Below are 1,153,433 nucleotides of genomic sequence, written 5' to 3'. Positions count from 1 at the left end.
TCAGCTAAGAAAACAAACAAAACCTTGGTCTGAAAAAATGATCTGTTAAAATAATGGCTACTCAGGTTAAATTATGATCGTAATAAATGATTTTGAATACATCCAAACACATATCAACACAGGTAACTCTGCACTTAAACGAAACAGAGACATCAGCAATGCAATAAGAGAAGAGATTGCCGTCGGGGAGGCTTTTTCTCAAACAAAAGCTCAACCGGCTTAGACTCTGATGCCTCTGGTTAAGATTTAAAAACCAAAGCTGAGGAGGCTGGTGGTTTTGAGGTATGTACAGTATACCAGAGAGATACACTCACACGGTTATTTTTACTTTGTTTTTATTTATTTTTTTACAGTATTTAGTTACTCGGGTGTCACAGTGGTCGTTTTATACCAGAAAAGTTGCCCTTAATGTGTGAATGTCGTATGTAACTGGGATATTTGTGGATATTTGAGTGGATTTTGCTATGTAAATGCTATGTCTTTGGAGTGTTCAAAAAACCCTTCATCAACCAATGCAACTGGTCCAAGTGGATCACACCAAAGCCATAGAACCACATTTACTTTTAATTCCAGTTCAGACATGTGGTGTGTGGGCTGTTCAGGCAATATGCTGTACATCAAATCATAACATCACCTGTGAGAAGCGTAAAACACAATATTGCAATTGTCGACAAAATGGACACCTTCCTTTCCACATATGTTGGATGACAACATGAAGAAGCCAATATGGTGCTTCCATTGGACCAAAATACAATGTTTTTTTTATCTTTTGTGAATAACATGTGCTGGATTTGTGGCTCTTAGTGAAAAAACAAAGAAATGATCAAACAGGTTAGAGCTGAAACAATGAGGCAGGAGAAGAAGCCAGGAAACAATGGATGGAGAAGCCAAGAGGAGATAATGCTTTGTCTGTCTCTGCTCTGATCCCTCCTTCACACGTCTGTTCCTAAAATACACAAGTCCAAGGTTTTACCAAAGACACACAACCACTCGGTATAGTTAGTTGTTATAGGAACAAACTAACAGCGTAAAACGGTTTTGATTCATCATGAGGCAAAATGTTAGATGAAAAGTTGAAGTTCACATCAAATCATTTTCAAATTTCCTATCAAATTTTCAGAGTTCATACTTCGCACACTGATTTGGCAGATATTTGTAAAGTTTATTTTATTTTTTTACGCAAAGGAATGTTTGATTTGGCTACTTGTTTTTCAGATCGGTTAGTCCACCTGTCAAGAAGACACAAAATACACTTCTACACTGTTGAAAAAGCATATAGTCATGAACGACCAGGCGACCTACACATTCAGGCTTAAAACCACTACAGATTTACAGTAATTTATATGATTGCTTGGGTCAAGGTTCGAGGAGTTTTTTCTCCCTTCTAAATTAATTTAAAGCAGTCCTACTTTTCCAAGATTTTAACCATCTTTTATTTTACCCTCTCAAAGTTGTTTTTAGAATGATTTGTGCATGTTTGAGCAATCTTTAATCATTTATTTTTAAGATGCCATATTGCCGTTCAATCCCTGTTTTCACCTCCTCCAGTACATGCCCACTGCTCTGTACTCACTTCATTCTCCAATTTTATTTTCTTAATTGACACTCGTAGAATTGGGTAGCACTGCGTAGCCATTTTGGTAGAAATAAAAAAAACGTGCATGTGTGATCTGCAGCTGTCCATAGGAGGGGCCAACTCTTTATTCCCGTTGGGCACTGCAGTTTTCCCACGCAAAAGTCACCAGAGTTGCCTTTTTAATTAAGTCGTTTTAGCGGAATATTGCAATTTAAAATGTGCAAATTATACCAAAATGATCCATATAGGTGTCATAGATTAGAACTATACCGCAGGCACAAACACAGGTCTGCTTTAAATGATAATAACATTTTAATTTATTATTTCAGTCCAAAAATACATGCAACATATTCTTAACTACCTTTGAACATTCCATCTTATTAATACATTTATCTGCCCATGATCCATCCACACAAATATCACAATGATGGAGCCATCTGGAGACAGCAGGCAGTTAATAAAGCAGAGGTTACACAAAAGATTGATACACATCTTTTTATAACATTTTTAACTTGGTCCAAACAGAATAAATCAATAGAGCGGAGAACACTGTACTGCCTTTTCCACACAACACCAACAGTAATAAAGGCAGCACCAGGAGACGGGCGGCAGAGAGAGGAGAGGGCAGAGGGCCAGGAAACAATGGCTTGTTAGGACATCACAGGATAAAACACTGCTAGAATATGGAGGGGATTTTCATTGCATAAAAATCCATCAAAATTTACTAAAATGTGTACTAATATCTGTATTAAAATGGTCTATTTGCAAAAGAATATCATTAAAAGTACATCAAATACGCGGGACTTACCATATGTTTTAATTATATTTTTATATCAACATGAGTATATCAGACTTTGGCCACAATATCGAGACATATAACGGAAATTTTATTATCTTTAAAAAAATAACATGACTATCCCAACATGTGCACGTGTACAGGCTGAGGTTCAAATATAAAGCAAAAAAAAAAAAAAAAGTATTTCTCAAAAGTAATATCCTCTCCTACCCTTGTTTGGAAAATTACACCGCAAGTTTCTGTTTTTAATCAGCCCATGTTAGTATCCGCAGTAACATATTAGTTTACATACAACACTTGACGTTCTAATTTCGCTCTCTTCAAAACAACAATTTCAATATTATCTTGCTCATCTCTGCACCAGGATGTATCTCATTGTTAATAATCCAATTGAACAAACACCAGCACTTTCCCCCTGCAGTGATCTGTGAGACTAGACCTGTATAGACCAGTACTGCATCAGGAGGACAGAAGAATGGGAAAATGGAAGCTCGGAAAAACAAAAACGATTGATATAAATGATCTGGCGGGCGAAAGAGGCCCCATGGCAGCGGCCGGTGCGGGCCCGATCGATACCAATTGATCGTGGGAGGCCGAGGCATTTGTCTTAATTCTGACTAATTAGAGGCGCGGCTGACGAGGAGGAGGTTACGGGGACAAGATGTTGGGGCATGTGTGGACACGGCAAAAAATAACACCTGAAATCAGGATTTTAATCTTGAATACATTTGTCTAGTTAAGTTTTTTTTTTAATTTTGTCTAATGTTTTTCAAATTGGTTTCTATATTTAAACATTTTTTTTACCTGATGCAAAACACGAATGGCAGAGGTGTATTTAAAGGTCCTGCAACAGTTTTTTTTATTTATTATTATCAGTCATTCAATCGATCAGTATAACTTTATTTAATCCGGAGGGGCAATTTAATAACACTGAGCAGATAAAACACAAGAATAAATGGAGTAACTTAAACAAAAGTCTCACCTCACTCACTCATCAAGGCCAGCAGATCCTGTGTCAGTTTGAGGTGAGTAACAACCCTCTGGACAAAAGTGTTCCTCCTCCTCCAAGCCAGGTGAACTCTGAAGACACAACAGGTAAGGCCTCTTCCAAGCCTCATTCTTACTTGTTGCTTACATTACATCATCCAGTGTAATGTAAAATCATCGGCTTGAGAGCAAAATGAGACTTCACCTTTGCTTTTTAAAGGGTGTTTTGTTGCGTGAGAACTGAAACAAAGCAACTGCCAGGGACACTGTGAAATGGGTGAGTTATTTCTCAGTCATGGTTTAATGTCAGAGTGGGAGAAAAAACTCTATGGGCGGACTTAACTGTTCAAACTAAAAAATTTTCTTCACTCATGGTTCAAAATCAGGTAGAGCCATAGCCTGCATAAAGAAGTGGACTAAGTGAGTTTGACGTCACCCATAGCGTTCAGCTCCAGTCAAATGAAGCTCATCGAGGCTAGAGCAGTTATTGGAGTGAATTTGGAGTCAAGTTCCATATTTGGAATTTCAACCATGAGTATCATAGCAACCAAAGAGCCAATCTGGAGTGTGGCTGTTGACCATTGGATTGTCAATCAAACCTGTAGCAAACACTAGCGGAAGCAGCCTCAGGGAAATAAGGTTAATGTTCATATCTTGATTTATGGACACAAAATCAAAATAATAATACCAGGATCATGTAGAGTGGGTTAATATGAACATTTTAAGACAAAGATGACAATCCTGACAGCAGCAGTTACAGAGAGAGGGGTGACTGTTTTTCAAAAGAGAGTGAATTGTGTGCAGACTATGAGTAGAGCATGTTCCAGTCTGTATAGTTGCTAACTCTCACAAAACCTTTCAACTAATCAAAGCTAACAGACTCATCTGCTGCTTTTACAATATATTATTTGAGGGAAAAACAAATGACTTGCCCCAGTTTTTTAAAGTATTCAATTCAAGATTTTCTGCCAGTTTGGAAACAAAATTATTTTAAGAGGTGAATTTGAAAAATTTGTAAAATACTACAGGCAGTCAGCATGTTTTACTGCTTGAAATGGGCTATTAAGTTTCATTGAAAGACAAAACAAACTGTCAACAGATCCAAACTGAAGTAGTTCAAATCCACATACTTCATAATGGGGTTTTGCAGTGTGGACTTCATGTGTGGCGTGGTTCTGTGGCGTGCGTCAATGGGACCTTCAAGATCACCAGATCAAGCCCTGTGTTTACAAGCGCTGGAACAAGTGGAGGATTAACTTAATCAATTCAGGAAACAACCAGTGTCACCAAATTAGCGCTGCTGCCAGAAGTATTCCTGTTTCCTTTTGAGCAGGTTTGCCTGACAGCTGAGATCTGAGCGAAATCCCTTCTCGGGTTTTATCTTGCTTGTGTGTAAAATGTGCTGATTAGCTTGTAGTCCCTCTTCTCTATAGCCAGGGGGCGACGGAGGAGACACGCTTCACCCCATTCACAGATCGACATCAAAGTCGCTGTAATTGGCAGGGAAGGAAATTGGACTTGATCATGAAACAGTTGTAGAAAGTACGATTTGTGTGGTATTGGTGAGAGACTTTGAGAAAAACTCTTGGTGCAAAAGGTAAAGGGAAGCTGGAAGTAACACAGCAGATACTACAGTAACCAGTGGTGGATGAAGTACTCACTGGAGTTTTGTTACTTAAGTACAGGTACAGAGTATCACATAAAAAAATTAAAAGTATTTCAGTGCTGTTAATGTGTAAAAGTCTTAAATGTAGTGATATTAATTCAAAACTGATCCATATTTTGGTCAATAGAAACAATATACATCAATTTGTTATTTTTTTCTTATGAATTTTGTGTTTTTATTTTTGTTTCTCAAAGCCAAAGCTTGAACTCAAAAACTGGAGTCAGGATGTTTCCACGAATATGGTAAAAATAACCCCTTAAATCATATGAAAAGTACTTTTAATTTTCAATCCTGTCCAAAAATGGAGTGGAGTAGAAAGTACAGATACTGCTCTCAAATGTAGTGAAGTAAAAGTTAAAAGTATCCACTGTAAAATGCACTTAAATAAAGTACAGATACCTAAAAATTCTACTTAAGTACAGCACTTTACTACTTTTACGTTGTTACCTCCCGACACTGACAGTAATCCTGACAACAGACAGTACAGGAGAGAAGCACTTTATACCAAGCAAGACGCAGTTACACCCAGTTTAAAGGTAGTTTAACATATTCTGGACACTTCCTTCACTAACATTGCTCAACATTTCTCAAACGTTTCTTCATACAGTGTAATCAGAAAAAACAAACTAAAGACATTTTACTTTCAGGTTAATGGAGGTTGGTAACATGAAAATAGCTCATTGTCCTGGTTTTTAAGAGTCCTTCACTCTTTTAGAAACTTAGCCTTTGTCCCTTTGTCCACTCAACTCCCTGAAGGAAATGTATTTAGAAGTAAAAAATAATAACTACATACAGAAAGACTAAACAGGATAGTACATTTACGTATTATTTTTCCATTCTTTTGCATAAATCCCACACTATTGGACGTTGAGCGTTAAACATCGTCAATACAGAAGGAAGTAAACACAAGTAGATTATGTCCACGATGTTTGCTGATTCCCCCATGATGTCACAACCCCATTACCCCCATAATGCATCTGCAAAAGCTCTTTATAATCATGCATGTCCGTATGTCCCATGAGACGAGGGTATTGATGAAGTGTATGAGAGGAAAAAGACCAAATGCTCTTTCATTGGTCACTCTGCTCCTCTTTGCTATAACCTTTAATGGTCCTACATTATGCAGAATTGACTATTGTGAGCTTTAGGCCATGTTAGAATGTTGTCATCTTTGCCAAAACACACCTGGAGTTGTGTTTTCTTTCTTTATTATTAGTTTGTCTACATCTCCAAAGCTCAAAATGCTCTGTTCCACCTTGTGATGTCATGAACCACTAGTTTTCAAGTTAACAGCTACTTTTTACTTAACAAACTTAACAATTAACAAACATACCAATATGTTTTTGATGAGTGAACATTATAACATACATGAGAAAATAGTGTAATATGGGCCCTTTAATAGCTGAATCTGTTTGAATCATCTTCCACATTGTCCGCAGCCGTATAAATCACACAGCTCTTTGTACCGTGGCCTTTTAAACTCTTTTATGGAAAAGTCTGACCTATCCAGGGTTGTGACATGCTAATCTGTGATCAAAAGAGCTACTACAGATATGACGTTTGAGGCGAGCTGCTAGCTTTGGTTTGGAGATTGCTATCTGCCTTTCCCCGGGGGATGTTAGCAGTGAGAAGTGGGCGCGATACAGCTGGGAGGTATCATGAACGGAGCCCATTCTACCTGAATGGAGATACCAATCTGACAGCACATGGCACTGCCACTGACCGCAACGACTCAACCTAGCGCTCAGGCTAAAGTGACAGAATATGAGCGAGTGGATGTGACAGACAGTGGCATATCTGGATCAGACAAGGCCCATTGTGCAGAGGAAACTGAAAAGCTCAGTTTGACCCGGGCGGCGGTGATTGACAGCTATAGCTCGGTATCATCCAGGTGCCCTTTACGCAGCAACACTCACTCTGTCTGCCTGGTTTTCTCACTCAAGAGCAAGGCACATGTGTTACAAAGATAACATAGAGCTTGTGGTTTCAAGTTTTATCTCACATCATCTGTATTTTGGTTTGTCACTATTAGATTATGAATATGGCTGTAACAAACTAACTTCATACCATTTGATATTTGTGTGTGTGTCCCATGCCCATAGTTCCAATGCATAATATGAAAGAACAGGTGAATTTGTGAATCCAAATTGGCGATAGAAACAGAATGTGAGTGATTGGTTGAATGCAGTGTGGCTATGGGGGATCAAAGCATGTGCAAAATACATTCAAGAGATGGGGTGGACTTATCAATGTTTACTTTAGGTACAACTTTTTTCAGTTTGGAGAATTGGCCTAACATTGTAGAGATAAAAGGGTAGTTTCCTATAAAGAATTGGATTAAGTTTAGTTCTAAGTTAAAGCAGGACTCACGTGGCCTTTGTGAGTGTTTGGGTTTGACTAGAGCAAGAGTTTTGGGGGCACCACTCAACAAAAGTTATGTTTTTATTTCCTTTCTTTTACTTATTTTATTTATTAATTTTGACCCAGTTACATTCTCTATATCTTCTTTTCTCACTAACAGACTACTCATACTAGCATTCTCCTCTGCTGTCCCCCCCTTACCCCCTCCAAAATCACGGAAATATCACACACACACACACACATAAACTTGTCGCATACAATTGTAAATAGGTGTTATGTCTACAAACCATGTGATGTCTCGGTATGTCTTGATATGTTTTATCACCACTATGTCTGTCTGTCTTGCATTATTTATTTATTTATTTATTTATTTATTTATTTTTATTTTTATTTTTATTTTTATTTTTATTTTTATTTTTATTTTTATTTTTATTTTTATTTTTATTTTTATTTTTATTTTTATTTTTATTTTTTATTTTTTATTTTTTATTTTTTTAAAGCTCTGAAGGTTCTTAAATACTTGTACCATATCACTGACCCATATCTGGAAATGACACCGCTGTTCATGAAGGAAATTGTAGTTTATAAAAATGTATTGACCAAGTTAAACAGATAGTATTTAAATATGAACTATACAAATAAGTGAGTGAATCTCTAGTCTGGGATCGAATGATTAAAGATCAGATAAACTGCCCACGAGTTATCTAAGGCTGTGTTGAGTCTACATTGATTAAGCCGATCTGTGATGTGTGCGCCTACAACCTGGAGCAGAATGTTTCCAGCCTGAATAGTTCCTGATGTCTCAAAGATTTTTGCCCCACTTTCATAGCATATCCAATCTTAACTAAAAATATTGTTCCAAATGAGACTCCAATAAAACAAAGCTCCCTCACTGAAGATCATAGCGCCCCCTTCGCTTCTCCAACCAAAAATGTCTGGAGCCGCCCCTAATGAGGAGAGTTCAGTGAATTTCCACTCACATGAGCTTTATGAACAATTAACCCAGTTTTACACAAATAAAGATATTCACATTAACACATTAAACTATATTGACAATATTCAGAGCATGAACAGTTTACATTGTCCCTCTTCTGTCTGTGGAGAAAGTCACGAGCTGAGATTGTTTCATCAAACAACAGTGTCTTTTATTTATGTCTTGGTCATAGCACATTTATCTGAATGAATGTTTATCTAAATTACTTCTTGTCAAGTGTTCTGTTGTAGGAGAAACTTTGTAGTTCTTTAAGTTTTTTCCAAAGTTTAATCCAACTTTCAAACAACTGTGTCTTTGCCTGTTTGAATGTGCATCCATAAATCTTATGATGGAGTTTTGGTCTGGTGTGATGAGCCTTTGGGAGGTGCCAGGATGTGTCTCCCTGTAGCCAAAGTTAAACATTTCCTACTTAGGTCTGTTACCATGGCAACTGTGAAGTGGGTGCTTCTCACAGTTTCATAGGTCAAAATAGGGACACTACAACATTATATTCTCAAGTCGATAAGTACAGGGATTAAAAAGAAATATTTCCCGAGGAGAAGCAGAATGTTTTATAGACAGCAACCGTATACATCATGAGTTTTTGCCCCTGGAATCTGCAGATATGTCTCTTCACTGTTTGCCAGAGGCGGATGAAGTACTCAGTTTTGTTACTTTAGTAAAAATACAAATACATAGGAAAAAGGTTACTCAAATAAATGTAAAAGTATCACATGAAAAATCTACTTACCTAAAAGTATTTAAGTATGAATTATGAATTTTGTGTATTTATTTTCATTTGCTCAAAGTCAAAGCTTGAACTCGAAAACTTTAGTCAGGATGTTTCCACGAACATGGTAAAAATAAACCCTCAAATCATATGAAAAAATACTTTTTACTTTTCAGTCCAGTTTAGAAATGTAGTGGAGTAGAAGGTATAGATACTGCTCTCAAATGTAGTGAAGTAAAAGTAAAAAGTACCCACTGTAAAAATGTACTTAAGTAAAGTAGAGATACCTAAAAATTCTACTTAAGTACAGCACTTTACAACTTTTACTTCACTACGTTCAACCACTGCTCTTTGCCCCATTCGTTGCTATGTTTTCTTGTCCGATACCATGACATTTGGCGGTTTGAGAAGAAGTACACACTCCAATTTGGCCAATACCTCATTTCATTTGATGAGACAGGAAATTTGTATAAAGACCTGCCTAGTTCCTTAAGTTACATAGTGATTGTGGATAAGTAATGTATACTTACCCTAAAATCAATTTACATGGATCACTTTTAACTCCTGACACCCAATAGCCCCTCTCACACTGAATCCTGTCTCTCCACTCTCATCAAATTATAATCTTGCATGTCCATGTGATCTGGGGGCCCTTTGCACAAGTGCGATGTGCTGAGGAGTGCGTGCCTGTCAATACCTCACCACAGCGGGCCTGGGGGGAACAATTAGGAGGAGAGGAGCATGTTTTCTTGATAGGAGTTGTCAGAGCTGGTATTGGTACTAATAAGATGTAATATGCTGCTGCAGACATGGTGACACTGGAGTAACCACTCTATTGGAGACAGATGGTTGAACTCCTCCAGCCTGAACAATGTGTCATCACAGCTCGGCACGGACAGAACACAAACAAAATGTCAGCGCTCGGAGTTTAGGGCACAACCGTACAGCAGCAGAATCCAGCTACCTCATCACTTTTTAAACCCACGAAGATCTACAAAAAAAAACATTTCTTTTACTTACACTATGTATGCTGTGTGTATTCTGTTTTGGTTTGAAACTTACTCATGGACAGTGAGTTGAATAGTTGGAACTAAGAAGACTATAAACATGCTGGGCCCCGGGTAAGCACAGTTTTACTATAAATGTTATAAATGCTACACTAGCCATAGATACTGCTCAGGAAATATGAAATATGAAATTATCTGTAAAATAAAACCAAAACAGTTCAAGAAGTCTATGTTGGTTTATTACGTTTGCACCAGTGAACAAATTGTCCCACTACTGACATAGTTTTTTGTGAGTTGTGTGTCCAGAGCAATGGGGTAACAATGCTCAAATAGTGTCTGAGGTCCAAGCAGGGCCGGTCCAGCCTATAAGCAGACTAAGCAGCTGCTTAGGGCTCCAAGGGCACCAGAGGGCCCCCAAGAGCCCATCCATTTGTATATAAAATAGTATAATATGTAAAGTTCTACTGGAAACAGTGCTAGAGTGTTTACTGCAGCCTAAATATCCCTCTATAAAGATTACATTTGTTTTTTTATATATATAATAGCCAAATATCTGTTGCCTATATTTGTTTTTTGAACCAGACAGAAGTGTCGGCAGCTCTGTGTTTACACCCCCGAGGTGCGCTGAAGCCTCTGAGGTACTTTTAAATCTCTGTTTTAAAAGTTACATTAAAACATTTCAGTGTTTTGGTCATATAACTAGAAACACGATTGGACAAGGTGATGAGAGCAGGGTCATAATGTGAGTCACCGATAGCTGAGCCCAAGTACAGTCACTGCCAAGGGGCCCAGAGACACATTCTGCTTAGGGCCCCCTGAAAGCTGGGGCCAGCCCTGGGTTCAAGCCCCAGGTACAATTTGCATTTATGTCAGTCTGGTTGGACATTTGGCCTTCTTAGCGCCTTTACATTAGTATTTGAGCACAGGTAAGGACAATCAAACAATAGACATGTGAAATAAAATGAATGACGTCTAAATAAAAAAAATAAAAACAACTCAAAGGTACATATTGCCTTCTGTGAGATTAAAGAATTAGACAAAGAATAGTGCGGCTTTTACAGTACACTATAGTTACTGGAAAAAAGGCGTCACCATGTATTACCCTTTTAACTGCTAGCCTCAATGAACTTAATTTAACGCTATTGTTGACGTCACACTCACTTTGTCCACTTTATACAGTCTACGCTTAGCACTTTGAACATTTTCATTGCTCACGGAAAATAAAACCACCAATTTCAACCAATCACCAATCACTGGGCCTATTTATTCGAGCTGCCTGTGAGATGCCACAACATTGGACAGTGAGTCGCCTGGATGCCGGCACATTGTCATGGCCAGGCGAGACTGTCTGTGAATTCAAATGAGACAGGAACTCAGCTGTGGAAAAATTTAAATGCTAAAACCTTTAAATGTAATTGCTAATACAGCCTTATGCTTTCCTATTGTGTCTCCAAATCCACCAAACTTGTCCCTGTGCACCCTTTATACAACCCGAGCTTCAATTTAGCCCCCCATCTGTGGCCAGCCCTAGACATTAGTGAAGAAATGAAATCCGTGCGGTTGAATACAGAGCGAGAGAGTAAGAGATGAGACATGGACAGTATCAATGGTTGAAGTGGCTGTCCTGAGTGCACCGCTAAATATTTGCCCCTCTCTTTTCTTGGCTGTCTGGTCTCCTGCTCTTAGTCCCCCATTCCCATCATGCACCTCTTTGGCACCGAAACGACGACTGGCACGCTCCACCAGGCAAAGCGCCAAAATTCATGACAGGAAGTTTCTCAGCGCTAGTGTCAAAGGTTAAAGTTCACAAAAGTTCACCAACCTGGATAGCATAGAGATAGCAATTTCAAAAAGCCACCATTTTCGGAGTCACACACAGACCAGACAAAGGGGAGGAAGTTTTAAAAAAGCCGCTGTCAAAATGGTCTTTCTGTTTTTTCATAATGATCTCTGCGGATTTCGTAGCGTTGGTTATACATATTCATCAGCCTTCATTCACATAGCAGGGTTTTAATTGCCTACGATTCACACTAAAAAGCCTGTGAACGTTTAGTGCCTCTGGAGAGTGTAATGTGGGAGGTCCACGCTGCTACCGACGGCACGTTTTACCTGTTAAACCTATAACTGCTAATAGGAGTCCTCATTACACATAACTAGATTACTCCCTCACCCATTAGCCAAACTTAATTCTTCAACCCCAGAGAGACACGGGAGGGAAAGAGATTGTATTTCAGCACTGCAGCCGCATGGCAGTTTAAAAATACAGCGGTCAGGTATATCGATATGGCTAGTGACAAGTGAATAGCGCTTTGTAGCAGATTGTGATCATGGAAAAAGTCAGACAAGGGTAATAGTTTACATACGATAAATAGGAAAGATGTTTGGGGCAGCTGTGGTAATACTGGATTTTACCTGGTTTTAAGTGGTCAGTTCATACTAATGGTTGGACGACAGTAGCTCAGTTGGTAGAGTGTTCATCCAGTGATCCAAATTGGAGATTCAAATCCCGCTTTCAACATAAAAACAAAAAAACATAATTGGTAGAATGGTCAGATCCATTGACCCACAGGTTGGCGGTGCGGTTCCAGCTCCCACAGATGAATGCTGTCGTTGTGTCCTTGGGCAAGACACTTCACCCACCTCTCCCTCAGTGTCTGCGTAGACTGTTGTGTGAATGTGTGAGTGGTTCCTTGATGTAAATCTCTTTGAGTGCCTTGAAGGTCGAAAAGCGCTATACAAAAATCTGACCATTCAAACATAATTAATGGAAAGAGAGATCTTACACAAGTATATTATGTCACCAATGAATATGCCACAGATATAAAGATATTTTCTGCTATTTAAATTTTTTGTTAATGGTATTAGTCAGGTCAAGACAAGATCTTGCAAGACAAAATTGCCATTTGATTGTGCACACATGAGAAATATGAATTAAAAGATTTTTCACTTGTGTTTACATTTTGTTGTGTGTAATATTTTAAGTGCTGGTGAGTCACATGTATTGAGAATCTGTAGGTCCAAAAAGCAGTGCTATAATGACAACTAAATATGAAAGTAAATAAAAATTGTGAGTCCAAGACTGTAAACTGTTTTGCATAATTTGTTTCTTATAAATTGTGTAAAAGTCTCGTCTGGTCTCAGTCTCATGGATCCAATCTCGTGTCTCGTCGTAACCTTAGCTATTAAAATACAGCATCACAAAAACATGTTTCTTTGCTGCTTTTCCACCTTCCAGGCACACTCTACTAATGATGTACCTTTTTTATGTCAGGAGCGGGATTCGAACCGTCAACCTTTGGATCAGTGAACAAAGACTCCAACTGCAACTTGTGCATTCTCAGTCATGATCACATTTCAAACTTTTACCTGAAATCAATTGGATACAAGCGGTCAAAAGTGTTCCATCTGCAGAGTGGTCAGGGCCTCCTTTAAATATATGGGTGAGGAGTCGGGTGACACGAGAGGAGCTCGGGTTAGAGCTCCTGCTCCTTCAAATCAAGTAGAGGAGAAGAGACGCCTGACACACTGAAAAAACTGGATCAATTATGCGTAGAAAGCAAGTCTGAGCAGACCTTTTTATAGTGCTGTCCCCGCAACTTAACTAGTGATGAGACTTTCAGCTCTTTTATGGGATCCGAATCTTTTGGATCCATTCATTTCAAAAAGCCGTTCAAAAGACTGGCTCTTTTAGTGTTTATTTATATGACAGAAGCCAATGTGAGAACTCATTTTAACAACAGACTAATCGCAGAGAGAAATGTTTTAAATGGTTCAAACTGAGAGTGGGAGTGTGTTTACCCTTTGCAATTATTCAAAATCTAAACAAAACATTACAGTACAATAATAATAATTTTAAAACTAACTTTTATTATGATGTCAAACATGTTTTTTCTGTACAAATCTCTCACTTGTGTCGCCTGCTCTGCTTCTGTGCCGATCCTTGTGTTGGTTCAGTGTTAATCAGTGTAAAAATGCAGAAAAATTAGAAAGAAAAAGTTTAGGCTCTTTGAAAAAATGTGATTCACTTTAAAGAACCGTTCAAAAGAGCCGACTCGTTCATGCACGGCACATTACTAAATCCAACCCTGGAAGATGGTTAGAGATGGATGGTATTTAAACTTTCACCTGGACCCAAAAACCTACACATTCTCCAATTTTTCCTTCTTCAACAATAAGGCAACACATTTCAGGAACTACGAAAATAAAACGCTGAATTTTTGAACATTTTAAAGATATGATTAAACATACCCTGATGCCATAACAGAGCCATGTATTCTGTATTTAAACAGTACTTTAGCCTCGGTGTGGACGCAGCGTGTTCATAATGGTCCTTCTGTTTGCACGGCCAAGCTAATTTTGTGCTAAACTGAGAAACTGCAGGAGGAGGTCTGTTACATTAGTGTCTATGTGTGGGCAGAACCAGAGCAACATACAGTCAGAGCTGGTATTATGTTTAGACCATGGTGGTTTGAGTAGGATGTAACGATTAAAACAGAAAAATCATTTATAAAACTATATATAAACACACTGTTTCATATGAGTGTGTGTGGGCTATGTAACATTGTAATTTAAGTCATTGAGATAACAATATTCATTTGTGTGGCTATATTTGTGCTCTGAGAATTCAATGTAAGTAGTTTAGTAAGACTAGAGTTAGAAAATGTTGTATTTTAGTATTTTGTTATAATGGAATATTTTAATTGGTAAAATGAACATTATTTTTACTCACATATGCAGCTAAAGCCCATTGGATGTTCATAATAATGTTTGTGTGAAAAGGTTGGCTATTCACACAGAAGATGCCAACAAAACAGTCACATTAATAGGAACCTAAACAAAGACTAAACAAACAAACAAAATAAAGAAAAAGTATGAATGAATGAATGTAGGTCAGATCTGCCGTTCAAAACATGTATTTTTATTATTCATTTTTCATTGGCAAGAAAAGTGTATTTTTGTAGCACAGTTGGTACACAGGGTAATTCAGAGTGCTTTACACAATAAGAAAGACATTAAAATCACAATGCAAACACGTCAAAACATAAATCATTATCATAAAATTATTAAAAAAAAGAAGAGTGCAGAATAAAAATCAGCTTTCAGTCATATGCACAGCTAAACAGAACCATTTTGAACCTGGATTTAAACATTGTCAGAGTAGAGGCCTGTCTCACATCTTCAGGAAGACTGTTCCAGGTTTTAACTCCATAAAACTGAAACACTGATTCCCCATGTTTAGTCCTGACTCTGGGCACCAGCAGGAGGCCAGTCCCTGAAGTCCTCAGAGTGTGAGATGGTTCATGTGGCTCTAACATGTGGGAGATGTTCTTTGGTGCTGGTCCATGGAGAGATTTGTCACAGACAGAGCTGCTTTAAAGTCTATTCTCTGAGCCACAGGAGCCAGAGACCTGAGCACAGCACACATGTGTGAAATACTTCCTGGTTCTTGTCAGGACCCGAGCAGCAGTGTTCTGGATGTACTGCAGCTGTGTTAAGGCTCGTTTGGAGAGGGTGTCAAACACATTTTTCACCGAGGGCCACATCAGAAAAATGGCTGCCTCAAAGGGCCAGATGTAAAATAAATTAAACTACTTTTTTTAACTTGTTAATTAACTGTTTCTGTATTTATTAGTTATTCAAGTTACAAATATTACATATCCATTTGCCTAGATGTAAAAATATGTCTGTGTAACTGTATCTCCTGATATAATGACATTTTAAGACCATCATACCTTTTAATTTACCCTGTCGAGGGCCACATAAAATGATGTGGAGGGCCACATTTGGCCCGTGGGCCTTGAATTTGACACATGTGCAGTAGTCTAACCTACTGGGGACAAACATGTGGATTAGTCTGTTCAAGTCTGATTTAGGCAGTATACCTTTGATTTTGGCAATGTTTTTAGATGGTAAAAAGCTGCAGATGTTATTGATTTAATGTGGCTGTTAAAGTTCACATCTGAGTCCATTATTACCCCTAGATTTCTAGCCTGATTTGAAGGTTTTAGAGAGAGAGACTGGAGGTGACTGCTGACACTTTCTCTATGTTTCTGTGGCCAAAGACTATGACTTCAGTCTTGTCTGAGTTTAGCTGGGTAAAGTTGTTTCACATCCACACACTGATCTGTTGGATGCAGTGAGTGAATCCACTGGTCCATATTCACCTGCTGCAGTGAGACATAGATCTGAGTGTCATCTGCAGAGCTGTGGTAGGACACGTTACTGCTGTGTATAAACTGGCCTGTAGGGAGCAGCATATAGAGATTAAACAAAAGTGCAGTAGATTAGTACAAAATCAAACTCTAAATCTAAATATGAATGTTTTTATTTAGAATCTTCACATACTGAGCGCTGGAGTGTGGTGCTGTTTGCTCTGCCTGCTCATCGGGCTCGTCGGGCTCGTCGGGCTTGTTGGGTGCTGGTTATATTGTGTCACATTAGTACTGAGAGAGGGGGATATGTTGACAGAGAGAGGACACTGCACATTGAGACTGCAGGGCTTTTGTGCGGCTGGTGGCAGCGGGACATAGCGACAAGTGTGTGTGTACGTGTGTATGTGTGTGTATATGAGGCAAAGGCAGCATGTGAAGCCCACCCACTCAGCACCTCCCGGCCTCTGTCAGTCTGCATCAATCCACGGGCCCTCAGTATAAATAGGGCAGGCCTCCTAAAGCTACGCACAGCTAAGAGAAGCAACAGCATTATGCATAGATGTACGGACACACGGGAGGAGGAGGAGGAGGAGGAGGAGGGACGGCTCCAGCCTGTTGGAAAGGCCTCTTCTTCCCGAATATCAGCGATGCAGATATAATATAGGGCATGTTATTGTTGTACTGATAAAGTTACACTGACTCAACGATTAATGGTCACGTTTTTATAGAGCGCTGTTCCACCTTCAAAAGTGTTTTACGTCTAGAATCCACTCACCCATTCACACACACGTTCATACATCAGTGTACGTAGACAGCGGGATTCGAACCAGCAACCTTCAGATCAGTGGATAAACTCTACCAACTGAGCCACTCTTGCAAGAAGTCAGTTTATCAAATGTGACGTTTCTAGTGAAGGATCCTCCAGCTATTTGTAACTTCATGGAGACAAGTAAGTGGCAGCACCAGGCAAATTACAGGTCAGATCCATGGAGAGGAAAGCATGTTTTTCAAAGGATTTCATTTTACTTTTATCAGATGGATAGTTTAAATGCCATACTGGGGAACATTCCAGGTAAAACAGTAGCAGAATCTCAATGGGGAATAATTGGTGTACTGTTTTATTGGCAGTTCACTTTTTGATATTTCCCAAAATCACAGCAGCAGCAGCACCTCACGGGTTTAACAAAATCATTGGTTTGCAACAGAAAGTTAGAAAATAAGACGGTTAAACAGTGAACAAACTGGCAGAGCGACCAAAATACACAAGAAACAGGCGACTGGACAAGTGTCAGTGGTGGAGTCTGTATTTGTACTTTCTACTTCACTACATTTTTGAACAGGACTGCAAAGTAAAAGTATTTTTGATTATAGTTTGAGACCTGCAGAAAAGCCTGAAGGGTTTATTTTTAACAAGTTCATAGTTTGAGCAAAAATATACAAATAAAAACAGCTAGAAAAAACAACTGATTCAATTTTTGTTTTTCTATTGAACAAAATTTAGGACAAATCTGTACCAAAATCACTACATCTGAAGCTTTAGTACATCTTAAAATCTACACAAAACACTATTTAAGCACATTTTTAAACAGTTACTTTATACTTTTACTTACGAAGATGTTTTTATGTGATACTTTTACTTTACTTGAGTGTTTTTTTTGCTCTGGTATCTGTACTTTTACTTAAATAACATAACTGAGTACTTCTTCCACCACTGACCACAGTCCCAAAGCATCCTCTGTCTTTAAACCTGGACACGGGCAGAACATGCAAACTGCACACAGAAAGACCCCATTGACGTTAACGTTTTGTCGTGACGCGAGAGCAGCAGTCGTCAACGAGCCACCAACATGAATATCTAATCGAATATGTGACACCCCACGAGTAAAACTGAACTAACCTACAATTACAAACATGAAGCACAAACCCAACTTTCCATCTTGTCAACTCAACCTGAACTGAGCTGAACTTGTTGAACGAGCGTTTGTGCGAGGGAGAAGGGGGTATTCTAAAATAGAGAGCACAGTTCCACGTGTGCCCCCCCGCAGCGTCTCTGGCTCTGGGCAACAGCGGAGCAGTGAGGAGACGGTTTGTGGAGGAGCCGATGGAAGTCTGCGTTTAAGACAGGGCTGGAGACTGGAGCACGGTGACGCCATAATGAAGTGTCCAGGTCCTATATTACACAAAACTGACTCTTGTGAGCTTTATATTTGACTGTTACCTCCTCAAAAACAGACCTGGAGTTGTGTTTTGTTTCATTCACACATGTTTGAGTCATCCTTTGTTATTAGGCTGTCTGCATCAAAAAGCTCAAAATGCTCTGTTCCACCTTGTGATGTCATGAAGTGGTAGTTTTCAATATAACAGCTACTTTTTACCTTTGGTTCAGTAAAGATTGACAGTTCCACAGGTGAAATGATGCAAATGATTCGGTTTATGATGAGGAAACAACATTATAACATAGATCAGAAAATAGCGTAATATGAGCCCATTAAATTTAAGGTGGAAGGAAGCTAAACATTAGACAAACTATACTGACCCACTAAGGATTTTATAGCCCATGAATTACGAGTTTTAATAAGAAATAGCAAATAAATGGTAATAAATCTTGAATAATTAAATAAGCAAAAATGAAAAGTGTCAGAAAAGACTGCAGATTAGTATAAATGGATATAATAAAAGTAAAATAAATATAAAATATGTACAAGAGGCATAAGGGAAAACAGAGCAAAGATTAAACCAGCTTTGACATGTGATTATCTGTAACATCTGGTACAGTAGTATGGCAAGTGAAGTAATTGGTATTTTTATGTGTGTATTCATTTATTTATTTAGCTCTTGTTAAAAATATGCAGTTCATAGAAACAAGTTTTAGGAAGCATCAATAAAAAAAATGCATATGTATGATGAACAGTAGTTATTATGTGCAATGGAGTTGTAGAAGCCAAATGGACTTTTGAAAACACCACTCCCAAAAAATAAAAAACTTTTTTCTTTTTTTTTTCAATTTTTTTTCATTTTTTTTTTTTTACAAATTGCTCCCAAAAGATAAAAACTTTTTTCATTTTTTTTCAATTTTTTTTTTCAATTTATTTATTTTATTTTAACAATTTTACTCTTTTTTTTTTCTTTTTTTGTCACTACTTTTTGCAATTTCATTTGTAATATTTTCCATGTTCAGAGCTTTACGGTTGAACTCTGATTGGACCTATCAGTGTGAGACAAAACTGACACATATCACTGATCACAGTAATTTGAAAGAACATTGAGATCCAGTTCCTAAAACAAGCAAATAAAAGTGGATTTTGAGTTTAGAAATCTCCTTCAGTGTTGTACTCTGAAACACTGACATCAGGAGATAGTCTGTGAACCCAAAGGACTCATAACCGTCTCATTTTGACAAAGGGCTCTCGAAAAGCTGCACCAGGCAAATCACAAACACAGTGTCGTTTTCAAACAGCTGTGAGTCCAATGAAACAGGAGGGACACATCTGGCAGGAGAGAGGGGTCCCGCTCTGCTAAAGACTGTTTAACCCAAGTACATCTCAACACATGCAGCTATTTACAATCACTCTAAAGAAGTTCAAACCACTGTCATGTCTCCAACCCTAAGAGAAGCTGTAGACTCTGTCCTCTATCGCCCCCCACTGGACAAGACTGAGTATGAACCTGAACATGAGTGTTGGTTAAAGGTCCCATGTTACGCTAAATTGACTCTTGTGAGATTTAAGCCTTGTTATAATGTTGTTACCTCATCAAAAACAGACCTGGAGTTGTGTTTTGGTTCACTCACACATGTTTGAGTATCTTGTATTAGTGGTCTCTCTGTACTTTTTACCTTTAGTTGCATAAAGATTAACAATTCCAGGGCTGAAATGATCCAAATGATTCTAGTGAAGGTATGTGGAGTTTTAAAACACAGTAGTAGCAGTAGTTCAGTAAAGATTGGCAATTCCAGGTCTGAAAGTATCATAATGATTGTAGTGAAGGTGTATGGAGCACTTACTGTATTACCACATGACATCACAATGTGGAACAGAGTATTTTCTGTTTGAGAGAAGAACTCAGCCAAAAATGCAGGGTTTGTGTGTTAAACATGTGTGAATGAAACAAATCACAACTCCAGGTCTGTTTGTGATGAGGAAACAACATTATAACATAGATCAGAAAACAGCGTAATATGGGCCCTTTAATTTTAACAGGCAACTATCAAAATTTGAATGTTACAAGCCAATTTTGGTAAATGCTGCTCTTAAATTATTGCACTTATTTAAAGATTTTTCCATCTAATCTGTGAATTAAGCAAAAAAAAAAAAGTGTATAGTCCACAGCTGTGTTGGGCGACCAGTTGAAAATGTCTACTTGTTATGCTTAAAAATGCAATACCTAACTTTCCTGGAGATGTTATTGCTTTCCCTGAAATGTTCCACAGTATGGCATTAAACTTTTTCTCTATTTTCTCCTGTGTTTTCATTGCTTAACAAAACACATAATACACATACACATAAATGCATACAAAAACATACAAAGAAATTAGGTTACATAGCGCACCTAATTCTTAAGTCATTCGATATAACATGTACAGATTGGGCTGCTTCATATATAATAGATCTATTGTCACTTTGAATTATGTATTAGATGTGTTGTTCCATTTGATCAATAGCTTTGAAAATAAATCCTGATTTTTTTGGAAGACAATTTTCAATTAGGCTGGAGGAGTCCTGGCATGTCCCTGGTGCCTGAGCCTACAGTGAGTGCACGAGTGGCTCTGTAAACTGTAGGAGATTCCAACTCTAATTTTCAATCACCAACTTTTGGGATTTGTGGCTCTGTCCCAGGTCGGCTGTGACTGCCAAGACAGCCTCGCACTCGCACTTTTGGCTGCAGAAGTGAAATTTAATGAGCCACGCTTCAGTCATTAAAGATTTAGCAAAGATTTTCTGCTTTTAAAGACCAATTCTTTGACATCAGACCGTTTTGTGAAATATGCTTAATTATAGTCTGTTGCATTGGAAGGGACAACTAAGAAATTACTGACTGAAAAAAATACAGAAAATAGACTGGGACACATAAATATTTTTGGACTAATATTACCGTATTGCACACACCTAGATTAATTGATTTAGTATTCCATTTGTATTTATTTCTCAGGCCTCCTATGGGATTGGATATGTTTGATGGTGCTTCTGTAGTGCAATGCCGCCCTCTTCTGGCCACGTTGCCCTACTACACGAGGCCTATTTCACAACGGTGAGATATGCGCGATTACCATTGATTTTAAACTATGTAATGAGGATCGCATAAAATCAATAAACCTGTCCATTCTGACTAAAGGCCTAGTTCCATTAAAATTACACCATATATAAGCCAATAAACGCATATATATACCACTATTTTTCTGTTTACCAAAACAATCAACGTCTGTTCAAATTTAACGGTAACGTTCCATTAGAGGGGATATATATTATTTCAAATTATTTTATAGTTAAATAATTACTTAATAAATTACATAATAAATAATTACAGCAGCTGATTTTGCAAATCAGAACAACGTCTGAAACGTCTTCACTTAACGGTTTGTCCAGCTGACAGAATTGAATTTTTCTTTACTATGGATCATACCTGGACGACTGAAAATCACAGAAATCACAACAACCATAGTCTAATAAAATCCAACTGTAACAAACTATTAGAGGGGGAAAAAATAAAGTTAAAAAAAAGAAAAGGAAAAAAAAAAAAAAAAAAAAAAAAAAAAAAAAAGAAAGAAAATTCAGGCAAATTTGAAGGGCAGCCCCACGCCTCGAAGGACCCGAACGGGCCAAGATGGCGGCGCCCTCGTCCAGCACCGGGGAGTTTGAAAGCTGGCTAAATGAGCGGCTGGAATCGCTCGAAGTGGACCGGGAGGTGTATGGAGCGTATATTTTAGGGGTCCTGCAGGAAGAGGAGAGCGACGAGGAGAAGGAGGACGCTCTGCAGGGCATTTTATCCGCTTTTCTGGTGAATATCTCCCGCGGCATGCAGCTGTTAGCCGCAGCCTGGCTCTGGGCTTCATGTGTTGCTGTCTGTCTCAGCTGACAATCCAGAGATAGAGCAGAGATCAGCTGTGTTTTTATAGAACTACTCATAAACTGGGCTTTAAGTTTAAATAACTCGTTTAGGTTTTATTTGTTTATCAATATATTATTTATTTTGGGGACGGAGGATCGTACATCAACAACAAGTATTATACTGTGGGTTAATATTACTGATAAGACATGACTTCTGATCTATTTATTTGTTCAAGGTGCTCATTAGACCAATAGCGTAGATAGTGCTGATAAGAAGATAACAAGTGTGTAATCTAAATATCTTTCTAAAAAGAGTTAGAACTTTAATTTCACACTGGAAAGTACTTGTACTGAGTCTTGTACTAGGATGTTAATGGTGAAAGGTATCAAAGTACTAGTAAAGCACTGTACTTAAGTAAAATTTTTAGATATCCCTACTTTACTTAAGTAGATTGGACAGTGGATACTTTTTACTTTTACTTAACTGCATTTGAGAGCAGGTATCTGTACTTTCTATTCCACTACATTTTTTTAACTAGACTGAAAAGTAAAAAGTAATTTTAATGTTAATTGAGGGGTTATTTTTACCATGTCCGTGGTAACATCCTGACTAAAGCGTTCAAGCTTGGCTTTGAGTAAAACAAAATAAATACACAAAATTAATTAAAAAAAATAAAGAAATGAATTTGTATTGCAACTGCTTAGCAAAATCTGTTACTTAAAAAAAAAAAAATCAATATCACTACAACACTTGTGTGAAATACTTTTACTTTTTACTCTTAAAGTGCACTTTTAAATGGGGACTTAAATACTTTTACTTTTGCCAAGGTTTTTGCTGAGCTGTATTGCAGTGTGCAGAAAAGTGCAGAGTAGAGTGCCCACCTAACATGGCACAATTTGACCTCATAATAAAAGATGAAAAAAGGACGAAATGGTCTAGTACACAAGCAGCAGAACCATCAAAACATCATGTGGATTGCCAATAGACTGATCTGCCCCTTTGTGGCATGACATGTCACTATACTAAAATGAAATATGGTATTTGCTACAGGAGGAGGACATTACGGAAGACATTTGCAAAGAGATCATAAAACAGTGGACAGACTTCTGCAGCCGAAACTCAACAAAACAAGATGGAGAAGACGGTATGTTTGCTTACTTGATTTCTTTATTCTTCCATATATCTTGTATATTGGATATGTGTTTTGAATAGACCGTATGTTTTCTGTTTTGTAGATGTGTTGTGTAATTGTGTCAAATCTATTTGTCAATGAGATGCTTGAGTCTAGGCCAGGGGTGTCAAACTCATTTTGGTCTGGGGGCCACATATGACTTAATTTGATCTCGAGGGGGCTGGACCTATGAGCGGCAGCTGGAGCAGCGGTGCAGCGGAGCAGTGCACATGCGTTGCGTGGCGTCGGGAAGAAATTCAGATTTTTATTATTATTTTAATTCTACAGTTAGCACAAATAAAAATGGGTGCAACAAAATGGTATATTTATCTACATTTTTTTTATGAACCTTAAAAATTACGATTTATTTGAAAAAAAAAAAAAATTCAATTTTTGCTGAATGTATTTTTATTACAAATCAGCTGAGGGCCGGATCAAGTGTACAGGTGGGCCGGATCCGGCCCCCGGGGTGCATGATTGACACCCCTGGTCTAGGCCTTCCACAGTACCAAATTTTGAAGCTCCATATATTGCTACAGATTTATATTGCTATAAATGATAATATTGAAAGTGCTTTATATATTATAAGGCCTGAGCTGCAACAAACAAATAGCAGAAATAGCAACTTATTCAACCCTCTACAGCACAAATCGTCTTGTATTACACCTAAAATAACTAAAATATCTCCAATTTTGCAAAGAAACTATCCACAATAAATATTGAGCCCCAAAATATATTGTAAATTAATATAGTAATTATCGTTACAGGCCTACTTTGGTCTTTTTAATTGAAAAACCTACAGGCAATTCTCTATGAGGAAAAACGTGTGGTTTCGTGCAGAGTTCTTTTGTGGAAGATAATTGACCTTTTTTTTTTTTTTTTTTTAAATCTATTTGTCAAAATGCCACAGAAAAAAAGTCTGTATTGTTTATGTTGTGGAAATTAATATCCAAAGACATTTTTATTTGTTTTTAATTAGACACAATTTAATTGAAATTTGTAAATAATCAGTATGAAAGAAAAAAATCATCATGCATATTTTTGTCATCATTCAGCTGTAATGGTATAGATTTTATTTGGCATATTATTGATCATCTGTGACCAGGTAACTTCCTTCATCACTAAAGTTTGTCTAAGTCTAAACGTATACTTTGCTTATAAACTATATCTCTGCTTCACTAAACTTGTCTACAGTGGAGGTGCAGGCCATCGCCAGCCTCATAGAAAAACAGGCTCAAATCGTGGTGAAACAAAAGGAGGTTTCTGAAGAGTCCAAAAAGAGGAAAGAAGCTCTGCTGGCCCAGTACGCCAATGTGACCGACGAAGAGGAATATCCTTTACTCAAGCTCTAAACACTAAGACACATTTGGATTTATTGTTTTAATGTCATATTTGAATTTATGTGTTTCCTTAACAAACTCCACTGAAGGGGAAGAGGAGGAGGCAGCCAGTGCAAACCCAAATCCTTGCAGTGAGAAATGTATCCTTTTGAGATTTGATTTTAGAGGCATCTTCTAAAGGTGTATTATGGAACATTTCTGGGTCTATAACCTTCTCGTCTCCATGGAGATATTATTGCTTTACCTAGAATGTTCAACAATATGGCATATGGCTTATTGAACTCCATATAGATAAGGATGCCACCTGGCCAAGGTACAGGTCACATCTGTGGAGACGTGACCCTGCTCACTATAAGAATGCATTTTGGAGCAATTACACCTGTAACTCAATAAATGCAAGATAGATATGTTTAATGCCACACGCTGGAACATTCCAAGTGATGCAGTGACATCTGGGAAACGAGCAGGTATCTGACCATCACCAGAAAAGTTACATAGTAGACCTTTAATTGAAAATAGATTATTAGATTTCAGAGTTTGAATATGCACTGTTAGCTTTTTTAGACTATATCTGATAATATTTAGACAACTGACAACTGATGGTTTTCTGAGTCAGTTCTCTCTATTGATTACATGGTGCACTATAAATATTTAAAAGGTAAATTCTGACCATTTCTATCAGTGACTGGACCCCTTGAACTTTCTATATTACAACAAAGATCTGCATTTTAAAGCAGACCTATTATGCAGAATAGACTTTTTACCCATTATAATTGTATCACCTTCTCATTTACCCTTTCAGAGTTGTTTTTGGAGTGAATGAATCTTTGATCACTTATTTTTAAGATGCCATATCTGATCAATCCCTGTTTTCACCAGCACCAATACACACCCATTGCTCTGTGCTTTGCTTTGTTAAATTTGATTTTCTTAATTAATGATAAACGTAGGATCCGGCAGCATCATGTTGTCATTTTGGTACAAATGGAAAAAAAAAAAACGAGCAGATTTTTTTCTCACTGGTGTAATGTGAAGCTATCCATAGTTTTCTAACACGAAAGTAGCCAACTTGTTTCTTTTATTAAGTCGTTTTAGATAAATGTTGCAATTTTAAATTTTAAAATAAAAATGTCTGTGCAAATATAACATAATCCACGAGTGCCATAGATTATAACTGTGTAGCAGATACAAGCACAATAGGTCCTCTTTTGTGTAGTCTGTATTAAATATTATTCGTTTATAGAATGTGTCATCTGAAATCTAGCAATATATACATATTTTTTAAATAAAATCTTTAGAAAAATCCCATATGGGCAGGATGTGTATTTTGTACATTTTCCCTTCACCAGTGGCTCCAGCCTTGTTCAGAAACACCAACGTGGAGGAGGTACTGAACCGACAGAAGCAGAAGAGAGACCAGGCTCGTGAGGACGCGCAGAAGAAGAAGGAAACGGACAAAATGCAACGAGAGAAGGACAAACTGGCCAAGCAAGACCGCAAAGAGAAGGAGAAGAAACGCACACAGAAGGGAGAACGCAAGAGATAAAGCCAACAAAATGGACACTTTCAATGTGGGAAGATTTTGTTACCAAATCTGAAAATAAAAACAAAGCTCTTTTTAAAATTTTGGCACCTTTAGTATGTCATTAGAAATACTCTGTTCTGTTCTCTACATGTTTTTCTCTGTGTCCATTTACAGTCACTGATCAAAACATTTACAAGGTCTTTTCAGAAAACTGGAAATGGTCAAGGCTCATATTAGGAAGTTATGCTTTTAAGTTAAATACTGCTCTTTTTTGTTGTTTTTTTCCCCTACAATGCATTTTTATATTATCAATTGAGCTGATCTCTTCAGAGGTGATGCTGCATTTGGGGACACTAATCACTGAGATACTTACAACCAAATGCATCAAAACAAGTGAACATGATAAAGAAATAATCCCTAGATTAGAACCTATTCAAAGGCAGAATGAGGCAGATGCCACAATTTATTTTATTTTATTTCCTCATAATACACATTTGGGGGTCAAAGTTCAAATCTGTGGTGAGGGTGTGGTTATAAATATATGGTTTCTGTGTAGACATACAAAATAGTGTTGAAATGTGAGAAAATTACATTAGAAAAATGATTTTTCTAATGAACAAATACAAATGTGTTGAGAAAATTCATCTGTCCATGCTTTACTTTCATGAGTAGTGAAAAATTATACCTCAAAAATGTATCATAATTTGTATGGTTATTATGGAAATTACATACTTTTTAAATAAAGCAGAAACAGACACTACATTTGTCTGATTTATTTAAAAATAATGCTTCAGAACAAATACAAGACATGAACATGAGGAACAAAGCAACAGAGATAACGATAATTACCAAATTGTTTTATAAATACTTTGATGTGGTGCAGGGCTGCTACTAACGTAGCTTTAAAACAATGATAGGAAAGGTAAAATACTGTAAATTGTAAACTGTAAATTAGGCAATTAAAAACATTTTTCTACCCATTAAATCAATATTCCCCAAAGCTGAGACAAATTAATATAAACAAACTCTGAAAGTAGTGACAAAGTTCACTATTAGAAAATGCAGTTGATAAAGAAGACAATGTAAATTGTGATTAATTTTAAAACATTGAACCTTTTTCAAATGGCTTCTTCAAACTTGGCACATAACTCAAGCACATTTGGGAAATAATTCTGAATTACTGTTGAGTGATTGGATTTTTTGAACAAGTTTACAATAAATAAATAAAGCAGGGAAAAGACGTTTCCCACATAAATAGTGTCCTTAAATAAAGAGGTTTGAGAGAATTTGGAATAGACACTAATTTCTGAAATGACCCTTACAATCCGCACATTTCATCCATTTTCACAACATTCAAAATCAACCACCTGGGACACACGAATGTTTCACTTTAGCTCAAATTTCCAACTCATGTTTTGTAGTGATTGCTGTTTTGCAGATAAAATGTAACTATAATAATTCTTTGTCTTCAGTACCCAGTTCAGAAGGGACATATGTAAGAGGGTCATGTGACTAGAATATAAAAGGGACTGCAGTAATGTAGCTCCTATAGCCTGTAGGAGTACCCATCAGAAGGAGCAGGGCCCCTCTCGTCCTGCTCCTCCTCGCAAATAGGGGGCTCTGGTTTTGGCACAGGCTTTGGGAGGGTCATCTGCAGCGCACACAGCACGGCTGTGCGCAGTTTGCGAGTGGCAGCAGCAAGATCCTTCAGTGCAGTCATCAACATCATGGTGTCTGAAACACAAAGTTACACAGAAGAGTCTTCATGTTGAGGGGACTGTTTTTTTTATAATGTAGCAGTCTCCCACTAATTAGAAGATTAACCACTTGACCCTTGCTTTCAGTAAGATCATTCACCACAACAGTTGAACACATTAATTACATAAAGCATTTATTCAGACTGGAGTGTGGGAGCATCGTGGTCCATTTGACCAGGAAAATTTTGATTTGTAGCAGTTAAGCTGCAGACTAGACTTGCCACCATTAGGTGGTGTGTAGGTTAATATAATCACTTTTAAAGACCTTTTGATTGACACTTTACTAATTGACGGCTATGGACCCTTCTTCTATTTCATTCGTACTGACCACCAGAGGGCAATGCTGAAAGCACTGGATGAGTTCCTTCTGCAATCACAGGGAATCTTCCTTGCTTTTAACATTGCCCTCTAGAGGTAATCCGGGATTTATTCCTCTTGTACCAAACGTATTTTTAACGTGAGTGTTGAATACCTCTGTCCTCAGTGAAATGCTCTCGTTGGCTCTGGGACATGTGGAGGATCTCCTCTTTGCGGCGGGCGCTGGTCACATAGATGGCCATGTTGTGCTTGCTCAGGGCGCTGTAGATGTTGGCGCTCAAGGAGAGTTTGGACAGATACTCCATCTTGACAAAAAGTGAAGACACCTACAACAGAGATCAGGGTTATACATATTATATATTTAAGGTTTTAGGTAAATCTATCATGTTTGCTGTTGCAAAATGTCCATACAAATGCATTAGCCAAAACTATATAAAAAGTAAACAAAAGAGTTGTAGATCAACTATTATTAAAACACATTGATTACAGTGTCTCCAGAACACTTTTGGGTGAATGCTTACACAAGTAGACAGCGTCTTAAAATTACTACTGGTCTGACAAAGGAGTAGTCAGGAATATATGTAATATAATATGGGAAATGTTGCTGAATTTCAGATGAATTCACAACATTAGGCCATTTTAGTTTCATTTTCAATTTTCCATATCTGTACAAATAAGTAAAAAAGTATAGAAATACACAACATAGTCTAGAATACTTCTTCCTTGCCACAACACTCATATTTTTTTAGATGACGTTTGACAGCAGAAACATGTCAGCCTCTCACCCGGGCTTGTTCCCTCATCTGAGCGACGATAAGATGGTCGACTCTGGTGGGGTTTGGGGGAGTTTTGGGTAGACTGGAGTTTGGGACCGCCGGGGTCCGTTTGCCAAGAAAAGTCTTTGAGAGGACAATCTCCGTCTGAAATACCAAACACAAATGACGACAGTGCAAAGGGAATGTTATACAAGTCAAGCAGAGTGGTATAAGTAAGCGGGGCACCCTAAACATAGAGGAAGAACGGAGAGCACAGGGCTATTTGTCTCTATGTGAACCTTGCAGAGAGTGACTAGTAGCTACTGAAGCAATTTCAGAAATTTAGTGCATAACAAGATTAAGTAATGGGCTATAATAGAGCTATAAATAGTACTGTTTGATAATGGTATGTAAACTTGTCACACAGGAAGAGCTCAGAGTACAGCCGCTACTCCCCCACATGTTCCACTGGACGGAGACCCAAGGGAAGACCCAGAACATGCTGGAGGGACTATGTCTCTCAGCTGACCTGGCAACACCTTGGGGTCTCACCAGAGGAGCTGAAGGAAGTGTCTGGGATGTGGGAAGTCTGGGAGTCCCTACTTAGACTGCTGCCCCAGCGGGTAGGCACCAGAAAAGCGAAAGGAAATAGATGGATAGATGTAAACTTGTACTGGCAATTTTCTGGCCTTCCTTGCATATTTACAGTAATTTGCTTGGGAAATTCCCAGATCAAAACTCAGTTCTACCTTCATTCACACATGACCCTGTTCTAGCAAAATGCAGGTAAATTCCTGGGCCGGACAGCATGTGTGAAAGGGGATGTATATTATAACCACATTAGATAAATAAATACATTTCTCCTTACCTTTTTTCTCTCCTTCTCCAAACTCTTCCATTGCTCGTAGCACTTATCCAGGTAGAAGTACAGCTGGAGAACTGGTCCCCCTTGGGTCATGGGGGTGGGGATAAGGGTGGGGGACATGCAGTGATAGGTGCCTTCTCTTCTGTCCATTACACCATTCAAACCAGGGGTGAATTGTGACATCTCATTGGTCGACATCATATCAGTCATATCCATATTTGGGACTCCTCCTCTGTACACTAGTGAACCTCTAGAACTAAAGTTGGGGTTTGGGATTTGATTAGGGCGTCTTCTTGGGTCATTTCCAGCGTACACAAGTGGCCTGAACTGTGGACCAATCATGTTGTTTTCTCCGTTGAATCTTTGAGGCTGGTCATAGAAACTGCTTTGGGATAGAGCTGGACGTTTCTCTTCTGGGAAGTTTTCAGTTGGATGTCGGATGGTGTAAGTATCGCCAAAATAATCAGCCATCCTCTTCTTCTCCTTCTGCATTTGTGGTTTGAAATTTGACAGGCTCTGTTGGACTTGATGCTTTTGATAGTCGTTCATGGCAAAAGAGTGTGTAGTATTGTCTCTTTGTAATATCTTATTGTGATTCCCCATTACAAGGTTCTGTTGTGGTGGGTACTCTGAATTTTGCAAGTTGTAAGTTGACAAATCTTGAAGTGAATCCCGCTTGAACAGTTGGTTCCTTTTTCCGTTGGTTCTCTCTATCCCAAAATCTGTAACTAGTGGTCCTTGCATGTACGCCGAACGATTAGTCTGCATACAAGTATCTGGACTCTCCCATGTGTCAGTCATGTTGTCTTCACGCACATTTGCAAACTTGGTATTGTCTTGTTCACTGGTAACAAAGGAGAGGAAACTGCTCACGAGCTGGTTGAGATCTTGAGAGGTGTACTGCTTATTGGCAGTCGCTGGTTTGTCCATGAGTTGATTGTAGTGGTCTTTATAAAACAAATCACTACCATTTGTATCATTTTGAGGTCTAAATACGTGGTTAAAATCAGAGAAGTTTCCAATATTTTCCCCATTCGCTCTGTCCTTACTGAGGGGCCCATTTTCATAATTATTTGGTTGTAGCTGCAGGTAGCTATTGGCCATAACAGGAGGGAGTTGGAGACCAGGGGGTGGTTTTTGAGAGTGTGAAAAGCTGTTCTGGATTACATTTGGTAAATTAAAAAGCATCTGTTGATTGGTGTTCAAACCGTTACATGGGGGCGCACTAATATTTTCAGTCTCTTTGTTCCCTGCCTGTCCCTGTGGTTTACTAACGGCATCAAGGGAAGTGTAGTTGCTAAGGGCAAAGTTAGAGTTGGATTGAGTTTTGGCCTCTGGTTGAAAATACTGTAGCAGTTCATCTCGTAGTATTTTTGGAGACCAGATATTGTTGCTGCACTGATCCAGGCTTCTAAAAAAAGTTATATATATTATAGAATTATTCACCAACTCTGCCAAAACATCAACTTTCTCCCCACTTTTCAGGCAGGGACACAAAAATATACGCACCCATTACTATAGAGGCTGTCCTGTGAAACAGCTTCATCTAAAATATTGGAGACCAGTCCTTGCAGCTCACTCTCTCCATCATCAGTAACATCAGAGGGTTTTCTGAAAAGGTCCAAATACACCAATTGCAGACAGATACCTCCATGGGTCTTATATAACCTGCCTCCCATGTAGATTAGACTTCCATAAACATTGATTTCTGTTCTGTATCTGCCTGTCAAATCTTCTCAGTCTTTAATGCAGTTTAAGACTATATTGAAAACCCACCTCTTCTTCCTGGCATTTAATACTAGCTAGACAGGATATCTTGGTGTTTTATTGTTCTTTTCCTATGTATCTTGTTTTTGTCGGCTTTTTATGTGAAGAACTTTGGGGCAGTTGGAGTTGTTTTTAAATGTGCTAAATTAATAAAACTGATCCTGTGTTAATCCTTACTGAAAACAACTACGGTGTATTCATTTCAGTGTAGTAATCTTCTCCCTTCAAACAGATTTATAAGGCAGTGACTTACAGAACCCTGTCAAAACTGAAGAAACTACTTGGTTGCGTGTATTGTTTACATATTCACTCTTAAAAACTTCTGCCTAGTTGACAGAATTTAATTTTCTTTTATGATGTAACCTACTTGAAAAACTGAGGAATTACACAGACATTTGGCTCTTGTATTAGTGGTTATCATTACATATTTCAGTATTCTCTCAAATGATAATCCTCCCGGACATGTTTAAAAATGTGCTCTGTGAACTCAATCTGATTTTTAAACATAACTTAAAAATAAATCATAAAATTGCAATAAGAATTTCTCCAAAATCACTCAATACTCAGTTGACCAAGAAGCTGCCATAACAAAATCAAATAATCATTGCAATGTATGGTATAAGTGCCCTGTACCTGTTTTTGAGGTGGTTTTGTGCACAGTTGATCAGTTCATAGGGGTCATCATGAGCATTGTGAGACCAGGGGACATAGGAGCCGTTCTCAGGCTCCTGCAAAGCGACGCTGGGAATGGAAATGAACGAAACACTTCCATTGCTTCCACAGCCAGCGTTCAAATTGGCCTAAAACATGAAACATTGCCAGAATTTACATTATTTCCATATATAACTTCTAAATCCATATAAAGTACATATTATAAGATTTTTATGTCTTTCTTTACAAACACAATTTCATTCTTTTGGTGCAATCTTACCTGACGTTGATATAAGGGGAAAAGTGTACTCGCCATAAGGCCCTGATCCCCTTCAAATGCCATTCGGAGTCCCGTGAACTTGATTCTTAACTTAATGAATGTTCTGAAAAAAAGTTTGAAATGAGTTTGAAACTGATATAATAATTCATTTCACAAAAGTATATAATTCTAAATAAGGTTTTGAGCTTTATAATGCTCAATTTGTATCTAACGTATTTATTCCAAGTAGCTAGCATTACCGAGCTTGTCTTGGCCAAATGTACAAATTATTCCACAGCCTTTCTTAATCTTAAATGTCGATCAACTTTCTCCGATAATTTTCAGACCTAAAAATGTAAAATAACACACGTAAGTACATACCTTTGTGAATAAATAAGTAGGTCTCTTAAAAGTGGTTCATTATCTTTACGTGGTGTCGAGCCACAGACTGTGAAAGTGGCCTCGCGAACATGTTGCTGATTGGCTGAAGTTGAGGATTAGGGATTTTAGACCAATCAGCGTCCGCAGAACAGCAGCCATAGCAACAGCCGAGCACTGATCAGGCAGAACATCCTCCAAAAAGCTAACAAGCTACAAGGCCTAAGAAAATATTCCGTGGATGTAGTACTATTAAATTGTTTTTTTTTTTGTAATATTAAATCTCATATATATATATAGATTCATGTTTGTACGTTTTTGTCTTTTCTCCCTCTATCAGCAATATTAACTTAATGTTTTTCTTCTGTGTTGCTCTTACCAGCTAAACTAATAGCAACTGAATTAGCATCTCCCAGCGAATATAAGCATTCAATCTTGAAACATAATCCAAAAATCTAGTTATAAACCCCTGGTATAGGTAGATGTTGTGTCTAATCAATGTTTTATTCATTGTGATCGAGGTATTAATAATCGTGTAGTTTTATTAGCTGCGACTCAAGAAGACCCTGTTGGTAAACGCATGCTAGATTCGTTCCTGTCAACCAAACTATTTTCTACGCCATTTTATGATTTAACAAAAACACGTCTAACCATTCAGTTGCTGTAAATATCAGTGCCATCCATGTCATCTGAAACATTACTTAGGAGAAGTTAATCAAAAGAATGGACAACATTTTTTTCAATTTTATTTACCAGCTTGGGAGAGAAAGTAACATTTCATATTAAACTGTAGTAGTTACAAAGCTTTTCTTTATGTAAAACTATTTTGAGATATTCAACATTGCACTGCAAGTCCTGTCATAGATTATACTACTATTCTTTTTCGTTTGCTTTTCCCAGTTTCCATAGCAAAATGAAATGATTGAATTCTATGGTGGAGAGTAAACCTTGGGAAAACCAAAGTCGTCTTTTCACTTGGTCATTTGACTCTTGGCTATCCTTGGTTCAAATCCAGTTGAAGTAATAGGCCAATTAAAAACCTGCTTTCTTGATAATTACAACTGGAGAACAATCATTATCTTCACGGGATAATGGCCCAGCTAGCCAGGGTCCATATGCCAAGCATTCAAGATTTAATATTTTGTATTATCTGCAAAACCAGTTGCTTTAACACATTTAACTCTAACAACACTTAAGTATTATTAGATTGTTTGCATATAAAAAATATATATTTTGCTTTCTTTGAAGAAGAGTAACTAGCTGTACATAAATAAAAGGAACATTGTTCACATTTTTTAAATGAATATGAAAGTGCATCTGATTTTCAATGGCCCCCTTATAAAACAAAGAAAAACAAAACAGCATTCATTTTAAATTAAGGCAACCAAACTAGAGCCCTATAATAATGATGATAATGATAATACTAATACTAATGCTAATAATACTAGTAGTAGTAATAATAATAATAATAATAATAATAATAATACATCTGATTTATATAGAGCTTTTTGGACACTTAAAGATGCTAAGGATTTTTATAAAGCCCATACTGAAAATTTGGATGAGATGGAAAATAAGCAAAATCGCACCTTAACCAATCTACTATAACTGTAGTGACTGTATGAATATAGAACATGCTCACCATTCAGAAACAAATACAACTGAAGTCGTATCTTATCCTCTGAGATGCATTCACCATCACAATCTCAAAGGTTAGTCTGGGTTCTTTAGGCACACTACATGACATCCAAGACCACCCAAAACACTTCCCCACTTCATAATTAACACTTAACCTGCTTCCTTTATGACTAACCATAGTTTCCACTGGTCAACTTACTTAAATACCTTATTGTAACTGACACCTACTCATTCTGAAAGCACTAACTGCTAGCAGTATAGTTTCTTACAAATGTACTGTAATTAACCACAGTCCAATCTACAAAGGCCTGTTCTACAGCTTGAAATCAACCTCAAACCCAGTGTGAGTAATAACATATTCTATATCTTTTTAATGGAAGCTCTAATGGTGGAGCTTCCAATCCAAAACTGTATTTTGGAAAATATGTTTAAATCGTTGAAATGCATCATGAGTAAAAATACTGGATAAATGTACAAATGCAGCTTTGAACAAACCTATTGAGTTTTTGTAGTTCACAACACCAAACAACAGTGAGCTTGTGTATCCCTCTGGTGGTAACATTTGGAAGAGCATTTGTAGAAGAGGATTGTTGACTCCTGCTCTCAACAAAAACATCTTTGCAGTGTCTCGAGAAGCAGACAGACTGCGGATAACACTGACGTCTGGCTCTGTTTGGATTTCATGGCAGCTACAAGTGATACCGCCGTGTTTGGAGTTCATAACATCGGCAGCTTTCAGCACAGTATGTGGGAGAAGGGGTGTCTGAGCAACTCCTCCGCACTGGGCCTCTGCTTGGCTTCCACAAAAATGTAGTGGATAAAGTCCCGAGCCTGTTCAGAGCAATGCAGGGGGAGCAGGGGCTTGGTGGGCTGAGTAGCGATCTTGAAAATGGCCGCCATGGCTTCATATTCAGCCCAGGGAGGCTTCTCTGTCAACATCTCCACCACAGTGCAGCCAAGACTCCTATAGAACACATGGAGTTCAAATATTAATTACAGTGAAAATGGGATTATATTGAGTTTATTTACACTATGTCTGCAAGTTATTACTCTGTGACTAATTGACCGCTGCGTAGGATGAACACCGTTTTACCTGAAAATGTGTGTAATCTTTGCAAATATATGTTCAGCTAAGTTCTTATTGCAAAACATCTTTAACTCCCCATATTTTGCATAAAAAACACTGAAAAGTTTTTTAAAGCTTTTTTTAATGTTTCTAAAGTAAATGTAACATATACGCTACAGTACATCCAATGAATTGGACTACAGATGTTTCTGTAGTTTCTTGAACACACACGTAAAAATGTATTTGAGGAAGCTACTCCTCAAGTAAGAGTAGTTCAAAAGAACTGTCTGGACATAACATCTGATTTATAATTTGAGGTTAATGTAATTAGAAGGACAAAATTCTATTTAAAATTCTGTCAAATTACCATGCGAGAATGAGCAGCTAAATTATTCCAAAAATCAGTTAGAGCATTTAAAAGGGGAAATATTTTGTAATGATTATGTTTTTTTTTTAAATTATGTTATAATGGCATTCTCTCTCACTATCTTACTCAAAGTTGTATTTTGTTTTCACACCTACCAACAACGCCCACTGCTCTGTACGTACTCGCAACTATTTAAAAAAAATCTGGCTCTGGGTCGTATACACAGGCTTCAAAAATGTCACGTAGCCTATTTCCAACATACCAGCCTCTGTTAAGACCTGTCTGACTGGCTGACAGCCAATCACATCATTCACTGGCTCTTTGGATTGCATAAGAGTATGTTTAGATGTAGCCTGGTCTGTGTGTGGGAGAGTGATTACATTGGGTTACATACTGCAGATGGCTTTTTAGTGATTTAGCGAAAGATTTTACCCATCAAGTCACAGCATAATTTCAGGCTAATGATAATGGGACTATTACATACAGTTCATAATACTGAGAAATATATAGAATATGGAATACATTTCAAGGACAAGCAAAATTGGATACTTTGGTGCCACAAATGCAATATAATAATCCAGTAACAAACTTTTATACACAAACCTGCACCTGTTTTTAAAATTTCAAATGGACTTATATACTTATTTGTTTTGTTTGAGGAGTCTAAGTGCTCTAATTGGGTCTCCCTGCAGAAATAAAGACAAAAAATAAATTAAATAAAACATACATGCTAAATGCTAAGAGGCTATAGTTTTTCCTCATGCTGTGGAACACAGATGGAAGGTAGGCCCAACCTCTAAAGCACATATGTCAAACTCAAGGCCCGGGGGCCAAATGCGGCCCTCCACATCATTTCATGTGGCCCTCGACAGGGTTAACTTAAAGGTATGATGGTCTTAAAATGTAATTTTTCAGGAGATACGCAGTTACACAGCAACATTTTTACATCTAGGCTAATGCATATGTAATATTTGTAACTTTAACAAGTAATAAATACAGAAACAGTTAATTAACAAGTTAAAAAAGTAGTTAGATTTATTTTAAATACGGCCCTTTGAAGGCAGCTATTTTGCTAATGTGGCCCCCGGTGAAAATATGTTTGACACCCCTGCTCTAAAGTAAAGTAAACCCCCACCCTCCTCTCAAACAGAAAATGCACATTGTGCAGCTTTAAAACCCAGTGTAAAACAATGCCTTTGCCTCACCAGACGTCTGCCTTTCTACCATAGCCCTCTCCACTGATCACTTCCGGGCTCATCCAGTAGGGAGTGCCAGTCACAGAGCGGATCCCCGTGCCTGACATACAAATGGTCTGCAGCCTCTTACTGGCTCCAAAGTCCCCTAACTTCACATTTCCCACTGAGTCCCGCAAGATATTGGCCCCTGAAAGATAAAAAAATATGAGAAATATTTATTGGTTTCTGTTACACTGTTTATGATTATGAAACACACAGTGTGAAGTTTGGTGTATAAGTTTATGACATATTTCCTTCACCACTTCAAATGTTCTGACTTCTAGTGTGTAGTGAATTACATTTGAAAGCTTAGTATAGTTTTTACACGCTCTTGTCCCTTATTTATCCAGGCATGGAGCTGACCCAAACTATACATTGACTCCTTTGGCAGAATGAAAATGAAGCACGTTTTCTTTCCTCAATCTCAAATCTGTGACATTTGACACACACACACCAAAAAAATAAAAAAGTAAAAAACTCTTTTCCGAACTCTGCTCCAAACTGTATTTTACTGACAGAGGACTGGCTATATCGTAGACATCCTTAAAAGCATTTTTTTTTCTTTTTTTAAAAATATGACATACACATATGCATATCATTAACGATTAGACATGACAGAATCTCAATCTCGATCAAATTTTGATTAACTGCCCAACCCTACTTATATATATATATATATATATATATATATATATACTATATTGTATATATGTATTGTATTTATTGTATGTATGTTTACATTATGCAAGGAATGCAGAGTTAAAAGACTGGAGAATTATACAGTTAGAGAAAAGGGAGTATATTTAGCTAAATTTTCCACCATTATGTGTTTAGTTTTCTTTCTCTAGTTTATTACTTACTAACCGACACACACACAAACACACACTGCAATATAAGAAGATAAGAAAAACAGATGCCACTCTTATTGTCTCGTCACCTCCTTCAAACCTTGATGTATGCACTCCCTTTTCCCACAAGTCGAAATGTTTAATGTCTTATTGTTTGCATTGTCTCTAATATCACCCAAAAAATTTAAAATAAATAAAAACTATACAATTAGAGACATTTTAAAACTTATACCGTATATCTCACATTACATAAGTGCTACCTTTGATGTCTCTGTGCACAATCATGTTGCTATGGAGATAGGACATGCCCTCTAGGATTTGTCTGGTGTATTTCCTCGTCACATTTTCAGTCAGAGCCCCATAAGCCTTCAGCTGGTCTTTCACTGATCCCTGCAGAGAGGAAATATACATATTTTTTTTACATTTTGACACAATCCACAGTCGTAATAAAAGACATTTGTGATCAAGAGCACTCACCCCAGGCATGTACTCCATGAAAATGGTGAGGGTCTTCTCGCAGTGGTCCCTCAGACAGCCGTAATACTGCACTATGCGATCATGATGTAGGTTTTTCAGCAACTGGATTTCACACTCCAGAGCACTGACCTCCTGCACAGAGAGTTTGCCTTTATTTTGATATGTATTTGAATATTTTACTATGAAATCACACTATTATGACCAAATAATGAAATACCTGTCCCATCCAGAAACTCTCTCTAAACCAAAATGAGATTAAAGATATTCATTCATCGCCTAACTCAATCGTTCAATGCTATGTACTGTGTGTAAAAGATAAGTAAGTTGGTAACGCATGATTCCACATTGGACAAAGGCCATTTTAAGCTGAAACACAATCTATTTTTGTGTATTTTATGTCTGTGATAGCCATGCTGCAATAAAGATTAAAATTAGAAAAAAAAAACATCTATATGAAGCCTTGATTTTTTATTTAAACATCCTATGTTATACAAAATTGACTCTTGTGAGCTTTAAGCCATGTTAAGAATGTTGTTACCTCCTCAAAAACATACCTGAAGTTGTGTTTTGTTTCATTCACACATGTTTGAGCAACCCTGCATTATTAGTGTATCTACATCTCCAACACAAAATGCTCTGTTCCACCTTATGATGTCATGAAGTGGTAGTTTTCAAGTTAACGGCTACCTTTTACCTTTTGTTCAGTAGAGATTGGCAATTCCAGGGCTGAAATTATCCAAATTTACAAGGCCAAGGGAGTAGGAAGCACTTACTGTATAAACAGTGTTTTTGTTTGAGAGAAGAGCTTAAATATGCAGGGTTTGTGTGTTAAACATATGCATATGAAATGAAAGACAATTCCAGGTATGTTTTAGATGAAGAAACAACATACGGTAATGACAGATCAGAAAATAGCATAATATAGGCCCTTTAAGACATAGGGGGAGACAGAGAGTTTTCACATTGGCAGCCAGGGGTCATGTGAAACTGGGACAGGATAAAAACACCACAGCACTTTGTCAAAATATCATAAGGCTTAAACTTTAACCCAAGTGTGTAAAAACAGGGCATCAATGAAGTAACCGATTCATTCATTAAGCCGATAACTGCATTCCTGTGTTCTGACTTCAACAGATCACAAGCAAAAAAAAAACTGTACAATGGCATTCAGGTTACCGGGCTATTCTGAACCTAGTCATTAATTCACAAATCAAGAATGCACCGCTAAGAAAGAATTTGCTGTTATAATTAAAGTAAGTTAATATTTAAGACTCCAATCACCTATTTCCACAGGTGTACACAAGGTTGTGGTGTGTAAGTGAGTGAAGTGTTGTGGTTGTAGAAGCCATTGGCACAGTTTGGTAGCTGCATCTCAAGTCAGTCAGCCTCAGGGCAGCTTTGAGTCAGAGGTGGGTAGAGTAGCCAAAACACTCAAGCAAGAACCATGAAGCATTTAATATTGTCAACATAAAGATTTTGTTACTTATAGACAGTAGTGGCATGTAATGAAGTAAAAGTAGTAAAGTATTGTACTTTAAAAAAAAAAAAAAAGGTATCTGTAGTGGATTTTAATGTGAATGCTTTTTACTTTTACTACACTACATTTGAGAGCAGATATTTGTACTTTCTATTCCACTACATTTTTGAACAGGACGGGGAAAAAAAGGAATTTTTATATGATTTGAGGGGTTATTTTTACCATGTTCGTGGTAACATCCTGACTAAAGTTTTCAAGTTCAAGCTTCGGCTTCGAGTAAAAATAAATACTGGTACACAAAATTAAGAAAAAGAAAATAAAGTTGAATCGTATTGTTACTGTTGATCAAAATATCTATCATTTTTTAATCAATATCACTACATTTAGAACTTTAACTACATTAACAACACTTGTGTGAAATAGTTTTATTTTTTACTTTTAAAGTACATTTTCAAACAGGTAATTAAATACTTTAACTTAAATTTATTTTTTTCATGTGACACTTTTACTTGAGTAACTTTTTACCTCTGTATCTGTACATTTACTTAAGTAACAAAAGTGAGTACTGTACATCATCCACCAATGGTTATAGATTTACTCAGAGTGGGAAGAGTCACCAAAACCTTTACTCAAGTAATAGTACTGTTATACTGTACCGTATTTTCCGCACTATGAGACGCATCGGAATATAAGGCGCACCTTCAATGAATGGCCTATTATTATCATTATCATTATAAGGCGCATAGAATATAAACTACTGTAGTATCTGGGGTTGTGTTATGCATCCACGAGATGCAGCTGCGCTAAAGGGAATGTCAACAAAACAGTCAGATAAGTCAGTCAAACATAATTAATAGAATAAAAAAAAACCTTCTGAAAACTTTGTTCACTCACAAAACAAGTTAATGTATTCACAATATAGTAACTCTCGAAATAGTGCAACGCAATAACAATAACTCAACGTTGTTCAAACGTTAATGTCCATATTCACAATATCTCCCAGCCTTGTTTAGTTGTAAACACGCGAAAGAAACACGTAAAGCTCACTTTTTCAGTTCATTCCTCATTCACGAATCCGTCGAATTCTTAATCTTCAGTGTCTGAGTTGAACAGTTGGTCGAGCTCATTCAAAGTGCCTGATTTCGTCTCCTCAAAATCGCCATTATCCGTGTCGCTGCTGTTTTCTGGCAGTTCAGTGACAATTCCTGCCTTCGTGAAACTCGGACCACAGTTGAGACTGATACCTCAGCCCAGGCATCCACAATCCATTGGCAGATTGTGGCGTATGTCGCCCGGTGCTGTCTTCCCGTTATCCCTATAGCGTCGGATCCTATCGTCGCAGATAGAGCGGGTTGCAGACTTTCCAGCAGCGTAACTTCGCGCCCAGTCGTGCTCTCATGTAAATTCAAACGGCGTCTCAAAGCGGAGACATGGGGCTATCTAAATATTTTACCATCATTACAGTAATCTGCCTCTGTTGTCCCTCGAAGGTGACGAATGAGAGCGCGGGGGCTGCGGGGATTTTCCCAGTCATTTATTCGATGCGTAAAAGAAAAAATACGGATGGATGTGTAAAATAGAAGTAGTTGTGTGAAAATATGCAGTAAATTCTGATACTTCGTTTAACATGATTTTCATGGCTAAAAAAGAATAAAAGTCTAGGTCTAGGTATATACTGGCCCATAATGTGCTCAGTCCTTAAAGGGTTATTACCACTATTACTTCGGCGACGCCTCCTGACTACAGGTGTCATAATTGACCAATATTGATCCATATATAAGGCACATCGGATTATAAGGCAGTGCGCCTTATAGTGCGGAAAATACACAGTACTGTAAAATATATTACTCAATTATGTGTAAAAGTATGGTGTTAGAAGTACAATTATTTTTAAAAGACACTACCCACTTCTGCTTTGAATATCCAAAATAAATAATAGCAAGACAAACTGTTGCATTCTAAGTATATCTGTAAAACTGTTGTTGTTTGTTCAGGATAAAGTTATAAATATATATCACAAACAGTACACTACACCAACACTACAATATACAACTTCCGGATAGAGTTTGTCCTGGAATGACCTGGATACACAGACACAACAATAGAACACAGTACAGGGACTAATCAGGTCGGGTTTCAGCTTCTTGCAACATTTTGAGGACTTTTTCCCATTCAAAAGATTTAGTTGAATTGTTAAACACGATGGAAACCGTCTTAATATCCCGTTATTCAAAAACCCATGAATAAACTGAGGGTTTTGTATGTACTGCAGCGTAGAAGACAATCAAAACAGCAACAATATGATCATGACATTATTAAGTCAAAGCACTCATTAGGACGCTCTTACCTTGCTTGTTTCTGGACTGTCGGGGTCAAACTGGACCTGTTTAGCAGCCAGTTCTCGTCCAGTGTCCACATCATAGCACAGATAGACCTGCCCAAACGCCCCCTGCCCCAAGAGTTTTCCCCTGCGCCAGGTCACCGGAGCACTGGGAGCTGAACAAGCAAAACACATGAAATACAGTTGTAATACAGTATGTCAGATTTGTGGAGATACAAGCTGGCTCAGACTAAGAACGGATGTTTATTCTCTGTTTTTCAGTGCAAGAAAAGGTGAGGAGGCAAGTTTATATGTATAGCACAATTCATAAATATAGTACTTCAAAGTGCTTTACAGAATAAGAAAAATGTTAAAATCACAATCCAACAAATTAAAACATAAATGATCATCATAAAATGAACATTAAAACAGAAGAGTGCAGAATAAAAACCCTTCAGTCTTATGCATAGCTAAACAAATCCGCCTGGATTTGTCAAAGTACAGGCCTGTCTCACATCTTCAGGAAGACTGTTCCAGGTTTTAGCTGCATAAAACTGAAACACTGACTCCCAATGTTTAGTCCTGACTCTGACTTGAGGAACCAGCCTCCTGCTGGTGCCCAGAGTGTGAGATGGTTCATATGGCACTAACATGTGGGAGATGGACTTTGGAGCTAGGCCACGCAGAGACTTGTTCACAAGCAGAGCTGCTTTAAAGTCTTTTCTCTGAGCCACAGGAGCCAGTGCAGAGATCTGAGCAATAAGTGCAATAAAATCATACAAAAAAACACATGCTTTTATTTTAGCCTATTTTTTGGCAAAAACATTACGTGGTTACATGGTGGGGCAGGGTTGCCAGGATTCAGAGACCCAACTCACACAAAAGCGTATGAAAAAAAAAAAAAAAAAAAACAGCCAAAACCCACGGAACGTACGGCACGGCTGTATTTTCCACTGTATTTATAAAACTAGCGCTCCTCCAGTGACACAGACCCACCCTCTCCCCTCTCTCTCACTCAAATAGAAGTTCCACACAGCACTGATGGCTTTGGATATGAAGATTTGTTACAAAAATGCAAGACTATCATTGGAATTACTCTAAAATCAACACATTTTACATGGAAGATAGCTCTAGCCAACCCAATATTTTTCACCAGCAGTAGGTGTTAAAAGCCACCCAATTCTGCAGGAAAACCACTTATCTGGCAACTCTGTGGTGAGGCTTTAATGAGATTGTCAGGTTTGTCAATTGCCCTTCAATTAGATAACCTTTAAGCCTGATTTTTAAACCAACCTTGTTATAGTAAAACAAATAATTAGCCTTTTGCTTTATAATATATTTAATATTTAAAAATATATATTAAAGAAAAAAGCAGCTGAGTAGATACTGACATTTATGGTTGACAGTGCGTTCTTGTGGGCGGAGCCTTCCCTGAGCGTCCACTAGCTGCCAGCTCCCTAAGCTCTCCTCACTCCCGTTGAGCGACCTCCGCGACGGGACAAGGGTGAAGAGGTTTCCCTGTGGACGCCGTATTCGAGGAAATGTTCGCCGACCTGGCGCAAAGCACAGAAAACAGGGATTAAGGTTTGAATGACAGAGACTTACATTAAATAGTGACCAGTTTGTACCTTCACTGTGGTCTTTATGATGAACAGAAACATGGTACCTCCGCGGATATGTGCCTCCTTTACCCACAATCCTGTCATACATGTGATTCTCCCGGTCTTGCACATGGAAAGATATCAAAAGTTAAAAGGGCCCATATTATGTTATTTTGTGATCCATGTCATAATGTTGTATCTCATGAAAAACATAACCAGAGTTGTGTTTTGTTTCATTCACAAACAAACGCTGCATATTGAGGCTGAGTTCTTGTTCTCAAACAGAAAACACTGTGTTCTGCCTTGTGATGTCATGTGTTAATACAGGAAGTGCTTGACCATGTTTTTAAACTCCATACACCTCCATTAGAATATTTTGGATAATTTCATAACTTTCCCATCTTTACTGAAGAAAAGGTAAGATGTAGCTGTTACCGTGGAAAGTACCGCTTCATGACAACACAAAGTGGAACGGAACATTTTGAGCTTTGGACATGTAGGCAGACCAATAATAAGGGTTACTCAAACATGTGTGAATGAAACAAAACAGAACTCCAGGTGTGTTTTTGGTAACAACATTTTAACATGGCTTGAAGCTTAAAGAGTCAATTCTGCATAATACAGGACTTTAAATAGTGCTGCAGTCAAGTTCTTGGTTGAATAAAGCCATTCCCTGTGCATTGATTAGTCAACAAAAAGGGCTGTGGCAAAAGCTCTCCAAACTGTTAAATATTTCTATGATCAGACCAAATATCAGACCCAAATCTCACACAATCACAAGCTCAGAAGATTTAATGTAAAAATAACTATTTACACAATTTTCTATTGTTAACTACTATGACAATCTTAATTTCTCATCATTCTGAAACCCATGGATATACAGGCTTCATGTGTATATGTAATATGTTTCCATAGGCCTGACTTATGTGAAGTCAAAACATCTGTTCCCATTATAAAATTCAGCTGGTAGAATCAAATCAAAATGCAAATGTTATGTCCTAGTCTATGGTTGATATCTCTGTAAGTATTGTGCCTATCCAAAATGGTTAACATCTTATCATAATTGTTGTCAGTTAAAAGGTTTTTAGTATCATGATTAATATGGTATATGTGTGACCAAGTCCTGACAAAAAATTATAATATGGTTCAACATTTACAGAATTTCTGTTATTTCTGTAAAAAAAAAAAATCATGACATCACATACTATAATGTCTTGAAATCAGCAACAGTCCAAAAACAACTAAATGTTAGAGGTTGTGCCTTTCCCACCTGAGCATTCCAGTCTGTTGTCGGGATAGCTCTTGGCCCGGTGCATCCTGGACTTCCTCAGTGATGGACTAACCAAAAAACACAAACATTTATTTCACCCACTGACTTCATTTCTGCAGAAATTTAAGGAGACCTAAAATAAGCAGAATTTGTATTTGTTTTTGGCCTTGGTTGCTGACCTGTCTGAATTGCTGTCCAAAGACTGACAACTTCCAGAGACGGAGTTTTCGGCACTGCTCCAAGGATCCATCACCTGTGGAACATGGGGAGGATTACTCTAATCTAAAGATACAGATGTGTGTTGACAAGTCTTACTTAAAATAAATACATTCTATCTGACTGTACAGTAGAAATGTAAATGTAGTGCAACACATTTTTATTAATGTATTAAAGCTGTGATACCTAACTTTAAAATACTTGAAATAATGATTTATTTATTTATAATTTAAAGGGCCTATATTATGCTATTTTTAGGTCTGTTATAATACTGCTTCCTCATCACAAACACACGAGGAGTTGTGTTTTGTTTCATTCACACATTTAACACACACACTCTACATATTTAGGCTGAGTTCTTCTCTCAAACTGAAAACACTCCACCACTTTGTGATGTCATGTGGTAATAAAGGAAGTGCTCCACTGTGTTTTTAAACTCCATGTTTCTGTTGAGGTAATGGCATTATAACATGGCTAAAAGTTCACAAGAGTCAGTTTTGTGTAATATAGGACCTTTAATGCAGATAGTATTTCACTTTTCTCAAAAACTGTTTTTGTGTATAAATTACATTGGTTAGTTTGGTATTCAGTTTTCAATACATGTGAAATTTAAAAGTCCACTATGTAAGTTTTCTGGTTGAAGTTGTAGGTTTATACTTGGAATATGGCACTATGGCTGTATTTATCCACATGAGACCAGTGTAGTATTTTTGCATAGGACACTCACACACTGGTCGCTGGTCTCTGGGATGAACTCTCCCTCACTGTTGATGGAGGTGTAGGAGCCCTGACGAGCAATCCTCTGCTGACGCTCAGGAACGTAGCCCGGAGGAGGAGAACTGCGGCCTGTGTTCTGGGACCCTGGCATTAGAAAAAAAGACATTATTATTATTATTTATAGTATAATTGGCTTTAATATGCTAAAGGTCCACTATGTAACTTTTCTGTGTTTTTATTGCTAGAAAAAGATAGAAAATATTCATGCTTACAGTGACGTTCTAAACCAATTAAAAACTTTTGTGTGTGTGTGTGTGTGTGGGGGGGGGGGGGGGGGCGCGCGTACGTGCGCGTGTGTGTAGCTATAGCATGTGGAAATTGAAGGGAAGCGAGGTGTAGCGGAGGTGTTTTGACCTGAACTAACTCAAATCTTGTGCTGTAAGGGTTAAACCCTCTGCAACCATGTTAATTTGGCTTCGGGGAAATAGTGTAAACCAGGCCACTCTAATAGCACTGTGTAATCTGATTGGCTATTGTCCAGTAGCCATCTTCTAGTAATGGTGAACAGGAAAAGGAAGAGGACCCATTGCTCGAAGAGGAAGCTAGGAACAAGTAACAGAGAGCTGAGGAGAGGTGACAGAGAGGGAACGAACTTTGTTACTAAAATACTATAACAGAAGGGGAGGGTGGGACAATATACAAGAATTATTGTTGTCACAAAATCACCTTACGCAATATCCTATAAGCAAGAAATTAAACACAGCAATGTCGTAATGGCAATGATGACTAAGGTATTTGCCAATTTTGCCTCTAAGGATACCAAAAAATGTGAGTAAAGGTCAGGTTTAAATCATAATCTTTAGTCCCAATGTAGCCTTTTTATTTGTCTGCTTTAGGGCTTGCTAGTAAATATATTTTAACTAATTGCTCTGTTTATATGGTATTAATATGATGCAAAAACATAGTCTGTTTATGTGATATGTCTCAACATAGTCATGTAGTACAGCTCTAGTGCAGGTGTTGCAAGGTAACTAAGGTGACCAGATGTCCTACTTTGTGAGGGACTGCACAGCATTTTCAACTCAACTCCCGTGTCACGCAAATTGGAGTCTCACATTTCTCTACCAGCAGCAAAGACTTAATTTTCATCAGTAGACTATAGAGCGCTCATCTTCAGATCTTGAGCTAGCCTTGCTCAGGATTAACTTAGGTGCAGGATTTGATCTATTGTGCATGTTTTGTGTTGGGTAATGAAAGTACCGGTTGAATGCTGGCGCCCCCTGGACTCTGGAGGCTGGTATGCGGTGCTGTCTCCAGTTGACTGTGAGGTACTGATCCTCACCTGTTTACAGGGCACTGGGTGTGAGCAGGACACAGTCTGAAGAGAAAAAGTCTGGTTATTCAACTGTTTAAATTGCCAATATGTTCCCTTTTCAGATCATATAGTAGATCTATCAGTGTAAATGGTGATAGTATATATTATATGGGCTGAATAAAAATTATGCTTAGTTAATTTTAGGTTCATTCAAAACATTAGGTTAGTTCAAAGAGGAGAATCTAACCAGCTATGTCTGTGCTGAAATAAAAGAGAATGAGGAACTACTTTTTTCAACTTGCTCAATGTTGTGAAGAAACTTCCTGCTTAAACATTACAACAGATTATTTCTGTAGCTCCACTTTTTTGTGGGAATAACAAAAAGTGCGACCCGCTATTGTTCTATTGCAGTTACACAGCCAACACAAGAGTTTTCAGTTGCTAATGATTTGTTTCTTACATTGGAGTGTTCTGGTGTCAGCAGCAGAATCCGAATGCTTTTCATGTTGGAGCTCCGGTCCAGCAGGTCTATGGCTTTGTCCAGGTCATCTTGACTTTTGAGAGGGATTGACAACTAGGGACACAGAATATATCAATTATGCAACTATAAATTGAGAATATTTGCATTATTAAGGTATGATCCTGCAGCAGCTGAGGAAACTCAAGCTGCCAGTCCAGATGATGGTGCAGTTTTACACTTCCATCATGAAGTCCATCCTCACCTCCTCCATCACTGTGTGGTTCGCTGGGGCCACTGCCAGGGACAGACAGAGACTGCAGCGCATTGTGCGCTCTGCTGAGAAGGTGATTGGCTGCAGCCTTCCATCTATACAGGACCTGTACGTCTCCAGGACTCGGGGGCGAGCAGGCCGTATAGCAGCTGACACTTCTCACCCTGGACATGGACTATTTGAGCCACTTCCCTCTGGCAGGAGGCTACGGTCCATTGGGACCAGAACCTCTCGCCATAAGAACAGTTTCTTCCCCTCTGCTGTTTGTCTCATGAACACTTTATAATATCTGCACTAAACTGGACACTTTATAATACCGGTCACTTTAATAAGCCATGTTTGCACTGTTGTTCTGATGCTGCTGTTGTATATATCTTCTCCCTTTAAGTATTTTTGTTGTTGTTTATGTTGCATTTTTTCACCGAAGCAAGTTCCTAGTTTGTGAACTATGTTCACAGACTATGGCAATAAAAGTCTTCTGATTCTGATGATTCAATATCTATGTATAAGGTATGTTAATATTGTATAGTATTGTATTATATTGAGCCCAATATTTTTTTAAAGTAGAATACTTCAGTTTATGGCATTGTTTTAATATTTATTCTGCTTAAAAATTAGCATTAGCGTTTGCATTAAGACACAGTTATCTCTCTTTCTAAATCATAGACTGTATAAAGAAGTGGATTAAGTGAGTGTGACGTCACCCATAGCATCCAGACAAATGAAGCTTGTCAAGGCTATCAGTTACAAGGGCGAATTTGAAGCCAAGTTCCATATTTGGAATTCCGACCACGAGTATCTTAGTAACCAAAGAGCCAATCCAGAGCGAGACTGATGAAGGTAATGCCCCTCTGTTAATGATGTTCATATCTTGATTTACGGACACAAAAGTAAAAAAAAGTGGTCTACAGCACTTGAGTAATAAGACCCAAGTGACAATTAGAAATGACTGAATCTCACTTACAATCAGTCCCTTGTTTGTCTGACCAAGCAGATTTCCACAAAACTTTGAAGAAACATGAAGAGAAGATGTTTTTTACCTCATTGTTCATATAATGTAGATCCAGTTGCTGACCAAACACGCTCTTGACTTTCTGCAGGACTTCCTCAAACTGCACTGGCCGCCCAAACATGAGGATTCTTCACCCCAAAAAAAAAAAAAAAACAATAAAGGAAAAAAAGAAACCCATCAGACAGATTCCTACAGAAAAAAAAAATCACCCTAAACAATAATACTGAAACTGCTTTATAACAAAGACACATTAACCCAAAAAAAATCTTGTTATCTGGACTATAGACACTCTAAAACACACATGAAAAGATATTTTTATAACAAAGGTGGCAGAATATTAAAATAATAAACATTAAACTAGTTTGGATTTTCATCAGTGATAAGTTTTATCCAACCATAATAATCCATAATTGTTGAGTATTAAACGTACTACAAACAATAACAAAAATCTTTCCAGGCAGAGAAAATTTACCCACAATAAATATTACACCCCCCAAAAAATATAGTTCCATTTCTCAAATACTGAACACTCATATTAATTATTGTGACAGGCCTAGACAACACACAGGCCCTAGTGTGTAGCCGTATTCCTCTAAATACACCTTGCATATTTGAGGTTGGAGCTGGCAGCCACAGCGTAACCACAGTCTTTTCCTTTTCCCAGTTTCAGCTCACATACCAGTCTGACTCTGAATCAAACGCACAAGGTCTTTGTGACTGATCTGACTAACCATTTAACAAGAAGAGTGTGCCTGCTGAAAGGACATTTACACAACCTCTGACCTTTTTGGGGTTCCATTAGCAAAGAGTGAAAACAGCCACGTACCTCCTCTCGCCGGAAAATTCAAACTTTATCCTCACATCATCCTGTAGGAGGAACAGAAAGTGCATCAGAGGTCATAGGGTAAATGCATTTGATTTAAAAGAAGCATTTCAAATCTTTACTGAATTTACTATTATTTTAGTTCATAATGTGTTATTATTAGGTCATTATTATATATTTGGGCTCATATCTGCTACGCATGTCCAAACAGGAAGTCAAATTCTAAATCAAAATTGTCAAACTAGTTAAAACTAAGTACCCCCAAATTACAAATAATAACATTTCATTCCCAGGCCTGGCTCCAGGGTGGGGTCCCGGTAACGCCGGTCCGGGCGACGTAGCTTGCCTTGATTTTCAACATTTCAGTGTGGTTTTCGCCCCAGTCGTGGAACACTGGACCAGCTTTACACTCTCCATCGGGTCCTCGAGGGTTCAGGGAGTATGCCCAACCAGTCCACATGTTTTTTATGGATTTGGAGAAGGTATTCCACCGTGTCCCTCGTGGTGTCCTTTGGGGGGTGCTCCGGGAGTATGGGGTCCGGGGCCCTTTGCTAAGGGCTGTCCGGTCCCTGTATGACCGGAGCAGGAGCTGTGTTCACATTGCTGGCAGTAAGTCAGACCTGTTCCCGGTGCATGTTGGACTCCGCCAGGGCTGCCCTTTGTCACCGGTTCTGTTCATTATATTTATGGACAGAATTTCTAGGTGCAGCCAGGGGCCGGAGGGGGTCTGGTTTGGGAACCACAGGATTTCATCTCTGCTGTTTGCGGATGATGTTGTCCTGATGGCTTCCTCGAGCCAGGACCTGCAGCAGGCACTGGGGCGGTTTGCGAGTGTGAAGTGGCTGAGATGAGAATCAGCTCCTCCAAATCCAAGGCCATGGTTCTCGACCGGAAAAAGGTGGTTTGCCCTCTCTGAGTGGGTGGTGAGTCTCTGCCCCAAGTGAAGGAGTTCAAGTATCTCGGGATCTTGTTCACGAGTGAGGGAAGGATGGAGCATGAGATTGACAGGCGGATCGGTGCAGCGTCTGCAGTGATGCGGTCGCTGTATCGGTCCGTTGTGGTGAAGAAGGAGCTGAGCCCAAAGGCGAAGCTCTCGATTTGCCGGTCAATCTACGTTCCTACCCTCACCTATGGTCATGAGCTCTGGGTAATGACCGAAAGGACAAGGTCGCGGATACAAGCGGCCGAAATGGGTTTCCTCCACAGAGTGGCTGGGCGCACCCTTAGGGATAGGGTGAGGAGCTCGGTCACACGGGAGGAGCTCGGAGTAGAGCCGCTGCTCCTACACGTTGAGAGGAACCAGTTGAGGTGGCTCGGGCATCTGCTCAGGATGCCTCCTGGACGCCTCCCTAGGGAGGTGTTCTGGGCATGTCCCACCGGAAGGAGGCCCCGGGGAAGACCCAGGACACGCTGGAGGGACTATGTCTCTCGGCTGGCCTGGGAACGCCTTGGGGTCCCACCGGAGGAGCTGGAGGACATGTCTGGGGTGAGGGAAGTTTGGGAGTCCCTGCTTAGACTGCTGCCCCCGCAACCCGGCTCCGGATAAGCGGAAGAAAATGGATGGATGGATGGATAACATTTCAAGTTATTGAGAACAACATTACAAAAAGACCTCGAGGGGCTGCAAAAATTAATCAACTGTTTTGATCATCGTAATCATTATCTGGATGATACAAACTCTAAAACACAAACAAAAATACCTTTTTTATTACAAAGACAGTATCTGTGTGGACCCTCAGTCGTCCAGGTCTGAACCATAGCAAACAACGAAGTTAAATCTGTCAACTGGACAAATCTTGTAGGAGTGAGGACGTTTCGCTGCTCATCCAAGCCACTTCTTCAATTCTGGTCAGAATGCTGGTGGCCACTGCCTTTAAATCTATCTGAGGGGAGGGGCTAACTACTTAGCAAAAATTGGTTCACCCTAAGGACAAAACCTCGAGCCATAAACAAAGTAATGTAGTCTACTCCATTCAGTGTAGTGAAGAGTGCAGTGAGCGTTACATTGGAGAAACTAAACAGCTGCTCCATAAGAGGATGTACCAACACTGGCGGGAGAGTTCCTCTGGACCCCAGTCCGCCGTGCATCTCCATCTTAAAGCCACTAACCACTCCTTTGAAGATAGTGAAGTTCAGATCTTAGCCAGAGAAAAGAAATGGTTTGAGAGAGGAGTTAAAGAAGCTATTTTTGTTAGGAAAGAGAATCCTTCCTTAAACAGAAATGGGGGCCTGAGACATAATCTCTCCTCCATCTACAACTTCATCCTCAGACCCAGAACAATGAGAACAATAGCAGGGTCATTCAGGGCTGAATAGGGTAGTTTCAGCTGAAACTGGAGACAATAGCTGTTTACAGTTTCAGTGTAGTTAGCCCCTCCCCTCAGATAGATTTAAAGGCAGTGGCCTCCGGCATTCTGACCAGAACTGAAGAAGCGGCTTGGATGAGCAGCAAAACGTCTTCACTTCTACAAGATTTTAACAGATTTAAGTTGACAGATTTAACTTCGTTGTTTGCTAACAAAGACAGTATCATTATTAAATCAAAATGTCAAAAAAGAATAAATAATTTCAAATTTTCATCAATAATACATTATCCGAACAATTTCATATTTAGAATCCTCCAGTCACCACATTTCAACCTTTATTTAAACATGTATTAAAAACAGAAATAATTAACTAGTCGACTAATCACAAAAATCATCACCAATGAATTTTACAAAAAATTCACAAAAATAACTACAAGAAAGGAAACGAAAGCAAAAAAAAAAAAATGTATTGCTCTAATATAAGAGGACTCATTATCATATGTGATCTTTAGTTTAGGTTTGAGTGTTAAATATATGTGAATAAAACAAAACACAACTTTATATGTTTGTGTTGAGAAAACAACATAACATTTATCAGAAAGCAGTGTAATATGGCCCCACAGTGTAAATGTAGTCACCAATCAAAACTTTTAGCATCATTTACTAAACTCTCAAAAGCCAGTTGTACTACAGCAAATATTACCTCAGAACTCTTTCACAATTGCACCTTTGTGGCATTAGTAAAACACAGAGGTGGGTGGTCTCTCACTTTTCTCCAGGAGCTAAAATATCACTAGAAGTTCACTATATCTGTGTAACACATTTAATATTATGCAGTAACAGAAAGATATTTGCGGTCGACTGCTGTGTGTAACTCATGTCCTCTTTGGCATGTCCCAGTCAAATGTGTGGGCTCAAGGAAGCGGCATTAGCAGCATGAAAGTCCCTACACAATTACATACTTCTGTGGTGGTGGTCTACAGTCAGAAACTCAGCTGATGGACCAAGAAAAACACTGCCCCTGTGTTTAAGAGCTCCCTGGATATATTCATAGGTTAAACCATTAGGCCTTATTTATTTTCTAAATCTATACGCAAGTTTGAAGCTTTCCAGATCACACACTGAGGCCGACGTGAACCCAAACATAAAGGGGGAACATAATAAAAATGTAATCCCTTATCGTTTCTTTGCTAGCTAATGTCTAACCAACTAATGCAGGAGCAGTTTAGCAACGCTTTTGGGACAGTGAGGCGCCATACTGAATATATATAGCTTGGATTTTTCATGTCCTGTCTCCGATTTATAACTGGAACAGACTGATGTTAATCAAAGAACACTAAAATAACCTAAAATGATTTAATACGGATCATTTGGGAAGTTAATGCATGTTTCTTTTGGACTTTATATTTGTTTAGCAACTAGAACCAATATGGCGGCAGATGGCAGAAAACTATTACAAGACCTTGGTAAATGGTAAATGGTCACATTTTTATATAGCGCTTTTCCACCTTCAAGGCACTAAAACATCAAGGAACCACCCACCCATTCATACACCAATGTACACAGACACTGGGGGCAAGGGGGGTTAAGAGTCCTGTCCAAGGACACAACAACAGCATTCATCTGTGGGAGCTGGAATCACACCGCTAACCTGTGAGTCAGTAGATTGGACCGATCTAATGATGTTTATGTCGAGAGCAAGAATCGAAATGCCAATCTTCAGATCAGTGGCAAATACTCTACAAACTATGCTTTTGTGGAAGAAACTGTGGTAGGTCAAAAATTGTAGCCTTTGATAAGTGCTAATCGCATCCATTCAAACTGCAATGACGATTCAGTTGCGTTTAATATATATACATTTCAGCTAAGTTCATGTGCTAGCCTCTCACCTGTCTGTTGACCGGAGCAGAGGGCTTTGGTTTTCCAACATCATAGGACAAAATGGGCTGTCGGCGAGTCATTTGTAGAGCCACTAGGTCCTTCATGATGGAGTGAAGCGCCTGCCTCTCATCTGCAGAAACAAAACTGGACGTGAGCAGCATGTTGTTGTTATTGTTCGACTGAAAACATGACAGAGAATTACAACTGTATTTATTTGAGAAAAAAGGAACTGAGAGGACAGTCAAAACTATCAGTGCCTTTAATGGTCAAATGGAAAAATAAACAAGAGAGGCCACAAACCTATACACACTTCACCATAATAGGAAGTACTGTGTTACGTGAAAATAAGAGACCATAGAGGGAGATATATTGGATAATGATCCATATGCAGTTGTTGTTTTGGTTAAAATCGATATTCAAATTTTGCATATCTCCAGAACAACAATTGCGATATTATTCATTTTTTAAAATATATATCCCACCTGTTTTTATTGCTTCAGATTTAAATTGTACTTACAAAAAATTTAAATTTACATATTACTGACAAAATATGTGGACCAATACAAAGGTTCACAAAAAATTAATATTCAAGTGTATCTGGTCCAGAAAATGTCACTGTATATTAGAATTGAACCATGATTGAAGTCAGAGCCTATGTGCAGTAAACAGTAACAATTTTATACAGCGCTTTTCCACCTTCAAGGCACTTACAGCTCTTTACATCAAGGAACCACGCACCCATTCACACACACATTCACACACTGAGCCCAAAGTGAAACCAAACATAAAGGGGAACATAAAAAAAAATGTAATCCCTTTTCATTTCTTTGCTAGCTCATGTCTAACCAACCAATGCAGGGCAGTTAGCAACGCTTTTGGGGCAGTGAGGTGCCATAGTGAATACATCAAATTGGATTTTTCATGTCCTGTCTCCAATTTATAACTGGAAGAGAAGTTAATGTTAATCAAAGAACACAGTGATGTTAATCAAAGAACACAAAAATTACCTAAAATTATTTAATATGGATCATTTGGGCAGTTAACACATGTTTCTTTTGAACTTCACATTTGTTTAGCAACTAGAACCAATATGGCTGCAGATGGCAGAAAACGATTACTACTACTGACCTAACCTGTGGGTCAGTGGATCTGATCACTTAACCAACGATTTTTATGTCGAGAGCAGTATTTGAACTGTCAACCTTTGGATAATTGGACAAAAACTCTACTGGTTGAGCTACTGTTGCCTACTGTGCCACTGTGCCCCCCACTGTTGACAGTGCTGATCATCTCATGTTTGTGCTGTATAAAATACTGCTAACCTGACAAGCCACAACCGAACACTTTGAAAAAACGAGTGGGTCTGGAATCATACCGTCTCCCAAAAGCATGACTGACAGGTAGATTAACCAATCAGAGAGACTATGAAACAGCGTGGATTTCTGCAGAATCAAGAACTGAACCATCAAATTGTTACCGGTACTTATCTCAGGTAAAATATGTTATTTATTTAATTCTGAAAAAATATCTTTGATGTTTTTGGGTTTTGCATTTGAGAGACACATGATATAAATTAGTGGTGGTTTTTCAGCCTCTATGTTTCTGAATTCAAACATAATGTAGAAGGGACTGGCTGATCAGGAAAAAATCCTGCTGCAACATTTCTGATTATTAATAATAATCTTAATATATTTATATCAATTTGTACAACATGCACTACCATCTTTAAACAATATCACTTGTGTCCAGTGCCAAGGTCTCTGCACTGGCTTCCTATGGCTCAGAGAATACACTTAAAAGCAGCTCTGCTTGTGTACAACTCTCTCCATGCCCCGCAAGTACATCTCCCACATGTTAGAGCCATATGAACCATCTCACACTCTGAGGGATTGAGGGACCGGCCTCCTGCTGGTGCGCAGAGTCAGGACTAAACATGGGGAATCAGTGTTTAGGTTTTATGCTGCTAAAACCTTGAACAGTCTTCCTGAAGATGTGAGACAGGCCTCTACTTTAACAATCCAGGTTCCAAATGCTTCTGTTTAGCTGTGCATATGACTGAAAGATTTTTATTTTGCACTTTTCTCTTTTAAGGTAAATTTTATGATGATTTATTATGTTTTATTTGTAATGTGATTTTAATGTTTTTCTTATTCTGTAAAGCACTTGTAGTAACATTGAATTACTTTGTGTACGAATTGTGCTACACAAATAAACTTGCCTTTCCTTGCCACATTAATTTACATGATCTTGGCGGTTGATCCAGGGTGTCTGCATATCATTATTCTGCATATACTTTGGTTGTTGAAGAATTACTGATTACAAAACAGCCAGCAAAATGTTTTACACAAGTTAACTGCATAAGAAAGAATAGGGCTTCTTGGTTAGGTATAATAAGATACTTGCTGAATCACTCAAGTCTCCACTGATACCGTCCTGTCAAAGAGCACTACAAGTTCAGAGTAAATATTCCCATTGTGTAGTTTGGAGGGACATCACAAGACACATTTCCACATACCCAATACTGGAAAAATACAGAATTTCAAGTTTTGGTTTTAAAATGAAAATTCATTTCAAAGTGCACATTTTAAACACCTCTAGGAGCCTTAGGATTTGACAGCAGACTGACTTATGAACTGCAAAACTTAAACACTAATACAACAAGAATTGAAATCAACCCAAAAGTCTGAATTCTGCTCCAAACCACATGCTTCTAATAACAGAGGGTTGGCTGTGCACCTCTCAAAAAGAAAAGATTGAATGACTTTGAAAATAATTAAATGTAATTCCTTATCTTGATTAAAATTTGATCAAATCAATTTAATAACTATTTTTAAAGCATGAAATTTCGCTACAGAGAAATACAGCAATAATCAATAATATTGAAACAACTTTATACCACTGACACAATAACAATAACGCAAGATAATCCCAGTAATGTACTAATAATTAGTCATAGAAGTTATTCATTCAACCCTCCACAGCTCAAGTCTTACCTCATTACATAAAAATGGCAAAAATCTCAATTGCAAAGAAATTGTACACATGATAAATATTGAGCCACAAAATATATTGTTCCATCTGTCATATATTGAACAATTAATCAATGTAGTACTGATGGTGACAGATATGTTTATATAATAGATAATTTGCAAATAACATTACAATTACAGTTTAGACTTTGATCTTATAATAGTATTTACCACTATTATGGTGTCATCACTAACTGCCATACAAAAATGTCAATACTTATACTTATACATGGTTTATTTATGTATTTATCTGCACTTATACCATGGTCAGTAAGAATTCCAATTCCAGTGTAGTGGCTAACTGCTGCTTTGCCACTACACTGGTCTCATGTGGATAAATACAACCATAGTGCCATATTCCAAGTATAAACCTACAACTTTAACCTGCACCAAAAAACTTATATAGTGGACTTCTAAATTTCACATGTATTGCAAACTGAATACAAAACTAACCAATGTAATTTATACACAAAAACATTTTTTTCAGAAAAGTGAAATACTATCTGCATTAAAAGGTCCTATATTACACAAAATGGACTCTTGCGAGCTTTAAGCTATGTTATAATCTTGTTACCTCATCAAAAACCTACCTGGAGTTGTGTTTTGTTTCATTCACACATGTTTGAGTAATATTTTGTTATTAGTTGGTCTCCATCTCCAAAGCTCAAAATGCTTCATGACATCACAAGGTGGAGGTGGTGTCATGAAATAGTTTTCAAGTTAACAGCTACATTTTAGCTTACTAGTTAAGTAGAGATTCGAGATGGCATTTCCAGGTCTGAAATCATCCAAATGATAGTAGTGAAGGTGTATGCAGTTTAAAAACACAGTGGAGCACTTCTTGTATTACCACATGACATCACGAGGTGGAAGTGTTTTCAGTTTGAGAGAAGAACTCTCCTAAGCTTAAATATTCAGGGTTTGTGCTAGCCCCCACGTTCTAAATAGGAAGTGAGCATGAGCGCACCTTCAGCTCTATCGACTGATTCCATTTCACTTTCTACTGTTGCCCCTCTCTGTAACTGCTCTTAAAATTTTGTAAATTTGTGTTTGTATTAACCTTTCGTTCTCCTCCTGAGGTCACTCCCACTAGTGTTAGCAACACTGATAGCGTGGCTAACTGCCCACTCCCTGCTAAACAAGTGGTGCAAGAAAGGGGCATTACCTTCAACAGCCTCACTTCAGATTAGGTTTGGTTGCTATGATATTCCCATTCGGAATTCCTAATATGGAACTCGGTTCCTATAACCGCTAGCCTCAACGAGCTTCATTTGACTGGAGCCGACTGCTGTGGGTGACGTCACACTCACTTAGTCTACTTCTTTATACAGTCTATGTTACTTTATATATATATATATATATATATATATATATATATATATATATATATATATATATTTGTAGAAGACAATACACTTTTGTAGAAGAAAATACATTTTTAGAAACTCATTGATATCAGTTCAATATTGCAATAGTCTAACTGAAACTAAACTACTGGTTTCGTTGATCACTACCCTGTACTCAAAACCACCCTCAGACCCTGCTAACTGCGTAGTTATTCATAGCATGTCTTGTTTTATCTGCTGAAGAGAGGGAAACGTGCCCGGTCTGTCTAGTGTCTAACATCACAGTACAAGACTTACTCATGGCGCCGCTGCTTGTGGACTTGGTGGTCTATCGTGCAGCTCTCCAAAAATGTGTCTCTGTGATGCCAGCGGCCTGGGAGAAGAAAACAGGAGAAAAGCATTTGATTTATGACTGAAAAGTTCAAAGAGGTTTAGTTAGTAGACGAGGACAGCATAGTTATGAGGGCCATTTCACATATTATAGAGCTGTATTTGAACATTTACAGCTCATGCGATATACATTACACAGGTGAATTATGAAGACATATGGAGCAAAACATAAGTCACACAATAATATCCTAAATACTGTCGATTTTCTCTTAATTTAGCTGCATCAAACTGTGAGTAGATGCATGTTTTTATACATTACATTTAATATACAATATTTGGGAGAATTTAATTAAAACATCAAATTTCTGACATACCACTGAAATAAAGTTGTTGTACATGCTACAGCCTACAACAAAGGACCATGGTGCAGACTACGTTTATGTATTTATTATACACTATGTAACTTTTCTGATGAAAGGTCGCCTGCTTGCCTCCATGAAGACGCTTTTGTGTACTGTTCCACAGTATGGACATGTATCTGCATTTTAGCAATAAAAACAGTTTAATGCCATACTAGTAATAGTAATAGAGGAAGCGATACACATTCACAAAACCAAGCAAGTATCAGATCCTTCACCAGAAAAGTGACATAATGCAGCTTTAACAAAACACTTGGGTTTTATTTAAACTAAATATGTTGAGCTTACTTGGCATGTTTTATAATGGAGAATCAGTGGTGAACTGAATAATTTCTAGCTGTTTTTATTTGTATATTTTTGTTTTCTAAAATTATGAACATGTTAAAAGTAAACCCCTCAGCCGTTTCAGCAGATCTCAAACAATAATAAAGTACAAATACCTGATCTCAAGGTAATATAGCCACTTAAAAATGTACTTAATTAAGTACAGATACATAACATTTCTACTTCAGTACAGTATTTTAGTACTTTTATTTTAGTACTTTTACTATGTTACGTTCCACCATTGTGCTTTATAATTTTAAATATGTAGGCCAAACCGAAGTCTCCAAATACTTCAGCTGAACTTTTTAGTGCATCATTACATCCCTATTGGTGACGCAACTAAACATTTTACAATGTGCGTTACAACTCAAATGATTTACAGTGACGTTAAACAGAGGGGCTGGATCGCATTTACAGGAAAACCCCTTCTTTTCGAGCCTGATTCATGGCAGCAGATTAGACCTTCATAAGCTCTCCTCTCGGACAGCCTGTTTAAATCACCCAAGTTCATGCGAGTTAGAGAAAAGACAATTAAAAAAGATCTGGATCCAGTCTGGCAACAGTTACACATCGAGAAGAATGTTTTAGTTTGTGTAATGTTAAATATCTTCAATGGTTAAACTCTTCGGATGCTCGAGCTACAATAACCACTGCCAAAGTTCTATTGTTGTTGTTCGTATCAACAGCAATATAAACTCAGGCATTTCCTTCAATGGACAAGGTTTCCCCAAATTTGAACCAATAAACTGAGGAATTGAAGTCTATTCAAGAGAGAACAAGTCCAATCTGTAAAGTTTAGGTCACTTCAATGACTTTAAACACGCAGTGGTCTGTGTTTTACTTAATGAACACAAACTGGATTTATGACTCAGCACATTTAAAGCCAAACCTTTAGAAAATAGGTCAGTTTTAAATAAATAATAAACTAAAAGGTTACTTACAGGTCAATATGGCCAGCTATTCACACTGTTTGGTAGTACTGTTATGCTGCTATGTCACCTGGGGATATGTGTTATAACACCTTATCTCACAGTGTTTCCTAATTAATATCATTCAACAGTAAAGACCACAGATCTCTGTGATCTTTGGATAAAAGTCATCTTTGGAAATCAGTTCTAATAAAATGACTGTATTAATGAACTCTCTATTCATACAATACCTTGCCTTTTAAATACTGCCCATATAAAAAACAACAAGGCCTATATAAAACTGCTGCACACTGTAAGACTTTGCTGTAACTTAACAGCCAAATTCCAACAGTATTTTACTGTTGTTATAGTAAATGGTACTATACTTAAAAATACAATGGTTTCTGGAAGAAAAAGGGGTGGGGGGTTGAAAAACTGCATTACCGTGATTATTATTGTCAGCTGCAAAGGGAAAATTAATAATACCAAGTGACAACTGTATTTTAACTGTACTACTGTAATTCGCCCATCAGAGTAAAATATTTCAAAGCAGCCATCTCTGAATTAGGACTTTTTTGCAATAGTTATTTTATTTTTGTTTTTACTTTTTGGACTTGTTAGACTACTTTTTATTTCCCACATGACAGCCTACCTGCCTTTTACACCGGACACAGCAGTTAAATGGGGAATTTTGGAGAGTTTTAGACCTGCTCCCCCTCACCACTGGACCACAGACAGCAACTTCTATGGATAAGTTACTATACATATTTTAGTTAAGGCAATATATTCATTTGTTGGTTTTGTTAAAATAGACTAGTGTCATTTTGTTGTTGAAGCCTTTTTCATTTTATTCCAGTGTGCAAACCGTATCCAGAGAACCCAGTATCCTACAGTGAAGAAACACACATGTCCAATTGTCTAATGTAGAGTGACTTGTGTGGTTTGTAGGGCTGTATTTTAATGGCATTTTGTTCATCTAGGGTCAGCACATATATGTACCTCCTCCTCTCTCTGCCGAGCTGGGGAGGAGACTCTATATAAGCCTGACACTTGGACGAAAGGAGAGCAGCAGGGCACATTTAAAGTTCTTTCACAATAAATATGAACTATCCCTCATTTAGCTTAATTTAAGGGCATTTAAAAAACTAGCACTACCTTTTATCACTTTATAGCTGTGTGATAAAGGAACACTAACTACATGTGTCCTTGTTTAAGGCTGCTTCTGCTCTGTGTCTGCCAATACGGGGGACTGGTCCACACACCATGATGGACTTTGAGATGATAAAAACATGTTTATGATTTTTTTTTAATATTATTTTTAAATGTGCACTATGAATAGTTACTGCAGTTTATCTTCAATACTGAGTTTTCTTGTAAATTTAAAATGTGTTTCCCTCTTTTAGGATGAATGAACACATCAGGGGTAGATAATCTTTAGCTGTTCAAAACCAGAAGCCCTGTGTTTCTGCTCTTACTAGGTCATCCTCAGCCTGACACAGCTCACTCCACATAGTCCAGAGCTAGGATTTTCCCCCCAAAGTGTCTGATCTTCGAATGTCAAGTAACTTACTACATGCATATTTTACTTGTTTATAAAAGTATTCAAATTATTTGACTAATTACTTGTCTTGTTCTTGTGTGTTTTAGATAAGCTGCTTCATTGTCATGAGGAGCAGAGTAAAAAGGGTAGCAGACTGACCTAAAAGAGTTCATGTGTGAGTCCCATCCTAAGACTAATTACAGTTGTTAGTTTTTAATAAATGGATTTTGGCTTGAAATATCAGGTTTGGTGCATTATTAGTTTATATGGAGCGTGATTTTGCAAATTCTGATTAAAAACGGTATTTGAACAGTAACTTTGCAATTACTTGGTGAAAATACAGTAATTTACCAAGAAAATGATGAAACAGCATCTTGAAGTAAACTTACATTATAAAAACGGTAATCTACTGTATACACAGTTACGCTCTGTAGCTGTAGGTGGTAAAATACAGTAAATACAGTTATTGTTCCTACAGAAAAACCAGTTTATTTAATTATGGTAAATTATGGGCAGCCTATTCGTAAATATGCCCTTCCCAATTTTACAGTGTAATGTTAATCTGTTATTCAGAAGGTACCCCACATGAACTCTGCTTTTATCAGTGTATTGAACTGAAGCTACAGTGGAAAACACTGACACAATAAAAGATAACTACATGGAGTGTTTGAGCAGGAGGCTGGAGAGGTGAAGTTGAAGTTTGTGTTGAACTGTCAGGGGTCAAAGGTCACCCATAAAGACCACTAAACCCGGGTGTCAGCAGCAGCTCGCCAGCTCTTGATTTCTGGGTAATAATCGCCCACAGGAATGTCGGGCATGTCCGTCTGTGCGCAGTGAAGCGTGGACACATTATGTTTCTGCTGCTCATGTTTCTGCTGCCCAACACTGTTCAAACCAGGGCTTAAAGGTAATACAGTAAAGTAGGACATTTTTATAAACACTATGTATCTCTGTAAACAACTTAAAGCTACAGTATGTACAGTATGATATGAATATTGCATTGAAAACCTAGAAAAAATGTGTCTTTACTATGGGTGGGTTTGCATCTCCCCAAACCTGAGTCTTAATGCCTCCTCCTCCTTGTTTTCATGGAAATCATGTTCCTATGGCTATAATATTTCGCAGTATGGCATAAAACTAAATTCTAATGGGAATTTTCCAAAGTAGGGTTTTAACTTTTTTCCATGGAATCATGCATGGAAAAAAAAATTCTACCTCCATAAAGTTACATACTATCACTACATTTTTATTTTTTATACAAATTGTAATGTAAAAAAAAGCTATTTGTATATGATGCAGTATACATTTTGTGTTCTGGTCACAAAAAGAGTTCAGTTGTGGTTATTATTTGACTGTTTTTTTAAACCAATAGCAGCGCGTGTTACAGATTCTACTTTTAAAGCTGCAAAAGGAGGAACTGTGTGTATTTAAATATAACTTGTTCCTAACTCTCACAAACTCTTTGGCACATTGATATCTATGAGCATGAGGTGCATACAGCTACAGAACAGATATTTTCAGACAGCAACGTGAAAAAGGGTTGAACTGCCATCGCACAGCCAATCCAAGCACTGCTTAAGGCTTTTCTGAGTTTGAGATAAAATGCTCTGTCATTAGATGTACACAGCGCACAGTGGTTTCATTTTGTCAGAAAATGCTCCTTTTACAAAATACTCTATTGGGTAAAAACTACATGTATTCATTAACACAAATACCGTTAAGGAATGACAAGTAAATACAAATATGGGAGTTTCATGAGGTGTTAGGTTCTCACTGTTAGCTTCATGTGTGGTCCCTATGAGGACAACTCTGCACAACTGAGGGCCTATTGACTAACTACATCTCTGTGTTTGTTTTTTCTGTTTTGTATTACATTTCACCTTGTCTCTTAGACGCTAACAAATTTAGATTTTTTGATGTGCGATATATTGTTTAAGTAAATATAGACGATAAGCGATAATACTGAACCTAAATTATGCCAGTGACACAGCAACCCCAGAGCAGATTTTAAACCACAAAATTATTCTAAATCTACAATATTGTTAAAAAAAAACATGACCAACAATAAACAGCACAATGAAACACTTTAATGCTTAGCTTGCATCTGTAATTAGTCATAGAAGTTATTCATTCAATCTTTTGCAGCTTAAACCTTATCATATAGCCAAAAACTTTCTCAGTAATGCAAAGAAAATGTACATTTGATAAATCCTTGCCCCCCCCAAAAAAAAGTATTGTCCCAGCTTTCATATACTGAACGAGAAGTGAATACAGTAAACATGATGATGACGACATAACTGCTAAATCTTTTTGGCGTCTGATTGTAATTACATTGTTGTTGTTTTCTTTGTATCACATTTCCAGGAGTCGCAGGATTTACCAGGATTTTCTCCCCCCGTCTCCTTTTTACTGTCTGCTCGGATGTGTTTAGTCTGAGCCTGTTTTTCCCAGCATCAGTGCCTCCTTTTGGGGAATCTGGACTCTGGCACGGCTCCTTCTTGTTTCAGGTGTGTTCACAGAGCTTAGTGTAGACAAGACGTATTTTAACAGAGTAAGGATCAAACGCGGTTATAACTGTGGCACCATTAAAAGACACTACTGTAATAACTGTATAATAGTAAACATAAATGTGTTAGATGGTGGTATTGAGGATCACCTCTTTTTGCACAGAGTTGACCTGTAACTTACTTAGTTTAATGCCAACATTTCAGACAAAGAAATATTTGTCCATGGAGAAAAGCATGTGGTGGACCATCTATCACAGAAGTTACATAATGTACCTTTACTGTCTTGGTTTGTTTAAAGTGTATAGTTCCTATGTTCCTACAGGAGGGGCTGAGAGGATGAGAGCATGTATACTGTTATAACTCTGACACATCTGTTTCTATCTCCCTTTGATCCTGTGAAAGTGCTTTGGTCATAGCAGTGTTACTCAGCAGCAGTGTAAATCAGACCTGTGTCATCCTCACAAGTTCAGCTCAAAATACGTAAACAAAAATACAACTTTAAAGGTGTTTATATTGTTAAATATTCAGTTTCCAAGCCCTTTTGGCACATATCTGATGGAGTGTAAGAATATCATACGGTAATTACACATCTCAACAACACTGATTTTCAGTACCACCCAGCCTCAAGCTCTTCCCTTTAATAATATAGAAAACCTAGGTCTATTTTGGAAACAGACAGAATCTGAATCAGTTTCTGTGATTGTTGGCTTTAGCATAATATATATATATATATATATATATATATATATATATATATATATATATATATATAAATTTTACAAACATTTTCTGTGAGGATTTAACTTGAGGCAGTTATCAGATCCACTACCGTTTGACATGTGACACTTTGAACCCCAACGTAAACAACACAGTGTAGAAAGGCCCTTCACACCTGTCACTTATCATCACTCACCTCTCACCTCGGCGTGGGTCACGTGTGTAGCTGCGCAGGTCACGCACAGTCTCACGTCCATCAGTGCAGCCTCACGCGCGTAGACACACCGGTCCGCGCGCGTGCTTCTGGTCCAATCCCCCGATCATCGAGTCTGTCTTTACCGTAAACTCGGAGTAAAAGACACTAAAAGTCACGTCCAAAGTGTAGCTAGAAGTCCCGCAGTGAAGCTACATGTCGCTGCTAAAAAAATAACATCTTTGTCCAGAGAAAACTCAAAAACTTCTCCTTAAACATGATAAAAATGGGACAAAAAGTTCAAATCAAGATTAATAACTGTACCGCTACTCCGCACATTTCCGTGATTTTTAACGGCTTCTCTTCCTGCTAACTATGCACATTTTCTTCGGTTCTGTTGACATATTTGGGTAAATTATCCTCTGCTAAATAAGCAAAACGCCACGATATCAAATTACACACATCCAACGCCGACTGCAAAGTGATTTTTACTAAATTAGGCTTATAAAAACGTTAAGTAAAAGTAGAAGCGTTTGAAAAATAGGAGCGCTCGATTTCTACTTAAACAACTATAAAACTTTGTTTAGCTGCTGTCCTGGTCTACCGTTATAACCGACAAACGGATTTAAATATAAAACACACTCGTAGCTTTAGTCTCCCGTTTGTGAGCTTTTTCTCCTGTCAAAACAATGTGAAAAGTATGCTCCGAAAAAGTCAAACTTCCTGACTGAAAAATGTCGTTCGTTTCATTGGGCAAAAACTTTTAATTTCCAAAAAAAAAACGATAAAAGGAGTAGTTCGGAGTAGAACAGATGTCATAAGATGTGTTCTGGTCCAGTTCTTCGCTTACATGTTGTGTTGTTCTTAAAGTATTTCTCTGCTAAAGTGTCCAAAACAAAAGTGAAGTTCTCGGGTGCGCGCTGTTACTCGGTGGAAGTGTGGACGGGAGCGCGCGCAGTGTTGTTAGTGGGACGGTCCCATCATGCTTTTGTGGGACGGTCCCAGCTGTGACGTGAGTGTTGGAAAATGCAGGCTAATAATACTTGGATTTTTGTGTGATAAATTCAGTGTAACCGTGCTGTGTTCTGGTTATTAGCCTATTCTGTGCTCAGAACAGAAGGTGATGATGAGTTGGAGACATACAGGCTTATCCATACAGGCCTGTTCCCTCTGTTATTTGAGCAACAGCGGATAATATATTTTGTATTGCATGGGACAGGCAAAACTACATGCTTTTACAATACTTTACAAAGATGCATAACAGAAAGAAGGAGGGGCTGCCTCACCTGGCCAGAGGTGGAAGAAGTACTCACTTTTGTTACTGAAGTAAAAGTACAGATACAGGGGCAAAACAATACTCAAGTAAAACTCAAAGTATCGCATAAAAAATCTAGTATTCTCTGTAAAGAGTACAAACTAGTTGTGGTAGATTTTGAAATCTAGTAAATCTTAAAATGTATAGATTTTGGTCTCAGACAATAATAAAAAAATACTTTTACTTTTTAGTCCAGTTCAAAATTGTAGTGCAGTAGAAATCAGATATCTGCTCTCAAATGTAATGAAGTAAAAATAAAAAGTAGCCACTTTAAAATGTACTTAAGTAAAGTACAGATTCCCAAGATTTGTACTTAAGTGCAGTATTTAGTACTTTTACTTTGTTACATTACACCACTGCAAATATTTTCAGTCATTATCCTTAAAACCCTTATTGGCAGAACTGAATATTTTGTTGGTATGCATAAACAAATTTTAAATTAAATTTAATTAACTTATGAATTGTGGAGTGTAATTCAGTATAGAACAAATTATTTACATTACTTACATTAATTACAGACAAATGCACCTATTTGATTAGAGAACAAAGGTTTCTCATTCCTAGACTATAGGCAAATTGTTTTAGTTGCTGTTGCGCCCTCTGCTGGACGAGAGAAAAAGACAATTGTGGCCATTTTAATTTGATACTGTACTATTCCTGAATTAAAATATGTGTTAACTTCACTTCAGCTATTGTCTTTGGGACCTTACCTTTTCATAATAAAAACACCTTGACATCTTAGATCAACACCAGCATTTTTATTTTAAAGCATGTAAAAAAGAAAATGGATGACAAAAAGCTCCAAATGATTGTGTGTAATGGCGTAGAAAGGGGTGTTTTTACATAATTAAAAAAGGGATTGAAGGATCAAGACTGTCAGTTAGTCTTAACGTCCTTTAGCTGTATAAGGCCACCTCAACCCACATGTCTGAAATATAAAATACATTTCCAAAAGATGCATATTCAAAACATTTCAGTGATATTAACATTTTTGAAAATTTCACATCACGTTCTGCACAAAAATAAACACAGATTACATGTTTAGTCGTTCACCTGAGCCTGCTGGCACCAGTGTTTCAATGGACCTTATTTGATATATTACAAATGACAAGGACTGGACTTGAACTTGTACCTTGGCAAACTGCGCATTGACAAACACTTAACACTTTTAAAGCATTAGGATTCAAACGAGAATCCTAAAATGAATTAGGATTCGAGCGACTGTACACTATGTGAGTATATGAGAAAAGAACAGATGCTGCTGGCTGACTTAAGCGATGTGATGTTTTTTAAAAGGCATGAGAATTTTCTTAAGAGACGTGGTTAAAATATTGTTCCATTTCTATAAGGCTTTGCTTTAAAAAGAAGCAAATATTTATCTTTTCTCTTCTGCACAGCATGCTCAAATTCACAGTTAACTCTCAATCACAAAAGTACATTGTGTCATTCAAGTGTCTGGCGTCAAGTCATATCAGTGCTTGTTTTGAAAAAGTAAGATTTTTTTTTAAAGATGCACTGCATAACTTTTTGAATGGAGGGCCTCTCACTTGCTTGTCACCGTGGAGATGTCAGAGTTAATGCTATACCATGGTACATTCCAGGCAAAGCACTATCTCCATGGAGACAAGCAGCATGGAGACGCCACTAGGTCAAGTCACAAGTGAGATTACATGTTTTTACAAGATTGTTTTTCAGCAATTAAAATACGTGTAATTGTGTGTAAATGTATATTATAAGTTTAATGCCATACAGTGAAACATTTCAAGGGAAAGCAACAATATCTCCATGGAGACAAGCAGGTGGCAGACCCAGAAGAGTGACACAGTGCAGCTTTAAATGGCTTTTAACATAATAAGTTGTAAAATGGCTAAGTTTGTCACATTTAACAGAATAATTTGAGGTTGTGGTTGAAGCCTGTTTTTCTTATTACAAAAGTATTGCAACGCTTTGCCCAGTAGGGGGAGCTCTGCCATTGAACAAAACACATTACCTTCGCCATTTACAGTACTGAGAAAAAATAGGTCCATGGTGTTTTTAGCAAACATGGCAAGAAATATAAAAGGCATTGAAAATAATAAAGGAAAAAACGTGTTGGATATGATTTAGTCCCCGTTTATAACCATGCTTAGATACACTAAGGGGATATAACAAGATGACAGTCGCTGATAACTGAAGTAAAAAATCAATTAACCTAGTTTTTCTTTAAACGTGAAATATGTGTGTAACAAAATAGTTTCCTTGTGACAACCGACATCTAGCTGTGAGTCATGTGCAATAGATACATTATGGGAATGTTTAAGTTACAAACAACATTTTCTATGTACAGACAGGATACAAAACACAATCTTTTAAAATTTTTCAATAATAAAAGCCAGAGAGTGGATTCATTTATGCCTGAACATAAATCCAAATCCAAAACAATTAAAACAATTCACAATATACACAATAGTCATGAGATAAGGCAGTTAAGAGCCAGCCACACCAACATGCACAAAACTTAAGACTTAAAACTATTGATAAAATAAAAAAGTGGCGTGAACAGCAATGAACGACAACAAGAGGTGAGTTGTTGCCAAGTATTGTGCATTTTACAGTAGTTTGTGTACCCTGTTTGTTCCTCGTATCAGACTGAAGTCATCAAACAAGGATAGCAATGTTAAGTTTGATCTATCAGGATTATACGCAGCTTTATCTATAGCAGTGACATTACCGGTTACATTATCTCCCAAATATCACTCAGGATACTTCAGTAACTATTTAAAAATACATTTCAAGGTGTAAATTATTTTATTGTTGACCTACACTAAACAGATTATTAATGTATTGCTTTAGATACAGCCAACAGTTTTGTCATTTTCGTTAGGCCTGTTACGATAATTATTCTATTCACTCATCGTTCAATAAAAATAGTTTTTTGGGGGTCAATATTTATCGTGGGTACTTTTCATTGTACTAGTGGGGAAATACGTGTTATTTTTCTGCACTATGATGATATTTGAGCTAAAAATGTTGATGAATAACATTTGATGACACATTTATTGATCCAAACGGATTACTTGGTCTGTCACAATAAATAATATATTGACTCGTTCAATACATAACAGACAGGAACTTTTTCTTTGCACTACTCGGAAAATTATGAATGGATTATGAAATTCTATGACTCAACGTAGATACACGCTAACTACTTAAGTGTTGCATAATGTTATTTATTGCAGCTCATTTTTGTACTATATTTGTACCTTGAGGGATAATTCTGCTTTATAGTTTGGTTCCAATATTATCGTTTATCATCTGTATTTCCTTCAGCAATGTATCGCACTTGAAAATTTGTTATTGTCACAGGCCTACTAACTATTAATTAATATTACTATTACTATTACTAATATTTTTGGGGGAATAATCCTGCTTTGGGGTTTTTGTGTCAGTAGAACAAATTAGTTTCAATATTATCGTTTATCGTCTGTATTTACTTCAGCAATATATCACATTTCAAAATGTCGTTATCGTGACAGGCCTAATTTTAGAGACACATTGTTAGCGTCATAACTGGCACACAGCTTTGGATGTTTTTTACTTGCCAAAAGTCACAAAAGGTTGACATTTTTATGAATAATTTTGTAACAATACGTCTACTATTAACTGTCTCTTACTGTTGTCCTACTAGCTGGACTGCCCCGATCGTTTTCAGTTTGGCTCCAATGTAAGCTTCCAGACAACAGGGACAAGCAACGCCTGAGGGAACGTCACTATGAATGAAACTCAATTTGGAGATTCACATCCCCGTCCAATACTGTACCATTTACAGTACTGTGATGTCACGTAACGCCAACTGATAACTGCATATAATCCCTTTTTATATTGCAGAATAGAGTTTACCAATTACCAAACATATTCAGTGTATATGTTGAGTTGCAATACACGCATGCCTGAGTGTACAGTTTGAATTGTGAAACTGAATGGTGCAAAATTATTCTCGCTCAAACAACACTAAAATTAAAACTTAAAATAAAATTAAACTTCCCTCACCAGAGAAGAAGACTTTTGGTAAAAAAGTAAAATACCTAAAATTAATCTCATGCATTTTTTTTTTTTTTGCTTGATTGTGTTTGACCTGTTTTTCTGATCAAATGGCATTTAGAAAGCGTGTGTGGGTTATTTCAGAGCACCCCACCAACCATGAGGCGTGTGTTGAGACCAAAGGAGGTAAGGCCTGGATGGGACCGAGGGAGGAAAGGTTTACGGAGACTTTGTTATGGTTTCTGAATCCTTGTTGGCCCAGCGCTCTTTGTACTGTTTACGCCCGAAGCCCTCATCGTAGTTTCCTTTGCTCTTGAACAGCTGCTGGTAATGAGCTTTGCAGTAAAATTTACCCTGGAGAGCAGTGTAGTTCCCGAGGCTTAAAAAAAACAAGAAACAGCAATATTATTAAACGTGTGATGTAGAGTTTGTTTGAAAAATAGCACTTTTCTAGGAGAAGATCTCATGTCACAAGATGGATTGGACAAAAAGGGGTTAACTGCTGGTGAGTTACAGCTCTTATAACTCCAAAAAAGCAGTGCTAGAATGACTATCACTAAAATGTTAAATAAAATGTATCAAAATTTGTGAGACCAAAATTGGGAATGGAATGGAACAATTTAAAATAAAAAACAACAACTCATTCTCGAGGACCCAATATCGTGTCTCGTTTTGTCTTGTTCAAATTCTGTCTCATCTCACCCCTACTTTTAATGCAAGTAGTATGGATGTAAAATCATGATAAAGAAAATACAAAATATTGTTTCTGAGGAAAGACCACTGGTAGTAGTAAGCAACCAGTAATCACAAATGCTCTGGGGCAAACTAATGAGGATATGGCAGCTAGCATTCGTGGGTTTCAGGCATAAAAAATCCTTCCTGATTTGAATAATTTGGCATAGCAACGGTCCTCCATTGTTAACAGCTTAAGGTACACTTTATTGTCCCAGTAGGGAAAGTTGTCCTCTGCATTTGACACATTCTTCGATCCTTTTTGGAGGAAGAAATTGGACTTTTTAAAATAAAAAAATTCAATTAAATTAAAATTAAATTGAAATAAATTCAATTGAAAAGATCATCAGTCAATCTAAGGAATACACTTTGCACTAACAAAAGAAAACTTAGAATATAATTTTTCTTTTGCTATGGATCATACCTGGGCGACTGAGAGATTACATAGACACTTTACAGTAACCACTAAACCTGACACTCAGGCTCTTCCAGTGTTGAAAGAAGGTCTCTATTGCTCTGTGCAGCAGTGATATTTCTGTACTCCATAGTTCTTGTGTGTCCTCTGCTCACACACTCACCTCAGTTTGGTGTTGCACTGCAGGCAGCAGAAGCATCTTGAATGGAAGATCTGGTTGTTTGCTGCCAGTCTCTCCATTGGGTAGACGGTCTTCTCACATGCCGCACACACTTCATTCGGAGTCTTGAAGCTAAAAGACTGAGAATAAAACCATATTAGCATTAGCAGGCATAAGTCAGGGTGCACACGCATTTGACATTAAGCCTTAGTTAAAGCCACAACTTTAACTTTTAAACTTTTTAGCAAATTTTGATGACATTTGGATTTCTGTTTTCACGTCAGGATTAAGTTCACAGTTCAGTTCTTTGGACATTTTAGAAATTATTCAAGAGCAGTAAGGTTTGAGAGGAGAATGTAATATGAACGTTTAGACTGAAGAAGCACCTCATGTGTTTTATAACAGGTATAAACAGGATACTATGTTTTTTTCAAAGGAGATCATAAATGAATGCAGCATTTGCTATTTGCTAAGTGCAACCATTGAAACTCCAATATTGATTATTTTTTCATGCAGCCTGAAGTTCATAAGATCCATATTAATAAGTAGAGGGCACTATAGGGGTGGGCGATGTGCCAAAAAAAAAAAAAAAACACTGTTAAACACTGTTGTCTGATTTGACTTTTTGATTTTTATTGAAGGTTTTTCTTAGTATATTTTATAGAGTTTTAAGAGGTAACTAACTAAGAGTAAGTAGCTATAACTGTATATGGATTTTAAGCCTTCACTGTGATTACTTAATCCACCTGTCACTCAGAGCATGATGGAGGCTGAAATACCAAAGTAGGAGGTGGAAAGTGTCTGTTTTTGACCATAAAGCTGTCATAAACAAAAAAAAGCAGGAAACTACAATATGGGTGGGTTCTTGCCCAAGGACACAACAACAGCATTCAAGTGTGGGAGCGGGATTCAAACTGCCAACCCTCAGCTTAGTGGACAAATACTCTACCGACTGAGCGACTGTAACCCATATTTACATTTACTCAGTTATTTAATCTCCCAGCTCTATTAAGAACCAAGAACAGCAATATGAGATAGAAAGGTAGATGGTAGAAAAACCTACCTTGGATCTCTGCACAGGCTTCTCTTCTGTGCTGCTTCTGGCATCCTGCAAAACATAAATCGGTATTTTAACACAAGCAAACACACAACACAAATCCTAACATACAAACTCAACAGAAGATCCTTATCCATCCTGCCCCATTTTTACCTTTCAGTATTGTTAATCTGATCTATGCCTTCCCCCTTGTTTCTGTTCTCTCCATCTGTCCAGAGCACCCCAGGGAGAGGATCAGGTGCCTTCTGTCCCGACATGCGAGTCCAGCTTTGGGGTTTTAGAGATAGCAACACAGTGTACCTATGCCAGGACCAACCAGGCCTCTGCGGTGTACAGGCAGGGCTTACTACTGTACAACAGACAACTGACTTAGCTATAACGATGATAGTGTGATTCAATGTTTCCCATAGATTTCTCTTTTAAGGTAGTGGTAACTGGTGGTGCTTATTTAAAAAAAAAAAAAAAAAAAAAAAATTTTATTCAATATATATTTTGAGTATGAGGGTTGGTCAGATCAGTCTTTTAAATGCTAAAAATGGGAAAAAATAGGGAATTTGGGGGGTCAGACTGCAGAATGTTATAATTAAAAACTACAGTAATTTCTACACAATTCCCTGTAAATTAAATTGCAAACGGTTTCAACAGAATTATTTATAGGTCCTATATTACACAAAACTGACTCTTGTGACATTCAAGCCATGTTAGAATATTGTTACTTCATCAAAAACATACCTGGAGCTGGGTTTTGTTCATTATTAGTCTGTCTACAACTCCAAAGCTTAAAATGCTCCATTCCACCTTGTGATGTCATGTAGTGGTAGTTTTCAAGTTAACAGCTATGAAATAATGCAAATGATTCTAGTGAAGGTGTATGGAGTTTAAACACAGTGGAGCACTTCCTGTATAACTTGAGAAAAGAGTCTAAATATGCAGGGTTTGTGTATGTATTCAAAATGTGAATAAAACAAAACACAAATCCAGGTATGTTTTCATGTAATATGGGCCCTCTAAACTTTAACGTAACAACATCACATCTGTAACAAGAAAGAAAACAAACGCAACAGTCGTGCTCATCTCCAGTGTTTCTTCCTGTTTGAAGCACTATAATCAAGCTCAAATAACAGGTCAACTCTTCTCTCACCACGGATTTAATACATGTCACTACACTAGTAATCTGTAGGGCATCCGGTTCATATCACTGCACTTACCACCTCATTGCACATACTGTATATAGCCATGGTTGAATAAATAACCACTAAACCGGCAACTACCTGGACTAGACCAAGACTAAGGCAGGACCAAACAGAGTCTACATCAGATCTTAATTGTGAACAAACAAGTGTGATTCAGATACCACAACGATAATTTAAAAAACACCCTTTATTTAGACAATAGAATTTTCAACTTTAAATAGGCTAATAGTACTTTCTTTTATATCACCAAGTGGCCTTATATCTGTGTAATCCCTCAGTCATCCAAGTTGGTTCCATAGTGGTCCATGGGTGTATACTAGTTTCTCATTTCTGTCTGTGACTTTTTAATCTGCATCGAAACTAGAAAACTAGATACTCATTTGAGCAGTACGTAGTTTCCATAGTATTTTTAGTACTGATTAGTATTTGATTTTGATACTTTTGACAACCCTATCTTACAGCAATGAAAGTATTATTAGTGATTGATGCTTTGTAGCCTTAGCATTGCACAGGGTAATTTATGCTACACAAATGCCAATGCTATTGCTAATGCTCTAGACTTAATTTGTGTTCAGGTGTTATAATAGGTGGACATTTAGCAGCTACATAAAACTTCCTATTCCTGTTTTAAAGCAATGTTTCTTTCTTCCCTTCAATAGTTCCTTTTTAAAAATGTAATATTCTTTAGCTATTGTGTTTTACGTAATATGGCAATGGAACACAGAAATGCTGTCTTCTTTCAGTTTGCATACACTTGGCTTATTCTGCACATAACACCTTTTACCCATTGTTCCCGTTTTGACACCAACACTTTGTTTTGTGTCTGGAGGACATATTTAGACAGTAACTGTTACAGCCGACTGCATGCCTGGTCTGGACTAACAGGTCGCTCAAGCACAGAGAATCATCCTTCTACGACTGAATGAGTCTTTAAAACAAACCAACCTCAATTTTCTGACATAGCAATTGTGATTAGATACAGGCCTGTCACGATAACACATTTTGAAGCACGATTTAGCGCTACAGAGAAATATTGCAATAAACGATAATATTTAAACTACCTCATGCCACTGCCACAAAGCAAGATAATCCCAACAAACACATTTTTCAATATTCTGTATCATTAAAAAGTTTTAACTGTGACAAATGAACCAGAATGAACCGATAATTAGCCATAGAAGTTATTTGTCCTACTCTCTACAGCTCAAATCTTATCATATCATATCTCCCCATTTTTGCAAAGAAAGTGTACGCACAATAAATACTGAGCCCCAAAATGTATTGTTCCAGCTTTCATATACTGAAGTCTAGCAATTATCATGACAGGCTAATTAGATATGGGTTTGAATACAAGATTTACAACATAACAAAAACTATGCATTTAAGGACATGTTTGCGAGTTAACCTAAACTACAGGTTTTATAGAGGACCCCATAGAGACAGGATTTTTGAAACAAATACATATAATAAATTTGCAGATTTACGATTAACCAATTGCAATCATTATAATGCAAGTTTTTGTGATTAAACCAATACTCACTCACTTTCAGCTATATATTTTTACTCATATGTTTCAGGGTAGTCAATCTAACTGTGTCATTATATTAAAGGTAGCAGTAGTAACATTAATTAAAAAGTTAAACTTTTGTCATTTCAATTAGTTTAAAGTACTGGCGTGCTATATTTGAGTAAAGTTTAATCAGTTCTTTCACCTCAGACTGAGCTAATGCAGAGGCCTGGCTGTGTCTGAGTCCAGGGGAATGTCCAGCAGACTAAAGCCGTGTTACATAAGAGGCGTTTGGCTCGAGGTGCAGAGGTCGCCGGGTTAAGATGGCTGTTTCAAAGAGAAGCACTTCTTTGACATGTGAGACTCAGGTCCGATGCACTTTACCTCTCCAAATTCCTCACTTTGAAGCTCGATAAACAAATCCTACGTCAACCACAGACCCATGAGAAGTGGGTTAGAATGGAGACAGTGGAAAGGAATTCACACCAATACTGTGGTTTCTCTATGTGTTACTTATGGTAGTTATTCAAAAACTAGCAGCAACTAACAGTATACAAACACAAATACACATATGCATGGTTTGAAAAGGGGATGGCTAAGCAAAGTCTATACATTTCCAATCCCCTCCCACTCATCACAGAACAACACTTCAACAATTCAGTAGACGACTAGATTATACATGACAGACAAACACACACAACAAAGCATTCACATCCAGACTATATAAAAATAAGTTTTGGGCAGTACTTAATAGGCAGCAGTCAGAGCTTGTAAGTTATTGAAAACTGTGATGAAATGTCTAACTGTATATAAAGTATTGTATATTATTTGGTTATGTTATGCAGAATAAGACCGGACATGTTCTTGTTTGTGGAAGAAATTATGGTACTTCAAAAACTGCAGCCTTTGCGATTTGCTAAATTCACCCATTCAAATTGCCCTAACGCTCAACTCATTTCGTGAGAAGGAGAAGTCTAACCTTGCAACATCCAGACTGATATAACAAAGCTACCATATGGAGAAGCTGGGGTGTTGCCTCTTTTAAACTGGCTTGAGGTGATTATCATATTACCAGTTTCCTGTAGATGCAATCTAGCTGTACTGGCAACCGCTCTGCCTGTCCTGTTGTCTCTTTATCTGAGAGTGTTTTCTAGTCTCTATTTTTTTTTTTTTCCTTTGGGCTGCAGTATTTTACTCCGGTCTAGACACTGCTGAGTGCTGACTGCATCACATGTACGAGGCATGGCCACTTCCTGCACAGCTGTCAGCTTCCCACTACAGTCGCACGCAATTTACCCCAAAACGTCAACCTCAATTACATTTAACAACTTATCTGTCTGTAATGCTTTGCCACTCAAGAAAATTAAGATTATGGACCAGGAAATAAACCCTAAAATATCACAAACAGCTTGATGCGAAATGCTTCTCCAAATGGTGCTTTCCCACTTTCTTATATGACAATTTGCTTTTTTGTTACCAGTTTACCAATGCAGTATCACCAATGTTAAGAATTTGGTTTGTAGAAATTTTGAAAGTGTTAACAAATTTGGACTGAAACTTAGCAGGACGCATGTAGCATTTAAATTTTGAACAACAGCAACTGCTAATGGAAATTTAGCTCTAATCTGGTTGGGAACATCTATTTATTATGAGCTCTGTCTCTGTACAATGTCTCTTCAAATAAAGACTAAACGAGTACCGCATTGGTAGGCCTGTCACAATAATTACTATATCGTTTAAAATATGAAAGCTGGAACAATACAATTTGGGGCGCAAAATGTATCGTGTGCGCAGTTTCTTTGCAAAAGTGGGGAGATTTGGGGTATTTTAGTCGTAAGGTGATAAGATTTGAACTGTAGAGGGTTGAAAAAGTAAACTTAGGTGGATAATTATTGCTTCATTCTGTTATATATTTCTTGCAGCTCATGTCTTTTGAATGATATTATTATTATGGTTGACTGGGATTATCTTGCATTATTGCTATTACATCAGTGGCATAAAGTAGTTTCAATATCATCGTTTGTCGCGGTATATCTCTGTAACAATAGACTGTGCTTCAAAATTTGTTACAGTGACAGGCCTACACATTGTTTTCCATATAATTTCACATGGGCTGCGTAGATAAGCTAGTGCCACCTTGTCTTGTTGCCTTATATGTACATGAGCCTACAATCAAAAGGCATGAACATGACAGGAAGTTGTTTTGACACGCGTGGCTTCCTCAGTCTTGACAGTCCCAGTGGCACAGCACAGGCCTGACATGTGTCTCAATTAGAGCTGCTAACGAGTAGTTGCTTACGCCTGTAGTAGGGAAACCCAGGCTGACCATAATGCTATACACAGTTCTTCAAGCTACATGCAAATCAGACACTTCTCTCAGATTTCACTGTCGTAGGTTACTTAATTTAAGCAAAAATATACAGCAAAGGTTTTCATCATAAGTCAGAAGGGATAAAAGTTAAAGACTCAAGATCAAATTTGCATTGTATGAGTTTTTTACATAATACAAAGGGTCTTAATAACAGTACTCAGCAGCATACAGCAAGTGTGTAGGTAGACGTCTAACCACTACTGCAAATCAGAAATTCTGAGTTTTGACAGTACTTTTTGAGCAGTAAAGGAATTTATTTTGCGGTAGACCTGCAAAAAGGCAAAACTATTGGACTGTTTTCATTATTTTGTTGTTGAGTATTTAAATTTTATGGTGTACTACAGGTGAAACCAGTTTACATACAGTATATAAAAAGACACATGCGCTTTTTCCGCACTGTCAGACAAAACGTTTCCTGTTTTACGTCAATTAAGATTACCAAAATTATTTCTACTTACTAAATGGCATAATAATGAGAGAAGGATTTTTAGACAATTTTTCACTTTACTTTCTTCAAAGGCAGAAGTTTACATACAGTAAGACTACATGCATTTAAACTATTTGAGAAAACCCAGATGATGATGGATTTTGGAAGCTTCTGATAGGTTTATTGACAACATTTGATTAATTAGAGACACCAATTAGGATTACCAAGTAATTTTGGTAATCCTTATTGACCTAAAAGAGGAAAAGTTTAGTCTGATTTCAAGTCAGACAGTAAGAAAAAAGCATGTGTCTTTTTATATAGTGTATATAAACTTCTGGATTCAACTGTATGTGACTATGTCTTGTGGTCTATGGTCCACCACCTGCTCGTCTCTATGGAGATGTTATTGCTTTGACTGGAATTGTAACTGAATCAATGCCAGATAGATACAGCCTTCAGTCTCCAGCAGAGGCCGATATTTTGTTTGGCCCAAATAAATGCCTAAATATGGATGAAGCTTTATTTGAACACTTTAGTCCAAAGAGGGCACTGCAAAAATGTGACTGCGCAGATCTCTTATCCAAATTGTAATAAAGAGAGAGATTGTGGATGAGTTTGTACTAAATTCAAATTTAATAAGTTGGGAGAAAATGACCTAAATAAGCCCAACATATCGGGCCAAAAATATCGTCAGATCCTATCGGCCATCGTTTTCTCTGGATTCTATACAATCAGCATTGGCCATCAAAAAAACCCATATCTATATTTGAATTCAACAACAGCCTTGTTACAGCCGCCTTGCCCAAAATGACAAAATGTATGGATCACTCAGACACCAAAACTTAAGCTCTCATCATCATCAAGTAAGTATTTTGAGTTGGTTTTATTTGCTCATTTTCTTGTTTTATCAGCGCAGAAGTCTCATGGGGACAGATGGGTTGTTGTCCTTAAATCACTCGTCTCGTAACAACATAGTTTCGTCTTCACACATTTGAGGCTTTGGATTCGATGTCGCCTCGGTTTTCGCCGTTGTTAATGACACAAAAAACACTTGGCAAACTGATTGTTACTTAAAAAAGCAGCATTGAAGCAACGCACTGTCTGAGGCCTGAACAAGTTTTGAAGAATTATGTAATTATGAGCACTGTAATTATGAACTGCTTTCTTTCATTAATATTCAGTTCACAATATCAAGAGAGAAATTACAGTTCTAGGAGTAACTTCCTGAATAAAAATTCCTGAATAAAAGATAGGAGTTTAGCAGTTCACATTTCAACGTTATGAAATTCAAATTCTCTGTTATTGGTGGTTTTCAGATACTAGAATGTGATGAGCTTATACTCCCAGATGGGCAAGAGACAGTTTTTCCTATTGATTACATTGTACTTTGGTGTGAAATAGCTAAAAGTTAATGCACTGATGTTAAACCTGAAGATTTCTATCTGTGACTAGACCAATTAATTTCTTGTATTACAACAAAAAAACTGTATTTCAACTAGAGATCGACTGATATGGGTTTTTTCATGGCTGATGCCAAGGCAAATTGGCTAGAATACAGAGCAACTCATGGGTGATAAGCTCCGCCAATATTTTTGCACTGATATGTAGGGCTGATTTTGATCATTTTCCTCAAATGATGCAATTTAAATTCAATACAAACTTGCCCCAAGTCCTTTTTAATCACAAACCTGCAAGAGAGGTGAGTTTTCTCATCTTGTCTCTGCTTATTAAAGTGTTAATATAAAGTTTTGTGACTATTTTTAAGGCAACAGACCAATCAAAACAAAATATTGGCCTGTAATGGAGATTTAAGGCTGATAGCTGATGGGGTAAAAAGTCAAAATATTGGCCCGATATCTATCTCTAATGTCAACAGTTATTCATTTTAGTTGCCTCAGGTGGCAACCGTGGCATAACATTCTGTAGGCCAATATTCTTTAATACCGATGATATTTAAAATGAATATTGTTGAAATGCAGATTTTTGTTGTAATACAATGAATGTTTGGATTTAATCCCTAATAGAACTGAGCAGGTTCAGCATTTGGGTATTCACTTTTTGGATTTTTCATAGCAAAGTGCAATGCAATCTCTTCCCCCCATCTGAGAGGCTGGTATCATCACATTTTACAATTTGAAAACTACCAATGCTTTAATTAAATGCTACCTTTAATTTAAAATATATTTTAAAATATGATATGACTGTATTTTTGGAAAGTAACTAGACTCATTTAAGTCGATTGCTAGAGTCAGCCTATAAATGCAGCCATTGAGATTTTCGCCCACTGCCCAATGACACTGCGTTTGATTTGATTAACTTCCCAGCACCCATTGTATTAATGCGGGTGCACAGAAAGATTTCATTGTGATGTGAATGCTCTCTTTAAAACCCAACACACTAAATGAGCTGCTGAGTAATCACGCAGCCATTTGATACCAGAGGAACACGGTGTCTTGCCCAACAAAGCACACTTTCACAGGGCCGTGGTAAAACGCTCTTACACAGGCCTTGATTCATGGCAGGGTTCCCACAGTTGGAGCCTCTGGTCGGAGGTTTAATTTCACTCGCTGCACACGACTCAGAAAGTGCACGGCTCAGATTTCCTGTGCAGACGCTGAGAGCAGATCTGACAATGCTCTTCTCCTGTTACCCTCTATGTCCAATTAGCATTTTGCAATCACTTTAAACAGGAACTGGCCATTTCTATATTTCCGATACGGCTGCAACTTACAATATTTGTTAAATCAATGAATCTGACCATTACAAATTAAGACTGGATTAACCCTTTTTTTATGTAAAGGTCCTATATTACACAAAATTGACTCTTGTGAGCTTTAAGTCATGTTATAATGTTGTTACCTCCTCAAAAATATACCTGGAGTTGTGTTTTGTTTCATTCACACATGTTTGAGTAACACTTTATTATTAGTCTGTCTACATCTCCAAAGCTCAAAATGCTCTGCTCTACCTTGTGATGTCATGAAGCAGTAATTTTCAAGTTAACAGCTCCTTTTTACCTTTTGTTGAGTGGAGATTGGCAATTCCATGGGAGCACTTCCTGTATTAACACATGACATCACAAGGTGGAACAGAGTGTTTTCTCTTTGAGAGAAAAATAGCGTAACATGAGCAAAAAAGGGAGTAAAATATCAAAACTGCAAACCCTGCCTCATTAATGGCTCCAATTAATTTTTATAGTAATGAACATGAGCTAAAATTGTCTTAAGATTTTTGATGTTATAATTTGCAATGACCACAAAAAGCCTCCTAAATCTTTGCCAAAGACTTAATGCCAGATGCCCTTCCGGACACAGCCCTATGTTTATAGTCCCTTCCATTTAATTCAACTTGTGTCTAATCATTGTATTCAATAGATGATTATTTACATTTAATAAGCTTTTTCATAAAATGTTGCAACGTCATGTGTTTCAGTTTGAAATTCTGCCAAGTAGTACGTTTTTTATGAAGTCTTTGCACTCAGCCCCATTATGTTTACATTATGGATGCAGCATTTTCATTTCCAATACAGATTTCGATACTATAGCTTTAAGTTTCAGCCAATACCTGATATCAACTCATACCAATGCAGAGACTGAACATTAATATAGAATAAAACAAATCTGATTCAAATGTGTCACGTAGCTGTTATTTATCTCTCAAATAACAACAGAACTTTGTGTAAATAAAAATTCCAACATTATGAGATTTTCTAGTATAAGTACCATCTGTAAATAGTCTTACTACATCAGTTTCTTGACCCAGCCAGGGTATTTGACGGAACATACTTTTCTGTATCGTTTATATGCCCTAAAGGAATGCTTTTTTTAATATCACATAATTACATAACGACAGCACTGGTCAAACACGTCTATAAAACCTGCACAGCATCCGCACTGAAACAAGCCCTAGAAGGCAAAGCAGGTACAGCGCAATGTCAACAAATGCCTTGTGTCTCCCAGAAGTCTCCAACTCTTACTAATCTTTATTTTTAGAAACGCGATCATTGTGAAGTCACTCGGGATGGCCAAGTGCAAAAAACTGTAAAATCCGCAGCACCTGTCAGCCAATCTGTTTCAAAACATGTCCAAATATCTGAGCCTCTCTCCTGTTGAGTCTTGCCTCATTCGGGACATAGTCGGTGATGTTTTAAGGACTAATGCTACAGGTAATAATGCAATTCCTTCTCCTAAAACAGCTGCTCCAGGGAAAGATATAATTTTCCTATGTCAGAAACCACACATCGTAAATTTTTCACATGAAGGCGAGTTATGCAAGAAGACGCCGGAGGAATGCAGACAGATGTCAACATGGAAGGAACATGGGAGTTTGAGTTAACTTGTTCAGTGGAAATTATTAAATAGTTTAATGCAATAATGTTCTACTTGTCATGCGTTCATATATAGTCTATCTTTTTGAACTTTTGGCCATAAGAGTGAGTGACTGGGCAGTTTTCACACCTGCATTTTCTAAGAACTTGTCCCTTTTTGCAACATAATCTCATGTTATTTACATTTGCTGCTTTGCTTAAAAGAGCACTATGCAGCTTTTCTGGTTTGTCGCTTTTGGACATTTTACTGCTTTGCTTGGAAGGTTCCAAGGCGTTACCCTTCTCCATGGAAACAAGTAGGTGACATCTCCAGGCAAAGTTACAAGTCAGATCTGTAGAGATGACCCCACTCACAGTAAAAAAAAATGTTTTCAAGGTATTTTTGAGCAATAAAAACACCTGCAATTTAATAAATGAGCGTTAAGTAAGTTTAATACGATATTGTGGAACATACAGAAAAAAACAATAACATCTCCATAGGTGACACCCCACTGGAAAAGTGACTTATTGAACCTTTAATAAACAAAGTAGAATAGCTGTGGCCAGATGTTTTTCATGATTTTTAAAGGGCCTGGAGTTTCATTCACACATGTTTAACACATAAACTCTGCATATTTAGGCTGAGTTCTTCTCTCAAAAAGGAAACACTCTGTTTCACACTCTGTTGTGATGTCATGTGGTAATACAGGAAGTGCTCCACTGTGTTTTTAAACTTCATGCACCTTCACTAGAATTATTTAGATCATTTCAAACCTGGAATTGCTAATCTCTACTGAACAAAATATAAAAACTAGCTGTTAATTTGAAAACTACCACTTCATGGACATCACAAGATGGAACAGAGCATTTTGAGCTTTGGAGATGTAGACAGACTAATAATAAGGTGTTACTGAAACAAAACACAACTCCAGGTCTGTTTATGAGGAGGTAACAACATTATAACATGGCTTAAAGCTCACCGGAGTCAATTTTGTGTAATATAGGACCTTTAATGATTATGAATAAGTAGAAAACCAATCAAAAGGCCTAAACATTCACATTTGTTTGTCCACCTTTGACATATAGTGAGGAACCCTGCGGCATCTGGTGTGTTTATGTGTGTTCTCCAACATTGACAGGACCAGAGCAAGTGAAGGCCTAAGTAGGAATACATTTTAAAATCTATGAAAAACTGAAGCCTACAGCAGGAGCTTTGGGCACTGGAAGGAAACAGCCTCGAGTGAAATATTAAAGTAGATAGTATCAGAACATTTCACAACCAAACTCCATGTGGGAGAAGGAATTCCACTAAAACATGTCTTATCATGGACCCCAAAGACACTGTATGTACATGTATAACACATAGCAATTAAGTTACATAGGCTTGGTTGTGTCAATTTGACTTTCTCTTGTATTTATCAGTTTATTTATTGAATGAAACTATAACTACAGTTCTGTCCATACAAATAATTCCCAAACTATACATCCTCAGTACAAGCTTGACATTTTATCTACTTTAACAACAACTGAGATAATTTTAGCAAGAGTATCATATTTTTCAATTTCACTATAAAATTTACTCAAGCAAAATAGTCTGTTAAATTAAATACTTAAGCATATAGATTATGGATGCAACGATCCAGGGTTTTTCTGTTCCAATGATGATACTTTGGCCTTAAGGATTGGCCGATACTAGATATCAAGCCAGAGACTGTGTTTAAAGGAAATAAATGATATTTTCAGACAAGATAAAGTAAAAATGTATCCAAATGTCTTTTGCATTACAAAGATGTTCTGTAGTCGTTTTGGGCCAGTAAATCGTCTTATTGCACCAATTTATAGAGCAAAATGAGATATCAGCTGAACCAATATCTGATCAATCCAAATATAGAGCACAGATTGGATGATTTATTGTTTTCCTGAACTGAAGAGCAAAATAAACACTCACTTAATAAAACTCAAACTAATAAGCTCATTAAATTAACATTAAAATTGTTGTAATTGTTTGTATTAATTAACAATATTTCTCTCATGTTTTCAATGAAAAAGATCTTAACTGGAATTCACTCACAGTTCTCTTACATAGTAAATCATTGTCAGTTTCACCATTTGGGTTTATAATTAGCATGTTTTGTTTAGTTTTTTTTGCTTTCTAAACATTTTTACTTTTTTACCCAAATATGGTCATAAAGACTTGTGCTCTTCCTGCCTCAGCTGACTGCTCTGAGACTACAGGAGGTCAGGAGCAGTTCAGTCAAATGAACGATTAGAGTCTACAGTACTGTGTTAATGTAGTATCTTCACACGGTTTTGTGACGCTTTTCTGCTACCCAGACGTCATTTATACAAAACACATGACTCTTACCTCTCTGGTACCAAAGAAGCTAAATTAGATTCAATAAACCAATCAGGCTTAAAAGTAAAAAGTATGTGCCAAGAATTTAAGTAATTTAATATAAGTCTGTACTCCCAAACCACAAACCATGTAATCTGTTGTTGTTTTTCCATTCAAATGTCAAAGTACTACAAATATATTTTATGAAACAACTGAACAATCTTAATAAACAGAAAAATTGTCAAATAAGAAAAATATGCCCCTCATTTATTTCTGAAAGCGGTCATCTTAAGTCAAGAGAAAAAATTAAAAATCAACTTGTTTACATTTTTTTGCCAAAACATGATGACTGAAGAGATAACACCAAGCATTTCCCAGTAAGGAGTTGTTGCATTTCGTTTCATAGCTTCCTTAAATAGGCAACAAGCTGAAGCTGTCTTTATTTCAACAAATTAACCCCATTAAAGTAACAATGTCACTTAATTCATCTTAGCAGTATGAGGATGATTTTAAAATTAAAACTACATTACATCACCAGAATGTGCAGAAAAAAAACACTTCTCCCTGATGGTCTCTTCTAGATCAATGTGGTTTTCACTTATAACAAAGTACAATAATATAGCAGCTAATTAAATATGGAACCTATTCATAACATTAAAATGCTAATTATTCATATCCATAACATTTTTTAAACTGTCAGCAACTTTAATCATTATCGTGTTATAATCGTTAATTGCAATTATTTTTAACATGATAATCGTGACACTAAATTTCAGTAAATATAAAAAAATAGAGACTGATATATCGTTTGACTATCGTTTGATATATCTGGCTGATATTTGCACTTTTTAGCACATCAGCTATTAGCCTTCAATCTCCAGCACAGCCGATATTTAGTTTTGGCCAACATGCTGCCTAAAAAATACACAAAAAAGCTTAATTTGAAGACTTCAGTGCAAAAAGATAACTGCACAATGCACGCCTAGACAACTCTCTTAGAGGTTTGTGGTTAAAAAAGGGGCTGCAGATGAGTTTATAATAGATTTAAATGACATAATTAAATGAAAATAATCTAAATCGGCCTTACACATATGCCCAAAAATATCGGCAGAGCTTATCGGCTATCAGTTTCTCTGTATTGTCATCTACCATGAAAAAACCCATATTGATCGATCTCTACATTAAAATGTAAATAGATTGAAAATGACTATTTGAAATTATTAAATGTAGGTTAAATAGATTCTAATTCAGCCGTAAAATGTCAGAAGCCAGTCTCCTCCTTCCAAGCTTAAAACAAGTAGTACTTAGCCAATACTTTGTCTTAAAACTACACCAAAATAATGCAAATCAATGTAACATGCAGGATCTAATATTTAAATACTAAAAAGAAAGAACATATGAACAGCCCATTAATAACAAAACCTAATAAGGTGACTATTATGTGGTGGATTAGTGGTTTGTGTACTACTCTATCGACCCATTTTCACTATTGTGCACATCTGACAGCAGGGCAACATCTCCCCTCCCCAAACATATGGTCCCTTCCAGGCTCCACTATTCAGATTCTATGTGGTTAATGGCAATTGTCAGACACATGAACATATGGTGAAATTAAATAAACGTTAAAGACCTTACAGACCAGTAAATCCATCCTTGCTTTTGTCCAAGGGAATCCTCTTACAATAAACTCTTTGCATTTCTAAAAAGAGATAAACATGTACTATATTGGATCAGAACCATAGGGGAAGTTTAATTTTGGTCATCCATTTCTGACCCCATAGAGTGATGGGATCAATTTATTGTTTGTAGAGAAAATTCAAAACAGCTGCCATTTGAAATGTGAACTTGTGCTTTCGATTTAATTGTAATTAAATCTGATACAGTAGTCTGAACTCCAAAGTCAACCAGATCTATACTGGGCGCTATGGTGTAGAAAATTAAACTGTGAGCTCATTCCTGTGATGATATGCTATTCTGGTAATATTGTGATTCACCAATTTTCTTCTGAATGCAGCTCAATGCCCAAACGACTCATCTTGGACAGCCTCAAAAATGCAAATGAGTGACAGGTGAATTTAACCAACTGCAATGAGGTGTGAACTTCAGAAGAAGCAGATATACCAAGTTTACATGAATTGTAATAAGATTAAAATTGTGATCTGACTGCTAGAAAATCACTCATTATGAAAACCAGGTTTATACACCAAAAACATTCTCAGGATTAAACAATTGTAAGCCAAGAGACACAAACACAGCACAACAAAAACAGGCAAAACGAAACTGTCAAAAACTCTGTCAGAAGAAGCTCTAACTACGAGTCCAACTCCAGGTCAAAAAGTTCACACGCAGAGTCTTGAAAACGGCTGTGACGCAAATGAGGCAGTGGTGTCAATCTTTGTGTCAACTTTGGCGGATATTACAGTGACAAGGCAGCACAGGAAATGAAAACTAGTACATTTTCTACTTAAGCCCTAGTAGACATACGCTTTGGACTTAAATGACAGACTGTGGTGAACTGTGTGGGATTTCCCAAGCCACAAGAGCAGTTTGTAAGGTCTCTGACATGCATAAACATTGGTGAGAAAAATGAGAGAATTTGAAGGAGCTGAGTGCATGTTTCTGTGTCTTTTGGGTACATACAAAAGAGGTTTTCATTTAGAACAGCTGGTCATTTACCAAATAAAGGGATGTTTAAGGGCATCACTCTGTGGGTATATGGTAGAAAATGTACCAAAATCTACATAAATAATAATAATATTAACACATTGGTTTTATATAGTGGTTTTGAAGGTAACTCAGAGATCCTTCACAATAGTGTAACACAAAACAAGGACAGGACAGACAAAACAAGTAGTGAGGAAGCAGTCATTTATGGAGGTTTAAAACATATGCGTTCCAGTGAATAACAAGTTTATTAGTTAAGGCTATTTTTGTTCTATTAGGCCATTAAAATGTTCATTGTTTAGGATGCTGTCTATGCCTAGCTTTGTTTACAAGGTGGTTTGTGGCTTTTTTAATGAAGAGCTTAAACAGATTGATTATAATGCCTATAGAAGCAAACAAGTGTTATCCAATCTAACCACAATAACAATAGCTGGCAGATTAACACCACCAAGTACATTTCTCATTTTGTCATTTCAATTATATCAAACCAAACAACCACATTGGAAATTAGAAAGCGAGAAAAAACACACAGGCTTAATCAGATGTTGATTTAACACGGATAATCCTTGTGGACTAAGGGAACCTGCTTCACAACAGGCTCTTTCATGTAAACAGCCAGAAGGAAGAAGCCAGGGGCACCTCCACCAATTAGCCTGCAAAATAATATCATAAAAACACACCTACCCAAACAATGGACTATACTAAAAATATGCCCACATGCTAGCATAATGAAAAACAAACAACAAATAAGAAATAAAAGAAAGGAGACAGCTTAATTAACGTTTAATTACAATGCACATCAGTCTTCGTTACATATGGTTGATGCTTTCGAGGTAAGAAGCAAAAAAAAACGCGATGCTAGCTTTCAGTTAAAACGCACATGCGCCTTGTGTTACTCGCATTTTAAAACCATATTTTTGTCACAACACCCCTGGTTATAACAAAGGAGCAGAGCTAAATGGCATTGTAGCTCGTAACAAACCGGTTTCCCGTACATCATCACTACAAAAACCCCGAGGAGAGGAGGGGATGGTCGGGCTGCAAAGGGGGAGGAAGAAGCGAGAGGCTGTGCGAGGTAGAGCGACCGAGCCAAGGCGAAAAAAGACACTCACCATCGGGGCTTTCTGGTCGTGACACGCCGGTGATTTACGCAGTGTCGGATCGGTGTGTGTGGTTGTAGTGGTGTATTTGCTCTCTCATTCAGTTTTGCAGATGGCTTTGTGCCGGTGCCTGGTCTGGTCTTCCCTCCTCCTCGGCTCGTTTGCTTCTCGTTTTTCTTTTTTTTTCTTTGAGTCCGTGAAGGCCCGGCTCGTGATTGGCTCAGCGCTGGTGGCGATGCGTTCAAAGGAGCTCGAACAAAACGCAAACGCAGCCGCCAGGACATCACAGTATTATCGCTTGCCATTGTTTTTGTGCTCAGTCCTCCCGAGTAAAATGTACGTTGTTTTTTAAGAGGTAACTACATTCAAATAAACTCACGATCTCAACAGTCATTATCTCTCTAGTGCAAGTAATATTTGTTTTTATAGGCTTTTTATGTAAAGCGCTTTGGGCAAATGAAGTTGTATTTAAATATGCTATATAAATTAAATTGAATTGAATTAAACTATTGGTCTAAGAGTCACAGACTTGATAAATTAAAAATATCAACTGAAAATTCTATCTTTTTTTTAAATACTCTGTAAAACCCGTAGATTGAATAATTGTGTATGCTCTAAACTCCTTGAACTAACCTTCATTCAAGACTGAACCTCATTAGATTTTAAAGGTTTTTTATAGGCTAAAGGGGTCAGTCTTGTGATTAGCTTCAATATCTGGGAAAACATGTATAATCCATGGCTCAAAGTCTATATTCACTGCAGTATAATGCTATGTTTGCAAAGAGTACAGCTGAACTTGAAATACACATCTTGTACTCACACACATCTTGAGTTACAAATCATATTGATACTTTGCAGTGACATCAAGCTGGTGGTGTTCTAGATGTATCTCTGTGGTGGAATGTTCAGCAGTTGCCATGGTGACAAATGCACACATTAGCAAAGATTGCCAAAAAGTTTTAAGATAGTCTGTGAACTCAAGAAAAAAACAAAAACAAAATAGATTTAAACAACACATTTTTAGGAACTTGTGATCACTATTATCAGGGGCGACGCCAGAGGGGGCTTGAGGGGGCACCCTCCTCCACTAGAATGGCCAATGCTCTCCCATAGCTTCTACAAAGATGTTTGCCCCTTTCATAGCACATCCAAGCTTGACTAAAAATGTTCCAAATTAGACTACAATAATAAAAGAATTCCTTACTAGCTTTTATAAATCACTACAGAGGCTAACTACATTTAAACTGGTTTAAAACAGCAAAGCAAACATGGTAGGGAATGGGGGGTACACTCCATTGTTACAAGGCTCTAAATTAACATGTTAAGTGAACACCCACATTGAAGACTTTAGCTCCTCCAACCTCCAAAAATGTCTGGCATTGCCCCTGACTATGACCACTCATGGTCCTGTAGGTGTTTCGTGTTCAACAAAAAAACGTGAGTGACAAAATGAAAAACTATTGACCAATGCTAGCTTGTGACTGTAATTCATGTGTGAGAGACTGGTTTAAGAACACAAATCATCTATCCGGTTGTAGTTTAAGTCAGCTCTTGCAGCTCAGATTGTGTTAAAGCTCAGATTAAAGTCTAATTTCAGTCACAGAGCTTCAGATTGAGTAGTACCTTCAGTTAGCATCACACCCCCAGGAAACGCTGACATCAGCTGCAAAGTATCAGTTAACCAGAAAAAAGCGTTCCCACGTTGTATAACTGGTACGGTGTTAAAAAAAAAAAAATCTCTAACTGAAATCTGTTGTTGAATGATAATGCATTTTGTGGCTATTCTAATAGAAGTGTGAAATAACTTACTACTGTTGTGGATTTCAAACCAAACAAAGAGCCAATGACAAAAGAAATATTTTATCAAAACCTCAATGTGATGATTAACACATTAAATATATTTTTTAACAAACAACAAAATCATAGACACGCTAAATAACCAACACTAAATGCCAGGAGAAGGCACTTTACTAAAACTTGAGCACGTAAAGGAAAAAGATACAGGGTTTTCTTGTTGAATGCCGTCCTTATGAAGCATCACTGAAACAGGTTAATTTGCATGTGAGAATTAACAGATGATACACACATTCAGGCCCTTAACAAAAAATACAGAATCAAAACAGACATCCTAGTAGTATTTTCAGACTTTTCTATTGCTTAATCCTATTGTTTTATGTTTCATGTTGACAATAGTTTCAATGGTGTATGTACAGCGACTGCTCTAAACTGTTTGTGTTGATCTCTTGGATAAACTTGGGATAGCCCTAAAGTGATGCGTTCAAGTCCACATGTTTATTCTGTGCCTGCTTCTGATCAGCACTCCTCCCTTGACTCAGACCTACCTGTGATTTTGCATGTCTTATTTTCTTATTTTTCTCTTCCTTGTATAGGTTGCATTCATGCTCTACAAAGTGGTATGATGTTAAAAACACAAGATGGAGGGCAGTGTTCAGTATACTATTTTTAGAAGACATAACTGAACAGAAGATCCACAAATCCAGATCCAGATGTATTTCGTTATACCATCTACTTGGCTTGGTTACTGTGTGTAAAATTGTGTTTCTTATCTACAGGCCTGGTAACTGCAGAGATTTAAACCATAATCTATGAAAATACTAGCATGGAATTCAAACCTGCCCTCCACCTCAATTAAACTATGTAATTGCAACCAATTTTTGATTCTTGTCTTTCCTCCTATTCACAGCTATACTTTCTGAATTAGCTGTCCCATCTGCTTTTTCTCTTTTTGGGTGGATCTGGAACGGCAAAACCATCATCCCTATCTCCATCTCTGTCACTTCTCCTCTCCTCCCTGTCCCTCCTGCTTCCGTCTCCATTCCGACTGTCACTATGCCGACTATCGCTATGACGGCTGCTACTAGTGCTGCTGTGGCGATCCCGGTCTCCGTGGCGGTCCCTATCCCTGTCACTGTCTCCGTGCCGATCCCTGCTCCCGTAGCGATCATCACCATGGCCTCTGTCACTGTGGCGATGGTGACTGTCGCTGTGACGTCCCCGGTCATCTCCATGGCGCCCGCGGTCGTCCCCATATCTGTCCCGGGAGCTGTCTTTGGGGGGTGGAGGTGGGTAAAGGGGCTGGGGGCTTGGCTGAATACTGGGTTGAATATTGGGGATGGAGCTAAGAGTGCCTGCACTGGTGAAGCCAGACATCTTGGGGCTGCTGGCGGCCTCTGTTGGTATAGAGCTGAGGCTGCCCGCACTGGTCCAGCCGGAGGTGCTGCTCGACTTTGTGCTGAGTTTTGGAGCGTGACCCGTAGCAGCAACAAAGTGACTTTTGTACTGAGCCTAAAAAGGGCAGAGAGGGAAGGTAAAATAATTATAAATCTAGTAGGATTAACAATTTATGGAGAAAAAAATCAAATTACAATTAGATGCAATATATGTTTCAAAAATAAGTTTCTGATCAGAGTGCACATTGTAAATATTAACAACTCCAGGAACTCATTTGAGAAATATTTACATATTAGCTAAAACAACCACTTTCAGAACATGTTTTCTACAGGTGCAGCAAGACCTTTTATTATCTGAATAAACTGCAGCCACTGCCAACTCAAATTGAAATTGTGATCTGATTGTGGTGTATTGTGCTGCCTTAAAATATAATTTTTCTGACAAAAGGACTGAATAAACTGATTTTTTGTGCATACCTGAAAGGCTTGTTTCATCGCAGCTATTCGATCTCCCATTGCTCCTGTAGTTGGTTTGGTGTAGCCTTCATAACTGCTAGAAGACATTATACTGCTGCTACTGCCCTGAAAAGCACATAAACATATTTAGACGTTTTTCTGTTTATACTCTGTTTCAGTAAGGTACTAATAATTTCATAGACTATATGTGTGTGACTTTATATACAAACTTACTGAACTGTCAGCTCCAAGGCCTGGCCTTTCCTTGTAACCAAGACCACCTCCACCAATGTTCAACTTCTTCCCTTTACCTCCCTTGAATCTGGATTTTCTGAACCAGGGATTCTAAAAAGAGGATTAAAATGGCAACCATTCAAACGTTTACAACTGTATGACACTGTCTATTTTTAAACTCTTACCTGCATGGCTAAATCCATCAACTCCTTGGAGACTGCCTGATTCGCTCCCTCCAGATTTCGTACCAGGTCACCAGCAAATGAAGTGTCCTTGCTGGTGAGGAGAGTGTAAGCCACGCCCTTCTCTCCAGCACGACCTGTTCGACCAATCCTGTGCGTGTGTGTGTCGATGTCCCGGGCCACGTCATAGTTCACCACTGTGCGAATAGATGGGATATCCAGACCACGAGCTGAACAAGAGAGAGAATGTTTAATGCAGGACAATATTATATAGACTAATCAGGAAAACCTATACTACGTCTACTGTCTACTATTAACATGGTGAAGTCAGTATAACACCATGACAATTGTAAGTAGGTAGGAGGGTTGATTCGTTTAAAAGGATACCAGATGAGGGCATGACATTGACTTGAATAGACTGATAAAAGCAATACTGAGAGATGTAAACAACATTAACATAAGAAGGCTAGGGCTACATCAGATCCAACAGCCATTTCTAATGTAAGATTTATTCTAAATTCTCAAAATGTGGTTTTTAAGGGTGGCCACTTTTTTTCTATTGTTTTTAAAGTATTTGATTTCCTGGATTTAAGCTACCAATGTATATTTTAGTTTATAACTTTATCAATCTCTGTCCTGTTGGCATTTATTGAATTTGTAATGGTAAAATGTGCTTTACCAAAAATGATGGACTGGATGTGCCTAAAACTGTGTACAAAAATACTATTCTTACATACATCTGTGTACTCACCTGCTACATCAGTGGCCACCAGAACAGGCAGATTCTTCTTTTTAAAATCTGAAATGACCTTGTTCCTTTCACTCTGGTCCATGTCTCCGTGAAGCAGGCCCAGACTGTAGCCCTCCTGGGTCAAGTTTGTGGCCAGTTCTTCAGAGTTTGCCTTCTTTGTGACAAAAATGAGGACTGAGCCTGTGGACGTGAACTCAACCAGCCTCCGTGTCAGCCAGGTCCACTTATCAGAAGGACTGAGCAGCATCTCCACCACTTGAGTAATATCCTCATTGGCCTAAAAACAGAACAAATATGGGTAAGGATATCAAAATAGGCGTCTTGAAAATGTGCAAAATAAGAAATCAGGATGTTATCTAAAAATAAAAGTGTTAAATGCTTGAACGTAAAAGAGCCGTTTAAATATATAACAGACAGACACTTGAGGGGCTAACTTCCAAATAAAGATATGAGGTGATATTTCTGCTCTTTTGCATTTGACTTTACAGTCTGCTTACTTATTGTGCCTTGAACCTCAAGCAACCCTTACTTGAGCAATTTCAAACTGTTGCAAAAATAAAACTTGATTATTGTTATCAGAGGAACTATAAAAATAATAGTCTGTTAGTAACATCTACATCTAAGGAAAACATCTACGCTAGACTTTAATTTAAAACAGAACTTGTTTTCTGAAGTCTGTTGGAGATTCAAACTGTATTATATATACCTCTCCAATGTCTCCCTGCACAACACGAATAGGATCAATCAGGATGTCTCTGGCCAGTCTCTCGATCTTCTTCCGGAAAGTAGCACTGAACAGAAGGGCTGTGAAAGACCAAACAAAAATAGTATTTAGCATCACTGCAACAAAAATAGACTTATGAGAGTGAAAAACTTACTTTGTCTGTCTGGACGCACATGGCTGGCAATAGATCTAACCTGGTATTCTAGAAAATAACAAGGCACAAATGTTTATTAATGGGCTATATATTGTAGACATTTAATTATTATTTGATTATTGAAGAATTAACTTACCAAAGCCCATATCAAACATGCGATCAGCCTCATCAAATACCAGATACGTGACTCTCTGTAGAGATGTGGCCTTCTTTTTAACATGGTCAATGAGACGACCCTATTGAGCATGATTATATAAAGTGGTTATTGTGTGACAGACAAGCTAAAACAAATTAGACCAGTGTTTTCTTACCGGAGTGCATACAACTATTTCTGCTCCTTCTTGCAGAGCCTTGGACTGCTCCCACATGCTTCCACCTCCATAAACCGCCACTGATCTCAATGAGTAGGCTTTCCCAAAACGCTTACATTCTGCATGAATCTAAGGAAAAATTTTAATTTGATTATATTTTTTACTTCATGTCTTTATGCTTTGAGGACAACAAAAATTACTCATATTTGGCCATTCTGTAATTGATGTGCCAGACTTGAGTAACTACTTCTGTATTGTATTTTGCTTTTTCCTTTATCATTGTACTCTGAAACGTGAGTGTGAGAAATTACATATACTAAGTACTAGAGTTTACATTAAGGTTAACACTACTTATCTATAGAAGGTCATGTTTTATTTAGGAAGTGGTTCTTTTAAAAAGGGTTCACTATGTTTACCATTCTATAGGCTTATTATACCAGTGACGTAAAGTGCTCTTGTATTATTATCATTGGTTTCCGACACATTTCAAAATGTGTTGTCTTGACAGGCCTACTCCCACTGTATCCATCTTACCTGCTGACAAAGCTCTCTTGTTGGGCAGACAATGACTGCAATGGGACCTTCTCCTTGCTCTAGCTCCTTCTGGTCCATAATATGAACCAGCATTGGCCAAATGAAGGCTGCAGTTTTTCCGCTGCCAGTTTTTGCGATGCCAATCATGTCACGGCCAGACAATGCAATGGGTACACCCTAGATTATAAACACAATGGAGGGAAAGAAAGCAATTGTTCAATCAATATTTTTCAAGCCACTGCAATTATTTTTTCAACAGACTTTTCTTACCTGGCACTGAATTGGCGTTGGTTGTGTGTATTCAGATTTGCGGATTTGATGCATCAGCTGTTCATCAAAGCTAAAATGGGCAAAGCTAGTGCAAGGCTTTGGAGGAGCTGCCCCAGAAACCTAAATAAACAAAAAAGGCATTATTGAAAGAAAAAAACATTACACGAATCCAACCATCTTTGAAAACTGAAATTTCTATTTACTTACCCTCAAATTCAGTTTTTGTCTGAGCTCTATAACCTGTGTTCCAGTCAGACTACTAAGCTCCTCGTGTTCTTGATAAAAGTTTTTCTCAAATGGAGGATAATCAATCTGTTTATAAAAAGATGTATTTCAATAAAACATTTTCACAAATACTGCAGTTACTCTGATCCTGTTTATTTAATTAATTTGCTTTACCTCCGTGTGGTCAATGGGTGGAAGGGGCATGATGATTTTCTTTGTGGTGGAGGGAATGGGGTTTCCATCACTGTCATAGTCAATGTTTTCCTCCTCTTCCTCCTGTGTCAGCCCTGCAGTTGGATTCTCTGCCATGTAACGGAAATAAGCTTCCTGCAGAGAGCAAAGTCAATTGTGTTAAAGGAGATTCCACCATAACACAAAAGCTGCCAAATAAACTGAAAAAAGACATCAGCTGCAAAGGCCAATCTTTAAAAAACTGACCAAAAACTGAACATGCTCTTTAAAGTTGGGGTACCCAATGTTTTCCTTGTAAAACTGCCATGTCAGCTGTATCCACTTATAAAATAAGAGTTATGTTATGTGATGCATGTGGGATTACGATGGTCATCCATGCTTTGCAGTCTGAAAAAGCACTGATGTGAATACTAGAGATGAGTCAAGAACAAGTTAGAGTGGCATGTACCTACTTTCTCTTTTCATTGTATGAAACTTGGGTACCCCAGTTTTAATACACAGAGCATATTGTCTTATGGATTATTGGATATACAATTCAGATTGATGGCAATGCAACCTGCAGAAATAACATGGAAAGAATATGTGATATGGAGACCTCCCTGGGCAGCAATAATACTTTAAGGCTATGGACTGTGGAGAGCTCACTCACTTGTTCATCCTCCTCTTCAATGTCATCACGAATACCCCTGAAAAGAAAAGCGGAGAAAAAAAAACTTCCCTGCGGCTTGTTCACACACCCACGTAAGCCCCCTTACCCCTATAAAAAGCAATTAACTTACCTGATATGATAAAATACAGACTAAATGTAAGGCACATAATCTATATAAATTTAATAAACTAATGTGCATAAAATGTCTTACTTGTCAGGGTTCTCTTTCTCCTTTTCCTCCAATTTCTTCATATCTCTTGCAGCTTGGCTCTACAGCAAACATAAATAATGTAAGTGCATGAATAAACACACATTTTAAAACAGAAAATTTAGAAAGTTCTCTCTTGTCACCTCAACTTCCGCCATAAAGGCATCCAAAGGGTCATCTTCACTGTCTGATCCCCCACCGGCCTTCATCTGTTGACGTGTAGGCGAGTTCTCTGCTGGGATGTAGGGCAGATCCACATTGTTGCTGGCTTCCTCTTCATCATCTTCAAAATAGCTTTCAAATAAAACTGTACATGAGTAACCAACTAAGATTCAGAATTCTGATACTTCAAATTAAGATGAATAAAACTGGTACTTACGCATTTTCCTCATCAAAGTTGGCTCGTTTAGTTCCTATTTTGTAGAAGGACGGCATCTGCTGGTTTTTGCCATATCCTCCACCAGATCCAGAGCCCCCAAATGATGTGTGAGAGTTCTGTGGAAGTTGAGGTTCCTCTTTTTTTCCTCCGAGGACAAAACCTCCAAACCCAAACCCTCGTTTGACACCTTGTCCGCCCTTATTCCAGTTCATTGTGCTCTAAAAGAAACAAGAAGGGGACATGTATCCTCATTTGTCACATACACAATATAAAATAAGTCAATTAAAATGGAGTAACTTTTTAGCCATATTATATCAAACATCAACTTATTGTACATTCCCGTTATTATTATATTTGGTCTCGGGCGCTGTGCGACATACATCTGCAAATATAAACATCAGCCTATACAACCCATGCGTTTCATTTTTAGAAGCAGCATAGAGCATATTTGAACAGAACATTAGTCCTTAGAAAACCTTGTAATGTAGAATAACTATTATAAACTGTTAAACACTTTTGGTAGAATTATTTGATGAGCATTATTATAGTAATACATGTAGAACATTATAGCTTTAGCATTAGCTACAAGGCCGCAAGCGAGATTCGGGTAAAGCTGTAAAATAGACATATTGCAAATAGCTAACTGCTTGGTTGGGATTGGAGTAGTGTCAGCGCTTATGCCGTTTATAAAGAACCTCTCTGAACACCTGATTAAAGTTAATATTGAACAAAAACCTTTTTCTGGAAGCGATGGTTTCTGTATTTTCAGAGACGACGGTCGGCTACGTCATCAAAACGCGCTGACAATGTCTGGGCGTGTCGTTGATTTTCCGCGACGCAAATGGTACCGTGTTTTTTTCTTAACCAAGAGGAGTGATGTCAACAAAACACTCCACTGAGAAAGATGTTTTCCTGAAGTAAATCTCATGAATATGCGATTCTGGTTGGCCTGCTTTTATAATCGCAAAAGAGAAAAGGTAGGGGACTGCACCGTGAATCACTACGATCTTTATTATCATCATAGGACTTGGCTAACGGCATTGCACGTTAGCGAAGCGAACCATTAGCGAAGGCTTAGCAACAGCTAAATGTGAGTAATTCAATTAAATCTGCATTTGTCTGCAGTTCTTGCGTCGGTGTAAATTTACCAAATGTATGTGAATGTGGGAGTGGGTTGATTTCATTTAGGAAGATTTAGGAACCACAATCAACCTAATATCAGTGACCTTATTCATGGCATAGGAATGATTTTTATAATGTTGTTTCTTTTTCATGAATATAGTCATCTCGTGGGTTTCAACGTTATAAAGTTTCAAATACAAGAGGACTCAATGTCGTTTCTTGTAAGTGAATTTCACCGAGTTTTGTGTGCACTTTTTGTTCTGTTGCTTATGCCCTCATCTTCTCGTCCTTTTCTCCTCCTTTTTTCCTCCTTTTTTCCTTCATTCCTCTCTGATTGGTCTTTTTCTGTCAGCGCTGGGTTACTGAGAAATTGAGTGTGGAGAGCCTGTGGGATTTGGAGTTTTTTGGAGGTGAGAACACAAAACACAAATCAGGCTGTAATAAAAAAAAAAAAAAAAAAATCACCTATTAAAGCTATTTATAGTGTTTTCATCAATGCTTTACTTTGCTTTCATTAAAGCATCAAATCTATTTTCAGGTTGGACAAGGTTCATGCTTTTGCCACAGTGACATGCTTCTGCTATGAGCTTTTATGGGCTTGTTTTGAAAATATTTATGTGATTTTTTATTTTATTATTTATTTATTTATATTTTTATTTATTTTATTTATTTATTTTTTGGGGGGGGGGGGGGGGGTGTAGTATAAAGTACAAATAGATGTTTCTTGTTGCAGCATTTTTTTGAAAAACAAGCACATTTTTATCCCTGAAATTACAATTATATTTTTTTCTAAAGCCACTCTGGTTACAAGTTACAAGTACATTTTTATTAAACATTTCCCCATATTTTAAATGGCTGTTCACAATCCTGCATGCTTGCTTTTTTGCATTTCATCCATATCTGAAGACCCTCCAGCAGCTCTGAGCCAGATTTTTCTTGCTTTTTATTAAGCTTTTTTTATTATTTTAGCCATGGTTGGAGTTCAGTATAACAGATTATATTATTATTATTTATCATTTATTGTTGGCCCATTCAGGCCTGTGGCGGCCATCCCTTGAGCTGCTGCAAACACAGACCCTCTTCTCTTTTGTTCATGTCTTTATGTCATTGACATCGTTTCTCTGCCCCAGAGCAAGCTCAGGGACTCTCTCACAGGAAAGTAAGTGTGGTACTCCTGTCACTGCATCTCCATGTCCAACCTGCCTTTGTGTGTGTGTGCGAGCATGTGTGTGCGCACAGACCAGTGTCACTAAAGGCTCTGCACTAAATGCATGCATGAGCAATCATTCCATGACACTGACCCGTTTAGAAAACCACCCCACCTCACTCCCAGCACCGGGACAGGGTACAGTCAATACACTGAATAAATTATAGACACTGAGTGATTGTAATCTTTGTTTGTTGTAACAGCTTAAAAGATCAAAACTATTATTCACTCTTGTACACTTTGTAGCTTGCTTTACCAGTTGTGCAGTTAAAATCTTGTTTGTTTTAACAGGGTTTGATGTTGTTCTTCCACTGAACCTAGTTCTCTCAGACGTTTGGTGTTGTTTTATGTGGGTTTGGTGACAGCTGCTGTTCAGTCGACAGTATGACTGGTCTCCTGTGTTTCTGTGAATCTCTGCAGGCTGATGGATGTAGATAGATAAACTGCCATGTGTCAGCTTTAGCCATGCATGGCCATCTTTTTCTGTATCTGATCAAAATGGCAGCCCACAAGCCATTTGATCGGATCTAAGAAATTATAACTGCCAGAGCATGAATAAACGTAATGTTACATTTTGCCCAGTTTGTGCAAAAAATGTAAACTTGATCTGACTGATGTCATTTGAGGCTTTTGCTCTCATTCACTTCCTGCCCACAGTCACCATGGAAACAGATCAGATAGACATGCGACATGCTTTATTTTGTGTTCACTGCCAATTATTTGTCATTTCCATCAATTAGACTCAGGAGTCCCCACTATAAACAATATTAATGAAAGCATATTATTATGAAATATCTAAACATGCTGTTCAGGTGATACGTTTACAAAGAGCACAGTAGTGTTCTGATTTGATCACAAAAACAGATTTATTGCCTTGAGGATAATCAATTCAACAATGGAAATAATAGTAAAAGTACCAGTAAATGAAGCATTAAATTCTAGTATTGCTCCAGTAATTCTCCAATCCATTCACGCTGCTTGTGTGTGTCTGCCCTAGGCCCATGAGGACAGTGCGGAGAGTTTGACCTCCCTGCCGCGCCGGGACACCATGGGCAGCTTCCTCCCCGACCTCAGCGCCTACGAGCCCCTCACTATTATCGGTAACACTCCCACCTGCATAGGACTGTCAGTGGAATGGCCAACTGCACGCTTAATATCCCTGCACATAAGGGAGGAACATTATGCTGTTTTATGTTCATAATTGATGTTTATTCCTAATAATCCTAATAGTATCTATATATAGTGTTTATAGTCAGGAATATAATAAAAGAAAATGAATGCCATTCTCTAAAGCATTTAAGTAAAAAGGAAAATGGTAAGAGCTGTGTGCAGCAAATGTTAAGCAAACACATACTATGTAGCCTACTGGTACAAGTACTTGAAGTATTTTGCGCATATTTTGAGGTCTTATAAGGCTTCAAATGTGATTTTGCTCAAGATTTATGTTGAATTTTGTTCAATAGAAACAGTTGAATCAATTGTTTTTTCTAGCTGTTTTTGCATATTTTTGTTTGCTCAAATTATAAAAGTGTTAAAAGTCCATATTCCTTTTTAGAAGGTCTCAAACAATAATAAAAAATACTTCTTACTTTTCAGTTCTGTTAAAAACTGTAGCGGAGTAGAACGTACAGATATCCGCTCACAAATGTAGTGAAGTAAAAGTAGAAAAATATCCACTTTAAAATTTTCTTAAGTGCAGATACCTAAAATGTATACTTTAGTACAGTACCGTATTTAACTAGTTTTACTTTGTTACTTTCCACCACTGCGTTAATCATAATCTCTATATTCATGAAACAACTCATGTTCAGAAACATGTTCAGAAACTAATAAACCATCACCTACTGCCACCAGACATCAAAACATCACAACCAATTTAATTGTAATTCAAATTCCAAAAACATAATTGTAAGTGTTTAAAGCACTGGTTGAATAAAAGTTTTGGGTTAAAGGCCGGGGTCTGGATCAGCTGATGACAGTAAACCTCGCTCAGTACAGACCTACAGGGGAACATGTGGCCATACGACGCATTGACCTGGAGTCCTGCACCAACGACATGGTCACATACTTGCAGGTTTGTATGGACTCAGTTTCTCAACAAAGAGATCAAGTTCCGAACATTGCTTTGTGGGAAGTTTAAAAATATGCTTTTTCTCTACAACAGGGTGAACTGCATGTGTCCAAGTTGTTCCACCATCCCAGTATTCTTCCTTACAAGAGTATTTTTATTGCTGAAAATGAGCTGTGGGTTATCACTCCCTTCATGGCTTATGGTAAAAAACCTATACATAACTGCTCTAATATTTTGCACTACATTTTGATTTTAACTTGTTTAAATTACTTTCAGGCTCAGCGAGAGACCTCATCTGCTCCCACTTCACTGATGGTATGGGGGAGTTGACTATTGCATATATTTTATTGGGGATGCTCAAAGCCCTAGAATACATCCACCACATGGGATATGTCCACAGGTGAGCAGAGACAATCCCTTCTGTTATCAACAACAGGCTGTATTACTCTATAGTTACTACGAAATCGAAATCTGTTTAAAACTTGCTATTTCTTGCAGCTTAGAAAATTGTCTACTGGAATTATAAGGCTTTGGCTTTTGTTTGTCATGAAGTAGTTTTCAATAGACCAGCCATGATAAATACTGTATTTACTTAATATATAATAGCTGGAACAATATTTTTTGCGTCAGTATTTATTATGTATATATATATATATATGTGTACTTTTCACTCCTGGGAGATTTTTGTTTATTTTTTGGCTATAAGATGAGATTTAAGCTCTGAAAGGTTGAATTAATAATATCTATGATTCACTCTAGATGCAAACAAATTACTAAAGTGTTTCATTTTGCTGCGTATTTATTGCAGCTCATAGTTTTGTTTTATAATAGTTTTTGTGGATTAAATCTGCTCTTGAGTTTTTGTATCAGTGGCATAAATTAGTTTCAGTACTGTTGTTTATTGATATTTAGTTTAGCAATATATATATATCGAACTTCAAATTTTGTTATCATGACTTCCCTAGTCTGCAATATTATCATTTATTATTATTTATTGTAATATTTTTTCTCTAGCTATATATCATAGTTCAAAATGTGTTATAGTTGCTCATGTTTTGGCAGTTATTAATTCAAACTGTTGCTTGTGTAGGAGTGTGAAGGCCAGCCATGTACTGATCTCAGCAGATGGCCAAGTCTGCATGTCCGGTCTGCGCAGTATTTTCAGTCTGATACGTCACGGACAAAGGGTCAGGGTGGTCCACGACTTCCCCCAGTACAGCATCAAGGTCCTGCCCTGGCTCAGCCCTGAAGTCTTACAGCAGGTATTGTTTACATACAGTGTTTATTCTTATAGACCATATCCACAAGCGTCTAGAATAAATATAACACTTTCTATGGGTGAGTCACCATTTTTGAAAGAAATAATTCAACAGCAAAATCTGCATATTTTGAACTGAATCATTATTCATCAAGGATTGGGTCCAAAAACCTGGCATATTAATATTATTGTTTGGTGTCCTTTTTAACTGACGACCACTCTACTGTGACTGAAAAATGCCCCCACCAAATATTTAATCTTAGTTCATTTGTTTTTCTGCACTAGTTTCACACTATTCATATTGGATGCAATTCAAAATATTGTTCATTCTGTTTAAATGTCTGCACTCTATGGGTCCTCTTTATTTGAGGGAGTTACTGTAGCCCTATACTCCAACCAGAGCCCTGAGGTCAGACCAGCTAAGACTGTAAACCCACCTCTTCTCCCTGGCATTTAATATTAGCTAGACAGGATGTCTTGGTGTTTTACAGTTTTGTTTTTTTTTCCCTATGTATTGTATTATCTGTATATTTGTTTTGCTTGAAGCAGCTGAAGTTGTTTTAAAATACTATATAAACAAACTTGAATTTTATTACAGAACCTTGAGGGCTATGACTCCCGCTCAGATATTTACAGCCTGGGTATCACAGCATGTGAACTAGCCAATGGACATGTTCCCTTTAAAGACATGCCTCCCACACAGGTAAGAAATACTGCAACTACAAAGCTCTGAGGTTAAAAGTGCTCTGTGTTAGAAGAATGCATGTTTTTAGGTATTTTAGCCATAGAAACACTTATATATATAATATAATATAGAAGTTTCATTCCACACTGACCACTCCAGGCAAATCAATAACATCTCCATGAATCCCTCACCAGAAAAGTTACGTAGTGCACTTTTCATTATATATGTTGTCTATAGTATTTACTTTATTTACTTTTTGTTATGATCTTTAGATGTTATTAGAAAAGCTGAATGGCACAGTACCATGTTTGTTGGACACCACCACGATCCCGCCTGAGGAGCTGTCCATGAAGCCATCACGCTCGGGGGCCGACTCTGGGATCTGTGAGGGTCCTGGAGCCGGAGGGGTGAGGCACTCAAATGGAGACCACGCCTCCACCTCAGGGGGGCACCCTTACAACCGCACCTTCTCCCCTCACTTCCACTCTTTTGTGGAGATGTGTTTACAGCGTGACCCTGAGAAAAGGTTAGACACTGAGGTCACTTACACAGGAGACAAAGAAAGATATCATTCTAACAATGTTTAATTGCTCCTTCCAGGCCATCTGCCACAACTCTGTTAGGACATCCTTTCTTTAAACAGGTGGGTGCAAAGCTGTGTCTGTCTGGGATCATAAGTACTGGTGCTCTGATATCAACACAAAATCCAAAATTCAGAAGTTAAAAAATGTGCACATTTGGATTACTTAATTATCACGGTAACTTACACAAGGTTAAACCATGGTGACTCAGTAGTATACAATTTCATGCCAAAATATGCAAGAGATTTCCCCAAATTATTATCAAAATTTTCACTTGACATAAATAATAACATTCATAGAGCTGTTTCTTCAAGCACAGTAAAAAGTATATATACAGTGTGATTTAGAAGAATTAAAAGAAATTATTTACTTGATAATCATGTTTTTGTTTTATGGCCACATTTTCACACAACCTCTAAATAAACATACCTTAAATGTTTAAATTCTGTTTCTTTCCCCTCAGATTAAGCGGCGTCCCTCGGAGGCACTCCCGGAGCTCTTGCGGCCCGTGACCCCCATCACCAGTTTTGAGCTCCAGGCGCAGGACTCCCCCTCGGCTCTGGCCAGTCTGGAGTCCGGCCTCAGTCACCTGGATGTGGACGATTGGGATTTCTGACAAAGGACATTATACTGGGACCGCACCCATAGGTTACTTATGAACACTTGAAAACCTGAGAATTTTTTTTTAACAGTTTTGATGTAAATAGTACAAATGTAAAGGAGTTGCTGTTTGACGAGTTAAAGCCAGCAGCCAGATGCCTCTTGTCTCTTGCACGGCGCTTTCGCTCTATATGCACAGGACTTGCACTGATGGCCTCTGCCCTGTCCCCTGGCATATCCCTGTTCAGATTGTATTCACTTGAGCCCGCGTAACCAAAAACAGCAGGATCAATCCAGGTTTCTATCCCAAACTGACCAGTGGGATGCTGCTACTGCAAACTGTTACCTCTTGTCTAGACGGTCAGATCACAAAGGGTTTACACTGGCCCCTGCTGCAGAGGACACGGGTAACTTTTGGCTTTTCTGCAGCTTGTCCAGAAGGAAAATAACTTCAAAAACATGTAGACATCTTTCTCAGACCATGTTACAGAAACTATACCGTTGGCTTTTTTACTCACTATTGTAGCTCGGTTAAGTTGTTTAGCAAATAACTGGTTCTCAAACTCTTCACTCACACCTCTACACTAAATGGACCTCAATAAGACAAACTCTACTGTCTCTATCAAGATATGTAGTGACTTGTATAAATAGTGACAAAATGATGTATAAACAGGCGATAAACCAGAAGGAAGCTACAACAACTAGAGCTTAAAGGTGCACTATGTAACTTTTCTGATAATGGTTCTGCCACCTGCTGGTCTTGGTGGAGATTTTACTTACTGCTTTGCTTGGAGTGTACACAGTATGGCATTGAACTGATGTATTTATTCAATTACAGGAGTCATGTTGTTCATGTGAGTGGGGGACACCTCCACAGATCTGACTTGTAATTTGACATGGTAACCTGGTAGTCACCTTCATGTCTCTATAGAGGTAGGCAAGTTTAATGCCAAATTGTGAAACATTTCAGTCAAAGGAAACAAGTAGGAGGCCTCCTCTAGAAACAGTTTTTAAGTAAAGATTTTAACTAGAACAAAGTAATCTGGATTTGACTAAGCTCTAAATTCAGACAGAACTTCATATAACACAGTATCTATTTTAAAGTCATTATCAGTACACCAGTTCACCAGTGGTAGCCGGACCACAGTTTGAGGACCACAGTGGATAGCTTTTCCTTGGACATGAATCTGGGCTTGATGTTCTTTTATCGTGAATGTTCTATTGGTGCTTGTTTTGTCTGGCTGCATGTAACTGAAAGTGAGAGCAAAGTAGTGTGTGGCAAATGTTACGTTTATGTAATAAATATTGTTAACTTGAAAGTGTGAGACAAACATGGTTCACTATCTAAAAAAATGTTTATTCAAAGTTTACACAGACACAGAAACAAAGAGCAGGGGGCGTGTTTAATCTTCCTCTTCTGATGGAGGTTGGTCGGCTAAAGCTGCATTGTGTTTTTCCATCTTGGCCATCAACTCTGAAATAAAGGGAAAACTGATCTGAGTTTTAAGTGATTTTTATAAAATGTTACTGTACTGTACTTTTACTGTATTATTTTTTAAACCTTTTGCCGGGTTGAAGACTCCATTGGTCTGAGTATTACACACGTAGCAGCGTTTAGACTTGCGGTAATGTTGAAGAGCACAAGCTTCACAAAAATAGTGCTTGCATCTGGAAAAAATCATTAATAAATAAAACATCAACACAACACAATGTAGAATACAAAACATGAGTAATATAAAAAAATAAACATTTACTTTGTGACGATGGGTTTCTTGAAAGACTCTCTACAGATGAAGCATTTAAATGGCATATCTTCTTCATCACTGCTCACCTCATAATTTTCCTCCTCTGCAATTTAAAGAACATAGGCTATAAAGAACTTTTGTAAATATTAGCACTATTCATGTTAGTAAAACACTTTACACAACTCACCATTAGCTCCGTATCTGCCCTCCTCCAATTCCCTCTCAATTTGCCATCCATGTTTGTAGTCCGACCGGTCGTGAAGGAATTTACAGCTGTCTGATAGTGCAAACAAAAAGACAACATAATAATAATTACTACTTTATTTATTATTAAAGTTTGTTCTATGTACATACCTCCAAAACCACAGAAGCCAGTCTCTTTGTAGTCTTTGCAGATGTCTGGCTGGTAGTCCCACCTAACTGTCGCCCTTAGATGTTCAGGAGCACGAATTGGCCCTTTTCTGTAATAATAATTTTTTTATATAGCAAAGTAACTCATTCTGTAAAGCACTTTAAAGTTTAAGAGGGGTATGTTAAAATGACATACACACTCCATTTACTAAAATAAACTCGTTGACTGAGCTCACCTGACCATTCCAGAGGATGCATTGCCCATGGTTGTGTCCTTTGGTTTAATGAATTTTTGATAATTGTTTATTCCACGGTAAATTTTATCATCTTCTTTGCCAGATATCTCCTGTTAAGGGTAAAGTACTTGCTTACTTGAAAGAAAAAATACTGTCCAGTTCTCTGCATGCATAATTTAGGCTTTAGAGAATCTTAAAACATTCAACTTCATGTTAATGACTGGGAAAGTTTTCTTCTTCTCACCTCTTGAATTTTCTGGCTCCTCTCAAAAATGGCTTGTGCATCATTATCTCTCTCTGTGTCCAGTTGATATGTGGCTGTAGCTCCCATGTCCTCTGGTCCTTCTGGTTTCTAAAAAGTACAAGATTGAATAAATACAAGACAACACAAAGCAATACTGCTAACATTTTAACAGGGGGTTAAGTAGATATTTTAGAGTTGCACAGTGTAACTTTTCTGAAGGAGCGTACACTGCCTGTTTATCTCTATGGAGAGGTTCAAAATAATGCCATACTGTGGAAGATGCTAGGCAAAGCAATATCTTCTTCCAAGGACAAGCAGGTTGCTAGAAAGGTTACATAATGTACCTTTAATAATATAGTAACAGTAAATAGTCAAAACTCACTGCTGATCGGGTGGATTTATAGGCAACTGTGACTTTCCCCTCTTTCTCCTCATCACTGTCACTGGACACAGCAGTTTTCTTCTCAATTTTTTTAGTCTGGACAAAATGAAATCCCAGTTAAATAAATACAATACATATTTGAATTATTAAGAACATTTTTTACAGCTTACCTTTTGAATCATGGGGTTGGCCTTGCCCTCCTTTCGGTCTCTTCTGACCACTGCACTCTCCTCTTCATCGCTACTACCATCTAAGCACACACAATATACGTGACTTCAGTGAGACTTGATAGTGACACTAGTTTGTATTGTGTTAATGCTGAAAAGACTGTTACAAATAACTCAGACTGGCATTGAACTCATACTAACTTGAAAATAGAGTGGCTATATTCACATGCACACCAAAATCTAATTATTATCTGATTTCAGGACCTTTAGGATTAAATAACAAGCAAACCGCAAATTCTGGTATGCTGTGAGTTATGAGAGGTACCAAGATATAAAAGAAATCAGATGATTTAGCGGTTTCCACTTTAAAAATCTTATAACTCAAAAAATCCGATAATTATCCGATTTTTTTCCGATTCAGCCACTGACCACAACATCACCATATCTTTACAATTATTAGACTTAGATCTTCACATCACATAACTAAAATGCTGAAAATATGATTAATATCAACAAGAATATATATTACAGAGGAGAGATACATGTAGACTTATTGGGACAATTAAAAATAGTCGGGGAACAAGAGTGCTCATTGCAGGATAAATGATGAGCGCTAGATTTCAGCAAAAGCTGTACTGCGTTAGGAGCCGGGCTAAAAACTACAGGTAAAAGGTACACTGCTGTTCTACCTTCTTTTTCACTGTCGCTCGCTTTTCTCTTTCGGCCGGAGAACTTCTTGGTGGATTTTTTGAACAGAAAAGTGCATGATCCTGCTTTAGGCTCCTCCGAATCCGCCATCTTTGTTTTAGTATAAACACAATCGAGAAAGCAACAGCGCCCTCTAGTGTTTGGGAGCTGAGTCTGATTGTGTGTGTCTGCGACTGCGTTGTTTATTGCGGTTTATTGTTAATAAATAGAAAATATATGTAATATAATATCCCATCTATTTGCATGCAGCCTATTTCAATTTAGTGTCAGTTGATCAAATTGTTGATCAAGTCAAAATGTACCGATAATTTAAACTTTATATAATCTTTGTAATATGAGTGATATGTTGCATCAGTATAAAATAATAATGTATAATGAATACAATATAAATGCTTTAAATATAAACAGAACATATGCGCCGTTTGTGCATGTATTGTGAAAGGGTGAACCGGATTTCTCTCCTCCATTGCTGCGGTCTGGTCCTTCAAGAAGGATCAAGCTGCAGACCTGCATCCAGAGGACCCTCATGTGTTTTACCTCCACCCACCTCCCTAAAAGTAAACAAAAGACCACAAGAGTCGACTGTTTTTCACAAAAGCTGACATTGTTTTACACTAAAGACAAACCCAAACGCTTTTTCGTTCACCGTTACAGATTTGTGCCTAATCTTAAATAGACAGAGGTTCCTATGGCAACGCATTCACGGACAAACTGCTATCTAATATGCCAACGCTTTTTACGCCCTTACGTAGGCCTATGTTGTGGCAACATTTTTTTTAAATTGCTAATTAGCCTACGCAGGCAAAGTAGAGCAGAGACGACTACAAATTTAATTATTGGTGATTAAGTGTTTGAAGAGCTTCGCGCTAAACGTTTTGAAATGACCTTTGTGACCTTATAACCTTTGATGACCTTTAATAGACGCCGAACTAAAGCAACAAACGACGCGTGTCATTAACTCTTTTTATTATGTTTTTGAACTATTGAACAAACAAAAGAAGATAATAAATAAAGAAAAAACATTATTATTATTTTTATTATTATTATTAATAATAATAATAATAATAATAATAATAATAATAATAATAATAATAATAATAATAATAATAACAGAACTAAATACCTGCAAAGTTGTTAAAAAAAATAGTAATCATGTACTATATCTACATATATGCATACTTATATACGTACACGTACAAATCCATACACATTTATATTTATTTACATATGAGGACTGTCTCAATATTTACCTATTATTAAAATAATCATCAATAAAAGGCTGCCAGATGGTATAAAAAGCTCTTGTTTGTTTCTCGGTGAGAATTTTATTTTTATTTTTATTTATTATTATTATTATTATTATTATTATTATTATTATTATTATTATTATTATTATTATTATTATTATTATTATTATTATTATTATTATTATTTATTTATTTATTTATTTATTTATTTATTTTTATTGTAAGTATTGCATTATGTCTCTCAGAAGATTTTTGTGAGCTGGGGGCGTTATGCATTTCCAGTTCAATAGCATTAAGTCGTTTTTAAAGTAAACTAATGAAAAATGGTGAGGGGCATGTGAGTGGTGGTGCACTTTCGTGGAGGTCTGCGGGTAGGGTCCTCTGGGGGGCGCTCTGCAGCCACAGACTCTTTGCCAAGAAGCCGCAGCTCCATCGTCAGCATCCGCGGAGGACAGCGGGTGTTTGGAGGACACCGAGCCGCGGAGGGAGGGGTCCTAGCCGGGCACCGATCCCCCACAAGACCCCGGGGCCGCTGGTGCTGCTCATATATGGATGGAGTCGTGCGGCATTCACACAGCAATGGCTATGGGTTTGACATCCAAAAAGGCGTCTGCTCGGAGCGTCTGCGTGGAGCGGAAAAACCTCATCACGGTGTGCAGGTAGAGACATCACGACACGGACTACATCTACATGCTCATTCACCACATTTCATTTTACCTACACTTTAGACTAGGACTATTTCATGCACAGATATAGCATTTTGCATTGTATTTTGTAGCATGCTGGTCAAGACCTGAGCCGAACACACTGGTAGCCTAAAACCCCAAAGAATGAATGAAACAGGACAAAATTGCCAATGCTATTTTGCTATGCCTTGTCATTCAGATTATTTTAATATGTACAAATTTCCAGTTAAAATTTAAACATTGCCACGTGATCAGAAAATGAATGGTGTCTAAAGATTTGTTGATACTTGAGTTATAGTAGCCTACCCAACAATATACCAGGCAGGTTTTCCTCTCCATCTCATTGTGGGACAAGGGCGTTCAGTGCAGCTCAAGGACTCCCAGCCCCTCCAGTGTCCCCTCAGTCTGGACAGATCAGATCAGATGATGGACAGGGAAGAAGTACGCTCTTTCCTTTCACTCCACTGATCAGAGGTCACATGATGTATTATGGCTTTCCATGATTTGAAGACCCCTCTAACTGTACATAGCCTCACAATTGATACTCACGTAATTACTGCATCTTGAGTGAACAAGATAAACAAGATGATTTCTACTTTCCCTTGAGCTGATGATTACTTCTAGGTTATAAGGTTTTTGATGAGGTTATTTCAATGGTGGAAGGGTAACATGTACTTAAGTAGAATTTTAGGTATCTGCATTTTACTTTGTACATTTTACAGTGGGTACTTTTTACTTTTACTTCACTACATTTGAGAGTAATGTCTGTCCTGTACATTTTTAACTGGACTGAAAAGTAAAAAGTAGTTTTCATATGACTTAAGGGATTATTTTTACCATGTTCCTGGTAACATCCAGACTAAAGTTTTCGAGTTCAAGCTTCGGCTTTGAGCAAATAAAAATAAATGCACAAAATTCATGAGAAAAAATTAAGAGATGCAATTGTATTTCTACTGTTGACCAAAATACGTGGCATTTTTAATTAATATCACTACATTTAACACTTTAACAAATGAACAACACTTATGTGAAATACTTCTACATTTTTTTCTTAAACTGAATTTTTAAACAGGTACATCATATGATACTTTTATTTTTAATTGAGTAACTTTTTTACCTCTGTATTTGTACTTTTACTTAAGTAACAAACTTGAGTACTTCATCCACCACTGGGGCATTTATTTTGGTCAAATCAGCAGGTTTCTTGAGGAGGTTTTGTGTAATGGTTTGTGTGAGGACATTGTTTTGAGAGGATGCACTTATACTGAGATCACACTAGTGAAGAATTATAGCATTACATTGATAGTTTAACTGTGTCCTCCTGGGATTTATTACAGCATTACAGAGGAATTGCAAATTGACGCAAGTCATAAACCGCTTTGCCGTCCGGCTATTGGATAACTTGGTGATGTAAAGCCCTTAATGGCAGACGGGTTTAATTCTTGTATGTTATTTACATTAGAAAAGAAAGAAAAACACAACCAAGCAGGATTTTTATTCACATGCATATCAAACACACAATGGCATGCAGAAAAAGAAATAAAAATCTGACAGTGGACTTTGACATAAAAACGATTATAACACTCACAAAATGACCCTCCTTCACTTTAGCCTGACCAATTGGATAAGACTGTTTTAATATTTTAAGCTTTTTATTGACCCACATAAATGACAAAGACAAAACTAAAATTTCAAACTGCTTACTTACTTACTTACATTTTTCCCCCACTTCCCCTACCCTCTTATATGAACAAACCACATAAATTACTAGAAGGAAAGCTTGATGCCAGTGGTCCATCTCCTCTTGTTGTTGATTTGACTTTTCAATTCATCTATCTGTTTTTTTTTAATATATATATTTTGAATGACTTGGAGACACAGTTTTTTCCTGTCTGGCTAAGCTGACATTAGTGGTTCATTAGTGGATCAGACCAAGCCTGTTTAAATTCCCTTATGCATGCATACAATATATCGACATAATAACACACACTTAAGTCTTAATAAACATTTTCAGGTATTTTTTACAAAGGCAATCTGTTTCTGGGTTTTTGAAAGTTCACATCTTGTTGCCAGGTAAACTGTAACAATCTGGCAACAAGCAGGTGTCTAGCTTAGATGTGTTGTTGTGCTGTATTGGAGATTTATCATGGTTTTGTGCATGAAAGTTTGTGTTAGATGAATATAGATGCACAAAAAAGTCACATCACATGTAATTTTATTCGTGTGGATCTAGTTTATCAATGGCCTACTGTTACTAAACTAAACTTGCTATAACTTGCCTAGTTAACATAGTTCTATAACATCAAATATGTCTTTTGGTGGGGACAGGTACAGCAAGATAAACTGGTCAATAATAATAATCATAATAATAAAACAATAGCACCATCACAGGGAATAGTCACATTAAGCAGATTACAGGAACTCAAATGGACAAAATTATGAAAAGCATTGAACCATAATCTGAACATAAATCACTCAATAGTTGGTTCTGGAGGCTGTCATCTGCTGCACAGTTGCCACTAGCAACAGGTTTTGTGGCAACGTGGAAGAACTGAAGCTTGTCTCAATTTGTTGATTTGATGTTTATTAGTACGGCTAGACAAGACATTTGGGCAAATTGCTGTTCTGTGTTTACATTTTTTAGCTTTTTCCAGATGTTGCAGTGGTGTAGCCATGGGGAACCTAAAAAGAAATAAATAGGTTATAATACGTCTGTCTGGTAAGTTATTGCTCAGTGTTACAGTAAGAAAAAAGAGGATGTTGTTGGATATTGTTCCTGTTTTGGAAAGTAAAGTAACCACAGCTTATCAGTCCGGATGTGAATTTGCCTCACTACTTTTATTATCTGTTCTTTTGGATTGCAAACTTCACTTTTTGCATGTACGTTTAGTTTACCATAGAAACCTGTTTTGAGTTGAGTTGTATGAGTAGTTTCAAGATGACGTCTGTTCGAATAACGTTTATACGAAGCATTTTAGTTGCAGTGGCAGTGGCACATATAATATATTTTTTATTAGTTTAATACACCTGTCAATCTAAGCCAATGTATATGCCATTTTTCCCATTGTAACGCCTCTCCATCCAGTCGTTATTCTTTCAGTTTCAGTCCACAGTTCTCTGCACCTCCTCAGACCATTATACACTTTCCTTGACATTTTACACAAGCAGGTAGCACAATGATTAATAATAGAAACGAATTCCACCAGCACTGCAGTCTTTTGAACCCAACTGTGATCCTGATGTTATTTCGACACAAGGGCAAAGCCAATATAGCACAGGACAGAAGATAGCACACAAAATTGCAAGGAAGGAAGTTAATTAAGGAAGTCTGTGTCCATATGAGTGTCATCTGATCCTGGTGGTTATGTTGGTTCTGGTGACAAATTGGAAAAAATGATATCGACTCGTAAGAGGCAGGTTCCTTTATCCTACATGGCGATCAAAAACTTGGGAGTGTACAGTAGTAGCTGGGTGTCAAAGGAGAACAAAGGATGTTAAACAAAACTTGAAGTGGGCTTGGCATCGGTCCAGGATGAGAGTGAGGGGGCACAAAAGAAAGCTTGTCCCGAAGAGCCTTGCAGTTGTTTTTCAGTGTCATATCGTACCATGGGCATGTTTTCGTATTTCAATCCATACATTTGCATGAGAGGCACGCTAGCGATTTTTCCCCAGACATCAAAGGAGCTCAGTTCATTTAGCTGCAGCTGTGCTCCTTGAGATAAGATTTCAACCGGTTTGTCGGGTCAAAAGAAGCCTTGAGATCACTCTTATAATTTGAAGTGCTATCACATGAAGAAGATGCTGTGAAGAGAATAATGAGTGGTATGGTAATGGTACCCTGGGGAACACCATATTTGGCAAAGAGCTGGGCAGTCCTAAAAGTTCTGCAATTTCAAATATGTTTGAAAGTGGATGCAATTTTTGTAACTTGTGGGAACAATTTAGTGGAGTTTCTATCTGCCATGCTTGCTTAGTGTTATCCAAATAAAAATAACTAGCATGCCAAGTAAAGAATTCACTGCTTTGGTAACCACATCATCAGCCAAGAAAAACCACATGCTACTGACCTGTTCACTTGATAAATCCAACCTTGCCCAAAAAGTCAAAGTTCCCAGAATAAAGTTAATCCAGTATTTGTTGCAGATTCCCTGTAATGGTGTTGTTTTCTTGAGACATTGCGCGCCCACACCCTGAGATGAGGTCCATTCTCATCTAGAGCGTCTTGCGTTTGGGGAAGAAGGCTTTCCGAAAAGATGTGGTGGTTGTCCCTCGGCTGAAGGATGCACTCCCCAGGGAGATCTTGGTCTTGCCACTGGTGATGGTGGAGGAGCCCAGCGATGTCAGCTTCTTTCCTCGGGAGATGGAGGAGTTGCCCATGTTGAGTTTGGTCTTGCCCCTCTTGATGGTTGTGTTGCCCAGGGTTAAGGCCGTCTTCCCCTCGGTGAAGCTGGTGTTGCCCATTAGGGAGCAGAGCGTCTACCTGACCCAGATTTGTTAGTGGGGATTGGGGCTCACTCGAAGCGAAGCATCGCACACGCATGCAGCACGCCCTGCTCTGGAAGCCTCCCTGGGTAATAGTAACCCAGCGTACAGTCCAGACCCGACCAGAATGCTAAGGGTGGATAGCGCGACCCCCGTGGTGCATAATGCCCTCGTTGAGCTGGCCGACGTGGGCTCTGGAAGGCCACATACCACCTCTGTGTGCTGTGAATGGACAGAGGCAGCCGTAGGTGGCCACAGCCTCTCTGGGCGGACCGGGACAGTGGTGCGATTGTCCCATCTCCACGACGACACCGGACGGTGAAGGACACATTGTTGGGAAAGAAGGCTATGTGGTGACATCACTTTCATCTCAGCCATTGTTCTCTACTGCCGCTGATTGTTAGACCTTTTCTGGCTGTATTACACTCAGATTTGATCAAAAAGTAATGCATGTTTTATATGTGTTATATGTCTATATGTCATTCTATGTCTATGCACATAGAATGGATTGAAGGTACTTTGGTTTGTGCGAGTTATTTCTACCAGGTGTGGCTCCTGGTGTCTATATATTTGCTTTTTATGAATTGTCTCCTAATATTTGTAATGCATTGTATCATATAGACCAATCAAAACCAGAAAGTTTTAGACAGGTTACTTTTATGACTTTTATTTCACAGTCATGTTGTTGTTGAACATTGGTTATGATTTATCCCCGGATATTATTTGCTTGCATAAATCATATATATTCTGTATCAAAAAGGCTTGAATGCTGTGCCTGTACATAAATGAGAGGACTCGTGTTTCCTGCACAGTTGGTTCTGGTTCCCCCTCCCAGCCAAGTCGACATAAACCATTCTCTCACCACTGTCACATTTGCATATCTCTCTGCATGGCTGTATAAGGCTCATTCTTGTTCCAAAGCCATTACTTTCACAATCTCGCTTAGCACTTGCAACTCTCACACACAGCATTTTTAACCATAGCAGCTGATTTCCTGTGCGTCTTGTGCTACTAACCTGCTATATTGAACAGATTAAGAGGTCCTTGGCTTTTGACCCTGTGCTAAATTCAAGTGTGAACGTTCCAGTAGATGTTGCTGTGTTTTTCGGTGCCCCTGATGAAAGTAGTTTTGTACACAGAAACAGACTTGGTCCCGTAGGAGAGGGTCAGGGTGGTGAGGGAGGTGGTGTTCTCTCCTCGCGTGATGGAGGCACTGGTCACCGACAAACTACAGATGCCCAAAGTTACGGTGGTGCGGCTCCAGAAGATTGAGTATTGGCCCCAGGAGAAGACGTATTTTGTCCTCAAAATCAAAAACCTGCCTTTGGTGAAGGAGGTTTTACTTGTCGAGAATGTGGTTTGCCACTCATTGCTAGTCTTTGAGTCTTTTTTGGACTGCTTGGAAGCTTTAGGTGTCCCGGGGCTGCTGTCCATTTAGGTGTTCCTGCGTCTCCCTGTCAGAGCTTTGCGGAACGAGGTGGTGGTAGTTCCCCGGCTGAAGCTAGCCCGTCCCAGAGCCACAGTGGTCTTTTGCCTCTGGATGGTGGAATCTCCCATGGAGGTTGTGGTCACTCCCCTGAAGATGGAGGAGTTACCCAGAGACACAGCCGTCTTTCCCCTGGAGATGGACGTGCTGCCCACAGCCAGGGCAGTCTTGCCCTCGGTGATACTGGTGTTGCCCATTGTAGCAGAGGCAGTCAGCCCGTGCCTGGATCCCGGCTCCTAACATGCACACTGCATAGCCCCCTCTGCAGCACTGACAGCTCGGGGGTCAAAAGCCAAACTGAATGTGAGGCAGGGTCAGCCCTAAATAGATCACACCACAATGTATAGATGAGTGAGGACACTGAACCATCATTCTTTGAAGCTGCGGTCCCTCAAAGAGACGAGACCCAAAGGGACCTGGAAACTGGCTGTGCACAAAGGCACTTGTATTGTCTCCATGATAGCACTGCACTGGCCTGAAGAGACACATTGTGCACCACACAGGACAATTGGGGTGACCTCAGTGTGATAAGATGGCGTGGTTCCCAAAAAGCACAGCACTCTGCCTGCCATTGTACTAAAGTGTTCAAATACAGAAGTACATTTGTGTACTTTTAAATAGGACAAACCAGATTCCTCAAATCTACAAAGCTCAAAATGTTGCATAGTAAATTTAGAAATGTCTTTTATTTTTTATTTCAGATTCTCGGTAAAGACTCTTCTGGAGAAGTACACAGCAGAGCCTATAGATGATTCATCCGAGGAGTTCATTAACTTTGCTGCTATTTTAGAGCACATCTTGAGCCACCGCTTCAAAGGTAACACAACAGGTAACATACAGTGCTGACAGTCAGACCTACAGATCATATATCTGTGTGTCTGTGGACCATATAATATAATATATCAGCCAAATGTGTCCATCCTCACTACATGAAAAACAAAAAATCTTATTTAGTTTTTATAATATGACTTCTTATAAAACCAGAGTGTAACTTGAGTTTCCGAGTGTGATGTGGGCTGCTGTCGGGGCAGAAATGTATCTTGTTTTTCTTCTTGGACCAGGCTCAGGAAGCTGGTTCAGCTCAGATGGACAGCGCAGCTTCTGGGAGTACATTCGGCTGGCGTGCAATAAAGTGCAAAACAACTGTATCTCCAGCATCGAAAATATTGAGAATATCAGCACGTCACGAGCAAAGGCAAGTTTTGTGTTGAAGTTATCAATGAAGGAGAATATTTCTAATTATGATTATGTATCTATTGATGACAAATTATTTTAGAGTTGGTCAGCTCAAAAAACATCAATCAATCAATATTTCAACACAAGGCAAGGCAAGTTTATTTGTGTAACACAATTCATACACAAAGTAAGTCAAAGTGCTTTGCAGAATAAGGAAGACATTAAAATCACAATACAAGTCAAAACATAAATAATCACAAATAATCATCATGAAATTAACATTAGAAGAGAAGAGTAAATTGTAAATTGTCTTTTGAAATTGTGCAAACCTTCTTGCCACCTTCTTGTTCCAAAGGGTCGAGCATGGATCCGAGTAGCTCTGATGGAGAAGCGTCTGTCTGAATATGTATCCACTGCTCTGAAGGACACCAGAACTACCAGGTATTCGTTTAAATCACTGTATTTCAAGCTGATAAAACTGTAAACTGCCAATAGAGTGTCTTCATGTGATGACAAGTCCATAGTTTAAAGCATGGGTTCAGGGCCGCCCAGAATTCTATGATCGTATATTACTTTTAACTGTCAAAATGCAAGTTTTCTTTTTACCTAGTTGTTAATATAATGTAATTACTTGATCTATTCACATGAAACAAAAACTGTCACAAAGTTCAATGTCTTTAACTGGAAAGACAAGCCATAAGAATCAATATGGCAAATTTATGAACCCAATTCTACATATAAAAGGTTCAAATGTGTGAACCTATTCTGAAAAATACATTTTTAACCATTTTATAGTTGTTTCCTCTCATTATTTACTCACAGCTCAAGTTGTATTGATCTGTGCTTGTTTGAGGAATCTTTTATTGTTATTTTCAAGACGCCATATCAATCCCCGTTTTCACCAGCAGCTACACGGCTCTTTGTTGTGGTGATGTTTACCCTGACGTCGGGTCCCATTGGGCACCGCAGTTGTCTTTAACATCAGATAACTTGTTTCTTTTATTAAGTCATTTTAGATCAATATTGTGATTTAAAATGTACAAATTATATTCCATAATGTTCTGTGGATGTCATAGATTATAAATATAGAGCAGACACAACCGCAATAGGTCTGCTTTAAATTATTTCAAATTCTAAACATGAATGAAGCCGAGTATTTGAGTTTGTGTGATACTGTACATAAAAGAGATGAGACTTGATAATGGGCTTTCCACTCACAGGAGGTTTTATGACGATGGAGCCATAATGCTGAGAGAGGAGTCCACAGTCCTGACGGGGATGCTCATCGGACTAAGTGCTATTGACTTCAGGTGAAGAGGGCTCATTTTTCTTTCCTTTAAGATTTTCCATATTAAACATCCTCATATTTATGTATATTCTTCATTTTGGTTTGAGGTTTGCAAATTGTCGTACTCTTAACGTTCAGATACTGACGTAGGTTAAGTGTGGCGTACTTTTTACTAAAGATGCATTCCTGACTCAAGTTTCTCTGTTATTTAAAATATGTGGATAAAATGTGTTAAAATGACCACATGCAACAATTCAAATAGATACTGTTTACTTTCATGGCCAGAGAACAAAAAAACAGCTCTTTAATAAAGCTTATTCTTAACATGGTGACTATCTTCTGGCTGACCTAAGACCTATTTTTGTGTGTGGTAACTAACTGCATTTGTACTTTTCTTTTTCAGTTTCTGTTTAAAAGGGGAGGCTCTGGATGGAAAATCCCCAGCTGTGATTGATTACACTCCCTACTTGAAGTTCACTCAGAGGTACGCCATACTTTGTTTAAAGGGCCCATATTAGGCTATTTTCTAATCTATGTTTAATGTTGTTTCCTCATCACAAACACACCTGGAGTTGTGCTTTGTTTCATTCACACATGTTTAACACACTAACCCTGCATATTTAGGCTGAGTTCTTTTCTCAAACAGAAAATACCCAGCTCCACCTTGTGATGTCATGTGGTAATACAGGAAGTGCCCCACTGTGTTTTTAAACTCCATACACGTTCACTAGAATCATTTGGATAATTTCAGCCCCTGGTCCAATCTCTACTTAACAAAAGGTAAAAAGTAGCTGTTAATTTGAAAACTACCACTTCATGATATCGCAAAGTGGAACAGAGCATTTTGAGCTTTGGAGATGTAGACAGACGAATAATCTGGATTACTCAAACATGTGCGAATAAAACAAAAACATAACTCGAGGTATGTTTTTGATGAAGTAACAGCATTATAACATGGCTAAAGCATTACAAGAGTCAATGTTTCATAATATAAGACTAGACGTGTAGTCTATCAGAATACTGCAGGGAGATATAAAGAAAGCCAATGAGCCAATTTACATTACAAGAATATCTGCTATCAACCATAAAGCTCCAGGCTAATGTTTTATTAAAGTAAATATTTCAATCTTTATTTTAACACTCTTGTGCAGTGATAGCTTTAGTCCATCACAAGGAGGCACAGCAGCAGTGTGTCCATACTGGTCTCTCGAAGGTTTGAAGGAAACATGCTGTAGTGCTCTAGTGGAGCCCTGAACGTCGATAATATCCATTGGGGGTATATTTTTTTATATACTGTACCTTTCCTATTGCTGACCACAACAGTGCACTGTATTTACTTTAAGGTCAATTTTAATTTCATATAAAGTCATCTCTACTTCAGAGCATAGTAAATGGTCACATTTTTCTATAGCGCTTTTCCACCTTCAAGGCACTCAAAGCACTTTACATCAAGGAACCACTCAGCCATTCACACAGACATTCATACACCAGTGTACACAGACACTAGGGGTGAGATGGTTAAGTGTCTTGCCCAAGGACACAACAACAGTATTCATTCGTGGGAACTGGAATTGCACTGCTAACCTGTGAGTCAGGGGATCTGATTGCTCTAACAATGATGTTTATGTTGAGAGTGGGATTCGAACAGTCAACCTTTTGATCAGTGGACTCTCTACCAACTGAACTACTACTGGCCATAAACAAGCCTATTACTGTCCACCTCTAGTATTGTGGTGATTGGCAGTAATGATGTGGCAGACCTACTCACTTATGTAACTTTAACTCTATTCTTGTTCTTCTGGTGTTTTTAGTTATGAGTACCTGAGTGATGAGGAGGACCGGCGTAGTGTGGACAGCAGTAACAGTGAGGAGAGCGTCCCCGAGCACCCGTACATTCCCTTGGTAACGGACGAGGAGAGCTGGAGTAACAAGTGCCGCAAGATGGAGCAAAGGTTTAAGATCGTCTACGCCCAGAAGGTCTGTCTAATTTATGAATCTGATTTATGTCTGTGGTATAAGAGTGTATCAAGCCTTGATCACAATTTCAGTTTTATGTACTACGATTTATGTAGAATTATTATCTTATCTTTATATTGTGTCAAAAAAGGCCTTTGCATAACTCCTGTTATACACTGAAAGCCTTAAAAGTCATATATAATGGAAAACTGACTCCTGTGAGTTTTAAGCCATGTTATAATGTTGTTACCTCATCAGAAACATACCTGGAGTTGTGTTTTGTTTCATTCACGCTTGTTTTGAGTACTCCTGCATTTTTAGTCTGTGCACATCTCCAAAGCACAAAATGCGCTGTTCCACCTCGTGATGTCATTTAGCGGTAGTTTTTATGTTAGACGCTATCTTTTACCTTTAGTTCAGTAGAGATTTGCAATTCCAGGTTTGAAATTATGCAAATGATTCTAGTGAAGGTGCATGGAGTTTAAAAACACATTGGTGCAGTTCCTGTATTACCACATGACATCACAAGGTGGAACAGAGTGGTTTCGGTTTGAGAACTCAGCCTAAATATGCAGGTGTATGTTAAACATGTGTGAATGAAGCAAAACACAACTCCAGGTCTGTTTCTTTATTCCTCATATCCTCTCAGTCTTTAATGCAGTTTAAGACTAGAATGAAAACTAACCTCTTCTCCCTGGCATTTAATACTAGCTACACAGGATATATTAGTGTTTTATTGATGTTTTCCTATCTTTTGTATGATCTGTATATTTGTTTTTTGTTGACTTTTATGTGAAGCACTTTGGGAAGCTTTTTAAGTGTGCTATATAAATAAATTTTAACTGAATTTGATGTTTTGAAAATTGGGTACTTCATCGTTAATAGAATGGGATGGAAATTTATGGAGATATTGTGTGTTCTAACAATATCTCCATAAATTATTTTCAAAGATCACAGTTTGGGTTTTTTTATTCCTCAGTTCTACATGACACTCATATTCTATGTTAGATTTCATTTCCTCACCTTTGTAATGTATTTGTTTCAGGGTTACCTGGAGGAGCTGGTGAGACTCAGAGAATCCCAGTTAAAAAACACAGAGGCTGAGAACAAGCGCCTGCGAGCGAAGGTGGACGAGCTGACGCTGCAGAGCCAAACAGAGAAGAAAGAGCTGGAGGCCATCATCCTGGAGCTACAGGCACAGCTGTGAGGACATGTCTATACTCTTAAACAATACCAATTAATATATCTACTATAAATGAATCAAACAAAGCAAAATGGGGCAAAGTTAGTAGTTAAACACTCTGTTCCATCTTGTGATGTCATGTGGTGATACAGGAAGTGCTCTACTGTGTTTTTAAACTCCACACTCCTTCACTAGAATCATTTAGATGATTTCAGCCCTGGAAATTCCAATCTCTACTGAAATAAAAGTAAAAGGGGCTGTTAACTTAACTTCTTTAGATGTTATTGCTTTGCTTTTGTCCTACAATATGGCATTTAACTTAAACTGTGCATTTATTACATTACATGTGTTTAAGTAAATCTTACCTTAAAAAATATGCATTCTTACTGTGAGTGTGGTCACCTGTCCACAGACCTGGGCTGTAACTTGGCCTGGTGACATCATCTGTATCTGTTTCCATGAAGATATACAAGTTTAATGGCATACTTCGGAACATTCTAGGAAAAGAAATAGCATCTGTATTGAGACAAGCATGTGGCAGACCCACCACCAGAAAAGTTGCAGTGCACCTCATACATAGGTGCAGGTATAGTTTAAAAATATAAGGAGATTATAACGTGAAAGATCTGAAAGATGATATAATGCAATAAATCCTTTTCATAATTTAAAATCCTAATATGTAAAACCATATTATATGTATGTTTTTTAAATATTGTAGTTAATAACACATGTTCTTTATCCTGTTACAATTGTTATCATAATAAAAGTAAATTCAATTATTTTACTATTAAGTAAATTTTTCTTGTACTATGGATCATACCTGGACGACTGGTTGATAACACAGACATTGGCATAATAGTATTTTTTGGAGAGAAAACAATGTATTATGAATTAATGAATTGTTAATTTTAATAATGATACTAAATGTATTAAAGCAAGACATGTGTTTAAAGTGTATATGGGCACATATATTACCTTGAAAATACCAAAACTTAACAAACAAGTGTATTTTCCTCAGATCCTCGTTGATGCCCTGTGACTCGGCTCAGCTCAGTAAAGACTTGACCATCCCTTTGGTCAACCAGTGGTCTACGGTCGCAAACAACCAGGGCGACGTCAAGCTATTCCGCAGGTAAACTCCACACCCAAAAATTGTAATTCACTTTTAAAATATGAGTTATAACATTTTCATTTTGGTGTTTAGGAGGAGTTTTCACAGTTTGGACCAACTTTCAACCGATATGAGTTTAGATTCTCAGAAAACTGAAGGGAGACAGAACGGAGACAACGGATGGACTACAGCAGGTAATAAATGTTTTAATGTACTGCCTATAGACGAGTAGTATTGAGTGAGTTTGATCTAATCATATTATGCAACTGCCCTTTAACGTGAGTGGGAGAAACTACTATGTTTGACAAAAGCTGGAGGTGTGTGTTGAGTAGTGACTCACAAAGAATACTTTACTTTACATCAGAGTGGATTGGGATTTTAGCGTAGTTTACAATGGAAATGTATGTTTATCTACTGTTAGACAGGTAAAGCAGTCCGATCCACTGACCCACAGGTTGGTGGTGCGATTCCAGCGCCAACAGAATAATGTTGTTGTATCCTTAGACAAGACACTTGCCCCCAGTGTCTCCATACACTGCTGTGTGAATGTGAATGGGTGAGTGGTTCCTTGATGTATAGCGCTTTGAGTGCCTTGAAGGTGGAAAAACACTATATAAAAATGTGATGCTTTCCATGCTCTGATGATAGTTTTGGGCAATAAGTAGACATTATATGAAATTACAATTGACTATAAAGTAAATACAGTGCACTGTTCTCTGTTCTCTGTTCTATGAAATATTAAGAGTACAGTATATTTAAAAAAAAATCAGTGCCTTGAAGTTGGAAAAGCACAATATAAAAATCCATTTGAAATTAAAAAATCATCTTTGAAATAACTCATAGCAGCCAATTTCTAATCTGCCTTCAAATTATATTTGTAATGATTTTCTAATGTAATGAGTCTACTTTTTTACGTTTTAGCCTGCAAAGACATGACATTTATGAAAAAAAAAAAAAAAAAATATATATATATATATATATATATATATATATATATATATATATATATATATATATATATATATTGTAGTCAACAAAATTGACACTGCTTTGTACTTGACAGCATTCCTTGTTCAACCTCATCCAATTATCCAGGTTTGGGACTAGCACAATCTGGACTCTGCCTGTTAACTCACTGTCAAAACACAGTACTTGCATGAGCAGAGCTGCCCTCCTCTCTCCTCTGGGACATAATGGCTCTATGGATTCTGCCTCCCATGCACATGTTCATATGTTCATATTCAAACAAAGGGAGCTTGTCTGTTTATGATATCTGCAGTGGGCAGATGAAAACTATGCATGTACTGTATTAATTGTGCATTTTGTTTGTAGGAAAAGACGACACCCCCTCCATGTTAGGCCTATGCGGGTCTTTGGCTTCATTACCGAGCTCCAAGTCCCTGGCTAGCCTCAAGTCCAGTGAATGTCTGGTTAATATCAGCACCGAGCCTAGTCCAGCCCTGTCTCCCAGCTAGGGGGCGCTCAAAACAAGGTCTATCTACCCCCCTGTCCTGTTCGCCTGGTGATGCTGCGTCAACCAACCACCTGACCAAAACCCTGCCTTCACCCCATCTCCATGACAACGGGAGAGCTATGGCACCGCCTCTTTTTTACACAAGACAGATGTCAGAATTGGGCTAAAAATATATTTGACTTTTTATTATTTACAGATATCTACAAGGATTTCTTCCAGTCAACAGTTTGTTTTAGATCGTGCCATGCTTAAGACAAATGCCCTCCCATTTTCCTAAGCATCTTTTGATTATAAGCTTTGATTTCAAAACGTCTTAGTGAAAACCAGTGTTACTCAGCCAACAGTTAAGCTTGATTTCTATTATTTATCAGTTGTAACCAAACCTGCAATTAAAGCTGCACTATGTAATTTTTCTGCTTGTCTCCATGAAGATATTACTGATTTGCCTGGAATGTTTCACAGTATGGCATTAAACCTAAATCTGTCTTGCATTTATTCAATTACAGGTACCTTTATTGCTTGAAAATACCTTAAAATATGCATTCAGTTTCTTACTATGGCCGTGCTTGCCTCTCCACAGATCTGACTTGCTGGCATCACCTGCTTGTCTCCAGTTTAATGCCATATGGTGGAACACGCTTACCAGGATGTTCCTAGAGACTAAAAGGTGGTTAATGTGAACCTCCTCCAGAAAAGTTACAAAGTCGATCTTTAAATATTGCTCATGTTAATTTATTTTATTTATTTACAGTAGTAATCTTGGAGTCTTGGTTGGTTTTGTGTTGCAATAAACTGCCTTTTCCATTATAAGAGTCTACATTATGTGTGTGACAGTTTCAGGTGGGACTAAGTACAGGCTTTGGCTCCATCTGATGGTTTGAAGTGGTAACATCAAGCGTAAAACTTATAGATAAATACAGAACGTACCAGAAATACTCATGCAGTTTTGCCTGTATCATGCAGTGTTTCGAAATGCAGAGACCCACCATAGTCTATAAACATGTTCAAATACAAAACGGTTAATACAGATGTCAGAGCTACTTCATTTTTTTGGATAAATAAATTTCATATTTGCAATTAGGTCCATTAGCTTTTGTGACATGGCTTTTGTGGTTCAGTAAATTAGACTGCAGTGAGTTTGAGTTTAGGTTTTGGCAGTTTACAGTGTTAACGGATCGTTCAAATATGAAACCAAAACATGTTGAACAAAAATGAAAGGGAACAAAGTGCAAGTAGTAAAGTCCTGTACTTAGGTAGAATTTTTAGGTATCTGTATTTTACTTAAGTAGATTTTACAGTGGACACGTTTTACTTTTACTTCACTACATTTAAGAGCAGTATCTGTACTTCCTACTCCACTACATTTTTTTTAACTAGACTGAAAAGTAAGAAGTACTTTTCCTGTGATTTGAGGAGTTATTTTTACCATGTTCTTGGTAACATCCTGACTAAAGGTTTCAAGTTCAAACAAGTTCAAGACAAAATTCAAAAGAAAAATGAAGAAACTGGTTTGTATTGTTACTGTTCACCAAAATATGTATCATTTTGAATCAATATCACTACATTTAACACTTTAACAAATTAACCACTACTTTTTACTCTCAAAGTACAATTTTAAATGGGTACTTAAATGCTTTCACTTAAATAATTTTTTTCATGTGATACTTTTACTTGAGTAACTTTTTACTTCTGTATCTGTACTTTTACTTAAGTAACAAAATACAAGTACTTCTACCACTGAATAACATAAACATACGTGATATTTTTTACTGAAACTGATCAAATAAAGATTACCTGGGCCATTGTAGTTTGTGTAGAAGGAGAATACTGAACATTTAAGGAGGAAGCTGGAAAGTAACATATTTTCTAAGTAGGGTTCACACGGAAAATCTTTGAATACAAATAACACAAAGTTTCAGTTTCAACCTTTTAATGAGTTATACATGGGCTCACCAACAGTTGTAATATTACAGTACTTATATATAGCCCAGTCAGTAGTGGCAATAGGTTGTTTTAAGTTGATTTGCTCTTCTATGTAAACTAATCTTTGGGGTATGGACTGTACTAGGCTGGTGGTGTTAGTCATTTGGTATACTATTAGGCATATATATATTTTAGTGGTGGATGAAGTACTCAATTGTGTCACTCAAGTAAGAGTACTGATATAGAGGCAAAAAGTTACTCAAGTAAAAGTAAAAATATCACATGAAAAATCAACTTAAGAAAAAGTATTTAAGTACCTGTTTAAAAGTACAAAGTATTTCACTCTAATGTTTAAAGTGTTAAATGCAGTGATATTGATTAAAAAAGTGACACGTATTTTGGTGAACAGTAGTAATACAAATTCATTTCTTAATTTTTTGTGTATTTATTTTTGTTTGCTCAAAGCTGAAGCTTGAACTCGGACACTTTAATCAGGATGTTACCACGAACATGGTAAAAATAAAAGTACTTTTTACTTTCAGTCCTTCAAATATGTAGTGGAGTAGAAAGTACAGATACTGCTCTCAAATGTAGTGAAGTAAAAGTAAAAAGTGTCCACTGTAAAATGTACTTAAGTAAAGTTCATATACCTAAAAATTCAACTTAAGTCCAGTACTTTACTACTTGTACTTCTTTAGCTTCCACCACTGCCTCTAAGTTTGATCAATATAACTCTAAATACATTCAACATGACTAATGTGCATGTTCTCTCTGTGGTAACACGTTTAAAGGTGGTGAAACAAGGTCCTGCAGAGCGACACTGGGATGCCCCTGTTCTTCTGCATAATAGAGAAATATGGGACCAAAGTGGGTGGGAACTACAACTTTTGTGGGGCTTACCCTTAAAGACAGATGGCTCCTTCACCCAATACGTGCGCAGTTGTAGCCTGGAGTAACCAATAAGGAGTTTTTGGGTCTTTAACACGACCCAAGTCTAGTTTTTTTCATTAGTTTTTCATAGTCTGCAAGAGAGTTGCAGGTTGAGGCTGTTGTGTTGACAATTTGGCCACAAGAGAAGCAAGTGCACATGGTTGGGTAGGTTTTAAAGTTTCTAAATCTTGCAGGCTATTCTATTTGGTGCATAGTTTTGTCACTTGCAAACTACGAGAAGTTATGCTGTAGTAATTATCAATATTCAGCCGACAAACGATATTAACAGGCCTGCGTAAACTATGGAAAGGATGGGCTGAATGTGGTTGTATGCGTTCAATTGCCTGCTCCACCAAAACCACGCGGACTGGGAGAAGGAAAGAAGCGTGGATCGTGTTTGTCTAAGCCCAGCAGAGAGAGGGGATGTCGGGCAGAAGCTGTGGAGTGGCTCGGGGGTACAGCAGCAGCAGCAGCAGCAGCAGCAGCAGTGGGAGCTCCAGCAGCATGCAGCCCCTGAAAGCCACGGTCCCATATCAGCTACAGAGAGGATCAGCTCTTCTACTGGGGAGGAACGAAGTCAAAACTGGTAAATGCATTGTTGAATTACATCTTTGAGGCCAAATAACGTGTTGAAGATGAGAAATAATGATGCAAATGTCTACTTTTGTCTTGAATAACTTGGGAAAAGTGGTCAAATGAAGTTGAACAAAAAGCATAGGCCAAAATAACAGGCTGCCTACATTACAAAAGAATACACCATGCACGTGCAGCCTATTTTCTTCATATTGATACTCTTTAAACTTGCCAGTATGCGTCTTATGCTGGAATAGGCCTATCTATGTATGTATTTAATTGTGTGGGGTGTTAATGTAATGATATCCCATTGTGTATGCAAAACAGTTTTAATAGAAATGTAACATGCAATTAATAATTTTTAAAGGCCCCATACTAAGCTGTTTTCTGATCTATGTTATAATGTCGTTTTCTCATCAAAACATGCCTGTTTTATTCACACATTTAACACACAAACCCTGCATATTTACGTTGAGTTTTTCTTGCATATAGAAAACACTGTATTCCACCTTGTGATGTCATGAGGTAATACAGGAAGTGCTTCAGTGTGTTTTTAAACTTCACACGCCTTCACTATAGAACCATTTGGGTAATTTCAACTCTGGAATTGCGAATCGCTACTAAACAAATCTAAAGGTAACTGTTAACTTGAAAACTAGCACTTCATGACATCACAAGGTGGAACAGAGCATTTTGAGCTTTGAAGATGTAGACATACTGATAATGCAGGGTTACTCAAACATGTGTGAATGAAACAAAACATAACTCCAGGTGTGTTTTTGAGGAGGTAACAGCATTAGAACATGACTTAAAGCTCACACAAGAGTCCATTGTTGTGTATTATAGGACTTTTAAGTAGTACCTACAAGCTGCAAAGAAAATTGATTAACACGTAATAACAATATGACTCTTGGTGAAAATATTTTATGATTGAAGATTATAACCAAACTCTTGGGCAACTTCTTTAACAAGCAGTTTGTTAGTCTTTTCTTGGCAGTAATTTTAGCCCTTGCTTAATCACACAAACCTGAACTGGCCAAGGCTCCGCAGTATCAGGAGAAAGTAGTTTGTCAGAAGTTGATTACATGTTTACGAGACATTTATGAATACCCAGATAAATACATTTTTGGTGCAAAGCAAAGAAACAAGGCATTATGATAATTATAATGAAAAATCTCCCTACAATTTACCTCAAATATACACTGGACCCACTCGTCACTTGTAACTGAAGATGACATACTTAAGATTTGAATGGTTGTATGAAGTTGCATGTCTAAATGTGCTGTTTAAACTATTTCACAGGCTGTCACAAGTATATTATTACAAGATAAAAGACTGTTCTACAAAAACAAAATCCGGGTTGGTAGCTCAAGCATTCGGATTCACAATCTTGACCTGACTGGGGAGCGTCCTGCCTTCAATGTGGTTAGAAAGTGTTAAATCAACAGTAAAGTTGCTATGTCTGAAACACAACACTGTTATCATAATGTTATTGGGACGCCCAGTCGCCCCTCTGCTCTCTGACCCGTGGGATATGGGCTGCATGCTTCAGTCCTGGTCCAGCTCTAGTATCGTCTCACTGTTGTTCTGTAAATGATGTTGTTATAAAGTATAAAATGTGCAGTAAGTGTATTTAATATAGCGCTACTGGGCCTTATTGTGCCATAGACAATGCAAGCTTCAGTTTGCAGCAATCAAAAAGTGTAAACACATGTGTAAGTGAAGAAGAACTTAAGAATGGAGAACTTGACCAGGATGTAAATTTGAATGATTAGAAAAGTCTAAACCAGGTCTAAATCAAGACTGAACCTGGACTAAACTAGAGCTAAAACCAAGGTAAACCAATACCGTCTGCCTAGGACCAAACTAGGACTAAACAAGGACTGAACCAGGACTGGATTGGGATAAAACCAGGGTTAAACCAAGACTAGCTACCTAGGTCCAAACCAGTGCTAAACTAGGACTGAAACAGGGCTAGACTAGGGCTAAAACCAGGGTTAAACCAAGACTATCTGACTAGGCCCAAACCAGGATTAAACTAGGACTGAACCAGGACTAAACTAGGATCAAAACCAGGGCTAAACCAAGACTATTTAAGTCCAAACTAGGACTAAACTAGGAATGAAAAAGGACTAAACTAGAGCTAAAGTCATGGCTAAACCAAGACTATCTACCTAGTGACTAAACGTGTGATATAGCGTCCTGCCCTATGAGGCTCCCATGTGCTGCTGTGCTGTATATTTTTACATCCATCCTGATGACAACATGCTGTTTTCCTTATATATTATTAGCAGCTGGGGTCAACTGCTTGAACTGTAGTTTGGACATGCATTTTAAGCTTAGACAACTGCCTATCCCAGTGTACTTCAAAGGTGCACGATACTGTTCTATTGAAGGGTCTGACGCCTGCTTGTTTCCATGGAGATCTTATCACTTTGTATATATATTTTTTACAGTATGGCATTAAACACTTTGACCATGGGTTGCTTAGTCTCCAATGATCTGACCTGTAACTTGGCCTGGCAGTGTTACCCGCTTGTCTCCATAGGGATAGGCAAAGAAACAACATCTCCATGGAGACAAGGAGGTGATGGTCTGGACAGTCCACCAGAAAAGTTACATAGTAAAGCTTTAAATGTAGTCCTAGATCTGACCTGCCATAGACCAATATTCTCTCTGTGTGCATCAAGTTGTGGCCATTTTACTCATTGAAATTCATTTAAAATGCAGTTAGTGAAGAATTAACTGAACATATTAACACATGCACATCAATCTAATTATTTAACTTGTATGTAAACCATAACATCTGAAGTGAGCAATGTAATTTCTTTCCGATCATTGGGAAAATACAACAAAGTCATAACAAACTAACTCATTTAGCAAAGTCAGAGATTAAACACAAATAGTAAAAGATTTCAATTGTTAATATCGAGGAAACTACTTAAATTAATTGGATTCTGTGTACATGTAAATACGCACAGTTTTTTTAGTTTAGTGGTTTTGCTGCAGGTCATAAACAAACAGACCACACCTGCCAGAGATTACAAAGTGGTGCCAAAACGAACACTGCTGCGTACGAGGTCTGGGAGCAATTTGGCCAACTATTGCTGCCCGCTGCTTAACTTCTCCTCTTAAAATCACTATGAGCACAATAAAACTCCACTGGTCTAATCTAATTACAACATCCACATCTTCAAATTAATTATTTTTATGTTGTTGTTTTTTCCACAAAGCTGACAGGACCGCCGCTCGCCCACCAAAGCCCACCATTCGCCGGACGCTATCGCTGGACACCATTGTGGGACCCTACCTGCAAGGACACTGGCCCAAAGAAGCAGACAGCATGACTATTACCTGTGTCAACGATAAGGCCACACAGGTAAGTTCTTAAGTGAATTTGGAACAGTTAACCATCAGCAAATCTTATCGAGAGTGGGATTTTGCATGTTATTAATTTGGTTTTAAGTCAGATGCTCTTCCAGATGTACATTTCACTATACATGCACCTGTATTCCTCTGGGTTACAATCTGTGTACTAGAGCTTGCAGTTAATGGGATATAATCTTGAGTATGGTTACTGCTTCAATCAAAAGCCAAATTGTGTAATCTGAGAAAAATAATCAATTAGAGTCGGTTGCTTCTTCTGCCCTGAAAACCCTGAAAACACAAAAAATTAATCTCAAAACATTAGTAATACATGTTAAGAAGTCTCTGTTTTTGAAATCTGACAGTTCATAAGTAATTATTTCCAGTAACCATGGTTTCAATTATAAACCTGAGAATTGCAGTTAGTATCTTTTTGTATTTATTTCTTTCTTTATTCTTTTATCTATTCTCTTATCTTTATTTATTTATTCATTTTATACTTTCTTTATTCTTTATTTATACAGGGGAATCTAATGAGAGCACTTGGGCGTCCTGTTTAAAATACAATACACGCAGAAAAAAACAAACAAACAAATGTAAGTCCATATTAAACATTAAAAACAGGTGCAGGTGTGTGTATAAAAGTTTGTTACTAGATTATTAAATTGCAATTGTGTCACCAAAGTATCCAGTTATTCTTTTCCTTGAGTGTATTCCATTTTTGTAAAGCAAAACAGCTAAAAGTCTCTTTCCCCTCTCAGTTTTGGTGCGGTTAGTCCTTAGCCTTAGTCATGTGATCTTGTATTAAATGTTGCGGTATCAATGATTAATGAGTAGGTGAGGTATTCTGGTAGTTTTGGAAGTAGTCCCTTATAGATATAGATACAGTGATGGGTTTTAAGTCCATAATAAACAAAGGGTGAAATAGTGGACCCAACGGTTTGTCCAATAATGTGCATTTTTAAATGTCTTCATACACCACATTACAGGGCTTATTTATAGGAGGCAACCGTTTTGATATTCTAAGCTAGCCAATATACTACACACCCCCAGTAATCCTCCCAGATAAAGAACCAACTTCTTCAACTCCACCCAAAATTAAAGCCCTACACCCACACATTCTCATTATAATCCTTAGGTTATGTTCAAATCATTGCTCTGTTGTCATCTATTCAATGGGTGAAAGGCCTGGAGCTAAACCTTTTGATAACTGAAAGGACCATAAGCTGAAAAGGTGTAATTAAAATATGAAATTGAATTATGTGGGATCAGTGGGACATGTACAGGCAGTCGTGTAGTGTTATCCAAAACCTCAACCGTTCAGTGTCTGTCTCACAAATAGGGCTGGGACAATGATAAAAAGTGTAGACAATCATCGTTTGTGGGACTCTTTATATAATCGTGAAAATCGCCAACAAAGATAATCCCCATTACATCACCAGAATGTGCAGAAAAAACATACTTATCCATAATTGTCTCCACTCAGCAGCTTTAATCATCATCATCATGATATTATCGTTAATCGCAATTATAATTGTGACACCAAATTTCAATATTGTTCCATGCTTACTCACAAACAGTAACTCTAACTAAGATTTATGTGGCAGAATAATCTTTCCTGGGTCAAATGAAGGCAGTTCTATCCCTTTTATCCCTTATAAGTAGTACCTTTTGTTTGTGAAAATGACATCCCAACACTAAGTAAAGATCAGGCTGTAGTCTCAAGTGTTCGATAGTGTCAGACTCGTCCAAAACATTAATTACCCAAGTATTTTTTTAAATTAAGATGATATTTTTTCATTTATTTGTTTTTATTTCATCCATAAAACACAAAAACACATCAACAGTGCCAGTTAATCTTACAAGAAATCAATGAAAAGGAGCAAAAAGATGAGTAATCTTATATTATCCGCCCCCTTTTCCAGACTAGTACTTTAACACCTATCGTAACCTAAAAACATTTCAATATATTTCATTTAAAACTTTACTTATCTTTACATTACTCCATTGCGAACACACACCTGCACATTTATCCGGGACAGCTTAGTTTATTTTCCATGCTGACTTAATGAGCTGGTTTTATGTATTTCTTAAATCCCATTATTAGTCTCAACGCTTTGATTTCTTTGTCCAGATTATTCCATAAATGAACTCCTTTCACTGCAATGCTTCATTCCATATCCTTGGTTCTGGATCTGGCTGTATGGCTTTATATATTAAGAAGCTTTATATGTTTACAACTGCAGAAAATACAAATGGTTATCTGGAGTTTTAGGAGCGAGTGGATAGTTTAATCTGCCTTTTCACTTATGTAGATGCTTAGATATACTGCAGTCTTCACATATTCTCTTGCATCTCATTGTTGCACTGAAAGAAGCCTAGATATCAAGAAGTAGGCCTTGCAGGTGTCTGGTGGTTCCACTTCACTGAACTAGAAATGGTTGTTTTTTTGTTCTTGGTAAACTTTTGTTGGGCCCCCCCACCACTGTATATGCCCCAAACTAGTGCAACAAAGCCACCCTCACCCAGCTCCACCAAGCTTCCTCGTCTTCTCCTCCTGACACAGTTTGAACCCCCTTGGCATCCATTGTGTGTAGACCCTTCATGACCTCATTATACGGGAGGTCCCATCCCCCTACAACCACGTGCACACACCCCTCCACCCCCTGCCATACTTTTGCATTATTTTGCAATTTACGACTTCATTCTTATCGGGGGGATACCATGGAACTTTCTCAAGCCCACTTCAAGTCCAGAAAAGATTTATAAAGATTGTTGTCAAAGTTTGGTAACAAGGCAAATGATTAGTTTCTTCCTTCCTGACAAACCCCTTTCCACTTAACACAAGGGTCATTGATCAGTATTATGTAAATCGACACAGCCTTTAGCCTGGCTCCGAATATAACTTTCTGAATGATGTGAGTGCCAAACCAAACTTGGCCTAAAAACATTTACTGAATAGAGGAATGAAGGAATGGGTGATATTAATAAAAAAAATCTTGTTATCGTTTTTGGGGTTTTTTTTTCCAATATTTTTTGCAAGCCTTCAGATATGTCTTAAATATGCTTGTAAATGTCTTGAGTGGGGTTCAAGTATCACACAGAAAGTGAGTTGACTGCAAAAATGCTGCTCAGTTTCCTTTATCGACAATATACTTGATATTGTATTCTACTGTGATATTTGAAACACTGGCCAGTTCTTTAGTAAAGCATGTGCATTATTAAAAAGTATGCTGATATAACTTATTATATTCAAAATTCTGCTCCCAAGACATAAAAATAATGTTCCATATATTAGCTACTTTTACATCATACGTCACAGCCAGTGGTGGAAGAAGTTGTCAGTTTTGTTACTGAAGTAAAAGTACAGATACAGAGCAAAAACAAAAAATCACAGTAAAAGTAAAGTAAAAATATCATATGAAACAATGTACTTAAGTGAAAGTATTAAAGTACCTGTTTAAAAATGTACCTAAAGAGAAAAAAGTAGAAAAAAGTAAAAGTAATTTGTGCCGGTTTTGAGATGTTATAAGGCTTCAAATGGAGTGATTTTAATAAATGTTTGTGCTAGAATTTTTTTTCTTTGCTTTTTTCTTTGTATATTTTGTTTACTCAAATTACAAACGTGTTAAAAACAAACCCTTCAGCTTTTTCAGCAGGTCTCAAACAATAATAAAAAGTACCTTTACTTTTCAGTCAGCTCAAAAATGTAGTGCAGTAAAAGTAAACAGTACTTCATTAGATTCCACCACTGCTCACAGCACTGTAATTATTAACAGCTGCTTCCAAATACACAACAAAAACTAAACCATGGTTTCTTACCATACCTTTAAACCACAAAAATTTCACAAAAATGTATACAGGGTGTCCATAGGCAGTGGTTATAAAAGTTTTTAATCACATTGCATCATGAGTGTCTCAATCAAACATTTCCAGACTGTTGGATCAGAAGGGCTGGACCAATGCTGTGGCCACCATGGTCACCAGATATCACACCTCTGGATTTCTTTCTATGGGGCTATGTTAAAGATATCATGTATCGAACAAGGATACAGGACGTTACTGAACTAAAGCAAAGATACAGATGCAATTGCAACCACTGATGAGGCTCTGCTACAGTGAACATGGCAAGAAATCCAGCACCGTCTTGATGTGCTTCATGTGACTAATGGAGCCCATGTAGAGGTGGATTACATGAGGTAAAAACTTTGGAAACCACTGAGTACAAGAGAACAAGTCTGATTAAGTTATCTTAAACATTGCCTTTGTATTATTTATTTTTTATTATAAGGACACTTTATGGGCACTCTGTACATATAAATTAATGTGCTACTTTCATCTTGTTTATCTATCTAATGCGGCTTGGGCACTGCAGTGACTACATGTTGTCCAAGATTTGTATTTCATTCTGGCATAAGGCATGTTTTGGTCCACCTTAATAAACACACTCAAATATCTTTCATTCATTTATGTCATATCATTATAACTTTATATAAACAGTGGTTTTCCTATTCACAGTCATTACTTGGCTCATAAATTTCCATTGACAGCCTATTGGTTTACTTTAACTCCTTGCTGACACTATTATGTCCCTTTACCAGACAGGAACGTTAATAGGACAGGGTGCCAGTCTGAAACACTAGCCAAACTCTCCGCTACCGTTGATGCTTTTTATAGTTGTGTGTCTCATTCCCCCGTTCAGATTTTGGGAGGGTACAAGACAGTGGGGGGTTGCCATCGGTAACTCTACACCCCTGTCACTTTATAACTTATGCCACGTACAGACGTATCCTGCCCAGCAATAGACAGACTGGGCACTACATTTGGACTATAATGTTAGAAAGAAGTAGGGGAAATAGTGTTTATTTTAATGTGTAATGTCACTTAGCAATGATTTCCGTTTGCTAGTAGAAAGCATTGATTGATAATGTTGTGTGCTTGGTCACTAAAGACGATCTGACTTTGTATAAAACTGCTGGAACCAAAGAAGGACCACTATTTTGCATTGGATTGGACTGAACTGGTGTCAGTGATGAATCCTCAAAATTTTGCTTCGAAACAGCCTTCAGAAGCAGCTGACCACGCTCCGACTCCTAGAAGATCAAGAGTCAATGTCAAGAAATCGGTATGCTGTGTTGTGAATGAATGATGCACACGTTTGAACTGTTTTTGGAACGGGCCATGTCACTATCGATATCACTGTATTTTCAGACTTGTGTTTAGTGAATCCAAACACATAAGTTGAAATGTATAGGTTTATTTTTTAAATATAGGGCAGTTAAATTTTTATCTTTTTTTTTTTTTTTTTTTTGCGGCAGGATGTGAGTTTTGTGAATTATGTTTGTTTCCTTGTATGGGCAATGAGGTGTTATGTTTTTTATTATGTGGTTTGGATATTTTTATATATGTTTGTACTGTGTGAGACTGTTAGCGGGTTGCTGCACAGCTGTTGTGAGGCAGGTGTCAACAGACAGCTGTGGGTTCATTTGTATTTACTCCTGTCAAGAGGAACAGAGCTATTTGTTTGAGCAGTCTGAACGTTACATTCACACAATATACATTTTAATGAGGGCTAGACATATCTTTTGGCAATACACTAACATCTAGATAATATTAAAGGGCCCATATTACGCTATTTTCTGATCTATGTTATAATGTTTCCTTGTCACAGACAAACCTGGTGTTTTGTTTTGTTTCATTCACACATGTTTAACAGACAAACTCTGCATGTTTAGGCCAAGTTCTTCTCTTAATGTTCTGTACCATCTTGTGATGTCATGTGGTAATACAGGAAGTGCTCCACTGTGTTTTCAAACTCGATCTTCCACACCTTTATTAGAATTATTTGGATAATTTCAGCCCTGGAATTTCCAATCTCTACTGAACAAAAGGTAAAATGTAGCTGTTAACTTGAAAACTACCACTTCATGACATCACAAAACACAACTGCAGGTATGTTTGATGTTTGATGAGGTAACAACATAACAACATGGCTTAAAGCTCACAAGAGACAATTTTGTATAATATAGGACCTAATAATATGGGACTCTTTCTTGCATTTCTTCAGTTACAGATGTTCTATTGCAAAAATAAAACATTGCATTCTTACTAGAGCTGCTAGATTAATTACAATCGAATCAAAATATTTCATTGGGCCCAATTAACAAATCGTAAAAGGTGTAATTTTCAAACTATCTTAATTTCCTTATAATAACAACAACCCTTTAGTTCAGATCTGTACAAACATGATCTGAAATGTGATTGTTGTATTAGTTTATTTAATTTACTTTAGTTTATTTATTTCATATTTCAGTGTTTTTTGTGAGCAAAATGTGAATATATATTCAATTATTATATTATTAAAACCAAAATCCCCAAATAATCGCAATGCTTGTCTGAAAAATGTATTTATTCTTACTGTTAGTGTGCTTGCCTCTCCACAAATCTGACTTGTAGTTTGCTCTGGTTGTGGCATCTGCTTGTGTCCATGGAGATCAATTAATACCTTACAGCAGAGCATTCCAAACAAACAGATGGCAGAACCCTAGCAAGTTACATACTAGTACACCTTTAACTGTTGTTTTGAAGAAAAATGTGTGTATTGTCTGAAATGTTAGCAATGAAATATGTTGTTTTAAAGGTATCCAAAAAGTATTCAATAGAGTCTATCATTTAAAAATAGCTGTAAATATCTGATTTGATTAAAAATATTTGAGCTAGAATTTTCTCTAAAAACATAATAATACCGGTTACTTTTGTGTTGGAAATGTACATGCATTATGTGTATTTCCACAACACCTTCATTAACTTTTAAATGCTTTTCCCAGACTCCTAGTTCTTGGGCAGAAGAAACACGCGGCAGAAGAAGTGCAAGTGGACACAAAAGATCTGCATCCTGGGGAAGTGGGGAGCATCTCAGAGAGGCAAGTGCAGTACATCCCCCTAACAAATACAACTCTCAAAACAACACAATTTAGAACTAAGGAAAGGGACAAAAGGTTGTGCTTATGTTCTACAATGAGAAATAAAAACGAAATATCTTAACAGAAAACACACAAAAAAGGGTTATTATTCGCAAGAGGTTGGGTCCAACTTCTACAAACTTGCCTTTATAGTTTTTGCAATCACTTTTTTCAGCTGAATTTGATAGTAAAAATAATAATAAAATAATTTCACCTTTGTTCTTATGTGTTGACAGAGAATATATTGAACTGCATTAAGGCCAACGCAGACCAGAGCACATCATTTTACTTTAGGGTTATTGTGTCATAAATTAGTTTCAATATTATCGTGTATCGTCTATATTTTCTTCAGCAATATATAATATATATAATATAATATATATATATATAATATATATCGCACTTAAAAATGTGTTGTCATGGCTCTTAAAAAAGCTGTAACATAGCTCTTTTTTTTTTTTTTTATCTGCAAATTGCTTATAAAATGAGAAACAGTGTAAGGCTGCGAGAGGAGAGGAAAGGCGCTGTTTTGAGGAGGTTATAGTGAGTTTAGAGACCAGAGGTACCCCACCTGGAGAGGAGGAGAAGAGGAGAGTGGGAGGAAGGGAGGAGGAGAAGAAGAGAAGGGGTACTAGAAAGGAGGAGAGGAAGATGAGAGAAGTGGAAGAGGAAAGGAGGAGGATGAGAGGAGAAAAGGAGGAGGAGAGGAGGATGTGTTCTGCTGAGTTGAACACACACAACATTGGGGCTTTTCCTGCCTCTGCTGCAGCTCTCATGCTTCTGCTCAAAGTTTACACCAGTGTTTCTGTCAGTCACAGAGCAGAAACCGCAGAAGTGCAAAAAGCATGTTTTCAGATACACCACCGTGTCCCAAGTAGACATGGGACAATATTGAAATTTTGTGCCACGAATGGCCTAAATAATTGGGATTAACGATTATATCATGATAATGATTAAAGTTGCTGACAGTTTAAAATGTTATGGATATTGGTACTTATCGCCTGGTGATATTGGTTATCGCCTGGTGTGAAAAATAATGAAGGTGACAATTTTGCTGCTTCTCAGAGTGTTCCGGTGTGCATTGGTCTTTATGACAGTAAAAAACATATTGTACCATAGCGTTCCTACCTGCCCCTTCATATTTCAGTAGATTCCCCTTATTCAATTCAATTTATTGCTACTGAAAAATCAACAATTTTTTTTGTAATGATAAAAGTAATTTTGTTCTCAGGTGGCCAAATTGAGGCACCAGTTGCAGAAACGCTCCCGTCACGCCGCTCCCTCGTTGGGGTATGACCTCTCACACCCGCCCCTGCCAGCGGGACATGTAGCAGGCATCACACAGGTAGGACACTGGATCTATTTGAAATACCACTGTAAGGACATAGAGCATACTAAGCTGACAATATTTATTATTTTTATTGATTTTCCAGACCATGCCAATGATCCCCTTGAACAGAATTGCTACTCGTTTGCGCCGCAGTGTTGAGGGCCTTAACCTGGAACTTGAAGAAGTTTTTGTGTCTGAGAAACCTGATGACGATGAAGAACATGAGGTTAGAGTTACTTTCACCTCATTTATAGTATTGTAAACAACATTTCTGTTTCCTGTCTCACTCCCAAGGCTTTTATTGTGAAAGAGGAAGTGGGCTTGGGAAGTTCAAAAGTTCTACTGTACCATGTGGGTTGGTGAGACGCAGCTGTGGAGAAAAATAAAGTTATCTCTTTCATACTGGCCGCCATCTTCTACGCACTTAAGACACTCAGTTACATTGGTGGCAGCGGTGGGATACTTCCAGTGCACAAGCCCCAGTTTATTTTGCTGATCAGTACAAGTGCAGCCAGCTTCTGTTAACCACACTGCTAACTTGCGTTTAGCTTGGCTGTTCAGTTTATTGTAGAGCAAGAGGAACTTCGTGTGCCTTTGTGTTCATAAACAGCCAAGATTTCAAACTCAAGAGATACTGCAGCAGCCATGTAAGCCACTTTTTTCGGGGGCGGACAGTGAGACTCCTGTTGGTGGTGCCAGTATGAAGTTCCTGTGAGGGCGCTGGTGAGGTACTGGTGGGGACTGTAATTATGAACTGGCCAGAATTCTCCCAACATGACTCTCTAAAGCTGCTTTTGTGTTGTGTGACAGCCTGCTGCTGTAGATTATTCTGTGGTGAAAGGGAGATTGGAAGATGGTTAAGAAAAAGACATTTTCTGACTGACTGTGTTTCAGAGCAAACCTGGTGAAATCCTAGATGTTTATGCCGCTAATATAGGGAAGCTAGTGCAAGAGGCATTCTGTAACTTTCCTCTGAGCAGCAGTTACAAGGAAGTTCCGTAGATTCCGAGCTGGACTTGACCCTTTGTCTCAGAGCGAAATGTTAAGAGCAGGGAGCCACTGTAGAAGACTCTTATGATCACAGGACATTGTGATATGACCCGTGAGAACCTCAGAAGTGACTATAAATAACCCGGTGGTCCATACTCCTTTCAATAAACCTGTCCCTGCCATTGTGCAATCCATCTCTGAGGCTGGCTGTGCACCATGAAGAAGTTGGCAGAAGATATGATAGAGATGAGAAAAGATATTTGAAAGTCATTTCTCATGAAAATGAAAGACTGCAATTGGTTGAGAAGGCTCCTCTCCCATGCCTGTTCAATGTCAGTACCAGTGTGTGGGTAGATGCTGCCAATCCCTGCATTCCTGGAGTGAGCCAAGAGGGCGTTCTGAGGGCCTTCTGATTCAGGTTGGTGAGAGTCATGTGGATAGGGACTCTAGACCTAATCACCAGTCACCATCATCCTACAGCAGCCCCTTTGCCTCTCCAGGGAAACAGAGCACGAGACTGTCCAGAGACTTCTTCTGCAACAAGTTTCTCTGCTCAGGCTGAGAAAAACCTGTCCACCAGCAGGAAAACGAGTTGTAGCAGTCATCATGGGCCAGATCTCAGCTACAACATCTGTGCCGCCCTTTGAGGATGAAGTACTTTAGCCTTTTTGCCAGTCATGTTACTGCCCATGCTGTGTAACGCTCCTTGTCTGCGTGGGAAAGTATTGAAGGTGTTGAGGTTGATATCTTAGTTGACACACACCTTGGGGAGGGGGGACCTGGGGGCACTTTTCCTAGTTCTAGTACCTAGTTTCCTCAGTGTCAGAGGCTGGTTCCTGCTTCTCTGGTTCCAGAGGTACTGTATCAGCTGCATGGTGGGCACGATTCTGCACATTTGTCAGTGGAAAGAGTGTAGGAGCTGCGCCTTTGTGTTATTGGCCTTATGCTCAAGGACATTCGTTAGTGGTGTGAACAGTGTGTGCGCTGTCAAACTCACAAAGCCCTCGTATGGAAACACAGAGCTCCTATGGGGGGTTATAGTCTGTGTGCTATTTCAGAAGGCGGCTATGGACATTGTAGAGCTTCCACTGATAGATGTGCTTATTGTGGCAAACTATTTTTCCAAATTTGTCTGTATGCCTTACCTAACCAGACTTCCCAGACAGTTGCTCGGTGTCTGTTTGATGATTATGTGCTTTTACATGGTATTCCAGAGACTGTTCATAGTGGTCAAGGCAGACAGTTTGAGGCAGATATTGTACAAAGGTTGTGTCTACTTCTGTACATAAAAAAAACACAGGTTGCTCCATATAACCCGAAATTCGATGGTATGGTTGAGGGTTTTTAATCGTACTCTTATTGACTAGCTTGCAAAGTCACTGCTGTCCTGCGGTGGTGAATGGGATGACGAGCTGAGACATGTGGCTTTTGCTTACAAGGCTTCTGCTCATGCATGCACAGATTAGACTCCGTGTCTCTCATCATGAGGCTCGGGTACCTGTTAATAAGACGCTGGAAGCTGGAAGTGGAGTGCTGCTGTTGCTCATGAGAATCAAAAACTGTTTCATGATTTTAATCATCATCTAATCTTCTCTACATGGGCGTTTGAGTTTTATACAGTTGAAAAAGCCTGGAACAGTCTTCCTGAAGATGTGAAACAGGCCTCTACTTTGACAATGTTTAAATAAAGGCTCCAAACGGTTCTGTTTAGCTGTGTGTATGACTGAAAGGTTTTTATTCTGCACTCTTTTAATGTTAATTTTATGATGATTATTTGGGATTATTTATGTCTTGATTTGTTGTATTGCTATTTTAATGAGTTTCTTATTCTGTAAAGCACTTTGAATTACTTTGTGTACAAATTGTGCTATACAAATAAACTTGCCTTGCATAATGCCCGTCACAAGCCAAACTCTGCGGGGGATTCGTTGTGGCTGCGTTACCCCAGAGAGGACAGGATGAAACTAGCTGCCCACTGGAGGGGTCCCTTTAAGGTCATTACTGCTGTGGACTCAGTGGGTGTCACAGGGCTGACGTCCCCTAGTTCAGTGGTCCCCAACCTTTTTTGCACCACGGACCGGAACAATGCAGGTTTTATATTCACGGACCGGCCTTCTACGTGTGGCAGATAAATATGGCAAAAATAAGTTAAGTGCATAAAAAATACAACTCACCAAACCGCTGCATCAGTGTGAGCCCTGCACTTGTTGCTTCTTTCCTTCTCTAAATCTTATCTTTTAATCCCAGGTGCTTAGTCTCCATGTGCCAAAGCAGTTTTGAAGGTTTCATTGCCTCATTTGCTTTTCTCTGCATGTTACGCAGAGTGGACTCTGCACGTGAGTCACCTGTAGCGACAAACCCATATTTTAAGTAGGACTCCTGGTGCTGTCTGTTAAATTGATCTTTCTTTTTCTTGGAGGTCGTAGTCTCCTCTTCTAGTTCCTCAATTGGCCTTTTCCCCTTTGTTAAAAAACTCTCCAAAGACTTTTGTTTTGGCTCATTTTCACTCTCTCGTGGCTCTACTTTTGTGTGTCATGTCTGATGTGTTATACGTGATACGTCATTGCAGAGACAAGAGCAGATCTAGCAGATATAATAAACTTGCCAGCACATCAAATAGATTTCTGTGGCGATTTCCTATCAGGATTTTCATTATATATCTACTGTTAAACCTTTCCTGCTTCGGTCACTTGACCGTGGTCGGGAGACACAGGGGAGATCCGTCTTCTCCAGGGCCGAAGGGTCGCTCTTCCTCCGGGGTTTAACTGCCTGTTCTTAACCTCAAAGTTGTTTGGAGTGTGGTGCGAGCTCAAAGACCACCCCAGTCTGTTGCTCAAGAGTTGTTGGCTTTATTATCTGTACTGCACTGTAATAACGCATCACTTCTGCTCTAACTCACACACTGTCTTTTTCCAAGTACATCTGTAGACTCTCACACTCGCCGCTTCTCCGCGGGTTGAACCACACCATGCGCCACATGCACGCGCACGTCACCTCCCACTCACGCTAACGCACCACACTGAACTAAAGCACATAGGAGCTAGACACACATCTCACAACACTACGGCCAAGCTTATTAGCATGAGGGACGGGCGAACGTTACGTCAGAGAAGATGCGGTCGCTGATAAACTATTATTGTTTTTGTAGGGCCCGGTAGCAAATGCGTCACGGCCCAGTACCGGTCCCCGGCCCGGTGGCTGGGGACTACTGCCCTAGTTGATAATGGGCCAGAGCTGGTTGATTATTTTGATAGGCTAAAACCTTATTAGTCTCTTAAACTTAAAGTCGCCTTCCCAGACACCCCTCTGGTGCCCGCCCTAGCCTGTCCCTTAGTGCAGGATTCCCCTGATGAACATGGGGTGGAGTATGACATGGTAGGGCTGAGAGGCTGCCTGCCTTCTTGACTCTTTTAATAATGTATTTTGGTTCATCTCATTGTACAACTGATTTTTTGTATCTTACGTGAGACATTTGGCAGTTTTTGTTTTGTTCGTGGCTGGGGCATAGTTTTAGTCCTGCTACTTTATTTCATATACTGTCAAACCAGGATGTGAGGATGGGGTTTACGTAAACGAGATTTCTGTTTCCCATCTCACTCCCCAGCTTTTATTGTGAAAGTGGAAGTGGGCTCGGGCAGACCAAAAGTTGAGAAAGAGTGATACTGAGAAATGTGACTGCATGACTTTGTATGTGTATGATATTTTAAACTATGTTAAAAGTCCTTTTAGGGGCCAGTGTTGTGAACTAGCCAATCCTATAAACACTGAGATACTATGTTTGTTATATCTGGCCCTATTCAGATGGACAAAAAATATATTAATAAATACATTCTGTTTTGTTCACACACAGATATCCCAGATTTTGGACATCCCAGATGGCCACCGTGCCCCCGCCCCAGTGCAGAGGTGTAGCAGTGGTTCCCAGAGTGAGCCCTCCCCGGGACCCCTGGATCCTGCCCTGTTGTCACCGTCCCAGTCCCCCTGTCCTCTGCACCCGTCGCTCCTGTCACCCTCCACCTCACCCTCCACCTCACCCTGCCCCATAAACGCCTGTCTGCTGTCCCCATCACAGTCCCCCTGTCACTTGGGAGAGCCAGGTGGGTCCATGGCTGCGATTCAGTCAATTGCTTCCATCTACATAATGAGCAGAGAAGCACAACAAAGGCCAACAAACAACATTAAAGGCAAACTACATAACCTGCTTGTCTCCATGGAGATGTTTTTGCTTTGCCTAGAATTATCCACAGAGTGCCACTAAATGTATCTGTCTACATTCTAGCATTTATTTAATTACAAATATTTTGATTGCACTACAGTACCCAGAAAACATGCATTCTTACTCCTCTCCACAGATCTGACCTGTAACTGTCATGTAGCGTCACCTGCTTTTCTCTATGGAGATAGATATGCTTAATGCTATACTGTGGAACATTTCATGCAAAATAATAACATCTCCATAGAAACGAGCTGGTGGCGATACCTCCGCCAGAAAAATTACATATGCTAATAAGTAACTGACAAGGTGATGCAATGTAACAGTCTTTTATTGGTATTTATACAGACACGGTGAGTAAAGTGTTTAGAACGAAACTTGTTGGGAATGGGATTGTACTTGTGTTCTTGTGTTAAATATAATATAATATACAATATACAGTTGAATATTTTAGTTAAACTGAAGCAAAGCAGAAATGTAACTTCCTCTATGTAGTAACAAAGAATGCTGAGGAATGAATTATGGAAAACAGGACTAAATTTGGACTTAAACTTGGCTCTAAATACAGTGACATTTAAGGCTCTATGTGCTGTTTTTTCTTGTGATTTGGGTATTGCATTTGCTGAGTTTTTTTTATTTTTTATAACATGTTCATTATGAACTTTCTTGTCTTTTCTTTTCTAGTCTCTGAGGACTGCGGTGCGTTGTGTTCCTCCTCGTCTGCTCTCCCCTCTTTTGCACTCAGCCCTCCTCTGCTCCAGCAATGCTCCTCTGCACCACGTCCCAACAGAACATACTCCTATCAGCGAGAACCTCCAGAGGGGTGCGAGCGAAGAGGACTGTGCTTAGACCCAATGTAAGGACATGCACACATAGGATTTTCAACTAGAATGTGTATAGTATGGTACATTATGGGATCATAAAGTGATTTTAAAGCAGACCTATTATACATAAACAACATTTCAGAGCTTTTAACGATGCTATAGGCGTTTCCCTTCACCATTTTTTCACCCAAAGTTGTTGCTGGTGTGTCGATTACCTACTGATTTCACCACCACCAGTACACGCCACTGCTCTGTACTTGCTTTACATTCTCCATTTTTTTTTCTTAATCTGTGATACGTGTAGGATTTGACAGTGTTGCGTAGTTATTTTGGTACAAATGGAAAAAAATCCGCTATTAGCTAGTGTGATCTGCATCTATCCATCCAAATTATAACACAATGATCCACGAGAGTCATAGATTTGAACTATACAGCAGACACAAACAAAATAGGTCTTCTTATTGAATTTACTTAAGTATTGTAGTTTAGGTAATAATATAAGTTAAAAGCAAAAATATGTGGATTATAAGGGAATTTCAGCATTTCACTAGCAAGGACCGCAACCTCAAAATACAGTGTACATATGAATTTATTTGGTATGAAGACAAGGATCATGTTAGAGAAAGTGATTGTTGAAGGCTAGATAGAAGGATTAAGAAATAGAAAAGAGAGGGGTGGGTGGGGCACGTAAACGAGAAAACAGAGGAAGGGTGCGGGTGGCATAAAAAGGGTAGTGACATCAGAAACAGACAGAAACATGCTCAAGGTGTGGCCCTGCCCTCAAACTTAAGATAACTATATTCTTATCTTCATTTGTCTGTTGTGGTCATGGCCTTATGTCAGTTCATGAATGAACAACTTACACACACTTACATACTGCAGTGTTGAAAGTAACTGAATGCATGTGCGGAAAATGCAGATTCTGAATATTAATTTCATTTGGTGTTACTCAGAATACAGTTACTCTCCTAAAAACAAAGAACTACATTGCAGTACTTGCTTGTTCAAATTAGGTTTAAAGCTGCACAACAAAAGTGAGACAATTTGAAAACACTGTTTTTGTGGTGAGTGCATGTGTGATATTTCCTGATCAAAATAGTGTTTTTAGCTGTTTTAATCCCATGTTGCATTTTTACACTAGAATATGTTATGAATATATGAAAGTATTCTAAGTATTCAGGATACTCTACACTGATTGGACCATGCATCAGAACACATGACAAAGTACATTTTTATGCTAGTATTCTGTAACTAAATACACTAAATGTCAAGTCCCATCACTTCCCATCACTGCTCCTCTGTGTGGTATTAGATAGTAGGGCTGGCAAAAGTATATAGAAAACCACACTATAAGACCTCATGCTAATATAAAAGAAAGTAATTTTCTTTACTGTTGAAAATTGTACTGTCTAAATAAAGAGTCTATTCCTTACTGTCGAAATCAAGTTTAAAATGTTTGTATCGTGTTATTATTAGTATTATATTTCAATATTCAGCCTTAAAACTTCCTTATTTCTATTTTACCTCAGGTCTGCCTCTCAGGATGAGCCTCTTCTTCCCCCCTCCTGCCCTGACCTCAACAAAGTGAACTTCACCCCTCATGGCGGCTCTGCGTTCTGCCCCGTTAGCCTCCTGAAGCCTCTGCTGCCCTCCATGGACCTCCTCTTCAGGGGACTCTCTGTGTCTCCTGTCACTGGATGCCCCGGTCAAGCTTCTCCCACAAGGCACTTGGGCATGCAGTGATCACAAACGGGACAGAGACTTTTGAATTGGTCTAGGAGTCTTGAAGGAAAGTGGAAATCCCACATACTTGATCTTGATATTTGGACATTTTGGCTCACGGTGTCACAAGCTTTATAGGCATTTTTATTCCTGCAGGAGGACTGCATGAGAGCTGATCTTCACCAGCACTTAACTTTTAGTAATGTTGTTGTCACTATTTCATTTAGGTAAAGAGAGCATAATTAGTGCTCATTAAAGTAAGGTAGTAGAGCTACTCTGGTTTACTTAAAAATTAAAAAATAGACTTCACACTCAATACTGATGTTCATGTGTCAGCATTTATTCAGTGTTTCACACCTTCAACAATGTGAAAACTGAAAAGACAAATAGACAATATTTGCTCTGCTCTGTACATTACAGTACCTTCAGAATAATTACAGAATAAAAAGAATATCGTCTCACTTTCGTGGCTACTCGTTCTCTCTGTTTACAAGCGGTCACATGATTTCACAAACATCATCTTTTTTTTTACAAATAAAATACATTAAAATAATAAAATAATGACAATAGAGTTGGGCACATCTTGGTAAGTTACTCTGCTTAGAACAAATATTAGAGCAAATTATTTCAGAAATTTTACCGACTTCTCTATTACCATGGAAACAAATAGTCTGACATGTTACCTCAAATACACTCCCACCAAGTTACCCTTGATAACAATGTTACACTATACACTCTTCATAAAACACATCAAGGTAAGTTACAATAAACTAATTTTTTTTCCCTTTTTTTTTTTTTAACTTAAAAGTATAAATGTACAATAACAATAGTTACTCTTCTAAGTACTTTCAACAGGTCCATCAGTAATGGATGGCTTATGTGTGCTTTCTCTCTTCTTTCCCAGTTTTCTGTCCCAGACTTGTAAAGTCACTTTCGCAGCATTTCAGCGCGCGCATAACCCGGCAACAGGAGCACTGTCTGTGTAATTACACCGCTGATCCTCCAGAGGGCGCACCACGCACTGAACTTTCTCTGTTATAAAGTAGTTTATTGTACACATTTGTGTCGTCGTGTCCAAAAGTAGCAGGTTCTTTAAATTGTAATAATGCTATAGATATTTTGCCACAAAGCTCAAGTCTGCACCTCAAAAAACAACGACGTTTGTTTAGTTGTGCTCCTCTAGGGGAATTTGGGCCAACAACAACCATCATGACAGGATTATTCTGTCTTTGTCCATCACGTGTCCACTCCGGTCCACAGCGCGTGCGCAGTCCGAGTTCATGCGTTTACTCTCTCCAAAGTACACTGTTATGCTTAAATGGCTTTTATCAAAATCCACCTGCCGTGACCGAATAAACATATTATGTTAATTAACTGCTCTAATGTGATATGTGGCGTTTCCATCTCACGTTACTTATGCGAATCTTCAAAATGCACATTAAAAACAAGGATGGAAACAAGGATGGAGTAATGTTAGAGATCCTCTTTTCTCCACCTGTGTCAAAACTGCTCTGTGAGGCACTGGTCTCTCCTCCAGTGTGTTTTAGTACACACATCTTTATACAAAGTTTTCCGGAGGGGACAATGGAGCAGAACATTTAATGGTGATTAAATGTTTAGGTGTTATGAGCTCTAAAAGAGTTTGTCCGACATTTACACATAAACAACACATTTATAACCGGGCTGTCCTTTTAACTCAGTGGTGGAAGTACAAGTAGTAAAGTACAGTACTAAAGTAGCTTACAACCTTCAGGTATCTGTACTTAAGTACATTTTAAAATGAATACTTTTTACTTTTACTTCACTACATTTGAGAGCAGTATCTGTACTTGTACTGGACTGAAAAGTAAAAAGTATTTTTCGTATGATTTGAGAGGTTATTTTGACCACGTTTGTGTTAACATCCTGACTAAAGGTTTTGAGTTCAAGACTCGGCTTTGAGTGTTGCAACTGCTGACCAAAATATGTATATATTTTTAAATCAATATCACTACATTTAACACTAAACACTCATATCAAAATGTGTGTGAAATACTTTTACATTTCATCCTTTAAGTACATGTTTACACAGGTACTTAAATACTTTTACTTAAGTAGACTTTATGTGATACTTTCACATTTTTCACAATTTTGTGACGCTGTGTCTTCAACCATAAAAAGCCAAGTTTAACCACTCAGTTCTGATTTAGTTAAGATTAGTCCAACCACCAAAAGCTCATTCACTATTGATTTCTACACTCAACCAGTTTTTTTTTTTTTTGTTTTTTATCCTGAAATCTTAGAATTATACATAAACATTACAGGCTAAGCTGTAATTGACAGCATGGTGATAATTAAACTGTTCCAGTGTGCCAGGAAAGAACAAATCAAGTAAAAACCAGATGCACAAGATTTCCTGGAAAAGAGCTCATCACACCCAAATCCACATTTACTACAGACGGGTGTAGACCTACATAACCGCAGTTAATGACTTTACAATCACTTCAAGGAACAAGGAACTACTCAGGCCATCATTACATCCATTTAAAAATAAATCTGATGAGCAACGGACATATTTTATTTGTAGTTTACCCAGATGCACACGTACTAGTGGCATATAGAGTGATGACAGAGTTTTCCTTATCAGTTAGTACATAGGCACATACATCAATATGGTTAAAACATAGTACCGACAGTTATGCAAGATATATTCATTTGCATTGTTACAAATAACTGTCTATCTTTTACATGACATTTTAATTAGATAACAGCATTTTGGTCAACACTACATATTTCAAGTTTATGTGCAGTTACATCAAAATTCTCCACAATAATTATCCACAGTAAACTTGACACCATTTTGCCACTTAAAAACATTACAGATGTATTTTTTGTTTAATTTGTGATACATTATAATACCATATATTCTAGTTTTCATTTAATAATATAATGTACACATAAACAAACCTTTTATGATATTGAACAATAACAAGTTCAAATGGCACAACAAAGTGAAGAGGCTCTATGCTAGCTAGCTAGCTCACTGTGTCTCAAAGCTAACAGTTACCGTACTTTTATTAAAAACAGAAAATAAACAACCTATTGAAATTCAAATTAAAAGACAAAGCCAACCCAATTATTTTTATCTGCAGAATACTTCAGTTTGTGGTGTTTTAATATTTATTATGCCTCAAAATTAGCATTAGCATTAGCATTATCTTTAGCAATGAGACAAAAACATCTCTTTCTAAACACAGAAGTGTCCTTTGGTGAAGTATTCATTTTACTTGTGTTTTTTAAGTGACAATGACATCCACCTGCAGCTCCCTGTCCACTGTCTTATCTTTAAATATTTATTAATTTTAGTGTAAATCAACAAACCAACCAACAGAGATAAAACTGAACAGGAAGTAGTGATGTGGACATCACTACTTCCTGTTCAATTTTATCTCTGCCGGGCGCTGTTGTGCACAGAGCCAATTACAGAGTTTGACAAATAGACTTGCATATTTAGACAATATTCACAAGAGAGAGATAAACACACACTGGTCCCCTTTACATGCTGCTAAAAAGAGTAATATCTTGTTCCACATTTAAACGTTATAAGCATCTGGCAACAACTACATTACTAATTACTAACTGGTAATAAAAAACTGGAGAAAACAAAACAAGGTGACATCGGTGACAATGGTGGTTGTCAACTTGATGCAGTCTTACAGTTATTTAAGATCATGTAGCCAAAATAAATATTTCTACTACTTATTATTAATTACTTATTATAAACACATTGTGCCTTTTATATTTACAGACTAATAAAATAACATAATTGCATTTGCACTCTGATAAATCTTCATTCTTCACAGTAGCGGTACATTTTGGGCAGAGGAAGTCTTTAAGGGTTTTACATGGACATGTGTTCGGGCAGCACATATGAGATGTCGTCCCATGGGTGGCGATACAAGCCCTGCTTCAGCCTCTTCTGGTCCAAGTAGTGCCCTGGTTAAGTGGAGGGGGAAAAGTTTTATATTAAGCCAAGTAGTTTTCACATATTAACTTAACTAATTTGTTAGTGTCAGGTACACCTAAGGACACTATCATTATTTCTATATACAGTCAGCCATTTATTCCCAGTGACGAAAAGAATACTTTGGACCATGTATTCAGTATTCTCTAACTAAATACATTTTCATAGTACTGCATTCTGACTATGTGGAATAATTTTAAAACACATTTGTATTAAATTATAGTACCGGTATATAAAACATGACATATAATTACAAACATATTTATTTTTGCTGCACTCTTTGTTATGCAAGAGCTGTGTTTTCTTTTTTTTTTTCTCACCAGTACAGTGCAGTTCAAAGCCAAGTAGTTCTAGTTATTATAATAAACTAATTAGTTTCACACATAAACTCAATTTGTTTACAAAATCTTTAAACCCAAGGACACTATCTTTCTTTCTATATACAGTTGGTCCATTTATTACTTCATTATAACTGTAGATATTTGGAAACCATAATCTATTGGATCTTAAACATTTCACACAGAGAGAGAGAAAACATTTGGTTCTCCATGTAGCACCAGATGTAAAACTGGTCTAAAAGTTGGGCATTTTGTGTCCATTGAGGCTAAACCAGGTGTTTATTCCCCCCCCCCCCCCTTCGATTCCCTTTATAATTGTCAGCTAAAAAAAAAAACTCATACAAATGATCTATCTATTATACTTCACCATAACCTTATATATTGGATTCCATAGTAGTTGGATCATTAGTCCAAAAACACAGCTATATGCATGCGTGCGTGGGTTAAAATCTAATTTAATCTTTAGTATACCAACTGGGCACTTGCTCAGTTAAAATGTATTTAAATAATATAGAATCAGAGCAACCAAGATGTCTTCCTCTTTATGTTAGTAGCAAGTCTTACCAATGAAGCCCATGCTGCGTCCAAGGACAAAAATGCCATTCAGAGCACCAATTTCCACAAACTCATCGGCCTCATCCCTGCGGGCGGCAGAACAAAGTGATTTAGCACTGATCTTGGAGTAAAAATACATCCATATCTCCACATACCTAGACATGTCTTTATTGATTCATAACAAAAAACATTAGGATTATTAAGAACAAGTATAATTGTAATATTGGAATATATTTTTGTACCACTGTGAACCAGATTAAACCGAGAGTGCCTCCAAAAGTTAGTGCTGTGTCCCGTGGCCCCATAATGTATCATAAACTACACAAAACAACACAGAAGTCCACCAGTCACATAACTCTAAATTCAATCAATTCAAGTTTATTTCTATAGTGCATTTAAAACCCAAAGTGCTTCACATAAGAATCAACAAAAAACAAATATACAGATAACACAACACATAGGATACCTTGGTGTTTTATTGTTCTTTTTCTGTCTAGCTAGTATTAAATGCCAGGGAGAGGAGGTGGGTTTTTAGTCTAGTCATTAGCAATACTAATGACTTTCCCCTGACTAACCAGATGAGCACTTGTGTTTTCTCTTGAATTGAATGTTGTGGAATAGCTGTTGACTGTCTTGTATGATGTCTGTGTTTTGCTTGTCTTTTGTGTTTGTTTTTTCTGTTTTTAATGTTTTTCTATAGTATGTTGTAATTTTCGCTGTATAATATTTTTGCTCTTGTTTTTAGGGAGAGAGGTCTGCCATCTGTCCAGGGACAACAGATGAAACATAGTCTTTTGGCTAATTCTGGTGCATTTGCAGCAATGCTATTAATGTACACTGTCCCCGTCAAATAAACCAATAAATAAATACATAAATAAATAAATAAATAAATTAAAGACAGAGGACCTGACAGGCAGAGGAGGTTTCAAATTACTAACACTATGGGTAAAATAGGTGACTAGTCAGACAATTACTTCTTTCTTTTCAATTCCATTTTTACAAAATAAAAAAGGAGAATGTTTACAAATAAAGTATTTAGATTTAATATCTCCGTCTTTGTTATAAAATGTTTTTTGGCATGTCTTCCTGTACAGTCCAGGTTGACAGACACCTTTTGTTGTTCTTGTAACTGTTTATGTGTTGTTAACTTAACTGCTTTTGGATGTGACACTTGGTTACTATGACGACAAGTTGATGTGAAGGTTCTATTGGTCAGTCCCTGGTCTCTTTGAGAGACTGGCTCCCATCACTGTATTCTCTATGAAAAAGTGGGCTGGTCATCACTGTCTCTTAGAAGAGAACAGCACTGTATAAAACCCATCAATATGGGACTACTTCAAAAACTACCTGAATACCTCACCTGCTTGTTGACCGTTGATACTGGAACATTTAATACCAGATAACATGATGGCATAAGGCTAAGGACTAGCCGCACCAAAACTGAGGCAGGAAAGAGGCTTTTAGTTGTTTTGCTTCATAAAAATTGAATACACTCCAAGGAAAAGAAAATTGGAAAACTGGATTGATGACACAATCGCAATTTAATGATCTGGTAACAAGCTTTTATACACACACCTGCATCTGTTTATAATGTTTTATATGGGCTTGTATATTTGTTAATTTTGTTGTTTTTTTCAGCTTGTATTGTATTTTAAACAGGGCGCCAATGAAAAAGCGAGCCCAAGTGCTCTCATTGGGTTCCCCTGTATAAATAAATAAATAAAATAAAAAAAACAATAAACATCCACAATTTGGCATGTTTCCTTACACCAGAAGGCTACAATAAGATTATTTTATGATTATTTTAACAGTTGACTAGTCCCGATTATCACAGTTAATCAAGTATAAAATGAGCCTTACCTAGTGAACCCTCCACACGTCCGGAGCAAGTCCACAAAAGCTACGCCAATGAATCCATCTACATTCAGGATGAGGTTGGGTTTCTGAAAAAATGCACAGACAGCAACTTTAATATTGATTTTTGTATTATTTAGAAATTTATAGCGACTGTGAAAAGATGAGGTCATAATTCTTGCCTTAGACGTCGTGATTTTTTCCACATCGAGAGCGTAATCCAGGAGCTGCGTTGAGGGAAAGTGCTGCTTCACAAAATCCTTCAAGATTTGGACTCTCATATCTGGATTATTAATCTGTCAAAATAGACGGATAAATGCATGAATATTTAAGATGGTATTGAAAACAAATAAACATTTTTTTTATTTTAACCTCTGTATCACCAGCAAGTGAAATAGTGCATTAATTGGCCATTCAACTCAAAACTTGTAAGGGCCAGCCAAATGGCATCTCCATATTTTTGGGTTTTGCACAACAACAACAAATCAGATCATATTTTAAGCACTCATGAACAAGAGCGATACTTCAAGAGATATTTCAACTCCACAACTCGGGGTCCCACCGGAGGAGATGAAGGAAGTGTCTGTGATAGGGGAAGTAACTGGCCTCGAGACCCAGCCCCAGATAAGCGGAACAAAATGGATGGATTTGTCAATACACTAAAACGTGTCTCAAATTTCTAGAATGAGGTTCCAGTATGTCAAACAGTGACTGTAAACTGTTTATGAATTTAAAACCATTTTTTGAAGTATGCAGTAAGTCTGTTATTTGTATTGTTATTTGTATTGCATTTATTTACAACTTGATACTGACCGACTTCACTCTGTGTCCAATGCCCATGATTAGCTTGCCGTCCTTCTTCATCTTGTTCACAAACTCCATCGGTAACATGCCGCTGTCAAAGGCCTTACTGAACTGTTTGGCTGCTGCATCCAGAGCACCACCAAAGCGGTCTCCCTGAAAACAGAAAAAAGTAGTTTGTATTAATGAAAGAATGACAAGTATAGAAGCTATTTTAAGAAGGGCCGCAAGATTACTCTCCATTTTAATTTGTGCATGAGAGGGAACATGTTTTCTTGCACAATGCCTTCAAATGTGTCAGATTCTTATATTAGTTATTGATATAGTCTTCTCTAATATCTGAGTGATGCCTCATCCAGATATGATCCATAGTACTAATAAGTTTGAGATCACCCATTAGGGGCCTGAAAGATTATGCAAAATGTGACTCAAGCACAGTTCACATTTAGCTAGGTCTATTGTACTACACTAACAAATAAACCGTTCACACGTGTGTTAGTTTCAGTGCAGTTAGTTCCTCCTTTCAGATAGATATAAGGCAGAGTCCACCAGCAATAATACATCAAATCTCTGGTAAGAAAAAATTACATATTTTTTCCATTTTTTTCAGTCCTTGCTATAAAGAAGAGATCTGATACAGAGCACAAGGAGATAGCAGAGCTTAAGATGTTGATGCTCTTTGTTTTTGAGATTAACAAAATCTAAAATTTAAATACCAGAAACCAGATAGGAGTATAGCGGGTAGATGGCAAATGAACAGGTACGCAAATGCTGAAATTAAAGTCAAGACATAAGCTAAAGGACCAAGAGGAAGACCAATGTAAGACCAAAAATACAGATAAGGCTACTTCTAAGTTTAAGTTAATTCCTAGTATTCACATTTGTCAGCATAGTTATGGTATTGATTAGTTGTAGTATAGTAGTAGCAGTGTAGTAGTAGCAGTAGTAGTAGATTAATATGTGGTATCGATAGTGCTGGAAGTGTCTCTATATTAACCAGAGTATAGCCTGGTGATGGTTTCAGTATAAAATATGGTAGGCTGCCCCTTCAATCCTAAACTCTTAATCGAATTCTCTCATTGTGTCTCACTGTGCTTAAAGTGAACAGAAACAATTATGTAATCATGGAAACACTGCATAGTGTTATGGAAATGTTTACTCAGTGTTTTACCAAATTTGTACTTTGTCATATAGATTGAGTACTGGTATGTGGACCTCTTAGTCTCAATCTCCTAAGAAGTGTTTTGGCCTTGTACTCCTTTAAACCGGTCTAAACTGTTTTTTGGTTCATGTAATTCTTATATATATTACAGCATATTATATATTACACCATACAGATAATATGCTATATGTACTGACAATGACAGCTTAGGATAGGGTTGGGTTTAGGGGTTAGGGTTGTTTTACAATAGTGAGGAGTCCGGAGGTGAGGCTGGAGATTAGGTCTTTTCCGGCCCGAGCGCAGACGATCGTGTTGTGGGCCCCAGACACTGCAGGTCCATGGTCTGCAGTTACCATCAGGCACATCTCAATGAACTGACAGGCGTAACGCGGCAACCTTAAAGAGACAGAAGCAAACAGCTGATAAGTTTTTTAGAAAATCCTCATCAAACATTTTAATTATGAGTTTGACACAAGAGACAGACTGACCTTCTCTGGAACCACAGGAGACCCAGGGTTCCTCCAAGTCCGATCTCAGATTTGAAGACTTCGGTGATGGGCATCCCGGCGTAGATCAGCTCCTGGCCTCTCTCATCGCAGATACTGGTCATAAAGGACGCAGGCTTACGGATCAGACCCAGCTCCTACAACACAACAGGGTAAACAGTTAGCTAGATTCCAGATAATATTCCTAATATTATCTGGAATCTATCCTAATATTCCTAATTTCTATTCCTAATATTATGTCTAAACCCATAAAAAAATTAATTCTGTGACATCAAAGTCTGCTTTTAGATAACAGGTTTTAGCAACTGGACCCGAGTGCCTAATAGGGCCTACTTTAAAGGTCCTATATTACGCAAAATTTACTCTTGTTAAGCCTTGTTATAATGTTGTTACCTCCTCAAGAACACACCTAGAGTTGTGTTTTATTTCATTCACACATGTTTGAGCAATCCTGTGTTATTAGCCTGTCTACATCTCCAAAGTTCAAAATGCTCTGTTCCACCTTGTGACGTCCTGAAGTGGCAGTGTTCAAGTTAACAACTACCATTAATTTTTGTTTAGTAGAGTTTGGAAATTCCAGGGCTGAAATTATCCAAATGATTTTGGTGAAGGTGTGTGGGGTTTAAAAACACAGTGAAGCACTTCCTGTACTACCACATGACATCATAAGGAGGAACAGGGTGAGAGAACAACTCAATATACAGGATTTAAGTGTTAAAACATTTGTGAATGAAACAAAACACAACTACGGGTATGTTTTTGATGAGGAAACAACATTATAACAGATCAGAATACCGTAATATGGGCCTTTTAAAACCACATGTTCACATTTTTGACAAGACAAATGAAAAATTTCAACAGAAAAATAATCATACTTTCTTCAATATTACTGGTCTTAAAGGTCTTGTTCTGATATAGAATATAGATCAAGACCTATCTTTTTGTATTGATACTTGTTCAAATGAGTACCTAGTATTGATACTAGTTTTTGTATTGATTAGTATCTGGGTATTAATATTTTTGACAGCCTATACTATAACACTCATACCACTGTTGTTGTAATACTCACTCTAGCCCAGGAGTAATCCATCGGCACTGTGGGAGGAGGCACCTCTTCAGCAGGTGCAATCACTCCTTTGGCTACAAGGTCATCATACACAGATCTAAACAGGAGGGACCATAAGAATAAGGCTGTGTTCACATTGGAGCACACATCATATTCACCCAAAATGTGATGAAACCCTGGACCAAACCTGGAGCAGTCGGGACTAGACCAGGGCTAGACCCGAACTGTCATAACACATTTTGAGAAGCAATATAATGATGAAGAAAATATAGATGATAAACAATAATATTTAAACTAATTTATTCCACTGACACAAAAATCCTCAACCTCCAAAAATATTCCGATTGTACAATATCAGCATATTAAAAACATATACTATTTATTTATGGCAGCTCAAGTTATTTATTCAACCTTCTACAGCCAGGACTACAACAGGACCAAACAGTCTACATCAGGAGTAAAGTGGCCTCAAACCAGGAATTAACCAGGCCTAATATATATCAAAAGATAGTTAAGTAAATTATATACTTCACTAGATACATATTAACACAGGGTTCAGACTTCAATAATGCATTTTACTATTTTTGTCGTAAATGGATCTATTTAATAGTATTGTAATGATCTGATATTTTGTATTCATATTTTGTTCATAGGTGACACCTTTTGTTGTTCTTGCTATGCCGACAAGTTGATGTGAAGGTTCTACTTGTCAGTCACTGGTCTGTTTTACAGACTTGCTCTAGTGAGTTGAGACTGGTGGGTTATGTCCTGCTCTTGTGTTCACAAAATAAACAGGTTTGGTTTCCTTACATCAGAAAGCTACAGTATGTCTTGTTTATAATCATGTAATTAAGACTGAAATCTATTTGTATTTTTTAATAAAAAAATAATAAAGTAATCTTTTAAACAATGAGAAAATACAAAATTATATAGAAATGCAAAATAATGTAATAATAAAGCTCACTCACTTAATGGCCTCTCCCAGTTCATCAAAGCTTTTAGGCACAAACGCTCCAGCCTCCTTCAGTGCTTTGTTCTTTGCCACTGCAGTTTCAGAGGCCTGGTTTGCACAGGCACCAGCATGGCCAAACTGGACCTACAGTTAGCAAAGAAAAAGTCGTAAGTTAATAAGTTAAATTAATGTGACATCATAACATACTAGAATTTCTATAGTTTAAGCTGGGGACAGATCAGAATTCCAAGGTGTAATGTGTTGTCAGATTGCAGATGTTTTGAACTGCATTATTGTGAATATTTCTAATTACTGGACATATCCATATGAAACAAAAATTGGTATCAAGTTCAATGTCTTGATTTACTTATTGTTTATTAAACAGAAAAAGTGAAATAATAATAAGCTCAGAAAGTGGTGCCATTATTCATCTTCAAATGTGTGGATTTTAGCCATGAGAATCATATTCGTCGAGCTAAGGACTAAACTTGGATATTTCTATGGCATCTCATTCTGTCTTACCTCAGAGGCAAACATAGTGGCACAGGTGCCAATACACCAACACACCACTGGTTTTGTGATCCTGCCCTGTTTTATAGCCTGGCAAATCTTGTACTCCTCTGTTCCTCCAATCTGAAGGGAAAATAAAAAAGATGAAGTGAAACATGGTTTAAGTTGCACATAGTTCTGATCTGGTCTATAACTTACCTCTCCCAGTACCACAATCATTTTGACTCCAGGAGTGTCCTGGTATCGCAGCACATGGTCAGTGAACACAGAACCAGGGTATCTGTGGGAAATGGACAGTGTGAAACACCGTATACAATACTAAAGAGACACACAAGACACACAACAGAGAAGTTACACAGGACATCTTTGACTATGTGTTATTGCTTTTGCATAACTCCAGACCGATATTTGTGGCACTCTGAATTCAGATCTACATAGGAACAAGCCAAAAAATTAAACTTGTGTTTTTCTCTCAACTGGATGTAACAAATCTTCCCTGTCCACAAATGAACAAAGTGCTTTTTCACAAATGTCGCTAAAATAGGGTGAAGTACGTCTGTTCACATTGCCATGTTTGTTTTGGTGCTTCTCGTTTGGCTTCCGCACAAGCCTCAGTGCTGTTGTGATTGGAGTGGCGGGAGAGCAGGTGGGCTCTATGGCACCAGCTGGAGCCATGAATGAATACATTCGAAATCAATTATTTATTTCCTTTATATGTTCAATAAAGCAAAGAAATAATGCTCTTGACACAAACAGGTGTAAACTTACATACTGCAACCTTAAAATGGTACCCACCTGTCCCCCCCGATGGCAACCCCCTCAAACACTCCGTCAGTTGTCCTGGAGATGATGTTGTTCAGTTCGTTGGACATTCCCCCAGAGCGGGACACGTATGCCACACTCCCAGGACGGTACAGTTTAGATGCCAAGATATTGTCCAACATTCCTCCTGTGTTCCCAATCTTAAAACAGCCTGGCTTAATACCGCCAACCTGGAAAGAATAACACAGAAATGACCCATTTATATTGCACTTTACATTAGAAAAACAAGTGCTACAGTTGGTTAAAATCAGATACAGCATAGCAATAAAAACATAAGGGATCAATAATTTCATTTACAATAAGCTTTTTGGAATGGGAATATTGTCTTGTATGAATAAATATGAAAGAAATAATATTGTTTAATACTTGACTTACAGTGGCTGGTCCAATGATAGTGACTCCTTTCTCGTCCGCAGCCTTGATGATCTTTCTCGTGTGAGCTTCGGGGATGCCCTCAGCGATTATGGCAATGGTGTGAATCTACAGGTTGAGGTAAACACAAAGCTTACTATACGATCAGAATAATAATTTTCTTTACACTTCAATTGCAAGAAATGTTCTTGTTTAAAATACTTAAATTTTGTATTGTGCTGTATTTGATGCTGAAGTGCTCAGAACATGGCTGTTTTCTCCTCCCCCCCGTCTCTGCCAACAGCTTCAATCCAAATTTTGTACTGATGTAGACTTGATTTGGTCCTGTTTTTTTCCAGGTTGATTCATGGTCTAGTCCAGGTTTAGTTCCCGGTTTAGACCTAATTTTGTCCCTGTAGTGTGTGAACCAATTGCATTTACCTGTGGGTATTGCATTGTCTCCATGGTGCTGTCATATGCTGACCGCAGAGAAGCAAAGTTGATGAGGACGTCCACATCTGGGTGTTTCTTCATCGCGTCGCTCATGTTTTTGTACACAGGAACCAGGATCTCCTTATGACCCCAGTAAAACTTCTGCTTGTGATCACCACTGTAAAAGAAAGACAATAATGTGCAACTTTATATTTGGATGAAAAGGTTAAATGAAATGCGCAGATCAATTATGATAACTGATAATCTCCTCAAAATGGAGGAGGTGGGAATGGATATGAATGTGACAAAAAAATTTCCAAAATCTGCAGCCAATGTAGGATTTTCCTCTTAATATGATGGATCTATGGAGTAATGAAAGATCAGTCACAATTATATTTAATAAAAACATACTTTACATTTCATAAAGTTACTCATGATCATAAAACATATCTCTACATTTTTTGTAAGTTGAGAATGAGTAAAGTGAATGAGTTAGGTTGTAATAAGCAGGTGGTCTGATTATAAAACTTCCAAGGAGATGGTGCAAGAAGCTAGCTAAGGAACTAGCTATGAACCTCTGGGAAGTTTTGTTTTTGTTTGTTTTTTTAAACACCAAATGTGGCAGAAGACCTTCCAGATGAAATACTTCAAAGGAATGGCCCATTCATCACCAAACAAAACAACAGAGCAGAGTGAGAGTGAGTCTTAGAAGAGGGTTTCCTGTTGTGGGTCCAAAGTTCAACTAGCTCCCCCCTGTGCTCAGGCTGCAGGATACTGAGGAGGGAGACTTTTGGCTGTTCTACTCAAACTGTCCTGTCCCTACCTGACTAGTCCTCCGGTTTAATTGCACTTTTGAGACCTTTGGCTGAGACACAAAGGCGACTGAGAAGAGCAGTACGCCGCTGCCACTAAAGTTGAATTTCCCTTGGGATCAATAAAGCATCTACCTATGCATCTACATTCTCAATCATTTTAGGACTTCATTAATATAAACCGATAAACCATACGTGAAAGGGTAGACCATAGCTGCAACAGAGGGTTCACTCCTGGAGCAGACATAGTCAAAGTCCATCATGCCCTGCACTGCTCGGGTCTGCATCCCCCACACTATGGACTTGGTCTGCTTGGAAAACAGGGTTGTCGCTTTAGCTGGGGAAAAAAAAGGCAAATTAAGAAAAATGCTGTATTAAGACCAGCAATGTCTACTCTAGTAGAGTTGGCACATTTGTTTGCAAAAATATAAACTGGTAGTAAACACACGTATTTATGTACATGGATTGTAAAGTATTTCCTCATCTTTCCAATTATTATTTGAAATAATAATAAAAAATGTCATTACCATTTTAAAACTACTTGTCTATAAACCATCTAGATAACTTAAAATAAAAACAACATAATTTTGAATGGATGAATGCCACTTGATTGCAAGATCTGGATTTAGTCTAAAGGGGGCACTGTTGTACTTTATCCAACTACCACAGTCTTGATATTGAACAACCCACTTTTTACAAAAAAACTTTTTAAAATTGTTTCTTACCTACAGGCCCGCCCATTTTAGACTTAACAGCAGAAGGCGCCGCAACTCCTTTGGCTTGGCTTTCAGAAAAAGATGACGTTCTGCTTGATGCTGGAGTCTGGCAGTGAGAAAAAGAAAATAAACTATACATTTTTAACATCAACTATGCAAATTGAGGCTTCACTCTTTGCAATTATACTGGTTTTATGCCAAGTATTCATTATTTTGTTACATAACATTAGGCATTTTAACTCCAGCAGTCTCAATCAACCATATTTTAATTACTACTTAGATCTCTGGGCCATAGTGGGCATTATTTCTACTATGGCCCATCACACAACAGTTATACAGTATGGGCACATATCCACTTTGTTGAAAGCCTTCCTGTTACATAATCTTAATGGATACCTTCAGGCAACCAGCAGCCAACCATGTCCTGCAATGCACTTATTCATAGTCAATGCATTTACACGTACACTCAAAATCTCATTATATTCAGATTTTTTTAGTTTAGTAAGATTATTAAAATGACAAAAACACCAAAAGACATCTGATTTCTTTTTGAGCATGATCCATCTTACCCACATCAGATTTTGGTCAGTCTATGGTACAGAAGATATATCTATATATCTATATATCTATATCTATATATATATATATATATATATATGTGCGTGTGTATGTGTGTGTATGCTTTTGAAGGGAGTTGACCATAGACTGCCTGATTTATTGTCTCATTGCGTTTCTGCTTTTACCGATGACGCCCCGCTGGTGTTGAGCAAGAAGTTGGCGGTGTGGGCGGCAACCGGAGGCAGGTTGGGGATTGGTCGATGGCCCAGCGCCATGCCAACGATGGCCGTCATGTGCGTCTCTGTGCCAAATACATGAATGGGGATCCCTGTGGTCTTTCCTGCACATAACAAAAGACAGAACAGAACCAATTAGACACAACACTGAGATACTTGTTAAGCCTGCATAATATACTTTATATAATAGTACTTTATCTTCTTTATAATGATGGGGCTTTAGTGTCTCAAACTGGACTTAAACTCACAGGGACACTGTTTGAATACATATTTTCACTTACACTAAGCCACATTCTCCCCCAAATAAAGATCTCCTTAAATGTGTGTCTTGCATTGAACCTTTCTATCTATTGAGAGAAGTAGACGGTGTCTCTATACCAAGATATATGTCAAATCTGTGGCCAGGCAAACCCACCAACATAGAGCAAGAATGCTTGTTTTGCAAAGTATTTCCTAGCAATAAAACCACCTGTAATTGAATAAATGTAAGATAGGTCAGTTTAATGCCAAACTGCAGAACATTCCAAGGGAAGCAATAACATCTCCATGGAAACAAACATGTCACAAACCCCCTAAAAGAACCATTACTTACTAAATAAAATGTATATTCTGCTACACTAAATAAAAGGGGCTTGCCTCTCCATAGATTGTTGATCTTTTATATATTTAGTAATAATGGTCTAGGGGCAAATCACGATAGATCTAAAGCTTTATATCATAAGACAAAGTCACATATGAAAATCCCACTGCTGTATGACTTGGCCATCGTGTTTCTAGCCTAGTGTTTGGACATAGCAAAAAACTGTCTTGCAAGATAAATGTATGAAGCGTGCCCATGCTAGAACGTGGCAGCTAGCAGTTTAGCTATGTCCATTTATATATACAGTCTATGGTACAGACATACCGACTTCTCCCATGACCCGGAGACCCTCCTGGTAGTTGGGGCCACCACGTCGCACAAATATCTGGACCCCATGCTCCGTTAGTGGTTCCTGGTAGTCTTTTATAGCTCTTACGATGCCCTGTGCACAAAAGATAAGAAATTATGTATTAGAAAAGAGATTAATTAAAGATAAAACTGTACATGTGTATAATGTATGTATAGTATTTGGACTGAGTACCTTAAAAGTTGCTGCAACATTTGTGAAGTTGGCAATGCTACCTCCAATGATCAAAACTTTTCCTGGAAAAAAAAAGAAAAATGCGTTGTACTTCACATGCGCACGGGTATTCTGGTTATGAGCCTTATCCTGGTTATGACAGTATTCTGGAGATGACATTTACATGTTCTCCGAGAAACCAGGCTTGTTGTTAGCAGCAATCAGCTCTGTCCACAGCAGCATACTAGCTAGAACACTCTCAAAGCTAATGCTAACTTTTAAAAGCAGAAAATATAAAAGAAATAACTTATTCACTAATGTAAAGACTGTTGTTGTTTGTTTTTATATGGAGATTATTTCAGTTTGAGGTGTTATTTGAATATGTTTTATGCCTCAAATTTAGCGTTAGCACTGAGACACAAAAAACTGTCTTTCACCTCATTTGTATAGTTCAGATGCACCGTTACCTTATCTTTATAGATTTTGTGCTGAGTAGCACTAAAATGAATAAATATTTAAAGACAGAATTGGACAGGAAGTAGTGGCGCTAACACTGTGGTTGCCAGGCGCTGTTGTCCACAGTTATGAGCTCCCCTCCAACCCAATTCTCTCTCTTGAATGTTATGCGGTTACCTGAATGTCACTTATCATTACACATACATATAGACAGTAAAATAACATCCTACCATCTTTGTGCTTCTCCCTGGTCATGAGGGAGAGGATGGTTTTGGCGTAGTCGTAGGTTTGCTGTTCACTTGGAGCTCCTGAATATTCTCCATAATTTGCAAGTTCATCCACTCCTCCCAGGTCACAGATGGTGTCACTGCAAAAACATAAAATTATGAAAAAAAAAAAAAAAAGTACTGGAAATGATCTTGACACTTTCCAGGTGCCAATACCAATTGCTTAGAATCCAGAGCAATTGATGGCTAAAAAAACTCTGCTGGTATTTCTGGGCTGATATGTAGGTAGATTTTGATTATTTTTCCCAAATTATTCTATTTAAATTTACTAAAGAAATTTACTAAATTTACTAAAAACTCTCCCTCTTTTTTACCACAAACCTTTAAGAGAGCAGTGTAGTCACGTTTTGTGCAGTGATGTCTTCACACTTCAGAGTTCAAATATAGTTTTATACATATCCTTTAGGCAGCAGGTCAGCCAAAACAAAATATTGGCCTGTTCTGGAGATTTAAGGTTGATAGCTGATACACTGAAAAGAGCAAATGTCAGCATCTATCTCTACTTTTTGGCATGCATTTTATGATTATAATTGAATTATGCTAACATAATTTCTAGTAAAAGGGTAAAATCCAGTCTCCATCTGTGTTGAAGTAAACAAAAAAATATGCACAAAGGGAGTAATTAGTCACAGTTAATGCGTCTGCCTGTCATATCCCACAATGTCACACACACCTGCAAAATATTAAAAAATGCCTCCTCATTCTACCAAAATAAGTAAATCCATAAAATTGTACTATAGTAACGTTTTTAATCTGCATTAAAAGGAACTCTGGTGCACTGGAATATGAAACATTGAAGATGTGCACCAGCTATTACAGTATTTCTACCCTACCACACAAAATATTTTTTTCTTTCTCCTCCTGAAAGCTAAACTTTCCACCTTTTAAGCTTGTCAATTGATAAAACTGCATTGTATAGCTTTTCTGGTGCTTGTCTCCATGGAGATGTTACTAAGATATTAATCATGAGGTTATTGCTTTACCTGGAAAATTCAACAGTATTTCCACTCTTTAACATGTCCATTGGCATTTGGATGTGTTTGGCTGTATTTACATAGTTTGTGTTAATGAAATTCCTAGCCAACATAATAAAATGCATTATTCACCAAACTGGAATAAAAAGTGAAAGTCAGCTAGTCAGATTGACTAGAGGTAAATTTGTATGTCAAAGAAAAAAAAAAGAGCTTGGTACAGGTAAAATATATTCATATCATATGTTCAGTAAAGTTTCAAGTTTTTGTCATTATTGTCACTTGATCATGTACCTGTAAACCACTGAGGCTCCTCCCCCGGCCACCATGGTCCAGATTCGTCCTTTGGGGTTGAGTAAAGTGAGTTTGAGACTGGCCCCACTCTTTGCATCCAGATCAGCGATATAAGCCTCCTACGACAGACACACAAGTCAACAAGGAGAGAAGATTTATTTAATTACATACTTAGACAGGAACTATAATAAGAGAAGCCTGATTTAAAAGTGCTCACAATACATAGCTTTCTTTGTATCCACTAAAACACAATTGCTGATAAACATTGATTTGCAACAAAATTTACCTCTTTTTCTTTTCAATACTATTACTTTTAAATGTAAGGTCTCCAGTCTCTTAATGTTTTATGCAATGTCATAACAATTAGATAATTAATAGGTTCCTGACAAGTATTTGATTTGTAATAAAATTTGCAAAATATTGTGTTGAAATTTAGATTCAGTAAAAAATGCAATTTTAATGTCCTTTTAAATATGTATTAAAGTTTGAGAGTTTAATGAAATAACAAATGGTGCAACTTTACAAGTATCAAATGAATTTTAAAGTAACTCTTCTTTTGTAACCATTTTTGTTATAAATGTCACTGCTTTTTTATGTGACTTGGTTGCTAAGGCGACAAGTTGATGTGAAGGTTTTGTCTGTTTCTGGTCTGTTTTGGAGACTAGCTCTAGTGAGTTGACACTGCCTCTACTGAATTGAGACTGCTGTTGTTTTGCTCTTGTTTTGGCGTGGGTTACAGCCTACAGTAGCCCTTGTGTTCAGAAAATAAACAATGAGAAGTCTCAACTCACTAGAGCCAGTCTCCAAAACAGAGCAGTACCTGATGAATAGAATCTTCACATCAACTTGTCACATACAAAAGCAGTTACATTAACAACAAAAGATGTCAACTTTGAACTAAACACAAAATATGGAACACTACATATTGTAAATACCTGACAGAGAATACCTTGCTCGTGCAATGGACATTAAATATTTGTTCCCCTTGATAAGCCCAAACAATAATGTACATAATATCAATTCAGACTCAAACAAATTAATTCAAATTCATGGGTTTCGGCTAAAAGCTTATAGGCGACATTCTGAGGACCTTTAAAACAAAATATTCAGTTTGAATAGTCAAGTTGTTAATTGCTATGGCAACATTAGCATTAATGTTGTGTTTACATCCTATCTTAGCACTCATGTTTTGTTTACATCCTAGCAGCCTGCTTGGATATTCAGTCAATCCTTTCCCTCAGAGGTGGCACAGTCCATGTGAGTTGTTGTTTGTGACAGCCAGAGCACAGCTGTTTGCTTCCTGTAAAAAAACACTCCAATCAAAGTCACCTGCTGTCCCCCATCTCTGCTCTGCTTTCTGCCCAATTAGAGCCCCACGTCTGGAGCTCTGTCCCGGTGTGCAGCTAAACCCATCAACCACAACCAGGAACAACATCTGGAGAAGGTGTCATCATCATTTTCAGTTTTCGCCAAATAAACATAATTTGGTCTTCAACTATTCTATCCATCCTATTGGTTTCATATTTCTGTTATATGGTGCTGTTTTGAGGACTGTTTAACCATTTAACAGATAAAGCCTGTTTCTGAATACTCAAGAATGGATAAGTGAGGTTTGCGGGTTCAAAAGATAAAGTTCCATAACATTTTGTTTTGAACTGATCATTTCTATGGTAACAGTCCTAACCTTTCATCATTTTGAAACCCATGGGAAGAGTGATGATGCATTGACGAGTAGTGATCCAGCAGCTTTTTAATTGATGTTTTCTTGCATTGTTTTTGTTAATTTAAACTTCTGAGCTTCAAACATGGCAGATTTCCATCTTCCATAATGGAAGATTTTTAATGTTTCATCTCGATCTTTATTATTGGAAAATTGTGCAAGAGATTAATGGCACACACAGATGGTCAAAGGAGCTTTTATTTAATTGAAAAGGGGAGTGTATTGTGGCGTTTCTTCTAGCATAATAAATATATCAATTGTTTTGGCCTGATCCAACGATAGATTTTTGTGGGTTTTTTGCAATGAAAGTAGCACAATAGACATTTATAAGCCTTTGTCTACCGTTGACCTCTTTGTTGAACACATTTTTGATACATCTTTTGCTGTTTTTTGCTCCTTGTAACAACGACATAATCAAAAGGGTTGCTCATGTCTCCATAGCTTGAGCAGAACTATGCAGGAAAAAGAGCTTTGAGTGCCTTGAAGGTGAAAAAGAGCTATATAGAAATGTGACTACTGACAACTGACTATTTACCATAAGCCCATGAAGTCCAATCTGCTACAAAAAAATAAATTAAAAAAATCTTGCAACTTAAATGTCAAATGCATGATGTGTAACCAAAGCCCTCCAATATAAAATGTGTTATATTGTCTTTTCCTGACCTCGGGATAGGCTTCTCTGCCGAAGGGAGGAGGGAACTCGATGTCGCCCCATTTGGCTTTACAGATGTAGTCGGCCGTGGCATCGATCTTTGCAGCCATGTCCAGCACATACACGCCATCTTTAAGGACCACTGAGGGAAAGAGAAAAATAAAATTCAATACACAATTTGAAGGAAAACTATTCGCAAATCACAAAGGCTACAGTTTTTGAAGTACCATTATCTCCTCCACAACAAACAAAAATATTTTGTCTTGCACAAAAACTGCCTGTCGTTTAGATCTGTACACACATGTTCTGAAATGTAATTCTTGTATTTGTTTGTCAGTTCATATATGAGTCTTTTTGTTAATTTTCCAAGACGCGCAAAAAAATTTGTATTTCATAAATCAAAATTTAATCGCAATGCATGTCAGGAAAATGCTACAATTAAATATTTTTTCCCCAAATCAGCAAGCACTGATCTACAAACTAAACATTAATCTCATTTTGTTTATTTCTAGAGAAAATGTAGTCAGTGAGTGAGCTGAAGAGTCGCTATTTTTATGTAAAAATGCAGATTAAACTCATGATTCACAAATTTAATCTGTCTTTATATAAATACATTGTTAACTAGTACCAATACAGCCCCGGTCCCAGTCCCCGGTCTCCGGTCCCCGGTCTCGGGTCCCCGGTCCTAGTCCCCGGTCCTAGTCCTTGGTCCTAGTCCTTGGTCCTAGTCCTTGGTCCTAGTCCTTGGTCCTAGTCCTTGGTCCTAGTCCTTGGTCCTAGTCCTTGGTCCTAGTCCTTGGTCCTAGTCCTTGGTCCTAGTCCTTGGTCCTAGTCCTTGGTCCTAGTCCTTGGTCCTAGCCTCTGGTCCAAAGAATTTCTATACATTTTTCCATCAAATTTTTTTTTTATTTTTAGCCAAAATCTTTCTCATGTCTTGGTGATTCCAATAGACTTTTCAAAGTGCTACACTATAGTCATTATTCATTCACTTCCACACTTGGTTTACATACAAGAGTTGAGTGTGATTCCCCTAAATATGCTGTTTAACGGCAACATGAAAATGATACTGCTGATGTTGCAGGGTGTATTTTTGTGCATGAGGAAGTGTGTGGTTTGAGATTAAAGAAAAATCCAGTCTCTTTTTCTGTGTGAACATCTGCCAGAGGCCTCAACTGCAGCTCAATTATAACATTATGAATACATCAAACAGCAAGTGCATCAATTATTCAATTATCTCCATTAGTGTTAAAAATGAACCCAATTTAAAGTGTGACTCATGATTTGAAATACACATTACATAACACAGATATTACTAATTAAACATTCAATGGCAGTTTTATTAATGACTGTATATTGTATTGTATTTTCAGAAGCCTACCCAGTGGATTGATCTCGAGGTAAGTGAAGAACATGTCCTCATACAGTTTAAAGAGTCCAACAATGAAGCTGGCCAAGACACTGGAAAAAAGTGACAAATACATGAATTTATTAAATTTAGAGGTTTACAATTAATTAGGATTAAGTCATTGGATGTACAGGGGAACATAATTAACATGGAATTTGCCATAACCATACACTACCAGTTGATTTCAACTGGTTAATAAAAAGTAAAGTAAAAGATGATGCAATAAGCAAGCAAAAATGTGTTTTAGGTAATTCATTTCAGGCAGAGTAGGGTATAACAAGCCACTGCCGGCGAAACACAGATACATATAAATGGTTTAGTCCTGGCTCAGTCCTGGCTCAGCAAAAAGCCTGGCCCTAGTCTCCGGTCCAGACCCAGGGGACTGGCCCTAGTCCCCGGGTCAGGCCCTAGTCCCCGGGTCAGGCCCTAGTCCCCGGGTCAGGCCCTAGCCCCCTGGCCTGGCCCTAGCCCCCTGGCCTGGCCCTAGCCCCCTGGCCTGGCCCTAGCCCCCTGGCCTGGCCCTAGCCCCCTGGCCTGGTCCTAGCCCCCTGGCCTGGTCCTAGCCCCCTGGCCTGGTCCTAGCCCCCTGGTCTGGTCCTAGCCCCCTGGTCTGGTCCTAGCCCCCTGGTCTGGTCCTAGTTAATCCCACAATTAGTCCCAGTTTAGCCCTAAATGAGTCCCCGTTTGAGTCCTGTGTTTGTTTTAATTATTATTTTAGACATTAGTATGTTTTGTGGGTAAATCTTGCCAATTTAATTTAGATCATCTGAAGATGCCAGCATTAATCGCAGTAGGAAACAAGCAGCAGCTGCAGAAGATGGCTGATGTAATGGGTGTCCACGTTTTGTACCCAATTTAAACCTTGACAAACTGCAGGTAATAAAAATGAAATACTGTTAGTCTGGGGCTGGACAGAGAGACTGCGAGAGGATGAAAAATGTAATTCGCTCTATGCTTCAAATGTCAAAACAGCAGTGGGCGAAGGAGAGGGGGGAGGAGAGGAGGAGAGAGGAGGGGCCGTATTTCTCCTGCCTGTCCCTCTGTCAGTTTATCAGAAAGATGGAGGTCTATGGGGGTGTAGTGTCGGGGCTGGTTCTGTCCCAAGGGAAAATGTGATTGACCATCGAAATCCTCTGTGACTCAGCAGTCCACATGTCATAATACATTAACAATAGTACACAGTATATGTGTAGGTGTATACTTTGGCAAACACAGTACATATAATTATGACTATTGACTGAATGGATTTAGCCCTACTTATAATTTAGCTCATGTTAAATCCTGGTTTAGTTCTAGTTTAGCAATAGTCTCAACGTTGGTTACTGCTGAAATTACTGTTGTTTATATAGTTTGAGTCGTGGTTAGTTCCTGGTTTCGGTCCGTTCTACTGGACCCAGTATGGTTCTGGATTTAGTACTAGTTATGGTTAAGTCCTGGTTAAGTCCTGGTTTAGTAAAAGTTTAGATTTGGGTTAGTGCTGATGTAGCTGTGGCTGTTGATGTTAGTTTGTCCAAGGTTTTAAGTCCTAGTTTTAGTGTCCGTTTATCTTTGTTTTAGTCCCAGTTTAGTCCCCGAGCAAACCTTTAGTTCTGTTTCAATCCTAGTGGTGTAGTTCTGGTTTAGTCCCAACATTTACCCCATGTAATTTCTACGATAAACTCGAGACAGTAATTGAAATGAATGATTGTTTTTTATGATTATACAAAGGGATGCAACAAACAAAAACAACGTCCTTGATTGTCAGTGGATACCTCATTCTAAGGTACTTTCAAGTTTTTAATTAAAATAATCATGGGTTGAATAATGGGGCAGATCTAAATTGCCAGGATTAAAGCATGAGTGATGTAAATGGTCACATTTTTATATAGTGCTTTTCCACCTTCAAGGCATTCAAAGAGATTTACGTCAAGGAACTCACCCATTCACACACACATTCATACACCAGTGTAAACAGACACTGGGGGCAAGGTGCCCAAGGACATAACATAAAGATTCATCTCTGGGAGCTAGAATCGCCAATGTGTGGGTCAGGTTGGCGCTCAAACAATTACATTTTTATGTCGAGAAAGGGATTAGAACTACCAACCTTCGAATCAGTAGACAAACTCGCTACCAAGTGAGCTACTGTGATGACAATGATTGTTCTAGCCTTTAGTCGTTTGGTCGACTGAGACACAATCAATTCACTAAATTTTTATTAGTTGACTAATCATTTTATTTAGCTTATAAGGATTTATATGAGATAACAGTAGAAAGGAGAAGTGAGTTAGTGAGATTTGGTATTTTGAGATTTAAATGTAAAAAGGCAGATCAGATAGTTGACCAATTGATTGACAGGACAGGTCTTTGTCAAACAAGAACTACTTCAGTTGAGTGCAGACTTAACCAATTATATCGAAAGTCAATTAATTTAGTAAACAGCCTTAATTGTTTTATTTTTAGGCATTATATTTGAACTAAATATGATTGAAAGGGGTTCAGGTGGTGACTGGGCATTTGGCATCTCGATAACCATCATATTATAAAACTGTAGCTATTTCTTCAATGTCAGCCAACACAGTAAGTCTGCCACACTGAGCTGTCACGGATCCAAAGACAGATGCCAGGGGTCTATAACACAGCCAGTCTTCAGTTCATACACATCAAAATAAACAGACGTGCCGTGAATGCAGCACAGGGTGTAGTTTTTTCTAAAGGGGGGTTGGGTGAGGAGCTGATCAAAAAGAGGAGGGGGGAGTTCGTCATTTGTCTAATGGAAATAACTCCACCCCCCATTCTTGAGTAATAATGCAATATCACAGCACTCGCTCTTATAACAGCCTGGTTTAATTATGTAATGGAGGTATGAGACACCAAGTTTTTAGAGGTTGGTTTAAGAATAATGAATGATATTCTTGTGACATATAGGCTACAGGTCTATGTATGATGTTAGTACATGTGCATATAATTACACAGGATTACCTTTACATTGTCCAAACTCAGTGCTTCTCAAATGTGGTATTTGTGCATTTATTTAGAATCAAATCTACAAATGTTTTTGTCTGGTTTAATTATGGTAAATGGTCACATTTTATATAGCACTTTTCCACCTTCAAAGCACTCAAAGCGCTTTACATCAAGGAACCACTCACCCATTCAAACAATCATACACCAGATGACGCAGACACTGTGGACAAGGTGGTTAAGTGTCTTGCCCAAGGACACAATGACTGCACCGATCCAGCTTTTTCAGTACCGATACCAATTTTGAGTATCTGTCGATTCCTGATATCAACCCATACCAGTGTAGAGCATAGCAATTATTTCCTTTAAACAAAAATACAATAAGACCAAACTGATCGAGATAAATAAGAGCTATGAAACACACAAGTTTATCTGTATAGCATAATTTGTACACAAAGTAATTCAAAGTGCTTTACAGAATCAGAAAGACATTAAAATCACAATACAAACAAATCAAAACATAAATAACCATCATAAAATAAGCAATGAGCAGAATAAAAACCTTTCAGTCATCTGCACATATAAATAGAACTGTTTTGAGCCTGGATTTAAACATTGTCAAAGTAGAGTCCTGTCTCACATCTTCAGGAAGATTGTTCCAGGTTTTAGCAGCATAAAACTGAAATGCTGAATCCCCATGTTTAGTCCTGACTCTGGGCACTCCCTTTTCAGTGCCCTGACTGACTCATCATTCCTCCATGGCGCTTTCTGCTTATTATTTAACCTTCATTTTTTGACCTTCATCAGGGCAATGGTTTCCAGAACATTCAAAACACTCACTCGTTTCCAGAGTAAGTTCTCAATGTAGTGCAATCCTCTGAGTGCACATGCATTGAACAGCCATGTGTTCAGCTGAAACCTTCAAGTAAATATGGTAATTTTCCTTTTGTCTATACAAGGAAGAGGTCCACTGATGAATGTCTTAACCTCTACTTTATCAAGCTCCTCGAATAATTTTGTGAAATCCCTTTTCAAGATTTCAGTCTGTTCCATTCTGGTGTCAACTGCACCCAGGTGCACAATCAGCTGTTTAACTCCTCAGTCACTTTTGGCAGGAGTTTTGTAATCTCATAAACAGTGTAACTGGGAAAGGAGCATAGATTCCTCTGTGGCATCTCTGATAGCACCGTCTCCTAACAGCAGCCTATCTCTGACCTTGACATTTTGCCTGTCTGCCTGTGCTCTTTTGTCAACTTCATTGCTCTTGTTTTGTAACAAAAATCCATTTTCTGTTTGTATGTTAACATCAGTCTGTGACACTGATAAAATTCTGTTTGTAAGCTGTATTTTGAGTATCTTGTGTAATAAGACTATCCGATCTGATAATGGTATCGATATCCGATACATGCATCAGATCGGTGCATTCCTAACTACTGATAACAATAATCCAAAAATATTTTAAAATCTATTAGTTGAGGTTTAAGTATCATACTGTAGAATTACCCACATGGGCAGAGATACGAATGCAAAATTTGAATTGTTCATAATATATTTTCAAAGTAACATTCACCATATTAATATCATATTAGTGTTTATATATTGTCCACTTCTTTTAAAACTGACTGTAATCACGATTTCATGATATTAGCAAAACCCAACCCTAACCCAAAAATACCATACTGTTGTGTATAAAGATAACAGAACTTTTCATCCACACACTTTAAAGTGTAATTCGTTTGTATTGTGATTTTAATGCCTTTCTTATTCTGTAAAGCTCTTTGAATTACTTGGGGTATGAATTGTTCTATACAAATAAACTTGCCTTGCCTTGATACCTTCTAAATAAAAACCCATTTCACTGAAGAGTCTCTATACTCACTCTTTCTTGTCTTTGGCGGCGTGAGTCAGGAGAGCCTTTTTCACAGACTCTTCACTGATTTTCTCATCAACTCCAATCAGCAGCTTCTGGGCCTTGGCGTCCACGTCCCCCACATCCACCCCTCCCTCATGATGGAACAGCACGTAGTCCCCCTCCCGAGTTGCGTAGATGCAAACATAGAACTCCTCCTCCTGATTACGACAACAATGAGACCCTAATTAGTAAGCATTAGTACTTATTTCATCTTTTAATCTAAACCCATCTCTTCTTCCTGGTATTTAATACTAGCTAGACAGGATATCTTGGCTTTTTATTGTTCTTTTCCTATGTATCATGTTATTATGTTTTTTGTTGACTTTTATGTGAAGCACTTTGGTCAGCAGATTTTTACGGTCTTAAAAACACAAACAGAACTAGTTCATTGTAAATGGTTTGCAGTGGTTCAAAGTTATTCTTCACTTCCTGATTACTGGACACAATGAACCTCAAGAGCTCTGAAAAATAATCTGGTACAGAGCCTTTAAAGCGCCTGTGCTCAATTATTTTATGTAATAAATTAGCAATTCTTAGGGACAGAGTGACACTCCTGTGTGCTGTCTGCATCCAATTATGAAGCGTTATCATGCACGAACCAGGAATTAAGGATGGTCCGCAATATACGCTTATAAACTAATCGCAGTGGATAATTGTGTGATAAAGTGGGCCTTAGTCTGGACCATGTGGACACTGGAACTAAACAAAGACTAAGAGGGGATGTGCCCAATGTTAGCCATTTTTAAAGCCTTGGGGGGATGAGGTCGTGAGCCAGACCGTGTGGAGGGGAGAACTGATTTAAGTTCTTTTTTTGTTTTTGTTTCGATGTCTTTGTGTAATTTTGAGGGCCCTTGTCCCTTTAATCAAAAGTGGTTCAAATAAAACTATTATAAGCAGTGTGAGTTAGTCTTTTGGGGGACTTCAGTGCACTCGTGGCACGTGGTTGTTTTGCAGATTTAATTTAAGTTGCTCATTTTCTGTTCATTTGTGGAAACGGTTTATGTTGTTTTCTTTAATTATTTTGCATCCAACAGACATCATCTTTTAAATAAATTTCTGTCTGGTAAAAGACACTTCCTTATGCATGTCTGCCTACTACTTTGACCACATTGGGCCATCTTCCTCACAAACTGGATGTTTGGAATGAGTTAGGAAAGTAAGGAACTTGGGCCCCTACAAATGAACTAGTTCTGTTCTTAAGACAGCAGAACCTTTGCATTCTATACAATACTGACTAATACAGTGAGTGTTACCTGCTTATGAGGGACAAACGGCTCGATGAGAAAGTTCTTGAGGATTCCTTTAGCTTTTCCAACCTGAAAATAAACAAGAACCATATTGTTTTCTGTTGTTTTCAATATAATCACAACTTAAAAACTATTAACTATTGGTATTTATAAGGTAACTTCACTCAATAGTTGATTTTAATGACTCACACATTACACATTACGAGAACTTATTACTATACGATATATAAACACACAAATTACACTACTCTGATTTAGTTATGCCTTATTCAGACACGTCAAACAGAAATTGGGCAAAAAACTCACATGGGCCCCACTTTAATATAAATTAGCAGGAAGAGGGTCCAATTCTGGGTCCCTAAGATCCTGTAGCCTGGGACGACAGACCCTTTTGTCCCTCCCCTGTCGACTTAGCTGATTGTACCATTGTACCATAAATACCATCTAGTCAAAAGATATATGACTTCAAGAGTGCATCGCCTCCAGTTCTCATAAATAAATTGTAAATAACCAAATCATCAAATCCCCGCTCATATAAAAGACTGGCATTTCAGGAAAAACATAGGTTTAGAATTGTCATGTTTCTCTTGGGGCCATTCGCTGAAACAGGACCACGACTCATTTAGGGAAACTGTCGCTGTTTAAAGGCCACAAGGCAGAAAGTAACAAGAGGCTGAGAGCAGTGAGCCGCAGAGAGGAGGGAGAGAGAGGGGGAGAGAGGGAGAGGAAGGAGGAGGGGAAAAGAGGAGGGAAAGGATCTAAAGGAGGGGAGGGAGAGTGAGAGGAGAGAGAGAAGAGAGGAGGGAGAGAGAGAGGGGAAGAGAGGAGGGAAAGGGTCTAAAGGAAGGGAGCGAGAGTGAGAATGGAGAGAGATAGGAAGAGGGGCAGAGGAAGAGAGAGGAGGGAGAGAGAGGGGGGGAAAGGAGGAAAAGAATTGAAAGGAGGGGAGGAATAAATTAATCCACTGCTTGCGACAAAATATCTTGCTTTCAGAGGGTTAACGTGCCCAAATTTAGTTTAGATGCAGTGAAGCTTTTTCAAAACATATATAACGGAAGGAACTGATATAGGTGTAAAAAGCCTCAACTTCCCCTTTAAAGTTTGTGATGTTTTTTCGCAATATTTGAAAGAGGTGGTCAATACACGGCAACTACAAAAACATTTTAAACAATAGCCCCACCAAAATTCATTTTATTCCTCTGTGTTAAGACGATTCAGTTACAGAGATATGACAAGTCAGATGTTAAGACTTTCTTTATATTTATATTGAGATAAAATGCCCCCTCTTCTTCTCCAATGCCGTATAACAGCTGTTTCGTCCCGAGTCATGTTTTATGGAGCGAGGCGCCTTCTCTGTGCCACAGTGATGGATCTGTAATGCTGACTGAATACACACATTTAGACAGGAGCTGCATACGTTGTGGTTCAGGGGCTGATTTAGGTGAGTAATGGAGTCAACCTCAACACCATCTATGCACCAATTTACCTGCAACCTGCATTTAAGGGGAAATAACTTGTATGGACTGGGGGAAGTAAAAAATAGAAGCTAGTCGTGGTCTAGTCCTCAAGGTTTAGTTCTGCTGGTTAAATTCTATTTTAGAGCTATTTTGTCCAGGTTTTGTTCTTGTCCAAGTTTGGGTCCAGTCCCTGGTTTGAATGCAGACTGGACCGGACAGAGACTGTATATATAAATGGACATAGCTAACCTGCTAGTCGCTGTGTTGCAAGTAAGAAGCGAGCATAGGTGCACTTCCAGCTTCATCAACTCCAAGTCATATCCTATTGAAAAACTCGCTCCCATCTCCGTAACTGCTGCTGGTCTTAAAATGTTCATGTTATCGTTCTCTACACGATCCTGGTATTTTTATTTCGCTATTGTATCTGTAAATCAAGATATGAAAATTAATGGTCGCTGGTTTCATTGACAGCGTTGCTAAGCACCCAATCCCTGCTGTACCAACGGTGGGGGTAGGAAGGAGCATTACCTTTAACCACCTCACTCCAGATTGGCTCTTTGGTTGCCATGATACTCACAGACGGAATTTCCAAATATGGAACTTGGCTTCAAATCCGCTCCTATAACTGCTAGCCTCGATGAGCTTCATTTGACAGAGATGAACATTATAGGTGACGTCAGACTCCTTTAGTCCACTTCTTCATACAGACTATGAATCAAACCTAAAGTGGGAGAGATTTGGCTCCCCAGTTTAAGTCCTAGTATGATTTTGGGCATAACTAAACACTATTGCTTATATTACCCAAGTCTTCAAAATGCTACAATATTGCCTCATCAACATATCTTATAATGAAACTTGAGGAATAAAATGATTTGGAGTTTTTTGACAAAAAACAGCTGTATTTTAGCCACTGCAATGAAAATCAAAAAGGAGGTGAACAGCAGCAGGGAGCCAACTACAGCTGGGATAATATTGATGGAAGAGGAACACGGTAAAGAGTGCACCAGATGAAGGAAGAGGAGGAGGAAGAGGGGAGGAGGAGGTAGAGGAGGAGGTGGATAGAAGGGGGTTGGAGTCATTTAGGAGAGATGAAAAATGGGGAGAGGATGACATACAGTGGTTTCTTTCTGGAGGCGGAGCTTGAGCCAGTCTTTGACGCCATTCAGATCCAGGTTTACGCCCACTAGACCCAGCTTCCCTCGCCTCTTTATCAGTTGGTCCGGCTTCACCACCAGTTTCTGAAACAAGAGAGAAAGACACAATATTATGAACAACACAGAATCATGAAGTAGCATTTGATATAATAAATGAATGTAAAGATAAGTTAACTATAACATGGGAATTGTGTGTGCATTAGGCACATCTAATATCAACCATAAGTAGGGATTTTACACTTTGAGACAATCTTTAAGAAGACATTTACAACTGATAAATTTAATTCACTATTTTATTAAAGATATGCCAGAGGATTCTTGATTCCTAAACGTTTGTGAATTTAAAATGGTTGGATTGGTCAAATAATAATATTAAAGTTAGACATGGTGTGTACATTGTTTATGGGTGCATGTTACCGATACACATATTGGGCTATGTTAAGTAGACAAAACAATAGCTTAGAGATGGACAATATGGTGACTGTTGAAAGCAGCTCTATGCTCAAACACAAGACACTTTTGACTCACTCACCCTCTTATTGGTCTGGCTCCGAGTGAGTGGCAAGTGAGTTTAACCAATCACATTGAAGCTTGAACTTTCATGCTTCATTCATGCTTCAGTGTGATCGGTTAAAAATATTAACTAGAGGAATCGTAATGAAATCAAATCTGTGATCTAACCTCTTGAAAATCATGATACATATTTTTGACATATTGCCCACTCCTACAATAGCCCCACATTTTAAACTATAAATAAACGTATACAAGACTCTCCTTATGATCTCCTCTATGACGCACCGCCTGTATTACGTCAAATTGGCCGTATTGGATCTCTGTCATAAGCCATTCCTTTTATCGGAGCAACAAGACAGAGGAGCCATTAGTAACTGGGCCCACGCCAAACGGCAAAGGAAAGACAGGACCCAGGGTGAAAGTTAATGTAATTTTCTAATCAATTCTCCTAGAGCACATCTCTGGCTCTATCTGCCCTCAGCATCCTCCGCCTGCCTCAGAGATTAAAAGATTTTGGTGACGGAGATGCAAGGAGAATAGCCCTGCCAAGGAAATAACAATATTAGCTTGGAATTAGCCAGTATAATGGTGCAGAGGTATCGGTATGTCCTGGTTTAGACTCTGCTTTGGACCTTGATTTGGACCCAGGTTTAGACCCCAGTTTAGAAGATGCAAAATATGATGATTTTGATTTATGTGCAGTTATGTTCATTATTTTACCATCTTAATGAATACATCTATGAGAAAATGCATTTTGTGTTGCTCATTCTTAATTTACGACATGACTTCTTTAGAAGTAGGTTTACTAGGTTTTCTCATATTAGTAGTATAAAGCGACAGAGAATAATGAATATAATTATATAATCCTAACAATAACAATAATATTGCACTTTATAATGTGTTAAAGTCCTATTTCCACCTTGGTTTAGCCCCGTCTTAGCCTTATGTAGCGTTTGGATTAGAATAATGCAGGACAGCAGCTCAGTAGAGTGTCTGTGTACACTGGTGTATGAATGTGTGTGTGAATGGGTGAGTGGTTCCTTGATGTAAAGCGCTTTGAATGCCTTGAAGATGGAAAAGTGCTGTATAAAAATGTGACCATTTACCAAAATTTCAGTATATTTTATAGAATTGATAACGTGTACTGTATATAGCTTTAGTTAAAGCAGCTCTGGATGCCTGTGCAGTCAGCGATATCAGCTAATGAGCACCAGGAGACCACTCTGCTGTCTGCCTAAGTAATAGTCTCCATAAAGAAGAGATGTTCCCATGAGGCAGACAGAAACACTGCAGTCACTAACGGGCCATAGGTAGAAGTGCAAGCAGAAATGCAAGAAAGAATCTTAATATTTACCCAGTACTCAATTACTATAGCAGCATGACACATCACTAGGCCTGTCCTGATAATTACTATATTAGCTTATTGTTCAATATCCAAAAGCTGGAAGAATATACAGGGTGCCCATGAAGTCTCTTTACAATTTTTAAATAGAATCACAAAGGCAATTGATAAGATATATGAATTAGATTTGTTCTATTGTACTCAGTGGTTAGAAAGGTTTTTAATCACATTGCATTCTGTTGATTATTGAGGCATCCTTTTGAATGAACCCCTAAGAAAGGGCTACTCCAAGAGAAGGCACAATGTGGATCACGGTTTATTGAGACAAAATCAGATACGCTGACTCAACGAAACTACAGAACCAAGAAATGAAGAGATCCACCATCACATCTGTCAATTCAATTCCTGCCTTTGTAATTTTTTTTTTTTTTAATTGTAAAGAGACTTTATGGACACCCTGTATTTTTGAGCTCAGTATTTATCGTCTGTACTTTCTGTACTCGTCTGTATTTTATTTGCATTAATGTGGAGCTATGTGGAGTTATTCTAGTTGTAATATGGTAAGTCATTTCTATGGCTAATTGTTGGTTAATTCTGTTATTTATTTGCTGCATCTTAGGCCTTTCAATGATACTGCCTTAAAAAAAAAAAAAAAAAAAAAAGGTTCACTGGGATTATTCTGTTTTATTGTTATTGTGTCAGTGGCATAGAGTACCGGTAGTTTAAATATTATCGTTAATCATGAGATTTCTCTGTAGCAATATATCCTGCTTCAAAATGTTTTATTGTGACAGGCCTAGACATCACGGGCAATTATACAGCCAATGATTATACAGCCAATTATAAAGCCAATACTACACGTTGGTGAGGTAGGCAGTGGCTATCAAACTTTTCACACCATGTACCAACAAAGAAAAGATTTTGGCTTTCCGAGTACTACCAGATCTAAACCAGGTCTATAACAGGACTACTCCAGGTCTAATCTAGGGCTATAACAGGACTATTCCAGGTGTAGGGCTAAAAGTGGACCAAGTCATTTCCCCTGTAGTTCTAAACAGGAAATGTCCCAAAGAAAGAGAGGACAAAGTTTAAAATGAACTCTACATTAGGTAAACCCCCATACTGAGGAGCTGATGTCATAAAAAAAAAATCAAAAGCTTTCTTCAGATACAAAACAATTCAAACATTAACTTCTACAAAAGGTAAGTTCAGTTAATTTGGATATCAATCTTTAATAAACTAAATGAAATATGTTTATTCTTAAATATTTATTTATTTACTTATTTTGAGCTGATTAATGAACACAAGTAGTAAGTATAGATGTATACTTACTTCTTGTGTACATTTCATTTTTTCTTAATTAAAGTTCAAAAAGGAGTTGGAGGAAGAAAGGTGATTAAATCCCACCTCCGTCTTCCTTTAGAACACAAGTTAAATGTTTTGTTAATCTATTTTTTGTTCAACTGAAAAGGAAGCATAAATTCAATCTATTCATGGCAAAAACGACATCAAAAGGCCACTCACAATAAATGAGATGCACAGTGTTACTTCTACATGTTCAGCCCATAGACTGTATAAAGAAATGGACTAAGTGAGTGTTACATCGCCCATAACGTTCGGCTCCAGCCGATGGTGAGTATTACACAGCTCCCTCCCTCCTAGCCCCCTCCTCACCTCTGTCAGCAGCCATGGGTGATCCTGGGCCAGGCGATCGAAGTCGGTCTCTGCTGTGACTTGGGCAAAGCGGAACCTGTTCTGAACCGCGGCCGAGGTGCAGATGTACTTGTACAGAAACTCCTTTCCGGTTTGCTCAGAGATGGCTTTGGCCGACATGACTGACCTGAGAGGAAAAATATATAAGATGTTAAGATACGGGACGAGATGGAAACCGTACAAGGACAGCAGAACATATGAAGAAGACGACATGTAGAGCTCAACGATTAACTGACTGATTGTGACTAGGTGACAATTTAAAAATAATTGTAATTGTATTAATAACAACGTCTATGGCTTCACTAAAAGGTCCCATGTTATGTTTTTTCTGATACATGTTACGGTATATGATATGTTGTTTCCTCATCACAAACACATCTGGAGTTGTGTTCTGTTTCATTCACACATATCCTGCATATTTAAGACGAGGTCTTTTCTCAAACTGAAAACACTCAGCCTCAACACCTTGTGATGTCATGTGGTAATTGGTAATACAGGAAGTGCTCCACTGTGTTTTTAAACCTCATACACCTTCACTAGTATCATTTGGATGATTTAATCCCTGGAATTACCAATCTCTATTGTACTAAAGGTAAAAATGTAGCTTTTAACTTTAAAACTACATTTTCATGACATCACAAGGCATTTTGAGCTTTGGAGATGTAGACAGACTTATAATAAAAAAATATTCAAACGTGTGAATGAAATGTATTTAAAACAGATGTTCAATACATTTCTTTACATTCAATTCAATTCAATTCATCTTTATTTTGGACTCGTGGTCCATTAAAAAAAAACAAAAAAACAGACAGACAGACAGTAACAGTACAAAACAATAAACTAGCCATTGAAATAAGAAATTAATCACCGACAAGCAGAGTACTAAAATAATCATTAGTTGCAGCTGTAACCACAGAACTTCACAATGACATCCACAGAAAAAATAAGAACTACAAAAAAACAAAAGAAGAGGCTTCAGTCAGACTGTGGTGATGATACTTCACCATGACAGAAATACAAGAAAAAAAACAACATTCACAATTATAGTCAAAAAGAGGTGTGATTCGACAGGTTTATACTTCTACCCTTCCCTCCCTTTTAGAGATATGTTGAAATGTATTAATGGAATTATTCCTCTTTGAATTGTATGTTGCTACAGGAACTACCGGTAGGCCTGTCATGTTAAATACTATATTGACTTATTGTTCTACACATGACAGATGAAACAGTAATTTTTGGGAGTAATATTTATTGTGGGGACTCTGTCTTTGTTCTATTTGGACAGTTTCTGCATTATGATGAGATTTGAGTTGCAGAAAGTTGAATTATGACCATCTATGACTCATTATAGACACAAACTAACTACTGACGTGTATCATTCTGTTATTCATTTATTGCAGCTCATATTTTTAACAATATTGCACTTTTTCATATTATTCATATATTTTTTCAGCAATATGTCGCACTTCAAAGTTTGTTATCGTGACAGGGCTAACAGAAAAACACTCAAATGGATTAATTCATTCATACATGCATTTACTAAAGGCAGTTTAGACCAATTATATGCAGATCTGTCTTCAGTTCAGTGTGGAAGTTTGAAGAAAAGTGAACATCAAATACAGCAAGGAAATAATATCAGGGTCCATCAGAATTCATGACAAATTCCTGACTTCTGTGTCCAGGGCAGATTGACCCAATTCTCATTTTATGACCACACTAATATAGTAATATGTATTGACACACAACGTGACAAAGGTTGTATAGTGATCAGATTCTTGGCAGTTTATCAACATAACGTAATGAGGAAATATAATTTAACAGCAAACTATATTACTACATGTCTGAAGGAGTGACCTTTGATCATTTTAGTCAACCTCACTACACCTGCTACTACATGCCTACGCCTGGCACAATAAAAAAAAAAAAAAGAAAAAAAAAGTGTAATATGTTGCTGAAGTAAAATATAGACGATAATATTGAAACCAAACCATAAAGTAGAAGTATCCCCAAAAACAAATGTTAAATGTACAATACTGTTAAAAAATTGAGCTGTGATAAATACATAACAGAATGAAACACAGTTTTTGTGTCATAGAAGTTCATAATTCAACCCTCTGCAGCGCAAATCTTATCATAGAACAGAAAAACAACCAAAATGGTCCCACTATCATATTTATTGTGACTGGCCCAACCATGACATATAGTAGCTAACAATGTATATAGTTTAGATATCTGTACTTTTCTTAAAATTTACAGTGAATAATGTAAATTTTAGAAACAGTTGGGTATTCTCAACATGGCAAGCTTTTATTATTTTCATACAGCGTACCATAGGCTTCTTCCTGTCTGTGATTGGTATTGCCTGTCTGTTGTTTAGTAACCAATCTGTTTTGAATTGTCTTTAGAGATCAAACGGTATGGGTGTTATGGCCAATGTCGATATCAGCTGTTTCGAATCCAGAGCAACCGATTGCCGATAAGCTCTGCTGATGTGTAGGGCAGATTTTTATTATTTTCCTCAAATGATGTCATTTAAATTCACTACAAAATTACATTGTCATATTTTTCCCCAAATCGTTCAGCCCCACTGGCCACATCCTTCACATAACACTCTAGTCCCACTGAAGAACTCTTTTGCCATTTTCATGTCCGTTTTACTTTTCCTTCACTACATTTGAGAGCAAGTATTTGTGGTTCAACACTTTGGAGCTGGTGTCATTGTTCGAGTCTTTACTTGGCCCCAGTCACACCATTACATCACGGACCTATCTGTGTCACCTACTTGTTCAGTGTTATATTAGACCTGTCCTATTCAAACTTTCAAAGACAATATTGACACAGACCTAAGATAATCATCAAGGGGGGTGACAGTAGCTCAGGTGGTAGAGTTTGTCCACTGATCCGACATGAATATCACTGGTTGAGCGGTCACAGGCGGTGCGATTCAAGGTCCCATAGATGAATAATGTTGTTGTGTCTCTGGGCAAGACCCTTAACCCACTCCCACCACCTCAAGTCTGTGTACACTGGTGTATGAATGTGTGTATGAATGGGTGAGTGGTTCCCGTGATGTAGTGCTTTGAATGCCTTGAAGATGGAAAAACGCCATTTAAAAACCTAATGTATCTGATTTAAAAGCTTCTAAAAGACCCCTTACTCATCATTAACAATCATAATATCTTAACATAATATGTTCACATAGTTGGTTGCTGGTGTGAAAGTATTGGAATACTTCATACCAGAACACTGTAACTGCTATTTATTTTTCATTTACTCCAGTCTACATTTTAGCAATAGCTTTCTTTTATTTTGTACTTCGAATCAACTATGCAACATCATCTTTTCCCCTGTTTCCAAGCCAAATAGTCACTCCCAGTTCACACAGTCCCCATAATGTGACAGCACACCCATTCATAAAGTTACCATGTTGTTCCAATCCATGATCCAAAGCCTTTCCAAACAAAGCTAGATATCCAATGGTAACAGCTTATGACTAAACCAAGCTGAGGAGAAAAAAAAAAAAAAAAAAAAAAAAAAATTGCCCTCATTTAGCCTAACGATGGCATTTGTCACTGTGAAGACATAACAACATCTATTCCCTGTAAGATCATTAGTCAAGAGATGCCTCAATTGTATATTACACTACATTATGCAGTTGAAACCAGAAGTTTACATACCAGAATCAGAATCAGACTTTTACTGCCATTGTCCGTGAACACAGCTTACAACTAGGAACTTTCTTTGGTAATAAAAAGCAACATAAAAACACCGAATAAGTACAAATAAGGGCATGCATAAAGTTAAAAAAGATATGCTTAAAAAAAATAAAATAAAATATTTAGAGGTAGATATATACAAAAACAACAACAACATCAGAACAACAGTGCAAACATGGCTTATTAAGGTGACTGGTATTGTAAAATGTCCAGTGTCACCATCCATCCATTTTCTTCCGCTTATCTGGAGCCGGGTCGCGGGGGCAGCAGTCTAAGCAGGGACTCCCAGACTTCCCTCACCCCGGACACGTCCTCCAGCTCCTCCGGTGGGACCCCAAGGCGTTCCCAGGCCAGCCGAGAGACATAGTCCCTCCAGCGTGTCCTGGGTCTTCCCCGGGGCCTCCTCCCGGTGGGACATGCCCAGAACACCTCCCTAGGGAGGCGTCCAGGAGGCATCCTGAGCAGATGGCCGAGCCACCTCAACTGGTTCCTCTCAACGTGTAGGAGCAGCGGCTCTACTCCGAGCTCCTCCCGTGACACGGGAGGAGTCCAGTGTCACAATAAACTTTTTCTGTTTGGGGTCAATTAGGATTATCAAAATTATTTCTATTTGCTAAATGCCACAGTAATGAGGGAAAAGGCTTGTGCAAGCAAGATGGCCTACAAACTTGGCTCAGTTACACTAGTTCTGTCAGGAGGAACGGGTCAAAATTCCTGCCAATTATTGTGCGAAGCTTGCGGAAGGTGAAGGATGTAAACATCATTGCTCATAATATTAGAGATTAGACCAAAAGGAGGTTTAGGACTTGCACGCTTGAAATAAGACCGCATCACTGGATTATCTTCGTCAAAGTCCTTCCACTCCTGGTATGCAAAACGTTTGAGCCAAGTCATACAGTTTAAACACAATGGTACCAAATACTAATTAAATTTATGTAAACTTCTGACTTTGAAGAAAGTAATGAAAAAATGTCTAAAAAAATCCTTCTCTCATTATTTTGACATTTGGCATATATAAATAATTTTGGTTTCAACTGTATAAGGGTCCAGCTGGTGGTAAACGGTGTATTATTTCCTAAAGTACTGTGCTCAATACTGTATGTTAATGACCACTATGACAGTTCAGAACTAATACTTAAGAGCTGCAGCAGAAGCATAAGTAGCAGAAGACTAAAATAACATACCTCATCTAATTTATAAGGAAGAGACAGGCCCAATGCTCTATAAAACAACCTACCATTTTTAATAACACACTGATAGTTAAAACACCTTATTTGAGACAATAGAATGTAGATTTTTACACAAAATAATTACATTTTTTAAATAATCTGTTTTAAAAGTTCTGTCATAGATCAAGATAATGGTCCATGTGTTTTTTCAGTATTGATATCTGCTCTTACTACTGCTACTGCTACTACTCCTACCACTGTCACTACTGCTACTACTACAAGCTATACATTTTACAATATTGTTTATTGGCTTGCAAGAACTATACTATTATGTCTATCACTATAATAAATCTTGTTCTGTCCATATTCTGAATGCCTTTTGTGCTTCATTAAGCTAAAAGCCTCGTAGAGTGAGTCTAAAAATAGCTTTTGGTCCTTGCTCCAAACCGACCCGAGCCATTTCTTAGTTCAATTAAATGAGCTGTCATGAAATGCCTTTAATATCGATCCTCGACGTCCCTGAGCCACACCTACACCAGTTTAAATTATTTCAGTTAAAAGAAAGATTTTTTTTCTTGTGTATAAACTAGAGTCAATTTGTCATCCACTTATGTTTGTCAAAAACGTGTAATAGGTGTTAAATGTCACTGATCCAGATCCATTTCATATCAACATTTGGAAACGGGATGTGATGGATGGCTACGCACTGGGAAAGCAGAGCCAGTCTAAATCAAAACACATCAGCTGCTATATGTTACTACACAAAGTAAGATCACCCAATGAATAATATGTCAAATATTATCAATTTCCTTTACAACAAGAGGGTTAAGATCTGTTGTTGTCTTTTTGTTTCCCTTGCTTTTAGAAACCTGATTTAGCCCTGATTTAGTCCTACTACCTGAGATTAAATCAGGACTAAATCAGGACTAAATCAGGACTAAATCAGGACTAAGTCAGGACTAAGTCAGGACTAAATCAGGACTAGAATATGACTAAACCAGGACTAGAATATGACTAAACCAGGACTAGAACAAGACTGGAACAGGACTAGAACAGGAATAAACCAGGACTAAACCAGGACTAAACCAGGACCAAATTAGCTAGGAATAAACCAGGAATAGAACATCACTAAACCAGTACTGGAACAGGACCAAAAATATAACAAATAAAATATAACTAAACCAGGACTAAACCAGGACTGAACCAGGACTGAACCAGGACTGAACCAGGACTGAACCAGGACTGAACCAGGACAGGACAATATTATAAAGTGCACAGCAATATGCCTCATAATGCCTCATAAACACTGACTCATGTTGATCCTTGTTAACTGCCCACCTTCCACGTAACGTCCATTCATTCAGCACAAACCAGCTAGACAAGAAACGGCTCATCAAATTACAGACAAAAATCAAATAAAATCAGATAAAACTCAATCAAATTAAACGGGGGAAGCGATTTCATTTAAAATATATACCATAAATTACTATATAGTGAAGTTTATAAGGAAATTAATTGGGACAATACCGTAAAATAGTGAATTAAAGTTGAAAAACTATGAAAATCTACATGTAATTTACCTTTAGAATGACTTTTCTCTTTACCGAGAGCTCCGGAAGCGTGTGGCCGATCGACGGTGCGTGTTTTTCGGCCGAGTTTCTCCTCTTGTCTCGCTGAAAGGAGTCGAGAGGTGCGGGGAATGTGGCCGGTCCTCTGAGTTTTGTGCCGGTGGTGGATCTGGTGCGAGGCTGGGCCGATGTGTGCGCTCTCCTGATTGGTCCAAACGCACCGTGCGCAAGACGCGTTCACGGGCTGTGGGGAAGCATAAAACTATATTATAAACAATCATAAATCATCATCGTAAAATTAATATTAAAAGAGTACAACGTTTGAAAGTATATTATAATTCTACTATTGGAAGTGCATGTTTCATATGAAGATAAAAATTACAAAATTACAAGAGAAAAACATATTCAGCGGTACATATATATTACTGCACCTGTGTTTTTAAATGTTTAAAATAAGTTTTAAATAGGAAGTGCAGTTATTATAGTGTGCCTCTCTGGATTATTATTACTATTATTATTATTATTATTATTATTATTATTAGTAGTAGTAGTAGTAGTAGTAGTAGTAGTAGTAGTAGTAGTACTAGTAGTAGTAGTAGTAGTAATACTTTTCGCACTACTACTAGTACTACTACTGTGAAAGTGTATTATGATTCTACTATTGAAGGTGCATGTTTTATATGAAGATTAAGAAATAAAGAGAAAACATATACAGTAGTACATATATAGTAGCGTATCTATGTTTTTAAATGTTAAAAAATAAGTTTTAAATAAGAGGTGCACTTATTATAGTGTGCCTTTCTGTATTTTTATTAGTAGTAGTAGTAATAGTAATAGTAGTAGTAGTAGTAATTGTTGTTGTTGTAATAGCAGTGGTAGTGGTAGTAGTAGTAGTAGTAGTAGTAGTAGTAGTGGTAGTAGTATTTAATTACTTATATTAGCCTATCTTTAGTGAAATACAGGTCCTTGTCGATGCTGTTCTTGGTATAATCCTTAAACGTGAAGTGCAAACCAAATCCAGGCCTTGAATAAATCTAATTACATAACAAACCATTATAAATATTCCAACAGAATCCAAAAGCCTCAGTAGTTTATTCATTACCTCCAAACCCCACAAAGCCAACAGCATAATTAGGTCTGCTGTGTGATTGGTTAAACTCTGTTGTTTATCTGCACTCAGCCAATAGAGAAAACTCACATCCAACAGGCTCACACTCACCATAGAGGTATAAAGGTTAGGAAGTCTGTCTGTTTCTGGGTCATTCAGACAGTTCATTGATTTAGGGAGAGGTCAGTGGCGTTGCTATATTTATCTGCTCTTCAGATAAAATAAGTAAATACACAGAAACCCTTATATTTAGAGCATGCACGGTTGTATTAATAGATTTAGAGAATTGAAAGAATCGATATCAAACTAAGTCATGGGCGACCTCTGCTGGTTAAAAAAAAAAATGTGTTTCATTAGGGGTCTCTACTGCATAAAGCCAATATTTCTTATTGGATGTATGTCAGTATTTAACATTTTATATAATGAACTACAAATTGAGAGGTCAACTTTAAACTGCTACATCCATGATAGTCAAATGAAAATGCATTTATGTTTATCCATGGGTTTCAGAGTGATGAAAATGTGGCAGTTGTCAGCAATTACTAATAAATAATATAGAACATTAAAACCCATAGGGGACAAAAGTAGAAATCACAAATGTTTAACCTATGAAGTGAAACGGTTATGAAAAGGTCCATCATCTCACAATAATTATCTAAACACAAAAGCGAAAGTTTTTTTTTTTTTTTTTTAGGAATAAACTCATCTAGATGTGTTAAAAGTTGAAGATCAGATACTAATCGATACTAGAACCGTTACTGAAACTGGATACTCATTTGAGCAGGTATCAGTATTAAAGTAATTCACAGGACAGAAATGAATCTTTCCTGAATAGCTTTAGAATTTTGAGCTGTATCAGAACAAGTATAAGACAAAGACTAGTATACACCCATGGACCACTATGGAACCTACAGGGCGACCGAGGGATTACACAGATATAAGGCCATGTGGCAATATTAAAGAAAATACTACCACTTAATGTTGAAAATCACATTCTATTATCTAAAAGAGTATTTAGAATCAAGTCTACTCCTTAGTACTGAAATAGATTTTGAAATTTTTCCATCATGACAACAGTCCAATCAGAGCAAATTCATTTCTTTTTATTTATTAAGTGTACAAAACAAGTGCAAAAAGAGTGATAAGAGCTACACAAAGAAGGCCTCACCTTTTGAATTAGTGACAGTAATACAACATAGCAGTGGTGTTCAGAAAGTATAAAAAAAAACATCCAATGCGTCTATGTATGTATCGTGCAGTTTCTCAAGCAGTACAAAACATTGCAAAACACTGAAATTTAAGGACATCACAATTTCATTAGCGTTCACTGTTGCAACTAAAGGAATCAAAAAAGTCCCTTTTTTGACTACGCAGTGCAAACACTCCACACGAGTTCCTACAACATCATAAGGTCCTTCAAATACATTTATCCACTCAACTTTGGCCCATATGCTACAGTTAAGTCACTTTCTAAGCTGCCATGAAAATCACATATCTTGAATTGCGTTGACCACTAGCGTACACGAGAATTATCTACGAGGCAGAGAGCTAAATATGTAGTTGTAAATGCTTGACCATTATGCTATAACAGTTTCTAACTAGCAGAGTAATATTGTGAAAATGGGTGGGACTGGGGTTATCTATGGTTAGGAGTTACGCAGTTGTTATTTAGTACCAAAATTGCAGCTCACAACACTCGCTAGATGTAACAATAGGCCTGTCACAATAATTACTATATCGCCTGAAAACAATTTTGGAGTTCAATATTTGTCTTGTGTATACGTTTGTTGCAACAATGGGGTGGTTTCTGAATTTTTAATAATGCAAGATTAGGTTAGAGGCGCAAAGTATTTTCAATATCATCATTTATCGCAGTATACTTCGATGTATCGTGATTCAAAATGTGTTATGACAGGCCTATGTGACAAGATACTGATTAAGTTTTAACAAGCCTGAAAATGGTAGAAAAGGCATCTGAGGTTGTGGTGCAAATCACTGACAAAGGCACATTTCCTGGTTTGGCTTTTTGGATGTAGTTGCACAAACTCACTAGCCTTCCACAAATGTTCACATATCGTTAGCCTCGTAGCATAATTACCCAAGTTATTTTTTAAGGTTTCTAGAAAAAAATAAAACAAATCTATGAGAATAAGGTGACTGGGCCGGTTTTTGTTTTGTTTTTTTGGCTGTAAAAGGCTTTCTGATTGACCGAAGATGGAGCCAGTGACATCAGCCTGTCACAATAATTACTACAGCAACTTATCACTCAATAAACAATTTTTAGGGCTCAAAGTTTCTCTGGTAGTTTGTCATAGCAGCAGGAAACAATGTTAGTTTTCTGTTCCATGAAAAGATATGAGCTGTATAGAGGGTTGTATAATTAATTTCACTATGACTCATGTGTACAAAGTACCTACTGAAGTGTTTCATTTCTGTCACTTATTCAGTGCAGCTCTTTTTTTAAAATAACGAACACGAATAATATTTTTCGTACAATCCGCTTTAGTGTCACTGTGTCAGCACATAAATTCAATTTCAATTCCTCAATAATATGAACACTTCATAATGTTATTGTGACAGGCCTACAATAGCTGCAGGGACAAGCACACCAAAATCTGACTCATCTGATTTGCGGGGCTTTAAGATTACTTTAGTCACTTTAAAACTGCAAAATTTGATCTGGGTAATCAGAGGGACCAGAATCAGAAAGAATTAGGTGATTTTTGCATATCATTTTAATCGTCGTATAACTTGATAATATTCTGATTTTGAGTGTGCATGTAACTGCAGCAGGGTTTTGGGAGTAGAATGAGAAATACTTGGGAAGTTATGCTAGGAGGCTGGTAATATTCGGTTCCCGTGTTTTAAAGAATGGTGCATTTCGGCTTCTTTTTCTCCTTTTTAACTAGCCCAGGTGCAGGTGGTTTATAGATACTGGAGAAGCAAGCCGTAGCGCTGATTGGCTCTTTGAGGGCGAGATACCACCTTCCTTCTCCATAGTAGGTGAGCGTGCCTGGGTCGATGTCCACTTGCTCCCCCTGCTGGCCGTCTTTCTGGAGCATAATGATTTGGAGGAGGTCGAAGCCGGTTTGAACGGGCTGAACGCCATCGGCACAACCCAGAGTGACATGGGCGCGGCTGCCGAGGGGTAAAGCTCCAGCGCCCGGGACCTCAGATTCCGCCTCTTTCTCTGCGTCGGCGGGCCAAAGCTGAAGCTGATCCTCAGACAGGGACACGCGGGCGCCAACCGTGCGTGGAGTGATGAAGAGAGCGCTCAGGGACAGGTCGGAGACAGAGCCGTACAGATCCTGCACAACCTGAAGGAAGAGGAGAGTGAAGATGGTCAGATGTAAAAAGGTACAGCTCAGAGACAAAATGTATTGTCAGCAAATAATCTTTGGATTCAAAAGATGACATTGGTTCAACTATTTTGAGCATTTTCATACCAGTAAGTGTGGAAAAAAAGAACTTTCATGGATATGTGTATACTGTTTTTTATTCATTTATTTGGGTATAGATAAAGGGTCAAATCGCTCGCTCTCTCTATACCTCCCCACTCATTAGTCCTCCTTTGGATTAGGTCATTGCCATTGTAGTTCTTAGTCTTAAAAAGAAATTTCCCAACGTTAGCCCTGGTTCAGTCCTGGTTTAGACCTGGAATACCAGCATTATAGACCCGGTTTAGTTCTGGTAGTACTTTGTGTGAAAAGTATGAAAACTTTGACAATCCCATTGCGGCACATTGAGATCAAATCTTTAAACAAGATGTCACAGGTATTATTGTTGCACTCACTTGTTTGTCCGTGTACTCTTTGGCGCCCTCTGCTTTGCCGTAGTCTGTGAACTTTGTGGTGCAGTGGAGAGTTCCTTTGGCTTTGAAGTACTGCTCCAGGTCCACCTCCTTCGCCTCCTCCTTCCCACTGACTATCAACACAAGAGAACACATTTTATAAATGATAACAGCATTTCCAAGTTTCAACAAAACATCTCTTTGAACAAATTATATTTAGCACCAAAATGTGGACTTTAAAATAGGAGGAAAAATGTAGCATTTTTGAAAGCTTTAAAACAGTGGTTGTTCAAGGGGAAATATGTCACCATGTATAACAAAATTACATTTGTGTATAGCGAGTGTGCTCCGTGTGTTACATTTGCGTTTGTGTGACTGTTCCTATTCCTGTCCTGTAAACTGAGATTAACCTGCCAAGGGACTGAAGATGGAAACTGGCCATGTTCAGTCCCTTGGCAGGTTGATCAGACTATGATCTTATACACATTTACATGATTAAATATTTATTATGTGCTGTCTCTTTACAAATAAATAAATCCCAAACTTATTACAGGAAGGAACAAAGATTAAGGTCAGAGATAAACCGATATTTGGACTTAAGTGTATCGGGTATCGGTCTTAAATCTCCGCCCAGGCCGATATTTTTGTAGTCAAGTGTTTTGCGTGTATCTTTTAGGCAGTAAAACAATCCAGAGACAACTTCACTAAATGTGATATACCGCTCTCTTAAAAAAGTTTTGTGGATCAGTTTGTAGTAAATTTAAATGACAATTTGAGTTAAATAGCTCATCAGCCAACAATTGAGATCCACTGATATGTGTTTTTTCATGGGCGACACCAAGTTAAGATGTATAAAGCAGAAAGTATTACATTATAATTTAAGACTAAACTAAAACAATGCTAGACACTTACAGTCACTTATGTGTTTCTTGAAGCTCTCCAGTACCTCCAGGGTTTTGAGAAACTTAGTCGCCGTCTCTCTGACTTGGTCCTGAACTGTGTAGAAAAGAAGCCACCCAAAATACAGAGGAATTGACATTTCCACGTGAAGCTTTTTCATAGCCTCTAATTTGGCCTGCTCGATCCCTCTTTTGGTCTTTTTGGTCAGCTGTGCCGTGTCTCTCCTCCACTCCGTAAGGGGTTCCAGGAATACCGCCACAAGCCGGTGCTGTTTGGCAATTCCCCGCAAATGCGCCAACCGATCATGGGTGTGATTTGTGTCATCCACCACGATAAGCACTGGAGATGTTTCACCGCTACTCTTAGCTACAATCGCGTCATCGAAAGCTTTGTAACCGTCTGCACTGCCCGGTTTCACGTTATGGTCATCTGCGCATATGATCGAGCACTGGTCTTTGTAAGCTTCAGCAATGGCGCGGGCGAGGAATGATTTGCCGCTTCCGGGCAGCCCTCTAAGAACAACCAAGGTACGGGCAGTTGTAAATGCATTTTTGGTTTTGTCCTGCTCCAAAATTGCGAATGCAAGCGAGCCAGCTGCAGGAGTTGGGTCTTCTTCTGGCTCTTTAACCTTTTCTTCTTCTACTGCTGCTGCTGCTGCTGCTGTTGGGGCCACCTCCGCTTCAACTGTATCTGATTTTTCCTTGACCTCTTCTTTAGCCTCCTTATCTCCAGCTGCCATGGCCACTTCGGCCATCTTGTCTTCTTCCTTCTTTGTCTCAGCCTCTCCTTTTTTCTCTTCAGCTTCTACTTTTTCTTTCTGAACTTCAACATTCTCAATCACTTTTTCCTCCTCTTTTGGTGGTTGTGTTTCTACAGGCTCTGGTGAAATAGCTGGCTCAGGTATGGCTTCGTTTACAGGTGCCTCTGCCTTAACCTGTGTCTCCTCTTGTTCAGGCTGGTTCCTATCATCACCCACATCTGCTACTATCTTTTCCTTATCAGAGACGGCTGATCCCGGCTCTTCTTTTGGATCTTCTTGGGGAACACCATCCTCCATTTTAGCATTGTCTTCTACCTTCTCTGCTTCTTCTTTACCGACGCCATTCTCAACTTCAACCTCCGAGCGGCCATTAACGTGTTCATCGTCTCCGTTTGTAGTAACAGGAGCAACCGGTGTCTCAGTCTCATCTGCACTCTCCATTTTGGACATGACTTCGTTCTGGATTTCACTCTCTTGCTGTGGGGAGGCTGATACTTCCACAACCTCACCGCTCTGTTCGGTATCCATATCGTTTTTATAGTGCAGTTACAAACACCAGCATTCACCTAAAACAAATAGTACAAGTAATCAATTCAATGTTTCAATTTTAGAGATAAACTTGATATTTTTTCAGTGTTAATATTTAAAAATTGAGGTACAACATTTATCAAAATTAAAATAGTAGTTTCATGGTGGCGATTAGGTCAAAATCTGCTAACCCTGTAGTTTAAACCTTTAAAAACATGCTCTAAAATTCATTGGATTCTTGTATTAGCTTAGTCCTTAAAGTTTTAAATGTGCACTCTGAACAAAAAAAACCCCACAGATATCAGATTACATCAAATTTGACTTTTTTTTTTTTTTACATTGAATCATGATAGCATTATTATACATTTTAAAGTCATATTTATGTCACAATGATAGAGGCAACTTTGAATTTCAGTGACTTGACTTTAAACATGTACAGTCAGTGTAGTGTCTGAGTGTTCCATTGCCTTCTGAATTTTAAAAATCAAATACAAAATAAGTTACCATTTTATTGAGTGACGCAAGAAAAACTTAAACTTTGGAAATCAGTTTTGCCAACCTTTGCCCTTGAATGAGAGCCAATCACACTCTACCCAAGTTCATGAATAAACAATGAATGAGACAAACCAAGATATTGAATTATTTTTAATTTAAAAAATAAACCTTAACATTGTATATTTTTATTTTTACTTTGCGTTATTCAAGGTTGTAGTACTGTTAATCAATATAATTCTTGTAATGTTTGCCACAGAGGAAGAAGGCCAGATTTAAATCTAAAGTTACACAACATTAGGGAACCAGGTCATGGGCTGTGATGGTTTTGTTACTGCAATTGTCCCTCCTTTTGACAGTAAAGGTAGCAATTTCTTTTAACTTTTACAAACTGAAAATGCAAAAACTGATTTTCCCAGTGCAGCCCTATCAGATGCCATATGCTTGATAAAAAGTAAATAAAGAAAATCATTTAAAACACAACCATACCAAATGTAATGCAATATGGCCATCTTCTCATTTACAGCTGAAAACCTTCTGAAAATTAGAAAGCATTACTATTGCGATTAGACCTGAAATGTATGTTTTAAGAGAAGGATTTTGTTCACAGTTAACATGCTCAAAGGACTCTTGAGAGAAAACTGAAATATGAACTGCTAAACTAACACTATAATTACATGCATTTCACAACATTTTTGAAGTGGTATAAACCGTTTCCATATTGAAATAACACTGACCTTTGTATTCATCTAACTTTGGAAAAGAGGAAGTAATTTTATATGTAAATTTAGTTTGTTATCAAATGAAAACCAAGCTGTTCTTTTAACCACCCATAAATCCCCTACTATATGATATATTTATATTTAATTTATTTTGTCTTTTCTATATTAGCATTACTATTAATATGTATGTGTATGTATCCATTCTTAATTGTGAATACTAAGAAAATTAAGTTAAAAAAAAAATGCAATTGAATAAGGTTTTAAACTATAAATTATTGTCATGTGGTGGGAGGTCGTTTTAAACTCTGGACAAGCAGAAGTGGCACAGTAAATATGCCAAATGGGAGCAGAATATGGGCGAAAATAACGCCTAGGGGGCACTGGCATTGTGGGTAATCTCCAGACAAAGAGCAGCTAAAATGGGGCCATCATCAGGGAAAGTAATTGATTCAAAGAAAGCAGCGTACCCCCAGCGCGTGGCATCTACATCTGTCGCATTTATTTAGTTAAAAACATGAACTGAAACCAAAAGGGTGTCACGAGATCAAGCGGAAACAACAAACAAGTAGATATAGTCCAGTATTTTAACTTAAACTTAAAATGTGCAATGGATTTTAATGTGTTAATATGGATCTACTTTGTGTTGCGTTGTAATATTTTCATTGTTAAAGTAGTTTGCATGTATTTATTAAACCTTAGGATGAATTGCATTATTGATTATTTAACTGGGCATCGTATTAGGAGTTTGGGAGTGGCACAGACACAGGCAGAAGACCAAAAACACTAGATTGCATTTAGCTGCACGCACATGCCACGTTTTAACAATTTAGCATCGCGTACAAGTGTGCAGCGTGCAAACAACGGCAGCTAGCCTAATGCTATGTTTGTGCAAAAGCTTAGCAGTAAGTTTGAGTGGGTTCTTATTGCTTAAAAACGCTCAAGTCTTACCAGTTGTGTGGCGGTGCAGCTGCTGACCACGCGTTTCTGTCGCTGTGATTGCAATGACAAGGCAGATCCACGCTTTCCTCTTCAAGAAAAAAAAGTGCCAGGCTAAAGACACGCCCAATCAGAGCCGGAAGTGAGCGTGCGTAGGGGTGCGACGTGGAGTAGAACGTGGGGGTGGCGGAAATGTTTTGGTATCCCCACTAAATTGTCACTAAATGTAATTAATAGAAATATAAATCAGCTGGTAGAAGTCATTATTTTAGTATTGTAGAGCAGTGGTGGAGCGTAACAAAATAAAAGCAGTAAAGTAATATACTTAAGAACAAATTTTAGGTATCTGTACTTAAGTATATTTTAAGGTGATACGTTTTACTTTTACATATTTACATTTAGAACAGCTATCTGTACTTTCTACTCTACTGTATTTTTGAACAGGACTGAAAAGTTAAATTTATTTTTGTTTGAGACCTGCAGAAAAGGCTGAAGGGTTTATATGTAACATGGTCATAGTTTCAGCAAACAAAAATATACAAATAAAAACAGCCAGGGAAAAAAAAATCGATTCAGTTGTTTCTGTTGAACAAACTACCTCACAAATCTCTATTAAAATCACTACATTTGAAGCCTCATGAGACCTCAACAAACAACAAAGTACTTTTACTTTTTACTCTTTAAGTACAGTTTTAAACTTTTACTTGAGTATTTTTTGTTCCAGCATCTATCTATCTATCTATCTATCTATCTATCTATCTATCTATCTATCTATCTATCTATCTATCTATCTATCTATCTATCTATCTATAGATCTCCAGATATAGAGATAGATATAGATAGATAGATAGATAGATAGATATGGTCTATGGGCAAGACATACATACATACATACATACATACATACATACATACATACATAGACACATACATACATATATGCATACACACATACACATACATACATATATACACACATACATACATAAACACACACACACACTTCTTTATATAGCCTATGGTCTTTCCTAAATACGCAAAAATATGCAAATATGTCACATTGTGATAGATCTGTTTCCAGTATGGGAACTGTGAGTGCAAAAATAATTAAACTATACTTTAAAAATAGCATTCACCCGATAAGTATTTTTAGATCATTTAGATTTATAGTATTTCTCTCCATACCATCATTAGCGTGTGTGTGCATTCACAGTTGGTTGGCTACTCTATATGGCATATTTACCATGCTGCATAGGTTTTTTGACTGAAAGAGTTCTCTCAATAACATGTAAATCTTTCTATTTCCCTGGTACAGATATAGGACTACTGTAAAGAGAAGAGGAAGTACCAGGCAGTAAAAGCATTGTGCTGTAAACCTAAGTGTAAACAAAAGGCATGAGAACTTTTAGTATCACATCATTAATGCAACATAGTTTCAGTTTACATACTTATCAGCTGTGGTGGATGAAGTACTTAGTTTTGTTACTTAAGTGAAAGTAGAGATACTGAGGTAAAAAGTTACTCAAATGAAAAAATCTACTTAAGTAAAAGTATTTAAGTACCTGTTTAAAAATGTACTTTAAGAGTAAAAAATAAAAGTATTTCACACAAGAGTTGTTAATTTGTTAAAGTGTTAAATGTAGTGATATTGATTCAAAAATTATACATATTTTAGTCAACAGTAACAATACAAATCCACCTTTTCATTTTTCATATAAATTTTGTGTATTTACTTTTGTTTGCTTTATTCATAAACATGGTAAAAATAACCTCTCAAATTATATGAAAAGTACTTTTTTACTTTTCAGTCCAGTTAAAAAAATATAATGCAGTAGAAAGTACACACACCTGCTCTCATGTAGTGTAATGAAGTAAAAGTAAAAAGTACCCACTGTCAAATATACTTTAGTAAAGTACAGATACTTAAAAAATGTATTTAAGTGTACTTTACCTTCAACCACTGCATATCAGTTACACCCATAAATAAAAAGTCCAGCATTACAATAGATCGATTAATAGACAACAGATGTTTTGACAAATGCTTTAGTCCAGTTTTGGCATAGTTCTGTTTATTATTCATAGAGAATTTAAACTCTCACTTTTCAATTTCAACACAAAGCAACTATAAATACTTTAATGACCTTTATAGAGAGACATCCTCATTTTGTGTTAGATGTTGTTTTGCTTCATCCAGGGCCTACAAAACATGGAGAAAAATATGATATCAGGCCAGTGTATATAGTTGAAACCAGAACTTTGCATACAGTACAGTGCATACGCATTTTTTTTCTCACTGCCTGACATGAAATCAGACTTCCTTTTATAGGTCAATTAGGATTACCAAAATTATTTCTATTTCCTAAATGCAGAAATATCTGGTGATAGCAAGTAACAAATTACAGAAGTATTCAGAAATTGATTGAGTCAATTCTTCAGACTACTACATTTGATCTATTCATAGTTTTTTAATTACTTTAGTTCTTTTTTCTACTCTAAAATTTGAAATTGCAGTTTGAAAGGACCAAATCGTAAAGCATGCAATTTTTGAAGTAGCATAATTTCTTCAAAATCTCCTGACTTATTCTGCATAAAAACTGTTGACCATGTAGTTTAGATCTGTATAAACATGTTCTGAAATGTGATTCATGCATTAGTTTGTCAGCTCATATTTCAGTCTTTTTGTCAATTCTTCTGGATGTGTTTACAGGGGCGTCAAAAACTGGGGGGTAAAGGGTACTATTTACCCAGGGCCCAGAGCAGAAAGGGGGCCCTTTACAAAGTCTGTAATGGCCATTACAAGGTCCCAACAAGATGATTTGTACCCAGGGCCCAAAATTTGGTGCTATACCCTGTGTGTTTAAAATGTGAACTTTGAACAGGATCCTATTATTAACACTTAAATCACAAATCTAATCCCAATGCTTGTCAGAAAAAGCACACTTTTTTCAAATCGTTCAGCTCTACTTCTGTACTTTACTTCCTTTCCTTTGAGATACTTTTACTTAAGTATTTCTACTCTGCTACTGTATTTAGAAAAAGTAGTATTTCCACCATTACCTCTTGAATAGCATTTAAAGCTGAGACATCCTCTTGTTTTTTGGCATGACTTAGGGCTTTCTCAAAATGGGAGATAGAGGACTCGTACTTGCCAAGTTTCACTACAGCCAAACAGAAAACAAAACAGGTTTTGGGAAAACACAGACTGTTTCATAAGCACGATTAAATATAAAATAATTACTTTCAGACTGCGCGACTAAAACATTTGAATTCATCTGCCATTGGACATCCCCAGTGTCTTCTGCTGCGGTGACCGAGCGGAGGCTATATTTTAGGGCTTCTTCAGATCGATTCAGCTCCAGGTACCAGCGGCCGAGCTCGTAAAACAGCCAGGTCCTCTCCATGGCGTCATGGACCAAAGGAATCCTCTTCTCCTGACTGAACAAGTGAGAGACAACAGATATGAGCCATAGCAACTCACAAGTTGTCCAAAGCAGGGGTCAGAAATATTGCAAAAACGTTAATTGCATTATCTCCATAGCAATATTTAGATAATATTGTAGTGTTCTGGTGTAAGGAAACACACACATTTCTTCTGGTTGTTTATTTTCTGAACACAAGGGCTACTGTAGGGCGTAACCAAAACACCAAAACAAGAGCCAAGACTCCAAAATAGACCAGAAACAGACTAATAGAAACTTCACATCAACTTGTCGGCGTAGCAACCAAGTGTCACATACAAAAGCAGTTACGTTAACAAAAACACATAAGCAGTTACAACAGCAATGAAAGGTGTCAACTCTGAGCTAAACACAAAATATTATAACAATATTTTAACAATGCATCAGGAATGTGGCAGAATGTCCCTTTAAATGTCCTGGCTGAGGATCAAATATCGGACAAAATGTGAATGGGCCATAAAATGTACCACAATAGGGACAAAATATCACTTTTTACACTTGTTTAGGAAATTACACTCTCAAATTTACTAATTTCTTTTTGCTGTCACTTTAAATAATGTCATTCATATGGTAAATGGTCACATATTTATATCTCATTTTTCCTCCTTAAAGGCACTCAAAGCTCTTTACATCAAGGAACCAGTCACTCATTCGCACATTCGTACCCCGGTGTACGCAGACACTGAGGCGAGGTGGAAGTCCAGATAAAACATTAAAACAGGTGCAGGTGCGAGTATAAGTTTGTTCCCACATTATTAAACTGCATTTGTGGCACCAAAGTATCCGATTTTGCTTGATTTTAAAATGTATTCCAAATATATTTGTGAAGCAACATGACGGGAAAAAGGCCAAAAGCTCTTTTTTCGTCATGTGATCTGGTATTAAATGTTCCTGTATCAATGATTAACAAGCAGGTGAGATATTCCAGCAGTCTATGAAGTAGTCCCTTATAAATACATTTCATATGGTGCTGTTCTCTTCTCATTTTTATTTTGTTCACATGATTAGCGTGATCAGCAGGCCCTGGGTTCGATCTCCTGACTGAGTGGGGTGGGTTTCCTCTTAACCCTAAACATGCTCTGGGTAGGACTAGGGCTGTCACAGTAATCACTATATTGATTTATACTTTAAATACATGAAAGCTGAAACAATACTTTTTGGGGTCAATATTAATCATGTGTACTTTTTCTTTGCACAGCTGGGAAATTTCTGGTTATTTTTTAGCTATATGATCAGATTTAAGAAGTAAAAGTTCATTAATATCTTCTGTGCCTCATTACAGATGCAAACTGAGAACGTGTTTCATTCTGCTGTTGATTTATTGCAGCTCATAATTTTTTAACAATATTTTAAATTTAAAAATATTTATTAAATTGTTTTTGTGGTTTAAATGTGCTCTTTGTTTTTTGTGTCTTTGGCGTAAATGAGTTTAAATATTATCAATTATCATGTATATTTAATTCAGCAATATATAGCACTTCCAAATATATCAAAAATATCAAATTTTGAAGTGCAGGAATTTAGAAATACACATATAGATAGTAATATTTATTTTATAATGTCTGTACATAAAATTTCTCCAAAAATAGGTCTACTTCTGGTTTATGCTTTGATTTAACATTTAACCACAGTCCTCTATTTATAAAACGTGGATGTATTTTTTGCAACTTAAAGGTCCTATATTACACAAAATTGACTCTTGTGAACTTTAAGCCATGTTATAATGTTGTTGTGTTTTGTTTCAGTCACACACTTTGAGTAACACTTTATTATTATTCTCTCTACATCTCCAAAGCTCAAAATGTTCTGTTCCACCTTGTGATGTCATGAAGTGATAGTTTTCAAGTTAACAGCTACCGTTTATCTTTAGTTCAGTAGAGATTGACAAATCCAGGTCTGAAACCATCCAAATGATTCTAGTGAAGGAGTTTAAAAACACAGTGGAGCACTCTCTGTATTACCACATGACATCACAAGGTGGAACAGAGTGTTTTCTGTTTGAGAGAAGAACGCAGCCTAAATATGCAGGGTCTGTTTGTGATGAGGAAACAACATTATAACAGATCAGAAAACAGCGTAATGCGGGCCCTTGGTGGACACTTTTATCAAAAACATATTAAAATGTGTCAGTTACTCATTGACTCACCACTCAATAGCCTGTTCCAACTGTCCCATCTGTGCATGCACACGTCCCATGTTATCCAGCGCCCTTGACCGGTCTGCATGACGTTTGCTGTTGACAAAAGATATCACTCAACACCTTTAGGACACATTTTGTAATACATGTACTTTTAGTCTCTCACCATTTGTTTACCAGCTCCAGATCTTTGCGGTAATGCTCCAAAGCTTTGTCCATGTCGCCGAGTTTGAAGTGAGCGTCTCCGATGCATCTGTGAAGAATTTCTAAAAACTCATTTCTGTTTGATTTGTCTTTTGGTGACCAAGACTCCACAGATTTCATGAGTTCTTCAGCCTGTTTTAGACTGGCTTTTGCATTGCCACACATCAACTCTGAAAATAAAAATAACGCAGCACATTCAGATTATAATAACTGCTAAAAATATATATACTAAATGTTTATAATTATTATTGTAATACCAGCAATTCCACACTAAAGGTGCATTACTACTATTACTATGGAACACCTCCTTGTCTCCGTGGAGATGTTTTTGCTTTGCCTGGAATGTTCCGCAGTGTGGCATTATACATTTTGCTCTTGCATTTATTTATTATGAGAAATTACAGGTATTTCTCAGTGTGAGAAATGTGCATCTCTCCACAGATCTGACTTGTAACTCAGCCTGCTTGTGTCACCTGCTTATGTCCATGGAGATAGATGCATTTAAGGCCATACTGTGGAACATTCCGTGCAAAGCAATAGCCTCTCCATGGAAACAAGCAGGTGGCAGACGCTCCATCAGAAAAGTTACACAGTGCACCTTTAATGTTGTCAGTGATGTCTATTTTTTGCTGCTCGTCTAGTGAGCTGTATTTCACAGTTTTTATATATTATAATCTCCAGATAACGACACATTATACACAAGACGATAAGGTTGAAGTCGTCAATTTGTCAAAGATTTTAACTTTTATTTTTGATCAGACCCTAAACTTTTAAATTCATACCTAGTTTTGCCTTGTTGTCTTTACCTGATTCGATCTCCTCCAGGCGCTTCTTGAAAACCTGCACGTGGTCAGAGCTGAACTTGGGTTTAGTCTGTTTTTGTTTGGCTTTTCCGGCCTTTTGCACCACGATGGGTTTCTCGTTGTTCCTAAACTCGATGCACGTCTCCAGGTAACTGAGGGAGCCTTTGATCACGTCCTGTAGACTCCCTCCTTTCTTTGTGATGACTTTCCTCAGATCTGGAAATCAATAGAAAATACATAATCCATAATGAAATCTGTAATGATAAAAGTCTAATAATAAAAATGCACCCAATGTCACAATAGCCTAAACATATATACATACATACATATATATATATATATATATATATATATATATATATATATATATATATATATATATATATATATATATATATATATATATGTATATGTATATATATATATATATATATATATATATATATATATATATATATATATATATATATATATATATATATATATATATATATATTAATTTTTTTTTTTTTTTACTTAATTAGTAGAGCATTAAACAGAATAAGCTTATCTAAAAAGGTGGGTTTGGAGAGTGGACTTGAAAAGGGGTACAGAAGTCATTTATAATCAGATTGTTTTTCTTATAAAGGCTATTGCCATTATTAAAGGTCCCATATTATGCTGTTATAATGTTGTTTCCTCATCACAAACAGACCTGGAATTGTGTTTTGTTGTTTAACACACAAACCCTGTATATTTAGGCTGAGGTCTTCTCTCAAACAGAAAACAGTCTGTTCCACCTTGTGATGTCATCATGTGGTAATGCAGGAAGTGCTCTTCTGTGTTTTTAAACTCCACACACCTTCACTAGAATCATTTGGATAATTTCAGCCCTGGAATTGCGAATCTCTACTGAACTAAAGGTAAAAGGAAGCTGTTGAAAACTACCACTTCATGACATCACAAGGTGGACCAGAGCATTTTGAGCTTTCAAAATGTAGACAGACTAATAATAAACGGTTACTCAATGTGTGAATGAAGCAAAACACAACTCCAGGTTTTTGAGGAGGTAACAACATTATAACATGACTTAAAGCTCACAACAGTCAAATTTTAATATAGCACTTTTAAACTTGTTGATAATCTAAATATTTTCTGTATTTATATCATGGTAAAAGACTTTACCTTCATCTTTTAGAAGATCGTCCAGGTATTTTTTATCAGTATAAAACTCTCCCAAAACCTGTTTGTCTTTTTTCTCGTTTTTCGTTTTTTTCACAGTCGCTTGTGGTTTCTTTTCTACCATCATTTGCTGAATCGCTGTCGCCGGGTACTTTCTCCTCACCTGTGGAGTAAATAAGACAAGAACAATGACAAATTATAAAAGTAATTGTCAAAGTGTAATTATAATTGGTTTGATTGCACTCGTATCCAGGGCAACTGCTCTTCACTTCATGTTCACACTGGCAGTGAACCAGTGATAAGCACCAATTACCTCCCACACCCAGCAGCAGTAGCATTAAGGTTCGTAAAAGCAACGTGTGCAAGAGGTGCTGTTAGCGGGGATAAAACAACAACTAAACTTCTGGAAAATGGGAGTACCAGGCTGGAATCACACCACCACACTGTCATTGAATCTGACCGCTCAGCCAATGATGTTTTATATTGAGAGTGGGATTTGAACTGCCAACCTTCAGATCAGTGGACAAACTCTGCCAACTAAGCTACTGTCACCCTATACCTATAACCTCTAACCTCTGACCTATATAACCTATAGTCTGATCATGCGTTTCAGGGTGAGGAAAATAAATCACCACTGCCTTAACAATTAGCAATTTAAACAAAATATTTTATTTTTTGAATGGTGTTGCCTGTAAACAGGTAGTTGAAACCCATGAGTACATCACCAATAATGCATGACTAGCACTTTACAGCAAGTCCCATGAATAAACATCAGACTACATTACCTCATCATCTTTTTGGAAAAAGCTGAGGTCTCCTTTGTTTTCAAGTTTCACTAAAGATGGAGCTGGACAATTACACAATCAAAGGAAATGTCATTAAGATTTGAAGATGAACGTTACTCATGTGTTTATTTATTTAGAATGTTTTATTGAAAATAGACTCACATCCCGCTGCGTTTTCTATGGCCTCCTGAGCTTTCTGGATGCCGACTCTGAACTCCTGGATCTCGGGTCGAATCTTGAGCCCTCTGTGGTAACACACTTTAGCAAATTCAAACTCTCCCATGTAATACAGTGCCTCCGCTTTCTGATACAACCCCTGCAAAACACACACAGAGAAGATTTACATATTTTTATTTAATGCCAGTCTTTTTTCTGTCCTCAATTGTAGTTCATGGTTTAGTCTTGGCATAGAGCAGAGATGCCAAAGTGGAGCCCATGGGCCAAATTTCATCCTCCAGGGGGTCTAATTTGGTTCAGGGGGGCTCTGAGATTTTAAGAAGAATCTATTTTGATTTAAATTTTGTATTGAAAAGATTGTTAGGAGATGGAAAAGAGGTTAGTCCTGTGTGTTTACTAATATTTAATGTCAATTTAATCATACATGTATTTACAGAAGAACATTTTATGTGCAAACTGTCCTCAGGTTTAACCTCGACCTGCTAATACACATTCATTTTGGCCTGTTGAGGAAAAAAACTTTGGGCATCCCTGGTTTAGAGACAAAAGGTCCTTATGTTCTACAAATGTTTAGTGTATCTCAGTCAGAAGTGGGTAAAGTAGCCAAAATCTGTACTCAAGTAAGAGTACCTTTAGTCTACTTTAAAGAATATTACTCAAGCTGAAGTACATAAAAGACTCAAATAATTACTCAAGTAATAGCACAGAAAAAAATGTATTAGCAGAACATGCTACTTGAGTACAGAGTAACACTATTATAATTATAGTAAAATTGTATTTATGAGTTAATGTCACCTTTGGTTACTCGCAGTGAGAAGAACAATCAAAATATTTAGTCAAGTAGAAGAACGGCAACTTCAAATAAAATATGACTCAAGTAGAGATTAACCTCCTGAGACCTGGCGTCCTCATATGTGGACAACACATTTTGGGTTGTCTAGGCCACAATGCAAAGTTTTAGAAGAAGAATAACAGCATACAAGAACAACAACAGTGCAAATATATTATATATATTCGTTTTTTTGTTGTTGAATGTTTAGAATATTTTATTTTAATTTTTTTAATTTTTCTTCCCGCTCCTGTCTGCAGCTCTTCACACGAGACACATTGTTCCAAGAGGCACAATTGTTGTTTCTCATTTTGTTTTTACATTCAGGACAAATGTTGCTGTTTTCAGGGTCTTAATAAATAGGTTTTGCAAATCATTGTTCAAATGTTTTATAAAAGGATGAAAATGTCCACATATGAGTTGTATTGATATTGATTTACATATTTTTTTCTCAGAAACTGCATGATGTAAAAAGATAATTCTTTGTATTTACACTCATCTGGTTCCAGTCAGCCCAAATAACAAAGAGAAATTAATAAAGTATCTCATGCAAGAGCTCGGGTCTCAGGAGGTTAAAGTATGCTGTCAGAAAACTACTTTAAACATCCTATATTACACAAAATGGAAATGTTTTTTGTTTCATTCACACGTGTTTGAGTAATCTTTTATTACTGGTCTGTGCACATATCAAAGCTTAAAATGCTCCGTTCCACCTTGTGATGTCATGTAGTAGTTTTCAAGTTAACAGCTACCTTTTACCTTTTGTTCAGTCGAGATGGGCAATTCCAGGGCAGAAATTATCCAAATGACTCCACTGGAGATGTATGAAGCTCAAAAACACAGTGAAGCACTTGTTGTATTATCACATAACATCACAAAGTGGAACAGTGTGTTTTCTGTTTAAGAGAAGAACTCAGCCTAAATATGCAGGGTTTGTGTGTTAAACAAAACCCAACTCCAAACAACATTATAGCATAGATCAGAGAATTGTGCAATATGGAAATTGAATATTGTCCAACAAAATGTGAATCAATCAACATCATTAATAGGATACTATTACTACTACTACTACTACTACTACTACTACTACTACTACTACTACTACTACTACTACTAATAATAATAATAATACCTCAAAATATGTCTTATCTCCCATAAGTGAATTCTCTGCTTCCCTCAGAGCCAGTTCAGGGTTACCCATCAGCAAGTGGCATTTAGAAATACCAACATAGCAACTTCTGTCCTCTGGCTTGATCGACAGTATCTAAAAAATAATGAATACAAAATGAGCATATTTCATTAGATAAACTGCACGATGTTACTTAGCAGCTTGTTCACCTTCATGTAGCTTTCTATGGCTTTCTTGTACTCGCCTTTCTGAAACATCCAGTCTCCATCAGATACTAAAGTGTATAAAACGCTTTTTGTGTTCTCAGCCTCGTTGCCTAAATCTGTATCCGACATTTCGGTTTCCTATTTATGTATTTTCCCTGTATAGTTTGTGTTTTACCACGAAAAAATGACAATAAAAACTCATTGGTGAAAACACGAAACTAGCTAAATGGTCTCCTAGCAACGGACTAATAACAAAGGCGAAGAAAGAAAATAAGGGTTAGCAGCGCCCTCATGTGGTAATAGGGTGTAACTGCAGTTCGCTCAACTTTGACGATTGAAGATGGAAGAGCATATAATAATAAATATTTAAGACTTATTGAATGTATTTGTAGGACCAATTACTTTATATATATATATATATATATATATATATATATATATATATATATATATATATATATGGGAACCCTGCAAAGTCTACTCATCTCAAGACCAACGGATTTACACTGACCCCTGCATTTGTAGTGTATAAAATCTTATTCAAGGCTCTATATACATTTTACCCCTGAAATAATTTTTCCCGGATATGTAAACCTTGGTACTTCGTGGTATAAATGCAAGCCCAATGTTTAGCCATGTAAAAAGTACATTTTTTATTTTTTTTTTACTGCACTGCTGTGTAAATGTATATTATACTAATTATTCTGACCACCTATCCTGTCTACTAATAACTGCTTATCTAAAAAAAATCCAGAGAAAACTTTATGGGGAAAACCCAGAAGAGGCCAACTTTATTGACATGGCTGGTACTTAAAGGTCAAAGAGAAGATGGTTTTCACTATAAGAGTGAAAACTGTGAGCTAAAGATGACTACAGCTTCCCCGCTTTTAACAAAAATCACAGCATTTCTCTGGAGGTTACCACTTCCGCCATGTTTCTGTTCTCCTAAATCCATTTTTGTGTTTCCTTAAATTCTGCTTTAAATTTCAGAGACACCAGACAGTAATAGTTAGGGACCAAATACTTCACTGGCGATTCTGTCAAAAACATCAAGTGTCATCATACATTGCAAATTTACAATAAATATACAAAATAAAAAAGGAAAACATAACTATCACAAATCATCACTTTACATTCCAGTAAAATGTACATTGCAGCAATTTGTGAATGGCAACATCAAACATAAAACATGTGACAAGGAGACGGGCGGCCATCTTAGCCCCTCTCCGTCTTTGTAGTGTGCTTAGTTTTTTTCAATCGCTTTGACAGTATTGAAAATTGACATTTGAAGAACAGCTCAGAAAATCTTAAACAGAATTTTAGTTTTCCCACTCAAACACTTAGACCAGCAAAACTGATCAATCATCCCTCAAATCTCAGACTTTGGTCATGTGTTTTCGGTGTAGCTCAAAACCTTTAGTCCTGCTGTGAGATGACACAAAACCAGTGATTCTGTGGTCACTGACTTTACACACTTTACACAGATGAATTTGGGGCTGTGTTTTGTTTTGTCTAAAGCAGTCTATATTTGTAAAATAAATAATAAATAGACATTGCCAATTGCGGAGTAGATTTTGCCGTACACAATCAAAAAATATGTGAAGTGAAATATGGAAAAGCACATCAACACTTTTGTAATGCGTGTTCTTTATGTAAAATGAGACAAGCCGTTTACATCTCACTGATATATACTGTAAGGAGGATGTCTCTATATTGCCCTCTTCTGTCTGCGCTCTGCTGAGCTCCTTCTCCCTGTTTCATCCACGTGTGAAAGGCTCACAAACTGTCCTCTTTGCTGTGATGTTTGAGTTTCCATATTGAGAGTTTAGTCCTGTAGTACTGGAAAAAAAACAAAAAAAACCCCAAGCTGAATTCAATGACCGTGTGTGTGTCTGAATGAGAACTGTGTCAAATGTACTAAGAAAAAGCCTGAGAACTGTGTGAACTGAAAAGTTCAAAAGGGTTTGGCCACCTGTGCCCGTAAAGGTACATGTCTGAATCAGACGATCAAACTAAACCAAGTTTCAAAAACTGTGCTTAAACGATTGAAAAAAAAAACCTTAAATGGACTCCCCTACACTCAAAAAAATGAAACGTTGATGTTAATCATAATGCTTGTTCTTTCACATTTGTGTTCATTGAAAATATTTAAGTAGAATAACTAAGAAGATTGCTTTTGATGAACAGAAAAAGTAAGATGGGAAAAGATGATCGGTAATCGGTTTACTTAAAGCTACCACCTGCAAGTTTATCTGTATTTAACCAGTAGGTGGCAGATGTGAAACCTGTGCCCCCCTCCCCTCTCCTTTGTTCAGGCTCACCTGTGCTCTCTGGCCTTCTTCTGTAAGGCCGAAACAGCCTTACTATCAAACAGCAGTAACTTAGGTAGCATTAGTAGTGATATGTGAGAATACAACAGGGGCGGGTCGGCCAGTAATTACAGATGGTAGCTTTAAAGTCAAAGTCGAGTCATAATTTTTTTTAAGTGTAGGGTCAGCTTTGTCAATTTTAAATGTCCAAGCGCTCCATTTTTTTAATGAGGAGGCACTGTCCAGAAGTCTTTGAAAATAGGAGGTGATTTTTGCCCACTATTTAAAAACAAAATAATCATGAAGTAAGCCAGTAACTTTCATGCGTACCCCCAGCATAAGTAGAGACAAGCCAGTCAATAGCTTTCCCTTTTTATCAAGTTTCAAAAATAATATATTGAATTTAGTATTGTATTTGAAAATTTAGCTGCACAAAACTCTTCCTTATAGACAGTTTCAAGCAGCCATTTCTTACTATCAAGTTTGTATAATTTTAAAAAAAGAACATTGCCCAATCAAAATTTGAATTCAGCCTGAGATGAGATATTTGACAGTTGTTCCTATAGGGGGCGCCAAATTGTTTTGCTGCAGGTGGTGGTCAAAGGGTTGCATTCATTCAGTCCATGGCATAGACAGGAACTGACTTGTAAACAGCCAGATTTTTAAATACAAATAGTGAGTTTTGGGGGTTGTTGAAGTGTCTTTAGGTGTTGATGTTCCCATTAACCAAACTGGAAAAAGAAATTGCCAGGTCCAGATGCTGAAAGAAATAAAATATATGTTAGTAATGTGTGTAAGATTGAGTAATGATTTATTTAAGTTCTACAATTGGCTAATTACCTTCAAAACTAAATCCACCGGGGCCACCGAAGAACGCCTTGAAGATGTTGTTGGCATCAAAATCTAGTTGAAAAAAGAAGTGAATGTTAATATTTGTTTTTTTTATAGTTTAAGTTGGGAAAAAACTGAGGCTCAAAATGTTCAAAATTATATTAAATCTTTTTGAAATGTTTAACTTTTAGTAATGAGGTGTGAGGAAGAAAGAATATTTTTTTCTTCTTCCCCATTGTCTGTTTAAACGTTTTGAACCGCATTATTGTGGCTGTAAGTGACACAGACATGTAACAAATTATTTTATATTCCAGATAAATACCAATATTTACAAAAGGGAAAAGTGAGTTTGTGGTCTTATAAGCTAAATATCAGTCATCGGCCTCAGCAGCAGCCAAATATTGGACATCAGAGCGGCTCAAAAAAGATCCACATCAGCCCATTCCTAAAATTGACCTAGTTTGCGCTAAAGTTGCCATAAATACAGAAAATAATGCTCTTAAAACACCATATACTGTTGCGTAGTGTTTAGTTCCACTTTAGGATAGATCAGCCTTCATGACTCACCTCCCACGTTCATGCCGTCGTCCTCCAGGTCCTGTCCCGTGTCGTAGCGAGATTTCTTCTTTGGGTCTGAGAGAACACTGAACGCTTCACCCACCTCCTTAAACTTCTTCTCCTCCTCCTTCTGCATCTCAGGGGTCGCACTGCTGTGACGGTCTACAGGGAACAGCGGAGATGTTTTGTTTGTTTACAATTACTGATTCAATCCATTTGTTTTTTAATAAACACAAATGAATATGTTTCAATATTTCTTTCACAAACACAAACAAGGCAGATGTTTTATAAGACCTGAAAACCTGCACGAAATACGTTTTACTCTTTAAATACATTTTTCAACAGGTACTTTATTTAATACTTATACTTGAGTTGATTTTTTGCGATACATTTAGTTAAGTAAAAGTAAAGATACTGGAGCAAAAGAAATACTCAAGCAACAAAACTGAGTATTTCTTCCACCATTGAGCACAACTCTAGTGCCAAGTAATCCTTGTATGTCTCCTGTTTCTGTCACGTGAAAAATATTTGGTCAATGTTTCCAAGAAAAGTTTGTGGAGATCAATGAACAACACTTAAAAAACTACTTAAGAACTTTCATATATATATAAATACAAAATAACAACTTCTTAAACCTTGTTCTCACAGAAAATAAGCCACACTTCTCGTATCCTAAACTACACAAGAACAGTATAATGCAGTATATATAACTGTGTGTACCTGGGTGGTGTAAAAGCGCTCGTTTGCGATAGGCCTTTTTGATTTCATCTTCTGTGGCGTTCTTTTCCACTCCCAGGATTTTATAATAATCTTTCCGTTTGCTTTTCTTCAACTCCAACTGAGCATTTTTTAGAAGGTGCTTATGTTCTGAAAGGATAAGAAAACAAAAAAATCAATACCTATTTACAATGCGTTACCATATTTTGGAGAAAATTTCCACATTTGTAACTAAAATACATCTACCCCAACACAACATGTTCATGTGAAGCAGTCAGTAATAGTCACCTAATGACACATATGAATAATCTACACTGACCACCACAAGAAAATGTCAAAAATGTGTTACAAAATTTGAAATTCAACTAGAGAAAGCATTAAAAAAAACACATTATTATTAATTATTATTATTCTTCAACATCTGACCTGTTTTTATATTTCAATTCTCACCTTTTGTCTTCTCTGTCTGGTAAACCTTTTCATAGTCCCGAACTGCTTCTTCAAACTGTTCTGTGTCCATATAACTGCAGGTGACGACACAAATTAGGACAACAGGCAGTTCAATCAATTATTATTAAAACTGTAGAAACATCAACTAATTTAATAAACATTGTAATATAACAGTCAAAATAATCAATATAATATAGTCAGTGGTGGAATGTATCAAAATACTGTACTTAAGTACAAATTTTAGGTATCAGTACTTTACTGAAGTAAATGTTAATGTCAAAACTTTTTACTTTACTACATTTGAGAGCAGGTATCTATTTCTACTCCGCTACGTTTTAGAACTGTAAATGAAAATTAAAATTATTTTTTATTATTGTTTGAGTCCTGCTGAAAAGGCTGAGGACGTATTTTTAACACGTTCATAATTTGAGCAAACAAAAATATATAAATAAAACCAGCTAGAAATTTATTTATTTTTTAAATTCAATTCAGTTGTTTATGTTGAATAATACAAAACTTGATCAAATTCACTACACTTGAAGACTTATAAAACCCCCAAATTGGTGTGAACTGTTTTTACTTTTTTCCTCCAAGTACATTTTTAAACAGGTACTTTAATACTATGACTTAAGTCGATTTTTTTCACGTTATACTTTTTCTTGACTATTTTTTGCTGCAGTGTCTGTACTTTTACTTAAGTAACAACATTTTGTAGTTTTTCCACCACTAAATAGTTATTGGCATCACTGCAGTTACAATACTACATTACTTAAAACATATTACCAAAATAAAAGCTATAAATTACACAGTTCATATCCTGACATTTAATAGTACCTCCTTGTATTAATCACTTACCACTGTGCTCTCCTTAAATAGGCCTTGATGTAGGTATCGTCCAGTTTAATGGCCTTGGAGCAGTCTTCAATGGCCTGGTCTAGTTTCTTCAGCTATAAAAGAAATAATGGCAGCTTAATAATATAATAACAACTAACTAAAATGATCAACCAGTGACACTAAAATCTTAAGTACCTGATTTCAAAACCATGAAAGGAGGAAGTAGCTATTTAACTGCATGTAACTTGTTCCAACTCTCAGAAAAAGTGTGGTACATGGCTAGTGTTCACAGACATTAATTTTCAAGGCAACTTTGGAATAGCATTTTCAAAAAGCAATCTGCTCTCACTCCAAATAGACAGTGATAAATACAGTAAAATATTTTGTATTTGGATTCAGAGAAAATGTAGTTGGTTTTGCCTTTTTCCACAATATAAAAAACTGTGAGAAAATCAGAGAGAAATTGGGTAGAGCAGTTTTAGCATTGTGAGTTTAACACTATGAGACGTATTTATTTCATTAATAAGGTAGTTCACAAAGTTATTAATTCATGTCCATTCCATTTATTTATTTGTCTGTTTGAATCAGAGACACTGCGTAATAATGAACAAATAGTGCTATAAATACACTGGAATAAGCTCCGAGCTAGTTTCAATAGCCCCATTAAGAAGAAAGGCCCACTGTTTGTTGCGTGTGATTTCTCCTGTGCTGATCCAACCATAGACTCACCTTAGACCCCACAGTGGCTCTGTTACAGTACAGTTTGGCATTAGTTTTGATGTTGTTGGGGTCTATTGTGAGAGCCTCGGAGTACAGGTCGTAGGCTGCTTCATAGTTTCCTTCCTTAAAAGCCTTGTTTCCTTCCTCCTTCTTGGCTTTTAGTGCTTTGGCATTCTGCAAAAAGAATACATTTTTAAGCATATTGTCAATGAGATCATATTCTACAATTAAAAAAACAACGTCTGTAATGAAAATAATAAAAATTATAATTTGTCTGATAATTTTCTAGTTGTTTTATATAAATTTCTAATAAGGCTTTTGGTGGCACAGGCGATCCTTCCACGCATTTACCATTGCTGGATTAAAAATATCACTTTTCACCACAATCTAAACAGTTAATTTTCTGTTGAATTTGAGTATAATTTCCCAAACCAGCTTTTTAACCTATAGAGGATCACCAAGGGAAACACTGCTGCAAGTTAGAAAAGGATATTTGAATATTTATGATTTGGTCATGGAACAAAATCTAACAGCAGATTTCCCCATAGCAACGTTACAGTCAACTGCCACTTTGTGTAAGACAGAACAAATCATGTACAAAAGATATTAAACACCATATGAATCACTTTAGGGTAACACGTATAACACATACCAGGAGTTGTGTTTTGTTTCGTTCATACATGTTTGAGTAACTCTATTATTAGAATGTCTACATCTCCAAAGCCCAAAATGTTCAGTACCACCTTGTTATGTCATGAAGCAGTAGTTGTTTTTGTTCTGTAGAGATTGGCAAATGTAGAGCTGAAATTATCCAAATGATTCTAGTGAAGGTGTGTGGAGTTTAAAAACACAGTGGAGGGCTTCCTGTATTACCACAGGACATCACAGGGTGGAACAGAAGACAGTCTGACAGAAGAAGCCTCAGCCTAAATCTGCAGGGTTTGTGTGTTAAACATGTGAGAATAAAACAAAACACAACTCCAGGTATGGTTATAACAGAGATCAGAAAATAGCGTAATATGGGCCCTTTAAACACCAACAAACCTCAGTATGAATAATTTTAAGGTCAAATAATTATGGTCATATGTGTTGGACTGTCACTAACTAACCATAACCATAAGTTGAGTGCTCCTTAACTAGAATTCCAAAGTCACATGTTTGCACTTACTCTGCAGGCGAGTCGAGCCTTGTCGTGGTCCGGAGCCATGCGCAGCGCCTGAACGAAGAACTGAACTGCCTTATCGATGCAGTCCTCATAATACAAACACAACCCTCGCACATAAAGTGCGTCGGCGTTTGTGGAGTCCATACGCAAGATGTCACTGGAAGAAAGCAGAAACAACATGTTGAACACTTAAAGGTCCTATATGACATGAAATTAGTTACTATTGTAAGTTTTAAGCCATGTTATAATGTTGTTACCGCATCAAAAACAGACCTGGAGTTGTGTTTTTTTTTCATTCACACACTTTTATTATTAGTCTGTCTACATCTCCATAGCTCAAAATGCTCTGTCAATTCCAGAGCCGAAAACATCCAAATGATTCTAGTGAAGATGTATGAATTTGAAAAACACAGTGGAGGACTTCTTACATTACCACGTGACATGACATGACAAGGTGGAACACAGTGTTTTCAGTTTGAGAGAAGAACTAAATATGCAAGATTTGTGTGTTAAACATGTGTGAATGAAACAAACACAACTCCAGGTCTGTTTGTGATGAGGAAACAACATTATAACAGATCAGAAAGTAAGGTAATATGGGCCCTTTAAGCACAATCCAAAACTATTCTGAGTGATGTCAGTCAAAGGACAGAACGTAAAGTCATAAATATGGCATATGTGGACCAAATCTCTAACAATAATATGATCAGCTTCAACTTAAGTAGATTTTCTGTCTTTCAAAAACTGTGCCTCTTTCCTGTCATCTTCACTGTTGTTCATTCAAAAAAAAAAAAAAGTGCAATAATTATCTACAACACAGGATTTACAGCCTCACCTTGCTACAGACTGGGCCTCTGGGTACCGTCCTAATAAGGCTAAACACTCGGCCTTCAGGATCTTGAACCTGTGACAGGCGATGGCTGTGGCCAAGGCACGGTCCATGCAAAACACAACCTATAAACCAATAATAACAAATGTGGTCAGTCTGTGATAACAAAATATAAAGGAAACAGATATGCAAATGTGTCATACCATTCTGAAGTCTCTCTTGTCAAATCCAATCTCCGCCATTCGCTCAAATTCAAGAATGGATTCTGCATTTCTGATCTGAAATGATTCACAACTTTTCTTTAAACTTCCTTTCCAAATTGTCTTTCAATTATGTCACATTATGAAACCTAAAATGCTAAGGATATGTTCTACAAAAAAAATAAATTAAATAAAATACAACCTCACCAAAAACATACATTTATCAAAAAAGTTTAATGCCACAAACAAGTAAGCCATGTCCTGAACTTAAACCTTATGTAATCCTTTCAAAAAGCAGTTTTATATTTAAGTCCAGTTCTTTTGGATTTGGGTCAGAGACAAGCCTGTGTCCTTATTGTGTGCTTAGAATGAGGTCAGTCCAACAGTGTCACCCAAAACTCGGTGTCACCGTGCACTCTAGTTAATCTCTTCTTAAACCACTGGGTCTCACTTTGTCACTGCATTCGCTTTGTGTCTGGTGAAGCTAAAGTAGAGTGACAATAGACAGGACTCATTGTGGTGCTAATGTGTCATGTTTTTCCAGCTCACCTCCTGCGGCGCCTGACTGTTTTCTGGCTCAAGCTCCAAAACACGCTGGAAACAACGAATCGCCGCCATCGCATTTCCCAGAGACAAGTGACACTTACCCTCTCGCAGATGACCCTGTTGGAAAAATATAAATAATACCAAGAAAGAACATGGATTTGACTGGATTTTGTAGAGATTTGATTTTAAGTGTGTATTACAATAAGCACTTATAACACAAACTTCTGCTTAAATTACAGGATTTCACAAACCAAAAGCTAGCAAAAAGTAAATGATAGGGTTTCAAATAAACTGATATGTAACTCAACTTGACACCAAAAATATTGGGATATTTGTGGTGCACTAAAACAAGAAGTAGAACTGATAACCTATGTGGAAAGCCTAACACAAAAGCTTCCTTTCTCCATATATCTTACAAAAATTCATCCAAACGAATACCATTATATAAATCCAAAAGTCTGCAATGTTTATGTGGTACATCAATAGTTCCAAAAAGTATCACAAAAATATCAGAATATCAATATTGTGTCACCCCACAGCCTAGCATTTACTAACTGACATATTACAATGACATCACGCTGGGGGGTGATCTAAAGGTATGTCTATGGTAAAATGTTCAGCTGTTATCATGGAGACACAATGTTCACATTAGTAGACACAGTCAAAAACCTTTTAAGATAGTCTGAAAAAATCCAAAAGGGATTTAAACAACACATTTTCAGAAGCCAGTGATCAATACAAGTTCACGGTTCTGTTTAGGTGTTTGAACTTCAACAAAAAAAAGGAGAGATTAACTAACTGAAAAAAAATTGGCTAATGCTAGCTAACTAGCTAGCTTGTGACTGTAATTTTCTCTCTCACCTGTTGTAGTTCCAACTAAGTCAGTTCTGTCTGGTCAGATTATGTTAAAACAAAGCTCAGATAAAAAAAAAAGCCTGAGACAAAGCACGCTCACAGTCAGCATCACCCCCCTGGATATGTTGATGACATCAGCTGCAAAGTATCAATACGACATGCTAATTGGGTCAGTTATAAATTTGGTTTAATAAGAGAAGAGTTAGGAGAAAATTCTACATACCTTTGTGAAGTTCTGGTCTAGTCGAACGGCCTGTTGTGCATCTTCTAGAGCCTCTCTGTATCTACACAACATCATCAGCGTGGCGGCGCGGTTTCCATAGTAACTCGCATTTTTGGGGCACATGTCTGCAATACAGGTTACAGGTTATACAGTACCATTAATAATATTATTTTATGTGATTAGATGGTAATTATAGAAAGGAAACTCATAATAGAAATTACATGGCTGTGAAACGCAACTTGGCTGTGAAATGCAATATGGAAAAATTGCAGACAAACTGAATTCAGCCTAAATGCATGTATTTTAATATTAATATTTTAATATTAATCAATAATACCGGACTCTTGCATATTTCACTCTGCCAATGTAATCACTGTATTAAACCAACTCCCAATAATGATCTCTGATGATGTAGCATTCATTCATTTCTGGTCATATTAAGAGAACATAATTACCAATTGCCTTAGTGTAGAAGTTGAACGCTTCTGCATAATCTTTCTTGACATAAAATGCATTTCCTTGCTCTTTGAAACCCTCTGCTTCCCTGTAAAACATAAACATGTGACGTTATACCACAGACTGTATAGATAAACATTTCTTATTTATACAGGGGTTATACAGTACAGATGAACTAGATGAACTATTAACTAGAGGTATAATATTTGCGTTGACTAATACTGAATATTTTCCAAATGTCACTTTCCATTAACTGTAAGAGAAGTCATTGTCTATGAATAACACAACAATCATAACCACCTGTCTGTCTGTGAGTGACAGTGCACCAGAGGTGAACTATACATAGAAAGAGCCACAGCAGCAGAGCAAAGGGGCCGATCAAACATGTTACTATTTTGTGAAGCTGACAGGGGAGCAGAGCCAGGAATATATGACACCAACTGCTATGACTTTTTTTGGAAACCATCTACCTTTTACTGTACCAATGGTAGACTCTGGAAACTGAAACAGAAAGCTAACCTTAACATTATAATCTGGACAAAAGATTAGATGACGTTTTTAAGGACAAACTAAACGTATAAAGTTATTTCAGTGGTAAAAGACTAGGAAAATGAGCTGGTAAGGCAAGACTAATAGAGCAATAGTTACGAACAGTCTGAGGCCAGATTTAGCATAGCAGCTCTACTGGTTGCGTGTTCACAATGCGGCAAAATTGACAATGTCAAGACTTGCAATGTCACGGATCACTGGCGTAAATAATCGTACGTAGAGGCCCGCCACTGCCACCAAAGCCGAAATAAAGCGTACCTTTCTAGTTCTTCGTCACTGATGATTTCCAGATCTGGGTCCATGTTCACAGCATCACACTGCTCCGCCGCCATTTTGCCGTTAACGACGAGGGGCGTGGCCTGACACTGCAGTGGTTACGTCCCTACGTAGACTGTAAACAGGAAGTGTCACTCAAAAGGTAAGGTAAGCACGGGGATTTTCGATAAATGTTAGTGCAATATTAAGCCGTGCAGGTGATTCTATTTTGTTATGATGTGTATAATGTATAGACCTACAAAGATACATCGTTTAGAACCAACGTATTTAAGAACGTCATTGCTTTGGCTTTGTTATGCTAATGCTAACTGCTTACCTTGCTAACATAAGTTAGCATGATTCTTATTGCTTCTCAACAAGGAGAAAACGCTTTTTGCTGCAGATTATTTCAGTATTATTCTGAATTGACAAAATTTCTCACAAACCTCAAAAACAGTTCACCCTTGTTAATAAGTATGTGGTTAACAGTATAATGCTCAACAGTCACATCACATACGTGTATTTCTTTTCCTTCTAGGTTCATTTGTTTTACAGAGGGATCGCACCATGGGCAAGAGCTGTAAAGTAGTAGTTTGTGGGCAGTCTGCAGTCGGTAAAACTGCTGTGTTGGAACAGTTACTATACAACAACCATGTAGCAGGTATGGTATTTTGACATCTTCTGTATTGTCTTTTATAGTGCACAGTAACAACGTGCAAATTATTCACTGCAAAGGGGTATTGTTGATATAATTATTAGACATCTGTATGCTGCTGTATCTTAATCTTACCCCCATGTTCATTGTGCATATCCTTGCTCCCGCAAAAACAGACGCTTTTCTCACTATTGTTACATTAACCATTTGATATCAATTTAAACCCAATTGAAACATCAGTCCTATTCTTATAAACAAAGTTTCTATCAAGTGTCCAATCTAATTTTAGGCTCAGAGCCCATGGAGACCCTCGAAGACATCTACATTGGCTCCATAGAGACAGACCGAGGAACCCGGGAGCAGGTTCGTTTCTATGACACCCGAGGGCTGCGCGATGGGATGGAGTTTCCTCGACATTACTACACTTTTGCAGATGGCTTTGTGCTGGTTTACAGCATCGACAGCAAAGAGTCCTTTAAAAGAATGGAGGCTCTGAAAAAGGACATTGACCGTCACAGAGACAAGAAAGAGGTAAAAGCTTTATGACTGCACAATTGAATAAATTAATAACAATATGATGCACCTTGTTAAATAATGTGGCGATGAGCATTTTTATTTTATTTTTTTGCTCAACTTAATACACCATGGATGGATGTAATACACCAAAAATATTAAACAATTCGAAACATGACCAAAATTAAGAGAAAGATGACTACAACCTATCAATCCTTTTATTTTTTTTTTAGGCAAAGAAAAAACACACCTTGGTCAAATGGAAGACTTAGCACAATTGTTTTTGCTATATAGATTATTCAAATAATTCTAATTGTACTTCTGGTTGTGTCTTCAAGTAACCAAAGCTAAAATATTATTCAAAAACACTTAGCCTAATACTACTGCAAGGCTGATTTTCAGAAGTTACCCTAATTCTTAAAACAATTACTATAAGTTTTTCTAAACACATAAATTGGAGTGTGAGAGATATAAAATATGATACTGTAATTATATTGTTCTTTTCATTGCAGTATTTTGAGCATATTGACCAGTAGATTGAAGTTTTGTTTTGCTTTACAGGTAACTATTATTGTGCTGGGAAACAAGCTGGACAGACAGGAGGAGAGGAGAGTGGACTCGAACATGGCTCAGAACTGGGCCAAGAATGAAAAAGTCCGGCTGTGGGAGGTGTCTGTGGTCGAGCGCCGCACTTTAATCGAACCATTTGTGTTTTTAGCCAGTAAAATGACACAACCACAGAGCAAGTCCACTTTCCCTCTTAGCCGGAATAAGAACAAAGGGAGTGGCTCCACCGACAGTTGAATTATCAGGGAAAAGCATCTACTCAAAGAGGCGAGGGAAGGAGTGATAGTAATTTTAAAGGGATCTCTGTTCTGTTAATATAAGAACACTATAATTATGAAGGACCATAATGCTGTTGCTGTTAAATTATCTTTACATTTCAGGAAATATTTAATATTTTATTGTGTGAGTCATATATCATGATAGCAGCAAAACAAATATGGGCATTTAAGTGAAATTTGACGTTTGCTTACCTATGTAACGTCTTTACGCATTCATAATTTCATAGCAAGATTTTGTTGTTTTGCTTTTTAAACTTTTAAATACTGATAAGTCACTTAACTACAAAGGAGTTAATTGTTATTTGTTATTTAGTCTATTTTAGAAAAATATACTATGTGATTGGCCATTTTAAAGGGATATTATCCCATTACTGGTTCCAGAACTGTATGAGTGCTATAACTATAAAGTATATACACATAGACTACTGGCCACAAAATCTGCCACAAAATCTGCTGTCCATACTTGTGCTAACAACATAAGTCAAATCAGATAAATCTGATTGTTTTACTGAAACACTGAATTGGATTCAAATTTAAACCAAAAAATGTAATTGGACTTAATGCCCTGATCAAGAACAATGGAAAAATACATTAATCCATGCTCCTTTGCACACCGATGTGATTAATTTGAATGTTTATTTCATACCTTGAAAGTGCCATAGTAACACGATTATTTGAACACATTTGAATCTAAATCCAATTTCAGATCACAGTGTAATCTAGTATTGCACAGTTGTCTCTGGCGCAAATGTTGTTTTTGACACAAAATGTTACTGGATCATGAAAAATTACTTTAAAACTTGTATACTACATTCCAGGTCACAAACATGCACACTGTGAGAGACTTGATCTCATTTGCTGAAAAGCACACTACTATAAGTACAATCAAACTGGGAAAGATGCTGTGTTTTCTGTATCAAAACATATGACTTTTATTGTTTCTGCTGGAGGTTTGTTACCTATAAATGTACTGAATTAATGTTCAAGTAAATGAATGACATTCCCAAACATTGGCCTGGTTATGTTATTTGACACGCATCTTCCACATATCAAATACACAAATACAATTTCTATTTTTGTGTCATTGTGTATAGGTGGTTGTAGTAGTAGTACGACTAGTGAATCGCTAAAGAAAAATAATATCTGTCAACTGGACAAAACGTTGTAGAACTGAAGATGTTTCACTGCTCATCCAAACCACTTCTTCAGTTCTGGTCAGATTGTTGGTGGACACTGGTTTATATCTAAGCTCCTTCAGGTAGATCAGACCTGGACGACTTAGGGATCACACAGAGACGAGTCAAAACTAACATTAGCTGTAAAAGTTTCTTACATTTCATCTGCATTTTATTTTATGTGCTTTTCCTTGGACTATTTGAACATTTGTGAATGGCCAGCATTTATTCAGAGCACCTTTCAGCCAATTCCACAAGTGATAGAAGGCTTACCCACCAGAAGATGTCACTAGACACCCATCAAGAAAGTGAAACGTCCGCCCTATCTATCTACCACAAACAATTACAAACCAAAAAGAGGTTACAACATAAAATAGTTTCCTTCTAGATTCCTTCTTGATTTGAATAATTTGTCATGGAAACACTCATCCACTGTTATAGCAACAAGCCACTGTTATATCGGCAATAAAAAAAAATAAAATAAAAAAATAACCCTGAAAGGTCCTCACAAAATCCTTAAAATCAGGAAGGAATCATTTACTTGAAACCAGTGAATAACATCCTCAAAAACATACCTGGAGTTGTGTTTTGTTTCATTCACACATGTCACACAGTAATCCTGCATTATTTGTCTGCATCTCCAAAGCTCAAAAATGCTCTGTTTCAACTTATGATGTCATGTAGTGGTCTTTTTTTTTTTTTAATTAACAGTTATCTTGTACCTTTAGTTCAGTAGAGATGGATAATAATAATAATAATAATAATAATAATAATAATAATAATAATAATAATAACAATAATATTAACATGATTCTAGTGAAGGTGTATGGAGTTTAAAAACACAGTGGAGCACTTCCTGTATTACCATGTGACATCACAAGGTGGAGTGTTTTCTGTATGAGAATAGAACTCAAAATATGCAGGGTTTATGTGTTAAACATGAACAACAATGAAACAAAACACAACTCCATGTCTGTTTGTGATGAGGAAACAACATTATAACAAAGATCAGAACAATGTATCATTTTACATTGTTTCAATTTGTATTGTGTACGTATGTATGTACGGTGACCTTGAGAGCCTTGAAAGGCGCCTAACAAATAAAATGTATTATTATTATTATTATAAAACTGCATAATACGGGCCATTTAAATTCAATTCAATTCTAGTTTATTGAAAAAGCACATTAAAAAAAAAAAAAAAAAAAAACTTCAGCTGCCCAAACTGCTTCACATAACAAGAAACACATATGCAGATAACACAATGCATAAGAAAATAACAATAAAACACTAAGATATCCTGTCCAAAATGCCAAGGAGAAGAGGTGATCGGTCCTGAATGAATGTCTCATCACTGCTCTGTTTAACTACCTTCCCTCATGCCCCTACTTTATATTGACAGACACTTACCTGAAGGTTCTGCTCTCCTCTGATATGGGATAAACCTGGCCCTCCTCACACTAGCTTCAGATCAGATAAAACGGATCAATAAGACAGAGGAAACTGGCCTGTCACTTCAGTCGCCAACAAGGTCACACTGCCCTCCTGTCACTCAAGTGGGTTTAACAACAACAGAGCTCTGAGCGACTCCACAAGGAAAAACAGCAGGGAGATTTGGTTGCAATAGAATGCCTTTTCCCCCCATCACATTTGTTGTTTCACGTTTCATGCTGTTTCTCATTGAAGGTAAGAACTATGGAATAAACATCTGAAGTCAAATCAAACAATAGTGTGATTGATAGTACTGGAGCTGGTTACACATCATTCCATTGGATGACAGTAATTCACTATTTGTCCTCTGATTTGACGGTTGGCGGTGCAATTTTAGCTCCAACTGATGAATGCTGCCATGTTGTCCTTGCGCAAGACACTTAACCCACCCTGCTTCAATGTCTGTGTACACTGGTATATGAATGTGTGTGAATGGGTGAGTTTAAGTGCTACGGTTTGTTGGAATTGAAATAAAATGTGTATATTTTTTGCACAGGTTAACACTAGTGATGTAATGTAATGTATGATTCATTTGTTATGGAAAATATCTCCCTTTATCTTTGGCCTAGACTGGTCCAATCCAATTAAACTTTAAAGTACATTTTACTAAATCAAGGATTCCCAAATATTGGATAAAGTAAACACAACATCCATAAACACACTGCATAAAATATGGGATAAAAATGGTGATAATGGTGAAGAGGAGGAGGAGATGAAGAGGCAGAAGAGGCTGATGGTTCTACTGGTGCGGTGGAGATCCGGAGCAGAGAAGTGCTGCCTGCGTCACATATGGGGACAGAGAGAACTGTGAAATGTGAATTGTTGAGAGGTGACAGGCAGGTAGGACAACAAGTATCAAGGTCCACATCCGGAGAATGGACTGAAATGTTAAATTTGTATTTTCTTTTTATTAAAAAGGCAACAGTAGTTCGGTTGGTAGAGTGTTTGTCCACTGATCCAAAGGTGGGTGGTTCGAATCCCGCTCTTGATGCAAACATCGTCGGTTGAGCGGTCAGATTCACAGACACGCAGGTTGGCGGTGCGATTCCAGCTCCCACAAATGAATGCTGTTATTGTGTCTTTGGGCAAGACTCTTAACCCACCTCATCCTCAGCGTCTGTGTACACTAGTGTATGAATATGAGTGTGAATGGGTGAGTGGTTCCTTGATGTAAAGTGCTTTGAGTGTCGAGAATGTGGAAAAGCGCCATATAACAATTCTGACCACTTAACTTAACTATTTCCATTATGATTTCCATTATTACTTTGCCTTGAATGTTCCACTGTATGGCATTAAACATGTATCCCTATGGAGACAGAAATGTGATGCCACCAGGCCAAATTACAGGTCAGATCTGTGTAGAGGTGACCCCACTCACAATTAGGTTTTTCAAGTTTTTTTTTTCTTTCTTTTAAGCAGTGAAAACACCTGAATGAATTGATTAAACGCAAGATATGTTTAATGCAAGAACATCTCCATGGAGACAAGCAGATGATGGACTCTCCACACAGTGCGCCTTTAACATAGAGTCTCTTAAACTGACAGCCACATTTAGAAGCTTACAAAAAGACTTAAGACACAGCTGCTGCAATTTTGATGATCCATTGTCAAGACAAAACTGGAGCTGAGCCAAGACAGCAGGTTCTAACCATCTGTGAGAGAAGAAAACCAAGATGGTAGCTTTTAAACACACCTCCATCACTACATTTTGGGTTTATATTTCACCTCTTGAGTCCTGGTCGTGTTGTGACAGAGCCTGAATAGGTGCAAAATGTGTTGTAAGTGTGAACCGATGCAGAATTTGAGAAACCAGTTCATGCTTGTTAAAAATCCCACCTCAAATAACAGCAGAGAGTTGTTCTACGTTCGGCTAAACAGATCAATGACCATGTGTTTGATTTTCTGTTTTGAAATAGAAGAATGACAATAAAAAGGAAAAGGGGGTTCAATATGTGTCCAGCTACACAACAGGGAGCTAATAGCAAACAGCACTGGAATAAATTTGTAGTTTTAATTAAAAAGTACAAACGGGAAAATGCTTTGACAATACGACATCAACTGAAAAAATTTGTATGGGGCCGGCCTAATATCGATCACAAAAAACAAGTCTCTAATTCACAACTACTATAATATTTCTGCTTATCAACTCCAATAACTTGTGTTTTAAAGTTTAAAGGTTCTACATTACATAACATGGAGTCTTGTGAGCTTTAAGTCATGTTATAATGTTGTTACCTCCTCAAAAACACACCTGGAGTTGTGTTTTGTTGCATTCACACATGTTTGAGTAACACTTTATTATTAGTCTGTCTACATCTTCAAAGCTCAAAATGCTCTGTTCCACCTTGTGATGTCATCAGGTGGTAATTTTCAAGTTAACAGTGACCTTTAACCTTTTGTTCAGTAGAGATGGGCAGTTCCAGGGCTGAAATTATCCAAATGATTGTAGTGAAAGTGTACAGTATTGAGTTTACAGTTCACTTCCTGTTTTACTCCATGGCATCACAAGGTGGAACGGAGTGTTTTCTGTGAACTCAGCCTAAATATGCAGGGTTTGTGTGTTAAACGTGTGTGAATGAAACAAAACACAACTCCAGATCTGTTTTTGTGACCAAGCAACATTACAAAATAGATCAGAAAATGTCAGAATATGGGCCCTTTAACTTTGCCTTGTGGTGATTCAGGTTGGATGGAAGTGAAGGATGAGCTAAAAGCAGAGAACAAATAACTAGGGGACAATAATGTAGACCTGTACTTTACCTTTAATCTATTTGGTTTGTGTAGCAGTGATAGTGGCACTGAATGACATGGATTCTCTTCAAATGCATTTCATTTCAAGTCAACACACAACACAGCCTCATTTTATGTTTCTGTGCTTTGTGGGGACATTAAATGGAGTTATATAAGAGAACCTTTAAATTCATTTCCTGAAGACTGATCCTGATAATTAAACATAAAGTGCTATATGTCACATTTTACACTATTATGTAATGTAACTTAAGGTCAAGGCTTTTCCACCTTCAAGACACTCAAAGCGCTTTACATCAAGGAGCCACTCACCCATTCATACCAGTGTACACAGACACTGGGGACGAAGTGGGTTAAGTGTCTTGCCCAAGGACACAACAACAGTGTTCTCCGTAGGAGTTTGGTTGCTCTTCCAAGCCGCTTCTTCAGTTCTGGTCAGATCACTGATGGACACTGCCTTATATCTGTCTGAAGGGAGGAACTAACTACACTGAAACTAATACACCCGTTTGTTTCTGTTTGTTCACTAGGTCTATTAAACTACACTAAGTATGAACTGTGCCTGAGTCATATTTTGCATAATCGTTCAGGCCCCTAATGGGTGCGCTCATACCTATTAGCATACTGGCTATCACTATTGTTTTCCTTGTTTTGATTTAGATGTGAGGATGGAGTTATAAATAGGAGATAGCTGATGTCTAAGGCCCCTATTCCTGTTCAAAGAAGGATTGTCTTTCCTTTCAAAATATATTTGAATGCAGGTAACTACATTTTCAAAGTACTGTGCGATGCAATACCCACCTTGCCACACACAAATGCTATACACACAAATAGTAAAAGCCAAAGTTATATTGGTCAACTGGACAAAAAGTTGTTGAAGTGAAGACATTTCGCTGCTCATCCAAACCGCTTATTCAGTTCTGGTCAGATTACTGTTGGACACTGCCTTATGTCTATCTGAACGGAGATGCTAACTACACTGAAACAGTAAACAGTAGATACAAAGTAAACAAAGAAAACAAAGAGAACAATTGAGCTAGCCAGTAGGCCCATTAAGGCTGAGGCTGTAAACAATAGCTATTTACAGTTGCAGTGTAGTTAGAAATGTCTTCACTCCAACAACTTTTTGTCCAGTTGACAGATTTAACTTTGTTTTTTAATGTGGATGAGACCTGGACGACTGAAGGATTACACAGACATATACACACACAAATAATAAATAAAGACATGATAACAAGTTCTAAAAGCTTTATTTTCCAAAATCCGTTCCTAATCCGTTCTATGATACAGCACTGTAAGGTTCGACAGTTCATGTATACAGTGTTGAGGAGGGTACCCTGAATGTCTCATGGTTTACCTTTCGCCCCTGAGAAGGCCCTGCTAATGCTTACAAGAAACTCCTAAAAAAAGGCCTTGGATTTGATTAATAACAAATAAGTCACAGAAACATATAACTCAAGTAATGTTTTAAATATTTTCTTACAAAAAAAACATGACAAAAATGCAAAAATAAAAAGCAAAGCGTTTTTGACTTTTCCCTGTAATCACACTAGCGTACTCTCTTCTACTTTAGCAGTTCCCTATGGTACATGTAACACTTTAATAAAATCTTTATACTTACTAATTTCTACACATAATCTGTCTGTTTTCTAAAATCATTATTATATTAAGAGATAGTTTAGGAAGTTGCCACTGAGCTATAGAAATTAAGAGTAAAGGCTAGCTGGTTCACTGAGTAGTGGATAGAGGACCACATTGGTAGTACTACAACTTGATGACTTGCAATTACACGTTTCGCACAACAGGTGGCACTGCTGCATCACAGACAACTATACATATTGCACAATGGATAAATGCATAGGATTGGCTCTAAAACATTTGAGATTTGACAGTGAAAATGTCGACTTTAAGTTCTTTTTTATGAGGCGATGCAAGAGACAGCAACACAGCCAGTAAACGTAGCAACAATCCCACATATTTTCTGAACAGCTATGTCCTTTATCCCACTTTGAAAATAACAAGAGAAATGGCAAAGTCAAATGGATGCCCTTTGAACAAAAAGCAGCTAAAATAGGAGCAGCGGTGGCCCCCGGATCACAGCACTGGAGAGGGTCGACCCAGAAAATCAGGAGACAAGGGCAACGGCTTGTCATTTTAGTCCACGCTGGCGAAAAGCAGTTTGATCCAGACAAAATGGTGGACAAACAGTGGGAATACAATACACAAGCCTGACCAGCCAATCAGCCAACTACTGACAACTACAACTACTCAAGACGGGATTTTCAAAAGGGCTTCTGAGTGATTGTGCGGTATTTATTAAAACAAACTCAATTTTAACAAGGGAAAGAAAGGAACTTTTTTTTTTTTTTTTTTAAACGTGTAACCTTTCTGGCTGTATTCATTGATATGTTATTGCTTAACTTGGAATGTTCCACAGTATGGCATTAAACGTGTCACAAGCAGATGGTGTCACCAGGCCAGGTCACGGGGCAGATCTACGGAGAGGCAACTCCGCTCACATTCAGATCACATTTTTTTTCAAGGTGTTTTTGCACAATAAAAATCTATAATTGACAAAATGATAAATCAGTTTAATGCCATACAGGAACATTTCGGACAAAGCGCTAACATCTTCACGAGACAAGCAGGTAGCAGAATCCCGTCAGAAAAGTTACATACAGTAGTTCACATTTAAGAATAGTATTTAATTACGCCAATCGGACCAGATGTTTTGGTGTTATAAAAAATGAAATCTACACAAAGCCGAAGGTCAGTGGTTCAATCCCCGGCTCCTGCTGTTGTTCTCTTGAGCAAGACATTTCACCCACTTTGCACAACGGTGACCAAATAAGTGCTATATAAAGGTGCTACATTACACAGAATGGATTCTTGTGAAATTTAAGCCATGTTATAATGCTGTTGCCCCCTTTAAAACATATCTGGAGTTGTGTTTTGTTTCATTCACACATGTTTATTAGTCTGTCTACATCTGAAAAGCTCAAAATGCTCTGTTCCACCTTGTGATGTCATGAAGTGGTAGTTTTAAAGTTCAGTTACTTCAGTATTCTACATTTAAAAACAATTGGTTAGTCTTTAATTAATTTGAATTTTAATATGTTGTTTATTTTATATTTTACACTTTTATAGTTTATATTTTCAACTTTGAGATACAGGGAGCTAGCTAACTATTCCACTTCATGTATTACGACATGACATCACAAGGTGGAATAGAGTGTTTTCAGTCTGAAAGAAGAACGCAGCCTAAAGATGCAGGATTTGTGTGTTAAATGCGTGTGAATGAAACAAAACACAACCTCAGGAAACAACATTATAACATAGATCAGAAAATAGTGTAATATAGGCCCTTGAAGATTCTGTAGATCTGAAGAGGTGAGTGGCTGGTTAGGCTTGGAGAATTACAGTTTAGCACATTAAACAAAGCCACCGACATACAGGAAAAACATTGCAAACCAAAATTACTAAATGTATTGCTTTAAATGTGAGTTTTATCATGGTTTATAATATCACCACTCTCACCTGATTGTTCAAAATTATTACTTACTAAACATGGGGTTGGAAAATACACATCTACACTACAGTGAAAACAGGTGACCACTAACACAAGTTCATTGCTTTTGTAATAAAATCAGTTTTAAGGTGCTTTTAATGTGGTTGCCATGGCACTGTGCTTTGTTCCCACCCACAACGAGATGTCAATCAAGGCTGACCATCTGTCCACCTGCTGCCAAACAAACGAAACTACATCAAATCTTCAAGTAATTATAGTGATCCTAATTTTGAAAATGTTAATGATTGCTGTAGTGTCAAGTTTGCAACAGAAATAATAATAATAATATATATATATATTTTTTTTTTAATCGATTGAGAATTAAAACTATAGACTGAAAAAATCCATACCACACATTGTAGCTATATAATAAATTTGAACAAAAAATAGTAAAAAATAAATTAAAAAAATAGTTGGAGTAAAAATGTGTCAACTATAAATAAACAAATATCAACACTTTCAATTATTTCATTGGCCAAACTTCAACTTTTTTGAGATGTGATGCAGCCTTCAATAGAAAAATTAGCTTTTTAAAGTCCTTTGTGTTATATTGTGTTTTGTTGTTCTATTATGTTTTTGGGTTTTTTTTCACATTTTTATCACTAGTTTTACACTTCTAATATATGCTGTGTTCACATTCTACAATTTAATTTCATAACTTCAGATGGAGGGAAGGGGTCTTTATTATATGGGAGATTGGCAAGTTTTTAAAAAGAAATATCCAAACTTAAAACTGTATTACATTATTCATAATTTATAAGAGACAGGGTCCATGTATCGATCCTTTCATCTGACCACAATCATGTTTTCGGGGTTGAATACTGCCATCAGTTTCTGAAGATATTGTGAAAACATAATTTGTATTTTTATTCTAACAGAAACAATGTTGAAATCTGTTTTTGTTTCATGTGGATAGGTTCAGTAATTGCAGAGATATTAACCATAAACCAGGTCAACAAATCTGCAAATCCCACCATAGAATTCTGACCTGTCCTCCATTTTATGATGTCATGTGAACAGAGGAGTCGACAAGGGGGAAGAAAGGGGTCTGTTGTCCCGGGTATAGACTGTATAAATAAATGGACATAGCTAACCCGCTAGCTATCACGTTCCAAATAGGAAGTGAGCATAGGCATGTTTCCAGCTCCAGCAACTGTGGCTCCAATTCACTTTCTATTGAAAAAACTGTCGCCCCTTTCTCTGTAACTGCTGCTGTCAGACTCGTCATTTTGGTCTTAAAATGTTCCTATTAACCCGCTCTACATGATCCTGGTGTTTCTATTTCGCTATTGTGCCTATAAATCAAGATATGAAGATTAATAACAGACAAATCAGGTGCTTTCTTTCCCCGAGACTAGCATTAGCAACAGGTTTGATTGATAGAGTTGCGCCCGCTCCGTGCTAAACCAGCAGTGCCTTCAAGAACCTCACTCTAGATTGGGTCTTTGGTTGCTATGATACTTGCAGTCGGAGTTCCAGCTCTAATTTTGCCCCTATAACTGCTTGCCATGATGACCTTCATTTGACTGGAGCCGAACGATCTCACACTTACTTAGCCCACTTCTTTATACAGTCTATGGTCCCGGGCCCCAGGGCTTTATGAGCTCAGAATTGGACCCTCTTCCTGTTAATTTATATCTGAGGGGGGCCCATGTAAGGTTTCTTGCCCCTGGGCCCCCAAATTTCTGCCTACGGGCCTGACTATTGTATACTCATAGGACGTTTGCAAACCAGTGCGCTCCAGTTTGTAAAATATTGCTTTGTCCCCTGTAAGACCCCACACATCGCGCTCCAGACATGCGCTTCACTGGCACAAGAAGAAATGATTCAAGAGTCACATTTGCAAATTGAAACAAAGTCGAGATGACAAGTCGACCTTTGGGGGCCTTTAATTAAAGCCTTGTCCTGGAGAGGAAAATGTGAGGGGTGTGAGAGGAGCTGGAGTCACAAAGGAAAACAGAAACTATCTCCATGTGATTGTTAAGGGCTCAGACATGTGCTACACAAACACTGTTACAAACATGTAGTGGTGGATCATAGCCAAATAAAAGTAGTGAAGTACTGCACTTAAGTATGCATTTTAGATATCTGTACTTTACTTAACTAGATTTTTAAAGTGGATACTTTTTACTTTTACTTCAGGACTGAAAAGTACAAGTATTTTTCATTATTGTGTGAGCCTGTTGAAAAGGCTGATGAATTTGTTTTTTTTAAATATTTTTTTGAGCAAATAAAATCGATTCATTTGTTTCTGTTGAACAAAATTCAGCACAACTCTATTAAAATCACTACATTTGAAGCCTTATAAGACCTCAAAATGTGTGCGAAATACTTTTACTCAAGTAGCCTTTTTCATGTGATACTTTGACTTTTACTTGAGTTTTTTTTTTTTTTGCTCTCAGTACTTTCACTCAAATAACAAAATTGCCGATTTGCTGATACCAGTATTAAGCTTTTAAACCTATTGTACAGACTAAATTGATGTGAAATTATACAAATAAGCTCATCGCTTTAGTAAAAACAATAACAAAATGTATTTCTCTGTATATGTAATATATATAAATTGACACTTTCTCTCATTAGTCTGCTCAAAAAGACAAATCTAACAAACTGAGGGAAAACTGGGAATGACACACAGACAGAAAAAATATCTGTGTCAAATATTAGATCAAATTTCAATATCAGGCTGATACTGATATCTGGGGAAATCCTGCAATATCACGAATACCACCCAATATGTATCACTATTTAACACTATACTCCCTGGGCTGTCGTTGGGTGGCAGGTGAACTTCTGTATATGTGTGTATGTCTTGCTCACAACCTCACGCCTTCCTTTTGTTCATTAATTTCCATTCATCCACTTCTTTTGTAAATAAATCTTTGTGTTTGAGCATGTTAAGACCCGGGCTCGTCTCCCGACTTGTTGTGTCCATGAGCCAGGCATAACACTGCGTCTAAGGAGTTTGAAATGAATAAAAGAGTAAAAAATACTGAAAAGTGAACTAGCACACTGGTGGCTTACATAGTATAGTTCAAACCAGTCTACTGTCAAAATGTGTAAAGGAAAAAACAGTAACTTTTAATAAAGCATGAAGAAAGTCATAGCAAATAGTTTAATTAGAATGACTCAGGTTTAGTAACGACTGAAGAGGTTAAGCAGTGACGGAAGGGAACAAGTAGTTAAGTACTGCACTTAAGTAGAATTTTTAGTTATCTGTATTTTACTTAAGTACATTTTATAGTGGATACTTTTTACTTTTACTTCACTACATTTGAGAGCAGTATCTGTACTTTCTACTCCACTACATTTTGAACCGGACTGATAGTAAAAAGTACTTTTCATATGATTTGATATTATTATAAATATCACTACATTTACACTTTCTTTGACTAATTAACAACACTTCTGTGAAATACTTTTACTTTTCACTCTTAAAGTATTATTAAAGGGGTACTTTAATACTTTTACTTCAGTAGATTTTTTTCATGATGGTACTTTTGATACTTTTACTTCCGTTTTTACCTCCATGTGTGTACTTTTACTTAAGTAACAATATACTTCAGAGTTCTTCATCTACCACTGGAGTTAGGATTAGTGTATTAATGAAGTAGTTACAAAGCCTGAATCATTCTTAATGATCTATTCATGCTTAAAGAGTAGTTATTATAAAGTTTTATCTCTCTAAGAAAAAAAAAAAGAAAAAAAGAAAACTAGTATAGTGTTAATGGTGCATTTCAGTTGTTGTGGATGTGTTCACTGTTGGTATATTACAAAGACTTAACATGTGTCTTGTTTTTAATGATAAATGATCTTAGCTCGTGTTTTCATACAAATTAAAGCTATAATATATTTGCTATAAAAAACAATGGCATACAGCTAAAGCAAAATAAATGTGTCTAAACCTACAGGCCATTAAAGAGCTTATATGATCCAGAACATATCAAAACGAAATAGATTTTTTTAAAAGAAAAATCTGAAAACATTGCACAATTTCAGTCCGAGCGACCTTGATGACACGTCGTTAACCCTAATCGAGTTGACACATGTGTGAAATCCAATGATCTTCTCTAATCTAAAAGCACCGTTCTTATCACCTCTTACAATAAGTTAAAAATCTTAATACAGCATCAAGTAAAGGGACCTTATTTTGGCGGCAACCACACTAAACATACATCTAGAGTTTTCTATCTTGGCTTTTCTAATAAGTTACACATTAATATCTGGAACCCCAACACGTAATGGCTATAAAACTGGCCTCTTTTATCCCAGTCACTGTCTGGAGGCCGGACCTGCTCCCATATAAGGTCACGACAGAGGAGCAGGAAGCAAGGCATGATGGGAATCTTGGCCTTATTTTGATGGGGCCTCCTCTGGAGTTTTGAGACTCGTCCTGTCTCTGGATTTCCAAAGTCAAAGCGCTGCATAGTTAAGAGGTTACACTAGGAAGGAAGGGGTTTTTTCCACCGGTCTGGTACAGCATGGGCACCGGTCTGGTACGGCATGGGCTGGTAGCAAAAACATTATTTAAAGGTGCATTATGGAACTTTTCTGGTGTAGGATCTGTCAACTGCTTGTCTCCATCTTACACTTTATGACAATAAACATATCTATTTCCATAAAGTTGTGAAAAGTGGACACCTCCCTTTGTAACAATTGCTTTTCAAGATTTTTTTTTCAAGAGAGAAGTTTTTGAGCAATAAAGACACTTGTATTTGAATAAATGCATGACAATAAAGATAATACCATGGAACATTCCAGGCAAAGCAATAACATCTCCAAGGAAACAATCAGGTTGTGCATCCTCCACATGAAAAGCAGCATATGGCACCTTTAAAATGACTTACATTTTGTATATTAATCTTGATTTGGGTAATTTTGACATTTTTTTATGTTTAATGTTATACTAATTATTAATTCACCCTTTTTAATCTGGTTTTAACAATTTAATAAAACATACTACATAATTTCCCAGATATTTCCCGTATTAAGATCAGAAAAGACTAGAGTGATACTAGTCTGATAAAACCATGAAACATATCAAGGTTTTTAGTGAAAGAAAAATGTCAAATCTATCAACTGGACAAAAGTTGCAGGAGTGAGGACGTTTGGCTGCTCATCCAAGCCACTTCTTCAGTTCTGATCAGATTACTGGTGGACACTGGTTTATATCTATTTGAAGGGAGAAGTTAACTACACTAAAACTCTAAACAGCTATTGTTTAAAGTTTTATTTGTAGGCTAGGTCCATTGAGTTAGACTAAGTGTGCACTGTGCCTGAATCCTACTTAGCAGAGCCATTCAAGCCCCTAATGAGTGATTTCACACCTATTAGTATCCTCGCTAGCCCTATTGTTTTCTTAGTTTTGATTTGGGTCTGAGGATGGAGTTATTGATTGGAGATAGATGATGTCTAAAGCCCCCATTTGTTCAAGGAAGGATTGTCTTTCATAACAAAAATTACTTCTTTAACTCAGGCACAGTGCACATTTAGGATAGCTCTATAGACCTAGCCTACAAAAAGAAACTGTAAATAAACTATTGGTGGTTTGAGTTTGAGTGTAGCTAGCTCCTTCCTTCTTACAGATATAAGGCAGTGTAGAAACGGCTTGGATGAGCAGTGAGACATCTTCACTCCTACAACTTTTTGTACAGTTGACAGATTTTATTTATTATTTATTTTTTACTGTGGGTCAGACCTGGACGACTGAGGGATTACACGGATATACATCAAGGTTTTATTATTAAGTAAGTAAATAGACAGCTCAAATTAAAATTAACATATTAAATGATCGTTTGGGACATGTCCTGTACCAGACCTACACTTAGATTGGAGCGTTTGTTTACCTGCTTTACATTTTCACCTACTTCCTGTCACATGATGTCGTGTGCCAACTGCCCCATGCTAACCCAACCCATGCCATACCCCCATAGTGGAAACAGGTGGAGCGCACACCAGTCTTCTTAATACGGGGAAAAGATGATTGGCGTGTGGGTGGCGCGCAGAGGTCCGGGGGCGGGTCTAAAGAGGGCGGGGCTTAGGAAGGGCGTCTGGATGAAGGCGGCGGTGCCCATTGGCTGACGCAGGGCCAGGGGGTTGGTGGTTGCCGCGGCGCCCACCGAGTGACGCAGAGCCAGGGGATTGGTGGTTGCCACGGTGCACAAAGTAGGGGGCGGGGACAGCGGGCTGGGCAGGAAACCGGACGTGGTCAGGCTCTTGGTCAACTGCTTCTGCAACGCCAGCTTGGTCTGGAGAGGAGAGAGGGAGAGACAGGAGATAAGGAAAGAGAGATGGATATGGAGAGAGGGAGAGAGAGGAGATAAGGAAAGAGAGATGGATATGGAGAGAGGGAGAGAGAGGAGAGAGAGAGAGAGGACATAAGGAGAGAGAGATGGAGACATGGAGAAAGGGAGAGAGGAGATAAGGAAAGAGAGATGGAGACATGGAGAAAGGGAGAGAGGAGATAAGGAAAGAGAGATGGAGACATGGAGAAAGGGAGAGAGGAGATAAGGAAAGAGAGATGGAGACATGGAGAGAGGGAGAGAGGACATAAGGAGAGAGATGAAGACATGGAGAGAGGGAGAGAGGAGATAAGGAAAGAGAGATGGAGGCATGAAGAGAGGGAGAGAGGTAGAGACAAGAGATAAGGAAAGAGAGATGGAGACATGGAGAGAGGGAGAGAGAGGACGTAAGGAGAGAGAGATGAAGATATGGAGAGAGAGGAGATAAGGAAAGAGAGATGGAGACATGGAGAGAGAGAGGAGATAAGGAAAGAGAGATGGAGACATGGAGAGAGGGAGAGACAAGAGATAAGGAAAGAGAGATGGAGGCATGAAGGGAGGGAGAGAGGTAAAGACAAGAGATAAGGAAAGAGAGATGGAGACATGGAGAGAGGGAGAGAGAGGACATAAGGAGAGAGAGATGAAGATATGGAGAGAGAGGAGATAAGGAAAGAGAGGTGAAGACATGGAGAGAGGGAGAGAGAGGAGACAAGGAGAGATGGAGACATGAGAGAGGGAGAGCGAGGAGATAAGGAGAGAGAGATGGAGAGAGGCGATAAGGAGAGATGGAGACATGGAGAGAGAGAGAGAGGAGATAAGGACAGAGAGATGGACACATAGAGAGAAGGAGGAGATAAGGAGAGAGGGGGGAAGATGAAGAGAGATAGAGGGAGGGAGGGAGAGATGGAGGGAGAGGAAGAGACAGAGAGAAAGGAGATAAGGAGAGAGAGGGACAGATGAGAAGGAGAGAGAGAGGAAGAGATGGACACAGAGAGAGGAGATACAGGGAGAGATGGAGAGAGGGGAAGAGGAAGAGAGAGATGGAGAGATAGGAGATAAGGAGAGAAAGGGAGCGATGGAGAGAGCGAGGTGAGAAAGGAGGAGAGAAAGAGTGGTAGAGAAAGGGAAAAATAGGACGAGAGGAGAGGGAGCCAAATCATATGTTAATAATCTTATATGCAAATATAAAACAACAAACCATCATTTTGTTTATCTAAATCTCTCCATCTCTCTCGCTCTCTCTTCATCCATTTCTCTCTCTTACTGCAAAAGAATAATTTCTACGTTTGTTAAAATGATGCCAGATTTTGAATTATTATCTCGATTTAATTGGTTTAATTTAGTTATTTAAAAATATTTGACTATGATAATGATAAATTGTCAGCCAATGTGGTAAGAAAATTGGGCTTTCTCAGCTCATCTTAACCTCAGTCTGAAAAAAAGTCAAAAGTTAAATGATTTACTTCCTATTAGTAAATAAATATTAACTGTCACAATAAGACATTTTTTTCCGTTGTAGTGTTTTTACTCAAGTAGACGTTTATCTTTTGCAGCTCGTTTTCTCCAGACACTGACCTGCGAGGACAGCGAGCTGAGGGTGAACTGGCTGTAGGCTTTCTTCATGGCGGACACAGCCACGCCTGCATAGCCACTCCACCTCACGCTCTGCTGCAGGGACAGAGGAGAGGGGGAGGGAGGAGGGAGAGAAAGAGAGAGAGAGAGGAGGAGGAGGAGAGAGGCAGAGGGTGAAGGTAAGAGAGAGAGGGAAAGAGAGAGAAGGAAGAGAGCGACAGAAGGTGAAAGTAAGAGAGAGGGGAGGAGAGAGAGGAGGAGAGAGACAGAGAGGGTGAAAGTAGGAGAGAGATGGAGAGAGAGAAGGAGGAGAGGGACAGAGGGTGAAAGCAAGAGAGAGAGGGGGAGAGAGGAGGAGAGAGACAGAAGGTGAAAGTAAGAGAGAAGGGAGGAGAGAGAGGAGGAGAGAGACAGAGGGTGAAAGCAAGAGAGAGAGGGAGAGAGGAGGGGAGAGACAGAGGGTGAAAGTAAGAGAGAAGGGAGGAGAGAGAGGAGGAGAGAGACAGGGTGAAAGCAAGAGAGAAGGGAGGGGAGAGAGTAGGAGAGAGACAGAGGGTGAAAGTAAGAGAGAGGGAGAAAGAGAGAGAAGGAGGAGAGAGACAGAAAGTGAAAGTACAAGAGAGAACGAGAGAGGCAGAGAGAGAAGGAAGAGACACAGTGTAAAAGTAAAAGAGAGAGGTAGAGTGAGAAGGAGGAGAGAGACAGAGGGTGAAAGCAAGAGAGAGGGAGAGAGAGGAGGAGAGAGAGGGTGAAAGTAACAGAGAAGGGAGGAGAGAGAGGAGAGAGACAAAGGGTGAAAGCAAGAGAGAAGGGAGGAGAGAGAGGAGGAGAGAGACAGAGGGTGAAAGTAAGAGAGAGAGGTAAAGAGAGAGAAGAAAGAGAGAAAGGAAGTGAAAGTACAAGAGAGAAAGAGAGGGGCAGAGAGAGAGAGAAGGAAGAGACAGTGTGAAAGTAAAAGAGAGAGGTAGAGAGAGAAGGAGGAGAGAGACAGAGGGTGAAAGTAAGAGAGAGAATGGGGGAGAGAGAGGGTGAAAGTAAAAGAAAGAGGAGGAGAGAGTGGAGAGAAAGGGGAGAAGAGAAAAGGTTTAGAGCGTAAATGAGAGAGAGGGGAACAAAGAGAGAGAAGGAGGAGAGAGAGGGTGAAAGCAAAAGAGAGAGGAAGAGAGTGATGAGGGGAGAGAGAGAGAGAGAAGAAGGAGAGAGAGAGGGTGAAATTAAAAGAGAATGAGAGAGAAAGTAAAAGAAACGGGGAGATGGGTAGTGAGGGGTAGAGAGAAGACGGAGATAGAGAGGATGAATGTAAAAGAAAGAGGGAGAAGAGGAAAGCACAAAAGAAACATGAAAATAGGGGGAGAGACAGTAAAAGGGAGGGAGATATGGGGGAGTCAGGGATAATTGGGGGGAGTGAGGAGAAAGGGAGAAAGAGGAAGAGACAAGGAGAGAAAGGGTGAAAGGAGGGAGGGAGAGATGTGGGAGAGAGTTATGACAGGTGCAAAGAAGAGATTAGTGGTGACTGCTGATTCAGGCCCTGTCGAGGGAGCACAGTTTTAGACCTGTCTCAAGACGGAGGGCAAAGGGACTGTTAACCTCTGTGACAGGGCGAGCACACTGCTATAACAAGACCTACTGCAGCTTAGCAAGATATTTCATTTGCAAAATGAAAAATAAAATGGAGGAATTTAGCAACTTAAAATTATATATATATATATATAAAAAAATCTTGTCTGTGTAGCTTGCAGTTGAAAATAGTTAAAGATGCACTGTGTAACTTTTCTGGTGTTCCACAATATGTCATGAAAACTATCTATCCCCACGGACACCAGCAAATTACAGTATAGATCTGCATAGAGGCGACACCCTTCACAGTAAGAAGCCATGTTTTTCACTGTATTTTTGAGCAATAAAAACACTTGTTCAAGGATAAATGACATACTGTGGAACATTCCAGGCCAAGTAGTAGCATCTCCTTGGAGACAAACAGATGATGGACACCCCAGGCCAGACCAAGAACAGAGGTAACAGAGCCTTTCCTGTGGCCACACTCAGACTATAGAAGAGCGCCCTCTGCCTGTCAGATCCTCTCAGTCTTTAACACAGTTTAAGATGAGACTGAAAACCCACCTCTTCTCCCTGGCATTTAATATTAGCTAGACAGGCTATCTTGTTTTGTTTTTTTACTGTTCTTTTCCTATCTTTTGTATTATCTGTATATTTATTTTTGTTGACTTTTGTGTGGAGCACTTTGGGCAGCTTAAGATGTTTTTAAATGTGCTACAAAAATAAAACTGAATTAAATTAAACCCACAGACTGTATATATAAATGGACATAGCTAACCTGCTAGCCACCGTGTTCCAAATGGGAAGTGAGCATGTGTGCGCTTCCAGCTCCATCGACTCTGGCTTCAAAACACGCTTCAGAAAAGTTACACAGTGTACCTTTATTGTGATCAAAAATAAATAAATAGAAAAGATCCTCCAAATAACAGTATGAGGTCGTATTTTAAGTTGTCTTTCAGTTGTGCTTGCTAATTAGATCTTTAGTGATGTTCCTCAAGTGACTTAAAAGCAACATGCTAATATATGACTGAATATAACTCCTGTGTATTCTGATTACACAAACCCATTTTACACTTCAAACGAGAGAAACTAAACCGCAAATTTGCAGTCATCCCAAAAAACAGGACAAACGAGCTGGACCGCAGAAGGTTAAATCACTTAGCAGCAGATAAATAGAAGCCGCTGTTTAGAAACACATTATCTTACAAGCTCAGCCCAATACATTCCAATTTGGGATGCGGTGTGTTCAAGCATCTCGTCTGCTTCGGGAAAAAAGCCAATTACGTTTTATTTGTCTTCCCTGTTGTGCGTGCGTTGTTTATTTGACTGTGTGTTTACGCTGACTTACCGCTAAGCTGGAGCTGGCCTGGGTCTTGCTGTGAGGTGTAAATTTGGGTTTGGGAGGTTTTCCAGCCAGTCGATCCTTGTGCCTTCTGCTGTTCATGTGCTGTTGAGCAGAGAATAAAAAAGCAACATCAGTGATTAGATAGCGAGGATTGGTTGAGTCGCTGTGGGAACACTTCAAATCTTATCTGTTGAATTAATAATAGGATTGTGGTGACTGAGGAGCGTGGCACTGGTGTTGTATTAGTGACTTTGTTGGTGCTATCTTCCACACTGCCTGGATAAATAATAGGTTTATGCTTCCCTGAGATTTCTAATGTAATTTAAAAACATCAAATACAACATTCAAATGCAGAGTGACAGTGGTTTAGTGGTACCTTTGTTTGCCCATAAACGAAAAAATTAGAGGTTTTGTCTCAGTTCTGACCAGTGCCTACAGTTATGTGCCATGTTCACACTAGACCAGGACTAAACCAGGACTAAACAAGGATTAAACTAGGACCAAACCAGGACTAAACCAGGACTAAACTGTGATTAAACCAGGACTAAACCAGGACTAAAGCAGGACTAAACCAGGATTAAACTAGGACTAAACCAGGACTAAACCAGGATTAAGACAGGAATAAAACAGGACTAAACCAGGACTAAACCGAGATTAAACCAGGACTAAACCAGGACTAAAGCGGGAGTAAACCAGGATTAAACTAGAACTAAACCAGGAATAAGACAGGACTAAACCAGGATTAAACCAGGACTAAAACAGGACTAAAGCAGGACTAAACCAGTATTAAACCAGGACTAAACCAGGACTAAAGCGAGACTAAAGCAGGACTAAACCAGGACTAAACCAGGATTAAACCAGGACTAAACCAGGATTAAACTAGGACCAAACCAGGACTAAACCAATATTAAGACAGGACTAAACCAGAACTAAACCAGGACTAAACAAAGATTAAACCAGGACTAAACCAGGACTAAACCAAGACTAAACCAGGACTAAACCAAAAATAAACCAGGACTAAACCAGGACTGAACCAGGATTAAACCAGGACTAAACCAAGACTAAACCAGAACTAAACCAAGAGTAAACCAGGACTAATCCAGGACTAAACCAGGACTACACCAAGACTAAAGCAGGATTAAACTAGGACCAAACCAGGACTAAACCAATATTAAAACAGGACTAAACCAGAACTAAACCAGGACTAAACCAGGACTAAACAAAGATTAAACCAGGACTAAACCAGGACTAAACCAAGACTAAACCAGGACTAAACCAGGAATAAACCAGGATTAAACCAGGACTAAACCAGGATTAGACCAGGACTAAACCAGGACTAAACCGGGACTAAACCAGGACTAAACCAGGACTAAACCAGGATTAAACCAGGACTAAAGACAGGACTAAAACAGGACCAAACCAGGACTAAACCAAGAAATAACTACTTTAAGTGTTGCATTCTGTTATTTTCTATCTATAATGAGTCACAGAAGTTCATAATTCTACTCTCAAAAGTTCTAATCTCATCATCATACAGAAGCAAATCCCCATACAGAAGTTTCCGACTGGTACAAAGAAAAAGTCTCCATCATAAATATTGACCCCCAATGATTGTTCCATCTGTTATGTATTAAACGATAAATCGATACAGTGATGAAACCACAAAATTAAAACCAGGAGGCATAAATGTCTTGACATAATGATGAGTGAATAACCCTGCTCTCTGAAAAGCTTTGTGGTTCATTATGAGAGCTGATCATATCTTTATAATGTGGAAAAATAGTTGCCGCTGGAGCGCTCACTGCACTTGCACACAGTTTTCAATGGGTTCATTCAAGTCTCAAGAAAAGATGGCGTCTTTGATTTAAAAGAGTAATTTCTTCATCAAGGTGGAGGTAGCAACAATAAAAGACATTAGAATCAATTAATTACACGTTTGACATAGACCCTTTGTGCTGGATTTGAAGAGCCAATGGGGAACAATGGTACAGCGAGCTAACAGTGTTTGCACAAAGCCAAGAAAGTAATATCAAGGTGAAATACAGCATTGTTTTGGTACTTGTCTTCAAATAACCAGGACTAAACCAGGATTAAACAAGGACTAAACAAGGACTAAACCAGGACTAAACCAGGACTAGACCAGGATTTAACAAGGACTAAACCAGGATTAAACAAGGACTAAACCAGGACTAGACCAGGATTAAACAAGGACTAAACCAGGATTAAACAAGGACTAAACCATGACTAGACCAGGACTAAACCAGAACTAAACCAGGATTAAACCAGGACTAAACCATGACTAGACCAGGACTAAACCAGGATTACACAAGGACTAAACCAGGATTAAACAAGGACTAAACCAGGATTGAACTAGGACTAAACCAGGACTAAACCAGGACTAAACCAGGATTAAACAAGGACTAAACAAGGATTAAACAAGGACTAAACCAGGATTGAACTAGGACTAAACCAGGACTAAACCAGGACTAAACCAGGATTAAACAAGGACTAAACCATGACTAGACCAGGACTAAACCAGAACTAAATCAGGATTAAACCAGGACTAAACCATGACTAGACCAGGACTAAACCAGGATTACACAAGGACTAAACCAGGATTAAACAAGGACTAAACCAGGATTGAACTAGGACTAAACCAGGACTAAACCAGGACTAAACCAGGATTAAACAAGGACTAAACAAGGATTAAACAAGGACTAAACCAGGATTGAACTAGGACTAAACCAGGACTAAACCAGGACTAAACCGGGATTAAACAAGGACTAAACAAGGACTAAACCAGGATTAGACCAGGACTAAACTGAGGAGTAAACTAGGATTAAACAAGGACTAAACAAGGATTAAACCAGGATTAAAGCAGGACTAAAGCAGGACGAATGCAGGCCTAAACCAGGACTAAACCAGGACCGAACCAGGACTAAACCAGGACTAAACCAGGACCATACCAAGACTAAACCAGGACTAAACAAGGACTAAAGCAGGACTAAATTAAGACTAAAGCAGGAGTAATCCAGGCCTAAACGAGGACTGAACCAGAACTAAAGCAGGACCAAACCAATATCAAACCAAGATCAAACCGGGACACGGCAAAACCAGTACAGTTGTGAATGTCACTGTTGTGTTGTTCAGCAAGACACTTCAAACACCTGACCTATTTCATACAACAAACCCAGGAAAGTAATATCAAGGTGAAATACAGCAATGTTTGGGTACTCGTCTTCAAATAATGAAGGTTTTGAACTGATTAACTGTTCATTTTACAATAAAAGCCAAAGCCAATTCACTTGCGACCAATTAAGTGACATTTACTTGAGTAACAGTTTGAGAAATTGTAGCTTTTGCTCCTGCTTGCATTAATTCAGAGAGTGATTTGGACACTCAGTTCCCTACTTACATCTTGCCGTGGGTCACATCACTCTAGTGTCTGGATAAAATGCTGCTCTTGCTATTCTTGCCCACAATCTTGTCACCTCTTGGACTGACTGTTGTAACTTTGGTCAAATCCCTCCAGAAACTGCAGCTACTTCAAAATTCCACAGATCATCATCAGGGCTCCCATAAATTCACCACATCATTCCCATCTTTCAAGAACTTCCCTGGCTTCCCATTAAACAAAAAATCAGCTTCAAAATTCTCTTTACCATATTCATTTTTATGTTTTTAAGGCAAGGCAAGTTTATTTGTATAGCACAATTCGTACACAGAATGCTTTACAGTATAAGAAAGACATTAAAATCACACAAATCAAAACATAAATAATCACAAATAATCATCATAAAGTTACCATTAAAAGAGAAGAGTGTATAATAAAACCCTTTCAGTCGTATGCACAGCTGAACAGAACCGTTTTGAGCATGGATTTAAACATTGTCAAAGTAGAGGCCTGTCTCACATCTTCAGGAAGACTGTTCCAGGTTTTAGCTGCATAAAACTTAAATGCTGATTCTCCATGTTTAGTCCTGACTCTGGGCACCAGCAGGAGGCCGGTTCCTGAAGTCCTCAGTGTGCGAGATGGTTCATATGGCACCAACATGTCAGAGATGTACTTTGGACCTAGGCCATGGAGAGACTTGTACACAAGCAGAGCTGCTTTGAGCACAGGACTTATGTGCTCGTACTTCCTGGTTCTAGTCAAGACCCGAGCAGCAGCGTTCTGGATGTACTGCAGCTGTGTTAAGGCTCGTTTGGAGAGGCCAGTGAGCAGGCCGTTACAGTAGTCTAACCTACTGGAGACAAATGCATGGATAAGTCTCTCTAAGTCTGGCTTTGACAGTATACCTTTGATTTTTGCAATGTTCTTTAGGTGGCAAAAAGCTGCAGATGTTATTGATTTGATGTGGCTCTTAAAGTTCAAGTCTGAGTCCATTATTACCCCTAGATTTCTAGCCTGATTTGAAGGTTTTAGAGAGAGAGACTGGAGGTGACTGCTGACACTTTCTCTATGTTTCTGTGGGCCAAAGATGATGACTTCAGTCTTGTCTGAGTTTAGCAGAAGAAAGTTGTTTTGCATCCACACACTGATTTGTTGGATGCAGTGGCAGAGTGAATCCACTGGTCCATATTCACCTGCTGCAAGTGAGACATAGACCTGAGTGTCATCTTCAGAGTTGTGGTAGGACACATTATTGCTGCGTATTAACTGGCCTAACGGCAGCATGTAGAGATTGAACAGCAGGGGTCCCAGGATTGAACCCTGGGGCACCTCACAGGTCAGGGACATTTTATCTGATATGCATTTTCCAATTTCAACAAAGTACTCCCTGTTTTCTAAATAGGACTTGAACCAATTTAGTGTTGTACCAGAGATGCCCACCCAGTCCTACAGTCTCTGTCAGAGAATCCCATGAGCCACAGTGTCAAAGGCAGCACTCAGATCTAACAGGATCAAGACTGAGACTTTGCCTGCATCAGTGTTCAGGCGGATGTCATTTGTCACCTTGATAAGAGCAGTCTCAGTGCTGTGGTGGGGTCTAAAACCTGATTGGAAGACATCAAAGGAGTTGTTAATTTCGAGGAAGTTAATAAGCTGTTGGTAAACAACTTTTTCAAGGACTTTGCCTAAAAACAGCAGATTTGAGATTGGTCGGTAATTGTTCAATATTGTGGCATCAAGACTGCTCTTCTTTAGGAGAGGCTTGATAACCGCAGTTTTCAAAGCGCTTGGGAATGTTCCAGGTTGAAGTGACATATTAACTATGAGAGTGAGTGGTGACAGCAAACTGTTGAGCACAGACTTTAGAAATTTAGTGGGTAACACATCGAGGCAGCATGTAGATGAACTCAGACTGGTGACAATCTCTTGGACAGTTTTGTCAGTTACAGGTGCAAAGTGAGTCAGCTCTAAGTGTCTAGGTGGCTGCTGAGGTGTTATTTGCATTGTGGAATTTATGGCATTTTTAATACCCTGAGCCTTGTCATTAAAGAACACTGCAAACTCATTGCACTTAGATGTGGAAATTAGTTCTAACTGCAGTGGAGCTGGAGCAAACAGGACACAAGAGTTGTTACTACAACTTCCAATAATGTCAGAAAAATACCTTTGCCTTGTTCTACATAAACTGTGGTTGTACATGTGCATTTTTTCTCTGTAAATCTCATAATGAACCTGGAGCTTTGACTTGCGCCATTCCTGCTCGGCCCTCCGGCACTCCCTTTTCTGTGCCCTGACTGAGTCATCATTCCCCCATGGCGCTTTCTGCTTATCTTTAATCATTTTAACCTTCATCGGGGCAACGGTGTCCAGAATATTCAAAATACTCGAAGTTACAGAGTTCAACAAATCATCAACATTAGAACATGAGGCATTTTCAAAGTGTATCATTTCCATGAACAGTGCACCTGTTTTATCATTTATGTGTCTAGTTCGAACAACTGCAGGACCAGCCGCTGGTTTGGGAATAACAGACATGTCAAAAAAGACACAGAAATGATCAGACAGAGCAACATCTACCACATTGACATTTGAAATATTTACTCCTTTTGTAATGAGCAGGTCCAGAGTGTGTCCTCTGTTGTGGGTGGGCTCGCTGACATGCTGAGTCAGACCAAAGGTTTCAGGGACAGAACTGAGCTCTTTAGCGTTCCTGTCAAACACATTATCCATATGTACATTAAAATCACCTGTAATGACTAAACCATCAAAGTCTGTGCATACGACTGAAAGCATCTCAGTAAAATCATCAATAAAACTCAGACAGTGCTGGGGAGGTTTGTGTATGACTAAGTAGAGTATGGAGGGGGATTGCTTTAGCTCCATTTTAAATGAAACATACTCAAAAGATGAAAACACCCAAAATGACAATCCGTGAGTAACTAAATTATCTCTAAAAAATGCACACACACCTCCACCTTTTTTGTATAGTCATGTTTCAGATTCAAATTTGAAGTTGGGTGGAGATGATTCCACTAGAATTGCATTACCTGTGTTTTTGTCGAGCCATGTTTCAGTTAAAAACATAAAATCAAGATTAAAAGAGGAAATAAAATCATTAATTAAAAAGGACTTGTTACATAAAGATCTGACATTGAGCACAGCAAGTTTCAGATTAGTTTCAGTAGGACTGGATGTTATCGTCTTACAGGGAATGTGAACTAAATGTCTCTGATTGGACAGTCTAACTGTCCTTCTGTTAATCAGTCTACGTGGTGTAACTGTAGATATAGCTCCATCACAGGGCCTCAGCATGATATTATTTTTATCATGACTGTATGTCCTGAGACAGCAGAGGCCCTGTGTGTCCTAGCTCTCGTTGATTAACTTGTTCTATACACTGTCCTTGGGTGTGAATAAGTAAATAAAATGTATTATCTTTATTATTATTAAAATGAAAGTCTGCTAAACTCCAGTCAAAATATGTTGGTGTAATAAATAGGGTAGAGAGTGGAAACTAGGCCTACTGGTCTTTTAACAGCTCAAGCTAAGGGAAGCAGCTAACAGTAGGAACTTTATACTGTTATTATTTTCATATCGTTATTTTCATATTTATGGAACAACAATGTGTTAAAACCAAAGACTGTATAAAGACTGTCTATATAAATGGACATAGCTAAACTGCTAGCCACTGCGTTCCAAATTCAAAGTGAGCATGTCACGCTTCCGGCTCCACTGACTCCAATTCACTTTCAATTGAAAAACGGTTGCTCCTCTCTCTGTAACTGCTGCTGTCAGACTCGTCATTTTGGTCTTAAAATGTTTGTATTACTCCGCTTTACATGACCCTGGTATTTTTATTTCACTATTGTGTTCCTAGATCAAGATATGAAAATTAATAACAGACAAATCAGGCGCCTTCTTTCCAACAGGTTTGATTGGAACGCCAAATTTGGAACTTGACTCCAAATTCACCCTTATAACTGCTAGCTTTGATGAGCTTGACTGAAGCCGAAAACTATGGGTGACGTCACACTCCCCAAGTCCACGGTTATAAGTCTACGGTTGTTGACTCTCATAATGCATTGTGGTTTATATTGATCAGTCTAGTGACCATCGCTGTGCACTACTTCTTACTTTATGATTTTTGGGAGACCCACTGGAGACAGAGAAAAATGGAACTCGAAGTTGGGCAAGGGATATTTATATGCATGAATAATTAATATTTTGACCTAGTTTGATCATATTTCATTTTGAATCCTAGAGCGCTGAACTCAACCTGCTACCCGCTGCGTTCCGAGAGGTTAACTTTAGTAACACTAGAGAAAAACTGACCAAAAGTGTCACTGCCCTGAGCCTTGTTGAATTGGAGAGTGCCGCTGCTCCATAGAGATTTACCAGGACCCGTCTGCCCTTTTAAACAACACCCCGAGTAGACACAGGGAGACTCACTAACTACGGCTGAGTGCTTTCGGGGGATATTTTGCTTCATTGTCTGCCCTTTTCACAGCTGTAACCACAGTAACATAACGATGTACTAATCAACTTGAAAATTTGGCCTGAAGAATTTGGGAAATTATTTTTCTGTTGCATTTTGCTACAGATTTGTGTTTTAAGATTCACTTCATTTTTCACATTTTAAACATGTCCATAAGAGATTACATTCTAGAGAAGACTGAAATATGAACCGCTACACTAATAGAAGAAGTAGCTGTATTGTAATTTGTTTGTATGGGTTCAAACTGATTTCGATACCATAATAACACAAATTTTTAGGCAACAGATGGACATTTTCAATACAAAAAAAAAAAGGTTTCTTTAAAATTACTGTGTAGCCCATAGACTGTATAAAGAAGTGGACTATGGAAGTGTGATGTCACCCGTGGCGTTTGGCTCCAGTCAAATGAGGCTAGAGCAGTTATATATTCCATATTTGGAATTCCGAGCACGAGTATCATAGCAACCAACGAGCCAAGCCAGAGCGAGGCTGTTGAAGATAATGCCACTTCCTGCCTGCACTGCTGGTTTAGCATAGAGTAGGCACTTAGCAATGTTGTCAATCAAACCTGTTGCTCACACTAGCGGGAGCAACCTCTGGAAAAGAAGGAGCCTGATTTGTCTGTTATTAATGTTCATATCTTGATTTACAGACACAATTGCGAAATAAAGATTTTAAAACCAAAATGATAAACCTGACAACAGTTACGGAGAGAGGGACCTTCAATAGAAAGGGAAGTGCAGCCAGAGTCATTAGAGCCAGAAGTGCACCCATGCTCACTTCCTATTTGGCTAGCAGGTGAGCTATGTCCATTTATATATACAGTCTATGGTGTGGTTTTATACTAGTTCTGTTAATATAATTCTAAAATTATACATGAAAGGTCAAATTTTGTGCTTTTTTCCCAACATGAATACTTGTTCAAAATTTGCAATAACTTCAGTATCAGTTAGTATCTGGATACTGATACTTTTGACAACTCCAGCACATCACAAAGGCAGCAATTTTTTAAGTATTATAATTTCCTCCACAAACAACAAAATCTCCTGTCTTCTCCTTTCAGCATAAAAACGGCTAACACTGTAGTTTATGTCTCTACAAACATGTTCTGAAATGGAATTCTTGTTTTAGTTTGTCAGTTCATATTTCCATATTTCAGTGTTTTTGTCAATTCTGCTGGACGTGTTTAAAATGTGAATCTTATTATTAAAGACCTCATATTACTCTATTTTCGGATCTATGTTATGTTGTTCCTCTTCACAAACAGAACTGGAGTTGTGTTTTGTTTCATTCCACTGTGCTCCACTGTGTTTTTAACTCCATACACTTTCACTAGAATCATTCTCGACTAAACAAAAGGTGAACGGTAGCTGTTAATTTGAAAACTACTGCTTCATCAGATCACAAGGTGGAACAGAGCATTTTGAGCTTTGGAGATGTAGACAGACTGATAATAAAGTGTTACTCAAATGTGTGCATGAAACAAAACACGACTCCAGGTTTGATTTTGAGGAGCTACGGAGCTAGCTAATACAGAGAATAAGAGCTGATAAGAGTAAATTTTGCATAATATATGATCTTTAAAACATAAATCGCAAATCTAATCACAATCCACAATCCATGCTTGTCATAATAATTGCAATTAGATATTTTTCCCAAATCGTTCAGCCCTGACCCTAGTTCACACTTACTACTGTACATTTTGAGTTATACAATGTGCTCAATGCTAAGGTATCCAAAAGTCTGAATTAACAGCAGTGATGTTGTCATGATATAAAAATTTCAAACTTGATAACTTGATACTCAAAACCGATTCTGATACCATGATGACAATAAAAAGCATCCTTAATTTAGACAATAGAATGTGCTTTTCAACATTAAATGGTAGTACTTTCTTTTCTATTCCCATGTGTCCTTATATCTGTGTAATCCCTCAGTCATCCAAGTAGGTTCCATAGTGGTCCACGGGTGTATACTAGTCTGTGTGTCTTATACTTGTTCTGATACAGCTCAAGATCATTCTAAAGCGATACCTGCTCAAATAAGTATCTGGTTTCGATACTATTTTTAGCATCGAGTACTATCAGATTTTCGATACTTTTGACAACCATAGACTAAAGTAGTTTTTCTCACCTGGCTCAGCTGTGTCTCAGAGTTGACAGAGATCTCACAGACTTCACACTGGTAGTTCTTGCTGGGGACGCCCACACTGCCTTTGGTGCCCAGCCTTTTGCTCTTGCAGCCGGCCCGAGCAGACATCACCTTCCCTCTCCTCCGGGGCTGCACACTCTGTCCCTCCAGCATCAGCTTGTGCTTTGTACCTGAGAACAACAAACACGAGGGTCAGTGCAAAGTGGAGTCTGATTGTACAGTGCCAGACAGGACAGATATAGAGGCGTCAAAGGCTTTGTTCAAAATCTTTCAGAACTTTATTTGAAGTGGTTGGGAAACGTGTGTGGGCCTTGCTATTCATGGGTTTCAGCGTGAGATTATGGGTAATAGTAATGGCTTACACTTGTAACACACTTTTTCAAAGCGCTACACTATAGTCATTATTTATTCATTTCCACACTTGGTGATGGTAAGCTACTATTGTAGCCACAGCTGCCTGGGGCAGACTGACAGAAGCAAGGCTGCCAATCTTTCATACTAGGTCCAAGCAGGCCTCGATCCTCGGACCTTCGGACTTTTGCCCATTCAAAACCTGAATATTTGGTTATATTTTGTGACCTATATACTATAGGTCACAAAATTTAATGGTATTCATGAGGACTGTTTCCCATTCAAAAAAAATAAAATAAAATGTTAATCACAATGGCATCCTATTTTTTTAATCATTCTGAAACCCATATATAGGCTGAGATAATCCATATTCTACCATTCCAGCCCGCCTCTAAATGCTTCTAAACAGCACTTTCTCTGTGGGAATGCCACTCATTTGAATGGATAATTTGAGAAAAGTTGATATGACATAAAATAGGTTATGAGTCAACAATGCACCGACTCTCTGGGAGGCTTTACAACAGTTTTGTAGAACTTATCTGCTGTCAAGATCAGCAGCCCCATACAAAATAATACAATACAACGATGGCGACATCCAAGGCAACTTCCAGAATAAAGTGCAAATATCTTCAAAATCACATTTAGGAAAAACATAACATAGGAACTACAGAATATGACTGAGTGATCATGAACCCTACCACTGTTGTGTGCTTCCAGTTGCGAGGTGGAGTTGACGGTGACTTTACAGACTGGACAGTGGAGATGCGATTTGCTCTTCTTGTTTTCCTCATCCGTTTGCGTCTCCTCAGTTGTGCTCGACGACTCCCCCTGGCTGCTTGGATCCATCGTGTCCTCCACCTCCTGCCCTTCGGGAGCGCTGGTGTCTGAGGCCGTCTCTGAGAGCTGATACGAGGGGGAGATTTGAGGAGGAGAAAGAGTGACCAGGTCCACAGATGAAGCTTCAGATTCTGGTGTTAGCATCACTGAGCTCTTCGGACTCTCCTCCATCTTGATGTCCAAAGTCACTGGCTCCAGATCAGACTGAAGATCTGAAAGAAACAAGAAGCAAGGGGTTATTTATGGAGGAGTGCACAAAGTCATCGTCGTAAGATGAGGGTTTGTTAGACAATTTTAAGAATAAATACAAGCACCTTATTTCCATTTATGGTTAAAGGTCACATTTTTATATAGCGCTTTTACACCTTCAAGGTACTCAAAGCATTTTACATCACACACACATTCATACACCAGTGTATGCAAACACAAGGGGAGAGGTGGGTTAAGTGTCACAATGATAGCAATCATCTGTGAGAGCTGGAATCGCACCGTCAACCTAAGTGGATCTGACTGCTCTACCAATGATGTTTATGTCGAGAGCAGGATTCAAACTGCCAACCTTCAGATCAGTGGACAAACACTCCACCAACTGTCGCTCTTAAAACAACTTATGATAAAACTCAAGGGTGAGGTAAAGATAAACCAATACAATGTACACTATGTTAACTTTTCTGGTGATCAACATAAACTTCCATCTATCTCTATGAAAACAAGTTGACGTCACCTCAACCCCACTTACCCCCACCCTGTTCACTACTGAACATTCCAGGAGAAGTATTTCTTACACTTTTGTAAAACAGAGGCTGATTTTAATTGGTGATAATGAACCGGCACTGTTTAGCCTATTAGCATTCAGACAGACACAGATGTGGTATTTCTTATGTTGCTCTTAAGGATGTGCCATGTCACTTTTCTAATGAGAGATCCAAGACCTGCCTGTTTAATGCCTGGCAGTGGAACATTCCAGGCAAAGTAGTAACATCTCCAGGTGGCTAATATGTGAATCTATGTGAACTATGGACAGACAGAGTAAACGCTAATTGTTGTATTTTTACTAATTATAATCATTATCTGGACTATGCACACTCTACACATAAGGAGCTATGATAAAGACTGTGGCATTATTACATCCAAATTTCATTTTCATCAATAATACATTTTATTAGTAAATATTCGCTACCTAGAAACCTTCAGTCAACCTCTATTTGTCTGATAATGTACTTAAAGGACCTATATTACTTTCTGATCTATGTTATAATGTTGTTTCCTCATCACAAACAGACCTGGAGTTGTGTTTTGTTTCATTCACAAATGTTTCACACTCATTTCGCATTAATATTTCAGCTGAGTTTTTCTCTCAAACAGAAAACACTGTGTTCCACCTTGTGATGTCATGTGGTAATACAGGAAGTGTCCCAACTTCACTAATCTCTGCTGAACATAAGGTCAAACGTAGCTGTTAACTTGAAAACTACCACAACATGAGATCACGAGGTGCAACAGAGCATTTTGAGCTTTGGCAATGCAGACTTATAATAAAGGGTCACTCAAACATGTGAATGAAACAAAACACAACTCCGGGTGTGTTTTTGAGGAGGTAACAACATTATAACACAGCTTTTTTTGTAAAAGTTCACAATGGGAAACATCAGCAGACGAATCAAAACCAAATCCTTAAAAAGGGAACCTGCTAAATAAAATTATTCAGTTTTCTTATCTCAAAGTAGCCATTTCCACTTTTAACACAACTTGCAGTGCACATAAACACCTTCTTATAAGTAGCAGCTTTGTGGTATTTGTTGATATCTCTCTTTATTTTAATCCATGTGGAACAAGGTAGATTAGGTCCGCACCACGTCAATGCAATCTGCTGCTTTGTCCTTCCACTTCCCCTGTTCACTCACTCTCTCCAGGTCCCAGTCTATTTAAATATCAACCAAGTCAATAGAAAGAAGCTAATCGACTGCCAAGCCAATAAGTCACTGTAGTTCTGTTACAGGCCCACCTCATAGCCCTCCTGGGGGAATCCGCTATCCAATAACACTGTACAATTGCTCTCTATACCATTTCATTTGCTCGGCCTTCTCCTCCCATACACCTTCAATGCATCTGGGCTCATTGATTTTCTCAGAGTAAATTCATCACTGGAGATAAGGGTCCTTCTACTCCCATTGAACTACAGACACTACAGTACAACGCAAAGGACGAGACGTTTTTTTTCAGGTGGTCAAAGTCAGTCAAGAAGGCAGCTGATTTTTTGTCATTTATGTTCATATCTTGAGTTACGGACACAATAGCGGAATGAAAAATACCAGGATCATATAAAACAGGTCAATACGAACATTTTAAGATCAAAATGACGAGTCTGACAGCAGCAGTTACAGAGAGAGAGGCCACAGTTTTCTCGTGTAAAGTGAATTGGAGCCACTGGAGTCGATGGAGCAGGAGGTGCGCCCATGATCACTTCCTATTTGCAACGCGACCACTAGCAGGTTAGCTATGTCGTTTTATATATACAGTCTATGCTGCCAATATATACGCCTATAGAAACCCTTCAAAAACATTTTTCATTCTGATACGACACAGGCTCAGTGGAGAAAGTGTCTTGCCCAATGACACAACAACAGTGCGCACTGATCAGACCTGGAACTGAATCTCCAATCATTTTGGTTTTCTACCCACATATTATACTAAAGATTTAGCTTTTAACCATGGTATAATATTACCTCTAAATGAAACATAGCTGGAGTCGTATTTAGCTTCCTTCATGCCCGTTTCAGTAATCCTTTTTACAAAGCTGTGTTGCTCTGAGTCTCAAAAAGTCCAAGCAGAGAAGAAAAGCTGGCTTCAAATAGTGTGTGTTTTCTATATATAGGCATTAAAGGTCCTATATTAAGCAAAATGGACTCTTGTGAGCTTTAAGTTAGAATGTTGCTTCTCCTCAAAAACATACTCAGAACTGTTTTGTTTCATTCACTTATGTTTGAGTAACATTTTATTATTAGTCTGTCTACATCTCCAAAGCTCAAAATGCTCTGTTCCACCTTGTGATGTCATGAAGTGGTAGTTTTCAAGCTACTTTTCACGTTTTGTTCAGTAGAGATTGGCAATTCCGGAGCTGTAATTATCCAAATGACTCTAGTGAAGATGTGTGGAACAGAGTGTTTTCTGTTTGAGAGAAGAACTCAGCCTAAAAATGCAGGGTTTGTGTGTTAAACGTGTGTGAATGAAACAAAACACAACTCCACGTATGTGTGTGATGAAGAAACAACACTATAACATATTAGAAAATAGTGTAATATGGGTCTTTTAAGCTCTAAAACACGAAATGTCAAAGCAAACACGTGTGGTCAGTGTGCCCTTTAAAAGAAATGAATGACATCTGCAAAGGCATTAAGCTTCGTTTTGCAATTATAAAGACTTGGAACCATGAGTAATTGGGGGGTAGATGGTTATATCCATTTTCATAGCTTTATATTGTCTCCACCACTGGAGTATTGGCTTACCCACCAACTGTGCACTGTTGCCCTATAGCACGCAGTAATGAAAAAGTATTGACTGAAAGTTTGATTGACTTGACTGTGTAAGCTGACCAATAATATTCTACACCTTACAATTAAAAACATAATAAAAACTGACTACGTTAAGTTTTTATACTCAGACAATGAACGTACAGCCTTGTTTCGCTGGCACGGTTATATAAAGGCGACATGTATAAGAGCAAGATTAGACAGGAGTCCTCCCATGTAATGAGAATGACCTCTACCTCTCTCTATGGGACAGGGGTAGGAGGGGGGGGCGTATAAGAAGATGGGGAGGACACAGGGGGGCTCTGTGCTATGATCCGGGAGCTTACGTGAGCGACACCGGCACCTGAGAAGCCTCCGGAGGGACGATAGTGATCAGCGGATTTACAGGGACAGACAGAATCAAAGTGCACACGCTCACAGAGAGAACAGGGCCATTTTAAATAAGCACGCTGAGTTTGGCAGAGAAAAGTTTAGATTCACAAAGACTTTAAGAAGGAAAAAAGAAAGAAATGTATCGTTAATGAAATGGTCTGCTCGTTCTGGAAAAGACGTTTGACCCAGGAAATAAAAGGATGATTTATAATTATGTGTTTAAACTTTGATCTCTCCATTTGAGGAGATTGCACTTTCTCATCTACCTTCATGGAAAAAAGTAGGAGCAGCCATCAAGCCGAGTTACAGGTCAGATCTGTGGAGAGGCGACCCCGCTAGCAGTACGAATGCACGTTTTTTGTTCCTGGTTTGTGATGGATAAAATGATTCATGATTAGATGCAGATAGAAGCAGGCTGATTTTGTCACAAGTGTTGCCTTTACAATATGAGTGAAAATCATAGACTGTGTATATAAATGGACATAGCGAACCTGTTAGCCACCACGTTCCAAATGGAAAGTGATCATGGGCACACTTCTGACTCCAATTCACTTTACATTGGAAAACTGCTGCCCCTCTCTCTGTAACTACTGTTGTCAGACTCGTCATTTTGGTCTTAAAATGTTTGTATTAACCCGCTCTACATGACTATGGGGATTTTATTTCGCTATTATGTCCGTAAATCAAGATGTGAACATTAATAACAGATAAATCAGGCACCATCTTTCCTTGAGGTCTCTCCCGCTAGCGTTAGCAACAGGTTTGATTGACAGTGTTGCACCCGCTCCCTGTTAGACCAGTAGGGCAGGCGGGAAGGGGTGTTACTTCCAACAGCCTTGCTCTGGATTGGCTCTGTGGTTGCTATGATACTTGCGGTCAGAATTCCAAATATGGAACTTGGCTCCAAATTCACCCCTACATCTGCTAGCCTCGATGAGCTTCATTTGACTGGAGCCGAACGCTATGGGCGACGTAACACTCACTCAGTCCGATTCTTTATACAATCTATAGTGGAAATGAATTGTATTTGTTTGCGAGATTAAAAGTTTGGTTTATTCCGGATTTCTACGGACAACAAGAAAATCATCAAATATGTGCCCTATGACTAATCTAATCAAAAGTTACTGCTATTTTAAAGAGAACAGATCACGCAGATTTGACCTTAACTCTGCAATATCTGGACATCAGGTTTACTTTTCACTTTCTTACATCATCAAAAAGGATCCCCCGGCGCTACCACTGCCAATATGGGGTTTGGAGGTGCATAGGTAATATTTCACAGTATGGTTTTAAACTTATTTCCATTGCATTACAGTTGTTTTTATTGTCCAAAAATACATAAAAAACTATCACTCTCACTATGAATGGGGGTGCAACTTAGCAACATCTCTTGCTTGTCTCCATGTAGCTAGTTATGTTCAATGCCATACTGTGAAACATTATCGGCAAGCAATCACATCTCCATGGTGAAAAGTAGTGACGGACGCTCCACTAGAAAAATTACAAGTTTCAAGATGACGAGAGATCAGTTTAAGTTTGCAGCCTGCGTTATCCTTGCAAAGACATAAACCAAACACAGCTCATATTCTGTTATCAAAATACTTGAAATAAACCCGTGAATATCTTTAAACTTGTCCTTTTGAGCCTCATTATTTGTCAGACTTGTGTGAGACGCAGTGACAGCTCTGCTCTGGCATTGGGAATCTGTCAAAGCAAAGGCCATGTATCGAACAGCTGCAGTCTCAGATCACACAGCATCACATCACTGTCTCAATCAATGCAACACCATCATATACCATTTCAACGAAAACACACTGCCTAACTCTGATAATCGTTTGAAATCTACAATCACAATTTCAAACTGTCAAATTCAAGGATAATATTTATGAATAATTTAAAGGTCCTATATTATGCAAAATTGACTCTTGTGAGCTTTAAGCCATGGTAGAATGTTGTTAGAGCCTCAAAAACATGCCCAGAGTTGTGTTATTGGATCTATACTCTCAAGGCTACCCAGTTTACAGGCCTCAGTGGAGAGTTAGATTACTCCTCTTTCCTCCTTTTTTATTATGTGGTTGTTATTTACACTAATATGAACATGAATGTATGTATGATCTAATGTCGTGTAAAGAACTAAACCTGGCTCAGCTTACATGTCCCATCATGCACCAGGTGATTGTGTGCCAGCCCACTTTGGTCATGTGATCTATACCTATGACTTTAAATCCGCTCTGGGACAGCCATCTCGAGTTTGCCCTGATGAAGGCTGAAGGGCCGAAACCCGTTGGTGTGATTTTCACTTTATCTGCCACGTGGTAATCAAAGCGTTTAATTATTTTGTACTTTTTGAGTGTCTTGGATTTTAGACTGAAGAGCACCAAAAGCACCAATTTTTCCCAATCTCTGTACATCCAAGTAGCATTCCTGCCCGAGAAACATTTATTATTAGTCTGTCTGCATCTCCCAAACTCTAAATGCTCTGTTCCACCTTGTGATGTCATGAAGTGGTAGTTTTCAAGTCAGCTGCTACTATTTACATTTTGTTCAGTAGAGTTTGGCAATTCCAGGGCTGAAATTATCCAAATGATTCTAGTGAAGGTGTGTGCAGTTTAAAAACACAGTGGAGCACTTCCTGTATTACCACATGATGACATCACAAGGTGGAACATAGTATTTTTGTTTGAGAGAAGAGCTCAACCTAAATATGCAGGGTTTGTGTGAATGAAAATGCAACTCTGGGTATGTTTTTGATGAGGAAATAAGATTGTAACTTGGATCAGAAAATACGGTAATATGGGCCCTTTAAGTACCAAATATTTAGTGGAAACAAGCACTTTTTAGCTTGATACTTGTTGATTCAAATCATTTCCACAGCAAAAGAACATTCTGCCCAATCTTTGCTGATAAAAATGAATACTAGTCCACAGTCCCTAATAATAAACGATCACTTATAATTCATTATTGCCTGAGATGCAGCCTATTCAAACAGCGGAGTCATTCAGACATGGAGTTGACTGATGTCTTTCCAGATAATGATGTCCCTTTGTAAAGCAGGACACTTAAAACTATTGGCGTCTCTTTATCTCTCCCAATACACTCGCTAATGTGTATTTTTATGACTCCAGCACAACAGGGCCTCGATAACAACAATAAAAGCAAATCAGTAAATCGTTAATCTCCATGGCGGCAAACAGGTGACCAGAGATGGGAAGAATGCTTTGAAAATGGGTTTGGTTACAGAATACGAAATATAAGTGCATTAAAATGTATTTTGTAACTGATTTAACACACACGCCTTGCATATTTAGGCTGAGTTCTTCTCTCAAACTGAAAATACTCTGTTCCACCTTGTGATGTCATGTGGTGATACAGGAAGTGCTCCACTGTGTTTTTAAACTCCACACACCTTCACTAGAATCACTTGGTTCATTTCAGGCCTGGGATTGTCCATGTCGACTGAACTAAAGGTAAAAAGGTAGCTGTTAACTTGAAAACTACCAATATATGACATCACAAGGTGGAACAGAGCATTCTGAGCTTTGGAGACATAGTAAAACAGATTACTCAAACATGTGTGAATGAAAAAACCCCCCGCAACTCCAGGTATATTTTTGAGGAGGTAACAACATTATAACACGTCTTAAAGCTCACAAGAGTCAATTTTGTATAACCTTTAACGGACGTTTAATGCAATATTGTGAAACATTCCAAGCGAAGCAATGACATCTCCATGCGCTTATCTGTGCCTCCACCAGAAAAGTTACATAATGCACCTTTAAACAGAGTTCTTTTGTTGCTTTAAACTGGGCTGACAGACAGAGAAAACATGTGGGTTATGGGGTCCTGATGGCTCACAATATGTCCACTCCAACACACTCTCCACTTCACACTCTCACGCAGATACAAGTAATATCAGCGAGTGTTCATTTGGAGCTATTACTTTTCAGGACGCCTTTGTACTGCATCGCACTGCTGAATTTTAATTTCACATTAGGCCAATCACACAATTGCCTGGCTTATTAAATAGTGTTCCTCCTCGCCGAAATCGCATTGGGGAATTATTCCACATTATGAATTGTATTAAAAACCAGCAATTTCTATGTCAATTCTTTCATTTTATCTCACTGTTCATTCTTCTAGTTCTTCTCCGAGCACAGAGGCCGTTTTGGTGCATATTAAATAGAGATTTGATGAGAGCGTTATCAGCACTCTTTTGTCCACTGCCCTCTTTCTGAAGGAGACTCAAAGTGGGGAGAAAAGAAAGTCTGAAGAAGTACGGGACATACTCTGACCCTCAATATGTTTAAAGCAAAAGCCTATTCTGCAAAATGGACTTTTCAGAGATTTAAACCATGTTGTAGTTATTTCCTCTTCTCATTTAAACTCTTGAAGTTGTTTTTGGGGTGATTTGTGCATGTTTGAGCAACTTTTAATCGCTTATTTTCAAGAATCAATCCCCGTTTTCACCGCCAACAGTCCACACCCACTGCTGTGTACTTACTTTGCTGTCCAATTTTATTTTCTTAATCAGTGATATTTGCAGGATTTGTCATTATGGTACAAATGAAAAAGAAATCCACAACTCGCTAGTGTAATATGCAGCTATCCATAGGGGGCGCCAACAGCTACACGACTCTTTGTTGTGATGACGTTTACAGCGACGTCAGCTCACATTGGGCACTGCAGTTTTCTAACGTGGAAGTCAGGGCGCTTATTTCTTTTATGAAGTTGTTTTAGATGAATACTGTGATTTAAAATGTGCAAATTATAACACAATGATCCACTAGTGTCATAGGTTATAATTATATAGCAGACACAAGCACAATAGGTCTGCTTTAAATGTATCCTATGTGATAAGATATAATATATTTTGGAAATCTAGGTTTGTAAAATATAAATATTGTAATAAATTATGCTAAAACTACTACTGAAATAATCTGAAAAGTATGTGTGCTTTGGAGCTCAGAATTTGGAGGAATTTTTTTTTTTTTACTATTTTTTGTGTCAAATTGCAATGGAGAGAGACAGAAAGAGGGAGAGAAAAAAAGAGGGAAAGATAGAGATATGGAGAGAGAGAGAGAGAGAGAGAGAGAGAGAGAGAGAGAGAGAGAGAGAGAGAAAGGGGGAAGAAGAGATGGACACACTTAAATGTCATGTGAACAGCCCACACTCAGGACTGCCCTTTTCTACACAGACAGACAGGGTCAAAGCTTGTGTGTTATGGTGGGCGTCGTATTACTATGCTTCACAATCACATGATTTCAGTTGTATTTTCAGAAGAACATATTTATTTTGGAGTTTAAAATGATGGATTTAAAGTAGGTATAAGGACTGACACTTAACACATTGTTTGACTAAAGAATCTAATCTGTATGTCTTAAAGTGATAACATGATTGTTGTTTGAGTTTAGAACTAGGCTTATCCTCATTTTGATCACCATTTGCTATTCAGCTTTATATTTTCTTATTACTAACAAATACAACATTATACATATTAATTTCCCACATAAACAATATTATCATTGCATATCAAAACAAAAACTCTGCTCCAAACCATGTACTGACACAAGTTTGGTTTGGTTATAGACCTCTTGATTAAAGGTCCCATATTACACAAAATTGGAGTTATGTTTTGTTTCATTCACACATATTTGAGTAACTCCAAATTATTAGTCTGTCTACATCTCCAAAGCTCAAAATGCTCTGTTCCACATTGTGATGTCATAAAGTGGTAGTTTTTAAGTTATCAGCTCCTTTTACCTGTTGTTCAGTAGAGATTGACAATTCCAGGGCTGAAATCATCCAAATGATTCTAATGAAGACGTAAGGAGTTTAAAAACACAATGGGGGACTTCCTGTATTACCAGATGACATCACAAGGTGGAACAGAGTATTTTTTGTTCAAGAAAAGAACTCGGCCTACATCTGCAGGGTTTGTGTGTTAAACGTGTGGATGAAACAAAACACAACACAACTCCAGGTCTGTTTGTGATGAGGAAATAACATTATAACACATCAGAAAACAGTGTAATATGGGTCCTTTAAAAAGACTAAAGCTCAAATACAAATGGAAGAACTTTGATCTCATTAGAAATTTGATGAATTCGACAGCCCTGTGATTATGATCATTTTTCCAATCTTTACCTTTCTTTGTTTCTGTCTGTTTTTTATACTTCACCACGCTACAGGCACAAAGCAGCACAAACCAGCGTAAACGAGTATCTTCGATTTATACTGTTGACAGGGAAAGTTTTCAGACTACAAAGAAACTTCAATCTTTTTCCCTCAGACCCTTGGCATCTGATGGCAGATCTGGAGTTAGATGTTAAGGTTAAATTGAAGGACATTTTTTGAAGATGAAACAGCAGAAATTTCAGAGTAAACAGAAGAAGAGATGGTGACAGATGGTGAAGATGTTATCTCGCAAAGCAGCATAACAGGGAAGAGATAACAGTGGGGTATACAAGGTGATGGAGACGATATATAAAACAGTGGAAGGGGGAAATGAAGGGTGTTGGTTAAAGCTGCGCTGCGTAACATTTCTAGTGGAGGGTTTACCCATAGACTGTACAAAGAAGTGGATTAAGGGAGTGCGATGTCACCCATAGTGTTCGGGGCGAGCAGTTATAGGGGCGACCGCTCTCAACAAAGCCTGTCGTAACACTAGCAGAAGTGACCTTGAGGAAAGAAGGCACCTGATTTGTCTGTTATCAATACTCATATCTTGATTTACAGACAAAATAGCTAAATAAAAATACCATGATCCCAAAGAGCGGGTTAATATGAACAATTTAAGACCAAAATGATGAACCTGACAGCAGCAGTTACAAAGAGAGGGGCCACAGTTTTTCAATAGAAAGTGAATTGGAGCCAGAGTTGATGGAGCTGGAATCGTGCCTATGCTCATTTCCTATTTAGAATACGGCGGCCAACAGGTTAGCTATGTCCATTTGTATATACAGTCTATATTTGTCCTCCCCTGTCGACTCCCCTGAGTTTACCACATGCTGGTCTTAACAGAGATAATAATGCTTTTCTGGAATATTCTACGGTATGGCTTCTATCTCTATGGAGACAAACAGGTGACGCCACCAGGTCATCCCATTCTTATGTGAGTGGGATCTCCTCTCCACAGATCTGACCTGTAACTCACCTGCTTGTCTCTACTGGACATGTTTAAAGCCAAACTGTGGAACATTTCAGGCAAAGGAATAACATCTCCATGGAGACAAGCAGATAGTGGACTCAGAAAAGTACTTGCAGTGTACCTTCTCTCTAGGATGAACACACCATTTCAAAATTGGCACTAAACTTGGACAAGATTAGGGAATAAACCAGATCTTCAACAGGACTTAACTGGGTTTAAACCAGGACCAGCACTGAATACACCCTGAGCGTCGTCATAGCAACTGTAGCTTTCATTTCACTGGTGTACTCACTTGTGGTCTCTAAGCTTGTCTCCATGTGCATCTGTAGAGTTGTTTCGGCAGCGATGGTCTTCCCTCGGTCCCTGTCTCGCTCTCTGTCCCGTCCCGTGGACAGACCCTCTGCTGCCCTCTTCTGGCGGTTCTTCTGCGCCTCCATGGCTTTGAGCTTCCTTGCATGTTTGTGGCCTTTGTAATGGGCTTCGGCTTGGTTCTGTGGGACAAAAGAGAAGAGAAATTTGACTTAGAATGAGCTCAACGCATTACGATTTAAAAACATTTCGCAAATTAATGTAGCACTGATGTAACACAGTAAAAGTATGTAGTTTAAACAGTATGTCTATCCATAGGTTTTGAAGTGTTAAAAATGGCATAGCAATTAACAATTCAAAACAGAAAAACAAACAATATATTGTATTTTTTGAATAGTAAAGTAGGCTTCAAAATGTTGCCTTTAATTCAGTGGCGGCTGGTCCATAATGAAATCATGCTAATTTGGAAACATATTTAACATTAAAATATGACATAGCTTGGCAGTATTAGTGTTTAAATATTGCATTAATGTTGACTATAAACAACATAATCAAAAGAAAATATGGTCTAATCACTCCTCCCCTCACTGTTAGCTTTTTATTACTCCATTTAATTATTTTCTGGGTTTCAAAGTATGCGACTGAGCTACTTGGGGCGATCTGAAAACAGCCCATCTGCTCCAGTGAAAGTCTATTAGAGAAATCTGACCAATCCGATAGTTGCGTCTTGACAGCTGATAGTGAACGTGTTATTACCCCGAAGCACAGCCGCTGTTAACCCTATAAACACCTGACGAGCATCCCAAAAACCCCCGTGTGCGCTCAGATCCAGAGTCACGCGACAAAGACACACTTCACAGGACACGGGGAAGCCTCACACTTACACCTGACAGGAGGTGACAGGAGTTAAACGGTTTGTGCACAAGAAAAAGTTTGAAGAACTTTTACTGTAAGAGGCAGAAGCTAGCAGCTAGAGTTTATCGTCGCAGCTGTAGCGTTGCGTACTAGCATATCTGATTCATCTGCTCATTAAAAACACCAGGACAGTTTGCTCTGGCTGTAGGACGAACTGAAACATGAAACTTGACAGAGAAAATAAATATTACACAAACACAGATGCGTTTGGACAACAGCATGACGCTAACGCCGCAGGGACTCCCATTCTTTCAGTTACAAAACCTTCAAAACTCCAGACGAGAACTTCAGGGAGTAAATCATCAAATACGTGATATAGATTGTTAGAAAGTACTATTTTTCTACAAAACAAATGCTAAGTTTGTATCTTGTTCAAATACGATGCTACGTTTGACGAGTATTAACCCCAAAGTAAACAAACCCAAAACACGCATGTCTCGTCTTTGGTCCGGTTCTATAGGTCCAAAACGCACTCATTCAGTCACTTCTTATGAGTCAAAACAAAAGTATATTCAAAGGTATGTCCCATGTGGCGCTAGTGAGTCATTTTGCAACATTAATTTTGTTTCACACGAAAATACAAAATTTGTCACCAATCTTGAATTTTAGGCCATAGTTGAGTTAGTGTCGCGCATCTATTTAGTCTACAACAAAGTCCAGTACTCTGAACCGCATGTATTTCAATGACACATATTACATTATTATGTTACCACGGAAACATGGTTGCAGATAGAGGTATGTTCCCTTTGGCTTTTGTGTTCAGTTTGCCCCAGGGCAGCTGTGGCTACAATAGTAGCTTACCATCACCAAGTGTGGAAATGAATGAATAATGACAATAGTGTAGCGCTTTGAGAGGCTTTGACAAGCCTGTAAAGCGCATTACAAGTGTGAGCCATTATTAGGCCCGAGCCTGGGACTCCGTCCCGGCGAGGGACTCATTAAAACCGCGTCCGAAACCCGGAAAATGGCAAAAATCAAGTAGTAAACACGCCCCGACATGGCAGTGAGTGGTGTCAAAAATTAGAACTTGACGAGCTCTAATTGTCACAAAAGACCCCGAGAAAAAATAACGAAAGACGACTCGGTAGCGCCACCTCAAACTTTGATTTTCATGGGGCCAATGGGAGCCCGACTCGGAAAAAAGTCGACGTAAAAATCCGAAACTCACATCAAAAAATAGTACATGTCGGGACATGACAAAAATGATATTATGGCCCCGCCCTAAAATGTACAGGAAGTCGGCCATATTGGATCAAACCCGGGAACGACAAAAGTGCGCACCCTCACATTCAGGACATTTTCTCGCACAGTTTTCATCAGAAACACGTCAAATTTGGCCAAATCCCACTAAACCCATGTGTGAGTAAAGATTATCAATTACATTTTGATTATGACTTTGGGTGTGGTCAGGGTGAATTTTCAAGAAAATCGCAAATTTATGAATATTTAAAAAAAATATTTCTCGTTCACACATTTTTTGTTGGGAAAACGCTAATACAGCGTTTATGCACATTTGTGAGCTGAACGCAATGATATGCAAATCAAGGCACTCTCTCACAAAATGGCTCTCTAGCGCCCTCTTCAAATTTCATTTTCAAAAATTCGTAGAAGACAATCGATTTGTCGTGGACGTGTGAAAAAATTCACAGGGGCCTTATTTGTGATGGGGCACAATGTGAGAAAGTCACATGACTGTAGCTGTTATGGTTTAGGAGAAAAATAATAGGTGAAAAATGTGTTTCCATTATTATTCTTATTTTGGTCGCGACTTTGAATCCACTTTTGACCCCCTGAACATTAACGAAAAGTCAATTTTATTGGACCCAAAATTCAAGATTGGTGAAAAATTTTGTATTTTAATGTTCAAAAAAATTCATGTACAAAATGACTCAATAGCGCCACCTCAAAATTTGAAATACATTGCGGCAATGAGAGACCTTTTTCATCGTAGACAAATGAAATTTGGTACAAACATAGAACATGTCAAGACAAGAAAAAAATTATATTATGACCCCACCCTAAACCCTACAGGAAGTCGGCCATTGTGGGCGGAACCCCATTTTTCCAACATTTTACCTCTCACCTTTGAATTTTTTAAGCCTCGAATTTTCATTCTTCATCCTAAACTCAACAGACTTCAAGTTCAACCACTTCAGCTTTCAGCATGTCCCAGGTCAGATGACTTTACTTTTTTACTATACTTTACCTACATTTAGACATTTAATTTATGTACAATATATTAAATATATTCTGTTTAACGCTAGTAGTTATTAGCTAACTGTGAGAGTGAAATGTTGCTCCCTTGATGTACGTGCAAATTGGGTAGAGTTGGCCACAAATTGTACTAATAAGATTAAGAATAACCCAAGAAATTTGTCAAGTAGCAAAGAGTATTTATATGAAGTATTTGGGGAAACTACTACTGAAGAGCGGTGCAAGAAATAGAAATGTTCAGATCATTTCATATTGTCAACATAAAGCTTTTGTCACTTGTTGACTGTTACTTCAAACTAATATTACTTAAGTAGGAGTAAAAGTACAGTTGTTCAAAAAGTAAAATGTAACTGAGTACTATACATGTGTGCTTATAGACTTCCTCACAGTAGGAAGGGTAACCAAAACTGTATACTCCAGTACTGTTACTTCAAACTTTAGATGTGCTCATAGAAGTTTGTTTTTCAGGAGTTGTGGTCGTTGATGGATGTTTGGTCACAGGACAGACTGTTTACATCCCAGAGGAGCTGTCGGAAGAACCTCTAATCGCACATGGGCACAGTTCATTTTGTCCAATTTGCAAGTTTCTTGAATTAAAAAATGTGTAAAAAATTCAAATGTGAGAGTTACAATTTTGAAAAAATTGGGTTCTGCCCACAATGGCCGACATCCTGTAGGGTTTAGGGTGAAGTCATAATATAATTTTTTACTTGTCTTGACATGTGCTATGTTTGTACCAAATTTCATAATATATATCATAATATATTTTGATTTTTTAGGTGGCACTATTGAGTCATTTTGAAACACATTTTTTGCTCATGAAAATATAACATTTTTTGCCAATCTTGAATTTTAGGCCATAGTTGAATTAGTGTAGCACATCTATTTAGTCTATTATTATATTACCATGGTAACATGGTTGCAGCTAGAGGTATGTTCTCTTTGGCTTTTTTGTTCAGTTTGTCAATCCAGATGTCCATGCCGAATTTCAAATGCTTATGTCAAAGTAAACACTGCATGTTTGAGTTACGGGCCATTTAAAACTTCAAAAAACATCTTTTTTCTTTGTAGGATGGCCACACCCACATTTTATAACTTAAAAAAATCCAGGAGAGTATCCTATATTCCTAAATGGGTCTAGTTCATCTTGAACAATTTGTAAGTTTCTTGAATGAAAATCCAATGCGCAAAAAATTCAAATGTGAGAGGTAAAATTTTGAAAAGATGGGGTTCCGCCCACAATGGCCAACTTCCTGTAGGGTTTAGGGTGGGGTCATATGTCACATGTTCTATGTTTGTACCAAATTTCATTTGTCTACGATGAAAAAGGTCTCTCATTGCCATAATGTATTTTTATTTTTGAGGTGGCGCTATTAAGTCATTTTGAAACATTAATTTTTTTGAACATCAAAATAATTAATTTTTCACCAACCCTGAATTTTGGGTCCAATAAAATTAACTTTTCGTTAACGTTCAGGGGGTCAAAAATGGCTTCAAAGTCGCGACCAAAATAATAATAATAATGGAAATGCATTTTCCACCCATTATTTTTCTCCTAAACCATAACAGCTACAGTCATGCGACTTTCTCACATTATGCCCCATCACAAATAAGGGCCCTGTGAATTTTTTCACAAGTCTACGACAAATCGTTTGCCTTCTATGAATTTTTGAAAATGAAATTTGAAGAGGGCGCTAGAGAGCCATTTTGTGAGAGAGTGCCTTGATTTGCATACCATTGCGTTCAGCTCACAAATGTGCATAAACGCTGTATTAGCGTTTTCCCAACAAAAAATGTGTGAAAGAGAAATATTTTATTGAAATTTTCCAAAAATTGCAATTTTGTTGAAAATTCACCCTGACCACACCCAAAGTCATAATCAAAATGTAATTGTTAATCTATAATCACACATGGGTTTAGTGAGATTTGACCAAATTTGACGTGTTTGTGATGAAAACTGTGTGAGAAAATGTCCTGAATGTGAGGGTGTGCACTTTTGTCATTCCCGGGTTTGATCCAATATGGCCGACTTCCTGTACATTTTAGGGCGGGGCCATAATATCATTTTTGTCATGTCCTGACATGTACTATTTTTTGATGTGAGTTTCGGATTTTTACATTGACTTTTTTCCGAGTCGGGCTCCCATTGGCCTGATGAAAATCAAAGTTTGAGGGGGCGCTACCGAGTCATCTTTCGTTATTTTTTTTCAGGGTCTTTTGTGACAATTAGAGCTCGTCGAGTTCTAATTTTTGATACCACTCACTGTCATGTCGGGGCGTGTTTACTACTTGATTTTTGCCATTTTCCATGCTCCGGATGCGGTTTTAATGAGTCCCTCATCGGGACATAGTCCCGGGCTCGAGCCTAATAACTATTGCCTGTTCTGAAAATAAAGTAGTCTCCATATATTGCAGAATTTGAGGTAAACAGTAATAATAAATATAGTTTAATATAATAAAACAATAGCCCCCCCTTGTGTTTACATCACCAGCCGCCACATCTTGAACTGACATAAAGGTACAGTATGTAACTTTTCTGGTTGAAGGTCGGTCACCTGCTTGTATCATGGAGATGTTTTTGCTTTACCTGGAATGTTCTGCAGTATAGCTTTAAACATCAGTCTCACAGTTATTCAATTAAACATGATTGCTTGCTAAAAAATACCTGGCCTGGTGGCATCTCTGGCTTGTCTCCATGAAGACAGATAAGTCTAATACCATCCAGTGGAACATTTAACGTAAAGCAATAACATCTCCATGGAGAAGAGCAGATGGCAGACCCTCCACAAGAAATATTACACAGTGTATCTTTATATAGATCCAAGCTCATTTGCCATACAGTAAAGTGGTAATATTATACCGTGATTTTTAAAATGCTCCTCCATCTGTTCCCACCTGGTAACGGCAAAGGCACAGTGTTAGACCAGGGTCACACACGATTGCATTTGTGTGAGCAACAACAGAAGACAGAATCTTAATCTGATTTTCACTTTTTCTTAAAATTGTAAAAAAAACTGAACTAATTCATTTTAAACAGTTTACAGACATCCAAAGTTATCCCTCACTCACCTTATGCATTCTAAGCATAGTATTTATTTACCACGATGAGTTTATAAGCACTTTTCACAACTCTCAGACACCAGAGTGGAGTTTTACTGCCACGGCAAAGCTAACAACAACTAGCATGCTAACAAGGCACTTCCTGATTATCAAACAAATAAAACACTTTATAATTAGTGAAGTGAAAGGTGTTATAAGTAGTATAGTACACAACGGACTTATGGTGACCCATAGACTGTATATGAATGGACATTGCCAACCAGTGATAGGAAGGAAATAGGATGTGAGCATGGGTTTCCAGCTCCATTGACTCTGGCTCCAATTTACTTCATACTGAAAAACTGGCCCCTCTCTCTGTAACTGCTGCTGTCAGGCTCATCATTTTGGTCTTAAAATGGTCATATTAATCCGCTCTACATGATCCTGGTGGTTTTATTTGGTTATTGTGTCTGTAACTCAAGATATGAACATTAATAATAGACCAATGAGGCACCTTCTTTCCTTGAGGTCATTCCCGCTGGCGTTAGCAACAGGTTTGAATGACAGCCTTGCTAAATGCCCACTCTCTGCTAAACCAGCGATGCGGGTGGGAAGGGGTGTTGCCTTCAACAACCATGCTCCAAATTGGCTCTTTGATTGCTATGATACTCGCAGTCGAAATTCCAAATATGGAACTCGACTCCAAATTGGCCCCTTTACTGCTGCCTTGATGAGCTTTGTTTGGCTGGAGCTGAACGCTATGGGTAACATCACACTCACTTAGTCCACTTCTTTATCCATCTTATTCCAGAAGTTGCCGTGGGCGCCGCCCTCGTCATTCGTGTTGCATTAATTTGCATGGGTCTGTGGATCGTAACAGCAAATAGGTTCTATAGGGATTACAGAGCTGTTTTAAAGCCTCCCAGAGAGTCAGTGCAGTGTCGACTTTTTGGTCACACTTCTTGGTTTTTTACAATTCAACACTACTTTATATACAGATTTTAGCAACAAAACTTCTCCATAGAATGAGATTCCTACTTAACCAAAAGTGCGGTAAACATGTGCGGTTTTGTAGGATTTAGAGGCAAAAGTGGACTGGGCGGGATAAGGTAAATACAGCGTGGATCTATAAGAGCCTGCTATAAGAGCTGGTTATATGATATATCTATACTGGGGCAAGACATTTTTGCTCAGTTTTGCTCAAATTCATGGAAAACAATAAAAAGGGCCTTTATCTACTCATTCTACACTTATATCCACTGTGACAAAAGGCCATCACAAATCCTATCACATTTATACACAAAACACACACAATACATAATAATATACAACCCAGTACCATGATACAAAAAGCACTTTCTCATATGCCTCTGTGAAACAATAAACACGCTCAAATTTCTCCCACATCTTTACCATTCCCCTGGTTTCTCTCAATCTCTGAACAAAGACCCAGTTGTCAAAGCAAACGTGGATACATAGCCGGAGAAATCAATACTCAGATTGTAGATTAAAAACTGAAGAAACCGCTCGGGATTAGCTTTCGGCAAAGGCACGCGGTGAACGGAAAAACGACTACAGTCCGAGCGGCAGGAGCAGAACCGGAGACAAGACCAATTATAGGAATTATAAGTGAGTACCTGTTAATGGATAATTGCTGAACAGTTCATTTCACATCAGTTGTAATTATAGAGCAGTAACTTCACCCCGACCCAGAAGATACGTAGGAAAAGAACACAGATAAATGAAATATGAACGTTTTAATGCATATTGTGTTATGTTTTAATTGCTCTGTGCACATGGAAAGGCGGACAGGGGGATTAGAGGAGTGTGATGTTAGCGTATCAGAACAGCTCTCTTTTCTGTGAGCTAACCATCCAACAAAGGAAAAGAGGTTATTTAAGGTCCCATGTTATGCATTATTCAGCGCGTTAAACATCTACTTTATACTGAACTTAACGCAGCTTTTGTAGTGCATGTAGATCACAATAAAATTATGTGTAAAAGGAAAAAAAATTATGCTCTAATGAAATTCTAAAAACATCAGTAGAGGCGGGATTGTTAGCGCAAGGCTGAGTGGAGCAATTTTCACATTGGCTGCTAGTGCTGGAGTTGTTAAGCTGTGTAAGGTAATTTGCAAATTGAAATGAGGATTAGTCAATTGAACGCATAAGGACTTTAAAAACATGGAGGAATTAAGTGAATTACACAGGATGAAGGGTATACAAGGGGTATCAGGTATATTTTTGATGTGCTAATGCAATTATAGAGGTCAAATCAAAAGTTGTAATAAAAATTGTATAAAAGTGAAGGTTTTCTGCCTGTTTTTTTATATCTCGTACCAGCCACTATCTCCAAGTTATACCCCATGTAAACATCAGAGCTGGTGCTACCTAAAGTTTATTCAATTGGCATTTTTATGACCCAAAAAAACTTCAAAAACGAGGATTCTGACTGTGAGCAGGGGCGACTCTCCACTGATCTGACCAGTAACTTGTTGGACTCACCTGTCAGGCTCCATGGATGCTAATACTGTGTTAATTTTATACTGTGGAACATCCCAAGCAAAGCAATAATATCTCTATGACGAGCAGGCAAACCCTCTACTAGAAAAGTTACATACTGGGCCTCATTTGTGAAGCATTTGCTCACGTGCTAAACAGCTAATCATGCTAAAAATGAAGCAAAAACACTACGCACTCACAGAGACGCTAAAGAAGACGTGGTACAGTTTTGCTCCTATGAGTGAATGAATAAGCAAAACGGGGTGTTTTTGCCAACAAGCACAAAATTTGAGGTGGAGGAAATGCAAGTGAAGTTGTTTAGCAAGTGCAGTCAGATTTATTACAGCCACCGGAGCTAAAACTGCGTGATAATACAGTACGATGGAGAGACAGGTGGAAACTTTTCGCTCTTTTTGCTGCTGGACTTTGCGCACCTATAGGACATTTGATACTGATTTTAAATGTTTTAAAATTACCCACAGGGACAGATGAGATAATAATGTTGTTTTCAACCCTTTGGCCCTGACTCCCACAAGTCTTCACTGATCCAGAGCGTTTCATAGCAGCTGTCTATCAAACTGGACTTTCACACGTCTGTCCTATGTCCTAAAGCGGAGACTGCGGGGTCCAGTCCAGTCAAGAGTTATGAGGCCTGGCGTGTGTCCTTGTCCCTGCACCTCTCCAATGCCACAGGTCCATGTGTTTCTGTGAAGTATTTCCGCGATCCGTCCTCCCGCGTTTAAGTGCAAAGCAAAATGGATACTGCTGGTAAACTTGCTGTTCAAAGTTTTCACGACTCTCTTTTATCCAAACCTTGTATGAATTTGTTGGGAAGGAAGGCCAAACATGAATTCTACAAGGAGCAAAGGCACGGAAACTTTTGCACTCTCTGGATGGTCTCATTTAAATATTAGTTTTACAACAGGAATAATACACACACTTCTCAATGGTAAATCACGCTCAACACGCCCACAAATTACACAAGGTCTTCAGTTTATATTCGCAGCTTAGCACTCTTTTTACATGCTGAAATACTATAAATACTTAAATACTACTACAGGCCAATAACATTAAAATATCCAGTGTCTTATCTATACATAATACCCTTCTTTATAAAACCTTACTCCATTTATTCGTGCTAAAAATGGCACACAAAGTACATCTGTGTCCCACTTTGGCTGCATTTTGACCACAGATATCATATTGTTATTTACCAGCTGCACACAGAACTCATAAATTCCTGACATTTCCAACAATTTCCATGAATATTTCAAACCACAGAAAAAACTGAAAGAAAAAAAAAACATCACATTTTCGGGCTCATGTTTGTTGCAGGAGGAGCCGGACGTGTCTCTCAGCACTTTTAGCCAGTTTATACCTCTGCACAATAATCATGCAAATACTCCTCGGGCAAACAACTGCAGACAGGAGCAGGACTAGACTTTGAAAAGACTCATGGCATTTAACACAGAAACAAATATAAAGGAGTGTGTGGATTTTTGATGACCTACACATTTAAACTAAAGCAACTGAACAATAATATGAGAGGTACGCTATGATTGTGTATATTTAATCCATTTTTTGAACATGTTTTTGTTGTTGAAAAGCCACTAAAATGAATACCAATGAGTCTAATTAAGAAAAAAGAGGTTTATAATGCCTCTGTCACCACCTCTTGGGATTTTGCAAAAGTTTTTTACATTTTTAAATTAACAGAAAGCTGTGGGCTACTCCATTCAGTGTAGTGAAGACTCCAGTGAGCGTTACACTGGAGAAACAGAACAGCCGTTCCATAAGAGATTGTACCAACACCATCACAAGAGCAGCTCAGGACACCAATCTGCTGTTTATCTCCATCACAAACTGACCATTCCTTTCAAGACAGTGAGGTACAAAGCTTAGCCAAACAAAATAAATTGATTAAGAGGGGAGTTAAAGAGGCTATTTGAACAGGAATGGGGGCCTTAGACATAATTTATCTCCTGTTTCTAACTCCATCCCCAGACCTAAATCAAACCATAGTGACAGCGAGTATGCTAAAAGGTGAGAGAGCACCCATTAGGAGCCTGAACGATTATGCTAAATATGACTCAAGCACAGTTCACACTTCAATAGACCTATCGAACAAACTGTATACAAATAGATGTATAGTGTTAGTTTCAGTGTAGTTAGCTCCTCCCATCAGACAGATATAAGGCAGTGTCCACCAGTAAACTGACCAGAACTGAAGAAGCCATTTGGATGAGCAATTAAATGGTTTTGTCCAATTAACAGAATAGATTTTTTTCTTTTGCTATTAACTCTGATTAGAATTTTTTTTCAAGGCACACTTGACAATCCCTCAACAATGAAGATATTATGATTATGAACGATTTCATATTGTATCACTGCTTTATAGAACTACAGCCTCTCTAGGCGTGAAACTTAGCAGTGTTTAACCCTTTTTTGTCAAAGCCACATAGAGTAATTTTCCTCATGTCTGGACAATCTTCTTGCAGTTGTGTTTTGCAGTTTTCTAATGTAAAGTGAATTGGAGCTGGAATCGTGCTCATGCTCACTTCCTAGTTGGAACACAGTGGCTAGCAGGTTAGCTATGTCCATATATATATATACAGTCTATGGCATGGACCCTTTAAGATGCTGCAAACCAAGCGCAGTGTTACAAAAATCTTCTACACGTTTGCTTAGCTGAAACTAATGGTGCGATTCGGAGGAGTCTTTTAAACAGTCCCAAAAACAAGACTGCGTTTGGTGAGACTGATGCACTGTGACGAGGATGCAGAGATTAGCTCAATGTGACAAATCCGGCCCCCGCTCCTGAAAACCTCTCCTTGTGCAGCCAATGGGAAAGGTGTGAAACGAGCTTTAGTTTTCCCATCAGGAGACAGCAGCGAGACACACCAACAGTCTCTAAAGGGATTACTGATCTCCAATGATTGATCCGGGGCCAGTTTACATTGTTACACAGTTAATCTGCCGGACCAGAGTGGTGAAAGTGCAGCTGCCAATGTCGTTACACAAACCTTATACAGAGGTAGGCAAGATATTATCAGCAAAATACAATTCAAATAGATGACAACATTAGACACATAGTCAAAAAAACAACATTAACTTACTTAGGAATTATATGGGATGTTTCATGTACATTATATTTATCAGGAATCCTTCAGAATGTTATCTCCTCTTTGGGACTTCTCTAGACCAGGCACAAGTAAACTAGTTTATTTATTACGACTAATGTGTGTCTAAAACAAATTATGTAAAGATTTATACTACTACTACTGCTACTACTACTACTACACTACTATTACTACTGCTACTACTGACTACTACTACTACTACTACTACTACTGCTGATACTACTGCTGACTACTACTACTACTACTACTACTACTACTACTACTACTGCTGCTGCTACTACACTACTATTACTACTGCTACTACTGACTACTACTACTACTACTACTGCTGCTGCTGCTACTACACTACTATTACTACTGCTACTACTACTACTACACTACTGTTACTACTGCTACTGGTACTACTACCACTTCTACGACTACTACCACTACTGCTTCTACTACTGCAACTCCTACGACTACTGCTACCAGTACTAATGCTACAACTACTACTACTACTGCTACTACAACTATGACTACAACTACGACTACAACTACAACTACTACTACTTAGTTAGTTAATATGTATTTCAAACTTGCACATATAATTCACAATAACATAAAAGTACAGACACATGCATGTTTGAAAAGAGAGAAAAAAGTATTACTAATATTATTACTTCTACAATTACTACTTCTACTACTAAAACTACTCCTGTGAAAAACATTTTACTTCCTTTAAAAAGCTGCCTTCACATAACTGCATCTTGAGTGTGTCTTGAATTGCGTGAAGTGCCTTTGAGTGTCATGAAAAGTACTATACAAGTGTTATGTATAATTATTATTATTACTACTAGTAGTAACTGTAGTGGCTTAACTACAACTACCTAAATAAGCTTCACAGTTCATGTCACAGTATCCATACAAAACATGTCCAAGCCCTCGTGTGACCCTGGTAAACACTTAAATAATTGAAAACCACAGCCTGTATTCCCAGCTCCCATGGGAACGTCTACATTATGCAAAGGGAAAACTAGCTTATGATGTTAGCAGCAGACTCTTGGGAATTCAGGGTCGTGCTTGGAAAGTGTCAACGCTCACTCAGAGACGCAAACCCAGACAAACCTACTGTATACTTTAGTCTTTAAGCTAGACGTGCTCAGTTAAGTTTTCCCTGAGCTCCCTGTCCCCTGTGTCTGTTTCTTTGAAGGCTCTAACCAGAAAATTGTACGTGAGTGGAAGTGTGTTTTATAATTCCCAAACCGAGAATTTCTTAAGGCTTTCAGAGCTATTATACTGTATGTTTGTTTGGGAAGTGGAAGAAAATGGAAGGATGGATGGGTTTGTTTGGGTGCCTTTCTTCAACTTTGCATGAAAATAAAAAAACAGTAGTTTATTATTCTTTTTTAAGACAAATGCATTAAAGCACATTCCCAGACACTCAAAGTTAGAAATGGTCTCATCGTGATTCTGCACTTTTCTGTTTAGCTGTGTGTGAGTGACAGGTGGATCCAACCAATCACAGAGAAGCGTGAAGTTTCAGAAGAAGCAGAACGTTGAAGTGACCTTTTTTCCATAAACACCACATTAAAACTGGGACAAAACTGGGATTAGACCTGGAACAAAACCTGGAATAGGCTCAAACTAGGACCAGACAAGTACAACACACCCTTAAAGACCTCATTTACTAACACAGCAGTGAAAAGAGTGTATATTTCTATATTTGTGTGTATATTTGTGCGTGCGACAGTTGTATTTATGAACTTGTGCACTGAGCTCCGAACCTGGTGATAAATACGGCTGAGGAAAACCAACGTCTTTTGACTGAAACGCCCCAAAATATTCATGTTTCAATTCATGATAGCTTTACCCACGGGATTTATGGTATAAAGATGCGGGACACAGAAAAATGCTGCGTTTAGCTGAGGAGGAAAACATAAATAAGTACACAAAAAAAAAAAAAAAAAGTATGTTGAAATATGCAGGAAAAAAAACTGAATCCTAAACATAAACTATATTTGTTATTTAATAATTTATAATTTATTTTATTTTTTTTATTAGCTCAGCTTCACCTCCAGTTTTGTCCATACGATTAGATTTTTTGATAAATCCCAGAGAGCGGCTTGTTTTTGTCGTACACCAAATACATCCAGTGATTTCGCTATATGGAAGTTTTGTAAATGAGGACCAATCTATATAGTTTTCATGGGACAAAATCAAAAATTGCGGTCTAAGCTCTGAAAAAAAAAAAAAAAAAGAAAAATCAGATCGTTACTAAAAGAAAGCTTCGCCCAGGTCTAAACTAATCGAAACCAGAACTAAAATACCTTTGCCCGACTAAAGGACTATCCCCCTCACTCTGATAAACAATAGTTGGCAGTGATTTGCATATGGCGACTGCAGTGGGCCTGTATCGTCAGTGGAAATTGAATGAGGAGCAGAGAAGCTTGTCTGGCTGTGTTGGTTTGATTGTTTCTGCTCCGGGAGATAAACGGCGGCCCTCCCTGTGGTCTAATCCTTCAGACCGAAACAACACACGGCTATCTCCCCGAAGCAAAACAAAACACATTCTTCCACAAACACTGATAAAAAAGAAATAAATGAATTGAAAAAAAAAAGCAAAAATGCATGCAGTTGCTAACTTTTTGCATGTGATAATAACACAATGGCAATTAAAGGGGTTGTACCAATTCTGTTTTTATGTACGGTAGGCTAATAAAAAAATTAAAAAAAATTGCCTGAGTGCAGGTATATTATAAAAGCAGCTCTATAGGGTTGAAATGAGACCACATACTGCCTGCATCTAAATATAATGCATTTTTATAATCCACGAACCAGGAAGTTATGCTGGTGCGCTGTCAGCATGCTAGTTGTTGTTAGAAGTGATCTGTGATAGTAGTGAAAAGCCATAAACACGTCAGGGGGAATAATTACGATATTCGATAGGACAGTGAGGAACAGTTTTGGATCACTGCAAACAGTTTGAAATGACCTAGTTTTGTTTTTCATGTTTTTAAGATGGTAAAAATCAAGGACAGTGTCTTTAACACGAACTACAGGCCTAATTACTTCACCTAGAATTGCATTGAAAACTAAAATTACCGCTGATTGACGAAGAATGTAATTAGGATTAAAAAAAGAGAAACATCCAAGGCTTATTTACCAATATATACTGTACATAAACCACAGCATAATCGTGTTTAAAGGTTCTATATTACACAAAATTGACTCTTGTGAGCTTTGTGCCACATTATAATGTTGTTAACTCTGCAAAATCATACCTAGTGTTGTGTTTTGTTTCATTCTCACACATTTGAGTAACCCTTTATTATAGTCTATCTACATCTCCAAAGCCCAAATGCTCTGTTCCACCTTGTGATGTCATGTAGTGATAGTTTTCAAGTTAGCATCAACCTTTTAACTTTTGTTTAGTAGAGATTGGCAATTCCAGGGTTGAAATTATCCAAATGATTCTAGTGAAGGTGTATGGAGTTTAAAAACACAGTGGAGCACTTCCTGTATTACCACAGGACAAGGTGGAAGGTTACAGAAAAACAGTTAAACATGAGAATGAAACAAAACTCAACTCCAGGTCTGTTTGTGAGGAGGAAACAACGTTATAACATAGATCAGAAAATACTACAATATGATCCTTTAAAACCAAGCTTAGGCCTGATCTAGTTATAAAACTCTCAACTAGGTGTATTATGAATAATCGTTCAAAGATATTTGGAAAGTCATTTATCACGATACGGTACTTCTAGGTGTAATAACTTTGCGTCTATTATACCTTAAAGCTACCATCTGTAATTAGATTGGGTGACCCGCCCCTGTACCATCAGCTTTGGCCTGATAGAAGACCAGAGAGCACAGGTGAGCCTGAACAAACGCCAGGAGAGGGGAGGGAGAAAAAAGTTTCACATCTGCCATCTACTGGTAAAAAAATCTAATTTAACTTACAGATGGTAGCTTTAATACTAAAACAAATCATATACAGTAACATAGTGTATATATATTTAACTTGTTTATTATTCTGATGTAACTTTACTGAAATGCAAAGTGGGTTACACTCATCACTTCTATGAAGGGCCAGCAGTGGCACACACATGCACAAACACACACACTCACACATACACACGCGCGCACATGCGCACACACAGGGTAACACTTAAAATCATGATAAAAGCTGTGTAACTGACAGACAGGCATTTTCAAACAAACAGTGTCCGCTAAACAAAGACGGGAGACGCTACACTCACTCCTCACTTGAGATTTCTTTCATGTTAAATTGCACGTCCTGGAAACTCGCTCTGCTCCTCTCCTCAGACTTAAAGGGTTTTTCTTACCGTTGAGTTGAAACGCAGGTGGCAAATGTTGCAGGAGATAATTTGCTTCTTCTTAAGAGGTTGAGGAACGCCAAACGTGTGGTTGATCACCGCTTTCTGCACCGGGTCCATCTGAATAAAACACATGAAAACAGGATGATTATTATGAGGGAATTAAGAGCAGTGGGATATAGAGGTTACTCAGGCCAAAATAAGGTTATTAGACGAGGCTTTATAAAGGTACGATGAGGTCAGAGTTGGGCAGTGATGAATTTTATCTGATTTTTAGGTTTTTGTTGGGTGTTCTGCAGCAAGTCAGTCTCTAGGTGCACTGTAAGCCTCACCCGTGCCCTCAGCTTGTGTTCACATCTTTGCAGAATTACTACCGAGTGCTCACCAAGTTAACAAGACACACAGAACAGGAGATATCTTTAACTTTCATGATCAGATACAGAAAACACAAACAAAAAAACAACAGAACAAATAAGTACATAGGCCCATTTTAAACATTAAATACAAGAGCAAGTGTGAGTATAAAGATTATTAAAGTGTATTACTGGCACCAAAGTATCCAGTCCTTAGACTTATATAATCATGTGATCTTGTACCAAAAGTTCTCACATCAAAGTTCAAAAAACAATATATTCAGACAGTCTATGAAGTAATCCCTCAAAAGTCCATTTTATACAGTGTTGTTCTTCGGACAGATAGCGACGGCCAACCTACTTTTTCATAGAGTGTACAGTGATGGGTTTTAATTAAATTCATCACCTGTCAGCTGGTAGCGGCGATACCCGGCCGCTCTGACACGCAAGGGTGACTGGAGGCTCTGCCCGCTATTATATTATAACAAAGCATAACCTTGCACCTAACAGTATAGTGCCAAACACATTTAGTGGTGTTCATCGCACTCCAACAGTCTTAAAGAACAGAACAGTTTGCAGAGCTCCAAACATAGGCCCTATTTCTCACTTTCATAACACATTACTAGCATCCTAATTATTTACTGCAATGAGTTCTCACAACTTTTAGGGGCCATAGCAGAGTTTTGTCATCACGGTAATGCAGCAATAACAACAACCAGAAGCATCTAAACAACGCACCAGCTTTACTTCTATAGCTATAGTCTATTACAAATTGGTTATGATCAGAGGTGGATGAAGTACTCGATGTTGTTACTTAAGTAAAAGTACAGATACAGAGGTAAAAAGTTACATGAGTAAAAATATCACATGAAAAATCTACTAAAGTAAAAGTATTTAAGTACAAGTTTACAATTGTACTTCAAGAGTAATAAGTATTTCACACAAGTGTTGTTCATTTGTTAAAGTGTTCAATGTCGTAATATCGATTAAAAAACAAAATAGATTTTGGTTAACAGCAGCAATATGAATCAGGTTATTAATTTTTCTCATGAATTTTGTTTACTTTTTTTTTTTTTTTTTTTTTTTGTTACTTTAGTCAGGATGTTGCCACAAACATGGTCAAAATAACCCCTCAAATCATATGAAAAGTACTTTTTACTTTTCAGTCCTGTTCATGTACTGGAATAGAAAGTACAGATACTGCTCTCAAATGCAGTGAGTACAGATATCTAAAAATTCTACTTAAGTACAGCGCTTTACTACTTGTACTTTGTTACCTTCCACCGCTGGTTATGACCTATAATAGAAGACAATTTAACACTACTCGAGTACAATTTTAGGACAGGAAATAGGCTGTTAAATCGCATCCTTCTTTATGTGGTCATTAAAAAACAAATGTGATATTCCCTGAGAATGCTAATACTACTGACGATAAAAATATATACGCTACTTTACTACTTCTATCAAACAAACGAATAAAGTGGCAGTGGCTTTATAGTTTTCCGACTCCCATGCGAGTGATTGAGTTAATACTGTTCTTTTGGCCTTTCCATTGCATCCTCTGCTCCAGTCTAAACCGTTGTAATTAAACAGGTGGGAACAGTGACAAATCCCACTGTAATCCAGGGAATCAACTGCTCACAATAGGTTTCAATCAGGAGGCGAGCTCGCTTCATAGAGCTAGTATAAAGCCCCCAGAAGCCCACCATAAGCTAATCAAAGCCCATTCAGATCACATACAAATGACTCCAAATGGGACAGATGGAGGCCACGGTGACACGGTAAAAATCAGGAAATTCCAAGCCATATTTTTCCATCGCAATCAGCTGTATTCAGTAAAACGCTTATGTAATAGTGTTATTTGGTTTTATTTCAAGATGGATAAATGAATGAGGTGCAATGAATAGATACTTTGGCTCTTAGACTGTGGGATCCTGGCAGGTAAACACGGTAAACGGTCTCATTTTTATACAGAGCTTTTCCACCTTCAAGTCACTCGAAAAGCGCTTTACATCAAGGAACTACTCACACATTCATACACCAGTGTGCTCAGACACTGGGGGTGAGGTGGGTTAAGTGTCTTGCCCGAGGACGCAACAACAGCATTCATCTGTGGGAACTGGAATAGCACCGCCAACCTGTAGGTCAGTGGATCTGCCCGCCCAACCAATAATATTTATGTAGAGAGTGGGATTCAAACCACCAACCTTCGGGTCAATGGGCAAACGCTCTACCAACTGAGCTGCTGTCATCAGTTGGTAAATTTATATGACGGGAAAAAAAAAAAAAACCCTGAAATTATCTGATAAACCAGTAATTACATAGCCAGACATCTGATCATTAAAGACACATGCGTCAGTTCATCAATGGATTTTTAGAGTTACTGTATATTTAAAACAAAGTGCAAAACAATAACTTTTTTCTGTTTAATTTTTGCCGTGTTTGTTTCCTTTTCAAAACCTGCATAGTTGTCACTGATCAGTAAGAAATCAGATAACTCAAATTCAGTGGTGGAACATAACAAAGTACAGTTGTCCCTCGCTATATCATGATTCACCTTTCACTGCCTCGTTGTTTTGTGGATTTTTTTGTGCGTGCAATTTTGTATGGTTTTTTACAGTATATAAAAGCGCATTGTGTTCTGCGTCCTGATTGGCTGAGGGACTGTAGACCATTGTCCATCAATCTCCTTCGTGCCGTGTCTCCTGTACAGTACAGAATGTGTTCAGACAAATTTACATGAATGTTGGATCGCAGTGTGACTCTGAAGTGCTGTATGTTTGCAAGTTTTTTCCCCAACAAAACTCACAAGTCAATTTTTTTCATGTGATACTTGTGTTTTCTTGCTCCAATATCTGTACTTTTACTTCAGTACCATAATTGAGTACTTCTTCCACCGCTGCTCAAATTAGATGTTACTGTTGCTGTGACATTTCAATAATCTGATAACTCCAGAAATCAGATAATGATCAGAAGCAGGGTTAGTCCAGAGTCAATGAGATTTTCCCAGCTGCCACTATGGGCCAACCTGATATAGAAATAACATAAACCAGAGAATAGCTCCGCAGACATGAGCAGAACATGCAAACTTCACATAGAATGACCATGTCACGTCCAGGAATTGAACCGGGGGCCTTCTTGCTGTGAGACGAGAGTGTTACACTGCTCCACCAGTGTTACCATGTGATTTGTCCCATTTGTCCCATTTGAAGATGAGGATAAACGTTACTTCTTGGGAATGTCCTAGTATCATGTTGTCAGGGAAAACCCACATTCGGTCAGAAACGCGGCTGTCTTTTACATAACGACCCATTGAAGCCTATAGTTAAAATGTGTCTGCGACACGGATCTGGCGGGGCTTAAATGGTGTTAGCGCTGGAGCATCCGAGCGGAGCTGAGCCTTCATTACAAGGGCCCACATTCCTCACTGACAGCTGACTTCACCAGAACAGCCCCTGCCAGATCTGTATCATGTTTAACTATCACCAGTCTGGCACTAGTCCTGACGCAGATAGAGTTCCCCTTTCATGGGACGGAGTACAATGCATCACTATCTCACTATCTGCGCCACTGGGCCAAAGGTATTCCAGGTTTTGGTATTATATGGTTAGCGTTCTTATGTGACTGCTGCACATTTTGCTTTCTAGCCATGGGGTTCAGAATGAGGAGAAATTAGGGCCGTTGCCATTGAAATACTGCAGTAATACACATATACGTATAAATATTATGCCCTAGGAATGGTGAAAATTCCTAAAAATGTTGAATTAAATAGGAAGAGTGCAGAAGGAAGAGATTGTATGTATAGATGGACATAGCTAGATCATTAGCTGCCGCGTCCAAATCGAAAATGAGCATGGGCTCCACTTAGTTCCATCCAAGTCTGGTTCCAATTGATTTTCTAATGAAAAATATTTGTCTCACTTTCTGTAACTGCTGGCTCATTATCCTTAAAATGTTAAGATGAACCAGAAGGCCAGAATAAGGGCTTTTTTCCCTCGAGGTCGGTTTCCGCTAAGCGTTAGAAACAGGGTTGATTGACAGCTATTGTGTCTCATCGCTAAGGCTCTGCTAAACCAGCGGTAAAAGAGCATCTTCAACAGCCTCCCTCCTGAATGTCTCTTTGGTTGCGCACCCAGACGTCCAAATATGATTCCTGGTTGCAGATTAGCCGCTATGACTGCTAGCCTTGATTCGCTTCATTTGGTTCCAACTGAACTTAATATATACAGTCTATGGGGGAGAGAACTTCATCATTTTTGTCAGACCCAGATATCAGTCTCAAAACACTGATATCGACGAAGTAACTAGCATACGTGCATTGACCAAACCTCTAAGACATACAGCTCAGCATAGGATAATTATTAATTCAATAGTATACCCCGATTCAGCTTCTAGAAGAACTGCATAAAAAGTCAAACTGCCGAATCCCCAGTGCTGTTTAGACTCTTTCAGACCTGTCACACAGCAAGGTTTTTTCTTCTCTCACAAACCAGCCCAAAGCGGTCCTCAGATCCCTCCCTACACAGAAGCGGTTGCCAGGTCAGACGCCTTTGGTGCACAGGCTGGGCTATTTACTACACAGTCCTCCATGCCAAGCGCAAGGTTGAATACAAACTGACACTCTAGCCTCCCTGGTGGACATATACACTCTTCTCCGGGGACTTCCGTAGCTTTTGTTTGCTTTATTTTGGTCTTTCCTACTGTTCGGGAATATCCTCTTGGGGCAGACGTGGCTCTCTCTGTGGGCAGGTATCAAAAGCAGTATTGATTTCCATGTTTCCAAAGAATGCTGTTAATCTCATTTTAGTTTGAATTATTTTGAAATGTACTGTTTATTTTTTTGTCTGCACATTACACTACATTTGAGGTCACTTCAAGTTGCCAAGGTAGAGGTCTTTATAATAGAGGACTTGCAATGCATTTTAATAATAAAAAGAAATCTAATTGATGTTGTAGTACTTGCCATAGGATTGCCTGGTATCAGATCAAAACAAAAATCTGTATTTTTGCACCTGACTACTAAAAGGTGATGTGGTTGAGAGGCAAATACAACAAGCTAAAATCAACAGCAACAGATAAATGACACAAAATCAGAAATACAGTGTTCCTGGTTAAAGTGCAGTGTTTTGTTGTAATAGACAAAGATAATGGGTCTAGTCACTAATAAAAATCATCAAATCCGTAAAGACTGAACCTTATCGAAATATGTTAGGAAGCAGTTGTTTCTACTGACAGTCATTTCTACTGACAGTTTCTGAAGCATTTATGAAATAATCTTTTTTTTGTGTGTGTATTTACACCAGAAGTGTGACCAGTTCATTGTTTTGCAAGTCTCAAGTAAGTCTCAAGTCTTTTGCCTCAAGTCCGAGTAAAGTCCCATGTCAAAGATAGGCAAGTCGAGTCCCAGGTCAATGACCCACACGTCCAAGTCGAGTCCAAGTCCAAGAAGTGCTTTCAACTTCAAGTCATTTCAAGTCTTTCAACTGAACTGCCAAATACAGCTGGTATTTTTGCAACTTATATGATTTTTGTGCTAGTCCATTCTTCATTCTTCTTAAAAATGTCTTGTACATAAATAAAGAAGCTGGAGGGGCATGTTCCAGTGTGCTTCTTTAAAATTAAGCAGAGAAGAGTGTTTTCTCGGCACATTTATCTTACAATTTTGATGTATGTTTTGAAGAAAAGTCATCTCAAATCACAGGGCTCAAGTCCAAGTCGAGTCCCAAGACATAGTGCATTTTATCCTTTCAAGTCCTCAAAATAGTAGTAGTAACAAGTCTGTCCCCAAATCGGATGTACTTTGTGCCAGTTTTTGTTTTATGTGGACAGGCCTGGTAATTAAAGCGATATTAATGCTAAACCTAACAATAGTAAAAGGCAAAAGTAAAATCTATCAACTGGACCAACTTTTTTGACATTTTTTTATTTTTTATTTTTGGCTTTTACTATGGATCAGACCTGGACGACTAAGATTACACAGATAAACCTAACCATAAACCTGTCCTCCAGCTCAATGTTAAACTATACAGATTGCAGAATGTTGTCACGGGAACCCAACCAATTCATGTTTTATCTTGTTTTGTAGCTTTATTTTAATCTTTTCAAGTTTGAAACATCCTCTGGCTTGGTTCTCCCAGTGGGCAGAGTGAAACTGACACTCCCCGTTCCCCTCCACCCCGGGGTGCACCATCAGAGAGCCCCCCCTTCCCGCCCGGCACATGACTGGTTGTTTTAGCGCTCAGAGAATGTCCTCATTGTATGTCGGCGGTCGCCCTGAAAGACTGCAGTAAAAGCACCTTTTGTCTGAGCGTCCGACCTCACCGTGTCAAAGGGGGGCAGGCGGGGGCTATCCGTGTGCCGGGGGAATGGGATAGTTTTGATTTATTTATCTCTTTTGGAAATAAAACCATGAATCAACAGCAGTGTACTTTTTGTGACTGTTCCAAGATTGATAAATGGAGAGGGAGTACCCGAACAGACCCTTTATAGACTCTCTATATTACTTGACAGTATATACGCTTTGGATTGGGCTGCCATTCAGTGTCTTAAAGCTGCACTGTGTAACATTTCTGGTAGGTGGATTCCCAAAATGCTAGTCTCCATGGATATGTTATTGTCCAAAATTATCTTTCGCTCTTACTGTAAGCGACATTGACTCTCCACAGATTTGACCTGTATCATGTCCTGATGTTACATTCATGGACACGTTTAATGCCATACTGTGGAACTTTCAATGAAACCATAACACCTCCATGGAAACAGCATGTGGTAAACTGTTGCATCTCTCTCTACGTAACTGCTGCTGTCAAGATCGTTTGGTCTTAAAATATTCGCATTAACTCGCTCTACATGATCTCAGTGTTTTTATTCCATTGTTTTGTTTGTAAAATAAATGTATATAAAAAAAAAAAATGAATAAGCTTTATAAAAAATGTAACTATAGAAGCTGTTAAATCGACTGGCCATCCCCATCTTTTGCAAACGTACCTTCTTTGCCCACATTTCTCCTCTTGCAGGTTTTGGCGAGAGGAGGGGCTCTGGCTTTGTGGAGCGTTACCGGGGGAAACGCAGGATATTTAGCTTTGGAGACAGGTGCATTCATCTTCCCCTCTCGGTGCTGGCGTTCGGGACAGCGCGTGCCTTATCTGAGTGTGGACAACCTGGGGCTCTCTACGTGATTTATACCACAGCTGTCTGCGTTGGGCTGCGGCTGCCGCTGCTGTGCTGTGGAGGCTAATCACCTCCTTGCGGGGCCATTTGATTACTTATTTCTGTGCTTATCATAATTTGTGGGGATCCTGGTTGTGGAAGATTGTCTGTCATGCTGTGAAATACCGAATAAGAGCACGCAAGGCTCACTCGGCGATGTGACTTTTCCATTTACAGTTACATCAAGTAAAAGGTGACTTAGTAAAAACAAGTGAAATTGGGTTTGTCGCGAGAGAACCTGAAATAAAACACACTTTTATTTGTATTGACAATATGACCAAATAAAAAGCAACCAGTATATATAGTAGTAGTAAAGAAAAATTATATTCTATCAATTGGACATATTTTTTCCTTTTTTTACTCTGTATCATACCTGGACGACTGAGGGATTACACAGCCACCAGTGTATAAATTTGTAGCCAAGCCTCCTTGTCAAAGCCTGAGCCTGGTTAGTACATGGATGTGAAACTGAAGGGAATACGAGGTGCCACAGTGGGGCGCCAGTGGCTTTAGTGGATACTGTTGTGTTCTTAGGCAAGGCACTTCACCCACATGGCCTATCGTGACTGTGGTGTGTGCGTGAGTGTTGATGGTGATTGGAGGGGTCGATAGCGCAGATTGGCAGCCTCACTTTTGTCAGTCTGTCTCAGGGCAACTGTGGCTATAATAGCAGCTTAACACCAACAGAGTATGGAGTGAATAAATAATGTACTAAACTGTAAAGCGAGTTTGAGCATCTGGAAAAGCGCTGTACAAGACTTAGGCATTATTTTATTTTATTTTATTTTGTTTTATTTTTTTATGTTTAATTTTAATTATATTTTTATATTTTATTATTTTGTATTATTTTTTATTTTATTTATTATTTTATTATTATTTATTTTTATATTTTTTACTTTCTGTAGAAAAAAAAATCTACAAAAAAAATACACAATTAGCTTAAAATTGAGCTGGAGACAGGTGAGAATTCTGTGGTAGGATTTGATGTGTAACTATCAGATTGCAGGTGTGTTGATCTGGTTTTTGGTTAATATCTCTGTAATCACTGGGCCTATCCACATGAAACAAACCGGCACAAAGTTCAGTGTCTTTTTTATCAGCACAAACAAACAAAAGTGAACAAATTTTCTCATAATAACTTCAGAAAGTGGAGTCATTATTCAAGATGTGTTTACTGCCAACGGCTTTAACCCACTCTCTTCCCACTGTAAGCAAAAAAGTGACATGTTGAGAATATGAACTTCATTTGAGCAATAGTTTTCTGCATCTTAACTTCAAATAAAAATTTCCAAATGTAATATGTTCTTGTATTTGGAAATAATATCAGAATTGTCAATACTCTGCACACATTTGGGGACTGCAGATGGAACGTAGCTTTGGTTAAATCTGGTGTAGAGCGTCTCTTGTCTTATGAGATGTGTTTAAACATGGTCCCTGTTTAATAAATGACTAAAATAAAACTAAAACTACTTTAGACTTTCTCAGTTTGATACATCTTCACTCAATATGAGATCAGATCAGATGTCCAATCAGCTGCAGTACTGGGATAGTGTTCTTACCAAATATCTACTCACTGCTTCTCCAGAGTTTACCTGCTCCTCAGTCTTCATCACCTCCTCCTATTCCTCCTCCCCACTGCTCACCACACCTCCGCTTCATCAAACCAGCGCCCAGTCTGCCCTATTTAAACCCCCATGGTCGCTTTAGTTCCCCCAGCACCCCCTCGTCTCCGCATCACCTCACTGTCCCTTCACTCACCTCAGACTCACACATCTCCTAAATACATCTCCTAAACATCACCTAACTGGCACGCCCTTCATCGCAATGTCTCAGCGCCAAAGTCAACTCATTCAATAAAACCTTCTTTTGAGTCTTTCTAGGTTGAAATACTATTTAAAGCCACAGTATGTAACTTTTAAGAGAAAAACTAGATGAAAATATAAGCTTTTTCACATTGGTTGTCCTGGGAACGCCTTGGGGTCCCACCGAAGGAGCTGGAGGATGTGTCTGGGGTGAGGGAAGTCTGGGAGTCCTTGCTTAGACTGCTGCCCCTGCGACCTGGCTCCGGATAAGAGGAAGAAAATTCATGGATGGACGGACGTTGGTTGTTTACTGAAAAATGCACAATTGAACATGATTCTTTAGCCTGGAGCTTTTTTCCATGGAGATGTTGTTCCTTCGGCTAAAATATTTCCCACTATGCCGTAAAACGTTCTTTCTTCATTGAGAATGTTCCAAAATATAGTCTTAACTTTCTATTTCCATGGACATGCCTCCTCTAGAAAGTTACACACTGTACCTTTAGTAATTGTACTCTCACTGCAGTAAAACTTTTGGCTACGCTTTATACCCACCTCTGCTCTGCGTATTAAACAACTCATGAGAAACATTTATTATTTTAAAGCCGTGTTTTCAGCTCGGCGTGCTCTACCTCCCCGGAGCTGCTCAGGTGAAGCACTGACCCCGAACAGTAGGTGGGCAGAAAAATAAACATATTCATAAACCACGATAGAATCCCTTATAAAGGCAGAGTATGAGACATTAGGGTATTACAATAGTGCCACCTTGTACCACCAAATGTGTGTGTGTGTGGTCTCTGTATCCTCTCCTGTTCGTTTGGGAAGAAGAAAACCTCAAGCTTATGTTTCATTTACACGTCAGGAAAAAAAAGAGTCTTATTTTTCCTCTTGTCTGTGAAGGCAGCGGCTCATATGCAGCCGGATCAAAGAAACGAGACGTCTATGCTTTTGAGCAATGACAATGAGGAAGTACAGGATCAAACATGCAAGCTCTTAATCCACAGAGCTGAGGAGAAAAACACTAAGGCTGTGTTCAAACCTTCACACATACCACATACATCATTATTATTGGGACTATAACACTGAACCTAGACTAGATCAGGCCTAAACCAGCACTAGACCAGGACCATTTCAATTCCTTCCTCTTTCTTTAGTCAATAGAATGTGGTTTTCAGCATTAAATTGTAGTACTTTCTTTTATATTACCAAGTGGTCTTATATCTGTGTAATCCCTGAGTCGTCCAGGTAGGTGCCATAGTGGTCCATGGGCGTATACTAGTCTATGTGGGCTTAAACAACTCAAGATCATTCTAAAACTATTCAGAAAAGGTCTATTTCTATCCTGTGAATGTGACTTTTTTAGTATTCATACCTGCTCAAATCTAGCTTCGATATTAGTTTGGTGGTATCTGATTTTCGATGCTTTTGACAACCCTCGGGAAACAACCTGGGAGAACATGCCACAAAGAGTTAGAAGTTGGGTTCAAACTATTCCAAACGTCTTATTGTTGAATGCAGTGTAAGGTCAGTGCAACTCATTTATTTATGTACTAAATCCTGTGATAGAAAAAAAAAAACTGCAAGGAGATTACAGTCCTGATCCACACTGACAGCTATTTCTCTATCTGATTACGTCTGCGTGTCCTCTGTGCAGTGTGACAAAGAGTTCAACACAAACAAAATGGAGGCTGAGTGTTCTCGCCTCACTACAAGGTCCTAAGGTTGATCTTGGACAGGGCTTTGCTCAGAGGAGTTTGCATGTTCTTCCCATGTCAGTTTCATCCAGGTATTCTGGTTTCACCTACCTCCATGATTGGCTGACTTATAGTGATCTACGCAATATAACTAACTAGATAACTGAAACGGTTCTGACTACTTTTAGAACAGTTATTTGAATTAATTTCTCACGATGGCACCTTTGTTTTGCATAAAAATATTGCCTTTACACTTACCATAAATTTCTGACTATAGCGCGCACCTGAATATAAGCCACACCAGCTAAATTTGAAAAGAAAACAAATTTTGTACATATATAAGCCGCACCTGAATATAAGCTGCAGGTTTTTCATGAGATATTTACACAGAAAGACGGTATACTGAGGCTTTTTGAGTTTTAATTTAAGACACGCCATCAACACAGGATGAACATACCTGCAGGTTTACAAACTAAAACAACACCAACACTGGCCACCTGCTTTTATTTCCTCTGAAAGCTTTTGTCGTCTTTTTACATTGATTAAGTTCTTCCCACTGAAGATGTCGCACCATTGATTCATTAATGCCAAACTTACGTGGCTCTATTTTCTTCTTTGAGGGTGTGTGCATGATGTGCAAAATGACAGTTCAAAATCAAAACTAATGTATTCTTCAGTGCATAATCTTTCCCCACGTGTCTCACTTTTGCATTTACTGGTGAGAGTGCCCCCCGGTGGCCGTTAACCAGTAAAAGTCTATAAATTAGCCGCACCATTGTATAAGCCACAGGGTTCAAAGCACAGAAAAAAGTAGCGGCTTATAGTCTGAAATTTATGGTAATTTATTCTACTGTAATACCTATACACTGCAAAAAGTAATATATAGGTAAGTTCAAATCACTCAGATTGACATGAGTAGATCTGATGTGGCAACAAAAATGATCTTGATTCAAGCAACACAAGATTTTGTTGTTGTTTTTCGTAGCTTTAAAGTCTTATTCCTTTGGTAGATCATTTTACTGGTCACATCAACATTTCATTCAATTGGCTCTGTGCACAACGGTAGCCGGCTAGTTCCATTCATTTCCGAAGTAATGTAATGACTGTGAGGTTTTTACATTAAATATTGACAGACAAGGCAGTGGATCAGTGCATGTTTATGTGTCAGTGCTAATGCTAATGCTAACTTTTATTAAAACATTAAATGTAACATAACGGCAACATTTAATTTGTTGTAAGAGTGACCCAATTCATTTTAGGTGTAGATTATTTCAGTCAGTGGTGTTATTTAAATATTTATTAGTCTCAGAAATTAGCATTAGCATTAGCCCAGACACATAAAGACGTACTTTTGTAAACACAGAAGATTCCTTTGGTCAAAATGGTCGCGCAGACTGTCCCTCTGATTGGAGCTAGCCGGCTACCGTTGTGCAAAGACATTTTACTTTTAGCAGTGTAAAGCTACGTCACAAACACAGAAAACTTCAGGGTCAGTAACAGGGATGTAATGCCCCTCAAAACAACGTCTGGAACTAAAATGGCCTCTTTCTGTCTGTCTATCTGGCCTTCGTCAGTTGGCGCTGGCCTGTGTGGTCTGTGCAGTGAAACGCTCCTATGACAATGACAACAAACTGGAGAATGTTTGAACGAAACATATGTAGCAGAATACAGCGGTTTACAGGACTGGTAGCACGCTTCATAAAGGATTACAACAACACAGACTGCCCCGCCAACTTCAGCTAAATATGGACACAGGGAAACCTTTAGAAAACTGTGTCAAAGCAATAGCAGAACAATGTATCCCCACTGGAAATGTCATATATGTCATTTATGTGCCTGGAATGTTCCACAGTATGGCGTTAAACTAATCTATCTTACATTTATTGAATTACAGGTGTTTTTATTGCGCAGAAAACGTTAAAATGCATTCTTACTGTGAATGGGCTCGCCTTTCCACAGACCTGTGACCATGGTGGCGTCGCCTACTTGTCACCATGGAGATACAAAGGTGTAAGGCTATGCTGTGGAATATTTAAGGCAAAACAAAACCTCTCACGGGAGACAAGCAGGTGGCAGATGCTCGACAAAGAGTTACAGAGTGCAGCTTTAAGTGAAAACCTATGGATAAGTAAATTATTAAAATAAAAATAAGTTTGGACACACCCTTTTATTCAGTGCTATTTACCACTTTCTACATTTTATATACATACCGAAGACTTCAAGATACATGGAATTATGTAGCAAAGAAAAAAAAAGTTAAACAACACAACCAAATATGTTTTATAGTTTATATTCAAATGCTCAAAGTCCCACCCTTTGCTTTGTTGACTTCTTGATTAAGTCTTCTGAATGTTCTTTACTTCCCAGGTGTGGTGCATCAAGGTCAAGAAATGCACAGCAAACAGTGACTATTTAAAACAAAAAATCTAAAACAAGTTTGGAGTGACTTTCAGTTTTCTTTTTGTTTACTACATTCTATACGCGTCAGTCATAGTTTTGTTGCTTCAGTGAGAATCTACAGTGTGAATAATCGTGGAAATAAAGAAGAAACAAATGGAAAAAGTGTGTCCAAACTTTTGACTGATGAGCTATAATACCACATTTCAGAAAGCTTTTACACAACTATAGTTTAAAAATCTGTCAAAATGAGTCGGCATTTCGGTTCCTATCATAATAGCTTAATCTGTTCATAAACAAATATGGCCTGTTTTTGTTTTCCTTCCTCTGCGTTAGAAACATATGTCCACTGCCACAGAGACAGTCTGTTACAGCAGTGGGCACTCGCAGTATTGCACCCGTGGGACCCTCAAAGCTTCAGATCCTGAGCCAGGTTCTTAGTCAGGAGAAACTCACTGGAAGTTTGGATTAGGCATTGTCCCAAACTCCCCTCAAAAAGCCGCAGGAACCAAACCAACCAGGAACTACTTGCTGTGTGTTGATGTTGTTGTGCTGCAGCAGTGCTACGCTACATTTCATACACTCATTTTACTGAGGTGATTTTGAGGTTTCCAAATAACATTCAGATGCAAATAATTAAACAAACCAAAAATAACATGTCATTTTAATACCTGTGCATGTGCTCCTAGCTTCCTACTCATTCAAAACCAACAACACAAACACGCATCAATTAGCTGCCATGTAACACACGCATCTATTTACGGTTTTCATCTGCCTGCAACATTCGAGTTTCCAATTCATAAGACATATATTTTTATTTTAAATTGCTCGTAGCTAAGACAACAGCCCTATTTTTTCTTTTCTTTAACTGTGAAATCCATCATTTAGTCACAGAAAATAGCAACATTCTGCGTTCTGATTGGCTATAGAACCAAAAAACAAAACGTAAACATAAACAACTTCTATGTCATACTTTTGAGATTCTGAAATTGAGCATAAATCTACCTTCCAATTGTTATAATCAAATGTATTATCTGATTGGGAGATGTTTACTTCATTCCTGAGGACGCAGCAGGTTCTTCATCAAATATTGAAGCCACAGGAGTTAGCCAAAAAATAGACACAAATAAATTCACTTTTTTTTTCAGTGTGGTTGTGTTGATGTGTTGATTACTGAAAAACATAGAAAAACATGTGTCCTCATTGTGATTGGACTTGCATCTCCACAAACCTGACTCTTATTTGGGCTGAAGGAGGGCTTGCTTGTGCTTGTTCCCATGGAAATATTGATCTTTTGGCTATGATTTCCCACAATATGACATAAACATGAACGCTACATACTGTACCTTTAGTCCAGCTTCCATACATGAATGCTGTTGTTGTGTCCTTGGGCAAGACACTTAACCGCCCCCAGTGTCTACGTACACTGATGTATGAATGTGTGTGTGTGAATGGGTGCCTTTCACATGGAAAAGCGCTATGTAAAAATGTGACCCTTTACCATTTACATATAGAATTAGTTTAGTGGATCATGTGGATTTTTTAAGAATCCACAGAATAAAACACATAAACTGAACTCACCGTGTTGAAGTTGGGGAAGAGGCTGAGTGGAGAGGATCCATTTAACCTGAAGGGCAGGAGGTGCTTGATGTCCAACTGAGGCTGTAGCGGTCGCCCCGGGACAGGCAGGGAGGCGAGGAGGGGGCCGCCCGGAGCCGACGAGCCTGGACAACACACGGGCAGAGAAACACTACATTAGGAAACACATGGGAATCTCTGGAGCCAAAACGGTCAGAGCTGGTCGGGTGTAAAGCTCATAGTACACAGTGACTTTGATGAATTCACCACCGGAGGCAGTGTTGCACCTTCCAGAGGATACCAGGCGTACACAACACAGATGTAATGTGGTCGAGCCCTCTTGGATGCTGGGACGATGGATGGGGCAGAAAAGGGAGGATAACTTGATTTTGTTCTATTGATTGTAAATGCATGGTATTACATATAGTTCCTTAGGTATTTTGGTCAATTTAAGAATATAGAGACTACTACTACTACTACTACCACTAGGCCAAGTAGAAAAATACATACTTTACATTTACGTTTATACATCATCAAGGTATTAATGTTATCAAAACCAAACCAAAAAAAAAAATTACACTATAAATACAATAGAGAAAGTTTGCTTAAAGTCCCACTATATACATTTTTTGCTTGTTTCTACTTGTTTTGCATTCCACTGTATGGCATTAAATCCATTTATTAAATTTGAGGTTTTTTGAGGGATGTAATCATATCAATGTTACGTTTTTCCTTTCAAAATGCCTTGACAAGACTTTGGTTCCGTCATAACCAAAAGAATTAAGATTTAAAAGTGCTTAATAGCAGTTATTTCTTCATATAGTCTGTACTGAAAAGAGCAAAGGATCATGGTCTATGTAGTTCCCTCTACATCAGGAGTGGCCAATACGTCGATCGCTTTCTACCGGTCGATTGCAAAGGTAGTACGAGTAGATTGCAAGACATTTTCCCCCCAAAATAGACACCAGACACCAAATGCGGAAAAACAAAATCAAGCTATCAACTAGTTAGCTCCAATTTATTTCTATCTAAACTTAAGAAAGAGTATAAAATGAGTGCGGGAGCTGGACCAAGAAAGAAGCCTACCACTTTCATAAGGAATTTTTTCACAATGTCATATTCGAAGTGCGTTTGCCTCATCTGCCAGTGTACCGTTGATATTCCGAAAAAGGGAAATGTGGAGCGGCATTTTCGGACTGTTCACAAAAGCGACAACACTAATTTATTTACAGAGGAAAAGTACCCCAACATGAGGAAACGCGCTACATCCTTGACTACATTATTCATCTCCACTTATTTATTTGAGTCAGCCTTTTCCCACATGAAGATTATTAAGTCCAAATACTGATCCACCTTGACTGTTGATCATTTGGAAGAGTGAAGTCACGGCAAAAATGTAAGTTTCACTGTTCAGTATAAAGAATATAATAAAATATGTTTAGCATTTTCATAGTAGGTGGTAGATCTTTTTGACTTGACCAATCATAAGTAGATCCCATGCTGAAAAAGTGTGGGCACCACTGCTCTACATAAATAATGATCCTTTACTAGACAATAACAATGAATTTAAGCAAAGAGACTTGTAATATGATGTTCTAACAGCCCGCGATATTATTCTGAGACTTCTGACAATATGATATCACGATATTTCAGTAATTGTTACATCCATAGTGGTTTTATTGCCTTGAAAAACAGGCCTTCTCACAGTGAGTCGCCTCTCCACAGTCCTAACCTGTAACTTGGCCTAGTGGAGACCCCTGATAGGCCTATTGCTGGGTTTCAGATGACATTGCAACAATCTATAGGTCAATAATATTTAATACACACGAGGATAGCTAAAATGAACCAGATTTTCTTTGTAATACAGTGAGGTCTTGGGTCCAGTCACAATAGAAACACACCAATCCTGGACCCTTGCTAGAAAAGTTACAATGCCCCTTCATATACTGTATTTCGTTGGGTTTTAGCCTAATAGTATACTGACATATGACCTCACTGGCTCTTTGGGATAGCTGATCAATAATAGCTAAAATATATGTATTATATGCAATCAACTGAGTCATGAAGATACGGGCTGTACTCTGGCCCTTTTCACCTCCATTACTGAAACTATACAGCTCCCGCAGGACAGTTAAATCTGACTATTACCTATACACATCATTTAATTACTGATTTATTGGCCGAGAAAAATGGCGAGCGTGAGGGAAAAACGAATGGTATCGGATTTGAAATGGACCAAGGATAGCGGGATTTCTAATTTTCCGGTTGGCTGCGTTTCCGTGGAGCTTATCTCGAGACCGGGATCAATCATCAGTGTCACTGTTGGGTCGCCGTGGATACCCCCCAAAAAACCAACAACCTTTCTACGATACAGTAATGAAAAGAGAGTGAGGAATCCCACACTGAAAAAAGCAATCATTGACCTTAACAACAACAATCTGGGATACACAAGAAAGGTTTGAACTTTTGATGTGTTTTTATCAAGGGTTGCCAGAGTGAACCAGCGGCATGGTTACAGAGTAAAGATTTTATGCCAGATGCCCTTCGTTCCACAACTAGCCATATTACAGTGACTGGATGACAAAATTACTTATCATTAACTTAACTTCATGGTTACAATGCAGATAGTATTAAATGTGCATGTAATTAAAAGCAAGACAACAAAAGATGAAGCTTAAATCTGTCAACTGGACAAACTGCTGTAGGATAAGACGTGTCGCTGCTCATCCAAGCCGCTTCTTCAGTTCTGATCAGATCGCTGGTGGACACTGCTTTATATCTGTCTGAAGGGAGGGGCTAATTACACTGAAACTGTAAACAGCGATTGTCTCCAGCTTAAGCTTTTAATGGCCCTATTCAACCTTTAATGGCCCTCCTAGTAAAAAATAAAATAAAGTACTCAATACGTATACCACATTTTTCGGGCTATAAGGCATACTTAGAATCCTGTTATTTTCTTAAAAATCGACAGTGCGCTTTATAATCCGGTGCGCCGTATGTATTATGTATAAACTATGAAGCAGCATCGCTTGATAATATGTGTGCAAGGACATCAACATGGCAAGAAGATCACTGAAAAGGAGATCCGGCCAGAATACATCATGGTCACCTTTGACATCCCTGTGAACCGTACTGTCAAGAAAACAGGGGCCAGTATGGTATCTATGCGCACCGCAGGGAACAAGAAGTCATCTTTCACTGTAGTTCTTGGTTGCCAGGCTAATGGCCAGAAACTACCACCCATGGTCATTTTCAAGAGAAAGACTTTGCAAAAAGAAAAGTTTCCGGCCAGCGTCATCATCAAGGATGGACGAGAAGATGAGTGAGTGGCTCAAGTGTCGTCTGAACTTTCAGGAAGCCAGGAATCATAACTGAACATCTAAGTAACAAACGACGAGACTGACTCGGATAATGACGAGAGGGACCCGAGTATACTTATAATCTGACTGTTTTGTTTTGCTTAATGCACCCATAGACTGTATAAAGAAGTGGAATAAGCGAGTGTGACGTCGCACATAGCGTTCAGTGCTTTTTATAACCCGGTGCACCTTATATATGAAAATAGACCCATGCATTGAAATAACACCTTGTAATCCGGTCACTTTATAGCCCAAAAAATACAGTAGATAGTTAAGAGTATGACCAATTTAAGAAGATAACAACAGTATACAGGTTAGAACCAGCAAACGTCAGATGGAGGGCAAACACTTAACGCACTAGAGCAGTCAAAGATTTCTGAACTAAAAAGACTACAAAACACAAGGTGGCTGATAGTGGTTGAAAAAAAGTTAAAATATGCGGTAGACATTTACATAAATTTACACTTATATAAACTTAAATTAGCATTTTGTGAACAGCCTGAGTCTGATTACAGCTGTTTGTGCTGAAGAGGCTGAGCGCGTAGATCACATCAGTAGCTGCTTAATTGTTCAAAATGTTGTGTTCTGAAATGGTTATGAAACGTTTAGAATCAAACACATACAGGTTTAAATGGAACATAAATTGGTTTGCACAACTTTTGTCACGAGCTTAAAGTACCGAGTTATTAGGGATGCACTGATCTGATACTGAAGGATTCACCAGATCAGATCTTGACTTGCAAATATCGAGTTTGGACATATAAACTGATGTAATAAGACAATTTACTGGTCATACCTGGACCACAAAGTCTCAGTGTTTGCTCCATAACACTCTCGGATCAGTTTAGTCTTACTTTATTTTTATATAAAGGAAATAAATCTTGTTTTCAGTCTCGTATCAGCTGACATCTGGTATCAGCAGACATTTAAAGCTATAAATTCAGAATCAGAACTAAAAAAGCTGCAAGCTACAGTAAATAAACAGCAGAATGAAACAAATAGGCTGTGTAAGCTGCTCTATCTATTTGAAAATGTGCAGAAAATGACCAGTTACATTGCTATGGTCACATTTTTATATAGTATTTCCACCAGCACTCAAAGTGCTTTACATCAAGGAACCACTCACACATTTAGTGTACGCAGACACTGGAGCAAGATGGGCTGAGTGTTTTGCCCAAGGACACAATGACAGCATTCATGTGTGAGAGCTGAAATCGCATCGCCAACAATATAGTGTTATATTCAGACACCTTGGACACCTTTCGCAAAGTGTTTTACACTGCATTATTCACTCCACACTCAGTGGTGGTAAGCTACTGCTACAGCCACAGCTGCCCTGGGGCAGACTGAATGAAGTGAAACTATTAATCTGTGATATTTTAATGAGTAATCTACCTACTGACTCTTTCCTCTGTAGAGGAAACGCTGTAAATGCATTATAGTTACTGTCAGTGTAATGGGACTGGTTATTTTACTGTGAGTGTCAGCAGGTGATAGACTCAGAAGAGCTGCAAAGTTTTCCCTTTGTTTTGGGAAGTACACAAGACCAAGACGAGGCATTAAAGACGGTGATTGGCTAAAAAAGAGATAGACTGTAAAGGTGACCCATGAGAAGCAGCATTAGGTGAATTTCCTGGTGTTTCATTGTTTTAGCGCAGGTACAAGGTTGAATACTCGTGTACACACATGAGGAAATATGCTGATTCTTGTGGATTGTATGGATGTACATTTTTATGTGGCGACTCCTTGTGACGGGAGCACAAACAGATGATTACAGGGAGAAGAAAACATGCGTCTGCAGTTTATAGATCATTAAAAAGACGTCAGAGCGGCGAAAGTGGACACTCTGCTCACACTACTTATCGTAAGTGAAGCTAATTTAATATCTGGTTAGTGATTTTACAAGGGTCTAAGCCCTGTCATGTGGCGTGCACATGTTTGTAATGTTCTGATTTCTGTGCGTTTGGTAAATGCTGTTTGGCCACAGTCTGCTGTGTAAAGGGGACAGCTGTCTGCCCCAGCTGTGACTCCGTCTTGGTGCTTTTGAGCTCTGTGGAGGAGACTAGCTCATAACTCTGGCTCTGGGTGCATTTGGTGATTTGCAGGACAGATACGGCTGAATAAATCCTGTTTTTACTGTAAAAACAGCTGGGGTGTATTTTTGTTTGTTTAATATTTTATCTCGTACTTAGTTACTGTCACACAGTAGTGCAGTTACAAACATAATTACTTTGGGGAGAGGTAACAAGTAACTATAACTAATTACTTTTTTGAAGGATCTTTCCAGAGGAGTTTCCAGAGCAACTTCTGCCCACAATCTTAAACACAAGAAAGGCAATGAAGATGCATGGATTTTAAAAACAGCATCACCTAAAATATCACAACAACATTACACTGTGACATTTTAAATCTTAAACAGCAAAACTAAACAGCAGTATATAACAACACATTCACCCATGTTTCCTCCAGGATGAACATTTGAAACTGAATAGGCCTAAATGTTAAATGTTTTTTGTGAATTGCTTTTTGTTTTGCCATAGACCAAACGTTTACCCAAAATTTGAAATCACTGAAATCATAGGTAGCGATAGGCCTGACACCAAAATCACTATATCGACTTAAAATATAACAGGTGAACTCTCACTTTGGAGGTCAGTATATTGTTGCCACTTTTCCTTTGTACTAGTGAGGAACATTTTGTTACTTTTCTACACTACGGTAGATTTGAGCTGCAGACGGTTGAATGAATAACTTTTATGACTCATTATAAAGTCAAACTAACGACTTAAGTGTTTCATTCTGCTGTTTATTTACTGTAGCTCGGGTTTTGAACAATATTTCACATTTACAATCGCTTTTTGGACATTGAGGGCTATTGTGACGGTGGCAAAAATTTGTTTCAATATCATCGTTAATCGTCTATATTTCCTGTAGCAAAATATCGCTCTTCGAAATTTGTTACTGTGACAGGCTTAGATAGCAAGAGTAAATGTGACCATAGTGATATAAATGGTCATTTTCTGCATATATTGAAATAAATGGAGGTCCATACATAGCCTATTTGAAAAACAGTGTATAGTGTGTGGGAGGTCGGACCATATGCTCCTCTGGCCTGGCCCCCTGCCCGCTCTCAGTGCATTCATGGGATTCGGGGGTGCTGTCAGACTGATTCATGTGGAGATGGGGCGGACTTCTACAGACACGTGGGCAGGGAGACGCACAGCTCTTTGGCAAGCCTATTGGAGCAGAGCCGGGCATGCTGGGAGGACAGTTATCTGCTATCGCACTTCCCACCTCTCTGAGACTCCCCAGGCAGTTTATTAAATCAGGGTTTGGATGGCTGCCGGCCCCGACGATAAAGGCGTTACAGAGGAAGAGGAGTTTGGAGCAAAATGAGCAGAAGAAATGTGGAGGAGGAAGCTGCAAAAGCGTTGAGACAGCATCATGTTTGTATTAAGTGGTTCAAGAGGTGATATTATGCAAGGAGGCGGCAGACTAGAGACTATAATCCAGCAAAATGCACGGTCATGGCTGCGTTTAAAGGGACCATATTACCCCATTTTCGGATCCATGTTAGAGTGCTGTTTCATTAAAAACATACCCTGAGTTGTGTTTCGTTTCATTCACAAATGTTTAACACACACAGTTTTTCTCTCAAACAGAAAACACTCTGTTCCACCTTGTGATGTCATGTGACAATACAGGAAGTGCTCCACTGTGCTCCATACACCTTCACTAGAGTCATTTGGATAAGTTCAGCCCTAGAATTGCCCGTGTCTACTGAACAAAAGGTAAAAGTAGCTGTTAACTTGAAAACTACCACTTCATGACATCACAAGGTGGAACAGAGCATGTAGAGCTTTGGAGATGTAGACAGACTAATAATTAAGTGTTACTCAAACATGTGTGAATGACTCCGGGTATGTTTTTGAGGAGGTAACAGCATTATAACATGGCTTAAAAGTCACAATAAAAACCAAAAAAGTCACAATAAAAACCAAATAAATCGAAAACCTTTGAACAAATTTTTTGTTTTTTTGGAAGTATAATCTGTAAATTGTGGGGCATAACTGTTACGGAATTTGTTTTTCATTAACATTCATAGGTTTCCTTGGTCAGTTTTCAAAGTTTATATTTAAAACATACTCAATAAGACAAAAACACTGAAAGATGAACTGACAAACTAATACAAGAATCACATTTATTTCAGAACATATTTGTACCATAGACTGTATAAAGAAGTGGACTAAGTGAGTGTGACGTCATCCATGGCGTTTGGCTCCGGTCAAATGAAGCTAATCAAGGCTAGCAGCGAATTTGGAGCCAAGTTCTATATTTGGAATTCCTACCACGAGTATCATAGCAACCAAAGAGCCAATCCAGGACCGAGGCTGTTGAAGGTAACGCCCCTTCACCACCGGTTTAGCAGGGAGTGAGAACTTCAGTACAGTCCGTCAAACCTGTTGCTAACGTTAGCGGGAGCAACCTCAGGGAAAGAAGGTTTGATTTGTCTCTTATTAAAGTTCATATCTTGATTTACGGTGGCAATATCGAAATAAATCACCAGGTTCATGTGGAGCGGGTTAATACGAACATTTTAAGACCAAAATGACGAGTCTGACAGCAGCAGTTACAGAGAGAGGGGCGGCAATTTTTCAAAAGAAAGTGAACTGAAGCCGGGAGTACGCACTTGCTCACTTCCTATTTAGAACGCGGCGACTAGCTGGTTAAATATGTCCATTTATATATATACGTTTTTTTGCAGAATAAGACAACATATCTAGCTATTTGCAGAGGAAATTGTGGTACTTAAAAACTTCAGCCAATTGTGTCCATTTAAATTGCAATGATTCTTACATTTTACAGAGATACTCGGACACACGATCTAAACGCACAGCCGCACATATGAGCAGCCTCAGTTAAACTCATATGAAGTGCCGTGGCTCTGATGTTGTGTGGGTCAGATGGCTGGCTCATTTCTCCCTGCGGCTGATGCTAACCTCCTTCTATCACACTGCGTCATTTTCCACTGACTGCTCGTGTTTGTGCATATGTGATCACGCGCACACATGTGATCACGGACACGCATGTTACCACGGCGACTTTATTTACACCTCAGTAACTGTTCGAGTATGCACATGTTCACTGACACACTCATGAGGGAAAACTGCTTACATCCAGCCCAACCATATGGATTTTAGTTCAATATTTCAAGGCGATAGTTTTAATTTTTACATCCCAGTCTATATGTGCCCATGAAAAAAAAATAAAAATAAAACCCAGATACAAATTGGTACTAAAACTTGTATTGTAATTAGACTTTTAAATCTGCTTTATAAACATTAATGAAGAAAAAAAAAAAAAAAAAAAAAAGTTGTTATTTGGTGTTTAAAATTACACTCAACCATCTCATCATAATAATAATCATAATACATATAACTTAATACTAAAAGTGCAATTTCCTTTGTAAAAAAAAGGAAATTATTGTGAAATAATACAAAAAAATAGGCCGAACTCAACTGACTCAACATTAGCAAGAATCTACATTAATATTATGAAGAAATGTGGAGAACGTGTGTTGTATTAAGTGCTTCAAGAGGTGATATTATGCAAGAACCAACCAACAAAATGTAAAAGTGCTCATAATACCGTATTTTCTGATCTATTTCTGATTTGTTTTCTTATCACAAACATATCTGGAGTTGTGTTTTGTTTCATCCATACATTTAACACACAAACCCTGCATATTTAGGAGTTTTTCTCTCAAACAAAAAACGCTCTGTTCCACCATGTGATGTCATTTGGTGATACAGGAAGTGCTCCACTGTGTTTTTAAACTCCATACACCTTCACTAGAATCATTTGGATAATTTCACCTCTGGAAATAATAAAAATAAGCAGCAGTACCTAGAATCTAGATGAATATTACGCGCTGTAGCTGTTTGAACTCTCTGTATATTGTTTTTTTACAATGTGAGCCAAATGTCCAGTGATAAGTCTTATTTGGTCTATATTTGGATGACTTTGCTGCAGGGCCAGAGTGTCTTTCCAGTGTGGGCAGAGCCTCCTCCTCCTCGGGCCGTTACAGCAGCACATGACTCACTCTTACAAAAGGCTCAACGTCACAGAGCTCCAAGTGAACACGCCAGCTGCAAGGTTCAAACACACAATATGAAAGTAGTATTACGAACCGCAGGAACGCAGTTTAAACACTTGCAAAGCTATAAATGTACTTTGATACTTTGATTTTTAGATGCAGAATATGGTGGTCTTTTAGTCATGGGGTAAATGGTACATCACCCATTCATACGCACACATTCAATGACCGGTGTATGCAGACACTGGGGGCGAGGTGAGTTAAGTGTCTTGCCCAATGACACAACAACAGCATTCATCTGTGGAAGCTGGAATCGCACCGTCACTAGATTTGACCGTTCAATAGTTAAGGCCAACATAGTCAACATAGAGATTCCAGGCCATTATTAACCCAGAGGTCGATGGTTCACTCTGCCGCCAAACCTCCTGCATTGGGCAAGACACTTCTCCTGACAAAAATCACAATATTCTCAGCAAAAACACACCGTTCTGTGGAGTAAAGCTTCACCCACACAGCATGTGCCTGAAGTGGAACCAAGCCACAAAATCTAAACATTGATTTTTCAATTACACTGTCCTCCCGCTCATCCCCGCACATAATGGTTCCTTATATCCACACACACAGACCCTTCCCTGCTGATTCCTCTCCAGCTACTAGCGAATTAGCTTCACTAGCCTTTAGCACCTCCCTGTGATCCTCTTGTCATCACTTCTGAGCTCCCTTAGGTCTATGACAAATTGCCTTTTCACACGTCTAAATACCCCATAATAAGGCTGAACAATTTGTGAAAAATATCAAATTGTAATGTTTCGGATCAGTTTTGCGTTTGCGGTTAAATTTGCGATGTTTTAGTAATAAGCTTCTGTTCAAAGTCAACTGACAAACTAATACAGGAATCCTACTATAGAACATGTTTGTACAGATCTAAACTACAGGGTTAGCAGTTTTTATGCAGTTGTGGATGAAGTACAGATGCAGAGGTTAAAAGTTATTCAAGTAAAAGTACCGCAGGAAAAAAATTTACTTTAAAGTACCCATGTTACGCTATTTTCTGATCTGTTATAACGTTGTTTCCTCATCACAAACAGACCTGGAGTTGTGTTTTGTTTCATTCACACATGTTTAACACACAAATCCTACATATTTAGGCTGAGTTATTCTCTCAGACAGAAACACCCTGTTCCACCTTGTGATGTCATCCGGTAATACAGGAAGTGCTCTATTCTGTTTTTAAACATCATACTCCTTCACTAGAATCATTTGGATAATTTTAGATCTGGACTTCCCAATCTCTACTGAACTAAACATAAAGGTAGCTGTGAAAAATACCACTTCATGACATCACAAGGTGGAACAGAGCATTTTGAGCTTTGGAGATGTAGAGAGGCTAATAAAGAAGCTTTACTCAAACGTGTGAATGAAACAAAACACAATTCCAGGTGTGTTTTTTAAAGTGTAAATGTAGTGATACTGATACAAAAATTCTACATACTTTGGTAGCCATACGATTTTTGTTTGCTCAAAGCTGAAACTTGAACTCGAAAACTTTAATCAGGATATTTCCACGATCATGGAAAAAATAACCATTCAAATTATACGAAAAGTACTTTATACTTTTCAGTCCAGTTCAAAAATGTAGTGGAGTAGAAAGTACGGACACCTGCTTTCAAATATACTGAAGTAAATAGTATCCATTGTAAAAGGTACATAAGTAAAGCACCTTAAAAGTCCAGTACTTTACTACTTGTACTCCGTTACCTTCCACCACTGAGAATAAGAGATGATATTTTATTATTATGATACTGATACGTACTCTCTGTGAACCTGTTGTCATCGATTCCCTTAGGTCTTTGACACATCTATATACCCCCTAAGCCCCGCCCACAGGAGATCTCCAAACACGCCGAAAACAGACAAACCGACCCAGAGGAGTCGTGAGGAAATGAAGACAAAACCCACATTCACGCTATTTATGGCCCTGTGTAATTATATGGGAAAGATGCTAGCGCAGCAGGCTATTACAGCGAGCATGGCTTTTTTCTGTGCCCCTGCCTGTTGTTGTTGAAGCTGTCAAAAGCTAGCAACCACTCGGCTGCACAAACGTTAAAAGTGGTCTACAGGTGGGCCGCAGCCAGGGACAAAGGAAGAAACAGCACAGTATGGGTGCTATTGTGGTTCCACGCTTTAAAAACACTCCAAAACATACTTTATAAAAAATACTAGCAGCTTTACAACGTGCAGGTGTCAATCTTTTGTTTGGAGGACTTTCAAGTGAAAAAAAACATATATAGGTTGTTGGTGTTGTTTACAGAGCAGGAAATTCATAATATTATTCATAAGAAAAACTATGTAAGCAGGCTAATGCATATTTAAAATGTATTGTTACGCATGGTGAAGATCAGATATTAAAACTACTTGAAAATGTGCTACTTGTGGGTAGTAGCAGTGGTGGCGGCCTTGACGTAGTGATAGAAATTGCAAGACGTTCCTCCTATGTAGAGAATATGTTACTTAAGTTGTATTTGTTAGATACGTAGCTATACACAATGAATAAAACATTTCACAATATCAAATTTATATTGTTTTGGCGTTTTTCTGTGGTTGGTACATCACTGTTAAATGCTTGTACATTATTGGTAGTAGTAGTAGTAGTAGTAGTAGTAGTAGTAGTAGTAGTAGTAGTAGTAGTAGCAGTAGCAGACCAGGGCAAAAGGCTCAAATGGGCCCCTCTCTAATATTAATTAATAGGCACAGGTTCCCCCTGAGTAGTAGTAGTAGTAATAGTAGTAGTAGTAGTAGTAGTAGTAGTAGTATTAAATTAAAGCCGCAAGCGGCGATGATGGCCCTCGCCCCCCGCGCGACCGCCCCCCCATGCGACCGCCCGGGGCCGGCCACCGCCCCCACGCACCATTTTCCCCGCCTGGCCACCCCACGGCCGCAATCCGCCCCCTTCACACAATTTCTATATAAATATGTGTGACCCACACATTATAATGGAGGTCCACGGCGTTGAACCGGCAACCTCGTGCACAATACAGGCATGGTGTAATGGACTTTTTTGCCTCTTTTGAGGTCCACAATGATCTCACCAACTTTCATGCCAATCGGACAAAGTTGAGTTTTTTACCTGTACAGTAGGGGGCACTATGGAGGTCACTGGCCACATGTTTATAATGGTTCTCTATTCACAGTTTTAATCCGCATCAGTGATTAGAATTTGAGCTTTTTAGTCTGATCCATGTGTCTGTGAGAGGGAATCAAATATGCAGGAAAGCAGTCATATTTTGACAGTGTGCTGTGCATAAACCAGAAAGAATATCCCCAAAATGTGGATGATTATTGACAATAATCATGTGTACATGCTGTATGTGGAGTTTGAGGAAATTTGGATGAAAAACCTAGGACTAGAGAGGTTTCATTTGCACTTAAGGAAAAGTCGTGTAGGAATTTAAATCCAATTATGAAGTCATATTTTGAGGGCATCCTACTCATGAACCATAAAGAATATCCCCAAAACGTGGATGATTATTGACAATCGACATATGTACATGCTGTATGTGGAGTTTGATGTAATTCGGATGAAAAACCTAGGAGTAGATATAATTCATAGACATGCAAGTCAAAGTGCCAAGTGCCAATTTCTTTTCAATTCATTGCGCCCCTGGTGGCCAACAGTGGAAAATAACCCATGGCCATAATGTAATTTTTTGTTTCTTCTGAGACCCTGAAATGATTCCAAGAATTTCGAAGGAATCCGATAATGTTGGCGATTCACCCCTATGGTAGGGGGCGCTATAGTGTTCATTTTGATTAAAATTAATATTGCATTTCATTCATGCCCCAATCTCGCATATGTGATGTGAATGTGAGCTCTGTAGGGCAATGCCTGTGGCCGTGAGAGGACATCGAAAAAACAGGAAACTAAGGCGTTTTTCGGTGGCGCCGTCCGGGCGAACCGTGTGGAATTTGGAGAAAACGTGGATAACTTATGAAAACCCATATGTCTGAATGTGGCATGTGAAATCTGAGCTCGTTTGGACCAAAAACCTGAGACTAGTAACGTTTTGAAAACACGCTGCGAATGAAGTGGCGAATTTTCGATTCAATATAGCCGACTTCCTGTCCGTCCGAGGGCCGCACTATGATTGGCTTTTTTGCTTGTCTCCATGAGCTCTATCACTGGTGTGAATTTCGTCAAGCTAGGGCGAAAAATGCGTGTCGGCTCCCAATTCATTTCAAAATTTTGAATTTTCTAGGTGGCGCTGTCGAGCCGGTGTGCTTCGGACATTGTCGCAATGCCAATTTTATGAAATTTTTCGCCGAACCGGTCGATCCTATACCTATATGTGGGACTTTTCGTCGACGTTCAGGGGGTGAAAAATGCGATTGTTTTGGCGGAAAAACGAAGAACAATGTTAATATGCAGTGTGGGCCTGGGCTGTGTGGCCCTGACTCTATATGAGAGGGGTCTGTGGCTTTGTACCGGCAACCGTGTACATAATACAGGTATGGTGTAATTGACTTTTTTGCCCCTTTTAATGCCCACAATTATCTCCCCAAGTTTCATGCCAATCGGACAAAGTTGTGTATTTTACCAATACTGTAGGGGGCGCTATAGTGTTCATTTAGATAACAATTAATAGTGCATTCTATTAATGCCTTGATATCACATGTGTGATGAGAATTTCAGCTGTCTAGAACCATGTATGTGCGTGTAAGAAATTTTTTAATGATTTTTTTTGTAGTATTTGCACCCCTGGTGGCCAACCGTGGAAAATGACTAATGGCCACTATGTAATTTTTTGTTTCTTGTGATGCCACTGATTTATTCCCCGAATTTCGTAAGAATCCGATAATGTTGGCGTTTCACCCCTATGGTAGGGGGCGCTATAGTGTTCATTTTGATTAAAATTAATATTGCATTCCACTCATGCCCCAAACTCGCATATGTGATGTGAATGTGAGCTCTGTAGGGCAATGCCTGTGGTCGTGAGAGGACATCGAAAAAACAGGAAACGAAGGCGTATTTCGGTGGCGGCGTACGGGCGAACCATGTGGAATTTGGAGAAAACGTGGATAACTTCTGAAAACCCATGTGTCTGGATGTGGCATGTGAAATCTGAGCTCATTTGGACCAAAAACCTGAGACTAGTAGCGTTTTGAAAACACGCTGCGAATGAAGTGGCGAATTTTTGATCCAAAATGTCCGACTTCCTGTCTGTCATAGCGCAGTGCTTCAATTCATATTTATGCTTGTCCCCCCATTCTCTATCACTGTTCTGATTTTTGTGTATGTTTTCCAAAATAAACCAGGCTCCTCTTCCATAGGGGTGAAATTTTAGGTGGCGCCGTCGAGTCAGGGGGCATGGAACATTTCGAGTCAGGGGGCATGGAACAATTTTAGGTGGCGCCGTCGAGTCAGGGGGCATGGAACATTTTGCCGACACCAATTTTATGAAATAAAATAGTAGTAGCGTTTTGAAAACACGCTGCGAATGAAGTGGCGAATTTTTGATCCAAAATGGCCGACTTCCTGTCTGTCATAGCGCAGTGCTTCAATTCATATTTATGCTTGTCCCCCCATTCTCTATCACTGTTCTGATTTTTGTGTATGTTTTCCAAAATAAACCAGGCTCCTCTTCCATAGGGGTGAAATTTTAGGTGGCGCCGTCGAGTCAGGGGGCATGGAACATTTTGCCGACACCAATTTTATGAAATTTTTCGCCGAGCCGGTCGATTCTATACACTTTTCTATATATTCACTTTTCGTGAATGTTCAGGGGGTGAAAAATGCGATTGTTTTGGCGGAAAAACGAAGAACAATGTTAATATGCAGTGTGGCCCTGAGCTGTGTGGCCCTGACTCTATATGAGAGGGGTCTGTGGCTTTGTACCGGCAACCATGTACATAATACAGATATGGTGTAATTGACCTTTTTTGACCCTTTTAATGCTCACAATTATCTCCCCAAGTTTCATGCCAATCGGACAAAGTTGTGTATTTTACCAATACTGTAGGGGGCGCTATAGTGTTCATTTAGATAACAATTAATAGTGCATTCTATTAATACCCTGATATCACATGTGTGATGAGAATTTCAGCTGTCTAGAACCATGTATGTGCGTGTAAGAAATTTTTTTATGATTTTTTTTTTAGTATTTGCGCCCCTGGTGGCCAACCGTGGAAAATGACTCATGGCCATAATGTAATTTTATGTTTCTTCTGAGACCATGAATTGATGCCCCAAATTTCATAGGAACTGGATAATGTTGGCGTTTCACCCCTATGGTAGGGGGCGCTATAGTGTTCATTTTGATTAAAATTAATATTGCATTCCATTCAAGGCCCAATCTTGCATATGTGATGTGAATGTGAGCTCTGTAGGGCAATGCCTGTGGTCGTGAGAGGACATCGAAAAAACAGGAAACGAAGGCGTATTTCGGTGGCGGTGTACGGGCGAACCGTGTGGAATTTGGAGAAAACTTGGATAACTTCTGAAAACCCATGTGTCTGGATGTGGCGTGTGAAATCTGAGCTCATTTGGACCAAAAACCTGAGACTAGTAGCGTTTTGAAAATACGCAACGAAAAATTTGGCAAATTTTCGATTCAATATAGCCGACTTCCTGTCCGTCCTAGGGCTGCACTATGATTGGCTTTTTTGCTTGTCTCCATGAGCTCTATCACTGGTGTGAATTTCGTCAAGCTAGGGCGAAAAAATGCGTGTCAGCTCCCAATTCATTTTAAAATTTTGAATTTTCTAGGTGGCGCTGTTGAGCCGGTGTGCTTCGAACATTGTCCCGACGCCAATTTTATGAAATTTTTCGCCGAGCCGGTCGATTCTATACCCCCATGTGAGACTTTTCGTGAATGTTCAGGGGGTGAAAAATGCGATTGTTTTGGCGGAAAAACGAAGAACAATGTTAATATGCAGTGTGGTCCTGAGCTGTGTGGCCCTGACTCTATATGAGAGGGGTCTGTGGCTTTGCACCGGCAACTACGTACATAATACAGGTATAGTGTAATTGACTTTTTTGACCCTTTTAATGCCCACAATTATCTCCCCAAGTTTCATGCCAATCGGACAAAGTTGTGTATTTTACCAATACTGTAGGGGGCGCTATAGTGTTCATTTAGATAACAATTAATAGTGCATTCTATTAATACCCTCACATCACACGTGTGATGCGAATTTGAGCTGTGTAGACCAATGCATGTGCGTGTCAGAAATTTTTTTATGATTTTTTTTTTAGTATTTGCGCCCCTGGTGGCCAACCGTGGAAAATGACTCATGGCCATAATGTAATTTTTTGTTTCTTCTGATGCCACTGATTTATTCCCCGAATTTCGTAGGAATCCGATAATATTGGCGTTTCACCCATATGGTAGGGGGCGCTATAGTGTTCATTTTTATTATAATTAATAATCCTTTTTATTAATACCCTCATATCACACGTGTGATGTGAATTTGAGCTGTGTAGACCAATGCATGTGCGTGTCAGACATTTTTTAATGATTTTTTTTTTTAGTATTTGCGCCCCTGGTGGCCAACCGTGGAAAATGACTCATGGTCATAATGTAATTTTTTGTTTCTTCTGATACCACTGATTTATTCCCCGAATTTCGTAGGAATCCGATAATATTGGCGTTTCACCCCTATGATAGGGGGCGCTATAGTGTTCATTTTTATTACAATTAATAATCCATTTTATTCATACCCTCATTTCACACGTGTGATGTGAATTTGAGCTGTGTAGACCAATGCATGTGCGTGTCAGACATTTTTAAATGATTTTTTTTGGAGTCTTTGCGCCCCTGGTGGCCAAGTGTGAAAAATGACCTATGCCCGTAATATTATTTTTTGGTCCACGTCATGCCCCCAATTTATTCCCCGAATTTCGTAGGAATCCGATAATGTTTGCGTTTCACCCCTATGGTAGGGGGCGCTATAGTGTTCATTTTGATTAAAATTAATATTGCATTCCATTCATGCCCCAATCTCACATATGTGATGTGAATGTGAGCTCTGTAGGGCAATGCCTGTGGTCGTGAGAGGACATCGAAAAAACAGGAAACAAAGTCGTATTTCGGTGGCGGTGTACGGGCGAACCGTGTGGAATTCGGAGAAAACGTGGATAAGTTCTGAAAACCCATGTGTCTGGATGTGGCGTGTGAAATCTGAGCTCATTTGGACCAAAAACCTGAGACTAGTAGGGTTTTGAAAATACACAACGAAAAATTTGGCGAATTTTCGATTCAATATAGCCGACTTCCTGTCCGTCCTAGGGCCGCACTATGATTGGCTTTTTTGCTTGTCTCCAAGAGCTCTATCACTGGTGTGAATTTCGTCGAGCTAGGGTGAAAAATGCATGTCGGCTCCCAATTCATTTTAAAATTTTGAATTTTCTAGGTGGCGCTGTCGAGCCAGTGTGTGTGGGTCATTTTCGTGATGCATATTTTCTTGAATTTTTTGCCAAGCCGGTCGATTTGATACCCCCATGTGAGACTTTTCGTTGACGTTCAGGGGGTGAAAATTGCGATCCCAGGGGGAGAAAAAAAATAATAATAATAAGAAGAAGAAACCCAGGAGGAACAATGCCCCTCGCCATCACTTCGTGAGTGGCGAGGGCCAAAAATAGTAAATTAATATAGGTTTTCCACTTTCAAGGCACTCAAAGCTCTTTACATCACAGAACCTCTCACCCCTTCACACACACATTCATACACCGGTGTACACACACGCTGGGGGTGAGGTTAAGTGTCTTGCCCAAGGACACAACAACAGTATTCATCTGTGCCGTGCTGTCTAAGCTGTGGGTTAGTGGATCTGACCGCTCTCCAAGTGACAATGTTTACGTTGTGAGCGGAAATCCAACTGTAAACCTTGGAATCTGCGGACAAACACTCCACCAACTGAGCTACTGTCGCCGTAGTAGTAGAAGTAGTAGTAGTAGTAGTAGTAGTAGCAGGAGTAGGAGGTAGGGGACTTACTAGTGGTATCATAAACCACAACCTTGCTCCAGCGTACACTGCAGAAAACATTCAAATATTATAAAAGCAGTAGTATTTATCATAGTCGTAATTCTAGTGGTAGTAATTGTAGCAGTATTCATCATAAAAAAAATGGGTTCTTGTATCTTTAACCTGCAGAAGGCGTCTGAATATGCACAAGGCTACATATCATAAAAGAAATATTACACAAATTAAAGTCCTGCAACAAACATAACATTGAAACGCGTTAATGTTGACGCCACCGAGCCTCGAAGACAAATATTATAGATGGCGTGTTTGTAGATTAGTGGAGTATTTCCTGATGTGCGGCTCACCCTACAGAGAGGAGCTGTCTGTGAAGCGTCTGATCTCAACAAGGCAAGATAATCAACATAACACAAACAAAGACATAATAACATGTTTAGGAGTTTATAATGAAACACTAGGGGCAAAACAATCGAAATGGAACAATATGTAATGATACTAATGCTAACGACGAAGGAGTGCACCGCTTTTATCTCAACTTGGACTTTTGTCACTGTCAGTGTTTGTGAATGTGTGATGTTTAATGCGCGACTCAAATGATAACGAGCGTTTGAGGATGTCTCGCAAAACCGTGTTACTCTATACGCGCGTTTGCCCAGTGATCCGAAGGTTGGCGGTTCAAATCCGGCTCTCGACGTAAACATGATTGGTAAAAAGGTCAGATTGGTGGTGCGATTCTAGCTCCCACAAATGAATGCTGTTGTTGTGTCCTTGGGCAAGACACTTAACCCACCTCGCCCCCAGTGTCTGTGTACACTGGTGTATGAATCTGTGTGTGGTTCCTTGATGTATAACGCTGAAACTGCCTTCAAGGTGCAAAAGCGCTATATAAAAATGTGACTATTTACCATTTTAACATCCACCACCTGCTTGTTGCCATGGAGATGTACTGCTTCAATTGGAATGTTCCACAGTATGGGATTAAACTTCTATTTCTAAAGTCTACACGCCAAGTTATGGGTCGGATCTGCATATAGGTGATCTGCATGTAAAAACTGTAGCTGAATAAATGCGTGAGAAATATTTTGAATGCCATACAGTGGAACATTTAAAGCAATGTCATCTCCAAGGACACAAGCAGAGGGTGAACCAAACACCACAAATGCTACATAGTGTACCTTTTTGAATGCAGTCCCCCAAAGTACTGCTCACATAAGAGTAAATATATTTGAAGAAAACACTCAACTGCTCAAATAAGGAAATACTGCATAGTTCCAGGTGGAGTATCAACTTAGAATTACATTTATATTGAGTTTAGGTTACAGTAAAAATAAAATCATTACTGCCGCTTTGACATGTAGCTTTTACAGTGCGGCGTGCCAGATGCCCTCCCCCCGCTCTGATCTGTTGCCCCGCCCCCTCCTGCGCTCCTCAGATGCTCTTTGCTGTCACACTGAGTATTCTCAAAGTCCTGACTCACAACACTGCGCTGCTCATTCTGCATCTGCCACATCGTTGCCACATTATTTCACCATCCAATGTGTCAGACCGTTTCCTCGTTACACGCAGATCACAAACACACACACAACGCATTCTGTCGGTGATGATGTCGTACTCCCACACGGGGCCAGATTTTCTTATTGATTACTTTGCACTTTCATAACAAAATATCTAAAAGGTAAATCCACAAATGAACCTGATCATGTCTGTTAGCGACTAGACCCCAAACTAGTAATTTTAGACTGAGAATGGTCTGATAATGATAAAATGGTCATGTTTTTGTATAGCTTTGTGTAGCGTAGTGTAGTGTATTGAGTGATGCAATGAGGTGAGACATGAGAAACCGAAGTGGCTACAGAATCTGCTGCTGCGGCGAAGATAAGACGTAGGAATCAAGCTCAAATAGCAGAACGGCAAACACGGACAGGGAGAGTGTATTTTTATGAATGGCTGGAGAGGCAGACAGGTATGAACGTGGTTGGAAATAGGCTTCTCCTTGATTAAATTTACACCTTGGCTCTATTTCATTTTTGCAAAAGACTAACCAACCACTATTGCTCCTCACTGCTGCCCACTTCCTCGCTATGAAATAACCTAATAGACGCAATGCATACAAATGAAGTCCCGGGGCAAGGAGCTGTTACAAATTGTGAAAATTGGTCTCATGGTGAATGAAGATGCTTGCGGCCATTTTGAGGGCATGAAATTACATCGTACTTGTACATGTCTGCGTTCAGTCTGTAGAGAAGCCGGAGCGGGAAGAAAAAGTGAGTTCTAAAAACCAATTAGCCCGGACTTGATCGGGAAGTTCACCGCGGGAGCCATTACCGCACGGACCAAAGACATTAACCACAATCAGCTTTAATTAAAGATTGGAGCTGTATGTTATTTACGCACCACTCGGACGCTTCTGTCTATTCTATGGCTGGGGTTCAGAATGTATTACAGTTTTCTATTGGTCTGGGTCATGTGGTTGGGCGAGTATAGTTTAAGATCTGGGATGTTTTCAATAGTATTAAAAAAAGGAGTGACAGTAGCTCAGTTGGTGGAGTGATCCGAGTGTCTGCGGATACCGGTGTATGAATAAGTGTGTGAACGGGTGAGTAAAGAGCTCTGAGGGTTTTGAAGGTGGAAAAAAACACTAAATAAAACTAAAAATTTCCTGTTTACCATTTTAAAGTGGCAGTGGCTCAGTGGTAAAGCGTCAATAACCTGGAAGTAAGTGGTTTGATTCCAACTTCATCCAGAGTCTTATTGCGTCCCCATGATGTAAATCCCTTTGTATTAGATCAACAACATAGTTTATAGTTCAGACATGGATTAAAATGGTTATGGTTCGGGTTTAGGTTCAGGTTAAGGACATTTTCGCCTGTAGTTGATGTTAGGATCAGTCTCCAGGAAAAGTTACTGCAGGTTAATGTCCCCAAAAAAGCATAGAAAGTCGCCAATATGGATGTGTGTCTGTGAGTGAGTAGTTAGTGGTGGTCCGAGGGGCGAATGGCTGAGATTGGCAGCCCTGTGTTGGTAAGTCTACTCCAGGGCAGCTGTGGCCATAGTATCGGCGTAGTAGTATGAACGATGCGTGCAACTACGGAAGCTGAAACAATCTCTCCAACTGATTGCGTTTTCCACCTTTAAGCCACTCAAAGCGCTTTACATCACCGTTCAAACACACGTCATTCATAAAAGTACACAGACACTGGAAGCAAGGTGGGTTAAGTGTCTTGCCCAAGGACACAATGGCAGTATTCATCCGTGGGAGCTGGAATCACACCGCCAACCTGTGGGATTCAAAACATCAACCTTCAGATCAGACGACAAAAAGAATTCTATGATGGAATCCGCTGCGGAAGTTTATGGAGCCATTCTCTCTAACACATACTGATTAGGTTCAGCAGTTATATATCTTAAGTTCGAAGATTTCTAAAATAATGAATCTCCCACAGAGTCATACAGACCCCTGCCCCTTTTGATATTATAACACAATTCAATGTATCTGCGAATCTAGATTTACATAACGACAACAACGATTAGACGAGACGGCGCAGACAGACACAACGATCAAATATCTAACTTTGATTACTCGAGACGCTGGCAAAACAAGCTGAATTATAGCCCCATTTACAACTCGGAGCGTCTCTATTATACTGCGACACACCCACAGAGATAAAAACTCAAAGTAGCCAAATAAAAGTGCGATTCAGAAATGCTTTTATGGTTGAAAAGTGGTGCTTAGAGAGAAAATTGCCACGGCGGACCCATTGGGATGCCAGTGCTTTATGCTGAATGGGATATTTAAAAGCTCCAACCATTGACAGAGAATGGTAGACTTTGCAATTATGCTTGTTTACCTGCATTCACAGCACTGCCAGGCTAATGGTCAAGTAGGCAGGGAAAATGGTGTATTTGGGATTATAAACATCTCACTACCCAGCAGGAGAAGAGGTGACAAAGAAAGTTATAGTTGGATATGGTTCGCTATTATGTTCTGAGTTTTGGCCTTTTGTGACATAGAAAGAAGTTTAGTTACAATTTGTTCCATGCCGGAGTTAGATAATGAGCTCCGAATAGTTTTGAAATGTGATGCGTGAGCTGCTGGTTTGACAAATGTATTTTCATATTACAGGCTGTTGCATAAGAGTGATCCCCGTGTCCACGTTATGCACACGATGCAGCTGAGGATGCCTACGTTTCATTTGTCGCCCTCAACCTGCCACTCAACTCATCTATATCCATGGACACAAACAGGGGGCGCCGCCAGGCCAAGTTACAGGTCATATCTGTGGAGAGGCTTACTCACTTACTGTAAAAAACAAAAAAAAACAACTTTTCCAAGGTTTGTTCTCTTAATTTCCCTAAAATGGTAATACAAACCACCACACTGAAAGTACTATTACTTCAAAACAATATTGTTGTTCAGCTAGTAGTAGTATATTTAAGTATAGCCGAGTACCACCACTACTACTAATATTACTACTACAACTCCTAATTCTACTACAACTATGACTACTACTACTACTATGATTACTACTACTACTCCCACCACAACTACATCTACAACTACTACAACTAATACTACAACAACAACAACTACTACTACTACTGTTGTCACTTCTATTACAACTACATCTACAACTACTACTACTATTACTACAACAAGAACTACTACTACGACTACTACTGCTACTACCACCACTACTACTACTATAACAAGAGCTACTACTACTATGTTAGTTTATTCTTTTCAGTCATTAACGTGTCATATTTAGAATTGTCTTGAGTACATGTTTTAACTGTCTGAGTATATGTTTTCATTGTATATGTCTTAATTGTCTTGAGTATATGTCTTAATTGTCTAGAGTACATGTTTAATTGTATATGTCTTAATTGTCTTGAGTACATGTTTAATTGTATGTCTTAATTGTCTTGAGTACATGTTTTAATTGTATATGTCTTAATTGTCTTGAGTACATGTTTAATTGTATATGTCTTAATTGTCTTGAGTATATGCTACATTTCACCTTTAATCCCAATATAACAATGCTCTTTCAGTCACTGTGTGTCATGATGTCAGTTTCCCTGTCCTCCCGTGCTCTCTCCCCCTCCCCTACCTGTGTGTCTGGAGCTGGGTGGAGTGCCTGACTCCTCCCGTGCACACCTGGGGTGCATCAGCCTAATCACCACCACCTGCTGCTGAGTACAAGAAGGCTTGGCAGTCTACACTCGGTGCCAGACCGTCCGCGTGTAAAACGTGAATGTTTCTTGCTAAGCTTTGTTATATGGTACTTTCCGGCAAATGCTCATTTGGATTTATGCACCCTCCAGATTCCTGCCTCGACTCGCCCAGCTCCTGCCGCCACGTTCCAGTCCCGGTATCGCTTCCAGCTCGTCTTGTCTCCTGCTCGTCTCGTCTCCTGCTCGTCTCGTCTCCTGCTCGTCTCGTCTCCTGCTCGTCTCGTCTCCTGTCCGGTCCTGGTCTCTGGTTTGTCACCCGCTCCCCGCTCTGGTCTTCGTCTGATCCGCCTGCCCTGGTACCGCACCTGCTTCTATCCCCGTCCTGGTCCTGTCCTGCCCGCCTCTACCTGCACCGCACCCGCCTGACCCGTCTCCCGCTCCCCGGTTCCTGTACCTGCTCTTGTGACCTGTTTAAAGACTGCATTTTCACCGCTGTAAATAAACACTGTTAAAACTGCTCTGGTCTGCATCCTTTGGTCCTATCCGCACCGTTACGACAGAACGGTCTGGCCACTATGGACCAAGCAGGCTCAGATCCGGACCAGATGCGCCGCCTCACGCACTCTCACCCCGAGGCGGTGCTGGGTCAGCACGAACAATCCATTCGAACTCTATTGGAGCTAAATCAGACATTGTCCCAGCAGGTGGCACAGCTTAACCACCAGGTGGCCGCGCTCCTCGTCACCCCGCCTGCTGCAGCTGGAGCGCCACCATGCCTCCCGGAGCCGAGAGGCACGGATCCGGAGCCGTATGCTGGACAACCTCACCTCTGTCGCGGATTCCTGTTCCAGTGCGAGTTCATGTTCCAGCAATGCCCTTCTCGTTTCAGCTCGGGGGCCACCAAGATCCGATATATATGTGGATTACTCCGGGGCAGAGCTCTCCAGTGGGCAGAGGCGCGCCTAATGAAGACGTCTGTGGATAGCCTGGATTTTAATGAATTTGTGTCCACGTTTAAGCTGGTGTTTGACCACCCGCACTACCAGGACAATGCTGCCTCCCGGTTATTGACTCTCAGCCAGGGCTCCAGGACGGTAGCGGATTATTCCATTGAATTCTGGACACATGCGGCGGAGCTGGACTGGACGGACAGCGCGCTGCGGGCTGTGTTTGTGCGGGGCCTGAACGAGACTTTGAAAGATGAATTGGTTTCCCGGGACGAACCCCCCGACCTGCGGACCCTCATCTCCCTCACTCACCGTATAGACAACCGCCTACGGGCTCGTCGCCGAGAGAGACGCCGGTCACCGGTCCCGCCGGAGCCACGCGCTGCCCCGCCCCCGCCGGATGAGCCCATGCAACTCGACAGGACCCTTGTGTCGACCGAGGAGCGTCAACGGAGGCGTCGTCTGGCCGGGGCTTGCCTCTACTGCGGTGAGCGCGGACATTATGTGGTCACTTGCCCAGTTCGGCCAAAAGGGGGGGCCCACCAGTAGCACTGGGAGTACTGGTGGGCGAGCAACACATCCTGGACTCTTCTAATAGACTGCGGCTCAGCGCCACCCTGTGCGTTCGCACAGAGACCTTATGCGTTTCCGCCCTTATCGACTCCGGGGCTGAGAGGGACTTTATTGATGCCCAAGTCGCGGAGCAGCTCGGGGTCTACCTGGAGCCCCTCGAACGCCCCTTAAATGCCCAGGGGCTCAATGGACGTTTTCTGGGGCACATCACTCACATCACAGAACCTGTCACCGTGATTCTGTCCGGCAACCACCAAGAGAACCGTCAGTTTCATGTCCTGTCCTCCTCCGCTTCTCCTCTGGTCCTTGGTTACCCCTGGCTACGCGCCCACAACCCTGTTTTCGATTGGGCCAGGGGCGGAGTTTCGGGCTGGAGTCCCGATTGCCACGCCAAGTGCCTTCGGTCCGCCCTCCCTCCGGCCGGGAGGTCCGTTCCTGTCGCTGATCCGTCCCCAGACACCCCCAATCTGTCCTCGGTGCCTGCTGAATATCACGACCTGGGGGAGGTTTTTAGCAAGAGCAAGGCCCTCTCTTTACCGCCCCACCGTCCATATGACTGCGCCATTGACCTCCTGCCGGGTGCCCCACTACCATCTAGCAGGCTATATAACCTGTCTAAACCTGAACGCGAGTCAATGGAGGACTATATCCGTGGGTCCCTGGCTGCCGGAATCATCCGCCCGTCCACTTCACCCGTGGGAGCGGGGTTCTTCTTTGTGGCTAAGAAGGACAAATCCCTGCGGCCTTGCATTGATTACCGGGGTCTGAACAATATAACCGTAAAGAATAAATACCCGCTTCCCTTACTGGACTCGGCATTCACGCCCCTCCACGGTGCGACCATCTTCTCAAAGTTGGATTTGCGGAATGCGTACCACCTGGTGCGCATCAGGGAGGGAGACGAATGGAAGACGGCCTTCAAGACACCCCTGGGACATTTCGAATACTTGGTTATGCCCTTCGGTCTCACCAACGCCCCTGCCGTATTCCAAGCCCTCATCAACGATGTGCTCCGTGATTTCCTTAACCGATTCGTCTTTGTTTACTTGGATGACATCTTGATTTTCTCGCGGTCCCCCCAGGAGCATCATCAGCACGTTCGCCAGGTTCTCCAGCGCCTCCTCGAGAATAAACTGTTCGTGAAAGCTGAGAAATGCGAGTTTCACGCAGAGGAGGTCAGCTTTTTGGGCTTCATTGTGGGGCGGGGCCAAGTAAGAGCTGACCCTGAAAAGATCCAGGCTGTCACTGAGTGGCCCGTTCCTACCAGCCGGAGACAGCTCCAGAGATTTATCGGCTTTGCCAATTTTTATAGACGTTTCATCCGGGATTTTAGTAGGGTTATCTCGCCCTTAACTAAACTCACCTCTCCTGCTTTGCCGTTTGCCTGGTCTCCTGAGGCGCAGACAGCCTTCGAGAAGCTTAAGAGACTATTTACCTCCGCTCCCATCCTGCACCAGCCCGACCCTTCACGGCAATTCATCGTGGAGGTCGACGCCTCCGACTCGGGAGTGGGGGCCGTGCTTTCGCAGAGGTTCGACCCCCACAACCGCCTCTGTCCCTGCGCCTTCTTTTCCCGGCGATTGTCCTCGGCCGAGGTCAATTATGATGTGGGGGATCGGGAGCTCCTTGCCGTAAAGCTGGCCTTGGAGGAGTGGCGCCACTGGCTCGAAGGGGCGGAGCAACCATTCATCGTCTGGACCGACCATAAAAACTTGGAGTACATCCAGTCCGCCAGGCGCCTCAATCCCCGTCAAGCTCGTTGGTCCCTCTTCTTCAGCCGCTTCAACTTTCTCCTCACCTACCGCCCCGGATCTCGGAACGTCAAACCAGATGCCCTCTCCCGCCAGTTCGCCCTGGAGGATAGCCCGGTCACCGCAGAAACAATTATCCCCTCCTCGTGTGTGGTGGCCGCGGTCCATTGGGATATCGAGGACACCGTCCGAGAGGCCCAGACCAACGACCCCGACCCAGGTAACGGCCCTCCAGATAAACTGTTTGTTCCCGATTCTGTCCGGTCTCAGGTGCTCCAGTGGGTCCATGCCTCCCGTTTCGCCTGCCATCCTGGTGCCGGTCGCTCTCTCTCCCTCCTCAGGAGACGCTTCTGGTGGCCCACGATGGACACAGACACCCGGGCTTATGTCGCCGCCTGCCAGGTATGTGCTCGGGCCAAGGCCTCCCACTCACCCCCTTCTGGTCTCTTGCATCCTCTCCCAGTTCCTCGTCGCCCTTGGTCCCACATCGCCTTGGACTTCGTGACGGGCCTTCCCCCTTCCCAGGGGAACACGGTGGTTCTCACCATTGTGGACCGCTTCTCCAAGGCCGCCCATTTCGTTGCCCTGCCTAAGCTCCCCACAGCCAAAGAAACTGCCGACCAGCTGACCAGTCATGTCTTCCGACTCCACGGCATCCCGGTGGACATCGTGTCCGACAGAGGGACCCAATTCACCTCTCAGGTATGGCGGTCTTTCTGCGACAGTTTGGGGGCCACGGTTAGCCTCACGTCCGGGTTCCATCCACAATCTAATGGGCAGACGGAGCGGGCCAACCAAGACCTGGAGTCGGCCCTACGGTGCACAGCCTCCGCCAACCCCGCGACCTGGAGTACTCACCTACCCTGGATAGAGTACGCTCACAACTCCCTCGTGAGTTCCGCCACTGGTATGTCCCCCTTCGAGGCATCGCTGGGATATCAACCCCCTCTCTTTCCCACGGAGGAGAGGGACCTCGCCGTCCCGTCTGTTCAGCGCCATCTCCAGCGCTGTCGCCGGATCTGGAAGAAGGCCAGGGCGGCCCTTCTTCGGGCTGGAGCGCGCACTAAGGCGACGGCCGATCGCCACCGTGTCCCGGCGCCCGTATACCAACCTGGCCAGATGGTTTGGCTCTCCGCCAAGACGGTCCCGCTGAAGACGGACTCCCGTAAGCTGTCCCCCCGATTCCTGGGACCGTTTAAGATCATGAGGATCATAAATCCATCGGCGGTGCGCCTCCAGTTACCCCCGTCTCTCCGGATTCATCCGACCTTTCACGTCTCCCAGGTTAAACCAGTCCGGACCAGCGACCTGTGCCCTCCGGCCGATCCCCCACCGCCCGCCCGAGTCATTGACGGCCACCCGGCGTTCACCGTCCGCCGCCTGATTGACGTTCGTCGCCGTGGTAGGGGCCTCCAGTACCTCGTCGATTGGGAGGGTTACGGTCCGGAGGAGCGATCCTGGGTGCCCAGGGCACGCATTCTGGACCCCGACATGGTGAGAGACTTCCACCGCGCTCATCCTGACAAGCCTGGGGGTCCACCAGGAGGTGGACCTTAGGGGGGGGGTACTGTCATGATGTCAGTTTCCCTGTCCTCCCGTGCTCTCTCCCCCTCCCCTACCTGTGTGTCTGGAGCTGGGTGGAGTGCCTGACTCCTCCCGTGCACACCTGGGGTGCATCAGCCTAATCACCACCACCTGCTGCTGAGTACAAGAAGGCTTGGCAGTCTACACTCGGTGCCAGACCGTCCGCGTGTAAAACGTGAATGTTTCTTGCTAAGCTTTGTTATATGGTACTTTCCGGCAAATGCTCATTTGGATTTATGCACCCTCCAGATTCCTGCCTCGACTCGCCCAGCTCCTGCCGCCACGTTCCAGTCCCGGTATCGCTTCCAGCTCGTCTTGTCTCCTGCTCGTCTCGTCTCCTGCTCGTCTCGTCTCCTGCTCGTCTCGTCTCCTGCTCGTCTCGTCTCCTGTCCGGTCCTGGTCTCTGGTTTGTCACCCGCTCCCCGCTCTGGTCTTCGTCTGATCCGCCTGCCCTGGTACCGCACCTGCTTCTATCCCCGTCCTGGTCCTGTCCTGCCCGCCTCTACCTGCACCGCACCCGCCTGACCCGTCTCCCGCTCCCCGGTTCCTGTACCTGCTCTTGTGACCTGTTTAAAGACTGCATTTTCACCGCTGTAAATAAACACTGTTAAAACTGCTCTGGTCTGCATCCTTTGGTCCTATCCGCACCGTTACGACACTGTGAAATAAGTAGGACAACATCTCCTCCGTTAGCTCCTCGTCGGCTCCTCGTCGGCTCCTCGTCGGCTCCTCGTCCCTCCTCTACCTGTGTGTTTATCAGATACCTGTGTTTCTGGGTCACTCTGCCCGCGTAGTGTAACTGTATGAAGTACTCACAGTCACGGCTTACACTCCAACAGCGCGTGCTTTGAATACCAAGGCCCACTACTGTTTGACACATGGAGAGGCTTGTATTTGCTTGGCACACAACTGAAACGCCTCTTGTGAACTCGAAATCCCGCTCCAAAACTCTGCTAAAACCCAGTTATTTTAAGAACTTAAGATGTGAGATTTCTTGCCTGAAGGATTTTTTGCTTAATCTCAACCCCTTTCTCCTCGCTGGTCTATTTGCAGATAATCACCTGCAGATATGAATGACTTTAACGTTTCTAGATAACAAGATTTGGCTTATGCTTTGAGGGTAAGTGCGGTTTGACCCACCATCAAAAGCAGTGACGAGAAAATGGCTTTATCGCTTCATGCTATACTTAGGTGAAATATTAACATTATTAATAGAAGGAATATAGGGATCAGACGGGGGGGCAAGCACCAGATTTTGAGCCTGATCGTTTCTATTAGAGACTGGACCACAGGACTCGCTGAATTACAACTAAAATCTGCCCTCAATTTGTATTAAATATGACTGTCCTAGGGAGTGTTGTGAAGTGCTCCACTGTGTTTTTAAACTCCATACGCCTTCACTAACATCATTTGGGTCATTTCAGCCCTGGAATGAACTGAATTTAAATAGTAGCCGTTAACCTAAAACAACAACTCAGGTATGTTTTTGATGAGGAAACAGCATTATAACATGTCTTAAAGCTCACAGGAGTCTAGAGGACCTTTAGTTTAAATGTATTCACGCAAGTCATTGACACTCTACTTCTGAATTACTTTTACGTGTTTTTCACAAACAATCATTTTAAGCTGTAAAACTTGAAATACACTCTCCACTAGCACTTCAAAACAGCTGGATGGATAAAGCACAATAAGGAACCTGCCTCATAAACACTACAGACAGACTAAATACCACAACATGGATGAAATATGTCGTTACTACAGCACTAACCCACTCCTCTCTCTGTTTGTCTGTAAACAGCAGATGTCTCGCAGGCACAGTTCATCTTCAGATTCGTCAAATTTAGAAAAAAAAAAATCACATTTATTCTTTCCCTCCTGTTTCCACAGGTGGAAAAGTAGCTAAAAATATACACAAGTACGAGTAACATTACTTCAAAATAATATTGCCCAAGCAGAAGTACATGAAATTCCTCAAGTAAAAAGGTGAGTAAGAGTAACTGTTAATGTGAACGGAAGGACAAAACATTAAAGAGCACGGACATGTGTGAAAACAACCTAAGTATGCAGGGTTTGTGTTAAACATATGTGAAAGAAACAAAACACAACTCCAGGTATGTTTGTGATGAAGAAACATTACAACATCAGAAAATAGTCCTTTTATATTGTCAAGACACAGCTTTTGTCACTTGTAAACTTACTTGGAGTACTGTTACTTCAATAAAAATATCAGTATCAGTATGCTGCAAGGAAAGTACTCTGAAAAGTGCTATTTCTTTAAAAAGTGCCTGAAGTAAATGTAGCTATCGTACTACACCTCTGCCTGATTCATCACATGTTCCAGTCTCCCAAGCCGTACTTCAATCCCTCTCTCACTACTTCACTTCGGATCTAATCAATTTGTAGGGACTTGTCACCTGTCAGCGGTGACGCCTGGCCAACGCACTTGATATTTATTCATGTAAAAAAGCATGTCTCGGCTAATGACACCCTCGCAAACGAGTCAATTTGCAGAGGAAATTGAGCCCATCGGCGTTCCTGTCAATCTGCCAGAATTCCCAGCACTGCCTTCGTAGGAGCTGCATATGTGGAGGTGTGAAAGGGCTGTTCCTATATGAAGCAATGCAATGTGCTTCGTTTCATCTGAATGTAAACAAATACTAATTATCATGGTATATGTTCACAAACTCCCACTAGGACTAACACGGGTCAAAATGGCAATAAAATCCAACTCCTCTTACATCATAAGAACTGCATTTAGTATTTCGTTCATTGATTTTACAGACGTCTTATTCGCAGTTCTCTGATTGGCTCATCATTCGTCAAGACCACGCCCATTAGGAAAAGCATATAGACACGGTAAATAGTCACGATCACATTTTTATATAGCGTTTTTACACCTTTCCACCATTCACACACGCATTCATACACCAGTGTACGCAGACACGGGAGGACGAGTTGGATTAAGTGTCTTGCCCAAGGACACAACGACAGTATTCATCTGTGGGAGCTGGAATCGCACCGCCAACCAGTGGGTCTGTCGTTCTACCCCCCACTCAACCAATGATGTTTATGTCGAGAGTGGGAATCGAACCACCAACCTTCCGATCAGTGGACGAACACGCAACTCCAAACAAAGCCAGACAAACAAAACGATACTTATTTTTATACATTGCAAACTTGATTTTTATTTGACTTTTTGTGTAGATTTAGTTTATCTCGTTTGCTGGACAATGTCTTGGTATGGCATTTTCAAATGTCACCTCCACCCTGTCCTGTTCCGAGAAATCTGCAAAAGGACAAATATATTCAAATCTGTGTCATAAAAGTTGTACTTGTTTTACTGACTCATTTTAATGCCCCACTGTGTAACCTTTTAGCCCAACAATAGTCATGCATGCTTTTTCCCTTTGTTTTTTTATTGCTCCAAAAAACTTTCAAAAACATGCATCACAACTCTGAGCAGGGTCACAACTCCACTACTCGTTTCCATGGAAATGTTGTTCCTTTTTGGTTGAAATATTCCACAGTATGACATAAAACTTATCTATCCCTATGCAGAATATTGTGTCATGTCCAGAAAGTTACACAGTGTTGCTTTAAATGGTGACGCAAACTCCAGGAGCCGATCACCGATGCTTAGAATCCATACAAAAAAATCAAATATAAATGAGTTTTTTTGGGAGACGGTAGCTCAGTTGGTCGTGCGTTTGTCCACTGATCCGAAGGTTGGCGGTTCGAATCCCGCTGTCGACATAAAAATCATTAGTTGAGTTGAGTTGAGTCCACAGGTTGGCGGTGCAGAGCAAAAGCACTATATAAAAAAGTGAACATTTACCCTTTTCTGTTCAAAAGATTACACTCCAAGGTTCTATTCTTTTTCAATTTTTGATCAATAATAAAATACACTCTTAACTGTAACGGCGCATACCTTCAAATCTATTCCACTTCCTCATTTCAACATTATCCCTCCTCTACTGACGCACACAGTATCGTCTAGTTGTTTGATTCTGACCTCAACAAGTACTCCAAACTATCAAAGTCTAGTAAGTAAACTTAAAGTAAATCCACATATGCGTGACGTCTTCCAACAGCTGTTTTTATTTGAAGCTTCGAGCGGTCTACTGGGAGAGGGACTTGTTAAAACTCCCCTTAGGGACTTACTACTTCTTTATAATTTCTTCCCTTGCCATGCTGCACACCCATAAACGTTTTTCCTCCTTTCTGTTCCTATATGGTCGGACTTTTCCCTGCTGCTCGCCTATAGTATCTTGTACAGGGCGCGTGCTGTGGGAAAAGTGCTGCAATTCGTTTCCGGATGGCTCCGTGCCCGCGGCGTCTCGGCTCTGACAGATGGGTCTAGCCTTTGCTCAGGTTGGGTTCACTAGCGACGCGTTTTGCCTGACAGAACTCATTATGTAGAGGCTCCCCGCGAGGAAGAGGAGGGAGAGGAGGGAGAGGAGGAAGAGGAAGGAGAGGAGGAAGAGGAGGGAGAGGAGGAAGAGGAGGGAGAGGAAGGAGAGGAGGGAGAGGAGGGAGAGGAGGGAGAGGAAGGAGAGGAAGGAGAGGAGGGAGAGGAGGAAGAGGAGGGAGAGGAGGGAGAGGAAGGAGAGGAAGGAGAGGAGGGAGAGGAGGGAGAGGAGGAAGAGGAGGGAGAGGAGGGAGAAGAGGGAGAGGAGGAAGAGGAGGGAGAGGAGGGAGAGGAAGGAGAGGAGGAAGAGGAAGGAGAGGAGGAAGAGGAGGGAGAGGAGGAAGAGGAAGGAGAGGAAGGAGAGGAGGGAGAGGAGGGAGAGGAGGAAGAGGAGGGAGAGGAGGGAGAAGAGGGAGAGGAGGGAGAGGAGGGAGAGGAAGGAGAGGAGGAAGAGGAAGGAGAGGAGGAAGAGGAGGGAGAGGAGGAAGAGGAAGGAGAGGAGGGAGAGGAAGGAGAGGAAGGAGAGAAGGGAGAAGAGGGGGAAGAGGAAGAGGAGGGAGAGGAAGGAGAGGAGAGAGAGGAGGAAGAGGAGGAAGAGAAGGGAGAGGAAGGAGAGGAGGAAGAGGAGGGAGAGGAAGGAGAGGAGAGAGAGGAGGAAGAGGAGGAAGAGAAGGGAGAGGAAGGAGAGGAGGAAGAGGAGGGAGAAGAGGGGGGAGAGGGAGAGGAGGAAGAGGAGGGAGAAGAGGGAGAGCAGGGAGATGAGGAAGAGGAGGAGAAGGAGGAGAGGGAGAAGAGGAAGGAGAAAAAGGAGAGGAGGGAGAGGAAGGAGAAGAGGAAGAAGAGGGAGAGGGGGAAGAGGAGGGAGAGGAGAGGGAGGAAAAGAGAGAGAGGGGGGAGAAGAGGGAGAGGAGGGAGAGGAAGGAGAGGAGACAGGGGAGAAAGAGGAGGGAGAAGAAGAAGAGGAAGAGGAGGAAGAAGAAGGAGAAAAGGGAGAGGAGGAAGAGGAGAGAGAGGAGGAAAAGGAGGGAGAGGGAGGAGGGGGGAGAGGGAGGAGGGGGGAGAGGAGGAAGAGGCAGAAAAGGAGACAGGAGGAAGAGGAGGAAGAAAAGGAAGAGGAGGAAGAGGAGGGAGAAGAGGAAGAAGAGGGAGAGGAGAAAGAGGAGGAGGGAGAGGAGGAGGAAAAAGAGAGAGGAAGAAGCGGAAGGAGAGGAGACAGAGGAAGAAGAGATGGGAGAGTAGGAAGAGGAGGAATAGGAGGTAGAGGGGGAGAGGAGGAAAAGGAGGGAGAAGAGGGAGAGGAGGAAGAGGAGGAAGAAGAGGGAGAAGAGGGTGAGGGTCATGTGGGGCTGTTGTTGTGACTCAGGTAATAGTCCAGGTGAGATGTAGTCGTCAGGACTGTTGTTGTGGTTGTAGTATTGGAGGAGTAGTTGCAGTTTTATAAGAAGCAGCGGTGGAAAGATTACTAAATGCTTATACAGTACACGTAAAAGAAGTACTCAGTTGCATGTGTACCTAAAAAAAAATCTAAATACTCAAAAATTACCCAAAAATTGTACTTACTGTAAACAGTTACTTTCTATCCCTGGTAAGAAGTAATAGTAGTTTTCATTGGTTTCAGCTTCCTGTTATGTATGACATTTGGAGGACTTTTTCAATATTCAAAAGACATTTTATTTTGTGAAATTTTAGTAGTAGTAGTGGTGGTATTTCATGTTGTAGTTATAGTAATATAGACACAATTATGATGGCGGGAACATCCAGTATGACAATGTACAGTGTGAATTTATAAACAGATCATGCATTTGGACAGCAACAAGCAGCAACATTAATCAAAAAAGTACAAGCAGTATGCGCTCCCATGGATGACGACGTCTCCATGTGGTGACTGCAAGATGGACATGTTTAAGCCTCCAGCCAATCAGAGAACAGCAGGAGAACCCCACCAGCCAATCACGAAGCAGCGGGTCTGACACTTTAACAAATAGTCACAAGTGCGAGGTTATAACTGGTCTAATCAATCAAACGCGCCGTAAGTCCACACGCAGAAGTGATTCTTTCATTCACTGACAAAGAGATGAGGACAGAGTGGTCTGAGGGTCATTTCACTTTCTATATCGTGTCAAAGCCATTAGAAGTGTGTTATTGTGCTCGCTCTGACCTTGTGACGTAGATATTATCTGATAAAGGTTAATGGGAGTGAGGGCTGTATATAGCCACAAATAGAGTCAAAGGCATCAATGTTTCAAAGTTAAATGTATACAGCCTGCTTTGTAAAAACAGCACGACAACCACAGCTGAGCCAGGGTTGCCACGGCCTTAACCTGCAAATTGGGGACACAAACGCATGTCTTCAGTTTGTAGCGCAATCTGGCAACCAAAATTAAAGAGATCATACTTTTTTCTTATTGGATAATTGGCAGTTTTACCATATCTGGGGACGCAGTTGGGTTATGACATGGTAAATGGTAAATAATCACATTTTCACACTTCACACACAATCAAACCTGGAACCTTCTGGCTATGGGGAGAGTGCGTTTACTCAGCCATTGTTAGTGCAAGAATTTAGTCAGTGCGTTGTAATAGAGGTTTAAAAAGTAGCAAGGCTTGGTTTTGAGTTGAAAATGTTTAATTATCTCCACTACTGTCACTATTAGCAACAAATTCAATAAAATAACTCGTCCAGTTCAACAATATTAATAACGTACCAAGTGCTATTTCGTGGGTTCAGTGTCACCGCAAATTGGACCTTTTGTATTTGATAAAAAAGTGTCGTCCAATTTGTAATTCTGATTAAAATTGTCCACGTTATGTTGTCGAGAGCCCTTTGGAGACAAGGCTGAGGTCAAAGGTCAAGAGAGTTGAAGCTAATAAAACCGCAGCTTGTTTAATAGCGCAATATATTTTTGATTTTAACTTGTCTCCATGGCGATGTTAATGCTTTTCCTGGAATGTTCCACAGCTGGACATTAAAACGTGCCTGACTTGCATTAAATTCTGTAACTTTTTGGTTTAATGTCTCCACGTCTAATTCCATAACCTTTCATTCTACAAAATACATTAATATCTTCATGGAGACAACAAGTGGAAGACCCTGAACAAGAAAAGTTACATAGCGGACTTTTAACAACATAAAGGGAGGTTATCACAGCTGCTTCTTGGGTAAATATTGTTGTCTAATATAAAAAAACCAACCAGTTTATTTGCATAGCACATCTGTTCTCTATTTATTCAAACTTAGCTCCAGGTCTGAATAAACACGGTCCGTCTCACACTTTGTTATCAGCTGTATTACCGCTCTTCATTTGCATATGTTTAATTAAAAACTACTTAATGAACTCCACAGCTCTGACGCAGTCGCTTTGATGCTTTGAATGTCTAAACACCAGGTATACCATTGTGGCAGATCAACAGATCAAATGAAGAACATGGGATTTCTCAGTATCTCTGCGGCTGTTGGGTTGGACACAGAGGGCAACGTGTAGTTCTGTGCAATGAATCAAATTAAAGTCTGTAATCCTAAATGCAGTATTCCCAAGTGCAATATTCCCACGTGCAATAATCGCAAGTGCAATATTCCCAAATGCAGTATTTCCAAGTGCAATATTCCCACATGCAATAATCGCAAGTGCAATATTCCCACATTCAATAATCCCTAATGCAATGTTCCCAAGTGCAATATTCCCAAGTGAAATAATCACAAGTGCAACATTCCCAAGAGCAGTATTCCCAATTGCAATATTCACAAGCACAATATTCACACGTGCAGTATTCACAAGCGCAATATTCCAAAGCGCAGTATTCCCAAGTGGAGTATTTACAAGTGCAATAATCACAAGTGCAGTATTTCCAAATTCAATAGTCCCAAGGGCAATATTCCCAAGAGCAATCATAATACATGATAGTGTTGAAACTGCTTTATGGCACTGACACAATAACCCCACAGCAGGATATCTCCAGTAAACCTTTTTGTTTATGTAAATCATACACGCTATTAATCTAAAAACTGCTGATTTTGTCTCATAAGGCTTCAAATGTAGTGATTTTGATCAAGATTTGTGCTAAATTGTGTTCACTAGAAACTCCTGAATCTGTGTGTTTGTTTTTTTAGCTGTTTTTATTTGTATATTTTTGTTTACTCCAACTATGAACATCCATCCATCAATCCATCCATTTTCTTCCGCTTATCCGGGTCGCGGGGGCAGCAGTCTAAGCAGGGACTCCCAGACTTCCCTCACCCCGGACACGTCCTCCAGCTCCTCCGGTGGGACCCCAAGGCGTTCCCAGGCCAGCCGAGAGACATAGTCCCTCCAGCGTGTCCTGGGTCTTCCCCGGGGCCTCCTCCCGGTGGGACATGCCCAGAACACCTCCCTAGGGAGGCGTCCAGGAGGCATCCTGAGCAGATGCCCGAGCCACCTCAGCTGGTTCCTCTCAACGTGTAGGAGCAGCGGCTCTACTCCGAGCTCCTCCCGTGTGACCGAGCTCCTCACCCTATCCCTAAGGGTGCGCCCAGCCACTCTGTGGAGGAAACCCATTTCGGCCGCTTGTATCCGCGACCTTGTCCTTTCGGTCATTACCCAGAGCTCATGACCATAGGTGAGGGTAGGAACGTAGATTGACCGGTAAATCGAGAGCTTCGCCTTTGGGCTCAGCTCCTTCTTCACCACAACGGACCGATACAGCGACCACATCACTGCAGACGCTGCACCGATCCGCCTGTCAATCTCACGCTCCATCCTTCCCTCACTCGTGAACAAGATCCCGAGATACTTGAACTCCTTCACTTGGAGCAGAGACTCACCACCCACTCAGAGAGGGCAAACCACCTTTTTCCGGTCGAGAACCATGGCCTTAGATTTGGAGGAGCTGATTCTCATCTCAGCCGCTTCACACTCGGCTGCAAACCGCCCCAGTGCCTGCTGCAGGTCCTGGCTCGAGGAAGCCATCAGGACAACATCATCTGCAAACAGCAGAGATGAAATCCTGTGGTTCCCAAACCAGACCCCCTCCGGCCCCTGGCTGCACCTAGAAATTCTGTCCATAAATATAATGAACAGAACCGGTGACAAAGGGCAGCCCTGGCGGAGTCCAACATGCACCGGGAACAGGTCTGACTTACTGCCGGCAATGTGAACACAGCTCCTGCTCCGGTCATACAGGGACCGGACAGCCCTTAGCAAAGACTATGAACATGTTAAAAATAAACTCCAGCACGTCTCAAACAATTTTAATTTTTTATTTTACAAATTTACTTACAGTCTTGTTCAAAAATGTAGTGGAGCAGAAAGTACAGATACTGCTCTCAAATAGAGTGAAGGAAAAGTAAAAAATATCCACTTTAAAATCTACTTAAGTAAAATACAGATGTAAAATGTATACTTATGCACAGTACTTTACTACTTTTACTGGTTTTGGTTGAACAGAGGACGGATTGTTGTGAATCTGGACAGAAGGACGCTGAGGTGAGAGTTGCCAGGAAACAGGAGAAAGGCAAAAGCAAAGAGTTATGGATGTAGTGAAAGACATAAATGATTTGATAAACAAGAGGATGCAGACATGATACACACAGACCAATACTTCAGTGCGGTTTAATAGAGATTGCCTTCTCACTATCACTTTAAATCAACCTGTTTCTACAAATAAAAAGAACAGCCATCTTTCTCCTAAAGCGTTGAACAAATTTTGATATTTGTGTTGGAAAAATATCTCATTTTGTCTATAATAGCAGAGCCGCAGACTGCCTGAGGAGAACCGTGCATTACCTGTATATTATCTGCCTTATTGTTATGCAAAACACTTCCAACTTCTTGTACAAATTGCTTTCCTGAGCAGATTTCTTCCTCGCAATCAAACGGGCCGCCGATCATCTACCCACACTCCTGCTCAAATTTGTTTAGTACAAAATGTCTCCAGTTTTTTCCCTTGACTTTCGACGGGACTCGTTCATTTGAATTCTGCTGTTAGGCCTCTGCCACGGCCAATTAAAAGCGGTAATGAAAATACGTGCTAGCTCTTAAAGGCGATGTACCGGATTTTTACTGTCTTCAAACGTGAAAAACAAAACTATTTTCAAAGTTTTGCTGTGGTCCAAAGTTATTCTTCACTTACCTTATGCGTTTGGAAGATCCTAATTGGCTCTGGGCACAACAGCGCTTAGCAACCTGACCGTTAGCGTCACTACGTCCTGTCTAGGTTTATCTTTATGAGGTTTTTGCAGAGTCACGCTAAAAGAAATAAATATTTAAAGCTCAGGAAGTGGACAGGGAGCTGCGGGTGGATGTTAAAAACTACACAAATAAAATACTTCACCGGAGGACACTAGAAAGAGACTTGTTTGTGTTTCAGTGCTAACGCTAATGCTAATTGTGAGGCATAACAAATATTAAAACAGCACCACAAACTGAAATATTCTACAAATCTACAAAATAAAAATAACTGGGTAGTTTTTATTTTGATTCATTTTCATTCATTTTTCATAGGTGGTTTATTTTGTTTTAATAGTAAATTTTAAAAGTGACGCAGTGAGCTAGCTTGCGTGCTGCTGTGAGTTTATAAGTGCTTTTCACAACTTTTAGAAACCAGAGTGGAGTTTTGCCAGCTCTCTAAAGCTAATAACAGCTAGTATGCTAAGGCGCACTTCCTGAATACTTTGTAATTAGATGCAGACGGCACACAGTGGACTTATTTTGACCTCAAGAGCTGCTTTATAACATATCTGTACTGGGGCGAGACAAAATTTTCACAGAAATCAGGTACAGAGCCATTAAATGTCAAAATGTTTTTTCTTATTCTTTTTAAGTCGGGTAGCTACAGGGATAAGTCATTTGAACACATTCACACAGCGAGGACAGAAGTGAAACGTTTTGCAATATCCAAAATGGAGACATGGAAATTAAAGTGCAAAAGTGATATTCCCTTAGCTGGGGAGGGGGTTAGCTTAGTGCTAATGCTTAGAAATGTCTTAAGAGTCTGCGGCACGGAATAAAGCAGGATTCTGAAGATAATTAGATTTTAATGGCGTCTGCAAGAAATGCGGAACACGTATATGTAAAAAATGTAGAGAGAACTATAAAACAAAAACTTGAATAATTCCTGTGGCTTTTCGTAGACTTAGCTAGAAGAAATATTGAAATGTACAGGATGGTTAAAAACGCAGCCAGCTTGACAGCACATATGGTATTTATATGCATGTATGTAGCACCATATGCTGCGCCGAGTCTCGTGAACACGCTCCTCACGCAAAGCAAAATACAGAAAAATAACTAAACGCATTAACCATCATTCTTCTAGCTTTTTACTCATAAAAAAAAAAAAATATATATATATATATATATAATATATATATATATTTATCTCCTTCAGTGGGATCCCAAGGCGTTCCCAGGCCCGCCCTTTTGGTGGGACATGCCCGGAACACCTCCCCAGTGAGGCGTCCACAGTATGGCATTGAGGTTATCTATCGTGCGTTTATTCAGTTACTATTTTTTTAATCAGTAAAAATAACTTGCTCAGTTCAATGCTATTAATAACACGCCTATTTAAGTGCTATTTCGTGGGTTCAGTGTCACAGCAAATTGGACTTTTTGTATTTGATAAAACAGTGTCGTCCCATTTGTAATTCTGATTAAAATTGTCCAGCTTATGTTGTCGAGAGCCGTTTCAAGACAAGGCTGAGGTCAAAGGTCAAGAGAGTGGGAGCTAATGGAACCGCAGCAGTATATTTTCGACTTTTTGTAACTTTTCCTGGAGTGTTCCACAATTGGACATTAAAACTTTTCTATATTGCATTAAATTCAAACTTGTTTTTTGAAAGATCTAACCAGTAACTTTTTGGCTTAGTGTCTACATGGAGATAGATATATTTAATGCCATACTCTGGAACATTCCAACAATACAGCAATATAGAAAAGTTACTAGAAAAGTAAAGAAAGAAAAACTAGAAAAGTTACATAGTGCAAATTTAACAATATAAAGAGAGGTTATCAAAACAGCAATCTTCCAGCTTATACATGACCACTTTTTACTAATTTGAAAAAAAACCCCAAAAAAACGTACAACAAACAATTTATTCCTTGCACTTAGTCTAACCCGGAATAACAGCAATACTCCACAGTATGGCATTAATGTTATCCATTCTGCATTTATTCAATTATAGGCCTTTTATTGCACAAAAATTGCCTTGAAAAACACACATACACATAAAGCCATACTGCGGAACATTCCAGACAAAGCAATGTCATCTCCAAGGTGAGAAGCAGGAGGCGGACCCAGAGAGTTAAATACAGAGTCCACCTTTAAAACAAATCATTAGAATTTGACCCAAAATACTACAAAGCTACTTTTTTTAAACACAAATCCACTAGCGTTTCATATCCACTTACAATATAAATATGTTATGTACTTAAAGCCACACTATGTAACTTTTTAGACATAAAACAGACTAAAATAAAAGCATGTTTTTTTCCAATTTGGTTGTGTTTATTGCACTGAAAAACAGGGGGGAAAAAATCAGTTTTCTTACTCCGAGCGGCTCTCATCTCCACAAATTTGAGTCTTATTTGTCCTGTTTCCATGGAAATGTTGTTCCTTTAGCTATAATCTCTCACAGAAAGGCATAAAACATATCTATTCTCACAAATATTCCAAAATACAGCTAACTTTATATTTCCAAGGTAGTTAAAAGTAAATTTGCTTTTTCATCAGCCGTTGTTTTGGAGCAGGACAAGTTGACATCCCGGCTCACAAAACACGATTCAATAAACATAAAAAGTGGCTATCTGTTCTTACGCGAGAGTTTGACATGAAACGTTCAAATCCAATTATCCGCAGGTTGGCTTTTTAAAATGGCTCCGCTCTGAATTGACAGCGGCCCCGGGGAAATGAACGAGCTAATTTTTTACCCTCCTGCGATGTAATTGTTTCACATCAGGATCCTGCCTCAGCGTCACCATGGCGATAATTGCTTGTGAGCAGAAAGATTAATCTACACTAGCACATATGTGAGACCTCATTTAAAGGTTATGGAGCGAAGCCAGGAGATTTCTATCACTGTTTAAATTTTTTTCTTTTTTTTTCTCTTCTTAAGAATGTGACATGATAAGGCAAATTACTGTATATATTTTTGTATACATATGTTTAAATGTGCACTAGGTAAAACATATATTGAAATGTGTTTTTTTGTTTTTGTTTTTTTCAGGGACCATGTACAAATTCATTAATCTTACAAAAGAAAAGATGATTTGCACCAGATTTAGCTACTGTTTCTTTCCCTCTGCAGGCCCTGGGCAGGTGAACACACATTAAAAACACACATTTCATCACGATTACATTATAAGACTAAAGGTTTATCATTAATATGTGCAGTAAAATACAATAAAATGTCGCCATGTCCAATACATGATGTTTCCTACAGTCCAAACAAATATAAAAAAAACATTCTGTGCAGGTTTTATAGTGAAACAGAACAGTACAAATGAACTAGACTGATGTGGACACAATTACAATTACAATTATGGCTGTTTTTTTTTTTTCTCTTAATCAATCCATTGCATTCTCACTGGGTTTACGTCTCCACAGATCTGACCTGTAACTTCATTTAGCAACATCACCTGGAAGTAGGTTTACGATTTAGGTGGACACAGCCCCAGAAATGTTACACAATGTACCTTTACTGGACACAGACGACATATGGGTTGGCCAATATTTACACTTTTTATCATATCAGTTATCGGCCTTAAATCTCCAGCAGAGGCCGATATTTTGTTTGGCCCAACAAGCTGCTTAAACTACTGCAAAAATGCAACTCTCTTATCTTTCTTATCCAGTTTGTAATGAGAAAAAAGGTTGTAGATGATAGATTTGGGGGAAATGATCAAAATCTGACCTACATATCAACCCCCAAAATATCAGCAGATCTTATCGGTCATCTGTTCCTCTGGGTTCTAAATCATCGGTATCAGCATCAGCCATGGAAAAAAACAAAAAAACAAACACAAAACAACTAAACTCTAACCTTTACCTGCAGAAACAAACTCATTTTTTACTGCTACTCTGTCCAGCTACTTTCCATTTCTATTTCTTCATTCACAGCTTTTGTTAAAAACCCGACACATTTTCACAGTGAGGAAAAATGAGATTTTAAAAAATGGCTGAGTTGAACTTGAAGGACTGGAAGAAACAACCAACCAATATGATGCATGTTTGTTGATTCTTCCTAGGCTGGATAAATATATGTACACACTCAAAGCACTTCACATCACCTACAATGCTTACAGTACGTCAAGAGTGGGATTTGAACCGCCAACCTTCAGATCAGTGGACAAACACTCGACCAACTGAGCCACTGTCTCCCAGGTGTTTGTACTGTGGCTGTATTTCATGTGATAAATATAGATAGAACCCAGGAGCCAAAAGTGCTGGGTCGAAACAAAGGAGAAGTGGTTCAACAAATCCTCGCAAACTCCAAGGTCCAAGGACATGACTCGATATATTTCACAACACACACAATATGTTTTTTGATAGCATGAGTGGATGGATTTTAGACAATAGTGCAAAGTTACCAATGAGAAAGTGATGTTGTTTTAAAGCATCGCAACACAAATACGATTCAAAACCAAATTCAAGGCAAATATAGTTCATGAGATAAAACCTATGCTAAAGTTATAATTAGTTGCATGATTTCCTATGACAACGCCAGAAAAACGTACTGCAGCATCTAATCGCAAGTGTATCCTCTTGTAGTTTCAAAATGACGTGAAAATTAAGCAAAATCAAAAACTGAACCAACAAAAAATGAATTTAAATAAAATAATAACTTTAATGCTATAAGTATATGGGAGTATAACATATCAACATGCTGCTCATTCAGTAGTTTAGTTTATTTCACCAACTGTGACCTATGACCTTTTCTCACCCCGGGGATTAGCCTTAGACATAACTTGGCCCTGTTAACCGAGTTTCAGTTACAAAACAAAATCTCAAAATACCATTTCCCCATAAGGTTTCCAATGTCTAAAATATGTGAGAAAATTGCACAAATGGAAAGAGTTGCACATGGAAGGGCATCTGGTGTAAAACCTATTAGGGCTGCAAGATACTGTAAATCGCAATGAAATCAAAATCACAATCAGCAAAACTCAAAAAGCAAAGGCTGCAGTTACTGAAGTGCCATAATTTACTCCACAAACAACATAAAAGTGAGTTGTATTCTGCATAGCAACTGCTGACACTGTAGTTTAGATCTGTACAAATATAGGCTGTATAAAGAAGTGGACTGAGCGAGTGTGACGTCACCCATAGCGTTGAGCTTAAGAGGGCGCCTTTGTTTGTTATTAATGTTCACATCTTCATTTACGGACCCAGTAGTGAAATAAAAACACCATTAATACGAACATTTTAAGACCAAAATGACGAGTCTGACAGCAGCAGTTACAGAGAGAGGGGTGACATCTTTTCAATAGAAAGTGAATTGGAGCCAGAGTCGATGGAGCCTGAATCGTGCACATGATCAATTCCTATTTTAACCGTGGCGGCTAGCAGGTTAGCTATGTCCATTTATATAAACAGTCTGGTACAAACATGTTCTGGTATGTGATTCTTGTATTAATTTCTCAGTTCGTATTTCAATCTTTTTGTCAATTTTTCTCGACTCATTCAAAATGTGACTTTGAACATCACATGAAATGAACTTCAGTGTGGTCAAATGAATTGCTTTGAGAAGAACAATATAAACCAAAGCACTGTAGTGTCTAGCCGCACTCGTAAAACCTTGTCTTTCTCATAACAACTCCCAAGGCAAATCTGAAACATTTATGAACATTTCTGCTCACAACAAAGGCTCCCAATTAAGTGCCACCCCAAAAATCAGGATTCGGAGTTAGCGCTTGCATCTGGAGCAGAACAGCTGTGTGCCGCAAATTGGGAAGGCTGCGCGATGGCCGAGTCTTTGTTGTCCCTCTCCCCTCCCCTCTTTTCTCTTGAGCTGCCTGCAGATGTGTGCTCTCATGTCCCTGTGTAATTATAAAGAAAGAACCAGAGCCGCGAGTGAGCTGCTGATCACGCATTGTGTTCTACGGCAGAATTCACAAGCGCTTTACAATTTGGGCTGTGTGATGTTCAGGGGTGGTAGAGTAGACCAAAGTGTACGCAACTGAGAGTGACGTTACTTCAAAATAATATTACTCAAGTAGAAGAAAGTAGTAAGTAGTGGTCCAGGTAGTATTTGGGAAAACTACTTCTCAACTTACTTAAAGAGTAACATCTGATTTATAATTAAAGTTAATGTAATTGGAAGGACAAAACATTTAATAATCCTCAAAATCTGGTGTTTTAAAAAGACAGATACAACAATGATGAAAATAAAATTATAACTGAAGGAGCTGCAAGAAACACAAATGTTCAAATCATTTCATATTGTCAACATAAAGCTCAAGTCACTTATAAACTAGGAAAAATCAACAAAATATTTACTCAAGTAGGAATACTGTTACTTCAATAAAAATATTACTCAAGTAGGGGTAAAAGTATGCTGCTAGGAAAATACTCTGATAAGTACGATTTTGTTAAAAAGTTACTCAAGTAAACATCGCTGAGTACTCCCTGACTATAGCGACATGTTTCATAGTTTTTGTGTGATTATAATTTGGGGTGAGCCGTATGACAAAAATATGAATCTTTTTTTCCCTCTTTTTGATTGATCACAACTTTTGATGAAATGTTGTCTTTTTAAAAACAAGCCAAACGTCTTTCACCATTAATTTCATGAAAATAAACAACTCAAGCTCTTGATAATTGCCATTTAACACAAACTGCTCATCTCCATGGAGATGCTTTTGTCCCATGTCCTTAGAAAATCCTGACAGGAGATGGAGGGCCCCACACAGCTACAGGAGGAGCATCTCCTCTTCCCCTGCAGCTCTGCTACCAAAGCACCATCCGTGTGTGCTGTGTCTTTGTTTGTCTGCTCTTATCCCGCTTCTGTTATCCCACTTTGAAATCATGGAATACTGCTTCAGGTAGTTCAGAGTCTGTCCTGGACTCAGCAGTACTCGTTGACCTACTGTTGAGTTTCGCCCAAGTTTCCCCAAATGTCTCCTGGGACATTCCTGCACCTCCACCGACGCAGATCGATTTGGCTCTGAATGGCACTGAGTGAGTGGGGCCTAGAGGCTCATGCGTGGGCCTTATTAGATACAGAATATAGCACCTACACATTCACTGTGCCATTTGGAGAAACTAAAATTAGATTTAAATGATCAAAATATATATATATTTTTTAATCTCTCATGGTGGTGCAAAAAAATAAAAAATAAAAATCAGGACACTGATCACAACTTTCAGTAGCTCATTAAATGTACACAAATGCACCTGAACAAGTGATAAATAAATGAAGTGAATTACGTGTTCCGTCGCCTGTGATGTTCACAGCTTTAAAACTGTTGAGTGCATCAGGATCTCTGTGGTGATCTGTGCACATGTTGGTCAGGAGTCATCTTTGCCTTTGTGCCTTGTGATGACTCGCCTGTTGAGCTGATTAGCTCACTTGGTCCACACCGCAGTTACACCTCCATACGACGAGCGGAGCCGCTCTGAGACCTCCTGTTTGAAGCTCTCAGAGCGGTCGTGTATTGCGGTCCAGAATCAGACTGTGGGTTTCACCCCGGCCCAAGCAGCGCTCTCAGAGTGAATACTCTCTCACGTTGACCTCACTAGTGGCAGTGTGAAAACGACCTCAGACGAGAGGAAACAGCCTGTGCAAAATAAAGTGTACCACAAGATCTATTATTTACACACTATTTTCACAAAACAGCAAAGTGTCTTTAAAATTTTAGTGGATTTTGCTTTGAAGGAAACAAAATGACATCCAGTGTCCCAATGAGACTTTAGGACTGACTAAAAGTAATGAAATGTTTTTCAGTTCTGTCTTAGCATCACAGCAGTTCCATTTTTCTACAATATTGCTTTTAAAATGTGATGCAGGAGTCAAAACAGAGCTTTAAAGGTGCACTGTGTAACTTTTCTGGTAGTCTGCTTGTCTTCAGATACTGTGCTATATTCCTGGAAAGTACATGCAGGTACAAAGTATGGCATTAAACTATACATCTTCTGGAGACAAGCAGTTGACGTGGCCAGGCCAAGTTACAGGTCAGATCTGTGGAGAGATGACCAAACTCACTGTAGAATACATGTTTTTGAACAATAAAAACACCTGTAATTGAATAAATACAATAAAGATAATAGACAGATAAGCAGTGCACTATGTGACGTTTAATGCTATACTGTGGAACATTCAGGGCAACGCAAAAACATTTCCATGAGACGAACAGGTGACCAACCCTTAAGTGGAAAGGTTACATATCATGAACATATGCATCTTTAACATTTCAAAACATAAGCCCACTGAACGATTTGGAAAAAAATATGTAATTTTCCTTTTTCTGACACGATTTGTGATTTCTGTTTTAATAAGAGGATTCTGGTCAAACTTCACTTCACATTTTAAACAAGTCCAGAACAAATGAGTCTGAGATCGGAACTGACAAAATAATACAAGAATCACATTTCATAACATGTTTGTACAGAGCTAAACTACAGGGCTGGCAGTTTTCACGCAGAATAAGACTGGAGATTTTTTGCCGGTGGAAGAAATAATGGTCCTTCAAAAACTACAGCCTCGAGATTTGCTAATGGCGTCCATCCAAACTGCAATCTCGATTCATCTGCGATTCATCTTGCAGCTCTATTCACCTTATTCCAGAAGTTGCCGTGGGCGCCGGTATTGTCATTTGGGTTGTATTATTTTGTCTGGAGCTGCAGATCTTGACAGGAAATAAGTTCTTTAGGGACTACAGAGCCGTTTTAAAGCCTCCAGAGAATCGTTGCAGTGTTGACTTGTTGTTGCACATAAACACTGAACCTTCGACACAAACCAACCTATTTTATATGATATTTTAGCGCCAAAAGTTGCATTTATGGAAAAAGTGGGTGGAGCTGAATGCTGTATAAACATTTGTACTACACGTTTAAATCAGGACTCTGCTCTCCGTTGCTTTCCGAACACTATCCTCTCAGTGTTGGAGATGCTGACCTATACCGCACAAAGGCAGCCCTGTCTGGTTGGAGTAGGTGCAGGTGGAGAGCGGGGCGGTGGTGCCAGTGGAGCTGCTTTAGGCGAGAAACAGGAGTGATTGCTTTTCTCTGTTATCTCCTTTGCAGCAGGTGTCTAAGAGGCTGGATGGAGCACTGCTTAGTCTACTCTAGCCACACACACACGCACAAACACACACAAACGCACGCACAATCCTACACTTTCCCATCAAGTGAAATCCTCCCGGGCCTATACAAACTTATGGGAATCCTGTTACGACCTTGCACCGGGAGCAACCTGCAGCGGCCGTGATAAGACGCCTTATCGGGGAGGGCCACATGTTGGATCTGAGCTGTCCAGGCGGGGAGCACTCCAGTCGGGGAAGAGGAGGGGAGAGAGGCCCCGTGGGTGGTTGCATTGATAGTTTCTAAACTGGTAACAGGGTAAGATTGAAGGAAAAATCGGACTTGATATGATCGGTTATATATTTATGGAGTTGTAGCTGTGTGTTGTTGAGTCGTCTACATCAATTTTTGTAGAGTATTGAATGTCGTTCCCGCTCTTCACCACCGTTTTATGCTGTTTTGTCCTGTCAGATAAAGTTTACGGGCCAAAAAAAGTTAAGAAAGTTTTAAATTGTAAAGATTTTGTCAAGTGGGTAAAGACACTGAGGTGTAGTTTCGCTTCTTTCGCTTCACAATCATGACTTTAATGTGAAAAACTCATGAATAGATAGAAGAAGATTGTGATCCATGGCTTCAAATAATTTAAACATAAGGGTAATTTCCATAATCAACAATTCAGTACATTGAGGTTCTATGTTTTGAGTGGTCAAAAGTCCTCAAAATGGCGCCCGCAGTAGTATAAAAGTCACGTGACAGGGCCTGTTTCTCATATTTTTGGAGATTTCTTATTTCTTTGACAAAATTCAAATTAAAAAAAACATTTGTGGCAAAAGTGATAACATCTTCATAACACAAGCTCCACCAGAAAAGTTCCTGCATCTTTAATATTCTTGATTTGGTTTGAGGAAGCATTAGTTACTGGGAAAAGCCATTAGAATTCCAATCAGCCAAGGAGATGTGAAGGTGGACTCGCTAACTATCTTTGCTCAATACACTTCCCAACCTCCCAAAATGCAAAACAGCTGTCCTGCTGGGGGCTAACGTTGTCATCTGTGAAGGTCAAGGACATACCGTTTTCTCCACAGAGTTTCGTCATTAAACTGAATTGTAGTTAGGATTACAACATGAATCTATGGGCTCTTTCCTCCATCTCCTCCCTCAGCTGTTCTACTGAACCAGCCCCAACCTGAATTATTCATTTTGTGTTTACGGCAGGCGACAGGTGCGTGACCCTGTGATGAGGACCCGGACGTCTGACAAGGAAACGGAGGAGAGGGGAGAGAGAGTAGAGCGAATACGACAATTAGTCAGGGGTTTAAAAAGGTAAATGAACATGTGATTTACAGTGGTTTTATTAGTAAGTTAAAGGGGCCATATTATGTTATTTCTTATCTATGTTATAATGTTGTTTCCTCATCTTAAACAGACCCAGAGTTGTGTTTTGTTTCATTCACACATGTTTAGGCCGAGTTCTTCTCTCAAACAGAAAACACTCTGTTCCACCTTGTGATGTCACGTGCTAATACAGGAAGTGCCGCACAGTGTTTTTAAACTTCATACACTTTCATTACAATCATTTGGCTGTGTTCAACCCCGGAATTGCCAATCTCGACTGAATTCAAGGTAAAACGTAGCTGTTGACTTAAAAACTACCACTTCATGACATCACAAGGTGGAACGGAGCATTTTGAGCCTTGGAGATGTAGACAGATTAATAATAAAGGAAACAAAACACAACTCCAGGAATGTTTTTGATGACGTAACAGCATTATAACATGACTTAACGCTCAAAAAAGTCAATTTCGTGTAATATAGAACGTTTAAACTTACTCTATGGAGATAAGCAGACACCGAGACACATTATGAGTCAGATCTTTCAACACGTGACCCCTTGCACAACGGTAATGCATGCTTTTATATTTGAGTTGTGAGCCCTCCTCTTAAGTTAAACAGTGACCACTCGTTTCCATGGAGATGCTATACATTTGCCTGGAGTGTTCAGCAGTATCTGCATTGCTTTTACTCACATTTGTTTAAAAAGACGCCTTGAAAAACATTCTTAGTGCAGGTGGAGTGACTTTTACAAAGGTCTTGGAACAAACTGCATTCATGGAGAGAGATAAGGTTAATGCCATGTTGTGTAGCATTCTAGGTAAAACAGTAAGAACTCCATGGAGACAAGCAAATGGCAAATTTCCTCTACTAGAAATGTTACATACTGTATCTTTACTTAAGCTCAACCGATACGGGTTTTTTCATGGCTGGAGCCGACACCGATTGGAGATTTACTTGTAAATCGAAGCTCTGCCGATATTTTTGGGCCAATATATAACGCCGGTTTTGATTGTTTTCCCCAAATTATACAATGTAAATTTAATACAAACTCCCCCCAAACCCTTTTTACGATAGATACAAAGTTTATAAGACATAAAAAGTCAAAATATCTCAAATCGTTACATTCTTGACTTGGTTCGAGGAAGTAGTAGTTGCTAGAAACAAACATTATAATGACAAACAACTACGGAGATCTGAAGATGGTCAGACTAACTATCTGTCTTGCTCAGTACAAAGCAGTACCGGAAAAGCTGCACAGTGGAGCTTTAATCAGTGACCTACAGTAACCTAAACATCCCATAGTTCCATTATATGAAGCGATGGAAACATACTGCAGTCTACAGCGTCGGTGCGGAGGTGAATGGTGAGGGGCCCTATGGAGCGGCAGTAGCAGAGTGGCATTTGCTGTAACCTTTCCCCTGACTTTTTAATAACGCCACAGAAAACGCAGAAACACGGATCGGTGCTGTTCACGGGGGACCGCAGACGCGAATATGAAATTATCTCCAATATTTGAACCGCACCAGACCAGGCCATAAAGCGCGTGCAATATACAGGCAGCCAGCGTGACACAGTGTAATATCTGCATCAGGACAATAGCATGTAGTAAAGAAGATATATGGACGTCTTTGGAGGTGGTATAAAACTGCTGTGGCGGGGAATTTGTTGCAAGTAATGGATGGACAGCACAACTTCACCAAGGCGTTGTCCATATCTCGCAATATATAGTCCCCGGTTAGACCCAAAAATGCAACAAATGTAATTTAATAAGCTGGTAATGAACTTTTATACACACGCCAGCACCTGTTTTTAATGTTTTATACGGACTTACTGTATGTACTTTTTGGTTTGTATTGTATTTTGAACGGGGCACCCATAAAAACGAGAGTCTAAGTGGTCTCATTGGGTCTTCCTGTATAAATAAAGATCACGGTCAAGTTGTCTTACATTGATTTTGCTATTTAAAATGTATCTAATATAACTTAATGATCCACAGGTGTTGTAGATGTATTGCAGATAAAAGCGTCATATTTCTTCTGTAAAAAATCGATTCACCTTTTTTTTTTTTTATCAAATAAGAGTTACACATTCTCATGAAATGCCAGAAATGCAGCTTACATAGATGAAGTTTGAAAATAACACACAACTCTCAGTTTTTCAATATGTAAGTACAACCAGTGGTGGTAGGTAACGAAGTACAAGTAGTAAAGTACTGTATTTAAGTAAAGTAGACATACCTAAAAATTCAACATAAGTACATTTTACAGTGGATATTTTTACTTTTACTTCACTACATTTGAGAGCAGTATCTGTACTTTCTACTCCACTACATTTTTGAACTGGACTGAAAAGTAAAAAGTACTTTTCATTTGATTTGAGGAGTTATTTTTACCATGTTCGTGGAAACATCCTGACTAAAGTTTTCGAGTTCAAGCTTTGGCTTTGAGCAAAACTAAAATAAACACACAAATTTCATAAGAAAAATTAAGATTTAACCAAAATATGTGTCATTTTTAATCAATATCACCACATTTAACACAAACGGGTACTTAAAAACTTTTACTTAAGTCAATTTTTTTATGTGATAGAAACTTTTTACCTCTGTATCTGTACTTTTACTTAACTAAAATAACTGAGTACTTCATCCACCTCTGAGCAGAACACACAACCCAGTGACTGAATAAGTAGCGCTAACACCCCATGACAAGAAGGTCCCAGGTTCAACTCTCAGACCCCAGATATCTCTAATCAGGAGATGGGTCCCAAAGTGCCCTCTGCCCCAACAGCACTGAAGTATGACTCAAATATGACACCGTACAGCTAGTTTTATTCCCCAAAACTCCCAAAACTCCTCCGTACATTCTTCGAGTATACCCTAGCTTAAGCTCCAACAACATTTTCACATTGTTCCCTGAAGAAGTCCGGCAGGGGATTTGTTAACTGCCGAAACCCGTCGCACCCCTGCTGTTTGAGTAGTCCCCTCCTCACTACCAAAATACCCACTGGTCAAAGCATAACGCTCCCCCTCCCGGGACTTGTTACAACGACAAGTAAACCTAATCTACTGTATCTCTCCCTCCGTTCAAACACATGACCTTACATCGTGTCTTCTGTCTTTTATCTGGCGACGCTCTCTGGTGGCACATGAGGACCCTCGAAACCGTGAAACTGAGTAAAGATAGATCATTGGCAGAGACGTGTGTCAAGATCCCGAGGGGGGGCAGAGCTGAGGGGGGGATAAAGAGGCGAGGGTGGTACAGGATGGGGCATTTGTCAAGTGTCTGGTGAGGGGAGCCATGGCGACCAGCGGCGACAGAGCACGACATCATTCTACAGTTTGTTATTTTGTCTGAAGCCGGAGTTTGGCTGCGGGCGAGAAGTGTCTGTCTGTGCCCAGCTCAATCTTTCTCTCTCTTTTCCCTTTTATCTGTGTCCCTCTCTGTTTCTTTCACTCTCTCTCTCTCTGCTCTCTCTCCATCCATCTCTCTATGTATTTTTCCTCTCTCTTTTGCTGTTCATCTCGCTTCTGTTTCTTCTTTTCTCCTCTCTCTCCATCCATCTCTCTTCTTTTTCCTCATCTCTTTCGCTGTGTTCATCTTTCCCATTTCTGTCTATATCCACTGCGAACTCTCTTTCTCTTTCCTTTATCAATGTCCCTGTTTCTTTCACTCTCTCTCTTCTCTCTCTCCATCCATCTCTCTTCTTTTTCCTCATCTCTTTCACTCTGTTCATCTTTCCCCTTTCTCTCTGTCTACATCCAGTGCACACTCTCTCTTTCTCTTTCCTTTTATCTGTGTCCCTCTCTGTTTCTTTCACTTTCTCTCCATCCATCTCTCTTCTTTTTCCTCTTCTCTTTTTCTGTCTCTCCCACTCCTCTTTCCTCCTCCCCTACTTCTCTCTATCTATATCCACTGCGCACTCTCTTTCTCTTTCTTTTATCAGTGTCCCTCTGTTTTTTTCACCCTCTCTCTCCTCTTTCTCCATCCATCTCTCTTTGTCTTTTCCCCCTCTCTTCTCTCTCTCCATCCATCCATCTCTCTTCTTTTTCCTCATCCCTTTCTCTTTGTCTCTCCCACTCTGCTCCTCCTCCTCTATTTCTCTCTGTCTACATCCACTGCACACTCTACTCGCTTTCCCTCATCCATCTCTTTTTGTATTTTCCCTCTCTCTCTCCATCCATCTCTTCTTTTTCCTCATCTCTTTCGCTGCCTCTCCCACTTTGTTCATCTTTCTCCTTCTTCTCTCTGTCTATATTCACTGCACACTCACTCGTTCGCTCTCTTCCCTTTTATGTGTCTCTTTGCTGTTTCTTTCACACTTTCTCTCCTCTCTCTATCCATCGCTCATTGTATTTTTCCTCTCTCTCTCCATCCATCTCTCCTTTTTCCTCATCTCTTTCTCTGTCTCTCCCGATCTGTTCATCTTTCCCCTACTTCTCTCTGTCTACATCCACTGCATCTGTGTCCCTCTGTTTCTTCCATTCTCTCTTCTCTCTCCTTCCATCCATCTCTCTTTGTATTTTTCCTCTCTCTCATCCATCTCACTTCTTTTTCCTCATCTCTTTCTCTGTCTCTCAATTTTATCTGTGTCCCGTTTCTGTTTCACTCTCTCTCCTCTATCCCTCCATCCATCTCTCTTTGTATTTTTCCTCTCTCTCTCTCTCTCTCTCTCTCTCCATTTCCCTCCTTTCTTTGTCTCATCAGGCACCCTTCTCTATCATCCCCCTCTTTCTCTCTCTCTACTCCCCGTCCTGTTTTCTACCTCTCTACTTCCCCTGATCATTCCTCTCTCCATCTTTCTCTCCATCTCTCTTTTACTCTCTGCCTCTGTCCAACCCCCAGCCTCCTATTTGCACCCCTTTTTCTCTTTCTCTCTTTCTCTCTGCCAGTCTCTTTCTATCTTAAAGCACATGCATGACTGGAGAGAGACTGTTTGCTTTGGAGCTTTGTTCAGAGCGGCTCGTGTTGATGCACACGTCCACACGGAGCACGGGCGACTCCATCAGGTGTCAAAGGTCATCGCTCAAACTGAATTCCACCGAATCGCTCCGAGAAAAACAAAGACAAGTGTTTTATTATTATTAAAGAATTTATTTTTATTGTTAAAGGGCTCATATTACGCTGTTTCTGAAGTTATAATGTTGTTTCCTCATCAGAAACAGACCTGGAGTCGTGTTTTGTTTCATTCACATTCATTTAATGCACAAACCCTGCGTATTTTTAGGTTCTTCACTCAAACAGAAAACACCCTGTTCCAACTTGTGATGTCACGTGGTGATACAGGAAGTGCTCCACTGTACTGTTTCAAACTCTATACACCCTCACTTGAATTATATGGATGATTTCAGTCCTGGACTTGCCAATCTCTACTGAACTAAAGGTAAAACGCAGCTGTTAACTTAAAAACAACCACTTCATGACATCACAAGGTGGAACAGAGCATTCTGAGCTTTGGAGATGTAGACAGACTAATAATAAAGGAGACAAAACACACTCCAGATATGTTTTTGAGGAGATAACAGCATTATAACATGGCTTAAAACTCACAAGAGTCAATTTTGTCTAATACAAGACCTTTAAAAATGGGCTGCAAGATGAATGGATGAATTGAAATACGCAATTAGCAAATCGCAAAGGCTGCAGTACCATAATTTCTTTTAGATCTGAAATGCAATTCTCATAATAGTTTGTCAGTTCATACTTCAGTCCTTTTGTCACTGCCGGATGCATTCAAAAAAATGACTCAATTTGATCTTTCTCCCAATTCGTGCCGTTGGAAAGCAGAATTTTGTGTGCATACTGTAAGCTAAAGGAGCATTATCTACTTCTGCTTATCCGATTAAAGCTGGTGGTCAAGAGGAGGATCTCAGAGCAAATTAAGAGTTAATTTGCAGAAACAGATAAGACATGCAATTTCCAAAAGCCAAATCTAGTTTAGTGCAATAAAAATAGCCCATTATTCAACAAAATATTATGTTTTTGCCCAGCGGGCCGAGCGATATGACAAAAAGATGTTATGATATTTTCTCTTATTGAAAATGCTCTTTCAGTACTGATTTCATGAACGTAATCTTTCTTCTTACATGTCTGAAATGTCTCCGTGATAAGTCGCACTGATGCTAACAACAACTAGCATGCTAACCGCACACTTCCTGATTCTTCTTCTTCCTGATTTAATGGAGGCATCTGATTACCACCATATGAGTTGACTTTGAATTGGATTTCCGATAGCAGAAATGGTAAATGGTCCCACTTTTGCAACTTCTAAGCACTTTACATCAAGGAACCACTCACCCATTCACACACACTCATAAAAAGTAAAGTGGGTGTCTTGCCCAAGGACACAACAACAGTATTCATCTGTGGGAGCTGGAATCACACCGCCAACCTGTGGGTCAGTGGATCTGACCTTTCTACCAATGATATTTTCAGCATGTCGAGAGTGGGATTCGAACCGCCAACCTTGGATCAGTGGACAAACACTCGACCAACTCAGCTACAGTCGATATGTTACTACTGTTGGTTGCCAGATAGACTGTGATGTTCCTTACATTGTCTTTTGCCATGAAATATCCTAAAGGTAAATTCTCAAACGCTGGACGTATTAGTAACTATACCCAATAACTAACTATTACACATAAACTGTATAAATATAAATGGACATAGCTAACCCGCTAGTTCTTCCAGCTCCATTGACTCTGGCTCCAATTTACTTTCTATTGAAAAACTGTGGCCCCTCTCTCTGTAACTGCTGCTGTCAGACTCGTCATTTTGGTCTTAAATGTTCGTATTAACCTGCTGGTGTTTTTATTTTGCTCTTGTGTCTGTAAATGAAGATATGAACATTCAGACAAATCAAGCGCCTTCTTTCCCCAAGGTCAGTCTTGTTAGCGTTAGCCCCCCCCCCCCGCCCGCCCTCCAAATATGGCACTCAGCTCCAAATTCACCGCTACAACTGCTAGCCTCGATGAGCTACAGGTGACGTCACACTCACTTAGTCCACTTGTTGATACAGTCTATGGTTTTACAGCAAATACAATATTCATTTTACCTGCCCCTCATCTGCATTAAATAACACTGGCCCATAGAATGTCGTCTGAAACCCAGCATTTATCATTACAAAGCAGCCTCTTGTTTGTTATCATCAGCGCACACTAGTACACAGCCACTTCAGTGATTACTTCCACCTGACCTTTGGCTGAGACACTTAAAGCCATCAGATAGAGGATCAAACGGAGCCGACCTGAGCTAACCTACTTGAGTCTGTCTGAATCTGAGACAAAGAGGATTTCACCCAATCTGGTTTTAACAAAACCAGCAGGGGTTCCAAAAATCCAGACAACAACACTCCAGCTAATCAAGACGGGAGTAAAATCCAACAGGGAACCATTAGCGGGGGATACAGTGAATAGGACTGATTGATGGAGAGGGGGCTGGCGCAGGGCTGACGAGGCTCTGATTAGACTTGATTACGCTGTAGTGCTCTGGAAACTGTATTTCCAAAACAAACAAAGAACGGGCGTGCTGTTGTTGTGCTAATGGTGGAAGATGGGACCCAAGAACAAGTGATTGAAAGACGATGTTATAGTTAGAACAGGTCAACGGGTGGGGGCGGGGCTTAATAGTGAACTTTTGTTTTTGACTCTTGTGAGTGTTAAGTCATGTTATAATGCTGTTAACTCATCACAAACACACCTGGAGTTGTGTTTTGTTTCATTCACACATGTTTGAGTAACTCTTTTATTATCAGTCTGTCTACATCTCCAAAGCTCAAAATGCTCTGTTCCACCTTATGATGTCATGAAGTGGTAGTTTTCAAGTTAACAGCTTCATTTTACCTTTAGTTCAGTAGAGATTGGCACTTCCAGGGCTGAAATCATCCAAATGATTCTAGTGAAGGTGTGTGGAGTTTAAAAACACAGCGTGGCACTTCCTATATTACCACATGATGACATCACAAGGTGGAACAGAGGGTTTTCTGTTTGAGACAAGAACTCAGCCTAAATCCGCAGGGTTTGTGGGTTAAACATGTGAATGAAACAATACACAACTCCAGGTCTGTTTGTGATGAGGAAACATAATAACATAGATCCAAAAACAGCGTAATATGAGCCGTTTAAACGCTCAACTTGATTCTTGTAAATGAGCAAAATTAACCGTTTTTTCCGAATCGATGTTGTAAAAGAAGAAGACACAAAATCAGACTGCTTTGTACCATTTGCGTGTAATTATAAAAATATAGAGATCACAAACCCAGGAATAAACAGCCAGATATGTTGCTTAAAGTGTTTTTTGTATGAGAGTTTTGGCTGTGCATTTGTGGTCCACCAAGAGAGAGGTAGAGCATCTGAAAATGCTTCTAAAGTGTGCACGAGCTCAAAGGCGTTGTGAAAGCTATAACGAGTTCCACTTTTATTTGAAAATCGGGTAGCCCAGCGGTAAGAGGAAAAAAAATAAATAAATCATCTTGAATTTTAAAAATGGTCGTTTTCTAGTCCCATGATTTTTTGAAAAAAAAAAGGCAAAGTTGCAATGTCAGTCTGATTTGTATGAGTCAAACTTGGACTCAGACTGTACAGATTGTATCATCTCTGCAGCAGCGTCTGTTTGTTCTGTTATGACGAGGATCCAAATAAAGAGGCTAAGTTTGATTGTGATTAGACTTGCCATGTTTGTTTAAAAAGTAGGATTATGTTCAGAGGCACATCGTAAACAACCCCAGGAGTATTCATATTTGAGAGACTGAATGAAATATGAACTGATAAACTAATACGAGAATCCCAGGCACTTTTTTCTTTACCACAGACACACGTTTTCCCATTAAAAAGAACATTTTATCTGTCTTTCTCTGGTGGTAAGACCTCTCAGCTCTTAAGAAAAGACTTCACCTGTACGTGTGCCTATACATTTAATTGGATTAGGTTTCTTTTCATGCTTTTTAATGAAAGTCTTTCTCTCTTTGTTTGAATCCAGGAGGCACGTCCTGTGAATCGGCCTGTGGTCCACAAGAACCAGCCAACAAGTAATGATCCTGACTCTGAATGACTCCATCTACATAACCTCTTTCCATACGGCTGATAAGGGCCCGTTTTAGGGGGCCAAAGTGGTTCTGGAAAGCTTGGGACCTGGGACTGGATTGCAGGGGGTGGTGCTTGTCATGCCCCTGCACAGTCATTGGAGGACTACAAGTATGGCTCCGGGTCCAAGTCAGGGGTCTGCTACATGAACAACTGACAAAATCTAAACATAACTAATATTAACTTATAAATATAATCAAAATCGTACCTGAATTGCACTCTCATAAGGCTGATCTCAAAGAATCACAAAAAGGCATTTAGTATTCCACGTTTGTGTTGCTGTGAGACAAGGCTAAAGCTAAAGCTACCATAAACACTAAACTAATTCCAGTTTATCATCCGTTTTTTGTATTTATTTCATTTATCTGCACCATTCACCATTCATGCATTGGGGTTTGCTGGAGGTAGTTCCATTATACACTGCGAATGTAATGTTTTTTTTATCTTGATGCGAGTGGCGCACATCAATAACAGGAAACAGCTGGATTGGTCAGTTTTGTGAAGCGTATCAGCTCAACATATAAGTCACCGTCACTGGAAATACAGCAGTTTATCACCAGATCAAGTCAGCGCCTGGTGAGAAACTATTATGTTCTGTTTATATGTGTTTTTTGCCGTCTCACTGATGACTGTTTATCCGAGAAAAGTCCCGCACGCTGCTCCTGGCGTGCTGCTGGTCCTCTAAAAACTACGTGGAGGTGTGTCCAGTCCCAACTAGGAATGGGACAGTAAACAATAATATCATTCGTCGTGATAAAAAGGGTCGACAATAATCGTTTGTGGAATATTTTATATAATCATGATAATCGGCAACAAAGATAATCGCCATTGTGTCACCAGAAAGTGCCAAAAAAAAACGACTTATCCACAGGGGGGAAAAAGGGGTCTGTTGTCCGGGGTCCCTGAGTGTTAGGGGGGCCCAGAATTCCTACTAATTTGAATTACAGCGAGGCCCATGTGAGGTTTTTTGTCCTGGGTCCCCAAAATTCAGTTGACGGCCCTGCTTTTCCATAATATTCTCTGTTAAAGTTATAATTATTCATATCCATAACAACTTTAATCATTATCGTGATATAATCGTTAATCGCACATGAAATTTCAATATCGTCTCAGGCCTAGTCCCAACCTCCACAAACTCGTTAATACAGTCTAAGCTCAATACATTCAATCAGGTCTCTTAATTAAATCACTTTTCAGTAATTTAACTTAATATTTAATCACTTTCCTCTTGATGAATATGTTTGGGTTTCCGGTATGGCCCCAGTACAACATTTATACAATCACACAGCAGACGGGGACTTGCTCTTTCCACTCAGCTGCGAGCTCAAATAAATTCTTAATAAAACATTATTGTCATCTTTCATGGCAGAACGGAGTTTTGAGAATAAGTTACTATCCAGCAAACAGAAGGCTGGTCCCGAGATAATGCAAAACAATATAATTTCAAGTATTACATCACAAACCAAGGGGCATTTTTCTCAACTTGGTTCATTCCACATCTCCGCTACAAGATGCTTCTTACAACTGAAGCTGGCCTGGTTTCCAACGAATCACATGAGACGAAATCCTTCACAAACATAAATGAAACATGAACGTGGCTGGTCCTCGTGGCTTTGGAGACGGGATCAAAACAGGACCGTTCCTCAGTCTGATGACAAGACAACAGTGGCTTTGATTGTAATTGAGAATAAACAGACAGCGCTAACACCGTAATGAGCCAAAATGGTTTTCAACAGGTGCAGGAGACGAGGAGCGGAAGTGTGCGTTTCATAATCCCTCCTCATTAGTAAGCAAATGAATGCAATCAGCAGGCTTTGGTACGCAGCTCTATAACACCCTGCAGTGTCTGGCTACAAACCGTCACTGACAATACTGCAGTTATTTCTTTCACATAGAAGTACAGAGTGTCCATAAAGTCTCTTCACAGTTTTAAAATTTAATTACAAAGACAACTGATAAGACATAATAATTAGATTTGTTCTTTTGTACTCAGTGGTTATGAAAGTTTTTAATCACGTAGCATTTTTGTATTTCAGACGTTCTGTTGATTAAAGAGACTTTTTGAATGAACTCCTAAGAAATGGCTCCTCCTCAAGAGAAGGCAACAACTCTGATTAATATATCTGATCATCTGCCTTTGTAATACATTTGTTTAATTGTAAAGAGACTTTATGGACACCCTGTATATTTACTTGAGTAACTTTAACACCATTGTGCTTCTCAGAGGAGTTTCTAGTACGGCTGCAGGATTTTGGAACCAGCTTCAGTCTTAAAGTGTTTGTAGGTTTGGAATAGACTGGGATTTCATGCTGTTTGAAAATCCTCAGAAGCTTCTCAGACACACCAGCTGTGTAAGGAACAGAAACAAGGAACAGAAACAGTGTCCACGAATCTGACCAGAACCGAAGACGCAGCTTCACTCAAAAAACTTTTAATCCAGTTCACAGAAATGAATTTTTGCTTTGTGTTTCTTTCACTGCTCCTGCAAATGAGTTTTTCACATTTTGTTAATACGTTTGTCCTTCACATTACATCCAGATATATTCCCAGAACTGTATTTTCCCCAAATACTTCTAATCTAATCTTACTTGATGAATACTTTGGACCACTACTTTGTACTTCAATTAAACAATATAATTTTCAAGTAGCAGTACACTTACCCAGTGGTGGAAGAAGTACTCAATAGGTAAACGTATCACATGAAAAAATGTACTCAAGTAAAAAGTGTCAAAGTACCTGTTTAGACATGTACTTAAAGAGTAAAATGTAAACGTATTTTGCGTAGATTTTGAGGTCTTATAACGCTTCAAATGTAGTGATTTTGATCGAGATTTATGCTGAATTTTGTTCACTAGAAACAACTGAATATTTTTTTTCTAGCTGTTTTTATTTGTATATTTTTGTTTGCTCAAATTATGAACATATAGTGGAGTAGAAAATACAAATACCTGCTCTCAAATGTAGTGAAGTAAAACTAAAAAGTACCAATTTTACCTGTTCCACCAATACAAGTGATGACCTGAAGCAGACAGTGAAGTCAGTGAAGGTCAGAGCTCTGCTGGGACAAGCGCAGAGACTATTTTCCCTGACCATTTTTATTATTATTCCTATATCCCCCAAGAGGTGCATTCTGGGAGTTGTAGTGTGTGCAGAAGAACAAAAGGTGTATACATGTATAATTGAAAAGACAAGAAGAAGCTCCCAGGAAGCTCAAAGCAAATATCCACCAGTCTATGTTTTGAAGTGTTATTAAAGGTGCTAGCATGGGTTTGTTCTGTGCCAGACTAAACCCCAAGGCAAAGCTCTGTGTTATATGCTCACTTCACATGTATTTGAGCTACATAAGTGTGGAAGGGGACTCTGGGACACATATCCATTTGCTTGTTTTCTGTGGATGTTGGTTAATCTGTCTGTTATTGACCAGTGTCTGTTTCACTGTTGGATTTTCGAACTTTCTGTTGGTTAAATCGATGATCTTGTTAAGCCCTAAGAGGCGCCTGCTGCTGTGATTCTGGGCTTTACAGAAATAAACTGCGTTAAAAATGAAGTATAACAGCTTTAACTTTGTAGCTTGTAACTTGAGAGTATTAAATCTATTCAACATATGCATAATAATCACAGCCTCTTTATGATAGCACTTTTATTCATATTAGTGCTTGTATTACTCATGGATCTATTAAAACAACTGGACAGTGTATTGCTGCTTAGAGCTGTCTCGAGTTGGGTTAGTGGCCACTCATCGGTACTGCAGCAAAAAAACTCTTCCTGCACAAAAAGGGAATGTAATCACAAACTACTCATGTTCGGCTGACAGTGCACCTACAGATTTCACAATGGTTGAATTTTGTGGCGATTGTGACGTATTTTCAAATCATAAACTTTTTCTTGGCTCAAAATCCATCTGTTGTTTTTTTAAAAAAAAAGCTTTTTAATTGTTAGCTTCAGTAACGATCTATGTCCGTTCTAGCTAAGCTCAAGAGTGGTCACATGGTACGACCTGAATGAGCATGTGAACGAGCCAGACTGTTGTGAATGAGCCACAGGTTTAGAACATGGCTGAGAAGCTCCTGGAAGCACAAACATTATCATTTGTGATTTGTAATTTATTTGTTATTCCCTTGTCTCCTTTGTAACTGCTCCGCTCGCTCTCGTCACTCAAAGTCTCATGGGAGTAGTTCAAGTGCACATGTACCAAGGCGCTAAAGGCTAAACTCACGAATTCGGCCCATTGACTTCAATGGGCAGCCATGTTTAGGCCCCGGGGCCTGGTATTACCCAACAAAAATGCAGGTTGATCATGGACAGGGGTGAAGTACTCAATTTAGATACATAAAAGTACAAATACGGGGCAAGAGATTAAAGGGGGTAAAAGTAAAAGTATTACGTAAAAAAAGAAAAACTATTGAAGTACCTGCTTAAAAATGTAATTTAAGAGTAAAAAGTTAAGTATTTTCAATTTTTTTTCTTAATTTCTCCAGCCGTTTTTGTGTCTTCATGTGTATATGGTTTTATATTGGTTTGCTCAAAGTTGGGACATTACCTCAAATTAAAAGTGCTAAAAATAGGTTTCAGCCATTTCAGCAGGTCTCAAACTATCAAGAAAAGTACTTTTTACTTTTCAGTCCAGATCTAAAATGCTGTGGAGTCTAAAGTACAGACACTGCTCTCAAATATAGTGAAGTAAAAGCAGTGGTGGAACGTGACCATTAAAAATAGTTAACTACACTTAGGCAGAAATTCTTTGTATTGATACTTTACACTAGATTTTTGAGCAGGACTGAAAAGTAAAAGTATTTTCTTTAGTAGTCTGAGACCTGCTGAAAAGGCTGAGGGTTTATTTTTAACACGTTTATAGTCTGAGCAAAAAAAAAATACAGATAAAAATAGCTGGAAAAAATGTTGATTCAATTGTTTCTGTTGAACAAAATTCAGCACAAATCTGTATCAAAGTCACTATATTTGAAGCTTTATTCAGTCTCAACATCAGTGCAAAATACTTTTACTTTTTACATTTTAAGTACATTTTTAAACAGGTACTGGGATTTTTTTCACATGATAATTTTACTTTTACATGTCCAGCCCCATGTCCAGCCCATATGTGTGTGGTTTCAGTCGCTCCGTCTTACTCACATATAATGGCTGCTAACAACAACAATAATAATAATAATAATAATAATAATAATAATAATAATAATAATAATAATAATAATAATAATAATAATAATAAAAAGGGCCCTGGGGATGAGAGCGTTTCCATAGTGAAAGAGTCGAGCTGCACACCACAATCAGCTGCTCATCAATATATTTGTTTTGTCAAATTGGAGGGATGAAAAAAAAGAAGTAGCATTTGGCAACGGCTTAGACTCAGACAGGAATAATCTCTCCACGCATGGCAACAAATCCAGTCGGTGGTCCCCCAATCAATGCAACTTCATCCTCTTCCTCTCCCTCTCTCTCACCATTCTCTCTTCCTCCCTTTTTTTTCTTTCTCTCCCTCTCTCTAACTCTATTCTCTTCCACTTCTCATATTATTTATTTCTTTTCATCTATCTCTATTCTTTGTCTGCCTCTACCCTTTTCTCCTCTCTTTCTCTTTCTCTTCCTATTCTCCCCCTCTCTCTCTCCTCTCTCTCTCCCCCTCTCTTTTACCTCACACTCTTCCTCCCCCCTCTCCCTATATTCCTCTAAATTCTCCCTCTCTCCCCTCTCAGTCGCTTGGTCTGTTCCCTCTCTCTCTTCCTCTTTCTATTCTTTCTCGCTTATTTCACCCTCTCTCCCTCTGTCTACCCCCTTTCTCCCTCTTTCTCTGTCCCTCTATCTGCTCTATCTCTTGCTGTTCCTCTATCCACTCCCTCTCTCTCTGTCCCTCTGTCTGCTCCCTCTCTCCCTTCCTCTCACTCTTTCCCTCTGTCCGCTCCCTTTCTCCCTCCCTCTCTTTCCCTCTGTCCCTCTGTCTGCAATCTTTCTCCCTCCCTCCCTCCCTCCCTCTCTCTCTCTTCCTCCTCTCCCTCTCTCCCTCCCTCTGGCACGCTCCCATGCAGAGTCTTGATTAGCTCGTACGACTTAATCACGTCGTATCACAGGAGCGGTAGCGGCGAGGGCGGCGTCTCGTGATTATTCACAAATGTCTCATTTGAATGATGCGGTGACAGTTACAAACACACTCGGTCTAAACTGTGTAATCACCAGGACTGCGGCGGCTGGAATCACAGAGGAAACAGGTACAGCGCCCATATATGGACAATCCACTGTATGGGGTATGAAGAGGAAGCAGGTAGAACGCCCATATATGGACAACACACAGTATGAAGAGGAAGCACTTAAGTCACAATCCAACCACCACATCACTCCACATCTTTTCTTCCATGTTTCTCTCCCTCTTTATTTTTTTCTTTCCATCTAAATTCAACTACTATAAGAGCCACATCACCCCATCTTTCTCCTCTACCCTTTCTCTCTCTCTCATCTATCTCTCCCACCTCTCCTTTCTCACCCCCCTCTCTCGCCTTTCTTACCATCCATCTTTCTCCTCACCTCGCCCTCCCTCCGTCTTTCCATCCCCCACCCCCTCTCTCCACCCCTTCTCTCTCTTTCTATCTCTCTTGTTTATCTGAGAAGCTCTATCTCTCTCTCCTTTCTTCCTCCCCATCTCTCTCCCCCTCTCTCCCTCTGTCCAGCACCCATCCCTTCCTCTCTAGCTCTCTCCCTCTCTCCATCCCCATGTCTCTCTTTCTCCTCTGTTTCTCTCTCTCTCCGCTCCGAGGGCGCAGTCTAATCTGACAAACTCCATCCATCTCTGTCCTTTACTTCCTCCCCATCTCTCTCCTTCTCTCTGTCCCCATACCTCCCTCCCTCTTTTTGTCCCCATCTATCCGTCCCTCTCTCCGCTCCCAGTCCAATCTGTGAGTTTAGTTAAGCCCGGCTCTCAGGGCTTATCTCCAGAAGCTGCCTCTTTCATTTGAGTAAACGCCTTCATTGGTTTCATTCCGGCTCGTCTATGAAGGCACAGATAAGGGATGTCTTTTATCCTCTCAAGATTGGCTTTTTTCCCCTCGCGGGCCTCCGTTGGTGCTAAGTGTATTCAGATTCCTACACGCATATATGAAAAACGTATATGCGATTATACCAGTGAGATTAAACTGCTTTGTGGGTCAAGGAAGAAATGATTTTTGAGGATTTGGAATACTGCTTTGGACCAGGAATTTTTCCATGAGACCTTCCAGCAAACTCCAGCATATTCTTGATATCTGACCTCCTAAAGAGCATTAGTGGGTTTAAGGGAACATTTAAAGGTGTACTATGTAATTTTTTCTACTCAAGGGTCCACCACGTGCTTTCTTCATGTTATTACTTATCTTGGAATGTTCCACAGTAGGGAATTAAACTCATAAATCTTGCGTTTATTCAATTACAGGCACTTAATTACTAATACCTTAAAAAAACATGAATTCTCACTGTCAGCAGGGTCACCTCTCCACTGATCTGACCTGTTACTTGGCCTGAAAGCATCACCAGCTTGTCTCTATAAAGACAGATGTTCAATGCAATACTGTGGAACATTCCAGTCAAAGCTGTATAAAGAAGTGGACTGAGTGGGTGTGATGTCACCCATAGCGTTTGGCTCCAGTCAAATGAAGCTCATCAAGGCTAGAGCAGTTATAGCATCTAATTTGGAACCGACCACGAGTATCATAGCAACCAAAGAGCCAATCCGGAGCAAGGCTGTTGAAGGTAACGCCCCTTCCCACCCACAACGCTGGTTTAGCAGGGAGCTAAAGTGCTTAGTAACGCTGTTAATCAAACATGTTGCTAACGCTAGTGGGGCAACCTCGAGGAAAAAGGCGCCTGATTTGTCTGTTATTAATGTTCATATGTTGATTTATGGACAAAATTGCAAAATAAAAACACCAGGATCAAGTAGAGCGGGTTAATACAAACATTTTAAGACCAAAATGACGAGGGCGACAGCAGCAGTTACAGAGAGAGGGACGACGGATTTTCAATAGAATGTGAATTGGAGCCAGAGTCGATGAAGCGAGAAACAATGCGATGAACCCTCTATTAAAAATGTTACCTTTACTCCACAAAACCTACACCCCAGAGCATCTATGGCTACAGTAGAAGTTCACCACTACCAAGTAATGTAAATAAATAAATAAATACCAGACGCCCTGCCTGATGCAACCTCGTTCAGTCTTCAAACCAACGCAAAGAACAGACATTTGACTCCATTTGGCGTCAGAAGAAACATTTTATATCATGAGCTCCATTTTCCACAACTTTTCAATAAATCTTTTTTATATCTTCCTCTAACAATTTCCCATAATGCATTTGTTTCGCAGTTTGAACTGATAACTAATTTAAGTTAACATTGGGCTGCAGCGTTAGCGTAGGAGTGTGCCTTTTGTCTGCTGGAGCTCTTATTTATACAAAGCTGCAGATGTGGGTGTGCAAGGCATACTGGTGACCCGGGTTATTTGGTGTGCGCGGGCGTGTGTTAGCATGTCGTTAGCTTCTGCGCCGGTTTCTTTGGCTTTATGTCTGGATTGGAGCTAGTGAAGCGGTGATGCGCGCTAGCTCCTCATATTAAAGGGGGGGCGCTGTCACGGGCTAATGTAGTGAACAGCACGAGTCGAGGGGATGTGTGGAAAAGAAAGGAAACAAACGTGAGATATTTTGATTTGAAAATGACATATTATAAAAAGTACAGTAGCTCAGTTGAGTGTTTGACCAACGATTCCAAGGTTGCTGGTTCAAATCCTGCTCTCGCCATAAACATCAATGGTTGGACGGTCAGATCCAACGACCCACAAGTTGGCGGTGCAATTCCAGATACCACAGATATGTTGTGTCCTTGGGCAAGACACTTAACTCACCTCACCCTAGCGTCTGTGTACACTGGTGTGTGAATGTGTGACTGGTTTCTTGATGTATAGCGCTTTGAGTGACTTGAAGTTGAAAAAGCGCTGTATAAAAATGTGACTGTTTAAATTTTGAGCATGTTTTGTTATAAAAGAACGCAACAGCTTGATCTTTGGTTTCGTTCTATAATACTGTACTTATTTTTTTAAATCTACGAAAGGTTTGAACTTTGAGAGTGTTTAAATGAGAAAGAAATGTGAGAAAATGTTAATACATGTGTGAGAAAAGTGTATAAAGTGTGTGGTGAGGGGTTTTACAGCAGCAAAACATATAGAATAAGTGTAAAAAATAAAGCTGACTACTTTGTGGATTTCACCTATTGCGGGTTATTTTTAGAATGTAAACGAGGGACCACTGTAATACTAACGTTTCCACATATGTTGTTTATACAGTACATAAGGCAAATATAAGGCAGGGTGATCTTGACAACAGTAATTAGAAGATCTTGTCTCATTATATCAGAGATGTGTTAAATATTACTGTGTTTTTTATGGCACAAATGTGAATGAGCTGTAACATTAATATCACTCTAGTCCCTTCGTTAAGTAGCAAGTTTCTTTTTTATCAGATCTTCTTTGCCACTTTTGGATTTGGATTAAAATACTTCATACGTGACAATGACATGGAAGTACATGGTGTGCATCTAGTTTTTTAGTACAATTTTTTTTTGACATTTCAAGATTCATGAAAAAAAAATCTACAAAATTTCCTTTACACAAACATGTTTTTGTAGCTTAAAAACAAAATCAATGGACTTTACTCAACCAGTCCACTTTTTGATGCAGCATCCAAGTCCACATTTCTAAATTCCTTTTACAGTTCTTCCAACTACGAACAAATTATTTCATCTATGCTTTTGATTTTCTCCTGCAGCTTTGTGTCTTTATATACTTGTCTAGTACATGTAGTAAAGTACTGTACTAAGAACACCTTTCATCTGTATCTGTATTTTACTTAAGTACATTTAACTTCACCTTACTTCACTACATTTGAGAGCAGATATCTGTACTTTATCCTCCACTACATTTTTGAACAAGACTGAAAAGTAAAAGTATTTTTTATGATAGTTTGAGACCTGCTGAAAAGGCCAGGTTTATTTTCACCACGTACATAATTTGAGCCAACAAAAATATGCAACTCTTTATCAAAAACACTACACTTGAAGCCTTATGAGACCTCAAAATCTGCACGAAATACTTTTACTTTTACTCTTTAAGAACATTGTCAAACAGGTACTAGTAGATTTGTATCTGTACTTTTACTTAAGCAACAAAATCGAGTACTTCCCCGTACTAAAGCGTATAACATAACACATACTTCTACTCATCCAGTCTTTCATCAGTCAAAAAAACTGAAACACCCTTAAAATATTTTCAAACTCTGAATTCAAATGGAAACAAAAAAAACTTCCACACAGCAGAAAAGTGTTATTTGCCAACTGTACATACCTCATTATGCACGAGGAATGCTAATACCGGGCTGGGAGACAGGGAGACAGGCCGACAGGGGAGGAATAGTGTGTGTGTGTGTGTGGGGGGGTAAGTACTTTCGGTATTTGCTGTGCCAACATTCATCTTGTCGACTCTCAAAAAATCATTAGAGCTGTTCATTCTGAGTCAGGCTCGCTCCCAAAAACATCTCGCTCACGGGAAGAAGCTACTACTGCCAATTTTATGTTAGCGATAAGAGTGTGCAAGGCGTCGACTGAAGTGAAATGAAACAAGTCAAATGAATGGGATCAGTTTAACAGGTTTTTTTAAGACGGGGGTGGATTAAGTGGTCCTGGCTTATGTAAAGTTTCATTTTGACTACTTTCATCGGGTTTTAAGTTGTTTCAGTGTTGTTCGCGACACAAGATAAGTCGCACGCACCCCGAAAAAGACACAAAATAATGAATGAATGTGACAAATGTGAGCCCATAAACGCAGTACTCTCACAAACAAATGAATACACATTATCAGTGGTGGAAGAAGTACTCGAATTTGACACCAGAGTAAAAAAATACTCATGTAAAAGTAAAAGTATCACATGTAAAAATCAGCGCAAGTAAAAGTACTGCTTCAATGTACATAAAGAGTAAAAAGTAAAAGTATTTTCCGCACATTTTGAGGTCTAAAAGCTTGAAATGTAGTGATTTGGATGAAGATTTGTGTTGAATTTTGATCAACAGAAACAATTAAAAATGTTCTTGTTGTGTCTGTTCTTGTCTATTTTTTTAAACTCTTTTTATTATGTTTTTGAAATATAAAACAAACAAAAAAGATAATAATAATAATAATAATAATAATAATAATAATAATAATAATAAATACATTAATAAATAAATAATAAATACACAATATATTACAAAAATAAAAATAACAGAATTGAATACCTGCACATACACATATACATACATTTATACATATTTATATCTATACACACATAGGAGGACTGTCTTGTTTATCATTATTGTTTATCATTAAAATAATCAATAAAAAGCTGCCAGATAGTATAAAAAAGCTCATGTTTGTTTGTCTATTTTTATTTGTATATTTTGTTTTGCATGAATTATGAATGTGCCTTTTCAGCAGGTCTCAAATATTAATAAAAAATACTCTTTTCAGTTCAGTTCAAAATTGTAGTGGAGTAGAAAGTACAGATACCTGCTCTCAAGTAAAAGTAAAACGTATCCACAAAGTACAGATACATAAAATGTGTACTTAAATACAGTCATTTACTATCGTATTTCCTGGACTATAAATCGCACTTTTTTCATAGTTTCCTGGGGGTGTGACTTATACTCAGATGCGACTTATATGTGAAATATGTTTTTTTTCTTCATTATTATGCATTCTTTTGGCTGGTGCGACTTATACTCCGGAAAATACAGTACTTTACTTTTTTACATTCCACCACTGCCTCTCACCATGACTGGATGAGATAAATGTTATTATTTGTCTGTCCCTGCGGCCGAAGCCCAGCGTGCTGCCATTTGTAATATGATTGGGGTTAGCTCATAACGTCACATGGGAGTAGTAATTTTTATTCAATTATAAGCACGGCTGAAACGAGACAATTTCCACAAGACGAGACACAAGACGGGGGTCGACGAGAACAAGACGGAGCAGATTTGTAATAAATAAAATGTCCGATCTAATCCACAATTTTGATGTCTTTTATTTAGGACTTCTGGTGTCATTTTCCAACTTCAAGACACTCATCAAGGAACAACTCACCCATTCACACACGGGGGCGAGGTGGGTTAAGTGTCTTGCCCAAGGACACAACAACAGCATTCATCTGTAGGAGCTGGAATCGGACTGCCAACCTTCGGATCGGTGGACGAACGCTCTACCAACTGAGCCACTGACGCTGTATAAAGTAGAGGTATAGTGCATTTAACCCGTTCTAGTCCACTCCAAAGGTAAACACTTAAAAAAATCTCACGAGCTCTTGTACCTGCTCTTGTACTTTTCCTTAAGTACTTGTACTATTACAAGTACTGCGATATGGTCATACCAAGATAGCATCGCACACAGTTTTTGCACTTTGTCTGGCACTTTACATCAAAACTATGCAGTGTTTGATGCTCTGAAAGTAATTTTGTTGGTTTCTATGACAATGATAATGAAATTTTGAATCTTGAACCTTGAATCTTGAATCGTTCTGATACTGATATCGATGAACTTAGGATTTGAAGGTACTGAAAGACTTGATGTAAATACTTTTCGCTCCACCCAAACTTTAACAGATTTAAAAAAATGTAATATATGTGCAGTAATAAAACAAACAAACTGTATTTAACGAGCCCATATTACGTTATTTTCCAATCTATGTTATAATGTTTTCTCTCAGTCAGAAAACACTCTGTTCCACCTTGTGATGTCATGTGGTGATACAGGAAGTGCTCCACTGCGTTTTTAAACTCCACACACCTTCACTAGAATCATTTGGATGATTTCAGCCCGGAAATTGCCCATCTCTACTGAACTAAAGGTAAACTGCAGCTGTTAACTTGAAAATTACCACTTCATGACATCACAAGGTCTGTTTTTGAGAAGGTAATTACATCATAACACGAGTTAAAGCTCACAAGAGTCAGTTTTGAATAATATGGGGCATCACCATGGCGACAAGCAGGCGGCACACACCCTCTACCAGAAAAGTTACAGACCGCACCTTTAACTTTACATAGTCCATTTTTGCCGTGACAGAAAACGTATACACTCGCACCTATTTTAAATACAATTACCTTCACCTAAGTCCTGTTTGTTTGTGTAACTCGATGCATATTTATGAAGCTGGTCCCCACTTCGCTCTGTGTACATGTGATACTCTAAAGTGCTACTGGGTGTCTGAAAGTCTCTCTTGTATTTGCATATTTCAGCGGCATTATTTTATTTGATTTATTTTTAAGAGCGGCGTGCTGTCCCCGAGTGGTTGGTGTTGCTCTGAAAATGCTTACTTGCGGGAGGTAGTGGTAATTGCGTCTTCAGTGTAGCGCGTGGGCCCAGATGCAAACCATATGTTTTTGTGATTGGATTTTTGTCGATTGATTTATGCTGATGTGTTTGTGGAGCCGGACCCGAGCGCGTCCAAGGAAATCCATACTGTAAACGCAGCTGGTCTAATTGTGTTTTTGTGTTTTGTGTTCAAAGTACTACGCTCGCTCCAAACAAGTGCAAACATCCATAGGTGCAGTGAGAAGCTTTGAATGAACAAAGTACTAGATCTGTCGGGAACTACTGCAACTGCAAACTCAAAGTGATTTCAAATATGTTTCACTACGAGAAGAAGTCAGAAGCTGAATATCAGTTATTTCACTTTCATTTTATGCAGTGTTATAGATTTTTTAAATATGAGTACGTTTTTTGTGAGGAAAAAGGAAAAGAATGATTGTATTTGTCACTGTAGTAGTAGTAGTAGTAGTAGCAGCAGTAGTAGTAGCAGCAGTAGTAGTAGTAGTAGTAGTAGCAGTAGCAGTAGTACCAGTAGTAGCAGTAGTAGTAGCAGTAGTATTTTAAATGTGATATAAAGCTGTTCCAGTGCTGCGGTGTTTACAGGTGAAGGTCAGTTTAGTCATAACTGTCCCTGGACTGAGGCCGTTAGCTCTGACAGCGTCCTCTGTTTACTCTGAACAGGTCAAACAAGATATAAATATAATCAAACAAATTAAATATGTAATCCTTTGTCGTTTACGCGCCCTCTGTCCCTTCAAAAATAAAACGTAAATAACTTTTATGAGCCATGAAGCGAAAGTAAACAGTTTATCTCATAATTGTCTCAGAATAAATGGTAAAAGGTCACATTTATACAGCACACATTTATAAACTGCTGCACGCAGACACTGGGGCAATGCAGGAGAAGTGTCTTGCTCAAGGACACAACAACATTCATCTGTTTGAGCAGGGGTCAAACTGTCAACCTGTGGGTCACTGGAACTGACCACTCCAGCAACAATGTTTATGTCAGGAGTGGGATTTGAACCACCGGTGGAGTTAGGAGATATGGTGATAATATCATATACGGCAGGAAAAAGTGTGACGTGTACTGCGGCGAAGCAGGGGGAGGAGGTGGAGGAGGAGGTGGAAGAGGTGGAGGAGAGGGAGGAGGTGGAGGGGGAGGAGGTAGAAGTGGTGGAGGAGGAGGGAGTGGAAGAGGGGGAGGAGGTGAAAGAGGTGGAGAAGGAGGGGAGGGGGAAGAGGTGAAGGAGGTGGAAGAGGTGGAGGAAGAGGGGGAGAAGGGGGAGGAAGGGGAAGAGGTGAAGGAGGAGGGAGAAGCGGTAGGAGGGGGAAGAGTCGGAAGAGGGGGAAGAGGTGGAGGAGGTGGAAGAGGCGGAAGAGGAGGTGGAAGGGGGGAGGAGGAGGTAGAAAAGGTGGAAGAGGTGGAGGAGGAGGGGGAATCAAAATGCCAGATTTGTCTTTGGCTGAACAGACAATAATCCCGTCTGTCGTAGTGTCATTAGGAGAGCGTTTGATCATATTAAAACACTGATATCGCAGGAATGTCATGATGATCACTATATCAAGGTTGAGTTCAATATTTGAAAGCTGGAACAATATGTTTGGGGCTCAGTATTTATGATGGATACTTTTTCTTTGCAACACTGGGAAGATTTTTTGTCCTTTTTGTTATAATACGTTAAGATTCAAGCTGTAGAGGATGGAATAAATCACTTCTATGGCTAATTAACGCTTCATTTTGCTATGTATTTGTTGCAGCTCATGACTTTGAATGATGCCGTTTATTTAAAATGCTTTTATTCTGATTATCTTGCTGTATTTTAATTGCATCAGTGGTATAAAATGTTTCAATATTATCATTTATTGCAGTATATCTCCATAGCAACATATTGTACTTCAAAATGTGTGATCGTGACGGGCCTGATATCGCCCAACGTTGACCAACTCCACCAACCTCCAAACAAACGTTGCCAGATAAGTGCGGTGATCCATTTGACAGTGTGTGTGATTATCTCTAATTAATAAAATCACACATCGATATTAGTTTTTGAATCATTCACATCCGTGTTTAATCTGTGGCCTGAGATCACGTGCCGAATGTTGTCCTCACGATGGACCTTGGTACGACTCCTTTTTAACCTCAATTTTAAATTAAAACATATGAGCAGGAATATAAAGAGAATAGTTTGACCTTGGAACTATGCAGCCTTGGATAATCTGAAATAAAATGCCTGAAATCTCAACGCTCTTTCAAGTCTCCTCCATTTGGGATAAAGACGATAATTGTTGAGGCATAAACCTGCTAAAACAGAACATATTGAACATATAAACAGAACACATTCAAAGCGACTGCGGCAAAACTTTAAAGCTGTACTACGTAACTTTTCCACATGCTCGTCCTCATGGAGATGCCAAGATAGTCCAATGAGGCTTATCTGATCTTCTATTAATTTACTTTAATAGATGTTTTTTTCCGGACCAGGGTTTAGTCGTTTCATACTAGCGGTGTTCCTCAGAGTCACCACTGTTCCCTCTAAGCTTTCCCGTGCGCAATTGTGCACTGCTGACACGGTCTCCACGCACAGAAAACACACAACAAGTCATTCTGTGCTATTTTTCAATGTGAGTCAGTGAGTGTGACCGGGGACGAGCTGCTCCAGCTAATTATGTGATTCACATATGTATTTGCGCAGCTTATCTACGTCAGGCGTCCTCATGTCCCGCTACCAGAGTTTTAGCCGATGTGGCCAATGTGGAGTGAAAACTCGCTAATGATTCTAAGTGTTTAACCCTTTAACGTTCCGATGACCCGCCCTCGGGTTACACACTATTTTGCGTTTTAAACATGACAAAATGGACAAAACAAACAAAGTACGTGACCGAGGACAGTGTGGATGTTTGTACAAGTTAAACTGGAGGCATCTCCACTGCTGTCCTGAAGTCGGACTGCAGATGGCGCTGTCGTCCTGTCTCCACCAGTACGAAGACAGCGCCAAAGCCTGTTTAAATCAGCTGAACGGACACGTCACAACAACATCATGTGACCACTCTGAGGAAGAGTCCAAACTGTCAGGTATGAAAACAAACTAAACCTTGTTCGGAAAAAAAATTTCTATTAAAATAAAATTAGGAATTTGGAATGTTCTTGAGTACAGTAGTAACCTATGTTCATATCTCCATGGAGACAAGCTGCCAGGCCAAGTTACAAATAGAGATAAATTTTGAGCCCCAAATTATATCGTTCCATCTTTTCCTAGACTGAACGATAAGTTGATGACAGACCTAAACAGTAAAAACTCATTTTTAAGGAGTTTTTAAAAGTAAAAACAGCTTTAATTGAATAAATGCTAGATGGATACGTTTAATGCTATACTGTGGAACATTCAGGGCATAGTAATAACGTGGAAAAACAGGTAGAAGCCCCTCCATCTTTAATGACTCAACTAAAAAGAAAACAGCTTGTCTGAAATGTTTATATAAGTGTAATACTGCAACCACAAACTTACACATTTGTCACGAGAGCTGCCTGTTTAAAATATGAGCATTTCACCATTAACTGAAGAAAATAACACGTTTTTAGGCTTTTTCGATGCTGTTAGGAAACATTTTTGCTCTGGTTTCTGTGTGGAGGACAAAATCACCCATTTCAACTGAAAGCCACGCGATAAGTGCAGAGAGTGAGAATCCACAAACACTTCACTTCAAAAGCCTCATATTGTGTAATCTATATCTGACGTAACAGTTGTCCTGGGGCAGACTGAGGCACAAGTGGCAGCCGTTCCGTGCCAACGACTTCTCCATAACCTCACTACGTCACACAATACAATGCCATTAACGCAGGAGTGATTTTAAACTTTGAATGTTATCTAAAGTGGAACGCAGCGGCATATTTCCACGATTAATTTAAGCTCCCAACTCATGAGCTTATTGAGCGTACTATTGTTTTAACATTAATGGGTTTCAATATTTATTTCATACCTCCATTTAACAAAAGTTAGTTAATTTTCTTCGTCCAAAGTCTGAACTCTGCCTCAAAAGAGATTTTGCTGTTAAAAAAACCCAAACTTAGTAATAGTTGAGTTAAAGGTAGACCGATATATGGGTCGATATTTGGACTGTTTAGTGTATTGGTAATCGGTCTTAAATCTCCAGCACAATATTTAGTTTTGGTCGATTTGCTGCCTAGAACATACACACAAAGCTTTATTTTAACACAAGACAACTGCACTAAATGTAATACACAGCTCTCTTATGGGCTAGTGGTCAATTTTAATTACAGAATTTGAGAAAAATTTTCAAAATCTGCCCTAAATATCGACCCAAAAATATCGGCCATCGATTGCCCTGTATTAAAAATAATCGGTATCAGCCCCGGCCATGAAAAAACACATATCGATCTCGAGTGATTACATAACATCTCAGTCATCACATTATGACGGAAGTTACTGTTCATTTGTGTCGAAAAAAAATAAATACAAAATTTAAAATAATTTATTAATTTAAACTAAAACCAGTACTGAAACTAGATACTCAACTGAACAAGTATAAAAAAAAAAAATAATAATAATAAATAAAATCCCATAAAACCAAAATGAGCTTTATTAGTGAAAGGCATGGTATAATAAAAAATAAACTACCATTGTTTTGTGCTGAAAATTCCAGTCTAATGTCTTAAAAGAGTGTTTTTATTATCATTGTGGTCCAGAACACTACTTCAAATCCAAACTGCTTGGCTACGTGCACAGCAACACACTAGCTAACTCATGTGTCTCAAAGGTTAAGCTAACTTTTATTAAAAATGTAAAATATAAAATAAACCTATTAAAATTCTAATTATTAAAATAAACACTACCAGATTGTTTTTAAATGTACAATACTTCAGTTTGTGGTGTTGTTTTGATATTTATTAGGCTTCAAAATTAGCATTAGCGTTAGCATCGAGACACAAACATGTCTCTTTCTAAACACACAAGACTCCTCCGGTAAAGTATGCGTTTTTAGTTGTGTCGTTTCTTACATGTAACATCCATCCGCAGCTCCCTGTCCACTGCCTGACTCTGACCCTCTAACCTCTGACCCCTGACCCCTAACCTGAAATCCACCTGCAGCTCTCTGTCCACCGTCTGATTTTTAAATATTTATTCATTTTAGCAAGACTCGGTAAAAACCCCATAGAGATAAAATAGGACAGGAAGTAGTGACGCTAACAGTGAGGTTGCTGGGCGCTGTTGTGCACAAAGTCTATAATAATTTGTGCGCTGTGTCAAACCCACAGTCTTATTCTTCGCTGACAGACGCTAGCGCTTTTCCCCTGATGCGTGCCCTTGGTTTAGCCTTTAGCATTGGGGGGCGGTGGGGGTTCAAAAAGTATTTTAGATTTGGGATCCTACGGGTGCAGCGCGGGACCATTTCTCATGTTGTCAGGACTCCCCACAGGGCCACGCATATGCCTACATCTCCCAGAAGCCATCACTGCAGCGGGGGTGCAATCAAACATGCTGTCTCCGCGCTGGAATGACTTGAACTGTCAGTCACACGGAGATAGGGGCTCCACAGGGGTCTCCCGCGCCACAAAGCAGGGGTGCGTGGTACAGTGTGTTAGACGCATACAAATATAGACTATGTAAAGGTGTCTGTCACAGCACATAATGTAGAGGGGATGTGCTGTGTGTGGGAATAATATTGGCATTTCAAAAAATACAGCAAAACACAGTGTAATAGTCTGAATCTGAATCTAAAAATGATGGTAAAGGCAAAGACGATATGTTTTGTAACTAGTGATGGAAGGTCATGAAGTACAAACACTGTACTTAAGTAGAATTTTAAGTATCTGTACTTTACTTAAGTCAATTTTACAGTGGGTACTTTTTACTTTTACTTCACTACATTTGAAAGCAGGTATTTGTACTTTCTACCCCACTACATTTTTTAACTGGACTAAAAAGTAAACAGTACTTTTCATATGTTAAAGAAGCTATTTTTTTTTTTTAGGAAAGACAATCCTTCCTTAAACGGGAATGGGGGCCCAAAGACATAATCTCTCACAGATCTATGATTCCATCCTCCAGACCCAAAGCAAACAAAAGAAACAAAACAGAACAATAGGAGGAGCCATTAAAGGTTGAATTGGGTTGTTAAGGCTGAAACTGGAGACAATAGCTATTTCCAGTTTCAGTGTAGTTAACTTTTCCCTTCAGATCGATATATAAGGCAGTGTCCACCAGCAATCTGACCAGAACTGAAGAAGCGTCTTGGATGAACAGCCTTACAATGATTTGTCCACTTGACAGATTTAAACTTCATCGTCTGCCATGGATCAGATCTGGACGACTGAGGGATCGCACACATATGATTTGATGGGTTATTTTTTATTTGTTCGTGGAGGACATTTCTGTGGTTAGAAAGAAAGATGATTGTGTCTCAGTGCTAACGCTAACGCTAAATTTGGGGCATAATATTAAAACAACACCGAAAACTGAAGTATTTTACATATTAAAATAAACTGTACTACATATAAAAGTAGTTGTATTTGAAAAGGTTGTTGTGAAATAGGTTTTCAGATTTTAATAAAAGTGGCGGTTAGCTTTGAGACACAGTGAGCTAGCTAGCGTACTATTGTGCACAGAGCCTTTTATATTTAAAAACTGTCTCATTTTGTGTTGAAAATGATATTTCATTGTGCAAAACTGTATTCAAATTTGAATTCTCGTCGTTGTGATCCATAGTACACTTTTAACAGCACCACTTTGCTTGAGCATGTTAACGATCCCACAGCCCAGGTTTATCTGCACTTTTATGAATAATCTAATGTAGGGATTAAAATGACCAGAGCCCGGCAGCGCTGATGTGTGACCCCTGCCCTTTGCCCTTTGACCTCTCATGTTCCCACAGAGACAGGTCTAATCACACACTCCGCCCACTCCCTCACAACTCCATTTGAAAGCCGTAATCTGAATTTATAAGTACTATGGATCAACCTGGGGAATGCACATATGGAGCCTGGAAATGAGACAATAAGACCAAACGCAGGCACAGAAAAACTGTAGTATAAAAACTATGTATATTTACACTGTATGTTGTGATTAGAACCATGTTATTTCACACTGATGGATTTGTTTTGTTCCACAATATGACATTAAACTTAATATATCTCCAGGGAAATGCGCAGGGGACAGATCTGTGGAGAGGTAACCCGTCTCACAGTAAGAATGCACTCAGTAAAAGTAGTAAAGTACTACACTTAAGTATAAATTTCCATATCTGTACTTTGCTTAAGTAGATTTTTTTATTACTTTTACTTCACTACATTTGAGAGAATGTATCTGTACTTTCTACTCCACTACATTTTGACTGAAAAGTAACTGAAAATTCTGAAAATTAAAGGATTTTTATTATAGTTTCAGACCTGGTGAAAAAGCAGAGGGTTCATAATTTGAGCAAACAAAAATATACAAATAAAAACAGCTAAAAAATACATCAAAATTTGTGTATAATACTTACATTTTTCTCTTTAAGTACATTTTTAAAGGGGTACTTTAATAGTTTTACTTAAGTAGATCTTTACATGTGATACTATTACTTTTACTTGAGTACTTTTTTGCTCCAGTACCTGTACTTTTACTTAAGTAACAAAACTGAGTACTTCTTCCACCACTGATATAGTTTAGCAGTAAAAATGTGTATAATTGAAGAATATATGCTGTACAAACTATGCACAGTTCCATCAAAAGTGACACATCGCACCTTTACATTTTCTACATCAGTAAAAGAAACCTGGGAGGGCATCTGTCGTAAAATGTCAAAATGATGCAGATGACGACTGCTGCAACCCCATAAGGACAAAATACCTCAAAGTTTTGTGCCCACATTTTATGACATTTCCAGATTTTTTTCGTGTTTTTTTTTTTTTTTTTTTATGTCAGCCTGTCTGCTTATTTCAACTCTGGACTTTAGCGCAGGCCGTAAGGAAAATGCCAAATGCCATTTTCAAACAGGTAGCAATCTGAGAGGACACGTCTGTAAAGGTCACCTCCAAATAGACAAAAAGTGTGAATAAATAGTCCATTTGAATCCCCACTAAGTTGATATGATGTTTTTGTATTATTTGACATTTTGGGTTTACTGAGGGTTTGATACAGAAATGTTGTTTATTGATTGATATGACTGACTGATACACTAGAGGGCGACGGTAGCTCAGTTGGTAGAGCGTTTTTCCATTGATCTGAAGGTTGGTGGTTCTAATCCCACACTTATAACAGTGTCTGCGTACACTGGTGTCTGAATGTGAGTGGTTCCTTAATGTAAAGCGCTTTGAAGGTGAAAAGGCGCTATATAAAAATGTGACAGTTTACCGTTTTTACCGTAGATTACATACGCAACCGCTCAAAAGTTTGGACACACCTTTTCATATTTCATATTTTGTCTTTAATTCTATGATTATTCACACTGTAGATTCTCACTGAAGTCATCAAAACTATGAATGACGCATATATGTGACACAGTAAACTAAAATAAACTCGAAATTACTCCAAACTCCAAGACATTTCCCATAAAAATAGCCACCCTTTGCCTGTTCACACACACACATAGACCTGTCATGATCACACATTCTGCAGCACGATATATCGATACAGAGAAATATCGCAATAAACGATAACACTGAAGCTACTTTATGCCACTAATTAAGACTTAAATAAAGCAAGATAATCCCAGTAAAGCATTTTTATACAGACTGTTTCATTAAAAGACATGAGCTGCAACAAATAAACAGCAGAATGTACCAGTAATTACCCATAAAAGTGTCTTATTCAACTCTCCGCAGCTCAAATCTTACCGTACCACAACGAAAATACCCAAAATCTCCGCACGTTTGTGAAGAAAAAGCACTCCCAAAATATGTTGCTCCAGCTTTTCATAGTTGATATAGTAATTATCATGACAGGCGTACACACACATTCATACACCAGAGTACACAGACACTGGGGGCAAGGGGGGAGGGTTAAGTGTTTTGCTCAAGAACACAACAACGGTATTCAAACCACCAACCGTCGCATCCCATACTTCTTCCATAAATATATATATATATATAAACATCAAGGTGATATAATATATACCACATGAAAAGGAGTCTTCTTTAAAGTCCTGTCAGTCAAAAAAAAACACATAAACCTGGATAGAAAGCACTAAAGTAGTTTCAGGGAGTGATAGTGAGAGTCTGCATTGGTGGATGAGCACAATAAGCCCCAGAGCTGTGTGTAAATACAGCCGCAGAACAGACCTAACTCAGCCCCAGAGTAACGCCGACGAGAGAGGAGAGAAAGGACGTCCAACCACACTGCATTTCTCTAAAGTTTGCGTTTATTTGTCTATGATAAAGGTGCACTATGTCACTTTTCTGTTGAGGGAACCGCCATTTGCTTGTCCCCATGGAGATGTCTTTGGTAAATCGTCGACGGTCACATTTTTATTAGCGTTTTGCATCAAGGAACCACTCGCCCATTCACACACACGCAAACGTTTGAGGGAAGCGAGATGCGTTAAGTGTCTTGCCCAAGGACACAACAACAGTATTCATGCGTGGGAGCTGGAATCGCACCCCCCAACATGTCGGTTAATGATATTTGCGTCAAGAACAGGATTCGAACCGCCAATTTTGTAATCAGCGGACAAACTCTTCTTCTACTAACTGAGCTACTGTCGCTGATATTGCTTTGCTGGGGGCGTTGTCTTATCTTTTCCCATCAGGCAAAGCTACAGGTCAGATCTGCGGAGAGGCAAACCCCCTCACGCTAGAATCCGAGACATTCCACAGACGTGTAATGTGCCACTGTGTAACGTTCAAATCGAAGCAATAACATCTCCGTGAAGACAAGAACGTGGCAGATCTACTAGAAAAATGTTTGTGTTACATTATTACATTGATTGTAACCAGCAATTACTACACAGGTTTGCATTGTAAAAAGGTAAAAGTGGTAGAAGTGTGTTGCTCAAGGGCACAGCAACCACAAACCGATTCTATTTGAGTTTTTTAGACAATGAAGCCGTCTTAGAGTTACCATTTTAAACGTCAGTAGCTCGGTTAGTAGAGGGTTTGTCCACTGATTCGATATTTGGCGATTCGATTCCCGCTCTCGACATAAACGGTGCGACTGATCCACAGGTTGGCGGTGCGATTCCAGCTCCAACAGATGAATGCCGTCGTTGTGTCCTTGGGCAAGACTCCCCCAGTGGCTGCATACACTTACGTTTGAATGTATTTGTGAATAGGTGAGCGGTTCGTTGATGTAAAGCGATTTGAAGGTGGAAAAGCGCTGTAGAAACATGTGAACTTTGACCTTTTCACAACACATTTATAATCATTACTGAACATGGATGAGACGTGATGAGGTCGTATTCAGAAACCACGAGACGTACTGAACAGATAAAGGTGTTTAAAGGCCCTGCTGCGTCTGTCCCTGTGGAGTTTTTGCTGCTCTGACACTGAGTAATCTGGGCCCAGGTAATGAAAAATACAGAAGTCACCTGAACGCCACATTTGTCATTTGAGGTGAAATGTTTGTGGAGCTAATCGAGCAGAGGAGGGATCCATCTCTGCGGAGTGACAGAGGCAGACAGGAGGAGGAGGAGAGAGGAGAGAAGAGGAAGACAGGAGGAGGAGAGAGCAGAAGGATGAGAGCAGGGAGAGAGAGACAGAGAGAAGAGATAAGAGAGATGGAAGAGAGGGGATAGGAGAGAGGGATAAGGCTCACCCTCAGTGAGAGAGGGAAGGGGAGAGGAGGAAGAGAGTGGAGAGAGAGAGGAGGAAGAGGAGAGGGAGAGAGTGGGGAGAGAGGGGATTGAGAGATAGGTAAGAGAGGGTAAAAGCTGAGGAGTGAGAGTGCGGAGAAAGCAGAGGAAGAGAGTGGGGAGAGACAGGAGGAAGAGAAGAGGGAGAGGAAGAAGAGAGTGGGGAGAGAGGAGAGAGAGGAGGAAGAGGAGGGGAAGAGAGAGAGGAGAAAGAGAGTGGGGAGAGAGGAGGAAGAGAGTGGGGAGGGAGGAGAGAAAGAGGAGAGGGAGAGAGAGGAGGAAGAGAGTAGAGAGAGAGGGGAGGAAGAAGAGAGTGAGAGAGTGGGGAGAGAGGGGATTGAGAGATAGGAACTCTTTCCTATCTCTTAATCCCCTCTCTCCCCACTCTCTAGGGTAAAAGATGAGGAGTGAGAGTGTGGAGAAAGCTGAGGAAGAGAGTGGGGAGAGACAGGAGGAAGAGAAGAGGGAGAGGAAGAAGAGAGTGGGGAGAGGAGAGATGGAGGAGGAAGAGAGTGGGGAGAGAGAGAGGAGGAGGAAGAGGAGAGGAGGAAGAGTAGAGGGACCGAGAGGAGGAAGAGAGTGGAGAGAAAGGAGGAAGAGTAGAGGGAGAGTGGGGAGAGAGAGGAGGAAGAGGAGAGGAAGGGGGAGAGAAAGACAGAGAGAGGAGAGAAGAGAAAAAAGATGGAAGAGAGGTAACAGGAGAAAGAGGGATAAGGATGAGGAAAGGGAAAGAGAGGAGAGAGAGGATGCAGAGAGGAGGAGGAGGAGAGAGAGAAGAGAGGAGAGAAAAACAGAGAGATGGGGAGAGGGGATAGGAGTGATAGGAGAGAGGATAAGGAGGACAGAGGTGCAAGAGAGGAGGAAGAGAGAGGGAAATTGCAGAGAGATAGAGTGAATAGAGAAGGGAAAGGATAGGAAAGAGTGAGAGAGGATGAGGAGAGAGGAGAGAGAAGGATGAGGAAGAGAAGAGGGAGAGACAGGAGGAAGAGAGAAAGGATAGGAGAGACAGGAGAGTGGATAAGGATGATAGAGAGAATAGAGAGGAGGAGAGAGAGGAGAGGAAGAGGAGAGGGAGGAGGTGAGAAGAGAAAAGCAATGGAAGAAAGGGGATAAGAGAGAGGGATAAGGATGAGGAAAGGGAAAGAGAGGAGGAAGAGAGAGGAAAATCAGATAAAGAGAGAGGGGAATAGAGAAGGGAGGGGATAGGAGAGAGTGAAGAGACAGGGATAAGGAAGAGAAGGGGGAGAGAAAGAGAGGAGAGATGAGGAAGAGAAGACACAAGATGGAAAGAAAGAGAGAGAGAGAGAGAGAGAGAGAGAGCGCAGTTTGGATCCCAGCCACAGTAGGCGCTATCAACCCCCATAAGGGATGAACCGGGACCCATCCATCATCATCGTCTCTGTGCTCAGTCAAAACCACGGCAACAGAGCAGCCCATGCATTCACAAACTCATCACTCAATGTTTGGATCCATTTTTTTGTGTGTTATTTGAACAGAAATAAGCTGAAAACGGGGCTATTTCCAAACTAAGAAACAAAAATACTAATAGCATTTTAAAAACCCATTTTCACAACACAAACCTTTTACATTCTTCTTAATAATATCGACGGAGCAACAACAATCCTGCCTCCGAGTTGTTTCATCAGACACATCCCGTAATTGTGAAACGCATCATTATAATTAGACACGCTTGAGATTTCACTGCATTGCTACATCCCTGGGTCAATGCGATAAATACCTGATTTTTAGCGTCTTAAAAACATGAAAAACACGAACAGTGGTCCAAAGTATTCCTCACTTACTGTATGCATACTGAGCATCCTAATTATTCATAATGGTGAGTTTATAAGTGCGTTTTCACAGCTTTCAGAGTCCAGAGCGTCATGGTAAAGCTAACAACAACTAGCATGCTAACCACACACTGATTCCCGGGACTGTTAAATGCTTTATAATCAGACGCAGAAGGCACACAGCAGATTTATTTTGACCTAAAGAGCTGGAGGAAGAGGAAAACTTCATCTATAGAGAAAGAACAGAGCCATTTGTTTTATTGGTGATGTTTTGAGACAGTTATGTTTTAAAATCAAACTGTGCTCCAGGTCTGTGATTCGAGGCAGTGCACACATCACTTCTGTTACAATATGTTTCTAATTGAACAGAGCAATAATGGAAATTACAATCATAAATGTGATTCATTTCACAGCCCAAGGTTCAGTTTAAAAAGTCCAACTCCAGACAGTGCTGCAAATGTGACAGATGTGGTCAAGCTCCTTTCCCTCTCTCTAGTCTCCTCCTACTCTCATCGAACTCTCTCTCTCTCGTCTCTTCCTGCTCTCTCTCCTCTCCCCCTCTCTCCTCTCCTCTTCCTCTCATCCCCCCAGTGTCCTCTTCCTCTCATCTCTCTTTCGCCTCTCCCCTATTTCTCTCCCCCTCTCTCTAGTCTCCTCTTCCTCTCACCTCTCTCTCCTCCCCCTTTCCCTCTCATCTTCCCACATCTCTCTTTCATCTCTTCTCTTCCCTCTCTCCACCCCTCCTCTTTCATCTCCCCTCTCTCCTCCCTCTCTCCTCTCCCCTTCTCTAGTCTCCTCTTCCTCTCAACTCCCCCCCCCTAGTCTCATCTTCCTCTTATCTCCCCCTCTCTGTCTTCTCCCCTCTCTCTCTTCTCCCTCTCTAGTCTCCTCTTCCTCTCATCCTCCTCTCCCCTTGCTCTCTTCTCTCCCCTCTTTCTCCTCTCCGCCTCTCTCTCGTCCTCTCTTCCTCCCACCCCTCCCTCCCGCCATTATCTCCTCTTCCTCTCATCTGTCTCTGTCCTCTCCCCCTTTCTCTCTCATCTTCCCACATCTCTTTCATCTCTTCTCTCTTTTCTCTCCACCCCTCCTCTCTCTCCTCCCTCTCTCGTCTCCCCCTCTCTCTCGTCTCCTCTTCCTTTCATCTCTCTGCTCTCCCCCTTTCTCTCTCCTCTCCTCTCTCTTCCCCCCTCTCTCTTCATTTCCTCTCTTCGTTCGCTCCTTCTCTCTCCTCTCTCATCCCTCTCTCTTTCTTTTACCTTGCCCCTGTACTTTCTTTTGTCTCTTCTCATCCCTCCATCCCTTCAGATGCCCCACTGGCCTGCTCCATCTGCTCACAATACGCACACAAAGGCTACGGCAACACCTGCAGGTCAAAATACAGCCACTGGCGTTTCTATGTTAACGCAAGGGAAGTCCATGAGGAGAGGTGAGTAGAAAGGTAGAAGAATGAAAAAAGCAGAGGGTTAGGACGCTGTTAACCCAAGAATAACAACAATGTGCTGGTCAAATGCAGAGGAGGAGCCGGGTCAGTGTGCTATAATCCAGTACTCCTGCGTTTTCATACCACTGTGGCGTACGTGTGGAGTCAAACCTGCTTTATAAACATGGGCAGTGAGACATTCTGATGTATTTTCATTAGGATTCGTTGCATTATCTGGAAGAAAAGCTACGCAAAAAACATTTTCGTGTGCAATTTCTTACTCCAAAAGCAGACAAAATCCAAAATATTATTCAAAATGTCGCCTGAAGCCAGTTAATGCGGCACCGATCTGATACTGGTGTCGGACAACGGCGTCTTACTGAAGAATCGGTTCAGTCGATATCCTGGTTGGACATATAAATGCACGTAATATGACTATTTACTGGTTTTAATTGGTCCGGAAAGTCTTGTAATGTTTGAATTTCTATTTATACAAAGTAGTTCTGTAGTTACTTGGATACTTAAAGCTACAGGATCAGAATCAGTATCGAAACCGAAAAACCTGGTGAGTCCCTGAAGCTATTCTCATCTTAGAAGGGGTTGGGTCTGGTTAGTACTGGATGGGAGACTGTTATGAATACCAGGTGCGTCAGTGGAGCCGCAGTAGCTCTAAAATTTACTGTTGTTGTGTCCTTAGGCAAGACGCTTCGCCCACCAACGTGACTCATATGAATGTAATGCGTGAGTGAATGTTGACAGTGTACCCCGGGGCGAACCACCAACCTGTGGGTCAGTGAACAAACACTCAAGATCAACCGATGTGTTCTTTTTCATGGCCGTTGTCAATACCGATGATCGATAAGCTTTGACGATATTTTTTTAGGACCCATTTTTTCGACAAATCTAGCCTTGTTTTACTGCAAACTGGACAGGGAAGCCATGCAGTCACGTTTTTGGACTAAAATGTTCTAATAAAGCAGCTGGTTGGGTCAAATGAAATATCAACCTCTGCTGGAGAGTTAAGACCGACAGCCGATATGATAAAAAGCGCAAATATCGGCCTGATATATCGACCAACGGATATATCTGTCAATGTCTAATAAACACTCTGAGCTACGTCTGTGTGTCATTTATATAAAGCATTATATAAATCAAGTGTATATTATTATCTTCAAACAGAAAGTAGCAAAAGATGCCAGTTGTTTAGAATTCAAAACAACCGATGGCTGAAAAGCTCTGCCGATATTTTTTAAGCAATATCTTTTGTGCATTAAATTTACTACAAAGCCCCTTTTACCTCAAACCTATATGAGAGCTGTGTAGTTATGCTTTGTGCAGCTATCTTTTCGTATTAAAGTGTTCAAATGAAGCTTTTGTGTATTTTTTACTTAGCAAATCGACCAAAACAAAGTATCGGCCTGTGCTGGAGATGTAAGGCCGATAGCTGCTGTGCTAAAAAGTCCAAATATCGGCCCAAGAATCGGTCTATATCTACAAGTAAACCAGTCAAAACTTGCCAAAACTTCACCTTCTACATTTGACCCATCGTTTAAAAGCAGCTGGAGTTGTTCATGTATTTTCTTGCGTGCGGTTTAGAAGGACAAATGTTTGGGAATTCCACAAATTACAGACTTGAGTGAACAACATTCCCAGAGGAGCTGAAGGAAGACACCACTTCCCTTAACCAGACTGCGACTCTAACACTGTGTAATTAGCCCATATTGAGCCAGGAGCGGTCTGTTTAGCCCAGTTTAACCCTCTGTAATGTCCTACACCCGTGATTACACCCCCGCCGCTCATGGCCCTGATAAAAAAAGGACCAGGGAAGGGGGTGGACCGTCGCCCCTCGCTCCCACGGGACGGGGCCTGTAATCAGCAGGGCCTTTAGAACCTGTTTGGTCCTACGGGGATCGCGGAGGACAGCCAAGGTCAGAACCTAAAAGGAAAAATACTTCAACTCTCACTGGGTTGGTTAAGGTCATGTGACACTAGTAAACCAAAACAACAAATTTTAGGAATAACTGTGGGTCAGAGAATGTGTTTTACTGTCGAAACATTACAATTAATCTGGTCCATATTACGCCATTTTCTGATCTATGTTATAATGTTGTTTCCTCATCAAAAACAGACCTGGAATTGTGTTTTGTTTCATTCACACATGTTTAACACACAAACCCTGCATATTTAGGCTGAGTTCTTCTCTCAAAACACTCTGTTCCACCTTGTGATGTCATCATGTGGTAATACAGGAAGTGCTCCACTCAAGATATAGACAGACTAATAATCAAGTGTAACTCAAACATGTGTGAATGAAACAAAACACAAGTCCAGGTATGTTTTTGAGGAGGTAACAACATTATAACACAAATTAAAGCTCACAAGAGTCAAAATTGCCTTTATTTTTTTTTTAAAGGAATAAGAATAGTTGTTTGTTTTTTAGAGTAAAATGCAAGATTTCTATTTACACATTTTTAAAGCTTAAAATAAATGTGCTGAGTTCCAGTAATTCCATCTTGTTATGTGTCAGCTCTTACTGTGTTAAAGCTACTAATTAACGGAAGCATGATTCATTAATGAATTAAGTGTAAGTGGTTTAAAGCTGGGTCACACAGAGCTGCTTTCTACATTTAGACCATAGAAGAATAACAATAATGCAAGATGCTTTTTTAGTTTTAACTTGATAATGGTATAACACACACTCTATATGTTTTACTGTACATAGCCTTGTATATTTTTGCCTGTGTGTGTGAGTGTGTGCGTAAACAGCAGAATGAAACAGTTAGTACTAAGCTTGTATCTATAATTCGTTTTTTATTCAACCCTCTAAAGCTCAAATCTTGTAGAACAGAAAAATAAAGTAGAGGAAATGTTCTCCACTTGTGCAAAGAAAAAGTCCCCACGATAAATATTGACCCTCAAAAATGATTGTTCTATCTATCACGTATTGAACGATAGCTGTAATTATCATGACGAGCCTATGTGTGTGTATGTGTGAATGTGTGAATGTGGGTGAGACTGTGCACATTTGACTGTCTGGGTGTGGGTTGCTTGGGTTGTTTCTGTGGTTTGGGCAGTTGTAGGGGTAGGCTGGTTGGGTGGAAGGCAGTGTAGGATTGTTTTTAATGAGCGTAAAAGATTTGAATAAAGTTTGATGGATTTGGTTTGGTCACATTTTTATATAGCGCTTTTACACCTTCAAGGCACTCAAAACGCTTTACATCAAGGAACCACTCCCTCATTCATGTACACATTCATACACCAGCGTACACAGACATTGGGAAGCGAAATGGGTTAAGTGTCTTGCCCAAGAACACAACAGCAGTACTGAACACATGAAAATGAGTAGGCAAACATACGTTAATAGATTGAATAAAATGCCAAAAAATGCCAGCCACATGGTCAAAACCCATACATTTTGCGCTAGCTATTCCCAAACTTTAAGAGGATTCTAAAGACATCTGGGAGGGCATCTGGTGCAAAATAGCAAACGCCAATACGCAAAAGAAGTAGATGACGATGGTGGCCCCAGAAAAAGTACATTAAAAATTTATTTTAGCTAAACTTGCCACCATCCTTTTGTGTTGTGATCATGAAAACGATACCTGAAATTTGACACAAATCCAACCCATTTCTCTATAAGATTTCAATGTCAAATGCCTTTAGCGTATCGTGCCGCTATTCTGGTAAATATTTCAGTGTAAAGACATCAGTGTAACATCTGTTTGAGAGGTGGCCATATTGCAACACAAAGACACATCAAAACCAGTTAGAGTCAGATGCCATTGGTGGATAGCTGAGAGTACAAGAACCAAAACTGTAGAGCCATACATAGAGGAGGGTGATATAGAAAAATGTATAGTAATGGAACATATAAAAATGGATGAATACCAACAATAGTATGTAAATGACATCAGGGAGATATAGGAAAACAATGTAGCCAAACAATGGTGTATATATATTTGAGTTTCATTTTAAGCTCCAATCACGTTTTGTGCTACACTTGAATCTCAACCAAGACATTTCCAGACATATTTTAACCAATTCCTTAAGCATTGCTCAAAAATCATGGCAATAATACAAAATACAGACATAGTAACATAGCCAACCTCTTTTGCCTTTTAAGTTAGAAGCTCTACGTCAAAACAAATCTAGACAAAACCAAAATTATACATGACAAAAAGAAGAAAAAACTGGCTACATGGCAATAAATAAAACGGTTTAAACCAAAATACAGTATGTCCGTGTGTTCATCAGTCCCTCTCTCTGCACACTGGGACTTCAGACAATCACAGATACGACACAGCCTATTACGCAAACGATGGAAACATGCCTCTTTAGTAAGAATTGCTTTTGACACTGGCATCAGCACCAATCACATCACAGATTCAAGATTGTGCACGCTACGCCACGTTCTTTTACTCCTTGTTTGGACCACTTTTATTATATTATCCTACTTGTGAAACTATATAACACAGGACTGGACCAGTTTTGCGTAATAAACGAATCCAAACAGAGGTTCATTTTACGCACAGGAATGTAGGCATTTTATACACTGGTATTTATATCTACTGAGTGCCACATGGTTACACAGTTAAGGGTAGACCTATAAAGCAAGAAATGTGCGTTCAAACGAGTACTACGGGATAGTTCACACCAAAAAGGCTGGTTCGACTCGTAAAACCAAAGCGCGTATCCGTCACGTTGCGTTTAATTCACTCAGATTCTTTCATAGCTTCTCCTCTTCTGAATCTATCCTCTGTTGAAGCGAATGCCTATGCACTTCCCTTTAGACTCAAATGTGACTCTGTGTAAACATTTGCAGTGGAAACCAATGTGGGTAACTTCTTTCTCACGCAGCAGTATTTTGGAATAACCGTAATAAGCGCTCCAGTCCCGCACTAAACCACAGGGAAAGACGCCAAGCCAGTCACATCGTAAATACAGAGTTGCTCAGGGAAATTTTGGACACTCACCGATCAGCATCGCTCCTCCGAGTGCGTACACGCGCCTCTCCAGTTCGGTGCGTCCGTATTTCTCTGTCCGCGCTCGTTTTTTTTTTTTTTCCAGTAGAAGCACGAGGCGCAGGTGTGAACTCCTGCCTGGCGTCAACTAGTTTGTAAAAGAGGGAATCCCGGTGCGATCGCACCGTGCTCCTCTGATATGATGTCAGTAACAGCCGGGACGAGGTATCCAAAGTCCTCTGTCCCCGCAGGTTCACCAAATCCTCACACGAGAGCTCCCGTCTGACAAAGCGCGCTATCTCCAAATGCAAATCCCGTGTCTGCGCTCTGCTTTGGCCTGAAGGAAGCGAAGACTGAGGGGCTGTTTAGACACACTCAACGCTCCTCTCTCTCTCTCTCTCTCTGCGTGTGCCTCTCTCTCTGTCTCTCTCTCTCTCTGTGTGTGTGTCTCTCTCTCCCTCTCTCTTTTGGTTTCTCTCTCTTTCTCTCCCTCTCTCTTTTGGTTTCTCTCTCTCTCTCTTGGTCTCTCTTGGTCTCTCTCTTTCTTTCTTTCTGTCTCTCTCTCTTTCTCTTTTATGTCTCTCCCTCTCTCTTTCTGTCTCTTTCTGACTCTCTCTCTCTCTCTTTGTGTCTCTCTCTCACCCCCTCTCTCTTTTCCCTCTTTTCTTTCTTTGCCTCTCTGCCTCCTCTCTCTCCTTCTGTCTCTTTCCTTCTGTCTCGCTCTCTTTCTTTCTCTGTCTGCCTCTTTCTCTTTCCCTCTCTCTTTCTCGCTCTGTCTGTCTCTCTCCCTCTCTCTTTTTCTCTTTCTGTCTCTCTCCCTCACCCCTCTCTCTTTCACTGTATCTTTCTATTTCTTTCTTTCTGTTTCTGTCTTCCTCTCTCTCTCCCTCTCTATTTCTCTCTCTTTCTCTCTCTCTGTCTGTCTCTTTATCTCCCTCTCTCTTTCTCTGTCTGTCTCTCTCTCATTCTGTCTCTCTCTTTTTCTCTCTCTCTTTCTTCCCCTCTCCCTCTCTCTTTCTCTTTCTTTCTCCCTCTCTCTTCCCACTCAGCTCCACTTCTCAAACTGTCTCCTTGACACAGGTTAGGATCAAGTTTGCAGCTTTTCTTCTACTCACAAAACAGAAAGAGTTTTGGAGGAGTGTGCATCACCTTTCTCGACATGCTTTACTTTTTCATCAACTCAAAAATAAACGTAACAATATAGCTTCAGTGAATTTTCATGAATGTAAAGCTGGGCTCGTATTCAGAATTGTCTCTTTCTCGAGGCGTGTGTGCTATTTCATTTCTAGCCTACGTCTTGCATTTATTGAGATGTAGGTGGTTTTAATGCTTAGAACACACTAAAACACGAGCATCCTTAGCGGGGTGAGCGAGGTTGCACTGTTGGTTATGCATACATTTATGTCTTTGCGAGAGCCGTGTTTTTTATTTTTCTCATTAATAACGTGCAGTTTGAAAGTTGCGTGATCAAGTACTGCCATGTATTCCTTTGATTTTAGGAAAGAAACTGTACTCTGAATACCACCAAATGAAAGAGTAACTGCACCAGAATATGGCTACTCAACATTAGAATATGTATTTTCAGCACATGTATTTAGTGACTTGTCAACACTACATACACTATCACCAAGTACTTAGCGATACATTAATCCTTCACTCGTGAACACATCAGTTCGCTTTGCTTTGAACTAGAGAACGTACCATTAACCTTCCAGCTACTAAACCTTCTAAGTACTGTTAATTCCCATTGGTTTCAGAGTGATGGAAATTACAACAGTTGCCAGAGCAATTAACAATTTCAAAACTTAATATTACCTTCCAAATGACACCTATACACAGGAATCTAAAACCTGTGAAAATACCATAGACTGTATATATATAAATGGACATAGCTAACCTGCTAGCCGCTGTGTTCCGAATAAGAAGTGATCATGGACGCACTTCCGGTTCCATTGACTCTGGCTCCAATTCACTTTACATTGGAAAACTGTGGCCCCTCTCTCTGTAACTGCTGCTGTCAGACCCGTCATTTGGCTGTTGTGTCCCTAAATCAAGATATGAACATTAATAGCAGGCTGCTTCCTGCTTCTGGAGAGTGCAGACACAAACCTTGCTTGCTCCTGCTGCTTCCTTCATTACTTTGCTTTTTAATTATTTTACCTCTTCCAGTGCTGGAAAATGTGCCTCGTTACAATTTTATTTGAAATAAACCAAGACTTTTAAACATTTTTTACATTTTTTTAAACAAAATTTCTGATGAGCCAGCAACATGTCCGGGGGAAGAAACCTAAGGAATTCTGTCTGTGAACGCTGTCGGAACTATCAACAACAAATTAATGAGCTACAAGCACGGATATTTGTTTTAGAATCTGAAAAAGGACTTCACCGGACACTCCCTGTGACTTTCAGAGAAAATGGTGAAAACACTGCTACTTTCAACTTTAAAAACTTTGTAAAGACAAGAATGCCAAGCCAATGGAACAAGCAATAAAAGATCATTCTAATATAGTTACATCACTCAAAATACAGCTTACAAACAGAATTTTACCACTGTCACAGACTGATGTTAATATACAAACAGAAAATTGATTTTTTCCCAAAACAAGAGCAATGAAGTTGACAAAAGAGCACAGGCAAACAGGCAAAATGTCAAGGTCAGAGATAGGCTGCTGTTAGGAGACGGTGCTATCAGAGATGTGAGCCACAGAGGAATCTATGCTCCTTTCCCAGTTACACTGTTTATGAGATTACAAAACTCCTGCCAAAAGTTTTCCCAACACACTGAGGAGTAAAACAGCTGATTGTGCACCTGGGTGCAGTTGACACCAGAATGGAACAGACTGAAATCTTGAAAAGGGATTTCACAAAATTATTCGAGAAGCTTGATAAAGTAGATGTTAAGACATTCATCAGTGGACCTCTTCCTAGTATAGACAAAAGGATAATGACGAAATTTACCCGGCTGCTTCAGCTGAACACACGGCTGTTTAACGCGTGTGTGCCCAGAGGACACACTACATTGAGAACTTAAATCTATACTGGAAACGAGAAGACCTGTTCAAGGGAATGGCTCGCACCTGAGCAGAGGTGGAGTAAGAGTGCTGACGGAGAACCTCCTCCACGCTCTGACTCACCGGCCTCCACAGGGTCCTGGGCCAGCGAAAGAAAAAAGGAATGAGCTCAGTTCTGTCCTTGAAACCTTTGGTCTGACTCAGCATATCAGCGAGCCCACCCACAACAGAGGACACACTCTGGACCTGCTTATTACAAAAACAGTAAACATGTCAAATGTCAATGTGGTGGATGTTGCTCTATCTGATCATTTCTGTGTCTTTTTTGACCTGTCTGTTATTCGCAAACCAGCGGCTGGTCCTGCAGTTGTTCGAACTAGACACATAAATGATAAAACAGGTGCACTGTTCATGGAAATGTTGCACTTTGAAAATGCCTCATGTTTAATTGATGATTTGTTGAACTCTGTGACTTCAAGTGTTTTGAATGTTCTGGGCACCATTGACCCGATGAAGGTTAAAATGGTAAAAGATAAACAGAAAGCACCATGGAGGAATGATGACTCGAAAGAGAGTGCCGCAGGGCCGAGCGGGAATGGGCAAGTCAAAGTTCCAGGTTCATTATGAGATTTACAGAGAAAAGATGCACAGGTACAAACACAGTTTATGTAGAACAAAATAAAAGGCATTTTTCAGACATTATTGGAAGTTGCAGTAAAAACTCTCATGTCCTGTTTGCAACAGTAAACAGATTAACCCCCCCAGCTCCGCTGCCATCAGAATTAATTTCCACATCTAAGTGCAATGAGTTTGCAGTATTCTGTAATGACAAGGTTCAAGGCATTAAAAATGACATCAATTCCACAATGCAACAACACGCAGCCACCTAGACACTTAGAGCTGACTCACTGTCTGAGTTCATCTCCATACCGCCTGGATGTGTTACCCACTAGAGTCAGGTTTTAGACCTCACCACAGCACTGAGACTGCTCTTATCAAGGTGAGAAATGACATTCGCCTGAACACTGATGCAGGAAAAATCTCAGTCTTGATCCTGTTAGATCTGAGTGCTGCTTTTGACACTGTGGATCATGGGATTCTCTTACAGAGACTAGAGGACTGGGTGGGCATCTCTGGGACGGCACTAAACTGGTTCAAGTCCTATCTAGAAAACAGGAAGTACTTTGTTGAAATTGGAAAATGTGTCTCAGATAAAATGTCCCTGACCTGTGGGGTGCCCCAGGGGTCAATCCTGGGACCCCTGTTGTCTACATGCTGCTGTTAGGCCAGTTAATATGCAACAATAATGTGTCTTACCACAACTATGCAGATGACACTCAGATCTATGTCTCACTGGCAGTAGGTGAATATGGACCAGTGGATTCACTCTGCCACTGCATCCAACAGATCAGTGTGTGGATGCAAAACAACTTTCTCCAGATAAACTCAGACAAGACTTAAGTCATCATCTTTGGCCACAGAAACATAGAGAAAGTGTCAGCAGTCACCTCCAGTCTCTCTCTCTAAAACCTTCAAATCAGGCTAGAAATCTAGGGGTAGTAATGGACTCAGACTTGAACTTTAACAGCCACATCAAATTAATAACATCTGTGGCTTTTTACCATATAAAGATATTGCAAAAATAAAAGTTATACTGTCAAAACCAGACTTGGAGAGACTTATCCATGCATTTGTCTCCAGTAGGTTAGACGACTGTAACGTCCTGCTCACTGGCCTCTCCAAACGAGCCTTAACACAGCTGCAGTACATTCAGAACACTGCTGCTCGGGTCCTGACTAGAACCAGGAAGTACTTCACACATGTGTCCTGTGCTCAGGTCTCTGGCTCCTGTGGCTCAGAGAATAGACTTTAAAGCAGCTCTGTCTGTGAACAAATCTCTCCATGGACCAGCACCAAAGAACATCTCCCACATGTTAGAGCCACATGAACCATCTCACACTCTGAGGACTTCAGGGACTGGCCTCCTGCTGGTGCCCAGAGTCAGGACTAAACATGGAGAATCAGCGTTTCAGTTTTATGCAGCTAAAACTTGGAACAATCTTCCTGAAGATGTGAGACAGGCCTCTACTTTGACCATGTTTAAATCCAGGCTCCAAACTGTTTTGTTTAGCTGTGCATATGACTGAAAGGGTTTTTTATTCTGCAATCTTCTCTTTTCATCTTAATTCTATGATGATTATTTATGTTTTGATTTGTCGTATTATGATTTTAACGTCTTTAATTCTGCAAAGCACTTTCAATTACTTTGTGTACAAATTGTGCTATACAAATAAACTTGTATTGCTTTACAAATCAGGTGTCTTCTTTTCCAGAGATCGCTCTTGCTAACATTAGTAACAGGTTTGATTGACAGTGTTGCTAAGCGCACACTCCCTGCTGAACCAGTTGTGTGGGAGGGAAGAGCTGTTACCTTCAACAGCCTCGCTCTGGATTGGCTCTTTGGTTGCTTTGATACTCCTGGTTCCTGGTCAGAATTCCTAATATGGAACTTGACTCCAAATTGGCCCATGTAACTGTTAGCCTCGATGAGCTTCATTTGACTGGAGACGAATGCTATGGATGATGTCCCACTCCCTTGGTCCACTTATATAGTCTATGGAATATACAATATGATATAAAAAAAGAGAGATGAGATTTCTGCAGCACGGCATAGTCACAAAAAATAGTGAATATCCAACTGCCGCTGCATGTAAATAAGTACATGTCAAAGAGTGGGAGCAAATATAAAGGATACAGGGCACACGGGGAGGCTTGGGTGGCACTAGTCTAAGAGGGCCATTGTAAACAGTGGTGTTTGATATGTTCTTTGACACGTTTCCATTGGGCGCCTCTAAACGTGATTTGTGAGCACTTCCCGAGCAGATGCCGTTTGTGTGGCCCATTCATTTATACGAATCCCTCCAGTCGCTTTTGTGTTTGTTGTTGTCGATGTTCCAGAAGCCGACAAACATTCTGGGATGTCTGAATTGGCTTGATTGTGCAAAGATACAGCAATTTAGATTTTTTTAATATAGTTCTATAGACAAAATACATTGTAAGGAAAAGCGACTAGACATTTTCAGTCATTGTTCAGATGCCAATGAACAATGTAGACCAGAAAGTAGTGATGGGACTTTTGGCTCTTTTATGGGATCTGAATGTTTTGGATCTGTGCATGTTAAAGAGCCGTTCAAATCTTTTTATATTTATTTATATGACAGAAGCCAATGTGAAAACTAATTTTATCCACAAACGTATCACAAAGAGAAATGAGCAAGGCTTATGTGTTTAAATGGTTTAAACTGAGAGTGGGAGAGTGTATACCCTTTCAAATGATGCATAATCAAAATTAAAAGCTGCACTATCATAATTATCATTTTAACTGTTATTTTATGACGTCAAATGTGTTTTTTCTGCACAAATCTCTCACTCGTGTCTCCTGCTCTGCTCCTGTACTAATTCTTGTGTTGGTTTAGTTTTAATCAGTACAAAAATGCATATAAATTAGAACGAAAAAGATTAGGTTATTTAAAAAAAAGAGAGAGAGATCCGGTTCCAACAGTTCACATGAAGGAACCGTTCAAAAGAGTCAACTCGTTCACAAACATCACATCACAAGCAGAACACCAATACTAGCATTCAGTGTGTCACCAAGTCCTGGAATTTAATATCAAGAGAAAAGATATTTACAGTCAATTGTTGCTTTACTGCCCCCTTGTGGCTGGAGGTAGTTCACCTATCACAGTGAGAAAGCAAAAATGGCTACTAACTAGTGTCGTCAAGATACTAAAATTCAACTTGATAACTGAGAAATTTTAAAAGCTCTTTCTTAAGACAATAGAATGTAATCTTCAACAGTTAATGCTTGTACTTTCTTTTCTATTCGCATGTGGCCTTATATCTGTGTAATCCTTCAGTCGTCCAGGAAGGTTCCATAGTAGCCCATGGGCGTATACCAGTCTTATACTTGTTCTGATACAGCTCAAGATCATTCTAAATCTATCCAGGAAAGGTTCATTTCTGTCCTGTAAATGTCACTTTTTAGTATTGATACCTGCTCAAATGAGTATCTAGTTTCAGTACTACTTTTAGTATCGATTAGTATCTGATTTTCGATACTTTTGACAACCCTATTGCCAACTAAAACATTTAAAGCTAGTACATAATCCAATAGCACTGAGTCTAAATAATACATGAATATAATTATATACATAATCAAGTAAAACCCAGACACTTGAGATAATGCCAGTGTCCAGACATCGCCTCTTTGTAAAGTATTGACGAAGCATGTATTCTCGGCAACTATGAGCCTCCCCTTAAAGCCCCAGTACGTCACTTTTTTGCGAAAAAAATGACTAAAATGAATAATAATATATCAGATTTGTATAGTGTTTTTTGGACACTTAAAGACGCTTTACAGAGGATTACCCATTCCACACTTGGTGGTGGTAAGCTACCATTATAGCCACAGATGCCCTGGGACAAACTGAAGGAAACGAGGCTGCCAAACTGCACCGTCAGCCCCTCCAACAACCACCAACCGAACACTTACACACCAAATTCATACAAGGCGATGTGGGCGAAGTGCCTTGCCAAAGAACACAGTGTTTTTTCATTGGTTGTTTCATTGTTTTTCTTGCACTGAAAAACTTGGAGGGGGCTTGCATCTCCACAAACCTAACTCTTATTTAGCTTGGAATCCAAATAAAACATCTCCATGAAGAATTTTCCAAAGTATGGTTTTAACTTTCTAATTCCATGGAATCTTGACTGACTTCCCACCTCCAGAAAGCTCCACACTGTCACTTTAAATTACAATAAACCCACTGAGATTTGGAAAGCGCTGCACCGCTTAAAGCCTTACTTATTTTGACATTCTTAGCCGATAAAATCCAACACGACGCACATGTTCCCGAGACATTTCTGAGTTTGAAAACGTCGTGTACAGGAGTAGAAGTGTGGATGTGAGCTCGTCATTAGCGTGCCGGCTAAGCTGTGTTGGAGCGGAGCCAGAGCACATCTCTCTGGCTGCCATCAGGAAGTTGATTACACAGTTTAATTGGTGTCTTTCTGCTCGACACGTCCTCAGCTTTGCACCATCAAGCTTCTTTTCACCTACTGTATATAATCACACGTTTGACTTCCTGTCTTCTTCTGTCGACATCTCAAAGCTCAAATAGTCCCATGTGTCACTGATGGCTTTAATGGGTTTGAGTCTTCTATACCAGTGGTCCCCAACCTTTTTATCACCGCGGACCAGCCAACGCTTGAAAATTTTACCATGGACCGGGGGGGGCCTCTCCAAGTGGCGGAGCAGTTTTGAAGGCTTCATTGCCTCATTACAGAGCTGGTCGCCGTATATTATGCAGAGCGGGCTTGGTCTGTGGGAATCACCTGTCGCGATAAATCCATAGTTCAAGTAGAACTCCTGGTATTGTCTGTTAAAAGCTTTCTTTTACATTGGAAGTTGGCTCTTTTTCTGTCTCTTCACTGGGCCTTTTCCCCTTCAAAAAGAAACTTTCCAAAGACGTCTGTTTTTTACTCATTTTGCTAATTTGTGCGGTAAGTTGTCGGCGCTCAAGTGGTGGAAATGTAACCGAGAGAATCCGGTCATTTTTCAAAATAAAAGATTTTTCAAAATAAACGATTGTTCAGACTCAGATAATAAATACAATGGAAATAATTAATTATTTCTTGGACAGCCGGTGGCCCGGTACCAATTGATCCACGGACCGGTACCGGTCCACAGCCCGGTGGTTGAGGACCACTGTTCTATACAACATGAGCTGTAGCCAGAGGTGGAAGGTAACGAAGTATGAGTAATAAAGTACTGTACTGTAATTTTTAGGTATCTGTACATTTTACAGTGGATACTTTTTACTTTTACTTCACTACATTTGAGAGCAAGTATCTTTACTTTCTACTCCACTACATTTTTTTTACGGGACTGAAAAGTAAAAAGTATTTTTCATATGATTTGAGGGGTTATTTTTACTGTGTTCGTGGTAACATCCTGACTGAAGTTTTTGAGTTCAAGCTTCGGCTTTGAGCAATAAGTAAGTTATAATCAGTGGTGGATGGAGTGCTCAATTTGGTTACTTAAGTAAAAGTACAGATAAAGAAGTTATTCAAGTAAAAGTATCACATGAAAAAATCAACTTAAGTAAAAGTATTTAAGTACCCATTTAAAAATGTACTTTAAGAGTACAAAGTAAGTATTTGTTGTTAATTTGTTAAAATGTAAATGTAGCGATATTGATTAAAATTTTTAAATTTTGATTTTAAATATGAAAAGTACTTTTTACTTTACCTAAAGATACCTAAAAAAGTATGGTAAGTATTTAAGTATGGTAAAGTACAGTACTACTTGTAGTAATTACCTTCCACCACTGGTTATAACACCAAGAACATGAATAGAATGCATGGAAGTGTAAATCGACTTTGAGCATCATGAAAAACACTATAGCAGATTTGCATTATTACATTTTAAGCAAGATTATAAGATTATATATGAAGACAAACTTTAATGCTTTCGAACATTAGTCTTCACCTAACTCTGGCGTCAGCACTGTCAAGTAGTAATTGACTTAGTTGAGTTCTGACCTTAGATTGTATAAAGAATTGGACTAAGTGAGTGTGACGTCACCCATAGCGTTCGGCTCCAGTCAAATAAAGCTCATCGAGTGGATTTGGTGCCGAGTGCCATATTTGGAATTCTGACCGCGGGTATCGCCTGCACCACTGATTTGACAGGGAGCGGACACTTATCAGCTCTGTCAATCAAACCTGTTGCTCACGCTAGTGAGAGCGACCTTGGGGAAAGAAGGCGCCTGATTTGTCTGTTATTAATGTTCATATCTTGATTTACAGACAAAATAGTGAAATAAAAACGCCAGGATCATGGAGAGTGGGTTCATACAAACATTTCAAGACCAAAATGACGAGGCTGACAGCAGCAGTTATGGAGAGAGGGGCGAGTTTTCCAATATAAAGTGATTTGGAGTCCATTTATATATACAGTCTGTGGTTCTGACTTCGCTTTGGCAGTAAAATCAACTTTAGAAAACTGCTTTCCTCTAATCATTTGCTGAACAGTTCACTCCTGACAGGCCCAGTGTCAAGTCACGTCAGGAGCGTGCCGGAAAATGAAAATTAAAGTTGAGTGAACATAAACAGTTACAAGCTATTTCTGTCTGATGAATCACACGTGCTAATTTACTTCAAATGTGGCTGCAGAGCATCTCTTCAATGTGTTTGTGCCGCCATGGTGCCTCATGTAGATGGAGTTTTATACAGATGGCATCTAATCAGGAATAGACCCTGGAACAAAACCTTTTGGGGGTCAATATTTATCGTTTATTTCTGAAGATTTGAGCTGTAGAGGAATGAATAAACAACTTGTATGACTCATAGCAGCTCATGTTCCGTAACAATACTGGGAGGTTGTGTGTATTTTCTTCCACAATACAGTATATCTTGCTTTAATATATGACAATGTGGCAGGCTGACGTATACATCAACCAGACAATAGTGTGATTTTCATCTTACATTGCTTTTTACATTCATTTCTTTGCCGTGGAGAGTGTAAACATGTGTGGCACCTCTGTGGGTTGGGGAAACCAGAGCACCCAAAAGACCCAGCACTCAAAGGTAACCTATACACTGACCTGGGACGTCTTAGGACTACCCACATCCAGCCCTGTAGATCTTAACAACAGGCCCTTTGGACGCTTTGCACTCTCCATAGAACAAGACTCCATGCACCCACTACAGGAACAACTCTCCCCCCTATGCTCTGGATGCTCTAGCATTCTGGCGTCACCCCTCTGGCCTCGCCCCCTCTGCCCTCACCTCGCTGGCCTCACCCCTCTGCCACAACCCCTCTGCATTTACCCCTCTGCCCACTGAACAGAGGTAGAGGGCACTCAGGTGCAGAAGGGCTCTCACCCCTCTGACCTCACTCCTCTTCCCCTACCCCTCACCCTTTCGGCCTCACCCCTCTGCCATCATGCCTCTGCCCTCACCCCTCTGCCCCCACCCCTCTGGCCTCAACCCTCTGCCATGACGTCTCTACCCCCGCTCATCTGCCCTCACCCCTCTAGCCTCACCCCTCTGCCCCGACATCTCACCCCTCTGCTCTCACCCCTCTGCCCCACCTGTCACCCACTTGGCTTCACCCCTCTGCCATCACATCTCTGCCCCAACTCCTCTGCCCTCACCCCTCTGCCCACTGGACAAAGGTACAGGGCGCTCAGGTGCTTTTCGTCTCCATGGAGATATTATTGCTTGGCTTGGAATGTTCCACAGTGCACCATGAAACTTCAATCTCCATGGAGACAAGCGGTAAGACGAGCAACTCCCAGTGAGAATGCATGTTTTTTTTTCAAGGTATTTCTCTAGCAATAAAAACACCTGTAATTAAATAAATACGGGACACGTTTAACGCTTTACTATGGAACATTACAGGGTTTAGAGTGAGTTCCACGGTGCGCCTGCTACCTAAACTACTTCCACGTCTTTTTATAGCACGTTTGAAGTTAGTTCTTAGTGGACCATGTAATCTCCTTAATTTCACACTAACCTCGGTCTAATATATTCTTGCGTGTGTTATCATGCACTCGATTAGAGCCGCTGTTCCGTTCTGCTGATCAGGACTGGCAACGCGGCACAGATAGGCCCGCCGATATGGAACTTCACATTAACACAACAGATCAGCGTTGTCTTGGCGAGAAGAAAGGTCAACTATATATATAAGCTAAGGTATATTTTATTAATCCACCATCAGAAGGTCAAAGGTTGAATTCCTGTGATGATGGAGCTTTTCTACATGGAGTTTGCATATTCTCCGTGTTTGGATGGGTTCCCTCCACTCTGGTCCCCCTCCATCAACATCCAGGTACTACTGAAATTCTGAACAAATAAAACACGTAAAAGATCGAGGCAAATTTTGGACTTAATAAGGACAAACATATTTAAACAACCGCAAGTATCATAGAAACCAAAGAGCCAATGAGGAGCGAGGCTGTTGAAGGTAATGCTGCTTCCCGCCTGCATCGCTGGTTTAGCAGGGAGCGAGCGCTTAGCAACGCTGTCAGTCAAACCTGTTGCTAACGCTAGCGACAGTCCATTTTGTGTAATATAGCACCATTAATGAATCATGCTTAGTAATGACTTAATTAAAACCCTAACGCCCTATTTAAGTCGTTTGTCAAGGCTGCGGTGTAGTGCGTTCCTAGAGTGTTCGTGAATTATTTATCGCTATAGCAACAGTTCTGTAAACTTATAACCCACTCCCCTCCGCTCTGGTCCCTCTCCATCAACCCCATCCACGATAGGCTAAACATCCAGGTACTTCAGATCAAAATGCTCTGTTCCACCTTGTGATGTCATGAAGTGGTAGTTTTCACGTTAACAGTTACATTTTCAAGACCCCATGAATGTTTTAGTCTATCTCGCTAACGGTGTCTAAAGTTATCTTCAGTTAGCTTATGGTTAATGAAGTAAAATTACCTGTTTTTAAAAATTCGATGATACTTTTTTACTTGCATAATTAATATATCAATACACCAACCTCCCCGTAGATTAGCAAACCAGACTCCTTCGTTGTTGTGCCTCTACCCTGAAATTGAAATATTAGCTCTGACACAGCGCTACGCCCTGCTGAACCGTTCGTGCGGTGCCATTCATCTGGACAGCAGCAGCAGATCCAAAATGGCTCCTTGGGGACACAGCGGATGACATAGGGGCAGCTGTCCTGTGCCACTGCCTCATGCCAACCGTTAGCCTAGCGTCGCCTGGCACGCTCCGACCGCGGCTAATTAGAGACACAGGAATCGCTCCAAGCTTTGCATCCTGCCCGTCCAAGCCAGCGCCATTTGTTCTGGCCTATTTGCTCTGTGTTTTAAAATGAGAGCTGCAGCTGGACCAGTGGGCAACAAAAAGGTCATTGATGTAATTGTGAAAATGTAGATTAAAAGTAAGCCTCCACGGTGTTGGAGAATTTTATGATATAGCTATTGAGAACTGCGTTATAATGAACAAAAAAAAGAACACGTTTTAAGGTACAGCTGAAATTATGAACAAATAAAAAACATAACAGATCGAGGCAAATTTTGGACTTAATAAGGAAAATCATATTTAGCCATAGACTGTGTAAAGAAGTGGACTGAGTGAGTGTGACGTCCCCCACAGCGTTCAGCTCCAGTCAAATGAAGCTCATCGAGGCTAACAGTTATAGCGGCGAATTTGGAGCCGAGTTCCATATTTGGAGTTTCAATCATGAGTATCATAGCAACCAAAGAGTCAATCGAGAAGCGAGGCTGTTGAAGGTAATGCTCCTTTCCGCCCACACCGCTGGTTTAGCAGGGAGCGGGTGCATAGCAACGCTGTCAATCAAACCTGTTGCTAACGCTAGCGGGAGTGACTTCGAGGAAAAAAAGCACCTGACTTGTTGGTTATTAATGTTCATATCTTAAGTTACGAACACAACAGAGAAATAAAAAAATACCAGAATCATGCAGAGCGGGTTAATATGAACATTTTAAGATCAAAATGACGAGTCTGACAGCAGTTACAGAGAGAGGGGCCACAGTTGTTTAAGTGAATTGGAGTTGGAGTCGATAGAGCCAGAAGTGCGCCCATGATCACTTCTAATTTGGAACACAGCGGCTAGCAGGTTAGCACATTTTTATCTAGCACTTTTCCACCTTCAAGTCACTCAAAGCGCTTTACATGAAGGAAACACTCACCCATTCACACACACATTCATACACCAGTGTACACAGACACTGGGGGCGATGCGGTTAAGTGTCTTGTCCAAGGACACAGAGGGGTTCAAACGTTCAACCTTTGGATTAAACGCTTGACCAACTGAGCGACTGTCACCCCATATATCGATACTTTTGCACTATATTGCTCAAGGCTAATTGAAGGGATTTGTCAAAAAGAAAGTGAAAAGCCAAATGTGGTTGTTCATTTCTTGTAAAATGAATAACTGAGACACTCGGCTGTGAATGGAGCAAATCAATTTTCATCATCAGAGAAATACACTTGAAATTAGCACTTGTTTTTAATGAGACACATTAGACTTGAATTAGCGTTCCATGACTGTATTACCTCAATGTTGTTTGCTCATTACAGCAGCACAATGAAGAATTATCTTTAAACAACATTACCGCTTAATGACAAAAATGAGCATCTCGATCTTTTTTATGATTATTTCTATGGCTTTCAATCTAAAATGTGCTAAACGCCTTTGTTAAGATTTAAATATTGATATAAAATTTAGCACAATAGAGCAGAAGTATTTATTTTGGTCCTCATTTAAAAAACGTTAAACAACAGAGTGGTTTTATTTATGTTTTTGTGGCCTTTAAAGCTACCATTTGTAATTAGACTGGCTGACCCACCCCTGTTGTATTCTCACATATCACCACTAGATGAAGACAAGAGAGCACAGGTGAGGAGAGGAAGGAGGGTTCAGGTGAAAGGAGGGTGGGCGGGTTTCACTTTTGCCATCTACTGGTGAAAAAAAAAAAAAAAAATCTAATACATTTGCATATGGTAGCTTTAAAAAAATCTTTAAAAATGGTAAATTGTCACATTTTTATACAGCGCTTTTCCACATTTAAGTCACTCAAAGCACTTTGCATCAAGGAAACACTCACCCATTCACACACACATTCATACACCAATGTATGCAGACACTGGAGGCGAGGTGGGTTAAGTGTCTTGCCTAAGAGCACAACATAAGCATTCATCTGTTGGAGCAGGATTCGAACCGCCAAACTTCGGATCGGTGGACAAACACTACCAAGGTGCGTAAGGGTCAACACTTCACCACAGTTTCTTCAGTGACAAACCAACCAGTACTTTAAACATTGCAATTTAACTAACTTAATTTGTAATTTTAAAAAAAGGAAGAAAAAAACATCACCTTCCACCTTGTGATGTCATCATGTAGTAATACAGGAAGTGCTCCATTGTGTTTTAAAACTCCATACACCTTCCCTAGAATCATTTGGATAATTTTAAGCACCAGAATTTCTCTCCAATCACTACTGAACCAAAAAATAAAAGGTAACTTGATGACATCACAAGGTGGAACAGAGCATTTTGAGTTTTGGAGATGTAAACAGACTAATAATAAAGGGTTACTCAAACATGTGTGAATGGAACAACAAAACAAATGCTTAGTAACCACTTAATTAAAACCCTAACACCTTACTTGTAGTGCGTTTGTAGAGTGTTCCTGAATTATTTATCGCTATGGCAACAGTTCTGTAAACGTATAACCCACAGGAAATTTTGTTTTTTGTCAAACATTTTCTTAGATGGCCCTCGGTGTGAAAACGATGTAAGAATTTCTGTCCAAAACCTCCATACTTCATCTTAAAAATAGCAGCGGAGCTCAGAAACTCATTTTTACCGCCTCTTGTATCCAAGGATCAGGAGGTCAGGACTCACAGGCGTTATATCAATAAGCAGTGACATTAGAGTTTAGTGGGCCTGAAAATATCCAACGAACAATGTTTTATAAAGATGCAATTTTCTTCTACTTGAGTTTGACAGCTTGACCTTCCTCACTCCCCAGGCGCCATCAATCATCGCCCCCGACCCTCCCCGTCCCCGCGAACCACCAGATCATTAACCAACTCCGCCGGTGTAAAGTCAAGATTCATGTCGCCAATTTGACTAACACAATTGGAGCGTTGACACCGTGGGATGAGCTATGGAAAGGTTAGCAAACAAGATGGAGATTCGTGTAGCTTAAGGGTCCTATATTACGCAAAATGGACTCTTGGGAGGTTTAAATGTTATCTTATTAAAAACACATCTGGAGTTGTGTTTTGTTTCATTCACACATGTTTGAGTAAACCTTTCATTATTTGTCTGGCTACATCTCCAAAGCTCAAAATGCTCTGTTCCACCTTGTGATGTCATGAAGTGGTAGTTTCTAATTTAACAGCTACTTTTTTACCTTTAGTTCAGTAAAGATTGGGAATTTCAGTGAAGAAATTATCCAGATGATTCTAGTGAAGGTGTATAGAGTTTAAAAACACAGTGAAGCACTTCCTGTATTACCTCATGACATCACAAGGTGGAACATCACAAGGAGTTTTTTTCAGTTTTGAGAGAAAAAAATCAGCCTAAATATGCAGGATTTGTGCATTAAATGTGTGAATGAAACAAAATGCAACTCCAAGTCTGTTTTTTATGAGAAAACAACATTATAACATAGATCAGAAAATAGCCTAATATGGGCGTTTTAATGAACTATTTACTCATTATGTATTAAATCAGCTAATTAAGATGTAGTTCTTATAATGCGCTACAAACAGCAGGTGATGAAAACAATCTATCTTGGCCATCGCATCTGTCAGAAGAACAACCCTGTATGTAAAAAATAAAATGTATTTATGAGCGACTACTTCATAGACTGAATATCTCACTTGTTTGTTGAATTTTGATATGGAAACTTTTAATACAAGATCACATAAGTCTAAAAACTGGCCGCACTAGAACTGAAATGTGGAAAAAAGTTTTTATTTTGCTTCCCAATAATGGAATATACATCAAGGACAAACAAAACTGGATACTTTGGTGCCGCTAATGCACTTTAATAATCTAGTGATAAACATTTACACTCACACCTGCTCCTGTTTGTGATGTATAAATGGATCTATGCAGTACTCTACTCTCAAGTTTAATGTCGTACTGTGGATCATTCCAGGCTGAGCAATTGCATCTCCATGGAGACGAGGAGTGGTAGACCTATCAGCAGAAAAGTTACATAGTGCACTTTTAAATTCCCCCCGAAGTCTCCAGTCCAGTCCAGCTCCGGCTCACTTGATCATTATGATGCAGTGCTGTGTGTGTCGTTGCGTGTCTCTGCTGTCACCGGGCTGAGGTCTGGTTTGGACAGGCCTTTAATGTGAGCCAGGAACGAGGGAGGAGGAGAGAGAGGGAGAGGAGGGGAGGTGGAGAGAGAGGGATGAGAGAGAGAGGAGGTAAGAGGAGAAAGAGAGGAGAGAGAGGAGGTAAGAGGAGAAAGAGAGGAGAGGAGAGAGAGGAGGTAAGAGGAGAGAGGGAGAGGAGAGAGGTGGAGAGAGAGGGAGAGGAGGGGAGGTGGAGAGAGAGGGGAGAGAGGGATGACAGAGAGAGGAGGTAAGAGGAGAAAGAGAGGAGAGAAAGGAGGTAAGAGGAGAAAGAGAGGAGAGAAAGGAGGTAAGAGGAGAAAGAGAGGAGAGGAGAGAGAGGAGGTAAGAGGAGAGAGGTGGAGAGAGAGGAAAGAGAGGAGGGAGAGAAGAGAGAGGTGGCAAGAGGAAAGAGAGGAGACAGAGGAGGTAAGAGGAAAGAGATGAGACAGAGGAGGTAAGAGGAGAAAGAGAGGAGACAAGAAGGTAAGAGGAGAAAGAGAGGGGGTAAGAGGAGAAAGAGAGGAGAGAGAGAGGTGGAGAGAGAGGAAAGAGAGGAGGGAGAGAGGAGAGAGATGGCAAGAGGAAGGAGAGGAGACAGAAGAGGTAAGAGGAAAAAGAGAGGAGACAGAGGAGGTAAGAGGAGAAAGAGAGGAGAGAGGGAGAGGAGAGAGGTGGAGAGAGAGGAAAGAGAGGAGACAGAGGAGGTAAGAGGAGAAAGAGAGGAGAGAGAGGAGGTAAGAGTAGAAAGAGAGGAGACAGAAGAGGTAAGAGAAGAAAGAGAGGAGAGAGACAAAGGAGAGAAAGGAAAGAGAGGAGTGGAGGTGGAAAGAGAGGAGGAAGGTGAAGAGAGAGGAAAGACAGGGGGGACAGTGGTGAAAGAGAAGAGAGTGATGCGAGAGAGAAGGGAGAGAGAAGAGGTAAGAGGTGAAAGAGTGGAGAGAGGTGGAGAGAGGGCAAAGAGGGACGAGAGAGAGGAGGTAAGAGGAGCAAGAAGGGAGGGAGAAGGAGGAGAGCGAGGGGGAAGGAGGAGAAAGAGGAGAGAGGGGTGAGAGAGGAGGGAAGAGGAGAAAGAGTGGAGAGGAGGCGGGGAGGTGGAGAGAGAGATGAGACAAGAGGTAAGAGGAGAAAGAGAGGAGAGAGGGAAAGATGCAGGAAGGTGAGAGAGAGGAGAGAGGAGGGGAGGTGGAGAGAGAGGAAAAGGGATGAGGGGGGGGAAGGGAGGAGAGAGGGGAGGAAGCGGGGAGGTGGAGAGAGAGGTGAGAGGGAGAGGGAGGAGAAAAGGGCAGAAGGGGGAGGGAGAGAAGGGAGGGGGGAGGTGGGAAGAGGAGAGGGAGGTAAGTGAAAGAGAAGAGATAAGAGGAGAAAGATCAGAAGAAAGAGAGGGAGAGAGGAGGGAAGAGCTAGCGAGAGGGGCGAGAGAGAGGAGGTAAGAGGAGCGAGGGGAGAGAGGGAGAAAGCGAGGAGGAAGAGAGATGGAGAGCGAGAGGGGAGAAAGAGAGGAGAAAGAGGGGTGAGTTAGAGAGAGGAGAAAGGAGAGAGAGAGGAGGGATGTAGAAGAGGAAAAGAGGAGATTGGGAATAGGAAGTGAGAGGAGGCCCCTTTCTCCTCCCTCTCAAAGAAAAGATGGAACAGGCAAGAGACAGAAGTAAAGAGGTGGGAGGGCTTCAGAGAGGAGTGATGGATGAAAGTGGAAAGGTAGAAGGGAGGAAGGAGAGAGGGAGCGGAGGGGAGAGGTGAAGATAATATGGTGATAGCAGCTGTCACCGGAGGAGCTGACAACAGTATAACGCCCAGTGGCAGCTCTTTAGCATCAAACCCGCTTCATTTACCTGTCTCCTCCGAGCACAGACACACACGAACGAGTCTGTGTGATCTGGCAACCCACGATAATCACATTTCAAATCCAAACTAGCATCAAATCACCATCAGAATCTGGATATTCCACATTAAAGTTCCTAAAGTTCACAGCTTATCTCTACGAAATTAGTTCCATTTTTATACAGTGCTTTTTCACCTTCAACGCACTCACACACACACACACACACACACACACACAGACAATTATACATCAGTGTACGCACACACTGGGGTGAAATGAGTTAAGTGTCTTGCTCAAGGACACAACGAGCATTCATCTTTGGGAGCTGGAATCGCACCTCCAACCTGTGAGTCAGTGAATTGGATAACTCTACCGTAATGTTTATGTCGAAAGCGGGAATCGAACCGGCGACCTTCAGATCAGTGAAACTAAAAAAGAAAACATAATAGCAACATTATTACACTGATTCACTGGTTGTCATGAACATGTTCGGCTCAAGGCTGATTTGTATAGTGAGGTTTAAAGCTGCACTATGGAACATTTTCTGGAGGAGCTTCCACTAACTGATCTGTCTCCATGGAAGCGTAACTGCAATCCCTGCATTGTTCCGCAGTATGCTATTAAACGTATATATCGCCTTGTAGACAAAGCAAGTAACGCTACTAGGCTAAACTGCAGGTCAGATCTGTGGAGGGGCGAGCTCACACATCACAGCAAGAGTGTGTTTAAGGGTACTGTTTTGTAATAACACAACGTAGATTAAATGCAAGACACATAACTAACGCTATACTGTGGAACATTCCAGGTTAAGCGATAATATCTCCATGGACGTAAGTAGGTGAAAAGTGACATAGTGAAGCTTTAAATTGTTTAGTATTTTTATTATAGACAAGTTAGTGCTTTGTGAATTTGATTTGTCGTTGAGTAAAAACCATAGACTGTATAAAGAAGAGGATTAAGTGAGTGTGACGTCGCCCGTAGCGTTCGACTCCAGTCAAATGAAGCTCGTTGATGCTAGCAGTTATAGCGACAAATCTGAAGCCGGGTTTAATATTTGGAATTCCAGCTGCACGTATCATAGCAACCAAAGAGCCAATCCGGAGTAAGGTTGTTAAAAGTAATGCCCCCTTCCTGCCTGCACCACTGGTTTAGCAGGGAGTGGACACTTAGCAACGCTGTCAATCAAACCTGTTGCTAACGCTAGCGGGAGCGACCTTGGAGAAAGAAGGCGCCTGATTTGTCTGTTATTAATGTTCATATCTTAATTTAGGGACACAATAGCAAAATAAAAACACCAGGATCACGTAGAGCAGGTTAATTTTAACATAACATTTTAAGACCAAAATGACGAGGCAGCAGTTACAGAGAGAGGGCACTCATGCTCACTTCCTGTTTGGAATGCATCAGCTAGCGGGTTAGCTATGTGTTGCATGATGATGGGAACTTATGTAAAATGTAAAAACACCAGACTGTAGTCACTGGTTGAACATCGACAGGAGCCTATAGAGATGCAGTTAGTTCATTATGCAAATGTGTTAATTACTCATAAAAACACGTATATATGTCCACACTAATTAAAGCAGGCCTCGTCCGTCTATGCATTCTTCTCACATAACTTGTACTATAACAGATGCTTACAAACTCCCAGAATGCCTTGTGGTTCACTCCGGAGTGGTGTAATCAATACTGCGATGACAGCTCCGAATAATGTCTGTGGTGCTGTACTGCAGTATGTGATCTGAATGTGAGAGGGGCAAAAGACTGACAAAGCTATTTCACCGAGCGCTACTCACTCCGCTCACTGCACTCACTACACTCACCAAATGTCTGTCGATTTATTTTATTCCTCAAACTGCTTTTATAACGGCATCTAACTTCGTTTATGGGCACTAGAGCGTTCACCAAATGTACGCTTTAATTAAAAGGTGGGGTACATGCTGTGTGGACTGTAATGAACAGTACAGTACGTGAGGTTTTGTGAATTTGTTATTGTGTACGTACAGTTCAAGCGGTAATAATAATAACATTAGTGATTAAAACCGCACGTGGAGATGAAGGCCCTCGTCATACTTTGCAACTGCGGGATACGCGCCGCCACAAACATCCAGTGAGATCATGAGTTTTAGATTTTTACGTTGATTTTTTTCCAGGTCGTGCGCATTTTTTTCCCAATTTTCTCCATGAAAATGAAAGTTTGAGGTGAGGTGGCGCTACTGAGTCATCTTTCAGAATTTTTTCTTTGGGTTTTCGCTCAAAATTAGCGTTCATTGTGTTTTAATTTTCGATACCGGTCACTGGCATGTCGGGTCGTGTTTACTACTTGATTTTTGCCATTTTCCAAGCTCTAGGTGCGGTTTTAATTAGTTCCTCGCTAATGCCTTAGTTTTATAAAGTGTTTTTCCGGATGCTCAAAGTTACATTCACGCTATACTCGGTGGAGTTAAGCTACTATAGCCACAGCTGCCTTGGGACAGACTGACAGAAGCGAAGCTGCCAATCTCCGCCATCAGCCCCTCCGACCACCACAAACACTTTCATACTAGGCAATGTGGGTGAAGTGTCTTGCCTAAGAACACAACGACAATTTTTGTAACTGGCGCCCCCCTGTGGACCTGGAATTCCCTAATCGAACCCGACGAAATCACGTTTTGACCACATGTCTGACCGCAACATGGAAGTTACGGAAGTCGTTGCCTCATAAGTGGAAGGTTGATGTCCCGATATCAGTTCTGATCAGTGCGTACATTGCGTCATCGAGCAAGACACTTCCAGCGTTGCCTATTTATTTACTCATTTATTTATTTCACGTAGATTAATGACCATACTTAATGTACATTTCACATATTTTTCCCCATCCAAGCTCGAAAAGAGGTAGAAGAAGAAAACGTATTAAATCCCACCCCTGTCTTTCATTAGAACATTAATTAAATGCTTTGTTTAAGGTTCCTTTAGTGCGCTGTGTATGTGCGCGAGTGATTGGCAGTAGATGGAGAGACCGTGGGTACAGAAATAAAACCCAAGTCTCTGGGATTTTTAAAACAGATGAGATAATAAAAATGCATTGGGTTTAGCACTTATCCAAACGCCCAAAGCACTTACTAAAACGCGCCTTCAGTTTTAAGCACATATACTGCAACCCAGTCTTGACTCAGGATGGAATGAATACAGAAAAAAGATTTAAATTTCTCGTTTTTATGATAAAACTATTCAGCTCAACTTTTGAAAGGAGCTCTATGGAACTTTTCAGTGTAGAAGCAGACATTTTATTAGGCAAGGCAAATGGATTTGTATAGAGCGAACAAATCAAAACAGAAATAATCATCATGAAATTAGCATTAAAAGAAAAGAGTGCAGAATAAACACCTTTCAGTCATTTGCTTTTCTATATTACCACATGACGTTTTCAGTTTGAGAGAAGAACTCGGCGTAAATATGCAGGATTTGTGTGTTAAACATGTGAGAACGAGACAAAACCCCACTCCAGGTCTGTTTACGATGAGGAAACATTACAACATAGATCTGAAAATAGCGTAATATGAGCCCTTTAATGAACATCGAGTAGCTAAAAGCCTACGTTTCGCCCGTTGTCCCTGGACAGATGTTAAAACTGTCTAAACATTATGACTGCTGCTGTCACGGCGGTAAATCGTATTCTGCTTTCCCATTGAAATACCATCTGGTTATAATGGAGAATCTGCAAGTCACTGTTTATCGTCTCATTGTTTTTATTCACAGACTTATTTTGCGACTGTAAATTGTAAAAAAGTGCGCGGCGGCTTTGTGAAATCCTCGTGGCAAATGGAAACGGGTAAATGGGTGTGTTTTCTGATCCCGAACAACACGGCGCCAGCAGCCCAGCGTAATGACTGACAGAGTAATTTATGAAGAAGAGAGGAGCCGCCGCTACCCAGATTCAAGCCATCGCACTCCTCAATTAGACCGCGCTCTGCCAACCTGCGGCTCAAGGCTTCAGTAGGTAATGAGTGACACCCGCCTATCTCTCTCTCTCTTTCTCTCTCTCCCTCCCTCCGTCGCTCCAAAACCAACTATTTGTCTCTCCGTTTCAGCCCTCCTCCTTTCAACTCCATCAATCTTTCCGGGCCCTGTTGTTTTTTGCACGTCACTCAAGCCGACTCAAGACTTTCTTTAAGTCAAAATCGTTAGCAAATTGTTTTCAACCATTTTGCAAACAGAAAATCATCTATCTTGCAGCGGGCAGTGATTAGCATGCTAATTAGATCGATTTTTGTGTCAGATTCCCTTCCTGCGGTTGCTCATCTTCCTGGTTAAGCACTTTTAACCATTCAGAAATATGTGTTATTTTGTTTTGGAAGTGTTGCTATAGCGACAGTGTGCGTCACAGTGACAACTTAAGATATTTAATAAAGTATTAAGTGGAGCAAGAGTGGTTCAGTTGGTAGAGTGTTTGTCTACTGAGATTGTTGGTTTGATTCCCGCTCTCGACGTAAACATCATTGGTTGAGCGGTCAGATCCGTTGACCCACAGGTTGGTCAACGGATCCTCCTTGGGCAAGACACTTAATCCATTATGCCCCCAGTGTCTGTGTATGATGTGGAAAAAAAAACAAATTCAGGCAATCAAAGCTCTTTACGTCAAGGAACCACTCACACACACATTTATACTGGGAGTGAGGTGGATTAAGTGTCTTGTCCAAGGACACAAGGACAATATTCATCTGTGGGAGCTGGAATTGCACTGCCAACCTCTGGGTCAATGGATCTGACCACTCAACCAATGATGTTTACGTCGAGAGTGGGATTTGAACCGTCCACCTTCAGATCACTGGACAAACACTCGACCAACTTGCTGCATTTCAATATGACAAGTACAAAAATGTCGGTTTTATGTTACACAAAGTCCTTGTAATAAAACCTGATTATGAAGTTCATAAGTGTTAGACATTTCAAGAACAAGATGTTACACAACACTGTTAATGCTAGGCAACAGCAACTAATCAAAAACATGGTTCTTGCTCTTCAATGGCTTAGTCATCACATCAAAATAATATGTTTTTTTTTTATCAATCGTGAATGTTTTGTGCAGCTAACAGTCTGTGTGTGCCATCTTGTATCTGTCATTAACATAAGTTTAACATTTCTGCTCTGTCCCTGTCCTTTCCTGCTCTTTTACTTGTATCTTATTATGTTGAAAAAAGTGATTATTTTCATTTTTATGAAGAAAATAAACCACTACCAAGTCTGGGCGTGCTGTAAAAGGGAAAGTGTCTGACGTAATATTTCAAATCAATGCTCATATCACTTTCCACTAGGTACCTTTCAGTATTTTTCTGACCAATTGAACAGTACATGCTTTGCCATATCTGCATCTGAAAAGTTTAAAGTAACTATATCTGCTAATTATTATATTTTAAAAAACTAAACAGAATCATAATGTCCAGAAATTCCATTAAACACAATTTTCTGAATAAAAAAATGAACCATTGAATCATTCATTTGTGGTTACAGTGCAGTCCATTATGCTCTCTAAGAAGCACCAGGCATCAAAACCTGGTACTTATTATCAGTATCAGTTATACCCATAGACACCGCTGCGTTCCAAATAAGAAAAGAGCATGCGCTTCCGGTTCCATTATCTCTGGCTCCAATTCACTTTCTATTGAAAATCTGTCGTCCCTCTCTCTGTAACTGCTGCTGTCAGACTTGTCATTTCGGTCTTAAAATGTTCACATTAACCCGCTCTACACGATCCTGGTGTTTTTATTTCGCTATTGTTTCCGTAAATCAAGATATGAACATTAATAAGAGAATCGTTGCGTCCTTGGGCAAGATGCTTAACCCACCTCGCCCTCAGTGTCTGTGTACACTGGTGTATGAATGTGTGTGAATGGGTGAGTCCTTCCTTGATGTAAAGTGTTTTGAGCGCCTTGAAGGTGAAAAAGTGCTATATAAAAATGTGACCGTACTGGAATCTCTTAACAGCGCTGGGAAACAGCGGCGATCCAATTGGAAAAATATTAAAAACTGACCATGCTCCCATTGTTGCATAAATAAAATGAAAGAAATGTCAACAACAAAAAGAACAGAGTTGAGGCAGTCCTTGGTACACGGCCACACAATGAAAAATTCCTCAACTACAAGTACGAATGTATTGAACTGTGGTACACAACATATTGCATTTGCTCAATCCAATTTAAAAGTCAAGACCGCTGTCAGAACAAAGCAGCCAATCTTTCCATCTCACAGAGACTACACTTCTGCTACAAAACAAATGAATTGGAGAGGGCCTCTTTTGACTTGGTCTGAGCAGCGGAGAGTGGGATGGGGGGAGTTGGAGACAGGAGGAAGAGGAGAGAGAGAGAGAAGGAGGGTGTCATTCAAAAGAGGGGACAGCTCAGACACTGACGGGTGACACTGATGGGTGACACTGTGAGTTAGATGCCAGCTTTAGTGAGAGGAGAGAGGAAGGAGGAAGGAGGAGGGAGGAGAGACGGGGGGAGGAGAGAGGAGAGACGGGGGAGGAGAGAGAGGAAGCTCTGGGAGGACAGATAAAGAGATGGGACATTGCAGAGGTCAGGTGTTTTAACAGCGTGATCGACATTGACTGAGGCCGTTAGGAGTGAGATGCCGAGGATTTAGTTCATGAACCGTTATTCAAATTAGCTTGTAGATTGTAAAGATTGTATAGGTTAGGTGTTTTTTATCGATTCCATATTGATATTCATGATTGGAGATCTTAGTATTGGTAAAATAATAAACATTTTGCTGTGTGCACATGTGTCATTCCCAGTTTGTCTTCAGTGTAAAGCAGGAAACTCATTATGTTTTGTTGATGGATCCAGATAAATACATTTTGTTAATATATTTAATAAATCATCCACTCCTCATTTACCCTCTCGAAGTTGTATTTAAAGTGATTCATGTATTTTGAGTGATCTTTATGTGACCGGCGGACTTCTGTGTTGTGTTGTTTTGTGCAGTTTGTGATGCGTTAAAGAGCCAAGGGACACAGTGGGAACTTTTGGAGGCACTCTTCGTTTAAAATGCGATTAACGTGCGCCGCTATTTGTCGGTCGAGCCCATACTCTTCCCAATACTGGATTTCCAAAGGGGCAAAACAACATACCTGCCTCACAAAAGTACAAAATGCGATTAACATGTGCCATGATTTGTCGGTCCAGTCCATACTACGGGAGAGAAGAGTTAACATCTCCCCGCACTTGTTCACATGAATAAATGAAAACGAGCAACATCAGAGCTCAATATTAACATAAATACAAGTAAAATAAATGCAAAAATAATAACAAAAGGACACGCTGATCATGGGATTACAATAAATGACTGACCTATTCCCATTACTGGATTTTCTAAGGGAAGAGGCAGAGGTCAAACCCTGAATTTATACCAGGGGCAAGACGGAGGTCACACGAAGAAGAAACAAAAACACAGAAGAAGTGGCTGGAGGACCAAGGCTGCACAGTAAATCAAACACTAGGTATGAGCAAAACTGCAATAAACAAACGCACCATTTTGTGTAATTATGTGTATGTATATGAACCGGTTACATTTATACTCCTGTATTCGAGACATTATTGCTCTGATCAGCTCCAATTTTGCTCTGTATTTACTCCAAACTCCAATAAAAAATGTTTTAAGCTGTGATATGTGTAGCTTTTTTGAACAATAAAAAAAAAAATCAACGACTAGCATAATGAGTCACACAGCCACAGCTACACGGCTCTTTGTTGTGATGACGTTTACGGTGACGTCAGCTTCCATTGGACACCGCTGTTTTCTAACAAGGATGTCAGCGGACTTGTTTTAGATGAATATTGAGATTTAAAATGTCCAAACAAAACGATCCACGGGTGTCGTAGATCATAACTCAATAACAGACACAAGCACAATATGTCTCCTTTAATACTGCCGGAGCATATTTACAATGAGTTATGAGTTAATGATGCTTCTAAAATGGACAGTTTTTATTATGTGACCTGAATAATCCCATTTACTAAACAAATAAAACTGACATCCCAAGTGTTAGTAATAAATGAGACAGTGCATGTGTCTGACAAAAATAAACATCACCATAGCTCACTGTCCAGCACATAAAAATCAAATATTTATTCACACTTGGGTCACACTGAAGTAAACATGGCTGCCAGTCTGTCCCAGCAACCTCGACCAACTGAACTACTACCATCCCATAATACAAAAACATATACCAAACACCGCACTGAAGAGTTTGCCTGGGATCCAGAATACATACTTCTTCAACACAAAGATATGAGTGCGGTCACCCGTGAATCTCCCAGAGTTTAGAAAGGTGTGATTGACAGGTGGATTAGCCAATCAGGGACACATGCACCGCCTGAATCCAAACTAATATGGCTGCTTAAAAAAAAATTAAAACATATAACACTATTTTCTGTTCTATGTTCTAATGTTGTTTCCTCATCAAAAACAGACCTGGAGTTGTGTTTTGTATCATTCTCACATGTTTAACACACAAACCCTGCAGATTTAGGCTAAGTTCTACAGAAAACGCCACCTTGTGATGTCATATGGTAATAAAGGAAGTGCTCCCCTGTGTTTTTAAACTTAAAATCACCTAATTGAATATAACTGGACCTTTCCTTAACAGTTTCATCTTGAGTTTTGTCAGAACTAGTGTAAGAGCACATCACAATATAAACAAAAAGAATGTATAGAGAGGGGAAGAGGGAGGGACAAAGAGAGGGAGAGAGAGAGAGAGAATAAAGAGAGTGGGGGGGGGGCGTAGAGGGAGAGAGAGTGAGGGAGAGAGGAGGAGAGAGAGTGGGGAGTAGAGGGAGAAAGAGGGTGAGGGAAAGAGAGGGGGAGAGAGAGAACAAATAGAGGGAGAGAGAGAGTAGAGAAAGGGAGAGAAGAGCAATAAAAAGGGAGAGAAAGAGAACAGAGAGAGATAGAGAGGTAGAGAGCAGAAAGAAATGAAGAGAATGTGAGATAGAGTAGAGCGGGAGATATATGGTATAATAAATAAAATTATTGTGTGTTGAAAATTACAGTATTGTCTAAAAAGAGCTTTTACAACTTGGGTGTCAACATCTGTATCAGGTCTATTTTTTAGCATCAATCTTGACTGATTTTGACATTTTTGCATCGTGACAACAGTAATAACTACACCATAGACTTTAAATAAAAACAGAAGGATCATGTAGAGCCGGTTAATATGAACATTTTAAGACCAAAATGACGAGTCTGACCACAGCAGTTACAGAGAGAGTGAAGTTAAACTGAACTGGAGCCAGAGTCAGAAGAGCCGGAAACGCGCTCATGCTCACTTCCTATTTGGAACGCGGTGGCTAGCGGGTTAGCTATGTCCATTCATGTGTACAGTCTATGGACCAGACTGATATCCTTCTGTACAACAAACGCAGACACATATCACTGTGGATTTGCCAAGCAGCTGAAAAGTGACTTGTATCGTCCCTATTCGTTTAATTTAACACACCAGTCTGGCACAGGCAGCTTTTACTCTGGATACAGCCCATAATGTGCGTCTCAATGGGATTTCAGTGTTTACATGAGGAGTGCTTCGTGGGCGATGGCTGGCGAGACTTCACACTTGGCTTTTAACAGCTGCTGAGAGGAAATGAGCAGGACTAAAAATACTCCGCACCTTCAGACACCAATACAACAGCAATCATATTTAGCTTCCTTTTAATAAGTTCTATCGAATCAGACTGTATGAAAAACTACGCAGGCGGAAGAACTGAGATAATAGAGGGAGGATGAAGGCGGGGATCGAGCGAGGAGGTAAAGTTGATGGTAAACTTGAGAAGTCATCCTAGGTGAACGGCTAAAAGGGTTTGTGGAAAAAACAGAGGGAGAGAAATTGAGTTTGAAATGTTCGTATTGCGACGAAACTAGTGACCAGATCATAGACTGTGTGACCAAGTGAGTGGACGTCACCCAGAGCACTTGTGTCCGGTCAAATGAAGGCTAGCATCGAGGCTAGCAGTTATAGAGGTGAATTTGGAGCCGAGTTGCGTATTAGGAATTTCAATGTACTGTATTTCGTATTGTTTTGGTTCAGGTGTCAAAAATTCGCCTATGACGCCTCTGAACTGGAGCTATTTCTTTTCATTTTGTTACTTGCGTTTACAGATTCACATGAGATCCTAAAGTGTTGGAACCTTTCACCTCCAAGTCCTGCACCCTTTACTCAAACTTACAAACTAATACAAACTAAGGACTTAAATCTGCACTGTGTAACTTTCAAGGGGGAGGGAGCACTACTACTGCTTGTCTCCATGGAAACATTAAGGCCAACTGCTTTTCTAATTTAGCTTTGAATGTTCCACAGATTACAGAAGTGTTTATTGCTGACTTGTAAAATACTCATTCTTACTGTGACAGTGGTCGCCTCTCCACAGATCAGACCTGTCACTTGGTCTAGTGGCATCATCTGCGTATCTCCATGGACGTAGAGGAGAGGGGGAGAGAGAGAACAAAGAGAGAAAGTAGAGAGGGTGAGGGAGATGGGGTGAGAGAGAGGGAGAGAAAGAGAGAGAGGGTTAGAGAGAAAGATAGCGGGAAAAAGAGAGAGAGAGCAAGAGAGAGGAGGGAGGAAGAGAAGGAGTAGGAAGAGATAGAGAGGGAGAAAGAGAGCAGAGAGAGATAGAGAGAGGGAGAAAGAGAGAGCAAGAGACAGGAGTGAGAAAGAGAGAGAGAGAGCAAGAGAGAGGACAAAGAAAGAGAGGAAGCAGGGAGAGATAGAGAGGGAGAAAAAGACTGAGAGAGATAAGAGAGAGAGCAAGAGAGAAGACGGAAAAGATAGGGAGCAGGGAGAGCTAAGGAAAGAGAAAGAGAGAGCAGATAGAGATAGAAAGAGAGGGAAAAGAAACAGAAAGGAGGGAGAAAGAGAGGGAGCAGGGAGACAGAGAGCAGAGAAATATGGAGAGGCGGAGAGCAGAGAGAGAGAGAGAGAGAGGGAGAAAGACAGAGAAAGAGAACGAGCAGACAGATATGGAGAGGGAGGGAGCAGAGAGAGACAGGGAGAGAGAGGCAGAGAGCAGACAGAGATAGAGAGAAGGATAAAGAGAGAGAGAGAACGCAAGAGGTAGAGAAGGAGAAAGAGAGCAAGAGAGAGGAGGGAGAAAGAGAGGGAGCAGGGAGAGATAGAGAGGGAGACAGAGAGCAGAGAGAGAGATAGAGAGAGCAGGAGAGCGAGAGTAACTTGGCCTAGTAGGACCATCTGTGTCCATGGACTTAGATAAGTCTAATTTCACACTGATACTGAAGAGACAAACAGGGGCTGGACCCACCACCAGAAAAGTTACATAGTGTCCCTTTAATTTGAACATTGTGGGACATGGACAAAACATCAAAATGAAGGACACAAGTCTAACACAATATTTATTTGGACAAAGCAGGACTGTCAGACAGTGCAAATCAGATCTCAAACTCCATTTTGATGCTAAGGAAAAGTCTATATCGTTTTTATTCTATTTCATTTCTTATTAGCCTGAAAGATCAAGACGCCTCAAACTCTGAAAGTATCAAGGAAAAGTCAGATCTTGTATTTTTGAAGAAACATGCATCTTGCAGGAGAGAGTGCAAGAAATGGCTGACTTCTTCTAACAATACTGATTCATTACATCTTTATTTTAGTAAATAAAAACACCAAAATATCTAAGAATCAACAGAGCCACCTGCTCAGCTCTGCACATCACAACAAACAGAGCCCCTCAGCAGCACTGTCACATACAGACTCTGCACACAGGAAAACACAGAGACGGAGGGAGGGAGAGAGGGAGAGAGGAGGGGAGAGTGGGAGAGAGAGAGAGGAGTGAAGAGTGTGAGTCTGGATAGATAGAGTGAGGGAAGAGGGAGAGACAAAGAGAGAGGGTAGGGGAAGGGAGAAAGGAGGCTCAGAGTGTGAGTCTGGAGAGATAGAGAGAGGGAAGAAGAAGGGAGAGGGAGAGAGAGGGAGAAAGGAGGCTCAGAGTGTGAGTCTGCTGGGAGCAAAAGGCTCAGAGAGAGAGAGAGAGATGAAGAGATAGAGAGAGGAAGGGAGAGAGTGTGAGTGTGTTAGAAGCAAAAGGCGAGCCGCTGAGAGCGAGACGAAGAGATGGAGAGAGAGAGGGAGGAAGAGAGAGAGAGAGGAGACTCAAAGTGTGAGTCTGCAAGGAGGGCTGCAAAGAGAGGGACAAAGAGATAGAGAGATAAAGAGGGGGAGAGATAGAGAGAGCAAGAGACTGCGAGAAGATAAAGGAGGGCCACTGAGACAGACAGAGAGATGGAGAGGAGGAGGGAGGGAGAGAGGAGAAAAGAAACAGAGAGAGAGCAAAGAGACAGAGGGAAAGAGCAGAAACTGATGAGAGGGAGAAAGAGAGATGGTCAGGGAGACAGAGGGGGAGAGAGGCAGGAGAAGAGAGAAATTAGAGAGCAAAGACGGAGGGAGGGAAGGAAGATGGAGAGGGGACACCACCTAGACTTACTGGGGAATAAACCAGGACAAAACGTGAACTATACGAAAAGTAAAGTAGGACAAGAGAGAGAGAGAGAGACACACACACAAAGCGAGAGTGTGGAAGAGAGGAAGAGGAAGAGGAGAGGAAGAGGAGAGGGAGAAGATCCCCAACATAAATAAATCATCAATGCATTTCAAGGCCGCATCTCGGGGTCACGAGGGGACAGAGGAAGCAAAGGCTCAAAGACGGCGACGATTTAAAAGAGACTAAAGAGAGAGGAGGAAGAGGAGGGAGGAAGAGGAGGAGGGGAGAGGGGTGAGGGGGGGCGCAGGTGGGAATCCTAATGTCTGCTCTGAGTGGAAAACACCATCACGTCATTGGCTTCAGTGACGCAGCCGCTGCCAAGAATAAACAAGAGTGAATTTGGATGGTAAAAACATCTCTGGAAATAAACGATGAACTGTAACTGACTGAGCAAGGCCAGTTTATGATTCAAACACACAGGGAAAACCGCTTAGAACACATTTAGCGGTCGATAAACATAAAGATGCACTGTGTAACTTTTCTGGTGAAGGGTCTGCCACCAGCTTGTTTCCATGAAGATGTCATAACTTTCACTAACGTATATCAAGGAACCACTCACCCATCCACACACACATTCATACACCGGTGTACGCAGACACTGGGGGCGAGGTGAGTGTAGTGTCTTGTCTGAGGACACAACAACAGTACTTATTTGTGTTGTGGGAGCTGGAATCGTACCGCCAACCTGTGGGCTGTAGATCTGACCGCTCAACCAACGGCGTTTAAGTTGAGAGCGTATGTTTTTTTATTTTTTTATTTTTATTTTTATTTTTTTTCACCTCTCCACAGATCTGACCTGTAACTTGACCTGGTGGTGTCGTCTCTTGTCTTCATGCATAGGTAAGTTTACTGTGGAACATTCCAGGAGAAACAATAACATCTCCATGGAGACGAGCAGGTGCATACTGTACTCTACTTAGCTAAAAGTGCACCAAGTCATTATACAGTAGAGTCTACTATATAATGACTTGGTGCACTTTTAGCTAATTGATGTAAACCTGATTTAAGGTGTTTGTCCTCAATTTTGTTACCTAATAAATGTATTAAAGTACCCGTTTAAACTGTACATAAAGGAGTAGAAAGTGAAAGTATTTCACACAGAGATTTGAAATCTAATGAATCTGCAAATGTGGTGATTTTGATAAACATTTATGCTGAATTTTGTCCAACAGAAATAACTGAATCGATAGTTTTATTTATTTATTTATTTATTTTCCTGCCTGTTTTGATTTGTATATTTTTGTTTCCACGAATAATGTTAAAAATAAACCCAGGTCTCAGACACTATTAAAAAATTACTTTTCAGTCTAGTTAAAAAAATGTGGAGTAGAAAGTACAGATACTGCTCTCAAATGTGGTGAAGTAAAAGTAAAAAGTATCCATTTTAATATCTACTTAAGTACAGAACAGATAACTAAAATGTATACTTAAGTACATTATTTTACTACTTTTAATTCCTCACCTTCTGCCACTGTTTAGGATATGTTAAGAATATTAGAAAATTCCCACAGATCTGAGTTTATCTAAATTACATCCATTTAGTCTGAACTGATTATTTCAGATTTGGTAAAAGTTCTGTTTTACTGGAAAACTCCATAACGTAATTGTCCTTGGGGATCCTCACTGCCAAGAATAAACAGGGAGACATTTGGCTGGTACCACAGTGGAAATACTTACTGAGGTTCACAATGGTTTGGGTTAGTTCAAGGTCCTAGATTAGGTTAAATCTGTAAAACATAAGGCCCGAAGTGTAAAATACGACGTGAAGATTGTTAAACATATAGAGAATTTCAACCGTAACGGACAATCTTAAATAAGTGAAATGTATTGATCATAGTAATAAGCAGTGGTGCATGAAGTACTCAATTTTGTTATGAAGTAAAAGTACATATACAGATTACTCAAGTAAAAGTAAGCATCGCATGAAAAGCTATTGATGTACCTGTTAAAATATTTTGTTGAGGTTTTTAGAATTATTATGGCAAGGCAAGTTTATTTGTACAGGTTTAGCACAATTCCATTGACTCTGGCTCCGATTCACTTTCTATTGAAAAACTGTGGCTCCTGTCTCTATAACTGCTCGTCACACTCATCAATTTGGTCTTAAAATGTTCGTATCAACCCGCTCTACATGATCCTGGTGTTTTTGTCTCACTATTTTGTCCATAAATCGAGATATGAACATTAATAACAGACAAATCAATATAATATCACACCTTGAGATTTGATGTAGAACTGTTGCTCATGTAAATTGTAAATATAAATGTAATTATGTGCATCAAGAGGTGCTTATGTCACAAATAGATTTCTTCATATGATTGAAAGCATTATCGTCTTCTCACAAACGGCGTGAAATAAAGTTGAAATATGATTCTTTGTGAACGCCTCCGTAGATACACAAAAGGGGACTTAAACAATGAATGGAACGAAGCGTCTGGGTGGTGTTCACCTTGATACAGCTCCTGGCTTTGGTGTAGATAAATAACAGAATGAAACAGCAGCCAGTGCATGTGAGGCTGCTCTGATAAAAGACAGGAGAGTGTGGAGGCAGAGACTAGCTTTGTCCGCTAATGATAAGCCCATTCAGAGCCAACGGGAGGAAACAGAGCAACCTCTCACCGGGAAGGCCAAAGTAGCGTTTGTCACTGTCGTATCACATTCAACATGAGATTTTTATAACAGCAGCAGTATTTGAATTAACACTTAGTTCAAAGGAATACTACATATATGTTTTAGAAGGACGCTGAATGAATGTGGTACTGCGCCGTAAATTCAACTGAAATCATAATTAGAATAGTCGTAATTGGCAGAATGCTTTAGTAGAAACAGTAGCTACACTGGTGGAGCGTTTGTCCACTGATCTGAACGTTGGAGGTTCGATTCCAGCTACCACAGATGAATGCTGCTGTTGTGTCGTTGGGCAAGTCACTATGGTTGAGTGGTTTCTCAGTGGAAAAGCTCTATATTAAAAAAAATTTTCATAAAACTTGCTAACTACGTAGTTTACGCCCATGTTATAAAATACGTGGGATTCTTGTATTAGCTTGTTTACTTTTCAGGGCTGTAAAATCAATCACAAATAAAAAAAAATTGTGTTTTCAATGGACACTATTAGGAAATTGGTTGCAAAAGGCCCCAATTTTTTGAAGTTCCATATTATCCTCAACACAACAACAAAATATCCGGTGTTACTCTTCATGCTAATCCTGTAGTTTAGGGCTAGCAGTTTTTTAGCAGCAAAGTTAACATCACTTGGTTCATATTTCAGTCTTTCAGTCAGTTCTTCTGGATGTGTTTAAAATGTGAACTTTGAACAAAATCACATTTTAAAAACAAAATTACAAATCTAATCGTAATGGCAATGCTTGTCCATAAACTTCCAAAAGTTGAATTTTTTTTCCCCCCAAATCGTGCCAGTAGTAGTTTTGATACTAGTTTCAGTATTGATCAGTGAAGATTACCTTGCCAACAGTCTATTAGATATCCCAAAATTGTTGAGCAGTTTACAAAGGCAATTAACATCCTCCCCAACTTCAAAAAATAACTTAGATAAACTTACATAACTTACATAAAAATAAAAGATTCAACACAATTAAATCCACCTCTGTTGTTGTTTCCTCATCACAAACAGACCTGGAGTTGTGTTTTGTTTCATTCTCACGTTTAACACACAAACCCTGCATATTTAGACTGAGTTCTTCTCACCAACAGAAAACACTCTGTTCCACCTTGTGATGTCATGTGGTAAAACAGGAAGTGCTCTGCTGTGTTTCTAAACTCCACACACCTTCACTAGAATCATTTGGATAAGTTCAGCCCTGGAATTGCCAATCTCTGCTGAACTAAAGGTAAAAAGTAGGTGTTAACTTGAAAACTTCATGACATAACAAGGTGGAACAGAGCATTTTAAGGTTTTGAGATGTAGACAGACTAATAATAAAGTGTTAGTCAAACATGTGTGAATGAAACAAAACACAACTCCAGGTATGTTTTTGATGTAACAAAGTTCTAACCTGGCTTAATGCTCACAGGAATCCATTTTGCATAATATAGGAACCAAAAAGAACATTAACCCCCTGAGTGAGGACATGACTGTTTCGATGCCACTCTCCATCTGAACACAAACCTAAACCAAAGAGCTGCTAACTGTCCCTGTCACTTAGCTGTTAGCGACGACAGCATGCCAGCGGACCATCAGACAGTAAACGTGGAAAACAGAGAAGCCAGGACCCAATCTCTCCAATCAGGTCCGGAGAAGGGCCAGAGAAGGATATTGGAGGTGAGACAGGAAAGAAACACAGCATTCCCATTCTCAACGGATACAATTGGAAAGCATTAGGATATGATTTGGCTTTGGAAATACGCTGTACCTGATGGTCTGCCTGGAAAATGAATTGACATCAGGAGCAGTAAATGTGAACGAATATTAGATTAAGACAGTGGAAAAACACAGGCCCGGTGACAGAAATTTGGGGGCCCGGGGCATGAAGCCTCACATGGGCCCCTTTAATTAATTAATAAGATGAGGATCCAGTTTTGGACCCGAAAGACCGTGGGGCCGGGGTCAACAGACAGACCCATTTGCCCCCCCCGCCTGACAACTCCCCGGGAAAAAAACATATTGGCATTGGCAGTGTATTTGTGGATGCTAAAGGCTAAAGAGCAGTTCTGCTAATCTTTATTGTTACTTCAAAAATATTCATGATTAAGAATATTTTTATTCTTAATCATGAATATAGATTATTCATTGAACTATTGTAGCTTATTGTAACTGTAACTGCTTAGCTACTTTGTTACGTTGCACCCATAGATTGTATATATAAATGGACATAGCTAACCTGCTAGCTGCTGCCCTCCAAATAGGAAGTGATCATGGCTGCAATTCACTTTCTATTGAAAAATTGTCACCCCTCTCTCTGTGACTACTGATGTCAGGCTCGTCATTTTGGTCTTAAAATGTTTGTGTTAACCCGCTCTACATGATCTGGGTGTTTTTATTTCACTATTGTGTCCGTTAATCAAGATATGAACATTAATAACAAGCAAATCAAGCGCCTTCTTTCCCCTAGGTTTAATTGAAAGGGTTGCTAAGCCTGTCAATTACCTCCAACAGCCTCACTCCGGATTGGCTCTTCGGTTGCTATGATCACGGTCGGAATTCCAAAAATGGAACTCGACTCCACATTCGCTGCTATAACTTTTTACTTTTTAATTTACCATCGAGATCAAAATACTGTAAAAGCATAAAATACTTCTTCAGTAACAAAATCACGAACGAGCCAAAGTATGTTTCAGAAAATGTTGATATAAAACGGATATGTTGAGAAGTTCTTGTGAGCTAAATCTCCTCCGGTACATTAAACAGCGTGATGAGGCCGGCTACCGCAGCGTCCCAACTGAACATAAATCTGAACATGGATTATCCTCTGACATTTTTACATGCTCCATAAAAACACATATTTAATTTAGACGCTCATAAAACACAAACGGACCATTTATTCTTGTGTCTCTCTGTAAGATATCTGCTTTAACCCACCACTGCACGTCTGGAGGCCTCAGATATTGATTTCTTTGGATTTGAGCTGGACATAAGTTCATGCCCCAGACTCTATATGTTTCTATAAGTTGGTCCATCACACAAAAACATCGCTCGTTCACTGTTAGACTGCCATTTTCTCACTTTCATTTTAAACTTGAGATAGCCAATATATAGTTGTTTTTTGTGTGTGGTAGCAAGTGTGGAGCAAGTTCTAAGCTCCATGGTGGATGAGGTGCTCAGTTTTGTAAAAGCACAGGTACATAGGTGAAAAGCTGCTTGAGTAAAAGTATCACATGAAAAAAAATTACTTAATTAAAGGTATCTAAGTATCCGTTTAAAAAAAGTACTTAAAAGTAAAAGTATTTCAAAGTGTTGTTATTTTTTTCAAGTGTAAATGTAGTGATACTGTTTAAACATGAAACATATTTGGTCACAGTCACAATACAAATCAATTTCTGAATTTTTCTTATGAATTTTGTGGATTTATTTTTGTTTGCTCAAACCCGAAGCTTGAACTCGTGAACTTTATTCAGGATGTTTCCACGAACATGGTAAAGATAAACCCTCACATCTGAATTAAATATGAAAAGTACTTTTTACTTTGTGTCCAGTTCAAAAATGTAGTGAGGTTGAAAATACAGATACTGCTCTCACATGTAGTGAAGTAAAAGTAAAAGTATCCAGAGTAAACTGTACTTAAGGAAAGTACAAATACCTAAAAATTCCACTTAAGTACAGTCCTTTACTATTTGTACCACCACTGGATAAGGCTATACAAACTTACCTAGGAAGGCTAAAGTTCCACTATGTAACTTTTCTGTTGAGAGTCTGGTACGTGTTAGCCTCTATGAAGATGTTATCGCTTTACCTGGAGTGTTTCACAGTATGGCATTAAACTTAACTCCATGGAGACCAGCAAGTGGCATCGACAGTCCAAGTTACAGGTAAAATGTCTGGAGATTTATGTTCTTCAATGTAGATTTTTGATCCATTTAAACATTTATAATAAAACGAATAAGAGATAGAAGTTTAATGTCATACAGTGGAACATTATAGGCCAAGCAATAACATCTCCATGGAGACAAGGAAGTGGTGAAACTCTCCCACACACCGGAAAAATCACATAGTATAGCTTTGTATTTGGTATTATATTGTGCTGCCAGTATTAATCCAGCAGTCATGAGTACTTTCATCTGGTCTTGTTATAATAGTTGACTTAGTATTTTCTTTTCGTCATTAGTGAGATGTATTTACCTTGACAGGTTTTGGCTGCTGGTTGTGAGCTGCTAGTAAGCTGTCTGATTGAAAGAAAGTAAGAGGTTAACCAGCACTGATCAGTACAACAGATTCAAAATGGGACACACCAAAAACACAATATGTCATATGAATTACTTATTCTGTTTTATTTGGACTTTCTATGGCAGTGGTGGAACGTATTGAAATAAAAGCAGTAAAGTACTGTACTTAAGTAAAAATGTTAGGTATCTTGTGGATACTTTTTACTTTTACTTCACTATATTTGAGAGCAGTATCTGTACGTTCTACTGCACTACATTTTTGAACTGGACTGAAAAGTGAAAGAATTTTTTTTATTATTATTGTGTGAGACCTGCTGAAATACATTTTTAAACAGGTGCTTTAATACTTTTACTTAAGTAGATTTTGTCATGTGATACTTTTACTTGAATTTTTTTTGCTCTGACTTAAGTAACAAAATTGAATACTGCATCCTCCACTCTTCTATGGACACAGGAACAACAATGTACTCGCTGATGTCTCCAAGATGGCGTCTTTAAAGCGGCTTAACGACAACACGAAAAAGCCCAATGGCAAGTTCATTATCTAGTGTTGTATATTTTAGTTTTGGGCTCAGATCTCATCCTGTCACCCAGCGCCCTTGTGTGCGGCGGGTCGTGTGAGTGCTACGGGCGCCTTCACGTTGCATCACTTCCTGTCGGGACATATAAGGACACGAGGTGAGTTTAATACAGATGACTTCAGACAGCACCCCCTCTCTGTCTGGAGGCTAAAGGAAATGCACTGGACCAAAACACAATCTGGTCCTCTCTTTCGCCCTCTCTTCCTGTCTTTCCCTCTTTTCCTCTCTGTCTCTCACTCTTTTCTCTATCTCCCTCCATCTCTTCCTCTCTCTTTCTACCTCCCTCCATCCCTCTCTTCGACTCCCCCTCCCTATATCTCCTCCTCTAATTACATTCTGTTTTCTCTTTATATATCCGTCCCACTGTCTTTCTCTTTCCCTATCTTTCCCTCTCTCCACCTCTTCCACTTGCGCTCTCTCTTTTTCTCTCTATCTCCATATATAATCCCCCTCTCGTTCTGTCTCCCTGCTCATCTTCCCTATCTCTCTCTCCCTTTATCTCTGCCTGTCATCCCATCTCTCCGTCTCTCTTCATCTATCTCACAATACATTTCCTTCTTTTCCCCTCCCTCCCTCTCCTTCTCCCTCCATCCCTCTATTCCCCTTCCTATATCTCCTTCTATTTTCTCCTCACGCCCCCATCTTTTTCTGCCTTTATCTCTCCTTGTCATCCCATCTCTTTTTGTCCCTCTTGCCCCCACTCCCTCCCTCCCTCTTCCTCTTTCTAACTCTCTAACATCTCCCTCTCTCTCACTTTATTTTTCTCACTATACATTTCCTACTCTTTCTGTCCCTCCCTCTCTCCTCCCCTCCCCCCGCCCTCTCTCCCACTAGCTATCTCTCCTCTTCCCCTCTCTCCTCTCCTCCCTTTCTCTCCTCCCTCCCTTCTTCTTCCTAACTCTCTTCTCCCTCTCACTATATACCTCCCCTCTCTCCCACGATATAATTATCTCACTTCTCCTTGCTCTACCTCTCCTCCCTTCCTCCACTCTTCTCCTTTTCCAGTCTCTCCTCCCTTTCTCCCTCTTCCTAACTCTCTCATCTTCCTCTCTCTTCTCCATCTCACTATATACCCCCTCCCTCCCACCATATAGCTATCTCTCTTCTCTTTCCTTCTCTACATCTCTTCTCTCTCCCTCTCTCGCCTCCCTTTCCCTCTCTCTACCTCTTCTCCCTTTCTCTCTCTCTCCCCCCTTTCCCTCGCTCTACCTCTTCTCCCTTTCTCTCTCCCCCTCTCTTCTCCCTTTCCCTCTCTCTACCGCGTCTCCCTTTCCTCCTCTCTTCTCCCTCTCTCCTCCCTTTCCCTCTCTCTACCTCTTCTCCTTTTCCCCCTCGCTTCTCGCTTTTTCTTTCTCTAACCTCTCTCTCCCCCCTTTCCCTCTCTCTACTTCTTCTCCCTTTCCCCCTCTCTTCTCTTCTCTTCTCTCTCTCTTTCTCTCTCTCTGTCCTATCAAACAAACAAATCAGCTGAAGCTCCAGAGTGGGTGCATGGTTGAACGTGAGGTGAATGTTTGAGTTAAGGCTGTTCCTCGAGTGAAGAGCCGTGAGTCACCTCAGAGCTGCACACGGCTCTTAATTATATTCATAAAGTGAGACTTGGACAAAGGACAAGGCAGAAGTAGTGAATCAGAAGTACCTCAATGTAACTGGTTCCCAATGCTATCAAAACTCAAACAACAACTACTATTTCCACTGCTGCTATTACTGCGTTAAGTACTGCAAACTGCAATACAATAGAAATGTGTGTGTACTTTTACTATTCCTTTTTCACAGACTGTATAAAGAAGTGGATGAAGTGAGTGTGACATCACCCATAGCGGCGAAATGGGGACATACTTGGAATTCCAACCGCGAGTATCATAGCAACCAAAAAGCCAATCAGGAGCGAGGCTGTTGAAGGTAACGCCCCTTCCGTCCCGCACCGCTGGTTTAGTAGGGAGCGGGCCCTTAGCAACGCTGTCAATCAAACCTAACGCTAACGGAAGTGACATCAGGGAAAAAAGGCACCTGATTTGTCTTGTTTTACAGACACAATAGTGAAATTAAAATCCCAGGATCATGTAGCGCGGATTAATACAAACATTTTAAGACCAAAATAATGAACCTGACAGTACCAGTTACAGAGAGAGGGGCCACAGTTTTTCAATAGAAAGTGAACTGGATCCGATGGAACCGGAAGTGCGCACATGCTCATTACTTGTTTAAAACACGGGGGGCAGGAAGTTAGCTATGTCCATTTGTATATACAGTCCACACTTCTATTACTACTACTGTGAACTTTTGCCTCTAATAATCATGCTAAAACAATACTGCTCACATAAATAGTAACTATACTACTCACTACTGCTGCTACTACTAATGGTACTTCTGCTGTTGCCACCACTACCACCACTACTATTAATACTACCACTACTATTATCACTACTACCATTACTACGACAGACTAAAATGCAATACGAATAGACTAATGCTAAAAGTAATTGTGCGCTTATTACTACTGCTATTACTGCTAATTCTACTATAATATTACTACTAATATACAAACTATTGTCTCTAATATTCCTGCTAATCCAATGCTGCTCAAATAAATACTTATACTACTCCACTGCTGCTATTACTCATGATACCACTACTATTACCACTACCAGTACCACTACAAGTACTACAACTACTACTCCAATCAATCCTGCTTACAATACTGCTCAAATGAATAGAAGTACACCTAATACTACTACCAATACTGCTGCTGCTACTACCGCTACTATTGCCACTAACTCCACCACAACTACTATCAATAGAACTACTACAATTACTACTACCACTATCACTACCACCACCAGTATCATCACCAGTACCACTACTACTACCACTACCACTTCTACACACTAACAAATGAAAGTACACGAGTAATCTTCAGTAGTATATGCTTGTTGTTTGTCAGAGGCCTTGTATTGATTGTCCTGTTGGAGCAGAGCAGTGGGAGACTCCACTCAAGTGTCTCATTGATTCATTTTCATCTATGTGTCAGTTCTTCAATATCCAAAACATCTTTCAATGGCAACTCATCAAATATATAATTGTACACTAAAGTTCACACATCCCTGGGCTCTACAGTATATGAGTGCTGTTTTTTACACTGAAAGATCACTTTGTGTGAAAACATTACTGTTACAGCAGGAGTAGAAGTAGTATAGTAGTAGTGGAGGTGGTAGATGGAGGTAGTAGATAGCGGTAGTAGTAGTATTAGTACCAGTAATATAGTTATAGAGGTAGTAGTAGTAGTAGTAGTGGTGGTGGTGGTAGAGGTATAGTCATAGAGGTAGTAGTAGGTAGTAGTAGTAGCTGTAGTAGTAGCTGTAGTAGTAGTAGTAGTAGTAGTTGTTGTTGTTATAGAAGTAGTGGTAGTAGTGGTGGTGGTCGTACAAGTATAGTCATAGAAATAGTAGCATTAGTAGTAGTAGAAGTATTTGTAGAGGTAGTAGTAGAAGCAGTAGTAGTGCTGGTGGTGGTGGTAGAAGTATAGTCAAAGAGGTAGTAGTAGTAGGTAGTAGTCATGGTAGTAGCAGTAGTAGCAGTAGTTGTAGTAGTAGTTGTAGAGGTAGTAGTGGAAGTAGTAGTAGTAGTGGTGGTGGTGGTGGTAGAAGTATAGTCATAGAAATAGTATTATTAGTAGTAGCAGTAGTAGTGGTGGTAGAAGCATAGTCATAGAGGTAGTAGTAATGGTAGTAGCAGCAGTAGTAGTAGTTGTAGTAGTAGTAGCAGTTGTATAGGTACTAGTAGAAGTAGTAGTAGTAGTAGTAGTGGTGGTGGTAGAAGTATAGTCCGAGAAATAGTAGTAGTAGTAGTAGCAGTTGCAGTAGTAGTAGTGTAAAGTACAATGAAAGATTTTATTGCTCTATCCAAACTTTAAAACCTCTGTATTCAAACTTGTACCGAGCCTTATCTTGCTTTTCAGGTGCAGACGCTTGAGTTACACAAAGCTCCACTGTCTGCGTGTGTTTATTAAGAAGTCTCTGACCAAAAGGTTTGATTTCAGAGAGCATCTTTTATCTCTTTCACCATTGATGTTTTATAGATTACAACCTGGGCCCCACACAATACACTCCAGAGCTGAGAATGACTCAATCACTATGTAGAAACAGTGAGAAACAGGGTCCCACACGGTTTGAGACAGGAAGCATGAGTCATGATACAGTGATGTCACGACAGGGCGATATATGCATCAGTTTACTGCACAAGATACTCTGTGATATATCGATATATATTTTTAAGAACCATGTTTAGTTTTATAAATATCGACATTTCAGTACAGTGGTCCCTCATTTATCGCAGGGGTTACATTCTAAAAATAACCTGGGAAATCTGCAAAGTACTCAGTTTTATTTAAGTCTGTAAAAACCCCTCACCACACACTTTATACACTTTTCTCACACAGGCATTAACGTTTGCTCACATTTCTCTTTTGTTTAAACTCTCTCAAAGTTCAAACCTTCGTAGGCGTCTTTGTCGGTGCAGAACGTTTCCTCGACATTGTGGGTTTTGTTGCAAACATACAGCACTTCAGAGTCACACTGCGATCCAACGTTTATGTGAATTTGGCTGAACACATTCTGTACTGTAGGACGCAGAACACAATGCACGTTCATATGTAAAAAAGCATGCACAATTACACACAAAAAATCCACGAAACAGCAAGACCGTGAAAGGTGAACCGCGATATAGTGAGGGACAACTGTATTTCACTATTTTTGCACATCCCTAAAAAATGTAAATGATGACTGATCTGATGTGGTTGATTTCACAAACTTTACACTATTATAAAAAAACAACCAAAATGTATTTCCTCTGATATCCTGTTTGTTTCCTGTTTATAGGTGACTTTGCTCATTATTTTCAATGGTTAATTGTGATCGCATCAGTGATAGATTTTCACTCTGCTGTATGTTTTATGATGGTTGTGCACATACAGTTTGTTATGAGCCCGATTGACCAAACATAAGAGGACACAGGAGCCAAAAAGGTTACAAAAGCCTCATTTAAAAAAGTCAAAAAGCCTCTCCCATGTACAGAAACAAAGTATTAAGCATCACGATGAGCCGGTCAAACAGAACAAAAGGATGCGGCGCCGGGCCACTTCACTAACCTAAAGGCAAAAACGTCCCCGAACTAACATGATCAAAACAAAAGGCGGAAACAGGACAGCCGGTCCCAGCACATCCAACCAGGTCCCACCAGGTCAAACACAAACACCGAACAGAGCCAGAGCAGCGGAGCTCACGCGCCAGGTGTGTGGAAGGCGAGAAGGGGCACACCGAGAACGAGCAAAAGACCGCACCTATAGACCAGCCACGCCACAAAACAAACACTGGCCAAAAAAAAAGTCGCCACCTGGATTTAACTAAGCAAATATGTTGGGGTTGCTGCAGTTGGTCAGGTCTAGGTTCAGCAACAGTGATGAGGTCAGCTGACACCTGAATATACTGAATGACCAGGTTATTCCATCAGTGGATTTTTTCTTCCCTGATGACACGGCAAAAAGGGACATCAGCCCCTAACACAGCTTCATTCAAAAAAACATGTTTGATGTCTTCTCGTTCTCATAAACCAAATATGTCTAATCTCGCCCTTATACTTTCACTTTTTAGAATGACCTAACCACCTCCTGTGCCAGATGATTCTATGTACAAAGTAGTAATAGTAGTAGTCATAAATCGCAGAAAATCACAGATGATGGATGCGATGTAAACACAACACAAGTTAAAACTGCAAAATGGAGTTTGCAGTATCTCCCCTTCCTCTGATGAGACAGTTAAAATAAAAGGCTGTCTTAGAGTCTAGATGTTCTATGGATGAAGCTATGGCGCTGTCCCGGTGACAGTGAGTTTATTTACTCTTCCACTCTGCTCCTCTTTTACAGCTCGACCCTGACAGCGACTCCTCTCTCTCCACACTGGCTGTTAGTCTGACACAGAGCGCACTTTGGGAAGCAGCAGACACACACAGCACCACTCTGAACCTTTCTTTGAGTTTTAAGAAAGAGACGGAGAAAAATTCCTGGGTGGAGTGCGAAGCTACAGACGGGTGAAGTGCAGGGCGGGTCGTAAACCCTCGGAGATTCCTTTTATATATTTGGATGGGTTAGTAGTAGTAGTAGAAATAGTAATAGTAATAGCTATTCACCTATAGTAGTAGTAGTGGTAGCAGTAGTGGTAGTAGTAGTATTAAAAAATATTAACATATAGTAGTAGTAGTGGTGGTAGTAGCAGTGATAGAGATTCACCTATAGTAGTAGTAGAAGTGGTAGTAGTGGTGGTAGTAGTAGTATTAAATCACATATATTTACAAACAGTAGTATAATGGGTTAAGTAGCAGTAGGCTAATAGTAGTAGTAATAGTAGTAGCAGTAGCAGTAGCAGTGGCAGAAGTAGCAGCAGTAGTAGTAGTAGTAGTAGCAGAAGCAGTTGCAGTAGTAGTAATAGTAGTAGTGAAAGATATTAACCTATAGTAGTATTAGTAGTGGTGGTAGTACTTGTAGTAATATTAAATCACATATATTTACAAAAAGTAGTATAGTGGCTTAAGAAATAGTAGTCTAATAGTAGTAGTAGTAGTAGCAGTACAAGCAGTAGTTGCAGTAGTAGTAGTAGTAGTAGTAATAATAGGAGTAGAAGTAGTAGCAGTAGCAGTGGCAGAAGTAGTAGGAGTAGCAGTAGTAGCAGTAGTAGCAGTAGCATTTGCAGTAGTAGTAGTGAAAGATATTAACCTATAGTAGCAGTGGTGGTAGTAGTAGTGGTAGTAGTGATAGATATTCACCTATAATAGTAGTAGATGTGGTAGTAGTGGTGGTAATACTAGTATTAAATCACATATATTTACAAACAGTAGTATAGTGGGTTAAGTAACAGCAGGCCAATAGTAGTACTAGTAGTAGCAGTTGCAGTAGCAGTTGCAGTAGTAGACCAAGCAGTATCTAACAGACTGGTGTGTACAGGGCGGGTCGGATATCTCGCCCTGGTACAAACTGAAGACATTTCCGGAAAGGCTGAATTTAGCAGTGTCCTGGGAGATTCCTTAGTTATTTTGGATGAGTTTGCAGTGAAAGTATTCGTAAATGATAAATGATCACTTTTATACAGTGCTTTTCTACCTTCAAAGAACCCAAGCACTTTACATCAACGAACCACTCACCCACCCCACCCACCCCCCCCCCCCCCCCCCCACACACACACATTCATACACCAGAGTACACAGACATCGGGGGCGAGGCGGGTTGTCTTGTCCAAGGAGCTGGGATCAAACCACCGACCTGTGGGTCACTGGATCTGACCGCTCTACAAATTATGTTCACTTCAGGAGTGGGATTCAAACTGTTAACCTTTAGAACAGAGGACAAGCACTCAACTGAGCTACTGTTACTCCGACTAGTAGCAGTAGTAGTGAAGTGATCCGGCTGCTGAGGTGCAGGGCGGGTCGGATGTCTTAAAGTTTCCGGGGAGGTTGAACTTGGCACTGCCCTGAGAGATTCCTTCTGTTTATTTTGGATCCGCTGGGCTTCTCACATGCAGGTTCTAAGCCAAAGACATAATCAACGAGCGTCGGACTGAAATTAGAGTACGTGATTTGTGACGAGTTTAGCTGCGCAACAACGACGAGTCCATTTGTCCAAGGAACCCCAAACATTTACATTGATCATATGATTCACTTTACATTTGCCAGATTTACGACCCAATTTGCTTCACCCAGACTTCAGGTAGGAGTGACCCGATTTAGGATCCTCCAATGCGATTTTTAAGCTGCAGCGCTCCTTTTGTGCGTGGTGTTCAAGTGACTCTGAGCTGCTCTGGCATATCGTAAATTCGTAACCACAAAACATCACCACGGCAACAGCCACTCTACGTCAGGCGCAGACGGAGTGACAGACACAGAGGCGCAAATTATTTAAAGATGACTCACCTCTCGTAAGGTTAAGTTAAACGGCAGCATTCTCATCCATTTTATCAATTAGAACGTGTCATCCGCAATTAATGACACCCAATCCACAGAACAGCACCCAGTTTGAAGCGTTTTTTAAAAAGTACAAAAAGGCAAGAGTAGTTCCTCAGGTGTGTCTGTTTACATCAACGCAGCGAGGATCAGGGTGAAGCTGCTGCAGATTAGTGGTAGTGATTCTATTCCCTGTGTAGTTTATCGCCAGCCTTTGGTGCATTAAAAGCATTTATCTGAACTACTACACCACATTTCACAGTTTAGACTTGCATCTAAAATAGAAGTGCAATGCTCTGATCTTTGAAACACTTTAGAGTCTCAAAGTTGTTTTATTCTAGACAGGAAACAGCTGCAGATGGCGTCCTCATAACTTTTAGCTTGCGGTGTACGGACTCTTCGCTGCCATATCCTGCTGCAGACTTTGTGCTAGGAGAATTAAAATCTTATCCGATTCTGTTCATGTCTGTGGTCTGCAATTTTAGTCACAAACTTATCAGTTAAGACCGAAACATCCTGTAGTGTGGCGGGATTAAGGGGATTTATTTTCACTGCTTATATTTCAATGTTTTTGTTTTATCTAGTTGATTTATTCCTTGGGCAAGACGCTTCACTTACATCGCCAGAATGAATATGTGTGATTATAGCTGTTGAAAGTGCCTTTAGTTAGCAATTTGGTCGGCTCTGCCCTCTTAATCATGGGTTGGCGGTTAAGTCCAGTATGACTAACAAACTTTGAGTTAGCTGTTCAGTCCTTGTTACTGACAATACGATATTTGTGTTCTTGTGCAAAAAGCATCTCCCCTATCTCGCCTGTATGAAAAAAAGCCTTGGTTATGGTGAGCCACAGTTCATTGTTTCGGTAGATCTTGCAGACAGAAAGTCTCCAAAATCACAGTAATAATTGTCTCGTTTAAGTACTGGTTTAGTCCTGATGTAGAAGGGGTTTGATTCTGTTCTAGTCCTGGTTTAGTCCTGGTCTTAGTTTAGTTATAGGTTTACACTTCACCAAGAATGCCTTTAACAGAGGACATTATGTATTCTTTTCAATGTATAATGTCTATTGATCCTACTGAACAAACCATATACCAGTGTTTCTCAAACTTTTGACACCGAGTACGAACAAAGAAAATATTTGGCTTTCTGAGTACCACCAGATCTAAACAGGACAATTCCAGGACTAATCTAGGGTTAAAAGTGGACTGCAATGGTCCCTACCTATATCGTGGTTCACCCTTCGCGGTCTCGTTGTTTCGCTGATTTTTCCAGTGGAATTCTGCACACTTTTTTACACTGTATGAACACACTTTGTGCTCTGTGTCCCGACCAGCTAAGGGACTGCAGATGACCGTCAATCGATCTCCGCACAGCACAGAATGTGTGGGAGCCAAGTTTAATTAATATATAATAATGCATGCAAATTTACACACACATATATATATATATATATATATATATATACATATGTAGCTTATATTATTATTATCATTATTATTTTTGTAACGCCCAAAATCACAACAACAGTTGTCTTGAAGGGCATGTATATACATAAGCTATATTTATTTTATTGCATTAGTGTTGATGTTAAAATATCTTAGAACTATTTTTATTTATGTTTTACGGAAATATGTTACCGTCACTTTGAGAGCGATAGCGCGCACGAGGAAAAGAGCACACGCTTGGGAAACGTGCTGAGCTGAGGCAGCACATAAAGATGGAGCCAAATAGTTTTCTTACCGTAGTATTGTTTATTTTTGAGAATGACTTACTCCTGTAAAAAAGGATTTTGCAAAGCTGTGAATTAAAATTCTGTAACTCTCTTTGTACGTCGGACTCCAGTAGAAATAATTTTCTCTTCAATAAAAATACACAAGTAACACTAATGGACAACACAAAACCAGGCCTCAACCCACACAGAATGCGTTCAGCCAAATTTACATAAATGTTGGATCGACACTACAGCGGAGCGACGCCAGGATGAAGACGCACGGTCAGAGGAACTGTGAAATACACGTGAGTCACTATTAATCAATTAAACAAGAAAGAAATGTGAGAAAATGTTAATACCTGTCTGAGAAAAGGGTATAAAGTGTGTGGTGAGTGGTTTTACAGCTGCAAAACATATATAATAATTGTAAAAAATAAAGCTGACTGCTTCGCGGATTTCACTTATTGCAGGTTATTTTTGGAATGAAACTCCCGCGATAAACGAAGGGACCACTGTACACCATTTCCACTGTAGATTTAAAGAAGAGATTATCTAAACGAGCACGACAAAGTGGCTAAAATGGACGCTAAATTAATCAAACCCACAAACTAAAGAGCTGTCCAAATACCAAGAGCTCGCTGTACCCCTGTTTGAGAACCACAGCCCTATACACTCACTCTTAAGCGGTTCACTTCTCTCACTTCTCTCTATGACACTAAATGGATTTACATGGAGAGACCAGTGATCTCGGTGCTGCTGCTGCTGTGATGCGCTTGGCTCATGACCTCCGCTGGGCCACACCACCATATTGGCCCCACGTTCATTGTTCTGTCTGCAGCATCTGTCCGGCCCGATAACAGGATTAGACCAGCCCCCATAGAGCAGCGCAAGCTAGCACGGATTAGCCAGCCAGAACTGTATCCCATCATATATGTCACTGCAGTGTGGAGGCAGTTTTAACTCCAACTCAATCCTTTTTTCTATACTTTGAGCGAGACCACACAGGAGAAAAAGCAGTTCAGACCTTTTTGCACAATAACACTGCACGAGGTACGAAGCAAAAATGGTAGTTCGTATTGAGTGAAAGCATGAATTCTACCAAAAAAAAACTCTCGCTCAAGTAAGTCATTCATATAAATACATTTTCTCTCCAATGTCTTTTTCTTCTGCCATTTCAGCCAAGTATTGCAACCTGCCTTTTCTTCTTTCTCCACTACAGCAGCAGAACCATCAGCCTCCTCAGTCTTTCTGTCTCCTCCTCTTATCACCAACATCATAAGCTATAAGAAGGATATTTGCTCAACTCTTCTCTTGCTCTATTTAAGATGGCTCCTACTTACCTACTTTAGCTTTTGCATTCAATAAACACCTGAATAGGGTAACTTTTCTTCCTTTAGAACAGGGATGTCAAACACATTTTCACCAAGGGCCACATCAGCAAGGGCCAGATGTAAAATAAATAACTACTTTTTCAACTTTCTGTATTTATTACTTATTCAGGTTAAAAATATTGCATATCCATTTGCCTAGATATAGAAATATGGCTGTGTAACTGTGTATCTCCTGATAAAATGACATTTTAAGATCATCAGACCTTTTAATTTACTTTGTCGAGGGCCCCATAAAATGATGTGGAGGGCCACATTCGGCTCGGGGGCCTTGAGTTTGACACATGTGCTCTAGAATGTTCCACAGTATGGTACACACACTGTATGAAGAAGTGAACTAAGCTCATCGAGGCTAGCAGTTATAGACGAAACCATGTAGCATATTCTGAACGTGAGTATCATAGCAACCAAAGAGCCAATCCAGAGCGAGGCTGTTGAAGGCTGTTCCCACTCACACCGCTGGTTTCGCAGGATGCTGGTTTAGCGACATTGTCAATCTAACCTGTTGCTAACAAGAGCGATCTTGAGGAAAGAAGGCACCTGATTTGTCTTTTGTTCATGTTCATATCTTGATTTACGGACACAATAGTGAAATAATAACACGAGGATCATGTAGAGCGGATTAATACCAACATTTTAAGACCAAAATGACGTGTTTGACAGCAGCAGAGAGGAGTAACAGTTTTTCAATATAAAGTAATTTGAAGTCGATAGAGCCTGAAGCACGTTCACGCTCACTCTCTATTTGGAATGCGTTGGCTAGCAGGTTAGCTATGTCCATTAATATATACAATGTCTGGTATGGCACAAACCTTTATACAATGTCTGGTGTGATATTAACTTTATCTACCTTGCATTTCCAGGTATTTTTGTCGCTATGCAATGAAAAACGTGCATTCTTATTGTGAGCTGAATCACCTCTCTACAGATCTGGCCTGTAACTTGACCTACCACTTGATAAAAAAGTTTAACGCCGTACTGTGGAACATGTTGTACAAAGTAATAACACCTCCAAGCAAGTGATGGATCCCTCATCAAAAAAGTTACATAGCACAATTTACATTTTTCAGAGCTATATCTAAGGCGTACATTGCTCTTTTAATACCTACGAAGTATCAAACGTAATTGAAATTTCACGTCTTTATGTTTGAGTGTATAATTCCATTTAAGTTTTTCTCTTCTTTCTGTGGCTCGAGATTCATCAGCGTTTCATCTTTTCCACAACATTACGTTCTTCACATGTTCGAGTGCACCTGCGAGCCTGGTTCATTGCAAGGGCATAGATCCGGGGCTATGAAGTGCGGAGTAAATCTAGCCTGATTATCTGGACGGTATACGAAGGTCGAGGCAAGGGCCATCTCCACTTGTGAACGTGTGGGTTTTTCATGAATAATGCATGGATCTCTTTACCTTAATTATAACTGTCCTAGTTTTCCGAACTAATAACGCGATCTGGATATGAGGAGCGTGATCCGGGCCTCTTGTACACACGCTCTGATGAATCCCGGGATTAGGGAGCCCATGAAAAATAAATCTGTATTATGGCTGGAGATGTTTATCCAGTGCCCAAAGTCAATGGACAAAACAAGTGTGCAGTTTTCGGTGTTGCTGGACGCCAATATGAACTCTTCTTCAGGGGTGGCGTCAGACATTTTCGTTGGAGGAGTTATGGGAGTGCTAAGTTCTTCAATGTAGGTGCTCACGTAACACCTTAAGGTTGGTGGTTCGAATCACACTCTCGGAATAAACACTGTTGGTTGTGCGGTCAGATCCAGTTGCCTATAAGTTAGTGGTACAATTCCAGCTCTAACAGATAAACGCTGTCGTAAAGTGCCTTGAAGGTAGAAAAGTGTTGTATAAAAATGTGACAAATGCGACCAATGCTTTTTATCGATGCTGCCATGTTTGTTTAAATGTAGTAATAGTTATTCTTTGTAGTGATTTACTGAACCTAATATGGATTTTTAAATACTGTAGTCTCATTTTGATCACCATTGGGGTCACCATAAAAATCTTTGGGGGAGCTATGGGGGGTGCATTGACCATTTTAGGGGAGGCTAGTGCCCCCTCGAGCCCCCCCTGCACCGCCCCTGCTCTTCTTCCTTTATATGACCTTCCTTTATATGGTTATACAAAGGTCAACATTATTTCTTGACCTTTATATAACCAGGATTGTCGTACTGAGATTTGGAGTTTTAGTGCATGTTGTAGTGGTGGGGGAAGCAGGAGCCCCATGGGAGTCGGAAGAAGCACTAACAACTGTGCCAGCATGCTGCCCACATGCCTTATGTTTTAGGAGAAGCTGCAAACTTTACAATACAATAGGGATGGGACAAGAGCTTGTGTCACATGATCTTGCGAGACAAAACTGCCACAAGATTGGAGAAAAAGGGGTTAAGTGTTGGTGAGATACATCTTTTAATGTTCCAAAAAGCAGAATTGGAATGGCAACAAAATATGAAATAAAATAAATCAAATCTTGTGAGGACAAAATTGAAAACTGGCAATCGCAAAAAATGATTTATTGGGAATTATGCATGAATGTCTTGCTTCATCCCTACAATACAATACTAGTGCCAGCTCCGGTTTTCGGTTTGATCTCTTGGACACTGTGCTTATGGGCAAGACACTTCACCCACTTAGCCAAAGCATGGATTGGATGTTGAGGGACAGGAAGTAGTTGAAGGGGCTACAGTTTCCTTAAATCTACTCCAGGGCTGTAGAGAATATATCCGCACATCAACACATACGCATCACTGCTATTATTTTTAGGTAGAAAAACAGCATTACACTCAACAGCCTCTTTCCTGGGATCCAGAATACACACTTCTTCTTCAATATTTTACGATGACATGAGTCTGGTCACTGAGTTCAGATGAGCATGATTGACAGGTGGATTAGCCAATCAGGGACATGTGTGGTCCGTAAAGATAAAACCAAACCTTTACTTTTAAGAAAAAAAGGAAGGAAATACATATCACAGGGGACTAAAACATTGCAGATTTCCATGGAATCAACACTGACTGTGTATATAAATGGACATAGCTAATCTGCTGGCCGGTGTGTTCCAAATAGGAAGTGAGCATGGGCGTGCTTTCAGTTCCATCGACTCTAGCTCTAAGTCACTTTCAATTGAAAAACTGTCACCCTTCTCTCTGTACCTGCTGCTGACAGGTCTTAAAATGTTCCTTTTTAACCTACTCTACATGACTCTGGTGTTTTTATTTAGCTATTTTGTCTGTTAATAGTTATGAACATCAAAAATTGCTCCCTATTGACAGCATTGCTAAGCGTCCGCTCCTTGCTAAACCAGCGGAGTTGGCAGGAAGGTGACGTCATCTTCAACAGCCTTGCTCCTGATTGGCTCTTCGGTTGCTATGATACTCGTAGTTGGAATTCCAAATATGAAACTCTGCTCCAAATTCACCCCTATAACTGCTAGTGTCGATGAGCTTCATTTGGTTGGAGCTGAACGCTACTCGGTCCACTTCTTTATACAGAAATGTTGTTTTGTTCAAAATGATGGTCAACCAATGAGCATGTGTCACTGAAGCAAACAAATATGACTAATAAGAATGCACTGCAAGCTTCATACATGAACAAACTGGTGCTAAATAGATTGAATAACATTATAAGATTCCCTGGTGGTCCACATGCCTCTGACGTAAAACGATATCTAAAGGCCTCTTGTCAAATTCTCAGTTCTAAATGGCTCTGGCGCGAATGTGTTGAAGGTGAGACTTGTTCAGCCACATGAAACCTGAGCTCCAGCCTTTGTACACACCAGCAGCAGGCACACTTTTAGCCAGCTGAAAATCCCTCACTATTCCTGTGTGATAACATGTACAGGTAAACACAAACAGCTCCAGAGAAATGGTTATACTCCAAGAAAAGTGGTGGATTGTTGCAGAGGTATTTTTCTACAGAAATGACCGAGACAATTTCCTTCAACCTGACAATGATTTTGAAGATTTATTTTTGCTCTGAAATGACAGCAATTAAAACCACAGGAGATGGCTGGTGCGGTTTTCTTTGAGTTTTCGAATGGAGGCGTTTTGTTCTGGGAGACAAACAGATTTCAGCGCCATGTTACATCAAATAAGGAAACATCTGTTATAATTTCACTTTGATAACATCAGAATTATAAACATTATTTTGTGGTTAAGGCTTTTGATTGGTAATTTGTATCTGTTTTGAGGTGCAAAAATATTCTCGTTACATGGATTTTACACCTTAGATTTGGCTTGATGCGATTCCGATCAATTATTATGTAACTTTTCCAGCCAGGGTTATGTCATCTGCTAGTCTCCATGGAGATTATACCACTTTGCCTGTATTGTGCAGGTGTTTTTATGACTCAAAAAGACAGTAAAAAACATACATTCTTACAGAGAGCCTGTCGCCCCTCCACAGATCTGACCCGTTATGTGATCTGGTAGCGTTACTGCTTGTTTACAATATGTTTAATGCCATTCTGTGAGATCATCCAGGTAAATCGATCTCCATAGAGACAATCAGGTGGTGGATCTTTAATTATTTTTATTTTGTGTGGGCCAGCGTTATATTAAACACAGTCTATTTAAACGGAAATTTCTGAAATATTTAAAGGTGCTATATTATGCAAAACTGATTCTTGTGAGTTTTAAACCATGTTATAATGTTGTTACTTCCTGTGTTTTGTTTCATTCACATGTTTGAGTAACACTTTATTATCAGTCTGTCTACATCTCCAAAGCTCAAAATGCTCTGTTCCACCGTGTGATGTCATGAAGTAGAAGTTTTCAAGTTAACAGCTCCTTTTACCTTTTGTTCAGTAGAGATTGGCAATTCCAGGGATGAAGTCATCCGAATGATTCTAGTGAAGGTGTGTGGAGTTTAAAAACACAGTGGAGCACTTCCTGTATTACCACATGATGACATCATAAAACATGTGTGAATGAAACAAACTTTAACTCCAGGTAGTGCTGGGCGATATGACGATACATATCGTGAGGATGATAGAAAAGTGTCTATCGTGCCATTTCTCTTCTATCATTTTTATCATTTCTAACCTAATTTTATCAATCATTACAGCAAATATATCATTAAATTACCTGCGATGATTATATTAGTGTTATCTTGTCACTATGCATACCCTAAGTTTATGTAAGTGAAAATAAAGAAGAATAAAAAAGATGCTGCTTTACGTTCTTTGATTCTCATGTGGGTTTGCAACATGCTTTACGTTACTTTACTGAGCGCTCAACGATGAACGCGCAAGAGGACTATTCCCACGCCTAAGGCCAACACAACAAACCTATCGATGAAAAAGAACACATAAGAATCCTAAAAATCTGAGCTAAATCAAGTTGTGGACCAGCAGGGACAAGTTGTGAAAAGAAAAACTATAACCAGCTGAAGATAAAGCAGTCTTTTGTATGAGAAAACATCCCAGCGCCATGAACAAATCATATGTGCCATTTTGAGTTACATTTGTAAAGGCTTCTGTATATGTAGTTGAGAAGGACAGGTTTTGAGATCTCCAAGTCCTTGACCCGAGGTACGTTATACCTAAATAACTGTATGATTTTGAAAAAAAAATGTGAAGGCTACTGCACCTCCACCAAAGCTGTTTTCATTTGATACATTTATACTGCTACACTAAAATGTATGTCTCTCATTTCTGACAGTTCAGTTAAATGTCACTTAAAAATAAAATTGGAGATAAGCAAGGAATTAAATTTTGTCAAATTTTTCAGAGAATAATCGCTATCGTACCGCATTAAATAATTAATACCGTGATATATGATTATTTTTCCATATCGCCAGCACTAACCCCAGGTCTGTTTGTGATGAGGACACATTATATAACAGATTAGATTCATTTGTTTTATTCACATTTTGTAAGAATACCATAATTATAGATTTACTTACAAATATACTTCATCAGGTATCCCAACTGGTCGGCCAAGAAAGACCAGAAAAACCCTGCTATAGTTTGGGTTGCCAAATTCTAAAGATAAATCAGTAATCAGTAGTGCGAGATACATCAACGTCCTGCTATGAAACATAAACGTGTATTATGGGCTAATGATGATTCAGTATTAAGGTTAGACATACAGTGTAGTGAAATTGAAAAAGTTGTGTTTTTTGGCGCCATCACTGAAAAGCAGAATCGCTGGAGGCTGAGAGCTTTGAAGAACTCTCTCCGTCACATCCACGACAGCAGGAGATACAACCAGGAAACTCAAATATAGGGCAAACAAACAGGTACTACACCCAACAGAGCCAAAATATCATTCATTTTTCAGGTTTCCAATAGAGTTGTATAGAGTTTTTCCAGAACAACAAACACATGCTCTATATTTTTTCTGGTGGGGGTCAACCTCATGAGATGTTATTGGTTTTCCTGGAAACTTTTACTGGAATGTTCCACAGTACGGCATTGGAACTGCTTGTTACCTTCGGAAACAAGCAGTCTCAACCTGCATATTTTTAAAGTAATAGGAAGGAATAGAAAAGTAACTGAATAAATGCAAGATGTACAGGTTTGGAACATTCCAGGCAAAACAATATATCGCCATTGAGATAAACAGCTGACCAGAGAAGTGACATAGTGCAGCTTTAAAGGGCCCATATTACACTGTTTTCTAATCTATGTTATAATGTTGTTTCCCTCACAAACAGACCTGGAGTTGTGTTTTGTTTCATTCACACAAACACACAAACCCAGCGTATTTAGGCTGAGTTCTTCTCTCAAATTGAAAATGCTCTGTTCCACCTTGTGATGTCATGTGGTAATACAGGAAGTGCTCCAGTGTGTGTTTAAACTCCATACACCTTATTCACTAGAATAATAGAGTTACTCAAACATGTGTGAATGAAATAAAACACAACTCCAGGTATGTTTTTGAGGGAACAACACAGCTCACAAGAGTTCATTTTGCATAAGACTGAGTTATTTGACTATAATTAACTTCTTCTGTGCAGATTGTTACGTAATATGTGTAACTTAATCTTTTGGCAGATTTTTTTTCCACTTAAAAATCCACTGACTCTTTAGTAGCCTGATTAGCATCACTTTACTAATCAAGCTAATTTCCACTTGGGACTGGATAGTGTCTGCAGAGGCCAGTTGCTCCAGTCCAATCAGAGCACAGCATCACTTCCTCATTGAAATTACACTGACGCAGACTCAGGACGATGATGACTTTCTGGTTTGTGTCCCAGTTTGGCTAAATCCAATTAAAACCAGCCTTTCATCTGAGCGCACTTCATTACAGGCGTAAACGCACGGCTCAGCCCACAGAGGCAGGGATTAGCCTAGCGACCGATTAGCTCACAGGAAATGTTATGCTCTCAGAAAGCACTGGAGTTCACAACAGAACCGGGTTTAAGTTGTCCATGGTGGATTAAGAGAATAGACCCTCCAGAGCAGAGGGCCACAAAGGGTTACAGCAGTGTATGAGGGAGAGAGTATAACTATTACATAACATGGACTATTGTGAGCTTTAAGACATGTTATAGAGCTGTTACCTGCTCAAAAACACACCTGGAGTTGTGTTTTGTTTCATTCACACACGTTTGAGTAGATCTGCATTAAAAGTCTGTCTATATCTCCAAATCTCAAAATGCTCTGTTCCACCTTGTGATGTCATGAAGTGGTAGTTTTCAAGTTAACAGCGCCGTTTACCTTTAGTTCAGTAGAGATTGATTGGCTGAAATGATCCAAATGATTCTAGTGAAGGTGTATGCAGTTTAAAAACACAATGAAGCACTTCCTGTATTGCCACATGACATCACAAGGTGGAACAGAGTGTTTTCTGTTCCACTCTGCCTTAATGTGCAGGGTTTGTGTGTTAAACATGTGTGAATGAAACAAAACACAACTCCAGGTCTATTTGTGATGAGGAAACCACATTATAACATAGATCAGAAAATAGCATAATATGGGTCCTTTAAAGGTGCACTATGTAACTTTTCTACCCGACTCCATAAAGATGTTATGACTTTGCCTGGAATGCTCCGCACTAAACATATTTATCCTGCATTTATTCAACTTCGGATGTTTTCGATACTAAAAAAAAATATATATATATATAGAAGATAGAAGATAGATAAGGTTAAAGAAGATAGATAAGGTTAATAAAGCCTTACTGTGGAACATAAGCAATGCAATGTGAAAATGGGGGTTGTGGTGGTAATGTACATCAGTCACAATTTCCAGCTGGCTGAGTGATGCTGATGAGGTCATCAAATCATGCAAGCAGCCTCTTTGACATAAACATAATGACACACTAGTGCAAAATATTGAAGGCAAGATAGACTAGTGTCTTGTCAAATGGCACAATCGCAATGGTTTTAAAATATGTTACACTCATAGACTGTGTAAAGAAGTGGACTAAGTGAGTGTGACGTCACCCATAGGTGTTCAGCTCCAGCCAAATGAAGCTCATCGAGGCTAGCGGTTATAGAGGCGAATTTGGAGCCAATTCCATATTTAGAATTCCGATCACGAGTATCATAGCAACCAAAGAGCCAATCCAGAGCGAGGCTGTTGAAGGTAAAACCGGGAGTGGGTACTTAGCAACCCTGTCGATCAAACCTTGGGGTAAAGAAGACATGTGATTTGTCTGTTATTAGTGTTCATATCTTGATTTGCAGACACAATTGAGAAATAAAAATACCAGGATCATGTAGATGTAGATTTGGAATGTGGTGGCTAGCAGGTTAGCTATGTCTGTTTATATATACAGTCTATGGTTACACTGTATAAAGTAGCGCCTGATGTATGGTCAGTCTATACAGCATGATAAGACATAGTAAAAATTCTAAGCTGTCAACTGAACAAAAAACACATAATACCAGATGGAGAGTGTTGAAACTGAGGTACAAATTGTATCATGAAACACTAAGCAAGCCCTGAGTAATAGTTGTGGGAGTATAGTAGCAATAGTAGTCATTTTGCTCATAGTATAAGTATAATCAATCCTTATTTTGTTCATATTCAAAGTTACTTCTATATTTTCTTTCACTTGCAATATTTTTGACAACCTTTCCCTGCTCTGCTGCACTGAATAGCAAAGGGTTCTTGAAAATGTTACGGAGACCCCGGGGCCAGTGAAAAGCAGTGCGTCTTGTACAAAGTGTCTGGAGTGTGTGATCGGATGTGATGGGTCAGAGGATTTCACAGGCATTTATGAATGTTTATTTTCGGCAGAGCCCGGGCTAAGCTAATCTCCGCTGTGCGCCCCAATGATAATACTGATTAAAAGCTAATTATACGCTACAGATTTGGCTTGTGGTGAAGAGGAGGCCGATTGGACACGGCTTGGACCCCGGCTGCAGTGCACGCCTCTGGGCTTCAGTGTTCGGGGGCAGATGTGGAAGTGACTGGAGAGCGCTGCTGCTACTGTTTAGACACGGAAACTGCCAAGTGAAGGGCTAAAGCAGACATTGGTTTGTTGAGATTTCTACCGACATCACAGCAAAACAGCATACGTAATCAACAATAATCCCTTATATTTGGAATACAAAGAACAGAATATTGCTCACAAAACGCTAAAAGTTACACAAGTGTTTTCAAATATATTTCAACCCCGTGCTCTTCAGATTTCAGTTAAAAACATTTTTCGACCATATTGGGCCAGGACTCTTTTATACCTGGAAGTCGTGTGATTTATTCAATCTAACCTTCTGAAAGTCGTGATGAGTGCATATAAACTCATCATGGTGAATAATTAAGATGCGCAGAATGCATAAAGTAAGTTAAGAATAATTTTGGACCATTGGAAACCGTTTAAAATCAACTGTGTAATTCAAAATGTTATTGATTGTGTTTAAATGTGTGCACTCTATGGGTCCTGTGTGCCGCTCTATGGGTCTTGTGTGCGCTCTGTGGGTCCTGTGTGCACTCTATGGGTCCTGTGTGCCGCTCTATGGGTCCTGTGTGCCGCTCTATGGGTCCTGTGTGCGCTCTGTGGGTCCTGTGTGCGCTCTGTGGGTCCTGTGTGCGCTCTATGGGTCCTGTGTGCCGCTCTATGGGTCCTGTGTGCGCTCTGTGGGTCCTGTGTGCGCTCTGTGGGTCCTGTGTGCGCTCTATGGGTCCTGTGTGCCACTCTATGGGTCCTCTGTGCCGCTCTATGGGTCCTGTGTGCGCTCTATGGGTCCTGTGTGCGCTCTATGGGTCCTGTGTGCGCTCTATGGTCCTGTGTGCACTCTATGGGTCCTGTGTGGCTTTATGGATCGTGTGTGCACTCTCTGGGTCCTGTGTGCGCTCTATACTCCACCCAGAGCCCTGAGTTCAGCTGACCAGGTCCTGCTGCTGTGTCCAAAGCAAGATTATGGAACAGCGCCCTCTGCCTGTCAGATCCTTTCAGTCTTTAACACAGTTTGAGACTAGACTGAAAATCCACCTCTTCTCCCTGGCATTTAATACTAAACAGGATATCTTGGTGTTTTGTTGTTCTTTCCCCATGTATCGTGTGATCTGTAAATTTATTTTTTGTTGACTTTTATGTGAAGTACTTTGGTTGTTTTAAATGTGCTATATAAATAAACTTGAATTGACAGTTATTATAAGGTGTTATCGTCTTTCTGTCTCGGGTTATTACAGCTGTCAAACCTCTTATAGCGCCCTGTCAGTTCCTGCTCTAATACCTCTTATAAATAGCTCATCATGCGACTAATTTATCTGTGTAGGATTGACTCTGACGTGCTCATCTCCATACGAACTGTCCACAGGCGACGGATGACCTTTGACCCTCCTCCCACACCCCCCTCTTCTCTTCCGTTGACACAGACAGGAGCAGGTTAATAGACAGATTCACCGATGGGACAGCAAATACACAGAGTCTCCTTCCCTGTGTTTTATTATATTCTCTGGGGGTGTCCTGATTCAAATGAACAAGCTCACCCCAGTGCTCCCAAAACAATATCTGAATAAGATTTGTTTCCAAACTGCCAGAGGGACGTCTCATAAAACCAAAATGTATGTCCAGGATATGTTTTTAAAGATGCTGTAGTGCATTTTTACTGTCTTAAAATCATTAAAACTAGTTCATTTTAAACAGTTTGCAGTGGCCCAATGTTATTCCTCACTTACCTTATGCATTCAGAACATCCTAATTTTTCACAGCAATGACTTCATAAGGGCTTTTCACAAATTTCAAAGGGTTAGACTGAATAAATCAGTATATATCTGGTATAAAACACCTCTGGCAGCCATTTTGTTCTTTTAACATGCCCCGATGAACGTCCAACATGGCCAAAACATGTTTTTTAAGTGTTGCCAAATTCTGTGTCTTTCTTTGTATGTGGAGTTTGCATGTTCTCCCTGTGTCTGGGTGGGTTTCACCTGTCCACTCCGGTTTCACTCATCAAAACGCAAGCTAAGGTAGTCCTGACCAAGCCTCGCAACAAGATCACAGAGAACAAAATGGATCTTTTAACCTGATTTTCACAACTTTCAGAGGAGAGTTTTTCCAGTCATTATAATACTAATGTTACATCTGCATTACTTCCTGGTTCATGGAAGATTAAAATGCTTTCAAATTAGATGCAGACATTACAGAATGGACTTATTTGGACCCAAGAGCTGCTTTTACATTCTGAGACATTGACTTTATTAATTAAAAGCGTGGGCTGGGGTCGAAATAGGTCAAATGGAAGATAGAGCTGTGGTAATTGTGTGAGTCAATGCATTAAAGAGAACATTCCTATGATTGTTTAAAAGAAATGTGATATTTGAAAATCTGCATTACATAAGCAGACATGATTTTTCTGATTTCTTATTATTTCAAAGCGTTTTATCTCAAAGCTTTATCCTGAGCACTGGTTCACAAGTGATTACCCCTTGGCCATGATCTAAATATACCGTGTTCTTATGTTAGCGTTACCTTGGTTGGCCTTATCTAAACAGTGTAGTAGTGCAGATCTGTGGCCTCAGCTGCTGTGAGTCTTGTCAGCGTTGGAGCGGGACATCTCTACACGCTCACCTCTGTGTCAAGGACAAGATCAAGTCACACCTGGTCACTCCATAATGTGCTGCGTTTAAGGACCTCGGGAGAAATGGGACTCTGGGATTTGTTTTTGAGTGCTGATGTATGACTGGAGGCATCCTGACAAGTGCAACCCCCCTCCTCTCTCTCTCTACCTCACTCGCTCTCCTCTATCCCTGTCCCTCTTTCTCTCCTCCACCTCTCTCTCTTTTCCCCCTTTCTCGCTAATCTCTCTCTCTTTTCACCCAGTCGTTCCCACTCTCTCTTTCTCTCCTCCCCCTCTCTCTTCTGTCTCATCCTCTCTCTTTCCACTCCATCTCTCTCCCTCTCTCCCACTTTCTCTTCTCTCTCTCCTTCTTTTTCTCTCCTCTTTACCCCCAGCTCTTTCTGCTCTCATCCCTGCCCCTCTCTGTTTCTGTCTCTCTCTTTCCATCCCCATCCCTCCACCTCTCTCAATTATCTCTCGCTTTCCAACCCATCTCCCCCCTCTCTCTGTCACCCTGCCCTCGCTTCCTCTTTCCTCTCTCTCTCATCCTGCCCCTCTGTTTCTCTCTTTCCACCTCATCCCTCTCTCTGTCCTCACTCTCTCTTGTTTTCCCCTACTCTCTGTCTTTCTCTTCTCTCTCTCCACTCTCTTTTTCTCTCCTCACTACAACCTCTCTCTTTCATCCCGTCCCCCTCTAACCCCCACCCTGCTGTTTCTCTCTCTTTCCACCCAACCTCTCTCCCTCTCTCTGTCTTTCTTTCTCTCACCTACTCTCCCTCTTTCTGTTCTTTCTGCCCTCTCTCTTTCTACTCTTTAGCCTCCATCTCTCAATTAGCTCTTTCTTTCCACTCCATCTCCCCCCCTCTCTCATCCCCGCCCCTCTCGCTCTTTCCACCCCATCCCCTTCTCTCTCTTTCTCTCTCTCCTCTTTCTTCCTCTCCTCAATCTCTCTTTCTCTCCTCTCTCTCTCACTCCTCTTTACCCCCTTGCTCTCTCATCTCTACCCCCTCTCTGTTTCTCTCTCTCTCTCTTTCAACCTCTCTCAATCATCTCTCTCCTTCCACCTTATCTCCTCCTCCTCTCTCTCTCAGCCCCGCCCCTCTCTCTGTCTCTCTCTCTTTCCACCCCCATCCCTCTCCATCTCTTTCTCTATGTCTTTCTCTCTCGTCTTTATTATTAGCGGCGGCTCGAGGCAGTGGACCGGAAAATTCCCATCGAGAAACAAACCCGGCATCTGCATATTACGTCCCCGTTCATCGTCTGCCTCGAAAGAATAAATTAATACATGAATAACAATGAAAATCAGCCCTGAGTACTTCTAAATGGCACTGAGAGACTGCGCAGTTTCGGTCACGCTCTCCGGGGGGAAGGAAGACGCATTTACATAAAACTTCGAAAAGCTAACATACCTTAAGTAAACAATAGAACTGGAGGCTGTGAAAGCTCCGACAGGCTTTGGACATACAGAGGTGAGGAGTACAATGTTTTTATGTAATAACTGGAGCGTTTAATTATGTAAACAGGAGGTGGTCAGGGCATGATGGAGGCACCGCAGTGTCTTACAGCTGGAATAATACACCAAATCATAATTAGCAGGTATATTTGAATGTGGAATTTGTAAATTGGAGGTTGCCAAGGCAGCAGCGGAGACGTGCTATGCAAACTCAAACTCATTATTGAAGAAAAATGTATTTTTTTTTGGGGGGGGGTCTTAAAGCAGACCTACTACGCTGTTTTCTGATCTATGTTATAATGTTGTTTCCTCATCACAAACAGACCTGGAGTTGTGTTTTGTTTCATTCACATGTTTAACACACAAACTGCAGATTTAGGATGAGTTCTTCTCTCAAACTGAAAACACTCAGTTCCACCTTGTGATGTCATGTCGTAATACAGGAAGTGCTCCACTGTGTTTTAAAAGTCCATGCATTTTCACTAGATTCATCAGGATAATTGTAGCTGTGGAATTGCCAATCTCTACTGACCTAAAGGTAAAAGGTAGATGCTAATTTGAAAACTACCACTTGATGACATCACAAGGTGGAACGGAGCATTTGGAGATTTGGAGATGTACACAGACTGATAATAAAGGGTTACTTAAACACAAACAAAACACAACTCCAGGTATGTTTTTGAGGAGGTAACAACATTATAACACGACTTGAAGCTCACCAGAGTCAAGTTCGTTTAATATAGGACCTTTAACCACGATATTTTAATAAGAAGTACAAAGATTGTTTATGTAATGCTGCTTCTTTTGCGAACATGTTGACCTTTGACCTTTGACCAGACTGGACAGTGATACAATGCCCACTGTAAGAGAATTGGTCAGAGAGGCCATAACCACAGAAAGCCAATCACTTTGTCTCCATTTTGCTCTATAGAAAAAGCTTAGCAACATTAAGTGAAGTGAATGGAAAAATGCACCAAAAACACATAAAACGCTCAGGAACAGATCAGTGCATTATTGTTATTGCGTAGACCATAACTTTTCAAAAAACACAAAGTTAGATGAAAATGATTTGAGCCTATTTACCAGTTTTAATCCACATTTTTATTTTAGTTTCAAAAATATCAGACTGACGAACAGTGATGCAATTTAACAAAGTGAAAGTAGTAAAGTACTATACCTCAGTACACATTTTACTTATCTGTGGATAGTGGGTACTTTTTATCTTTACTTCAGTACATTTGAGAGCAGATATCTGTACTTTCTACTGCACTTCATGTTTGAACAGGACTGAAAAGTGAAAGTATTTTTTATTATTGTCTGTGACCTGCTGAAAAGGCTGAAGGTTTATTTTTAACATGTTCATAATTTCAGCAAGTAAAAATATAAAAAATAAAAACATGTACAAAAGATGATTCATTCAAGTTTTAAGTACATTTTTTCATGTGATACTTTTATTTGAATTGTTGTTGTTTTTTTTACTTCATCTGTACTTAAGTAACAAAACTGACTACTTCTTCCATCACTGCTAAAGAAAAACAGTAATTCAGTAAAACAGCTTTAATTAGATTTAAAGGTTCTATATTACACAAATTTGTCTTGTGAGCTTTAAGTCATGTTATAATGTTGTTACCTCCTCAGAAACGTGTGTGTTAAACATGTGTGAATGAAACAAAACACAACTCCAGGTCTCTTAAGTCTGTAAATAGTGTAGATATTACAACAGTTCCCTTGTGTTTTCCTCAGAGACAGCACTAGAACGTGCCCTTGTCATCGCCATAGCAGCACATCTATTTGTGTGTGAGCCCTCCCCCTCTCCACATACTACCCCCTTCTCACCTCCTTTACATGTGTTTACCAGGGGCCACTACACAGCACTCTCCAGGGCCTGTGTTCAACATGTCGCCAAGTCTGTCACTAAAGCTCAACCCTGGGACATTCACAGGGAAACAAGTCATATCAGGCAGGGTCAAACACAAGAGCAACTGCAAAAGTGCAAAAGCATTGACCTTCTGTTTTCAAATGGGACTTTTTGGTATAAACAGTAGGGTTGTCAAAATGAAAAAAAGTCACATTCACAGGACAGAAATGAACCTTTTCTGAATATCTTTAGAACGATCTTGAGCTGTATTAGAAGACACATAGACTAGTATACGCCCATGGACCACTATGGAACCTACTGGATCACTGAGGGATTACACAGATATAAGGCCACATGGTAATAGAAAAGAAAGTACGAACATTTAATGATGAAAATCCCATTAAAGAGTGTTTTTAATCTTTATCAAAGTATCAGAATCGGTATTGAGTGTCGGGTCTATTCCATAGTATCGAAATCGAGTGTCTGAAATTTGAGTATCAGATGAGTCCGATCTGGCAGAGCTAAACGTGAGCGCAACATCCTGGCACTAGAGTGAGAAAAGCGCTGACCTCCTGTTTTCAAATGGGTCTTTTTAATATTGTCAGGGTCTCCAACCCAAGTGTGAGGTCTGGAACTTGTACTGTCGTCCCAATATCTCTTGGGCATGACTAACAGATGGATTTACCCGTTTGCGTCAAAACAAGCATGGCGGCGAGTAAAAAAAACAAAACAAAACAAAACACATAGACTATAAATAACAGAACGAAGTGAGTGTGACGTCACCCACAGCGTTCGGCTCCAGTCAAAATGAAGCTCATCCAGGCTAGCAGGTATAGCGGCGAATTTGAAGTCAAGTTTTATATTTGGAATTCCAACCGCAAGTACCATAGCAACCAAAGAGCCAATCTGGAGTGAGGCTGTTGAAGGTAACGCTCCTTCCCGCCCACATCACTGGTTTAGCAGAGAGAGGGCACTTAGCAACACTGTCAATCAAACTTGTTGGTAACGCTACCGGGAGCGATCTCAGGGAAAGAAGGTGCCTGATTTGTGTGTTAAAAAAGTTCATGTCTTGATTTATACAATAGCGGAATAAAAATATCAGGATCATGTAGAGCGAGTTAATACGAACATTTTAAAACCAAAATGACAAGTCTGAGAGTCGAGGGACATTCAATAGAAAGTTAATTGGAGCCAGAGTTGACAAAGCCGTAAGCGCGCCCATGCTCACCTCCTGTTTAGAACGCAGCTAGCGGGTTAGCTATGTCCATTTATATATACAGTCTATAGAAAAACCGTGGAAGAGGTATTTGGTTCTGAATCACGCAAAAATATTCACGATGTCTTTTGCGTTTGAGACAGACGTGCTGCAAATTGGGTTGAGATTGTTTGATTTACTTTATGTGATGTTAGGTTCTCTATGCTAAACTCCTGTCATGTTATTCATCCGTTCTCCTTATCAGTTAATGAATATAAAGTACACACGGTACAGATGGCAGCCAGTATCAGAGTCTAACGTCAGAGTTCACTTTAGGAGTAGGAGGCTGCGTCTGCTGAACTTTGCAAAGAGTAGACCGAGCAAACTTTCTGGGCCCATTCATCATGTGTCCATTAGCTCCCGCAGTAAATGACAGTGTTTGTGTACGGCTCCCACCTGCCTCTCTACTCCCCCAGGCTTCAGATGGATCCTTACAACATCCTATCCTTTCTTTTATGTCTTTAATGCCATCTCACCAGTTCTCCGGTTGCCATTCCACCAACTGCATATGGCCGGTAATAAGCCACTCTCTGTAGTAATTTTGACCTCCAAAAGGGGGCAGTAATGATGGGGTTAAAAGCACTGCAGACAGGAAGAAAGGCTTTCATGGGTTTTTAGAAGATGGGTTGCTGCATGGAAAAAAAACAACAAGAAGAACTTCAACACAAACCTGGACACTGCAAAATGGCTATGTTTTTTTTGGGTTTTTTTTTATATAGGTATGTTACCACAGCACAGTGGCTTAGTGATTAGCACTCTCACCTCACAGCAAGAAGGTTCCAGGTTTGACTTCCAACCATAGACTGTATAAAGAAGTGGAGTAAATGAGTCTTAGGTCATGCATAGCATTTGGCTCCAGTTAAATTAAAAGTTATAGGGGAGAATTTGAAGCCGAGTTCAGTATTTGGACAGAGAGCGACTTCGGGGAAAGAAGACACCTCGATTTGTCTGTTATTAATGGTTATATCTTGATTTACGGATGCAAAAGCGAAAAATAAAAATATAGATGATCACATAGAGCGGCTTCATGCGAACATTTTAAGATCAAAACGACAAGCCTGACAGCAGCAGTTACAGAGAGAGGGACGATGGATTTTCAATAGAAAGTGAGTTGGAGCCAGAGTTGATGGAGCCAGAAGCGTGTTCATGCTCACTTCTTACAAGGAACGCAGCAGCTAGCAGGTTAGAGATGTCCATTTATATATACAGTCTATGCGTCCATCTTTCTGTGTGTCTTTCTGTGTGGTGTTTCCATGTTCTTCCCATGTCTGGATGGGTTTCCTCCGGTTTTCCACCATTAACGTAAAATATACACCATAGGTCAAATCCTCCGGCTAAGGCTGTCCTGACCAAGACAACCTCAAGATCTGGAGATGGGTCCCACTGCTCCTGACAGGCTCCTCAGTCGCATTGAAGGGTGGGTCAAATGCAGAGGACAAATGATCCTAGGAGGACAACCCTAATTTCCTGATGTAATGACAGTGTCTTCTCTAATTCCCAGTGTTATTCAAGTATCAATTTTACTACACCAAAAGAAATGAAACAGGCAAATGATGACACTTTTAATCTAACAGTGTACGCTGACACTGGGGATGAGGTGGGTTAAGTGTCTTGCCCCAGGACACAACAACAGGATTCATCTGTGAGACCAACGATGTTTAGGTTGACAGCGGGATTCGAACTGCAAACCTTCTGATCAGTGGACAGATACTCGACCAACTAAGCTACTGTCACTTTTTTTTTTTTTGCCAGAAGATTTTTTTTTTTTTTTTACATGCCAGATGCCCTTCCAGAAACACACACGCCACAGATAAAATTGATTTACTAGATACAATAATATTCAGTTTTCATGTGTAACTGGCAAATCATGAATCATCACAAACATATGGCGCTCCTCTAAGAACCGTTTTCCGAATAAACAAAAATGCAGCCGGAGATGTGAAAGTCGTGACTATATCTCGAAATCGGAAATGGAGGAATATCTCTTCTGTCAGGTAGAAAACGCAAATATAAGACTCAAATGTTCAGTGACCATAAACTGTCACTCCGAGAGGGAAGTAAAAATGTGAGACTGCTATGGAAACGGATTTGCATACATCCAGTTCATGGGCATTCAAATCCAACAACTAACATATTTACTCAGTGACAAACTCGTATCCGTGCTGAATTATGCATCAGAACATTTGTTATTACATTTCTACTAACAGGGCCGTCAACAGAAATGTGGGGGCCCGGGACAAGATGCCTCACATGGGCCCCCCTCTGATATAAATTAATAGGGAGAGTTAGGCCTGTCAGGAAAAATACTATATCGATTTATTGTTTAATGTATGTTAGATGGAATAATACTTTTTGGGGGTCAATATATATCATGGGTACTTTTTTTTTTGTACTACTGGGATATTTTTGTTATTTTTCTGTACTACGATGAGATTTGAACTGTAGAAGTTTGAACTATGAACTTCTATGACACATTAAAGACAAACTTGTTACTTAAGTGTTGTATTCAGCTGTTTATTTATTTATTTATTTATTTTTTAGCCACACTGTACATTTAGAATACTTTTTGGGGGTTAATTCACATTTATGTTATAGTTTAAATATTATCATTTGTCATCTATATTTACCTGAGCAATATATCTTCCAAATTTGTTATTATTTTTGATCCAGTTTGGGGCCCCTTAGACCTCGGGGGCCCAGGACAACAGACCCCTTTGTCCCCCCCGCTGTCGACACCCCTGGCTGCTGCACAAAATTTTGGCTTTTCAACTGCCTTAGAATTCAACTGGAAGGGAAAAAACTACAAAACCAACAGATTGTTAAACCAAAAAATTGAAATTTGAATGTTGTTTTGAATCAGTTTTGCAGGTCTGGTTTCAGTCTGCGCTCAAATGTTAATGCTCTCTGACATGTTTCAAATGTGTGGACTGAATCAGGAATTAAACACAACAGAGAAACAAATCTAACCCCAGGATTTCTGCACATGGCAACCCTCCTCTATCATATCTCTAACGCAGCAGCAGAACCACACGCCTCCTCAACCTCTCCTCTTCACCACCACCAGCGTGTATGCTCGAAGTGAGATAGAGAGAGAAGGAGAAGGGAAGAGAGAGGAGTGACAGATATAGAAAAACAGAGAGGAGAGAGAAGAATAGAGATGATGATGAGGGGAAGAAATTAGTATTAGGAGAGAGAGAATGTAAGAAAAAGAGGAGAGAGAGGGGGTGAACCATGAAGAGATAGAGAAGAGAGAGATTGAAGGAGGAAAGAGAAAGGATGATAGAAAAAAGTGTAGATGGGTAAATGTCAGAGAAAAGAGAGAGAGAGAAAGAGTCTGAAAGAATCTGGACTAGAACAACAGCCTATGTGTCCAGAACCAATTGAGTATAATATGACAAAGATAAATAAATCATATAATAATAATAATAATAATAATAATAATAATAATAATAATAATAATAATAATAATAATAATAATAGAGCTTTTCCAGACACCCAAAATTGCTTTACAATTCCATGCATTATTCTGTCACACACTCTCGCTCACTACTCACCATTCACCCACTATTATAGCCACAGCTGCCTTGGGACAGACTGGTGAAAGTGTGGCTGCCAAATGGACAGTTTTTTGCTACTAGCGCCCCCCTGTGGCACCTGATATTCCCTGCAGTCTCCCATCCAAGCACCAACCAGTCCCGGCTTTGCTCAGCTTCCGAGATGTGCCGAGATGAGGTTTGGCTGGATCACTATTTTCTCTCAGAGTGAACAATCCCAGTTTTCAATTTGATTTGATTTTTCCTTATTAAAAGCAAATAAATATGGCTTTCAAAATTCATTTCCGGAATGATACTCGCCAGTAACTCCAGTAGCTCCAGACCACATGCTTTTCCTGTAGACGTCTCCTTTAAAAGAGCCAAGCTGATCACTGACGATTAAACACGGCTGAATCTTGATCTTGATTAAAGTGTGGTTAATTGCACAGTCTTCCAATCAAGTGCACGTCCAACTTTATTTGAAACAGGATTACAATAAGAAACAGACAGAAGGGAGAGAAGGCAGGTTAAGTCAGGAGCCAGACTGACAAAACAATATAAAAATGGCATTGGCATTTGCTGGAGTGTAGAATTGTATTTTGCAGGTCATGTTATGTGTTGGGCCAATGTGGTCAGATAAGACGAAATAGTTGTGTCCATTTTGAGGAGAGCGCTCGGACTGGAGTAAACACAGACAGAGCGACCCTGCTCCTCGCTCCACTGAGCCCCACGCAATGACCTTTTCCCTCGGACTCAACCACTGTCAGAGAGCGGGGGAGGGGGGAGGATGGGGAGAAATGGGGAGAGAAGAGGTGGGGAGGTGAGGAGAGAGAAGACAGAGAGAAAAAGGAGAGAGAGGAGGTAGGGGTGAGGATGAGGATGGGGAGAGAGAGGAGGTGGAGAGGATGAGGAGAGACAGGGGAGGGAGAGGAAGTGGGGGTGAGGATGAGGATGGGGAGAGAGAGGAGGTGGGGAGGATGAGGATGAGGAGAGACATGGGGGAAAGAGGAGGTGGGGGGGTTAAGAGGTGAGGACAGAGAGAAAGAAGAGAGAGGAGGTAGGAGGGTGAGGATGAGGAGAGACAGGGGAGAGAGAGGAGGTAGGGGTGAGGAGAGAGAAGACAGAGAAAAAGGAGAGAGAAGAGGTACGGGAAGGTGAGAAGAAAGAAGACAGTAAGAGAGGTGGTAGGGTGGGGGTTAAGAGGTGAAGACAGAGAGGACAGAGAGAGAAAGGAGAGAAGAGGTGGGGGTGAGACAGGGGAGAGAGAGGGTAGGTAGGGTGAAGGGTAAAAGGTGAGGACAGAGAGAGAAAGGAGAGAGAGGAGGTGTGGGGTAGAGGATGAGGGGAGGCAGGGGAGAGAGGAGGCGGGGGGCGGGTAGAGAGGGGGAGAGAGGAATGGGGGTAAAGAGGGAGAGAGAGAGATAAGGGAGTGAGGAGGGAGAGGAGGTAAAGGGGGGTAATTAGAGGAGAAGGAAAGAGAGAGAGTGACAGATACAGAAAAATAGAGATGTGAAAAGGTAGGAGGGAGAGGGAAAGAGGGAGATGAGTAAGTGACCAAAAGAGTGAAAGAGAGATGAGAGGAAGACTTTATTATTAGGAGAGAGAGAACGTAAGAAAAAGAGGGGAATGGTGGGGAGGTGATGAAAAATAAGGAGAGAGGAAAAGAGGAGAGACAAAAGGGAGGGAGAGAAAGAGAAAGAAATGGGAAAGGAGGTGCAGGGTAGAGGAAGAAGGGAGATGGGGGGAGAAGGGAGATAAATAGAGAGAAGAGAAAAAGGGAAAATGGATAGGTGAGAAAGGAAGGATAGAAAGAGGAAAAAAGGAGATGAACAAATGGCAGAAAGAGAGATGAGAGAGAGAAATTATTTGGAAAGAGAGAGAATGTGAGAAAAAGACGTGTTTATACATAAAGAGGAGCAACAGAAAAATGGGGAGATGAGAAAGGTAGGAGAAAGAGAAGAGAGAGAGAGGGGGAAAAGGGAGATGAATAAGTCAAAAAGTAAAAGAGAGATGAGGAGAGAGAGAATGACAGAAAAAGAGGAGAAAGGGAGAAATGGCAAATAATAAAAACAACAGGAGAGTTGCTAATAAAGAGATATAGAAAAGAGATGGCTGAGAGAGAAAAGAGAGAAAGGGTGATGGAGAAGGTGAGTGAGAGAGAGAGGAAAAGGTGAGAGGCAGACAGAAGAAAAGGAATTGATGAAAGAGTATTTGTAAGAGACAGGGTGAAGTGCAGGGCAAAGAGGTGCAGGGAGCGTCAACCAAGTTCAACACTCGGAAGTGACACTTTAACAGAGCTGTTTGTGGAATGTGGCTCCTGCTTCACCTACAACTGCTCCCAGAGACTGTCCCAGGCACGAAAACCACTAAACAGGATCATTAACTTGACTTTTAACTTTTACAGTTATAAAAAGTACTTCAAATACTAGACCTGTCATGATAATTACTGTATCAACTTATAATTCATCATATTAAACTCAGAACAATATTTTTGGGGGGTCAGTATTTATCATGTGTACATTTGTTTACTACAAATCTTTGGTTATTTTTTGGCTATATGACGATATTTAAGCCGCAAAAGGTTGAATAAATCACTTCTATGACTTCTATGAGTACTTAAGTGTTTCATTTAGCTGTTTATTTAATGCAGCTCATAATTTTTTAATAATATTGTGGATTTAGAATAGTTTTTGTAGTTTGAATCTGCTCTTTTGTCTCGTTTTTTATGTCAGTGGCATAAATTTGTTTCAATATTATCGTTTATCGTCTATATTTACTTCAGCAAGATATCGAACTTAAAAAAAAATGTAATAAAAACGGATGTAATCAGGTCCGCGGACAGAAATTTGGGGGCCAGTGGCAAGAAGCCTCGCATGGGCCCCGCTCTAATATCAATAGAGGGGAAGAGGGTCCAGTTCTGGGCACTTAAGACCGTGGGGCCCGGGACAACAGACCCCTTTTCCCCCCTTCTGTCGACGAAACTGCATATATGGTAATAATCATTTGAATATGGACTTAAATTGAAGTATGATTTACACTATGTAATTTTAGCTAAATGTGTCATTTCTTTGCCTGAAATGATCCTCAGTATGGCATTAAACTGGTCTATCTCCATGAAGACAACCAGATCTAAGTTCCAGCTCAGATCTGTGCAGAGGTGAACATACACACAGCAGAAATACATGTTTTTAGGAGGGTTTTTTTTTTGTTTTTTTTGTTTTGGGTTTTTTGTAATAAAACACCTGTAATTGAATAACTGCAGTTTAATGCCATAGTTTGGGACATTCCAGGCAAAGCGATAACATCTCCATGGACGCAAGCAGGTGAGGAACCAGACAAAATCGCAATGCCGCTTAAGCATAACCGATGATGCTTATGTCGAGAGCGGGATTCGAACCGGCAACCTTCAGATCGGTGGAAAAACAGTCGACTAACTGAACTACTGTTGAAATATTTGTGATTTTTGAAGTGAATTTTCAGACTAGTTGTAACAAAAGCCAGGAAACAAAATGAATTATTCAGTTCTGTGTGGTTTAAGTTGCATTTTTATTACTATTTTTTTAGCCTCAATAATGAGTTAGATAACGATATGGACTTACGATTTCATGCTAATTAAATCACAGCTAATTTTACATACAAACATATTCTAAACACCACACAGAGGACACATATGCACACGCCTCCAGTGGGGTCTAAAAGGGGAAAATGTCAAAGTAGCAGAAAAATCCCACACAGATGCACTGAAGCATCGGTGCAGAAAATCCTCGCCTTTAATCCAATTACTCACACTTTATTAAAACCGCGGCAGAGACGAGAGAGACAGGAGAGACAGGAGGCGTTACACAAGCAACCGTGAACCGCTCCAAATACAGGCAAATGAGGATCCTAAAAATACACACAAATATGAGAGGTGATTAGAACTGCAGGAGGAAATGGTGCTAATACTGGAGCTCAAAGTACTGCTAAATACGGGAAAAAATGTGAAATGAAAGATTAATCGCAAGCAAATCGAAAGTGAAATTTGCATGAGCGCATATAGCGAATCACAAAAGCTCATATTAGTTTGTCTGTTCATATTTTAGTGTTTTCAGTTTAAAATGTGAACTTTCCAAATAGCGTTCGGCTCTAGAGAAATGAAGCTCCTCGAGGCTAGCAGTTATAGCGGGGAATTTGGAGCTGCGAGTATCATAGCAACCAAAGAGCCAATCCGGAGCGAGGCTGTTGAAGGTAACGCCCCTTACCGACCGCACCCCTGGTTTAGAAGGGAGCGGGGGCTTAGCAACGCTGTCAATCAAACCTTTTGCTAATGCTAATGGGAGCAACCTTTAGGGAGAAAAAAACGCACATGATTTGTCTGTTATTAATGTTCATATCTTGATTTACGGACACAATAGTGAAATAAAAACACCAGGATCAATTAGAGCGGGTGTAAACGAACATTTGTAAGACCAAAATGACGAGTCTGACAGTAGTTACAGAATGAGAGGTGACGCTTTTTCAATAGAAAGTGAATTGGAGCCAGAGTCGATGAATATTTGGACTATAGCGGCTAGCAGGTTAGCTTTGTGCGTTTATATATATACAGTCTATGGCTCAGCGCTAATGATAACAAAACATTTTTATAAACAGGCAGAGTGAAATCAAGCCATATTTTGAAAAGCATAGAACAAAAATCCACATTCATTTTATTGCACAAATTTAAAACTGTACTATGTAACTTTTCTAGTGGAGCGTCTGCCACCCGCTCGTCTCCATGGAGATGTTATTGCTTTGCTAAAAATGTTCTACAGTATGGCATTTAGCTTAGCGTAAGTAAAAGCTAGTGGTGTCATCAGGCCAAAATACAGGTCAGATCTGTGGAGAGGCAACTCTACTCAACAATGCATGTTTTTAAAGGTATTTTAGAGCAATAAAAACATCTGTAATTAAATAAAATAAAAAAGGGGAGAACATTTCTGGCAAAACAATCATATCTCCATGGACACAAGCAGGTGGTGTATACTGTATGCCACCAGAAAGGTTACATAATGAATCTTTAGCCCACATTCACTTCAAATTGAGACAATACACTCATTTGTTATGGCGGTGTAACCCATGCAGGCTCATCAACAGAAATTTGGAGGCCCGGGGCAAGAAGCCTCACATGGGCCCCCCTCCCACATAAATTAAAAGGGTCCAATTCTGAGGCCTAGGACAACAGACCCCCTTTTTGTCCCCCCCTGGCGACTCCCCTGAACCCCTGTAACCATCAGTGTTCAGACCACAGTGTACAGATAATTATAATCCCAGATATTTTTCTAAACATCTCACCAAGAAGAACAAAACAGGCAGCTAAATATACCAAACCCTGACATCCAAAAGGCTGCGCATCCAAAGCAAAAAATCTGTATCTGTATCTTTTTGAAACCAGATAATTACATGTGGAGTTTGTAGCCCAACCACTGACACCTAAACACGTCAATAATAAACATGGATTTATGTGCTCAGGCCTGATGAATCACTCTGCTCTTGTGTCACATGGTTCACTGAATTCTTCCATCTTATTCAACTAATAACACCACCAACTGAACCCAATTCTATGATTTTTTAGTGTTTATTTTTGGTTAACAGAAGCTTAATGTACAAGGATTGTTACTGTTATGACATAGTGCACTGTTGCTGTGTCGCTGGGCAAGACACTGAACCAGTCTTGTCTATGTGGACGTCATGATTCTTACTATGAAGAATTACTCTGGATCAATAGTAACTTGAATGGTAGTGGTCATGGTCACATTTTTATATAGTGCTTTTCCACCTTCAAGCCACTCAAAGAGCTTTATATCAAGGTAACACTCACACATTCACACACCAGAGTACACAGACACTGGGGGTGAGGTGGGTTAAGTGTTTTGCCCAAGGACACAACAACAGCATTCGTCTGTGTGAGCTGGAATCGAACCGCTAACCTTCAGATCAGTGGACTCTACCGACTGAGCAACTATCACCTCTACTGCTGCCCACTTGAACTATTTCTATTAGTGCAGGCATGCCCAAACTGTGGCCCAGGGGCCAAATCCGGCCCTCAGGCCAATTTTTCTTGGCCCTCAAGTTTCCAGGTGGAGTGGCCCATATTACCTTAAACAGTACTTTTTACTGTACAAAGTTTACTGTACAAATCTGAAAATCTACTTCAACAAGCCCATTTCAAATATTTCATGTGTCCCATTGAGGATGTGAGCATGAATAAAGGTCTAGTAGTTCAGTCTAACTTGTAATAATCACGCAGATTTGAAGTATTCACTGTATTGATACTGTATTAGCAGTAGTCATGGCAGTAGTAGTAGTAGTTGTTGTAGTTCTGATACTTGTAGTCATAGTAACAGATTTATCAGTGTATATTAACCTCCACTGACCTTAGACAGATTACGTACGGTTATACCTCTCTCGCTCTCATTCTGTCTCCATTTCTCTGGCTCTCTCCCGCTCTCTCTCTCTCCTCTGTCTCTCTGTCTGTCTCTCTGTTTCTCTCCCTGCTCTCTTTTTCTCTCTCTCTCCCTCACTCTTTCTTCTCTTCTCAAGGTGATTTCTTATAGTGCAGTCTTCAGTCAGCGGTGAGAGGCTGTGGTTCTCTCTCTCTCTGTCTCCCTCTCTCTCTTTGTCTTGCTCTCTGTTTCTTCCTCTCTCTATATCTCCCTCTGTCTTTGTCTCTCTCTTTCTCTCGCTCCCTCTCTCTTTCCTCTCTTCTCAAGGTGATTTCTTATAGTGCAGTCTTCAGTCAGCGGTGAGAGGCTGTGGTTCTCTCTCTCTGCATTCTCTCTCTCTCTCTTTGTCTCTCTTTCTGCTGTCTCTTTCTCTCTCTCCCTCTCTCTCTTTCTCTTCTCAAGGTGATTTCTCACAGTGCAGTCTTCAGTCAGCGGTGAGAGGCTGTGGTTCTATAAACAGGAGTGTGGGCCTGGCTGAGTGCTCGTCCTTGGCCAGAATGAACCGTGGCGTTAATTAAAAGAGATTAGGACTTCTTTATACCTCCAGACTGAATCCTTATGTGGTCAGGACAAGAGGAGGAAGTCAAAGTGTCTTGCTCCTGATAACAGTTTTATCTGCACTGCTTTTGTACAATTTCCATTCACCATTTTCTATTCAGCGCGATCAATATTTGTGCAGTATCCAATAGACCGGGGCGAGACAGTTAATGTTCCCTGGAGGGCTATAACGCAGCTTACAGAGATATGTAATACACACCGGAACAGACGACTAAAGGAAATGGTGACTGTTATGAATTTAAAATGGGCTTTTCAAACCACCTGCAAAAGAACAGCAGTTTACCTTGTTTAAAGGTCTCATATTACGCAAAACTGAGTCTTAAGAGCTCTGTTAGAATGTCATCTCCTCAAAAACAGACCTGGAGTTGTGTTTTGTTTCATTCACACATGTCTGAGTAACACTTTATTATTTAGCCTCTTTAACACTGGCACAGCTGGGGCCGCCTTGTCGTGATTCCGTGTTGCGGCTCGCTGACGTCACCCAAATATAACTCGTGTTTTCTTAATAAAAACAATCGGAGGTGTATTTGAATGATGTGCATAATTACAATGCCGATCTCAGAGATTCACACAAAGACGTTAAGTAATTCCAAGTCTGTGGCGCTGTGAGACGAAGCCAAAGCTAAAGCTAGCATAAACGCAAAACTACCTCTGTTTATCGTCAGCTTTTTCTGCATTTACGTCACTTCTCTGCGACTCTACACAGTGTTTTAATCTCTCTTTATGTAACGTAGTGGGTTTGGCTCATGTTAGATGCATTATGGAAATCTGGAATGTCAGATTTTTGATCTTGACGCAAGTGCTGTGCATCCATAAACAGGAAACAGCTGGCCAGCTTTGTTTTTCAAAGCATATCGGCTCAACATGAGTTGCCATCACTGGAAGTACGGCAGTTTATCACAAGATCAAGTCTGCGTTTGGTGAAAAATTATTATTTATTTTATGTTTATATCTGATTTCTCAGTCTTGATGAAGATCATTTATCCAAGAGCTGTCCATTTTACAAGGCTGGCACCGGATGTTTTGTCACACACACTGCTCCATGGACTGTGTGGTGTATCCAGTCCCTCCCCCCATGAGCTGGTCCCAGGACCTAACCACACCAGACCCACCTGGAAGGTAGAACCTCCAGCGGTCATGGCGAAGCAATATGTCCATGGAGACACACATGGCATAGCCCACACCACAAAAGCTACATATTACACCTTTAAATCAATTCATTTTTATTTCATATCACCCAGCTGGTTGAAATGGACACAACATCATACAAGGACACAACATCATACCACAATTGTGTAGTAATTGCAGATCTCTAAACTAAACAAAAGGTAAACGGTTGCTGTTAACTTGAAAACGCCCACTTCATGACATCACAAGGTGGAACAGAGCATTTTGAGCTTTGGAGATGTAGGCAGTCTAATGATAAAGTGTTACTCAAACATGTGTGAATGGAACAAAACACAACTCCAGATATTTTTTTGATGAGATAACAACATTCTAACAAAGCTCACAGACTCAATGTTGCATAATGTAGGACCTTTAAAAAGTATTTTGGTTTGCAATTTGAAATGATGGCTCACGCTTTTATAACACTGGTCCAGCCAATGTGAAATAACTCTAAAAAAGAATTTTCACTGCACTTGAAACCAGACTGTAGAAAGCAAAGCCCATTTTACCGCTGCATAATGTGAGGTTAGCTATCTTGATTTAAAGTAATTCTACACAAATCCAAAATCTATCTCAATGTTCTTGTCAAAAGACTGGGAGGAGATCTGATTATTGTGTACAGCAGTAGCTAAGAAACTGTAAAAAAGAATGAAGAATGCCAGTCTGTGATTCAGCAGCACTGTGCTAACAATACAACACAATATGACTCATGGCTTGGTCACAATCCAGAAATAAACAAGAGCATAAAATGGCTTCTCGCCCTTGAGAATTCTCTGGTCCGAGTTCTTTAAGTGCATGTGACAGGTTTCATGTTTTTATAATTATGATTTGGTTTGGTGGGACGGTACTTGCGTGGAATATTTATCATAATTTAATCAGTTTAGTGTCAGTTTGTGCAGAAAAGTTGCAAAGAAAAGAATAAAAATACAGGAAGTGGCAATGGGAAAAAATGAATCTACCTGTGTCATCAACTGCGGTGGAAGGTAATGAAGTACAAGTAGTAAAGTGCTGTACTTAAGTAGAATTTTTAGGCATCTGTACTTAACTTAAGTACATTTTACAGTGGATACTTTTTACTTTTACTTCACTACATTTGAGAGCAGTATCTGTACTTTCCACTGACCGCAAACCAATGAAGTTTATGTTGAGAGCGGGATTTGAACTGCCAACCTTCAGATCAGTGGACAAACACTCTCAAACTCTCTATTTAACACTTGAACAAATGAACAACACTTGTGTGAAATACTATTACTTTCGACTCTTGAGGTAAATTTTTTAAACAGATGCTTAAATACTTTTACTTAAGTAGATTTTTTTTCATGTGATACTTTTACTGAGTAACTTTTTACCTCTGTATCTCTACTTTTACTTAAGTAACAAAAGTGAGTACTACATCCACCACTGATCATTGACATTGAAAATTCCATCCAAAATAAAGGGACAGTTGACACAGAAGAAGTTCTTGTCGGTTTGATTGATGGGCCTAATCATTACTATTGTGCACTTGAATCAAGTTTTGACCCATGTTAACATTATAACTGCAACAAAAACACAGTAACATTAAAGGTTCTATATTACACAACAATGACTCGAGCTTTATGTCATGTTATAATGTTACCTAGAACATACCTGGAGTTGTCACACATGTATGAGTAACACTTTATTATTAGTCTGTCTACATCTCCAAAGCTCAAAATGCTCTGTTCCACCTTGTGATGTCATGAAGTAGTAGTTTTTAGTTACCTTTTAGCTTTAGTTCAGAAGAGATTGGGAATTCCAGTGACAAAATTATCCAAATGATTCTAATTAAGGTGTATGGAGTTTAAAAACACAATGGAGCACTTCCTGTATCACCACATGACATCACAAGGTGGAAGAAATCAACTACTATGCAGGGTTTGTGTGTTAAACATGTGTGAATGAAACAAAACACAACTCCAGACCTGTTTGTGATGAGGAAATAACATTGTAACATAGATCAGAGAATAGTGTCATATTTAACTTCATAAAAAAATTTGAAAAAAAACTGTCCAACGTTTTAGTAAAATAAAGGCATAGTGTGTAACCTTTTAGCCCAAAACCTGTTATAAAATAAACCTGTTATAACATAAAATAAAACTTTTCTTCGTGTTGTTTTTTTGTTTCCTTTTCTTCAGTTTAGTTGTGTTTATTGAATTGAGAAACATCAAAAAACACATGTCCTTATTGTGAGAGAGCTTATCTCCACAAACCTGACTTTTATTTGTCCTGAAGGAAGTACTTCTGCTTGTTTCCATAGAAATGTTGCTCCTTTGCCTATAATCTTTTACAATACAGCATAAAATGTATGAATGTTTTTTAACTTATACTTCGATAGAATCATGCCACCTCCAGAAAATTACATACTGTACCTTTAAACGGCCCATATTGCGCTATTTTCTAATCTATGTTTTAATGTTTTCTTATTACAAACAGACCTGAAGTTGTGTTTTGTTTCATTCACACACTGAAAACACTCTGTTCCACCTTGTGATGTCATGTGGTGATACAGGAAGTGCTCCACTGTGTTTTTAAACTCCATACACCTTCACTAGAATCATTTGAATGATTTCAGTCTTGGAATTGCCAATCTCTACTGAACTAAACGTTAAAAAAAAGCTGTTCACATTAAAACTTTTAGTCAAAGTAGTAGTCTGTATACCCGTCATATTTAACAGTAGTAGTAGAAGAGAATTATAATCAGGATGGACACTATGTAAATGTTGTGATTGTTGCGAATAACAGGCAAATTATGCAACTGTGCAATGGTGACTTCAGAGGAGGAGGAGGAAGAGGAGGAAGAGGAGGAGGCCTGGAGGAGAGTCTGTGTCAGCTCGGTGAAGCAGAGCAGGGGAAAACACGCCAACGCCACCACCGTAAACAAACAGAAATAGCACACAGCGGCCGAGGTGAGCGGCGATGATAACAGTAACGCACGGAGAGACCACAGAGGTTTGTGAGTCTGTTTGCAAAGGCATATCATCCTGAGGGTTCCCCGAGCGAATTAGCATTGGATTATGTTGTTATTTGTTTTATCGTCATGGAACAGGGCTCGTGAGGGTAAGAGGAAGAGGAGAGAAGGAGAGGAAGAGGAGAGGAAGAGGCAGGGAGCAGGGCCGTTGTAGTGATTGTTGACTTGTTGGATGATTGGCTTATAATCATTATTAATCATCATGAGTGCGGTTGGCTATTTTTATCCTTTTCTTTAGTCGGGACGAGGTGGGTTAAGTGTCTTGCCCAAGGACACACTGGCAGCTTCATCTGTGGGAGCTGGAATCGCACCACCAACCAATGATGTTTAGGTTGAGACGATTGGTTTATAATCATTTGGTTCCTTAGAGTGAGGTTGGCTACTTCAGTTGCAATTACATAAAATTCTGTCAAAAAATATAGACTTTAAACATTTTTCATATATTTTTTCTGCTTTTTTCAGTTGTCCTGCTAACAGACCAACTGATATACTTGCAAAAAACATATGGTACATAATATTGGCGATGTATCATGTGGTCGAGGAACAAAATAAACAGGACACAGTTTGAACGTCCTGAATAGTTTTGGAGTTACCTGTCCAACCAAAACCACACGCTTTGAGAAAACTTCACAAAGACGAGTGGATCTGGAGCCGGATCCTGTCCCCTCGATTTCAGAGGACGTGATTGACAGGCGGACTAACCAATCAGAGAGATGTATGGTTCATACATGTCAAAAACAAATATGGTCCATGGTCACATTTTTATATAACGCTTTTCCACCTTCAAGGAGCTCAACGCACTTTACATCAAGGAACCACTCACCCATTCACACACACATTCATACACCAGTGTACACAGACACTGGGGGCAAGATGGGTGAAGTTTCTTGCCCAAGGACGCAACTACAGTATTCATTTGTGGGAGCTGGAATCGCACCGACAACCTGTGGGTCAGTGGATGTGACCGCTCAACTCATGATATTTACGTCGAGATCGGGATTCGAACTGTCAACCTTCGGATCAGTGGGCATTTTTTGCAGGATCAGCAATCAAAGCAGCAAAGTTTTATTCATCTCAGGTAGAATATTATTGTTCTGAATGTTACGAGAATTTTTGAGCGGAAACGCCTTTTGCCTTTGAGAAACACGTGATACAAAGTTAGGAAGTTTGGACGGAGGATTTTCACGTTCTATTGTCCAGTTTCAGACTCTTGTGGATTCAGGAGTGGCTGGTCAGACTAGTTTTAGAGTGATGTTGGTCTATATTAGAACTACTTTGTCTACATGGTAATTATGGATGGGGCAAGATCTCGTGACGCAAAGATCTCACAAGACAAAAGTGCCACAAGACGTGAGGAAAATGATCTGATGAGATTTTTACATTTGGATTAGATGAAAAAAAAAAAATTGCTGGCAAATTACATTTCATACGAAGCTGTAGTTCCAAAAAACAATCATGCATCAAGTCATAAACAGATATACTACTGTCACCTGCTACAAAGATATTAAATAAATCAAAAATTCTCAGGCCAAAAAATGAACAGTACTATTTGTGTATACTAAATAAAATTAAAATCTGGCCTTGTCTCGTTCTTGTGGACCCAATCTCGTGTCTCACCTTGTAGAAATTGTGTCTTGGCCCACTCCTAATGCTAATACTTAAAAAAAAAACTACTGTTATTTTTGCTTTTTTTTTTTTTTTTTTTGCACCATTTGGAGAAAAAACAAAAACAAAATCAGCCCCAGATATCAAGCCAAAAATATCAGTAGAGCGTATCAGCCATGAAAAACTGAAATCTGTTGATCTTTAGCGGTACTGAAATCAAATACCACAAGTTTGGAGTTTGGAATGTTAGCATCATGACAACAGCGTTACATACTGTATACACACATACCATATAGATGTACTGAAGTCTGTACATGGGCCAATAAAAACATCAACACACCAACCGTGAACACATTTTTCCACTGCACAAGTTACCCTCCACTTCAGTGCATTTAAAGCATCTAAAAATACCCCCAAACACACACACATACACGCACATACATCCCCGACAAGAGAGAGGGAGGGGCAAAAGACAGGAGCCCGGGGGGTAACAGAAGGTGAGGGGAGATAAGGCTGCGCTCTACAATGATTGTGTGTCAGGGAGAATGGCCTAACACGACGTTTGCTCCACATATAAAGTTTAACATGCAAACTGCGTCTCATGAGACAAAACACAATGGGATTAAACCTGTGATTTTACAGGCAAGATGCTAGAGCGAGGAATGATGCAGGCTTACGCAAGACTGACATGAAATTGCACAAAGATTAGCATTGGAGTTCAAAAAGGATGAAACTGGACGGTCTCACGTGATCAAAGAGTTATATAAATATGTATATGTATCTCAGCAGTGCAGTTTAGTCATTTCACCTCAAATGTAGTTATGTAGTACATTTAAAACAACTAAATATACACACACGTACTTGACACAGGAAAAAAAGACAAATAAAACATAAAACATCAAGATATCCTGTCTGGCTAGTGTTAAATGCCAGGGAGAAGAGGCGGGTTTTCAGTCTCGTCTTAAACTGTGTTAAAGAATGAGAGGATCTGACAGGCAGAGGGCGCTGTTCGACTCACCGCTGTCGAGCAGTTGAAGCTGTCAGGTATGAAAACAAACTAAAACTTGGTCTGGAAAAATAATCTATTAAAATACAAAGTGGTATTCCAAGAAAAAAAAAAAAAAGTAAAGTAACTGTCAGGACACAACAGCTGATTTATGATTTGAAGTTAGCGTTATTTGAAGGACAAAACATGCACAAATGAAGAAAGTCTGGTGTTTTCAAAGGACAGACACGACTATAAGAGTACTGCTACTTCAATAAGAATATTACTCACGCAGGAGTAAAGGTACGCAGCTAGAAAAGTACAATTTCTTTAAAAACTGACTCAAGTAAATGTAACTGAGTACTCTCCTTCTCTGTGAACACCTGTGTCATAAATATGTACCTGGAATCTCACCTCTCTTATAATAACTATGTGTAGGACTTGGATCGTAATAACTGAGAGACTGTTTGGAGCAGTTCAGATCTGCCGGTGGAGTTTAGAGCGACAAAGTGCTTTCGAAGTATTTCTCTATTCAATGGAATGACACTCTTTTGTGTATAATTGCTGGACCTTTTTCCAGTGTAGCCTTAAAATGCTGTTGGTATGTGCGGGTCTATTGTCGCCTCTGTGGTTTGAATGGCTTACATAATTGCTGCCTGTCAAGAATAATTCCCTGGCTTCAGCATGAAAACAGGACTTAAGTGCAAAACTGTTTCTCCAATATTTTGCAATTGCTTTTGTTGGGCTATTGAAACGCCAAAAAGTCCTGTGTTTTTAAAAATTACAGAGGAGTGGAAGCGTTTTCTCCCATGAAACGTACATTTTGGGAGATATTTGGCTGGGACTGGTGGCTTCCTGCTGGGGAGTGAATAGTAGAATTGGCAGGTGTGGATGAATTCAAGCTGCAGAGATCCTCAAAGTAAATTAGAAAGAGAAAAATGTGAGATGTAAATTACAAAAACCAAGATTATGCTTACAACTGATTAGTATTCAGGCATTATTTCACAGAGAAAAGTGGCCTCGCAAGGACCTATGAGTGGTACTATAGAATATACAGTAGCAGTGCAGCGCTAATGCAAATCTGCAAATAACTATGGCCTTATGCTAAGCTAATTCTATTTCTGGGTAGACTGAGAAACAAGAAACAACTCCTATATCATAACAGTCATATTAAAACTGCACGATGCCCCTTCCTGCCTGCATCGCCGGTTTAGCATGGAGCAGGCGCTTAGCAACACTGTCAATCAAACCTGTTGCTAACACTAGCGAGAGAGACCACGGGGAAACAAGGCACCTAATTTGTCTGTTATTATTGTTATTATTATTGTTATGTTCATATCCTGATTTATGGACAAAATAACAAAATAAAAACACCAGGATCATGTAGAGTGGGTTTTTTCAATAGAAAGTGAATTGGAGCCAGAGATGATGGAGCTGGAAGTGCGCTCATGCTCACTTTCTATTTGGAACGGGACTTGCAGGTTAGCTACATCCATTAATATATACAATCTCTGGTATAGCATTAAACTTACTACATGTGTTTTTATTGCTAAACCATTCATATAGTGAGTTGGGAGAGGTTTAATGACACACTGTGGAACATTCCAGGCAAAGCAATAACTATATCTATATATATAATATATATCTATATATATCTAATATTATCTACATGGAGACCTGCACCATTAAAGCTTAAGAAAATAATGAACAGGGATAAATCAGAATCCAGGATGGCTCCAGGTCACTGTGTTGTGTGAATTTGAGTGTGTTATAATGATAGTTGTACAGTGATTTTACCATGAAAACTGCTTTTAAGCTTTAACTTTCTGGCCATTTTAGTAATGAATTTCCAAAAAATGTTGTATGTGCTTGCTACAATATAGATTACATTCCAAGATACCACTTTATTATTTTAGTTAAAGCAGAACTATTTTGCAAAATCGACCCTCTTGAAGCTGTTTTTGGAGTGATCCGTGCATGTTTGAGCAATCTTTAATCGCTTATTTTCAAGACGTCATGTTACCGATCAATATAATGATCCACAGGTGTCATAGATTATAACTATAGAGCAGACACAAGCACAATACGTCTGCTTTAAAGTTGAATAAATCATAGAAATACATTCAAACAACTACCATTTGGTTTTTTTTTACCCTCTTGCCTCATTCAATCCACACCTGGTCGTCTATTTCTGGAGCCACAGCTGTCCTGGGGTAGACTGACCCAAACGTGACAGCCAATCAGCAGTACTGGCACCTCCTACCATCGCTCACACCACGTGCATACTTAGGCAAGGTGGGAGAAATATCTTGCCCAAGGACACATCAACAGCATGTCAGCATAATTGCCAAGAAATAAACAACTGCTGACAAGGACAACGAGCCACTTAGTGCAGCATTATCTATAGAACACCTTCAGAATATAGTTTCAAAACATTTAGACTGAATTCGACGGGACCGTAACCCACACACAGCTGCTGAAAATCCACTATTCCAACAAGACAGGCCCGTAATACCTCAATCTATATAAGAGGTGCCACAAATGTGTTGGTGCAAGCCTTTCCAGATTGGGGCTTTGCAATGGGTCAATCGTAAACAACATTCGATCTACGCCAGAAGAAAGAGCTGTTGTTAAAAGTCAAGTTACATCTACTCCCCCGCAACCTTGCACCGCTCCGATCCTGTGACTTGAATGACAAAATGTCCGACGCGGCCTGAACGCATCACTCTGAGGAAGCTCGGCGTCAAACAAAGCAGCACTTAATTAGCTCCTCACTCTCTTCGTTTCCCTCTCGTCCTGCTAGCGTCTGTTGCCCAGGGCTTTGTCTGCGCACAATTTAGCAAACACAATCCAATTTGTTAAACCAATTTTGAATTCAAGTTTGGCTCCGACGCTTGGGTCTTGGCAAACAGCACGATGCCAGTGTCCAAAATTCAAGTTATAGGCACGTCAATATGCAAGATTATAACCACTTGTGTTTTATTATTAAAAAGGGAGGTATTATGCGAAATCTACTTTAGAGCTTTCCATCATGTCACATCAAAAACATGCTTTAAGACGTCATCAATGCATGTTTGAGTAATTTAGCGATCTCTCTCAGGCCTTGTTCGAACCCTCTTTACGGTTAGCTGTAGGTTAGCTGCTCATCCGACAAGTCTACGCTCCCAAAATGTGAAACGATCATTCAAAATCCTTCCCATTTGCATTCTTTTGTCTCTCCTTTTCCTCATCTTCAGGGCCAGTCCTAGCTTTTCAGGGGGCCCTAAGCTGAATTTGTCTCTGGGGCCCCCTCCTGGCTCAGCTATTGGTGATTCATATTTGACTTTTGACTCTGCTCTCTAACTAAAGATATAAAACAAATGTACTCGCTTGAAAAGGATATTTAGGCTGTTTCCAATAAAACTTAATATATTAATTTCAGTATATAAATGCATGGGGTCTTGGGGGCCCCCTGCTGGCCTCAGAGCCCTAAGCAGCTCCTTAGTCTGCTTATAGGCTGGACCGGCCCTGCTCATCTTCATCATCGCTATATATCCTCACCACACGCTTCTTTGTTGTCATGGTATCAACAGAAATAGCTGAAGCGTTCACCTTCCGAAACATCATTAATTACAGGGTTGTTGTGATGTTCAGCCAATGACTTGTCAGCATCAAACCAACTTTCTAAATGTACAAAAGCAGGATACAAAACAATACAATACAACTTCACAAACCTGACGCAATGTGCAGTAGTTTCATTAGCGGATTGTGTTGTGTTAGAGCTCTGAAGGGGAGGCGGGATTGAAACAAAACTGAAACTAATTTACCATTTTAATATGTTGTTTTGAATATAGCATTTTCAGAACAATAAAAGGTAACATGGTGATCTAAATGCGTTATGTGCTAGCAGTTCATATCCCATAGAAACGTAATACTCACAACCCACAGGAGCTGTTTACAAGAGCTTCCCAATTTCAAGCCAAATAACTGTTTTAATATTGTTTCAAAACACAATTTACCAAATAGAATCCCATTTGTTTAACTGATATTGAATTTAAATTTGACACAGAGGATTCGTTTTCGGAAGCAGCATGGTGCCATTGTGCAATATCCAAATGAAAACGAAAATAAACAAAGCGGGCGTAGCATTAAAACCAAGATATGCAACAGACGTCAATGGACCCGAACCAGCAGTGCCTAATGAACCGCATCGGGACAGGCCAACCTTCGCCGCACACATATGGGATCGGCGATATCGACAAAATAGATCAACAATAATCATATAGTTTGCAGTTCACCAGAAATGAGCTCAGCCACTTTTGATATGGCAACGCACGACATATTCTCACGCTCTTTGACCACATAAGAACTGGGAGAATTGACCATCACAACAGCATATAAACACCATCAAATCTGTCACACAATGAGCACGTGTACATGTGCACGAGGATCCCGGTTATGAGCCTCATCCCGGTTATGACAGTGTTCTGGATATGACATTTTCACGCTCTCAGAAACACCAGCATACTCGTATCTCTGTATACACATGCCATCAGAGTATCCTGGATATTTAGAGGGGTCGCTATGGAAACCATGGCACACATATATGGCAAAGAGCTAAATATTTTGGTAACCCTGCTAACAAAAGACTTTTAAGCCAGTTTCTAATAACAAAGGAACAAGATAAACTTAAACATAAAGGTGTTGAAAGGTGGTTGTATTGAAATAAACTGCTTTTATTTTTACCTAGCCTACAAAAAACAGAAACTGTAAACAAAAGCAGTTTAGCTCCTCTGTTCAGATAAATGTAAGGCAGAGTCCACCAGAAATCTGACCAGAACTGAAGAAGTGGCTGAGAAGTTGGATAAGCAGTGAAACGTCTTCACTCCTACAACTTTTTGTCCAGTTGACAGATTTACTTTTGGCTTTTACTATGAATCAGACCTGGACGACTGAAGGATTACACAGACAACTGGTTTTATTTTGTTTATAAGTGTAAAATGATATTATTTTTAAGTGCTGGTAGAGGTTTGAGTTACTTGAGTATTTGTTACTTCAGTTCGCACATGTTCAGTACAGCACCAGTGTGAGAAATCCGGATACTGCGTCCACATGCCACAGTATCCTGGACACTATCAGAATATCACAGTGAGAGTATCCTGGTTTCTCATAACCAGGATACTCTCTGGGGGGGGGAGTTCCAGGCATGTCCCACCGAAAGGAGACCCCCGGGAAGACCCAGGACACACTGGCTGGCCTGGGAACGCCTTGGGGTCCCACTGGAGGAGCTGGAGAACGTGTCTGGGGTGAGGGAAGTCTGGGAGTCCCTGCTTAGACTGCTGCCCCCGTGACTCAGCCTCAGATAAGCAGAAGAAAAAGGATGGATGGTGTAAACATGGACACACACAAAACCAGGATATTCAAAAAACCTGATCATAACCGGGAAAATCGTGCACATGTAAACACACTCTACGATAACAATACACTGCAGACAATAGGTTGCGTTCACTTTCTAGAAATTCACAACGCCATATTCTCAGATGGAGGGCAAAGGTCAATATAACTCTATGGAAAATGAACTGTTTCTAAAGAGTATTCTACAAAATCCACAAATGTTCAACTTCATTTGTAGGGATTTTGGTTCAATACTTGCCTTGTTCATTGTGTGACTTTGGCTCATTTCAACTGTCAACAACTGTGCCTGCGTGTTTGAATACTGACACTGCAAATGATCTCACCTGAGTTCATTTGAGCTGACAGAGAAGACGTTGAACTTTGTGCTGCTGTTGTTTCAAGAGAAAATATATAACCATAACCAAGATGTCCCACAGCTCAATAATAAAACTAAAGACATCATATGAACGCAACCAAAATAACATGTCCAGAATTACTATAGAAAGAGCAGTTTTGGAGGTATTTTTAATTTGCCTTTAAAGATGCATTATATAACTTTTCATTAACATTTATTAAGTTGTTTTAGATGAATATTGTGATTTAAAATGTCCAGATTATAACACAATGAGCCACAGGTACCATCGATAATAACTATAGAACAGACACAAGCACAATATATCCTCTTTAAATGTATCAGCACAAGCAAGTGACACGTTACTGGTCAGATCTGTGGACTGGCGGCCCCACTCACCGTAAGAATGCATGTTATTAAGGTGTTTAGCAATAAAAACATGTGTAATTGCATAAAGCCAAACAGATAAATGTAATGTTATAGTTTGGAGCAATCCAGTCAAAGCAATAACAGCTACATATGGACCAACAGTTAGCAGAGCCCTCACCAGAAAAGTTACATAGTGCATCTTTAAACCATAGTTAACATCAACATTTGGTTTGACCACCAGATCAGCTTCAACAAACCAAAAATGTAAAAAATATATATATATCGCTGTCCTACCTGCGGCGCCTGGTAACTTCCCATTACTGATCTGCTTCAGCCTCTTCTGGTGGGACTTCCCGTTGTAGTGAATCTGAGCTTGAGCGGCCGAGTTCAGCTGGATATTACAAACTTCGCACAGAGTGTAGCTGCGATGTTTCTTCTCCCGTTTAGGCCTGTAGGGGGCAGCAGAAGAGGATGAAGAAGAGGAGGGAAGAGCTCCCCCCGGAGGTGACTGGTGGTCCTGATGAAGTACGGCCTCGTTTTGGGAGTCACAAGAATCCATTTGCACAGAGAGAGCTGTGAACCCAGCCCGCGCCAACTCCGAGGTGAGGAGAACCGACGGGCTGAACGGACGTTTCATACCTGGAACGAGACAAAAAACACAGTTTAAAAACAGTGTTGAACTGTTAAAGGCCTTGTCGCTGATGTTTCCCCACGTATTTGACAACATGCGTCCTGCCCCTGTACAGATTTATTGTACAAGCAGGTATTGAGTCAAAGTAAGTCCTCTGTGTACTGTCTGCGTCTAATAAGAAAGCATTTTATTGTCTGATAGTCAGGAAGTGTGTGTTAGCATGCTAGTTGTTGTTAGCTTTTTCGTGACGGCAAAATTTCACTCTAGTTTCTGAGAGGTATTGAGGTCAAAATGTAGTGTCTGCATTTAATTAGAAAGCATTTTATTGTTAATTAATCAGGAAGTGCGCGTCAGCATGCTAGTTGTTGTTAGTTTTATCATGACAGAAAACTTCCGCTCTGTTCTCTGAGAGGTACTGAGGTCAAAGTAAGTCCACTGTGTACGGTCTGCATCTAATTAGAAAGCATTTATTGTGCAATAATCAGGACTGCGTGTTAGCATGCTAGTTGTCGTTAGCTTTATCCTGATGACAACATTTCGCTTTGGTCTCTAAGAGGTTTTGAGATCAAAATAAGTCAGCAGTGTACTGTCTGCATCTACTTAGAAAATCAGGAAGTGCACGTTAGCATGCTCTTTGGCGTTAGCTTTATTGTGACGTCAAAATCCCGCTTTGGTCTTTGAGAGTTGTTGAACAGTGCTTACAAAGTCATCACTGTGAATAATTAGGATGCTCAGAATGCATAGGGTAAGTGAGAAATAACTTTGACTATTGCCAATTTTTTTTTCACTGAGAGACGCTAATATATTTGTAGCCGATATTAAGATTTTAAAATTCAAAGCAAGGCCCAAAAACTGAATTAGTAAAATTGCTTTTCTGTTTCCATTTTTACTCATTAACCAGTTCCAAAAACACAAATGCAGTGATGACAAAGCGGGAAGAAAAATACTGCTGGTAAATAATTGCTACATTTTCAATATTGGACCAGTCGCCCTTATCGCTAGCTTAATGATTAAAGAGTTCAACCAGTAAAATATAAAAAGGTTGTTGGTTCAAATTCCAGCTCCTTCTACTGCAGCTAAAGACAAGATGGGTGAAGTGTCTTGCCTAACGAAACAACGGCAGCATGTATTGTCAGAAGCAGAGATTGTACTACAAACCTTCAGGCGATCAACAAAGCCTCTATTTGTGGATAAAATTGTTTTCATATGAGCGTTACACAACCACAACACTGTTAGCATGTGTCGTTTTGATTAGCATTGTTTGGTTAGCCGCGAGTGCCATTTTGTTCTCCAGCTCTGCACATTATGACCTATATTAACATCACATTGTGTTTTATCACCAGCTGTAATGTATGTACTGTATATGTATCTGTGACCTTTACGGCTGTGCTAATGCGCCGCTCACTGCACGGCAACAAGGATTTCAAACAATATATGAGATAATATATGTTCAAGTAGAAGAAATAAAATCTACAATGATAATAATAGTGTTTGTGAAGCAGCCCTGTTGTGCTTGTGTCGCTCTATAGTTATAATCTATGACACTCATGGATGGATGTTATAACGTTTGCACATTTTAAATCGCAATATTCATCTAAAACGACTTAATACAAGAAACAAATCCAGTGACTGTCTTGTTAAAAAACGGCGGTGTCCAATGTGAGCTGACGTCGCTGTAAACGTCATCACAACAAAGCGCTGCATGCTGTCGGCGCCCCCTATGGATAGCTGCAGCTGGATTGTTTCATTTGCACCAAAACGACTATACGACGCTGAGTATCATCGACTAAGAAAATAAAATTGGAGAATGAAATAAGTACGTCACAGTGGCAGTGGGCGTGGACCAGTGGAGGTGAAAACCCAGACTGATTGGCAATATGGCGTCTTGAAAATAAACGATTAAAGATTGCTCAAACTTGCACGAATCATTCCAAGCACAAGATTGAGAGGGTAAATGAGACGGAAACAACTAGAACATGATTAAAAGCTCTGAAAAGTTATACTATAAGTGGGCTTGCCTATCCCCAGATCTGATCGACTTGCTTGTCTCCATGGAAATACATAAGTTTAATAGCATTTTGTGGTACACTCTCTGCCAAAAAGTTACATAGTGCACTTTAATGTGTATGAAGATCGTTAGTAAGTCAGTAATGATTTAGATTACATTGTTCATTCACTACAATAACGGTCATGGAAGGTATTGAGGCCACGGCTGCCCTGGGACTGAATGGTAAAAATGTGACTGTCTCTACCACATTCACACACAGACAAAACGACAGTAGCTCAGTTGGGCCAGTGATCCAAAGGTTGGCGGTTCAAATCCCGCTCTCAACATAAAACATCGTTGGTTGAGCGACCAGATCCACTGACCCACAAGTCGTCGGTGCGATTCCAGCTCCCACAGATGAATACTGCCATTGTGTCCTTGGGCAACACACTTAACCCAGCTCACCCCCAGCGTCTGCGTACATCAATGTGTGAATTGTGAGCGTTTCATTGATGTAAACCGGTTTGAAGGTGGATAAGCGCTATATAAAAACACGACCATCGGCCATTTTACCAAGGTGACGTCGTTAGTGCCTTGCCTAATGACGTAACAACACTCAAACCGCGTAAGTTCACATATCAAAACGAGTTGGATGTGATATTTTTTGACAAATTCAAAACATAAACTCATGAGATAAAACACAGCTCACTCGTTGTTTGCATATTCACTGCATACACTCCCGTATCGATTTGAACTTGTTCCAGTTCTTTGTGTCCCGACAATGTGTTGCGCCCATTGTTCTATTTTCTATTCCGCATTTATATTGTATGTGGCTGTGTGCATGTGTGTGGGAGTGCTGAAAGATAGCAGCTCTCCCCATATGGAAAATACAAGCTTGTAAATGTCACGGTGAATAAATATTTTAAATAGGACTTTCTGGTTTCAATGTATTTTGCCTGGGTGCGCAATAAACAACACTACACGCTCCTTTTCGTATCGTGTTTTATAGCCATGTGTCTAATTTGGGGCTATCATATTCCACTGTCTGACCCGACTTGACCCCTCTGAGCCACCGTACAAAGCCCGTCAGCCAAAAACCTGATACGGTTAAAGGACACATGGTCACGAAATGCCCCGCGTGCCTGTAGCTTTACTCGAGCATGTGAAGAATGCATTCACCAGCTCCCATCAAATCTAGTTATGTGCGGAGCTTCACTTCAAAGACCGTTAGTGCACATGAAGACGTCAGAGGAGCTAGGACAGAGGAGATGGGAGCTAGGAAAGGGTGACAAAGGAGGTAGGAGAGAGGAGGAGGAGGGGTGCTGGGGAGGGGGGGCCTCAAGGTGCAGCGGAGAAGGTACCACTTGGGGGAGACAGAGAGCCACAGTGCGTCTCTCCAAGGACCACTTAGGAAAATGCACCTGCGCTGGCTCTGCAGTATGTGTGTTTAGTGTTAAATATGTCAAAAAATATGGGATTATACACGCGGTATACACATCGGATCAGTCAAATCTAGTATTGTTACGTTTCTGTTTGGTTATATTCTTCAAAATGTGTGGGAAAAAAAGAAAATAGCATATCGTTGATGTGGGAAAACTGGCTGTCATCTGAGAGTATGAATGATTCAGTAGAAAATTACTAAATATTCTAAAGATTTTGTTTTAAATTGTTTATCGCTATGGCAACGGTCCTCATTTTTCATAATTCTGAAAGCTTCTGCGACTGCTACCTTTTGCGAGTCGGCTTTGGACAAGCTGTCGTGCGGTACTGAAATGATAAAAGTTATGAAATTTGAATTGTTTTGATACTAGCCACACAAAATTTGGCACATTTTGAGTTTCATCGTTTTAGTACACGATAAAGACAGTATTTCTTTCCTGTATAAAAGCAAGCAAATATTTTTAGATGCTGGACTTGCTATTAACGCACTCTGTACTTGTAGTAGTCGTCGTCGTAGTAGTACATCTGTGTTCTTACCAGTGCCGGAAAGAACACAGCGTATACTTGTATATGCAGTTTTTTTCAGCATTGAAGTATTTATAGAGGGTATTCAGAGAGGAACACATGTCTTATTGATGGAAATAGACTCTGTTAAGAACATTTCCTCCCAGATTAATGAAAAAAGTAGTAAGAAGTATTGACTTAAGTTGAATGTTAACTGTGTATCTTCGATGAGTTCACTTTTCCATCGAGCGTTTTTGCTGTGGTCAGTGAGGGCGAGCGGTCAGAGGAAAGCGGTTGTTTTTATGTAGCCTATCCGCATGAATAATACAAGAAGTTTAAAGCGACGGAGAGGAGACGCAAGTGTGTGCATGAAAATACTGCCCAATTGCCAGCCTCTCACTGCAGTTTAAGTGTATCCAGTTTTAGATTGTGAAGTACTGAGATCACTGAGTCATAATCGCAAATGTTCTGCTACTATTTCAATGTAGGTCTCGTGAAATTCAAGTTTGACACAGTATGCGTCCCTATGCGTCATAGTTTTTAGGCTCGAACTCAAATAATCTACTGAATGTCTCTCCCAGCTCTTTAGCTAACACAGTGACAGAGTCGTTAGCATCTTTCTGTGAGAATTGGCGATGTGATGCTCCATGCACTTACTCCAGAGACACTGAATGGGTCATTGATGGGTCAATGGGACAAGTTTTCCTATGCGGCTAAAAAGTACCTTGATTAATTATATCTTAAAGGGCCAGAATTACTGTATTTTCTGATCTATGTTATAATGTTGTTTCCTCATCACAAACATACATGGAGTTGTGTTTTGTTTCAGTCACAACACATAAACGCTGCATATTTAGGCTCTTTTCTCAAACAGAAAACACTTCGTTCCACCTTGTGATGTCATGTGGTAATACAGGAAGTGCTCCACTGTGTTTTTAAACTTCATACACCTTCACTAGAATCATTTGGATAATTTCAGCTCTGGAATGGCCGATCTGTACTAAACAAAAGGTAAAAGGAGCTGTTAACTTGAAAACTACCTCTTTATAACATCACAAGGTGGAACGGAGCATTTTGGGGTTTAGAGATGTAGACAGACTAATAATAAAGTGTTACTCAAACATGTGAATGAAACAAAACACAACTCCAGCTATGTTTTTGAGGAGGTAATAACTTTATAACATGGCTAAAAGCTCAATTTAACTCTCCACTATTTCAGGCTACTTACTGTCCTGCCAACTGGCATTACCACTAATAAATATATAGCACTTCCCAGACACTTGGCTGAGAGCTGCTTCTGTAGCCACAGCTGCCCTATTGGCTGCCAGTCTTCCCTAAGGGCCCCTTCAAACACTCCCTCACACACCACTTACATACCATTGAAACCAAGAGGTTGCATACACTTTATATACAAACACACATATTGTTTTTTTTTTCTCACTGTATGACAAGAAATTAGACCAGACTTTTCCTGTTTTAGACCAATTAGGATTACTAAAATTATTTCTATTTGCTAAATGCCAGAATAATGAGAGAAGGATTTTTTTTATTTATTTTTTGCCAATTTAGTCTTGCCCAAAGATACAACAGCATTTGAATACACAATACAGGACCCCTTGAGAAATTAAATAAAACATGGCATCTCCACTGTTATTTTTGAGTCCTGTTATTTTTAAACTTCATTTCTCGCCCTGTGTAAGTTATTTATAACCAAACTTTCCCCTACTACTTCCACTTACAGTAAAACTCTTGCAGACATGGCTGGTACATGCATGAAAAAGTGTCTCTCCTCCTCTCCACAGCAGCAGCACTCACAGACGCATTAGCTGCAGTGAAAGCTACCATTCACGTTGCCAGTCTGGGAGCACTTGAGATCCCCCTCCGTGCCATGTTTTCTCAGAGCTGTGAGCGGCACTCTTCCCTGGCACGAGCTGAGCAAACCGCCGAGGTCCTTAACCGCGCCACCCTCCACTCTGCTGCCAATCTGCAGAGCGAGCCACGTCCAAATGAGCGCCGACCTCAAAACACATGGGGAATGACAGACTACAAGACAATGAGTAGTTTGTAATTCAATCAAATGTTTAACAGGCAGATGTGTGAAGTTTACAGGGGCCATGTTATGCTATTTTATGATCTATGTTATAATGTTGTTTCCTCATCACAAACAGATCTGGAGTTGTGTTTTGTTTCATTCACACATGTTTAACACACAAACCCTGCATATTTAGGCTGAGTTCTTCCCTCAGAAACACTCTGTTCCACCTTGTGATTTCATGTGGTGATACAGGAAGTGCTCCACTGTGTTTTTAAACTCCATACACCTTCACTAGAATCATTTGGATAATTTCAGACCTGGAATTTCCAATCTCTACTGAACTAAGGGTAAGAGGTATCTGTTAACTTGAAAACCACCACTTCATGACATTTAGAGCTTTGGAAATGTAGACAGACTAATAATAAAGGATTAGATAAATAAATACAATAAATACATAACGTAATATGCTTATTCAACATTAAATACAGTGGTGAGACGTAACAAAGTAAAAGTAGTAAAGTACTGTACTTAAGTATACATTTTAGGTAGCTGTACTTTACTTAGGTCAATTTTTAAGTTTTTTACTTTTACTTCACTACTTTTAGACAGTACATAGAGCAGTATCTGTACTTTCTACTCCACTACATTACTGAACAGGGCTGAAAAGTAAAAGTATTTGTGTTATTGTTATTGACTTGCTGAAAAGGCTGAGGGTTTATTTTTAACATCATAATTTGAACAAAAAAATAAGTAAAACCAGTTAGAAAAAAATATTGATTCAATTGTATCTGTTGAACAAAATTCAGCACAAATCTGTTTCAAAATCACTACAGTTGAAGCTTTATTATAGATCTCAAAATCAGCGCAAAATACTTTTACTTTTTACTCTTTAAGTACATTTTTAAACATGTACTTTAACACTTTTAATTAAGTAGATTTCTTCATGTGATACTTTTTATTTTTTTGCTTCTGTATCTGTACTTTTAGTAGTCTATAAGTAAAAAATTTAATACTTCTTCCATCATAGATTAAATACGGAAATGTAAAATGACAATATTATTAGTATAGGCTACACACGACCACTAACACAGATGTTCAAAATAATCACACTATCCAACGCGTGGGACCTTGAAGCGCGGAGTTCACCACAGACCTTCACAGACTATAAACTACACACTCACATACATGTTCTGGTTACACTTGTCTAAATAGAGACTTTTTTTTAACAGTGCTTTACATCCACGTGGATCAAAACATACCAAAAAGGTGTTTATGATTTTTGCTTTGCCTTAGTGCTATGCGGCAACGTGAGAAGCATGTGTATCTATAAAAAGCCTCGTATTGGACATAAGCTATAGGACGTGCGCTTGTCAGAGGGACCCCTATAGTGCGATGGCTGACCAGGAGGGGACCAACCATTCGTCGGCTTTACCATGTGGGGTATTTCTACTTCCACTACCCTCAATCCATCACTGGTGCGATCTTGTTGAAAAGCCAGGCTCAGGCCGGATAGCAGCTCCGCAGTAAAAACACTATTTATGATCTAGAGACTGCAACTGCCTAATCCTGAAATACCAATGTACTTTCTCCAGCTCAAACCAGATTTAAACTAGAGCTCGCCAGCCACCTCGCAGAAGCCCCCCACCCAGAGACGGACGCTGCAGCGGGGGGTAGTGCGGAGTGAGCGGTGGGTGGATGTGGTGGTGAAACTTCAATTTGATTCAAAACTTTTAATGAAAGATTTTCGAAAGAGTCATTTTTTTTATATTGATTTATATATTTGAGCAAAACTTGTCTTGCCCCAGTACAGATATACTGTCTAAGCAGCTCTTGAGGTCAAAATATGTCCACTGTGTGCTGTCTGCATTTAATTAAAAAGTGTTTTATTAGCATGCTAGTTGTTGTTAACATTACCGTGATGGTAGAACTCCACTCTTGTCTCAGAAAGTTAAGAAAAGTGCTTCTAAACTCATCGCCGTGAATAATTGAACCACTGCTAACTGTTTAAAACGAGCTAGTTTAATATCTATAATTGAACAAACTGGTGAGTCAGGAGTGACCTTAGGGAAGGAAAGTGTCTGATTTGGCTGTTATTAATGTTCATATCTTGATTTACAGACACAATAACGAAATGAAAATGTCAGGATCATGTAGAGCGTGTTAATACGAACATTTTAAGACCAAAATGATGAGTCTGACAGCAGCAGTCACGGAGAAACGGGGCCACAGTTTTACAATAGAAACTGAATTGGAGCCAGTAGAGTTGATGGAGCTGGAAATGCGCCCATGATCTAGCTAGCAGGTTAGCTATCCATTTATATATACAGTCTATAGTCCTCCTTATCCAAATTAACTATGTAATGCTGCTGAATTCTATGTGTATCACCATTTAAAATGAAAAAAATAAATAAAAAATAAATCAAAGAACCAAATAAGTACAAATTGGGTAAATGAGAAGGAAAAACAACATGGTTAAAAGCTCCTATAAGTTGATTTTGCGCAGGGTTAGTCTCTTTATGTCTCATTTAACAGGACAAAACTTGGCCAAAATCATGACTGAACCACAAATATTTCAAAATGAGCTTCAAACCACAGCCCACCTCGTAGAAGACCCCCACCCAGAAAGGCTTCAGCTGGGGTAAGGGTGGAGGGTACACTGGTGGGGAGATGTGGTTGTGTAAATGAATGGACACTCGAAGTTAGTACAGAAATAGTTTTATGTAATATCTTGAACTGAATCTTGAGAACTGAACCCAATGACTTCAACAGAAAAAGCAAAGTCAGGATCGAATAAAGGATCTACGTAGACCACCTGGAAGACCCTAGAAGGCATTTCTGAGAACAAATTAAGCTCATCAAGGCAAGCAGTTATAGGGGCGAATTTGGTGAATTTCCAACTGTAAGTATCATAGCAACCAAAGAGCCAATCTGGAGCCAGGCTGTTGAAGGTAACGCCCCTTCCTGCCCGCACTGCTGGTTAAGCCTGATTTGTCTGTTATTAATGTTCATATCTTGATTTACAGACACAATAGTGAAATAAAAATACCAGAATCATGTAGAGTGGGTTAATACAAACATAATAAGACCAAAATGACGAGCCTGACAGCAGCAGTAATGGAGCCAGAGTCGATGGAACCAGAAAAATACTCATTCTCACCTACTATTTGGAATATGGCGGCTCGCAGGTTAGCTATGTTCATTTATATAGACAGTCTATTGTTCCACCTTGTAATGTCATATGGTATTACAGGAAGGTAAAAGGTAGCTGTTTACTTCAAAACTACAACTTCATGACTTGATTGAGTAAAGTTGCTGTTGATGGTGTAAGGGCAACCTATACACATACTAAAATGTGTTGACCCAAGAATATGAACAAGACCAAAGCCTTAACCTGTAGGCATCAGGATTTAAGTCTATCCACTACCTTGTATTTTTAAAAGCCACATCACACAGAAGAAATCTATTTATTTAGAATTATACTGAACATTATTAAGCTAAACTTAGCTTTCAAAAGATGTTTGTGACATTCATGCAGGATCCATGATGACAAGGCAAACAAAGACTAAATCTGCATCATCAGAGCTAAATGTGACTCAGACTTGAACTTTAACAGCCACATCAAATCAATAACATCTGTGGATTTTTACCATCTAAAAACATTGCAAAAATCAAAGGTATACTGTCAAAAAACAGACTTGGAGAGACTTATCCATGTGTTTGTCTCCAGTAGGTTAGACTACTGTAACGTCCACTGGCCTCTGCAAACGAGACTTAAGACAGCTGCAGTACATCCAGAACACTGCTGCTCAGAGAATAGACTTTAAAGCAGCTCTGCTTGCGTACAAGTCTCTCCATGGTGCTAGCCCATGGAGAGACTTGTACACAGCACCAAAGTACATCTCCGACATGTAAAATGAACCATCTCACGCTCAGAGGACTTCAGGGACTAGCCTCCTGCTGGTGCCCAAAGTCAGGACTAAACATGAGGAATCAGTCAGTTTTATGCAGCTAAAACCAGTATTTCTGAAGATGTGAGACAGGCCTCTACTTTGACAATGTTTAAATCCAGGCACCAAACTGTTTTGTTTAGCTGTGCATATGACTGAAAGGGTTTTATTCGGCACTCTTCTCTTTTAATTTCATAATGATTTTTTATGTTTTGATTTGTTTTAATTTGATTTTAAAGTCTTTCTTATCCTGTAAACACTTTGAATTACTTTGTGTATGAATTGTGCTATACAAATAAACTTGCCTTGTCTCGCTTAGGACTAAACCAGGAGGACTCAGCCAAAGAGATCAAGAGCATGAAATAAAAAAAATATTACAAAAACAGGATTAAACTTGGTAGTAATTTAGGATTCATCTTAAACTGGAACAACATTCAACGACATCAACTCTCTAGAAAAAGCCTGCCTACATAAGTGCACCCACCGCTGTTTGAGAAGCACTGCACTAGAGCAAACAAGGCAGCCATTTCAACAGTAAATAACCCGACAAGAGGGGCATAGACACGAAAGCGAGCGTGCTAAAGAGAGATTAGCATACAAGCACAAAGCTAACTGTGACAGGGACACATGGAGACGACTGCATGTAAACAAGGGACATAGACACGGCAAACAGCACAAATCAACAGGGTTTAGACCAGACTATAAATGTCACCTCACGACCCAAACACACATCGTACAAGACTCTGAACATAGATACAGATTGAACTTTGCAATTCAAAATTTAAAGGGCACCCATTATCCCGACCCAATTCCATAAGTATCTTGCGTTTATAAAAAAATAAAATAAAATAACTGTTCATGCGTCTAAGGTCAGAAATGTTAAGTAACCATTTTTCTCGATTTACCGGTCAATCTACATTCTTTGCTTTGAGTAATGACCAAAAGGACAAGATGGCGGCTACAAGCGGTCAAAATGAGTTAGGGTGAGGAGCTCAGTCAAACAGGAGGAGCTCGGAGTAGAGCCGCTGCTCCTCCACGTCGAGAGGAGCCAGCTGAAGTGGACTATGTCTCTCGGCTGGCCTGGGAATGCTTGAGGAAGTGTCTGGGGTGAGGGAAATCTGGAAATCTAGACTGCCCCGGATAAGAGGAAGAAAATGGATGGATGGAAAAACACATAAATGAACGTTAGCTGCTAGCATAGACGAAATGCAACTATGAAGAGGTAAGGCTTGTCAATTTTGCATTTTTAAAAGCAGGTCAAAGGTCATGGTTCTATTAATAAGCCATTTTAGATCTGCTTTGCGATTTACAATTAACTAAACATCATTATGATCTTTGACGAGTTGAAATGACATAATCTGAATCTCAATGTGATTAATTGCACAGCCCTAAATAAACGAAAACATGCAAATTCCACAGAATCATCACGGAATCAAACCCAGCACCATCTCACTGTACGACAAGCGCACTAACCACTGTGCCACATCGCCCCGCAAAAGAAAAAATAAATACCAAAATAAACAGTTGACTTTTCACTGTAATACGTAGAAAGCTGTCTCTAAAATGTGCCAAATTTGGAACATGGTTGAGTTCACACTTTGATCAGGAACAAAAACAGGATTTGAACGCTATGGTGAAGGTATACAAAAGCTGGGGATAATTGGTGTTATCAGAGTGTCATTATCAGCCATTATCAGTATATTGTCACTAATGCCACGGAAGAATAGGCTCAAAAAAGGCTCAAAAAGGCTCAAAAAGGCTCAAATAGGCTCAAGAGGTCAGGACAGTTCTCTCTTTGTACCTCAATGCGTACGACTCAGGTCATTTCTTTAATCAGGATAATTACACAGTATTAAGTGATTCTGGGATTAATAATAAAAAAAAAAATAGACCTTATAGTTCACAGAAAACATAATCACCATGAATTTACTCTTGAGTTCAAACTCATAAATGAAGCAGAAGAAGAGTCGCCAAGTACTTGAGTAAAAGTACTGTTATTTTAAACAGGACGTATTATGTAAAAACTGATTTTCAAGAGCTTTTGATCATGTTATAATAGTGTTCCCTCGTCATTAGCTTGTTCAAAGTTGCAATATATTTAGATTAGATTTGTGCATGTTTGAGTAATCTTGTATTGTCCTTAATTCAAGGCTTGAGAATGTATGTTTTGACCTACCCCCTATCTCCGCCCACTGCTCTGTACTTACTTACTTGCAATTATTAAACAAAAAACCCCAAAAAACTCCAGGTCATACATGTAAAAATGCGTCTGTCAAGATCCCAGTCTGTCCGTGTGTTTCTGTACTGTCTTTCCCCCTCCCTTCTGTGTCCTTGTCTGGAGCTGGGTGGAGACTCTGGCACCACCCACTACACACCTGCAGCTCATGAGCAATCAAGCCTGCACCTCGGGAGTACAAAGGGACTGAGGATCCTACACACGCCGCCAGATCGTCAGTGTATCCTCCGTGGTACAGTTCCTCTTGGCTCAGTCTAGTTTTTGTAATTATAGTCATGGTACTCAGCTGTTTTTTCTTGTTTTTTGCCAGATCCCGTTTCTTAGACCCACCCTGCACCTCCTCCGCCTCCGACCCAGCTCTCCACGACCGGTACGAACACCTCAGCTTCCGACTCAGCTTCCTACGCCTGGTTCAAAGACGTCAGCCTTCGATCCAGCTCTCTACTACCTGCTCCATCAACCAACGTTCACATTTCCTTGTTTGTAATAAACTCTGTCAAACCTTTACCCCGAGTCTGTTTCTTTGATCCCCCAGACCTTACGACAATGCCATAGCTATTTTCCAACAATAAAACACATGAACCATTTGTTGCTATAGTGAAATTGAATGAATGAATGGATTAATTAATTAATCGTTGGATGTATATAGAGCCGTTCAAGACACCCAAAGCTCTTTACAGTGCATTATTCATTCTATCCACGCTCGATGGTGAAAAGCTGCCGTTGTAGGTACAGCTGTCCTGGGGCAGACAGAAAGAAGCGAGGCTGCCGATCTGTGCCATCGGCCACTCTGATCACCACCAACACTCACGCACACAACACTTGGGCTTCTATTCTGCAGTTTGAACAAATAGATGTAGATGATAACATATGTACAGCTTTAAATCAATGTTTGACTGTCAGAAAAAATGGTCTCCTTCTGTGTAAATCTTTCTCTGCGTTTTAGATGTATTTTTGATGTTGCTGACGCCAAAAATGTGTTTAGGACTCTGCACTGTTTCCTGTATTTTTGTATATTTCTGACACTGTTGTAAAACTATGATAAATATTTAGCACAGACACAATCCCACCAAACCAAGTCATAAAATAGAAAGTAAATAAGTAAGTAAATGTGTGAATAACATGAGGTGTTCTGTCTGCGCTGGGCCTCAGCTGGGGGCAGGTGGGCTCTATGGTAAATAATGACTCACTATGTAAATAAATTATAAACCTCTAGATGCCATTCAACACTGACGTCAAAGTCTGGACCTGTTCATTTCACTGGAGAAAATCACGTCTTTGTAGAACTGACCTGGATTATCTCTGTTACAGCTCTACAACCCGGTGATGCAACAGGCTGCTCGTGGAAAGTGGACCTCAAAGGATAGACTGTTAGCCTTCTGTGGTCTATGCTCGAAAAATGATAAGTTTAAAGCAGGACTCTACCTCAAACATTAGGTAAAACACAATATAAATATAAAAATATAATCAAAAACATTGCTTTTGTCACAATACAGTTAAAGGTAGTGTGTAACTTCCTGGTTCTGGCATGTCACCTGTATGATTCTTTGGAAATAAAAAGCTAAAAATCATACTAACAGATACGTTTTAAGCCATACTGTGGAAGATTACAGCCAAAGGAACAACATCTCCATGGAAGCAAGCAGGTGGTGCCCCTTCTCCAGGCTTAATAAGAGTCAGGTTTGTGGAGGTGCAAGCCCACTACGTGCATGTTCTTCTGCATGTTTCATTGCAGTAAACACAGCAAAATGAATCAAACAAACCAACATGCTTTTATTTTAGTCATTTTTTTTGGCTAAAAGGTTGCATACTGTGACTTTAAAATAAAAAAAAGATTTAGACTTATTGTATATAAATGGTCATATTTTTATAAAGCGCTTTTCCACTTAAAAGTCACTCAAAGCGAAACAACAGCATTCATGTGTGGGAACTGGAATCGCACCGCCAACCCATGGGCCAGTGGATCTGATCGCTCTACCATTGATGTTTATGTTATGTTAATGTTGCCCCTATAGAACTAAGATATCGATATAAACACAACAGAATACATTGAGTGTGTACCCTGACAGCTAAAACGCATTAGATTCCCATTATTTAGCATGGTTACTATGGCTACCACGGCTTCAAGTGTTTTCTTTTTATAATATTGTTCAAAGTATAAGTCCCTTTTCTGCAGCTGTCAGTAAGCCCTATGACTCTTGTTTAAATCCACTGAAGAAAATAGCAGGTTTGTCCAGAGCCTATACCCTCCTGGTGTGGCCCATTCATTCAGAAAACCACCAAACTCCACTCAAATATGCACAGCAAGCTACAGCTAAAGTTAGCATCAGAAACACAAGCGATCGGCCTCAGAACTGGAGCGCTGCCCGGTGACTGACCACAGAAAACGGGAGAGGTTTCATACAACAGCAGTTAAACTTAGCCTCAGACACACCACAGACACAACACAAAGAACCGCCCGAGTTTCAAACATGGGGCGTGTCATTTTGGGGTAAAGATTTCTACTGTTCTGCTGCTGTTCTGATTAACATTATATTGGCTCTTAAGATACTACTCACTTGTATAAATAGATGTAGTACTTGAGGTTAAGGCTTAAGGAGTTGGACCATGAACTTGGACTGGGCTTGATGCAGCTCTCTAGTTCTTAAACTAACAACCTGTGTACATGTGTTTATGGACAAGTTTTCAAATGATCCACACTCTGAAGATGGCTGCTGTTTATCCAGCTCAAATAGTCTTTTTAAACTTGTCATATTAAAAGAAAAAAGAAGTTGTAGCTAGCTTGTCCCTTCACATAGATATAAGGCAGTGTCCATCGGTGATCTGACCAGAACTGAAGAAGAAACGTCACTTCTACAACGTTTTGTCCAGTCGTCCAGTTTGTTTTACTATGGATCAGACCTGGACTATTGAGGGATTACACAGACATACTTTCTATACGTAAAAAATGACTTCTGTTTTTCTTTTCAAACGCATTAAATCTGAGAATGAGCAGAAAGGTCTACAGACAAACACTACGGCAGCGAAAAAGACGACGCTTCTCGAATGGCCTCGGCTTGTGACTTTAACTCAGATTTGGTTCAGATGATACTGATTTGATTCAGACTTAAATGTTATTTTAATTATCTGGACTTGGACTTGAACATCTGGGACTTGACAAACATCATGACTAAAGATTTCAAGTTCAAGCTTCTTCAGCTTTGAGCAAACAAAAATAAATACACAAAATTCATTTAAAAAAGTCAAGACATCGATTCGTATTGTTACTGTGACCAAAATATATATCATTTTTAAATCAATCTTACTACATTTAACACTTTAACAAATGAACAACACTTGAGTGAAATACTTTTACCGTAAATTTCGGACTATAGAGCGTACCTGAATATAAGCCGCACCAGCTAAATTTTAAAAGAAAATAAATTGTTACAAATATGTTGTAACATGAGATATTTACACAGAAATATGGTACACAGAGGTTTGTTTGAGTTTAAGTTTAAGACAAGCTTTTTTTTTTAAGCTGTGCCTGAAAATCTGCAGTACGGCACTGACACGCCATCAAGACGGGGTGAACATACCTGCAACTAAGTTAAGAAAATAAAACAGCACCAACACGGGCTATCTGTTTTTATTTCCTCTGAAAGCTTTTGTCGTCTTTTTACATTGACTAAGTTCTTCTTGTTGCCGCCTCCAACATCGCACCATCGGTTCATTGATGCCAAACTTACGTGCAGTGGCTCTATTTCCTTCTTTCATGCCAGACCCATTGCATTTAACCATAATCTTTCCCCACGTCTGTCTCACTTTTGCGTTTACTGCTAAGGAGTACCCCCCAGTGGCCATTAGCCAGTAAAAATCTATAAATTAGCCGCACCGTTGTATAAGCCGCAGGGTTCAAAGTGTTGGAAAAAAGTAGCAGCTTACAGTCCAAAATTACTCTTAAAGTACATTTTTAAACAGGCGCTTAAATACTTTTGCTTCAGTAGATCTTTTTCATGTGATACTTTTACTTTTACTTGAGTAACTTTTTACCTCTGTATCTGTACTTTTACCAAACAAAATTAGTACTTGATCCACCGCTGGCAGTTAGAGACTCAAACAGGAGGATACTACTATAGAAATATCGCACTAGTATCTTAAAAGTCAAATCAGCAGTACATCACATTTTTGCCACGTTTGTCCAACCTAAACAACACAGACACAACACACAAAATGCACAAAAGACCAGTCGGACATAAGCCAGATTATTCACTCAGGTCTTGTCCAGGTTCTCTGCAGGAGGCCGAGGTACTGCGAGAAACACACAAACAAGAGAAGAAGAGTAGAGCGTGTACTTCGTTTGAAAACAGGAGTCTGGACATTTAGAGCTTGTGTCTTTATTTCAAACGGTCGAGAGGAAGAGCTGAGATTATGAAGTTGTTCTGGGGGTTCCACATGTTCCATCATTCTAAAGATACTTTTTGTTTTTACTTTTTTTAAGTGTACTACTTGAACTCAAAAATATGAACTAGTAGATTTTTAGACCCATATCTTAAAAAAAATACCTGGTCTAAAGATATGGCATCATCTACTATAGAGTGTGAATGAATACTAGTAATAGTAGCAGATGTTTTTGTAGTAGTAGTAGTAGTAGTTGCAGCAGTAGTAGTAGGGGTAATAGTGGTAGTAGTATTAGTAACAGTAGTAGCAGTAAAGTTTGATAGTAATAAATAGTAGTAGTAGTAGTAGTAGTAGTCATTATTGTAGATGTTATTGTAGTAGTGGCAGCAGGAGCAGTAGCATTAGTAGTAGTAATAGTAGTAGTAGTAGTAGTGGCAGCAGTTGATCTATGTAGTGGTAGTAGTTGGGGCAACAGGGGTGGTAATAGGAGCAGTAGTAGGAGTAGTAGCAGTAATTGTTGTAGATGTTACTGTAGACGTAATAGTAATAGTGGCAGCAGTAGTAATAGCTGTAGTAGTAGCAGCAGTATTAGTAAAAAAAATTATCCTACTTCCACCTTGTACTTGACTTCTGCCATGTTAATAAATGCCTCTGGTGCATGTCGTCTGGTATTTTTAGTCAGATTTATGAGGCTGTTTTGAAATGAAAAGATGAATGAAAGTTGCACACATGTGGTTGTGGTTTCCCTGCCCCTCGCTGCAGGCGCTAGTGAACCAAAACAGGGCACGGCTCCGTCTGTGCCAACATGCTAACCCGCTAATATTTTTAAAACGCGAACATAATTGTAGTCCCTTAAATAAACAGCAGAGCCAGGTGGTAAGTGTGGCAGGGGCGGGCTGCTGAATGGGGCAAAACCATGTAATGTATATGAGGTTTGTATGGAGCTGTGGTCTCCTCAGAACAACCACAGGAAAACCTTGGACAAGAGACCAAAAATACTACTATATAATAATACTAGTGAACGAAAATACTAAAATATGTTCAGAACTGTAGCTCAAATGAAACACAGCCTTCTCATTTAAAGATTGTTGAAGTTTGGGGAAAGGGTGGAGAGTTTTTTGCTTACATTTAACCCAACGTTTACACTATAAGGCACATGTGTCAAACTCAAGGCCCTTGGGCCAAATACCGCCCGCCACATCATTTTATGTGGCCCGCAACAAAGTAAATTAAAAGGTATGATTATTTTAAAATGTCAGTTTATCATTCGATACACAGTTAAACAGCCATTTTTTCATATCTATGCAAATCCATATGCAATATTTGTAACTTGAATAAGTAATAAATATAGAAACAGTTAATTAACAAGATTCAAAAGTAGTTGCATTTATTTTACATTAAATTTGGTTACATTTAGCGACATTTATCTTACAGTTAGTTAGATCTGGCCCTTTGAGAACAAACATTTTGTTCATGTGGCCCTTTGTGAAAATGAGTTTGATGTGCCTGTTATAAGGAGTTTTAAACTACACTAACAGTCAAATGTGTGGTCCATAGACTGTGTAAAGAAGTGGACTGACTGAGTGTGACGTCACCCATAGCGTTCAGCTCCAGTTAAATGAAGCTCATGGAGGCTAGCAGTTATAGGGACAAATTAGTTATGTCCATTTATATACACTTACTACATTGTAGATACACACTTAAAATATACATGAAGCAAGATGTATGAGATTGTGCAGAAAATAAGAACAAAAAAAACTCTAAGAATAACAAATCTTTGCTTTGTCCATCGCACTGCAAACCTTTGTCCTTCTCTCATTGAGCTTCATCATGAAGTCTCCTGAAATGATTTTCACTTTTCACTAAAAAGGTGTAACTTGTCAGAATTCATAAGTGTAACGCCAAGGACAGATCAAAGCAAGGTTATTTTGAAGAATGTGAAATATAAAAGATGTTTTGAGTAGTTTCAGTTTTCTGTTTACTAGATTCTATATGTTCATTCATAGTTTTGATGCCTTCAGGGAGAGGCCACAGTGTAAGTAGATTAAACTGTATAGTCCCACCAAATAAACAGATACACACACAGAATACAAGCAGAAATGAACACACTGCAGTCACTTGTACCATCAGAGCAGTTCACGACATCTATAATTTATATAATTCAGTGAGTATATATAGTTTTTACTATTTTAGAGTTCCTCTTGAACTCAAAAATATGAAGTAGTATTTTTAAAGTTAGGACTTTTAGACCCATATCTAAAAACTGACCTGACCCAAAGATATGTTCTGGCCTCATCTAGTCCAGAGGGTGAATGAATACTAGTAGTGACAGCAGTAGTATGTTTTTGAAATAGTAGTAGTAGTGGTAGCAGTAGAAGTAGTAGTAGTTGTTGCACCAGTTGGTCCATGAAGTGTTAGTAGTTGGGGTAATAGGGTTAGTAGTATTAGTAATAATAGTAGCAGTAAAGGTAGATAGTAGTAGTAGTTATTGTAGATGTTATTGTAGAGGTAGTAATAGTAGTGTCAGCATAGTAGCAGTAGCATGAGTAGTAGTCACAGCAGGTGGTCTATGAAGTGGTAGTAGTTGGGGTAATAGGAGTAGTAGTAGTAGTAGTATCAGGAGTAGTTGTAATAATAGTAGAGCAGTTCATGAAATCCATAATTCAAAGTACAGTATAGAATAAAAAAAACACAATCATTATCAGAGTACTGCATTCTGTATATGTGAAATACTTTTACAATAAGTTAATTTAAAGCCTAAATTTTGTAATCAAATACCAAAATGTAATGTGTTCCTTTGATTTTAGGAAAGTAACTGCATTCTGAATACCACCAAATGAGGAGTAGTAACTGTAGAGTAATGGTAGCAGAACAGTTTCTCAAAGTTAGTACTGCAAATACGTATTCTTGGCACATGTATTCAATTACTTCCCAGCACTGTTCCTTGCAGTATGTTTCACTCACACCTCTCACATATTGACACAGAATGGCACAGTGGTGATGATACGATGGCTTCTATATTTGATGAATAGCTTTAGCGGAGCGGCTAAAGTGTGAACAAGGCAGTGACGTGTGCAAGCTCAAATAACCCGTACTCCGACATAGAGCTGCAAGATGCGTCCCAGCGGGAATTTCAATGGTCGCAATTAGCAAATAACAAACACTGGATCTCCTGTGCAAAAAACTAGCCTACTGCATCTTCTAACCCCCTATTTAGACTTCTGCAAACATCGAAGAAAAACATTTGGTTCTCCCTGTATAAAAGAATAAAAAATAAAGTAGAGAATGCATTATCAGATATAGTGACCAATGCAATGAAGGGTATGATAGACTTACACATAGTAACTCACACATTACAACTTTTATTTATTCATTTAGTGTTAGGTGGGACAGTGTAATGATAATTAATAAACATAATAATAAATGATCCTGAATTGGCTAAAATGCTAGTTTTCATCAGCAGTCCCCCTACCTCATGGTAATAGTAATACACGCTTTAAAAGTTCATATAAATCAAATACAAACTGCGTCCAAATACACAGTTATACTTTCACATAATCATAAAAGAAAAACAAAAATAAACTTTTAGTTCTCACATTTTTGTGATTCAATTAGCCTCTTTTTGGCATTTACTTTAAAAGGCTGAAATGCTGGGGCCTCTGCTTGTGGCACTGAGTTTCAGTGATGTGAAGCTGTGAAGGAGAACACAGTTTGGCTGAATGCTGTGTCCTCAGGGGGGTGGTGCAGGCCCCTCTAGAGGTGCAGCTGTTGGACTGGACAGTGATAAAAGAGGAAAGAGGAGGTGGAGCTAAACCATGTCAGATTTTATACATTAAACAAATATGATTCAGTTTCAGAAGATTTTCTAACTTAAGAGTTTGTGTTTATGGAGGATGTGACAGTGGTGATAACTTAAGGGCTTCCTGTCTAGTACTTTCAGTGTTTATATAATGAATCCAAAGGTTTTGTGGTTTTCTGGTGAATGTTGCACCAAGTGGTGAAACAATACGAGCAGTGAGTAAGGATCATAGAGTGAAGGTGTATTTTAGCTGCTTGTAATGACCGCCACTTTCTAATAAATCTGAAATTTGACTTTTTTATGGTTTCAATATGATCTTTGAAGGATAGATGGGAAACAATGTACAGGCCTAAATATTTAAATTTTGGTTACCCATTTTTTGTCCGGAAATTTAAATATTTGATTGTGCGTTAAGGTGATTCTTGGGGAAAAACTGTTTTTGTAACATTCAGTTGTAGGCAGCAGTGACTAAGTTGTGACCTTTGACACTGTATTTGTTAGCTTGTTAGCTCTGAATTTTTCCCATGTGCAAAGACTACCATGTTATCTGCATACATGATGGTGTCACACTGGTCAGAGATGGATGGATGCCAAACTAGACTGGCCCAAGTATGGAACCCTGTGGTACCCCAGTGTTCAATGGTAAGTTGGGAGCGTCCAGCCAGGAACAACATGATTAGTTGTTTAAAGATATTGGAAAAATAAAAAATTTAAATCAGTTTTCTGGATAACACACTGTGGTTAACATTGTCAGAAGCTTTTCACAACAATATAAAATAAAATAAAAATAACAAAGAATAAACCTATAAATGGTAGTAAAATTCAAAATAATAACACATAATAAATTCTTGGTCAACTAAAAAGTGGGCGTGGCAAAAGCTGTTAAAAGTTTTGAGTATCCGCATATCTGAGCCAAACTGCACTCACAAGACTATATCTGCAGAGGGAGTTCATGCAAAAAACTAGTTAAGAAAGAATGTATTTATATAAAGACAGATTAAACTTGTGAAATATGAGTTTAATCTGATTTACAAATACATATAAATGCCAAAATATCAAATCTGCAGCTAACTCACTCACTTCTTCTTTCTGTTGCTGGCCCATATAAATCCTTATAATGTAAATAAAATTATTAATTAAGCTGTATTTTGTAATGTATTCTGTACGTAGTTCTATCAGAATCTCGTCATTTTAATTATAGCATAAAGACGCAGCTTAGAACTGAAAACTGAAAATCTTTATGTTCGTTATGCATTATATTTTATGTATCATTATTATTATTATTATTATTATTATTATTATTATTATTATTATTATTGTTATTATTTTATATTTTTCTCTCTAAAACAGTGCAGTTCAAAGCCTAAATTACACAATCAAATACCACCAAGAATTCATTTGAGTTTAGAAAAGCAAATGTATTCTCAATATGACTAAATGAAAGAGTAACTGTACCAGAATACATTTACGCAAAAGTGCTAAATGAAAATTTTTAAAGAAGGTCAGTGACTGTGGACTAACAGGCAAAACAAATAAAATGTAATATATCATGATAAAATACTTTAATAAAGTAGTTTACCCATGCAGTAAATGTTAAGACCTGCACAACACTTAACAACACATCACTGCATTGTCTTTATGCGTCGCTCCATCCATATATGACAACTTTTTCCAATAAAAGTATCTTGTCCTGGTGCCACTTGTGACCGACCCATCCCGGTGCATTGCCTGACGATATCTTTTATAATGAACTGTGTGCCTCCTCTCCTTGTATCAGCAACGGTATAATTAGCACTTAGCGCCTGCGACTGCATAAACTCTATCTGTTGCTGTTAATGGCGTTCGGAGTGAAGGGGGAGAGTCATTTAGCGCCGCGGGCTATCTGTGTGAAGTTAGACAAACGGGAGTTATCTCTGCAATCCCTCAGTCGTCCAGGCCTGATCCAGAGCAAAACAAAAATCCTGTTGTGTCAATGGGACAAAATGGAGTTAGAAGAAACAGGACAACACAAGTTTGAGTAAGTTGCATAGATAGTTGTTTTTGGCAAATCCAGAATATTCATCCATATTTCTGTAGTTATACACTCTCTGTTGCATCTCAGGCCAGAACCAAACATAATTATGCAAGATTTGATTTCAAAGGAGCTGATTGGTCGCCCATCATTGCTAACAAAACGATATTTCTCTCTTGTCAGATTAAGAGTTCAGTGGTTTGTTCGTCACTGTCTATTAGAATAGAACAGAACTGTATGAAATGTATCGATAAGAAACTGCCTGAATACCTCACCTGCTCGTAAATCACTGATACCGGAACATTTAATACAAGATCACATGACCGCATACGGCTAAGGACGAGCCGCACCAAAACTGAGACAGGAAAGAAGTGTTTTTCTCACTGATGCCTTCCTTTTTTCCACGTAAGCCAACATATTTCAACGGTAACAAGTCTCTTTTGTTTTGTGCTGGTTCAAAAATGAATATCTGTATTGACTTTATTAAGCTCCGCCCACTTCTGTCTCTAAATTAAGTGAAAATCCCATTCATTTCAATGGAGGGTTTGAGAAACTTTTGCTGCAAAAATCTGTTATGAAGTCGGTTGATTTGTGTGAAACGTATTAAGTTCTTGTGCACTAACAAGTCGACACTGAACTGGTTCTGATTCTCTGATTCTCACTGATTCTCTGGAGGCTTTAAACGGCTCTTGTTGACCCTATAGAAGTTATCTACTGTCAAGATTGGTGCCCCCCTCCCTCACTCTCTCCTCTCTACCATTTGTCTCTCTCCTCTCTCACCCTCTTTCTCTCCTCACTTCCCTCACTCCTCTCTCCTTTTCTCTCTCCTCTTTTCCCGCTCCCCACCAACCCCTCCCTCTCTCTACTCTCTCTCCCTCGCTCACTCTCTCTTCTCTACCATCTGTCTCTCCCCCTCTCTATCCTCTCCCTTTTCATCTTCCTCTCGTTCTTCTGTTCCCTCTCATCCATCACCCTCCTCCCTCTCTCTCTATCCTCTCTACCCCTCCCCTCTTTCTCTATTCTCTCTCTTCCTCCCTCACTCTCTCCTTTCTACCATTTGTCTCTCCACTGTCGCCCTCCTTTTCCAACTTTCTCACCTCCCGGACTCCTCTCTCTCTCTACCCTCTCCCTCTCCTTCCTCTCTCTCCTCTCCCTCCCCCACCCGCCTCGCTCTCTTTGGCCTCTCTTTATTCTCCAACTCACTTGCTCTCACTCTCTCCTCTGTACCATCTGTCTCTCTTTCTCCTCTTCTCTCTCCTCACCCCCTCACTCCTCTCTCCCCACTCTATCCTGTCTTTCAGCTGTCTCTCTCTTCACCCCCTCACTCCTCTTTCTCTTCCCCTCTCTCTCTCACCTTCTCTACCCTAGAAAGTAAAAAGTCTATAAGCTGTCTGATTTTTTTTTTTTTTTTTTTTTTTTTTTTGCAGTTAGTTTTATATTTTTATGCAAAGTTAACAGATTGAAAATTCAAAATGTGTATCCCAAAAACGAGTCTGAGAATAGGCTCATATTATTTGAAAGTTATTTAGTCGTATTCACTGTTTACTTGTCCAAACGCTGTGTCATCGTGTTCATGTCTCTCCGTTTCGTGTGAAAGTGCTCTGCTCTCTAAAGCTGAGGATCCCACAGCTTTACCTGGATCATTCGTCTCTCTTCTGGTATGTGCGCTGTCCTGTCCCAATAATCTGTCCCCCTAACTACCCCTCCCTCTCTCTCCTCTCTCTCCCTTACCCTCTCCTCTCAACCACCTGTCTCTCCCCTCTCTGCCCCTCTTTTTCCTCCTCTCTCTCCCCCTCCCTCTATTCTCGCTCTGACTCCCTCACTCTCTCCTCTCTACCATCTGTCTCTCCTGTCTCCCGCGCCCTTTCTCCAACTTTCTCTCCTCACCCCGACTCCTCTCTCCCCCTCTGTCCTCTCTACCTTCTCCCACCCCCTCTCTTCTTCCTCCCTCTCCTCTCTTCCCTCTCGCCCACCACCCCCTTCCTCTCTCTATCCTCTCACCCTCACTCTCTACTTTCTTCTCCTCTCTCCCCTACTCTATCCTTTCTACCCTTTGTCTCTCCCCTCTATCTCCTCATCCCCACCTCTGCTCTCTCTCCCTTCCCTACTCCCTCACACTCTCTCTGCTCCCTCTCTCTTCCCTACCCACTATGTCTATATGCTCTCTCTGCTCTCTTTCTCACTCTCTACCACCTGTCTCTCCTCTTCTCTCTCCTTACCCCCTCTTACTCCTCTCTCCCCACTCTATCCTTTCTACCCTCTGTCTCTCCCCTCTATCTTCTCATCCCTCCTCTGCTCCCCCTCTCTTCTATATCCTCTCTGTCTATATGCTCTCTCTCTACTCTCTTTCACTCTCCCCTGTCTTCCTCTCTTTCTCCTCCCCTCACGTCTCACCCCCTCACTCCTCTCTCCCTCACTCTATCCTCTCTCCCCTCTCTCTTCCCTCCCCCTCTCCCCAGTTTCTCTCCCCCTCTCTCTTTCCTAACCGCTCTCCCTGTCTTTTCTCGACCACTCTCCCTCTCTCTCTTCTCTATCCCCTCTCCCCCTTCCCTAACCCCTCTCCCCCCCTTTCTCTTCCCTAACCCCTTTCCCCCATTTTCTCTCCCTCTCTCCCCCCTTTCTCTTCCCTAACCCCTTTCCCCCTGTTCCCCCAACCCCTCTCCCCCTGTTTTCTCTCCCTCTCTCTCCCCTCCCCCCTTTCTCTTACCTAACCCCTTTCCCCTGTTTTCTCTCCCTCTCTCCCCCTCTCTCTTCCCTAACCCCTTTGCCCCGCCCCCCCCCAACCCCTGTCCCCCTGTTTTCTCTCCCTCTCTTTGCTCCCTCTGTCCTCCCTACCCCCTCTCTACCCTCTCTCTAACCCCTCTCCCCCTGTTTTCTCCCCCTCTCTCCCCCTGTCCCACATGCAGACAGGGACAGAGGGATTACCACCACAACAGAGCCGCTCATAAAGAAGAAACAAGTTATAACGTTGGGGGTATTTATAGAAGGAGAAGATGGAGCTGACACAGACCTGGATTTAGGACAAGTGGGGCATTGGGTTTGATGGGGGAACAATGAAAAACAACTGTATAGAATCGGTATCGGAGCTGAATCTAGCTCCGATATAGATTTTAAAGCTTTAAGTATCTGCCCATTCCCGGTATCAAACAATACCAGATCAGAGTCTGACAAAACTGTTCCAAACGTGTCATATAGTTATTTATATCTTAAAGATCCTATATTACGCAAAATTGTGAGCTTTAAGTCGTTAGAATGTTGTTTCCTGCTCAAAAACATGCCTAGAGTTGTGTTTTGTTTCATTTATCCCTTTATTATTAGTCTGTACATCTCCAAAGCTCAAAATGCTGTGTTCCACCTTGTGATGTCATGAAGTGGTAGTTTTCATGTTAACAGCTCCTTCTCCCTTTAATTCAGTATAGATAGGCAAATCCAGGGCTGACATTATCCAAATGATTCTAGTGAAGGTGTGTGGAGTTTTTAAAAACACAGTGGAGCACTTCCTGTATCACCACATGACATCACAAGGTGGAACAGAGTGTTTTCTTGAGAGAACAACTCAGCCTAAATATGCAGTTTGTGTGTTAAACATGTGAATGAAACAAAACACAACTCCAGGTATGGGGCTAGAGATTGGGGGTTAGTCTAGACTGGGACTCCCAGACTTCCCTCACCCCAGACACTTCCTCCAGCTCCTCCAGTGGGACCCCAAGGCGTTCCCAGTCCAGGATTTCTATTTATGTATTTGTAAATGCACATACCGATTGTTTATTCAAATCATTATTTCAGCGTGTTTACTTCATAGAGTCGAACACGTATGTAATAAACCGTTTAATAAATATAAAAAGTACAAACCAAAGTATTTTTACCTCTTAAAATGCAGATATGGCATTGTTTCAAATGTACTTTTCCTCTAAACTTGACACCTCAAAAATGTGCGTAACACTCGGAGAACAGCACACTTACTCTCACACAGAGGACACATTTATAGGCTAGCACGCTCAAATAGACCCAAGATATTCAGTGCTTGATGAAAACGCTTTGAGACAGAGTAGCATTTGGAAATGATCTTGTATTCAAAGTCATATTTCAGCTTGGGTGCCCTCTGTGTGGCATTTGGGTCGCGTAGCCTGTTAGCGCGTAGCAGCTAAGGGAGGCTGGGTGCTGGGATGATTGATGGAGCACAATTATAGGGGCGCAGCCGGGCTAATGCTAACACACACACACATCCACGCGCGCACACACACGCAGTAAACAAACCAGCCATTCAAGTCACTCCGCTGAGAGCTAGCTTAATGTCGGCGGAAAGAAACAGGCTCCGACTTTTGAACTTTCAGAATTAATTCATTGTTTTACAACCCCTGACCTGACACTGGACACTCATTAAAACAAGAGAAATATCAGGGTGTATTTTCAAATTGGTTGTGGATATTCGAAGCGTGCACGGAAACTTTACAAACTGGTACAAAATAGTGAGATTTATATTGTATTAACATTATAACAGCACAACTTTAAAGGGCTCATACTATGCAACTTTCTGATCTATGTTATAATGTTGTTTCCTCATCACAAACAGACCTGGAGTTGTGTTTTGTTTCAGTCACATGTTTAACACACAAACCCTGCATATTTAGGCTGAGCTCTCGAACTGAAAACACTCTGTTCCACCTTGTGATGTCATGTGGTAATACAGGAAGTGGGTTTTCATCTTGCAAATTAACAGCTATAGACAAACGTCATGCAAGTCAAATGAAAACACTTAACATTAGTGACAGAGTATTCACTGCAACTGCCTCTTAACAAGAAGGTTGTGGGTTAGATTCTCTACATAACACCGCGGGCTCTCTCCAGCTTACTCCCTCTGCCAAGTACATGCATAGTGTGAAAGTGCGAGAGTGGTTCATCCCAGCCTTGAAATAATGACTCAATCCACACCAAAGATTAGACAGAATCAAGACATCCACACCAAAGATTTTTAATCAAATTCTTACTTTGTAAAACAGTGAAAATATTCTTATGTTAAAACAAAAAACAAAACTGAATAGCCAATTGCTTCAGATTAAAATAGGTCCAAGACGATATTCACGATAGCCAAAAAATTACAATGCAGTTTTTACATTCAACAAAAAAGTATTGGATCGATATCACAATACTAGCCCGATTACTTGATATCGACTCAACAAACATTACTATTATCTGTCTAGGTAGGAGATAGGTACTGCTTAAAGGGCCCATACAACACCGTTTTCTATGTTATAATATTGTTTCCTCATCACAAACAGACCTAGAGTTGTGTTTTGTTTCATTCACACATGTCTAACACACAAACCCTGCATATTTAGGCTCTGTTCCACCTTGTGATGTGATTCTGTAATACAGGAAGTACCTGGAATTACCAATCTCTGCTGAACTAAAGGTAAAATAATAGCTGTTAACTTGAAGACTATCACTTCATGACATCATAAGGTGGAATGGAGCATTTTGAGCTTTGGAGATGAACAGAAGTGTTACTCAGATGTGAATAAAACAAAACACACCTCCAGGTCTGTTTTTGAGAAGGTAACAACTTTATAACACGGCTTAAAGCTCACAAGAGTCAATTTTGTGTAATATAGGAAGTTTAAGGCTCATTGCAGCTGGGAGGGCAAAGGTTATAGAATCAGATAGATCAAAAATGCTTATGAAATGTCTTGAAAAACTCATCTGACAGGTTAACTTCGGTCATGGCGTGTCCTTAGAATCCCCTTTCTCGCATTAGCCATATTAGACGTGTGAGTCTTTTTAGCTCTCCCGCTGTTTAAGCTACTGTCCGACCTGCCCTTGGAGTCTTAGCAGGTTTGTAAAGTCAAGAGTCTCAGATATCCCCTAAATGTCAACAACATGACTCTTGTACACTATGCACGGACGTTTACATCAGGGAGGGAAAGACGACTCGAAGTTTACGCTGTGTGTTACTTTATGTTAGTGTAAAACATAATTATAGCTTCATGAATGATCATTTCCTGCAAGGTCAAGGTTTGAAGACACAGAATTCTTGATATTTTGTACAAGTAAAAGTGCGTCTCATCAACAACAGAAGCATTTTATTCAGCATTTCCTGTCAGATCAAATAAAAGTTGGAAGTAAATGGTGACTGTGGTTCAAAAGTGGTGAAATATTTGTAGACTGCTGTTGTAGACTTTGGTGTTTGGCCATGAGATTATCACAGTGAGGTTGGAGACCCAATCACTGCAAAATAGTTCAAGTTAACAACATGTGAATCGTTTTATATGTTTTTGTCACAGTGAAGACGCACAATATGCCATAGTTTAAACAGTGCTTGAAGCCCTCAGGAGAAACCCAAGCTACTGGTTTATAGAGTTAGGACTGGATGCGAGTAGCTGGAGGTTTAAGGTTAATGTAGCATTTGACCCGTCCTTCAATGCCGATGGAGAGCATTTGACCAGATGATACTGATCCTGAGTGAAGTATCAAAAATATTGATTCTCTATCTCGCTTTCTGCACATATATGTATACGTTTAGATCACTTCAAGCTGGTTGGAGTAAAGATAAAGACATCAAGGTAAAATCAGCTACCTAAGACCTAGATGTTTATTTAAAATCTGTTTCTGAAAATTTATGAACTGCGAAGTTATTAAAACATTTAACTGAATCTTGCATTGCAAACAGCCTTTTTGGACTTAAAACAACCGCGTTAAGGTTATTAGTTAGCACGTATCTGATTAGCCAAGTAGCTTGTTAGCCTTCTACAATGCCTTTGAACTCTTAAGATTAGAATTTTTTGAAAAGTCTATGAGAAATTGAATGGAACATTTACTTCCAGAAACTGAGCAGGCGGTAACTGTTGAGCTCCATTGTACCGTGGCATCATTATCTTTGCTTTTCCCAGCTTGAACTGATCTGAACTTATGCATATATGTGCTGATGAATAAAATGTTTAAAAAAGACTTGCATTAATCTGCAAGTTTAAAACTGAAGAGAGAAGAAACCCCACCAAAAACGCTAATGGTCCACTGAATGCAGCACAAACATCAGGGAAAAAAGAGCACGCATGAACGAGTCGGCTCTTTCGATGGCTCCTTAACTTGAACGCTTTGAACCGGATCTCATTTTTTAAAAGAATCAAATCTTTGTCTGTCTAATTTTTGTACATTTAATACTGATTAACGCTGAACCAACACAAGAATCAGCCCAGAATCAGGCGACAGGTGACACGAATGAGCTTTTTGCACAAAAAAATCCAAAGGGTAAACACGCTCCCACTCTCAGTTTGAAACATTTTAAACAAACCTGAACGACTGCCATTTCTCGATTGGTTTGTAAATAAAATGAGTTCTCACACTGGCTTCTGTCATATAAATAAACAGTAAAAGATCCAGTCTTTTCAATGGCTCTTCGAAATGAACAGATCCAAAAGATTCGGATCTCATAAAAGAGCCGAACGTCCCATCACTAGTCTGAGGTGTAGTTCAGTCTATTCTGCACAATTGGAAGTCTCTTTATCATCCCGTTAAACACCCCCAGGACCTTATTAACAATCGCTAAACTGGGCTAATTAAGTTACAGGCACATTTAACACTGGTTAGAGTCACAATATATCAACAAATGAGTGAAACAGAAGCAGCCTGCCGTGCGCTAAGCTAATCAATCAGAGGCTATGACAATGCCATTACTTTTAATAAGAAAACACATGTCTGCACCACACGACTCCACAGGGATATGCTCTTATCACTATATCAATTATTCAGGCACGAGGCAGCAGACAGTCTATATATAATGTGTCTATAGCTGTTATGTAGCGAATGTGTTTAGCATAATGGCTCGTTTCAACAACCTGTTAACAGTTTTTCCAGGCTCATCATTCATTGGATAAACAGAACAGAAATGCAACAGTATTAGCTAACAAAGAAAGTGAAACTGTCATTGTCTCCACATAGATGTATTTGCTTTTCTTGGGAGGTTCCATAGTATCGCTAACCTTGCACTGCTCACCGGATAGTCGCCATGTTTGATTTTTATAACTTACAAGGATCAGCTCATGGCTTATGTGTTTCAAGTCCACGTAATTTAGTCTTAAAGGTCTTATATTAGGCAAAATTGACTCTTGTGAGGTTATATCGCTGTTATCATCTAAAAACATACCCGGAGCTGTGTTTTGTTTCATTCACACACGTCTATCAATGTCCTCAAAGCTCCAAACGCTCTGTTCCACCTTGTGATGTTATGAAGTGGTAGTTTTCAAGTTAACAGCTACATTTTACCTTTAGTTCAGTAGAGATTGGCAATACCAGCGCTGAAATCATCCAAATGATTCTAGTGAAGGTGAATGTAGTTTAAAAACACATTAGAGCATTTCCTGTATCACCACATGACATCACAAGGTGGAACAGAGTGTTTTCAGTTAGAGAGAAGAACATAAATACGCACGGTTTGTGTGTTAAATATGTAAACGAAACAAAACACAACTTCAGGTATGTTTTTGATGGGAAAACAACATTATAAAATAGATCAGAAAACAGTGTATTAGGGGCCCTTCAATTGCTAACAAGGCCTGTTAGACATTATAGGTATTTAGCAACACATACATTTAGCCAAAAAATGAAATTATTACTATTGTTTTAATATCAAAGCATTTTTACTCTGGATCATGAGTCTGCTGGTGTGATTGGCTGAAATTGAGAAGGCTGAGAGTCCCTGCTCTTTCCAAACGATATTGACGAGGGCCATTCCAGATTGACAATAACTCAATAGGAGCACACAAGCTACGCACTGTGCTTCAAAGCTAATCCTAACTTCTATTAAAAGCAAAAAATATAAAATTAACCAGCTTTAAACAATAAATAAATAAATAAATAATTAAAGTAAAGACTACCCAATATTTTTAATACATACTTACTAAGTTTGTGAGGTTGTTTAAATATCTATTATGCCTCAAAATTAGCATTAGCATTAGCATCGAGACACAAACAAATCTTTTTCTAAACGCAGACATACGCCGTGTCTCAATTTGATGGTTGCACACTTTGTCCGCTGCATTTGAAGGGCACTTACGTCACTTGCCTGTCCCATTTCATGCACCCTACGAATGAAGCAGACAAATGTGCCCTGCTTTCCCAGCGTCTCCATGGAGATTGGCTGTGAACGAAGTGTGAATCCGAGCACACTTTGCGCACTGCTATATCCCATCATGCACCCCACATGACTTTTTCTATGGAAATACTTACAATGTTATGACGTCCACCCGCTCCCTCACCCACTGCCTCACGTTAACCTCCTAACCTCTGAGCCCTGACCCCTAACCCCTAACTCATCCACAGCTCCCTGCCCACTGCCTGATCTTTAAATATTTACTCATTTTAGCGTGGCAAAAAAAACATTGCCGATAAAATTGGACAGGAAGTAGTGATGCTAACAGTGAGTTTGTCAGGCGCTACAGTGCACAGAGCCTATTCAGAGGGCACATATCAATCACATACCCATGAATGAGGGGAGGGTACCACTCTGCCACTGCCACTCATACAAGTACTAGAAGGATATAAGGTTACAAGGCTAAGATACACTTTGATGCATAAGCAGTAATGTGATATCAGAAAAAGAAATAGTAGCATTGGTATTAGTAGCATCAGTTACTTTTCTCTACACATTACACATAGGGTCATGGGTTCTGCAACATCTATTTTGTCCATGTAACAGCTCATGGGACAGTACAAATTGCTCCTATCTCTTTCCCTCCTTGTTATAGTTGAGTGATGGTATATGCTGGTTAGATGACATAGGCTGCTGTTGTTGTCATAGGTCCACACAGGATACACTCTTGGAATAGCGACGGATCCGAGGATACCGTGATGACACCAGGGAATGTCAACCAATGTCACCAAGCACTAAACTTAGCCTGTCTGATTTACCACATCACAGTCAGAGATATGGGGGCTTCATGTGGGACAACACACAAACACAAATAAACAAGGCACGCACGCACAAGCTAAAGAAACCGCACACACAAGTAAACAAATCACACACATGAGCTAAACTCACATTCACTTCTGCTTAGAATAAAAGCTGGTGTAATAATATTTTAGGGCTTGGCAGCTAGACTGTGGTTTCAGTGATTAGCAGCAACAGATGAAAACTATAATGTCCTTGATTGTGGTGAAAGGGGTAGGTATCATAATCTGTTTAACTCATTATAAACCCTTTGGCACTTTGCCATTCACCATTCACATTTGGGCACGTGGACAGCTTGTTGTGGCCAAGCCTCCTCATCAAACCCTGATCTCGTCAGATCTCAGAGACTAAACAAGGCCAGGTCTGGTTAGTACTTGGATGGGAGACGCCTGAGAATACCAGGTGCCACAGTGAAGAGTCACTGTGTCCTTAGGCCAGACACTTCCCCCACATTGCCAAGGATGAATTGGGTGTGTGTGAGTGTTGGTGGCAGTTGGAGGGGTGAAGATTGGCAGGCTCCATCTGTCTGCCCCAGGGCAGCTGTGGTTACAGTAGTAGCTTAAACATTGGAAGGGGTGAATGAATAATGTACAAAACTGTAAAGCGACTTTGGGCGTCTGAAAAAGCTCTATATAAAACTAATGCACTTATTTTAATTTCAATTCAAACTGAAATAAAGTTTTGATTTTTTTCCTATAAGAAAGACTTGTCTATTAAATGTGTAGACTGTAGCAAACCAAACCAAATTACCACCCAAACACTTTCTTTTATGAGCTTTTTAATGAGCTTTATTTATCTCAGTAAATATGTAACATCCAAATGCCTCAAGCTGTAGAAAAAGGGTGAACGTTTTCACTGTCCCATTTCCATATCTGGGACAGGCACAATAGTCGTATTAGCAATTTACTTAATAAATTAAGAAAACATGTAGGCTATAACAAGTCCAATTTGAATTAGCAATTACTATTACACACAACAAGCCAGGCAGAACAGGCAGTGTATGTAACTCCTGAGGGCAAATGCTAGGATTGGTTAAACTCATTAAATAATTGAAAACGAATAACGAATAACAATGTCCTTCCTTTGAATGGAATTTTCCACAGCATGGTAATACATTTATCCATTTAGCATTTAATTAATTATGCTAAAAAAATTTGCATTGTTACTGTGAGTGTTCTCGCCTCTCCACAGCTCTGACCTGCAACTGGGCCTGGTGGCATCATCTGCTTGTCTCCAGGGAGATAGATAAGATTAATGCCATGTACTAAATTGAAAAAAAAAAAACCAAAAACTTCCACAATTTCTCCACATCTAAGTAGCTCTCCTGCCCCTAAATGTTTAAGTTTAATGCCATATTGTGGGAAATTCTAGGAAAACAGTAACATCGTCAGGGAGATAAGCAGACCATGAAGAGTTAGCCTGATCATTGTATTTTAATGATGCTAAATTGCACAGCTCTGAATGGACTTTATTATTTCCAATCTTCAATATGTCTAGATGAGTAGATCAATTATGTAATTATAGCCCTGTTTTATGAAGTCTCCAATAGTTACCACTGCTTGAAGAATACTCCCCATTAGATTCTATTTAACACCACTGCAGCACAGGGGGAGCTCAAAATTACTATTCAAATGGCGAGATAAGAGATTGTGAAAATAAAGAAATGCATGCTGGGAAGTCGTCTTCTACTCCATACAGGGCACTCTCTGTATATCACATGCATTCAAATGAACCTATATGGTGTATTTACATGCATAAGCACAATCCAACACTGCAATCAGAATAAAAAAATAAAAGATGACTACAAAGTAGGTAAAAGTACAAAAAAAAAATGAAACCATGTATGTTTTCTGCAAATGGTTTCTCTACGGCGGTGCTTCGACATTTAAAATATATTTTGTTGGATGAGAACCATGAGAAAGAAACTGCCAGGAACTGACAGTTTAATCAAAGTAGACATTTTGTTGGGTGAGAACCATGTGGAAACAACTCCCCGTGATCATTCCAAGCGGTTGTTTCTCTGTCATAGTTCAACGTCAGAGCGATCGACTTAGGGGGGACTTAGTGGGTGGGATTAGCTGTTCATTCTGATACATGTTCTTGACTCATGGTTCAAAATCGGATACAGAAACGCAAAACCAATTGGGATAGCGACAACATTACAGCAAAGATGACGATATTAAAGAGACAGTACATAAGACAGCTTTTTATCCTCTTCCTGATCCAGCTGTTTTATATAGTGATTTTGAGGGTGAGATGGGTTGAGTGTGTTGCTCAAGGACACAGCAACTTTATTCATCTGTGGGAGCTGGAATTGCACCGCCAACCTGTGGGACATTACATTTGACCGCTCTACCAATGATGTTTATGTCGAGAGCGGGATTCGAACCTCCAACCTTCAGACCGATGGACTCTTCGGTCTTCTATTTTTTCCATTGAGCAAAATGTGTTTATCCCTGGTACAGATATACTGTAAGCAGATCTTGAGGGCAAAATAAGTCTGCTATGTGCTGTCTGCATCTAATTATAAAGCGCTTTGTAACAGAATCATAAAGTGTGTGGCTAGTGCTCTCGTTATCAGCGTTACCGTGATGGCAAACTCCGCTCTGACCTCTGAAAGTTGTGAAAAGTGCTTATAAACTCATCGTGGTGAATAATTAGGATGTTCAGAATGCTTAAGGCAAGTGAGGAATAACTTTGGACCACTGCAAGCCATTTTATTGTCCAGTAATCAGCAAGCGCGCTGTTAGCATGCTAGCTGTTGTTTGCGTTGTTACAGTGATGGCGAAACTCTGCTCTGGCTTCTGAACGTTGTGAAAAGCATTTGTAAAGTCATAGTGGTGAATAATTAACATATTCAGAATGCATAAGGTAAGTGAGGGATAATTTTGGATCACTGCAACCCACTTTATTGTCCAATAATAATCAGAAAGCTCACTGTTAGCATGCTAGTTGATGTTAGCATTGTTATAGTGATGGCGAGACTCCACTCTGGCTTCTTAAAGTTGAAAAAAAACTTTAAAACTCATCTTTTTGAATACTTAAGATGTTCAGAATCCATAAGGTAAGTGAGGTATAACTTTGGACCACTGCAAACCATTCTATTGTCCAATCAGGAGGAGCTCTGTTAGCATACTAGTTGTTGTTAGCGTTGTTACAGTGATGGCGAAACTCCACTCTGGCCTCTGAAAGTTGTAAAAAAGTGCTTATAAGCTCATTGTGGTGAATAATGAGGATGTTCAGAATGCATAATGTAAGTAAGGAATAACTTTGGACCTCTGCAAACTGTTTTATTGTCTGATAATCAGGAAGCACACTGTTAGCATGCCAGTTGTTGTTACCATTGTTACACTGATGACAAAACTCCACTCCGGCTTCTTAAAATTGTGATAAAACGCTTACAAACTCATCTTTTTGAATGATTAAGATGTTCAGAATGCATAAGCTAAGTCAGGAATGACCACAACAAACTGTTTAAAACAAACTAGTGTAGTCTATTAACAAACTAGACTTATAACGTTTTTAAATCAGTAAAAACCAGGTAGAGCGCCTTGGGTAGAGGAGGAGGGTGAGATTAGCCCAGCAGCAACGGCGGTGAATATAAATCTTTCAGACGTTTCTTTATCTGCAGAAAAAGCAGTCGGTCTTATCGCGTTGCAGTTTGTTTTTAGATTCACTTTTTCACATCAAGGTTAGAACAGACCGCAGTGTTCACAGCTCATGAGTTGCGCACACGATGCTGCCTTTTTCAGGTCCATATGTAATTACAGGTGCTGAAAGAGATCATTATACGGAGGACAAACACTTGTAGTATATGTATGTAGTATATGTAGTGCTGCGCTGACCACTCTGACGTAAAAAGCAGTGGAAGGTAACAAAGTACAAATAGTAAAGGACTGCACTTAACTAGAATAATTATATATCTGTACTTTACTTAATCCTTTAATGACTGAGCACATTACAGACCAGTATAGCTCGTCTAGACTTTTATTCTTTTAGCCATAAAAATCATGTTAAAGGAAGTATCAGAATGTTCTGCATTTTTTCACACAACCACCTCTATTTTACATAGCCATCCGTATTATTCTTTGACGCAGGTGACGCCCATTATCCTGGCGACACCTGCGCTCTGATTGGTCGTTTTCGAGGGACAATGTAAGCAGATTATGCCTCTGCTTCAAGACGCCTTTTGAATTTACATGAGAGCACAATTGGTTGCGGAGTTACGGTAACAGAAAGTCTGCAAACGCGCTCTAATGGCGACGACAGCATCCGCCACAATAGGGTTAAGTACATTTTACAGTGGATACTTTTTACTTTTACTTCACTACATTTGTGAGTAGCTATCTGTACTTTCTACTCCACTACACTGTTGAACGTAGTAAGTACAATACGTGAGTTTGTGATGTTGTTTTAATATTTATTATGCCTCAAAATTAGCATTAGCGTTAGCACTGAGACACAAAAACAAAGCGTCCTCCGGTAGCATACTCATTTTATTTCTGTATTTTCTAACATTTTGTCCGTGACATCCATCCACAGCTCCCGGTCCACTGCCTGATCTTTAAATATTTATTCATTTTAGAGTGAATCGGCAAATACCCCATAGAGGTAAACTTGGACAGGAAGTAGTGACGCTAACAGTGCGGTTGCCAGGTGCTGTTGTGCACTGAGCCCATTACATCAGCCCTAAGGACACACTTACTGTTATTGACCAACACATTCTCACACATTTTCACCTTCAGTTACAATGGGATTTTTCTCCACAGATTACGCACCATCTGTTAACCATGACCACCGTTTAACCTCGCCCACCTGCTTCTATTGCGGGGGATATATTTTTAATTACGTTCATTGCAGTGAAATGGGATGTGGGACCGGTAGAGGGTAGAGACAGTGATCTGGAGTCCCACTGAAGTGCACTGGGGCTGGACTGTCCTTGAGATCGTGATGTGGTGCTTTGGTTAGCAGCTCTACGTTCATCCAGACTGGCTTTAGCCCGTAGACAATGCAATGTTTTCAAACGCCTTTCCTTGTTAGCCAGTCGCTCAAGTGTTGGTTCATTAGTTACGCAAGATTCCAAGTATGGTTTATACAATGTGAGAAAGACAGGAATATATTTGAGAGGTCGAATTCTTGGGCTAGCTGGTTGCATTCCCTGATATTCACGAGGTCAAAAGTGCTGCGCCATCCCAACAATAAAAATGAACTCTTTTCAAAGTACCTTGCAATGTTTTTCTCTATAAATTAGCTTGAAATAATGTTACAAAAACTGAAAATATGTATGTGCAATATATCTTTTAAATGCCAATACCTTTTATGGATAAACTACTTCGAACTTTGGGAACTACTGGGGAGTTAAAATGATAGTAGACTGTATACTTAAATGGACATAGCTAACCTGCTAGCTGCCGATTCACTTTACATTAGAAAACTGTGGCTCGTCTTTCTGTAACTGCTGCTGTCAGGCTCGTCATTTTGGACTTAAAATGGTCGTATTAACCTGCTCTACATGATCCTGGTGTTTTTATTTGCTACAGTGTCCGTAACTCAAGATGTGAACATTAATAACCGATAAGTCAGGCCCCTTCTTTCCCCAAGGTCGCTTCAGCTAGCATTAGTGACAAGCTTGATTGACAGCTTAGCAACGCTGTCAATCAAACCTGAAGGGAAGGGTTGTTACCTTCAACAGCTTTGCTCCAGATTGGCTCTTTGGTTGCTATGATACTCGTGGTCAGAATTCCAAATATGGAGCTCGACTCAAAATTCGCCCCTATACCTGCTAGCCTCGGTGAGTTTTATCTGACTAGAGCTGAACACTATGGGTGAGGTCACACTCAGTCCACTTCTTTAACAGTCCATGATCTACACCTGTCTTCACCCAGTTGCTGCTTTTGGAAGGAACAGACTTAGAAATTGTAACTCAAGTACGACTCACTAGTTGAGCAGCGTCTGAAGAAGTGCTCAGTGTGATCTAACTCATGTAAAAAGACCACGCCCCTCACAGAGCGTTTAACCTGGGTTTGACTCCTCTCACTGCAGACCTGGATTACCGCACGCCAAGGTCTTAGCTCGTCATTCAAACCATTTTCCATCACATTTGTGCTCACTTGAGTCCTAATCCTCGTGATTACTGTGTCAGTCAGAGGAGCAGACACCTGCTGTGTACAGAGAGAGCGACTGGTGCTAATCTCAAGTGCTTTTGCTCATTTATTCGGGTTTACTGAATGTTTACCACTGATAAACAGCACTCTGGGGTAATGTGTGATATAAGCAGAGCTGGAAGAAGTACACAGTTCTGTTACTTAAGTGAACGTACAGATGCCGAAGGAAAAAATACTCAAGTACAGTTGTCCGTCACTATAATGCAGTTCACCTTTCGTGGTCTCACTGTTTCCCGGATTTTTTTGGTGCAATTTTATATGCTTTTTTACAGCGTATGAACGTGCATTGTGTTCTGCGGTTTGAACTTTGAGAGTGTTGAGAAAAGTATATAAAGTGTGTGGTGAGGGGTTTTACAGCTGCAAAACATATAGAATAATTGTAAAAAATAAAGCTGACTACTTCACGGATTTTGCCTATTGCGGGTTATTTTTTTAACGTAACTTCCGTGATAAATGAGGGACCACTGTAAAAGTAAAAAATCACATGGAAAAATCTCCTTAAGTAAAAGTACCCTTGAAAAAATGTACTTAAAGAGAAAAAGTAAAAGTATTTCATGCTGATTTTTAGGTTTTATAAGGTCACAGAGTCGTCCGTGAAGGAAAAAGCTTTTTGAACAACGCGGACAAACTTAAGCTCACTTGCGCAGACAAACCAGCAACAAGGAGATGCAACAGAAGACACACGAACCAAACTGAGGTCAATCTGGATAAAAAATACACAGTGATATCATTCTGGATTTGACATGTAAAGTATAAAGTAGAACAGGCAAAGAATTCACCAGGAAAGTTACATAGTACACCTGTAAATATTACCAAAAAAATCTGCCTTGTTTCATAAATGGTCCAATTCTCCAGTCGGTCTACTGTGCTGTCAGATTACTGCCATTTTTTTACACACACACACACACACACACACACACGTACACACACACACATAGAGGGATTAAGTAAGGCTTCATCTCCAATCATTTCCGTGCCTATTACTGTCGGAAAATGTGGCAAATCACATCAAACCCAGCTGCCCTTTGACATTTGCTTCAAAAGACAGTTTCTCTGATTGTGTAATGTGAACGGTTTCTCTCTAAACTTAGAAGAACTGGTGATTACCTACTGTGCACTATGGAGAGGAGAAAATGAGAGTTGAGAGTCCACAACCTCATCTGTCCCTGCGGTTATTTGCTATGTATAGAAAGTTTGAGCTGCGTATTACAGAGGTCATAGGTCAGTGATTATTTTCATTGCACTGCATTGTACACGGAGCTTCCTTTAGGCACATTTCATCATTTTACTAATCCCTTAATCCAAAAGTATACACAAGGCCAGAATATATAGCCTATTTTTCATAACACCGCACCACATTCATTATAACTGAAAGATCGGTAGTTCAATCCCAGCTTCCTTCCTGTTAGTGTCAGTACTTCCTGTCCACTTGTATCTCTACGATGTTTTTGCCAAGTCATGCTAAAATGAATAAATATGTAAAAATTTGTAAAGCAGTGCACAGGGAACTGCGAGGGGATGTCAAGTGGTAAAAACTACACAAATAAAATGAATACTTCGCCAGTGTGTTTAGAAAGAGACATGTTTGTGTCTCAACGCTAATGCTAATGCTAATTTTGAGGAGCGGCTTTATAGAGGCACAAGAACAAAAGAACAACACACAGAAAATAAATTATATTCAAGTATACTTTAGGAATACTTTTTACATATATTTACTTTTACATAACGGACATGATCTGAGCTAGAAAAAGCAATGGATAGTTAGTAGTAGTAGTAGTGACTGTGATAGTTCTAGTAGCAGTAAAGATTTGTAAAACGGTGGACCAGGAGCTGATGTTACATAGTAAAAACTACAGAAATAAATTGAATACTTCACCGGGGTGTTTAGAAAGAGAGATGTTTGTGTCTCAATGCTAGCGCTAATGCTAATTTTGAGACATAACAAATGTTAAAACAACACCACAAAACTAAAATATTGTACATTTAAAAGCAATCGGGTCGTTTTTTTTAGTTTTTTATTTATTTATTTATTTTATTTTTAATCGTTTGTTTATTTTATTTTTAAGATTTTAAATTGCTGTGCACAGAGTCAACTGCTGCTGTGAATATAGTGAGTGTTTGGTGCTTGAAGCTGATGGGCTGCCATGTTAGATTTAGTGTAGAGAGGTGATGTAACAGGGTTTACAGCAGCACTTTGAGAAGATATGCATTATGGAACTTTTCTGATGGTGGGTACGCTGCTTGCTTGTCTCTATGGACCACATTTCATAAGCTTACACAGCTTCTTAGAGGGTCCAAGTTTTTCAGTGTCATTTATAAACTGGCATGCATATGTAAACAGAAATATATGTACAATATTACACATCTGTATGCATTGTGTTCTGCGTCCTGATTGGCTGTTGGACTGTAGACCATTGTCCATCAGTCTCCTCTGTGCTGTGTCTCCTGTACAGTACAGAATGTGTTCAGACAAATTTACATAAATGTTGTATCGCAGTGTGACTCTGAAGTGCTGTATGTTTGCAAGTTTCTCCCCGACAAAACCCACAGTGTCGATGAAACGTTCTGCACCGACAAAGACGCCTACGAAGGTTTGAACTTTGAGAGAGTTTAAACAAGAGAGAAATGTGAGAAAATGTTAGTGCCTGTGTGAGAAGTGTATAAAGTGTGTGGTGAGGGGTTTTACAGCTGCAAAACATATAGAATAATAGTAAAAAATAAAGGTGATACTTTGCGGATTTCGCCTTTTGCAGGTTACTTTTAGAACGTAACCCCCGCGATAAACGAGGGACCACTGTATTCGCTTGCAGTTGTTTTATGGTTATATTGTTGTATATAAGATACACTGGAAATCATTGTCCTGATGGCGTCACCTGCATGTGTCCATAGAGATAGATAAAATACATAGTGTGGAACAATAGACAAAACTATAATATCTCCTTGGAGACAAGCAGGTGGCAAGTCAGGTCAAAATATTAATCCATGAACAGTTCTCAATTTTCGTATTAAATTAAAATATTCTTCTTAAAGGGCCAATATTATGCTGTTTTCTGATTTATGTTAAAATCTTGTTTCCTCATCACAAACAGACCTGGAGTTGTGTTTGTGTTTTTGTCGAGATAACAACATTATAACATGGCTTAGAGCTCACAAGAGTCCATTTTTGTGTAATATAAGACACACCAGTGGCTTTTTCGCATTTTCATAATTTATATTTGCCCAGTGGAGCTGATCCGACAGCGCCAGAGTCCAGCCGGGACAATGGTTTGAGCGTCTGCAGAGATAATCATTGGACTCATTGGGATTCCAGTGTGCGGCGGTCACATTCGGAGACCACACGCAGGGCCAGAACCGAGTCACACGCAGGGACACTACAACACAACTGTCACCAGCCGGGACTAATGCGTCTGTGCACCTTTTATCCACCAGGGGGAGACGGCTAAATGAAATCCCCCTGTGTCAGGTTTTCATTTCCTCAAAGGAGCGCTGCTGCAGAAAAGGTTATTCATCACAAGAAGCACGGAACGTTTTTCCAAGGAGTCGAACGCCAATGTCTGTGTATTTATAGAACACAACCACGTACACAAAACAAAGAGGATCTGGACAAACTATTGGAAATATCAGGTTATGTGTTCTAGTTAATAATGTCAGCAGTCAGGTCTGATACAAGCGTTTTAACTATGTGAAAAGTAATAGTACTTATAGTAGTAGTATTTGGAAAAGTAGTAGCAGTAGCAGCAGTAGTACACCTGTAACAATTCCCAGTCATTCAGTTATATAATGAAAAACACTTGGATTGAGGTAATATGGACTAGAGCAGCCAAGAAGAAGTAGTAGTAGTAGTAGTAGTAGTAGTAGTAGTAGTAGTAGTAGTAGTAGTAGTAGTAGTAGTAGTAGTAGTAGTAGTAGCAGTAGCAGTAGCAGTAGTAGTAGTAGTAGTAGTACTGTATTGTTCTGGTACTGGCACATTTGTTTGTAGAGCACAATTAGTAGACAAGTACATTACAGAATAAGTAAGAGTAGTAGTGGTAGTAATTTTGTAGTACTAGCAGTTGTAGTAGTAGTAAGAGTAGTAGCAGTAGTAGTAGTAGTAAGAGTAGTAGCAGTAGTAGTAGTAGTAAGAGTAGTAGCAGTAGTAGTAGTAGTCGCACATCTATGAAAATTCATTCAGACACACTTGAACTGAGGTAATCTGGACTAGTGCAGTGTAGTAGTAGTGGAAGAAGTTCTAGTTGTGTGTAGTGATGGTTATAGTATTAAGTAGTAAAAGAAGTAGTAGTAGTAGTAGTAGTAGTAGTAGCAGTAGCAGTAGTAGTAATAGTAGTAGTAGTTTTGTAGAGCACAATTCATAGACAAAGCAATTCGAAGTGCATTACAGATTAAGAAAGAGTAGTAGAGGGAGCAGTAGTAGTAGTAGTATTAATTATAAAGTACTAGCAATTGTAGTAGCAATAGATTAAAAAAGATTTCAGAAGTAGTCAGATGCAAACTGTTTTGTAAATCAACACATTTCAGCTCTCATCCAGAAGTCAGTTCCAATAGTAGTACAGCAGTATTAACAGTAGTAGAAGATAAAAATACATATGAGAAATGATACATAAAAAATACACATTGTACCCCGTTAATATCACAGTATACTTTCGTACAAGCTCAAAAATCCTACTTCACAAGCTTCGTTTTCTACTCTGCTTCCAATTTGAATGTGGCAGCGCCACAGAGCCGATAATGTAATCTCATAATCACTTGTGCTGGCCACTTCACTGACTCGTGTGGGCGTCCGACTTCTGACAACTCTCCCATTAAACATGAGCAGGTCTCTTATGTTTTTCAGCACCACTTCACTTCCCCGCTCTACACAAAGTTTTAACATGAAAGTTAACCCTTGTAGATAATAATGTAATGTTTCTGTCAAAGATTTATAAATTTGAAATAATTAGCAAGTCTTGTGTTTTGTCCTCAGTGTTATCTCCCGTCACACGTCTCGTCGTTTTTGTTAATTCGTTTCCTTTTGGCAGATAAAATGGCGGTGTTTTCAGTGGTGATAATACATTGGCGAGGGCTTAACAATGTAATCGACAGCACAATCAAACGAGCGGAGAACACAAAGGAGACGGAGCGGCTTTATGAAGTACAAGAACAAAAGAACAACACAGAAAATAAATTATATTCAAGTATACTTTAGGAATACTTTTTATTTAACTTTATGGGCATATGTGCTGGAAAAAGCTATGGATAGTTATTGTTGTAGTAGTAGGAGTGATAGTGATAGTAGTAGTAGTAGCTAGTAAAAGTTGTAGTAGTAGTGATAGTAGCAGTAGTAGTATTGACATATACTTAATGAATACTTTTTGGTATACATTTACTTTTACATTATAGAAAATGCACTGAGCTAGAAAAAGCAATGGATGCTTATTGTAACTTGTAGAGGTAGTAGCAGTAGTAGCAGTACTAATACTAGTAGTAGGTAGTAAAAGTAGTAGTAGTAGTAGCAGCAGTAGTAGCAGTAGTAGTAGGAGTAGTAGTAGTAAATAGTACAGAGTACTCTTTTATTTGAATATATACAATGCCATTTCTATAGACAAAACTAACACAACATCAGTACATTTCCAGTCCACAGTTATATATGGAAATATATCAAAAACATTTAATATTACAAAAAAGAGCAAAATCCTTGCAGTGTAATATTTCAAACAAGGCTATAAAGTAGAGTTACTACATGTTTTTAAAATAAAAACTGCAACACCCCTGGGTTGTTTTGTTGGTAATAATAAAATTGTAAAAAATACTGTGTAATTGAGAATATTATTATGCGTTCGGTCCTTTCATGACTTATTCACATTTCCCTCTCGACTCACTACTGTGTTTTTGTGTTCTGGTCCTTTTCAAGCACGTTTTGATGTATTTTGGCTAAACAAAGGACAATATATCCCCCTCTCTACTACAAATTGGTCAAATACAGGGACACGTGGGACATTTCTTGTATAAACCTGGGACAAATCAATGTTTTTAGATAAATCTCCTGGGACAGGAGACACAGGGCTCAAAACTGGGACTGTCCCGGGTCAATAGGGACGTGACGTTTTTGCACTTCCTCTCCGTTTTTGTATCGTGCTTGTTTATTTTAGCTCATTTACACTGATTTACTCTATAAGCCCTGACAATCAAGTGGTTCATTTGTGCCAATATTACATCTTTTGACCAAATGGCCTCCTCTTTTTGCCTCTTTCTGTCTCTGTATCACTTTTCCTCCATCTCCTCTCTCTGCGTCGCTCATGGCCGCTGACTCACAGAGCTACGAGGCGTTTGACACATTAGCACGGCTCATTTACCCTACCAAGGGCGACCGAGAGCCAATACCATCCAAATACAAAAATTTGGGACAACGTTCAAAGGGGTAGACACTAGTTTGAATATAAGGGGAGTACCGCGAGGAGCAGGTGGAATAGCTGGAGAGGGTATTGTTGTTATTGTTGCTGTTGAGGAGATGATTATCAGAGTAGCAAAACAATTAAAAATGCTAATTGCTTCCAGCCAGGAGAGAATCATTTGTTTTGTGCTAATTAAAACCTGGGTAATGTTGATTCATTGCAGTTTGCATAACACATTTGCACATAAACAACAGCCCCTCTATAAGCATAAATTCACAGTATTTTGTATCTCACTTCTGTCTTGGGTCAACAATCTGTCAAACGCCACTCAAGACATTCAGAGCAATTCATTCTTTTCCGGTCCGTGCACATCAAGACGGTTAGATTTTAGTTTTGAAATGGGAAATCCAAAATCGGAAAAGGCCTGTTTCCCGTTTCACAATCTCAAAACTAAAAAGAAAATCTGGAAATAATCGGTTATTTTTACTTGTACACTGTTGATACATTGCTCAGACTTTGATCAACGCACGCGGAGACTTTGCGCGTTATCGCCCACGTGGGTTTGGGTGGATATTTTATTTATCCTGGTTCAGTTGAACACGGGTGTCGGGTTAGACCTGGTTCAGTCCGGGTTTAGTCCTTGTTTAGAGACAATTTCATCGTGGTATTCGCTCCATTGTTCAGTTGTTCTTTACTGACCGTATGGCTCGACCCTCTTCGTGCACGGTCCACTCAAGGTCACGGAGCACATCCTGTTCGATGCTGATGCTAGTCCCTAAATCCCTGTGCCATGTATCATATGTTTGCTTTGAGAGTACCACAATGTCGTAACTGTAGCAGTGACGCACAGCTCCAAAAGTCGCTCGTATAAACTCGTGAATGTTGCAATAAAAAAAAAAATCCACACAAATCTTATAGTGACAACGACGCACGCAAAGCTCCACGTTCCTCAAAGTCTCACAGCAGCATGTGTCATCTTAGTATCGTGACTTTAGTCTTTTATAGAGCTACACAGCCTCAGTCAGTAAAAACATGTGGTTTGGAGTTCAGTTTTTAATACGACTAAAAAAAAAAAAAAAAAAAAAAGCTGCAGTCTATGGCACAAATGAAGCGTTAAAATCACATAACAGCCATACTCCAAATATCCAGTCTCCCAGCAGTGCGCATCGCCACCCCTCAACTGCAGGAGGCGATCTGGCCCCGGGAGGACCCATCTGGTGCTGCTATATGGGGACTGAGTCTGCACTTCAGAAATAACAACATGAGAGAAAATGACTTCAGAATATTCAACCAGATGGGATGGTGTGGAGTTGTGTTTGTAGATTCATTTGATTATTGGATCTGTAAGATTTGTCAAAAGAATTAGATATTAATGAACCTTTCCTGAGTATAAGAGCACATAGATTAATATACGCCCATGGACCGCTATGGAACCTCGCCGAAACTACTCAATTCAAAATAAAAGTATTTTAAATATGTTATGATATTCACTTTTTACAGTGTAAGTCCTTCTGTTTACAGAGGTGGACCATTACGTGCCAAGTCCCAAAGCTGCACCACAAATGCACAAGCCCAGCGGTTGTCTACTGGGACACATGAGCGCCCCCTTAAGGCAAACAGGGAGAACCGGTGTATGAGCTAAATGGCCCAAGGTTTGGTTGGAGGAAGGAAGGGAGGAACTGCAGCAGGAAATACAAGCAAAAACATAGGCTACAGTCAACATTAACACAAAAAATCCTTCAAATTATGATCAGTAAAAAGTAAAAATGTAATTGGTTAGAGCTCTGGCCTCACAGAAAGAAGGGTTTGGTCAAGGGTTTGCTACCTGCTTGTCACCATGGAGATTTATTGCTTTGCATGTAATGTTGTAGAGCAGGGGTCACCAACCTTTTTGAAACTGAGAGCTACAGTACTTCATGGACACTGAGTCATATGAAGGGCGACCAGATTGATATGCTCTTCTAAAATAACACATTTGCTCAGTTTGCCTTTAGTTGTACATTATTAATAATGATACATGATAATCATCTATGTGAACACACTGATCACGTTAATGATTTCTCACAATCAACAATGACAGGAAATTCGGAATACATTTTCAGATGATCATTTACATCACTACTTCTCATAAGAAAAGTGTCACATTTTCACGAGCCACTGACAAACCTTTAAAAAAACATAAACTATGTTGCACCATGTTTCAAAAAGTGATCAATTATGTAATGTTAAAGAAAAATCAACTTACAATTTTTTAAATAAATCTCAGTTGCTTTTTGTGACTTTTTTCCCGTCTCGTGTAAAAAGCCTGTTGTTTACCCAAGGCTGCCTTTAGCTCAGGGCTTTTTCTGCCATGGTGCGTGTCCTGGTGTGTAGTTAGCGTGGAGCTTTTGTGACACATAGTGCAGTGTCTCTCCACATTGAGCCGCTTTGCCGTTGCCACAATCTCCCCGCAGATGAGACACATGCAGGTTTCTTTTACAGTCGTAAAATTTGTTGTGAAAGTGATAATTTTTTTTCTGCCATGTTTTTGGGGTAAGAAACTGCATTCAGCGCTCATCTTCCTCATCTTCACAGCACTCACGAGCTGAGCACCGGTTTTGTCACGCGCACAATACTAACCTTTGAACTGAGTAGGTCAGAGTTCACCTTAACTTATCTAAACTTCACGTATAATGAACATATTTTTAACATATCTTTAAATCTATATAAATGCAAGGGTGATTTTAAAAAAAGGCAACAGAATAAGTGAGTGCCTGTGGGCGACTCATTTTATGGCATTAGTTTACATTTATGTCACTGCAGGTGCTTTTATGTAGAAACAATACCTTGAAAAACTGGCAGGTTGCGTCTCCACTGATCTGACCTGTCACCTGCTTTTCTCCATAGATACAGATAAGTGTAATGCCATGCTGGAACATTTTAGTCAAAGCAATAACATCTCCATGGAGACAAGCAGGTGGCGGACACCCAGTAGATAAGTCGCGTAGTGCAACTGAAAGCACTGCCACATCATTACAGCTTTTCCTAATGGTAACAGCAGCTGATTAATATGGAATAATTTACCAACATTTAATTTACACTTTCAATCAATTTCTCTCTCCTCAAAGTTCCCATAACTCTATCACTAACTCAAATCCGCACCAGCTCGCCCTCAGCCTCTGCACAATGCTTTATGCTAGCATGGTCTCCGTACAGCTGCGTTATGGTTCCTGTGGGTGCTACTTGCTTGTGCTAGCCGTTGCGTTTCCATTAGCCTGCCGTGATAAACGACCATGTATTCTCTATGGTGTCTTTCTGCATGCTAAAAGCTAACTCCCACGTCGGTGTTTATGCTAATAGCTGTAGCGAGAGGTGGTTGGATGTAGCCTAGAAATGCAAGGAGCGAATCTGACCTTGGCCCACTTGAAGGAAATACACTGGTGTCTGACTAATAGGCGATGCCCTCCTCCCTCTCCCTGTACACGCACCAGAAATAGCTCTAGCATGCCCCATTAAGCACCATTTTAATTGTTAACCTGGCCAACTCTGTCCTTGTCACACATTTACCTCTTGATTTAAATGTCACAGCCAATTAAAGGAGCAGGGACAAGACGAGTGCAGTTGAGTACAGCGATTATAGACTCGTACAGAACTCTGCAAACACCGTAGCTCAAAACCCCGCTACAACGATATTGATTAAGGCAAAAAGAGTAGTTCACATCAACCCGAACCAAACTGAGCCGAAATGGTTGCATCATGTTGTACCAATCTGCCGCTAATGAAGTCACCGGGGAGAGTGAACAAATCGCTCCAAGACCTGTTCTGACTCGGGGCAAAGGGATTGGCAGCAGACGGATTCACTAAAACAGATAGAATAACCCAAACCTCGGATCACCTGCCGACAAGGAGTAGCCAACAATCTGCTTCCTGCTCTCTCACAGTAGCTAACGTCATGTTATTTACTAAATCGATACTAGGGTTATACTAATCTATGCTAATCGATACTAAAACTAGTATCAACACTACATAATCATTTGAGCAAGTATGAATACTAAAAAATCACATACACAGGACAGAAAATAACCTTAGTAGATGGATCAGTGGACAAACATGATTTTGAGCTGTATCAAAACAAGCATAAGACACATAGACTAGTATAGATTGATGGACCACTATAGAACCTACCTGGACGACTGAGGGATTACACAGCTATAAGGACACATGGGAATATAAAAGAAAGTACTACCATTTAATGCGGAAAGTCACATTCTATTATCTAGAGAAAGAGCATTTTTTTTATCATCATCATGGTATCGGAATAGGTATTGAGTAGCAAGTCTATTCATATCAGGACAACACTGATCCATATACAACTATTCTTTCGGGCTACAGAATAAAAAATTTAAAATATCAGGATCATCGTATTTATACATGAAATGTCAATTATTTAAGTCAGTATTCATACAGAAAGTGCGTTGTTTCAGTGCGCACTTGATATTAAGAGTACTAGCCATAGACTGTATAAAGAAGTGGAGTAAGTGAGTGTGATGTCACCTATAATGTTTGGCTACAGTCAAATGAAGCTCGACAAGGCTAGCGGTTAAAGAGGTGAATTTGGAGTCAAGATCTATATTAGGAATGCTGACTGCGAGTATCATAGCAACCAAAGAACCAATCCGGAGCAAGGCTGTTGAAATTAAGGCCCCTTCCCATTTGAATCGCTTAACAACGCTGTCAATCAAACCTGTTGCTAACCCAAATTCGCCCCATAACCGCTAGCATCGATGACCTTCGCTTGACTGGACCTGAACGCTATAGGTGACATCACACTCACTTAGACCACTTCTTTATAGAGTGTATGATGTACGCAGACAATGGGGGCAAGGTGGGTTAAGTGTCTTAGCCCAACTGTCTTAGGGCAGTTGTAAGTCTGTTAATATTTTCAACAACTTAGTGAAGAGGTTGCCAAATATCAAGCCAAAATCATGTCTAAATGAGTCCAAAATGTCAGAAAACCAACAATCCAATCCTGAGTATATAAGTCAGAATTGTACTAAAACACAAATAGCAAATACTGCATATTGGCGGTTACCAAAGGGACCACAAACGTACATATTAACAGGTCATTCCAATAAGTAACCTGTCCAGGAGAGATGGAAGTCAAATAGAGAAATACAGAGCCCCAATGTCCTGCTATAAGTCAGACGTCCTCCTGTAGTGAAGGGTGTAGTGTGTAGGGGGCAGGGAGCCAGGAGAGGGAACAGGGGGCGCTCTGTTAGACCCTCCCTCCCTTCGGCTGTTCCCCGTGTGTGCTTTGAGGTCCTGATCTGAGCCTGGACCAAAGTGTGGTGTGTTCAAGTGCCATGGTAAAGTTTGCTGATACCGATGCCTGTGTGAAGTGGGCAGACTGATGAAGTAGAGCCAATGACTATTCAGTGTAAGGAAAATATTGTAACCAGAATTCCTTAAATGAGTGCAACATGGCAACGTGCTAAGAAGGTACATAGAGTTTATTCAATATTTCATAAGCATTAAGTTTGCGTCCTTATGAAATAAACATGTTAAAATCAAATATTGGTTGTATAACAAGTGTAGTATTAGTTTAGTTCCAATCACTACAGCGTGTTGGCATTTGATCCATGTGGAATCCAAACAAATCAGGATTAAAAATGTAAATCTACAAACCGGCTGTTGTGTTTTAGTTTGGAATTTAAAGGTCCTATATTACACAAAAATGACTCCTGTGAGCATTATGTCATGTTATAATGCAGTTACCTCCTCAAAAACACACCCGGAGTTGTGTTTTGTTTCATTCACACATGTTTGAGTAATCCTGCATTATTAGTCTGTCTACATCTGCAAAGCTCAAAACACACAGTTCCACCTTGTGAGGTCATCGAGTGGTAGTTTTCAGCTCCTTTACAGCTCATTTTACCTTTAGTTCACTAGATTTCAGGGCTGAAATCATCCAAATGATTCTAGTGAAGGTGTATGGAGTTTAAAAACACAGTGGAGCACTTCCTGTATTACCACATGATGACATCACAAGGTGGAACAGAGTGTTTTCAGTTTGAGAGAAGAACTAATCTTAAATATGTAGGATTTAAGTGTTAAACATGTGAGAACGAAACAAAACACAACTCCAGGTCTGTTTTTGATGAGGAAACGACATTATAACATAGATCAGAAAACAGCCTGATATTATGGGCCCATTAATTATCACTACGAGCTGAAAGTTTAGACACACCCTCCAGTCTGGTCCCAGTCTAGTCCAGTCAACTTCAGTCTAGTCCAGTCCAGCCTAGTCCAGTGTAGTCCAGTCCAGTCTAGGTCAGTCTAGTCCAGTCCAGTCTAGTCTAGTCCAGTGTAGTCCAGTCCAGTCTAGTCTAGTTCAGTCTAGTCTAGCCTAGTGTAGTCTAATCTAGTCTAGTCTAGTCCAGTCTAATCCAGGTCAGTCTAGTCCAGTCCAGTCTAGTAAAGTCCAGTCCATCCCAGTCTTGCCTAGTCCAGTCTAGTTCAGTCTGGTCCAGTGCAGTCTAATCCAGTCTAGTCTACCTATACTTCAGTTGTAGGGAGTATTATACCTCTGATGACATAAACCAAGAAAACAGGGACTGAGTTGTCAGTCTGTGGCTGGCACAGCACAGAAATACAATTTCAACTTCCATCAACTTACACAGTAAATATATTGATTTATAAAAACACGGATAAAACCTGAACGCAAAATCACAAAAGTTCATATTGTGCTGGGATTATGATCGTAGCAGCTTTTGTGTTTTCTGTTCTAACTCTGACAAACAGCTCCACTGCGTTTATTACACTTAATGAGCCTAATTACGTCCTCTGTGCCTCCTACAGCACATGTTTCTTACAGTATAGATCGGACACAGTATAGATCCATTTTCTTTCCTCTCTTCCCACCAATTTTGTCACCTCTCTTCCTTTCCCAGCATGCCACAGGCCAATCACTCTCCCCTGATAACAGTTATGGTGATGGACAAAGGGGGTCATTCCTGTAAACAAACAAAATATCTGGGTTTTCAGCTTGTTCTTTTCACTCAGAGAAGCTGCAGTTACACAGAAAAAAGATATGTTTTGGACTTGACCAGACACTGTTCAGTAAAAATTCAATTAACCGGGTGGCCTTAGCGAGATTGGCTGAGTCTATTTAAGTGAGAAATAAAGTAACATGGAGTCGTGAATTCGCTGTTCTCTCTCGGTGAGCGTTCTGGCCGGAGCTTTAGCAGGGCAGAGGCTGGATTCGGCACACAGATTTCACTATTGATTTTCTACAGACTTTTGTTCTTCAATTATGTTTCGAGAGGAACAAAAGAGCTATGTTTCTCAGAGTAGAATCACTGAAGCATCATTGGCTGTGGATCCAATAGGAGACACGCAAACTTTTCTTGCACTTGTCAATCTATATGTACTACGTAATTGGGATGGCGACGTACACATAGACTGTAAACGAAGTGGACTAAGTGAGTGTGACGTCATCCACTACGCTCGGCTCCAGTCAAATGAAGCTCATCCAGGCTAGCGGTTATAGGGCGGGGCGACAGTTTTTCAATAGAAGGTTAATTGGAGCCAGAGTCGATGGAGCTGGAAGAGCGCCCAAACTCACTTCCTATTTGGAATGTGACGGCCAGCACGTTAGCCAAGTCCGTTTATACATACAGTCTACGGATGTACTTGAATTAATATCACGATTTTCTTAAAGCCTAAATCACAGTTTGATCACGTTTTAATTGCTTTTCGCTAAAGCTGCTTCATTTGCAAGTTCACACGTCACATCACAATCTTATTTCATGGTTTAAATGCTTAAAGACACAATCTGTAACTTTTCTGGTGTATTGGCCACCTGCTTGTTTCCAAGCAGATGTTATTGCTTTGCCGGGAATGTTCCACAGTATGGCATTAAACATGTCTATCTTCACGGAGGTGAGCAGGAGACACCAGCAGGCCAAGCTCGAGGTCAGATCTGTAGAGAGGCGAGCCTACTTACAGTAAAAATGCATGTTTTTCAAGATATTTGTGAACACTATCTACATGGAAATTAATCCCAAAAGAGCATTTATAGGTTGACAGTGGAACCTATATATGTTTTTTCTTCATTATTATGCATTTTACTCCAGAGCGACATATAGTCTGGAAAATACAGTACTGTATTTCCCATGCACCTGTGTATATAAGCAGTAGCATCATGACTGTTCTAGTTGTCGTTCATGTCTTATGTTGAATCCCTCCTCCTCTCTCTCCTCCAGTGTCCTCTCCTGTCTGCGTTGTGTTTAGGAGGTGAACCAGAGGCAGCAGCATCAGCAAAACCACAGCCCCGTAGACTCTGTTAGACCACGGATCATTGAGAGAGGATCTATGGTCCAATTATACTGTGTCAGAGCAGTGAGAGGGCGTGAGGGGCTGGACCGGGACCAGGGACACGTGATGGTGAACAGGGGAACGTCACATCATTTGGTTAATCAAGACTCCTGATTATGGATTGTCACAATATAACAACAAGAAAAAAAAGTACCACTTCATGACATCACAAGGTGGAACGGAGCATTTTGACCTTTGGAGATGTAGACAGACTAATAATAAAGAGTTTCTCAAACATGTGAATGAAACAAAACACAACTCCAGGTATTTTTTTTGCGGATTTTAACAACATTATAGCACAGTTTAAAGCTCACAAGAGTCTGTTTTGTGTAATATCAGAGCAAAAGTAGAAATCAAAAGTTTGTGCAGCCTGTATGTGAAACTTCCTCCCCTCGGTGCGTCAGACGTGACCCAGACGATGGGCAGATAACATGGGCGTTTTGGAGATCAGATGTGTGGCGCTTGGATGTGGGCTCCAGGGCTATAACAGGCAGAACCCAAGAAAGAGCAGCTAAAGTGGGATGTGAAGAGGCAGGAGTCACCTGTCTGTGGAGGAAGAGGAGGAGGAGACGAGGAGAGGAGAAGGAAAGGAGGAGGAGGAGGAGGAGGAGGAGGAGGAGGAGGAGGAGGAGGAGGAGGAGGAGGAGAGGAGACCGAGCCTGGGGCGAAATACAGCATTCAACACCCACACAGAGACAGAGAGAGAGAGAGGGAGGGAGGGAGGGATAAAGCTAGAAGAACAGAGCAAGAGGCAGAGACGGAGAGACAAAGGGACAAAGATAGAAGGAGAGAGAGTAAGAGGAGAAAGAAAAAATGAGGGGGGAGGAGAGAGACAAAGATAGAAGGACAGACTAAGAGGAGAGAGAAAAAAGGAGGGGGGAAGGAGAGAGACAGAAAGAAGACAAAGAGACAAAGATAGAAGAACAGAGGTAGGAGTGAGAGAGATAAAGGGATAAAGATAGAAGGAGAGAGAGTAAGAGGAGAGAAAGAGAGAAAGAAAGAGGAGAGAGACAAAGACAGAAGGAGAGAGTAAGATGACAGAGAAAAAGGAGGGGAGAGAAGAGAGAGACAAAGATAGAAGGAGAGAGAAAAAAGGAGGGGGGAGAGAAACAGAGAGAGACAAAGATAGAAGGAGAGAGTAAGAGGGGGGAGAAGAGAGACAGAGAGAGACAAAGATAGAAGGAGAGACAAAAAGAAGGGGGGAACAGAGAGACAGGGACAAGGACAGAAGAAGAGAGGAAATCAGAGCAAGAGAGGGATGAAGATAAAAGAAAAGAGAAAAGGAGACACTGACAGAGAGAGGAAGGGACAAAGACAGACGGAGAGAGAAGAGGGAGATAGAAACAGAGCAAGAGAGGGACAAAGATAGAAGAAGGGAGAGTAAGATAAGAGAGACAAGGAGCGAGGGAGGGAGACAGGGGACGTAGAGGCAGAGAGAGGAAGGGACAAAGATAGACGGAAAGAGTGAGGAAGACGAGAGATAAAATGAGAGTGGGGAGATAGAGACAAAAGATAGAGAGAAAAAAGAGAGGGAACAAAGCAAGAGAGGGACAAAGACAGAATTAGAGAGAGTAAGAGAAGAAAGAAAGGGAGAAGGAAGAGAGAGAGAAGAAAAAGGAGGAAGAGGAGAGAAAAAAGGGAGACACAGGATGGAGAAAGGGGAGAGCAGACAGGAGGGTAAGAGGAGAAAGAGCGAGAAGGAGTGAATTAGAGAAGAGCGGGAGGAAGAGGTGAGAGGAAAGATGGAGGGGTCAGAGGTAAGAGGAGAGAGAAGGAAAGAGGGAATACAAGACAGAAGTTAGAAACAGAAAAGAGTGAGAGAGAGAAGTGGGGGAGGGTGATGGGAGTGAGGAGAGGAGAGAGGAAAAGAATAATATGTTAGGGAGAAAGAGAAGAGAAGCAGAGAGAGAGAAGAAATGGAGGGATGGAGAAAAGGAAAGAAAGAGAGGAGAGGAAGAGCGGAAAAGAGTGGGAGTATGAGGAGAGAGACTGAGAAAGAGAGAGAAAACAAAACATATCTGGAAGAGCAAAAAGTAGAAATAATGCAAAGTATAGTATTTGAAGGGCAAGTATTAGTATATTACGTACAAGTATTAGTATATTAAGTACAAGTATTAGTATTTGAAGTACACTATTGTATTTGTGTAACATTCTACCATCTGGGGGCCTCTGCAGATGGACAACATTTGCAGAGCACATTTTCCAAAGGATGAATGAAGTGTTGTAATCACCATCTGAATGTGTTTCTTAAACGACTGGTGCAGTAACAGGAGGACTACAGATCTGCGGTTGCCAGATAAGATAATAAGAGACGTAAACAGATAAGACAGAGATGACCTGACGCCATCTAAGATTTTCAAATGGGGCTGGGAGATGAATCAAATCGAACTCACAAAGGCTGCAATATTTGAAGTATCATAATTTCCTCCACAAACATTTCTTCTTATTCAGTTTAAAACCTGCCAGCCTGTAGTTTAGATCTGTACAAACATGTTCTGAAATGTGAGTCTTTTATTAGTTTGTCTTTGCATATCTCTGTGCTTTTCTCAGCTCTTCTGGACGGGTTTGATTTGAGACTCACTTGACTGATGTTCCAAAGAGACTGATTTTTTCTAAGGAGCTGTGTGCTAAACGCCCTGCATGTGTCTGCAAATTACCCATGTGCTCCTCTTAAGTTTCTCTTTCATAAACGCAGCACTTCAGATCAATACAGTGGGAGGATGGGGTCTGAGCGATTCTTTGGATGAATAAAACAATATTACAGCATGTGTGAAGAAATTAAGACTTGAAGGCTAATGTTTACAAGATTATCGAGTCTTAGACTTTTATAGGAAACATGCATTACACTGGCACAGGCTGCCTCTACAGAAACAGGTGAGTAAATATAAGGGAAGACCCCAGTTAATCCACACACCACTCCCTTTACAGAACTTTATTTGAAGCAAATATATATTATATTATATTATATATCCTAGAGATCTCATTCTCAGCTTTTAACCATGTTACAGTCATTTTCTTCTCATTTACCCTGTCAAAATTGTTTTTGGAGTCAATGAGATGTAGAATTCAGTAACATTTAATAGTCATTTTAGTGCAAATGAAAAAAATCCACATCTCACACTGCTGTCCATAGGAGACAGACTACTACACAGGTCTTTGTTGTGATGATGTTTACAGCAACATCAGCTCCCATTGGGCACCGCAGTTTTTTAACACAGTCAATTATTTCATTTATTAAGTTGTTTTAGATGAATATTGTGATTTAAGATGCAAATTATAACACAATGATCCACAAGTGTCATAGATTATAACTATAAAACAGACACAAGCACAATAGATCTGCTTCAACCTCTTGGCTATATTTCACAGTCAGACACATGTAGAAATCAATTTTAAACAATTTAGACTTTAAATTCAAAACAAATTTGCGAAATATGTCATAAAAATCTATGTATCACATGATGTACAATGACCGGAGGGGACTTGTACTAAATCTACTGAGTTGACTTAATAAAGATCCATGACTCGACTTAACCAGGTGACTTGCACACAGGTGACTTGCACACAGGTGACTTGCACACAGGTGACTTGCACACAGGTGACTTGCACACAGGTGACTTGCACACAGGTGACTTTCCTCCACCTCTGAAATCTCTGCCTAATCTGCTGCATGTTTGTTTTGGTTCGTTCAGGTGCTTCGATTTTGGCTTCTGCCCAAACCACAATGCAGCTCTTTGATTGGTCACTCGCAACAGCAGGACCTGGATGGATTCTCATGAGTTTCTGAACTCACAAATATTGCAGAAAATCAATTTTGCTGTGCAGGCAATAACAACGAGCCACTCCTTAGCCATGTATTGATCCTAATGACAAATCACAGCTGCGTTCTATATAATATCACTGTATCTGTAGAAGTTTCCTCCAACTTGGTAGAAGAGGAAGAAGTCACAGCAGGTGGTTAATTTTATTTTCATTTTTACAGTCTCATTTTTACTGTCTCATTATTGGTTAAACTTGCGTCGGCAAACTTCAAAATGCCACTGTAGAAGTATTATATCTCATGCAGCCTGCCACCAGAACAAAGATCAATGTTTTGCAACCGATTGGATCCATGACAACCGAGTCTCCCAGTCCACCATACATCCACAGACACAATTGGACCTACAGTATGAGTCAGCCCTAACCTGCGTCATTTGTGATGTCACTTCCTGTCCTCTGTAATCCCCGGTTCACCCCCTCGGAGTGTGCATGTCTCTTTGGGGATCGATCCAAGATGGCGGCGGTCTCAGTCCCACCTCCTGCTGCTCGTAATGACGGTGATCTCTCATATTTAGCAGCAGGAGGCAGAAGGGTAGAGACACAATATGAAATGCATAAAAAGACTGGGAAGCACATATATAAGCATGTAAAATCAGGTCACAAATCAGGTTATTCATGTTTTTATATTCATTCAAGCCAAAATACACCTGCACTATTAATGTGAGCGGACCTGTCACTTGGCCATCACCTATCTCTTCCTGGAGATAAATGTCTTATAATGTCATAGAGTGGAACATTCCAGGCAGAGCAATAACATCTCTGTGGAGACAAGTAGGTGGTAGTGGTAAAAATGGAAAGTAGCTGGGCAGGATAAAGGAAAAACATGAGTGACAAGTGTAGGGCCATGCAGGGTTCAATCAAGCCTGAAACCAACAAAACACTCTCCAAACAGCCAAACACATCTCTAAGACCGCAGAAATATTCTTAGCAGAGAAGGGAAATGACTAACTCTGGCCTGTCTGTCTGTATAGCTGACTATTGTGCCCTTGAGCAAAGCACTTAGCTCGGTGATACATGAATAGGTCTCAGTGAAAGAGCGAGCTTGTATCAGTTACTCTAGAGGCGAAGAGGAAATCAAAAGTGAACATTTTAGTTTTGCAACGAATTTGAATGAATGAATTTAAAGGTGCACTATGGAACATTTCATGATGATATTACTTTGCCTCAAATGTTCCACAGTATGGCATTAACCGACTGTATAAAGAAGTGGACTAAGTGAGTGTGACGTCACCAATAGCATTCAGCTCCAGTCAAATGAAGCTCTAGTGGTTATAGGGGCCAATTTGGAGCAGAGTTCCATATTTGCCCGCCTGTACTGCTGGTTTAGCAGGGTGCGGGCGCTTAGCAACACAGTCAATCAAACATGTTCCTTGGGGAAAGAAGGCACCTGATTTGTCTGTTATTAATCTTCATATCTTGGGTTATGGACACAATAGCGAAATAAACATACCAGGATCATGTAGAGCGGGTTAATACAAACATTTTAAGACCAAAATGATGAGTCTGACAGCAGAAGCTACAGAGAGAGCGGGCGACAATTGTCCAATGTAAACTGATTTGGAGTGGTGGATAGCAGGTTAAACGCGGTGGATAGCAGGTTAAACGCGGTGGATAGCAGGTTAGCTATGTCCATTTATATATAGTCTATGCATTAACCTCATCTTCATGAAGACAAGTATCTGCACAGAGGCGACCCTGCTGCAAAATGCATGTTATTCAAGGTAATTTTGAGGAATAAAACATTTGTAAAGATGTTAAAACTAGCTTATTTAATAGTTCATTTTGAGATATCACTCCCTTTTGGCCTTGTGCAGTACTATTTGCAGACAGCTCGAAAAAGTTGTTACGTAATATGCTGGAAAAATTGAAAAGTGCTTAAGAAGTTGAGTGATTATGACAAGTACCGAATTAGGAAGAACACATATGGCCCTTTGAGTGTACCACACATCCAGACCAGGTCTATAATTGGACTATTCGAGGTACTAAACCAGTTCTAGACAAGGACTGACTTAAAACTAGGACAAAAATGTGGACAAAAGTGCATTTTCTCACAGCCTTTTTATACCAGAGGCCCTAACGTGTCCTTGCCACAACGTTCTACAGCTACTTCTATACTTCAATTTTTCATTTAAATTTGACATATTATATTATAGGTCATATTTCAACCACCTGTACAAACCCAAAAGTGCGTGGAAATAGTTGCATGTACTGATGAAAGCCGTCTATGCTAACGCACTACGATGTTTTTAGCCTCGCCCTTCCTGCTTCAGTTCAGGCCCAAACAAGAACCCTATTTATCCCATGTTGTTGTTTTTGAGGTGGTTTAGCCAGTGGTACACTGCGCTAGTGTGTTAGCCTCTGCAAAGGTACAGACTGTGCACTGTGAAGCTAAAGACAGGTTTCACACTAGGCTAGTCATTGCGATGCGGTGCAATAGTCTGCCTATAGAGGAAATATATGACTGCTCCACTGTAGTGCTAATGTATAGGATGCTAGAGGCTAAACAGAGATAAATGGACACTAAAGGGAGTTCAAAGGTAGAAATAATTTGACAAATCTGAGTTGTAACGTGTAAAGTAGATTTGGGTAATGAAATACTTGAGTTTATGTATGGGGAAAGATGTGGTTTAGAAGCCTAGCTATAAGATTACATGCTTTTTCACCTGTGGACTTAAAGGTCCTATATTACACAAAATTGACTCTTGTGGGGTTTAAGCCATTCTATTATGTTGTTACCTCATCAAAACACACCTGGAGTTGTGTTTTGTTTTATTCACATGTGTTTGAGTCATTTTTGTTATTAGTCTGTCTACATCTTCAAAGCTCAAAATGCTCTGTTGCACCTTGTGATGTCATGAAGTGGTAGTTTTCAAGTTAACAGCTACATTTTACCTTTCGTTTAGCTGAGACTGGAAATTCCAGGGCTGAAATTATCCAAATGATTCTAGTGAAGCTGTGTGGAGTTTAAAAACACAGTGGAGCACTTCCTGTATTACCACATGATGACATCACAAGGTGGAACAGAGTGTTTTCAGTTTGAGAGAAGAACTCAGACTAAATATACAGGGTTTGTGTGTTAAACATGTGAATGAAACAAAACACAACTCCAGGTCTGTTTAAGATAAGGAAATAACATTATAACATAGATCAAAAAATACCGTAATATGGGCCCTTTAGGTCCGGTGACATGATGATTGACATGTGGATTAGCCAATGAGAGAAAGGCTGGTCTGTTTGTGCCAAAACAAATATGGCTGCTAAGAGTAAATAAATAAATAAATAAATAAATAAATAAATAGATGACTGAAAAATATGCACTTGCAGATTCAAAAAGCAAAATATTTACACTGATGATAAAAGTTTTTTCTAAATGATAATAGACTAATGACCTTAACAAGCCACTCACACATTCACTCACACATTCACTCACACATTCATACATCAGTGTACACAGACACTGGGGGCGAGGTGGGTTAAGTGTCTTGCCCATAGACACAACAGTATTCATCTGTGGAGTCAGACCGCCAACCTGTGGGTCAGTGGATTTGACCACTAAACCAATCATGTTTTTAGGTCAAGAGCAAGAGTCGAACTGCCAACCTTCAGATCAGTGGATGAACGCTCAGAGCTGCTATTATCGCCCATGTGTCACTAAAAAAAACGTGGACGACTCTGTTTGATTTTTTTCGACCATGTTAAATATGTACTGTGTAACTTTTCTGGTGGAGCGTCCATCACCTTTTGGTCTCCATGGATACTGCTGTGCCAAGAATGTCTCATGATAAACTGATCTAGCTTGCATATTCAGTCTAGTTTATAAGACAACCACTCTGCCTTCACCTTATGAAATATTAAAGGTATAATAGAACTTTGGCCTGACCCCTGTCGAGATGCTGTGGCTTTGCTTATAGGATATTCACAATGTGGCTTTAAAATAACAGGATCTTAGCAACACTGTCAATCAAACCAGTTGCTAACACTAGGTGGGGCGACCTCAGGGAAAGAAGGTGTGTCCTTGGTCTGTTTTTAATGTTCATATCTTGATTTACGGAAATAAAAACACCAGGATCATGTAGAGCGGGTTAATATGAAGATTTTAAGACCAAAATGAGTCGATGGAGCCAAAGCGCACCCATGTTTACTTCTTATTTGAAACGTGGCAGCTAGCAGGTTAGCTGTGTCCATTTATATTTACAGTCTATGGCAAACACCCGATAATTAATACATGCAAGACAGTTTAATGGCTACCTGTTATACCTTATCAGCTCATAAAGTGGACCCTTCACTACAAACGTTCCATAGTAAATATTAAATGCACACTATATATCTAGTTACAATACCCACAGATGCATATTACACGTCTAAGGTCAAACTGCCCCTAAACTACTACCGTAAAAACTTCTATAACTGTTTTATGGCTGGAGGTGTAAAACCCTCATAAAACATCAATATGGATTTAGACAGAAGCTCTGAGGCAGTGAGTGAAACCTAAAGCTGCATCCCCGAAGGCCCCTCCTTTATCTGCTCCAGACCCCTGACGATAAGGACCTTGTGCCCGCTCCGAGGGCCTCCGGTCGGGCACGGCACTCAGCGGGCAAGGGGTGGAGCTCGAGGGAGGGTGGAGGAGGAGGGGCAGGTTTAGCGCAGCTGTTAGGAGCCTTAGGAGGACATAGAGAGAGGGAGTGAGCGGTTTGTGAAGACTTCAGGGCAAAGCTGATTGTTGTTTAAAAAAAAAAACACAACAGCACTAAAAAAAAACTAAAGATTTATATGAAATGTGGGCACTCGGCTAAAATCACTATTTCTAAAAAAGTTAAGCAAAATAAACCAATATTTCTGATTGTCTCCTAGATGTTATTGCTCTGCCTGGAATGTTCCAAAGCATTAAAGTTGTTAGGCATCCAGCTTTTTCAATTCCGATTCTATGGCTTTAAGGATCTGCCACTGCCCGATATTAATCCGATACCAGTGCAGAGACTCAAATTAGCATTTTTTTCCTAAAACCAAAAATAACATAAGACAAAATAAAAAAGTTCAAACATTATGAGACTTTCTGGGCCAACTATGACCAGTAAAGCGTTTTATTGCATCAAATTGTACTCAACGAGAATATCGACTGAACCGATACTTAGTCTGCAATGATATCCGATACCAATATCAGCATCGCTAAAATTTGTCTATGTCACTTGTTCGATTACAGATGTTTTACTGATCAAAAAATCACATTGAAAAACACTCATTTTTACGAAGAGGAATTGCCTCTCCACAGATCTGACCTGTAACTCCTAGCGATGTCATTTACAGGTGTCCACTGGGATAAGTACGTTTACTCTCAAAGGAGATAAGCAGGTGGCAAACCCTTATTCCACTATTGTGTCTGTAAAGGTCTAAAGTTTTGGGCCAAATGCTTTATCAAGGACAAGAAGCAGTGCGGTTTTAAAGTACAGTGAGAGGGGTCAGTGTGTTTTATGCTCTCCTGGTGTGAATGCAGGCTCCGGTATGAGACTGCTCACCTTGGGCTCAGCGGGAGGGGTGATATATGGAGGAGGGCAATAAGGAGAATCAATAGAACACTGAAGGAGAAAGAAGGTATAAAGAAAAAGAGGCTTAAAGCTTGGTATTGGGAAAAAGACTTGGAATACGAATAAGTTAAAATATCGTTAAAAGTGCTTCCAACTTTCATTTGTAATATTATACGTGAAATTATACGTATGTTCATGGGAGTTTTGAAATAGGGCTAATATAATAATAAGCTACAGATGTTTCTTTTCTTGAGTAAACGTAAAAAAAATGGATGAAATTATGGATGGGCGAGATTAGTCACTCTTTTGGAGAAGTGAATGGTTCCACTGATGCAGCTGTATTTGGTACTTCGAAGCATCCGAGCATCCTAATTATTCATAGAGATGAGTTTAAAGTGCGTAGTTTTGCCATGACGGGAAAGCTAGCAACATTTAGCATGCCAACGTGCACATCCTGATTAACGGAAAATAAAACGCTTTATAATTGCATGGCATAGACCGTATAAATAAATGGACATAGCTAACCCGCTAGCCGCCATGTTCCAAATAGGAGGTGAGCATTGACTCTAGTTCGCTTTTTATTGGAAGAAGGTTATTTTTATTTCACTGTTTTGTCCCTAAATTAAGATACACACATTTATAACCGACCGATGAGCTGAGGTCACTCCCGCTAGCATTAGCAACAAGTTGATTGACAGCGTTGCTAAGCGTCCGCTCTCAGCAAAACCAGCATTGTGGGCGAGAAGAAGCGTTACCTTCAACAGCCTCGCTCCTGATTGGCTCTTTGGCTTCTATGATACTCATGGACGTGATTCTAAATATGGAATTCGGCTCCAGATTAGCCACTAAAACTGCTAGAATCAATGAGCTTCATTTGACTGGAGCCGAACTCTGTGGGTGGCGTCACACTCACTTAATCCACTTCGTCATACAGTCTACGTTAGATGCAGACAGCACTTTCGTCTCCTATAACAAAAAAGGAGTGACCCAAACATGACCTCTTTTCAAATAGAAAGGTTTTCAATGCCACTATATTAACACGTACACCAAAATCTGATTTGAGATGATTTAAATGAAACGTGAAACACTTAATCTGATGTGAAATGAGATGCTTTTGCTGTTTACGTGTCATTTTAAAAGTCTTATAACTCAAAAAATCTTGTAATAATCAGATTTAGAGCACTCATGTAACCCCAGCCCGTGATGAAGCAGTTAAGTGTCTCTAGTCTGATATTCTCCAACAGTCAAACATCAAGCACTGACAGGGACCAGCGCTCCTGTCAATCTAGATTCGCACTAAAACACAGAATCAACATATCTGACAAATAACACAGTTGTCAATGGGATGCTCCACTATCTGACACAGTATTTGAAAAAGAGTCAAATCACTTCCTCCATTTTGAAAAGCAGAGGTGTTGTGTAGCCCAGGGAAACAGTGATTACAGATAAGTGGCGAGGCATTCAAATGACACTGTTTTTCTTCTCTGATATTTGTCGAGATGGTTTGGCAACATTTTGACAGTTGACGTTTACAGCCACGCTAAAATGGGATTGGTAGTAAAAATCAAAGGCACATAAAAAGTAGATTGAAACTATAAAACACATTATGCTGAAACCACAATCTGGATTTTAGGTAGGCCAATAAAAAAAGTTCAGTTTGCTGGTCTCAACTTACAGAAAAAAGATTAAATCCACAGTTTTATGTTCAGTGCTGTTGGTCAAATCTAAATATATACAAATAACATTGCTAATGAGCTACAAGCAAATGTGGAGTAATTTGGCCGACACATAGACTGTATAAAGACGTGGACTAAGTGAGTGTGACGTCACCCTCAGCGTTCAGCTCCAGTCAAATGAAGCTCATCGAGGCTAGAGGTTATAGGGGAGAATTTGGAGCCATATTTGGGATTTCAACCACGAGTATCATAGCAACCAAAGAGCCAATCCAGAGCAAGGCTGTTGAAGGTCCCACCTGCACCGCTGGTTTAGCATAGAGAGGGTACTTAATAACACTCTCAAACCTGTTGCTAACACGAGCAGAAGAGCTCTTGGGGGGAAGAAGGCGCCTGATTTGTCTGTTATTTATGTTCCTACCTTGACTTACGGACAAAATAGCCAACTAAAAACACCAGGATCATGTAGAGCGGGTTAATACAAACCTTCTAAGACCAAAATGATGAGTCTGACAGCAGCAGTTACAGAGAGAGAGAAGGACAGTTTTTCAATGTAAAGTGAATTGGAGCCAGAGTTGATGGAGCCGAAAGCGTGCCTATAATCACTTCCCATATGGAATGCTGTGGCTAGTGTGTTAGCTATGTCCAGTTATGCAGTGTATAGGCAGACCCTACCATAGGAACATTCCAGGCTAAGCTATGACATCTCTACAGAGAGAAGCAGGAAGGTTACATAGGTTATGGTGCAGTCTTTGTTCACTGACCCACAGCTTGTCGATGCAATTCCAGCTTCCACAAATGAATAATGTACAATAGAATAATGTTGTGTCCTTGAGCAAGACACTTAACCCACCTCGCCCCTGTGTCTGTGTACTCTGGTGTATGAATTTGTGTGTGAATGGGTGAGTGGTTCCTTGATGTAAAGCGCTTTGAGTGACTTGAAGGTGGAAAAGCGCTATATAAATATGACCATTTAGATTATATTATAATTGTATTGTAAATTTGCCCTTTGCATTTGACCCGTCCTTCAGTGCTAGAGGACAACCGCAGTGAAGCACCCGGGGATCCATCTCCAGACCTTGACGTAGTAATAACCTATTGTGCATGTTATAAGTTGATTCTGATTGGAGGTACCAGAGCAATGACAAAACAAACAAAACACACAGGGAAAACATGCAAACTTCATACACAAGCCAGCACATATAACTTTCTATAGACCTTTCTACCAACCTTTAGATATACCACTTTGTTCCAGAGTCATACAGAGACAAAACAGCAAAGAGACTCACCTTGAAGACACAACAATGTATTCCATATGCATCTTGGCTTTACCTGCCAGCCCTGTCCTCACTCATAGATAAGTCCAATGACAAAGAGCCCACCGCCCACCAGATCTCAGATAACTTTGAAAGATGCACTGCCCACTTTATCATAAAAACACACCAGACAACAGCATTTATCATCAGCTCAGGGCTTATGGTGTGAGAAAGTATAGGAGACACAAAGACACGAAATACCACAAGGAGATCAGTAAACATGTCCAAATTCTATTACTTTTTAAATTATTCACCAGCTAATTTAGTAATATGTTAGTACAGACGTAGAGGGACATATGTAGATGGGGTGTTTTTTCATATTTGTTTTATATAAGCTTATATGGAGAAGGTGAGTAGATTTATAAAAAAAAATTCTAGATATAAAAAATGTCAATAATAATAAAGGTGCACTACGTAACTTTTCTGGTGGACTTGCTTGCTTTTGAGGAGATGCTATAGCTTTGCCTGAAATGTTCTACAGTATGACATATAACATATCCAGCATTTATTTCACTTATTTAATTTGGCAAAACTTTAAAAACATGATTTTTTTTATGATGAGCAAAATGACCTCTCCACAGATCTGACTTGTAACGTGGCCAGGTGTTGTCGCGCTTGTCTCCATAGAGATAACTAAGTTTAATTCAATTTTGTGTGAAGTGTGTTTGAGGCAACGCAATAAAATCCCCACGGAGATTACGTAGTGCACATTTAAGTCCCAGTCTGGTCAAGATGGTGATGCGTAATTACGCACAGATCCAAAATGCGCACAACACTGAACAGAAGCAACACAAAAGTTTACAAAGCATCCTCGTGAGTGCATAGCAACAAAATCTACCGCGTAAATAAAGTCACTGAAAACAAACAGCGAACTTTGGCTCCATCACGCAGTCACGTACAGAGAAAAAGACGTCTGGGTCTTACCGTGCCGCTCAGTTTGACGTCCCCGCTGCTGCTCCGTGTTCAGCGTCTTAACGTGTGTGGACCAGAGTGACACCCGCACGAGGAGCACAGCGCGCGGACTGGAGCTGTGAAGCCACGCGCACAGAGGACACTAGACCGGAAGTGCCATTTCAGAACCATAACACAAGTAACGTGACCCACATCGGCTACGGATAATTAAGTGACTTTAAGATGCGTTTTCTTATGTTTTAACGTGATTGAAACGTTTTTATTTATTTATTTTTTATTTATTTACTTATTTCTACAGCTCACGTGCAAAAGTTTGCTTATAATCAACTTAACAACAGTAGTAGCAGCAAGCCATGTAAAAGTTACGAAATTAACCAGAAAATTCAATTGTTTCTTGATAGTGTTCAAATACTATAAGCTAGCTAGCAACACAATGTCAATTATATAGTTTTCTCGCCTTTGAAATTGACAAAACTACTGTCTCATAGCTCCATAGGTTTTAAAACTGAAACTATTGCAATTCCAATCAGGAAAATAAATATAAATAGAATAGAATTATAAACAGAAAATAACAAAAAATGTGAATGCATTAAGTGTTTGGTAAAAATATATCAAATTTTACCATTCATGTTTTATTGTGAAAGGTCAATTTCCTGTGTAACTCTAGCTTTACTAACACTTTTTTACGATAATAGCCAAACTCTTAAGGAAGTGTAGCCTATTTCTTACCATGCTGTTACTTACATAGTTTAAAGTATCATGATCAACATTGGCTTATAGTGGAATTAATGAACCAAAAGATTAAAACTACTATTTGGGGTCACAGCTTAACATATAGGCCGATCATAAATCATATGACAGATGAAACAAACAGGCCAATGGAAAAAGAATATGTCCTCTATAGGATTATCTCGTATTAACAAACAATATAGTGGTGACTGATAGAAGTCTATTGGAACAATGTGAGCGGTTTGCATACATGTACAGTGTGTAAAAATACCTGCTGCAGCGAGGCCCTGTAGTGGCAGCAGATTTATGACTTTTCCCACATTAAAATAGAGACAGGAAGAATAAGAAACATGGAGGTGGGCACTGCCTTTTTAGCCAACATATACAAATGCATCCTCTAGACAAGTTTTGTATTGTTTATGTTCATATAGATATTTTTAGGGCTAATTTTTAAAGGTGCTGTACCCAATTTTTAGCCCCATTTTAGCTCCAGTTCAGATATATGTTATAAGCAGCTCTTGAGGTCAAAAAATGTCTGCGGTGTACTGTGTTTGTATTTAATTAGAAAGCGTTTTATTGTCTGATAATCAGGAAGTGCATGTTTAGCATTAGTGTTGTATTGCGAAAAGTGCTTATGAACTCATCAAGGTGAATAATTAGGATGTTCTGAATGCGTAACGTAAGCTAGGAATAACTTTGGACCACTGCAAAACTGTTTAAAATGAACTAGCTCTGTTTTTCATGTTTAAAAAAATCAGATACAGCACCTTTGAATCAGTCACGCTTAAGTGTTGTTATACAAGATGGGCTGGGAATACTATAAAAATCATGCAGATCAATTAAATTATTATTATTTATTTATTTATTTATTTATTTATTTATTTATTTATTTATTTATTTATTTATTTATTTATTTAATTTTATTTTTTTCTAGTCCAATCACAATAGTCTCACAGGGCTTCAAAAAAGTGTTGATATGGGCAACAGTTAAAGGTGTAACTTTTGTGCTTACCTGCTTATTCCTTTGACATTGTGGTGATGGTGCAGGGGCTTGGATAACAATGTTACTCAGGTGGCACCATCAGGCAAGTTATAAGTCAGATCTGTGGAGAGGTTAACACAGAGTGAGAATGTTTTTCAAGGGATTTCAGAGCATTAGGGATGGACAAAGTACTTGATTGTGTTACTTAAGTAAAAATACAGATACTGGAGCAAAAAAAAACGTACTCAAGTAAAAGTAAAAGTATCACATGAAAAAATCTGCTTAAATAAAAGTATTAAAGTACCTATTTAAAAATTTACTTAAAGAGTAAAAAGTTGATGAAGCTTTTTGCTGAATTTTGTTCAACAGAAACAATTTAATCAATATATTTTTTCGCTACCTATTTTTAATTGTACATTTTTGTTTCCTCAAACTATGAACGTGTTAAAAATAAACCCTCAGCCTTTTCAGCAGGTCTCAAACTATAGCAAAAAATACTTACTTTTCAGTCTAGTTAAAAATGTAGTGCAGTAGAAAGTACAGATACCTGCTCTCAAATGTAATGAACTAAAACTAAAACAACCCATGTGAAAATCTACTTAAGTAAAATACCAGATATCTAAAATGTATACTTAAGTACAGTACTTTACTTACTTGCTACTTTTATTTTGTTACGTTCCACCACTGCTGATCATTAACAACACTAACATTCAGGCAAACAAATATCTCCATGGAGACGAGCAGGTGGCACATCTTCTACCAGAAAAGCTTCACAGTGCACCTTTATATGCAGTATATAAAAATAAACTAGAGAAACGTCACTCTTTTATTCAGCATGCTTGTCTACTTGTCTATTTAACACATACATGAGCTGATTTAACCTCTTACCATGGGGTGGCTTTAGACTGTACTTTGAACTTGTTGTGAGTGTTCTGATGTGCGATAGTCCTTGCTTCGTCGGCTTTAATCCGCCGGGGTACAGTCTGTATCAGGGGAAGCCCATTGGCCCACGCTCTCTCTCTCTCACAGGGAACAAGTTGTCACCAGGTCTGAATGGAGAGGCGCTTCTTCTTAGAGAGCCCAGATCCAGAAAGTGACAGAGACAATAAAAATAGACTCCAGAGAAGAGTAACACAACACCACGATGTCGTCAGGAGCGCAGGCTTAACAAGAGGGCGCTTTATTTATTACCGATTATGCACATTGGCTATTTCAGAATTACATCGACATACCTGAGTGTAATTCGCAGTATAAACCAGGTAGCAACGTGGCAGAGTGGTTAGCAGTTGTTGTGGAGGCGGATTATTGCTATGGATCTTATCACCTCCTTGACCTAAATCCTCGCTTAAACGATGGAACATTCCTGGTGGGGTGGTGGGTTTTGCTTGTCTCCGGGGAGATGTTATTGCTTTGCTAGTAATGTTTCATAATATGGCATTAAACAGATCTATTTCCATGGACGTGGCCTTTTTAATATGACGCTTTTTTTCCGAATTCAAGGCACTCAAAGCGTTTTATATCAAGGAATTCATACACTAGTGTGCGCAGACACGAGGGGCGAGGTGGGTTAAGTGTTTTGCCCAAGGACACAACAGCAGATTTTGTTTGTGGGAGCTGGAATCACACCACCAACCTGTGGATCAGTGGATCTGACCGCTCAGCCAATGACATTTAAGTCGAGAAGTGGTGATTGGAACCGCCAACCTTCAGATCAGTGGGCAAAACTCTACCAATTGAGCGATATCCTTTTGTAGGCATATCGTTTTTACAAGAAAAGTTCCACAGTGCAAATTTAAAACATGATACACATATAAAAACAGGCCACATTTACTTGAGTACTATCAGCTAACAAGGTGGCAGAGTGGTTAACAGTTGTTGTGGGGGAGTTTGCACGTCCTCTTCGAACTAAGTCCCATCTTAAGAAGTGGTGAAGGGTCCCTGGCTGCCATTTTGGTTCATGAGACGGGTCAAATGCAGTTAAGAAATTCCCCTGTCTCTCCATGTATGATGAGATAATGTAGGACTTTATCGTTCTTGCGGAGGAAAAAAATCACTTTAGTGCGTGTAATCAAACGCTAGATAAGAAAATATAAAGTTTATACTATGAAAACAGTTTGAAAAAAGTTAGAAGCTGTGGTTACTTGATTTTAGTATTGTGATTTTGCGTGATACGACTAAATCGGTTTCAATTTCAACATGAATACCATTTTATTTTGATAAGCTCTGACGTGAGGACAGGTTCAGGCTTGTCTCATATTACATTACTTATGTGTCTTGCCAAGAGAGACAAACTTGAACCTCAGGAGGCATCTGATTGGTCGATGTCCAAGGCCCCAGAGTCCTACCCTCTCAGCACTGACACGGCCGATTATCTGTGAAGAGGTCAGATCTTTGCAACCTTTAACATGGTAAAAGTAGAAGTTTGAAGAAGAAGTGGTCCTGTTCTTGAGACTATAAATGGTACATCAAGGAACCACTCACACATTCATACACCTTTGTTCGCAGAAACTAGGGGCGAGGTGGGTTGAGTGTTTTGCCCAAAGACACAACAGTAGTATTCATTTGTGTTAGAATCGCAACGCCAACCTGTGGGTCACTGGATCTGACCGCTTGATCAATGATGTTTATGTCGAGAGCAGGATTGGAACCACCAACCTTCAGATCAGTGGATAAACACTCTACCAACTGAGCTGCATCCTTCACGTCGCGTATCCTCAAGAAAAGTTCTACAGGGCATAAATTCCTCTATCTCTTTGTGTGCTGAGATGAGATGGAACTGTATCATTCTCACAGAGGAAAAAATCACTTTAGTGCATGTAATCAAAAGCTAGATAAGTATAAGAATAAATATATGTACAAAGACATTTAAAATGTATTCAAGAGGTTTATATCATGAAAAGGTTTTTTAAAATGTAGACAATTTTTTTACTTGACGACCGCAGCGGCTAGCAGGTTCGCAGGTTAGCCATGTCCATTTATATAAACAATGTATGGCAGAGGTGGCCAAACCTTTTTTATTGAGGGCCACATGTCAAAACATATTCGAAGCGTAGGGCCACAGACCATTGATAAATGCAGTGAAGTACTTTACACACAGTTTTGACAGAGCCGTTGTATATTAAAAAAGCTTGAAACATTCATTTTATGTCTGTATCACAATGCAATGTGATATTTGATGTTATACTGGTAGAAATAGTTTAATTTGCTGTTAAAAATACTGCTTATGATCAATTGGGCTGGTACAGCAGGAGGCCTGCTGAGGGCCAGTAAAAACTGGTGTGAGGGCCCCATTTGGCCCCCAGGCCATAGTTTGGACAGGCCTGGACTATGGTGTACACAAATAACATGGGCAAGGGGGGATTATACGCCTTGCCCAAGGACACAACAACGTTCATCTGTGAGAGTTGAAATTGCACAGCAACCTGTGAGTCAGTGGATTGGACCACTGGACCAGTGATGTTTACACCAAGAACGAGATCGGAACTGCCATTCTTCAGATCAGTGGACAAAACTCTACTAACTAAGCTACTGCTGCCCTGGTTACAGATCACTGTAATATGCTGTAGTTCACAGTCGATATAAGTTTTATTGTCAGGGCAGGATATAGCACGAGGTTAAGAGCAGGGGAGACATTCAGAAATGGCCTATGCGTCCATCTCCTATAAAAATGTTCACGTGACAATCTCATAATGTTCAAAAAGAGGCTATAGTCAGGTAACTGGTGAAGACGAGTGACGGACGAACAACAAAACACCTTCACTCTAAAAAAAAAAAAAAGTTCAGTTGACAAAATTCTAGTAAATATGGATTATACCTGAACGACTGAGGGATTACACAGACAAGAGGAGGCTACAATAAAAACAGAAATTCCAGGCTTCTACAATGTGGCTAACTGGTTTTTACCTTGTTTAGAACAAAGTGACCAACATGGAAGAGAGTGGGGAGTACATGTCAGATCTGTGGAAAGGCATACTTAAGGAATATACCATTCTTTTTTTCTTCTTTTTTTCAGTTACAACTGAATAAATGCTGGAAGACAAAGCAAAAACATTGACATGGAGCCAAACACCTATGGTATGCTCCTTTAGAAAAGTTACATAGTCCACCTTTACTACAGGATATGCTAAAGCCATGGTAACCAAAATAGTAACCTCTAGTTTTATATATTATATTATACACAGTCCCATATTACCCTCTTCATAAAGCCCACCTGTGTAACTCTTGTGGACCACTCAGGCGCCCACTCGCTCCAAACCTGTCCCGGATGTGAGACGTTTCCATAGTAACGGGAGCCACACGCACCAATTCGCCTGTCATGAAAGTAAAATTAATAGAATGAAATGAAAAAAGCTCTAAGTGCAAAGTTTGAGGAAGCGCAGCAGGACTTGGAGAACACTAATGGGTGATTGACGTCAAAAAGTGAACGTGCAGAACTAACCTCATTTGGGCGCACGCGGAGAAGCTGACACCTCCTCTGAGTCTCCGTTCAAATATACTTTTTGGGGGGTCTTGTGTCTGGTCCTGTGTTAATAGAACACATTTGAAGGATAAAGGTCAATCCATCTGTTAAAGGTGCACGGTGTGGCTCAGTTGGTAGAGCGTTTGTCCATTGGCGGTTCGAATCCGGCTCTCGACGTAAACATTGTTGGTAGAGAGGTCAGATCCACTTACCCACAGGTTGGGTATTTATTTCATTTGCATGTCTTTATTACTGAAAAAACAGATCACCTCGCCATAGATCTGACTGGTAACATAGACTAGTGGCATCCCCTGCTTTTTTCCGTGCAGATATATAAGTCCAATGCCGTACTGTGGATTACTCTAGGCAAAGCAATAACATCTCCATGGAGACAAGCAGGTGGCAGATACCCCTCCAGAAAAGTTACATAGTATGTCTTTAAAATCTGGTCCATGTCCTCCTTTACTCTCCTCTGCGCTATGTCTACTACCTCTTTCAATCTCTCTCTCAACTCTAAAAAAATAAATGTTGACTTAAAATAAATATTCAAGGTTCTACAACTTTTCTAGTGCTCGTCTCCATGGAGATTGCTATTGCTGCACCTGAAATGTTCCACGGTATGGTGTTAAATACATCTAACCCCGAGCAGACAAGCAGATGATACTAACAGGACAAGTTACAGGTGAGATCTGTGGAGAGGAGACCCCACTGACAGTCATTTTGAGCAGTAAGCACACCTGTAAATTAATTAGACTGATAAGATTAATGCTATACTGTGAAACATTCCGAGAAAATCTGTAGACGAGCAAGTGGCGTATTTTCTGATCTATGTTATAATGTTTCTTCATCACAAACAGACCTGGAGTTGTGTTTTGTTTCATTCATACATGTTTAACACACAAACCCTGTAAATTGTATTTTTCTTAAACTGAAAACACTCTATTCCACCTTGTGATGTCATGCGGTGATACAGGAAGTGCTCCAGTATGTTTTTAAACTCCATACACCTTCACTAGAATCATTTGGTTAATCATTTGGTTAGCCCTGGACTTGGCAATCTCTAATGAACAAAAGCTAAAATGTAGCCGTTAACTTGAAAACTACCACTTGATGACATCACAAGGTGGAACAGAGCATTTTGAGCTTTGAAGATGTCAACACACTAATAACAAAAGGTTACTCAAACATGAATGAAACAACTTCAGGCGTATTTTTGAGGCGGTAACACCATTAAAACACGCCTTAAAGCTCACAAGAGTCAATTTTGCGTAATATAGCAGCTTTAATGTAAGTTCAAAAGGTAAGAAAGTGCCACCTCCAGCGCCTTTAATATCTCACTTAGTTCAAGATCAAATACTGCGCCTCTGAACCCAGCCCACACGATCACAGCACAAACCTAAAAACACCTCTCTGTCTACAAACGCTCACTCTTCCTCGCTCCCCGCAGCTCTACCCCACGAGCAGCACCCACTAAACTTGTCCTGTGTGATTTACGACTCCCCAATTAACCTCCCAGACAGCGCTCACGATTTTCACCACATTTCTAACGGCGAAGAGACAACCGAGGAGCCGTTACCAAACATGTGCGATATCTACACGCTGTGATTGCACTGGGACCACCTGGGAAGAAAAGCTATACATATTAATGAGACGGGAAAACTGCTGTTCCCGCGAGGAGGTGGCCCAGAGGAGGGAAGAGCAAAGGGAGAAACATCGGTGAGGACAAAGTGAAAGTGCATCTGCAGAATAAATGTATTAAAAGTTTATAGATTTGTTATGTAATATTTAAAAGTGCTGCTATGGCAACTTGGATTTTGCAGTTTTTGTCATGTCCTATATTACAAAAAAAGACTCTTGTGAGCTTTAAGTTATGTTTCTAATGTTGTTACCTCATGAAAAACACACCTGGAGCTGTGTTGTTTGTTCGAGTAATCCTTTATTATTAGTCTGTCTACATCTCCAAAGCTCAAAATGCTCTGTTCCACCTTGTGATGTCATGAAGTGGTAGTTTTCAAGTTAACACCTGCCATTTGACTTTTGTTCAGTAGAGATTGGTAATTCCAGTGCTGAAATTATCCAAATGATTCAAGTGAAGGTGAATGGAGTTTAGACACACATTGGAGTACTTCCTGGATTTCCACGTGACATCACAAGGTGGAACAGAGTGTTTTTCTAAGAGAAGAACTCAGCCTAAATATGCAGGGTTTGTGTGTTAAACATGAGTGAATGAAACAAAACACAACTGCAGGTCTGTTTACCTGAGGAAACAACATTATAACATAGATCAGACAACAGCGTAATATGGGCCCTTTAATGAAGAAGTATTATGCTTTTGTCTGTTATATAGTTCTATGACACACGTGAACGTTATATTTTGAATAACAATCGTTTTTGTGTGTTTTTTTTCCTTTTTTTTTTTTTTTTTTAAGGAACACAGGCAGAAAGACAAACTACAATGAAATATACAGCTTAGTTGTCCTTGTTTTGTTTTTCTTCAAATTCACAAGCACAATGCAAAAGAAATGTACAAAATAAGAATATAGAAATATCACCCACCATGTGCGTGTGCAAAAAAAACAAAAACAAAAAAACAAAGACAAAGACAAACAGCGTGGAGGAAAATATGATCCAAATGTGGTTCGAAACTGTTATGTATCATTTAAAGTAACTACAGAACAGCTTTGTGAACATACAAGTTTAATAATACAAGATGTTTCGAGTCAACACTGGCCAATAAATTGTCTTATTACACTAATTTATAGACCAAAAAGTGATATCGTCTGAACCGATATCTCAGAACCGATATCCGATCCCTCACAATTTTCTATAGTGGTGCCGATATCCAATACCAGTATCGTATCAGTGTGTTCCTAATATAAATGAACTAATCTGAGAATGAAGTAGGTACGGAGCAGTGGATGTGAATGGGGGGTAGGGGAAAACGAGAATTTTTGGAGCAATGGCGTCTTAAATATTTACAGATGAGCTGAAATAAGTTTGCTGTGTTCTGTTTGCCTATAATTAGAAACCATTTTATTGTCCAAGAATCAGGAAGTGTGCGTTAACATGCTAGTTGTTATTAGCTTTTACCGTCATGGCAAACCACTCGGGTCAACTCGGGTCTTTGAAAGTTGTGAAAATCACTTATAAACTCATCCCTGTGAATACTTAGGATGTTCTGAATGCATTAGGTAAAGTGAGGAATAACTTTGGACCACGGCAAACTGTTTAAAATCAAAAATATCCTCTAATTATAAGGAAGAAAGAAGAAATTAGACTCAGATGTGATTTATATGTGAAATATGTTTTTTTCTTTATTACTCTGCATTTTTTGGCTGGTCCGACGTATACTCAGGTGCGACTTGTGTGACTTATACTCCAGAAAATACAGTAGATTGAATTTTTTTTTTAAATATGTGGCTAAAATTGTGAACTGCACCTTACATAAAAAAATAAATAAATAAAAATCTTCCCTCGTTTTTGTGTCCCAATCTCATGTCTCATCTCATCTCTGCTAAATGGACTTTCTATTTCTAATGCATTCCTTTATTTCTCCAGGCTTGGGACAGAATAAAAATGCTTCCGGCTTGTCATCAGTTCCACACATTTCCTTTCAATATGAAATGAAAAGCTGAAAAAAAAATCTTCTTCAATTTCCAATATTCCGAACACGACCTACGGACATTTTTCCATTTCCACTCCCATTTCAGTCCCTCGCCCAAACCCACTTCCCCCATTACCTCTCTAAATAAACCCCCTCGCTCCTCTCCTCCGCCTCCTCCTCTCTCCTCCGCAGAAGGTTACCGGTGCCCACAGGGCTCGGAGAATGTCAGTGAGGAGTGGGGCATTTGGAGTTTCGCAAATAGCCATTTTCCTGCCAGAGCAAACCCACTTTCACCTGCCGGACCTGCTGGACGTGCCGGACCTGCCGAGCTGCCGTACGCCCCGTCGGCCACAGGACCAAAACCAGCTCCTCCTCATCACTCTGCTGTCACTGACATGAAACAGGCTCTTCTGCTACACTGCAGTACTTTTCTATAGATCGAGCGGAAAGAATGAAGACGTCCCATTGAGAGAAGAGCAACCAGATAGAATAATACAACAGTGTGTACTTTATAGTAGGAGGAGTAGTAGTAATGGCAGTAGTGGGAGTAATAGTGGAAGTAGTAATAGTAGTAGCAGCACTAATAGAAGTAGTAGTAGTAGTGGTAGTAGTAGTGGTAGTAGTAGTAAAAGTAGTAGCAGCAGTACTAGTAGAAGTAGTAGTAATAATAGTAGTAATAGAAGTAGTAGTAATAGTAGTAGTAGAAGAAGTAGTAGTAATAGTAGTAGTAGTAGTAGTTGTAGTAATAATAGTAATAGTAGAAGTAGTATTAATGGTAGTAGTAGAAGTAGTAGTAATAATAGTAGTAGTAGAAGTAGTAGTAATAATACTAGTAGTAGTAGAAGTAGTAGTAATAATAGTAGTAGTAGAAGTAGTAGTAATAATACTAGTAGTAGTAGAAGTAATAATACTAGTAGTAGTAGAAGTAGTAGTAATAATAGTAGCAGTAGGAGGAAGAGAAGGAGGAGCTGTAGTTGTAGTAGTAGTAGTAGTAGTAGTAGTAGATGGTAACCAGACTCACAAAGAAACTGAGCTTTTCTGTTGAGTCTCTCTGGTGGTGAAGAGGAGGAGGCTGAAGAGACCAATAGTTCTGCTGCTGCGTTTCCAGTGGTAATGGTGCATATCTGAAAGAGTAAGATTACGAAAGGGGGAGAGTGCATTTATAGAATAAACTGAGAAGACACAGAGACCAGAGCTAGCAACAAGTAGCATGCTAACACACACTTTCTGACTATTGGACGATGAAATGCTTTCTACTTGCAGACAACACGCGGCGGACGTATTTTGACCTCAAGATCTGCTTATACAAAATATCTGTACTGGGGTAAGATGATGTTCACCGTACATTCACTACAGAGCGATATTCAAATCCGCCGTACCTCTTTGCGTACTTTGCCAGCTATTCAAGTCAGTTTCTTCATGTTTGCTAATCCAGGTCTTCTCACTCCCTCTTTTGCATTTTCTTCACTTCGGAGCGTCGCGGGTCACACCAGGCGAGTTCATTTCCGTGTATCATGTCCTGGAAAATCCAAAGTCCATTCACGTCACCACTTTGGTCCTCCTCACCTCCCCTGCTCCCAAGTCCGCGTCCAATTTCCTGCTCAGCTCAGCAAGACAATACCCACCTTCAACAAAAGGAAGAAAAGAGACTATCACTTAGACACCTCTTCATCTCAACACGGGTTTTTTATTCTGAGGAGAAAGTGGGAGCTTCAAGTGTGTATGGCAGATTTTCATCTTTTTTTTCTAATTATGACTTGGTTTGATGGGATGGTACCTGTGCTAAATATTTATCATAGTTTTACATCAGCTGAGTGGCTGTTTGTGTGAGAAAGATTGAGAAGAAAAGCACAAAAATACAGGAAGTAGCATCAAGTTCTAACCATAGACTGTATAAAGACGTGGACTAAGTCAGTTTGACGTCACATATAGCGTTCAGCTCCAGTCAAATGAAGCTCGTCGAGGCTAAAGCAGTTATAGCGGCCAATTTGGAGTCCATTTCCATATTTGGAATTCTGACCACGAGTATCATAGCAACCAAAGAGCCAATCCAGAGCGAGATTGTTGAAGGTAAGCCGTCTTCCTGTCTGCACTGCTGGTTTAACAGAGGGTGGAGGCTTAGCAACGTTGTCAAACCTGTTGCTAACGCCAGCGACTTTGGGGAAACAAGGCGCCTGATTTGTCTTTTGTTAATGTTCATATCTTGATTTACAGAAACGATAGTGAAATAAAAACAACAAGATCATGTAAAGTGGGATAATACGAACATTTTACGACCAAAATGACAAGTCTGACAGCAGCAGTTACAGAGAGAGGGGTGACGATTTTTCAATAGAAAGTGAATCAGAGCCAAAGTCGATGGAGCTGAAAGCGCCCCCATGCTAACTTCCTGTTTGGAACACGGAGGCTAGCAGGTTAGCTATGTCCATTTCTATGGTTCTAACACAGAATACATCAATCATGCCATCAAGACGTAAAGATGTCATATTCTTATTAGCCTACTCATAATTATTGTGCAATCTATCAAAGAAGTTTTGGTCTTTGTTAACATCATGGTTGCTAGGGAACAGTTATGAAATTGTCTCTACAGAAGCAGGTGTGATTAGAAATGTTGATCACCAGATTATTAAAGTGCATTAGTGGCACCAAAGTATCCAGTTTTGCTTGTCGTTGAAATGTATTCCATTTTCTAATCGGGAGGTAAAATCAACTTCACCAAAATAAAAATAAAAAAAAAAAAACAGAAAAAACTAGGCAATAATTTTAGTTAAATCTTAAATATAATATGTTTTAGAGAAATTAGTAGGCTAACCTGTCACCAGCCACTTTAAGAGTTACTGAATATTTGTAGAGCAGGACGTGCAGAGGCAGTGTGTGATGGAAGAGATGAGCTAAACTAAAGGGCATGTTTAATAGTGGTTAAAAGTGTAAAAACTCGGTACTTAAAGGGCCCACACTACGCTGTTTTATGATCTATGTCATAATGTAGCTGTTTACTTGAAAACTAACACTTCATGACATCACAAGGTGGAACAGAGCATTTTGAGCTTTGGAGATGTAGACAGACTGATAAACCAGGGTTACTCAAACGTGTGAATGAAACAAAACACAACTCCAGGTGTGTTTTTGAGGAGGTAACAACATTATAACATGACTTAAAGCTCACCAGAGTCAATTTTGCTTAATATAGGAGTTTAAGAGATTTCTTTTCTCTTGTATCTATGGTAAACAGTCATTGGGGACTGAACCGCCAACCTGTGGATCTGACCACTGTACCTACGCTATTTATGCCGGGAGCAATATGCAAACCGCCCACCTCCTGATCAGTGGATAAACAATTTTCTGGCAGAGTATCCGGTACCTATTTGTCTCCATGGAGATGTTATTGCTTTGCCTGTTGCACAGTACGGCATTAAATATATGTATCAACACAGAGAATCAGCTGAATTAAAGATAAACCTTGGAAAAAAATATATATATATATATATTCTTACTGCTGACTTACTGTGACTTGCGAGCTGCCCTGATGGGACCACCTGCTTGTCTCCATGGCGATAGATACAAGGGTGGTGGAGGCAGGCCCCCTACTAGAAAAGTTACAGAGTGCACCTTAATTAGCAGCATGTTTATCTGGTTTATTCACCTAGCAACAGGACGCAAACCAGAATAATGTGAGCATAAGAAACTTGTTCTCATTAACGCATTATTTTCTGAATGCAGTAGTGGTGGAAGAAGTACTCCGTTTTGTTACTTAAAAGTACAGATATCAGAGCAAAAAATACTCAAGCAAAAGGAAAAGTATAACATAAAATATCTATGTAAGTAAAAGTATTAGTACTGGTTAAAAATGTACTTAATGAGTAATAGCTAAAAGTATTTTGCGCAGATTTTGAGGCCTTCAAATATAGTGATTTTGATAAATATTTGTGCTAAGTTTTGTATATTTGTGTTTGCTCCAACTATGATCATCTTACAAATAATCCCTCAGCCTTTTCAGCAGGTCTCAATCTATAAGAAAAAAATACTTTTACTTTTCAGTCCAGTTAACAAATGTAATAGAGCAGAAAGTACAGATACCGTCTCTTAAATGTCGTGAAGTAAAACTAAAAAGTACCCACTGTAAAAGGTACTTAAGTAGAGTACAAACCTACAATTTGTACAGTACTTTAAAACATTTACTTACGCTCCACCACTGACACCCGCAAGCTATTTACAACTATTTATGCCAAGATCTCGTTAAACTGAAAGAATTTTAGTCAAATTAAATTGAAGTACACAGAATGAGGGCTGACGGTAAAGTTGTTTTTGTTTTACACAAACCCTGTGATTTGGAGCAGCCTCACCATAGACCGGAATAGACCTGCGGTAAAAAGATTTAGCTACAAAACATGTTTTCCACTACTCCATGTTACAGCACACGGGACTGTACGTTCTGCTCTTTTTAGTGAAACAGGGCTGGTGTGTGAGCCATTTATCTTTTGTCCGTACAAGAGGTTATGACATACAGCATGTACGTTTAGCTGTATGTAAAAGGGAGGGCATCTGACATAACACCTAAATTCTGTATACTGGAAATGTATGTGTCAATTTCATCCATAGACTGTAATGTATATATAAATGGACATAGCTAACCTGCTAGCTGCCGCGTTCCAGTTAGAAAGTGAGCACTGGATCGCTTCCGAACCCATCGACTCTGGCTCCAATTCACCATCCATCCATCCATCCATCCATTTTCTTCCGCTTATCCGGGGCCGGGTCGCGGGGGCAGCAGTCTAAGCAGGGACTCCCAGACTTCCCTCACCCCGGACACGTCCTCCAGCTCCTCCGGTGGGACCCCAAGGCGTTCCCAGGCCAGCCGAGAGACATAGTCCCTCCAGCGTGTCCTGGGTCTTCCCCGGGGCCTCCTCCCGGTGGGACATGCCCAGAACACCTCCCTAGGGAGGCGTCCAGGAGGCATCCTGAGCAGATGCCCGAGCCACCTCAGCTGGTTCCTCTCAACGTGTAGGAGCAGCGGCTCTACTCCGAGCTCCTCCCGTGTGACCGAGCTCCTCACCCTATCCCTAAGGGTGCGCCCGGCCACTCTGCGGAGGAAGCCCATTTCAGCCGCTTGTATCTGCGATCTTGTCCTTTCGGTCATTACCCAGAGCTCATGACCATAGGTGAGGGTAGGAACGTAGATTGACCGGTAAATCGAGAGCTTCGCCTTCCGGCTCAGCTCCTTCTTTACCACAACGGACCGATACAGCGACCGCATCACTGCAGACGCTGCACCGATCCGCCTGTCAATCTCCCGCTCCATCCTTCCCTCACTCGTGAACAAGATCCCGAGATACTTGAACTCCTCCACTTGGGGCAGAGACTCACCACCCACCCGGAGAGAGCAAACCACCTTTTTCCGGTCGAGAACCATGGCCTCGGATTTGGAGGAGCTGATTCTCATCCCAGCCACTTCACACTCGGCTGCAAACCGCCCCAGTGCCTGCTGCAGGTCCTGGCTCGAAGAAGCCATCAGGACAACATCATCTGCAAACAGCAGAGATGAAATCCTGTGGTTCCCAAACCAGACCCCCTCCGGCCCCTGGCTGCACCTAGAAATTCTGTCCATAAATATAATGAACAGAACCGGTGACAAAGGGCAGCCCTGGCGGAGTCCAACATGCACTGGGAACAGGTCTGACTTACTGCCGGCAATGCGAACACAGCTCCTGCTCCGGTCATACAGGGACCGGACAGCCCTTAGCAAAGAGCCCCGGACCCCATACTCCCAGAGCACCCCCCCAAAGGACACCATGAGGGACACGGTCGAATGCCTTCTCCAGATCCACAAAACACATGTGGACTGGTTGGGCATACTCCCATGAGCCCTCGAGGACCCGATGAAGAGTATAGAGCTGGTCCAGTGTTCCACGACCAGGACGAAAACCACACTGCTCCTCCTGAATCCGAGGTTCGACTATCCCCTCCCCGAACCGCCACCTTAACGTGGTGGAGGGGTTTGAGCACCCGAATGATCCTGGGAGCTATGTTGTCGGGGGCTTCATGCCCCTGGTAGGGTCACCCATGGCAAACAGGTCCTGGGAGACGGGTCTGACTAAGAGCGGTTCAGAAGCCCCCCATGGAAAGAAAAAGATCAAGGCCAGTTACGTCGCCCGGACTGGCGTTACCGGGGCCCCACCCTGGAGCCAGGCCTGGGGTGGGTGCTTCGCCAGCGAGCGCCTGGTGGCCGGGCCTTTCCCCACGGGGCCCGGTCGGGCCCAGCCCGAAGGAACGACGTGGGGCCGTCCTCCCGTGGACCCACCACCTGCGGGAGGAGCCATGAGGGGCGGGTGCAAAGAGATCTGGGTGGCAGTCGAAGGTGGGGACCTCGACGACCGGATCTCCGGACATGGAGACTAGCTCTGGGGACGTGGAACGTCACCTCGCTCCAATTCACTTTCTATTAAAAAACTGTCACCTCTCTCTCTGTAACTGCTGCTGTCAGACTCGTCATTTTGGTCTTAAAATGTTTGTATTAACTACATGATCCTGGTATTTTTATTTCGCTTTTGTGTCTGTAAATCAAGATATGAACATTAATAAATTAGGCACCTTTTTTCCTGAGGTGGCTCCTGCTAGCATTAGCAATAGGTTTAATTGATAGTGTTGCTAAGCAGCTACTCCCTGCTAAACCAGTGGTGCGGGCAGGAAGGGGCGTTACCTTTAACAGTCTCGCTCCGGATTGGCTCTTTGGTTGCTATGGTTCTCGTGATCGGAATTCCAAATTTGCCGCTATAACTGCTTGCCTCGATGAGCGTCATTTGGCCCCTCTTTGTACAGTCTATGATCTCAACACAACTTCTAGTGCTTGAATAGTTCGTGGAAAGAAGTTTTAATGAGCTGTACAGGTAACAGTTTTGTCTACTTGAGAATGTTATTCCTTTTCCCAGAATGTTACAGACTATGGCATTAGGCTTCTTTCATTTATTTGGTCATTTGTATTGTTAGGAAAAAACAAAACACAAACACAGAAAGAAACAAACATTATTTTACTGCGAATAGGCTCACCTCTACATAAATCTGATGTGTAACTTAGCCTGGTGAGGTCCTTTACCCGTCTCCATGGAGATCAATAAGTTCAATTCTACACTGTGGAAAGCTTTCACATCTCCACGGAGCCAAGCTACTTGTGACTTTTCTCCACCATGAGCACTGCAGGTACCAAACTGCTGTTTCATATTTACACATTGATACAATACTGTCCCATAGAGCGTATACAGGGGAGAGGGAGCTAACCCTGGGAGGGCATTGCGGTGGCAGTGTTATGGCTCATTATAATTGGAAGTGTCAAAACGCTGGTCCTTTTTAATGTAGTGCCTCCATTATAGAAAGGTGGTGGTGACCTGCTCCGCTCGGTGATCGATGGGGGCATTTGGGGGACTTTGCTTTTGGTGAATTCTGATGGAGCTCATGATACGCTTCACCTCTGACAAGAATGTAAAGTAGATGTAGTTATAGTTTATTAATGACAGAAAAGATTTGGTTTGAGAAGAGCTGTTGTGTCAGGTATAGGTGGTTTTGAAATTTCAGGATGCAATGATGTCAGACTCCCAGTAGAGGCGGGGAGGTCAAAGACACAGTTTTCCTTATTGATTGAAATATCCAAAAGGTAAAAACTGATCATATCTATTAGCGAACACAAGAACTCAATATACATTTTAGCTGCCCCCATCTGTGTTAAATATGATCGCCCTATAGAATATTGTGAAGTCATCTGAAATTACTCCACTAAACTGTTTTTCTTATTTTATTTTATGCTAGAATAATGACTTTACCTTGGTGGTTCTGCCTGGATGGTGTCAGTGGCCAGTTTGCCTGTGTGTGGTTTGCATCCAATCAACCCTGAACATGCACAACATAAATCATTTCAGTGGAAAAGTGTGACATAATAAAAAGTGAAGTGAAAGTGGAAAAAATCTGTTCTTCAAAATGACAACCAGAACATTCACTTAGGCTTGAGTTTGGGTGGAGGGACACGAGTTGTTTAGAGCTGTTTTATTAAAGAAAACAGCTATGCCATTACATCTGGCATCATCTACACCATCCAAAACAGAACTAGAACAGTGTTTTTATTCATGACATAGTTCCACGTGTAAACTCTAACACTTATAACGCGCTTTTTCCTCTGCTCAAGCAACAAATAAAGAAATAATTAAAAAATATAGCCACAAGCGGCAATGATCGGCCCTCGTCTGTGTCAGTTTATCAGACCGCTCTACCAATTATGTTCATGTTGAGAGTTGGATTCAAACTGTTAACCAGATCAGTGGACAAACACGCCAATCCAACTCCACCCAACTGAGCTACTATCATCCATTGTCGCTAATAGACCCTTCTCCAGCTTGTGCCCTCTGCTGGTCTATTCATCTTGTTATTTTCTTATTTCTCAAACTATGAAGGGACTTGTCATAGTTGGCAGATACAGCAGACGGCCATATCTGTGCAGCATAAAACAAAAGTGTGCCCATACTTATACAAACAACTGGAATCAGGACGCCTTATCTGTAGTTAGTAAAACATAGTCCTTAAATGTTAGTGCAGTACAGTGCCTCAGTGAACCAGCTCCTCTGAAATCTCTGCAAATCTTATAACCAAATAAAAGCTCTGTTCTGCTCTGATGAGCCTTTCTTACTGTTACACACAGAATATAGACTAGACCTCTTTAGCACTGTTGTAGGTTGAGTTGTTGTTGTTTGAGTTGTTGTTGGTTGAGTTGTTGTTGGTTGAGTTGTTGTAGGTTGAGTTGTTGTTGGTTGAGTTGTTGTTGGTTGAGTTGTTGTTGGTTGAGTTGTTGTTGTTTGAGTTGTTGTTGTTTGAGTTGTTGTTGTTTGAGTTGTTGGTTGAGTTGTTGTTGGTTGAGTTGTTGTAGGTTGAGTTGTTGTAGGTTGAGTTGTTGTAGGTTGAGTTGTTGTTGGTTGAGTTGTTGTTGGTTGAGTTGTTGTAGGTTGAGTTGTTGTAGGTTGAGTTGTTGTAGGTTGAGTTGTTGTAGGTTGAGGAGTTGTAGGTTGAGGAGTTGTAGGTTGAGTTGTTGTTGGTGTTGTTGGTTGAGTTGTAGGTTGAGTTGTTGTTGGTTGAGTTGTTGGTTGAGTTGTTGTTGTTTGAGTTGTTGTTGTTTGAGTTGTTGTAGGTTGAGTTGTTGTAGGTTGAGTTGTTGTAGGTTGAGTTGTTGTAGGTTGAGTTGTTGTAGGTTGAGTTGTTGTAGGTTGAGTTGTTGTTGGTTGAGTTGTTGTTGGTTGAGTTGTTGTAGGTTGAGTTGTTGTAGGTTGAGTTGTTGTAGGTTGAGGAGTTGTAGGTTGAGGAGTTGTAGGTTGAGTTGTTGTTGGTGTTGTTGGTTGAGTTGTAGGTTGAGTTGTTGTTGGTTGAGTTGTTGTTGGTTGAGTTGTTGGTTGAGTTGTTGTTGTTTGAGTTGTTGTAGGTTGAGTTGTTGTAGGTTGAGTTGTTGTAGGTTGAGTTGTTGGTTGAGTTGTTGTTGGTTGAGTTGTTGTAGGTTGAGTTGTTGTTGGTTGAGTTGTTGTAGGTTGAGTTGTTGTTGGTTGAGTTGTTGTTGGTTGAGTTGTTGTAGGTTGAGTTGTTGTAGGTTGAGTTGTTGGTTGAGTTGTAGGTTGAGTTGTTGTTGGTTGAGTTGTTGTTGGTTGAGTTGTTGTTGTTTGAGTTGTTGTTGGTTGAGTTGTTGTAGGTTGAGTTGTTGTAGGTTGAGTTGTTGTTGGTTGAGTTGTTGTAGGTTGAGTTGTTGTTGTTTGAGTTGTTGTTGGTTGAGTTGTTGTTGGTTGAGTTGTTGTTGGTTGAGTTGTTGTTGGTTGAGTTGTTGTTGGTTGAGTTGTTGTAGGTTGAGTTGTTGTTTGAGTTGTTGTAGGTTGAGTTGTTGTAGGTTGAGTTGTTGTAGGTTGAGGAGTTGTAGGTTGAGGAGTTGTAGGTTGAGTTGTTGTTGGTGTTGTTGGTTGAGTTGTAGGTTGAGTTGTTGGTTGAGTTGTTGTTGTTTGAGTTGTTGTAGGTTGAGTTGTTGTAGGTTGAGTTGTTGTTGGTTGAGTTGTTGGTTGAGTTGTTGTTGGTTGAGTTGTTGTAGGTTGAGTTGTTGTAGGTTGAGTTGTTGTAGGTTGAGTTGTTGTTGGTTGAGTTGTTGTTGGTTGAGTTGTTGTAGGTTGAGTTGTTGTAGGTTGAGTTGTTGTAGGTTGAGTTGTAGGTTGAGTTGTTGTTGGTTGAGTTGTTGTTGGTTGAGTTGTTGTTGTTTGAGTTGTTGTTGGTTGAGTTGTTGTAGGTTGAGTTGTTGTAGGTTGAGTTGTTGGTTGAGTTGTTGTAGGTTGAGTTGTTGTTGGTTGAGTTGTTGTAGGTTGAGTTGTTGTAGGTTGAGTTGTTGTAGGTTGAGTTGTTGGTTGAGTTGTAGGTTGAGTTGTTGGTTGAGTTGTTGTTGGTTGAGTTGTTTGAGTTGTTGTTGGTTGAGTTGTTGTAGGTTGAGTTGTTGTAGGTTGAGTTGTTGTTGGTTGAGTTGTTGTTGGTTGAGTTGTTGTAGGTTGAGTTGTTGTAGGTTGAGTTGTTGTAGGTTGAGTTGTTGTAGGTTGAGTTGTTGTTGGTTGAGTTGTTGTAGGTTGAGTTGTTGTAGGTTGAGAGACTGGAATAGCAATAGGTGTCTATTTATTACAGCCCTGTGATACCAGTGCATCGAGGTTGTTCTACTACCAATCATATTGAAGTATAAGTCGTGACGTTTTGCCTTTTTTCTGATCGCATTTAGCTAGAGACATTCCAGATTGATAATATGTAGAACTCAGAAGTGGGACATTCTCGACATAAGTGGGGATGAAGAGGTACAGTCCCTCATTTACCACAGTGGCCAATGTCAAAACCATAGACTGTATATATTAATGAACATAACTAACCTTCTAGCTCTAGAGTTCCAAATAAAAAGTGATCATGGTCGCTATTCTGGCTCCATCAAACGTGACTTCAATTGACTTTAGGGGACTCTCAGGGAAGGCTAGTGCCCCCCCCCCCCCCCCCCCTCCTGGTGCCCCTGGTTAGTAGATATGTTTGGCTACACTTTTTCAGATTTTTTTTTGTTCTACAGTTGATTTGTCGTGGTGCCTCTGTCTTATTTTTGGAAGCTGCCTGTCTGTTCCCTACATGCTTTCCGCCTGTCAGCCCGATACCTACCTGCGCCAGCAACCCTCCAGCCTAATATTTACCACATTTACCTGATTACTCGCCTAGACAATAAACAGTTGAACTACTTAGCAGTTGTGTGCTGCTTTTGGGTCCTAAGTAAAATCTCTCACATTTTAAAAGTTGGTGTTGAGCTCGTTCTGGCATTTTCCCATTAAAAACATCTTTGTCTTTCCCAATCCTGCATGTTGTGGCATCTGTTTTTTTTCTTTTGATTTAAAAAAACAAAAAAACAATCACATTGACTTTGTGTATTCAGCTAACACAATATCTGGGATCTGTCTCTCCAATAGTGATCCTTGTGGGCAGACCTAGAAACATGGCATGACATCTGAGTTCATCATCTTAATCCGTAACAGCTTGGGTGACTCAAAATGACTCACAGCATGAAAAAAAAAAATGGTGACGTGAATAGCAGAAATAATATATGAATGATATTATGAAAATAAACAATTCAAGACATAAAAATCAGGCAGCACGTATGAGTACTTATAATACACAGCTCCAATAAACCAGAACAGACCGACTGAGAGACACTGGCACTGCCCACTGGAGCTGCTCTGACCCAGCTGTCAAGTCGTTACAACGTGGTCTCTGTCAGACTCTCTAAAATCCATTGTTCCATGTTTCCAATAAAGGGTCCATTTAATGTTATTTTCCGATGTGTTTCCTCATCACAATCGTACCTGGAATCGGGGGAATTTGGAGCCCAGTTCCATATTTACAATTCCTGAACATCAGTATCATACGAGTATCATAGCAACTGTGATAGAAATTACAGTAAATTCATGTTGTAAAATATTCATACATCTTTGCGTAAATGCACTTGATCCGTGTCAGTCTGTCAGACCCAGAGCAAAAATCAACATGTGTGAAGGCTCTGCCCCCATCAAAAACAGGACATTTTACGTTGTTCTACCAGAGTGTAAAAGCTGATTAACTCATGGGCCTGTCCTGTCTATATCATCACATTTTTGTATTTCATAACTCCCCAGGCTTTGCAAATGGATTATTATTCATCAAGACATATCATTTTTCCACAACATAACCAAAGAGCCAATCCGGAGCAAACCTGTTGAAGGTAACGCCTGCTTCCCGCCCGCAACGCCGGTTTAGCAGGGAGCAGGAGCTTAGCGAGGCTATCAGTCAAACCTGATGCTAACGCTAGTGAGAGCAACCTTGAGGAAAGAAGACACCTGACAAAATACTGAAATAATAACACCAGGATCATGTAGAGTGGGTCAATATGAACATTTTAAAACCAAAATGACGAGCCTGACAGCGGCAGTTACAGAGAGAGGCGAGAGTTTTTCAATAGAAAGTGAATTGATGCCAGAGTCGATGGAGCCGGGAGCGCAGTCCATGATCGCTATTTGGAACACACCGGCTAGCGCGTTAGCTATGTCCATTTATACATGCAGACTATGCAAGACACCCAAAGTGCTTTATAGTGCAATATTAATTCACAACAGAAGGAAAGCTGCCAAACTGTGCCAATCAGCCCCTCCACACACACACTAACACACACACACACTACAACACATGTATTAACACACACAGACACACACTAACACAAACTAATGAGACAATACAGATCACAGAGCAGGCCGAAAATGAAATCTTGAACACAGCAGTTTCCCAAAGGCACCGAGTGAGGACGGCCATCACTGGAGCTCACCCGGGCCTGAAGACAACGGCTGAAATGTGTCAGGGCTGAAGAGAGAGAACGAAAGAGAGAGACAGACGCATCCCTCTTAGTGCAGACAGGACCAGATCAAACTGATGCCTAAAGAAACAGGAGGTGCTCTGTTCTGTTCCCAGTGCACATCTCCAAAATCTCCCCAAACAACTGGTCCTGATTGAACTGACAGCACCCTGGGAGGGAAGAATCGAGGAGGCATTCGAGAGGAAGAGGGGAGTTGGTGGAAGAATAGAGAGAGAGAAAGGGCACATTGTCAAACAGTGGAGGAGGAGGGCAGCTGGGGCTTCGCCGAACACGCTCTTGTTAATGTTGTCATGATACCAAAATTTGAAACTCTTTAGACAATAGAATGTGATTTTCCACTTTAAATCGTAGTATTTAATTTCAACAAGGTCTGCACTACCAGTATACATTTTATATACGTACAGAAGATTTTTGGTATGTATATTGGTATCTCAGTGCTTTTATTTCGGTAGTCAACAGGTGGGAACTGTTGTTGTTTTGTTAGGGACGCAGCCAAAGTAATTAAAGTAAAAATAAAGTTAATAAAGGTGTATTTTACGGTCTTTCCACCTCTCAAAAACGGGTCAGCCAAAGAGGTATGTGTTTTGTCATTTTTATGTTTTTATTTTATGTCTTCTATTATTATACATACATGTATTCTAATTGTATTTATGTTAATTATTTCAGTGCGGCGGTGGCGTGGGTGGCATTAATGGTCAAGGTTATATATTAAGATTCAAGATTGTACAAGCCACAATAAAGTTTAATCAAGCCATCAGTAAAATGACTCATTACTGGCTGCACAAAGAGGTGGAGTGATGTAAGATATACGGAATTATGTAATAAAGAAAAAGGTGAATAACTCTAAGTACTAAATATTACTGTATAGTTTATATTCAAATCCTCAAAGTAGCCACTCATTGCTTTGTAGAAATATATTTAGTAGTTACAGTAGTTTGCTTTTTTCTTTACATACCACATATAATCCTATATATCTATTGCTACAGTGTTTTTTGTCAGGGACCATGTACAAATTCATTAATCTAACAAAAGAAAAGATTTAGCTACTGCTGCTTTCCCTCTGCAGGCCCTGGGCAGTGAACACACATTAAAAACACACATTTCATCACAATTACATTATAAGACTAAAAGTTTATCATTAATATGTGCAGTAAAATACAATAAAATGTCGCCATGTCCAGTATGTGATGTTTCCTACAGTCCAAACCAATATAAAAATCATTCTGTGCAGGTTTTTACAGTGAAACAGAACAGTACAAGTGAACTAGACCGATGTGGGCACGTTTGATTATCTAAAATGTACTTTTTTCCATTTTCTAGTAAATTATTCAAATCTACAGACAGTTTGAGACCGTCTGGAGCTGATTTCACTGTCTGATGGTTTGAAAAGAAAAGGCGACTGAGCAAAGACCGAGGATCAAAATGGACACTATGCAATTTGAGTGGATCAGGTAGTTTGTTTTGGAAAAAGTTTAACACTTTATTTTTAAGTAGGTGAAGCTGTGTTATTAATCATTTTGAATATGTTTCTTAGATTTGAATACAAAATTAAACTGTTGAAACTGAACATTTTGTATTTAATTAGGATATTATGGTGGTGATAATGAAGGGGTTTTTATCGAGTGCCTTTACAGCCTGATTACAGATGGTCAGTTGGGAAAGTGTTTGTTCACTAATCTGAAGGTTGGCAGTTCAAATCCTTGTCCCACAGATGGCTGTTGTTGTGCACCTCATCCCCAGTGTCTGTGTACATTGGTGTGTGAATGTGTGAGCAGTTCCTTGATTTAAAGCAGAAATGTGTCAGAGTTGGTTGATATTTTTGTGTCACTCATGCCATTTCCATTCAGCCTTTGGTCCATGATGTTTTAAGTCAATGTTTTCACTAAGAGAGCACTTGTTTTGTTAAAATTTCGTTTTCAGAAGGTCAAATGAATCTAGTATAAGAGGATTAATTGAATAAAATCAAAAAGCATTTCTTCAGGGCTCTGCAAAATCAGTGTTTGTCTTAGATTTAAGAACATGAGTGTGACAAAGACGACTGGAAACAGATTGTTAGTTCTCTATTGTTAAAGCCACAAAGGAGCTCTCTTTCGTCACATGACATTTCACCAGTGTGTATTGTGATGCTAATTGTGATTAACAGGCCAACTGTAATTCTAAATGACTAATAATAAAATAATAATAACAACAGTTGTACAATAGAAAGGTCTAATGCCATACTGTGGGACATTCCAGACACACTATATCTCGCTTTGATTCAGTTACAGAGGGTTTTTAATGCTAAAGTAACACCTTGAAAATCTTGCATTCTTCATATGAGTGGGGTCGCCTCTCCACAGATCAAACCTGTAACTTGGCCTGGTGGCACCGCCTGCTTGTTGCTATGGACATGAATTTAATGTCATACTGTGTAGGCAAAGCAATAACATCTTCATGTGACAGCCCAGTGGTGGAAGTACTCAGTTTTGTTATTAAAGTAATAGTACTGATACAGAGGTAAAAAGATACTCAATTAAAGTATTTAAGTACCCGTTTAAAAATGTACTTTAATAGTAAAACGTATTTCACACAAGTGTTGCTAATTTGTTAAAGGGTAAATGTAGTGATATTGATTAAAAATGAGATATATAATATTTTGGTCACAGTAACAATACAAATACTTTTTAGTGTACATTTATTTTTGTGTATGTATTTTGGTTGGCACAAAGTTGAAGCTTGAACTCAAAAACTTGAGTCATGGTCTTACCACAAACATGGTAAAAATAACACCTCAAATCATATGAAAAGTAGTTTACTTGTCAGTCCAGTTCGAAAATGTAGTAAAAAGAAAGTACAGATACTGCTCTCAAATGTAGTGAAGTAAAAGTAAAAAGTATCCACTGTAAAATGTACTTAAGTAAAGTACAGATGCCTAAAAATTCTACTGAAGTGCAACACTTTGCTACTTTTACTTTGTTACCTTCCACCACAGACAGAGACTAGCGGACAACAGACTCTCCCCCAGAAAAGTTACACAGTGCATCTTTAATTTCAGATGATAGCTCAGCATTTTTAGGATATTTCTCAGTATACACTGGTAGTAAACTCTCCCAGAGCAGTTTGTGTTATAACCTCTACTGGAACTTGTTTGTTAAAGAACACTGACATCTAGTGGTCAAAAAACATAAGACACTACATACTTTATATTTATATCATTTCTTTATTCAAATCACTAACCACCATTTTTAAAGAGACACTTACAGAATTTTAAAATGGAAAAAACAGAGACAAACAGAAGATGTGTTTGATTTTTACTTTTAAATTCATTCACGATTTCAAACATTCAGGTCGTCGTGTTGGTGTTTGCTCATTATTTCACTTCAAACCAGTGTAAACAAGTGGCATCTCTCACAGTTTATTATTAAGGCTATGCTGTTTTCATATGTTATCTTTAGTTTTAAAATGTTTCTTATCCCTATCAGGTTTCCTGTTGGCAGTAAGTGCAAGTGCATACAAGTGTAGCTCATGTTTATGTTTATCTTTAGCAGTAAATTCATGAAGATGTGTGGACTAAAGTGACGAGTGCGGTAGAGAAGTTTTTGCAGTACAGTGTTGACCCATATCAATATGTTTAGGATTAATATGTCTCTTGAGCAAGTTCATGACAAAAATCTGTGTAACTACTGAGTCTATCCATATGACACACAGGAGGAGTTCATTTGTGAAAATGGCTAACGCTGTTCACCCAATCAAAGCTATAATAAAATGTATTTTTGTAATTACATACTTTGGAAAGCTGAAGTTAAATTTGTTTCATCGAGAAGTCTTATAAAGTCTCTACCTTGAAAAATTATTATTATTGTTATTATTATTATTATATTTTATATTAATGTTTTTTTGTTTTACTTTAAAAAAAAAATTTATTCTATGATCAAAAAGCAGTGTGGTATTATGTAGGAGAATTGTGAAGTCCTTACAAAGAGCATTATAAAGTTAACACTATTTCAGAATGAGAAGTTAGGACAGTTGCCATGGCAATTAGCAATTCAAAGCAAAACATTATAGACCCATTAAAATGCTGTATCATGTTTAAAATGAGGTAAACTAGAGGCTAAATGCTGCGGACATGATTTATTTTCAGTGAGTGAGTGTAATATATCTGTAGCTAAAGTAAAAAACTCTACTGGGTTCAACATCTTTGCAAGTATTTGTGCTGTAAAATCCAAAAGTGTATTTTTTCCTCATTAAAATGCTTAATGCCAATCATAATCTCCAGTTAAATCAACACATAATGTAAAACCTGTACAATGTGACCAACAAGTCAACACTGCACCAACTGGGAGGCTTTAAAATGGCTCTGTGATCTGTATTCACCTTATTCCAGAAGTGTCCATGGGTGCCGTCATCGTCATTTGGGTTGTATTATTTTGTCTGGAGCTTGACAGATCTTGACAGTAAATAAGTTCTATAGGACCACAGAGCTGTTTTAAAGACTTCGAGAGAATCGGTGCAGTGTTGACTTGTTGTTCATAAACACTGAACATTTGACACAAACCAGCCTACTTTATATCATATTTTGGCGCCAAAATTTGTCCAAAATTACCCGAGTAACGATGGCGGCACCCACAGCAACTTCCGGAAAAAGGTGAATATCTTTTAAATTGTCACCTGCCCTGAACATGGCGCTGTGTAACAGGAAGCAGAAACCATGCACAGGCCCCCCGCAGCAGCCCCCTCCCCTCAGGCGAGCAGGTCGGGGTGGTGGTCCTCGCAGTACCTGACAAAGTCAAAGTCACCGACAGGAAATGGGATGTCCTTCCACTTCTTCACTGTAATCTGGCCCTCGGGAGTCAGCAGAGCGAAGCTGGAGATTTTGAGGGTCCCCAAAATAGCGACGCCTTTGTATTTCATCTCAAAACCCCAATCCTTAAACAGGCACAGTAACGACACATGTGAGGATGCTGGATGTACAGGAAACTGCAGTATTCATATCCCACTGTGTGTCCTGCATTTATCAAGTGTGTGGCAGGCAGGGGCTGCACCGGGGAGGGGGCTTGAGGGGGCACTTAGCCCCCCCTAGAATGGTCAATGTAGCCCCATAGCTCCACCAAAGATTTTTGCCCCACTTTCATAGCACATCCAATTTTTTTTCTATGCCGTTGAGCTTTTGGTACTGAGAAATTCACTGAACTCTAACACCACAATGAAGATAAAAAAATCTCCTTTTTTAGTTACATACAGTGTAATTTTCATATTTTCTTTGTCTTTGCATGAGGTTCTGTATGTTTGTTGTTGGTGCAGAATTATCCTGTTTTGGAAATACTTGCTGTGAACCAGTTGTCTTAATACTACAATAGAAGTTGGTGCCACATCAGCTTTGAGAAAAAAATTTTTTGACTAGACTAGAACACGCCGCCACTTGAGCAAGACACTTTGCCTACAGGCCTGGATGAATCGGCAGCTTTGATCACTCTACCCCTTGGTATATGTAGACACCATAAAACAATTAGTAACATTTTGATTTACAAATCTGATGATTTACAAATGCAAGCAGTTGTTATTTTCATTATTCAAGCAGCTGAGGGACTATCATATATAATGATTCATATGTATAGTGTCATCACATTCAAAAGGTGAAATAGCCTAAAGAAAGCAGTACCTTGTTGCAGTTTCCGTTGTTGCAGATAATCTTACAGCCAGGTTCCCAGTCTTCAAAATCTCTTTCTAAAACTACAGCTCCTCCCACTTTGTACTCCCTTCTGCAATGAGAAAAAGCACATTTAGCATATTGTTAATGTTTAAAGTGCACAGACTGTGAGAGAAAGTGTCCAAACCATAGACTGTATATATAAATGGACATAGCTAACCTGCCACTCCAAATAGGAAGTGATCATAGGCGCACTTCTGGCTCAGTTGGCTCCAATTCACTTTACTTTGAAAAACTGTGGCCTCTGTCTTTGTAACTGTTGCTGTCAGCCTTATCATTTTAGTCTTGAAATGTTCATATTAACCTGCTCTACATGATCCTGGTGTTTTTATTTTGCTATTTTGTCCATTAATCAAGATATGAACATTAATAACAGACAAATCGGGCACCTTCTTTCCCTTAGTTCGCTCCTGGTAGCAATAGCAACAGGTTTGATTGACAGCGCCCGCTCCCTGCTAAACCAGCGGTATAAGCCACAGCCTGCCTCTGGATTGGCTCTTTGGTTGCTATGATGCTCATGGTGGGAATTCCAAATATGAAACTTCGCTCCAAATTGGCTGCTATATCTGTTAGCCTCGATGAGCTTCATTTGACTGGAGCAGAACACTGTGGGTGACGTCACACTCACTCAGTCCACTTCTTTAAACAGTCTATGGTCCAGACACAGATTCAGTTTGAATTGGGAGTCATTTTAGTCAATTTGATCTTACTTGAACTGTGGGTTGATGTTGACATAGTGGGCTCCTTCCACCAGCCTGAGGTCGCTCCCACGGGCCACAGACTTCAGACAGTTCCGACAGACCAGCTGGACGTTAGTGGCAGTGAAGCGGTTCCTCCTCGCCTCGTTCTTACGCTCAGCTAATTTTTGTCGGATCAGCTCCTCCCTTTGTAGCTGGCGTATCTGGAAATCAATTAAATGTCCATCAATACATTTTAATGAAATGGTAAAATGTATTCTCCTTTTCATCAATGAAGACAGTGTGAGTTTTTCTAAAATTATTCAGGTAAGGCAAGACACGTGTATTTGCATAGCAAAGTGGTACACAAAGTCATTCAAAGGGCTTTAAGAATGACATTAAAATAAATAATAACAAAACACGACTCCAGGTTTTTGAGGAGGTAACAGAGTTTCATGCCCTCCTGTGGAACCTTCCAGGCAAAGCAATAACATCTCCATGGAAACAAGCAGGTTGCACAGTTTATCCTTAGGGAGACTGAAAACTAATAGTCTCTGTGCACTGTAGCGCCCGGCAACCTCACTGTGTCACTACTTCCTGTCCAGTTTCATCTTTATGAGTTTTTTGCCGAGTCACGCTAAAATGAATAAATATTTAAAGATCAGGAAGTGGACAGGGAGCTGCGGAAGGACCCTTCTGTGTTTAGAAAGAGACATGTTTGTGTCTCAATGCTAATGCTAATTTTCAGGCATGATAAATATTAAAACAGTGCCACAATCGTAAGTATTCTATATATAAATATTTAGGTAGTCTTTATTTTAATTAATTTGAATTTTCATGGGTTGTTTATTTTATGTTTTTCACTTTTAATAAAAGTGACTGTTAGCTTTGAGACACAGTGAGCTAGCTAGTGTGCTGCTGTGCACAGAGCCTATTGAGAATAAAATAATAATTGTGTTTTAACATTTCATAACTTGTTTTTGTAGACCTTTAACTTTTACCTTTTGTTTGAAGTCATAGTTGCTCATCTCCTGCACTTTGGCCACGGCCTTCTTGGTCAGCTCCTCCAGGTGTTCATTGATCAGTTCTCGACGCAGTTCCCGTCCCCCCCTCTGAGCCACCACTGAATACACACTGTCCTGAGCCCGGGCCCGCCCACTCGCCTGCTGCTGTGCGATGTCATTGGTCAGCAGCCCATAACGCACCACCACATTGCATTCTGGGATATCGAGGCCTTCTTCTGCGACGGTGGTGGAGATGAGAAGGTTCAGAGCTTTCCCGCGAAATTCTCGGATGGTCTCTTTCTGTGCATTCTGCAACACAAATACAAGTCATTATTAAATTATTATATTATTAATAAATTCAATATTACATTCATACATATAATATTCCAACCTTTTTCCCCTCCAAACACTATTTTATTTATTTATTTAAAACAGCTTTCACCACACTTTGTTTTGCATGACTCAGTCTCTATTAAAATGTGATTAAATGAACAGACAACAGCAAAATATAGTATACATAATAAGGAGCTGATGCAATTTAAACAAGCAACCAACTAATTCAACCACCTGTTCACACACTTTACTAAGAGTAATATACACACCAGACCCTTCCGAGTTAGAAAACTGTGGTGCCCAAAAGGAGCTGACGTAAATGGTGAGGCGAAACAACTATAACATGATTAAGTCTATTTTGCAGAATAGGCCTGCTTTAAAGGGACAGTACCTGTGTCATGTGACTGAGGCCATTCCCAGCTCCAATCAGTGTAGCTGCTTTGATGCCCGCCCTCCGCAGGACGACATTACCCAGAATCCACTCATGCAGACAGTGGACACTCCTTCTGGTCTTTGTGAAGAGAATTCCTTTTGACATCTTATCAGCCTCAAACTGTTTCAGAAGAGTACTCTCCAGTTTGGCCATTTTTGGATTCTCACAGCTGGGGTCTTGGGCCAGCAGTCTCAGCTCCACCTCATTCTCTGTGGAAAGGAAATTTAAACTGTGTGTTATTACAGAGTTTCAGACGACATCACAACATTCTATAGACCAATATTATTAACACAGACGGGACCAGCGAAAAAGAATATGATTGAAATGCAGAACTGTGTTGTAATACAGTGAGTTCTTAGGTGTTGATTAATTAATAGAAATGACCAGGTTCAACATTTGGGAGCATGGAGGGTGGGGAAGGTTAATTAGATGCAGATAGTACATAGCAGATCTATTTTGACCTCAGTAGCTGACTATACAATATATCTGTGCGGGTGCAAGACAAACAGAATTGAGTACAGGCCCTTTAACATCGAAATTAACTTGTAACTTGCAGTAACTTGCACTTTAAACTATTTATTACACTACTGTACACTTTAAAGATGTCCAACTACATAAACAAGTTCTCTTTCTCTCTCATATGTAACTTCTCTGGTGGAAGTTACATATCTGATCTATTCTAGTGTATTTTTGAGCAATAAAAACACCTGTAAATAAATGCTAAATCAGTCTGTTTAATGCCATACTGTGGAACATTGCAGATTAAGTAATAACCCCTCTAAAGAGACAAGCATTTGGCTTACCTTAGACACATAGTGCACTTTTAAATGATTCGATTATTTACCTTCAAACAGTCCGACCAACCAGATGTCGGTCGTATCCATGGTCGTCTTGTTGCTATAGAAACTTTTGAGGGAGTTGTAGGCATCGATCATTCTCAGTGTGTCATTGATGAGGAGAGCGTCGTTGTACTCTCGCAGATGGAGGGCGCACTGGGCGATCATCCGGTTGTTCTCTCTCACCCCTAAAACAAGATTAAAGGTTAAAGGTTAAAGGGGAGGCATGCAAAATTGACTTACATGTTATAATGGTTTCCCTTCATCATTAGTTTACTCAAAGTTGTATTTTGATTGACTCCTGTATGTTTCAGGAATGTATTATCCTGCATTCAATGTTTGAGAGCCCAGAAAATGTCTGTTTTCACCTACCCCCTATCCCCGCCTTCATTGTTTGATTTTTTTTTACATGTAGATTTAATATATATAAATAAATAAAAGCACGTAAATTATCTATACATGTTTCTCCCTCCCCCCAGAGTTTTGCCATCACAGTGGAGATAACAACAACTAGTATGCTAACCGTACAATTCCTGATTATCGGATAATAAAATACTTTATAATTAGATACAGACAGCACATAGCTGACTTATTTTGACAAAACATACAGAAGGATTTTTGATATCTAATTCCAAGTCATTCATTTAAGTTTTAAGTATAAGGCAAAATTGGAATATTTAGGCAAATTCAGTCAGATCTAGTTTACTCAAACACTAATAATAATGTGAGAATATGGCCTAATATTTGTGCGTTTATTTTATTTGCATGTCATCACATTGCAGTGCCATTTTTATGGCCATGGTTTTAAAGTAAAGCACAAATATTAGGTCTAAGTCTAGGTGGCGCTGCTGGATTTTAGAATAAGTTTAGTTGGCGTAGAATAAGTTTAATTGACTTTTAAATAATTTTAGTCTTTTAAAAAGCCTCTCTTGGCCACAATAAGAAATACAAAATCCCCTCTGTATATATTTTAGTATCTCATGTGACAATGAAATGGAGCAAGAATTTTAAACTTTCCTCATTTGTTTAGAATGTCCCAAAAATTGTCCACTAATTGGCCGAGTTGTAATATATTTAAGCTTTTGCTCAGCAGATGTGACATGTGAAGAGGTATTTCCATAACTGTTACCTAGCAACAATACTGTACCCTAACCCTAACCCGCTCTCACCTCTCTGCTCCAGGAGGACCACATCTTGTTCATACTCTTGTGTCCCACACTCTCTCAGATGAACGTCCCGCGGCAGATCCATAAACTCATGAATCTGGAGCATCATCCACTTTATGTGATCTCCAAAAGGGTCCTGAGAAAAGCAAACAGACAGTGAGGTCAAATACACATACAATACCACACAGGAGGAAACGGCTACTAATGAGTGTTGTCACGATATTAAAAATTCATTTTTTTGATGATGAATGTTGTGCCATATCAAAGAATCACCTACTGGGACAAACAATAAAATGCATTAATCAAACTCGACTTCGATACTAAGGAATAGACTTGATACTCAAAACCAATTCCTATAACACAATGTAAAAAACACTCTATTAAAACAATAGTAATTTTCAAAATTAAATGTTCGTACTTTCTTTTTTATTCCCATGTGGCCTTATATCTGTGTAATCCCTCAATCGTCCAGTAGGTTCCATAGTGGTCCATGAGTGTGTACTAGTCTGTGTCTTATACTTGTTCTGATACAGCTCAACATCATTCTAAAGATATTCAGGAAAGGTTCATTTCTGTCGTGGGAATGTCACCGTTTTAGTATTGATACCTGCTCAAATGAGTATATAGTTTTGATACTAGTTTTAGTATAGGTTAGTATCTGACTTATTTTCAATACTTTTGACCACTCTACTTCTAAATGTACAATATTGTTAAAAAACATGAGCTGCAATAAGATGACACAACACTTTTCTGGTGAAAGTCTGTCCTTTGGAAATTGCACTGTTTTGCCCAAGTATGACACTAAACTTATCCATCTCCATGGTGACAAGGTGGCTGTTGCCCTTTAATAAAATCAGGAAGTTGTCTCTACAGGCCATGTGCTGTAGTGCACAGTAGAAGTAGAATTCTCCGCTTGCTGACATGTGTTAATTATCCTATAATAAATTCATGGAAGGCATTCCCCGTAAGTATACAATAACTTATACTTAAAAAAAAAGGTATTCATTAATAATATGAGTTTAGCTTGTAAATAGTTTGTTTTTTGTACACTTCAACTGTTTAATTTACATGCTAACCTCTGTTGAGTTCATAGACTGTATAAAGAAATGGACTAAGTGAGTGTGACGTCACCCATAGTGTTCGGCTCCAGTCAAATGAAGCTCATCAATGCTAGTAATTACAGGGGCAACATGCAATGTAAAGTGAACTGGAGCCAGAGTGGATGGATCTGGACACTTCCTGTGTGGAACGAGGCGGCTAGCAGGTTAGCTATGTCCATTTATATATACAGTGTATGGTTGAAAAACTAAAGTGCATTTTGGTTAGCATTAGCATATCAGAACATGGTTTGCCATATTTCTTTGCAAGATTGCTAATGTATACTGTATTGTGCTGTTACAGTTTCACAGCTGCCACAAAAAGATCAGTCTAAACCCATCCTGGCGTCAGTGACTTATTGTGTGTTTAGAAACGGGCTTCTACGAGGCCAGAACAGAGACACTATATATAAAAACACAAGCTATAAAAACAAATGATTCAAGAAATGCAGGCTAGATTACGTTTAATGACATGCTCTGTAAAGGGAGAGCTGTCATAACAACCCTCCACCAAAAAAGTTACATAGTGCTGATTAAAAAACGATACCTTGGGTCTCTTTTCCGTGATGTCAAACACTTTGCGAGGCCGGGGGACTTTTTGCTGCAGATCTTGGCGGTAGTTTTGAGTTGAGACAATGGCTGAGTCCAAGTTAGCACAGATCTACAACAGTAAACACAGACAACTTTAAGACATTTTCAGAAAAGGTGCCATGGCGATGTGCAAAAGAAAACATTGTAGTCAGAGACGGGCATATATCATTGACAAGAAAATATCAAAACTGGCATTTGAGTATAGAGTTTACAGTAAATGTGCACTGTAAATTTTTTGTACCTACTTGCTTGTCTCCATGGCGATGTTGCAGCCTAATGTTCCACAGAATGACATTACAAATCTGACCTGCAAGTTGGCCTGGTGGCAATATCTACTTGAGTTAGAGAAGCTTAATGCCAAATTGTGAAACATTCTAACCATCGCCATGGAGACAAGAAGGTCTTGGACCCTCCCCCAGAAAAGTTAACTTTAAGAAAACTCAAAATGCAGAAAAAAACCTCAACAACTTAAAGATTTTTTTCAAGCAAGAGTATAACACTTTGAACCTCTAAAAATCCATACGATTTAGCCATACACTGTATATATAAATGGACATGGCTAACGCGCTAGCCTCCGCGTTCCAAACAGGAAATGCTCATGGGCACGCTTCCATCTCCATCGACTCTGGCTCCAATTCACTTTAAGTTGAAAAAAGTGCTGCAGTGAGCCTTGTTGTTTTAGTCTTAAAATGTTGGTATTAACCCGCTCTACATGATCCGGGAATTTTTATTTCACTATTTGTTTCCGCAAATCAAGATATGAACATTAATAAGAGACAAATCAGGCGCCTTCTTTCCTTGAGGTCGCCCCCGCTAGCATTAGCAACAGGTTTGATTGACAGCGTTGCTAAACCAGTGGTGCGGGTGGAAAGGGGTATTACCTTGAACAGACTCACTGCGGATTGGCTCTTTGGTTGCTATGATACTTGTGGTCGGAGTTCAAAATACGGAACTCGACTCCAAATTCACCCCTATAACTGCTGGGTGACGTGTTAGCATGTTTGTTATAGATTGCAAAACTATGATCTGATCACCAATCCAGAGACTAAAACATGCCGTCATTATCGTCCACAACCACCCCGCTCATAACATCCAGTAGTGTCAAATATAAACTGTGGAAATCTGACCGTGAGGACGTGCTCCGTAGCTTCTTCCAGGACTTTCTTGTTCCCGGTCCCAGGAGACGCAGTGAGCCCCAGCACCTGAGGCAGCGGGCCCTCGTTGTTCAGCTTCTTCTCCACATAACAGCGCATGATCTTGTTGTAGACGTGGTCCTTATGGGTGTGGTGACACTCGTCAACGATCAGCAGAGTGATGTCTACGATCAACACAGATGTTTTTGAACTTTTGGACATGCTTTAGTTTAGTTTTAGTTGATACTTTTTATTAATTTGGTAAACATAGACAAGAACCAGTAAATGTTAGATAAAGTGAAGACATAAGGCATAATAGGTTTAAGTCTTTAAAGCTATCGTCTGTTGTATTCTCACATGTCACCACTAGATGCTGCTGTCTGATTATGTGTCAGCTTTGTCCTAACAGAAGAAGACCTGAGAGCGCAGTCTGAACAAAGGCCAGGTGAGGGGACAGGTGGCATGTCTGACATCTACTGGTGAAAAAAAACAAATAAACTCACAGAGGGTAGCTTTAAGAGAAACAGTGCAAAGTTATAATACTACTAAGACAAGTAGGACTAAGGAGATTGTAGGATGGGTAGGAAAATGTAAACTAGTGGTGATATGTGAGAATACAACAGGGGTGGGTCAGCCAATCTAAATACAAATGGTAGCTTTAACCTCTTGTATATAGACTACATATACTTTGAAACTTTGTATATTTTTATCTACAAGTCTGTTTTTTGCTACTTATTTTGAATTTTAGTACCATTTATATTTTTTGCTCTTTGTTATAATAATCCAACATGCGAGCAAATGAGTCCAAGTAATTTCCATAATGGATCAATTTATACTTGATAGTGACATCATGCTGGTGGCGCCCTGCATGTATGTCTATGGCAGAGTGTTCAGCAGTTACCATGGTGACACAATGCATTACAATGTACATTAGCAAATATTGACCAAAAAAAAAGTCTTAAAACTTTCAAAATAGACTTGGGCAACACATTTTCAAGAGCCTATGATCAGTGTGAGCGTTTGTGACCCCGTTTAGGCGCTTGATGTTCAACAAAAAAAGATGAGTGACAAACTGAAAAACTGTTGCTAATGCTAGCTAGCTTGTGCCTATAAAGTTATTTGAGAGGGACTTGTTTAACAGCACAAATCAGCTCACCTGTTGTAAATCAGTTCTATAGGGTCAGACTGTGTTAGAATAAAGCTCCCTCCACTCACCGGACAGCTCCGCGTGCCGATCCTCATCTTCGTTGATCATGGCGTTGTAGAGGATCTGAGCTGTGCAGACCACCACATGCGCCGTCTTCAGCACTTTACCAAAAAAGTCCTTCTCATCCGAGTCCCCAGACACCGGCAGCACCTGATACTGTGGCTCCAGGTACTTAGAAAACTCATTTTTGTAGTGCTGGTCCACAAGATGCACCTGCAAAACAAACAAAAGTGAACTAAACTACTGGTACTACAATACTACGAATACTTTTGTTACTGCTAGGCCTAATACCAATACTAGAAGGACTTTTACAACTTCTATTGGTACTATGATAGGATTAATAATATGCAAATACTAACAACTAATACTAGGCAAGGCAGGTTTATTTGTATAGCAACAATTCATACGCAAATTAATTCAAAGTACTTTACAGAATAAATCTACTACATAATATTGCGAAACTGGTACTGGTACTAGTGTTGTCACAATACTAAAATTTCAAACTTGATTTCAATACTAAGGAATAGACTCGATACTCAATACTATAATAATAAAAAACTCTTATATAGACAATAGAACGTGATTTTCAACATTATAATAGTACTTTCTTTTATATTCCTATGTGGCCTTATATCTGTGTAATCCCTCAGTGAGGATCCCACTTCGATATTAGTTTTAGTATTAATTAGTAATTGTGATTGTAAGGGGATCCCAGGGTCTTAGGGGGACCAAAATTGGAACATCTGCCTATTAATGCATATTTGAGGGGGGCCCATGTGAGCTTTCTTACCCCAGGCCCCCAAATTTCTGTCAACGGGCCTGATGACAGGTACTAAACCCTCGTACTTTGAACAAATTAGTTATATAAAGCAAAATAATTAAGTTATAGTGTAAAATTTTCCTCACCATGTTGACGATTACGACCACTTTAGCTGTGGGATTAGTCTCCAGGTGTCTTTTGGCCACATAGACCGCTGCCCTGGTTTTGCCTCCTCCGGTCGGTAACCAAATGATGACGTTTTCACCGAGAACAGCCCTCTGTGCCACCTCCTCCTGGTACGAGTACAACTGTAGATCTTCCATTCTAAAGAAACAAACAAAACAAAACAAAAATACAGTATTGACCTTATTCCGTCCCACACACTTTCTACGTAAATGCAACTAAACCGCACTTTCCTTGTGGTAGCACCTTCCTTTCAATAGAGATTTTGGAAAAAGTTTTGGTCCTTAAATATAATATAAAGTAGGTTGGTTTGTGTCAAATGTTCAATGTTTATGTGCAACAAGTCAACACTGCAACTATTCTCTAGGAGACTTTAAAACGGCTCCAGACAAAATAATTCAACTCAAATGACGATGGCGGCGCCCACGGCAACTTCCAGAATAAGTTGAATAAGTTGAGTAAACATTAACCGAGGAGCCGGAGTTGTAGAAAAAAAATCTCCTGGCTCCTGGTTATTAAATGCACTGTTACCATAGTTACACACTAAAATTAATGTGAATTCTACTTTAGAGCAATTCAGCGTTTGTTTACCAAGTTGCTATGATGACGTTATGGTCCATAGTTCAGTGAAATAGAAAGTGATTTAACCGTTGCAGGACGACTTGTTATGAAGAATTAACCCACAGCAGTTCTCCATTAAAACCCTCCCTGGCTGTGGTGTCATTTACATGTAAAAATAGTGTGGTTATTTTTATAAGTAAATGGTACCAGAGTTTGTTTTGTAAATATAAAACAGGAATGAACCAGGACAAACCAGGAAAATGAATTAATACTAGTAACACTGTAAGCACGAGGGTCCAAGTTACTACTAGAGCTGCTTACATACACTTCAAATCATAAAATTTGATTAGAAACACGTATTTTTTTTATTAGAAATGTATAAAACTCTTAATTTTTTTTGTCATAATAAGAATATGTCTTAAGTTACGAGCTGCAGGAAGCTCAGAGTGTCTGTTTCTCAATTGCTAGAGCATTTACCCACTAACAATAAGGTTGATGGTTCTATCCCGGCTCCGGTTACATCCCATTGTATATTCAGGCAAATCACATTACCTACCTTACATCCAGTGTCTGCTTAATAGTATTATCTTGTTACCATCTCTATATAAGTACACACAATGGCATTCATACATAAAATAAAAATAAATTGGTAACATTTTTATAAACTGCCAACCTGACCGCTCTCCCAATGATGCTTATGTTGAGAGCGGGATTCGAACCACTAACCTTCACATCAGTGGACAAACACTCTATAACTGTAAGCACAAGTCTCTACTTACATATACTTCATACATTCTCTAAATTTTTGCTGTGTCATAATGAGAACATGTTTTGTTATAGAGCATTTGCCCAATAACGATAAGGCTGACAGTTCTATCCCAGCTACCATTGCCTACCATTGTGTCCTTTGGCAAGACACCTTAAACTCCTTATTTATACAAGAAGAGCTCAATTAAAGAACCAAACTCTCTTTTTCATGGGCGCTTTGTTAAAATACAGAACAATAGAACACAAGAATACAGACTACAGATCCATTTAATTATTTCAATGAACAGACCTGAGATATTGTAAAAGGAGATATTACGAACACAGAAATGTACTATTTTTTACATCTGTGTCGTAATATCAATATGTCTTAAGACTTGTTGTCAGATGCTCAGGGTGTCTTTGTCCATAAACAATAAGGTTGACAGTTCTATCCCAGCTTCCATTGTGTCCTACCTACCTTGCATTCAGAGTCTTCTTAATAGTAATACATGTTTACTATATCTATACTAGTACACAAAGTAGTATTCAGTGCAACATGGACTGTACAACTTACTTCCTGCTCAGAGACACTACATTAAAGTCCAAAATGCAGATAGTTGCATAACATTTACTCACTCACGTTCTTTAGATAGCCGTCTGAAATCGAATAAGTCCACAGCTGTTCCTCCTCTGTCTGTCCCCGAGCCAGGAGAAGGTTTTATACCATCAGCTGAACCATGCAGTCTCGGTTTTGGGAAAACGAAAGTACCACACACACACACATACGCCTCAACTGTGAAGAGGAGGAGCCCGGCTGGAGGAGGGAGTACTGCGAGGGACGACATGGCTCTGCACAATCTGAAGCGACAAGCAACGACCAATAGACAGGCACAGTACATGTAAGGGAGACAAGCAGTAAAAGTACAGTATTCACAGCCTAGTTAAGTAGCCAGATTGTATACTAATTTATACTTCTACAGTAACGTTTGAAGTAGTAATATTCTAACTATAATTATTAGAATACCTATAACAGTGAGATGGACAACTGAGAAATCTATGTTGCGTTGTTGTTTAACTGTGAGACTGTGCATGTTTTGACCTAGTTTAGGGTTAATATCTGTCATCCTTGAGCCTATCCACATGAAATAAAAACTGGCACAAAATTTCAACATCTTTGTAAATGTAAATAAGCAAAAGTTAAATTATTTTTTGACAATAGCTTCAGAAAGTAAATGGTCACAGCACTTTTCCACCTTCACTTTTCCACGTACGTAGACACAATGTTTATGTCCAGAGCGGGATTCGAACCGCCAACCTTCGGATCAGTGGACAAACATAACATCAATATGACAATTTGTTTTTTTAGCCAATCCATAAGAATAACCATAAGTTTCAACATTTATGGATCATAAGTTTGAATATTTCTTGCAAAAACAGTAACTCTCTCAAAGTGTTACATAGACACCTGCCCTCCGTCTGAAATTATAACATCAGCAAATTCCAGAATGTGACCTGCAACCTATCCACGGCTTTCAGAATTATTTAAAAGTAAGACTGTTGCCATAGCGATTAACAGTTTAAACCTAAATCTGTCTTTCTAAATGGGGAAAAAGTCTTCAAAATGTGGCATATGACCGGAAGCTCATAAGTTTGGTTTGGTATCAAGACATTTCAACATTTTTTCTTTTTTTCTTTGGGACATCATTTTGCATGTTTTGTTTTCAATCTGTCCCTTCACATACTGCTGGAGAGGTGTTTTCTTGAAGTTAGCAAAAATATAGTTTAGACCAATAGCAATAATCATATAATATTTATATAAAGCAACAAATGTCTAGTGTTATAAGTTCAAAGTCCAGTGCCCCTAAAGAACCCCCTTCACTGGGCCCCATTGTGTATGTTAACGAAACACTGTACATTTAACTTGTGCTTTCCTTTCTGGACAAAGCGAAAGTGTTTTCAGTTTTCATCTTGGAATTTCCCCCCAGGTTAACAAACAGACTATTGTTCCAGGCAGGTTTACACTAGGTTTTCTTATGAACGTGTTTTTGAGTCAATCTTACTCACCGTTTGTAACTGAAACATCTGAAGCATCGGTGGACTAGAGTATGCCCAAGACCTGTGCACATTCCTACACTGCAAGACAACACAAAACAATACAAAATGGCAGCACTTAAGAGCAGAGTAACAGCATGAAGAGAGATAGGAATAACACAGGCTAAATGTGTGTATTTTTCCTGATAATTTCATGAATGGTAAACACATTTTTATACAGCGCTTTTCCTCCTACAAGTCACTTTACATCAAGGAACCACTCACATTCACACACACATTCACACACCAGTGTACGCAGACACTGAGCTGCTGTCATCCCTGTTTAAAAGGTGCACTATGGAACTTTTCTGGTGGAGGGTCTGCCACTTACTTGTTCCTATGAAGATACTATTGCTTTGCCAACAAATTTGCACAGTATGGCATTAAACTCATCCATCTCCAAGACGACGAGCAGGTGAAGCCACAAAGTGAAGTTACAGGTCAGGTCTGTGGAGAGGCGGTCCCGCTCACAGAGAGAATGCAGGTTTTTCAAGGTGTTTTTTTTTTTTTTTTAGTAATGACACCTGTAATTGAAAAGAAAGTTTAATTTAATACTGTGGAGCATGCCTTTCCTATTACCATGTTATTATTGTGTTGTAGAGTCAACTGCTACCAACAAAATGATTCAAGTAAAATTTTAAACGTCACACACACAAATGCATGCTAATGAACTGGCCAAAGCCAAATCAACTGTATATGACATTAAAGATGTTCTATGTAACTTTTATGGTAGATGGTGTGCCATAAGCTTGTTACCATGGAGATAGCGCAGTGTAATGTGATACTGTGGAATCTTCTAGGCAAAGCAATACAATCTCTATGGAGACTAGCAAGTAGATTACAATTTATCCTCCAAAAAAGTTACATAAACCATCTTTAAACACGCAGTTCATTTGAATAGGAGGCAAATTAGTACTTAAAGGAGCAGTACCTGATTTTAATTACTTCTGGTTGCGATGAATAGCCTTTATATTGCGCCGTGTATTGGTACTTCAATACTGGGGGAGGTTCTGCATGTATCTGTATGGAGGAATGTTCAGCTGTTACCATGGAGACACAAGACACACAGTAGCAAACACACCGTCAGAAAAGTTTAGATTATCTGAAAACTCAAGAAAAAACACAAAATGGATTTAAACAGCACATTTGATCAAAACAAGCTTCTTGTTCAGGCATTTGATTTTCAACAAAAATGATGGGTGTGACTAACTGAAAAACTGTTGCTAATGCTAGCTAGCTTGTGAGTGTAATGTTATTTGAGAGGGACTTGTTCAAAACCACAAATCAGCTCAATTGTAGTTTCAGGTAAGTCAGTTCTTTACGGTCAGATTGTGTTAAAATAAAGCCTAGATTAAAGTCTAACAGAGCCTCAGACAGAGCAGTGTCTACAGTTAGCATCACACCCCCAGGGAATGTTGATGACATCAGCTGCAAAGTATCAACTGTAAACGCAGAAAAGAAAAAAAAAAGAGAAAGTAAAATGACAAACAATGAATTTTGTTGAGTAATAACTAATAGAGAAGCTGTGGACTGGGTCACTCACGTTCATCCGATCAGGAACAGTGTTTGCAAAGAAAACAACTGCGTGACACAATCCCAGACAACTGATTATCTGTCAGTGCAATATCAAAGTCAATATCAAAACATGTTCCTCACGCGGCGTTAAAGGGCCCATATTATGCTCTTTTCTGATCTATGTTGTAATGCTGTTTCCTCATCACAAACAGACCTGGAGTTGTGTTTTGTTTCACTCATGTTCAACACACAAACCCTGCATATTTAGGCTGAGTTCTTCTCTCAAACAAAAAACACTCTGTTCCACCTTGTGATGTCATCAAGTGGTAATACAGGAAATGCTGTGTTTTTAAGCTCCATACACCTTCACTAGAATCATTTGGACAATTTCCGCCCTGGAATTGGTGACTTCTCCTGAACTAAAGGTAAAAGGAGCTGTTAACTTCAAAACTACCTTTTCATGACATCACAAGGTGGAACAGAACATTTTGAGCTTTAGAGATGTAGACAGACTAATAAAAAAAGGATTAAACAAAACAAAACTTCAGGTACATTTTTGAGGAGGTAACAGCATTCTAACATGGCTAAAGTTCACAAGAGTCAATTTTGTGTAAAATGTACCAAAAAAAAAAAAAATCTGGACTGTGCAGTTCCAACTAAACGGTGCAAAAACATTTTAAGTATTTTTTTCTTCAAGTTGGTAAACACATTTGCTTCCATTTGTAAAGTCTAATTTATAATTAACAATGTATCATATAAAAATTGTAATTTCTTTGTGTCTTAATTCTAATGCAACTATTGTTTGTACTATGCTGTTGCAACATTGCCATTTTCCCATTGTGAGATAAACGCGCTCATCTTTTGTGCCTCCACTGACCCCTACTGGCGCTTTGGGGCTATTGCATCGTTTTTCAGTGGTCATTTGTTGGCTGAGCTATTGTTGGTTGTGGTATTGGTGATGTCACACTCACAAATGGGGGGGGGGGGGGGCAACACAGTTTTTCCTATAGATTATATTGTTCTTTGTGGGGAAAAAAAATCTGCATTTGAATATTTCATGACAAAGATCTGCCTTTTAACAATATTAACCTTACCTGTTCCCATCTGTATTAAACATTAAAGGCCTAGAGAATGTTGTGACGTCATCTGAAACTCAGCAATATGTTACCAACCAAACATTTTAAGTATGATTTTGCATTCAAACTGTCAAAATTCTTCATCCCATTGATAGCTAACAAATACATGTTTATTTTTCAGACAAACAGTGGTAATAAATATCAAATACAATGCAAAGTTGCAGCCAATAATGGGATTCTTTTAGTTAGATGTAGATTTTTAAAGGCCCTGTACCTGATTTTTTCCCAAGTATCTGTGCAAAATGTGTCTCTACAGTACACATATATTGTATAAGCAGCTCTTGAGGTCAGAATAAGTCCACTGTGTACTGCCTGCATCTAATTATAAAGCATTTTATTGCCCGATAACCAAGAGATGCACTGTTAGCATGCTAGTTGTTAGCATCACAGTGACGGAAAAACTCCGCTCTGGTCTCTAAAAATTGTGGAAAGTCGTAAACTCATCGTGGTGAATAATTATGATGTTCAGAATGCATAAGGTAAGTGAAGAATAGCTTTGGACCTCTGCAAACCATTGTAATGTCCGGTAATGTCAAGAAGTGCACTGTTAGCATGCTAGTTGCTTGTGTTGTTACAGTGACGGCGAAATTCCGCTCTGGTCTCTGAAAGTTGTGAGAAGCGCTTGTAAACTCATCGTGGTGAATAATTAGGATGCTCAGAATGCATAAGGTAAGTGAATAGCGTTGGACCACGACAAACTATTTAAAATTAACCAGTTCTGCGTTTCATGTTTTTAAGACGGTAAAAATCAGGTACAACGCCTTTAAGTACATTTTCTCACAACCAAACCAAGCAGTCTTGTAGGTTTCTTTTTCTATCTGTACAAATCAACTCATATTAAAGACATAAACGTGTGTGGCGTTCAAGTGTTGATCGGAAACAAAGGCAACATGGCTTAGGTCCCGAGGTGCAGTTTTCTGATCTAAATTCTAAATATTTGTAACTTTTGTGAGGGACTAAACAGGAATGAACTTGACTGTTAACCAACTTGAGCACTGGCTTCACTTGGACCTTAAACTTTGGTACATTTAATGAGACATTTATTGTCAAACGTGAAAAAGGGAGAAGGTGATGCTTGCAACAAACTCTTTTTAAACACCAAGAAGAGATAACATTACGACCACCTGCAAACCTGTAACTACAAGGATTTATATGGGACAGCAGCAGAACAGAAGTGTTCGTGAGTGAGCTGATGATTTAGTATTTTTAGTATTTATATGTAAAAAGGCAGATTAAACTTTATTTCTGTATCAAATAGTTGTTCTTGCATGAGCTCCTGTACCGGTGCAATTTGGGTCAGATACATAGAGACACATAATAGTTTTGAGAGCTTTTTCCATTCAGCCTTTTTTAATGACTAATCGACCGAACAAGACATGTCTTTAGCCCTACTCTTCACCACTCTTCTTTTCTTGGATCAATTTTGAAAAAAACAGGTCTGAACCACCACTGTTAGATCCTGACCACTGCAGACGAGGAATACTCCGCAAGACCTGCAAAGTTGGCGATGCTCTGACCCAGAAATTCCAATTTGACCCCTTCAACCTCAGTAAAATGTTTATTGTCAAGTTAAAATGTTCCTGCTTCCAACTTATAAACTATGTGTGCCTGTAAAGCTGGGTAATATTGACAGAAAGTCTTGTTATGGTAACCGTTATATTATCAGGAATGTGTTAAAATTTTTGAAAAAATGCTGGTTTGAAGTTCAAGTGTCATGCAAATGTGACCAGGACAGTGAAATGAACCCTGAAAGACCATACACTCAGCAGGAGGCCTGTGCAGACACCAGTCTAATGAACCTGTGATGGTCATAATGCTATTCCTGATTGGTGCAACTCTTTTTTTTTTTCCAAACTGTTCCCTTATAACATTTTACTATACTTAAAATTGCGCATTGCTTCTTCTTGCGTCTCCTCCGTGGTTCCAAAATGGACTCAAGAGTGTAGTCTGTGTTTAAACGGGGGCTCATTTCTCGATGAGACCTCCGTCTTTGAGTTTGAAGTAAAAGAACTTCTCCAGAGTGTTGGCACACTTGCAGTACTCGCTGTCGGGGGGGTTGTATTCGCGACAGTTTGTGATGATGCGCTGCAGGTCGGCGATGAACAGTTTTTTAGTCACGTAGTATCGGTTCTTCAGGCGCTCCGTCATCGTCTTCAAGTCTGAAACAAAGGAAAAATCGGATTTATTCAACTCAAGTTTATTTATATAGCACATTTAAAACCACTTCAGCTGACCAAAGGGTTTCACCTAAAAGTCGACAAAAAAGAAATATACAGATAACCCGATACATAGGAAAAGAACAATAAAATCCCAAATGGGTATGCTATGGAAAAGTGCAGAGTCTGACCTTAGAAATGCTACAGTCTTTTTGTATTGATGCTTATTAATTTTTCATATTAATGCTTCAAGTCTCTATACCAGATTTTTTCCTGTGCTGAGCAAAATTACCGGTAGTTTTACCCCAGGGCAGACTGTGTAAGCATCTCTTAAGGTCAAAATGAGACTTCACTCTGCTGTCTGCATCTAACCATAAACCATTTTATTGTCCGAGAATCAGGATGTGCTTTGTTAGCATGCTAGTTGCATTATCGTGACAAAACTCTGCGCTCATCTGTGAAAGTTGTGAAAAGCGTTTATAAACTCCTTGCCGTGAATAATTACGATGACCTTAAAGCATAAGTGAGGAATAATTATGGGTCTCCAGGAACACTTTAAAATTAACTAGTTCTGCATTTCATGTAAAAATCAGGGAAAGTACCTTAAATATTAGCAACTATGCAAGTCAGTGTAGGTTAAGGTTACAATTAAATATAGTCAGAATTTAGTCAAATGCAATTACCCAGTACTGCTAATATTACTGGGTAATATTACCAGTATTAGCCAATAAAACTGCAAAGAATATAAAGGGCAGGGCCGGGATAATATCATTTAAAAAGGCTGGACAAAAGCCTCTAATCTGTAATCTCCACATTGTGAGCGTGTTTTGATTATTATACGGATTTATTTAGCCAGGCTGTTTTGCCTGTAAACTACATGAATTAATGACCATTTTGCTATACTAGTCTTTTTTTAATACCAATGGGAAAGCGGATGATCTCGTAGTAATCTGGAGCTTCTGATTTCTTCACTGGCTCCATGAAAGGCCAGGCATCAGGGTGGGTCTGGTGAACCAAAAACAAAATGGTATGAACATAATAAAACATAATACTTTTCTATGGTCCGTCTGTTATTACAAGTGTTTTTCCACCTTTATCTGGGCCAGCAGGTTCTTTAACATGTTGTACAGCACGTCTGGGTCCTTCACCTCTTTACTGCAAAACCAGGACAGATGATAAACATGATAAAATGGTAAAACATCAACTATAACAAGATCCCACTGTTTGAAGCAACAATAATAATGCTCTGTTCCACCTTGTGATGTCATGAAGTGGTAGTTTAAGTTAACTGCTCCTTTTACCTTCAGTTCAGTAGAGATTGTCAATTCCAGGACTGAAATCATCGAAATGATTCTAGTGAAGGTGTGTGGAGTTTAAACACACAGGGGAGCATTTCCTGTATTGCCACATGATGACATCACAAGCTGGAACAGAGTGTTTTTAGTTTAAATATGAAAGATTTGTGTGAATGAACATGTGTGAATGAAACAAAACACAACTCCAGGTCTGTTTTTGTGTGGCAAGATCATCAAAATATAGACCAGAAAATAGCATAATATAGGCCATTTAATCTTGATGGATATAGATACATTTAATGCCATACTGCGCAACATTCAAGAGAGTGATAATGTCTACATCAAGACAACGACGTAGCCTTACACTGGAACACCCTGTTGGTGTGATGAGGTACTGCACAATGACGTAAAACATTTAACAAAACACACATAAAAAGTACCCTTTGTCTTTGCTGCTCGGTTTCCAGCCTGATTCTCCTAGAAACAAAACAAGCTCTGAGTAACTACATGTGTTTTTGAGTTTTCTGAAGTCAGCGTCTCCTCTGCGCACTTACTGATGCCTGGGATGCTCTCCACTGGAATCTGCCGCACTCCATCTTTGAAGCAGGTGAGTCCAGGGTAAACCTTTCGGATTTGACTCTGCTTCCTCTCAATCAGCTTCTTTATGATCTGTGGACACAAGATACAGTTAGGTGGAGGATTTAAGTGGGTTTTTTCCATTGTATTTGTACTGAACCAAGACAAATGATGGTCAAATATTGTATAAGCAGGTCAATACAAGTCGTCTGTGCCCTGTGATTGGAGTATTAGCATGCTAGTTGTTGTTAGTATTACTGTGCTAAACTCATTGTGAAAAAATAATTAGAATAAGTAAGGAATAGCATTGGACCACAGCAAATCATTTTACAGTAAACAAGTCCTATTTTTCACATTCTGAAGATAGTGAAAACCAGATACAGCACCTTTAAAGAACATTTATCATTATTTAAAACATAGGCACACAAACACTTTTTCACTTTTTGACTACTTTTTCAAAAAGTTTGAAAAAGTAGTCATCTGGACAACATTTCTGAAATTGAGATTTCGACTCATCTGGAAGCTATTTTGAATCTGAAGTAGGGGTCGGTGGTATATTTGGGTGATTTTGTTTGAGCGAGATCAAGATTTTTATTTTATCGTAAGTGTATTTATGTTGCCTTTAAGAGGTAAGTCTTCTTCCAAAAGTTCACCCTTTATTATAATTGGTTACAGCCATCTGTCACTCAGAGTAGAGATACTGATATATTGGTTGGCCAATAAATTGGGCCAATATTTGCACTTTTTAAACATACTGGCCATTTTGTTTTGTCCGACCTGCTGCCAAAAGAATGCACAAAAAGTTTTATTTTAACACTTGTCCAAAGAGATAACTGCACAAATCATGACTACTCGGCTCTCTTATAGATTTGCTGTAAAATAGGGTTGTGGATGAGTTTTTAGTAAAGTTTTATTACACAATGCAGATATTATAAAATCAGCCCAAAAATATCTGCAGATCTTATCAGTCATCAGCTGCTCTGGATTCTAAACAATCAACATTGACATCAGCCAAGAAAAAACCCAAGCCAGCAGGCTGAACAGTAAGAGGTGTGGGTCGGGAAAAGTTTCTCGAATTTAAAGCACTTTTTTAAATTGACCTTTTATTACACTATTGCAGTTGGAAAAGTTTTACACAGCGCCTGAACTCATCATCATGCAGGTAGTGAACGACTCCTGTCAAAACAAACTCAAACAGCCCGAAAGAGGAAAGAAACAGTCGCTTCCTCAATGCGCATCTGTGCATTATGTTTCACAATATCCTCCAGTGTTCTTTACATGTCATAGTTTCACACATTTACTCGTGATTTGGAGTTTAAAATGTTAAAGACAAAAAGCAGAATGAGGAGGCAGTGGGCAGAAGCAGACAGGTGTGTGTGGGCGGAGGGGAGAGAGATACGAGGCTCGTTGGTTAATTAATGATGTATTTTTGCTTTTAAATCAACAAAATTCATATCCCCAAATTACTGAAACATGCCCGGATGACATCTAAAACTGCTTCAGGCATGTTTTTGATGAGGGAGCACCATTATGACATTGTAGAAAGCAAAAAAAAAATCTATTTTGCCTAATATCCTCAGGTCTAATCCTAAGGTACTGGCCTGGGGAGGGAGGAGGTAAAAATGCTGTGATCTTGGTTACAAAACATCTTCTTTTCAAAAACATTGCCCAGATGACCACCTTTGAAACGTTTCTCACCATAGACCAGTGCTGAACAATGAGGGATTACGAAACCATCTGTATTGTGTGCCTTTTGTATCAAATCTGAGTTCCCCAGTAAATCTAATTTCTAATGCTACATTTACACTAGAAATCGCCTTTTTTGTTTTAGAATTTAAAGTACAATCTATAACTTGGTGGAGAGTCTGCCACCTGCTTATATCCATGGAAGTATTAATGCTTTACCTGGAATGTTCTACAGTATGGCAACTGAATGGCAGTGTGGCATTGAAGCAATTTTTAGCAACAAAAACATAATAACTAATTATAATTGAATAAATGCAAGATGGATATGTGTACTGCCACAATATGAAATATTCCAGGCAAAGCTATAACACCTCCATAGAGAGAAGAGGTCCAGCTCCAACAGAGAAGTTACATAGTGCACCTTTAATACTCTTTGCTCATATAGTACTTGTTCATCACTGACCTCCTTCTGCCTCTTGATGATGTGGGACAGCTCGGTGTAGGGGATCCGGGGGTTTAGCTCACACTCCATTAGCGTAGCGCCCTCATAGTCTTTGATGTAACCAAGGTAACGGCTCTTGGGCACTTTGATGTCTTTGGAAAATCCCTGGTGAGACAAAATACATTACTGAGAATGCAGAAGACAGACAGAAGATGAGATGGAACACGGCCTATGAGGTGAGTTCATGTTATAATACATTAAGGACATTGCCTGGTAAATCCAGAATAATCTCTGTATTTTTTGGACAGATTGATATCAGTCTGGTCTCGACGTCCTCTGTTGCGTCTCAAGGCTGGTCAAATGTCATTGTGCAATCAGATGCGTTTTTTTTTTTTTTTTTCCACGGAAAGGAGCTCATAATGATCAAAATTCAAAATCTCTTGATTCTGCAGAAACGCGCCATTTTTCCTTTATTTTTTGTGATACTGACAGATCATGCGTATCCCTAATTGGCCTATCCACCTGTCAATCACAGCCATTTGACAACGGGGATATTCACCTGTAACCAGGCTCACATCTTCATTAAGTATTGAAGTGTATCTTCTGGATCCCAGACGACTAAGGGCCCCATTTAACGTCTGGAGGGGCGCTCACCATCGGCTTTTGTCCATGAAGACATTGTTGCTTTGCTTGGAATGTTCCACAGTATGGAATTAAACTGTCTTGCATTCATTTAATTAGAGGTGCTTATCAATATATTTAAATACATTCTAATTCTGAGCAGGGCCATCTCTCCACAGATCTGACCTGAGACTTGGCCTGACGCTTGCTTGTCTCCGTAGAAAGTGATGGATTTATGTCATATTGTGGAACTTTCCAAATAAAGAAACAATCTCCACAGAGACGACCAAACTGAACACTTAAAATACCTGCTTCTTGAAGTATCCGATGGCGTATTCGTCCGCATACGTGAGGAAGTAGAGGATGCTGTGTTTTATGTGGTATTCTTTGAGGTGGTTCATCAGGTGAGTTCCATAGCCCTAAAGTATAAAAATCCACACATTCATATTTTGAGTATATTTTTTATGAATTGTGAGTAAAATGTCGGCGTACCTTGACTTGCTCATTGGAGGTCACGGCACAGAAGACGATCTCTGTAAAACCCTGAGTGGGAAACATCCGGAAACAGACGCCTCCAATGACACGGCCATCTTTAATGAGGGCCAGGGTCTTGTGCTTCCTGGTAAAGACAAGTGTCAAGTGTCAAGTTTATAAAAGATAAGGTATTCTCAGACGCACAACAGCAAATCATAAGCTTCATAAAATTTGTTTTAAAAAGTAACCCAATAATGTTCGAAGTACAAAACAGACTGTAATTCTTATTATTGCCAATGTTTAAAAGTGAAATAACATAAAAAGCAAAAATATTTGTAATATGGCAGACAGACCACCAGAGACTATGGTGGCAACAGAATTTCAATAATTCTCTTCAATACAGTTTTGGGAGTATAAATGCCACTTTTTGTCTGTACCGACTACAGATTAAATACAGTTACTTCTACATGTTTATGATAAGAAAACATGTACAAAGTATCATTTACTCATTTATCAATTTTTGTTCAGTTCATTTTTTTAACACTCTGGAGGCCACAATAGTCCCACATAAAATGGGACACACTGATATAGTAACCAAGAATGATGGGACCCAGAGACTGGCCCATTTAGTACAGTAAAAGCTAAATGGATTAAGAGAAAATATAATGAGATATAAAGTGTTCTCACGGGTCAAACACCAGTCGTGTGATGTACTCTTTGGGCATTCGGGGGAGCTGGTGAGAAAAGACGTTCTGCAGCCCCACCAGCCACATCAGGATCTTCTTATTGGACTTCTGCGACAGAGAATTCCCGATCACATGAAACTCTATGATCCCACGACGTTCCTCAAGCCGTGCCGTCTCATCCCGGGCAGCATTTGGAGTCAACAGGCTCGTCTAGACAAAGAAAAAACAGGTTGTTGTCAATGGGTTCTTTTAGAAATCGATTTTACATAATGCCCATCACAAATGTTTGCACTAGCGCTTCAAGATTAATTGCAATCAAATCGAAATAGCAATTTGAATGGACCCAATTAGCAAATGGCAAAAGCTGTAGTTTTGCAAGTAGCATCATTTCCCCCACAAACCTATTCTGTATAAAACCTGCTAACCCTGTAGTTTAGGTCTGTACAAATGTGTTCTTAACTGAGATTCAGTTAGTTCATATTCATATTTCAGCCTTCTTGTCAGTTCTTCTAGACACGTTTAAACAAAATCATACTCCTATTATTGAAAATATTTGCAATGGTTGTCAGAGAAAACAACATGAGAACGAAGGGTATGGATCTCACCATTTAAATTATATATTAATAAGTTGTTGTTTTTTTAATTAACCACTAATGTAAATAGGGCTGGGTCTTATCTGGGTTCATGACCAGTCAGCTTAGACTGTGGTTTTGACGTGCCTCTGGTCCGAGCATAGCAGCAGGGTCAGTGATGGTCATCATGACTTCATTCACCAGCTCCATTGGGATGTCTCCCATCACACGGATCCGTTTGGCGTCCTCCAGTGTCAGCGCCTCTGGAAGTTTACGTTTCTCTCCTGAAAAACATTTACATTTAAAAAGCCCATTCGCTTTAGAACATGTAATATTGGAATGAGAATTAAGGTAACCAAATGTCATGTACTGTGTCTATTCTGAACAGTTTATTAATTTGTAAAATAAGACCAAAAATGTATACAATTTTGTTTCATGCCTTGTGAAATAAATCAAACTTATTTGTTCAATTCATAAATGTATGCATCCTGAACTTGACTTAAAAATATCAGAGAAAACAACACTTAAAAAGATATATTGTAGATATTTTCTGATAACTCACTGATTTATCAGTGTTCACTGACCTGTGATAGTCTCTGTAACTCCTGCATCCAGACTGGAGAGAGACGAGGCACTGCTCAGACCCTTCACGAGCCCAGGGGACCCAGAAACAACAGAGGCACTGATCCCTGCAGACGACGTCAACAAATACAAAGTGACTACCTACAAGTCATCATTTTAACATCAAGATTGGCAAATACTTGATAATTACACAAGCTACAGAAAAAAAAAAAAAAAAAAAACAGTTCAATCTAAGCCACAGTTACAACAGGGCTTAGTAGTCTACTAGTCATTATTTCTGTTTTACATTGGAGATTTTTTAAATAAAGTTTAAAATATGAACTGACAATATTTATAAATAAATCTATCATTGAAAAAAAAAATTGTAATAAAAAAAGAAATGAGTCTTTGTGCCAATGTATTTGTAATAAAAAGGTCTTATGTCATGTGTTTGTAGAGTAAAAATAATTAACGATCATCAACTATTAATACTGTATTATAATTATTGTGGAGTGACAGTAATTGAGTTTGTGCCCACAGGTTGGCAGTGTGATTCCAGTTCCCACAGATGAACGCTGTCGTTGTGTCCTTGGGCAAGACACTTAAGCCACACCCCTAATGTCTGCGTAACCTGGTGTGTGAATGTGTGTGTGAATGTGTGTGCGCCTTGAAGGTGGAAAAATGCTATATAAAAATTTAACATTACCATTTACCATTATTCAATCAGTTATAATCCATTTATTGTTTTAGGGTTTTATTATTTTTTTTATTTTCTGGTGGAGCAGTTGTTTTTTTTTGCATGTAATAGTTTTGTGTGCAGCACTTTGGAAATGTTTCAGTTTATAGAATGTGGACTGGATCATTTTAGCTTGTTGGTAAAGAAGAGGATATGTAGCTCACCTGTTTGCCCGAGTTGCGCCCCATCTGAAGCTGGCATGATGAAATCTGCCTCCCAGATCGGTGAATTCTCTCCATAGATCTCCTCTTCAAGCATCGACAAAAACCTGAACAAATATGGAATATTTAGGTATCTCAATATTAACCAATTTGAAAAACAGAAACTTGAACTTTTTTCACATAATACTAACTTGGGGAAGTGAGTGAGGATGAGTGTGCGTTTTTCAGGCAGCAGTTTGTCTTTTTCAACTCTGAATTTCTCTAGAAGTTGGCGCCGTGTCACTGTGAAGATGGACTTGAGTAAACTGCGTCCGAACACCTGAGTGGTTTCATAACGGGGTAAACTGTCGTTGCTCTGTGGGACGTGGCAGTAACAGAGCCACCTGACAAAGAAAAGAAAATAGATTAGAACTTTAAAACCAAATGTTATCACAACCTTAAAGGGCCCATATTATGCTATTTTCTGGTCTATGTTATAATGTTGTTTCCTCATCACAAACACGCCTGGAGTTGTGTTTTGTTTCCTTCACACATGTTTAACACACAAACCCTGCATATTTAGGCTGGGTTCTTCTCTCAAACTGAAAACACTCTGTTCCACCTTGTGATGTCATGTGGTAATACAGGAAGTGCTCCAGTGTGTTGTTAAACTCCATACACCTTCGTTAGATAATTTCAGTCCTGGAATTGCCAATCTCTACTGAAGTAAAGTTAAGAGTTGTTAACTTGAAAACTATTGCTTCATGACATCACAAGGTGGAACAGTGCATTTTAAGCTTTGGAGATGTAGACAGATTAATAATAGGATTACTCAAACATGTGTGAATGAAACAAAACACAAATCCAGGTATGTCTGGTTATATAATAATATCATAGGGCAGCCTTATTCTGCACCATAAAATAATATTAAGTCATGATCATTCCATTTGTGAAAGCTGGAACAATATATTTTGGGTCTCCATACTTATCATGAGTACACTTTCTTTGTTTTTCCAATTTCAATTATTGCTTTTTTATGTAACATGGTAAAGTATTTGAGCTGTAGAGACTGGAATAAGTAACATCTATGGCTAATCATTGGTTCCTTCTGATATGAACAAGTTGCCTTTTGCTCATCCAATTTTTAAATGTACTGTTTTACTTATTCAAAGAAAATGAGATATTATAATTTGATATATTGTGATAACCCACGATGTTATTGTGAGACCTTTGACAATACCAGGATATTTAGGTTAATATTACATCCTTAGTTACATCCCAGGTAAATCATTTTGAAGGTGTTTTCACAATTTGTAAACTTAACATCACTTTCTAGGCCTTTCCTGTAGATTTAAAAGTCTTTAGTGACAGTGGCAAACGACTACAGTTTGGTCAAGTTTAAAGGAGTTTAAGCTTGTTTTCAGATAAAATGGTAAAATACACATTACTGTTACTTGTAAAGAGCGATGAGTAAGGGGATTCTGTTCTGAACAATTTGTGAATAAAATTAATGTAATTCTTTTTGCACAGACCTAGTGTAGTCCACTTTGTAGGCCGTAGCATCTTCTTTCTGAGTGCGCTGACGATACTGAGTCGGCGTCTCCAGTTTCCAATAGTTTAGGCACAAGAGGAACATTTTGGAGAGCTCGAACATTGTCTGCCTCTCCTTTGGCGCCAGATGGCTGAATTTATACTGCACAAAATTCAGCACTCCCTTCGGAAAAGACGGAAATGTGGGATTAAGTTACACAAATGTTAAATGCACGAGCTTGCCTTGTAAAATTATACGGATAACCAAGTCTGAGGAAATCTGTTTAGATGACATCATGTCCTAGTGTAATAATTATAATGGTTGTTTTCAGATTCTATAAAATGTTGTGATGTTCTTAGATGGGTGCCAATAGGTAGATTCTATATAGATTTTTTCCACAAATGATACAACTGTCTCAAAATGCAAAAAGAGTCAATAAAACAAAAAAAGAAATGGAAGAGTGTAGTCGTTCAGGTATGATCCATAGTAAAAAAAAAAAAAATCAGCGGTGGGATTTAATGTTTTCATCTTCTCACTCCTTTTTGAGCTTAGATAAGATAAAAATATGTGAAATGTGCAGTAAGTCTACTGGATACAGCTATACTGACTTCACGTGTTCATTAATCTAGATGAGCAGCAAAATATCTTCACTCAAAAAAACTTTGTCCAAATAACAGAACAGATTTTTCTTTTACTTATATTTCCATCTTTCAAACAAGGTACAAACTGATATTTCCGCATTATTGTGGATTTTTTTTCTTCTTTACATTTGTCTGACACTTAAAGCCTAAATATATTTTAAGACGCGCTTTGGCACAGTTCTGCTGACATTTCTTCTAATCATCATTACAGGAAAAATAAATTAAAAATGTAGGTGAAATTGCCAACCCCAATGAGACACTAAAATTCTAAATGCATCTCATAATGTTATATAGTCCTATAAAAATGTAATGAGAGTAATCAGAGTTGAAAAGGCAATGATTTTGTGGAATGACCCATAAGACTTTTAAAATTGTGTAGCAGGAAATATAAAATTTACCTGTTCAATGTTTGGCTTCTCAAAGGGCGGACTTCCCAAAGATCCTTCTACGACTGGCTGGCTCATTTGTAAGATGCATTTTCTCAACAACTAAAACAGATAAAAGATTTTTGAATTATTAAAGGCCACATGTCACATATCCAGTAATATTCAAAACTAGGGCTGAAAAATTTGGGAAAAATATTGTGATTTTTCTAACAAGCATTATGGTCAGATTTGTATGTTCTAATATTAAGATTCTGATTTCAGAACACGTTTGTACAGATCTAAACTACAGTTTGATCGATGTGGGTGTTCTGGGGCCATTATGAATAGCAACATAAATACTGCCTATACATTTTACTGCTCTGGTTAATTTAACTATTATATGATTTTATATATATATATATATATATATATATATATATATATATATATATATATATATATATATATATATATATATATATTTTATTTGCAACCCTGTTTTTACTAGTAGCCCATAATTGAGCTGTGTAATCTAATTTTGTGAATACCATCATCACCATAAAGTGTTAAAATAAAGCTTTAGGCAGCAAATGGTGACCCCAAACCAAATATCGGCATAGGCAGGAGAGTTAAGCCCAACAGCCCATACACAAAAAAGTACAAATATCGGCCAAATATATTGGCCGATTTCTAATCTAAAATACAGGGTTAGTGGTCTGTGTAATCCCTCAGTCGTCCAGGTTTGATCCATAGTAAAAGCCAAAAGTGAAATCTGTCTGTAAACTGTAAACAATAGCCGTTTCCAGTTTCAGTGTAGTTAGTTCCTCCTGTCAGATAGATATAAACCAGTGTCCACCAGTAATCTGACCAGAAATGAAGAAGCGGCTTGGATGAGCAGCTAAACATCTTCACTCCTACTGGGTTAGCAGTTTCATGCAGAATAAGAAAGGATTTTTAAAAACTGCCGGCTTTGCTATTAGCTAATTGGATCTGTTCTAATAGGAATATCGATTTGATTGAGATTAATCTTGCAATCCCTACTAAAACAACACTAGATGAAAGAAAACGGACTGCTTCTACCTTGAAAAGATAAAAATAGACTTGTTTTGTGTCAGTATCCTCTTCTTTGTGCACTGACATAAAGAGATTTTCCACATCCACCACCATTCCCAGTAGTCTGTTGATCTCATCCTCTGATACGTTCTCCAAGTGCGAAACGTGGTCCGCTGCAGATGAAAAAGACAAACATTAAAGTCCTGTTTGATGTAATGGGTAATGATGTAGCGCCAGTGGGGAGGAGATGTGGTTAGTTTGTACCCAAGGCATGTCCACAGCTGCGGCAGGGCTCGCTCAGGCTGGCCGCTTGCTGCTGGAGGTCCATACGAGTGGCTGTGGGTGGATTTGGGTTTTTCCATCCATTGCACTTGCACGTATCGTTAGCCTAAAATGACATAAACGCAGCTGTCACACACAAGAAAATCACAGAATTCATCTATGGACTAATCTATGCAATACAGTTTGATTGCAGCTATGTTTCAAGATATAGATGATAATACTAGGCGTTTTAGTAAGTTATACAGCTTGTGTTGGCTAGCTAAGGCACACTCTTCGTCAGTAATTAAATTATAGTTGTGTATGTTATCGTTTTACAATGCTATCGGCATGTGAACATTGCGTACAGTCACAAATGCTAACCCGCTTGTGCTTTGTTGTGATGAACTTTGGTAGGCTAATGCTAATGCTAACAGCTAACTACCTTGCACGCAGAGAAGACGCCAAGTTTCTCGAGCTTTTTCGCCCGTGGGAAAGCTCGCACTTGGGCTTTCTTTTGGCTCGCCCGCTGCTGCTGGCTGAGGCCGGGCCTGGCTGGGTCGCTGCTCCCGGTTGCGGAGGAGGGAGTAGCGGCTGCCGTGGACCCTGCCGAGCCCCCCGAGGCGCCCTGGGCTTGGTGGTGGAGGAGCCGGGGTTGTAGGGCCTGTGTCGCCGGGTCGGACATGTCCACGCTGCCGCCGCTGCTGCTGCGCCCGGAGGAGGTGCGCTCGCGCCCGGCGAAGGCTCAACTCCGCCCCCAGGTGTTCAGGGGCTGTCGGAAAAAAGCGTGTCCCCCAAACGACGCAAGGTTTTACAGTAGAAAAATGAGAAAAATATGTAAATAAAAAACAAAAATCAAAAGAAACGGCAAAGAGCCAAATAACGGTTGCAACGGTTTTATTAACAGAAATGCCCAATATATATGTTAAGGGCCAAATTAATGTTGCAACGGCTTTATTAACAGAAACCAAAATATATGTTAAGAGCCAAATAACGGTTGCAACGGTTTTGCTAACAGAAATCCCAAAGTATATGTTAAGAGAATATTGCATTTTTGTGGTACTTATGCAGCTATAATGCAAAAAAAAAAATACATATACAAATACAATTTTAAACGAATACTACTACATTACTACTTTTGATCTTTAAATTCATTTTCTTTACACAACTGTTTAATCCTTTATCAATAATGCCCTTCATTTAAATTTTTATTATTTTATGAAGGGTATTTGAGCATCCTGGAAAGTGCTACATAAATAAAATATATCATAATTAATTAAACATAACATAAGACAAATATGACGTTTACCAGTCTGGCAATACATGGTTATAGGAAGCGCGCCCTCTTGTGGTGATAACGTGGAATTACTGAGCTTGAGCAAGGGTATTTAAACGCAACATACACCCGTGTTATTATGGGTAATGTAGTTCGAAATTTATCTATTCTATCCTGCTATTGAGCAGGATAGAATAGGTAGTCCAAGTGTGAACCAACATAACACAGATACTGCAGGAGTTAATGATGCCAAATGATAAACAGACCATCCAAAGTTTACCATCTCCTTGTTTTTATTGGTAAAATTACATCTTTCTTCTTAGTTTCAGCCCCCTCCCATCCAACAGCAGTTGTTTGCCGTGTAGGTGCTACGATGCTGACAGGAGACCAGTCCCTCCCTCCATAAAGAGTACAAATGACAGAATAGAAAAAAGAAAAATTAAAATAAAAAGGAGGCTGAGGACAACATCTTAATCCACAAAGATGATGAGACAGAACCAGTGCATTTAATACCATAGATCTTCAGAAAAATTAAGACATAAAAAATCCACAAAACATGAAAAGATCGGGAAGCCTTTTTGACGATAAGAACTACTATTGATTAATAATTATAAACTTGTAAAGTCTGATACAAATACAGCAATCTGTTTTCGATACACAATAGTGATTTTGGTCGAGAAAACAAAAATCTTGCTGCATGTTTTTTTTTTTTTTTATTGTACAACGATGATTCAAAAGCGTTACATTAATGCTAAAAATTACGGTGACAGTGGACTACGGACTGCATGGAAAGAAATCATACTTAGCTTGTGTCAAATAATAGTGATAACATTAACATTGTAATAATCCAATCTACACAGCTTAATTGGAGGAACAGTTTTTCGTTCATTTAAGGCGCGCTGTGTAACTTTTTTTAGTGGAGGTCCGCTGCCTGCTCGTTTCCATGGAGATGTTTAATGTAGGAGACAAGATGGTGGCACCGCTAGGCCAAGTCACATCTATCTATTTAAGTGTTTCTACTGAACAAAACTCAGCACAAACCTTTATCAAAATCACTACATTTGAAGCTACATGAGACCTCAAAATCTGCGCAAAATACTGGAGGTCTGGACTGCAGCTCGTTTCCATGGAGGCATTTAACGTTGGCGAGCAGCTGGTGGCACCGCAAAGCCAAGAAGTTACAGGTCAGATCTCTGAAAAGGCAGCCCAGATCTCTGAAAATAACGCATGTTCGTTCAAGGTATTTCTGAGCAATATAAACACGTGTAATGGAATAACTGTAACATGGACACGTTTAATGCATTCCCATGGAGACAAGCAGGCGGAAAAGTTACACAGTGCGCCTTTAAGTTGTTAATCTCCTCTTTTCCAGATTGAAGAAGAAGCCAAAGATTAATTGCACATGCACCTCCAGTTAAAAGTCTTATGAAAATGATCTGAGAAATGAACGCAGAGCAAAGAAAGATTAGGAAGGACAAGGAGCCAACTCATATATTTTCAATGTTATTTTTTCTACACAAATACACTAGAAGTAGCAGTAGCGGCCCATTAATTTGTAATGACTAATCTTTTCCTCCTTCCATGTATGGGACAATTTGAATTCCCCTAAACTGTCCATCAAAACGAGGTTACGGCAAGTTAAGTCCCAGTTTTAAAACATGATTGGGTTACGTTGGTCTTCATCTTGGGCTGTTGTTAATGTTGCCGGAAACCATCAAGGGGCGTTTTACTGGCCTATGGTTTCGCTCAGTTAATTTGTGCTGTGTTTTAGGGCCTGAACAGTGCCTCGGTCTGGCCAATAGGGGGCGGTGTTGGTTGTTTGACAGCTGGTAGACATCTGTTGTGGTTGATCATAGCTGTAGATTGGTGTAAGTTGGGTTTGTTGTTGTTTTAGTTGTGGTTGTGGTTTAGTTAGTTGCCGCCTCCACAACACTGGCCGCTTCTTCCTTGTGGCGCACTTTCCTGAAGGTCCACTCCGCCTCGAGCCCGGCCTCCCGCTCCGGCGCCCCCTTGAGGCTCGTTCTTAGGCAGTTTCTTGGCTGTTTATAAAGCACAAGGAGTACGTCAATGATAAATACACAGAGGTGGAAGGTAACAAAGTAAAAGTAGTAAATAGTAGTAGATTTTTAGGTATCTGTACTTTACTTGAGTACATTTTAAAGTGGATACTCTTTAATTTTACTTCACTACATTTGAGAGCAGGTATCCATTTTCTACTAATAGCATTGAAAAGTATAAGTATTTTTTATTACTCTTTGAGACTTGCAGAAAAGTCTGAAACAAACAAAAATATACAAATAAAATAAACCTATTTAATTGTTTCTATTGAACAAAATTCAGCACAAATCTATCAAAAATCACTACATTTGAAGCCTTATAAGACCTCAAAATCTGTGCAAATTCTTTTACTTTTTACTCAGTTTTTCCTCATGTGATGCTTTTCCTTTTACTTGAGTATTTTTCTGCTCCATTATCTGTACTTTTAGTTAAATTAAAAAAAACAGGTTTGAAGGCATAACTTTGTGGCAACAGCACCTAAACCTGCTGGAAATGAATGAAAAATCTCTAGACATCCATGATGTAAAGGCTCATACTGGATGTGTCAGCTACAGTGCTGGAAGAAGTCCTCCAGATTTGATAATCAGAAGCAACTGAATTGATTTGTTCATTTTCCTGGTAATTTGTATTTGTTTATATCTTTGTTTGCTCAAGATGTGTCTGTAAAGGCTTAAAAATAACCCCTCAATCGTTTCAGTTCAGTTTTTAAAAATGTAGAGTAAAAAGTAAACTTTATCCACTATAACATGACGTAAGTACTTTATTATTGCTAAAAAGTGGTGGAAAATAATGAACAATATTTAGCCACAAAACTAGCATATGTGCTAAAGGCTAGTTTAAAGAAATGACAAAGAACGCTGTTAAAGGACCCATCTATGTTATAATTTCCTCAGTTTCCTCATCAAAAACATACCTGGCGTTGTGGAGTTGTGTTTTGTTTCATTTACACATGTTTAACACACAAACCCTGCATACTTAGGCTGCGTTTTTCTCTCAAACGGAAAACACTCTGTTCCACTTTGTGATGTCATGTGGTAATACAGGAAGTGCTCCATTGTGTTTTTAAACTCCACACACCTTCACTAGAATCATATAGATGATTTCAGTCCTGGAACTGTCAATCTGTAGTAAACAAAATGTAAAAGATAGCCATGAAAACTATCACTTCATGACATCACAAGTAGGAACAGAGCATTTTGAGCTTTGGAGATGTAGACAGACTAATAATAAAGGGTTACTCAAACATGTATGAATGAAACAACACAGGCATTATAACATGGTTTAAAGCTCCAAAGAATCCATGTTGTGTAATATAGGACCTTTAACACACTTCATAGCTAATAACTGTATGTAACTGCATTAAATATTTACAATAGTCGTTTTGCTGCCTTCTTTCCTGACATTTTCCCTCAACAGTAAAAGACACTTGAAACTACAAAACTGTCTCCATGCCCTTTAACTTCTGCAAATCACTGAAAGCTACTATTACTACTTATTTGGCGACACTGTTCTGGATGCCGAACAAAACACACTAAATCCACTGGAACATGACTTACCAATGGCCATAAAAATCTCATTGACATTCACTGCAGTCTTGGCTGAAGTTTCCATGAAGAGCAAACTGTTGTCATCGGCGTATGCTTGTGCTTCCTGAAAACAACAACGCTCACAGTATTTAAATAGGTATCATTTTTTAATACATGTATTTTATATCATTTTTAGACTGAAATGCTTTTATACCTGGAAGTCTACGTTCCTCTTCTGGGCCAGATCTGCTTTGTTCCCTGCCAGAGCGATGACAATATTGGGACTGGCTTGCCTCTGCAGTTCCTTCACCCAGTTCTTTGCGCGTGTGAATGTATCCTGTGAAATAGAAAGACACAAGTTAGCACAAGGGGGCAGTACTGTGTCATATTTACTTGAGTAACTCTTTTAAATTGTACTTCTCAGTAGTTTTTTGACACCATACTTTTACTTGGGTAATATTTAGTTTGAAATGAGCCGTACCCTAACATTTGAGTCAAAGTTTTGTTACTCAAGTAAGCTGACAAGTGACAAGAGGTTTATGTCAATGATATGAAATGATTTGAACATTTGTGTTTCTTGCACTGCCCCTTCAGATATGATTTTATCATTGGTTCAGCGGTCAGATCCACTGACCCACAGGTTGGCAGTGCGATTCCAGCTCTCACAGATGAATGTTGTTGTGTCCTTGGGCAAGACACTTAACCCCCCTCATCCTCCTGGTGCATGAATATGTGTGTGAATGTGTGTAAAGAGCTTTGAGTGACTTGGAGGTGGAAAAGCACTATAAACGTCTATCCTTTGAAAAAAAAACTGATTTTGAGCATTTTTATTGTTTTGTCCTCTCATTAACTTCATTATTATCAATGAATTAAATTTGATCTTACATCCTGATAGTTACCCTTACTTGAGTAATAGTTTCCCCAAAGTACTTTTGTACTTTGAAGTAATATTACTCAAGTAAGAGTAAAATGTTTGGCTACTCTAACAATGTCCACACATTAGGTCAATGGGATGTGACAAAAAAAAAAAATCTGCATTTCAATACAAAGTGACTATTAATGCAAATAATAATAATAATAATTATACCTGAAATGTCACAAATTATTACAGAGTTAGGCTGGTGCTCAACACAGCAAATAATAAAAAAATATATCTTTAAAAAATTTCAAAGCAGCTGAAATAAGCTGACTTGTTTAACACGAGTTTGCAAATTACAAGAGCAATGGTCCGGAGCAGCTCAAATGAATTAAGTAATCATCAACAGCAGAAAGACTGGAGTCAGCAGCAGCCAGCCAACGAACTTTGTGTTTCTGAGTCTGGAAATGGCCACAGTAAAAGGATAAACAGGATAACCGTTTGATTCTTATAATTTGATAAACCCTAAAAAAATAATAATACTAAACTGTTCCAAAAAGAGCTTAGTGGAAATACCAGTGACTCATGTTTATGCAAATCAGTGGAACATAATGAAATAAATTTGAACTTTCTAATCAATATCATTACATTTAACACTTTAACAAATGAACAACACTTCTGTGAAATACTTTTACTTTTACTCTTAAAGTACATTTTAAACCAGTACTTAAATACTTTGTCATATAATTATTTTACTTTTAATTGAGTAACTTTTTACCTCTGTATTTTGTCCTTTTACTTAACAAAACTGAGTACTTCTTCCACCGCTGATGCAAATTAACAATTGAATTAAATGTCTTTTGGAAAAAAGTGTGAAATACAAAATACTTGAAAATACCATTCTTATGCAATAATTTGATGTCAAGACAGACGATATTTTTTTATATACTATTTTACTATACTGCAAGAAATGACTGAAGGAACTGCCTCTAATGAAAACAGCCAAATGCAAAAAGTGAATATATTTCTATACATTTGGCTGTACAGTAAATCATTGTAAATTTATGTTTTAGTAAGAATAAAGATCAAATCAAATAATTGTGACTGATAAATGAGGAATTGTATATACTGTATATTTAAATGGACATAGCTAACCTGCTAGCCGCCACGTTCCAAATAGGAAGTGATTATGGGCACGCTTCAGGCTCCATTGACTCTGACTCCAATTCACTTTCAAGATATGAACATTAATAACAGACAAATCAGGTGCCTTCGTTCCCCGAGGTCGTGCCTCCTAGCATTAGCAACAGGTTTGATCGACAGCGCTGCTAAGCTTCCGCTCCCTGCGAAACGAGTGGTGCAGGAAGGGACGTTACCTTCAACAGTCGCTCTGGATTGGCTCTTTGGTTGCTATGATACTCACGGTCGGAATTCCTAATATCCTAATATCCAAATTCGCTGTTCCCTATGACTGCTAGCATCGATGAGCTTCATTTGACTAGACCCGAACGCTATGGGTGACGCCACACTCCCTTAGTCCACTTCTTTATACAGTCTATGGGACAAAACTCTCTCATTTATAGTTGTGTTATTAAATCCCCCTGTCACTCCACATGGTACTTACTGTGTTGGTGATGTCATAGACCACGATGGCGGCCTGTGCCCCTCTGTAGTACATGGGTGCCAAGCTGTGGTACCGCTCTTGTCCGGCCGTGTCCCAGATCTCAAATTTCACCGTTGTATCGTCCAAACATACCGTCTGTGTGAGGAAGGCCGCTGAGGAAAGATGAACAGAAAAAAAGCTTGTAAGCATAAGTGGAATTAATAAATAATATTGTTGTTAATTTTTTCTATAGTCATTTAAATACTTTGCATACCAAGTAATACAAGGACAAGATCAATGTTTAAAACTAAATCAGCCAAAACCAGGACTAAAATGCATTAAAGGAGGAAAAGTTACTCAATATTTATCATCAAGACTCTCATCCTGATATAGTTAACCAGATCATATTTTTGAAACCCATTAAAATGTTAAACTTGCAGCTTGGTTAGATTAAAATACCACCTAACAGAGAAATTGCATTTGTGTGCTCTGCCAGTCCCACACAGCCAGCCCAGTCCTTGTCATCTTGGCCTACATAATCAGAGGTATAATACTCCCTACAACAGAAGCACAGACAGACTGGAGTGGACAATATGATCACAATGTCTTAAGGATTCATGTCTCTGGGTGCTGGGTCCTGTACTGATTAGATTAGTATGGCCAGCCTCATGTCTCTTCTTCCTCTCAGGCAACTTCAACTTATTCTACAGCAAAAATTAACCGTAAACTTCAGAAAACAGTTTTTACTTTTGAAAAACTAAACTTTAACTTCTATGCTATTTTCTGATATATGTTATAATGTTGTTTCCTCATCACAAACAGACCTGGAGGATTTAAAACCTAACTTCTGAGGAAAAAAAAAAAAAATCCTATGAATGGCAGGAAGCACAATTGCGTTTATCCTGCCGAGTCAGCCCTGTGTCACATGCCAAACCGAGGCAGTACAAGCAGAGCACATAGTTTGAAGATTTGTAATCTCCAACAGCCACACACTGACCACAACTTCAGCCGACTGACAGAAAACGCTGATGCCTCTTACACCGAGATGGCATCGTCTTCCCATAATCCATTACTCACAAGTACTTTGATATAAAAATACAGACCGGTAACGCTACATGCACTTAAACGTCAGAGGACAACAGTTTCATTTACTTCACATCGTTACAAATAATAAGCTCTTCAGTGTTATTTATGGGTTTAGCTTCCTGTTATCTATGGCACTTTAAGGGCCGCTTCCCCATTCAAAAAGATAGAACTGTTGCCATAGCGATTTAACAATTTCATATTCTAATTTCTTAACATTCTAAAACCCATTGTTACATTCTTTTAAAAGGTGAAATCCAGTATAGATGAATGTAAATAAAGCCGGATTTCGTCTAGTGACTGATCTTGTCCTCATGATTAAGCTGTTTAGACAAGAACTGATCTTGGTTTAGCCTAAGATCATTATTATAGACTTAAGCTCATATATGAAAAGCCACACACTCAATTTGGGATTAGCAATTGTTAAGAAAAATACGGAACTAGATTTTAAGAGGGCATATCTATATCCCTTCAGATGACATTTATATTGACTAGTGGTTTGCATACTGTGGCCTAGAAGTTTCAAAATGACTCTTTCAATTAGCAAAACAGACAACAAGAGGTAGAGCTGTCTAGTATTGAAATCATGATTCATCATATCAAAGGTTTGGCAAAAAATATATGTCAATTTTTTAAAAGTGAAAAATATTGTGCCTCTAGTTTAGGCCTCTATAAACGTCTTCTGAAATGCATCGAGTTCTTGCCTAAGTTAATCAGTTCATACTTTCTCTCAAAAAGTAAGGCTCCTGGACTCGATTGCATTACATGGCAAATTCAAAAGCACTTCAATGTTTGTTTTTTTCAGAATTGTGCAGCCTAACCAAGAGGGAAACAAAATGCTGCGTTATTGGCATAGACTGTATAAAAAAGTGGACTCAGTGAGTGTGATGTCACCCATAGCATTTAGCTCCAGTCAAACGAAGTTCGAGGCTCGCAGATATAGTGAGAAATCTGGAGCCAAGGTGCATATTTAGAATTCTGACCGCGAGTATCATAGCAACCAAAGAGCCAACCCAGAGTCAGGCTGTTGAAGGTAATTTCCCTTTCTGCCCACACTGCTAGTTAAGCAGGGAGCGGGTGCTTAGCAATACTGTCAATCAAACCTGTTGCTAACACTAGCAGAAATGACTTCGGGGGAAAGAAGGCGCCTGATTTGTCTGTTATTAATGTTCATATACTGATTAACAGGAACAATACCAAAATAAAAACACTAGGATCACAAAGAGCGGGTTAATACCAACATTTTAAGACCAAAATGATGAGGCTCAGTGCAGCAGTTACAGAGAGAGTTGCCACAGTTTTTCAGTCAATTGGAGCCAGTTGCCCATGCTCACTTCCTATTTGGAACACCGCGGCTAGCACGCTAGCTATGTCCATTTATATATAAAGTCTATGAACCTAACCAAGAGGGAACCAAAATGCTACGTTATCATAAAGTAAAAACAATTCAGATTTTGTTCCTTGTTTTGTCAATAATCTGTTAATGAATTCCTACATAGATATTGTGAACACTCTTTCCTACTTTTATGTTTTAAGCAAGGGCAAACATTTAATTAATTAAACAAGTTTAAGTAATATCTTGGTTCTCAGCCAGGATCATTACATTCAAAAGGTGTTATGTAATGAGTTATACAAGGGCCATATTCACAGTGGTGTAAGGAGCTTGGTGCTTTGTGAGACATCAGGTGATCAGAGCACAAAACTGGTTGGGCCACTCCTCTGCCTCAAAGCAAAGATTAACAGCAAAGCAGAAACGAAAACCTGAGAGGACAAGGTGTTTTTAACTGTAGTAAAATGTTTATATATTTAAAGGGGTCCTATATTACACAAACTTTGTAACGTTGCAACATGGCTTAAAGCTCACACATTCTCAAAAACATACAAAGAGTTGTGTTTTGTTTCATTCACACATGTTATTAGTCTGGCTACATCTTCAAATGCTCTGTTCCACCTTGTGATGTCATGAAGCGGTAGTTTAAGTTAACAGCTACTGTTCACCTTTTGCTCAGATGAGATTGGAAATTCCAGGGCTGAAATCATCCAAATGATTATAGTGAAGGGGTATGGAGTTTAAAAAAAAACAGTATAACAGTCCTATATTTCCACATGACATCACAAGGTGCAGCAGAGTGTTTTCAGTTTGAGAGAAGAAAACATGCAGGGTTTGTGTGTTAAACATGTGTGAATGAAACAAAACACAACTCCAGATATGTTTGTGATGAGGAAACAACATTATAACAGATCAGAAAATAGCGGAATATGGGACCTTTACGTGTTGATAGTTTTATTCAAATAACTAGCCGTTGTCTTGCAGAGTAAAAGCCATTTACTCACAGTTGTGTCATTTTAAATATTTATTACAAAATAAGGCACGATTGAAATCAGAAAACCATGGGGCATTGTAACATGTAAATTTATTTATTCCATTCTACATTATCTTTATTTCTGACAACTGTTCTTCAAGCTACGGTTTTAATTTCAACTTGATAGGAGCAGATTTTTCAAATATTTTGTGCGTAAACAAGGAAACGGTATGCAGCAGTTCCTCTGATGTCAAACACTGCTGGTTCAACTCCCTCTAATTGCACTGATAAAGCTGTGTCCTTATGTGGCTGAGTGAAAGAGGCAGTCTATTAGTGCAGAAAGAACAGTTGCCCCTTGACAGCTGTGGCTAAAGATGCAGCTAGCACAATATACAGTTCTACCATTACATTTTTCAGTTTGTACTATGAAGTGGGGTGAAGAGGAGGGAGAGACATCTGACAAATCACCAGGGCAGAGACTCAACAATACAGAGGTAGTAGCTCAGAAATCGTCCATTTAGGTTCTTCAGAGCTGTATTTGTGACAATGTTGGCCCACTCCCTCATCCCAATTTACAGTCTGTTGGGCTTTTCCAGATCTCGATGACCTCCCTGACCCAACGATGGAAGTGGTTACTCTCTGTGACCTTAGCCATGTCCCAATCCTTGAGATGGTTTTCCCTCTTGTATTGGCCTGATATTTTGGACTTAAGCTTGTTGGTGGGCTTGTCGCTTTGTGTCTCAGATGCATGTTCTGTGTTCTTTTTTACATGTGTTAAAGGCTCCATCTGTTTCAGCTATGCATGACTTGCATGACAAACACGGTATTTCATATATTAAATTGGATTTGCCGTCTTGAAGCAGCCGCTCGTGAAGGCAGACAGCAGGTCCTCCATCGCAAATCCTCGCTTTGCCTGTAGATGGTTCCTCTCTATTGGAAATATGTAGATGTGGATACAAAAAAAATCTAAAAACTGATGTAACTGGCTGTGAGTGTGGCTCTTCTGTGGTTTAAGGTGGTTGTGCATGTGGATAGTGACTGCTATGAGTAAAATGAATAGCTCTACTTTTTGGATTCTGACCTTTCAGTTCTCATGCCAGTTGTTTGGCGTTCTCGCAATGTTGTTTGGTGAGTCTGAGAAGTGGATTGGTGAGTTCTGCTACTGATTTGGAGAGATTGGTCGAAAATAGGGGCTTGTAAGAATGAGGTGATTGTATGGATCTTTGTTAATTGGCAGTTGTTAAAAAGGCAGAGCAGAACACAAAACGGAATGTGAAAAGGAAACAACCAACACATAAACCTAAGACACTAAGAGACAAGCCCACCAAGAACAACAATCAGACCACTGCAAGAGGGAAAACAAGGCTAAGGTCATAGCCACTGAGAGCAACAAGTACCATTGTTGGATCAGGGAGGCCCCCGAGATCCGGAAAAAAATCCCAATCGGGATGAGGGGGCATACCATCTTTCTCACACCTGAGACACACTACAGATGGAGCCGTTGTCCTACTGCTCCAAGTAGGACGATGACGCCAAAATAATACTGAATTCCTCTCATGGACTGTACATATAAATGGACATTGGCGCTAACCTGCTAGCCGCTGTGTTGCAGATAGGACGGCTCCATTGACCCCTCTCTCTGTAACTGCTGCTGTCAGGCTTGTCATTTTGCTCTTAAACTGCTCATACTGACCTCCTCTGCATGATCCTGGCATGTTTATTTTGTGATTGTGTCCGTCAAACAAGATATGAATATTAATAGCTGCCAAATCAGGCGCCTTCTTTCCCTGAAGTTGCTCCCTCTAACATTAGTAACAGGTTTGACTGACAGCATTGCTAAGTGCCCACTCCTGCTAAACCATGTGGGCAGGAAGGGACATTACCTTGAACAGCCTTGCTCTGGTTTGGCTCTCTGGTTGCTATGATATTTGTCGGCAGAATTCTTAATAAGGAACTTTGTTCCACATTGGCCCCTAAAACTGCTAGACTCGATGACCTTCATTTGACTGGAACTGATCACTATGAGCGATGTCACACACACTTAGCCCACTTCTTTATACAGCCTCCTCTCCATATATCCTTAGGCAGTTACAGTAACTGTGCACTGTATGTAACATTTGAAATTATTTAAAATGCTGCTTCGTACGTCCATCCTTTTATACATGCGCCTGACCTGTGTGAACTGTTGTGGGTGGTCTTTTTTATGCAGCGGGCTATGACTGCAAACTGAACTGCCTCTTGGGGATAGATTAGATTTTTTGAACTGAACTGTATCCATGTGTTTGAAGTCATGAAACATTAGGACTGTTGCCAAAGCATCAAATTATTCAAAAGAAAAATCTATGTCTTATGAAAGAAACCCACGTACACCCTTAAACGTCTTTTCTGACACATAACAGAACCTTTCAAGTGACGTCATGAACATTTCTTATGGGTATAAAGGTCGCTTGAGGCACTGCTCTGTCTGAAGCTCTGTTACTCAAGTTAGACTTTAATCTGAGGTTTGTTTTTACACAAACTGACTGTAAAGAGCTGACTTGGTTGGAACTTCAACGGGTGAGATGATTCGTGAAGGTTATTTTATTTATTTAACATGTATTTAACCAGATAAAATGTTTGAATCAATTCTCATTTACAAACATGACCTTAAAACTTTACAGTCACAAGCTAGCATTAGCCAACAGTTTCAGTTTGAATTTGGATTATGTATGTATTTTGATCAGGGACAATGCACAAAAGACATAAACCTCATAAAAACAGAAATATGTCATGTGCCAGGTTTGCGCAAAAATACTAGATTCCACCTGCAGTCCCTGGACAGGTTAATATCACAATTGCAATACATTAAAAATATGTATTCATTAAAACAGTTCAGATCAGTTAGTCACTCTCACCTTTTTTGCTGAAGATAAAACCCTAAACAGGATCATGAACACTTGTATTGATCACAAACTCCAGAAAAGTGCTGCTTAATCCATGTCAATTTGTTTTGTTTTTGAACCATCTAAAAACTTATCTGGCTGTGTTTGCTAACCCAACCTTTTGCTTTTTTAAATTTCTATAGATTCCTTTCCAGACCAAGGTTTAGTTTGTTTTCATAGCTGACAGTGTGGCTGATTTAAACAGGTTTTGGCTCTGTCTTCCTACCTCTGGAGGAAAGGAAGACAGCGCCATCTGCAGTCCGACTTTTTCAGGACAATATCCCAGGTGTGTGAGAGTAAAAAGGCCCTCTTGTCCCGGTTTGAAGTCCTAGGAGCACGTTTCCGTATTTCAATTGCCTTTTTAATCCAGCGACGATGTTTGTTGTCCTCTGTCCCAATGATGTAGGAAGACAGTGCCAAAACCTGTAAATCACCTGTCCGGACACGTTGCAGTAACATCACGTGTCCACACTGAGGAAGAGCGCTGGTGAGCAGTTAAAACTGTCAAGTATGAAAACAAACTAAACCTTCGTCTGGAAAAAGAATCTAGTAAAATAAACTGAACGAAAACCAGATGAACCTCATTGGACTAACCCATTGCGTCACCATGGTTACTGTGAATACCCCCTTGCGTGTGCCTTCTCCTCACCTCCGATGGTGCTCTCCTGAAACTCGTGGAACTGGCCTTTGACGAAGCGCAGCACCAGACTGGACTTGCCCACAGCTGACTCCCCCAGAAGCACCAACTTAAACTGGCATATTTTGTTGCCCGGAGCCGCGCCGTTGGTCCGTGTGGGTCCCCCTCGCCCTGCCATAGCGCTGGGTTAGAGGAAGAGGTGAGGAAAAGGAGGAGAGGAGGAAGAGTTTGTGGATATTTTGTTTAGTTTTGTCGCTGGTTTAAGTGCAGATGTCAGACGGGGCAGAGGGGGGCAGGTTCAGGTCAGGCAGGTGGAAGAGCCGCTGGAAGAGACCTCACCGATGGGAACTGCAAAACAAATATAGACAGATTTAAGATGCTATTCGAGAAAATACATTCATTATATTAAAAAAGAATACATTTTGATCTGTCACAATAGCACATTTTGAAGTAAGATATATCGCTATAGAGAAATATTGCGATAACCGATAATATTGAATCTACTTTACGCCACTGATTAAGATTTAAAAGACACAAGATAATCCCAGTAAACCATTCTGAAATAGACTGTTTCATTAAAAGACATGAGCTACAACAAATACACAGCAGAATGTACCAGTAATTAGCCATTAAAGGGACAAATTAACGCCTCCACAGTTCAAATTGTATCTCATTACAACAAAAATCCTCCAAAATCCACCACACTTTTGCAGAGAAAGCGGCCCAGCTTTCATATATTGAAAGATAGGTTAATATAGTAATTATCATGACAGGCCTAATTGTTCTGTAAACATTTTAACCTACTGTGTCCCAGAAATTTCTCACATGGATCAATGCAGTTGTCCAGGTCAAACACATACACATCTAGTTCAAATATTTTCTATTTGATCAATTAATCATCTTTATTAGAGATCGGCCGATATGTTTTTTTTCATAGCTGATGCCGATCGTTTAGAATCCAGAGCAACCGATGGCTGACCAGCTCTGCAGATATTTTTCGGCCGATATGCAAGTTTGATTTTGATTATTTTCCTCAACTTATGTCATCTAAATTTACTACAAACTCACCCAAAGCCCCTTTTTAATCATAAAACTTTAAAAGAGCTGTGTAGTCACGTTTTGTGTATCCCTTTGCATTAAAGTATTCAAATGAAGCTTTATGTGCATTAGGCAGCAGGTGGGCCAAAACCAAATATCGGCCTGTGCTGGACATTTAAAGCCGATAGCTGAGTCATTAAAAAGTGCAAATACATACCGGTAGCTCTATCTCTAATCTTTATATCATAACCTTTTTATTTATTATTTCTGGTAAAGTCACAGATATTACTTGGACACTAAACTATTATGAACTCCAACAGTTGGCCCAACCTGCCCCAATTGAATCCCATCCAACTGACGTCCTCATTTGATATCCCTTTTCCCTGTGATGAGCGTCTATCCAAGCTCCTGTTGTTGCACAAACTTCACTGTTGACATTAAACAGGCCAAATATGATAGATGGTGACTTGGGAGTTTTAACTAGAAACAATAAAAAAACCTGTATCCTAGAATGCCCTACTGTAATATATTCACAAACTTCACAAGAAATAAGAAGTTACAAATGAGAAAAGCATCATGTACAGTTTGTTCAGTCCTGTTTGTTTAATAATGCTCTCAGACAGGTTACTCTATCTGTTAAAGGGATGAGTCACAAAAGCAGGCCCAACTTTTCAGATTCAGAGAAAATATATTTTTATATACCTTCCCAGACCTTTGCATTAACTTTCTCAAACTTAAAGGTTTGTGTACTATGTAACAGCTGCAGTACATTCAGGGCACTGCTTCTTGGATCCTGACTAGAAGCAGGAAGTACGAGCACAAAAGTCAGTGTGCTCAGGTCTCTGGCTCCTGTGGCTCAGAGAATAGACTTTAAAGCAGCTCTCCATGGCTTACCACCAAAGTACATCTCCCACACCTTGCACTCTTAATGCCCTCAGGGACCAACCTCGTGCTGGTGCCAGAGTCAGGACTAAACCAGGACTAAACATGGGGAATCAGCGTTTCAGTTTGATGCAGCTAAAGATGTAAGACAGACACTTCTGTTTAGCTGTGCATATGACTGAAAGGGTTTTTTTCTACACTCTTCTCTTTTAATGTTAATTTCATGATGATTATTTGTGTTTTTATTTGTTGTATTTTGATCTTAATGTCTTTCTTATTCTGTAAAGCACTTTGAATTACTTTGTGTATGAATTGTGCTGTACAAATAAACTTGCCTTGCTTTTCTGATGGAGGGTTAGGCACATGCTTGCCTCAATGGAGATGTTATTGCTTTGTCAAGAATGTTTCCCAGTACGGCATTTAACTTATCTGTCTCCATGGAAACGGGTGACGCCACTGGGCCAAGTTACAGGTGTGATCTGTGTAGAGGTGACCCCACTCACTATAAAAAATCAGTTTTTCAAGAGATGCATTTTCAGCAGTAAAAAAAATGTTACTGAAAAAATGCTAGACAGTTTACAGCCATACTGTGGAACATTCTAGGGAATTAACAACATCTCCATGGAGAGAAGAATACAGCTGACACATCCACCAGAAAAGTTGCATAAATCTTTAAGGGGCCCATATGGGGCCTGCGTGCTATTTTCTGAAATATGTTGTAATGTTGTTTCACAACATCACAAACATACCTGGAGTTGTGTTGTGTTTCATTCACACATGTTTAACAAACAAATCCTGCATATTTAGACTCTCAAACAGAAAATGCTCTGTTCCACTTTGTGATGTCATGAAGGTGTACTTTTCAAGTCAACAGCTTTTACCTTTAATTTAGCAGAGTTTGGAAATTCCAGGGTTGAAATAATTCAAATGATTCTAGTGAAGTTGTGTGGAGTTTAGAAACACAGTGGAGCACTTCCTGTATCACCACATGACATCACAAGGTGGATCAGAGTGTTTTCTGTTGGTGAAAAGAACTCGGCCTAAATATGCAGGGTTTGTGTGTCAAACGTGTGAATGAAACAAAATACAACTCCAGGTCTGTTTGTGATGAGGAAACAATATTATAACATAGATCTGAAAACAGTAATATGGAGAATTATTATAGAAATCTGCCCTCGGATACAAAGAGGAAATACACATTTCAACTGTTCAAAGTTTTTTACGATCAGTTTTGAGGTGGTCCATTAGTTGCACTTTGTCAGAGGACAGGAAACGCAACTCAGCGAAAAGTAGGAAGTAAAAGATTGCAGAAGAAATCCAAGTGCTGAGCGTGTCAAAAACCGACAAAGAAGTGATTTTCAAGTCAAAAATGTTAACATCAGGAGGTAAACACATCCAAACGAAGTAGAAGTAGTAGTGATTGTGAGAAGTTTTTACCTTACACAAAATTGTGAGCTTTAAGTCATGTTATAATATTACCTCCTCAAAAACATACCTGGAATTTTTTACGTCCATTCACATGTTTGAGTGACCCTGTGTTATTAGTCTGTCTACATCTCCAAAACTCAAAATCCTCCGTTCCACCTTGTGATGTCAATTTAACAGCTACTTTTTACCATTAGTTGAGTAGAGATTTGGATAATTTCAGACCTGGAATTGCCAAAGATTCTAGTGACGGTGTATGGAGTTTAAAAACAGAGTGGAGCACTTCCTGTATTACACAAGGTGGAACAGAGTGTTTTCAGTTTGAGAGAAGAACTCAGCCTAAATTTGCAGAGTTTGCGTGTTAAACATGAATGAAACAAAACAAAACTCCGGGTCTGTTTGTGATGAGGAAACAACATTTTAACAGATCAGAAAACAGTGTAATATGGACACTTTAAGTCAAAAATGTTACATTCAGGAGTAAAACACATTCGAATGAAGTAGTAGTAGTAGTAGTAGTAGTATAGTTAGTAGTAGTAATTTGTTCATTCAAGATAGAACAGTAATTTTTGGGAGTCAGTATTTATTCTGGGCACTTTTCCTTGCACTAATGGGAACATTTTGGTTATTTTTCTGCACTATGATAAGATTTGAGCTGTCGAGGTTTGAGTTATGACTTATATGACTCAATACAGACACAAACTATTTACTTAAGTATGTGTATTGTGTTATTTATTTTTATCACAGTTGATTTTTTTTTTTTTTTTTTTAACAATTTTGAAATACTTTTTGGGGGATATTTCTGTTTTATGGTTTGATTTCAATATTATCGTTTATCGTCTATATATACTTAAGCAAAATATCGCACTTCAAAATGTTTTATCATGACAGGGCTAATATTAGAGCTTTGTGATTTTTGTCTTCCTCATATTGATCGATTTAAACTTGGTTAAACATTGTCCACAAACAAACACAAAAATGACTTCAACATTAATTTCCAGAACATGAACAATACGGACTATTAATCATTGCCATGTGACACGATAAAGTCAAATTTCTTCTCCTAGTCTGTCTGACGTCTGCTCCAAACCACATGTTTTTACTCAGAAGATCGACTGTAGACCTCGCCATTAAAAGAGCCAAGCCGATCATTGAAATTCTCTTGATTAAATTTTGGAGAAAAATCTGCATACAAATGTTTCTCCCAGTCTCCAGTTGAGCCAAGACTTAATCTTAACCATGTGACCAGATGTCAGCTCAGTCCATAAAACATGTTCACAACGGTCATGGTAAAAGGCACAGAGTCAAGTCACACTTGATTAGAATGAATAATGAATAATATGATCAAATAAACACACAAATAAAAACTAAGATAATATAAAAATAAGTAATACATGGATAATAATAATAATAATAATAATAATAATAAATACATATTAAATACAGCCAAAAAATATATAAAATAAAAAATAAATAAATAAATAAATAAATAATAAGAATAATAAATGCTTCAATCCAGCTTTTTCACTCCTGATATCCGTTTTGAAACTATAGCTTTAAATGTCTGCCGATCCCCAATATCAACTGATACCAGTGCAGCCTGAAAACAGAATTTATTTCCTTTAAACAAAATAAAATAAAATAAGACAAAACTGATCCAAATGTGTTATCCACCAGTTATTTAACCTTCAAGTAACTACAAAGCAGCTTTGTATAAATACAAGTTCAAACATTCTGAGACTTTCCAGGCAAATATGATGAGTTAATAGTCTCATTACATACGTTTATACGTCCAAACTGGATATCGACTGAACTGGTCTTTAATAATTATATCAACAGTGAAGCAAGTGCATTTATCTATTACTATTCTTTTTTCATTCCAATTATATACTAAAACTGAAGTAAAGTGTCACTCAATAAAGCCCACTCTGTTCCACCTTGTGATGTCACTTTCACTAGAATCATTTGGATGATTTCAGATCAGATCTGCCAATCTCTACAGAACTAAAGGTAAAAGGTGCCCGTTAACGTGAAAACTACAACTTCATGACATCACAAGGTGGAACAGAGACAGACATTAGACAGACTATTAATAAGTGTTACTCAAACACGTGTGAACGAAACAAAACACATCTCCAGGTATGTTTTTGAGGAGGTAACGCCATTATAACATGTCTTAAAGCTCACAAGAGTCAAGTATATGGGACCTTTAAACTACGTGATGAACATTAGAATATATCCAAGTCATTCAAGTCTTTTAGCCCTGAGCATGCTAGCCGGATTAGCCTGGTTAGCATAGCAGGGTCCTGGAGAATAAAGACGCTCTGTTCATTGGGTCAAACTGAGGCTGCTCATTAAACTGCAGGAGGCGGCCGCTCTCTCACCTGTTTGTACTGACACAACCTCACAAGAAGATCAGCAGCGTTGGATGCCCATGGGAGAAAAATACTCAAAAATACTTATTAAAGTACATATTTTTAGGACTAAACATCTGACACTGATATAAGATTACTCCTAAGTCCTATATCTATTGACAAAAACTAAAGCCAATTTTTGATTTATCATCTCACGGGGCAGAGCGATTGATTGAATTTTAAAGGGCCCATATTATGCTGTTTTCTGATCTATGTTATAATGTTTCCTCATCACAAACAGACCTGGAGTTGTGTTTTGTTTTCATTCACACATGTTTAACAAACCCACACATACCCTGCATAGTTCTTCTCTCAAACAACTCCAAGTGTACAGATCTTTGAAAATAACAATCAAACAGACATTTAAAGAAAAATTGTCTAGGCCTAGGGCTTCGTTGTTTACCTCTGGTAAGAAAATCTACAAAGATGAATCCGTAATAAAGTCATTTTCCTGAAGTTCACCTCAGGACAAACTCTGGCTGAACCCAAACAGTCAGTTAGCAGCGTCTTTTCATCTCTTTTCAATGCACAACACGAGCTGCTCCCTGTCGAAAGGGCGGGGTCAAATTAACCGGCAGTATCAGATACGAGGGGCTGCACCAGTTCTCCAGTGTAACGTATTGTACTACACACTCCAGAGATATAACTGTTGAGACCATTTGTGCAATTAAAGGGCCCATATTACGCCGTTTTCTGATCTAAGTTATAATGTTGTTTCCTCGTCACAAACAGACCTGGAGTTGTGTTTTGTTTCATTCACACGTTTTTAACACACAAAGTCAATCTCTACTGAACTAAAGTTAAAAAGTAACTTGAAAACTACCAATTCATGACATCACAAGGTGGAACAGAGCATTTTGAGCTTTGGAGATGTAGACAGACTAACAATAAAGTGTTACTCAAACATGTGTGACAACTCCAGGTATGTTTTTGCGGAAGTAACAACATTATAACATGTCTAAAAGCTCATGAGAGTTAATTTTGCGTGATATAGGACCTTTAAGACTTCGTACTAAATAGACTCACTTGTGGGGAGAGACATCATGATTCCCTACTGAAAGAGGAAATGCCTTTAATCCCAGGTAAGGCCTTGTAAATCTTGTGTTTGTGTTTGAAATATCATAGTTATGAATGGACTGTGGGATGGGAAAGTGGTGACATAACTCCGGAAATGCGACAATCCTTCACAGTGGGAGGAAATCCACCACGCTTCCCTCTTCCTGGACTTCTGACAGAAAAACGCCATTTTGAAAATATCACATCGAAACAATAAAAATTCATACATTAGCTATGTTCATATTCAGGGCTAGAATTCTGTTGACCGCCTCACAAGTTTCAAGTATTGGCGATTGAGACAAAACCATAGACCGTTTATATAAATGGACATAGCTAACCTGCTAGCTGCCGTGTTCTAAATAGGAAGTGAGCATGGGCGTGTTTCCGGCTCCATCGACTCTGCCTCCAATTCACTTCACATTGAAAAATCGTCACCTCTTTCTGTTATTTCGCTATTGTGTCCATAAATGCAGATATGAACATTAATAACAGACAAATTAGGCGTATTCTTTCCCCGAGGTCGCCCCCGCTAGTGTTAGCAACAGGTTTGATTGACACCGTTACTAAGCGCTCGCTCCCAGCCAAACCAGCAGTGCGGGTGGGAAGGGCCTTCAACAGCCTCGCTCCAGATTGGCCGTTTGGTTGCTATGATACTCGTGGTTGGAATTCCAAATGTGCCACTCAATTATAGAGAAACATCACGATGAACAATAATACTGAATTTACTTTATATCACTGATACAATAACCGTAAAACACAATAATCCATGTAAATCTTCGTCAAACTGAATCTGATTAGTTCTAGTATCTAGTGTCCAAATGTCCACACTATTAAATGTCCCCATTTAAAGGTCAAGCCATTTTTGGTGGTGTCTGAATAGCCAGTTGGTGAAAAAGTAGTGCACTCAAAATTCCCACAATGCACCCTGAAAAGTAGTGGGCATCGGTGGTCACTAAACCGATCAATACACCAACAGACCAGACTGAGAGAAAAAGCAACAACGTGGCAACTGGTCTTGAACTGGACACGACCAAAGCAGATAGAATTGCTGGATTATTGCACTGTTGGCCCTGATTATGAATAAAACATACACAAAATCTAAAATTGGTCCAGTCTAAACTAAGCAAGAGCTAAAATCCAAGACAAAAATGTTACAAAACCAAGACTAACCATTTAGAAAGCTATTCTACAAGCCTACAACATCCTGTATATGACCTCACAACAGTTTAAATGACATAATTGGTACCAAGTTACAACTAAACCAAGACTTACTGAGGACTAAACCAGAGAGCTGTGTGGGGACTAAACTGGCTGGCACTAACTGAGCTGTCCAAAATCAAAACTGAAAGTAAGCAAGAGGTCTAAAATCCAAGGCCAAAATGTCCCCGATCAAAGACTAAGAGAGTCATACCATATCTGAAAATAACTTCTCTTAAAAAACCCCAAGGTGTCCATGTAGGTGTAAGGTAACCTAATAATCTTCATTAGTCATTTTAGAAGCAAGTTTCGTCTCGCCTGAATTAGAATGAACTATAAAGTGTTAATGACGTAATGAGTTTGCATAAAGGCCGTAAAGGGCCATAAACCATGAGTCAAAACATACAAGAGTAAGAGATGACCAATCGGTTCATACGGTTAAGGGAGATTAGAGGGATGTCCTTTTGTTTATACCTGTCTTGTGTGAGAGTTTACCCGCCTAAGGCCCATAGTTTTTTACTTCTGCAATGCACAAGAGGAAATGGGACTAGGGTTGAACGATTTGGAAAACATATATAATTTTGGGGATGAAATTGTAACACTTTAAACACTATTCAATATTCAAACTTCAAAAGCCCTGGACAAGAACCATTTCATTTGTGCAATAATAAACACTTGGTGTACATCTGTTAAAAAGTAAACAATAATAAACAAATGAACAAAAAAATAAATATTAAATTGATTGACTTGTAACACTATGGCTATGACGGTCAGCATTACTCAACATGTCTCCCTGTTATAAAACTATATTCAATAGAGGTCATTTTACTCAAACTTGGTAACTTAAGCTCAACAGTTCAGACTTCGTAGGTGTCACTTCACCTCTTGTTACCATGTCTTAACTTGTCTGAGTTGTTGTCCTGAACTAAAACTGAGTTCATAATAAGCAGCTAAATTTGGTACTTTCCACAGCAACAACAGTCCAAAACTTTACAACAGTTTGGTGCAGTCCGAAGGTTAACATTTTAAAACCGAAATTTATCAATTACTGTAGTGATTGTCCATAGACATGCTAAAGAATCAGATTACTCTTTGATACGGTGGAAAACACAGGCTCAGCCAAAGTAACAACACTGGTGCTTTGAAGTTATGTAAAGGTAGAATATTGAATATAACTACAACGGATAATAAGAATAAGATGTTTTTATGTCATAGCTGTAAAAATTGTGAATTAAAATCAAAGGGCATAAACAAATAGTACAGCTTTCCAAACAAATCACTTTAGTTATATTTAAATATTAGTGTACGGTGACTTTTATGAGCAGGCAGCAGACTTAAGGTGGACATCAATATTTAGTCAATAACAATTTAATAACACCACTTTTTATACAAATTACATGGCAAATTAGTGTATTTATTAGTACAGACATTTATATGCATAAATACTTAGCTATTTGGCGTCAAATTTGAGAAGCCTAGACTTACATAGTTTTTTTCATATTTGTTTGTATTGGACTATTTTTGACTTGTTTGTACAAACAAGGCTGGTCCGTGGGCTATTTGTTTCTTCACAAATTTGTGTCATCCTACTGCATCTAGAACCCATATGAGTGACATATGACAGCTCTGCATATGTGTAAAGTGTTTACTACACAAAATCAACATTCAAGAAGAGAGTGCACTGGTCAGACAGGTGCAAAAAATGACTGACTTACTGACTGACTTATACAGCGCTGCGTTAGAACATTTCATACAAATCAGCCCTAACACTAGCTCATGTGTTTCTAACTAAAATCTAATCATTAGAAACATGAAGCTAAAAGTGAGTTATTTCAGTCATCTGTGTTGAAAGTTGGCGCTGCTGTTGTCTCCTGATGCACATGTGCATTTACTAGAAATCTCCTCAGATGACCAATTCCCCCATAGGTTTATCATAGGGTTTATTCACTGTATTCGCTGTTTGAGCCAGCTGTGGTCCTCAGTACACATGCGGAAGCCTCTAAAACAACTGGCTGGCTCTCCGGTTGTAAAAGTGGATGTTGGAAGTGTGCTCCACATGGAAGCACGCTCCACATGGAAGCACAAGGTGACAAAAGTCACTGACACTTTTAATTCTTCTATAGCTCCTATAATTCTTACGTTATACTCACCAAATTTTAGAAGTAGGTAAATTGAACCTTCTGAGATTTTTGGCAATGTATATGGTTATAATTGTTCACTTACACTTGAACTTAACACTACTTAAACTAGGGGAAGTAAACATTACCAATTTTTTTAAAATAATGTTTTTTAAGTGTCCACCATTTTCGGATTTGCATGGAATAGCCCGATCCAACACACTTTGAATAACATTTGAAAGCAATTCCAGGCTTATGACTCTTATTTGATCCTTAATATTACATTGTAAATTGTTTATTGTCTGAGGTTTATTCACAAACACCTTTTCTTTAAGATCGAAGAGATACTGCACCCTGTCTTTGAAAACGACTTATTATTCCTTAAATGGAATTTATGCTTGGGGCATCTCTGGTATTAAAATGTCAACAGTAAAACACCACTGGGTTTCTGAATTTGACCCATGTGACTCAAAGTACCACTGTACAATGTCGGTTCGTTCCTCGCTGCTATATTTGCTCATAATGTCAGAAGGGTTGTTCTAAATGCTAAAAGAAAAATATTTATAAGCAAAAGAGTTATTAATTTTTTTCAACTGTCAGTGTGTAATGGCGAGCATTGCCTCCGTACACAACAACACAAGTGAAAGATACACAGGGGACCATGCTTAATGCAGTCTGCTCGGTGGCCAGTAGGGTGTATTAAAGGACACTGACTTCAAACATGCTTCAAATGGGCAGGTATGAAGAGAAAACAGAAATATCTGCAGATATTTTAAAACGAGTAACACTATTGACTCACGATGACTTTAGATTTTTAGATTTGCCTTGATTACCCTGCACGCACATAAATAATGCCACACCCCGATGATCTTCCCAGACAATGAGCCAAGCAAGACTACTGTCCAGATAGCTTTCAAAATGGTATCTCATATGTTCAACTACTTTTTTTTTACCATAGGGCACTGAGTTATAAAATGGGCTTTGAAAGGTCACAGTCCAGTCACAATAAACAAAAAACTCATGCATCAAACTATAAATCCACCAGTCTCAAAGGTCCCAGTTGTGTCATCTTTATGCCTCCATAAACAAGAGCTACATCGCTATAGAAATATCTGTGCAGGTAAGCCATTTAAACCGCATAAAGAGTCTGTGAGAAGGTACGATCGCTGTCAGCAAAAATGGCACATTTATGATCTATTCTTGCTCTGTTGTTACAAATCATTGTCAGAACCTTGTATAGAAATTACACGTGATACTGTGTTTTAAAAAGGATGACATCATGCAAAGGTAGACAGGAGAACAAGCTAGAAAGTGTCAGGTAACTAGCATCATGGTCACAAGTCATGAAAACTAAATATATACCAGCAGATCAATGCAAAATAGTTACTTTTAAATGCCCACAAACTGTATAAAATGAGCATATTTTCATGATTTTTTCATAGCTGGTAGGCCTAGATCAGCTGTAATGCAACTAACTTGATGCTTAATCTCTTTAATATTTGCAATCATAAAACAGCATACAAGAAAACAGCTTAGGTATACCTTGGATTGTCAAATTTAGTTTATAATTGTCTTAAATTAAACGAATAGTTACACTTACCAAACAAAATTCACATAACAAGCTAATCTTTTACTACTTCTTCCCACAATCAAAACACAATCAGCCTAATTGTAACTATCAAACGTCTATACATCAACAAAACACGTCATTATCTTATCAGGGTGCACTTTAATGTCACAAATAAATGAATATTTAGCAGGAAAGCCCCACAAGTCCTGTTCGGATGTAGCCTGTTAGCATCGGGCAGCTAACTCTCACGTCATTGGACAACTTTCCTTTTTCTCGGAGCCATTTCGTAAACTATTTGACAAATTAACAAGACCAGGATCAAAACTGCATCTCGAAATTGTAAATACATCTCAGTTATCTACTTATTAATGTTTATGAATTGTGTTTTTAAGGTGATTATGCGGTCGTTTTGCTACAAGCTCCGAAGCTAAACCCGATCGGCATTTCTCGCTAGCTCAACTCGTCGCAGGTGGGAAAAATAGCTGGGAATACAACGATCCAACTACAAATCCAACACCTGTAACTGTCACTTTTAATAACTGTGTTTGGTGTATATTTCGTGCGTGACTTACTGTACTTTTGCTTGTGTTTCTGCTGGCATCGGCGGCCGCGGCTCTCGTCTTCTGCTTCTCCGCTCTGGCCTTCACTTCCGGTCGGCTGTTTTTCCGGGAACCTCCCCCTGTCTCTGTCAGAGGCGCTTTGGCCAATGGAGCCCGGTCTGACCGTCGGATGAGAGCGCTCCCTGCCGGTGGAGACACGGATAAATGGCATCCTCTAGAGGATTTTACATGTAATAATGCATTTTTAAAAACGTTTAAGAAGGACTGGGTGAGATAAAGGTCTTGGTTCTAACCTTTTTCCAGTGTTTACAGTTCAGTGTAACTTTTCTTTTCTTTTCTTTTTTTTAAGGCTTTTCCTTCCTCTATTTGCAAAAAAAAAGTATAACAATAAGTTCAATTCAACTTTTACTTCCCCCCTTTTCCTTCTTTTATTTGCAAAAATGTGTAACAATAAGTTTAGTGTAACTTCTTTTTTCCTTTTCCTTCCTTTATCTGCAAAAAATGCGCAACAATAAATTCAATGTAACTTTTTTCCCATTTTCCTTCCTTTATTTGTAAAAAATGTATAACAATAAGTTCAATGTCATTTTTTCCCCCTTTTCCTTCCTTCATTTCCAAAAAATATGTAACAATAAGTTCAATGTAACTTTTTTTTTCTTGTCCTTCCTTTATTTGCAAAAAAACACAAAACGATTCAATGTAATAATTTTTTTTTCTTTTCCTTCCTTTATTTGTAAAAAATGTATAACAATAAGTTCAATGTAACTTTCCTTTTTTTTCCCCTTTTCCTTCCTTTATTTCCAAAAAAAATGTATAATAATAATGTAACTTTTCTTTTTGTTCTTTTCCCTTGTCCTTCCTTTATTTGCAAAAAATGTATAACAATAAGTTCAATGTAACTTTTCTGGTGTAGGGCTGACCTTCTTGTCCCCATGAAAATGTTACTGATTTGCCAGGAATGTTCCACGGTATGGCATTTAATGTATCTATCTTGCATGTATTGAATTGCATGCGTTTTTATAGCTAAAAATGACTGGGAAAACATGCATTCTTACTGTGAGCGTGGTCACCTCTACACAGAATTGAACTGTAACTTGGCCAAGTGATGCTTGTCCCCATGGAGATAAGTTTAAAGCCATATTGTAGAATATTCTATGCAAACAAAAATGAGCATAAGCAAGTGACCCACCACCTGAAAAGTTACAGAGTGCACCTTTTGTTGATGTTTTTATTACTCAAATATTACATTAAAATAAGAATAGGTAGGCCCCATTGTCCTAAGTAAAATTGGCAAATATTAACAGTCCTGTATTATGAAAAATGTACTCTTGTGAGCTTTCAGCCATGCTATGTTACCTCATCAGAAACATACCTTGTTGACTTTTGTTTCATTCATACATGTTTGAGTAACCCTTTGTTATTAGTCTGTCTACATCTCCAAAGCTCAAAACGCTCTGTTCCACCTTGTGATGTCATGAAGGCTGCAATAACCTTTTACCTTTCATTTAGTAGAAATTGGCAATTCCAGGCCTAAAATGATCAATATAATTCTAGTGAAGGCCTATGGAGTTTAAAAATACAGTGGAGCACTTCCTGTATTACCACATGACATCACAAGGCGGAACCGCATTTTTTCTCCTAAGAACTCCTAAATATGCATATGGTCTGTGTGTTAAACATGTGTGAATGAAACAAAACACAACTCCAGGTCTGTTTGTGAGGAAACAACATTATAACATAGATCAGAAAATAGTATAATGTGGGCCCTTTAAATAAATGAAAAAAATAAGGAACCTAATGAAATTTGGCCCAGGATTCAGTATTCTATAGAAAAATGTATGCACAACACATCACTTTGGCTCAACTGGCACATCAAGGCCACTGAAGCTGCTACATCAATAAGACTAGAATTTATGAGCAATTGAAAATCTGCATGTTAAGCCAGTCTGAAACTCCATAATTATGTAAACACTGCACAGAGACCTGTAAGCTATGACTGGAACACATCTCCCATAAGCACCAGTGAACACTTGAAAGTTCAGCCTTTTTTCAATGTAAAGAAATACATTCAAAATACTTCCACTAGGGAGCGCCAGTGCACCACATGAACCTGTTTATCAAAAGCTACCCAATATCCCATAGACCTATTTTATTTTAGACAAATACCGCAGTGATACATGAATAAAATCAGTGTATGGAATTTCCTGTAGCCATAGTTACCATTATGCCAAATCTCTCTCTCTCTCTCTCTCTCTCTCTCTCTCTCTCTCTCACACACACACACATTTTCTCCCACTAACCACTATGGCCCATTTTACTTCAACACAAGAAAAGAGGTTCAGCTCTTACTCCTCTAGATATTAAAACACAATTTAAAAGCCATGCATTCAAATTATAACGCAATACATTCTAAAAAGTCAAATTACTGGCAAACAAAATCATATAAATAGCTGTTGAAATGGAGTAGCCATGTCCACTGATTAAAAAAAAAAGCTAATATCAGTCGCTTGGATATTACACATTTTCATGCATGAATTATTTCACAAAATGACACTCAAAAATATAAAACATCTCAGTTCCCATCCAAGTTCAACAGCTTTGCGTTCGATCCATCCAACCCTGCCCCACTGTCCCCACTGGCCTCTGCACATCCCCGGTCACTCACCAGCCCCAACAGTGACCCCTGCGTTGCGTGTGCTTGGCTGGACCCTATCAGATTACTATTCCTTACTGGTCCAGGATTAGCTGTTACTTGGCTGTACCTTGCCCATGCCCCCCCTGTGGAGCTGAGCGGGCTAAACGCAGTATGGGCGTGAGTTTGTCCCATTGGCGTAAGTGTTGAATTAATTGGCGTTTGTGATCCTTGAGTTTCCGTATTGATGCTTAACGGCGAATGGTTACCGGGGGAACACATAGGCCGTGACGTACTCATAGTTGGGATAGTGATGTTGTTGTAGCCCATTTGCATTGGGTAGCTGTTAAAAGCAGAAGAAAGTAATGGCGGTCCTGTGTGTCTATGGCTAATATAGGGAGAGCTTGGGGTCGGTGATGAAAAACGGTGCGCTCTAGTCCCATCTCTATCGCTACAACACAAACATGGCGACATAAGCAGGTTCTGTCTGGAGGTGCTGAGCAAAGTGGGGCTCCTACTTTGGGCTGGGAGACCAGAGCAAGCCCATATATTTCGAGGAGGGTGCGGGATAGTGTCGTGGTGGAGGTGTAGGCCAGTGGAGATGCTCAGAGGGGAGGTGACAGTGGGAGGTGCCATCATTGGGACGCCACAGGAGAAAGCAGGGGCTGGGGCAGAGCAGTGGAAACTTGAACTGTGAGACTGGAGGAAGCGCATGATGTTCTGTAGCTCTTTGGCCAAGTTGGAGACTTCTTGGTTCAAATTAGTCACCTGGAAAAGAACATGATAAAAGGATAGAAGTAGTAAGTGATAGCTTAATCCTTGTTATCTTGGCCTATGACATCAGAGGTATAATACTCCTTGCAATAGACTGGACTGCATCAAATTGGAATGGACATCGCTAGGTCCTGTACTGATGGTAAATCAACTTTTCTTAAACTCTTTACTAAAATTACTAGTTTATTCTACAACAGTTATTGATATGTCAAAGCAACCTTCAATGTGAAACTAAGCACTCCACTGATGCTAAAGCCACAGTGTGTAACTTTCTAGTCAAAACATCCAACAAAACTCAAATAAAAGCATGTTTTCGTACCCGACTAGTCCAATTTTAAATTTTCCATAGAATATACTGGACCCTACAGGTTGCATAAAGTGGGACTGGCGGACAATCATCTCTGTTGGAAATGCCAGGATGGTCATGGTACATTTGTTCACATGCTCTGGAAGTGCCCAAGAGTTCAGGAATGTTGGTCATCTGATCATGCAGTTGTTGAGAGGGTATTTGGTAAGAACATCCCATTCTCTAACAGGCTTTACATTCAGGGGGCCCCCTAGATAAAGAGCTTTTGCCTGCATCTCTTTCACAGTGGGCCCAGTGAGTGGAAGGCCCTTTCAGTACCAGATTTTATTCATTGGCAAACTTCTCTCATTCAGCCAGCATGTCTAGAGAGACTACCTTACAGGCTTTTGAATGATTATAAGAGGAAGTGGTTACTTACTGGTCATACAATATATTCAATCAGTGGCATCTCCAGCTCAAGGTACCACCTCAGTCTGAATGCTATGATTATGCTTGTGATGCTATGATTATCTTATGTTTTGTTTGTATGGAATCCCTTGATGGTTATTCTCATTTATTCGTTTTTTGTTTTGTTTGATGTGATTTTACTTTTGTGTTAGAGATGTATGTTTATGTACAGTATTTACATTTAATCCACTTTATGATGCTTATCTGTAATTTGAGTTTGACCTAATATGGAACTCTTCTATTTGTTTATTTTAGTAAAAAGTTCAACTCACAAACTAAAAGCATGTTTTTTCATTGGTTGTTTTTTTTTAATTGGATTAAAACAGCAGTCTTTACTGTGGGCAGGCTTGCATCTCCACAAACCCGACTCTTATTTGACTTGCAGAAGGGCTTGTTTCAAAGGAAATGTTGTTGTTTGTTTGGATAGAATATTCTACAGTATGACATAAACCATATCTATCTCCAATGAGAATGAAATCCTGTACCTCTTTGCTGAGTTTGCTGATGTTCTGTCGGACCTCTTCAGTCTCCAGCAGCAGGCTCGTGTTCACCTCCTCAGGTGCTGAAGAAACGTGTGGAAAAATGAAACAGAGAAATCTTAAAGTGAAATTTCAGACACGTTTCAGACAAGTTTTGCAAAACAATTTAGTTGAGTTCAGAGGACAAAAGGTGTTGTTAAACATGCACTCAAAATCAGATTATTATCAGATTTGTTTTAAGTTATATGATTATTGAAATGCCATGTAAACCACAAAATCAGGGTGACAGTAGCTCAGTTGGTAGAATGTTTGTCCACTAATCCGAAGGTTGGTGGTTCAAATCCTGCCCTTGACATAAAAAAAAAGCATCAGTGGTAGGGCGGTCAGGTGAATGGTGCTGTCATGTCCTTGGGCAAGACCTTGAAGCAAGACCTTGAAGACTTGACATTATCCCCGTGATCCCCCGTGTTTCTTTCCCTCAGAATGATCACTTTAGAGTTTCCATGTCATTTAAATAATCTCAAAGTTCCAGAAATCAGATTAATTAAAGCCAAAGATGTACCTGTCGCGTTAGAACTCGCTTCACTCGGCTCCACGTTAAACTGAAACCTGTGTCCGTTGTCTTCTATCCCATCCACCACTCTGCAAAATCAATAACCCATTATGACATATCACCAGTAACAGTGTACATGTAGCAGACAGATGTATAAAAACGACCTATATCTTATTATGAAAGTCTCACAATATTATCACGTTGGTCAGGAACGTTTACAACATCAATACGCCACTCCACAGCTCTACAATACATCTGCAGCTGCATAACAAAATACTGTGCGAACTTCAGTACAGAGAATTGTTATTAAAGAAGACTTATGCAAAACTTACTTTCACAAGCTATTAATTGTATTTTATTAATTCTCCTCATCATGAGTGCTCAAAAATAAATAAATAATAATAATCCTGTTTTCAACTACCCCCTATCCCTGCCCATATTTTCCTAGTTCCAATTATAGGTTTAAAAATGCAGCATAGTCAAAACAAACAAGCAAACATAAGTGAAACATGCTTTTCTATGGTGAAATTCCATCAGTTCTACAGTTTTGAACAAGAAGTCAATTGGCTTGTTTCTAGTATTAAAGGCTCATATTACGCTATTTTCCGATCTATGTTATAATGTTGTTTCCTCATCACAAACACACCTGGTGTTGTGTTTTGTTTAACACACAAACCCTGCATATTTAGTCTGAGTTCTTCTCTCAAGCATAAAACACTCCACCTTGTGATGTCATGTGGTAAAACAGGAAGTGCTCCATACACCTGTTGCTATTAACTTCAAAACTATCACTTCCTGACATCACAAGGTGGAACAGAGCATTTTGAGCTTCGGAGATATAGGAGATATACACAGACTAATAATAAAGGGCTACTCAAAAATGTGTGAATGAAACAAAACTCAACTCCAGGTTTGTTTTTGAGGAGGTAACAGCATTATAACATGTCTCAAAGCTCATAAGAAAGAATTTTGCGTAATATAGGACCTTTAAACACCGATTCAGTTTCAAATTTCCCTAATAGCATCAGAACCAGAGTTTACCTTGGACTTAGGCTGAGTGGGCTGGCACAGGGCAGAGTTGGCATTAGCAGTTTTGAGGGCCGATAGGCAGGCTGAGTGTCTTTATCCACAGGAGATAGTTCTTCAAAGGTTTGGGGAATTGGACTACAGCCTCTGCCGTGCACCGGAGACCTGCAGAGGCGGAGGGCGGAGTTCTGGTGTAGCTCCGCACCCAGCAGAGTACTGTAACGGGTCTGACGTACAGGGCTGCCCACGCCTTTAAGCAGGGGGACGCTCCTCTGCTTTGAGTCCTCATCTCCGTCACATGCCTCAATGATAAAAGGCAGTTTGTGCTCCTGTGAAGAAATGCAATACAGTTTTGAATACAAAGGGAATGAATTGAGGGTTATGATATGAGATGGTATAGTCTCATTAATTTGAACCAAGAACATTTGAAATTCCATTAGACTCATTTCAAAAAGTGATGTCATGTAGCTTAAGTTGGATTTTATGTAGTAAACAAATAAACTTTCAAATCAAATATTAACTTTTTATTACTGGTAATTGTAATGTTAATTTGTTCTGATCTCCAGAAAACATCTGGTACCACCCACAGACTGTATATGTAAATAGACATAGCTAAACTGCTAGCTGCTGCGTTCCAAATAGGAGGGGAGCATGGGCATACTTCCGGCTCCATCGATTCTGTGTCCAATTCACTTTCTATTGAAAAACTGTCACTGCTCTCTCCGTAGCTGCAACTCTCAGGCTCGTCATTTTGGTCTTAAAATGTTCATGTTAACCTGCTTTATATAATTCTGGTATTTTTATTTCACTATTGTGTCCACAAATCAAGATATGACCATTGGTAACAGACAAATCAAGAGCCATCTTTCCCCAAAGACTCTCCTGCACGTGTTAGCAACAGGTTTGATTGACAGCGTTGCTAAGCACCCGCTCCCTGCTAAACCTAGACTTGTGCAAATACACCCGAGTACACACGGTCTACGTCGCACATACCTGAGACCCCTGCGGTGACCATGGAGACCTGCCTCCCTGAAGAAACACAGGAAACAACACACACTCAACTCTTTCTATCTTTAGACAATGTGTGGGACTTTGAATGAGATAAAGCAACTGCAGTTTGAAACATGTATCTTCATCAAATGCATAACTGAAAGAATAGTTAAAGCCACACTGTTTAACTTTTCTGGTGTGGGGTCTGCCTCCTGCTGCTCTCCATGGTGATGTGATAGCTTTGCCTGAAATGTTACAGTGTGACATTAAACCTATCTAGCTTTTCTAACAACAAGTTTGTTTATTGCTCAAAAATATATTGAAAAAATGCATTCGTATAGTGAGCGTGATCTCCTCTCCACATATCTGACCTGTAACTTGACTTTTACACGTTTAATTCCATGCTGTGGAATATTCCAGACAAAGCAATCACATCTCCATGGAGACAGACAAGGCCCATGAAGTATAATTATGAACCTTTCAAAATTGTCAAACTAGAAAAAACATTGTAATTTTGTTAATAATTGTGTTGTAACCTGTCACATTATACTAATTGTTCTAAGCTATGGTGCAAACTCGTGCTCCAAAATACTCTCATTAGAACAAAGACGAGCTGGAACAAAGACACGCCTAATCATGTCATTTACTCCAAGTCTAAAAATACATTTCTTTCATCAACATCACTCATTACCGGTGTTTCATAATAGTTATATAAAAAACAAGAGAATAGACGATTAAACAACCTCGCACCTGGACTTACAGGTTTGAATTCAGACTCGGACTTGAGGACAGCTCTCAAATCCTGATATTGCAGACTTCTCTTTATCTGCTTTCAAAAATGTTTTAAAATTGTGGTTTTAGGTTCAGGTTAACGTAAAGCTGCCATCTGCGACCAACTCTGCGACCAACTCGACCCTGCTGTATTTTTACACATACTTCCAGTCAAAAGTTTGGACACTCCTCCTCATTCAGTGTTTTGTTTTTTGTTGTGTTGACTGTTACTACATTTTGTATGCACATGGAAGACATTAAAATACAGACAGAATGACAGATATATGGAATTATGTGGCAAAGAAAAAAGTGAAATATTCAAATTCTTTAAAGTAGTCAGCCTTTGCTTTGTTGACACTGATGCAAACCCTTGGCCTTTTGTTAACAAGCTTCATAATGAGGTCCCCTGAACAACTTTTCACTTAAAATGCCAAGTGTCGAAACCGTGATCAAAGAAAAGGGTAAAGGTTATTTCAAAAAATCTAAAATTTAAAACAAGTTTTGAGTTATTTTGAGTTTTTTGTTTGTTCACCCAATATGTCCACCCATAGTTTTGATGCCTTCAGTGAGAATCTCCAATGTAAACAGTCATGAAAATAAAGAAAAAAAAAAAACATGAAAGCAAAAGTGTATCCAAACTTTTAACTGGTTGTGTATCTCCGCTAGATGCCATTTACGTTACTTCAGTCTGACAGTGTGCCAGACAGAAGAAGACCAGGTGAGTCTGAACCTGTCTGCCCTGTCGTATGCTCTAATACCCTTACCTCAGTGTTGGCTGGCTCCCTCAGGTTGTAGGTGAGGTTGTGGTGTATATCAGAGCTGAAGCGGGTCCCATACTCCGGGTACAGTCTGAGCACCTCCCTCAGGGCCTTCACACTGATGTACTGCAGATCACAATACGTCAGAGCCTTCACGTCTGCGTTGGTTTTTATCACCTGCTCCTGCTCCGGGAGGTCGGCCCCAATCAGGTCACCTTTCCCTGGACACAGAGGGTCAGGGTGAGGGATCAGGAGTCAAAACAAATGCAAGGATTGTCATAATAACATTGAGGTTAATTCATAGGAGGGGCATTTTGAACACACATTCCCAGTTGAAATTTGCACATGCAAACACTATTTAAAACATATTCACTTTAGATAATCATTCTCTAGCTCTCCCTTTGGCTCCGATTTTGAAACGATTCTACAGCAGTGATATGTATTAACTGCTTTTGTGTTAGAAAAAGATGCCAACTTTTCTATCAATAAAAAGTTTGTTTTATTCACACATGTTTAACAAACAAACAATGTATATTTAGGCTAAGTTCTTCTCTCAAAGAGAAAACACTCTGCTCCACCTTGAGATGTCATATAGTAATACAGGTGCTCCACTGTTTTTAAACTCCGTACAATCATTGGATCATTTCGGCCCTGGAGTTGCCAACTTCTACTGAACAAAAGGTAAAATGTAGCTGTTGATTTGAAGACTACTGCTTCATGATATCACAAGGTGGAACAGAGCATTTTGAGCTTTGGAGATGTATACACATTAATAATAAAAGGAGTGCTCAGACATGTGTGGATGAAATAAAACACAATTTTGAGTATGTTTTTGACAAGGTAACAACTTTATAATGTTGCTTAAACCTCACAAGAGTCAATTTTGTGTAATATAGAACCTTTAAGTAGAAGCGATACCTTGGATTTGTATAGTGTCAAGACGTTCAGAGCTTTTTACCTTGCATTACTCATTCACTCCAGATTTCATGCTGCTATTATAGCCACAGCTGCCCTGGGACAGACAGACAGACAGAAGCGAGGCTGCCAATCTGCATTACCTCCCACCACCAAGCACCATGACTCACTCACACATCTCGTTCATACAAGGCCAATGCAGGTGAAGTGTTTAACCTGAGAACACAACAACAGAATGCACTACTAAAACCACTCAGATGTGACCCTTTCTTAATGTAATGCAGTGTAGATCATTGTCTCTCTTACTCTCTCATTGACTTCTTCTTGTCTGAAGCTAAGCAGGGTTAGGCCTGGTTAGTACGTAGCTGAGAGAACACTGGGAATACCAAGTCCTACAGTGACTTACTCTAGTGCCATTGTGTCCTTAGGCAAGACACCAAACTCGCCAAGTATGAACGTGATATTGTGTGAGTGAGGTAGATTCCAGTGGTCTCCCCTCCATGTACTAACCAGGACCAACCCTGCGTAGCTTCAGGAATCAGATTCGATTGGAACTCTCAAAGAGGTACAGCAGGTATTAGATTGTTGGACTGACCCAGGATGGCGAGCACCATCCCGTCCCGCAGCACCTCGAGGGAGCCAGCGCACACGTAGTAGTTGGCCTGGAGAGCGTCGCCATGGCGAATGAGGTACTCCCCCGGTGCACAGAAGGAGGTCTTAATGTGCAGAGACAGGGAGCGCAGGCACCCCCTACTGGCCCGCTCGAACACGGGCAGCTGCAGGATGTCTTTGTTCAGGTGCATGGCGATGTCGGCACGCAACTCGTCAGGGAAGTCATGGAGGAGCTGAAAGAAACGGGAGTGGAAAGAGTGATTTATGACTAAAAGGGTAGAGAAAAGACATAGAAGAATGTTACGCAAACACTCTTCTGTGTCCCCTATGTCCCGTTGGTTCTGTCATTTTAGACCTGGTTTAGTCTTGTGTCATTTAACCCTATTTAGGCCTGATATCATAAGTGGAGTCATTCACCATTGGTTATTTTTAAATAGACAGGATTGTTTTTAGAGTTTAGATTTTAAGAGTTAGATTAATCATTATTTATCAACGCATGGCCGTGTCTCAATTCGCCAAATGCACCTTTTGAAGGGTCCCTTCGAAGTACTCTTCAAAGTGTAGTTTGAAGGTTCCGGTCGAGAATCTGCCCTCCTCAGTGTAGCCGCCATCTTGCTGAAGTGGGACAGGCCTACACCACAGACCGCACTTCCACCAAATACGCACGGGGTTTCCCTGCTAGCTGTTATGTGCTATGGCACGTCTAGAATGTGTGCTTATGGACAATTTAGCACTATTAGATGAGAAAATAAACAATGAGAACAATAAAATGCACTGTTGAAGCTAAGCAATTTCAAGGATATAAAAATATTTTATTTTTGTACTTAATAAAGTGTGGTGCTGTGATTTGAGTATTGTATGAGACGTCCCCGCTGTCCTCATTTGCCTTCGTGCGAACATTGCACTGCAAAAACCACAGATGGACTTTTATTTATTTTTGGTTATATTGCAAATACAGATTTGTTATGTTACAATTAAATGTGAATGCTATTTTCCATGATTAAGAGTAATGGTTCATTACAATGCTATTCAGTACATTTTTAAAAGGTGCTGTATTGTAAAAGTAGAGTTTACTGTAGTTTATGGTTATACATGTTTAATTGGCTTTTTTGTTGAATATGCTTTTATGGGATATATTGTTTACATCTCAGGATTATAAGCTATACTGAAAACATTTATTTGAAGAATATGATTGATAAAACAATTGTTAATGTTAAAGTGGTAGTTTTAAACCACTGACTTTAATAGTACGGCCATAATAAGCTAGAAATACAAACTCTATAGTAATAGCCGTGTTCTCCATAGACTAGGTTTTAGAGTGGACCTTGGAACTGGATTTCTCCCTGACGCCGGCGAGCCTTCCTGTTTCAACTGAATGAAACTGAACCAAAGTTTGGCCTTCTGAGAGAGCAGGCTGTTCTTCCACTACTACAGACAATTGGAGTGTGGTAGGACGGTACCACACTGCTGGGAAGACTTTACATAATCTGAGCTCAGATAGGGACACTGAGGTACGTTTTTGTTTTGGAAGTAAATGTTACTGTTAATGTTATGTGTTTATTCTGTCCAATACAATTCACCTAAGATTTTTCTGTGGCTCCAGTAATTCTTTCTTTTTTGGCTCTAGCTTTTGCCTTATAATCCTCCTTCAAAATCTTCTTCTTCTTCTTCTAATTATTTCCGGCAGGCTGTACGCAAACAAAGCGTAATGCTGCCACCTCCAGGTTGGGTCAGTTTACATCAGTTGTCTTAGATTTTATGGTAGAGCCCAGTGGAGAACAGGAATCTTATTATCACCTTATCAATTACATACAACATTTTCGATTCAGAAAAGATAGTAGCTATTGAAAATGTTTTTAGTCCTAACTCTGTCAATTTAATGAATAAGCTTCTTCTTTCTTTTGCATGGACCTGGCAAAATAAAAGCACATGTTTAACCGTCTCTGACTGCCCACAACTACACATTCCACTAGGATGCTTTTTAATAACTTTAAGGCACTCTGCCAGCCCACAATGCCCCAGCCTGAGTCTTGTTATAATCATTTGGTCTTTGCGGTTACCCATTAGTGACAGCCTTTTGTTCTTTATGGAGGGTTGACAGCTAAAATAGTCCCTACCCCTTGGATCACTTTCCAACTCACGCTGCCACATATGGTCACCAATGCTTTTAAATATGCTAATGCACTATAGCTTCCCCAAAGGAGCGTTAATATCTATTGTTTCCCTCTTAAGAGCTTCTTCGGCTAACTTATCTGCAATTTCATTGCCATTGCCATCCCTTCTGACTGTATCCGTTGTAGTGAGGACAGTACCTCTAACACCAGATCTGGACGGGCTGCCTTCGTGAGTTCTTTCGTTATGGCTTGAAGTGCTGCTGCTTGCCCAAGACAAAAAATAAATAAAAAATCTGAATATATGCAACCAACCCTAGGTTTATTCTCCTCAATCCATATCAGAGCCCACCAAATGGCGAGAAGCTCGGCCAAAAAAATAGAAAGAGAATCACTCCCTCGACAACTACACCTGTACTCAGTATTCATGACATACACTCCAAATCCTGTCTGCTTAGAGCCTGGGTCTTTTGACCCGTCTGTGAAGATATGAACTATATTCCCTTTGTTTTCAGTAATAAACTCACTCACTTGTCTGCTTGTTAGACTCTTATCCATTCCTAAGAAATCCAATTGGACTTAAGGTTCAGGCATCCTCCAAAAACTATACCTATAACATTGTTTACAAGGCCTTCCTTTTTAACAATTCCTTTGATACGATACAAAAAATTGCACTTATCCTCTCTCTTTCCAAACTCTCAAAAGTCATTTAACAGACATTTTGCAGCCAAGTCATTATTAAGCCCTGCCAACCTAGCCCAATACTGAAGTCCCAGTTTTTGTCTTCTAATATACAATGGGGACTCCCCAGTCTCAACTAAAAGTGCCAGAATAGGAGTAGTCCTAAAAGCTCCTCAAAGATCATGAAATTACTCTTTGACACCGATATCTTAAACCCCCACTTGTTGGCCCATTGCACTATATGATCTAAAGCCTCCTGGGTACAATTCATTAAAAATAGTCTTTCCCCGCCTCCAAATGGCACCATCGTCCGTAAACAAGGACCTGCCAAATCTAGGGTCAACTTTCTGAAAAATATAATTTATCATAACATTAAATAGAACTGGGTTGATTACAGAGCCCTGAAGAGTACCGTTCATGATGTCTGCAACTTCAGATAGATCCCCTTTTATTCTAACTTGAATTGACCTATTACTTAAAAAGTCTTTAATCCACAGAAACATCCTGCCCCAAATATACAGCTTTATCAGTAAACCCTCTCTCCACATACTATTGTAGGCCTTTTCTATATCCAGAAACACTGCTACTACTGCCTCCTTATTTATTTGTCGTAACGGTGCGGATAGGACCAAAGGATGCAGACCAGAGCAGTTTTAACAGTGTTTATTTACAGCGGTGAAAATGCAGTCTTTATACAGGTCACAAGAGCAGGTACAGGAACCGGGGAGCGGGAGACGGGTCAGGCGGGTGCGGTGCAGGTAGAGGCGGGCAGGACAGGACCAGGACGGGGATAGAAGCAGGTGCGGTACCAGGGCAGGCGGATCAGACGAAGACCAGAGCGGGGAGCGGGTGACAAACCAGAGACCAGGACCGGACAGGAGACGAGACGAGCAGGAGATGAGACGAGCAGGAGACGAGACGAGCAGGAGACGAGACGAGCAGGAGACAAGACGAGCTGGAAGCGATACCGGGACTGGAACGTGGCGGCAGGAGCTGGGCGAGTAGAGGCAGGAATCTGGAGGGTGCATAAATCCAAATGAGCATTTGCCGGAAAATACCATATAACAAAGCTTAGCAAGAAACATTCACGTTTTACACGCGGACGGTCTGGCACCGAGTGTAGACTGCCAAGCCTTCTTGTACTCAGCAGCAGGTGGTGGTGATTAGGCTGATGCACCCCAGGTGTGCACGGGAGGAGTCAGGCACTCCACCCAGCTCCAGACACACAGGTAGGGGAGGGGGAGAGAGCACGGGAGGACAGGGAAAACTGACATCATGACAGTACCCCCCCCCTAAGGTCCACCTCCTGGTGGACCCCCAGGCTTGTCAGGATGAGCGCGGTGGAAGTCTCTCACCATGTCGGGATCCAGAATGCGTGCCCTGGGCACCCAGGATCGCTCCTCCGGACCGTAACCCTCCCAATCGACGAGGTACTGGAGGCCCCTACCACGGCGACGAACGTCAATCAGGCGGCGGACGGTGAACGCCGGGTGGCCGTCAATGACTCGGGCGGGCGGTGGGGGATCGGCCGGAGGGCACAGGTCGCTGGTCCGGACTGGTTTAACCTGGGAGACGTGAAAGGTCGGATGAATCCGGAGAGACGGGGGTAACTGGAGGCGCACCGCCGATGGATTTATGATCCTCATGATCTTAAACGGTCCCAGGAATCGGGGGGACAGCTTACGGGAGTCCGTCTTCAGCGGGACCGTCTTGGCGGAGAGCCAAACCATCTGGCCAGGTTGGTATACGGGCGCCGGGACACGGTGGCGATCGGCCGTCGCCTTAGTGCGCGCTCCAGCCCGAAGAAGGGCCGCCCTGGCCTTCTTCCAGATCCGGCGACAGCGCTGGAGATGGCGCTGAACAGACGGGACGGCGAGGTCCCTCTCCTCCGTGGGAAAGAGAGGGGGTTGATATCCCAGCGATGCCTCGAAGGGGGACATACCAGTGGCGGAACTCACGAGGGAGTTGTGAGCGTACTCTATCCAGGGTAGGTGAGTACTCCAGGTCGCGGGGTTGGCGGAGGCTGTGCACCGTAGGGCCGACTCCAGGTCTTGGTTGGCCCGCTCCGTCTGCCCATTAGATTGTGGATGGAACCCGGACGTGAGGCTAACCGTGGCCCCCAAACTGTCGCAGAAAGACCGCCATACCTGAGAGGTGAATTGGGTCCCTCTGTCGGACACGATGTCCACCGGGATGCCGTGGAGTCGGAAGACATGACTGGTCAGCTGGTCGGCAGTTTCTTTGGCTGTGGGGAGCTTAGGCAGGGCAACGAAATGGGCGGCCTTGGAGAAGCGGTCCACAATGGTGAGAACCACCGTGTTCCCCTGGGAAGGGGGAAGGCCCGTCACGAAGTCCAAGGCGATGTGGGACCAAGGGCGACGAGGAACTGGGAGAGGATGCAAGAGACCAGAAGGGGGTGAGTGGGAGGCCTTGGCCCGAGCACATACCTGGCAGGCGGCGACATAAGCCCGGGTGTCTGTGTCCATCGTGGGCCACCAGAAGCGTCTCCTGAGGAGGGAGAGAGAGCGACCGGCACCAGGATGGCAGGCGAAACGGGAGGCATGGACCCACTGGAGCACCTGAGACCGGACAGAATCGGGAACAAACAGTTTACCTGGAGGGCCGTTACCTGGGTCGGGGTCGTTGGTCTGGGCCTCTCGGACGGTGTCCTCGATATCCCAATGGACCGCGGCCACCACACACGAGGAGGGGATAATTGTTTCTGCGGTGACCGGGCTATCCTCCAGGGCGAACTGGCGGGAGAGGGCATCTGGTTTGACGTTCCGAGATCCGGGGCGGTAGGTGAGGAGAAAGTTGAAGCGGCTGAAGAAGAGGGACCAACGAGCTTGACGGGGATTGAGGCGCCTGGCGGACTGGATGTACTCCAAGTTTTTATGGTCGGTCCAGACGATGAATGGTTGCTCCGCCCCTTCGAGCCAGTGGCGCCACTCCTCCAAGGCCAGCTTTACGGCAAGGAGCTCCCGATCCCCCACATCATAATTGACCTCGGCCGAGGACAATCGCCGGGAAAAGAAGGCGCAGGGACAGAGGCGGTTGTGGGGGTCGAACCTCTGCGAAAGCACGGCCCCCACTCCCGAGTCGGAGGCGTCGACCTCCACGATGAATTGCCGTGAAGGGTCGGGCTGGTGCAGGATGGGAGCGGAGGTAAATAGTCTCTTAAGCTTCTCGAAGGCTGTCTGCGCCTCAGGAGACCAGGCAAACGGCAAAGCAGGAGAGGTGAGTTTAGTTAAGGGCGAGATAACCCTACTAAAATCCCGGATGAAACGTCTATAAAAATTGGCAAAGCCGATAAATCTCTGGAGCTGTCTCCGGCTGGTAGGAACGGGCCACTCAGTGACAGCCTGGATCTTTTCAGGGTCAGCTCTTACTTGGCCCCGCCCCACAATGAAGCCCAAAAAGCTGACCTCCTCTGCGTGAAACTCGCATTTCTCAGCTTTCACGAACAGTTTATTCTCGAGGAGGCGCTGGAGAACCTGGCGAACGTGCTGATGATGCTCCTGGGGGGACCGCGAGAAAATCAAGATGTCATCCAAGTAAACAAAGACGAATCGGTTAAGGAAATCACGGAGCACATCGTTGATGAGGGCTTGGAATACGGCAGGGGCGTTGGTGAGACCGAAGGGCATAACCAAGTATTCGAAATGTCCCAGGGGTGTCTTGAAGGCCGTCTTCCATTCGTCTCCCTCCCTGATGCGCACCAGGTGGTACGCATTCCGCAAATCCAACTTTGAGAAGATGGTCGCACCGTGGAGGGGCGTAAATGCCGAGTCCAGTAAGGGAAGCGGGTATTTATTCTTTACGGTTATATTGTTCAGACCCCGGTAATCAATGCAAGGCCGCAGGGATTTGTCCTTCTTAGCCACAAAGAAGAACCCCGCTCCCACGGGTGAAGTGGACGGGCGGATGATTCCGGCAGCCAGGGACCCACGGATATAGTCCTCCATTGACTCGCGTTCAGGTTTAGACAGGTTATATAGCCTGCTAGATGGTAGTGGGGCACCCGGCAGGAGGTCAATGGCGCAGTCATATGGACGGTGGGGCGGTAAAGAGAGGGCCTTGCTCTTGCTAAAAACCTCCCCCAGGTCGTGATATTCAGCAGGCACCGAGGACAGATTGGGGGTGTCTGGGGACGGATCAGCGACAGGAACGGACCTCCCGGCCGGAGGGAGGGCGGACCGAAGGCACTTGGCGTGGCAATCGGGACTCCAGCCCGAAACTCCGCCCCTGGCCCAATCGAAAACAGGGTTGTGGGCGCGTAGCCAGGGGTAACCAAGGACCAGAGGAGAAGCGGAGGAGGACAGGACATGAAACTGACGGTTCTCTTGGTGGTTGCCGGACAGAATCACGGTGACAGGTTCTGTGATGTGAGTGATGTGCCCCAGAAAACGTCCATTGAGCCCCTGGGCATTTAAGGGGCGTTCGAGGGGCTCCAGGTAGACCCCGAGCTGCTCCGCGACTTGGGCATCAATAAAGTCCCTCTCAGCCCCGGAGTCGATAAGGGCGGAAACGCATAAGGTCTCTGTGCGAACGCACAGGGTGGCGCTGAGCCGCAGTCTATTAGAAGAGTCCAGGATGTGTTGCTCGCCCACCAGTACTCCCAGTGCTACTGGTGGGCCCCCCCTTTTGGCCGAACTGGGCAAGTGACCACATAATGTCCGCGCTCACCGCAGTAGAGGCAAGCCCCGGCCAGACGACGCCTCCGTTGACGCTCCTCGGCCGACACAAGGGTCCTGTCGAGTTGCATGGGCTCATCCGGCGGGGGCGGGGCAGCGCGTGGCTCCGGCGGGACCGGTGACCGGCGTCTCTCTCGGCGACGAGCCCGTAGGCGGTTGTCTATACGGTGAGTGAGGGAGATGAGGGTCCGCAGGTCGGGGGGTTCGTCCCGGGAAACCAATTCATCTTTCAAAGTCTCGTTCAGGCCCCGCACAAACACAGCCCGCAGCGCGCTGTCCGTCCAGTCCAGCTCCGCCGCATGTGTCCAGAATTCAATGGAATAATCCGCTACCGTCCTGGAGCCCTGGCTGAGAGTCAATAACCGGGAGGCAGCATTGTCCTGGTAGTGCGGGTGGTCAAACACCAGCTTAAACGTGGACACAAATTCATTAAAATCCAGGCTATCCACAGACGTCTTCATTAGGCGCGCCTCTGCCCACTGGAGAGCTCTGCCCCGGAGTAATCCACATATATATCGGATCTTGGTGGCCCCCGAGCTGAAACGAGAAGGGCATTGCTGGAACATGAACTCGCACTGGAACAGGAATCCGCGACAGAGGTGAGGTTGTCCAGCATACGGCTCCGGATCCGTGCCTCTCGGCTCCGGGAGGCGTGGCGGCGCTCCAGCTGCAGCAGGCGGGGTGACGAGGAGCGCGGCCACCTGGTGGTTAAGCTGTGCCACCTGCTGGGACAATGTCTGATTTAGCTCCAATAGAGTTCGAATGGATTGTTCATGCTGACCCAGCACCGCCTCGGGGTGAGAGTGCGTCAGGCGGCGCGTCTGGTCCGGATCTGAGCCTGCTTGGTCCATAGTGGCCAGACCGTTCTGTCGTAACGGTGCGGATAGGACCAAAGGATGCAGACCAGAGCAGTTTTAACAGTGTTTATTTACAGCGGTGAAAATGCAGTCTTTATACAGGTCACAAGAGCAGGTACAGGAACCGGGGAGCGGGAGACGGGTCAGGCGGGTGCGGTGCAGGTAGAGGCGGGCAGGACAGGACCAGGACGGGGATAGAAGCAGGTGCGGTACCAGGGCAGGCGGATCAGACGAAGACCAGAGCGGGGAGCGGGTGACAAACCAGAGACCAGGACCGGACAGGAGACGAGACGAGCAGGAGATGAGACGAGCAGGAGACGAGACGAGCAGGAGACGAGACGAGCAGGAGACAAGACGAGCTGGAAGCGATACCGGGACTGGAACGTGGCGGCAGGAGCTGGGCGAGTAGAGGCAGGAATCTGGAGGGTGCATAAATCCAAATGAGCATTTGCCGGAAAATACCATATAACAAAGCTTAGCAAGAAACATTCACGTTTTACACGCGGACGGTCTGGCACCGAGTGTAGACTGCCAAGCCTTCTTGTACTCAGCAGCAGGTGGTGGTGATTAGGCTGATGCACCCCAGGTGTGCACGGGAGGAGTCAGGCACTCCACCCAGCTCCAGACACACAGGTAGGGGAGGGGGAGAGAGCACGGGAGGACAGGGAAAACTGACATCATGACATTATTATAGCGCGCCTTATGTCTTGATCAAGCACTCCTAAGGAATCCATTGTGTTTCTCCCTACTCTAAAACCATTTTGATAATTTGTGAAAAAAACGCCAACTTCTAAGGTATAGACAAATCTATTAGTCACCATTCTCTCCATCACCTTACACATCACCGACGTTAAAGCTATGGGTCTATAAGATGAAGGAGAGGAGGGATCCTTACCGGGCTTAACTATCGGTATTACAATGGCATGCTTCCAGCTCTTTGGTAATGTCCCTGTCTCCCAGATGTAATTAAAAAGTACCAAGACCTCCTCCAGTACCTCCTCATCCAAATGCTGTAAAAGTGTATAGGTCACTCTATCTTAGCCCGGTGAGGTGTTAGCTCCAGCTTGAATGGCCTCTCGCAGCTCCTTAAATGAGAAGTACTTGTTTATAAAACTCTCCGGGTCTGGCCTACCTGTTAATTTCCATCCTTCCTCCCGCAAAACGTCCTCTTTCAATTTGAGACTTTCTAAGCTTAAAGAATACAAATTATGCACACTCTGGAAAGCTTTCACACACATATCTGCTTTTTCTTTGTTAGAAACATCCTCTCTGCTCTCATCCTTTAACACTGGGATTTCTGAATTAACAACCTTATCTGACATTTTATGGATCCTTGACCAAATCTGTTTAACTGGCGTTTTGGGGCTAAGCGTACCACAAAAACCCCTCCAACTCTTCTTTTTTTCTGCCTTAATTACTTCAAAACCTTGTCCCTGGTCCAACCTATACCAATAGAGCTGAGCCTGTTCTGGGGGCAACAGAGCGGAGGGGTGGGATCAGGGTGTGGTTGCAGAGGAAAACCATGTATCTATCAAGTGATGTCTCAATGTAGTTCCAGTGATGCCTTCAGTTTCCAGGTTCAAGTGGCTGTATACAGAAAAACACCACTCCATCATCATCAATCATTTACATCACTTAAGTTGGATTAATTTAAACACTCTTCTTACTCTGGATAGTTGGCTAAAATTCTTTCTCAGGAGGCAGCATGAACCTTAACCTTTGAAATACCTGTGTGTCTATTGAAAACCTAATTGGTTCTTAATCCTATAGAAATAGCTTGCGTCTGACTGTCTGATCCCATCATAGTTGTGTCTGATGTGCCCAAAGACCTGGCATAGACCTGGCATTGACCTGAACCCATAGTCTCTGGAAGTGTGTGCTAAGCAGTGGTGGAACGTAAGCAAGTAAAAACAGTAAATGCTGTACTTAAGTAAAGTACAGATACTTAAATACATGGGTCATGTTTGGAGGTGCCTTAGCGCTGGTAACACCTGAGGCCCCTCTCTCTGCTCCTCCACTCATCTTTTCAGTTGAGCGGATTGCTGTGCCCTTTGTTCCTCGCTGGAGCAGACTCCGGATTTTACTTCTCTCTTTTTAGGAAGCACACCTCCTTCTCGGATGACTGCAGCTTTGAAGATAGCTCCTTCACTTGTCTGGACATCTCATGTTTTGTTTGTTAGAAGCATCTCCATTAGCTTTAATGTTTGTTTTGTTGTCCATCATGGGTGGTATTTTGTTGTCCCACCTCTGGTCAGTGGCCCTGGTTTTGCTGCTCCTGCAGTGGACTGCCCCTTCACGGCCTCAAACCTCTGGATCGGGCCAATCTCTGCGTTTCAGTGCCGCGATTACTGTGCCCTGTTTTTTAAGTGTATTGCTCATTGTTTCCATGGTCCTTTTGGCAAAGGCCAGTTCTTCTTTAGTCTTTATGTTGTCCTTCAGTGCACTGTGAAAGTGGTTTCTGATGTTGTTATGCACACTGGTCAAGTTATCCAACTCTTTCTGTTTCTTTTCTGTTGTCTTTGACTTTTGGCAACTCCACTCTGTTGTGTTCATTTTTGCTGCAGTTTTTGACCTGTTTCAATTGCATGTTCTCCTGTCCTGCGCTGACGTACAGGTTTCTGATCTGTTTATGTGCACTGATGTGGGCTTCCATCTCCTTCTTTGTCTGTTGGAGCAAAGCAGTTACTTTTTGCAGCTCCACCTCTGCCATGTTTGTTTTTGCTGTGACTTTTTTAATTTTGTGAAGCTCCTGTTTCACCCCCTCCAGCTCTGGCATATTCTTCATATGCAGGCATCCACTCTCATGATGTTAGAGTTTTTTGTCTGTCTTTCGGAAGGCATCAGTGAGCTTTTGGATCTCCAAGTCTTTCTCTTGGTCAATCCTCTCCTGAGTCTTGAGCCTAAGGTCCAGTGATTGGCTCATTTGGACCTGATTTGCAAGCTCGGCCCCCGTTCACTCCAACTCTTGGCGGAGCATCCTGACCAGCGCTCTTTTCAGGTTGGCTGCAGGAGCTGGGGAAGTGTCTGGAGGCTCTAGTACCTGGACCAGACCTCGTTCCTCTGAGTTTGAGGAGTCCTAGATGTTGGGAGACACCAGTTGGGTCTCCTTGGGCTTGTTCCCTGTTGGTATGGGGCAGAGCAGAGCCTCCAGACTGAAGTCCTGATCATAGAGGTGTGTGTCGTCCTCAGACGTATACATGTACCAGGGCTTCATTGTGAAAGTAATTGAGCTATCGTTGTCTGCTTGTGTATCCATCGGTGTGTGAGAAGTTATGAGCCAAATCTGTCGGTTACTTCAGAGTAAACATCTTAATCTAAATTCTGACATCTTATGACATCCACGTTTTACATCCTGTCATCATTGTCTCAGTGGTGATGGTGTTCTATCTATTCGTGCAGAGTGACATAATACTGGCACCATTGCCATAGCAATCAGCTAAACAAAACTACATTTTCTATACAATATGAATTATTATTGTTGAATAGTGCTTGATTTCAATATAAATTTGACATCAAGAACTAAAAATCCATCATTATCATTATATTGTCAGCATATTGTGCTGTTTTGTGATCTGTTATAACGTTGTTTCCTCATTATTTGTTTCATTCATACATGTTTAACACACAAACCCTGCATATTTAGGCTGAGTTCTTGTCTCAAACAGAAAACACTCATGTGTCATGTGTAGGGATGGGACGATATACGATAATATCGTTAATCGTGATAAAAAGGTCAGCAATTAATCGTTCGTGGCATTTTTTAATAATCGCGATCATCACGCACAATTATAATCGCCTTTACAGCACCAGACTGCCTCATGTTTGCAGTTTCAATACAGTGTTTGGATGTTAGTTCTGGTGTTTGTCCACAAGGGGGCCCTCTATCATAGCAATGACACTTGTTAGCTTCTGTGCCTATTCTGAATTGGGCATGGTTCTTCATCACCGTCAGTCACCGTCATGGCCAGAAGTGGGCAGGTGGTGGATCTGGAGCCCGATGACAGCGCACATCTGTATCGTCCACTAAAGAAAGTAAAGTCGGACATGTGGAGTTATAATGGCTTTGAAACATGAGAGCAACAAGATGAGGCACCCGTCTGCAGAGCCTGCCGAAAAAAAGTTGCTGCTCCGAGGGCAAACACGAGCAACTTGCACGCTCATCTGTAAGACAACCATCCTGCTTTGTTTGCCAGACTTGAGTCGAAAATATCCATTGTAAGTAACATACCATCTGAAATAAACTATTGAATGTAATTTGTGTTAGTTTGGTTTTGTATGAATAATGGTACGTGTTTGTGTAGACTTTGCTATCGCTAGGTTAGCACTAGCTGAACAGCATTTTGCACAGCGAACAGCACAGCTTGCTAGCAGTGGCACATGGTTTTACAACAACCATGACTTAATCTGTATACCTATAACCTCCTGGCGTCCACATATGTGGACAACACATTTTTCTCATAATGTAAAAACATAATTCTTTGTTTTTACACTCATAAGCCCAAATAACAAAGAAATTAATAAAGCATGTCATGCAAGAGTTCGGATCCTAGGAGGATAATTTAATATTAAATTATCCAATGGTCTGCATTATTTATTTATTATTTATTATATTATCTTTATTTACCAATTAATTACCACATTACCAACCAACTTAATTTATATCGTGCCATAATTATATTAAACTTTTTACTCATTCTTGCCTCTTTTTTCTTAAGGGTAAAGGAGCAAAAGGAGCCCAGCTGCAAACAAGAATAACTTATCCACCAACTTCAAAAATGGCAAGAGAGCTGAATGAAGCATTGGCCTACTTCATAGCCAAAGATATGTTGCCTTTTCAAGCAGTTGAGAAGCCTGGCTTTCTACAGTTTGTAAGAAAAGCAGTCCCACAATACAACGTTCCAACCAGTTTTTCTCCAGAACAGAGATCCCTCGAATGTACTCCAATGTAAAGGGTGAAGTATGTGAAAGGTTGGCACAGGCTACCTGGTTTGCTGCCACCACAGACCTATAGACAAGCAGTGGAGGAGGAGGGGAGCCATATATAAGTTTCTCCATTCATTTTGTCAATGCTGAGTGGGAACTGCAATCATACTGTTTGCAAACCTTACTTTTCCCTCAAGATCACACCGCAGAGCATATTCGGGAAATGATTGAGAATATACTGCAAGAATGGGGGGTTAGCACAGACAAGTTTGTATAACAACTGATAGTGCCTCAAACATGCAAAAGGCATTTGAACGTTTTCCTGACGAATGGCTTGCGTGATTTGGCCATAACTTGAATTTGGCCGTTTCAAAAATTCTGAATCTGAAATGTGTTGAATCTGCAGTGCGAGCCTGTCGTCATCTGGTTCAGGGGTTCTCAAGAAGCTGGAAAAGGAGAAGAGAGCTAAAAGTTAAACAAACGGCTCTGCAGATACCAGTCAAGTCACTCATTCATGATGTAGTTACCCGGTGGGGGTCTACATTTCAGATGCTAGAACGATTTCTTGGTCAGCAACAGGCAATTAGTGCAACATGGGCAATCGGAGGTACTCTTTTTTTTGTGTGTTTTGCTTGTCTGTTTTTGTTTATTTTTCCTTGTCTCTTGTATCATGTGTTGATTGATATCGATTGTGGCTGCCTAGGCTATGCAAGAGAAAAGATGTCCATTTGCCCAAGACAAATAAAAAAAAAAAACATTAGCAGGGGAACGAGGACCGTGGCACCTGATGCCCAAAGAGACTGACATCTCTGTTATGGAGCAAGTCTATGAGCTCCTTGGTCCCCTTAGCCAGTTCACTGATGCACTTTCCGCAGAGACCAGGGTAACGCTCTCTACTTTGAAACCTGTTCTGGAGCACATTAAAACAGAGATCTTGATCCAAAGCAATGATGACCCTCCACTCATAACTCAAATGAAGAAGACAATGAGAGAGGATCTTGACTCTAGGTATTCAGAAAAAGCACTCAACATGATTGACGTAGCATGTTTTATTGACCCCCGCTTCAAAGGAAACTTCTCTGAAAATCTTGAAGACATTGTCAGGATCACTGTGCAAGAGGCCCTTAGACTGGTTCCTGTGAATGTGAGACAAGAACCTCCAGCTGAAATGACTAGTAGACCCATTTTCACCTCTACACTTGATAAAGCCAGCACCCATGGACTGACTGGGCTACTGAAGAAGATCACAGCAACAAGGCAGCAGAGAACTGAAGAACAGAGCACAATAGAAGATCAGGTTTGTTTAAAATGCACACTGCTAAATATACTAAATGCATATTACTAATTAACACAAAAAATATTGGTTTGTGTCTTTGTTCAAGTGCAGGTGAAGGCAGAAGTAAAGATTTACATGTGTCTTCCTTCTGTCGAGACTGAAGAGGACCCGCTGCTGTGGTGGGGTGCTCATGCAGGAGAGCTGCCTCATTTTTCAAGGATTGCCAGAAGGTTTCTGTGCATACCTGCAACAAGCGTTCCCTCAGAAAGAATCTTTAGTGCAAGTGGTAGCATTGTCACTCCTCATCGAGCAAGACTTAACCCTGAAAAAGTAAACATGCTGACCTTTTTGCACTTTAATTTACCATGAAGGGCTAAATGAATTGAAGTTAATACAATACACTGAAACTACACTGAAACTGTAAACAGCTATAGCTGTTTACACTCTACTAATAAGTGCAAAAGTGAGACATACGTGGGGAAAGATTATACACTGAAGAATACACTAGTCAACTAGTCAACTGTAATTTTGCGCATCAGGGCCACTGCACGTAAACTCAGCATCAAAGGAGCAAATGAGGACACTGCAGGTAAGTTTGGCATGAATCGATGGTGCCATGTTGGAGATGGGAGGGGGAAGAACTTGATCAATATAAAAAGACATCGGCCGCGTCTCAATTCGCCAAAATGGCCTTAGAATCACCATTAGAAGTGTACATCGAAGGGCAGATACGTAATTTCCGGTGCGACAAAGGCTGTCCCATTTCAATGCACCCAACGAACGAGCAAGACAAAATGTGCCCTGCGTTTCCAGCGTTTCCACGGAGATTGGACGTAACCGAAGCGTGCATCCATGCAGACTTCACGCACTGCTATATCCCATCACGCACCGCGACTACGCAAAAAGAGAAGAAAATGGAGTCCACTGCGCAGTACACATTCAAATGTTCGTACTGGTTTACCTCATCAGAGCGACATGAAACTGTTAAATCTGAATAAAAATCTGTACAGGCCGTGTGTTTGATGATTAAAAAGGAGGGGAGTTACATGGAATAAAGGAATGTGCAGTTATTGCTAGACAATAAGAAGACATTATTATCATTAGAAATTATTACTGCAATAAGAATAATCTAAGAATGTTTGTTTCTATTGTAAGCGTCAAAGACCAAGAGACTGAAACATAAAGTCAGAAGGGTTTAATGAGTTCCACACAGGTAATGTGAACAATAAAGCAACGGACTCTCAGGAAAGGACAGAAGAGAGTCCTGAGACGTGCACAAAATAACGTATGTAATGTACGTATCGCACGCTCAAAGACAGCGGTGGAAGTGCGGTCCGTGGTGTAAGCCTGTCCCATTTCAGCAAGATGGCGGCTACACTGAGGATTACCCATTCTCGTCCGGAAGCTTCAAACTATACTTTGAGGAGTACTTAGAAGGGTACCTTCAAAAGGTGCATTTGGCGAATTGAGACATGGCCATCCACTCGGCTTTGTTTGCGTACTCGTCAAGCTCCGTTTCTTTACAGGAAACCATGGCATGTCATAGATCGGGTTCCGGTGCTCATTGGCTGTAAGGGGAAAATGTCACAAAATTTGTGTGATGTAATTGGTTGATTCTACAAAGGGAAGAGTGGGGCGTAAACTTTCAGTCACCTGTTGCACTGATTCGCTGTCTGCGGTTCCAGTAACCCACAACCCCCACATTATTGGCCAAGACCGGTGTCATTCAGAAGCTAACACGTGTGTTTAGCACTGAGGAAGAAAGTTGGCGCTGTCAGAAGTTTATTATGACTGAAATCGACAAAAGAGTAGATTTCACGTTTGGAATACTTTCCTGCAGCAGATTGGACATGGAGGATCTTATTTTGTGGACATAATTTCTTGACTGGATTATATTCTCTGGACCTTTACGGAACGAATGAGACCAACTTTGTGAGAATATGTTGATGTTTGACAGAACCAGAGCGCTCAAAGGTAAGTGAAGTCCACATCGAAATTTTGTTTTTTGTTCTGTAAAAACGTCTTTCCTGTCAGCACTGTGGTGACTGCAGCTGAAAATGGTTTGCATATTCAGAAAGAGGAATGCCGTAGCTTTCATTTGATGTGTAGATGTTTTGTGTGGGTGACGCAGAAGTATATGTACATTGCTGTAAAGTTGTAAAGTAAGGGAACGTTAACAAGTTAATAATTATCGCGATAATTTTGGCCACGATAATCGTGAGTCTAAAATTTAATATCGTACCATCCCTAGTCATGTGCTAATACAGGAAGTGCTCCACTGTGTTTTTAAACTCCCATACACCTTCACGAGAATCCTTTGGATGATTTCAGCCCTGGCAATCTCTCCTGAACTAAAGGTAAAAGGAGCTGTTAACTTAAAAACTACCACTGCATGATATCACAAGGTGAAACAGAGCATTTTGTGCTTTGGAAATGTAGACAGACTAATATGAATGAAACAAAACACAACTGTGGGTATGTTTTTGATAAGGTAACAGCATTATGACATGCCTTATAGCTCTCAAGAGTCGATTTTGCATAACATAGAACCTTTAACATGAGCTACATTTCAGTAGCATACGGTCAGGGCAGTTAAAGCAAGAAGTGCTTGTCCAATAAAAACTAGCCCGCTTTCTCTTCACCTCTGCCTGTTTTGAAGCATGGTTGAAGTCATGTTGTCCTTTAGTACACCCCACTGTTCAATGAGCAGACTGCAGCAACCATGGTCTACAAATGTCCGACCAGTGCACCTGTCTGACCAGTGTCCACCCCAAGTATGCTTGCCTACCCATAAAAGTCACCGCATGCTGAACTCCAGGTATGTTTTTGATGAGGTAACAACATTATAATATGGCTAAGAGCTCACAAGAGTCAATTTTGCCTAATATAGAATCTTTAATAGAAATGATCTGGTCCAACAATTGTGTGTGTGTACTTTGCCATGATATATCCAAAAGGTAATGTAATCATTCGTAATCATCACTTGTCCCCATCTGGCAGAATGACAGCATCACAATCTCAAATCTGAAAACCACAATACCTGAAAATGGCTTATTCTTATTCATAGCTATATTTATATGAGCCTGCCCATATTGTCTGCAACATGATGTGTAACATCTGTTGTGTTTGCACAGGCCTATAGCAGCCTTACACTGCATACATTCTCTCCCAAAGGTGCTAATGAAGATTTTTCTATTACTCCTATTCACTCAGAGCGCTGCTATGGATCGGCCCATTGTTCCCATGGTTATATTCTTCATTTTATTCTCTACTTGTGGAAATGGGGTGAGACTCAGGAGATGAGATGAGCCATATTCTGTGCCATATTGGAGCCTCAGAACGTGAAACAACTTTGAAATGTCACAAACTTTTAGTCACGTTGCTTTAACACGATGGGCTTTTAATACAGTTAATTAGTACATCTTTGATATTGTAATGAGTAACTTTTTTGTCTATTTAAAAGGTTAGTTTGATGCTTTTCAAAGATTTCATAAAGCTAATTGGACTAATGGTTTACACAAGGCCAAAAGGAACTCTTAATAGACGGGTAAATAAGAGGCTTCTTAAAAACTTCATTCAAATGCACTTCCCCTTTAGATCACGTTTTTGTTGAAGTATTCAAATGGAGAAAAAAAAATTATATATATATATATGCAAAGGTAAAAGTAGGACAAAGTATTCATTGGAAGTGAAGTGTACTGTCACAATTACTAGTACAAATATGCATACCATTAATGTTGCTACTGTTACTACTATTACTACTGTTACTAATACAACATTTTTTACATCCCTTAATAGGAGAAAGGGCTGAGTGACAGAACTACTACTACATGAAGCACTACTACTGGTTCTTCCATTACTCGTTTCATACTACTACAACAACTCTGCTACTGCTACTATTTCTTTAACCACTACCTTTTAAACTCTACTACTATTACTACAACTACTCTGACTCCTTCTAAGATTATTACGCCTACTACTACAGCTACTACTCCTACTACTACCTCTGAGACTCCTCCTCCTACTTTTACTGCTACTACTATGACAGCAACAACTATTGCAACTCCTACTACTGCCACTACTATAAGTACCACGACTGCTCACTATTTCTAACTATTTTGCATTGATAGACAAATATAATATAAATATATGTTCTATTTGTCCCACCTCATTGGCGTTGATGCCGTTGTTGACCGACCACGTGGCCTGGAAGTATTCAAGCATCCTCTGTTTGAGCTGCTGGGGGAGGCGGTGAACACGTATAAAGTCCTTCAAGTCTTTCATTCTCGTGTGGTACAGTGACCTTCGGGAATACATGCGCTGGATAATGGCCGTCACGTTCCCAAACACCACGGCGTGCATCAGGGCTGGAAGGAGAACATGAGAGAACAGAATGTACACTTAAAACTTATGTTATTCAAATACTTCTTCCATCCCCATCTGAAGTGCTTGGGGAAGTGCTTGGGGGGGCAGTCTGTAACAAAGTGATGTGGGCCTTTAGAATAATCTTATTTGTATCTTCAAACTAAAATAATAGAAATTAAAGATTAGATTAAATTATGTGTTTGTCCATATTTCTTTTATATTAAACCAAACTGATCTGTCTAAAGCATGTTCCACAGTCACATGACTTCCTGTTCCTCTAAGATTTAAGCATAGACTGTATTTATAAATGGACATGGCTAACCTTCTAGTCGCTGCAATTCAAATAGGAAGTGAGCATGGGTGCACTTACTGCTCCAATTCACTTTCTATTCAAAAAACATCGCCCCTCTCTCTGAAACTGCTGCTGTCAGGCTAATCATTTTTTGGTCTTAAAATGCTCGTATTTTGTCTGCTCTACATGAGCCTGGTGTTTTTATTTAGCTATTTTGTCCATTAATTAATGCTATGATACTCGTGATTGGGATTCCAAATATCAGCTCCAAATTTGCCTCTATAGCGGCTAGCCTCAAAGAGCTTTATTTGACTGAAGCTGAGCGCTATGGGTGACGTCACACTTCATTCCTTTATACAGTCTATGGATGTAAGCCTCCTCTGGTTTACAGTTGCCATGGGGAATGCTCTTTTCTGGGATTCATTGATAAAGTCTTGTATCCTCTATTAAACTCAGGGTTTATTATCTCTGACTTTTCAAACTCTGCCCCAGTCATCTGTCTCAGTTGGTTGCAATTTGAGCTAAGCTATTTCTGGATTTTAGTACTTAGCTGCTTCATGTTTTAAAGTCAAATACTGTTATGTTGGACCAAAAAACTCAAACAAAAAACAAAATAAACTCCTAAAATGAAATAAAAATCCTCCTTTTAGGATGTTAAAGGCACAGTACCTCCAATGAGCATGATGCAGATGGAAAAGACCTTCTCTGCGTCTGTGTTGGCGCACACGTTCCCAAAGCCCACACTGGTCAGACTGCTCAGGGTGAAGTACAGGGAGGCGATGTAGGCACTGGGCATGGGGGGTCCTCCCACGGAACTGTTTATGTACGGAGTCTCCAGGCGCTTCCCCAGCTCCTGTAGCCAACCTGAAATACAGAACACAAAGGATGATGAATTAATATAATTTTATTTAAAGCAGACCTATTTGGCAAAATCAACTTTTCAGAACTTTTAACCATGTTATAGTTGTTTCCTTCTCATTTACCCTCTTGAAGTTGTTTCTGGAGTGATTCATGCATGTTTGAGTAATGTTTAATTGTTTATTTTCAAGACGCCATATTGCAACTCAATCGGTGATACCCATAGGATTTGGCAGCACTGCGTAGTCATTTTGGTACAAAGGAAAAAAAAAATCCTGCTCACTAGCTGCCCATAGGAGACACCAACAGCTACACGGCTCTTTGTTGTCATGTTTACGGCGACATCAGCTCCCATTGGGCATAGCAGTTTTCCAATGCAGACTGGTTTCTTTTGTTAAGTTGTTTTAGATGAATATTGCAATTTAAAATGTGCAAATTATAACATAATGATACATGAGCGTCATAGATTCTAACTATAGACCAGACACAAGCACAATATGTTCTCTTTAATATGCTCTTCTGTAGTGTTATTTCTACTGTGAGATATTCTGGTTTTATTTGTATTTATTACGGGGGGTGGCGGGTATTAAGAAAAAAACCCTGAAAAATCTGACTATTTTTCACTAATAAAAACATTGCAATACATTAATTGTGACAAATAGTTGACAAAAAAATCCTACAATTTCGTGCTGCATTAAACAGAAAAAATAAGATTGACAAAATAAAATAACAAACTGATTTTATGTGTAATATCGACAAGAAAAAAAATCAAATAAAAAGAACTAAAAATATATAAGCATGCAAAATAAAATAAAAAAAGTAAATTATATCATTTAAAAAAAACCAACTAATTATTAAAAAAATTACTGGCATCATTTTGCCTGTGCAAATTAAAGGGCACATATTATGCTGTTTTCTGATCTATGTTATAATGTTGTTTCCTCATTACAAACAGATCTGGAGTTTTGTTTCATTCACACATGTTTAACACACAAACCCTGCATATTAAGGCTGAATTCATTTCTCAAACATAAAATGCTCTGTTCCACCTTGTGATGTCATTTGGTAATACAGAAAGTGCTTCACTGTGTTTTTAAACTTCACACACCTTCACTAGAATCATTTGGATCATTTCAGCTCTGGAATTGACAATCTCCACTGACCAAAAGGTAAACTTAAAAACTATCACTTCATTACATCATAAGGTGGAACAGAGCATTTTGAGCTTTGGAGATGTAGACAGACAATAATGTAGGGTTACTCAAACATGTGTGAATGACACAAAACACAACTCCAGGTCTGTTTTTGATGATGTAACAATATTAGAACATAGCTTAAATCTCACAAGAGTCAATTTTGTGTAATTTAAGCTTTGAAAAGTGAAAATTATACAACCACTTCATGCAAGGACGATCCGCTTTGTGAAAAACAAAAACAAAAAACTCTTTGTAATGTGTTTTGAAATTGCAAAAACTGTGCTTATTGAAATTCTAAAAATATTTGCAAACTCTTTTCACGCATGATGTAATTTGGACATAGCAGACCACAGTAATGATTTTTATGTTGCCAAGAAAACTCGGCAAACATCCTCCCACTCAAATTAATGAAAAAACACATCATTATTTGAATTAGTGAGACACATGCCAACACTCACCTATGTCCCAGGTAACAGGATCGCTGCTCTCAATCTCCTTTCGACCAATCACGTACCAGACACAGGCCATCCAGTGAGCCAATAGGGCGAAGGCAGACATGAGCAGGGTCAGGACCACGGCGCTGTACTGGGAATAGCGGTCAAGTTTCTGAAGGAGGCGGAGCAGACGCAGCAGCCGGACCGTCTTAAGCAGGTGCATGAGAGAAGTCTGGGGACAGTCAGAAGTCCAGTGTTCTGTTTTAGGTCAACTTAGTGTTGTTTAGTCCAGTATCACAGTCACGTCACAGGGGTTCACAGAGTAGTTCAATTGACCAATAGGAAACAGTTAGAAATTCAAAGTACTGTTGCATTATTGGGGTGTTTTAAAGCTGGTTTAGTCCTAGTTTAGTGCTGGTTTAGTCCTGGTTTAGTCTTGGTGTACTTCTAATCCTGGTGTAGTCCTGGTGTAGTCCTGGTGTAGTCCTGGTTTACTGATTTAGTTCATGTTTAGACCTGGTTCATTCCTGGTTCAGTACTGGCTTAGTCCTCGTTCAGTACTGGTCTAGACATAGTTTAGACCTGGTTTAGACCTGGTTCAGTCCTGGTTTAGACCTATTCATAATTCTGAAACCTATGTAAATAATTATATGGGACATTCACAGTTTTGGAAAGAAATCGCCAAAATTCTGATCCACAACCTTCTCATCAAACTTGTCATATTAATATTATGGGTTAAAGTCTTTTCAGCTGATGATAATCCCGTCTTTGGGGTTGAATAAAGGCACCACTTTTCGTAGCTAAGATGTCTTAGCCATAGCTCGAAATCCATTTTAAACCTGTTTAGTCTACAATGACATGAATCACACACATACGTATATGCTAAGGCTGATAATCTCACCACTGTGATGTTGAACGCATACAGAAGGTCAAAGGGCAATGCTGCAATCAGATCAACAAAGAACCAGGTCGTACAGTAATGAAGGTAGATCGAACGAGGGTTGTAGATCACCTGACCCGATTGACTCACGTAGGTTGTACGGAAATTCAAAACTATATCTGAAAAGAAAAGAATGGAGACATAAGAAACATGAGTCAGCACATGGTTGTATAGAAAAAAATAGGTTTTCATTTATCAATATTTTTAAATTCCTTGCACTACATATGTCATAATTTCAGATGGACAATAGGGGCCTTTATATGTAACTCTATGTGAGATTCATATTTTTTGAAAGAAATATCCAAACCAACGATCCTGAAATACACCCTCTCATTCAATGTTTTTTTTTAACTACTTTCTACATTTTATATACATCATCTACATAGATGGTAGTATAAGGAAGTATAAGGAACAGGGGCAGCACCAGGGGGAGCTTGAGGGGACACAAGCCTCTCTAGAATGACCAATGCACCCCTATCTCCCAAAGATTTTTGCCTCACTTTTATAGCACATCAAATTGTTCCAAGTGTTCAAAATGAGACTGCAATAAAATAAAGAATTCCTTATTAGGTTTTATAAATGAGTACAGCTGCTAACTACATTTAAATGAGCTTAAAACAGGGGGAAGTACAGGTGGGAAGTACACTCTGTTGTTAAAATCCTCTAAATTAACCTTTTAAGCGGGCACCCACATTGATCACCTTAGCACCCCTTTAGCTTCTGCAACCAAAAATGTCCGACGCCGTCCCTGATACTTAAGATATAAGGAATAATGTAGTAAAGAAAAAAAGTGAAATAACTCTACTAACTCCACTTTTCGACAGAGCAAGGAGTGGCTACTTTGAGGATTTGAATATAAAATATATTTATATATAAAAAATATGTTATTTAACTTTTTTCTTTACTACTTATTTCTATATATCTTGCTTTGTACATTTGATGTCTTCGTGTTTGTATATGAAAACTAAAAAGTTGTAAAAATAAAGATTAAAAAACATTGAATGAGAAAGTGTGCACAAACTGTTGACTGGTAGTGTAATACTGCAACCCCCCCATGAACCAACTATCCATCTAAAGTCCATTTTCAACATTTGCATTTTTATCACGCAGCAGCACAAAGTGGGCGAAGTGTCTTGCTCGAGGACACAACAACAGTATGCTCTGGAGTCGATATTGAATCACCAACCTTCAGCCTTCACTGCTGAGTCACTGGTGAAGATGCTCAAAGCCTATAGAGACATCTTGGTAACACTACACCATAATATAATTCCCTAACACTTAACTCTTCATTAAATAATTCCTAAGCCTAAATCACTCTTCTTAATTAACTATTTGCTCATTATGAATTAAGTCTTTCTTTATGCTTTATTAAGGCCTAAATAGTGTAGTTATTATGAAGTGCTACCAGAGAATGTATAAAGAAGTGGACTAAGTGAGTGTGACGTCACCCGCAGCGTTCAGCTACAGTCAAATGAAGCTCATCGAGGGTAGCAGGTATAGGGGCTGTGGGGAAGCTGGCCCGAGTGATCAAAATAGGAGGCAGACTCAAAAGAAGTCCCATTAGACAATATTTATTGTCCGTGTAGTGGTACTCCATGAACCCAAAAATAATACATATTTACAAAAATTGACAGTGCTCAATGAAATCTAAGCAACCAAAACTTAAACAACTAAGAAAAAAGGCCACGAGTACCCTGGCTACACTGGTGTTCCCCATCTGTCTAATTACCCCAGCTAAAATACTCTCCTGTACCAGAAGCTCCTCCCCCGGTATACTCCATCTCTTCTTCAGGGGCTGTGGGTGTAACATGAGCAGTATTTTCCATATAAAACCATCTCACGGGCCCAAGTCCCTTTACTAAAAGTGTTTAACAAAAACTATAAACACTTATATCATTGAAACAAAAATACACAAGACATTAACGCAAAGAAATAAACAAACTTAAACCAGTTTTCCCCTCCACATGGTCCGGCCCACGACCCCTCTCAAGTCTATAAAATGGCTGACATAGGGCACGCCCTTTCTTCGTTTGGACCATGTGGAGATGCAGGTAAGTGGATTACTGTATTGAACTGAATAACTAAATAAAATATATTTTAACTAACTAGTGTGTGGTGATTTAACTGATTGAAAACTAAACAAAACAAACCCGGGATATTTCTATTTAGTTTAGTGTTGAAAAGCTATTGAAAGTGAACAGACATGTGCACTAACCTTTAATACTATTAAAGGGACAAAGGCCCACTTTGTCACAGGGGCCAATTTGGAGCCAAGGTCCTTATTTGGAATTCTGACCACAAGTATCATAGCAACCAAAGAGCCAATCAGGAGCCAACGAGGCTGTTAAAGGTAACACCCCTTCCCACTTGTTTAGCAGGGAGCAGGCACTTAACAACGCACAACGCTGTCAATCAAACCTGTTGCTAACGCTAGCGCAGTGGTTCTCAAATAGTGGGGTAATAGCGTATGACTCCTGGAACATGCTTTTCTTTTGCCGTACTAGAATAAAGTGTAATTGCACATCCACTACTGTAGGTGGCAGTTGCGCTCTCATTGTCAGAGTGTGCGCAGGCCCTACACCATAGAGCTAATACTACGCCGTGTACGCGCACAAACCCTAGGTACTGTAGGTAGCGCGTACGCAGCGCGCACGTAGCGTGCACACAGCAAAGAGCGGGAGAGAGCTAACAGAACGTGACAAAGGGCAGTGAACAAGACACACAATGGAAAAAGTTTTAACAGTAATGAAAAGAAAGGCAGAGATAGATGGAAGTAAAGAGACATACGAAAGGCATCCGAAAAGTAAGACGAGGAGGTATGATGAAGAGTATTTAGGACTTGGCTTCACCGTGACTACGGTGGGACACGAGGAAAGACCGGTGTGTCTGCTGTGTCTGAAAATGCTGGCAGCGGACAGTATGAAACCAAATAAATTAAGGCGCCACTTAAGAACATTACACCCCAGTCATGCTGATAAGCCACTAGAGTTTTTTCGGCGAAAACGTGCGGAATATTGGAAGCAGTCATCCCGCTTTGTGAATGCTACTTCAGTAAACCATTGAGCACTGTTGGTGTCATATAAGGTGGCGTACCAAATTGCTCAGCGCAAAAAAACCCACACAATAGCTGAGGAGTTGATACTGCCTGCAGCATCATGGTCTCTGTCATGCTGGATGATGCAAGTGCTGCAAAAATAAAAACTATCCCTCTGTCCAATGACACTGTTGCCAGACGTATACATGACATTGCTAACGATCTTCAAGAACAGCTGGTAGATAACTTCAGAGACAAATGTTTTGCCTTACAATTTGATGAAGCAACTGACAGCAACAAAGACTGTTTGTTTATTGCTTATGTACGTTTTGACATGACAAACTCCCTATGTGAGGATCTACTTTTCTGTAAATATGTTAGAGACAGAGCCACAGCTGAAGAGCTATTCAAAATGCTAGACTGCTTCCTGATTGAGAATGGGCTGAAGTGGGAGAACTGCATTGGTGTTTGCAGTGATGGTGCACAGACCATGGCAGGGATGAGAAAAGGACTTCGGGCACTCATCAAGAAGGCCTCACCTAATGCTGAGTGGACACACTGTTATACACAGAGAAGCATTGGCATCAAGGCACCTTTCCCCTGAATTAAGTGAGGTTATGACTGACATTATAGGTGTAGTGAATTTTATTAAGACCAGACCGCTGAAAACAAGAGTCTTCTCTACTATCTGTGATGAGATGGGAGCTGAACATCAAGCCGTGCTGTTTCACAGTGAGGCAAGGTGGTTGTCACGAGGAAAAGTCTCGTGTTTTTGAGCTCAGAGAGCAGATAAGAGTGTTTATGGAACAGGAGCACAAGTATGAAGAAGCAGAAAAATTTAGTAATGAGAACTTCCTGATGGAACTGGCCTACCTCAGTGACATATTTGGAAAGCTGAATGAACTAAATCTACAGCTTTAAGAGAAAGACAAACACCTCCCTCAGGTCACAGACAAGTTCAGCTCTTTCACTCGAGAGCTTGCAATGTGGGGCAGGCGACTTGATGAAGGAAATACTGATTCATTCGAGAACTTGCATGAATTTGTTGACACTAATGAATATGATGCCACCTCAGTGATTCCAGATATTAAGCAGCATATTGCATCATTGGTGGAATTCTTTAAAAAGTACTTTCCTGAAAACAGTTCCCAGTATGACTGGGTGAGAGATCCTTTCAATACACCAGCCCTGTTTCAGCTCTGCAGAGGAAGACCAGTTCATTGACATGACGTCTGACTCCACATTGAGACTGAGGTTCACATCACAGACACTGAGTGAATTCTGGCTGAGTGTAGAGAGGCAGTATCCACTCTTAGGGCAGAAGGCTATGGGCATTCTTCTTCCTTTTGCAACATCTTACCTTTGTGAGACTGGCTTCTCTGCTGTTGCTGCACTGAAGACAAAGTACAGGTCCAAACTAAACATTGAACAGGAGCTAAGAGCTGTATTATCTTGCTTCAAACCCCGCTTTGAAAAGCTATGCAATGAAAAACGTGCTCATTGCTGCCATTCCTGAGTTCCTCATTTTGATAACAAAAAAACAAACAAAAAAAAAAAACAGGACAAATTGTTTTATTAATTTTTCTCTTGTTAATGTTGCTAATCAATGAATGTATTATTGTTTATTGATTTTATTTAATTTTAATGTATTATTTTGATATTTATTTAATTTTAATGTATTATTTTGATATTTATTTAATTTATTAATTTGATGTTTATTTTATTTATAGATTATTTGATATTTAATTACATTTCTTTATATTTTATTTTATTCTTTCAGTTTCAAATGGTTCAAAAAATGTGTATAGTTCAAATAAGCATAAAAAATTATTTCAGGGAAATTTATCACATTTGACATTTTACTGTTACAAATAAATAAAAAAAAAACTTATATTTTTTTTTGTATGTTGATCTATATTATTTTCTTTTTTTCTGGGGGGGGGGGCATGAAATATTTTCTTCTTAATATGGGGGGCATGATGGAAAATAATTGAGAAGCACTGCGCTAGCGGGAGCAACCTCGGAGGAAAGAAGACACCTGATTGGTCTGTTATTAATGTTCATATCTTGAGTTACGGAGAAAATAGCCAAATAAAACCACGAGGACCATGTAAAGCGGGTTAATATGAACATTTTAGACCCTTCCTATTTGGAACATGGCGGCTAGCAGGTTAACTATGTCCATTTATATATACAATCTTTGCTTTGCTCTGCAGCCCTCATGGCCCTCTGCTGTGGGCAATGGCGTGGTCCCTGTCTGTGGTGATGGGTCCGTGTGCGTCATGGCTGAGCTCATGTCTCTGACCGAGCACAGCTGAGAGTTTTGAAGTGGTATGTTTGAATTGTTTGCATGCGAATGAATTACTTTAACCAGCTATAGACTAATGTAGCTTATTTCTCAGGTTATGGGGTTTGAGTCAGCATCACACTACAATGCATCGCCTCCTTGTTGTCTTTGTCCTAATATGAAACTGAACTTTAAAATGTAACACTTGTAACTGATTGGCTGGAAAGTAATTGTAACATGTGAATATAAAGAACCAAACTGTTAGAGTGAATGAAATTATATTTGTACTTATATAGTGAAAATGATAGCAATAAGACTCAACAAAACTGACTCAAGCGTTATGCAATTCAAAATAAAAGCTACTGTTTAACCCGGAACTCACTTCATCACGCCTCCATCAATGAGCGAACCTTTGCCTTTTGCTTTAGTTTAGTTTGTTTATTTTTCTGGGTCAAACCTGGTGCACTTGCTGGTTTTTATTATAATTTGGTTATATTAACTTCACCCACTCGTAATGCCACAAATGGACTGTGTTATTTCCCTGGTGCATCAATGCAATCTAAAGTGTAATAAGGGCAAGTTCTTTCTGTGAGGACTCTCAAACTTTATAATTCGTCAACGGCACATGCGGAATGTGCGATAACACCCAAGAGAAGTGGGAAGAAGTGGGAGAACATCACCGGAAAGGCATCAGACACCCTCAGAATGAGACGAGGTAAATGTATAAGACAATCAACACGTCTGTTCTGAATCGCAGAATTTCAGGTTTAACTCTGAGGAATTCTGGGTCAATGTGCAGAAGCAAGGTCACCAAAAGTATTCAAAATCAGTTACTAATCGATATTAAAATTAGTATCGAAACTAGGGCAGGTATTGATACTAAAAACGTCACATTTGCTAGGCAGAAATGAACCCCAATGAACGTCCATGGACCACTGAGGGATTACACAGATATAAAGCCACATGGGAATAGAAAAAGTGTTATGATTTAAATAAAGAGTTTTTTAAATTACCATTGTGGTATCAGAATCAGTATCGAGTATCAAATCTATTCCTTAGTAGAGAAATTGAGTTAGAAATTGTAGTATTGTGACAACACTAGACAGAACCACTACATAAATATATCCAAGAGATGTGGTGGTATCAAGATGGTGGACACTCAATAGGTTGCGTTCACATTCTTAAATTTAACAATGTGATCATTTCACATGGAGGGCAGGGGCCTCTATGGGAGACTCATTGTTTTTGAAAGAAATCTCCAAAGTTATGATGATGATAAATCCTATGGCTTAAAGTCCTTCCAATAATAATCACGTCTTTGGGGATCCAAAAGTTGGTGGTTTGAATCCCGCTCTCGACGTACATATTGTTGGTTGAGTGGTGAAATGGCACAGGTTGGCCATGCGATTCCAACTCCCACAGATGACTGCTGACATCTGTCCTTGTCCTTGACACTTAACCCACCTCACTCCCAGCATTTGCGTACAGTAGTGTATGAATGTGTGTGTGAATGGGTGAGTGGTTCTTTGATGTAAAAGGCTTAGAGTGTCTTGAAAGTGTAAATATAAAAATTTGACAATAGACCAGTCACCATAGCCATTTCAACACAATGTACAGTAACAAGAACTCAAAAAAGTGCTTTAATTGCCATGAATAATTCTTGTATGTGGAGCCTGTAATTACTGAAACAATGTCTTTAGTTTGAGCAAGAAAAATTACGTAACCGTGAAAGTGGTGCATTATTCATTTATTTCATCACAGATGGCTGACATTTCTGTATCTAAGCCCTCTAGAAGTCACACTGATTTATTCATATGAAAGGTGAGTGTTTTGCCAAACAGAGATCGAACCAACAACTTCTGTGTTAGCGGGCAAATGTCTCTACCACCAACTGAGCCGCTGTCACCAAATCTATATACAACACCTTTGAAACTATGTTTTGGAAGATAAGAATCTAAACATTGGTATATGGCATCATGTCTTTTAGCATCTGCTGAGGCTGATTAACACCCCCTGACTCCGCTAGTTATCTTGGAATGTGCTAATTCCCTTGTCAGACAGTTCACATCCGAAACAGGGATGATATAAATAAACAAAATTTAAAAAAGCTGTAAAGTTTTAGGCCTAAAAATATACATCCCATGATCCTTTGCTCTGTGTCTGACATTGAACTTCCTGCCTTTTGTCAAACTCCTTGAAAAAGGATGACAGTCAGAGGTGAGTAAAGTAACTAAAATTGTACTTAAGTAAGAGTACTGTTATTGGGTGCCCAAAAATATTACTCAAATAAGAGTAATATTTGAGTAAGCAGCCATGTTTGTTTTTGACACGAACAAACCATGCGTCTCTGATGGGCTAACTCATCTCCTACAGCTCCAGATCCACTCATCTTTGTAAAGTTTTGTCAAAGTGTGTGGTTCTAGCTGGACAGGTAAGACTAATGGTGCAAAGAACAGAAGTATTTAGACCATATAATACGTCAAGGGTTAAGGTAAGTTAAATGTGTCCTCTGCATTTGACCCATCCTTTAATGCAGCTGGGACAACCTGTCAGGCGGTTGCTGGTCAGGACTACCTTAGCTGGAGGATTTTATGTTGACAATATAAAACCTTTCTCAATCATAGACTTGGACAGTTTTTTTTACTGAAACATGTAAATTCTTCTACTCACCTCTGAGGACAATCACCAACACCCATCTCTATTAAAGTATCGAACAGTACAGTATCCATTATGAACAATATACTTTGCATAATTACCCAGAATGAAGAGGACCTCCACGGCGATGTCACTGGCCATAGTTCCTTGGCTGACCTGCGTGTGGCGCTCTTGGTCGGGGTCATGGTTCACGAAGCAGACGTCATAGGGAACAGTCACAGCCACATAGAAAGTTGCCAAGAGGATGAGCCAGTCCCACAGGGCTTTGGAGATACTGTAGTGAAGAAGGATGAGGCGGGACTTCTTCACCGCGGCAACCTTGTACTCAGGTAAAGACGGCTTCTGGAACATGTTCTGGAAATGGAAATATTTGTGTGTAGTCAAAGTTTTTGTAATATTTTGCAGGTGAAAATTAAATACATGATCCGATCTCTGTATGAGTTCTGTAATAGTGTAACATTTGCCTGTCAAGTCCAGTTTTTTTGTACTACCTGTATTATCTGTAAACATTCAAAGACTCTTTTAGATTGTACTGGCTTGTTCTTATCTCAAAGGAACAGATGTGTTCAAAAAACCCAGATTCAGAACCAACATTATGGGACAAAGCACCGCTGTGTAAGGAGTTCATTTATGGAACAATAGTAGCATTTAAGAAATACATAAAAACAGCTCCTGAAGTCGGTATGAAAGAAACTAAATTGTTGCTCATGAAAGTGCAGATATGTGTTTGCAATGGATTCATATTTGTGATATAAATGCAATGTACTGAAATGTTTTAAAGCAATTCTCAGTAGATATCTGTGTACAATAGGGCTAGCCAGGATACTAATAGGTGTGAAATCACTCATTAGGGGCTTGAATGACTATGCTAAGTCTCAGGCACAGTGTACATGTAAGATAGCACAGTAGACTTAGCCTACAAACAGAAACTGTAAACAAAAGGGTTTTTAGTTTCAGATAGATATAAGGCAGTGTCGACCAGTAATCTGTCCAGAACTGAAGAAGCGGCTTGGATGAGCAGCGAAATGTCTTCACTCCTACAACGTTTTGTCCAGTTGACAGATGTTATTTTTCTTTTGCTAGTAACTCTCAGGGCTAAAGTACTGTCTGAAAAAAAAGGGCAGGAGCAACATAAGATTACTCTTCTTTCTGCTCATTTTCATTCATTTCTTGTATCTATTAACTTTAACTCATTAATAACATGAAATATACAGATTAATATCAGTCTGGTCCCCACTTCCTCTATCACACCTCGAGCCAGTATCAAACATGTCCGTTCAATGAGATTTGTTTATTTGACACGTGAAACGAACGAGCTCATTGGTCACCTATGATTTACAACAAACTTGTCAGTCATGTCACCTCAGATTAACAGAGTGTAGTTTTTTGCTCATTGATTCCTTTATTTTTTCCTTATAAACAGACATATTTGTTTTGATACAGGCAGACCATGCATGCCCTTGATTGGCTAATCCACCTATCAATCATGCCCCATCTGAACTCGTGGAGATTCACTGGTGACTACACTCACATGTTCGTAAGTAGTGGAGAGAGATATCTGCTCTCAAATGAAGTGAAGTAAAAGAAAACATATCCACTTCAAAATGTACTTAAGTAAAGTACAGATACCTAAAATTTACACATTGTCACACCGGTAAACTGGACTCAAATGCAACACGAAGTGAACCGTCAAATGTCTCAAACTACAACAGAAAGTGTCCTTTAAGCAGGTAATTCAGAATATGCTAAATCAGGGACTAAACAACTGAGGAATAAAGTCTTATTTAATGTCAACGAAAAGTTCTTCCACACTGGGGATTCAAATGGGGAAACAGGCTGGACCAATAAACTCAGGAACAGGTAACTCCAACAGATATAAATGCAGGCACAGAATTGCAAACAACAGAGTATATCAGAGGAGCTTGAAAGTTGCTCTTGTCTAGTCAACAATCTAGCAAGAACTAACTGAACAGAAGCAGTATATATAGGCTACCCTGAGCTGATTAGCACAATGAGAGGCAGCTGCTGGGAAACCAGGGAGGTAACAAAAGAAGGGCCGGAACAGGCTGAAAAACAGAGCCGGACTGAGGAAAGAAAACAAGCAAACAGGTAGAACTATGACACACATAACTACAGTACTTTACTACTTTTTCTTCATTACGTTCCACCACTGGAAACAAGTCTAAATAAATGCTTATCTTTGGTTGCTTGTATTTAGTTACTTCCAACACTGCCTGTGATGTTTGTTTCCTTTCTTCGGTGAGGCAGGTCTAGCGAACCATTCCCTTCCATGTGCTTTTGAATCTGCTCACAGCTCACTGGTTTTGATGTGACGATTTGTGGTTAATCCTCCCTCTATCCCCATTGGCTTAATTGGCCTGTTTGAACCCTCTTTGTCAATATCACATGTGGGTCATTACTGAGCTGTTGATTAACTCAGCTTTAGACCAGGAGAGACGAACCAACGCACCAAGCACATGTCAAGGCTGATTATCCTTGTTTAATTAGGATCCATATTGGAAGCAGATTCATATATGTCAATGGAGCGGCACTTATGTGTTGACAACTACAGGAAGGGATGATAAAAATACATTTATCAGCCATAGCATTTTAACCACATGACCACAGTGAAATTAAAGGGCCACGTACTTGATTTTTCCCATGTATTTGAGCAAAGTTTGTGTTGCCTCAATACATATATAAATTGTATAAATAGCTCCTGAAGTCAAAATATGTCCACTATGTGCTGTCTGTATCTGCACTGGTCTCTGAGAGTTGTGAAAGCTCTTATGAACTCATTGTGGTGAGTAATTAGGATGCTCGAATGTTAGTTTATTTTCTTTGATCAATTAGTGTAATCATTCATGAATGTCACCAAAAATAACACACAAATCACACTGGAGTAACACTGAAATAATGCTAAAATAATATTTAAAAAAACACTAAAATAAAACAAAAATATGACTAAAATAACAAAATTGCAAAAAAAATAGCACTAAAATAACAAAAATAACATGTTTTTTTGCCTAACCCTGTTAACATATAGAATACAAGATGGCAGAAAATCTATTTACACAAAAAAATCAAAATGTCGGAAAGAAGACCTATTTACATACACATACACATACACATACACATACACATACACATAAGCAAAACACATTGATATTTACACACACACTCACACACACCCCAATGAACACATAAGCATACATATAGGTATAAATCTACATCTACATACGCAGACACTTTATATCTTTCATAATTATTTTTAATGTTTGTGTTTTATGAAGTAAGCTACATGATTTATTCTAGTGCTCTATATTTTTTCTATGATACTGGACTTAAAGATTTTTTTGAATGTGTAAATTGTTTTGGAGCCTTTTAATGTTTGGTCCAGGCTGTTCCATAAATGAACATCTCTTGGATACACTGAGGGAGCATATTATTATGTGCCTTAAACATCATAATTGCCTTATGGTATTGAGATCAACAAGATCAAGTAAATGTAAAGTATTTAGTTTTCTAAAATGAGTATTTGTTGGGGCATAGTAATCTGCATAGTTGACCATTCTAATAGCTTAAGTGCGTTAAATGATATAATAGGCCTATCACCAGGGCCTGTGGATAGAAGCTGTTTTTTGCTCAATCTGGCATAGAGCATCTTTTCTTTTGTGAAATAACATTTTTTTGTGCTTGGTCCCCAAAAAGAACTGAAAGCAACTAGACTAAAACTTCCGACCCCTGTTGAATGGACTGTGTTTCCATGGTTACGCAATAGTAATCACTAATATATTCTCATGGCGTTGTGTACTCACATTGGTCAGCTTCCTCTTGCCCCTCTTGTGGAACAGGTTGGTGAGATGGTGCACTATGGTCTGGCCTCGGTGTCGGACTTGTGCAAAGTGTGAGCGTTGAGTTTTTCTGCTCTGATGAACAGCGTCACAGATCCCTGAAAACCACCCATCCACAACATCAAAACACATTAGCTGTAAATAGTATTATGTCTTACTTTTCAGCCTGATTACTTTATAATGATACAATAGGGATTTTAGGTTAATCTCATAGACTGTATAAAGAAGTAGGACGTCACCCACAGCGTTCAGCTTCAGTCAAATGAAGCTCATCAGTTATAATGGCCAATTTGGAGTTCTGACTGTGAGCATCATGGCAACCAAAGAGCCAATCCGGAGCCAGGCTGTTGAAGGCAACGTCCCTTAGCAATGCTGTCAAACAAACCTGTTGCTAACACTAGCATGAGTGACCTCGGGGGAAGAAAGCGCCTGATTTGTCTGTTATTAATGTTCATATCTTGATTGACACATAACGAAATAAAATACCAGGATCACATAGAGTGGGTTAATACGAACATTTGAATGACAAAATGACGAGCCTGACAGCAGCAGTTACAGAGAGAGGGGTGACAGTTTTTCAATGTAAAGTGAATTGGAGCCAGAGTCGATGGAGCCGAAGTGCGCCCATGATCACTTCCTATTTGGAACCCAGCGGCTAGAATTAAAATATACAGTCTATGGTTAATCTCTGTCTGTCATGTGATGATTGTTGAGTTAACTTAAAGCCCCACTGTGTACTTTTTTAGCTCTAAAATAGACTACAATTCTTCACAGACCTGACTCTTACTCAGCCTGGAGCTGGGGACCCCACTTGTTTCCATGGCAATGTTGTTCCTCTGGCTATAATATTCCATGATATGGCATAAAACTAATCTACATGTATGTCCATGGAGAATGTTCCAAAGTGATTTTTACTTCCATGGAATCATGCAGGTGACATGTAATACATCAAGAAAATCACACGGTGTTGCTTTAAATTATTTGATTTTGAAATGTATTTTAATCAGATATTTGAGCATATTTATCTTTTTGATAATTTAGCTAGTTGTATATGGTGATACTTTTATATACCTTCAAGGCACTCAAAACGCTTTATATCAAGGAACCACTCACTCATTCACACAGACATTGAGGGTGAGGTGGGTTAAGTGTCTTGTCCAAGGACACAATGACCACATTCATCTGTGGGAGCTGGAATTGCACCGCCAACCTGTGCATCAGTGGACAAACACTCTATCAACTGAGCTACTGCCTTACCCTCTGTCTCTGCATAGTGATGGCTCTTCCCAAACGAATCGCTGACGTCTTTGAAGGATAAAAGGTACAGAACCACGTCGCCTTTTTCATTTTTGATTGGAACGATGTCCAGAAGGCACCAGAATGGATTCCCTGTGAAGACCACATAGTTAATACAGTGCTCTCACTCAAAGCAAACTGAAGAACTGAGATGGGATTGCATTTTGTAGACTTTTCAAAAAACTGCACTGGTTTGGCAACAAGGTCATTATGCAATTTTAGCAGCTTTAGCACTGACATGTATTTGCATTAGTAATAGTGAAGTCCTCCTGGTACTTTTTAATGGTCCTATATTACACGCAACTGACTCTTGTGAGCTTTAAGTCATGTTATAATGATGTTACCATATCAAAAACATACCTGGAAATGTGTTTTGTTTACATCTCCAAAGCTCAAAATGCTCTGTTCCACCTTGTGATGTCGTATCGTATCGTAGTTTTCAATTTAACAGCTACCTTTTAACTTTTGTTCAGTAGAGCTGAGTAATTCTAGGGCTGAAATGATCCGAAATATGCAGGGTTTTTGTGTTAAACGTGTGAATGAAACAAAACACAACTCTCGGCCTGGATTTCTTTTGGTTAGACTATATTTCTGTGGTGTGATGGTCCTTGATTCAGTGTTTTAACATGTTTTTCAAATGTCAAATGCTGAATCAATGAGGTGATTGAAATCTAAAAGCAACAAACAGACCCCATCAACCGTGACGATGGAGCCTTCCTCCTGTCACACACCTGGGATGTCTCTCTCCAAGGACAGCAGCAGATGTTGTAAGAAACTGTTCAAGCAACTATCTTTTTGCACTGGATTATGGAGATATAATATACATGCAGACTTCAACCTGTACTTAAAAACCTGTAGATCCACTCTTTCTCTCATTCACTCAGCCCTTTGTTTCATAACAGGTGATTAATTTAAACCCATCACTGTACAGTCAATGAAACAGTAGCTTGGCCATCGCATCTGTCAGAAGAACAACACTGTATAAATATATTTATAAGGGACTACTTCATAGACTGTCTGAATATCTCACTTGTTGAACTTTGATATGGAAACTTTTAATACAAGAGCTCATGATTAAATAAGTCTAAGGACTGGCTGTACTCAAACTGAGACAGGAGAAAAAGGACTTTTGGCTGTTTTGCTTTACAAAAATGGAATATATTTTGTAGACAAGCAAAACTGGATACTTTGGTGCCACTTTGGTATTTAAACAGTGGAACCATGAAAAGGAGAGTCTAAATTCTCTCATTGGGTCTCCCAGGATAAGTGAAGGTGGCTCTCAGCTCAGCCCCAACACATTAAGCTAAATTGATCGTGCTAATGTAATGTTCTGCCTAAAGAAAATAAGATATTAACTGTCACAGCTGAAGATGAATGGGAATACTTTGTTAGATTTGGATTAGTACAACACTGGGATACTGTCAGATTATTAGTATCCTTCATGACCTACTACATTACTATGATGATGCCCTGTTGAATCCCATACCATTTTTCTGATAGAAGCAGACATGCGCTTGGTACTCGTGCTGTCCGCTCAGGGCCTTGTCGATCTGCTGGACCACACTATCACTGGTCTCTGCTCCATGGAGGAAACTACATGAGCACGTCTTCTGCATCACCTCCGTCCTCACGAACCCCGTCAACTCACAGAAGCCATCCGAGCAGTACACTATGGGGTAACCATGGCGACCCTGGGCATTCCCCAGCAAGAAGTTACTATCTGGAAGACAAGATGACAAAATATTTCAAAATGAGCAGGGATTGGTACCTGAACATCTTTTTCCAATCCTTTTGTTGTTTGAAAGGTCCAAAACCTCTACAGTTATAGGCAACTATAATGACTTTACTATTTTTCCTGAATAAAACCAAATAAAAAGTAATAACAAAACATTACATGTATTTTTGTTGACTAAAAGTACATTTTTATAGTGAAGATATTTTCTGGTTGACTAAAACCATTATGGATTTAGTTGTCAAAGCCACAGTGTAATGTTTTAGCAAAAAAAGCTTTTTTTTTTTGTTTGTTTTTATTTCCATGAAAATGTTGCTTCCTTTGATATAAACCTCTGCAGTGTGCAGTGTCACGCAGTATCATGTAGTATCATGTAGTATCATGCAGGTGGCGTGCCTCCAAAAACGTATTAATTCTCATTTTTGGCAAGAAAAAAAAATATTAAAGCTTGACTAAAATCATCATTTTTGTCAAGAGACTAAAACAAAATAAATTCTTGTCAAAATTAACCATTACCATCTCTAATTAGAATCACCAACCCCCCTCCTGTTATATTGCACATATCTCCTGTTATATTGCACACATCTCCTGTTATATTGCACACTCCTGTTATATTGCACATATCTCCTGTTATATTGCACACTCCTTCTGTTATATTGCACATATCTCCTGTTATATTGCACACTCCTCCTGTTATATTGCACACTCTCCCTGTTGTATTGCACATATCTCCTGTTATATTGCACTCTCCTTCTGTTATATTGCACACTCTTCCTGTAATATTGCACATATCTCCTGTTATATTGCACACTCCTCCTGTTATATTGCACATATCTCCTGTTATATTGCACACTCCTTCTGTTATATTGCACATATCTCCTGTTATATTGCACATACATCCTGTTATATTGCACATACATCCTGTTATATTGCACACTCCCCCTGTTATATTGCACACTCCTCCTGTTATATTGCACACTCCCCCTGTTATATTGCACATATCTCCTGTTATATTGCACACTCCTCCTGTTATATTGCACACTCCCCCTGTTATATTGCACATATCTCCTGTTATATTGCACACTCCTTCTGTTATATTGCACATATCTCCTGTTATATTGCACACTCCTTCTGTTATATTGCACATATCTCCTGTTATATTGCACATATCTCCTGTTATATTGCACACTCCTTCTGTTATATTGCACATATCTCTTGTTATATTGCACATATCTCTTGTTATATTGCACACTCCTTCTGTTATATTGCACATATCCTGTTATATTGCACACATCTCCTGTTATATCGTCTCATATTGCTCAGGTAAAAACAATGAAGAAACTGTAGGTGAAAACCACACAACTGATTGCCTCTGTAGTATCATCACACTTTTGCACTTTGTGTTGTGCGTAACTACGGTATCAAAGAGGGACAATATACATAACAGATAGATACATAGATACAATCTATGTCACTGCAGTCTGACAGTGTGCCAGGTTTGGCCTGATGGAAGAAGAGCGGAGAGAACAGGACCCTTTTCCAAACCAGTTCCTCCTTTTCCTCCTCACTTCCACTAAACTCTTGGTGAGTTTCCTTCACCGCTGAGCAGAGGTTCCCTCATTAGAGGCTTGGAGCTTGGAGACACGGCTCATTACTGTGAAAGCAATGCAGTTTCATATGAAAAATCATCATTTTAACACCACAAGGACAGTAGAGCACTGGCTTTTTTGTTTCTCTGCAGAATACACTGCATGTCTCTGACATGACTGAAACTTATCACTTATGAAAATAATGGGTTTTCCTGATCCAATAAAGACATTTTACTCCAGACACAATTTTCTTTCATTTACAGAGCCACATGGCTCTGTTCACTGATGTTTACTCATCTCAGTAAAGGCACGTCTAGCTGCTCTGTGGTGCTACACTCCTGTGAAGCAGCTCATGAATCTATGAAGTCACTTGTTTCACTGTCACAGTAAATGGATAATAACTGGGAGCTTAACAGGTGCAGATTCACCCAAAGGCTCGTACAGAGAAATGTGAGTCATGTCGTTTTCCAGCTGTAATAAAAGCAGATCTGACCTCAGAGCTGTTTGACTTTTTGTCTCTAAAAGTCTGTCATCAGTATAAATGTCTAAAGGCGATGTTAACGCTTCTAAATAAAGATAAACACTGAAGTCATGAGGTGTGTTTTGCATGTCGGGCTGCTCCCCGCTGTTACACACACCTGTTAGGTCAGCTCCGGTCTGACGTAATGTGAAGGAGATGAGAAGCCACTTCTCCTCACTGGATTAGTGTATAGAAAAAGGAAGGAGGAAGCAGTCTGGAAAAGGGCTCAGGTGAGTCTGAACAAAGGCCAAGTGAGGAGAGGGGGGAGCAGGTTTCACATTTGCTATCTACTGGTGAAAAAAATCAAATACACTTACATATGGTCAAACACCTGCTGCTTCGTTATAAACTACTTCAGCTTTTTAAAATTGTAGTTCTACTCGTCACAACTACATGTTGGAGAATGAAAATGACCGTACTTGTCACAATTTGCTCCTACATATCTGAAAAAGCTGTATGAATAAATGCACAGGTAGTGTGTTTTGATTGGCTGACAGGTGACAGTACTGATGTTCCTGGTTGAGTTTCCTCATTTCCGCCATGTCCTTTTTGACTATCATTCAAAACCCTGCTGCCCCTGGACAGATCAGAGTATTCTTTGAAGTACAGCTGGAGGTGGGTTGCCAGATAGAGTAAATAGAACCAGCTTTGTGGGAGTGCAGTCCAGACATGATGTATCCTAATGAGACTATCACCAATTTCTATGGGTTGTTTTCAGATCCAAGAATGTGATGACATCATACTCTCCGATGGGGGCAGAAGCCAGTATTTCTGTAGAAGTCTCTCCTCACTATTCTGGTCTTAAATCTATGGCTTGTTACAGTAAAATGGTCCTATACTACGCAAAATTGACTCTTTAAGCCGTGTTAAAATGTTGTTACCCCCTCAAAAACATACCCGGAGTTGTGTTTTGTTTCATTTACATATGTTTGAGTAACGTTTTATTTTTAGTCTGTTTACATCTCCAAAGCTCAAAATGCTCTGTTCCACCTTGTGATGTCATGAAGTGGTAATTTTCAAGTTGCCAGCTATCCTTTTACTTTTAGTTTAGTAAAGATTGGCAATTCCAGGGCTGAAATCATCCAAATATTTCTAGTCAAGATGTATGGAGTTTAAAAACAGTAAACACAGTGGAGCACTTCCTGTGTTAGCACTTGATGACATCACAAGGTGGAGTGTTTTGTGTTTGAGAGAAGAGGGTTTGTATGTTGAACATATGTGAATGAAACAAAACACAACTCCAGATCTGTTTGTGAAACAACAGTAAGGAAACATTATAACAGATCAGAAAATAGCGTGAAAGATTCATTCTTGAGAAACTACTGGTTATTCAGGGGCATTGAAAGTGCAGTTTGTAGTAAAAAGCATTACCAAAATATTCTATCTTTAGTTTGGTGAAAAGTCCTCAAAATGGCACCTAAACAAGCTGCTGAAACCCGTGAACAGAAGATGTGAGTGTGATGTCATGTGAAAAACAGCAGCAGTACAGAGAGACTCCACCTCAGCCAAATGCACGTCCCAACACCTTTTACTCCACCATTAACAGTAAGTAAAAGTACAAATCAAAATATGGCTTTTATCACTAATGAAAAAAATGTCTCCCAAGGTTGGTGCTGAAAATGAATGAGGAGCGATGGAAAGATTTGTGTTAGGAGAAGATACAACAGAATTACACACACGCCTCAGCACGGAGGAGAGGAAGGGTCAGGAGTGTGGGAGGAAGAGGAGAGAGAGAGGACAGAACATGGCTAATGATCCTGGAGCTGCTATTCAGTCTCATATGTGCAACCTCAAGCTAGTTATCACGGATACAAAACTCTAAATAGGGGCAAAGTTTCATTACGTAACTTTTCCGGTGGAGGACCTGCCACCTGCTTTATGGAAATGTCATTAGTTTCTTCCTATGCCAAGTCATCACGTCATTTACTATTATGGTGCCTGAATGTTCCATTGGCATTAAACTCAATCTCCATGGATACAAGCACCAAATGATGAATGAGTTACACGTTAGATCTGTAGAGAGGCGACTCCACCCACAGTAAGAATGCGTGTTTTTTAAGGTATTATACAGCAACAAAAACACTGTAGTGGAATAAATGCTGAACAGATAGGTTTAATGCCGTACTGTGGAACATTCCAGGTGACCCCCCATTAGAAAAGTTGCCTAGTGCACTTTTAAAGACACTAAAGAGAAGTGTGGTTGAACCGTTTGGCTTGGCTTGACTTTATATCTACGTTTTGTTTTGTTTTATTTGTAGAGGAAGCTTACGTCCCCTACTGTCTGAAGCAAAGAAGCTTGAACCGTGACGAGGGAGCGTACACCTTATCACACACATAGGAGGCAGTCCTGGAGAAGGCGACAGACAGTAGGGGGCGTACGCTTCCCCTGCTGTCTGGCAAAACCACGTAAAGCAGCGTACAAGACACAGCACTACACCTAAACGATCATGTGACGCTGATACAGGAAGTAGCTGAAAACATGTGAAGCAGGTACACAAACTCTCATGTTTTACCTGTGCACTCCATGTTTTTTGTTTTGTTTTTTTTTCATTTTCAGTGTTGTTGGTTTATTTTTAGTCTATTTTAATATTGTTATATTTATTTTATCCCACCACTCTAATACCGCAAGAGCAAGATACTACAGAATTAAAGAAGTGACATATTATTTCACTTTTTAACATTTTAGGACAGTCTTGGTCAACTGTATACATCTTTACAACTTGAAAAAAAAAACAAAAAACGACTATAATACTACACTAAAATAAAAATACTTTCGGGGAAAAAAAATAAAAAATTGCTAACTTGCTTTAAACAAAGGGATAAAGCCACCAGCAGGAGGCAGAAGAGTGTAGATCTATTGTATTCTTTTGAACAAAAAGGCAAAAGAAAAACAGAACCCAGCCCAGCTTTTTGTAGTAAAAGAAAGGAATAAGAGAGGATAAAGCATTACTCCAACAGACGTGAATGAATTTAAACTGGAAATGGGGCAGACGTTTCATGTTTGTCTCTCCTATTATCTCCAATATAAACAATAGTGAACACCCCTGTGTGTCCTTTACATACACATCTCTATTTAAACGGCTCCAAAGCCTGTTTTGTACCTGCCGAGGTTACGCTAAACGCTAAACGCTAACAATGATGAGCTTAGATATCTGGGTGTGCTGCCGCTGCATCTAATCTGGCAAGAAACTATAAACAGAACAAGATTTTCACTTTTCAGTTGCCATAGCGATTGGTGTGAAAGAAAGAAAAAAACATATGGCCGCTCTGCAATTTGCACCTACAGGGTTAGCACGACTGTGAACTCTTCTGACCCCCAATCTCGTACATCGCATTTCATTTGCAGTATTTTAATGAGCAGATTTGAGTTATGTTTTTATAGATTTTAACATGATTGCACTATTAGCTCAACAAGGTCATCTCAGTGCAAGGTGTGTCTGGGCATACTTTGGCTTACAATATATATATATTTTTTTTAAAGGGTCGACATTACGCTGTTTTCTGATCTGTTATAATGTTGTTTTCTTGTCACAAACAGACCTGGAGTTGTGTTTTGTTTCATTCACATGTTTAACACACAAACCCTGCATATTTAGGCTGCGTCATTTTCCCAAACCGAAAACAGTCTGTTCCACCTTGTGATGTCATCATGTGGTAATACAGGAAGTGCTCCACTGTGTTTTTAAACTCCACACACCTTCACTAGAATCATTTGAATGATTTCAGCTCTGGACGTGCCAATCTCTACTGAACTAAAGGTAAAAGGAGCTCTTAAATTGAAAAACTACAACTTCATGACATCATAAGGTGGAACAGAGCATTTTGAGGCTTGGAGATGTAGACAGACTAATAATAAAGTGTTACTCAAACATGTGTGAATGAAACAAAACACAACTCCAGGTATGTTTTTTGATAAGTTAACAGCATTCTAACATGGCTTACAGCTCACAAGAGTCATTTGGGCATAATATAGGACCTTTTAGGTGTAACTCCACATGCTTTTCTCCATGGAAATCTACCTGCTTTGTCTGGAAAGTTCCACTTAAACTTAATCTTGTATTTATTCTCTAACAGGTATGTTTTATAGTTAAAAAAACACTCACACTCAACATACATACATTCAAAATGGGTTAAGTGTCTTGCCCAAGGACACAAACCCACTCCTTGCTGTTCTGGTAGAGAAGTTAAATGCTATACTGTGGAACATTGCAGGCAATCTCCAAGGAGCTAAGCAGGTGACAGACCTCTACCCGAAAAGTACAGTGTACCTTTAACTGCCATATAGTCTATTATCATTTAGTTGTTTGTTAAAGTATTATAATGTTGTTACCTGCTCAAAACCAGACCTGGAGTTGTGTTTTTTTTCATTCACACATGTTTGAGTAATCTGTTTTACTATGTCTCCAAAGCTCAAAATGCTCTGTTCCACCTTGTGATGTCATGTAGTGGTAGTTTTCAAGTTAACAGCTCCTTTTACCTTTAGTTCAGAAGAGATTGGGACTTCCAGGTCTGAAATCATCCACATGAAGGTGTATGGAGTTTAAAAACACAATGAAGCACTTCCTGTATTACCACGTGACATCAGAAGGTGGAACAGAGTGTTTTGCTGTTTGAGAGAAGAACTCAGCCTAAATCTGCAGGGTTTGTGTGTTAAACATGTGTGAATGAAACAAAACACAACTCCAGGTCTGTTTGTGATGAGGAAACAACATTATAACATAGATCAGAAAACAGTGTAATATGGGACCTTTATTTATTTTTTTATTTTTTTATTTTTTTTATGTCAAATTACACTTTATAAAAACATCATTTTGAGAGAGCATGTTTGAGAATAATTCAGATTTTTTACATTTTTAATCAGTACCAAAGTGGGTGGTTTTACTGCAATTTTTGAAAGATTTTTGTCAGCTTTAATCCCAAAAAAGGTCACGCAAGGAAAGAATTTGTAAGAAAAAAAACATTTCTGCTTTTGCTATCCCTTTGAAATTTTTTTTTTTTTTTTTTGTAGTTTGCAAGTTTAGACCAACTTTGAATTAGCTTAACTGTTTACCTAGTCACTATTACATAACACCTTTTAAATCCCCGTCATTAGCAGTGGTGCTCCTTCATTACTGCTAATTACGAGCATTCAAATGTGAAAGTTATTGCCATGGTAATTATCTACAGAGTATTAAACACAAAGTAGAAGAGGGGGACGTGTACATAGAGGTATCAGTGCGTGTGGATCCTTCAGTTACACACGGCCTTAAGTGGGTTGCATTTGAACTCATTATCACAGACTATATTATAATCGTTCATCCTTTGGAGCAGTGTCTACTTTCGATTGCATTAAAGCTGCACTATGAGACCTGCTTTACCTGGAATCTTCCATAGTACGGCATTAAACTGACCTTTTTCTCTTATCTACCATCAGGTCAAGTCATAGGTCTGATCTGTGGAGAGGTGAGCCCGCTAACAGTATGCATGCGTGTTTTTCCAGGTGTTTTTGAGTAATAAAAACACCAGGTTAAGTAGTAATATTTCCATGGAGACGAGCAGGTGAAAAGTTGCATAGTGTAACTTGTGGGGAAGCTGCTCCGATCTGCACATTTACATAAAAGTGTCTTCTACCAGATTGAATTTATTTAAAGATGACTGCAGAGGAAACGCAAAATAACTCAAGAAAACAACATAAACTATTCACAAATAAACAGAGACTAAACCTGTACTTTTATACACTCTCCCAGCAGGAAGTACCTCCCCCCGAATAAGTACAAATCATTCCACGGGTGCCGAACTTTTGAACTTTAGCAGTAAATCAACATAACCGCTTCATTTTTGAGGGTCCCTTTAACAAAAGTGTTTCAAATCAAAATATAACCACCGAGACCAAAATACACAAAAACATTGAAACAAAAAAGAACTTAAACCAGTTCTCCCCTCCACATGGCCTGACCCACGACCTCACCCCCTCACCCCCAACACTTTAAAAATGGCCGACATATAACTTTAAATAACGACAATTTAATTATTTTCACAGGCAAGACAACAAGTGGCGTCCTTGCTCCTGTTTCCTTATGTAAAACTAAGTGAATCAGTTTAAATTATACTAAAAGGAACACACCAAAACCAAATTATGAAATGGAAATGGAAAGGAACATACTGGTGATATTAGAATAAAAATAGACATCATCATTTTCAAAGCTTGAGATTTATCAGGTCTTTCTCATAGCATAAGTGACCTGAACTATATACTGTCTATAGTTATCCTCCCACTCACAGGGTGTTATATCGATGTACTGCTGAAGGATTGAGGAAAAAAATTCCTTGTGATGTCATGAAGTGGCAGCTTTCAAGTTAACAGATATCTTTCAGTAGATGTAGGAAATTCCAGGGCTGAAATCATCCAAATGATTATAGTGAAGGTGTATGGAGTTTAAAAATACAGTGGAGCACTTCCTGTATTACCACATGACATCACAAGGTGGAAGTGGAGTGTTTTCTGTTTGAGAGAAGAAGGATTTGTGTGTTAAATGAGGAAACAACATTATAACATTGATCAGAAAATGGAGTAATATGGGCCCTTTAAGGTGCAATATACCATTTTCTGGTGTAAGATCTACTACCTGTTTGTCCTCATGGAGATGTTATTGCTTTGCCTGGAAAGTTCCACAGCATGGCATTAAACTTATACCTCTCTAAAACAGGTCACCCCATCAGGCTAAGTTACAGATCAGACCTAGGGAGAGGCTTCCAGTCCGCTCGTAGTAATAATCCAATACAAATGTCTGTACTTGAATAAATGCATAGATATTCATAAATAGTTAACTGCCCTGTTGTTGCGTAATATTGCAAAACAATAACATCTCCATGGAGGCGAGAATAGTTGCGTAGTGCATCTTTAAGCAACTAATAAAGATCCTCTGCTTTTGACCCGATCTACAAACCCGTCAGACAAAGCGGGCGTCACTCGTGGACTCTTCCCTTCATCTGGTTATAGCATATTTAGGTTGAAGGCAGAAACTGGGACACTCACGCAGACACAGGCAGAACATGCAAACTCCACACAGTATTACCTCACTTTGTGCATGAATATAATTAATTAGTGGTAATACAAGCAGTTGTGTGTGTAGAAGTACTTTTTGCATAATAAGACCTAACAATGCTGAACATAGTCTGACTTATTGTTCATTCACATGTTCCTCTGAGTTGGATAAACTTAACTTTTTCTCATAGGGTCAACACAACAAGTGTCTTTTTAGACTCAATACATCAGCTCTGAGTCCACTGGGTCAGCGGGGTTCACATTCACACAACAGGGACAGCACCAACCACAGTCAAATCTGGTTTAGATATAGAACTCTGAAGACTTTTTTTTTGTTTTTTGGGCAAAATTTCATCTATACTGCACAGTTAAAAGATAAAAAACATAGACTGTATAAAGAAGTGTGACGTCACCCATAGCGTTCAGCTCCAGTCAAATTTAGTCTCATCAAGGCTAACAGCTATAGGGGCCAATTTGGTGACAAATTCCATATTTGGAATTCTGATCACGAGTATCAGCAACCAAAGAGCCAATCAGGAACGAGGCTGCTGGAGTTTACACCTTAGCAGGGAGCAGGCGCTTAACAATGCTGCTAATCAAACCTAACACTAACGTTAGCAGGACCGACTTCGGGAAAGAAAGCACCTGATTTGTCTGTTAATGTTAATATCTTGATTTACAGACACAAAGCGGGAAAAAAAATCATGTCAAGTGGGTTAATACAGCATAATACAATACAGTCTGTCAGCAGGTACAGAGAGAGTGGGGACGGTTTTTCAATAGAAAGTGAATGGGAGTCGATGGAGTTGGAAGTTCGCCCATAATCACTTTCTATTTGGAACGTTGCCACTAACAGGTTAGCTATGTCCATTTATATATACAGTCTATGGTAAAAACACATTCTGAAATTACGACGGAGTATAAGGGTCACTTAAATAAAATAAGTTATACGGGTGCTACGAGAATAAAGTCATAGCATTTCAACATTAAAGTTGTAATTTTACGAGAATAAAGTCGAAGCCTGAAAAAGTCGCAATTTTATGAGATGAAGTCATAGTACTACGAGAAAAAAGTCATAATATTACGAGAATAAAGTCGTATTTTTATGAGAATGTAGGTTACTGTGTGTGAATGGAGAATTTGGAGCATTTTGTTCAGATAAACTTTCTGCTGAGGTTTACGCACGATGAAATACTGTATCTTTTAGCCCTCCATCACCACACTATCATCAGTATAAGTACTTTAAAGGGACATTGACAGCATTTGAGTTTGTTTAGTCGGAGGAACCATACAGATTTGGAAGAAAATGCTATATCTGAACAAAATGCTCCAAATTCTGAGCAAAATTTGCTTTCTTATTATAAAGTGTTTTATTGTCAGAGTATCAAGAAGTGAACCGTCCCACTCTGTCTCTTAGCTGAGTGGGCTCTGACTTTACAGACTTGAACTCAATCTGCAAATGGATATGTATTAATCCTGGACACGTCTGCAGCTGCCTGTCCGTTCTGAGTTCTGAGGTCTGAGGTCTGAGTTTTGAGTTTTGAGGTCTGAGGTCTGAGGTTTGACTTTGAAGTTTGAGGTTCGAGTTTTGAGGTTTCAGGTTTGAGTTTTGACTTTGGAGTTTGAGGTTTGAGATTTGAGCTCTGAGTTTTGAGGTCTGGGGTCTGAGTTTTTAGGTCTGAGGTTTGAGTTTTGAGGAGGGTCTAAGGACAGGGGGCACTCTCCATTTGCTTGTCTGTTTCATTGTCAATTTTCAAATTTTCTGTTGGTCAAATCAATTCTCATGTTCAGCCCTAAGAGGCGACTGCTGTTATGATTTTAGGCTTAAAAAAATAATTGAACTGAATTGAACAGTTAGCATGCTAGTTGTTGTGTCCGCCCTGGTGTCTGAGAGTTGTGAAAAGTGCTTATAAACTCATCTTCGTAAATAATGAGGATACTCAGTCAGCAAATGGTTTAAAGTGAACTGGCAGTTTTTCACGTTTTTTAAAGATTTCGTGAATGTTTCTGTTTAATATATGCAATGTATTTTTGTTTCTTTTTAATCTCCCTGTTTAACCCGTTATTCCTCGCTAAATGCCAGTGGTCTTAATTACTGGTCTTGCGCTCCGAGGTCTACCATTGTCCCTTTGACCCTTTGTCGTTAAAGAGCCATGTCTTCTCTATGGTCTTCTACTTTTAATGTTTCCACGGCAACCACACACCTCAACCCAGTCCAGTAAAAACCTGCATTTATTCATTTCATATGCACATTTACAGCTTAAATGTCAAAGTATATTTTTAACACTGAACAGAGTGAATGGATTCTTCTGTGTCTTTTCTTAGTTTAAATGAGTGATTAAAGATTATAGTGGTGTTTTAATCTTGTATTTTAATTGTGACGCTCTTTTACATTGATATTTGCATTAAAGCAAAACATATGACACATGTGGGTAATGTGGCTTCACTATCCAGGTTTAAAATGGAAAAATATGAATTTGCTCATTTCCATTTCATTGTGTAAATATCAACGTTTCCAGGGTTGGATTTTTAGACTTGGGTTGAGTTTTCAGGTGACTTCTGTTCTGTGATTTTGGACATTACAAAATATTTAATTAAAATGTAATTTCATGATTTGTTGATGTAATAAAAACATTGACCATATTAATACAAATCAAACATGAATGTGTTAAAAAGAGATTTAACCCAGGTCCAAATCACGAATAAACCAGTTTTAAACCCGGACTAAACCAGGTCTAAACATGGTCAAAAGGCACAATTAAAGATATCAATAGTACAAACTAATTATAGGGCTACACTAAACCGGGACTAATCTAGAACTAAACCAGGACTAATCTCAGACTAAACCAGGACTAATCTGGGACTAAACCGGGACTAATCTCAGACTAAACCAGGACTAATCTGGGACTAAACCAGGACTAATCTGAGACTAAACCAGGACTAATCTGAGACTAAACCAAGATTAATCTGGGACTAAACCAGGATTAATCTCAGACTAAACCAGGACTAATCTGGGACTAAACCAGGACTAATCTGAGACTAAACCAAGACTAATCTGGGACTAAACCAGGATTAATCTCAGACTAAACCAGGATTAATCTCAGACTAAACCAGGACTAATCTGGGACTAAACCAGGACTAATCTGAGACTAAACCAAGACTAAACTGGGACTAAACCAGGACTAATCTCAGACTAAACCAGGCCTAATCTCATACTAAACCAGGACTAATCTGGGACCAAACCAGGACTAATCTCAGACTAAACAAATCTAATCTAGAACTGAGCCAGGGCTAATCCAGGACTAAACTAAAATTAATCTAGAACTAGACCAACATTAAGACCATTTCCAAACAATATGAAAACAAAAGTTGACTTGCTTTAAATTAAACCACACACACCACCACAGATGAATCCATGTGGCATTTGTGGGACCAACAGACATTAAAATCATACAAAATATACATGCAAAATCTACTTACGAGTCCCGTCAAAGTGGTTGGCGATATTGTCCAAGAATGTGTTCTGGGGAGCGAGGAGACCTTTCATAACCGGCATCTTCTGTCAACTTTGAAAATTTCCCAAATAATAAAAAATGCTGATAATTCAAGACAAAGTGGTTTTAAAAATGTTGCATTGGGCTGATGGACAAAGGCTGACAGTTGTTCCAGAGGATGTATGCAGCACTGAGCAGCTCTCACTGGAGTCCCCGCCTCTCTCCATCTCTATCCTCCGTCTCTCTCCCACCACCCCTCCTTTCCATCCCCCGCCTCCATCTCTCAATACCCCCTCTCTATCCTCCCTTCCATCTCTCTCTCACCTCCCCCTCCTCTCTTTCCTTAATCTCTCTATCCTCCCTTCCTCAGTCTCTCTCATCCCTCTCTCCTCTCCTGCTTCCATCTCTCTATCGTCTCTCTCCCTCTCCTCACTGCCCTCCATCTCCCTCTCTTCCCTCCATCTCTCTCCACTCTCTTCTCCTCCCTCCATCTCTCTCCCCTCTCTTCTCCTCCCTCTCTCTGTCCTTGCTGCATCTCTCTCTCACCCCTCTTCCTCCTCTCTTCCCTCTATCTCTCTATCCTACCTCCATCTCTCTCACCCCTCCTCTCCTCCTGCCATCCCTCTACCCTCGCTCTTTCTCTCAACTCTCCTCCTCCTTTCCTCTCTCCATCTCACTGTCCTCCCTCCTCTGCTCTCCTCCCTCCATCTCTTTATCCTCCCTCCCCTCCTCTCCTCCCTCCATTTCTATCCTTGCTCTCTCTAACTCTCTCTCCTCTCCTCCCCCCAACTCTCTATCCTCCCTCCCCTCCTCTCCTCCCTCCATCTCTCTATCCTCCCTCTCCTCCTTCCATCTCTATCCACACTCTCTCTATCTCTCCCTCCATCTCTCTATCCTCCCCACCTCTCCTCCTTCCATCTCTATCCTCACTCTCTCTATCTCTCCCTCCTCTCCTCCCTCCATCTTTCTTTCCTCACTCTATCTCTCTCCCTCTCGCTCCATTTCTATCCTCACTCTAGCTCTACCTCTCCCTCCTCTCCTCCCTCCATCTTTCTATCCTCGCTCTATCTCTCTCTCTCCCTCCCTCTCCTCCCTCCATCTCTCACCCCCCCTCCCTCATATTCTAATAAAAATCCCTCGCTCGTTGATGGTTTGACGTTCACTGTGTCACCTCATTTTCTAAAACAGGTCTTGTTTTACACTGGTCTCCATGGGTTTAAAAATAATTAAAGGCGAAGAAGTTGCTATAGCGATTAATGAATTAAAACAAAGTTGGAAACTGTCTATAGAATATATTTGTTGTTGCGTTGACATGGCAATTTATATATATATATACATATATATATATATATATATATATATATATATATATATATTGTTTTTATTGCTCAGAGCTCCAGTCTCACTGTGTATGGGTTCACCTCTCCACAGATCTGGCCTGTAACTTGGTCTAGTGGAGTCACCTTCTTGTATCCATGGTAGTAAAGAAGTGGAAAAAAATATACTGTGGAACATTCCAGGCATTTGGTAGAGTGTTTGTCCACTGATCCAGAGGTTGAGGGTTTAAATCCCACTCTCAACATGAACGTCATTTGCAGAGTGGTCAGATCCACTGACCCAGAGGTCGGCGGTGTGATTCTAGTTCTGACAGATAAATGCTGTTGTTGTGTCCTTGGGCAAGACACTTAACCCACCTCACCCCCAGTGTCTGTGTACACTGATGTATGAATGCGTGTATGAATGTGTATGTGAATGTGTGTGTAAATGTGTGTATGAATGTGTGTGTAAATGTGTGTGGGGGTGTGTGTGTAGGGGTGTGTAGGGGTGTGTGTGTGAATGTGTGTTAATGTGTGTGTGTGAATGTGTGTGTGTGAATGTGTGTGTAAAAGTGTGTATGAATGTGTGTGAATGTGTGTGAATGTGTGAGTGGCTCCTTGATGTAAAGTGCTTTGAGTGACTTGAACGTGGAGAAGCCCTGAATAAAAATATGACCATTTACAATTGACCATATCATCTCCATGAGAACAGATCTGGAACAGATGCCTGATCCACCTCAGCTGGCTTTTCTCGACGTGTATGAGGATCGGCTCTACTCCGAGCTCCTCCTGTGTGACCGAGCTCCTCACCCTATCTCTACCCTGCGGAGGAAACTCATTTAAACCCTTGTATCCGCAATCTTGTCCTTTCAGTCATTACCCAGAGCTCATGACCATAGGTGAGAGTAGGAACATAGACTGACCTGCTCAGCTCCTTCTTTACCACAACGGACCGATACAGCGACCACATCACTGCAGACGCTGCTCCGATCCACCTGTCAATCTCACTGATCCTATAAAGAACTCATTTTACATACTGTCTGTACAAGGTCATAAATGGATATACCATTTACTGCAGGGGTGTACAAACTTCTCTCATTAAGGGCCACATATAAAAACACAGACAAAGTCGAGGGCCAATTGAGGCCCATAGACTCGTCGCCAATACAGTGAATACTTCAAATCTACGTGTTTTTTACAAGTTAGACTGAAGCACTAGACCTTTATTCATGCTCACATCCTCAATGGGACACATGAAATATTTGATATGAGCTTGTTAAAGTAGATTTTTAGAAATGTACAGTAAAAAGTACTGTTTAAGGTAATATGGGCCAATTTACCTGGAAGCTTGAAGGCCAAGAAAAATTGGTCTGAGGGCCGCATTTGGCCCCTGGGCCACAGTTTGGACATGCCTGGTTTACTGTTACCCGAAGGTAGAATGCGTTGCTGAAAAGAATGCTCGCAGTCACTGAAAAGATGTATTGTAAAGGCCTCTTATAAGAGATGAATACTCGTATCATGTAAAGGAAGAAACAGGTGTCAGTGAAGACATCTTAAAATAAGTATGTGTTGCATTCTTACTGAGAAACAAGCTCATCTCAATGTCCCTAAAACACAGGATTCAACACAAGGTTTAACAGTAAAGAAATAAAACAAAACTCATTCTTTCACATAGTGTACCTTTAAAAAATTATGGAAAAGATCTCCATAGAGACAAGCAGTCAGCTGAAAAGTTCCAGTAGATCTAGTGACTAATGCAGACATACGAGCATAGCACCTCTACGGCAGCTCTGCTCACCCAATTTTCATCTGCTCTGTGTGACACGAGAATAAAAACACTTTATTATGGGACGTGCAGACTTTCTATAGCCCCTTACATCATGGAGTCAACTATACTCATGGGGTCAACTCACAAATGGGACGGATGGTACAGGCCTATGAAAGTCAAGTTAAAAAGTTCTGGAGATGTATTTAGACTAGTAGAAAAGTTTCCAACTGCAACATTAAACCTACCTACTTAACCTACTAAACCTACTTAACAATGTGGCTTTTGAGTTTTGAGTGAATATACTGTACACATCAGTTACATTTAAAATCTGGTGTTTTCTTGTCTCATGTCTGTATCTGTGTTTCAAATGGAATCTCTATAAGAAGAGCTCCATCTTGTGGCCAAAAGTTGTATAACACTGAATATAAGTTGTGCTTGTTAAAGTCTACATACACTGTATTTAAGTATGAAGTGAGTAATTTTCTTTTAACCACTCAGTATTTTGACATTCTCAGCATCTAAATTATTTTTAATGCAGATGAAATATAATGTAACATAATTTTTTTAACGACTTTACATTTTGTTCAGTGTAAACTTCAATATTGATCCTAAAACGGCTTAATAGTGAAATGGGTCCAGTCCTGTTCAAAACTGCAGAACTGACAGTGACAGGTTTCACATCTGTCAGCTGCTGGTGGTAAAAAAAAAAAAAAAATCAAATAAACGTGTAGCTTTAAAATAATCATGGAAAACAGTGTAATGTGTCTAAAGCCTGAACATAAGAGGACACACATTAAAGAAGAGTGTAATATGTACAATTAATGAGCTTAAAAAGTGATTAAGTTCAAGCTGACTTATTCAAAATGGACTTTTCAGATTTTTTTAACCGTGTTTTAGCTGTTTCTCCTCAGCATTTACTCGCCTGAAGTTGTTTTTAGAGTGATTCATGTTTGAGTAATTTTTAATCGCTTATTTTCAAGACTCCATTTTGCAGACCAATCCCCGTTTTCACCGCCACAAGTATGCGCCCAGTCTGACGTACTTACTCCGTTCTCCAATTTTATTTTCTTAATCAGTGATATGTGTAGGATTCACGTCACGTTGTCATTTTGGTGCACATAAAAAAAACCTCAGCTACTTGCTAGTGTGATGTGTGATGCACGCCTCTTCGTTGTGACGGCGTTTACAGCGACATCAGCTCCCAAACTAGTCTTGTACTTGTTTATTTTATTAAATCATTTTAGATGAATATTGCGACTTAAAATGTGCAAATTATAACTCAATGATCTACGGGTGTCATAGATTATAACTATAGAGCGACACAAGCACAATATGTCGTCTTTAATGTCACTTATATGAAATAATCAGGTTCAACATTTGTATTTTTGGAGATAGATCTTAATAGAACTCAACAGTTACCACCTGTTCAGGTTCCAGAAATACATTTTTTCCATTCATTTTTCCCATAGACTTTAACAAAAAATTCAAATATTAAGAGGAGGCTAATCCAGGCCAGATGACAGATGGTTTCCTTGGGACAGTAACCCTCACTCACAAAAGGCCCTTCTTTTAATGCACCCTAGACGTCACTTGCCCCACACACAGGAAGAAGAGAAAAGGGGAAAAAAGAAGAAAAAAGGGGGGAAGGGGGAAAAGAAAAAAGAAGGAAAGAAAGGACAAAATACATAAAAGAGAATGGAGACTCAACCCTGAAACTGAATGTCAAAACTAGTTTTAACTTCATAACTAAACTCACTCATTCATTCATTTTACCTGCTCAATAATAAAACATTAGCTCATTGTAAGCCCCCAACCCACCCCGTCAACCCACCCCGTCAACCCACCCCGTCAACCCACTCCTAGCTCTGATCATTCTTTTATTTCTGTTTCTTGTCCTTTGCTTTGTACCAGGTTTATCATTTTCTTGTCTGTTTCTTTCTCTCCTCTGTATGTTTGTATCTCTTGTCAAGTCCTGTTATGTTTTGTACTGTACTGTTTTTTTTTTTTTACATAAATAAAATAAAATTTTAAAAAAGGAGGCTAACCCGGTACGTGCTAACCAACATTCATAACGTGGTTGGTTTAAGTCCAAAATGGCCGTTTAAAATGCAAGATTATGTGAAGTTTTTAATAACTTTGTGGTTTATTAAGTTTCAAAAACAGATTTTAAATTAATTTATAGGTCTTGTGGTCATTATTTATCACGTGGCTGATTATTCCCAAGATTTCCAACATTTTTTGGGTTGTTTTTTTTTGAAAATTTATGGAAAAATGAATGTGAAAGTTAGTCCTGGAACTTAATATGACCATAGTCAATAGAAAAAACTCACTTTTGCCTCTCATGACATCACCACATTAACAAGTCTGAAAACAATATGACCCGTGAGCACAAAAACACTCACTTTTATTACATTATGTGCTCTATAGACCTGTACAGTTTCATATAGCATCAATGAATTCATCAGAAAAAAAACGCATTTCAAATCACAATGAAAAATACAGAATTGGTACATTTTTACATCACCAAATGGAGTTTACAAGGTCCGTTTTTAATTTCACTTTAAACCGGAAGCGTTGTGGATATTCCGGCTTGTCCCATCCAGTCCCGCTGCACTATCCTCTTCCCCATGGTGAGTATTCCCGCTGCCTGGTTCCTTTGTCCGTGGAGGAGGTGGTTGAGTCGGTTTTGTAAACGAAATTCCTCCTCGGAGCGCTTTCCTAGAGTGAGTATCCCGGCCGCGGCGTCTCCGGCTTTGAGACCGGCGGGACCACAGAGGAGCAGGTAGAGCCGGCAGGAGGGGGAGGGATGACGGCAACACTCGGACATAGGGTTGGCTCCGGAGGTCGACTTGGAGAGGAGGAGGAGGAGGACCACCAGCACGGCTTTCTGGAGGAAGAGAGGAAATCAGGTGTAACAATATATACTGAGTTTTTTTCTCTCAAACTGAAAACACTCTGTTCCACCTTGTGATGTCATATCGTAATACAGGAAGTGCTCCACTGTGTTTTTAAACTCCATACACTTTCACGAGAATCATTTGGATGATTTCACCCTTGGAATTGTCAATCTCTACTGAACAAAAGGTAAAATGTAGCTGTTAACTTGAACACTACTTCTTCATGACATCACAAGGTGGAACAGAGCATTTTGAGGTTTGGAGATGTAGACAGACTAATGATAAAGTGTTACTCAAACATGTGTAAATGAAACAAAACACAACTCCAGGTATGTTTTTGATGAGGTAGCAACATTATAACATAGATTAAACCTCATAAGAGTCAATTTGGTGTAATATACGAATTTTAAAGGCGACGTATAAAATGGAGGTTTACAAGTGTGTTTCCTCAAACTTGCATTTCAATTGCTTCATAAATCTTTGAGTAATCCTGTCTTCCATTTAAGTGCTTGAAAATTTCACCTCCCCCCTATCCCCGCCCACTTATCACTGATTTGCGATGATCAGTTCTGCAGTTTTGAACAGGAAGTCAATGGACCTGTTTCTGTTATGAAGCCGTTTGGATCAGTATCGCAAAAGACAATGAACAAAATGTAAAATGAGGATCTACTTATGCAATAATAATACTAATAGTTTAATAAAAAATACCCAAAAACTGTATATACCTTCTTCAGACAAATTACAGGTCAGAGCTGTGGAGAGGCAAACCCGCTCAAAGTAACAACGTGTGCTTTATTTTCATTCTTTCTTTCTAGGACTTTTTTTTTTTTGCAATAAATGTTATAACTTTAATGCCAGTCTGAGGAACATTCGTGGTAAACCATAATATCACCATGGAGACAAACAAGAAGTACACTTTCAATCCAAAAAGTTACATAGTGTAGACTATTATAGGCTAAACTAGATCTTGGTAAGTAGAAAAAAAATGACGGTAGAGAAAAGAACTGTTAGGGACCATATCTACCAGAGTGGCTTAGTGGTTAGCATTCTTGCCTCAAAACAAGATGGTCTTAAGTTTAATTCCTGGCTGCTTAGAGTCATATGGAGTTTATATATATTTTTCCCCGTCTGGCTGGGTTAGACTGATTTACAACATCAATGCAGTAGGCTAATACTTGAGTTTGGTACACTCCTGAACATTTAGGTCTATAAATGTGGAGAAGGGTCTTCAGGCTCTGCAGTGCGGTCACCCTGTGCACTCTTAAGTGGCAAAGATGGATGCTAAATGGTAAATTGTCACGTTTTTATATAGAGCTTTTCCTCCTTCAAGGCACTCAAAGCACTTTACATCAAGGATCCACTTATAACCACTTAAAACCAGCAGTTATAGCGGCGAATTTGGAGCCAAGTTGCTTATCACTTTCTATGTGAAACGCAGCAGGTTAATAATGTCCATTTTTATATCTTATACCAGGGCTGTCCAAACTATGGCCCAGGGACCAAATGTGGCTCTCAGACCATTTTTTGTTGGCCCTCATGCCTCCTCCTAAACTGACCCAATTGATCAAGAAGTATTTTTTTTACAACAAATTGAAAAGATTCTCCCTCTATAACCTGAATAACATCACATTGCATCGTGACACAGACCTAAAAATAATCTTCCAAGTCTTATTAACGGTACAATGGCTCGGTCAAACTTGTGTTAATTTCACCATTTGATTGGGTTAAGTGTCTTGCCCAAGGACACAGCAACAGTATTCATCTGTGGGAGCTGGAATCGGAAAGATGTTACGCTCAAGTTACTTTCAATTAGCCCATTTCCTGTTGGTTGTTCTTTGGAGTAACTGTTTTAAATGTTCACCACTATTCTTTCTTTGGACACTATGGATAAATATTCCCATTGCAGACCAGCACTGCTCAAATTTCAAAGGCTTTTTCAGTAGGTCTGCAGCTCTGCCAAAGAAACAGAAAGTCTACAAAAACCTGCCCCCTTCATGGCAAAAGGACATCTGGGGTTCATTAAACTCCACCATATAAAACTTTCGCAAGATCACTCAAAAAAAAAAAAAAAAAAAGCCAAAGTTTACGTGCATGGTTTTAAAGGAACCACATGTAAGATTTTGATTTTAAATTCCATAAACATAACCTAACGGGAGGAGGCCCTGTGTCTCTCGGCGGGCCAGGGAACGCTTTGGGGTCTGAATGAAACGGATGTTCTCTATTTATGCTCTCTATTTAGTATTATATTTCATCTTTTTTAGACTGTATAATTCTGTGTAATAGTGATATCAAATTCTTGTAAATTGCTGTAGTTAACCAAGAACAATAAGATTTGTTGCAGAATGAGACATTTGAACCAGACGCAGCTGTAGTGTGCTTTAGGAATGTTGGTTCTGTCATGCGGTTTGAGTGAGATACGAGCGTCTCCTATTGTTTTGACAGAAACATGTTTCCAGCCGATGAAAAGCTGCACATTTTGGCCTGTGAGTGAACAAAACTGAGCAAAAAAACTGTGTAAACAAAACAGTAAACAAAACCTTAACAAGTCTGAATGCCTCTCAAAGTCCAAAACACTGCAGAGAAGAGACACATCACCCCTCTGCTGTACAACTGCACTGGCTCCTGTTTCAGATCAGTGCAATTCAAAATGTCTTTGATTGCATTTGAATGTCTGTACTCTATGGTCCTGTGTGCGCTCTATGGGTCCTCTTTATCTGAGGGAGTTACTGCAGCCCTATACTCCACCCAGAGCCCTGAGGTCAGCTGACCCGCTCCTGCTGCTGTGTCCAAAGCCACACTCAAGACCAGAGGTGACAGAGCCTTTTCTGTGGTAGCGCCCAGACTATGGGACAGCGCCCTCTACCTTTCAGATACTCTTAGTCTTTAACACAGTTTAAGAACAGACTGAAAATCCACCTCTTCTTCCTGGCATTTAATACTAGCTATACGGGATATCTTGGTGTTTTATTGTTTGTTTCCTGTGCATCTTGTGATCTGTATATTAGTTTTTTTGTTGACTTTTATGTCTTACTTTGGTCACTGAAATTGTTTTAAATGTGCTATATAAATAAACTTGAAATGAAATGAACTGAAGTTAAAGTTCATAGTTCAGGGGTCACATCGCGCTGAACGGGGGGCTACGAGAAAATTTTAAGATATAATTGATTGATGAAATAAATAACAAACAAACGTGAAAATGAGGTCGAACACAAAAACTACTACTAAATATTACGGCCCCACGTTCATTCTGCAGAGTGGGTTCCAAATTGGTTTCTGTTATTTTGATGGTCCAGGGCTGAATTTGTTAACATCTGCTATTCAAGGGTTTCACACAAACAGCTCCTTCCTGATTTGAAAGACTTCCCCCATTCAAAAGATCTAGTATTTCGATCTGAATTGCTTAATCGTTATGACGACGGAGGATGGTTGCCTTAGTTTGAAACCCCTGAATATATGCTACCAGTCAATTTTTTTTTTCCTTTATTTTTACTACTTTCTACATTTTATACACATGCAGAAGACATCAGATATATGAAGTAAGATATATGGAATTATGTAAAAAAAAAAAAACAAAACAAAAAAAAAACCAACATAAAAAACTGTACAAATTTTTTTTTTTTTAATTATTCAAATCGTCAAAGTAGCCACCCTTTACTTTGTCAAAAAATATTCAGTACTTTTTTCTTCAAATAATTCCATATGTCTTACTTCATATATTTGATGTCTTCTGTGTGTATAAAATGTAGAAAGTCGTGAAAATAAAGAAAAAAAAAATAGACGATGTGTCCAAACTTTTGACAGATGGTGTATGTGGTCTTGATTAAGTATTTTCCAAATTTCTATGTTAATTCAAGTATATTTTTCCGTTAGAGTTGATGGTACTCACCCTGTTATTCGTGTCCATCCCAGAGGCTCGGATGAAGTGTCCAGTGAACCAGTTTGAAGTCATCTGAAAATCTGCTCCTGTCCAAATCCCCATCCAGCCTTTTATACGTACCTCCTCATCTTCAGCACGTCATTCACAGCGGCCCAAAGTGCGACACAAAACCCGTAAAACTCATCTCCCCTGTTCATTTGTAGCTCTGATGCTATTTGGTTTTTGATAATTAGTCTCCAAGGATCTCCTCTGGATCTTTGATGAACCAGACCGATGTCTTTGTCAGTGCATACCGCCGGTCTATTAGCAAATGCCTTCAAGATGAGCTAACGAGAAAGCACAAGTCAATTAGCTAACAGAAAAACAGCGTGGTACAAAAATATCACCACAAAACAAATATATGTCCAGATGGCCTTTCACGGTTACAATGGGAAGTTTGTGCAGGTCATGCTAATAAGGTTGGGGTTGTTATTGGCAAAGAAGTGGACAATGGGTTTGTTGCAACAGTATGGACAATGCGCGCTGTGTGTGTATATTCTGATGGAGGAAGTTAAAGTCCATATGACAGGCTTTCATGTTTTTCTATTTATGAATTGGTTTGGTGGGATCGTATCTGTGGTAAATATTTATTATAGTTTTACATCAGTTAAGTGGCAGTTTGTTTAGCAGGGACAGGCCACTTAGCAACGCTGTCAATCAAACCTGTTGTGAACACCAGCAGGAGTGACCTCGGGGAAAGAAGGCGATCGGTTTGTCTGTTATTAACGTTCATATCTTGATTTACGGACAAAATATTGGAATTAAAAATACCGCGATCATGCAGAGCGGGTTAATATGAACATTTTAAGATCAAAATGACAAGCCTGACAGCAGAAGTTACAGAGAGAGGGAACACAGTTTGTCAATAGAGTTTATGGAGCCGGAAGCGTGCCCAAATGCTCACTTCCTATTTGGAACGTGGCGGCTAGCAGATTAGCTGTGTCCATTTATATATAAAGTCTATGATCAACACTGGAAATTCCATCTTAAATCTTCTTTATACAGTCTATAGGTGCCGTACATAGACTATCTACATAATTTTGGTCTTTAATCTTCTTTATATAGTCTATAGTTGCCGTATATAGATTGTCTACATAATATTTTTCTTTAATCTTCTTTAGACAGTCAGTAGATGCCGTACATAGACTGTATAAAGGTTAAAGAAAAAAAAATATATATACAGTCTATGTACGGAACCTATAGACTGTATAAAGAAGATTACAGAAAACATGATATATACAGTCTATAGGTGCCGTACATCGACTGTGTATACAAATTCATCTTTAATCGTCTTATTCAGCCTATAGGTGGCGTATTTTACCTTAGATATATATAAATAATGAAGAATAAGAGTCACTGGGACAGGTCAAACCATGAAGCCAGTTTAATGAGACATTTGTACACTCATTTTGCAGTGAAACACATTTCATCAGGTTTGGTCCGACCCTCATGTGCCCATCAGATTACCACATATGTCAAATGAAAATTATTACTGTTCAAGTGAAAACAAAGTTAAAAAAAGAACATTTCAACAAAACTAACAACATTATTATTATTATTATTTATATCTCTGTCTGCAATTATACTGTTATTATTCATATTATAATAGCAATATATACCCTTCATACATTTTACAATAAGTTTACATCTATGGTGACAGCAGTAAGACGCTTCTATTGGTCAGACCGGTCCATTCCAGTTTTTTGATTGGCTGGTGAACTCCATGCCCCCTCCCACTTTTAGGAGCATGTTTATGACGTCGTCTTTAGGACTACCACTCCCTGCCTTGTGCTCGTTCTACGTTGTGCATTTAAAAAGAAGACAAGAAAAGTCCCATTCACTAAAAAGCATTATGTGAGTTATAATAAAACCTACAGCGCTGTGCCAAAAGAAGGAAGTTTGGAAATTACTTACAAATTTTGAGCATTTGTTATTGCAATTTAAAGGAATTTTAAAATCTCATAAACATGGCTGTGTCCCCAGATAGGAGGTAAACAGGTTCAAATCAAATATAGCTTTTACTAGTAACAATTGTAATGTTGATTCAGTCATAGCTTCATGTTGTTTGTTATAATTTGGTGCTTTTGGTTCCAATCAGGCAACAGAATGCGCCTTGGGTTGCCAGTTTCAATGCTGAAATCCAGTTGTTTTAAACCAAAAAACAGTCCTGGAACAATATTTTTGGCCTCAATATTTATCATATGTCCTTTTTTTTTGCATTACTGGGGAATTTTTGGTTATTTTTTGGCTATACAATAAGATTGGAGCCGTAAAAAGGTTGGATAAATCACTTCTATGACTTATTACAGATACAAACTGAGCACTAAAGTGTTTCATTGTGCTGTTTATTTACTGCAACTCATGATTTTGAACAATATTGTAGATTTAGTATAGTTTTTGTGTTTTAAATCTGCTCTTGGGTTATTGTGTCACTGCCATGAATGAGCTTCAATATTATCACTTAACGTCTATATTTATTTCAGCAATATGTGCACTTCAACATTTGTTATCGTGACAAGGCTGCCTAAAATGACTCTCTGATCTGAATGGTCACTACCTAAAGCCCAGCACCTGCAGCCGGTCATGAATCAGTGCTAGTGCAGCCTCTACAGCTCAGTGTGTGAATTTTGGAGGTTCTGAGTTTTCACATGAGGCCTGTCCATAAACTGAGAATGAAAAAGACTTGTATGTGTCTCTATCTGCAGGTTGAGACTCTGGTAACACAGGTTCAGTTGTATACAGTTCCTTTAAAATGTCCTGGAATGTGCAAACTGGATTAAAGCAGAACTAAATCTGGTCTGGACATTGCCAGGATTACACAGAAGTCAAAATTAGAGACAGACCCATATATCAGTAGGTCAATATACTGGGCCGATATTAACACTTTAATATGAAGAGACAGCTGTGCCAAACGTTGCCACACAGCTCTCTTATAAATGTGTGATTAAAAATGGCTTGGGGGAAGTTTGTAGTAAAAATCCCAAAAATACCATCAGAGCTTATCGCCCATCGATGTCTCTGTATTCTAAACAATCCATATCAGCATCGGCCATGAAAAAAACCCGTATCAGTGAATCTCTAGTTAAAATATCTTAGATCAACATTTCGTAGAATTATCTTTCCACTGATTACTTAAATAACAAATGATACTGTTCAGTGGTTATTAGGACTATACGTTTGAGTTGAATCTGGGTACACAAAGTCGTTAAGTTATAGTTAAATAATCATTCACTACATTTACCGTAACAACTTTTCTGCTCATATTAAAACCGTCCATTCCTTTTGCACAGCGCTCTATTGTGAGAAAGTAAAAGCCAAAGACATGCCAAACTAAGTATAAAAATGAGAAGGCAAAGTTAGCGGCATTGAAAAACGCCTAAAATGAGGTATAGCCTGCACCCACAGAGCTCGTGGTGTAGCGGTGAAACTCGTACCCCTGCCCAAAAGGAAGCCATTCTGTCAACACCCTCCAGGTTCATGCAGTAGTACAATTCAACAGTGAAAATGAGCCAGAGATTTCAGTCCAAATGGCGGCCGTCTGTTTGTAACTGAGAAACTAAGTGATTTTGCAGCTGCAGAGGTGTGAGTGGACCATCAGGTCTCATGGCTCTCTCACGATTTAAAGGGACAGTACGGGATTTTCAAAAAGAGGTCGACAGATACAGTAGGCGGCGCTAGCTAGCATGCTGTGGCTGCGTCCCATTTCTGTAGAAGGAAGAAAAGGAAAATGCTGTAGAGGCAAGTGAGAAGAAATGGTCCTAACGTTGAATTAGCACATTTAAAGAATAGAACAAACAAACAAAAAAAGTAGTTTGATGTCCGGTAAGAATTAAAATGGCTAAAATGCAGCTAAAACATGACTAATTTAGAAAGAACAACTGAAATTGGGTCAAAAAATACTACAAAACATATATAATTGGGTCTCTACATTATTATATAGCTAAACTGAAGGGAAGTGACCTATCGCAGTTTGTAAGAAGAAAAAAGGTAGTTCTTGAGGAATCTGACCTGATTTGACAACTTCATCTTTAAACCTGTTCATCTCTGTTAAATATGTGTTTTGTCAGTCCAATTGTAGTTACCCCATAGACTGTATAAACAAGAGAACATAGCGTTTGGCTCCAATTAAATTAAGCTCATCCTATTAGTATCATAGCAACTAAAGATCCAATCAGGAGCGAGGTTGTCGAAGGTAACGCCTCTTCCCGCCCACATTGCTGGTTTGACAGGGGGCAGGTGCATAGCAACACTGTCAATCAAACCTGTTGCTAACGCTAGCGAGAGTGACCTCAGGGAAAGAAGGCGCCTGATTCGTCTCATTCATGTTCATGTCTTGATTTGCAGATACAATAATGAAATAAAAATACCAAGATCATGTAGAACAGGTTAATCCGACCATTTTAACACCTGAAAGCAGCATGTACGGAGGAATTGGCGAAAGTTTTCTAATGTAAAGTGAATTGGAGCCGATGGAGTCGATGGAGCTGGAAGAGCAACCAATCGCACTTCCTATTTGGAACACAGCGACTAGCATGTTAGCTATGTCCATTTATATATATAGTCTATGAGATACCCCAAGGTAGTCATTGAGTTGTTATTTAAAAAGTAAGAAAAATAATGCCCGGGATCATCAACGTAAATTTATATAATCAAACAAATATTTAAAAACTTAATTTAACTGAAGGATGTGTATAAGTATCTGGACACACACACTTTAAAATTAGGAACCAATAACAGCACATACACGGATTGGTTAAGACACTTCAACTCCATTGGCCAATATAATAAGCAATACGTTGACATGCCCAGAGAACCCCGAGTGCGCTAAACAACCGAATCAAATTCGCCTCAAAACGTCTCTCTGGATCACTCTTTCCCCAGTCTACAGCAGGTAAATGGAAACAAGGGACTACAAGATATTAAGTTATCCAGTTGTCCTAGCGTGCATGTAAACGTAGTGACTTAAGTGTTTTGAGTAAAATTATTTTGAATTTAATGTATTTTCCTTGACAAAATGATGATGTACTTCTTCAAAATGTTGGCCTGGGTATCTACCAGTCTCTTTTTAAAATCTCGTACGGTCCCTTATAGAATATTTTTAAACCTGCGTCTCACTCCTAGCTCGCCTATTCCTCCTCACTAGTACCACTTCCTGTCCTTCACCATCTACTTCCTGTTTCACACTTTCTGTTTCCTGTTTGTTTGCTTCCTCCGGGCGGGTGGCTCTGTGAGCACAGGCTGCAGGTCAGCAATGTCCCACCGCGTGCCCCACAATCGTAGCGGTGCCATCTTTCTCCGGTATCGCGTCTGCCGCCCTCTGCTGGTGATACTGTGGTAGTGTTGGCGGTTGCGGATACGCTGGTGGTTTAACTGGGAGAGGCTGGACCATCGAGGGGGGAGCTGTGGGGATGTAAGCCAGGGTCGTGCTCTGCATTTGGTGTTGGTACTGGAGCAGAGGGGGCGGTGGAGGCTGCGGGTGGATCTTGGACTGGTTTGAAGGGTTTTGCATTGAGAGAGCTGGTTGAATCGGGTGTTGCTGGGGGAACTCGGGGGTCAGGATAGGCTGGGGTGGTTGAGGGGTAGTTGGCAAGCTTTGGGGTACGTTTTGGTGGAAGGGGTGGTGGGGCAGTTGTGGAGACGCGGTGCCGTTCTTGCTGAGGCCACATGACTGAGCTGCACAGTGGATCTGACGAAGCGTATCCAGTGCTTCGCTCTTGGCGTGTTTGAGGAGGTCAGCCTGGCCCTGCACAGACACAGAACGAGGAGGAGAATCAAGAACAAGAGCTGTTATTGTGGCTATGGTTATGATTTATGATAAAAGGCAAGGAAAGTTCATTTGTATAGTACAATTGCTACACAAAGTAATTCAAAGTGCTTCACAGAATAAGAAAGACATTAAGATCAATATACAACAAATCAAAACATAAATAATCATAAATAACATCATAAAATTAACATTAAAAGAGAACAGTGCAGAAGTAAAACGTTTCAGTCATATGCACAGCTAAACAGAACTGTTTTGAGCCTGGAATTAAGCATTGTTAAAGTAAAATCTGTTTACTGTTGCAAATAGGACAAGAAAATCGTTACTGCAACTTCCAATAATGTCTTTTAACTTAACTTTTATATTTTTCTACATATACTGTGGTTGTGCCTGTGCATCTTTTCTCTGTAAATCTCATAATGAACCTGGAGCTTTGACTTGCTCCATTCCTGCTCGGCCCTCCGGCACTCTCTTTTCTGTGCCCTGACCGAGTCATCATTCCTCCATTGTGCTTTTAACCTTCCAGAACATTCAAAACACTTGAAGTCACAAAGTTCAACAAATCATCAACATTAGAACATGAGGCATTTTCAAAGTGTATCATTTCCATGAACAGTGCACCTGTGTTATCATGTATGTGTCTCCAAAAAATAAATCCAAATTATAAACTGTCTATTGTGATTCATTTTTTGCCCTTTTGCTGGCCCCTGGTTTAAGGTGATATTCATGCACGTTTGTCTATATGGACTAAACCACAACTAAACCAGCACCAGGACTGAACAAGGACTTAACCATGACTATCAGTGATTATTAACTCAATTATTCACTGAGATCTTTGGGTTCATCCAGGTTTTGGACAGACGTTTCCAGGCTTTTGTCAACAGATTTATGTAGTGACCTTTTTAGACACTCAAAGATGCAAACATCACTGTATTATTCATTCACATTCACACACACAGACCAAGGGCAGACCAACGGAGCAGTCTGACAGTGTGCTTTATCACCATCAATCACTCAAACACCGCCGTATTACGTAAGTGTCTTGCCCAAGGACACAACAACAGCATGTGCTAATCCAGTGGGGCTCTTTGGTTTGATTAATGAAAGCTACAGAACCACTACTGCAACAATTTTACTGTCCACTGAACTTTAAACAAGACAACAGCCATGTTTTAATACAGTTCTGATGCATTTCAAAAAATATGATCTGGTTCTCTTTATCGGGGAACTAAAAACATTTGAATTGTAGCCACTTCTCTTTTCAGATTTCAACCAAGAATAACATATATAAATGGTACAGAGCATTAACACCGTGCTACAAAAATCAAACACACTGAAGTCTCACACACACACCAGGTCAAGTCATCTGGGTTGTTTACTCTTTCATTTAGTTTCTTAATATAAAAAAATAACAATATGAAGTGTGCAATATTATTGTGCAATACCATTTATAATTATATTCTGCAAAATAATAACATCTTCGCTCTCAAATATGTTATTTCAACACTAAACCAGGACTAAACCAGGACTAAACCAGGACTAAACCAGGACTAAACCAGGACTAAACCAGGACTAAACCAGGACTAAACCAGGACTAAACCAGGACTCAAGCAGGACTAAACCAAGACTAAACCAGGATGAAACCAGGACTAAACTAACAGCTTTTCTATCAAATGTGTTATTTCAACACAGCACTAGAGGGCAGTGTTACACAATACAAACTTTGGTCTGTTGCTTCACTCTCTGTGTGCAGAATAAGACTATGATAACGCAAACACAAAAACTTAAATTCAGCGATAATTATTTAAATATTTGAGGCATTTGATTATCTCCAGACTAGATTTGTAAAAGTGGCATCTGATTGGCTCATGTTTGCTCTGTTTGAGGTTAGAGCCAAACGTTCAAAGAGAAAGAGGCTTGTGAACAGATGTTGGAAAAACTCAAGATTATGATAAAAAATATCACGGCATGGTGTGAATCTTAACATGGCACAGGGAAAGAGATGCAAGCAGTTTGTATGAAAAAGTCCAAAATATGAAGGTTTATGTTCAAATTGCTACAGTGTCTGTGTCTCTGTTAATATAGATCAGCCCTGGGCACATCTGCAGTGATGTTTCTATTATGTTTTACTTTCTGTGAAACCCAACTAACTTATGCAGCTCTTCAATGTGATTCATGGATTATAAGGAGTAAAGCAGGACTAAAGCAGGACGAACGCAGGACTAAACCAGGACTAAAGCAGGACTAAAGCAGGACTAAAGCAGGACGAACGCAGGACTAAAGCAGGACTAAAGCAGGACTAAAGCGGGACTAAAGCAGGACTAAAGCAGGACTAAAGCAGGACGAACGCAGGACTAAAGCAGGACTAAAGCAGGACTAAAGCGGGACTAAAGCAGGACTAAAGCAGGACTAAAGCGGGACTAAAGCAGGACTAAAGCGGGACTAAAGCAGGACTAAAGCAGGACTAAAGCAGGACTAAAGCGGGACTAAAGCAGGACTAAAGCAGGACTAAAGCAGGATGAACGCAGGACTAAAGCAGGACTAAAGCAGGATGAACGCAGGACTAAAGCAGGACTAAAGCAGGACTAAAGCGGGACTAAAGCAGGACTAAAGCGGGACTAAAGCAGGACTAAAGCAGCACTAAAGCAGGATGAACGCAGGACTAAAGCGGGACTAAAGCAGGACTAAAGCAGGACTAAAGCAGCACTAAAGCAGCACTAAAGCAGGATGAACGCAGGACTAAAGCAGGACTAAAGCAGGACTAAAGCAGGATGAACGCAGGACTAAAGCAGGACTAAAGCAGGACTAAAGCAGGACTAAAGCAGGATGAACGCAGGACTAAAGCAGGACTAAAGCAGGACTAAAGCAGGATGAACGCAGGACTAAAGCAGGACTATAGCAGGACTAAAACAGGACTAAAGCAGGACTAAAGCGGGACTAAACAGGAACTAAAGCAGAACTAATGCAGGACTAAAGCGGGACTACACCACGACTAAAAGAGGACTGAAACAGGACTAAAGCAGGACTAAATTGGAACTAAAGCAGGAATAAAGCAAAACTAAAGCAGGACTAAATCAGAACTAAAACGAGACTAGAGCGGGACTAAAGTGGGACTAAACCAGTACTAAACCAGTACTAAACCAGGACTGAACCATGATTATCAGTGATTCATTAAGATCTTTGGGTCTATCATCTGTTTTTGGGTACGATTAACTTTTCCAGGCTAATCCAGAATGCACTCAACTGACAAAAACATCTAGATTAGCTCTGATGTTGTTGTTGTTATCCTGATCAAAACTATTTTTATGGCACCCGGGTTGACCAGAAACCACAGAAATGAACGTTTAAAACCATGTTGCAATTTTCCAAAGATAGTAGGTTGTTTGTTAGGACTCGTCAGTTTTGATACAAATTGAGGGCTCTATATTAGATGTTGTGAGCATACGGAAGCAAGCAGTGCCCGCATGTGACCTATATTGAACTGACAGGAACCAAACAGGAAGTAAGTCCAGACAACTTCCTGTTTCATTCACGATGCATTGATTCATCTCATTTAAACTCCCAGATGTAAACATTTATGCATTTTAGGAACTGAAAACACTCTCGTTTAAGAGTATTTTTGAACATGTGGATGATTTGGCAGGCGGCTGGTAGGCAGGCTGTGATTGGCTGGCTGCGAAGAGCTTAAAGGTGCACTGTGTAACTTTTCTGGAGGAGGATTCACCCCCTGCTTGTATCAAAGACGAGTTTAAAAGGCCCATATTACGCTATTTTCTGATCTATGTTATAATGTTTCCTCATCACAAACATACCTGGAGTTTATCCTGCATATATACCCTGCGTATTTAGGCTGAGTTCTTCTCTCAAACAGAAAACACTCTGTTCCACTTTGTGATGTCATGTGGTAATACAGGAAGTGCTCCACTGTGTTTTTAAACTCCATACACCTTCACTACAGTCAGTTGGATAATATCAGCCCAGGAATTCCCAATCTCTACTGAACAAAAGGTGAAAAAGTAGCTGTTAACTTGAAAATTACCACTTCATGACATCACAAGGTGGAACAGAGCATTTTGAGCTTTGGAGATGTTACAGACTAATAATAAAGGATTACTTAAACATGTGTGAATGAAACAAAACACAACTCCAGGTCTGTTTTTGATGAGGTAATAACATTATAACATTGTTTAAAGCTTAAAGAGTACATTTTGTGTAATATAGGACCTTTAATGGTTTCTCGAGAATTTTCCTAATATGGTATTTATCTCTATGGAAACGAGCAGATGGAGTCACCAAACCAAAGTCATAGGACAGATCTGTGGAGGCGTATGTCCACATCTGCATGAATGCTGTTTTTCAAAGTATTTTTGAGCAGTATATAAAACACCTGATAAAATACATGTTAGATAACTTTAATCCATCACCCTTTAATGTTTCTGTGGAGACGAGCAAGTGGAAGACCCCCATAGACTGTATAATGAAGTGATGTCACCCAGCGTAGAGTTCAGCTCAGGTTAAATGAAGCTCATCGACGCCAGAAATTATAGGGGCCAATCTGGAGCCAAGTTACATATTATCGACCAAGAGTATCATAGCAACCAAAGAGCCAATCCGGAGCGAGGCTGTTCAAGGTAACGGCCCTTTCCTGCTGTCAATCAAACTTGTTGCTAACGCTAGTGGGAGCAACCTCGTGGAAAGAAGTCGTCTGATTCGCCTGTTATTAATGTTCATATCTTGATTTACGAACAAAACAGAGAAATAATCCTATTTGGAAAGCGGCATCTTGCAGGTTATATATATAGTCTATGGCAGGGGTGTTCATTACATCGATCACGATCTACCAGTTGATCGCAAAGGCATTTTGAGTAGATCACGTCCCGTCATCCATCCAGTCACATGACTAATATACAGGACAACAGTCAGATTACACCTGACCCTAGGTCACATCATGGGCGCTGCATAAACAAGCACGAGTTATCTTAACCCTATAGCGTCGGATCCTATCGTCGCAGATAGAGCGGGTTGCAGACTTTCCAGCAGCGTAACTCCGCACCCAGTCGTGCTCTCATGTAAATTCAAACGGCGTCTCAAAGCGGAGACATGGGGCTATCTCAATATTTTACCATCATTACAGTAATCTGCCTCTGTTGTCCCTCGAAGGTGACGAATGAGAGCGCGGGGCTGCAGGGATTTTCCCAGTCATTTATTCGATGCGTAAAAGAAAAAATACGGATGGATGTGTAAAATAGAAGTAGTTGTGTGAAAAAATGCAGTAAATTCTGATACTTCCTTTAACATGATTTTTATGGCTATAAAAAAAATACAAAACCGTAATCAACATGATTAGCTTTCAAATGAAAAATGCAATTTTCCTCCTGGCTCCTGTCAGAAGCTACTGCCCCAACTATACATCCCTCACTGATTCCATTCAGTGTCATCAGAGCAGTGATCATCATTCAAGTAATTATGAACATGTAAGGAGTTCAATTGTGTTGTGCAGTATTATCTCATGACGTTGTGCAAGGTAAAAAATGAAAATGCACTGTACATGTAAGAATTCATAATACATTTACAAATAAATATATGTTTAACATTTTTGTATTAGGTGGTAGATCTTTCAGACACAATCATTTTAAAAGTAGCTCACATACTGAAAAAGTCTGAGCACCCCTGGTCTATGGAGACCCCCCCATCAGAAAAGTTACACAATGCACTTTAACTATAAACCGTTAATACATAACCTTGTCAGTCTCGATGTTTCCACATGTCCTTTTACCTGCCCCTCTTAAACATGAAGCCTGAATAAGTCATAGACAGTGTTTAAAAAAGATCCAATTATGTAAGTCATGACTCACCGGCGAATCGGACTCGCTCAGAGAGAACGGCTCCTACACTGACCCAACTCAAGCAACCAACAATGTGTACTGCAGATAGAGTACTTATACTGAAGCTCACTACTACCACTACTACTACTACTACTACTGCTACTACCACTACAACTTGCTCTGTCCATATTTTGTATTTATATTCAGTGAAAGTCTATTTAACACTTTATTTTTATTTTACTTCTTTTAGTTTTGTTTATATTATACTGTTGTTCAAGCGGAACTTTTGCTTTGACTTGAGTTTTTGTTGCTATGGTATCCGTGCTTTTACTTTTTTTACTACTTTATTTCTGAACTCTCATACTATCATATTATATTCAAATCTACATCTATATAAATTCTAAAGGCTTACAATCACCAAATCACAAAGTCTGTAATTACTTAAGTTAAAACAAAGTCATCTACAAACAACCAGATGCCCTGTCTCCAGTCCGTGGAGGGGAGGGGGCGGGGGGGTTAAGCCCAAATCCGGCCCAACCCCCTCATTAGATCTTGGCCATAATCTTTTTGTATTAGTCCAAGAAAATCCCCAAGAATTATACGCGTTTGTGTTTCCTTGACCCCAAAGATCACTACTTTGTTGCATGCCACTTTGTCTGTTTTTGGGGCAACCATTGTGAACCAAATGTAGAGATTTGGCCGTTTTTTTTTTTTTTTCTTTTTTCATTTGAAGTTATGGACGGATACAGATGCTAATTTCAACCACCAGGGGTCAGTAAAATGGAGCCAATGATTCTTATTACTGGAATATTTACTTTTGTCAAACTACACTACCAGTCAAGTTAGGACACACCCTCTAATTCAAACTTAAAAATGAATAAATAAATAATATCCAAATCCTCAAAGTAGTCAGTAGTAGTAACATTAAAAAAACACTGAATGAGTGGGTGTGCCCAAACTTTTGACTGGATGTGTACTTCCTACATTTAAGATACACACAGAAGACATCAAATATATGAGGCGAGATATAAGGAATTACTGTATGTAGTAAAGACAATTCTAATAACTAATAAATATTTTTCAACAAAGCAAAGGGTGGCTACTTTGAGGATTTGAAAATGAAAAAATATACATATTTAGTAGAGTTATTTACTTTTTTTTTTACTACATAATTCCATACATCTTACTTCATATATTTGATGTCTTCTGTGCGTGGATAAAATGTAGAACGTAGTAAAAATAAAGATAAAAAAGACACTGAATGAGAGATTCTGTCCAAACTATTGACTGGTCGTGTATCTGCAGTTTATATTTCAGGCTTAGCTCCAGGCCTGTATGTTTACATCATTGCGGGTTAAGCTGAACGCCTTAGCTGTGGACTGGACTCATTTTATAAAGTCACTGCAATGTGCAAACAGTTACAACATTGAGCAGTTTTATCATTTCACAAATTCAACTTTGACTGGTTGCATTAGAACTTTGAGGTTTTGAAAATGTCGATTTCTTGGAGTCTACCCGGCAACTACGACTTTTAGGCGAGGTCTACAAACAAAACGACGACTCTACACTATCTCCGTGGGTGACAGTTGACTATTGTGATAATCGCCGTCAAAGATAATCGCTATTGCATCACCAGAATGTGCAGAAAAAATCGACTTCTCCCTGATGATCTCCTCTGGATCACTGCAGTTTTCAGATATAACAAAGTACAATACTTTAAGAGCTATTAAAATATGGAACCTATTCGTAATATTAAAACTGTAAATATTCATAACATTTTCATAACATTTTTAAACCGGCATCTATAATTATCGTGATATTATCGTGATATTATTGTGATATTATCGTGATATTATCGTTAATCGCAATTATTTTGACCCCAATTTCAGTATCGTCCCATGCATAGTGCCCTGACGTTGGAAAAGTGCTGTATAAAAATGTGACCGTGACCATTAAGATGAAGCTGATTTGTGCAAAAACTAGGCTAAGATCAGAGTTTTGTAAATACATATCTCCAAAACATATTTCAAAAACAATAATGTGGAGCAGTCTGGCAGACGACAACTTAACTATGCATCGACATCTGCTCCCGAGACAGTTTGACCGGGTTTTCTGCTGACTGCAACGTGCCCTGAATGACAGCACTCAAACAGATTCATGGAGTGTGACTGGTTTGATTTGAGACGGATGTTTTGTGCATTCTTCCACAGTTTTGCAGCACACATCGGAGCGCCCCAGTACCTGAGCATGCTGGGAAATGTACGGGCGTTGACAGGTGAAGCGCCAAATGTTCAGTGTGTGCGGGGCGAGAGGAGGACAACAACAGACCGACCCTGAGAGTGAAAATACAACAAAATAATAATAATGAGGATATGCGGAAGGAAATAGTTTTTACTTTTACACTAAACTAAAGGTGCACTGTGGAACTTTTCTGATTTTTCTAATGAAGGATGCCCCAATTGTTTTGTCTCTCTGGAGATTTTATAGCCTGAAATGTTCCACGGTATGGCGTTAGAGCAGAAGATGTTATCAGGTAAGCTACAGATCAGATCTATGGAGAGGTGACCCTGTTCACAGCTACAATATATGTGTTTTTAAAGATATTTTGAGCAGCTGTGTCTCAAATCTAACACTCGCTTTTATTAAAACTGGAAAACAAAGTAAACAACCTATTAAAATTCAGATTAATTCAAATAAAGACTACACGATTGTTTTTAAATGTAGAATACTTCAGTTTGTGCTGTTGTTTTACTGTTTATTATGCCTCAAAATTACCATTAGCATTAGCATTGAGACACAAACATGTCTCTTTCTACCTCACAGAGATACAATTGGACGGGAAGTAGTGACACTAACAGTGAGGTTAGTGGGCGCTACTGTGCACAAACTACCACTTCATGACATCACAAGGTGGAAAAGGGCAGTTTGAGCTTTGTAGATCTAGACAGACTAATAATAAAGAGTTACTTAAACATGTGTGAATAAAACAAAACAATTCCAGGTTTGTTTTTTCGGCGGTAGCAACATTATAACATGTCTTAAATCACAAGAGTCAAGTTTGTGCAATATAGGGATTTTACATTTTTAGCAAAGATATATTTCACAAACAACATCTGTTTTTATGTCAGCCTGGGGGTGTAAAATAAGAGGTATAACTTATTTCCCTTCTGGTATTGTGTCGTTTTGTTACTCTTGCAAAATGAAAAATTGTATTTCTTTGGAAAGATCCTCGAGTAAAGTCAAGGCTGTAATCCTGACTTATCACTGGGCAGAGACAAAGGAAGACACCAGATGGCCCTGGCATGAGCGACGCAATATTAGAGCTTTGGCACAAACCAACAGTGTAAATGTGGAAATACAGAAGCGAAGGACAAGCGACAACAAGCTAATAAAATGCAGTTGTTTTTCTGTTTGATTGGAATGTGCTTTAGTGACTTTGATTGAGAAAGTAAAGCATTTTCTACTAAATCAACTTTGTGGCTCAGAGATGGAATCAATGCAAACACAGATGAAAGTGTGAGTGGATCTAGATTCAAGAGAGTGAGACTAAACCAGGTCTGAACTACTGTATTTTCCGGACTATAAGTTGCAGTTTTTTCATAGTGTGGCCGGGGGTGCGACTTATACTCAGATGCGACTTATACATGAAATATGATTTCACATCTTCATTATTGTCGCACTGACAATTGTGCGAGGACACTCTAGGCTTGTGTACCAGTATCTACTGCTCCTGCACTACTGAAAATGTAAAATTTCAACATTACGGTAATTTCAAAGACATCTGAGAAAGACTGAACAAAAATGCCCTCTGAAAGAAAATTGTATTCTGCTGAGTCTGATGACAGCCACGAGGAAGCAGAAGTGGAAACAGCACTTTATCTACTTCCGGAGTTGGTGGAGTGTTTCAGAAGCGACACAAAGAATTCAGTGGATTTAGTGATTTGGAGTGAGATCCAGAGTAAACTTGTTACCTTGTTTTTTCTGCTTTAGTTATCTGATTAACTGTTAATATCTTACATTAACATACAAGTTCAGTTCTGTCTGTGCTTCATGTATTGTTATTATTTTAACTTGCCTTTAAAGATAAAATGTCTGTTCTTGGTCTTGGATTTTGTAAAATAAATTTCCCCAAAAAATGCGACTTATAGTCCAGTGCGACTTCTGTTTTTTTTTCTTCATTATTATGCATTTTTGGCTGGTGCGACTTATACTCCAGAGTGACGTATAGTCCGGAATATACAGTACACTATATACGGTGGAGGAATGTACCAAAGTAAAACTAGTAAAGTATTGTACTAAATTTTAATATATACTTTACTGAAGTAGTTTTACAGTGGATACTTTTAATGTTTACTTCTGGGCTGGACTGGTCATCTGGAGCACTTGGAGTTTTCCCAGAGGACTGAGGCACTTTTCGGGCTGGTCACTGTCAGACCTGTGCAACACCACGTCCTGATGTAACACTTAAGGGCCAGCTCTTATGCAGCTCTCCCTGGATGTGTCCGCCCAAAGCCGACAGGGCGAGGCTGATCCGGGAGTGCCTGTCCTGAGCTGCTGGAAGTGAGCCTGTTCACTGAATAAAGTGTTGTATTCAAATCCAAGAAACCTATTCAAAATGATTAATAATGCAGGTCCACCTACACTGAAAAAATGTATTAAACTTTGTTCCGAACAAACTGATCCACTCGGTCTCTGTGAATCCAAATTACATAGTGCCCATTTAGATCTTGGGCCTTTGCTCAGTCGCCTTTTTCATTTCAAACCATCAGACAGTGAATCAGCTCCAGTGTGAAATGTGTCTGTAGATTTGAATAATTCACTAGAAATTTGAAAAAGTACATTTTAGATAATCAAACGTGTCCACATCAGTCTAGTTCACTTGTACTGTTCTGTTTCACTGTAAAAACCTGCACAGAATGATTTTTATATTGGTCTGGACTGGAGGAAACAGCACGTACTGGACATGGACAAATAAAGAATAAAGAAAAAGAAAGAAGAAAAAAAAAGAAATCATGCTAAAATCAAGACATTTTGTGAACACTAGGAACGTCTCCAAGCATAAAGGCGTTCTCCCGTCTCCACTGCAGTTTTTATTTCACATGGATAAACCACATATTTGTGTTGTTCTGTGGTTTTTAGCTCATTGAAATAAAGACTATCATTTTCATGTGGCGCGATCAAAACAGAAAACAAGAATTCAGACAAATGTGTGCAGCCTGTGGAGTTTAGGGGCCACTTCAGAACACTGCTGTCACTGCTGCACTCACACAAGCTCACTCTGGGTCCTACAGAGGGACCTTTTTTTTTTTTTGTTTAGTGGCTGATTTATTTTCTACCAATCATCATAATTAAAAACAAGAACGCTATAAAAACAGGCCAGCAATCGGAAAAAAAAAGTTTGCAAGTTTGTGAATCACCACACTCAGGGTTCAAACCAAAAAGTCCAGGGCCAGTTTCTTCTCCCAGTCCAGCCCTGCAGGTATCTGTACTTTCTACTCCACTTAATTTATGAACAGGACTTCAAAGAAAGGAGGAGTTTATTTTTAACAAGTTTGTAGTTTGAGCAAAAATACACAAACTAATGATTCCATTGTTTCTGTTGAACAAAATTCAGCACAAATAGACTTTTGTGGAGGTGATGTCAGTGTTATGCTGCTCTGTAGAGTTTATTTAATGGCAGACAGAGCAGGTAAAACTGTGTCTCAACATATAAACTTTTAAAGAGATTCAAAGGCAGTTGGTAAAATGGTCAAACGGTCACAGATGACGATGGCGAGTCTGACAGCAGCAGTTACAGAGAGAGGGCTGATAGTTTTTCAATGTAAAGTGAATTGGAGCCAGATCGCTTCCTATTTGAAATGCAGCGACTGTCAGGTTAGTTATGTCCATTTATATAAACAGTCTAACTTATAATTGATACAGAAAACATCAGTCTTCTACGATCTGAACAGCAGTAAGTCATTGTGCTCTACCTGTGTTGTTGTGTTGAACTGTGCGGTGTCATACTGTGCAGACATCTTGGATCAAAGCTCACTTTCTGTCCTGACATGTCTGCTTCTCTTCTGCACTCGATACTAAAGGATTTGAGATAAAAATATCCCGTCTGCTCTCTCTTTACTGAGACACACTCTCCCACGGCGCATTGTGCTCACTTAGCAGCATGTAGCGCTTATCTGGTTAGCTATTAGCGCTGCAGATCAGGCAGGCACTGATGCAAGTGACAAGAAGAGGGCTACACCAAGACTAAAGCGGGACTAAACCAGGACTAAAGCGGGATTAAACCGGGACTAAAACAGGATTAAAGCGGGACTAAACCGGGACTAAACCGGGATTAAAGCGGGACTAAACCGGGACTAAAACAGGATTAAACCGGGACTAAACTGGGATTAAAGCAGGATTAAACCGGGACTAAACCGGGATTAAACCGGGACTAAAGCAGGATTAAACCGGGACTAAACCAGGATTAAAGCGGGATTAAACCGGGACTAAACCAGGACTAAAGCGGGATTAAACCGGGACTAAACCAGGACTAAAGCAGGATTAAACCGGGACTAAACCAGGATTAAAGCGGGATTAAATCGGGACTAAACCAGGACTAAAGCAGGATTAAACCGGGACTAAACCAGGACTAAAGCAGGATTAAACCGGGACTAAACCAGGACTAAAGACGGATTAAACCGGGACTAAACCAGGACTAAAGCAGTATTAAACCGAGACTAAACCAGGACTAAAGACGGATTAAACCGAGACTAAACCAGGACTAAAGCAGGATTAAACCTGGACTAAACCAGGTCTAAAGCAGGATTAAACCTGGACTAAACCAGGTCTAAAGCAGGATTAAACCGGGACTAAACCAGGACAAAAGCAGGATTAAACCGGGACTAAACCGGGACTAAAGCGGGATTAAACCGGGACTAAACCAGGACTAAAGCAGGATTAAACCGGGACTCAAGCGGGACTCAAGCGGGTCTCAAGAGGGACTAAAGCGGGACTAAACCAGGACTAAACCAGGACTAAAACAGGACTTAACCAGGACTAAAGCAGGACTAAAGCAGGACTACACCAGGACTAAACCGGGACTAAAGTGGGACTAAAGCGGGACTAAAGACAAAGAACTCAACCAGGCTTAATCCAGGACTAAAACTGTGCCTCCATCACTCTTGAACACACTGGGTGCCTGAGACATCTGACAATTAAAATACCTAAAGAAAAGCAAGAAAACCATGGCCTTGCCCAGAAGATGAACTCTGGTGATTTATTTGAGTTCACAAACTCTTTGAGAATTTGCCTTGTTCAGCTCCAGCTGTCTGTAGAATGTGTTCAAACTTTCGTAGGCACCTTTGTTGGTGCAGAATGTTTCATCGACATTGTGGGATTTGTCAGGGAGAAAACTTTCAAATATACAGCCCTTCAGAGTCACACTGCGATCAAACATTTAAATTTGTCTGAACACATTCTGTACTGTACAGGAGACAAGGCACAGAGGAGACTGATGGACAGTCCCTCAGCCAATCAGGATGCAGAACACAATACACGTTCATACACTGATAAAAAAGCATGCAAAATTGTACAAAAGAAATCTGCAAAACGATATAGTGAGGGACAACTGTAGATGTGGTAAAAATCTGACGATGATGTGCCAAAGCAGTTTTAAATATGAATCTGGATTATTTGTTCTCCATAAACAGCAGCCCAACCTCTACTTGATCTGAGCTGTCCGGGCTTCCATAGCTTACAAACATCTCCATAAGAGTTAATTAACGGTCGCGGTGTGGTTGTTGACACTTGTAAATACATGTAAACAATACCAGAGTGTGTTGTCAGTGGACAGTGGACACTCCAATGAATAAAACAGCCCTTTAATCTGAGCTCGTTCATTAAGAGATTTAGGGATTAGCAACACGGCAAATACAATTAGCCCGCGGAGAGTCCTCAAGGCAATGCAGACAGTGTTATAGGGATGAGAGCTGAAATCACGGAGGATTCTAGTGGTTTGTATTTTGCAAGTAGAACATTTTTAAAGATGCACTATGCAACTTTTCACCTTGTCTCCATGGAGATGTTATTGCTTTTCCTGGAATCTTCCGCAGTCTGGTAGAAAAGGTTTAAATTTGGACCACTTCAGGGGGAACGAGGGTTTACTCAGACTCGTTTGGCATTAAGATTAGCTATCTCCATGGAGACAAGCAAGCCACCAGGCCAAGTTACAGGTCAGGTCTGTGTAGAGGCAATGCCATACGGGGAAACATTCTTGTCAAAGCCATATCTATTTTATGTTATGTAACTATTTCAGACTCATTTGAAAAAAGGACTCTTGGCTACATTTGACTCTCTCCGGCTCCTACAGTTTGAATGTTCACCTTATTTGGCAGTTTAAGTTCTGTTTTGTCCCTCTCAGGCCACTGTAGTCTGTTGATTTAGTACAGCAGCTACTTTGAAGTGCTGACTCCTTGACACCAATATATTAAACAATGACGAAATGTGATCGCTTTTAGCCCTGTGGATCCAGTCCAGTTTGAAGGACAAACGCTCTATTTTAAACCATTTGAATCCACATAAAAGCTTTGTCTCAAGTGTATGTCTCCTTGTTTTCCAGCCTGTCATTAAAATGTCATGTTAAGTGGAAATGAATCAGTTTGTTCTTTTGATCTAGGATTAGTAAAGGGGCTAAATTAATCCAGCCAACCCTGCGCTTACATTAACAAAGATATTGGTTTACACAAGTGGCCAAAGCTCCTTGGCCGTGCCCAGCCTCGTCTGAGCCCTGACGCTGAGCAGGACGGGCCCGGTTAGTACTTGGATGGAGAATACTGTGAAAACCAGGTGTCAGAGTGGAAACTGTTGTTGTGTCCTTGGGCAAAACACTTCATCCATTTGAAAAGACACATGTATTATTATTATGGGTGTTTCTGTGGACTGGGGTGAAGGGTTTTAGAGAAAAATAAACATGGAATATTAAAATGAATAAAATACTACATATTAAAATACACCACTCCTGGATGAAGGAGGGATTACACAGACCCCTTCCACATATGGCATTAAACTTTGCTATCTCCATGGAGACAGGCAGGGGACACCACCAGATCAAGGTACAGGTCAGATCTGTGGAGAGGCAACTCTACTCACATTAAGAATACATGTTTCTCAAGGTGTTTTTGAAAAATAAAAACAGTTAGTGAAATATAAGTTGTATATAGACGAGTTTAATGCCATACTGTGGAACATTCTTCACAAAGCAATATCTGTTTTACGTTATGTAACTGTTAGACTAGACTAATCCTGTTTTAGTTTGAGGACTGTTGGCTGCATTTGATTCTCTGGGGCTCCTACAATTAGAATGTTCACCTTATTTGGCATTTTTGTTTTGTCTTTTTTTTTATTCAAAAGTGCAATGTGATGTTCATGACCCAGCTGACTCTTTCAAATGGTTCGTTAATCTGAATAGTTCAAATGAGATCTAATTTTTTAAAAGAACTCTGTCATTTTCTTTCAAATTTTATGCATTTTTACACAGATTTTACCCTGATTTTCATCACATATTTTCGTGATTTTTATGTGATTTCTTTCATAAAAAAAACATAAAAAGAGCTTTGAATTTTGGCTCTTTGAAATGAGCGGATACAAAAGATTCAGATCCCATAAAAGAGCCAGAAGTCACTAGAAAACTCACATGTATTTCAGAACACGTCTGCAGCGGTCTAAACTATATGGTCACGGTGTACTTGTACTCCGAGAGACAGGGGATCTATTTCTGAGCGGAGGACAGTATATCGCCTACATAACTGCAGCCTTTTGCGGCCATTAGTGGAGTTTGGTTTACCTTGAGTACTGTGATGTTCCAGGCGTAGCTCTCCAGGGCCTTCTGCAGTTTACGGCCCTTCAGACCCTCTTTCGCTCCGATCCGGTGGAGGTCTTCATGGAAATCCAGACCTGGTAACACAGACCAGAGTGAATACAGTTTAATGAATGGGAATAATTATATTCCACCTCTTGTATAAACTGTATATTGTTACCAAGTGGTGGTTATCAAGCCTCTCCTAAAGAAGAGCAGTCTTGATGCCACAATACGGAACAATTACTGACCCATTTCAAATCTGATATTTTTAGGCAAAGTCCTTGGAAAGCGAATCAATTAAAATCAATAACATCTGCAGCTTTTTTATCTGTCTAAAACATCGTTTTAGACAGATCGGTATACTGTCAAAACGGGACTTAGAGAGGCTTATCCATGCATTTGTCTCCAGTAGGTTAGACTACTGCAATGGCCTGCTATACAAATACATTTCCCTTGCCGTGCTCTGCCTTACAGGTCATGAACAGAAAAGTTTGGGAACTCTGCGAGTTTGAATAATGAAGTTTGACCCTGTAAAGCTGCTATAGTTGTTGCTTCTCCAATGTGACGCAGATGTAGGCCTTGCAACTCAATAGATATAAAAAGGCTTTGGACAATTTGAATGGAGAATGATATTGGTAAGGTAAAAAAAAAAAACACAAAACAAAACAAAGTTCTGTTTAGCAGAAGAATCCATTATTACAAAGGACCTTCAAAAGTTGCTATGAAATGATTTTATTATGGACACTTTTTGCATGAAATCACAATGACCTTAAATAAACATGTAGAGAAAATGTAAACTTAACTCAATATAACTTTTGTGACACTTTTCTTTCCAAAGTCAGAAAGGTTTAAGTCCTGGTTTAGTCCCAGTTTAGTCCTGCTTTGGTCCAGGTTTAGTCCTGTTTTAGTTCTGCTTTAGCCCTACTATGGCACTGCTTTAGTCCAGGTTTAGTCCAGGTTTAATCCAAGTTTAGTCCTGCTTTAGTTCTGCTTTAGTCCTGTTTTAGTCCTTTTTTAGTCCCGCTTTAGCCTCTTATGACAAGCTAAACTGTTATAGCTGTAGACTGGGAGAGCTACAGTTCTCATTTGATTTCTAATGTTATTTTACAGCAGAAACCAGAGGAAATTGAAAGCAGACCACATTTCAGATAACATTACACGGATCACATTTAGAAGACTGAACAATGCTGCTTCTTAAGTCCCATCACCCTGGTGTTTGTATACCTCTCTGAGACCTGGGTTATTCCTGGGTTATTCCTGGGTTAGTCCTGGGTTAGTCCTGTTTAGTCCTGCTCAGTGGACATTTGCCCGTAGCTGCTGCCTGTGGTGACCATCTCATTTCATAATTATCTGTACTTGTGAGGACTCTGTTTGAGACACATGCACAGAGGGGGTCTTTATGGGGCCTTGTCCCATCTGGTTTTTATTTCTGTGTGAATCTACAGATAAAACCCAATAATGAATGTATATAGCCCTGTTATATGTGGAAACAGAAGTAACCCGAAATAACCATTATGTAAGAGGCTTTTACTGCTCTTACTGGGGGGGAAAGACACGGAATATGCAATTGTCTACATTTTGTTTAGAACACACATTTTATTAAGCAGAAAAAAACAAAACAAAACATTGCTTTGCCTGGAATGTTCACGACTTCTTTATACAGTTACGTCGTGTACTAAACGAGCAGGTGGCGCGCCCTCCAACAGAAAAGTTACATAATGATCACTACATTGAACTGAAATCTCCTGATCTGGCTCTACTGTATTTGAACTGATGCAATAATAGGACAGAGGAGCGAGGAGCATCTGGAGATCAGGTCCCAGCTGTGCTCCGCTCCTCTATTAGCCCTGAGTGTGACCGAGTGTGTGCGCACGTTTACAGAGCCATGTGGGGACCTGCTCACACACACCGGGACCATATTAATATTCTTTTGTGAATTTAGTGAGTTAAAGTTGATGTGTTGTGTGCAAATGTTCGCCTCCTCTTACAGCGAGTGCATTTATATGATAATTAAACGAGAGGTGTCTCAAAATTCAAAATTGAACAGGTGTCGAATAACTTCATTTACATCTTAAAACAGACAGAGAGGGACAATGACAGAGATGAATCCAGATTAAATGAGTACAAGTTTGAAACTATTTAAAAATACCTTGAAGCAAGAGACAGAGAGACAGAGAGAGAGAGAAAGAGAGAGGGAGAGTGAGACAGAGAGAGAGAGAAACAAAGAGACAGAGAGAGAGAGACGGATGACATAGATAAAGTTTAGTCCTGATTTAGTCCTGATTTAGTTCTGTTATAATCCTGCTTTAGACCTCCTTTAGTCCTGGTTTAGTCCTGGTTTAGTCCTGGTTTAGTCCTGATTTAGTCCTGATTTAGTCCTGTTTAGTTCTGGTTCAGTCCTGGTTTAGTCCTGGTTCAGTCCTGGTTTAGGACAGAGAAAGAGAGAGGGAGAGTGAGACAGAGAGAGAGAGAAACAAAGAGACAGAGAGAGAGAGACGGATGACATAGATAAAGTTTAGTCCTGATTTAGTCCTGATTTAGTCCTGATTTAGTCCTGATTTAGTTCTGTTATAATCCTGCTTTAGACCTCCTTTAGTCCTGGTTTAGTCCTGGTTTAGTCCTGGTTTAGTCCTGATTTAGTCCTGATTTAGTCCTGTTTAGTTCTGGTTCAGTCCTGGTTTAGTCCTGGTTCAGTCCTGGTTTAGTCCTGATTCAGTCCTGATTTAGTTCTGGTTCAGCCCTGGTTTAGTCCTGGTTCAGTCCTGGTTTAGTCCTGGTTTAGTCCTGATTTAGTCCTGTTTAGTTCTGCTATAGTCTTGCATTTGACCTCCTTTAGTCCTGGTTCAGTTCTGGTTTATTCCTGATTCAGTCCTGATTTAGTTCTGGTTCAGTCCTGGTTTAGTCCTGGTTTAGTCCTGGTTTAGTCCTGGTTTAGTCTTGGTTTAGTCCTGGTTTAGTCCTGGTTTAGTCCTGATTTAGTCCTGGTTCAGTTCTGCCATAGTCTTGCATTAGACCTCCTTCAGTCCTGGTTCAGTCCTGGTTCAGTCCTGGTTCAGTCCTGGTTTAGTTCTGGTTTAGTCCTGGTAAATTAACCTAATTTTGAAACTAGTCCAAAACACCTTGAAGCAAGACACAGAGAAAGAGAGAGGGGAGAGAGAGAAAATGGAGGGAAAGAAAGAAGCAGAGTAAGAGAGAGAGAGAGAGAGAGGAGTGAGAAAGAGGAGGAAGAGGGGAGGGAGAAAGATAGAGAAAGAGAGAAATGATAAAAGAGAGAGATAGAAGAAGCGAGAGAGCAGAGCGAGAGAGGAGGGAGAGGAGAGGGAGAAAGTGAGAGGGGAGAAAGGACAGAGAGAGGACAGGAATAGGGGAGGGCATGGATATCACCCCCAAGGGGAATTATCCAACAACTCTGTGTCCTCATCAACACGTCACAATCAGTGAACACATTAGAATGATTGGTGCAATAATGAGAGGACATCAGTGAAAGAGAGGAGGAGAGGAGAGAGGAGAGGAGAGAGAGGAGAGAGGGAGGAGAGAGGAAAGAGGGAGGAGAGGAGAGAGGGAGGAGAGGAGAGAGGGAGGAGAGGAGAGAGGGAGCAGATGAGAGGGGAGGATAGGAGACAGGAGAGTAGGAGGCAGTAGGGAGGAGAGAGGAGAGGAGAAAGGGAAGATACAGAGAAGGGAGAGAGAGGGAGTAGTGAGGGAGAACAGAGAGAGGACAGAGGGATGACAGAGGAGGGAGGGAGGAGGGCAGAGGCACAACTGCTCCTCTCTCAAACATAAAAACATGCAGTTTTACTTCATATGGACTTTGCCACTGTATTGTATAATTATCATCTTCTGCACTGACTCTACACAGGTTAAAAGTTGTTACTTTAATGTGGATTGAACCACAGTCCATAAAGTGGACACTAGGCTCCCTTCAGACCAGGGCATCAGGGGCACTGAGTCTCTGGTGGACGTGTGTCTAGGCCGTCGTGTGTTTCTGCAGTGAGTTTTCAAGCGGCAGTGAGGTGCAAATCTGGCCTTGATGCGTCTGGAACCTCACCCAATCAGAGACTCCACTCCTGTGACGTAGTTATGTCATCATCCAGAAGAAAAAGAAGAAGGAGAAAGACCCGGAACACAAACACCACAACAAAAACAATGGTGGACAGCCTCATTGCTGCCGTTTGCCTGAACAGTACAATGTGACATTAAATACACTAAAGCCACTGTGTCAACGCTGCAGGCGGATGTGCAAATGTTTCCAGTTCATCCAAGGCTGTACGTGATCCTCCATCCATCCAGCGCTTCACATGGTCCTTCATCCATCCAGCGCTTCACATGGTCCTCCATCCATCCAGCGCTTCACATGGTCCTCTCTCACACGACAACTCACTGCATTGTTGGCTGGCTCAGTGCCACTAGTTTATACTAATTATTGTATAAAGACACTGGTCCTGCCTCTGACCCCACATCCCTCTGACCCCACATCCTTCTGACCCCACATCCCTCTGACCCCACATCCCTATGACCCCACATCCCTCTGACCCCACATCCCTATGACCCCACATCCCTCTGACCCCACATCCCTATGACCCCACATCCTTCTGACCCCACATCCCTATGACCCCCCCATCCTTCTGACCCCACATCCCTATGACCCCCCATCCTTCTGACCCCACATCCCTATGACCCCACATCCCTCTGAGTCCACATCCCCCACATTCCTCTGACCCCACATCCCCCTGACCCCACATCCCTCTGACTTAACTCCAGTCCTGAGTGGTGAGGTTGTGTGTCCTCAGTTAACCTGGATGCCCTTCTGTCATCGAGGGATTTGTCATCGGGCCAAAGTGTCAACATCAATCGAGCCAAATGAAGCTGGAGGCCCTCCCACTCTCTGCCCCGCCTCAGACCAGCACTTCCTCTGGCATTTACGTGAGGAGACTGGGTTAACCTGGTCTGATTCTAGTTTAGACCTGGTTGAAAACTAGTTCTGGTTTAGAACAGTTTAAATCCCTGTTTAGTCCTGGGTTTGGGGTTAGTTCTAGATTTGGTCCTGGTTTAGTCCTGGTTTTGGTCCTAGTTTAGACTTGGAAGAATCTTTATTTAGTCCTGGTTTAATTCCCGTTTGGTTCTGGTTTAGTTCTGGTTTAGTCCTGGTTTAATCCCCGTTTAGGCCCAGGTTTGGTTCTAGTTTAGTCAGGGAGGGGGCAGAGGAAAGAGAGAGGGAGGAGAGGAGGAGAGAAGGATTAGAGAGGGAGAACAGAGGGAAGAGGGAGGGAGCAAAAAGGGAGAACAAGGGGAAGAGAGGAAGGAGAGGGGGAGGACAGAGAGGGTAGAGAGCAAGGGAGGAGAGGGAGATAAGGACAACAGGGGGAGGGAGGAGAGAGAGAGGGAGGAGAGGGACAACAGGGGGAGGTAGTAGGGAGGAGAGAGAGAGTGAGGGAGACAGGGACAACAGGGGGAGGGGTAGTAAGGAGGAGAGAGGGACAACAGGGGAGGAGGGAGGAGAGAGGGCGAGGGAGGAGAGAGGGCGAGGGAGGAGAGAGAGAAGGACTACAGGGGGAGGGAGGAGATACAGAGGGAGAGAGGGACAATAGGGGGAGGTAGGAAGGAGGAGAGAGAGAGGAGAGGGAGAGAAGAGAGGGGACAGAGAGGAGAGTGGGAGGAGAGAGGGGTGAGGAGGAGAAAGGGAGGCCAGGGGAAAGAGAGGGCAGAGAGGGAGGACAGGAGGAGGTGGGAGGGAGGAGAGAAGGAGGAGAGAGGAAAGACAGAGGGAGGAGAGGGGGAGGAGATAGGGAAGAGAGAGAGACAGAGGAGGGGGAGGGGGGAGAGAGGGGGGACAGGGGGAGGAGGGAGGGAGCACAGAGGAAGTAGAAGGGAAGAAGAGAAGGAGGAGAGAATGAGAAGAGGGAGGACAGTACTAAACCAGGATTAAACTTGGACTAAGTCAGAACTAAAACTGCACCAATGACTGAAACAATAAGTAAACGCACGACTCCGTTTCACCACATCACAGTCTGAAGCACTGATCTACACCACACTTTAACTGTCAGGGCAAAAGGTTGAGTCAGAGAAAATTAAGACAGAAAATTAAAGTCAGATGCCCCGGTCTGTCTCTCTCTCCCTCCATCACGCCGTAGCCTTTCCTCTAATAGCACCTTTTCAACGCTTATCAAACTAAAATTACACCTTAAGCTGCAGAACGGCTCTTTGGGGCCGAGATCCTTCCTTCGTACGCAGATTTCACAACAGGCCATGCAAATATGAGGTCTGGCAGAGCGGCTCGCGTGTTCGGCTCGTTCAGATTGTAACGTAATCATAAGGCTGTCTTCTGGTTTGTCAGGCCATCAGAGAAAGGCCATCGCTGATGATTTTAAACCTTTGATAAATACAATGGCATTTTTCTGACTATATGAAATGTCAAGATGCTCAGGAACACGGGGGATGAGAGAAAGGCTGGAGTTCTGCTGTCAGCCAAAAGATTATGGAAAAAGCCCCGCATTAGTGAATTTGGCTAAAAAAGTCGTAAGCGGCCCAAGAACACTGACTCACACTTTCTTTGTTGCAAAATGGGTTTAACAAGTTCTTGTGGCGACGGTTTTGAGATGCCAATTTCGGCATCATTTTGAAGTATGCCTGTCAGTTTGAAGTGTGAGTGCGACTAAAATATCACAGCAACTCACAAAAACCATCTTAAGGGACTGTGTAGAGATTCATGGATAGGTGTAACTCTGACCTTACATCTCTCTGACCCCCACATCCCTCTGACCCTATATCTGTCTGACCCACATGCCTCTGAATCCACATCCCCCTGACCCCACATCCCCCACATCCCTCTGACCCCACATGTTTAGCCGTACTTGTTTTTTCATATATATATATATATATATATATGTATGTATGTATGTATGTATGTATGTATGTATGTATGTATGTATGTATGTATGTATGTATGTATGTATGTATGTATGTATGTATGTATGTATGTATGTATGTATGTATGTATGTATATATATATATATATATATATATATATATATATATATATATATATATATATATATATACTCTATACTCTCCATCGGGTCCTTGAGGGCTCATGGGAGTATGCCCAACCAGTCCACATGTGTTTTGTGGATTTGGAGAAGGCATTCGACCGTGTCCCTCGTGGTGTCCTTTGGGGGGTGCTCCGGGAGTATGGGGTCCGGGGCTCTTTGCTAAGGGCTGTCCGGTCCCTGTATGACCGGAGCAGGAGCTGTGTTCGCATTGCTGGCAGTAAGTCAGACCTGTTCCCGGTGCATGTTCATTATATTTATGGACAGAATTTCTAGGTGCAGCCAGGGGCCGGAGGGGGCCTGGTTTGGGAACCACAGGATTTCATCTCTGCTGTTTGCGGATGATGTTGTCCTGATGGCTTCTTCGAGCCAGGACCTGCAGCAGGCACTGGGGCGGTTTGCAGCCGAGTGTGAAGCGGCTGGGATGAGAATCAGCTCCTCCAAATCCGAGGCCATGGTTCTCGACCGGAAAAAGGTGGTTTGCTCTCTCCGGGTGGGTGGTGAGTCTCTGCCCCAAGTGGAGGAGTTCAAGTATCTCGGGGTCTTGTTCACGAGTGAGGGAAGGATGGAGCGGGAGATTGACAGGCGGATCGGTGCAGCGTCTGCAGTGATGCGGTCGCTGTATCGGTCCGTTGTGGTAAAGAAGGAGCTGAGCCGGAAGGCGAAGCTCTCGATTTACCGGTCAATCTACGTTCCTACCCTCACCTATGGTCATGAGCTCTGGGTAATGACCGAAAGGACAAGGTCGCGGATACAAGCGGCTGAAATGGGTTTCCTCTGCAGAGTGGCCGGGCGCACCCTTAGGGATAGGGTGAGGAGCTCGGTCACACGGGAGGAGCTCGGAGTAGAGCCGCTGCTCCTACACGTTGAGAGGAACCAGTTGAGGTGGCTCGGGCATCTGCTCAGGATGCCTCCTGGATGCCTCCCTAGGGAGGTGTTCTGGGCATGTCCCACCGGGAGGAGGCCCCGGGGAAGACCCAGGACACGCTGGAGGGACTATGTCTTTCGGCTGGCCTGGGAACGCCTTGGGGTCCCACCGGAGGAGCTGGAGGACGTGTCCGGGGTGAGGGAAGTCTGGGAGTCCCTGCTTAGACTGCTGCCCCCGCGACCCAGCCCCGGATAAGCGGAAGAAAATGGATGGATGGATATATATATACTCAATAAGAATCTTTCAGTAATTAAAACATGAAGAACAAATGAACCTGAGGCTACTCTATGGCATTAAATTTATATGATCGAGTTGTAGGTCAGATCTGTGGAGAGGCAAGCACGGGCGTACGGTACAGTACAGAATATTAAGGGAAAAAACACATGTAATTGAATAAATGCTAGATAGATGTGTTAAATGCCATGCTGTGGGACTAGTTGGTGTAATACCTCATTTGTCCAAAAGTGGTCACAATTGGTCCAGTTGTTAATCTATGTTTGTCGTTTCCGTCCTTATTCAAATAAACATTAAAATAAAATAAAAAAATAAAATCAGGTGTATCGTACATGGTCACATTTTTAAACAGCATTTTCCAACTGTAGGATAAACAGCTCAGACCGCACAACCAACGATGTTCACGTCGAGAGCGAGATTCGAACCGCCAACCCTGAGTTTAGCAGACAAAGACTCTGAGCCACTGTTTCCCGCTCATAGCTGCGTGCATAGGGCCCAAACACCTGTTCTTCCTCTATAATGCGAACACCAGGCGCGTATACGATGATGAGGTATTATTATCCCGGTGTTTCCTCCGCATTAATAGCAGGTGACAGGAGGCTCGATCAGACGGAGCAGATGGTGAAGACGAGGAGCGTGCTGAGAGGAAGACGAGGCGTGACCAAAATCAAAATCAAAATATGACATTCATGAAAGCTAACACTGGGGGGCAACATAGAAATTAGACCAACATATGTGACCCGGCAACCTAAGGCCTACTCTCTGCTGACCTCTGAAGCTAAGCAGGGCCGGGAGACCGCTAGGAATATCAGGAGCCACAGTGGGGCGCTAGTGGGTCTAGTGCATACTGTTGTTGTTGTTGTTGTGTCCTTAGGCAAGACACTTCACCCATTGTCTAGTATGAATGTGCTGTGTAATAGTAACTTACCACCATCAAGTGTAGAGAGTCCAGAAAGAACTATAAAATAAAATGTCTGATTATTAATATTATCATTTTGCATTTTAGGACCTGTTTCCATATAAGTCCATGTTTACTGGGTTAATATTATTCAGATACTAAAATAGAGTAAAATGACAGGTGTGTTAAGCTCCCATGAGTACTTGCATTTTAATTACCATGGTTACTCTTCTACTTACCATATTAGCTCCATGTAATTACTGAACTGTGATAATGATTCTAATGATTCTTGGAGGTAAACAGCTCTGTGGTGGAAGCTAACCAAGAATAAGTAGTAAAGTACTGTACTTAAGTAGAATTTTAGGTATCTGCACTTTACTTAAGTGGATTTTACAGTGGATACTTTTTACTTTTACTTCACTACGTTTGAAAGCAGTATCTGTATTTTCTACTCCTCTATATTTTTGAACTGGACATTTGATTTGACGGGTTATTTTTTACCATGTTCGTGGAAACATTCACGTTAGAGCTTCAGCTTTGAACAAACAAAAATAAATACACAAAATTTATAAGAAAACAGATAGACACATAGATAGATGGATTGATAGATGGATGGAAAGATGGATGGATAGATGGATAGATAGATGCATACATAGATAGAGTAAATAGATATATACACATATAGATGGATGGATAGATAGAGTAGATAGATATATACATAGATAGATGGATGGGATAGATGGATGGATTGATAGATGGATAGACAGACAGACAGACAGATAGATAGATAGATAGATAGATAGATACAAGGATGGATAGATAGAGTAGATAGATATATACATAGATAGATGGATGTGATAGATGGATGGATTGATAGATGGATGGACAGACAGATAGATAGATAGATATAAGGATGGATAGATAGAATAGATAGATATATACATAGATAATTGGACGGATTGATAGATGGATGGTTAGATAGATAGATAGATAGATAGATAGATAGATAGATAGATAGATAGATATAAGGATGGATAGACAGAGTATATAGATATATACATAGATGGATGGATAGATGGATGATAGATAGATAGATAGATAGATAGATAGATAGATAGATAGATAGATAGATAGATAGATAGATAGAGTAGATAGATAGATGACAGATAGATGGACGGACAGATAGATAGAGAGAGATATAGTAGATACTTTTACTTGAGTAACTTTTTACCTGTAGTATCTGTACTTTTACTTGAGTAACTAATTGAGTACTTCATCCAGCACAGAAATAGCTTTAAATTTCCAATAAAAGCAGAGAAAGGAGGAGCAGAATCCTCAGGGGGAGCCAGTAAATTTCTCCCACCATACGCAGCCTGACAACCTTTAAACGAACTCTTAAATTAGCATCTTATCCTAATTGAATCCACTAAAACGTTGGCTGGGGTGAGAGGCTGTTTTGATGTAATGCTATTAAGCTCATTAAATTTGTTATAGCCGACTTCATTTGGAGGCTAAAGTTCAAACGCTGTGAGCCGGGAGCGTCGGTACATGTAGTAAACAGGCCAATATCTCTGCAGTTTGTTTCTTTGGTTGTCATGGAGAAAAATAAATAAATAAAACAAAAATAAAAAGTAAGTCAGGGATTCCCAAAATTTTTAGACGTAATAATTTCAAGTAGCAAAACATTTTTGGGTGCTTGAGGTGATGTATATTTTTAGTATTATCAACATAGACTGTTTATATAAATGGACACAGCTCTCCTGCTAGCCGCTGCGGTGTTCCAAATAGGAAGTGAGCGTGGGCGCGCTTCCAAATCCATCGACTCTGGCTCCAATTCATTTTCTATTGAAAAACTGTGTTCCCTCTCTCTGTAACTGTTACAGCGAGCGTCCTCATTTTGGTTTTAAAATCTTCGTATTAACCCGCTCTACATGGTCCTGGTGTTTTTATTTTCCTATTTCGTCCGTTATTCAAGAAATTACCATTAATAACAGACAAATCAGATGCCCCAAGGTTGCTCCCGGTAGCGTTAGCAACAGGTTTGATTGATGGCATTGTTAAGCGCCCACTCTGTGCTAAACCAATGATGTGGATGAGAAGGGACGTTACCTTCAACAGCCTTGCTCCGGATTGGCTCTTTGGTTGCTATGATACGTTTGGAATTCCAAATATGGAACCTGGCTTCAAAATGACCACTATATATCGATGAGCTTCTTTTGACTGGATCTGAACACTATGGGTGACGTCACACTCACTTAGTCCACTTGTTTATACAGTCTAAGGTCTCAAAACATGTTACAATGCTTGAGATGTGACTTTCTTACAACTGTAGAACTGGGTTGTTTTTGAAAATAATTTTTGGATTTTGCTACAAAGGCGAGACACACCACTGGACAGAAAAAAGATGCCATACCCCCAAAAGTGAAGTATATATCTGTGTACATGTAATTTTAAGCAGAGTAGCTGTCTGACCTCATTTTCATTTGTCTGTGTTTAAATAGCTGAATTGCAGTGTTATCATTTTAAAATGGTAACTCAAAGTCGTCCCACCACCTCAGCTCAGTGCCTCTTTTGGAACCACTGATCTGGGTCACATTTGCATAATGACTTTCTAAGCAGAGAGTTTATTATAAGTTCAAAATACCTCAAAAGTTCACAAAACAAAATCAGGAAAGATGGGTTCATGAGTTCAGCTTCTTGTTTATAGACACCATTTTGAGGATTTTTCACCACTAAACAGGTCAAATATTTTGTTATGGATTGCTAATTGCTATGGCAACAGTGCAAATTTTTATCCCTATGAAATCATAATTGTTCGATCAAAGATTTAAGTGTATAAGTATGCATTATGTCATTTTTCTGGTGGTTCGGTCTGTTGGGGTCCTCCACCTGCTTTATATATAGTATCCACTCTAATTAAAGGTTCACTGTGTCATTTTTCTGGTCATTCAGTCTGTTGTGGTCCACTACCTGCTTTAACCTGTATGTTGCTTTGCTCGAAATGTTCCAGTATGGCATTAAACTGGTCTGCTTTGATTGTATTTCATCGTTGCTAATGCTTTTGCTGATGCTAAAACATACCTTCAAAACATGTCTATTTCCTGTTCGCCGGCTCGCCTCTTCGCAGATCTAACCAGTAACTTGCCCTGATTGCGTCAAAAGCTCATCTCCAGTGGATGCAGATATGTTTAATGCCATAGTGTGGAACTTTCTGGGCAAAGAAATAAACAACATCTATGTGGAGACAAGCAAATGGCGGACTTTGCATCGGAAAAGTCATTATTCACGGTGATGAGTTTATAAGCACTGAGTTGGCCATCACTGTAATACAAACGGCAACTAGGATGGTAACACACATTTCCTGATTTCGGATTATTAAGTGCCTCAAAAGCTGATCAAATTTTCAGGTATTTCAAAATATAGTCAGCGTTTAAGTCAGTTTAACTAAGGCTCTTTTCTGCATTGTGTGAAGATATTCCAAGTATCGTTTCGATCCCGTCCGCCATAACTAGCCTAACCGAAGCCGGATGCCGCAAAGCAAGCGCGAGCACTTGGCTAGCAGTGGTTTGTGTGTTCTGTTGTGTTAGCTCTGACACGGGGGACACAGGGCGGGAGCAGTGGAGAAAGACTATGTTTGGCATGCAGCTGAGGCCCCAGGAGAGGAGACGCCATTGTTCTTACATAATACACCATTTATGTGGGTATACAGAGCGCGCAGATCAATACAACGCATGTTTTTAACGAGAACGGACTCAAAACAGGTACCTCAGACTCAAGTGTGTTCAGCCTGCACTAAACAAAGCACGTTTTTGTATTATAGTGTTTTAGTTCAGACAAAAGGCATTCACTGTTTTACAAAAATGTTTTGTGAAACTGTTCAGCTCTGATTCCACTTAGAGCAAGAGAGAGGAGGAGATGGAGGGAGGAGGGGGAGGAGAGGAGAGCGGGAGAGGAGGAGATGGAGGGAGGAGGGGGAGGAGAGGAGAGCGGGAGAGAGGAGGAGATGGAGGGAGGAGGGGGAGGAGAGGAGAGCGGGAGAGAGGAGGAGATGGAGGGAGGAGGGGGAGGAGAGGAGAGCGGGAGAGAGGAGGAGATGGAGGGAGGAGGGGGAGGAGAGGAGAGCGGGAGAGAGGAGGAGATGGAGGGAGGAGGGGGAGGAGAGGAGAGCGGGAGAGAGGAGGAGATGGAGGGAGGAGGGGGAGGAGAGCGGGAGAGAGGAGGAGATGAAGGGAGGGAGGAGGGGGAGGAGAGGAGATGGAGAGAGGAGGAGATGGAGGGTGGGAGGAGGGGGAGGAGAGGAGATGGAGGGAGGGAGGAGAGAGGGAGAGAGGAGGAGATGGAGGGAAGGAGGAGAGAGGGAGAGAGGAGGAGGTGGAGGGAAGGAGGAGAGAGGGAGAGAGGAGGAGATGGAGGGAGGAGGGGGAGGAGAGCGGGAGAGAGGAGGAGATGAAGGGAGGGAGGAGGGGGAGGAGAGGAGATGGAGAGAGGAGGAGATGGAGGGGGGGAGGAGGGGGAGGAGAGGAGATGGAGGGAGGGAGGAGAGAGGGAGAGAGGAGGAGATGGAGGGAAGGAGGAGAGAGGGAGAGAGGAGGAGATGGAGGAAGGGAGGAGGGGGAGGAGAGAGAGGGAGAGAGGAGGAGATGAGGGAGGGAGGGAGGGAGGGAGGGAGGAGGGGGAGGAAATGGAAAGAGGGAGGAGGGAAAGAAGAGGGGAGAGGAGGAGATGGAGAGAGTGAAGAGGGGGAGGAGAGGAGAGGGAGAGGAGGACATGGAATGAGGGAAAGGAGAGGAGAGGGAGAGAGGAGGAGATGGAGAGACTGAGGAGGGAGAGGGAGAGAGCGAGACAGAAGAGATGGGGGAGTGAGGAGGGAGAGGAGAGGAGAGGGAGGAGGAGATGGAGGGAGTGAGGAAGGAGGGGAGAGGGAGAGAGAGGAGGGCATGGAGAGAGTGAGAAAAGAGAGGTGAATGGGAGAGAGGAGGAGATGGAGAGAGAGGGAAGGAGAGTGAGCAGATAGAGAGGTGAAAGACAGTAAGAGAGAGGAGGAGAGGAGGAGGAGGTGAGCAGAAAGAGAGCAGGAGGAAGAAAGGAGGAGAGCAGAAGGAGAGAAGGAGTAGAGCAGGAGGAGAGCAGTAGGAGCGCAGAATGTGGCAGGTCTAAATGGACTCTAGGGCCTGGGGGACTGTGGCGTCGGGAGCAGATGACGTCATCTCTCTTTTCATGGTCAGTGGGTTTTACACTTTGATCATTGGCTCTGTTTAATGCTGCATTTAATGGTGTATTTAATGGTTTATTTAAGTGCATTTTAACATAAACAGGAAGTGCTGCCAGGACGTCTGCTCCAACACACTCATTTCACTTAAGGCAGTATTTTCCCTAACAAATCTATATGACTGTCCATCATTAGCACAACACTGGCTCTGTTTATGTGCACACCAAAGTTCTGACCATTATCCCATTTCTTCAGTTATAAGATTATTGAAACATAATCTGATTTCTTTCTTACACAAAAAGGGTACAAAAAGGGCAAATTAATATGGAAGAGAAAAAATGTAAAAGATAAAAAGAAATATTTTAAATTGGTGCTCTATGTTCTTGATTATGTTTAAATATGTGTGCTCTATGGGTCCTGTGTGCGCTCTATGGGTCCTGTGTGCGCTCTATGGGTCCTCTTTATTTGAGGGAGTTACTGCAGCCCTATACTCCACTCTACTAGACTGAAAACCCACCCCTTCTCCCTGGCATTTAAAACTAGACAGGATATCTTGGTGTTTTATTGCACTTTTCCTATGTATTGCGTATTTGTTTTTTTGTTTTGTTTTTTTGTTTTTTTGTGGACTTTTATGTGACGCACTTTGGTCAGCTGAAGTTGTCTTAAATGTGCTATACAAATAAACTTTTTGAACTGAATTGAAAACTTTGTCTAGTTCCAAATATAACAGTTACTCTAAAAATCTCTTTTGATAATCTGATTTTTCAACACACATTCAAATCAAACCTTATTATTGTGTTATGGGATTTGTCTAGGTCTATTCTATCTGATTTCTACCGGGCGTGTAACTGTAGCTGTAACTGAGTCTATAGATGCTAAAGGTCATTTACCAGAATGTACAGTCACTTAATAACCCAATTACCAGACCCTGCAGGACACAATGAGGCTTTACAAGGCTGTGTTTTAAATGTAATACAGGAGTTTGGTTTATTTGTTTTGCCATTGGTGGTCCAGACTCCCCAGAGTAGATTTGCACACCTCACAAATTATGTTATCAGAATTTAATAAACCAAGAAGCTTAATATTTGCCTTAAGAGGTAACTAAAGTGATCTGTTATTCCAGAGAGTTCACACAAAGGCTGCAACAGTTTAGCCAAAAAATAGACTAGTAACTGATAATATTAAAATACTTATAACTATTTTCTGGTAAGTGTAAATATTATCTGGACTATATTGAATCTAAAAGCCAAAATCATTTTTTATAACAAAGGGAATGACCAAAAATGTTGTATCTAGAAACCTTAAGTTGCCATATCACCCTGCATATTTAGGCGTTCTTCTCTCAAAAGAAAAACACTCTGTTCCACCTTGTGATGTCATCATGTGGTAATACAGGAAGTGCTTCTCCTACACTAGAATCATTTCGATGATTTCAGCCCTGGAACTGCCCTATTGCCACTAAACAAAAGTTAAATGGCAGCTGTTAACTTGAAAATTACCACTTCATGACATCACAAGGTGGAACAGAGCATTTTGAGGTTTGGAGATGTAAACAGACTAATAATAAAGTGTTACTGAAACATGTGTGAATGAAAGAAAACACAACTCCAGGTCTGTTTTTGAGGAGGTAACAACATTATAACATGATTTAAAACTCACAAGAGTCAATTTTGAGTAATCCTGTAATAGTATGAACACAAACTAAACCTTGGTCTGAAAATGATCCTGTAATGTGTTGGTTTTGAGACTTGAGTGCTGAGAAAATATGTTTTCACCTACCCCATATCCCCACCCACAGTCACCATCCCATGTAACAACTCTGCGAAATGGTATAAAGTCACCGATCAGATCCCAGTCCCATTTCATATACTGTAATCACGTTGCCAACCACTCAGTACGCACAATCTATTTCAAACCTTTTCATTTCCACGTGCGTTGCCAGTTTTGTTAGCAGGATTCTCACAGACCAAAGCTGGCTCCATTGGCTGAATCAAGAGCTGCTGTCATTAGAGGAGAGTTAGCGGGAGTAGGTGCTTTTTGACGACCAGGCCGAGACGATGTGGCATTTCGTCAATTTACCGATGATTACAAGTGTTTCGTAGTTGGACTTCATTAGGAAACACGCTTCAGTGATTCAAAGATTATTCGTGGACTTTGATTCTTGTTTACAGGAACAAAGTGAATGTCTTTCTATGTGCCAAGTTGTTTTTGCAAATAACCGTAGACTGTATATATAAATGGACATAGCTAACCTGCTAGTCACTGCGTTCCAAATAGGAAGTGATCATGGACACGTTTCTGGCTACATTGACTCTGGCTCCAATTCACCTTCTATTGGAAAACTGTGGCCCCTCTCTCTGTAACTGCTGCTGTCAGACTCGTGTCATTTTGGTCTTAAAATGTTCGTATTAACCCACTATTAACCTGGATTTTCTTCAGTTGCTATGATACTCATTGGAATTCCAAATATGAAACTCGGCTCCAAATTCACCCCTATAACTGCTTTAGCCTCGACGAGCTTCATTTGACTGGAGCCGAACGCTATGGGTGACGTCACACTCACTTAGCCCACTTCTTTATACAGTCTGTGGTTTAAATGTATTGGGAACTTACCTGCGCGTTGTGCTTGTGTGAGTTTGGAGTAGACCAGGTCTGCAGACTCAATCAGGGTCCTGCTGGTCTGGATCATCTGCACACACAAAAAGCAAAATGTGAACACAACACAGAACCAACACAACTACACAGCCCTGAGTCAAGGTTATTACAGCCAATGGTGGATGTACTCAATTTTGTTTCTTAAAGGACCTATGTTACGCAAAACTGACTCTTGTGAGGTTTAAATCATGTTATAATGCTTTTACCTCATGAAAACACACCTGGAGCTGTGTTTTGTTTCATTCACACATGTTTGAGTAACACTTTATTATTAGTCTGTCTACATCTCAAAACCTCAAAATGCTCTGTTCCACCTCGTGATGTCATGAAGTGATAGTTTTCAGGTTAATGGTTACCTTTTATCTTTAGTTCAGTAGAAATGGGCAGTTCCTGGGCTGAAATCATCCAAATGATTCTAGTGGATGTGTATGGAGTTTAAAAACACAGTGGAGAACTTCATGTATTACCACATGACATCACAAGGTGGAACAGAGTGTTTTTCTAAGAGAAAAATTCAGCCTTAATATGCAGGGTTTGTGAGTGAAACGTGTGAATGAAACAAAACACAACTCCAGATTGTGTTTTATATTTCACTCATGTGTTGTTAATTTGTTAAAGTGTAAATGTAGTGATATTGACTCAAAATGTGTATTTCTTTTTGCTCAAAGCCGAAGCTTGAACTAAAAATATTCAATCAGGATGTTTCCATAAACATGGTAAAAAATAACTCCTCAAATCATATGAAAAGTACTTTTCACTTTTCAGTCCAGTTCAAACATGTAGTGGAGTAGAAAGTACAGATACTGCTCTCAAATGTAGTGAAGCAAAAGAAAAAAGTATCCACTGTAAAATGTACTTAAGTAAAATACAGATACCTAAAAACTTTACTACTTGTACTTCGTAACCTTCGTAACCACAGGTTACAGCGCTGACTTGAGGTTATTATAGTGTCAGTCTATGGGAGAAGATGGACTGAAGCATCACAGCAGATCTGAGGCCACACATCTGTCCCACTGTTTTTCTGTGCTCAGTTTATAAAAACATTTCTGTTCAAATGAAGCCAGTCTATTTACACATATATCTATATACTTGTGTTGGAGTTTGACTTCGCCTGGGCGCTCAAGCACTGTGTGACTGCTGGACTGGGTCAGACCCATCTGTGGCTCTGGACTAAACGCAGCAGCAGGACTGATTCAACATGGATTCTTAGGAGATTAAACATAGTTTCTTGGGAGACTGTGAACTCACAAATAACACAAACATTTATTTTGCTGCACAAAACTGTAGTAGTGGCACTTTCACTTCACATGAAGAAGACATGGTCCACACTGCTCCTGAAAGTGCCCCAGCAGCACTGACGGATGGGTCAAATACAGAGACAGACTTCTCTACAGGAACTAGAGTGTAACTTAACCTGTATTTTAATTGTATAAGTACTCTATTATACTATACATGTCACATTTATAGATAAGGCAAGTGTATTTGTATAGAACAATTTCTACATAAAGTAATTCAGAGTGCTTTAGAGAATAAGAAGGACATTAAAATCAGAATACAAGAAATCAAAACATAAATAATCATCATAAAAATAACATTAAAAGAGAAGATTAATAAATAAAAACCTTTCAGTCATATGCACAGCAAAACAGAACCGTTTGGAGCCTGGATTTAAACATTGTCAAAGTAGAGGCAATGCTGATTCACCATGTTTAGTCCTGGTTTATTTCTGCTTTAGTCCTTCTTAAGTCCATGTTTAGTCCTGACTCTGGGCACCAGCAGGAGGCCGGTCCCTGAAGTCCTCAGAGTGTGAGATGGTTCCTGTGGCTCTAACATGTGGGAGATGTTCTTTGGTGCTGGTCCATGGAGAGATTTGTCACAAGCAGAGCTGCTTTAAAGTCTATTCTCTGAGCCACAGGAGCCAGAGACCTGAGCACAGGACACATGTGTGAAGTACTTCCTGGTTCTAGTCAGGAACTGAGCAGTAGCATTCTGGATGTACTGCAGCTGTGTTAAGGCTCGTTTGGAGAGGCCAGTGAGCAGGACGTTACAGTAGTCTAACCTATCTGTTTATATAGTGCTTTTATGTCTCTCAGTTTACTCTGGGGCAAAGTGGGTTACGTGTCTTGCCCATGGACACAACTACTGCATATAGATGAAAGTGGAGATCAAACTAATACTTCTTTCACAGTATATGTAATGCCAGATCTGCAGTTTGTCTTCATCTCACATATTTACATACTCTGCATACAGTCTAATCTAATCCTACAGCCATTTAGCCCTCTGCACTGTAAACACATTCAGTTATTTTCCATGAGATCCCAATCACAGATCCCAAGACAGATGCTTTCCAATTAAAATGCATGGTCCATAGAGCTGTGTGAGTGTAAGAGGACAGCAGAAAAAAGCACTTCTCCAGCCACTGCGTCCTTGAGAGGCCCAAACAAACAGATAGAACAGATAGCAGCAGAGTCAACACAAAACTGCAAGCAATCATTTTGTACAAGGACAAACGAAGGGGATTCATGTGAGCGTACGGACCTGTTTTAAAGCTGCATTGTGGAACTTTTGCCCCCATGGAGATGATGTTACTATTGCTAAAAAGTTCTGCAATTTGGCGTTCAACATATCTATATTGCATTAATCGATTGCAAGTGTCAAAAATACATGTGGGAAAAAGTGACAGGGGTTTCTTCCACAGATCTGACCCGCTTGTCTCCATGGAGATAGACTCGTTTAATGCCGGACGTGGGATATTCCAGGCGAAGTTATAACATCTCCATAGAACTACACCAGAAAGGTATAGAACAAGTCCTCTTAGGCATTATTATTTTACATTTTTGTGTGGGTTAGAGCCAAAAAAGATTACAGATTGAAACTTTAAATAACTTTTATCTGGTTTGAAAAAAAAAAAAAAAATCTATTAGTAAATGGTCATTGGTATTTATATATAGCACTTGCCCACCTTCAAGGCACTCAAAGCACTTTACCACTCCCCCATTCACACACCAGTGTACGCAGACACTGGGGGCGAGGTGGGTTAAGTGTCTTGCCCAAGGACACAACTACAACATTTATTTGTTGGAGCTGGTATCACGGCGCCAACCTTTTGGATCAGACGACCAACACTCAACTAACTGAGCTACAGTCGCCGTCACACAAAGAAAAATGTGAAGTTTTTGTGTAATGTGAATAAATCCAATACTTACAGAGAAGATTTTACTGCAACCATAAATCAGATCAAATTGTGAGAGTTAAAAGGTCAATTCTACGAGTTTTTCAGTGTTAAACTATAGAATCTTTACTGTATTGATCCTTAGCCTAACCCGGGTAAAGCTAAAAAAACAAACAAACTGTGCTTCTCTCTTGGTCGTCATATCGCCAGATGAGGGACGAGAGTTTCCCCTATTGATCACATTGCACTTTACCATGAAATATCCAAAACGTAAATTCACAAATGTTGAAGGCGATCAATTCAAATCATCAGTTTTCAAAGATTTGCATTTTCACAATATTCATTTTAGCTGCCTCCATCTGTATTAACCAACACTCGTCTATTGAATGTTGTGATGTCATCTGAAACCCGGCAATAAGACTTTGCACTCCTCCCACGACTGCACCGGGGTAATTCAGTTTTGCGCTCCTGTTAGCCATCGTTAGCATGACTCGTTAGCAAGACAGGAAATGGAATAGAACAGCGTGTAACAAACATAGACTGTATATATAAATGGACATAGCTAACCCGCTACCCGCCACGTTCTAAATAACATTAGCAACAGGTTTGATTGACAGCGTTACTCTTTGGTTGCTATGATACTCGCAATCGGAATTCCACATATGAAAACAACCCATTTCGTCTTATTTTTCTCAGACCTTCAGACCGGCTCCGTCCTGCTGCTTGTGTAAAATAAGTCTAATAGTGTTCCAGAGGGATGTGTTTGCTACAACAAAAATGAACATGTCAATCATTTTGCACTGTCCCAATAATAATATTTAACATAGGCCTATATTCTTTAGTTCTTGTGGATAAGTGGTGACATGTTCCTTCTGTGTGAGTTTGCATGTTCTCTCTGTGTCTGGGTGGGTTTCCTCAAAGCGCTCCCGTGTCTCCCATCAACCAAAAACAAGCACAACAAATAAAATCCTCCAGCTAAAGTATAGTCCTGACTTGAGATCTGGAGATGGGTCCCTGGATGCAAACAAAACACAACTCCAGGTATGTTTTTGAGAAGGTAACAACATTATAACATGGATTAAAGCTCACAAGAGTCACTTTTATGTAATATAGGACTTTTAATATTAGTTCTACCACCTCCTTTAATAATGATACTACTACACCACAGAGAAGTTACTGCATTTCTACTGCATTTCTGTCATATGTTCTAGTATGTGTTTACGGTAAGAAATTGAAAACTGAAAAAGTCTTACTGCTCTAAAAAGTTGAATTTGGATTTGAAATATAAGTTTGAGAAAATTCTGGACTTTATATTTGAATCCCTTTAGCCCAGTGCTCACTCTCTTTAAACAGAAAGATAAATGAACCCAAAACAAAAGGTTATCTATAGTGGGACCAGAGCAGAATGCTGAAGGCTGTGTTCAGAGAGAGAGAGAGGTGAAAATACATCATTTATTTTGGAAAGAATCGTATTGTAGCTGGTAAAAGCGGCACTGCACTTGTTTGAAAAGTTCTACAAAGTCAACATTTACCCACTCTCTCTTTCACTCAGTCCCACACTCCTGTTCTCTCTCTCCATGTCTGTCTTTCTCTCTCTCTCCCTCTCTCCTCCCCCTCCCTCATCCTCCTGTCCTCCCTCTGTTTCCACATTTCTGTTTAAACAATGTACATGGACTTGTCCTGTCTGTCCTCATCACTGTCACTTCAATGAAAACTGCTGCAGTTGTCACACAAATGACTCCGGGCCTGTGACTAAATCAAAATGTTATTCTTAAAAACAAATTACGGGAGCGATAACAACATATCACTTTTAAATATTTGTGTTTGTGATCATAGACTGAATAAAGAAGTGGACTAAGTGAGTGTGACGTCACTTATAGCGTTTGGCTCCCGTCGAATGAAGCTCAACGAGGCGAATTTGGAGCAGAGTTCCATATTTGGAATTCTGACCACGAGTATCATAGCAACCAAAGAGCCAATCTGGAGCGAGGCTGTTGAAGGTAATGCCCCTTCCCATTTGTATTACTGGTTTACCAAGTAGCAGGCGCTTAGCAATGGTGTCAGTCAAACCTGTTGCTAATGCTAAGGTTCAAATCTTGATTTATGGACACAATAGTGAAATAAAAACACCAGGATCATGTAGAGCGGGTTAATATGAACATTTTAAGACGAAAATGATGAGTCTGACAACAGCAGTTACAGAGAGAGGGGCCACAGTTTTTCAATAGAAAGTGAATCGGAGTCAGAGTCGATGGAGCCGGAAGTGCATCCATGATCACTTCCTATTTGAGACGCTTCGGCTAGCAGGTTAGCTCTGTCCATTTATATATACAGTCTATGATTGTGAAAAAGACACAGATTTCTTTTGCTGTTTTTCCCTTTTTAATTCTATAACAGATCAACATAATAAAGTAGTAAGCATATATTTTCACTACATACTGATTCCGCTTAGATACTATATTTCACATCAATAGTGTTTTCTGGTGGTGGTCCATCACCAGCTTGTCTCCATGAAGATGTTATTGCTTTGCCTGTAACGTTCCACTGTATGACATTAAACTTCTCCATCTCACATTCATTCAGTTGTACATATGTTTCACTTTGTCAAAAATATCTTACTGGGTTACTTCTCTACACATCTAACCTGTAACTCAGCCTGATGGCATCACCTGCACCTGCTCGTCTCCATGGATACATTTAACGCCCTATTGTGGAAGATTCAGCACAGACAAGCAGGTTGCAGACTCTTTAAGTAGATGTATGTTTTAAATGTTTTGTTGCTTTGACCACATCATGTTGTAAGCAGAGACTCTATATATAAATGGACATAGCTAACCTGCTAGCTGCTGCGGTCTAAATAGGAAGTGAGCATGGGCGCACTTCTGGCTCCATCGACTCTGGCTGCAATTCACTTTCTACTGAAACACTGTGGCACCTCCTTGTGTAACTGCTGCTGTCAGATTCGTCATTTTGGTCTTAAAATGTTTGTATTAGCCCGCTCTACATGATCCTGGTGTTTTTATTTTGCGATGGTGTCCGTAAATCAAGATATGAACATTAATAACAGACAAATCAGCTAGCATTTAGGTCAAACAGGTTTGATTGACGGGATTGCTAAGCACCCACTCCCTGCTAAACCAGCAATGTGGAAGGGGCGTAACCTTCAACAGCCTCACTCTGGATTGGCTCTTTGGTTGCTATGATACTCGTGGTCAGAATTCCAAATATACAACTCGGCTTCATTTGACTTGAGCTGAACACTACGGGTGCCGTCACACTCACTTAGTTCACTTCTTTACACAGTCGATGGTTGTAAGTTTAATGTGCCTGTTCAAATCGCCCAGTCCGCAGTTTCATGGCAGAGGTGAATGAACTCACAGACAGGGGGTGAGTGAGGACAGGCCGCTCCTACGGTGGCCTGGCTGGGTCACACTTTTCTATACAATGCACAGCTCTCTAACACAGCCACTCAACACTGGGACGCCTGTTTTGTAATGGGCAGCGAGCCAAGAGGGCAAGGAGTGGGAGGAAACCAAAACAGTCAGCTGACAGGGCGCCCACGCCTCAGGACAAAGATCAACGAGAAACACTTTACCCAGAGTTCAGTTCTATTCTCAGAGAATTCGGGGCATTTTTTGGAGGTTTCTATGGTGCGATGGAGCCAGAATGCTTGTTTTACCAGTGCGGGACAACAGTGCTTTGTCAGAGCAGACCAGTGTAGTGAGGCAGTAAGCATAGTGTAGAAAAGTCACGAGTTACGATGAGCGCATACTTTCATCGTGTCCTCGGGCAAGACACTTCGCCCAACTTGCCTGTGTAAATATTACGTGTGATCAGTCCTATATTACGCAAAATTTACTTTTGTGAACTTTAAGCAATGTTATAAAGCAGTGGTACAAGTATTCATAGTGGTAATAGTAACAGTTTTAGTACTTGTAGTCACAACAGTGTAACTTTCACTATTATGACAATCAATAGTTGTAGTAGTAGTAGTAGTAGTAGTACCGATAGTAGTAGGAGCAGTTGTAGTGACAGCTGTAGTAGCAGTATTAGTAACGCTAGTTAGCAGTAGTACATATTAGCATTAGTTGTAGTAGTGTGTGTCTTACCATGCTGTAGTACAAATAGTAGCAGTAGCAGTAATTGTTAACAGTAGTGTATGTCACAGTAGTGTATGTGTGTATGTTGCAGACCTTGAGGTCAATAGTAGTAGTTGTAGTAGTATCGGTAGTAGTAGCTTTAGTAGTAGTAGTTGCAGCAGCCATTATAAACAGTAGTAAAAGTGTATGTGACTTACCATGTTAAAGGCATTGAGGATAATAGTAGTAGAAATTGTCGTTACAGAAAAAAGTAGCAGTACTGCAGCAGTAGCAATAGTAGCAGCAGTGTCTATGTGACATGTCATAGGCATTGAGGCATTGCAGTAGAAGCAGTAGTAGTTCTAAGCAGTAGCGGCAGTGTCTATGTGTCTTACCATATCGTAGTTATTGAGGAAAATAGTAGTAGAAGTAGCAGTTACAGTAGGAGTGGTAGTAGCAGTAGTAGCGGGTCTATGGGACTTACCATATCGTAGGCATTGAGGATAATAGTAGCAGAAGTAGCCGGTACAGTAATAGTTGTAATAGTTGTAGTAGCAGGAGTAGTAGCGGTAGCAGCATGTCTCTGTGACTTACCATGTGGTTGGCATTGAGGATAATAGTAGTAGTAGCAGTAGTAGTTACAATAAGAGTGGTAGTAGCAGTAGTAGTAGCAGTAGCAGCGTGTCTATGGGACTTACCATGTCGTAGGCATTGAGGACCTTGCGTAGCAGCTCGGGCACTGGCCCCTGAGCCTCCATTGCGGGATAGGGCCCGCTCAGGTCCACTGTCACCTTCAGAGAGCGCTCACTGTTCATGAGCCACGTGGACACGGTCAGGATGCACTGCTTCATGTTGGCAGCAGGGGTCAGGCCACACAGCTCTTTGAATGACACCATGGCATTCTGGAGAAAAAAAGAACCAACAATAGGTTATTTTTGGTTGCCTGATACTTAAAAAAAAAACAAAAAAAAACACTAAGCTATGTTATTGTTTTGCCTGAAATGTTAAACAGCATTTATTTATTTATTTAGAAGGTTAGCCCCTGGAGATTTGTTGTCTGGATTGCGAGGGAGTCCTCAACATGATAACAGAAAAATGGAAATTACAGAATGACACTGGATTTATTCAGTTACAGTTATTCTTCAGGCTAAAATCTTAGAATAACCTGCATTGTTACTGTGAGCTGGGACACCGCTCCACAGATCAAACACAGATAAAAGAGACAAGGATACAACAGACCTTTGGCGAGAAAAGTTACATAGTGCACCTTTTATCTGCAGAGCAAGGGTAGACCAATTATCATAAAAAGAAAATAAAAGTTTTTTTGTGTGGGTGTCAGGCAGTGTTATCGATGGAGTTCATTGCTGGCTGCGAGTTGGAATTTGATTAAATTAATAAATTTATTAAATGCAGATTCAGATTATGGGAGGAGCTTGGAGTAGAGACACTGCTCGTCCACGTGGAGAGGAGCCTCCTGGGCCCCTGCCTGGGGACGTGCTCCGGGCATGTCTCAATGGAAGAGGGACTATGTCTCTTGACTGGGAATACCTTGTTGTCCCAGGAAGTATCTGGGATGAGATAAATCTAGGAGTCCCTGTTTAGACTGCCCCCGTGACTCAGCCCCGGATTAGCGGAAGAAAATGGATGGATAGATTGATGGATGTTAAATTCAGACTTATTATATATCATCATCATATATCATCATCCACTGAGGCTTATAAGATGATTTTATTTTTATTTTGAATCCATAAAAAATAATAAATTGCACAGCCCCATCTGTACGTAAACCTTCAGAGCAGCAGTAGTTGCAGCAGTGAGAGATGGTAGACCTGATATTATAGAGGTTTATCTTGAATTGTTATTTGAAGATGCTTTTTTCTGTAATAAAATAGAAAGTTAAATGGCTACTTAGGAACTGAATTCTTCAATCAGGTGAATGCATTTGAGTTATACAATAGAAAATCATTACACTGGGCCTGAGTCGTGTGTAACATGTGATACTCAGCTCAAGGACTTCCTCATTAAGATGTATACAGCAGATAGAGTGGACAAAAGTGCGTCACTGTTGCTGTCATTCACTCAGACAAAATGCAGTTGATTAAACAAGTCAGATTACCAGTGTCTAGAGCTGATTATGATCTGTCTGTGACTATAAGATGTTTAAAGGCCATTTACTTGATTCTTTCCACATATTTGAGCCAGATTTGTACAGATATATTGTACAAGCAGCTCTTTAGGTCAAAATAAGTCCACTGTGTACTGTCTGCATCTAATTGTAAAGCGTTTATTTATCTAAGCACCAGGAAGTATTCGGTTAGCATGTTAGGTGCTGTTAGCTTTAGCAGGACGATCAAACGCCGCTCTGATCTCTGAAAACTGTGAAAAGTCATTATAAACTCATCCCGGTGAGTAATTAGGATGCTCAGAAGGCGTAAGGTAAGTGTGGAATAACTTTGAACCACTGCGAACTGTTGAGAATGAACTACTGTATAAGTCACACCAGAGTATAAGTCACATCGGAGTATAAGTCACATCTGAGTATAAGTCACATCGGAGTATAAGTCACATCGGAGTATAAGTCACACCAGAGTATAAGTCACATCGGAGTATAAGTCACACCAGAGTATAAGTTACATCGGAGTATAAGTCACACCAGAGTATAAGTCACATCGGAGTATAAGTCACATCTGAGTATAAGTCACATCTGAGTATAAGTCACATCGGAGTATAAGTCACATCAGAGTATAAGTCACATCGGAGTATAAGTCAACCCAGAGTATAAGTCAACCCAGAGTATAAGTCACACCGGAGTATAAGTCACATCGGAGTATAAGTCACATCGGAGTATAAGTCACATCGGAGTATAAGTCACATCGGAGTATAAGTTGCACCAGAGTATAAGTCACACCAGAGTATAAGTTACATCAGAGTATAAGTCACACCAGAGTATAAGTCACACCGGAGTATAAGTCACATCTGAGTATAAGTCACACCGGAGTATAAGTCACATCGGAGTATAAGTCACACCTGAGTATAAGTCACACCGGAGTATAAGTCACACCGGAGTATAAGTCACACCAGAGTATAAGTTACATCAGAGTATAAGTCGCACCGGAGTATAAGTCACACCAGAGTATAAGTCACATCGGAGTATAAGTCACATCTGAGTATAAGTCACATCGGAGTATAAGTCACATCTGAGTATAAGTCACATCGGAGTATAAGTCACATCGGAGTATAAGTCACACCAGAGTATAAGTCACATCGGAGTATAAGTCACACCAGAGTATAAGTTACATCAGAGTATAAGTCACACCAGAGTATAAGTCACATCGGAGTATAAGTCACATCTGAGTATAAGTCACATCTGAGTATAAGTCACATCGGAGTATAAGTCACATCAGAGTATAAGTCACATCGGAGTATAAGTCAACCCAGAGTATAAGTCAACCCAGAGTATAAGTCACACCGGAGTATAAGTCACATCGGAGTATAAGTCACATCGGAGTATAAGTCACATCGGAGTATAAGTCACATCGGAGTATAAGTTGCACCAGAGTATAAGTCACACCAGAGTATAAGTTACATCAGAGTATAAGTCACACCAGAGTATAAGTCACATCGGAGTATAAGTCACATCTGAGTATAAGTCACATCTGAGTATAAGTCACATCGGAGTATAAGTCACATCTGAGTATAAGTCACATCTGAGTATAAGTCACATCGGAGTATAAGTCACACCAGAGTATAAGTCACATCTGAGTATAAGTCACATCTGAGTATAAGTCACATCGGAGTATAAGTCACATCAGAGTATAAGTCACATCGGAGTATAAGTCAACCCAGAGTATAAGTCAACCCAGAGTATAAGTCACACCGGAGTATAAGTCACATCGGAGTATAAGTCACATCGGAGTATAAGTTGCACCAGAGTATAAGTCACACCAGAGTATAAGTCACACCAGAGTATAAGTCACACCGGAGTATAAGTCGTACGGGAGTATAAGTCGCACCAGAGTATATTTTTCTTTTATCGTGTTTAAGACAGTAAAAATCAGGCATTATCTCAAAATAAATAATGAAAAAATAAACAACTATATATTCTGCTGTGTTGCCTGCCCTCGAACCATAAAGGCACTCTCTTTCCTCAATCATACTCTGCCATAGCTCCACCGCAGCAATAAAACCATCAACCACCTCAGACTCTCCTCCTCTTCTCCATACTCTTCCTTCACATGGTCAGAAATGTTTTGAGTACCATCCTGCAAGGGAGTCGAGAGAGGTGGACAAAGGGGTCTGTTATGCTCAGCCCTGGGGTCTTAGGGGCTCAGAATTGGACCCACTTCCCATGCATTTATATTAGAGGGGGATCCCATGTGGTTTATTGCTCCAGGCCACCAAATTTCTGTCGACAGGCCTGCATGTTGTATTTTAAAGTTGGTTAAGTGGTCTGTTTTAAAAGAATTCCATGCATTTCAGAACATGTTTGTATCGGTCTCAACTACAGGGTTAGCATGTTTTAAAACCCACTGGAGAAGTTATTCTAATTTGGTAAATAGTCACATTTTTTCCACCTTCAAAGCACCACTCACTCAGTCACACACACACTGGGGTTGATGGGTTAAGTATCTTGCCTAAGGACACAACAACAGCAGTCATCTGTGGGAGTTGGAATCGCTCAAACCACTCGACCGAATTTGCTTAACATTAACATATAAAATACATTGCAATTAGCTAACTATGCTAACTTCAATTGTGGTTTGAACTTTGAACTTTGTTACTTTCACCCCAGTAAGCTTCCCCTGGTTCAACTATCCACACAATTATATTAGAAACACTTTTGATATAGTAGCTTTTTGAACAATACTTTAAAACATATAGTGACGGCCATTTTTATCAGTCAATGTCAAATCTCCCCCACGGGTTTTTGAATCCCCCATTACCTGCTCCGTCTGATCCCTTCGATTTGTTTCATTTGTCGAGAACAAAAGACCCTTCCGACGGCCCTGTGACTTTGAGAAGACGCTTCGTTAATATTCCCTCCGAGTCACGCCTCTTTCTTCGCCATTTGGTAACCACCTCGCCCTGGTCGTCATACCGTATTGGGCGCACGTAACCGCATATTAGCATTCAGATGTGTGGTTGGTGCTGTCAATGGATTAACCGGCGCCAGTTGAAACGTGGAAGTAGGGAGGGGGGCGACTCCATTAGAAAGCTACAGAAAAGGATAATGAATGAGAAAGAGCCTGAGCGAGCCGAGATGTAGAGGTTTGAACAGAAGAAATCTATTAGGAAGGAACAAGCGGCCATGCTGAGTGACCACACACACGACGCACGCACAACACGCACAAAGACATACACAGGCACACACAAATATATACACACACACACACATATATACATGCACACACACGCACACAGGCACACACACAGATATATACACGCACACACAATAGATATATACACACATACGCACACAGGCACACACAAATATATACACACACAAATATATACACACACAATCACACACGGGCACACACACACACACATGCACGTACACACAGACCTGCATACATACACACACACACACATGCATACAGGCACAAACACACACACATACACAGGCATAATCACAGACACATATGCACGTGCACACAGACACACACACATACACACGTACACACAAACATGCATACACTCAGGCACGCACGTATGTACACACACACACAGGTACACACACGTCGGGTTTCCATGGTTTTTGAGGACATTACATAGATCTTAACTTTAACTCAAAGCCAAACTTTATAGAAGACATTCTGTGCTTTTGTCTGCTCCAGTTATAATCACACCCTAATCTATAATCTATATTGGAAGTACTTCAACTGACATCAGCAATAAAGAACAATAAGACTATGACAGCAAATGTTGAAATACACAGAATCATTAAAAGTCCTGAGCTGCAACAGATAAATAGCAGAATGAACCAATAATTTGCCGCAAAAGTTAGTTTTTCAAGCCTTAACAGCTCAATTTTGTACTATTATAATAAAACTTACAAAAATCTCCTCACTTTTGCAAGGAAACTGAGCGAAGATACTGAGCCCCAAAATATATTGATCCAGTAATTATCATGACAAGCCTAGACACAATACTTATAAGTGAATAATTATAAAATATTGCGGTACATAACTAGGTATTAGAAGTCATCACAGCTGCATGCTGTTGGATTCTATACCGAGCAGCAGATTTTGAGCCAAAATTCCCACACAACACTGCCAAATCCCACGTGTATCGCAGATTAAGAAAATAAAACTTTAGAACATAAGTAAAGAGAAGTGGGCGTGTACCGGCGCTGAAAACAGGGGCAGATCGGAGCGATGACGTCTTGAACACAGGATAAAAAAAGACTCCTCAAATCTGCATGAATCATTCTAAAAACAACATTGAGTGGGTGAAAGAGGAGGAAATGCAAGCAAAACATAGTTACAATCTCTAAAAATAAATTATTTTGCATGTTACGTCTCCTTTAACCAATTTGAACCCATATTAGAACTTTAAATCACCTTGTTGAAATAAATCATTTACACCAGGAAGACGTGATTTGAGCGTGTCCTGATTTTAGTCCCCACAGTGTGATAAATACACGCCTACACACAAACACACACACACACATAGACATACACACCACACAAACACACACATCCATCCACATAGACACACACACGTAGACACAGACACAAACACACACACAGACACACATGCACACACACCCCAACATACGCGCACACACACACATGTAGTGACACACACACATGTAGCTACACACACACGTAGACACACATGCACAGACACACACGCACCCATAGACACACACATGTAGCCATATACGCACACAAACACACACAAACATAGACACACACACACATAGACACACATGCACAGACACACACGCACCCATAGACGCACACATGTAGCCATACCCGCACACAAACACACACAAACATAGACACACACACAGTTGGGCTGGTTATGGAGCAGTGTGGGAATTGGCTGTCTCCCCGGGCAGGACCCCCAGACCTCTCCAGAGCGGCCTGCCACAGAGTGGCCTGCCACAGAGGGGCCTTTCAGAGTGGAGAGCAGACGGCCACGATCCGTATGGACACTTGGCCCTGGTTAACGCCACACGGGGAACGGCATGAACGCTCAGGACAGAAGTTTATATACAGTATTTCAAAATCAGTGAAAATGTTTAAAGACATATTGTGCTCTTGCCTGCTCTATATTTATCATTTCCGACACCCACAGATCTGTGTGTCATATACTGGACATTTTAAATTGCAATATCGATTTAGAAGGACTTAAAAGAAACATCGTCAACGAAATGAGCAGATCACGTCAGCGAGCAGCAGATTTTATTTTATTTTTTAAGAAATTAGAGAACAAAGTAAGTACAAAAAGCAGTTTCCTCAAATGGTCCATATTTCTCTATTTTCTGATCAATGTTATAAGGTTGTTTCTTCATCACAAACAAAACTGGAGTTGTGTTTTGTTTCATTCACACATGTTTAACACAAACCCTACATATTTAGGCTGAGTTCTCAAACTGAAAACACTCTGTTCCACTTTGTGATGTCATGCAGCAATACAATAAGTGCTCCACTGTGTTTTTAAACTCCACACACCTTCACTAGAATCATTTGGATGATTTCAGCCCTGGAATTGCCAATCTCTAGTAAACTTAAGATAAAATGTAGCTGTTAACTTGAAAACTACCACTTCATGACATCACAAGGTGGATTAGAGCATTTTAAGCGTTGCAAATGTAGACAGACTAATAATCTAATTTCCAATTTTGACAGACGGCCACAATTGAAACTGAAATGAGTTTTTGTTTGCATTTAATTTCTAAATGTAAAATAAAACACCCCTTATCGAGTTCCGGCTCTATCGACTCTGGCCAATTCACTTCCTACTGAAAAACTGTGGCTGTCTGTGTAACTGCTGCTGTCAGACTCACTATTTTGATCTCAAAATATTCATATTAACCCGCCCTACATGATCCTGGTGTTTTTGTGTCCCTTTTGTGTCCATAAGTCAAAATATGAACATTAATACCAGACAAATCAGGCGACTTCTTTCTACGTGGTCACTCTCGCTAGCGTTAGCAACAGGTTTGAATGGCAACATCACTAAGCGCCTACTCCCTGCTAAACCATGACAACAACAATACAAATCTTGAATGTTGAATATTTGGAAAAGGGGTCTATTCTCTAGTCTTGAGAATGCCCCAATTGAGGATTTGTCCAATGCAGAACAAAGCACAACCAGGCCCTTACATTAGCATCTATTGGCACACACATATACACACACACACATATATACACACACATATATACATAAACACATATTTCAGAGTATAGAAGTCCTTGTGTCCCAGTGCAGCCCATTAGCTTCATTATGAGACCAGGGGCCACAAGCACAAGATGTTTTCCTGATAATATTTGAGCAATAAAAGCCACAGTGTTTCAACGTGGCCCAATTAAAAGAGTTGTGGTTTTAATCAGTCTCTCCTCCCTCACCCCCTCACCCCTCCGCCCCCCTCAGAGCAGGATCTCCCCTACAACACTGCCTTTGTCTCAACACAAGCCCTTCATCTTCTATGCTGTTTATTCTTCCTCTCTCTGCCTTTGTCTCTTTAATGTTGTTTTTTCTTTTATCTCTTTATTCTTCTCGCTTTTTCTCTCTTTGTCTTCCTCTCTTTTATGTTGTTCTCATAGTGTTCTCTTTTCTCTCTCTGTCCTTGTCTCTCTATTCTTCTTTCTCTTCATTCTCTTTCTGTCTTTTCTCTCTAACCCGCTCTCTTTCTCCCTCTCTGTCTCTCTATTCTCTCTTTCTTCTCTCTTCTCCTCGTTCCCCCCTCTCCCACTTTCCCCTCTCTTCCTCTTTCTTTTGTCTCTCTCTCTGCCTTCCCCTCTCCAGCTCTCCCTCTTTCCCCCTCTCTTCCTCTCTCTCTTTCTCTATTCTCTCTTTCTTTCTTCTCTCTTCCACCCTTTCCCCCTCTCTTCCTCTCTATTTTTCTCTTTCAGTCTCTATTCTCTCTGTCTTTCTTCTCTCTCTTCCTCCCTCTTCCTCTCTCTATTTGCTCTTTCTTTCTTCTCTCTCTTCCCCTCTTTCCCCTCTCTTCCTTTCTCTCTCTCTCTCTTTCTACCCCCTTTCCCCATCTCTTCCTCTCTCTATTCTCTCTTTCTTTCTCTCTCTTCCCTCTTTCCCCCTCTCTTCCTTTGTCTCCCTCTCTCTCTCTTCCCCTCTTTCCCCCCTCCCTCTTTCCCCCTCTCTTCTTCTCTTTCTCTCACTCTGTCTCTATTCTCTTTCTTCTCCCCCTTTCTCTCTCTTCCCCTCTTTCTTTTGTCTCCCCCCCTCTCTTGCTCTCTCTCTCTATTCTCACTTTCTTTTCTCTCTCTCTCTATTCTCCCCCCCTCCCTCTGTCCCTGGCCCACAGTACACAGGGGCAGTGTTGGCAGTCCTTGACACCCGTTGTATTTCAGACGGTGCAGAGTGGGCAGGGGACGGCTCTTTGGGTTTCCTCTAAACCACAAAATCAAACACATTGTTTGTCTCTCAGTGCGATTTGAAACCCAAATCAGCCTTTTGATTGTTGTTCAAAGCAGACCAAACAGGGACAAATGCCTACAATACATCTGCATGCATAGATTAAAGAGCTACTATGCAACTTTTCTGCTGCAGCTACACAGGCAGAGCAATGACATCTCCATGGAAACAAGCAGGTGGTGGACCCTCTACCAAGAAGATACATAGTATACCTATGTAAACAGCATACTTTGGTTCACTGCAAACCACAAAAGTGTTCTCGCCCCTGTCTCTTCATAGCCGCATTTATTTTTAATATTTTGTATTGTATATACCAAGCTGTGGGTGTAGCACTTTTCTGTAGCACTCAAACCTGAACAATGAATGACTCTGAGTATAAGCTAATGGTAATAATGTATATATTTTGCATAATACATCTCATTGCCTGCGCTCTACTGTGTGCGCTCTATGGGTCCTGTGTGCGCTCTATGGGTCCTGTGTGCGCTCTATGGGTCGTGTGTGCGCTCTATGGGTCGTGTGTGCGCTCTATGGGTCCTGTGTGCGCGCTATGGGTCCTGTGTGCGCTCTATGGGTCCTGTGTGCGCTCTATGGTCCTGTGTGGGCTCAAGACCAGAGGTGACAGAGCTTTTTCTATGGCAGCGCCCAGACTATGGAACAGCGCCCTCTGCCTGTCAGATCCTCTCAGTCTTTAACACAGTTTGAGACTAGACTGAAAATACACCTCTTCTCCCTGGCATTTAATACTAGACAGGATATCTTGGTGTTTTGTTGTACTTTTCCTATGTATTGTGCGATCTGTATATTTGTTGTTTTTTTTTTGTTGACTTTTATGTGAAGCACTTTGGTCAGCTGAAGTTGTTTTGAATGTGCTATATAAATAAATTTGCATTGAATTTAAATAATATATGTTTGGAATGTATGCAATATCACTGGATCAATCCGAGTCCTGAGACAGAGGTAAAGTTACACCAACAGTTCAGACACTTCTTCTAAGACAAGCAGCCAAACCCAACACACAATAATATCAAGCTGTGACAACAGCAGGGATTGAACCACAAATCATCTGGTTATCAGACAAAGTTTACCAACTGAGCTAATGAAAAGTGTGTATCTAACATAACTGATGAGCATAGTTCCCCCAGAAACAAAAAAAGATGCAATATATCCAAGTCTGGGCTCTGGCGATTTGCTTTAATTCCCTTTAAAGCACTTTGTATTCTGGTGGTAAGTCCAATCTGGAGACCTGGGCAATGTCCCATTTAGATGCACTGGAGTCCACCAGCCGTGCATTTGCCATATTATAAGAGATTACATTAAGACCAGGTAGATTACAACAACTCTTTCACAGATGCTCAGTATATTGGTTTTGCTTGAATCGTGGGAAACGACTTTATATTAAACAACAATATTTTTAAGATGGTAAAAGACGGTGCCATAGTAAAAAGATACCACGTTATAAACCACGAATTTGGAGCAGAATTTGCATTTTCTTGGGTTTTTCTTATCAGCCTAAAACCATACACATCGAGCTTATCCCTCCAGTTAGGCGGGCTGTTCAAGATCTCAACAACTAGCATGCAAACATGCACTTCCTGATCTGTAAATGGTCAATTGGCCATGTTTTTATATACGTTTTTTTCCAAGTTCAAGGCTCTCAAAACGCTTTACATCAACAAAGCACTCACGGATTCACACGCACATTCATACATCAGTGTACACAGACACTGGGGGTGAGGTGGGTTAAGTGTCTTGCCCAAGGACACGACAACAGCATTCATCTATGGGAGCTGGAATCGCACCGCAAACCAGTTGGTCAGTGGATCTAACGTACCAGTCAATGATGTTTACGTTGAGAGCTGGATTTGAAGCCCCAACCGAGCTTCTGTTGCTCACTGTACTGGGTTAAGACAATATTTTTCTCAAATACATGGGAAAAAATGTGGTACAGGCTCTTTAACTGGAAATCATGAATCAGATATTACGTCTAAACGGTTATTTTTGCTCCAGAGAGAAGACAACATTTCCAAACAAAGACAAAATAACATGTCCTAACCTAACTAATAAGGTTACTATGGCAATACCTGTTTTCCTGCACTTTTTATTAGGAACGTTTTTTTAGTTCATGGACCTCAAGCTGTTATTAATGACGCTTTTTTCTTATCCCATGTATTTGTTAGCGCTGTTTGCCTTTTGGCCGCTCGATAGAACAGACCAACTGGAGACATTATGAATAAAAGAACGAGACTGAGGTGAAATGGTGTGGATAAATGGAAGCGTGCATGCGCTAGGACGCATGCTAGCGCTGCTTTGAAGAGTTCAAAGGTCGCTAGCCTCCAGGTCGGCGAGGTAGGCCGCTGAGGTCAAGGAAACAAAAAGGGCTTTCTTCTTCGTCGTCACACGTCAGAGCCACTCAACTGTCCAGATTGTTCTTAGCTGCTACAAGTGGAATGGTTCCTTTTTTTGAATTATATTTTGCAAACAAATTTTCTGGGGTTTGTGCCACGTATAACCTGAAATACACGTGAGTCTTGTCTTAGTTTAGTGGTTTACCGACAACAAAAAACATAAAACACTCTTTATTTAGATAATAGAATGTGATTTTTTGTCGGAGAGAAAACTTGCAAACATACAGCACTTCAGAGTCACACTGCGATCCAAAATTGCACTAAAAAAATCTGCGAAAAAAGCAAGACCGCAAAAGCTGAACCGCGACATAGTGAGGGACAACTGTATTGATTTTTAAAACTAAATTGTACAATACAAAATACAATACAATATTTGTTTTCCATAATAGCCCAGCCCTGTAGCTTTGAGTGCCCAATGGGGAAACCCTGTATAAACATGGTCTTTCACATTAGCCTCCCCTTCATCATGTCTAAACGCCTGTTCTAGTCTTAAAAGCCTCTTTCAACTCAATACTTTATATTCACTGAACCAACTTTTAAGTTTCATTTCAAAGACAATTATTTACATTTCAATCCCGGAGGAAACGTGCCGTGAAATGCTCAGTTGATGTGCTTCAAAACAAGATTTGCAAGTGTTTTTTCCCTTCACCTTGCGCCATTTTCCCAGAGCGAACCCAAAGATTACATTTACGGTGAAGGGTGAGCCGCTGTTGCCGGGCAGATTAAAGTGTCAGTTTTGACACATAGCACAACGCCGATTATTTCCAAACTTAGTAGTGCATATTTGATTGGATTTTAAGCACTTTAAAATTTGATTCGGTTAAGTGTGAGTGAGATTAGCAGCTGGGGAGTTCACCCTGGGCTGTAATCCAGACAAGGTTGAGCTATTAATTTATAACATATTATAATTTGGGTGATGACAAAGTGGTATTGGAAGAGCATGGCATAAATGTACAGAGAGTTATGTATAATCTAAACAGGGCCACAGGTCCACCCGGCCAAGATCCAGAGGGGGGGTGGAGCAGCCAAAAATGGTACTCAAGTAAAAGTACCATTACTTCACAATAATATTAAGCAAGTAGAAGTAGTGATCCAAGACAGAAATCAAGTAAAAGTAAAGCAAGTGGTGGAAGAAGTACTCAATTTTGTTGCTTAAGTAAAAGAACAGATGCAGAGGCAAAAAATACTCAAGTAAACTTAAAGTATCAAATGAAAAATCTACTTAAGTAAAACTATTAGAGTATCTGTTTTAAAATGTACTTAAATCAGACCTATTCTGCAAAATGGACTTTTAATCAAGAGCTTTTAATCCTGTTCTAGTCGTTTCTTCTCACTGATCCTCTGAAGTTGCACTTGGAGTGATTCATGTTTGAGCAATCGCTTATTTTCACTACGCCATTTTGCAGATGTGCCCCTGTTTTTCACCACTGTACACTTGTCCCTCACTATGTCACGGTTCGCCGCCTCACTGTTTCGCAGATATTTGCTTTTTTACATCGTCTGAACGTGCATTGTGTTGTGCGTCCTGATTGGCTGTTGGACTGTAGACCATTGTGTTGTGCGTCCTGATTGGCTGTTGGACTGTAGACCATTGTCCATCAGTCTCCTCCGTGCCGTGTCTCCTGTACAGTACAGAATGTGTTCAGACAAATTTACATAAACATTGGATCTCAGTGTGACTCTGAAGTGCTGTACGTTTGCAATTTGTTTTCTCCCCGACAAAACCCACAATGTCGATGAAACGTTCTGCACCGACAAAGACGCCTACGAAGGTTTGAACTTTGAGAGAGTTTAAACGAGAGAGAAATGTGAGAAAATGTTAACGCCTGTGTGAGAAAAGTGTATAAAGTGTGTGGTGAGGGGTTTTACAGACAAAAACATAGAGAATAATGTAAAAAATAAAGCTGATACTTCGTGGGTTTCACTTATTGCGGGTTATTTTTAGAACGTAACTGTATACTTAGTTCGTTCTCCAGTTTTATTTTCTTAAATCGGTGATACTTGGAATATTCCGCAGCCAAATTATAACAACGATCCACAACTGTCAGAGATTATAACTATAGAGCGACACAAACACAATTCGTCTGATTTAAAACGACTCAGTTGAAGACAGTAAAGTGCACATTTTAAGACAGAAAAAACGTTTGCAAGACGGTGTAAAGGGAGCTACTTTTGTGAAGAAAGCATCACTCAAAACAGAACAGAAATAGGACTGAGATTTCCACGTGAAGTTTTCTACAGAAGCATTCTCAAAACATGGAATAAGACACAACAAGACAAACAAATGACAAGAGGAATTAACAATACTGAAGGTGAGAGCTAATGCACAATAGGGACATTAAGACCCGTAAAAATGTTATTAAGTGAAGAAAGGCAGGGCAGTTTCAGTCTAAAACTCCTCCCTTTGGGGCTGGACCTCGTTAATAAACTCTACAGCCTCAAATCACAGTTCCATCAAATGGGTTCTGGATGAAGCTGAAACATCTCCAGATCCAGGTGACCACAGCTGAAACCTTCTCTACAATGAACCACTACTGGACAAACGGGGGATTACACCGTCGTTCTGCTCGGCCATAGTGGAAAAAATCTTTGCTATTGTCAGGTGGTGATGGATGTGCTCTTACAAAACAAAATAACTGACCTTTTAATGTTTTAATATTGTCTTTAATATTGTTTTTTTCATGTGCAAACATTTAAGAAACGCAACAAAGTGAAGTTTAAATGCAAAGAAACTTTATTTAGATTTAGGTTTTATATTGAAGGAAATGCTCATGTTACACCCACAGCACCTGGAGAAAAGGTGGAGTAAACCGGTGCAGGAGAGTATTTGAGCAGGGCTAATTTTGACCCCACTCGTGGAAGAGTGTAGGTATTGGTAAGTTGTGCATCCAAGGGTTAAACAATAAAGTAAAGTAAAAGTATTTTGTACATATTTTGGGTCTTATAAAGCTTCAAATGTAGTGAATTTGATAAAAAATTTGTGCTGAATTTTGAAACAACTGAATCAATTGTGTTAAAAATAAACCCTCGGCCTTTTCAGCAGGTCTCAGACAGTAATTTAAAAAAAAAAACTTTTACTTTTTACCCCTGTTCAAAAATGTAGTGGAGTAGAAAGTACAGATACTGCTCTCAAATGTAGTGACATAAAAGTAAAAAAGACCTGCTTTAAAATCTACTTAAGTAAAGTACAAATACCTGAAATGTATTAAGTATCGTACTTTACTACTTTTACTTCATTACATTCCACCACTGCCATTACTTCACAATGATATTACTCAAGTAGAAGTAATGATCCAAGAAAGAAATGAAGTAAGAGTAAAGCACTTGAGAAAACTACAGCTAAAAAAAATGGATAAAACTGCCTGTTTTATCACGTCAGTGTACTTGGAAGAACAAAACATTCATTAATTCATAATTGCCACGTTTCAAGAATTTCAAAAACACAAATGTTCAGATCATTTCATATCATCTGCATGAAGCTTTTGTCGCTGTTACACTGTAAAATAGATGGAAAAACTACTCAGAGAAGTACAATTTTATACCAAAAAACAAATAAATACTTGTACTTGATTACTTCTTACAGGTTTCTCATGTGGCACTGAAGGATGGGTCAAATGCAGATGACCCAGTTCTTCAGTTTAAATTGGAATCATGACACTTGGTACATACTCCACTTTACCTGCAAACACATAGCACTAAATGTGTAATTTTTTCCAGGTCCATCACCTGTTTGTTTCCAAGGAGATGTTATACTTTGCCACTAAGACAAGTAACAGGTCAGTTCTGTGGAAAGGTGACCCCACTCACTCAATCTATGCTTTTCAAGGCATTTTTTAAGCGATAAAAGTAAGTAATAGTAATGAAATGAGTGCTAGATAGAAAACTTCGATGTGCAGAAAAAAATGATTTATTCACAGGGGAGTCGACGAGGGGGAAGAAAGGGGCCCAGAATCGGAGCCTCTTCCTATTAATTTGTATTAGAGGGGGCCCCGTGTGAGGGTTATTGGCCCGGGCCCCAAATTTCAGTCAACAGCCCTGCTTATTCACAATATTCTCTGCTAAAGTGTAGTTGTTTTTACTGATATCAAAGTGATTCATAATATTAAAATTATAATGATTCATATCCATAACATTTTAAACTGTCAGCAACTTTAATAATTATCGTGATATAATTGTTTATTGCAATTATTTTGGCCATGATAATCGTCACACAAAATTTCAATATCATTCCATGCCTACTCGTGATTTTTTTACCTACTCAACCAACAAAACATGGCAAATGGAAACTACAACTAGGGTTGGGACGATATACGATAATATCGTTAATCGCGATAAATAAGGTCCACAATTAATCGTTCGCGGCATTTTTTAATAATCGTGATCATCGCGCACGATTATAATCGCCTTTACGGCACCACACTGCCTCATGTTTCCAGTTAAAATACAATGTTAGTTTGTGGTGTTTGCCCACTCTGACATAGCAATGACACTTGTAGCTTCTGTGCTTATCTCTGTCTGAACTATATTCTGTCAGATATCAACAAGAAACAAAGTCTGATCCGTAGCTCTCCACAGGAACATACCAGCGCGCGCCTCACCCGTGCGCACAGATGAGATGCTAATGTGTGTACATCTTATATTTTTACCTACAATAATGCAAACTACAGAATAAAACAACACCTTTTAAACAATAGACAAATTATGTCTAATTCATACAGCTGAACACAAATGTGCCAGAGCGCATGGTCCGAATGTGCACTATGTGCACAGAAGCAAAGCTAACGATTATACACGGTATATTTTACCTACAATTAAGTCAATAGCAGAATAGTAAACCACGCTTACCGATCGAGAACAGCATCCAATCCGTCAAAAAATAAGGTCCTTTACTCCTGAGTCCACTGTGGGATCTTTAATCTTTGCCACGAACCGCTCCGGGTCCGAGATGCCTCTAGTTTAACTTGTACAAACATCCACAGTGTCCTCGATCACGTACCCCCTTTGGTTTGTCCGTTTCGTCATGTTTAAAACGCAAAACAACAGTGCGTAAAATGCACCATTATGCACACATTTCTGCCTCCACTCGTTTCCCAATTCACCAAAGTGCCTTCATTAAAAAAATTAAGTGTTCGTCGACGGGCACTTGCGTCACTTCCGCCGCAACAAGGACTGGTCCATTTCGACAGCATGGCATTGAGGAGTACATATTTTCTTCCGGGTACGTCTGTTTACGGAAAACCATGGCATGTGATACATCATCCTGTCCCGCTGCTCATTGGCTGTAAGGGGAAAACGTCACTAAATGTGTGTGATGTAATTGGTTGATTCTACAAGGGGAAGAGTGGGGCGTAAACTTTCAGTCACCTGTTGCACTGATTCGCTGTCTGCAGCCTCAGTAACCCACAACCCCCACATTATTGGCCAACACTGGTGTCAATCACAAGCTAACGCGTGTGTTTAGCACTGGAGAACAAAGTTGGCGCTGTCAGAAGTTTATTATGCCTGAAATCGACAAAAGAAATGCAAAAAAGTGACGGAGCAGATTTCATATTTGGAGTACTTTCCTGCAGCAGATTGGACATGGAGGATCTTATTTTGTGGACATAATTTCTTGACTGGAATATATTCTCTGGACCTTTACGGAACAAATGAGACCAACTTTGTGTGAATATGTTGATGTTTGACAGAACCAGAGCGCTCAATGGTAAGTGAAGTCCAGATTCACACTTTGTGACTTTTCTGTAAAAACGCCTTTCCTGTCAGCACTGTGGTGATTGCAGGTGAAAATGGTTTGCATAACCAGAAAGACGAGCGCCGCAGCTTTCATTTGATGTGTAGATTGTTTGTGCGGGTGACGCAGAAGTGTATGTACATTGCTGTAAAGTTGTAAAGTAGGCCTGGGCCGTCGGAACGTTAACAGGTTAATAATTATCGCGATAATATCGTTAATCGCGATTATTTTGGCCACGATAATCGTGAGTCTAAAATTTAATATCGTCCCATCCCTAACTACAACCAGTACATTTTTTCATTTACTTCTTCTGCTTTAGTTTGAAGTTGGCAAAAACGTCACAGATTGTCAAATAGGATTACTACTAAAGCCTACGCATTCCACTATTGGCAACCTATCGCTGAAATTTCAAAGGCTTGGCTTTATCAAAGTGACATATTTTGGACTATTTTTCTTCACATTCTTGGTTCAGTTCAGTAGACACTGTTTGGTATTCGCTCATGGTCACCTCTCACACAACATTACAGTACAGCTGGAGGCCTGAGCTGCACCGAGGCCGCTGTGAAAACCTCCTTCATAATTCTGTATACGTTTGGATTTGAGATTTGCACAAGCTGTTTTTGGGCATGCCCCTATTTGAACCAGACTGGAGCGGAGATATGTTGTTTTAAAATGCTAATTCATACACAGAGAGCTGAAGGTGCACTATGTAACATTTGTGATGGGTGGTCCACAACCTGTTTGTCTCCATGGAGATGTAACTGCTTTGTCTCGATTGTTCGAATATCAGTACTTACTCTAGTGATGACAAGATTGAGCGAGATCTAAGGCACACAGAATAAACTAATCAGAATCAAGTCAGGACTAAACCAGGACTAAACCAGGACTAAAACAGGGCTGAACCAGGACTGAACCAGGTCTAAAACAGGACTAAACCAGGACTAAAACAGGACTGAACCAGGACTAAACCAGGACTAAATCAGGTCTAAAACAGGACTAAACCAGGACTAAACCAGGACTAAATCAGGACTAAACCAGGACTACACCAGAACTAAAACAGGTCTAAAATAACAATATGATGTAAACAAGGTCTACACCAGAACTAAAACAAGTCTACAGCAAGGCTAAACAACAAAGAAATACAACTATTGACCTTAAGCCCCCGCCCACTTCTGCCATAAATGGACCTTTGTGGCGGCACTACCGCTTAAGTGGGAATCACATTCATTTCAATGGGGAAATTTGAGAAAAGTTTCACCTCAAAAATCTGATATAAAGTAGTGCTAGTGCTTTGTGTTAGATGTTCTATGTTCATGTAACAAACAAGTCAACAAAGCTCCGATTCTCTGGAGGCTTTAAAACGGCTCCTTATAAAACCTATTTACTGTTAAGATCAACAGCCCCATGCAAAATAATACAACCCTAATGACGATGGTGGCGCCCACTAGTGATGGCACTTTCGGCTCTTTTATGGGATTCAAATCTTTTGGATACGTTCATTTCAAAGAGCCGTTCAAAACACTGGCTCTTTTACTATTTATTTATATGACAGAAGCCAATGCGTTAGAGTATGGTGCCTGAAAACTACTCAGAAAAGTACAATTTTACTACCAAAAAATAGATAAATAAATGCACTTCTTCTAACAGGTTTCCCATGTGGCACTGAAGGATGGGTCAAATGCAGATGACCCAGTTCTTCAGTTTAAATTTGGTAAATACTCCACTTTACCTGCAAGAACATAGCGCTAAATGTGTAACTTTTCCAGGTCCATCACTTGTTTGTTTCCAAGGAGATGTTTTACTTTGCCCCCAATATCCTACAGTAAGTGGAGCCACCAAGACAAGTTACAGGTCAGATCTGTGGAGAGACGAGCCCACTCACGGTTAGAGTGCATGGTTTTAAAGGCATTCTAGCAATAAAAATCCTACTAGTAATGAAACGAGCGCTAGATGGAAAGCCTTGATGATTCTATAGGCAAAACATTAACATTTCCGTGGAGATAACGGACAGAAGCCAGTGTGAGTGAACTAATTTTAACAGAAAACTAATCCAAAAGAGAAACGACCAAGGCTCAGATGTGTTTAAATGGCTCAAACTGAGAGTGGGAGTGTGTTTACCCTTTCAAATTACGCATAATCGAAATAAAACGTTGCACTATAATAATAATAATTTAAAAACTAACAGTTATTATGATGCTAAATATGTTTTTTTCTGCACAAAGCTCTCACTCGTGTCGCCTGCTCTGCTTCTGTGATGATTCTTGTGACGGTTCAGTTGTAATCAGTATAAAAATGCAGACAAATTAGAAAGAAAAAGATTCGGCTCTTTTAAAAAATGAGATTCGGATCCAAACGTTCAAACTAAACTGGCAAAAATGGAAATGAAAAAGAACTGGTCTGTATACCACATGTTGAGAATCAGTGCTGTGGGTGCCATAGTAGAAGAATACATCCCACAATATCTATAATGGAATGTAAACATGTTTGTCCTGTGTATTGTTAGCTGCCCCGGTCCTGACAGATAAGAGGTTGTGGTATTTATAACCTTGAAACCTTGATTACGATGGAGGAGCTTTTTATGTAAATTGACTTTGCTTATCTAATGAGAAACAAGTGGGTGTGGCCTAAACATCACAATAGGTTGCGTTCAGGATGTGGAACAATCATAATTTCAGGTGAGGGGCTTGTATAATGATATTGACCACGCACACATTCACGCACACACACACACACACACATTCATACACCAGTGTACACAGACACTGGGGGCGAGGTGGGTTAAGTGTCTTACTCAAGGACACAACAACAGCATTTCTCTGGAACCTTATCACTTTTTATCCACAAACATGCCATATTAATCTTGTGGTTTAGAGTTCTTGGATTTCAACAATCATTTCCTTTCCGAGAATGTTCCACAACATGGCATTAAACCGATGTAACGTGCATGTATTCAACTACAGTTATTTTTATTGCTCACTGAACAAAAGTTTCAGAGTGAAGACGTTTTCGCCGCTCATCCAAACAGCTTCTTCAGTTCTGGTCGGATTGCTGGTGGACACTGTCTAAAACTCCTATTTGTTTACAGTGTTGTGTTGCTGTAAACAAAGAGGTGGGTTCATTTCAGTGTCGTTAGCTCCTCCCTTCAGACCATAGACTGTATAAAGAAGTGGGATAAGTGAGTGTGACGTCACCCATAGTTCCGCTCCAGTCAAATGAAGCTCATCGAGGCTAACAGTTACAGGGGCCAATTTAGTGCCAAGTTACATATTAGGAACTCAGAACGCCAGTATCATAGCAAACAAAGAGCCAATCTGGAGCAAGCTACGTCCATCCCGCTCACACCACTTGTTTATCAGGGAGTGAGCACTTAGCAACGCTGTCAATCAAACCTGTTGCTAACGCTGCAAGAGTAACCTTGGGGAAAGAAGGGGCCTGATCTGACTGTTATTAATGTTCGTATCTTGAGTTATGGACAAAACAGTGAAATAAAAATACCAGGATCATGTAGAGTGGATTGATACGAACATTTTCATGTCAGAATGATGAGACTCACTGCAGCGGTAACTAGGCATGATGGCGTTTCCTGTTTGTCTCCATGAAAGATAAGATGTGTTTAATGCCACACTGATAAAAAATATTTAATCTTAATTAACTTTTCTGAATCAACTTGATGTTGTTAAATATGTGCTTTTTGTTAGTTTAGTCTAGTAATACAGGGTGTCTATAAAGTCTCTTTACAATTTTAAAATGTAATTTCAAAGGTAATAGATAAGACATACTAATTAGATGTGTTCTATTATACTCAGTGGTTTTTAATCACATTGCAGTTTTGTATTTCAAGCATCCTGTTGATTAAAGAGACACCTCTAAGAAATGACTCCTCCTCAAGAGAAGTCACAGTGTGTGTCATGGTTCTTTGGGGCTGTGTTAAAGATGTCGTGTCTGGAACAAAGATACGGGACATTACTGAACTAAAGCAAAAGATACAGATGTGATTGAAACCACTGATGAGGCTCTGCTACAGCGAACATGGAGAGAAATCCATTTGTGTGCTTCATGTGAGTAATAGTGCTCATATAGAGGTGGATTAAATGAAGTTAAAACTTTGGAAACCACAAGTCTGATTGAGATATCTTATCAACTGCCTTTTTAATGCACTTTTTAATCATAAAGTGACTTTATGGACACCCTGTATTCACTAGTATTCTGACCTGTCAAATGTGGCTCATTTTTGAATGTTGGTGACACATGAATGAAACCTATAATGCCGCTATAAGCTCGCCTTGTTAATAGAGATTCAAACTGAAAAAAAAATGAACTGAATCACTTTACTGTTTCCTCACATATTAGTTTTATTGTCGAGCTGTCTGCTGTTTCAAAGACGGTGCCAGACGAAAGTGACGAATGAGTAATGCAAAAAAAAATACCATAAAAACAAGTCTCTGCTCTTTTCTTCCACTAATTGTAGACTGAAGCATGAAAGAGATCATTCCTATTGTGCTTTGGGAAGTGAAGTTTTGCAAATGTCAACTTGTATTGTTAAAAGAAAATACAGAGAATAGGGGAGAAGAATGCTCAAAATGGTATTTTAGCAATGCATTTCGCTCGTACCAGAGATTACTTGATACTTTATTTTTATATTTTTTTACAGACCAAGTCATCAAGTCATTAATATTAACTAGTTTTGAAATAATATGAGCATGATCTTGACCCGTATTAGAACAAGTATAAGACACATAGACTAGTGTACACCCATGGACCACTATGGAACATACCTGGACGAATGAGGGATTACACAGATATAAGGCCACATGGGAATAGAAAAGAAAGTACTACCATTTAATGTTGAAAATCACATTCAATTGTCTAAATAAGGAGTGTTTTTTTTTCTTATCAGTGTGGTATGAGAATCAGTGTCGAGTCTATTCCTTAGTATGGAAATCAAGTTTGAAATGTTTGTACTGTAACAACACTATCTCCGAGACTCTCCCCCGGCATATTTAACATGTCCTTGAGCAATAATTCAGTAGTAGATGAGACGTGAGATTTCTTAATACATGAAAAGGGAGCAAAACGTGCTGAATCAGAACTAAACCAGGAATAACAGGGATTTATCAGATGAACTCAGCCAAACTAAGATGATGACCAAATTGCTAAACAGTCAAAACTAGAAGCAGGATTTGGCAGTGGGCGTCTCATTTACAAGTCAACGCAGAATTTGTCACTTTGAAGTGTCACTTAATGAAACTAAATAGGGCTGAAACTGCAAAACTGCAAAAATACCACCAAAATAAAGTTCATAGTAATAAACAACGTTATTAACTTGACTTTGCTCTTTGCACCAAGTCACCCACAATCAGCGTGCATCCCACAAATGAAACTACTGAACATTGCATCAGGTTTGTGAAGTCATAGTGTACAGTTTTGTATCATGTTTTTGTATATTTATGGAGAATTGTCGTGTGGGAGCATGGGTAATGTAGGCTTGTGGGCGGAGTATTGGATAGGATTGTATGGCTAAACCATAACAAGGGTTTGAATAGGCACTGGAGAGATCGCTAAATTACTGAAACATGCACAGATGATATATAAAACCTCTTTAGGCACATTTTTGATGAGGGAACAACATCAGAACATGGTTCTAAATGCAATATTTGGCATGTCCACCTCCCGTTACTTCAAAATCTTCAAAATGCACGATAAAGACAAAGTTATGGAAACACAACTAATGGCAAGTAATGACATTTTTTCCTGGAAAAGCTCAGATGCATGTGAAATGTGAAAGACCTGCTACAGCTTAATAACAAATATAAGTGTGCAAGTCTGCTAAATATTTATTTTGTACTTGACATCTAAAACAAGAAAATCTAGTAAACAGTAGTAAGAAACCAGTGAACAGTTAGCTAAACAATATGTAGAAGCAGATGTAGAAGAACTGAACCTTTCTCTCCTTAAGATGTTTCTGAGTCTCTGTGCTGAGGATATTAATTGTTGTGGGGTGAGTTTAAGGCTGTTTCTAAATGTCCACCCCAGCACCAGTCCTGCACTTAAGCTGACTCTATAATGACTCACTCACACAGCCATCCGGACACACAGCTCACTACTTTCGGATTATGTGACTCTGGTGTCTGGGTGAAAAAAAGTCAGCTAAACTCTGATAAAACTTGATTTCTGTCATAAATAATGATAAACTTGGACTGGCATAAGTCTTTATGGACTAATAATAATAATACAAACTTTTGCCACGTAAATGTTTTGGATTTTTACATTTTTTGTCTTTTAGCAGCTTTGTTCATAATCAGTGATAGTGTGATAAATCAGTGCTTGTATCTGCTTCATTCAGCTGTGTCATGACAAGACAAGTCGCTGTCCACTGTTGTTTTTCCGACTTTCACAATGCATTGTGGTCTGTATTGACCGGTTTAGTGACCACCAATGCCCACTACTTTTGAAGGTGCATTGTGGTAAATTTTGAATGCACTACTTTTTCACCAACTAGCCATTTGGACACCACTAAAAATGGTGTGACCCCTAAATAGTGCCCTAACGATGGTGATTAGTGTCCTTTATCTCTTCCTATCCTTAGCTAACAAGCTAGCTAAGCTCTGCACAGTCACAGCAACAACGGATGACTTTCAGTTTCTATTTTTTCATATAAAGCTGATTTGAGCTGAAAAAAAAATGATTCATAGTAAAAAATTTGGCCAAAAAGCAAAGAAAAACATTTTGTTTGTTGTGCTGCCCATATTTCCGCCTGTCAGTGCTGAGGAACATTTTAACCTCTACAGATGTGGATGTATGTTTACACAATCATCATCAAGAATACATTAATTATACTATATCCCATATACAATTTATAATTAAACAAAAGTGAAAAGTAAATTTAAAGTTTAGTACAACTTTAGTTAATATGAATATTGGCAAATCTGTTATTAGTTGTAACCAGCAAGTCAAATATATTGGACCATCCCTAAAATAATCATACTACCAACAAATCCTTAACTGTCAGTGTCCATTCTCAAACATCGCAGTAATAGTTCATAATATCATAAAAGTGTCTAACCTGTACGTTTTCTCTGAGGTCCGTGGCTTCTCTGAGCGGCTGCGTTGATGCTCTGAACAGTTCATCAACGACTTTAATCCCTGTAGTTTTGGTGGTGGTGTACTCTCGCGCTTTCCTCCCTTTTCTCACCGAAATACCTCTCTTATGCGCTTTTCCACCTCCTCTTCTGTTTGTGATGGCTACATGGACGAACAAAGTTGTATTGGCCAGAAACTCCCCAGTTAACGACTGGAGCGGGACATGCCTATATCCTGGTTGCAGGCATTCAAACGGGATTGTGTATTGCCCGATAAACTCATCTCCAATGTAGTCATCATCAAGAACTACAAATCTTAGCACGGCTAGTTCGGGTAAGTTGATCTGAAACTCAAAACTTTCGTCAAAAATGGGGTTGTCGCCATTTTGCGAGACTGTTTTGGTTCGTTGCTCTGCGCAATCAGCTGGTATGCCGTGTATTTCGACGTATATGTATGGCTCTACTACATCCCCTTTAGCCGCAGACCCACGTGGCTTGGGTAAGTTTTGCCCACTGATCACTTTTATATGAAGAAGTTGCGCAGAAACACCTGGTAGCGAGTCCCTTGCATTGGCACTGAAGTAGGACACCTCCTCTCTCATGATGGCTGGTCGTAAAACATACCCACAGTTCCCATTTTGCCTGAACCAACCCAAGTTTAGATCCATCATCAGTCCTGGAGTTTGATAGTTCATCGCGACTATCTGGCAACCGCACTTCCAAAAATCCTGAGGGTTCATGTTACTGGCATCGATTCGCATTGGAGTGGGGTATACCCGGGACAGAAAGCGCTTATTGTAACAGACAAACTCCTCCGGGAATTCATTGGCGAAGCGGTTAGCATCCACCTCGTTGAAGGAGCAAATTTCCCAGTATTTCTGCTCCCTTTTGGAAATGTCAAAATCCCTGAACTGTACGGACTTGCAGAGAGTTACGAGATCGGAAAGCTCCCGGCAAAGTCTAAGTCTTTTGAATCCCAAACCGTTTAGCTGGTCTTTGTCATCTACGCCAACTCTTCTGGACATTTCTAAGCCTTCTTCCTCATCTGTAACATCCCCCTCGCTATCCGGGCAGCTAGGGGGCAGTTTTTTACCCTTAATAAGAATTTTGCCTTTCAGTTTTTCAGGTGACAGTAGGTAGTTTTCTTCCTTACTTGGCATTTGGAGGTATAATTTATCCCCAAGTATCTTTTTTATGTGTTGGGCCATGACTCTTTGCTGGGGTATAGAGCAATGCGTCACCAAACAGAGAATCAGCGGATATTCTGAACTTTCAAATGCATATTGGTTTATAATATCTAGGATTTTTGAGAACGCTAGCTGAGACGCGACAGAACTTCCTATGTAGACCACCGGTTCGTTGTCGGGGCCGTTCCACACGATCACCTCGATACTTCTACAACCCATTCGCAAAGCTCGGATGTAGCTGCTAATATCTGAAGAACCCCAAAAATGGTCTTCAAGAAGCGATGCATTGTGGGAAGAGTTGATATAGTAGTGCGACAGCGGTTGCGTCATATCCTGGCATACCCGTTTGTGTTGGGGGTCAAAAATGTGGCATTCGGACGATAAGAGGTAGTGCGTGAATCCGTCTATGGAGAGATACCCACGTTCTCTGCCCTCCAATGACGGTTCGAACTTTTGCACGATTTCCCTGCACAGTTCTTCGTTCACGCATTCCACTCCTTGCTCAACCTCAACAAAAAGCATCAGGTCTTTGCTATCCAGATACTCCTTGTTGCTTGAGAACTGTACCATCAAAAAAAATATCTCTGGTCTCGTACACAGCTCGCAATACGCCTCCACAAATGTATCCATGTTGATTGCTTCGCCGTATTGGTCTTTTGCTTTTTGTAGCTCCTTGAATTTTAGCTCGATAAGCGCTTCTTTCATCCCTGGGTTTAGTCCCTTTATAATTTGCGTTGCCCTGAACAAATCTATATGCCCTTCTTTGTCGGTGTCGGCTAGTTCGAAAACAGATCCGATCCAAGATGTTCGCAAACTCGGTTGGTTAGGTTCCACCATGTTAACTGTATGCCTACCGTAAGATACTAGATACCTCAACCCCATTACCCAAGTGCTAACCACATCTGCGGTGCTAGCAACCAAATCTAAGGACTCGTAGTTGTCGCCATAGATAATCGAGAAAGCGCATTCATCTGGAAATTGGTCAGAGAGTCCATTGCTGCGAAGTACTGGCGTTTTCTTTCCCAATCGAACTTCCTTAATGCTTTTGATTTCCAATTTGGCTTTTTCCGAATCCTTTTTGGAAGGCTCCCACCGTAACCAGCGCATGTCAGGGTCGAGGAGGAAGTAGCGGTTGTACATGCGGGAGTTGGATCGGACTTTCTTCATCTCGCAGCCCTCCATCATAAAGGCCATGCAAGCCGCAGTGCTGTTGATTTTACGATCGCTGGGCATCGAGCTGAAGGAGACAGTCTTCTTCCGCACCTGCTTCTGCTTGGAGCCATCCTGAAACAGAACAAGAAAAAGAAATATTTAGATTAAGATAGTTGCGTTCAAATGAAATGGAAAAAATAGTTCCTGTAAACGAAGACTGGACATAGACTGCAATCGGTGCTCAGAACAACTAGGAATGTCACAAAAAATGGAGTTAATATGAGAAGGACCACACCCTCAACGTCCTTCTGCTCCTCTCCAGCGAACCACAGCTCACCTCAACCACACCTCTAATAACCCAAAAGCCCTGTTTATACAAGCCTATCCCAAAAACACGATGCACATGATGCTAACCGCCTGAGACAGAGCTCCCACCTGAGTCTCTACCCAGCCACAACCACATCGAGTCAATCATCAACCACTAAATATCTTTATCGTATACCATTGTTGGGGCGTGGTCCTTGCTACTGATGTTTTTTGTGATTTTATGATTACAATAATTGACAACAAAACAAACCAGGGGCGGCGACAGACATTTTTGGTTGGAGGAGCTATGGAAGGGGAGCTAACTTCTTCAATGGGGGTGCTCACTTAACATGTTCATTTAGAGTTGTATATGGATTCGAGCGGACCCTCTCCCTCTATCATGTTTCAGTCATTGTATTAAACATTTAAATGTAGTTAGCCCCTGTAGTGATTTATACGCTAATGTGGATTTTTTTTTTTAATTGTAGTCACATTTTGAACACACTGTGGTTGCCTTTTGAACGGTTTTAGTCAAAATTTAAAAATCTTTAGGGGAGTTATGGGGGAGCATTGGCTAGGGCCCCCTTAAGAGCCCCCTCCATAGCACCGCCCCTGCACCATTCCTCTGCCACATGACCAGTTTTATTAAATTTGTATTTAAATTACCCACAATTGTTATTTTGTTTAATTCTTACAATAATTGTGACCTGAAAAAACACAGATAATAACTGATTAATGTTGACGTCTCTAACTGAAACCCATCATCTGCTGTCTTTGCACTGGCATCACAACAACTGTCTTTTGCTCAGTTTTGACATTTTTACCAATTCACGTTCATTGAATGTGACAAGACTTGAAAGACTCTTCCAGGTCTGCTCCCAGAGAAATTATTATTACGTGCCAAAATAAAATAACTTTTTTATTTGAAATATTTTGGGTTTGTTAACCAGCTAAAAAAAAGACAGCACAGAATGAACCTTTGCTAAAAAAAAAAAAAAAAAAGAACACCTTATCTGTCTTAGTCTTGTCACAATACCAAAAACTGAGCTCAAGTTTTGAAACTAAGGAACAGATCTGATACGGTTTCAGATAGCACAGTTATACCACAGAATGTTCATTTCAAAACAAGATAAAAGTAGTTTCTTTGGTATCACCATGTGGTCCTGTGCTGGTTCTGATACCGATCAAGTACATTATAAAACTATTCAGAAAAATACCAACTTTGTCCTATATGTGTGATTTCTCCAGTTTCTCCTGTTCAAATGTGTTTCGTTACTAAATACTATCAACGAGTATCTGAGTTTTTTTGACCACGCTAGTCCAGTGTTGGAATGTAACAGAGTAAAAGTAATAAAGTACTGTACTTAAGTAAAATTTTTAGGTATCTGTACTGAATACTTAAAGTAAAGGTGTTTTTTTATTATGGTTTGAGACCTGCTGAAAAGGCTGAGGGGTTTATTTTAACATGTTCGTCATGTTCTTTAAACCAAGAAAAATTTACAAAAAAAAAAAAAAAAATACAAATAAATAAATTAATTAATTAATTAAATAATTGTGAAAAATTTACAAAAAATAAATAAATTAATAAAAAAAATCCATTTAATTGTTTCTATTAAACAAAGCTCAACACAAATCTGTATCAAAAACACTACATTTGAAGCCTTATAGTTTTTACTTTTTACTCTTTAAGTGCATTTTTAAACAGGTACTTTAACTTTTACTTGAGTAGATGTTTTCATGTGATATTTTTACTTTCACGTGCATATTTTTTTTTGCTCCGTTATCTGTACTTTCACTTAAGTAACACAACTGAGCACTTCTTTCACCACTGCCCTTGTCTGTCTATTCATGAGTTTTCGAATTATGAAAAATTTGGACCGTTGCCATAGCAATTAACAGTTTAAAACATTAAATAAACAGTTACCCAAGTGTTGCATATAAGAGGAAGTGGAAAACCGTGAATAAAAAAGACTGCCGTGTTATGTCACTGCACATCCCTGGAGACATCAAGAAGCTAGAACAAAAAAAAAAAAAAACAGTTTGAGTATCTCTTCTACAAACCACCTGCTCTGATGAAGTTTTGGATCTGATATTTCTGTGTGTATCGTCAGCAGTGAACAGGCGCCGCTGTGTCCCACTTGAACAAAAAGGGGCCGAGGGTACCCTGAATCCACACGAGCTGATTTAGGACCTGGAAAATGTGCCCGTTGAATAATGCATACCACCGAGAACAGTATGTTAGATTTAAAGTCAGATTTATGTCTTAGTTAGATTTAAAACAGCCCGCCTTTGTACTGTGGCAAAACAAAGTAGATCACTCTGACATAACGATAATCAAAGCTATTTAACTTGTGTCCCTCCCTGCGTTAATCTTGTGATGCTTTTTCCATTCGGGGTTGTGTTTAATGCCTGGATACCGTTCAAACATCTAAAATAATAATAAAGCAAAGACCTTTATAATAGGCAAGGTGTGTGAAGTGTCTTGCCTAAGGACACAACTACAGTTTGCGCTAGAGTCACTACTGCCCCACTGTGGCCTATGGTATTCAGCAGAGTGTGTAGTGGAGTAGAAAGTACAGATACTGCTCTCACATGTAGTGAAGTAAAAGTAAAAAGTACCCACTGTAAAATGTACTTAAGTACAGTGCTATTTAAAAGTACTACTTTTACTTTATTATCTTTATTATCTTCCACCACTACTGAGAACAGACAAGGTGGAAAAAATTAGAGATATGTTTTTTATTGGCGCTTTTTTTCATGTCCGATGCCGATACTGATTATTTCAAATCTAGTGCAACTGACGGCTCTTTTTGGGCCCATATGTAGGGCTGATTTTGATTCTTTTCCCCAACTGATGCAATTTCAATTTACTACAAACTCCCCCCAAGGCCTTTTTTACTACAAACCTATGAGAGTGAGTAGTCATGTTTTCTGCAGTCATCGCTTTGCACTGAAATGTTCAAATAAAGATTTTGTGTCTCCTTTAGGCAGCCTGTGCTGGAGATTTAAGGCTGATCGCCGATGTGCTAAAATATATATATAGTTCTATCTTTAGCAAAATAATAGAGATTTACATAAAAAATAGGGACTAAATGGGTTCTAAAGCTAAACAAAGACCATCAAGACTAGACAAGCAATTTACATAACACAATCAGGTCATTCAATATACAGTAAGTAACTCTAACACAGGACTAAAACTCAAAGGGTATCTCACAATAGTCTCTGTGCACAGAAGCAGCTAGCTAGCTCACTAGGTCGCAAAGCTAACAGTCACTTTTATTCAAATCGGAAAACATAAAATTCAAATTCATTAAACTACAGACTACCCAATTATTTTTATATGTCAAATACTTCAGTTTTGAGGCAGTTTATTAAGCCTCAAAATTAGCATTAGCGTTAGCCTTAAGACAACAACATCTCTTTATTTGTTTAGTTTTTAACATGTCAGTGACATCCCCTCACAGCTCCTTTTTCACTGCTTTATCTTTAAATATTTATTCATTTTAGCATGGCTCTGCAAAAACTTCATAGACACAGGAAGTAGTGATGCTAACAGTGAAGCTGCCGGACGCTACTGCGCACAGAGCCAATTCCACGCGAAACAGTTTAAAACAAAACAAACAGTCTTATAACCACAGAGGAAACATAAGAAAAGCAACAGATCAATGGGATAATCGAGACATATCACTTCATAAACAGCCACATGGCCATTATAGCTCCCTGGCTTTACAAAGATGTTCAAAACAGCCTGTTGAAGCATTCAGGAAGCTCCATTCAAGTTCTTGTAATCATCAAAACGTGGTATCAACCATATTGCACAAAGCTATTTAACTACTGTCTCTGTCTGCATCCGCTGTGACAAGTTACAACCCTTTTTACTGTGAAATATCGCTGTTCACAAAGAGCTTTCCCCGGAGAATAGAACGGGGATAAGTCCTGGTCTCTGGACACTGGCTGCCTGTTTAGGGGCTGATGGATCTGTGCAGAGTATGGTTCAACTTTAGCTCCGACAAACTGCAGAGCGCCATCCATCTCTGCCAGTCAACACTCGCCCACCGCCTCACGATTAATGCCTCTCGCTTCATGCCTCTCGCTTCATGCAAAAGGAGCAGATTTTACATTCTTGGGAGCAAGGGTATGGTATGACCTCATTTAAACAGCCCATGTTACACTGTTTTCTGATCTAAGTTATAATGTTTCCTTATCACAAACATACCTGGAGTTGTGTTTTGTTTCACTCACAGGCTGAGTTCTTCGCTGAAACAGAAAACAGCCTGTTCTACCTTGTGATGTCATGTGGTAATTCAAGAAGTGCTCTAAAACAGATGAGATTTAGCGATTGTGCTAACGCTACCGTATTTATGTTGAAGCTGCTCGCTGACACATGGGTCAATATGTCACATTAATCAATATTATTCCAACAAATACTGATTTAAAAAGATAAACTGTGCGATGTAATGGACATAAGAGTGTAAACAATCTAGCGATGCATTTGTACAGATGAGCTCATCAAGGAGAGTGTGAAAGTGAAGTAATATTGCAGTGTTATTTTCAATCGTCGATTCAATTTTGTTTTTTCTTAAAATCATGTAAATATGGTTTTGCTACTACCACTACTACACTAGCACTACTACTAGTCACTACTACCACGACTAGCACTACCACTACTACTGCTACAACTACCACTACTACTGCTACAACTACTACCACTACCATTACCATTACCACACTAGCACTACTACCACTGCTAGCACTAGCACGGGCGACAGTAGCTCAGTTGGTAGATTTATTTATTTATTTATTTATTTCAGGGACAATGCACATTAATAAACATTTGCATGTAAATATGCCAGAATTAGCCCGAGGGCTATTTTTCATCCGTAGTCCCGGGACAGGTGTAAAATAAAACAAGGTTAGAGTAGAGTGTTTGTCCACTGATCCAAAGGTTGGGGGTTCAAATCCTGCTCTCGACATAAACATCATTGGTTGAGCGGTCAGATCCACTGATCCATGGGTTGGCAGTCGTTGTGTCCTTGGGCAAGACATTTAACCCACCTTGCCCTCAGTGTCTGCGTACACTGGTGTATGTATGAGAAAAATGTGACCATTTACCATTACCACTACTACAACTATCACCACTAGCACTACTACATTAGCACTACTACCACTACTACTGCTACTACCAAGAGCACTGTCACTACTACGATCACTACTACCACTAGTACTACAACTACTCCTACTACTAATATCACTACAATGTCACTAATACCACCACCACATAATATTACCACTACTACCACCACTACTACCACTACCACTTCTACTACACTACATATGTTTTTAACTAATACTTATATTGTATTCTAAAAGCATTAGTGACAGAGGTCGGCCATGTTTGATTGCCTCCAGGTTTTCTCTGAAGAAGTACTTGGGGTCAAAGTTCAAGAGGCTAATTTGACATCACATCAACATGTTGTTACAATTAAGAGTTCCTATCATTAAGTCTATTTACCCAGCACGGCCTCTACTTCTAAACAAAGTAAAAAGACATTATTTAACACTGGTTTATAACTAGCGGTTTAATGCCATACTGTGGAACATTCTAGGCATAAATTATTACAAAGTCACATTGTTTATCTGCTGTGGTAATGAGTGAGTTATTAAGTCAGTAGTTAAGTCAATCCTACCCCGTTACCCCTGAGCCTCAGTCCTCTGGTATCCTGTATCCCCCCGGGTCAAATGTTCCCTAATGTTAAAGGTTGAGGGGGTCCCGTTGCCGTGGGATACATGTCCTGGCAGACACAAGGGCGGCTCTAAGTCAGGTCGTCTATCACATTGCTGTTGTCATTGTTATATTGAGCGGGACAAAATGAGCGACGCACCCAAGGGAGACACTGATGTAAGCACCCTGATTGACAAAGACACGCGGCGCTGTATCCAGACGAGGGCGCGCTGAAAATAAACTTTAAACAACACGAAACTTTGGAAAGGAGACAGTTTTTGAGGATAATTATATAAATCTGCCATATTTTGGATTTGTTTATTAAAGTATTTTACCTTATAATGACGCTGAATTTGGATAATGGCAATAAAACTGATTATGTCAAAGAAAAATAGATTCAACTTCAATGACTTTCTATGAATTGTATTTGCAGAAACAGATTGGCCTGTCATGATAATAACTTTACTGCCTTATTCAATACATGACAGATGGGACAATTACTTTTGGGGGTCAATATGTATTGTGAAGACTTGAGTTTGAGTCGTGGGTTTTGGTTTTTGGTTATTTTATCTGCAATATGACAAGATTTGAGCTGTGGAAGGTCGAATATGAACATGACTCATTATAGACACAAACTAACTACTTAAGTGTTGTATTCTACTGTTTATTTATTGCAGCTCACTTTTTATTTATTTTTTTACAATATTAAACATTTAAAAAATTTATGGGGGATACTTCTGGTTTCAGTATTATCGTTCATCGTCTGTATTTACTTCAGCAAAATACTGCACTTCAAAATGTGTTATCGTGACAGGGCTAATAGCAGGCACATGTTTTATTATTAGAACCTGAATCCGAAAAAAAATCGAGGTTGTTGCTTCTGTTCCTTGTTGATTTTAAGTAAAAATTCTACAAATTCTTGGGTAATTATGGCAGGGGATTAACAACTTTTTTATTTTACTGATACTGGTCACTCGTCTTATTAACTGGTCTTATCAATAAAATGGTTTCCAACATTGATTTCCTAAAAAAATAATAATAATAAACAAAATTGGTGGTATTTTAGTTCTATGGGGTATTAACCACTAACACATAACATATTTAGATCACCATGTTTCCTTTTATTGTTTAAAAATGCTATATATATTTGCCAAAAACAGTGTAATAACATGTTTTATACGTTTTTTATGCTGAGTCTTCCCTCCCTTTTCTCTCTGCGCTAAGTCACTCCTCCTTCAGAGCGCTATCACCACACAATCAGCACGCTAATGAAACCACTGCACAGCACATCAGGTTTGTTAAGTTGTTGTGTACAGTTTTGTGTCATGTTTTTGTATATTTATGGAGAATTGTCGCATGGGATCATGGGTGATGTAAGCTTGTGGGCGGAGCTTTGCACAGAATCTTACAGCTAACCGTAAGGAGGGTTCGAATAGGTCCCAAGAGAGATCGCTAAAATACTCAAACATGCTTGGATGACATTAAAAACCTCTTGTGGCATGTTTTTGATGAGGGTACGACGTCCTAGTATGGTAGAAAGACAACTAAGTTTGCATAATACCCCGCTTTAAGAAAAAATAATGAAATTTCTTCCTCAAGAGCCTAAACTCTGCTCCAAACCAAATGCTTTTACTGACTATTTTTAGAAATAACTGAATCTCCCTGCCCTCCATCTCAAATTATGACAAATCCTTGAAAAGTTAACTCAATCTACAGAGGAAGTAGACCTGGATGTCCAAAGTCCTTTCCACTTTATACAATTTCACAGCTCGGCGGTTGTTGACAAGTTGTTTGTTTGGCCGGAGCAGGTGGCAGCTCCCCCAACCCACACACAGCGAGGCCGACATGCAGTTACCCACAGTCACCCCTAGAGGCGGCGCTCTCCTCGGCCCCCTCCCGTCTCCTGTCCAAACGGTTACACAAGCTGACGTCTGAATCATGGGGCTCAAAACATCTCAGGGCGGAACTCGGACGACCTCCTCTGAGATGGAGCAGAAATAGAAGAACTCCACCCAAATGGAGGGAGAGGGAATAGAGACAATACACGGAGCGGAGGACGAAAATAACTGAAGAGGAGGGAGGATAATTACACAGGTCCTAAAATACAGTAGAGTTAGTCATCGCTATGGCAAAAATATTTTCAAACTATTTAACAGTATCCAGGTTATATTTTTGGTCAAAGACTTCTATGAATTATTAACTGCTAACACACTGTTTTGAAAATGCTATATTCGGCCAAAGCATGGATGTGTGGCATTAGACTGTTTATATAAATGGGCTAGAACAGGGCATTACCTTTATCAGCCTCGTTCCAGATTGGTTCTTTGGTTGCTATGATACTCGTGGTTGGGTGACGTAGGCTTGTGGGCGGAGCTTTGGACAGAATCTTACAGCCAACCGCGAGGACGGTTCAAATAGGGCCCAGGAGAGATCGCTCAAACATGCATGGGTGACATCGAAAACCTCTTCAAGAATATTTTTGATGATGGAACAGTGTTACATCATGGTAGAAAGCTCCAGAGATACCCCACTCTTGGCTAAATGGTGTCTCGGTTAAAGATATAGTGTGTAACTTTCTGAAGTCAGCACATCACCTGCTCGACTTCATGAAAATAGAATGTTGAAACCATACTTCAGAACATTCTCCATGGAAATAGATGCGTTTCATGCTATACTGTTGAATATTATACATACATTAACAACATTTGCAACAACAAGTCAGGTTTGTGGAGATGCAAGCCCGCTCAGAGTAGGGACACATGCTTTTCAGTGCAATAAAAACAACCAAAATAAAAAATAGAAACAACATGCTTTTATTTTAGTACATTTTCGGGTTAAAATGTTACATATTGTGGCTTTATGGTTCAAGTATCACACAAAAAGTTAACTTCTAAATAGTGAGTTGCCAATACTGAAAAATTTGCTGTAGTGGGTATCGTTTCCATGTATTGTGATCGGGTATCGCTTCCATGATATTGGTTAAGCCGATATCTACGCTACGCATCCTAAAAAGTTACATAGTGTGGCTTTAAGGTTCAAGAATCACACGAAAAGTTTACTTGTAAATGGGGACGTGCCAATACCGAAAAAGTCGATATCCTAGTTTGGCATTTAGTTGGATGTTATGGGATTATTTACAGCCTGATTTTGGTCCAGAACGTTTCATAATGTGTCGATTAATATCAGATATCATCGTAGTAAAGTCAAAGTATCAGTATCGAAACAGAAAACGCTGGATTGTGCGTCCCTATTTGTACATAGTGAACCCATAATAGGTTTGCACTACATGGAAGGACAGTCAACAGAAATTTAGGGGCCCGGGTTATAAAGCCTCACATGGGCCCCTCTTTCGACTCCCCTGGACCATGGAAAAGCATTCAGACAGGCATCAGTAAATCCAATCTTGCCTCATAACATTTACGCAACTCTAAATTCAAAATGCGCTGAGCCTATTATAAAAAGTGGAAGACATGCGTTTGCCTGTTATGACGAATTTAACAGCCCCCACACACATCCCATTGTTCTACTGTCTCCGTGTCTTCTTCAGGGACATATAACAGATAATTGGAGAAAAGGGATGGTGAGTTTAAACCCTCTTGAGGGGGAGATGGTTTAATTCACACAGAGTCCCACGTGGCCGTGCTCCATCTCCGGACGTGAACGCACTGTGTGAATAAGAGAGACAGATACAACCCAGGAATCACAAAAGAACAGGCCACTCGGGCTCATGTGCCACCGCGCTGAACTCAACTCTGCCGTGAATGTAAAACAGGAGCGATTACGACTGTAGAGAAAAGAGAGAAATGGTTCTTCAGGATGGAGTGGCAGAGTGGTTAGCAGTCTCCTCACACTAAGAGGGTCTCAGGTTTAAAGGGTCCATGTTACGCTGTTTTCTGATCTATGTTATAATGTTGTTTCTGTATCACAAACAGACCTGGAGTTGTGTTTTGTTTCATTCACACATGTTTAAATCCACACAAACCCTGCATATTTAGGCTGAGTTCTTCTCTTAAACTGAAAACACTCTGTTCCACCATGTGATGTCATATGGTAAACAGGAAGTGCTCCACAGTTTTTATACTCTACCAACCTTCACTAGAATCATCTGGATCATATCAACCCTGGAATTGTGCAGTGTTGTCCAGTCACCTGCGTGTTTCCATGGAAATAGAATGTTAAAACCATATTTTGGAACATTCTCCATGGAGATAGAAGTTTTATGCCATACTACGGAAAATTATAGGACCAACATTTCCAGAAAAAACAATAAAAGCGATGCAAGCCTGCCAATCTCTACTGAGCAAAAGATAAAAGGTTAAGCTTCGGAGTGATGTAGAAAGGCTAATAATCAAGGAATATTCAAACATGTGTGAATGAAACAAAACCCCAGGTATGTATTTGAGGAGGTAACAGTGGTATAAAGAGGCTTAAAGCTCACAAGAGTCTGCTTTGTGTAATATAGGACCTTTTAGTTTGTGTATTGGTGGTTTTCAGATTCTACAATGGGATGATGTCATACTCCCAGATGGGGGCAAGAGCTACTTCTCCATATTGATTACATTGTACTTTACATTCATGCACAAATGTTGAACCGGATCATTTCTATTTTTGACTAGACCCAATAACTCACTGAACTCAACAAAATCTGTGTTTAACTATATTCATTTAAGCTGCCCTCTATCGGTTTTAAAAATGATTGGCCTATTGAATGTTGTGATGTTATCTGAAACCCAGCAATATGGGTGCGTCTCCCCCATCTGTTTTGGTGTCTACTCTCAAACAAAAACAATAAGGCTGAATGATTTGGGGAAAATATAGAATTTGTGATTTATGTTTTAATACGGATCTTGTATAAACTTCAAATTTAAACACATATCGAAGTAAAATGTCACATTTTTAAATAGAACTTTTCCACCTTCAAGGCACCTCCAAGTTCTTTACATCAAGGAACCACTCACTCATTCATACACCAGTGTACAAAGACATTGGGGGTGAGGTGGGTTAAGTGTCTTGCCCAAGGACACAAAGACAGTATTCACCTGACCGGGATTTGAACTGGCAACTTTCAAATCAATACAAGAATTGGAAGTTTTTACGCATAATAAGATGGGATATGTTACTTTTTGTGGTACAGTTTGCAGCCTTTGCTTTCAATAATTTCGATTAATCTTGCATCTCTAAAAAGCAAACACAACCCCAGCTAGGTACTCCGCTAGCTAGAATGCTACACAACTGTGGCTTGACGGGTAACACTATCGCCCTCGGTTGAAGAGGGTCGAATGCAGAGAATGAATTATGGACCACTGTCTTATGCAACATCTCCAGTTCTTGCAACCTGCTGGTCTTGTTATTTCTTTGCCTGCGATGTTCCACAGCAGGACATTAAACATATCTATTTTGCATTATTCAATAGGTTCTGTGCACAGTAGCGCCCGCTAACCAAAATGTTAGCGTCACTACTTCCTATCCAATTGTATCTCTGTGAGGTTTTTGTGGAGTAACGCTAAAATTAATAAATATTTAAAGATCAGGCAGTGGACAGAGAGCTGCGGGTGGACGTCTCTGATACCATGTTCAAAACTACACAAAAAAAAAAAAAAAGAAATTTGAGGGCACATTTGTGTTTAGAAAGATAAGTTTGTGTCTCAATGCTAATGCTAATGCAAATTTTGAAGCATAATAAACATTGAGACAGCACCACAAACTGAAGTATTTAACATTTACAAATATTTAGGTAGAGTTTATTTTAATTAATTTGAGCTTTCAGACACTGAGCTAGCTAGCATGCTGTTACGCATAGAGCCTTTTACAAGTGTGTTTAGTGCTTAAAATTGTGATAAATTGAGAAGTCTAGTGCCACACTGTGGAACATTGTACACAAAGAAACAATCTCCATGAAGACAAGACACTCCCCCAGATAAATCGTAGTGCACCTTGAACACAGACGCTAACAGCACATGTACATAATGATTGTTAAACATATATATTCATTCATGGTGTGCTCCTTGAAAGGCCACCACAATAGAACAATGTATTTTTTATGTCAGATGCATAGACTGTATATGTAAATGTATATAGATAACACATTAGCTGCCACGATCCAAGTAGGTCATGGGCGCGCTTCCAGCTCCATCGACTCTGACTCCAATTCACTTTACATTGAAACATTGTCAGCCTTCTCTCTGGACCTGCTGCAGTGAGCCTCGTTATTTTGGTCTTAAATTGTTCATATTAACCCGGTCTACATGATCCTGGTGGTTTTATTTTGCTATTGTGTCTGTAAATCAAGATATGAACATTAATAACAGGGACTCAGACACCTCCTTTCCCTGAGGTTGCTCCCGTTAGCGTTAGCAACAGGTTTGATTGACAATATTCACCCCAAATTCGCCCCTATAACAGCTAGCCTCGATGAGCTTCATTTGACTGGAGCTGAACGCTGTAGTTGACATCACACTCCCTTAGTCCACTTCTTTATACAGTCTACAGTAGTGATATAGAACAGTGATTAACTGTTGCCGGACTACCTCACCAAAACCAGGCCATTGTATGCGTAAAAGGGGTAAAAGTAAAGTCATTACGCTCCAGTTTTGCTACAGGCCCAGAGTCGAAATCCCAATAGGACACAGAACATGGCAAAGTGCACTGAAACAATCACACTAATGACAGACCACGGACTCAGTGTAGGTCAATGCTATCGAACCACAGAGCTGTGAGGAGGAGGCTACTGCCGCGCTAAACTCAATATCAGCACATCTTTGTTTACTACCTCTTTGTGGCCTGATCAAACGGTTCCTCCAAAAAATGCATTACAGCTGTGAGGGAGAAGTAACACACACCTCAAAATATGGGACTAAACCTGGAATTAAACATGGGCTAGACTAAACCAGGACTAGAACAGGACCAAACCAAGTCAACATCAGGACTAATCATGGCTCAAACTGTAATCAAACCAGGACAAGTAGCGCTGTAGTATTGGCCCTGTATTTTTCAGATTCTAAAATGTTTTGATTATAGACAGAGGGATTGTAAAATTTGTTCATTATAATTATGAAGGTTAATTCATGCACATGCCTCAAAATATGGACTAAAACATGGACTCAACTCGGAACTAAATGTGGGCTATATCAGGACTAAACCAGGACAAGAACAGGACCCGCTAACAGTAAGAATTTCTGCAAAAAACACCTCCAATTCGATAAAGTTTTATTTAATGCCATACTGTAGAACATTCCTGACAAAGAAATAATATCTCCATGGAGACAAGCAGGTAGCAGATATTTAATACAAGGGGTGATTTAAACTATAGTATGGGCAGGTCTGGTTTAGACTTGATTTAGCACTGGTTCAGATCTGGTATAGTACTGGTTTTAACTGGGTTAGCACTGGTTTAGCACTGAGTTAGCAATGGGTTACCACTGGTTTAGATCTGGATTAAACCTGGATTAGACCTGGTTTAGACCTGGTTTAGACCTGGTTTAGACCTGGTTTAGACCTTTTTTAGACCCTGTTTAATCCTCGTCTAGACCTGATTTAGACCTGGTTTAGACCCGGTTTAGTCCTGGTTCAGACCTGGTTTAATCCTGGTTTAGTCCTGGTTCAGACCTGGTTTAATCCTGGTTTAGTCCTGGTTTAGTCCTGGTTTAGACCTGGTTTAGACCTAGTTTAGACCTGGTTTCTTGGTTTCTTCTTTTACCTGTGTATCTTTAGTAATCCTTACCCTACCTTCTTTGCGTTAACCACATAACCACATTGTGAATACCACGTCTCCTGTGGTTATTCCTTCCCCATCACACCTCAGTGAATCGTCATGCTTTCCATCCTCTAACATCACCACTGGGGCCAATTATTCCAGCGCAGCCTGTTTCATGGGTCACTCTGAAGTGCAGAGGTAGAGGTGCGCGCGGTGTGTACGTTGCTATGGCATAACAAAGATACACAAACATATAAGAGGTTGGAGATATTCTGTCGTACCCGTAGACTGTATAGATAAGTGGATGTAGCTAACCTGCTAGACGTCGCGTTCCACATAGGAAGTGAGCATGGGCGCGCTTCCGGCTCCATCGACTCTGGCTCTAATTCACTTTCTATTGAAAAACTGTCACCCCTCTCTCTGTAACTGCTGCTGTCAGACTTGTCATTTTGGTCTTAAAATGTTCATATCAACCCACTCTACATGATCCTGGCATTTTTTATTTCACTATTGTTTGCGTAAATCACTTAGTCCACTTCTTTATGCAGTTATTGCAATAGGATGAGTTCATGTAACATCACAATATACTACACTAACTGTCCATGGATTTCAGAAAGTTGAAGTTAATTACTAAGGCAATGGTCTTGACAATTAAAAATAAAATATTATTATTATTATTATTATTATTCTTTTGAAGTGTTAACAGTCCTCAAAATGGTGCCATATAACAGGAAGCTAAAACCCTTGAACAAGTCTGAACTCAAAATGGTGGAATTTGCTGTTTAACTGTCAAGACTCCAGATTTGTTGACCTCGTTTATGGCTAATATCTGTGTAATTACATGAAACAAACTTTTGCACAAAGATCGACGTCTTCTCTGTTGGTATAAATAAATATAGCTTCACAAAATGGTGCCATTACTCAACCCCGAAGCTTTGAATATGACTGAACAGTGAATCCCCCATAGAGTTACACAGGCCTCTGCCCTCCATCTGTATCACCAAATTTGAATGTGAACGCAACAAATTGGCTCTTTTGGATTGAAAAAAAAATCAGGACCATTTATACATGATTTATACTCGTGCGTAGGTAAACCAATTTTCCTAATGTCACCAAAACATTCCTTTTTAATATAATTTTTTCTCATTTGTTCACCTGGCCTTTTCCGCTCTCTGCTTCTCTCTCTTACACAAATGTTAATGCTCTATTTATGTAATGCGATTTCTAATTGCAAATGAACCTTGCCGCCCATACGGTGAACTGACTTGAACTGTGGCGTATTTTTGATAGACTTTGACATTTTAAACCATTCCAAGCCGTTCGTCAGATGTGGGTGCCCTGCGGTTCATATTTAATGAAACTCGTCACAGCGGGGGGGGGGGGGTGGCGAAGGGGGGGAGGGTGGGGAAGGAGGGTGGGGGTCTAATCTGACAAGACTATAACAGTACTGCTGCTGCTGCTGCTGCATACCGAGACTGCAGGCGCTACTTAAACACACAAGTGAATATAATGCCCCCCCATGGCTACGGCTTCTTTTAATTAAATATTGTTGGAACGCTGTTGTCTTTATTGCACAGACTCTAGTATTTAATTCAAGAAAACCCAAAGGAGTTTACGTATCCTGTCTGTGCTTTTTACAGTATTGATTTCCGTGTACTGTTTCTGATGCTCGGGCTGCAAACTTAACTGAAATGTTCCACAGTGGCATTAAAGGTCCTATGTATATATTACACAAAATTGACTCTTGTGAGCTTTATGTCAAGTTAAAATGGTGTTATCACATCAAAAACATACCTGGAGTTGTGTTTTGTTTCATTCACACATGTTTGAGTTAGTCTTTATTATTAATATGCTCAAAACGCTCTGTTCCACCTTGTGATGTCATGAAGTGGTAGTTTTCAAGTTAACACCGACCTTTTAGCTTTAGTTTAGCAGAGACTGGCAAATCCAGGGTTGAAATGATCCACATGATTCTAATGAAGGTGTATGGAGTTTAAAAACACAGTGAAGTACTTCCTGTATTACCACATGATGACATCACAAGGTGGAACAGAGTGTTTAGATCTGAAAATAGCGAAATATGGGCCCTTTAATCTAGTATTTCTTGGATTTATTAAGGTGTTTATAATGTGTAAAAATACCTTGAAAGATATGTATTCTTACTGTGAGTGGGCTCGCCTCTCCGCAGATTCGTTAACTTAGTGCGTAGTGGCATCACCTGCGTGCTTCCAAGATAGATACACTTAATGCCAAGCTGTGGAACATTCCTCACTTGAATGTAAAAAATGGCTGAATTAGATCAGATGCACGTCCAGATGACAGCAGAGTGCATATGCCCATAACGCTGTTTGCTAAGTCAGACGTGAAGGTCGAACTCTAGTGCCGTCCCTGCTCGCCTCATTATAAAACCGCCCGTGTCTTCCATAGGGGACGCTCACAGAGAGGTTACGCCTGATGCCCTGTCAGAGAGGGGACTGTGGCCTCTGCATGTCCTCCCTGTGCGCCCCCCCACACCTCCAAAGGCATGTTGTTTACTGCTGTACGATTCAGACTACATTACGTTACTTACTACCATCACGTAAACTATAGATGGTTTTACTGTGCGTACATCTGTTTCCATTTTAAAGCCATAGTATGTAACTTTTTAGTCAAAATATAGACTCAAATACAATCATGTTTTTGTTGTTATTGCTGTTGTTTTTTCCAATTGGGATGCACTTATTACACTGAAAAACATTGAAAAACATGTGAGCGGGTTTGCGTCCCCACAAACCTGACTCCGACTTGGCCTGGAGGAGGCTCGTTTCTATGGAAATGTTTGGACTTTGGCTAGAATATTCCACAGTGAGACATATAGGCGTGTCACGATAACAAATTCTGAAGTACAACATATTGATATTGAAGTAAATATAGACATAAAACGTATCGATCATCATAGGAATCGTGCAGGTGATGTGCCACCTCTAGAAAGTTACATACTGTAGCATTATTATTCATATGTGTAATACCTGGAAGCTGTTTTGCTATAAAATAAATACCTCTTTATTTTGTCATTTTACATACAAGGCCTTTAACAACGTAGATGAGATAGACGGTTACGTAACTGCTACTCTATTTAATTTAACCTACCCTAAAGGAGTTTCCATATCCTTCTCATGCCTTTTCCAGTACAGATTTTTGTGCACAATTTCACGCAAACTTAGCTGAAATGTTCCACAGAGCCATTACGCTAATATCTCTTGCATTTATTAAACTACCGGTGTTCTTATTGCTTAAAAATACCTCGAAAGATATGGATTCTTACTGGGCTCGCCTCTCCACGGATCTATACGATGATCTATGACTTTGCTTAGTGGCATCACCGGCGTGTTCCCAAGATTGATTCATTTAATGCCATGCTGTGGAACATTCCAGGCAAAGCAATAACAAATATCAAAAGTCTTTGGGCCCAAATAATTCTTGTCCAGAAAATTATATAGTTCCATAGTGAACCTTTAAATAAAATTGCTTGTAAATTCAAATTAGGCTTACGTAATGATAATATTTACTACTTTTTCTGTATAGTGAGTAACAATCATAGAAATGCATCCGTATATTGTAATGCATACGTTTACAGGGTTATGTAATGGTTCTTAGTAGCACTTATGGAGGCTCTCTCCACTCCAAACCTATACAATGTTATTTTCAATATAGCTTTTCCTTTCAGCCCTCGCCATCCATCTTCCTCATAGTGACTTGTATAGATCTGTACATTCCCTTATACAGGCTGGCATTCAGAACACCAGGAGCACTGGGTTTACCACTAACACAGCCTCTGGAAATGGCTTGATCGAGGGCTACACAGAATTGCAATTTGTCAAATCGCATGCCATCTCTTCCATCTTCCATATACTGTACAAAGCACTGACCTTGTGCCTCATTTTTTCTTTCAATTTGAAATAGTTTGAGTTTACGTTCTCTATTTTAATTATGTTGCAAGTTCAGATGAAGCACAGCGGTCTGTATAACTCTATGAGAGATTTTATTGAAAAACATATCCAATCATATGCTCCAGAAATGCTGAAACTTATTATTTGTTAGGAATTCGCTCCACAAAACTTGCCATGTTAATTTTAAATGCACCTGAGCCGGTTCCCCATTTTATATCAGTGCAATTCAAAATGTTAGTGATTGTGTTTACATGTGTGCGCTCTATGGGTCCTGTGTGCACTCTATGGGTCCTGTGTGCGCTCTATGGGTCCTGTGTGCGCTCTATGGGTCCTGTCTACACTGTATAGGTCCTGTGTGTGCTCAAGACCAGAGGTGACAGAGCCTTTTCTGTGGCAGCACCCAGACTATGGAACAGCGCCCTCTGTCTGTCAGATTCTCAGTCTTTAAAGGAGTTTAAGATTAGGCGGAAAACCCACCTCTTCTCCCTGGCATTTAATCAGCTAGACAGAATATCTTGGTGTTTTATTGTACTTTTCCAATGATCAGCTGAAGTTGTTTTAGATGTGCTATATAAATAAACTTGAATTGAATTAAAGGTGCACTGCGCAACATTTCTACTGGAAGGTCCGGCACCTTCTTGTCTCCATGGGAATGATATTGATTTGTCTAGAATGTTCCACAGCACAGATTAAGCCTATCTATCAAAAGGGAGACAAGGAGGTCACAGCACTACGATACTTTATAAATCAGATCTCTGGAGCGTCGCCCCTATGCACTGAAGGAGTATACAGAATGGAGTATTTTTGAGCTATGCAAATAAATGCTAGATGAATATGTTTAATGTCATACTATGGAACTTTCCACGCAAAGCAATAACATCTCCATGGAGAGAAGTTGTGCAGATCTTTTCCACTGACAACACTCACGTCCTTCGGGTTGAATAATAGCACCACTTTCTGAAGCTATTGTGAAAGAACCTTTGAACTTCGTGTCAGTTTTTATTTCACGTGGATAGACGCAATAATTACCAAGCTCTTAACTATAAACCAGGTCAACAAATTTGCAATCTGACAGTCAAACACCAAACTCCACCTGAGAATTCTGCCCTGTCTCCAGCTCAGTTCCAAACTATAAATATTAAAACAGTGAACACAACCTATTTCATGAGTCTATATTTTCTCTAAAGACGTCACACTCGCTTGTCAATAATTGAACGGCCTTTTCGCTCCATTGTGAATTCTCGGCACAAAACCGCGATAGAGGCAAACATGTAAGTGCTCTCACGGTCATATGGTAGTGTCATATAGACCGCCCGTGCCCGAGGATTCACTGCTCTTTACCCCTCTCCCTGTATCCCGTTTGGGGATTGGAGTCGAAACCACAAGGTCAAACAGCAGCACGGCGCCCGGGGGAGTCGCCGGCTGTGGTATGTACTGTACAAAGCAATGCATAGAGTCAAGGTTATAGGCTAAAGCAGGAATTAACCAGGAGGACTGAATTAGGACTTAAGTGTTGTCACGATACTAAAATTTCCCATGTGGCCTTATATCTGTGTAATCCGTCCAGGTAGGTTCATAGTGGTCCATGGTGTATACTAGTCTATGTGGTCTAATTGTGCCTTCAGACTGGGATGTCAAAAACGCATTGGACGCTTTGGATGTTTTGTTTTCCCTGTGTCTTTTGTATGATGGCAGATGGAGGCGATCAGCTCTACAGCAGCATGTCTGGGTCTGTGACTAGCCTTTATGCTAGCTGGTGCCCCCACCATAATTAAGTTACTGCTAGTTTGTGGCTGATGTCTTCCTACTTTTTCTGGATAATGATGTCGCTAAATCACTGTAGTGTAGTCTCTGATTGGAAACACGCCTCAAAAACAGAGGGTGGCCGAGTACACCATAGACTTGGCATGTAAACTCGAAGCCCCTAATGCCCCGCTGTGAGTGCATCATTATTCTCGTTCTGATACAGCTTTAGATCATTCTAAAGCTACTCAGGAAAGGTTTGTGTAAGATATGTAAATAAATGTCCATTTATATGTACAGCCTATGGTAATTACTATGGCTTGCTATGTTGCTAAATGGTTGCAAAATATGTTTGTCCCGCTTCATACATGCTGCTATCAGCAGATGGAGCTCTAACACAAATGCCAAGATGGCCAAAAGCATGTTTAAAAGCAAAAAAAAAAAATCTAAATCATCTCCTGAGATTTATCATTGCTTTGCCTGGAATGTTCCACAGTATGGCATTAAAGTTATCTGTCTTCCATGTATTAGTTTACAGGTGTTTATACTGTTTAAAAATACTCTAAATACATTAAATGCATTCTTACTATGGACAAGCCTTTCCACAGGTGTGGCCAACTTTGGTCTGGTGGAGTTGCCTGGTGGAGAGTCTCACCCTGTACTTTCTCCGTCCTCACAAGTGGTTTCATTGTATGGCATTAAACTTTTGGTAAAACAATAACAGCACTGTAGAGACCAGCAGGTGGTGGAACCTCCACTGGCAAAGTCACACATTGCACCTTTAACCCGTTACTACCTAAGCCTATTTTGAAGATAAATTTTCGAAAAATGTATATCCATTTATAAATCAGCAACCCCAAGGTGTATTTGAATGATTTTTGTGCCACTGTAAAGCAATGTTCCCTCTAATTTTTCACGAGTCTGAGCAAACACACAAACTCCCTGAGCGTCCCATGGACCAGTGTGAGCAACATCAGATGTGCAAAATGTAAAAAACAAAACACACACTGGAAACTAATAATATACTGTACATGTAACAGTGTGACAGTCATTCTGTGACAGAGGTTGGAGGATCGAGTCCCGCTCGGACCAACTTCTGTCATTGTGTCCTTAGGCAAGACACTTCACCCAAGTGGTGTGTGCGTGATGATTGGTGGTGGTCGGGGGGGCGCAGATTGGCATTTGCTAATGCTAATAATTACAAATAATACACATTTGACCCACAATTAAGTCAATAGCAGAATAAACCACGCTTACCGATCAGGAACAGCATCCAGTCCATCAGCACCTAAGGTCCTCTGCTCCTCAGTCCACCGTGAGATCTTCACTCGGTTCCACGAACCGCTCCAGGTCCGAGATGCCTCTAGTTTAACTTGTACAAACATCCACAGTGTCCTCGGTCGCGTACTTCCTTTCTTTTGTCCGTTTCGTCATGTTTAAAACGCAAAACTACTACAAAACAGTGCGTAAAATTATGCAATTACACGTCGGAACCTTAAGGGGTTACAATCATCAGCGAGTCTTCACTCCACATCGGTCACATCAGCTAAAACACTGGGAGCGGGACATGAGGACGCCTGTCAATGACGTAGATAAGATGCGCAAATACGTATGTGAATCACATAATTGGCTGGAGCAGCTCGTCCCCGGTCACACTCACTGACTCACATTGAAAAATAGCGCAGAATGAATTGTGTGTTTATTTTATTTTCAACTCCGGTTCGATTTTTTTGTGCGCAGCACAGATTTTCTGTGCGCGGAGACCGTGTCAGCAGTGCGCGCGCGCGCAGCTTGGAGGGACCAGTGCTGTAAAGGGATCATTGGGCAGAATAATTTGATATGTCATTTATCCATGTATGTGTTACTGATAAAGAGAAAATTAGGATGAAACACAGCAAAAATTTAGATTTTTTTAGCCTCACCTAAAAAAAAACATGTTTTATGATGAATAACTCTTTGGAATGTTGCTAACATAGCCTTTTTACTTCATAAAATAGAAACCAAACATATGAACATTATCTCTGCAAAGGTTGAAACTGATTAGATGAAGCAGAGAGATTTTAGTAAAGGAAATTCAGGTGAGGTCTCCATTTTGGCAGCGTTCGGCACAGTTCGGCACACATAGTGCCATTTGCATTTCTGTCATGTAAAAGTTATATATTTCATTTATATATCACTAATGGTGTTCAGTAAACCTAAATAAAACATTTTTGGCATTTTGGAATTTTTTTTTTTTTTTTTTTTGTAATAATGCAGTAATCTAACTATATTTGTATATGAATGTTTCCCCTACAAATAAAATGACCACATGAAGCATTTGAATGATTTTTTTTAGAAATGAATTTACTGAAACTTTTTGTAAAAAAAAGAAACACAAGTTTTCAAAAAAACACAAATAAAACTGTAAATAAAAGTGCAAATTCTTAACACACACTACAAAAAGTAAATAAAATTGCCCTTTTTGTAGGGCACACAACAAAAAGTAAGTTGTACATTTTTAGGGAACACGATGTACGTTAAAGTGAAAATGAGAACACACAACTATTTACAATATTTACAAAGGCCAGTGCAAAGTTCAATGATTCTCATGCCACAGCTCGAAGCAATTCCTCTTTGGAAAGAAGCAGAGAGGCACATCACACTTTTTACAATAAACTGGTGTCTTCATTCTGGGGATCCCCTGCTCAAAGCACCATTTACAGTGCTTCCTGACCTTGCCATCCCTATCATAATAAGAAGGGACACATTTGGTGGGGGGTTTAGGAATTCCGGCTGCTGAGGATGTGGAGGCGGCGGAGGCTTCAGCATCAAAGTCCAGCATCTCCTTACCCAACTGCTCCCTGAAAACCTTTTGGGTAAGGGGCTTTGTCTGAGTGGGGTCCACTTGTACCACTTCTTGGTTTTATGGTGGACACTGTAGTAGCCAATGAGCGCATCAGACAGATCCACTCCACCCATGTTGGCATTGTAATCCACAATGCAGTCCGGAACAGGGATGTTTTTGGTTTGCCACAAACCGGCCTCCTTGACCTTTCTCTTTACAGTCAGTCCACTGTCTGCTTTGTGGATTGTGGAGCACATGGCTACCTCCCTCGTGTCCATCCACTTGACAAATAATACTTTGCCATTGCGCATCCACCGCATGTCCCCCCTCTGCGGGTTTTTTGGCAGATCATTGTTTTGAGTCTGTGGGAAGCCAACACGATTTTTTCTTACAGTTCCACAACACACGATGTTAAGTTTGAATAGTTCGTTTAGCAAAGTTGGGCTGGTGTAAAAGTTGTCCGTATACAGTTTGTAGCCACAACCAAGCGAATGTAAAGGCAAAAGGTCCATGACAGATGAGTAGCTCAGACCATGGGCTGAGGTGAATGCTGACTTCCCGGTGTAAACAAAAAAGTTCCACGTATAGCCTGTTGAAGAATCTGCTAGTACAAAAAGTTTGTAACCCCACTTAGTAGGTTTGTCCTTTATGTACTGCTTCATACTTATTCTGGCTTTTGTGGCAACCATTCATTCATCTATGGATATGTGTTGGTATGGCTGGAAGAAAGACCTGCATGCATGTATTATGTCCGTGTACAAAGGTTTGATTTTATGAAGTCTGTCGTAGTCCGGTGTATTCCTTTTCCTCTCATTTTCTTCATCCTCTTTCAGGTTGCTGAGGTGTAGTGACCACATGATAGCCTCAAAGCGGTCTCGAGTCATGCTTTTTCTTGGAAATGGGAAGTTGTATGGCCACCTTTGCCTCCAATAATTGGACCTCTGAGGAACAAGTACAAGCCCCATGAAAACTATAATAGATAGAAATATATAAAAGTCTTTCACAGTAAGGTCCTCCCACTTGAATACCATCGCACCTGCCTTTTTTCTAGCAGCATTGTCATTTGTGTTGTTGATTATAGTTCTGACAACTGTTGTTGAAAAAAAAAAGATGGAACAGGCTGAGGGGAGTCCAATTCTTGGAGGTGTCGATGTTGGGGCCTGGAGTCCTGGCTGGCATAAATCTGGGACGTTGTGGTGTAGTGTCCTCTTCCTCTCTGTTTTGCCACCTCTCCTCCTCCTCACTCGGTGCAGATATGTGTTTTGTTTTTTGACTTCTCTTTTTGGATGGATGAGAAGTCCAGTTCAAAATGCTCTGTTCCACCTTGTGATGTCATGAAGTGGTAGTCTTCAGGTTAATAGCTCCTTTTACCTTTAGTTCAGTAGTTTGAGAATTGCAGGGCACATGATTGGATGAGTGTATGGAGTTTAAAAACACAGTGGAGCACTTCCTGTATTACCACATGACATCACAAGGTGGAACAGAGTGATGAGAAAAATAGTGTAATATGGGCCCTTTAAAATGAACAAGTTCTATTTTTCAGGTTTTAACGATGTCTTTAAACCATAGCCTGTCTTTAACACGGCCTGTACGCTCACGCACTGACAGGATAGACCTCTTCTTCTTCTCCTTCAGCTGTGACGTCTTCATCGCTGCCGTGTTCTCTTTATAGCGGGGCGAGGAGCAGTCGTTTGGCAGGGTTTTTTTTGGCATTTAAATGTGCAGCACGCCAACTCATTTGCGCTTTAATCAGCCTCGTGTTTGTCTCCAGCTCCGTCTGCCACAGTCACACCTCACAAAACCAACAATGCTTTTCATATGAGCAGGTATCAGGCAGGAAATACAGGAGGCACAGTATACGGGAGAATGTAGGGTAGATGAATATGCAGCTGACCTACTTTGAAGCTTCTATACTGAACGGTGATCTATATACGAGATAATTTCTGCTTTAAAGGTACATTACATAGCTTTTCAGGTGGAGGTCAGCTACCTGCAATATCATCCATCCATTTTCTTAGGCTTATCTGGGGCTGGGTCGCAGGGGCAGCAGTCTAAACCGGGACTTCCACACTTCCATCACCCCAGACACTTCCTCTACTTCCTCCATTGGGACCTGACAGTGGCTCAGTTGGTAGATCTTTTGCCCACCGATCCAAACGTTGATGGTTTGAATCCCGCTCTCGACATAAACATTGGTAGAGCGATCAGATCCACTGACCCACAGGTTGGCGGTGCGATTCCAGCTCCCACAGATGAATGCTGTAGTTTTGTCCTTGGGCAAGACACTTAACCCACCTCACCCACAGTGTTGTGCCTTGAAGGTGGAAAAGCGCTGCATAAAAATGTGACCATTTACTCCGAGAGATTGTCTTTCCAGTGTGTGTCCTGGGTCTTCTTGGGCCTTATTTCTTGTATTTATTAAATTATACTTGGATTTATTGCTAAAAAAAAATCTTCAACAAAATGTATTCTTACGGTGAGCAGGGTCATCTCACCATAGATCTGACCTGGCTGCAATTTGGCCCGGTGGCATCACTCATTTGTCTCCATGGAGATACTAAAGACATATGTAATAGGTGAACTGGAGGATTTTAAGTTAGTTTTTGTATTAGTCGATTAATTATTGCATTTAGATTATAAAGATTTATATGGGACAACTGCAGAAAAAGTTTGTGAGTGAGTGAGCTGAAGATTTTAAATGTAAAAAGTCAGATAAAACTCACTTTTTCTGCATGAATAGTAGTTTTTGCATGAACTCCCCCTGCAGGTGTAGTCTTGTTAGTGCAGTTTGGGTCACATACATAGAGATACGTAATCATTTTGAGAGCTTTTGCCTCACCCTCTTTTCTAATCTACTTCTACAGCCTTATAAGGAATAAATATGCAAAAATGCCATCTAAGGCCCAAAGTTATAATAACACAGTCTCCACCTTCAGCCATTTCAGTGAAGCATTATGCAACAACAGCAAAAACATAAGAATTCCTGTTTTTTTTTATATGTAATACAGTTGAATTCTTGTCCCTATGACACATTTTGAGCAGTAATCCCTGATCTGGCTTATGTTAGCATCTCTGGCTGTTCTGATAGTGACTGTGTAAATAACATAGAGGAAACACTGCGTAGGCTCTGAGTAAACCCACAGAGCAGCAGAGAATAAGCAGTATGTTACAACAGAAGCACACGTAGCATACAACAACAATTAGCTTTACATAATGTAGTTCTTTATCACTGCAACAAAGCATGCTTTGTTCAGACGCATATTTAATTTAGTGTGTGATTTTCTGCCACACAAATTCATTAAAGCACCATTCACGCTATAGCGTCTTTTCCACTGTCCGTTTCCACGTTCCGGGCAGGGTTCAGGGTTTTTTCTTAGTAAATAAAATCTAAATCGTGTCTGAATTATACGCTTAATTACAAAAAGACGTTTGGCTGTCTGTGTAATACCTCAGTTGTACAGGTCTGATCCATAGTAAAAGCCAAAAAAAATAAATCTGTCAACTGGACTAACCACTCATTTGAAGATAGTAACGTTCAGATCTTAGCCATGAAAAAGAAATGGTTTGAGAGGGGAGTTAAAGAAGCAATTTTTATCAGGAAAAGATTATCCTTCCTTGAACATGAATTGGGGCCTTAGACATCATTTTTCCCCCCATCTATAACTCCATCCTCAGACCCAAAGCAAACAAATGAAACAAAGAGAACAACTGAGCTAGCCAGAATGTCTGTAGGTGTGGAAGCCACCATTAAGAACTGAATGAATATGCTAAGTATAACTCAGGCACAGTGAACACTTAGTGTAGCTCAATAGACCTAGCCTTCAAACAGAAACTGTACACAAAAGCTGTTTTCAGTTTCAGAGTAGTTAGCTCCTCCCTTCAGATCAATATAAGGCAGTGTCCACCAGCGATCTGACCAGAACTGAAGAAGCCGCTTGGATGAGCAGCAAAAAGTCTTCACTCCTACAACTTTATGTCCAGTTAACAGATTTTTCTTTTGGCTTTTACTATAAAAGGACGTTTGGCAATTCCAAGTTTGTGATGAGGCTAAAGCTAGCTTTAGCCTAGCTTTGTGTTAAAGCTAGTATTAACACAAAGCTACTGGTTTATCGTCAGCTTTTTCTGCATTTATATCACTTCTCTGCGACTCTACGCTGTGTTTTAATCTCTTTAACTAACGCATTGGGTTTGACTCATGTTAATTGCATTATGCTTAAGAAATATTGTATTTTTGCTATTTCTATGCGAATACCGTACAGTGATAAACAGAACAGCTATTCATACTTTGTTTTGCAATCCATGTCAGCTCATCATATAAAGTTTGCTATATGTTTGTATCTGCTTTTAACCATCTTAAATCTGTGTTCTCTCTTGTCCAATCATCTCGTTAGCTAAAACGACCCAGGAGCCGTAGCGCGCTGGCCCCCGCTGGGAGCTAGCGCCCTCTAGGGTCACACCCTCAAACGGGATGGTACGCAGGGTTGCCAGGCTTCAGCAACTCAATCCGCACAAGAGCATCTGAAAAATCGCTCAAACTGCCCAGAACGTATGGCGCAGCTGGATTTTGTACTGTATTTAGCAAACTAGCACTAACCCGGTAACACAGACCTGCCCCCGGCCCTCTCTCACGCACACCGAGCGCTGATGGCTTTGAATATGAAAATTTGTCACTGAAATTCAGGACCTTGAGTAGGAATAATCTACAATCAATAAAATACCTCTGGCCAAACCCACGGACAGTATTTCTCGCAGCAGCTCTTAAAAAGCTGCCAGATTCCATGTACCTGGCAACACTAGTAGTTTGGTTCAGTGACAGTGAAGAGAGTTGTACCAATCTGCTCCAAAGTTCTGCTCCAGAGTGAACCAGTAGAAACGAGGCGTATGATGATGTAGAACGTAAATGTATTATGTGATTATCTATAGATATCTATCGAATGCCATGACACTAAAAGAGGGATAACGATGTTCACATGACTTCTTTTGGTTGACTTTTCAGTCTTTTCATAGGTCAATAACAGGATTCAATCTCATATTTAAAGGTGCAATCACACTTGCACAAAAAACACATGAAAAGTGGGACTAAACCAAGATTAGACCAAGACTAAACCAAGTCTACAACAGGAATTAAGCGGGTTATAAGCAGTTCAAATGGGTCTTGATGAGTTAAATCCAAACCAGAACTAAACCAGGACTAGAAATGAACAGCTAGAAATAATGACCTCAACCAACCAGGACTAAAACACGAAGAAAAACTTGCTTGTTCATTTGAATTAACAAGGACTCATGATACTTACAAAAACAGGGAACCAGCATTTTAAAAGTTGGTGGTTTAAATCAGTTTTATAACAGAAAAAATCATACTACAAACCTGACATTGTTATTTGAGTAGATATCGTTTTTATATCGTCAACACTGCACAAGAAGGGTTATTGTTGCTGCTCATTTAAACCTGTCCAAGTTTCACACTGAACACGTTTTTTAATGTGCCAACTGCTCTTTCAATCTTATCTTCCGTTGTCCAGTTTGGAAACGTTTTTTTTTTTCTTGCTCCCACGTCATTATTATTGTGCCGATGAGCAGCGACCGCCCACCAGAGCTGTATTTTGGGTTGTGTAGGAGCTATTTCGACTGAAGTGAGGAGGGAAGGAGGCAGAGGAGCTAAAACGGGCAAGTGTGGGCGCACTCGGTCACCTGTGTGGGAGAGACAGGGACACAGCAGGGAGAGAAGCACTCAGAGAAAAAGCCATTGTTCATTTTTCCCAAACAATTCTCCAGAAATGAATAAGAATATGGAGGAAATAACACGGCAGAAAATATACGATGTTGTGATGTGGGTGACTGCCTCTTGACTCTTACACCGTAACTCTTTGGAACATGTCTGTGAATCTCAATATGGCATCTCATTGTTTAAAAAATGTTGAATTTAGGGCAAAAATAGCGTCTTCAGACCACAGCATAGTGGCAGAGTGGGTAGAACTTATGCCTCACTACAAGAAGATCATGGGTTTGATTCCTGAACTGTCCTGGTATATTTGAGTGGAGTTTGTTTCTCTATATTATGAACTGAAGAAGCGGCTTGGATAAACAGCGAAATGTCTTCACTCCAACAACGTTTTGTCCAGTTGACAGATTTACTTTTGGATTTCTATGGATCACACTTGGACAACGGAGGGATTACACAGACGTCTTTGTTTCTCTCTGTTTCTAGGTGGGTTTCTGGGTTCTCCCATCAACCCAAAACATGCACAACAGATAAGGCGTGTTTAGGTGGTTCTGACCGAGACCAGCTCAAGGTCTGGAGATGGGTTCTAGCGGCATCTGCTCCAGCGCTGAAGGATGGGTCAAATGCAGATAACAGATTTCCCTATAGAGACAGTAACCTTGAGTATGAGATCGTGAGTTGTTTTTGTATTTGACTGGGTAATATTGCAACACCAGAACTTTACTTTACATTAACTTATATAATAAAGTGACACAGTACCACAAGCCTTTGGAATTCTTACATAAAAATTTGACTGATCTTAACCAAAAGGAACCAAAAAATAATTGTTAAATGTTACTGGAACAACTGAACTGTACCAAAACAGGTCTAAACCATCACTTTTACATTAGGGCTGCATCAATACGATACCAATATTCGATATCTCTGCCGATACTGATAATGTTGCTGGATCAGATATTGGTTCCAAGTATCAGTTCAGTCGATATATTGGTTGGACAATATAAACTGATGTAGTAAGACTATATACAGGTTGTAGTTAGTCCAGAAAGTCTCATAATGTTTGAATTTTTATTTATACAAAGTTTTTACTTGAGGAAAAAAATAACATCTGGATTTGGATCAGTTTTGTCTTATATTATTTTAGTTTAAAGAAAAAAATGCTGTTTTGATATCGGGTATTGGCTGATCTTTAGAGTTATAGTGTCGAAATCGGTATCGGAACAAGCGGAAAAAGCTGCTACATTCCTATTTTTCAGTATAATTTCAGTAATATCTGATTATTGTTATTCAAGGAATCTCCCAAACACTCCTGCAAATCCAGTATTGTCACATCTCCCACTCTCGTAGAGCAAAAAGAAGCTGCCCTGCATGTATAGGGTTAGTCACCGGTGTAGGCGTGTGGGTGGCAGACAGCAGAGCACACTTACTATAGCACCATGAGTCTTCTGGAAAACGCTATTGTTCTTCAATCCGCTAGGGATGAACGATTTAGGAAAAATACGGAATTGTGAATTTTCTGAAAAGCACCAGATTTGCAATTCATGTTTTAATAACTGGATTGTGTTCAAAATGGACAAAAGGACTGAAATATGAAGTGACGGAACATGTTTGCACTGATCTAAACTACATCGTTAGCAGTTTTCATTTAGTTGGTTATGGAGGAAATGATAGCGCCTTTGCCATTTACTTATCCCGTCTACTCAAATTTCGATTCGATTGCGATTCGTCCCCCGGCTCTGCTCTCGACCCTGGGCGCAAAATCTGCTGCTGGAGGTGGGTAAATGCAGTTCCAGCTCTGAAACCTCGGCACGTCCGTGTAGCCCACTCAACACTATAAATATCACAGGGAGAAGAGCCGGCTAAACCAACACAAAATGTGCATCACTTATCTGGCAACGCAAAGAAGTCATGATAAGCAGTTTTAAAAGATGAAAACAGTGTTGGTCTGCTACACAATATTAACATTTTATTACGTTGGTTGAGTGTTTGTCCGGTGATCCGAAGGTTGGCGGTTCGAATCCCGCTCTCGACATAAAACATCGCCCTCGCCCCCAGTGTCTGTGTACTCTGGTGTGTGAATGTGTGTGTGAATAAGTGAGTGGTTCTTTGATGTAAAGAGCTGAGTCTCTTGAAAAGTGCGATATAAAAACGTGGCCATTTACCATTAATTTGAATCGAAATAGCAATTTGAATGGATGCAATTAGAAAACGCATATTCTGCATAAAAACTATCCCTGTAGTTTAGATCTGTACAAAAACGTTATGAAATGGGATTTTTGTATTAGTTTATACAACTTGAAACCATAATGATGACAAAGCACTAATGTTTCATACAGTAGAACGTCATTTTCAACTCAAAATAAGAACCATTCGTTTAATATCGTGCTGTGGTCTGGTGTTGGTTCTGATCTAAACATAATCGTAAAACTTCAATGCCGGTACCTGCTCAAATGAGTAATTAGTATGCAATTTTTAAAACCCCTTGATAGTACTACACAGCAACAGAAGAACAGGTAAAGCCTCAATTATGAAACCTTCAGATTCACTCTTCCACTCAGCCCTTTGTTTCATGACAGGTGATGAATTTAAACCCATCACTAGACACTCTATGAAAAAGTAGGTTTACCATCGTATCTGTCAGAAGAACAACACTGTATAAATGTATTCATAAGGGACTACTTCATAGACTGTCTGAATATCTCACTTGTTTGTTGAACTTTGATCTAAGGACAGTCTAAGGACTGGCTGTACTAGAATTGAGATGGGGAAAAAAGGCTTTTGGCTGTTTTTATATTTCAAGGACAAGCAAAATTGGATACTTTAGTGCCACAAATGCACTTAATAATCTGATGATAAACATTTATACTCACATCTGCCTCTGTTTTTAATGTTTTAAATGGACTTATGTAGAGACGGACCGATATATTGGGCCAATATTTGGACTTTTTAGTGTATCAGTTCAGTGTATCAGAATCTCCAGCACAGGCCGATATTTAGTTTTAGTCGATTTGCTGCCTACAAATGCACACAAAGCTTCATATTAACACTTTAATACAAAGAAATAGCTGTGCAAACATGTGCTAAAAATGGCTTGGGGGGAGTTTCTAATAAATTTAAATGACATAATCTGGGGAATATAATCAAAATTGGCCCAAGATATTGACAGATCAATTTCTCTGTATTTCTCTGTATTCTAAACAATTGGTATCGGTACCGGCCAAGAAAAAACCTATACCAGTCTATCTCTAGACTCACATAGTTATTTCTTTTGTCTGTTTTTGTTGGTATTGTTCTGTGTTTCAACAGGGCACTCATGAAGAAGAGAGTGTGAGTGTTCTCATTGGGTCTCCCTGTAGAAATAAAAATAAATAAAATAAATAATAAATAATAAAATAATAAATGTGTTTTTTTTCTCAGTACGGGCGAAAAAAATAAGCCATAAAAAATGATGAGTCTGATCCTGGAGCAGCAGGTCACTGACTTCATCGATCCATCGGTTAAACACTCACTGCTCCACTCAGTATGTGAATAAAACCCCCATTTACACAGAGGCAGCGTAAACACAAAGATTACAGGATAATTACACGAGTACCAAAGGGCTCATATTACGCTGTTTTCTGATCTATGTTATAATGTCGTTTCCTCATCACAAACAGACCTGGAGTTGTGATTTGTTTTATTCACATGTTTAACACACAGACCCTGCATATTTAAACTGAGTTCTTCTCTCAAACTGAAAACACTGGAAGTGCTCCACTGTGTTTTTAAACTCCACACACCTTCACTAGAATCATTTGGATGATTTCAGACCTGGAATTGCCAAACTTTACTGAACTAAAGGTAAAATGAGCTGCTAACTTGAAAAGTACCACTTCATGACATCACAAGGTGGAACAGAGCAATTTGAGCTTTGTAGATGTTACAGACTAATAATAAAGTGTTACTCAAACATGTGTGAATGAAACAAAACACAACTCCAGCTATGTTTTTGAGGAGGAAACATCATTATAACATGAAGTTCACAAGAGTCAGTTTTGTGTAATACAGGACCTTTAAACTCTGTCTCAAGTATCAAGTATTTCCCTTAGTATCAAAATCAAGTTTGAAATGGCATTATGACAACACAAATTGAAGAGTTTATTTGCCAAATGACAGTGGTGGAACGTAACACAGTAAAAGTACTTATGTATGCATTTTAGGTATCTGCATTTTACTTAATTACGTTTTAAAATGGATACTTTTTACTTTTACTTCACTACATTTGAGAGCAGTATCTGTACGTTCTACTCCACTACATTTTTGAAAAGTAAAAGTATTTTTTATTATTAGAAAAAAACTAAAAACTACTAGAAAAAATATGAGAACAAAAATCAGCATAAATCTGTATCAACGTCACTACATTTGCAGCTTTATTATATCTCAAAATCTGCATGAAATACTTTTACTTTTTACTCTTTAAGTACATTTTAAAACTACTGTACTCAAATACTTTTACTTAAGTCATTTTTTTTCATGTGATACTTTTACTTGAGTAACTTTTTAGCTGTGTATCTGGACTTTTACTTAAGTAACATAACTGAGTACTTCTTGCACTGCTGCCGAACCAGACACAGAACAAATATAGTGTATAATCTATTTAAGTACTAACAATTATTATTCCATCCCTTTTTGAGCTCAAGTGCGGGTCACACTGCAGTGATCCAGGCCGACATCCCCAACACACACGTGACATGTCTATTTTCTGCTGGGATCTCCTCAAAAGAACAACATGTCCGCCAATTGTTTTTACTGCCAGAAGTCACTGTGCCAGAGCCAGAGGTCACGCTAACCTCTGCTCGGGTTTTAGGATTAACGGGTTTGATCTGGGTCTATTTAGATTCACCAGGAGAGAGTGAGTCTGTACAAGCACACAGCTACACAGTTTTACCTTTAGTGTTTTTAACGGCAAATATAGGACAAATACATCTAATTCCAAGACAAAGCATGGTTTACAAGCTGATTTATGCAAAAAATAAATAAATAAATATATTCATTAAAATAAATAAAATCAGAAACAACATAAAATAAACAACCTGTTAAAATTAAAAATCATTAAAATAAAGACTACACAATTTATTTATTTTTTTATGTAGAAAGCAGATTTTAAATATAGGGCTAATAGGTCTTGTTGTCATTATTTTCCACGTAGCCGATTATCCCCGAGCAAGCTTATTGAACGTTTAGTATTTTTTCAGAAAGTTTATGAGAAAAAATTATGGGAAATTAAGTTCCGGGTCTGTGGAGCGGGCGGGCACTGTCAAGCTCCATTAGAAGTTAGTGTAATAGTTGTGGCTTGAATAATTCTACTCAAGACGGGAGTAAAAAGTATTATATATTTAGTATGTTATTCTGAAGGAGGTGCTAGGTAGAGTAGCTAATACCTGCATTAGGACAGAGTAGTCAGTCCTATTACCACTTACGAATTAAAATTAGTCAAGGGCAAGTACTGGCTGAAAAATGACTTGAGTGCAGCCCCTGTCACAATAACACATTTTGAAGTGTGATATATTGCTGAAGGAAATATAGATAATATTGAAACCAAACCTTAAAACCCAAAAACGTATACTAAATCCACAATATTCTTAACAACAACAAACTGCTATGAATACAGTTGATACCAGAAGTTTACATACACTATATAAAATACATATTCTGTTTTTTTTCTCATTTCTTGACATTAAATCAGACTAAAACTTCCCTGATTTAGCTTAATTAGGATTATCAAAATTATTTGTATTTGCTAAATGTCAGAAAAATGAGAGAAAGATTTTTTTAGACAATTTTTTTTAGACATTTCTGAAAAAAGTGTATGTGTCTTTCTATATAGTGTAATGTCAGCTTCGGGGTTCAACTGTAAATAACAGAATGCAACACTTAAGTAGTTAGTGTGTGTTTATAATGAGTCATAGAAGTTATGTATTCAATGTTCTACAGCTCAAATCTTGTCATAGTGGAGAAAAATAAGCAAAATGTTCCCACTAGTGCAAAGAAAAAGTCGCCATGAAAAAAAACTGACCCAAAAAATGACTGTTCCATGTGTTATGTTCTGAAAGACAAGTCGATATAGGAAGATCTACCTGAGTACGGTTCGGTTAAGTAAGTGGGTAATTAGTCTATAGTGAAAACTGTACAAAGAGGAAGAAGAGGGAGCAATAATGGTAAAGAAGCACCTATTTGAAACCCACAAAATCCGTGTAATGCTCCGCCTCCAGCCACACAAAAGTTAAACTAGACTCTTCACCACATCAAACCCAACGCACCCAACTGTGGCAGGCCCCGAGAACCATCTCCTGATATTGACGCGGCGTACGTGCACGAATCGGCTCTTTTGAACGGTTCCTTAACGTAAACGGTTGGATCTGAATCTCATTTTTTTTTTTCTAGTCTGTCTGCATTTTTTAAAAACTGAACCGACACAAGGATCGGCACAGAGCAGGTGACACGAGTGAGGGATGTGTGCAGAAAAAAATGTATTTGGCATCATGATAACAGTTAGTTTTAAAATTATTATTATTATTGTAGTGCATGTTACAGCTCTAAGCCTTAAGTTCTTGTCATTGTTGGTATTTGGTTATGATGTTTCATGTGTGTGCCTGAATCTGTTCCCTTTTCCACATGAAATCGATTGTCAATACTGTTACGTTATTCCAAAATTTGTGTCATAGTTAAACTTAACCTTTGTTTCTTTTGTTTAAACCTTTTCAAGTTGCCTTCTGTTTAAGTATTTTAGCTCCCTTTTGCTTAGTTTACCTTCTACAACCCTGCTCGTTAAATTACTTCTTACTTTACCATTTTTTCTATCTTGTTTTTTTTTTTTTTTTGTTACTTCCCTGATCCAGTCCCAGTTCCTGATCCAACACATTTAAGCTTTAGTCATTTCTATAGTTAAATGAGTTCTTCCATTAGCTTCTGTCATATAAATAAATAATAAAAGAGCCAGCTTTTTAAACGGCTCTTCGAAATGAATGTATCCAAAAGATTCGGATCCCATAAAAGAGCCGAAAGTCCCATCACTAGCTCATAGAAGGAAGTAGGACTGAACAAATTATGAAAATACTGACTAGTGATTTTTCAAGCATCGAGATCAAGATTTTCAGGTTTAAAACGTAAGATTCTGTTCAAAGTTACATTTTAAACACATCCAGGCGCAGTAACATTTCAGAGGAGACGGAAATCTGAACTGTTTGCAAAAGATATTGTGTTAGCTTAATAATTTTCGATTTGCCAGTTGTGATTTCGATCTGATTGCATTATGTCTTGTAGCCCTAATGGGAAGTAAAAATAGTCTACTGTTGTCATGCCATCTGGCTAACAAGCGTAAAGTGAAGTCAGACATCCTGATCCAGCATTCTGTGTTTACTTAGCCCTGGAAATGGCACAGAAATGCTCTGAGGGTGCACTTAAGACGCCCAAAAATACTATGGGAAATATATGGTATTAATGGTATATGGTCACATGGCTTCTCTGTGGTTCTTATCCCACAAAACGTCTTAGAAAATACACTGTTGATATGGTAAATGACACAGACACTAAGGGGCGAGGTGGCTTAAGTGTCTTGCCCAAGGACACAACGAAAGCATTCATCTGTGGAAGCTGGAATCGCACGGCCAACCAATGATGTTTATAGTCCAACGAGGTTCATCTGGTCTGTCAACTCAAAATGGACGTTTCTGACCATTACAAAAGAGAGAACCACATTATGGCCCAGGACGGAGCAAACCTCATCAGGACAGAGGACAACAAACATCGTTGCTGGATTAAGGAGGAAATCGAAATATGGAAACGTGCCCACAGGATTTTAAACCGGGACGAGGGGGCTTTTTCACTCTCACACACCTAGGATACTGTCGTTAAGAAGTGGGACTGCAGATGGCGCTGTCGTCCTGCCTCCACCGGTACGAAGACAGCGCCAAAACCTGTTTAAATCAGCTGAACGGACACGTCACAACAACATCGCGTGACCACTCTGAAGAAGAGTCCAAACTGTCAGGTATGAAAACAAACTAAACCTTGGTCTGGAAAAATAATCTATTAAAATCAATTATGTTTATAATTTGCACCACTAACCTTCAGATCAGTGGACAAACACTCTACCAACTGAGCCACTGTTGCTCCCATAAGAAGCTGTATGAGCATGACTGATGTATTAGTAAGAGAAATGAACAAAATTGCTAAAAACTGAAAATTGTTGAAATTTTGTACCTATATTCACTCATTTTACATTTATTAAAGCAACATAAACATTTTGATGGTGGTACATCAACAGCTCCATGGAAACAGAAAGTTCAAACCATTGAACCACTTCAGAATATTCTCTAAACAGATTTTATGCCATACTGTGAAACATTTTACCCAAAGCAACAGAATTTCCATGGCAACAGGCGTGCAGGCAGGTGGGGGCTTTAAATGAGCCATAACACTTTTCTTTCAAGATAAAGAGGAAAGTGGCTTCTCTCGACTCCCCTTTACGTCAGACGGGTCGTGTTTCTTTTTACTGTGGCTTTTGCATTTAACCTGTGTTCATTTATTTATCAGTTGTGATTTCAGTATTTTCTTAAAGTGGATGCATTTAAAATTGTAATGCAAAATAAACAAATTTACAAAAGCTAACCCATCACAAACAGACCTGGAGTTGTGTTTTGTTTCATTCACACATTCATTACCACACAAACCCTGCACGTTTTTCAGTTTTTCAGAACAGAAAACACTCGGTTCCACCTTGTGATGTCTTGAAGTAATACAGGAAGTGCTCCCCTGTGTTTTCAAACTCCACACACCTTCACTTCCTTGGATCATTTCAGCCCCGGAACTGTCAATCTGTACTGAACTAAAGGTAAAATGTAGCTGTTTTAACTTGAAAACTACCACTTCATGACATCACAAGGTGGAACAGAGCATTTTGAGGTTTGGAGATATGACAGACTAATAATAGAGGATTACTCAAACGTTTTTTTCCTTGAACCATGTCCCACAGCCTTCTCCTCCATAGACTATCCTCCATCGGTATCACTGACATCCCATTCACTTGGTTCACCTCATACCTAACTCTGTAATTGGACACCTGTCTGAAAATAAAGAATTACAAAATAAAATATATATAGGACCTTTAATTAAAATCCACATTGTAATTTTCCACACTCACCTGAAGAACTGTCTCATGTCTGCTGTGCCAATGAAACATCAATTTTCAGTTTTGATAAAATAAAACACAGCACTGAAAATACACCGGGGGATTCTGCTACAAAAGCCGAAAAGCCGAAAGTCTTTGAATACATCTCCATGGACACGTTTCACTCCTGACATTTAATTAAAGATTTGAGAGACGAGCCTCCGTCAAAATAATATTATATTTTGCACAGCTGAAATAAATTCCCTGAGTTGCATCATTCTGTAACTATCCATGTGTTTCAGAGTGATAAAAAATGAAGACCGTTGTTAGTTATTAAAGCGATTATCAATTTAAAACTAAATATTATGGCCATAGTTTGTCCTTTTCTTTCTATACGATGTTGAACCATGAAAGTGAAACAAATGTCAGGGATGTTTCCATATGGTTCTCATCAAAACCCAGCCTAAAAATCACTTCTCACATTTTAATTTACCTGGGTGCTAGTTGCTTGTCTATGGTTCTCATCTAACAATGCACCTGACTGGATAAATAAAGAGTGTCCCTGGCAGTTGCTTCTCTATGGTTCTCATCCCCAAAAATTCCTTATAAAATACATAGATAATATGCATAAACTGTATGAAGAAGTGGGCTCAGTGAGTGTGACGTCACCCACAGCGTTCAGCTCCAGTCAAACGAAGCTAATCAATGCTAGCAGTTATAGCATTTGGAGTCGATTTCCATATTTGTAATTCCGACCGTGAGTGTCATAGCAACCAAAGAGCCAATCCCGAGCAAAGCTGTTGAAGGTAACGCCCCTTCCCGTTCACACCGTTGGTTTAGCAGGGAGCGGGCGCATAGCAATGCTGTCAATCAAACCTGTTGCTAACGGTAGCAGGAGCGACCTCTGGGAAAAAGGCGCCTGATTCGTCTGTTATTAATGTTCATGTCTTGATTTATGGGCACAATAGCGAAATAAAAATACCAGGATCATGTAAAGCGGGTTAATACGAAGATTTTGAACACAATTTTGAACTATTTGGACCGTGGCGGCTAGCAGGTTAGCTACGTCCATATAGCGATATGGTAAACAGTCACATTTTTATATAGCGCTTTTCCACCTTCAAGTCACACAAAGCGCTTTAAAACAAGGAACTACTCATCTATTCACACACAGACACTGGGGGCGAGGTGGTGAAGTGTCTTGCCCAAGGACACAACTGCAGTATTCATCTGTACGAGCTGGAATCACACCACCAACCACGTGACCGCTCAACCAATGATGTTTTATGTCAAAAGCAGGATTCAAACCTCTATCCTTCAGATCAGTGGACAAACGCTCTACCCACTGAGCCACCGTTGTTCACTGTGAGCTGTAAAATGGATTTTGTTGGTACTGGCTCTTTAATTTTGTTTTTTTTCTCCCCAGAATAATCTCAGAACTGTGATTAACACGTTATGACGAGCAGTTGTTGGACACTACAGGGAGAAGAGCTGTAACTGGGCTGAGCAAAAGCAGTGAGTAAAAGTCAGGAGCAGATCGATGGTGTACAGTGTGAGGGGCGTGACAGTCGATAGCAGCGATGAAAAAGCTCACGCTGCCGCCTCAACTCAGCCATTTGTCCAACCCCCGTCCAATATCGAGGTCTGCGGAGCCCCTCGAGCCCCTGGGATAAAAACATTGCTTTTCTGCTCTGAGGAGAAGACTGAGAGAACTCCATCCAGTGTTTTTAAATGTATTTTTACTACTTTCTACATTTTAGATACATGAAGAGGGATATATAGAATTATGTAGTGTTATGTGTTCTATATATTTTCAGTGGTGGATGAAGTAGTCAATGTTGTTACTTAAGTAAAAGTACAGATACAGAGGTTAAAAGTTGCTCAAGTAAAAGCAAAAGTATCACGTGAAAAAAGTAAAAGGATTTCACACAAGTTTTGTTCATTTGTTGTGTAAATGTAGTGATGTTGATTAAAAATGAGACATATTTTGTTCAACAGTAAGAATACAAATCAATTTCTTCTTTTTTCTTAGGAATTTTGTGTATTTATTTTTGTTTTGCTCAAAGCCGAAGCTTGAACTCGTAGGATGTTAGAAAGTAAAAGTCTTACAAGAAAAAAATCTACGTAAGTATAAAAGTGCCTGTTTAAAATGTACTTTAAGAGTAAAAAGTAAAATGTATTTCACGCGTGTTACATGTAGTGATATTGATAAAAGATAAGACATATATAGAAAACTTGAGTCAGGATGTTACCACGAACCACAAAATAACCCCTCAAATCATAAGAAAAGTACTTTTTACTTTTCAGTCCTGTTCAGAAATGTAGTGGCGTAGAAAGTACAGATACTGCTCTCAAATGTAGTGAAGTAAAAGTAAAAAGTATCCACTGTAAAACTGACCGATAGCTAAAATTGTACTTAAGTACAGCACTTTATTTGTACTTCGTTGCCTTCCACCACTGTGTATTTTATATTCAAATCCTCAAAGTAGTCACGCTTTGCTTTGTTGAAAAATATGCAGTATACACCACCAGACCAAGTTACAGGTCAGATCTATGGAGAGTCAGGCCCTCTCAGAGTGCAAACACATGGTTTACAAGGTACATTCTGACATTAAAAACAACTGATGTCACACTGCTGAACACCACAGGGAAACCAACAGTACAACAGTAGAGTGACTGTCCACTGATCTGAGGGTTGCTGGTTCAAATCCCACTCTCGACATAAACATCTTTTGTCTGTGTACACTGGAGGATGAACATGTGCATGAATATGTGACCGGCTCCTTGATGTAAAGAGCTCCAAGTGCCTTTAAAGGTGGAAAAGTGCTACATAAAACCAACATCACCATGGAGACAAGCAGAAAACTGACACAGAGCACCTTTAATGCATCAGTTGTTATAACCAGGATATTTTGCTATTTTTTACGTGGTATCTCTCATTTGCAGCTCTCGATGTTCCTCACATTTGAATTTATCTGGGAGTCAGTTGCTTCTCTATGGTTCTCATCCCACATAATGCTTAATACAATACAAAAGTGCTATTCCTGAGTGTATTTTTTTTCTCAAATAACTACTTTTTCTCCCATTAGCGCCACATCAGCAGGCTCTCGTCACTCGTCAGCGTCTATAACAGTATCGTAGCACAGTCGTACAAGGTGATAATGCCGTGGTCTAAATACTCAGTGAAACTCGTCAAAATCCTCGTCTCTGTTCTGATCTCTTCATATCGTCACTGTTTACACCGAGAGACACCTGGAGCACACACGAAGGACAGCTGACGTGTCCACACACAGCTCGGGATAATCTGCTCAAATATTAGAACAAGAAAAACAGAAAGATGTGTAAGAATGGGTTTAGTGCGTGACATGGTGTTTGTGTAGTACTGCATGAGCTGTGTACAAGTAGTAAAGTGCTGTACTTAAGTGAAATTTTTACGTATCTGTCAGTTTCACAGTGGGTACTTTTTACTTTTACTTCACTACATTTGTACTACATCTGTATTTTCTATTGCACTACATTTTTGAACAGGACTGAAAAGTAAAAAGTACTTTTCATCTGATTTGAGGAGTGATTTTTACATTGTTTGTGGTAACATCCTGTCTCATTTTTAATCATTATCACTACATTTACATATTAACAAATTAACACGACTTGAGTGGAATACTTTTTACTCTTACAGGTACTTTTATGTAAGTAGATTTTTTAATGTGAGACTTTTACTAGACTTTTTAACTGTATCTGTACTTTTACTAATCTGTAATTGTATTTAAAATAGGCATATTATCCATCAAAATGTACAAAACTCTGCTTTCAGTAAGGTCTTATATTACACAAAATTAACTCTTGTAGCTTTAGATCATGTTATAATGTTGTTACCTCATGAAAACACACCAGGAGTTGTGTTTTGTTTCATTCACACATGTTTGAGTAACATTTTATTATTAGTCTGTACATCTCCAAAGCTCAAAATGCTCTGTTCCACCTTGTGATGTCATGAAGTGGCATCACAAGGTGGAACTGTATCACCACAATAACTGTATATTCCAGCGTTCATCGAAGCTTGCTGCAGTTTTCCCAACACAAAATAAAAGACCTTTAATATCAGCTGACTTTTAAAATCAGTGCATATCATAAAATGGCATTAAACGTATCTATCTCCATGGAGACAAGTTCTGTGGAGAAGCAAGTCCGCTCACAGTAAGAATGATGTTTTACAAGGTATTTCTGACCAATGCTGTAATTGAATAAATGCAAGACAGATACGTCTAATGCCATACTGTGGAACATTCTGGGCAAGGACTGATAATATCTCAATTGGTGAATCACACAAAACACAAAAGTTCCATAGTGCACCTTTAACGTTTTACTGAAGTCTTTATTTTAAACCAAAATCTGACTCATTTCTGCTTCAATTGGACATTAATCATAAACCAAAGTCACAGTCACATTTTTATATAGAGCTTTACATCGAGGAACCACTCAAACACATTCATACAACAGTGTACACAGACACTGAGGGCAAGGTGGTGAAGTGTCTTGCCCAAGGACACAACAACAGTATTCATCTGTGTGAGCCGGTGTTTACGTCAAGAGCGGGAATCGAACCGCCAACCAACTCCACCAACTGAGATAAGTGTGAATGCATGTAGCCTTAGTCACGGATTATAAAAACTACATACATATCATTATTTAACAAAAAATATATTAAAATGTTTGCAAAAGATGAAAAATATAAAACAAAAAAAATAAGACACACCGACCTTTCCATAAATATAAAACTTCATTGTTACAAATTGGAGCTAAACTGGAACTAAACTTGAAATTAGACCAAGACTAGACCAGGATTAAACCAGGACTAAACCAGGTCTAACCCAGGACTAAACTAGGATTAAACTAGGACTAAACCAGGTGTGAACCAGGTCCAAACCAGGACTAAACCAGGACTAAACCAGGACTAAACCAGGACCAACCCAGGACTAAACCAGGACTAAACCAGGACTAAACCAGGACCAACCCAGGACTAAACCAGGACTAAACCAGGACTAAACCAGGACCAACCCAGGACTAAACCAGGACCAAACCAGGACCAAACCAGGACTAAACCAGGACCAAACCAGGACTAAACCAGGACTAAACCAGGACTAAACCAGGTCTAACCCAGGACTAAACTAGGATTAAACTAGGACTAAACCAGGTGTGAACCACGTCCAAACCAGGACTAAACCAGGACTAAACCAGGACCAACCCAGGACTAAACCAGGACTAAACCAGGACCAAACCAGGACTAAACCAGGACCAAACCAGGACTAAACCAGGACTAAACCAGGACTAAACCAGGACTAAACCAGGTCTAACCCAGGACTAAACTAGGATTAAACTAGGACTAAACCAGGTTTGAACCAGGTCCAAACCAGGACTAAACCAGGACTAAACCAGGACTAAACCAGGACCAAACCAGGACTAAACCAGGACCAAACCAGGACTAAACTAGGACTAAACCAGGACTAAACCAGGACCAAACCAGGACTAAACCAGGACCAAACCAGGACTAAACTAGGACTAAACCAGGACTAAACCAGGACCAAACCAGGACTAAACCAGGATAAGTCTGAATGCAGCCTTGGACAAGTGAACTAGAAAAAAAAGAAAAGATTTGGCCTTGAATCTACAATGCCGCTTTTGTTCTAGAGAAGTCTCTTTAGACCCTTTCCCTTAAACAGGAGCACGGAGCCGTTACATAAACGTGAATCGCTGGTGAGTCACTGGCGAGTTCAGCGCTGCCATGTCTATTGTATTGTCATCGTCCATGGAATACTGTCGATATGGGAGATGTACTCAGACTGTTATGGTTTGTCACACCAGCCTGTACTTACAAATATAACTTGATTTAATAAAACTATTTCCTGGTTGTAATTGGCCCAGAAGGTCTCATAATGTTTGAGTTTTTATTTAGACAAATCTGTGATAGATTCATGCAGGTTTGAGTAGAAGAAGAAAACAGAAAACCTACATTGTTCCCTAAAGATGCTATATGCAACATTTCTGGTGTCTCCGTTTACATTGTAAGAAAGAAAGCAACAAATAAAATCCAAACATGTGAGCGGACTCGCCTCTCCACAGATCTGACCCACAACTGGACCTGGTGGTTTGAATTACTTTTAGCGAGATAGATCATTTTAATGCTGTACTGTGAAACACTCCATGCAAAGCGATAATATATAAATTAATGAAGACAAGCCATGTGAAAAGTTCCATAATGCACCTTTACGTTAGTTTTTATTTGTTGTTAACATAATTATTTTTACATCATTTAAATGTTAAAATGTTCTTTTTGTAGCATGAGGAGCATATCTAACTGAAGCTTGGATTTCGTGGCTCGCTATTAGATTACACTTTATATGTGCGCACCAAGAGGTTAATGCAATGTCTTGGTTTCCCCCGGCAACTGAGCGATGCATTCGATTTAATAATTCACACCTAAATATATGTGCGGCAGACGACAGGGCGCTGGCCAAACCTTGTGGGACTTTTGCCTGACAGCGCTCCGTAAACAGCCAGGCTCCTCGGGGAGAGAGAGATGGAGCACAGGCTTAAAAGCATGTCTTGTATTTTACACCAAGTTAAAGCAGTGGGCATAAAACAACATCAGCTGTACAGACCGTGTTAGCGTCTGGCTGTTAGCATCTGTTAGCGGTAACCCTGATGTGCGCCGATAGAGAGGATAGAGTGACTGTCTAGTGTGATTCAGGTACATTACGTTATTGTCAAGTGGGTGTTGGAAGAAGAAAAAAGCATTACTGTAACATAAACATCAGTGCGAAATGTATTTTGTTATACTTCAAACATCATTTCAAATTTTAGTGTTACAATCAGGCCCGTTGACAGAAATTTGGGGGCCTGGGGCAAGAAGCCTCACACGGGCCCCCCCTCTTATATAAATGAATAGGAAGAGACAGTCTAAGCAGGGCTCCCAGACATTCCCCACCCCAGACACTTCCTCCAGCTGCTCTAGGTGGGACCCCAAGGTTTTGCTAGGCTAGCCGAGAAACATAGTCACGCTAGGGTGTCCTAAGTCTCCCCCCGGTGTCTCCTTCCAATGGGACATCCCTAGAACACTATCCCAGGGAGGCGTTCAGGAGGCATACGAAACAAATACCCAAGCCACAACAGCTGGCTCCTCTCAACGTGGAGGAGAATCGGCTCTACTCCGAGCTACTCAATTAACAATTAACAATTAAACTACTAAATGGGAAAAACTTCTCAAATAGTCATTCAAAACAAGAGAATGTCATGTTACTGTAACCCATGAATAGGGCCCCCTTCTAATATAATTTAATAGGAATTGTGGGCCCCTAAGATCCTGCGGCCCGGAACAACAGACCCCTTTGTCCCCCCTGTCAACTCCCCTGGTTCCGATTAGTGAGAAGAAAGAAGAAGAAGAAGCAAAATTTTGCAGTTATTTACAATTATTGCCACCAAAAAATCTAATTAAAAAATAATAATCGTAAAACAACTTAAATACTTCCTCACACCTGAGTCAGATGTTACAAATTTGCTGACAAGAACGTGACTCGTGCAGTTTAAAAATCTGACTTGTAATCCCCAGACAACTGTAGATTGTAAACAAACCTTTTTTTTCATTAGTGTTACAGTAATTGTGAAAGAGATAAGTAGGTCATCAGAGTCTAAACACACATGTGCAAATGGAGCTACAGCCTACAACTAGGTCAACAACCTCACATTCAGTCTGACGGTTCATGCCATGTTCTATTTTACTTCATACACAAATGTTGGTCATATCGTTGTCTGCTGTGGATTAGAACTGTATGGTCGATATAATGTGTACAAGATAACAACATACTACGCAAAAATAGAACATAAGGTAACATCTCAGGAAGACACAATACACCTGGACCTGGAAGAAGTGTCCGGGGTGATGGAAGTCTGACAATCCCTGCTTAGACTGCTGCATAGACGGATGCTAACTTGGCCTGTCACAATAACGAATTTTGAACTAGACGATAAAACAAACCATAAAAAGGAATGATCCTCCCAAAAGTATTCTAAATGTACAAGAGCTCATCGTAGTACAGAAAATTAATCAAATATTTCCCGCTAGTGTAAAGAAAAAGTACCACGATAAAAAATGACCCCCTAAGGGTAACATCTCAAGTGAGGACTGTTGTCATAGCAATTAGTAATTTAAAACCAAGCTACTGAATAGGCAAAAGTCCTCACAGAGTCGTTCAAAATAAGAAAATGTCATGGAATAGGAAGTCTATCAAAAAACTGATTAAAAAACCCCAAAAAAACAACAGTATAAGGTGATATTATTATAATTTGCACACTGACAAAATATCATGTCGTGAGAATGATGGATTTCTGAAGCAAAGTAGGTTTATACCCGATTGGTACTTGGATGGGAGACTGCAGAGAATACGAGGGGGGGCACCAGTGGCTCTACATATACTGCATACAGCCGTTGTGTAATCAGGCAAGACACATTGCCCTTCGGAGTAGGCACAGACTGGCAGTTTAGCTTCTGTCAGTCTAACCCGGGGCAGCCGTGGCTACGATAAATGGTAAACGGTCACATTTTTATATAGCGTCTTCCTATTTTCAAGTCACTCAAAGCGCTTTACATCAAGGAACCACTCACCCATTCACACACACATTCACACACCAGAGTACACAGACTCTGAGGGTGAGGTGGGTTATCTTGCCGTAGACTGTATCTGTAAATGGACATAGCTAATCCACTAGCCGCAGCATTCCAAATAGGAAGTGACAATGGATGCACTTCTGGTTCCATCGACTCTGGCTTCAATTCACTTTGTATTGAGAAACTGTTGCCCTTCTCTCCGTAACTGCTGCTGTCAGACTCATCATTTTGGTCTTTATTCCTATTAACCCGCTCTACATGATCCCGGTATTTTTATTTTCGTGATTGTGTCCGTAAATCAAGCTATGAACATTAATAACAGACAAATGAGGCGCCTTCTCTCTCTGAGGTCGCTCCCGCTAGCTTTAGCAACAGGTTTGACTGACAACGTTGCTAAGCGCCCGCTCCCTGCTAAACCAGCGATGTGGACGGGAAGGGGCATTACCTTCAACACCCTCGCTCCGGATCCAGATGATACTCATGGTCAGAGTTCCAAACATGGAATGCAGCTCCAAATTCTCCCCTATAACCTCAAGCCTCGATGAGCTTCATTTGACTAGAGCTGAACGCTGAGGGAGTCTTTATAGTGTCTCCCGATGACAATGACAGCATTCATTCATCTGTGGGAGTCAGAATCGCACCGCCAACCAATGATGTTTACATTGAAAACGGGATCTAAACCGCCAACGTTCAGATCAGTGGACAAACACTACCAACTGAGCTACTGTCGCCTTAACTACAGCTTACCACCGCCGAGTATAGAATGGATGAATAACAAATGTCTTGAAAGGCTCTATATGAATTTCAATGCATTTTTTTTCAGTATAATCCCGAATATACACATTTCTGTCCAGAACACCCACTCCAATACTATATTTGAACGCCTGTGGTGCTTGTTCCAAACACTTGCTCTCTCCCTCCACAGTGGAACATGCAGTACTGGTGCAGGGGTGGTCTCAAACTGCAGCCTCTCAGTGTAGTAAGTCTATGCAGCTCTGAAGAAGTGAGTCATTTACCTCTCCGCTGAGCGCTCGGATCGATGGAAGCTGAAAGAGTGTGTGGAGGAAGGTGAGACGTGGGAGGTTTCTAGTACTGTATCTGTTTTTTTCCTCTTTTTTTTTTTTTTTGCAGCTTTTGTAATGATTTATTTATTTCTGTGGCTAATTTTGAAAGCGCTGAAAAGCCACAGAGGACACAAGCAGCTGCCGGGGGGGAGAGATAAGTTTCAAGTGCTGTTTACGAGCCACAAAATGTTCCTGAAAAGGTTAGCTGGGTTACGATGTGTGGATGTGTGTAAGGTTTGTTTTACATAAGCGGACAGATACAGTATAGTGTGTATCAAATACACAGAGGTGTTACTTCTCGGCTCAAATTGAAAAAGTTTGCTGGTTTGATTCCCAGACAGTGTAAGGCATTTCTGTGAGGAGTTTGCATGCTCTCTACTTTCAAAAAATAAAAACAAACTATAGCTAAGGACAATAAACAATAATATAATTTATTGTGATAAAAAAGGGTCGTCAATAATCGTTTGTGGGACATTTTATATAATCGTAATAATCGCCAACAAAGATAATCGCCATCGTATCACCAGAATGTGCAGAAAAAAACTACTTATCCACAGTGGAGTCGACAAAGGGGTCTGCTGTCCCGGGGTTTAGGGGCCCAGGTTTGGACTCTCTTCTATCAATTTGTATTACAGGGGGGCCCATGTGAGATTTCTTGCCCCTGGCCCCCAGATTTCAGTTGACGGCCCTGTTCATCTATAATATTCTCCGCTAGATCATAGTTGTATTCACTGATAATTTATTTATAAGATTAAAATTATAATTATTCACATCGATAACTATCAGCAAATTTAATAATTATCGTGATATTATCATTAATCGCAATTATTTTGGCCATGATAATCGTGACACTAAATTTCAATGTCGTCCCATGCCTACTCCTGACCAAGATCAGTAGGGGAGTCACTCAAAGCGCTTCACATCAAGAAACCACTCTCCCATTCATGCACAGACACTGGGAGCAAGGTGGGTTAACTGTTTTGCCCAAGGACACAATGACAGTATTCATCTGTGGGAGCTGTAATCGCACCGGCAACCTATGAGTTAGTGGAAATGACTGCTGTACAAAGATGTTTATCTCAGAGGTGGGATTCGAACCAGCAACCTTCAGATCAGTGGACAAACACTCTACCAACTGAGATACTGTCGCCTCAAATATGGGTCAAATATGCGTCAAAATCTGTCTGGAGGAAAATAACATATACCTTAAATGTTATAGATGGTGATATGACACATAATAAATAACAAAACATGATTTAACAGTTTAATAAATGTAGATTATAATGCAGAAAAGGCTTGTCGACAGGTTCAAAAACGAGTAGGAAGAAGTTAAAGCTTATTTTGTCCTACTCCCGGCAAATTTTTATGTACGCTAAGACAAAATCTGCCACTTTTATAATATTACCATTAAATACATAGTGTTCACCATAAATACTCTTGCCATACTGAATCTGAACAGAGCAGTGACCATCCACCTGCTGGTTCTGGAGCTAAAATTGTCAGTCATTTTTCCCATAGACTCTCAAAAAAATAAATAAATAAATACAAAATTAAAATAAATAAATAAATACAAAATTAAAATAAATAAATAAATAAATAAATAGAAATAAAAATAAGTAAAAATAAATAAATAAATACAGTTTGAAAGCTTGCCCAGGGAAAATCAGCTACGTGGTAACTAATGAACACAAGACCTATAATTTTATTGAAAATCTGTTTCTGAAACTTTATAAACCCCTAAGTTATTAAAACATTTTGCCGAATCTTGCCTTTTTAAATGCATTATGGATTTTCGTTAGCACATAGTTGGTTAGCCTCTGTGATGCCCTCGGATTCTTAATATTATGAATTTTTTGAAAAGTCTATGGGAAAATTTAATAGCATATTTACTTTTGGGACCAGATCAGGCGGTCATTGTTAAGCTCCATTATTTCTTTACCATTTCCGTTAAGATTGACTAATTTGCATTGCGCCCCTTGTGGTCAAAAGCTGCAGTACAATCACAGCTGTCATAATGAGGACACATCATCAACAATCCTTCTGGGTTTAGCATAAAACAAGTTTCTCAGATGAAAATTCGCTTCCACAGCTTGAATCTGGTATGAGCATGTGTCCCCTCAGGCATTATGTAACTGTACGTTGTCCTGTTAAATAAATAAATGAAGTGAGAATATAGAAACCCAAAGACGCCTGCTCTGCTTGAGAGTGAAAACAAAACAAAAACAACTTTCATACTGTGTGAAATTTGTTTCTAGTGTGAAGATGTTCTGTAAAATCTATTTTTGATTGGATTTTTATGTCACACCTGAGGAAACACATGACAGGTTTGAAATACATTTTAGAAATCCCATTCATTCACTTTAACGTCCTGTTGTATGCATTTTGAGGACTTTTTCACATTCAAAAGACGAAAATCTGTTTGAAATTCTTAATTACTATGGCAACGGTGCTAAATTTTCACCAACCTGAAACCAGTTAAGTCATAATTGAGATCATTTGTACCATTGCTATAGCAGTTTAACTCTTCAAAACCAAATATTACATCTTTAATAATAGCCTTAGGAGGAGAAACTAAATTCATTAATATCTTTACTTCATTTTTTAATCTATGTTATAATGTTGTTTTGTTTCATTCACACATGTGTAACACACAGACCCTGCATATTAAGGCTGCGTTCTTTTTCCCAAACTGAAAACAATCTGTTCCACCTTGTGATGTCATCATGTGGTGATACAGGAAGTGCTCCATTGTGTTTTTAAACTCCATACACCTTTACTAGAATTATTGGGATGATTTCAGACCTGGAACTGCAAATCTCTCCTAAACTAAAGGTAAAAGAAGCTGTTAACTTGAAAACTACCACTTCATGACATCACAAGGTGGAACAGAGGATTTTGAGGTTTGGAGATGTAGACGAAGTAATAGAGTTACTCAAACATGTGTGAATGCAACAAAACACAACTCCAGGTCTGTTTTTGGGGAGGTAACATTATAACATGACTTAAAGCTACAAGAGTCAATTTTGTGTAATAAAGGACCTTTAAACTCAACCTAAACAAACACGAGAACCAAAATGCAGAACAACCCAGCGCACGTTCACTCTCCTCGTGTTTACGTGCAAGTCGCTGAGTCAGACTGATGCAAACGCACACAAAGAGGTCTGTTCCACATCCCCCTGTCAAATGGGCCACATCCATAACAAAAGTGTCACCTCAAAACTCTCCAGACCCCTCCACTTCTTTCTGCGTCTCCATTTCACACACTTGAGATATAATTTACATAGGCACTTTTTGGGGTCATTGTTCGCTGCAAGCTTCCTGGTTTTGTTGAAGCTGAAAAGAGTACAGTTTCATCTGCACATCCTCTTTCTCTGTGGTAGATTCGAAAGAGATTGGATTTCGAATGCGAAGGCAAAGAGCTGACATAGTGTTTTGAGCGAGCCGAGCCATATAAGGTGAAACGCCCCAACGCAAAACCAACACAGAACACAAGTGAAAACAGGATTGAGAAAGACATTAGCCAATATGACTGAACCATTTGGTAAAGCTATCCAAATCTGATAATTGTGACAAGCATTGCGATTGTATTTGCGATTTATTTGCGTTTTAATAATGGGATTCTGTCCAAAGTTCATGTCCAGAAGAACTGACAAAAATATTGAAATGAGAACTGACAAACTAATAGAAAAATCACATTTCAGAACATGTTTGTACCATAGACTATATATATAAATGGACATAGCTAACGCGCTAGCCATTGCTTTTTGAAATAGGCGCGCTTCTGGCTCCACTGACTTTGGCTCCAGTTCACATTCTGAAAAGCTTTATTAACCCGCTCTACATGATCTTGGTGTTATTATTTCGCTATTGTGTCTGTAAATCAAGATATGGACATTAATAACAGACAAATCTGGCGCCAACTCTGCTCCAAATTCGCTCCTAAACCTGCTAGCCTCGATGAGCTTCACACTCACTTCACAGTCCACTTCTTTATACTGTCTATAGTTTGTACAGAGCTAAACTACAGGGTTAGCAGTTTTTATGCAGAATAAGACAGGAGAATTTGTTTTCTGTGGAGGAAATGATGGTGCTTCAAAAAACTGGAGCCTTTGTGATTTGCTAATTGCTTCCATTGCGATTAAACTTTATCTTATTTATATTTATTTATACGGAGAGAGCCCATTGAGAGCACTCAGGCCGTCCTCTTCTTGTGCAGCCCTATTACCCAATACAACAGAGATCTGGATATGCTAAAGTGGCTAATATGTCTGCATTTTATGGTTTCTACAGAATCATCACTTAATGTTTATTTAAGTGTGATGAAAAATGAAGAGCGCTTCCATAGCAATTATACAAAATTGACTCTTGTGAGCTTTAAGTCACATTAAAATGTTGTTACATCATCAAAAACAGACCTGGAGTTGTGTTTTGTTTCATTCACATATGTTTGCATAGCCCTGCATTATCAGTCTGTCTATATTTCCAAAACTCAAAATGCTCTGTTCCACCTTGTGATGTCATCAAGTGGTAGTTTTCATGTTAACAGCTACCGTTTACCTTTTGTTCAGTAGAGATTGGCAATTCCAGGACTGAAATCATCCAAATGATTCTAGTGAAGGTGCATGGAGTTTTTAAAAACACAGTGGAGCATTTCAGGTATTACCACATGATGACATCACAAGGTGGAACAGAGTGTTTTCAGTTTGAGAGAAGAACTCAGCCTAAATATGCAGGGTTTGTGTGTTAAACATGAAAGAAAAGACAACTCCAGGTCTGTTTGTGATGAGGAAATAACATTCTAACAGATCAGAAAATTACATAATATGGGCCCTTTAACAAACATATTACATAAAATAGGATCATGGTTTGCTCAAATATAATTTTTCTTGCTTACATCCACAATCCAATGGCAAACTTATATTTAAACATAAACGTGATAGTGTCATTCCAAATCATAAACAAAATACTAAACATTTCTTGGCATGTACAGACCTGCCACCAGTCTGCTGAGAAACCCACTGCGTACCACATGACACACGCGTTACCATAACAACCCCTTACTCCATTTCTGCCAGTACTGAGTCTAGTAAACTTCTTCAGATTTGACCGAGATTTGGGGTGAAGTTGCCAGCTTGGTGGACACTCGAGACCAAAACATCAAACTTGAGAAAAAAATTAGACGGGAGTTTGGTGGATTACCCGCGGGGTCTATGCTAATTCATGTCATCTGAACCTGATACGGGGGATCTCCACTCTCTGGTCCCTCAGGCCACTGTAACTGCTCAAAGGAGTCACACAAGTATGAAACAAACTACTGTGTTATGATGGATGGAAGGGTGAAGGATGACTGCAAATACTACTGCAGTTTTAGAGAAGAATGGACAGAGTTGAACAATTTGAGGGAAAATTCTGAATCTGCTGGATAGTGCGGTAACTAGAGCTAAACCAGGACTAAACCAGAGCTAAACCAGGACTAAGCCAGATCTAACCAGGCGTAAACCAGATCTAAACCAGGTCTCACCCATGACTAAACCAGATCTAAACCAGGATTAAACCAGATCTAAACCAGGACTAACTGAGGTCTAACCCAGGACTAAACCAGGTCTAAATGAGGTCTAAGCCAGGACTAATCCAGGTGTAACCCAGGACTAAATCAGGTGTAACCAAGGACTAAACTAGGTTTAACTAGGACTAATCCAGGTCTAAACCAGGACTAAACCAGGACTAAACCAGGACAAGCCCAGCTCTTTTCTTTCCACTCCTCTGTGATCACAATTTGGCCCTGGTTAAACTCAGTGAAATCCTCAAACTTGTCAGTGTTTTCTGCAGTCTAATAGCTGCTCTGACAGTGGTTCTTAACCTGGGTTCAATCGAACCCTAGGGGTTCGGTGAGTCAGTCTCAGGGGTTCGGCGGAGGTCAAGATACGCACCCGACTCATATGATTAGCGGACTGCGAGCGTCTCCAGACGTTGGCCCAATTCAACAAATGCACCCTTTGATGTGTCTATCGAAGTACCTGCCCAACTTAAATGAGCCGTTTGAACACTGCTCACACCTCACAGACCCAGACCCAGCTCACAGTCCTGCGTAAAGACACAGCCCTGATTTTCAGACGCTGTGAGCAGGAGCAGGAGGATCAGGAGGACGTAACTTTCGCCCGTCCCTCATGACGTGCTAAAAAGCTTGTCTGTAGATGTATAATGGACATCCTGATAGGAACTCGCCACAGAAATCTATTTGATGTAGTAACAAGTTTATTATATCTGTGATAGATCTGCTCTTGTCTCCACAATGACGTATCACGTATAACACATCAGACACGTCGCCCAAAAGTAGAGCCACAAGAGAGTGAAAATGAGCCAAAACAAAAGTCTTTGGAGAGTTTTTTAACAAAGGGGAAAAGGACAACTGAGGAACCAGAAGAGGAGACTACGACCTCCAAGAAAAAGGAAGTTAAATTTAAGAGACAATACCAGGAGTCCTACTTAAATATGGGTTTGTCGCTACAGGTGACTCTCACATGCAGAGTCCACTCTGCGTAACATGCGGAAAAAGCAAATGAGGCAATGAAACCTTCAGAACTGCTTTGGCACATGGAGACTAAGCACCTGGGATTAAAAGATAAGCCTTTAGAGTTTTTTGAAAGAAACTGTGGAGCAGACTAGACATAATCACACTGTGGGTGTCATTGTCTCTCATCACTCCTCGATGGGTCCACCTCATCCCAAGGACACAAGTGCAGGGCTCCCTCTGATGCAGCGGTTTGGTGAGTTGTATTTTTTATGCACTTAACTTATTTTTGCCATATTTATCTGCCACATGTAGAAAATAAAACCTATATTATTCCGTTACATTATTATTATAATTATATACTATGTTATCTTCATTTTAGATGTCAAAAAGTATTTGTGGCTCCCAGTGTTTTATTTTCTGTGGAAACTGGGTCCAAATGGGTCTTTGTGTGTTAAAGCTTGCCGACCCTGTAGCGTGATGTAAATTAGGTGATGGTTGTGTGTTAAAATGTTAAAAATAATAAATAGCATAAATACAATAAGTTCATTATTGAAATACATAAGGTTAAAATTTTAAATTATTTCAGTGTGGTAGAATTAAAAAAGGTCATGTCTTTGTAAAAGGTATGTATGTAATTTGTTGTGAGTTCATGCATTGTATTGGTTTTATTGTTTGAACACAGTGATGTTAATGCACGATTCATTTTGTGCACCAGTAAAACATCCATATGTCTTGAATTTGAAAAAAATAAAAATATAATTATATATTTATTTTATTTTATTATTATTATTTTTTTCAATAAACAAGGGTTCGGTGAATGTGCATATGAACCCGGTGGGGTTCAGTACCTCCAACAAGGTTAAGAACCACTGTGCTTTGGGGACAAATATATAAATGAAACCTTTCCAAACGGCGCACCAGATCAAATATGATGTTTATATAATGAGTAGAATAGATTTGGAGAGTCCTGTTGTTGAGACTTGTGGCAGACAGAGCTCAGTGCTGAAAGCTCGTGTTAGTCACTGCTAAATGTTATTCAGAGACAAACAGTTTGAACAAGCGCTGAGTGATACACAACAATGGGACAGGCTTGAGACTAACTGTAGTACTGCGTTATCTTTGAAATATGGAGGGTACTTTTGATGTATTTGTTTAATAAAGAGGAGAGTACAGAGGTAGTAGGATGGTCTGCAGTTTTACATGTGACTTTAATGCCATACTGTGGAACATTCTAGACAAAGCGATAATATCTCAGCAACAACAAGGAAGAGTCTGACCGTTCATCACTAAAGTCACATAGTGACAAAAGGTCACTATCGTCGATCCATGTCATGAGGTATAGGTTTAAAGAGGAGGTATTACACTTCTGTGAGTATTAACAGCTAACACACACTTAAAGACACATGTTTCCTTCTGACGCTTTGAAAATGTTTGTCCAAAACAATGTAGTACATGACACATTTTATAAGATTCAGGGAGTTTCAGATCTAAACTAGGACTAAACTAGGACTAAACCAGGATTGAACCAGATCTAAACCAGGACTAAACTAGGACTAAACCAGGACTAAACCAGGATGGAACCAGATCTAAACCAGGACTAAACCAGATTTAAATCAGGATTAAACAAAGTCTAACCCAAGATGAAATTAAATAATCTTATGACATCACTTTATATGTCCAACCAGGATATCGACTGAACCGATATCTGATCCAGCTAAATTTCCAGTATCGGCGCAGATATCCCACACCAGTATCAGATCAGTACCTATCTAGAAACAAAAAAACAAAATGTCGATTTTGCATAGTACCCCCTCTTTACGAAATACCTTGAATAGTAACATGTTTTTTCTCCATATACAAAAACATAGAAAGAATAAAACATTTATAATCCCATTTTTCCCACGGCTCGCTGAAACCTCTGCCCATTATAACTCAATCTGAAAGCCTGCCACTTCCTTTAGCCTTTTCTGCGGGCTCTGTATTGATTTCAGCAGGTGCTATGTTTGGCTGGCCTCCCCTTCTGTCAAACCACTGCCCCGTAGCGTATGTGATGGCTGTACTGTTAGCATAGCCCCATTAGCACGAGCGTCCCACTAGGTCAATGGATGTGTCCCTTATCGATGGAGGTCCTGACTGGCAATGAATGGTGGAAGAATGTGCTGTGTAAATGTGTTATTGACGTGGGCGGCTCTATAATATATTTCACACATAAAGTAGAAGGCTGTGCGGTGATATTTAAGGCCCTGTACCACATTTTTTATGTGTTTGACCAATATGTGTCCTCCCCCTGTACAGATGTATAACATAAGCAGCTCTAGAAGGTCAAAATAAGTCCGCTGTGTGCTGCCTGCTGTCTGCATCTAGTTATAACACGCTTTTATTGCCCGATAATCAGGAAGTGTGTGTTAGCATGCTAGTTGTTAGCTTTACCATCGCAGAAAAGCACGTATAAACTGTAATGAAAGATGTTCAGAATCCAAGATATTCAGAATCCAAAAGGTAAGTGAGGATTAACTTTGAAAAATCTGATCCAGTGCCTTTAAAGTCACATTCATTTAGACTGAAAGTTTTTTTTAAGGAAATCTACAATTATTATGCAGTATATTTATCCACTGTACAAATACTGAAAATGGTGGACACTTAAGAAACATTATTTTTTAAAATGAGGTAATTTTTACTTCCCCTAGTTTGAGTAGTGATAAGTTCAAGTGTAAGTGAACAATTATAACTTTATATACTGCCAAAAATCTCAGAAGGTTCAGTTTACCTCCTGCTATTTGGTGAGTATAACTTATTATAGGAGCTATTGAACATTTAAAAGTGTCAGTGACTTATGGGCCACCCTGTATAAGAGATTATCCTCAATATTATGCAGTGCCACTTTAACAATGTGATACTATACTTAAGGAAAAGTACAAATACCACAGCAAATACTCAGGAACTAAAGGAATCACATGAAAAAAATTAACTTAAGTAAAAGTATTAAAATACATGTTTAAAAATGTGCTTAAAGTCTAAAAAGTAAAAGTATTTCACACAGATTTTGAGGTCCAACAAAACTTCAAATGTAGTGATTTTGATACAGATTTGTGCTGAATTTTGTTCAGCAGAAAAAATTGAATCGATTTTTTTTTTTTTCTAGCTGTTTTTATTTTTTGTATATTTGTATTTGCTCAAAACCCTCAGCCTTTTCAGCAGGTCTCAAACAATAATAAAAAAAACTTTTACTTTTCAGTCCTTATCAAAAATCAGCAGAAAGCAGCAGAAAGTACAAGTACTGCTCTTACATGTAGTGAAGTAAAAGTAAAAAGTATCCACTGTAAAATGTACTTCAGTAAAGTAGAGACACCTAAAATGTATACTTAAGCACAGTACTTTACTACTTTTACTATTTTACATTCCACCAGGGACTATACTACAAATATTTTAAACATTTTATAGTTAATTTCAGTGCTCCAAACTTTATATTTTAACTTTTTCCAATTTCAAACATTTTCAAACAACAAAAAAGCATACTCTCTTAGAAATAAAGGATTTTTTTTTTCTTTTTCCCAGTAGATGTAATGCAGCCCTGTGGTTCCTCTGTGTCGCGTTGAGGTAACACAACACCTCCGTTCACTCTTTTGTGCTAAAGCTTTAAAATAGAAGACGCTTAGAGGCAGAATGTCTTTTTAAAACCAGGACAGACCCCAGTATGATGATATACAGTACGAGAGCATGTTAGCATGTTAGCACGAGTGTGGGGCGTCCTCCTCTCCAGTCTTTTGGGCGTCTTTTTGCCGTCCCTGTTTGATAAAGGGAGCAGTGTAATCCTATTGCGGTGATGTTATCTGCTAATCTAATGGCATCCGGCCCAGGCCTAAAGAAATGCAAGCTGCTCTCTTCTACCTCTCTCTTTCTCTCTCCCTCTCTTCCCCTCTCTTTATCTCCGTCCCTATGTCTCTCTCCCACCTTTTTCTCCTTCTCTTTCTCCTTTTAGCTTCTGCTCTTTCTCTTTTCTCTCTGCCCCATCCTCTCTCCCTCTTTCTCCCTTTGTCTGTCTCTCTTTCTTCTATCTCACTTCTATCCTCTTATTATATCTCCCTCTCTTTCCCGCTCTCTTTCCTGATCTCTCCATTTTTCTCTTTCTATCTTGTCTTCCCCCTCAGTCTGTCATGGCTTTCTCCGCTCTCACCCTTTCTCTCTCTTTATCTCCACTTCCTCTCCTTGTGCCCCTCCTTCTCTCTCTCTCACCCCTCCATTCCCCTCTTTCATACCCATTCTTTCTCCCACCCCATCTCTCTTCCTCTGTCACCCACTCTGTCCTCTATCTCTCTCATGCCATCCTTTCTCTATCTCCCTACACTGTCTCCCTCCATCCCTCCCTCCATCCTCTCTCTGTCTCTCTCCACTCTGTCCATCTCTCTCCCCCTCTCTCTCCCTCCATCCCTCCCTCAGTCCTCTCTCCATCTGTTGCGCCTCTGCCCTGCTCTCCTTCCTCCATCCATCCTCTCTCTATCTCTCCCCATTCTGTCCCTCTCTCGCTCTTCCTCCATCTGTCCTCTTTCTATCTCTCGCTACACTGTCCTGCTCTCCTTCCTCCTCTCTCTCCCTCTCTTTCTCTACTCTCTCTCTCCCTCCTCTCTATCTTTCTCCACTCTGCCCCCTCCCTCCCGCCATCCTCCCTCACTCTTTACTTTCTCTCTATCTCCCTCCTCTCTATCTCCACTCTCTCTATCGCTCTCTCCGCTCTGTCCCTCCTCTCTATCTCTCTCCGTTCTGTCCCTCACTCTCCCCCTCTGCTCCCCCCTCACTCTCTCCCCCTCCATCCAGCCTTTCTCTCTCTCCCAACTCTGTCCCTCTCTCTCTGCCTCCCTCCATCCGTCTTTTCTCTGTCTCAACCGTGTCCTGCTCTCCTTCCTCCATCCTCTCCCTCTCTTTATCCAACCTCTCCCTCCCTCCCTCCGTCCTCCCTCTCTCTTTCTCCACCCTCCTCCTCTTCTCCTTCCTCTCCTCCATTGAAAGCGTGCTCTCCCTCTGTTTCTTTCACACCACCTTGACCTTTTCAAAGTAAAAGCGCTGGTCCATTTTGTTTTGTTGTGGTGCATTATGGGACATTTCCCGCGCGCACTTTGATGTCTTATTTCTCATTCTCGGCCCAAACAGATGACTGACCCTGAGAATGAAAAACAGGACGCTATGCAACTATTAAAGTGTTGAAGTCAAACGCTCCGCCGTCGACACTATTCTGACTTCATTTTAAAGCATCGCTCCTGTTGGAATCGTGTTTGGAGATTGGCTCGATTTGTAATACAACTTAAATATGAATGAGTTTTATATATTCTGTGTATGACTAAAGGTACACGGCTCACACTTACAGGCCAAAGCGTGCGGAGACCTGCAGCTTGGAGCCAGATGTTTTCTTCCAGATGGTTCTTTAACATGAAGTGTAGGACTGCAGTACCAGACAACTTTACTATCTTACACATGTACTGCTCATGTACTGTATATGTAAACCTTCTGCACCTCACATCTGCAGCCCAATCTGATGTAGGGCTGTGTTCACACTTGTCTTCCTCTGGTGCTGGTTTGGTCCTGTTATATTCCTGATTAGGCCTGGGTAATTAATCACATTTTATCAAGATCAAAACTCAGCCTTGGGGTCATTTTAATGGAGTCGTCTCCGTCAGTAAAAACATGTGGTTTGGAGCTCGGATTCTGGAGGAGGAAATGTGACTATTTTGTTTAGTCAAATGATTTAAGACTGTTTTGTTTATGTTCATGTTCAGGGCATTAATGTTTAAAGCCATTTGTTGTTTTGGAAAATAAGAAAAAAAAAACATCTGAGCAAAAACAGGGATCAAAGGAAATGTGTTTCGTGTTTTTCCTCAAATCGCACAGACGGACTCGGTTTGGTTCTGGTCTAGCGCTGGTTTTGTCACTGAATTAGTCCCAATTTTGAGTGTGAAACATAAACTGTATATATAAATGGACATAGCTAACGCGCTAGCCGGCACGTTCTAAATAGGAAATGAGCATGGACGTACTTCCAGCTCCATCGACTCTGGCTCCAATTCACTTTCTATTGAAAAACTGTGGGCCCTCTCTCTGTAACTGCTGCTGTGAGACTCATCATTCTGACCTTAAAATGTTCGTATTAACCCACTCTACATGATCCTGGTGTTAGTATTTCACTATTTTGTTCGTAAATCAAGATATGAACATCAATAACAGACAAATGACCAGAGCTGAACACTATGGGTGACGTCACACTCACTTAGTCCACTTCTTTATACAGTCTGTGGTGTGAACAACTTACAAAACTACAACGCTATAAGTTATTTATCACGTCACACAACCTGGAATTATTTAGGTAATAAAACATCTTCTGCGTCGCATAAAAACTATAGCCCTGAGCTCCCATTGGATCATATATAAAACATAATTTATAGAAACTAATCTTGAAGTTTAGACCTGCAGAAACATGAACTAAAAAGAGTCTTTGTTAGCGCTGTCACTCTTCTCTCCAGGTTAGTGTTCCTAGAGTACTTCAAATCGCAGATAGACCCATATGTCGTTTGGCCGATATTTGCATGTTTTAGTGTATTGGCTATCGGCTTTAAATCTGAAGCAGAGGTCGATATTTTGTTTGGCTCAACCAGTGGCATAAATATGAGTATAAATATATGAATAAAGATGTATTTGAGCGCTTTAGTCCAAAAAGGCACAGTACAAATGTGACACACAGCTCCTCTGTCCAGTCTGTAATGAAACGAGGCTGTGGATGGTTTCATTTTGGGAAAATTATCAAAATCGGCTGCACATATCGGTCCAGAAATATCAGTATCGGCCCTGTCATCCACTCCTCTCTCTATCTCTTTCCACTCTGTCCATCTCTCCCTCCACCCATCCTCTCTTCATCTCTCTCTTCCTGTCCCTCCCTCCCTCTCTCTCATTCTCCACCCTCTCTGTCCCTCCTCTCGCAATCTCTCTCCCTCCTTACACCCATCCTCTCTCTAACTGTTTCCACTCTGTCTCTCCCTCCCTCTTTCTCTCCTTTTCTCTTTTCCACTCTCCCCCTCCCTTCAACTATCTCTCCTTCTCTCTTTCTCCACCCCCTTTCTCCCTCCTCTCTGCCTCCCTCCCTCTTTCTCTTCTCTCTTTCTCCACCCTCTCTCACCCTCATTTGTCTATGTTTCTCTTTTCTGTCCCTCTCTCCCTCTTTCTCTCCTTTTCTCTTTCTCCACTCTCTCTCTCTCATTCCTCTCTCTCCACTCTGTCCCTATCTTCCTCCCTCATTCTCTCCCTCTCTCTCTTTCCCTCCTCTCTCTATTCCCGTCTCTCCCTACCTCTTTCTCCTTCCCTCTTTTTCCACCCTCTTTCTCCCACCTCTCGCTATCTCTCCTTTCTGTCCTTCTCTTCCTACCTCCCTCTTTCTCTGCTTCTCTCTTTCTCCATCCTCTTTCTCCCTCCTTTCTCTATCTCTCTCTATTTTCTGTCTCTTTACTCTTTCTCTCCTTCTCTCTTTCTCCAATCTCTCTCCCTCCTCTCTCTATCTCTCTCCACTCTGTGCGTCTCCCTCTCTCCCCTTCCTTCTCCCTTCCTCCTCTCTCTCTCTCCCTCTCTCCCCTTCTCTCTCCCTGCCTCCTCTCTCCATCTCCCTCCTTCTCTCGCTCCTTCCCTCCCTCTCTCCCAGTTCCATATATCGACCCAAACACATCATCAGATCTCATCATTTCCTCTGGATTCTTAACAATCAGTATCAACATCGTTCATGAAAAACACATACAGATCAATCTCTAGTTAAAATGAAGTGCTGTGAACCAAACCCTCGTTTCAAACACCGATTTAATCCAAATTTCAAAGCAAAACATAATGAAGACAGTATGAAAGAGAACAGAGAGAATAAGTGGAGTCCGTGATGTGGCCAGTGGGTGTAATAGAGACCGTCTGTGATGAGACCTGTTTTGTTCTCGCTCTGTTCTAGGCCCCAGAGACGTGCTGGAAACCCCTCATGAGAAAAGGCTTCAAAGCACTGCCATACAAGGCTGAGGACAGAGCCAGGGGGACATGGGGACACGGGGACCGAACATATATAGGACAAACTCGCAATCAACCACTAACCATTAACCATTTGGATCATGGTAAATGGCAAACGGACACATTTTTATATATATTTCCACCTTCAAGGCGCTCTGTACATCCAGAAACCACTACACACCGGTGTACGCAGACACTGGGGGTAGGGTGGGTTAAGTGTCTTGCCCAACGACACATCAACAGTATTCATCTGTGGGAGCTGGAATCGCACCACCAACCGCTGAACCGATGATGTTTATGTCGATAAATGGACTGGAACCGCCAACTTTCAGATCAGTGGACAAAACACTCAACCAACTGAGCTGCTGTTGACTCGACTGGTTGGTTATACTGCAGTAACTTTTATCATTGCAGTATTTGTGGCAGTAGTAGAAGTAGTAGTTTGTGTGCATTAGGGACATGCTATTCTGCCACAGTTGTCCTCATAAACTTATGTCAGTCAAAGTCATCTAATTATAACCAGGAAGTAATGCTGGTGAGCTGTTAGCATGCTAGCTGTTATTAGCAGTGGCATGACCATAGTAAATGTAAATGAACACAGCTAACCTGTTAGCCACCACATTCCAAATAGGAAGTGGTCATGGGCGCGGTTCTGGTTCTATCGACTCTGGCTCCAATTCACTTTCTATTGAAAAACTGTGGCTTCTCCTTCTGTAACTGCTGCTGTCAGACTTGTCATTTTGGTCTTAAAATGTTTGAATTAACCCGCTCTACGTAATCCTGGTGTTTTTATTTTACAATTGTGTCCATAAATCAAGATATGAACATTAATAACAGACAAATCAGGAATCTTCTTTCCCGCTAGCATTAGCAACGGGTTTGATTGACAGCGTTGCTAAGCGCCCACTCCCTGCTAAACTAGCGATGAGAGCGGGAAGGGGCATAACCTTTAAAAGCCTCGCTCCAGATTGGCTCTTTGGTTGCTATGATACTCGAGGTCAGAAATCCAAATATAGAACTCGGCTCCAAATGAGCTCTCAATGAGCTTCATTTGACTTCCTACAGTCTGTGGGCGCAACGCAGATTGTAATGTAATTGTAAAAAATACTTTCTGGTACAGAGCCTTTAAGGAAATGTTGCTGTGTTTAACATCTAGAGACTTACTACTGTCCAAAGTAACCCACAGCAGAGCAGCTTAATACCCGTGTTATTATCGCAGCCAGTCGCACCTGTGGGTCTGGAGCAGTAGGGGGCGTCGCAGCGTGAGGAGGCAGTGAATACAGTGAGGACGGTAATTACCCTCTGAGCTGCTAATGACACTGTATCTGATGTGACACACACCTGTACTCAGAGCGCTAATATGTAACAGGACAGCTGGAGCTAGCATAACACCTGTTAACATGCGCTCGGTGCTTTGGAGATGTTCAAGCGCTAAGGAAAAATAAAAGCTGCCTGTTGAATTCCTGACAAACCAATGCCATTGTGTCTTTAGGCAAGGCACTCAAGCTAATTCAATCATTAATGTAATAAAGTTGCTGGGTCCATTTTAGATATTTGTCCTTTACTGAAGTAGATTTTAAATTTAATACTTTTTGCTTTTACTTCATTACATTTGAGGGCAGTATCTGTACTTTCTACTCCTCTACATTTTTGAACAGGACTATTTTTTTATTATTGTCTGAGACCTGCTAAAAAGACTGAGGGTTTATTTTAAATTTGAACAAACAAAAATATACAAAAACACAAATAAAAACAGCGAGAATAAAATAGTATTTTAAAAGTTTTTTGGTTTTTTTGGTTTTTTTTGCTGTGGTATCTATACTTCTACTTAAGTAACAAAATTGAGTACCGTATTTTCCGGAGTATAAGTCGCACTTTTTTCATAGTTTGGCCGGAGGTGCGACATATACTCAGGTGTGACTTATACTCAGGTGCGACATATACTCCGGTGCGACTTATACTCCGGTGCGACTTATACTCAGATGCGACTTATACTCCAGTGTGACTTATACTCAGATGCGACTTATAACTAGATGTGACTTATACTCCAGTGTGACTTTGCAACACCAGAAATACAGTACTTCTTCCACCACTGTTTTTTTATAGGAACATTTTGTCTGTACTTATACTAACATATTCTGAAACACATGATATTCTTGTATTAGTTTTTCAGTGCATACGTCCATCGTCTTTTAAACGGGCACTCTGAAAGGAATCCTACTTTTTAAACAATCTAATTGTGTCCTTGAGCAAGACACTTCACCACACCTCCCATGCCTGTATTAAACGTCTATATTAACTCTAAGCCCCGCCCCCTTGTCCCTTCTCTCTGATACAGAAACACAGATTGGGACCTTTTCCTGAACTGTGTGTGATTGAATTATGCAAATGTCTGAGCAACTTTGCATATGAAAATGAAACTATATATTATGATTAAAACGATAAGGAAACTCCAAATGGCATTTTTAATTTGACGAGGAAGATAAGATATAAACTAAAATGTAAAAATGCAATCGTTTTTTTCATGGGAATAAAACGTGGGCCAACCAAGGACAGTGGCTGGTTACACAATGATTGTTCCATATTCTTTTAGTATCAAAATGAACCTATTTCGGGAGACACTTCGCTGCAATGAAAAGATTATAAAAAGAGCGCTGTGCTGATGTGCTCCAAGTAGGTTAAAGGCACTGTACCTGATTTCTACCCTCATAAATACTTTTTAAATGGTTTTCAATGGTTCAAAGTTACTCCTCACTTACTGCACCTTATGCAGTGATTACCCCATTACATCAGTAGGGTGCCTCGCCAGCAGCGCCCCCCTTCCTCTGTCAATCAAATTACGCAGCGCTAATCACCTATCATCATCTGCTGCTCTATAAGAAACTACTGTATAGAAATCCAGTCCGTATTTTCTCTCATACTTTGCCAGTCTAATCCAGTCCATCAAAATAAATAATCCCGGTTTTCCGCTTTGCCGTCGTCGCTGCTTCTGCTCTAGTGATGGGACGTTCGGCTCTTTTATGAGATCCCAGTGTTTTGGATAAGTTAATTTCGAAGAGCCGTTCAAAACATAGGCTCCTTTACCATTTATTTATATAACACAATCCAATGTGAGAACTCATTTTATCTATGAACTAATCACAGAGAGAAACGATCAAGGCTTAGATGTGTTTAAATGGTTCAAAATGAGAGTGGGAGTGTGTTTACGTTTTCAAATTACGCTAATCGAAATAAAATGCTGCACTACGATAATCATAATTTTAAAACTAACTGTTATTATGGTGCTAAATATGTTTTTTCTGCACAAAGCTGTGACTCGTGGCGCTTGCTCTGCTTCTGTGTCAATTCTTGTGTTGCTTCCGTTTTAATCAGTATGAAAATGCAGACAAATTAGAACGAAAAAAATATTTGACTCTTTAAAAAAATGAGATTCGGATGCAGCTGTTCACGTTAAGGAATCGTTCAAATGAACCGACGCTTTCGCTAACGTCACATCATATTCTGACCTGTAAACTCGACACGGACAGAAGCAGAGACTGTCCCAGTTTAAGAGTAAATTAGACTAGAGTTTATAGTTTAAAATAAACTGGGATTGCATAATAATGTTTAGGGACACAAAATGCAAGTCAGAGCAGTTTAAATACGTCTGTTAACGTCACTTGGTTGACAGATGAATGTTCGTGGAGTGAGGGCTGATCAAAGTGAGGTTTGCTCTTGTGGCTGTGCGCTGGTTTTGGCTGCTACTGTTTTTATTCAGAAGCACATCATAAATAACTTCATTAGCTCATAACTGCACATGATGAAGGCCTGAACATGAACCTGCATCTTTATGAGGTGTTTTACAGCTGTTCAGTTTTAAACTCATGTGGATTTAAGTGTTACAGTAAGAGAAACTGCAATTAATTATAATCTCTTTATCGCTTTAATATATAGGTCTATATTTTTCTCCTGTGCACGAGTATGTGATCACACGAGTGATCTTCATGATTTTGTAGGTGGCGGGGATGGAAAGTCTTGATAAATGCACAGTGTTTTGGCGGGTTACCAGATTTTGAGAGTGTGACGCTTATTTTGAATGATGAAAAATCATAACATTATTTTATTTTATTTTAATATTTCAAGATCCCAATAATCTTGCAATTTAGAACTGCATTTTTTAAAAGAACTAACACAAATAAAATACACTTCAATTAAATACTTATACTAATTTATTTTCCCAATCCACGCAGAGCTGCAGTATAATGATGAAAGAGCCGACCCCTGACCTTGAGGAACACTGCTTATACTTTCCGAATATCCTAATTACCCACTGCAATGAGTTTATAAGCAGTTTTCACCACTTTCAGAGTTTCCCATCGCAGTAAAGCTAACAACAACTAGCTTGCTAACCACACACTTCCTGATTGTTTTGTTCCGGTCACAGGCCTTTAAGCACTCGTGCACTAAGCTCCTGGATGAGCCCGGCCCTCACCTCACATGCACTGCTCCTGTAATCTGTAATTTAGAGAGTGCAGGTGGAGGAGACTTACTGATCTTAACTGGTCTGGAGCGTGTTGTAAACAGAGTGAAAATGCTGAATTAGTAAAAGTGAAAAAGAGAAGTGAAATCTGGCGCCGTCCAACAGCGTCTCCTGGGATGTTTTTAAAATATTTAAATGGTGCAACGCGAGAGAAATACAAAAATAGGATAAAATAGGATAAAAAGGGGAGCTTTGTCAATATTTAACACAGTTTTTACATAATGGTGATGCAAATAGATCAGATTTGCATGTGTAATTATTCAGAACGGGGCTGGTTGCGTAACTTGAACTGACTGACTGGGTTTTCTAGTGACTATAGTGAAACTGAAGCACGGTGTTAAAGCAGAACTATTCTGCAAAATAGACTTTTCAGAGGTTTTAACCATGTTGTAGTTGGTTTCCTCTTGAAGTTGTTTTTGGAGTGATTTGTGTATTTTCGAGACGCCATATTGCCGATCAATGCCCGTTTTCACTGCCACCAACATACACCCACTGCTCTGTACTTACAAGTTTATTTATCGAGCACGTTTACTACAACTTCAGCTGACCAAAGCGCTTCATATAAAAGTCAACAGAAAATAAATACCGTAAATTTAGGACTATAAGCCGCGACTTTTATCCAACGCTTTGAACTCTGCGGCTTATACAACGGTGCAGCTAATTTGTAGATTTTTACTGGCTAACAAACACCAGGGGGCACTCTCTAGCCTTAAATGCAAAAGTGAGAGAGATGTGGAGAAAGATTATGCGATGAAGAGTACAGTAGTTTTGATTTTTAAGACAAAGGCAATGGATCTGGCATCAAAGAAGGAAATGGAGCCACTGCACGTAAGTTTGGCATCAATGAATCGCGGGAAGAACTTAGTCAATGTAAAAAGACGACAAAAGCTTTCAGAGTAAATAAAAGCAGGTGGCCCGTGTTGGTGCTGTTTTATTTTCTAAACCTGCAGGCATGTTCATCCCGTGTTAATAGCGTGTTGAAAACCTACGTCTTATATTCAGGTGCGGCTTATATCTGTACAAAATTGATTTTCTTTTCAAATTTAGCTGGCGTGACTTATATTCAGGTGCGCTCTATAGTCCAAAATTAACGGTATACATACGAAGAGAACAACAAAACACAAAGATATCCTGTCTAGTATTAAATGCCAGGGAGAAGAGGTGGGTTTTCAGTCTAGTGTTAAACTGCATTAAAGACTGAGAGGATCTGACAGGCAGAGGGCGCTGTGCCATTGACTGGGCCCTGCCAAAGAAAAGTAAAAGTAAAGAGGACCCCTAGAGTGCGCACATATATACACAGTTGACAACATGAGGTTTATCACAGCGAGTACACGGGTCAATTTGAACAGTAAACAGAACGTGCTGCATTGTACGTTGTGTTTATGCGTTGTGTTTTTCTTTAAGATGTCAGTTTCATGTGGATTTTTCACTTGGCATCTTCAAAGACAACAGCATGTCCCTGCAGGGCCACCGTAGCAAGGCTCAGTGGGCACGTCTGTCTCCCAAACCTAAAAATAATCACACAGAGATAGTATAGTGAACATTGGACGCCATGAATGTTTGATGCTTCATATTTCATAATTCATGGCATTATATGGAGCACATGCACAAAGCGGAGACGCCCTCAGCTTTACCTCATGGCTGTTTATCGTGGTAGATTATGAAGTTTATGTTGTGTTTTCGATGCTAAATCGGTCTAAACAGCATCTTCTCCTGAGTGAGTTAATGTGCGGGTTATACCAGGACAGAGAGAAGGACTGAGAATATCGTCATGACTGCAGTGAACCGCGAACATGCAAAATGTATGGTTTACTTCACATCTCCTCTTCCCTCACTCCCTCTCTCCTTCTAGCTTTCTGTCAACCTCTTTCCTCTCTTTCTCCTTCAAAACTGGTCCCTTTCTCTCCCCTCTTTTCTCTCCCTCTCTCTCCTCCCTCTGCTTCATTCTAGCTGTCGAGTCCCCTCTCTTTAACTCTCTTTTCTCGTCCTCTCCCTTCCTGAAACCTGCCCCCTTTTTCCTCCCTCCTCTCCTCCCTTTCCTCTTTCTCTCCTCTCTCTCTCCCTCCCCCAGCCTCCTTCCTCTCATTCTCTCTCCCTTCCATCCATCTCTGTCTCTCTCACCACTCTCTCTACACCCCTCGCTGTTTCTTCTCTTCCTCTTTCTATCTGTTTTTCTCAAGTGCACGTGTCAGTTTGAATAGTAAATAGAACGTGTTGCATTCTACATCACTCTCATCCCTCTCTCTATGCCCCCTCTCCTCTTTCTATTTGTCTCTTTCTCCAGGTCTCACTCTCTCCCTCACCTCCCATTCTCACTCTCCTCCCTTTCTCTCTTTGTGCTCCCTCTCAACTCTCTTTCTCTCTTTGTGCTCAACTCTCTTTCTCTCTTTGCCCTCCCTCTCCTCTCTTTCTCCTCTCTCTCTCTGTCTCTCTGTTTCCCTCCCTCAAACCTACACCCCCTTTTCTCTCTCTCCCCCTCACTCTTTCTGTCCCTCTCTTTCTCTCTCCTCCTCTCTCTCCCTCCCTCCCCCTCACTCTCTCTCTCTTTCTGTCCTCCACTCTCTCCCTCCCTCTCTTTCCCTCCCTCCCCCTCACTCTCTCTCTCTCCCCCTCTCTCTTTCTCTCTCCTCTCTCTCTCTTGCCCCCTCTCCCTCCTCCCTCACTCTCTCTTTCTCTCTCCCTCTCTCTCTCCCCCTCCCTCCCCCTGACTCTCTCCCTCCTTCACTCCCTCTCTGTCTCATTTCCTGTGTGCTTCGTGACTCTCTCTCTTTGTGCCTCTGCAGTCTTTCCCTCTTTCCCTCTTTCCCTCTTTCTCTCTGAGGGTGTGTTCCAGCTGTGGGAGTGTTGGCTGCAGCTGCACAGAGGTCTCTTCAGGACTGACACAATCCCCTGTGTTTTTTCAATTAAATCAGATCTTTGTTTAAATGTTTTCGTCACAAATGGGCTCAGACTTGTCATTTGATTAGTTTATCCCTTGAACAGGATCCAAGGAGTTAAAGATGCACTATGGAACTTTTTTGGTTAAGGATTGGCCACCTGCTTGTCTCCATGGAGATTGTGTTGCTTTTGTTGTGGTCCATAGTATGGCCTTGAAGTTATAAATATTCATGACGGTCATATGGCACAAGTTACAAGTCAGATCTGTGGAGAGGTGTTTATGACCAATAATGTTTATGTCGAGAGCGGGATTCGAACCGGCGACCTTCAGCTCAGGGGATAAACTCGATCGTGTTCAGACTCTTGTTGGTGTTTGTAGTTGTGGTTCTTGACTTTTGCGTCTGGCCTGTTTCCTGTCGCGCCATGAGCAGCGTTCAGACTCTCACGGGGAACAGTGACTTGTGTGTACTTTTCCCCAACGTTACAGCGGCGTGGAGCGACTCTGAGCCAGGACACGGAGAGAGGGAGAGGGGGAGAGAGGGAGAGGAGGAGGGAGGAAAGAGAGGAGAGAGAGAGAAAGAGAGGACGGAGGGGGAGGACAATGTTACAGCGGCATGGAGCGAATCAGAGCCAGGACACGGAGAAAAGGAGAAGGGGGAGAGGGAGGAGAAGAGAAAGAGAGAGAGAGGGAGGAGAGAGAGAGAAAGAGAGGACGGAGGGGGAGGACAACGTTACAGCAGCGTGGAGCGACTCTGAGCCAGGACACGGAGAAAAGGAGAAGGGGGAGAGGGAGGAGAAGAGAAAGATAGAGAGAGGGAGGAGAGAGGAGAGAGAGAAGAGGAGAGAAGAAAAAGGGGAGAGAAAGAGATAGAGGGAGCAGAGAGGAGAGAGAGAGATTGGGAGAGAGGGAGAGGAGGAGAGAAAAAGATGAGAGAAGAAAAGGGGAAGGACAATGCTGCAGTGGCATGGAGCCACTCTGAGCCAGGACATGGAGAGAGGAAGAGGGGGAGAGAGGGAGAAGAGAGGAGGGAGGGAGGAGGGAGGAGGGGGAGGAGAGAACGAGACGGGAAGAGAAGGGGAGAGAGGAAGAGGAGGAGAGAAGGAGAGGGAGGGAGAGGAAGGAGAGAGGGGAGAGAATTAGAGGAGGAGAGAGGGGGAGGACAACGTTACAGCGGCATGCGGCGACTCTGAGCCACGACACGGAGAGAAGGAGAGGGGGAGAGAGGGAGGAGAAGAGAAAGACAGGAGGGAGAGAAGGGAGGAGAGAGGGGGAGAAGGAGGACAAAGAGAGGAGAGACAGAGAGAGGAGGGGGAGGACAAAGAGAGAGAGAAGAATAGAGAGGAGGGCAAGAGAGGAAGAGGGGGAGAGAGTGAGCATGAGAGAGAGAATGCGCCCATGCTCACTTCCTAAACGGTGGCAAGTTTTGAACATTTTTAAGACGAGTTATCAAGAAATCACAAAGGAACTTCCTGACCCTAATATACAAACTGTTTATCATCGTACACATTTTATAACAGTACAGTTTACTGAGCCTGAAGTTTAAACCTCTACAAACACGTTCTGAAACACATGGGATCCCCGTATTCATTTAGCGGTTCATATTTCAACCTCCTTTGAAATGTTAATCTCTCGGATGACTCAAAATTCACTGAGAACTTGATTTGAAAACAGAACAGGACCCAAAATCTCACAGCAGTCACAATATTTCTCAACCCAATCACATTTTGACACCTTTCCAAAGCCGCTCTGCCCTAATGGAATACATCACCTTTGAACACTGTAATCAAAGTAATTCCTGTCGGCCATCTTGGATCATCTATCTCTTCGCGCCGTGTCAAGTGAAGGTCGGTTAGCTTAGCAGCGGTCGGACGCGCGAGCTAAACCCCCGCGCTTTTAATTGAAATTGGAGGTTTATTTTTGATCTGGGCTCGCGGTGACAAACATTTGACCCTCTTCTGGCTGATTACTAAACGGGAGTACTGCGGAGGGAGAGAGCGACCTTTGCAGAGAATCGCGCAATCGTGGGCTCTTAAGTTTCATGCATGTGCTAATGGCATTATACAGCGGCCTACACAAAAGCAGATCTAATTGTATTCGGATAGAACCCACGCAATGTCCCTCACTATGGAAAAGGATCAGTACATGGAGGATATATGGAGGAACACTGTACTCCGCAGGTGAATACTATGGAATACTGAGATTAGGACACGATTGGTGAAGAAAATCTCACTTTGAAATGTCAGTTTGCAAATTACAAAGATTTATTATGATCCGTGTTGGACAAAGTACTCAGTTTTGTTACTTAAGGAAAAGTACATAAACAAGAGCGAAAAATACTCATGTAAAAGTAAAAGTATCACATATAAAAGTCTAGTACCTGTTTAAAAATGTACTTGAAGGGTAAAAAGTACAAGTATTTTGCGCAGTTTTTGAGGTCGTATAAAGCTGCAAATGTAATGATTTTGATCAAGATTTGTGTTCGACAGAAACAATTCATTTTAGCTGTTTTTATTTGCATTTTTTTCCTCAAATTGTGAACATGTTAAAAATAAACCCTCAGACTTTTCAGCAGGTCTCAGACAATAATAAAAAATACTTTTACTTTTCAGTCCTGTTCAAAAATGTAGTGGAGTCGAAAGTACAGGTACTGCTCTCAAATGTAGTAGTAAGTAAAAAGTATCCACCTACCAGATACCTAAAATGTAGTACTTTACTAATTTTACTTCATTACGTTCCAAAACTGATTATTATGTAAAAAAAAGTCTATCTCTATTGTTTTGACCTCTTCAGACACGTTCTGAAATAATAAAACTGCACTGTGTAACTTTTCTGTTTAGCGATCTGCCAATGGAAATCATACTGGTTTGCCTGGAATGTTTCACAGTGTAGCATTAAATATATCCATCTCACATGTATTTAATTATTGTGTTTTTGTTGCTAAAACGGCTTGAAAAACATACAGTCTTACTATGAGTGTGCTCGTTTGTCTCCATGCAGTTCAATGCTATAGTGTGGGACATTGCAGGCAAAGTGATATTATCTCCATGGAGACAGGCAGTTAGCTTAAAAGACCGAACTCGAACAGAGGTCTCAGGTGTTGCATTAACGTAGCCCACAGCTCCTGACAGGTGGCCCCCAGTGACACAGAGGCATGACTCAGACACAGATACAAAACATTAGAGTGACGCATCCATTTTCTGTTTAAAGGTCCAATATTACACAAAATTGACTCTTGTGAGCTTTAAGCCGTGTTATAATGATGTTACCTCCACAAAAACACACCTGGAGTTGTTTTGTTTCATTCACGCCCTTTATTATTAGTCTGTCTACGTCTCCAATCCTCAAAATGTTCTGTTCCACCTTGTGATGTCATAAAGTGGTAGTTTTCAAGTTAACAGCTATTTTTACATTTTGCTCAGTAGAGATTGGAAACTCAAGGACCGACATTATCCAAATCTTAATAGTGAAGGTGAATGGAGTTTAAAAACACTGTGGAACACTTCCTGTATTGCCACATGATGACATCACAAGGTGGAACAGAGTGTTTTCTGTCTGAATGAAAAAAAATACAACTCCAGGTCTGTTTGTGATGAGGAAACAACATTATAACATAGATCAGAAAACAGCTCCCTGCTAAACCAACGTTGTGAGCGGGAAGGGGCGTTACTTTCAACAGCCTCGCTCCTGATTGGCTCTTTGGTTGCTATGATACTCACGGTCAGAATTCCAAATATGAAACTGGGCTCCAAATTTGCCAAAATATAACTGCTCTAGCCTCGATGAGCTTCATTTGACTGGAGCTTGACTTGACCAATCAAAAATGAAGCGTGAACATTCTGAAGAAGCATATGACGTTATCAAGTGGCTGCCCATCCACCAGAAAAGTTCCAGAGTGCACCTTTAAAGCCTCATTAGTCAGGGTCTAAAAGCAGGTCCTGGTCACACCCCTGGCAGGACGGTGACAGCTGCTCCCCGTCGCCCTCTCCTGGCTGACACTGCAGCACTCACACGGGCCTAATGAGAAAAGCACATTAAAGGCGGTGTTTGAGGGGCAGCGGGGTCTCGTTAAGCGTCCCACTCGGAGCTCCGGGGGCTGTGGACGCTTTAATTACACTGGCACAATGGCGTTCATTTGGTAACGTGTTTCAGCGTCGTGTGAGACTTCATCTCGGAGACCGGGTGAGGACATTTGTAAAACTCAAATGTCACTCAACAACTACAACGTCTTTTACTACTACAGCTACTACTACTGCTACTGCTTCTGCATCTTATACAAGTACTACTACTACTACTACTATATCTTTTACAAATACATCGTCTACTACCACTACTACTGCACTATGACCACTGCTACTATTACTACTACTACATTTTCTACTATTGCTGCTACCACTACCACTGATACAACCACTACTACCACTATTACTTCTTCTACAACAACATCTACTACAACTACTACATCTTCTACTAGTACTATAACTACTACATCTTCTACCACCACTACTACCACTACTACATCATCTACATCTTCTACGAGTACTACAACTACGACATCTTCTACCACCACTACTACCACTACTACATCATCTACATCAGTGGTCGGCAACGTCCGGCCCGCGGGAAAATGTTGGCCCTTTGCCAATTTAACGTCCGGCCCGCGAGAGGATTTTGGACTTTCTTCCGGCATTGATTCTTTAATACTGTCATGATCCGCTCCGTCTGCTCCACGTTTTTCCTCCTGTCCTGCTCGTTCCCTCCCTCACCTGCCGAGCTGGGCTGAGCTCCTGGCTCCTCCTGCGCGCACCTGCAGCTCATCAGCGCGATCACCACCACCTGCTGTGTATAAGAGGAGGCAGGACCAGACACTCAGGGCGAGATCATCTGCGTTTCTACACCCTGTTCAGTGCCGGTTCATCTTCGTATCAGCCTCATCCCGTTCGGTGCCGGATCGTATGTGCGTCTCCACCCAGCTTGCTGGACCGTCTCAGCTCCAGCGCTCCCGGCTCAGCTCCGACCCTGCTTCCACCCTGCTTCCCAGCCCTGGTACTGTCTGTTTTATCTCTGCATTCCGCGACCCCGGACCCTGGTTAGCACTCTGCGTCCTGCCCTGGTGCTGCCCGCATCGTCATCTCCGCTGCGCTCCACGTTCCGCTCCTGGATCCTGGCCCGTGCCTCACCTCCTGCTCACCGCCGGATCAACCCTCGAACTGCACCATTTGTCATTTCTTTAATAAATACTGTAAATATTCCCCGAGTCTGCATCCTTTGGTCCGCTACACCCACCGTTACGACAAATACCAAGTTATGTGGGCACTGCTACGGGCATTCCACTGCCCATGATGTGCATGTAACACAACATTAAAAGCAAACAATGAACTGGTGTGTACATACACCTTCACCAGTCAAAATCGTGGCTAACTGTTTTTGGACATCTGATGAGGCAAGTGTGCAGACTGCGCGCAGCTCAAGGAATGTGCACCCGTTACGCTACAGCCTTCTTGCACTTCTGTGGTTAGTTATTCAAAATTCCCTATTTTATTAAAATAAATCACTTAATCAGAAAACTGTCAAAATACTCAGTTTGAAGATTTCTTTTAACCGGGGTGGGGACTTGCTTTTTGTCCGCATGTCAGGTTTTATTGTTCCCGACCTTTGCTCATGTTTGACACAACATAAATCCACTTAGCCATGTCAATTTTAAACATTTTTCATTTACGTTGTGATTTTATCACGATCCTTGCTGCACTTGGCATCATCCAAGTCCTACAGCTCTCCCACAGTCGTGCGTAAAGGTGCAGGTCATTACGGCACCAAATGCGGAGTAAGGAAGCCGTTAGTGCGGTATTACGCACGACTAAAAGCCTGTCGTAGTTTAACCTTCGAGGCAGAGCTAAATCGCAGTGATGGTCACAAGAAGACAGCGTGAGAAAAGAATTTTGATGGAGAGATTTGACGATAAGCAATAATTACGCAGCTTCCTGGTTCAAGTAACCGTCTTAGAAAGATTTTATCCTTGTTTAAATCCGCACATTTTAACCACAAAAGTATTAGTTTCAATTAATATCATAAGACAAAGACCTGAATAAATGAGGTAAAACCTTAAAGTGAAAAGTTTTTCATAGCTCTACCCGATACTGTGCGCCTTTAGTATCCATATTACCATGTTCAACAAAGGCATAATTCTTACCAAAACCATAATAAAAGGAGCAAAAGCTTTTGCCCGAGGATTTTTTAATTGGCTGTTTTAGGTGAGTTAAAATGCATGTAATTCATATTTATGTATTTATAAATATATGTAAGCCAATACCTTTACCATCTGGCCCGCCACCTGTGGGCGCTGAAAAAAATTGGCCCGAAGCCAAGCGAAGTTGCCGACCCCTGATCTACATCTTCTACGAGTACTACAACTACTACATCTTCTACCACCACTACTACATCATCTACATCTTCTACGAGTACTACAACTACTACATCTTCTACCACCACTACTACCACTACTACATCATCTACATCTTCTATGAGTACTACAACTACTACATCTTCTACCACCACTACTACATCATCTACATCTTCTACGAGTACTACAACTACTACATCTTCTACCACCACTACTACATCATCTACATCTTCTACGAGTACTACAACTACTACATCTTCTACCACCACTACTACATCATCTACATCTTCTACGAGTACTACAACTACTACATCTTCTACCACCACTACTACATCATCTACATCTTCTACGAGTACTACAACTACTACATCTTCTACCACCACTACTACATCATCTACATCTTCTACGAGTACTACAACTACTACATCTTCTACCACCACTACTACATCATCTACATCTTCTACGAGTACTACAACTACTACATCTTCTACCACCACTACTACATCATCTACATCTTCTACGAGTACTACAACTACTACATCTTCTACCACCACTACTACATCATCTACATCTTCTACGAGTACTACAACTACTACATCTTCTACCACCACTACTATCTCTACTTCTGTATCTTCCTACTACCACTACCACCACTACTACTACACTTCGACCACTACTATTACTACTACTACATCTTCTACTATTACCACTATGACCACTACTACCACCATTACTACCACAACTATTACAACTACATCTTCTACTACCACTACTACTAGACTTTGACCACTACTACTACTACTACTACCCCCACTACCACCGCTACTAATACATCTTCTGCTATTACTAATACCACTACCCCCACTACCACTGTCACTACTACTATTAGTACTACTATCACAACAACTACAACATCTTCTACTACAACTACTACTACATCTTCTACAACTACAGAATCTACAACTACAAAACCGTCAACAACTACTACTACTACTACTACTACTACTACTACTTCTCGTTTTTCCTGCGTTGACCCTGTGTTTGCCCCGTGCAGCTGTGGGGGTCTGGATAATGTTACCCGGAGACCCTCTTAAGACCCTTCACATGCATCACAAAAACCCGACAGTGCAGCCCCGGGACAGTGTGATGTCGTGGTGTGTTCACTGCCCACCACAAACTGTCTGTGTGATAATATACAAACGCATAAACACAGTATTATGAGTACACAGTATTATGAGTACACAGTATTATGAGGTCTGATGGCTCTTCGGCCCAAGGCTCCACAGACACCCTTTTATATTCCACCAGACTGAACAGAGACGAGAGCCGGGCCTCGAGCTAAAATGTTACAAGAGTGATCTGAAAAACACGAGGAAAGATATTTTTAAACTTAAATACTTCGACTCATTTTCAAAGCATGAGAATGAGCTAAATGAGGTGTGTATTAAATGAAGCGTCATGTTACTCCCCCTCGGCCATCGTTTGGACAAAAACAGCAAGTGAGATGTGAGTATCCCGCTCAACCAGCCATATTTATGAAGAATATTTCACAAATAAACACAAAAACAAAGCTAGTAACCAGAGTGTGAGGGGTAAAGACTCTCCTCTGGGGCGTCTTCAGGGGTAAAGACTCTCCTCTGGGGCGTCTTTAGGGGTAAAGACTCTCCTCTGGGGCGTCTTCAGGGGTAAAGACTCTCCTCTGGGGCGTCTTTAGGGGTAAAGACTCTCCTCTGGGGCTTCTTCAGGGTAAAGACTCTCCTCTGGGGCGTCTTTAGGGGTAAAGACTCTCCTCTGGGGCGTCTTTAGGGGTAAAGACTCTCCTCTGGGGTTTCTTTAGGGGTAAAGACTCTCCTCTGGGGCTTCTTCAGGGGTAAATGTTCTGATACTGTGTAAGACGGTGTGCGGTCAAAGCGGTGCAGGTCACGTGCAGCAGATGTATCTTATGGAGGAAGTCTGGTGCTCGTATTTGACTGTGACATTGTGACATTGTGCTTGAGTTTATTGATTAAATGGACTGTAGCACTGGTGTTTACTTACCCTATTCTACAGACTTACAGCCTTAATCTAATTATTTCTGCTTTTTGGGTAAATCACACTGTGCTGCCGACTATGAGCAGATTATAATGAAAGGCTCTGTACTGATGTTTGTTGGTCTCATTTTTCCTGATTTCATTTAGAGACGATAAACTGGATTTTCACATTTTACACATCTGTAATTGAGTCTAACATTGGCCACCTCCATCTGAAAGTCACCGACACACCTTCACACCTTCACACCTCCACCACACACACCACAGACATGTGCTCTGGTGGCATGTGTTTGTGTGTGTGTGTGTGTATATATATATATATATATATATATATATATATATATATATATATATATATATATATATATATGTATTTGTTGTGCATTTGTGCGTCTGTGAGTGATGTGTGTATATATGTGTGTGTGTTTGTGTGTGTGAGTGATGTGTGTATATGTGTGTGTGACGTGTGAAGGGCAGGTCTGGACTCGTCTGATGAGTCCCGAGGCCAAACACATGAGGTCTGCTCCAAACAACAACAAACATCTGCACAACAGCTGAGCCCAGATCAAACATGTTAAAGACGTAACATCGATGGACAAACATCACAGTCTTAAAGTTACACTATGTCACTTTTCAGGTGGTGGCTCTGCTACTTGCTTCTTTATGGAGATGTTATTGCGTTGCCTAAAATGTTCTAACTTCACACAGCAAGAGGGATTCTCATGGTATTTGTGAATTCACACATTCATAAGGATCCATGTTGACGTGCTCCCGCCGCTGGGACAGGGCCTGCCCACTGGCTGGAGGACCAATCACAGGACTGAGCGTTGAGCAGAGGCCAAAGATCAGAGCTTTATGCAGGTCTGTACTTTTCTCTCAACTGGATGTGACAAATGATTCCTTCTGATTTTTCAGCTTCTTCTCCTGTTGTGACGTGTCGACCAATCAGATTCAAGTATTAGTCATGACGTTCTGCCTTTTCGCGATCGCTGCGATCCATCACAATTAATTAATAAATGTGCAGAACTCATTCAGAGGGCTGCACATATGAATCTAGTGTGAGCTGCTATAGCAAAGTCCCATTGTGTGGCATTAAACTTACTTCTGTTGCATTTATTTATGTTTTCCATGTTAAGGATGTAGAGTTGGCTATAGTTATACTTCTAGGTGACTTTTGTAACTTATAAAATGGTAAGAACTAAAAAAAAACATTGTTCTGTTGCCGCAGGATGGTAAACAAGAAAATGTAAAAGAGAAAATGCAGAGAAGTCACAAAATGTGTTTACTGTCTGCCAAAGTAATATGTGTAAAGTGTCTTGCCCAAGCACACAACAACAAAACAAAAGCTGCGTTCATATAAACGTGCCGTTTATATGAACACACTCTTGTTCCCGTCCCACACAAAGTGACTGGGAAAAGCTCCAGCTGCTGTATTTATTATAGATTGTTGAAGAAGCCATTACGCTATAACAAATATAACAATAAAAGCAGCTTTAGAGCCATATAAATAATTCAGATTCAGAGACATTACAGTAAATGCCAAATGTTTAACACCTCACATCTCTCCGCCGTATCCGTCTGTGCAGCGCTAACTTAAAGCACAGCTCCATCTGTGCGAGGCCCTGCTAACGCTAACACTCGCTAACATAAATATCACTGGGAAAAGAAGCAAAGTCGGCAAGATTATCTGCAAAGCTGTTTATCCTGTCAACAAAACTGACTCCCATCTTTTATTACAATCTTTTATATCAAACATCTTTAAAGCATTTGCAAGTTTAGACAAAGCCTTTAAATGTGCGAGGGAAATTACTTTGAACTGACACATTAAAGACGGGGCATTTGACTTCTGTGGGGTATTAAAGAGGAGGTATTTGACTTCTGTGGGGTATTAAAGAGGAGGTATTTGACTTCTGTGGGGTATTAAAGAGGTGCTATTTGACTTCTGTGGGGTATTAAAGAGGAGGTATTTGACTTCTGTGGGGCATTAAAGAGGAGGTATTTGACTTCTGTGGGGTATTAAAGAGGAGGTATTTGACTTCTGTGGGGTATTAAAGAGGAGGTATTTGACTTCTGTGGGGTATTAAAGAGGTGGTATTTGACTTCTGTGGGGTATTAAAGAGGTGCTATTTGACGTCTGTGGGGTATTAAAGAGGAGGTATTTGACTTCTGTGGGGTATTAAAGAGGAGGTATTTGACTTCTGTGGGGTATTAAAGAGGAGGTATTTGACTTCTGTGGGGTATTAAAGAGGAGGTATTTGACTTCTGTGGGGTATTAAAGAGGAGGTATTTGACTTCTGTGGGGTATTAACTGTAACACAACATATTTCGACCACCAGGTTTCCTTTTATTGTTTTGAAAATACTATATTCACCCAAAAACAGCGATATTAACATGTTTTATAGGTTTCACTTTAGTTTTTGATGCTCTGAGTTTCTCCTCACTTTGCTCTCTGTGCTAAGTTACTCCCCCTTCAGAGTGTTATTGCAACACAAACAGCTGCATCCCGCTAATGCACATCACATCAGGTTTGTGAAGTTGCTGTGTACAGTTTTGTGTCATATTTTTGTATATTTATGGAGAATTGTTGCGTGATGTAGGCTTGTGGGCGGAGCTTTGTACATGATCCTACAGCTAACCGTAACGAGGCTTAGAATAGGGCCCGAGGAGATCGCTAAAATGCTCAAACATGCATGGATGAAGTCATAAACCTCCTCAGGCATGTTTTTAATGAGGGAACGTTATAACATGGTAAAAAAAAATTGATTCTGCAAAACACCGACTTTTGAATTAAAGGTGAATTAAAGGTGCACTATGTCATTTTTCAGGTGAAGGGGCTGACACCTGCACATCTCATTGTTTTGCCTGAGATGTACCACAGTGTAGGATTAAACTGATCTATCTCTGTAGAGAGGATGCACCTAGGCTAGTTACAAGTCAGATCTGTGGAGAGGCGACGCTACTCACAAAAAAAAGTGTATTTTCTTAGTAATAATGACACCTGCAAAATCCTAAACGCAAGATAGAATAGTTCAATGCAAGACTGAAGCACTCCAGGCAAAGCAGTAACCAGTAACAAAAATAAAATACTCACCACACATGACAATACTGCATATGAAATGGAGTAATATTACGACTCTGTGATGCTGTAGAGTTCATTTGGAACAGTAGATGTTGTTGCAAACCGTTTTTAACCATGTGATAGTTGTTTCCTTCTCATTTACCCTCTTGAAGTTGTATTTGGACTGATTCATGCATGTTTGAACAGTCTTTAATCACTTCAAGACGCCATTTTGCTGATCAATCCCCGTTTTCACCATCAACAGGACACACCCACTGTGACGTACGCACTTCGTTCTCCAGTTTTTTTTCCGTAATCGATGATATACGTAAGATTTGGTAGCGTCACGTAGTCATTTTGGTACAATTTTTTTTTTTATCCGCTTCTCGCCAGTGTGATCTGCAGCTAGGTTTTTCCCCGATGTCAGCTCTAATTGGGCACCACAGTTTTCTAACACAGAAATCAGCAGACTCGTTTCTTTAATTACGTAATTTCAGATCAATATTGTGATTTAAAATGTGCAACTTATAACATAATGATCCACAGGTGTCATAGATTCTAACTATAGAGCAGACACAAGCATAATATGTCTGCTTTAATGGCACTTTTCACTGAATATTTGTGCAGTTTTTATTACAATACATTGGCTCCATAATTATAGAGATGCTATTGTCATAAACCGTAATACTGCACCAACTTTAATAGAAATCCAATGTGTTGTTCATTAGGGCTGGGTAATTAATTACATTTTTATTGAGTCGAGATCTAATTGTTTCAAATTGCCAATGAGTAGCTTGGGCCTTTTTAATTGGTAGATCCATTAAAGCATGTTGGTGGTTTCAGACTTTGGAGGAAGACGTTTAACTGGGTTTTGTGTCAAGTAATGATGATTAAAGTTGCTGTTGTTTGTGAAAAAAGTAAAGAAAGACACTTTAAAAGTTGCTGTACCAGATCTGTACTTATCTTAAAAATGTCAAACCCAAAAACTAGCTAATTTTTTTAAACGGTTGGCAATGGTCCAAACCTATTCCTCACTTTCCTTACGCATTCTGAGCATCCTAATGATTCACCATGATGAGTTTATAAGCTCTCGGTCAATCTACGTTCCTACCCCCACCTATGGTCATGAGCTTTGGGTAATGAGCCAGCTGGTGTTGCTTGGGTATCTGTTCAGTATGTCTCTCGGCTGGCCTGAGAACACCTTGGGGTCCCACCAGAGGAGCTGGAGGACATGTCTGGGGTGAGGGAAGTCTGGGAGTCCCTGGTTAGGCTGCCACCCCTGCGACCTGGCCCCGAATAAACAGAAAAAAATGGATGGACGGATGGAGTTTATAAGCGTTTTCACAACTTTCCAGAGTGGACATTTGCTGTGATGGTAAAGTTCAACAACAACTAGCATGCTAACCGCCCATTTCCTGATTCCTAGACAAGAAAATGTTTTATAATTTGACGCATTTTTACATCAAGAGCTGTTTATACAATATATCTGTACTGGGGCAAGACACATTATGCTCAAATCCACGGGAAAAGAATTGGGTGTAGGATCATCTGTGGGAGCTGGAATCGCACCGTCAACCTGTGGGTCAGTGGATCAGATGTTTACGTCGAGAGCGAGATTTGAACCGTAGATCAACACTCATCCAGCTGAGCTCCTTATATTGTGCTGCAGTGTTATGTAATCTTGCGAGCACAACTTTTACAAGGCCACAAACTTTACCACCTGTCTCGGAATATTGACAGATCCCATTTGAAATTCAAGCACTCACCGGTAGAGAAATAAAAAATAAAAAAGCAATATAAATTCTTCACAGGGCCAGACACAAGTTGAAGTTTGCCGGAACAGTTTTTTATGATGTTCTGAGCCTCCTCCATAAATCCTACACACACCACTCTGCTCAAACATGTTTAACTGCACAACTTAACTGTCTGGGACTTTCTCTGCTCAGAGTGAGTCCTACGTCAGCCGTGAGGGACGAAAGACGAGGACAGTGTTTGTGATTATTCGGTAATCATTTTATTTATGATTTTGTACATCTGTTAAGTGGCAGTTTGTGGAAAAAATAAAGAAGAAAAGTATAAAAATGCAGAAAGTAGTGGAGAGTTCAACAGATTTCTTCTATCAAATCTAAAATGCAAAGACAATAAGAGTGAAAAGTAAAGTAAAAGTAGTAAAGTATTGAACTTAAGTAGAATTTTTAGGTACCTGTACTTTACTTAAATACATTTGACAGTTGATACTTTTTACTTGTACTTCACCACATTTGAGAGCAGTATCTGTACTTTCTACTCCACTACATTTTTTAACTGTACTGAAAAGGAAACAATATTTTTTTTATGATTTGCCGGGTTATTTTCACCATATTCGTGGAAACATCCTGAGTAAAGTTGGTAGAACGTTTGTCCACTGATCCAAAGGTTGCCGGTTCGAATCCTGCTCTCGACATAAACATCACTGGCAGAGCGGACAGATCCAATGAGCCACAGGTTGGCGGTGCGATTCCAGCTCCAACAGATGAATGCTGTAGTTGTGTCCTTGGGCAAGACCCTTAACCCCCTCACCCCCAGTGTCTGTGTACTCTGGTGTGTGAATGGGTGAGTGGTTCCTTAAAAAGCGCTATATAAAAATGTAACTGTTTACTTCTCACCTTTCAAATGATATGATATTTTGTTGAAAGTTGTTAATTGCTTCGTCAACTGTCCACATTTTTCATCAGATGGATTGGGTAAAACTCCATCCAGACGTCTGATCCAGGAGGAAACCAGATCTAACTCAGAAATCAGTCATCTCTGAGGTTCTCAAACTAGTTTTAAAACCATAGTGTCCATTTTGATCCTCGGCTTTTGCTCAGTCGCCTTTTCATTTCAAATCATCAGACAGTGAAATCAGCTCCAGACAGTCTCAAACTGTCTGTAGATTTGAATAATTGACTAGAAATTTGAAAAAAGTACATTTTGGATAATCAGTACTGTTCTGTTTCACTGTAAAACCTGAACAGAATGATTTTTATATTGGTTTGGACTGTAGGAAACATCACGTACTGGACATGGCGACATTTTATTGTATTTTACTGCACATATTAATGATAAACTTTTAGTCTTATAATGTAATTGTGATAAAATGTGTGTTTTTTAATGTGTGTTCACCTGCCCAGGGCCTGCAGAGGGAAAGCAGCAGTAGCTAAATCTGGTACAAATCATCTTTTCTTTTGTAAGATGAATGCATTTGTACACAGAAAGAAAGAATGCCCTGAGTGTATTTATCTCATAGTCACGTCCATATTGTCCCACGTGCTTGTCTGCTGGGCTCTGATGTGTCTGGGTGCTGCACATCAGAGGAACAGACGGCTATTAGTGAAATAAGTCAGGACTGTTCCGCTTATACAGAGTGACACTGGTGAAGGAGGCGTTACATTTGAAAGCATGTGGAGGTTTTTTGCACCATGAACCGGGATAATGTAGGTTTTATTTTCACGGGTGGCAGATAAATGTGGCAAAAATAAGTTAGGTGCATAAAAAATACAACTCACGCTTGTTTCTTTGCGATGAGGCGGTCCCATGTAGGAGTGATGGGAGACAATAATGACTCCCGCAGTGTGTTTCTTGTGTCCGATCTGCTCCGTAATTTTGTCTCGGTTGCCGTCACTGCAGAAAAACCCGCTTCACACAGATAGGATGATGGAAATGGTAGTAAGGTTTTCAGTGCTCAGGATATTCTGTGTCATGAGGGGCAGGCGAAAGTTACGTCAAAGAAGATGCAATCGCTGATAAATTATTTACTGTTTTTGTGCTTCCCTGTAGCAAATGCGTAACGGACCAGTACCAGGCCCCGGTGATTGGGGACCACTAACCTAGAATATTTTTCCAAGATATGGCAGTGACACATTTTTATATAGCGCTTTTCCAACTTCAAGTCACTCAAAGCGTTTTACATCAAGGAACCCGTTCACACACACATTCATACACCAGTGTACACAGGGGATGAGGTGGGTTAAGTGTCTTGCTCTGTGGATTTGACCGCTCTACCAATGATTTTTTTATGTCGAAAGTGGGATTCAAACTGCCAACATTCAGATCAGTAGACAAATTCTCTGTCGAAGATGCTTGGATCAGTTTAATCAACAGGTAAAAAGCTTGTCATTTGTAATTAATCTCATCTCTATTCTAATCTTTATTATTATTCATCAGTTGACAAGTCTGAAATTGGAAAAATACATAGCCGGGATTTATTTTGTGTCATTGAAAAGCCTAAAAACAAAACCGGAAGGGCATCCGGTTGTTAAAGTGTATTACATTGTTGGCTTTATATAATATGTCCAGACCAAATACCACTAACCTCCCGCAGTACAAAATTAGCCACTGTGCTAACGTCTACAATAGGTACGAGGATAGGTTCCAAAAATAGCATCCGTCTCATGTTGCGTGTGCTAGATTTGGGATTTAAAATTAGTAGTAGCAATTTTTTCGTAATCATAATCGCTCGCCATGCCGTTACAACTCCGTGGCCACCTGCACACCCATTTAGACCTTTGTCGCTCGTCCCATGGTGCCACAGAAACACGTCAATATGCATTTTCGCTTGCGTGTTGTGAGTTTCCGGGTCTTCGCTTATTGCTATTCCAATATCTCTCTTTGTTTTGGTTGGAAACACAAAATAAAATTGCACAGTCGTCTTTATCTATGACATGAAATTTCCCCATGCCCCGCCACGCTGCATCATTGTCCCATTTTTGATACAATTCGAGGTGGTCGCCGTAGTTACAACTCAAATGACCCAAGCAGCAGCAGTGTGAGGCCATTTTTAGTGACCTTGTTAATATATTTCTATCTATACGTCAGATCAAAACCAATTTCCTGACGTCTTTTTCTTCGCAGGTTCTGATAGATAGGGACTATGCCTTCGTGGAACAGCTGGCGGGTTTAGAGACGAGGCACGCAGCCAAAATGTGTCAAAGTGGTCTCCGATCCCATCCATTGTCCTTGTTTGGGAATCCTCTTAATCGCAGAGGTCTAATTTAAACCACGGCCAATTAAGGATTAAGGAGTAATAATAATGAAATGAAGATGGAGATGGGATTAATCAAGTCTGGTCAAGTTTGGACTAGAACTAAAAGATAAAGTGCGCTCTGTAGAAGACAAATTCCAAAATTATCTCCATGTAGATAAGGAGTTGACACCTCCAGGTCAAGTTACAGGTCAGATCTGTGGAAAGCCGAGTCCGCTCACAGTAAGAATCCATGTTTTCCAAGGTATTTTTGAGCTATACAAACACCTTTAATCAATCAGACGTAAGCAGATGTTGATGAAGTTTAATGCTATACTGTGGCACATTATAAGCAAAGTGACATTATCTCCATGGAGACAAGCAACTCAGTCTCAAAACGGTCACAAAGCAAGAGAATTTGTGAATCATGAGTTGACGGTATCACTAAAAATGTATATCGTCACAGGAATCAGATCACAGTTCCATTTTTAAGGCCATATCGCCATAACGACGTCTATTTATTATCAAAGTTGGAAATCAGAAATAAAGACAATTTAGTCCAACAGCCACAATGTGTCTAAATGACAAAATTCAAACTGGTTTAAAACTGAAAATTATTTATTGCCCATTATCACAAAATGACTAAGCCAAAGTCCAGTCCAGTTATGGGTTTAACTCAGAGCTAAAATCAGAAAAATGAATGCTTCATTTTTCAGCCATTTCTCAACGTTATTCCCGCTCTCTAGGCCTTTTACAATAATTACTATATCCGCTTATCGTTCAATACATTAAAGCTGGAACAATTTATTTTAGGCCTCGATATTTATGTTCAATTTCTTCGCAAGAGTAGGCACATTTTTGTTATGGTAAACCGTCACATTTTTATATGCCGTTTTTCCACTTTCAAGACACTCAAAGCATTTTACATCAAGAAACCAATAACACACACACACACACACATTCATACACAGTGTACGCAGACACTGGGGGTGAGGTGGGTTAAGTGTCTTGCCCAAGGACACAACGGCAGCATTCACCATTCAACCGATTGATGTTTTATGTAGAGAGCGGGATTCGAACCAGCAGCCTTTGGATCAGTGGACAAAGACTTTACCAACTGAGCTACTGTTGTTATTTTTGTTGTAATATGCACCAAAAAAAAGTCTGTAAACGGTTGAATAAATACATTCTAAGCCGAATTATTTCTTCATTCTTCTATGTATTTGCAGGAACTCAGGCCATTTAATGCTTCTGTCTATTCAAACATTCATTTACGGGGATTATACTGTTATATTTTTATTGTGTCAGTGGCATAAAATAGTTCCAATATTACAATTTATCGCAGTATTTCTATGTAGCGTTATACTGTGCTTCAAAACGTGTAATCGTGACAGGCTCACACAGAAAAGGGGCCACTCTGTTGAATCTAGGCTCCACTTCGCCCCTGACCCTCCTGTCGCCGCGGTGATGAACACTCTGCCAATGACCCACTTCCTCACTGTCCTCTGTTCTTTCATAATGAGAAAAATCTCTTGTTTAAACCGCACCGCTGGGCTCTGCTGCACAGACTTGGGGCTAAATGACCTCAAATTGACTTGGCTTCAGCTGCATTCTTGTTAGCTCCGTTAATATACACAGTTATAATAGAAAAAAAAAGTATATTCTCATGAGTCACACGATGATGGAGAAACTGTCTGTGATAGTCCCTGGCACTTGCTTCTACATGTTTCTCATCTACAACTTGTCTAAACCATGGACTGTATATGTAAATGGAAATAGCTAACGCACTAGCCACCGCGTTTCATATAGGAAGTGAGCATCAGTTTCCAGCTCTATCAACTCTGGCTCCAATTCACTTTCTATTGAAAAACCGTCGGCCCTCTCTTTGTGGCTGCTGCTGTCAGCCTTGTCATTTTGTTCTTAAATTGTTCATATTAACCCGCTCTATGTGATCCTAGTATTTGTATTTCACTATTGTGTCTGTAAATCAAGATATGAACATTAACAACAAACAAATCAGGCGCTTTCTTTCCCCAGGTTCGCTCCCGTTAGTGTTAGCAACAGCTTTGATTGACAGCAGCGCGGGCGAGAACAGGCATTACCTTCAACAGCCTCGCTCCAGATTGGGTCTTTAGTTGACGAAACACAGTGGAGCACTTCCTGTATTACCACATGACATCACAAGGTGGAACAGAGCATTTTCTAATTATTTGTGTGTTAAACATGTGCGAATGAAACAAAACACAACTCCAGGTCTGTTTGTGATGAGGAAACATTATAACACAGATCAGGGAACAGCATAACATGCCCTTTAACCCCCGTGCTAACATCTCAGCTGCTTTAGTCTCTGTTTTGAAACGGTTAAATCTGCACGGCTGCTCTGCTCCATCACAGCGGAGCATTTTGAGGTGTTATTTGTAGTAATATCGTTTGAACACGACTCAGGCTCAGGACTAAGAGATGATTCAACAGCACAAAATGCCTCATCGCCATCGCCTCCTGTTTAACGTGCTGCACATCAAGCCAAAAATATCACTTCTATATGTATTTGTGCTGCTGTCATCATCGCTATGGAAACTACTATTGTTTTTGGAGGATTTCAAGTAGAGGGTGGACAAATAGTATCAAAAATGTAATGTCATGATTTTTTTCATAATTTCGAACTTACATGATTCAAATGTGTTTTATTAAGAAGTAACTAAAGTCTTACTACTCCTGAGAGCTCATACTTCACTCTGATTGGTTGAATCCACCTGTCACTCAGTCGGAACACAACAAAGCCTGACCAATCACTAGAGGAGCAGGAAAAAAATATTTGTTTGAACATAGAGTTGCATTCAAGAGGAAATTTGACACTTAAATATGATGATTTTATCCAAATGCCACAGTGCAATTTCATGTTCATCACCATAACGCCCAGCCCTAATTTAAAGCTGTACTATGTCACTTTTCTGGTGAAGGGTCTAAGCAAAGACTGTATAAAGAAGTGGACTAAAGCAATGTGACGTCACCAATAGCATTTGGCTCATCAAGGCTAGCAGTTATGGGGCGAATTTGGAGCTGAGTTACATTTTTGAAAATTCGACCGCGGGTATCACAGCAACCAGAGAGCCAATCCGGAGCGAGGCTGTTGAAAGTACACAGAGAGAGGCCACAGTTTTTCAATAGAAAGTGAATTGGAGCCAGGGTCGATGGAGACGGAAGCACAGCCCATGATCTCTTCTCATTTGGAATGCTACTTGCTTGTCTTACATCAGATGCTATTACTTTGCATCCTATCCATATCCCTAGAGACGCCACCAGGTCAAATTACAAGTTATATCTGTGGAGGGAGGTGACCCTGCTTAGAATGAGAATGCATGTTTTTAAAGGTATTTTTGAGTAATAAAAACACATGCAATAAAACACATGCAAGTTAGATTGGTTTAATGCCATTCTGCAGAACATTCCGGGCAAAACGGTGACATCTCTGACACAAGCAAGCAGACCCCCCCCCCACTGGAAAAGTTACACAGTGAACCTTTAAAGTAGATTCAATGCGCATTTCAGTATTTTAGCGAGCAAATCGTGAACATAAGAAGACGAAACCAAAGGCAGTGAGTCATCAATATAATGTGAGGGCAGAAACATGGCTATACTTAGACAAAAGTTACGTAAAAATAATAACAGAAGGATAATTGTAAAAATGATGAAACTTGACACAAAGAACAGCCCAAATGCAGCTGGAGGAGGCTGTATCCACCACAGTGACACTAAAGCCAGGTGAAGGTAAACTTTAAAATGTCAAGCAGAAAGTCAAACTCCCAAAGCAAATGTCAAATACGACCCATGTGACAAATAAGGCACAAACACTGACCTACATGCCCCGCTCCAAATCCTGTTTCGACTTGAGCACAGAGTCTTCGAGAAAACTGTGTTGTATGTTTGGAGGTGTGTGCTCTCAGAGGAGGATGTGTCACGGCCATGGACTGTGTAAAGAAGTGGACTAAGTGACGTGACCCATAGCTCCAGTCAAATGAAGCTAATCCAGGCTAGCAGTTGTAGCGGCAAATTTGGAGCAGAGTTGCATATTTAGAATTCCGACCGTGAGTATCATAGCAACTAAAGAGCCAATCCGAAGTGATGCTATTGAAAGTAACGGCCCTTCCCGCCCACATCACTGGTTAAATAAGGAGCGGGTGCTTAGCAACGCTGTCAATCAAACCTGTTGCTTACACTAGCGGGAGTGACCTCAGGGAAAGAAGGTGCCTGATTTGTCTGTTATTAATGTTCATATCTTGATTTAGGGACAAAATAGCAAAATAAAAACACCAGGATCATGTAGAGCGGGTTGATATGAACATTTTAAGACCAAAAAGTTACAGAGAGCGGGCCAGTTTTTCAATAGAAAGTGAATTAGAGTTGCTGTAGCCGGAAGCGCGCCCATGATCACTTCCTGTTTTGAACGTGGCGGCTAGCAGGTTAGCTATGTTCATTTATATAAACAGTCTATAGTTAAGAAACATTAAAAGCTGCAACATGTAACTTTCGGAAGGATCTGCCACATCCTTGAGATGTTAATGCTTTGCCTTGAATGTTCCACAGTATGGCATTCAATTATAGGTGTCTGTATTGCTGCAAAATACCATGAAAAAACATGCAGAGTTTGCCTGTCCACAGCTCTTACTTGTGACTTGACCTTGTGGTGTCACCTACTTATCTCCATGGAGACAGAAACGTTTCACTGTACTAGAACATTCTGGGCAATACATTAACATCTACATGGCAGCCACCAGAAAAGAAAAGTTGCATACTGTACCTTTAAGTTCCTAAAAAAAAAGAGAATTGGGTCTGGAAGGGCATCTGGAGTGAATCGGATTAGCTGAGATTACAAAACTCTTAAACAGCATTGATTTTTGATCCTTTTCCGGCGCAGTGGGATGTTTTGAATGTGGACTGGCCTGACCCCGCGTGTTTCTCTGATATATTTGGTAACCTTATTAAGCGTCGTGGAGCACTGGGTCAGTCAGCTCAAATCTGCTGCATGAATGAAAGTCTGTATCGATGTCCAGAGCAGAGAGCAGAGCGAGTGTGAGGATCAGACAAGGCCAAACACATTTACATTGATCTGGGTTTCCATTAGAATTTCAGACCGGACCTGCTGACTCATGATTCCCTTTAGACTAAAATAATATCCCAAATTTTTGTATCTATTGACACTAAATTTGACTTTCCGGGGGAACATTTAAAGGTCCTATATTATATAATGGACTCTTGTGAGGTTTAAGTCATGTTATAATGTTGTTATCTCATCAAAAACAGGCCTGGAGTTGTGTTCTTTCATTCACACACGTTTGAGTAACTCTGCATTAGAGAAAGAAGGCGCCTGATTTGACTGTTATTAATGTTCATATCTTGATTTACAGACACAATCCTGAAATAAAAACACCAGGATCATGTAGAGCGGGTTAACATGAACATTTTAAGACCAAAATGACGAGTCTGACCACAGCAGTTATAGAGAGAGGGGCCACAGTTGTTTCAATAGAAAGTGAATTGGAGCCAGAGTCGACTGAGCCGTAAATGTAAGCATGATCACTTCCTATTTGGAACGTGGCAGCTAGCAGGTTAACTATGTCCTTTTATATACACAGTCTGCAGCACGGTCAACTGAAACACTTAGCTAAAATACATGAAGCTTAGTTTGAAGTTGTTTTTTTTTTAAATAGCACTTTCACACCATTAATAATACTTGTTAATGTTTTTTTATTTTTTTTATTAAAAGGTCTACAGCCAATTCTCTGTCAAATTTCCTTTCCAAAAGCTTCATTTCAGCTCTAAATCACATGCTTTTAATGGCAAACTTTTAGTGTCTTGTTTGTGTTGGTGAGATTAACATTCAAAGTCTTTTTCAGCAGTTTTTCAAAATAACAAAACATAATAATAATTCAAAATCGAGACTGATTAATTTGGATCATTTTTTATTTTTATCCATGTCATCTAGCCCTACAGTGGGACACTTCAGAAAACACTACTCTCTAATGAAACGAGGCCTTTGCTTCAGCCTGCACCTGCACCTCTGTTCATCACTTTGTCCTAATGTATATATAATGTGAACAAACCTAAACTATACACAGGAGCTGAGTTTACAGTAGTTTCATTCAATGTATGTTTGGAGAAAATTATAATCTGACCTACATTTCAGCTCAAAATATCAGAGATTCATAACAGAGATTATCGAACAGGCATTTACTGCTTATTGGTCATGAAAAAAAAGCCTAAAATCTATTGGTGGTTTTCAGATTTTAGATGCGATGATGTCATACTCCCAGATACGATTTCCCTATGATTCCAAAAGTAAATTCACACATATTGAAACTGCTCATTTATATTAGTGACTAGACCCTAGAACTCACTATTTAACGACAAAAAACGTAGCTAACCTGCTAGCTGGGAAGTGATCATGGACGCACTTCCTGCTCCATCGACTCCAATGGCTCCAATTCACTTTACATTAAAAAACTGTGGCCCTCTCTCTGTAACTGCTTCTGTCAGACTCATCATTTTGGTCTTAAAATGTTCATATTAAGCCACACTACATGATACTGATGTTTTTATTTCTCTATTTGTCCATGATTCAAGATATGAACATAAATAACAGACAAATCAGGCTCCTTCTTTCCCCGAGGTCGCTCCCATTAGCATTAGCAACAGGTTTGATTGAAAGTACCTGCTTTCTGCTAAAACAGTGGTGCAGGCGGGAAGAGGTATTCCTTTCAACAGCCTCGCTCTGGATTGGCTGTTTGGTTGCTATGATACTCGCAGTCAGAATTCCTAATATAGAACTCGACCCCTATAACTGCTCTAGCCTCGATGAGCTTTATTTGACTGGAGCTGAACGCTATGGGCGACGTCACACTCACTCAGTCCACTTCTTTATATCTGTGTTAAATATTATTGGCTGATATAATGCGGTGATGTCATCTGAAATCCAGCAATTGGTTGATCTCACAAGACGCCAATGTCGTTCTCTTGACTAATCCACTGATACATGTTTGATTTTGATTGACAATAGTTTTCATACACTGCTCAGCCTGTCCACACACACACGTTACAGATTACAGAACAAATAATCGCTTTTGACATCTCCTGAGTTTAAACATGCCCTTTGACCAAAAAACGGGTCAAAAACAGCCCGAAAAATGCAGTGTGCAGCAGCCCCTCTGTGCAGGACGAGCCGTGGCTGGCCTCACAGCTGTCCCAGGACGATTACATAACAAAAAACCCCTCTGGCTCCGTGTACCCCATCAGAGGACAAGACACTTCAACAGGAACTAAAGAAAACGTGGGATCTGACAACTTGGACAAAGGCGATATGTGAAATAAACAGCTGCAAGTCACATAGAACTGACCAAGCCTGTCACGATAAATAACACATTTTCAAGCTTGATTTCTCGCTACAGAGAAATATCGCGATAAACGATAATATTAAAACTATTTCCTGGCACTGAGATAATAAAAATAAAGCAGGACAATCCCAATAAACCACTTTAAAAATATATAATCTCATTAAAAGGCCAATGTCTCAAATCATATTCCAACTAAATTAGCAAAAAAAACCTCCCATTTATTGCAAAGAAAATACACACAATAAATATTAACCCCAAAAATATATTGTTTCAGCATTCCAATATTTAAGTATAGTAATTATGATGACAGGCCTACCTCTGACCAGAAGATTGCAAGTTCAAATTCCTGCTGCTACTTAAAAATGCATAGGGATATTTATGTGTGGAATGACAGACGATTTCCACAAGATGAGGCACAGTCGCTGATTGAGTTTCAAAACATCCTTTCCTGGTTTGACTCCCAGGCGGTATGAGTTTTTCTGTGCAGAGTTTGAATGCACCACAGGTAAAATCCTCCAGCTAAGGTAATCCTGAGTAGAGATCGACCAAGGAACCAATGGCTGATCAGCTCTGATGACATTTTTTGACCCGATCCATGGGGCGGATTTTGCTTATTTTGCCCAAGTTTTTTGTTTTAAATTTACTACAAACTAACCCACAGCACCTTTTTTTAACCACAAACTTATAAGAAAGCTGTGCAGTCATGTTAAAAGTGCTTAAATAGGGCTTTATGTGGATTCTTTAGGCAGCCGGTCATTACATTAACAATATATTGATTTCGTGTAACAAAATGTGGTAACACGTCAAAAGTCTGGACACACCCTCTCAATCAATGTTTTTTCTTTATTTTTACTACTTTCTACATTTTATACACATACAGAAGACATCAGATATATGAAGCAAGGTAAGTGGAATTATGTAGTAATGAAAAAAATATGAAATAACTCTACAACATTTTTTTTAATATATAGATTTTATAGTTAAATCCTCAAAGTAGCTGCTCCATATATTTTACTTCATACTGTATATTTGATGTCTTCTGTATGTATAAAATGTAGAAAGTAGTTTTGCAAGATATTTCAGACCAATAAAAACACTTCTAATTGAGTAAATGCAAAAAAAGTTTAATGCCATACTGTGAAATTTCATTAAACGCAGAGTATTATAACCATAGACTGTATATATAAATGGACATAGCTAACCCGCTAGCCGCCAGGTTTCAAACAGGAAGTGAGCATGGACAGGTCGGCCAAAACTAAATATTGACCGCTGTTTGAGGTTTAAGGCCGATATCCAACATGGTGAAAAGAGCAAATATCGGTCTGATACATCGGCAAAACGATATATCTATCAGTCTATCTCTAATCCTGACCAAGCCTAGCGCAAGACATGGATAGGCCTGTCATGATAATTACTACATCAACTTCAATATTTCCCAGATTTCCCAGTTTTTTTGAGTTTCAATATTTACCGTGGTACAAATATGGGTTACTTTTCTGTGATAAGATCAGATTTAAACGTCTATGACTCATTACAGACACAAACTAACTACTTAAGTGTTGCGTTCTGTTATTTATTTACAATTACAGTGGTCCCTCGTTTATCGCAAGGGTTACGTTCTAAAAATAACTCGCAATAGGCAAAATCCGCAAAGTAGTCAGCTTTATTTGTTACAGTTATTCTATATGTTTTGCAGCTGTAAAACCCCTCACCACACACTTTATACACTTTTCTCACACAGACATTAACATTTTCTCACATTTCTCTCTTGTTTAAACTCTCTCAAAGTTCAAACCTTCGTAGGCGTCTTTGTCGGTGCAGAACGTTTCATCGACATTGTGGGTTTAGTTGGGGAGAAGACTTGCAAACATACAGCACTTCAGAGTCACACTGCGATACAACATTTATGTAAATTATTATCACTTATTACAACTTATAGAAACGGTGAAGACATTACTGTACCTTCATCACGAGGAACATCCAGCCTCTCTAGAAGCTCGCTGGTTGGAAAATGCTGTCATGATGGAGAACTCGGGGTCTATAATTGCTCATTTGCCTCGATTCACCTGCCCCTCACCGACACATGTGGAGAGCCACTCGACAAGACACAAGGCAGAACTGTGAATGCTGACCCAGATTGGAGCTCTTGAACGCACCGCACTCTGTTCATACTGGTGTGAAGATAGTTACAGGTACGGAATATGGGGCGCCTCACCTTCACACCTGCTCCACAAAAGAACGATTTGTTATAAACTCGAAATAGCCGATATGCTCTGCAAAGTTAGTGCCTATATTCTATAATCAATCATACGCCTTACACAAGCAACAATGGGGATCAACACGGATATCTTTAAGCAACAGTATGTAACATTTTGGAAAAAAAAAAATAGACTAAATGCGTCCTTACTCTCAGCGTGCTTGGATCTCCACAAACCTGACTCTTACTTGGCCTAAAATATAGAGTCATACATGTAAACTATAATCTTCTATAGCACATGTCCAAACTCAAGGCCCGTGGGCCAAATGTGGACCGTCACGTGATTTTATGTGGCACGCGACAAGGTAAATTAAAAGGCTGACTGTCTTAAAATATCACTTTATCAGGAGATACACAGTTACACAGCCATTTTTCATATCTACGCAAATCCATATGCAATATTTGTAACTTGAATAAGTAATAAATATAGAAACGGTTAATTAACAAGATTAAAAAGTAGTTGCATTTATTTTACATTACATTTGGTTACATTTAGTTACTGTCTCACAGTTACATCTGGCCCTTTGAGAGCAGCCATTTTGTTGATGTGGCCCTTCGGTGAAAATGAGTTTGACGCCCTTGTTCTATAGTGTCTATCTCCATGAAAAATGTCCCAAAGTGTGGTTTTAACTCCATGGAATCGTGCAGGTGATGTGTCAACTCTAGAAAGCTGAATACTGTATCTTTAAGTTTGTGTAGAAGTAGCCTAATCCTCCAGCTATGTACTACAGACAAAAAAGTATGTGTATTCTTACTGTGAGCGGGGTCGCTTCTCCACAGATCTGACCTGTAACATACTTAGTGGTTGAAGCTGGTTGTTTCTATGACGATATGGGTGACAGTAGCTCAGCTGGTAGTGTTTGTCCAATGATCTGAAGGTTCGAATCACAGAATATTGTGGAACATCCCAGGTTAAGCAATCACATCTCCATGGAGACGGATCCTACATATAAAGTAGTAAGCAATAACACAGGCTGCAGATTGATAGTGTAATTACATTTTAAACACAACTGATCTATTTCATCGCTTTTGTCTTCATCTACAATTTAAAAAAGAAAAAAATACTAAACATAATTAGATTGGTAGAGCAGGTTTCAAAGTCAGTCAGAATTCTGAACAATCTTTTTGAAATCAGCTATTAGATTTCACTAAGCCAGAGCAGAGGGAAGAAGAGCCTCCAAAAATGTCAAGTGAGTTTTTCAGAAAAAGTCAGTCTCTTACAGCTAAACCAACCCAGTACTGTTACACTCAGGGCCAGAGCGGGTGGCAGTACTGAACTATTCATACAAGCTCAGAGTAACTCAACTGACTGAAGGCTGCGGATCGATAACCACAATCAAACCGAGGATGACATTAGGAGTATACCGACTCCTGTAACGTGTGGTTAAGGTACACTACCACACACACTGGTCAAACGTTTGGACACACCCTCTCAGTCAATGTTTTTTCTTTTTTTTAACTACTTTTTACATTTTAAACACATACGGAAGACATCAAATATATGAAGCAAGATATATGCAATTATGTAGTAAAGACAAAACATTAAATAAGTCTACTAACTATTTTTATATATATTTTTTTATATATATTTAAATCTTCTTAAACCTGCTCCCTTCTAAACCAGCCATGCGGGCGAGAAGGAGCGTTATCTTCAACAGCCTCGCTCCGGATTGGCTCTTCGGTTGCTATGATACTCATGGTCGGAATTCCCAATATTGAACTCGGCTCCAAATTCACCGCTTTAACTGCTCTAGCCTCGACGAGCTTCATTTGACTGGAGCTGAACGCCATGGGTGACGTCACACTCGCTTCTTTATACAGTCTCTGGTCAAAACACGGCACATCTGACACGAATCACCCATAGTGCAGATTTGACATTCTGTGCTTATCTCTGGGATCCAGCCATGTTTACTAATGCCTGTTTGTGCGCGGCTGTGTATTAGAGACTTACCATTGTCCCATATTGAATCACACTGTAAGGCAAACCTGGCATCCTCCTGTTTTCATAGTATTCAAAGACAAATCCTTTCAATATTTGTGTTATGAGATACACGTCAGCGGCAGCACTCCGGCTATAGGGGGCAGTACAGGGGTTTTAGGCTTCTGAAAATGTCGTATATGTATGAACACACAGTATTGGCTTTAAGAGGAGGAACAGAAAACCACTAAAACACAGGAAGAGGCACGATTTTTACTTGTGTATTTGAACCACCTGGAGTCTCTAGTAAAATGCTGCCAGAACTAAACCAGGATTAGACTAAGACTAAAAATACTTACTTAAAATGTGCCTGAACTGAACCGGGCCTGTCATGATAATCAGTACATAGAATTCTCATTAATCAGTAAATGAAAGCTAGAACAGTGTTTTCAGCACAGTGTTGGAACATAACAGAGTAAAAGTAGTAAAGTACTGTACTTAAGTATACATCTTAGGTATCTGTACTTTACTTAAGTACATTTTAAAGTGGATACTTTTACTTTACTACATTTAAGAACAGTATCTGTACTTTCTACTCCACTACATTTTTAAACTGGACTAAAAAGTAAAAGAGACCTGCAGAAAAAGCTGAGTTTTTTTTTTTAACACATTCATAATTTGAAGAAATAAAATATACAAATAAAAACAGCTAAGAAAAAGGACTCAATTCAGTTGTTTCTGAATCTGTTTTAAAATTCAGCACAAATCTTTACCAAAATCACTACATTTGAAGCTTTATTAGATCTCCAAATCTACGCAAAATACTTGTACTTTTTACTCTTTAAGTACATTTTTTAAACAGGTACTTTAATGCCATAGTAGTAGGTTAAGTAGATTTTTTTCTTGTGATACTATTACTTTTACTTGAGTATTTGCTCCGGTATCTGTACTTTTACTTAAGTAACAAAATTGCTACCGTGTTACAACATTAACAACAAGCCTAAAGAGGTTTTTTGACTTCATCCATGCAGGTTTGAGTAATTTAGCGATCTCTCTCGGTGTAAGTAGGTGTAAGATTCTGTACATGGCTCCGCCCACAAGTCTACATCACCCATGCTCTCACACGACCATTCTCCATAAATTTAAAAAACATGATACAAAACTATGTGCACACTGATTGTGTTGTGATAGTGCTCTGAAGGGGGAGTGATTTAGCATGGAGAGCAAAGGGAGGGGAGACTCCGAGTGTCAAAAACAAAACTGAAACTTGTTAAAACATGTTAATAACAGTAATGCAACTATTACTATACTATAATTTACTATACTTATTCTATTGTGTAAAGGCAATTTTTAAAGCGGCAACAGGGAATCATAATAAAACAATGAAAAAACAAAACAAACAAAAAAACACTGATCCAGAGGCTACCGGTTCAAATCCAGCTCTCAGCCTAAAAAGCGTTATTGGTAGAGCGGTCAGATTCAGTGGCCGACAGGTTGGTGGTACAATTCCAGCTCCTACAAATGAATGTTGTAATTGGGCAAGACACTTAACCCACCTTGCCTACACTGCTGTATGAATGTGTGTGTGAATGGGCAAGTGGTTCCTTGATGTAAAACACTTTGTAGATGGAAAAGCTCTATAAACAAATGTGAGCACTTACCAACACCTAAACTAGGAGTGAACCTGGTCTTAAATCACAACTGAACCAGGAAAGACCACAGCCTAACTGGAAAAAACTAGACCAAAACCAGGACTAAACCATGGTCTAAAACAGGACTAAAAACGCCCAAGATTAACAGCTAATCATAGACATTTTTTTCCAACTGACAACCACTGAACGAGGTGTAAAAATGCTTAAATTAGTGTTCCGTATCACATGAAGGCAATCCAATTATTTGAGCTGACAAAGAATTAGTGATGTTTTGTGTCAGTTGCTAAGCAGAGAGTCGGAGCCATCAGAACGCACTGGCAGCGTGTAAAGCCCACGCAGTGCTCGTATCTGCCCCAGCGACCCTCCGCAACCTGTCATACAAGAAGCAAACACAGGAGGCAGCGGAGGAGAGAACACTATATAAGACATGTACTTAGCCCAAGAGTATAGAGATGGAACAGTGATGGAAAAAAACATATTTCTATACGAATGATTTCATCTGGTTGCTGTTTTTGTTGAAAATTAAATGTCAAAAACATAGAATTTAGTGACTTTTTTGACTAATACATCACCAAGGCTAGTACTGGTTTGAATTTAAAGAGGAGGTATTATGCAATTTTTTAATTTTTAGATTTCTACCAAGTTATAACATTGATCCCTCATCAAAAACATGCCTAAAGACATTTCAGAAGTCATCCATGAATGTTTGAGTAATTTAGCAATCTCTCCCACCCTATTTAAACTCTCCTTACTGTTAGCTGTAAGATTCTGTGCAAAGCTCCGCCCACAAGGTTACATCACCCATGCTTCCACATGACAATTCTCCATAAATATACAAAAACATGATACAAAACTGTACACAGCAACTTCACAAACCTGATGTGATGTGCTGTAGTTTCATTAGCGGGGTGCAGCTGATTGTGTTGCGTTAGCGTTCTGAAGGGGGGTGACTTAGCACAGAGAGCAAAGGGAAGGGAGTCGCCGAGTGTCAAGAACGAAACTGAAACTTATAAAACTTGGTAATAATCATTGTTTTTAGCAAATAATAGCATTTTCTAAACAATAAATGTAACATGGTGATCTAAATATGTTATATGCTAGCAGCTAACACTCCATAGAAGTAAAATGCCACCTCTTTGTTAGGATTATAGTCAAGATGAATTTGTTTTTTGGTAGCCTCTTGGTGATAAAGATGATAATGTATACATCATAATTTTTTTTGATAATTCTAATGACAATATTCCAACGATGTAATCCCTTTTGTGTCCTGTAGGGGTCCATGGTTGAAGAAGTTTCAGATCGATAATGACTTCTGGATGGTTAGCCAAAACATTTACCAGATGACTACCTTTAAAACAGTTTCTACCATGATATAATGATAACATAAAAGAAACATTCTGAAAACAGGCCTGTAAAAGTCACGAGGGAGGTTGCAAAGCACAAATAAATAAAAAAAAAAAAAAAAGTTAACCACAAAAGTTGCAGAAGTTCCAGTACTTCCTCCAGACTTTTTGGTCACGAAAACACATTTTGATGTTCAATATATAGATGATAAATGATAATATTAAAACTCATTTATGCCACAACAACCCATGAGCAGATTTAAACCACAAAAACTATTCTAAAATGACAATATTTAAAAAAAAAAAACAAAAAACATTAACTGTAATTTTTTTTTAAATAAAAAAACGGCAGAATGAAACACTTTTGTACTTAGTTTGCATCTGTAATGAATCATAGAAATTATTAATTCAACATTTTACAGCTTAAATCTTATCATAATGCCAAAAAAACCCCACAAATTTCTCAGTAGTGCAAAAAAGTAGTACCCACGATAAATACTGACACCAAAAAATACAGTTTAATCTCACTTTTGAGCGATAAATTGTGTAAGTATGAGGCTAGTGGGGTCAAACTGCATGACCGATATTACAATTGTCCTAATGAGGTCAGTATATTTAGTAGTTTAAAATCATGTGGACCATATAATCTTATGTCATTAGTTACAATCATAGCTATAAACACATTTACACATAAAATACAATACAACCACTGAAAGAGCTTTACATCAGGGAATGACTCACCCATTCACACGCAAGTTTTACTCAGACACTGGGGGTGTGGCGGGTTAAGTGTCTTGCCCAAGGACACACTGGCAGCATTCATCCGTGTGACATTTAAAGAGTATAGAGGGAAAGCTAGAGGTTTATATTCAACTACCAGACGAGAACGACACACTTCATTAACTTTTACAGTCTTAGCACAAGCCTTGATCACAGTCACTGAGGCATCTGTCAGGGGGCAAAGTGGAAGAAACCGTTTTAAACTCGACCTAAATGAGCACAAAGAGTTCGTCCTCCAGCTAGGTACTCCCTTAACTTCGTGTATTAACTTCACAAAGTATTAACAAATGAGCAAGTCCATTAAAGAGCTCATATTACACTGTTTTCTGATCGAAGTTGTTTCTGATCTAAGTCTATTATGTTGTTTCCACATAAAAAACACACCTGGAGTTGTGTTTTGTTTCATTCACATGTTTAACACACAAACCCTGCATATTTAGGCTGAGTTCTTCTCTCAAACAGAAAACGCTCTGTTCCACCTTGTGATGTCATGTGGTAATACAGGAAGTGCTCCACTGTGTTTTTAAACTACATTCACCTTCACTAGAATCATTTGGATCATTTCAGTCCTGGAATTACTCATCTCTAATGAATAAAAGGTAAAAGGAGGTGTTAAAAAACTTTAAAAAAAAACATCATTTCATGACATCACAAGGTGGAACAGAGCATTTTGAGCTTTGGAGATGTAGACAGACTAATAATGCAATTACTAAGACATGTGAATCAAACAAAACACAACTCCAGGTCTGTTTTTGAGGAGGTAACAACATTTTAACATGACTTAAAGTTCATAAGAGTCATTTTTGTGTAATTTAGGACCTTTAAATCATGCACAAAAACTTCCATAAGGCCCCTCTGATCATCATTGTTGTTGTTGTCGTTGCTGTTGTGCAAATGTGTGCTATGTCAAACTTGTAAAGATTTGTTTCTATTACAGTCCAAGTTAAAGCCACAATATGTAACTTGTTTTTGCTAAAAAAATAGTAATAAAAGCACGTTTTTTGCTTGTTTGTTTGTTGATTTTTCTATTTGGTTGTGTATTATAGCACTAAAAAACATGCGTCCTTACTGTGAGCAGGCTTGCATCTCCACAAACCTGACTCTTACTGAGCCTGGAATAAATGTTGTTCCTTTGGCTCTAATATTCTACAGTATGGGATAAAACATATATATCTCCATGGAGGATGTTCGTTCATGTTTGTTTTAACTTTCTATTTCTGTCAACTCACAAAGCTGACGTGCCACCTTCAGAAAGTTACATACTGCGCCTTTAAATACCAGTTAAAAGTAATTCAGAAATGTGGAATGTATTTATAATAGTGTGTGTATGTGGCTGTTATTACTACAGTATGAAAAATCACCGCTTCTCCCTGGCATTTAATACTAGACAGGATATGTTGGTGTTTTGTTGTTTTTTTCCCATGTTTTATATTATCTGTATGTTTGTTTTTTGTTGACTTTTATGTGAAGCACTTTATTCAGCTGAAGTTGCTATATAAATAAAATTAAATTGATCTAAAAGTCCACTACACAACACTATCCTTCCATTATGTCGTTCAGTGTTGAAAAGCTATCCTTGGCTCTGTAGAGACTATGCGTACTTGCCTGCAGTGATGTTTGACCTCCAAAAGTAAAGCAACAATATGGGACATGGCTGCACAATGGCCCATAGTATAACAATGATTAAGTTCAATGACACTTGAGGCATGTCTGGTGAATAGTGACACACGACTCACTCTATTGTACCACTGGCCTTCGATCTATACTTCAAGAGACGTCTTTATTCAAGCTATAAGACAGTTTAGAGGCTTGTGCGTTCAGACTATAGCCTACACTAGACCAGGGCATCCCAGCGTTTTGAGACTGGGGCCCAACAGCAAAATAAAACTGAAAAACATTGTTCATTAAAGCCCAAATATTACACAAAATTGACTGTTGTGAGCATCAAGTCATGTTATAATGCTGTTACCGCCTCAAAAACATACCTGGAGTTGTGTTTTGTTTCATTCACACATGTTTGTCTGTCTTCATCTCCAAAGCTCAAAATGCTCTGTTCCACCTTGTGATGTCATGAAGTGGTAGTTTTCAAGTTAACAGTTCGTTTTATCTTTAGTTCAGAAGAAAATTGCAATTCTGGGGCTGAAATGATCCAAATGATTCTAGTGAAGGTGTGTGGAGTTTAAAAACACAGTGGAGCACTTCCTGTATTACCACTTGATGACATCACAAGGTGGAACAGAGCGTTTTCTGTTTGAGAGAAGAAGGGTTTCTGTGTTAAACATGTGTGAATGAAACAAAACACAACTCCAGTTCTGTTTGTGATGAGGAAACAGCCTTAAATAGTTCATTGTGTTCCTGAACCTAATCTCTCCAGTTTATACAGCTTTCAATTTAAACATAAATAATATACAGGGTCATCATTTTTATATTATCTCATTATCATCTCATCACTTCCACTTTCAGCTCTTGCTTCATGACCCTAATGCCTCATGAACCACTGCGCTAAATTATGATATGAAACATCTTTGGTATTTAAAGGGACAATAATACATATGTTTTCTGATCTATGTTATAATATTGTTTTCTCATCACAAACAGACCTTGTGCTCCACTGTGTTTTTAAACTCCATACACCTTCACTAGAATCATTTGGATGATTTTAGCCCTGGAATTGACAGCACTAAAAGGTTAAACGTAGCTGCTATGTTAAAAACTACCACTTCATGACATCACAAGGTGGAACAGAGCATTTTCAGCTTTGGAGATGTAGACAGACTAATAATAAAGTGTTACTCAAACATGTGTGAATGAAACAAAACACAACTCCAGGTCTGTTTTTGATGAGGTAACAACATTATAACATGACTTTAACCTCACAAGAGTCAATTTTGTGTAACATAGAACCTTGAAACACAAAACACTGAAACAATGAACAATGAATAACAGCTGTATTATTACCGTGTGTTATGTAATAAAGCTGTTAATATTACATAGATATCCAAGTCAAATCACCACTGAAGCAGCCCCGGGTTCAGCGTTTTACCCAAGTACATGCATTTCCCCTGTTATAATTCCAAAAAATGTCAACAAGTTCCAGCAGCTGATCATTTTGGCTACACCATAAGTTCGTAAATATCCAGTTTCAAGCAGCAGCAGAGGCGATAATTGTGAGTATTCAAACCTCAAAGCCATGAAAACAGAACCAGATCAAGTTTACGCAGAGACTTCAAAACCACAAAGCAAAGAAAAGATGCGGTATAATGGTATTTAAAAAGCATATACAACTGTTTCTTTCCAGGGCAGCAGGTTTTTACGCGCAGCCCCAGATTCAAAACAGCAGCTCCCCCGGTGTCACCTTGAGACCGGGGTGAACCGTCTCAATCTACCCACCTTCATGATGCCGCAGGGTGCGTTCCCAGCCGCGGCGTTGGTGGTGCTGCTGGTGGTGGTGTTAGTGTTGGTGGTTGCGGAGGTGCCTCTTTCGGCGGAGCTCTCCCGGCTGCCCCCCTCCCGGTAGCGGCCGTTGGTGTTGGTGAACACTCCTTGCCCGGTTCCGTAGCCATGCGCAGCAGCGGATGGAGCGTCCAGATAAACCCGGGCTGCGCTGAGAAGAGGACTCGGGGCCGTCTCTCTCGCTGCTGCCGCCGCTGCCATCGCCTCCGTGGCGGGCACTAAACTGGTCGCACCTTGACCAAGAGGATCCAGAACGTGCCCCGATGATAAGAATGCGTCCGAAGCGCGTACCCCTGCCATGCTACGTGCGTTACAACACAGCGAAACAACACGAGCGGCGCATTTCTGTCAAAGCCAAAGCGTGCTGCTGGTGTTGGAGCAGTCTGCAGCGCGTAAACACCCACTGCCCATCTCAAAACCAACCACGTATCGTCCCAAAAAACACTTCTCCGGGGCGTGGAACTCAAAAAAACGACAGAAACGCGTCCTCTTGCCTCGTGTAGTCGTGTCTTTCTGCCTCGGTTGTTTCGGTTTGAGTCAGGCGCTTTGGAGATCCGGGGAGAGTCGCTTTGTTCTGGACACTTTTGGCACGGGGGTTTTGCCTGTGCGTGGTTCCCCCTCTCTCTCTTTCTCTCTGCTCTGGAAACCGAGAGGCATCCGCGGGACAAATTCAAGACTGAGGCGAGCGCGCGGTCACGTTGAGGCATACGCACGCACACACGAGAGCACGCACGCCTAATTAAAGCAGGAGAACGAGACGCGCGCGCAGTCCCGGTTCGGCTCTTCGTGTGTGGGCGAACGAGCTGCACTTTGGAATAATGTTCAGGTTATAAACGCTACACGGACTATTCCTGTTTTATTGGCAAGTAATGTAAAGGCCATAGTGCAGGCTGTGGATGTTGGATTTGTCTTCTTAAAGCCCTACTGTGTAACTTTTTTGGTAGTCTCACAATATGCCATTAAAAAGATCTATTTTTTTTACATTTTTTTCAGTGTTTTGGAAAACGTGCTGCTGGTGTTGGAGCAGTTGGAAGGTTTTTAAAGTGACGTAAAGGCCATAATGCAGGCTGTGAATGTTGGATTTGTCTTCTTAAAGCCCCACTGTGTAACTCTTTTGGGAGTCCCACTACAAGGGTGTCAAACACATTTTCACCGAGGGCCACATCAGCAAAACAAAGGGCCACATGTAACGTAAATAAACTACTTTTTTAACTTGTTCAATAACTATCTCTGCATTTATTTCTTATTTGAGTTACAAATATTACATATATATTTCCATACTAAAAATATGGCTGTATAACTGTATCTTCTGATAAACTGACATTTTAAGACAGTCAAACCTTTTAATTTATCTTGTTGTGGGCCGCATAAAATTACATGGGGGGCCACATTTAGCCCGGGGGCCTTGAGTTTGACACATGTGTCCCACAATATACCATTAAAGTGATCTATTTTTTTTTTACATTTTTTCAGTGTTTTTATGACTCAAAATACATTAAAAACAAGTGTTGTTTCTGTGAGCACGGACAACCGCTCCACAGATCTGACTTGCAGTTAAATTCGCCTTGTGATATCACCATGGAGATATGTAAATTGAATCAAATACTTCGGAACATTCCAACCAAAGCAAAAACATCTTCATTTAAGACAAGCAGATGGCAGTTGCTCCACCAAAACTTACAGAATACATCTTTAAATAGACTCCTGTAGCAGAGTATGGGATTTTTCACAGATCTGACTTTTGTGGTGTTCCATGGTTATTAAATAATCATAGACCAAAACATAAGATAAAATAGCACTTGTGTTCTGTGTGAATGTCCTTGTAAGGTAAACCCAAACGGTTTTGGAATTGTTGGAAGAAAAAGGCATCTAAAGAGTGCCAAAGAGTGAACTGCACCATGTTCATAGAGCATTCTGGTCTAAACTGGTGTTATTTTCAACCTCTGCACAAAGATTCGTACTTTCAACTGGCCTGATCTAAACTAGTGGTCGATACTTAACAGCAGCTTTAAAATAAATGAACAGAAACACTGGGTATGTTTACATGCGCCACACCAAAAGTCTTATGTTTATCTGATTTATGGAGTGATCATGTTACAGTTACATCTGATAAAAAGAAAAAAACAGCATTCTAATGTGGCAATGACAAACATAAAAAAGAAAATGTTACAGATCCAAAGGGTTATTTTAAAATTTATTTTTAAGGTCCTACATTACACAAAATTGACTCTTGTGAGCTTTAAGTCCTGTTATAATGTTATTACCTCATGAAAACACATCCGGAGTTGTGTTTTGTTTCATTCGCACATGTTTGAGTAACACTTTATTATTAGTCTGTCTACATCTCCAAAGCTCAAAATGCTCTGTTCCACCTTGTGATGTCATGAAGTGGTAGTTTTCAAATTAACAGCTACATTTTACCTTTAGTTCACTAGACACTTGCAATTCCAGAGCTGAAATTATCGAAATGATTCTAGTGAAGGTGTATGGAGTTTAAAAACACAGCAGAGCACTTCCTGTATCACCACATGACATCACAAGGTGGAACAGAGCATTTTTCATTTAGGAGAAGAACTCAGCCTAAATATGCAGGGTTTGTGTGTTAAACATGTGAGAATGAAACAAAACACAACTCCAGGTCTGTTTGTGATGAGGAAACAACATTAAAACACAGATCAGAAAACAGCGTAATACGGGCCCTTTAAACCCACCAAACTGAAACGTGTCACCAGGTGTTTTTGATGATCGCATTTCTTTTGTGAATGTAAACGCACACCAGATCTGTTATCTGATTACGCTAGTTATCTCATTTATCCAGGCCGTGTAATCGTACCCAGTGAATGTTAGCGCGCTGCATTAGCACAACCTGCACCACATGTTGAGAAGCTCTGCTCTAAGTGCCCAGAGGTGCCATATAAATGCATTAAACACATTAAGGCCGCCATATTCCCGTCTCTCTCTCTGTGTCTCCTTCTATCTCTGCTCCAAAGTCATCTGGATTCATCTTGTAAACAGCTCTATTATAACATTGTAGGGATGGGACAATGAACAATAATATCGTTTATCGTGATAAAAAGGGTTGACAATAATCGTTTGCGGAAATTTTATACAATTGTGATAATCGCCAACAAAGATAATCGCCATTATATCACCAGAATGTGCAGAAAAAGGACAAAGGGGTCTGTTTTCCTGGGGTGTAGGGGCCCAGAACTGAACCTTCTTCCTATTAATTTGTATTAGACGGGGCCCATGTGAGACTTTTTAGCCCAGGCCCCCAAATTTTTATTGACAGCCCTGCTCATCCAGAATATTCTCTGCTAGATTGTAGCTGTTTTCCCTGATAACAAAGTACAAGACTATAACAGTTCTTTAAAATCAAACTTATTCATAAGATTAACATTATTCACATCAGTAACTTTAATAATTATCGTGATATTATCGTTTATCGCAATTATTTTGATGATCGTGACACTAAATTTCATTTCATTCGGTCGAGCGTTTGTTCACAGATCTGAAGGTTAGCAGTTCAAATCCCGCTCTCTGTAGTTGACCCACAGGTTGACAGTGCGATCCCAGCTCCTACAGATGAATGCTGTTGTTGTGTCCTTGGGCAAGACACTTAACCGCATCACCCCCCCAGCGTCTGCGTACACCAGTGTATAAATATGCGTGCGTGAACGGGTGAGTGGATCCTTGACGTAAAGCGCTTCGAGTGTCTTAAAATGTGGAATACGTGTGACTGCGACCAATGGCTAGCATGCTAACGTGCACTTCCTGCTTACCGGACAGCAGTAAAATGCTTAAAAAGTACAGCAGACATATTTGGAGCTAAAGTGCTGCTTATGCAACACAGGAGGAAGATAAATTTAGCTCAAATACATGGGAAAAAATCAGTTACAAGGTCGTTAGCATTGACTTGGAGTGCAGGGCTTGCCCGGTGAAACGGGGAACGCGCGTCCTTGTTTTGTCAAGGTGATTTGTTGCCATGTGGAAAAAGTGCAGAGAAAGGAGTTAACTTTACTTAGTCTTTTTTGAATTTGCACAACTTAATATGAATGAGCCTGCACAGGGACGCCGGCTGTTGCTCTGGTTAACTCTCACACTTCTACTAATGCAGTGTGATTTCAAATACTTAGAACTGGGAGTATTTATCAAACATGGATTCACTTTATTACAGAAGTTGCCGTGGGCGCCACCATCGTCATTTGGGTTGTCTTATTTTGTCTGGAGCTGCAGATCTTGACAGCAAAATAAGTTCTTTAGGGACTACAGAGCCGTTTCAAAGCCTCCAGAGAATCAGTGCAGTGTTGACTTGTTGTTGCACATAAACACTGAACATTCGACACAAACCAACCTACTTCATATAATATTTAAGCGCTGAAACTTTTCCCAAATTCTCCATCGAAAGGAACAGGATTTCAGAAAAAGTGGGTGAAGCAGAATAAGGTCAACAGGTCCAGCTCTGCATCCAGGACTGCAGCGTAAAGGTCCAGAAATCAGATTATAATTGGATTTTGATGTGAACAATGCCAGTGATTATTCTGGTTAAATACATCCTGTGCAGTTATATTAATGTTTTATCCGGATGTTCCACAGTATGTCTTTAAACACGTCTGTCTTGCAGTTATTTATGTACAAAAAACATGTCTTCTTACTGTGAGGGGTTGCCTCTTGACAGATCGGATACGTAATTATGATATTTATAACACAGTGGAGGGCAGGGAAAATGAATATGGTTAAAGCAGCCCGATTCTGCTAAATATTTTCAGAGTTGTAGCTGTTTCTCCTCAACATTTACTCACCCGAAGTTGTTTTTGCTACTACTGCTATTCGCTAGTGTGATGTGCAGCTGTCCATAGGGGGCGCCGACAGCTCCACGGCTCTTTGTTGTGATCACGTTTATGGAGACGTCAGATCCCATTGGACACTGCAGTTTTCTAACGCAGAAGTCATCACGGTTGTTTCCTTTATTAAACAGTTTTAGATGAATATTGTGATTTAAAATGTCCAAATTATAACATAACGATCCACAGGTGTCATTGATTATAACTATAGAGCGACACAAGAACAATACGTCCTCTTTAAATGTCCAGAAATCGGATTACAATCAGATTTTTGTTTGCATGTGAACAAGGCCAGTGACTCTGCGTAGTCATTCTTCCATGCAATGTTCATGTTTTGCTTGGAATGTTCCACAGTATGGCATTAAACATGTGTCTATCTTGCATTTATTCACTTACAAATACATGTGTTATTGCTTTAAAGGGGTCGCCTCTTCACAGATCTGACCTGTAACTTGGCCAGGTGATGGTTTTTGCTTATCCCCAGGGAAATATAACGCATAATGCCGTACTGTGGAACCTTCCAGGAGATAAACAGCCCCTTGGGGATGAATAAAATTGATTAGATTGATTGATTGACTGTTTGAAGGGCCCATATTCCGAGTCACTAATAGAAATGATCAGGTTAAATATATACGTGCATTTACCTTGCAGATATTTCATGGCAAAGTACATTTTGATCAATATAAATCTGGCTCTTGCCCCATGTGGGAGTGTGATGTCATCACATCTAAAATCTGAAAACCACCAGTAGAACGGTTCCAGATGTAACGCAGAGTTTTGAGGGACTGGCTTATGAAATACTACGGGAGGATTGTGCTGTTTATGAAGTGGAATGGGAAAATAAGAGTTCACCCGTTCATTGGATTGGAATTATTTTGTGTAAGGAGCCGCTGAAGATGCAAATAAACACTGGGGTTCCTGGTGTTTGCATTGTCATAGCAAACGAACTATCCAAATAATAAACTAAATGAATCGCTGTTAACTACAATAACATCCTGCTGTTGTGTACTTTTGTCTGAACACTGCTGCCTGTGTCAAAGTAGTTCACCGAGTTACTAAGTGAATTAACCAAGCAGCGTATTGAAAGTATTGAGTCTAGAGCTGTGTTTACTACTGTTATACTCAGACATCATATATATATAATACTGATGTGTGAGCAGAGTATCCATGTAGTACAGTGTATACAGTATACACTGTACCTCTCCCCATCTCTCTCCTCCCTCCCTCCTTCCATCTTTCTCTCCCCTTCTCTCTCCCCTGTCCCTCCCTCAATCAATCGCTCTCATTTCTCTCTCTTTCCTTCATCTCTCTTTCTCTACTCTTCTCTTCTTCCGCCATCGCTCTTTTTCTCTACTCTTCTCTCTCCTCCCTCCCTGTCTCCTCTTCTCTCCTCCCACCCTTCATCTCTTTGTCTCCCTCCCTTCATCTCATTGTCTTTCATCTTCTCTCCTCAGTCCCCCCATCTCTTTGTCTCTCTCCCTCTCTCATCCTCCCTCTCTTCTCCCTCCCTCCATGTCTTTGTCTCTCTCCCTCCATCTCTGTGTCTCTCCTGCCACACTCCTTCCCTCCATGTCTTTGTCTTTCTCTCTCCATGTCTTTGTCTCTCTCCCTCCCTCCTCCCTCCCTTCATCTCTGTGTCTCGCTCTCTCCTCCCTCCATGCCTTTGTCTCTCTCCCTCCCTCTCTCGTCCTCCCTCTCTTCTCCCTCCCTCCATGTCTTTGTCTCTCTCCCTCCATCTCTGTGTCTCTCCCCCTTCCTCCCTCCATCTGTGTCTCGCTCTCTCCTCCCACACTCCCTCCATCTCTTTGTCTCTCTCCCTCCTCCCTCCCTCCATCTCTGTGTCTCGCTCTCTCCTCCCTCCCTCCCTCCCACCCTCCCTCCATGTCTTTGTCTCTCTCCCTCCATTTATGTGTCTCTCTCCATCTTTCCTCTTCTCGTCTCTCTTCCTCCCTCTCTCCTCTGCTTTCCTCCCTCCCACAGTAGAACATCAGAAAGATGGAATGATAGATTGAACAACAGAACGATAGATAGAATGATAGAACAATAGCATGGTAGAATGATAGAATGATAATGATAGATAGAACAATAGATAGATAAATAAAAAGAGGTCCATATCCAGCTGCCTGGGTTCTTTCCATGGATACAGGACGAATTTCCCACAATCCAACAGTCCAAAACTTCTGCTCTTTAAACTCCACGAGCTGCACTTCTGAGTTACTTTATAACATCGTATCATGGGATTTTAACCAAGCGCAAAAAAATTCTCCAAGTTTCCAAAAATGCTGTGTGTGTCAGGCAGGTAGCCACAAGAGCAGACACATAGACATATATTCACTTTATCTGTGCCACAACACTGCCCTCTGGTGGTCAGGATGTTCTACTAGTCACAACTAAATCTTTGGAGAGAAATGACTACACTGAAAAAAGTATGTGATATGTGGGATTCATGGTGAGGTTCAGTGAGTTCTGCTGTTTCCAGTGATTTGTTCAAGCAGTTAGCAACAGTAGCCCAGATGGACAAACTTAAGAAACAGAGTAAACACAACAATAGGATCAACATTTAAGCTCAATATAAATTATACATGTGATTAAATAGAAGAAGTCGTGTTATAATGTTGTTACCTCATTAAAAACAGACCTGGAGTTGTGTTTTGTTTCAGTCTCACATGTTTGAGTAACACTTTATTATTAGTCTGTAACATCTCCAAATCTCATAATGCTCTATTCTACCTTGTGATGTCATGAAGTGGTAGTTTTCAAGTTAACAGCTCCTTTTACCTTTTGTTCAGTAGCGATTGGCAATTCCAGGTCTGAAACTATCCAAATGATTGTAGTGAAGATGTATGGAGTTTAAAAACACAGTGGAGCACTTCCTGTATCACCACATGATGACATCACAAGGTGGAACAGAGTGCTTTCTGTTTGAGAGAATGAAGCGTAACACAACATCAGGTCTGTTTGTGATGTGGAAACATTATAACATACATCAGGAAATAGCATAATATGGGCTGTTTAAGTGTCATATGTTGAACGAGGCTTGGCTGTTTCTATGGAGATGTTATTTCATTGTCTGGAAGGTTCCACAGTGGCGTTAAACGTACACATAAACATACACATACACGCATTGATTTCACAGCTGGTGTTTTCAGTGCACACCTTGTAAACACCCGTATAATAATAATAATAATGATAACAATAATAATAAACCACACTGCCTTTAAACGTGTGCTCTCGTGCTGCCCCCAGAGACATATAATTATACTCCAGCTGCCATGATTTATTTATGTATCGACATTCCCTGTTATTATTTCACACGTAAATGCCACATCTTTAGTCTGTTAGATTGAGTGAATTGATTGTTGGAAAGCTTTTTCTAGTATCCAAGCAACAACTAAAGTAACCTAATGGAACAGTCACTCTTTACGTCACATATACAGGGCTATATAAAAAATAAAAAAAATCTTTAAATAAACCAATTATACACAAAGTCATCCATTTAACCATCTATGAAAAGCAATCAGTGGAACAGATCACTCCTAGAAATGACTCATAACATTGAATAAATAGAATAAAAACAAGACATTATGCTTTATAAATAATGTTATTACAGTAAAATATATATAAATGTTTTTTTTAGAATGTGGGAAATGTGTAAAAAAACACAAAAATAAGGAAGAGTTTTGTGTTGTCTCCACAAGATGGCGGAAGCGAAGCACCACAAACTGAACAGAGCTGTTGTTAAAGTTTAAATTGAAGAAGAATGGAAAAAAGGAAAGCAAACGAAACTAAACTGACAAGAAAAACAAGCATCTAAATTAAAAGTTTGTATTTCATCAGTACGGCAGAGTATTACGGTCACATTTAAAACAATTATTATGCTAGCGCTATGAGAATAAAGTCACAATTTTACAAGAATGAAGTCATAGTCAAAGAAAAGATGTCATTTTATCAGGATTTAGCGGCTGACGTCAATGTCAAAAAGCAGAAAAGCTATTTGCCACCACGACCGGTGTGCAAAAGAATAGCTCTTATTTGAGTTAAAAGCTTAAATAAAATCTTATGTATGATGCATGTAGAATTTTATATCGCTGGCCTTATAAACACTAAAAATTGTTGAATCATTTACCCAGGAATGACCCTCGTGCACCTCTGCAGGTAGCTGAGGGCTCCTGGGCAGGACACTGACCCAGCTCCGATCCACAAATACAGATGTAGGAGTCTTTGCACGATTTTCCCTCGACTTTGAGCCTTCTACACTTCTCTACACTTGTTTACGGCCTATGGAGCTGTGCAGGTAGTGACAGTCGTTGATTATGCAGTTTACCTGGAACATCCACGGACACAGGGTGGACACAGTGCTGTGGTCGACTCAGCGTAAAGAATTCGGGATCAGAGAGTGAAACGAGTCTCAGCTCTGTGTGTTGGACCAAATTGTTCACATTTGGAGACAGAAACAGGACAGTGCACTGGCAATAGCGATTAGGCCACGTCGAGAAGCTAAGATCCTCCATGTGTTCGCAGCTCGGAGCACATCGTGTGTCTCGACCATTGAACCCCAGGGAGTGCCACACCCTGCAGGGTTTTTCCAAGTCCAGTCAGTCCACAGGGAGAACATGTAGACCACTTCTTTCAACAGTTTGTGATTGATGTGGACGAGTGGAGAGGTGGCAGCTAAACTGTGGCGGCGATCTGTTTAATAACTTGGAAACATGGGACGTGTAAAATATCAGGATTTTCAAAGTTTGGCCTCCTTTATGGGCATTTTCAACTCATCCAGGCGCCAGTCTTTTGCAGTCTGTGTTCACTTTGATTTGACGTTGACGACATAAATCATAAATATTGACTATATTCTTGGGAAAAACTTTTTTTTTTTTTTGTGCTATGACTTTAATCTCAAAATATTACAGCTTTATTAACCCTTTAATGACTGATCACATTATAGACCAGTATAGCTCACCTAGACTTTTATTCTTCTTTAGCCATAAAAATCATGTTAAAGGAAGTATCAGAATGTACTGCATTTTTTCACACAACTATCTCTATTTTACACATCCATCCGTATTTTTCTTTGACGCATCAAATAAGTGACTGGGAAAATCTCTGCGACACCTGCGCTCTGATTGGTCGTCTTCGAGGGACAATGTTAGCAGATTACCGTAATGACAGTAAAATATTTAAAGAGCCCCATGCCTCTGCTTTGAGACGCCTTTTGAATTTACATGAAGCACATGAACCGCGCTCTATCGGCGACGACAGTATCCGCCACAATAGGGTTAAAATTGTGATTTTTTTCTGCCTTGGATTTTATTCTCATTAAATTATGGCTTTAACGTTGAAAACTTATGTTATTCTCATAGCTCCTGCATTTCTTTTTTTTTTTCTCTCAATGTGACATCAGATCAATTATGTCTAACTGCTATTTAAAATAACCAATTAATAGTCCATTTTTCCTTTCTAAATGGTCATAGCTTTAGACTAAAGAGAAAAGAACGTTCCTTAGGGAGGGCATCTGACTTTTAAGGTACACTATGTAACTATTCGGTGGTGACCTGTCTTCAAGGAGATGTTATTGTTCCAAAGCATGACATTAAACTTTCAATACCTGGTGTTATTGTTGCTAAATTTGAAAATCGCCTCTCCACAGATGTGATGTGTAACTTGACCTGATGGTGTCTGCTTGTTTCCATGGAGATAGACATGTTTAGGTCCATACAGTGAAACATTCTAGGCAAAACACTGAGCCTCCACCTGAAAATTTCCATATCGTGGCTTTAAAAAACTGAACAAAAACAGTCAAAACAAATCATTTATAGTTATTTATAAAACTTTATTTCTCACCCCTCACCTCAACAAAATTATTCTCTTGGAAAAACTCATCCAAGCGACAATTTTCCAACGCACAAACAAATACATAGACTGAACAGCACACAGCACCATCTACATCATCGAAAGAAATACACAAAAATATTCTGTGAAGGTAACATCACGAAACCGCGGGCGACAAAACTCCAAAAGATTCTTCTATCTGGCAACCTCGGAAAATGCAAAAACATGCGAAGAGGTTACTTGCATTAGTCAGTGTCAAATGATGCAATATTAAAATACAATTATGATAGCCAAAATAATTCCATATATTTCACATAGATCTATATAATTTTTTTCTTTTTGGCTTTTTACGAACAGCAGCGAAGCAAAGCCGTTGGTTCCTGAGGTGCAAGGCGGCAGTAGACACGACGATATATTTTTGTGCTTGTCTGTGGCAAACTTAAGCATAGGATAAACAGTTCTGAAGCTGGTGAAGATACAGACCGCATATATTACACGTAGAACATAAGCCCTTGCAGAAAAAGTCAAAATACTGTGTAAAATGGAAATAATATCACTTTATAACAATTGCACTTTTAATAGTCTTAGTACCAAAGACTTAGTACCTACTTAAACGGCACATTACGCTATTTTCTGATCTGTGTTATGTTTCCTCATCGCAAACAGACCTGGAGTTGTGTTTTGTTTCATTCACACATGTTTAACACAAATCCTGCATATTTAAGCTGCGTTCTTCTCTCAAACGGAAAACGCGCCGTTCCACCTTGTGATGTCATCATGTGGTAATACAGGAAGTGCTCCACTGTGTTTTTAAACTCCACACACCTTCACTAGAATCATTTAGATAATTTCAACCCTGAGACTGCCGATCTCTACTGAAAAAAAAGGGAAAAGGAGCCGTTTACTTGAAAAACTACCACTTCATGACATCACAAGGTGGGACAGAGTGTTTTGAGCTTTGGAGATGTAGACACAAACACAACTCCAGGTCTGTTTTTGAGGAGGTAACAACATTATAACATGACTTAAATCTCACAAGAGTCAATTTTGTGTAATATAGGACCTTTAATCCCGGAACGGCTTAATTAAGTAGTTACTAAGCCTGAATCAATCTTAATAAACACTTTTTCATTACTAATTAAGACTTTCTTCTTCATATTCAGGCTAATTAAGGTGTAGTCATTACAAATTCAACTTTTAAAACACAAATGTCATTACAATAGAACCTGAGCAAATCATTATTGAAATGTTTAGATTCAGTTGAAATAAACACAGAGTTTTTGATTTGTGGACGTCTAAAGTACAGAGTTAGCCAGTTTGACACGTAATAAAAGCAAAATGGAGGCTGGATATTTTGTTGTTTGGAGAGAACATTATATTAAGTGATGGCAGTGATGTGACCTTATCCTTTTTCTTATTTTGAATCTCATTTCAAAATGTCGAACCCATAGACTGTATAAAGAAGTGGACTAAGTGAGTGTGACGTCATCCATAGCGTTTGGCTCCAGGTCAAATGAAGGTCATCGAGGCACGAACAGATATAGCGGAGAATTTGGAGCCGAGATTCATATTTGGAATTTTGACCGCAAGTATAATAGCAACCAAAGAGCCAATACGGGTTAATAGTGGGTTAATACGAACATTTTAAGAACAAAATGACGAGTCTGACAGCAGCAGTTACAGAAAGAGGGGCCACAGTTTTTCAATAGAAAGTGAATTGAAGCCAGATTCGATGGAGCCGGAAGTGCATCCATGATCACTTCCTGTTTGGAACGTGGCAGTGGTTAGCACGTTAGCTATGTCCATTTATATATACAGTCTATCCCAACCCGAATGCCTCTACAAACAAATCTATCCCGCGAGGACTTAAATACGCAATATGTAACTTTTCCCGGCACGGGGTCCTCTACCTACCCGTCTCCATGGAGATGATATGACTTCGCCTGGAACATTCCACAGTACGGCATTAAACCTATCTCTCTTCTTGTCGGTCAACGTTGTTTGAGCAATAAAACAACTGTACATGAACGTTTAATGCCATACTGTGGGACATTTCAGGCAAAGGAATAACATATCCATGGAGACAAGCAGGTAGTGGAAAAGTTACATTGCTCTCCTTTAAGACTTAAACCTCTGAAGGAGTAGCCAGTTGTCAGTGATTAAAGTCAGCGTGAAATGAAACCCACCCATGAGGAGAATATGCAAACTGCGCACTTCTATTTGCACTGGGAATTGAACCGGTAACCATGTGGCTGTGTGGCTGAAAACTTTGCCACTGTGCCATCTAAGTGCATTTAGTGAAGATGTCATAAAAAAAATATTGACAAACACAAAAGTAAAAAATACGTCCAGCCAATTCCAAATAAAGCACTAACTAAAGTATTTCAGGTGGTAGTACATGTATAATCTTGTGTTTTCATTTTCATTTTACACAGCACGCCAAGTTTCGAGAGCAAGGTTTGTAGAGTTGTCGTCGTCTCAGCTTTTTGCAAAAAAATCCAGCACTTTTTTCTATATTTCAAAGTAATTTCTCATTCAAACAAAGTGGAGCTACAGAGGACGGAGAGGCCAGTGGTCGCCTATACTCAATATGAACTTCATTTCAAGCATAAAAATAAGCCAATATAGTTTATACATTAGGTAGCAAGCATAATTCTTCATATTTCATTATTTTATACAAAAATACAAGGATCTCGATGCGATGTACCGTACAATGAGGAGATGGCTAAAAAATGACAACCCCGGCTACGAAACTGTAAGTATTTCTAAGATGTGAGGTAGCGTTGATGACCGGGAGCCAGTAGAAACTGAGTAGAAGGAGGCAGCTCTGCGATAGCATTTGTGCATAAAAATAAAACTGAAGTATTTCTTGCCGTGTAAAAACAAAAAAAACTAACTAACAAAAGACCACTGCTTTCTAATGTAATCACGTGACATCCAAACATTCTCAAGTCTGGTTAAAACGGAGCGGGAGACAGGTCAGGATTCAAAATGGTGGACTTTGTTGATGTGGGTTTTTGGTTAATATCTTTGTTTTCTTCAGGCTGATCCACATGAAACGAAAACCGCTGCAAAATTCAAAGTCTTCTCTGTCAGGATAAATAAATAAATAAAAGTGTCAAAAAGTGATGCCATTTTTCAACACCAAAAACGTGATTGTTGGGGAGGACTTTAGGCCGTACGGAGACTTTGTTGAGCTAATCTAAAAAAAAAAAAAAAAAAAAAAAAATCTGTGGTGAAAGAAGTACTAAAGTTTGTTGGTTATGTTCAAGTACAGATACCGGTGCAAAAAAATACTGAAGTAAAAGTATCATATGAAAAAATCTACTTGAGCAAATGTATTAAATTACCGATACTTAAGTACTTGTAGAGTAAAAGTATTTTGCGCAGATTCCGAGGTCTAATGAAGCTTCAAATGTAGCGATTTTTAAGATTTGTGCTCAACAGAAATAGATTTTTTTCCCTGTCTGTTTCTATTTGCATATTTTATTTGAATTTGCTCAATCTATAAAAGAAAAAAAACAAAAAACAGTTTTTTCAACAGGTCTCAAACTACAGTAAAAATACTTTTACATTTTAGCCCTGTTAAGTAAAAGTATCTGTACTTTCTACTCTGCTACATTTTTTTTTTTTTTAAAGTGCAGTACTTTACCTCGTTATGTTCTGAAACTGCAAATAATAATAAGGTTCAACATGTGTGGATCGTATGTTTTGATATTTCCTTCAAAAACAGTGAATCTCCCATTACACAGTCAAATACCTAAAAGTGAATGTGAGCTATTCCTTGCAGGTTTTATCTAAACTGGAAATGCACAAAAGTAAAAAAAAAAAAAAAAAAGGCATTGTTTTGTGACCCTAAATCTTAAATTCATAATATTAATCTTGTGGCTAAGAGTCTGTTCATCATCAAGATGTTGAACCTACTGCCAGTTTTTGTTCCATGTGGACAGAGCCAATATTTACAGAAATCTTAACCAGAAACTGGGTCAAAACAGTTATTTTCACAGTTTAAAAGTAAACCATGGAATTTTAACTCTTTTAAAAGTTGCCATAACATGTGAACGCAACCTATTGTTCTTTAAATCAATCTGAAAACTTGTGCCATGTGTCTTGGCTTGAAAAATAAAGCAGCAGTGGTCTTGTTTTGCCGGAGCTGTGCAGACAAAAAGCCCAATGAGAGAGACACAGTGCGTCGGCCCCCTCTAGTGGTGCTGGTGAACAATTACTGCATGAGAAAAATGTGCGGCGTCCAGTGTCATACAGGGACAAAGTGATTTTACAAGAATGAAGACTTGTATTTTGAGAAGAAGTGTCAGAAAATGAACGATGAGTTGCTAGTTGTTGCATAGCCAGGCACATTTTGTTTTTACTAATAGTCGTTAAGATCAGTCATGTGTAAAAAAATGTATGCAGAGTGACCGTGGTGCAGTGGGTTGTTACCCATTAACCAGGAGGCCATAGTTCAAAGCTCCTCTGTGATCCTACTCTCTTGTGTCACTGAGCAAAACACTTCACCCACAAAGCCAACTCCATGTACAAATATCTGGGCAGAGTAAAAACACAAAGTGAAGCCAAATATAAATTAAATATAAAAATAGCAAAAAATTATATAATTTCTTCTCAAAATACAATGACATAATTGTAATCCTTCTGACCCAAATCCATGACGCACAGATGTGTATTTTTACTTCTTTGTTAGTGTACATGGAGTAATAACAGTACTTCATAACGGCTATGTTAGAGCAAAAGCATGTTTATGTCTAACCTTGTACTGCAAGATGGATTCTCGTGATGTGTGACTTCATAAACTCATGAGAATCCATCTCGGCGTGCTCCCGCTGTAAGATTAATCGGACCAATCACAGAGCAGCACGGTGGTTTGTGCAGAAGCTAAAGGCGAACGCGCCGAAGAACAAAAACAAACACAACGACATGCCAACTTCAGCCGATTTTAGCGTCAGTATCAACTATTATGTTTGTGAAGAAAGTTAGAGCTGTGCATGTGTGACATGTGCATGTGTGACAGGGATATGTGTGTGTGCTTTTGTGCATGTGTGACAGGGGCATGTGTGTGTTTTTGTGCATGTGTGACAGGGGCATGTGTGTGTTTTTGTGCATGTGTGACAGGGGCGTGTGTGTGTTTTTGTGCATGTGTGACAGGGGCATGTGTGTGTGCTTTTGTGCATGTGTGACGGGGGCGTGTGTGTGTTTTTGTGCATGTGTGACAGGGGCATGTGTGTGTTTTTGTGCATGTGTGACAGGGGCGTGTGTGTGTTTTTGTGCATGTGTGACAGGGGCGTGTGTGTGTTTTTGTGCATGTGTGACGGGGGCGCGTTTGTGCTTTTTCTCAGATGGATGTAACAAAAGTCAGGTTTTTCGGCTTGTTCTGCTGTTGTGATGCTTCAACCAATCAGATTCAAACAATCATCATGACTTTCCGTGTTTTCCGATGACTTTCAGCGAGAGCCGTTCCAGATAAATGGAGGACTCGATTCCGAGTGCCACACATGAATCTGGTGTGAGCCTGGTTAGTTTATGTCAGTGGGTTCATTGTTAAAGATGCAACTTTTCTGGAGGAAGGTCCACCACTTGTCTCCATTGAGATGTTGGTTTGCTCCATAAAACTTATTTCTCAAGCTGGTGATGCCAAAGGGCTAAGTTACAGTTCAGATCTATGGAGAGGTGACCCCCACTCACAATAAGTATGCATGTTTTTCCAAGTATTTTTCAGCAATAACACCAACTGTAACTGAATACAAGTTATGCGAGTTTAATGCCAAGGAAAGTCTCCATGGTAACAAGCAGTTGGCAGACCATCCATCAGAAAAGTTACATAGTGCACCTTTAAGCTAGTGAAAAACAAATGAGGAAATGCGTGTTTGTAAATGTCTTGTATAGTTGCATAATTTTCCAGTTGAAATGCATGTTTGATGGTTATTGTCTGTAACATTGCCGTATCTTTGAGTTTTATCCACGTCGGTCTGACCACCAATTGTCAAATAAACAAAAAAAAATTACAACCATTATTAACATTTCACATTATAGCTATCTGAAATAAAAATGGACATTGCAATTGCAAACAGTGTGGGATGGGAGGGTGGCTGGGTGGACAGGTTTTGCGGGGATTGGGGTAGGTGTGGTTGCCGCAGGTTACGATGTCAAAGGTCACGATTGCTGGCCACCCCATTGGCTGTCGACCGGTCGCCGTAGCAACTCCTCCACATGACGAGCGACATCCATGGTGTCATCCAGATCGAAATCTCCATCTGCGTCTAGAACCGAGTCACTCCTGAAAAACACAGGATAATCATGAGAAATAAAAACTATACTAATGGTGACAGTTTTAAAAGCACTGTCCAGAACCAACACCATCTTCAAACACAAGGGTGTCAGTGCACATGGCACCAGGACGCCACAGGCCGGAGGTCAATGGTCCACTTCCAGCGCCATCTGACCTTCGGCCGTGTGTCTTGGACCCTCGGGTAAAGAGAGGGGCAGAGCTGTCAACTGATCATCACCTGGTGGTGAGTTGGCAGAGGCAGAAGCTGGACAGACCTGGCAGACCCAAGTGTACTGTGAGGGTCTGTTGGGAATGTTTAACAGAGCCTTCGATCAGTGGGGTCTTCAACTCTCACCTCCAGGAGAGCTTATCCCAGATCCCGGGGCAGGCTGGGAACATGGATTCCGAGTGGACCATGTTCTCCACCTCTATTGTTGAGCAGCTGCTTGTAGCTGTGGTCGTAAGGTTGCTGGTGCTTGTTGAGGCGGCAACCCCTGAACCCAGTGGTGGATGCCATCTGGCTTGTGGAACTCCCGAGGCAGGTGATGGGTAGCGGCGGGCCAAGCATGCTGCAGCTCGTGCTGTCACAGAGGCAAAAACTCAGAGCTGGGAGGAGTTTGGGGAGGCCATGGAGGACTATTGGTGGGCCTCAAAGAAATTCTGGCAAACCGTCTGACACCTCAGGAGAGGGAAGCAGTGCATCAAATAACACTGTTTACAGTGCAGATGGAGAGCTGCTGACCTGGATGAGGGATGCTGCCTCAATCCCACTGTCACATCTTCCGAGGAGGAAGCAGAGACCCAGGGGCAGAGTCGTTCATCACCTTGACTGAAGTCACAAAGGTGGTTGGCAAGCTCCTCAGTGGCAAGGCTCCAGGAGTGAATGAGATACGTCCTGAGTATCTTAAGTCTCTGGATGTTGTGGGGATGTCTTGGTTGACACGTTTCCAACATCACTTGGTTGTCGGGGCCAGTACCTCTGGAATGGCAGACCGGAGTGGTGGCCCATTGTGAACAGTATACAAATTGCTTACAAAAAGTTCTGTTTCCCATATAACAGTGTCATTTCTTGTAAACACAGAAAACTCAAACATAACGTCACATTTTGCACTTCTTCACAATAGCTTCTTTCATACAGGGTGCATGACACCCACTCTGGGAGAATTTAAAACACTGGTGTAATCTGAATTTGTTAGACTCTGCATAAGACTCTGCATAGACATTTGATTTGATTCTGCTTTGAATTTTGCTGTACACTGCCTTTAACCCGACTGTACAATAAAGATCTACAGAATGATTCTCGAGCCTCTGCGCCTGTTCTTCATACAACACAACAGAAACTTACACCCTCTGTTTAAAAAGGGGGAATGAAGGATGTGTTCTGACTGCAGGGGAATTACACTTCTCCGCATTCATGGTAAGATCGATTCCAGGGTACTGGAGAGGTGTATCTGACAGATAGTCAAACCTTGGATTCAAGCAGCCTGGCTTTTGTCCCAGTCAAGGAACATTGGACCAGCTCTATACTCTCAAGTGGAGGAGTTCAAGTATCTCAGGGTCTTGTTCACGAGTGAGTGAAGGATGGAGTGAGATTCACAGGTGGATCAGTGCAGTGTCTGCAGTGATGCCGTCGCCGTACCAGTCAATCTACGTTCCTACTTTCACCTATGGCCATGGGGTTTGGGTAATGACCAAAAGGGCACGCTCGCACATACAGGTGATCAAAATGAGTTTCCTCCTTAGGGTGGCTGGGCACTCCTTTAGAGATGTGAGGAGTGAGGAGCTCAGGCACACGGGAGGAGCTCGAAGTAGAGGCGCTGCTATATAAATCATTTTGGTAATCCTATTTAGTTTAGTCTGATTTCATGTCAGACAGTGGAGAAAAAAAAAAACATGTGTCTTTTAATACAGTGTATATAAACTTTTGGTTTCTATTGTATGTACTCTTTTGTAGCCACAGCTGCTCTGGAGCAGACTGATCGAAGCCAGACTGTCAATCTGTACCATCCAACCATGCAGCACATTGATACTTGGCAAGGTTGGTGAAGTGACTTGCCTATGGACACAATGGCCGTATAGACTAGAGCCAATGGTGCCCCAGTTATTTTAAGTTGGTCTTTAAGTTGGTCTTTAAGTTGGTCTTTAAGTTGGTCTTTAAGTTGGTCTTTAAGTTGGTCTTTAAGTTGGTCTTTAAGTTGGTCTTTAAGTTGGTCTTTAAGTTGGTCTTTAAGTTGGTCTTTAAGTTGGTCTTTAAGTTGTCCAGACTATAAAACCACAACTGTTGAACCTTTGTTATCTGATTTGACCTGATACTTGAGAAATGGCAGAAGACGGCTTTGTTCATGGTAATATACATTTAAACAGCAAAATACACAGAAAACTAAATAATTGGCAAAAGTTTAGCATTTCTGTCAAACTTGTACAAAACATACCTGCAAGCCATAGATGTTTTGTTCACCTTTCACACTGACAACCCACATATTTCTCTGAGCAAAAAAATAATTGGTGCTTGGACGGCCGCTCCTCGTCATTATCTCCAACAGTCAGATTTCAATTATAAGGTGCCATATGCTGCAGTTTAGAAACAGCTTGAGGACAGATATATAATGAATGTATATATATTTAAAAGAATACACCAGCATCTGAAGAATAATAATTTAAAAATCTATGGAAATTATGGTAATGTTATATTCTTGTTTTCGAGACTTTGACTCGAAAACCCATTGCAAAAAGTACCCTAGAATTACCCTGATGTCTTAAATACATAATTATAGAGGTCAAAAGTTTCATCTGATGACATGTCTTGAAATTATGTTTTTTGTGATTTTTTTAATCGTCTTAACGAATTACATTTGGAAGTTTTTTATAATATATATATTATACAAGATAGATGACCTGTAACTTGACCTAAAGTGGCCACCGGCTCCTATCCATAGAAATAAATATGGAAAAGTTAAATACCTTAGTGTGGAACATTACAGGCCAATGACAGATAGACACTTTATTAATCCCCAGGGAAATTGCAGATAATAAAATGTTGCGTATTCAATCATTTTATTTATTTAATATTTTATTTTTCTGGTGAAGAGGCTCATCTCCACAGAAATGTTATTTTGCCTGAAATATTCCACTGTGTGTCATTAAATGCATTAGAATTGTTTCTATTGCTCAAATATACCTTGAAAAACATCCATTCTTACTGTGAGTGGGGTCTTCTCTCCACAGATCTGACCCGTACTTTGACTTAGAGTCCACGCTTGCTTGTATCCATGGAAACAGATAAGCTAAGGATTCATATGGGATGACAGCAGAAAGGAGGAGTGAGATGAAGATTTCTGACATTTAAATGCAAAAAGGGCTTTATATAAATACATTGTTTCCTAGTACTTTTGCTTGCTTGTTTCTGCATGAACTCCACCTGCAGGTGTAGCGTTGTAAGTGCAGTTTGGCACAGATACATACAGATATGTAATAGTTGTGGGTGCTTTTGCCACACCCTCTTTTTAGTTGACTGATCGATTGGCAGGACATGTCTTTACGCAAGGCAAGTTTATTTGTACAGCACAGTTCAAACAAAGTAATTCAAAATGCTTTACAGAATAAGAAAAACATTAAAATCACAATACAACAAGTCAAAACTTAAATAGTCATCATAAAATTTACATTCAAAGAGAAGAGTGCAGAGTAAAAACCTTTCAGTCATATGCACAACTAAACACAACCGTTTTGAGCCTGGATTTAAACAAAGTAGAGGCCTGTCTCACATCTTCAGGAAGACCGTTTCAGGTTTTAGCTGCATAAAACTGAAACACTGATTCTCCTGGTTTAGTCCTGGTTTAGTCCTGGTTTCGTCCTGGTTTCGTCCTGGTTTAGTCCTGGTTTAGTCCTGGTTTAGTCCTGGTTTAGTCCTGGTTTGGTCCTGGTTTGGTCCAGACTTTGATCACTCTATGGACTGGCCTCCTGATGGTGCTCAGAGTACGAGACGGTTCATATGGCACTTAAGAATTTCTTTAGTCAACTACAGCCCTAATACGGTCAAACATTACAGGTAAACAAAAACATCTCCACGGAGACAAACAGATGGTGAAAAAGTTACTTAGTGCACCTTTACATATCATGCAGACATTTTAATGCCCATTTACATCTGTGTGTGACTAAACAGCTGATCCAAAACAGTGAAATGTGTGTGAATTGCATAGCCGTAGCAAATGACTCACATAGGAGGGTAGATTCCATAGGCGTGCTGGTGACTGACAGGAGCTGGGGACGCTCCGTGGTCCATGTACGTCTGGTTCAGTCCGGTTGGGTCTGGGTTAGCAGTGGCGAAGCTGTGAAAACACAAAAACAAAGCATTCTAAGGGAAATTCTATTGTAATTTATCTGTTTTCCGATGTGAGGTATGAGTTGATTTATGCTTTAGTTTATTATATATGTGGGTCATTATTAAAAATTTTGTTTGTTATTCTACATTCAACATTTTTTTATGAATGGGAGTGATTATTATTATTATTTTTTTTTTTAAAGAATCACAAGTAAATACAGAGTTGCTAGTGGTGGGAATAGGTGATAAAACACGTCAAATCCAGTTATTTTAAAGGCAACACATTTAAAGACCACAAAATATCCAATTGTATTTTCTTGACAGCTATGGAAAACTATGAAGATTTGAGTCAATACTTAAAGCTGTGCCCATTGTAAACTGCAATATTGATCAAAAACTTGGTAATAGAAATGGGTTCATTGACTTTCTGTTGACAATCTGATTTTCTGATCCTGGTCGCCCCTCTTTAATTACGCTGTATTTAAGCGTGTGATAATGAAAAACTGTCATCATGTGTTTAAAAGCTGATCAAAGTCGATTTTTATAGAGTGTAGTTTTAATATTTAGGAGAAAATTCAGGAATCACATGCATTTTTAAGCCTAAACAACAGGGTTAGCACATTTTATTCATAATAGGGCCACAGGGAAAAGACGCTGTTTACTTCTTTTAAGACGACATGACACAATCTAAATAACTGCGGCGCTGTGCTAATTTTGACTGGATTCAGATACATTTTTCAGCTCAATAAGGATCAATGTATTTGAGCAAAGTGTGTCCAGATCTATTGAATAAGCAGCTCTTAGGGTCAAAATAAGTCTGCTGTGTACTGTCTGCATCTTATTTTAAAATGTTTTTTTCTTCAACAATCAAGAAGTGTGTAGTTAGCATGCTAGTTGTTGTCAGTATTACCGTGATAGTTAAACAATCTGGCCTCTGAAAGTTGTGAAAAGTGAAATTTGGATAATAGTTGGACAGGATCAATTAGTTGTCTATAGAAGTCGAAGCTGTGGCTCTTACAAATACTCAGTGTCTTGCAACCATTAAAATCAGTAGCTCTCTAGCATTTTTGTTTTGTAAAGACAGCTCAACGGAGGAAAAAGGCTGGAGACCCCTGCTGTAGACCCACTGCTGGGCCAGGCAGGAGGCTAGACTAGCTCGCTAACCAGACTAACTCCAGTGATGAGTGCAGAGGGGGAATGGGACCAGGGGACCGCTAATTGGCTGAGTCCAAATGTATTAGCTAATCCGGATTCAGGATCTGCTACTGTGAATTCATATGAACGTAATGAGTGGAGGCCTAACAGCAGGGACCAGAGATAATCACTGACTTGACAGACTGAAAGACTGTTGCGCATGATTTAGCCTGGGTTTTAGTCCGGATTTAGTCCAGATTACTGGTAAAGTGTTAAGTTTATATCTTGTGTAGATTTAGATCTGGGTTTAGTAATCGTACCAGGTGTGCTAAAATACCTGCTTTAGATCTGGTGTAGGGTTTAGATTTAGAATCTGTTTAGCCCGTGTTTAGCCCGTGTTTAGCCCGTGTTTAGCCCAGGTTTAGCCCAGGTTTAGCCCAGGTTTAGCCCAGGTTTAGCCCAGGTTTAGCCCAGATTTAGCCCAGATTTAGCCCAGATTTAGCCCAGATTTAGCCCAGATTTAGCCCAGATTTAGCCCAGATTTAGTGTGCGGTGTTCAGTGCGTCTTTAGTATGTCTTTAGTGCGTCTTTAGTGCATCTTTAGTGCATCTTTAGTGCGTCTTTAGTGCGTCTTTAGTGCGTCTTTACTATCTGGCTTAGATCTTGTGTAGATTGAAACCCATTTCGTTTAGTTAGTGGCAGCATTTATAAACTCATCGTGGTGAATAATTAGGATGCTCATAATGCATAAGGTGAGTGAGAAATAACTATGAACCACAGCAAACTGGTAGTAGTTTGTTTTCGCGTTTAAACTACTACTACTACTCATTCTTAAGAAAGTAAAAATCAGGTATAACGCCTTTAAGATCCAAGCAGTCCTTCTTGATGGAGGCTGTAGACCCACTGCTGGGCCAGGCAGGAGGCCAGACAGGCTCGCTAACCAGACTAACTCCAGTGATGAGTGCAGAGGGGGAATGGGACCAGGGGACCGCTAATTGGCTGAGTCCAGATGTAAAAGCTAATCTGGATTCAGGATCTGCTACTGTGAAGTTATATGAAGGTGACGAGTGAAGGCCTAACAGCAGGGACCAGAGATAATCACTGACCAAGACTTGAACTGAGATGCTTTAAGTGGCCAATGTCACACACTATGGTAGGTCATGGTTTAGTCTGGGTTTTGTGCAGATTACTGGTAAAATGTGTAGATTTGTTTGTGTAGATTTGGGTTTGGACCAGCTTAAGTATTTTGGGTTAGTCCAGTGTAAGGCCTGGTTTAGTAAAAGTACTAGGTGTGCTAAAATGCCTGCTTTAGATCTGGTGTAGGGTTTGGGTTTAGAGTCTCTTTAGTCCTGGTTTAGTCCTGGTTTAGTCCTGGTTTAGTCCTGGTTTAGTCCTGATTTAGTCCTGGTTTAATCAAAATACAGGGTAATATATCTGGTTTGGCTCTGGCACAGATTAAAACCTACTGAAGGCCATTGATCTTTTCCTTCCTTCTTTCTTTCCCTCTTTCCTTGTTTGTTTTTAAACTTACATAAAGTCTGATATGTTTTTAAGGGATAAGTTTTTGTCAAGCCAAAACTCAAGATATTTATAGATGGTGACTATTTCAAAGTACCATTTCGAGTATAAAGACTTGTAGCGTGCACATCACTTTCATTCATTGACAATTTAAGATTTATGAGGGAATTTTGGATTTCCTTAAAATCTTGTTGGAGTTTTAAAAGTGTCTGATCAGTAGAGGAAGCACTTGCATACAAAACAGCATCATCTGTATATAAATGTATGAGGCTTTCTCTTAAATTGCAACCAATGAAATTAATAAAAATAGTAAAAAGTTGCGGGCCCAAAATGAAGCCTTGCAGCACTCCTTTACTTAAAGTTAGAACTCAGGCACTACTACCTGGGTTCTGTTTGAAAGACAATTTTGGAACTAATTACATGTAGCATTGTCAAATCCAATCTGCGTCAGACGCTTCAAGAGGACTCCATGATCCACCGAATCAAAAGCTTTAGTTAAATTAATAAACAGAGCTACACAATCTTGTTTGTCATCAAGGTGAAATGTGAAAATGTCATTTAAAACTTTGTAGTTGCTTCAAAATGGAGGATTTACTAAAATAAACTAACTTAATTTGCAACTAACTTTTCAAAAACTTTTGCAAAACAAGGCCATTAAGATACTGGCCAGAAATTATTTACATCTTTAGTTGTCCCACCTTTATGTGAAGGCCAAACGTGTATTGTTTTTTTATAATATATAATAATAAAATAATATAATTCTGGTATAACTGCCATTTGAATTGATAAAAAAGAAATATGTAACAGAGGTTGAATTAAATATGGTTCCGCTGGTAATAGAAGTTTTGGATCAAGGTAGTCAGCTCCTGTGGACTTAAGAGCATTTAAGACGTTCATGTAAGTGAAAGGTCTGAGCTTTTTCTGCCAGAGGTTCAGAGATAATCAAGATCAAAAGGGTCACCATTATCATCCAAATAAATAAAATGCCCATTAAAAGCATCACATACACATGTTTTTGCCTTTCTCTCTGCTGATAAATATCCATTTCTCTTTTAGCCAAATCCAAATCTGACCTAGTTTTGTGTGCAATTTTCCAGGCAGCATTTCAGTCCAGGTTCAGTCAATGTTCAGTCCAGGTTCAGTCAATGTTCAGTCAATGTTCAGTCCATGTTCAGTCCATGTTCAGTCCATGTTCAGTCCATGTTCAGTCCATGTTCAGTCCATGTTCAGTCCATGTTCAGTCCATGTTCAGTCCATGTTCAGTCCATGTTTCGTCCATGTTTCGTCCATGTTCAGTCCATGTTCAGTCCATGTTCAGTCCAGGTTCAGTCCAGGTTCAGTCCAGGTTCAGTCCAGGTTCAGTCCAGGTTTAGTCCAGGTTTAGCCCAAGTTTAGCCCAAGTTTAGCCCAAGCTTAGCCCTAATTTATATAGGATGTAGGTTTTATTTAGACCTGGATTAAAACTACTTTTAGCGCAGTCTTATATTTGCTTTTAATCACTGTATACGGGATCTGTTATAGGAAAATTTAAAAGAAGAACGTCATTGGAAAACAAACGAATAGCATTACTTACTCTGGCACAACTTGTTTGATTTGTGGTTTCACGTAGCCATCCACTGCTTTGGCTTTTAGAGGAAAAAACAAGAGAAACATAAACCATTACTGTAATCTTTTATTTTGAAAGTTACAAAGTAGTTTTTTTTTTTTTTTTTTGGAAAGGTGTGATAGAAGAGGAGTGTCTTACAGAGGGGAGGGGTGTAGTACTTGGAGAACACCTCGTCTTTGGAGCGATCTGGGTACAGGAACAGCAGGTGGTTGAGGTCGCTGATGCGGTCGGCCAGAGAGCGAATGGTGAAGTCTTTGGTTGTGTACGGCAATAGGTTCCACACCATCCTCTCTCCTGTCAGAACAATACAGCACCAAACAAGGGCTTTGGTTTTAGTTTAGTTTATTACAAGTTTTTTTTAAGGCTGGAAAATGTGGGAAAAACAAGCAAAGTCTTCATCAGTCAGTGCCAATTTAATCCTACTTTGCCATGATATATTTTTGCCTCATATAACAAATAAAAAAATTAAATGTCTATGAAAAATTGTCTAAAAAAATCCTTCTCTCATTATTATGGCATTTAGCAAATATAAATAATTTTGGTAATCCTAATTGACCTAAAACAGGAAAAGTTAAGTCTGATTTCATGTCAGGCGGTGAGCAAAAAAAAAAAAAAGTATGTGTCTTTATCTTCATAAGTAGAGCAGAGCATGATATGATCAATCTGTATCTACTGCAAACGCTAAAGTATGTGCTGGAATTTGCTCCACTTTACAGTCTGAACGTTATAAATGAGTCTTGTGAAGGCTTTGTGACAGCTACAAATAAAATGGCGATCAGTTTTCCTTAAATTTCCTGTCACAATAACACATTTTGAAGTATGATGTACCGCTACAGAGAAAGAGATATTGAAACTGCTTTATGCCACTGACACAATAGAAATAAAGCGAAATAACCCCAATTAACCATTTTTTAGTAAACAATATCATTAAAAGACATGCACTGCAAGAAATAAATAGTATAATTAAGTAATAATTGCCAATATAAGTTACTTTTTCAACCCTCTCCATCAACTAAAATAACAAAAATCTTCCCAATATGACAAAAAACTATATTCATGATAACTATTGAGCCCTAAAATATATCATTCCTGGTTTCATATATTGAACTATAAATCGATATAGTGATTCTGACGACAAGCCTATCTCTCCCCCTTCAGATTTGTCCCTTTAATCCTGAATTATGGCTAAACCAGGTCTAAAAGAGGACCAGCACACATCAGACTCAAGCACTGAACCCACAACCTCCACATTGTGTAACCTCAATTTCATTTTTTTTTTTCTTCAAATTTGAATATATAATTGTTGAGTTTAAGATAAGCTTCCACCTGCTTTGTTGGGGTTTTCAGCCACCCAGGCGATGGTTATTCCTCCGATTTCAGAGTCACTGAAGCGCAGCAGAAAGGTGCCGTTGGGTTTGGACATGAGCATGTCCTGAGCCTGCTGCTTGTTCACAAAGCCCAAAATTGCACTACAACAAAAAACAAAAGCAATATTTGAATGTTTTTATGACAATATTATATTCCATTCCAACACTCCATTTAATGACATTTTGATAAGGTCATTGTGAAGGACATTTCCAGGACACTCTTGAATGAGGTTCTCCTGATTAAATAAAGGGTTAAAGAAAATAAATAAAAACACTATTGTCCATCTCCAAAATTAAAAGTGTATTCATTGTTCGTTTTGAGTTTTGTTCATAGTACTTTACGTCCAACAATGGGGGAATTGCAGGGTTGAAACAGCAAAGGAAAAAGTGGCAAAAACAGTAGCACAAACTGTAATACGACCGATCTCAAATCTGCCATTTTTAGGCAAAGTCCTCGAAAAAGTTGTTTACCAACAACTTATTAACTTCCTCGAAATTAACAACTCCTTTGATGTCTTCCAATCAGGTTTTAGACCTCACCACAGCACTGAGACTGCTCTTATCAAGGTGACAAATGACATCCGCTTGAACATTGATGCAGGCAAAGTCTCAGTCTTGATCCTGTTAGATCTGAGTGCTGCCTTTGACACTGTGGATCATGGGATCCTCTTACAGAGACTGTAGGACTGGGTGGGCATCTCTGGTACTGCACTAAACTGGTTCAAGTCCTATTTAGAAAACAGGGAGTACTTTGTTGAAATTGGAAAATGTACATCAGCTAAAATGTCCCTGACCTGTGGGGTACCCCAGGGTTCAAACCTGGGACCCCTGTTGTTCAATCTCTACATGCTGCTGTTAGGCCAGTTAATACACAGCAATAATGTGTCCTACCACAACTATGCAGATGACACTCAGATCTATGTCTCACTGCAGCAGGTGAATATGGACCAGTGGATTCACTCTGCCACTGCATCCAACAGATCAGTGTGTGGATGCAAAACAACTTTCTTCTGCTAAACTCAGACAAGACTGAAGTCATCATCTTTGGCCCACAGAAACATAGAGAAAGTGTCAGCAGTCACCTCCAGTCTCTCTCTCTAAAACCTTCAACTCAGGCTAGAAATCTAGGGGTAACAATGGACTCAGACTTAAACTTTAACAGCCACATCAAATCAATAACATCTGCAGCTTTTTACCACCTAAAAAACATTGCAAAAATCAAAGGTATACTGTCAAAGCCAGACTTGGAGAGACTTATCCATGCATTTGTCTCCAGTAGGTTAGACTACTGTAATGGCCTGCTCACTGGCCTCTCCAAACAAGCCTTAGGACAGCTGCAGTACATCCAGAACACTGCTGCTCGGGTCCTGACTAGAACCAGGAAGTACGAGCACATAAGTCCTGTGCTCAGGTCTCTGCACTGGCTTCCTGTAGCTCAAAGAATAGACTTTAAAGCAGCTCTGCTTGTGTACAAGTCTCTCCATGGCCTAGGTCCAAAGTATATCTCCGACATGTTAGTGCCATATGAACCATCTTGCACTCTGAGGACTTCAGGGACCGGCCTCCTGCTGGTGCCCAGAGTCAGGACTAAACATGGAGGATCAGCGTTTCAGTTTTATGCAGCTAAAACTTGGAACAGTCTTGGAACAGATGTGAGACAGGCCTCTACTTTGTCAATGTTTAAATCCAGGCTCAAAATGGTTCTGTTTATCTGTGTGTATGACTGAAAGGTTTTTATTCTGCACTCTTCTTTTTTAATGGTAAATTTATGATGACAAAAGAAACATGGACTGATGGACTTTTATTAGACATAGTAAAGTGACAGGAAAGTTTTTTTGTAAAGTAATGGGAAAGTTCTTAAACTGAGCAAGACAGTGTTTAAAGAGTGCGAGAGAGAGTTTTTAAAGGGTGCAAACGAGTGGGTGAGAGTTGCAGATTGGGTGATTATTTATGTTTTGATTTGTGTGATTTTAATGTCTTTCTTATTCTGTAAAGCACTTTGAATTACCTTGTGTACGAATTGTGCTATACAAATAAACTTGCCTTGCCTTAATACAAAACAAACAGAACAAATAAGGCAAGTATATGTATGATGAGTTATTTTCAGATTCTAAAAATACAAAACCTCTACAGCCTTTTGTAGTCTTAATGAGTACATCAATAGTAATTAAAAAAACAGGCCAACAGAAATTATGTAATCACTGAATCTGCAAAACAAAACAGCCACTGGGTCTCATCAGGCCATGTTAGAATATAGAAAGGTAGATAAGGTGGACGGGATGGATAAAATACATTATATAGATTACATAGATTTAGGCATTAAAACTACTGCAAAATAATTCGACTGGAGCTTTCTGCTGCTCAAATGCATGGAGCAAAAGCCAAAAATATTTTCTGCTGCTCCAACCTACTGACCAAAACTGAGATGTGAACATATTACATTATTTGAATGCTTTTATCATACTGTATATTCACAGAAGATACACAATATGTTTACGCTCAGCTTTCTCTTTATGTTTGGTACATAATAAACATGTATAACGCAATTTTTGCTGATGTCTTTTGATGGTGGAAATTTGCAGTTACTGTGTAGAGGGAATTCAGACGTAGACGGTTTATTATTATTTTTTTTTTAATATATTTTTTATATACATATATAATCCCTACATCTGCAAGGCATGATTTTGAATATTTATTATTATTATTATTAATAAATTTTTTTATCCTTATTGTGTATTATTTTATTTCTTTCTATATGCCTAACAAAAGGGGATCTTGTGGAAAACAGGTGGGAGGTGTAGGGTTTAAAAATGGGAAAAATTTAACCAAAATGTAACTCTTATAACTGCGGATGATATCAACACTTGAATAAAAAAAATTTGATCACAAAAAAAAAAAAAAAAAAAAAAAAAAAAAGGAATCATGTGTGGTCTCACCCATCGTTCCAATGTGGCTTGAGATGCTTTTTAGTGAGCTCCATGACTCCATCAAACCACTGCCAGAATGTGAAGTTTCTGCCCGGTAAACTTTCCTGTAAAAACAGATTTAAATTGGAACTAAGCATTAACTCAATTCATCATTAAGTTTTAGTTTTTTTGTCATTTAAAGCAACCTTGGTACATTTGCAGCTTCGTGATAAAAAACGTATAAAAGTGGGTGTGTCCTGGCTCCTTACAATTTCAGGTAGTTGGTGACATCACACAGGACTACCTTGATAACAGCCAAGAGTTTCTGATTACACACACCTGGCTGCAGGGGCAGTTTGAAGTGTGGATACTTGTTAGACCAATCACACTGTCCCTTATACCTCTAGACCAGTGGTTCTTAACCTTGTTGGAGGTACTGAACCCCACCAGTTTCATATGCACATTCACCGAACCCTTCTTTATTGAAAAATAAAATATAATTTTTTTCAAATTCAAGACATATGTATGTTTTACTGGTGCACAAAATAAATCGTGCATTAACGTCACTGTGTTCAAAGAATAAAACCAATACAATGTATAAACTCACAACAAATTACATACATAACTTTTACAAAGACATAACCTTTTTTAATACTACCACACTGAAATAATTTAAATTTTTAACCTTATGTATTTCAATAATGAACTTATTGTATTTATGCTATTTATTATTTTTAACGTTTTAACACACACCCATCACCTAATTTCCATCAGGCTAGAATAATAATGAATATTTGCTGCAAATCAGTGTAACTTCTGCTGTTGCCTTTGAGAGACCAGTTCAGAAATGCATGGCTTCACCTTGGCCACTCTCATGTCATTTTCACAGCAAAGTCTGTGTCTTTTCTTCGTTTTTATGTCATTTTATGTTTTTATGCCGTTCGAACGGCTCATTTAAGTTGGGCAGGTAATTCGATAGGCACATCAAAGGGTGCATTTGTTGAATTGGGACACGGGCAGCATCTGGAGATGCTCGCAGTCCACGAATCATATGAGTCGGGTGTGTGTCTTGATCTCTGCCGAACCCCTGAGACCCCTAGGGTTCGATTGAACCCAGGTTAAGAACCACTGCTCTAGACCCCTCCCCTCCTCTCTCAGTCTCTTCTTTAGTCCTGCCCACTTCATCAGCTCTATTTGAAATACAGTTGTGGGCGGAGTTTAAAGATTAGGACCAAGACCCCAACAGTCCCTCCCACCTGTTGGGTTCTAAAAGTAAAATGTTTTTCCATAGACTTTTCTCAATACATTAATATAGAGTTTGAAGGGTTAATGAACCACAATGATGTCAAAACATTTGACCAAATTTTAAAGCAACATCATGTAACTTTCTGGAGGTGGCCAGCCAACCTGCAGGATTCCATGGAAATTACTGTCTTTTATGATTCTGATTCTGATATGATTCTCTAAGCCTTTTGTAAAATCGGAAATATAAAAATATAATGATGCTAACTGTGTTTTACTAAAATGACATAGCCACTTTAAAACCATTCTTTGAAACATTTTCCACCGAGGAAGAGGAGTTTTATGCCATACTAAGGTATATTATAGCCAAAGGAACAACATTTCCATGGAAACAAGCAAGAGGTGGCCCTTTACCAGGCTAAATACGAGTCAGGTTTGTGGAGATGCAACAGTAAGGATGCATGTTTTGTGCGTAATTAAAGGGTTTGGAGAGGTGGATGTGTGACTGTTCTTCATCGTGCAGCAGTGGATGTGTGTGACTGAATGTGTGCGTGCTCTGACCCTGTTGAACTGGGACCAGGTCATAGTCATGCTGCGGTAGTCCTCGGGGTTGTTGCTGGAGCTGCTGAAGGCTTTTTGGGCCAGAAAGACGAGGTTCTCCTCAGACAGGCCACGGTTGGACTGGACCTCAGACTTGTACTTGATGTTGATGGCTTCACACAACTGTGGCCACAGGACTTTATCAGGGACTAGGAATGGTACACGGCCCTGGAGACGGAGAGAGAGACAGAGAGACAGAGAAAGATAGAGAGAGGAGGGGGTGAGGAAGGGACGAACAGAGAGAGGGGGTGAGAGAGAGAGGGATGAAGAGAGAGAGTGGGGGGAGAAAAAGATGGAGAGAGAGAGACAGAGAGTGAAAGAGAGAGAAAGGAGGGGGTGAGCAAGGGACAAAGAGCGAGAGTGGGGGGAGAAAGAGATGGAGAGAGGGGGAGAGAAAGGGAGGAAGAGAGAGAAAGAGAATGAGATGGAATTGGAGAAAAAACAGAGCGAAAAGGGGAAAGAAAAAGAAAGACATGGAGAGGGGGAGAGAGAACATAAATCATGTCTATGTATAGAAAAAACATTTTCCAAAAGTAGCATTGCCCTTACTGGAATCTGATGTTAGACTAACATATACTCACAGCAGAGGGGAGTACCATGGGGAAAACATTAAACTAGCTAATAAGCTACATGGTCTGTTATGCAAATGTAATTTGAATGATTTGGAAACAGAAATGCTTTGAACGAGTCTGGTTATGATTTTTGGACTTTTTGGAAAAACTGCACATGGGGTTCTACCTATGACGCAACAATCTTAGGAAAATTCAGTGTATTTTCTCATAGGAAAAGGTTTCGCTCTGTGTATGTACTAACATTTTTAACTTGATTATAAAGAATATTCTTGATACTCAATACCAATATCACAATAATATATATATATATATATATATATATATATATATATATATATGTATATATATATATATATATATATATATATATGTATATATATATATATATATATATATATATATATATATATATGTATATATATATATATATATATATGTATATATATAAAAACTTTCTTAAGACAATAGAATGTGATTTTCAACATTAAATATTCCCATGTGGCCTTATATCTGTGTAATCCTTCAGTGTCCAGTAGGTTCCACAGTGGTCCATGGGTGTGTACTAGTCTATGTGTCTTATACTTGTTCTGATACAGTTCAAGATCATTCTAAATATATTCAGGAAAGGTTCATTTCTGTCCTGTGAAAGTGACTTTTTTAGTATGGATACCTGCTCAAATGAGTTTCGAGACTAGTTTTAGTACCAATTAGTATCTGATTTTCGATACTTTTGACAACCGTAGTGATGAGCAGTAAACTATTCTTTACAGTTACAAAGCAGGGAGCAATTTTCAGCCAGATTGAAAAAGCTTGAAGGTTCTGATTCTTAAGTCTTCATTTGCTCAAGGCCACTATAAGCAGGGACGTGCGGTCAGGGGAGGCAGGGGAGGCAGAGCCTCACCTGTCATCATGACAAGTAAAAAAAATAAATAATTATAACATCAAATTTATATTAATATTTGTCTACTGATTTTTATGTACAACTCATTTCGAACATTTTTTATTGTCAAAATCGCCGAATTTCCCTATTACCTGTTTAAATACAGTGATGAAACGAGAGGTGCGGCAGCAACGAGTCAAGCCTCACCTCTGAATGCGCCATCCATTACAAACTGGGTTGATACATGCAATTGGCCCGTGCTGCTTGCCATATATCTGCATGTTTCCAATATAATGTTTGCAGATACGTTTATTTGACCTGATTTTCCACTCTGGCTAATGTCTTTATTAACCATTAAAGTTTAATGTTTGTTAGTGACATATTTGGTTTTGCTGATGGAAAATAAAACCGCGGTGAAAAGGCGCAGGGTGAGGCAGATAGTTCTCTGCCGCACTGAAGAGGGCGTACGTGAGCCAACGGGTACGTGTGCTGTTCTTCTACGCAGAGGCGCCAGGCCCAGGCGAGTCAAGTGCGATCCGTTTTATATTTTGCTAGCTACGCCGGACTGCCAAAATGGAAGAGGATTATATATCGAAGCTTAAAAATTTCTCAAAACTGGACTTTCAGTCAAAAGTGGACGTGATTAACACGGGTAGACCAACACCGGAGCTAAAAGGTTTGCTTCAAACTTCGGGACAGAAGATAACGCGCTCTTTTCAAACGGAGTGGTACACCCGAAAAGAGTGGCTGTGTGGCTGTCCTTCGAAAAAACGTCTTTACTGCTTCCCCTGCCTTCTGTAATCAACTTGTGACAATGTCTGGACTAACACGGGATATTGTGACATGAAAAATTACCACGAAGCCTCAGCAAACATGAGAGATCGACCACTCACATCCAAAGCCAAATTGCTTTAAAAACTTTTGGAAACTCAAGGATCGATTTGGCTTTAAACGAACAGCGGAGGCTCAACGTTAGCATCCACAATGCCAAGGTAAAGGAAAACCGGCAGATTTTATGTTGAAATTCTCAATTCTCATTTGATCTCGGTTCAGGTTGGGGCTGATCAGTTTTTTTTCCCACGAAATGCAGGTTGAAATAATGCTGCTTATTATGAATATTATTTCTGTGCATCGTGTCGAGGCGGGTTCGAAAAATAGAGGCAGCTGCGCGGGGCGGGTAATATTTTGCCGTACATGCGGGGCCCCGCGGGTTGAAAATATCCTGACCCGAGCATCACTACAACACAGGGAGGGTGTAGAGCAAATGCACGTTTTTTTACCTTTACATATCTGTAATATGTACCGTGTGTGTGTGTGCGTGCGTGCGTGTTTTGTGAAGAATGCTGATGAGATATGAAATACCCAGCATCCAATTCAATAAGCGACCCTTTTTGGTTTATATATTTGTAAATCTGACACTAAAGGAGTCAGTGCCTCACCAACCATGAACCTCACCGCACGTCACTGACTATAAGGGATGTGTATTCCAGGTTGTGTGTATTGTGCCTTTGAGCTCTTTGTCAGCATTTCCAGTTATTTGACAATGAACCTGCTAAGTATAAAAATTATTGTAAATCAGATTACATTCTAGAGGTACACTATGTAACTTTTCTGATCAAAGGTAAACCAACCGCACTGTTGTATAGGCCGCAGAGTTCAAAGCACGGGGAAAAAAGTAGCGGCTTATGGTCCAAAATTTATGGTAGTTAATGTTTTAAATAACACACTTCCCTCTCAGTCCACCCGGCACTTCCTAACAATGGTGCTGACTGCGTTACTGTGGCTTCAGGCTGTACTTGTCCCTACACAAAGTCAACACACACTGGAAACCCAGACTTTAGGTTAACTATTACATGCTAGCAATAACAAATATGCCTGTCCCATGGTTTTGGCTTGTGTACGAGGATGTTCGTTTCAATGCTGGGGGCGACTCTAGGGGCTCGGGCCTGATAACGTTTTAATGTATCGGTTCTTTTAAGAGTAGGCTGAGGCGAAAGGCTAATTTACATAATATGGTCACATGCCACATCGAGTCTTTGAGGTCAGTGATTTAATTTATTGGTCGTGATGCTATGGTCGGCACAAATCAATTCTGACTGGTTGAACATTACTATTTATAGACAGAGATGAACTGACGATAAAGAAGAGTGGTGTAGTTCAACTGTGTTTTTACACTTTATATACCTGCATTGTTACATTTCATACTTTTCAAATACCTGTACATTACACAACATTTGCTCGTTGGGTTGGTTCATTCTCAAGAGATTTTGTTTGAAATGTATTTAATCTAATAATTTAATTGTTGTCATTTCTATCCAGTTAATGACAGTACAACTCTGCTAACCTCTCAAACGACTGACCTTTCTTTGGCTCAATTGCATTAGTTACATAAGTTCCGCAGCATGTTTTGGCAATGTTTTCTTTTTTTAGCCTTTCAACAGTCAGGAATAAGTCCATCCTATGTGAATGTGTTCTGTCTTTCTCTCAAAGTGAACAAAAACATCATTTTTTTTTAATCATTTCTGAGACTGAAATTATAAAAATTGTAAAAAGTTGTAAAAATCATCACATTTTAAGAGAAAAAAATAAAACTTAAATTTGTCCTAAACCTGTAAGAATGGAAGCTGCTGTCGTTAAGGATCACAACACACAATGATTCCCTGTGCATACTTACTAAGCCTTATTCATTCTTAATAAACGATAATTAACGAACTGTTAATTATTAATTAGGTGGATCAGTGTTTGTCCACTGACTCACAGGTTGGCGATGTGATTCCAGCTCCCACAGAGGAATGCTCTTGTTGTGTCCTTGGGCAAGACACTGGTGTATAAATGTGTGTGAATGGCTGAGTGGTTCCGTGATGTAAAGCGCTTTGAGTGACTTGAAGTTGGAAAAGTGCTGTATAAAAATGTGACCAATTAAGATGTTTGTTCATGCTATAAGGCTAATTTGTTTTAAGGCTAGCTAAATTGTAATTACTATAAAATGTCACCAAAAGTACTATTCTTTCTGTTACAACACATTATGTGGTGTAAAAATAGTGCCTTTGATGTGGTATTCAAATTGGACTCAAGCCTTTTCTTTGGTATAAGTTATATATCGACAGCACTCCCTGTATGTAAATTATTTGAATAGTTATGTTAACCTCCACATGACTAACATGGACAGTATGTTGAAGCACACTTTACTATTCCAGACACACAAACAGCATCTTACCGGCTCGGCAAAGGCATTGTCCCAGAGCACTGTTGCCGTGGCGTTGTTGTCTTGGCTACCGTGAACTATCACCACCACAGGCAGAGACAGCGTCTACGGAAAAGAGCCACAGGACGTAAAGGAGAGGGACATCATGGATTAAACTAATAACTGTTTGGAGGAAAATAGTAGATCAAATTTGATGATCCTTTTTTACTTTGAAATATGAAAAAGTAGACTATGCACTGCAGGCTCTACATTAATATCTGTACAAATTATATAAAAATGTGGCTAATTTGATTTGGCAATTTTTGTCTAATTTCTGAAGTTCCCCAGCAGCAACCTCACTCATTGGAATTCAAAAAGATGTCCATTGTCCCATGTTCCCAGAAAAAAAAAGAAAGCATAAATTGTGGCATATATTTACAGCCCCCTATGTTCATTTATTCTAACGTTAACATTAGCAGAGGGTAGTGCACAGCTGAAGGATGGGGCAAATGCAGAGAGCACCATAAAGTAAACCTTAACTTTGTATTGTAAACAGTGGCTCAGTGGTTAGAGCAGTGCCCCCCCAACCCAAAGCTCAGAGGGTCAGTTTCTGCTCGGATCAGGTGTGGTGTGTAAGTGACCGGTTGTGGTCAGAGGGGCTGATGGTCAGTGACACCCAAGCCATTTTTCTTATGGTGTTGGCGTAGTGATGACAACTCCATATGTTATTCCAATGGTAAAATCACTACATCTCACAAATTGTCAGGTTTTTGACACAAGACTTTTACAAATACCTCCTTGGGCATTTGATGGAATGAGCTCAAATTTGGTGAAAATGATCTAAAGGAGTGGGGCATCAAAAGTTATATACATTCTACTTATTATTATTATTATTATTATTATTATTATTATTATTATTATTATTATTATTATTATTATTATTATATTGAATGAACTTTCACCTTGACCTGAAACACCAGTTCATTTCCGCCAATGCTGAATTGTGACTCAAACAAGATGGTGAATTTCTCTTCTGTCACTGACTCCGCCCCCCGTCGATCCGAGCGCTTAATCCTCTTCAAGGACTGAGGGCAGAGACAAGAGCAGCCTTCAGAGCAGTGCACAGAATCTATAATTCAGTGTGTCAGATGTGATGTGAATTATCCATGTGACCCGAGGGGAGAGTCGTTAACATGTGACGGAGACAACGAGATTACCCCACAGTGGTCATTTATATTAAGACTCATGTGCACACTCAACCAGGACGACTCTACAACCAAACACAGGGAAACACAGAGGGAAACACAGAGGGAAAGACAGAGGGAAAGACAGAGGGAAACACAGGGGGAAACACAGGGGGAAACACAGGGGGAAAGACAGAGGGAAACACAGGGGGAAAGACAGAGGGAAAGACAGAGGGAAAGACAGAGGGAAACACAGGGGGAAAAAGTTGGAAACACAGGAGGGAAACAGAGTGCAAACAGAGGGAAACAGGGAAAAAGTTGGAAACACGGGAGGGAAACACAGAGTGCAAACACAGGGTAAACACAGAGGGAGACACAGAGGGAAACAGCCTGCTGCTTGGACATTTACACAATTTCATATTAAGGCTAAATGATTTTGAAAAAAATATATCGTACATCTTTCCTTACAATGAACAGTTGACAGTGTAAAGCTGAGGGGACATTAAAGGTACACTCTGTAACTTTTCTGGCTGAGGAGGTTGCATGTTATCAATTACATCTTGCATTTATTCAATTGCATGTGTTTCTCTCGCAAAAAAATATGGACATGTTTACTCGTCTCCATGGAAATGTTATTGCTTGCCTGGAATATTCCACTATATGGCATTAAACTTATCTACTTCTACAGAGACAAGCAGATCATCTCAAAGGGCCAAGTATTTTGTTTATTTTTAACAAAGATTAGTTATGACTGAATACAGTTGAACCTTCCAGTGAAAGCAATGACCAAAAGTGACAGAGTGTAGCTTGTGATTATTAGTTCAAGTTAACTCTAGTGTATTAACTTAAAAAATCCCGCTCATTTGAACTCACCATGTTCCTAAAGTGGGCACTGAGCGTGCCCGTCGTCTGGTGGTACTCCATCACACAGTTATTGTTGAGAATCTCCCCACTGCTTTCACTGTGGGACAAAAGCAAGTTAAAGACACAAGACGAGAGACTGAAACGTGATTTGGACTGGGAACAGAGCGGACTCCAATGATACAAGAAAATTAGGTTCAGATTTAGGCTGCATAATTGCTAACTATGATTGTGTTTTTTCCTTCGCTGACACAATATAATACTGTTAAGGTTAGGACATTGCATTTAACAAAAGACAAAACCAGCGAGGAAAAGTTGAAATAGCAAAAGAAGAGGTTTTTTGTTTCACTATAATGAAACTCTGAAGTAGGGCTGTGCAATAACTCAATCATGGTTTCAATTATTGCTCTAAGTCAATAGAATTACATGGCTCTATTTAATTAAGAAAAAAATGTTCCAATAATACAATTAATTCTTCTGTTTGAATTCTTTTTTGACTGAAAGCAATCATGTCATACCAGTCTATGGGAAAAATGAACTGTCAATTTTCAGCCCTGTCCACTTTCACACTTTCTTTGTGGTGGTACTTCCAGTGAAGCGGGAATCCCATTCATTTCAATGGAGAATTTGGGAAATGTTTTGCCAGTAAAATCAGATGTAAAATAGATTGGTTTGTGTCGAATGTTCAATGTTTATGAGCAAAAAAAGAAACCAACACTGCGGCGATTCTCTGGAGGCTTAAAAACGTCTTTGTAGCCCTATAGAACTTATTTTTACAAAGGTCGGGTTTGTAGAAATTATTCTGTAGTTTCACAACATGAACCTTTTCCATTTTTTTAATCCTCAAAGTGCCTAAAAGTTAGCTCTGTAAGGTTTAGCCTAGCCCCGCTCTGAGCCTGTGCTAGCCTCGCTCTAGCACCTGTCGCTCTAGCACCTGTCGCTCTAGCACCTGTCGCTCTAGCACCTGTCGCTCTAGCACCTGTCGCTCTAATTAGTCAGAACTCATCACGTGGTGCATGTTTCTGTTGTCACACACTGGGCTGCGCTACATCATTATTCAGGTAGGAATGCGGAAGAATTTTTTATTTTTTTGACATTTCGCACCATTGAGCTCAGGCCATTGAAAACAATGCACTGTCATGGTTGGTTCATCTTCCAGATCTTATCATACTTTCGTGGTACAACATGACAAGCTGCTACGTACAACTCAAATGACTGACGGAGTTAAAGGTGCATTATGTAACTTTTTTGGTGTCCGTCACCTCCACGGAGACAATCAGGTGGCGCCACCAGGGGAAGTTACACAATACGGCACCTTGAAATGTTTTGCTTGATTTGTCCTATCCAGGGGTTTTGGAGTCATGAAAATTTAGCAATGTTGCCATGGCGAATGGCAATTCAAGGTGAAAATTCAGGTGCAAAGAACTCAAAGCAGTGCCAATGACTAAAAAGCTGAAATCCATGACTACGTAACCTCAAAGCATTAGAGCGAAGTGACTGAAATTTATCATATATTTAAAGCCATTGCAAGAGAATAGTCAAATATCAGGATAAACGATAATATTGAAATGAATTTATACCACTTTGAATTTATATTGGAATTAATTTATACCACTTTCACAGTACACTTAAAGCAGGATACTCACAATAAACCCTTTTCTAAGTGACTCATATGAACCATAACGTGGCCGGCAAAGTGTCTATCATGTAAGTTAATTATTGGACCATCTACAACACCCGTCATGTGACCTGATCCTGTTCCGTGGACCCTGATCCTCCCTTCCCTCATCTGGCCGGATGACCCAATACCTGGCTAGGATGATCCCTTCCCTTCACTGTGGTTTCTCTTCTTCCCACTGGGTTTTTTTTTTAGTTTTTTTCTGCAGAACGAGGGTCTAAGGACAGGGGGCGCTCTGGGACAATTATCCATTGGAATTATCCATTGGCTTGTTTTCTGTTGATTAATTTGCTTGATTTTCTAACTTTCAGTCTTAAGAGGCAACTGCTTTTATGATTTCAGGCTTTATAAAAAGAAATTGAATTGAAACACAAACGTCATCCTATTCACATTATTCCGGAGGTTGCCGTGGGCGCCGCCATCGTCATTTGGGTGGTATTATTTTGCATAGGGCTAGCGATTTTGACAGCAAAGAAATGGTGCAGTGTTGACTTGTTGGTCACGTGAACATAGAACATTTTACGCAAATCAACAATATTTTATAATGATATTTTTGAGGCGAAACTATTCCAAAATTCCCAAATGGAATTTCCCCTTAACCCGGAAGTGCACAAAGTCCACAAAGAAAGCATGGTTTGGAGTGATTAGTCAAAAGTGGACAGGCCTGAATATGGTCAATATAAAAACTAGTGTGAAGAAAAAGCCCACGTGATAAAAAAAAGCCTGTAAAATACTGCATATACTGAACCAAAACACCATACAGTATTTATTGTGACAGGCCTGTATATAGATTTAGTAGTTTCCACGCACTTTCTGGTGTTCTCGTTCTTTAGCAGGGCCTTCGCTTGCTGTTCGCTGATGATGGTGGCTTTGACCTGAGGGGGGTTCATGTGCACGTTGAGCTTCCCGCCCACCAGGAGGCGAACCGTAGCTGCAAACTTGGTCTGCGTCTTCAACACCTGCGGAGGCTGTTTCTCAATGATGAAAGTGCTGCAAAACAAAATATATACATAAGTAAATATATGAACGATTTTTATGTTTTATTGTTGAGCCCTATACATGCAGTGGTAGAGTGTAAAGTAGTAAGGTATGGTACTGTAAAAATATTAGTATTATCTGTACTTTACTCAAGTCAATTAAAGTGGATTCTTTTACTTCACTACATTTGAGAGCAGTATCTGTACTTTCTACTCCACTACATTTTGAACAGGACTGAAAAGTAAAACTATTTTTTATTATAATTTGAGACCTGCTGAAAAGGCTGAGGGTTTTAAACAGGTACTTTAATCATTTTACTTAAGTATTTTTTATGTGATGCTTTTATTTTTACTTCAGTATTTCTTTTGTTATAGTATCTGTACTTTTCCTTGAGTAACAAACTTCTAACACTGTATACATGTACAAGTCCCTTCCTTAGAATTACGTGAAAAAAAGGGTCGAAAACTGAAGTGCTTTTAAATCACTTCTTAGAACTTACTCACAGGCCAATTTATCTGTGCAGACCTTTGTAACAACTGTTTAGAAAAGTGTTAAACAAATAAAGTTTTATCCTTCTGTCAATAGACCACAAGTACAAGGGAACGCAGTGAACATAGTGAAGTAAGCTTTAAATAATGACGAGCCGTGGGTTCACACCACACACCCACAGCGTGCAGCTCCAGTCAAATGAAGCTCGTTGATGCTAACAGCTATAGAGGCAAATTTGGAGAAGAGTTTCATATTTGGAATTCTGACCACGAGTATCATGGCAACCAAAAAGGCAACACTGTCAATCAAGCCTGTTGCTAACGCTACCGGGAGTGACCTCGGGGAAAGAAGGCACCTGATTTGTCTGTTATTAATGTTCATATGTTGAGTTACAGACACAATAGCGAAAAATAAACACCAGGATCATGTAGAGCGGGTTAATACGAACATTTTAAGACCAAAATGACCAGTCTGACAGCAGCAGTTACAGAGACAAGGGTGACAATTTTTCAATGTAAAGTGAATTGGAGCCAGAGGCGATGTCTTCCTATTTGGAACACGGCGGCTAACATGTTAGCTATGTCCATTTATATATACAGCCTATGGTTAAAACTGCATAACACATGGCTCCTTGTGGTTTAATGCGCTGTTACCATGGCTACAAAATTCCTGTAAATGTGAAAAGTCCATCTGTTTGCATCTGTCTGAAATGTGAGTTGTATCAGTGTTTCAAATGAAGCTAGTCCCTACATTCTACTCACAGTGGTTGAGCATTTGTTTATCCGTTACTATGGTGGTGTCATGGCGATGGCCGCAGAGCAGTGATATAGAATGTGCTTTAACTGTTGCCGGACTACTTATGCGTTATGCAGAACTAACACACAGCAGTTCTCCATTGGAGCTCTCACAGACAGTGGAATAAATGCCATAAAAAGTCCATTTAACACCATAGGTCCCTTTTAAGATGAATTTAAATTGTCATAAGTGCAGTGTGAAATGCAGTTTAGAATGTAATCAGAAGTCACATGGCGAGGTTGAATTCTGCACAGATCTGACTGGACATGCTGCCATTGAGTAAAGTCATATCCAAACACGATCTGTGCTTCCATTTCTATGCTGATGATCTTCAAGTATATCTTCCTGTGACTTCAAATTGTTCCAATGCACTTCAGTCTGTTCACAGTACCATGGCAGACATTAAACACTGGCGTTCACAGAACTTTTTGCATTTAAATGAAAGCAAAACAGAATGTATATTGTTTGGTTCAAAATTTTTCGATGTAGTTCCTGATCTTGGTTTTCCTCTCCGACATGTTGTCAGAAACCTGGGGGTTAAATTTGATGAGTATTTGCAGTTTGATAAACATATTGACGGTGTAGTTAAAGCCAGTTTCTTTCAACTTCGTCTCCTGGCAAAAGTCAAACTATTTCTTTGTCAAGCTGACATGGAAAAGGCCATGCATGCTTTTATTAGTTCCAGGATTAACTATTGTAATGCTCTTTATATTGGAGTTAATCAATACACTCTCCAACGCTTGCAATTAGTTCAAAACGCTGCAGCCCGACTTCTGACAAACACTCGCAAACATAGTCACATTACCCAGTTCTGTACTCCCTCCATTGGCTCCCAGTACGTTTCAGGATTGATTTTAAACTCTTAATGTTTGTTTTTAAAGCTCTTCATGGTCTTGCACCTTTACATCTTTGCGAGCTGTTAACGGCTCATACGCCCAACAGAGCTCTGCGATCGGCCAGTCAACACCTGCTGGAGGTCCCCAGAACCAAAAGGAAACAGTGGGGTGACATTTTCTGTGGCTGGTCCCAGACTTTGGAACTCTTTGCCCCTGGAGTTACGCTCAATCACTACTTTGTCCGTGTTCAAAGCCAAGCTAAAGACTCATTTGTTCACGATTGCCTTCAGCTAATGACTGTTTTTTATTGTTTTTTGGTTTGTATATAGAATTTTTGTTGTTGTTGTTGTTGTTTTTACATTTTAATGCACTTAGGAAAAGCACTTTGGTTCAGTTTTTGCTGTTGTAAAGTGCTATACAAATAAAGTTAGATTGATTGAACTGATAAGTTTAAAGGGCCCATATTACGCTATTTTCTGATCTATGTTCTAATGTTGTTTCCTCATCACAAACAGACCTGGAGTTGTGTTTTGTTTCATTCACACATGTTTAACACACAAACCCTGCAAAAATCCAAGCGAAGTTATAATCTCTATGGAGACAAGCTGAACAGTTATTGTCACAACAACATACATTAATCAATCGTCATTCCATCTTTTTAAATTCTATGTTTATTTATTGCACACACACAAAACATTTATCAGCCTTTTGAATTGACGCACCGAAATTGGAGGTTACCTAAAAATACCACATGAAAAATAACAGCTATAACCAGAGCGGTGTATTAGGCTCCGGGGATAACCTTAACCCATAACTGCAGCGTAATAAAGAGGGCATAAAAACAATCACAGCCCATTCAACCCATAAGGACCTCACTCGCCGTTTGACCCATAAGGACCTCACTCGCCACTCGACCCATAAGGACCTCACTCGCCACTCGACCCATAAGGACCTCACTCGCCACTCGACCCATACAGACCTCACTCACCGTTCAACCCATAAGGACCTCACTCGCAGCTCGACCCATAAGGACCTCACTCACCCCATAAGGACCTCACTCGCCGTTCGACCCATAAGGACCTCACTCGCCACTCGACCCATAAAGGACCTCACTCGCCACTCGACCCATAAGGACCTCACTCGCCACTCGACCCATAAGGACCTCACTCGCCACTCGACCCATAAGGACCTCACTCGCCGTTCAACCCATAAGGACCTCACTCACCCCATAAGGACCTCACTCACCCCATAAGGACCTCACTCACCCCATAAGGACCTCACTCGCCGTTCGACCCATAAGGACCTCACTCGCCGTTCGACCCATAAGGACCTCACTCACCGTTCGACCCATAAGGACCTCACTCACTGTTTTTTTTCCATAAGCGCATTTCACTCATGTTTTATATTAACAGAAGAGCCTAAAAGTACTCTGTACTCTGTCACTACCACCCAACTGCTACCCCCCTCTCTCCTCTCGCTCCTCTCTCCCTCTCTCCCTCCCTCAATCCTGACCGTTTAGAATGATTAAGCTGCGCTCCAGGCTCCACAAAAAGGACAAAGGACATGGACCATAGCGTTTCAGGGTCTACTGGTTTAGAACTGTATTAGATCTGGATCAGATCTGGTTTTGTTCTAGTTTAGTCCTGGGTTACACCTGGTTTAGTCTTCGTTTACCTGGACAGACAGAAGCTCAGGGACTACTGGTTTAGAATCGATCTAGTATAGTATGGTTTAGCCCAGGTCTAGAGCTGGTTTAGTCCTGAATTAGACCTGGTTTAGAGCATGTGTGAATAATAATGATTTCATCCTTTTGTTTTTAGCTTGACACTTATATATATATAAAATGTATTTGAGCAATCAGCCCAAACAGTGACTTTCAGATCTCTGAAGCCCATCACACCCTGTCTTGTTTTAGCTGCACATGTAACAGCCTGAGGTCTCATGATTACCACCGGGAGCCCATCTGACCACACCTCAGTGGAAGTGTCCCATTCTCACTTTGAAATATATACCCTCTGGTCATCTCAGACTATATAAACTCGATGACTTGCTTCGTTCGGGGTCAGACTTCAGGAGAGATGCTGTTTGTTGTTATGTTGGACAAATTTCTTGCAAGAAATAAATGCTTTGTCTTTTTCCACAACAGGGTCATAACAGAAATGAACATAAAGGCAGTGTTTTGTATTTGATTAATTATCTGTATTTTTATCCAATTCATTGTAACTGATTTGAATAATAACTCTAACCATGGTTAAAATTCACCATACTTTTTAGTTCTAGATTAGTCCTGGTTCTTTTGTACTTTTAGACTGGTTTTAGTCCTGTTTTTTGACCTGGTTTTGACTTGGTTTCAACTTGGTCTCGACCTGGTTTCAACCTGGTTAAGACCTGGTTAAGACCTGGTTTATACCTGGTTTAAACCTGGTTTTGACCTGGTTTATACCTGGTTTTGACCTGGTTTTGACCTGGTTTAAATTGGGTTTAGACCTAGTTTCGATCTGGTTTATGCCTGGATTCCATCTGGTTTGGAGAATCTGTGAATAATAATCATTATGATTTCATCCTTTTGTTTTTCACCTGACACTAAGCGATTCTGCCATATTTACATTATGTATTAGTTCTAGGTTAGTCCTCTATTTTACTTTTAGGCTGGTTTTAATCCTGGTTGAGGCCTGGTAATACATTGATCTGGTCCTGCTTTAGATCATGTGGTACAAGGTGCTTAAAGCCCTGAAGCGAAACACAAACTAGGTAACTGAGAGAAAACGTAGTGCAAACACATGTGGACAGCTTCACCGCACTCAGCCAATCAGAGGAGGCCGTGGCAGTGACATCATTATATTATGTGTCCAGTTCTTAGAAAGCAGGTAAGGTTTGAACATGCAAGTGAATATCAGGTCAAGGGCTTAGTCCTGGTTTAGTCCTGGTTTAGTCCTGGTTTAGTCCTGGTTTAGTCCTGGTTTAGTCCTGGTTTAGTCCTGGTTTAGTCCTGGTTTAGTCCTGGTTTAGTCCTGGTTTAGTCCTGGTTTAGTCCTGGTTTAGTCCTGTACTCATGATAAATACTGCCTCTCAAAAATGACTGTTGGATCATTCTTGTGTTGAATGATAAGTCGATAAGTCATCTTTGTCACAGGCCTAGTCATCATTCATAAAAGTAAATCTCTTTGAAAATGTGTTTGTTTTCGTTCTGATACCATCTTCTACACTATACTCTATAGTAACAGACGGGATCTGGTCAAGAAACACTTTTAGCTTTTGAAAAACTGCTCAAGAAACAGTAAATTGTAACCATTTGAGGTTTTTTGTCTTCAAATGGAACTCATCTGCTTTTGCAAATGGATCTGAGTGTTTTCTTTTAGGCAAACAATTTGCAGCAAGTTTTGCATGTTTTGGATAATAGCTGTGAGCCACACTTGTCACTAGACATCACTGAGCTAGCAGCATGTCACGGTCAGTTAACCTCATTAATAAATTGTCCGTCTCAAAGCAAAAAAGATTCTGTTGGTAAATGGTCAGATTTTTATGAAGCGCTTTGCCACTTTAAAGGCGCTGAAAACACTTTTGTAACTGATGAATGTTCCCAAACTACTCAAACTATTCACTTAAGCCCCATCTGAGTCAAATTTACAGGGACCTTTTCTAATGGCATATTTTATGTATCTGTTTTTGTTGACTCTGTGTGAAGCACTTTGGGCAGCTTATGTTGTACTTTAAATGTGCTATATAAATAAAATTAGTCCTGGGTTAGACCTGAACTCTAACCCAGGACTAAACCAGGCCTAAACCTAGTTTCGTCTCTCTCACGTTTGACTTGGTTTAGTCCCAGTTTAGTCCCGGTTTAGTCCCAGTTTAGTCCCAGTTTAGTCCCAGTTTAGTCCCAGTTTAGTCCCAGTTTAGTCCCAGTTTAGTCCCAGTTTAGTCCCAGTTTAGTCCCAGTTTAGTCCCAGTTCAGTCCCAGTTTAGATCTGGGTCTGGTTCAGTCCCGGCTTAGTCCCGGCTTAGTCCCGGCTTAGTCCCGGCTTAGTCCCGGCTTAGTCCCGGCTTAGTCCCGGCTTAGTCCCGGCTTAGTCCCGGCTTAGTCCCGGCTTAGTTGTTATTTAGACCTGGTTTAGACTTGGTTTAGACTTGGTTAAGACCTGGTTAAGACCTGGTTAAGACCTGGTTAAGACCTGGTTTAGTCCTGGTTTAGTCCTGGTTTAGTTCTAGTTCGTCATGATTTAGTCCTGGATCAATCCTGGTTTAGTCCTGGTTTAGTCCTGGTTTAGTCCTAGCTTTGTAATGATTTAGTCCTGGTTGAGTCCTGGTTTAGTCCTGGTTTAGCCCTGGTTTAGTCCTGGTTTAGTCCTGGTTTAGTCCTGGTTTAGTCCTGGTTTAGTCCTGGTTGAGTCCTGGTTGAGTCCTAGCTTTGTGATGATTTAGTCCTGGTTGAGTCCTGGTTGAGTCCTGGTTTAGCCCTGGTTTAGTCCTGGTTTAGTCCTGGTTGAGTCCTGGTTGAGTCCTGGTTGAGTCCTGGTTGAGTCCTGGTTGAGTCCTGGTTGAGTCCTGGTTTAGTCCTGGTTGAGTCCTGGTTGAGTCCTGGTTGAGTCCTGGTTTAGTCCTGGTTTAGTCCTGGTTCAGTCCTGGTTCAGTCCTGTTAGTAGCAGACCTGAACTCAAACTTGGCAGAGATGACGCTAAAAGAGCAAACTGCCTTTTCTCCTGTGAAATAATGGAGGTCCTTACTGTGTCTGGTGGTCATCAAAGACTATTGTTGTCACTCCCCATGTCCTTCATATGAGAAAAGTGAAGTACAAAGGGACAGGTCGACTGCTGTGCGCCTATATGTGGGTGATATGTCGTAGAACAGATAGATGTTGTCAATATTCCCTATGTGGTGGTACTAACTGGAGGCACAGCTCTGTCTGAAGCTTTGTTACTCGATTAGACTTTAATTTGAGCTTTGTTTTAACACAAACTGGCCATAAACAAGTGAAGAAGATGAAAGTGCAAAAGGTGAGCTGATTTTTGAGTGTTAAACAAATCTCTCTCATATAACATTTCAATTCCAAGGTAGCTCGCATTAGCCAACAGTTTTTCAGTTAGTAGCTCTCATGGTTTTTGTTGAAATTGTTATTAAACATAACAGTGAATGCTCGTATTGATGACAAGCTCCAGAAAATGTGTTGTTTAAATCGATTTCGTATTTTGTCTTTGAGTTTTCAGACTTTAGAGATGGATGTAAAAACTCATCAGACTGTTGCTAATGTGTGCATTGTACCACCTCGGTAACTGCTGAACATTACGCCATAGACATACATGCTCAACACCTCTCGCATGATGCCACTCCAAAGTATCAATTGCACAGATTAAAAGTGGGAAACTACATGAGCCAGGATTATGTGCTTAAATTTGTCTTATTTTGTTGTAATTTTGGCTCAAGACACATTTGGGAACAGCTCCCTCTGGTGACATAATGTGGCTCTTTTATTACACATGATTAAATCTCTCAATAAAATTCTGCAACAACACTGAACAATTAGCATTCTCTCTTTTGAAATAAACATGATAAAGAAAAGGCTAATCTCATGTCACACTTGATTTATTAAAGCAATGCCATTCACCTTTCTGGAGGATGTGACCTGCATAACTTCATGAAAACCATCCCATGAATCCCATACTGTGGAATATTATAGCCAAAGGAAAAACATTTTCAACGGAAACAAGGAGGAGGCCCTCATCCAGGCCAATTAGAGTCAGGTTTGTGGAGATGCAAGCCCGCTCACAATAACGAAGCTAAAAAGATATTCTGCAGCCTAGTAATAGCTATAATGCAGTACTGTAAACTGCTCCTCAATAAACCAGTTGTCCCAGATGAACCCTCTTGTACAGACCTGGTGACCAGTGTAGAGATGATGTCTGTGATGGTGCTGTTAAGTTCGTTGAGCAGGTCTTCGATGGGGCCGGGGATGGGCAGCTGCTGTCGGAGGTGCTCTGCTCTCCGGATCTGCTGCCTGTTCTGCCAAATAGTCTCCGCCAACTTCTCACACCTGGAAATACATTTAATGGGACATTCATGCCGAAATACAAAATTAAGAATTTAACGTAAGGTGTGTTCAAAAATTAGCAAGAAAATGGACTAAAAATGGAGTATAGAGGAACACTTGGACATGAGGAGCAGGCATTAAACAGCCCAAAAATCACTCTGAAGTAAATAAAAATATCAAATGTACAACTACAACTACTTCTGCTATACCCTGATCATAGCCAGCCATTTTGACAAGTTACATTTATACCAGTGGGTTATGATTTCTTCAACAAAATATCGGAGAGCCACCATTATTCTGCCTAGCGAATTCAGAATGATACAGATTGATATGAGTCTGGTCCCCACGCTTCAAGCCCAGTCAAACGTCCTCGTCCAATCAGATTTGTTTTCTTTCAGTGACACGTGAAACCAAGGAGCTCATTGGTCAACTGTGATTTACAAATAAAATCACATTTCTCTCATCTCAGATTAACTGGGTAAAATCCGCCATGTTTTTCAGCGCCCTGTGATATTTTTTTGGTAATTTTTTCCAATATAGACAGACCATGCGTGCCCCTGATTGGCCTGTCCACCTGTCAATCACACCCATTTGAAACCAGAGAGATTCACTGGTGACTAGACTAATCGTAAAGTACTGAAGTGTGTATTCTGCGTCTAGCCATGAAGTTGTGCGATGGTAATTTTCCCCAAGTACATGATGTTATGGGATTATAAAACATCCCATACATTACACAACTCTGACAACTCTAACTCAAGGACTAATACTTCATTCTATAAAACTGATTTGAAATCTTAGCCCATTTTTACACACTGAAGATAATCCTGCTCAAAATAAAGCTTCACATGCTGTTTTTCATCATGCGTTGGCCAAGCTAACTGGAGGCACTGCTGGAACTGATGTAGTTGGAGTGCGTCTGTGCTGATAAACAAGGCTCACAGCACAGGCGAGTGAAAATGAGAGACCATCAGACTATCTTGATATGTACGCAGCTGCGATTTCATAGAGTCACCATGGCAACTGTAGAACGGCCCCCCTATTGTGATGCCCCTGAAAAGTATCAATATGTCTCTTTCACCCAGAGAAAGCCAATAACCTCCCCCATACACCTAGTCTCCAGCGGTGAGTCTGGTCCAGAACATGACCCTCTGCCCCGCCGATGGGAGAGGAGGGGTGTGATCATAGACTGTATAAAGTGGACTAAGGGAGTGTGACCCACAGCGTTCAGAGCCAGTCGAGACCAATCTGCAACCAGTGACCAAATCAGAGCAAGAGTGTTGAAGATAACATCACTTCCTGCCCACATCGCTGGCTTGGCAGAGGTCAGGTGCTTAGTATCGCTGTCAATCAGACCAGTTTAAAACGCCAGGATCATGTGAAATGGGTCACAACGAACATTTTTTGATTAGAATGACAGCAGCAGTTGCACAGAGCGAGGTGAGGATTTTTCAATAGAAGTGAATTGGAACCACAGCTCCAAAGAATCACTTCACGCCCATGCTCAGCTCCTATTAGCCATGTCCGTCTATATATACAGTCTATGGGTGTAATGTTGGGGGGATGACGTGACCCTCGCTCATGGGCAGAGGAAGCAGAGGTAGAGGATGTGGTGCTGGGGGACGTACCAGGACTGTAGGATGTCCAGACCCCCCTCTGGAGGACCCCCGTTGCCGGCCAGCTGTTGCCGTCTCTTCCACTGGATCAGCTCATCGTCCAGGATCACGGTCTGCTGCTTCCTCAACAGCTGCAGGGTCTTCTGGTGCTTCTCTGCCAGGTCCTATAGAGACAATAACAAATGATAAAACATACTCGCCAAAACATACTTCTACATAATTATGGCATTTATAAAGATTTCACCAGAAAATCGTATCTTAAAGAGGGGGTATTTAACATCTATAGGGTATTAACTGTTAACATGTAATCTTATCTCATCTTCAGACATAGAAAAGCTGTTTTGAAACTCCAACAACAACTGCCAAAGCTGCTCCGTTTCATGCAGTCAGTCACAGTTCCTACCCCAGATCTTTCTCAGCATTTCCAGTGCTCTTCCCTGGTCAAGGTTTGAAGCTCCCTCTTTGTGTCTCTGGGGAAATAACCGGCTCAAGTAGTGCAGTGTGGTTTGAACGCACTGGGTAAGTAGTTTTTGGCAGTTGTTTGTACATTTGAATGGTGTGGTTGTCCGGAAAACTTGGAAGGTGTCTGGTTTGATGTCAGTAATCCAGGGGCGGCAGGATATATATAGGTCCAAGTAAAAAGTCCTCCAAATCTGCGATCCACACTACACAGCAAACTGAGTCAATCCCTACCAACAGAGTCACTGTAGTCTCACCCATCACAGCTCGTAGTAGGACGCTACTATACTGTAGCTGCTGTATTTCCAAGCACGTCGGACCTCTGCAATGATCAGTTGATGTGGCCTGGGTCTTGGTTCCTTCTCCAATGTGACGGCACGTACCAGCTGAATAACCTTGCTCAGCTCGGAGGTCTCGGCCAACTTGGCATCTGGAACACTTGTCATATTCACCTGTACATGCTCAGAAGCTCTCCCTCTGTAGACAGGTCCAGTGCTTCTTGGAATGGTCGAGGGTGAGCCAAGAGTATCTGTACACGCAGGTGAAGATGGCAACAGGGTGGGCATAGGTGTGATGAACCAGGTCTTCAATGGTCTTCCCGAACCTTCTCTTCAAAGCCCTAACTATAGCTCTGAGGTGACGTCTGTCTTCAGGACTCAAGAGGAGCAGACTAGACTCTTCCATGGACCTTGTTGCAGCCTGGGCCAACAGTTCAAACTGGGCACAAAAAGTTCCCCAATCAGCCTTTCCGTCGTACCTTGGGGTTGTCTGTGTAATCCTTCAGTCACCAAGTCTGATCCATAGTAAAAGCCAAAGTTGACAGATTTTCCTTTTGGCTTTTACTATACCTTGGGGTTTTAATGTCACAAGAAGGGACCATTTCACCATGTGGAGTGAAGTTAAAATCTCTCAGCAGAGTCGAGGTTAGCTTAACTCAAATGTTACCAAGGTTTGGCTCATTACTTCTAGCACCAATGTAGAGTTATTATGTCAGGAAATGCGCTCAAGTTCTTCTTGGGTTCAGAAAATAAACAACAAGAGCTGTAGGCCATAACCTAAGCCTAAACAAGAGTAAAACAACAGCAGTTTCAACTGAGCAGAGCCATTCTCCTGACTGACCAGTAACAGACAAAAAAAACCTTCACAACAGCGTGTCGGCATAGCAACCAAGTGTCACATACAAAGGCAGTCACATTCACAGCAACATTAATAATCACAAAACCAACAAAAGGTGTCAACTCTGAAGTAAACACAAAATATCACATTATTACAATACAGATGGGGGTCAGTTAAAATGAATATTGTTAAAATGCAGATTTTTGTTGTAATATTGTAAGTTCCAGGGTCTACTCAATAATGGAATAATGATCAGCTTCAAAATTAAACTTTTTGATAATTGTAATGGAAATTCAGTATAATCAAAAAACTGGCCCTTGCCCTGAGGTCTGGAAGTATGACATCATCATGATTTTTGTATCTGAAAATGGCAAATAAAAAAAAAGAAGAATATGGATTTGATACATTCTGTACACATCTTTGATGACTACAGCTTGTACTATAACTAACACAACTACTACAACTATTCCTCCAGTCCATACCAGTCTGTATTTCTGTAGTGTGTTGGCCTCTCTGGTGAGCCACGCATCCACAGTGGCACGTTTACTGAGCAGGCCCGGCTCCCGCAGCTGACGGTCAGCAGGGGGCAGTGTGGCCAGACTGGACAGTTGGGCTGCAGAGACAAAATAATAGAGGTAAGAAAGATGTAAGAGCGATGAGTAACATTTGTCATTACCTGATTTGGCAGTTTTTTTTTCAAAGTGAGCATGCCCAGATACATGGCACAAATGCTGAAGTTGCTATTGTAAGTGTACTTAGAACAAATTAAATTTTTGAGATTTGTTCGATGAAATGTATTCTTGGAATATTAACAGTTTCGCTGAGAAATACTTCAATGTCTTTGTTTGTATAGCACCAACAGTGCATGGACTGTGCTGTACAAATAAACCTGCCCTGCCTTAATAAACCTCAAGTGTGATTGTTTTTGTTTCCATTTCTTAGAAACTGTCTGAAACTGTCACACTTTGATATGAATACATTTAAGATTAGCAATATGTGTGACTACAGCAAACAGAACACAAAAAACTGGAAAAACATAAAAGAGTTAAATGAATTAAATTGAAAAGGTGCCAGAACGGATCAGATGCCAGATCAGGGAATGAAAGCATTCAAAAATTATTCTAACTGCCCCCGTCTCCATTGAATATGGTTAGTGCTGATTGTCGACTAGAGAGGGAAGTAATGACATTTACAAAGTAATGTGTAAACTTCTGTTGTTATGAACAGGTCTAAACAGTTTTATTTTCATACTTTTTATACTTATTTAGATTTTTCAGTGACTAAATTAAGAGCATGTTTTTGTTTTCATTTTCTATGAATTGTTTTTATAGAAAATATGCGTGACTCCGCAAACCTCCTCCTGTTTGCCCCCATGGAAATGGTCCTTTGGCTACAAAATTCTTGGTTTTAACTTTCTATTTCCATGAACTCATGCAGTTGATGTGCCACCTCCAAACAGTACTGTGGTGGTGCTTTTAATTACCCAAACAATTTAAGTGACCAAAAAAAATCCTGCTGATTAAGACGAATCAGCAGATTGGTCCCTCCGGAGCGTACAGTTTAGCACCAACCATTACAGATTGCAGGCCTATCCACTATTAGGACCTTTGCCACAGCAATTTACAAATCAAAACAAATGTAATATCTTTTCAATGGGCAAAAGTCTTTAAAAGTTGCCAGTAAAGAGGAAGCTGAAGCTCATGAATAGGCAGTAGTTCTGCCTGTCTGTGTAGACTCTCCTGGTACTACCCCTCAGCCTGTCTGTGCAGGCTCTCATGGTACTACCCCTCAGCCTGTCTGCGCAGGCTCTCATGGTACTACCCCTCAGCCTGTCTGCGCAGGCTCTCATGGTACTACCTCTCACCTTGTATGCGTAGGCTCTCCTGGTACTGGATTATGAAGTACTCCTGGTTGTGTTGCAGTTTGCGCAGGTCATTTTCTGTATCCTGGGTGAACATTCGCAGCTCCTCAAAGGCCTGGTTGATCTGTTGGTATTTCTGTGACATGCTGTCCATCATGGCACCCAAAGGAGAGGCTGACTGCGGCACAAGAACGATAATGAAAGACAGAGTGAAGGCTGGGTGAGAAAGAAAGTGTTTTTCAAGGACAATAGATTGGGGCAGAACAATCAGTGCAAAATGCAGGATTTTAAATTATGTTTAGAGAAGAAACGTGAGCAGGGCTGCAACAGAGTGGAACATTTATGAACATTTGGGAATTTTCAAAAATAAGATATGGTCAAAAGGCTTATAAAACACTATTTTTGCTGATTTCTTGCCAAATATCACTTTACTTATTTGAACAACTAAACATGTCCTGTGTGGAGAACGCACTTTTTCCTCATCAAGGCATAGAGCTGATTTACATCTAAAAGTCCGCACCAAGGTACCAATAACTTACTTATTTCCGTTTGTTCCCTTGTCTTTTGCTTTCCCACTACTTCCCTCAAATCCGAACTTTCCCTGACGCTGTCTCTCCTGTCGTCATGACAACAGTGGCGCGCTTCGTGCATGTCGAGCACAGGTGAGCTGCAAAGTTTTTTTCTTTGTTTTGAAAGGTAAACAGAAGTAAGAACAGGCTTTGGGTTTGACGGTGATTTGCTAAAATACAAATCAACAGAAAAAAAGACCAATCAGAAGCAGCGTTAGGCGGTGTAAAGATTTCCCGAACATTTCATTGGTTTAGCGTTGACGCGGTTTGGTACGAGTAAATGTGCCGATACAAGTGGATTATAAGGATGCATACTTTTCGGATACTCACTGTGATTGGATTTAAAGCAGTTTATCGATTGCTAAAAAGATGTCCGCCAGTATAAGTGAACAAGTGCTGTCTTTTATCTTGCATGTGTTTGGCATCTTTTCATTTAAGCATGTTTGGCAAATCAGTCGTTTTGGTTTCTCTAACACCGCAGTTTACTCTACATTGCTACTGTGTACGTGTGCAGAGGGCATTTTCTCAGTTTTGGTAGCTCTGGGAAGGAGAATAACTTAACAGATGTTGATTGTGGGTGGCCTTTGATGATTTTAGGCCAAGCAAGGCTCATCGTGAACTCAAACAAGCAGAAAGCTGTATTTTGTGGTTTGCAGTTATTTTGCCTGGAAGCTGAACTTTGTAAATTTGAAACCAAGTGGTCGACAATTCTCTGCTGTGTCAAAGCAGCACAATACATGGCTTTAGTGTAGTTTAAAAGCACGGTAGACTCGACCCTGCCTTTTCTCCTCACGTTTGGGCTCCATCTTTCTCAGGTTCACTCACACACAGACGGGCAAATGTGTGTCACTTCCTGGATTGTCTGAGACCGCCACTTTTTCACAAACCAAAGAACCAGAACCAGTCCATGGAGCCTCCAAACTTTGACTTTGGACCAAACCAACCTCCAAAGGTCAGGACCAAATGTTGTGAGTGTACCTTTAGTGGTCAGCCTTGGTGGTGACAACATTTTTGAGGTAAAAGAAACATTCAAATCTGTCAACTGGACAAATAGTTGTAGAAGAAGTCCAGTTGACAAATTTGAATATTTCTTTTCCCATGGATCAGACCTGGACGACTGAGGGAACACAGACAACTTTTTTGAGGCTGTGAACAGATTTTTATGCTTCTGTGCATCACTTCTACTAAAAACGCAAGCTTCAGCAGTGTTAATTCCTTGTTTATTCCCATTAATTCCCATAATTTCTCAATAATTCTCATGAAAATGTTCCTACTTTGAAAATTCCTGAGGATTTACAACCCTATTTCTGCGACACAGTTGCCGGATGCTACGGTGTAAAAAAGATTTCACGCATGTTGTAATGTAACTCTGACAAACACAAATCAAATGGAGTTTCAATGTCACTTTCACATTCATTCACCAAGGTCAGCAGTTCAAATCCAACTCCAAGTCAGAGCAGGCTTTCGTTGTGTCCTTGGAAAAAACAATGCTGTTAATGTCAAAGTACACAGGCGTATGAATGAGAGCGCCCTGGCATGTAAAGCAATTATTTATATAAAGGCAAGGGTTTAAAGGTGCACTATGCAACCATTGGTTTAGGGAGGTTATTGTATTGACACAGTATCATTAGGAGCATTGGACTTGAACATCTTGCTTGTCTGTCTTCCATTTATTCAATTACATGTGTTTTCATTATTAAAAAAAAACTAAAAAACTGGAAAAACATGCATTGTTACAGTGAGTATGCTCGCCTCTCCACAGATCTGGCAATAAACTTCACCTGCCTGTCTCTATGAAGATAAATACATTCACATACAAACTGCAGAATGAAAGGAAAACACATATTGCACCTTTAACATGTGAAGATCTGGTCAAATACTAATTCAAACTTATATTTGTTGTTATAAATGTGAAATATATTGGTTGAATTGTAGCTGCTAAAGTCATCAATGGAATAAATATCTCTCTGACTTTTTGTCTTGAATCTCACTGAGTCAGGAGACAAGAGGAAATGAACTTGTTATCAGAGCGCTGCAGATGCCTGGTCAGTTAAAGCAGCAGCAGCATGGTGCGTTCAGGGTTTACACGAAAATGGGGGAATTTAATCACTTCAAATATAAAATCCAGTAATAGAAACAGGAAATCACTTCACTGCAGGAGTCATGCTGCTCTGGTTCAACAGCAGTCTGTTATAGAGTCCTTAAAGGTGCACTGTGTAACTTTTACAGTGCAACCATGTACAATAGGCTTGACTCTGTGGCTAAGGAAAGGAAAAAAAACAAACCCAAAAACAACATTTGGGGGCTAATCATTGATAACATTAAAGGTCCTATGTTACTCAAAATGGACATTGACACATGTTTGATTAATCCTGCATTATTAGTCTGTTTACATCTCCATAGCTCAAAATGCTCTGTTCCACCTTGTGATGTCATGAAGTGATAGTTTTCAAGTTAACAGCTCCTTTTACCTTTTGTTCAGGAGAGATTGGCAATTCCAGTGCTGAAATAACCAAATGATTCTAGTGAAGGTGTGCGGAGTTTAAAAACACAGTGGAGCACTTCCTGTATTACCACATGACATCACAAGGTGGAACAGAGTGTTTTCTGTTTGAGAGAAGAACTCAGCCTAAATATACAGGGTTTGTGAGTTAAACATGTGTGAATGAAACAAAACACAACTCCAGGTCTGTTTGTGATGAGGAAACAACATTATAACACAGATCAAAAAAGAACATAATATAAGGTTAGTAAATGTCTACATGGAAATAGTTGCTTTTACTTTGCTTTAGTTGCTTTTTTTTCACACACTGAAAAATTCAGATAAATGTGATTCAGGTCGCCTTTCTACAGATCTGATTTGGTGGTGCCATTTGCTTGTCTCCATGAAGATGAAGTTAAACAATGTTGGAGTTTCCAGGCACATCTGAAAAGCAGGTGGCAGACACCACCAGAAACGTTACACAGTGAAGCTTTAATTTTAAAAGAGTGAAAGCAAACGTATCAACACAATTTGAAGCTGTATTTTATTCCATTAAATTATTATTAATATTATTAATATTATTATTATTATTAATAATAATAATAGTAATACAACATGTCAAATTAAGCTATTTTACAATTTTTAAACTGGATTTTAAGACCAAATTTAACTCCCAGTTTACATAATGTTTTGATCTTGATGAAGTGATATGAAGATTACATTATTTTGTTTGTTTTGTCAGAGTGTCCATAAAGTTGGTTTAAAATTAAAAAATGTAATTACAAAGGCAACTGACAAGACATATTTATTATTTCTTTTTGAATGAACCTCTTACAAACAGCTCCTCCTCAAGAGAAGTCACAGTGTGTGTCATGGTTCTTTGGGGCTGTGTTAAAGATGTCGTGTCTGGAACAAAGATACGGGACATTACTGAACTAAAACAAAAGATACAGATGTGATTGAAACCACTGATGAGGCTCTGCTACAGCGAACATGGAGAGAGTCCAGTCCAGTTGATGTGCTTCATGTGACTAATGGAGCCCATATAGAGGTGGATTAAATGAGGTAAAACTTTGGAAACCACTGAGTACAATAGAAAAAGTCTGATTAAATATCTTTATGGACACTCTGTATATTTGGTTGTGTTACAGTCCTTCACGTCTTCTACGTCTGTGTAACTAGATGTAAACCAAAACACAAATATCGCCAACACTGAATAGTTTTGAATACATGAATTCAGAATCATTTGGACGGCTACACTTCACAAAATCATTATATTTTCAAATTCTTACTTTTTGACCCTACCTACGTGTCGTAACTGGGCAACCGTGAAGCCATGTGAGTGCAAATCAATTCCTTGCAGGAGATGACAGCTCTCTCACGCTTCTCTGGATTTGTGTAAAGTCAAAATATCTGCATTTTTCTACACTATCAAAAAAATTCAGCTTTCAATCTCTGGCTGCGTTTACGTATTGTGAGGCCAGTGTGAGTATAGCATGTGCATTAAATCAAAATTGCACCATTATTTTGTTGTTATATCATTTACTCCCATTATGTAGCAGAGCTGTTGTTCATTATGTGGGTTTACAGTTGAATAATACATGAACGAGAACGCAGAGGGCCTATTCAGAGCACAGAAAACATGCTAGAAACCTGAGGAGTAATCATATAATTATATCTATTTCCATTCACCTTATGTCAGCAATTATTGTGCAGCTTCACTTTGCTCTGCTAGCTCAGTGTTGTGTCAGCTTTTATGTCCATTTTTAAATATTTTAGTATAATTTATCTTGATTGCATGTTCTTGTTGCATCCATTGACTATATAAATAACTGAATACGTGAGTGTTCCCCACGGCGTTCGGCTCCATTCAAATGAAGCTCATCGAGGCTAAAGCGGTTATGGGGCGGATTTAGAGCCGAGTTCCGCATTACGAAATCTGACTGGGAGTATCATAGCAACAAAAGAGCCAATCCGGAGCGAGAATGTTGAAGGTAAAGTTCCTTCCCGCTCGCACTGTTGGTTTAGCAGGGAGCAGGTGCTTAGCAAAGCTGTCAATCAAACCTGTTGCTAATGTTCATATCTTGATTTACAGACACGATAGCAAAATAACAACACCAGGATCATGTAGAGCGGGTTAATACAAACATTTTAAGACCACAATGACAAGTCTGACAGCAGCAGCTACAGAGAGAGGGGCCACAGTTTTTGGGACAAATGAAGGTTTTGTCTCATCTTAATTAAAGGCTTTATCTTAACTAAGTCCAGGATTAGCCCTGATTTAGACATATAGATGGGACTTGGTTAAAATGTTGGGTTTTGGGCTAATTTACTCAAAAGCTTCAAGATTACAAATGTAATTCAGGGCATGTTCCTATAAAACATACTAACACTCTAATGTAGAACTTTGTGTTTTGAATGTTCCGAAATTTTTTGACTTTTTTTTTTTCTTGTTTTGATTGAGTAGTTAATTTCAGACAGTATTTGAACGATGAAAAAAAAAATATGCACACTTCGTAAAAAAAATACATAATTTTCTTTTTTCTTCAAAATAATTTAGTCCTAAACTGTGACAAATCCTGTTATTATTCCTTATATTGCATTTCATCCCCCTTTTTCCATTTATTCCCTGATTTAGAAATAAGCACTTAGTTTATCTCACATCGAGCCGAGACAACCAGCACTTTCCTTTACGGATGTGAATTTGCATACTAATGTGGCAGTCAATCAAATTTTCCATTACATGATACCGCCATTCCACAGAGCAAACAGACAAAACAAAGCAGTGTGATATCAGCAGCAGCGCAATAAAAACGAGCCAATATTCCCCTGACTTCATTAAATACATGTGAAATGTGAGTGTAGCTGGACTCACGTTGGTGGCCTCTCGCACCAGCCTCTGCTCCGTGTACAGAATGTGTTTTATGCAGCGCACCAGCTCCAGAGGACATCGATCGTATGTGCTCTGAAAGAAAGACAAAAATCTATGAAAAAACATGCACCTCTAACAAGAGTTCATACAAGAGAGGGACATGCATTTATTCAAAATATGTCACCCATTCACACACCGGTGTACACAAACACGTTCAGCTCCAGTCAAATGAAGCTCATCGAGGCTAGCGGTCATAGGGGCGAACTTGGAGCCGGATTTCTGACCGCGAGCCAATTCGGAGCCAGACTGTTTAATGTAAAGCCCCTTCTCGGTCACAGGGAGCGGACGCTTAGCAACGCTGTCAATCAAACCTGTTGCTAACGCTAACAGGAGCGACGTCGGAGAAAGAAGATGCCCGATTTGTCTGTTATTAATCTTTATAACTTGTGTAATTCCTCAGGGTACTGCAGACACAAGCGGTTTCCTCTCCTGACAAATGTATCCATCAACATCTTGCACGTGAATATAAATAAACACGTGAAAACTAAAGAAACACACAGATAAAACAATAATTAAGACATTCGACAATTACTTCTTGAAAATAAAACAGACAAAAGCTAACCTCGTTGGCTGTATACCAAGAGGGATTAACTTGGGTGTCTTATTTCTTCTTAAATATATCTTTAAACTTAAATTTATCTGCGTACACTGAGCTACGTCGCCCTCTAGTGACACTTTGCAAAATTACATCAAAATAATATAATTCACATGAAAACACATCAAAGCTCAAATGTGGCAGTTACAGCTTGAGTTACGGACACAATAGCGAAATAAAAACACCAGGATCGTGTAGAGCGGGTTAATACGAACATTTTAAGACCAAAATGACGAGTCTGACAGCAGCAAATACAGAGACAGGGACAACAGTTTTTCAATGTGAAGTGAATCGGAGCCAGAGTTGATGGACCTGAAAGCGCACCCATGCTCACTTATTGTTTGAGTAGCTATGTTGTCGCTATTTTGTCCGTGATTAAAGATATGAGATAAGATATGAGTCGAACACTACGGGTGGCGTCTCCCTCAGTGCACTTCTTCACACTGTCTCTGAGCTGTTTGTTGGGTCCATAGACTGAGATATTTGTCAGGTAAACTCGGACATTCTGAGTCACTGAGGCATGAATACAGCTCTAATCAAATGTGTTTCTTCAAGGTGAGTGAAAAATGGGTCCCAGATATTTGAAAAAGCGTTTACAGAGCGGGTCTGTGGGGAGCTGAGGGCTGCGAGATTAATCACAACTGAATCAAAATGGCAGTTTGAATGAATGCAACTGGCAAACGGCAAAGGCTGCGATTTTTTTTTTTAAAGTACCATCATTTCCTCCACAAGCAACAAAATATCCAGTCTTATTCTGCATAAAAACTGCTAACCTTGTAGTTTGAATCTGGATGTTGTCAAGTGTAATTCTTGTATTAGTTTGTCAGGTCGTATTTCAGTATTTTTCTTAATTCTTCTGGTGTTTAAAATATTAACTTCGATCAGAATACTATCATTAAAACTTCTCATAATCCGAATGCTGTGCTTGTTCAACTTCAACGTGCAGTATGTAACCTTTCTGAAGCAGGATTCCCCTACCAGGTTGTCTCCATGGTGACACATTGCCTTGAATGTTCACAGTGTGGCATTAATGTATTCATCTTGGTTTTACTCAATGGCAGATGTTCTACTGCTTGAAAAAAGGTAATCTTATTGTGAGTGGGGTCACCTCTCCACAGATCTGACCCGTTGCTTCTCCTGGTGGCATGTCCTGCTTGTGATACATAATGTTCCACAGTATGGCAATAAACGTATCTTCAAGGAGCCAACTAGGTGCAAAATGATGCATCTTTAACGTTGATTTGCACTGCAAATTTAGTTTTATTTCACAAGTTAGATATAAAAAGATCTATTCTTCTACAGAACGGTTACAGAAATAAATTTTTTTTTAAACTGATAACTGCCACTTCATCAACCTCATCATGGCCTCAGCCCTTACACAGTATATGGACCATCGGTGGACCATCGGCGGACCATTGGCGTGGGAAGGTAGGGTGGAGGGGGGCAGCGGTCAAAACGTGCCCAGAAAGCGAAGCCGGCGATGTGCCCAGTTAGATCCCGTTAGGTCTGAAGAGCAGCGCGTCTGTGAACATGGCTCGCTCCAATTTCCAAGTCCAGGAAACGCAGTGTGCTAATGGAGCACATGTGGAGAGCAGCCTGGGCTTTATATAAAGCTTAATTACCAACATACACAGGCCATGGGAAGTAAAGTAATAGTGAAACCTCTTAACGGACAACAATAACGCAGGTGATTCAGTTCATGTAACCGCTGCTTTACGGGGTCCAGCAGAGTCCGCCTGCGCAAGAGATACGGGCTAAGGACGCACAACGATGAAAGGGCCGCGATGCTATTCTCGCCAGACGTTTGTGTTGAATTCTTACGGAAGAAACATAAAACATGAAAGGAGGAGTCTTAACAAACATTTTAGGGTTTGGGCTAAAATATGAAGCTCTTTCCATAGACCAGTGTGAAGCTCATAGTGGTGGAGCCCTCTGCTGGCTGATGTACGATAAGGACGCAGAATGTGGAGGCTACAAATCAGATTAACCCCAACTGTGCCACAAATGTCACTATAATAACAAATACAACGAAATTAACTACTGTAAGAATGTATTGTTTCCTCTAATCTACCCCAGATTAAAAGAAATTGCTTCTGTTCTGATCAATAATTTCCCGAGGTGAATCCAGACCTCCCAGGCTTTTAAGATTACCACCTACAAGATCAATATTATTTGTTTTATTCAGCCCCACTCTAATGCTACAAAAGTCTTCACAAAAGTACTCAATTTTTTAACGTTTAATGACTGCGGGTGGGGTCAGGGGGTCCGCCATCAGAAATTTTGCCTACGACGCCAAAAAAGCTAGGGCCGGCAATGTACTGTGTAACTTCTCTGATGGGGAGTGTAACACCTGCTTGTCTCCAGGGAGATTTATGTATAGGCATCAAACATTTCTTTGTTGCATTTATTCACAGTGTGTTTATTGCTAAAACAAACACCTTGAGTTACATGCATTCTAACTGGGCTCACCTCTCCACAGATCTGGCCTGTAACTAAGCCTGGTGGAGTCACCCGCTTGTTCCAGTGGCTTAAGTTTAAATGCTGTACTGTGGAACATCCCAAGCAAAGCAATACATCTCAATTAAGACAACCAGAAAAGTTACATAGTGCACTTTTAAATGGCAAAAAGGGTTAATCCAAGTATGTAAAATATTTAGAATGAGAACATAACTTTCCAGCGTTATGTTTTGACTAACAATCTTTAAGGTTTATGTGGCACTGGCAACTCACACAAATACAATAAAATGAAACACATAAACAGACGTCCCTTAATCCCTTAAAGGGCACATCTTGTGCAACCATGAGACTTGTGAGTTTTTTTAATGTTAGAACATTGTCCCTCATCAAAAACATACATGGAGTTGTATTTTGCTTCATTCATGCCTGTTTTATTTATCCTGTTTACAAGATCTCCTCCCACTGAGCACTCAGAAAACACTTGTTTCAAATTTCCCAGGATTGTTACGTCACAGGTTAAAGTCCGGAGGTCTCCTGTGCTGTTTTTAAGTCCATAAATCATTGCCAAACTCCTAAGTATTTGTGACATAAAATAGCATTTATTACAATCACGTGCTTGTGTTAGCGTGCCAGAAAAAAAGTTGCTAGCCCTGACTGCTGTTTGTTTTTACAGTATTAATTCCCTGTGGTGTCAGAAGTAGGTGTGTGGAGTGCGGCAGGAACACAAGGTCTACTGCCTGAAGAAAGACTTGGGACTACAGACGGAAACTAGCTTCGGCTATAATCTGGTGCAAAGCATCTATTAATGTTTTTTTGCACACTGTCCCTTCAAATAAACTAATAAACTAAACTAAAGTTCTAAAACATGACATGCCAAAGCAAAAGCAACGTTTAAAGGCCAAGACAAATACTGCATAATATTGGTCCTTTCGATTATTTTCTTTGTTTCGATTGTTTCTTTATTAATTATGTTAAAAACACTGAAGTCCTTTTGGCACTGAAAAAAAATCTATCCATCGACAAACATGTTATATTGATGATTATGATGATGATAGAGCGTCAGAGCTTTTATCTTATTTGTTCTATATTTATTCATCTAAATTAAACATGTTATCCTTGTCCCTTGTCCATTCTTCTGAGTACACAGGTAATAAACCCGGCTTCTGTATGAGGCTGTGCTGGGTCCAGTGTGCAGGGCGTGGAGATGGGATCATAAATAGTGGCGCTGAGGGAGACAAAGGATTGTGCAGTTTACCGTCACACAAAACCTGTTCTGAGACTTTTCACAAACACTGTCACTCTTTCTAGGAAACACAGAGGGAGAGGCTTCACTCATCTGCGATCATCACCACAGAGCTAGCAACAGGGATGGGTCCTGAATAATGAATGATATTAACAAATATTTCAATTGTAACATTGAGTAAGTATTTTTATTTGAGTAGCCCTATTATAGCTTGGTTTAAAGTTCGCAACAGGTTAGACAAGTCATTTCATTAAAACTTTACAAAAAAATAAATAAATAAATAAATAAAAATGTAAAAATCTATAGAAGCTAATAATTCTTTATTATTTTAAAATTAAAACTTAAATATAGTGTATATATATATTAAATATATATATATATACACATTTAATACAAAAAATATTTTAAAAAGTTCATAATTTTTACTTATTCTAAATGTGCAACCTCTTGGACTACTCACTTCACTAAAACATACTTAAAAAAATAATCTATAAAGCTGTTAAACTCATGACATACCTAAAGATTATTCCACAACTGTTACCTAGCAACCATGTTTAAACAAGACCAAAGGTATCTTAATTACATAATAGTTATGATTTGACTACTACAAATAGATACCCACGCCTTTGTTTTGTTAAATGCGGTTTAAACTGCCACATAAATGTATCAGCCTGTGCATTTTGGATGGAGATTTCCGTGTTGATGACATGTTGCGGTATTCTGTTTGACTGTTCAATACAACTTTAACTGTTCTGACTAATGACTCAACTAATGATTTTATTACATAAATTAAATCCCAATTTAGTTGTTTTGTCTGTCCTGTCATCAGTGCACAGGCCACCAATTGGCGCTACATTGTTTGTTTGTCAAAAGTAAAATACACTAAGCCAGTGCTAGTCACTCAAGCAGAGTTTGAAAGAAAAGGACACACTACGCTTTCATTTGGACTTCATCTTGGACAAATAATGGGATTATTTTTTCAAAGAGCAGTTTAGGTTTGTTGCCTAAGTTATGTTCAGTGGTTGTCTGTGATGTGTGTGTGCGTTCTGTTGTCGGTAATGTGTATGTGTTCAGTTGTTGTAGGTGATGTGCGTGTGCGTTGCCCCTTGTGGCCTCGTGTGATCATATCAATCAGCTGATCCATAGTGATGGGCCATGTACAGTATGTGTTTCACTGAACACTGGAGTGAGGCACTGCACATGCTCCAGATGCATTAAACCAGCTCAGCCTCAGAGCCTGACCCAGAGCAGCTCCAGAGGTGAGAGGTCGTACATGCCCTTTGACCTCTATAGGCCCACACATACACAGTTTTATCTGTAAACATGGGCTGCTGACGTCAGGGTGATAAATATTTACCACAGGCACTATCCCATTAAACTAAATAAAAATCTGAAACACATGAAAACCTGTCATATGCACGTAACCAGTTTTAGTGGCTTCTCGGTTTTGTTTTGAATTGTTACTTGCTATAGCAACGGTTCTAATTTATCATCACTGTGTCTGTTTCCTGTTCCTGAAATCAGCCACATGCTGGTAATATGGTTTGCAAATGACACAGTAAAAGTATGTTTTTGGGTGAGGTTTAAACTGGCCACATGCTGATTAACAGGTGAATGCTCAAACCCACTGCACCACTGAGTTTCTCTCTCCCATCACTATCACTTTCTCTCTTATCACTTTTCATCTTTCACTGTTATTGTGTCTCTTTCTCTGTCATCTTCTCCCTCTCCTTTCTCTTTCTTCTCCCTTCTCTCCTTCCTCCCTCCATCTTCCTTCTCTGTCTTTCCCTCCCACTCTCCCTTTCTCACTCTTTCCCTCTCTCTTCTCTCCATGTAAATACTTAGTTTGTTTTTTGTTGTAAATGGCATGACGTGTGGATGAAACATGACGCAATATGTTTTTGCCAGACACAAATAAATGTCTGTTAAAAATTAAAAAAAACTCTCCCCGTTTCTCTCTGCCTTTCTTCTCTCCCTCCTTCTCTACTCTTCCTCTCCTCCTCTGACAGACGTCGGAGTAACTTGGTGAGGTTTACCTTGAGTTGATTGGCGTAGTGTCCCAGTTTGATTTTGAGCAGGAACCCGTCCTCTCCGACCTGATGCTCGGCTTTGTTCTGGAGCTCTTGGATCAGCCCGTCCAACAGCCTCTTGGCCTTAAACTCCTCCTGAGGGTTTTCCAAGTCCACCGCATCCCTGGAAAACATATATAAAGGTCCAATATTACACAAAATTAAACACAAACAAAAAAACACAACTCCAGGTCTGTTTGTGATAAGGAAACATTAGAACATAGATCAGTGTATGGTATAAACAAAACAATATGTTCACTGATGAGAAAATGGCTTTTACATTTTGTCCCCAATGATGTATTTACATCTGTAAAATGAACCTTTGCTACAATAGTTTTAACCAAAAGCTGGACAAAACTTTGCATACAGTGGATTTTAAATTAAGTGAACACTAAAACTGCGACAGGGAAATGTATCAACACTTTGAGATACATTTCCATAGTTTGATGTAATCCCTCATTTGTCCAGCAGGGGTCCACGGTAGAAAAACTGTCAAACGTATTCATCTGGACCATGTTTTATAGAAATCAACACGTTTCGATTCGAATGTTTGGATGAACAGTCCAAACGACTTCATTTATAAAACATTAACCAGATGATGTTCTTTGGAACATTAGCTACAGTTCCCAATCTCTCACATTTACAGCTGTCCTGTTAGATATTTTGGGTGAAGAAAAACTAAATAATGTTACTAATGTACGTGTGTGTATATATACTGTATACTGCACTGACCAGAGCTGTCCCTCGATCCACTGGGACAGGTAGTGCCGCACCTCGATGGGGAAGTGCTGACCGTAGAGAGACTGCATCTGGTGCAGAGCGTCACCCTGCAGCTGCTGGGCCTGGATCCACACAGCCATCGTCTGCTCCCTGTTTCACACAAACACAACATGAGGCTGGATCAAACACTGTGTAAAGAAGTGGCGACCAGCTCCAGTCAAATGAAGCTCATCGAGGCTAGAGCAGTTATTGACCTTACTCCAATTCGCCTACTTTTTCTGTAAATGCAAGTAAACTGCGCTTTCTTTGTAATAGCACGTCCGGGTAAGTGGAAATCCCGCTCCTTTCAATAGAGAATTTGAGAAAAGTTTCAGCGCTACAATATAATATAAAGTAGGTTGGTTTGTGTTAATTGTTCAATGTTTATGTGCAACGACAAGTCAACACTGCACCGATTCTCTGGAGGTTTTAAAACGGCTCTGTAGTCCTATAGAACGTATTTACTGTCAAGATCTGCAGCTCCAGACAAAAGAATTCCAACCACGAGTATCATAGCAACCAAAGAGCCAATCTGGAGTGAGGCTGTAGAAAGTAACGCGTCTTCCTCCCCACACCGCTGGTTTAGCACGGAGCGGACGCTTAGCAAAGATGTCAGTCAACCCTGTTGCTAACGCTAATGGGAGCGAACTTGGGGAAAGACTGCGCCTAATTTGTCTGTTACTAATGTTCATGTCTTGATTTATGGACTCAATAGTGAAATAAAAATACCAGGATCATGTAGAGTGGGGTAATATTAAAAAATCACGAGTCTGATAACAGCAGTTGCAGAGAGAGGGGCCACAGTTTTTCAATGTAAAGTGAATTGGAGCCAAAGTTGATGGAGCCAGAAGTGCGCCCATGATCACTTCCTATTTGGAACATGGCGGCTAGCAGATGAGCTTTGTCCATTTATAAATAGAGTCTGTGTGCTGGATCCACACAGCCCGGATTTATGCTTTTGTAATCACTTTGGTGGTAAATATTTCCCATAGTTTTACATCAGTGGCAGTTTGTAGAAAGGAATAAATACACAGGTCAACACAAAAAATTCCACCCAGAAGCAATATCCTGTTTTTTATTGAAACGTCTTATTGTACCAGTCGTTTAAACCTTTACAAACATGTTCTGAAATGTGTGGAATTTGTGTATTAGTGTATCAGTTCATACTTCAGTCTTTTTCAAACGTCTTTGCTCCTGGAGTGGTTTATAATGTGCACTTTGAACAGACTACTTTTTAAATATATATCACAAAGAATAATAAAGATCGCAGTTTGATTTTTATACAAATTCACTTTCTATAGTAACAATTATAAGACTAGAGCTGCACAGAGACTCAAAAGAACTGTTTAAAAGTAAAGATAAATTTAACCTCGATAATAAAAGACTCTGTCCCTGTCTCTCTCTATTCTCTCTCTGTTCTTTCTCTCTCAGAAAATGTCCGTTTGACTGACAGAGAGACCGATGGAGGGAGAGCGAGAGACAGGGAGAGAGTTAACAAGGCAGACAGAGAGAGAAAAATAGAGGAAGAGAGGGGGAGTGTTAACAAGGCAGACAAAGAGAGGGGAGAGAGAGAGGAATGACAGGGAGACAGACAGGGAGAGAGAGAAAGAGAGAGCAAAGCAGGCATACATAGAGAGAAACAGCGAAAGAGAGATGGAGGGAGAAAGAGATGGAGAGGAAGAGAGAGAGACAGAGAGAGAGAAGGAGAGGGCAAAAGGCAGGCAGACACAGAGAGAGGAAGAGAGAGACACAGGGAGGGAGAGCGACGAAGAGACGGAGAGAGAGAGAGCGTTAATAAGGAAGATATACAAGGAGAAAGAGACGGAGAGACAGAAAGGGAGAGAGGGCAAAAACTAACAAGGCAGGGAGACACAGAGAGAGACAGTTAACAAGGGAGACAGAGAGAGAGAGATAGCGACAGAGAGAGGAAAGAGAGGGACAGAGAGAGAGAGAGAGCAAAAGGTAACAAGGCAGGCATACACAGAGAGAGACAGCAAAAGAGAGACACAGAGAGCGAGAGACAGAGAGGAAGTGATAGAGAGAGAGGAGAGAGCAAAAGGCAGGCAGACAAAGAGAGAGAGAAAGAGAGCGAGAGAGAGGGAAATAGAGAAAGGGTGAAAGAAATAGTGAGAGAGACAACGGGAAAGAGAGTGCGAGAGAGACAAACGTAAATACAGTTTCATTTTACGAACAGAGCGACCCATGTTACGAGAATTTCCCATACAAAAACACCTCACAATTTATACTTCTTTCACTTTCATTTTGACCTCTCACTTCCTCTCTCTCTCTCTCTCTCTCTCTCACTGTCGTGCTCTCTCTCTCCGTCTTTCTCACTTCCCCTCCCGCTCACTTACTTTTTGTCTTTGTCTCTGTCTAGGTTTCGCTTTCCTCGCTCGCTTATTCTCTGTCTTGTCATCTTTTTTTGCTCTCTTGATACTATCTGACTCTCACTCTTTCCTTCAGTTATACTCCCTATCCTTTTCACTTACTGCCTCTCTTCTCTCTCCCCCTCCTTCTTTTTCTCTCTTACCGGTTCTCTTCCCCCCTCCCATTCACCTTAACGTCTCTTTTTCCCACCTTCAGTTTCTTTCTCTCCCTCTCCTCCAACTACACACTCTTACTATCTTCCTTGTTCTCTCCCCCTTTCTTCTCTCCCCCTCTATGTCTCCCTTTCTCTCTCCACCCCACCATCTCTCCGTCTCCCTCTCTTACCCCTCTGTCACCTCCTTCTATCTCCTCCCCCTCTCCCAGTCCCTACTCTCTCTCCTCCGCTGTTCCTCTCTCCCCCCTCCTTCACCACCTCTCTATCCTTCTTACTCTTTTCTCTCTCCCCCTCTGCATCTCTCCTCCATCTCCTCACGTCTGTCTCCCACTCCCTCCTTTTCTCTATACATCTTTCTCTCATTTACCACCCACTTCTATTCTTCATTCTCTTTCCTCCTTCTCTCCCCTCCTCTCCCACTTTCTGCCTCTCTTCTACCTTTCTTACTCTCTTCTTTCTACCCCTCTGTATCGTCTCTCTCTCTCAATCCCTCCTTTCTCTCTCTCCCTTACTTACCACCCCTTTTTACCCTTTCTCTTTTCTTTCTCCTCCTTTGTATCCCCTCTTTTCCCTCCTTCCATCTCATCCTCCCCTCTCTCTCCCCCTCATTCTCTTTCACTTCCTGCCCCCCTCTATACTTCATTCTCTCTTCTTTCTCCCCCTCTGCATCCCCAATCTCCTCTTATCCTCCTCCTCTCCCACTTACCCCATCCCTATTACCCTCTTCTTTTTTTCTCCCCGTCTCTGCATCCTCTCTCCTCCTCCTGCCTCTCTTTCTCCCAGTCCCTCCTTCCCCCCTCCGTCTCTTTCTCTCTGTCCCTTGCCGCCTGTCTCCTTCTCTTCTTTCTTTCTCCCTTGTTCTCTCCCTCTGTTTACTTTCTCACTACCTCCCTCCCTCTTCCTCTCCCCCCTCTTACACCCATCTCTTTTATTCTTTTTTTCTCCCCCTGTCTCTCTACACTCCCCCACTCCCTCCTTTGCTCTTCCAACCTCTTCCTCTCGCTTACCCCATCCCTCTTACTCTCTCATCTTTTTTCTTCCCATCCTGCATCCTCTGTCCCCATCTCCTTCCTTTGCTCTCTCCCTCCCTCTTCCTCGCTCCCCCTCCTTCTCTTTCTTTCTGTCCCTTTTCACCATCTTTCTCTTCTTTCTCTCTTCCCTTCTCCTTTCACTTTGTCCTCCCCTCCCTCTCTCTCTGCCACTTACCCCATCCCTCTTACTCTCTTCTTTTTTTTCTCCCTGACTGTATCTGTATCCTCTCTCTTCTCCCCCACCCTCTCTCCCCCACTCCTTCCTTTTCTCTCTCTTCCTCTCTCCCCCACCTTCTTTCTCTCTCCCCCACCGTTCCTCTCTAGCCCTCTCTTTTCACTTTGTCCCCCCTCCCTTTTCTCTTTACCCCTTTCACTCTCTATACCTCCCTCCCTCTTCCCCTCTCCCTCTCTGTCCCTTACCGCTTGCCTCCTTCTTTTCTTCCTCTCGCGCTTGTTCTCTCCCCCTCTCTCTCACTCCCTCGTCCTCCTTCTCTTTCTCTCTCTCATTTACCGCTTCCCTCCTTCTCTTCTTTTTCTCCCCCCTCCCCTCCACTTTCTCTCCCTCCCTGTCTGCAGTCTCTCTCTTCTCTCTCTGTGTGTGGCAGTTTATTAGGTGGTTTTTATTTGGTATCTCTGGGCCACCGTAGTTGGGTTGTTTTTCCAGTCATCTTGCCCACAGACCTACTCTTCAGAAAAACCACGGCGCGTCTGTCCGTAAAGTGACACACATCTGAGTTTGAGCGAAAAATGTGGTCGCGTCAGTTTGTTCCTCAGCCGCAAGAAACAAACGATGACGACAGCGTTTACAACAAGACGCATGATCCCGTCACTCGAGTCGCTACGTCAACAAATACAAACATGTTTATTACCCCGAAAGATATTAAAGCTGCACTATGTAACTTTCATGGTGGAATGTCTGCTACCGGCTTGTCTCCATGGGGATGTTATTGTTTAGCCTTGTTCCACAGTATAGCTTTATCTGATTTATTACTAAAAATAGCTTAAAGGACCCACGCTATTTTCTTATCTATGTTATAATGTTGTTTCCTCGTCACAAACAGCCCTGGAGTTGTGTTTTGTTTCATTCATACGTTTAACACACAAACCCTGCTTATTTAGGCCAAGTTCTCGAGCAGAAAACGCTCTGTTCCACCTTGTGATGTCATGCGGTGATACAGGAAGTGCTCCGCTGTGTTTTTAAACTCCATACATCTTCACTAGAATCATAGCTCGCTCTGTCTCAAAGCTTATGTTAACTTAATAAAAGTGTAAAATATAACAACAACAACCTATTAAAAGTGTAATTCATTTCAACAGGTTGTTTTTAAATGTAGAACATTTTTAGTTTGTGGCACTGTTTTAATATTTATTATACCTCAAAATTAGCGTTAGCATTGAGACACAAATATGTCTCAAATATGTCTTCTAAACACAGAAGTGTCCTCCGCTGAAGTTAATTTTATTGGTGTAGGTTTTAACATGTTGTCAGTGACATCCACCCACAGCTAACACCCTAAGCCCCTAACCTCTGACCCCTGACCCCTAAACCACCTGCAGCCCCCTGTGCACATATTTTTTATTTTTATTTATTTATTTTAGCGTAACTGCTAAAGCCTCAGAGATAAAATTGAACAGGAAGTAGTGATGCTAACAGTGAGGTTAGCAGGCGCTACTGTGCACAGAGGCTATTGAAAATCTCTACTGAACTAAAGGTTAAAGGTAGCTGAAAACTACCACTTTATGACATCACAAGGTGGAACAGAGCATTTTGAGTTTTGGAGATGTTAGAGACTAATAATAGAGGGTTACTAAAACATGTGTGAATGAAACAAAACATGACCCCAGCTGTGTTTTTGACGAAGTAACAGCATTATAACACATCTTAAATCTCAGTCAGTTTTTGTGTAATATAGGACCTAGCCTACATCACCCGTGCTCCTACTTGGCTATTTTTCATTAAATACAAAAGCAAAACAATGCACTACAGCTTCACAAACCTGGTGTGATGTGCAGACGTTCCATTAGCAGGCTGCATGCTAACTGTGATGTGATCTGTGACATGGGAGGAGAGACTCAGAGCGTTCAAAATGAAAATGAAACTTAACCATATTATAACAACTTATTGTGCGTTTTATGTAAATATTAAAGAGATCTATGGGGTATTTCAGGCAAAGCAATAACATCTCCATGGAAACAGGGGGATGGTAAAATAATGAAATAAAATGAAAAATAAATAAAAGTTACTTGCACTATGCCACTTTTCTGTCAGAATGAGATTAACACGAGCCATGTTCAAATCTGCAAGTCAAAAAAGCAGTTCAACGTTAGATTCGTGGGTTTCAGTTTACTGTTATATATATATATATATATATATACACATATTTTGTTTGTTTATCGTTATGCCAACCGTTATTGTGAAACCCATGGCTACAGAAGAGGACTTGGCAGCTCTGGTCTCACATGAGGAGAAGATAAGCCCTGCGCTAATGCTACTAAAGCTAATGCTGCTAAAGCTAACCCAGACTGATCTTTGACCCGAGTCGTTGCGGGTCAAACGAGAGAGCATGACCCCGATGGTAAACCTTATTCTATGGGTTTATATTACGCAGTTTTGCAGTTATATTACGAGGTTTTGCAGTTACATTTACTCCAGTAACTTTTTAAAGAAGACGTGGCAAAACCTCTCAAAACCATTACGTATATATGTGTATCTGACCCAAACTGCACTCACAAGATGCAGAAAAAAGTCCTAGGAAACAATATATTTATATAAAGGTAGATTAAACTTGTGAATAATAAAAAAAAACCAAAAAAAAACCCAATTCAGCAAATCCTTAAATAAAATTATTATTCGTCCCTAGCTCTAGTCTAGAATACTGCAGTGTTTTAGCTTCTGTTTTAAGTATTTGTCAAATGTGCACTACATACATTTCCTGACCACCTGTCTGTTCTCATGGCGATGTTATTTCTTTGCTTTAAATGTTACATATAAATACACTGAACATGGCATTCTTCATTATCAGTGTTTTTAAAATAGTTTGAAACATGTGGCTGGTGCGCCGGCTATTGCCAGTTTCTTGTCTCCATGGCGATAGATGGCCTACTGTATGCACAATGGCACTGTGACACATCCTACGCAAACAATAATGTCACCGTGGAGACGAGCAGGTGGCTGTACCCTCCGCCAGAAAAGTTATGCAATGTGCCTTTAGTTTAGCATCAAGATTCAGGTCACAGTGCGCATTCATAGATTTTAACCAACCACCAAAATATATAAGGAAACTGCTCAAATATTACAATATACTGAATATTTTATTTATTTATTTATATATTTTACTTTTTTTTTTGTTTTACTTACATGGTTAACATAATTATAGTTAAGATTTTATTTAGTTTTTTTCTAGTTTTAACAATTTCATCGTCGTTGGACATGGGCAGCAGATGACAATGCAGAGGTCATTGTAACTGTTACCTAGCAACTGTTAACATGGGCCAAAACTTACTAAATTACACCATATTTATGCTCAGACTAATAAAAATAAATGATACGACCTTTGTTTGGTTAAATAAAAAATTTAAACTGCATGAACCGTCTGAAGCAGATTGGATTTGACAATGCTACATGTTACCCGTTCCAAAATTATCTTTCAAACAGAACCCAGGCAGTAGTAGCCGATGGTTTTAAATCAGATTTTTTAACTTTAAGTAAAGGAGTGCCCCAAGGCTCAATTTTGGGCCCCCTACTTTTTACTATTTTTATAAATTCTATTGGTCACAATTTAAAAGAAAGCCACATACATTTATATACAGATGATGCTGTTTTGTATGCAACTGCTCCTTCTGCTGATCAGGCACTTTTAAAACTGCAGCAAGATTTTAATGAAATCCAAAACTCCCTCATAAATCTTAAGCTGTTTTTGAATGCAAGTAAAACTAAGTATATGATTTTTTCTAAAAAAAAAACATTTCAGTAACATGCAGGCTACAAACCTTTACACACTAAATGGTGCATCCATTGAAAGAGTCGACACAGAAATATCTTGGGTTTTGGCTTGATGAAAACTTGTCCTTTAAAAAACATATCTCAGAATTATGTAAAAGCTTAAAATCTAAATTATCATTTTATTACAGAAACAAATATTGTATCCCAATGAGTTACAGAAAAGAAATAGTGCAAGCAACCTTCCTATCTGTACTGGATTATGGGGATGTGGTGTATATGCAGACTTCAGCCTCTGCTTTGAAACCATTGGATCCACTATTTCACTCGGCCCTTCGCTTTGTTACAGGTGATGGATTTGAAACTCATCACTGTACGCTCTATGAAAAAGTAGATTGGCCATCACTGTCTGTTAGAAGAGAACAGCACTGCATTAACTTTATCTATAAGGGATTACTTCAAAAACTGCCAGAATACCTCACCTGCTTGTTAATTATTGATACCGGAACATTTAACACCAGATCACATGACTGCATAAGGCTAAGGACGAGCCACACCAGAACTGAGATGGGAAAGAGGCTTTTAACTGTTTTGCTTCACAAAAATGGAATATGCTCCAAGGAAAAGCAAAACTGGACACGTTGGTGACAGAATTGCAATTTAATAATCTGATAACAAACTTTTACACACACACCTGCACTTGTTATTTATGTATTTTATGGACTTATTTGTTTTGATTGTTTTTTCGGTTTGTGTTGTATTTTAAACAGGGCACCGATGAAAAAGAGAGCCCAAGTGCTCTCATTGGGTCCCCCTGTATAAATAAAGATAAATAAATAAATGTGTCAAACTCAAGGCCCGTGGTCCAAATGTGGCCCGCCACGCCATTTTATGTGGCCCGCGACAAAGTAAATTAAAAAGTCTTAAAATATCAGTTTATTAGTAGATACACAGTTACACAGCCATTTTATCATATCTATGCAAATCTATATGCAATATTTTTAACTTGAATAAGTAATAAATATAGAAACTGGTAATTAACAAGATTAAAAACTAGTTGCATTTATTTTACATTACATTTGTTTACATTTAGTTAAATTTATTTAGTTACATTTTAAATGAGTGTGACACCCCTCATTTAAACCATTGTCTCCACATTTAAAAATCTGATTTGATGTTGCTGACCTAGGTAGCTCCTTTTTGTGAACACACCCCTACTTCCTGTATTTTTTCTCAACTTTTCTTCACAAACTGATGTAAAACTATGATAAATATTTAGCACAGGTACTATCCCAACAAACCAAGTCTGAATTAGCAAAACACAAAGCCCATTCTGCTTCCAACAACACCACATACCACTAATGCTGCACACATCACATATAAGTATCTACATGAGGCAGTGCAGAGCTTTAGTTTTATCAGGCGGGGCATCTGTAGTGAGCAGCTGTGGCCTTGCGCTGACAGCTGATTGGACGAGGAGCGACAGGAAGTGCTGAATACAGTTGCATAGCTAAAATTGTCTCGCTTTCTGTCCCCATGCCTGCAATGTACAATAGTGTGACAATGACAGTGACTCAACTCTGAATTAGACAAAAACCCAACTAGTGATGTGACATTAGCGAAAGAGCCGGCTCCTTTGAACGGTTCCTTCAAGTCTCTTTGATTCCCGTCAACGGCTGGATCTGGATATCATTTTTTTTTTTTTTTTACAAAGAATCAAATTGTTTTCTTTCTAGTTTGTACGCATTTTTATATGGATTAAAACTGAACCGACACGAGGATTGGCACAGGAGCAGAGCAGGCGACACGAATGACAGATTTGTGCACAAAAACAAACATATTTGGGATCATATTAAAAAAGGTTGATCTAATTTGAAAACGTAAACACACTCCCACTCTCAGTTTGAACCATTTAAACACATTTAAACACATTTAAACCTTGGTTATTTTTCTCTGGGATTAGTTAAAATGAGTCCTCAAATTGGCTTTTGTCATATTAATAAATAGTGAAAGAGCGATTCAAAGAGAGTCTTTTGAACGGCACTTTGAAAGGAACAGATCCAAAAGGTTCTGATCCCATGAAAGAGTGTGAAAAATACAGAGCAGCTAATGGCCCATAAGCTTTACAGATATTTTGGCTCGATTTTGATTATTTCCCCCAAATTCAGTTATTTAAATTTACTAGAAACTCCTCCCAAGCCCCTTTTACCGCAAATCCATGGAGAGCTGTGTAGTCAAGTTTGTGCAGCTACAGTACATATCTCTTTGTATTAAAGTGTAAATATGAAGTGTATTTGTGTGTATTTTTTAGGCAGCAAATCGACCAAAACAAATTATCAAGCTGTACTGGAGATTTAAGCTGTGTTATAATGTTGTTACCTCCTCAAAAACAGACCTGGAGTTGTGTTTTTGTTTCATTCACACATGTTTGAGTAACACTTTATTATTAGTCTGTCTACATCTCCAAAGCTCAAAACGCTCTGCTGCACCTTGTGATGTCATGAAGTGGTAATTTTCAAGTTAACAGCTACTTTTACCTTTTATTGGCAATTCCAGGGCTGAAATTAACCAAATGATTCTAGTGAAGGTGTGTGGAGTTTAAAAACACAGTGGAGAACTTCTAGTAGAACGTATTTAAGTGTCAATATAAACCTTTATGTGTATTTTTGAGCCAGGAAATCGACCAAAACAAAATATCGGCCTGCGCTGGAGAAGCCAAATATCAGCCAAATATATCAATATATATCGGTCTATGTCTAGTCAACAGGGCTGCATCACTGGAAGTACCAAATTTCTTTCCCAAACAACAAAATATCATCAAAATATGAGTACCAGTTAGTCCATTTACATGAGATTCATCCGGGCACATATATATACTGGTCTGTAAACTACTTCGAAAAACGGACTGGGAAAACGCACTGGGAATGTCTCTGGAGAAGGGGAATCCCGAATATTCCAGTTTAAATCCACCATCGTGTGTCTAAAGCAGGAGTAGAGCAACATGAAGTAATATGGACCCACCTGTGGCTTCAGCTCAGTAACATGAAGAGGCAGGAAACTCGAGCGGGGAGCGCCACACACCCTAAAAGACGAGGAGAGGGGGAGGAGAGGGGGAGGGAGGGAGAGAGGGAGAGAGGGGAATGTTAATATAGAAATACTGTGGTTATCGTGAAGCATTAAACACACTGAGTCAATTTGTCCTCTAAACTGGAACAGTAGCAGGAGAACAGGAGTACGACTGTAATCTTAATATTACATAAACAAACAGATTAGAAGGGATCTGGAGCGGGGGCGACAGTGGCTCAGTTCATAGTGTTTGTCAACTGATCCTAAGGTTAGCAGTTTGAATCCCACTCTCAACATACAAAACATCACTGGTAGAACAAGCAGATGCACAGAATTACATTTTTCTATCAAACATACCCGGATGACTGAGATTGGCAAATTCAGGTCTGAAATTATCCAAATGATTCTAGTGAAATTGCGTGTGGAATTTAAAAACACAGTGGAGCACTTCCTGTATCACCACATGACATCACAAGGTGGAACAGTGTTTTCTGTTTGAGAGAAGAACTCGGCTTTTGCTCACTGTTTGGGTGTTAAACGTGTGAATTAAACAAAACACAACTCCAGGTCTGTTTGTGATGAGGAAACAACATTATAACATAGATCAGAAAAGTGGAATATGGGCCCTTTAAAAAAAAAAACTCTGCTAACTACACTAATTAAAGCATAAACAGTGTTACCAAACTTCTTATTTTGACTTTTTCATAACCTTCATATCTTTCATTCTGTCCTTCTTGGATATAATTTGTCCTGTTTTATAATCACATAATATCATAATCTCGACGTCCCTCCTCTTGCATTCACCAAAATTAACAGTTGTGGTTTTTCGATTTCCCTCAATTACATAAGTGGACTTTGTAACTTCATTTGCACACATTAAAATGCCAGATCTCGCTGCAGAAACGAGGACAAGATGGCTGCATATTTGTAAAGCCACCAGTGTATCCAGCCCAATCATTCACGCCTAACCTCGAGTGAACTCTGAGCAGCACTGCACAAACACAGGCCAGAGCTTTGATTTGTAACTAGTGAATTCTTGAGAGAACTGTGGCCGCACTCGTCTGCAGTGGAATGTGATACTTTGTGTAGCTAAAAGTAGACGCCTGTCACTAAAACTGCTACATACACTTATTTTAGGGGTAATATTCATCCTGGTATATTATATTATATATTTAACTGTGCCTGTGTGGAGTTTGTGTGTTCTACCTGTGTTTGTGTGGCACTTGCATGTTCTACCTGTGTCTGTGTGTATTGTTTGCATGTTCTCCCTCTGTGTATGTGAAGTTTCCGTGTTCTCCCTGTGTCTGTGTGTGTGGAGTTTGCGTGTTCTCCCTGTGTCTGTGTGTGGAGTTTGCGTGTTCTCACTATGTCTGTGTGTGTGCATGGAGTTTGCGTGTTCTCACTGTGTCTGTGTGGAGTTTGCATATTCTACCTATGTCTGTGTGGAGTTTGCATGTTCTCCCTATGTCTGTGTGAAGTTTGCGTGCTCTCCCTCTGTGTATGTGGAGTTTGCGTGTTCTCACTGTGTGTGTGTATGTGTGGAGTTTGCATGTTCTTACTGTGTCTGTGTGGAGTTTGCGTATTCTGCCTATGTCTGTGTGGAGTTTGCATGTTCTTCCCGTGTCTGAGTGGGTTTTTTCCACATGCTCCATCAACCAAAAAAAAACAAAAAACCCAAAAAACAGGTACAATCCTCCAACTCACGTAGCCCTGACCAAGTCCAGAAACAAAGCGATGGAGATGGGTCCCTGGCACTGACAAATGGCTCAAATGCAGAGGACAAATTTTGAAACCATATACTCATTACACAAGTATCAATACGATCGAAAAGTCACATTCACAGGACAGAAATAAACCTTTCCTTAATATCTTTAGAACGATCTTGAGCTGTATCTTTCACAAGTATAAGACACATAGACTAGTACACACCCATGGACCACTATGGAGCCTACTGGACCACTGAGCTGAGGTGGGTTAAGTGTCTTGCCCAAAGACGCAGTGACAGCATTCATCCACAAACCTGTGTGTTAGTGACCGCTCAACCAATACTGTTTATGTCGAGAGCTTGGACATGAGGACATTTATTGTATTTAGTTGCTAATGTTAATGACAAACTGATAATGTTAATAACTGAGTCTTATAATGTAATTGTTATGAAAAGTGTATTTTTAATATTCACCTGCCCAGGGCCTGCAGAGGGAAAGTAGCAGCAGTAGCAAAATCTGGTACAAATCAGCTGTTCTTTTGTAAGATTAATGAATTTGTACATGGTCCCTGACAAATAAAGAACAAAAAAACTAAACAAAAACAGCTTAGTTGGAAGAGCGTTTATCCACTGGTTCTAATATCAAGCTAATATTACTACCAGCTCAAATGAGTATGTACATTCCCCCAGTGTGTGTGAAAGGGTGAGTGGTTCCTTGATGTAAAGCACTTTGAGTGACTTGAAGGTGGAAAAGCGCTGTATAAAAATGCAACCAAGATGTTGATTCAAAGTAAAATTCTTCTCTCCTAATGCCTCCACTTAGCCACATGTGTCACTTGTGTGTTTGATGTTTTAATGATTCAGTTTTTGTCGTTCGCAGCGCCAATCTATGAACAACACAAATAATATTGTCATTGTCTGTTTTGAGTTAACACTTGGGGCCTGCTGGGAAATGTCACCGTGTAGCTTTGAACTAGTGTACTTAGCTTGTCACCACTCTCATAAAAAGCCAGCGGGCGAGAGGGCTTAATACTGTTATTGAAAGGATTCATTCGTCACCGCGGGAGACGAGATGAGGCCAGAACATTGGGAAACCACATTGGACAGGAGGCATCCAGACAAATATGCCGCCATCTTTGCATTTCATAGTTATTTTAGCTGGAGAGAAAGTATGAACGCTTATATGGAGCGTGAGGTCAAAGGAGGTCACTGTAAAAAGTCCACTTTTAGAGAGAGCAGATAGATCGTGTGTAGTAGTGTTGTTACCATGCAAAAATTTCAAACTCGATTTCAATACAAAGAAACAGACTCGATACTCCATGCCACGATGCCAATAAAAACACTCTTTATATAGACAACAGAATGTGATTTTCAACATTAAATGGTAGTACTTTGTTATACAATTGTCCCTCACTGTATCGCGGTTCATATTTCACAGATTTTTATAGTGCAATTTTTCATGCTTTTTTACAGTGTATGACCGTGCATTGTGTTCTGCGTCCTGATTGGCTGAGGGACTGTAGACCATTGTCCATCAGTCTCCTCCGTGCTGTGTCTCCTGTACAGTACAGAATGTGTTCAAACAAATTTACATAAATGTTGGATCGCAGTGTGACTCTGAAGTGCTGTATGTTTGTAAGTTTTCTCCCTCGACAAAACCCAAAATGTCAAACTTTGAGAGAGTTTAAACATGAGAGAAATGTGAGAAAATGTTAATGCCTGTGTGAGAAAAGTGTATAAAGTGTGTGGTGAGGGGTTTTACAGTCATAAAACAATAGCGTTGACTATTTCATGGATTTTGCCTATTGCGGGTTATTTTTAAAACGTAATCCCCGCGATAAATGAGTGACCACTGTATTCCCATGTTGCCTTATATCTGTGTAATCCCTCAGTCGTCCAGTAGGTTCCACAGTGGTCCATGGGTGTATACTAGTCTATGTGTCTTATACTTGTTCTGAAACAGCTCAAGATCATTCTAAAGCTAGGAAAAGCTCATTTCTGTTTTGCGACTGACTTTTTTAGCATCAATACCTGCTCAAATGAGTACCTAGTTTCGATACTAATTTTAGTATTAATTAACATCTGATTTTGTATACTTTTGACAACTCTTGTGTAGAACTCAATACGCAAATAATCACTTTTTTCCACTCTAGATAGAGACAGATACAGTTAAAGCTGCACTACGGGATATTTAATCCAAAGCAGAACATTTTACATGGCGACGAGCAGGTGATAAGACACTCATGCCATGTTTGAGTCAGGTTTGCGGAGATGCAAGCCTGCTCACGGAGGACGCATGTTTTTCTAGGTTTATTAGCGCAAAAAACACTGTATATGCTGGTATTTTAGTCTATTTTCTGGCCAAAAAAATCCACAGTGGGTTTTAATAACAGCGTCTCACCCGTCCTGTAATATTGCACCCTGACCAGAGTGCATTGTGGGTTGTTTACACAGAATGCCCCTATATGTTTGCTGGGGCAACATAAGTGTATTCCTGAGACATGTCATCAACCATGAATATTTTGCTGTGGACACTTTTACAGCAGGGAATCCATAAAAAAAAAACAACATATCCTATGACAGGCCTGTTTTCCATGTCAACATCCACCTGCATCATCACAGCCCCTTCCCCTCAAACCATAACACAGACAAGTGGAGCAGCTGGTTTAGGGCTGGGTTTCAGATGACACTGCAAACAGGCTAAAAAAAAAACAAAAAAAAACAACACACTATACCCAGAATCTAAAAATAATTTATGCAGGTATCAATGCTGAGAAATTCACAGAAATTTGACTTTTCCTGAAGAGTTTTAGAATGATCTTGAGCTATATCAGAACTAGTAAAAGACCACGTGGTAATATTTAAGAAACTAATATTATTTTGGGTTGAAAATTGCATTCTGTAAAAAAATAGAAAAAGTGTGTTTTTACTGTAACTGCAGTACGGCTGAGTGATATGACCAAAATACATAAATAAAGAATTTTCCCGCTCAGTAATCAATCTTGATTATTGATCCAATTGTATTTTTTCCTTTTAAAACTGACCTATTGTCCTTGTGTTTGCTCTAGAGCACATGTGTCAAACTCAAGGCCCCTGGGCCAAATGCGGCCCACCACATAATTTTATGTGGCCCTCGACAGGGTAAATTAAAAGGTCTTAAAATGTCATTTTATCAGGAGATATACAGTTACACAGCCATATTTTTGACATCTATGCAAATGAATATGCAGTATTTGTTTCTGTATTTATTACTCATTCAAGTTACAGTTAATTAACAAGTTTAAAAAGTAGTTACATTTATTTTACATCTGGCCCTTTAACGGCAGCCATTTTACTGATGTGGCCCTCTTTGATAATGTGTTTGACACCCCTGTCTAGAGTTATGATCTCTGACACCTGTGGATAGTTATGTTATAATTATCATATTTTAAATCGCAATATTCATCTAAAACAACTTAGTAAAAGAAACAAATCTGCTAACTTCAATGGGAGCCGACATCGCCGTAAACGTGATCACAACAAAGAGCCGTGGAGCTGTTGGCGCCCCCTATGGATAGATGCACGTCACACTAGCGAGTAGCGGATTTGTTTTCATTTGTACCAAAATGACTACACGACGTTGCCAAATCCTACGAGTATCATCAATTAAGAAAATAACACAGAAGAACAGTAAGTACGTCACATTGGGCGTGTACCAGCGGTGATGAAAACGGGGATTGATCAGCAATATGGCGTCTTAAAAATAAGTGATTAAAGGTTGCTCAAACATGCACAAATCCCTCCTAATGCAACTTCGAGAGCGTAGATAAGAAGAAAACAACTATAATATGGTTAAAAGCTCTGAAAAGCAGCTTTAATGGATTTCAGTTCACTTTATTCACTGCCATTTGACACAAAAGTACAAAAACAAAATAGCACAACTTGTTCCTTCAAACTGCATGCTTTTACTGAGAGACCTGACTGTAGACCCCTCCATAGTGAAAGCCAAAGTAAATGTGTCAACTGGACAGAAAGTTGAAGGAGTAAAGACGTTTCGCTGCTTATCCAAAATGACCTCTCCATGAAAAACATTAAAAACGGATCACTGACCGTTAGAAATGACCGGGAGAGTTGACAGGCGTCTGTATTCCCGGCTTCAGGGTTTTTAAGGGCTCAGAATTGGACATTTTTCATATTAATTTATATTAGACGGGGGCCCATGTGAGGCTTTTTGCCCATGGTCCCCAAATTTCTGCTGATGGCCCTGGAAATGACAGAATCTTCATCCCAATTAAGATTCAGTTTATTGATATTGCCACCAATGCTTTTTTCAAATAACTTAAGCTATACGTAGAACAATTTACATTTATAAAGGTCGTCGTGCATCTATAAACCAAAAATAAAATGAAAAAATGCAATAAAATTTGAATTGAATCAAACGAAACACAATGAAAAATTCTGGATCTGCTCGTCGGCATCATATGGGAAAAATTTCTTTCAAGACTTTCGAGTGCGAGTTTATTTACAACCACAGCTCTAGACTTCTTTCATCTTTTTAATGCGTTTGTTCTGAAAAGATAGACAGAAAGACTTCATTTTCATTTCTTGGCTACTTTAAAAAAGATACTGTCAAACACAGACTTCGGATTATACAACAAAATGGCTCCCTGGCAGATTATGTAAAGTATATAAAAGTTCCCTTCACTCTCCAATACAGTGTTAGAATGCTGAACAAGAAGACAGCAAAAAGCATTCAAGCTGGTTACCCAAAATGCAATGTGACTCCATATAAACTATTACAGAATAATTAGGGATATTAAAATTAGTCTGATGCCTTTGTTTTAAAAAGTACTACTCATAACTGACCCCGAGTTGCCACAGTCTTAACCTGCAGATATACAATACATATACACTGATACTCGAAGCCGAATTCATGATGAAAAAACCCCCAAAAAACCACTTTATTTAGACAAAAGAATCAGATTTTCAACAGTAAATGGTAGTACTTTCTTTTCTATTCCCATGTGGCCTAATCGTGGTCCATTGGCGTATACTAGTATATGTGTCTTATACTTGTTCTGATACAGCTCAACTTCATTCTAAAGCTCTAAAGGAAATGCTCTTTCTGTTCTGTGAATGTAACTTTTTAACTATTGATACCTGCTCAAATGAAAATCTAGTTTCGATACTAGTTTCGGTATCCGTTAGGTCTGTCAAAAGTTTCGAAAATCAGATACTATTTAATCTCAGTATACACACATTAAATATATACTTAGTTGATTAATCATTGGGACAGACAAAACTGTCACTGTTGTATTTGGAACTAGACAAAGTAAAATGGATTTTAAAATAACTCAAAAAATAATCACATGAGATTTTTGGCGTGTGTGTAAACAGAGCCCGCGAAATCGAAACTGAAGAGTTACAAGGATACTCATGTTCACACAGACAAGTCAAATTTACAGTTTGTGCAATATTTATATTTGTCAGATAACACCAAGTTCAGAAGTGCAAAAAAAATCAACCACAGAAGAAGTAAAAAAGTGAAAGTGGAAGTGAAGGGTAAATGACTGTGCACTCAACACTGAAGGCACAAGGTAAAGGTCAATGGAGATAATGAGGATCTGAAGAGAACAGAGACACAGAGAGACACAGAGACACAGAGACCATGGACAGAGAGACACAGAGACCATGGACAGAGAGACAGAGAGACCATGGACAGAGAGACAGAGAGACCATGGACAGAGAGACAGAGACACACAGAGACCATGGACAGAGAGACACAGAGACCATGGACAGAGAGACAGAGAGACCATGGACAGAGAGACAGAGAGACCATGGACAGAGAGACACAGAGACCATGGACAGAGAGACACAGAGACCATGGACAGAGAGACACAGAGACCATGGACAGAGAGACACCGAGACCATGGACAGAGAGACACAGAGACCATGGACAGAGAGACAGAGAGACGATGGACAGAGAGACAGAGAGACGATGGACAGAGACACAGAGAGAGACGATAGAGAGAGATGATGGACAGAGAAACACACAGAGAGAGAGAGAGAGAGACGATGGACAGAGAAAGAGACAGAGAGAGACTCTATGGACAGAAAGAGAGGCACAGTGAGAGAGACGATGGAAAGAGACAGAGAGAGACAATGGACAGAGAAAGAGACACAGAGTGAGAGAGAGGATGGACAGAGACACACAGAGAGAGATGATGGACAGAGAGAGAGGCACAGAGAGAGAGAGAGAGACGATGGACAGAGACACTCAGAGAGAAAGAGATAGAGAAAGACACACACAGACAGACAGAGATAGAGACACTCAGAGAGAGACACACAGAAAGACTCAGAGAGAGAGAGAGAGACAGAGACACAGAGAGAAGGAGAGAAACTGAAGGAGAGAGATACAGAAGGAGAGAGACAGAGACACTCAAAGAGAGAGAGGGAGAGAGAGAGAGACACACAGAGACAGAAAGAGAGAGACAGAAAGACACAGAGAGACAGCCACACAGAGATAAAGAGACAGAGAGAGAGACAAACACACACACACGCAGAGAGATAGGTAAAGAGAGGGAGTGGGGCAGAGATACAGACCCACAGAGAGTCTAACATTTGTTAAATTACAAGAAGCAACAGTAATAGTAGTGCTGTTTTCCAATAAAAGAAAATACCACAGATGCTACCTGACTGCTGTCTGCTGTCCCGCCCTGACCTGACAGAAGATCAGAGAGCAGAGACCAGGAGACGAGGGAAGGGAAACGGGGGAGGGGAAACGGGGGAGGTGAGACCGGGGAGAGGGGAGGGCAGGTTTCACTTCTGCCATCTACTGTTAAAAATCACATAATCTTACAGGTAGTAGCTTTGAAGAAAACCTCGTGCGAAGAGCAAACTTTGAAGCAATCAACAAAAAAAGAAGAAATCAAGGCGATATCTGAGTCTTTTTCTACAGCCGAAGAAGTGAACATTCATTGTGTGCAACCTTGGCTCCTTGAAATGCCAGTTTATGTCTCTACAAAAGAGTTACAAAGTTGTCGTCTCACAGATAAATACTCTGCATTGTTCTGTCTCAGCTCAGACAGTCCTTCAGGGTTTAGTTTTTCAGAAAGTATTTCGAGGTACGCTGGCTTCTCTTGGCGTCGTAAAACGGGCTGGATAAAAACATTACAGATGTATTAGTCAAAGCCAAAAGCACAAGACGTACTTGGCTGGTTCTGGACGAGAGAAGAAATACATTGCACAGCTTCCTCCAGTGCGCGAACTGAAGACTTAAAATGCGTCAACAAATTTCAGATTTTTATACATCAAATCGTGGTTCTGTCTGTTGACCAAACCACAAAAGTTTTACAAGGTTCATCCATCCCACGTTTCAGAGAAGTGACACTCTGTGGTTAGTAATTTAGTTTATGGGCTTGTAAAATTTGACATTTTTTTTTACTCTGTAGTTGATTTTTTCCCATGTAGAAGAAGTTACTGAGGTCAAAATAAGTCAGCTGTGCACTGCATCTCCAACATGTTACAGCCACATGAACCATCTCACACTCTGAGGACTTCAGGGACCAGGCTCCTGCTGGTCCCAGAGTCAGGACTAGAGCAGGACTAGAGCAGGACTAGAGCAGGACTAGAGCAGGACTAGAGCAGGACTAGAGCAGGACTAGAGCAGGACTAGAGCAGGACTAGAGCAGGACTAGAGCAGGACTAGAGCAGGACTACAGCAGGACTACAGCAGGACTAAAGCAGGACTACAGCAGGACTACAGCAGGACTAAACATGGGGAATCAGTGTTTCAGTTTTCTGCAGCTAAAACCTGGAACAGTTTTCCTGAAGATGTGAGACAGGCCTCTACTTAGAACCATTTTGAGCTTAGATTTAAACATTGTCAGTTTAGCTGTGTGTATGACTGAAAGGGTTTTATTCGGCAATCTTCTCTTTGATTATTCATTTTATGATTATTTAAGTTTTGATTTGTTGTATTGTGATTTTAATGTCCTTCTTATTCTGTAAAGTACTTTGAATTACTTTGTGTACAAATTGTTCTATACAAATACACTTGCCTTGCATCTAATTAGCGCGGTATTGTCTGATAATATGGAAGTTTGCATGCTAGTTGTTGTTAGCTTTACCGTCACGGCAAAACTCTGGTCTGATGATAAAACAATCATGACAAAAAATGTAATGGTACACAACTTCTACTTATGGAAACCCTATTGACTAGAAGGTGTAGTAGGTGGAGCTGTACTAATTATACCAAAATTGCCCATGCTGCAGTATTTTATTTACCCCGAGAGGTGATTAAGGCAACGGAAATCTTTATTTCTGAGCCCTGGGGACAAGATTAAAGGGCCCATATTATGCAGTTTTCTGATCTGTGTTATAATGTTGTTTCCTCATCACAAACAGACATGGAGTTGTGTCACAAGGTGTGCCAGGACATTTTGAGCTTCTGGAGATGTAAACAGACCAATAATAAAAGGTTACTCAGAGATTTCATCTGCAAAAACAGATAAATTAAATAAAATAGTAAAAATAAGGAAGCTCAGAGCAGTCAAAATTCTACACAAAACTTTGACATTTAAAGACAGATTTTCACCAGCAAATTAGGATCTATTGCTATTGAAAATACCACAGTAATTTAGCGGCTAGGTTAGCAATTATAGATTTATGGCGGAGCAAAAACAAGTCTCCAAACAAACTGAAAAAAAAAAAAAAAAGGAAGTATAATTGACAACTTTCTTAAGCTTTTTGCATTCATTCTATTGCATTTCTTTACAATTGGGCAGTTTTTCTTCTGTGTTAAAATGCAGACACTGTAATGAGGAAAATTTGCAAGAATGTGCAGTGTCTGAGATGAGCTAAACCTCATGTCTCATTTTTGTCAGGACATTTTGAACTTTCTGTCCTCCACTGTGGTTGATGGACTCCATTAACACCAAGCAGCAAAACCAGATTTGCAATGATGAGTTTCATGATTTCTTTGACCTTCTGAAAAAACCTTTGGAAGTTGTTTGTGTTAATCTAAAAGTACAAACAGGTTTGATTCAGTTTTGGACACTGAATTTCAAAGGAGGGCATTATGCAAAATTGACTTTTTGGAGTTTTCTACCTTGTTATAACATTAATCACGTTTTTGATGATCGATCAAAGGGTTTAGATGTCATCCATGCATGTTTGAGTAATTTAGCGATCTGTCCTAGGCCCTATTCAAACCCTCCTTATGGTTTGCATGTATAAAGAAGTGGACTAAGTGAGTGCGACGTCAACCATAGTGTTCAGCTCCAGTCAAATGCAGCTCATCAAGGCTAGAGCAGTTATAGGGTGAATTTGAAGCAGACTTACACATTTGGAAATCCGTGCGTATCATAGCAACTAAAGAGCCAATCCGGAGCGAAGTTGTTGAAGGTAACGCCCCTTTTCGCTCGCAACACTGGTTTAGCAGGGAGCGGGCTTAGCAACTCACCATCAAAACATCAGGATCATGTAGAGTGGGTTAATATGAACATTTTAAGACCAAAATGATGAGTCTGACAGCAGCAGATACAGAGAGAGGAGTGATTTGGAGTGGATGAAGTCGGAATCGTGCTCATGATCACTTCCTATTTGGAACACAGCGGCTAGCAGGTTAGCTATGTCCATTTATATAAACAGTCTATGGGTTAGCTGTAAGATTCTGTCCAATGCTCTGAAGGGGTGCGGCGCAGCGCAGGGAGCAAAGGGGAGGGGAGACTCAGAGTGTCAAAAACAAAAGTGAAACTTATGATACATATTCATTTTCAAAACAATAAAAGGCAACATAGTGATCTAAATATATACATCCATCCATCCATCCATACATCCATCCATTTTCTTCCGCTTATCCGGAGCCGGGTCGCGGGGGCAGCAGTCTAAGCAGGGACTCCCAGACTTCCCTCACCCCGGACACGTCCTCCAGCTCCTCCGGTGGGACCTCAAGGCGTTCCCAGGCCAGCCGAGAGACATAGTCCCTCCAGCGTGTCCTGGGTCTTCCCCGGGGCCTCTTCCCGGTGGGACATGCCCAGAACACCTCCCTAGGGAGGCGTCCAGGAGGCATCCTGAGCAGATGCCCGAGCCACCTCAACTGGTTCCTCTCAACGTGTAGGAGCAGCGGCTCTACTCCGAGCTCCTCCCGTGTGACCGAGCTCCTCACCCTATCCCTAAGGGTGCGCCCGGCCACTCTGCGGAGAAAGCCCATTTCAGCCGCTTGTATCCGCGATCTTGTCCTTTCGGTCATTACCCAGAGCTCATGACCATAGGTGAGGGTAGGAACGTAGATTGACCGATAAATCGAGAGCTTCGCCTTCCGGCTCAGCTCCTTCTTTACCACAATGGACCGATACAGCGACCACATCACTGCAGACGCTGCACCGATCCGCCTGTCAATCTCCCGCTCCATCCTTCCCTCACTCGTGAACAAGACCCCGAGATACTTGAACTCCTCCACTTGGGGCAGAGACTCACCACCCACCCGGAGAGAGCAAACCACCTTTTTCCGGTCGAGAACCATGGCCTCGGATTTGGAGGAGCTGATTCTCATCCCAGCCGCTTCACACTCGGCTGCAAACCGCCCCAGTGCCTGCTGCAGGTCCTGGCTCGAAGAAGCCATCAGGACAACATCATCTGCAAACAGCAGAGATGAAATCCTGTGGTTCCCAAACCAGGCCCCCTCCAGCCCCTGGCTGCGCCTAGAAATTCTGTCCATAAATATAATGAACAGAACCGGTGACAAAGGGCAGCCCTGGCGGAGTCCAACATGCACCGGGAACAGGTCTGACTTACTGCCGGCAATGCGAACACAGCTCCTGCTCCGGTCATACAGGGACCGGACAGCCCTTAGCAAAGAGCCCCGGACCCCATACTCCCAGAGCACCCCCCAAAGGGCACCACGAGGGACACGGTCGAATGCCTTCTCCAGATCCACAAAACACATGTGGACTGGTTGGGCAAACTCCCATGAACCCTCGAGGACCCGATGAAGAGTATAGAGCTGGTCCAGTGTTCCACGATCAGGACGAAAACCACACTGCTCCTCCTGAATCCGAGGTTCGACTATCGGTCGGATTCTCCTCTCCAGTACCCTGGAATAGACCTTACCGGGAAGGCTGAGGAGTGTGATTCCCCTGTAATTGGAACACACCCTCCGGTCCCCCTTCTTATACAGAGGGACCACCACCCCGGTCTGCCATTCCACAGGTACTGTCCCCGACCGCCACGCGATGTTGCAGAGACGTGTCAGCCAAGACAGCCCCACAACATCCAGAGACTTGAGGTACTCAGGACGGATCTCGTCCACCCCCGGAGCCTTGCCACCGAGGAGCTTGCCAACCACCTCAGTGACTTCAGCCAGGGTGATGGACGAGTCCGCCTCTGGGTCCCCAGTTTCTGCTTCCTCCTCGGAAGACGAGACACTGGGATTGAGGAGATCCTCAAAGTATTCCTTCCACCGCCCGACAACATCCCCAGTCGAGGTCAGCAGCTCTCCACCCGCACTGTAAACAGTGTTGGTGAAGCACTGCTTCCCCCTCCTGAGGCGTCGGACGGTTTGCCAGAATCTCTTTGAGGCCGTCCGATAGTCCTTCTCCATGGCCTCTCCGAACTCCTCCCCACCCCGAGTTTTTGCCTCTGTGACTGCCCGAGCCGCGGCACGCTTGGCCCGCCGGTACTCATCAGCTGCCTCAGGAGTCCCACGAGCCAACAAGGCTCGATAGGACTCCTTCTTCAGCTTGACGGCATCCCTTACTTCCGGTTTCCACCACCGGGTTCGGGGATTGCCGCCGCGACAAGCACCACAGACCTTATGACCACAGCTACGAGCAGCCGCATCGACAATAGAGGTGGAGAACATGGCCCACTCGGAGTCCATGTCTCCAACCTCCCCCGGAATCAGGGAGAAGCTCTCCCGGAGGTGGGAGTTGAAGACCCCCCTGACAGAGGGCTCCGCCAGACGTTCCCAGCAGACCCTCACAATGCGCTTGGGCCTGCCAGGTCTGTCCGGCTTCCTCCTCCGCCAGCGGATCCAACTCACCACCAGGTGGTGATCAGTTGACAGCTCAGCCCCTCTCTTCACCCGAGTGTCCAAGACACGCGGTCGGAGGTCAGATGACACGACAACAAAGTCGATCATCGACCTCCGACCTAGAGTGTCCTGGTGCCATGTGCACCGATGGACACCCTTGTGCTCGAACATGGTGTTTGTTATGGACAAGCTGTGACTAGCACAGAAGTCCAATAACAAAACACCGCTCGGGTTCAGATCGGGGAGGCCGTTCCTCCCAATCACGCCCCTCCAAGTGTCACTGTCGTTACCCACATGGGCGTTGAAGTCCCCCAGGAGAACAACGGAGTCCCCGGTTGGTGCACTGTCTAGTACCCCTCCCAGGGACTCCATGAAGGCCGGGTACTCTGCACTGCTGTTTGGCCCGTAGGCCGACACAACAGTGAGAGACCTGTCCCCGACCCGAAGGCGCAGGGACGCGACCCTCTCGTTCACCGGAGTGAACCCCAACACGCAGCGGCTGAGCTGTGGGGCAATGAGCAAGCCCACACCAGCTCGCCGCCGCTCCCCGCGGGCAACGCCAGAGAAATGGAGAGTCCAACCCCTCTCAAGAAGTTGGGTTCCAGAGCCTGAGCTGTGCATGGAGGTGAGGCCGACTATATCTAGCCGGTAACGCTCAACCTCCCGCACAAGCTCAGGCTCCTTCCCCCCCAGCGAGGTGACGTTCCACGTCCCCAGAGCTAGTCTCCATGTCCGGAGATCCGGTCGTCGAGGTCCCCGCCTTTGACTGCCGCCCGGATCTCTTTGCACCCACCCCGCATGGCTCCTCCCGCAGGTGGTGGGTCCACGGGAGGTAAATATATACGGTGCATCTTTAATTACTACAAGAACTAGATTTTCTTTTCTCTTTACCTATAATTAAAAAAGTATAGTGAGTTGTGAACAGTGGAATTTGCTGAGTTGGCAGAATGGTGGACTTTGGTCACTGGGAGTTTTTTTCTCACTTGGACCTGCCGGGCCCAAAGAGCATGAGGTAATGTGATAGTACATCATGGGCCCATGTGTCTGGGAAGGCTAAAGGGACTTGTAAACAAGAATATGGTTACAAAATAGTTGTCAGCTCTTAGAGAAAAAAAACAACTTTAGAGCCTTGTTTTGAACCAGATCAGATAGTGGTGTATTATTCAGAGCCCCACATCTCAGTCAGTTCAATAAGTGATCACACATAACATCACAAAATATAGAAGTTTTTTCTGCAGTGCTTCTCTGTTACAACACCATATTTCAACTAACAAATACATGAATTACTTTATTTATATCTTATTAACTTGTAGTGTATATTTGCACTTTATTTGACTCATTTTTTGGTAATAATTATGCCCATTTTAGGGATGGGACAATTAACAATAATATCGTTTATCGTGATAAAAAGGGTCGACAATAATCGTTCAGGGGATATTTTATATAAGTCTCAGGGGGTCCAGAATTGTGATCCAGGCCTTAAAATGTCTGTTGAGGGCCCTGCTTATGCATAAAGTTCACACCTAGATCTTAGTTGTTTTCACTGATAACAAAGTACAAGTGTATAACAGCTGTGTAAACACGGAAGTTATTCATAAGATTAAAATTAGAATTATGTGTATTCATGACATTTTAAACTGTTAGCAACTTTAATCATCATCGTGATATAATCGCTAATTGTAATTATTCTGGCAATAACAATGATAATCGCGACATAAAATTTCAATATCGTCCCATGCCTAGTCCATTAGTTCACATAAAAGCAGATTTAAACCACAAAAACAATTTTAAAAGTATAATATTGTTTAAAAAAAATCTTAAGCTGTGTCTTAACCGGTGGGGTTGGGAGGACCCAAGACGTGCAGACTCGGGGCAGATTTACAGTGTTTATTTACAAAATGGTGAAATTCAGTTCAAACACAATAATTAATCCAGCAGGGGACAGGAGCCAGAATCCAGGGCAGGATCCAGGAGCGGAGTGCACGGTACGGCGCCGGAGCGAGGTGCAGAGGACGAGCCGGGATACAGAGGGGCCACAGAGGCAAAGGCCAGTAGACCAGAGCCAGGGAAAGGAGCAGAGTGCAGGGCGAGGTCCAGGGGCGTAGTGTGCAGGAGACAAGGTGAAACAGTACCATACCAGGTCGGGGAAGCCAGGCGGGAGCGGAGCCGGGAGTGCGGGAGCTGGAGCAGTGCAGGAGACAGGATGTGGACAATCTGGCCTCGAGCGTCTGGTCCGAGGCGGTCCTGGAAACAGGGCGAAGACGAGCAGACAATCTGGCCCCGAGTGTCGTCTTTCAGCTCCTTTTATCCACGGCAGGAGGTGGTGATTGTGCTGATGAGTTCCAGGTGCGTGCGGGAGGAGCCAAGAGCTCAGACCAGATCCAGCAGGTGAGGGAGGGAAAGAGCAGGACAGGAGGAAAACTAGGAGTGGAATCCGTGGATCGTGACAAGCTGCTTTATAGACTTAAATGTACCAATACAGCAAATTTCTGAACGAGCCTGTAACTCCCCTTTTTTCTCCCCACATATTTGAGCAAAATGTGTGGATGTGTACGTTAGCATGCTAGTTATTATTAGCATTACTGTGACGACAAAACTCTTAAAAACCTTTAATGTTGTGGTAAATAATTAGGATGCTCGGAATGCATAAGGAATAACTTTGGATCGCCGCAAACTGTTTAAAATAATACATTTTTAAAACTGAAAATCTGGTACAGCACCTTTAATATTACATTCTTAACCCTAGAGAGCGACTTTTTTTTTTTCAAATTTGCCTAAAAAAGTAGACGTTTGGGTCATGAGAGGTCACCAATTTGAAAAAGAAGACAACGACGTTGCATAAAAAGAATATAGATTGCTGGTGCCAAACGTAAACTACAATTGCAAGAAAATTTCACAATATCACATTATGAGAGCAGCGTAATGAGAAAAGGCTTTTTATTCTACACAGACGGAGACTTGAAGAGGAAGTGGTAAATCAAATGTGTTTCTGCAGGCGGCGTTTAGAGGAGAGCACATGACGGAGGGAGAGTTGGGAGCAGGATCAGCTCAGGATCAGTACAGAGGCGTCTTTATCCTGCGTGTATACTTACGATTGTACTCAAAACGAGAACTATTTGTATTAGATTTGTGATTTATCATTTCTAAACAGGTTTCAGTTCACAGAGAGTAACATCCAGGAGCACACAGTTGAGAAGAAATATCAGCTGCTAAACTAATATATGTGAAAATTCATACATTTTAATACACATTTAAAGTAGGGCTGGCCTCATGTTGACTGGGTATTTTTGAGCAATAAAAATACACGTAATGAAAGAAGTTTTAGACAAATAACTTCCAGGCAATGCATTCATATTTCCGTGGAGACCAGCAGGTGAAAGACCCTATCAGAAAACGTACACAGTGCAACTTTTCACAGAGCTTAACCATGTTATAGTTGCTTCCTTCTCATTTACCGTCTACCATTTGTATTTGGAGCGATTTGTGCATGTTTGAGCAATCTTTAATCGTTTATTTTCAGGACGCCATTTTGTCGATCAATCCCCCGTTTTCACCGCCACCAATACACACGCCCACGGTGACGTACCAACTTTGTTCTTCAGTTTTATTTGTCATCATTTAGGTTGAAATAAAGCACTAACTGGACTGAACGAAATCAGTGATGAGATTGGAAAAAGGCCTCTGCGCGATTTAACTAGCTTTAATGCGGATGTCAGTGGATGTGTATCTTTATTTATTAAGTTGTTTTAGATACATTTTGCGATTCAAAACGTAAAAATTATACCATAATGATCCGCGGGTGTCATAGATTATACCTATGCAGTAGCCTCAAGCACAGACTTTTTTAATAGTCTAATTTCTTCTTCTAAAATCTCTCAACTCGCGCGCAACTTTTTACAAATCAGCCAGTACAACAGTTAGTCTAATATTTCCTCTAAGAGTCTAATTGCGAGCTTCAAACAGGACTTGATTTACTCTGGAGAGCACTCACAGATGGCAAACATAACACTTCATTCATAAGTATTTGCATTAGCGTTTGACTGGCAAATGCTAAGCAGGAGCAGCAGCTGTGAGGGAGCGACGGGCGGAGAACAGGTAGAAAAGATTCCCACAAATAAACATGGTCAAAACCAGTATCAGGGTGTAACTCCTCCCCCTGACCACAGTATGAAATCTAGATCAGAACTAGGGATATTGTTCTAGACGGGGGGAGGCAATTTTTGATTGGAAAGACAATCCTTCTTTGAACAGGAATGGGGACCTTGGACATCAACGATCTCCCATCAATAACTCCATCCTCAGACCCAAATCAAAACAAATAAAACTATAGGGTTAGCCAGTATGCCAACTATGACTCGGGCACTGTTAATTTCGCCAACTAACCAAAGCAAAGCAGCCCAACCCAAACAACCCCACCAAATATATAAATAAGTATATTCTGGATGGCCATTAAAATGTCTTTATTTCTAAAACAATGACATGATTAGATGTTCATATTGCTGAAATAATGTGAAAAATCTACCTGCTTCCTCTGAGCGGAGTCTCTGCTGTAGCTTTGCCTGCACTGTCCCCACAGTGTGGTATTGTGAATCACTTGCATTTATTCAATAATGTTGCAAAGCCTGCTCTCCTACAGTTCAGGCTCTGCCCAAATCTGACCTATAACTTTTCCAAATGGTTTCACTTGCTTGTCTCCATGGAGATAGACAAGTTTAATGCCATACTGGAAAGCAATCTAGGCAAAGAAATAACATCCCCATGGAAATAAGCAGGTGGTTGAAAAGTTACATAGTGACCCTCCAAAGTCAGTGTTTAAGCGGCGTATTAGTGACAATTAGCAATGTGGCAATTAACTGCAAATCTTTGTCTATCCCTCAAACTGAGTGGAATTATGATGCAATTTTTCAACAATATAAAAACCAACATGTCATGAAAAGCTCTAGTCTAGATGACCAACTGTGAAACCTTTTCAATATTTGAAAATGTCCAATATATTAATTTCTTTCTGGAAATAAAAGAATAACAGGCTTTGTTTGGCTGGACCTTGGCTAAAGTGAACTCACATTAGACCCATGACTCAGGAACATGGGCCTGACCTGACCCTGCTGTCTCACTGTCCCCTATGCCACGTGTCTCCTGTAGAATATCACATCAATATCTTTATATGTTTATATGTTTGATCAGTTTGATTGGCTCAGCCACCGCTGCTTCCTTCTCTCTATCCCTGCTCATATTAATATTCAAAGTTCCTATTCTGAGACTCTTCATAGGAAAAGACAAAAGAAAAAAAAATAAAAGAGCCCTTATTAATCCTTCCTACCAGTTCTGTTATGTCAAATTAAAAGAAATAAGCAAATCAACAGCAACCTGAATTTTCAATTTCCTGACTGAAACCATCAACATCTGGGGAGACGTCTGGCACATTGACGACCGTGTTACTGTAGCATCCAGAAACTCAATGATGCCTTTAACAGAGTAAACAGAACTCGTCTGGTCTGGCCCCGCCCCCTCAGACATTTCTGGGGGTGTGTCCTCCTCCGCGCCCTGCCTCCTCCTGTTCCTCCTTTTCCTGTTCCTCCTGTTCCTGCTGTTCCTCCTCCTCCTGTTCCTCCTCCTCCTGTTCCTCCTCCTCCTGTTCCTCCTCCTCCTGTTCCTCCTCCTCCTGTTCCTGCTGTTCCTCCTCCTTGTCGCTCCCCTCCTCATCCACCTGCGGCTCTCATCCACCTGCGGCTCACATCCACCTGCGGCTCACATCCACCTGCGGCTCACATCCACCTGCGGCTCACATCCACCTGCGGCTCACATCCAACTGCGGCTCACATCCAACTGTGGCTCACATCCAACTGCGGCTCACATCCAACTGCGGCTCTGTCTCTGTCTGTTCTCAAGTTTTAGAGCAGAACTTCCATCTACAGGAAAGAATCAGGTGCAAAAATACTGAAATATCGATATATCATAGTGTTTAATTTAATGATACAGTATTGATATTGTAGGCTGCTGTATTGATACGTTTTTTTGTACATTTTATCAACTTATTCTGTCATAGCAGTATTGTGTGGCTTGTTTAGAGGAAAGAAACTTATTTAGGCGATACATTTGACATCTGATTCACTGCTTTGATCATGAAAATAGGTGTATTTCATATTAGCTTTGCATAGGTAGTGGTTTAACTAAAGCTTTTAGTTGGGCTATAGTAGATATGTTCTGATTCTTTAGAGCCGTTAAACTAAGTGTGGAGCTCGAATAAGCTGTGAATGAATCATATTGATCAATGAAACTGTCTGATGTTCTTCTAGTTGGTAAAATGCAGTAAACAAAATGCACTCGGTCATGTTCATTCATCGTCAGTAAATGGAAGATAAATGCTTCATTAGTGTTTATCGAATCAAAAAACAACAGTATCGAGATATGTATTGTATCAGTGAAATCTTAACCTTAAAAACACTGTCCATGCTGCACCCGCGCATCTTTCAGCTCAGACTCACCACCGTTAGACCACTCCCCCCACTCACCAGAGCACACCAGCACCCTCTATGTGTGATCAGAGGGTGGTGCATCACACAGTCAGGCAGCAGCAGTACTTTCTAAAGCGTCATGAACAAATGCGTCTTGTGTAAGAAAGTGACCACCGCCTTGTTTCATACACAAACATGCACAATGTTGTCACGGCCCTCCTGCTCCTCCAGAGCCAACACCATCTGCTCCACAATACTCAGAGCCGACACCACCTGCTCTACAACACTCTGACCCCGTGTTTAAGTGACAGGGGCGGGACTCTGGGGACAAAAAGTGTCTCAAACACACACAGTCCAATAGAGAAAGCAGCCCTTATCTTCTCCTGCAGAGTGACAGCATCAACATGGAAAAGTGTGTCAACTCACGCGACTCCACTCCTCCACTCCTCCACAAACACAACCCCGTCGCACACGCTCTCACAAGCCAGCATGCAACGGGAGACAGAAACGGGCAGACAGAGGAGGACGAGATGTGTGAGAGAGGAGAAAAGGGGAGGAAAAATGAGACAAAGGGACAAGCGAGGGAAAGAAAAAGGAAGGAGATGGAGGAAAGACGGTGAGAGAGGAGCAAGAGAGAGATGTAGGGAGAGGGAGGAAGAGAGAGAGAGAGACGCACGCATGGAGAGAGAGAAAGATGTTTAGATATAAAGTGAGACAGTAAAAAGGAAAGATGGGGAGGAGAAACAGAGGAAGAAGAGGGAGAGATGAGGAAGAGGGAAAGAGAAGAAGGAAACAGGCAGCGACATAGAGAGAAATGGGGGGAAAGGGTTTTTGGCTTTTGGCACTTGATTTTCTCCACATTTAAGAGTGTCTTCATGACCGTCATGTGATGCACCGCAGGACACAGTGACAGACAGAGCAAAAGGCAAATGTACCAGACTAATACAGGCCAGATCAATCGATCAAGAATCAAGGCCAGAATCAAATAAATCAAACAAATAAACCAGGAGACTGAAGGATGCCATCAGACGAGACTTGAGTGTGCAGTCGTCCACCAGCGTCATGCTTTAGCTGAACAAACACAAACATTTTCATTCAAGTGACTATTATTTTTGTCTGGCTTGTTTAATCACAAAGTTTTAAACATGAGTCATAAGAACCAGGACTGCTGGAAGAAAAACATCATACATCATACATAACATCATACTTATTTAAAATTTGGTCCAGTCCTGGTCCAGTCCTGGTCCAGACCTGGTCCAGACCTGGTCCAGACCTTCAGTCCTGATCCAGATCTTCAGTCTTGGTCCAAACCTTCAGTCCGGTCCTGGTCCGGTCCTGGTCCAGACCTTCAGTCCTGGTCCAAACCTTCAGTCCTGGTCTAAACCTTCAGTCCTGGTCCAGTTCTGGTCCAGTCCTGGTCCAGACCTTCAGTCCTGGTCCAGTTCTGGTCCAGTCCTGGTCCAGACCGTCAGTCCTGGTCCAGACATTCAGTCCTGGTCCAGACCTTCAGTCCTGGTCCAGTTCTGGTCCTGTCCTGGTCCAGCCCTGGTCCAGCCCTGGTCCATCCCTGGTCCAGCCCTGGTCCAGCCCTGGTCCAGCCCTGGTCCAGCCCTGGTCCTGTCCTTCAGTCCTGGTTCGGTCCTCGTTCTGTCCTGGTCCAGTCCTGCTTCAGTCCTGGTCCATTCATTAAGTCTCTGTTCAGTCCTGGTCCAGACCTGGTCCAGACCTGGTCAAGACCTGGTCAAGACCTGGTCAAGACCTGGTCCAGTCCCGGTTCAACTTGGTCTAATTCCGGTCCAGTCTCGGTCCAGTCCGGTCTAGTCCGGTCTAGTTGGGGTCCAGTCCTGGTATAAATGTAATTGTCGACTGAAGTCTGGACTAAGCCCCGGGGACCTGGACTCCTACAGCGTTGTAAAAAAGAACTTCACATCATCTTCTGTTCCCTGTGGCGATAACGGGGCCACAACAAATAAAACGTCCACCAAAGAACTCGAGACGGAGACATTTGATCTGACGCAGGTTTTGTTCCTGAGAAGGACTGAGACTTCCTGCAGGGTAATAGAGAAGAGATACTGACCGCAGGCTGCTCAATTTGTCCTGGTTGGATTTGAGAAATATTTTTAAATGATTCAGTTCAAATCAAATTGGCAAATCGCAAATGCTGCAATTTTTGAGGTACAATCAGATATTAACTGACACTAGAACAATAGAAAGTAAATACTCATTTGAACAGGTATTGATACTAAAAAAAAGTCACATTCACCGGACAGAAATTTCCTGAATAGGTTTATGATGTTGAGCTGTATCAGAACAAATATAAGACACAGACTAGTATACACCCATGGACCACTGTGGAACCTACTTGACAATTGAGGGATTGCACAGATATAAGGACACATGGGAATAGAAAAGAAAGTACTACCATTTTTTTTTCTTACTCCCCGTCCCTGTGGACCTCTACAAACATGTTCTGATGGTGATTCCTGCACCAGTCAGTCCATATGGCACCATGACCAAACAACAGTGAACTCCTGCATTCAGTTCAGCCTCCCCTCGTCTCCATGGAGATGTTATTGATTAGTCCTTGAATGTCAAGCAGGTGACAATACCAGGTCAAGTTACAGGTCAAATCTATGGAGAAGTAACTCCATTCATAAAAATAACGTATGACTAATATGCCCTCACTTTCATGAAACTGGAGAAAATAAGACGCTTTCTTGAAGGTTCTGACTCAAAATGCACTCAAGGCTGTTTTTACTTGTCTTTGAGTCGTCTTTTGTTTCATATATTCATGGAGATAAGTGGTTGATCTAATTATGCTAAATGTTTTAGTAGCACATATTTAGTTTTTTTTTAAATTATTATTATCATTTTTGTATATTTTTTTTTTTTCCTTTTTGGCCTTCTTGTGTTGGCACTTTTTTCTCTTTTGACCATCTGTTGGCTGTATGTAAACCACAGACTGTATAAAGAAGTGGACTAAGTCAATGTGACGTCACCCACAGCGTTCAGCTTCAGTCAAATGAAGCTCGTCAATTGGTTGATGGTTGGTTGATGGACTCCATTAACACCAAGCAGCAAAACCAGATTTACAATGATGAGTTTCATGATTTCTTTGACCTTTTGAAAAAACCTTTGGAAGTTCTTCATGTTAATCTAAAAGTACAAACAGGTTTGATTCACTTTTGGACACTGAATTTAAATGGGGGGTATTATGCAAAACCGATTTATACGGGTTTTCTGCCATGTTACAATGTTGTTCGCTCCTCAGAAACATGACTAAAGCTTTTAGATGTCATCCATGCATGTTTGAATAATTTAGCGATCTGTCCCAGGCCCTATTCAAACCCTCTTTATGGTTAGCTCATAGACTGTATAAAGAAGTGGACTAAGTGAGTGAGACGTCAGCCATAGTGTTCAGCTCCAGTCGAATGAAGCTCATCGACGCTACAACAGTTATAGAGCGAATTTGGAGCCAAGTTCCATATTTGGAATTCCCATCGCGAGTATCATAGCAACCAAACAGCCAATCCAGAACGAGGCTGTTGAAGGTATCGTTGCTTCCTGCCTGCACCGCTGGTTTAGCAGGGAGTGGGCGCTTAGCAACGCTGTCAATCAAACAATACATTTACAAAATAGGTAAGTTTAAATCCGTACTATGGAGCACTTCAGTCAAAGCAATAATGACAAACAGGTCACGGATCCCCCACTAGAAAAGTTACATAGTGGAGCTTTTAAATCCCAGCTAAAGACTGATGTAGATTTTATGATGAGTTTTTATGATGTTGTCTTTACGATGTTATTATTGCCATATGTGAAGCAGCGTGTGTCCTTAGGCTTTTTTGCTGCCATAAACAAAAGAATCACGTGGACTTCAGAACATGTTTGTGCGGGTCTTTACAGTTGAATCAATGTGTATAGATACAACTGACAAAAAGTACAGTAACTGAGCATGGGACTGTGGTGAAAGTTGGTGACAGGATTATCATGGCCAAAATAAATGCGATTAACGATTATTATTATCATGATCATATTTTAAAGTTACTGACAGTTTAAAAATGTTCTGGATATGAAGTAGTGTTGTACGGTTTATTGTTGTAAGTGACAACAAGACACAAAGACATTGGCGTTCCTGTCTGTGTACATATATAATAGTCGTCACGGTCACATTTTTATATAACGCTTTTTCACCTTCAAGACACTCAAGGCACTTTACATCAAGAAACTACTCACACATTCACACACACATTCATACACCAGAGTACACAGACACTGGGGGTGAGGTGGGTTAAGTGTCCAAGGACACAACAACAACAACAGTATTCATCCGTGGGAGCTGGACCCGCACCGCCAACCTGTGGGTCAGTGATGTTTATGTCGAGAGCGGGATTCAAACCGCCAACCTTCCGATCATTGAGCGGCTGAGCTACTGTCGCCCAGTAAGATAATGGGTGATGTAGTTTTAATTTATTGATTCATTGTTTTACTCATCACGATGAACCACATACTCTTTGTTCTTAATAAAGATTGAACTGAATGATGGCGATGTGATGCCGATTATCTCTGCTGCCGATTATCAGAACTGCAAAATGTCCACGAACAATTACCATCTTTATCATAATAAGCGATATTATTGTTGATTGTCCCATCTCTAGTTGTTATTTCATCTGGGTTTATTCACAGCTGTGTCCTACAATCTGTTTTCCTGTTTTCCTGGACTGGACCTCCTTAAGATCATTTCTGGTAGCTTCTGTCCCTTGTGTATTTGTTTAGAACTTATTTTTACTACCATATCTGACTTTGTTCCAGTTTAAAAGGCGCACAATGTAGCTTTTTTCTAGTATTGAATCCGCCACGTGCTTGTTTCCACTGAAATGTTACTGCTTTGCCTGGAATGTTCCGCAGTATGGCATTACATGGACAGTATCTATATCTCGAATTTATACGTTTTTGTTGCTGAAAAAACATGCATTCTTACTGTGAGAGGGATTGCCTTTTCACAGATCTGACCCCTAACAAGTCCTACGCCCATCACTTGTTTGTCTGCATAAGTACATAGCTATGTTTAAAGCCATGTTGTGGAACATTCTAAGGAAATAAAAAAATAAATAAAAAGGTTACATAATTCTTAAAGTGATAAATAACTCTTGGATGGATGAATGGATAGATGAATGGGTGAAAGAACTGATAAATAAATGGATGAACAATGAACAAATGGTGACTTAATGGATGAATGGAAAGATGGATGATGGATGGATAAATGGATGGATGAATGGATGAATGATGAACAAATGGATGAATGGATAGATGAATGGATAGATAAATGAATGAATGGTTAAATGGAAGGATGAATGGATAGATGAATGGATGAACAATTAACAAATGGTGAACTAATGGATGAATGGAAAGATGGATGATGGATGGATAAATGGATGGATGGATGAATGGATGAATGATGAACAAATGGATGAATGGACAGATGAATGGATAGATAAATGAATGAATGGTTAAATGGAAGGATGAATGGATAGATGAATGGATGAACAATGAACAAATGTATAAACTAATGGACAAATGAATGAATGGATGGGTGGAAGAACTGATAAATAAATGGATGAATGAATGAATGGATGGGTGAATGAATGCTGTGTCCATTTAAACAGCACTGAAGGTTGTGTTGCTTCAGATCAGATGAGTTCTGCACAGCTCCAGAAACAAACTTAATAAGAATCACTGTCTGAATCTTTTTCCACCAACTGTGTTTCCACCCAGATTGAATTGAGAGTTTATGCAAATGAACGGTTCTAAATGAGATATTTGGCGTTTCCCCGCCTGTTGCCTGTTTCTTATGCAAATCAAAATGCACATTAAAAACAAGGTGATGGAGATGCAAGTATTGACAGCTTCTGTACTTTCCATTCAGCAGAGCCTGATCAGGCCTCAGTGGCTCGGGTCTGTGATAAACACAATGGATTAGTTGGTTGCAGACTCACTTAGCAAGATTTGATCATTTTGAGTAATCAAGGTATTTTTGTAACACTTTATAACAACTTAATCAGCCCCAGTAAAAACATGAAGACAGACTTCCATCATAATGAGTCAATAGTTTATTAAGACTGATTCAGGCAGTAACTCACTTAACCTAACCTCTTTAAGTCATCAGGCCTGAATCATTGTAACTGTTTATTCATTATGCAACATGAGTTACCACATGAAAGCAGATTTTGCAATGTATTTTTCGGCAGTAGAAACATACTCTGGAACAACCTAGGCCAATTAAACCAAAACATCTCTATGGGGGTTAGCAGGAGACGGACTCAGCACCAGAAACCACTATAAAACAGAAGTAAAAGGTTAAAGTAGCTTATTCAAGCCAATTGAAAAGTGATACAACATGTCTCCATGTCTTCAATAGTGGAAACTGACAGTGAACTGTGGTCAGAGGCCAATGGCCTCATGTCTGTCAGTCTGCCACAGGGCAGCTCTGGCTACATTAGTGGCTTACTGGCACAGAATATGTATTGAATGATTAATGCACTGTAAAGTTATGCATTGAATACATTAGTATTATTAACCCTAGAGGATCGTTTTTGTTATTTCAGTTCGCCCACACCAAGCACAGTGTCCTAAACCTCACACAAACCCATGTACCATGTACACACGTTTAAAAGCACAGGCTCTGCTTCTCTTAGTCAATGTTAATGTTAACGTTAGCTTAGCGCTAGTGTCTCTATGTAACACAGTGTTCTGTTCTGCAGCAGCTGGCCTCACATAACAGCTGTTCTGTTTACACTGCAGCCCTCTCCACATGTGCACAGGAAAAACACTGCCCCTGGACTATAGGCTGGAGCTGTAGGAGGGAAAAAAAAGCCTAACAGGAAAATACTGCACACATTACAATTAATGTTTCAAATATAAAACAACAAAAGAAGAACTATTCCTTTCATATAAACATAAAACAGAATGCACATCTGCCGTTATATGAACTTATTGTGATGGTTCAGTGATGGGGCCAAAATGACTGCTGTTCATTTCCTGATCATCTGGTGTGGTTAGATAAATAGAAGTGTAATGGACATAAATGATCATGATTTGACACTTGTGGATTTCTCATTCCACACACCAACGATTTAGCCAATTAACACTCCCCCATGACACGTGTGATTCATGTTTGAACAACAGGAATTCAATCAAAATGTGAGAAAAGGCTGAAATGTGAAATGCTAACACAATACAAGAACCCCAGGATTTCTGAAAATGTTTGGAACTGTAGGATTTTAAATAATTTTTTAGTTTGTTGTTTTGTCTGAGAAAATTATTTTATTGGAGTGTTTGCCATTTGCCAACAGCAACCATTTAAACTGCAATTATGATTCAAGTGCCGTTTGAACCAACAGAAGAGTTCGAGTTTAGACGAAAGCAGGACTGAAGCGGGACTGAAGCGGGACTGAAGCGGGACTGAAGCGGGACTAAACCAGGTCTAAAGCTGGACTAAAACAGGACTAAAACAGGACTAAAATGAGACTAAAACAGGAGTACCACAGGATGTAAAGTGCCAGGTTAGACTACTCATTTCACCATTTACTATTACTTTTTAAATGAAGCTTTGAACTTCCTGGTGCGTAAACTGTCTGCATTTTGTGGAATTTTCCGTGTTGATAAGACAGGTAGAAATTTTCCATTTTACAAATCACTGCTACTTCCTGTATTTTCTACTTTTCTTCTGAACTTTCTTTCCATAAACTCCCACTGAGCTGAAGTAAAATGATGAGAAATATTTACCATACATACGACTTCATCAAAACAAGTCTAAACCAGGTCTAAACCAGGACTAAACCGGCACTAAACCAGGACTAAACCAGGTCTAAACCAGGTCTAAACCAGGACTAAACTAGGACTAAACCAGGACTAAACTAGGACTAAACCAGGACTAAACCAGGTCTTAACAGGGAACGAACCAGGACCAAACCAGGACCAAACCAGGACCAAACCAGGACTAAACCAGGACCAAACCAGGTCTAAACCAGGTCTAAACCAGGACTAAACCAGGTCTAAACCAGGACTAAACCAGGAATGAACCAGGACCAAACCAGGACTAAACCAGGTCTAAACCAGGACTAAACCAGGACCAAACCAGGACTAAACCAGGACTAAACCAGGTCTAAACCAGGTGTAAATCAGGTCTTGTTCAGGATCAAGAAGCTCAATGTAAGTCTATGAACTTTGCGTGACCTCTTTGAACTGCTCTGCTCTCTACTCACATGTGAACTCTGAGTGGCCTAAAAGCTTATCCAATCAGGAGAGACTACGGGCTGGACGAGCGAGCCAATCACAGGCTGTGTTTTCCTCTCTCTCTGAAACATCTGGACCACAGCACAGCAGCGATCCAGGGCTATTTGAGGTAAGATACATTATGAGGGGGGAAAAAAAAGTAAAGGTAAATGGACAGACCACAAAACTCCACATGAATACTTTGATTCTGCATCCACAAAAGTATTGAAAATCAGATACTAACTGAACTTTTCCTAGCTTTAGAATGATGTTGAGCTGCATCAGAAAAAGTATAATACACGTAGACTAGTATACGCCCATGGACCACTATGGAACGTACCTGGACACTGAGGAATTACACAGATATGGAAGTAGAAAAGAAAGTACTTTAATAGGTCTGTCATGATAACACATTCTGAAGTGCGATATATTGCTGAAATACATACAAACACAAAACGATAATACTGAAACCAAACCATAAAGCAGAATTATTACCAAAAAAAACAATTCTAAATGTACAAAAGAAAAAAAGAAGCTAAATAACTAAATTTAAAGAATTTTTTTTTAGTTTGTGTCTCTAATGAGTCATACAAATTATTCAACCTTCCACAGCTCAAATAAAAAAATAACCAAAAATATCCCACTGAGGCACAGAAAAAGTCCCCATGATAAATATTGACCCACAAAAATTCTGGTCTATCTGCCATTAACGAAGAGTCGATATAGTAATTATCATGGCCTACCTTTAATGTTCATAATGAAAATATTAACGCCATTTTCTTGTCTGCAGAAACAGTGTTTTTGTCATAGACTGTTTATATAAATGGACATGGCTAACCTGCTAGCCGCCACGTTCAAAATAGGAAGTGAGCATGAGTGCGCTTCCCACTCCATAGACTCTGGCTCCAATTCACTTTCTATTGACTCGTCATTTTGGTCTTTAAATGTTCGTATTGACCCGCTCTACATGATTTATTTTGCTATTGTGTCAAGATTTGAACATTAATAACAGACAAATCAGACGCCTTCTTTCCCCAAGGTCACTCCCGCAATCGTTAGCAACAGGTTTGATTGACAGCGTTGCTAAGTGGCTGCCTCCTGCTAAACCAGCGGTACGGGCGGGAAATGGGCATTACCTTCAACAACCTCGCTTCGGATTGGCTCTTTGGTTTCTATGATACTCGTGGTCAGAATTCCAAATATGGAACTCAGCTCTAAATTGTCCACTACAGCAGGTTTTATTATCATCGTGGTATTGGAATCGGTAGTGAGTGTCCAGTCTATTCCTTACTATCGACATCAAGTTTGAAATTTTACAATCGTTACAGCACTAATCCACAGTTTCCAGTCCTTTCTACCTACGAGTGTTACAGCTCGTACAATACAGCCTTCACCTGGTCAGTGCCACTGTATCTGAAACTACACACAAATCATTCAAAACATCCAGGACAAAAGACGCATTCAGCATGGTTTATGCTGAAAGAACTCAGGCCTTCAATACTCTTCCATATTCGAGAAGCGATTTTCCTCTAATTGGAAGAAATCAGCGGACATACCAGTCTATAAAAATGAGCCTTTGTCTGTGTCCCACTGTGTGTGCAGTTCTAGGCCCTTCAGTCTTATACAACACTCTCCAAAACTGCAGAGAAGCTCACCCTGCTCAGCAAAAAGATCAGATCGGCACAACTACGGCATCCATTTTCTCATTTAAAACATTTAAAATCACCTCATTAGCCTTCACTTCACCAATCAGTTCTCATAAAACAGAATTCAAATCTGTCAACTGGACAAAAAGTCGGAGGAGTGAAGACGTTTCGCTGCTCATCCAAGCCACTTCATCAGTTCTAACCGGTGCAAACCCCAGCCAGGAAAGTTACATAGTGCATCTTTAACTATGCACGAGTAAAAGATGCATTCATAGTTCAACTGAGGTCCCAAACGGTGAGATTCTTTTGAGCGATTACTCGATAAACATAAACGACGGAGACAGGCCGAGTCGTCAGCGGTGGCTTTGTTTAACTTGGCGACGGCGGGCTGCACATACCTGCTCATCCATCCAGGGCATCTGTTTTATAATTGGGGCCATGGGGAGGGTTAATTTTGGATGTGGCTCGGAGCTCCACTGGGCACTGGTCATCAGGAATGCCAGTGTCTCAGATGGGGGCACATTCTTCGCCAGGGACAGGCCAAACCAATGACGACACAGGGGGATATAGGACCGGCCCAAAGAGTGTCCCAAATGTTTACCGTCGGAGCGTTTTGGAAAGGACGTCCTGTGTTTTTAAAGCGATTTGACCGAGCTGGATATAATCAGAACATTGACCTGATTAATCGCTGTTTCAATGAATGTAATTAACAAATGTGCCGTCGTTTTCTCCACAAACAATTCTGTATAAATAAAACCAAAGCTGTAGAAAAGATCGCCCTATTGAGAGAGAGTGAGAGAAAGAGAGCGGGAATGAGAGTGCAAGTAGTGCAAGAGTGAAAAAGCGAGTATGAGAACATCAGAGAGAAAGAGAGAGTGAGAGCAAGAGAGAGCGTGCCAGAGAGAGAGAAATCAGGAGGGAGCGAGAAAGCACGAAAGAGTAAGAGTGAGAAGATGAAAATATGAGAAAGAGAGTGAGAGCAAGAGAGAGTGAGAGAGCGAGCAAGAGAGAGAGCAAGTGAGACAGTGAGAGAAAGCGAAAATAAGAGTGCAAGAGAGTGTGTGCGGGAAAGAGAAAGAGAGAGAGAGCGAGCATGAGAGAGAGTGAGAGCAAGAGAGCGTGAACGAGTAAGAAAGAGATCAGGAGGGAGCAAGAGAGAGTGCGAAGATGAAAATATGAGAAAGAGAGTGAGAGCAAGAGAGAGCAAAAGAGCGAGCATGAGGACCCTAGAGAGAGAGCAAGAGAGAGTGAGAGAGAGAGAGAGAGCAACAGAGAGGACAAGCGAGAGAGTGAGAGAGAGCAAATGAGAGACAGAGAAAATAAGAGCGCATGAGAGAGTGTGCAGGAAAGATAAATCGAGTGTGAGAGAGAGTGCGAAAGAATGAGAGAGCGAGCATGAGAACATGAGGGATTGAAAGCAAGAGAGAGTGCAAAAGAGTGAGAGAGCATGAGAATTCTAGAGAGAGTGACAGCAAGAGAGAGCAAAAGATCGCACATGAGAACGCTAGAGAGAGCGAGAGAAAGTGCAAAAGAGTGAGGGAACGAGCATGAGTATGCGAGTGAGAGAGAAAGCGAGAGAGAGAAAGTGTGAGCAAGAGAGCATCAGAGCAAGCGTGCAAAAGAGTGAGAGAGTGAGCATGAGAATGTGAGACTGCAAGAGAGAGAGAGAGAGAAAGTGTGAGCAAGAGAGCACCTGAGTGAGAGAGAGTGCAAAAGAGTGAGAGAGTGAGCAAGAGAACGCGAGAGTGGAAGAGAGAGAGAGCAAGAGGGAGAGAGAGCAAAAGAGTGCAAAAGAGTGAGAGCAAGCATGAAAATGCAAGACTGTGAGAGAGGGCAAGAGGGAGAGAGAGTGTGAGCGAGAGAGAGTGCAAAAGAGTGAGCATGAGAATGCGAGAGAAAGCAAGAGAGAGCAAGGGAGAGAGAGATTGCTGAAAAAAGTCTTGGTGTCAAACAAAGGCACAAATTTTCAAATTGCCCATGCCATATCTGAAAATCCTCATATTTCGCCGATATCGTGGATAACCTCAATATACCATCCCTAATTTAAATACGAATAATAAAAGGATTTTGTTTAATCCTCACAAAAAGGTCAAGATGCAAACAACACAAGTACTGCGCTTCAAGAGAACATCCTTTGTGTAGTTATTATGAGCTGACATGAGGCCTAACCCATATAGACCATGACCTTCGACCTTTTTAAGCTTTGAGGACATCGGGGGGGGGGGACTGTCAACACGACCTGACCTTTTCTGAGCCAAACATAGGACCCTTTGGCATTAGCATAGCATGTTCATTAGCATTAGCATAGACTGTGCTACACGTGAGGGTCAGATCAGACTTTGAACAAAAAACAGAAAACAACCAAGAACCTCATAACAGAAATAAAGCTTAAGTCAAATTGTGTTTTTTCAGACAAGTATTGCAATAGTGATTATATTTGAACAGAATCAGAAACAAATTTTGTTAAAAGCCCAATATATATTGCTGAAGCAAAATTACCCCCAAAACTATTCTATTCAGCCTTGTTACTGAGCATGAGCTGACGTATATGAGACAGAGGTGGCCCTTTATATTGGTTGGCCGATATATTGGGCCGATATTTTTGACTTTTTAATGTATCAGCTATCGGCCTTAATCTCCAGCACAGGCCGATATTTTGTTTTGGTTGATCTGCTGATAAACTACAGGTACAAAATTATTCCATAAAAACAGGATATTTTGTTGTTTGCAGAGAACATTCAAGTATCTAATGGAAGTCAACAGTGACCGCCTGCTCCTGCTTCAGGAAGAACTTTCCTTTCAATCGGTTACCTGGGAACTAATGACCAACAAACCCTATAATTGGGCCCAAGCCTGGGACAAGGGCCCAGCGAGAGACCAATTAAAACCGTGTCCGGAGCCCGTAAAACGGAAAAAATCAAGTCATAAACATGACCAGACATCCCAGTGACTGGTGCCAAAAATTTGAACCCGATAAGCTCCAATTGTGACTGAAGACCCCGACAAAAAATAACGAGAGACGACTCTGTAGCAAGCTTTGATTTTCATGGGGCCAATGGGAGCCCGATCCAGAAAAAAATCTACATAAAAATCAGAAACTCACACCAAAAAATACAACATGCAAGGACATGACAAAAGATATCATGGCCTCGGCTCAAAGGAAGTCAGCCATATTGGATCAAACCCGGGAATGACAAAAGCACCCACCTTTTAGGACATCTCCTCGCACAATTTTCATCACAAACACTTCAAATTTGGCCAAAAAAACACTAAACACGTGTGCAATTAAAGATTATCAATTACATTTTGAATATGGATTTGAGTGTGGTCATAGTGAATTTTCAACCGAATCACATTTTTTGGAATATTTAAAAAAAAAAAAAAAAAAAAAAAAAATCCCTTTCACACATAACTTAAAACAATCGCACCCGCAACATTTATGAACTCATAATGCTTGAATTTTGTAAAGCTTACATTCGATATCTGAGCGGCCTTCAAACTGAGCAGGACTGTGGAGCTTTGTGAACCGCAGCCTTGGTGATCAAAAAATAAAATGCGTTCTTTATGTTAAAACATATTTAGCGTTCAAGATTCATGGTAAAGGTTGTTGTAGAAAATGGTACAGTTGCTCTCATACTCTGAGCAATCTGTAAGTACTCAACAATACTACAGTAATTACACTAAAAGAAGTAAAGGAGAACTTGAGCGCAACCTAGAGACTCAACATACATCTCACTCAAACAAAAACATGAACCTGCACAAACAGACGGGGGACGAGCTGATGATCTACGGCGGGTTCATCATTTGCAGATGAAAAGCCCCAGTGAAGACCGCTCTCTAATGTTTCCTAGAAAAGTAACCTAGAAAAATGCTATTAAATACTTTGCGATATCTTGCGTAGCCTTAAGGTGGATTTTCAGAATTTACACAAAGAACTCAATATCGCTGTTTGAGTTTGGTGCAACAATCAACTCAAACTACAACTACAACTACAACTACTACGATTACTACTAAAACAACAACTACAACTACACCTTCAACTACTACAGCTACAAATACAACTACTACTACTACTACTACTACTACACACACAATTACAACTACAGCTACAACGACTACACCTACTCCACCTGCTACTCTACCTACAATTATAATTACTACAACTACACCTCCTACTACTACTACTGCTACTTCAATTCCTATAACTACTACTACTCTTACTACACATCCTATTCCTACTACACCTCCTCCACCTCCTACTTCTACTACATCTTACATGATATTTTGTTCTTCACAAAGGACATTCTATAAGTTATATTTTATAGAAAGATTTGACCTGTGGTTTATCTACAAACATCTTCTAAAATGTGTGGACTTCAGTTTTCAGTCTCACGACCCTGGAGTTCTCTCAACAGAATCCTACTTTTTAAACATACATCAAAATTTAATCACAATTGCAATAATAAAAATTCCTTGATGATATAGGAATAAATACAAAACTGAACTGCAAAAAGTCACATGTAGAAATGTTGAACTAATGATCTGGAAAACAAAATGGAGGGATTTCATGTTTTATGGGTTTTACATTAAACTAACGAGCTGCAAAATGTCACGCACGAGTTTAAATGAACCTCATTTCTTCAGCAAACAACAAAATGCACAGGATTAGCATTTCATATTTCAGTCCTCTCTCAAATGTTAATTCCTGTATGAGGTTAAAATGTAACTTTGAACTGAATCTTAAAATGAAAACACTGATCACAGCAGCAGCAGTTTTATTAAAATTGGAAATCATAAAATAAATCTATTAAAATTCAAATTAATTCAAATAAAAACTACCCGATTGTTTTTATATGTAGAATACTTCAGTTTGTGGTGCTGGTTTAATATTTATTATGCCTCAAAATTAGCATTAACTAAGACACTCTTTCAAACACAGAAGAGTCGTCCAGTGAAGTATTCATTTTATTTCTGTATTTTCTAACATGTTGACAGAAACATCCGCCCGCAGCTCCCTGTCCACTGCCTCATACATAAATACTTATTCATTTTAGAGTGAAACTGCAAAAATCTCATGATGCAATGTTTCAGAATAGTTTTTTTTAAATGTATTTATTTATTTTTTTACAATACACTGCTTTCTAGAACATTTTGAGAGATGTAACTCACCAACCCTTTTTTGGGTACACAAATATAAAACCAATCTCTGAATGTGTATTTCTGAAAGTATACACAATCTTATGGGTATTTCATCTCGCGAGACCTTGTCTCGTCTGGGCCCGGGTCTACAGGGCTGCAAAAGGGAGCACTGCATTGTGGCCTCAGTTAAAAATGTTTGCGTTTTCATTTCAGGCTCAAAAAAGTAATGCCACTTAATGAAGACATATTAGGTTTGCACCATAGTCTGTATATATAAATGGACACAGCTAACCTGCTAGCACCATGTTCCAAATAGGAAGTGATTATGGGCGCGCTTCCGGCTCCATCGACTCTGGCTCCAATTCTCTTTGTAACTGTTAGCCTCGATGAGCTTCATTTGACTGGAGCTGAACGCTGTGGGTGACGTCACACTCAGTTCACTTAGATACAGTCTATGGTTTGCATTACGACCTCGCCCTCAGTCGGTTTGGTGTGCCCCGCGCCTGGTTCCATCCGCAGTGACAAATATCTTACTGTAACACAGATACTGCAAATGCACTGGGGTGTAGTATTAGTCACGAGCTTTAAGATCACTGCCAATCTAAAGTGCTGTATGTGGCATTTCTTTTTGAGTGACTTCCTTCTTTCTTGAACTCCATAAATGTTTGGGAGCAGCACCAAGACTGTGCCATAAATACAAACAGAAGAGGAAGGACAAGGGGAGTTCAGGTCAACGAGTGAAAGAGCACGACACCGAGGCTGCAAATAACCAGGCAGATACTACTGCTACTCCTACTACTACTGCTACTGCTCCAACTAACGAGGGCAGATACTCCTACTACTACTCCAATTAACCAGGGCAGATACTCCTACTACTACTCCAATTAACCAGGGCAGATACTACTCCTCCTACTCCTCCTCCTCCTACTCCTCCTCCTCCTCCTCCTCCTACTACTCCTCCTCCTCCTACTACTCCTCCTCCTCCTACTACTACTCCTCCTCCTACTACTCCTCCTCCTCCTACTACTCCTCCTCCTCCTACTACTCCTCCTCCTCCTACTACTCCCACTCCTACTCCTCCTTTGCTGCTGCTATTACTGCTCCAATTAACAAGGGCAGGTACTACTACTACTACTTCTCCAATTAACAAGGGCAGATACTACTAGTACTACTGCTACAAATAAGAAGCCAATTAGTGTATTAACAAGTGCACTAATACTACCAACACTACTATACCTTCTATTACTACTACTACACCATCTCCTGCTCCTCTGTTTACACATTATACATGTACTGGGGAAAAACCCTTACCTTATGACACTGACCACACACATCATTCACACTAAGACAAGGCGGGGGGAGCGTTTTGCCCAAGGACACAACCACAGACTGTGCACGCCTCGACACGCCACATAGCAAGACTTAAAACTGGGTCAAAACAGTAAAACAGAAGTAACGCGGGACCACCGTGGAGCAGTCAGAGGGTCTTTTGTACAATCATTTCTGTGGCAGTACAATTGGAAGAAGCTTTAAATGTGGATTTGAACGACTTCTGTATGAGGAAAAAACAGCAAAAAGGAAATGAACGCGTAATCTGGCAGCTCGGATCCTACGGGAGGAGTAGCATGGTCTAAACGCATATACCGTGTGCATTTAATCCAGTAACAGATGAAGAAAGAGTTTCCTTAGAGTAATAAGAAAGAGATTAAAAGTTAAGTCTTACGAAATCTTTAAGTTGTGCAAGTATAGGACCATTTTGAAACAATGCAACAGCAGGGTTTTCAATATAATAGAAAAGAAGTGGAAGCTAAAATTGGACGCATTGTACTTAAAGGTAAGAGCGTGGACCCCTGCTGGTTTAAATACAGCATTGCAACACCAAACAGCGGATGTATACTTTGGATTTTTTGGCGCGCTTTAGCCAATTATCCAATCCAAAGCCAAGTATATCGTGTTAAAACATAGGATTAAAATGTAGAAAAACAGAACTAGCTTGTTTTAAATGTTTTGCAGTGGTCCAAAGTTATTCGTCGCGCACCTTATGCATTCCTAACATTGTAAGTATTCACAGTGATGAGTTTATAAGCGCTTTTCACAGTTTTCAAAGAGCGGAGCGGATTTTGATTCTTGATTATTGGACAGTAAAAATGATACTGTTTGCCCAGAATGTAGATGGCATTATTAAAACTATTCATCTCTATGGAAACTAGCCGGTGGCACCATCAGAACAAGTTACAGGTCAGATCTGTGGAGAGGCACGCCTGCTCTCACAGTAAGAAAGCACGTTTAACACTCGTCATTGAATAAGTGCAAACTCCATAGGTTTTATACCATACTTTTAATTCAAAGCAAAGTAGAAACATCTCCATGGAGAAGAGCAAGTAGCAGACGCTCCACAGGAAAGGTTACATAGTGCATCTTTAAAGAGTAAAGGCAAATGAATGATATATGGTAATACATTTTATGCAGCATATATATTTCACCTTCAACCCAAACTCAAAGCGCTTTATATCAAGTAACCACTCAACTATTCACACGCATTTATACACAATGACATTTACGTTGAGAGCGCGACTTGAACCACCAACCTTCAGATCAGATGGACAAACCCTCCACGGCAACTGAGCTACTGTCACTCCCATATATAGGATTTTATTATCAGTGAGTTGAACAAACGGTCAGGTCTATCGGTTTATTGCCACATAATGAGAATCACAGCTGATAGAGTCTGATTTATCTAAATAAACACGTGTCTAAACGCCCATTCATAAAACTGTACATACACTCGAGGCACTTTATGTAATCCTTTCATCTAGTCATAGTTTTTCAATGTATTTTTCACAATGAGAAAATAAAAACTGAAATTGTGATAATCTCTTTTCATAATTTTGGTCCACTAATTTCAAGTTTTAACAGGCTCTGTGTTTGCATATCCTTGAAACAGAGAAACACAACTTGAGTAAAAGTTAAGTTGTTTTGGATGATTATTAATTTTGTTTTTTAAAAGTATTCACATAATTTGAAATAAAAACAAAAAAAAAAAACAAAAAAAAAAAATACAACAACAACACAAAAATACTCCTGAATATGATGTGAACGGTTGCGTTTTTTATTTTATTTTATTTTTATTTTTTTCCGGAGATGCCATCTATGTATACGACTAAACATAATCTAAATTTACACATGTTTAAAGGGCAGATAGACAACACTCTTTTCCACCTTGCTCTGCTGTGTTTAAACTCCATACACCTTCACTGGAATCATTTGGATGATTTCAGACCTGGAATTGCCAATCTCTACTGAATAAAAGGTAAAATGTGGCTGTTAACGTGAAAACTAATACTTCATGACATCACAAGGTGGAACAGAGCATTTTGAGCTTTGGAGATGTAGCCAGACTAATAATAAAGGGTTATTCAAACATGTGTAAATGAAACAAAACACAACTCCAGGTCTGTTTTTGACACTTTCTGTGCTTTAAATCTCGCAAGAGTCCATTCTGTGTAATATAGGACCTTAAAGCACCTCAGTCTGGATCAATCCTTGGCAAACAAATCATAATAACTCAAATTGCACAGGTATTTGTCTCTTTTTGCCATGGAAACTGGGCCTCACGGTGACAGCCACTATTCAATCATGGCTTTTCTGTTTTAGACAATCGGTTTGATTCTTGTTCTATTAATAAAATGTTCCACAGTGCTTTGTGTAGAGGTGTGACTTTCTTACTCGTACAAGGAAGAAGGGGTGAAGTGTCAAGGATGTAAAATCAAAAGCTCATAGTGGGAGTTGAGCTACTGTTTTCAGGTGAGTTAATTCCTCTGAACTCAAAAAAGTTCTTTCATTCTTACCCAGGAAGTTAAACCAAGAACTACAATAAACTATAATAAAACTAATGATCATGACTAAAGCTAAGGCAAAAACTACATGTATATCAGCCGCATATATTAAAATGGCAGAAAAGTGCGTATTTCTGCTGAATAAAAGTAGTAATATTGAAATTCATTTTAACAAAAAAGTTGACCAACTCTTGCCTGAAATGCTCCAGACTATAGCATTAAACATCTTTTTTTTTTTTTTTCCTACTTGTCTCTACGGAGATGTTATAATAGCTTTACCTGGAATGTTCCACAATATGGCATTAAACTTTTTTTTGTTGGATTGATTACATGTTTTACTATTATTATTGTTTTCATTGCCCAAAAAAACCATGCTGCAGCAGCTTCTTAGTGGGAGCTTGGTTGCTGGTTGCCTTTCCACAGATCTGACTGTAACTTGGCTTAATGTGCTCATCTGCTTGTTTCCATGACAACAGATAAGTTTCATGTGGTACAGTGAAACATTCTAAGTGGACCTTTAAAATGACTGTTTTTTTTTTTTGGGTGCGTTCACACACATCCTGGTTTGATTCTGGTTTGAGTCCAGTTTAATCCTGATGTATTTTTGGTTTGGTTCTGTTTTAGGCCTGGCTCAGTTCCGGGCTAGTCCAGGTTTAGCTCCAGATTTAGCCCCAACTGCCTGAACGCAAACTAAAAGTATAAATCATCATGTTTTTATCTCTAAGCACATGACCAGAACTAATGAGATTTCAAACTGAATAGCACCATATACTGCTGTTTGGCCCATATTCTTCTCTTTGTAGGTTAAGTAAAGGGCTTGAAATCTTAAACCGTTGCGTGAGGTCTGATGTGGCGGAGTCCTTTTTATTGCGCTGGACAGAAATAGTGTTCAGACGAGTCCATCTTTAACCGTAGCACAGGTTACATTACAGCGCTGTCATGCTGATTCATACAGTGTCAAAGTCGACTGAACTGTGAGAAGTGAGACCACTGAAAGACCCGGTATAAGACTGAGGTCATGTGGGGTCCCTGGTTCGGTGCTGTTTAGTGCGGATTTTGTCACAGTTTTTTCCTGGTTTGACGCTGGTTTAGTCCTGGTTTGACGCTGGTTTAGTCCTGGTTTGACGCTGGTTTAGTCCTGGTTTGACACTGGTTTAGTCCTGGTATGGTGCTGGTTTAGTCCCGGTATGGTGCAGGTTTGGTGCTAGTTAAATCCTGGTTTAGTTCTGGTTTGGTGCTGTTTAGTGCTGGGTTTGTCCTGGTATGGTCCTGGTTTAGTCACAGTTTTGTGTTGTTTAATGCTGGTTTGGCGCTGGTTTAGTGCTGGTTTAGTCCTGCTTTAGTCCTGCTTTAGTCCCAGCTCAGTCCTGGTTTCATCCCAGTTTAGTCCTGGTTTAGTCCCACCCGAAAACACATCAAGTCTCCAGAGTGGGGCTTGTCCAGAACAGTAGATGTTATGACACACAACACACTGGACAAGGTCTGTAAATGGGCCTTGGCTGGACGGGCTCCGGACAGGGCATCAGCTGCTACTGTAAACATAACAATGCCCCGTGTTCTGTCCCTTTTAAATAAATTAATAAATAAATCATAAATCCACATCCAGTCACAGTCTGCGGTGTCCACGTTAAGCTGAAGCCACACATGATATGAACCAAAACTCCGCCAAAATCCTCCTCTTCCTCAGTCCTGATAAAAGTATAATTCACAAATAAAAGTGGTGTAGTGAATATCCAGTATGGAGGAGTGTGTGTGCACAAAGATGCAAGTAATGTCTGAGTAAAAACTTCAAATCAGGACCAAACGAGGACAATTATGTTAGTTTAGACCTGGTTTTGTCATTTTTACCCAATCCTGAGCTACGGCTAACATAGCTTCATTTTAGTCTGACAAACCATAGTAGTAAATGCATTTAAGCAGATCTGATTGTAATAAACCTATACTCAACAATACAACAGCGCCCCTTATAGTTTACACCACCGGACACCACTGTTGTATAAAGTACTGGAGTATAAGTCACACTTTTTTTCATAGTTTGGCCGGGGGTGTGACTTATACTCAGACATGACTTATGTGTGAAATATGTTTTTTCTTCGTTATTGTGCATTTTTTGGTTTATACTCCGGAAAATACGGTAAGTATTAAAAAACGAGGAGCAGTGGTGTTCTCTGGCTCTGCACCCTGAGATTCTCAGACTTTGCGTCATTCCTTAAAACCACAGAACACACGGCTCCTCGTTATTTAATTCTTACTTAATATTAATGACCGGCCCGCTGCAGACTTGACCAAATAACCTTGTAAACCGGATTAACTTTGTGACATTTAACTTTTGATTTAATTGCTGATCTTTGAGGCTATAACTAAATGAACCTGAGGGAAGTCTATTTCATGTAGTTAATGATTCAATTCATACTAACGACATTACATCGCCGTCCTGGTTTGCTCTTTCGGTCACGCACAATTAATCTCCCGCGGAGGACGAGGGGGGGCACGGGTTGTCAAGGGGAACAAAAATAATAAATAAGGGATATGTACTATTTCAACATTAAAACAGTGGCGTTAAGATGCTTCAAGGGTACTTCCATTAGTCGATACACAGTATAGTGTGCAAACAGCCAGCCCACACAAAAAAATAAATCAAATAAATAAAACAGCACGAGGCATCTCAGGACAGCGGCAATAATTTTGTATCCAATTAGTACATTCATGCACCAAAGAGCGCGACTTCACAATACAACTCTTAAAACAGCACTGAAATATTTAGCTCTTAAAGGTGCACTAATGGAAGTTTATCTGGGGAAGAGACCGCCGCCTGCTTGTGTCTATGGAGATGTTACAGCTTTGCCTGGAATGTTCAACAGTATGACATTAAACATCTTTTTTTTTTCTTTTTTTTTTTTAATTACATGTTTTATAAGTTATTATCATTTTCGCTGATCAAAAATACCCTAAAAAGCATGCTTTCTCAATGGGAGCTTGGTTGCCTCTCCACTGATCTGACCTGTAGCTTCATCGGCTCGCCTGCTTGTCTCCATGACGACACATAAGTTTGATCTGGTACTGTGAAACAATATCATCTGAGAAAGAGAAAAGCAGGTAGCAGACCCTCCACCAGAAACGTTACATAATGCACCTTTTAATGAAAATGTTCTTATTTTCTCAGTAAGTTATTAAAAAAAACAGTGCGCATTGAAAGTGAATACAGAATATGTTCTTTAGCCTTTTAACCTGAAAATCTTAAATTTATTTATTACAAAAAGTAACACGATACATGAAAACAAGAAAAAAAAATACTAAACAGTTATATTTGGCCTTCAGTAGATTTAAGAGAGATAAAAATCAAAACAAAACTGGACAACAGAATCAGAACATAGGAGGAAAGGTGTAACCATTCTTTAGACAGCTGGTGCTTCAGAGAAATTTCAGACAGTATGAAATTCCAGTCACTTTCAAACCTATAAACACGTTAAGACAGAAATTGGTTCACCCAAGGACAAAACTCCGAGCCATGAAATAATGTAGTACTCCGTTCAGTGTGGTGAAGAGTGGAGTGAGCGTTACAATGGAGAAACTAAACAGCTACTCCATAACAGGATGGACCAACACCCTCACAAGAGCAGCTCAGGACAACAATCTGCTGTGCATCTCCATCTCAAAGCCACTAACCACTCCTTTGAAGATAGTGAGGTACAGATCTTAAACCATTTCCTTTCGTTGGCTGAGAGGGGAGTTAAAGAAGCTATATTTGTTAGGAAATCTATCTCATATCTATAACTCCATCCTCTGACTTAAATCTAAACCAGGAAAATAATAGGGCTTGCCAGTATGCTAATGTGTGTGTGTGAGAGGACTCATTAGTGGCCTGAATCATTACGCTCAATATGACTCAGGCACAGTTCACACTTTGTTAGCTAGGTCTAATGAGCTACACAAATAGAAACTGTAAACAATAGGTGTGTTAGTTTCAGTAGTAGAGTAGTTAGCTCCTCCCTTGAGACAAATATAAGGCAGTGTCCATCAGAAACCTGCCCAGAACTGAAGAAGCGGTTTGGATGAGCAGCAAAACGTCTTCACTCTAAAACTTTCATCCACTTGACAGATTTGAATTTTTCCTTTACTTTTTGTTTTGTTATTTTAAATCTATTCGTTTGCAATGACTAGATTTAATTTTCTTCTCCAAAAATGTGCGGTTCTGAGGCGACATGACGAATACATTAAATTTTCTTCTTCACATACGGGTCAATTAAACTTTATTTTGTCTTATTAAAAACTAATAAAATGTCTTCAGATACATAAAAAAAATGCAGAGTTTTAATCATTGCCATTTTACACGAAAAATAGTCTTGATTAAATACGATTCGTTGCCTCATGTGGCTTATGTGAACCTCTTTGCAATGTGACCCTCTCGTCTCTGGTGCCTGTCGGGGTCAAAGGTCAGATAGCTGGAGTTTCTCACACGCCCCTCCCTCATCACACTAACACCACCAAATACCTCTCAGTACAACACTACAAACACACTAGTGCTGCAGGCCTGACACACGATACGCTTTTCTGATTATATTATGGGGATGTGACTGTTTTAAATGCTCACTTTGTAACATTCTATCCCTATGACGGTTTCTTGCTTTTACTCTGGAATGTTCCACCGTATGGCATTAAACGTATTTATATTGCATGTGTTCAATTCGAGGTGTATAGTTCAAAAGTAACTGGTAAAAAAAAAAAAAAATTACACCTGCAGGGTCACTTCTCCACAGATCTCACCTGCCTATCACCATGGAGACAGGCAGGTTTAATGCCATAGTGTGAAAAAATCCAGACAAAGCCATTACATCTTGCTTTTACTCTGGAATGTCCCACAGTACGGCATTAAACGTATCCATGTATCCAGGTGTATTGTTCAGAAGTAACTGTTAAAAGTACGCCTGCAGGGTCGCTTGTCCACAGATCTTACCTGGAACTTGTCTAGAGGAAATACCTGGTTGTCTCCAAGGATATAGGCAGGTTTAATGCCATATTGTGAAAAAAAGACAAAGCTATTACACAAGAATGTTCCACAAAAGGGCATTAAACGTATCTATTTCGCCTGTGTTTAATTGTTCAAAAGTAACTGGTAAAATGATGCCTGCAGGGTCACTTCTCCTCAGATCTCACTTGTAACTTGGCCTAGACACAATACCTGTCTGTCTCCATGGAGATAAGCAGGTTTAATGCCATATTGTGAAAAAAATCCAGAGAAAGCTATAATATCTTGTCCACCACGTTACTTCCACTGCAAACTTACACAGGTGTATATTTTTGTGGATAATTTTACAATCTTTGTACATTTGTCATACTTAAACCTCAGACAGTACATTTAAATACACATTGTCATACAGTTTCAGTCTGATATCTGCCAGAATATCTTCTGAAACTATACTACCAGTCAAAAGTTTGGACACACCCTCTCATTCACTCATTTACTACTTTCTACACTTTATTTACACAGAGAACATCACATATATGAAACTATATGTATGTGGAATTATGTATGCCTTAAAAAACTCAATTACTACCAATTATTTTTATATATAAACATTTTAGATTCAAATCCTCAAAGTAGCCGCCCTTGCTTTGTCAAAAATATTTAGTACACACTAATTTTTACATTTTATACACAGGGAAGACATCAAATACATGAAGTAAGATATATGGAATTATGTAGTAAAGAAAAAAAAGTTGTGAAATAACTCTACAAAATATTTTTTAACAAGCAAAGGGTGGCTACTTTGAAGATTTGAATGTAAAATATATTTTAAAAAATTGTTATTTACTTTTTTTCTTAACTGAACAATTCCATATATCTTACTTCATATATCTGATGTCTTCTGTATGTATGTAAAATGTAGAAAGTAGTAAAATTACGAAAAACAAAGAAACATTGAATCATCTGCATTACAGACCAGGCTGTACCAAATGTTGTACCCTCCGCACACGCCCCTCCCAGCTGTGCCCGCAACCACCACCTCCCACCCCCCTCTGTGTGAGACGGTCACAGGGCGAGGGGGCATGTTTCACCACAGGACCACTGTTCAACACCAACATGTGCTTCTCTATGAATAAAACATATTAGCCCGAGCGCGAGGCTAAAGGATTATCTCACAGTGAGTAATTGTTTAGGTAATACACTATGATAAGTAGAATGCAAAACAGCCTCTGCAAAACAGCCTCTGTGGGGTCTAATGTTCAGTCCTGTGGTTCAGACAATTCCGAAAACGTTCTGAAACAGCTGGATTTTGGCTTCAGGAATCACAATCACAAGGAAAATGGACTTTGAATAGTTGCAGTTAACATTATTCTTGCAGCCAGATGTGACTAGACTAAAACTGCACGATTCCACTTATTCTGGAAGTTGCCGTTGGCGCCACCATCTTCATTCGGGTTGTATTATTTTGTACAGAGCTGCCGATCTCTAAGTTCTATAGGACTACAGAGCCGTTTAAAAGCCTCACAGAGAATCGGTGCAGTGTTGACTTGTTGTTGCACATAAACACTGAATTTTTTACACAAAGCAATCTACTTCATATAATATTTTAGTGCCAAAACTTTTCCCAAATTCTCCATTGAAAGGAACAGGAATAAGAAAATATATATACACCTATCTCAGGTCTTACAAGCCAAGATTAGAAATTGCAGTTTGAATGACTATAATTAACAAGTCACAAACAGCTCAGTCATTTGTTAGAGCTTAGTTCATGTCATGGAGCAAAGCATGCTGGGAGGAAATTTTACATACAGTATCCGTCAGAGAAAATCAACACCTCAGTCTTTTTGTCAATTCTTCTGGATGCCGTTATAATGTGAACTTTGAACAGAATCCCGGGCTCCAGACTGTGACTGAATGCAGCTTTTTGCACCTAGTTTTGGCACCTGTCTTTTTTATTAACCACTCTCACATGGACAAGCAGATGTTTTTTGTATATTTATGTGAGGAGGGACAAACTCACAGAAGTTCAATCGTTTTCTTAGTTAGAACTGCTTAATTTTGAATGTATTAATTTGAGTAAAAAGACGAGTGACGCCCATTTGTACAGCTCTCGCTCCCCTCGTCTTGACTCCGCCTCCCCTCTGCTTTCACACAGGCTGGGGCTGTGTGGTGCCTACGTGGGGTCTGCATGGGGTGTAAATGGAGTCTGCGCAGGGTCTAAATGGGTACCTGCGTGGGATCTGCATGGACTCTGTCTGGGTCCCGCGTGGGGCCTCCATGGGGCCAATGTGCCTACAGTAGCGCTCAGTGCCGAGTGTGACATCTCTAGTATCTGTCCAGGACTTGTCTGAGGCTTAAATTCAACCATCTTTTTGTTCTAATAAAAAGTCGCTCACATGAGACACTGCAACACCGCACTGCTCCTCTCACTCCCTCTGTGACTTTTTAAAATACTGAAGCTTTATAAACATATTTGAAGAGGAGTTTTAGTAAAACCAAACGTGCACAGTAACCTTTGTACACTCACTCCTCGCTGTGTCCCCGCAGACGACAGGGGCAGGGAGCTAACGACCTAAGTGTGTTACCACTGACTGCATATATATACGGGCCATGTCTGACAGCTGTACTGCTCTTGGCTCTAATCTAGGGTGACCAGATTCCAAAATTCAATACTGGGACACACCCGGGTTGGGATGGTAACATTGTCCATTCTTGACTCACTTGTGGCCAGAACCAGAGACTGTATATATAAATGCTACAGCTGTGTTCCAGATAGGAAGTGATCATGGGCGCAGATCCAGCTCCATCGACTCTGGCTCCAATTCACTTTACATTGGAAAATTGTGGCCCCTCTCTCTGTAACTGCTGCAGTGATTTTGCAGTGGTCGTTATTTTGCTCTTGAAATGTTCATATTAACCCGCTCTACATGATCATGGTATTTTTATGTTTTTATTCAGCATTTTCAAGCAGGTTTTTTTGGATTTTAGCTAAACAAATCCCAATATATTCCCCCTTTACTACTGGCTGGGATCAAATTGGTCAAAAATAGGCACATTTCTTGTATAAAACTGGGTCAAATCAATGGTTTTGGATCAATCTACTGCTACAGGGGACACAGAGCTCAAAACTAAAACACACCTGGAGTTGTGTTTTGTTTCTCCAAAGCTCAAAATGCTCTGTTCCACCTAGTGATGTCATGAAGCGTTAAAGAGAATAAAAAATAATTACCGACACTATTTAAAAGTGAAACTACATATGAATAATGAGGGGGCACTGACAGAGTAAACTTACATTTACTCAATATATGATTTTTTTTCCAAGCCAAACCTATTTTCCAGATGATTTTTGCGTCTTGCTTCCAGCTCATAAATAAATCCATCTGCATTAAACATCTTAGCGGATTATATTACAATGAAATATTAATAAACCATATGCATTAGCTCTATAACAGTGACTAGGAACAAGATTTCAGATGGCGACTTTTGTGATCCTGGAAAAAAATGTAAGACGGGAGCTCTGGATCGATAATTTACTCACGATGGAAACACTTGACAGTCTTCTTTGACACGTTGCTTTGTACAAGTATATCTGCCATAAACCTTTGATTTAAAAACCTTTTGACCGTTTGGTTCTTTTGATTGTGTTGGTTAAATTGAACGGTTGGACGGGGCTCTTGTAATGGAAGTCTGTAGGGTTTTTTTCCCTGATAGCACTTTCTTCTGAGCCTCGAATTACTTTTTGTTTCCTCTGCATGTGTGGCTTTTAGTGGATAATAGCCGGTGATTACAAATGACTAAAACGTTTCAAATTATTCCAGTTGGGCCCGGTATTTTTAAAGAATCCTATTTTTCCATTTTTCTTAAACGAAATAGTGAGTTGAAAATAATAATTTACCCACTTTGGCTTTGACAGTTACATTCAGACATGTTTTAATTCTGGTTTTAAAAGGAATAGATGTAACGTGCTCCTATTGGTTGAAAATGGTACTGCGATCCACGGCGTAGGTTTGTATCGAGACCAGACCTACTTACCTCTGCAGCCAAATGTGACAAACTATTGCCGTTTCCTGCAGTCGACTTTAAACACTGGAATAATTCATTTGGATGTTTGTTTAGCATCTCGCCGCTAGCTCTCCTATAGCTGGTTTCAGACGACATCACAACATTCTAAAGGCCAATGATATTTAACACAAAGTTCTTGGGTCTAGTCACTAACAGAAACGATCAGGTTCAACATTTGTGAACTTACAAAAGTACAACGCAATCAATAAATAACATCACATTCAAGAATCTGTAACACACCTACAGCCTGCGCTCCTAGAGTTTAACAAAAGTACTACAATCACAACTGAACCTGCGTTGCCAGAGCCTAAACCTATAATTATAGAGCACACGTACAAGTTTCCAGGACAGGCCTCATGTGTAGGGATGGGACAATGAATAATAATAATATTTATCATGATAAAAAGGGTTGACAGTAATCGTTTGTTGGACTTTTTATAAAATCGTGATAATCGCCAACAAAGATAATCGCCATTATATCACCAGAATGTGCAGGAAAAAAAAAAAAAGGGGGAGTCAATTGGGCTCTAGAGTGTAAGGGGCCCAGAATTGGACCCTCTTCCTATTAAGCCTCACATGGCCCCCCGTAATACAGATTATTACCCCGGGCCTCCAAATTTCAGTCGACAGCCCTGCTCATTCAATATATTCTCAGTTAAAGTTATAATTATTCATATCCATAACAACTTTAATCATTATCGCGACATAATCGTTAACTGTAATTATTTTGGCCATGATAATCGTCACACAAAATGTCAGTATCGTCCCATTCCTCATGTGAAAGCTCAGAACTGCAGAATTCCTGAGCTGCACAGGCTGCACTAGCACTGACTAATGATTATCTGCAGGAGCTGGAGTTTAGTGACCATCCAGATCAGAATCAAAGTCCACGAGCTCTGAACCTGGGAACTAAAGATAGTCGATATATCGGTCTATCTCGGGCCAATATTTGCTCTTTCATCCATGTCGACTGTCGGCCTTAAAACTCAAGCAGAGAGTTATGTTTAGATTTGGTCAAACTGCTGCATAAAGAATCCACATAAAGCCCCATGTGAACACTTTAATGTGAAGACACAGCTGCACAAAACATGAATACACACATCTTTTATAAGAGAGAGATGGAGAGGAAGGGAGAGAGGGAGAGAGGAGGGGAGAGGGAGGGAGGAGCAAGAGGGAGAGAGGAGGGGAGAGGGAGAGAGGAGCGAGAAGGAAAGAGGGGGGGAGAAGGGGGGACAAAGACAGAGAGAGAGAAGGAGAGGGTGAGAGATAGAGAGAGAGGGCGAGGGAGGGAACGAGAGAAAGGGAGAGGGGGAGAAAGGGAGAGGGAGAGAGAGATAGATAGAGAGAGGGAGAGAAAGATAGATAGAGAGAGGGAGAGAAAGATAGATAGATAGATAGAGAGAAAGGGAGAGAAAGAGAGATAGTGAGGGAGGGAGAGAGAGCGAGAGAGGGCGAGGAAGGGAAAGAGAAAGTGAGAGGGAGAGAGGAGCGAGAAGGAAAGAGGGGGGGAGAAAGAAGGGGGGACAAAGACAGAGAGAGAGAAGGAGAGGGTGAGAGATAGAGAGAGGGCGAGGAAGGGAACGAGAGAAAGGGAGAGGGAGAGGAGATAGAGAAAGAAAGGGAGAGGGAGAGAGAGATAGATAGAGAGGGAGAGAAAGATAGATAGATAGATAGGGAGAGAAAGAGAGATAGTGAGGGAGGGAGAGAGAGCGAGAGAGGGTGAGGAAGGGAAAGAGAAAGTGAGAGGGAGAGACATAGAGATAAAGAGAGAGGGTGAGGAGAAGGGAGGGAGAGAGAGGCGCTGGGGTGTACATGAGTATGTATCAGCTTATCAGCAGATTATGTCAAACTTTCAGATAAAATATAAAGTGAACAGTCAACACAAACTAAACAAATCATATTATCATAATGAAAACTGTTTGCAGTTTGAAATAACAATAATACCAAATGGTTTAAACCTGATGCCCTACCTGACAGAATCATTTAAAAGGACCTACTTTGTACGAAATTGACTCTTGTGAGCTTTAAGTCATGTTAAAATGCTGTTACCTCCTCAAAAACATACCTGGAGTTTTGTTTCTTTCACACGTTTGAGTAATACTTTTTTATTAGTCTGTACATCTCCAGCTCAAAACGCTCTGTTCCACCTTGTGATGTCATGAAGCGTTAAGAAATCACAACTCCAGATATGTTTGTGATGAGGAAACATTATAACATAGATCAGAAAAGAGCGTGATATGGGCTCTTTAAATAGACTAGCACATAGCGTACATTTGTGCAATAAAAACTGAAAGAGAGCAATGTATAGCTTAACCCTGCTGAAAAATGCTAATATTTACTGGCCCAGCCCTGTGTTTAAGGAGCAGATGTTATGCGGGTATAGGGGAGTCTATGTGTTTGCTATCGGACATCTCGCAGTTCATCCCAGCGACCTGTCCAACCAAGTGCTCACAAATAAACATAGGAGGATCAATACAAGATCACAGCCCACAAATCCCAAACAGACGCTCTGCTATACGGCTCCGAGAGAGGAGAGGGAGGGGGGAAAACAACATCGTGGTAATTTATATATGGAGAGGAAATGGGGAAACGGAGGAGGTGTAAATGTCTGCGTGGTTTCATTATGGACCGCTTCGATAGAGTCCGAAAACATGTTGTTGTCGGTGTCCTCGGTAAGACCAAAACAGCGCTGCACCATTTAAAGGGCCCGTATTACACCGTTTTCTGATCTGTGTTATAATGTTTCCTCATCACAAACAGACATGGAGTTGTGTTTTGTTTCATTCACACATGTTTAACACCCCAACCTTGCATATTTAGGTTGTGCTCTTCTCTCAAACGGAAAACGCTCCGTTCCACCTTGTGATGTCATGTGGCGATACAGGAAGTGCTCCACTGTGTTTTTAAACTCCGTACACCTTCGCTAGAATCATTTGGATGATTTCAGTCCTAGAATTGCCGATCTGTACTAAAGTAAAGGTAAAAGATGAATGTTAATTTGGAAAACTACCACATCATGACATCACAAGGTGGAACAGAGCATTTAGAGCATAAATGTAGCCTTTGCGATTAGATAACTGCACTCAGATGGATTGGATTGCGATATGTTGTTAAGTCACCATAAGGAAGCGGATAGTAAAATCAATGCTAAAACTAGTATCAAAATATTTGAAAAAAATATTGAACGAAAACTACAACATTTGAATTTTCGTGGATGGTTTTAAAATGGTCTTGATCTATATCTATATACAAAATAAATAACTAAGTCTGTTTATAGTCAGTTTTATTCTTGTGGTAAAATGCAGTGACAGGAGAAAGGACATCTGAAAGTCATAGTGTGTCTGGTTCACTATGGCAACATTCTGAAAATAAACGCTTGTGTACAAATAAAGGGAAGGGTCGTTAGGTGCCAATTCATGCATAAAAATAATTACTGAGATCACACACAACACATTATAAAGACCTCATTGTTTCTCAAATGTTTCTCAGTGAGACGAGAGTTAATTTAATCATTTTAATGAACATACTTTTTGTTGTCAAATATCAATTACTGCCTCTTCTGGTCAAAGGTGGAATGTCGTTCTATTTATGTTAATAGATTTAATCATCGACCTGTTTTCATAGACTGTTTAAAGAAGTGGATTAAGTGAGTGTGACGTCACCAACATTCAACCAAAGCAACCACAGAGCCAATCTGGAGAGAAGCTGTTGAAGGTAACACACTTTTCCCGTCCGCAACCGCTGGTTTAGCACGGAGCGCTAGCGGGAGCAACCTCGGGGAAAGAAGGAGCCTGATTTGTCTATTATTAATGTTCATATCTTGATTTACAGACACAAAACTGAAATAAAAACACCAGGATCATGTAGAGTGGGTTAACACGAACATTTTAAGACCAAAATGACGAGGCTCACTGATTTCAGATTTTACCCTCTCTTTGACAATCAAACCTCACAACAAGTCTAAATCCTCTTAATCATTTCAATGACCACGTCCCTCACCCTTCCATATGCACCGCACCACAAACTCAGCAGATTAACTACAGTCATTTTGTCAATATGTCACCAGCAAAAGTCAAGGATCCACCTACGTTTTAGCAGCAACCAGACAACAAAAGACACGCTAAGGCCATTTTAATTTTGTAACCCCGAATCTCATAATCCATCGAACATGTCATTTTCCAATAGGTTGCAGTTGTAATCATTTTTAATCTGGGCATAATCTATGGCAGATGTTTACAATCAGGATTTAGGTCATAGATGCTCATTTGCACAAAACGGTAAAGAGAAAATGGACGATCTCCACAGCTCATAAAGGGGGTCACTTACTAAGCTAAACTAAGCTAACAGCACAGGAAAGCAGTCTTATTATAGGACAACATGTGAAAATTATTGCGTGGAATTGTTGTTTAGAATCAGATATGTTTTATGTTCAAGTGAATTTGATACAAGAGGGGTGTTTACTTTACCCTAACTTTCATTAAAAAGTTAGGGTTAGGGTATGTAGAATTTGTGTGCCCTAGATACGAGATAAACATGTTCAACTTAAATGTTGCTTTTACAGATACATGTTTTATATATGACTGCACAATTCTGGAAGAAAAAAAATCTAATTGAGATTTTCATAGCAAGTGTAGGATTTTGTTCCGAGCATAAACTGTATATATAAATGGACACAGAACATGTTTGCTAACCTACAGTTCAGTTTGATTTCAGGGTTACAAAGATGTCTGCTCATAATGTCAGTAACTGTGACTAATTTATGTTTTTTTCAAGGGCTGAGGAATACAGCGCAAAAACATGGACATGAACTCGTGATCTCATCCTTCTGACTATATGCGTTCTTTGGTGAAACAGTCAGATTCAGTGCTTCTCAGTTCAATGCAGCTCTTTGGTTAAACAGACACTTTCCCCACACACTCCTACTCGTCCCATTGGTCCACCTCCCCAAGGCTCTGTGCGAGTGACAGGTGGAATTAACCAATCACAGTGGAGTATGAATTTGAAAAAGAAGAGGCGGACGAGGCATCATAAAGACAGAGTTAACGTGAATCATGAAAACCGTGATCTGTCTCAAAGAAAAACGTGATAAATATTTTGGCACATCGCCCACCGTTATCGTTACATTATCATAATCTCACAACAATGCAAGTCTACAGTTGGATACGATGGCATCCCAATATCAACAATAGCATTTAGTACTGTATTAGATTCATTTCTAGGGCGTGTCTGTGTTAACTAGTGTATGAATGTGTGTGTCATATGCACATTCACCGAACCCTAGTTTATTGGAAAAAAAATTGTATGTTTTTTTTTTTTTTCAAATTCAAGACATATGTATGTTTTACTGGTGCACAAAATGAACCGTGCATTAACATCACTGTGTTCAAAGAATAAAACCAATACAATGCATGAACTCACAATAAATTACATACATAACTTTTTACAAAGACATGACCTTTTTTAATACTACCACACTGAAATGATTCAAAATTTTAACCTTATGTACAATGTTCCCTCTAATTTTTCACGAGTTTGAGCAAACACACAAACTCCCTGAGCGTCCCATGAACCAGTGTGAGCAACATCAGACGTGCGCACTGTGGTCATGCTGCATCACATCCATCCAAGTTAAATGGTTTATTAAAAGAATCAAATTACAGCATGCAGATTAGCATTAGCTAATGCTAATAATTACACATAATACACATTTGACCCACAATTAAGTCAATAGCAGAATAAACCACGCTTACCGATCAGGAACAGCTTCCAGTCCATCAAATCATAAGGTCCTCTGCTCCTGAGTCCACCATGAGATCTTCACTCGGTTCCACGAACCGCTCCGGGTCCGAGATGCCTCTAGTTTAACTTGTACAAACATCCACAGTGTCCTCGGTCGCGTACTTCCTTTCTTTTGTCCGTTTCATCATGTTTAAAACGCAAAACTACTACAAAACAGTGCGTAAAATTACACAATTACGCGCGCGTAATTTTACGCGTGGATCTTTGCCCGAGGGCGGGCCGTCAGAACATTAAGGGGTTAAACAGCACTTAGAATCATTAGCGAGTCTTCACTCCACATCGGCCACATCGGCTAAAACACTGGGAGCGGGAGATGAGCACGCCTGTCAATGACGTTGATAAAATGCGCAAATACGTATGTGAATCACATAATTGTCTGGAGCAGCTCGTCCCCGGTCACACTCACTGACTCACACTGAAAAATAGCGCAGAATGAATTGTTGTGTGTTTATTTTATTTTCAACTCCGGTTCGATTTTTTTGTGCACAGCACAGATTTTCTTTTCGTGATTATCTTTGTTGGCGCAATTGCGCACGCGCACAGCTTGGAGGGAACAGTGCTTGTCACTACATCAAATAGATTTCTGTGGCGATTTCCTCTCAGGATTTTCATTATACATCTACGGACAAGCTTATTAGCGCGTCATGAGGGACGGGCGACAGTTTTACATCGGAGAAGATCCACCTGCTGCTGACCCCTGTGCGCACAGCATCTGAAAATCAGGGCTGTGTCTTTATGCAGGACTGTGAGCTGTGTCTGTGTCTGTGAGGCGTGAGCAGTGTTTGTTTTTAACATTATTCCGCGAGTGTGACGCTTATTTTGATCAATGAAAAATACGAAAATATATTGTAAATATATTGTATTTTAATATTTCAAGATCACAATAATCTTCCAATTTAAACTACAATAAAAAAGAACTAACACAAATATAATACATTTCAATTAAATACTTGAAATTTATTTTCCCAAGCCACGCAGAGCCACAGTATAAAGATGAAAGAGCCGCATGCGGCTCCGGAGCCGCGGGTTGCCGACCCCTGCGCTAATGAATATTTACTGCAAATCAGTGCGACTTCTGCTGTTGTGTTTGAGAGATCAGGTCAGAAACACGTGGCTTCACCTTGGAAGGAAAGGTGCTGTGAAAATGACATGAGAGTGGCACTTGCCACTCTCATGTCATTTTCACAGCACCTTTCCTTCGTTTTTATGCCGTTTAAATGGCTCATTTAAGTTGGGCGAGTACTTCAATAGACACAGTAAAACATACATATGTCTTGTCACATTATTCTGTATAAAAACCCTGTAATTTACATCTTGTGTTATGTTGTCAGTTCATATTTCAGTGTTTTTATGTCAATTTGAACAGAACCCATTTATTGTAACATAAATTGCAAAAGTTACCTAAACCGCAATTACATATGCTTCCCAATGCTTAGCAACGCTGTCAATCAAACCAAGCGACGTCGGGGAAAGAAGGCGCCCGATGTGTCTGTTAATAATGTTCATATCTTGATTTACGGACACAATAGCGAAATAAAAACGCCAAGATCATGTAGAGGGAACATTTTAAAAACAAAATGAAGAGTCTTGTCAAATCGCAAAGGCTGCCACAATTTCCTCCACACACTAACCCCGTCGTTTACATCTGTTCTTAAATGTAATACTATAGATTCATTTTTGTCAACCTCTAACCAAGACATAAAACAATACACTGGTTTAGTTCTATTCATGACACACCTTAGGGCTATATCTGCATTCATCTGTCTGCTTGTTTGTCTCCATGGTGACAGACGTGTTTACAGTGTTAGCTTGATTTCATAAAACTGACCACGGAGAAATGGGAATCTCTGGAGCTCAACAGATACTGCCTACTCAGGTTCCAGAAGTTAATTTTTGCATTTTTCCCATGGACTTTTCAAAAAATGTAAATATTAAGAGTTCAAAGGCATCGCGGAGGGTAGCTAGCAACGTGGAGGCTAGCTAGCTAACTAATATCCATAGCCTGGTTGTTTTAAGTCCAAAAAGCACATTTAAAAAGCAAGATTCTGCTGGATTTTTAAATAACTTTTGGTTTATTATTATTATTACAGGTCTTGGGGTCATTAGTTGCCACGTCGGTGATTCCGGAGCAAACTTTCGAACTTTTAAGATTAATTTGTTTTGGAAAGTCTATGGGAGAAATAAATTGTTCCAGATCCGCAGGCTGTCACTGTAGACCGTGTGAATGAAAGAAACTGATGGAACTCACTGCTGTTTCGTCATGGAGTCAATAATAGTGAAAAAATTGAGTCTTTTTCTCACAATAATGTAGCACAAAACCATGAAAATAGAAAAAAAAAAAAAAGAAAAATAACAGAAGTAACACAAAAATCACATTCATTTCAGAGCATGTTGGTTCAGGCCTTAAATACATGGTGACTAGGTTTGCATTTGGTGTGTACACAAATGCAATTTAATAATCTGATGAACGTTTAAACTCACAGCTGCACTTAAGGTTTAAAATGGACTTATGGACTTGTACGTTTGCGACTATAGACTATAAAAAAGAGAGAATCAGAGACAGAGAAAGAGAGAGAGAGAGAGAGACAGACAGAAAGAGAGAGACAGACAGAGAGAAAAGAGAGACAGAGAGAAAAGAGAGAGACAGACAGAAAGAGAGAGCGACAGACAGAGACAGAGAGAAAGACAGATGGAGAGACAAAGGGAGAGAGAGAGACAGAGAGATAGACAGAGAGAGAGAGCGACAGAATGAGAGAGAGGGGAGGGATAGACAGACAGAGAAAGAGTGAGAAACAGTTTCAAAGGGAGAGAAAGCGACAAAGACTAAGAGTGAGAGACAAAGAGAGACAGATAGACTGACAGAAAGACAGAGAGCGAGAGAGCGACACAGGCAGAGAGAGACGGAGAGAGACAGACAGAGAAAGAGAAAGATAGAGAGAGAGAGTCAGAGGGAGAGAGAGACAGAGTGAGAGACAGGGAGAGAGAGGCAGAGAGACAGATAAAGAGAGAGAGAGAGACAGAGAGAGACAAAGAACGCTAGAGAGAGCAAGAGACAGTCAGTGGGGGAGAGAGTGACATAGACAGAGAGACAGACAGAAATAGTGTGTGAGAGAGAGAGATACATACAGATGGAGTGATTGTACAGGTCTCTATACGCAGGTATGCACATCACGTTCCATCTTGTTTAGATTGTGTACATTCTCAGTACTGCTCCATTGTGTCAGTCACTTTCCCCATAAAGAACAGCTATAAAAAGTGAAGTATAATTACGCAACGTGTGAATCGCTCGGGGTTATGGCTTTGGACAGCTCGTTAAAGTGGGAGATAGGCACATGTACCATCCACAAACAATGGACTTACATACTTTTGATTTAAAGCACCAATATTCTGGAAACTTCCCATTTTTATGCAGTAAAATCCAACTGGATTCTGGGAAAACAAAACAGTAAGTCCAGAGGTGGTTTGGTTCCAGCTCTCATTAGTGAATACTGTGCTTGTGTCATTGGGCAAGGCTAGGAATGCACCGATCCAGCTTTTTCTGTTCCGATACTGATTCGATACTTTGGCTTTAAGTATCTGGATAATTTTTTTAGCTTATGCTGTTTGTGTTTTAAAGAAAATAATATCCAATATCAACCGATAGCAGCACAAATGTGTTTTGTAACTACAGAACAGCTTGTAAATATGCTAGTTTAATTTAATCCAATATTGTCCAGTAAATCATCTTTTTATACCAATTTAGAGAACAAAATGGGACTGAACTGTCATCTTGGAAGTTATTATCCCATCCGCCAACATTTTTATTGGTGTGTCCTTCGGCAAAGCACTTCACCCGCCTTGACTCCAGCTGCTCTTTCACTAATGTATGAATAATCAGGCAGTGAACAGTCAGAGAATGTAATCGCTTCCTGTGGCTTTTAATTAAAAAACGAAATATGCATTGGTGGTGTAGTGTAGTTCCACCACCTCTCCAGCAAGTGGCGCTACATGCCAGATATGCTGTGCCTTACATAACAATTAAAATGCACCATTGCTGTTGTTTTTCACCTGAGGAGCTTTGTTTTTCATTTGAATCTAAATCTGAACACAACACTTCCTTTGTGTTAATAGTTTGCCATTTATTTTGTAGTAATCCGCCACACACAACCTGCATTTTATGTCGAATCGATCTTATTCTGAAAGGGCTGAAACTGAGATTTTCCCACTTCCTCTTAGTACACTACAGTTTCAAATAATCTGAAAAACTACAAGTGAGGCGGGTAATATGGCAAATATATATTGATAATACTGATAATTAATGTTGTTTGAAGATTTGCACATTTTTAATCTTGGGTAAGTCCTTTAGAAAAATTAAAAAAGCAGATTTAAAGTTTACAACAACTTCTATTTTCATTTTAAAACAAGTGTAATCTGAAATTGCAAAGGCTGCCATTTTGAAGTACCTCAATCTCCTCCTATACATGTTTAATAATGAATTCTTTGTGTTTAAATGTGAGCGCTCTATGGGTCCTCTTTAAATGTGGGCACTCTATGGGTCCTCTTTAAATGTGGGCACTCTATGGGTCCTCTTTAAATGTGGGCACTCTATGGGTCCTCTTTAAATGTGGGCACTCTATGGGTCCTCTTTAAATGTGGGCACTCTATGGGTCCTCTTTAAATGTGGGCACTCTATGGGTCCTCTTTAAACGTGGGCACTCTATGGGTCCTCTTTAAACGTGGGCGCTTTATGGGTCCTCTTTAAACGTGGGCGCTTTATGGGTCCTCTTTAAACGTGGGTGCGCTAAAAACAACACACTGGTTTAGTTATGCTGATAGTGGTGGGACTTTCGGCTCCTTTGTGGGATCTGAATCTTTTGGATTCGTTCTCTTCAAAGAGCCATTCAAAAGACAGACAGAATCCAATGTGCGAACTCATTTTATCTGGAAACTAATCTAACAGAAAGGACCAAGGTTCAGATGTGTTTAAAATGGTTCAAACTGAGAGCGGGAGTGTGTTTACCTTTGAAATGAAAAAAGCCTAAATAACATGTTGCACTACAATAATAATTACTCAAAATCTTATGTTGCCTGCTTTGCTTCTGTGCTAATTCTTGTGTTGGTTCAGCGTTGATCAGTATAACAGTGCATGAAAATTGGAAAGAAAAAGATTTGTTCATGTTAAGGAACTGTTCTAAATCGCCGACTCTTTCACAAACATTACATCACTAATTCATGACGCCTTAGGGCCACATATGCATTGTGATTAGTTTCCATTCTGTTTACCCCACTACGAGACGACACTATGGCACACTGACCTAGTCCCATTTGCTGATATAGTGCGGCGTCTGGTTGCACCATCTGATAAAACCCATCGGCCTACAGCTCTGTGTCTATTAGCAGTCATCCACACCCTGCATCTATAATGGAATAGTTTTTTACACCTTCTGTGTGGAAGATATGATGTCACCCACATGGCGTTACATTCAACCTGTCATTCAGTTACTCAGTGCGGAGCTGTCAGGGTGTCAGAATAAAAATCGAAACATCGCGATTTAAACTTTTTTTAAACTTTTGAACTTGATGATAAGGCAAGTACATTTTAACGTACAGTCCTACAGCCAACCAATCGTGTGGCAGTAAGAGCGTGTGGTGCTGACGAGGATTTACTGCTCTCCTGTTTAGCAGAAAGCTCTGAATCAGGGTCACAGTCTCTCTACGTCTCCTCATGTGTCCAACTTTTTATTTAAATTTGACTAATATTCCAGTTTCTCCTTCCCTCTGGCTCTGTGTGCGGTGCCTGAACACGGGAGAGTGTAAAGTAGTGTAAAGTGCAGATTTTCCCACACTCTTCTCAGCAGGGGTCGCGACCTTTCGGTCCTGACCTCATGGCCTAGTTTTCACACAGTCGTTTGCCTTACGTTCACTTTAGCTGCATTATTGTAAGCCAATAACATCCGACTCTTACAAACGCAGAAGGAAGAGAAAGTAACAGGCACACCGTTGAGAACAGTTAATGTGATCAATACATAGGGCTGCAAGATTACATCACAAAGCCAACAGTTTTTCAGTTAGTCACTCGAGCATTTTTGTAGAAAGTCAAACACCTAAATTTGACCATGAAGATCACAGGCTACTGAAAATGTTTAAATCCATCTTGTATTTTTGTGTTGAGTTTTCAGGAGATTTAAAAGCGTATCGGGGCGTGTTTGCGTACGTGTTGCGTGTGCCACCCCTGTAACTGATGCATATTCCTCCATAGACATACATGCAGTCTCCCCCAGCATGACGACACTGCAAAGTATCAATAGAGCGATAGATTTATTTATTACCAGTAGTGACTTTGCAATGTACTGTTTGTTTACTTTTTACTGTTGTTTGGGCCAAGTTATCCCTAGGAGCATTTGCCAGAAACATGGCGGATTTCGATGGTAACGGTAAATTTTTTTTTTTCACGATTGTTTTATCCGCCGCGAACCAGGAAGTAACTCTGGGAAGCTGTTAGTATGCTAGTTGTTAAGAGTGGCCGGCCGTGAACCAGGAAGTAACTCTGCGAAGCTGTTAGCATGCTAGTTGTTGGTAACTGTGTCCGGCTACAAACCAGGAAGTAACTCTGGGAAGCTTTTTGCATGCTAGTTGTTGTTAACTGGCTGCGAACCAGAAAGCAACTTTGGGAAGCTGTTAGCATGCTAGCTGTTGTTGCCAGTACCGTGACGGCAAAACTGGCCACTGAAATGTGTTTAAACGCACTTATAAACTCATCTCTGTGAATGATTAGGCTACTTGGCATGAGTTAGGAAAGTGAGGGACAAGATTGGACCACTGCAAACTGTTGTTTTTCTTGATGAAATTAGGTAGAGCGGCTTCAAGAAAGAGAAATGAGAGGATGAAGGTAAAATGAGGGAGTGGGAGCGAGAGAAAGAGCACGGGAGGCCTTATAAGGAGGGAAGGAAGGAAAAAAAGAAGGAAAGAGAGAGTAGCATTGTTTCACATCAGCATAGAAACAGTAGAAGCACACTGGAACCATCACACTGTAATTGTGTTAACAGGCTGCAAATGTAATTAACACCTTTGAGCGCAATCATTTACTGCGAGTGGAGCTCATCGACGCCCCTTTCATGCGCTGTCCTGAAAACTGTGGTCACGGCTCAATGTGAAACACTACAGTCTACTACTACTACTACAGTCTACTATAGTCCTTGTTTCCACGAGCTCGCTCTGGCTACGGCTAGCAACAGGTTTAATTGCCAGTGTTGCGGGCAGGAAGAGGCATTACTTTCACCAGCCTTGCTCTGGATTGGCTCAGTGATTGCTATGATTCTTGGAGATGGAAATCCAAATATGGAAATCCAAATTCGCTCCTATAACTGCTGGCCTCGATGAGCTTCGTTAGACTGGAGCTAAACGCTGTGGGTGACGTCACACTACATGGGCGTGACTGAAAGGGACAGGAGTGGTCCTTCTGTATCAAAACAAATATGGCTGCTTACGAGGAAACAAGATCGGGAATGAAGTCGCAATGGGCTGAAAAACACTGTGGACTTCTGTTGAATCAAAGAAAACTCTAAGGTGGGGGAAATATGATTTTGATTGTAAATGACAGGTGGCCAATGAGCTGTTCCGTTTCACATATACGATAGGAATGGGACGATTAATAATAATATCGTTTAACACAGGCCTGTCGCGATAACACATTTTGAAGTGTGATATATTGCTAAGTAAATATAAACGATAATATTGAAACCAAACCATAGAACAGAATTATCCCTGAAAAAGTATTCTAAATGCAAAATATTGTAAAAAAAAAAAAAAAAAAAATGAACTGAAAGAAAACAACACTTAAGTAATTAGTTTGGGTCTATAATGAGTCATAGAGGTCCATAATTCAAACTTATATAGCTCAAACTGTATCATATTGCAAAAACTAACCCAAAATTGTTCTGAAAACAAAAACTGAAAAGAAAAAAAATGTCTTTCCAGAGAGTTTAAAGTTTTGGACAAAGAGACTTTTTTTTAATCTGAGCAGCCTGCAGCTATCAGGACGCTCCATCGTTTGTGTCCAAGACTATCTCCTCTGAAACAAATCCTTTTCCAAATGTCACATGAATAACGTTATCTACAAGGCCACGGGAGAATTCCTCTTCCTCAAAATTCCTACAAAAAATCTATTGTTCAAATGTTTAAACAGTGTGAGCAGATGACGGTCTTATCATACAGGAAAACAGATACATGCCTGATAAAAAAAAACACAAACAAAACATTGCACACGTATGAAGCTGGAGCTGGGCATGATCCATCTTCTTCTGTCTTTGCTCATGAACCATCTACAAAATGTCCATTACAAACTAGTCTGAAAGTTGAGAAAAGTGCTTGTAAACTCATCATGGTGAATAATTAGGATGTTCATACTGCATAAGGTAAGTGAGGAATAACTTTGAACCAAACTGCAAACTGGAGTAGTGTTTTGTTTCATTCACACATGTTTAACGCATAAACCCTGCATTATTTAGGCTGAGTTCTTCTCTCTGTTCCACCTTGTGATGTCATGTGGTGATACAGGAAGTGCTCCACTGTGTTTTTAAACTCCATACATCTTCACTAGAATCGTTTAGTAGAGATTGGCAATTCCAGGTCTGAAATCAATCAAATTAAAAAGTAAAAAGTAGCTGTTAACTTGAAAACTACCTCTCCATGACATCACAAGGTGGAAAAGAGCATTTTGAGCTTTGGAGATGTAGAAAGACATGTGACAATGAAACAAAACACAACTCCAGGTATGTTTTTGATGAGTTAACAGCATTATAACATGACTTAACGCTCACAAGAGTTAATTTTGTGTAATATAGCATCTTTAAAATAAGCTACTTGTTTTTCACCTTTTAAAAACCAGTAATAATCACTTGGATAACACTCACTCAAAATGCATTTAAAAATTTGTAGATACCCTGTAGCCCTACCCTATAATACTGTGTGATATGGTTTAACCTGTGGAGTAGAGTTAAAGTGATCTCCGCAGCAGAGGATCAGCAGCAGTGCAGGCCTGACCTAGACAGACTAAAAGCTCAGAGTCACATGATCACGGGATTAAACTAACGGAAAAAGGGAGGAGGCAGAGCGCCGCATGCTTCCTCCATCCAACCACAGCCATGCACTACGCACAACACAACAGGAGGGAGTAGGAGCAGCAGTAGTAGCAGTAGTAACAGTAGCAGTAGTAACAGTAGCAGTAAGCCCTGTCGTGATAACAAACTTCGAAAGTGTGATATATGGCTGAAGAAAATGCAGATAAGTAGAGATGGGACGATGAAAAACTTTTCTTTTTTTTCCCTGTTCGTGATAAAAAGGGTAGAATCATAATTGTTCATTGGACATTTATATAACTCTGATAATTGCCATTAATAGTAGTAGTCATAGCAGTAGTAGTAGTAATAGTAGTAGTAGCGTAAAAGCAGTAGCAGTAATAGCAGTATTCATAGTAGTGGCAGCAGTGCCAGTAATCGTAGTAGTGGCAGTAATCGTAGTAGTGGCAGTAATAGTAGTAGCAGTAGCAGCAGTAGGAGTACCAGTAGTAGTAGTAATAGCAACAGTAGCAATAGCAGTATCAGTAGTAGCAGCAGTAGCAGTAATATCAGTAGTAACAGCTGTAGTAGTAGTAAAATAAGATACAGCAGTACTTTTTAAAAATGTGACATCATTTTGTGCCATTATGTACTCCATCTTAAAATATGTTGTTTACAATTTCCTTAGAGCGAGAACACAACTTGATGGTGATTACGATTCAACTTTATTCCTCATCTCCTCCTAAAGTGCCTGGCTTCTTCTGAAACCTCACACTTCACTGTGATTGGTCACATCCAGCTGTCACTCACTCAAAGCCTTACAGAAGCTGACCAATAGGAGAGGCCGTTTAGTCAGTTTACACGTGGAAGTACAGTACGAGTATTAACAGTAAAGAAGATACATTCCCAGTAGGGGTTGTAGTAGGGATGGGACAATACACAATAATATCGTTTATCGTGATAAAAGGGTCAATAATTATCACGCCATATAAAATCTCCACAAATGATTATCGCCAACAAAGATAATCGCCTTGGTATCACTAGAATGTGCAGAAAAAGGGCAAAGGGGTCTGTTGTCCCGGAGTGTAGGGGCCCAGAATTGAACTCTCTTCTTATTAATTTGTATTAGAGGGGGGCCCATGTGAGACTTCTTAGCCGGGGCCCCCAAATTTCAATTAACGGCCCTGCTCATCCAGAATATAATCCGCTAGATTGTAGTTTTCTTCACTAATAAAAGTACAATACTATAACAGTTCTTTAAAAATCAAAGTCATTCATAAGATTAAAATTATTCATACCTATAACATTTTAAACGGTTAGTAAATTTAATAATTATTGTATGTAACAGATGTAGTGACCAAGTAAAGGTACTATTATAACAAAGATAGACACACAGCTATTGACTCACTGGATGACACAATGACAGAAATGATATGTACTGGTCCCTGTACTTTGGCACTTTGGTCCACGGGGGCAGCAGCTCCGGCAAACCCAGCTCTCTGTTACGAGATTGTAATCTGTGTATGCGCGCCCGTATCCGAGTCATTTCCCTTGTGGATCAATAAAGTTTGTCCATGTCTGTGTCTACTAGACTTGAACCGCCAACCTTTGCCTTTTGGGAATAGCATGACACAGTAAATACACAATGGCCTGATCTGCTGCTCTGAGGCTGAAGCTCTAATCTGCTCTATAATAATAATATCGCTGATGCCTCGGATGGAAGGCGGTTGTTGGGATTGAGCTCCATTTCCCCCGGTTCATTTTATAAAGAGCAGTCAATGAATTCAAGGTCCTATATTATGCAGAATTGACTCTTGTGAGCTTTAAGTCATGTTATAATGCTGTTATATCATCAAAAACACACCTCAAGTTATGTTTTGTTTCATTCACACATGTTTGAGTAACCCTGCATTATTAGTCTATCTACATCTCCATAGCTCTAAATGCTCTGTTCCACCTTGTGATGTCATCAAGTGATAGTTTTCAAGTTAACAGCTCGTTTTTACCTTTTGTTCATTACAGATTGACAATTCCAGGGCTGAAATTATCCATAAGATTTTAGTGAAGGTGGAAGGAGTTTAAAAACACAGTGGAGCACTTCCTGTATTACCTCATGATGACATCACAAGGTGGAACAGAGTGTTTTCTGTTTGAGAGAAGAACTTATCCTAAATCTGCAGGGTTTGTGTGGGTTTAAACATTTGTGAATGAAACGAAACACTGCTTCAGGTGTGTTTTTGATGAGGAAACAACGTAGATCAGAAAGGTTAGTTTTCTGGATCTGCCACCTGCTGGTCTCCAAGAAGATGTTCCTGTTTTGCCTGTAATGTTCCACAATATGGCATTAAACTTATCGTGCAGTTACTCAATCAGTTGTTTTTATTGATCAAAATAAACCAACACATGCAGTTTTACGACTGGATCAAATGTCACCTGCTTGTTTCCATGGAGATACATATGGTGTCAAACAAGTGGCTGACACTGCAGAAAATGTACGCAATGAATCTTTAAACTTTTTTTTATTAGGCAAGCAGATGCACTTTACTTGTTTTTCCCCGTGTCTATGCTGTGTAAAGTTAGTCTAAAGTGTTTCCATTGGTCCTGTACGGGAATACAGTGGCACTTCCCCGCTCCTCTGGGTTTTCCTGTTGGGACACTGTGCTCTGTCCCTCTGCCAACTGTGAACAGGGGAGAGGGGGAGGAGAGGGACAGAGAGAGGGGGGAGGAGAGGGACAGAGAGAGGAGAGAGAGGAGAGGGGAGACAGAGACAGAAGGTAGAGAGAGGGGAGATGGGAGAAGGAGGGAGAAGAGAGGGGACAAAGAGAGGAGAGAAAGAGGAGAGGGGAGACAGAGAGGGGAGACAGAGAGAGAGAGGAGATGAAAACAGGGATGGGGCAGAGAGAGAAGGGTGAGAGAGGAGGCAAAGAGAGGAGAGAAAAGAGAGCAGAGAGGTGAAAGAGAGAGAAAGAAGAAAGAAAAGAGTGAGGGGGACAGAGAAGAGAAGAGAATGAGAGAGAGAGAGGGGGGGAGGCAGAGAGCGAGAAGGGTGGCGAGTGAGAGAGAGAATGAGAGAGAGAGAAACAGAGAGAGGCAGGAGGAGAGAGAGGAGGGGGGGTGCCAGCCGGGCCAAACGCTGCAGTGTATTTACTGTACAGAGGTCAGGGCAAAAGTACAGGACAAGAAAAGGCAACTCAGCCATGAGCGCAGGGGAGGGGTCTCTGCATCCATACTGGAGATACATAGCCAGTTCAAATTTTAATAATGTGTAAGTCAACAATATAAAATAGATAAATAAAATCCACATTTGTAGTCCAATAGTGTCGATTCAGGTTAAGCTGTTGCTCTAACCTGTATTTTTCATGATACCTGGTTCTAATTGTGCATATTTACAAGTTATTTATAAAGATTTTGAAGTGTTCTTTAGGGGATTGACTATAATGGGTGCTGAGGTGTCACTAAACCTAAGCAGCAGACATTCTGAAAGCGAGAGATGTCGTCTGACAAGTGGTTTCCCCCGGAGACCGCTGGCTAATGCTACTGAAGCCATGGTGCTGTTTATTACTGAGACAAATATGTTCACACGCACCAGGCAGAACGAGCGCCGTCTGCACAGATCTGTGGAGTATATAGGCTGCTGCAGATTCAATGGGATTGAAAACAACATGAGCTACTACAACGATTCTCAAACGCTGGTGCATCCAGAGAAACTCGCTGGCGGTGCAATAGGTTTTATTTAAATGCTCCTGTATTATGCTAAATAGATTCTTGGAGCTTTAGGTCTTGTTATCAAGTTGTTACGTCATCAAAAATACACCTGGAGTTGTGTTTTGTTTCATTCACACATGTTTGAGTAAATCTGCATTATTAGTCTGAACATCTCCAAAACTCAAAATGCTCTGTTCCACTTTGTGATGTCATGATGTGGTAGATTTCAAATGAACAGCTAGCTTTTACCGTTGGAATTGCCAATCTCTACTGAACTAGAGATGAAATTACCCAAATGATTCTAGTGAAGGTGTATGGAGTTTAAAAAACACAGCGGAGCACTTCCTGTGTTTTCTGTTTGAAAGAAGAACTCATCTTAAATCTGCAGGGTTTGTGTGTTAAATGTGTGAATGAAACAAAACACAACTGCAGGCACAGTTAAAACCACAAGTTTACATACAGTATATATAAAAAGACACATACGCTTTTTTTCCCCTCACTCTCTGACATGAAATCAGACTAAACTTTTCTTGTTTTAGGTCAGTTAGGATTAACAAAATTATTTATATTTGCTAAATGCCACAATAATGAGAGAAGGATTTTTTAAATGGCAATTTTTAATTTCTTTCCTCAAAGTCAGAAGTTTACATACATTTCATTAGTATTTGGTACCGTTGCCTTTATATTGTATGACTTGGGCCAAACATTTTGGATATCCTTCCACAAGGTTCTCACTATAGTTGGCAGGAATTTTGGCCCATTCCTCCTGACAACTGGCGTAACTGAGTCCGCCTTGCCTTTTCAGGTCTCACCATACACTTCCGATAGCACTGAGATCAGATCTTTGTGATGGCCACTCCAAAAACAGTACCTTTGTTATCCTTGAGCCACTTTGTAACCAGTATGCTTCGGGTCATTGTTCATTTAGAAGACACATTTGCGGCCAAGCTTTAACTTCCTGGCTGATGTCTTGAGATGTTGCTTCAGTATTTCCACAATGTTCTTTACTCACGATGCCATTTATTTTGTGAAGTGCACCAGTCCCTCCTGCAGCAAAACAACCCCACAACATGATGCCGTCAGCCCCGTATTTCACAGTTGGGATGGTGTTGTCAGGCTTGCATGCTTCTCCTTTTTTTCCTCCAAACATAACAGTGCTCATTATGGCCAAACAGTTCAGCTTTAGTTTCATGAGACCCCAGGACATGTCTCCAAAAATTAAGGTCTTTGTCTCTGTGTGCCTTTGCAAACTGTAATCTGACTTTTTTTATGTTTCTTTTGGAGTAGTGGCTTTTTCCTGCAGTGTGGCCCTTGTGACATGTCAGTACAGTACTCAATTCACTGTGGATAATGACACACTCTCACCAGCTTCAGCCAGGATCTTTACAAGGTCTTTTGCTTTTGTTCTTGGGTTGATCTGCACATTTCGGACCAAAGCACCAAAGTTCATCTCTACGACACAGAACCCCTCTCCTTCCTGAGCGGTGTGATGGCTGGACACTCACATGGTGTTTATGTTTGCATATAATTGTTTGAACAGATGAATGTGTCACCTTCAGGCATCTGCAAATTGCACCCAAGGATGAACCAGACTTGGGCAAGTCCACAATTCTCTTCCTGATATCTTGTTTGATTTCTTTTGACTTTTCCATGATGTTACACAAAGAAGCAGTGTGTTTCAGGTGTGTATTCAAATACATCCACAGGTGTGTCTCTAATGAACTCAAATGTTGTCAATAAATATCAGAGGCTTCCAAATGCATGACATCAACATCATCATCATCTGGGTTTCCCCAAATTGTTTAAATGCACAATAATCTTACTGTATGCAAACTTAAAAAAAAAAAAAAAAAAAAAAAAGTCTAAAAAAGATCCTTCTCTCATTATTCCGGCATTTAGCAAATAGAAATAATAAAAAGCATATGTGTCTTTTTATATAGTCTATGTAAATTTCTGGTTGCAAGTGTATATTTCTGATGAGGAAACAACATTATAATATAAACCAAAAATGGCGTAATATGGGCCCTTTAATTTTTTGAAATGTAGATTGAAGTCTGATGAATGACTTGGTTTGGTTGAGTCCTGGAATAGTTTGGATTTAGACAGAATATTGTCAAAACATTGCAGCATTTGTAATTTTAGATAATTGGCTACGTCCAGCTGTCACCCATTTAAAGGCTTAAAGAAGCTGAACAACAGGGGACTCCATTTAGTCAGTATGTGGGGAAATAGTATTAAGTAGAAGTAGCAGCAGAAGAGGTGCTAATGGGAAAAGATGTTGTCTATAGAAATGCAGCCTTTGCAATTTGATAATTACGTCAACTCAAATTGCAACACATCCCACTGTATTGGAGAAGTGTGTATTCTGGATTCCCGGCAAGAGTTTCTTCAAGAGTTCAGATAGGCATGATTATTAGAAATATGTACTAAACTCTAAAAACAATTTCTCACCTCAGATTTTATTTATTTATTTATTTCGAGCACATGTGTCCAGTACACTTAATGCCAATTTCACATATTTTTTCTTATGCAAGCTTGAAAATCAGTGGTAAGAAGAAAACGTATTAAAGCCCACCCCTGTCATCCATTAGAACATAAATTGAATGCTTTTTTTATGCTTGCTTTTGTTCAAAATGAGGGGTGTTCAATGAGCGTCTTCGTTTTACATGCACTGCATTACATATCTGTATAAAGAAATAGAGACATATGTAATTTTGGACTTGCCAGGTACAGCCCTGTCTGAAATAGTTTTGGTCTAGTCCAGCTTTGATCCAGTTTAGTCCTGCTTCACCACTTTAGTCCAGTACAATCACAGACTGTATAAAGAAGTGGACTGAGTGAGTGTGACGTCACCCGCAGCGTTCAGCTCCAGTCAAATTAAGCTCATCGACGCTAGCAGTTATAGGGGCCAATTTGGAGCCGAGTTCCATATTTGGAATTCTGACCCCAAGTACCAATTTGGAGCAAGGCTGGCCTTCCCGCTCGCACCGCTGGTTTGTAGGGGGCGCGCACTTAGCAATGCTGTAAATCAAACCTGTTGCTAACGATAGCGGGACCTCAGAGAAGAAGAAGGCACCTGATTTGTGTGTTATTAATGTTCATTGATTTACAGACACAATAAATAAATAAAAGCACCAGGATGATGTAGAGCGGGTTAATACGGTAATTTTAAGCCAAAATGATGAGTCTGACAGCAACAGTTACAAAGAGAGGAGCAACAGTTTTCTAATGTAAAGTGAATTGGAGCCAGAGTCGATGGAGCCGGAAGTGCATCCATGATCACTTCCTATTAGCAGGTTACCTATGTCCATTTATATAGACAGCCTATTTCATTCAGAAAATGATCTTTATGCTTAAAAGCTTAAACTAGCATCATCTTTGAAAAACATTTTTGGTTTACATTTTTGATACGCAGATTTTTGTATCTGTACAGCTCAACATAAAACATTTTAATTACCAACAGTACAGACACCGCGTTGACATCTAGAACATTTACACAAACACAGAGGATCACTGGAAGTGTGAAAATATTAGACCGTGAGTGACATTTAGGCACGCTTTGAAAAATGAAACATCAAAAACCCGACATTTCAAAATCTGCGCAAAGATTTACAGCAATTACAGAGGCAAATGCCAACCCATTCAGCACAATAGTTCAGCTTTTCCTACATGAAAAACACAAATGCCACTGATTCAAAAAAAATCTTATAGCTATAGCATGTTGCAAGGGATGTTGGTATTATGTTATACAATTACGGAATGGACAATGGGAAAAACATCATTAAAATAAGCTACAAATAGAATTTTTTGACAAGCGCTAAGCTATCAGAAGAGCACAGACCTCTTCATGACCAGTCTTACAATGTGTCCAAATAATGCATACAGACTTAAATCTATTGTGAACTTAAATACAAGGCTAAACGCTGTTGAAATGATTAATGAGAGTCAATGCTAAAATATAACTGGAGGTTTTTATATTTATTTTATCTTAGATGGCTTATTTTTATTTGAAACTGTAGATATTCTAGTCAGCATTTTTGACTAAATATTCAGATAAATTCAACTGAGAATCCACAAATCACCACGCTGCTGTTTCCAACCGTTTAAATTCTCTATACTTCAGAAACGATCCGTCTTTTGGCACCAAACTGGTATCATCTCAGAATAACTCAATGAAGCCTTTTTCTCATAACCTCAACATGAAACTTGCATCGGTTGTGTTTTACTTAAATGCTGTTATATTACATAGCCTTCCACACATCACCTAAAACATGCACTATTTATCAACTGGACCATGCAACCAAAAGTATAACCGTGTAGGTTGTTATCTTCCATGTAAACCAGGGTCAAAGGTGATGTATACTCTGTACTTCTGTCACGGTTGATGGTCATTACGTGAGTTTAACATGAGAACCGCAAAAGACTGCAGGAGGCTGCAAGAGGCTGCAATATTGTGAGACTGAGGCGGCTGCAGGCACCTTGCACCTTCTTGGACTACAAAGCCTAAAAGTATGATGGGAAACGCGGTGTTGTCAGCACGTGTGTTTGATGTGCGGACTGGCAGCTGATTGGATCCCACAGGAACGTGATGCAAATCCATCAAGAGCGTTCCTCCTCTTTCTCATCTCATCCATTTACTTTTACATCATAGACAGATGCGTAAAATCAAACAGCTTAGGATGTTATATGACACAGACACATGACTAATATCTGATCTTGACGAGTTAAAAGTCGTTTTCTTCACACATCAGGCCTAAGCGTGTAGACTTCATTGTCTTTGCTCTAGTGGCGTCAGTCCGTGGTGTTATGGGGAAACGGGAAAATGCATTCACAAAGTTTGATGGAGTTTTATTCAGTGCAACACTTGAAATGAACGCGAGATTCGTCCTGTCACCGGGACTCTGACCTGAGGCCCCTGGTGCTCTGGGCTCGTGGAGGGTCCGAGCTGATGTCAGCCTCTTTCTCCTCCCCTCGGTTGCAGCCGCCTGCACTGCCGACATTCCAAGCGAGGATTTCGGCATCTTAAACGCACCTTATGCTACCTGACTGTAGACGAGGGTCAAGTGGACAGATCTGGAGACGCATTTTGCGCCATATGCGACGCACGAGCCACGCAAACTATACTCAAGTAACTCAAGTGAGCGGCTAATCTACCAACCAGCAGCATGTAGACAACTCATGACAAGACACGGGTTAATTGACAAGAGCGAACTCGGCTTTTAAAATAAGAAGCAGGGCGCACAGCCGAATGCGCACGGACACACGCGTAAAACCAAACCAAACAGGCGAAAAGTCAACAACAAATCAACAAAAACTAAAACAAATCTACTAAATTACACCTAAAGCAATCGCGGAGTTTGTTTACAGATCGCTGTCACAATATCCTCTCGACTCGACCCTTCAAACAACAAGAAACAAGAAACAGAAATGACATGACGGCGTCCAAAAACACACTGCGAGCACACATGCAAAACTGCGCCTTACCTCCGTGGAAAGATCGCGTTCAAAGTGCCTTAATAGTTCATGAAATTCACGGTAAAACGTTGAAGCGGAGGGCAGTCTCCTCGTGTGAGTGTACGAGGTGTCACTTTACTTTAGCCGTGTACCCCCTCTGACCCTCTGCGCTGCTCCAGTCAACACAGCGCTGACAGGCCGCCCACTTCCGGGGTTAAGGCGAAATACGCACCCGCGTGGAAAACAGACCAACATCATTCACCAATGAGAGCGTTTATAAGGCCGCCCACTTCCGGGTTTGTGACGAAATACGCACCCCGTAGAAAAGAGACCAATATCGTTCACTTATTAGTTTTTTATAAAGCTGCCAGACACTGGCTTTTTATCAAGATTCGACATCTTGATAAAAAAAAAATGGATGCATGTATGAAGAATTAAATGTTTATAATTTCAGACACGCTTTGAAAAATGAAACATCAAAAACCTGACATTACAAAAGCTAAACAGCAATTGCAGAGGTAAATGTCAACATTCAGCAGTATAGTTCAGCTTTTCCAAAGTCACAAATAAATAAATAAATAAATATGTGTGTGTGTGTGTGTGTGGGGGGGGGGGGGGATAAAGTTGTTTTTCATCAAAATGGTTTAATATTATCAATTGGATTTTGTTTTTTTAGTTCAAATTAAAGATATTATTTAAACCTTACTGCAACCTAGTAATGGAATATTTAGAAATAAATTAAATATCTGTGTTCTTAAGTCACACACAAAAAATAAAAATACAAAATAAAAATAAATAAATAAATCAAATTATCGATCGAATTAAATGTTTATAATTGTATATTTTAAAAGTACACTAGGAAATAAAGTTGTTTTTCATCCAACTGGTCTAATATTATCAATTTGATTTAGTTTTTTAGTTGAAATAAAATAGATTTTCTAGACCCTACTGCAACCTAGTGGTAGAATATTCAGAAATAACTTAAATAACTGTGTTCCTAAGTCACACAAAAAAACAAAAAAAAAAACAACAAAAAAACAAAAAAACAAATGAGGAATACATTTTTAAAAATTGTATTATTTAAAAGTAAGTTAAAGTTGTTTTTCATCCAACTGGTCTAATAAAGAAATAACTTAATATTTTCTTAAATAACTGTGTTTGTTACTTTCTTCATCTTTAGTTATAGATACAATAATCATGTGTTTTATAATGTTGCAGAAGAACTGGCATCTCCAGCAGACCAGCAGTGGTATAGTGTGAGCCCCACATAACCATCAGCCTGTATGACTTCTGACCATAGACCAAAAAAGGAACTGATTAAAAGTGCCATAGACTTGTACAGCCTATTGATTTAGACCTGGTTCAGTCTGTATGTAAAGTTTGCTGATTTAGATGTTGTGTTCTGATGATTTAAGATATCTGCTTAGACCTGGTTTACACAGTTTAATTTAGTTTACAACCTGTGCGCTTCGATTTTCAGTCTCTTTCTCTTTCTGTCTCTTTTACACTTTAATACTTTTAGAATTGTCGTTATTATTATTATTATTATTATTATTATTATTATTATTATTATTATTATTATTATTATTATTATTATTATTATTATTATTTCATATGTATATAATTTTTTATTATTGTAGATCTTCACTCTGTCACACAATATTTTACACTAAACAAATTAAGTGGTTATGCCCATGTCCAAAAACTATACAATACTGACCCCAATTGGTTTAAAGATGAATTGCACCCTGAAGTTGAATCGATGAGTTGAAATTAATTTAAGAGCGAAGGGTGATTGTGAGGCCACAGGGTGTAGAATAAAAGAGACACTTCTCTGCTTTAACCTTTTTGAAGTAATAAAAAAAAGAACTGTAACTAAATTATGCTCTGCACACTCTTCTCTCTTACACTAACTATTTTCAAATTGACTTTCAAACATAACATCTTATCTTTTGTCTCCCCGTAGGCCTCTCGTTTACTGGCAGCATCCTTCTATAGATTCAAAATGTCTTCCTAGTGTTGTGCACAATTTGCCCCTACATTTTGGATGGAGCTCTCTGTGTTAGGTAATGGCACTCATGGATGAAGTACTCAATGCTGTTACTTAAGTAAAAGTAGAGATACAAAGGTAAAAAGTTACTCAAGTATCACACGAGAAAATCTACTTAAGTTAAAGTATTGAAGTACCTGTTTAAAAATGTACTTTAAGAGTAAAAAGCACAAGTATTTCACTCAAGTGTTGTTCATTTGTTAAAGTGTAAATGTAGTGATATTGATTCAAAATGAGACATATTTTGATCAACAGTAACAAAATGAGTCAATTTCTTCTTATTCTTCTTCTTTCTTATGAATTTTGTGTGTTTATTTTTGTTTACGCAAAGCCGAAGCTTGAACAAAAACTCAAGATGTTTCCACGAACATGGTAAAAACAACCCCTCAAATCATATGAAAAGTACTTTTTACTTTTCAGTCCAGTTCAAAAATGTCACGCAGTAGAAAGTACAGATACTGCTCTCAAATGTAGTGAAGTAAAAATGAAAAGTATCCACTGTAAAACTGACAGATACCCAAAAATTCTACTTAAGTACAGCACTTTACTACTTGTACTTCATTACTTTCCACCACTGTGTACTGATATTCACAGCTGCTTCTTTTTACTTCCTTACTTTCTTTTTTGTACTCAGTTTCTTCCACAAACTACCACTTAACTGATGTAAAACAATGATTCATATTTATAACAGGTACTTTCCCACCAAACCAAGTCAGAATTAGAAAAACATGAAACCTATTGTATCATATGCACTGCAAACATTAACACGCTGCAGCCTTCATGTCCAAACCACGTCAAAGTTTGTCAAAGAAATTATAATCCATATTCTAAAATTCTAAGCTTTTTTTTAGCAGCATTGGTTTAATCCTAAAGTAAATCTTGCTGATTCTGCATATACCATTGGGCAGGTCTCTTGGGTCTCCTGGTCTTATTATTAATTGGCTCGCCATGTCCTGTTACTTGGCAACTCTAGACACAACATTAATTTATGTTAGACTAATCCAGTGGTACTAAGAAAACTACTGCTCAATACTACCTACTTTTACTGCTGTCGTATACTGTACTGTGTGTAAACTTACAAACTTATAAAATGATTTTGTTTCTGTCCAGCTCTTCCTGAACGTGAACAGGCCTCTACTTTGACAATGTTTAAATCCAGGCTCCAGACAGTTCCGTTTAGCTGTGTAATTTTATGATGATTATTTATGTATGGATTTGTTGTATTCTGATTTTAATGTCTTTCTTATTCTGTAAAGCACTTTCAATTAACTTGTGTACGAATGGTGCTATACAAATAAACTTGCCTTACCTATTTTTATTTATTTTTTTGTGATCCTGAGAGTGGGATTCGAACCTCCAACCTTCGGATCAGTGGATAAACGCTCTTAAATGGCCTAAAATAAAAAACTCCCAGTGGCTCTATGTAGTGGGTTTAGGAATACTCCAACAGTGCTTCAAGAAGTGCGATCCCTTCTTCATTTGTTACATTTTGCAAACTATGTCGCGACTTTGACCTTGGTGTCCTCGATTCGATTTGTTTTATCCATTCCTTCCGTTGCCGACCTTCCTGTTTCGTCCTTTTTGGTTTCCAGTCAAGTCTGTCCTTTTGACCTTTTGACTCTTTCTTTATTTCTTATTCTTTGCCAATGCGTCATCCTTTTTTTTTTAGATGAGACTCATGATTCTCGGGCATCTTATTCTTGATTCTTTTGGTGTTACGTGAGCACTTATGGGAACACCCACGATACTTCACAGCATATGGTTTTGAAATGCTTCCAGTCTCAGTTCCAGTTTCAGTGCGTGTCAATCAATCTTACCTTTTCTTTCCAGTCCCTGTTTGGTTTCTCGTGCTTCTTGTTACCTTTCTCGTAATTTTGGTCTTAAAATGTTTGTATTAACCCGCTCTACATGATCCTGGTGTTTTTATTTCACTATTGTGTCTGTAACTCAAGACATGATCATTAAAAACAGACAAATCAGCTGCTCTCTTTTCCCGAGGTCCCTCCTGCCCAGCGTTAGCAACACGTTTGATTGACAGTGTTGCTAAGCGGAAAGGGGCGTTACCTTCAACAGCTTCACTCTAGATTGGCTCTTTGGTTGCTATGCTGCTCAGTCAGAATTCCAAAGCTCCAAATTTGCCCCTATAAGTGCTAGCCTCGATTGGCTTCATTTGACTGGAGCCGAACTTCTCAGCAGATTAACGACATTTAGAGATTTAAAAGCTGACTGTCCAGTTTTCAGTTGTTCTGCGTCTTTTGGATCTCATCTGGCTGCTTTTTGAGGCCTTAACTCCTCAGCTTTATCTTCATTTACAAGCTTGTTAACCTTATCTTCCAGCTTATTCTTGCACTTCAGAGGAGTAATAAGCTAGCAATAAGGCTAAGTTTGTAATTTGAAGCTTTTCTCACTGAAGGGCAAACCGCCAACACCAAGGAATAACGACCCTCATAGTCCATCACATGAGGTTGGATTTGCACTACTACTACTTTTGCCGTTACTACTGTCACTTCAATACTTCCTCCTCCTCTGTACTGAAGTATGTACATGTAGCAGCAGAGACAGAGTTATGAGTTCTCGTTGCTGACTCAGCTGCACAGTCTCACAGGGGCCAGTGGTCTTGGAGCTGTCAGATCAGAGCCAAAGTGGAGCTGGAAAATCAATGGCTCTCAAACAGAGGCGGCGAGAGATCGAGTTTAGACTGACTTATATAAACCTCAGGACTGTCCAAAGTAACAGCAGCACACTACTGCAACTCATGTCAGGGTTTATGCTACTTTTACAATAAACTGCTACGACCACTATCCTCCAAATTTAAATACCGACATGTTAAAATATATATTTAAGCAGAGGAGAGAGCGATTGCGTTATACTGTTGAACTGGACTCACCAATACTGTACAGGAGCCGATATCAACGTTTATGTTACGACCAAAACTATAACAAATAGCAAAAGACAAAGCTGTCCTTAAACTGGACTGGGACCTGAGACATAATCTTTCACAGATCTATGATTCCATCCTCAGACCCAAAGCAAACAAAAGAAACAAAAGAGAACAATAGGAGGGCCATTAAAGGTTGAATAGGGTCGTGTCCACCAGCAATCTGACCAGATTTGAAGAAGCGGCTTGGATGAGCAGCTAAACATCTTCACTCCTACAACGATATGTCCAGTTGACAGATTTAAACTTTGTCTTTTGCTACAGAAGAAATGAACAAAACTAAGAAAAAACCCATATGTACCAGACTACACTGATGTTCCCCTGATGGATAAGTCAGATTACTTTTATAGTTTCCCCAGCAGAGAGGACCTCCTGCAAAGACAAAGACAAAGACATGACCTCACGAACCCAAAGGCTTTAAAAATGGCTGACATTGGGCATGCCCCCTCTTCTGTCTGGATCATGTGGACACTCAGGTAAGAATGAAAGTTGCATGTGTTTAACTGCATTGTATTAACTCTCAACATGATCATTGGTTGAGCGGTTAGATCCACTATCCCACAGGTTGGCGGTGCAATTCCAGCTCCCACAGATGAATAGTTATTGTGTCCTTGGGCAACACACTTCAATATGTGTGTGAATAGTTCCTTGAGAGATCTTTAAACTAACAATGTGTCATAAGGGCAGGTATAGGAGCAGACCAAGGAATGCAGACTCGGGGCAATTTTACAGTGTTTATTAACAGTTTGTGAAATAATGAGTCAATAATTCATTAAACACACGGGAGGCGAAACAGGCGTATGGAGTGTTGAGCAGAAACGGGGAACATCAGGACCAGACGAAGACAGGATCGGACTCAGGAACAGAGCAAGCCAGGCGGGGGTAGTCCGGAGCAGACACGGAGACAGCCAGGGCCGGAGCGGGACAGGACCGGAGACGAGACCAGGGGGAACCGGGCAGGAGTATTCCAGAGAGCGAGGATCAGGGCAGGAGACGAGAAGCAGACCGGAGACCAAGACAGGACAGGAGGCGAAGACGAGGGGTGGACTGTACCGGAGCTGGAGCGCAAGGTCAGGAGCAGGAACGAGCGAGGGAGCAGGAATCTGGGAAACAGCAAAATCCAGTAAGACACGAGTAGGCAGGTAACGGGATACAAACTTGAGCTGGAACATTCACGTTTACACGCGGACGGTCTGGCTCCGAGTGTCTTCTGCCGAGCCCTCATATACTCGACAGCAGGTGGTGATGATTGCGCTAATGTGCTCCAGGTGCGCACGGGAGGAGTAGGAACTCCGCCCAGCTCTGGATTCAGACAGGTGAGGGAGAGCACACAGGGAGACAGACAATGCAGGCATCATGACACAATGTGAATGCGTGATACTTAAATATAACTAAACAATGACTAAACTAAACAGATCTGGGCGAGTTTAACAAAACTATGTGAATTAAATGACTTAAAGTGAGTTTAATGGGACAAAGGAACCCACTTTGTCACACTGAGTAATAGAGCTTCAGACAGAGCAGTGCCTACAGTTAGCGTCACACCCACAGGGAATGTTGATGACATCACCTGCAAAGTATCAACACAGACACTATTTAGTCAAGATTAAAAAGTTGCATAAAATATCAGGTAAGATCACAAACTCAAAGTAAACTCCACATCACAGTCTAAAAAAATGTGTTTTTCATAATTATTCTGGTATAAAAAGTATCAGCATCGAGGATCAATATTTAATTGTAGAATTTTAACAACATATTAACATGTAAGATCTGTGTAATCTTACCAAAAAAACTGAATCAGTTGATGGAATTGTGATGGGAAAAGATCTTTATGGCTGTTTCACTTCACAAAAAACGATACACACTTCAAGGAAAAGCACGATTACTTAAAAATACTTCTTTAATAATCTGGAAACGAACATTTATACACATGCCTGCACCTGTTTTAAATGTTTTATACAGACTTCTATACTTATTTCCTTTGCTTATTAGTTGTTTGTAGTGTATTTTGAACAGGGCGTCCATGATAAAGAGAGTTCGCCTGCTCTCATTTGGTTCCTCTGTATAAAGTGACTTCCCATATTGCAGGCTTCTTTTCTCAGTATCTGGCATCCACGTTCTTGGAAACACAGTGGAAATACTGAATGTCACGACTGCTGATGAAAAATGCCCGTTCTGTGATGGGAAATACAGGAAAAGTCACTTAAGAGGAAAAGACTCTTTATAGTAACAGAAATATCACTATAGTACACAGCGACAGTAGTAGTGATGGTGTTAGAACTATTGCAAAGTACTAAAAATACGCGTTCACAATTCATGTAGTTATTGATTCATATTTTAAGCTCATTTTTTTATGTATAGGCCTATGCATTGAATTAACCAAAGTAAAAATTTAAGTGGAAAAATGTATGAAAAAACCCCCAAAACAACTCTATAGGTACAGGCTTATTACAAGTATCTATACACAGATACCAATATCAATAATAAAACCAATTGATACTTCGCAGCAGTGTCGCACTGGGTGTTCTGCATGGATATCTACGGTGGAATGTTGTGCAGTTGCTATAGTGACTAGGTTGTGATTGTAGTTTTATATGAGAGCGACTTATTTAAAAGCACAGATCAGCTCACCTGTTGTAGTTTTAAGTAAATCAACTGTTTATAGTCAGATTATGTAAAACAAAACTCAGATTAAAGTCTAATTTGAGCGTGGGGAACCTGGAAAATGTGGGCAAGTACGAGGCGGACTCAGAAATCAGTTCATTATATATGGAGCTAGCTTGGAAGGTAGAGTAAATTTTTTAAAACTATGACAAAAAGTACTTATATGTAGGTAGAAGGCCAGGGCCGTCCACAGAAATGTAGGGTCCCAGGGCGAGAAACCTCACATGGGCCCCGGTCTAATGTAAATGAATAGGAAGAGGGTTCAATTCTAGGCTCCTAAGACCAATAATGGGCAGATCGTTGTTATTTTTGTTCTAGTACTAAAAGATTTGAGCTGTAGAGGGTTGAACAGGTAACTTTTGTGGTTAAGTACTGCTTCATTCTGCCATGTATTTGCAGCTGCTCATGTCTTCGAATGATTCTGTCTGTTTAAAATGCGTGTGTTCACTCAGATTATCCTGTCTGTTTTAACGTCATTGTGTCAGTGGCAGGAAATAGTTAGTTAGTTAGTAGCAATGTATATTCAAAATTTGTAGGTCCTGAGGTGGTAAATGTTACAGTTTTGCATCAGTTAAGGGGCAGTTTGTGAGTTTACGCGCCTCACACTGACCTGCAGATTAGATTAGATAAGTTCCTGTACTGTGGGTTAGACCAGGGCTCCATCCACTGTTTACAGTCAGTCCAAAATGTTGCAGCGCTCATGCTCACGGACGCCAGGAAATATGAGCACATTTCTCCTGTGTGGGCCTCTCTGCACTGGCTCCCTCTCAGCTTCAGGATTGACTTTAAGACTCTCCCTCCCTGTCTCTCCGAACTTCTGTCTGTCCATGTTCCCAGTAGAACTTTGAGACCAGCAGACCAGATGATTATGATCGCTCCAAGGTCCTGGCTGAAACTGTAGCTGGTCCCAGACTCTAGACCAGCCCAGACAAAAGAAAAAAAAAGAAAAAGATAAGAGGAAAGGCACAAAAATACAGGAAGTAAACCCAGAGACGATGGGCGTTGTCTTCTGAGCCACTTCTTTGAAACCCTCGTCATCAGACCTCTGCCAAACGATGTTCCAGTTCCCACATGCCCGCCGCACTCCACCGTTTAGCTCCTTTACCCAGATCCTTGGTCACCTCAGAGTGCTGCAAAATACCCACAATGCACGGCATGGAACTTTATTTAACCAGGAAATTTAATTCTAATAAAATAAAAATCATTATGCAATAAAGAATGAAATATTTTGCAGTTTTAGCCACAGGATTCTGCCTTCTGCTGTTCTTCTTGCCTTCTGTCTTGTCTGTTTCTTCTCTCACCTGGGCGTCGGCTCACTTGATTAACAGTTGGCTCATCTGGATCCAGCCTGGTTCATTGTTGATATTTCTCCAGTTTGTAGATGAGTTTGGCTCCACAAGACAAGTTCACTTTTTTCAGCATTTTTTGTACTGCAGTTGCTTTGTTCTGTGTCCAAGTGCTTCTGCTGTTATTTTTTGGAAGTTGCCTGCCTGTCCTCCTTTGTTATTTTAACTTTTGCCTGGTTTCCTCCACACATACCGCTTAGAACTAAGGCCAAAAAGTTCTATCTTTGTCACATTAGACCAGAGAATCTTATTGCTCACCATCCTTCAGATGTTTTTTTTTTTTTAATCAAACTCCATGCGGGCTTTCATGTGTCTTGAGCTGAGGAGAGGCTTCCATCAGGCCACTCTGCCATAAAGCCTCGACTGGTAGAGGGCTGCAGTGATGGTTGACTTTATAGAACTTTCTCCCATCTCCTGACTGCATCTCTGGAGCTCAGCCACAGTGATCTTTGGGTTCTTCTTTACCTGTCTCAACAAGGCTCTTCTCCCACAGTTTGGTCGGACAGCCATCTCTAAGAAGAGTTCTGGTCGTCCCAAACGTCTTCCATTTAAGGATTATGGAGGCCACTGTGCTCTTAGGAACCTTAAGTGCAGCAGAATTTTTTTTTTTTTAACCTTGGCCAGATCTGTGCCTTGCCACAATTCTGTCTCTGAGCTCTTCAGGCAATGGCTGCAACATAACAAAGAGTGAAACATTTAAGGGGGAATACTTCCTGTACCCACTGCACCTGCACCAGCCTGATATTTACCACATTCACCTGAGACTAGTTTGGACAATACGGACTTGGACAAACAGTTGAACTACAGACCCGTTGTGTGTCGCTTTTGGGTCCTAAGTAAAACTGTGACAATAAGACTATTATCAGATTGAGTGAATTTTGAGCCGAGTGTTTTTTCAGTAGGGGATTGGAGATAAAATGACCGTATGAAGACGTTTAGGCTGAACATCTGTTCATAAAGATCTGTCTGAATCAGAACAGAAGAATCACTTGGTGTTCTTTATTCGCATGTAAAGATACCTTTTTTTGCTTTAAACAAATAAAACTAAAAACAACCACAAAAAAAAAGTTACATCAGCAAATTAATGCCATAATGATACTATGAATCATATCAGACGCAGCCGTTCTGACAAAATGGAAACAACAGCCAACACTTACTGGCAGTATTACACCACTACCCTTTTCACTTTCTGGCAGGTCAGAGCATTTTGGTTTGGATTTACCACTGAGACAATATCTTAACCGTTCTAACGTCACCATCTCTGAACTCATTTTGACATTATAGTTTTTCTAACCAGCATCGGGAGGAATCGTTGGACAACTTTGTGAGCGTTCAGATCTACAGGTATAAACCCCAGAAGACAAAGCAACGGACCAGGAGACAAGGTCCGCCCCATTACACACCTCTCTGCACACTGTATAATCTAACAATCCAGTAAACAGTGAACTCTGGTCCCTGAGAATAATTTACATTTGGGACAATTTAGAGAAATTCCTGGAGTGAACTTGCTGATGTAAACATTGAATTTCCTCATCGTCAGTTGTTGTTTTAATCGTAAACATTTAAGCCTGTACTTCAGCATTTGAAGCTCAGAATAAAATCTTGAGATAAAATGCCCACGTTTTTGACAATCCAGAAGTTTATTCAAGGAGATTAGCGTCCATCTTGATTTTACGAAATGCCTAAGATGAAAGTATTTATAAAAATCTCTAACAGGAATATTATATGTGGCTTGTATTTCTCCAAATGACTTGAACTTTCCCTTGTCCCAAACAGTAGGTCATGTATCCTCCTGACGCCTGAATACTTTTAATTTGTAGAAGCACAGATCTTTTATTAAAACTCAGAGCGCTCCAGGCAGATTAAACATCGATTTAACAAAACAGAAGTGTTGTAATCGATTTGTATTAGTTTTATCATAACTGTTCTGCAATTGAATCAAGTTTGGGCCCTTGTTGATTTTATGGTTGCTAGGTAACGGTCACAGAATTACTATCTGGCATGTCTGCTGCCCGTGTAAAACCAGGAAGTGAAAGTATAAACATCAGCAAAAAAACACTAGATCGAGGCACGATTTTGTGTCAAATCTTAGATATAGTTGTGTTTTACTGAAAGTCACATTTTTATATAGCGCTTTTTCATTTTCAAGACACTCAAAGGGCACCTGGTCCACCGGGAATCAGATGAGGGATAAAAACCTGGAACTGCAGCAACTTTTTAGCTATTTGTAGTTTATTTTTGTATTACCCAGTTGTTTAATTTGTACACATTTTTGATTGTTATCTTTGTAAACATAAAGATTTTGCGTTTTGACCACCTCTCCTCGTTTCCGTTTTTGTTCTACGCACGGTTTTTACATCTTTTCGTAACCGCCCCTGGACAAAATGGCTTGTAACACTATCAAATGGACCTACATATAGATATTTGTATGTATTTTACTTTGTTGACTCAGTTTCCCAGACATTGCACTGACTAAAATAAAACTAAAACTCAAAAGAATCATGTGAAAAATAGAATTATCGATATTTTTACAATAGCGTGTCTCAATCTTCTGCTGGACCCATGATATAAGACCTAGTATAGACAATGTTTGCATATTATTCAGTCAGTAAAAGTACTCCAGAATAGTGCTACCATTTTTATTACCCTCTGTCAACAAACTTACAGTATTTCACATGGTTTCATTGAGGGAAACATAGATACAGGGATAAACATGTTAGGCTAGTATTACACATTTCACAATATATTTTATACCAACTCATACAGTACAAAAATAACAATACAAGAAGTTACTGAGTGAAGGCGAGAACAGGGCAACAGTGAAGCTAGTGCAATATACACGTTTCAACTAAAGGTCCTATATTACACAAAATGGACTCATGTGAGCTTTAAGCAACGTTATAATGTCGTTACATCATCAAAAACAAACAAAACACAACTCCAGGTCTGTTTGTGACGAGGAAACAACATTAGAACAAAGATCAGAAAATAGCGTAATATTTGCTCTTTCAACATGATTTTTTATATAGTTTGGGTTGCCAAGATGACCGCAAGGTGATGTGGCAGGTGTTTCTACGCCAGATGCCCTCCCTGTGGCAACCAGCATCACTTATTTTGGCGAGAGTGTGTGAAGTGCATTGCCCAAGAACACAACAAACATGTGGGCAAGGTTTGAACTAGCTACCGTCTGGTTTGTGGGTAAAATCTCAATTCACTGCACCACTCATGCACACAAAAGGATTACTACAGTGCAATATTTAGAACAACCACTAAAATGCTGTTAAAATGTACAGGTTTGTGCAAAACTAACAGGTTTTTGAGAGCAAATTAAAGAGGGGTATTTTACGTCTACGGGGTATTAACTGTAACGCAGAACATATTTAGACCACCACGTTTCATTTTATTGTTTTGAAAATGCTATATTTGCCCAAAACAACGATTATTAACATGTTTCACTTTTGTTTATGTCTCCTCTCCCTTTGCTCCCTGTGCTAAGTCACTCGCCCTGCATGCTGCTAATGAAACTACTGCACATCACATCAGTTTTGTGAAGTTGTTGTGTACAGTTTTGTATCATGTTTTTGTATATTTAGAAAACTGTCATGTGAGAGTATGGGTGACGTAGGCTTGTGGGCGGAGCCTTGGACAGAATGTTACAGCTAACCGTAAGGAGGGTTTAAATAGGTCCTGAGAGAGATTGCTAAATTACTTAAACATGTTTGGATGACATCTCAAACCTTTTTAGTCGTTTTTGATGAGGGGACACTGTTATAACATGGTGGAGAGCAAAAATAAATCGGATAATTTTTGGATAATATCCCCCCTTTAAGGTTATAATTTTAGAAACAAGATCAAAAGCACTTGAGAGACCTCTGTGAAGGCATTGATCCTGTCACGCAAATAACTCAACATTAGTCCAGACCGAAACATAATCTAACAAAACTGAATTGAACTTTTGCGCATTACTGTATTTTAAATGGTTTCTCGTCTTTCTAGCACCCTTCGCCTTTAGAGATAATTGGACTAAACATACAAAAATTGTTAATTTCCCAAGAGGCATTATAAGTAGCTTATACCACATTTAATGATTACTACGACAATCTTATGTGAAGAAATCCATTCATGTCTCAATATTGCATAAAATACCTGATTTAATAAAAATATGTTTCTATCCACAGTAGTAGCTGTGTTAAGGGCTGTGTGTGTTGCAGCACTAGAGAAGTAAAAGTAAAATTGTACACCATTGAATTAAACCATCAAAAAGTGGCAATGCCTTGAAAAAACATAATTAAATCCATTAAAATAATAAGTGAAATCGGACAATTTTGTACAATCAAAGCAAAAACTATGTACAGGGGGTGAAATAATGGGTTATAATGATAATCTTACACCCACAAAAATAAACAATACTTTAAAACAGGGGAGCGGTGTAACTTCAGATCGGTGACGCTACGTCCATGTCTAAAGTCAGCGACTCTGTGGGGAAACACAAAACAAGGATGGTTTTAGTTTAGTGTGGAGAAACCTGGAAAGGAGAGTGTGGACAGAGTGTCCATAAAGTCTGTTTACAATTTTAAAATGTAATTACAAAGGCAACTGATAAGACATATGAATTAGATTTGTTCTAATGTACTCAGTGGTTATAAATGATGTAATGTAATGACAATATAATGAGTTTTTAAGCTGTTTTGTGTTTCATTCCTGTTGATTAAAGAGGCGTCTTTTTTGAATGAACCACAGTGTGTGTCATGGTTCTTTGGGGCTGTGTTAAAGATGTCGTGTTTGGAACAAAGATACGAGACATTACTGAACTAAAACAAAAGATACAGATGTGATTGAATCCAATGATGAGGCTCTGCTACAGTGAACATGGAGAGAAATCCAGTCCTGTCTTGATGTGCTTCGTGTGAGTAATAGTGCTCATATAGAGGTGGATTAAATGAGGGGAAAACTTTGGAACTGAGTACAAGAGAACAAGTCTGATTAAGATAGCTCATCAACTGCCTTTGTAATACATTTTTTATTGTAAAGAGACATTACGGACACCCTGTATGTATAAGTCTTTATTTGAAAGACGCATTAAGCTCATAACATACAGATGTTCCACACTGGATTAAAGCTAAACAGCTTGTTTCCATCTGCAGTCCTTTATAGAAATCAATATTTTAACCGGGGTTTTCAAAGGTAACACATGAACTCATACAATTTATAATAAAAATAGAGGAATCACAGTGTGTTTTAACACAACCCGCAGGAGGAGCGTGCTACAGGTTTAGCTCTGATGCAGGGTTAAACGTACACATTAAACCCATCAGTGCTCACATGGACAAGCACAGGTCCCAGAGGCTGATGTTTACCAGAACAGTTAAAAAAAAACAGCACCGCTCGGCTCCACGCTGTAGAACAAACCAATGTCGCCATGGAGATGACAAGCTGAACGATAACACCATATATTATTCTGTCCAATGCACTTAAGGGCAATGAACTAAACTAACACCTCTTGAGATGTAGCAGACGGAGCACTAATGGGGGTAATTTGACTCTTTGTACATAAATAAGTCTATTTTATGTAAAGGTCCTACATTATACAGAATTGACTCTTGTAGCTTTAAGCCTTATTATAATGCTGTTACCTCCTCAAAAACATACATGGAGTTGTGTTTTGTTTCATTCACACATGTTTGAGTAACACTTTATTATTAGTCTGTAACATCTCCAAAGCTCAAAATGATCTGTTCTGCCTTGTAAGAGAGTCGCAATTCCAGGGCTGAAATTATCAATATAATACTAGTAAAGGTGTATTAGACATAAACTGATATAACACACCGATATTTGCCCTTTTGAGCATGTCAGCAGGGGCCGATATTATGTTTGGCCCAATCAGCACCCTAAACATGCATAAAAATATATGCATAAAGCTTTGAACACTTGAGTCCAATAAGAGTATGGCAAAAAAAAAAATCTTTAGTTAAAAAAAAAGATAGTAGATGAGCTCATACTACATTTAAATTTGATAATTTGAGAAAAATCACGCAAATCGGCTCTAAGTTTTAGCCCAAAATAACGGCAGAGGTTATCAGCCTTTGATTCCTCTGGATTCTAAACAATTCTATTGGGGGAAAAAAAAGCACCTCGGTCGATCTCTAAGGTGTATGGAGTTTAAAAACACAATGGAGCACTTCCTGTAGTACCACATGACATCACAAGGTGGAGCAGAGTGTTTTTTTTTCAGCCTAAATCAGCAGGGTTTCTGTGTTAAATGTGTGTGAATGAAACAAAACACAACTCCAGGTCTGTTTGTGATGAGGAAACATTATAGCATAGATCAGAAAACAGCGTAAAATGGGCCCTTTAAAGTTACTCTACACAGAAATATATATAAACATTTTTAAAGTAAACAGACAGGGGAACTCACCAAGATGTCCCTGACTGGCCTCTGCCTCGTTGTGCATGAGAGAATCGAGAGTACGAGGAGACATGGGGAACAGGTCGCTGGTGTTCCCTGAATTTGTGCTGCAAAAAAACACAAAAACATGGAGAAATTTAAATATTTACAATCCAAAACACACAATAAATAGTCTACATTCTATACACCTAATAGACAGACATGGATCACTATGTATTTGACAGAGTGTAAAGTGAAAGATTCAACTGGGCATTTATCTTAATGGGATAAACGCATTATACAGAGCCCAATGTGTGAAAGTGAAAACATGCGATGCCTGATTTCTACACAGAACAAGCAGCAACCACCAGTGTATTTAAGTGTTGTTAATGACAGCTACACGGCAGTCCATACAGGTTAATACAGGAGTGAATGGGACAATAGGCCAATGCTGATCTGTTCATTTTATTGTGAGAAAAAACATGTAAGGGTGCCGGAACAGTTTTGTTAAATTAGTTAAATATGGGGATTTTACAGCTGTTGTGATTTTGTTTTTGTGTTTATTTTTGTTTATTTTGTTCATGCTCTCCGGATATTACGTGGAGGGGTTAATCCATGTATTTAATAAAAAAAGAGGGAAAAAAAGTGCACTAAATACTTTTCTGGTTTATGATCAACAGGAATTGACTCTTTTAACTGTTTATTATTAGTCTGTCTACCTCTCCAAAGCTCAAAATACTGTGATCCACCTTGTGATGTCATGAAGTGGTAGTCTTTTAGCTTTTGTCCAGCAGGAGATCAATGATTCCAGGCTTGAAATTATCCAAATGATTCTTGTGAAGGTGTATGGTGTTTTTGTTGGACTTTTCTGGTTTAAGCCACCTGGTTGTCTCCATGTCTCAGCTCCTTTGTCTAGAATGTTCCATGGTGTGACATTAAGCTCATCTCCATGGAGACAAGCGGGTAATTCCATCAGGGCAGGCATTTTACTTGTTACTAGTTACTCAAACATGTGTGAATGAAACAAAACACAACTCCAGGTCAGTTTTTGAGGTTACAACATGACTTAAAGATTTTGTGTAATATAGGACCTTTAAATAGACATAAGGTAGATAAGTAATTGTACTGTGGAACATTCTAGGAAAAGCAATTTCCATGGAAACAAGCAGGTGGCAGACCCTCCACCAGCACCTTTAAACATGTAATTATTTTAGTTTATTAATTACGCTTAAGTGTAAAAATCTGTCCTGACATACAACTTGTGGGTGGAAGTGAATGCCTCTAAGATCTAAAAAAAAAAAGTGAAGGGAGAGAAAAATGGCCGACAAAAGAGAGGGTTTGATGGACACAGATGGGAGGATGGTTTTCGTAAACTAATGCACACCACACAGACAGACAGAGCCCTCCAGCATGCCCCTCCCATTCCCTTCCTCTCCCTCCTCATCCCCCGGGACCCTGAGCCTACCCTGGGAATCCGTTCCCAAGCAGATCACTGTCCGGTAGGTCCATGAACACCGAGGGACACCTACAACGACAGGTCAATATGGCGCTCAGCAAAACGCACAAGCCTCAAGACCAATGTCGCAGCCGATCATCTGCTCAAGATTTATCTCATTTTGACGCCGGAAAAACAAATCCAGTGGCAAAAGACGATTCACTTTTGTTAATATCAGTTGTTATTATTATGGAGCTGCGACTGACAAAGGTTGAGAACCCATTGACTTTTCCCAGTTTTGCACCGAGCACTACTCTTGTGAACCATTCAAGTAGAAACGCCTCCCACTCCAGTTTCTAGAAATGATATTATTGTCTGATGTGCCACTTTAGCCTCCGACTTTGGCCTAATTTTCCTCCCTTTCTGCATTTTGCAACCAGCCGTAACTGTCTTGCCAAGGGACACAACAAGAGGCAACATTCCACCATTATCACATCACCGTCACAAAACGTCTATGAATACAAGATTTTTAGCTCCAGATAAAACTAAAGAGACGTCACTCGAGGAATCCTGATAAATTATATTCACAGGTTTAAGCTTTTTTTTTTGCCAAAACACACTTTAAACATTTCCCCCGTTTATATTTAAACATAATTACTGATGTGTTACGTCTTCTCTTCTCTAAGCACTTTGCATGTTTTGAAGTGCAAGAAAACAATTATTTGATTAGCACTGAAGTCATAGACTGTATATATAAATGGACATAGCTAACCGCTAGCCACATGGGTGCGCTTCCGGCTCCAGTGACTCTGACTCCAATTCACTTTCTATTGAAACCCTCTCTCTGTAACATTTTGGTCTTAAAATGTTCACATTCACTCGCTCTATGTGATCCTGGGATTTTTATTTAGTTATTGTGTCTGTAAATCAAGATAAGAACATTAATAACAGACAAATCAGGCACTTCTTTCGCCGACGGGAAGGGGCAACAGTATGGTTCCGGATTGGCTCTTTGGTTACTATAATCCTCTCAGAATTCCAAATGTGGAACTCGGCTCCAAATTGGCCGTTATAACTGGGTGACGTCACAGCCACTAAGTCCACTTTTTTTATACAGTCTATGATTGAAGCGTACTCTATTATTTTCTAGCCATATTCATTTTTAAACTTTTATTTAAGTTCTCAAGAAGACAGCATGAGCAAGCAAAAGCAAAATTTATTCTGCATTGTACTTCCTATGTGTAAAAAGGAACCTCTTCTGCTGAGTGGTTGGATTTCAGTGTCATAACTGATTTTGTAGTAAAGAATTGTGTAATCTTTTAAGTCGAACATGACACACTTTTGATTTGACTAATAATAAGATACTCACGGGGTAACGCAGATGAACTTGGTCTTCAAATATGGCTGGGTTACTGCAAAAAAAAAATTATAAAACACTTAATAAACTGAACAACAACATAGCAAGACTGAAACAGGACTAAACAAAGCCTCGACAAAGCATCTTAGAATGACTCAATGATTAATAAATCGATTTTAAACCAGGTCTTTTAAGTTGTGACCCAGGGCCAAGATGATTAATGATTTAGAAGTGTATTACAATTATCAATATCAAAAACGTACTGGTGAGTATCAGTTGACCGAAATGGGGCCATACACATTTACTTATTAATGTCTTTATGACGCAAAGTGGATTCTTCTGAACTTTAAATCATGTTATAATGTTGTTACCTCTTCAAGAACAAGCCTGGAGTTGTATTTTGTTTCATTCACACATGTTTGAGTAACACTTTATTATTAGTCTGTCTACATCTCCAAAATGCTCTGTTCTACCTTGTGTGTTTGTTTGTGTTAAACATGAGTGAATGAAACACAACACAACTCCAGGTATATATGCGATATGGGCCCTTTAAAAATGCAGTGGGATAGAGCAAGAATAATATAAATAAATAATCAGGTTTGAATGTTGTGTGCACATGGGAATATAAAAGAAAGTACTACGATTATTGTGTACCGAGTCTCTTCTTTAATATCGAAATTGAGTTGAACTTTTAGTATCGTGACAACACTAACATAAAAATCCATCTGAAGCAAGCGTATGACTTTTTATCCATAATAAACATTCTAATTGCAGTATTTGGTATTTTCACCTCGTGTCACTTACACAATACTTGAAAATACACATTATAAGGTGATGCAAATGCAGTTATTGACTTACTGCTGGTGGAGTCTCCCCCTCCGTCCCCTGGCTCCGGTAAAGCCTCTGGTCTGCAGTATTTGCCGAAAGCCTCCTCCTTGGGGATGTCTGGGTACAGGTAGACCAGCGGTGAGACCAGGATGTTGGTGGCGTCCATGATCTTGTAGCCCATGATGATGTCAGCGAACGACATGTTGTTGAGCTGCTGTTTGGTGTAAGGCTCCACCGACTGGATCTGTGTCTTACCTGGAAACAAATCAAGTTATGTATTAGGTTAAGATGGATTTTATTGTCCCCACAGGGGTACTTGTTCTTGCATTAAGCCTATTCTTCAATGCCAGCGGGGGAAGCTGTCAGGAGGTATGTGAGTGACTAAGGCTGGGTAATATTAAAAGGTTATCTGTGTAATCCCTCAGGCGTCCAGGTCTGATGCACAGCAAAAAAATAAAAAATAAAATCTGTCAACTGGACAAAACGTTGTAGGAGTGAAGATGTTTCGCTGCTTACTCAGTTCTGGTCAGATTACGGGTGGACACTGCCTTATATCTGTCTGACTGCAACTAAAACATCTATTGTTTACAGTTTCTGTTTGTAGGCTAGGTCTATAGTGCTACCCTGTGCCTGAGTCCTACTTAGCATAGTCATTCAAGCCCCTAATGAGTAATTTCACACCTATTAGCAACCTGGCTAGATTCTGTTTTGCTTCGGGTCTGAGGATAGAGTTATAGACAGGGGATAGAGGATGTCTAAGGCCCCCATTCCTGTTCAAGGAAGGATTATCTTTTCCTTAAAAATTGCTTCTTTAAGTCTCCTCTCAAACTATTTGTTATCAAGAGGTTACAGATACGATGCATCCTAGTGATACACCGATACAATACTGGAGCTGATACTGAACATTTTTATGGATCAGATGTCGGTTCCAAGATATTGGTTCAGTCGATGTCTCATTTTGGTCTATAAATTGGAGTAATAAGACAATTTACTGGTTGATGTTTGCCTAAAACATCTCATATTATTAAACTTGTATTTTTTCAGAACTGCTCAGAATTAACTTTAAATGATAAATAACACATTTGAATAATATTTAACCATACGCCACCATAGGTCTACAGCCAGTCCTGTGTCTGTAAAAGCATGTGGTTTGGAGTTCTGACTTTGGAGGAAGAAATGTGGCTAGTTTTTGTGTCTGTATTTTTATATTCACGACCTTAATCTTGAAATACATTTTAATATATCAAAAAATCAAATCAAATTGAACACTTTTTTTTGGTCATTTCCTTTCGACAGGTTGACTCACCGCTGATGTCCTTCTCCACCCATGTGAAAGTGATGCCGCCCTCTTTGCTGCTCTCACTGAACCTCAACAAAAATGTCCCGGGAGGTTTTGGGCTCAGGATCGCTCTTTCCCGCTCCTTACTGATAAAACCCATGATATAACTAAACAAAATACATAAAGGATAGTTATAGCATTGCTTCTGGGAATCTCCAAGATATCACATGACCACGAACAAAGCCCGCGACCTCACCCTTCGTTCCACAATGCGAGGATATACTTCTTAACCAGGTCAATGATATTATCCAACCACACCCAGAAAGAAAAGCCCTTCCCTGCCATGTTTTCCTGCAAAATAAGACAAAAACAACAATATAAAACCAAACAAAAGCCCCCAAAATATTGTCTCAAATGAATCAGAAAGACACAGTACCTTACAGAACTTGGCCCATGTGATCTGACATCCAGAGTAGTTCACACAAGGTCCTAAATAAAGATTACATAAGATAAAGTAAGAATAGAGCTTTAACTGCATCCTCTCTTGCACAGATATGGTCTGCTAAAGCTTCCTGAAAGTAATATATGACAATTCTTGTATAATGTATAGTGTGGTCCACAAACTAACTCTCATTCTCTCTCTGCCTCATTACCCATATTTGGCCATTTTATATGTGTGTGTATATATATATATATATATATATATATATATATATATATATATATATATATACACATACACACATATATATACATATACATATATATATATATATATATATATATATATATATATATATATATGTGTGTGTGTGTGTGTGTGTGTGAGTGTATATCTGTTGCAACCAAATATACACACATATATATAATTTTTATATATGAATCTTTTCCTTGTCTGTTTTTACTTTCTCTTAAAAAAATATCATTAATTATCATTAGTAAAGTAAAGTAAAAACAAGAAGTATGGGCTTGCACTATGGTGATGGACTCAACGCATACAGTATCCTCTTAAGGAGTGCATGTCTTTCAGTGTCACTTACATATTGGTATACATATGTAAATAGAAAATGTGTGTGTACAGTGTAGACTTGTGTATGTAGTACGTATGAAGCTTGAGTGTGTAAATGTGCTTGTGTATATGTTACATGTGTGTGAATGCATGGCCCTGTATAATGTTGACCACTGTGAAAAATACATTGAATTGAAGTGAACTGAATCACAATTTGACATTATAACAAGGAAGGTGATGAAATATTGCTGTTTCAATGTATGGATTAGGGTTGTCAAATTGCAAATGCATTGTAATGATCCTATATTTTGTGTTTAGTTCAGAGGTGACACCAAATGTTTATGTGTGGTTAATGTAATGCTTTTGTATGCCTCACTTGGTTGCTATGCCGACAAGTTGAAGTTTCTATTCGTTTGTTTCTGGTCTGTTTTGGCTCTAGTGAGTTGACACTGCTTTTGTTTTGCTCTTGTTTTCGTGTTAGTTACTGTCTACAGTAGCCTTTGTGTTCAGAAAATAAACAGCGAGAAGAAATTTGGCATGTTTCCTTGCACCAGAACACTACAGTATTGATAGATACTGATCAACACTAAAGGTAGTATCAACACTAGACACTCAATAGAACAAGTGTCAAGTGTCTACTAAGGAAAGAATAGGACTGTTCCTGAGTAGTTTTAGATTCAGATCATGCATATATATTTTATTACTGTGACAACACCATTATATACTGCCGTATTACTAAGTCTATATTAAAGGTGCACAAAATAACTTTTCAGGTGGAGGTCTATTGATTTGCACAGTATAATTTTAAAGAAGATTTGTTGTGCTTCTGTCTGCTCTGTAGTTATAATCTATGACACCTGTGGATCATCATGTTATAATTTGCACATTTTTGCAATATTCCTCTAGAATCTGAGTCCCGCATTAGAAAACTGTGGCACCCAGTAGGAGCTGATGTCGCTGTAAAAATCATTACAACAAAGAGTCATCACCGCTGATAGGTAGCTGCAGACCAAAATGACCACACAACGCTGTCAAATCCTGCAGGTATCACAGGTTAAGAAAATAAAATTGGAAGTAAGTTAAAAGCAGTGGGCGTATGCCGGTGAAAATGGGGATCGGCAATATGGTGTCTTGAGCAATAAAAAACTGCTGAAACATGCACGAATCACTCCAGAAACAATTTTGGGTGAGTAGATTGTGAGGGAAAACAATGGTAGCATTGTTAAAAAGCTCTGAAAAGTCAATTTTGCAGAATAAGTCTGCTTTAGAATAAACGTGGTCCAAGGAAGGAACCATACTGACCCAACAACAGGTGAGAGGCCAATTATATGCAGGTAGTGTCATGCCTGATTTGTTTATGTTTTGTTTTTGTTTATGTTTGCGAGTTTTCTTACCCAACAATTTCTCTGCCAGTGTAGTGAGCTGTTCAATAGTGAGCCCCCTTTTGGTGGTGGAGGAGAACTGCCAGCTCAGGACTTCAGCCACTTGGTCCCATGTCCCGACCGGAGGTTTGGTGAAGAAGTTCACATTCTAGAAAGGTTAAACGAGTTCACATTATGAAAGCTTAAAGAGATGGAGAATTGCTGCGTGGGAGCATGGGTGGTGTAAGCGTGTGGGCTCAATCTTAGTGAACCACAAGGAGGGTTTGAATAGGCCCTAGCAGAGATCGTTAAATTATTTAAACCTACATGGGTGACATCTAAAACCTCTTCAGTCATGTTTTGGATAAGAGAACAGAGTTATAACATGGTAGAAAGCTAAAAAAAAATAAAATAAAACGATTTTGCATAATACCACTTCTTAAATGAAAGTTTATGTGCACTCTACAAAAGGGGGCGCTCTCTTACCTTTGGGTGGTTGGTGAGCATGTTGTACCACAGAATGGACGCCCAGGCATTTGGCATTTGGCAGATGTTGGAGATGACAACAACTGGTAGTGAGTGGGTCTGCAATAAAGAGAGAACCCCCCCCCCCAAAAAAAAAATAAAACAATAAAAGAAAGAACAGATTAGTTTTATTGTTCTTCTTGTATATAGTTTTGCATTGAAGCTTGAGTGCTCTGAACTCCCCCTAGCCCCAACACAGCTTTGTACTTTTGATTCTTTGATAAGATTCAGTTTCTAACAGGAAGTCAAAGGACCTGTTTTTATTCTTAATTTGTTTTAGATCAATATCGTGGTTTACACTTAAAATCATGATCTACCAAAGTGATATTTTATATTAGTACAATATGTCTTCTTAAATGTCTTACTTAAAGGTCTTACATTTCACAAAACTGACTATTGTGAGCTTTTAGTCATGTTATAATGTTGTTACCTCATGAAAACAGACCTGGAGTTGTGTTTTGTTTCATTCACACATGTTTGAGTAACACTTTATTAGTCTGTCTACATCTCCAAAGCTCAAAATTCTCTGTTCCACCTTGTGATGTCATGAAGTGGTAGTTTTGCAGTTAACAACTACTTATTATCGCTTGTTCTGTAGAGATTGGCATTTTCAGAGATGAAATTATCTAAATGATTCTAGTGAAGGTGTATGGAGTTTCAAAACACAGTGGCACACTTCCTGTATCACCACATGACATCACAAAGTGGAACAGAGTGTTTTCAGTTTGAGCAAAGAACTCAGCCTAAATGTGCAGGGTTTGTGTGTTAAACATGTGTGAATGAAACAAAACAGAACTCCAGGTCTGTTTGTGATGAGGAAACAACATTATAACATTACTAATATAGACTAGAAAACAGTGCAATATGATCCCTTTAAGCCATGGGGCCACTAATGTACCATTTTCATTACAATGTCATTCTCACCTCTAGGTCAATCTTCAGACCCTGGTGATAGACTTCGGTTTCAAAAGTGATGAGATGCAGCTCTTCTGTGACGATTAAAGAGGCCTGTAACATATAAACAAACATGTTATAAATAAAGTTTTTTGTTTTGACTAGACTTTGAAACAATGACATCATGTTGAAATCTTAAGACTTACATCACTGTTGGTGCGACCGCCGTTACCACACCTCTGCTCTCTTAGGGTCTGTGGAAAAACAGGAAGTCAGTGCAACAGGACACTCCAACCGACAATTTCGATTGCAAAAACTCACTTTCATTTATGTATATATATGTGGTTTGGACTTTCAGTTTTTCTTAAAGCAGCAGGGCCTCACTTTTTTTGGAAATTAGTAACTTTCAAGAGCTGTAGAACTAAAGACATTCACGGTGATGACTAAAAAGGGGGTGTAGGTTACGCATCTCTATGTATCTGGCCCAAACTGCACTCCCAAGACTACACCTGCAAGGGGAGTTCATGCTAAAACAACTTTATGCAGAAAAAAGTACTAGCAAACAATGTATTTATTTAAAGATGTGAATTATGAGTTCAATCTACCTTTTTACGTGTAAATACCAAAATATATCAAATCTTCAGCTAACTCACTCACTCACTAATTTCTCCTTTCTGTTGGCTGCCATATAAATACTTCTGGAAAAAAAAAAAAGTTCAACTAATGGTAAATGGTCAGATTTTTATATTACATATTCCACCTTCAAGTCACTCAAAGAACTTTATATTAAGGAACCACTCACCCACTCACACATACACCAGTTTACACAGACAAGACTCAAACCGCCAACCTTCGGATCAGTGGGCAAACACTCCAACTGCGCCACTACCACCCAATACTAGTAAAGTACTAAAGGCTAACAACCTATACTACTACTATTTGGTTCCTTTGATAGAACATTATAAAAGCAGCACTTTATCAATAGCTTCTTGTCAACCAGGAAGTAAGCGCTAAAAGCAGTCCTGTGATTGGCTGTGCTTGCGCAAATCTGACATTGTTAGCCTTTACATCATAAAGCTGTTCTTTAATCAAAACATAAACTGAATTACCTTATCTGTTTCATTCATGTATGATTTAGGGCTTTTTCTCTAATAGTGTCACAATGGGAGCTGAAAATGCTTTGTTGTTCATAGCTCAGCCTACTGTTCCTATCCCCACCTACTCCAGGAAGCATTGACAAATCAGACGCCTACGCTAATTTTATCGTTTTAATAGATAGATAACACTTCCTCTACTGGCTATTTGAATATATAACTATATAATAATAATTTTATATATATATATATATATATATATATATATATATATATATGTGTGTGTGTGTGTGTGTGTGTGTGTGTGTATATATATATATATATGTATGTATATATATATATATAAAAACTCTAAACCAAACACCAAAAAAGAAGTAAATTTATGTTTTTAAAATGGTTAAATATCCAATTTTGTTCTACATATGACCAAGCTTGCTTTGTTAAGACAGTGAAATTATAGTATGCATATATATCGTCTATAACTCACCAAATGTTTGAACTCTGCAGACAGACTTCCATTGTTGGACTCCTCCATGTTCATAACTTTGGTGTTGGTGCCGAGGATGTTAAATTTACGTGAACTAAAAAAAACAAAATGGGCCAATGTAAGAACAAATAAGAAATGTATTTGTCACATTAAAGGCTATATTTTTTATTTAATTTTTAGCACATTCAAAATGGTGGAACTTACCCACGAATGGCAGCAACATCTCCAGATTCCCTAGAAAAATAAACAATAGATAAATAAAATTGTTGTAATAGTTTTATGAATTAAAGATTAACAGGGAAATACTCACTTGTCAATACAAACTTTAATTTTCAGCTGGTAGTTGAGCTCTGGAAACTTAACCAATAATCTGAAAGTGAAGTAAATATAAGCTCCAATAAATACAATAATAATGGAGGTGTCTTTAATTAATGTTCTAATAAGTATATTTGCTTACCTGACTTTATTTGTGAACTGCACTCCTGTTTTGATGACCAGGGGCCGGTCTGGATGCATGGGCATACACGGCTGTCTCTCCACCACAAACGCACTACAAAAAACACCAATGACAAATGCTGTGTGTCATTCTGTGTGACTTTAAACCAACTATAGTACTTCAACATTTGTTTTCAAAGGTAAATAGAATCTATTATTATTATTATTAGTAGTAGTAGTAGTAGTAGTGGCAGTGGCAGTAGCAGCAGTGGCTGTAGTGTAGTAGTGTAGGAGAATTATAATATCTCAAATCTAGAAGACAGGTGTATTATACAGTCGTATTGTACAGGTGTATTGTACAGTCGTATTGTACAGGTGTATTATACAGTCGTATTGTACAGGTGTATTATACAGTCGTATTGTACAGGTGTATTATACAGTCGTATTGTACAGGTGTATTATACAGTCGTATTGTACAGGTGTATTATACAGTCGTATTGTACAGGGGTATTGTACAGTTGTATTGTACAGGGGTATTGTACAGTCGTATTGTACAGGTGTATTGTACAGGTGTATTATACAGGGGTATTGTACAGGTGTATTATACAGGGGTATTGTACAGGTGTATTATACAGGTGTATTATACATTCGTATTGTACAGGGCTATTATACAGTCGTATTGTACAGGTGTATTGTACAGTTGTATTGTACAGGGGTATTGTACAGGTGTATTATACAGTCGTATTGTACAGGTGTATTATACAGGTGTATTATACAGTCGTATTGTACAGGTGTATTATGCAATCGTATTGTACAGGTGTATTGTACAGTCATATTGTACAGGGGTATTGTACAGGTGTTTCGTACAGTCGTATTGTACCTCTTCATGAGACTCCTAAACAGGTCGACGATCTTCTCCTCCAGAGCTGGCCGGTGCTGGATTATGGGGTCTCCTTTGTATGAGACTTTCTGCTGAAGCTCTTCCAGTTTCTTGATCTGCTGCCGGATTTGGAGCTGAGACTCGGCCAACGACGTGATCCTGGTTAAACGAGAAGTCAGTTACTCTGAAAATTACATGACCTGTTTAAATGATGACTGTATAAAAAAACACTAATGTTTGTGCAGAATATGCTACAGTTGCAAACTTTTGGTATCAACTGTATTTCAATCGTGTTGCATTTGCAGCAGTGTGGTTTGGATGTTAGCCAAAGGTAAAGGACCCAGAGGAAACAAAACAAACATGGCAAAACCAATGGACTTTTTAGCCTTTTTAGCAGGAATACTGACTAAAACATGCAGAGGGAAGAGCTTTATTCATTATGAACAGAAACATCTTTGTCCTTATTTCTCAAATAATTTTACAAATCTTTGGGCTTAATCCGCTGCTGTGCTTCGACCAATCACATACAAATACTCCTCATGATGCCCCGAGTCATGATGCGTAGAACTAAATTCAAGGAGCCTTGCATATTAAAGCTGAGTTTTTCTCTCAAACTGAAAACACTCTGTTCCACTTTGTGATGTCATGTGGTAATACAGGAAGTGCTCCACTGTGTTTTTAAACTCCATACACCTTCACTAGAATCATTTGGATATTCTCAAGCTCTGGAATTGCCAATCTCTACTTAAGTAAATATAAAAAAATAGCTGTTAACTTGAAAACTTCATCACTTGATCACTTCATGACATCACAAGGTGGAACAGAGAATTTTGAACTTTGGAGATGTAGAAAAACTAATAATAAAGAGTTACTCAAACTTGTGTGAATGAAACAAAACAGAACTCCAGGCATGTTTTTGATATAGATCCTAAATTAAAATCAGCAAAAGAGCTCTCCATGTTATGATGTTCCCTCAGTATTCATGTCAGCGCTCACCCACACACCCATTTCCTTCGAACTCAACCTCCTAAAGTTAAAAATACTCGTATGCTGTTTAAACCACAGCATAAAAGAACAGTATTTACCATGTCTCGAGGCGGTCCAGGCAGATGTTGGGTGGTCCCCCGATGCAGGCAATCTGCTGTCTCCGCTTCCAGTCGGCCAGCTCCTCGTCCGTCAGGTTCTTCTGGACGTAATCCATTGCCGTCAGGAGCCCCCCCAACTCTGTCACGATTTGCTTCAAGACAACAAGTACAATATTTAGGTTTTAAGTCAAATTAGTCACAGTTGGACCCAATAATTGGGATGGTCTTAAAATAGGAGGGTAATCGGTGTGTTTGGGTGGGCAAGACAAGAACCAGCATCTGGGACACTGCTCGTTCATTGGGATGTTGGTACATGTCTATTAAACTCTCTTTTTTTTCATGTATTTTTAGGTGAAATAACTATTAAAAATCTATAATCTACTTTATTGGTAAATTCCCACATATTTTTCCACAATAATTAACAAAGTAAAGTTTCTGATTTATTTATAGAACATGCTTTACAACTGAGGGACAATGGTAGATTCTAGACTCATTTGTGTCGGGATGCAAACCAAATTATTACACTACATTTCTACAGTTTGATACATGTATTATTTATTTACTATTTAGTTTATACCTCTGAACTAGCTCCTGTGGCTCAGAAAATAGTCTTGAAAGCAGCTCAGCTTGTGACAAGTCTCTCCATGGACCAGCACCAAAGAACATCTCCCACATGTTAGAGCCACAAGAACCATCTCATACTCTGAGGACTTCAGGGACCAGCCTCCTGCCGGTCCCAGAGTCAGGACTAAACATGGGCTAAAGCAGGACTAAAGCAGGACTAAAGCAGGACTAAAGCTGGACTAAAGCTGGACTAAAGCTGGACTAAAGCTGGACTAAAGCTGGACTAAAGCTGGACTAAAGCAGGACTAAACATGGTGAATCAGCGTTTCAGTTTATAATTTAGTATTACATCTAAACAAAATTAAATTCTTACTCGTCTGAGCTGGTCCAAAGCGCTCAACATCTGTTCAAGTTGAGCCATTTTCTGTCGGGTCGCTGCAGCCTGACTGTTCCCATTCAGATCCTGGGACAACTCTGTGAAACAAAGCAATTTAATCATCCCATATTACACTATTTTCTAATCAATGCAATAATGTTTTTTCCTCAACAAACACATCAAAACAAAAATTAAGAAACTGACTTGCTACAGTTGACCAAAATCAACAATATTACTACATTTAACCCTTTAGAAAATGAACAACACTTATGTGAGATACTTTTAACTCTTAAAGTACATTTTTAAACAGGTAGTAAAAGAAAAATTCAAATCTGTCAACTGGACAAAAATTTGTAGGGGTGAAGACGTTTTGCTGCTCATCTTCAGTTCTCCTTTTAAATAGCTGCTTAAATACTTTTTTCATATGATACTTTTACTTTTATTTGAGTAACGTTTTATCTCTGTATGTTTACGTTTACTTAAGTAACAAAATAGAGTATTTCATCCACCACTGAATGAAAGCAGTGGTAGTGTAGTGTACCTCCTTGGCTTTTGAGGGTCTTATAGTTGAAATCGAAGTCGTCCTGCAGGTTTTCGAGCATTTTCATCTTCTGTTCCATATCCTGTAAATACAATGATGCAAATCCATGTCAGACTATGTTAATTTTGTATTTATTTGTGAATTAAATCGAATTGAAACAAACCTGAACACGTTTCCTGATGTCTTGAAGGTTGTGCTCCAGAATCTGCTGTTTCTCTGTGACCACTGTCCCAGTGGGGTGTGCCGCCTGACCATCCTATGGCAAAATAGAAAGAAACATTCATTTTAACAACCATGATTTCATTGTTATTTATTTCCTAATAGTAAATCCAGTGTATGACTGTTTTTATTCTTTTCTCTTTTAATGTTAATTTTATCTATTTATCTTTTGATTTGTTGTATTATGATTTCTTATTCTGTAAAGCACTTTGAATTACTTTGTGTATAAATTGTGCTATACAAATAAACTTGCCTAATCCTCTTAAGTCACGTTTATGTTTCAGTTTCAGCAGAAATGACAGGGAGACAGGGTGTAGGTGAAAACAGTAGGTCTGCCATGATGATACATTTTTTTGAAGTGCGTTACATTGCTGAAGTAAATTTACTGTATAATATATAACAATAAACGATAATACTGAAACCAAACGATAAGGCAAAATTATTCACAAAAAGTGTTCTAAAATAAACACCTAAGTAAGTAGTTAGTTAGTTCATAAGTAGTTAGTTAGTTCATAAGTCAAGCTTCTACAGCTCAAGTCTGATCATATTGGAGAAAAATAACCAAAAATGTCCCAGTACTACAAAGTAAAAAATACACACATAAATACTGAGCCCCCAAAATGATTGTTCCATTTATATTATACTGAATGACACAGTAATTATTAAGGGTGGGGCAAGATCCAATTTCCACAAAACAAGACACAAGATCGACTCCACAAGAACGAGACGAGACTTTAACATAATTCATAATAAATAAATAAAAGATGATGTGTTTATGTTTTAAGTGATGTAATATTTTTGCTGTCTTTATAGCCCCATGTTTTGGAACTGTCTAGTCATGTGTGTGTTGCAGTTTCACCAGAAATGAAACTTTCTTAGGGTTTTTTCTGGTGTAAGGCCAGTTTAATCATCAGTTTAGTCTTTGAAAACAATTGGATGTATTGTGTTTCACTTTTCTTTTTAGTATATTAGTAATGTAATATTAGTTGCTGCTTTAGCTTTGGATTGTTCCTTGTTGTGGGTATTGGCTATTTTACTTCCCCAAAATGTGATATAATTCAAGGACATGCAAAATACTGGATACTTTGGCGCCACAAACATAATCTTCTTCATACTCTGGTGATAAACATTTATACTCACACCTGCTTCTGTTTTTAATGTTTTTAAATGGACTTACAGTTGAAAGTTTACAGTACACTATATAAAAAGGCACATCTCATCATCATGTCTGTCTGATTTGATATGATGTCTGTCTGTTTTGAGTTCACAAAATGATTTCTATTTGTTTAAAGGCAATGATACCAGATAACAAAATGTATGTAAACCTGACTTTGAATAAAGTCTAAAAATCTAAATATCTAAATCTGTCTAAAAATCCTTATCGCATTATTCTGGCATTATGTGCTGTGATAGATTTTTATCACCTTATCATCCATAAGGTGATAAAAATCTATCATGATCTAATTCCTGTGGGAAGCTGAGTTTGGTAAAACTCACACATTTTCTCTTGAACGCTCAAAGAAAGAGTTTTCCCCACCCTCTTTCGAATTCAAATCAAAATCAAGTTTGGCATATGGCCCACCCCTTTCTCATTTCTATTATTAAGCTGTTTTTCGCCAATATTGCAGTTTACAATGAACGTGAGTGTATACAAGGATCTATGTATTTTACTGTTGAAATATAAATAAATAACTGAAATAAGAAAACTATGTCTTTAAAGGTTCTGTATTACGTAAAATTAACTCTTGTGAGTTTTTAGCCATTTTATAATGTTGTTACCTCCACAAAAACATACCTGAAGTTGTGTTTTGTTTCATTCACACGTTTGAATAACCCTTTATTATTAGTCTGTCTACATCTGCAAAGCTCAAAATGCTCTGTTCCACCTTGTGATGTCATGAAGTAGTTTTCATATTAACAGCTCCTTTTATCTTTACTTCAGTAGAGATTGGGAATTCCAGAGGTGAAATTATCCTAAATGATTCTAGTGAAGGTGTATGGAGTTTAAAAACACAGTGGAGCACTTCCTATATTACCACATGACATCACAAGGTGGAACAGAGTGTTTCCTGTTTTAAGGAAGAGCTCAGGCTAAATATGCAGGGTTTGTGTGTTAAACATGTGTGAATGAAACAAAACACAACTCCAGGCGTGTTTGTGATGAGAAAACAACATTATAACAAAGATCAGAGAATAGTGTAAGATGGGCCCTTCAATAAAGAATTCAGTCAACATTACACATCTTCCTCTGTTACCTGTGTGGCAGTGGTGGCGGTCTGAAGCAGCCGCTGCTCCTCCCACAGGCAGCGGGCCACAATCCGGGCGATCTCCATGGGCTTTTCCAGGTACTTGCTCTGGAGGTGCTGTTTGATGCGTCGCAGGTTGTGCTGATACAAAACATTATTCTCCTGCAGGAAACGGCTGTACTGCTGATCAATCTCACCCAGGAGGTTATGGAAGACCAGGGTGGCATGGGACTCTTTGTTAGCAGCATAAGCCCTGGAAAAACAAACCAGAAAAGATTAGAAATATGTAAATATAGTATAGAAAAGTGGGACATATTATGCTTTTTGGTATTGCTGGGTTTCAAATGACATCACAACATACTATAGGTCAGTAATATTTAATACAGATGGAGCGCAGCTAAAATTAAGATTGTTAAAATGCAGATTGTTGTTAAAACACAGTGAGTTCTTCAGTCTAGTCACTAATAGAAATGATCAGGTTCAACAAGTTTAGAAATTTCAAGGCAAAGTACAATGTTATCAATAGGGAAAACTGTCTCTTGACCCCATCGGAGACTATGACATCGTCACATTCTATAATCTGAAAACCCCACATTTGACATAAAGGTGAATAAACGTGCCATGGAGAATTTAAGAAAAGTGTCGCAGCTAAAATCTGATATAAACTTGGTTGATTTGTGTAAAACATTTTATGCTCATGTGACCAACAAGTCAACACTGCCCCGGCTCTATCGTCCCTATAGAACTGATGTGCTGCTCCACAACCCCAATAACAATGGCGGCGCCCACAGCAACTTTCGGAGTAAAGTGAATAGATCAGTAATATCTGATACGGAAGGAGGGAGCTAAAATGAATATTGTTAAAAGCCTGATTTTTTTCAGAGGTTCCAGTCAAATATTAAAATGATCAGGTTCAACATTTATGAAATTACCTTTTAAATATTTTATGGCAAAGTACAATGTTATCAATAGGGAAATCTGGCCCTTACCCACCATCTGGGAGTATGACATCATCACATAAATCATCGCTGGGATATGAAAACCACCAATTTAGTATAAAACTATTGCTGGGTTTCAGATGACATCACAACATTCTAATGGACAATGCTATTTAATACAGAGGGGGGCGCAGCTAAAATTAGTGTTGTTAAAATGCCTTTCTTCTGTAATACAATAAGTTAATGGGTCTAGTCATTATAAGAATTGATCAGGTTCAACTTTTGTGAATTTTATTAAGATATTTCATGGCAAAGTACAATTTAATCAATAGGAGAAAACTGGCTCTCGCACCCCAATCTGAGACTATGACCTCATCACATCTAAAATGACTTTACAGTAGAAATGGTTCCATAGACAGTAGATTTTAATGTACGTGTTTGCATTGTGAAGGTGGGTTAAAAGCTCATAAAATTCCTGGCATATGATGGATGGTAAACGGGTTTCGGCCATCTTAAGTTGAGACTCGTCCTTATTTACATCCGTTCATCCCATCCATTTACTTCCGCTTATCCAGGACCGGGTCTAAGCAGGGACTCCCAGACTTCCCGCACCCCAGACACTTCCTCCAGCTCCTCCAGTGGGACTAAAAGGTACTCCCAGGCCGAGAGACATTTTCGTCCCCTTTATTTCAAAATAATATATCCTTTGTTTAAAATGATTTGTATTAAAAATCCCAAATTGTGCGTGCTTCAAGATGCACTAATCGAGGACATGGCATCGGTTTGTCTCCATGGAGATGCTGCTGCTTTGTCTGGAATGCTCCACAGTATGGCATGGAACTCATCGATCTCCACAAAGACAGCAGGTGTTCAGTTATTTTTGAGAAATAGATAGAAACATTAATAGAAAGTTAGATGTTTAATGCCACTGTGTAACATTCCAGGTAAAGCAATAATATCTACATGGAGACAAAGTAGTAGACCCCCACCAAAAGATTGCGGTTCACCTTTAATTTTTGGCCTGGTCAAATAAAAATCCTATACTTTGTGATATCGTTGTTGGGACATTTAAAGGGCCAACATTACTCCCATTTCTGATCTATGTTATAATGTTGTTTCCTCATGTAAACAGACCTGGAATTGTGTTTTGGTTCTTCTCTCAAACAGAAAACACTCTGTTCCACCTTGTGATGTCATGTGGTAATACAGTAAGTGCTCCACTGAGTTTTTAAACTCCATACACCTTCACTAAAATCATTTTGATAATTTCAGCTCTGGAATTCCCAATCTCTAGTGAACTACAGGTAAAAGGCAACTGTTAACTTGAAAACTATCTCTATCACTAAGTGGAAGGGAGCATTTTGAGCTTTGGCGATGTAGACAGCCTACTAATTGAGTGTTACTCAAACATGTGTGAATGAAACAAAAACACAACTCCAGGTATGTTTTTGAGGAGGTAACAACATTATAACATGGCTTAAAGCTCACAAGAGTCAATTTTGCTTAATATAAGGGCTTTAAAACCAAACAGAATAAGTTAAACACAATTCCCTAAGTACTGACCAGTCCTGGCTTTCAATCCATGGAGCGAGGAATTGTCGTAGCTCCATCGGAAAACTGTCACTGTACAGGTGATACAGCTGCTCCAGGTATCGAGTCTCCAACTGCTGCAACTGGTTCCACTGCGCCATGATGACCGAGTCCACTCACCTGCACACACACAGTTACAGGTTCAAAGGTTCATTAATTAATCGCCAATAGGATCATTTATTGATTAAAATAGACATTTTCTGATATGGATTTCTTTCAGCTGATTTCCAAAATTTGCTGTTGTGGCTGGCATCCCCACCTGTGAGGCACTGCTTAGACATTTAACATACACATTCATGCAATGCCTGAAGGTGTCTGAAAATGCCATCAGGACTCTGACCAACCCTCAAATGAGCTCCTGCCGTTACACCTCTGCTCCGAAAAAGCACTGGGACCAGAGGCTACACACTCATTAATGAACTTCATGGACTAATCCGGTTGCCTTGTGTATACATATATATTATTTTGTATCTTGTTCTTGGACTGAATAAATAAACAAATGACCAATCATGGCAAAGTGCAATGTTATCAATAGGGAAAACTGGATCTTGCGCCCCCTTTTGGGACTATGACATCATGACATTCTAGAAAATTAAAAATCACCACTATCTATATCAGTATTTAAAATCTATTTCAAGGTCCACAAATTATACTGAGCACGACAGCTCTCTTTATTGTTAATTCCTCAAAAAATCTGCAGGGGAGTTCCTGGATCCTGTTATGGTAGGTCTTTATGAGGTTAGACTACAACACTAGCATTTGATAATCAGTGTGTTAGCATGCTACCTGTTTTTTTATTGTCAGAGCAACACACTGCACTGGTCTCTCATAGTTATGAAAAATGCAAATAAATTATAATTAGAATAATAAATAGAAATGCATAAGTAAGTGAGGAATAAGTTGGACCATTGCAAGCAGTTTAAAATGAACTAGTTCTGTTTTTTACATTTTAAGCAAAAATCAGGTACAGCGCCTTTAAGAGACAAAAAAAAACAACTTTTTTCTCACACAAGAATCCTCAGAATTTAGCACAAAAACCACGGCTCACTACTTTCTGTTCTGTCACAAAACTCCTGAAGAGAAACTACACGTGTGCAGTTTATGAAAACAAAAATCCCTAAATACATCTTAAAATGATGACACATTATTCTACTTTCACAGTTACTTCCTGTTTCAGAAGAAAATGCAGTTGCAAGTAAATATCTAGGTCGATAAAACATGAACTCTGGGCTGGGTTTTGTGTAACCACCGAGAACTACAGGCTTCCTCCAGGGCTTTCCAGGGAGAGAGAGATTAATCGTCTAGAGTACTACAAGATCATACTGAAATAAATGGCTGTTGAAATGATATTTAAATATCAACAACTCCAACAACAACCAATTAAAACATAGACTTCCTTTTGACTTCATGAATTCAGTTCTTCTATGTGAGCGTTGCATCTGGCAGCATGGGAGGGCATCTGGGTAAATTCCAATGTAATATTCAAATTGCACTCACTTAGACTGTTGCAGTGGTGGGTCAAAAGAAATGATTAAATTAAATAAGTCCCTGGAATGGGTATATGCATTTTCAGGGTCTTTGAAGTGTCCAGCGACACCTGTGTCTATGTGTGGAAAACCAACCATCCAATAATGTGCACACAACCCTGTGAAATATTACAGCCAAAGGAACACAGACTGTGTAACCTAGTCAAATTAAGTCAAATGAAGTTCATTGAGGCTAGCCATTATAGGGGCCAATTTAGAACCAAGTTCCATATTAGGAATTCTGACCACCAGTATCATAGCAACCAAAGAGCCAATCCAGAGCGAAGATGTTGAAGGTAATGCCCGTTCCTGCCTGCACCAGTGGTTTAGCAGGGAGCGGGCGCTTAGCAATGCTGTCAATCAAAACTGTTGCTAATGCTAACAGGAGTGACATAGGGGAAAGTAGGCACTTGTTTGTCTGTTATTAATATTCATATCTTGAATCGCAGACAAAATAGTGAAATAAAAACACCAGGATCATGTTGAGCGGGTTAATACGAACAGTTTAAGACTAAAAGAATGAGCCTGACAGCAGCAGTTACAGAGAGAGGGGTCACATTTTCTACTGTAAAGTGAATTGGAGCCAGAGTCGATAGAGCTGGAAGCGTGCCCATGCTCACTCCCTATTTGTAATGCGGACACTAGCAGGTTAGCTATGTCCATTTTATATAGAAATTTCCAAGGAAACAAGCAGGAGGAGGTCAAATAAGACTCAGGTTTGTGGAGACTCAAGCCTGCTCAAACTAAGCTATGTTTTTCTAGGTTTTTCAGTCCAATAAAAATGTCCATAATGAAAAGATATGTTTTATTTTAGTCTATTTTCGGCAAAAAGTACAGACTATGGCTGTAAAACAGTTATGAAATTTAGACATTCAGAGCCCTGTTTCGCTACAACCCTGTAACTGGAACAATGTTTACATTTTGTGTTGAGTGAACTGAAGCAAAGAATGCTTAATGTAGCTGATGCTATTTAGTCTAATGTGTGTTTCAAATTAAATATTGACCTATACTGGGGCTTTATCACCGTACACTAAAGTACATCTATATTTACAAACTATCATGTGTTCAACACTTGTGACCCTTGGGGATTCTTTAGCCAGACTTCAATAATACTATGACATAACAAAGCCTGGTATAATATCCTTTTGTGTGATGTCTCAGTAGTTTTAGTTAAGTCAGGCTCATCTTACTGGTTATGGGGCTGTAGACAGTAGACAACACATGGAACAGACTGGGGAGTATCCATTTCCATGTTTTTTATGAAATAGAAAATAGAACTCGTTGCTGTTGTATTTTGTTAGATAACGTCAGGATACAGTTACATTGCCTTGAAGGAGGTGTGTGAGCTACTTATAGAATAAATATAATATTACTAAAAAAGACTCACCAGCTCCAGTTAAACCTGTAATTGCGGTGACTTGTAGTAGTAACCAGAATATTGTATAACACCTGTTTTAAAATCAACATTTCAGTTCGCAAAGCACTTTTAGTAAACTCAATAACATTTGAGGAAAGACTGAAATATCAACTGCTAAACTAACACAAGAATCACAAACATTTCAACATGCTGAGCGTAAATGAGGATTAGATGCAGAAGATGCTGTCTGCATCTAATTATAAACTGTTTTATTGTCCGAGATTCAGGAATTGCAGCACGCCAGTTGTGGTTAGCATTACCGTTCAAATCAAGTTATTTATATAGCACATTTCAAACATATTCAGCTGACCAGAGTGCTTCATACACAAGCCAACAAAAACCCTAATATACCAATAACATGATATATAGGAAAGATACAAAGACCTAGATACCCCGTCTAGTATTAAATGCCAGGGAGAAGGGGTGGGGTTTTCAGTCTAGTCTTAAACTGTGTTAAAGACTGAGAGGATCTGACAGGCAGAGGGCGCTGTTCCATAGTCTGGGCACTGCCATGGAAAAGGCTCTGGTCATCTCTGGTCTTGAGCCTGGCTTAGGGCTCAGCAGCGGGAGTTGGTCAGCTGACCTCAGGGTTCTGGGTGGAGTATAGGGCTGCAGTAACTCCCTCAGATAAAGAGGACCCGTAGAGTGCACACAGGACCCATAAAGTGCAGACATTTAAACAGAATCGATCAATCAATCCAAAAAACATTTTGAATTGACCCTGATATGAAATGCACCAATTGCACCCTGACACCCAAACTCCGCCCTGTCCTCTGAACGCTGTGGAAAGTGCTTATAAACTCATTGTGGTGAATAATTAGATTGTGCACAGTGGTGTGGAATAACTCTGGGTCACTGTAAAGAGTTTAAAATGACCCAGTTCTTCAGTTTTTCTAAAACAGTAAAAATCAGGTACAGCGCTTCAATCTGAGCTCCCAGTGAGAAGTAGGCCATATTTCACATGAGGTGAGTCAAAAATGTAGTTGACATAAAAGGCGGCGCTTTCAGTTTCCAGGAACAAAGATACAACTGTAAACCCTACGAGAAGATAAGAAACTTTTTAAATGCAACAGCTTTAACAGTAACACAATGCCTTAGCAATGAGACACCCTTCGCAGCTTTCTACCATATGAAAAAACATCAGATCATTAAAATAAGGAAAATATGTCATGAAAATTACTATATCGACTCATCATTCAATGCATAAGAGATGGAACTATAATTTTTTGGGGGTCTATATTTATCATAGGCAGTTTTTCTTTTGGACTTTGGTTATTTTTTTCTGTGCTATGTTAAGATTTGAGCTGTAGAAAGTGAAATTATGAACTTCTGTGACTCATTATTGACACAAACTGCTCATAGTCTGTAGTCTAATTTTCACCTTCATAGTCTAAAACCTAGCTCCCAAAAATATTGTATTAAATAAAATGATTAAAATATGGCTCACTTATGTCACCATAGTCATAGTATAAACCTGTAGAAAACACTGTAGAGCTGTCAGGAGAACAAGGACGGTAAAATGGTAAAACGCTACAGAGAAATATGACGATAAACGATAATATTGAAACAACTTTTTGCCACTGACACAATAACTCAAAAGCAGTCTCATTAAAAGACACGGGCTCCAACAAATATATAACAGAATGAAGCAATAATTAGCCATAAAAGTGACTTATTCAACCCCCTACAAGCCAAATTGTATCGTATTATCACTAAAATAACAAAAATCTACCCAGTATTGTACAGAAAATGTGCAAAATGATAAATATTGAGCCCAAAAAATATTGTTGGCAGCATTTCATGACAATATAAATGATGTTTTCTTCTACCATAGTACTTTTTACAGACATCAAAAATCTCTTTATGGGTTCTCATTACTCATCAGTGTATTAAGTAACTTTTCGAGCAGAGGGTATGTCATCTGCTTTGCCGGGAATGTTCCACAGTATGGCATTACACCAATCTCCAAAGAGGCAACAGCTTTGTTCAGATCTGTGGAGATGGAAGAATCTGCTGGGGATTTTGAGCAAAACACTAGCAATTGAATAAATGTAAGACATGTTTTTCAGCCAATACTGTGGAACATTCCAGGGAAGGCAATAACGTCTCCATGGAAACACGCAGACTCTCCATCAGAAAAGTTACATAGGGCATCTTTAAGTAGTAGTCTGTTGGAGCAGATTGCAAGTGGCGTGGTTGTACACATTTGGACAGGTGGATACAGTGGTGTGGAAAGACGGCAGCTGGCAACTAACTACCAACTTTTAAAGACGACCTACTGTGCTTGTGTCTCTCTATAGTTATAATTCCGTGGATCTTTATGTTGTAATTTGCGCATTTTAAATCACAATATTCGCCTAAAATTAGTTAATAAAAGAAACATGTACCTGAATTTGGCATTAGAAAACTGCGGTGCCCAATGGGAGCTGACATCACCATAAACATGATCACAACAAAGCGCCATGGAGCTGTTGGCGCCCCCTATGGATAGCTGCACATCACACTAGCGCATAGAGGATTTTTTTTCATTTGTACTAAAATGACTATGTTATACTCCTATGTGTATCACTGATTAAGAAAATTAAACTGAAGAACGAAGTATGTACGTCACAGTGGGAGTGTCCATTTATATATACAGTCTATGAAAACTACATAACACCCACATAAAAATATGCATTAAATAAGGGAGTCAAATAAAAGAAAGCCAAAACTTTAGGGGAAAAGATGTCAAGTTGTACCAGTAGCAGAATTCACCAAGCCTTGGACTGTTCACCCATTAACAGGGAATGTGAGCTGGGTGTTGTTCCAATTGTAATTTTGCAGTGAAAACACGGTTTGATCGGCAATATGGTGTCTTGAAAATAAGCGATTGAAGATTGCTCAAACATGCATGAATCACCCCAAATAAAACGTTCTGAAGGAAAATGAGGAGGAAACAACTATAGCCTGCTTAAAAGAGTTGAACAGTTTTCCATAACCAAAAGTCAATTATCAAATTCCCAGATCATCACATTGTTTTTTTTTTTTAGTGACATGCAAAATCAGCAAACTCACTGAAGTATTTTTAGTCTACTGAAAGTAGAATAGGTGACTTCATAAAACTCAGAAAAAAAGATCTGGTTCCTCTTTCAGTGAAAAGGGGCAAGAATGTTCTGTCAATACAGTCAAAACGGTCAGTCACATGAAGCAGAATAGATACCTTAGCTTCACATTGCACGTGTTTCAGCCAATCTGTTAATATTCTAATTCTATTCATTTTCACATAACTAACTTCACATATTATCCCATGTTTTTCAGCAATATCTGTCTTACCCCAGTACAGATATAAGCAGCTCCGGTGATAATAGTCAAATTAGGTCAGCTGTTTACTGCCTGCATCTAATTATACAGTTTCCTTTTCAGAGAATCAGGATGTGCGTGTTAGTGTGCTAGTTATTATTAGCATAAAAAAAAAAAACTTCTATGGCTCATTATAGATACAAACTAAGTACTTAAGTATGTATTGCAGTTTGTGTTTTTAATCATTTTATGCATTTAGAGCAGTTTTTTGGGTTTAACCTTGCTTTAGGGTGATTGTGTCAGTGGCATAAATAAGTTTCAATAATATCATTTATCATCTATATTTACTTCAGCCATATATCGCACTTCAAATTGTGTTATCGTGACTATAATCGGGTATGTAATATCAAAAAGGGGCTGGAAAAAGAGCTATATAAAAAAATCTGAGATGTGTAGTGTTATCTTCCCAGGGTATAAAGTCTATTCACTTTTGCATACTTGAAGGGCCTATATTATGCAAAATTAACTCTTGTGAGCTTATAGCCATGTTATAATGTTGTCACCTACTCAGACCTGGAATTGTGTTTTGTGTCAGTCACACCCTGTATATTTAGGCTGAGTCCTTTGCTCAAATGGCACGCTCTGTTCCACCTTGTAATTTGTGACAAGGAAACAACAGAGATCAGAAAATAGAGTATATTGGCAGTTTAAACCTCAACCAAGACATTTTAAGCCACATTTTAGCACTTTATTTTAGTTTTGGACTGACCTCTGACATAAAAACGGTATATCATCATTGGCACAGTTTTAAATGACCCACCAATTCCATTATTAAGACCATTTATAAAGGGAATGTTCACGTTTTTAGTGGTAGCCTGTATATCCAGGAAGTCAGATCTCCCATAGGATTACCCAGCCTCCCTCCAGCTGTTCCCCTATTGTTGTTACGTAAAGAAACCTGATACTAGAATAACTCCCATAAAATCAGTACAGTAAAGATACGGATCTGAGACAGTGTAGGTTAGTGTCAAACCATTAGCCACTGTCATGATGCTCTGCTGTTTAAACATTACAAGCTAAGAGAAAAAAAGGGTTTATAATCACAGTAGCAACATGTAAAGTGAGGCGGAAAAGTATAAGGTAGAGGCAATACACTGAGTTATCGATAATATAAATCTTGTATTGACGATGGAAAAGGTCTCAAAAGCTGCAAAAAGAGTTGCTTAAAAATCTTAAATAAAAAAGGTATAAAGTCGAATGTCTGCAATTTTCTGGCAAATTTCACATTTGTGAATTAAGTTAAACTAACGGTACAGCTACATAAACTTTATATGTTTTTTGCTTTTTTAGCTAATGTAAAATGCTTTAATTTTAATTCTTATATTTTTTACTTTGATTTTAACCAGGCCAACATCAACAAATAACAAATTCTTACATATTGGCCTGGGTATGAGACAGTGCATTCACATATTGATGTAGTACACTGAATTTCAATATACTACTTATAGAGCCATACTAAAACTTTCTCAAAATATTATGTTTATACAGGCAAATTTAACAGAAAAAAACATTAGCCTATGTTGACTTCTATTTTCAAAAAACTAACCCTGTAACAATCTAACCTGGTAAACTCTTTTGTTGGTTTATAAGTTCTGTTGTTATCTCTCACTTGTATAATAAATCAGCCACTCCTGACAGGTATGTTTTGTATCCGAGTCAAAGGGTTGGACTTACTGTAAAATACTGCATGGGGCCATCTTTATTTTGGGAAACTACTTCCTCCAAGGACTTCACAACCAATTATTATGGGAAATAATTGAAGTTTGAACAAACAGGGCTGCTTTAAATGACCATGACCCAAATCGTATTGTTTGTCACACGAGGAGTAGTACTTCTGCAATGAGACACCACTGCATCAGTGCCTTCAGGGAGCAAAATATCCCTGTTTAAGAATGACAAGACAGCAAAAACAAAATTTATTTTTGCAATTTTATGCTTTCTGTTTAGTTTATTAAATTACTGACACTTAGGCCTGTCATGATAATTACAATATATTTATCTTTCAATACATAAAAGAAAGCCAAAACTTTAAGGGAAAAGATGTCAAGTTGTACCAGTAGTACATATATATATATATATATATATATATATATATATATATATATATATATATATATATATATATATATATATATATATATATATATATATATATATATATATATATATATATATATATATACACACATATACATAAATATATATCCAGAAGAGCCTATGTATTTTACCTGAAGATTTGAGTGAATATAATAATCACTGTAACATAATAAATTTGACTATTCTTGTAGGACTGTAAATGCTTTTTAAGTCTATCTTTTGAGGATGATTTAATGGCAAAGTATATGCTTAAGTAAGTAAGAATGAAAGGTAGTATATCTTAGAATTAGTGACCAAGATCCCTTTAGCTTAGCAGTTTTTGCTTAACTGGATATAGATTACATTGGATAAGCCTACAGTTAAAAGCGCATCTCCTTAATTAAACTGAAACACAATTTCCTGTTTCTTTGACCATGTGCAGCTCTGCATAAAAACACAGTGTGACACAAGGTAGAGTCAACAGATAAAATCATGACTTGAAAAGCCCTGACTCATTTATTTAGATGAGAGACATCAAAAACATACCCGGAGTTGTGTTTTGTTTCATTCACACGTTTGACTAATCTTAGATTAATGGGCTGTCTGTATCCGCAAACCTAAAATGCTCTGTTCCACCTTGTGATTTCATGCAGTGGTACTTCTTAAGTTAACTTCTACCTTTTACCTTTTGTTCAGTAGAAATTGGTGATTCCAGAGTGGAAATTATCCCAATGATTCTAATGAAGGTGTATGGAGTTTAAAAACACAGTGGAGCACTTCCTGTATTACCACATGACATCACAAGGTGGAACAGAGTGTTTTCAGTTTAAGAGAAGAACTCAGTTTAAATATGCAGGGTTTGTGTGTTCACATATGAAACCAAACACAATTTCAGGTATGTTTTGAAGAGGAAACAAGATAATAACATAGATTTTAAAGAATTGCGTAATATGGGCCTTTGAAGTAGCACAGTGTTATAATACTATTTCTAAGTACACGGTGTGGATATTCCAGTGCCAGGAGTCAGACATGTTCTGCAGCTACAGGGAGGATGGGCGTAACAATAGGAGTAGCAACAATTATTAACTTCACCTAGATTTCATGCAATAGCTCTCTACAAACTTGTTCCTTTAGACAACACTAATTAGACTACAGTCATCGGAACCATACGGTAGGTCAAAATAACAACATGACTTATGTAGCCTAGTTTTATATGCTTTGGTCAATGGAAAAAAGGTAGTTGAAGTGTATTTCTGTATTATACACACAAATGTATCATTAATATGCTATTTACATGCATTTCTGTGCATTAGTTAGACTGTTTGGTGGTCTCTTCTATACCCCTGATGGGTGATCACGCCTTCATCTGGGTAATAACGACTTGCAGTTTACAGATGAATCAACCAAAACCAAGTGTAGGCCCAATAAATGGTAAAAGGTCACAGTTTTAATATAGCACTTTTCCAACTTCAAGGCACTCAAAGGTCTTTAACATAATTTTATATTCATACACCAGTGTACACAGACACTGTGGGCGAGGTGGGTTAAGTGTCATGCCCAAAGACACAACAACATTATTCATTTGTGGTAGCTGCTTTACCAATGGTGTCTATGTCGAGAGTGGGATTTGAACCGCCAACAAACACTCTACCAAGTGAACTACTGTTGCCTTAAATATGCAGTGGCCAATGGAAAATTATTAACCCTACAAATCCCATATCTACATTTTAACATGGGCTTTCTGCTCCATATGTATAGGCAAACAGGACAGTGTGTTAACATGACACATTAGGTTGAACTAGCCTATGCATTGGTCAGTAGAAGATGAATAGGCCTACAGATACAATATATTTAATATTAACTACTGTCCGTTTCTGTTCTGTTGCATGCAGAACAGAAACTGTAGATCTTTACTGTAGGTCGCAGCAATACAGTTGGGTTAAAGGCAGTAGAGTCTAAAGAAGATGAGCTTGCACCAGTGTTTTATACTAGTCAAAGAGTGGGGGTTAAATATTCCATAGAATTTAAAGCACAGTTGAAACAATGTGTTGGCATCAGTGTTTTATAATACCCAGAGTGGGGGTCACACATTAAGAGATGTGGCCTTAACCAAAAATTACCAGAACATAGTTGTTATTTTCCCTTAGTGTGACTAAGGGTCCACTGCTGCATGGAAAACAGAATGTTTTACACCTTTGTAAGAAAGTAAGCAACATTACTTTTGTATCTTGTCCACACTACCTCTTGTATTACAGTGTATTAGCTTGGTGGTCCCTCCTCATTACATTGGTCAAAAGAAACTTAATATACCTACAGATTCCTATACTAACACATAGTTACATGGTGCTGGTCTATTGTCTTTTAGTTGGACTGTTTGCTGGTGTATTAAGTGTAATAGACAGATAGTAACTGCAATACATGTATGCACCAATATGCAAGTTGGACACAACAGTGAAAATGCCGCATTACTTCAATAACTTGCGTAACAACGTGGGTGCACAAAGGTCCCTACATCAATAACTCATTAGGATTTAAGGTGCAGACGTGTTCTGGGCAGAAATGTGACAAAAAAAAAACCAGATCAACTGAGAAATATGTATGTGATCAGTGTCATACAGCTCAATGTGCAAAACAGACCCAAACTTTAAGTGGGATATTCTTACCTGATTCGTGGAAATTCTTAGGAAAGTTTAGCGAAACGAATGCAGCCCTCACGTCTTCAGCTCAATTTTCTACCAAACCGATTAAATCAACGTAAAAGTCGATACAAACTCGTTATTTTAAGTACTTATACCCGTCTCTTTGAGTTGTTAGCAAGAAATACACACTTAACCGCTTCGTACACTACCTTTCACGACACGGCCCCCCTCTCTCTCTCTTCTACAGCGCAGGCATTTTCAGTCACACAACCCTTGAAAAAATGTTTATTGACATTCCGGGCAGCCAATAGGAATTTAAACTCGCCGTGAAAACCAATCAAAATTGAGGATGTGAGTCAAGTAGGCGGGACTTGCACGTAAGGTTGGTTGCGTGCGTCGTGTTTACGTGCTAGCCCTAACCGCGCTCTTCTCGTTGGACTGTACTCCCGCAGCTGGAAAGTACAGTTCAACGGTTTACGCGGCAAGTAGAGGAGGGAGGAGATGTGTTTAAAAGGAACAGCCAGCCTGGAAGTCATCTGAATTACTGGCAGTAGTTACGTCAGCGGCAGTGTAATAAGGCAAAGACTGGCTGTTCTGTACAATATGATAATACAGACTGCCCCTCCTAACGAGAGAGGTGGAAAACCCTGCCGAATGTTAATAGTATGAAAATGAGAACAAAAATAAATAGAATGAGCCTAAAGGTGGCAGTGATGCTCAAATGATTAGCAAAATAAACTGGCCTAATTGGTTATAGGCCTATACTTTGAATGCAAATAAGAAGAATAACAATATGTGTATTTGTAATGCCAGGCTGCAGCTTCATTTCTGATTATTATTGTAGATTATTTAGTAATAACCGATAAATAAAACTATATCTTGTTCATCTCATCAAAACTATTCAGATTAGATTTCTATATTTTGTAATGGGCCAGTCAATATATATCCACTTTGAAAAATACTTTTAAGGCAAGTGTATTTGTTTAGCACAATTCATACACAAAGTAATTTAAAATGCTGTACAGAAAAAAAAAAAATCACAATACAACAAATCAAAATATAAATAATCATCATAAAATTAATGTTAAAAGTGAAAAGTGCAGAATAAAAACCTTTCAGTCATACACACAGATAAACAGAACTGTTTGGAGCCTGGATTTAAACATCGTCACAGTAGAGGCCTGTCTCACATCTTCAGGGAAACTGACACGGATTCCCTATGTTTAGTCCATGTTTCAGCCCATGTTTAGTCCTGGTTTAATCCTGGTTTCGTCCTGTTTCAGCCCATGTTTAGTTCTGTTTTAGTCCTTTAGTCCATGTTTAGTCCTGACTCTGGTCTCCAGCAGGAGGTCGGTCCCTGAAGTCCTCAGATGGTTCATATGGCACCAACATGTCAAATGGTACTTATCTGGTTTTGGACCTGTCACCTTTTCCCTGTGATGCGACTGTTTTTGGGCAACAGTGTAACCTGTTTACAATGGATTTACATTTATTCAAAGTTTATTTTATTTCTAAAACCTTATTTCATACACGGCTTTATTTTAATACATTGTGTCCATAAACAGTTTTAAAATGTAATTATAAAGGCAACTGATAAAACATATTAGTTAGCTTTGTTCTATTGTGGTTATAAAAGTTCTTAATCACATTGCATTTTTGTATTTCATTCCTGTTGAATAAAGAGACATCTTTTTGAATGAACCACAGTGTGTGTCATGGTTCTTTGGGGCTGTGTTAAAGATGTCGTGTCTGAAACAAAGATACGGGACATTACTGAACTAAAGCAAAAGATACAGATGTGATGTGAAACCACTGATGAGGCTCTGCTACAGCGAACATGGAGAGAAATCCAGTCCCGTCTTGATGTGCTTCATGTGACTAATGGAGCCCATATAGAGGTGGATTATATGAGATAAAAACTTTGGAAACCACTGAGTACAAGAGAACAAGTCTGATTAAATATCTTTATGGACACCCTGTATATTTTATATTTTATTTGTACAAATTTGTGGAACTAAAGCTTTTTTTTTCTAATTCTGAAAAGCTTTGCTGAATGTTTACATCTGTGCAGCTCTGGGGGTGTGCCCTGTGCCTATATTCAGTTATGTAGGTTGTCTTTGGAAAAGACATGAAAGCTAACTGTGTTTCGAGGCTACGCCGTTCGTTGTTATTTTAGGTACCCGCACACCCACACAGTTCAAATCCTGTTCAAGTGTCATTTTGTTTTGTGGTTTCCGTGTCTATCACAAAGGTGGAAATGCTTTAAAGGGTTTTTTTTTAACACCCCTGACATGATTCGGCAGCACGTGAACACGTACACAAGATTATACTAAGATTAATGTGTGTATTGTTGGAAAAATAGGTTGTAAATCAGGAAAGATATTAAAATATTTTAAGTTTTATTCTGGACAGATAAAACAGAGAAGATTTAATAGAAGTACAAAGTAATGGTGTAGGTGAAGTATCTTGCTCAACAACAAAATAACAGCATGTACAAGTGCATTTGGCTTTAACTACCCCCTGTATGTGCAATGGGGGATGTGCAAAATCCCCTCAATACTGCTTTGGAGTTATGTTTTGTTTCATTCACACATGTTTAACACACAAATCCTGCATATTTAGGCTGAGTTTTTCTCTCAAACAAAAACGAACACTCAGTTCCACCTTGTGATGTCATGTGGAACATACAGGAATTGCTTCATTGTGTTTTTGCTGAGGTAACATGTGATGCAAAATGCACACACTATTGCTTTGTGATTCCTAGAAAGAATCAGGCAAAAGTAAAAGACTATAATCACTAGTTATTATATTTATCTTAGTATTGATCTAATAATCAAACCTTAAAACACCATTAGCTGCAGCCAAATTGACAATATGTATACTTATACTTAAAAACAAGATAATAAGGTTTCATTTTACAATATTTGTGGGTTTGAACTGGTAATTCCAGGGCCCATATTACGCTATTTTCTGGTCTATGTTATAATGTTGTTTCCTCATCACAAACAGACCTGGAGTTGTGTTTGTTTCATTCACACATGTTTAACACACAGACTCTGCATATTTAGACTGAGTTCTCTCAAACTGAAAACACTCGGTTCCACCTTGTGATGTCATGGGGTAATACTACTGTACTGTACTGTACTACTGTACTATATTACTGTGTTTTTACACTCCATAGAATCACTTGGATGATTCCAGCCCTGGAAATTCCAATCTCTACTGAACTAAAGGTAAAAGGTAGATGTTACCTTGAAAGCTGCCACCTCATTACATCACATGGTGTCACATGGTACACAGACTCATGAGTCAATGAAACAAAACACAACTCCAGGAATGTTTTTGAGGAGGTAACAACATGTGATGCAAAGTCACCATCTCTTTGGTGATTCCTAGAAAGACGCTTTTAAATGGAATATAAATCATCACATTTTTACACACACATTCATACACCAGTGTAAACAGACACTGAGGGCGAGGGGGGTTAAGTGTCTTGCCCAAGGACAAAATGACAGTATTCATCTGTGGGAGCTGGAATCGCACCACCAACCTGTAAGTCAACTAAGCTTACCTACCCATCTGGCCACTATGTGAACTAAAAACAAATATACTAATTACTGACTAACCTTCATATCATGATCAAAACTCATCAACCACAGATGGCCCAGCCCAACTTTTGGCTTTCCACATCACATCAGTCTGATCACTTTTATTGTTGTTGCGAGATAGCATTAATGCCTTTGCGGAGGTGTTTTCTTACGATGTTTCTTTGTAATTTCCATTCACTGATACTCACTTTATTTCCATAGCTTTTCTTTGAACCTTTTCTTATGTTATGTTTCAAAGATTCATTAGAAACACTTCAGAATAACAGGCCAATACTTAATACTTAATCATTCTTAGAAATAATCTTTGTTCATTATGGCTAAATAAACAGTGTAGTTATTATAAAGCAGTGGTGGAAGGTAATGAAGTACAAGTAGTAAAGTACAGTACTCTAGTAGAATTTTTAGGTATCTTTACTTTACTTAAGTAGATTTTACAGTAGATACTTTTTACTTTTGCTTCACTACATTTGAGAGCAGTATCTGTACTTTCTAGTCCACTACATCTTTGAGCAGGACTGAAAAGTAAAACGTACTTTTCATATGATTTGAGGGGTTATTTTGTGGTTCGTGGTAACATCCTGCTTAAAGTTTACAAGTTCAAACTTTGGCTTTGAGCAAGAAAAATAAACACACAAAATTCACAAGAAAAATGAAGATACTGACTCCTGTTGTTACTGTGACCAAGGTCCTATATTACACAAAGTGGACTCTTTTACCTTTACCATTTACCATTTACCTTTAGTTCAGTAGATATGGGCATTTCCAAGGCTAAAATTATATTAGTGAAGGTGTATGGAGTTTAAAAAATACTTCCTGTATTATCTCATGACATCACAAAGTGGAACAGAGTGTTGTTGTACTTGGGGGGAAGTCTTCAGTCTAAATATGCAGGGTTTGTGTGTTAAATGTTAAAAATGTGTAAATGCAACAAAACACAACTCCAGGTCTGTTTGTGATGAGGAAACATAAATATAACAGAAAATAGCGTAACAGGGGCCCTTTAAGTAACAAAATGGAGTAGTTCTATCACCGCTGTTATAAATTGAAACAGATATTTTGTGTAGACCTGCGTGTACCCAGCTAAGGAGCTAACAGTTTGATTTGTCCCTCTTAATGTTGTTACAGAGCCACACTTTGTCGTCTCCTCCTTCTCTCTCTCACAGGGGCCACTCAGCTTAATTCCATTTCCGCCCCATTGATTTTTTTAATGGGATTCGATGTTCTTCTGGTGTCTGTCTGGGGCCAAGGTCACATGGAAACTGCAGTTGAAAACATAAGCTATCTGTCTCCATGGTAACAAGCAGGCGACGCTCCGAGAGTCAAGTATTTAAAAGTACACTATGTAGCTTTTCCAATGGAGGGACGCCCACCTGCTCGTCTGCGTGGAGATGTGATTGCTTTGGGTGGAATGTTCCACAGTATGGCGTTAAATTGATGTGTCTTCGTGAAGGCGAGCAGGAGATGCCATCAGGGTCAGTTACAGGTGAAGGGGTAGTATTTTCGAGCAACAAAAATGGACGTAATTAATAAAAAATGGTGGACAGATGTGTTTAATGTCATACTGTGGAAAGCAATAACATCGCCATGGAGATAAGAGAGTCCAAAACCAGAAAAGTTGCATGTATATATGGGAAACATTAGCTCAGTTGGTAGAGTGGTTGGCAGTTTGAATCCCACTCTTGACATAAACATCATTGGTTGAGCGGTCAGATCCATCGACCCACAGGTTGGCGGTGCGATTCCAGCTCCCACAGATGAATCCTGTTCTTGTGTCCTTGGGCAAGACACTTAACCCACCTCTGTGTGCACTGCTGTGTGAATGTGTGAGTGGTTTCTTAATGTAAAGCGCTTAGAGACCCTTGAAGGTGGAAAAGCGCTATATAAAAATGTGACAATTGACCATTATAGCGCTCCTTTAAACAAACGCAAAATAGATATGTTTTATGCACAAGAAATGTTACATAGTGCACTTTTAATTTATACACTCACTCATAGCATAGACCTCTATTACAATAAGATACTGTGCAGAAAAGTATATGGTAGGTCTGAAGCAGGTGCACTCACAGAATGTTTGGGGCCCAGGGTAAGAAGCCTCACACGGGCCCCTGTAATATGAATTAACAGGCAGAGGTTTCAATTCTGGGCCCTAAGACCCTGGGGCCCAGCACAACAGACCCCTTTCTCACCCCCACCCCCGTCGACTCCTTTGGTTTAAAGTCATCAGTTTCTCTTTTGGTTCTTTTAGTAGTAGTGTTTACCGTTTGGATCAAAATTTCTAACCAAAATTCAAAGTAAAACCAATTTTCTAAAACATGATCATTCAATATATAACCTACTTGTGTTGCTATGGTGATCTGACATGTATAACTATGTTCCATCATTCAAGCATTGGATGTTTTTTATTGTATGATACCTGTGTGATTCATTGTGAAACTCGGTCTGGTCACAATAGGAAATTATAATAAATGTATGCGATGGTATGGTGTCGCCATAGAAACCAAATTGTGCATTGACGAAAACATTACTACATTTGCGGGTTTTATGCTATGGCAACGGGCCTCCATCACCATAGCAATTAGGCAATTCGTTAAGCAAGCTCCGGAAGAAGCAATTTGCCTGAAAATATGAATACAAACTGAAGAAGCAGGAAGCATTGTTAAGTGGTAAATCGAAACATATTTATCGTTATGGAGACAAGGTGACGCCAAGATGCTTCAAGTGATTATAGACTTGAGCGATAGAGACACATGCAAATTGAAAAAAAAAAAAAAAGCAAGATACGTCAAATGTACTGTGGATAACATCTCCATGGAGACAAGCAGGTAGTGAACCCAGAGACTGTATAAAGAAGTGGACTAAGTGAGTGTGACGTCAAATGAAGCACTAGTTACAGGGGTGAATTTAGAGCCGAATTTTTACAGCGAGTATCATAGCAACCAAAGAGCCAATCCGGAGCAAGGCTGTTGAAGGTAACACCCCTTCCTGCTTGCACTCCTAATTTAGCAGGAGATGGGCGCTTAGCAACACTATCAATCAAACCAGTTGCTAACGCTAGCGGGAGTGACCTGTAGGAAAGAAGGCACCTGATTTGTTTGTTATTAATGTTCATATCTTGATTTATGGACAAAATAGCGAAATAAAAACACGTAGAGCGGGTTAATATGAACATTTTAAGACCGAAATGAAGAGCTTGACAGCAGCAGTTACAGAGAGAGGGGCCACAGTTTTTCAATAGAAAGTGAATTGGAGCTGAGCTGATGGAATCAGATGTGCGCTCATGATCACTTCCGATTTGGAACGTGGCAGCTAGCAGGTTAGCTATGTCCATTTATATATACAGTCTATGAGTTCACCATACATCAGAAAAGTACATCATGCCTTTAACGTTAACTAAGAGAATAACCAAATAGACAAAGTTGTTTCATTGATTTTAATTTGGGCACGGACATAAGCTTGAAAATGACTTTCTGACACTTACAAATGACAGTCATTCAAACAAATTCTTAGTTTCCAACACAAGGGAGACGTGCGCACTCCACCCACAGAGGTCCTAGCCTTTGTTTAACCATTCTGCTGCTAAGTGAGCCGCGAACAAAATGTGTGAAAAGATGTTATCTATAATCTAAAAATATAAAGCAAACACACCCACTGGTACACTTTAAAACAGAGTAGAAAAATATATGTACCAATATATGTATTCAATGTCATTTTTCCATCTTTCTTTAGAATAAACTGTGAGCATTTCACTCTACCAAGACTATTCAGTAATACCATCAGATTATGTTGAAATATTAGTCTGAAATAGTCATTATCTCTGTATATATGTAGTTATGTAATGTTATTATTTCACAGACAGCAGTTATCAAACCAAAAAAAACATAACACTCAAGCCAATTTTAAGCAATAACTCTAAAGCATAAATGTTTTCTTCAGATTAAGGTGCCTGATCAAATATAGTAGCAGAGATGATTTCAGATATATCACCTTTACTTGAGTGATATATTTACAGTGCAGTTGTACAAAATTGCCGATAAGTGATATACCATCCCTTTATGTCATACTTTGGTGACTTCCATCTGTCCAAAGATGTTCGCCAAGAAACAGCGACAATCATACTAAAGCCCTACAAACAAAGACTCAACTCAAACTTTTCCCCATGTGACTAAAGTGAACTTGTAAATACTTTTTGTACAAATATGAAAGTCCTTGAGTAAACGTTATAGTTACCCTTCCCACTGTGAGTCTACTTAATTTAAACATTTGTGTTTCTTGTACCGCTCCTTCTAAAATTCAGATATGTTTTTGTTTTGTTTTTCATTTTTGTGGTCTATAAATATCAGATTTTACATTTTTATATTTAGTCCTTGCCATTTAAATAACTACAAAATAAAAGTTGTCCAGACTCGTACTCTTACTTGAGTGGTAGTACTTTCCCCAAATACTTATTTGAGTAATTTTTTGGACCACGACTTTGTTCACTGCTTGAGTAATATTATTTTGTGTTAATGATACTCTTACTACAATTTCTGGCTTATCTACACCCATCTTTGCCTATAATGGACCACATTTAAGTGCTGTTGTGCTAGCAAGATAAATATTAAATACTTGTACTAATATTTTTTATAACATATCCTGGGACGTACTTAATGAGAACCAGCTTTCTTGATTATTAAACATAACACCTCAAGAGTAAATTATGATTTATTTATGTATTTATTGATTGTTAGTGCCAAACTATCACACCAGCATCTCTCTGTTCTCCATCACATGTAACACTCACATCTTGTGATGGAGCAGCTCCACCCTGACCACCTCAGTCCTGGACCTCCTCCCCCTCAAGACTGTCCACGTAAATGTGTCCTTCAAAATAAGATCACTGATTTTAAAAGTCATACTGGTTCTGTAGTGTACTGTACCAAGTGGACTAGTATTAAGTGCTAGTCACAGTTCAAATGTGGTTTCGGGACATCTCTATGAAGAACATAAAGTAGATCGTTCATTAACATCTCATTAACATGTCACCTTTAGCATTAGTCAAACCTGTGCACTTCAGCCAAGCATTTAGCGCTGCAGATGAAGCATTCAACTGTGAAGCAAAGCTGTAGTATACAAATACAGTACATGAAAAAGATGTCAATCATTCCCACATGTATAAAGTCTTTTTGACAAAAACATCTTTGTCCATGTGTTTCACTCCCTCTCACTCTTCATCACTCTGAGTCGGCCCGGTGTCGGCCCGGTGTCGGCCCTGTGTCGGCCCAGGTCCACGGAGCTCTGGGTCTTGACTTTCCACATAAATGTCTTATTCAAAATAAGATGCTTTAAAAATGTCTAAAAAACCCTGTTGGTTCAACAATGAATCATCAAAAGTATATGCACCTCGTGCTCACTCACTACGATCTACCTATTTAGTCAAAAAGCTTTGGGACACCTATAAATCGCTCATATATCTCAAGCAGGTTATTACCTCTTTGCTTCTAACAGCCAAACCAAAACACCTCAGCCAAGCGCTCAGCAGTGCCTAACATTCAACTCAGAAGCAAAGTTAAAGTTTACAAATACAAATGAAAAAGTCGTCATTCAAAGATCGTGACCACATCTAGAATGTCTTAGAAACATGTCCATGTGACTCAAGCTTCTTTCTCATGTGAAGTTCACTTATTCTTGTGGTGTCCCGGCTCCACGGTGACCACCTCCGTCACCTCCAACAGCGCCTCCACCAGCTCAGGAGTGTCCAGGTGCACCAGCTCCTCCTCCGCCCCCGCCTCAGGCCCAAAGCCGTTCTCCTCTGCTGCAGACGGGAAATCTTTCTCCAGAACCTCTACCATCTCTGTCTGCTTCTCCTCCACCTCTTCCTCCTCCTCCACCTGGCCCTCTCGGATCTTCTTGACGTGGAAGGTGAAGGGGGGCACGCGGTACACTGAGGTTTTGGACCGAGCCTTGATGGGATGGTCTGGGGTGAGGGACTTCTTCAGCTTGTCTTTGGAGCTCTTCATTTTGGCCCGGCGCTCCATGTTGGGGGTCATGCGTGTCCCGATTTTGTTGATTTTTTTCTCCAAAGTTTGTTTTGTTTTTTCCAAATTGTCGCGGGTTTTTTGTCGTGTCTTTTCCAGGTTTTCCTTTGTCTTGATTTTGGTCTTCTCCAGTTGGCCCTTGAAGTTTTCCACTTGTTGTTTGGTGGAGCGCTGCAGCTTCTTGGTGCGGGATTCTTCGATCAGTTTTTCACCCTAGAGAGAGGGAGGTATTTTATTCATCCAGAACAAAAGTGTATGTTGCTTATTAACAAGTCATCACTATCGGGGCTAAACGGAATACAAAAGGTCAAAACCAGGACTAAAGTGAAGATAAAATGGCAGCAAATCAATTAATTATTCAACTTTCAGGAAACACTAATTTAGATCTAAACCAGGCTGTAACTAATGGTGCATTTATACCATAGACTGTATAAATAAGTGAGTGTGACGTCACCCATGGGTCCAGTCAAATGAAGCTCATCGAGGCTAGCAGTTACAGAGGCCAATTTAGTGCCAAGTTCAACATTTGGAATTCCGATCGCAAATATCATAGCAACCAAAGAGTCTATCTGGTGCAAGGCTGTTGAAGGTAGCGCCCCCTCCTGCCCACACCGATGGTTTAGCAGGGAGCAGGCGCTTAGCAACACTGTCAATCAAACTTGTTGCAAATGCTGGCAGGAGCAACCTTGGGGAAAGAAGGCTCCTGATTTGTCTGTTATTAATGTTCCTATCGTGAATTACAGGCACAATAGCAAAATAAAAAACCCAGGTTCATGTAAAGCTGGTTAATAAGATCAAAATGACGAGCCTGACAGCAGCTGTTACAAAGAGAGGGGTGACAATTTTCAATCTAGAGTCAATTGGAGCCAGAGTCGATGGAGCCAGAAACGCACCCATGCTCACTTCCTATTTAAAAAGCGGCGGCTAGCATGCTAGCTATGTCCATTTATAGTCTATGGTACTTTCACTATTTCTAAATTGGTACTAAACCAGGAAAAAAATCAGAGACTAAACCTGGACTATACTAGGACTAAGCAAGGACTAGAACAGGGCCAAACAAAGTCCACATCAGGACTCCTCCAGTCTAAATAGAAGAAAACAAGGACTAACCCAGGGCTAAAGCCAGCTTAAGCCAGACACCTTAAGACAGACACCTTAAACCAGATCTTACTCAGCTCTAAACCAGTTTTTGACTCATTCTGAAAAAGGTTTTACACAGAAACTAACTTCTAATCAAGTATAAACCAGGCCAAGTCAGTTCTTAAAGTGTAAATAAACACTAAATCCACTTATTTTTCTCTACTACTGTGTAAATTAAGTTTTAAGAGCATTATCTACAGTTCCAAGTCATTTTTTAGGTGCAAACTAGATAAATTTGCAACTTTGTGGTCAAAAAACGTATAAGTGTGTGCTGCCTTCAGTGGCCAACTTCAAGTACTACATGACATCACACAGGTCTTGATTAAAACCACGTGTTTCTGATTACAAACACCTGGATGCAGGAACGATGCTTCATTTGTGAATAGACCAATCACACTGTTTTTATACCTCCAGACTCCGCCCCTCCTCCTCTCTCACTCTTCTCTTTAGTCCCATAGTAACTGCCCAGTTTAGCAGCTCTACTTGAAATATGTTTGTGGGTGGACTTTATATGTTTAATCCTACTTTAACCTAAAGTCCAAACCAAGTCTAAAACAGGTCTAAACCAGTTTCTAATCAGGTATAAACCAGGCCAAATCAACTCAGGTCTAAACAAAATGTGAGCAAACCAGTTTTACCAGTTCTAACCAGGTAACTCAAGGCAACTCTAGTCTTATATAGGTCTAAACCAGGTCTAAATCTGTACAGTCCACACCTCCTCTTCCTCGTCTGAGTTGACATGGGCCTGGACCCCCTCCTCTCCTGCTTCCTCTGGGATCTGCTCCAGTCCCTCCACTGCCTCTCCGGTCTTGGCTTTGGTGGGTTTGGGGGTCTTCATCGGGTCCTTCAAAACAAAAATAAGACAACTATGTCAAAAAACATGTATTTAACTGAGTGTAAGCTTTACCTGGCAACAAAGTGATACTATTTTTTTTTTAATTATTACCATATCTATTGCCAATAATACTGCAAATACAATTGTTTGAATAGTTTATTTAATACATAAACCCTACTTATAACACAGCACTGATTACAGATTAAATATATCCTTGTTTTCAGACTCTGGGGATAAAAATAAACTACGGGGGAGTCACCATAGTCTCCTCTATTAAAGGGAAACACTGATGATGTACTTCTACCTCTATTACTACATGGTCACATTTTTATATAGCTCTTTTCTACCTTCAAGTCACTCAAAGCGCTTTACATCAAGGAACCACTCACCCATTCACACACACATTCATACACCAGTGTACTCAGACACTGGGGGTGAGGTTGATTTAATGTCTTGCCCAAGGACAGACCATGACAGCATTTATCTGTATTTATGGAACTGCACCACCAACCTATGAGTCAGTGGATCTGACAGCTGTACAATAATGTCTATGTGACGGGAAAAAGGGCTTTTGACTATTTTGCTTCACAAAAATTGAATATATTTCAAGGACGAGCAAAAATACTTCAGCACCACAATGGATGTATTGTATTTTGGGGTTTTGTTTGATTTTTGTTTGTATTGTTCTGTGTTTGAACAGGACGCCCATGAAAAGACTGAAGAGACTGAGTGCTCTGATTAAGTTCTCCCTGAAGAAATAAGAAATGTAAAATGTCGAGAGCGGGATTTGAACTGCCAACCTTGTATTGCGCACCCTTAGAGATAGGGTGAGGAGCTCAGTCACATGGGAGGAGGTGTTCTGGGCATGTCCCACCGGGAGGAGGCCCCGGGGAAGACCCAGGACACGCTGGAGGGACTATGTCTCTCGGCTGGCCTGGGAACGCCTTGGGGTCCCACCAGAGGAGCTGGAGGACGTGTCCGGTGAGGGAAATCTGGGAGTCCCTGCTTAGACTGCTGCCCCCGCGACCCGGCCCCGGATAAGCGGAAGAAAATGGATGGATGGATGGATGGACCTTGTATTATATGTGGCTTATTATTATTGTCATTATCATCATCATCATAATCATCATCATCATTATTATTAACTTTAATGTAGTAATTTTTACATTACGACTATATTAAGTTTTGCCTGTAAAGTGGAATACATTAAAATCACTGAATATAAACAGTTAAATGAATTCGTATCTTTTCCATTACAAACCGTTGCCTATTTGACATTTGCAGAACTAATTAATAACGATAACGATGCCTGCTTAATTAGTTCCATTTTATTGCAAAGGTCATGCAAAAAGATTAATTGGTTTTGGGGAATAAATTGCTACGGGCCATTTAAAAACAGTAATGGGTCAATGAGTGTTACAGCAGTGAGCGTGGACTGCCATCTAGTGGGGAAAAGCGTAAGGCAGTGTTGGTGTGTTTCAGCTGTTCAGAAGTCTATTTTTAGTCACTTTAGAGTAAATAAAAAGTCAGTGACAGTCATTCACACCTGCTGCTTTCACATGGACTGAAAGAATACGGCTTAGAAGAAACAGAGCCTTAAATGAAACTGAAAGTGCGTCAGGTGTAAGGTCTGAGATCAGGCCAGGATGCAGGCGAAACTGATGCAGGCGAGTTTCAAAAGAGGTGCCAACATAAAATACTTCCATTATGTGGCATTATTTTGCATGTCTAAAATGAGGGTGTAAACATTATAAGCGATGTTGCAATGCACCCTTTTGCACCCCTGTAGAGCCAGAAGTTTCCCGTCTGTGGTTAAACCTTTATTTGAAACACACTCAGATAAAGAGGAAGTCTATAAAAATGGAATAAATGACTGGCTTAAGTTGGCTGTAATATTCGAGTAAACATACATATAGGGATTCACTGCTACTACTACTACTACTACTTTGAATACTACTGCTGATGTACTTTTACATTTTGAATAGGTTTTGTTTATGTTCTGGAAATTGATGTTGTCAGGTGAAGTGTCATTGCAATTCACTAACTATGAGAGCGGAAATGTTTTTAAATAATATCTTAAAATTTACACTTTACTGGTATTGCTGTGTTTCAGATGACATCACAACATTCTATAGACCTATATGTTGTAATACAGATGGGGACAGCTCAAATGAGTATTGTTAAAATGCAGTTTTTGTAATACAGTGAGTTCTCGGGTCTAGTCACTAATAGACATGATCGGATTCAGCGTTTGTGAATTTACTGTTTGGGTATTTCATGGCAAAGTACAATGTGATCAATGAGTAAAACTGTCTCTTTCCCCCCAACACCGTGTATATAAATGGACATTGCTAACCCGCTAGCTGCCATGTTCCAGAGACAAAGTGCTCACAGGCGCGCTTCCGGCGTTCCAAATATGGAACCTGGCTCCAAATTCACCCCTATAACAGCTAATCTTGATGAGCTTCTTTTGACTAGAGCCGAACGCTATGGGTGACGTCACACTCACTTAGTCCACTTCTTTATACATTTATTTTACTTTATGCTCCTCATCTGAGAGAACTACCAATATTATGCTATTATACTAGTACAAGTAAATAGCTGTTCAAACTAGAACTTCACTCCAAATCAACTTCTTTTTCCTAGTAAAAACTGAATATAGTATTTTAATAGCACCGTCTACTGTTCCAAGTCCCTTTTTTGGCAATTAATGTAATGTAAACTAGGTAAATTTACAACTTGGTGTTCAAAAACAGCCCAAATCTGAGTGTGTGCTGCCTCCAGTGGCCACTTCAAATTTCAAGTACCATGTGACATCACGCAGGACTGCCCCAATTAAAGCCAGGTGTTTCTGATCACAAACACCTGGATGCAGCGGCGGAGTTTGAAGTGTGGATACCTGTTCGACCAATCACACTGTTCCTTACACCGCCAGACTCCGCCCCTACTCCTCTCTCACTCTCTTCTTTAGTCCTCCAGGTACAGCTCAGTTTAGCAGCTTTGTTTGAAATGTGTTTGTGGGCGGAGTTTATCTGTTTAGCCGCACATTAAACTAGACAAAACGTTCAAAGTTTACAGTCAAATCTGACCCTAAAAACCTATAATCCAGTTCAGTTTTGAAGGGCCCATGTTACGCTGTTTTCTGATCTATGTTATAATGTTGTTTCCTCATCACAAACAGACCTGGAGGTAACAACATCATAACTTGGCTCAAAGTTCACACAAGAGTTCATTTTGTGTAATACGGGACCTTTAAACTTTGGGCTGCAGAATGTTATGACGTCACATGAGTGTAATTTAGACACACATTCATCTGCTTGTAATATTTCGCCATCCGATCCCATAGTAAAAGTTAAAACAGATATGAATTCCTTTTCGGGAGCTTTGGGTGTGGACCGGAGATATTTTAGGCCCGCAGCAGCTTTATACCTCTACCCCCCATCTCATCCCATCTCGGGACAGTCCCACTTGACAACATGTAAACACAATCCTGGTCACTACGGCAACCACCCAACCTGTGGACAGAGGAAAGGGGAGGAGGGAGAGAGAGAGAGAGAGAAGGAGAAAGATGGGTAGAGAAAGAAAGTAGGGAGAGAGGAAGAAGGAGAGAGGAGGGGAAAAGGGGAGAGAGGAGAGAGAGGAGGGGAAAAGGGGAAAGAGGAGGAAGGAGAGAGAGAAGGGGGAAAAGGGGAAAGCGGAGGAAGGAGAGAGAGGAGGGGAAAAGAGGAGAGAGGAGGAAGGAGAGAGAGGAGGAGAAAAGGGGAAAGAAGAAGGGAAAAGTAAAAATAAGAATAGAGAAAAAAATAGAAGAGAGAATTGGGAGAGACAGGGAGAGGAGGGAAAGAGAGAGGGAAAGAGAAAGGGGAGAGGGTGAGAGAAAGGGAGACAGAGAGAGAGAGAGAGAGAGAGAGAGAGAGAGAGTGAGTGAGAGAGAGTGAGAGGGGAGGGGGTGTGTATATCTGGATGAGCAGCTGATGATCTGACAACAGAAGCTGCACTCAGGGCCTCACACTGCAGCTGTGAGAAACAAGGAGACGACACAGACACAGGTCTAAACACAGGGACCACACAGTCACGTTTTACCCAGTCTAAATTTAAATATACCCAGCTTATCAGTTAAAGGTACACTATTTCACTTCTGCTGCTTGTCTCTATGACAATGTTAAAGCTTTGCCTGGAATGCTCCACAGTATGGCATTAAACATTTAAATATTTTGCATTTATTCAGTTACACAAGTCTTGGAGATCCATACAGTTAATGTGGTACTGTAAATATTCCAAGCAAAGAGAGAAAAGCAAGTGATGCACCCTCTGCTAGAAAAGTTCCACAGTGCACTTTAACTATTAGAACTTATTGCCATTATGCAATAAAAACAAGATACATATGTTTGAACAGGTGAAACGATACAAGAGAATTACCAAAATCATATGTGCTACAAACAGCGGTGGATGAAGTATTCAGTGTGTGTTACTTAAAAGTATCGATACAGAGGTACAAAGTTACTCAAGTGAAAGTATCACATGAAAAAAAACTACTTAAGTAAAAGTATTTAAGCAGAAGTTTAAAAATGTATTTCAAGAGTAAAAAGTAAAAGTATGTCAGACAAGTGCTGTTCAAGTAAAAATTAAAGTGTTAAATGTAGTGATATTGGTGATACATGTTTTAGTCAACTGTTGTAAAAAACAAAGTCTATTTCTTAAGTTTTCTTATTTATTTTTTATGTTTATTTTTGTTGCTCAAAGCCAAAGCTTGAAGTCAAAACCTTTAGTCAGGATGTTAGCACAAACATGGTAAAAATAACCCCTTAAATCATATGAAAAGTGCTTTTTACTTTTCAGTCCAGTTCAAAAATGTAGTGAAGTATAAAGTACAGTAGTGAAGTAAAAATAAAAAGTATCTGCTGTAAAATGTACTCAAGTAAAGTACAAATACCTTAAAATTTTACTTAAGCGCAGTACTTTACTACTTGTACTTCGTTTCCTTCCACCACTGGCTAGAAATAAGGATTCATTCATTAATTCATTCAAAGACTGCTTTTAAATATTTGTTACAGTGCCCCCGTGTGGTACAGGAATACATGCAGCGATTTAAAGTGACCTGACATAAACTACACCACAAACTCAGCCTGGGGGTTTGCTACACTTACACTTAAGGTATTCATGTGTAAAAATACAGCTATTTACCCAACGGACATATGCAGTATTTATCCAGATACACACAAGGAGCTGCCTCAGGCTCTCCATTCACAAATAATGCTCTAGTGTCTAAACAGAGACAGTCGGCTGCTGGGAACCCTCATCACAACACAACACAACACATAACAAGGAAATATTACACGTTTATGCTAATATAGGCAAGGCAGGGCAAGGCAAGTTTATTTGTATAGCACAATTTGTACCTAAAGTAAATCAAAGTGGTTAACAGAATAGGAAAGACATTAAAATCACAATACAACAAATCAAAACATAAATAATCATCATAAAATTAACAATAGCCATATACTGTAGTATCCTGAGTTGCTATGGCGACACACCACCAGTCAAAAGTTTGGACACATCCTCTCATTCAGTCTTTATTTTTACAACTTTCTCATTTATATACACATGGAAGACATCAAATATATGAACCAAGATATATGGAATTATGTAGTAAAGTAATTCCATGTATCTTGCTTCATATATTTGATGTCTTCTGTGTGTATATAAATGTAGAAAGTAGTAAAAATAAAGAAACAAAAAATATTTATGAGAGGGTGTGTCCAAACTTTTGACTGGTGGTGTGTCTCCATAGCAACTCAGAATACTACAGTAAATATGCACTGGGGTGGTGGTAGTAGATCTGTGTTACTTTAGGAATGGTTTAGTCCTAATCAGGATTTCCATAACTAAACAAATACTATAAGATATATCTAAACTCGGTCTAAACTCGGTCTAAACCAGAACTAAACCAGGACTAAACCAGGACTAAACCAGGACTGAACCAGGACTAAACCAGGACTAAACCAGGACTAAACCAGGACTGAACCAGGACTAAACCAGGACTGAACCAGGACTAAACCAGGACTAAACCAGGACTAAACCAGGACTGAACCAGGACTAAACCAGAACTAAACCAGAACTAAACCAGGACTAAACCAGGACTAATCTAGTCTTCCGTCAGGACTAAACAAAAAGTACAGCTCCTATTACCTCTTTCACTACCAGCAGGAGGAGGATTAGTTAGCAGCTGCTACAAAGGTGTAAGACTGTTGGTAGAATTAACTATTGCAACTATTGTTTATTTTATGCAGTAGTAGTAGTGGTAGCATTAGGAATAGTAGTGGTTGTAGTAGTCATGGTAGTTTATGTTACACTACATTTGGATGAAGTAGTAATAGTGATAGTACTAGGGACAAGTGTTATAACAGTTGCAGCAGTGATGATAATAAGACCATTCATCACTCAAGCTAGCTCAATCATTAACAAGTAGTATATTTTGGGAGTACTTTGAAGTATTTTGAAGTAACAGTAGATCCAGTTTACTCCAGATTTCTTTCCAGCTCTGACAGAAATGGAAAAATCCCGTATGTGCTTTTTACAGACAGGTGCCGGGGGAGTGGGCTCAAAGCTTCATTCAACAACAAGGGGTGTGTTAGCGTAGCCACGTACCAGCTAATGGAACGCTTTACTGCTCCCAAGACGTCATTTATTTGGTCCCTTGTGCAGAAAAGTACAAATAAGGACATGCAATTAGGCTGTTTGTAAGACTTGGATAAATACACAGATGGAGCGTGGAGGAAAGTACTGCAGAATGATACAAGTAGTAAAGTATTTCAGAAAAAAACATGTTATTTTTTCATGAGGTACTGACAAAAATTTAAGTTGACAATGGTAGATGTGTATGCAGACACTAGGAGCGAGGTGGGGTAAGTGTCTTGCCCAGGGACACAATAAAAGCATTCATGTGAGGGAGCTGGAATCACACTGCCAACCTGTGGGTCTCTGGACAAACACTCCAAACACCAACTGAGCTACTGTCGCCTGGGTAACAGTGTAACTTGTCGGGTATGATATGTGAGGCCCGCCACCTGCTCATCTCCATGGAGGTTATTTTGTTGCCAGAAATGTTCCGCAGCATGGCATTAAACATATCTATCTAGCATTTTTGTTCAATCCCAGGTGGAATTCCGACCGTGAGTATCATAGCAACCAAAGAGCCAATCTAGAGCAAGGCTGTTTGTGCTGCACCACAAACCTGCAGCTAACACTAGAGGGAGTGACCTCGGGGAAAGAAGGTGCCTCAATTATCTGTTATTAATGTTCATATCTTGATTTACAGACACAATAGTGAAATCAAAACACCAGGATCTTGTAGAACATTCTAAGATGAAAATGACAAGACTGACAGTGGCGGTTACAGAGAGAGGGGCGACGTTTTTTTTATGTAAAGTGAACTGGACCCAGAGTCCATGAAGCCGGAAGTGCACCCATGCTCACTTCCTATTTGGAACACAGCGGCTAGCAGGTTAGCTATGTCCATTTATATATACAGTCTATGATATACACTAGTGAATGCACTGACATATTGATTTTGGTATAACGTTAAGTATACATCTTACGTAAAACCAAACTGTGCAGCGGAAGCAGCTGAAGTAACTCTCTTCCTTTTCTAAACTTAAACCCCAATGTTTTGCTTTGCTACCAAATCTCTGTGCATTAATAGGCACACGCATGGGGACGCTTCACTTATAGCTAATCGCACACGGGTCAAATACATGCCTTTCCTTTTGGAGCGGGTGACGACAGGCTTCTGCGGTGAGCCATCAGAGCAGCTGTGTCTCTGCACTACCCCTCCACAATGGGGAAGAATACTGACCCTTAGCCCACTATATCAACATGGGACAGCAACACATGTGAATGAAGCCCACACGCTTTCATAGGGCCAAACTGTACACACAAGCTAAAAAAAGGACCCGAACAGGGAGAGTTGTTGATAGTTGTGGTGACGAATGCCCCCGGTTATATTAAGACTGTTTATACTGGGGTGTTTGGTTGGTATGGTGAAACATGTGCCATGGTTCAACACGCAAAGCCGTCTAATCTTCTGAAGAATAGTCTGCTTTGATGGAGATGGTGGTTTAAGTACTGATTAAGCTCCGAATATACCTAGAGTTGTGTTTTGTTACATTCACACGTTTAACACACAAACCCTGCATATTTAGACTTAGAGTTCTTCTCTCAAACTGAAAACACTCTGTTCCACCTTGTGATGTCATGTTGTAATACAGGAAGTGCTCCACTGTGTTTTTAAACTCCACACACCTTCACTAGAATCATTTGGATGATTTCAGCTCTGGAATGGCTAAATCTTTACTGAACGAAAGTTAAAATGTAGCTGTAAACTTGAAAACTGCCACTTCATGACATCACAAGGTGGAACAGAACATTTTGAGATTTGGAGATTTAGACAGACAAATAGTAAAGGGTTACTCAAACATGTGTGAATGAAACAAAACACAATTCAAGGTCTGTTTTTGAGGAGATAACAGCACTGTAACACAGAGAGTCAATTTTGCGTCATATAGTACATTTAAGATGCAATAGAGCTTAACAGTCCAACCCACATGGAGGCCAAAACAGGATGGAGGCTGGTTAATTAAAAATAATAAAAAACAAACAAAAAACATTTATATCTTTGTGGTTTATAACAGTTACGAGCAAGATCTATCTATTACATTGAATTACAAATCTCACTCTCATTAGTTACCACAAAATTAATGGGAATTTTGCTTTCAGAATGCTTTGCCTGGGATCCAGAATACACACTTACTTACACTCCAATACTTACCATTAAATCAGCTAAAGTTAAAATCACATTATAATTTCATATTGAGTTTGTGTGGATAAAGCTCTGTTTCAGGCAACACTGGAAAACCTATGACCACAGTGATGATGTCATGGAAATCCCGAGCGCTGTGAGCACGCATTCAGTCAAAGAGGCTCTATTTGCACAGCCCACATCTCTCAGCAAAGAGTCACTTGCGAAATCCCACACAGAAACACCAACGGGGAAGCCCTTTTCCACTGCGCCCCTGCCCACGCCCAGGTCTGCTCAAGAACCTGGTCTAAGTCCAGGTCTGGGGCGGAACAACAGATCCCTTTGTCCCCCCTTTTCAACTCCCCCTGTCTCTGGTAATAGTTATATAATATAGTTTTATACCAAGTTTATTTATTATAAAGCCTTTTACAGCTAGTCAATGTGCAGTATAGACATTATAAATCAAAGGAGGGTCTGCCATCTGCTTGTTTCCATGGAGATGTTATTGCTGTGTTTGGAATGTTCTGCAGAATGGCATTAAACTTGTACCTCCATGGCGACAAGTAGGTGACACCTACTTACACAGTTACATACAGGTCAGATCTATTACAATAATTAAACCTAAGTCCAGGTCTGGTCCAGAACCCGGTCTAAGTCCAGGTCTGGTCCAGGTCTGGTCCAGGTCTAGGACCGGAGACACAGAGACTTTCCGTTTACAGCTCCGTGTGAGAACCTTGTGCCAGTCCCTGTGATGTAACTCAACATGTAACAGTCTGGCTTTTCCACCTCTGAGTGAATGGAAGACTGGACCTGAGAAATTATAAGTAAATTATAATTATAAAACACGTCAATATTGTAAGCAGTAAAAAAAATTATAATAAAGACACAGTATGTAACTTGGAGGTACAAGTTTAATGCCATTCTGCAGAACGTTCTAACCACAGCAATAACATCTCCATGGAAACACGCAGGTGGCAGACCCTCCTTTCATTTATGATGTCTATACGGCACATTGTCCAGTTGTAAAAGGCTTTATAATAAATAAACTTGGTATAAAACTATAGTTACCACAGACAGGGGCGGCGACAAGGGGGGACAAAGGGGTGTGTTGCTCCGGGCCCCGGAGTTGGATCCTTTTCATATTCCTTGATATTAGAGGGGGGCCCGGGTGCAATTGTTTCTTTCCAAGGAGCATCATTTTGACAAACACACACTCACACATCACTGTTAGCTCACCTACAGCCACAACAACTTTCTCATCCGCACACAGGAATTCAGGATGTGGTCTCACGTGCACACGAACCACATCAAAACTGGGACTAAACTGAGACTAGAGGCAGAAACAAACCTGGACTACACCAAGACTAAACCAGGACTAAAGCAGGACTATACGAGGACTGCACCAGGAGTAAACCAGTGCTAGACGAGGACTAAACCAGCACTGGACCAGGATTAAGACCAGCACTAGACCAGGACCAGTACTTAAGTGACATTTCTGGGTATCTGTACTTTACTTAAGTCAGTTTTAAGCTTGATACTTTTTACATTTACTTCACTACATTTGAGAGCAGTATCTGTACTTTCTACTGCACCACATTTCTGCACAGGTCTGAAAAGTAATAGTATTTTTTTATTATAGGTTAAGACCTGCTTAACAACAAATATACAAATAAAAACAGCTAGAATAAAAAGAACGATTCTAGTGTTTCTATTGAACAAAATTCAGCCATTTTGTTTTTTTTAAATAAACATCACCATATTTGAAGCTTTATTAGATCTCAAAAACTGTGTGAAATACTTTGACTTTTTACTCCCTACCTTTTTCAACAGGAACTTATTATGATATGATTATGATTATGATTATTATTACTAAACAACTAAATAGGATTACTCTTTCACATTTCTATTTTTCGATCGACAAAACCACATGTCAGAATAAACAAACTGCCTCATCCGCAAAGCAGGAACCGTCTACTCAATAAACAAACATGTAAATGTCTGATAGACCTTGTTATCCCGGGCTGTTTATGACCCCGATAACATAATTTAAGTAGTATTCCTCATATTTATAGCTACAAACATACTGGTGTGTGCAAAATCTAATCCAGAGGCCATCTTTACTCAGTGTCCTGGCGCGCTCCCAGACTCTCCATAACTCTCTATAACTCACAGAGGAATGACATGCAGAGAGCGGAGAACAGACAGCGAATGACCCACAGGAAGAATATGACACTATCACACTATGGAGCGTGTGGGCAGGGGAAGTATTTTTATTTTAGAGCAGTGTCAAAACAACAGGGGGCGCAAAAGAGGTTTAGTCTGTGAATAGATGAATAGACCCATTACGTTAACACAGTTTGAAGTGCGATATACTGTAGCGAAAATGGATGATTATTATTGAGACTACTTTAGGAGGCTGACACAATGACCCAAGAGCAAGATTATCTCAAACTCTAAAAGAAATCCACAGCTAATTAAAGGTGCGCTGTGGAACTTTTTTGGTGGAGTGCCTGTTTGTTGTCGTGGAGACAGCAAACTTGCCCTGACACAGACACATGAAAACCCCTCCCCAAAGTCTACTAATGGTTTTCTTTGTAAAATTAAAGGTATATTACGAAACATCAGTTTGCCACCTTCTTGTCTTTGCTAGGAATGTTCCAAAGTACGGCATTAAGCTTGTCCATTTGTGTGAAAATCCTTGCTATATATACAGACTTAGCCTCGGTGACATTGTCTGCTTGTCTCCATGGAGGTAGAAAAGTTTAACGCCATACAGAGAAACATTCCAGGAAAAGCAGGAGCATCTCAATCAAAACAAACAAGTGAAAGTTCCAGTGTGCCTTTAAAGCGTCACTGTTTCTACTTGATTTCTGTTTACCATCTGGGATAAAGCGTGTCTCCACGGGGGGGTGTTCCTTTTGGGTGGGGGTCCGAGGCGGATTCAGGACGCAGGGGGATTATGTGGCAGGAAATGAACGATGCGGAATTCCCCCGGAGCAGCTGGAGGAAGTGTCTGGGGAGGGGAAACTGTGGATATGAGTAATTGGACTAATTTGTAGTTTTTGAGACAGGCCTCTTCTGTGGCAGGGTTCAAACACATAGGCTCAAAACCTGTTTAGCTGCACATAAAAATTACTTCTTTTTAATCAACATTATTATTACCAGGCAATATCTTAAAGATGCACTGTGTAACTTTTCTAGTGAAATATCAGCCACATGCTTGTCTCCATGGTGATGTTATTGCTTTGCCAGGAATGCTCCACAGTGTTGGATCAAACTCATCGATCTTTCATTCATTCATTTACAGGTGGTTCTATTGCTAAAAATACTGTCTATTCTAACTTTGTGCATGCTTGCCTCTCCGCAGAACATAGCGTCACCTGCTTGTCTAGCTAGGTTTAATGGCATGCTGCGCTACGTTCCAGGCAAGGCAATAACATCTCCATGGAGACAAGCGGGCGGCCCGATCCTTTACCAGAAATGTCACACACTGCAGCTTTAAGTCTCTCCTTTGGTCCAGATGCATTTCTGTAATTTTCTTCACATTCACAAGGGCAGTGCGTGTCTACAAATGTCGGCTGCAGGACAAATTATGTGTAATGTGGGACGAGGACACATTTCTGAAGCAGAGCCAAGAGGCCTGAGTTCTGTCCAAAGCAGTGTCCCACCTGGTGTCTCCTGTCTGCAGCGGGATGGAGGTGTCTGTGAGAGCTATTCCAATATGAGGATAGTACAACACCACTGCTTAACTGCTACTAGGGCTCAGTATTCTACATATATTTACATTTAGGGTCAACTTATACAATTATGATCTACATAAAAATGCTTAACAGTACATGTATGTTAAATCATAAAAGCCAAAGTTAAATCTGTAAACTAGACAAAACGTTGTAGGAGTGAAGACGTTTTGCTGCTCATCCACGCTGCTTCTTCATTTCGGGTTAGTTCTGAAGAAACGGCTTGGATGAGCAGCGAAACGTCTTCACTTCTACAACTTTTTGTCCAGTTGACAGATTTTACTTTTGACTTTTACTATGGATCAGACCTGGACGACTGAGGGATTACACAGACAAGTATGTTGAATGCATATCAAATACAGTTAAATTGACTGTTTATGACAAGCAATGCTGCAAAAAGAGCTGATTAAAAAACAAAATTGGGGAAAAAAACTTATATGTAAACTTCCAAATAATACTATGAAATTGTTTTACCTTTACAATAACTATATCACCTAACATTCATTTAAATAGTGTCTCTATGCTTAAACCTGAACTGAATCTGAAGTAATTTAAATACATGTTTTAACACATATTGACATAATATTATGTGAATATCATAATCAGGATACTCCCAAAAAGATCCAGATAAAACAGGCTCTGTACACAATAGCATGCTAGCTAGCTTGTTGTCTCTCAAATCTAACAGTCACTTTTATTAAAATCAGAAAACAACATAAACAACCTATTAAAATTCAAATGAATAAAATAACGACTATCCAATTATTGTTACATGTAGAATAATTCAGATAATTCATTTTGTGACACTGTTTTAATATCTTTTATGTCTCAAAATTAGCATTAGCTTTAGCATTGAGAGACAAACATGTCTTTTTCTAAACACAAAAGTGTCTCTGGTGATGTATTAATTTTATTTGCATAGTTTTTAACATGTCAGTGACATTCACCCGCACCTCCCTGTCTACTGCCTCACTCAAACCCCCTAACCTCTGACCCCTAACCCACCCACAGCTTCCTGTCCACTGCCTGTCTCTAACCTCCTAACCTCTGACCCCTGACCCCTAACCCACCCACAGCTCCCTGTCCACTGCCTTACCTTTATATATTTATTCATTTTGAAGTTTGAAAAAACTTCATACAAATACAAATGGACAGGAAGTAGTGACGCTAACAGTGAGGTTGCCAGGTGCTGTTGTGCCCAAAGCCAATACTTTTCAATACTGCCCACCCCTAATAGAATGTAACCTTATAAGCACAAATCTTGAGTTTTAACAACAAAAAACATAACACTCCCCAAACTTGTCTCCAAACTCTTACCATATAAGGTCAGACCTGCTCAGACCTTTTTTGGATTCTAGTTTGATTTTAACTTGAATAAATAAAATGAATAATACCATATCAGTACTATATCATTACAGGCTAAAGTGACAGACTTGAAACAGGGGCCAGGGAACCACGCCTGTGCTAAGTACTGCGGCTCTACATAGACACTGACATGCCTCGGTGAAATGTGGACCCTGCCAGATATCTTTCCACTGGCTGAGGAGGGAAGACGCTGAAACTCTAAAGAGGCAGTAGAGCTAACAGTAGTAGTAGTGATATCATTATTTTCATTTCATTTATTTATTTAATAGGACAATGTGCAATTACATTAAGCGCAAGGGCAGAGATGCTTGTACCAGATTCTAGCTTAATAGCTAATTTCCATCTGTAGTCCTCAGAGGGAGGGGTCAACATTAAACGTTAGTGGTAGTGGTGGTAGCAGCAGTAGTCAGTAGTAAGTAGTTCTAGTGGTATTGGTAATAATAGTAGTTCTTTGTAGTATAGTTATAGTTTTTCATAGTATCAACACTGGTAGTCAGGCCCATTGACAGAAATATGGGGGCCTGGGGCAAGAAACTTCATATGGTTCTCTCCTCTTATATAAACAACTCACCTGGTTGTAGCAGTAACAGCAGAATCTTTATTAATAATAATAATACTAATGCATTTGTCTTACATAGCGCTTATCCAGAAACTATTCACTCTACAATCGGTGGTGATAAGAAACTATTGTAGACACAGCTGCCTTGGGACAGACTGCCGGAAGCGAGGCTGCCAATCTGCACCATTGCCCCTCTGACCACCACTAACACTCATATACACGCTACAGTCTTACTACGCAAGGTGAGTAAAGTGTCTTGCCTAATGACAAAAGTACAGTTTGCACTAGAGCCACTGCTGTCTCACTGTGGCACCTGGTATTCCCAGAGGTATTCTTAACCAAGTATCAGCCAGGCCCAACCCTGCTTAGCAGGGCTGGGCCTGGCTGGACCAGACGAGATCAGCATTGACAAGGTGGTTTGGCCATACTTACTGGAAAATGCATGCTATTTTTGTGCTCTTGGGCATGTCACTTCTCCTTCCTTGTCTATAGCCAATACAGATGTTTGAATGTTCGAGAGCTACCGATGAATGAGTGAATGGGTAATCGGCATAGCACAGTGTAAATACAGTAATCCATTTGATTTAACTTTATCTTAGTATTTCAGACTTGTGTTAGCTGATATTGGTTGTGAATTAGAATAGTGCAGATGGGGGTGGAGGGGTGAAAGCAGGATACCCGTGGGTGCGCTGGCAGAAGACAGGACATGCCAGAGGACTGAATCACTGAGCTGCTAAAGTGACACGGGCAGAAGGAACCAAAGGGTTTAACTGCCCCCTCTGGGGTCAGATGGAGAGATGACAAGGGCAGTAATTAACATGAGACCTGCTTCATAAAAATCATAGTTCATTCACAATTTGCAATACCTCATGAATTACTACATATAATTGGGAAAGGAGATGGAAACATTTGTTGAAAATGCAAAACAAATGCAAAATCTGAATTTCATGTATATATCAAAAAGCCAAAAAGCTAACATCCATACATCCATACATTCATATAGCTGAAGTGGGTAAAGTGTTTTGCTCATTGGCACTACAACAGCGTTCAAAACCAGGAATGCTGCTCTGCTCTTTTACACAATACAATAAGTGTCCATAATACAATCAACAGAAGTAGCTGTATTTTTTAGGAGCACTATGTAACTTTTCTGGTGGTGGGTTGTGTGTCCATGGAGATGTTTTTGCTTTTTCTGGAATGTTCCACAGTACGGAAATAAACTGCATAAAGAAGTGCACGTGACACCATCAGGTCAGATCTATGGAGAGGTGACTACTCAGCAAAAACACATGCATTTTGTATTAGCAATAAAAACATCAAAAATCTAATAATGTAGAAAATTCCAGGCAGAGCAATGACATCTCCCTGGAGACAAGCAGATGACGGACACACTCCTTGTATCATGTATTTTATGAGAATGCTGAGTCTTGAAAGGGCCATGTTATAAAATACAATATTACTGTCACAATTCAGCCACCAGAGGGAGTCAAACGTTCAGCTAACCTGTTCAAATGTAAAGGTCATGATTACAATGGGACACTTACAGTAATAATGGTGTTAAATGGAAAGACTTTGAGCACTGCACAGTTGTGGGTTGAGGGGAGGATTCCCTGTGGGCTGTTTGTAAATGGCATGTCAGCTGAATGAATCACATTTCTAAATCAGCACTGCCAGTCAAGTGCATCTGGAGCTCTTTGGTGAAGGGGCTGGCTAAGTGTTTCCTAACTACCCTCTGTGTGAGGAAAGTGCTGCCTGATAAATAGCTTAGAGTGTATGAAAGACGAACAACACTGATGGGACACTGCTGGGAATACAACTTGCCACGATTGGGGTGTTGTTGTGTCCTTAGGCAAGACACTACACACGCCATGACTCTGGTGTGTAAGTGAGTGTTGGTGGTAATCGGAGGGGCCGATGGCAGAGATTAGCAGCCACGCTTCTGTCAGTCTACCCCAGGACAGCTGTGGCTATAATAGTAGCTTACCACCACCAAGAATGTGGAATGAATAATATACAAACTGTAAACCAGTGGTGGAAGAAGTACTCAGTTTTGTTACTTAAGTAAAAATACAGATACCGGAGAAAAAAATACTCAAGTAAAAGTACATGAAAAATCTGCTTAAGTATCAAAGTACCTGTTAAAATATGTACTTAAAGTGTAAAAAGTAAAAGCAATGTAAGGCTTATTTATGAGAGGGCCCCCCTATAATATCAAATATTAGACTTCGATTAAAAAAACTAAAATTTATTTGAGTAAATCTTGACACTATTTTTACCAGAATAATCTTACGAAAACTTTATTCAAATGAACTCTTTCTCACTAGAGCCACCTCTGAGCTGGAGCAGTCTGGCTGCTAGTGTATAAAGGGTGTGCAATTGAAGCTCTGACTATCACTGTCCTTGAATGAAATCCAAACACACCCAGATTCCAGGCACGCAAACGTCCTGTCTCACACCGACACATACCCCTACAATATCCCCTCGCGTAAACAAGATTAGGCTTTAATTAAACATATCAGTGCTGGAACATAGACGCACACATGGGGGTTCTGGTTGTGTTGACATCGCTAGAAGCAGGTAATGCTGAAGTCATTTACCAAAACCGAAAAGGGGTGACAATGCTAGCCATGGAGTAGCATGGATTAGCCTGGCTCCACCACAGTCGTTCAAAGCTCTCACCTCTACGACCTCCATTCACAGAAAAGCCATTTCAGATCGTGTTTATGAGCTGTTATATGGCACGAGTTGCTGGTGTCCTTTTAGTGCATGAACGGTATCGGCGCTAATATCATATAGATGCTGTTACAAAATTAGCAAACTCAGTAAATCCACATTTCATGCATTGTGACATATGAATCCAATACTAAACAGCTGCATCATGGGTAATAAAATAGCATCCAGAACAGATGATGTTTAAGATGACAGAAATCACCACCACATTTATTTCAGCAAATTGGCTAATGTGTCTCACCCATGGACACAATAACAGGAACAGGATATAACATTTTAGAAGGTTGTACAACAGTCCAACTATATTTCAACTTTGTTTCATGAAGATCTTAACTAATGAAAAGAAATTAACTTTTGTAACTCAAACAAGCAGACCACAAGATTATCTTAGAGTCATCAGCAAAGTGTCTGGAGCCAGATTTTTCTAACAAAATAATCAAAACAGGAAACTAGTCTATGTCTGGAAATGTGAGAGGAAATTGAAAAGAAAAACAGCATGTACAAATAGAAAAAAAGAAGTGGTCCAAGAACTGAGCCTTGGGGTACACCTAAGAGTCAATGAATATTAGTGAAAGTCCTGTTTGAGAAGTGGATCATTTGAGATGAGGTTCAAGGCGGAAGTGAGGACAAAAAGATCCACACACACAGACACACACTCAGGCTCACGCACACACACACACAAAATCCAAAACTGAATATTACAAACTGAAGGTCTCTTTATACTTCATAAGAAGTGGAGCTGTAAGAATAAAAATTACACCATTTTGTTTTTACAGCTTCTATTCTGTAGTTTTTACAGCTTGATTTAGCAGGACTGGCAAACACCTGTGCTGTGATTGGTTACATTTTCTTTTGACATTAAGATAAAAAAAGACAATTTCAGTCATTGTGATTTGCATATAACATGTTTTAACAATTAAAACAATTGTGCTGCCACTGTACTGTTTATAATCTCCATAATAACGACATGGCAACAGCTGTGGGTGGAGCGGCATAGACTAGTTCAGCAGCAGAACGTCTGATGAAAATGTCTGAGCCCATAAAGAAGTTTGTTCTTGTTCTTACAGCTCTAGATGCAAGAACAAAGTTCTTACTACTAGTTAATGCCAATTCATACTTCAAAGTTCTTACTACTTATGAAGTATGAATTGGCCTTAACTAAGTCGAAACAAGGAATAATCTGTTAATAAGCCTCTAAAATAAATAGTGAGCAAAATTATCACACCTGGAACTGCAAAGGACTATATATACCACGGGTGACAAAAATAAACTAATCCATCAGAAACGAGCCAAAACCTGTCCATAAATATTTTTTGCTGAGGTTCATGAGGTCCATAGTAAGAAATAAAATAAAAACAAACTGTAAATTGCATGAAATACAAACCTTTACACACTCTTGATGGGAAGTTTTCACAGCAGTTTCTGTTCTGTATATTTATTGCCAACCTGTTTTAATTAAATAATAAAGTATATTTAAATGCCATGAACCTAATCCTATCCTGTGTGTAGAATGTAGATGATATCATCTGAACCACTTAAAGCAGTCACAGACCCCACACAGAGACCCCCTGGTGTGGATAAATAAAGGCAGGAGGAGCACGTTGAACATGTGTCGTCCTCTGGGGCTGTGCACAGCTGCTGTGAGGAATCTGACAGTTATGATTCACCTCTTTCAAAAGCTCAAACGAACACATGGGACATTTGTATCTGACACTCCTTAAAAAGACTTAACTCAGGCCTATTTACAGCCCATTTACACAATGAGCTCACAGATAAGAAATCACTGCTGCTATTTGTCTAATACACAAATTGTGCCTCTGTATTTATAGCACTGCTGCTTTCTAACCAGGAGACAAGACACTGCACAACATTTTCATATATGGCCCTAAAGATGAACTAAGTCACTTTTCATGGCAAGGGCACGTGACTCCTCAAAATATGGTCTATAACTTAAATAACACCACCAGGCCAAGTTGCAAATCAGATCTGTGGAGATGCGACCCTGTCTACAGTAAGAATACATGTTTTTCAAGTATTTTTACATATTTTTTTTTTTACAATTAAGACCCCCACCACCACTCTCAGTCAACTCCCCTGTGTAGAGTATACAAATACCTAACAGAAATGTCAAAGTCATAAAGTTTAAGTGGTTCATTTTCAAAGCAAGTTCTTATTAAGAAAAAACGGAAATCCCAGTAACAGAAAGCACATTAACGAAGGAATGCATGTGTACTCTACCCAGGACGAATACACATACAACCCTGTGATACACGGTATAAAGAACAGAGTTGGGAAGTAACTGAATACATGTACTGAAAATACAGATTCTGAATACTACTTTTGAGTAACTGCAATTGGGCTCTTTTACGCTTTCATTTGGTGGTATTCAGAATGCAGTTACTTTCCTACATTAAACGGAATACTTGGTGATACTTCATCATGTTATTTTGGCTTTGGTCAGGACAGTATTAGTGAGAATATAGAAAACGGCGCTCTTGAAGTGTGTGTGTGTGTGTGTGTGTGACTCTAACTGGACATAAACTGTTTGTAATTATATGTCAATATAATTTAAATGCATCTCAGTGTAAAAGTAGTCAGAGTATTCAGAATACAGTGCTCTGATTTTCCCATTCATCAGAATACATTACGAAATCCCTTTTAATTTGAGCATTCAATCATTTTTAACTAAATATATTTTCAAAGCATTCTTCCCATCACTAAAAAAAGGATATGACTCATTTGAAATTATGGAAGAAATGTGTCACTCTGATAAGCCCCTCTTTTGGGATTTGACTGCTGTTCCACGCCTAATAAATAGAGAAGCTATTCGTCAGGGAGCGCATAAATGACTAGTCTTATATGCACAATGTATACATTAGCAACACCTGTTTTGTAAACCAAGCCACAGTTAGCTTGCACCATGATCTCAAACTTATGGCAACATAAATAAAACAACATATCCATATCCACATTTATAGACAGTGATTCATAAGGCTCATTGCAAAGTCCACCCTCGAGAAAGCCGCTCCGGAAATATCGATCTATATAAATGGGACCGGATCTCTAAACATAAATACGATAAAACGGGTCTTTAATGTTGTGCATTGCTGTTACCACGGGAGACGGTTTCCACCATAACAAAAAGTTTAATTCTGAAACCTCAAGGACTCCCTGACTAAAAATAATAAAGTATGTGTCAATATAATCTGTTACCGGAAGCAAAGTCTATTTTCAGATGTTGCTAGATAAACCATGTGGACAAGGCTGTAACAATAATATAAGAAGAATAAATTAAAGAAGAAGTATTGTGCTTGTGTCGCTCTGTCTAAACTGAAAAGTTGATTTTGCAGAATAAGTCTGCTTTGAAATGTGTCAGTCGTTAGCTTGCACTATAGCCACAGCTGCCTCTTCTAACAATCATCCATTTGCAAAACCACATTCACCCAGAGGCACCCTAACCCTTACCCTAATCCTGCCCTAGCTCTATCCCTACCTCAACCCTAACCCTTACCCTAACACAACAACAGAATACACTGGTGAACTGGGATTGAACCGCTAACCTTCAGGTAGGTGACTGTACACGCTGACCACCGCTGCACCAAAATATAACTCCATCCTCCTTGTGTTAAAGCTAATTAAGGGTATATCATAAAACAAATATTACTGTAAATAACTGAAAAATATTTGCCAAAAATGACTAGCACCAGTTCATTTTTACAGTGTTTTTTTAAATGTCACATTAAAATACAACAGTGTGAATTTGTTACATGTTAAGTAAAAAAGTGATTTCATTTTCAAATAGATGAATCTTGTTTCCTTCTTTTTCTTTTCTCATTTTGTGTATGGAAACACTTGCGCTCCAAATGTTATTTGTTGTATTTGTGAGCACATGAATAAGCATAAATTCCTCAGATGTTCAGTGTAACCTCATCGTTAACCTAAAGCTAAACTTCGAGCCCATGCGCACCTCCACACATTAACACGCTCACACGGGCTCTGTACCGTCTCTCCGTCTCTCGAGAGACATCAGGGGCTAAAGAAAGAAGCTGCAACATGAAAGCAGCCGTGTAACTGGAGAACAAGTCTAAAGTGTGATGCACAAAAATCAGAGGTGGAATGTAAGTAAAAGTAATGTAAGAGTATAAATTTTAGGTATCTGTACTTTATTTAAGTAGATTTTAAAGTTGATACTTTTTACTTTTACTTCACTACATTTGAGAGCAGTATCTGTACTTTCTACTCCACTACATTTTTGAACAGAGCTAAAAACTAAAAGTTTTTTTTTTTTATCGTCTGAGACCTGCTGAAAAGGCTGAGGGTTTACTGTAACATTTGTAGTTTGAGGAAAAATCTAAAAAGACGGTTAGAAAAAAACTTAGTTCAATTGTTTCTCTTGAACAAAATTCAGCACAAAGCTTTATTAGATCTCAAAAAGTGTGAAATACTTTTACTTTTTACTCTTTAAGTACATTTTTATACAAGTACTTTATTATGTTTACTTAAGTGATGTTTTTCATGTGATACTTTTACTTGAGTTTTTTTTTGCTCCAGTATCTGTACTTTTACTTCAGAAAACAAAACAGAGTACTTCATCCAGCAGTGAAAAAAATACAGGAAATTATATGAACCAAATTTGTACAAGTCTAGAGCATGTTTTGATTAGAGCCATGGGGGCTTTGGGGATGGAACAAAAACAACAAAACGATAAAAATAGAAATTTTAAATAATTAATAACTGTTACCGGTAACTTATGAGTGAATAGACTACATAGACTACAGATTTGTCTCAAAGGTGGACTATGGAACATTTCTGGTGACGTTTGCTATTGATCTGAAGGTTAGCAGTTTGAAACCCACTCTCAAAGTAAATATCAATGGCAGAGCGCTCAAATCCATGAATGAATGAGGGTGTGGTTCCTTGATTTAAGTACATCGAGTGCCTCAAACCATTTACCATTTACAGGTCAGATCTGTGGACAGGCAAGCCCGCTCACAGTAAGAATGCATATCTTTTAATCTATTTCTGAGCAATACAAAAACTGTATTTGAATAGATAAAGAGATAAAGGCCTAGTAACAGCGTCTAAACTAGTTCAGTCTTCCCAATTATTCTATAAATATTCTCAATATAAAGGTGTGCAGTGTCTGTCACCAGCTTGAATACATGGAAATATCACTGCTTCACCTAGAATATTCCGCAGTATTCAGCTTAAGTGCATTTATTTCATTACAGGTGTTTTTACTGCTAAACAAAATATCTTGAAAAGTAAATGGCCACATTTTTTTTCCACACACACACACACACACACATTCAAACACAAGTGTACACAGACACTGGGGGTGACGTGTCAGCATTCATCTGTGGGAGCTGTGGGAACCAATGATTTTCATGTCAAGAGTGGGATTTGAACCGCCAACCTTTGAATCAGTGGACAAACACTCTACAAACCAACTGAGCTACTGTCGCGTGAGTGTACAGTGTGAGTGTGTTGTTGCCTCTCCACAGATCTGACCTCTAACTTGGTCTAAACGTGCAATCGTGCCTACTTACAAAATCACTGTTACAAACCGTACATGGCCAATCAACAAACATAAACAGGAAACGATTATCCGCTGGTTGACTATAAATAAAAGCTTAAACACTGTATACTCACTACACGGCACCTCCTGTGACATTTGTGATAAGGTTATCTTTATACATCACAATCCCTCACCATCCAGGGCCTGCTCCCAATGCAACTGGAACCTGAGCCCCTGCCAATAACGGCTACTGTACCTCCCCACACATATTCATTTAAGTGTCAAGAGTGATTTATGTCATTATTCTTACTTTTATTTATTTGTAAAGGGGCAGCACATTCTAATGAACATTTAAACAGGTAAATATGTGAAAAATAACATATCACACGTATAATACAATGTAACACACCAGCACACTCTCTATACACACAATACACTCACTATAAACACAGCACGCTCACTATACCCACAACATGCTCACGATACACACAACACTCTATACACACAACATGCTCATTATACACACAGCACAAAAAAATATTATTATATTATTTAAGTAGACCTATTTTGTTGCTCTGTAGTTATAATCTATGACACTCGTGGATCATTACGTTATTATTTGCACATTTTAAATCACAATATTCATCCAAAACAACTTAATAAAAGAAACCGGTCCGGTTGATTTCCACATTTCCACATCACACTAGTGGATTTTATTTTTTAATTTCTACTAAAATGACTACGTGACGCTCCCGAATCCTACACGTATCATCAGTTAAGAAAATAAAACTACAGAGCGAGTAAATACGTGGCAGTGGGTGTGTACCAGTGGTGCTGAAAACAATATGGCGTAAATAAACAAAAATGAAAGATTGCTCAAACATGCACGAATCACTCTAAAGACAACTTCAGGTGAGTAAATGGTGAAGGGAAACAACTATATCTCGACTAAAAACTCTGAAAAGTCCATTTTGCATAACAGATCTGCTTTATTGTCAGATAAAAATAAAAGAAAAGTGAAGAGAAGCTGCTGACTTGTTAAATCTCTCCTGCACACTTCCTGCACCTGAGTGGACCAGTCAGTGCCATCAGAAACATTACAGCCTTGTGTCTATGATTGGATTTCTGCTACATGCCAATAGTGTAACTTGTACCGACTGTGGATATGCCAGGAGGGGGGGGGGGCGCAAACTTATCAGCCAGCCGCTCTCACGAAACACTTGCAAAGGTTTACACAATATTCATTTATCAGTATTATAATTCCACACCATTTCAAGTTTTACATATTGCAAAAAATCATCAGTAAACAGATGACCCAAAATAACCCAAAACATGATAATCGCGTAAACGGTAGAATGAAACACTTTGTAACTTTTCTGCCACCTGCTTATCTCCATGGAGAAGCTGATGAATGCTCCGCAGTATGGCTTTAAACGTATACATCATACATTTACTTCATTACGTGTGTTTATAATGCTGAAAAACACACGTTCATACTACGAGCGACGCCTCTATACGGACCCGACCTGCAACTTGTCGTCATGGCGTCACCTGCTCGTTTCCATGGAGATAAATACATGTAATATCATACTGTGGAACATTCCAATCACAGCGATAACAAGCGTTTAATGGAGCCACCACCAGAAAAGTTACAAAGCACAATTAAAATATAAAAAAAAAACATATTTGTATTTTTTATATATATGGAAACGTTTATAGCATAGTAAAGGTGCTAGCATACAGTGTCCGCATGCGTACCACCCAGACATGACAGCACTCGGGGCTAAAAAAAACCCAGCACGCCAGGTTTCAAATGTACTGAAGTTGTTGAAAGAGATAGTGCAAAGACCAAGGGAACCAGCATGGCGCCCACATCAGGCCAATGACTTCTATTTTATGAGAAAATAATTCATTCATAAACGTTTTTACGCTTCATTTTGGCTGTTTTTATGTGAAGAAGGCAAAATCAGTTTGAATATGTACTCCGAAATGAAGTATGGAGTGGACTAGGAGGGTCAGTCTCAAGTAGCTTCATGCCAGTGTTTATAGGCCTTATATTTTTATTCACGCACACTCGCACTGTGCTTTATATAGTCACAGTAGTCATGGAAGTACTTTGACGTGGGTCTAGCTGAAAGTTTTATTCATTGTGAAGTATTTTTTGATAAATATTTTCCTGTACTTTGCTTAAAAAACATACAGTGTAAAGATATGTTTTTGGTACAAGTAGAAAAGTTTGTCGCTATGTTATAGGCAGAAAAAGTAATTTGGTTGGTGGTCCGGAGTAGTAGTACTTATTTGCAGTACCAGTACCTCTTGCAACCTGGATTTGAAATACTAGCTGATGGAATAAGTAAAGGTAGTAGTGGTAGTAAATTATAGGTTGCATAATAGCTACACTATACCGGTAGAGTGTATGCAGTACTAATTGCAGATGGTAATATCTAGCAACAGTAGTAGTAGCAACATTAGTAGTAGGTGTTGTAGTAGTAGTAGTAGTAGTAATTGGAATAGTAGTAGTAGTAATAGACCTGCAGTTATTTTGTAGAACAGATTTACTTCTCATTAACTACTCTCACTACTTTTGAATAATCGTGACTACTACAGTATAGTAGTAATACTACTAGTAGTAGTAGCAGTAGTTGTAGTAGTAGAAGTAATTATAATAGTGGTAATAATAGGCCTGTAGTTATTTTGTAGAACAGATGTTACTTCTAACATTTTAGCATTTTGTGTACCTCCAGAATCTCACTACTTTTTGAATAACTGTGACTACTGCAGTTTTCCTAACAGAGGATTACGTTGTGTTTCTCCTCATCAGCCTCATAAGGAAAAAGTGACCCTGCAGTTTATAGAGTGAAAGCCACACCTTTTTCCACAGAAACTCCCATTTTAGTCCTTCTCAAAGTAACTGCTCCCCTCCTGAAGTAATCTCAAAAAGGCTGTGTACATTTATAAAACGTATTTGACTTTTAAGAACTTAACTCTGATCATGGGGGGAATACAACCCAGCACTTTCAGCATATTGTGACTACCAGTCTCAGCCAATCACAGACTCTCTCACACCACATTCACACAAGCTCGATCGATGAAGTGTCTTGCTCAAGGACAGTTTGCCAGAGCTGGGATCTAACCACCAACTGTCAACTTACACGAGCCAAACCCAGACACTGCTGCCTCTAAAACCAAATATATGACATTTTACATATGACATGAGGACACTAATGTCTCACACACTAAATACTTTCCCAAACATCAACATTAATATAGAGCAGTGGTGGAACAAGTATTTTATTTTGTTACTTAAGTAAAAATACAGATACTGGAGCAAAAAAATACTCAAGTAAAAGTTTGTGAAAGCATTAAAATACCTGTGTAAAAATGTACGTAAAAAGTAAAAAGTAAAAGTATTTCATGCAGATTTTGAGGTCTTATAAGGCTTCAAATGTCGTGATGTTGATACAGATTTGTGCTGAATTTTGTTTAACAGAAACAAGTGAATCAATCATTTTTTCAAGCTGTTTTTATTTGTATATTTTTGCTTGTTCAAATCATGTTAAAAATAAACCCTCAGCCTTTTCAGCAGGTGTCAGACAATAATAAAAAATACTTGTACTTTTCAGTCCTGTTCAAAAATGTAGTGGAGTAAAAAGTACAGATACTGCGCTCAAATGTAGTTAATTAAAAGTAAAAAGTATCCACTGTAAAATGTACTCAAGTAAAGTACAGATACCTAAAATGTGTACTCAAGTATAGCACTTTGCTACTTTGACTTGTTATGTTCCACCACTGCTATAGAGTACTCCAAAGTAAAATGCCCTGAAATATGTCACAGTAAATACAATATACTGCAGATATTCACAAACAATATGAATTATATCAAGTAATTAGAAAAAATGTACAGTACCAAAATCATGTTTTATCACAAAAAAATTATTATCTAAATTATTTTTATATATAAATTATTACCGGTAATTCAAAAATATTTGTTCATTCAAATTCACCAAATGATCTTCACTAAAATGCAATAACTAACCAACTAACTGCTAATTAATTTAACCAATCTGTTGTGACTGGTGTGAAATCACCAGAACAAAGTTCAGTTATAAGTTCTACAAAAATCCAAGCCGCCTGGTCTGTTTCCATAAGCTCTGATCCAGTCTACTGCCACGACGTTCTGTGAACTTCACATGTTTCAGCCCTATTGCCCCTGGAGCACAACATCTTTCATCTTGAACTTGGCAGAACAATTATAAATGATAAATGTGTGCTGTAATGTCCAATCAGCCCCTGTCATCTGCCAATCAATACTTTCCAGCTGATCATTATTATTATCAACATTCCCTGGGGGTGTGAAGCTAACTGCAGGCACTGCTCTGTCTGAGGTTCTGTTATACTTTAATCTGATCTTTATTTTAATACTATCTGACAAGAAAAAGCTGTCTTAGTTGGAGCTACAACCGGTGAGCTGATTTATGCTGTTAAACAAGTCTCACACAAACTTACAGTCACAAGCTAGCTAGCATTAGCTAACTATTTTTAAGTTAGTCACTCAAACTCGTTTGTTGAAAATCAAACTCCTAAACAGAACCATGAAAGCTCGGATTGACCACAGACTCTTGAAAATGTGCTGTTTAAATCCATTTTGTGTTTGTCTTGGGTTTTCTGATAATCTAAGAACAGGCAGAGTTTGCTAATGTGTGCGGTGCGACACCACGATAATTCTGCAAAACATTCCACTATAGACATGCATACACATTATACACATGCTCCCCACACTGTCACTGCAAATGGGTGGTTTTCGGATACTAGAATGTGACAATGACATACTCTCAGATAGGGGGGCAAGAGCCAGATTTCCCTATTGATTACATTGTACTTTGGCATGAAATATCCAAAACGTAAATTGTGTCAATTGTATTTTAACAATATTCGTTTTAACTGCCCCTGTCTGTATTAACTATTACTGGCCTATAGAATATTGTGACGTCATGTGAAACCCAGCAATAGAAACCCATTTTAACCATTTAAACCAGCAAAATACAAACACCAGGATCATGTACAAACATCTTTTAGATCCAATTGACAAGTCTGCCAGCAACCGTTACAGAGAGAGGGGAGACAGTTTTTCAGTAGAAAGTGAATTGGAGCCAGAGTTAGAGATATTTGGAGCAGGTTAGCTATGTCCTTTTATATGTACAGCCTACGACTTAAACCTCCACCGCCCCTCTCCACTGACCTGGTAGATGAGCACTTTGAAGTTGCGCCTCTTGAGCAGCTCGTTCTCGTTGTTTTCGAGCTTCTTGATCTGCCCTGCCTGCTTCTCCAGGTTGTTCCTCACCGTCTTCACGTTGACGCTCACCTTTCGAACCTTGTCCAGCATTTTGTTGACTGTCCCCGCGGTGCCCTGCTGGTTTTTGGACAATTTGGACAGCTCCCCTTGTATGCTGGACACGGATTTCTCCATCGCCTCCTGTCGCGCCTCCAATCCGTTCTGGGTTTGTTGAATTTGATCCACCACGCCGATGATCTTGTCCAGCAGAGACAGGACCATCTGGCCGTTCATTTGGGCTTCACTCTTGCCCCCATCCAGGCGCTGCAGAGTTGAATCTTTGGAGTTTTGTCCCGGGTGGTCATCGACTGCGGGGTCAGTAGCAGCAGAGACCAACGCGACCTCATCATTGTCATCGTAGGACAGAACCTCCACCTTCTTCACACCTGCGTCCGCCATGTTTCAATGAGCCTGAAAAATAGTAAATGGACTACAATCCCACAACATCTGAAATTTGCCAGAGAATGAATTAAAATAATAATAATAATAATAATAATAATAATAATAATAATAATAATAATAATAATAATAATAATAATAACAATAATAAGAATAAGAATAAATAATAGTAATAAATAGAACTTGGTGGAGCGACTGCCACCTGTTTGCATGAGTTGTTATGCCTTTACCTGAAATGTTCCACAGTATGGCATTACACTCTATTTTCATGAAGATGAGCAGATAGCATGCCTAGACCAAGTTAGAGATCAGATCTGTGGAGAGTTGGTAGAGTGTCTGGTACACTAATCTGAAGGTTGGCAGTTTGAATCCCGCACTTGACATAAACATCACTGGTAGAGCGGTCAGATCCATTGACCCACAGGTTGGCAGAGCGATTTCAGCTTCCACGGATGAATGTTGTCATTATGTCCTTGGGCAAGGCACTTAACCCATCTCACCCCTAATGTCTGCGTACATTATGAATGTTTGTGTGAATGGGTGAGCGCCTTGAAGATGGGAAAGCGCTATATAAAAATGTGACCATTTACTTTTCAAGACATTTTGTTTTGCAGTAAAAACACCTGTAATGGAATAAATACACTTAAGCTGAATGCCATACTGCGGAACATTCCACGTTTCTATTTCTATGAAGACAAGCTGGTGACACACACTGCACCTTTATATTGAGAATATTTATAGAATATTTGGGGAGACTGAACTAGTTTAGACGCTGTTACTAGGCCTTTTTGGTTATTTTTTGTCTGTATAATAAGATTTAATCTATAAAGTGTTGAATTAATAACTTGTATGACCCATAACAAATCCAAACTAAGGTACTAAAGTGTTTCAATCTGCTGTTTATTTATTGCAGCTCATGATTTTTAACAGTATTGTAGATTTAGAATAGTTTTTGTGGCTTAAATCTGCTCTTGGGTTGTTGCGTCAGTGGCATAAATGTGTTTCAATATTATCGTATATCATCTACATTTACTCCAGCGAAATATCAAACCTCATAGTTTATTATCGTGACAGGCCAAGCTGTTACTATAATAATTTGTTTCATAAGACCTGAAAAATTGTCGTCAGTTTGATAAGAAGTCATTTTAAGAATTGGTTTGATTTTAAAGACAATGTTCTTACTTAAGTGGAGTTTCAATTCGAAATAAATACATGGAAACAAGGTTAAAATATTGAACAAATTTGATTCCATCATTTATTTTAAACTAAATAATTTGCTATTTAACTACAATTTTTTAAGAAATCATCCAAACAACTTGCAACATTATGAACTCAGTATTGGTATGTCACTAAATCCCAGCTAATCAGAAGTACTTAAATATGAAAATAAGCAATAATCAGCCTGTTTAAATGATATTATTCTAAAGTAGAAAGTGTATTTCCATGCTACTTACTGCCTGTGTCGCGGGATGCCAGCCAGCTGAAGGGAGTGGGGCCTCACAGCTGAAATGCCTCTGTGCTCTGTGGAAACGAGCCCACCGCTCTGCCTTTCCATCCAAACAGAGAGAGAGAGGGAGAGAGAGAGAGGGAGGGAAGAGAGGAGGGGTGTGAGAGAGAGGGAGGAGAGAGACCTGCCCACCCCTCTGCCTTTCCATCCAAAGAGAGAGAGAGAGGAGAGGAGGGGTGAGGAAGAGGGAGGAGAGAGACCTGCCCACCCCTCTGCCTTTCCATCCAAAGAGAGAGAGAGAGAGAGAGAGAGAGGAGAGGAGGGGTGAGGGAGAGGGAGGAGAGAGACCTGCCCACCCCTCCCCTCGGCATAAAAGAGTGAGGGAGAGAGAGGGAGAAGAGGGAGAGGGAGGAGAGAGAGAGAGAGAGACGTACCCACCCATCCACACATACCAAGAGAGAATGAGAGAGAGAGGAAGGGGGAGAGAGGAGAGAGACCTGCTCACACCTCTAATTTGCATAAAAGAGAGAGGGAGAGAGAGGGAGGAAGGGTGAGGGAGGAGAGAGAGACCTGCCCACCCCTCCCCTCTGCATAAAAGAGAGAGGGGGAGGAGGTGTGAGGGAGAGATAGAGGAGAGAGAGAGAGACCTGCCTACCTCATCTGCCTTTCCATCCATGCACAGAGAGGGAGAGAAGGGAGAGGAGGGAGAGGAGGGAGAGAAGGGAGAGGAGGGAGAGAAGGGAGAGGAGGGAGAGGAGGGAGAGGAGGAGGGGTAAGGGAGAGGAGAGAGGAGACCTGCCCACCTCTACTTCTGCATAAAAAGGGGCCGAGAGAGGGCAGGGAGATTGAGAGCGAGAGTAAAAGTGAGGGCAAGTGGACAAGAGGGAGGGAGAAAGAGGGGAGAAATAGTGAGAGAAGGAATGGAGGTGAGAGGGCAAAAGAGAGAGAGAGGAGGGGTGAGGGAGAAAGAGAAGAGAGAGAGACCTGCCCACCGTTCCCCTCTGCAAAGAAGAGAGAGAGAAAGTATGGGGGGGGGGGGGGTGGAGGTGAGAGGGAGGAAGAGAGGGTGGGAGAAGCGAGTAAGGTAGGAGGGTGAGGGGGTGAGAGGGAGAGAGGGAAAGAGGGAGTGAGAGTCAGGTGAGAGACAAATCCAGACTGGAGCAGAGCTGTCTATGAAGTCCTGTGGGCCCTTTATAGAAAAACAGATTCACATTATTATTATATTTGACTCCAAATGGCTATAGGCTTATTATCAAAACACAATAAATACATTTTATTCCTTTTAGGGATAAAACTGACACCATAAAATCTAATTCATTTACTCCATACGCCGCTCCACATTAAGTTTAAAATGTTTTATATATTGTAGTACCATGTGTCACCCACAAGAGGGAAGTATATAGCTGTTAAAATACAAATTGTTTTATAGTTTTTACTGAACGCAAATTCTAGATAACTTTTCTTTCAACAGCTAAGGCTATGTTGACATGAAAAAAGCCCACTAAAATACAGACAAAAAATGACAACATCTTAACTAAAACTACTGCAGGATTTCAGTGTGAGAATATAGACTATACATAGAGATCAGTGCTGAGACATGAGCCACAAACAACACAACTTCCTCTGTCAGAATGTGCTTTTCAAACCACTAACGAGTATGATGTGATCTTTAGCTCGACCAGAATAAAGCCAGATGCCAAGGTGTTAAGGGCTTCGTAGTCTTTAGGGTGACAACCTCTGTCCAGTCAAAAGTATCTGTGTGATTCCTCAGTCATCCAGGTCTGATCCATAGTAAAAAGGAAAAAGGAAAATCTGTCAACTGGACAAAAAGTTGTAGGAGTGAAGATGTTTGGCTACTGATCCAAGCTGGTTCTTCACTTCTGGTCAGATGGCTGGTGGACTAGTTAAAAGTGCATATGACAAGTGTTTCTTACATGGTTGATATTACCTGGTTAATATTTTGCATAGTGGGAAGAAAATTACAAATATACAAGAAGTAGTGTTGCGTTTTAAAACAGAACACGTCTTGTCTTGTCAACACATAACACTTTTACAATTTACACATATGTAACAGAGTTTAAACATGATATTTTTCTAAATAAAGGTGTTGTCATGTGTTTTATGAGTGCAATTATAACTACTATGCAATTTAGACAGGTTTTGGCCCTTGTTAACATTATGCATGTATGTATATGGTGGTAATGGAAGCACGGAAGTAACAGTTATGGAATTACCTCTATGTATGTCCACGTCCAACCAGAACATAAAACAAAATAATAATAATAATAGGCCTATGAGTAGTCTAACCTGCCATATGCACTTTAAAGGGCCCATATTACAATATTTTCTGATCTAAGTTATAATATTGTTTCCTCACCGCATACATACCTGGAGTTTTGTTTAATTCACACAATTTTAACACACAAACCCTGCATATTTAGGCTGAGTTCTTCCCTCAAACAGAAAACACTCTGTTCCACCTTGTGATGTCATGTGGTTTTTAAACTCCACACACCTTCACTAGAATCATTTGGATCATTTCATCTTTGGAATTGCCCATCTCTACTGAACAAAAGGTAAAAGGAGGAGTTAACTTGAAAATTACCACTTCAAGAGATCACAAGGTGGAACAGAGCATTTTGAGCTTTGGAGATGTAAACAGACTAATAATAATAAAGGGTGTGAATGAAACAAAACACAACTCCAGATATGTTTTTGAGGAGGTAACAACATTATAACATGGCTTAAAGCTCATGTGAGTTCATTTTGCCAAATATTTGACCTTTAAAGCAGTAAAGTGGGACACAATAACATAAAGTAGCCTGGTGACAGAGTGCTAACTACTGTTTTGTAACTAGCCTAGCCACCTCTGCCTTATAATCATCATCAACAACAACCCCCAGCTCAATTTAAGCCCAATAGCACCTTCTGCTGGGATCACATACAACCATTCTCCGTCTAAAGAACAGGCCGTAAAACCTGGAGAGAAACAACGACAGAACAAATTAGAAGAATGGAAAACCTTTCAATAATCAATGTCCCTGTGCGTCACCGGCGCCCCGCAGCGGAACAGCGAGTGACCAATCAGAAGCCTGCTCTGGATCACATGACCCGCTCACTCTCTACACACCAGGCATTCTGACCGGGGGCTGGCTTTAGTTTACTATCACTCGGTCACAAAGCTATGCATACGTTTATTACATTTTACATTAAGTGCTGAGAGTTTAAGAGTAGGGTCTTATTTTAATATGGCCCGTTGTATCAAATATTTAAATAAAATGTACCTTTACTCAAGTTTAGATTTTTTTATTAATTGATTTAATTTTTTTTAACTGTAAGAAAACTATTTGTACAGCAACCTTGGACTTCAAAATGCTTTTCCGAATAAGAAATACATTAAAATCACAATATCAACTAATAAAAACATGAATAATCAGAATAAAAATAACTTTAATGTAGTGTAGATATTCTTTCGGTTATATGCACAGCTAAACTGAAATACTTTGAGCCTGGATTTGAAGATCATTAAAGAAAGAAATTATATTGTTCACCAAAATCAATTACAATTTACTTTTGTACTAGAATATTGACTTTTCCTTTAGATTTTGGTCACACTAAATCTATAAACCACACCCACCGGGACCAAATGCCTAGACTGTAGCTCCGTGGCAGCAGAGTCTTCCGGAGAAGGATCGATTTCTTCTTTTCCCAGTGTCTGCTTCACAACAAACTGCTAAGAGGGAAGTGAAACCGCTGACTGGTACGTTTTATTGTCTAAAACCTACATTATAATCATATAATTGTCTGTATGTATCTCCAAAATGGAAGAGAAGTGTGCGGACTTTTCCCATTGAGAATCAACAGGTGCGCTAGTTTTGTTAGCATGTCATTAGCCACGTTTAGTTAATTAGCCGTATTGTTTATTGCAATTTTTTTCATGTTACAGTGCTTTTTAAAGCTTAACCTGTGATGATTTTGGCTTTGATCGCTGTGTGACATTGATTCACTGTGTTGATTGCAGTTGTATTCTTGTTGATTGGATTTTGACAGCTGGGAGACACTGTTTTCAAGCTAAAAACAAGCAATCCTTTTATGTAATTAGTTAAATTTCATGGTTGTCAACGTTGATGTTGGTTAAATTAATGTAATAACTCTTTGCTTTGATGCAGGAGGCGTGTGGGTTTAAGATTTTGTACGGGACAGGTCACATGCTTCTCTATAATCCCAGATAAGCTTTGGTCTTTAGAGTCTATGGCAGACACTTTTACAAATCTGAAATTCTTGAAATTCCTAAAACATACATATTACTTAAAATACTGTTTTATTTTAATTTTATTTTATTCACTGGTTTCTGTCATACAATTTGTGAAGTGACTAGGGATGATAATATTGTCTATCGTGATAATAAGCATTCGCGGGACATTTTATGTAATCGTGATAGTTGCCAACAAAGATAATCATTATATCACCAGAATGTTCCCCCAGGGTCTTAGGGGGCCCAGAATTGTGATGCTTTTTGACCCAGGCCCCCAAATTTCTGTCGATGGTCCTGCTTATCCATAAAGTTGTCCACTAGATCGTAGGTGTTTTCACTGATAAGAAAATACAACTATTTAAAAGTTGTTTTAACCTGGAGCATATTCATAAGATAAAAATTATAATTATAATTACTCATATACATAACATTTTAAAAGTGTCAGCACCTTTAATAATTATTGTGATATAATCGTTAGTCGCAATTATTTTGGCCATGATAATCGCAACACAAAATTTCAATATCATCCCATGCCTAGAAGTGACACTTATTCTTGTAACTTTTTTGAATAATCGAGTTACTTTAAAAAAAAAATGTTTTCCTCCAAATTAACAATGCTATAGACAAGGACATTGCAAGAGGCTTAAGCATTTACATTCACACGCCAATGCTCAATATTTTCATTATTTATTAAAGAAATGGAGAAAAAGAAGTAAATTCAATAGTACATTTTATATTTCAAATTCTGTATGTAGTGCTTTTGTTTTCAAGACTTTTGGATTTGGACAATAGTTTAGACAATTTACTTTTTATATTGATTGAAGTGAGATTTTGTTCCGGCAACAGAATAGTCAATTTTTTTAATGAATGAATGAAGTTATTTTTTAAAACCACTATGATCTTCTGAATTAATGAGAAATACTGAATATGTACTAAGTACTATTACTTGGGTAACTTTTTTGCTGTAGTGCATTCCTGTGTCATCATGAGACAACCTTAGGGCCATTTTTGTTATTTTTTTTTGGTCACATGGATTACACAATTTTCACTCGCACATGAAGTAACAAGTAGGTGATGGAGTCATTAGTGAGTCTGTACAAAATGTGGTGCACAAAGCTAGCTCCATTGCTTTGTCTAATTAATGTTGTTTATTTAGGACTTTAGCATAAACAGTGATAATACATTGTTATAGGTGAAGCATAGGGACTTGATGATGTTTTACTAGCAGATAGCAGAAGACCTACTGGGGATTATTATTATTATTATTATTATTATTACCAGTCCTGTCACAATAAATGCTATATCAAATTATTGTTCTGTACATAGTGGATGGAATAATTATTTTGGGAGGGTCAATATTTTTCTTTGTACTAGTGATTTTGTTAGATTTAGTTTTTATTTTGTTATTTTTTCAGTACTTTAGTGAAGATAAGATTTTAGCTGTATTGACCTTATTCTGCCCTTCCCACTTTTGCTTCTAAATGCTCCAAAGTGCACTTTCTTTGTGGTGGCACTTCTGATTAAGCGGAAATTGCATTCACGATTTGGAGAAGTTTCGCTTCTAAAATCTGATATAAAGTAGGTTAATATGTGTAAAACGTTCTGTGTTCATGTGACCCACAAGTCAACCCTGCTCTGATTCTCTGGGAGGCTTTAAAATGGCTCTGTAGATCCTATAGAACTTATTTACTGTCAAGATCAACAGTCCCGTACAAAATAATACAACCCGAATACGATGAATAGGGTTGAACTGACCATTTCTCTGGCTCATTAAGTGTTTCATATATGGCAGCTCATGTTCATTAAAAATGCTGTAGAGAATAGTTTTTGTTTTAGGGTGATTGTGTCAGTGGCCTCAATTGGTTTCAGTATTATTATTTATTGTCTATATTTTCTTCAGCAATATATCGCACATCAAAATGTGTTATTGTGACCCAGTTACTACCTCTCAAATTGTTGCTAGTGCTACTACTTTAAGTAAGTCTTGAACACATATTGTGTGCCCATAGCTTAGCAGCACTCGGGTAAGGTGAATGAATGGATGAATAACAGAGTAACTAGCAAAAAGGTGTGGAAAAGCACTATATCGCACTATTGTTCCCTTATTTTTATTACATCATGTTGTTTTTTGGAGGGTTTGGCTAATTTCAGTAACTCTTTACATTACATTGTTAGTAGCCTTATACAGCATGAAGAAAGACTTAATTCTTAAGGAACAAATGGTTTATTAAGAATAATTCATGCTTAGGAACCACTTAATTAATGCTCTAACACCAAACCCCTCTATCAAGTAACTTGAATCATTCTAAATAAACTTAATGAAAAAAATACATTTATTCATTAGGAATTCTTAAAGGCCTGACTTTTATGTGAAAAACAGAACCAGTTCATTTTAAACAGTTTGGAGTGTTCCAGAGTTATTCCTCACTTACTTTATAAGTTTATAAGCTCTTTATAACTCCCAGAGACCAGAATGGAGTTGCACTAATACTCAGACAATAAAACACTTTCTAATTCAATGCAGGCACTTCACAGCTGACTTAATTTGACCTTGACAGGGTACAGGGCCTTTTTGTATTTGTTTACTAATAAAGTTTTGACTGTTATGTATTTAAGTGGTACTGCTTTTTCTCATATTTTTTCTGATTTTAGTATTCACCATTTATTGCATGATGTGGGAAACTTAATCTTGTTAAATTTTCTTGATATTTCTTCTTTTGTTTAGTGTTTGGGGCGTGCACATCCTGGTCCACCATGGGGGAGCTGTTGAGGAGCGAGGAGATGACGCTGGCTCAGCTGTTCCTTCAGTCGGAGGCGGCCTACTGCTGCGTCAGTGAACTGGGAGAGATCGGGATGGTCCAGTTTAGAGATGTGAGTTCACCACCACGCCCTGCTATTCTCTGAAATGTCAACGATTCTTTAATGGGGCGGTCGCCTGCTTTTCTTAGATAATCTTGCTAATGCTAATATCTGTGAATGAAGAAAGGAAACCTCCAACCAACCTGACTTGAGCTATAAAATCTAAGTCCAACAATATTGTCACTATTGCACCATTCAACCAGTCAGGTCTCAGATACTAGAGGCAAGCTGAGGTCAAAATGTTTTGCTCAAGGGCACATTTACAGATGCACTGTTTGCACAATGCACAATTGTTTTTCAATTTAGCTTTTTGTTGCTCATTGTGAATCTGTGTGCAAACAATTTTATTAAAAAATAAACTTCTATAAATTGAAACAAACAGAAAAACAGAATCAAAATAGTTGTATTTCTAAACTCTCTAGTCACATTGTAGTAATGAAGCTTCAAAAAGTCGGCATTTATTTGGTGACTATTTTTTGTATCCACACATTTGCACAACCTTTGAAACAGCTATTTGCTCAGTATTAGAAGTAACAGCAGTAGTGGCACTAATGGTGGCAGCAGTAGTAGTAGTAGCAGTAGTGGCAGCAGTAGCAGTAGGAGTAGTACCAGGAGGACCAATAGTAGTGGCAGTAGCAGTAGTAAACTATTGCTGAGAGTCTAAAATACCTTAAGGCTCGTCATGTGCTTTCAGCTGAGCACAAAATCCTTCATTCTCTCACTCTGGGAATCATTTGACTTTTCTGCTTCCAGTTATATGCACCATTTTGAGGGATTTTTCCAATTCAAAAGATATAATATTCTGTTTTATATTTTGAATTTCAATGGCAACAGTCTTAATTTTTCAACATTCTTAAATCAAATCTAAAAAAAGCATAGTTTGGAGTAAAGCTCAGAGTTTGGGAACATAAATTGTGTGTTTTGTCTCATTCATTTAATATTTATGTTCAAATAAAATAAAAGCTATTTTGTTTTGTTTTTAATCTGAAGAATTGTAATTGGATAAAAAACTGATCAATTTGAGGAAAAAAAACCCAAACAAAACTGTCTTGACTTACTTGTCAATCTACGTTCGTACCCTCACCTATGATCATGAGCTTTGGGCTCAGAGTAGAGCTGCTGCTCCTCCACATTGAGAGGAGCCAGCTGTTGTGGCTCGGGCATCTGTTCCGGACGCCTCCTGGACGCCTCCCTGGGGTGGTGTTCTGGGCATGTCCCATTGGAAGGAGACCCTGGGGGAGACTTTGTACTCGCTAGAGGGATAATGTCTCTCAGCTGGCCTGGGAACGCCCTGGGGTCCCACCGGAGGAGCTGGAGGAAGTGTCTGGATAAGAGGAAGAAAATGGATGAATGGACCCCCAAAAAACTCAATGATTGTTTTGTCCTTTTCACCATTAGCAAAGAAGGCACTTAAGTATGTAACGCTTGTCCTCTGTAAACAACTAAATATTTTTAACAAACATTACAAGCTTCAGTCAATGCAGTTTTGTTCCTGTTTACATATTGATCTAGTCTTAGCAGTGTTACCGGGCCATTACAACAGCTATCCTTCATTTATTATGTTGTGTAATCCATTATTTACACGTAACAAAGAAATGAATGGTGTCTTTGTTTCTTTCAGTTAAATCCAGATGTGAACGTTTTCCAGCGAAAGTTCGTCAATGAAGTGCGACGATGTGAAGAAATGGACCGTAAACTGAGTAAGACGAGCTAATGCTAATCCAAAGCCGATGTGTAGACATACTAAAGCAGTTTCACATGCTAATCTGTTTCTACTACTACTATAATTAAAGTTTTAAGGAACTGTATGTAACATTTTGAGGCTAAATTTCATAAGCTTGGCCTTGTCTCCAGATATGAGCTAAATATGTTCAAATCAAATATGGCTTTTACTGATAACTATTCTAATGCTGATTTATTCTGAATTACAGAAAGATTATAAATACATGATGGTCAAGTTGTTTATATTCAAATTTGTCCATATACTGAGAATGAGACAAACCTGTATATGTCTCGTTCTGCAGGTTAAGGCTCTAGTAACGCAGGATCAGTTGTGATTGTAGTACCTTTTTAAAACTGTAGGAGGGCAGGCTACATACAGCTCCTTTAAGTGAATTATAATCAGGCATTTGACAAAATGTTTAAATTGTGTGTTCTATTTTTCTAGGATTTGTGGAAAAAGAAATTAAAAAAGCAAACATCGATATTGTGGACACAGGAGAGAACCCAGAAGTCCCATTCCCAAGAGACATGATTGATCTGGAGGTAACTATTATCCAAAGCTTATAATTCCTTATTACCCATTTGCAAAATTACTGTTTTTTGTAAAAAAAAAAAAGGATAATTATAAGTGAACCTGCAATTATGGTGGTGGAAACGCCACATTGTGGTTCATAAAAAATTTGTGAAGGTCCGATATATATTTTTGGAGCAGATGCTGATATTTGCGATATTGCATTTTAAAATCTATTGCAGACCAACTTAATCTTAAGTTTTAGTGAAGTTTACATTTTAACTTTGCTTTAGTAATAATGAATTATGTTTATGTGGGATATAAATTCATACATCATTCATTAGTTTGCTCAAAAAAACTGACGGAGGACCGGTAGTGGAAGTACTCCATTTTGTTACTTAAGTAATAGTACAGATACTGGTGCATAAAAGTACTCAAGTACTTTTTTTTACTTTTACTTAAGTTAAAGTATTAAATAAGACGTACCCGTTTACAAATGTAGTTAAACAGTTCAATGAGAACTATTGAGTCAATCGTTTTTTAGTTGTTTTTATTTGTATAGTTTTGTTTGCTCCAAACTATAATAAAAATACTTTTTAGTTTCAGCCCTGTTCAAAAATGTTGTGCAGTAGAAAGTACAGATACCTACTCTCAAATGTAAAGTAAAAAGTATCCACTGTAAAATCTATTTTAGTACCAATACGCCACTTTTTTACTTAATTACAGTACTTTACTACTTTTACTTTGTTACGTTCCACCACTGCTGAGGAAACTGGCATTCCCAGTTTCCTCAGCAGTGGTGGAACGTTCACACATGAGCACACAGAGACTGGAGCAGTGCAGGAAAATGTGCAACACCAGACCGAGACCGATATCTGGGGAAATACTCCAGTTGAGCCTATAGCGATAAATACTATATCGACTTTTCAAGACATAACACATGGAAAGATCATTTTTGGGGGTCAGTGTTTATTGTGGGGAGTTTTTCTTTTTGATTATTTAAGATTTGAGCTGTAGAGGGTCAAATACACCCATCCACCTTCTATGTCTCATTATAGATACAAACTACTTTAGTGTTGCTTCTGTTATGTATTTATTTCAGCACATGTTATTATCATATTTAATTTTTTTTACAATTTTGTACATTTCAAGTAGTTTTTGGGGGATAATTTTGCTTTATGGTTTGGTTTCAACATTATCATTTTAACGTCTATATTTACTTCTCAATTGAAAATGTGTTCTCGTGACTGGCCTTCTTTTTTATGTTTATAATGGTAAACATGATGGTTCTTGTTGTTTCTTGTGATTTTCTACAAAAGGCCACATTTGAGAAGCTGGAGAATGAGCTGAAGGAGATTAACACAAACCAGGAAGCTCTGAAGAAGAACTTTCTGGAGCTGACGGAACTCAAACACATCCTGAGACGCACACAGCAGTTTTTTGACGAGGTAAGACATACTTTGGTCAGTGTTAATAGTGTTAACTCAGTTATTTCCGTTGCCAATAATTTGCTGACTAAAACTAGATAAAAACGAAATAAAAAGTAAGTATAATGACTGAAACTAGGACTAAAGTTAAACAAATTTTTTTGAATAAAACATAAACTAAAAACACTGACATTTTTGTTGAATAATAAAAACTCAACATAAATGAATGAAAGGAAAGAGTGTAGACTAGATCTAAGTTCTACTTTTCAGTCCCAGAGTCTGCACATGTCCCATGATGCAATGCAATACAATTTATTAAAGGTCCTTTCTGTTTGAAGGAAGAACTAAGTCTAAATATGCAGTGTTTGTGTGTTAAATGTGTGTGAATGAAACAAAACACAACTCCAGGTCTGTTTGTGATGAGGAAACATTATATGGGACCTTTTGTAAAAATTAGCATATATATTTTTTCCAGTTGACTAAAACCATTATGGATTTAGCTGACTCAATTGTTAAAATATTTTCATAGATTAAGACTAAAAAGAATTATTTGAATTTTAGTTTTAGTCAAACTTTGGTAATTTTCTGCTGCATCTGTTTTTTGTGGTTTATAATCTAAAATTGTAAAGTTCAAGTCTTTTAAACTACTTCAGCTTTGGGGTTTTCTGTTTGCTGAAAGAAATCTATACATAAAGTTTGATTTGATTATTCCTAATAAAGTGCTTTTCATACAAAAATGTAACACACACATAAGTGCTTTACAGTCGTTATAAAACAGTCCCTCATGCCCTTCCACCAACCACCCCACCCCCACATCTGCATGACACACACACCCCTACAACTTACAGTCACATGCACAGTCACACTCACACATCCGCACACACTCATCTGCACAACCATATGCACACACATATACACACGCACATACGTACACACACACAAATATACACGTATATACACAGACATACACATAAATGGGGTATTACATTTGTTTTGTTAACTTGCAAAAGAAAAAGGAAACGCCATCATTTCCTGTTGAGCTGCACAAATCGTAAAACCTGATGCAGTTTATTCTGGTGAAAGTTAATGAGAATTTAGAAATGCTGTTGAGCCATTTCTTGACCAACCTCCATGTTTTTTATATTGATTCTTATAGTACTGGCCGTGTAAAGTAATATAACGTTTAGGGCTGGATATTTCAGATTTTTTTAATTAATTTTTTTTAACAAGTATTACAATTGCCTTTAGGTTTGCGTTTTAAAATGTAGGATTATGTTCAGAGACATTGTGAACAACTTCAGGAGCAAGACTGAAATATGAACTGTTAAAGGGCCCACTTAGTGCAGTCCTCACACTGCACTATTTGTCTATGACTTTTGTCATTATATTTTGGCCTTTCAACTTCAGTTTTGTTTATTTCCTTTTATTGATTTCAGAGATTATGCATAGTTGGGTCACATATTTTCACATTTTACAAGTTGTTTTATGTTAAATGACTGAAAATCATTTACCTCAATGACAGAGAATGAATTTGAAACATAAGGACAGAGTGCAAACTAGACCAAGCAGTGAACCTGAACTGTTACGATCTGTTAAACATTTGCTTAAACATATTTCTCAGTGTGGATAGTTACTGGAAATGTCTTAACTGTTATGTAAAACCCGATCAGGCGTAACAAATGATACTTTGCAGCTGATGTCATCAAAATTCTCTTGAGGTGTGAAGCTAACGTAAGGCACTGCTCTGTCTGAAGCTCTGTTACTCAAGTTAGACTTTAATCTGAGCTTTATTTTAACACAGTCTGACCATAAAGAGCTGACTGATAGTTGGAACTACAACAGAAGAGCTGATTTTGTACTGTTAAACAAATCCCTCTCAAATATATATTACAGTCATAAGCTAGCTAGCATTAGCCAACAGTTTCAGCTAGTCACGCTCACCTTTTTTTGTTGAAAATCAAACACCTAAACAGGACCACGGATGCTCATTGATCACAGAAAACATGCTGTTTAAATCCAGTTTGTATTTATTTGTGAGTTTTCGGGCAATATAACAACCTATCAGGCTGTGTTTGCTAACATGTACACTTTGTCACCATGGAAACGGCTGAACATTCTTCCATAGACATACATGATGTGCCCACAGCATGATGTCACTGCAAAGTGTCAATATCTTCACTGACAGAATTTTCAAATTTCTTAATTTTGGTGAAGTTTATATTTAACCTGATGTAATTCACCTGATCTAAAACAATGATAAATATTTACCACAGTTACTTTACCATCAAAACAAGTCATAATTAGAAAAACACAAAAACCCGTCACACTCTGTTTTGCAGATGGAGGATCCCAGTTTACTTGAAGAGTCGTCCATTCTCTTGGAGCCCAGCGAAGTGAACCGAGCCCCTCTCAGACTGGGGTAAGTCTAAAGCGCCATTGCAATGAACGAAATCACAAAATCAAGTGACCTTTGACCTTAAATATCTCACATAAACATGCGTTTCATAAACCTCAGAGATTTGATATTATTACATTTTGTAACTTAAAAATGTGCATTATGCTTTCGTTGGGTATTCAGAAGTAAACTATAACATCGTACAAGATCATACTTTTACATTTTGTTCATTGTGAATAATAACAATGTTGATCTAAAATTACTTCATAATAAAAAAAAACAGGTCCCCTGGCTTCCTGTTCAGAATCGAGCACCCTCAGTGACAGTGGCATTTCATTGTAGCAAACAACTGTCTGAGCATCCAAGCCTCAAATGCAGGATTACTCAGACATGCATGAATCAGTTAAAGGCCCATATTACCCTATTTTATGATCTATGTTTTAATGTTATTTCCTCATCAAAAACATAACTGAAATTTAGTTTTGATTCATTCCCACATGCATTGAACAGTACCACTTCATGACATCACAAGGTGGAACAGAGCATTTTGAGCTTTGGAGACGTAGACAAACTAATGATAAAGGGTTACTCAGAACTCCAGGTATGCTTTTGATGAGGGAACAGCATTATAACATGGATAAGTTCAAGTACATTTTAAAATATGTTCTCTTTTAAAATAAGAAGAAAATAAAATCTACTCTCATTTCAGAGCATACAGAAAAAAAACACTTACAAGGAGAGCGTGAAAACCATCTTGAATGGATGATCCACAATACACCATGCATGTGGTTATAACATGGTTAAAAACCCCAAAATCAGTTTAATACTGTACAAGTTGTAACGCTTTAATCTTCAAATATCTAAATCAATGAAGATGTCATCCCTCTTACTACTAACATAAAGCAGCATTCATTTATTCAATATACTACATTTCCAACCTAATCTACCCTAGCAGAGGTTAATTAGTTTAAGTTCAATCTTGTCTTGCAGATTTGTAGCTGGCGTCATCGGGCGAGAGCGTATTCCCACATTTGAGAGGATGCTGTGGAGAGTTTGTCGAGGAAATGTGTTTTTGAGGCAGGCGGAAATCGAAGACCCTCTGGAGGACCCCACAACAGTCAGTACAACCACAATCCAAAAATTACAAAATATATTTTATCATGGGTCAAAACTGGTCAAATTTTAATAATATAATGCATGTTTATTTCCACAGAGCGACCAGGTCCACAAGTCGGTTTTCATCATCTTCTTTCAGGGAGACCAGCTGAAAAACAGGGTCAAGAAAATCTGTGAAGGGTGAGTCATGAGACAAATTAATATATTTGCTTTAAAGGTGCACAATGTAACTTTTCTGATGAGGGGTCTGTCACCTGCTTGTCTCTGTGGAGATATTAATATTATATTATTATTTACTTTGGGATGCTTCACAGTATGATAATAAACTTGCCTATCAGGTGTTTTAAAGACCGTTTTCATTGCTTAAAAATGTATATACCTCTCCACTGATCTTAGTTGTAACTTGGCCTGGTGGTGTCATGTTTTCTTGTCTCCATGGAGATTGATAAATGTAATGCCGTACTGTAGAATATTCCTGGCAAAGCAATAATCTCACAATGGAAACAAGAATGTGGAAACCTTTTTAAAAAAAAACACATTTATGTACATATACTGGAGAAATGTAACTCGTTTAACATGTGTAACTGGGCAACATCTATCGAATTTGGTAAAGTTATACTAGTACATGTATTTTTTTCCTTCTTTTTCTTTCTATTCAGGTTCAGAGCAACACTGTACCCATGTCCAGAAACCCCTCAGGAGAGGAAGGAGATGCTGGCCGGAGTGAACGCTCGCATCGACGACCTTCAAATGGTAAACAGAGAAGCAGCCTCTCCCTTACATAAGACACTGGCATAACCTGCGTAACCACAAAGCCCTAACCCTGACATTACACACTGTTGATTCAATGCAAACAGTCATAACAACAGACTTAAAGGTGCATTATGTCACTTTTCTGATAGTGTCACCTGCTTGTGTCCTTGGAGATGTTATGACTTGGCCCTTTCTACCATCTTTTAACATTGTGCGCTCATCAAAAACATGCCTGAAGTTGTATTATACGACATTCGTGCACGTAATCTTGCGATCTCTCCCAGGAACTATGCAAACCCTCCTTGCATTTAGCGTTATGAGCCTGTCCGAGGCTCCGCCCACAAGCCTACGTCACCCATGCTCCGGCAGCAACAGTTTTCCATAAATATACTGTAGCGTTCTGGTGTAAGGAAACACGCCCAAATTATTCTGGTTGTTTATTTTTTTAGCACAAGGGCTACAGAAGGCCGTTACCCACGCCAAAACAAGAGCAAAACAACAGCGGTGTCAACTCATTAGAGCCAGTCTCCAAAACAGACCAGCAACTGAGCAACAAAAGATGTCAAACCTGAACTAAACATATAATATCAAAGCATTACAATACAAAAGCATGATAAAAACAGCTGTAATGAGATAAATACTATATAGATAAGTTTGATGCCATTCTGTGGAACATTCCTGACAAAGCTATAAATACAGGCCTGAAAAATGTATGAATGTGAGTGCTTGGGTTTTCGTTATGGCATATCAGTTAAACCTACCTGCCTTCTTCTTTCACAGTTTGCAGCTATTAAAAGTAGTATCTAACAGCTTCACTGGCAAATATAAAATTATATCCCTTCTTATTTACAGAGCAGGCAAAATACATACATATAGAAGACATCAAATATTTGAAATGAGATATGTGGAATTATGTAGAAAACAAAACCAAGTATTTTTTGACCAAAAAAGGATTTTAATCTAAAAAAAATAGTAATTTAACTATTCTTTACTACATAATTTCATATATCTGGTTTCATATATTTGATGTCTTTGTATGTATATAAAATGTATAAAGTAATAAAAATAAAGAAAAAAATAGCAGGCTTGTGTAACTTTTTATTTATTTAAGTATTTAGTCTTTGCACAATCTCAAAATCCAATATTGGTCGTAGGTCAACGCAGCATTAGCACTGAGTTAGCCTAACAGCTGAGTCGTGGAATAACTCTAGTGAAAGAATGCAGTTATTTGGACTGGAATCACGAGTATGTGTTGTTATAGTGCGCTGAGCCATTCACAGCTGTGTATGGGAGCTGGGTTTAACAGGTCTTCATGTTTTTCTAATTGAGATTTGGTTTGGTGGGGTAGTACCTTGGCTAAATCTGGAGCATTTTTTTTATGTCAGTTGCGTGGCAGTTTGTGGAGAAGAAAAATACAGAAACAAATGGCAGATTAAACATTGATTTTGACAAAGTAAAGGTGTTGTCTATTTTTATTTGTCTAATCATAACTATAGTGCAATTTAGACAGGTGTTTGCCCTGGTTAATGGTTGCTAGGTAACAGTTATGGATTTTAGTTAAATCTAAAAAGTGACCAGTTCTCTAAAACATGGTTAACATAATTACATTTAACATTTGACTTAAGATCTTGCCTAGTCTTTTATAGTTTTGTACTTTTGATAAAGGTTATAATTTTCCTTCCTGGTTGGACTTGGGCAGCAGATATGACATACATAGAGGTATGTGACCTAGCAACCATAAAGTTAACAAGGGTCAAAACCATAGACTGTATATATGAATGAACATAGCTAACCTGCTAGCTGCCTCGTTACAAACAGGAAATGATCATGGGCGAGCTTCCGGTTCCATCAACTCCAGCAACTGTGGTCCCTCTCTCTGTAACTGCTGCTGTCACGGTCGTCATTTTGGTCTTAAAATGTTCATATTAACACACTCTACATGATCTATTTTGCTATTGTGTCTGTAAATAGATATGAACAGACAAATCAGAAGCTGCCTTTACTCAGGGTCGCTCCTGCTAATGTTAGCAACAGGTTTGATTGATAGTGATGTGGGCAGGAATGAGCGTTACCTTCAACAGCCTCGCTCCAGATTGGCTCTTTGGTTGCTAAGATAATCCAAATTGGCCCCTATAACTGCTCTAGCCTCGATGATCTTCATTTGACTGGAGCCGAACGCTGTGGGTGACGTCACACTCACTTAGGCCACTTCTTTACTCAGTCTATGACCAAAACGTACCTAAACTGCACAACAATTTCAAATGGACAACTAAAAATAAATAGCAACACATTTATTTAGTTAAATCAATGTTTAAACTGCTCTCCTTTTGCGTAAAAAGTATGTTAGCTATGTTTTTGTGAAAGTACTCAAACCTTCATATGCACTTTCACGCTGCTATCTGCTGATCATGAGACTGTATGTTCTCTGTATGACTCACAGATTATGATCGGAGAGAAGCTAATGCATTACATGGACCAATGCCACCAACCTATGACAATTGCGCACACGCACACACGCTTGCACACACACACACACACACACACACGCAGGACTAAAAATACGCTGTGACTTTTATGTATGCAGGACATGTTCATTAGCAACATTACTACGAGGCTTTGTTTACTGAAAGTGAAACCTTATCCAGACAATGACCAATGAGAAAAGCTCGTTAATGGAAACTAAATGCTAGCGGCTTCCCACAAATTCATCCTGACTTAAAGGTGCATTATGTAACATTATTGTGATGGGTCTGCCACCTGCTTGTCTCCATGGAGATGTAATGCCTTGTCTGGAATGTTGGAAGGATGACCCTGTACCAGAAAAGTAGTACACTGTGCATCTTTAACACAAAAAACACAAAAAGTACATGTAGTATTTAATTAAACATATAAGGAAAATGAATCTTTTTACGCAGCTTAGGTTGATTGTGCTTAAAACTCATTTTATATTTTGCATATCCTTAGATTTTGCTGTAATCTATGCTTTAGATAAATAACTTTGATTCAGAATAATAGGAATAATAGTGGTGGACCGTAACTACAATTTTTAATTGGTCTGAAAACTACTTTTACATGAGTATTTTTTTTCTCTCACAAAATTGAATACTTCTTCCCCCACTGAATAATAATCATACTACTATAATACTGTCTGGTGATCACAATAGTTTAGACATACAAATTTGTAACTACCTTTTTAAAGTGTAATTTGCAGTTACAGGCACAGCTCTGTTACTACTAGCATGTCCCTCTTTCCATCTCTTTATCACCCGTTTCATTCCTGCAGGTGTTGAACCAAACAGAGGACCACAGACAGCGCGTCCTCCAGGCTGCCGCAAAAACTGTCCGTGTGTGGTTCATTAAAGTGAGGAAGATGAAGGCCATTTACCACACACTGAACCTGTGCAACATCGATGTGACTCAAAAGTGTCTCATCGCTGAAGTGTGGTGCCCTGTGTGTGATCTGGACTCTATACAGTTCGCTCTGCGTAGAGGCACGGTCAGTATTGTATCACCGGGAGGGACCGGGCCAGTAATGAAGGAGCTGTGGGTTTTAATAATTAACTTACTACACTTTAAAGGGGAGATCTTTGATAAATACCAGAATGTGTTTTCTTTAAAGGTCCTATATTACACAAAATGGATATTTGAGAGGTTTAAGCCATGTTATAATGTTGTTACCTCCTCAAAAACACATCTAGAGTTTTGTTTTGTTTCATTCACACATTTATTTATTATTACATTTATTTATTATTACATTCACACTATTTATTATTAGTCTGTTTACATCCCCGAAGCTCAAAATGCTCTGTTCCACCTTGTGATGTCATAAAGTGGTAGTTTTCAAGTTAACATGTACAGTTTACATTTTGTTCAGTGGAGATTGGAAATTCCAGCGCTGAATTAATCCAAATGATTCTAGTGATGGTGTACGGAGTTTAAAAACATAGTGGAGCACTTCCTGTATCACCGCATGACATCACAAGGTGGAACAGAGTGCTTGAGAGAAGAACTCAGCCTAAATATGCAGGGTTTGTGTGTTAAACATGTGTGATTGAAACAAAACACAGCTCCAAGTCTGTTTGTGATGAGGAAACATTATAACAGATCAGAAATTAGTGTAATATGGGCCCTTTAAAGTAGATTATCCTCTGTAAAATGAGATTAAATCAAAATAATGGTTTGATTCATTTTGCGTATGTTAGTAGGAGCTTTAGGTAAGAAAATATAAGAAAACCTTTGTTTATACCACATTCTAGTTTCACCCATCAACAAATGGACAACAGGTTGATACTTCCGACTATAACCTGTGCTTAAAATCTAGAGAAGGTACCACACCTAAACTCACACGATGCTGTGTGTCAGTATATGGGCAATTAAGCTCCATGGGGTTTTCAGTGATAAAAAATTGGGACCATTGTCATGGTGATTACAAATTAAAATCTGATTATCATATTTTGAATAGACGAAGTAATTAAAAAAAAGTAGGAAGTAGGTTTTGTACTGGATTACCATTCTTACTATAGTGATAATAATAAATAAGTGAATGGTATTTGATGGGGTTTGTAACAGTTTTCCAAAGCAATTATCTGCTATTTGGAAACTAAAGATGAATATAAATGATGACATTTTGTTTTTAGGAGAAAAGTGGCTCCACAGTGCCCTCCATCTTGAATCGGATGCAAACCAAGCAGACTCCGCCCACTTACAACAAAACAAACAAGTTCACGTCGGGCTTTCAGAATATTGTGGATGCGTACGGGATCGGCAGCTACAGGGAGATTAACCCAGGTACCAGCTGCTCACACTCCATTATGTTTAATATGTCAACAAAAGCCTATATTCAGTTTCTAAATATACCAATGCCATATGTTTAAACAGCTGAAGCACGATATAAGCCAATTTCATCAGCATTGTCTTTGTGTTTGGACACTTCTATGTTATGATTGTTTGTTTGTTTTGTAGCTGGGTTTCCATACAATATATATTTTGTTACTGATGATTCATTTGACCCTCATTTTACAGGGCACAATTTTGATATCACAATGATATGATTCTGGCTTATGCTTAATGTATTAAAAGCATAAAATATAAAATAAACAACATATTAAAATTCTATTTAATTCAAATAAAAACTATCCGATTGTTTTAAAATGTAGAATACTTCAGTTTGTGGTGTTGTTTTAATATTTATTATATCTCAACATTAGCTAAATTAGACTTGGCCAGTTTAGCTAATTTTACTACTACTTCCCATAAAATATTGGACAGGAAGTAGTGACGCTAACAGTGGAGTTGCCCGTTGTTCTTGTGCACCAGTTATTTTCACCTCAGTTGACGTATTTGTTTAAGTTTAAGGTAATGCACCAAATCTCTGTGATATAAACCACATGTTTGAATCAAATAATCACTTTATTAAATGTATTTATCAGAAAGCCAAAATAGTTTTTCTCGGTGATTTGAAAATACAGATTCTTATTACAAACAGCTATTTATTGTGTAGTATTTTTCCAGCTATAATTTAGTTTAGCAATGTTCAACATTTTAATATTAAGTTACTCAAAGATGTACACTATGTAACTGTCACAGTCCACAACCCGCTTGTCTCACTGTTATATTGCTTTGCCTGGATTTTTTCCACAGTGTGGCATTAAACTCGTCTATCTTGTATTTAGTTATTATATTGATATTATTGTTTTATATTATTGATAAATATACTTTGAAAAATACAGATTCTTACTGTGAACTTGGCCTCGTGGCTTCATATACTTGTCCCTATGGAGATTAGTTTAATGCCATACTTTGGATCTTTCCAGGAAAAGCAATAAGATGTCCACAGATCCCCAACAAGTGTCTTTAACTTTTTGTACTCCATTTTTTTGTATCTGAAACTATGGAAGCCCAGTGTTGCATTTCCCATATCCGTCCCTGTGTTAAAACATTGCTCCTCATGTCTTCTTCAGCTCCATACACCATCATCACATTCCCGTTTCTGTTCGCCGTCATGTTCGGAGATCTGGGTCACGGTATTCTCATGACATGTGCTGCTCTGTATCTGGTGCTGAGGGAGACCAGGCTCATAGCACAGAAGAACGATAATGAGGTAGGGACACCACAGGGGGCGCTACATGAACCATCCCATACACAGTTTATCTGTTTATGCCATAGACTGTATAAAGAAGTGGACAAAGTGAGTCTGACGATGACTCATAGCGATGACAACCAGTCAAATGAAACTCATCGAGGCTAGCAGTTGTAGGGGCCAATTTGGAGCTGGGTTCCATATTTGGTAATCCAACCAATCTGAGTATCATAGCGACCAGAGAGCCAATCTGGAGCAATGCTGTTGAAGGTAACGCCCCTTTCTGCCGCACCACTGGTTTAGCAGGGAACGGGCGCTTAGCAACGCTGTCAATCAAGGCTGTTGCTAACGCTATTGGGAGCAACCTCTCCAAAAGATTGCACCTGATTTGTCCGTTCTTTAAAGTTAATATCTTGATTTACAGACCAAATAGCAAAATAAAAACCCCAGGATCATGTACAGTGGGTTAAAACCAAGATTTTAAGACCAAAATGACGATGAATATTTGGAACGCTGCAGCTAACAGGTTAGCTATGTCCATTTATATATACAGTCTATGGTTTATGCCTGTTTAGCTCCTTTATGCCTGTACCTGATTTCAAACCATAAGGTTGGAACGCTTAGCCCCTCTCATTCAGTGATATCGCACCATGACAGAGAATCAAGTATCTGTGATAGTGTCAGCCCATTGTTGCTAAGAATCTTGGAAAACAAACTGCCTGTCTACTTTGCTGAAGTATCCATTTTTTCTCCTTAACATGGTTAGATATTGTTAGATAAGTGTATTAAGCCACCAGATTAATATGGTGCCTTTGGTGCCCAGTCACTGACAAACAGTAATGAAGTTTAATAGGATCTTAACTTTCCCACAAAGAAACATTGGCCCCATTCCCTCCATCTGAGATTTCAACATAATCAAATTATAGAAAGTGAACCCTGCCGAGAAAGTTATATGATACTCAAATGTTAGATCTTATGATTATTTGTTTGGGATTGGCTCCACAAACTTGACATATTAATCTTGTTTTAAAGTTCTTTCAACTGACAACATTCACGTCATTGAGGTTGAATAATGGCACCATTTGAACACTGAAGTTATTATGAAAAAATCACTTCACTTTTACTTGTCCTGGCAGAGAATATGTTTTTTTGTTTCATGTGGCTAGGCCCAGTAATTACACACAAGGGCCCATATTACACTGTTTCCTGTTATTATCTCATATATTTTCCTCATCACAAAAATACCTGGAGTTTTGTTTAGTTTCATTCACATGTTAAGCACACAAATCCAGCATATTTAGGCTGAGTTTTTCTCTCAAACTGAAAACATTCTCTTCCACTTTGTGATGTAAAGTGGGAATACAGGAAGTGCTCCACTGTGTTTTTTAAACTCCACACACCTTCACTAGAATCATTTGGATCAGCCAATCTCTATTGAGCTAAAGGTAAAAGGAGCTGTTAACTTGAAAACTACCGCTTCATGACATCACAAGGTGGAACGGAGCATTTTGAGCTTTGGAGATGTAAACAGACAAATAATAACTTGTTTCATTCACACATGTTTGAGCAACCAAACACAACTCCAGATATGTTTTTGAGGAGATAGCAGCATTATAACATGGTTTAAAGCTCACAAGAATCGGTTTTGGTAAATATAGGAACTTTAAAACGGATCTGGAGGACTTCTGGGATTTGCCGTTTAAAACTACAGTGATTTAACCTGAACTTTCCCATTTCCTGCTTCTCCTGCTCAGATGTTCAGCATGGTGTTTGCGGGCAGATACATTATCCTCCTCATGGGAATCTTCTCCATCTACACTGGCATCATTTACAACGACTGCTTCTCCAAATCCATAAACTTGTTCGGATCGGGCTGGAGCGTACGGCCCATGTTTGACCCCAAAGTCGGAGGAAACTGGACGTGAGTGACCGCTGCTTTTTAAACAATATCAGCCTTTAGTCATGATTACAATTAGTACTGCAGTTAGTTATAAAAAGTGTGAGAAAAATGCGGTGAAACTGTTAAATTCTGTTCTAAATGGTGCAGGGTTGTTGAAAAAATAAATACACTAATACTACTACTACTACTACTGATACTGCTGTTGATGATGATGATAATACATTTTTACGTAACTAGTACTGATGTCAATACTGGAACAAAAAATACATAAATAGAAAAATGTTTTACCTTTCCTGAGTATTTTTATATTTCATGTATCTTTATTATACCCAATGAGAACACACACTCTCCTTTTCATGGATGTCCTGTTCAAATACAGAAAAATGCAAAAAAAAATACAAATACAAACCAATAAATAAAATAATCCATAACTCCATTTAAAAACACAAGCAGGTGTGAGTATAAATGTTTATCCCCCGATTATTAAAGTGCAGTTGTGGCACCAAAGTATCCAATTATTCTTAAAATGGCCAAAAACCTTTTTTCCCACCTCTGTTCTGGTGTGGCCAGTTCAGACTTATACAGTTATGTGATCTTGTATTAATATAACCTCTGAACTAGAGCAAGACCAATATAGGACCACATAGTAATATTCAAGAAAATACAATCATTTTATGTTTATATTATAACTTCTTATACATGTTTTTATCATTGTGGTATTAAGGTTGAGGGTCTTGACACTAGAATGATGGTATAATATTGTTTTCTTGCCAAATTCATACCTGGAGTTGTGTTTTATTTCACATTTGTTTAACACACAAACCCTGCATATTTATTCTATGTTCTTCTTCCAAACTGAAAACACACTATTCCACCTTAATGCAGGAGGTGCTCCACTGTGTTTTTAAACTCCATACATCCATACAGGGTTAAAATTATAAAAGGTCAAATGTAGCTATTAACATGAAAACTACAGCTTCATGACATCACAAGTTGGCACAAAGTATTTTGAGCTTTGGAGATGTAGACAGACTAATAATACAAAACGTGTGAATGGAAGAAAACACAGCTCCAGATATGTGTTTGATGAGTTAACAACACTATAACATGGCTTAAAGCTCACAAGAGTCAATTTTGTGTAACATAGGATCTTTTAATATGCATTTTCCACAGTTGTAAAGCCTAAACGCAACTTGATTTTACAACAGCAGATCTAACTCACTGTGTGTCCCATTGTAGGTTTGACATGTTGAATGGCAGCAGGATTTTGCAGTTGGACCCTGCTGTAGATGGAGTTTTCAAAGGACCTTACCCCATTGGGATCGATCCTGTGAGTATTCTGTTGAATTGTGTTGAATAAACAAAGGTTATTGTGAAATACCAGAGAGTACTTGTGTGGTAATGATGAAAGTCAAAAGTTGAATAATTTATATTTCAAAATGTCTATTTGTTTACTATTAGACTAATTTAGAATCTGTTGTGAAATTAATGACACAATCTATTCATGGGTTTCAGCTTCCTGTTTCATGTTGTCATTTTCAGATCTATTCTGCAATGTTGTTTCCTCATCACAAACATGCCTGGAGTTCTGTTTTGTTTCATTCGTACATGTTTGTTTTATTCAAGTCCTGCATATTTAGGCTGAGTTCTTCTCTCAAACTGAAAACACTCTGTTCCACCTTGTGATGTCATCATGTGGTAATACAGGAAGTGCTTCACTGTGTTTTTAAACTCCATACACCTTCACTAAAATCATTTGGGTAATTTCAGCCCTGGAATTGCCCGTTTCTAGTGAACAAAAGGTAAAATGTAGCCGTTAACTTGGAAAACTACCACTTCATGACATCACAAGGTGGACCAGAGTGTTTCAAGGTTTGGAGATGTAGATGCACTAATAATGCAGGATTACTCAAACGTGTGTGAATGATATAAAACACAACTCCAGGTCTGTTTTTGAAGAGGTAACAGCATTATAACACGACTTAAATCTCACAAGAGTCAATTTTGTGTAATATAGGACCTTTAAGGGGTTGACCTTTAGATCAAAGTTGACATGTTTAGCTGTTCTTGTAACTGTTTGTGTTGTTAATATAAGTGCTGTTGTATTTGACACTTGGTTGCTATGCCAACAAGCTGATGTGAAGGTTTTATTTGTCAGCTACTGTATTCTGTATAGTTTCTTGGAAGTTACTTATACAGGCGTTTTCTATTGAAAGTTGAATGTTTGCTAATGCTAAGACTAATTGCTCCTAGAAGAAGCACAGGAAATGGGCCACATTAGATTCTGCCATGCACTCAGAGGAGCTTGGAGAAAGTGGTTTCATCTAATGCATAAGTTTTAGTCCACATTTGAATGCACTAAAAGTTATTGCACTAAAAGTATCTAAAATAAAGAAAAAAGTAATAAATATCCAAACTCCTCAAGCACTCCTAGATTTTAATTTAGTTAGGAGCTTGCCTCTCCAGAGATCTCAACTGTCATGTCTATTCCTCCAGTAAGCAGCTATCATTAATCAACCAGTTTAATATCAATACTCTAAGCCTTCTTCTTCCTGTGTTGTAGATCTGGAACATTGCCTCAAACAAACTGACGTTCCTCAACTCTTTTAAAATGAAGATGTCTGTCATCCTGGGGGTCATCCACATGCTGTTTGGAGTCACACTCAGCCTTTTCAACCACCTGTAAGAGATCACTGTAACATCTATAGTGCTGTGTTTAAGTTTTAGTACATTTTAATGCACAAAATGTATCTAAAATAAGGAAAAAAGTAGTAATAAACATCCAGACTCCTCAATCACTCCTAGATTTGACTTTAGTTAGGGGCTTCCCTCTCCACAGATCTCACCTGTAATTTTGTCTGTTATCACTGGCTTCACTCCATGGAAATATGTTTAATGCCATACTCTGGAACATTCAAGGCTAAGCAATACCACCTCCATAGAGACAGGGAGGTGGAAAATCCTTCACCAGAAAAGCTACATAGAGCACCTTTAAAGGCTGTACATATTTTTACGATCTTAATCATGTGAAAAACAGAATTACAGCGATGGTAAAACACTGCTCTGGCCCTAAAGTCCTAACAACTAGCATGCTAACTACACACTTCCTCATTATCAGACATTAAAACGCTTTATGATTAGGTGGAGCCAGTACACAGACAAGGCAAGTTCATTTGTATAGCACAGTTCATGCACAAAGTAATTCAAATACAAATGCCACTCACACACCAACTGTTGTGTTTTCCATCTGCTGTTTTTAATGCGTTACCAGTTTTTCTAATATAGTTTTTATGCTGATTTTCAGGTATTTCCAGAAGCCCATAAACATCTACTTGGGTTTCATCCCTGAGATCGTGTTCATGGCCTGTCTGTTTGGATACCTGGTCATTATCATCTTCTATAAGTGGGTCTCATACAACGCTCGTACATCCCGGGAAGCGCCCAGCCTCCTCATCGCTTTCATCAATATGTTTCTGTTCCAATACCGTGATCCCACCGTCAAACGACTCTACACTGGACAGGTATGATTTTTTTTGGTTTTTTTTGTTCATTTACCCAAAATTGGAATTGGAAAAGGTTCATTAAAAAATTATAGACCATCAACAACCTCGCTCCGGACTGGCTCTTTGGTTTAGTTTTGTTTCATTCACACATGTTTAACACACAAACCCTGCATATTTAGGCTGAGTTGTTCTCTCAAATGGAAAACACTCTGTTCCACCTTGTGATGTCATGTGGTAATACAGGAATTGCTCCACTGTGTTTTTAAACTCCATACACCTTCACTAGAATCATTTGGATAGTTTCAGCCCCGGAATTGCCAATCTCTACTGAACAAAAGGTAGAAGGTAGCTGTTAACTTGAAAATTACCACTTCATGATGTCACAAGGTAGAACAGAGGATTTTGAGATTTAGAGATGTAGACAGACTAATAATGAAGGTTTACTCAATGTGAATGAAAGAAAAAGTTTTGATGACAACATTATAACATGGTTTACAGCTCACAAAGGTAAATTCTGTGTAATATAGGACCTTTTAATGTTTGGTGTTTTTTTTTTCTTCCCAGCCTGTGCTGCAGTCATTCCTGGTGATCATAGCGTTGGCGTGTGTTCCCTGTATGTTAATAGTGAAAACTCTGGTTCTACGGAGACAGCATATGTGGCGCAAACACCTGGTAAGGCTTGCTAGTTTTAGAAATGTTGAAGATCAAATTTCAATTCTACTTACAAAAAAACATATTTTCTATTATGCATATATTTTAAAAATCTAGAAATTATAAAGCGCATTGTTGTGAAATACTGGTATACTTTGCAACACCAGATTTGGAGCTGTGCAACTTTAGCTTTAAACTAAAATCTAAAAAAAAGGCAGTTTATTATTTTATGCATTTGCTGAGATGACACCTTAGCATCCTACAAGCTCCAACAGATCCTTGTCACAGCGCCGCCCAGCTAGTTCTGCTTCTCTCAAAAAGGGCAGAGCTGTACTTGCTAAAATAAATCAATATTTAAATACCAGACAGCAAACAGTTACAGACGGATTATCTTGGATGCCATGTTGAGACCTTAACAATGATGTTAGCACTTAACCTGAGGAAAATTGTGTTTGTAAAAGTAGGTATTTGTGTCTTAATGCTAATGAAATCTAAAGCTAAAAATGGAACACAAAACTACTTTATGAAAACAGATCTAATACAGTCCATTGTTTTTCTATACAAACTCATTCAGGCTGTAGTGCTGTTTTAACATCACAAATTAATTTAAATTTCAGTTAGCATTAGCATTAGCTTTGAGACACAAATACCTACTTTTCTAAACACAGAAACTTCCTCTGTTGAAGTGAAGTCTGGTATTGAAATATTGACCCAGGTAATTTCCAATAGACTTAAAATTAATCTCATGTTTCTGTTTCTAATCGTCAGGGCACTCAAAACTTCGGAGGTGTCAGAGTGGGCAACGGTCCAACGGAGGACGAGGCGGAGATCATTCAACACGACCAGCTCGCTCAGCAGTCCGAAGACGAACCAGAGGTGAAACACATTCAAATATATTTATGTATATCTGCTACAAGGCATTTTACATGGACAAGATACTAACAAACATGGAGGAGGTTTGAACTGGCCTAAGAGATAATCCACTCTTTACTTTTAAATAAATAATTGACCTGTCTTCAAGTGGAAACTAAAACCCATGACTCAAGTTTCAATGTAATTTGAATAAGTTAGCGCTTCCACCTTCATTTTTGTATTAGCTGCTTTTTAGTGTTAGTGTATTTCTAAGGCGACAGTATAACTCATTAAAAATCTAAATAAATAAACTGCATAATGCTTAAAAGATTAAGCATAATTATAATTCATCATAGTTAAACTTAATCAAATGATAGTAACAGTAACTTCACTTTGGCTGTACATTGCAAAGTGTAGAGTTTCTATTCAAATTTGCAAGATGTTGTTATTATAGTATTCAGTGCGATTTTAATTTTCTTCACACAACTGGTGTAACTGATCCCGCCTTGCCTTTCCATCTGCCTGTACATTTTCAAGAGTATTGATCAGGGCTTTGCGATGGTCACTCCAAAACATTGACTTTGTTATCTTTAAGCCACTTTGTAACCAGAGATGGTTGACACCGTGATACTTGCATCAGATTACTGAATTGTTAATCTTTGTTTTTGTATCTGTTCCCATTAAAATAAACAATAAAAACAAAAACTGGTTATTAATAAATGTCATTAAGACTATAGAGCTACCTTGATTCCTTCACACCCTGCAGAGCTATCTTTGTAATTATAGGTTTTATTTTGATGACTTTTGGCCATTCAAATAAATATTTAGTTTTGAATTGTGAATTGCTATGGCAACGTTGCATGATTTTCATCACTCTGAGACTCCTGAACCGTGGCAGTGTGATGGTATAATGTGATTCCCTGTGTAATACTAACCCTGAGTTTGGCTGTGCATTGTCCCTGTTGTAACTTGTTTTCTGTCCCACTATGTTTTTCGTTTCTCGGTTCTCCTGTTTGTGTGTGTCTAAATAACCAAGCAATCCCTTTTGTCGCCTGCTTTCAAGGCCCGCGAAGAGGAAGAGGTAAAATTCATTCCCCCCATCTCTCTCTCCTCTCTCTCCCCTTCTCTCTCTGTATCTTTTTCTCTCTCCTTCTGTACTGTTGTGTCCAAGTGCATGTGTCAAATCTATGTTTATTGTAATGGTACGGTACAGTTAGTAGTTTACATATATGGTAGTAATGGGCTGTATTCTGCACTCACCAGTTTCCTCATTAGAGACATCTATTCTAGTGTAAATATAATGAATTGATTTGCATAATTAGAAAGATAGACTAATGTTGAAACTTTAATTATTACTTTATTTTTGTTCAGGCATGTTTTTAAGCAACCACTTGGCTGTTTCACCCATACACTGTATATATGAATGGACATGGGTAACCTGCTAGTCACTGCATTCCAAATTGGAAGCATGGGTGCTCCTCCGGCTCCATTAACTCTGGCTCCAATTCACTTTCTGTTGAAAAATAGTCGCCCCAATCTCTGTAACTGCTGCAGTGAGCCTCGTCAATTTGGTCTCAAAATGTTAGTGTTTTTATTTCGCTATCGTGTCTATTAAATCAAGATATCAACATTAATAACAGACAAATCGGGCAACTTCTTTCCCCAAGGTCATTCTCGCTAGTGTTAGCAACTGGTTTGATTGACAGCATTGCTAAGCGCCTGCCCCCTGCCGAGAGGAAGGTGGGGCCAGAAAGGGGTGTTACCTTCAACCGTCTGCTCTGGATTGGCTCTGTGGTTGCTATGATACTCACAGTCAGAGTTCCAAATTGGCCCCTATAACCGCTCTAGCCCCGATGAGCTTCATTTGACTGGAGCCAAACACTATGGCTCCACTTAGTCCACTTCTTTCTACAGTCTATGGTTGCACTAAACTTAGTACAGGTCTGATTTACTTCACTCCAAATAGGATAAACCAAAGCCTCAAGTCCACACCTGGAAATGGTTGCTTCATACAGCAGATTATTTTTCTTCCAGTTGACCTACTTCTCTGCAGCAAAGTACACTGTCTGCCAACCATCCAGAACTTGGATACAATTATTCACATTGGCTCAACATGTTGCCTCAAAAACATTTCATAAGTCAGCGATAACGTTTTTGGTAAAGTTTTATTGTCAAAATTATGTTACATTAATATATTCTATACAAAATGTCTCTAATATATTGACTGGTGATTGTATACTTTTCATGTAATGGGCTCTTTGGTGTTTAACATGTATTTGGTGACAGTGGAAAAGTATCTGTGTAATTGTGGGAAAGTTTGGACACAACCTCTCATAATTATTATAATTTTATTTTTTTTACTACTTTCTACATACAGAATGCATGAAATATATGAAGTAAGATATAGGGAATTATGTAGTGAAGAAAAACATATATAATAACTTAACTACATTTATATATATATATGTATATGTATATATATATATGTGTGTGTGTATATACATATATATGTGTGTGTGTATATACATATATATGTATGTATATATACATATATATGTATATATGTGTGTATATATATATATATATATATATATATATATATGTGTGTGTGTATATTAGATTCAAATCTCCAAAATAGCCACCCTTTGCTTTGTTGAAAAATACTTAATAGAGTTAAGAAATTAAATTTTTTCTTTGCTACATAGTTCCATATATCTTGCTTCATATATTTGATGTCTTCTGTATGTGTATAAAGTAGAAAGTAGTAAAAATGAAAAAAAAAAAAATGAGACAGTGAGTCCAAACTTTTGACTGGGGATTGCATATTTTTGTAAGGGGCTCTGATGTCAGTGGGAAAGTGCCTGTGTAATTGTGGGAATGTATATCCAATGTATATGAAGTAACGGTCCATGTGATTCATAAGCTGTGGACTGTAGTAAAGTTTCCCCGTCTCTACTGTAGATGTAAACATGTTATAATAATCATTGTTTTGTATTGTTGTGTGTTGTTTTTCAGTTTAACTTTGCTGACGAGGCCGTGCATCAGGCCATTCACACCATAGAGTATTGTCTGGGCTGCATTTCCAACACTGCGTCCTACCTGAGGCTTTGGGCGCTCAGCCTCGCCCATGCACGTAAGGAAAACTGACAGGGACGCACAATATAATGTTACTGATAATTAAAGGTCCTATATTACACAAAACGCACTCTTATGAGCTTTAAGCCATGTTATAATGTTGTTACCTCATCAAAAACAGACCTGGAGTTGTGTTTTGTTTCACTCGCACATGTCTGAATAATCCTGGTTTATTAGTCTGTCTACATCTTGAGAGCTCAAAATGCTCTGTTCCACCCTGTGATGTGATGTAGTGGTAGTTTTCAACAGCTGCATTTTACCTTTTGTTCAGGAGAGATTGGCAATTCCAGGGCTGAAATTATCCAAATGATTCTAGTCAAGGTCTATGGAGTTTAAAAACACAGTGGAGCACTTCCTGTATTACCACTTGATGACATCACAAGGTGGAACAGAGTGTTTTCTGTTAGAGAGAAGAACTCGGTTTAAATATGTAGGGTTTGTGTGCTAAACGTGTGAATGAAACAAAACAACTCTAGGTATGTTTTGTGAAAATAACGTAATATGGTCTCTTTGATAATTAATTAGATGCAGACAGTACGCAGCAGTACATTTTTTCTCAAATACAAGGGAAAATTTGTGTACAGGACGTTTAACATTGTATCTACACTGTGTATGTTTGTAATTCTCCTGTGTGTGTTTTCAGAGCTGTCGGAGGTGCTGTGGTCCATGGTGATGAGGATCGGTCTCGCCCGCAGAAGTCTGGGAGGTTTTTTTCTTCTTTCCATCACTTTCTTTTTCTTCTCTATTCTCACTGTGGCCATTCTGCTCATCATGGAGGGGCTGTCCGCTTTCCTGCACGCGCTCAGACTGCACTGGTGAGTCAAGACATACACTTCACCTGTCGTCTTTAAAGTGAATATGACGGGTTAGACTCATAGACTGTATAAAGAAGTGGACTAAGTGAATGTGACGTCACCCATAGCGTTAGATCCCACGCAAATGAAGCTCATCGAGGCTAGCAGGTATAGGGGCTAATTTGGAGTCGAGTTCCGTATTTGGAATTCTGATCGCGAGTATCATAGCAACCAAAGAGCCAATCCGGAGCGAGGCTGTTAAAGGCAATGCCCGTTCCTGCCCACACTGTTGAGTTAGCATGTAGCAAGCACTTGGCAAATATAATTTCAACAGGAGAACCAGTTTTATATTAACTTAGCTTATATTAATGCTAACTTTATATTAATTATTAACTGAGACCCTAACTCTAACTAATATAAAAACCACTCCACGTAGTAATGATTATTTTGTGTTGAAAATCACATTCTATTGAAAAAAAAGCCTCTATGATAATTGTGGTATAAAAATCGACCCCATGCCTTAGTGTTGAAATCCAGTTTGAAATGTAAGTATCGTAACAGCACTAAGTGGTATTGTCCCTCCAAACTAAGTAATAATTGTAAAAACATGGAAACCCTTTATATGGACTTTAAACATTTAGCAGAAGCTATGTCGTCCTTGTTACTCTGTGGTTAATCCATCGCTTTCAAATCAGCTCTTGAGCGCCATCTGCCAGCAGTAAGAAACATGATATGAAATGACTGATACACGTACACACATCATTTTTTTTTTTTTACTTCTTATACGATGCTCAAATTATTCTCTAAAAATTTTAAATTTTTTGTGATCCAACAATTTGCTTCTATTAGTAAAGATCAGATATACAGATAAAATACTATCTGTAAGGGACAATGAGTGTTGTCCTAACGAGTCCTGGACTTTTAAAGAGATGTGACTTAAAAACTCAACACCGCACGTCTGTATTGTCTAGGCCTGACACGAAAACACGTTTTGAAGCTCGATATATTGCTGAAGTCGATATAAACCAAACCATGAAACAGAATTATTCACAAAAACTAGACAGAAAAAATACCCATGATAAATATTAACCCCAAAAATGATTGTGTTATGATATAGCGCTCTTCTTACAACAGCTGCATTCATCTGTGGAAGCTGGAATTGCACCACCAACCCGTGGGTTAGTGGATCTGACCGCTCAGCCACTGATGTTTACATGAAGCGCGGGATTTGAACTGCCAACGTTGGGATCAGTGGAGAAACACTCTACCAACTGAGCTACTGTCGCCTTAAATAATACCTAAGGGGCAACAGTAGAGTGTTTGTCCACTGAGCCGAAGGTTGGCAGTTCAAATCCCGCTCTTGACATAAACATCACAGGTTGCACGGCCTGATTCACTGATCCACAGGTTGGCGGTGCGATTGCAGCTCCCACAGATAAATGCTGTCGTTGTGTTTTTGGGCAAAACATTTAACCCACCTCTCCCCCAGTGTCTGCGTACACTTGTGTTTGAATGTGTGAATGGGTGAATTTTTTGTTGATGTAAAGCTGCTTTGAGTGAGTCTTGAAGGTGACGTTATATAAAAATGTGACCAGTATAGAGCGATGTAACAGATGGCCCAGCAGCAGTGAGCCTCTCGTGGTGTCAGACCTCAGACCTTGGTCCTGGTTTAGTTCTGGTCTGGGACTCTTTTGTTCTTTGTTTATCATTGTTGTCTTTGGCGAAATGTCAGCCGTGTTACTCTCTATATCTGTCCTGTTTATGAGATACCCCATGAGTCATCATTTAGCGAAAATCCCACCGGGACAGTCGGTGTCACTTACATGGAGGCTATTTATAAAGCCACTGCAATTTGATTTGTTATAGTGGAGTGAAACATGTGACCTCTGCATGCAAGCTGGTGAAATTAGAGGTTCTCAATCAACGGTTCGGGGCATGCATTTTCTGTAGTTAGGATCTTTTGGACTTGAGACCTGGTTCTAGTTTAGTCCCAGATCAGTACTGTAGAATGATTAAAAAATATAGTGTTAATTTCTCAATGATTTTAGTAGTTGACAAGTCACTTTATTTAAACCAATTTGTCAGCTTGTCAAACATAAACGTTTTAACCGGATAAAGTTGAAATGTGGTGGCTAAATAGATGATAGTTTCCAGTGGTGGAATGTAAGGAAGTAAAAGTAGTAAAGTACTGTACATAAAGATTTCTGTACTTTTAAGTAGATTTTACAGTGGATACTTTTTACTTCACTACATTTGAGAGCAGTATCTGTACTTTCCAGTCCACCACATGTTTGAACTGGACTGAAAAGTAGTAGTATTTTTTATTATTGTTTGAGACCTGTTGAAAAGGCTGAGGGTTTATTTTTTACATGTTCGTAATTTGAGCAAATTAAACAAAAATATACAAAAAAAATGAAAACAATTCTTGATTCAGTTGTTTCTACTGAACAAAATTCAGCACAAATAATTAAAATCTTGAAAAAATTTGAAGCTTTAGTAGATCTCAAAATCTGTGGGAAATACTTTGTTTTTACTCTTTTAAGTACATTTTTTACATTAGAATTATTTAAAGATGTCACAAGGTTGAGCCGAGCCTTGAGGAAAGAGGGACTGATTAAATACATGAGAGAAGAAGTGATATTTGCTGGATTAATGAAACTTGTGACTGAAATGACTCTGTTTTAAAGGGTAAAATGGCTTTGTAGCATGCTTTACCCAAAGCGATTAAGTTTAAGAAGAAAGCCCAAGTTACTGCTGAGCTAACAGCGCACTCTAGTGGATTTATAGCAGTATGATGCCTTTTGTGGCTGTTCTTTTAAAAGGTCATCCAGTCATCACATAGTACTGAGCTTTTAAAAATAGAACAGTCTCTTTTACTAGAGCAGACAGGTCCAAACCAGGACTATAACAGGCCTAAAGCAGGTCTAAAACAGGTCTAAAACGGGTCAAAACCAGCTCCGAAACCAGCTCCGAAACCAGGTCCAAGATCAAGACCAGACAGAGACTGCATATGTGTCTGTGTGTGTGTGTGTGTGTGTGTGTGTGTGTGTGTGTGTGTGTGTGGGGGTGTGTGTGGGCGTGTGTGTGTGTGTGTGTGTGTGTGTGTGTGTGTGTGTGTGTGTGTGGGGGTGTGTGTGTGTGTGTGTGTGTGTGTGTGTGTGAGGTCTGTTACAGTGTCGGGGGCAGGGGGAATGGAGGGCAGGGGTCACTGGCTCCTGTTACTTCCCTTTTAACTTGACACTTTTGCTGTGAACTTGAGCTTCCTGAATTTTGTACTTGTTGTTTTGCACACTACAATTGGTTCGTAAGTAAATAACTGGACGACATAAAAAAGAAAGAAAGCAGCTCCTAAGAGTAATAACGTGTTTTTGCTTAGTATTAATAAAGTCTTATGTAAATTTGTCTTAAATTTGAAAATGCTAGATCAGTACTATAGACTGTATACAGTTGTCCCTCACTATAACACGGTTCACCGTTCGCGGTCTCGCTGTTTTGCAATTTTTCATGCTTTTTTACAGTGTATGAACGTACATTTTGTTCTGCATCCTGATTGGCTGAGGGACTGTAGACCATTGTCCATCAGTGCCGTGTCTCCTGTACAGTACAGAATGTGTTCAGGCAAATTTACATAAATGTTGGATCACAGTGTGACTCTGGGTTTTGTCGGGGAGAAAACTTGCAATCATACAGCACTTTGAGAGAGTTTAAACAAGAGAGAAATGTGAGAAAATGTTAATGCCTGTGTGAGAAAAGTGTATAAAGTGTGTGGTGAGGGGTTTTACAGCCTTAAAACATGTATGATAATTCCAAAAAATAAAGCTGACTATGGATTCTTAGTTTGTTGTAAGGTTAATTTATTGTTCTACTGCAATTTTCTTGACTCTTTCCCTTCTTAATTTCCATTTCAGGGTGGAGTTTCAGAACAAGTTTTATTCTGGACAAGGTTTCAAGTTCCTCCCGTTCACTTTTGAAAGCATCCTCGAAGGAAGATCAGAAGAATAATCATCACAATCATGTCAAAAAACTTGATTTCAAATTCTTGTTCTTGTTTATAAATCTTTAGTCTACACAAACACTCACTGAAGTATTGCAGTTTCCCTGTTAAAACTTCAACAGCGTCATGTCCTGTTTGTGTGTTGTGAAGTGTTTTACACGTTTTATTTTGTTATTTATTCTCATTTCCTTTATAAAATATTGTCTCTTTGTGTTCCCCTGTAACTTTAGCAGCTAACACAATATTTGCTGGCATGAATTAAATTAAAGCGCACTCTGTAACTTTTCTAATAGAGCGACTCACCATGGAGCAGGTAACGCCCCCAGGTAAAGTTACAGCTCAGATCTATGGAAAGGTGTCCCTGTTCACAGTAGTTTTTCAACTTATTTTCTGAGCATTCAAAACATCCGTAAGTGAATGAATGCCAAATTGATTACTTTAATGCCATATTTTGAAACATTCTAGGCAAAGCGATGTCATCTCGATGGGAATGAGCAGGTGGCATTCTCTCATCCAGAAAAGTTGCATAGTGCAGCTTTAAATCCTTCAATTTTTTCCCAGAAAATCACTTATATATTCATATTTTTTACACAATACTGCATTACAAATACATTAATAAATGAGCTATAGTCCAAAGGGAAATATGGTAGTCAACTTGAATCAAACTGACCTTCACATTGTAGTCATTTCCATGTTACTGTAACTTTATTCATTTACATTGTGGTAAAAATATATGTTGAGTTAAAAGATCTTGTCATATGTAGAAGGGAGCAGCACTGAAATTCACCCAATATTAATGTTTGTGCATTTGTCATTGTCAATAAAGTGAAAAAATATGGTTTAAAATGTGGCTTTTTTTTCTGTCTTAAATTGTTTAAATTTATGCAAACTTGACTCTTTTAGCCATGTTAGGACATTGTTACCTCCTCAAAAACAGACCTGGAGTTGTGTTTTGTTTCACTCACACATGTTTGAGTAACACTTTATTATTAGTCTGTCTGCATCTCCAAAGCTGAAAATGCTCTGTTCCACCTTGTGATGTCATGAAGCAGTAGTTTTCATGTTAACAGCTCTTTTAACCTTTGGTTTTGTAGAGATGGTCAATGCCAGGGTTGAAATGATTTAAAAGGCTAACCAGCTACATGCTAACTGATATTCATAACACAGGTGTTTTAAGTCCTGAAAGCACACTTAAAACACAAGATTCACTAAATATTTTAATAAGTAGTGGTTTATAAAGATTCAGAAACAGATTTTAAATTAAATTAGAGGTCTTGTGGTCATTAGTTTCCACATAGTCGATTGGCACTCAGCAAGAATCCTTTGTTTATTTATTTATTTATTTTTTTTCGTAAATGGGAAAATGTGAGAAATTTACTTTGGGAACCAGGTCACTGTTGAGCTCTATTTGCCACAAAAAAAGTGATTTGAAATGTAGAGTTGTAATGCTGCGTTTATCCACTTGATGGCGCTGCTAAACAGGTTCAGCGTCTCTATGTCTCTCTGTGTGTATCTACCTCCACTATAACAGTTTTTTCAACAACTAGATTCTTAATACCTGATGAAAGATGGCTTTGTTAAATGTGGGACAGACCATCTCACATTCACTTTTGCTTGAACAAGTTGAGTGAAGTGTCTTGCCAAAGGACACAACAACAGTATGCAATGGCAGTAGTGGGCATTGAACTTTTATGTTTTTATGTATTTTTTTATTTTTATTATTATATATATATTTTTTTTTACAATTTACAATTACTTTTTTCATAGAGATAATATTGCTTTGTGTAGTATGCAGTATGGTGTTTGACTCATCTATCTCGTTTTATTGAGCGGGCTCGCCTCTCCACAGATCTGACCAGTAACTTGATGGTGTCCTCTGCTTGTTTTCATCTCCATGGAAAGGAACATGTTTACAACTTGCTAATTAACTTTTAATTTAAAATGTTTTTCTTTCAGTTTTTGGTATTTTCCTATTAAAGCAACTGTAGCCTGCCTCTTACTGTTATAAAAAGTTACTGTCACAACTGAACCTGGATTGCCAGAGCCTAAACCTGCAGATAGAGGACACATGTGAGTCTCAGTATATGGGCACGGCAAATTCTAACATAAACAACTTGTCCATCATGTCCAATGTTGACGTAAAAGCTGTATTTGATTTGAACATGTTTATATCTTGTGCTTTGTGTATGAAATTTAAAGGGACCATGTTACACTGTTTTCTGATCTGTTCTAATGTTGTTTCCTCGTCACAAACAGACCTGGAGTTGTGTTTTGTTTCATTCACACATGTTTAACACACAAACCCTGCATATTTAGGCTGGATGGAATTGCCAATCTCCTGGACAAAATGCTGTTGACTTGAAAACTACCACTTCATGACATCACAAGGTTGAACAGAGCATTTTGAGCTTCGGAGATGCAGACAGACTGATAATGCAGGGTGACTCAAACATGTGTGAATGAAACAAAACACAATTCCAGGTATGTTTTTGATGAGGAAACAACATTATAACACAACTTAAAGCTCACAAGAGTCAAATTTGTTTAAAACAGAACCTTTAAAATCCAAATCTTTCAAACAGTTCCTTTAAAACAATAGCATTACTGATATCTCATTTCTCATATAAACTGATCACTTTGCAGAGGACACACAGCACTATGATTTTCTGCTCTTGGCTCCATAAATACTTTGATAAATACTTTGATAACCTGCTTCTGTTGAACTCTGCCCTCAATCAAACTGACACTTTGGCAGGGCTGGAAAGAAAGGAAATTTCCCATAAGAAATCACTGGGTTTTTCCAGACGACATCAGAGCAGAGTGAAAGCAGAACCCAGCACTTTGTCCACTTTTCTGTGAGGAAAATCACCTCATAGTTTATTCTGAAGCATTTGCAGTTGTTTAATGCTTGAGTGATGGGCTTTGGAGTACTATCACTTTTCTGCCTCCTGGTATTTTGAGTCTTCCATGGGGAAAATGGAGAAATAGACTAACCCCTGTGAATAAAGAGCAGACAGAATGGTTAGAAGAGCTGAAATCATAATTTAAAAGAAGCAACCATATGTAAGATTTAGTCCTTTTTGGTCCTGCATTACGCAAAACTGACTCCTGTAGCTTTAAGTCATGTTATAATGTTGTTACCTTCTCAAAAACACAACTCCAGGTCTGTTTGTGATGAGGAAACAACATTATAACATAGATCATAAAATAGTGTAATGTGGACCCTTTAAATCCTTTAAACATAACCTTGACCCAAACTTGTTCAAATCAAATCTCCAATTTGAGTTACCAGTTTCAATGCTGAAATCCAGTTAGTTTAAACCTAAATGACTCTCTCTGATCTGAATGGTCACTACCTAAACCCCAGCACCTGCAGCCAGTCATGAATCAGTGCTAGTGCAGCCTCTGCAGCTCAGTGAATGAACTCTAAAGGTTCTGAGCTTTAACACGAGGCCTGTTCTTATAATGAGAAAGAGAACAACCTGCATATGTCTCTATCAGCAGGTTAAGGCTCTGGCAACACAGGTTCAGTTGTGATTGTAATGCCATTTTTAAAACGGTAAGAGCAAAGTAGAGGCCTGTCTCACATCTTCAGAAAGACTGTTTCAGGTTTTAGCTGCATAAAACTGATCTGATTCATTATGTTTAGTCCTACTTTAGTCCTGCTTTAGTCCTGCTTTAGTCCTGCTTTAGTCCTGCTTTAGTCCTGCTTTAGCCCATGTTTAGTCCTGGTTTAGTCCTGGTGTAGCCCACATTTACTCCATATTTAGTCCTTATTTAATCCTGCTTCTGTCCATGTTTAGTCATGGTTTAGTCCTGGTTTAGTCCTTCTTTAGTCCTGCTTTAGCCCATGATTAGTCCTGGTTTAGTCCTGGTTTAGTCATGATTTAGTCTTGGTTTAGTCCTGGTTTAGTCCTTATTTAATCCTGTTTCTGTCCATGTTTAGTCCTGGTTTAGCCTATGTTTAGTCATGATTTAGTCCTGGTTTTGCCCTGGTTTAGTCCTAATTTAGCCCATGTTTAGTGTTGGTTTTGTCCTGGTTTAGTCCTGGTTTAGTCCTAGTTTAGTCCTTATTTAGTCCTGGTTTAGTCTTGCTCAAGCCCATGTTTAGTCCTGGTTTAGTCCTGACTCTGAGCACCAGTTGGAGGCTAGGACTAAACCAGGACTAAACCAGGACTAAACCAGGACTAAACCAGGACTAAACCAGGACTAAACCAGGACTAAACCAGGACTAAACCAGGACTAAACCAGACTAAATGGAAGCCGTGACCGCAGTATTATACATTTCACAGGTTTGCTTTTACAATCCTCCAGTTCCCAGTTACAGTCACCGCTGAACTCTTCATGTACTGGAGCCGTGTTACATATTTCGTGTGTCAGAGGTGAAACAATGTCCCGCACAGAGGAGGAATTTCCGCTCATTTTGGCCGCGTTCCTGAGGAGATGGCATCAGCGAGCCTGCTCCAAATACACTACGCAAATGAGCAAGCTGAACCAACTGACCTCCACTGCACGAGCGACACGAGTGAAAGGACCTCATTTATACACAGAGGACTTCACTATTGTACAAAAGCCATGTACTTGATTATATTCTCTATGTATTTGGGCAAAACTTGTCTTGCCTCCATTTTAGTTCTGGTTTCTCAGGTTAAGCTCCAAACTGCACAGTATCATGTAGAGCGGGTTAATCCGAACATTTTAAGACCAAAATGGCGACCCTGACAGCAGCAGTTAAAGCGAGAGGGGTGACGGTTTTTCAATAGAAAGTGAATTGGAGCCAGAGTCGATGAACCGCACCCATGCTCACTTCCTATTTGGAACGCAGCGACTAGCAGGTTTAGCTATGTCCATTTATATAAACAGTCTATGGTTTTAATGCAGGTATGAAGTATTCTGTAACTAAATACATTTGCAGAGTATTCTTCCCAGCTCTGCCTGTGTAGTAGTTGGCTGCACTATATTTTCACTTTCAACTTGCAGTTCTTGGTCTGTTTGTTTGGTCTTTTCTTGCTCTCTCTTTGTGTGGGCTTCCTCCGGTCGCTCCAGTTTCCTCGCCTGGCTAAGTCCCACTCCACTTCCCTGTGTATTCATCATCTTTAAACATGACAATGGGCTCTGCATTCTCCAATCAAGTCCTTAGATCCTGAGATGTTTGTTTGATAAGACTTTTTTTTTTATATATCAGAGTTGTTTTTTGTTTTTTTTGTCTTGATCTTTTGATTAAAATATGTTAGTATTGTGTTAGGTTAGACTACTGTAACGTCCTGCTCACTGGTCTCTCCGAACGAGCCTTAAGACAGAAAAGTACATCCAGAA

At 39.6% G+C, this 1,153,433-nt stretch overlaps 28 protein-coding genes across 42 annotated transcripts; 8 read left to right on the top strand and 20 right to left on the bottom strand.

Annotated features, from left to right (window-relative positions):
* Positions 1–22,038: 22,038 nt before the first annotated feature.
* On the top strand, positions 22,039–26,428 carry ccdc43 (coiled-coil domain containing 43). The gene is made up of 5 exons (XM_033970730.2): positions 22,039–22,242; positions 23,344–23,437; positions 24,659–24,794; positions 24,889–24,944; positions 26,163–26,428. Exons 1-5 carry the CDS (start codon positions 22,069–22,071, stop codon positions 26,348–26,350), a joined length of 648 nt encoding a protein of 215 aa, XP_033826621.1. The 5' UTR covers positions 22,039–22,068; the 3' UTR covers positions 26,351–26,428.
* Positions 26,429–27,273: 845 nt separating this feature from the next.
* On the bottom strand, positions 27,274–32,650 carry moto (minamoto). Its single transcript, XM_055223801.1, has 7 exons — positions 32,639–32,650; positions 32,425–32,591; positions 31,534–31,635; positions 30,028–31,435; positions 29,190–29,324; positions 28,559–28,730; positions 27,274–28,063 (listed from the first exon to the last, which is right to left on the bottom strand). Exons 1-7 carry the CDS (start codon positions 32,648–32,650, stop codon positions 27,876–27,878), a joined length of 2,184 nt encoding a protein of 727 aa, XP_055079776.1. The 3' UTR covers positions 27,274–27,875.
* Positions 32,651–33,809: 1,159 nt separating this feature from the next.
* Positions 33,810–66,615, bottom strand: map3k3 (mitogen-activated protein kinase kinase kinase 3). 2 transcript variants are annotated; one of them, XM_033970727.2, is made up of 17 exons: positions 65,696–66,615; positions 59,052–59,127; positions 54,388–54,509; positions 50,196–50,236; positions 49,398–49,497; positions 48,087–48,200; positions 47,572–47,689; positions 46,322–46,455; positions 45,558–45,631; positions 45,379–45,446; positions 44,136–44,231; positions 43,899–44,060; positions 42,535–42,683; positions 38,711–38,842; positions 38,494–38,623; positions 37,356–37,533; positions 33,810–35,681 (listed from the first exon to the last, which is right to left on the bottom strand). In XM_033970727.2, exons 2-17 carry the CDS (start codon positions 59,053–59,055, stop codon positions 35,453–35,455), a joined length of 1,851 nt encoding a protein of 616 aa, XP_033826618.1. In that variant the 5' UTR covers positions 59,056–59,127; positions 65,696–66,615; the 3' UTR covers positions 33,810–35,452. The 2 variants fall into 2 exon arrangements, with proteins under 2 accessions (XP_033826618.1, XP_055079886.1); XM_055223911.1 differs by having other exon boundaries at positions 34,637–35,681; positions 65,703–66,615.
* Positions 66,616–67,745: 1,130 nt separating this feature from the next.
* Positions 67,746–89,460, bottom strand: limd2 (LIM domain containing 2). The gene is made up of 4 exons (XM_033970726.2): positions 89,307–89,460; positions 73,398–73,442; positions 72,338–72,474; positions 67,746–71,406 (listed from the first exon to the last, which is right to left on the bottom strand). Exons 1-4 carry the CDS (start codon positions 89,307–89,309, stop codon positions 71,247–71,249), a joined length of 345 nt encoding a protein of 114 aa, XP_033826617.1. The 5' UTR covers positions 89,310–89,460; the 3' UTR covers positions 67,746–71,246.
* A 1,675-nt stretch (positions 89,461–91,135) lies between these two features.
* Positions 91,136–98,588, bottom strand: ddx42 (DEAD (Asp-Glu-Ala-Asp) box helicase 42). Of its 2 annotated transcripts, XM_033970716.2 has the most exons (18): positions 98,490–98,588; positions 97,755–97,972; positions 97,519–97,669; positions 97,379–97,437; positions 97,168–97,204; positions 96,501–96,653; positions 96,309–96,413; positions 96,102–96,221; positions 95,832–96,008; positions 95,298–95,426; positions 95,123–95,222; positions 94,987–95,034; positions 94,815–94,912; positions 94,109–94,385; positions 93,361–93,587; positions 93,176–93,286; positions 92,963–93,067; positions 91,136–92,600 (listed from the first exon to the last, which is right to left on the bottom strand). In XM_033970716.2, exons 2-18 carry the CDS (start codon positions 97,964–97,966, stop codon positions 92,013–92,015), a joined length of 2,697 nt encoding a protein of 898 aa, XP_033826607.1. In that variant the 5' UTR covers positions 97,967–97,972; positions 98,490–98,588; the 3' UTR covers positions 91,136–92,012. The 2 variants fall into 2 exon arrangements, with proteins under 2 accessions (XP_033826607.1, XP_055079873.1); XM_055223898.1 differs by lacking the exons at positions 97,168–97,204; positions 97,755–97,972; positions 98,490–98,588 and having other exon boundaries at positions 91,197–92,600; positions 97,519–97,596.
* strada (STE20 related adaptor alpha) lies at positions 98,583–106,793 on the top strand. 4 transcript variants are annotated; one of them, XM_033970720.2, is made up of 13 exons: positions 98,583–98,731; positions 99,037–99,097; positions 99,229–99,286; positions 100,007–100,035; positions 101,081–101,183; positions 102,036–102,157; positions 102,248–102,356; positions 102,431–102,554; positions 103,245–103,416; positions 104,011–104,115; positions 104,370–104,623; positions 104,698–104,740; positions 105,142–106,793. In XM_033970720.2, the coding sequence occupies exons 2-13, from the start codon at positions 99,086–99,088 to the stop codon at positions 105,292–105,294; spliced, it is 1,284 nt and encodes a 427-aa protein (XP_033826611.1). In that variant the 5' UTR covers positions 98,583–98,731; positions 99,037–99,085; the 3' UTR covers positions 105,295–106,793. The 4 variants fall into 4 exon arrangements, with proteins under 4 accessions (XP_033826611.1, XP_033826612.1, XP_055079894.1 ...); XM_033970721.2 differs by lacking the exons at positions 99,229–99,286; positions 100,007–100,035 and having other exon boundaries at positions 98,584–98,731; XM_033970722.2 differs by lacking the exons at positions 98,583–98,731; positions 100,007–100,035 and having other exon boundaries at positions 99,035–99,097.
* On the bottom strand, positions 106,615–109,216 carry rnf113a (ring finger protein 113A). The gene is made up of 10 exons (XM_033970723.2): positions 109,093–109,216; positions 108,407–108,486; positions 108,237–108,332; positions 107,855–107,962; positions 107,611–107,720; positions 107,378–107,484; positions 107,211–107,300; positions 107,033–107,126; positions 106,840–106,946; positions 106,615–106,752 (listed from the first exon to the last, which is right to left on the bottom strand). The coding sequence occupies exons 1-10, from the start codon at positions 109,199–109,201 to the stop codon at positions 106,682–106,684; spliced, it is 972 nt and encodes a 323-aa protein (XP_033826614.1). The 5' UTR covers positions 109,202–109,216; the 3' UTR covers positions 106,615–106,681.
* A 1,537-nt stretch (positions 109,217–110,753) lies between these two features.
* Positions 110,754–126,007, top strand: LOC117374555 (RUN domain-containing protein 3A-like). Of its 2 annotated transcripts, none has more exons than XM_033970719.2 (11): positions 110,754–111,017; positions 117,714–117,829; positions 118,074–118,207; positions 118,544–118,629; positions 119,409–119,498; positions 119,880–119,960; positions 121,288–121,453; positions 122,478–122,635; positions 123,634–123,747; positions 123,820–123,920; positions 125,059–126,007. In XM_033970719.2, exons 1-11 carry the CDS (start codon positions 110,911–110,913, stop codon positions 125,199–125,201), a joined length of 1,296 nt encoding a protein of 431 aa, XP_033826610.1. In that variant the 5' UTR covers positions 110,754–110,910; the 3' UTR covers positions 125,202–126,007. The 2 variants fall into 2 exon arrangements, with proteins under 2 accessions (XP_033826610.1, XP_033826609.1); XM_033970718.2 differs by having other exon boundaries at positions 110,798–111,017; positions 117,714–117,841; positions 125,059–125,899.
* Positions 116,546–117,398, bottom strand: LOC117374559 (autotransporter adhesin UpaG-like). The gene has a single exon (XM_033970724.2). It carries the CDS (start codon positions 117,207–117,209, stop codon positions 116,961–116,963), a length of 249 nt encoding a protein of 82 aa, XP_033826615.1. The 5' UTR covers positions 117,210–117,398; the 3' UTR covers positions 116,546–116,960.
* A 2,134-nt stretch (positions 126,008–128,141) lies between the features above and the next one.
* Positions 128,142–148,493, top strand: LOC117374818 (protein FAM117A-like). Of its 2 annotated transcripts, XM_033971004.2 has the most exons (8): positions 128,142–128,639; positions 131,860–132,005; positions 138,820–138,915; positions 140,186–140,299; positions 140,388–140,510; positions 145,125–145,371; positions 146,172–146,343; positions 147,841–148,493. In XM_033971004.2, the coding sequence occupies exons 1-8, from the start codon at positions 128,477–128,479 to the stop codon at positions 148,052–148,054; spliced, it is 1,275 nt and encodes a 424-aa protein (XP_033826895.2). In that variant the 5' UTR covers positions 128,142–128,476; the 3' UTR covers positions 148,055–148,493. The 2 variants fall into 2 exon arrangements, with proteins under 2 accessions (XP_033826895.2, XP_033826896.1); XM_033971005.2 differs by lacking the exons at positions 128,142–128,639; positions 131,860–132,005 and adding an exon at positions 136,712–137,117.
* Positions 148,494–150,558: 2,065 nt separating this feature from the next.
* aclya (ATP citrate lyase a) lies at positions 150,559–189,453 on the bottom strand. The gene is made up of 28 exons (XM_033970449.2): positions 189,339–189,453; positions 182,835–183,000; positions 179,267–179,389; positions 176,701–176,763; positions 175,415–175,605; positions 170,566–170,645; positions 169,199–169,329; positions 166,816–166,934; positions 165,494–165,630; positions 164,829–164,890; positions 164,612–164,729; positions 163,657–163,811; positions 162,923–163,019; positions 162,393–162,534; positions 161,395–161,563; positions 160,978–161,082; positions 160,576–160,772; positions 159,979–160,060; positions 159,793–159,903; positions 159,287–159,414; positions 158,322–158,415; positions 157,235–157,389; positions 156,992–157,142; positions 155,597–155,740; positions 154,966–155,079; positions 154,790–154,872; positions 152,939–153,015; positions 150,559–152,008 (listed from the first exon to the last, which is right to left on the bottom strand). Exons 2-28 carry the CDS (start codon positions 182,991–182,993, stop codon positions 151,914–151,916), a joined length of 3,282 nt encoding a protein of 1,093 aa, XP_033826340.1. The 5' UTR covers positions 182,994–183,000; positions 189,339–189,453; the 3' UTR covers positions 150,559–151,913.
* A 2,063-nt stretch (positions 189,454–191,516) lies between these two features.
* cnp (2',3'-cyclic nucleotide 3' phosphodiesterase) lies at positions 191,517–198,657 on the bottom strand. Its single transcript, XM_033970451.2, has 4 exons — positions 198,575–198,657; positions 195,137–196,450; positions 194,228–194,358; positions 191,517–193,751 (listed from the first exon to the last, which is right to left on the bottom strand). Exons 2-4 carry the CDS (start codon positions 196,410–196,412, stop codon positions 193,299–193,301), a joined length of 1,860 nt encoding a protein of 619 aa, XP_033826342.1. The 5' UTR covers positions 196,413–196,450; positions 198,575–198,657; the 3' UTR covers positions 191,517–193,298.
* Positions 198,658–200,662: 2,005 nt separating this feature from the next.
* On the bottom strand, positions 200,663–209,580 carry odad4 (outer dynein arm docking complex subunit 4). Its single transcript, XM_033970687.2, has 11 exons — positions 209,455–209,580; positions 209,249–209,380; positions 207,273–207,426; positions 207,111–207,172; positions 206,329–206,488; positions 205,168–205,380; positions 204,324–204,531; positions 204,167–204,253; positions 201,801–201,997; positions 201,620–201,720; positions 200,663–200,759 (listed from the first exon to the last, which is right to left on the bottom strand). The coding sequence occupies exons 1-11, from the start codon at positions 209,578–209,580 to the stop codon at positions 200,706–200,708; spliced, it is 1,494 nt and encodes a 497-aa protein (XP_033826578.1). The 3' UTR covers positions 200,663–200,705.
* Positions 209,581–210,212: 632 nt separating this feature from the next.
* Positions 210,213–221,067, bottom strand: dnajc7 (DnaJ (Hsp40) homolog, subfamily C, member 7). 2 transcript variants are annotated; one of them, XR_004541643.2, is made up of 15 exons: positions 220,952–221,031; positions 220,144–220,232; positions 219,689–219,813; positions 218,614–218,727; positions 218,068–218,142; positions 217,871–217,989; positions 217,039–217,192; positions 215,880–216,044; positions 215,172–215,263; positions 214,317–214,390; positions 213,870–214,016; positions 213,159–213,311; positions 212,601–212,663; positions 211,511–212,520; positions 210,213–210,693 (listed from the first exon to the last, which is right to left on the bottom strand). XR_004541643.2 is itself a non-coding variant. In XM_033970684.2 (14 exons), the coding sequence occupies exons 1-14, from the start codon at positions 221,023–221,025 to the stop codon at positions 212,483–212,485; spliced, it is 1,482 nt and encodes a 493-aa protein (XP_033826575.1). In that variant the 5' UTR covers positions 221,026–221,067; the 3' UTR covers positions 210,213–212,482. The 2 variants fall into 2 exon arrangements, 1 of the variants encoding a protein (XP_033826575.1); XM_033970684.2 differs by having other exon boundaries at positions 210,213–212,520; positions 220,952–221,067.
* On the top strand, positions 221,043–223,966 carry nkiras2 (NFKB inhibitor interacting Ras-like 2). Of its 2 annotated transcripts, none has more exons than XM_033970685.2 (4): positions 221,043–221,111; positions 221,487–221,609; positions 221,893–222,134; positions 222,678–223,966. In XM_033970685.2, exons 2-4 carry the CDS (start codon positions 221,516–221,518, stop codon positions 222,918–222,920), a joined length of 579 nt encoding a protein of 192 aa, XP_033826576.1. In that variant the 5' UTR covers positions 221,043–221,111; positions 221,487–221,515; the 3' UTR covers positions 222,921–223,966. The 2 variants fall into 2 exon arrangements, with proteins under 2 accessions (XP_033826576.1, XP_033826577.1); XM_033970686.2 differs by having other exon boundaries at positions 221,093–221,116; positions 222,678–223,135.
* A 10,744-nt stretch (positions 223,967–234,710) lies between these two features.
* On the bottom strand, positions 234,711–477,413 carry znf385c (zinc finger protein 385C). Of its 3 annotated transcripts, none has more exons than XM_055223916.1 (9): positions 477,232–477,413; positions 296,442–296,584; positions 281,418–281,528; positions 265,267–265,465; positions 253,787–254,137; positions 252,720–252,907; positions 242,701–242,799; positions 239,799–239,891; positions 237,833–238,190 (listed from the first exon to the last, which is right to left on the bottom strand). In XM_055223916.1, the coding sequence occupies exons 3-9, from the start codon at positions 281,526–281,528 to the stop codon at positions 237,906–237,908; spliced, it is 1,326 nt and encodes a 441-aa protein (XP_055079891.1). In that variant the 5' UTR covers positions 296,442–296,584; positions 477,232–477,413; the 3' UTR covers positions 237,833–237,905. The 3 variants fall into 3 exon arrangements, with proteins under 3 accessions (XP_055079889.1, XP_055079891.1, XP_055079888.1); XM_055223913.1 differs by lacking the exon at positions 477,232–477,413 and adding an exon at positions 387,261–387,325; XM_055223914.1 differs by lacking the exons at positions 239,799–239,891; positions 477,232–477,413 and adding an exon at positions 387,261–387,325 and having other exon boundaries at positions 234,711–238,190.
* Positions 477,414–561,554: 84,141 nt separating this feature from the next.
* On the top strand, positions 561,555–563,209 carry LOC117375352 (keratin-associated protein 4-3-like). The gene is made up of 4 exons (XM_055223800.1): positions 561,555–561,613; positions 562,635–562,778; positions 562,845–563,047; positions 563,205–563,209. The coding sequence occupies exons 1-4, from the start codon at positions 561,555–561,557 to the stop codon at positions 563,207–563,209; spliced, it is 411 nt and encodes a 136-aa protein (XP_055079775.1).
* A 272-nt stretch (positions 563,210–563,481) lies between these two features.
* On the top strand, positions 563,482–563,916 carry LOC117375351 (keratin-associated protein 4-3-like; the record flags this gene model as incomplete). Its single annotated transcript, XM_033971650.1, has 3 exons — positions 563,482–563,536; positions 563,607–563,611; positions 563,848–563,916. Coding segments are annotated over 3 exons (129 nt in total), but the record flags the coding sequence as incomplete, so codon positions are not given.
* Positions 563,917–570,565: 6,649 nt separating this feature from the next.
* On the bottom strand, positions 570,566–583,821 carry dhx58 (DEXH (Asp-Glu-X-His) box polypeptide 58). Of its 2 annotated transcripts, none has more exons than XM_033971404.2 (12): positions 583,727–583,821; positions 581,742–581,919; positions 580,844–581,048; positions 579,623–579,813; positions 578,452–578,565; positions 576,811–576,943; positions 575,650–575,829; positions 574,764–575,014; positions 574,037–574,348; positions 573,069–573,259; positions 572,311–572,410; positions 570,566–571,577 (listed from the first exon to the last, which is right to left on the bottom strand). In XM_033971404.2, exons 2-12 carry the CDS (start codon positions 581,916–581,918, stop codon positions 571,392–571,394), a joined length of 2,040 nt encoding a protein of 679 aa, XP_033827295.1. In that variant the 5' UTR covers position 581,919; positions 583,727–583,821; the 3' UTR covers positions 570,566–571,391. The 2 variants fall into 2 exon arrangements, with proteins under 2 accessions (XP_033827295.1, XP_033827296.1); XM_033971405.2 differs by having other exon boundaries at positions 583,723–583,808.
* A 4,091-nt stretch (positions 583,822–587,912) lies between these two features.
* Positions 587,913–602,362, bottom strand: kat2a (K(lysine) acetyltransferase 2A). The gene is made up of 18 exons (XM_033970399.2): positions 602,067–602,362; positions 601,628–601,751; positions 601,391–601,536; positions 600,344–600,433; positions 599,306–599,487; positions 597,986–598,177; positions 597,798–597,901; positions 596,921–597,025; positions 596,484–596,620; positions 595,766–595,974; positions 595,097–595,223; positions 594,913–595,023; positions 594,005–594,148; positions 591,834–591,948; positions 591,720–591,756; positions 591,076–591,139; positions 590,905–590,989; positions 587,913–589,987 (listed from the first exon to the last, which is right to left on the bottom strand). Exons 1-18 carry the CDS (start codon positions 602,304–602,306, stop codon positions 589,794–589,796), a joined length of 2,406 nt encoding a protein of 801 aa, XP_033826290.1. The 5' UTR covers positions 602,307–602,362; the 3' UTR covers positions 587,913–589,793.
* An 805-nt stretch (positions 602,363–603,167) lies between these two features.
* rab5c (RAB5C, member RAS oncogene family) lies at positions 603,168–628,288 on the bottom strand. Its single transcript, XM_033970400.2, has 6 exons — positions 628,156–628,288; positions 615,897–616,232; positions 608,962–609,113; positions 606,696–606,818; positions 606,512–606,605; positions 603,168–604,936 (listed from the first exon to the last, which is right to left on the bottom strand). The coding sequence occupies exons 2-6, from the start codon at positions 616,060–616,062 to the stop codon at positions 604,809–604,811; spliced, it is 663 nt and encodes a 220-aa protein (XP_033826291.1). The 5' UTR covers positions 616,063–616,232; positions 628,156–628,288; the 3' UTR covers positions 603,168–604,808.
* Positions 628,289–630,715: 2,427 nt separating this feature from the next.
* On the bottom strand, positions 630,716–688,581 carry kcnh4a (potassium voltage-gated channel, subfamily H (eag-related), member 4a). Its single transcript, XM_055223799.1, has 15 exons — positions 688,506–688,581; positions 675,647–675,880; positions 674,122–674,253; positions 672,829–672,962; positions 669,112–669,364; positions 660,996–661,153; positions 660,119–660,326; positions 658,276–658,470; positions 657,117–657,316; positions 638,391–638,640; positions 636,881–637,101; positions 634,377–634,687; positions 633,345–633,424; positions 632,789–632,865; positions 630,716–631,543 (listed from the first exon to the last, which is right to left on the bottom strand). The coding sequence occupies exons 1-15, from the start codon at positions 688,579–688,581 to the stop codon at positions 630,716–630,718; spliced, it is 3,357 nt and encodes a 1,118-aa protein (XP_055079774.1).
* A 5,517-nt stretch (positions 688,582–694,098) lies between these two features.
* On the bottom strand, positions 694,099–698,419 carry hcrt (hypocretin (orexin) neuropeptide precursor). Its single transcript, XM_033971648.2, has 2 exons — positions 698,387–698,419; positions 694,099–694,490 (listed from the first exon to the last, which is right to left on the bottom strand). The coding sequence occupies exons 1-2, from the start codon at positions 698,402–698,404 to the stop codon at positions 694,164–694,166; spliced, it is 345 nt and encodes a 114-aa protein (XP_033827539.1). The 5' UTR covers positions 698,405–698,419; the 3' UTR covers positions 694,099–694,163.
* Positions 698,420–699,784: 1,365 nt separating this feature from the next.
* On the bottom strand, positions 699,785–875,767 carry plcl5 (phospholipase C like 5). Its single transcript, XM_033971399.2, has 6 exons — positions 875,162–875,767; positions 768,870–771,356; positions 744,760–744,963; positions 736,769–736,844; positions 719,826–719,935; positions 699,785–704,159 (listed from the first exon to the last, which is right to left on the bottom strand). The coding sequence occupies exons 1-6, from the start codon at positions 875,522–875,524 to the stop codon at positions 703,662–703,664; spliced, it is 3,738 nt and encodes a 1,245-aa protein (XP_033827290.2). The 5' UTR covers positions 875,525–875,767; the 3' UTR covers positions 699,785–703,661.
* Positions 875,768–889,498: 13,731 nt separating this feature from the next.
* On the bottom strand, positions 889,499–1,025,343 carry stat5a (signal transducer and activator of transcription 5a). The gene is made up of 20 exons (XM_033970393.2): positions 1,025,198–1,025,343; positions 953,037–953,097; positions 942,476–942,613; positions 941,711–941,867; positions 935,323–935,412; positions 929,400–929,574; positions 928,018–928,148; positions 925,973–926,124; positions 924,195–924,350; positions 916,038–916,217; positions 913,562–913,649; positions 912,467–912,589; positions 911,538–911,630; positions 906,830–907,036; positions 905,057–905,151; positions 902,080–902,222; positions 900,892–901,047; positions 900,721–900,772; positions 896,392–896,502; positions 889,499–892,183 (listed from the first exon to the last, which is right to left on the bottom strand). Exons 3-20 carry the CDS (start codon positions 942,601–942,603, stop codon positions 892,060–892,062), a joined length of 2,361 nt encoding a protein of 786 aa, XP_033826284.1. The 5' UTR covers positions 942,604–942,613; positions 953,037–953,097; positions 1,025,198–1,025,343; the 3' UTR covers positions 889,499–892,059.
* Positions 1,025,344–1,036,790: 11,447 nt separating this feature from the next.
* stat3 (signal transducer and activator of transcription 3 (acute-phase response factor)) lies at positions 1,036,791–1,070,958 on the bottom strand. Of its 2 annotated transcripts, XM_055223903.1 has the most exons (24): positions 1,070,715–1,070,958; positions 1,059,667–1,059,813; positions 1,057,175–1,057,418; positions 1,054,864–1,054,956; positions 1,054,701–1,054,782; positions 1,054,157–1,054,257; positions 1,053,220–1,053,371; positions 1,052,135–1,052,293; positions 1,051,277–1,051,369; positions 1,051,130–1,051,189; positions 1,051,024–1,051,053; positions 1,050,820–1,050,913; positions 1,049,445–1,049,492; positions 1,049,269–1,049,352; positions 1,048,306–1,048,404; positions 1,047,853–1,047,988; positions 1,045,886–1,045,938; positions 1,045,706–1,045,800; positions 1,045,477–1,045,616; positions 1,044,201–1,044,425; positions 1,043,355–1,043,397; positions 1,042,016–1,042,075; positions 1,040,581–1,040,678; positions 1,036,791–1,038,641 (listed from the first exon to the last, which is right to left on the bottom strand). In XM_055223903.1, the coding sequence occupies exons 2-24, from the start codon at positions 1,059,792–1,059,794 to the stop codon at positions 1,038,601–1,038,603; spliced, it is 2,358 nt and encodes a 785-aa protein (XP_055079878.1). In that variant the 5' UTR covers positions 1,059,795–1,059,813; positions 1,070,715–1,070,958; the 3' UTR covers positions 1,036,791–1,038,600. The 2 variants fall into 2 exon arrangements, with proteins under 2 accessions (XP_055079878.1, XP_055079879.1); XM_055223904.1 differs by lacking the exon at positions 1,042,016–1,042,075 and having other exon boundaries at positions 1,070,715–1,070,927.
* Positions 1,070,959–1,077,714: 6,756 nt separating this feature from the next.
* cavin1a (caveolae associated protein 1a) lies at positions 1,077,715–1,112,257 on the bottom strand. Its single transcript, XM_033971078.2, has 4 exons — positions 1,112,179–1,112,257; positions 1,110,233–1,110,736; positions 1,082,168–1,082,296; positions 1,077,715–1,080,525 (listed from the first exon to the last, which is right to left on the bottom strand). Exons 2-4 carry the CDS (start codon positions 1,110,722–1,110,724, stop codon positions 1,079,953–1,079,955), a joined length of 1,194 nt encoding a protein of 397 aa, XP_033826969.1. The 5' UTR covers positions 1,110,725–1,110,736; positions 1,112,179–1,112,257; the 3' UTR covers positions 1,077,715–1,079,952.
* A 3,568-nt stretch (positions 1,112,258–1,115,825) lies between these two features.
* On the top strand, positions 1,115,826–1,148,963 carry atp6v0a1a (ATPase H+ transporting V0 subunit a1a). 2 transcript variants are annotated; one of them, XM_033970820.2, is made up of 22 exons: positions 1,115,826–1,115,931; positions 1,119,152–1,119,297; positions 1,120,907–1,120,985; positions 1,121,453–1,121,550; positions 1,122,838–1,122,966; positions 1,125,285–1,125,364; positions 1,126,331–1,126,457; positions 1,126,554–1,126,636; positions 1,127,116–1,127,209; positions 1,130,493–1,130,705; positions 1,131,847–1,131,997; positions 1,133,170–1,133,309; positions 1,135,043–1,135,209; positions 1,136,428–1,136,518; positions 1,137,752–1,137,870; positions 1,138,493–1,138,709; positions 1,139,256–1,139,363; positions 1,140,111–1,140,218; positions 1,141,231–1,141,275; positions 1,143,210–1,143,327; positions 1,143,973–1,144,144; positions 1,148,032–1,148,963. In XM_033970820.2, the coding sequence occupies exons 2-22, from the start codon at positions 1,119,181–1,119,183 to the stop codon at positions 1,148,123–1,148,125; spliced, it is 2,550 nt and encodes an 849-aa protein (XP_033826711.1). In that variant the 5' UTR covers positions 1,115,826–1,115,931; positions 1,119,152–1,119,180; the 3' UTR covers positions 1,148,126–1,148,963. The 2 variants fall into 2 exon arrangements, with proteins under 2 accessions (XP_033826711.1, XP_033826713.1); XM_033970822.2 differs by lacking the exon at positions 1,141,231–1,141,275.
* Positions 1,148,964–1,153,433: the final 4,470 nt, after the last annotated feature.

This window comes from Periophthalmus magnuspinnatus, chromosome 8, assembly GCF_009829125.3.
Source record: "Periophthalmus magnuspinnatus isolate fPerMag1 chromosome 8, fPerMag1.2.pri, whole genome shotgun sequence".
NCBI classification, from domain to species: domain Eukaryota; kingdom Metazoa; phylum Chordata; class Actinopteri; order Gobiiformes; family Gobiidae; genus Periophthalmus; species Periophthalmus magnuspinnatus.
This window is presented reverse-complemented; position numbering and strand designations above follow the sequence as displayed.

Bases quoted from the DNA above. Each gene is read 5' to 3' on its own strand.
- ccdc43 (XM_033970730.2), top strand. From the start codon at position 22,069: ATGGCGGCGCCCTCGTCCAGCACCGGGGAGTTTGAAAGCTGGCTAAAT. The intron at 22,243-23,343 runs GTGAATATCTCC...TATTTGCTACAG, and splicing joins GCATTTTATCCGCTTTTCTG to GAGGAGGACATTACGGAAGA. The intron at 24,945-26,162 runs GTATCCTTTTGA...CAGTGGCTCCAG, and splicing joins AAATCCTTGCAGTGAGAAAT to CCTTGTTCAGAAACACCAAC.
- moto (XM_055223801.1), bottom strand. The intron at 31,636-32,424 runs GTACAGGGCACT...GGACCTTTTCAG, and splicing joins CAAAACCACCTCAAAAACAG to AAAACCCTCTGATGTTACTG. The intron at 29,325-30,027 runs GTAAGGAGAAAT...TTGGTATTTCAG, and splicing joins TGGAGAAGGAGAGAAAAAAG to ACGGAGATTGTCCTCTCAAA.
- map3k3 (XM_033970727.2), bottom strand. The intron at 47,690-48,086 runs GTAAGAAACAAA...TTTTCTCTTCAG, and splicing joins TGACACCAGAACACTCCAAT to ACTGTGTCCTGCTCACACCC. The intron at 37,534-38,493 runs GTAGCACTTATG...TTTATCTTTCAG, and splicing joins TGTGCACAGAGACATCAAAG to GGGCCAATATCTTGCGGGAC.
- limd2 (XM_033970726.2), bottom strand. The intron at 72,475-73,397 runs GTAGGTTTTTCT...TTTTATTCTCAG, and splicing joins AGCCTGTGCAGAGATCCAAG to TCTTTTAGCTTCAAGACTCC. The intron at 71,407-72,337 runs GTGAGTGTGTGA...GTTTTTTTTAAG, and splicing joins CAGTGCAACACCAAACTGAG to CCTCGGGAACTACACTGCTC.
- ddx42 (XM_033970716.2), bottom strand. From the start codon at position 97,966: ATGAACTGGAATAAGGGCGGACAAGGTGTCAAACGAGGGTTTGGGTTT. The intron at 97,670-97,754 runs GTAAGTACCAGT...TTTATTTGAAAG, and splicing joins AACTTTGATGAGGAAAATGC to CTATTTTGAAGATGATGAAG. The intron at 97,205-97,378 runs GTAAGACATTTT...TTTTCTTTTCAG, and splicing joins GAGAAAGAGAACCCTGACAA to GGGTATTCGTGATGACATTG.
- strada (XM_033970720.2), top strand. The intron at 102,555-103,244 runs GTGAGCAGAGAC...TTGCTTGTGTAG, and splicing joins CACATGGGATATGTCCACAG to GAGTGTGAAGGCCAGCCATG. The intron at 104,741-105,141 runs GTGGGTGCAAAG...CTTTCCCCTCAG, and splicing joins GACATCCTTTCTTTAAACAG to ATTAAGCGGCGTCCCTCGGA.
- rnf113a (XM_033970723.2), bottom strand. From the start codon at position 109,201: ATGGCGGATTCGGAGGAGCCTAAAGCAGGATCATGCACTTTTCTGTTC. The intron at 106,947-107,032 runs GTAAATGTTTAT...GATTTTTTCCAG, and splicing joins AAGAAACCCATCGTCACAAA to ATGCAAGCACTATTTTTGTG. The intron at 106,753-106,839 runs GTTTAAAAAATA...CCTTTATTTCAG, and splicing joins AGTCTTCAACCCGGCAAAAG to AGTTGATGGCCAAGATGGAA.
- LOC117374555 (XM_033970718.2), top strand. From the start codon at position 110,911: ATGGAGTCGTGCGGCATTCACACAGCAATGGCTATGGGTTTGACATCC. The intron at 111,018-117,713 runs GTAGAGACATCA...TTTTTATTTCAG, and splicing joins AACCTCATCACGGTGTGCAG to ATTCTCGGTAAAGACTCTTC. The intron at 119,499-119,879 runs GTGAAGAGGGCT...TTTCTTTTTCAG, and splicing joins CTAAGTGCTATTGACTTCAG to TTTCTGTTTAAAAGGGGAGG.
- LOC117374559 (XM_033970724.2), bottom strand. From the start codon at position 117,209: ATGGGCAACACCAGTATCACCGAGGGCAAGACTGCCCTGGCTGTGGGC.
- LOC117374818 (XM_033971004.2), top strand. From the start codon at position 128,477: ATGTCGGGCAGAAGCTGTGGAGTGGCTCGGGGGTACAGCAGCAGCAGC. The intron at 138,916-140,185 runs GCAAGTGCAGTA...TTTTGTTCTCAG, and splicing joins GTGGGGAGCATCTCAGAGAG to GTGGCCAAATTGAGGCACCA. The intron at 145,372-146,171 runs GTGGGTCCATGG...TTTCTTTTCTAG, and splicing joins CTGTCACTTGGGAGAGCCAG to TCTCTGAGGACTGCGGTGCG.
- aclya (XM_033970449.2), bottom strand. From the start codon at position 182,993: ATGTCGGCCAAAGCCATCTCTGAGCAAACCGGAAAGGAGTTTCTGTAC. The intron at 166,935-169,198 runs GTCAGGAAAAGA...TGTCTGTCGTAG, and splicing joins GCAGAGAAGCCTATCCCGAG to GAGGCTTATATCGCTGATCT. The intron at 153,016-154,789 runs GTAAGGCTCATT...TGCCGCCCGCAG, and splicing joins ACGTGTGGAGGGTTCACTAG to GGATGAGGCCGATGAGTTTG.
- cnp (XM_033970451.2), bottom strand. From the start codon at position 196,412: ATGGATACCGAACAGAGCGGTGAGGTTGTGGAAGTATCAGCCTCCCCA. The intron at 194,359-195,136 runs GTAAGTGTCTAG...TTGTGTTGATAG, and splicing joins CAAGAAACACATAAGTGACT to TCAGTGGGAAGGAGGAGGCG. The intron at 193,752-194,227 runs GTGAGTGCAACA...CTCTTCCTTCAG, and splicing joins AAGAGTACACGGACAAACAA to GTTGTGCAGGATCTGTACGG.
- odad4 (XM_033970687.2), bottom strand. From the start codon at position 209,580: ATGTCGGATACAGATTTAGGCAACGAGGCTGAGAACACAAAAAGCGTT. The intron at 209,381-209,454 runs GTGAACAAGCTG...ATTATTTTTTAG, and splicing joins CCATAGAAAGCTACATGAAG to ATACTGTCGATCAAGCCAGA. The intron at 204,254-204,323 runs GTGAGAGACTAA...TTTTGTCAACAG, and splicing joins CTGGAGCTGGTAAACAAATG to CAAACGTCATGCAGACCGGT.
- dnajc7 (XM_033970684.2), bottom strand. From the start codon at position 221,025: ATGGCGGCGGAGCAGTGTGATGCTGTGAACATGGACCCAGATCTGGAA. The intron at 217,193-217,870 runs GTGAGGCTGTAA...GCTTTCTTCCAG, and splicing joins GAGGCCCAGTCTGTAGCAAG to TGACATCTTGCGTATGGACT. The intron at 212,521-212,600 runs GTAATTAGCCAA...TATTTCTTTCAG, and splicing joins CGGTGGATTTAGTTTTGAAG to CATCTGGACCTGGCAATTTC.
- nkiras2 (XM_033970685.2), top strand. From the start codon at position 221,516: ATGGGCAAGAGCTGTAAAGTAGTAGTTTGTGGGCAGTCTGCAGTCGGT. The intron at 221,610-221,892 runs GTATGGTATTTT...ATCTAATTTTAG, and splicing joins ATACAACAACCATGTAGCAG to GCTCAGAGCCCATGGAGACC. The intron at 222,135-222,677 runs GTAAAAGCTTTA...TTTGCTTTACAG, and splicing joins GTCACAGAGACAAGAAAGAG to GTAACTATTATTGTGCTGGG.
- znf385c (XM_055223913.1), bottom strand. The intron at 254,138-265,266 runs GTGAGTACACCA...TGTTTCTTTCAG, and splicing joins GACAAGCTTAGAGACCACAA to ATCTTCAGTCTGATCTGGAG. The intron at 252,908-253,786 runs GTAGGGTTCATG...TGTTGTTCTCAG, and splicing joins ACTGGAAGCACACAACAGTG to GTACAAAGCACAAGCTGATG.
- LOC117375352 (XM_055223800.1), top strand. From the start codon at position 561,555: ATGACTTTACCTTGGTGGTTCTGCCTGGATGGTGTCAGTGGCCAGTTT. The intron at 561,614-562,634 runs GTTTGCATCCAA...TTGTTGGTTGAG, and splicing joins GGCCAGTTTGCCTGTGTGTG to TTGTTGTTGGTTGAGTTGTT. The intron at 562,779-562,844 runs GTTGAGGAGTTG...GTTGAGTTGTAG, and splicing joins TGTAGGTTGAGTTGTTGTAG to GTTGAGTTGTTGTTGGTTGA.
- dhx58 (XM_033971404.2), bottom strand. From the start codon at position 581,918: ATGGAAGATCTACAGTTGTACTCGTACCAGGAGGAGGTGGCACAGAGG. The intron at 579,814-580,843 runs GTGAGTGGAGGG...TGTTGATCGTAG, and splicing joins TCGGCACGCGGAGCTGTCCG to ACATCACTCTGCTGATCGTT. The intron at 572,411-573,068 runs GTAAGATCAAAT...TTCTCATTGCAG, and splicing joins AACATCAACCCACAGTTCAA to AAGGGAGTACAAAGTGGGAG.
- kat2a (XM_033970399.2), bottom strand. From the start codon at position 602,306: ATGTCCGACCCGGCGACACAGGCCCTACAACCCCGGCTCCTCCACCAC. The intron at 595,975-596,483 runs GCACGTCAAAAC...TTCTTTGTCTAG, and splicing joins CTGCTATGCTCGGACCAGAG to ACGAGCCTGTTGACTCCAAA. The intron at 594,149-594,912 runs GTATTTTAAGTG...TTGTCTCACCAG, and splicing joins TCGGATACTTCAAGAAGCAG to GGATTTTCCAAAGACATCAA.
- rab5c (XM_033970400.2), bottom strand. From the start codon at position 616,062: ATGGCAGGGCGAGGGGGACCCACACGGACCAACGGCGCGGCTCCGGGC. The intron at 609,114-615,896 runs GTGAGGAGAAGG...ATCTTTCCTCAG, and splicing joins TCAGGAGAGCACCATCGGAG to CGGCCTTCCTCACACAGACG. The intron at 606,819-608,961 runs GTAAGTACCATG...TCTATTTCACAG, and splicing joins TCTATGACATCACCAACACA to GATACATTCACACGCGCAAA.
- kcnh4a (XM_055223799.1), bottom strand. From the start codon at position 688,581: ATGCCGGTTATGAAAGGTCTCCTCGCTCCCCAGAACACATTCTTGGAC. The intron at 669,365-672,828 runs GTGAGTACACAA...TTCCATTTCCAG, and splicing joins GCAAGAGGAAGCTGACCAAT to AACATGTTCCAGAAGCCGTC. The intron at 638,641-657,116 runs GTGGGACAAATA...CGTTTCTTTCAG, and splicing joins ACGGCATCAACGCCAATGAG to CTCCTCCATGACTTCCCTGA.
- plcl5 (XM_033971399.2), bottom strand. From the start codon at position 875,524: ATGGCAGGGGTACGCGCTTCGGACGCATTCTTATCATCGGGGCACGTT. The intron at 771,357-875,161 runs GTGGGTAGATTG...GTTCTGTTTCAG, and splicing joins CACCCTGCGGCATCATGAAG to GATGGCTCCAAGCAGAAGCA. The intron at 736,845-744,759 runs GTAAGTCCCATA...TTGTGTGTGCAG, and splicing joins TCCTCAATGCCTACGACATG to ATGATCCAGACCAGCAGGAC.
- stat5a (XM_033970393.2), bottom strand. From the start codon at position 942,603: ATGGCTGTGTGGATCCAGGCCCAGCAGCTGCAGGGTGACGCTCTGCAC. The intron at 941,868-942,475 runs GTCAGTGCAGTA...TATGTTTTCCAG, and splicing joins TGGATCGAGGGACAGCTCTG to GGATGCGGTGGACTTGGAAA. The intron at 896,503-900,720 runs GTAAGTAATGCT...GTGTTTTCACAG, and splicing joins ATCAAACAAGTTGTGCCAGA to CTTCGCCACTGCTAACCCAG.
- stat3 (XM_055223903.1), bottom strand. From the start codon at position 1,059,794: ATGGCGCAGTGGAACCAGTTGCAGCAGTTGGAGACTCGATACCTGGAG. The intron at 1,054,258-1,054,700 runs GTACACTACACT...TTTGTTTCACAG, and splicing joins GACCCTCAAAAGCCAAGGAG to AGTTGTCCCAGGATCTGAAT. The intron at 1,038,642-1,040,580 runs GTGAGTTCCCCT...GTTTCCCCACAG, and splicing joins GGCCAGTCAGGGACATCTTG to AGTCGCTGACTTTAGACATG.
- cavin1a (XM_033971078.2), bottom strand. From the start codon at position 1,110,724: ATGGCGGACGCAGGTGTGAAGAAGGTGGAGGTTCTGTCCTACGATGAC. The intron at 1,082,297-1,110,232 runs GTCAGTGGAGAG...TTTGTTTTGAAG, and splicing joins TCAAAGTGCTCATCTACCAG to GACCCGATGAAGACCCCCAA. The intron at 1,080,526-1,082,167 runs GTGTGGACTGTA...CCCTCTCTCTAG, and splicing joins ACTCAGACGAGGAAGAGGAG to GGTGAAAAACTGATCGAAGA.
- atp6v0a1a (XM_033970820.2), top strand. From the start codon at position 1,119,181: ATGGGGGAGCTGTTGAGGAGCGAGGAGATGACGCTGGCTCAGCTGTTC. The intron at 1,127,210-1,130,492 runs GTAAACAGAGAA...TCATTCCTGCAG, and splicing joins GCATCGACGACCTTCAAATG to GTGTTGAACCAAACAGAGGA. The intron at 1,143,328-1,143,972 runs GTAAGGAAAACT...GTGTGTTTTCAG, and splicing joins GCTCAGCCTCGCCCATGCAC to AGCTGTCGGAGGTGCTGTGG.